Source organism: Typopeltis vanoorti, chromosome 19 (genome assembly GCF_054136105.1).
Source record: "Typopeltis vanoorti isolate ZY-2024b chromosome 19, IOZ_Tvanoo_1.0, whole genome shotgun sequence".
Taxonomy (NCBI): domain Eukaryota; kingdom Metazoa; phylum Arthropoda; class Arachnida; order Uropygi; family Thelyphonidae; genus Typopeltis; species Typopeltis vanoorti.
This window is the reverse complement of record NC_143567.1, coordinates 24,283,677-25,437,109: the sequence shown is the minus strand read 5'-3', so window position 1 is coordinate 25,437,109 and position 1,153,433 is coordinate 24,283,677. Positions and strand designations below refer to the sequence as shown.

Sequence of the window (1,153,433 nt, the reverse complement as noted above, 5' to 3'; positions counted from 1 at the left end):
GGTTTAGCTTTTATGAAGAGAGTGGGATTTAGCCTTCACTAGTTGTGTTGTTGCTACTGTTTATGTGTGGGGTGTAGGCATTGGATGCTAGTGATTTATAATGTGTATTAGTGTTAATGGTTTCTTAACTTTGTTGGTATATTTTCCAGAGTTCGTTTCTTAAAGTTCTGTAGTTATCTACATGTTTTAACTTTCTTGATAGGTTGTTGAGTTGCGTGGGTATCTGATGTGATCTCACAAAAGAACCGTATGAGTTGTTGAAGGGTGTGGGGATGTAGAGAGTTGTTGTAGGTCGTGTTATATGATATGTGTCTCTGTTGTTTCGGTAGGTGATGTTGAAATAATTCCTTGTTAATGTCATGTAGTGTTTCCGGTTTTTAATGCTCAGAATTTTGTGTATCGCCATGTGCTTGTCGGATATTGGTTGTTGCGTGTAAGGTGTCCAGATCGCTGTTGACACGATTTTCCTGTGTAGTGTTTCTAATTTTGTTAGGTGGCTGTTTGATGTATTTGCATAGACTGTTATTCCGTATCTGAGTAGGGATTCGCAGATAGCGTGATATAGGAGTTTTTTTATGTTGGATGGAATAATATCTTTAATTTGGAAGAGTTTTGCTGCGATGATCAGGAGTTTAGTGTGCAGGTATTCTATATGTTTTGTCCATTTAAGGTGGGAATCTATATAGAGACCGAGGTATTTTGCGTGTGTTACAGGTTTGATTTCGGGACATTGGCAGGAACATTCGGAACAATAATAATAATAATAATAATGATAATGAATTGTGTTATATATTCACTTATATTATATAGTCATATGCTACATAGCATTAATATTACATACTAATATTCATATATTACATAATAAAAATTATAATATTATTATTATTATTACATGACACATCCTGTAACATGAATTCTTCACAGCACTTAAGAATCAACACACAATTATAATTTTAGTAATAAAAAAAATAATTGAAATAAAAAAATACTATTATTATTATTATTCACATATACACATCACAAATCACCAGCATCCAATGCCTACATCCCATACATAAACAGTAGCAACAACACAAATAGTGAAGGCTAAATCCCACTCACTTCATAAAAGCTAACCCAAGCTTCGAAGTAGGTGGGATTAACTTGCCTCACTCACCTACAAGTAATCCTTATAAGTAAATGCAGAAATTTGTATGTTTTATCACTCTTTCTCAATTATTATTATTATTATTATTATTATTATTATTATTATTATTATTATTATTATTATTCTGTATACTCTGTATTCAAAAATTCTGTATAATCTTTATTGTAAATATTAGACGAACACGTGTTGTAAATACATAATATAGAAGCAAAAAAATATTACTAAAAATTTTAGTTGAAATCCAATGTAAAAAATGTAGCACTTTGTGTTAAATTCTGTAAAATGATAAGTTGCAATGTCACTCAAGATGTTTACTGTATGTGTAAATATTTTAGCAATCAATAAAACTAAAAAAAAAAAAATTATATGTATGTTTATTATATGTATAATTTTATAATATAATACAATATTATAATATAATATTATATATAATTTTTAGAATTTTTAAATTTTGTAATTTCTATAATTTTATAATGTAATTATAATATGTATGCAAGACATAATAAAGTGTTTAAAAAAAACACGTGTTGTAAATATAGATGCAAAAAAGTATTATTATCAAATTTTAATTGAAATGCAATGTAGAAATGCAATGTAGAATGCAATGTAGTGCACATACCATATCTTTATGTTCCTGAAGATGACAATGTGACATTGTCGAAATATAGAAGTGATTCATTAAAGTTATCTTTAATTAATTTACTTTATATGCGTTGTTAATTCCGTAAATTAATTACCAGTTATGTCTAACCAACGTATAAGTCTTACCACTAGAATCATGATCATCCACGGAGATGCAATCGCACGAAAGGCCCGTCAATACGGCAAATTGAGGTTAAAGATATCGAGGCAAATAAATCGCCTGACGTTCCTAAAACGCTGCCGGGATAACAAAGTGATTCCCAACTGTGTCAAATTGAAGCACCGTTTCACTTCCGAGAAAGCTCTACGCATTTATAACCGCACTAGCTTCGCCCTGTTAAGAGAACAAATTACCGCGACGCGCGTTCTCCTTGCCGACGAAAACAAAAACGTACGGGCGCTAGAGGAAGAGCTTTCTAACACACTCGGCCTTGATCTATGGTCGATACTCCATGACATATCATGCACATCGGCAAGAAAGGAATTCGAAAAAATACGTAGTCGGCACATAAAAAAATACGAGAACCTGACCAAGACTTCTACGTCTGTACCCCAGCCACCACTTAACACAGTAGTCAACCTCTCGTCAGCAGTTTTAAAGCCTGAAGCACTCACCGCACTTTCACGTGGTCACAATTTCGCCTTAGCTCCAAAAAGTATTCCTGCTGAAGAAATCATGATTCAAATAGAGCGTGGAATTCGCAACCTGCCTATCCATACCGCCAACAACGTGAGACTGGATGTAGTCGGTGTTCTCACTAAAGCCAAACCTCCAAAATCCAACTTATCCAAAAACGAATATACAGCCCTACAAGAATTAAAAAACAACAAAAAAATAGTAATCACCAAAGCTGATAAGGGAAGCGCCACTGTGGTACTCAATCAAAAAGACTACAAAGGTAAGCTAAATTCTTTAATACGAGACCGTACTACTTACCTCCCCATTGAATATAATCCGACCAGCTCTCAGATTAGAACTATCCACAGACTCCTTAAGAAAGTCACTTCTTGGCCTGTGGAAGTCACCAACAAGCTTAAACCTTATAACTCTAGACCCCCCCGATTATATGGACTCCCAAAAATACATAAACAAAATGTGCCATTACGTCCCATAGTGGATGGCATTGATTCCCCCACATATAAATTAGCCAAACATTTAGCCAAAACGCTCACACACTACACTGGCAACACACCATCATACATAAAAAACTCGGCCCACTTTAAAGCCAGTATAGAAAACCTCACACTCCAACACACTGACATAATGGTCAGTTTTGACGTCTCCTCCCTATTCACTAATGTCCCACTCAAAGAAACCCTTGAGCTCATCCAAGCCAAGTTTCCTCCCGATATCTCAGCCCTATTTCAGTTCACAATGAACTCAGGCTATTTCGTTTGGCAAGGAAAGTTCTACAAACAGATAGAGGGGACAGCCATGGGTTCACCACTTTCCCCACCCTTGGCCAATTTCTTTATGGAGACATTTGAAGAAAAAGCCTTAAACTCCGCCCCACAAAAACCCACTATTTGGCTTCGTTATGTGGATGATGTGTTTGCTATTTGGCCACATGGCTCAGACTCACTCCACTCCTTCCTAACACACTTAAACAACCAACATCCCAGAGTCCAGTTCACCTTAGAAAAAGAGGAAAACAACACCCTACCCTTCCTAGACACTTTAATCACCCGCCAGCTTGATGGATCTTTGGTTTTCTCTGTTTACAGAAAACCCACCCACACTGGCAGATACATTCACCAGCAATCCCACCACCCCCCTTCACAACAATATGGGGTGATAAAAACACTATATAACAGGGCAAAATTAATCTGCTCAGATGACAAGGCCCTGACTATAGAACTAAACCACATCCTCAACACTTTCTTAGCCAATGGCTATAACCCCAAAAAAATCCAAAAAATACTAAAACCTGAAAACCACAACCCCCCTCCCCCCCTCAACAATAAAGACTACACCAAGTCTATCACTATCCCCTACATCCAGGGCACCTCTGAAAAAATAACTAATATCCTCAAGAAATATGACCTTACTTCCTGTTACAGACCATATAAAAAGTTGGCATCCCTTATCCGCTCTACCAAAGACCAACCACTTCCCCTAGACCTACCTGGTGTATACCAGGTCCCTTGCAGCTGCAAATTGTCCTACTTTGGCCAAACAGGCAGAACAACAAATATCAGGATTTCAGAACACCAAGACTACATCCGGTTTCACCAGTACAGCCGCTCTGGGCTGGCAGACCATGCCTTAGATACCCACCATAAAATTCGTTGGAAGAAGACAAAAATAATCCATCGCAGCAAGTTTAAATACGAAAGATTATTCAAAGAATCTTCAGCAGCTCTAAAAAACGTTCCTAACCTCAACAAATTTGGGTGCATGAAACTGCCCCAAATTTGGGAGACTTTCATTATGAGAACTTCAGCCCAACGGCCAAGACTACCAAATTAGCCCGCAAGAGGGCACCATTAGGACTTTAGGAACAAAATTAGTGTCTTAATTTCTGCCTCATTTGCTTTGTTAGTTCCTGTAGTGCACATACCATATCTTTATGTTCCTGAAGATGACAATGTGACATTGTCGAAATATAGAAGTGATTCATTAAAGTTATCTTTAATTAATTTACTTTATATGCGTTGTTAATTCCGTAAATTAATTACCAGTTATGTCTAACCAACGTATAAGTCTTACCACTAGAATAATGTAGAAAATTAATCACATATGCAGCACTTAGTGTTCAATTTTTTAATAATTACAAGTTGTAATGTCACTAAAGGTTGTAATTATAATTATTGTAATTGTGTAAATGTTTCAGAAATCAATAAAAAAATAAAATAAATAAACACACATAATTGATACACAGTCAGAACTATTATTATTATTATTATTATTATTATTATTATTATTATTTTATTAGAGGGCGAATTAGAATTAGAGGGCGCTTTAGCAGCAAGCAGTCGCAAGCACGCTATTTCGATGCTCCCATATTTTAAGTTGCAAAGTAGTTCTTTTCTTGTGAATTAAAATTTAAAGTATATCAGTGAACTCCGTTCTTCAAGACGAACATACAGATGTAAAAACTGTAAGTATCTGTTATGTAATAAGTAAAATATAAGTATTCAAAGTTCGAAGTATACGTTGGTGAACTACGCGAGAAGAGAACAAAGGAAGACGCCATATTAGAAAATACAGCAAGATCGTCAAACGAGAAGTATGAAGTGCTACAAAGGCCAAGAAGACCTTACGGGGTAAGAAAACCACGTAACATGTAGGATCTGCCAAAGAAACATGCATTTTTTATGTTCAGGATTGTCCGAGACTAATTGGCAGCGAAAATCAAACAAGAATCGTGACGAGTGGAAGTGTCTCCATTGCAGAGACAACAAAGGAACGTCGCCTTCGACCGCAGGCGGAAAACAGCCAACGCAGAAAACAACCGCAGGCAGTAAACAGCTATCAACAACAGAGGGAATTAAAAACAAAGAAAACAACAACGGAAACCCAGGTGAGCAATCTTTAAATGCATTACTTGAAAATAGATTACAAAACCTAAAAGAATGTTTAATCGATTTTGTTGGAGAACTATTTAAAAAACATACCGCACAAATTACAGAAAAATTCAACCAATATGAGGAATTTATTAAATTTAATAATAACTCGATAGAAGGTATGTTACAGACCGTTAGAGAAATTAAAAACTGCGTCAAAGAGCTAACTGAAAGACAGCATAATTTAATTAAAGAGACAACGGACCTACGGCAAGAACTAAAGTCTCTAAAGCAACAGTACGAGCTCTCAAACCAACAGCAGCACAAAAATGACCTCCTCATAAATGGTCTCCCAGAAATAGCTACGGAACCTCTAAGAGACACTGTAATACAACTAAGCCAAAAAATCGGCTCTCCCATTGAATCAAGAGAAAGAGAAAATAATACCCGTCCTTCTACCGTCGAAGTGCGACTCACCAACAGCCTAAAAAAAACTACACTTATAAAAGCTAGCAGGATTAAAAATGCAGTAGTAAAGGATCTGAAAGGAGACCACGACAACACCCCAATATACTTGTCTGAATACCTTACCCCAGACTATCAGAAAATATTCTACCAAGCAAGGAAAGTAAAAACAGAAAACAATTATCAGTTTATATGGATAAGAGACAGCAAAATATTCCTTAGAAAGACACAAGACGCAAAACCAATCGAAATAAAATCCGTAGATGAACTCAACAGGCTATCACATTGAAAGGAATATTGACAACTCGTAAAGAAGGAACAGCACACCAACCAACATGAATGCAGATCATCAAGCAGACGTAATCACCCCAGAACATGATAATTGCCACATTCTGAAATCAATATCAGAATGGAAACAACTGACAATCCCCAAAAAAGGACTATCTATTCTCCACATCATCATCAGAAGCATTCAAAAATACTGGCTGACCCTGCAAGCTTATCTGAAGGAAGATATAGACGAAATAGACATTTTAATACTGATTGAAGTATCTACGACAAACGAAGAGGCAACCTCCTACCAAACGCCACACTTCCAACAACACAAACACTGCAGACAAACAAAACGAGGCGGTGGTATAATAATATTTACCAAACATAAGCTAGAAGTAACAGAAATAAACTATGAATTAGAATACGCAGAAAACATATGCATCGAAATTAAAAACATCAAACAAGAAAACTCCCTGATATTAAACGCAATATACAGACCATCCAACTTAAGCACCACAAAATTCCTAGAAGAACTAAACAGATGGCTTTCAGCCACGAAAGTAAGCACCTCAAAATACTTGATAATAATAGGAGACATTAATATAAACATTAGGAACATAAATAACAACACAGAACAATACCTAGACCTATTATCGGCATATAACATAACCCCATCCATACAGTCGTATACACGAGAAGAGATAGTCGGAAACACAACAACCTCAACCTGCATTGATCATATAAATATAAGGGCCCATCCAAACAGCCGTCATAACATGCAAACTAGCAGACCATTATTTCACAGCATTACAGTTACACACTGAACCAGAACCCATAAAAATCACTGAGACTACAAAACAGTATTATAGCATTCTAAACGAAACAACAGTAAACGATGAAATCAGAAAAACAGACTGGATGCAGATAGCATCTCTAGACGCTGCTGAAGCTGAATATAATAATCTTAAACTTGCATTAACAAAATATATAACAAATCATTAACAAAAACAAAAATACGTCCCCAAACGAAACAAAACCCATGGATAACAGACAACATACTAACAGACATACAAAGAAAAGAGGCCCTATGGAAACAACTTAAGAATTCGCCAAACAATATCGCTTTAAAAGCTGAATAGAAAAGAAAACGGAATCTCCTAACAACACAGATTAGAACGACAAAAAGAAACTATTACAGCAACAAATTAAAAACAGAGCAGAATGACATAATGGAAACCTGGCACCTGATTAATGAAATGCTGGACAATATACACAGAACCACTGCCTCAGAAACAATAAAACACAGCTTTGCCTACGACGCCAAATCCCTCAAACAGTTGGCAAACAACTTTAATCAGCACTTCGTGTACTCTGTCCAAAAGCTACAAGAAACAACCTTTCCTCACACAAACGAACATTCTCCACTAGCTCCACGAGCAACCCAGTCGATGTGTTTCCGCACACTAACAAAAGAAGAACTATCGCTGGCAATTCCACAAATTAATCCTAACAAAGGACCTGGGATAGACGGAATCAGACCAAAAGACATCAAGAAACACTCAACCGACCTACTTCCAGTTGTTAAATAAAATTACCAAAAACTGTTAAATAAAATCTTCGAAACGGGACACATACCTGAAACACAGAACACTGCATTAATCAAACCCATACACAAACAGGGAAAAAGAAACATAATAAGTAATTACAGACCTATCGCCACGCTGCCTGTAATCAACCAAATCATGGAGCGCATTGTACATCAGAAACTCTCCACATACGTTGAAAAATTTTTTCAAATCATACCCAAAACACAATATGGCTTTCAAAAAAAATAAAGGAACAGCAACACTCCTGGAAGATTTCACAGATCTAATAAACGCTGCATTGGATAAAAACATAATAACATCAGTGGTTTTCATTGATCTAACAAAAGCATTTGACACACTAACATATAAAACCTTGTTAACGAAGCTTACCCATTTCGGAATTGGAGGTCGTCTACTCAAGTGGTTTAAAGCATACACGAAAAACAGAAAGCACAGCATACGTATAGGATCAGCACACAGCAAAGAGGTACATGTAACGTGTGGAGTACCGCAAGGAGCTGTCCTATCTCCCATTCTATTTAACATATACACTCACTACATAAGCCAACTCCCCCTAAAAAGTAAAATCTTCCAGTATGCAGACGACACGGCCATAGTATCCATTCACAACAATGCAAATATCGCTTACAAAAATATGCAAGACGACATCAATCAAATCACTAACTGGTTAACCGAAAACGGCATATATATAAACCCTGGAAAAACAAAGCTAATGATATTCAAAAACCCCTAAACGCTGCCCATAGAAACTAAATATCTCACTATCAAACATTCATCCTCCTATACACGAAGTGCAGAACCTAAAATCACAACCATCACACAGGTGAAAACAACACGCTATCTTGGACTTCACTTCGATGCTGATCAAAGTTGGAATAGCCATACAAACTACCTACATACCAAGCTTAAGATAATAGCAAGCAAACTACACAGATTAAAAGACATTGCCCCAACCCACACAAAAATACTAATCTATAAAGCATTATGTGATAACATTTTAAGATATGCAATCACATCATATGCATTCTGCGCAGACTACAGACTTAACAGGCTACAATGGTTGCAAGATAAAATGATAAAACTGATATTCTGGGAACAACCCACTCTTATGCAGGAAGCACAGACAAAACACAAAATATTTAAGGTGAAACACTTACGCCACTACACAGTCATGCTAAAACACTACTACAGCCCAACATATAGAGTAACCAGAACAACATATCAAATAACAAGACCACAATCAACAAACTACATAACATATAAGTACAACAATCACTACAGCAAAGCCACCCGAAACTTCTACATACCGGACATGATAAACACACTGCCGTTCAACAACAGAAACCTGGGAACATACAGAGAGCTGAAACAGACACTATATAAATATTATAGCGAGAATGAAAATTAGAGCAATTCCTGTCTCTCTCTCCTCCACCACACATGCACACACACACACAAACCTATGACAACCCCCCCCTCTCAAAAACTATCACTACAAGAACACAAAGAAACAAACACACCACGTCTAAATACAACCCTATTTGCACAAAAAAATAAATAAAAAAAAAATAAAAAAAAAGTTAAACTGTAATAGCAGTCGAAGTCTTTCAAGCACGTACCAACAAACAGTAAAATCAACATCTGGCTTGTGACCAGTATAGGAACACACCCATGAAACCACCACCCTCTGTCATCTATTACCTTCCTCAGATAAGCTCTGCTAAGCTTCGAGGAAGAAAATTACTAACTTGCAAGAATCTGTTATACACACTTGTAATGCGTTATAAATATTATATATATAAAATTACTACAGCAACTATGTATGCAATATGTATATTCTAAAATCAAAAATTTTGTATAATCCTTATAGTAATTACGGTAAATATTACGCTTATATTCAAGATAACTATTGTATATATATGTGTGTAAATATTTTAGCAGTGAACAAAAATATTATTTATTTAGAAAAAAAATATATTGTAATTTAAAAATATTAATAACTCGACAGTATTTGTTATTCACAATTGTAATGTATTATAAATATTATGTATATATATATACGTGTATATAAAACTATTGTTGAATCTATGTATGTAATTTATCTGAAACAATAAAATGTTTAAAAATAAAAAATAAAAAATTATTATTATTATAAAAAAAAAAAAATAGCCTCAAAATCATTAATACCACGAACACACAGCATCCCATAATACTAAATGATATTTATTACAGGCCACGAAACCTAAACATGATAAAATTTTTACACGAACTAAATTGTTGGCTTTCAAGCCAAGAAATATGCTCAACCAAACACCTAATGATAATTGGCGACATAAACATAAATATTGCAAATGAAAACCAGAACAACACTGGGCAATACCTAAACACGCTATCAATGTATAATCCAATACCAACAATAACATCATGTACTAGAGAAAAAATATTCGGAAATACTATCACTGCCTCATGCCCACAGAAGAAAAACGACAGAAAACAATAATAGACGAAGAAATAGTCAACCACGAAATAAGAAAAACAGACTGGGAACACCTGGCATCAGATTCAGCAGATATCTTATACAACAACATTAAACTCACACTGGAGGAAATATATAAGAAAGCTACAAAAAAAGTCCGAATTCGTTCAAAAACAACACAAAATCCTTGGATAACACAAAACTTAATCCTAGAAATACACAGAAAGGACGCTTTATGGAAAGAATTAAAGCGATATCCAAAGAACACAACTTTAAAAACTGAATATAAGATAACACGGAATCGCCTTACAACACAAATCAGAAATGCAGAAAAAAGCTACTACAGAGACAAACTAACCTCCGCACAAAACAACATGAAACAAACCTGGCATCTGATTAATGAGATGCTAGATTCTTTTCCCAACACCACCGCCTCCGAAACCATAAAACACAGCTTCATGAAAGACGCAAAACCTATCCAACAACTAGCAAATGACTTTAACCAATACTTTGCAGACTCCATCCAAGAACTTCACAGAAATATTCCCCCAATCAAAAAAGGTGATCCTCCACTTGGACCGCAATCAAAACAGACATTATGGTTCCCAACCATAAAAGAAGCAGAACTTCTCTCAGCAATACATCAAATCAAATCAAACAAAGGCCCAGGAATAGATTGTATCACACCTAAAGATATAAAGCAACATGCAACTAGTTTAAATCCTATCCTACTAAAACTAATATATAAAATATTTAAAACAGGGCAGATACCAAGTATGCCAAAGACCGAGATAATCACACCTATATACAAACAAGGAAAAAGAAATTTAATCAGCAATTACAGACCCATAGCAACATTACCAATTATCAATCAAATTAATGAGCGGATCATACTGAAGAAACTCACAGCATACACTGAGATCATTCATATTATCCCCAAAACACAATATGGTTTTCAGAAAAATAAGGGAACAACATCTCTCTTGGAAGACTTTACAGACGTAATTAATACCGCCTTAGACAAAAACAAAATTGCCATGGTAGTCTTTATTGATCTAATTAAAGCATTCGATACACTTACCCATCAAACCTTGTTAGAAAAGCTGAGGCATATTGGGATAGACGGGCCTATTCACAGGTGGTTTACAAACTACCTCCAAAATAGAAAGCGTATCACACGTATCGGGTCGTACCAAAGCAGAGAGCTACCAGTAACCTGTGGAGTACCACAGGGGGCTGTACTCTCCCCAACTCTATTCAACATTTACACGCACGATATTAATCGGCTTCCACTCAAAGATAATATTCCAATACGCAGACGATACAGCAATAATATCCATCCATAATAACGCAAGCTTAGCCCAAGCAAATATGCAACATGCCATAAACCTGATCATAGACTGGCTCACGAAAAACTCCATACACCTAAACTCAGAAAAGACAAAATTAATGATATTCCGAAATCCACTGACTCGACTAGTTGATAACAAATATATAACCATCCAACATCCACTTTCCAACACAAAAAACACACAGAACAGCAAAACCACTAAAATCACTCAGGTTGAAACAATACGATACTTTGGAATTTACTTCGATGCAGATATGAACTGGAATAGCCACATAAACCATCTCCACAACAAACTCCGAACAATAAGTGGCAAATTCTACAGGTTAAAAGCCATAGTTCCCATACGCCTAAAAACACTAATATACAAAGCACTATGCCAAAATATACTAAGATACGCTATAACAACGTATGCTTTTTGTGCACCGCACAAATTAAATAGAATAATGTCGCTACAGTACAAAATGAAAAAACTGATCTTTTGGGAACCAAGAGAAAATCACGACGTTATAAACATTGCAATGGTAGAACACAAAATACTGACAGCAAAACATTTTGTCACTATGCAGCCTTGCTAAAACATTATTTCGATGACAACTACAGGACAGTTAGAAATAGATACCGTATAACAAGACCTCAGACTACTAATTGCCTCACATATAAATACAATAATCACTACGGAAAAGCCACGCGAAACTTCTACATTCCAGACATGATAAACAAATTACCTTTTGAATACAGAAACCTTACAAACTACAATACCCCCTGAAAAGAGCTCTAAGGACATACTATGAACCAGAAACACGCAGCCAAATACCATACAAACTTAATGAAACATAATATATTCGCTCAGGCTTCCAGTTAAGCGACGCATGAATACACTCCAAGGTTGTGTGTGTGTGTGTGTGTGTGTGCTTGCGTGCGTGCGCGTGCTTGCGTGTGAGTGCGCAAGCGCGAATTTCTCAATCATAGAAAAAAAAAAAAACTACGCCCCCAAACGAAACAAAATCCATTGATAACAGACAACATACTAACAGACATACAAAGAAAAGAGGCCCTATGGAAACAAATTAAGAAGTCGCCGTACAAAATCGTTTTAAAAGCTGAATACAAAAGAAAACGGAATCTCCTAACAACATAGATTAGAACGGCAAAACGAAACTATTACAGCAACAAATTAACAACAGCTCAGAATGACATAAAAGTGACCTGGCATCTCATCAATGAAATGCTGGACAATATTCACAGAAACACTGCCTCAGAAACAATAAAACACAGCTTTGCATGCGAGCCCAAATTCCTCAAACAGTTGGCAAACAACTTTAATCAGCACTTCTTGAACTCTTTCACAAAGCTACAAGAAAAAATCTTTCCTCACACAAACGAACATTCTCCACTGGGTCCACGAGCAACCCAGTCGATGTGGTTCCCCACACTAACAAAAGAAGAACTATCACTGGCAATTCAACAAACTCACCCTAACAAAGGACCGGGGATAAAGGGAATCAGACCAAAAGACATCAAGAAACACTCAACCGACCTTCTTCCAGTTATAGAAAAACTGTTAAATAAAATCTTCGAAACGGGACACATACCTGAAACACTGAAGACTGCATTAATCACACCCTCACACAAACAGGGAAAAAGAAACATTATAAGTAATTACCGACCCATCGCCACGCTGTCTGTAATCAACTAAATCATGGAGCGCATCGTGCATTAGAAACTCTCCACATACGTTGAAAAATTTCAAATCATACCCAAAACACAATATGGCTTTCAAAGAAATAAAGGAACAGCAACACTCCTAGAAGATTTCACAGATCTAATAAACGCTACATTCGATAAAAACAGAATAACATTAGTGGTTTTCATTGACCTAACAAAAGAATTTGACACACTAACACACAAAATCTTGTTAACGAAACTAACCCATATCGGAATTGGAGGTCGTCTACTCCAGTGGTTTAAAGCATACACGTAAAACAGATAGTACACCACAAATATAGGATCAGCATACAGCAAAGAGGTACATGTAACCTGTGGAGTACCGCAAGGGGCTGCCCTATCTCCCATTCTATTTAACATATATACACACGACATAAGCCAACTCCCCCTAAAAAGAAAAATCTTCCAGTACGCAGACGACACGGCCATAGTATCCATTCACAACAATGTAAATATCGCATACACAAATATGCAACACGACATCAAACAAATCACTAACTGGTTAACCGAAAACGGCATATATATATATAAACCCTGGTAAAACAAAGCTAATGGTATTCAAAAACCCCCAAACACTGCCCATAGAAACTAAATATCTCACTATCGGACATTCATCTCCTACACACAAAGTGCAGAACCTAAAATCACAACCATCACACAGGTGAAAACAACACGCTATCTCGGACTTCACTTCGATGCTGATCAAAGTTGGAATAGCCATACAAACTACCTACATACCAAGCTTAGGATAATAGCAAGCAAACTATACAGAGTAAAAGACATTGCCCGAACCCACATAAAAATACTAATCTGTAAAGCATTATGGGAAAACATTTTAACATATGCAATCACATCCTACGCATTCTGCGCCGTCTACAGACTTAACAGGCTACAATGGTTGCAAGATAAAACGATAAAACTGATATTCTGGGAACAACCCACTCTTATGCAGGAAGCACGAACAGAACACAAAATATTTAAGGTGAAACACTTATGCCACTACACAGCCATGTTAAAACACTACTACAGCCCAACATATAGAGTAACCCACAACAACATATCAAATAACAAGACCACAGTCAACAAACTTCATAACATATAAGTACAACAATCACGACGGCGAAGCCATTCGAAACCTCTTCGTACCTGACATGATAAACAAACTGCCGTTCGACAACAGAAACCTAGGAACGTACAGAGAGCTGAAACAGGCACTATATAAATATTATAGCGAGAATGAAAATTAGAGCCATTCCTGTTTCTCTCTCCCCGCAACACACGCGCACACAAACAAACCTATGAGAAACCCCACTCTCAAAAACCATCACTACAAGAACACAAAGAAACAAACACTCCATGTCTAAATCCAACCCTATTTGCACAAAAAAAGTTAAATAAATAAATAAATAAATAAAATAAATAAATAAATTATCATTATTATTATTATTATGTATATTCTATATTCAAAAATTCTGTATAATCTTTATTGTAAATATTAGAAGAACATGTGTTGTAAATACATAATGTAAAAGAAAAAAATTATTATTAAAAATTTTAGTTGAAATCCAATGTAGAAAAGTAGCACTTTGTGCTGAATTCTGTAAAATTATAAGTTGCAATGTCACTCAAGATGTTTACTGTATGTGTAAATATTTTAGCAAATCAATAAAAAAAAAAATTATTATATATCCAGGGAGTTCACCTACTCTGTAGCCCTGTCTCCACCGCTTATAATCCACCAACTACAATGAACTACTATCATCTTCTACAACAACCCCCCTCCCCTCTACCGCCCACCCCCAGCACTAGTATTTTCACTGACAATCACAAATATCCATGCCCACGGCGGGATTCGAACTCGCAGTCTTTATTAAGCACATTTCGTAATTTTAATTTTAAAATTAATTTAATTTCCTTTGATGCCATAAATACTTCATTTTTTGTTCATTTTAAATAATATGAATAAAAAACCAAGAACTTTTATAAAAAAATTAAATATTATCGAGTGTATGTGTGTGTATGTGTGCAGGGCAGTACTTTTCGCCAGAACATAAACGCACTGGCGCACGACACTCAGGTATTTAGCTTGTGTTACGAATATGATTTGGGAAAAGTGGCAACTTTCAATGTTACTGCAATGGAATTTGTGACTTATATATCATCAGCGGTGTAGAGCGAAGATTCTTAGGGTCTGTATGATTACCGTTTGCGTTTACGTGTTGTTTACTATAACTGAATTATGGTGGTTATTTTGTTTAGGTCATGTTGTTTGCTTTGGAGAGTACAGTGGAATGTCAGTAGTGCTGCCTCGACTGCATATTGATATATTTGACTTTGTAAGACCAAGTTTTGAATGACGTTTGTATATGTTGAACAGATTTGGTGTTGATATTGTTCCTTACAGGACTCCCTGCTGTATCTGAATTCCCCGACTGTGATATATACCTATTTTTGTTACTTGCGTTCTGTCCGTGAGATAATTCCCACACTAGGTATAGAGTGTCGCTCACATTCCAACTTAGTATCGTTTCGTCAACAGCATTTGGTGGTGAAGTGCGTCAAATGCTTTGGTTAAGTTCAGATGTAGGAGGATAGCAAATTTGTTTCTATCAAGAGCTTTATTGGTGTATTTGTAAAGCCCTCTAATAACATAGTTGTGTTTTTCGTTTTCTGGAAAGCACATTATTTTTGTGAGGTGTTGTTTGTTTCTTCCAGTTGTTTTGTAGTTTCTTGTGTATTATTTGTCAAGAATTTTAGAGAAGACGTGCAAATCAACTATAGGTCTTCAGAATATCATTTCTTTATTCCTGTTTGTAATTAGATGCTATCGCGAATTTTGGTTTATCTGAAATGGTGCCGGTGTCCAATATCATGTTCAAAAGTTTCAGAAGTACAAGATTTAGTTATTCAAAATTACTTAGCAAAAATACTTCTTTCTATGACTGTCGAACTCGCTCTGTCTCAGACATTTTCAAGTTTTGGATCACGATGCGGTAGCAACCGTCCTTATTCCTTTTTCACCCGACAAATCTACAAACCGTCGAGAGAATAAGAACATCTACCAATGACGACTGAGGGGGCAGATAAGATGCATAAGGATCTCCCAAAGTTAGGGATAAACACTTTACGATTGCTTTCAGCCACTTCGTGTACGAAATAAAAGCCGTCGGAGGGTGGATTTATTTATAATAAATGCTAACATTTCTAACTAATTGATTTTATTCTGGTTATCGAAATCACAATAAAGGAATGAACATAATTCCAAACCAGTTCAGAAACGAAGTCTTTTCGTGAAAACATTTTAAAATTATTAAGATTGCAGTGGTAAAATCGTTTCAAGTATCGCATTGCTGAGTTTTTTTGGAAATCAATTATCACGTCAGGTGCGAGGAAATCTTTTTTATTAAAACAAAATTAGGGTACGATATGTTTTGTCTAAGACGAGTTCGGTAGATCACAACACTTCAATAACCATAGTAAAGATGCGATTGGTGTCAGATATTAAATTAGATTGGTGTTGTACCTCTAAACATTCGCTCATTTATAATGGATTCAAAAAATAGCTTCTTATCAACATTAGAATTAAGTAACTTTGAATAACCCTAAAGCCCTTGTGCCGTATATTGGATTAGTTAACGCAAATTATTGATTTGAAAGCTCTGTGACTATCTGCTTGACACGTGGGCGGCGTATATATTTAGGAGAAATTAAAATCCTGTTATCTGAAGTATCAAAGCAAAGAATGGATGTATGACTGGTTATGTTTTCAGAATCAGTTGAGCTCAAAACTGCATCATATACAAAGATAATTGTTGAGCAATGTTCTCACAGTTTGATCAATCATAAAGCAACCAACCTCTTATGACATCATCACATGTATGGCTTTATGCACTAAAATGAAAAAATTCGATTCTTTAAGCAAAATCGTTCGTTTTTTTATTCATTAAACATGTGCACTAATTGCCAACCACTTTAACAGACACTGGGAAAAAAATTCCTATTTTGAAATATAGCTAACACAAACATTTATTTTGCTTCGGTGTAAATCCATCGCGAAGTTAGAAAACTACGGTTCTTTTTCCTTTCTGCACGTCAACATTTCTTGTTCTCCAGACAGGCTGAAGATTACAATATGCAGAAAATCAATCCACACTAACAGATTTTTAAATGTTCAATGTCATCATGATCGACGCAAAAATTAGTGATGACATGAACAAAATGAACTCTGACCTGAATTCACATTAAGGATGACGAAGAAAGAACAAAAAAAAAAAAAAAAAAGATCAGTGACGCAAGAGAATGTGATTATGCTTATAACACATAATTCATTATTCTTTATCTATAATATGAAATGAGTTGCAATATCTTCTGAAATTGTTCACAGAGATTCATTCCAGTATTCATTTTAATATTTGCGATGTTATTTCTTGTAGATGAAGATTTTAAGGACACCTTCACATGAAAAATGAACAAACGAGAATAGTAAACTGCATTAATCAGTATTTTGATATATTTTAATTATTATTGAAAGAGAGACCTCCATGGAGTCAAAGGGCGAGGCCACAATGCAACACGCACCAATTATTATACTTATTCTTGAATTCATTCACGCTACTTGCACACAAAACATCCAAACGCAACCAGTTCCATTGATGCAGCACCGCCTATGATAGACAAATCTAGCCCCTACCCCATTCTCATTCTTAGCGGCATTCATTTTCAGCTTCAACAGATATCCTCTCGTCCTTTCCCCACCCTCAATAAATTTAAAAATCGCATCAATTGAAATCCTCTATGACCCTATCAGCAGTTTGTAAGTCTCAATCATATCTCTGCTCTTTCTCCTGTTTACTAGTGTCTGCAGCATACAAATTCCGAATATGTTTTCATAAACAGTAGTTCATAATGCTGATATCATTTTTAACACACGCCTTTCCACTTTCTCCAATATATCAGAATTACAACGGAAACCAGGCGACCAGACCTGCGCACAATAGTCCAAATATGGTCTTTTCAAAATATTCTAAAGAGATAAAATGACATCCTTATCTTTACATGTGAACGTTCGTTTCAGCATTCCAATTATCTAATTATCTTTTGAGGTGTACTTGCAAACGTTGCTACATGGCCCCTGAACTTCGACTTCCTATTTACTAGTATTCCAAGATCCCTAGCCCCATCAGTTTCTTCTAGCATAATCCCACCAACATAATACGACAGTGGATATCTAATCAGGTCCAAGTGGCTTAGTTTACATCCCTTAAGATTGAAATAATAGCCATTTCCACGTACTTCCAATTCCAGTCTATTCAAATCATTCTGCACGTGCTGCATGTCAGCTGCATTCTTGATTACTTCTGTTTGTCATTAATGTACGAATTGAATACCAATGTAGCAAGGACTGATCCTTGTCATAAACCACTGGTTATTTTAAAGCTTGCACACCCACTTCCCCAGTGTTCAGTCAACCATTCTCTTGTCCGTGCTAATATTCTATAATCCAAACCCATATCCTCCAATTTATGCAACAGTCTTCCATGCTGTATTCTATCAAAAGCTTTAGCAAAATCCAAAAGTATCATGGTGTATCCATTGCTGTTGTCTAGTTCAATGGTAACGTTATTGTAGAATGTGAGCAAGCTGGTAAAACATGACCTTCTCTTAGTAAACACATGTTGCTCATTGAAAAGTAAAGATTCACTGTCAACCATTTCTAAATACAAACCCTTACCAACTTTATCAGAATCTCACCACCACTCCTGAGATACTGATTGGTCGATAGTTGGATATATCTGTCTTTGCACGATCCGTGTGCAAAGGGATTACCGTTTCTCCTTTTGGGTTATGCTAATGTTAATGTTCCCCGTTCTAAGAGAAATTATATCGCCTCGTGAAAGGAATAGCCAGTTAAGCTGAGTATCCTTTTAGCACACGTGCTGATATCTCATCGGTTGTTATTGCAGAAATCTTATTCGTTTTGTTCAAGAGCTCTTATTTCTCCTCCTCATATACATGAATTCTTCACACAGTAAAGTGATAGTAGCGAGCAAACTGTTGCATGCGCCAGGTTAAAAGCTTCTGGAATTAGTTGAACAATCGCTTCTGCATTTGTCACCAGTAAGTCATCTGCATTCACTAGAGATCACTTTCATATTCATTGTTTATTTTACTTGCAGTCCATAGTATTTTTGTGGGGTATCTTTAGCACGCAGAGCCCGTTTCTTTTCATACTCAGACTTTGCTTTCCCCACAACAGCTGTAACTATTCTAGCCTGCGGCTTGCAATGTTCACAACGGACATCACCCTTACGCATGCGATATTATTTTCACAACATCCTTTTCTTCCCAATTTCTTGCTTAATAAGATTACGCATTCATTTGCCTACTACCCTAATTATTTTTTGAACTCTCGGACCACTTTCTGATATTGCAAAATTTAAGTATTTTTTTAAATGCTTCCCATGCACTGTTGATATTCTTCCTATTAAACAACCCTAGCGGAGAACCCAGCATACCCCTTAGTTAGTCATAATTTTCTGCTGTTTAGTTCGGCATGGAACCTTTTCGGAATGGACCATTCATAAACTTAGCTCCTCCTAGAAATAATATAATACGCATTTTTATTTCCGTATGCTCACAAAGAAAGAGAATGGTAAACAAATGCCTAAAATGATGCAATAAAAGTAAATTTAAATAAGCTAACAGCGGTATGAAATTTCTTTAGTGATTAACATCTTATTGATTGTTAATGTTCTTAATAATATTTCAAATATAACCCATGTTTATCTTTGACCTGTACACGTTTACCTCGATATGAACATTTTAGAATGCTTAGCTGGGATGTCCAGATCAAGCCATGAAAATATTGACTAGCTAGTTCATTGAGTTGTGGAGAAACTAATGTAACGTTGGGCATCTGTACTGGGAACATTCTTTGTGGATGCATGAGTGTATTTTCACTGCATCATCTACGTTCTGCGACACTTCGTGACGTTTCTATAATGGACGATTTGTAGCTTTACTATATTGTAAACGTTTGCACTTTTCCAGAGACCTGATATTGTAGGAAAATCGTCATTAAGATGTACAGTAGAATAAGAGTGAAATGAGGATACAGCGTACTTAGAATATGGTCACATAACAACAGTATGGTTTATGATCCCCTCTGCCACAGTATGCACATGGATTTCTAATTAAGTATATGTGAGTAAACCGGCGAAATAGCAATGATTTATCGAAGAAGAGGCACACGTTATACCTACCGCACTCCATTTGTTTTCCAGATACTTTTGTGATATTAGTGATGAGACAAAAATACGGGGTGATACTCGTTACGCAACAACTGTGCCTCGTTCTCTTTGTTGCTATTGTTTAACTAAGAGTGCTTTAATTTGAAATTCATGTTCATATTTTTAGACTTAATTGTCAGGTTGTTTTGATAGATGGCAGAAACAGCCATCTAAAAAAAATCATCTAAAACTAAAACGCCAGTATATTGTTTGTAAAGTGTGTGTTTTTCGAATCAGGTTGTCTATTTAGTGTAATAAAAATGGAATTTCTGAGAGGAAAAATTGTGTCATCATTTCTGCGACACCAGCTAATTTTAACACAGAACAAACAATCAGTTTTTATTTAGTGAAATTGGTAAGCACCTACAAAATTTCTTTAATCAATCCGTAGTACCCAATTAATTCGAAGGCTCTGACAGAATGAATTTTATCGATTTAATATTTGTAATTCGTACAAAGATGGTCTGACTCTCCAGCATTTTGTTCCATACGACCAAATATGTGGGGCACAACATTGAAAAATGTGTCGAAAATATGAAATATGGGATTTGGGTATTAAAAGAATTCTATGCAAGTACGTTTTGTACCTCACTTCAATTAGATCACTGACTTTAGTGAAATGATTGAAAATGGACTAAATATTAAAGAGGACTGAGTATAGGTGTGTTCATGAATCTAATTTAAGGAGAGTTCTTGGTGAAAGGAATATTTTTTGTAATGTTCGGATGAACTTTCACAAGTGCTGATTACAATCATTTCCCTATTAAACATTTACTCTCAAGGAAAGTTGCATTTTATAGTTTCAGGCGAGGATCGCTTTATTTATGTAACATATCATGTCCATAATCAAATGCACAGTTTGCTGTCGACAATATCTGCAGTTCGAAGTGCTGCCATCTATTGGCTTTCAGGAATATGAATTTACTAGCCCAAAGATCGACTATCTTGGAACGGGCTTTAGAATGGACTAGAAATGTTCGGCTAATAGAATTAAAATAACAATCTTTCTCTTACAGTTTAATGCTGTGCAAGCAAACGCCATTATCACAGCGCTACACAGGAAATGCTAATAGGTTCGGTCAAATTGATTCTTCGACAGTCAAAATTGCCAGAGAACTAATTTACAAGCAAGAAGATATCTTTGGACAGAAAGCTACCTACCTTATGATAAAATTATGGGTATGAAACCAATCTGGGTAGGTTGTGGACCTGAAAGTACTACCAGAGGTTATTTTATTATTATTAAGCTAACAAATTAGAGAGAATTGTGAAACACGTGGTTCATATAGCAGTTTTATTCATATGATTATATCTACAAAAACGTTTTTAATTAATTTTTTGTCGTTTAAATTTCAGAATTTCGAAGCAATTCATAGTGGACGCAAAACCTCCGCTAATAAACAGCAAGCATTTGAAATACCAGGTTTGAATACTTGCTGGAATAGTTGTCTTTCTACTTTTTACGCTTCAGGATTTCTCTAAAAAATGAATAAAATAAAATAATTAAGCGGTATTATTCCATTTAGAAGCAATATAAGAAGTATTTAAATTTCTACATTGTGGTTTTTTTGTCCTTAAATCTCGCAATTTTTACAGTCGTCCTTACAATAATATATTTATATTATTTAAAACCTTTTTAGATTAATCGAAATATTTTTTCAATAAGAGATATCATTTTTAATAAAGTTAGTTGTAGAGGAGATAAAATGCAATTCCACCTATCATCGAAATTTCTGCTAAGCTTATTTGATGGAGACATTTATACTTTTTATTGAATGCTAATTGAAGCTTACAAAGAAAATGTATTGAATGTAATAGTTTCAAAAAAAGCAGTAGAAGGAAAAATAAGTGACAAAATATCAGACGGTTGGTAAAATAAAACATTAGGCGGGCAATATTCGAAACCTATTGAAGGAAAGTTGACAGTCGCTTAACTTAGGAATAGCTTCAGCAGGGCACCATCAAGAAAGAGACTCAAGACCTTATACTTGCTGTTGATGTGGTGATTGAAATTCAACGAATTTGGAATAAGAAAGCCAAATCAGTTCGATTTGTCATAGGAGCCTGGTAGCAATTCCAAATGTATTTATGAAATATCTGGAAACGTTAAGACAGCGATATACACTGCTTAGAAAGAAATCAACCGACACCCATGGATAAGGTGAACCGCGTCGTGTAACGAATTACATGTTTGTAGCCGGTATGAATTGGAGGAATATGATTCTCCCATGTCAGTGCAACTATGATAAGGTGAAATGGCTGTAAGAAGGGCACTGACGGAGTTTGTAAAAGGCGTTAGGAGAGGGTGGCATGTTGCAAACCTATATGTTCGGCAAATTGTTGAAAGATCTGGGTATCTCAGGTGCACAATCACTGATACCATGCTGAGATCGAAGTCCCGGAATCAACTAAACTGCAACCGCCAATGGATGAACTACCATACTCACCGAACGTGACTGTACGGTGTGCTACGAAGGATAATATGTAAAAATCGCCAATCGTCGGGCGACACATTGAATTCCGACATCCCAGCATCACCTGGAACATGAATCCGCACCAACAACATTCAGAGCGAGACGCAGAACATGGGTTTTGCGTGGCAGGACCGCAATATGCAAAATACACATTACCCGTCTTCAGTGGTGCAAAAAGCGCGTACATTGCGATGCGAAGCTTAGAAAACAGTGGTATGGAGCGACTACTCATACTACATCCTCTACTGATGTATGGATGTGGCGGATGCACGGTGAACGTCTCTTACCAGAGTGCGTAACCCAAACTATGAAATTCGGAGTGTGGTGCCATGAATATTGAACTCAAAAAGGTATCTGAAGATGGCGTACAATTCAATATTTCCTACTTTTGTCCAGAACTCACCATTGTCCTCGAATTTGTGGACATGAACGGCACCACATTTGTTCCTCCAGAGACCCCTGATCGCAATCCTATTGAACATCTTTGAGTTGAACTGGAGTTTACTTCAGGCTGTATATTACGTTATCATGATATAGAATACTAGAAAAGTTTTTCTATCTGGAAAGGCGCACACAGGATAACGGTGCATCGATATTTCAAAAGTGGTTTTAGTAGCATACAAATAACGTAATCGTACGTTTGCATCTTCACTCAGCGGGTCTCTTCCGAATTGAACAGATGGATGAAGGAATGTCTGTCAGGAGTATGACTTAAACCAATTTCTACCTTACGGTGTAAAGACATATGGAGTCAACATGATGTTAGTCATGAGTTACTGCAGTTTGACGAAATTCAGTAACAAAATCTCAATATTTAAGCATATCACAGAAATTAACGCTTTGAATTCACACTGCACCAGGATGTGGAAATTCCAGCGAATATGAAATAGACTTGTTGAAGTACAGAATAGTGCAGTCAATCATTTCTACAGTAATGGTGGATATACGTAATGCATGCGTTTCCTCCAACTAGCACAACGTCTTTACACTAATAATTCAATACTCTCATTTATTGCGCTCATAGCAGTTCGGCATTCCCGCAATGAAGAGCTGAAGAGCAAAGTATTGTAACTGTAAATAAATATTAACGCGTGCAATCAGAGATTTGCAGAAAGAACAAGTTCTTATCTACATCTGATAAGCATCATCATCATCTCATCCTCTTGGTATTTGTGGACGATATAATGGAGATGGCCAAAGAAGAAAGGCTCTCCACTTATCGCGATCTTTGGACAACTCAGTCATGACTCTACAGCTGAGCAGATGAGAATGTTCTTTCAGCAATTTTATGCAAGTACTTCACGGTCTCCCTCTAGGTCTTCTACCTCCAATACCTCCATTCAGAGTTAAATATGAAAATCTATGAATGTGTCCAAACCCTCTCGGCTGATGCTTAATGATTGTATCATTTATATCATGTGGAAAGTTTAAATCTACTCTGATTGATCATTGGCCTCGTGTTGCATCCAGCGGGTGTTACTGATTTTTCTGAGGCATTTCATTTCAAATGCTTGACGTTTCTTGATTGGTTGTTGAGGAAACCTCCAGATATGGATTTGTTTATAGAAAATAGAAAAATCCCTGAAAAAAATTCAGAAATTGTTTTATTTTTCCATATTTTATTTAGTTTATTCATGCAGGTCCAACCAAGGTTTAGTCTGTGTTTTACTGTTTCCATGTTCTTGAAGTTACTAGAAATGAGACTGCCAAGATAGACATATATATTAACTTGTTCCAACTGACGATTTTCGAGATTTATAGAAATATTTTCTCTTCTTCTCTTCCTATCTTCATTATTTTTGTTTTATGAAGATTTATTTTCATACCATACGTTTTACAGGAGCCATTTAAGATATTAATAGTTTTTTCTAGCTGTGATTTAGAGTCTGCTAGGATAATGATATCATCAGCATATTTCGTGTGATTAATGCTGGTGCCATTAATTTTTAGACCTGGTTCATCAGCTATGGTTTTACAGACTTCTTCTAGGAAGATGATAAAGAGTTGAGTTGAAAGATGGCAATCCTGCATTACACCTTTCTCGACTCTGAAATCCTCGGTTTTAATGTTGTTCGTTTTAACAAAAGCTTTAATATCTCCATAATAGTTTCTAATAAATGTTAAAATATCGGAATCCATTCTAACACTTTTTAAAAAGTTATCAATTTATTTCTATTAACTGAATCAAAGGCTTGTTTGAAATCTATAAAACAACAGTATATGGGCAGGTTGTATTCCCAATATTTTTCTGCTATATTGTTAATGGTGAAGATGTGGTCTGAATCCTGCTTGGTTTTGCTCTATGATTTTTTCTGTAAAAAACTGTGTTCTCTTTTGAATAATTCGAATGAATATTTTATAAGTATGACTTAAGAGTGTTATGGGTCTGTAATTTTCACATATTCTTTGGTCTCCTTTTTTTTGTGAATTGGTCTAATAATTTCTGTTTTTCAGTCAGTTGGAATTAGTCCGGTATAAATAATTTGGTTAAACAATTTCATTAAGACGTTAATAGCTTCCTTATCACCATATTTCCATAGTTCTATAGATATTTCATCGGAAATTTGAATAATTGTAAAGTGCACATTTTTCTCTTTACCTTTTATTCTAATAGAGATCATTCTTGGGTCGTGGGGTTATATGGCCATGACTGCATTTTGTAGTCTGCTATTCAATAAGATGGCAACTCCTTCTCTATGTATATTGTCCTCTCTGCCCGAATAGAATAGTTTTCCTGAATACAGATTTATCACTCCTTCTCCTGTCCAGTCGGTCTCCGCTAAGCCGACTTGTTCCATTTAATCCTAGGGAGTTTCTTTTTCCATGAGATTTGTTTTCCATCAGATAGTCTAATAGCGATGATTATTGTTACAAGACTTACGAGAACCTCTCCACTCGATTATGGCAAGTGCTATCCACATTGAACATTAAAATCAGTCACATGCAATGAAATAGGAAGTTGTAAATAGTAGTGCATAACGCCAAACTACTCCAGTAAGATATGTACCACTCACCTCTTAAATGATGACTTTCCTTGAAAATTGTTTCTCTTGTCTTCAGATTCTAAAGGTGAATCTTCTTCTTCTCTAAGATCTTGCACTCCAATTAATGTAGCAGCTACCACTGCTTTGAGAAGCAACTACAAAAATGAAAAATAAATGTGAAAATGAAGTAAAGAAATCTGATTTAATATTAGTCTATAGTTAGAATGAAGGATTTTACAATGACAAAGCCTCCGTAAGTCAGTCGGTTTCGATGACGTTCTTTCGTTTTATAGTAACTAGTTAAAATCCTTTCTGTAACTCGAACTTCGTCGAGTGCTAGACGTAATTTAAACCAATATACATGTGTGTGTTTGTACGCATCCTTGAATTCAGCAATAATATGTGCGCGGTTTCGCCATTTGTTGTTCCATGGCAAATGGTAGAAATCATGATCTTCTTGAATTGAAATGTAGTGGTCCATTTTGTGGAGCAAAGGAGAAATTTTATCAAATCACTTTTCAATGCTGAAAATTAGCAAGACATTTGAATTAGTGAAATATCCCTAATCAAATTTATGCTTTGTTAGATGGAGCATTGGCTCAGCACTGTAGAGTTGTAAACGGTAATAGACAGGAAAGCGTTTTGCAATCGATAACAATAATCCAAACACATCATTACCATGTTAAAATCAATACACGCACACACTGATTTCTTCGACATCAGAAGGGATTCATTTGTAATGATTATATTGGCCCAGTATTGCAGCTTCTAATTAAACAAAAAATATATCCATTGCTTATTTATGAACTCATCGCTACGAAAAGTTTTGAAGACAGTGAGAAATGGTAAAAATCTTCTATCCTATTGTGATTTTATTGTGATGATGGCATTTTTCACTCTTGGAAAAGTGTAGCAGTCATCACACAATTCACGTTTGCAAGAAGATTACAGTTATTTCGTAATAATAGTAGTAATAAATTCAACATCCATTTATACACAAATCCGTAACCGCTATTTAATTCTTCAAATTAAATAGCCATCTAACGTCTACCTAAGCAATATTTTTTTACCTGTAAATGGCGTGTATTCTCATGTCCTGAAAACTACATAGTTAAATTCTTGTAGCAAGAACGTTTATAAATAGTTATCGCATACAACAACAGTTTGAAATGGCAATGTTTAAAAAGAAACAACCAATATCTAAGCATTAACATAAAAAATATCAGTCTATTGATTGGTTGCTGTGACCAAATTTCATTATATCATTAAACACAACTGGAAATGGGCTATAGCTTTTATAAGGCAACAAAACTAGACTTTTATGACAATATAATACACACAAAAACTGGATTTCTACTTGAAATTAAATAAGGACAACACACAGGTATTTACCGTTTAACGCTAGAGTTACTATGAGAAACTGCTTGTTGTGTTTGTGCAAGTTACGTACCACACTCCTGTAGCAATTTGCGCAGAAAAGCCAGTTCAACAATGCTTGAGAAGCGATCGCAAACGGGGCTGTTTTGATATATTTTTCTGATGAAGCCAGAGGTAAAATAACTCGCAGCGGATAAAAGCAAATTCTTGTCCAGAACCTGTGCATAAACGCATGTATTCTCTTTATGAAATTGCAGTAATTAGGCAATTATATAAAATTTGTTATCAAGTACTAATGGACAGCTTTCAGTGAGATTTCCCAAATCGACCAATGGTATTTGTAGTTATATAATCAGGTAGGAGATTACGACACACAACTGGCGCCATTTCCTCTTCACTAATCCTAACAGTATATGTTACTGTCTGAGATACTGTAGGTGCTACTGTTCATTTTCTTGAGCTAAACTGATAAATAGCCCTTTTTAAGGAGATAAAAACTACTTTCTTTTTATGTCAAAAATTGGAGAACTCAAAAAGGATGAAAACATTTCCTCCATTTGGCTGCTGCAATCCCACTTAACGCGATCTTTCACTGGGTATAGATACCAACGTTATTTGCACAAAACTACACCTGCACCCTGAATTGCAGATAAATGGTAATATTTCTTATTTTTCTAAATCACTTCCACAATCGACAGGCCAAAAAGTCGATAGCAAATAATTGCCGTTCATTGAAGGGAATCAAGAGCAAAGTAAACTGTTGATATGTTTTAATAGTTGGAGATTACCATCCTTCGAAAATATTTGATGTGGAAGGTTATTTCACAGAACTGAGGTAGATGGAATAAAAGACAGTTTCGGTGAATCTATCGTTGTTCTGTAAAACGATGTTGAGTTGCTGCTGCTTCTCTCTTTCTATTGAGGTAGCAGACAATCGGGAGAGCATAGTGGATGCTAGATGTGCCAAACGGTGAGCATGGAATTATCTGTAGAAGAGAAACATTACAGAAACTATCTACTCATGTGTGCTTGGCTTTGAGAGGTGGGTCGTCAATCAATCAAAACCCCTATCTTCTGGACTGCAACAAGATTTTTAGAGACATTCTTGGTCCTCCACTCCAAATGTGAGATAAGTATTCCAAGGTTGGGTGGATTTGAGATCTGTACAGAACAAGCAGCTGGAATGGAAAGAAGTGACGTCCTGAGAAAAACTGTATGCCAAGAGTAATGGAAGCTGAAGATGCTAAAGAAAGGAGATGATTATGCCATGAAAGACTAGACATAAGAGTTTTCGAAAACCATGACTTGAATATAGAGTGGGAATTATTATTAGCATGAGTAATGAAAAGTTCCATTTCAACATGGATACGCTCTGTGGCACGATCACAACAAGAATCTGGATCTGATAGTAGTCTCAGCATGTAGAGTAGTAGTAGTCATGGAGATCTTCACGCTTTGGCGTTATTGCAATGCAAGCAACAGATTTGGGAATGGCTAGGAGACGAAGTTGTGGAAGAGATGAAAGTTGGATGAGATTCTGTTCTGAACTCAGATATGTGTATAATTTAAAATATTGCATTGTCTGAATATTTACCTATAACTAGTAAATACCTGTAAAATTCTTGAAGCCCCGATAATTAAAACTGATGGCCAACCGAAAGCTACGATTGTTTTCAGCAGCTTAACATAAGAATAATGTGATTTCTTTCACATTATTCATATGTTATGAATGCATGCTACCAATGTGTTGGGTGTGTTGCAAACGCCGCTTGTGTTGTACTTACCACACTGTTATAAGTAAAGGGAAACAGATGTAAACGATACTCTAACACACATCCACTTTGTTCTTTTATTTGCCAGATAGTGGTTTGTTTTTGCAAATTCTAGAATGACGTCACTGGTATCGTGAAGTAGAACCAACACTCCCACACGGACAAATCTGGAAAATTAAAAGCCAAAAAAATCATTTCATCCAATTCATTAGACAGATATATTGATTTTCATTAGTAGAAGGATTCAGTCAAATGCATTATTTGTTGGTCAGAATTAAACAGAAGATTATGCTTTTAAAATATTGAACCACTTGAAAATAAAACAAATGACGATAATATCGCCATGATACTGATGCTTAAGTTGGTCTCATCCTATATAACGACATTTTTCAAGGTGGTCAATTTCCAACTATTTTAGACATGTTTAACGGTAAATTAAACTTCCTTATTTATCTGAAGATGTCTTGCGTTTTGTATGAAACTAATAATTCTAAGAATATTAATTATTAATAGGAATATTATTTTAAACGTTTGTTGAGCGTGTCTAGCCAGTTGCATCGAAAGCCACTTTCTACGCTAGTACGGCAATAAGATTATATCCAAAAAGTGGAAATCAACAACAATAACTCCGGAAAACACATAATCAGATAAACGTTCTTATTCTTGTAGAGGATGAAGTTACAGGAGAAAACGTCTTGCGTCACAGCACATCACTCTAGATTCCAAACAGTGCAATCAGTGCACCATGAAGCGCCATGTTGATTATCAAATCAATTATTCTCTTCTGAATCAAAGTAACTATTTTGGGGCAACTCTTTGGGACACTAAACCGAAAGGTGAGCAGTATATAGTTATTATTATTATTATTAATAATTATTATAAAGAAAAAATATGTAAAAAAATAAAAAATATAAATATTATGAATATAAATAAATATTATTATAAACAACCTGACAACTGGCAACAACCAATGCAACACGTGAGGAATGGAAGTGTGTAATCTGCAGGAGGAACAAAGAAACGCAACCGAGGCAGACACCTACGACGCAGCCGACTATACTGGAGGCAAAATCAGATGACGAACTGAACAGACAAAAAAATACAGGTGAGTCCTATAATTTAACCTCTTTAAATATACTAATAGAAAACGGTCTGGATACCATAAAAGCCAGCTTAGTAAATCTTGTGCAAGAACTCTTCGACAAACAGAACGAACAAATAACAAACAAATCTAACGAATATGAAGATTTGGTCAAACATAATAGTTTACATAATAGTTTTATGTGATAGAAGTGTTGCAAACGGTAAAAGACATCAAAATCAGCATTAACGCGCTAAATGACAGGCAACACAATTTGATGAAAGAAACGTCCGAACTCCGTCAAGAACTTCCTTCTCTAAAACTACAATACGTTTAAATCAGCAACAACGTAAAGAAGATCTCTTCATAAACAGTCTTCCTGAAACTGCACCTACAGATTAATCGGATTCCTAGGAAGGACAGAAAACAAGGCTTGCCACGACCTGCACCAGTCATAGTTCATCTTACAAGCAAGTCCACAAGCGATAATCTCATAAAAGCCAGCAGACAGAAAAAAACCAGTTGCCAAGGACTTGAACGCATTGCAAGAAAAACACACCACTCTTCCTATCTGAATATTTAACACCATTCAACCAGAATCTGTTGTACCAAGCAAAAAAAGCAAAAACAGAAACAAATTACCAATTTTTGAGGATCACAGATTTCGAGATATTCTCGAGGAAGTCACAAACTTCAAAACCGATACAAATTAAAAGCTCAGAAGACATAGCAAGGCTGCAACAGTGAAAAAAAGTCTCATAATAATTTTATAACTTTATAACTCCTAAATTCAGAAGTTATAAAATTTATACAACAGATGGAAAATTTGAATATTACATTTGTAAATTTCATATCCAAGTTTTGTTTTCTCCACAATCATAGACAAAGGTATCAAAGAAATGTTGAAGAGCAATGGCGACAAGGAACCACCTTGAAAAATTCCACGTTTAATGCTGATACCTCCAAACCGTTCATTATTCACTATTAATATTATTTTCCATGTTTTCATAGCAGCAGCCAGAAATGAACATATGTTGTTGCTAATTCCAAATATGTTTAGTGATTTTAGGGTCCAGCAGTGTGGGATGGAATCGAATGCTCTCTAGTAGTGTATCCATGCCATGTTTAAATTAGGTTTTCGTCTTTTTGAATTTCTGAGAATCACTTTATTAATAAGGATCTGGTGTCTTTTGTTTCTCTAGATTTTTGAAAATTGCCTTTTTGTTCAAGTGGATAAATCTGATTATCTGATAAGTACTGGTATAGGGAATTTGCTATGATTGCAGTGAACAACTTAAGCATATTTCGTAGGCATGTTATTGGACGATAATTACTTGGGTCTGCACCCTTATCCTTACCTTTCATGAAGTGAAACGTTCGCCCAGATATCATCCAGTCATCCACTGAGCCTGACTGAAACACATAATTAAATTGTTTCGCCATTCGATCATGATACACTGGTTAGATGTTTTAACCAAAATCCATGTTGTTAGTCTTTGCCAGGTGCACTCCAATTTTCTAGCTTGAGCACTGACCATTGCTTTAGTGATATTGACATTTTGCATTTGTTTTTGTTTCATTTCTGATTCAATTTCCTTAGTCCGTGAAGCATCTTTATTGTGTTCAATAATACTATCCCAGATTGACTTCCAAAATTTGAGTGTTTCTCCTTTTTCTAGTGAGTGATTGTCTGCATTTGTATTTCTCCGGAGAGACTGAAAGAACTGATGTTGGTTGTGTCGAAATTGCATATTTTGTAGATATTGGTTTATTCTTGCTTCATATCTTTTAATTTTCTGTGCAGTCGCTGTAATTCTTTGTTTTAGCTCTTCGGTAACTTCAGCAATTGTTTTGTTGGCCCTATTATATGTATTAATCAGTTTGATTTCGATGTTATTATTTTTTAACTGTCCTTCTTTAAAACTCTTTAAGTTGCTTAGATCAGCTCGAAGACTGTTGACCTTTCGTTCTGGCCGGATTTTCCATGATGCAGATTCTTTCATCCGCGGCTTTTGCTCTTTCGGCTTGCAATCAAGTTCACTGAAATGATATAGGCTGTGCTGTATAGGAGCTGATTTGTTTCCTTTATGCTGTTGGTTGTGATGGTTGCAATTACTGCATTTGCGTCTAAGAGGAGCTGTTTTAGCTTAGATTGTTGGAAAGCTTTTAATGGTGGTAGTCTTATACGTTCATTTATGGATTTCATATGTTTCAATATCCCTGACTTCATTTTACACTGCCCTTCTGTCAAAACATTCTGAGGTATGTCGTCAGCTTGATGTTTACTAAGTTGAATTGCAAAGTTTGATGTAGCTACCTCCTGATGATTTCCTGTTACTAGAGTTGTTGGTTTATTACATAACTCTTGCAGCTCAAGTTCAGTAAATATTTTGTTAGGGAAAATTAAATTCTTTTGGTGCATAAGTCTTTGTTCTGTTATTGCAGATTCTGGGAATTTTTGTTTCCAAATTAAATGCATACGCTTTCTAAAACCTCAGTGTTCTGATGTTGATCTACAAAACATTTCATAATTTCTCTGTTTTCTTTTACAGTCCATTTTTTACGTTTGGTTTCTTCCAGTCGCTTTTCAGCTTCCTGCCCTGATTGCCCAGCAAGGAGAGCTGGGTTCCTGTAGCCCACTTGTCGCCCGATGCTCAGGATCCCCAATATCTGACGCAGTCCTTGATGACCAGGGCGTCGACGGATCTGGTATGGTTCTCTTCTTCCTTTTCACCATTAAGATGGGTGATGGAACACTGTTAGTCTGGCTCGTCAGCTGAGACCTGTCTGACAATGGTGGCCCTGCTGGCAGCTATGCAACCGCCGGAATAGCTTTCAACATCACTGAAGTACGAAAGCCCCACCCTCACGACAAGGACGTGTTCCTTTGGGGGGATAATAATAATAATAATAATAATAATAATAATTTTTTTTTGTTCTTTCAAATATTTACATATGTACAATGAACGTCTATTCAGTATATTATTTTCAAGGTTCAGCACTTAGTGATTTTTATATATCACAATCATAATAATAACTTACAATTATATTGTTCAGAGTTACATAAGTTGTATAATATTACATGTTGTGGTTTACTATTTTTTTTCAAGTTTGAAAAGGTGTGATTATACAACAGTATTTACAGATATACAATCTAAATATTATGTTTCCTTATTTTCACAAACATACGGTGTAAACTCATGACTTACATTTAAAAGAATTTTTTTTTACATTGCATACATTTGTTGCAGTTATTATATGCATTGCATTCATTTGTTACAATTATTATATACATTACATTCATTTGTTTACATATGATATATTACTTACATTTGTTTACATGTGATATTTACATTATATACATTGGTTTACATATAATACATACATTGGTTTTCTTGTGATACATACATTACATGCATTTGGTTACATATTGTTCTTCTTGGATGAGAACTAATTTTTTTTCCTTTCATCCTCGAAACTTAAATGTAAGCTTATCTGAGGATGACACCAGTTGGTTATTATGTATTGTTTTTTTCTTTTCTTTTTTTTTTTTTTGCTGTGTTAGGATGCTTCGGAATCTATGATTGAGAATTTCGTGCGCGCTCACGCGCACCCCCCACCCTCCCACACACAATATATTGGAATGTACTGATGTGTCGCTGAACAGGAAGCCTGAGCGAATATATTGTGTTTCATTAAGTTTGAATGGTATTTTGGGTGCGTGTTTCTTGTTCGTAGTATGTCCTTAGAGCTCTTTCCAGGCTATTGTAGTTTGTAAGGTTTCTGTATTCGAAAGGTAATTTGTTTATCATGTCTGGGATGTAGAAGTTTCGCGTGGCCTTTCCGTAGTGATTATTGTATTTATATGTGATATAATTAGTAGTCTGAGGTTTTGTTATACGGTATGTATTTCTAACTGTCCTGTAGTTGGCATCGAAATAATGTTTTAGCAAGGCTGCATAGTGACATAAATGTTTTGCTGTCAGTATTTTGTGTTCTGCCATTGCAAGGTTTATAAGGTCGTTATTTTCTCTTTGTTCCCAAAAGATCAGTTTTATCATTTTGTACTGTAGCGACATTAATCTATTTAATTTGTAGGGTGCACAGAAAGCATACGTTGTTATCGCGTATCTTAGTATATTTTGGCTTAGTGCTTTGTATATTAGTGTTTTTAGGCGTATGGGAACTATGTCTTTTAATCTGTAGAGTTTACCACTTATTGTTCGGAGTTTGTTGTGTAGATGTTTTATATGGCTATTCCAGTTCATATCTGCATCGAGGTAAATTCCAAGGTATCGTTTTGTTTCAACCGGAGTGATTGTAGTGGTTTTGCTGTTCTGTGTGTTTTTTGTATTGGAAAGTGGATGTTGGATGGTTATATATTTGTTATCAACTGGTCGAGTCAGTGGATTTCTGAAAATCATTAATTTTGTCTTTTCTGAGTTTAGGTGTATGGAGTTTTTCGTGAGCCAGTCTATGATCAGATTTATATCATGTTGCATATTTGTTTGGGTTATGCTTGCGTTTATTATGGATGGATATTATTGCTGTATCGTCTGCGTATTGGAATATCCTACCTTTGAGTGGTAACTGATTAATATCGTGCGTGTAAATGTTGAATAGAGTTGGGGAGAGTACAGCTCCCTGTGGCACACCACAGGTTACTGGTAGCTGTCTGCTTCGGTTTGATCCGATACGTGTGATATGCTTTCTATTTTGGAGGTAGTTTGTAAACCACCTGTGAAGAGGCCCGTCTATTCCAACATACCTCAGCTTTTCTAACAAGGTTTGATGTGTAAGTGTATCGAATGCTTTGATTAGATCTATAAAGACTATCATGGCTATTTTGTTTTTGTCTAAGGCGGTATTAATTACGTCTGTAAAGTCTTCCAAGAGAGATATTGTTCCCTTATTTTTCTGAAAACCATATTGTATTTTGGGGATAATATTAAAGATCTCAGTGTATGCTGTGAGTTTCTTCAGTATGATCCGCTCCATAATTTGATTGATAATTGGTAATGTTGCTATGGGTCTGTAATTGCTGATTAAATTTCTTTTTCCTTGTTTGTATATGGGTGTAATTATGGCGGTCTTTAGCATACTTGGTATCTGTCCTGTTTTAAATATTTTATTTATTAGTGTTAGTAGGATAGGACTTAAACTAGTTGCATGATGCTTTATATCTTTAGGTCTGATACCATCTATTCCTGGGTCTTTGTTTGGTTTGATTTGATATATTGCTGAGAGGAGTTCTACTTCTTTTATGGTTGGGAACGATAATGCCTGTTTTGATCGCGGTCCAAGTGGAGGGTCTCGTTTTGTGATTGGGGGAATATTTCTGTGAAGTTCTTGGATGGAGTCTGCAAAGTATTGGTTAAAGTCATTTGCTAGTTGTTGGATAGGTTTTGCGTCATTCATGAAGCTGTGTTTTATGGTTTCATAGGCGGTGGTGTTGGGAACAGAATCTAGCATCTCATTAATCAGATGCCAGGTTTGTTTCATGTTATTTTGTGCCGAGGTTAGTTTGTCTCTGTAGTAGCTTCTTTTTGCATTTCTGATTGGTGTTGTAAGGCGATTCCTTGTTATCTTATATTCAGTTTTTAAAGTTGTGTTATTTGGATATCGCTTTAATTCTTTCCATAAAGCGTCCTTTCTGTGTATTTCTAGGATAAAATTTTGTGTTATCCAAGGATTTTGTGTTGTTTTTGATCGAATTCGGACTTTCTTTGTAGCTTTCTTATATATTTCTTCCAGTGTGACTTTAATGTTGTTTTATAAGATATCTGCTGAATCTGATGCCAGGTGTTCCCAGTCTGTTTTTCTTATTTCATGGTTGACTATTTCTTCGTCTATTATTGTTTTCTGTCGTTTTTCTTCTGTGGGACATTGCATGGGTATTGGTTTGGTGTGCAGGTTTAAAGCGGTGAAGTAATGGTCTGCTACTTTGCACTTTATGACTGATGCAGTGTAACTATTTGGTGGTGCTCGGACGTTTATATGATCTAAACAGGAGGGAGGCAGTGATAGTATTTCCGAATATTTCTTCTCTAGTACATGATGTTATTGTTGGTATTAGATTGCACATGGATAGTGTGTCTAGGTATTGTACAATATTATTCTGGTTTTCGTTTGCAATATTTATGTTTATGTCGCCAATTATCATTAGGTGTTCGGTTGAGCATATTTCTTGGCTTCAAAGCCAGCAATTGAGTTCGTGTAAGAATTTTATCATGTTTAAGTTTGGTGGCCTGTAATAAATATCATTTAGTATTATGGGATGCTGTGTATTCGTAGTATTAATGATTTCGAGGCAGAGGGTGTCAGCATGCTCAAACTGATAGGCCATTTCTTTTGCTATTAATTTTTGTTTCATAAATATTAGTATTCCACCCCCTCTTCTTGTTTGGCGGCATGATCTATGTTGTTGGAAGCCTGGAATTTGGAAAGCAGTCGCTTCGTCATTAGTTATGGATACTTCTGTAAGAATTAATATATCAGTAATATCAGTGTAATTCCTCAGATAAGCCTGTAATATAATAACCAATGTTTTCGGATGCTTCTGATGTTAATATGCAAGATTGAGAGACCTCTCGCTTGTACTGTGTTTTGTTTCCATGCATCAAGAGATTCGAAAGTACAATTACTGATGTGTTCTGGTGTAATTACATCTATCTGATGGTTCACATTCATTTTTGTTGTGTTGAGATCTTCTTATTGAACTAAGTTGGAGTCTTTTGTTTCACTCTGGCAACCTGTCTATATCTTCCGAGCTTTTTATCTGTATAGACTTTGAAGTCTGTGACTTTCTCAAGAATATTTTGTCGTCTTTGATCCATAAAAATTGATACTTTTTTTCTGTTTTTTCCTTTCTTGCTTGGTATAAAAGATTCTGATTGAAAGGTGTTAAATACTCAGATAGAAAGATTGGCGTATTGTCTTGAGATGCATTTAAATGCTTGACTACTGGTTTTTTCAGTCTGCTGTCTTTTATGAGATTGTCTCTTGTAGCCTTGCTTGTCAGATGAACTATGACTGGTGCCGGTCGTGGCGAACCTTGTTTTATGTTCTTCCTGGGAAACCGATTTATGGTCTGAATATCATTATGCTGTAAGGGGATGTCAATTGCATGGCCTAACTTTAGAACTACGTCTCTGAGATTTTCTGTGGATTCGGTTTCTGGAAGACCGTTTATGACAAGGTCTTTTTTATGTTGTTGTTGGTTTAAAACTTCGTATTGTTGTTTCAGGGAATTAAATTCTGGACGGAGTTCCGATGTGTCTTTTATCAATTTGTGCTGCCTCTCGGTTATAATAATAATAATTATTATTAACCTTAACTTTATCATACGTATCTAGTGATGTTATTTTTTACCTACCCAAAGTGCATTAATAATATATATGAAATAATTGTTATTTTTAACTATCTTTAACTTATATATATATATATATATATATATATATATATATATATATATATATATATATAAGTTAAAGATAGCTAGTAATTTTATAACCTTGGTTTTAATCCTTTTCCCAAGTAAGCAAACAGGCAAGTAACTCAAGTTTGCGCCTGGATATATATATATATATATATATATATATAGAGAGAGAGAGAGAGAGAGAGAGAGATAATTATATATAAATATAATTATCTCAACGGAACTCTATTGACCACACAACGTCCATTTTTTAATAGGTAAATTTGTAATTCAAATTATGTACTTTTCAATATAAAAGATCTCTCTCTCTCTCTCTCCCCCCCTCTCTCTCTCTCTTATTCCATTCTATCTACTACATACAGAAGTTTTATTTGATTACTTTTGCAGACTCATCCGCAACTAATTCATTTATAGAACACTCACTAATTTAGATAATATATCATTTAGAGTTTGAGAACACGAGATGGCCGCAGCTGTCTCCCGTACTTTTGCTCTGTTTTATTTCAAATCATTTTTAGCTATAAGCTCATCCTCAGTGATGGCTCAGAGTGCAGCCATCGTTGAGGATGAGCCATCACATCAATTTCCAAAATTTACTTATGGCAAAAGGATATTGCCTACTCCTTTTGCAAAATAAAAAAAATCATTGTTATATTTATTATAATATTATAAATAATGTGTTGCCCATTCATATTAGAAAACCCAAAACCTGAAATAGTATGTGTATATCGTATATGAGAAGGCATCGCAATATAAATTAACGCACATGAGAAGAGCTTTTAATGTGATCGAGGCACCTATTATAATTATGAATTGCCACAAATGAGCTAACGAATTAACTCAAAGTGTAGAATAAATAAGTGTGTGTGTGTGTGTGTGTGTGTGTGTGTGTGTGTGTGTGTGTGCGTGCGTGCGTGCGTGCGTGTGCGTGTGTGCGTGGGGGGGGGGGATCTGAGAGAATAAGAAAATGTAAGGAAGCCAAGCAATGTGTAAATGGAACCGAAGAAAACTCATAGAAAACGTTTCCGAACAATATTCAAGAAAAATCTGAGAATGGTGGCAAAATATTCTGCAGGGTACTGAAAAAAGATTAGAAATGAATGAAACTACCCTAAAATGAATTAGAAATGATAACATTCACACTAATACAGAAACTAACGGAATTCTTGAATAATCGATTTATTTAATCAGCTACCGCCTTTTAATCCGGTATAGGTGAGGCCGTTTTTGTCCTAACTGACTTTTGGAGACTGAGGGGAACAATTCAATCACCAGCGGTAACCGATCTGAGATAGCCGGCCCAAGACTATCACTATTTGTACATGGTGACCCATGAAGCGAGGCGACTGACAAGTGTCGCCATCTCGTGGTCCCTAATCCTAACATTATGTTTACTGTCTAACAACAGAGTGGTTCTGTTGTCGATTTTCTTGGGTTTACAGGAGGAAAAGCCCGAATTTCCGGGAGAAATAACCAGCTTGAATGTGCCAGAGACTGACTAACTCGGGAACCAGTCGAAAAAAGGCTTAATAAGAGTTCCTTTATTCGGCGACTAGAACTAAACATACGACGCTCTTTCTTCGGGAGATTTAGTGCCGCAAACGTCACATGCCACTTCCACTAAGGCAAGTATGTGGAGTAATTACTTTGAAAGACTATTAAATAGCATTTCTCGAATTCACCGAATTCATAACAACAGTGTACAACTAAAAAGAGGTCGATTCCCTTCAATATGGAAACGGTCAAAAATTATATTCATAATCAAACCAGGAATAGAAACAGCTAAAAAATATTCATAAGAATTGTATATCAGTACAACAATCCCTCGGTTAATGCGCCACCCAATTAGTGCGTCATTTTTTTTGATACCCAAAAAATCGATTAGTGCGCCTTTACATCTTAAAAATAAATGATAAAGATTTTTAAAATTTTCGATCTATAAATTTTTTATGGCTAACTATTTTAAAAAATCACTCACCAGAATGAAATAATTTAGTTACCGATTTAAAACATTTTACAGAGTTATTTTTTAATGTCATACTACACTATTTCCATGTACGGTATGTTCCAAATTTACCGCCAAAATTTATGTCGTCTGCTTTACATAGCATTTTGCTGATCATATCTCGGGCAATTGTTTTCCTTATTTTTTTATTTTAAATTATTTTCCTGAACTTTAATCATGAGTAAAAGAATTAGTGAGCAAAAAACAGAAGTGTAAAAATGATTCGAAAAGTAATCTGATTGGAAGAAAAACTTGAAATAATAGAGAAAAATGAACAAGGTGAGTCTAGAGCAAAGCTAGGACAAGAACACAAAAATGGGTGACTAAAGTGCTGAATACAAAGAGACAGGTAAGGCTGCATGAAGTTCATCATGCATGAACTGAAAATCAAAGTATTATAATGATTGAATTCGAGAGACTTCTTTTTACATGGACCGAAGATTGTAACCAAAATCGTATCCCGGTAAAACCTGACCTTATTAAATCAAAAGCATTGTCTCTTTGTAACCTGGAAAGAAAGGGCTTTCAATGATGGAAAAGAAGAAACATTCCACGTTAGTGTTGGGTGATTTGAGCGTTTCCAATCAGAAAGAGAAATAGCCTACAATTCTAATCACAGTCGAATCTGCAGGTTCAAATAAGGATTTATCCAAAGTTTTTGAAGAACCTTGTGTAAGAAAGGACCTATTGTGACCAACAAATATTTAATGTCGATGAAACCGGCCTTTTTTTGGAAGCGAATGGATTCCAACACTTTTCTAGCCAAATCAGAGAAATCTCAGCCTGGTTATGATGTCGGAAAGTCGAATGAAATTACTGCTAGAAATATGCGAGCCGTTGGGAAGCACATCCTTTCACATTGTGCAAATGATTTTAGAGGATTTTCAAATGAATCTAAGTTAATTAAATCTCATTCTGGGAAATTGAGTGATTCCGACCTGCTATATTTAGAGGCACAGCAGGAAGATCCTGAAGAATATGAAGAAAATTTAATCACTGATCGGCCAAAGAGGTTTCACGAAAACAATTTGAAAATAGTTTTCGTACAATCGAAGTTTTTAAGCAGCAATGCTGAGAGACTGACACTGGTGAAGAGACAACCAGTAAAATTTGCAGAAGAGGCAATAGGGCCATACCGTCAGTTGTATGAAAAAAAAGCAACAGAATACCCGCCAAACTACGTTAGCTCAATTCTTTGTGAAGAAGTAGGATAATAAATTTATATTCTGAATATGTTTTATTGTCTTTCAGCTTCGTGGTTTTCCTTTAACTAGGCCTGAGACATACCCTAATTCTTTTATGAAAAAAATAAGGGTCAAAAAGAAATCTGGGGAAAAAGAAAAAAAAAAGGACAATTCTTCTTTGAGAACATTCGCCAGTCGGGTTCTGTGACCTGCTCAGTTATTACAGAGAGGTATCGCGATATGATAAACAATTTTGTTGTGTCACAGCAGCTTCTGTGCATGGATTCAGTCATTCTCATGCAGGATGGAGCCCCTCCACACATCTGTCGATCCGTACAAAAGGGTCTTCAAAAACATTTCACGGAAGCCAGAGTGATCAGCCGTGCGCTTTCTATTGCATGGCTGCGTCGTTCACCTGATCTGATTCCCTGTGACCTCTGGCTGTGGGGATGTCTCAAAGACAGAGTTTATCGGGATCATCCTGATAACTTGGCAGCATTGAAAGACTGCATAACGCAACATATGTGCAACGTCATCTCGACCAACTGAATTCTGCCATTGAACACACTGTGCAAAGGATGTTTGTGGCATAGCGAGAAAGGGCAGCACATTGAACAATTCAGCCAATGAATGCATAACGGAAGAATAAAAATATGTTATTTATGCTTGTGTTACTTTTCTCCTTAGACAGACAGAAAAACACTATACATACAGTGCTCCTGGGGATAAATTTTGGAACTTTTATCCACTCAGATATCGCTTGTGAATGACATGCGATGTATTCCTGCAAAAATATCGCAACATTTGAATCACTGGTTGGCTCTCTCCTTTCTGACTGTGGTGCAAGCACGAAATGGAATGGCACAAAAAAAAAAAAAAACTGAAGTTATTGGAAATTGAACAAGCTGAAGGTGCTGCACCTAGCGGAATCTAATCTTTGCAGAAGCATACTCTGAAGACCGTCCGTCCTTGAATTTGAACTGATGCCACCCACCTCGATCTGTTCACGCAATCAAAATCATTGATATTCGTGATATGACAGAATTTTTTTAAAAGTGAAGTTGAAAGAAATCTGAACACTGGCATTGTTTTTAAAACTCCGATAAACTCGTTATCATCATTATCATTATCGTATTCCTGACATTCCTCAGAGGGTGTACAGGATCTTTTTTATAATAGTCTATGAAAAGTAACATAATTACTAACTTCCTATCAATAATTTTCCTCCAGATTAGCCTGATATCTGTTAATATTCCAATATTATTAGATCTTATATTGTTGTCTTCTAAGGCACTTTTTACGGCATCAATCAACCCACATCCAGTAATCCTCTGGGTCCCCCCCTTCCTGCTATCCTGGTAAACAACCCTTATTTTGCTAATCTTTCTTCTCCCATTCTGTTTAAATGGCCATACCACCCCGAGATCAGCTCTGCTAACACATTCCTGAATGCCAAGATTATCAAATTCTTTCCAAATAGCTTCATTTTCAGCATGATACTACTACTGATGCCAAATCATCATCATCATATGTATCAAGGATTTAGGCCTAGCATGGCCTGTTCCGGACTTAGAAGTCATCGTTGAATCGTTTAAGAGGACGTGTGATCTTTTGTGATCAAATAGGATATACTTTGCAGTTTTTCTCATAAACTTCATTTCTTCTGTTGTTAATCTTTGTTTATCTTTTTGTTTTATTGTCCAGATTTCACTTCCATACATTAAGACTGGTAGGGTTAATGTATTGTATACTTTTCAGCCTGGTTTGTATTTGAACTAGGTTTGGTTTAAATATAGAGTTAATTACACTTATTATTTTTAAATATTTTGCAAATTTTACGTTTATATCTTTTTCATTTTCATATGTGATCATACATCCTAGGTAGTTAAATGAATTAACCTGTTCTAAGATCTTGTTATCTATTACTATTTTCTTGCTGGATCTTGTCCTTTAAAGGCCATAGTTTTTGATTTTTCCGTTGATATTATCATACCATAATCTCTGTCATACTTATATAGATTTAAAATATCTTTCTGTAAGTTTTATCTTCAGAATTTGTAATTATTATTTGGTCGTCAGCAAAGAGGAGAGTGCTTAAGTTAACTGTAGGTGAAAGTTTAATTCCTTGATGTAAAGTTTTACTCCATTTTATTATTATTTCATTTAAGTAGATATTAAAAAGGGTTGCTGAGAGGAGACATCCCTGTCGGCCCCCTTGGTTTATCTCTCTTGTATATGATAGCTCGTGATTTTATCTTATTTGTATTTGATTATTTTCATATATACTTGTGATAGCTTTTAGGATATTATTTGGTATTTGTCTTTCTTTTAATATGTTAAATAATATGTTTCTTTTAACTTTGTCAAATACTTTTTCAAAGTCAATAAATGCAATATGTGTTTCTAAATTATATTCTCTTCTTTTCTCTATTATTAATTTTAGGCAAAAGGCTGGGTCTATACATGATCGTCCTTTTCTAAATCCATTCTGTACCTCTAGAATAAAGTTTTCGGAATATTTCATTATTTTGTTATATAAGATTCTGCTATATATTTTGTAACAGGAATTTAGTATACTGATACCTCTATAGTTTTTAGGGACATCTCTATTACCTTTCTTAATGATAGGAATCACAATTGCTTTTTACCATTCTATTGGGGGGGATACCAGTTGAGTAAATTTTATTTAAAAATAATAAGTGTCTTCCTTTGAATCTTGTTCCTGCATATTTATATAGTTCTGAACCTAGCTTATCTTCTCCAGGTGATTTTCCGTTTCTTGTTTCCTTCAGGCTGATTTCTAATTCTTCTTCAGTTATTTCCTTTTCATTTTCGTTAATTGTTTGCCAGTTGTCTTTTTTAAAATATTTGTCTGTCCACAGTTCTGTGTAGTAATTTAGAAATTTTTCTAATTTCAATTCAGTGTTTAATTTTATGTTTTCTTTGGTATTTGCATTTATGTGTTTCAAAATCTGGTATACATTGGGTCTTATTTTATATAAATCATGTTCTAAATTAGAAACAAATTTATTCCATGATTCTCTATGTCTTTTTCTGACTTCTCTTTTAGCTATAGCTCTTATTCTTTTATATTCTATTTCATCTTCTAATCTTTTACTGCTTAACCATTTGTGGTAGGCTTCATTTTTCTTTTTGATTATTTCTTTGATTGTATCATCCCAGATCTTCCGTTGTTTTCTTTTATTGAATTTTTTAGTCTTTCTTAAGCGTTTATTTGCTGCTGCATTTAGTATCGTTTTTATATTAAGCCATTCTATTTCTATTTCTTCATTTTGTTTTATTTAATCTAGACATTGGTTAATTCTTTGTTCATATAGCCATTGTACATTTGTGTCATTCAATAGTCTAGTTTTATAAACAAATGTTTCAATTTTTCTTTCTGTCCTTGTTACTTGTAGCCATTTAGGTAGCCAAATAAAAGAGTAAACTCGCTATTCACTCTTTTATTTGATTATTAGTTCTGTATGTCCTATTGAAACATTTGCCAAAACATCCTGATATCCAGAAATTCTAGATCCTGTATTACCTTGTTGGAATGCTTCCAACAATACCACATTACCCAGCTTGTGTCATGCGCATGTGAGTGGAGGTTTAATCTAAAACAGAATAAAAGTTAGTGCGGGTTATAGAAAACGAGATGACGGCACTTATTATCCGCCTTCTTCACTGCATACTGATTAATTAGTGATAGCGTTGGACCAGCTATCTCTGATTCACTACCAGTGGAGAGTGAACAGCCCACTCAATCTCCAAAAGTTAGGGCTGTAACGGCCTCGCTTACTCCCTATACGAAACAAAAAAGTGTGAGCTGATTTTTATTTTATTATTATTTTTTTTTATTTTTTGATAATTACGTTTATTTTAATATTGTGAAATACAATTAATAGCAGCTGAAAACAAAGAATCAAACGTCAAGAAATTAATGGCTATAATACTAGAATTTGCTTTAATCTGTTGTGTAAATTGCTCAGGATTACAAAATACCACATGATATTAAACTAAAAAACTGCAAACATATTTTGTCACGTGATTTGTTAGACTGCTATGATAAGAGATTCATACATCTAAAATGAAACCAGCAAATGTGGTACATGTGAACCAGATTACGGTATATTGGGCGTTATTACTTTCTGTTGAGAAGAATGGAGGTTAGGAGGAATAGAGACCCTAACGCGAATGGGTTGAAATTATTGGACTTCTGCTATACTAACAGCTTGTCCATAATGAATAAATTCTTTCAATACCGAGAAGTCCATAAGTATACCTGGTACAGGCATACACTTGGACAAAGGTCTCTGATTGACTTTATAGTCTCAGCAGACATATTTTCCTCAGTGCGGGACGTTCGTGTGAGGAGAGGAGCAGAACTCTCAACTGACCACCAGCTTGTTGTCTGCATTCCACGGCTACAGAAACCAAATGCTATCATCAAAGCTGATAGACCTAAGCAGCTATACTACGTGAAATGGAAGGTATTAGAAAATGAGGCAGTGAGGATGAATTTTAAAGATAACATTTTCTCCAGGTTGAAAGAGATTCCTAAATTTAATGCAGATGTTGAGAAGGAATGGGAGCTGTTCAGAACAACTGTCACCGCCTCTGCACTCTCATGCTGTGGCAGAAAGCGGCTCGGCATGGCGACGGGCAGAGAAAAAAGGATACCTTGGCGGAACCAAGAGGTCCAAAAAGATGTCCGGACAAAAAAGGGAGCCTACCTAACATGACTTAGGGTCAGGACACCTGAGATGAGTTTTCGGTACACTGAGGCGCGAAAAGCTGTTGCTGAGGCAGTAAAGATAGCAAACCAGAAGGCTTGGGAATCCTGTGGAGAAAGTTAGACTCATCCTATGCAAACAATGTATTTTGGCAGATCATCCGTCGCCTTCGAGGGAGGAAATCGTGCACAGCAAGGGCAATTAAGGACTCTGATGGTGCACTTTTAACAACTGATAATAATATCCTCCACAGATGGAGGGAATACTTTGAGAGCCTTCTCAACCCAGGTGACACAGCAGCTGTGGACATCCAAGGTGCAGATCGGGACGATGACTATTCTCACAGAAGAGGTCCATTTAGCAATAAAATCTCTAAAATCGGGCAGGGCTGCTGGAGATGATGAAAGTCGGCCCGAAATGCTAAAAGCCTTAAATCGAGACGGTGTTCTCTGGTTGACTCGAATTTGTCAGGCTGCTTGAATATCTGGGAGAGCACTAAAGCAATAGCAGACAGGCATAATAATAGCAGCTTTCAAGAAGGGAGACCAGAGAGATAGCAGCTACAATCCTGGCATCTCTCTGCTCGGCCTGCAGGGGAGGGTATATGCTAGGTGCTTGGAAAGATGGTGCAGGAGCATAGTTGAGAAAAGTTCCAAGAAGAACAATGTGGCTTTCATCCTGCTAGAAGCACAACTGACTAAATCTTCACTTTAAAGCAAGGTTTTGAGAGATCTTGGAAGTGTCCAATGGTGTCTGCACATGTTTTGCAAACTTGAAGAGGGCATATGACCGGCTTCCTCGGGATAAGCTTTGGCAAGTGGTGCGGGAGTGTGGAGCGGATGGCCGTTGGCTGTGGAAGGCACCCAAACAGGGACCCGATGGCAGTTGGCTGCCATCGGGTCCCTGTTTGGGTGCCTCGAGTTTTGTGTGAGGGTAAACAGCACTACGTCTGAACCTTTCACAGTCTTTGTTGTTCTCCACCAAGGGTGCGTTCTGTCACTCCTCCTTTTCATAATATTTATGGACTGGATTGATAGGCACAGCCGAGGCAGTACGTGTGTTAGAATTGGAAGATGTAACATTGGACGGCTGCTTTTCTGCAGATGACCTAGTTCTGCTTAGCCCTTCCCCAGATGTGCAGAAGCCTGGATGAAGATCAGTGTGGCCGAAATGGAAACATTTGTGGTCTCAAGACAACCATCCCGGTGCACTCTACATGTGAGAGGGGTCCCACTGAAGCCGGTGGAAAAGTTTAAATACCTTGGGTCCATATTTGCGAGTGATGGAAAGTGGGACATAGAGCAAGATACTCGAATTCGCTCAGCAAGTGCAATATTGCGGGAGCTTGGCCATTCAGTAGTATTGAAGCGGGAGTTAAGCCAGAGGGCAAGGTTGACTGTCTTCAATACAGTCGATGTCCCCATCCTCACCTATGGTGATAGAGCTGGGTAATGACCGAAGGAATGCGGGCACGAATCCAACCAAGCGGCTGAAATGAGGTTCCTGCAATAGGTTGCGGGGCTGACAAGACTCGACAGAGTCAGAAGCTCTGCAATTCGAGAAACCCTCAATACTCAACCGCTGCTTCTCCGTGTTGAGAGATCACAGTTGCGATGGTATGGGCACCTGGTAAGAATGCCACAAGAGAGGCTCCCCCAGCAAGCCCTCTTTGCCAAGCCAGAGGGTGCGAGGCCACGTGGAAGGCCAAGAACTCTCTGGATAGATTATATCCAGAGCCTTGGATGGTCACATCTGGGAGTGCAACCAGAACATTTGAGCTTGATGGCGGAGGATCGTGACCATTGAAAGTTCCTCTTGCAGCTTCCCCCACAAACCAATTAGGAAAGGTGGGCCTAGAAGATGGATGGATTACTTTCTGTGTTGACTTATATGTTAATCTACTAACTTTAAGGTACGTTTCTTCATAAAACGGGTAAGCATGTTACATTCATTCGGCCAGTCTGTCATTAATCTGTCACTCTGGTCTCAAGTTATTCCCTAGTTATAACTTCGCAAAATTTCGCAAAAGGTTTTGAAATTATACCGAATAATAACTTCATTCTATATGAATGGAATTTATCGACATTTTGTCAACACGAATCACCAGTAAAATTCTTAAACTGAGAAATTATATCAATTTGGATTTCAGTCCAATATTCTCACGCCAACTGAAACATATTTCTTCCATACAGAAACTTAAATTGGTTACACTTTCATTTTTGACACTAAATCATGTCTACTGTAAAAGGATGCAATAATCTTGTCTTCTATTACAAGAATGCAATTGGGAAAGAAGCATTTTATTATTATTATTATCATCATCGTTTTCATCCTCACCGATATATAGGTTTGCAGGCTTTATAATTAATGTTTTAAATTTATATATATATTTAAAAAAATATGGGAAATAATGGCAGTTGTACACTAGTGATAATAAATTTGCAGCGTACATGAATAAACAAACAATATTCATTCATTTATAAAATAATTAAAATCAATAAATATAAAAATATAACATAATCAAAATAATTAGAAAATAAAATAAATCAAACTAATAAAAAATGAAATGAATAATATAAAAGTCTGTGTATCCTCTGGAAATGCTATTTGCATCCATAGGTTATCTAAACAAAAAACTGCCTGAAAACGAGGTTAAAACGATTCACAAAAATTCAATATTTTCTAAACTTTTTCTTCAAAACGCTTCCCAAGATAATCGATTTCTGGAACCAGAAAACGGTTTTTTTCTCCCCAAACTTTGCTGTTATTTCTGCAATTGAAAAAACCAACCACAGAACTTGCACTATTTCAGGTAATAATATGTGGCATTAGGATTAAGGAATACAAGATGGTAAACAAAGATGGTATAACATCTTCAAGGAGTATTCTAATTTGAATGACACATTATTATATTAGTGAAATTGCTTTTCACACCTTTAAGATATAAGGTTTGCAGAAGAAAATCCTAAATAACATGAAAATTTTGTTTCGGTATTGTTAGCCAAGCAACTTACCACTTGCAAATAACGTTTTTTTTTTTTTTTTTTTTTTTAATCTTTTTTATCTTTATTGGGTATTGCAAAATTTAAAGTATGAATGTAAACATAACAAAATGTAAAATGACGGCAAAATTAGGTGGAATAATTAGCTAGTAAACATTATTCAAAAAATAAAAATCCATAAATTAAATAATTTACATTTTTAATATGTTGTTGATATTTTCTGTTTCAAAATTTATTCTTCTATTTTCCACTATTAAATGCTTTTATATAATGCCACTGTTTTCAAGATCATTCGGCTATGTCCTCATAGGGTTTTACTTCGTGCATTTAGCGACTAGTGTTATGGAATGATTTGAAAAAGCAACCTGCAATAGATATCATGTAAAACCGGGAATTTGTCTGAGGTATGTAACGCAGCAAATCTGTGAAAAAGTCATTGAAAATTCACTGACTGTCTGAACAGCTTAACTACAAAATCCAATTCATAGTGATCATTGAAAGAAACAAAAACACTAAATGGAATTTGGCGTAACATTAGGCCTAATCGATTCAAGTTATTTTTATCGAAATATGCTCATGCTAGTAGTAAGGTATTTTACACCAAAAGGAAGGAAGTAAATATTCTTGAAAATAGGTTAATTACTCACCTAAATTTTACAAAACATTAGATGTGCTTATTTCAAGAACACATGACGAGGTCATCGCCAATCGATAATACACAAAAGATTTGTTACTAAACTACCAACACTAAGGAAACGAAAGCTACTTTGTGTACAGCGCCATCTCTGTTTTCAAAACACAAATTATTACCAGAATAATTTTACATATTCGGATGTATTTTCTTAAAGATTTAATTAAAGCATATTTAGGAATTAATACAGCAGGCATTTTGTAAATTCTGCGAGCAGAAAAAATAAAACATTACAAAGTTTGTAATAAACAAAGAATACATAACATATATGTTGAATCTTTTCTCCGTATGTAGAAGAATATAATCAGCGATTTCCACTTGTAATTTGCTAAATATTCATATCTTTCTTTTTGTTACTCTTTATGTTCCACAATTCTTCTAGAAAATAACAAATCAAGATATTATAAAGGTCATAAAATTTATATGATCTTTTATTTGTTTCAAAAGTATCATTTAAAAACCTTTTAAATTTCATCGTATAAAATGTGAAAGGCCTCGCCTACTCCCTATAAGGGAATAAAAGCCGTTAGCTGATTTGTTTATTTATTTATCTTTTAACATACAAGCCTTATTAAATTCCATCTTAACAATATCCATTACGAAGATCACGTTAACAAAGTCGACTTGACTACCATGGATACCTGTATGAATATTATCAGTTAGTTTAATTCAGAATTGTTTAGTTTTGAATTATTAGCCACAGTTCTGTAACATTCCATGAACCTAACTAAAGATGGCCTCCTGACAACACCAGAATTCCGAGAATTATTATCAAAGAAAGTCTTCGGATAAGTTCCATTTCAGATCTCCAAAGAGTGTTGTTAAATAACCAGTAAAGGAGTTGCAAACTTGTGAGTGGAGCATCCAATACACACATTGAAGTAAAGAGAAGAAGGGAACGATGTGAAAAGCAGTGGCGTGCTCTTTGTGCTACGCATTTCTTTAGTCAATTCTGTTCTAGAACAGAATTGACTAAAGAAAGACGTATTTAAATTATTTATTAATTATATTTAATATGTATTGCAAAGAAATACATTGATAATAATAATTTCTAGGTATTTTACATGCCATATTTGGTTGGTTAGTTTGTAAATAATTTTTTTACCTTGGGAATAATGTATATTAGGGTTACCAAGTAATTTTATAAGCTTGGTTATTTAACTCCTAATCCCAAGTATGCAAACAATTAAGTTTGCGGCTGAAACACTAAGTTTAAAATGAGTTGCCTGGTGTTGTACCATCTTTAGGCTTGAACTGTATTTCAGGCGCAAACTTAACTATTTGCTTACTTGGGATTAGGAGTAAAATAACCAAGCTTATAAAATTACTTGGTAACCCTAATATACAGTATCCGCAAGTTAAAAAATTTATTACATCTTTATCTCCTCCAGAGATTCTTATTAAAAATAAAAACACCTTGCGGCAACTTGTATAGGTAAAATTGATAAGGCTCTGTATTACTAAAACCTTGGTATGCCCAGGGTAACAAATGGCAGTTCTGTAGCCAATGAAGTTTTAACTGAGGCTCGGCTATTGCCGTTACCCAGCCATGACCACAGCTTTTCAGCTGAATAACACCCCATCCACACAGATATTCTTCATTCAGATGACGGGATAAAGAGTCAAGGACTCAGTCCATCGCCCAGTTCTTTTAAGAACTTTAAGAACCTTGGTATTTCGGGTCTAGCTACTCACTGAGGAGATCTCAAAAAAGGTTGAAACCGATCTGGGTAGTGACCCACCCATAATGTATTGCAGTATACATCTTTTAGTGAGACGTTCTTTACATTATGGGAAAATACTAAGAATAGTGATCAGAGCTATACCCACCTTTACAATGATTTGCCCTGGTGTTGCACCATCTTCAGACTTGAACTATATTTCAGGTGCAAACTTAATTGTTTCCATACTTGGGATTAGGAGATAAATAACCAAGCTTATAAAATTACTTGGTAATAAATATAATAATTATATATAAGGTACATGACCTTATTATAAAAAATCTCTGCATTACTTCAACCTTGGCATCTCTCTCGGGTATGGCTCCCAATGATGAGTCCTCAATAAAGATCGAAACCTGTCTGGGTAGAGGCCCTTCCCATTATGCATTGCATTATACACGCCAAAGTGGGGGGCTGCTTTTCATTACGGGATACAAATCACACCCCCATTGGCCTGTATAATGGGGGTGTGCTTTGCATTAAGGCAAGTGATATGGAGTCATCAGCCTCTAAATACAATTAGCTCAGACCTGAAGATATTTCACGCGCAAAACTTTGTTTTGTTTACTTGGGAAAAGAATTGAAACCAAGTATAAAATTTCTTGGTATCTTTAACGTATTATATACCCAAGGTAAAAAAATTTCTATATATATATAGAAATTTTTATATATATATATATATAGAAAAAAATAGCAATACATAATAATAGTCTATGTTTCTAAGGTGTATAATTCTTCTGAAAGAAGTATACTTTCCAAAGAGTAATTTTCGAACTTAATTGAAATTTATATCCGATATAGATTTTTTTACACTCTCTTTACTCCCGAGAAATATTGAATAATTGGCATCGGCCTCAAACCATTAAGTTTTATTCATCTTCATTCCCTCATATGCTATGACGTCTGATCATCGCAACTCTCACTCTAATATGAAAGACATTAATATGGAGTTAGTCCAACCTTTGCGGCTTAAACAGCCTTTACCCTTCTGGCAAGGCTTTCCACTAGATTTTGTTACGTGAATTAAATTGTTAATTTAATCCCCTTCCATACTTACAAAAGAGCATTAGCGAGGTCGGTCTCTAGTGGATGGAGATTCTATCTGGCTCTTGATCGGCTTTAGAATTCAACCCACGCATGTTAGATGGGCTGAGATCAGCGCTGTCTGTAAGCCAGTCAAATTCATCTACCTCACCAAACCCTGCTCTGTGAACTTGGGTTGTTTCGAGAAATGGCTGTTACCGAACTGTGGACATAAAGCTAGGAAGCACAAAATTGTCCAGAATGTTACTATAGGCCAAAGCTTTAAGATTCCCCTTCACATGAACTATGGAGATCCATTCCGAACCACGAAAAGCAGCCTCAGACCATGATGACTCTCATGAGGTCTTTCACCCTCAGACCATTTGGCACAATACATCGAAGCAGGCAGCATTCTCCTTGTGCCCGCCAAATCCAACCTCATCCTTCAGACAGATGGTGAAACGTGATTCATCACTCCATTGTCATACACGATGTCGCGATTGTGCTGTAGATGCTTCTAGGCATCTCCACTTCACAGTGTCATCATGAGTTTTGTCAGCCAGTGAAACGTTATCAAAATGGACTAATAAAAGGCGAATATATACGCTAGGGCGGCGCCGATGTCATTCAAGTTGACTGCGCTAAGACAACTCGTGAATGCCGGTGAATGTATTCCCGTAAGCTCTCTGGTCAACTTACTTTACAAAACTTTCATAGTTTCTACATTCGGCTTTGAAATAATGATGGAACTAACATTCACTTTGCTCGTATAATTTTGCATCACTGAACTGAAGCCTTTTGGCTCTTTATTTTAGTAATTATAGTATTTTTTCTCTATATATACTGCGTGTTTACTCACTTCCGATTTGCTTGTAAGAGGGATGAAAAGTCCGACTTTCTCTGATTACCATGGTTGTAAACCTATGGTACATAAGTACCGTACGTGAGTTAAAGAATAGACTAATCCAATAGCGTTTGCTGCAGAAAGACCAAGCATGGGACTTTTCGAGAAACCTCACTCGGTCTCCAATAAATGGAGTGGCAGTCTGACAGCGAGCGAGTTTTCATTTACTATTTGAAGACACTCACAAACCTCATAAAAACAAAGAAATGAAGAAACGTTTAATGTCTAATGACGTATAGGTTTCTTGCCAGTAACAATTTGCACAGAAAAGGAACATCAGCAAAAATTTGGGGAGGGGGGGAGCAACATCAAAGGGCACTCTTAAACATTGTTTAGATAACACAAGAGGAAGCATAATTCTTAATGGATATATATAGAGAGAGAGAGTGAGAGAGATCCTGGTCAAGAACCTAGAAATAAATAAATACTTTAAAAAGGACTTTTTGAAAATACATTTGTTTTCCCACAAAACAAAAAAGCACCTCGTTGATGAATATTAGTTGATTATCCATTTATTGTTACACGTAAAGTGTGTAGTATGTTTTAAAGAGTGCACGTCTGCACATATATTGCATTCAGCGCAAACTGTTTATGGAGTTAATATGTGGTCTTCTCTAAAATACTAAGAAGGCTATTTTAGTAGAACGAAAAAAGAAAAAACGGGATGTAAATTTACATGCAAACAAACCAAAATAGACTTCCGAAGCTAAATGACAGCTGTAATTATCTCTTGCATGTACTTTGAGATCCCAATAGGAAGAGTACCCATCACAACTTTGTGATAGTTATGTTAGTTAAGACAAGAAGTTTTACACAAGTAGCGTGGTCCTTCACTTTGTTATTTTATTTTGAGATATAATAAGAGGCACTTATACACTGAATTTAAGTCAGTTTTTCTCTAGTAAAAGGGTTAGAGCTAGAGAAAATTGGTAGTTCCAGCTTTCATCATTGCTGTAAAACCTAGATGCATGTTTGGCTCCCTAGGACAGTTGGGATACTCGAAGCATTTTATTAATTTAAATCCTCAAGATAACAGGAGTTTAAACCTAGATAATTAAGCAGGCTATGAAAAGGCAATGCAAAATTTGGTATTCTATGCTATTACATACACAGGAGTGTTGCCCACTATGGGAATAAATCAGACTTTTTGCTGTTTAGTTCTTTTTTTCATCACTGAAATAACTTTAGTGGATTGTTTGGAGGGATCGAAACTAATCCCCTGTTGATTTACCCAAATCCCAAAATTGTATACATATGGCGCTTTAGGTACGATATATTTTATTGCAAAGTAATAATTTCTGGAACAATCAGATTGATAGAATAAATAATTTTCTGTGGAATATGAGCATTGCTAACTGTATCGTTCTTCTTAAAAAATGCCGGAATCAATCAAATCTTGCCTTACGTAAAGAAAACGTAGCTGACAAACACTTCTTCACTATGCGCGTTTATCCCTCTTCCAATGCTGGATTCGCGTGTTACAACCCACCAGCTGACCTGCCGCTGGGGTGGGGGATGCATTTTTGACTGTGGCAGAGTTTTTTTAGGGTCGAAAGAGACCAGATAAAAGGTCCTCACGTCACTGATGAGAATCGAACTCCGATATTTCCGACCAAAGTGTCTATACCGACTTAGCCGCGGAGGCTAATCAATCCGTTTCGTTGGATGAGTGTTTATTATTACACGTCGGAAAATGAGCTTCTTTTATATGAACATTCTCGGTTTCAAGTGGTAACAATTTCACTTGTATAACAGTAGGAAAATTTTACGTATGAAGCACGTGATCGCGTGTTGGTGAACAATTCGCACATCCCTTTCTACCCATCAACATGAATTGACTCTTCTTGGCACTCTGACAACTACGGTTCTCTGAACTGTGGGCAGACTGTAATAATCCAACTTATCGTAAAACCCACGTGTTTTGTCACATTAACACATGTTCTGTTAAAGTACTAACCGGCATTGAACAAAAGGGCGTCATCACATGACAGAGTACATATAATGAAAACTAGTTTATTCTCTACGCGTAACGAGAAGAAAATACGTTGGTTTATTAATAATAAAATTGTTAGTCATTCCCTAATAGCTACATATACAAGTGTAAGTAGAACAATGTGTAATCTAATCATCTCAACAAACAGGAAGTTTCAACTGTGACGTCATTTCCTACATACTTCACACAGTCAGATTTTTGACAGGATGCTGCGTGTGGAGACAAAGCAAATCACATGGTGCTTTTGTTCTATGCGAAAAGGACGTGAAAAATCCACAGTTGAGGATTTTTTTACATGTTTAATCTTATGTAAAAAAAACTAGATATTCGTTACCGTTATTACAGAAAAAGAATGAGATTCACATAAAGTTTTGAAATATCACAAAATCCACTTGAAACAATTCAGGTGGATTTGAGTGACTAAAAGAAGAGGCATTAATTTTGCTGTCACTAATAAATACTAATGTGGCTAATAGCCTTTTAACATAACTGTTTCATTTGAAGGTAAGTTAGCCGATCTCATGGGGGGTATTTTTTTTTTTTTAAATCTCTTGTGAACTCAAGTTTTTCATGCCGCATGCAGGCCATGAAAACATACCTATTTACGAAAAAAGAGAAGAAAAAGAAAAAAGTTATTGTTGTTCCGAGATAGATGGCGTTGCTTGTAGTTGTGTGTAGTGGGAGAATCGGGTAGTAGGGGAGACGGTTAGATTTGTATAGAGGAGTGAAGTGGAGTTCCCTCCCGTGATGTGGCATTGGACTCCTTGGAGGTGTCACGTAAGAATAATAATAACAATATTAAATAAAAGGATTAAAATGGAAAGAGCAAAATATAAACTACACTGGTGATAAAAATAAGTTAAATGTGAATATTCCGTAGCATCCTATACATGTTCTTGAATAGAACAACAACAATTAAAAAAAAAACTCATTTTACGTAGCAGACAGATTAATTTTTTTTTCTTTTTTGCTTGAAGTGTCGCATGTTTATATCTGATATTGCCTTTTTAATGCATGCAACCTTGCATATGTCTAAATATTGATAGCTTTCCCTGCTATAATGCAAAATTAAAGGATTGTTTGGATTTTTATGACTGAAAAACGTATTTAACTAAAAACCTCAAGCACCATGAAATCGCAATAAAAAAAAAGATAATACCCAGATTATCCAGTCATCGAAACCAAGAAAATCGTCATTTAATTTTGATGTAATTTTTACATACATTTTTGATATAAAACATTAAAAAAAATTTTTTTTTTTTAATTATATCTGGAGGTCTTTTTTCAAATCAAAACGAAAAGTGCTCTCAGTGCACCGAGCATATGTGGTAAGAGAGAAACACATATGGAAACACATTTTTTTCTCAGGTGACTACAAGACACATGTGTTTGTTTTTAGTAGTATCTTCGATTCATTAAACGTGTATTTGGATTATGTAACACTCCGATTAACCGCAGTAGACGCTGATTAACAACGCAATGGAGTCCGATAATACTGAGTGGCAGAGTAGTGCTACTTTTCAAGAATTTTTCTCGGTAGTTATTAATATGAGTTTCTTTACAATTCAAGAATGAAACGTAAAGAAATCACTGGTGACAGATTTCATTCATATCCTTAAAACCGATTTAAAGTTTGTGTTTTATGTGTTTTTGGCTACGCTCCTGTTAGCGAGTGTCAGGATTCTGCTGATCAACACTGCGTTTAAGATAATATGATTAGCAATAAACACACAGCTGCATAAATTAAAGTGAATAACTCATTTTCGATTAATTCAACTCTAGTACTATATTAACAAAATATTATATTTGCAATTGTGTTCTGATCTTAATAAAATTGAACTTCATCTTTTTTTTCATATAAAATCGGCAGTAGCTATCAGCTCAATAATTCTGAACAGCTAAAAATTACGGAAAGTCTGTGGAAATTTGTTTTTTATTTATCAATTACTTTATTCAATTTCAAGATGTGGTTATCACGTCTGGAACCTTCGAATACATGAAGAAACCCACTCTGTGGAAGGAAGGTAAGGGAAACACTAAAATGTATTTCCTTACATATTTAGTATTTGTTTGTAACTGAGTGAGAATTTATTCATGAAGGAATGACTGTGTAATTGATTAAGGGGAATTATAGTACAGATATTTCGGAACACAAAGTGAACCCTCTTCAGGTAAAAATTCAAAACTCAAACAACAATGAAATATACATGAAAAAAAGGTTTGTGATCGAGCATAAAATTATTTAAAAACATCATATGCATAACATTAAGAAGTTTGTTCTTAATAATAATTTCCGAGTTTTGACGGATGGTTTATCATTAAGATTAAGATTTATAAGGAGGACGTCGGCATTTTCTTTAAAATCTCGTTCTAATTTACTGTAGTATCTATGTAATAACTTAGAATTATCCCAGACGATCCTGCAATTAGTATTTGCAATCCCATATTCTGCGATCCTCCGTAATTCAATCGGTTTTGACGAAGCAATTTTGGTTAAAATGACTAGGATCCGAATCTGGTGTTGGACGAGAAGTGTCTTTATCAGGACTTTTGAACAGCAGGTGAGTTAGACAGTCTTTTATGAAGATGGAGGGTTTGGCATTCTGCAAAGTCCTTACAATGCGCACGATTAACAGACATAATACGCTGGCCTCATATCCTGAGTTGCTTTGGCCGTTAATCGAAATAAACCAAACGCTGTTCTGCTAGACCAGATTGATTTGTTACTCAACTTGGAGGCATCGTAGGACTGATGTTGAGGAAACTGATCGACCTGTTTGTCTGAAATAGAATAACCTGCAGTTGCGAATATTATCTTTCGGAGATGGTAACAAAGAGTTGATGGAATTAACAGACTTGAATGTGGTATTGAACTTCTCCAAGATATACGTTCTGTGAAATATCTTTAACGTAACAGATGGAGATTTGTGTTAGTCACCTCGTCTAATGCATCCATCAGTGGTTTTAGCAGGCACTTAAGCGCCGGTAGCCTTTCAAGTATTCTTGCATTTCTTAATAATACGAGGATAAGGCGGTTATCCCCTAAGACTCTAAGTATTTTTGTCTGTAAATTGCGTGTGCTTTACTGGCCGATTTGTCTGTTTTCAGGAACGAAAACCTGAGTTTCCGGGAGAAAAAACACCTCTACCTCTGTATGAGACCGGCGAACTCACCTTTAGTCGAAAGAGACCAGATAAAGGTTCCTCACGTCATGGATGGGAATCTAACTCAAGTCTTTCCATCTCGTCTAATAGAGGTGTAAAAAAAATAAATCGATTGATAATTCTCTCTAATGTTTTGAAAAGCTGTAACCGTTGAGATCATGAGCAGTTTGTTTGATTGTAGAATTTTTATTTTGAATTAGTTCAAGCGAAGAACAATTGATAGGAAGAACTCTTGAAAGGGAGCATTTAATAATATCGTACTTTTGTGAGGGATGGTGGGCAAAAGTGTGATGGTAAGCTGAGAAGGAAGGTTGCGATAGACAGTTGTGCATAAGGAACTATCTGATTCTCTTTTTATAAGGACATGTATGAATGATATAATCCCATTTGATTCTAATTCCATAGAGAATTTGACTCCCTGATGATTTTCAATCTTTTTATTTCTAATAGTCGAAAATGTAGAAATGTATTATTGTTGTTCACGTGATAATAATACATTGCATATTTTAATTAAGAACAGCAAAATTTTCACACACACACACACACACACACACACACACACACACACACACACACACACACACACACACACACACACACACACACACACACACACACACATTATGACTCACTTTTAAGACTCCCTGTCACCACTGAAATAAGAAGTCATAGTCTTCGCCGATGATGCGATGCTAATGATTTGGGGACGCGACGGCTTGCAGTTAAAAGTAACGGCCAAGGAAGAACTCTTTAAAATTGCAGAGTGGCCACGCGAGAAGAAAGTGACCTTCAATAGCACCAAGTCTAAAGTGCTCCACATCTCACGAAAAAAATCAAAACAACCTATAACAGTCTTCCTAAACAGAGAAGTTCTCGAGGTAGACAGTGAGCTTAAATACCTAGGAGTACCAAAACGAAAAATTCACCTTCAATAAGCACATCTCATATGTTGCCGAACAAAGCTTACAAATAGTAAATCTTCTAGCTAAGTCGGCAAGGATTCAGTGAGGATTAGGCCAACGAGCTCTGAAAACGATATATACCGGTGCTAACTACCACTGATATCTTATGCTGCACCTGTCAGGAAACATACACTAAAATCAAAGATACACCGACAAAAACTAAACAGCGTTCAACGCCTTAGAGCCATACGCATAATGGGAAATCCAAGGATACAGGACAATATCTTTCGATGGAGTTTGCGTTATTGCAGCTCTAACACCGATCTCTCTGAAAATACACGAATTATCTCTTATATATGAAGTCACTTCCGGAAGATATATCGAAAGTTACAAAATCGATCCAAATTGCTACGAACGTCCTCTTCTCTACAGTAAGTGACCTCGCCCAGCAAAGAAAACAAATATTAAGGAGAAGGAAAGCTGTGAAAGTGACAATTCCAAATATACACTGACGGAAGTAAAACCGAAAGGAACGTCGGTTGTTCGTTCACTGCATACAACAGATAGTCCATAATACAAGCACTCTGCATTAGACTGCATCCTCTCTGTTCCAACAACCAAGAAGAACAACTTGCTATAGTTCAGTCACTCATATATCTCCAGGAATTAGAACTCAACACCTCTCAGCAAAAGACAGCAACCATCTACAGCGATAGTGCAAGCACTGTAGACGGCATTAATAACCAGGACAACCATATTGCATTGATAGAACAGACAAGAAATCTGGTTCGAAATCTCACTCTAGAGGGATGGGAAATCAATTTCTGCTGGGTGAAAAGCGCATACTGGAATATCAGGAAACGAGAGAGCGGATCAGTTGGCTAAAGAAGCAGATAGAAACGAGCGGCTAGAAACAAGTTACCAGAAATTCTCGAAATCTGCAATAAAAACACTTGCAAAAGAGAAAAGCCTAGACATGTGGGGAAGAAGAAGATTGGAAAACATCAAAAGATGGATCAACAACAAAAGAATTCTTTCCTAGCATCAGAATTAGACTCCGGCTGAAAAGACACGCCATTTCTCCAGGTTTAACCACGCTACTAACGGGACATGGAAAACTAAGACACTACCTTCACAGATTCCATATCCTGAAATCACCATCGTGCATTTGTAGTCCACACCTTCAACAGACTGTTGACCACATACTTTACGACTGTCAGCTATTGGACTCCGTCCGGTTGCCCCTAAGACAACATTTCATCACTTCCGGAGACAAGTGGTCAGTGTCAAGACAGAGACTTATCGAATATTATTACATAGAATTAACTAAATTTTCTAATAAAATCAATTTCCAGTCCCTGTGATCTAACATAAATACTGTTATTAGGTGAATTATACTGTATAGTGTTAATATATGTATATATAAAAATCTAAATATAAATATGCAAATTAATACAAAAATACAAAGAGAAAATGTTACTCAGTACTTGTAAGCTACATGTAATATGAACATTGTATGTAATGGAGTATGTACGAATAAATTACCTTCTGTGGTAGGGTTACCAGTGGGAGGGAAACGAAAGACACACACACACACACACACACACACACACACACACACACACACACACACACACACACACACACACACACACACACACACACACACACACACACACACACACACACACACACACACACACACACACACACACACACACACACACACACACACACACACGATCGCCAATGCTGAGGATTAAGGATTGAATTTTAATCCAAAACAGAATATAATTATACAGTACAGTTTCATTTCACCATAATTCTGCACTAATATCATAAGTCCGATGAGTCATCCCAAGTTGGTCTAATATGAAACAAATGCTGGAATACATAAAAATAATATTAAATTCAAATTAAATTTAAAAAAATAGCATGCGGGACGATTTTAATTGTCAGACTGGTGTCACTCAAAGGAATTGTCTCGCTCTCCCTCCCTCTCTCTCTCTCTCTCTTGCTTCTTTTTCTTTTCTCCAATGGAGGTCAGGTGAATGACCTCCTCGTTCTGCAATGATGCTGTTGGAAGAGCTAAGAGTCTGGGCAGAAGATTTCAATTTGAGATAAGGAAATATCGCCAATGCGCAATTCATTTTCTTCTTATTGTGCAGATAATTGACATATTAAATAATCTGTCTTAATTAAATGTATAATAGGATTTCAAGGAGAGGCAAGATAGATACTGAGAAAACCACCAACACAGTATCTATCTTGCCTTTCCTTTTAATCCTATTAACATACAAACCACTCACAACTGACTCAGGCAACTCATTCCATTCATTCACCACTCTCCATGCAAAAATGTACTTTTGACTCAGCCTTTTTATATCAAAACATTTTTCTATCATATCGCCCCCTTTTCGCCCATCAACCAACTTTTCCACTGCCAATCCCCCAATCGCTCCTCATAAGGAGCATTCCACAGACCATCCCACTCATCATTTAGTCACTCTGCTGTGGATCCTCTCCACCGCCTCCTCATTCGCAAGAAACCCAGGTAACCAATTTCCAATCCATTCCTATTTGTCGCAGTTCGCGTAACAGAGTTCAATTTTGTCAAATGCCTTTCGAAATTCCAGCAGTATCGTTGTGTAGCCATTCCCTTTATCCAACACAGCTGTCATGCTATTATAGAAAGTTAGTAGATGACTAATACATGACAGACCCTTCACAGGGCCATGCTGCCCCTCATAGAATACCATGGTGCTATTGATCTATTCCTGAATTCTCCTTTTGATCAACTTTAGACTTTTAACCACAGACTTAGATCCTCCTTTATGCAAAGAAATTATTTTGCTCACTCCTTTTGAGGACTTCACCAGAGCTGAGACTTAAACAGCCTAGTGAAAGGTATCGCCAGTTCCCATACACATTCTATTAAAACGCCAGCCGATATCTCATCCAATCCGACAGCTGTATTTGCATTCAGATTCTGCAACATCTTAAGTACCCCCTGTTCATCAACCTTTGTTCTCACATCAGTCACTTCTGACATAACAATATTTTGACTTGAATAAAATACCCTAGTCAAATGGCCACTCAATTCCGTCTGCCTCTGTTATTTCTCTATCCATTGAAGTTATCCTTGCATAGTCATTCTTCTTCCTACTTTCCACATAATAAAAAAAAACTCTTTGGAAGTTCCTTTCGCCCGCTTGGCTGACATCTCATAATCTGATTTTGCATCCTTTACCATACTGGTCACCTATCTTGCTTGAGCCTTGTACACTTCATGAGTTAGCTGGTCAAATTTATCCTTATATACCCTTCACAATATTTTCTGTTTATCGTCTTTTTTTGCAACTCTTGCTTACTAATACTACTTATCCATGTAACTCCTACCTGATTTACCCTGGTACCCCGTGACTAACCCCATGCACTGTGAACATCCTTCCCTCGCAGATGTTTATGCCATGGTAATGCTTCAAGCTGCATTCAAAGTGTATCATAATCACGTATCTTTTTATTATTTTTCCACATATACCTCCAACTTCTTAAGTGGAATTTTCACATGCTTTACTACCCCTAAGTCAGGACCTACAATATCTTATCGGCATATAACCTAACCCCATCCATACAGTCGTATTCACTAGAAGACACAGTCGGAAATACAATCTCATCCTGCATTGAACATATAAATATAAGGGCCCCACCAAATAGCCACACAGCAGCCGTCATAACATGCAAACTGGCAGACCATTATTTCACAGCATTGCAGTTACACACTGAACCAGAACCCATAAAACTCACTGAGACTACAAAACAGCATTATAGCATTCTAAACGAAACAATAGTAAACGATGAAATCAGAAAAACAGACTGGACGCAGATAGCATCTTTAGACTCTGATGAAGCTGTATATAATATTCTTAAACTTGCATATAACAAAATATATAACAAAGCATTAACAAAAATAAAAATACGCCCCAAACTAAACAAAATCCATGGATAACAGACAACATACTAACAGACATACAAAGAAAAGATGCCGTATGGAAACAATTTAAGAAGTCGCCAAACAATATTGCTTTAAAAGCTGAATACAAAAGAAAACGAAATCTCCTAACAACACAGATTAGAACGGCAAAACGAAACTATTACAGCAACAAATTAAGAACACAGAATGACATTAAGTAAACCTGCCATACTGATTAAAGAAATGCTGGAGAATATACACAGAACCACTGCCTCAGAAACAATAAAACACAGCTTTGTCTGCGACCCCAAATCCCTCAAACAGTTGGCAAACAACTTTAATCAGCAATTTGTGAACTCTGTCCAAAAACTACAAGAAACAACCCTTCCTCACACAAACTAACATTCTCCACTAGGTTGACGAGCAGCTCAGTCGATGTGGTTTCCCACAATAACAAAAGAAGAACTATCACTGGCAATTCAACAAACTAACTCTAACAAAAGACCGGGGATAGACTTATCAGACCAAAATACATCAAGAAACACTCAACCAACCTATGTCCAGTTATACTAAAACTGCTAAAATCATCGAAACGGGACACTTACCTGAAACACTAAAGACTGCATTAATTACACCCATACACAAACATGGAAAAAGAAACATTATAAGTAATTACAGACCCATTGCCACGTTATCTATAATCATCCAAATCATGGAGCGCATCGTGCACTGCAAACTTTCCACATACGTTGAAAAATTACAAATCATACCTGCAACACAATATGGTTTTCAGAAACATAAAGAAACAGCAACACTCCTAGAAGATTTCACAGACCTAATAAACGCTACATTCGATAAAAACAGAATAGTATTAGTCGTTTTCATTGACCTAATAAAAGCATTTGACAAACTAACTCACAAAACGTTTTGTTAATGAAACTAACACATATCGGAATCGGAGGTCGTCTAATCGAGCGGTTTAAAGCATACATGAAAAACAGGAAGCACATCACCATTACACGATCAGCGTACAGTAAAGAGGTACCGGTAACCTGTGGAGTACCGCAAAGAACTGTCCTGTCTCCCATTCTATTTAACATATACACACACTACATAAGCCACCTTTCCTTAAAAAATAAAATCTTCCAGTATGCAGACGATACTGCCATGGTATCTATTCACAACAAAAATATCGCTTACACACATATGCAACACGACATCAACCAAATCACTAACTGGTTTACCGAAAACGGCACATATATAAACCCTGGAAAAACAAAGCTAATGGTATTTAAAAACTCCCAAACCCTGCCCATAGAAACTAAACATCTCATTATCCGACATTCATCCTCCTATACACAAAGCGCAGAACCTAAAATCACAACCATCACACAGGTGAAAACAACACGCTATCTTGGATTTCACTTCGATACTGATCAAAGTTGGAATAGCCATACAAACTATCTACACACCAAGCTTAGGATAACAGCAAGCAAGCTATACCGATTCAAAGACATCGACCCAACACCCATAAAAATATTAATCTATAAAGCATTATGTGAAAACATTTTATGATATGTAATCACATCATATGCATTCTGTGCAGACTACTGACTTAACAAGTTACAATGGTTGCAAGATAAAATGGTAAAAAGTGATATTCTGGGAACAACCCACACTTATGCAGGAAGCACGGACACAACACAAAATATTTAAGGTGAAACACTTATGCTACTACACAGTCATGTTAAAATATTACTACACTATAGAGTAACCTGTTGATCTGGTTAGTATAGAGTACCCAGAACAACATATCACATAACAAGTCCAGAGTCAAAAAACTGCATAATATATAAGTACAACAATCACACGGCAAAGCTACCTGAACTTCTATGTACCTGACATGATAAACAAACTGCCGTTCGACGACAGAAACCTAGGGACGTACAGAGAGCTGAAACTGGCAATTTATAAATATTATAGCGAGAATGAAAATTAGAGCAATTCCTGTTTCTCTCTCTCTGTCTCCCTCACACACACACACACACACACACACACACACACACACACACACACACACACACACACACACACACACACACACACACACACACACACACACACACACACAACCTGACAAACTTCCCCTCAAAAACCATCACTACAAGAACACAAACAAACACACCATGTCTAAATCCAACCCTACTTGCAAAAAAAAAGAAATAAAAACTTAAACTGTAATAGCAGTTGAAGTCTTCCAAGTACGTACCCACAAACAGTAAAATCAACACCTGGCTTGCGACCAGTATAGGAACATAACCATGAAACCACAGCCATCTATCATCTTACACAGGTAAGCTTTGCTAAGCTTTGAGGAAGAAATCAGAAATGCCTCCCAAAGAAAGAATGCGTAATATTATTTGTTGTAAATATGCAATCAGAATGTACAATCATAATTTTAATAATAGTAATAAAATAAAAATGGCTGGAATTTAAAAAAAATTATTATTTAAAAATATTATTAACTTACAAGTATCTGTTATTCATAGTTGTAATGTGTCATAAATATTACATATATACACATACGTGTATATATAATTATTACTGTATCTATGTATGCAATTTATCAGAGACATAAAAAAAAAAAAAATATATATATATATATGTCTCAGATAAATTGAATACATTATATATATATATTATTTTAATTATTATTACTTCTTCACAAATTCGAGAATTAACTTAAATTTAATTATATATATTAATTAATTTATTTTTACTTTATTTATTTATTTATTATTATTCTTTTAAATCTTGTTAAAATTAATTTTACATGAACCATAATACAATTAGACCATGACACTCTGTCCTATACGTGCAGTTCACGGATATCATTCTGTTTAATATATATCGATTTCTCTTCTTGTTGTTAATTTTGCAGATCATATTGAAGAAGTCCTTGGCTTTCATCCCAAACTCATCACGTGACATTGTTCTCTGCGAAATATTCATTTCTTGCGTCATCATTTTCTGCAACTGAATAAACAGTTGCTTGTTGCAAAACTATTTATATCATTTCATTATCCACTCAGCTTTACTCGTATAACTACTTATTATACAGATTATGATGAATTTGATATTTAAGATCGTTTATACTGAAAAAAGCGGGTTTTATCTCCTGGAAACTCAAGAAGATCGACTGTAGAACTCACATTCTTTCAGACAGTAACATATCCTGTTAGGGTTAGGTACCAACATATGGCAGCACTTGTTTGCCGAATTCTTCATCGGGGTCTGCCTATAATTAGTGAAAAGCATGGGCCAGCTATCTCTGATTGGCTACCGGTGGAGATGAAACTGTCCTCCCAGTCTCCAAAGGCTAGATAGGGTTAAAAGCCTTCGCCTACTCCCTATAAGGGAATTTAAAGGCATTAGCTTATTATTATTCATTATTATTATTATTATCTAAATGTTACTTACGCAGTGTATATGAAAAATACTTGGTCACGTGCTTCACCACGTGTTCTAGACAACTATTTAAGAATGCTACTGGTCACTAATCATCAGTAATGATCACAATGGGAAAAACGAAGGATTTTTTTGAGTTCGATAAAGGCCTTATTATGGATTCCCATTTGTCTGTAGCCACGATTTTGAAAACAGCAGAGCTGACTGATTTCTCAAAAGAAAAGAAAAAGAAATATCTCGGGTGTTTGATCAGTGGAATAATAACCCACTTTGCTTGTCTAAGAGGCATAACTGTGGTAGTACTATGACAGTCCGTCAGGAACGAGATCCCCATCTTAGATATTATTATTTTTATTGTTATTATTACTTCATCCCCACTTTTAAAGTAACGATTGTAGATCTTGGCACAGTGGGAAGTAAAATGGAGAATTGAAAAAGATTATTTTATTACCCATGAGCCACATAATTAAAGAAAACTGAGAAACATCTGATTAATCCAACGTTCTTTATTCATATATGATTGAAACAAAAACAGTTTATGGTTTAAAGTAGTAAATTTTGAATTCGTTTCCAAAATTAACTCAGAATAAGCGAACATTTCAACACGGCTAGTTGACAGCAGTGCAGATTGAAATATCGGGCGAGAATACTTGGAATCGCACTTCTTTTCTCATTTTTCTCCATTCACAGTTTCGCTAGGAAAAAAAAACACGAAAACATTAATGGCATGTTCACAAAACTTTTATTACTTACTGACTGTATTCAACTTGTAAGTTAATATATCAAGTATCTTATAATTATTGCTGATCTGTTTGAATTGCAAGTCAGCAACAGTAAAGTGAAGATCTTGGAGATATCTTCTTGCCATGTTTCAGATCCCCTTCAAGCAAAGAGTTCAAAAGATGAATGATGAGACTTACTAGAACATTTCCTCCTCAGATGTGTTCATTCTTGAAGTCCAGATATTCTCGATGTGATGAGTATTTCAAACAAGATGAGGTAATATGCCAAACAGCAAATGTCCTTCAAGACTGGTGCAAGAAGATGATTAAGAGAGACTACTTTGGTGGAGTGGTCGATTTAGCGACACACCAGTAAATTAGATGGAACCGTGGGAAAACTTCATGTTTGTCAGGAGTACGATAGCGATGAAGAGTTTCAAGTACCTCTTGATGTAGACCGTCCACTGTACCCAAGGTGTTCGGAAGTCTCACATGTCGAATAAATCTGGTTGGTGACGGTGATCATGCGATACTCACTTGCGAAGTGATTAAGTTTATGAATGTTCCATTCAGAAAAGGTTACATGCTGAACTACAAAGCAGAATATTATGACTAATTGAAGAGAATGCTGAGTTCATCGAATGGAATCGGTTGTTTGAAGGAAAGAATATAGACAGTGCATGGGAAGCATTTAAACAATACCTAAAGGATGCGACATCATAATGTGTCCCGAAACTTCGAAGAATAAATAGAGTACGAGTGAAATGGATGTGTAATCTTATTTAGCAAGAGAATAGTAAGAAAAGGATGATGTATATTATGAAAATTATAACCAGCAGGCTAGAATAGTCACATGGGTCGTATGGAAAGCAGAGTCTGAGTATGAAAAGAAACTGACTCTGCGTGCTAAAGGCAGCCCACAAAAATTCTATCAATATTCTGCAAATAAATTCTTTCGTATCGAAAGAATAACGCTGCTAAATGCAGAACACATGAGAGTTTCAGATGCAGAGGAGATTGTTCAGATAGGAAGTGCCTCTTCTGTTAAAACCTATTAAGCTGGTGTTCGCAACATTGAGCTCACTGTTATCTTCTCACTCTATGAAGAAACACGGGTGTGTGACACCGAGGTTTTAGAGCTGTTGCACAAACTGAATAAGAATTCAGCAACAGGGACTGATGAGATATCATCAGTGTGCTAAAAGAGTGTTCAGCTGATCTAATTATTCCTTGCACCAGGCTGATTATTATGAGTCTCAGAACACGGAATATTCCGCAGGAATGGAAGTAATCTATGATAACGGTTAGAGCTCGCATTTAGAAATGGGTTGACAGAGAATCTCTACTTTGCAATGAGTAACATGAGTTTAATAAGAGAATGTCATGTTTTAGCAACTTGCTGACATTCTATAATAATGTTACCATTGAGCTAGACATGGGGAATGGATACACCATGATACTATTGGACTTTGCTAAGGCTTTTGACAGAATATTGCATGGTAGACTGTTGCATAAATTTGAGAATATGGGATTGGGTTATAGAATATTAGCGTGGACGTTCTATCGCTGACTGACAGATAGCAAAAAGTGGTATACGGAGGATATGCGTCTGAAAGGTTTAAGGTAAAAAGTGCTGTAACACAAGGATCAGTGCTTAGTCAAATCTTATTCAATCTGTACATTAATCATATTGGGAAGGATTTGACAAGCAACATACAACAATTTGCTGATGGTGCAAGGATAGGTAGGGAAATAAGGAATGCTGCTGATATGCAGTCTTTGCAGAATGGTATGGATAGGCTGTAATTGTGGGCATAGGTAAATGGGTGTCAGATCAATGTCAAGAAATGCAAAGCCAAGCACTTTAGCGTGATTAGATATCCAGTGTCATATTATATTGGTGGGAATAGGCTTAAAGCAACTGACGAGGCTAGGAATCTTGCAGTGTTAGCAGATAGGAAGTTGAAGTACATGGGCAATGTAGCAAAGACTACAAATACAACTCAAAAGATAATTGCAGTACTGACATGTAAAGATAAGGAAGTCATTTTGCCTCTTTACAAGGCCTTGATAAGACCTCACTTGGACTAATGTGCGCAGATATAGACCCCTGGCTTCAGTTTTGATTCTGATATATTGAAGAGAGAGAGAGAGAGAGTGCAAAGGCGAGTGTTAAAAATGATATCAGGATTATGGAATACTGATTATGAATACAGATTAAGAATTTGTAGACCGCAGACACTAGCAAACAGGAGAAAGAGGGCTGATATGATTGATACTTACAAACTTCTGAATGGGTCATACAGGATTTAAATTGATGGATTTGTTATTTAATGGTGGGTGGGTGGGGGAATGGAAAATAGGTTATCCTTGGAAGCTTTAAATGAATGCTGCTAATTAGGGATGGAAGCTAGATTTTTCTCTCAAAAGGTGGTGCGTGATTGGAATGGGCCATTGGATGTTGTGAGTGCAAGCAGTGTGAATGAATTCAAGAAGTATGATATCTTGTGCGTGTAGTATGTAGCGTCCTTCGATGAGTTCCTGACTCCCTGGATGTGTATCTTATAATAATAATAATAATAATAATAATAATAATAATAATAATAATAATAATAATAATAATAATAATAATAATAATAATAATAAAATTACGTACTTGATTTTTCATGTAAATTCATGTAACAGATAAGTGAGTTCAAACCCTAGGCTTACTGGGAGCTTGAACGCACTTCCACTCAATGATCACAAGTGCTATCCACTCTGACCAACCACGTCAGTCATATACAATGAAACACCAAGTTCTAAGGTAGTAGAGAACGCCCAACCACTCTAGTAAGATACGAAATATGTACCACTCACCTCTTAAACGATGACTTTTCTTGAAAAGTACTTCGTTTTTCTTCAAATTCTAAAGGAGAATCCTCATCTTCTCTAAGATCTTGCAATCCAGTTAATGGAACAGCTACCACTGCCTTCACAAGCAACTATGAATACGAAACATTAAATTGTAAATATTGTGAAGAGATCTTCTTTACAGTAAATCTCTAGAGTTGCGACAAAATGAAGGATTTTACAATAACAGAGTCTCCGTAACTCTGTCTGTTCAGACAAAGCCGATTATTTGAAAACAAAAAAATTGGTTGTAATTCCTATTAGGATTAAAAGTTCATTATATAGCAGATGGGAGAAGTCATAATTCTATTGAACTTAAATATGATGGGCCATGTTTGTGGAATAAAGGAGAAATATTATCAGAACCAAATCACTTTTCAATGTTGACATTCAGCAAGACGTCCGAATTAGTGAAATATTCCAAATCAGTTTTATACTTTGTTAGACGGAGCATTTGCATTACACTGTTTTCCGGTGCTAATAAGCTCAGCGTTGTAATTTCTAATTATAGAAAACTTACACAGTATATTCGTTGTTTATCAATTCATTGCTACCCAAGGGTTTTAAAGTAATTTGGGAGAACACGGTAAAAATCTGCTGTCCTGTTGTGAATGTAGCATTTTTCCAAGTGCAAAATATTGTGATTCTAGCATTTTGTTAAGAGGAGGAATGCTATAGTCATCGCAAGAGTATTTTTGCAAGACGATTACCATTATTTCGTAATAATAGTAATAATAATTTCCGCATACAATTATGCACAAGTCTGTCACGACTGTTTATTTCTTCAAATACACACAGAGACTAATACCATCGACACTCAACGCCATTGAACGTCTCCTCCAAAAACAACAGTACTAGTTTGTTATCTTAAATTGTGTGTATTCGCATGACCTGAAAACTGCTTAAATTCTCATAGGAAAACCGGTCATAAATATTAATCTCATTCAACAAGAGTTTCAAATGGCAATGTCTAAAAAGAAACAACAAATTTCTAAGCATTAAACATAAAAAAATATCAGTCAATTGATTGGCTGCTGTTACCAAAGTTTATTATCACATTAACCACAACTCGAAATGGGCTATAATTTTTACAAGGCAACAAAACTAGACTTTTGTGACAATAAAATACACATAATAACTGAATTTCTGCTTAAAAGTAAATAAAGACAATACACAAGCATTTAGCCTTTAACGTTAGAGTTACAATGAGAAACTGCTTGATGTATTTGTGCAAGTTACTTACCACACTCCAATAGCAGTTTGCGCAGAAAAGAAAGTTCAACAATGCTTGAGAAGTGATCGCAAACGGGGCTGTTTTCATATATTTTTCGGATGATGCCAGAGGGAAAATAACTCTCAGAGGAAACAAGTAAATTCTTGTCCAGAACCTGTGCATAAAAATATGTATTCTATTTATTAAATTGCAGGTATTAAGTAATTATGTAAAGTAAATTATCAATAATCTAGTCAACAACTTTTAGCCAATGTAAACTTTGACTTAATCCTACGACGCAAAAACTTCACTGTCTAAATTAGTTTTGATTGCATGAAAAGCAAATTCCGAAATAAAAAATATACCGGATTGCATTGCTATCTCTCTCTCTCTGATTTTCTGTTAAATAAATCTGCTGAAGCCTTATATTGCCGAAAACGAGTGGGAGATTGTATTTTAACCGTTTTGAAGAGTGGACAGCAGTCAGTGACATTACCGAAAGCAATGTAGGCGTGCATTTGAGTAGGAGATTATGGAAGACGACTGGCACCATCTCGTGAAAACTAATGCTGATGCTGTACATTATTGTCAGAAATGTTGGTTCCACTGTTCATTGTTTTGAGCTCCACTGATAAATAGCCGATTTTCAGGAGGAAAAACTAACTTTCCTGTTTATTTCAATAATTGGCTAACTCAATGAAAAAATTCTGAAAATTTACCTCCATTTGACATATGTAATTCAACTTAAAGTGATCTTTCACTAACGCTATTTGCACAGAATTGCACTAGCATCCCGATTTGAGCTCAAATGGCATTATTTATTATTTGTCTAAATCACTTGCACAAACGACCGGATATAAAGCAGATTGCAAATAAATGCCGTTTGCAGACTGGGATGAAGAACAAAGTAATCTGTTGATATTTTTTCTTAAAGTGTTGTAGATTGTCGTCTTTTTAAAATGCTTCCTTTAGAAGAATGTTTCACAGAACTGAGGTAGATGGAAAAGACATCTGGTATTAACACTTTCATGGAAACGATATTTGAACTGTAAAAGAATGTTGAGTTGCTCCTTCTGTTCATTTTCTATTAGCAGACATGTTGGATGGTATAACGGATGCCAGATCTAATGAACGGTGACCATAGAAATATATGTAGAACACAAACGAGACAGAAACTGACCATCTATGAACCTTCTAAACCTTGAGAAATGGGTCATCAATCAACTTAATCCATTTCTTCTAGACTACATCAAGAATGTTTGGAGACGTTTTAGATCCGCCACTGCAAATGAGCATTATTCCAAGGTTGGGTGGATTTCAGATCTGTACAGAACAAGCAGCTGGGAAAGAAAGAAGTGAAGTACTGAGCCAAACTGTATGACAAGATTTCTGGAATACTAAGATACAATAGAAATAATGAAGTGATTATGCCATGAAAGGCTAGGTGTAAGGGAAAATCCTAGACAAGACATCTGGTCTTTACCATTCTGCTAAGCATTATCAAAGTGAAGAAGAAATTAAGATTTTATTTTGAGAAAAGACAAGCAGAAGTGTGTTTTTTTTTTGAAGGGTTGAAGATGACTAAGCTGTCATAGCTACATTGTATGATAGTGTGAAGATTAATCTTTAGAATATTTTTGTGGAGGAACTTGAAGCTTGAGAAGTGTGAATTTATGAGAAGCAAGATTTATCGTAACAGTGTGGATTATCTATGGATGAGTGGATTATCATCAACACACTGAGAACAGGGTTTGAGATCAGTGAGAGCAAATCATTTAAGTATATAAGAAAGAGCGTTGTTGAAATAAAAGAGCCCTGAGAAATGCCTCAATTAATAAGATAATCTGCGGAAAGGGTACCTTCTATCATCACTATTGTGAACGACCTGAGAGAAAATTGGCCATCTAGTTACATAGGAAGGAAGGTAGACCAGAAGACTGAAATCTGCGGAGACAATCAATTAAATACCTTGCAAATATCGAGCGGGATAGCAAAAGTGTTTACAGACTTTTACATGCTACTTGTGTAGAGGTGGATGAAATATTTCAAATTATCAACTGGGAAAGTAGCTTGGGAAATACTCATCGTTAGTCGATGAGTATTCCCAAGTTGACAGCTCTTCAGATATTGAAGACATTGATTGTTTCCTAACCATCTATTGTACTTTTAACAAAGCCGAAGTAAGAGAAATACTGCTATAGTTGGATGATTATCACTTATCGTTTACTATTTTTTTAGTTTTTTGTTAAACCATGGCTTGAATACAGGATGGGAATTTTTAACACTGAATTATGAAAACTTCCCTTTCAAGATGAATACTTTCTGTAACAAGATTTGGATCTGTCAGTAGTCTTACCATGTAAAGAAGTAGTAAACGTCATGGACATCTGCCGGCTTAACGTTGTTGTAATGGCAAACTGTACGAGGTTGTAAATGGATGAGATTGTGACCTCAATTCAGTTAGGAGTATAATTTAAAATATTTCATTGTCTAAATGTTTACCGATAATTGTTCAACATCTGTTGATATGTTCATTCCCCGGTGGTTGAATCTAATGGCAAATCATAAGCTAGAATTGTTTTTTACGGCTTTGGCATCTTTCAGATTATTCACATGTTATGAATGTACCAATTAATGCAAACTTCTGTTGCACTTACCACACTGCTAACAGTAAAGGAAAACAGATGTAAACGATACCATTGTGAACAGACATCCATTTTGTTCTTTTACTTGCCAAATATTTGTTTGCTTTTCCAAACTCTAGAACAATGTCACTGGCATCATGGAATAGAAGAACTAACACTCCAATACGGACATATCTGAAAAAAAAATCATTTGATGTATTTCATTAGACAGATATATTTACTTTTAAAAGTGGAATGATGAAAATAAGTACACTAACTGGTTTTCAGAAATAAACTGAGGTTATTTTGTCAAAATTTTGTATAACTTGAAAATGAAAGACAATGGCGAAAATATTACCGTTTTACAAAGACGTAAGTCGATATTTGTCTTGTATTTCATTGATTGCAAAGATTGTTACTAAAATTTAACTTGGCATGAAAGGTGATGATAATTTGATAATGATAAGAACTTAATTATGTTTTTTTTGAACGACTAAACACGTGGTTATAATGAAGTATAACATTTAAAAAATAATTATATTTCCTCTTACAAGTAAACCATCATAGGATACTTCCTGTAATGTTTCTTTATTACTATGTTTTAATCAGTTATGTTCAGTCCTTCGTTGCTGCAGAGTGACCGCACTGTAGAAGTAATAATAAAAATTGCGTTAGTTTCTATATTGTTCTGAGTTTGTTTAAGACTTGATTCACTTTAAGGCGCCAAAGGCAACTTTTAAAAATATAAATATACATCGCCGAAATAATAAATTCACATTTATTGTGTTTTCTATACAAATGGATCACTTACCCATAAACGTACGCACCGAACATTAATGTGAGGGCCACCAAATGATGATAAATGAGAAGCTTAGAGTCCTTTCTCCAGATGTACAAACAGCAAAGAGAATAAAGTTCGTGGATGTAGAAACCACACTCCAATACTATCACTGAGTAAGTTTGCACTGATGGATCTTTCGGCATGCAGTCTAAAGAGAAGGGTTAAAAATTGAGCTATAACAGTAATAATTTCTTGCAATCAGATTTTGAAGTTCATATAGGATGTTCAGAATATATAGAAGAACAAACAAAATGAACGTAACACAAAACTGATCAAAGGTAGATGCTTGGATAATGGTTGGTTGTGAGCTGCTCCAGTACGTTTTTAAAATGATTTAACGGAGAAGTTCTACTTACCTTCTCGCCACAAACTGGGTTTCTTGAGGTACTCATAAATTCCTGACTTGATGATAGCGCAGTAATTAAACAGCCAAATACCGAAATAAAAATTAAATTTCCACAAACTTTCACTTAATTTGATCTGCTCCAAATCATTGCACTGATAAATTCTTCCGATTTTCTGTAAACGAAAAAGTATGCATTGATTAAGTATAAATACATTCATTTGGTAGTTATTATTATAAACAATATAGTTAGGAACATATCTATTGAGATTATCCTCTGAATTACATGAAAATCGACCTTCATAAAACAACAACAAGAATTATTAGTTACTGGTTATCAATAACGTATTTTAATTTCGGTATAGGCCGCTCATTCTTCAGACATCAGTATGAGATCGGTGAACTAACCTTCAGTTGAAAAGTCCCTGTAAATATTCCTCTTGGCACGAGAAAAATCGAACTCAGGTGTTTATTTTGAGTCATATAAAACACCCTAAGGATCGATTGAACATAAATAATATTTCAATCATGAAGTAATTGTACTCTCTCTCTCTCTCTCTCTCTCGCTCTCTCTCTCTATTCTCTTACAGCAGTGTTTCTCAAACTTCAGATATCAGCGTACCCCTTCTTAAATTTTCATTATTACCAAGTAAAACCTAATTAATTAATTTTTTAAAAAAATTAATTAATGAAAAATATATAATTTAATTATTTTAAAAATTAATTAATTAAAATCAATAAATTAATTTACAATATTAATTAAAATTAAATGTCTATTTTATTTGAATTTATATGTTCGTGTAAAAAAATATGATTTTTTTAAAACTTTTGGCTTTCTAGAGATGTCCGACGACACACCCTTATCAATTTCATTTGATCCAGATGCAATATCGAAGTTTTCTTGTTGCTTACAGCTACTGGTATTTGCTATATTGCTCTCTTTGGGAGTTTTATAAATTCAATCTTTAACCAATGATCCATACGTAAGAATTTGAAAGTTAAAAAAAATATTGTATTTATTCGAATATAACTCTAACTTTTTTTATTCCACAATTAAAGCTAAAACATCGTGTTGCGAGATACGTCCAGGAATTTTCCGAAACTAAAGTTTTCAGAAAAAAATTGAAAATGGTGTGACTTACCAAGAGGCTCCTTCTCGCTATCACTGCTTTTGGCATCGAGAACAGTTTCTTTGTGTGCATCGTCAAAGTCATCTACCCAAATAACGTCATCTTCTTTCCCATTATTTCGAGCAAAAATTACCAGTAATTTGCAAAACTTGAGATACGTAGAGCAGCGAAGAACTGGATATAATTGTTTCGGTATTAACAAACGATCCCGCGAACCAAAGACAAATTAGCATTTCAACAGTGGAGTTGAAATGCTAATTCCCTTCAACTGAATTCCATAATATCTGAAACACATTCACTATATATTGCTTAGTTTTAACACGTTAAAGATGTGTTAAGGGGATGGTGTCAAGCAAAACTATATGTTCCACCGGTAACATATAGTTTTATTTGGGCTATACAGCAGTTTCTGTTGGAGAGGGGATGTGATTCTTTAGTTAGTGCCGTTTTATCCCGGTTGTCACTAATGGCACTGTTGGTTGAAAAATATACTGACTCCTTCAATTATGCATGACCGAAAATTGCTACCTACCCCCTAACGACCTTTCGCGTACCCCCGGGGATACGCGTACCACACATTGAGAAACACTGCCTTACAGAATCATTCAAAAAATACTTTATCGACCTTACCTTGTATGCCGCTTTGTCCAAGCAGCATCTGATGATCACACAAAAGAAGGTCGCCAAAAAGACACCAAGAAGAAATGTCAGGTCGACATTCAGAATTCGAAGAAAATCTAAGAATACTATACGAATAAAATTTCTTTCACAAACCACATAATAAGTAGTGTTAACTACTGCAAGTAAAAAATCTTCATAATGTGCAGTGATTTCCCAGTCGACATCAGCGGGATTCATAATGCGTAGAATGGAAGTCTGCTGGTACCTCTCAGATGTGTCCTAGGAAATAGAAAATCCATGAAATCCACACCTGATTTTTCTTAATATTCGTATGTGCTTAACAGGTGTACTTTTTACGTATTGTAGAAGGGAAGTCTCAAACGCTACTGTGCCAATCAGATATCGTATTTCTTTACTGCTATAAATGCTGCAGTTTCAACAAACCTATACATTTCTGTTCAAGTTATAAAACAAAAATTTATCAAAGATAAAATACTATGAATGATTTTATTTTTTTAACTTTAATTAGTGTCAAATGATTTCTGGAATTTAAGGTCTTCAGAAACGCAAAGGGTTCTCTGTTTAGAAATAGTTTTAGCAATTTTTTTCTATAAAGATATCTCTACTTTCTTTCTAGCATGACTTTGAGGAAGTAAGGGGGGGGGATATTGTTTGCAGTTATAACTGCAGAAACAAGGTCAATATCAGTATATTATTACCCGATAACTGACACAGTGTGTTCTTTAGCGATTGTTCCTATTTCGAGTTTACCAGTTGACGCAGTTAAATATGAAAAGCATGTTGTAGCAGGAAGTTGGTTCAAATGATAGCAGGAAGGTGGGGTGAACAATAGCGAAGTTAAGCTTAAGCGTATATTGGTTGGTCAATAATTGCGGTTTAATAAGTTTCACAAGTTCTAGAAGAGGAAAATTTAAATAAAATAAAATAAATAAATTTTACATGCCTCATTTAACAGTTTGTTTTTCTCTTGTTGTTTACCGGATCATTTTTCGGAGAGACTAGACGAATATACATCGTTGTCTCCATATCAATATGCTTTAACGTTATCAGCAACAGCTGAAATCTTTATGGAAATACGGGATACTTCCCACTTTACTATTTTAAACAAATAACGTATATTCTAGTAAGAGTTTACAGATGACGTCATTATTATAACTCTCGTGAAATCTAAATCTCGAGGAGTAATAGTAATGGTAGTTATAAAATCTCCTGTTGTAATCATACCGAAGACTGAAAAATTCTTGACTCTCCTAATGTTAGATATCAAATTAAACAGCAAAGTTATTTTGTTTAAGGAAGCGCTTCTTCCAATAAAACTACGCTAAATAGATTTTAATTAAATGCCATTTATGTTTTTAAGAATCTTTGATAATTGGACATACTTTAGTGCATTTTTCAAGGTAAATATGGCACAATATGTGTCATGGTGTATTAACTCTTACACCATGGCACATGTTGTAAGAGTTAATCAGAGCTGAAACGAACGATATACACATAGTTTCCACTGTATTAGAAAGCTTTATGAAGATATACGTAAACGTCACTTACGAAGCATATATGCAAATTACTCGGTCATGTGCATCACCGTGTTCTAGGTTGATGACAATGGGAATAACAAAGGCTCTTTCTGAGTTCGATAAAGGGCTTATTGTGGGTGACCGTCTGGCTGAAGCCTCGGTTTTGAACAAAGCTGAGCTGACTGGCTTCTCAAAGGATACATATCCCGAGTGTTTAATCAGTGGAAAGATAACTGACACTGTTTGTCTATAAGATAGTCTGGCATCGACGTGATCCTTTCATCTGAGAATATTTGTGTGGGCAAACAACACTTTCTGTGTGCAGTAATTGACCAAAACATTTAATGAAGACAGTTCCCGACTCTTCTCTTACCGAAACTCTGATAAAACACAATGATGTTCAGAAATCTACTGACGCTGATAACAAATATATAAATCCAACATCCACTCTCCAATATGCAGAATCCACCACACATGAGATATCCATCATTACTAGGATTGAACTAATAGTAATTGAACTAATAACAAAAGCTAGAAGTTAAGATATTTAGTTCCTACATACATTGTATAAACAAAAATAATACATCAAGCGCAATGCGAAAAATTTAAGATGTGTTATAACAATCTACGCACTGCGTATAGACTACCAACTACATTGTTACTATGATTAGAGTATAACATGATAAGGCTGATCTTTTGGGAATAAAGTCAGACGACATTGGCTTTATTAAAAGTGCAATCACATAATATTCATTGATCAACTGAGAATGGACTCCTTATAAGATCGGAAAACTGTAGTAATAATTGTTAGCAATTACTACCACTGCTACTATACATGAAAATGGTGATGAGTACAGTCATACTAATAATATTATAATATTATTAATTTAATATGTTAACTTTATTTACAAATTTAACTATCGACTTTACTCTCGCCCTTTCGAGATTCATTTTTATGAGTGTTCGGAATTACAGTTTTCCTTCTGAAATGAGTATTACTGCTACTGTCAAATTTGTATGCGGAAATGTGCGTAAGTACTGTATTTTTAAAAACATATTTTGTGTGCATTTTATGTCCTACTATCATCTGAGACTTCGAACAAACACACACATTTCACAAGTTTCCGGGTAGCGCATTGCCAAAGGCGTCTTCCGGGTTCTAACTGCTGTTATATGAAGGGAATGAACATCTTTACTTCTATCTTACTCGAACAGTATTCTCTTAAACTGGGATTCCTATTTTAATTTAATATTTGTATTCATATATATATATCTTCTGTCTTGACTTGTCCCCTTTAGTAATTACTTAATATAATATCAGTGAGTCATGCCTTAACTATCAATCTAAGCCGATGAGCAATTTTACAAGATGTGCACGTGGGCTATGATGACAAAGGAAATGCCGTCAATTGGCGCCAATTCCTTTGTTTCAGGTTCCTTTTTAATTTTAGGGAAAATTTATATTTATACTGAGCCACCCTAAAATGTATTTGATGAATATTTATTCATGGAACCAAAGTCTAGAGCAGCACACTGTCTCGTAATTCTTAAACACTTAGCAGAGTATTCTCAGTTAATCTCACTGTTAAGATTTATCTCGCAGTCGTAGCCCCCTATTAACTTTCTACTCGTTACTTTCTACGCGTACTGCTGATACTAACTCTGTTAATATGAGCAGTACGCTTTGTACTCTCCCGGAAAGGTTGTAAAATCGCCGATAATCATGAACTCTGCTATATTTTTTATTATCAACAGATTAGGTTGACTATCAACAGATGTAGAAGAACTTTGATAAGCCAAATAAAAGAGCTCTTGATACTCCCTTTCAGAAACAAAAAAGTCGGTAGCAGAATAAAGTGAATAAAATATTTTGGAGAATACATATTATAGAGGCTTAATAGAGAAAAACACACAAAGAAAAGATTACAAATTATTTAATTCTTCTGATATTTTGCTCCAGTCACCGAGACATCGTGAGATGTCTTGATGACAGGAGTGAAATTCACACACACACACACACACACACACACACACACACACACACACACACACACACACACACACACACACACACACACACACACACACACACACACACACACACACACACACACACACACACACACACACACACACACACACACACACACACACACACACACATACACACACACACACACACACACACAAAGACAATATAAAACTAAGTGAAACATGCAGACGAAAGAACGAAATACTGGAGTCCTAACTAGGTGGAGCACCCTCTGTGGGCAACTGTTGGAGGTTTAGGATGTAAACTAGGATCTAGTAGAATGCGAGTTTAGGATAGCATGACTTTGGGGTAGAAAGGGGGAGTGATATTATTTGCAATAATAACCGAAGAAACAAAGTCAATATCAGTATATTATTACCGGATAACTGACATTGTGTGTTTTGTGATTTTTTCCTGTTTTGAGGGAGTAAAATCCTAGTGTTTAGTTGAGACAATTAAATATGAAAAGCACATTTTAGGAAAAAGTTGGTTCAATGATAACAGCAGGAAAGTATTGTGAACAATAGCGAAGTGAGGCTTAAGCGTATAATGGTTGGTCACTTATTGCTGTTTAATAATTTTCACAAGTTTTAAAAAGATGCCAAAAAAGAAATTTAAATGTCTCAATAATATTATAATTATTTATTTTATTATCGAATGATTATTAATTTGACATAATTGGGTTCGTTTTTCAAGGGAAACACGCGGAGTAGTTAGTATAAGACATAATCAAAGATGCTACTGAATTAGAAATTTTTATGCAGTTGCATGCAAAGTTGCATGCAGTTGCATGACGCAGGGTATATGCAAGATACTTCGTCACGTGCGTCACCAGGTGTTCCAGGCAGTTACTTAAGAATGCTTTTGCTCAGTAATCGTGAATAGCAGTGGTAAAAACGAAGGATCTTTTGGTTTCGATAAAGGGCTGTTGGTACCCGTGTGGCTCGAGCAGGATTTTGAAAACAGTACAGCTGATTGGTTTCTCAAAAGGTAGGATATCCCGGCTGTTTAATCAGTGGAAAAATAAACAGCATTGTTTTATTGTCTCCCACAATAAAAATGTACTTCATTTTTATTCTAGGTGGGCTGAAGATTTGTAATCATTATTCTTTCATTTTATTTATTATTTCAATATGGGAGAGCTGTAGTAAGAGCTGTTAGTAATTATTACTACTTCAACTAGTAATAATGATTATAACAATCTTAATAACAATAATATAATATTATTAATTTAATATGTTAAATTTATTTTACTGATTTAACTATAGACCTTAATCTCTCCCTTAAGAGAGTGTCACATCCTTGTAAGAGTGTTCAAAATCAGAAGCGTAGCCTTTGAAAATAGTATTACCACTGTCGTCTATTTTATGTGCGCAAGAAATAGACGACAGTGTTAGCTCTCTATTATGTAAAAATAAATGTGTAAGCACTCTATTTTTTAAAAATATACCTATTTCCTTTGCATTTTATTTCCTACTATCGTTTGTGGTTTCTAACTAACACACATTTCACAAGTGTCGTGAAAATTTTTTGTTGCAGGAAGTGCAGGATGTAACGTCTTGGTAATACGTGTACCTTACTGGAATATCAGACTACCAAAGCGAACTAGAACATAATATTCATGATATATATATATATATATTAATCTATTTCATTTTCATTTGTTTTAATCTTTTTTTATTTTATTTATTTTATTATATGTTCGCAGTTTATTTTATCGTAAAAATCTAGGATGATTATTTGCAATAAGGAAATAATAATAATTTTTGTATAATATTTTATTACTTCTCAAATAAATTGCACACATGGCATGTAAAATTCAGGCAATTATTCTACAAATTCGTGCGTGTGATTCATTCAGATTCCAATTAATGATCTTATATTTGGTAGAATGCACTACTATAAGAAAATAAATACAATCGCCGTAACCGTTCGCAAAATATGATTACATTTCGCTTTTTTTTATTAATGTGAAGTGTCATCATACTGACTGTATACGTTTATATAATCCATATCTTATATTTTCAATTTATTACAAACATGCCGTAAAATTTACATTTTTTAACAAATATATATACTACGTAAGTTATAATTTCTTTCTTTTCAATAAAAAAATAATAATGACACATGTGCAATTAAAATATTATATTTCCTATTTCTCACAAACATACAATGTGAACTGATTATTTACATGTTTTTTTAATAAGAAGAATAATTTACTACATTATTTTTTTCATGTTACATAGTAATACTATGTTAATGATGTTATCAGAAAATAATCAGTATCTTCTTTATGGTTATATAATTTACTGACTGTTTTCTTACATAATCTGCATTTGATTATAAGGATTACGTGTAGATGAGTGAGGCATGTTAATCCTACCTACTTCGAAGCTTGGGTTAAGTTTTATGAAGAGATTGTGATTTAGCCTTCACTGTTTATGTTGTTGTTACTGTTTATGCACGAGGATGTAGGCATTGGATGCTGGAGATTTCTGATGTGTATATTAGTGTCAATGGTGTATTATCTTTGTTGGTATATTTGCCAGGGTTCGTTTTTTAATGTTTTGTAGTTATCTACATGTTTTAACTTTCTTGGTAGGTTGTTGAGTTGCGTTGGCATCTGAGGTGATCTCACAGAAGAACCGTATGAGTTGTTGAAGGGTGTAGAGGTGCAGAGAGTTCTTGTAGGTCGTATTATATGATATGTGCCTCTGTTGTTTCGAAAGGTGATGTGAATAATGAAATAATAATAATTTTTGTATAATATTTTATTACTTCTCAAATAAATTGCACGAATGTCATATAAAATTTGTCTATAAAATTATATATGTATATATTTTTTTATTTTTTTTTATTATTTCTCACATAAATTACATACATTATATGAACACAATCATGCATAATAAATACTTTCTCGTACATAAAATTGTTTTAAATAATAATAATAACAATAACTGTTTACAACGTATATTATTATAATATTCATAATGATGAATATTACAGATGTTTCTTTGCAATTTTACGCTCTATATATACAATATCAATGGATATAATCACTCTATAGCGCATGCTTTTGTTACAGTTATTACATACATTATATGCATTTGGTTACATGCGATACATTACATACATTGGTTTACATGTGATACGTACATTACATGCATTTGATTACATATGATACATCTTGGATGAGAACTAATTTCTCTGCTTTCTTACTCGAAGCTTATATGTAAGCTTATCTGAGGATGACACCAGTTGGTTATATGGAAGCTACGAAATTTATGATTGAGAAATTCGCGCGAACGCACGCACGCACGGACGCCCCCCCCCCCCCACACACACACAATAACTTGGAATGTATTGATGCATTGCTGAACTGGAAGCCTGAACAAATGGTATTTTGGCTGCGTGTTTCTTGTTCATAGTATGTCCTTAGAGCTCTTTTCAGGCTATTGTAGTTTGTAAGGTTTCTGTGTTCAAAAGGTAATTTGTTTATCATGTCTGGGATGTAGAAGTTTCGCGTGGCCTTTCAGTAGTGATTATTGTATTTATATGTGATATAATTAGTAGTCTGAAGTCTTGTTATACGGTATGTATTTCTGACTGTCGTGTAGTTGGCATCGAAATAATGTTTCTGCAAAGCTACATAGTGACATAAATGTTTTGCTGTCAGTATTTTGTGTTCTGACATTGCAATGTTTATAAGGTCGTAATTTTCTCTTTGTTCCCAAAAGATCAGTTTTATCATTTTGTACTGTAGCGACATTAATCTATTTAATTAGTAGGGTGCACAGAAAACATACGTTGTTATAGCGTATCTTAGTATATTTTGGCATAGTGCTTTGTATATTAGTGTTTTTAGGCGTATGGGAACTATGTCTTTTAATCTGTAAAGTTTGCCACTTATTGTTCGGAGTTTGTTGTGTAGATGGTTTATGTGGCTATTCCAGTTCTTATATGCATCGAAGTAAATTCCAAGGTATCGTATTGTTTCAACCTGAGTGACTGTAGTGGTTTTGCTCTTCTGTGTGTTTTTTATGTTGGAAAGTGGATGTTGGATGGTTATATATTTGTTATCAACTGGTCGAGTCAGTGGATTTCTGAATATCATTAATTTTGTCTTTTCTGAGTTTAGGTGTATGGAGTTTTTCGTGAGCCAGTCTATGATCAGATTTATATCATGTTGCATATTTGTTTGGGCTATGCTTGCGTTATTATGGATGGATATTATTGCTGTATCGTCTGCGTATTGGAATATTATCTTTGAGCTGTAGCTGATTAATATAGTGCGTGTAAATGTTGAATGGAGTTGGGGAGAGTACAGCTGCCTGTGTTACTCCACAGGTTACTGGTAGCTCTCTGCTTCGGTTTGACCCGATACGTGTGATATGCTTTCCATTTTGAAGGTAGTTTGTAAAACCACCTGTGAAGAGGCCCGTCTATTCCAATCAGCTTTTCTAACAAGGTTTGATGTGTAAGTGTATCGAATGCTTTAGTTAGATCTATAAAGACTACCATGGCAATTTTGTTTTTGTCTAAGGCGGTATTAATTACGTCTGTAAAGTCTTCCAAGAGAGATGTTGTTCCCTTATTTTTCTGAACACCATATTGTGGTTTGGGGATAATATGAAAGATCTCAGTGTATGCTGTGAGTTTCTTCAGTATGATCCGCTCCATAATTTGATTGATAATTGGTAATGTTGCTATGGGTCTGTAATTGCTGATTAAATTTCTTTTTCCATGTTTGTATATGGGTGCGATTATAGCGGTCTTTAGCATACTTGGTATCTGTCGTGTTTTAAATATTTTATTTATTAATTTTAGTAGGATAGGACTTAAACTAGTTGCATGTTGCTTTATATCTTTAGGTCTGATACCATCAATTCCTGGACCTTTGTTTGGTTTGATTTGATGTATTGCAGAGAGAAGTTCTGCTTCTTTTATGGTTGGGAACCATAATGTCTGTTTTGATTGTGGTTCAAGTGGAGGGGCTCGTTTTGTGATTGGGAGAATATTGCTGTGCAGTCCTTCGGTGGAGTCTACAAAGTATTGGTTAAAGTCTTTGCTAGTTGTTGGATAGGTTTTGCGTGTTTCATGAAGCTGTGTTTTATGGTTTCGGAGGCGGTGGTGTTGGGAACAAAGTCCAGCATCTCATTGATCAGATGCCAGGTTTGTTTCATGTTGTTTTGTGCAGAGGTTAGTTTGTCTCTGTAGTAGCTCTTTTTGCATTTCTGATTTGTGTTGTAAGGCGATTCCTTGTTATCTTATATTCAGTTTTTAAAGCTGTGTTATTTGGATATCGCTTTAATTCTTTCCATAAAGCGTCCTTTCTGTGTATTTCTAGGATTAAGTTTTGTGTTATCCAAGAATTTTGTGTCGTTTTTGAACGAATTCTGTATTTCTTTGTAGCTTTCTTATATATTTCCTCCAGTGTGAGTTTAATGTTGTTGTATAAGATATCTGCTGAATCTGATGCCAGGTGTTCCCAGTCTGTTTTTCTTATTTCGTGGTTGACTATTTCTTCGTCTATTATTGTTTTCTGTTGGTGTATTTGTGTGGCACATTGCATGGATATTGTCTTGGTGTGCAGGTTTAGAGCGGTGAAGTAATGGTCTGCTACTTTGCACTTTATAACTGATGCAGTGTAACTGTTTGGTGGTGCTCGGACGTTTATATGATCTAGACAGGAGGCAGTGATAGTATTTCCAAATATTTCTTCTGTAGTACATGATGTTATTGTTGGTATTAGATTATACATGGATAGCGTGTCTAGGTATTGTGCAGTGTTGTTCTGGTTTTCGTTTGCAATATTTATGTTGTTTATGTCCCCAATTATCATTAGGTATTCGGTTGAGCATATTTCTTGGCTTGAAAGGCAGCAATTGAGTTCGTGCAAGAATTTTATCATGTTTAGGTTTGGTGGCCTGTAAATAGCATTTAGTATTATGGGATGCTGTGTATTGGTGGTATTAGTGATTTCGAGGCAAAGGGTTTCAGCATGCAAACTGATATGCCGTTTCGTTTGCTATTAATTTTTGTTTGATAAATATTAATATTCCACCCCTCTTTTTGTTTGGCGGATGATCTATGTTGTTGTTGGAAGCCTGAAATTTGGAAAGCAGTCACTTCATCATTAGTTATAGATACTTCTGTTAGAATCAATATATCAATAATATCAGTGTAATTCCTCAGATAAGCCTGTAACAATAACCAATGTTTTCGGATGCTTCTGATGTTAATATGCAAGATTGAGAGACCTCTCGCTTGTACTGTGTGTTGTTTCCATGCATCAGGCGATTCGAAAGAACAATTACTGATGTATTCTGTTGTAATTACATCTATTTGATGGTTCACATTCATTTTTGTTGTGTTGAGATCTTATTGAACTAAGTTGGAGTCATTTGTTTCACTCTGGCAGCCTGTCTATATCTTCCGAGCTTTTTATTTGTATAGACTTTCAAGTGTGCGACGTTCTCAAGAATATTTCGCCGTCTTTGATCCATAAAAATTGATATTTTTTTCTGTTTTTTCTTTTTTTGCTTGTTTCAACCGATTCTGATTGAAAGGTGTTAAATACTCAGATAGAAAGATTGGCGTATTGTCTTGCGATGCATTTAAATCCTTGACTACAAATAATTTATTTATTTTTTTTGTTTTTATTATTTTTATTTTTCCATTATTTCTCAGATAAATTACATACATTATATGATGACAATTATGCATAACAAATACTTTCTCGTACATATAGTTTTTTTTAAATAATAATAATAAAAATAACTGTTTACAACATATATTATTATAATATTCATAATGACGATCATTACAGATTTTTCTTTGCAATTTTGCGCTCTATATATACAATATCAATGGATATAATCACTCTATATTGCATACTTTCGTTACAGTTATTACATACATTACTTACATTTGTTTACATTTCATACTTACAATACATACATTTGTTTACATATAATACATACATTACATACTTTGGTTTACATGTGATGCATCTTGGATGAGAACTAATTTCTCTGCTTTCATCCTCGAAGCTTATATGCAAGCTTATCTGATGATGACACCAGTCGGTTATTATTTATTTATTTTTTTGCTGTGTTGGGAAGCTAAGAAATCTATGATTGAGAAATTCGCGCGCGCACTCTCTCTCTCTTTCTCACACACACACACACACGCACGCACGCACGCACGCACGCACGCACGCACGCACGCACGCACGCACGCACGCACGCACACGCACGCACGCACGCACACGCACGCACGCACACACACACACACACACACACACACACACACACACACACACACACACACACACACACACACACACACACACACACACACACACACACACACACACACACACACACACACACACACACACACACACACACACACACACACACACACACACACACACACACACACACACACACACAAAATAACTTGGAATGTATTGATGCGTCGTTGAACTAGAAGCCTGAACGAATATATTGTGTTTTATTAAGTTTGTATGGTATTTTGAGTGCGTGTTTCTTGTTCATAATATGTCCTTAGAGCTCTTTTACGGCTATTGTAGCTTGTAAGGTTCCTATATTCAAAAGGTAATTTTTTTATAATATCTGGGATGTAGAAGTTTCGCGTGGCTTTTCCGTAGTGATTATTGTATTTATATGTGATATGATATAATTAGTTGTCTGAGATCTTGTTATACGGTATGTATTTCTGACTGTCCTGTAGTTGGCATCGAAATAATGTTTTAGCAAAGCTGCATAGTGACATAAATGTTTTGCTGTCGTTATTTTGTGTTCTGACATTGCAATGTATATAAGGGCGTAATTTTCTCTTTGTTCGCAAAAGATGAGTTTTTTCATTCTGCACTGTAGCAACATTAAGCTATTTAATTTGTAATGTGTACATAAAGAATACGTTGTTATAGCGTATCTTAGTATATATTTTGTAAATATATTTTGGCATAGTGCTTTGTATATTAGTAATTTATATATATTAGTATATTTTTTATATATTGTATATTAGTATATTAACTTTTATACTTTGTATATTAGTATATTAATCAATATTAATAATAATAATGAATTGTGTTATATATTCACTTATTATTTTATATAGTCATATGCTACATAGCAATAATATTACATACCAATATTCATATATTACATAATAAAATAATAATAATATTATTATTATTACCTGACACATCCTCTAACATGAATTCTTCACAGCACTTAAGAATCAACACACAATTATAATTGTAATAATAAAAAAAATCATTGAAATAAAAAAAATACTATTATTAATATTATTATATGTATGTTTATAATATGTATAATTTTATTATATAATACAATATTATAATATAATATTATATATAATTTTTAAATTTTGTAATTTCCATAATTTTATAATGTAATTATAATATGTATGCAAGACATAATAAAGTGTTTAAAAAAAACACGTGTTGTAAATATAGATGCAAAAAAGTATTATTATCAAATTTTAATTGCAATGCAATGTAGAAAATTAATCACATATGCAGCACTTAGTGTTCAATTTTGTAAAAATTACACGTTGTAATGTCACTAAAGATTGTAATTTTAATTATTGTAATTGTGTAAATGTTTCCGAAATCATTAAAAAATATAAAATAAATAAATACACATAACTGGTACACAGTCAAAACAATTGATACACAGACAGAACTTTTATTATTATTATTATTATTATAATTAGAAGAAGAAGATGTGTTGTAAATACATAATATAGAGGCAAAAAAAAAATGTATTTTTAAAACTTTTAATTGAAATCCAAAGTAGAAAATGTAGCACTTTGTGCTGAATTCTGTAAAATTATAAGTTGCAATGTCACTCAAGATGTTTATTGTATGTGTAAATATTTTAGCAAATCAATAAAAAAAAATATTATTATATATCTATCAGGGCTACAGAGTAGGTGCCCAGGGAGGGCACCTACTCTGTAGCCCTGTCTCGACCGCTTATAATCCACCAACTACAATTAACTACTATCATCTTCTACACCAACCACCTCCCCTCTACCGCCCACCACTAGCAATAGTATTTTCACTGACAATCACAAACATCCATGCCCACGGCGGGATTCGAACTCGCAGCCTTTATTAGGAACATTCCGTAATTTTAATTTTAAAATGAATTTAATTTCATTTGATGCCATAAATACTTCATTTTTGTTCATTTTAAATAATGTAAATAAAAAACCAAGATCGTTTATAAAAAAAATAAATATTTTCGAGTGTATGTGTGGGCAAGGCTGTACTTTGCGCCAGTACATAAGTGCACTGGCGCACGAGGCTCAGGTATTTAGCGTGTGTTACGAATATGATTTCCGAAAAGTGGCAACTTTCAATGTTACTGCAATGCAATTTGTGACTTATATGTCATCAGCGGTGTAGAGCGATGATTCTTAGGTTTTGTATGATCACGATTTGCGTTTAAGTTGTTTACTATAGTATGTTTAGGTAATGTTGTTTTGCTTTGGAGAGTACAGCGTTAATATCTGTGGACTGTTAGTAGTGCTGTGTCGTCTGCATATTGATATATTTGACTTTGTAAAGCCAAGTTTTGATTGACGTTTGTATATGGTGAACAGATTTGGTGATAATATTGTTCCTTGAAGGACTCCCTGCTGTATCTGAATTCCCCGACTGTGATATATACCTATTTTTGTTACTTGCGTTCTGTCCGTGAGATAATTCCCAAAGTAGGTATACAGTGTCGCTCATATTCCAACTTAGTATCGTTTCGTCAGCCAGCAGTATTTGGTAGCGAAGTGCGTCAAATGCTTTGGTTAAGTTCAGATGTAGGAGGATAGCAAATTTGTTTCTATCAAGAGCTTTATTGGTGTATTTGTAAAGCCCTCTAATAACATAGTTGTGCCTTTCGTTTTCTGGAAATCGCATTATTTTTGTGAGGTGTTGTTTGTTTCTTCCAGTAGTTTTGTAGTTTCTTGTGTATTACTTTGTCAAGAATTTTAGAGATGACATGCAAATCAAGAATAGGTCTTCAGAATATCATTTCTTTTTTCCTGTTGGTAATTAGATGCTATCGCGGTTTTTGGTTTATCTGAAATGGTGCCGGTGTTCAGTGTCATGTTCAGAAGTTTCAGAAGTACAAGATTTAGTTATTGAAAATTACGTAGAAAAATTACTTCTTTCTATGACTGTAAAACTCGCTTTGTCTTAGGCAATTTCAAGTTTAGGATCACGAGGTGGCAGCAACTGTCCTTTTTCGTTTTTCTCCAGACAAATCTACAAATCGTCGATAGGCATAAGAACAGCTACCAGTGACGACTAAGGGTGAAGATAAGATGCCTAAAGATCTCCCAAAGTTAGGGATAAACACTTTACGACTGCTTTCCGCCTCTTCGTGTACGAAATAATAGACGTCGGAGGACGGATTTATTTATAACAAATGCGAACATTTCGACCAACTTTATTTTAATCTGTTTCTCGAAATCATAATAAAGGAATGAACTATCCTACATAATTCCAAACCAGTTCAGAAACGAAGTCTTCTTTTCGTGAAAACATTTTAAAATTATTAAGGGTGCAGTGGTAAAATCGTTTCAAGTATCGCATTGCCGAGTTTTTTTTTTAAATCAATTAACCCATCAGGTGCGATGAAATCCTTTTTCATTAAAAAAAAAATTCAAGTCGGATGTGTTTTGTCTAAGACGCGTTCGGCAAATCACAACACTTCAATAACCATAGTAATGATGCGATTGGTGTCAGATATTAGATAGTAAGATATTACATTGTTCTAGTACCTCTAAATATTCACTAATTTGTAAGGGGTTCAAAAAACAGCTTATTATCAACATTAGCATTAAGTAACTTTGAATAACCCTAAAACACCTTTGCCATATATCGGAGTAGTTAACGTAAATTATTGATTTGAAAGCTCTGTGACTATCTGCTTGACATATGGGCTGCGTATATATTTAGGCGAAATTAAAAACCTGTTATCTGAAGTATCGAAGCAAAGAATGGACGTGTGATTGGTTGTGTTTTCAGAATCAGTTGAGACCAAAACTGCATCATATACAAAGATGATTTTTGATGTTCTCACATTTTGATCAAACAATTATAAATCAACCATACTCTTATGACATCATCACATGTATTATTGGCTTAATGCACTAAAATGAAAAAATTCCATTCTTTAGGCCAAATCTTTCGTTTTTTATTCATTTAAACATGTGCACTAATTGCCAACCACTTTAACAGATACTGGGGAAAACATTCCTATTTTGAAATATAGCTAACACAAACGTTTATTTTGCTTCGGTGTAAATCCATTGCGAAATTCGGAAACTATGGTTCTTTTTTCTTTCTGCACGCCAACATTTCTTTTTCTCCAGACAGGCTGAAGATTACAATGTGCAGAAATTGAATCCACACTAACAGGTTTTTGCATGTTCAGTCTCATCATGATCGATCCAAAAATTAGGAATCTCATGAACAATATGACCTGAATTCACATTAACGATAATGAGGAAAGAACAAAAAAGAAAACAAATCATGACCCAGTAGAATGTGATTATGCTTATAACACATAATTCATTATTCTTTATGTATAATATGAAGTGAGGTAAAATATTTCTAAAATTGTGCACAGAGATTCATTCCAGTATTCATTTTAATATCTTGCGATGTTATTTCTTGTAGATAAATGTTTTAAGTACACCTTCGCATGAAAAATGGACAAACGAGAAGAGTAAACTGCATTAATCAGTACTTTGATATATTTGTATTATTATAATATGAGAGACCTCCATAGAGTCAGGGAGTCAATGAGCAAGGCCACATGTTACACGCATACTTGTACATACTTGTTCATACTTGTTCTTGAATTCATTCACACTACTTGCACACAAAACATCCAAACGCAATCCATTCCATTGATGCAGCATCGCTTATGAGAGAAAAATCTAGCCCCCACCCCTTTCTTAGCGGCATTCATTCTCAGCTTCCACAGATATCCTCAAGGGATGTAAACTAAGTGCTTAGTTTATATCCCTTAAGATTGAAATGATAGCCATTTACACGTGCTTCCAATTCTAGTCTGTTCAAATCATTCTGAAAGTATAGCATATCATCTGCATTCTTGATTACTTCTGTATGCCATTAATGTACGAATTGAATACCAATGTAGCAAGGACTGGTCCTTCTCAAAAACCCCAGGTAATTTTAAACCTTGTACATCCACTTCCCCAATGTTCAGTCAACCATTCTCTTGTCTACGCTAATATTCTATAATCCAAACCCATATCCTCCAATTTATGCAACAGACTTCCATGCTGTATTCTATCAAAAGCTTTAGCAAAATCCAAACGTATCATGGTATATCCATTCTTCTTGTCTAGTTCAATGGTATCGTTATTGTAGAATGTGAGCAAGCTGGTAAAACATGACCTTGTCTTAGTAAACCAATGTTGCTCATTGAAAAGTAAAGATTCACTGTCAACCATTTCTGAATACAAACCCTTACCAACTTTTCCGACATCTCACCACCACCACTCCTGAGATACTGATTGGTCGATAGTTGGATATCTCAGTCTTTGCACCACTCTTGTGCAAACGGATTACCGTTTCCACTTTTGTGTTATGCTAATGTTAATGTTCCTCGTTCTGAGAGAAATTATATCGCCTGGTGAAAGGAACAGCCAGTTAAGTTGAACATCCTTTTATCCCACGTGCTGATATCTCATTGGATGCTATTGCAGAATTCTTATTCGTTTTGTTCAAGAGCTCTTATTCCTCCTCCTCATATACATGAATTCTTCATACAGTAAAGAGATAGTAGCGAGCAAACTGTTGCATGCGCCAGATTAAAAGCTTTTGGCTTTAGTTGAACAATTGCTTTTGCATTTGTCACCAGTACGCCATCTGCATTCACTAGAGATTTCTTTCATATTCATTCTTTATTTTACTTGCAGCATATCGATAGAATTTTTGTGGGTTGTCTTTAGCACGCAGAGCCCGTTTCGTTTCATACTCAGACTTTGCTTTCCGCACAACAGTTGTGACTATTCAAACCTGCGGCTTATAATTTTCACAACGGACATCACCCTTAAGCATGCGACATTATTTTCACAACATCCTTTTCTTACGAGTCTCTTGCTTAATAAGATTACCCATCCATTTGCTTCTTACCCTATTTATTCTTGGAACTCTCGGGACGCTTTCCGATATTGCAAAATTTAAGTATTTTATTTAAATGCTTCCCACGCACTGCTGATATTCTTCCCATTAAACAACCCTAGCGGAGAATCCAGCATACTCTTTAGTTAGTCATAATTTCCTGCTGTTTATTTCGGCATGGAACCTTTTCGAAATGGACCATTCATAAACGTTGCTCGTCCTAGAAATAATATAACACGCATTATTATTTCCGTATGCTCACAACGAAAGAGAAATTTAAACAAATGCCTAAAATGATGCAATAAAAGTAAATTAAATTAAGCTGAGAGCGGTATGAAATTTCTTTAGTGATTAACATCTTATTGATTGTTAATGTTCTTAATAATATTTCTAATATAAACCCATATTTAACATTGACCTCCTGAACACGTTTACCTCGATAAGAATGCTTAGCTGGGATGTCCAGATCAAGACATGAAAATATTGAATTGCTAGTTTATTGAGTTGTGGGGAATTAACGTAACGTTGTTGGGTACCTGTACTGGGAACAGGCTTTGTGGATACATGAGTGCATTTTCACTGCATCATCTAAGCTCTGCGACACTCCGTGACATTTCTATAATGGACGATTTGTAAATTTACTATATTGTAAGCGTTTGCACTTTTCCAGAGACTTGATATTGTAGGAAAATGATGGTTAAGATGTACAGTAGAATAAAAGTGAGTTGAGGATACAGCGTACCTAAAATATGGTCACATAACACCAGTATGGTTTATGATCCGCTCTGCGACAGTATGCACTCGGATTACTAATTACGTATGTGTGAGTTTTCTTCTTCTGCAGCTTCTCCCACTTAAGTGGGGGTCACTGTTGATGATGAGTCTCCTCCACGTCCAAGTTCTTCATCCACAAGTCCTCTTCTACCAACTCCCTCCATCTCTTCTTTGGCCGCCCACGCTTTCTCCTTCCTTGCACATCCATCTGCATGACCCTTCTTCCCACATATTCGTCCTCCCTCCTCATCACATGACCAAACCATCTCAACCTTGCCTCCTGTATTTTCGCTCCTAAGTTCGTAACTTTCACTGTTCCCCTGACATAGTCATTTCTCAGACGATCCTTTCAGGTCACACTGCACATCCACCTAAGCATTCTCATCTCTGCTACTTCCATCCTGCTAATGTTATTTTCCTCAGGGCCACAGTTTCTGCAGCATACGTCATAGCTGGCCTCACTACTGTCCTATAGATTTTGCCTTTCCGGTTGAAGATCACCCTCTTATCGCATAACACTCCAGCCATCTCCTTCTAGTTCCTCCAACCCTCTTGTATCCTGCATCCCACTTACCTCTCAGCTCCTCCTTCTTCTTCCACTGTTGAAATTAAATATCTAAAGTCCCTCACCTTCCTGATGACATTTCCTTCCAGCTCCAAATCTGTCTCCTGGCCGTCTCCCACTGTGCAATACATATACTCTGTCTTACTTCTGCTCAGTCTCATACCTCTCTCTTCCATTACTTTTCTCCATCTTTCCAGTTTAATTCCCGCTTCTTTCTCTGCACACAGCAAGATGTGAGTAAACCAGTGAAATAGCAACGATTTATTGAAGAAAGAGGCACACATTATACCTACCGCACTCCATATGTTTTCGAGATATTTTGTGATACTAGTGATCAGACAAATATACCAGGTGATACTCGTTACGCAACAGCTGTGCCTCGTTCTCATTGTTGCTATTGTTTATCTAAGAGTTCTTTCATTTGAAATCCATGTTCATATTTTTAAACTTATTTGTTATGTTGTTTTGATTGATGGCAGAAACAGCCATCGAATAAAACGCTAGTATATTGTTTGTAAAGTGTGTGTTTTTAGACTTAGTTTGTGTGTTTAGTGTAATAAAAGATGGAGTTTCTGAGAGGAAAGATGTGTCATATTTTTTGTGACAGCAGCTAATTTTAACACAGAAGAAACAATCATTGTTTATTAAGCAAAATTGGCAAGCACCTGCTGATTGATTAAAGAAATTTTAATCAATCTGGGTGGGGGGGGGGGGGGGTGGGGGGGGGGGGGGGTGGGGGGGGGGGGGGGTGGGGGGGGGGGGGGGTGGGGGGGGGGGGGGGTGGGGGGGGGGGGGGGTGGGGGGGGGGGGGGGTGGGGGGGGGGGGGGGTGGGGGGGGGGGGGGGTGGGGGGGGGGGGGGGTGGGGGGGGGGGGGGGTGGGGGGGGGGGGGGGTGGGGGGGGGGGGGGGTGGGGGGGGGGGGGGGTGGGGGGGGGGGGGGGTGGGGGGGGGGGGGGGTGGGGGGGGGGGGGGGTGGGGGGGGGGGGGGGTGGGGGGGGGGGGGGGTGGGGGGGGGGGGGGGTGGGGGGGGGGGGGGGTGGGGGGGGGGGGGGGTGGGGGGGGGGGGGGGTGGGGGGGGGGGGGGGTGGGGGGGGGGGGGGGTGGGGGGGGGGGGGGGTGGGGGGGGGGGGGGGTGGGGGGGGGGGGGGGTGGGGGGGGGGGGGGGTGGGGGGGGGGGGGGGTGGGGGGGGGGGGGGGTTTGACAAGAAAGTTTACATTTTCACATAATATCAACAAGTTTGTGTTAAACTCAGTCAAAGCAGGCAGTTAAAACTTATAAATTGAATGTATTTCAGCACTTAATCAAGAATAGATAATTTATGATCAGGTTACCTTTGTAGATAATTTTACACGAATACAATCGACGACAAAAACTGTTCGTTTTAGTTTTCTTAGGTGACACACACGTGCAACTTCTAGATCTTTGAAAGTTAATTTAATTTCATAATCCAGCGTAAGATTTTACTCCACCGAATGGAGAACTAAAGTGCCTTTAGTTCTCACTATAGACATATATGCACGCGCCTACCACTTAGTGAATTAGAAACGTTTATGCAGATGCATCGAAACGTCACTTACATGCGAAATACTTGGTGACGTGCATCATCACGTGTTTAAGGCAATTATTAAAGAATGCTGCTGGTCGGTAATCATCAATAGAGTTGATCACAATGGGAAAAAGAAAAATGTTTTGCAGTTCGATAAAGGGCTTATTTTTTGGAGCGCCTCTGGCTGCAGTCACGATTTTGAAAACAGCAGAGTTGACTGGTTTGAGTGAGATATCCGCAGTTTAAACAGTGGAAAAATAATCCTCCTTAAGAGGCGTAACTGTTGCCTGTCAAGAACGACATCGCTTGTGAGGAAAAACAGAACTTCTTGTATGTAGCAAATGACCGAAGCCTTTTAAGAAGACTTTTCTGGGCAAATATCTCAACGAACTACGCGCAGGGAATTGAAGAGGTCATTATACTTCTGTTAAGGAATTAAAAAGGGTCATATTGGCAGTCGCATGCCTATATGGAAACTAGTGTATTAAAAAAAAATCAATGGCTGATGTACACACACCCACACACCCACACCCACCCACCCACCCACACACACACAGACACACACATCTACTGTATATCTATATATATAAATGTATTATATAATATAAACAATATTTTTTCTCCTTAAGTGAAGTCAATGATACTAAACTTCTAGCTAGACTAGAATGGTCAAAACACAAACAAATTGTGAAAATCGTTTACAGCTAATGTGATGCAATCACCAGTCTCGATGTATCAGGCCATACTTTGTTAGTTGAAGAATGCTTTTTGGAATTTCAGGGAAATAGTGAGATTTAAGGGGGGAAAAGCACAACGCAGAAATGTTTTAAAATACCTTTTATACTGCTTCCAAATGGAATATAATTAACAACAACACTTAATTATGTTTTTTATTTTATTTATTTTCTAGAGAAACCCTGAAGAGCAAAAAGTAGAAGGAAAGCGTACTCAAACCTGGTATTTCAAATACAAGCTATTGATTAGCGGAGTTTTTTCATCCACTGTGAATTGCTTCCAAATTCTGAAATTTAAACAACAAAAAAATAATTAAAATGTTTTTTTAGATATAATCATGAACCACGTGTTTCACAATTTTCTCTAAATGTTTAGTATAATAATAATAAAATAACCTGTGGTAGTACTTGAAGGTCCACGACCTACGCAGATTGGTTTTTATACCCATAATTTTATCGTAAGGTAGGTAGCTTTCTGTCCAAAGATATCTTCTTGCTTGTAAATTGGTTCTCTCACAACTTTGATTGTCGAAGAATAAATTTGACCGAACCTATTAGCATTTCCTGTGTAGCGCTGTGGTAATGACGTTTGCTTCCACAGCGCTGAACTGTACGAGAAAGACTGTTATTTTAATTCCAATAGCCGAACATTTTTAGTCCATTCTAAAGCCCGTTCCAAGACAGTCGAACTTTGGCTAGTAAATTCATTTTCCTGAAAGCCAATAGATGGCAGCACTTCGAACTGCAGATATTGTCGACAGCAAACTGTGCGTTTGATTATGGACATGATGTATTACATAAATAAAGCCGTCCTCTGCTGAAACTATAAAATGCAACTTTGCTTGAGAGCAATTGTTTAATGAGCAAATGATTGTAATCAGAACTCAGGAAAGTTCATCCGAACATTGCAAAATATAGGAATCCTCTATAATATTTAGTCAATCTTTAAGCATTTTACTGAAGTCAGTGATCTAATTGAAATGAAGTACAAAACTGAGTTACAAAGACTTTTTTTAATATCCAAATACCATATTTTTTATTTTCGACACATTTTTCAGTATTGTGCCCCACATATTTGGTCGTATGGAACAAAATGTGAGACAGTCTGACCATCGTTGTACGGATTTCAAATACTAAATCAACAAAATTCATTCTGACAGAGCCTTGGAATTACTTGACTGATTAAAGAAATTTTATAGGGACTTACCCATTTCGCTAAATAAAAACTGATTGTTCTCTAATAAAATTAGCTGCTGTCATAGAAAAGATGACACAATTTTTCCTCTAAGAAACTCCATTTTTTATTACTCAAAACAGACAACCTGAATCGAAAAAAAAACACTTTACAAACAATATACTAGCGTTTTAGACTTTGACTGTTTCTGCCATCTATCAAAACATCCTAACAATTAGGGCTAAAAATATGAACATGAATTTCAAATTTAAGCACTCTTAGATAAACAATAGCAACAATGAGAACGAGGCACAGCTGTTGTAACGAGTATCACCTCGAAGTTTTGTCTCATCACTGATGTCACAAAAGTATCTGGAAAACAATTGGATTGTGGTATAACTTGTGTCCCTTTCTAGATAAAATCGTTGCTATTCAGATGGTTTACTCACATTTACTTAATTTGTAATCCATGTGCATACTGTGGCAGATGGGATCATAAATCATACTGCTTTTATGTGACCATATTTTAGATACGCTGTATCCTCATTTCACTGTTATTCTATTGTACATCTTAACCACCATTATCCTACAATATCAGGATTCTGGAAAAGTGCAAACTTTACATTATAGTAAAGCCACAAATCTTCCATTATAGAAACATTACGGATTGTCCCACAACTTAGATGATGTAGTGAAAATACACTCATACATCCACAAATCCTGTTCCCAGTACAGATGCCCCACAACCTGGATTTCTACACAACTCAATGAACTAGTTATTCAATATTTTCATAGCTTGATCTGAACATTCCAGCTAAGCCTTCCACGATGTTCGTATCCAGGTAAACGTATACAGATCAAAGATAAACTTGGGTTATATTAAAAATATTATTAAGAACATTAACAATCCATAACATGTTAATCATTAAAGAAATTTCATACCGCCCTCGGCTTATTTTAGTTTACTTTTATTGCATAATTTTAGGCATTGGTTTAAATTTCTCTTTCTTTGTGAATGCGTGTTATATTATTTCTAGGAGGAGCTAAATTTATGAATAGTCTATTCGATAAAGTTCTATGCCGAACTAAACAGCAGAAAATTATGACCAAGTAAGGGGTATGCTGGGTTCTCTGCTAGGATTGTTGAATGGGAAGAATATCAAAAGTGCATGGGAAGCATTTAAAAAAATGTACTTAAATTATGCAATATCAGAAAGTGTCCCGAGAGTTCAAGAAATAATTAGCATAGGAGGTATATTGATGTGTAATCTTATTTAGCAAGAGATTCGTAAGAAAAGGATGCTGTGAATGGAATACCTTTTGCATAAGATGATATCCGTTATGAACGTCAAAAGCAGCAGGCTGGAATAGTTACAACTGTTGTACGGAAAGCAAAGTCTGAGTATGAAAAGAGAGTGGCTCTGCGTGCTAAAGACAGCCTACAAAAATTCTATCGATATGCTGCAAGTAAAATAAACAATGCTACTATCGCTACTTCATACAGTAAACTGTATGAAGAATTCATGTATATGAGGAGGAGGAATAAGAGCTGTTGAACAAACTAATAAGATTTCTGCAATAGCAATCGATGAGATATCAGCACGTGTGCTCAAACATGCTCAGCTTAACTGGCTATTAATTTCACCAGGGGATATAATTTCTCCCAGAACGGGGAACATTAACATTAGCATAACACAAAAGTGGAAACGGTAATCCCTTTGCACACGGGTGGTGCAAAGACTGAGATATCCAACTATCGACCAATCAGTATCTCAGGAGTGGTGGTGAGATTTTCGAAAAGTTGGTAAGGGTTTATATTTAGAAATGGTTGACAGTGAATCTTTACTTTTCAATGAGCAACATTGGTTTACTAAGAGAAGGTCATGTTTTACCAGCTTGCTCACATTCTACAATAACGTTACCATTGAACTAGACAAGAGGAATGGATATACCATGATACTTTTAGATTTTGCTAAAGCTTTTGATAGAATAACTAGTCCAGTATATGGAAAAAGGGTTTTAGTGTTATTCAAAGTTACTTAATTCTAATGTTGATAATAAGCTATTTTTTGAATCCGTTATAAATGAGCTAATGTTTACAGGTACTAGATCAATCTAATCTAATATCTGACACCAATCGCATCTTTACTATGGGTATTGTAGTGTTGCGATCTGCCGAACTCGTCTTAGACAAAACACATCTTACTTAATTTTTTTTAATAAAAAAGGATTTCATCGCACCTGACGTGATAATTGATTTCCAAAAAAAAAACTCGGCAATGCGCATACTTGAAACGATTTTACCACTGCACCCTTAATAATTTTAAAATGTTTTCACGAAAAGTAGACTTCGTTTCTGAACTGGTCTGGAATTATGTAGGATAGTTCATTCCTTTATTGTGATTTCGATAAACAGATTAAAATAAAGTTGGTCGAAATGTTAGCATTTGTTATAAATACATCCGTCCTCCGACGTCTTTTATTTCGTACACGAAGAGGATGGAAGCAGTCGTAAAGTGTTTATCCCTAACTTTGGGAGATTCTTAGGCATCTTATCTGCACCCTTAGTCGTCACTGGTAGCTGTTCTTATTCCTATCGACGATTTGTAGATTTGTCCGGTGAAAAACGAACTAGGACAGTTGCTCCCACCTCGTGATCCTAAACTTGAAAATATCTGAGACAGAGTGAGTTCCACAGTCATAGAAAGAAGTATTTTTGCTACGTAATTTTGAATAACTAAATCTTATACTTCTGAAACTTGTGAACATGATATTGACACTATTTCTGATAAACAAAAAAACACGATGGCATGTAATTACAAACAGGAAAAAAGAAATGATATTCTGAAGACCTATAGTTGATTTGCATGTCTTCTCTAAAATTCTTGACAACCTAATACACAAGAAACTAAACTACTGGAAGAAATAAACAACATCTCACAAAAATAATGTGATTTCCAATAAACGAAAGGCACAACTATGTTATTAGAGGGCTTTACAAATACACCAATAAAGCCCTTGGTAGAAAACAATTTGCTATCCTCCTACATCTGAACTTAACCAAAGCATTTGACGCACTTCGCCACCAAATGCTGCTGACGAAACGATACTAAGTTGGAATATGAGCGACACTCTATACCTAGTGTGGGAATTATCTCAAGGACAGAACGCAAGTAACAAAAATAGGTATATATATCACAATCGGGTAATACAGACACAGCAGGGAATCCTTCAAGGAACAATATCAACACCAAATCTGATCAACATATACAAACGTCATTCAAAACTTGGCTTTACAAAGTCAAATATATCAATATGCAGACGACACAGAACTACTAACAGTCCACAGATATTAACGCTGTACTCTCCAAAGCAAACAACATGACCTAAACAAAATATCCACCATAATTCAGTTATAGAAAACAACACTTAAAAGCAAATCGTGATCATACAGACCCTAAGAATCTTCGCTCTACACCGCTGACGATATATAAGTCACAAATTCCATTGCAGTAACATTGAAAGTTGCCACTTTTCCGAAATCATATTCGTAACACACCCTAAATACCTGAGCCTCGTGCGCCAGTGCACTCATGTATTGGCGCAAAGTACAGCCCTGCACACGCACACATACACTCGAAAATATTTATTTTTTTATAAACGTTCTTGGTTTTTTATTCATATTATTTAAAATGAACAAAAATGAAGTATTTATGGCATCAAAGGAAATTAAATTAATTTTAAAATTAAAATTACGGAATGTTCCTAATAAAGGCTGCGAGTTCGAATCCCGCCGTGGGCATGGATGTTTGTGATTGTCAGTGAAAATACTAGTGCTAGTGGTGGGCGGTAGAGGGGGTTGGTGTAGATGATGATAGTAGTTGGGGTTCATTGTAGTTGGTGGAGACAGGGCTGCAGAGTAGGTGCTCTCCCTGGATGTGTCATGTAATAATAATAATAATATATATATTTTTTTATTATGTCATATGCTACATAGCAATAATATTAGTATGTAATATTATTGCTATGTAGCATATGACTATATAATATAATAAGTGAATATATAACACACTTCATTATTATATTATTATTATTTATACTATATTTATACTATATTATTATACTATAATACAAAACAGTATTATAGCATTCTAAACGAAACAATAGCAAACGATGAAATCAGAAAAACAAACTGAACTGGATGGAGATAGCATCTTTAGACTCTGCTGAAGCTGTATATAATAATCTTAAACTTGCATTTAACAAAATATGTAACAAAGCATTAACAAAAATAAAAATACGCCCACTAACGAAACAAAATCCATGGATAACAGACAACATACTAACAGACATACAAAGAAAAGATACCCTATGGAAACAACTTAAGAAGTCGCCAAACAATATCGCTTTAAAAACTGAATACAAAAGAAAACGGAATCTCCTAACAACACAGATTAGAACGACAAAAAGAAACTATTACAGCATCAAATTAACAACAGCTCAGAATGATATAAAGGAAATCTGGCACATGATTAATGAAATGCTGGACGATATACACAGAACCACTGCCCCAGAAACAATAAAACACGGCTTTGTCTGCGATCCCAAATCCCTCAAACAGTTGGCAAATAACTTTAATCAGCACTTCGTGAATTCTGTCCAAAAGCTACAAGAAACAACCCTTCCTCACACAAACAAACATTCTCCACTAGGTCCACGAGCAACCCAGTCGATGTGGTTCCCCACAGTAACAAAAGAAGAACTATCACTGGCAATTCAACAAATTAATCCTAACAAAGGACCGGGAATAGACAGAATCAGACCAAAAGACATCAAGAAACACTCAACCGACCTACTTCCAGTTATACAAAAACTGTTAAATAAAATCTTCGAAACAGGACACATACCTGATACACTGAAGACTGCATTAATCACGCCCATACACAAACAGGGAAAAAGAAACATAATAAGTAATTACAGACCTATCGCCACGCTGCCTGCAATCAACCAAATCACGGAGCGCATCGTGCATCAGAAAATCTCTAGATACGATGAAAAATTTCAAACCATACCCAAAACACAATATGGCTTTCAAAAAAAAAAAAAGGGACAGCAACACTCCTGGAAGATTTGACAGACCTAATAAACGCTGCATTGGATAAAAACAGAATAACATTCGTGGTATTCATTAACCTAACCAAAGCATTTGACACACTAACACACAAAACCTTGTTAACGAAGCTACCCATATCGGGTTAGTTTCGAGACTCAAGGGCAGGACACTCAAGGACAGGAGCATTCAGAACACTACGGAGACGAGGAGAAAACTTATAGTCAGCTGAGAGTAAAGTAGCGATGGCAGTAATAGGAATTTAGTGCCATAATAGGATTAACTAAAGACTGGAAGATTAATAGGAAATTCAGAATAATTTCACTAAGTTCTAGAATTACTACGTATTCCTATATCGCTTAGAAGGATTATGCAAAGCTCAATTTGTTATGTAGTAGTAAACATGGAATAATTATTCTGCCATATAGCAAGTCCGTCAAGATTTGTGCAGCGCGATAAATAATAATTCAGTTATCTCCGTGAAGATTTCTTTTGAATAGTGTTGCTTCGGATTAATAAGTGAATATAGTTTTGAAATGTGCTCACATTGAATCTGATGTGCTAAGGATTTATCCCGGTAAGAACAGTCCTACTTTATTTTATTGCAGTGCGAAGATTTAAGTGATAGCTCCGTCTCGAATATCCTAACATTTACTGTGGCGTTTCGCTGAATTTAGCCGAAGTTTGAAACTTGAAAATAATTCCCCTTGAAGTAAGAACTGCAGACATTATTAATTTAATAAGTGCTTGTTGACTACATGTTAAATTATAGAGTGCAACTGAATGATACTAGTAAATTTATTTACCAAGAAATTCTGAAGTTTTGAACTGTACGAACAATTTTTATTATTAGGAGAACTATGAATTTAGTGTCTGAAGATATGATGTTTGATTCTATGTGAATGTTTTGACCTGAAGAACTAAATTATTTTTATTATCTTATTTTCGGAATTATAATTTTATGTACTTGTCATATAACCTTGTATTAAATGTTTTGTTTTATTGATTACAATATTGTGTGTGCCTGATTCTTTTTCATTGCACCGTTCATAAAAAGTTCGTATCTTGAGGGAGCCTTAAGTGTAAGCTATTAAGTTCGCCCTATATGATTAATGAGACTGCTAAATTAATTGAAGATTGATTCTACTATTTTATATAGGCTAATCTAAATATAGGGTGGCACAGTATAAATATAAATTTCCCTATATTTTAATTAGTAATCAACCAGCAATTAATTGATTTTATTAAGAACTACTATAAACAAGATGGCGGATTCAAAACAAGGAAGTACGTTCCAACACTATGAACAAGAAACACGCACCCAAAATACCATACAAACTTAATGAACCACAATATATTCGTTCAGGCTTCCAGTTCAGCGACGCATCAATACATTCCACGTTAGGTGTGTGTGTGTGTGCGTGCATGCGTGCGTGAGTTCGAATTTCTCAATCATAGATTTCGTAGCTTCGCAACACAGCAAAAAAAAAACAATAAATAATAACCAACTGGTGTCATCCTCAGATAAGCTTACAAATAAGCATCGAGAATGAAAGCAGAGAAATTAATTCTCACCCAAGATGTGTCATATGTAACCAAATGCATGTAATGTGCGAATCACATATAAACCAAAGTAGGTAATGTATGTATTATATGTAAACAAATGTTTGTAATCTAAGTATCATATGTAATCAAATGAATGTAATAACTGTAACAAAACATGCAATATAGAGGTGATTATAACCATTCATATTGTATATATAGAGTGTAAAATTGCAAAGAAACGTGTAATAATCATCATTATGAATATTATAATAATATGCGTTGTAAACAGTTATTGTTATTATTATTATTTAAAAAACTTTATGTACAAGAAAGTATTTGTTATGCATAATTGTATTCATATAATGTATGTAATTTATGTGAGAAATAATAAAAATTAAAAATTAAAAAAAAAATAAAAAATATTATTTTATAGACAAATTTTATATGACATCCGTGCAATTTATTTGAGAAGTAATAAAATATTATACAAAAATTATTATTATTTCATTATTCACATCACCTATCGAAACAACAGAGATACATATCGTATAACACGACCTACAACAACTCTCTACATTCTACACCCTTCAACAACTCATACGGTTCTTCTGTGAGATCACCTCAGATACCAAAGCAACTCAACAACCTAGCAAGAAATTTAAAACACATAAATAACTAAAGAACATTAAAAAACGAACTCTGGCAAATATGCCAACAAAGTTAATACACTATTAACACTAATATACACGTCACAAATCCAGAATCCAATGCCTACATCTTATGCATAAACAGTAACAACAACATAGATAGTGAAGGCTCAATCCCACTCTCTTCATAAAACCTAACCCAAGCTTCGAAGTAAGTGGGATTAACTGGCCTCACCCGTCTACATGTAATCCTTATAATCAAATGCAGAAATGCAATAAAACAATCAGTAAATTATATAACCATAAAGAAGATACTGATTATTATGTGATAATATCATTAACATAGTATTACTATGTAACATGAAAAAAATAATGTAGTAAATTATTCTTCTTATTAAAAAAATATGTAAATAATGAGTTCACATTGTATGTTTGTGAGAAATAGGAAATATAATATTTTAATTGCATATGTGTCATTATTATTTTTTTATTAAAAAAAAGAAATTATAACTTTCGTAGTATATATATTTGTCCGAAAATGTAAATTTTACGGTATGTTTGTAATAAATTGAAAATATAAGATACGAATTATATAAACGTGTACAATCAGTATGATGACACTTCACATTAATAAAAAGAACAAAATGTAATCATATTTCTACCTTGTGTAACTGTGAACTATCACTGCGAACCGCTACGGTGATTGTATTTATTCCCTTATAGGAGTACATTCTACAAATTATAAGAACATTAATTGGAATCTGAATGAATCACACACACAAATTTATAGAATAATTGCCTGAATTTTACATGACATGCGTGCAGTTTATTTGAGAAGTAATAAAATATTATACAAAAATTATTATTATTTCGTTATTGCAAATAATCATCCTAGATTTTTACGATAAAATAAACTGTGAACATATAATAAAATAAATAAAATAAAAGAATATTAAAACAAATGATAATGAAATAGATGAATGTGTGTGTGTGTGTGTGTGTGTGTGTGTGTGTGTGTGTGTGTGTGTGTGTGTGTGTGTGTGTGTGTGTGTGTGTGTGTGTGTGTGTGTGTGTGTGTGTCACGGATATTATGTTCTAGTTTGCGTTGGTAGACTGATATTCGAGTAAGGTACACGTTGAGACGTTACATCCTGCACTTCTTGCAAAAACATTTTTTACGCCACTTGCTTGTGAAATGTGTGTTAGTTAGAAATCACAAACGATAGTAGGAAATAAAATGCCAAGGGAACAGGTACGTTTTTTTAAAAAAATAGTGCTACCATCTATTATTACATAATAGAGTGCTTACAGTGTCGTCTATTTCGTGCGCACATAAAATAGACGACAGTGGTAATACTATTTTCAAAGGCTAAACTTCTGATTCTGAACACTCTTATAAGGATGTGACCCTCTCACAAGAGAGTGATTAAGGTCGATAGCTAAATCAGTAAAATAATATTTTAACATATTAATAATATTGTAATATTGTTATTAAGATTGTTATCATCATTATTAGTTGTTGAAGTAGTGATAATTGCTAACAACGTTTACTACAGCTCTCCCATCTTAAAATAATAAATAAAATGAAAGAATAATGATTAGAAATCTTCAGCCCGCCTACAATAAAAATGAAGTACATTTTTATTGTCGGAGACAATAAAGCAATGCTGGTTATTTTTCCACTGATTAAACAGCCGGGATATTTCACCTTTTGAGAAACTAGTCAGCTCTGCTGTTTTCAAAATCGCGGCTAGAGCCAGACGATAAACCATAATAAGTCGTGTATCGAACTCCGATGATCCTTTGTTTTTCCCACTGTGGTCAACGTTATTCATGATTACTGAGCAGAATCATTCTTAAGTATCTGCCTGGAACACCTGAACCACGTGACGAAGTATTTTGCATGTACCCAGCGTATATGAGGTGTGCATGCAACTGCACAAACATTTCTAATTCAGTAGCATCTTTGATTATTTCTTATACAAACTACTCCGCATGTTTCCCTTGAAAAACGAACCTAAGTATGTGAAATTAATAATCATTCGATAATAAAATAAATAATATTCGTTAAGATCCATTTAGCCCAGTTGTAACGGAGGACTGCTTCATTACCAAAATAGCTTTGCCGTTTAATTTGATATCTCATATTAGAAGAGTCAAGAATTTTTCAGCGTCTTCGGTATTATTACAACAGGAGGTTTTATAACTACCATCGCTGTTCCTCCTCCCGAATTACTTTTCTGTAAAGCGGTGAAGTAGCCCATATTTCTGTAAACAGTTCATTTGTTGCTGATAACATTAAAGCATATTGATAGCGAGACACTGATGTATATTCGTCTGGTCTCTCCTTAAAGTGATCCTCTAAACTAAAAGGCAAAACCAAACTATTAATTGAGACATTTAAATTTCTTTTTTTTTGCTTCTTTTTAAAACTTGTGAAACTTATTAAACAGCAATCAGTGACCAACCATTATACGCTTAACCCTAACTTCGCTATTGTTCACAATACTTTCCTGCTGTTATTGTTGAACCAACTTTTTCCTACAATCTGCTTTTCGTATTTAATTGTCTCAACTAAACACTAGGATTTTACTCCCTCAAAACCGTAAAAATCACAGAACACACAATGTCAGTTATCAGGTAATAATATACTAATATTGTTCTTGTTTCTTCGGTTATTATTGCTAATAATATCACCCCCCCTTTTTTTTTCTCCCCCAACGTCATGCTAGGAAGAATGTAGAGATAACATCTTTATAGAAAGAAAAAATGCTAAAACTATACACATTATTCTATTTTCCGAATAGAATAATCTATAGCCTCATTAAAGATCTTATATTAGAGAAATCATTTGACATTAAATAAAGTTAAAAAAAAATAAAATCATTCATAGTATTTTATCTTTGATAAAATTATGTTTTATAACTTGAACAGAAATGTATAGGTTTGTTGAAACTAGTGCATTTATAGCAGTAAAGAAATACGATATCTGATTGGCACAGTAGTGCTTGAGACTTCCCTTCTGCAATACATAAAAAGCACACCTGCTACTCACATACGAATATTAAGAAAAATCAGGTGTGGGTTGCTTGGTTTTTGTATTCCCAACACACATCTCAGAGATACCAGCAGACTTTCATTCTACGCATTATGAAACACGCTGATGTCGACTGGGAAATCACTGCACATTGTGAAGATTTTTTACTTGCCGTTGTTAACACCACTTATTATGTGGTTTGTGAAAGAAATTTTATTCTTATAGTATTCTTAGATTTTCTTCGAATTCTGAATGTCGACCTGACATTTCTTCTTGGTGTCTTTTTGGCGACCTTCTTTTGTGTGATCATCAGATGCTGCTTGGACACAACTGCATACAAGGTAAGGTCGATAAAGTATATTTTGAATCATTTTCTTAGAGAATAGAGTACACGTACTCCCTGATTAAAATATTATATAATTCGCCGTTTAGTCGATCCTATGGGTGTCTTCATACGACTCGAAATAAAGACCTGAGCGGAGGCGGCTCGTGCATAGGCACTGTGGAAATGCAGCATCCCCAATTTTTTTCGCTATATAAATATATTTATTCATTTATTGATATTTACTTGTGATACTTAATTTTATCTTCACAATCCTATACAATTCTCTTATTTTGTATAAAAAATAATAAATAATCCATCGTGTAGCACTTAGGAGGGCGAAGAACGCTAGCAGCAAATATTTGGACATTACAATTAAAGGATTTAATTGTAATGTCCAAAAATTATAAAAATAAATTTGATTTTATTTTTAAGTACTTTTGAATTATACCAAACGAAAGTTAGATATGGATAAAAACGGCCTCGCTTACTCCCTATATACGGGAAAAAAGACGTTAGCTGATTTTTTTAACAATGTTTTTTCATGTTTAATTTTTTTTACCCTAATTTTGATATTTTATCCAAACACGTATACGCTGTACTTACAATGTGTATATATATTTCCAACGTTGCAGCACCCCCACGATTTCAAGCCGTCAGCCGGGACTAGACCTGAGTTCGATTCTTCCTGTGACGAATGTGAGGATTCACAAAGTCAATTTTTTCATTTCGCATGCAGACAAATAAGGCAATCAAGTATGCTCAATTTTCGATCTTTAGATTATGAACCCACCAAATCTCAGATCAAAGAATTGAAACGTCTGATCGGTAATGTTTCTTCTTGGCCTCCAGAAATCACACACACACACACACACACATATACACACAAAATATCAAGCCGTTTAGTTCTCGTCTCCCCCCCCACACACACACCGACATACGGCTATTAAAAAACACAAATCACCCGCACTCCCTTCCCCCCCCCACACACACGAAGACCTATAGTAGAAGCTGCAGATTCTTCATGCTTTAAATTAGCAAACCAGTCAGAAAGCTTTCTTACCCCCCCCCCCCTCACTGGTCAAACCACTTCCTAAATAAAAACACTATTCATTATAAATCTTAATGTAACGTTAGATAAAACAGATATTTTGGTTAGCTTTATTCACCTCTCGCTTCACCAATATCCACTTAAATGACACCTAATCCTCATGAAGAAAGTTTTTCCTTCCGACATTACTGATCTCTTTTCCATTGCATCCCTTCTGGATATTTCGCCTGGTTGGAAACGATTTATAAACAGAAAAATTTTTATGGAATGTTTTGAAAAACAAACTCTTAACTCGTCCCCTCTCAAACCTTCTATCTGGTTAAGGTGTGTTGATGATATGATCTCCATTTGCCCTCATCGACAAGACACATCCGATTTTTCCTCTCACCTCAATGGACATCATCCTAAATTCCAGTTTACCAGGGAAAAAGTAGTTAAATAATCATAGTTTATCCTTTCTAGACCCCTTCGTAACACGCCTACCAATGGTAATCTGTTCGTTTCAGTAAATAGAAAGTCCACTCAGGCTAGAAACATTCACAACATTCACATACCCCCCCCCCCCCTTTCTGAACAATATGGTATCCTTAAAACGCTAACCAATAGAGCCTCGAACCTTTATACCAGTGTCTTCTCTTAGAGCAGAATTTAATTATGCTTGATCTAATGGCTGCATTTCCTACAGTATCAAAAAATATCGAGGCTTTCCCCAATCATGGAAACTTTCTCCCCAGAAAGATTTTAGTGATGATATCACCATTCCCTATGTCCGGGTTATTTCAGAAAAAATATCCAGAGTTTTAAAACAAAGCAATCAATGCACGGCTTTCAATCCCCACCGAGAGATTGCTACTCTTACACGTTCTACCAAACATCAGTTCCGTCCTCTCCCCGTGCCTGGAGTATATAAAGTGTCCTATTCCTGTAAGTTGGAAGAACATGGAAAAACACAAAAATTCATCTGCAGAGATGACTATGATCAGTCAGGCCTTGCGGACCATGTTTCCGATACGGTTCATAGAATCAATTGGAAACTGATCACCATGATCCGAAAATTCAGAAGAGAAATTAATGAAATCTGCAGCGGCTCTCAGAAATCAGCCTAATTTCAACAAATATGGCTGCATTAAACTTACCAAAATATGGGAACCACTCATTCTACTAGAATAACTAGATATACATCCTAAGCCGGCAACAGTTGCCCACAGAGGGTGCGCCACCTAGTTAGGACTCAAGTATTTATTTCTTCCTTGTGTGTGTGTGTGGGTGGGTGGGTGTGTGGATGTGTGTTACAAGTCTCACATTGTAATCCCCGACGATGTCTCGGTGACTGAGGTAAATTTTTGGAGGATTAAATAACATTTGTAATATTTTCTTTGTGTGTTTTACTCTATTAAGCCTCTAAAATAAGCCGAAAGATTATCACAGCTTCTTGTACAGATCATATAAATACACAGAGTAATCATGAAATGTTTAACTACAGATCATTATTTCACGACCATAAAGATGGGCAAAAGAATAGAATCCTTGCAATTCACAAAAAAAAAAAAAAAAAAAAAAAAGAATAATACAAGGAACTGTTAACCACAGTGTGGAATTACTGGATAACGTAGATACTTTGCAGGCTTGGTATTTCGTGGAAGTAACATGCGCATTTCGGGAGCTAGGACACCCGAAAAGTTAAGACCTAAGTTCAATTCCAGTCGCCGACTAGCAGAACTTTTTTTAAGCCTTTTTTCTATCAGTTCCTAAGTTTTTCTATCTCTTGAAAGCGCTTTTTTGTTCCTAAAAATTAAGAAAATTGACCCGAGAACCCATAGTATTTCATACAGCCGAACATAGGGTTAGAATAAAGGACCATAGGACGGTACTTGTCAACTGCCTCCTTCGCCAGATGCTGTACATAATTTGTGCTATTCTTGTGTTAGCTATATCTGATTGGCTAACTGTAAAGATTGAACTTCCCTCCTCAGTCTCAAAAAGAAACTTTCAAAATTTATACGTGTAATTTAAATGTGCACAGAAAGGATAATATACAGAAACAACTACAGTGATAATCAATGACGCGGGTTTAGAAGCTGAATACATAAGAACAAGAAACAAGCTTTGGATGCAATTTAAAAATTGAAACAAACTAACTACTGGAGAAAACACGCCAGTTTCCTGGCGGAAAACACTCACCTGAGGATTTTATATGTAATTGGTAAGCCTTCTTTTACCGACTCACTAAAGTCAAATTCTCATAAACCTTTAATTTAAACCAAATGACTCTTTTCCTACGTATTTTAGTGGACGCTGTTTAGTTGAACAGGCAGTCATTGGACACACAAAAAGTTTGCAATTTCTGTATTTGCAAATCTTCATGTGCTATTTCTTTTGTTGGGATTTCATTTACTTCCATTTACAGCTGGGTTCACTACTATTCCTGCTGTGTGATTCTTCAAGTTCAATGTCACCGTAAACTTTGTTAAGAACACAACTTTTGTTTGGTTTATCAATGGTTACTCTCACTATTGTTAACTATATTATTTATAATAATAACTAGAAAGTGACGATATTTGTATGTAACTAAAGTAAATGCTTTTTCTTTTACAGAAAATTGGAAGAATTTATCAGTGCAATGATTTGGAGCAGATCAAATTAAGTGAAAGCTTGGAAATTTAATTTTTATTTCGGTATTTGGCTGTTTAATTGCAGTGCTATCATCACTTCAGGAATTTATGAGTACCTCAACAAACCCAGTTTGTGGCAAGAAGGTAAGTAGAACTGTTCCGTTAAATAATTTCAACAAGGTACCAGAACAACAGCCACCGCCATCTATTAGCCAAACATCTGTCAATGTACATTTTCTTTTACTTTTATTTCATTGTCTTCATTCACTTTTGTGGCCATGTTTATGTTCTCTAGATATCGTTATTACTGGCTCCAGGGTACCTGTTCAATATGTTCGTCGGGTTCACGGGTATTGTGGTACTCTATTACTTACTTCATATCTTCTTCAGGTTTCAATATAAAAAATCAAAGTTCTTCGACATCTGTTGATAGCTACATTCCACCCTTAATACAAAATATAGCAGAGTTCATGATTATCGGCGACTTTACAACCTTTACCGGAGAGTAAATGATACTGACGAGGTAACGTGTAGAAAGTTCTTGTTAGATATACAAAGAACTAAACACGCTCCTACTGCTAATTCTTTAAATTTATCAGTAAGAACCGATATGTAAAAACCCGTCTAAATACTCGTGTCCAAGAACTTTCGCCAAATACAAGAAATCACAAATAAATTAATGAATGGGATTACAAGTTTCCAGGGAAGGAGTCTTAAAATTTTAAGACATAATAAAATGGTGTTAATCTGCTAATAGACAACAGAGAACAGTAAAAGTGCCCTTTGAACTGTATGTGAACTTAACTCCTTAAAACCGCAGTATACAAACTTTTCAGGGAACAACAGTATAAGGAAAATCTTATGAGAGTTTCTCTGAAACCATTCCTGCAAAATATTCAAAGGATGTTATCTTAAAGGTGTCACAGAATAACTAATATTGAACATTGACTACCAATGTATTTGAGTACATGTCTAAAACTAAGCCTAACTGAGCACTTAACAATAATCGCTGATCTAAACATCAACATTACGAATACAAATCACAGCAAATCTAGATCGTTTTCATATTACACAATATTATCAACGGCTAAGGGAAAAAATAGCCCCCGAAAGATTATCATAGCTTCTTGTGCAGATCATATAAATACACAGCAGCAATCGTGAAATGTTTAGCTACAGATCATTATTTCACGACCATAAAGATGGGCAAAAGAATAGAATCCTTGCAATTCACAAAAAAAAAAAAAAAAAAAAACCTACGAAAAAATAATAAAAAATCTCTTGAAAGGGAAAGCGCTTTTTTCTTCCTAAAATTTAAGAAAATTGACCCGAGAACCCGAAGTATTTCATGCAGCCAAACATAGTGTTAGAATAAAGGGCCATAGGATCGGAACTTGTCAACTGCCTCCTTCGCCAGTTATTCTTGTGTTAGCTATATCTGATTGGCTAACGGAAGAGATTGAACTTCCCTACTCAGTCTCAAAAAGAAACTTTCAAAATTTATACGTGTAATTTAAATGTACACAGAAAGGATAATAAACGGAAACAACTAAAGTGATTCTCAATGACGCAGATTTAGAAGCTGAATACATAAGAACAAGAAACAAGCTTTGGATGCACTCTAAAAATTGAAACAAACTAACTACTGGAGAAAACACGCTAGTTTCCTTGCGGAAAACTCTCACCAGAGGATTTTACGTGTAATTGGTAAGCCTTCGCTTACCGACTCACTAAAGTTAATTTCCCATAAATCTTTAATTTAAACCAAAATGACTCTTTTCCCACGTATTTTAGTGGACGCTGTTCAGTTGAACAGGCAGTCCTTGGACACTCAAAAAGTTTACAACATTTCTGCATTTGCAAATCTGCATATGCTATTTCTTTTGTTGGGATTTCATTTACTTCCATTTACAGCTGGGTTCACTACTGTTCCTGCTGTGTGATTCTTCAAGTTCAATGTCACCGTAAACTTTTTTAAGAACACAAAGTTTACGGTGTTACTTTTTTTTTGTGGTTTATCAATGGCTACTTAATATTGTTAACTATATTATTTATAATAATAACTAACAAATGACGATTGTATGTAACTAAGGAAACTGTTTTTCTTTTACAGAAAATTGGAAGAATTTATCAGTGCAATGATTTGGAGCAGATCAAATTAAGTGAAAGCTTGTGGAAATTTAATTTTTATTTCGGTATTTGGCTGTTTAACTGCTATGCTATCATCACTTCAGGAATTTATGAATACCTCAAGAAACCCAGTTTGTGGCAAGATGGTAAGTAGAACTGTTCCGTTAAATAATTTCAACAAGGTACCAGAACAACAGCCACCGCCATCTATTAGCCAAACATCTATCAATGTACATTTTCTTTTACTTTTATTTCATTGGTTTCATTAACTTTTGTGGCCATGCTTATGTCTCTAGATATCGTTATTACTGGCTCCAGGGTACCTGTTCAATATGTTCGTCGGGTTCACGGGTATTGAGGTACTCTATTACTTAGTTCATATCTTCTTCAGTTTTCAATATAAAAAATTAAATACCTGTGTGTAGCAACTGACTGAAGCGTTTAATGAAGGCTATTCTCAGCCCATATTTCACCGAACTAAGCTCAAGGAAGCACATTCCATAGCTTTGGAGCAAAACTTTGGAATGTGGAAACACGAGTCAGTATATAGAAGCACTGGCTTTTAACAATCAACTGGCTTATGCCAAATATTTTTTCGCATTTTCAGATTTGTCTAAATTGTTCTCAACTTTGAAAATTCTATGCTTCAAGTACTTTTATGCAATATGGGCCTTATGCTAGTAAGAATATTCTGAACATCCTCGATGAATTTTAAAATGTGATTGTAAGAAAAAGGGCCATGTAAACCAAAAACCGCCAACTTCATCTAAACGGTACCTGTCTAAAAAGTCTCTTCAGGATCGCCAGCCAAGTCGTGTCTGCTGTGACTGCAAAAGTTGCAAAGTTAAGATACACAAAAGCGACTTAATGAACTATCCTTTGTGATGCCGAGAATATTATCATCCTGCACGTATAGGTATTACGAAATGTAATTTAAGAAAATATCATGTCGAAGAACAAGAAATTAAAATGAAAATGCCATAGTTGTAAAAATACTTCTCTCAGAAATAACATTAACGATACAGATCTAAATACTAGCAGAAACAGTTTAACTACAATTTTAAATAAAGCTGAGAAAGCTTTCCTAAGAAACTTCAAGGATTAGATATTAGAAGATGCAAACGCTATTAAAGTAGAAAGTAAACGAAATCATTTTGGAATTAAATTTGTAATCCACTCGGAGTTGAAAAGGAAGACGTCGTACATGCCCACAGAACACTCACCAAAAGGAAAAGAGATATCAAGCTAGTTCTCATCGAAATGGTGAACACAAATATTAGAAGTAAATGATGGCTGAGGCGAGAACTCTGAACAAGATTATAGTTCAAATTGATGAACAGTGAAGTCCGGTGTCCGTCTATATAAACGAACACACACTCTTGACCAATCTTAATAAAGCATCTTCTTTATCAAGCACATCAAAACAGAGCAAGTGGTTCAGTCAAGTATGTTTGAATAAAAGATGGTATATTATTCATGAGAAAGGATGACAACACCAAATTCATACGGATAAAAACTGTTGACGACTTCAACGAATACATTCAAATATTAGTACAACTAGAACTAGCTTGGCTGCGAAAAGTGAACCGACAGAGTTTGAGAGAGGCGTTGTGATAGGATGCCAATATGGTATCAATAATCAATGATACCATACGGAGATGGAAGCTTTGGGGGTCAACTGCAAGTGCTACCCGCAGTAGACGACCCACCACACTCACCGAACGCGAGCGGAAGTTGCTACGGAGGATAATACGTAAACATCGTCATTAGTCGGCTGACACGTTGAAGTAGATTTCACGGCATCGACTGAAACACGAGTTTGCACAACAACAACAACATTCGGAACCCAGGCTCACAACATAGGATTCCACGGCACTACCGCAATATGCAAACCCCACATTACTTGATCTAACATAGAGTGTCGTCTTCGGTGCAAGGAGCGTTTACAGTGGACGTGGAAGCTTGGAAAGCTGTGTTATGGAACGAATGAAGATACACCCTCATAAACACAGTCATTTGATTTGTAATAAATATATCTCATAAATTTAATTTTTCTAGTAACCAATATTGTTACTGCTCTTGGGTACATACACTGCACAGTTCCTTATATTTTCGTTTCCTGTTTATTATCATACGCCCTTAATATCAAATGAATAAAATATTACTTTTTTCCCTGCCTTTTGCTTAAAATTAATCACAGAGAAAAGAAAGAAATACAATTTAGAAACACATACAGTATTACATTATTGACTTTGAAAAAGCATTTGACATAGTTAAAAGAAGCATTTCATTTAACATATTAAAATAAAGATAAATACGAAATAATATTCTAAAAGCTATCATACGTATATATGAAAATAATCATATACAAATAAGATTAAATCATGAGCTATCATATATGAGAGAGATAAACAAGTATTTTCCATTCTCAGCAACTCTTTTTAATATTTACCTAAATATTAAATGAAATAATAATAAAATGGAATAAAAATTTCCTTCAAGATATTAAACTTTTTTCCCAATGACCAAATAATAATTACAAATTCTGAAGATAAAACTTACAGAAAGCTATTTTAAATCTAAATGAGATACCCAAAGATTATGGTATGATAATATCAACAGAAAAATCAAAAACTATGGCCTTTAAAGGACAAGATCGAGTAAGAACTAAAATAGTAATAGATAACAAGATCTTAGAACAGGTGAATTCATTTAACTACCTAGGATGTACGATCACATATGAAAATGAAAAAGATATAAACGTAAAAATTGCAAAATAATTAAAAATAACAGGTGTAATTAACTCTATATTTAAACCAAACCTAGTTCAAAAACAAACCAGACTAAACGTATGCAATACATTAGCCCTACCAGTCTTAATGTATGGAAGCGAAATCTGGACAATAAAACGAAAAGACAAACAAAGATTAACAACAGCAGAAATGAAGTTTATGAGATAAACTGCAAAGTATACCATATTTGATCACAAAAGAAATGAAGAAATAATGAAACAATTAAACCAAGAACCAGTAATAGAAAAAATTAAAAAATATAAACATAAATGGATGGAACACGTTCAAAGAATGAAAACAGAAAGATTACCAAAACAAGCCTTAAAGTACAAGCCATTAGGAAAAAAGAAAACAAGATTCACGATGACTTCTAAGGCCGGAACAAACCCCTCTAGGCCTAAATCCTTGATAGGCATGATGATGATGATGATGATGACTTTTTTTCTATGTTCCATTATTATTCGATTTGCCCTAACAAACATCATATTGTATGGTGTTATTATTTGTACCACTATTTCAGTCTTAAAACTATAAATTTGACATTTGAAAAACAAAAAAATAAATTATTACTATAATAACTTAAATTTTCAAACTCTTCTCTTTAGATTGCATGCCGAAGGCTCCATCAGTAGAAACTTATGCAGTGGTAGTATTGGAGTGTGGTTTCTACATCCATGAACTTTATTCTCTCGGTTATTTGTACATCTGGAGAATGGACTCTAAGCTTCTTATTTATCATCATGTGGTGACCCTCATATTAATGTTTGGTGCGTATGCTTCTGGGTAAGTGATCCATCTGTATATAAGCACAGTAAATATGAATTCATTATTTAGTCGATGTTTCTTTCTATTTTTAAAATTTGAGTTTGGTGACTTAAAGTGAATTACAGCTTAAACTCAATTAGAAAAACATAGGGAAATTAATATTGTTTTCCTTGTAAGATTAACCATTCTTATTTTTATAAATATTGTTCTGATTCATTATAACTATACGTGTTTAGTGTTCAGAGTTTTGTAGTATTAATATTAACTGTGCCGTTTCTTATGTAGTTACCAAATGTAATTTTGCGTAATTACATCGCCCAAACTTTTAGAAGGACGTAAACCCCCAAAATGCTATCAGTTCTTGCCATTTTACATCATATTCGACCCAAATTACATCTCTCCAACATGGAGATTTGTTGAACACTCATTCTTTGTTTTTCGTGATAATGATAGTCATACAGAAAAAACTAGTGTAGAGACAATTTAACAGTTGATGGAATTGGATAAATTAATATTTTCATGTTTCCAGTTTTCAAAATGCAAAATTTGGACTGGAATCCACATCAATTTGGTCAGGTCCTGTCGGCCAGCAGCACCTAAAGCTCTGCAACACCTTCATGTTTGTGGATCCATAAAAAGCAACAGAAAATAGACCATCAGGGTGTTGCTTAGTATGGATCCATGAACATGAGAAGCAACAATCTGATGGTTTAATGATTGTTGCTTCGTATAAATCCATATGACTGCTGCTTTTATGCTCCTTGTGTGGCTTCTATGTTTATGGATACATTTTTATTGTTAAGAAAATATCTATTCCGCATTCCACTCTAAATTCATTCTCTTCCTGTATTTAAATTTAGGTCCTTCAAAAATTAAGCTAACGTTCCACATGAGAAAACTGGTCTTTACTGGAATCCCCTTTAAATCATTTTCTGTTATAAGAAAACCTTAAAGAAAAGCTACAAGAAAACTATCAACACGCACAAAATTATTTTGAAAGGACGAATAACAGAAAACTTGACTCATATCCACTTTCCACTTCTTTAGCACTTGGATAGTTCCATCACATCGTTTCCAACAGAAAAAAGACAAATTTGTGGTGTCTTACTATGTCTGTAATAGACTAATATTCAAACGATTCCCTTTGCAGAAGAATCTTCGACAAAGTGGATAACAGTAAAAGTAACATCACTGCACATTTTCTCATTTGCACATTCCTCACAACACAAATCACTAAACTTTAGAATTCAAATATGTAATCTTAAATTTTATATCCTAACCATTATTCAGTTAAGCTTGTTTATTTAATGCTAAAACTCACCTGTTTTTATTTCTTGCAAAAAGACTGTTTTTTTTTTTAACTCTGAGATAGCACCCAGATCTCTAGACAACATAAGATTTCACTTGTTTGGATTACAGTAAATTCTAACCTACCGTATCATAAACCTGTTACGAATATTTCTTCCTTTGCATAAAAAAAAAGTTTGTTTTTTTGGTGTCGACTTCACTTTACCACTGGCCATTTACCGGATACAAATCGCATACCAGTCCAACGAGGGGACCACAGAACGTCGAGAGGCGTTTAGAGGAACACTGGGAGATTAGAAACGTTTAGCACCAAAATGGAAAACAGAGCACGGAATCAGGTAACTTAATATGTAGTAACAAAACTCTGGTAAGTAAAGTTGGTTATAAAAAGAAGTGTTATTTGGTATGGAGCTATCATAAAACATGCCATTGATGAGCCAGTTGTAAAGTCATGTTTTCCGGGTGCAAAAATTAAAAATATAACACAAGCAATTCAAAAACAGAAATTAAACGAGATGATCATAATTATAGTACGTACTAACGACTTAAATGGCGATAAGTTCAGGATGAGAGAAGACATGAAAGTTGTAGGAAGAGGCGCGAGTTTAGAGTGAGAAAGTGAAAACAGTAAGTATATTATCTCGATATGAGAATAATGAATTAAGAAAAAAAGACTATCATGGCAAACGATTCGTTGGTAAATAAAGGCTGTGTAGAAGGAATGGATGCGAGTTTACGGATGTGTGGAGTGAGTTTGAGTGAATATTGGATTTGTATAAGAGGGACGGCCTACACTTGAGTGCGTTGGGCATGAAAAGACCGTGAGAAACTGTGTGCAAGAGCAAGAATGTTAGGTAACTGTTAATGATGAGAATAATTATTATTATGGAAATGATTATGAAGAGAGAACGATTCTGTGTTCGCCCGGTTGGGAATTATCATGGATATGTAGCGATGTCTGCATAAGGAAGGAACTAATGCTAAGAGTATCAGAAACAAAGGAGTAGAGTTTGTTGCCTTGGATAATATATGTGGACCTCATGTTGTACCCATCAGTGAGACTGGCTATCAGAAGCAAACGTACTAACTGGTATCGATTGCAAACAGTGCAGTATTTTTAGGAAGGATAGACAGGATAGCAGAGGAGGGGACATACTGCTAAGGTTATCAAATGTCCTGAATCCAGTTAGAGTTCAGACCTCTGACTGGAATACTAGTAACAAGTTTTCATGTGGTAATGTGTTTGAAGCCATTAAGCGTGAGGTGGAATCTAACAAGGTCAAATAGATAGTGGAGTGTTGTTACAGACCTGGGATATCGATTTCTAGTGATGAAGAAATGCATCACCAAATATGGGCATGAAAAAAGGTATTCATAGAATACTCTTTGGCAGTTTAATTACCGAACTCAGTACCTATGAAATCGCATGAAAAGAATGAAACTGAATTTATTGAGTTGTTGCGGGACAACTTCTTCAAGCAGCATGTGACAGGTGGTACTCGAGGTCAAAGAGTGTTAGATCCAATTTTTGTACTGTCAGAAGGCGTCGCAGTTAAATATGTAACCCTTCTGCTTCCGGTTGGTGAACGCGATCGTGAGATACTCTCTTGTGAAGTGATTAAATTTATGAATGTTCCATTTAGAAAAGATTACATGCTGAACTATAAAGCAGGAAATTATGACCACATGAGGGGTATGTTGGGTTTTATTCCATGGTATCAGTTATTGGATGAGAAGAATATCGACAGTGGGTGGGAAGTGTAAAACATACTTAACATGATGCGATATATAAATGTGTTTCTCGAGTTCGAAGAATAGATAGGAGGGAAATGGATCTGTTATCTAATTAAGCAAGAGATACGTAAGAAGAAGGTGATCTGGAAGGAATATCGCGTATATAAGGATGACGTCAGTTATGAAAATTTTAAGGAGCAGACCAGAAGAGTCACAACTGTTGTACGGAAAGCTGAGTATGAAAGGAAACTGGCTCTGCAAGTTAAAGACAACCCAAAAGAATTTTATCGTTATGCTCAAAGTAAAAGGAAGAATGAACATGAAAGAATAACTCTACTGAATGCAGACGGTGTGCGGATGACTGATGCAGAAGTGATTGTTCAACTAATGAACAGCGATTTTGCTAAAACCTACCAACCTGATAAAGGCAACTTTAAACTCACCTCTACATCTTCACCGTATGAGGAAATTCTTGTATATAAAGCGGCAGTACTAGATCTATTGCATACACTAAGTAAGAATTCTGTAATAGAGACTGATGGGATTTCAGCACGAGTACTAAAAGAGTGTTCAGCTGAACTGGCTATTCTTCCTTTCACCAGGCTGTACAATTTGAGTCTCAGAACAGGGAAGATTCCCCAGGAGTGGAAAGAATCCGGTAATTCCATTGCATAAGGGTGGCGCAAAGACCGATGTATCCAACTATGAACCAATCAGTATCATAGGAGTGGTTGTGAATATTTTGGAAAGGTTGGTTAGTGCTCGCATTCAGAAATAGATTGACAGAGAATTTCTGCTTTGTAATGAACAACTTGGGTTTACTAAGGGAAGGTCATGCTTTAGCAACATGCTAACATTCTATAATAATGTTACCACTAAGTTTGACAAGGGGAATGGATACACCATGAGACTTCTGTATTCTGCTAAGACTTTTGACAGAATACAGTATGGCGGGCTGTTGCATAAATTGGAGAATATCGGTTTGGATTATATGCTATTGGCATGGATACGAGAATGGTCAGTGACAAATATCATATAGTGGTATGTTGGGGATATGAATCTGCAAGATTCAAAGTAACCAGTGGAGTGCCTCAAGGATCAGCCCTTGGTCCATTGTTATGCAATCTGTACATAAATGATATTGAGAAGGATTTGACATGTGATATACAGCTATTTGCTGATGATGCAAAGACAGGTAGGGTAATCAGGAATGCTATTGGTATGCTCTACTTGAAAAATGATTTGAATATGTCGGAATTGTGGGCATGGGAAAATGGATGTCAGTTCAATCTCAGTAAATGTAAAATCATACCCTTTGGCATGATTAGATATCCAATGTCGTATTATATTGGTGGAATTATGCTAGAAATAACTGATCAGGTTAGGGATCTTGGAGTTTTTGTAGATAGGAATTTCCAGTTCAAGTGCCATATAGGAAAGATTGCAAATAAAACTCAGAGAATAATTGCAATGCTGAAACGAACTTTGACATGTAAAGATAAATAAGTCATTTTGCTTCCCTACAAGGCCTCGATAAATCCTCACTTAAACTATTATGCACAGGTCTGGTGTCGTGGTAAGTCTGATACAGTTTAGAGAGAGATAGTGCAAAGGAGAGTGTTAAAATGATATCAGGATTGTGGAATACTGATTATAAAGACAGATTGAGAATGTACAGACTGCAGATACTAGCAAACAGGAGAAAGAAGGGTAATAAATAATTTATTTTTTTGATCTCAGATGACATGTAATGTCTCTGCTTGCATCCTCGAAACTTTTTAATGAACTTTTCTAAGGATGACACCGGTTAGATACATGTATTTTTTTTATTGATTTAATTGCTGTGTTGGAAGTAGGCTGATGTTTGGGAGGTCAAATGAATGATCTGAAAGGTCTGATCAAAGTGAAATTGCCGGTATGATGTTCTGGTGTTATTGCATCTGTATTGATGGTTTTCGTTCATTTTTATTGTGGTCTTCTTTTTGAACTAATTAGGAGATTTGTTTTTTCACTGTGGCAACCTTTCTATGTCTTCTGTCTTCTGATATTTTAATTTGTATTGGTTTTGAAGTTTTTGACTTCCTCAAAAATATCTTGGCATCTCAGATCCACAAAAATTGGTACTTTGTTTCTGTTTTTGCTTTTCTTGTTTGGTACAACAGATTCTGGTTGAATGGTGTTAAATATTCGGATAAGAAGATTGGTGTGTTGTCTTGCAATGCGTTCAAGTCCTTGGCAACTGGTTTTTTTCTATCTGCTGGCTTTCATGAGATTGTCGCTTGTGGATTTGCTTGTAGGACGAACTATGACTAGTGCAGACCGTGGCAAGCCTGGTTTTTTGCTCTTCCTAGGAATCCGATTTACGGTCTGAATGTGTTAAGCTCTAGGGGGATGTCAATTGCATGGCCTAATTTTAAAACTACGTTCCTGAGGTTTTTTGTAGGTGCAGTTTCAGGAAGACCGTTTATGATAAGATCTTTATGTTGTTGTTGCTGATTTAAACGTTCGTATTGTAGTTTTAGAGTAGGAAGTTCTTGACGGAGTTCGGATGTTTCTTTCATTAAATTGTGTTGCCTCTCATTTAGCGCGTTAATGATACTTTTGATGTCTTTTACTGTTTGCAACACTTCTATCACTGCTAAACTATTATGTTTGACCAAATCTTCATATTCGTTAGATTTCTTTGTTATTTGTTCGTTCTGTTTGTTGAAGAGTTCTTGCACAAGATCTATTAAGCTGGCTTTTATAGTCTCTAGACCGTTTTCTATTAGTATATTTAAAGAGTTGAAATTATAGGACTCACCTGTACTTTTTTGTCTGTTCAGTTCATCTGATTTTGCCTCCGGTATAGTCGGCTGCGTCGTAGATGGCTGCCTCAGTTGCGTTTCTTTGTTCCTCCTGCAGATTACACACTTCCATTCCTCACATGCTGCATTGGTTTTACATTGCCAGGTTGTTTATAATAATATTTATTTATATTTATAATAATTTATAATATTTATTTTTTTTAATTTTTACATATTTTTTGATTTATAATAATAATTAATTTGTTTATTATTTTTTTAACATTTTATTATTTCTCAGATAAATTACATACATTATATGAACATAATGATGCATAACAAATACTTTCTCATACATAAAGTTTTTTTTAAATAACAATAATAACAATAACTGTTTACAACGTATATTATTATAAGTATACATAATGATGATTATTAGAGATTTTTTCTTTGCAATTTTACACTCTATATATACAATATCAATGGATATAATTACTCTATATTCGATACTTTTGTTACAGTTATTATATACCTTTGATTACATGTGATACATTACTTACATTTGTTTACATATGATACTTACATTTACATACATTGGTTTACATGTGATACGTACATTACATGCATTTTGTTACATATGATACATCTTGGATGAGAACTAATTTCTCTGCTTTCATCCTCGAAGCTTATATGTAAGCTTATCTGAGGATGACACCAGTTGGTTATTATTTATTGTTTTTTTTTGGTGTGAATAATATGTGAATAATATATATATATATATATATATATATATATATATATATATATATATATATATATATATATATATATATATATATATATATATATATATATATATATATATATATTTATAAATATAATATTTTTATTGATCTGCTAAAATATTTGCACATACAATAAACGTCTTGAGTGACATTGCAACTTATAATTTTACAGAATCCAGCACAAATTGCTACTTTTCTACATTGGATTTCAATTAAAATTTAAAAAAATACTTTTTGTCTCTATATTATGTATTTACAACACATATTCTTCTAATATTTACAACAAAGATTATACAGAATTTTTGAATATAGAATATACATAATAATAATAATAATAATAATAATTTATTTATTTTATTTTTTTATGTCTCAGATAAATTGCATACATAGATGCTGTAATAATTATATATATATATATATATATATATTTATTTATAACACATTACAATTGTGAATAACAGATACTTGCAAGTTAATAATTTTCTTCCTCGAAGCTTAGCAGAACTTATATGAGGAAGATAATAGATGATAGATGGTGGTGATTTCATTGTTATGTTCCTATACTGGTCACAAGCCAGGTGTTGATTTTACTGTATGTTGGTACATGCTTGGAGGACTTCGACTGCTATTACGGTTTAACTTTTTTTTTGTGCAAAAAGCGTTGGATTTAGTCATGATGTGTTTGTTTCTTTGGTTTCTTCTCGTAGTGATGGTTTCTGAAGGGGGGGGGGTTGTCATAGCTTTCTGTGTCGGGGGAGAGAAACAGGAATTGCTTTAAGTTTCATTCTCACTATAATATTTATATAGCGCCTGTTTCAGCTCTCTGTATGTTCCTAGGTTTCTGTTGTCGTACGGCAGTATGTTTATCATGTCAGGTATGTAGAAATTTCGGTGGCTTTGCTGTAGTGATTGTTGTACTTATATATTATGTAGTTTGTTGACGGTGGTCTTGTTATTTGATATGTTGTTCTGGTTACTCTATATGTTGGGCTGTAGTAAAGTTTTAACATGATTGTGTAGTGGCATAAGTGTTTTACCTTAAATATTTGGTGCTGTGTCCATGCTTCCTGCATAAGAGTGGGTTGTTCCCAGAATATCAGTTTTACCATTTTATCTTGCAACCATTGTAACCTGTTAAGTCTGTAGTCTGCACAGAATGCATATGATGTGATTGCATATCTTAAAATGTTTTCACATAATGCTTTATAGATTACTATTTTTAAGTGAGTTGGGGCAATGTCTTTTAATCTGTATAGTTTGCTTGCTATTATCCTTAGCTTGGTATGTAGGTAGTTTGTATGGCTATTCCAACTTTGATCAGCATCGAAGTGAAGTCCAAGATAGCGTGTTGTTTTCACCTGTGTGATGGTTGTGGTTTTATTTCTGCGCTTTGTGTATAGGAGGATGAATGTTGGATAGTGAGATATTTAGTTTCTATGGGCAGAGTTTGGGGATTTTTGAATACCATTTGCTTTGTTTTTCCAGGGTTTATAAGCCGTTTTCGGTTAACCAGTTAGTGATCTGATTGATGGTGTGTTGCATATTTGTGTAAGCGATATTTGCATTGTTGTGAATGGATACTATGGCCTTGTCGTCTGCGTACTGGAAGATTTTACTTTTTAAGGGAGTTGGCTTATGTTGTGTGTGTATATGTTAAATAGAATGGGAGATAAGACAGCTCCATGCGGTACTCCACAGGTTACATGTACCTCTTTGCTGTATGCTTTAAACCACTGGAGTAGACGACCTCCAATTCCAATATGTTAGTTTCATTAACACGGTTTTGTGTGTTAGTGTGTCAAATGCTTTTGTTAGGTCAATGAATACCACGAATGTTATTCTGTTTTTATCCAATGCAGCGTTTATTACGTCTGTGAAATCTTCGAGGAGTGTTGCTGTTCCTTTATTTTTTTGAAAGCCATATTGTGTTTTGGGTATGATTTCAAATTTTTTAACGTGTGTGGAGAGCTTCTGATGCACGATGCGCTCCATGGTTTGATTGATTACAGACAGCGTAGTGAAGGGTCTGTATTTACTTATAATGTTTCTTTTTCCCTGTTTGTGTATGGGTGTGATTAATGCAGTCAGTGTTTCAGGTATGTGTGCCGTTTCGAAGATGTTATTTAACAGTTTTTGTATAACTGGAAGTAGGTTGGTTGAGTGTTTCTTGATGTCTTTTGGTGTGATTCCGTCTATTCCCGGGCCTTTGTTAGGTTTAATTTGTTGAATTGCCAGTGATAGCTCTTCTTGTTACTGTGGGGAACCACATCGACTGGGTTGCTTGTGGACTTAGTGGAGAATGTTCGTTTGTGTGAGGAAACTTTTGTTTCTTGTAGCTTTGTGACAGGTTCTGTGTATATTGTCCAGAATTTCATTAATCAGGTGCCAGGTTTCCTTTATGTCATTCTGTGCTGTTATTAATTTGTTGCTGTAATAGTTTCTTTTTGCCGTGCTAATCTGGGTTGTTAGGAGATTCCGTTTTCTTTTGTATTCAGCTTTTAAAGCGATATTGTTTGGCGACTTCGTAAGTTGTTTCTATAGGGCATCTTTTCTTTGTATGTCTGTTAGTATGCTGTCTGTTATCCATGGATTTTGTTTCATTTGGGGACGTATTTTTATTTTTGTTAATGCTTTGTTATATATTTTGTTAAATGCAAGTTTAAGATTATTATATACAGCTTCAGCAGAGCCTGAAGATGCTATCTGCATCCAGTCTGTTTCTCTGATTTCATCGTTCACTATTGCTTCGTTTACAATGCTATGATACTGTTTTGTAGTCTCAGTGAGTTTTATAGGTGCTGGTTCAGTTTGTAACTGCAATGCTGTGAAATAATGATCTGCCAGTTTGCAAGTTATGGCGGCTGCTGTGTGGCTGTTTGGAGGGGCCCTTATATTTAGATGATCGATGCAATATGAGGTTGTTGTGTTTCCGACTATCTCTTCTCGTGTATATGACGGTATGGATGGGGTTATGTTATATGCCGATAAGAGGTCTAGGTTTGTTCTGTGTTGTTGTTTATGTTCCCAATGTTTATATTCATGTCTCCTATTATTATCAAGTTGTCTGGGGTATCTACTTCCGTGGCTGAAAGCGATCTGTTTAATTCTTCTAGGAATTTTGTGGTGCTTAAGTTGGGGGGTCTGTATATTGCGTTTAATATCAGGGAGTTTTCTTGTTTGATGTTTTGAATTTCGATGCATATGTTTTCTGCATATTCTAATTTATAGTTTGTTTATGTTTCTTCTAGTTTATGTTTGGTAAATATTATTATACCACCGCCTCGTTTTGTTTGTCTGCAGTGTTTGTGTTGTTGGAAGTGTGGGATTTGGTAGGTGGATGCCTCTTCGTTTGTCATAGATACTTCAGTCAGTATGAAAATGTCTATTTCGTCTATATCTTCCTTCAGATAAGCTTGCAGGGTCAGCCAGTATTTTTGATTGCTTCTGATGTTGATGTGGAGAATAGATAGTCCTTTTTTGGGGATTGTCGCTTGTTTCCATTCTGTTATTGATTTCAGAATGTGGCAATTATCATGTTCCGGGGTGATTACGTCTGCTTGATGGTGTGCATTCATGTTGGTTGGTGTGCTGTTCCTTCTTTACGAGTTGTTAATATTCCTTTCAATGTGGCAGCCTGTTGAAGTCGTCTACGGATTTTATTTCGATTGGTTTTGAGTCTTGTGTCTTTCTAAGGAATATTTTGCTGTCTCTTATCCATATAAACTGGTAATTGTTTTCTGTTTTTACTTTCCTTGCTTGGTAGAATATGTTCTGATAATATGGCGTTAGGTATTCGGACAAGTACTGTATATTGGGGTATTGTCGTTGTCTCCTTTCAGATCCTTGACTACTGGTTTTTTAATCCTACAAGCTTTTGTAAGTGTAGTTTTTTTGTGCTGTTGGTGAGTCGCCCTACGACGGGAGAAGGACGGAAATTATTTTCTCTTTTCATTTTTTGTGGCGACCGATGCACCGACAACTAAGCCAATTTTTTGGCTTAGTTGTATTACAGTGTCTCTTAGATGTTCCGTAGCTATTTCTGGGAGACCATTTATGAGGAGATCATTTTTGTGCTGCTGTTGGATTGAGAGTTCGTACTGGTGCTTTAAAGAGTTTAGTTCTTGCCGTAGTTCCGTTGTCCCTTTAATTAAATTATGCTATCTTATATTAAACTATGCTATCGTTCCGTTAGCTCTTTAATGCAGTTTTTAATTTCTCTAACGGTCTGTAATACACCTTCTACCGAGTTATTATTAAATTTAATAAACTCCTCATATAGGTTGAATTTTTCTGTAATTTGTGCGGTATGTTTTTGATATAGTTCTCCAACAAAATCGATTAAACAGTCTTTTAGATTTTGTAATCTATTTTCAAGTAATGCATTTAAAGTTGGCTCACCTTGGGGGGGGGGTGGGGGGGGGGGGGGGTGGGGGGGGGGGGGGGTGGGGGGGGGGGGGGGTGGGGGGGGGGGGGGGTGGGGGGGGGGGGGGGTGGGGGGGGGGGGGGGTGGGGGGGGGGGGGGGTGGGGGGGGGGGGGGGTGGGGGGGGGGGGGGGTGGGGGGGGGGGGGGGTGGGGGGGGGGGGGGGTGGGGGGGGGGGGGGGTGGGGGGGGGGGGGGGTGGGGGGGGGGGGGGGTGGGGGGGGGGGGGGGTGGGGGGGGGGGGGGGTGGGGGGGGGGGGGGGTGGGGGGGGGGGGGGGTGGGGGGGGGGGGGGGTGGGGGGGGGGGGGGGTGGGGGGGGGGGGGGGTGGGGGGGGGGGGGGGTGGGGGGGGGGGGGGGTGGGGGGGGGGGGGGGTGGGGGGGGGGGGGGGTGGGGGGGGGGGGGGGTGGGGGGGGGGGGGGGTGGGGGGGGGGGGGGGTGGGGGGGGGGGGGGGTGGGGGGGGGGGGGGGTGGGGGGGGAATTTATCATCATTTGGTGGCCCTCACATTAATGTTTGGTGCGTATGTTTATAGGTAAGTGATCCAGTTGTATAGAAAACAATAAATGTGAACTTAGTATTTCGGCGATGTATATTTATATTTTTAAAAGATGCCTTTGGTGCCTTAAAGTGAATCAAGTCTTAAACTCAGAACAATACAGAAACTAACGCAATTTTTATTATTACTTCTACAGTGCGGTCACTCTGCAGCGACGAAGGACTGAACATAATTGGTTAAAATTTAGTTATAAATAAAACATTATAGTAAGTATCCTATAATGTTTCACTTGTAAGAGAAAATATTATTATTTTTTAAATATTATACTTGATTATAACCATGTGTTCAGTGGTTCAAAAAACATAATTAAGTTCTTATCATTATCAAATTATCATCACCTTTCATGCTAAATTAAATTTTACTAACAATCTTTGCAACCAATGAAATACAAGACAAATATCGACTTAAGTCTTCGTAAAACGGTAATATTTTCGCCACTGTATTTCATTCTCAAGTTGTACAATATTTTGACAAAATAACCTCAGTTTATTTCTGAAAAACAGTTAGTGAACTTATTTTCATCATTCCACTTTTTAAAGTAAATATATCTGTCTAATGAAATGCATTAAATGATTTTTTTTGTTGCAGATGTGTCCATGTGGGAGTGTTAGTTCTTCTACTCCACGATGCCAGTGACATTGTTCTAGAGTTTGGAAAAGCAAACAAATATTTGGCAAGTAAAAGAACAAAGTGGATGTCTGTTCACAATGGTATCGTTTACATCTGTTTTCCTTTACTGCTAGCAGTGTGGTAAGTGCAACACAAGTTTGTTTTAATTGGTACATTCATAACATGTGAATAATCTGAAAGAAGCCAAAGCCGTAAAAAACAATTCTAGCTTATGATTTGCCATCAGTTTCAACCACCGGGGAATCAACATATCAACAGATGTTTAACAATTACAGGTAAACATTAGGCAATGAAATATTTTAAATTATACTCCTAACTGAATTGAGGTCACAATCTCATCTATTTACAACCTCGTAGAGTTTGCCATTACAACAACGTTAAATCGGCAGATGTCTATGACGTTTACTATTTCTTTCCATGGTAAGACTACTGTCAGATCCAGATCTTGTTACAGAAAGTATTCATGTTGAAATGGAGGTTTTCATAATTCACTGTTAAAAATTCCCATCCCATATTAAAGCCATGGTTTATCGAAAATCTAAAAAAAACAATAGGAGATAAGTGATAACCATCCAAATATAGAAGTATTTCTCTTACTTCGGCTTTGTTCAAAGTAAAGGTGACGGTTAGGAATAATCAATGTCTTCAATATCTGAAGAGCTGTCAACTTGGAAATACTCATCGACTAACGATGAGTATTTCCCAAGCAACATTCCCAGTAGATCTTTTGAAATATTTCATCCACCTCTACAAAAGTAGCATGTAAAAGTCTTAAACACTTGTGCTGTCCCGCTTGATATTTCCAAGGTATTTGATAGAAACAGGCATTGAGGGCACTCCGCAGATTGCAGTCTTCTGGTCTATCATCCTTCCTTTGTATCTAGATAGCCAATGTTAGCAGGTGCCCTTTCCGCAGATTTTCTAATTAATTTAGGCATTTCTCAGGGCTCTTTTATTTCAATAACCCTCTTTCTTATATACTTAAATGATTTGCTATCACTGATCTCAAACCCTTTTCAGTGTGTTGATGATAATCCACTCATCCACAGATAATCCACACTGTTACGATAAATCTTGCAATATTCAAACTTCTCAAGCTTCACGTTCCTCTACAAAAATATTCTAAAGATTAATCTTCACACTATCATACAATGTAGCTATAAAAGCGTAGTCATCGTCAACCCTTCAAAAAAACACAGTTCTGCTTGTCTTTTCTCAAAATAAAATCAGTAATTTTTTCTTCACTTTGATAATGCTTAGCTGGATGCTAAAGGCCAGATGTGTCGTCTGGGACTTTCCCTTACACCTAGCCTTTCATGGCATAAGCACTTCATTATTTATATTATCTTCGGATTCGAGAAATCTTGGCATACAGTTTGGTTCAGGACATCAATTCTTTCCTTCCCAGCTGCTTGTACTGTACAGATCTGAAATCCGCCCAACCTTGGAATAATGCTCATTTCCAGTGGCGGACCTAAAACGTCTATACAAATTCTTGATGTAGACCAGAATAAATGGATTAAGTTGATTGATGACCCATTTCTCAAGGTTCAGAAGGGTCATAGATGGTCAGTTTCTGCCTCGTTTATGTTCTACATATATTTCTATGGTCACTGTTCATTAGATCTAGAAACGGTTATACCCTCCAACATGTCTGCTAATAGAAACTGAACAGAAGGAGCAACTCAATATTCTTTTACAGTTCAAATATCGTTTTCCTGAAAGTGTTAGTACCAGATGTCTTTTCCATCTACCTTAGTTCTGTGGAACATCCTTCCAAAGGAAGCATTTTAAAAAGACGACAATCTACACACTTTAAGAAAAAATATCAACAGATTACTTTGTTCTTCATCCCAGTCTGCAAACGGCATTTATTTGCAATCTGTTTTATATCCGGTCGTTTGTGCAAGTGATTTAGACAAATAATAAATAATGCCATTTAAGCTCAAATCGGGATGCTTGTGCAATTCTGTGCAAAGGGCGTTACTATCCATAGCTAGTGAAAGATCGTTTTAAGTTGGATTGCAGCTATCAAATGGAGGTAAATTTTCAGGATTTTTTCATCCTTTTTGAGTTAGCAAATTATTGACATAAACAGGAAAATTAGTTTTTCCTCCTGAAAATCGGCTATTTATCAGTGGAGCTTAGAACAATGAACAGTAGAACCTGTGACATTTCTGACAATAATGTACAGCATTAGCATTAGTCATCACGAGATGGTGCCAGTTGTCTTCCATAATCTCCTACTCGAATGCACGCCTACATTGCTTTCGCTAATGTCACTGACTGCTGTTCACTCTTCAAAAGGGTTAAAATACAATCTCCCACTCGTTTTCGGCTATATAAGGCTTCAGCAGATTTATTTAACAGAAAATCAGAGAGGGAGAGAGATAGCAATGCAATCCAGTATATTTTTTATTTCCGAATTTGCTTTTCATCCAATCAAACCTATTTTAGACAATGAAGTTTTTGCGTCGTAGGATTAAGTCGAAGTTTACAAGGACTAAAAGTTGTTGACAAGATTACTGATAATTTACTTTAAATAATTACTTAATACCTGCAATTTAATAAACAGAATACATACTTTTATGCACAGGTTCTGGACAAGAATTTACTTGTTTCCTCTGAGAGTTATTTTCCCTCTGGCTTCATCAGAAAAACATATCAAAACAGCCCCGTTTGCAATTACTGCTCAAGCATTGTTGAACTTGCTGTTCTGCGCAAACTGCTATTGGAGTGTGGTAAGTAACTTACACAGATACATCAAGCAATTTCTCATTGTAACTTTAGCGTTTAAGGCTGAATAATTGTGTGTTGTCTTTATTTAATTTCAAGTAGAAATTCAGTTTTTATGTGTATTTTATTGTCATAAAAGTCTAGTCTTTTTGCCTTGTAAACATTATAGCCCATTTCGAGTTGTGTTTAATGAGCTACTAAATTTGGTCACTGCAACGAATCAATTGACTGATATTTTTTCATGTTTAATGCTTAGAAATTTGTTGTTTCTTTTTAAAAAGTGCCATTTGAAACTCTTGTTGGATTAGATTAATATTTATAACCGGTTTTCCTACGAGGATTTAACTAGTTTTCAGGTCATGAGAATACACACAATTTAACATAAAAAAACTACTGCTGTTGTTTTTGGTGGACGTTATATGGCGTTGACTGTTCGATGATATTAGTCTCTGTGTGTATTTGAAGAAATAAACTGTGGTGACAGACTTGTGTATAATAGTTTGTTAAATTTATTATTACTATTATTACGAAATAATGGTAATCGTGTTGCAAAAATATTCTTGAGATGAGTGTAACATTTTTCGTCTTGGCAAAATGTTACAATCTCAACATTTTGCACTTGGAAAAATGCTACAGTCACAACAGGACAGAAGTTTTACCGTGCTCTCCCAAATTGCTTTAAAACCCTTGGGTAGCAATGAATTGATAAACAACGAATATACTGTATAAGTTTTCTGTAATTAGAAATTACAACGCCGAACTCATGAGCACCCGAAAATAGTGTACAGCAAATGCTCCGTCTAACAAAGCATAAAACTGATTTGGAATATTTCACTAATTCGGACGTCTTGCTGAATTTCAACATTAAAAAGTGATTTGGTTCTGATAATATTTCTCCTTTATTCCACAAACATGGACCATCATATTTATGTTCAATAGAATTACGACTTCTCCCATCTGCTATATAAATAACTTTTAATCCTAAAAAGAATTCCAACCAATTTTTTTTCTTTTTTCAAATAATCAGGTTTGTCTGAACCGACAGAGTTACGGAAGGCTCTAGTATCGTAAAATCCTTCATTTTGTACTAACTCTAGAGATTTACTGTAAAGTAGATCTCTTCACAACATTTACAAATTTATGTTTCGTATTCATAGTTGCTTGTGAAGGCAATGGTAACTGTTCCATTAACTGGAATGTAAGATTCTAGAGAAGATGAGGATGCTCCTTCAGAATTCGAAGAAACAAGAAGTAATTTTCAAGGAAGGTCATCATGTAAGAGGTGAGTGGCACATATTTCGTATCTTACTGGAGTGGTTTGGCATCCTCTACTACCTTAGAACTTGGTGTTTCATGGTGTATGACTGATTTGGTTGGTCAGAGTGGATAGGACTTGCGATCATTGAGTGGAAGTGCGTTCAAGCTCCCAGTAAGAGAGTTTGAACTCACTTATCTGTTACATGAATTCACATGAAAATTCAAGTACATAATTTTATTATTATTATTATTATTATTATTATTATTATTAAGAGAGACATCCAGGAACTCATCGAAGGACGCTACATACTACACGCACAAGATATCATACCTCTTCTTGAATTCATTCACACTGCTTGCACTCACAACATCCAATGGCAATCCATTCCAATCAGGCACCACCTGTTGAGAGAAAAATCTAGCTCCCATCTCTAATTAGGGGCATTCATTTACAGCTCCCAAGGATGCCCTCTTTTTCCCCACCCACCTTACAAACTTCTGAATGATCCATTCAGAAGTTTGTAAGTCTCAATCATATCAGCCCTCTTTCTCCTGTTTGCTAGTGTCTGCAGTCTACAAATTCTTAATCTGTATTCATAATCAGTATTCCACAATCCTGATATCATTTTTAACACTCGCCTTTGCACACTCTCTCTCTCTCTCTCTCTTCAATATATCAGAATCAAAACTGAACCCAGGGGTCTACACCTGCGCACAGTAGTCAACGTGAGGTCTTATCGAGGCCTCGTAAAGAGACAAAATGACTTCCTTATCTTTATATGTCAGAACGGCAATTATCTTTTGAGTTGTATTTGCAGTCTTTGCTACATGTCCCCTGAACTTCAACTTCCTATCTACTAACACTGCAAGATTCCTAGCCTCATCAGCTTCTTCAAGCCTACTCCCACCAATATAATATGACACTGGATATCTAATCACGCTCAAGTGCTGGACTTTGCATTTCCTGACATTGAACTGACACTCATTTTCCCATGCCCACAATTACAGCCTATCTAAATCATTCTGCAAAGACAGCATATCAGCAGTATTCGTGATTACCCTATCAATCTTTGCACCATCAGCAAATTGTTGTATGTTGCGTGTCAAATCCTTCCCAATATGTACAGATTGAATAACATGTGACTCTGCACTGATCCTGGTGGTACAGCACGTTTTACCTTAAATCTTGCAGACTCATATCCCCTGTATACCATTTTTTTTTGTTATCTGTCAGTCAGCCATAGAACGTTCACGCTAATGTTCTATAATCCAATCCCATATTCTCCAATTTATGCAACAGTCTACCATGCAATATTCTGTCAAAAGCCTTAGCAAAGTCCAAAATTGTCATTGTGCATCCATTCCCCTTGTCTAGCTCAATGGTAACATTATTATAGAATGTCAGCAAATTGCTAAATCATGATCTTCCCTTATTAAACCCATGTTACTCATCGCAAAGTAGAGATTCTCTGTCAACCCAATTCTAAATGCGAGCTCTAACCATTAGCATACATTTCTTCCATACCTGCAGAATATTCCGTGTTCTGAGACTCATATTAAACAGCCTGGTGCAAGGAATAATCAGATCGGCTGATCACTCTTTTAGCACACTGATGATATATCATCAGTCCCTATTGCTGAATTCTTATTCAGTTTGTGCAACAGCTCTAAAACCTCAGCCTCACACACCCGCGTTTCTTCATATAGTGAGAAGGTAACAGTGAGCTCAATGTCGCGTACACCAGCTTAATGGGTGTTAACAGAATGGGCACTCCTTAACTGAACAACCTCTTCTGCATCTGTAACTCTCATACCTTCTGCATTTAGTAGCGTTATTCTTTCAATACAAAAGAATTTATTTGCAGCATATTGATAGAATTTTTGAGGGCTGCCTTTAGCACGCAGAGTCAGTTTCTTTTCATACTGAGACTTTGCTTTCCATATGACAGATGTGACTATTCTAGCCTGCTGCTGTTGACTTTGATAATGCACATCATCTTTTTCTTACGAATCTCTTGCTAAATAAGATTACACGTCCATTTCACTCCTACTCTATTTATTCTTCGAAGTTTCGGGAGACATTCTGATGTCGCATCATTTAGGTATTGTTTAAATGCTTCCCATGCACTGTCTATATTCTTTCCTTCAAACAACTGATTCCATTCCGTTGAACTCAGCATTCTCTTCAATTGGTCATAATATTCTGCTTTGTAGTTCGGCATGTAACCTTTTCTGAATGGAACATTCATAAACTTAATCACTTCCCAAGGATAATATCGCATGATCACAGTCAACAACCAGATTTATTCGACATGGGAGACTTCCGAACACCTTGGGTACAGTGGACGGTCTACATCAAGAGGTACTTGAAACGTTTCATCGGTATCCTACTCCTGACAAACATGTCGTTTTTCCGAGGTTCCATCTGATTTTCTGGTGTGTCACTGTATCGACCACTCCACCAAAGTATTCTCGCTTAATCATCTTGCGCCGATCTTGAAGTGCATTTGCTGTTTGGCATATTACCTCATCTTGTTTGAAATACTCATCACATCGAGAATATCTGGACCTCAAGAATGAACACATCTAAGGAGGAAATATTCCAGTAAGTCTCATTATTCATCTTTTGTTCTCCTTGCATCAAGGGGATCTGAAACATGGCAGGAAGATATCTCTAAGATCTTCACTTTACTGTCGCTGACTTGCAGTTCAAACAGATCAGCAATAATTATAACATACTTGATATGATAACTTACAAATTGAGTATAGTCGGTAAGTAATAATAGTTTTCTGAACATGCCATTAATGTTTTCGTGTTTTTTTTTCTAGCGAAACTGTGAATGGAGAAAAATGAGAAACGAAGTGCGATTCCAAGTATTCTCACCGATATTTCAATCTGAACTGCTGTCAACTAGCCATGTTGATTTGTTCGCTTATTCTGAGTTATTTTTTGAAACGAATTCAAAATTGACTACTTTAAACCATAAACTGTTTTTGTTTCAATCATATATGAATAAAGAACGTTGGATTAATCAGATGTTTCTCAGTTTTCTTTAATCACGTGGCTCATGGGTAATAAAATATTCTTTTTCAATTCTCCGTTTCATTTCCCACTGTGCCAAGATCTACAATCGTTACTTTAAATGTGCTGATGAAGTAATAACAATAAAAATAATAATATTTAAGACGGGGATCTCGTTATTGATGGACTGTCATAGTACCACAGTTATGCCTCTTAGACAAGGAAAGTGGGTTGTTTTTCCACTGATTAAACATCCGTGATATCTCATCTCTTTTGAGAAATCAGTCAGCTCTGATGTTTTCAAAATCGTGGCTCCAGACAGATGGAGATCCACAATAAGGCCTCTATCGAACTCAAAAAGATCGTTTGTTTTTCCCATTGTGATCATTACTGACGATTAGCGATGACCAGCAGCATTCTTAAATAGTTGTCTAGAACACGTGACGCACGTGACCAAGTATTTTGCATATACACCGCGTTAGTAACCTTTACTTAATAATAATAGTAATAAGCTAATGCCTTTTTATTCCCTTATAGGGAGTAGGCGACGCCTTTTAACTCTATCTAGCTTTTGGAGAGTGAGTGGACAGTTTAATCTCCACCGGCAGCCAATCAGAGATAGCTGGCCCATGCGTTTCACTAATTATAGGCATCCACCGATGAAGAGACCGGCAAACAAGTACTGCCATCTCTTGGTACCTAACCCTAACAGCATATGTTACTGTCTGAAATAATGTGAGTTCTATGGTCGATCTTCTTGAGTTTCCAGGAGAAAAAATCTGCTAATTCAGTATAAACGATCTTAAATATCAAATTCATCATAATCTGTGTAGCAAGTAGTTATACGAGTAAAGCTGAATGAAGAATCAAATGATATAAATGGTATTGCAACAAGCAACTGTTTATTCAGTTTCAGAAAATGATGACGCAAGATTTGAATATTTCGCAGAGAACAATGTCACGTGATGAGGTTGGGATGAAAGCCAAGGACTTCTTCAATATGATCTGCAAAATTAACAACAAGAACAGAAATCGATATATTCAATAGAATGACATCCGTGAACAGCACGTATATGACAGAGTGTCATTGTATAATTGTAATATGGTTCCAGTAAAATTAATTTTAATGAGATTTAAAAAAATAATAATAAATAAATAAATACGTAAAAATAATTAAATAAAGTAAAAATAAAACTAATTAATATATAAAATTAAATTTAAGTTAATTCTGGAATTTGTGAAGAAGTATTTAATAATAATTAAAATATTTATATAAATATATATATATTTTTTATATCTCAGATAAATTGCATACATAGATACAGTAATAATTATATATACACGTGTGTATATATATGTAATATTTATAACACAGTACAATTGTGAATAACAGATACTTGCAAGTTAATAATATTTTAAATAATAATTTTTTTAATTTTTAAATTCAATCTAATAAATAAAATTTAAATTTAAATTTTATTATTAATATTGAAATTATGATTGTATCTTTGATTGCATATTTAGGACACATAATATTACATTTTCCTACTTAGGGAGATGTTTCTGATTTCTCCCTCGAAGCTTAGCAGAGCTTATCTGAGGAAGATAATAGATGACAGAGGGTGGTGGTTTCGTGGTTGTGTTCCTATAGTGGTCACAAGACCAGGTGTTGATTTAACTGTTTGTTGGTACGTGCTTGGAAGACTTCGAGTGGTATTACAGTTTAACTTTTTTTTCTTTTTTTTGCAAGTATGGTTGGATTTAGACATGGTGGGTTTGTTTCTTTGTGTTCTTATAGTGATGGTTTTTGAGAGGGGCTTTGTCATGGGTTGTTTGTTTGTGTGTGTGTGTGTGTGTGTGTGTGAGGGAGAGAGAGAGAGAGAGAGAGAAACAGGAATTGTTCTACTTTTCATTCTCGCTATAATATTAATATAGCGCCTGTTTCAGCTCTCTGTATGTTCCTAGGTTTCTGTCATCGAACAGCAGTTTGTTAATCATGTCAGGTACGTAGAAGTCGGGTTGCATTGTCGTAGTGATTGCTGTACTTATATGTTATGTAGTTTCTTGACTCTGGTCTTGTTATGTGATATGTTGTTCTGGTTACTCTATATGTTAGGTTGTAGTAATGTTTTAACATGACTGTGTAGTGGCGTAAGTGTTTCACCTTAAATATTTTGTGTTGTGTCCGTGCTTCCTGCATAAGTGTGGGTTGTTGCCAGAATATCAGTTTTACCATTTTATCTTGCAACCTTTGTAAACTGTTAAGTCTGAAGTCTGCGAAGAATGCGTATGATGTGATTGCATATCTTAAAATGTTTTCAAATAATGCTTTATAGATTAGTATTTTTATGTGGGTTGGGGCAATGTCTTTTAATCGGTATAGTTTGCTTGCTATTATCCTAAGCTTGGTATGTAGGTAGTTTGTATGGCTATTCCAACTTTGATCTGCATCGAAGTGAAGTCCAAGATAGCGTGTTGTTTTCACCTGTGTGATGGTTGTGATTTTAGGTTCTGCACTTTGTGTGTAGGAGGATGAATGTTTGATAGTGAGATATTTAGTTTCTATGGGCAGCGTTTGGGAGTTTTTGAATATCATTAGCTTTGTTTTTCCTGGGTTTATATATATGCCGTTTTCGGTTAACCAGTTAGTGATTTGGTTGATGTCGTGTTGCATATTTGTGTAAGCGATATTTGCGTTGTTGTGAATGGATACTATGGCCGTGTCGTCTGCATACTGAAATATTTTACTTTTTAGGGAAAGGTGGCTTATGTCGTGTGTGTATATGTTAAACAGAATGGGAGATAGGACAGCTACTTGCGGTACTCCACAGGTTACCTGTACCTCTTTGTTGTACGTTGATCCTATACGTGTGGTGTGCGTTCTGTTTTTCATGTATGCTTTAAACCACTGAAGTAGACGACCTCCTATTCTGATATGCATTAGTTTCGTTAACAAGGTTTTGTGTGTTAGTGTGTCAAATGCTTTTGTTAGGTCAATGAATACCACTAATATTATTCTGTTTTTATCCAATGCAGCGTTTATTAGGTCTGTGAAATCTTCCGGGAGTGTTGCTGTTCCTTTATTTTTTTTGAAAGCCATATTGTGTTTTGGGTATGATTTGAAATTTTTCAACGTATGTGGAGAGTTTCTGATGTACAATGCGTTCCATGGTTTGGTTGATTACAGACAACGTGGCGATGGGTCTGTAATTACTTATAATGTTTCTTTTTCCATGTTTGGGTAGGGGTGTGATTATTGCAGTCAGTGTTTCAGGTATGTGTCCCGTTTCGAAGATTTTATTTAACAGTTTTTGAATAACTGGAAGTAAGTTGGTTGAGTGTTTCTTGATGTCTTTTGGTCTGATTCCGTCTATCTGCTGTCCTTTGTTAGGGTTAATTTGTTGAATTCCCAGTGATAGTTCTTCTTTTGTTACTGTGGGGAACAACATCGACTGGTTGCTCGTGGACCTAGTGGAGAATGTTCGTTTGTGTGAGGAAGGGTTGTTTCTTGTAGTGTTTGGATAGAGTTCACGAAGTGCTGATTAAAGTTGTTTGCCAACTGTGTGAGGGATTTGGGGTCACAGGCAAAGCTGTGTTTTATTGTTTCTGAGGCAGTGGTTCTGTATATACAGTATAGTCTAGCATTTCTTTAATCAGGTGCCAGGTTTCCTTTATATCATTCTGAGCCGTTGCTAATTTGTTGCTGTAATAGTTTAGTTTTGCCGTTCTAATCTCTGTTGTCAGGAGTTTCCATTTTCGTTTGTATTCAGCTTTTAAAGCGATATTGTTTGGCGACTTCTTGAGTTGTTTCTATAGGGCATCTTTTCTTTGTATGTCTGTTAATATGTTGTCTGTTATCCATGGATTTTGTTTCGTTTGGGGACGTATTTTTATTTTTGTTAATGCTTTGTTATATATTTTGTTAAATGCAAGTTTAAGATTATTATATACTGCTTCGGCAGAGCCTAAAGATGCTATCTGCATCCAGTCTGTTTTTCTGATTTCATCGTTCACTATTGTTTCGTTTAGAATGCTATAATACTGTTTTTGTAGTCTCAGTGAGTTTTATGGATTCTGGTTCAGCGTGCGACTGTAATGCTGTGAAATAATGGTCTGCCAGTTTGCATGTTATGACGGCTGCTGAGTGGCTGTTTGGAGTGCGGTTATATTTATATGATCAATGCAGGATGTATTGTTGTATTTCCGACTATCTCTTCTCGTGTATACGACTGTAAGGATGGGGTTATGTTGTATGCCGATAAGAGGTCTAGGTATTGTTCTGTGTTGTTATTTATGTTCCTAATGTTTATATTTATGTCTCCAATTATTATCTATTATTCTGAGGCGCCTATTTCCTTGGCTGGCTGAAAGCCATCTGTTTAGTTCATCTAGAAATTTTGTGGTGCTTAAGTTGGGTGGTCTGTATATTGCGTTTAATGTCAAGGAGTTTTCTTGTTTGATGTTTTTAATTTCGATGCATATGTTTTCTGCGTATTCTAATTTATAGTTTATTTCTGTTACTTCTAGTTTATGTGTGGTAAATATTATTATACCACCGCCTCGTTTTGTTTGTCTGCAGTGTTTGTGTTGTTGGAAGTGTGGCATTTGGTAGGTGATGTCTCTTCGTTTGTCGTAGTTACTTCAGCCAGTATTAAAATGTCTATGTCGTCTATATTTTCCTTCAGATAAGCATGCAGGGTTAGCCAGTATTTTTGAATGCTTCTGATGATGATGTGGAGAATAGATAGTCCTTTTATGGGGATTGTCTGTTGTTTCCATTCTGATATTGATTTCAGAATGTGGCAATTATCATGTTCCGGGGTGATTACGTCTGCTCGATGGTCTGCATTCATGTTGGTTGGTGTGCTGTTCCTTCTTTACGAGTTGTTAATATTCTTTTCAATGTGACAGCCTGTTGAGGTCATCTACGGATTTTATTTCGATTTTTGCGTCTTGTGTCTTTCTAAGGAATATTTTGCTGTCTCTAATCCATATAAACTGGTAATTTGTTTCTGTTTTTATTTTCCTTGCTTGGTAGAATATTTTCTGATAATATGGCGTTAGGTATTCGGACAAGTATATTGGGGTGTTGTCGTGGTCTCCTTTCAGGTCCTTAACTATTGCTTTTTTAATCATGCTAGCGTTTGTAAGTGTAGTTTTTGTTGGGCTGTTGGTGAGTCGAACCACGTCGGGAGGCGAACGAGAATTATTTTCTCTTTTCCTTTTTTGTGGTAACCGTTGTACTCACTGGATATCTTTTGATTCAACGGGAGCGCCAATTTTTTGGCTTAGTTCTATTAAGATGTCTGTTAGATGTTCCGTTGCAATTTCTGGGAGACCATCATCTATGATTAGATCATTGTTGTACTGCTGTTGGTTTAAGAGTTCGTACTGTTGCTGTAAAGAGCTTAGTTCTTGTCGTAGTTTCGTTGTCTCTTTTATTAGATTATGCTGTCTTTCTTTAACGTAGTTTTTAATTTCTCTAACTGTCTGTAATATATCTTCTACGGAGTTATTATTAAATTTAATAAATTCCTCATATTGGTTGAATTTTTCGGTAATCTGTAAGGTATATGTTTTTGAAATAGTTCTCCAACATCGATTAAACAGTCTTTTAGGTTTTGTAATCTATTTTCAAGTAATTCATTTAAAGTTGGCTCACCTGGGTTTCCGTTGTTGTTTTCTTTGTTTTTAATTCCCTCTGTTGTTGATAGCTGTTAACTGCCTGCGGTTGTTTTCTGCATGTGCTGTTTTCCGCCTGCAGTCGAAAGCGACATTCCTTTGTTGTCTCTGCAATATGGACGCTTCCACTTGTCACGATTCTAGTTTGATTTTCGCTGCCAAGTGGCCTCGGACAATTCCGAACATAGAAAATGGATGTTTCTCAGACAGTTCCTACATGTTATGTGGTTTTCTTCCCCCCCCCTCTCTCCGGTGAAGTCTTCATGGCATTTATAGCACTTCATATTTCTTGCTTGACGATCTTGCTGTAATTTCTAATATGGCGACTTCCTTTGTTCTCTTCTCGCGTAGTTGACCAACGTATACTTCGAACTTTGAATACTTATAATTTACTTATTACTTAAGAGATACTCACAGTTTTTACATCTATATGTTCGTCTTGAAGAACGGAATTCCCTGATGTACTTTAAATTTTAATTCACAAGAAACAAATCTACTTTGCAACTTAAAATATGGAAGCATCTAAATATCATACTTGTGGCCGCTTGCTGTTTAAGCGCCCTCTATCGTATAATAATAATAATAATAATAATGTTTATTTGATCTCGCTGAAATGTTTACATCATAATTATTTTTACAATGATAAGGTTTATTATAATAGAGAGTATTTACGTATATATACGTGAGACATATTTTAGGTGCAGTATAAAGATTTAGTACAAAATGCAGGGTATTTAATTATTTATAAATATAATTATACATTTTTTTAAAAACTAACTAAATATGTATCCATCATATTTACATATGGATTTTCAAGAAAGTGCATACAATTCACTGTACATTGCGGTAATACAACATAGAGTTCAATAGTAATAATAATAATGGAATGATTTCATATAAATATGCATCACTGTTCTACATTTTGTCATTTGTATTTTTCTTTCAATATTTTTATATTGATTCTGTATTTAATACAGATATTTTACGTCTCTACAAAAATTCAGCATTCAATTTATTGAATACATTCTTTTAAATATATTTGTTTGTTTGTTTGGGGTGGCATTCCTGCTTTCACTCTCGAAGCTTCTGCAGAGCTTATCTGATAAATAAAATAGATGGCGGTAGTTTTGTGGTTTTATTTCTATTGAAACAAAATTTACAAAGACAGATTTAACTGTTTATATGCTTGGAAACTTATCATCCTCTCACGTTACGAATTCCCGCTTTTCGAATTTTTTGGGTTGGAATTTTTATTTTAAATAGTGCCTTGGGAAAGCGATAGGAGCGTGTACGGGAAACTACGCAGTATATAATAATGTAATAATCAGTTTGAAAGAGCCTCACGAGCCTTGACAATGCGCGTGTGTTATTCGTAGTTTTCTTATATTACACCTACTTTTTTATTTTGTTTTCTTTTAACTATAACCCTTTCACTTTTCCAACAATGTCAAAGAGAAGCAACAGTACAAAATCAGAAAATGAGCAAAAAAAAAAGAAAAAAAGAAAAGCAGTTACTTTAGAGATCGGGTATCATTGCTGAAGCTCATTCTGAGAAATTCTCTTGTCGCTTCTACAGTTTGCACCATTTTAAAGGATAGAGAAAAATGTTTGAAAGAAGTAAAAACTGCGCAATCTATGAGGCCTACATATTTGCATAATAAAGAAACAGGCAGAGTAGAATTCCTCATAGAGAAAAACAGTTAAGTGCACAGATAAGCGACCAAAGTCAACGATTAAACATGTCTTTTACCTGCGCAACGATTTGTACTAAAACATTAACCATTTTTAAAATGCTCAAAGACCAAAAAAAAAAAAAAAGGGAGGGGGGGATGACTGCAAAGAGACTTTTGCTGCAAGTGGTGTGTGGGTTGACTGCTATAAAAAGCGAACTGCTTGGCATAACATTTAAGCACAAGGTGAAGCTGTTAGCCGATAGTGAGACTGCAAAATCTAGAAGAAATAATTAAAGACGGAAATTACTCCCCGTCGCAGGTTTTTCACGTCCATCAGATGGGCTTTTTTTGGAAATGGATGCCTGCAAGAAATTACACTCTCAAAAGATGAATCCTCAATGCCAGGGTTTAAAGCAACAAAAGATCGCATCACTCTACTATTAGAAGGAAATGCTGCTGGCGATTGCGAGTTACATCCTTTATTTGTGCATCAAGCAGAAAATCCAAGAAGCTTAAAAGGAATTAATAAAGATACTCTCCCAGTAATAAGGAAGGTAAATAAGAAGGCTTGGCTCACAGGTTCCCTATTGGAAATCACTTTTTTCCTGAAGTGAAACTTCATTGTGAGGAAAAAGAAATTCCATTTAAAGTGCTTCTGATAATTGACACTGCACCTGGCCATCCGTCATCAGTAGCTGACATTTGCCCAAATGTAAAAATAGGCTTTTTACCTCCAAACACAACTTACACAACTTCTCTTTTACAACCAATGGATCAGAGGAACAGGAGTAATTGTAAAGCACGTTATCTCAAAGACACTTTTGAAATGTTGATAGAAGCAACTGATAAAGATGGAAACTTTTCTATCAAAGAGTTTTGGAAGAGATTCAACATTTGTGACGCAATTCGGTTCACGCGGAGCGCCTGACAATAATTTCCAAAAAAACTATGAAAGAAGTATAGGCATAAATTTTGTCCTCAGTTTAATGATAATTTCGAAGGCTTTGAAGACCCAGCAACGATTGTGAATTCTGAAACTCAAGTCATCTTAGGTGTGGTTAATCAGTTGTCAATGGAAGTTTCGAAAGGTGATGTTGATGTGCTGCTTCAATCTCACACCATGGAACTCTTACCAAATGATCTCCTTGAATTAGAAACGAAGAAGAAGAAGACAGAGAAGATAACGAATGTGAAACGCCAACTTCACTTTAAAAGATTTTTCACTTTAAAAGGTTTAGAAGAATAATTTAAACCTCTCCAAAAAGCTCAAGCAATCTTTGACTCAAAAGATTCAGACTTTGAACGATTTAGTAAATTTCCGGCGAAATGAATAATGCTTCTGCTTGCTATCAAGCTATTTTAAACAAAAAGAAGTGAAAGTCAACGCAGCAGATCACACTCGAAGCCTTCTTTGAAAAAAAAAAAAAAAAAGAAATGCACCGAAGCTTCCTAATACAGTCATCCCTCGATTTACGTCGAGGTTCCGTTCCATCCGGCAGGACGTAAGTCGATACGTTAAATCAACAGAGTTATAGGGATTAGGGACTTAACAGTAATAAGTATACTGGTATTTTAATTTTTAAATCTTATTATAAAACTGTGCTGTGCCTTACTGCCACTATAAAACAAGAGAATAAACACCCAAAATCTTCCTCCACAATCACGTCTTCCCTTGTGCATTCCAATGTGCATTGCTTATTTCTCTTCTTCGTCTCGTCATAGATTTGTTTATAGCAAGCAAACGCATCATGTACTTTTCTTCTACTAATAAGTAGCGTTCAACATTGGGGTCCATGTCTTCAACCATTTTGAGAACATCGCTAACTGCAAAGAGTATTTCCGCAAGACTCTTCACTGTGAATAGTTTAACTACTTCTCCTTGTTTTTTCTCGTTCTTCCTCTTCTGCAACAGTTGTTCCTCCAGTTCGACCAATTCTTCGTTGGCCAACTCTTTAGGGACACTTCCTATGAGTTGAACTATGTCGTCATCATTAACTTAGAGATTCAAGTTGTTTGCTAGGCCCACTATTTCTTCACTCAATTTAAAAAGTCTTCATTTTTTTTCACAACTTCCAAAATCGTGCACAAATCTTTCTAATGTCTTTTTCCTACCACTCATACATTGAGAGATCATGTCGTCCCAAACTACAGCAATATTTTCAATAGCATGATAAATATTGCATGCTTTCCAGAATAGCATGAGAGTCTGGTCGTTTCCTTCATTAGTAGAAATAGTTTGTGAAACCTTTCGCCGTAGATAATAAACCTTAAATACTAGTATAACACTCTGATCGATCGATTGGATCAATGAAGTAGTGTTTGGAGGGAGAAACATGACCTTCAACTTGGTGAAGATCACCGATATAAGACGAATGATCTGGAGGATTATCAAGAATTTGGTGTTTCTCTCCAAATATTGCTAATGTTCTTGTTTTGCAATTTCGAAATTATTATATTACTTTTAATTCTTTCATAATTTCTTCATTTCTTTTGACTTGAATTGACAATTTACTAGGACTAAATTGTGAATTGTGCCTACTCGATGTACACGTATAATTAGACCATAAGATAAAACTATTTTAGACAATGATAACACACAGAAATCTGTGAAGAATATAAGCGATGTGGATAAAAAGCCTTTGTTTAACAAGGGAATAGCAAAATCACGTATGATGTGAGTTATGAGACGTATTCGATAAAAATATTTCTACTATAACACAACACAAGAAATCTGTATGGGATATAAATTCAGCTTACTTCAGAAATTACTCGCTTGGAAGCCTTTTTCGGAAAATCCAGATTTAAAATACATGCACTTCAGGAGCAAAAATTATTAATGAATTATGAAGATTTCCATCGTATCAGTTCTTTATATTAAACGGGCAAATAAGGAAAGAAACCAACATACACTAACTAAATATCTCACGTAAAGCATCTTATAAAATATAATTAATGTACCTGTTTCTACTATACAGTTGGTATAATTAATAAATTCGTTAAATACTTATTTCTTCAGCCAATCTTCTCTTGCATGATGACAGTTCTCTGTTTATACGATCTCCAGCGCATACTAACGCTTATGGATTTTGGAATTTCAGTCTTCTCCACTTTATTACAATATACAGTGGATGATCCACTCGCATATTTCCATAGGTTTTTCTCAGATTATTATCCACTGATCTTGGAATATCTAGTATAGAAAGCATCCAAAGACTTTGGGTTATATCCTATTTTCCTCCTTGTCCAAACTATGTAAGAGTTGTTTCTTGAACAATTATGTCAAGTTATTAACTTGTATTTATCCTTGGTTCCTTATAAAGGGACAAAGGATTCTTAAGATCTTTGTATTTAACACCTTTCGGCCAATGATCCATCGTCTATATTTTGCTTAAATAGGGCACTAGTTTTGTTTCGAAATGAGTAAGTGCATCATTTTTCGGGGCATATTAGAAGTAAGGTAGAAACTCCCATCGTGTGCAAAGACCTCAGTCGACTGAAATTTTTTAGATATTATTCCCTGTCTTTTCTGGGTTTTTTTTACTTTAAGTAGAATCTCGTGTTTAATTAAATTTAATGTACGAAAGTGGGTAAAGGGATAATAATCACTAAATTTTATATAATTATTAATCCAGTATTTCTCGCTGGTCACAAATACATCTTCGCACGGTAAGATGATATTTTAATTAACATTGTTAAGATGACTTTTAATATGATATTTTATGTTATATAATACTATATATAAGGAGTGGAGGCTCTACTACTCTGGTGTGAGCCTGGCTATGTCTGCTCAGGCAGGTCTGGGGATACTCACAAGCCTACAGCTGTCAGACTGTTGCTGAGCGGATCCCATTGGTGGGGACGGGCATGTGTTAAGGCTTCAGATGAAACACCATGATTTGGCTGTGGTGCAAGCCTATGCACCTTATCTGGAGTAAGAATAGTCTGCCTTCCTAGAGGAAGTGGATGCTGCTTTTGACAGGGTGGCAGACATGGAATCAGTCCTGCTAATGGGTGACTTTAATGCACATGTTGGAACAGATGACCAGACATGGAGGAGTGTGGTTGGGAGGAACAGCGCCTCTGACCTTAACGCGAATGGGTTGAAATTATTAGACTTCTGCTGTACTGATAGCTTGTCCATAATGAATACCTTCTTCTAGCACCGAGATGTCCATAAGTATACCTGGTATAGCGATACACTAGAACAAAGGTCTCTGATTGACTTCTTTATAGTCTCAGCAGACCTATTTTCCTCAGTGTTGGACGTTCGTGTGAGAAGAGGGGCAGAACTGTCAACTGACCACCACCTTGTTGTGTGTACTCTACGTCTTTAGAAACCAAATGCTTCTGTCAACACTGGTAGGCCTAAGCAGCTATACCGCGTGAAATGGGAGACATTGGAAAATGAGGCTGTGAGGAAGAATTTTGAAGAGGACATTTCCTCCAGGTTCAAAGAGATTCCCAAGCATACTGCAGATTTTGAGAAGAGGTGGAAGCTGTTCAGAACAGCTGTCACAGCACTCTCATGCTGTGGCAAAAAGCGGCTCGGTGTGGCAACGGGCAGTGAGAAAAGGACACCTTGGTGGAACGAAGTCCAAAAAACTGTCCGGGCCAAAAATGAGTCCTACCTAACATGGCTTAGGGTCATGTCACCTGACATTCGTTTGCGGTATGCCGAGGCATGAAAAGCTACTGCTGCTGTGGCAGTAAAGAGAGCAAAGCAAAAGTCTTGGGAATCCTTTGGAGAAAGATTAGACTTATCCTATGAAAATGCAAACAAATTATTCTGGCAGACCATCCGCCGCCTCCGATGGAGCATATCGTGCACAGCAATGGCAATTAAGGCCTCTGATGGCGCAAGTTTAACAACCGAGAATGATATCCTCCACTGATGGAGGGAATACTTTGAGAGCCTTCTTAACCCAGATGGCCCAATAGTTGTGGACATTCAAGAGGTGCAGATCTGGGCAATGACTAGTCTCACAGCAGAAGAGGTCCATTTAGCAATAAAATCGCTAAAATCGGGCAAGGCTGCTGGCGATGATGAAATTCGGCCCGAAATGCTAAAAGCCTTAAATCGACACGGTGTTCCCTGGCTGACTGAAGTGTGTCAGGCAGCTTGGATATCTGGGCGAGCACCAAAGCAATGGTAGACAGGCATAATAATACCAGTCTTTAAGAAGGGAGACCAGATGGATTGCAGTAACTATCGTGGCATCTCTCTGCTCAGCCTGCCTGGGAAAGTGTATGCTAGGTGCTTGGTAATACGGTGCAGGAGCATAGTTGAGTCGAAGTTCCAGGAAGAACAATGTGGCTTTCGTCCTGGTAGAAGCACGACTGACCAAATCTTCACTTTAAGCTAGTCTTTGAGGATTCTTTGGACTATGCCAAGAGTGTCTACACATGTCTTGTGGACTTGGAGAAGGCATATGACCTGATTCCTCGGGATAAGCTTCGGCAAATAATATAGGAGTATGGAGTGAATGCCAACTATTAGCTGCCATCAAGTCCATGTATGAATATCCAGAGTTTTGTATCAGGGTAAATAGCACAAAATATCTACCTTTCACAGTCTCCGTTGGCCTCCGCCAAGGGTGTGTTCTGTCACCCCTCCTTTTCATAATATTTATGGACTGGATTGATAAGCACAGCCAAGGCAGTGAGTGTCAGAATTGTAAGATGAAGCATTGGACGTCTGGTTTTTGCAGATGACCTAGTTTTGCTTTGCTTTTTAACAGATACCTCCAGCAGACCCTGGATAGGTTTGTAGCTGTATCTGTAGACGCCGGAATGAACATCAATGTGGCCAAAACTGAAACATTTGTGGTCTGAAGACAACCATCCCAGTGCAATCTAAATGTAAGTGGAGTCCCGATGAGGCAGGTGGAGAAGTTTAAATACCTTGGGTCCATATTCACGAATGATGGAAAATGAGATGTAGAGCTAGATACTCGAATTGGCTTAGCAAGCTCGATAGTGCGGGAGCTTGGCCGTTCGGTAGTATTGATATGGGAGTTAAGCCAGAAGGCAAAGCTGGCTGTCTTCAATACAGTCTATGTCCACATCCTCACCTATGGTCATGAGAATTGAGTAATGACCGAAAGAATGCGGACACGAATCCAAGCGGCTGAAATTAGGTCCCTTCGAGGGGTTGCGGGGCTAACAAGACTCGAAAGAGTCACAAGCTCTGCAATTCGGGAAACCCTCAATACTCAACCGCTGCTTCTCCGTGTTGAGAGATCACAGTTACGTTGGTACGGCACCTGGTCAGAATGCCACAAGAGAATCTCCCTCAGCAAGCCCTCTTTGCCAATCCAGAGGGTGGGAGGCTATGTGAAAGGCCAAGGATTCGCTGGATAGATTATATCCAAAACCTTGGGTGGACACGTTTGGGAATCCCACCAGAACACCTGAGCTTGGTGGCAGAGGATCGTGACCATTGGAAGTTCCTCTTGCAGCTGTTGCCCCCCACAACCCAATTAGGAATGGTGGGCCTTGAAGATGTATGTATGTATGTATGTATGTACGGTACGAATATAATACCATATATAATTTCGTAGTATTCCATACTACGAAAATTAATAATTCTTATCTATAAGACAGTTCAAAGTTTTATTTTAAAACTGCTGTATTTAGATGACCTTTTCTGTACACTTCAAAATTTTATGATCTTCTTTCTAATATCTTGATATGTTATTTTACAGAAAAATTGCGAAACATAAAGAGTTAAAAAAATATATGTGTATTGCTAAATTACAAGTGGAAATGAATTTTGACATGCACCTGATTTTTTATTATGTTTAAGATAATCTCTCCTACATACAAATAGTGGCTGACAACAGATTTATCTGCCGGCATTCAACCTAAATTGAAAGGAAATGAAATTCGCAATATCTCATAAACGTGTGCGTGTATTAAGCACATTCAGCATGCATATTATGTTACCAGTAATTATTTCAAATTTTCTATTGTTTATCTCAAACTTTATGATGTTTTTTTCAAACGTGATGATTATTTCAAACTTTGTAATATTTATTTTAAACTTTGTAATATTTATTTCAAACTTTGCAAGGTTTATTTCAATTTTTTGTTTATTTCAAATTCTGTGACTTTTATTTCAAACTTTGTTATGTTTATCTCAAACTGTGCAATGTTTATTTCAAAATTTGGAATGGTTATTTTAAAATTTAGAAGATACACTTTTCCAAGTATTTTTTCCTGGTTTCAGAGTTTAAAAAAGTATGCTGTATTAATTTATAAAGATGATTTAATTAAACTATTCAGCAAAATATATAGTGATTGTATAAAATATTTCAGATAAAACTTTCCTACTAAAATAGAGATGGCGCTGTCTACAAAGTAGTTATTCAGATCTTAGTGTCGGAAAATTAGAAACAATTTTTGTCTTATGCTGCCAATTGAAAATGACATTTAAAATGACGATGTGATTGATAAAAGCAAATTGTGTCTATGCGTCATATTTTGTAAAATTTAGGTAAGTAATCGATGTATTTTTTAGGAATATTCATTTCATTCTTTGTTAGAATTCTCTACGACTAAACGGGTATTTTTTTATTTAGAAATGCTAGGACTGATTAGTCCTAATATTATGACATATTCAATTTATTGGAACATTTTAATCATAATCATGTAATGAATATTTGTTTCTTAATAATAAGTATATTAATATACTTCTTAATAATAAGTATATTTCTATTTGTAGATAGAATATCCTTATTAATTAATAATAAGTATATTTCTGTCTACGCTTCAGGGGCTAACTTTAGTGAGTACGGGCGTGGCAAACCCGAGATACCTGATGCTGGACCATGCCTTACTTAATGTAATATACATCTGTTATGTTATCTGTAAACTGGTCCTTCCGCTTCCTCCCTTGCTTCTTTCTTTCTTCTCTTCTTGCTCCTTTCCCTGAATGCTGTTAGAGTATTCGAGGGGAATCTTTCCTGTTCTGCTGTGTTATTTCGTCTTGTGCTAACAGGACATTATCAAACACTATAACAGCAAAAAATGTTCATACCGCATCGTCAGTCACGCGGGTTACCAAGGGACGCGTTCGGGTTTTAGGCAGAAGGACCCGTTCGAAAAATATGTTACAGTCTCCCTTAGACAAAACTCCTCAGCACTCTGCTAGAGGAAACTCCATCAATGGGCTAGATACCCGTTTGTGGAGGTGTTTAAAGGCAGCACAAAGAAATTGTTCTGCAAAAGGACGGAATGGCAACGGCACCAGACTATGGCTTTAGGCAACTGGAACATCTCTCTGATAAAAGCCCGACTAAGTCTAGCCGGTAGCGCTTGGCTTCCTCAACCAAGAGGAGAGGCTCTGGAACTGTCGACCTGGATAAGGGGTGGAAGCTCTACTACTCTGGTGTGAGCCCGACAATGTCTGCTCAGGCGGGTGTGGGGATTCTCACAAGCCCCCAGCTGTCAGACTCTGTTGCTGAGTGGATCCCATTGGGGGGACGGGTATGTGTGCTAAGGCTTCAGATGAAAACCCATGATTTGGCAGTGGGGCAAGCCTATGCACCTAATCTGGAATCAGAATAGTCTGCCCTTCTAGAGGAAGTGGATGCTGCTTTTGACATGGTGGCAGACATGGAATCAGTCCTGCTAATGGGTGACTTTAATGCACATGTTGGAACAGATGACCAGACATAGAGGGGTGTGGTTGGGAGGAACGGCGCCCCAGACCTTAACGCGAATGAATTGAAATTATTGGACTTCTGCTGTACTAACAGCTTGTCCATAATGAATACCTTCTTCCAGCACCTAGAAGTCGATAGGTATACCTGGTACAGGGATACACTAGAACAAAGGTCTCTGATTGACTTCTTTATAGTCTCAGCAGACCTATTTTCCTCAGTGTTGGATGTTCGTGTGAGAAGAGGGGCAGAACTGTCAACTGACCACCACCTTGTGTGTACTCTACGGCTTCAGAAACCAGATGCTTCCATCAACACTGATAGGCCTAAGCAGCTATACCGCGTGAAATGGGAGCCATTGGAAAATGAGGCTGTGAGGAAGAATTTTGCAGATGACATTTCCTCCAGGTTCAAAGAGATTCCCAGTTATACTGCAGATTTTGAGGAGGGGGTGGAAGCTGTTCAGAATAGCTGTCACTGCACTCTAATGCTGTGGCAGAAAGCGACTCGGTGTGGCAACGGGCAGTGAGAAAAGGACACCTTTGTGGAACGAAGAAGTCCAAAAAACTGTCCGGGCAAAAAATGAGTCCTACCTAACATGGCTTAGGGTCATGTCACCTGACATTCGTTTGCGGTATGCTGAGGCACGAAAAGCTGCTGCTGTGGCAGTAACGAGAGCAAAGCAAAAGTCTTGGGAATCCTTTGGAGAAAGATTAGACTTATCCTATGCAAATGCAGACAAAGTATTCTGGCAGACCATCTGCCGCCTCCGATGGAGCAAATCGTGCACAGCAAGGGCAATTAAGTCCTCTGATGGTGCAAGTTTAACAACCGAGAAAGATATCCTCCACTGATGGAGGGAATACTTTGAGCCTTCTTAACCAGGTGGCCCTGTTGACATCCAAGAGGGTACAGATCGGGGCAATGACTAGTCTCACAGCAGAAGAGGTCCATTGAGCAATAAAATCGCTAAAATCGGGCAAGGCGATGATAAAATTCGACCCGAAATGCTAAAAGCCTTAAATCGAGACGTGTTCCCTGGCTGACTGAAGTGTGTCAGGCTGCTTGGATATCTGGGCGAGCACGAAAGCAATGGTAGACAGGGATAATAATACCAGTCTTTAAGAAGGGAGTCCAGATGGATTGCAGTAACTATCGTGGCATCTCTATGCTCAGCCTGCCTGGGAAAGTGTATGCTAGGTGCTTGGAAAGACGGTGCGGGAGCATAGTTGCGTCAAAGTTCCAGAAAGAATAATGTGGCTTTCGTCCTGGTACAAGCACAACTGACAAAATCTTCACTTCACGAAATATATTTGAGAAATCTTGGGAATATGCCAAGAATGTCTGCACATGTTTTGTGGACTTGGAGAAGGCATATGACGGGTTCCTCGGAATAAGATTTGGCAAGTATTACAGGGGTATGGAGTGGATGGCCAACTATTAGCAGCCATCAAGTCCTTGTATGAATTCCCAGAGTTTTGTGTCAGGGTAAAAAGCACAAAGTCTGAAACTTTCACAGTCTCCATTGGTCTCCGCCAAGGGTGTGTTCTGTCACCCCTCCTTTTCATAATATTTATGGACTGGATTGATAGGCACAGCCGAGGCAGTGAGTGTGTCAGAATTGGAAGATGTAGTATTGTACGTTTGGACGTCTGCTTTTTGCAGATGACGTGGTCCCTTTTCCAAGCCAGAAGGTGGAAGGCCAAGGACTCGCTGGATGGATTATATCCAAAACCTTGTGTGGACACGTTTGGGAATCCCACCAGAACACCTGAGCTTGGTGGCAGAGGATCGTGACCATTCAAAGTTCCAAGTTCCTCTTGCAGCTGTTGTCCCCACAACCCAATTAGGAAAGGTGGGCCTTGAAGATGTATGTATGTATGTATGTATTTCCGTCTACAAATAGAAACACATATACAAAGTTGCCCATAAGTGGCGAAGACATTTAAAATGTGAATAACTTTTTTGATTATTAATTTTTTTTATTTTGTTTCGGGTATTGGGAAATTAATTATGGAAAAGGGCATAACTCAACAGCGATCCAAAATCGGCAATTTTATTTTTTCTCGAATAATTTCACGATGACGTACATCACGTTCTCCAAATCTGATGACTTCCGACTTCTTCCTATGGGGTCACCTGAAGGAAAAGGTGTGTGTGTGAACAAGCCCCAGACAATCCAGTAGCTGACGGAGAATATTCGTGAAGAAATTAGGCGTTGCAGCCAGAAACATTGAGTTGTCACTACACACACACGTTCCAAAAAAAAGAGCCTGTCTTTTTGAAGCCGAAATTGGAAGGTATTTACGTGGTGTGATTTGTTGTAACTAAGAATAAAATCTCCATTTTGTGTATTTCTTTATAACAAAAAGGAATTAAAATAATAAATAAAAAGTTATGAAATGCTTAATCCCCTTCATGACGTTTGAGCTACCGTGTATAAAATAATCTCCAGCCGAGTTTTCAGAACAAATATCGAAACAAACGAGTCAGAACTCATGCAACGATTGTGTATTATCTGTTTTCGTGATGTGGTTCCTATTGAGGAAGCCATTGTGAGTAGATTAGTTTCTACGGATTCTTTGCAACATCGTGATATGAAAATTTGTTCTAGAGAGCATACCGACTATCCCATTCCTGCAGACGACAGATTTTTCCTATCTTTTATGGGACAAGTTCCTGAGATGTCTTTTCGTAATGAATTCGAAATTTCCAGTAGAGATGCTAGATTTCTTCGATCTCGTTTCTGACTGCTTGTATAAAATCATGGAAAACAACTTTAATGGTGAATAATGAACGATTCGGAGATATTAGCATTAAATGTGGAATATTCCAGGGTGAATCCTTGTCACCATTGCTCTTCAACATTTCTTTGATCTATAATTCTGAAGAAAACAAAATTTGGATATGAAATTCCTAAATGTAACATTAAAATTTCCCATCTGTTGCATATGGATGACTTCAAGTTACATGGAAAATTGGCCCAGCAAATAGACTCTTTACTGAACACAGTTCGTATTTTCAGTCAGGACATCAAAATGGAATTTGGTTTAGATAAATGCGCAATTTTATCTATTAAACGAGGAAAAATTAATGACACTAGCAGTTCTAATGTTGATCAAGAGAAATATGTCAAAGTAATTTCTGCTAACGCACACTATAAATGCCTTGGTATATTAGAAGCCAGTGATATTCTCCAATCGAAAGTTAAACAAACAGGCAGCAGCAGAATACATCAAAAAGTTATAAATACAGTATTCTGTAAACAAACCTAAATGGATTAAACACAATTAGAGTAATGAATTACTGGGCTATACCAGTGATCCGATACACTACTGGCATAATAGATTGGAAAAAGAACTGAACAAACTGGACCGCAAAACTTGAAAATTAATGGCTATGCATCATGCATTAGACCCACGAAGTGATGTTGACCGGTTGTACCTACCGTGGAGAATAGGTGGACGGGAACTGCTGCAAGTGAAACAGACTGTAGATGAAGAAAAATTAGTTTAAGAAGTTATATCGACAATAGCCTGAGCAAATGCTTCAAGCAATTTCACAAGAAGGCCTTCTAAAAGCAACAGGAAACAAATTCGATTATAGAAAGGAACAACAAAATATCCGATATGTGCACTTGAAAAATAAACCCTTACATGGCCAATTTCTTCGAGATACTGAGGACAAAATTGACGTGAACAAGACGTGTCAATGGTTACAATATGGATACATTAAAAAGAAACAAAAGGATTTATTCTAGCAACTCAAGAACTGGCATTACAAACTAATGCAATGAAAGCAGAAATTTTGAACATCAATAATAACAGCAAATGCAGATTATGCGATCAGAAAGATGAGACTTACAACATCTAATCAGTTCCTGCAGCAAAATAGCTCAAACTGACTATAAATACCGCCATGATCAAGTGGCCATGGCATGTAGGCAAAATATATGGCTTTCCTGCTTCTGATAACTGGTGGTAGGCATAAAATAGAGACTGTATTAGAAAACGAAACAGCAAAAATTCTCTGGGACTTTCGAATACAAACTGATCGGCATTTGGAATACAATAGACCTGAGACCACAATTATCTAACATCGACAGGTTTGGATTATTGATATCGCAGTATCCAGTCTAACAACATCAACAACAAAGAACTTAAAAAAAATACTAAATATCGAGATCTGACAATCGAAGTCGGCCGACTGTGGCTTAAACACACTAAAATCATTCCAATAGTTATCGGTGCACTTCCCATATATATTATATATATATGGGAGCTTAAGAGCCCACGACTTACTTTGGATCCTTGAATTTCGTAACCATAATTTCAGGATAACGTCCCGTGTTATGTTTAAATAGATATTTTTGCATTCTGCTTTCTTCTAGCCCGTTTGAGAAGTTGCGTGATGAAAAATCCGAAGTCAATTATTAAATATCAGTTATTGTCTAGAATATCTAGTAATTCTATAGAATAAGATATTTCATACGTCAACGATAACATCACACCATGTCTCCATTTTTCATTGAACAGGGCTGTTCAGTAATATTAATTGGGGTTTAGGAAAAGAGGTTAATCTATCACTGCATCTTTCTTAAATTATTTATTATGAGCTGGGTGGCTTTAAATATTTTCATTTTATTTTAGAAATTACAAATCAATTACTAAATTAATTACAAATTAATTTCTTTAAAGTGTTCCATAATGTTATAGTGTTAATGCTATTTTGTTTTTAGCCTGCAGTTTCATGATAAAGTTTAATGAACTCTCTGAAGTAAACTCGGTAAAGACTGAAGTAATATAAGTAAAGGATGAGATATTTTCTTAGTACAGTTCTGGCAGCAACAAGTCAGTATGGGTAAAAATCTCAACTTCAAGAATCAAAAGGCAAAGAATTAATACTCTGTTGTACTTCGGCTTTGCTACTTGCGTAGCTGAATTTGAGTGATCTGAATTCTTGAGTTAAAAAAGATTTCCATATCAGCCTTGAACGGAGACAGTACTACGGATGGAAGGATCAACAAAGAGTATTAAATAATATAAATAGTTAGGTTATCTACTAAACAACCCTTTCTGTACAAAGTAGATAAAATATTACTTAAACTGCTCATCTCAACTAAGAAGAAAATGAAACCCAGTAGGAAGTAAGCGACTTATCTGCAACGAGTGGATTTCCCCCCACAAACAGTGCTTTTCTAACACGAGTGCATATACAATTGCGCTAGTCTATACGCAGGGGTAGGTAACAGAAGAGACAAACTTCCCAATCACCTGTTAGAAAAAGGAAAAAATGGCTATATATCATGAACAATCAATTATAAAAAACAAGGAACCAGTTTCTAGAAAAGGGATAAAGTGTCGTGAGATTTACCATCATAAAACGATATTGGTACTTTGTGATGAAACAAGGTCTACCAATAGAACGAACCATTGGGACTCGGCGCTCCTAAAGGCAACAGTGATGTGTTAGCTCTTCTTCATAGCTGCAGCAAAGAGTACTGAGTTATGCAGAAGATGACAATTATTCTGTCTTTCCAGACTTAAGCAGACTATACATCCAGTATTTATGCTGTGCAAAGCAATCTAATGGAGAATTCTGAATTTTATTTCGTCTCCTTAGGAATAAAGTCTTGCTCGCACCAGATTTTTGACTTCATTCATTCTCAGCTGCCACATATGCCTTCTCATCATCTTTCCACTCTACATGTAACGAATATTTTCATTTACTGGTATCTTATATGACCATATCCTTCAGAAGTACGAAGATCGCTATCATGTCAGTACCTTTTCTTCTGTTTGTTAGTGTCTGCGGTTCACTCTCTCGCCACAATTATCATTCCACATTCCAGACATAATCTTTAACATGTCCTTTGCACACGCTCCACTGTGCATGCATCAGCTTGGAAGTCAGGACGCCAGATTTACCCACATTAGTCCAAATGATGTCGTATCATGTCATGATGATAAACAACATGATGTTATTTATCATCATGTGGAAACTCTCATGATGATAAACACAGATGTGGGTAAGTAATCATTCTACATGAAATTGTTTAATTATGGTAAGAATATCTTATGTTTTAATTACTTAGGCTATGTATTTTTCCAGTTTCAATTTAGTGACAAAATTAATTTAATTAGAAGAATATATATGACAAAATTGGGCTGCAAAAATAATTTCATGTCTTTGTTTTCATAAACAAGGATTTATCAAAATAATGCAAACACCTACAAATTGTTTTGGAGAATTTTTTATTAGTAAGCTGTAGGCGATCTCGGGCTTTGAACACCATGAATTCGATGCAGAATAGACTGATACAAGTCATGTACACAATGGAATTTGGGACCATTCTTCCTGCGAAATGTACCTCAATTGTGCCACTGATGTAGCAAGCGGAAAATATGATTCGACCTTGGAGAACCGATTGAAGACAACGCTTTTTCCGTTTCCATACCTTTTCGATACTGTGGCTCGTGATACAGCTACGCTCTCTGGCGTTTAGGTTACGGAAGCTGCTGCAGACCACACTCAAATGACTATATCTTTTTGAAAGTCAATAAGGTCTGAAGCGAGTTGAAAAAGTTCAATGCTTATTTGAAGATACGAATTATCTTTTGAGCAGGAATCCTAAATCGTAACATTCTGCACACGCGGTGCTAAACATACAAGAGGCTTACAACTTTTCGTGATGTGACAGACGTTAAATATAATTCATCGGTCACTGATTTATTGAACATATCCATATAGCAGCGTGTCGACCACCTATTTGCATTCGAATTCTTTTAGAATAGGGATGTTAGTGTATATCTGAACGGACTAGATGAATTTTATCGGTCTGAGATAGCCTATTATTCCATTTATTGGAGAAATCAAGTAGCGTAAAGAGCCATCTTTTATCTCTAAAGAAGAGCTGTTGATTATTCCTCAAAAAGAAATGAAAAAGACTGTGTAGGTCACCCATGAAATTAATGATTTATTAAGTCTACTTATATAAATGACTAAATTGGCAAGTTAAAATACTCTTTTATCCCTCAATAGAAGTTGTTTTAATCCTGTTATCAGGATTAAAAAATTGCCAGTAAAGCTTTTTTATGATAATATCGCTCAAAAAATGTTGCAAACGTGTACCACAGCTATTGTAAATGGGTTAACAGTTAGATCATCATCATGAAATCGTACTTCGCATCCTAACATGAGATCATTCAAGTCATTTCAGACTTTGTACTATGCATAGTAGTCGTTTCGTCTAACACCACTATCATCATCAGTGGTTTTAACAAGCATTTAAGCTTCTACGATTTTCAATTTATCCTTGGATTTCGTAACCATAACTCGAAGATAAGGTGGTATAAAATTAATTCGTATACATTTTTATTTTATTGTTGGTTTTTTATCTAAACCGATAATCATCTTCTAGATAATTGCGCACATCCATGTGCACAGCAAGATTCGAACTCTCAGCCACGAAAGCAGTACTGTAACCACTTGGCCATCCAAACAGTCAGTAATGATAATTAGTACCGCTGTGATCTCCTGGATGTGTCATTCATGTTGAAATTTCTTCGTTTTTTCCCCAAGAGTAGTAGTAGCAGTAGTAGAAGATAGGACTATGTACAACATCCACAACTCTTTCTATAGTTATAGTTCAATTATTCATTCTAAACTGCTTCCCTGAAGAGAATTGAAATTTATAAGCTTTGTTGTAAGCTATAAGCAGTGCCTTAAACCCAAATAAACCGTAAACCTTGCTGTATTTCAGTTAGGTGGGGACAATGTTTTCAACTTTACGAGGTCATCAAAACACAGTGTTGCCTTATTTCACTCAACAAAGACTTCACTTTACTAGTCTTCACCTTTGCGATATCTGATCTAATCTTCACTTAAAGGTTGGATCAGATATCTCTTATATGGCTAATTCTCATCTGTAGTGTCGCCTAGCATAAACATAAATCTACAGCTTCCTTTATATCCATAAAACTGTGTGTGTGAATTGTTTTCCTGTGCAAGGTGTTGTTGCACCAATGAATCTGCTAACACTGCACAAATCAAAAATCTGCCATGCCTCCAAATACTGACCTCATATATTCTGTGTGCACAAAACAAGAACTCTAAAAATCCTCAAGGCTGTTCAGAAGATGGACTCACTCAAAGATGACTGTTTTCGCCATGTGCCTCTTTTGTATGTTATTGCGTTGCTCCATCGAACTGCCGATACATTACTCCACTTCCACCCTAACCTATCAAGAGGAGAAGATGAAGGTCAACATCTATTCATTGTCGAGCTTGAACCCTCCCTAACCAACTTGTCATTTGCATATTTCTTATCTTGAGTTTTTCAATATACTTATCGATATGTTCGTTCTTTCTTCTTGAAGTTGCAGATATACGGAAACTACTCTCTTATAGATTTCGCCAATGGCCGTGTGTGTGTGTGTGTGTGTGCGTGCGTGCGTGCGTGTTACAAGCGTCTCTTCGGAATCCATGCCTTGGGAAAGATTTGAATTTAAAGAACACAGTCTTTTAAGTCAGTTTAAGAACTCATTCATTTTATAGAACTCAATCTCCAGCACGAGTTCGTAAGAACACGTACATTGAAACCTACACGGACATCTTTTTTTAAAAAGAATCATGCATGATTCAACAGACTGCGGTATATACAACTTTGCAATAAAGAAATCCAAGGTGAAATTTGACACGGACGTTAAATAATGAGATTATAAACACTCCTTTAGTTACACATTACGAGAGATTGTTTCATGATACACTTTTAATTATAACTATTTTTTCGAAGCTGGTGCTTTATGGAAGTTCCATTTATTCATTTTCTATCCTCTTCTCGTATTTCCTCGCATGCACGAAATGCAATTACAAAAACGTCGAAGAGCAGCTGAAAGAAATTTAAAATACGAAATTATTACAAAATATATTTTAGTATTAAAATATTTAAATGTGTTGATATTTCAATGACGATGATTGGCCTGTTCATTTTAAATGAACTGTGGATATCAAGTTTAAAAGAAAATCAACTACAACGTATAATCTAATTATGCAGAATTCTGATCTAACTGTATCGTGATTTCGAATCAGTTTTCACTTTTATGGTCCGTATTGGAGATGACAATTTAACGACATCTGTCCCAATTTCCTTGAAACTTGCAAATAAAAGCGGAAAACATCGATGAAATTATTTCCCGGTTTTCATGTAAGTGATAATTGATGTGTGAGTGAGAAGGACTGTTGGCCAAGAAGAAATCATTCTATGTAAAGTGATTCAATAATGATATCGTTAATCTGCTTACCGTACTCCAAATTATCAGCACAAAAGAGGAAAAGTAGGAAAGCTTGGGAAGTCACCGCAGATGGCGCTGTCAATGAGATTTTGTGCGATGATAGCAAAAGGAAAACCAGTCTCAATGGATATGTGTAAAGCCATTCCCAGAACCTAAAAAACAATTTGAAAGCATTGATTTGTACAACTAATATACAAGATAAAACGTGAATGATGTCTACCATAACTGAATAACATTCATATTACATTATAAGTGTCATTCATAATCTCAACATGACACAAGTCATGTTGAGATTATGACGATCTGTATATAGCAATGATTACTTGGAACCATGTTTTTGTGAAATATAAAACGTGATATATATATAAAGTTTTTGATATATATATATATATATATATATATATATATATATATATATATATATATATATATATATAAAGTTTAGTTATTATAACTGCACATCCTGTGACTTTATCAACTTTTAAATAAAACCAAGAGAAATATTATCATGAACTTACCATACAATCAACAACAGGGAAAACAATAATTCTGCTAAGTATCTATGGATAGAATACCATCGAGTGTCCTTAGTCATGAGATATTTGTTGACTGTGAAGAACTGCAGAATTATATCAGCAACATCAAGAATAAGAAACCCTAAACATGCTGTTCTAATAAACCTGAAAAACAAAAACATACTTTGAGAATGAATTCGGAAAACGTTATTGAAGATTTTGGAAATATTTACTGCAAGGCGTCTAAAAAGAGGATCTATTGCAAAAGTTGGCAAAATATTGAATTTTGAAAACACATTGCCATCTAAAGAGATAGTGAGGTTACTGTCATTTGTAAGGCTACGATTCGGGCATAACTTTACTGTTCATAGATTTCGTCACCTAGGGATCCGAAGGTGGAAAGAGAGGATTGACGATATGTTGACGATTTCCCAACATATAAGGAAAAGTATTGAAAATCAGAAAGTGTGTTGCGTAATTCTCGATGTCACTAGCGGTTCTCTACTAGTCAATTTCATCGGAATAGACCTGAAGACATCAAGAGGCTCTCACTACCATATTGAATGACCAATCGATTAATTTCATGGGAATCATTCAAACTAGGCGAATGCAAAAAACGGCGACTTATGTTCAAGTTGGGGCTGTGTAGAATCGCGTCAGCACTTCATTGAATGAGCCCTCAAATATGAAATGGAATTTATATAAAAATCGGTTCTTCAATAACAATATTCTGTGGTTAATGTTGAGTTTATGCTGCCTTAGACTGGACGTTTGGGATTTTCCTTTTTTTAAAAAAAGGTGTTGGTGTGATGTTCCGAAAGTCTCTTCTCAATTGAGCGTCCTATTTATCCAAAAATGAAAGAAGACAATCACACGGGATCAGGTCAACACTTGAAAGGAGAAAGCGAGAGAGAGAGAGAGAAGACTCCCTAACATCGGTAGAATGTAACATGGAGAAGATTTATTAACCATAAAAAGTAGTAATCGAGATATACTTTTTCAAGATCCTTTCAATTGGTTCAAAGATGCAAGAAATGTGGTATAGGAAACTCTGTGTCAAGTGTAGATTCTTCATAAAAGGCTTGTCAGACTCTATTTTGTTCTGGATCTTCTTGAGATAGTGTCCAGTCCTACCTTATGCTGAGAATGGTTGGTGAAAGCGATGTCTACACCATTCAAGAGGGTTTTAATGATGTCAGTTTTCTGAGCCAAGAAACTTGGCGCCAGGATGAGCTCACTCATATTGTATAAGCAAATGAAGACAGGTATATGGTTCACTGCATTTGTCAATTCAGGTAAGCTAATTTTCCATCATTTTCCACTGTGAATTTGACACGAGAGTGGAGGCTCTGAATTATAGTTGTAAATGAAGATAGAGCAACTGCTTGATGTTGTCGTATAACGATGACATCATGCATATAGCGTATCCAGGATGACAGGAAATATCGTATATAATGAAAAGTGTCTTCTAGATATCCCAGATAGTAATTTGATCATGATGATAGAGTGAACACTGCTTGGCGTACGTTCTGTTTGCTAAATTTTGTTTTTACATCTAAATCAATTATATCCACAGGGAAAGTGTGTGACAGCAACAACTGAAACGTTTTAGAAAAAAGAAACCACGATATCCGTAAGTTGTAAGGATAATGTTTCTGCCAAGAAATCTGGTTTTTTAAGCCAAAGACGCCTCATCGCGTAAAACAGTCCTACAAGCCTGGTCATGAGCACTTCGAAAGTGTAGAATTTTATCTGATCAACACACGAAAGGCCACCAGAGCAGATCAATGTCGTGCGTGGACACGAAGAAAGGAATAATCTGTCACGTTTTGCTTGAACAGCTGAGGGTTGAATCTTTGGGGAAGGCAGAGTGGGGAAGACTGTTCCAATGAACAGAAGTAGATGGAATGAAAGAGTAAGAGCAGTGAATTTGGTTCGATAAGTTTAAAGATAGACTATAAAAGAGTGTTTATTCCAAGTAGCTCTTGTTTTAATGATTTGGAGGAGAGTGGAGAAATAATAGTGCCCAATTCAGCAAAGCACTATCCATGAAAGTATCTGTGGAAGAGGCACAAGGTAGAGAGTGAACGTCTTTGAGAGAGGGATCATTAATTAACTGGATTTTCCTCTTCTGAATAGAATCGAGCAATTTTAGGAAGGATTTATCCCCCCTACGATCAACATTCTATGGTTGGGTAGATTTCGGATTGGTATGCCGCTAGGATGGTGTACAGTTGTTCTTTGACCGCCGCAGTAAAGTATGGTTGGAATGTGCTTGTGCCAGGAAACATCGGAGGTGTACGTCAATCCAAGAAGAGAAATCAGATCGTGTTTTAAAATCTCAGTATTATTGAAGGTAAGGAAGAGGAATATGAATCTTTCTCGCGGGCGATTAGACAGGACTGAGTTTTAGTTGAGGCCACTTGTCATGGTAGATCTTGAGGATTCTAATACTTGAGCACTACAAGGCTCAAGTATCAAATGAAAAGATGGAATGGAGTGCAATCTCAACTGCACAGCAAAGCTATGGGATTGGAAGTCTGAGCAAGTAATTTATATACAATAGGAAGAGAGTGGGTGAAAGAACACAATCCTGCGTTGCTTGGGAAATCTGAGGAGTGGAAACCATCCAAAGTGACACGTAGTGAGCGACCAGTGAGAAAGTTGGCGATTAAATTGTAGACCCTGACAGGAAAACCATCGGATGGCAGTTTTTTGCTAAGTAGGTTCCCTATGCCAAACCCAATCAAATGACTTTGACATCTCAAGTGCAAACGAGTCATTTTCTCCAAACTTTTCTATTGCTTGAGTCTAGAGGCTGGTGTGAAAGTAAGATCAGATTTAGATCCCCAGTGGCGGAATCCGAAATGCTAGTCACTGATCAGTTGATATGTCTCTACGTGGTTCTAGAGTTGGTGTTTGGTGACCTCTATAATTTTAGAAACAGATATGAGAGCAATTGGACGATAATTCGTTGGTTGAATTTTTTTCACTTTTATTTGGGATGGGCTGGTTGTGGTTCTGCTTCCATGTTGTAGGGTAGATTGCACTTGAATAGGTTAGCTTGAAGGGATGATGCCAGTTAGGTATTAGTTCTGGGACACAATTTTTTGACAGAATAGATGGGATACCGTTAGGACCAGATGCCTTTTTCTGTTCAAGTTATTGAAGATTCTTTGGATTTATTTCTGGCGGAAGACTATGGATTTCATGGAAACAGCCGCTCTTGGTAGAGTGGACCGAACTTTGCCCAGGTCATCAAATCAGGAAAATGAACAGAAGAGTGATGTAAGTAAGTTGGTCTTGTCGTTAGGTGAGGTAACTACAGTACCATCTGGATAAAAAGAGGTGAATTCCAGAGTGGGCAAATGTTGCACCCAGTGGCCTTGAGAAAGGAAAAGAACGGGAGACTGCCATCTGGACAGGAAGCGAGTTTGCTCCATTTGGTCCTTTCAACATCGGATTTGGGTTTTGTGATGAGTCTTTTGCAAATGTTGCGAGCTGCATTATAGGCAGAGCGAGTGGCTGGAGCTTTGGTCTTGAGCCATTCGTGGTATACAGAGTTTGTTTCGTTTACTGAGTTGGCACATAGAATTCCTTTTTTTATGTGTGCAGTTTGATCAGAACGGATTCTACCAAACTGAGTTTGGTTAAACCGGTTGTTACAGACTACATTGTAAACGACAACCTGCGTGTATATGTGAATGCATTGCTCGTTCGATTTATTATTATTATTATTGTTATTTTTATTATTATTTGAATGTCAGTTATACTGACAAGTCAGATAATTAGGTATATTGGAAGTTTGAAGTGGCTTGGAAAAAAAAAGTTCTATGTTTGGTTTCTAGAGAAGAGTTTTCCAACTATTTGTAAAGAATTTTTTAAACAAAATCTATAGAATGGATTAAAATAGGTCAAAATATCCTTAGACTAACCAAGGTACAAAATATGCTATGGATTTGCAAATAACTTTCGTGAATGGGTCAACATAAAACATTTTAATTGTTTATGCGAGTGGGATAATAAAACACTTACCCATACGAGTATGTGCCAAGAATCACTAAAATAACAGAAAGATGATGGACAAGAAGAGTAGCTGAATCTCTCCTCCAGGCGGGCAACGAAATAAGAAAATAGATCTCCTGAATGTAGAATGCACACTCAATCGCCAGGATTCTGTAAAGACCTTCTGTTGGCTGATCTGGCTGGAATCCTGTAAGTAATTATACATGAATATAAATATTACGATAAAGATAAGAATGAATCTATAATATTATAGGAAAGTTTCTAAAGGACAGAATTAAGCTGTGGGATTGCATTTATGGATTTGAATCTTATTATCCAAACATCCACCCACGTGATATACAAGATTGGATCCAAGTAGCTCGCGACTTTGGAAAGACAATTAGTGTTCATTATTTTTTCAATATATCAATTCTGAATTTAATTTAAATGCAATCTTAACTCTTTTGTATGTTGTTTTATACAAAAAAAAATATTCTGGAATGTGATTTTTAAAATTTATATGTAAAAGTGATTTTAAAAGTATTCGTGAATGTGTGACGCTTTTCATTATTTGTAAATATACTTTTAAATTTATTTGAAATGCGCGTTAATCTGTCAAATGTTTTTCAATATATGAATCAATTTCTCTTTTAAATTTGGCGAAACAATTTTGATTCAAATTTCTATCATATTATCAATTTCACGCTGTTATATTTCGGTAGCCTACGCAAGCATTTAAGAAAATGAACCGCACTAAAATGAACTTTTTTTTTTAATTTTGAAATAGAAAGAATATCTGTGTATTGCAAATAATCCAAGAGAAATATAACGTACCCTCATTCCACATTCCAAACAGCAGGTTCACATAAAAATTTACTAAAAATATTGTGATGTAAAATACCAACTTCCACAGGCTCTCGGACACTTGCAACTGTTCCAATTTCTGCAGCTTATAGAATTTTCCGACAGCCTGCAAAAATTAAAAGCAAATGCTGATATAATTGGTTCTTGTTAGGGAACTAATTACAAAAAATAATAATGATAAAAATGAGTTTTATGATATTCCTTTTGCTGTACTTATTTCTTCAGCACAAAATATTCTCTCATCATAGTAACCTTTCCTGGACACATCAAAATTATATTCATGTGTGTGTGTGTGTGCGTGCGTGTGTGTATGTGTGTGCGTGCGTGTGTGTATGTGTGTGCGTGCGTGTGTGTATGTGTGCGCGCGCGCGCGCGTGCGTGAAAGCATTCTTAAATATAATAATGTTATTTCCAAACTAACTGTCGATTTTTCGTAATGGTAACTGCAAAAGAGAGTAAACATGACACATTACTGTAAGAACAGTAAAATAAGTGAAAAGATCTGTAAAATGGTCAATTAAATTTCTTTATTACAACAAAAGGAAACTTGAGAATGCATTAAAAGTATGCTAAGACGTATATTATTATGTAATCTTTGATGTCATAGAAATGCTGAATAATATTTATGTCAACAATGAGAGGGCGCTCTGAGATGAAACAACTGATATTCTGCTTCGTATTAAACTAAAACTAAAATCCATCAGACAATTATTGACGCCTTTGAGCTTTGCATATAATGCTAAGTGAATGCCTTGAAAGATGATTTGTCACATTGTTCAATACTATTACAGCATGTAGTCGTAAGACAGACCTGAAAACAGTCGAAAAGTTATATGATGACAGCGAACTTCAATGTTATACGCAACTCTGGATGTAATAATTATTCGAGTGAATATTTATTTGCTAAAGATGATTCCAAAACACAATTCTCCATAAATCGTACTGCAATTGCTGAATCTGTCACCAACAAATTTCCTAGGCTTAAATATTTATGGTTGTACAGCTTTGTGTTCACTCTACCCGTTTGCCTGTTTTGATGTCGAAAAAATCCTGTCCCACCCGTATCAGACCGGGTAACTCATCCTATAATTGAAAAGGCCTGACGAAAGTTCTTCTTCACTTCATTGAGGAACCGCATTAAAGGGCTCGTCTACACTAATAGGAAAGCTCCTACCTACAGTTACAGGAATAATTTCTTTAGGATGATAAGGAAAAGTTGATTTCAATTACCAATACGAAATTCTTTACACCCATCATTAGTTTCCTTTGTAAGAGAATAAAAGAATTAATAAAACTGTAGTTAGCGATTCTGAGAATTTACCAAAAACAGAAAAACAAAAACTACCTTTTTATTCTTTTCAAATGTTCGTACATTATTTAAACAGCCACACCATCAAAATAGTCTACAAAAATCTTTTCCCTGTTTTAATAGACGTTAGAGGTAAAGGAAAAAGATTGTTTATCAACTTACAATGAGATAATCGCAATAATAATATGTCAGTCATTTTCTCTCTCTTCAGTGACACTCATTTGGAAGATGTTTCTTCCTGTCAAACGTTTTCCTCCTTTCGCTAGCAATATTCTCATTTTTCTGTTATAATTAGATGCTCCTCATATCAGGATAAAATACATTTAAATACGACGTGTCTTGAATTTATAATAATTATTATAATTATTATGCGATCCATCTCCAATGAATCTTTTTACGATGTTGTCAGCGGGAAAGTGAGTTATTCGGGTTCGCACAAATGTCGCAGGTTATTTTTTATTCAGTAAACTTGCAAATCGACCAAAGTTAGATGTATCAGACAACCACCATATCATATTAAAATTCTGTTTACAAAAAGCATAGATACAGGGTGTTCGGGATAAATTTGACATATTTATAATTAATTATATTTTTCCGTAAGTTACATGTATTAACACACACTTCTCTTCATTTAAAAGTTTGGACCCTTCTTCATTCATATACAAGATGTCAGAAAGGATGGATAGCTGGAACCCACCTGAATCATGGAAGAGAATAACTTGTATCATGATGATTCGTGCCCGCCATCAAAATAAGGATATTACGACTGCTGCCCAATGCTCCCTGAATACAGTAAAAACAATCAGGCATGAACTAGAGACTTGCAATGGTGACTACGAGGATGTAGCAAGAAGAAAGATCCCTAGCAGACGATCTGATTGCGTTCGTACAGCAGAATTCCTCGCAAATCTGCAGGAACAGGTGTTGAAGAACCCTGGCATTGGAATTCGGGCTTTGTTCGTGGAGTTGCTAACTGTAGTCAAGCCCTGGATAACAAGGGTAGCCAATGGTAGACCGTATGTATGGCAGCAGGATTCGGCCCCTTGCCACACCTCTGGGAAAAGTCAAAAATGGTTGTCTGAAAATTTCTACGACTTCACCAGTCCAAATGTTTGGCCTCCAAACTCCCCAGACCTTAACCCCATGGATTATTTTGTATGGGGCGCAGTTGAAAAAGACACCAATCGCACTTCCAGTAATACAAAAGCCCAGTTAATGGATAAAATTAAAACAGTTTTTGCGGCCCTTCCCAGGGAGACTGTAGCATCAGCTTGTTCGAGGTTCCGAAGCAGAATTGAAGCTGTGATCGATGCTAATGGTGGTTATTTTGAGTAAATCTTGTTGATAGTATTGTAATTAACTCTGCCTGTAATGTTTTTTTGACAATTCATTAAATTCAATAGATACAAAGAAGATTTTCTTTTTCCTTACGAAACTGTCAAATTTATCCCGAACACCCTGTACTTGAGAGACTGTTTGCCGTGTGTGTTACACAATAAGTGAATGAATTATTATTAGTAGTAATATTGCAAATTTAATGGTTTAGTAGGAAATAGTTCTATATTATGATTTTCAAGGTACCAATTGCTTGGAAAGAAGTCTATTGACACCTTAGTGTGAGGTGCAAACAGCCACGGCGTCAACCTTAATAAAGATATGGAACACCTCTCGCTGCTATCACTGCTACAATCCTACAGGGCATACTTTCCACAAGCGTACGATAGAGAGCAGTGGGAATTTCGGACCATTCTTCCTGTAGGCATGCAATGTGGTGCTGGAGTGTTGTGTGGCACCATCACCTGACGCTCCAGTTCATCCCACAGGTGCTCAGTAGGATTAAGATCAGGGCTCTGTGGAGGCCAGTTTCATAGAAGTACAACAACGTAGAATGCATTGCATTGTTCAGAATGTTCAAATACCTCTTGGAGTTCAATGTTTTCGTGGCACCACAAATAGAGGTCCAAGTCTAAAACAGGAAAAACAGGACCATACCATTACACCGCCATCTCCAAATTTCACAGATGGAGTTACGTATTCTGGTAACGTTTTCACCTCACCGGGACCACCACATCCACACCCGTACACCCGCTCGGAAGACGGTGTAGCGTAGCTTGATTCGTCGCCGTAACGCAGCTTTTCAAGCTACTACATCCCACTGTACACGCTCTTTGCAGCACTGAAGACGACGCTGCAAGGTACTGCAGTCCTACCATGGAAATCCATGTTGTGAGCCTCAATTCTGAATGGTTTTGTGCAGATCTGTGTTTCAGTCGATGCCTGGATCTCCGCGTTCAAGTTTTTGGCGACGAATGGCGTTTTTTATATATTATCCTTCGTATCACCGTAAGGTCACGTTCGTAGAGTGTGGTGGTTCGTCCACTGCGGGTGCCATTTGCATTTGACTCCCTAAGCTCCCATATCAGTATGGTATTACTATTTATTGACCTGGGATTGCCCATTTTGTCAACAATATGCCAAAACAGATGGGCCCGCAACATGGAATCCTATCACAACGCCTATTTTAAACTTTGTCAGTCCCCTTCTCGCAACCATTTCATCCGAGCACTGATTGGGAGCATCATATTCTTCCAATTTATACCGGCTACGAACATTTGACAGCTTTCCCATAGGGTATCCGCTAACTTCTTTCCAAGTAGTGTATATTAAATTTCCTCCGTAATGCAGGTGGAAGAAAACGTACACGATAGGGATTGTCCTATTCGAATAGATCTGAGTTGATTTTGGTTAACCGCAAAACAAGTGTGTCTCTTAGAACATTAACAGATGCTATTACTAGAAAAATACCATTTAATGGGTGGTAAGAGTATATACTTACCAGTGCCTTTGTGCTTCAAAGATACTTGGTGCCATAATTGTAAGAGAGACGTGTGACAATTATGTCTTACAATTATTTTTTTTTAATTACGTTGCTACATACACATAAATAAATAAAGGGAAAAAAAAACGTTAAGCTCCAAAGATTTCAACCTGATTTTTTTATTAAAAAAACTTATATATGAATTACTTCAACTCACATATCGTGTGTTGTAGCCTTGTTACTATTGAAAATTATCTGTATACGTTTCAGGTTGAAACATTTGTAATTATTATGATATTTCCTTGTGTGTGTGTGTGTGTGTGTGTAACGTAGTCCTGAAACAGTGAAGTTGTCGCTGCAGACAGCAGACTTCCGTGACACTGGCTGATGCTGAGTGGCCTGAAGTTATTACTAATCTTAAATGTTGAAGAAATATTACCGACATGTTCCGGAAAGTTATACCTTTATAAAAATCTATAATAAGTTATTTTAGTTTCAGTTTGGAGAAATATATTTTGGAAGATGTTTTCCAAAACATGTTCTCAAAAAATAAATAAATAAAAATGGATAAAACATTATACTAAATCGTTATGAATTCATTTTGTTTCTTTCTTGGTTTAGCCTATATTATCTTGGCAGAAAAAAGTTAACAAATTAAAAAAATTACCTTAAATACTGTGTTGTCCAACAGGTACCTAAATATTGCCAACATTATTGCGATCTTGAACACGTTTAAACTAACCTTTGAAAATACCCGTAACATATTTTCTTCATACAGATATTTTCATATCTTGACGTACACTATTTCAGTCCACTTGAACAACATGGTCAGAGTGATAATAATACTGAAGATATTTCGGTAAAAGAAGCCAACGGTTGTGCAATTATGTCATCTTAAGTTCACTCATTTGATATTTTTCCTGAATAGTTACGTACAAGTCAACTTCACCTAATCATCTAGATAGCCTTGCTTTTGAAAACTTGCTCCAATCAGTAAGCGTCAAAATTTTACATTTTCCGGTGTGTGTTATTTTCATAAATAACGACACATGCATAATAATTCTATATAAACATAACCACTTCTCGCTGAGTGTGCATAAATCCACTAATCGAACATGGGGGAAGCAGTTGGGCTTAATTTAAGGCAGCAGTCCGAGTTACTGATGATCTTATAACAAATCGTATGGTTGCATTGAAGTCTAGGGTTAACTTACGATGAGTATTTGGAACAAATTTGGATAAACTAGGATCAACCATCCAAGAATTGTAGGAGATGAAGAAGCCTAGGGGTTGGCTTTTTCAGAGCCATCTAAATGTAACAGTAGTTAGAACAGTGAGGAACAGAAGTTACGACCAACTGCTTTAACAAGAGACCAAAAGAAATGATTAAGAACGAAATGGAACCATCCTTTTAGAACCCAGTTTAGGATAAGTTGATAATTTTCTTGCAAACGTTTCGTGCTTCAGTATATGTGATATAAGAATATGAAGTTCTTGATGAAAGTAAGTTGGGGTATGCTCAATTCTTCACTTGTGCAATTTTGGAGTACATTTTTTTGAACCAAGGCTTACTTACGGGATGGTAATGTAGAGTCAGAGGTGGAATAAATGATTCAATGCTATTAGGATTGTTTCAGTACGTTCGATACATATTTTACTATCAGAATATTGGAAATGCTACTTTAATTAAGGAAATAAGACACAGAAGTTGCAAAGATATCCAACTCGGCAATTTTACAACGTACGACAATTCGACAACGTACCACTCTATTTGGAGAGGCTGTGTTAATGTTACACATGAGGGAAGAGATCAGGACTAGATTGTGGTTTGATTTACCCAGAGAATCAGTAACATTCACAGTGTACTTAGAAGGAGCACTAGTAAGAAGGAGATCCAGGATATTTGAATAGTGGTAAGGGTTATCGGCAATTCGAGAAGGCATGTGAATGTGAATTATTTGCGTGAGGTCATGAGTGACAGCAAATACGTGTAGTTGGAAGCGGAAAGCCAGTTGGTATTGTGAACATTAAAGTCCCCCTAGGAAGATGACGTCAATAATAGGAAAATTGTAGTGAAGAAAATAAACATTTAGATATAGCAAATGAAAGTTCTGAATAGCTGGTGGCATTAGGGGAACGACAGATACAAAAGATGAATTTGATATAATGTATTAGAATGATTTTCAGCCATAGGAAGTCAAAATCAAAAGATACTAAACTGGATACTGTTTGACTTGCAGGATATTAAGGATTACATCATTCTACACCCCTGTCCAAAAAGAAACCGAACTTTTCTAAAATAGAAAAAACTAGTGGCGCCACCTGTTGCTTCTTTCTGTTGTCGAAAGCGGCAACCTTCATTAGTGTTGTGTGAACTGTTTATGACATTTGTTTCAGTAGAAGCCGAGTTATAGTGCCAAGAGTGACAGTGTCTTTTGACGAACGGTCGGCTGTCACGATTTCATGCCAGGAGGAACGAATTCTTTGTGAAGAATGCCCTTGGAATCGTAGAAACAAATCAGCATTGTCTTTACTTTTGACTTCTCCTAGCGACTTTGTTTTTTTGTTTTTTTTTCGGATGCCCCTTTTCTGATGGTCTCTACTCAGCACTCCTGCGCTTTATTTCGGACTCATACTCAAAAACACCACGTTTCGTCACCAGTAATGATCGTTTCAAGGCCGTTTGAGTTCTCACGGGCGATTTTAATGAGGTCCTTGCAGTGTTCAATTCGTTACATTTTTTTAATAAATCAATCAATCTCACGGACGATTTCGGGTGCTCTTTGATGAAATCATGCACTTTTTTGGATATTAACTTCGCTCAGTCCAGTTTTTGGATGGCCTGGCTTTTCATCTTCCTCAAGCGTCTCACGACCACTTTAAAATCACTTAAACCACTCATAAACTTGAGTACGGGACAAGAATTCATCACCGTATGCGTTTTGAAGCATTTTATGCGTTTGTAAAACTTTTACCAAGTTTAACACAAAAGTCAATCGTAGCTCTCTGTTTGAAACTCATTTTCCGACCGTTCGTCAAAACACACTGTCACTCTTGGCACTATAACTCGGCTTCTAATGAAACAAATGTCACAAACTGTTGACACAACACTAAGGAAGGTTGCCGCTTTCGACAACAAAAAAGATACAACAGGTATCGCCACTTCTATTTTCGAAAAGTTCGGTTTCTTTTTTTTTTTTTTTGGACAGAGGGTGTGTATATTTTTATTATGCTTTTATGCTTCTGTTGAATCACGAACTTGTGGCGATAATGCTGCTGAACTTGATTGTCGTTTGCATCGGTAGATATGACATCACTCGGAGCTTCTCTTGTATACCTTTGGACTTTCTTTCTGTTGTAATCAATGTTGTTATTATTATTATTATTATTATTATTATTATTATTATTATTATTCACCTTAAATGGACAAAACATATAGAATACCTACACACTAAACTCCGGATCATCGCAGCAAAACTCTTCCAAGTTAAAGATATTATACCACCCAACATAAAAAAACTCCTATATCACGGTATCTGCGAATCCCTACTTAGATACGGAATAACAGTCTATGCAAATACATCAAACAGCCACCTAACAAAATTAGAAACACTACACAGGAAAATCGTGTCAACAGTGATCTGGACACCTTATACGCAACAACCAATATCCGACAAGCACATGGCGATACACAAAATTCTGAGCATTAAAAACCTGAAACACTACATGACATTAACAAGGAATTATTTCAACATCACCTACCGAAACAACAGAGACACATATCGTATAACACGACCTACAACAACTCTCTACATCCCCACACCCTTCAACAACTCATACGGTTCTTCTGTGAGATCACATCAGATACCCACGCAACTCAACAACCTACCAAGAAAGATAAAACACGTAGATAACTACAGAACATTAAAAAACGAACTCTGGAAAATATACCAACAAAGTTAAGAAACCATTAACACTAATATACACATTATAAATCACTAGCATCCAATGCCTACACCCCATACATAAACAGTAACAACAACACAAATAGTGAAGGCTAAATCCCACGCTCTTCATAAAAGCTAACCCAAGCTTCGAAGTAGGTGGGATTAACTTGCCTCACTCATCTACAAGTAATCCTTATAAGCAGATGCAGAAATTTGTATGAATAATCACTCTTTCTCAAACTTTAAAAATAAAAAATATATATAAATAAATATTAATGAGAAATAATAATTGTAATTATTACTATTATTAATTGTTATTATTACAAATGAGAAATAATAAAATGTTAAAATTTTTTTTTAAATTTTAATTAATAATTAAAAACATCTGTAATAATCATCATTATGAATATTATAATAATATACGTTATAAACAGTTATTGTTATTATTATTTAAAAAAACTTTATGTACGAGAAAGTATTTGTTATGCATAATTGTATAACATACATTATACATTATATGAATTATTACATTCATATAATGTATGTAATTTATCTGAAAAAAAAAATGTAATTTTTATATTTTTCTTAATTTCTATAATTTTATAATGTAATTATTATATGTATGCAGCACATAATAAAGTGTTAAAAAATAAATAAATAAATTATTATTATTATTATTATTACGGGCGACTCCAGGGAGTCCTTAGACTCATCGAGGGAACTCGATGAGTCTAAAACTTCTCTAAGATGTCTTAGACTTCTCTAAGATATTCTTAGAGAAGGTCTTCTCAAGTGTGATAAGACACTGCTCAGTAATCTGTTCATGAAGTTTCCTGAGGATAATTTTAGTTTTACAAATACAATAAAAATGAAAAAAAAAAAATTTACCACCATCCTAGGCGTTTAAACCTTTCTGCATTCTGTCAGTTTTTACATTCACACTTACAATTGTAAAAATAGCGAATGCAATTTTTATTTTATTAATTTTTTTCACCTTCATAAAAGCAACATATTTTTCTTATTTACTACATTATAAAACTTCAAACTATCATTTTTTTTTTATTTTGTAAAAAGGAATATATTAATGTGTATTTCAACTTATAAGTGTCACGTGTTATTCATTCTGAAAAATTCTGTTGTGTACACAAAAATACCTCCAATGTGGGCGGAAAAATAAGAATTTTTCAAATTCTTATTTTCCAAGGTGAGTGAAACATTATTATTATTATTATTATTATTATTATTATTATTATTATTATTATTATTATTATTATTATGATGATTATAATTATTATATCAGAATTGGAAGTTATTATTTACAAATGGAATTACGATGAAATACTGAGTTTATTTATTTATTTTTATTTTTTTTTTCAGTTCGCAATTTATTTAATTTTTGTATATTTTATATAAATAGATAGGTGAAATAGGTTTCACTTGTGACAGATTTTGTCTCAGGGATCGCACTTGAATCATTTAGGATGACGCCATTGTATAGGTTGACTTCGTTAGTGAAAAAGAAGTCTATAAGAAGTGAATTTATAAAAAATTATTAATAATTAAAAAAACTATACGGATATCCTCAGGTGTCTATTACTTAAATAGCTACACTGAATGATGGAATGAGAGCGCCCTCTCTGCTTATATTGTTTTTAATTATATATTATTTTTACTGCATAACAATGCCATCACTATGAATTATAATTATAATTATAGTTTAATTTAATTATTATATATAATAAGTTAATTATAATTATAATCCATAATGGCTTATTTTCTTTGTCGACTTTCGAGTTAGGTAATGCTGATATTTTATTAGAATAATAATAGGAATGGATTAAAGACATACTGGTGTTCTGTTGTTTTCCCGATGATCATAATGTAGAAGGGAAAAAATGTGGAGGAAAAGATGAAGCAGGAAACTACTCTTAAATGAACGATTCATAGGATTTAGCGTGTTTTAATATATTACTATGCATCACTAAGAATATTAGCATGTTTGATTAGTAGTATAAATATGTTGTAGTTGGTAGTATAAATATGATGAAATATGTCGGGGAAAATGGTGGTTTGATGGAAGTGAAATATAAGATGCAAAAAGAAGTGTTTGAAGATTATTTTTTTTGAAAATGAGTTATGAAAATCACTACAAAAATCCTCAAGAATTCTCTTTTGTGAAAGATGTCAGTAAATACCAAAATACTTATGTAAACTAAAGGAACAGTCGTACATGTAAACTACACGAAAGCAATGAACAGAAACGTAAGGAGCAGCATGAACCAGTGGCCGCCCGTACATAAGCACTGCGACACTGCAGCACCCCCAAAGAAAAATTGAAAAAATGAAATTCTGTTTGTGTTTATAAATAATAACAACGCTTACAATATTATATAAATGCAGTACAACATGTTAAAGGTTACAGCTTATGTTTTGACATTCATTGAATAGTTAATAATTGGAATTGTTCGATTAACGCTTTAGATTACGAAACAAATGCACTGCGATCTAACGCCGATATTCGTTTGCTCTTGTCATTGCACGTTACGTCATTCCCAACTGTAACTGCTCAAACGGCAGTGTATTTTTAGTATGATTACGCGCCTTATTTCTGTGAGATATGAAACGTTTATTATTGGTGCGTGTGCCTGGTGAACTATTTTTTGTAAATCTTATTTTATTTTGTTAAAATAACATATAATTATTTATTTATTATCGATACAAGGATGAATTATGACGAGTGCAGTTGTTGAAAATATGAAAAGAATTATATTTTTTCAATTATCGTTACACGAAACAAATGCACTGCGATCTAACGCCGATTTTTTGCCCTTGTCACTGCTATTGATACGAAACTTTTATTTTTGCTGTTTGTTCGTGGTGAGGATGAAATATTTTTAATAAAGCAATTTTTAATATGTACATTTATTTAATAATAAATTCGTTACTAATTTAGGAAAAAAAAAGTGTTTTTTTTATTTATTATTATTATTATTTTTTTTTATATATATCACCCACTTAAAATTTTCATCGGCCGCCACTGGCATCAACAAAACAAGGAAAGAACTAAAATTATAAACAGTCATAAACAGGGCAATAAGAATTGCTACGAAAATTTAGCATAGCTAATTGACAAAGGAGCGTAAATTTCTTTACAGAATATGTAAAAGCATTGGCAGAAATAAAGTTTAAAATGAAAAATTACTAAAATAAAAATTAGATTATAAACTTTACAAAAAAGTGCATATAGATTGCATGTGGAATAAATAGATTATCATAAAGCGAATACAAGCGTATGTGGAAAAAAATTATACATGAATTAGTTGAAAGTTATGATTTCCCAGAATTTTGAAACACTCACACACTGTAATGTTCTCTGTAACACCTGTAGTTTGTTTATAGTCATGTTTATTACTGTGTTTTAATACTATATTTATACTTTTTCCCTCGAGTATGATTAGTTGGATAGCCATAGGTACGCTGTAATATCTGTTCATTACATTCTATGTTACTTTTCATTCTCTTTTGTGATTTTATTCTGATCAATGTGATGAGGTGCTCCAGATAAAACATAAATATTTAATAATGCATGATCTTGTATATTTTTATTTATTTTATTTCCTGTCTTTAGGTAATTTACGTCTATGGTAGTTCCTTATGTCCATGCATTAAGCTAACATTAACAGTTCAATTGCTAATATCAGTGCTGTGAGGTTGCTAGATCTCTTTATCACAATTAAAATATGAGGTACCAAAATGTTTTCTTCTAAAACACCTTTATTGGTTTTATTTATTTCTTAATTCACGCCCAACCCCCACAATAACTTCTTTTTCTTCTTTTTACAGAGGTACTGTTTTAGTGTAGCGTCCACAGACGGAACTGCAAGTATTTCATTTTACTATCGAACGTTTATTTAGCAATATAGATATACACGTCTTGGAAAGAAGTCAACGGACACCCTCGTGGGAAAGGTGCATCGTGCCATGTAACGATGTAACATTCAGAACTGAAGCTCACAACATGGGTTTCCATGTTAGGACCGTAATATGCAACTCCACATTATCCGAACTAACAAGCAGTGTTCTCTTCAGTGGTGCAAAGAGCGTGTACAGTGAGACGTGGAAGCTTGGAAAGCTATGATATAGAGCGGCGAATCACATTGCACCTCTACCGAGCAGGTGTGTGTGTGTGTGTGTGTGTGTGTGTGTGTGTGTGTGTGTGTGTGTGTGTGTGTGTGTGTGTGTGTGTGTGTGTGTGTGTGTGTGTGTGTGTGTGTGTGTGTCCGATGTCCGGTGAACGACTCTTACCAGAATGCGTAACCACAACAACTATGAAATTCGGAGGTGGCCGTGTGATGGTACGGCCCGACCCTCTGACTTCTGTTTGTGGTGCCATGAACATTGAACCCCAAGAGGTATATAAACATTCTGGAGAATGCGATGCTCCGTACTTTGTGCCGTTTCTATGGCAATGACCATTGTCTCTTTCAGCAAGACAATGCATCGTGATATAAGGCTTGCTGCTGTAACTCAAAGGTTGTTGGACACCAACGTTACCACACTTGACTGACCTCCAATGATCCCTGATCTCAACCCTATTGAACATCTGTGGGATAAACTGGAGCGTCGAGTGAGATCCAGAGACATCAGCTCTACAACAGTCCAGGACTTATTGCATGCCTACAGGAACTATGGTTCAAAATTCCCATTGATTGCTATCGTACACATCTGGAAAGTATTCTCCATAGAATTGCTGAAGTCATCGCGGCCTTCATTATAAATCGATAAATGGGAGATTTTTGAAAAGATTTCCGAATTTTGTTCTCTGGTTCGTATGCTCTTCAAATCGCATTCAAATCAAGAACTTGGTTTTATCATTTTTCAACATGAGTGCCATTTTAATCATTTTTCCAATCCAACGATGTTGAGTCCTCATCTTTCCCACAGAAGAAATAACTTCTTAAGTCAACATAAAACTCTCCATAAGAGATTATCCAGAGGAACATGGAATAAAACTTAAGCTGATTTACATTCATTTCTTTCTCGCTTGGAATGTTGTCGTGATCGTTCACGACATGTAAATGTAAGTTCGTAATTGTAAACACTTAGGAAGAAACAACTGAAGAAATATTAAATGTGGAAGACATATGTCGTATTCAAAATACAAACCGTGTATATTTTCGAAAGTATCAGATAACAATTTGGATGTTGGTGATATCTCCTCCTCTTTGGAATTTTGCTTGAATAAAGTAATCATGCAATATTGTTATAGTTCGCCCACCATTTCTAGATCCCTTATTGGCTTGGTGCCAAGAATAGTCGATTCATGCTGAAGGGGAGAAAGAAATGAAGGATGTACGAATTGGTCGCCAACATGCGAAATCACGTGCTTTCTTGTCTGTCGCTGTACTAGTACTAGCTTGATTTTTGTTGTTCTCTTTTTGCATTATTTTTTATTATTAATTCGTATGATGGATCCAGTACAGTCAACAAGTTCTATTGTTACACGTTTCAGTAGCTCTTGCAAAAGAATATTGAATAATGTGCTGACATTCTGCGAAAAAGAATCGTCAGAAGGCCGTCTTCTTGTTCCCCTTTCTCAAGTCATAAAACGTGCAAGTGCAATTGCGGGTGTATCGGGGTCGACTGTTAAAAGAATTCGTAGGGAATCAAAAGGTGAAGGTAAGCCAAAATTTAAATCTCCTAACAAAAAGCGCCAGAGAAAGAAAACCATCGAAACCGTAGCTTTGAATGATTTTGATGTAGACGTTATAAGAGAGCTATTCACGAATTTTACGTGGTCGAGAAAAGAGTGCCAACTGTTCCGAAATTGATTCCTGTGCTTAAAGAAAAAATTAATTTTCCTTGGAAAAGAGAAACTTTAAGGAAAATACTTCATGAAATCGGATTTTGTTTTAAAAAGTCTCAGAATAAAAGGAAACTTATCATGGAGCGAAGTGACATTGTTTTATGTAGAACGCAGTATTTGCACGTATTAACACTCTACGTACATTTTTCCAACTGTCACACAAGCAGAATAGTTACACTTTAAAAACAGCAATGTTCATAAAAGAAAAGCTAAATTTTCCGACCTGTAATAATAAACAAACACAGTTTGTTTATTATTAATTATTACATCCCAGAAGACAGACTGATTACCCTATTATCGGAATGGATTCTCCTTTTTCTGCATGCGCAGAAGTGTCGAGGGACCTCAAATCGGTGGGCGAACTATATTATCCTGCTTTGCTTTGAGATGATCACTATGATAACACTGAACATTCCAAGGAAACCGTATTGAGAGCAGACGAACTTCATATGATCATCCAAAAGGAACTCAGTATTAGATTTGATTGACATTGTACGATATGCAAAGTGGTCAAATGTGCGCACTTCAGTATACATTGCTACAGCACCGGTGGATCCAGTGAATCAGAACATCTCAAATCTAATAATCTTATTTTTTGGAGTAGCACTTCATCTAGCAAATATGTCCTAAATTCTCCCTGTTTTAGCGTTTCTTTCATAGTAAAGTCTATGTAACTCACGAGATGAGCGTCGCACGGTAAATCTTTAAATAGGGAATGTGTTTTTGCAATACGTATAAGTTCAAAGATGTTCAGAGACAGGTATAAGAAAATTCCAAGAAATATGTCTTTTGGTAAGTCCATTATTTCACGATGTTGTTGATCTGTATTCTCCATTGTTAAGTGATCTTGGGGTTCTAAGGAAGAAAGCATGTCAAGTATTTTGCCGAAAAAATTCGTAATTGAAGGATGTTGTGGTTGTTGCTTGCCTGCCATCGTCTGTCAGATATCTTTATACATAAAAGACTTCTTTTTGAGCTGCGTGTAATTGTACCTGTGATGAAAACAGTGAATAAGAAATATTAACCGTCCCAGCTATTAAATTCGCTCCTATGTTCTTTCTTTGAAAACAGAGTGTAAATTGTTGGTAAAGGAAAAGAATTGATTTGTTTAATAAAAGTTACTTATGATTATATGGTACTGTAATATAAACAAAAACGTAATGACTGCGCAGTATGAATATATTGGTTTTTCTTCCATGGAAAAGAAAACCCAATAAAGAAGATTCTGGAATTATATTTTCTAGGCCTTGCATTTCCCATTTTAGCTAATTTCAGGGTTAGTCAATGTGCCTAACGAAAGTGGGATTTTAACTTCAACAAAATAGCATTTAACAATAGAGTATTTTAGACTACAATACCAGTTAGGATTAGGAACACGAGATGGCCGCAGATGTCAACCTCTTGCTCGTTAGCCGTATATTTACAAACCGAAAGCAGAAATAGGCTGCCTTCTGATTTCCAAAAATTAAAGTTAAAAGAAGAATTCCACTCCTTTAGGAGAGAAGATGCTAAACGATTTATTTATTTTAATAAATATTATACAATTCATATAATATTATATGAATTAACATCATCATGAACATATAATGAATTATTTTTATATATTTTAAATATATTCAAGCAAATATCATTCAGGTATTCTATAGAATAATTAAGCAGCTCTAAAAGTATATAAAAATAATAAATAAATAAATATTGGTAATGTAAATAATAAAATGCTGCAATGGTCGATGACATTTCTGAAATAAATAATATATTTTTGCTTTTCTGAATTTATAAGTGCATCTCACACACAGGAGGAACGTAAAGTGAAAAGAGGCATTTTTTTGTTTGCACATGATCAACAAAGAATGAAGAAAGGTCCAACAAAATAAAATTTTTGTATGTTTTAAAGAATGAATGTCTGCACATATATTGCATTCAGCGCAAACTGTTGGCAAAGTTAATATGTGGTTCTGTAAAATACTAAGAAAACTAAAATACTAAAATACTAAGAAAATTAATAGAACGAAAAAAGACAAAACGGGATTTAAATTTACATGCAAACAAAACAAAATAGACTTCCGAAGCTAATGGCAGCTGTAATCCTCTCTTGCGTGTAGTTTGAGATCCCAATAGGAAGAGTACCCATCACAACTTTGTGATAGTGCTATGTTAGTTACGACAAGAAGTTTTACACAAGTTGCGTGGTCCTTCGTTTTGTTATTTTATTTTAAGATATAATAAGAGGCACTTATACACTTAATTTAAGTCAGTTTTACTCTAGTAAAAGGGTTAAAGCTAGAGAAAATTTGGTAGTTCTAGCTTTCATCATTGGTGTAAAACCAGATGCATGTTTGGCTCCACAGGACAATTGGGATAATCGAAGCATTTTATTAATTTAAATCCTCAAGATAACAGGAGTTTAAACCTAGATAATTAAATAGGCTATGAAAAGGAAATCTGTATGCAAAATTTGCTATTCTAAGCTATTACATACACAGGACTGTTGCCCACTATGGGAATAAATCAGACTTTGTGCTGTTTAGTTCTTTTTTTCATCACTGAAATAACTTTAGTGGACTGTTTGAAGGGTTCTTATCCCCAGGGATCGAAACTAATCCCCTGTTGATTTATCCAAATCCCAAAATTGTATACATATAGTGCTGTATGTACGATATATTTTATTGCAAAGTAATAATTTCTGGAACAATCAGATTGATAGAATAAATAATTTTCTGTGGAATATGAGCATTTCTAACTATCGTTCTTAAAAAATGCCGGAATCAATCAAATCTTACCTTACGTGAAGAAAACTTAGCTGAACAAACACTTCTTCACTATGCGCGTTTATCCCTCTTCCAATGCTGGGTTCGCGTGTTACACCTCCCAGCTGACCTGCCGCTGGGTGGGGATGTAATATTGACTGTGGCAGCGTGTGTTCAGGGTCGAAAGAGACCAGATAAAAGTTCTTCACGTCACTGACGAGAATCGAACTCAGATCTTTCTGACCCAAGGGTTTATACCGACTGAGCCGCGGAGGCTAATCAATCCATTTCGTTGGATGAGTGTTTATTATTACACGTCGGAAAATGAGCTTCTTTTATATGAACATTCTCGGTTTAAAGTGGTAACAATTTTGCTTGTATAGCAGTTGGGAAAAGTTTATTTACGTACAAAGCACGTGATTTCGTGAACAATTCATACATCCCTTTCTACCCTTCAACATGAATTGACTCTTCTTGGCACTCTGCCAACTACGGTTCTGTGAACTGTAGACAGACTTTAATAGTCCAACTTATCGTAAAACCCACGTGTTTTGTCACATTAACACATGTTCTGTTAAAGTACTAACCGGCATTGAAAAGAAGGGCTTCATCACATGACAGAGTACATATAATGAAAACTAGTTTATTCTCTACGCGTAACGAGAAGAAAATACGTTGGTTTATTAATAATAAAATTGTTAGTCATTCCCTAGTAGCTACACATACAAGTGTAAGTAGAACAATGTGTAATCTAATCATCTCAACCAACCACATGTTTCAACTGTGACGTCATTTCCTACAGACTTCACACGTGTCTTGTAAGAAACGACAATAGTATTTTCGCAATTTATAAATCTTTTGAGCGAATAATTAAAAACGAAAGAATTATAATAAGAAAAAGGATTTTTGTTAACTCTAAATTGCTAATATAATTTATGCTTAGATATTTTCAATTAATTTTAATTTTGTTATGTTAATTTATTTACACGTAAAATAATAAATAAAAAATAATAAAGTAAAGTTTTTTTATTATAATTGTATTTTATTATAAATAAAACGTAATGCTTATTATATAATTACAAATCATTTTGGAAATAAAAAAAATTAGAATTAAGAAGTCAGATTTTTGAGAGGATTCTGCGTGTGGAGACAAAACAAATCACTTGGTGCTTTTGTATATGCGAAAAGGACGTGAAATATCCACAGTTAAGGATTTTTTTTACATGTTTAATCTTATGTAAAAAAAAAATTAGATATTCGTTACCGTTATTACAGAAAAAGAATAAGATTCACAAAGTTTTTAAATATCACAAAATCCGCTTTAAACAATGCAGGTTATTTTGAGTGACTAAAAGTTGAAGGCATTCGTTTTGCTGTCACTAATAGATACTAATGTGGCTAATAGCCTTTTAACATGACTGTTTCATTTGAAGGAAAATTAGTCGACCTCATACGGGCAGTTAGTTTTTTTCCTCTCCTGTAACCTCCGGTTTTTCATCCCTCGTACAGGAGAATTGGCCATCAGAACATACCCGATTTCAAAAAAAGAAAAAAAAGAAAAGAAAAAAAAAGTTGTTGTTGGGAGATAGATGGCGTGATTGTAGTTGTGTGTAGTGGGAGTATCAAGTAGTGGAGGAGACAGTTAGATGTGTATAGCGGAGTGAAGTGGAGTTCCCTCCCTTGATGTGTCATTGGACTCCTTGGAGGTGTCACATAATAATAATAATAACAATATTGAATATAAGGATTAAAAAAGGAAAGAAAAGAGTATAACCTACACTGGTGATAAAAAATAAGTTAAATGTGAATATTCCGTAGCATCCTATACATGTTCTTGAATACAAAAAAAAAAAAAAAAAACTCAATTTACGTAGCAGACAGATTCTTTTTTTTTTTTTTTTTTTTTTGCTTCAAGTGTCGGATGTTTACATCTGATATTTCCTTTTTAATGTCCAAGTATTGATAGGTTTCCCTGCATAATGCAAAATTATAGATTGTTTGGATTTTTATGACTGAAAATGGTTTTCAGTTAACCAAAAACCTCAAATACCATGAAACCGCAATAAAAAAATAAAATAAATAAAATAAAATAAAATAAAATAAATAATATCCAGTCAACGACACCAAGAAAACCGTCATCTAATAGTTAGTTAATTTTTACATACATGTATGAGTTAAAACATTTTTTAAAAATTATATCTGGAGGTCTTTTTCAAATCAAAACGAAAAATGCTCCCTGTGCACCGAGCATATGTGGTAAGAGAGAAACACATATGGAAACACATTTATTCTCGAAGGTGAATACAGGACACAACCTGTGCAAAAATCAGGTGGTATGTGTTTGCTTTTAGTAGGATCTGTCGATTCATCCAAGTCGTATTTAGGTAATGAAACACTCATATTAACAGCAGTTCACGCTGATTAACAACGCAATGGAGTCCGATAATACTGAGTGGGAAAGCAGCGCTACTTTTCGAGAATTTTTCTCGGCAATTATTAATATGAGTTCCTTTACAATTCAGGAAAGAAACGTGAAGAAAGAACTGGTGACAGATTTCATTCATATCCTAAAAATCGATTTAAAGTTTGTGTTTTATGTGTTTTTGGCTACGCTCCTGTTAGCGAGTGTCAGGAATCTGCTGATCAACACTGCGTTTAAGGTAATATGATTAACGATAAACACACAGACGCATAAATTAAAGTGAATATCTCATTTTCGATTAATTCAACTCTAGTACTATATTAACAAAATATTATATTTGCAATTGCGTTTTGATTTTAATAAAATCGAACTTCTTTTTTTTTTTTTTTCCATAGCAAATCGGCAGTATCTATCAGCTCAATAAATCTGAGCAGCTAAAAGTTACGGAAAGTCTGTGGAAATTTGTTTTTTATTTATCAATTACTTTATTCAATTTCACTGTGGTTATCACGTCTGGAACCTTCGAATACATGAAGAAACCCAGTCTGTGGAAGGAAGGTAAGTGAAACACTAAAATGTATTTCCTTACATATTTAGTATTTGTTTGTAACTGAGTGAGAATTTATTCATGAAGGAATGACCGTGTAATTGATTAAAGTGAATTATAGGACAGATATTTCGGAACACAAAGTGAACCTTCTTCTGGTAAAAATTCAAAGCTCAAACGACAATGAAATATACATGGAAAAAAGGTTTGCGAGTGAGAATAAAAATATTTAAAAACATCCTATGCATAACATTAAGAAGTTTGTTCTTAATAATAATTTCCGAGTTTTGACATGGATCGTTTATCATTAAGATTGAGATTTATGGATGAAGTAGGACTTCGTCATTTTCTTTAAAAAGTCGTTCGTATTTACGGTAATATCTATGTAATAACTTAGGATTATCCCAGACGATCCTGCAACTAGTATTTGCAATCCCATATTCTGCGATCCTCCGTAGTTCAGTCGGTTTTGGCCAAGCAATTTTGGTTAGAATGACTTGGATCCGAATCTGGTGTTGGACGAGATTCTTTATCAGGACTTTTGAACGGCAAGTGAGTTAGACAGTCTTTTATGGTTTTAAGTTTTGCATTCCGCAAAGTCCTTACAATGCGCACAATTAACAGACATAATACGCTGGCCTCATAGCCTGAGTTGCTTTGGCCGTAAATCGAAATAAACCAAACGCTGTTCTGGTAGATCAGATCGATTTGTTACCCTACTTGGAGGCATCGTAGGACTGATGTTGAGGAAACTGATCGACCTGTTTGTCCGAAATAGAAAAACCTGCAGTTGTGAATATTATCCTTCGGAGATGGTAACAAAGAGTTGATGGAATTAACAAGCTGGAATGTGGTATTGAAGTTCTTCAAGATATACGTTCTGCGAAATACCTTTAACGTAACAGATGGAGATTTGTGTTAGTGACCTCGTCTAATCCATCCAGGAGTGGATGGATTAGACGAGGATAAGATTAATACGAGGATAAGGCGGTTATCCCCTATGACTCTAAGTATTTTTGTCTATAAATTGCGTGTGCTTAACTGACCGATTTGTCTGTTTTCAGGAACGAAAAACCTGAGTTTCCGGGAGAAAAAAAACTCTCTATCTCTTCATGAGACCGGCTAACTCACCTTTAGTCGAAAGAGGGCAGATAAAGGTTCCTCACGTCATGGACGGGAATCGAACCTATTTCTTTCCATCTCATCTAATAGAGGTGTAAAAAAAAAAAAAAACATCGATTGATAATTTTCTCTAATGTTTTGAAAAGTTGTAACCGTTGAGATCATGAGCAGTTTCTTTGATTGTAGAATTTTTATTTTGAATTAGTTCAAGCGAAGAACAGATGATAGGAAGAACTCTTGAAAGGGAGCATTTAATAATATCATACTTTTGTGAGGGATGGTGGGCAAAAGTGTGATGGTAAGCTGAGAAGGAAAGTTGGGATAGACAGATGCTATGTTCATAAGGAACCATCTGATTCTCTTTTTATAAGGACATGTAGGAAGGATATAATCCCATTTGATTCTAATTCCATAGAGAATTTGGCTCCCTGATGATTTTTAATCTTTTTACTTCCAGTAGTCGAAAATGTAGAAATGTATTATTGTTGTTCACGTGATAATAATACATTCATATTTAATTAACAACAGCAAAATTTTCATCCTTCTAGATACGTATAACATATCAGTATTTAAGTTAGTTAAGAATATTATGACACACACACACGCACACACACACACACACACACACATACACATTAAATTTAAAAAATAGCATGCGGGACGATTTTAATTGTCAGACTGGTGTCAATCAAAGAAATGGTCTCTCTCTCTCTCTCCCCCATTCTCTCTCTCTTGCTCCTTTTTCTTTTCCCAAATAGAGGTCAGGTGCATAACCTCCTCGTTCGGTACTGATGCTGTTGGAAGAATTAAGATTTTGTGCAGAAGATTTCAATTTGAGATAAGGAAATATCGCCAATGCGCAATTCGTTTTCTTCTTATGGTGTGGATAATTGACATTTTAAATAATCAGTATTAATAAAATGTATAATAGGATTTCAAGGAGAGGCAAGATAGATACTGAGAAAACCACCAACACACTATCTATCTTGCCTTTTCTTGAAACTATTAAAATACGAACCACTCACAACTGACGCAAGCAACCCATTCCATTCATTCACTACTCTCCAAGCAAAAAAATCTACTTTTAACACAGCGTTATTAACCACACTCTTATCCAACTTCCAGAGATGACCCCTTCTTCTGTTCCCTCTACCTAAGCACTAAAACATTTCCCCTGAATCAATCAAAAATCATTTAATTAATTTAAATGGATCTATCTTATCGCCCCCCTTTTCGCCCATCAACCAACTTTTCCACCCCCAACCCCCCAATCTCTCCTCATAGGGAGCATTCCACAGACATCCCACTCATCATTTTAGCCACTCTCCTGTGGATCCTCTCCACTACTTCCTTATTCGTAAGAAACCCAGGCAACTAATTTTCAATCCATTCCTATTTGTCGCATTTGCGTAACAGAGTTCCATCTTGTCAAATGCCTTTCGAAATTCCAGCAGTATCATTGGGTAGCCATTCCCTTTATCCAACTCAGCTGTCACGCTATTATAGAAAGTTAGTAGATGATTAATACATGACAGACCCTCCACAGAGCCATGCTACCCCTGAGTTCTCCTTTTGATCAACTTTAGACTTTTAACCACAGACTTAGATCCTCCTTTATGCAAAGAAATTATTTTGCTTACTCCTTTTGGGACTTTACCAGAGCTGAGACTTAAACAGCCTAGTGAAAGGTATCGCCAGTTCCCATACACATTCTATTAAAACGCCAACTGATATCCCATCCAATCCCACAGCTGTATTTGCATTCAGATTCTGCAACACCTTAAGTAACCCCTGTTCATCAACTTTTGTTCTCATATCAGTCCCTGTCACTTCTGACATAACAATTTTTGACTTGAATAATATACCCTTGTAAAATGGCCACTCGGTAGCTCAACAATTTCGTCTGCCTCTGTTATTTCTCTATCATCTGTAGTCATTAAAGTTATCCTTCCATAGTGATTCTTCTTCCTACTTTCCACATAATAAAAAAATACACTCTTTGGGATCTTTGGTTTTGGGCGAAAAAATCCTTTCGCCCGCTTGGCTGTCATCTCATAATCTGATTTTGCATCCTTTACCATACTGGTCACCTATCTTGCCTGAGCCTTGTACTGTTCATGAGTTAGCTGGTCAAATTTCTGCTTATATACCCTTCACAACATTTTCTTTTTTTCATCTTTTTTTTCAGCTCTTGCTTAATGATTCTACTTATCCATTTAACTCCTACCTGATTTATCGTCCTGCGCGTGGGTATACAGTGTGATATGGATTTCTCCTGATACCCTTGACTATCTCCCATGCACTCTGAATATCCTTCCCTCGCAGATTTTTATGCCATGGTAATGCTTCAAGCTGCATTCTAAGTGTATCATAATCACGTATCTTGTAGTTCCACATATACCCCCCCCCCCTTCTTAAGTGGAATTTCAACATGCTTTGCTACCCCCAAGTCAGGACCACGTTATCGCTTTCCCTAATTGGAGACAATGTAGCCATCTTAGCGATGAACAGGAAAGATAACATGACAGGAAGGAAATGGAATTTATACACTTACCGAGAGATAACTATTGGAGCAGAATGTGATCGAGGGGATTCACAGTAACAGTGTTGGACTAACCAAGTCCAACACTGTTACAGTGTTGGACTTGGTTAGTCCAACACTGTATCCAACACTGTGAATCCCCTCGATCACATTCTGCTCCAATAGTTATCTCTCGGTAAGTGTATAAATTCCATTTCCTTCCTGTCATGTTATCTTTCCTCCATCCAATCTATGTCTCCGAAGATGAAGTGCTCCAATAATAATTACTCGATTGCATTCATTGTACTAATTTGCTGATGCATGTCTTCCAGATCATCCCTGGCACCCTGGCCTATAGCAGCAACCAATTTTATATTTTGTCCTGTTGGTCCTCAAGCTCACATCGGATTGACTCAAAATACTTGCCACCTGCCCGAATGACTCCTGGTTTTTTGTCTGCATTTCAGCTGCTAATATCAGCAGTATCCCACCCCCAGTCCTATGTACTCCATCCTCTCTTATAATACAAAATCAATCAAATTCTCTCCCTGTGACTACATCATCTGCTGTTAGCTAAGACTCACTAATGCCTATAACGTTTGACGATGTTACACTGACCAATTCCACCAACTCTTCCCTTTTATTCCTTATTCTTCTAGCATTGAAATTGAAGCATCCCCTTAGGCCTTCATCATCACTTTATATCCTAAATTGATTGCCCCCATTCGATACTGTTTTGCTGGAGAGACTAGGTTCCGTATTTTTTGTTCATTCACACAGTCATTCACTTCTACATGGGGGCCTTTCTCTCTCTCTCTCTCTCTCTCTCTCTCTCACACGCACGCACGCACACAAGCACACACACACACGCTTGTATCCACCCTAATTTCTTCACTTTTCCTGACTTTACGCATCCTACTCTCAGCGAATAACTCTCTCTATAGATCTTAAGTGCAGTCCATCACTTTATACAAATCTTTGCGTCAATCAAAGGCCATTGTCCAGAAAATCTATATCATTCCTTCTGCACGACGTTCGTATTGATTCATTAGCTATCATCATCCTACTTCTCAGTTCCCTTACATCATAGCAAGACAGCAGACGTACAAACTTCATTCTCTTGCTCTTTGCGTCTTCCAGTAACTCTTTCACATCTTTCCTCATGCACTGCTGCTATCGTCCCAGCCAAAACAATCTATCATTTCACCTTCCCTTTCTGCATTCTGACAGCATTGATAATTTTCGCCCCAGTGAAACAAGATTTTGTAGCGCTTTCGTGTACTCCCCTTATCATAGAATCGCCATACAAATTATCTGCTTCATATTATTCATATTAAAGACAGTAATATGAAATCTTAATATTAATATGATTTACATTCATATGAATATAATTTATATCATTCAAAAGTGTATAACTCTGTGGAAATCGAGTTTACCCCATGGCGCTAGGCTGTCCGAAGAAAGACGTACATGTTCGATTGTAGTCTCTGAGAAGAACTTTTTCTAAACCTTTCACTGCACGGGTATGTTTCCATAAACTTAAGAAAATCTACCCTCGAACCCACACTATTTTAAACAATATTGTACTGTGTTAGGACGCCAGAGACTTCTAGATGACGGTGCTTGTCTGCCCTCTCTTCATCGGATGACATTTAAAGGTAGTGACAGTCTTGGGCCAATTATCTCTCATTAGCCAACCTCTCAGGCTTCAAATGTTAGATAAAGCTAGAACGGCATTGCCTACTCTTTATGCGAATAAAAGGCCAAATCCGATTTTATTATTATTATTATTATTATTATTACATGTCACAGTCGGAGTATACAAAACAAACACGGTGTACCTCAAGGTGCCATATTATCACCCACTCTATTCAACATATACATTAACGATGTTCATAACATATCCATAAGAAGTCAAATATTTCAGTACGCAGATGCCACTGCACTACTAGAAATCACACAGACATCAACACGGCTCTCTGCAAAGCACAACAAGTCCTAAATGAAATCTCAAGAGGCGTATGATTCTTGGGTTGTGTATTATCACCATCTGTTGATAATACACAACCCAAGAATCATACGCCCCGCATCACTATCGATACACTGTCACACATACCGCTACATTAACAACAAAATTACCTGCCAATGTTCCGAAATAAAACCTGTAACACATGCAAAATACCTCGGGCTCTATATAGATCCCCACCTTAAACGGACAAAACATAGAATACCTACACACCAAACTCTGGATCATCGCAGCAAAACTCTTCCAAGTTAAAGACATTATTCCATCCAACATAAGAAAACTCCTATATCACGGTATCTGCGAATCCCTACTTAGATACGGAATAACAGTCTGTGCAAACACATCAAACAGCCACCTAACAAAATTAGGAACATTACGCAGGAAAATCGTGTCAACAGTTATCCGGGCACCTCACACGCAACAACCAATATCCGACAAGCACATGGCGATACACAGAATTCTGAGCATTAAAAACCTGAAACACTACATGACATTAACAAGGAATTACTTCAACATCACATATCGTATAACACGACCTACAACAACTCTCTACATCCCCACACCCTTCAACAATTCATACGGTTCTTTTGTGAGATCATATTAGATACCCATGCAACTCAACAACCTACCAAGAAATTTAAAACACATAGATAACTACAGAACATTAAAACACGAATTCTGGAAAATATATCAACAAAGTTAATATACCACTAACACTAATATACACATCACAAATCACCAGCATCCAATGCCAACATCCCATTCATAAGCGGTAGCAACAACATAAATAGTGAAGCCTAAATCCCACTCTCTTCACAAAAGCTAACCCAAGCGTCGAAGTAGGTGGGATTAACGCGTCTCACTCAATCACACGTAATCCTTATAACCAAAGAAGTAGATTATCTAATAAAACGGTCAGTAAAAGTATACAACAATAAAGAAGATACTGAACATACTGATTATTATGTGATAATATCATTAATATAATACTCTTATGTAACATGAAAAAATAATGTAATAAATTATTCTTATAATTAAAAAATTATATAAACAAAAAAAATTATTATGCAAAAAAATTCTGAATAACCTCCATTGTTAACATTAAAAGAACATGTGTTGTAAATACATAATATAGAGTCAAAAAATACTGTTAAAAATTTTAGTTGAAATCAATTTAGAAAATGCAGCACTTAGAGCTGAATTCTGTGAAATTATAAGTTGCAATGTCACTTAAGATGCTTATTGTATGTGTAAATATTTTAGCAATCAATAAAAATATTATCATTATAAAAAATTTTAAAAAAATTAAATAAATAAATAAATATATATTATTATTATTATTATTATTATTATTATTATTATTATTAGAATTCCATGGATAATATTTGGATTGTTACAATACGATTAATATGCAATTCAAGAATTATTTCTTTCTTTAGATTGTTTGCCAAAGAAACCATCAACAGACATTTATTTAGTCCCAATATTGGAATGTTCTTTTTACATTCAAGAACTTTATTCTCTACGTTATTTTTACATCTGGAGAAAGGACTCGAAGCTTATTGTCTACCATCATTTAGTGGCTCTAATACTGATGACGGGATCAGTTGCATGTGGGTAAGAATTTATTGTTTTCATAGGTAACTTCGAAATTTTAAACGTGATTCTGAGTGCTAATGAAACTCAAATTAAGGGAAGCAGTTTTGTTAATGACAGATCAAGAAATTATTCACTGGCAGGAAAATGAGAACTTTAAATTAAATCTCTCTCTCTCTCTCTCTCTGAGACAGCGTATAATATTCTTGCATTTATTACGTTTATTAATAGACCTCTCGCATGCTATTAGTTTTCCATTGTATTTCCTTTTCAGGTATGTGCATGTGGGAGTTTTAGTCTGTCTCGTTCACGACGTGAGCGATATAATCCTAGAATTTATCAAGACAAACAAATACCTCATGCATAAAGGAACCAAATGGATTTCTGTTCACAAGCACTTCATTCATCTGGGCCTCCCTGGGATCCTCTTTGTCTGGTAAGTACGACAAATTTTCACCATTCCAATCATCATGCTCTAGTTGAATTTGCGTAAAAAAAATGAATTAACATTGACCTAAACACCTCAAATAGCGAAATATTATAATCTAGAAACAACGTAAACTCACTTTGATGTCTGCGTAAGGCGTAATAAATATTTTCTCTTAAATAGAAGCAGTAAAAATGTCAAAATACTTTTGTCAGGAAATCTTTTGTTTAAAAAAAAGGATAAAATGCAAAGACTGGTCGATTGGTAGAGCCTCTGCTACTAATGGCTCACGCAATAAGTTAAGCAAGTTTGAGCGCAACTCCCTCGATGAGTCTTTGGACTCCCTGGAGGTGTCACATAATAATAATAATAATAATAATAATAATAATAATAATAATAATAATAATAATAATAATAATAACAATAATAATGATTCAGCCAAAATGTTGAAGGTTTGAACCACGATTTCTCGTGTTTTCGTTTCTCCACCACTTTATAATACTAATATTAGGATTCGCTTCTACTCAGAATAACGAAATGTGCCTTATTTGACAGAAGTTTTTTTTTAAAAAAAGGATAAAAAAACGTAAATACAGACTTGTTTTTTATTAATCCATTTTCAAATTATTTATTTTCAGGTTCTGGACGAGGATGTATATATATCCATTACGAATTATGTTTCCTCTGGCGGCATCGGAAAAATGCTTTACGGTATCCTTTGGCGTTACTGCGCAGTTCTTGCTAATATTCCTTTTTTGTGCAAATTGTTACTGGAGTATGGTAAGAAAATTGTTATGTTTTATTAGATGTTAAATGGTTTGTGCATTTGTTTATTCCTATGATGTTTGTTAATATCTTAAAATGGTAAATGAATGCCCTTGCTCGGTGTTAGATTAACACTCATTTATTGGACCGCCTTGAATTCGTTCGAAAAGTTCCATGCTTGGTGTCCAGAGATGCGTTTCCGGTTATCGATTCCTTAGTATCCTTTGGAAGAATTACTACTGTACATTAAGTACCACTCGCAGTACTTAATGTACAATAGATTTACAATCACTTACGATTTCAAGGATAACTTTATTTTATTTATCATATTTATTTATTAAGAGCCTATGTAGCTCATTGGAAGTGGTGTTTGCACACTCCTCAGCACTAAACCTCCTGAAGATAGACTTGAGTTCAAGTCTATTCGCGAATAGGGGAAGTTTCTGAGTTAGTCGATCTCTGGCACGGGTAAACAGTTTTTTTCTCCCGTAAATGCAAGAAAATCGACCGCAGATCTCACGCTATTTCAGACATTAAAAAATAAACATTGTGTTAGGGTTAGGAACCACGAAATGGCGGCATTTGTTCAGCCGTCTCTTTACTGCGGCTGCTTAAATTAGTGATAACATTGGGCCAGCTATCTCTGAATGGCTAGCAGTGGAGATTGACCTTCCCAGTCAGTTTCCAAAAGTTAGATAGGCCTGAAACGACCTCGCCTATTTATTCTATACGGAAATAAAAGACGTTAGCTGATTTTTATTTATTTATTTATTTATTATTTATTAGAGGAGTCTTCTGCCAATCGTATGGGACGGATGGGTTAGAGAAGAAAATCAGTCCACCTAACTCTTCACCAGCTTTGCTAACCTTTGTTCTCACATTCTGTTCAAGCGACATTTGAGGTTCGCTTTTGTCACACATCACTGAATTCTAACAATATCAAGTTCCTTCCTACGACTCCGCCATTGGTGCTATATACTCATTCCCCTGTTCTCGTGTTTTTTTTCCCAAGCCAGTTCTATATTACAGACCACAGAACTCCCATATCTGTGGTGTACAAGATACAGTTGGCTTGAACATGTGGAATGTATTTTTGCAATGAAATGCTCTGTTCATATATTTAACTGTTGCGTTTTGAGAAGCTTTTCGCTTGACACCTTAATTTTCAGATCTACAAAACGTAAATTAAATCCTATCCTTGTTAATAGTCTCATGATTTTGTTTTAAAGTGAAAATCTGGCCCTTTCAACAAATATTTGGCTGGAACCCAGTTGTTTCGTTCGCGTTTTTCTTTCACAGTCTTTCTTAGTCTCTTTTCGAGTATGCTTGTATAAAGCTTACTGGGAACTCAGAGTACAGAAATTCTGACTTGATTCTCATATTGTTTTATTTCCTATTTCTCCTTTATATTGATGGATACTGTGAGAGCTCTACTTCCATCATCAGGAATTACACCTTCTCGCACTTCTGAATTATGCATTCCTGTAATTGTGCATTTCAATCTCCTTCATTTTCTACCTTTTGATATTAATTTTCTGTATTCTTACCAAAATATTTCTCAAGAATTTTGTTTAGCTATTTTCACACGCTACTATTCTTGTTTTTATCCTGTGTTCGCAGAGAGCAGATGCTGTCTTTGTTGGGCAAATGTCCAACTTCCTTAATCCACAATGTTCTGATATTTGTCTGATATATGAGTGTCTGATGTCTAAGTGAATCATAGTCTTTCTTCTTTTCTTTTTTCCTTTTTTTTTTTGAGTCCTTTAAATCTTCAGCCTTTGGTTCTTGCTATCAAACCCTTTCGTTATTTCTTCAATAATATTTGTATAGTTGAGTCTATAGTACTCCTCTGTAGGGTTGCTGGACTTTGATTATTTTAAAAACTTTCTTATGTATTTTTCCTTTCAATGTGGAATTCATTCTATTTTAAAAATCCTCTAACTCCTTCAATTTCCTATAGGGAATAGGAAGGGCCGTTTTCGTCCTATATAATTTTTGGAGACTAAGTGGATAGTTCAGTCACCACCGGTAGCCAATCAGAGATAGTTGACCAAGATATCACTAATTATAAACGGCATCGGATGAGAGAGACAAGTGCTGCCCTCTCGTGATCCCTTACGAGATGGTGCAACTGATAACACAGTATATCAGTTAAATAGTGTGGGTTCTACGGTCGATTTTCTTGAGTTTACGCCACGCAACACCCGAGTTTCTGGGAGAAAAAACTTCTCTCCCGTAACCGACATCGACCTAGTGCGGAAGCGGCCGAAGAAAGGATTAGAAAAAGCTCTTCTAGTCGGCGAATTGATTACAACTGAGAACACTTTAGTGGGCTAGAGCTATGGTGCAAACGTTACTTCCATTGTGCTACATAGTTCATTTATTTTATTGTGCATTACCCTGCGACCATATCCTATTTCACATTTCGTGTATACCTTTGTGTTTCGAACAACCGTGAAGATATCTACAATAACATCCGCAGTGAGACTTTTTATGTACCTCACATCTTCTTTTGCTGTAAATCTGTGCACGTGTTTATGCTGGGACATGGTGTTAGTTGTAACTAGTTAGTGTCCTAAATAGAAATTGAGCAGGTGCAGCTTTGCTGCTTTCTCCAAATTTTTCCAACACATTTCTGTATGCATAGGAGAAATAATAATTTCTTATTGTACTGTTTAGATCACCAACAAGGACCGTGTTTTTCTTTATGTTTTATATCAGCTGCCTTCTCTGACTTGAAAAATTTCTCCAATTCTTCCTTAGTACAACTTTCTGTTGATCCTTAAGCATTAGTCGTTTTCGTAATGAAATTCCCTATTTTGATCCTTGTCTCCATCACTCTTATTATATTCTCTGCTGTTCAAGAAAATTATTATATTCGCGTTTGTATTGAAGAGTACGGCTTCTTCGTCCTTTTACTGCGCATGATATCCTGAATTGAACATCTTGCAATTGCTATTTAGAAAAATGGCACATTTTGTCTGTTCTTTATACATATATCTTCTGGTCGGAAGGAAGTAACCCAACCCTTCTAGCTCCGAATGAGATCCTAATTCACCTTCACTTAAAAACCAGTGAAGAACATTTTTCATGCTTTACACAGGATTAGAATCCAGGCCTTTTCAGAGAGCATCGTTTAAACTCAGAAACTAAAGTACATTGGTATATGTTAACGAGAATAGGAACGTACTGATGTTTTTGATATAATTAATATATTTTTTGCAGTTATATGCAGATGAATAACACGTTGTGTCTTTTTATAGCTGATGATCAAATTAATCGTGTATATACCGTTTGTTGGAGCAGAGGATCCAAGAGAAGAGACGGATAGCCCACAGACATTTGCTGAGAATATAAAGAATCCGAACGAAAGTCCCTTCTTTAAGAGGTAAGTGGCAAAACGTTCATGATTATTTTCATGTACTATATGACGTTAGTCATGAAGTATTGTGAGTTCACAGTACTTCATGATTAACATGAAGCAAGTTGTTTTTGAAGAGACGAATTTCTCATGAAGTCCAGCGAATTTTAACAGAAGATTTGCGAATGAAGACGTGTGTCCACTTAATTTGTGCGGTTATTCCTCTCCCTCATAATTTACTTGCTAGTGAAAGTCTGTTTGATGTAAAATCTGTCCGTAAGCAGGCGTCTTCTCTGTTTACTTTCAGAGAACTCAGGTAACCATCCTGTTGTGGCATTTAGTGATATGAAATGTGATGACTTAAAGTTGATGGTTTAATATACGAGGATGGTCTGAAAAGTTCTCGGCCTAACAATGAAAAAACGAATTTATAATTTCAAAATTATTTTTATTTTTCAACATAATCTCCCTTAAGACTAATACATTTAATCTAGCGCCTTTATCCCGTCCTTCTAGTGGTTCTGTAAGATCTGTAAGTAAGATAAGTAAGATCTGCAAAATACCCTTCTACAGCTGTAATCACCTCTTGATTCGAAGAAAAACGCTGACCAGCGAGGAAGAGTTTTAGTTTTGGGAAGAGATAGAAGTCAGAGGGAGCTAAATCTGGGAAATTTTTGGATGTTCCAACAATTCATAGTGTAGTTCCCTTCATTTTCCCATTGCCAAAACACCTTTTTGTGGGCAGGTGCATTTTCCTGATGAAAGATGATTTTTTCTTCTGCAAACCGGGCTTTTTTCACGACTTTTTTCGTCTAGTCTGGTTATAAGAAAAGAATAATATTTGCTGGTTATTGTTTACCCTTTTCAAGATAATAAACAAAATGCCTTTAGCGTCCCAAAACACCGAGAACCGACTTTGTCTTCTTTGGCGCTGAACAACCGGCTTCTGTCCACTGTTTTGACTGTTTGGATTATGGTGTGAAATGATGAATCCAAGTCTCATCCGTAGTAATACATCGACGTACAAAATCAGTTTTATTCTTGTTAAAACACTCCAATCACTGTTCAGAGATTTTCATCCGAGTGCGTTTTTTGATCTGCTGTGAGCAAGCGCGGCACCCATCTTGCGCAAAACCTTTTCATTTGCAATTCTTCATGCAAAATATATCCTACACTTTCTTTTGAAATGCCTATAGTCTCAGCAATTTCACGCACTTTGACTCGCAGATCATCCAATAGCATATCGTGCACTTGATCAATGATTTCTGGTGTTGTTACACTTTTTGGATGCCCTACACGTGGATCATCTTCAGGGCTGGTATGGCCGCGTGTAAACTCGGCAGCCCATTTCTTATTTGTCAAAAACGAAGGAGAAGAGTGATGATAAACTTTTATGAACTTCGAATGAATTTCTTTTGGCGTTAAACCTTCTTTTAGAAAGAATTTTATAACCGCAACATACTCAATTTTATCCATTTCAAGGGATACAGACAACACCTTTGCTTTAGACAGCTGTATAAAACAAACTACTTGATAGAATGGCTTGCGATTTCACAGGGTTGCTTATGACAGATGTATCAACTTAGAAAAAAAAAATCGTGCCGATAGTTTTGCCATCTATGTTCGAGGACGTGAACATTTCAGACCATCCACATATGTACCATGGCGAAATTAATATTTCGTGGGATATGCTTCCATCGTTGTTAAAGGCTGCGGAGTTGCTAGAAATTAAAGATTTTTTTTGGGGGGAGAGGGATTTGTTTTTAAGTGTTATGGTATTGAGGAAGGCAGGGAATTTCAGGTAATGATCATCAAGAAGCAGAGAAACTGAATACGAATAGTCATATTGTGTCAGGCCAAGGAAAGCTACAGTCAACAATGGAGATACAGCTATGTATCTCCATTGTTGACTGTAGAGTCAGAAAAAAAAAATCAGCTAACGCCTTTTTTAATTCCCGTATACGGGAGTAGGCGAGGCCATTTAGCCCTATCTAACTTTTGGAGACTGAGTGGGCAGTGCAATCTCCACTGGTACCCAATCAGAGACAGATGGCCCAAGGCTATCACTAATTAAGCAGTACGCAGTGAAGAGAGATGGCTCAAATGTGCCGCCATCTCGTGGTCCCTAACCCTAACACAATATATTTAATGTCTGAAATAATGCGGGTTCTACGGTCGATTTTCTTGAGTTTACAGGACGAAAAACCCGAGTTTCCGGGAGGAAAAACCAGCTTGCCCGTGCCAGAGATCGACTAACTCGGGAACCGGTAAAAAAAGGCTTAGAAAAATTTCCTCTAGTCGTCGACTAGACTCGAAACCAAGTCTTCCTTCGTGCGGCCAAGCGCGGCGGTGTGTAAACGCCACATCCGCTGAGCTACACAGGCTATATGTAAGAGTCAACGAGTGAAATCGTCAAAAAGACCGTGATGGACTTAGATATCAACCTTACAAAAAGCTAAATGCCATCAAGAATGGAACCATCTTATTCGTTGTCTGATATAGGTGTAAGGCAGACGTTGTCAGGGGTTATGCATCTTGAAACGTTGGTTTTCATCCCATTTAGTAAAATTAAACTAGGTGAATATTTTAAACATCATTAGACAACTCAAGTGACACTATCATATATGATTTAGTACCACTAAAGGACAAGTGGTCAGACGTGCCTGATCAGCATGGTCATCTGCATCAATTTTCAAGCGGTCTTAACCTGGTTGTTGAAGGCCAACTGTCAGATGAATCTATCCATATACTGTCTCCAGTGCCGTAACGAGGGCTTGGCGAAAGAGGCGCCCGCCACGGGCGCAATTAGGTTTTGGGCGAAAACCTAAAAAATGTAAAAAATAAAAATAAATAAAAAGATATAAAAGTGCGCTATTTTATATTGTATTTTTAAATTTGCAATACGCTGCTTTAGACCCACAAATTCTGCAACACACTGCAACTCATTTTGACGGGGTTAATGGTAAGTATTTAACATATTACATTTAGTAAAATTTAACTTGTTACATTTAAATTTTTCAAAAGTTTTGTCATTTTGGGGTTGGGGGGGAGCGCAAGTTAGACGCTTGCCACAGGCGCTTCATACCCTCGTTACTGTACTGATTGTATCTTCCAATTTCTGATGCTTCAGTCAATGCTCACTTGCTAATCAAAACCTTTGGTCCTGATGACGACAATATTTTATTTTGTAGTTTTGAAAAATCATCAGAATCTACTATTTCTTCTGTATTTACAACGGATGTCTGTTCAGATTACCTAACATCTTTATCATCCTGTATTTTTATGATGTCACCTCTTGAACCTGATGTTAAGGTAGAAACGAAAGATTATGGAAACCATTGCGCATCTTCTGTGTCTACTGTTTTACTTGACTCATATAAACACCGAAGTTTTCGTGAGATATATGATGATACATCTGGTTTTTCTACTGTTTCCAGGTTAAGTGAACATCAAGACTTCACATTTAAGTGCGATCAGTCTCGCAGGAAGAATGCCTTCTTCCTGCGATGCAGATGTAGAGAAACGTCACTTACGCATTGTATATGTAAAATACATGGTCAGATGCATCACCACATGTTCTTGGCAACTTTTTAAGAATGCTGCTGGTCAGTAATCGTCAACAGAGTTGATCACAATGAGAATAACAAAGGATCTTTCGGAGTTCGATAAAGGGCTGATTGTGGGTGCCCGTCTGGCTGGAGCCACGACTTTGAAAAACTGCAGAACTGACTGGTTTCTCAAAAGGTGAGATATCCCGGGTGTTTAATCAGTGGAAAAATATCCCACATTGCTTGTCTAAGAGGCCTAACTGTACCCTAAAACAGTCTATCAGGATTGTCTTAGGTAAACATAGTATACTACATGTTTTGATTTAAAGACGCACATAGTAATAATAATTAAATTTCATTTATTAATTGAATAATATTTTGCGTTGACCACTATGGCATTTTCACAGTCCTAACATGGTACTCTCTATGGAGACTGTAAGTAAATCTTGAATGTGAGTATGACGGGCTTATGATAAGTCTCCCAGCGTTGTGGAATTGTTAGGCATCTTTATTTAGGTAGTGGAACGTTGTAGGGCTGTGGGGTGTTTAAAAATGACTAAAACACGAGGGATAATCAGCGTCTAGGTATCCATACCAGGTGATGAAGACCTGTTAACATGACCTTTTTAATGAATATTATTAAGATGATACTTTAATTAACAATTTAATAATCTTTGAAAGTTTTTGAGATATTTTTTAAACTGTCATAGGCACATAATCTTGACTTGTCAAGTGTCAAGTTTTATGCTGATCATCTTTCTAATATCTTGATTGGTTATTCTCTAGAAAAGCAGAAGAACATGGAGATTAAAGAAATGCAACTTGCCAAAGTACAAGTGGAAATCTCATTTTGACTCATTTTTTTGTGATGTTCAATATAATGAATTCTATCTACAAAGATTAAGTGAAGTTAAGAGAAGAATTTGCCCATATGCATCCTAAACAGAAAGAAAACAAAAGTCGGAATATTTCTTGAAAATGTGTACGTATTGAATCTATTCAACTTAACTTATGCGTTTTGTATTTCTTTCGATATACAAAATTTTCGAAATAATCCTTCAAATAAATTTCGAAAAAAATTCGAAATTTATTTGAAGGATTATTTCAAATTTACAATTTGAATTAATCCTTCAAATAAATAATAAATAAATAAAAAAGACTTCCAAGTGTCTTTTCTTGCTTTCAGAGTGCAAACTCTTCTGTAGTTTAATTAATATTCATGAGTTATTTAAATCATTTAGCAAAATACATCGTGATTTTATGAAAATTTTCTGGTAATCATTTGTCTTGTGAAGACAGAGATGGCGCTATGCACAAAGTAGCATTTGTATCCTTAGTGACGGAGTTTTTATTAACAATTTTTTAGTAGATCCATATATGGCTAACTATCCGAAGAAGAATATTTTACATTCTTGAGTGTTTCTGAAAGGGATTGCAGTCTTTAAAAGATCTTAAGCAACTTTGATATCTGGATTAGTTTGTAGTCTACTCTGGTGTTATTCTCTTTTAGTAGTGCAACTATCTTAGTATGTGGAATATATCAATAAGACACCTACATTACTAAAACAGCTGCAATATATTACGAAGATTCAACATATAGAATAAATACGCAGTTGGATAGGGAAATCACGGTCGTGAGGCAGCTGTTGTTTGAATTACAGTTGAAGCTGCAAAGGCCATTGTATTATGAACATAAATTACATCTGTTCTTTTAGTTGGAAAATCTGTAATACAGGATGAAAATTCTAATATTTCCTCAAGGACAAATCCTCTGCTACCCAAGTATGAAACCGACTAATTCTAAGATGGATCGGTAACAGTTGAGGTTGCATATAAATAATATAAAACTTACTGATCAAGTGAGATAGAATATTGTCACAAAGAAAATTGTTCAATTGTATATTCTCCAGAAATTATTAAAGTGAATTCTCCTTATGCTAGTAGAAGAAATCGTGATGGGAACAATCAGGTTTGCTTAAAATAGCACAGGTTGTCCATGAAGAAAAATCGTGTGGTCAATTTGAAATCCGGGAGGATCAAGATTAAATGCGAAGGTTTTAAAACAAATCTTGTACTAATGGATATAATTTATCCAATCATTTTTGACATAAGCGAGACAGTGCACAGAGATTAAGATTGGAACACATGAAGAAAGCTGGCTATTGCAATTTTCGGTCCGATAAAAGAGGGGGAGGGAGGGTGGAATCAGGAATGCCGCCGAATTTTGTTTACGATAGTGGAAGAGTTATATCCAATGAAAGTAGAAAATCTAAAAGAAAGCAGTAATAGCATTCACGATATCGAGTGAAGTGAAGTAAATGAGACAGATAATTGTTGCAGTATTTGTATGAGTTGGAGCACACTCAAAGAGATGAGAAAGAATGTTTCATTTAAAAGCACTTAAAAATGATTATTATGGACAACACTAATTATGGATTGAGACTAAAGCATTGCAGCGCTAATCAGAATACGAGTAACCCCAGAGGACAAACTGGTCATGTTTGGTACCTCCATCCAAAAACAACCAGTAACCAAATACTTATCAATACAATTATGTAAAGTCACGAATAGCATTTAGCAAAAAGGAAACTTTTTCTTGCGATATTTAGAGATCATTATTTAACATATCATCTAATAAAACAAGAAAAAAAAATCTTATGTTGTAAAGTGATATGAAAGATATAATAAAAAAAAAGATAGAATTCCTGTATAGTCTGTATTTTATCTGCCGTGAGAGTGTACTTTAATTAGAAGCACCAGTCAGCTACCCATTCCTACCACCCTTAGATTAGCCAAATGAAACCAAGTATCTATTTTTTACCATTTGAAGACTCCTGTATCACCTTTTGCTGTTCTTTTCATCAAGATAGTCCACTGCTTGACAAAATTAACAGGAAAAGAAAAAAAAAAGATTTGCATGAATATTTTATTAATGTTAATAAAATGTATTTATATTTTATTTTAAACATTGTCTCAGAAGGCCAATATTTGTTACAATTGGTATTCTTGCATGCAAATTCCGAGTATTCAATACAAACTGAACACCTACCACTCAACAGGTCCACCCACAAATGTATATTACTCATGCTATAAGAACAAGGATTGGGACCACATAACTTCATTACTATTTTTGGCTTGGTCTGGATTAGCCTCATCTCCAGTACCTACAGGAAAGAACCATCTAAATTCATCGTTTAAATGATTTGAGATGACGGTCTGTTGGACAACTCGAAGACGGGTGGTGACAGACGAATGGCATGTTCGCTAAATTTGTCAGAAAGTGTTGTGTCGGCATTATACATTACAAGAAGAGGTGGTCAAGGGCGCCCAAGGGTTATGCCAACTAGAACAGACCAGTATCTTGAGAGAAATCCAATGACTGCCGTTACCAGCACGATCACCAAATTAAATCGCACATGTGTGGACTGCCTCGGACATCGTAGTGTACGTCGATAGCCAGTGTATCAGTCACTTGTGAGCTAAATTCGTCAATTCTTTTGCATTTTTCACAACACATAGTGAAAGAATGCCAATTGAACTGGATGGGATTTCACATGGTCAAATCCCATCCAGTTCAATTGCCTTATTCACATCAAGATGACTTAATGACTCAAAGCTGTCCAGCTCGTTTGCCTTCCCATTAAGACTGTTAAAATTCCCATTAAGACTGTTAAACTCATAAAAAAGCAGCTAACACCTTTTATTCCCATATAGGAAGTAGGCGAGGCCGTTTTAGCCCCAACTTTCGGAGACTGAGTGGGAAGTTCAGTCTCCACTGGTAGCCAATCAAAGATAGCTGGCCCAAGGCTATCACTAATTAAGCAGCACACAGCGAAGAGGTGGCTCAAAAAGCGCAGCCATCTCACGGTCCCTAACCTTAACGCAATATAATAAATTTAGTTTAATCCTTTATCCAAGTGTAAGCAAACAAAGTTTGCACCTGAAAATATCTTCAGGACTGAGGTAAGGTAGTGCAACACCAGGAAACTCTGAGAAAAGATGGACCAAGCTCTCATCTCTCCTTGTCTCAGTATCTCCCATAATGCAAAGCACATCTCCTTGCAGACATGTATACTGCTATGCATTAAGGGGAAATATATTTAATGTCTGAAAATAGTGTGGTTCTACGGTCGATTTTCTTGAGTTTATGGGATGAAAAATCTGAGTTTCTGGGAAAAAAAAACTTGCTAGCCCGTGCCAGAGATCAACTGAATCGGGAACCGGCCGAAAAAAGACAGAAAAATTTCATCTAGTCGCTGACTAGATTTGAAACCAAGTCTTCCTTCGTGTGGTCAAACTGGAGTGCAAATGGCACATCCACTGCTACACAAGCTCTGTTAAATTCATAAAATCCTAATTCAGCAATTGCAAATTCTAAATGTGGAGAATTATGATCTGAACACAATATCAGAGTAGGTGACTTACCCCTAGGGCTCCCTGTTATCATATCTACTCTTCGCCATGTACAGGCGACACTGCCAACACAAGGGCCCTATACGCAGATAAACAATAATGGTACACTCCATCCTACCTAGAACAGCAACCGAAAAACATGTAAAACACAATCTGAGAACTAGAAGAAAGGTTCAGAAATGGCACATCGATATTAATGTGGACTAAAGCATTGCAGCACTAATCAGAATACAAGTAACCCCAGAGGACAAAGTGGTCATGTTTGGTACCTCCATTCAAAAACAACCAGTAACCAAATACTTATCAATACAATTATGTAAAGTCACAACCCATATCGACCATGACTGCTCAAAACAAATAGGGCATTATGAAAAATATACCCGTTACTGAATCGACCTATCTGGCTAAACTGGGAACTCATAGTTAAGTTCCATCACACAAGATCTGATGAGGCCATCCTGATGTATGGCTCACCCACCTGAAGTCAACGGATTCAAACGTTATCAAATTAAAGATAATCCACAAAATTGCTCCCGAATAGCATTCAATGTATTGTAACCTGCAAGAAACTTATCACCTCACCAAGCAGCCTATGCGAAAGGGCTGCAAAATTTTTCGCAAATTCCGTCACTCATCTTAACCCATTAACCTACCAAAAGGTAGACTACCCCCCATAAGACACAAACCTACCAAAACCGTACTAAGCAGGTAAGTTTTGAACATGCGACTGACAATGGACGAGCCAAAGCCTGGATAATATTCCAAGTCTGTTGTGATCTATTACCTACCAGTAGATTACAACGAAGAAATATCTTCAGGACAAGTCCCTTCTTTTCGATAATAATTTATAAATTCCTTTTAATAAATGACGCCAAGAATTTATAAATTATTAAATTTATAAATTTAATAATTTATAAATTCCTTTTAATAAATGAATATCAAGTGTCACTGAGGAATGGTATTAATTATTTCAATGCAAATGTTCATCAAAAAAAAAAAAATCAAAATCAGCTAACACCTTTTTTTTTTCGCATAGGGAGTAGGCAAGGCTGTTTTAGCCCTCTCTAACTATTGGAGATTGAGTGGGCAGTTCAATCTCCACTGGTAGCCAATCAGAGATAGTTGGCTTAAGGCTATTCCTAATTAATCGGTGAGCAGTGAAGAAGATGGCTAACAAGTGCCACTATTTCATGGTCCTTAATCCTAACAATTTTTTATGTCTAAAAATAGTATGGGTTCGACGGCTGATTTTCTTGGGTTTACGGGATGAAAAACCATAGTTTCTGGAGAAAAAAACCCGCATGCACATGCCAGAGATTGACTAACTCGGGAACCTGTTGATAAAAGGCTTAGAAAAATGTTCCTCTAGTCGGTGACTAGATTCGAACCTAAGTCTTTCGTCGTGCTGTCAAGCATGGTAGAGTGCAAATGTTACTTTTACTGAGCTACACAGGCCCTTTGCAAATGTTTATGGGAAGTTTAAATTTAGGATTATTTTCTTTCCCTATTTTGTTTTCAGAATATTAATATTTCATTCCTTCGCTTTGGTTGTTGCCTGTGTATTTGGTAGCTGGAAGTCAGGAATTTGGTAATTAGTTGTTAGTGGATATTTCAGTTAGGATTAATATATCAGTAACATCAATGTGATCCTTTAGATAAGACTGTCAATACTTTCAAATGTTTCTGATGTTTGTCTGTTGGATTTTCTGTATCTGTGGTTTTGGGAAGGTCCATATGATAAAATCTATTAGATTAGGTTGGTTTTTTAATTTTGCTGCTGATTCTAAAAAAAGTCTTTTTTAGAATTGAGTCAGAGTTTGCTGATCAAGGCATGGTCAGCAAGCTCTGACTAACCACATTTATGGCAACAGATGTATTTTTTTTTATGTTCATCTAGGTAGCTGTTAGCAGATTTCCTAGTGTGACCACAATATAAGTTGCAGGAAAAAAGAACTTTGTTACAAAGCCAGCTTTAGATAAGGTTTGAATGGTGGCAAGAGATTATACTTTTTTTTTTTTTTAGAGTTCTAGTTATTTTTTCTGAGGTGCCCTGCATATAAGGAATGATTAGCATTACTATAGTGAACATGTTGAGAGGAATACGAAGAGATGGAAGGAAAAACTAATTTGCTGATCTTTTTGGTATTGCAACTAAAGGAGAGTTCCACAGTATGATCAGCCTAATTAGAACAGAGATTGGAGACTCGATTAACAAGGGTTTTGATATTTATCATTTATTATTTATCACCTGCTCTCTAATTCCACACATCTTTCTTGTTCTGAAAGCTTGTACCTGCTTAGGCATGCCACTCCCACATCAAAACCACATGATTACTCTCTCCCATTAGGTGGCATTGTGGTAATATTTTCTATTATCACTGTATGAGATATTATATTATGAAATCTAATATTCAAGTCTTGTGTGTTGCTTCAACTACATGCTGTAAGATAGTTGTCCCTGAGTAGCTCAAGGAATTCAATTTCCTTACTCACATGTTATTTCCTGCTTCCTATAAATGTTTCCATAGTCAAACATCTCTATCTTGTTTCCTTCTCACACCAGTACCAATATTGGTGTCAGATAGTTTTCTTTTCTGCTTCACTATTTCTAGCAATACTTGTGAATCATTTATTTCTACCAGCACAGTCAACTCCTCTGTAAGATAGTTGTCCCTAAGTAGCTCAAGGAATTCAATCTCCTTACTCACATGTTATTTCCCGCTTCCTATCAATGTTTCCATAGTCAAACATCTCTATCTTGTTTCCTTCTCACACCAGTACCAATATTGGTGCCAGATAGTTTTCTTTTCTGCTTCACTATTTCTAGCAATACTTGTGAATCGTTTATTTCTACCAGCACAGTCAACTCCTCTGCATTTCTTCTTCTCTGAGACATTTTTCCTATTGTTGCTCTTCTCAGATATACTTTTGACGCCTACTCCATCATTGACTATAGAGTCCCCATACAGCACTATGCTACTTGACTCATCTGCCACTGGTAGATGAGTCAAAGGTGAATGAGTTCCTCCATACTCATCCAACTACCAGTCTCTTCTCTAAATATCATATCTCACTCTGCATGTGGCTCAACTCATTCCTCAACCTTGCCAATTCTTTTCTAATATCCTCACGTGTGTTCATACCTTTCATGGTATGAACACACGTGAGGATATTCATTTATTAATGCGTAAGTCGGATATCTTACACATTCTTCTTTTGTTCTTCTACTGTTCCACCAGCATCTTCCTTTATTTTGCTACTCTCCGCTGTGTCATTCACCACATTTATACTGCATTTGCTATTCCTGTCTTTTATGCTTATGTTGCTTATACAGTTTCTCTGTGTACACAGAGAAAAATACAGAGGAAAAACTATGGAATATAATGAAAAAACAAGAATATCAATTACATTTGGTATAAGCTATACTATGGAATATATAAAGATACAAAAATAAAGTTACAGTTAAGTAATAAATTAACAGAAGAGATCAAAATAAATCAAGGTGTCAGACAGGGATGTAGCTTATCTCCAACTCTATTCAATATATATATATATATTGAATATATACACACACAGATCAGATTATTAAAATAATCTGACAGATCAATCTCGTAAAAATTTCACAAAAGAAAACAATTCTTAAAAAAAACAAATTATTAAAAAAGTCATGGCATTTAACCAGGCTACTGGCCAGAACGTATATACAGGGTGTTCGGGATAAATTTGACATATTTATAATTAATTATATTTTTCCGTAAGTTACATGTATTAACACACACTTCTCTTCATTTAAAAGTTTGGACCCTTCTTCATTTATATACAAGATGTCAGAAAGGATGGATAGCTGGAACCCACCTGAATCATGGAAGAGAATAACTTGTATCATGATGATTCGTGCCCGCCATCAAAATAAGGATATTACGACTGCTGCCCAATGCTCCCTGAATACAGTAAAAACAATCTGGCATGAACTAGAGACTTGCAATGGTGACTACGAGGATGTAGCAAGAAGAAAGATCCCTAGCAGACGATCTGATTGCGTTCGTACAGCAGAATTCCTCGCAAATCTGCAGGAACAGATGTTGAAGAACCCTGGCATTGGAATTCGGGCTTTGTTCGTGGAGTTGCTAACTGTAGTCAAGCCCTGGATAACAAGGGTAGCCAATGGTAGGCCGTATGTATGGCAGCAGGATTCGGCCCCTTGCCACACCTCTGGGAAAAGTCAAAAATGGTTGTCTGAAAATTTCTACGACCTCACCAGTCCAAATGTTTGGCCTCCAAACTCCCCAGACCTTAACCCCATGGATTATTTTGTATGGGGCGCAGTTGAAAAAGACACCAATCGCACTTCCAGTAATACAAAAGCCCAGTTAATGGATAAAATTAAAACAGTTTTTGCGGCCCTTCCCAGGGAGACTGTAGCATCAACTTGTTCGAGGTTCCGAAGCAGAATTGAAGCTGTGATCGATGCTAATGGTGGTTATTTTGAGTAAATCTTGTTGATAGTATTGTAATTAACTCTGCCTGTAATGTTTTTTTGTCAATTCATTAAATTTAATAGATACAAAGAAGATTTTCTTTTTCCTTACGAAACTGTCAAATTTATCCCGAACACCCTGTATATGTCCACATTACTATGGATGCGAAGTGCATATTAAAATTGTAATATCAATGGTATTACATTGAAATTGATGATGGATATGAAGCTTTTGAGGATGCGTATATTTGATCTTTAATGGCTGGTAAGGTAGTTAAAGGGATCATGTTAAATCAAAAATAGTTAGAGAAAATAAAATAATAGAATAAATGACACAGTTTAATTATTTAGGCTGTATAACAGCATATCTACACAATAAAGATATAGATGAAAAAATAAAGAAATTTCAGAAAATCTGTGGAACAATTAAAAGGATGCTGAATGAGAAAACAAGATGAAACTAAAATTTTGCAAAGTAATGGCCACTCCTACTCTGTTATATGGTTCAGAAATATGGATGGTTAAAAAGAAAGATGGAAGTAAAATATAAGCTGCAGAGATGAGATTTTTAAGAATAATTAAAGGATGCACAAAATTGGACCATATAAGAAATGAAGACATCAGAATAGAACTAGATATTTATAACATAAATGAAAAGATCAAGAAATATAGAGAGAAATGGAAAGAACATCAAATGGAAAGATATCGGCTACCAAAAGAGGTGGATAGACCAAAGGGAAAAAAAGAGAGAGGGAGACCAGCAACAAGATGGAAAGACCAGTGAAGCCAGAACAGGCAAATGCATAATCCTTGAAGAAGAAGAAGAACTAATCTACACAATCCAATGAATACATATAGCACACCTTACATTTCACTTTCACAAAATGACTACAATCAAAATTTAATCTATGCAAAGCTGCCCATTTTGCTTTTGATACTCATCAGTATGTCGATGAGTAACCAAATGACTGCGAGTGCATGACAATTCTTATACATAAACACATAAAAATCCATGCAATTAGAAAAAAAACAGCATTCTTGTATCATGGGAACTAGAATTCAGAATGAGGTTGTATTACATGTATTACAACAAGGTGACAAATGCACTGTTTGAGAAAGTTCACTATAATGGTGTTTACTGCAATGAGAGTCAATGTATTTAGAGAAAACTATTCTAGATATAGATAACTCATTTCAATAGAATGCTTTAGTGTTTTGGATTTGATGATGACTTCACATGACGTAGTTGTTAATGAAGTATTATCACTGATGGTGAGAGTGATCATGAGGTACTTGTTCGGGAAGTGGTGAAACAGGAAAAGGTTACTGCCAAAAAAAGGATATATGAGGAATTACGAGGTGGCTGACTATGGAAAGCTCTCTAGTCACTAGCATCAGTACGTTGGGTACACAAACCATGCAGAAAAGACATTGACAGTGCATGGAAATTCATAAGGCAATAAGTCTGACATAAGCAATGTATGACTGCATCCCAAAGGTTAAGCGAGTAAACAGAGTAGGAGTGAAATGAATGAACAATGAAATCAACACCTAACCGGGGTAAGGCAGTACAACACCATATTCAGTCCTGAAGATATTTTCAGGCGCAAACTTCGTTTGCTCACACTTGGATAAAGGATTAAACTAAATTTATTATGATGAAATCAACAGCTGTGTTGGAAAAGAAATTGTTATGGAGGAGTTACAAGACAGTTGGTGGTCATCAGATCTATGCAGAGTATAAAGTGCAAGCTAAGAAGGTAACACGCATGCTAATGAAAGAAGAGGTGAAGTATGAGAGGAGGTTGGCTGGCCAGGCCAAGGTTAATTCAAGGGAATTATTCTGCTGTATGATAAGCAATAAGAAGAATAATTATTGTAGGTGAATAATTATTACACTGGTGGATAATCACGGCAGCAGGGTAACTATTGTTGTTGTTGTGCAGGGTTACCCCCAGTTTCCCTCATCCGTCCCTTAGGATCAGTTGAGGTTGTGCCCTCCAATGAGGGACTTCTAAGTATGTATTTTTGACTGTAGATTCGTGTGTGTGTTTATGGGGCCAGTTTGCCTGTTATGAAGGACGAAAAACCTGAGTTTCCAGGAGAAAAAATCCTCTACCTTTATATGAGGTAGAGGATTTTTTTTCTTGGACAAGGATATAGTGGTATTATTGAATGAGCACTTTATCATCATACTGGTGTAAATGATGCCATGCAATATGTAGAAGGGAGACAAGTACTAGGAGAACTAGAAGTGAAAGAATCAGAGGTGTATCAGGTGTTGATTGGGTTAAATGTTAATAAGGCTGTGGAATGGATGACATATCACCATGTTGGAAGTTTTTATACTTGGTTATACTATAAATTAAAGATGCCAAGAAATTATATTCTTGGTTTAATCCTTTTTCCAAGTATAAGCAATCAAAGTTTGCACCTGAAGTAATTTCAGGACGGGCAACTCATATATAGAGGCTAATGACTTCGCATCACTTGCCTTAGTATCCCATAATGCAAAGCACATATCCTTACAGACATATATGATGCTATGCATTATGGGAAGGGTCACTACCCAGACTGGTTTCGACCTTTATTGAGGTCTCATCAGTGGGAACCAGACCCAGAAGTGATATAAGGAAACTCGACTTCTGCATTACTTCAACCTTGGTATCACTTCTGGGTCTGGCCCCCACTGATGAGACCTCAATAAAGGTTGAAACCGGTCTGGGTAGTGACCTTCCCATAATGCATAGCATCATACATGTCTGTATGGATATGTGCTTTGCATTATGGGATACTAAGGCAAGTGATGTGAAGTCATTAGCATCTATATAAAAGTTGCCAAGTTATGAAATTACTTCAGGCACAAACAAAGTTTGCGCCTGAAGTAATGTACATGGATAAAGGATAAATAAGTACATGGATAAGTAAGTACATGGATAAAGGATTAAACCAAGAATATAATTTCTTAGCATCTTTAATTTATTGACATATCACCACATAGGGCTTTGGAGTGAGTGTGCTAGAGAAAGTGTTGCTGGATGAAAGTATAGGGTGTGATGCATGCCAGAGATCAGAAGGAAGAGATGAAGAGAAAAATCAGGAGAGTGGTACCGAAGAAACAGCAGTGCTTGGCAGCAGAAACAGTAGTGGTGTGAGAGAGGAAGAGATTTTGAAAGTTTATTTTGCAGTTAGACTATAATAACTTTAGTTTAATCCTTGGTTAGGCTATAATAAATTTAGTTTAATCCTTTATCCAAGTGTGAGCAAACAAAGTTTGCACCTGAAAATATCTTCAGGACTGAGGAAAGGTAGTGCAACACCAGGCAACTCGGAGCAAAGGGACCAAGCTATCACTGACGAGACCTCAATAAAGGTCAAAACCGGTCTGGGTAGTGGCCCTTCCCTTAATGCATAACATTATACATATCCACAAGGAGATGTGTTTTGTATTATGGGAGATACTGAGACATTATTGGAGATACTGAGATAAGAGTGATAATAGCTTGGGCCACCTTTGCTCTGAGTTGCCTGATGTTGCACTACCTTTCCTCAGTCCTGAAGATATTTTCAGGTGCAAACTTTGTTTGCTCACACTTGGATAAAGGATTAAACTAAATTTATTATAGTCTAACAAATGCAAAATAAACTTTAGACATCTTTCTCTAAATCCAGAGTAATTTAATAATAAGGTGGCACACCTTTTGGCAACTCCTATAGGTAAAGATGACCTCTCTATTGCTTCTGTCTTGGTATCTCCACCTCAGGGCCTGGCTCCCACTGACGAGACCTCAATAAAGGTCAAAACCGGTCAAAAATGTTATGCATTAAGGGAAGGGTAGTGGCCCTTCCCTTAATGCATAACATTATACATATCCATAAGGAGATGTGTTTTGCATTATGGGAGATATTGAGACATTATGGGAGATACTGAGATAAGAGTGATGATATCTTGGTACACCTTTGCTCCGAGTTGCCTGATGTTGCACTACCTTTTCTCAGTCCTGAAGATATTTTCAGGTGCAAACTTTGTTTGCTCACACTTGGATAAAGGATTAAACTAAATTTATTATAGAGAGGAAGAGAGAACAGGAATACAAGAGAAACAGGGAAACGGAGGAAGCTCAGGTGGACAGGGAGACATGGCATAGAGAGAGTGAATGCTGAAAATGGCAGTGAATGTGTGTATGAAGATAGAGTATATTGCAATGTGGGTGGAGAAGTGGAGACTGAGGAGGTATATGTGGTAAGAGGTGATAAAGTTGATTTGGCTGGTGTGGTGGGGAAATCACAAACAATATGGCTTGGGTAGGACTGGCTATAGACCTAAAAATGAACTGTTGTGTTTGTTTACAAATGCCAGAAGTATCAGAAATAAAGGGGATGAAATGGTAACAGTGATTGAGTTTATTCGCCCCAAATCATTGGAATAAGTGAAACATGGTTGAATGAAGATGATATCGTAACGGGAATAGAAATGAAAGGGTACAGTATTTTTCATGAGGACAGAAAGGGCAGGAAGGGAGGGGGAGTACTGCTGATGATAGCAGGGGAATTAAGTCCACATAAGGTAGACATGAAAGGGGGAAATAGTGGCAATGGTTATGAAGCAGTGTGGTGTAATGTGGAGGTTGAGAGGAAGACATATTTAGTTGGATGTTTTGTAGGCCTGGGAATGTGGTGATGAAGAAATGTATAAGCAACTTGGATTAGTGAACATAGGAAGGGTAATTATTATGGGTGATTTTAATTATGGTGGTATAAATTGAAATGAAGAGATAGCATTTGGGAATAAGGAACGTGAATTTCTTGAGTTCTTGAGAGATAACTATCTCAGGCAGCATGTAAAGAAAGGCACGCAAGGATCAAGAGTTCTAGATCTCATCATTTCATCAGAGGATGTAATTGTTAGAGGGGGCTTCACATTTTCCTCCAGTTGGTGAAAGTGATCATGAGGTAATCGCCTGTGTTGTGGCTAGTCATATGCAGGCGTTTACGAGGAAAGGATATATGTGGAATTATAAGGCTGGTGATTATGACAAGCTTAGGAGACAACTTTGAGCTATAACATGGAACGAGGAGTTGAGCGGTAGGGAAATAAATGCTGCATGGGAACTTACAAAGAAATACATAACAGTATCGATTTTGGCCTTTGGGATACAAATGTATCCCAAAGGCCGAAATGCTGAATAAGGTTGGTGTAAAATGGATGAACGTGGAGCTTAAGCATGAAATCTGGAAAAAGAAAGTCCTTCGGTGGAAGTACGAGATGAATAATGGTAATCAATCACATGAAGAATATAAAGAACAAGCCAGGAGAATGACTCAGTTAGTAAGGAAAATAAAAGTAGAGTATGAGCAGAAATTGGCAAATCAGGCTAAGAAAAACCCTAGAGAGTTTTTTTTAGATATGTGACAAGTAGAAGGAAGAATGATCATAGAAGATGAATGAAGTTAGGAATGAAAGTGGTAAAATGGTAACTGCTGCAAAAGACATTGTTCAGGTATTCAGTGATCAATTTATAAGTGTTTTTCATCCTGATCAGGGTGAAAAACATAGGAGATAGGAGAGCACATCTTCATCATGGAAGATGAAGTTAAGGGATGAAAGTGGTAGAATAGTAACTGCTGCAGAAGACATTGTTGAGGTATTCAGTGATCAATTTATAAGTGTTTTATCCAGATCAGGGTCATGAGGAACTAGTATAGAGGACATAGGAGAGGATAGCTTAATTGTGAGTGAATGAGCAGGAGGTATTTGAGGAAATAAATAACCTTGATGTTAATAAGGCGATAGGATTTGATGAAATATCACCACGCATCTTAAGAGAATGTTCCAGGGAACTGGCAGTAGCATTGACATGCCTATGGAGTGGAAGCCACTGCATAAAGATGGTGATAAGGCTATAGCTTCAAATTACAGACCAGTCTGTATATCTGGAGTTGTGGTGAAGGTCCTGGAGAGATTGGGGAGAAGTAGGATACAGAAATGGGTTAATAACAGCAGTATTCTCTGTGGTTATCAGCATGGGTTTGTCAAGGGGAGCTCATGTTTCACTAACTTACTTATGTACTATAACAAGGTAACAAATACCTTGGACAGAGGAGATGCATATACAGTGGTGTACTTGGATTTTGCAAAGGCTTTTGATAGACTGTCACATGACAAGCTCTTAAATAAATTGAAACTGATGGGATTGGATAACAGACTTCTGTGTCGTATCAGTGACTGGCTGTCAGATAGGTATCAGAAAGTTGTATATGGGGTTCAGTATCTCGAAAGAGAAAGGTCACCAGTGGTGTGCCACAGGGGTCAGTTTTGGCCATTGTTGTTCAATTTGTATGTTAATGATATTGGGTTGGATTTATTAATGATATTGGTGTTGATAATATTGGGTTGGATTTATGTTAATGATATTGGTGTTGATAATAATAACAATAATAATATTTTTAAGCAGTGTCCACAACAGTTAGCTATGCCTTTGGCCTGGTTATTTAATGAAAGTCTTGTAGTAGGTAAGGTTCCTAAGGAGGGAAAGAAGGCAAAATTGTACCACTCCACAAACACGGTTCTAGAACAGAAGTTTCCAATTCAAAAACTAGTCTGTATAACTGCAATTGTAGTCCAGGTGATGAAGAGATTGGTTAGGAATAGAATACAAGATTGGGTTGATGGACATAGTATTCTTTATGATGATCAGCGTGGATTTGTCAAGGGCAGGCTTGTTTTAGTAATTTACTTAAATTTTATGATAAATGAGTGTGTTAAATAAGGGAGAATCATATACAGTGATATTCTTGGACTTTACAAAATCATTTGATAGATTACCAGATGATATATTGGTGTACAAGTTGTATAGGATGTATAGTATATTGGTTAGATGGATTGGGTGATTAGCTCTCTGAATGATAGTAGCAAGTTGTGTATCATGGAACAGTCTCAAAAAAGGAGGATAATCATTGGCATGCCCATGAGTTCTGTTCTTGGGTCCCTGCTGTTTAACTTGTTTGTAAATGCTATATCATCTGGAACTGACTGGGGATCTTCAGGTCTTTGCTGATGATGCAAATTTAGGGAGTGCTGATGTTAATTCCTTGAGGAAAATTTGAACAGCCTTCTGACAAAGGAGTGGGGTTGTAGTTGCTATTAATAAGTGCAAGGTGTTACATTTTGGAGTGCAGAAATATAAAGCTGTGTACTATATTGATGGTGCCATACTGCAGGAATGAATGAAATTAGAGACTTGGGAGTGATAGTTGACAGTAGACTGAAGTTCAGAAGGCATATTGCTAATTTTGCAAAGGCTGCACATCGTAGTGCTGCTATGATAAGAAGTACTCTAACATGTAGGAATAAGGAAGTGGTTATGGCACTGTATAAAGCACTGGTCATACCACACTTGGACTATTGTGCTCAAATCTGGTCACTTTTGGTGTGATGTGGAGACATTGGAGAGGGTCCAGAGGTGAGTGACTAAGACAATATCAAGACTTTGATACTGTTGGCTATGGGGGGGAGGGGGAGAGAGAGAGAGAGAGAGAGAGAGAGAGAGAGAGAGAGGTTGAAAAAATGTTAATTGCAGAGTTTAGTGGATAGGAGGAAAGAGGTGATATGATAAAGACATAATCAGAATTAGTGAGAGGATTTTATCAGATTAATCCAGATGAGATTATAAAAAGAGTTGAAGGCGAGAAGGGAAGGAAAGAGGGGAAGAACCTTCCCCATGGAATGTATTACCAGAACATGTTGTTTATCTAGGGAGTGTTAAGGATTTTAAGATTCAGTATGATAAATATGTTGTCATTAGAATGAATCTCCCACAATCAGTCTACCTACTCCACGAAGCACATAATAATGATGATAATAATGTAGACTTACCTTAGCCTACATGGATAATATAATATGCTTAATCCTAATGTATTATTTTTTATTACACATATCATTGTATCAATTAATCTGTGGTGCTTATAGCATGTTGTAATATTGCCTATTTTTTTTCATCCCCACTTCCAATTAAAAGTTATATTGTGGCATAAATTGGACTGAAATGCAAACTAAACCTAGTAGCACTGATCTTACTACTGAGTAAGTAAAAATGTGAACTTATGGTTTTTGTGAAATGTTTCATATGCTTTCATGTTTAGAAAACGCTTTTATGTGTATATATATATTATATATATATATATATATATAGGAGGGAGGGAGAGAGAGAGAGAGAGAGAGAGAGAAAATATAATGTTTATGAATATCAATTCATATCATGCTCTTTTATTTTGAATTTAATCTTTTTTTCAACAGAATATTACACTGCTTTGATGAGAAACTTATAATTGAAATGCATTTCAACAAATAAAGAAATAATCTTGAATATTTGCAATTTTAGTTTATTTATTAAGCAATATACGAATAATTTACAGAAATTCCTTGTTTATACAATTAGTCCGCATGATATATTTGTACACACACACACACACACACATATACATATATATACTGTATGTACATATATATATATACACACACACACATACATACATACATACATATATGTACATATATACACATGCACGCACGCACACACACACACACACACATATATATATAAAATCAGTAACGGCTGTTTACAAGAGCTGTCTTTGGTCTACTTCAATGAGTAACTTTTATTTCTGGAATTTATGTTTTCAAATTCACTACACAGTCATACAAAAGTAAATACAGAAGTATATGAAAAATAACTAAAATTTCGTTGTAAACATCATATTTTTATATCATTAAAATATAAACTTTTCACATGAAACCACATTCATGTTCACTCTATGTCATCGCATTACACTGTGGCAAGAAAATTGACAGTTCAGTTTGATTTTGTTGGCATTGCTCAGAGATAACATATTATGTAGTGGAGACATGGAACTGTATAACCCATGTAACCAATAAATAGTTATATCAGTTTATTATTTTCTTTAGCTGGAAATGCAGCATAATATAATTTCCAGCTGATTACATAAATCTTCGATGTCTACAGTACATGCATTAATACAACTGTTATAACTCTGTCCCCCAGCATGATGTTTTAACCATATGGATATAAATAAAATAAATAAAACTTTCTTTAAAAAAATAAAAAATAATTCAGTGAACAAGACTTATAGAAACATCAAATACAGCCAAGATTTTAAACCTTCACTAGCGAAGACAAATAAATAAAACGTAAAATTGCTGAGACAGAAAATGGAATTAAATTTTAAAGAAAGTTTATTCCATTTAGGGTTTGGTGTAGTACATAAATAGAGCGCACTTTAATTGTCAATTGTCACCATAGCCCACATATATTCCCACCTACAGTTATACAATATTAAAAAAATAAATAACATAAAGCCATACTATATTTCTGAATAGTGTATTTATTAAAAAAAACAGCAAATGATGCTGTATAGATTAGAAACCACCAACACATCAAGACCTCAAACAATTATTCTACTTCTTTCTATTTCTGTAGAAAGAATTAGAATAATGCAACTATGATGAAAATCATAAGGTTTCATAAAGTATAAAATTTAATTAAGAAATGTTAAGTTTTATAATATTATTTGCCTAACAAAACAGTTTATCTTGGAACTAACATAGCTAACTTACATAAATATATACATGAAAAAGAGAGGAATTTGTCATGTAGTAATAAATTATACTATCAGAAATGTATAATTTCTGATATAGTAATCATACCATCAAGATATATATGTGCTATGAGTACCATGCTCTTTTATGGGCTTTTTCAGAACAGAATCAGAAGATAAGATTTCATTAACTGATTTTCATTAATGTTAGATACAACCATGATAACCACAGTAATTAACTTTAATGAAATGAAAATACAGATATTTATTATTATTATTATTATTATGTGACACCTCCAGGGAGTCCAAAGGCTCATCAAGGGAGGGCACATACTCTACAACTCTCCATCTCCAACACTCAATCCACCAACTACAGCAAACCTCGTCATCTACACAAATGCTATCTACTGACCACCATGACCCCAACAGAGTATACGGCCTCCCATCGATGTATCCCAAACTTCAAGACTTCATTTTGCTGCATTAAACTGACATCTCCAATCATTTGCCCATCTGTCCAGTTTATTCAAATCCTCTTGCAGGACTGACACATCTGAAATTTAGGGGACACATAGCCAAAATTGTGAAGATAACACAAAGGCTTCTGGGAATGATGTGGACGACACTGACTTGTAGAAGTAGGGAGATTCTTGTTCCATTGTATAAGGCTTTGATTAGGCCACACATGAACTGTTGTGCCCAGATTTGGTCACCTGGTTTTCGGAAGGATGAAGAGATGATGGAGAGGGTCCAGAGGAGACTGACTAAGGTAGTCTCTAACCTCTGGAATGACGAGTATGAGGAAATATTGAAAAGATGCAACTTGCACAGTCTGGTGGACAGGGGGAGGAGGAGGGGAGATATGATAGAGACCTACAAGTTATTAAGGGGTTGTTACAGAAAATAGTGGGAGATCAGGGGAGAACCAGAGGTCATCCCTGGAAGCTGTATAAGGAGGGTGTGAGTAGGGGAGTGAGAAGCAGGTTATTTTCCTTTCAGAGTTGTGAATGACTGGAATGCCTTGTCTGAGAGTGTGGTGTCTGCAGAGAATTTGAGTGTGTTTAAAGCATGGTATGATGAGCTGTGTGTTTGATAAAAGGACCTCCTAGATGAGTCTTTGACTCCATGGGGTCTTGGGTAGTAATAATAATAATAATAATAATAATAATCTGCACTATTACTAATAGCCCTTCCTCGCTATTTCGTACTAAAAATAACAGTACATCATGAGTGCATAGAAATAAGCAAATCAAAGAAACGGGAATATAAGGTACACACAGTAGTCATGGTTTACCAGTTAAAAAATTGATTTGCTTCTATGTACTGATGATGTACTTTATTTTCAGTATGAAATATCTGTACTGTGTGACCACAGATGCAAGACCCCATGATACTTCTGCACATGTCAGAGGAAGGCGAATCCATTCCGATAATAGAGTAATCAATGCATTTTGTGGGATGAGTGTTTATTATTATATTTCAGAAAATTAGCATTTCTTTATGAAAATTCTAGTTTTTAAAGTGATAACTATTTTGCTTGTACAACAGTTGGAAACTTTTACTCATAAAGCATTTGATTTCGCATGTGTTGGTAACAAATTCGTACAATCATCATATTTCTTTCTCCCCCTTCAACATGAATTGACTCTTTTTGGCACATTGCCAGCCAAGGGCCTCGAATCTGTGGTAGGACAGTACTTTCCTTTTATTAAAGTTAATTACTGTGGTCATTGTGTAATTTATTGTTTATAGTCATCCCACAGGTACCTTTAAAGATAAGGTTATGGCTTCAAAGATAAGACTATGGAAATGCTTTATTATTATAAGGCATTTCCATAGTGCCTGAAGATTCAATGAGCTCATTCAGTGGTCACCAAGCAAAAAATCTGTTCTTGACACTGCTGCAAATCACATCATTACACTCTTTTCACAGGTAATCCTTTTTTCCCCTTCTTTGTGTTCTTCTCTTTCTTTCTCTCTTCTTGTATACACTGAAAAATTTCTTCTGCATCAATCATAAAATTCCTATTGTAACTTATTATGTGTTTATAACTGCCTATTGACTAATTTTTTTAACTGTACATCTTCAGTCTGTCCTCAAAGGGTACATTCTACACACCTGTCACCATCTTGGTTATTTGCTTCATAAACTGAGACTCAGGCAACCCAAATTTGAGCTGAGGATATTTCTCTATCAGAGAAGAAATGCTGCTACTCTCTCTCTCTCTCTCTCTCTCTCTCTTCTTGTCTGTGAGTTCTTAACATTTAAGTGATCCCAAGAATGATTTTGTTCACTTCTGTTCTATGTCCTCTAAACTTCAACTCCCTCTCTATGTCCCCATAAATTTTCCACAGTCTGGTTTCATCAAAGTAGTACAGAGCTTGTAATTTTTTCATCCTGAATGCATAGCCTTACACTTTACTACATTAAAGTGATAACGATAATCCTTTGTCCACATTATCACACTACTTAAAAATCCTGCAGGATATCTACACTACTACCTTACTTGGTTTTGTATTATTATTATTATTATTATTAGATACCTCCAGGCAGTCCAAAGACTCATCGAGGGAGGGCACCTGCCCTACAACTCTGTCTCCGCCACTCGCATTGACCACAACTACACCAACGGCATCTATTGCTGACCACTACCACTAGTATCTCCAAAGACAATCACAAACATCGATGCCCACGGTGGGAGTCGAACCTGCAGCCTTTTGGCTGGAGAGCAGATATGCTAACCACTCGGCCACCAGGCTGGCAAAGATTATGCAAAAAAATTAATTAATAAAAAATACAAAAAAAATTATTATTATTATTACATGACACCTCCAAGGAGTCCAAAGACTCATCGAGGGAGGGCACTTACCATCATAATCTACACCAATGCCATCTACTGCCCACCATCACCACCGCTACTAGTATTTTCACAGACAATCACAAATATCCATGCCCACGGTGGGATTCGAACCTGCAGCCTTTTGACTGGAGAGCAAATACACTAACCTGGCCAACCAGGCCGGCATGTAAAATAAATCCCTTGCTTACACCTATTGTACTAAGATACCAGAGGTTTCCAACCTTCTCTGGGTTAGAATCACAAAAAAACGATATTTCTCCTCAAAGCATTTCCTTTGTCACTAATGTATCAATTAAATACCACCAGCAACAGCCCAAGTGCAGATTCCTGTCACTCAAATTAGCCATCTGCTTTTTCATGGATTCATCTCCTCTATATACTATTGTATGATGTCTATCTATCAGCAACTCTCATATCCATACTGCTCCAATTATGTAACAGAGTTATTATTATTATTATCATCATTATTTGGCCTCTATCGAATCAAAAGAATGATTGTGGGAAGTCCCTCTGTCACTCATCTATGGATGTGCAGACACATACACAGCTCATTAAATCATGCCCTAAATGCATTTGCTGTCTCTGCACTGATCACACTCTTCTCAGGCAATGCATTCCAATCATGCACCACTCTTCCAGCAAAAAACCTGCTTCTCACTTTCTTGCTCACAACTTCTAGTTCTTCCCCACATCTGCCCATTCTGGTAATTACCAATATATGACAAAAATATATAAAATGATAATTGCTCAGTAACCATCTCTTTATACTCTGCTGTCACAAATGAATACTACCAAAAATAGATATCCTGAAAGATGATTTAAATAAATTGGCATTGTGGGCAAAGGTTAATGATTGTCAATTTAATGTTGCAAAATGTAAGGTTTATGCACTTTGGGTAGAAAAGGTTGCATATGGTGTATCATATTGATAGTATTGGTTTGCAGGAAATTGATGAGGCTAGGGACTTTGTTATGTGAACAAAAAGTTAAAGTTCAGAGGGCATATCACAAAAGTTGGTAAAATAACTCAACGAATTACTTGGATGTTGAAAAACACGCTAACAAGTAAAGATAAAAACCAGTTATTATCACTTTTTATAAGCTATGATTCAATCACATCTTGACTACTGCACACGTTTGGTCACCTGGGTTTCTCGAGGACCAGGAGGTGGCAAAAAGATTCAAAGATGAGTGACCAAGATGATGAGAAGTCTGTGGAATACTCCCTGCAAGGATAAGTCGAAGGTTTGTGGGTTACAAAGTTTAGTTGATAGGCAGAAAAGAGGGGACATGATAGAAACTTTTAAGATATTAAAGGAGTTTTATAAAATTGATGCAAGTTAAATTTTTCAATATATGACAAATAGTCAGAGAACTAGGGGCCATCTGTGGAAAAATTGTGTAAGATTGCAGTTAGTGGGGGGGGGGACTAGATTTTTTGTGTGGAGAGTGGTGATTGAGTGGAAATGGACTGTCAGAACTGGTGGTGAGTTCCCTGATGGTGAATGGATTCAAGGAGGGGTATGATAGGATTTATGTGTATGATGGGTGATTTGAATCTCCTGCGATGAGTCTCTTGACTCTATGGAGATGTCAAAAATAATAGTAATATAATAATAATAATGGAAATCTGGTTTTTATAAATGATACAATTCATATAAATTTCACTCTAAGTCAAACTATTCGGTCCACCCTAATCTGGATGAGGTGATATATTTTAGTGAAAAAGCAAAGCAATGATATTCTGAACTATATACTACTATTACTAATAGTAGTAATAGTAGCCATTGCTAGTTTTAGTTTGACATAAAAAATGCCTAAAAATTAAAATCCTTATATTTTTCACAGGAGTCATTATGCTAGAAATCATTTCTTGGAATAACATATTTATTCCTTATGACATGTTAATTTAAAGTTAAATTTTAATAATGTGTCAAGTTTTGAAACTTCTAACATAATCAATTATAAAAATATACTTCAAGATCATTATTTAGTATTATATTGTAATATTGCAATCTTAACTCAAAAGATTCCAATCTTATTCTTCTTACTGATAAAGTCCATAGAAGATTATCATATTTCTTATATAATAAATAAATAAATAATAATATATTGCTTAATACCAGACAGAGAATCACAGATGCATGACTTAATTAAAATTATACACAGAAACACACCCACCCACACACATATATATGCAACAATAATATTCATCTTGCAAACAAAACATGTACTGTACACTAATCAAGCTGCTGAAATTATGATATGAAATTTGAACACATTTATGTATATACATTCTGCCAACAAGACAAGACTGAAACATGACTCTATTCAAAAACATGGAAATCGATGTGTTTGAAAAACTGAGCAATCTCTACAGCTAAAAGTAGATATGACATTAAAATCCGAATGGCATTAAGAACACAAACAACAGAGGACATATATACACTTTGGTTTGGATGACAATGAATAGCAATCAATCTCATATTTATAAAAATAATGAGAAATTTCATATCTTGAGCTTTCTACAAAGAATTAATAACTTTCTGAAGATCTTTTAATTACTACCAAATACTCTTAGAATATCTGGTACAAATTCTTGTACTTAAATAAATAATTTTGGGTAATATATCCATAAGGAATTATCTCTAATAGGAGTAACAGATTTTACTTTAGCTGCACTTTACACACTGAATAAACATTTATTTTAACAATATATATAACTCAAACTATTAAAAACTGAATAGCTATAAAAATAATTGCAATAAAAAAACCCTGAAATTTAGTAGCCATTGCTGGATTCAGACTGGTAATTTATCTATTTATATAAAGTTAATGATTGAAGCACCTTGACAGAGTGAATCCTTGTAAATGTTTGGAATATTTTATGGTTTTGAAACACGTGATAAAATGTGTCTCAAAACCATAAAACATTTAAGTGAAACCAATTATATTTTTTAAAGAATTTAATTTTAATTTTAATTTTAAATAATTTTGCTGCCATTTTAGATAAATATAGGCAATCTGCATATAATACAATGTGGAAGTTTATATGAAATCTAATAAAGCATTTCTAGAGAATGACTGACTAAAATACAGGTCACTGTTACCCTTCTACTCATAATAAGTTTTTAAATTTTATTATGTTTGTCTTAAAGAAATACATGTCAGTCCCTACATAAAGCATTTTATTTAGCCAGAGATTGCATTATTTTATAAAAATTAAATTATAATAAATCACTGAAATAAATAATCAGTATAAAGTGTAAATATATTTGGAAAAAATAAAATCCATTTGTGATATGTTGACAAACTTCATATGTTATGCCATTCGTTTATTCTTTTTATTATATAGTGAGTGAGCCCAATATAAAATGTTGTTAAGCCTATTGTCACTAGTACTGCAGACAGGAGAATGGTTGGAATGAGTTAAGCACATTATCATTAAATTGAACTAATTACAGAATGTAATGTTTTTGAAAATATGACAAGTTAATCTAGTGAGTTTGGAGTTTGTGAATGAATGGTTGGTTGCTACATGTGTAATAACACATTATTACATGTGCAGCAACACATATAATAATGTTTAGGAAAAAATTGGGGGAATTATAATAATCTGATGAATAATTACCATGACAGCAGTATCTGCAGATATGCATGAAATAAACTGAATATCTCTGAGATAGGGAGTGAACTGCAAAGAGCAGTGGCTCATTAATTGCAATTCAACTGTGTCTTCTTTAAGGTCAAGTATATTAGGGAGATTTTTATGGTAGGAACCAGATTTCAGAATAATATTGTATGGTAAAAATGAGGTTCAACAGCTGTACAGTTAATACTCTGTAGTTTTTTGTTTCTGAACAATACCAAGTTCTAAAAAAAGAGGGAGAAAATAAAATGACTACATTTTTGGATTTAAAGGAAGCTGTACATTAGTTTATACCAAGATTATAGATTGAATTATGCCAAGGAAAGAAATCTCATTTAATCTATAGAGCTAGATGACTAAAATCACAGATATAAAAAGACAAAGGCTAAGGAATCACTCTTGTTTTTACGGGTGAACACTCTCCTCACTGTGGTTATAATCTTTTGTATTCCTTTCATGATATACCATGGAATCTTAATTCAGAACATTCATTTTGCATCACCACCATATTGTTAATTAATACAATAGCTTATCCTCTGATACCAACTATATATTTCTTATCCCACAAGAAGCATATATGGCACCATGTCTACTCAAAATCCAATAATAAAAGCCTAATTCTTTGTTATTCCCTAGTAAAATTATTAAGGGATGTAAAACAAGACTCTTCGTCAAATCAATTTTGTACTTCATAAATCTTTAAATTCTGAACTACAGAGTCCTGTTAATCTTCGTTTTGGCAGCATCTTCGAAACAGATCTTAGCAGTACACGAAAAACAGCCTAACATTCAGTTTGTAAGCAGGTCGGATTTCTACATCGATACAAAGACACTATTCTCCCCCCACCCCCAATCTCTTGAAACTTTTTTCATTTCCAAGTCATTAAACACTTTCTATTTAATGTTAGTTAGTTAATGTTAGTTTTCATTTAATTATATTAAATTTGACTTTTTTTTTAAAATGTGAATCTGACCCATGAAAAGTTGCAAATATATTATTATTATTATTTGTCACCTCCAGGGAGTCCAAAGATTTATCGAAGGAGGGCACCTACTCTACAACTCGGTCTCCACCACTCACAATCCACCAACTGACTGCAACTACACCAATGCCATCTACCGCTGACCATTACCACTAGTATTTCCACAGACAATCACAAACATCCATGCCCACAGCGGGATTCAAACATGCAGCCTTTTGGCTGGGGAGCGAATATGCTAACCACTTAGTGGTTAGAGTGGTTAGCGTATATGTTACCGTTAAAGCTTGAAAGCCGTTAATGTACACATTTCTTAGCTAATCTGCAGATTAACTGATTTGCTCCGTTAAGGTGCACATTACCTAGGTAAAATGCGTCAAGGGTTTTCCGCATTTTACCTAGGTAATATGCACATTAACGGCTTCCCTATCGTTAAAGTTCAAAAGTTTGTTTCTCTCATTTCCTTTCCCTACTCCTTCCCCCCCCTCTCCCTCCACTTTTAGTTTGGTTTCGCCAGTGTCATATGTTTTGCAAATTCATTTCCTTATTCTAGTAGTAAGAAGCCTAGTAGTAAGAAGCCAAGTAGATTCTAGTAGTAAAGCCAAACCTCCGAAATCCAACTTATCCAAACACGAATATACAGCCCTACAAGAATTAAAAAACAACAAAAAAAATAGTAATCACCAAAGCTGATAAGGGAAGCGCCACTGTGGTACTCAATCAAAAAGACTACAAAGGTAAGCTAAATTCTTTAATACGAGACCGTACTACTTACCTCCCCATTGAATATAATCCGCCCAACTCTCAGATTAGAACTATCCACAGACTCCTTAAGAAGGTCACTTCTTGGCCTGTGGAAGTCACCAACAAACTTAAACCTTATAACTCTAGACCCCCCCGATTATATGGACTCCCAAAAATGCATAAACAAAATGTGCCATTGCGTCCCATAGTGGATGGCATTGATTCCCCCACATATAAATTAGCCAAACATTTAGCCAAAACGCTCACACACTACACTGGCAACATAAAAAACTCAGCCCACTTTAAAACCAGTATAGAAAACCTCACACTCCAACACACTGACATAATGGTCAGCTTTGACGTCTCCTCCCTATTCACTAATGTCCCACTCAAAGAAACCTTTGAGCTCATCCAAGCCAAGTTTCCTCCCGATATCTCAGCCCTATTTCAGTTCACAGTGAACTCAGGCTATTTCGTTTGGCAAGGAAAGTTCTACAAACAGATAGAGGGGACAGCCATGGGTTCACCACTTTCCCCACCCTTGGCCAATTTCTTTATGGAGACATTTGAAGAGAAAGCCTTAAACTCCGCCCCACAAAAACCCACTATTTGGCTTCGTTATGTGGATGATGTGTTTGCTATTTGGCCACATGGCTCAGACACACTCCACTCCTTCCTAACACACTTAAACAACCAACATCCCACAATCCAGTTCACCTTAGAAAAAGAGGAAAACAACACCCTCCCCTTCCTAGACACTTCAATCACCCGCCAGCTTGATGGATCTTTGGTTTTCTCTGTTTACAGAAAACCCACCCACACTGGCAGATACATTCACCAGCAATCCCCCCCCCCCCTCACAACAATATGGGGTGATAAAAACACTATATAACAGGGCAAAATTAATCTGCTCAGATGACAAGGCCCTGACTATGGAACTAAACCACATCCTCAACACTTTCTTAGCCAATGGCTATAACCCCAAAAAAATCCAAAAAATACTAAAACCTGTAAACCACAACCCCCCTCCCCACCTCCACAATAAAGACTACACCAAGTCTATCACTATCCCCTACATCCAGGGCACCTCTGAAAAAATAACTAATATCCTCAAAAAATATGACCTTACTTCCTATTACAGACCATATAAAAAGTTGGCATCCCTTATCCGCTCTACCAAAGACCAACCACTTCCCCTAGACCTACCTGGTGTATACCAGATCCCTTGCAGCTGCAAATTGTCCTACTTTGGCCAAACAGGCAGAACAACAAATATCAGGATTTCAGAACACCAAGACTACATCCGGTTTCACCAGTACAGCCGCTCTGGGTTGGCAGACCATGCCTTAGATACCCACCATAAAATTCGTTGGAAGAAAACAAAAATAATCCATCGCAGTAAGTTTAAATACGAAAGATTATTCAAAGAATCTTCAGCAGCTCTAAAAAACGTTCCTAACCTCAACAAATTTGGGTGCATGAAACTGCCCCAAATTTGGGAGACTTTCATTATGAGAACTTCAGCCCAACTGCCAAGACTACCAAATTAGCCCGCAAGAGGGCACCATTAGGACTTTAGGAACAAAATTAGTTTCTTACATTCTTCCTCATTTGCTTTGTTAGTTCCTTAGTGCACGTACCATATCTTTATGTTCCTGAAGATGGCAATGTGACATTGCCGAAATATAGAAGTGATTCATTAAAGTTATCTTTAATTAAATACTTCATATGCGTTGTTAATTCCGTAAATTAATTACCAGTCATTTCCTTAATTGTAATAATATTTTAAACCGTTTGATTCTTTGTATTATAGTTTTTTAATTGATTGATGATTGATTCTATCAACTAATTTGTTGATTGTTTGATTGTATTAACTTGATTCTTTAGATATCGAAAAATAAATAAATAACATTATGTTAATTTAAGCGTACAGAAACGTTGCTGTTGCTCCAGCAAAGATCTTATTTTCACTTTAACGAGTGCCTAGTAGGTAATGTGCAGATTATCTAGATAATTTGCAGATTACCTAGGTAATTTGAGAAATGAAACAATTTTCGGCACTTTAACGGATCACCCTAGTTAATCTGCACAATACCTAGATAATCTGTAAAATAACTGATTTCTGCACTTTAGCGGTAACATATATAGTACATTAAATGCATGGGCTATTGAGAGTTGGTATTAATCAGAATAAGTCAAAAGACTCATTGGAATCTTCCAATTCACAGTTTCCACATTTGCCACACTTTCAGGCAATGCATTCCACATGAAGAACTTAAAGAACTACCTGCTCCTCAATCCTTTACTCACACCCTTCTTATATAATGTACAGAGATGGAAAATCTCTGTAATGAGAATCTAATGAGAGATGGAAAAATCTCCTCTACATTAATCTTGTAACAACCTCTCACCAACTCGTATGTCTCAATAATATCCCATCTTTTTTCTGTTCACAAAGCTCTTGAAATTGCATACCTTTAATCTGTCAACATATTCTATATTCCATAGACCTGACACCAACTTAGTGAATCTTCTAATGATCCTCTCTGAGGTATCCTCATCCCCGTGAAAACTAGGAGATCTGCAGTCTGCAGTCCATATATAGTCTGATCAAGACCTTATACTAGGAGACCATAACCTCTTTGCTTCTGCATGTCAAGGTCGTCCTCATCATTGTCATAATCCGCACTGTTTCTCACAATTTTAGTAATGTGATCCCAAGTCTCTGTCTACAATCACACCCAGATCTCTCATTTCTTCTACCTCCTTCAAAATTTCCCCATTAATTGTATACACTTTAAATTTGTAGTGCCAACTCACACAGTCTATTGAGATCTCCTATAAGGTCACAACATCTACTCAGCTCCTCATACTTCCCAACTTTGCAACATCTGCATGTTTCCAGTTAAGCCTGTCCTAATATTGTTAACATACAAATTAAACAATAATTGTCCCACAACAGATCCCTGTGGCACTCAGCTAGTGACCTTCCTTATTTTGGACATCACTCTGCCATACACAACCAGAATGGGTGATAGGCTAGAGCCTTGTCTTACTTCCCTGTTTTAGGTTCCAAATCAGAGATTCAGAGATTGGTTTCCACATTGCATTCTTTATGCTTTTCCAGTAAAATTTTTAAGGTAAAGTATCTATCTGCACAAGAGCAGCCTCTCCTGAATCCATTCATAGAACTGGGATAGTCTGTTTTTCAGAATTTTACTATAGATTCTGCCAGTTTTTTGGTGGTGGTTCCACCATTCCATATTTTATTTATTAGTTTAAGGAAACAAATTTTGAGGTTTGGGTCTGCATATTTGATTAATTCAGTAGGCCGTAGCACGTGGCGGTGAATTTGAGCTGTGCAGAAGAAAGTGATTTTTAATCGGTGAATAGTCCGCTTTCCCCCCAGTTTTTCTACGTTTTTGAGTGCAAAATTGTTTCTCTGAATATGAGTGTACTTCAGTGGTTGTTTTTTGGAAGTTAGTTGCTGTCGCGATATAATATATTTTGGTACCGTCGGAATCAAACGCGTAACGGTGGAAGACAAAACGAAGCCAAGTTACTGTATTTAGTTATATTTCATTTTATTTAATTATATTTAGTACTTAAATGTTCTGATGTTTGTACTTTTTTTCCTCTTATTTATTAATTGAATAATTATTAAAGATTACGCTACTCGGCAGTAAGGAATGATGGTGGATTCAGCAGCAGTCGCAAGTGGCGTAACGCCAAGTCCTCCACCATTTAAGAACTCAATTATTAGCAATATCATAAGGGACTTTATGGCATGCAGTACTTGCGGCATGTATGCGTCTCGAGAATTACATATGTGGCTTGTTAAAGAGAGTGGAGAGCGTATGTGCGCAAAATGCAGGCAGTTGAAGGAAATAAGTACATTAGATATATCGATATCCGACTTTGTTGCTCCAGGAACGGGGAATGAATGTAGGAAGACAAGTAGTGTGATAGGAGAGAATGAGAAAATAATAGTTGATAGTGTGGAAGGTGTGAGTGACTGTGAGAGTTTAGGAGATGGTTTTGTTTGGGAGAGTGAATTTAGATTAAGAGTGACTGACCTGCAGAGGGAGATAGATGAGTTGAAAGAGGAGGTGGAATGTCTTGTGAATGAGAGCAGCAGTATGAAAGATAAGATTAGGAGAATAGAAGGGATAAATGCAAGGCGAATCAGAGTAGGAGAGAGAGAGAATTTAGGGAGTATGAGTGAGAGGTATGAGGGTGCCTAGAAGAGGAGAGAATGGAAACAGTAGAAGAGAGGGAATGAGAGAGGTATGGGAATGCTAGCAGACGAGAGGATGGAAACAGTAGGAGAGATGGAATGAGAGAGAGATATGGAAGTGCTAGACGAGGAGAGAATGGAAATGGTAGGAGGGAGGGAATGAGAGAGAGATATGGGAATGCTAGAAGACGAGAGGATGGAAACAGTAGTAGGAGAGACAGAATGAGAGAGGGATATGGAAGTGCTAGAAATGGAGAAAATGGAAACAGTAGGAGACAGGGAATGAGAGAGATGTATGGGAGTGCTAGAAGAGGAGAGAATGGAAACAGTAGAAGAGAGAGGTATGGAAATGAAAGAAGAGGAGAGAATAAAAACAATAGGAGAGAGGGAATCGTAAGAGGTATAATGTATGGCGACTCAATGATCCGTGGTGTTCAAGATAGGATGCGTGAGGAGTGTTTGCCAGGAGGAACAATAGAAAGGGAAGGGTGGCTATGGCAATTAAGAGAGGTGAAAGGGTGGATGAGATGATTGTGATGGTAGGAACGAACGACTTGAATGGTAATGTAAGTCGGGCAACGAGAGATATGAGATTTTTGCTTGAGACTGTATGAAAGAAGACAGAGAGAGGAGAAATAGTGTGCGTGTTGCCTAGGTATGATAATGAGGAGCTGAGCAGAAGAGCGGTGATATCGAATGGCATAATAGCGAGATTGTGTGACAAGAGAGGACTGGTATGTGTGGATGGTTGGAGTGCGTTTGAGGAAAGAGAGGAATTATATGCGAGAGACAGTTTACATTAGAATGAGGAAGGACGTAGGCATCTGGAGAGATTGCTGTTCTGAACGAGTCAGTGTGTCCCAGGGAGGATGATAGCAGGGGTGGCCTCTTGTGGGAATGGATACTTGGGAGAACGGAGACAATGTCAGGTAACACTGAGCCCAGTGGAGTCTAGAAGGGATAATGCTGGGTATAGAAACAATGGCATTTATATGCTTTATACTAATGCCAGGAGTATCTGGAATAAAGGAGAGGAATTGGTGACGCAGATAGCATCAGCCTGGCCAAAAAGGGGATATAACAACAGGAATAGAAGTCACTGGGTATAGCATTTTTCGTCAGGATAGGAGGGGATAGCATGGTGGTGGGGTACTGCTTATGATAAGTGATGACCTATGTCCTCTAAGAGTGGAGAATTTGGAAGGAAGTGAGACAAATGATTTTGAGAGCGTATGGTGTGAGGTAGAGGCAAGACAGGATATTTAGTGGGGTGTTGCTACAGACCCAGGAGCACAGAGGATGGGGACCAGGAGATGTTTAGACAGCTAAGTTTGGCAAGTGCAAGAAGAATGATTGTTATGGGAGATTTTAACTTCAGTAGTATAAATTGGAGAGAGGAAGATGCATGTAGCAATAGGGGAATGGAATTTCTAGAATTCTTGAGGGACAAATGTCTTAGGCAACATGTCACAGAGGGAACAAGAGGTCCAAGAGTTTTGGATTTGGTTATAGCATCAGAAGAGTTGATAATAACTGAGATGATGTCTCTCCCACCAGTTGGAGAGAGAGAGTGACCATATGGTGTTGACTTGGAAAATGAATAGACATAGAGGAGTATCAAAGAGACGGGAACTTATGCGGAATTATAAGGCACGTGATTATAATAGTCTTAGACGTCAACTTCAGGAAGTTTCATGGAGGGAGGAATTGGAAGGCCAGGATATCACTAGTGCGTGGGAAATTGTGAAAGAATATTTGTTATCAGCAATGGTAAGTTGTATACCACGAGGGAAGAAGAGGACGCAATTTGGAGTAAAGTGGATGACAAACAATATTAAACAGGAATTGCATGCAAAAAAGAGGCTATGGAAGAGATATAAGGAGACAGGTGAAGAGATGCATGAGGAATATAAGACACAGGCCAGAAGAATGACTAGTGTGGTAAGGAAAGCGAAACTGGAATATGAGTGGAGATTGGCCCTAAGATCTAAAGAAAATCCTAGGGAATTTTTTAGCTATGTGGTCAGTAGGAGGAGAAATGACTGTGGAAGAATGATATTGTGGGATAAAAATGGGAATAGAGTGACTGATGCAGAGGACATAGTGGAATTGTTCAATGACCACTTTATTGGAGTATTTCATCCTAGAAGAGTCAGTTTTAATGCTAGAGGGATAGGACTGGTTCGAGGTCTGGAGGTACAGGAGGAGAGTGTGTTTCAGATACTGAGTACTCTGGATGTCAGTAAAGCTGTGGGACTGGATGGTATTTCACCATGAGTTTTGAGAGAATGTGCTAGGGAATTGACAGTGCCTTTAACGTGGCATTTCAATGAAAGTCTAGCTTTGGCAAAGATGCCCAGGGAATGGAAGGAAGGTAAGCTAGTGCCATTGCATAAGGGTGGTAACAGACTGGAAGTGTCTAATTATAGGCCAGTCTGTGTGTCATCAGTAGTTGTTAAGATCTTGGAGAAAGTAGTGAGGGACCGTATACAGCATTGGGCAGATGAGGGTAATGTTATCTGTGAGAATCAACATGGATTTGTGAAAGGACGCTCTTGTTTTAGCAATATGCTAGCCTTTTATAATAAAGTTACAAGAACATTAGATGAGGGAAAGGCATATACTGCAATTTTCTTAGACTTGGCGAAGGCATTTGACAGGGTGCCACATGATAAGCTGATATTTAAGTTGCAGCACATGGGTCTGGATGTCAGATTGGTCAACTGGATTCAGGATTGGCTGTCTGATAGGTATCAGAGAGTTGTATATGGTGGAGCAGTTTCCAGGAGGCAGAGGGTTACAAGTGGGGTCCCACAGGGCTCAGTACTAGGACCTATATTGTTTAACCTTTATATCAATGACATAGCCAGTGGATTGCAGGGGGATATTCAGTTGTTTGCGGATGATGCGAAGCTGGGAAGGATTATTAGTAATAGTGCAGATGTGGTAGCCCTGCAAGAGGATTTAAATAAGCTAGATAGATGGGCAAATGAATGGGGGTGTCAGTTTAATGCAGCAAAATGTAAGGTCTTGAGGTTTGGGAAACATCGATGGGATGCTGCATACTCTATGGGAGGAGTTATACTGGACGAAGTAGGGGAGACAAGAGATCTGGGGTTGATGATTGATAGAAACCTGAAGTTTAGGGGACATATTGCAAAGGTTTTGAAGGTAACACAGAGGATTGCTGCTATTATGAGAAGGACACTGACCTGCAGAGATAAGAGGGTTATCATTACGTTGTATAAGTCTCTGATCAGACCACACTTGGACTACTGTTCTCAGATTTGGTCCCCAGGATTTGAAGGGGATAAATTAACTGTGGAAAGGATACAAAGACGGATGACAAAGATGGTTTCAGGACTGTACAAGGATAGTTATGAGGATCGGCTGAGAGAATGTGGGCTGCAGAGTTTGGTGGATAGAAGAAGGAGAGGTGATATGATTGAGACTTTTAAACTGTTGAGAGGTGGTTACAGGGTTGACACTGGGGAGTTCTTTCGCTTGGTTAACAGCGGGAAGGAGTGATGACAAGAGGCCATACCTGGAAGTTACGAAAGGAAACTGTGAGCAAGAGGGTAGGGAGTGGTTTCTTTGTGTGGAGGGTGGTTGAGCCGTGGAATGCATTGCCTGATGGAGTGGTGGGAGCGAGAATGGTCAGTGAGTTTAAAGAGTGGTATGATAGACTTTGTGTTTCTCAGGGGGGGACCTCCCCTCAATGAGTCTTGACAGACTTTATGTCTTAGGAAGGACCTCCCTTGATGAGTCTTTTGACTCCTTGAAGGCCTGAATAATAATAATAATAAACGCATCTTCACTTGGTATTTTATGTTTTTACAACTTTTTAGAGTAGTTTCTAACTCATTTATTGATATATGATCCAATTTATTGTTTCAAAATCTTTATTATGAGGTTTTATAATAGCTAGGACAGGTATTCTGCTCGATGGGTGAAAGATTTAATATTTTAAAAGTTTTGGACTGTGGGCCTATAATATCTGTTGCAAGTTCAGAGACAAAGTTGTCCCAGGACTCTGTGTGTTTTTTTCTTACAGCTTGTTTAGCGATTGCTCTTTTTTCTCTTGTATTCTATACAGTCACCTTGAGATTTTGTTGCTAAGTATTTTTTAAAAGCATTCATTTTGTCTTCAATAATTTGGGCAATCTGATCATCCCCATCTTCTAATTCCCTTTCTTCTCTGCCATTTCCTCTTCTCTCCCAGTGATTCATTGACTGCATCTGTTATAATTGTTTTGATGTTATTCCATTCTTCCTCAACAGTTTTGCCAATGAATGTTTATATTTTCCATTTGTTCGTTAATGATTTTTTTATATCTCTAAAGGTTGCTACAGTAAACAAATATTTTTATAATAATACTAATAACCATAAGAATCTGAGGAATTTTTGAAATTGAGAAATTAGTAGAAATAATTAATAGAAATAATAGTGTGTAAGAAATGGCATGGAGAGTGCCAGTAGCATGGAATGCATTACCTGAATGACAAAGTGCAGTCTGTGAATGAGTTTAAGGAGTAATATGATACACTTTATGTTGTCTAAGGCAGACAACTCCCATGATGAATCTTACGACATCATAGAGGTTCAGAATAATAATAATTAAAATGAACTTAAGTATAAAGAGCTAATAAGCTTCATTTCGGCAATGAAAACATTACTTAAATTAAGAGGATATTAAATCCCACATAGTTTTAAAACCGAATAAGAAACTCAAAGATTGGAATCAGAGAGTTTCTTGCCGAATATAGTAAACTATAAAGTATCGGCGACACTAGCGTTAGCCAATGCAAGTGATCCTAGTACGTAGTACAATACCGGGCAACTCGTTGCAAAGGTGAAGGAAGTTCAGATCGCTAATTCTTAGGTATTTTCCATAATGTAAAAACACATTTCCTAGGAAATGTATGCTGCTATTACATTATGGAGGGAGGTCACTACCCAGACCGGTTTCAGCCTCTTTTGAGGCTTCATCGCTATACACTTTGGTATTAGGTCTAGCTACTCACTGATGAAGCCTCAAAAAAGGCTGAAACCGGTCTGGGTAGTGACCTCCCTCCATAATGTAATAACAGCATACATTTCCTAGGAAATGTGTTTTTACATTATGGAAAATACCTAAGAATTAGCGATCTGAACTTCCTCCACCTTTGCAACGAGTTGCCTGGTATTGTACTACTTACTAGGATCACTTGCATTGGCTAACGCTAGTGTCGCCGATACTTTATAGTTTACTATATTCGGCAAGAAACTCTCTGATTCCAATCTTTGAGTTTCTTATTTGGTTTTAAAACTATGTGGGATTTAATATCCCCTTAATTTAAGTAATTAAAATGAATGTTTTTAGCTGATTTGATAATTAAAATTTTTATCAGCTGATTTGATAATTAAGGTTATTAAGACACTATACAACAGGGCTAAACTAATCTGTTCAAATGACAATGCCCTAGCCACTGAACTAAATCATATCCTCAACACTTTCTCAGCAAATGGCTACCCCCCCCCCCAAAAAAGCAAAAAAATATTGAAACCAGTAAACCACAACCCTCTCCCCCTTCACAACAAGGATTACTCTAAATCCATCACCATTCCCTACATCCGAGGCACCTCAGAAAAAATTATCAAAATCTTAAAAAAACATGACTTGACCTCTTGTTACAGACCATATAGAAAATTGGCATCCCTTATCTGCTCCACTGAAGACCAACCACTTCCCCTAGACCCACACTTACAGCTGCAAGGGACCTGGTGTATACCAGGTCCCTTGCAGCTGTAAGCTGTCCTATTTTGGCCAAACAGGCAGGACAGCGAATATCAGAATTTCAGAACACAAGGACTACATCCGTTTTCACCAGTACAGTCACTCTGGTCTTGCAGACCATGCTCTGGATACACGCCACAGAATACGGTGGAAGAAAGCCACAATAATACACCATAGCAAGTTCAAATTTGAAAGACTTTTCATGGAATCAGCCTCAGCCCTAAGAAACATGCCAAACCTCAACAAATTTGGTTGCATGAGACTGCCCCAAATTTGGGAGCCTACATCAGGAGACCTTCAGCCCAACGGCCAAGAATACCTACATAGCCCGCTAAGGGGCACCATCAGGACTTTTAGGAGAAACAATAGCTTCCTTGCTTCATCCTCATTTACTGTGTGTAGTGCCTGTGTGCACGTGTCTTTATTTTAAGTTCCTTTGAAGATGGCAACGTGACATTGCCGAAATATTGGAAATATATATTAAAGTTTAATTTAATTTATATTCTAGTGTACGTTGTGAATTCCTTAAGTTAATTAATAATCAGATTTGATAATTAGTTTAAATGCTTACAATGAGGTCTTCAGAGGATGATTAACAGCATGCAACCAGTTGTTCAATTTCAACCAGCAACAATCATGCCACTAGTTATTAGATTTCCATGCCCAGATAATAAGAATAATAGCATGGAAATATCATTATTATTATTATTATTATTATCTCGATTATCTCTATGAAATCTGAGATGTACTGTACATATGTACAGTTGTGAATGTATGTACAGTATGCTGTACATGCATTCACAACCACCTCTGTTAATCCATTCCACTTATTCGCCTCTCTCCAAGTCAAATATCTAGTTTTCATGCCACTGCTTACCACACTCTTATACAACTTCCAGGGATGATTCCTTATTCATGCCCTTTGTATAATGTATTAAAAAAGTATTGCATTTATTCTATAATATCTTTTAATTTATGTTTCTATCATATTCCTTCTTCTCTACCTTTCAACTAAATTTTGTAACCAAATCTTCAGTTTATCCTCATAGGGAGCAGCATTCTACATTACTGCAGAAACCGATGATCAGTTCTGCAGAACTGGTATACAGCAGCGCAGATATTCATCTTACTTGCAAGTGCATTGTGCTGCTCATGAACTTTATGATCACATTTCTCCTTCTATTTCCTACAAAAGCTTCATTTTTTCAGCTTCTGCTGAATGATGCTACTCATCCATTTTACTGCCATTTGATCCCTCTTGATCTTTATCTTGGTATGCAGCTTGATGTTACTTCCCTCAAACACCATTCACCATTTCCAATGCAGTTACTTATGCTATGATACAGCTCCATTTGATTCCCAAGTTTGTCATAATCATGGTGGCTCCATAATTCTACACATACTCTATCTAATTAAAAATTTCACATGCTTTTAGTTGAACCTCCCAGGTCAAAATTGCAGGATTACTCTGCCCAGCCAGAGAGAAATGGAGCTATTTTGATTATATACAAATCCTATGACACTATCACCAGATTAAGCACACTCATTACCCAGATTCCTTACCTGACCTGCAGTTTTTGGTAATTATCTCTCAGCAGCTACATATATTCCATTTTCTTCCTATATAGGGAGAAAATGGAATATATACCAATTGGTATCCCTATAATAATTATTATCCTGTACTAATTTACTGATGCATGCCATTTACATCTTCCATCGAACTATATATTTTATATTTTAACAATATATTTAAGCAGGCCTCTATCTCATACCAAACAGCTTCAAATGCAATGTCCCACACAACCCTATTCCCACTATCCTGCTCAACTATTCTTGCTTGGTGAAGCTTATGTGCTATCATGCACACACCTCCTAGCATTTGATGATCTCTCTCTCTCTCTATTCTTCCAGAAAATACAATATCCCTCAGATATTAGTTCATTACCTATTTTGTTCATATCCATGATTTTGTCCATTACTATGATTTTGTTCATAACATTATCCATCAACCAAATCTCCTATTGCCTTTAATTTTTGGATGGAACTGAACAACCATTGGCAAAACTCTTCTGTCCTTATTTTTGATACTTCTAACATTAATATATATGACTTGGGGATAGCCTTGCACCAAAAATCTAACATATTACATTCAGCCCCATTTTCATATTCACTCGCCACAGAGGTGATCGCACTCATACTTCACATACTTCTCTTCCAATAGCATCTGGTTTCCCTAATTCTGCATTTAGATCTCTTACTGAACAATACTTTCTTCAGGCACCTCCAGATTCATTCAAGTGAAACCATCAGCCATATACAAGTTTTTTTTTCACTTGAATATGATTTATATATTGTTTGATACATCTATAAATTGCACACCATTCCTCTTACAACCTAGGTATTAACTTATTTGCAATCGTGCTCTTAATTTGTTCTTATCACAATAAGTTGAACAACATTTACAGTTTACAATCATACAGTCTTTATGCTGAGGCTATCATTTCCAGTAATTCTTTTTTTATTCTCTGTTTCATTTTGTATTTGATATCTTTCAAATCATTCATACTTATAAAAACTATCAACTCTTTCACTTCCCCTCTTTGCATTCTAACAGCATTACTGACATCCTTAATCTTTTCTCTAGGAAACATGATTTTGTCATGCACTTTGTTGAGCATACTACTGACAGTGCAATTTTCTCTACCATCATTTGCATTTGATTCACCATTACTAACTTCTGCAACTACATTTCTATATCTTCATGATCTTAAATAGTTGCATTTTTGCATCTTTTGTCACTATCATTCAGCAATATGCAATTTTATTTGTAACATGACCCACATTTCTGGGCACTTTCAAAATTTAGGAATGCTCTTTCGGTTATAGTTTCATGAAATATATATTTTGAAAGTTAGATTGCATAATATATTTTTTGGCTATTATATGTCATTTTCCATTTACATAAGTGAAAGTTTTACTAAATACGAGCCATTAAAAGCATTTCCTTATCTAGAAAAGTTTTCAAACTTCATCCAGTCTGGATTGTGTGTGCATGTGTCTGTGTGTGTATTCATGTCAAATGGGAGAAATATTTACTATAATCCCCCCCCACCCACCCACCATTGAATTTTCATATAAGGTTTGATGTAAATTAATGGAAATCACTTTTCATAATACTTTTTTTGCGTTAATTTTTTAGAATTCCAATCTTCATACATTGTTATAAAATAAAATACTAATGCTGAAAATATTTAATACACAAATAATTCTGAAAATCACTAAAAAACATTTTGATCAGTAATTTATCCCATGTTTCCTGATAGAACATTATCAATAATGATTTCTACATTTCATAAGAATATGTATATACTATTTTACATTACAACAGGAATTTAATTATATAGCTAATTCATTTTTTAGATTTAATAATAATTTATTAGGAATCTTTACATTGCCAAGTTAATTTTGGTTTGCCTTCATAAATTTGTTTTCAGTTAACATAAAAGCAAAAGACCTTATATACATTGATCTTGATTGGAAGTTTAATCTTTGGCAATTTACTCTCACTGAAATGTCTTTATAACAGGAAATTTTCTTTATCAAAATAAGTTTTAATTTCAAACCTTATGTACAACTCCATAGCTGATGATTATAACTAAATCTCTCTCTCTCTCTCTCTCTCTCTCACACACATAGACATACACACAATGAAATTCAACTTTCAATTTAGGAAAATAATTAACTGAATCAAGAAACTAAATAAAAAAGCCAGTGCTCATTAAAACCGACTCAGTTAAAAAATATATTTTAAAGAAATCCATACTGTAAATTTAATGCAGTATAGCCATTTACTATAATCCAACTTTTAAGAATAACCAGTAAATAGTTATATATCCCATGGAGTACACCATGACTCCATAAAGAGTCACAGAATCACAATAATGAACTACTAAAGAAATATTTAAGCAGGTGAAAAAAATGTACACTATGAACCTGTTAGCCAGCAACATACAAAAAATAAGCAAATATCCACTGCTGAAATGATCTCTGAAATACTGAGTTGAATGATATGTTTGAATAAATAAAGTCATCCAATTATCAAAAATTTGATATTTTTGTATTAGTTTTTGAAAATTCTAATGGAATTAGATGAACTAAGTATTTACTTTGCAAAATGTAAAAATTGGAAAGGTGAAATATATTGATAAAATTAAATTACTGATGAACAGAATAAAGAGAAATGATATACATCACATATTTACATTTCTATATTAAACTTTTACTCCTGTATAATTTATGGTTCTTACAAAAAACACCCTATAAACTTTTTTTATACTTAATAAGCAATTACAGGAAGTTGACAGGATTAAACAATCAATATGAGGAATTACCAGAATAATCTTACCACCTTTTGAGTTCAAAACACAGCATCCGAAAACAATTAGTTCCAATATTCTCTTCAAAATGAGTCTCTCTCTCTCTCTCTCTCTCTCTCTCTCCCCACTTTCAACAATAATAAGGCAGATCCACAGAGTGTTTCTTTACTTTAACTACATCAGAAATACAAATTAGTTTAAAAAAGTATGTATTTAAAGTTGGTACCACTTCTTATCTCTATATTTTAACATCAACAGATGAGAAGTACGGGCATAAACTTCAGCTTCTGTCATCATGCGAGCAGTTCGATCTTCCAATTTTGAGAGTGCTTCACCACGTTCTGTAAGGCCCTAGAAATTTCAATTTGTATATTTATTAAAGTTAATATGAAGAAATTACAGGATTGAATGATATTTCAATAGCAAGATAATACAAAGTAATAAAAACTTTAATTAATTATTATTATTATTATCAGACCTCTGTGGAGGCAAAAGACTCAACAAGGAGATGCCCTCCACTACAAACACACACATACAGCTCATCATATCTCGATTTAAATGCATTCACTATCTCCACACCTACTACATTTTCAGGCAATGCATTTCAACTACCCACCACTCCCCATGCAAAAAAAAAAAGAAAAAAAGAAAAAAGAAACCTCCTAATCCTCATCCTCTTTCTCGCATCCTCCTTATACAACTTCCAGGGATGGGCCTCTAGTTCTATAGCCCCCCCCCCCATCTCTACTCATTCTATGAAAAATCTCATCTACATTAATCTGGAAATAACTTCCTTCTATCCATTACAATGCAATTTGCATTCCCTCAATCCATCTTCATGCTCAGCATTCCAAAGACCAGAAACCATCTTAGTCAACTGTGTATCTTAACCCTTTCCAACATCTTTTCATCCTTTTGAAAAAGACCAAATCTGTGCATATTAATCCATACATGGTCTGATCAATGGAATCATAATATCCTTACTTCTATGTCTTCACTCCACATCATTTCCATAATCTGCTCTGCTGTCTTCACAATTTTAGCAAAAAGTCCCTGAAATATCAGGTCAAAATAAATTTTTAAATATATAAATATAAAAACTCCATTTTATATTTATTCTGATTATTCAACTCATGGTATTCCATTATTGAAACAAATTTCAGGTCCCTATCCAACAAAACCCCCAGATCCCTCATTTCCTGCACATCCTCTAAGATATACCCAGCAATCTCATACTCTGCATCCCATTTGTGCTTCCAAATATTTTTAAATCTTACGCTTTGCTACATTGAACTGGCAGTCTTACTCATTTCGTAGTCTTACTTCACTCAATCTATTCAAGTCAGCTTGCAAGGTTACAACATAAGTTCTACTCCTCATAATTAATTAATTATTCTATTGTACAACAAAAAAAAAGGGAAAAAAAAAGCATGCTTGTTTGTGTGTGTTCATTGATCAGAGACAAAATGGCAGCAAAAGGTTGGTGCATAGATTGACAAAGAAGACAATTAACATGAGAGATGTGGATTTTCACAAATGGTATGGTGTTGTGGATATAACATGTATGCATGAGGTTGGTTGGTCTGTTTATGGTTTATTGGTGCAAGAACAGCAAAGGTCATACATACTATGGCATAGCAAAGGTTACAGCAGTACACAAGGCCAAAGGTTACAGCAATATATAAATAGTCAGAGATAAATTAGTAAACAATATGGATGTACAAAATTTAAGTGAAGCAATGCAATATCTACATGTAAATAAAATTACAGTCAAATGTTTGTACAAATTAATTCTTTGCAAAAGGTTAAAAACATGCAATCTGTCTTAGTCTGATAACATCTGCCTGAGTGTATATAGCTTGGCTAGATAGTTAAAACTTTCATTCCTCTCTCTCGTGTAAAGTGCTAGCAATCCACCAGAATATGACAAATAGTAAGTAAGATGTGTGTTGCATTTTTCACACACAGGTGGATCATCAGTCCCTCAGTAAATAAGAATGTGTAAGATGATTGTAACCTATGTGGAGCCTAGCAAGAACAACTTCCTCTCTTCTCTTTCTACATTACTAAAATTATTATTGTTCTGGGCAACTCCAAGGACAGACTCATTGAGGGAGGCCCTAACATCATGTCAAGAACAACTATTCGACATTCACACAGTATCTATCATACCTTGCCTTGAACTCATTCACGGTTGTAGCACCCACAACAGACTCTAGAAGCTTATTCCACTCATTTACTACTCTCCAAGTAAAAAACCTAGATCTAACACCCTTGTCAACCACACTCTTGCCCAGCTTCCATTCATTTCCCCTAGTCCTCCCACCACCAGTCATATTTTCAAAAATATCTTCTGGATCAATCTTATAGAAACCCTTCAGTAATTTGAATGTCTCAATCATATCACCCCCTCCTTCGCCTATCGACCAATTTCTGCAACCCACAAATCTTCAACCTATTCTCATAAGGCTCATTCCACAGACCTGCTATGATCTTGGTCACTCGTCTCTGGATCCTCTCCACTTCCTCCCCATCACGAAGAAACCCTGGTGCCCATAACTGGGCACAGTAGTCCAGATGGGGTCTTATCAAGGCTCGATACAGAGGAACAACAACTTGCTTGTCTCTGCATGTTAAAGTATTTTTCAGAAGCCAAGTGATTTGGTGAGCTGTTTTAGTCACTTTTGCAATGTGCCCCCTAAACTTCAATTCCCTATCCACCAACACTCCCAAATCCCTGGCCTCATCAATCTCCTGGAGTATGGTTCCACCAATGCGATATACTGCTGCTATTCTTTTCACCCCAAAGTGCATAACCTTACACTTTGGCATATCAAATTGACATCCATTTTTCCTAGCCCAGTCCTCCAAACTATCCAAATCATCCTGTAAAATTTTGACATCCTGTGCACTAATAATTGCTCTACCCAACTTCGCATCATCAGCAAACAAGTGAACACTTCCTCTCAAATCCTTTCCTATATCATTGATGAACAAATTGAAAAGCATTGGTCCAAGAACAGAGCTCTGTGGCACTCCACTAGTCACAAGCCGTCTTCTAGACTCCACTCCTGAATAAACCACTCTCTGGTATCTCTCCTTCAACCACCCTCCTATCCATCTCACCAACCCTATATCTATCCCCATCTGCTCCAGTTAAGTGATTAGGGTTCTATGTGGTATCCTATCAAAAGCCTTGGCAAGGTCCAGTAGTATTACTGTAAACCCATTACCCCTATCCAGTTCAGCTGTCACTGTGTTAAAACATGAGCAAGTTACTGAGGCATGATCTACCCTTCACAAAACCATGTTGTCCCCCATACAATATCCCATTTTCATCGATCCAATCCTGTATTCTTTACTTGACTAATTTCTCTAAGACCTTGACAATGATTCCTGATATGCTAATCAGTCGGTAATTTACAACAGCAGTCTTGGAGCCACCTTTATGCAATGGAACTATTTTCCCCTCTTTCCACCCCCTCGGGACTAACCCAGACCCGAGACTCAAATTAAACAAAATGGTCAAGGGTACTGACAATTCTTTAGCTGTTTCTCGTACAACACGACCATCCAATCCCACAGATGTATTGACATTGAGGTTATGCAATAGACTACTCACCTCCACTTCATTCACCACAATTCCCGTATAATCTACTGGTACATTCGTTTCTGCAATGTCACCACCTGGATGATATATTCTTGCAAAGTGCTCACTCAGTAACTCAACTATATCAACTGATTCAGTTACCTCCCTACCATCGGCATTCTTTAAAATCATTCTGCCATGTACATTTTTCCTTTTACTCCACATATCAAAAAAACTGTTTGGGATTCTCTTTAGCCTGCATGGCTAATGTTCTTTCATAATCTGCATTTGCTTTTCTTACCACATTCGTTACCCTTCTGGCCTGCGCTTTATACCGTTCGTGTGCCTGCCGGTCACCTTTCTCCTTAAATTGTCTCCATAGTTGTTTCTTTTTTTGCAGCTCAAGCTTAATGGTGTTATTCATCCATTTAACCCCTAGTTGATTTATTATTCGGACTCTAGGTATCTAGGTATACAGTCAGCCATTGCTTCATGCAAACACTTCTTAACTGCCTCCCATGCACTATCGACTTCTAGTCCTTGCAGTTGTACATGCCATGGCACTGAACCAATCAAACTCCTAAACTTGTCATACTTTCCAGCCCGATAATTCCACATGTACCCTGTCTTAATTGAAAATTCTACACCTTTACCCACCTCCCAAGTCAAGACCCTATGATCACTCTCACCGATTGGTGGCAATGTGGTCATATTTGTTACAGCCAAATCCTCAGATGTAATTACTAGGTCGCCAATGCTTAATTTCAAGCTTAATATCATGTAAATTGTTTGTCAATGCTTTCTGCCATGATAACTACCTTTGGGCAATTTGCTTTGACAGTAAGCGGTAGATGGCATAGGTGTAGTTGTGGTCAGTTGTGATTGAATGGTGGAGACGGAGTTGTAGACCTGGTGCCCTCCTTCGATGAGTCCTTGGACTCCCTGGAGGTGTCAAATAATAATAATAATAATATTGCCGGCGTGGCTGGCCGAGTGGTTAGTGTACCCGCTCTCTAGCCAAAAGGCTGTGGGTTCGAATCCTGCCTTGGGCATGGATGTTTGTGAGTGTGTGGAAATACTAGTGGTGGTTGGCCATAGATGGCGTTGGTGTAGTTGTGGTCAGTTGGTGGATTGAGTAGTGGAGACAGAGTGTTCGAGCAGGTGCCCTCCCTCAGTGAGTCCTTGGCCTCCCTGGAGCTGTCAAATAATAATAATATATGATAATGTTAAACAGTATGTCAAAAAAGTATGAGCTGATTTAGCAGCTGCATCTGCAGTCTCATTTCTCTTAATTCCAAAACAAGTATAGATAGAGCTCTGGAAAGATAAGTGTTATTTTGAATAATAACTGGCAATATATCATGAATTTTAGGAGTTTACTATTTATTTTTGATATCGAAGTGTGTGTCTGTGTGATTTTTGGCATGAATTCTGCCAGATTTATTAGTTGAAATTGCCTGATCTATAACACAATGGTATAACACGATGTTTTAAGTATAACACAATGGCAGTCATCAGATCACCCATGTAGGCATTGACCGGTTTTACTAAGTAAGCACTGCAAAAATCAAGTGGCGTTAACGACATAGACTTTTTGAAAATGATTCAATGTTGTGAGTGCAATATGTATGCATCGCAGAGTGTAAGAGATGTGTTAGTGGGGGGAGAGAGAGAGAGATTGAATGAGAGATGAGAGAAAATATGGATTTGTTGGAAGTGCGATATATTGTTGGACTCCAAGACAAAGAATGCGAAACTGACTGAAAAGATAGAAGGGGTGTAGATGAAAGAAACAGAAATGAAACGAAAGCTAGAGAAACTGAGGGAGTGAAAGAATGCAAGGATGCAGAAGCAAAAGTTACGGAAACAATTATGAAAGTTACGTAAAACAGAAATGAAACGAAAGCCGGAGAAACTGAGTGAGTGAAAGAATGCAAAGATGTAGAATTAAAAGTTAGTGATAAGGGAACGAAAGAAAGTATGACTAAGGAAACGGAAGTAAGGTGCATCAGAATGAGAGGTAGCGAGACTGTGGGAGTGACAGGAGTGAAATTGTTGGAATGCAAGATTTAATGAAAGTTATTGAACGTCATTGAAGAGTGAATTAAATATGAAATAAGGAATGTGTGAAGTGATGTTAGACATCTAGTGGAAACTAATGAAAGTGTGCGAGAGAACAGAATGAAAGAAAAAAAGAGTAAAAGAGGTGATGAGTGATTCCAGGATATTATATGGAGACTCCATAATTAGAAGACTAGTTATTGAGAGAGTCCATAAGATCTGCTATCCAGGTGGAAGAATGAGTAGGATAATTCAGGCACTGGACATCAGGAAGAAACGAGCAAGGGAGTTAGTTGTTGTTGTGAGGGCAAATGATCTAAGCAGACATAAGAAGGATGTGATGATGAACATCAGGAGGCTATTGAGAAGAGTGAAAGGTAACAGCGTAGTAGGAAAGGTTGTCAGTGTGTTGTCGAAGTATGACGATGAGTTGCGATGGAGAGCCAAAATCATGAATGGTATGTTAGCAGAGCTGGTGAGGAGAAGGGAGTGCAGTTTGTGGATGTATAGTATATGTTTGAGAAAAGAATGAAATTATACAGGGGTGATGATTGAATTAAAATGCCTTTGGAGTGAGTGACTGGAGAAAGTGTTGCTGGATGGAAGTACAGTGTGTGATGCATGCAAGAGATCAGAAGAAAGAGATGAAGGGGAAAAATCAGAAAAGTGGTATTGAAGAGTCAGAAGCGCTTGGTAGTGAAAATAGTACAGTGTGAGAGATGAAGAGAGAATGGGAATGCAAGAGGAACAGGGAAACGGGAGGAGCTCAGGTGGACAGGGAAACATGCATAAAAAGAGTGAACGTGTGTATATAAAGATGGACTATATTGCGATGTCGGTGGGGAAGTTGAGACTGAACAGCTATATGTGATAAGTGGCGATAAAGGTGATTAGGCAGGTGTGGTGGGGAAATCACAACCAACACATGGCTTGGAGAGGACTGGTTATAGACCTAAAAATAAACTACTGTATTTGTTTATAAATGCCAGAAGTATGAGAAATAAGGGGAATGAAATGGTTTCAGTGATTGGGTTTATTTCCCCAAAATCATTGGAATAAGTGAAACATGGTTGAATGAAGATGATAACGGGAATAGAAATGGAAGGATACAGTATTTTTCATGAGGATAGAAAGGGTAGGAAGGGAGGGGGGGGAGTGCTGCTGATGATAGCAAGGGAACTAAGTCCACACAAGGTAGACATGAAAGGGAGAAATAGTGGCAATGGTTATAAGGCAGTGTGGTGTAACGTGGAGGTTGAGAAGAAGACATATTTAGTTGTTTAGCTGGAAAAAGAAAGATGGTAATAATACCATCTTGTATCCAGGAGAGTGACTCAGTTAGTAAGGAAAACAAAAGTAGAGTACATCTCATGCCATCCTATTCTTTTTTTGTATGCTCACATTTTCATTTACTCTTTGAGCATCGATCTTTCTCATGCTGGGTTTTCCTATCCACTCTGAGTACCTCCCTATTTCCCTGTCTCTCTCTTGCACACTTGTCCTCTCATTCTCTACACTCTCACATCTCCATTCAAAAGTACTACCTCAATCCATCCTTCCTTACTCTTCTGTTCTTCCACGTTGCTTCTTACATGCTCAGATCCATTCTCTGCAGTCATTACATTTTCTTGCAGCAGTCTCTCCAAATGATACTTCATGGTGTGAGAGGAGATATTCAGTTGTTTGCTTTTGATGCTAAATTAGGAAGAGCAATGTCAGGAAGTTCTGATGTGATGTTGTTACAAGAGGATTTTAACTAGTTGGCACTCTGAACTGAAGAACAGAGATGTTGTTTCAATGTTGCAGAGTGTAAAATTATGCAATTTGGCCAGAGAAAACAGAATGAGGGTTACCATATTGAAGGATATTTGCTTCAGCACGTAGAGGAGGCAAGGGATCTGGGAATTTTAATGGAGAACTGAAATTCAGGGACACACTGTAAAAGCTGCAAGGGTTACCCAGAAAACTGCTACTATATTGCAAAGAATATTGACATGCAAAGAAAAGAAGGCTCCAATTAGGTCTCATTTGCACTTTTATACAGATCTACTCAACTGGCTATACTGGTGATAAGGAAATGTTGGAGAGAGAGAGAGAGCACAGAAATGAATAACTAAGACCATATCAGAACTGTGGAATATTAAGTATGAGGATAGATTAATGTAATGTGGTCTTCAGAGGCTGAGGGAGAATCATATGAATGAAATGAGCCTATAAGCTGGTGAGATGAGTCTATATCACATGCTCATCTCGCCAGCTTATAAGCTCATTTCATTCATATGATCCTTCTTCAAGCTCTGAAGACCACATTCCCTCAATCGGGGTGATGAGAAAACAAGAAGTCATCTTCGGAACTGTACAAAGGTCATGTGAGTAAGGAAGTGATGCTTGGTTGGTGATGATGAGTGGAATGCATTGCCAGAGTGGATAGTGAGTGCGCCAACATTGAATGTTTTCAAGGCAAGGTATGATATTATAGTCTATTAGTGTTCAAACTTTTGACTCCATGGAGGCATGAAAGTAATATACGAAGCTGGTCTAAAAAGTTCTTGGCCTAACAATGAAAAAACGAATTTATAATTTCAAAATTATTTTTATTTTTCAACCTAATCTCCTTTAAGACTAATACATTTATTCCAGCGATGCTCCAGCGCCATTATCCCATCCCTGTAGTGGTTCTCAGTAAGATCTGCAAAATACCCCTCTACAGCTAAATGCAAAATATATCCTACACGTTCTTTTGAAATGCCTATAGTCTCTGCAATTTCATGCACTTTGACTCGCCGATCATCCAATTTGCATTTGATCAATGATTATCATGCACTTGATCAATAATTTCTGGTGTTGTTACACTTTTCGGACATCCTTCACGTGGATCATCTTCAAGGCTGGTACGGCCATGTTTCAACTCGGCAGCCCATTTCTTAATTGTCAAAAATGAAGGAGAAGAGTTCCCATAAACTTTTATGAACTTCAAATGAATTTCTTTTGGCATTAAAACCTTCTTTTACAAAGAATTTTATAACTGCACGATACTCAGTTTTATCCATTTGAAGGGATACAGACAACACTTTTGTTTCAGACAGCTGTATAAAACAAACTACTTGACAGAATGACTTGCAATTCACATGGATGCTTATAACAGATGTACGAACTTAGAAAAAAAAAATCTTGCGGACAGTGTTGCCATCTATGGTTGAGGCCGAGAACTTTTCAGACCACCCTCGTAATACTAATACTAAAAACAGTCATTCTTTACTGAAATAAAGAGCCAAAAGGTTTCACTTCGGCGATGCAAAATTACACAAATTAAGTGGATATTGAATCCAACATTATTTCAAAGCTGAATATATATATATATATATATAGAAACAACAAATTTTGTGCTGAATATAGGAACTATAAAAGTTTTGCTTAGATCTGCCAAAACTTAATTTGTACAATCATTCCTTATTTAAAAATTTTTATTTATGCATTTATTCTTATAGTTATTTTCTTTCCATTTTCACATGTCCCTCAGGAGAGATCAGTTTAAGGTAAAGGATTGACCAAAGCAGTAATGTATACAGCTGTGGATCATAATACAGCTTGAGTCTTTGCATGTGTGTTCTGCTGATGATCTTAATATAAAGATCAAAATGTTAAGTAATTATTTTATTTTAAATTAAAGTTAATACTTCATGAGTAGTTATCTCCATAATTTTGCAATAATGAATAACTAAACAATGGATTTTAAATAGGAAAATTTCCATATGATAATGTTTCTACCATCACTGAAAATTCCTCATTTGTTTTAAAAATTGACTGTAGTTATACAAACTATGGTTAACTTTACATTCTATTGTTTATTTTGATACAAATACACATAAAACACTTACCTGCCTAGCTCTACTTAATTCAGATGCCAATGAAGAACTTTGACTTTTAACATGGTCAACACTGCCTGGTGTGAATTGCCTTGCTACTCCCTTAGAACTTTTACCACTTGCTTCACCAACTGTTTAAAAAGTGAGTCAAACCAATTCAGAATTTATAATAAAATTAAGATTTAAAATATAAAAATTGATCTAAGAGAAATATTTCTAAGAAATACATATAATGTTGAGGATATCTAGTATGAGATGGAGGTCAGCAGGACAAAATATACTGTTGGTTGCTGTGATAGACTGGGGTGGAGGGGAGGGTAAGTGAGTTCAAAAGATGTGGATGCCATACATTAGCAGATTAGCACAATGAGTTCAAGCTGAGCAATTATTATGAGGCACTGGAACTCCATTTCCCAAAAGTGGTGATAAGGCCAAGGTTACAAATTAAAGGCCAATCTGTATATCTGGAGTTATTGTTGAGGTGTTGTGGAGCCAGGCTACAGAAGTGGGTTATACAAAAAACAAATGAAGAAGGTGACTCACTTAAACTAAAATAAAAATTCCAGAGAGGTCTTTTGAAAAAGTGACCAGCAGAAAAAGAATGATTATGGAAAGATAACACTGGGTGAGTAAAATTGGCAGATTGATAGCCATTCTAGAGGATATAATTGAGATATTAAACAAGTAACTCATAAAAGTATTTCATCCTCATGGGTGATGGTGCAGGTTTATCCTTCCAGAAGTTGCTGACACAAATGACCAGATCATACTAGGACTAGATTTCCTAGAGAAAAATAAATTCATGTGTGACTTTGCCTCTGAAACCATTTCCTTGTGTGGCGTGAGTTATCAACCAATGTGCAATCAAGACAATAAAAAGGAATTATGTGACAAGATGGAGATTGAAACCTTAAACCTTGAAGACGGATTGAGTGATAAGAAAAGAAAATTATTGCACGAAGCTATCAATTTAGCGGAATCGAAAACTGATAGAGCAGAAATAAAGAAATTCATTCTATCAATCTTTCAAAAATATCCTCAAACATTCACTGAAGATATTAGCTCATTGACTTGTACAAACAAAGTAGAGCATTCCATTGAAATCACTTCAGACACACCTATCTATACTAGGCAGTACAAAACCCCTTTTAAATATTTAGATAGGCTTCAGATCCTTATGGATGATTATGAAAAAGCTGGGATTATAGAAAAGTCTAATTCCAGATGGAATAGCCCCTTTTTGTTAGTAGAAAAGCCTGATGGAAGTCTCAGATTTATATTAGATCTGCGTGAGATTAATAAAGTCACTAAGCCCATTGACTTTCCTCTATGTAACATAGAAGAGCTCCTGATTAGTCTAGAGGGAGCAAAATACTTTTCAAAATTGGACCTAAACTCTGGCTACTTCCAGATACCTCTTAGAAAGGAGGACAGACAGTTTTTTGCCTTTACCACTCGATGGCAAAAATACCAACTCTGTCGGCTTCCTCGGGGAGCCAGAAATTCAGCTATGAGCTTTCAATGTCTGATGAACACTGTACTCTCAGACATGCTAGGAAAAGGAGTCATATGTTTCCAAGATGACCTATTAATTTACACCCCAGACTTAACATCACATAAAGAAATTTTAGATGATGTATTAAATAGACTAAATTTGTCACATCTATCGTTGAAGTGCTCAAAATGTAAATTCTTCATGAGAAAAGTTGAATACCTAGGACATGTTGTCAGTGAGGCTGGAATAATCCCCACTCAAGAAAACAACTCTGCCATCCTAAAAGCGAGAATACCCACCTCTGTGAGACAAGTACGAAGGTACTTAGGAATGGTAAACTTCTATAGAAAATTTATTCCAAATTATTCTCAAATAATGGAGCCCATAATTAAATTAACTAAAAAGGGAGAAAAGTTCATTTGGGGAAAGGAACAGGAATCTGCCCATAAATCTTTAAATTTAGCATTAACTAGATCTCCTGTCCTCACTCATCCCACTCTCGGAGAACCCTTCTATCTTGCAGCAGATGCCTCGAATAACACCATTGCAGCTGTAATAGAACAAAAGAAGAAAGAAGAAATTAGACCCATTGCCTTCCTAAGTAGAAAACTATCTGCATCAGAAAAAAATTAATCAGTTATTGAAAAAGAAGCACTAGCTATTGTGCATGCCTTAAGAAAATTCAGATACATGTTACTGGGACAACAAATTTTTTTAAGATCAGACCATAAACCCCTAACCTTTTTGTCCACAATGAAGGATAAAAACCAAAGGATTATTCGATGGGCATTAGAATTACAAGAATTCCAAATACAAATATGTTATATTCCTGGAAAACTTAACGTAGTTGCTGACTACTTATCCAGGGCCTTAGATGATAAGGTAGAAGAAGAAACCAGTGCGAAAGAAAAGATAGTGAACTTGATAGCCGAGGAAAATGAGGGACAAGAAAACACAAGAAAACCCCCACACCTTCAGAATTGGACCAAATTCTCCATTATAGAAGCACAAAAATTAGATCCAACATGGGGAGAAATATATCGACGAATCAAAAATGGGGAAAGAATCTTGGAGGAACACTCATTTTTGCAGTCCTTATTTTTGGATGATGATGGCCTCCTGATGGCAAAGCATGATACCACCGGAGATTGGAAGAACAAAATAGTAGTTCCTACTGTCATGATTCCTTGGGTGTTATATGCCTTTCATGATGCTGATCTAGCAGGACACCAAGGGTTCTTTCGGACATGGGGAAGAATTAAAAACAGATATGTGTGGAAGAGAATGAGATGAGATGTTGAAAGTTATGTGTTTTCTTGTCATCTGTGTCAAAGAAAATCAAATTACGGAGGAAAGGCTCCTCTTCAACCTTTCCCTATTCCTAGTCGTCGTTTTCAAGCCTTGGCCATGGACATTATAGGTCCACTTCCTACTACCTCTAAAGGAAACAAGTATATACTTGTTGTAATAGATATGTTCTCTAGATTCCCTGAGGCCACAGCTATGAAGAATCAAACTGCGCAAACAGTAGCTGACAAGTTGTTCAAGGTGATCATTTCAAGGTATGGAACCCCCCAAACACTCCTCACTGATCAAGGTTCAAACTTTACAGCTGAAGTTATGCTTCAATTATGTAAGTTACTGAAAATAAAAAAACTTTTCACTACTCCCTATCACCCTCAAGGAAATGGAATGTGTGAAAGGATGAATCGTACGCTGAAACAAACCCTATCCAAACTTGCTGATAATCACTTGTATAATTGGGATGAATTTCTTCCACACACCCTCTTTGCCTGTAGGACGGCCCTGCATGCTGCTATAAAAGAAGCCCCTGCTGTAGTTTTATATGGGTTTGAACCACTATTTCCCAGTGACTTCAAGGACATGCATGCAAACTCAGGATTCCCAGACATTGATGAGTACCTTAACAATATGATCTCTGAAAACAAAATTGCATATGATCTAGTAGCAGAAGCCAGTCAAAACAGCTCACAAAGGGCTAGAGCCTATGCAAATAAACTAAGAAACTATAAGGAATTAATACCTGGAAACTTAGTACTTTTGCGACAAGATCATAGTAATAAGAAAACAGGAAAGTTTGGAAAATGTGCAATAGGACCTTATGAAATTGTTGAAAAGACATCTCCTGTCAACTTTCGAATAAGAGAACCTACAGGATTGAAAAGAACTCTGATTGTCCACTCAGACCGATTGAAATTGTTCAAGAAGAGACCTGACAAATTAGTTTGCCTAGGAGATTCTCTAGAGGCAATATTAGGAAAGGAAAGGAATTACTATAGAAAAAGTAATTACAGAAAGAACACAAATATTACAAAACAGCCAAAACACGGTAGTATTAATGCAGAACATGAATTTAATCCAGAAGAGAGGATCCCATACTACAGACATAGAAGACACAAAAAAATTGATAATGATAGTAATGAGAATTTTAATGAGAATTTTAATGAGAATGTAAAAGAGAATAAATACATTAAACAAAATAAGGAACCAAGTTTCAGTCAAACTAAGTACTACTTGAGGAATCGGAAAGGAAATATGTAATCCAGTCCTTCCGTGAAGGAGCCTAGTATAAAAAAAAAATTTTTTTTCTTATAACAAAAATTTTTTTTTTAAAAGGAAGGGTGAGCCTATGTTAAATTGTGAATGAAACTATGTTGTGTAATTTATTTTTTTCATTCACATTTAACATTGCTTATTATATATTAATCATAATTTGTATAAAGATTATTTATTGTTCCTTAATTAAGAATTACTATTTAAGTATTTATCCTAAACTTAACCTACTATTAATTCATTAAATAATAATATGTGTAGAAATTTATGATAACTAAAATATATATGTAAAGTAACGAAAAGTGTTATTATAAATAATTGTATACGTAATGAAAGAGCTGATTAAGTAGCTCAAATATTCTGTTTATTCTTATTTGTAAAAATTTAATGTTATGTAATCACTTATGTAGTAGTAGAGCATTATATTACATTAGCGAAATGTTTGCGTTCATGCGTTGTCATGGAGACGCATGAAATAAACATGCACGAGTCGAAGAGTGCGTGACCTTGGAACGAGAAAGGAGAAAGGGAGGCAATAAGAATTTTATAGAAAGAAAAGGAAAGAGTTTTGCGGAGCCTGAAGGAAAGTAGGATATAAGCAAGAAAGTGAAAGAAAACTGTAAATTCTTTAGGGCAGAAATTCAAGAGCATAGTGTTTAGAAGTAAGCAAGAAACGTAGTGAATCTTATACTGAGCTGCAAGTGAAATCAGCTGTGGTTATAGAAGAAAATTGATGTCGTAATCGGATAAATAAAGAACTGGACATTCAATGGGAAATTCTGATTAGTTCCAGTTAATCTTGGATTACGTCTTAATTCTGTGTTGCCCTGAGAAGAATATAATGAACTTAACTTGTTGTAGAAAAGTAAACAAGGAAGGATATCAATACCTTATTGTTGTTGTTTAGAATAGTGAAGCGCGATTAACAGTAGTTCAGTTAAAGCGTTGAAGAATTTTATTTAATGTGTTCCACTAGCTCAAATAAGTTAATTCATAAGTGTGCTCGCAATAAATTGATGTATTGAAGATTGTATCTGGTAAGAGTAGTCATACATGTTTATTTATTCTAACATTACTATAGCGTATCTTCGAAGTTCAAGGTCCGAAATAAGATTGCTTGGAATATTGTCTACCTTGATTAGTGCCTGCTGTGAATTTAAACATTAAGTACAACTGATAGATATGTGCAGACTGATCAAATGAAAAGTTTTGTTTTTATTAACTTGAGTTAAGAAAACTTGTAATTTTGAAGCTGTGAATTGTATGTTAAAGTTTAGAACATTGAATTGGAATGAGTGACTTAGCAAAATGTATTAAGTTATTTGTATTGTTTCATTTAAAAGTAGAATTCATGTATTTGCTATATATCATATATTAAATGTTTTATTTTGTTAATCTAAATATTGCGTTTGTCTGAACTCCCTTTTATTGCACCGTTCATAAAACGGTGTAGAATAATAAATAATTCGGCCTAATGAGAAGACTGCTAACTTAATTAAGAATTGATCCTACTATTTTATATAGACTAATCTAAAAATAGGGTGGCGCAGTATAATTATAAATTTCCCTACTTTTGGATCGGTGATCAATTTGCGATTAAGTGTTATATTGATAAAGTGACTTGAACCAAGATGGCGGATTTAGAACATAACATGAAAATAGAACGTCACGACATGACATCATGCAGAGGATGAGTGCAGAAGGAAGGGAGAAAGTGGGATTTACGATGAGCAAGTAGAATGTATAGGACTCGATTCTTCCTATCCCTTAATAAAGCAATTGGAGGTGATGATATATCACTTAGGCATGTACTGAGAGAATGTTCCAGTGAGATAACTGCAGCGAGTCTTACAGTGGACCAAGTTCCAAAGGAGTGTGTTAGATTATGAATGAGGCCTACCTCTGCTAGACAGACCCTTGTTCAGGATCTAACAAGAATGGAGCCTAAATAAAGAAAATACCTGTACTGCTGGCAAAAATTGTACTAGAAAGAAATAAGGAAAGGGGGTGAAGTGTGCCATATAATTGTCTATTAAGTGTATATCTATTCACCTAATGGAGAGGAAAACATTGTAAAATATTAATATGTGTGAATTAAAAGGGAAATATATGTGTGTAAATTGGAAGTGGAAAATAACATGTGTAAACAGAAACAGAAGAATAATATGTGTAAGTTGCAACAAACCAAAAAAAAAAAAGGGAAATGTTGACAATCAACCCAAGGACAGATTCTATGAAACTGTGCATGTCACAGTGATGACTAAGAGCCATAAGGTCATGACCTTGATAAACCCATCGTTGAACCTTACAAGCAAGATTTCGTAAATTCTCTGGGAGGAGCTCTCTCACGGGTTCGAGATGAAAGTCTTCGATGCAACCGTGACTGTAAGCTGCAGGAGAAAAAGGGAGTTGATGGTTGGAGGTGAAAGAGGTATGACATGAGAAGGAGGTCCAACAAAAAACCTCCAAGTGCAGACCGACAAAAAAAAGGGGTCGGATCCAAAATGAAACCCGAACAGTGATGTCCCGCCTGTAGGGTACAGAAGTTCAAGACCAGCACCTCAGATGTTTCCCAACAACGGCAAAAATACAGTGTGCATCAATCCATGAGATGGGAAAACAATCTGCAGAGTGAACAAAGGTCCAACCAGGATATGCATGTGACTCACACATGGTGATTGAGTGAGACTGTATGCTGCAAGAAATGGTAAAGTAATTTTGACCTATCTAAAGTTCAAGAGGGAGCGTTGAATGAAAAATTCGGTTTAAGCACATTTGCAGAAAGGAAGACTGAGACAATTTTGTTAGTTAGTGGAACTCTTAAGGACAATGGACCGGTAGTCCAAAGAGCCATGTTATGTGATCCTTGCAAAAAAAAAAAAAAATTGTATGTGTATGTTACCTTAGCTGTCTCCCTAAGGATACATGTCTAGACAATTCTTAGTATATACCTATGTGCATACCCTCTCTTAGAAGATAATAGATATGTCATATTCTGAAATTATCATATAATGCTACTTAAAGTGTTTAATCTAATTTAAGGGAATTAACGAATTGATTGATTTACGTTTCATGTATACTGATAGTGTAAAATAAAACTTTATGTTTATAGTTGAACCCAGTCATCAAATTGTATTTGAGAACGACATTGCCACTCACAAAAATCCAGACTGTGACAAAAAGGGGAAAGAGTGATTAAGTAATATTAAGGCTAGAAAAGGGCACGACTGCATTCTCCCAAAAATCTGGGCACCATCCTGCCTGATTAGAGTCAAGCAGGATAGCTATCTAGATCAGAGAAAGGGCCCACAGTTTATTATGATAGACAACTCTAACTGGTGCAGAACAAATAAATTTGTTAGAGTCCATGACCCATGGAGAATTTTAGGATCCCTGGTCACAAGGAAGCAACTGATAAGTTATATTCAAAAGTAGGAACCAACGCTCATGAAGCACCAGTCTAACAAGTGGAAAGAGAACAAAATTGTTCCACTTCATAGAGGTGATATGACTGAGGCTTCAAATTATGGACTAATCTCTGCATCTTGGGTTGTAGTTAAATAGTTAGAGAGGACAGCGAGAGCTAAGATTCAGAATGATGATAATAACAGCAGCATTCTTTTTGATGAAGACAATGGATTTGCTGAAGAGTGATTGTAGCAATCTACTTACTTACATGGGGAGATGCATATACAGTGGTATATTTAGATTTGCAAAGTCCTCTAGTAGATCTATAGGTGGTATTAAACTGGAAAGGATGGGGGTTGGATAATACATTAGTGCATTTGATTGGAGATGGCTGTTTAATAGATATCAGCAAGTTGTGTATGGGTGAGCAATATCCTGGAAGATATAAGTTACTAGTGGTGTGCCCCAAGGATCTGTTTGGTGTCACTTCTGTTTAACTTGTATGGTAACGATATTGAAAAATGACTGAATGATGACATGCAGTTTGTAGATTATGAAAAGTTGGGAAGAACTATGAGGAATAGAGCAGAAGTTGTAGTTTTGCAAGAGAACTTGAATAGACTAGGTGAATGGGCAAGTGGTGCAGTTGCCAGTTCAGTGTTGCAATGCGTAAGGTTTTAAAATTTGCAAAGCAGATATGGATTGCAGAGTACACAAATGGTGAAGTATATTTTAGAGGAGGCAGGAAAGATAATGGACCAGGGGTGATAGTGGATAACAACAAAAAATTTTCAAGACACGTTGCTAAAGTTGTGAGGATAACACCATGGATTACGGAAATGATGAGATGGACAGTGACATGTAGAAGTAAAGAGATTACGGTTCCTTTCCGTAATGCTTTGATCAGACCACATATGGGTTACTATGAGCAGATTTGGTAACCTGTATTTCAATATGAAAGATATATTGGAAAAGTCTACAGAAAGTTAACTAAGGCTGTTTCTAGTCTCTAGAATGTTGGGTCTAATGAAAGATTGAGGACATGCAATTTGCAGAGGAACTTTAGTGGATATGAGGAGATAAGTTTGAGACATATATGATGGTAAGGGTTTTTACCAAGCCTCTGTAGCTCAGTCGGTATAGATGAAGCCCTTTGGTCAGAAAGACCTAGGTTTGATTTCCAGTCAGTGATGTGAGGAACCTTTATCTGGTCTCATATGGAGGTAGAGAGTTTTTTCACCCAGTAACTCGAGTTTTTCATCCCCAGAACAGGCAAATCGGCCCAGTGAACACATGCATCTACAGACATAGGACACTGGGAGGCACAGAGCTAACCATCTTATCCTTGAGTTGCTGTCGAGAAGTCCAAGAATAGTTGGAAGGCCATGGGTGCTTAAGTGCCTGTTAGAACCACTGATAGATAGATAGAAGGGGTTTTTACCAGATTAATGTGGAAGTGGGTAATGGGTTTATAGTGTCAATGATCTTTTTGTATGTGAGCGAGGGTCTCCTGCAAAGTCATTTGACCCCATGGATATATGAAGATGATAATAATTAGATTTTAAGCAACAATGAGAGTTATCCAAGCATGACTTATGATCAAAGATATAATCTTTGAAAGCATAAGAAAAATTATATTGTATAATCATTAAGTGCAACTTACATAGTTCTTCTCTATCTAGGATGCTTGGTCCACCACCAAAAAGACCTTTAAAAAATCCTTGTTTTGGTGGGTCTGGCATATCTTTAGTGAGATATAAAATGCCCAACATTTCTTGTAAATAATCACTAAAAGGAAAAAAATCACATATCAAAAATAACACAGATGTCATTTCTTTCATAATCTGTATTTCAAAATCATTCACCACTTCATAAAAACTAAGGTGCATTCACTATTCTGAAAAACTTAACTTTTGCAGAATAGTGATGCATGGTATCTGACAGAGAAGATACTGGTAATTTTGTTCACCATTTATAATAAAACACTGATTATACACTTTTATTACGAACATTCATTTCACATCAGTGGTATATTTCTCACAATACAAAGTTTACAAAATCATATACACACTTAGGATTAACCACTTTATAAAATCCTCAGTAAGTAAGTCCCATTTAAAACTTTCTTTTCCCTTTTATAAGAAAGTATCAAACAAAGACAAACTGATTTTGATTAATTATATTTTTTCTTTGGACAGACATATAGAAATGCTTAGATGTGGTGTTCATTCATAATAGTTATTCATATTCATAATTCATAATAGTACTACACAGTATAAATAACACCATGAGAAGAAAAAATATAATTAACTTACTAACAATTTGCTGGTTTTCTACCCAGCATCTTCAGAGCACAAATTACAACTGTGATAAGCACACACAGAACTCAACTAAATCACTGCAGAAATGGTTCAAATTGTAACTGAAAACAAATACATCATCTTCTATGGGACCAGATAGCAAAGTTAATTTGGAGAAGGCAGACTATTTGACCTCAGAGTGACTGTCTCCGATATCTTTGGCAAATTAATACAGCCTAAAAATAGTCTCTCCAGCCTACAGTGGCTTCTATGTAACACCTGTTTAATCCCATGTGAAGGAGTATTCAAAGCATGATTTGCCAGTCCAGACATGTCATACAGATGATTGCAGATGTAATTTTTGTGTTCTTCAAGGTGGATGTTAAGTGATCTACTAGTCTGTCCAAAGTAAGCTAAACCGCAGGCACAAGGAACTTTATATATTCCAGGATGTGTAAATGGATGAAAGTAGTTGATTGAATGGTTTGAAAGTAGCATGGAGATTATATTTGCAGAGAACTTTAGCATTCATTTCTGATGTAACCTGAATACAAGGGATGGGAATGGTTTTATTGTGATCATGTGTGTTGGTTGCAGAAGGGATGGGGAGGGGGGGGGATGACATGTAAAACCCTTATAAAATAGATAAAATTTATCTATTTTATAGGAGTTGTAGCCATTCATTCAGCCTGTTCAAGTCATCTTTCAAAGTTACACCATCAGCTCTACTCCTAGTAGCTCTACTTAACTTTGCATCATCTGCAAACAATTGCATATCACCATTTATTCCATTATTATTATTATTATTATTATTATTATTATTATTACAGGCAACTCCAAGGATTTAGACTCATCGAGGGAGGCCCTAACATCGATATTCACACAGTATTTATCATACCTTGCCTTGAACTCATTCACAGTCATAAAACCCACAACAGACTCTGGCAGCTTGTTCCACTCATTCACCACTCTCCAAGTAAAAAACCTAGCTCTAACACCCTTGCTAACCACACTCTTGCTCAGCTTCCATGTATGGCCCCTAGTCCTCCCACCACCAGTCCTATTCTCAAAAATATTTTCTGAATTAATCTTATAGAAACCCTTCAATAATTTGAATTTCTCAACCATATCACCCCTTTTCCACCTATCAACCAATTTCTGCAACCCACAAATCTTCAACCTGTTCTCATAAGGTTCATTCCATAGACCTGCTCTCATCTTGGTCACTCATCTCTGAATCCTCTTTACCTCCTCCCCATCAAGAAGAAACCAGATAGGAAAATATTTAAGAACACTGTTAGATATTATTTGTTAGATATTGTTAGAACATTGTTAGAACGTACATTGTGCCCTTCGATTGGAATAGGCCTAAGTTCGATTCTCGTAGCGACGGGAGGAATCTTTATCTGACGATTTTCAATCGAAGGTGAGTTAGCCGATCTCAGACGGAGGTAGCAGGGTTTTTTCTCCCGGAAACTCGAGTTTATCATCCTGCATACAGGCAAATCGGCCCTACAGAACACACGCAATTTACAGACATAGAATACCAGCTGTGGTGGAGGTGGGTGGTAGATGGCATTGATTCGTAGAGGTTTGGTGTAGTGGTTGAGACAGTTGTAGGTGTCCTCCCGCGATGAGTCTTCGGACTCCATGGAGGTGTCAGGAATAATAATAATAATAATAATAATAATAATAATAATATTGTGAAGAGGAAAAGTGTCAATGGGAGGATAGCGTGCGTGTGCTGCTTTGTTTTGACAATTAAGAGTTAAGAAGACAAGCGATGATAATGAATGATATGATTGCAAGAATGTGCAAAAAAAGAGGTCTGGAATTTGTTGATGTTTGGAGTGTGTTTGAAGGAAAAAGACAGTTGTATGCTAGAGATGGGCTGCATCTGAACATGGAAGGACATAAGCGATTGAAGAAGTTACGTTTTCACAAACAAGTTGAAGTAATCGGGCAGGGAAACTAATATTGAAAAGGTTGAGTGTAAGAGAGAGAAACTTTAGCACTGATTGTATATTTATTGACCCTTATTTGCAGAATAAATTGCAGAAGAGAGGGGATAAAAATCGGCTTGGGGGCTACTGAAATTAGTGACTTATATATCAGTTCTAAAGCCAGTACAAGATCTAGAGGGAATCTGCAATTTTTGTATACCAATGCAAGAAGCATTCGAAATAAGAGAGAAGAATTTTTGGCATTAGTCAGTACAATCTCACCAAAAGTTGTAGGTATCAATGAAACTTGGCTGTCAGTAGAAGATGTGGTCACTGGAATGCAATGTGATGGGTACAGTATTTTCAGGGAGGATAGAGAAGATAGAACAGGGGGAGGAGTACTGTTGATGATAGCTGATATGTTGCAGCCAAAGAAAGTGGTATATCAAGATGATAGACATGTGAATGAGAGTTCATTTGAGCTGGTCTGGTGCGAAATAGTGACCAATGCAACCAAATATACAGCTGGATGCTGCTATAGGCAGGGAGTACAGGGGGAGATATTGAATTCACATCAGCAAATTAGTGCCATGAGTGCAAGTTTAGTGATTATTATGGGGGATTTTAATTATGGTGATATCAGTTGGAAGGAGGAAATATCACATAGCAAAAATGAAATGGAGTTCATACATCTTCTACTAGGTAATTACATGAAACAGCACATAACTGAAGGGACACGTGGTGTGAGAGTGTTGGACCTGGTTATTGGATCAGAGTATATATGCATAAGTAAGGTGTCCTCGTTACCTCCAATTGGTGAAAACGTTCATGTTATTGACTTGGGAGGTTGCAAAATCTGTGGATTTTTCTGTTAAGAAGGGGTATATACGGAACTACAGGTTAGGCAATTATAACAAGCTTCAGAGTGAGCTTGCAGCCATCCCATGGTAGAACATATTGCAGGGGAAAGTTGTTAGCAGCGCATGGGATAAAATCAATGGGTATCTGAGGAAAGCAATATCAGATTGTGTCCCCATGATTAGGAAGTCAAACAAGGCAGGTGTTAGAATGGATGAGCAGTAGTATCAAGCTTGACTTGCAAAAAAAGAAAATGTTATGGAGAATTTACAAGGAGAAAGGCGATCAGTACACCCATGAGCAGTACAAGGCTCAAGCTAGGAAGGTTACCAGCATAGTAAGAAAAGCTAAATCAGATTACAAGAAGACCTTAGCCAAAGAGATCAAGGGTAATCCCAAAAAGTTCTTCGGCTATGTCGCAAGTAAAAGGAAGAATGACTTCGGAATGATAACTTTAGTGGTGCTGATGGTATTGAGGTGCCAAAATCAGATGTAATAGTCGAGTTACTGAGTGATCAGTTTTCAAAAGTCTATCACCCAAGTGAGGATATCTCTGTACCTGTGGCAATAACTAATGGGAGAATTGAAGCTCAGAAATCAGAGGTATTTAATATATTGCAAAATTTAAATGCAAACACTGCTGTAGGTTTAGATGGAATATCAGCTTGGGTGTTGTGTGAATGTGCAAAGGAACTGTCAACCCATCTTACTTGGATGTTTAATTTAAGTTTGAACTCTGGTATGGTCCCTAGGGAGTGGAAGTTAGGCAAAGTGGTTCCTTTGCATAAGGGTGGCTCTAAAACTGTGGTAGTTAATTACAGACCAATCACCATCTCAGGAGTAGTGGTAAAAGTATTGGAAAAGTTGGTTAAAGACAAAATTCAAGAATGGGCAGATCAGGATATAATACTCTGTAGCGGCCAATATGGTTTTGTTAAAGGTATATCCTACCTTAGCAATCTATTAACTTTTCATAATAGAATGACATCTGAGTTGGACAAAGGAACTGGCTACACAGTGGTACTTCTGGATTTTGCTAAGGCTTTTGACAGGATACCCATGGAACACTGTTACGCAAATTGGAGCAGATGGGAATGGATACTAAATTGGTGATATTGGATAGGAGAATGGCTTAGGGAGAGATACCAGAAGGTGGTGTATGGAGGAGCCGAGTCCAGGATGAGGCAGGTGACCAGTCGTGTGCCTCAGGGCTCTGTGCTTGGGCCATTGTTGTTTAATTTGTATATAAATGATATAGGAAATGGCTTACAGGGAGATATTCAGTTGTTTGCTGATGATGCAAAGTTTCAACATCAAGCTGATGTTGAAAGTTTGCAGGATGATTTAAATAAGCTAGTAGAATGGGCAAAAGGTAATGGATGTCAGCTCAATGTGGAAAAGTGTAAAGTCATGCATTTTGGGATTAAAAGATTACCAGCTGTGTACTACATTGATGGAACAGTACTCCAAGAGATTGATGAGGCTAGGGACTTCGGGGTGTTGTTAGATAGCGAGATGAAGTTCAGAGAACACATTGCTAAGGTGTCCAAGATTGCACATAGGATTACTTGGTTGTTGAGGAACACACTGACATCCAGAGATAAAGAGGTTATTATTCCCCTTTATAAAGCGTTGATACTTCCACATTTGGATTACTGTGCTCAGGTCTGGTCACTTGGATTCTTTGGAGATGAGGCGGCTGTGGAGAGGGTTCAGAGAAGAGTGACTAAGTTGGTAAGTGATGTAAAAAATGCTCCCTACATTGATAGATTGAGAACTTGTGGATTGCAGAGGTTGGCTGATAGGCGGAGAAGAGGGGATATGATAGAAACATTTAAATTACTGAAAGGTTTTTATAGGACTGATGCAAGGGAAATGTTTCAGCTGTGTGATAGTGATGGAAGAACAAGAGGTCATCCCTGGAAATTAAAGAAGAGTGTGGTTAACAAGGGTGTCAGAACAAGGTGGTGAATGAGTGGAATTCATTGCCTGACTTAGTTGTGAGCTCTTCGTCTGTAAATGAATTCAAGAAGAGATATGATAGATATTGTTTTGCTAGTTTGGGTTTCCCATGATGAGTCTACTGACTCCATGGAGATACCTGTAATAATAATAGTAAAAAACCCTGGTGCCCAAATCTGGGCACAGTAATCTAGATGGAGTTTTGTCAAGGCTCAATACAAAGGAACAATAACCTGTTTGTCTCTGCTTGTTAAAGTATTTTTCAGCAACCAAGTGATTTGGTGAGCTGATTTAGCCACTTTTGCAATGTGTCCCCTAAATTCCAACTCCCTATCCACCAACATTCCCAAAATATCATTAACATAACAAGTTAAGTAGTAATGATCAAAAAGGGACACTTGGGGAACACTCCTAATGACTTTTTTTTCCTGGAATATATTGCTCTGACATACACAGCATACCGATACCTGTCATGTAGCCAATCCAGTGCACTAATTCCAATTTCCAATCCAGTGCACTAATCTACCATCCGACTTCATCTTTGGATGGGGATATTCAGTTATTTGCAGATGATGCAAAGTTGGGACGAATGATGAACAATAGAGATGTTGTGCCCTTACAAGAAGACATGAATAGATTGTGTGCATGGGGCACAGAAGTGGGGATAAAAGTTCAATGTTGTAAAGTGTAAGGTTTTAAAATCTGGGAAACAAAGGTGAGGTGTAGAATTTATGTTTGGTGGGGGATATATTGTTGGAGGAGAAAGAAATAAGATATCTTGAGATGATAATGGATAAGAATCTGAAATTCAACAGACACATTGCCAAAACTGTGAGGACAACATAAAGAATTATTCTGGGAATGATGCAGAGGACATTGAACTTGTAGAAGTAAGGAGATTCTTCTTACTTCTACAAGTTCTATTGTATAAGGCTCTGATTAGGCCACACATTGACTACTGGGCACAGATTTGTAAGGTAGTTTCTGATCACTCAGATGTTGAATATGAGGAAAGGTTGAGAAGATGCAATTTACAGAGTTTAGTGGATAGGAGGTCCGTGTGGTTAGCCTAGTGGCTATGCGCTTCGCAACCATATGCCTGGGAAAGGAGTGTCCTAGGTTCGATTCCTGTCACCGACGTGAGGAGCTTAAGGATCTTCCTCAGCCATAGCCAAGTTAGCCGGTCTTGGATGTGGACAGCAGGGTTTTTCCCCCCAGTTTACCTGGGGTTTTTCATCCTGCAAGCAGGCAAACCGGCCCTGTGAACACACGGATCTACAGCCATAAATACTTAATCCCCCTAGGAGGGGGCTCAACTCGCCCTAATAGGGATGGGGGAGAAAAGGGAGGAAACTCCATATGAATAAATAAATAAAAGTGGATAGGAGGAAGAGGGGTGATATGATAGAGACCTACAAGTTAGTAAGTGGTTGTTATAGGATCAATGTTGGAGAGATTTTACAGAAAACAGTGGGAGATCAGGGGAGAACCAGAGGTCATCCCTAGAAGCTCTATAAGGAGGGTGTGAGCAGGGATGTGAGAAACAGGTTTTTTGCATGCAGAGATGTGAATGATTGGAATGCCTTTCCTGAGAAGGTGGTGTCTGCAGAGAATTTGAGTGTGTTTAAGGCACAGTATGATGAGCTGTGTGTGTGAAAAAAGGACCTCCTAGATGAGTCTTTGCCTATATATCCAAATATATGTATTTGGATATATACACAATATATATATCCATATATATTGTGCATATATCAAAAAAAAAAAAAAAAAAACTTTTTTTCCCTAATCAGTAACAAATTATTAATAAATAAATTTACATATCAAAATTTGCTTTATTAAAAATATTTCACCCTTGCTACGAACAAACACCAATAATAAAAGTTTTGTATCAATAGCAATGACAAGTGCAAATGAATATCGGCATTAGATCGCAGTGCATTTGTTTCGTGTAACGATAATTGAAAAAATATAATTCTTTTCATATTTTCAAATTGAAAATTTATCATAATTCAGCCTTGTATCCATAATAAATAAATAATTATATGTTATTTTAACAAAATAAAATAAGATTTACAAAAAATAGTTCACCATGCACATGCACCAATAATAAATGTTTCATATCTCACAGAAATAAGGTGTGTAAGCATACAAAAATACACTGCCATTTGAGCAGTGTGGGAATGATGTAACGTGTAATAACAAGTGCAAACGAATATCAGCGTTAGATTGCAGTGCATTTGCTTCGTAATCTAAAGCGTTAATCGAACAATTCCAATTATGAACTATTCAATCAATGTCAAAACATAAGCTGTAACCTTTAACATGTTGTACTGCATTTATATAATGTTGTAAGCATTGTTATTATAACTCAAAATTTAATTTTTTCATTTTTTCCTTGGGGTGCCGCAGTGTCACAGTGCTTATGTACGGGCCGCCACTGATGTGGTCATATACCATTAAGCTCCACAGCATTATTAACATCAACTTTATTGTTCACCCATATATTTCCTGCTCACTCATCATCAGCCCATCCTTCTCATTCAAATTCTGCTTGATGTCATATTCACAAGGATGAAATATCTTTATGAACTGCTCATTTAATGTCTCACCTTTATCATCTGCAGTGGTTTATCATTTTGCTATTTTCACCAACCAATATGATTCTTTCATAATCATTTTGTATTCTACTGCCACAGTGAGAGAACTTCCTAGGATTTTTTTTTTTTGTTCTTGTTAACTAACTGCTATTCATGCTGCACTTTTGCTATCCTTACCAAGTGAGTCACTTTCAATGCCTGCTCTTTGTATTTCTTGTGCACCTGATTATTACCACTTCTTTTGCTGCCGCAATAATGCCTTCTTTCGGATTATGGAGACAGTGCAAGATGAGTCATATTAATCCCTCCCCATAATACCTTCTTCTTGATTCAGGTGTGAGATAGACTCATGGTGCACCCTGGATAATGCAAAATGGTCTACATTAATGATGGTGTTGTACTTCTTTCAGAATGGGTCACGGTTAGCGCCACACGACAGAAGTGATGATAGTGCTCTTGAAAATTCGAACATCAAGACTGCTGGCCCATTTCTGAAGATGTGTCAACAGAACACATAAGGCATTTTCAGATCAAAATTGACTAAGAAGAATTTTAAATGACCACCGGATTGATGCTAATATGCTGTAAGAGACTCATACAGAGGATAATATTCAACTGCTTTCCAGGGGAAAAATTCCTGGATATATCTTGAGTTCTATGTTAACCATCCTAAATATAGAATAGCCATTGACCTTAATGCCCATTAGCCATTGGCATCAAGAACAATATCATTAACTATACTCTATCAACTCCAGTATAAGCATATTTAGTATACCTCTGTAGTGGTTTCTGGATTAACTATCATAAATGTATATAAACCTCCCCGTGCTAGCTGGTATAATCCTGTTTATCCTCAACATCATCATCCATCTAACGACATGACCCTAATCTGTTCTAACGACATGGCCCTAAACACTGAACTAAATCACTACCCCCCCTCAAAAAATCCAAAAAATATTAAAACCTACAAACCACAGCCCCCCTCCACAACAAAGATTACTCTAAATCCATCACCATTCCCTACATCCAAGGCACCTCGGAAAAAATTACCAAAATTTAAAAAAAACATGACCACACCTCCTGTTACAGCCCTTACAGAAAATTGGCATCCCTTATCCGCTCCATCAAAGACGAACCACTTCCCCTAGACCTACCTGGTGTATACTAGGTCCCTTGCAGTTGTAAACTGCCGTACTTTGGCCAAACAGAGAGGACAGCGAATATCAGAATTTCTGAACGCAAGGACTACACCCGGTTTCACAAGTACAGCCATTCTGGTCTTGCAGACCATGCTCTGGATACACGCCACGGTGGAAGAAAGCTACAGTAATACACCGTAGCAAATACAAATTCGAAAGACTATTTATGGAATCAGCCTCAGCCCTAGGAAACTCTCCAAACCTCAACAAATTTGGTTGTATGCGACTGCCCCAAATTTGGGAGGCATACATCAGCAGACCTTCAGCCCAATGGCCAAGAACACCTACTTAGCCCGCTAGAGGGCACAATCAGGACTTCTAGGAGAACGATAGCTTCATATCTTCATTCTCAGTTATTGTGTTGTAGTGCCTGCGTGCACGTACCTTTTTGTAAGTTCCTTTTGAAAATGGCAATGTGATGTTGCCGAAATATCGGAAATATTTTTTAAAGTATAATTTAATTTATATTTGGATCTATTGTTCAATTCCCTAAGTGATTTAGAAAATCATCATCCAAGCATCATTCTTTGGTGATTTCAAAAGATATTATGATATTTCAAAAGATAAAAGATATATTTCAAATGGCTTCCTAAATAGTCAACATTTTCCTGTCATCTACATAGTGTATTGTAATTACCAACTCCTAGTCTTTTGCCAAACCTAAGTAGGACTTTCATAAAGCTGACTGAGATCTTTTGTGAAGCAAGCTAACTCCAACATAAGGTGGATCAAATCCATTAGTAACACCTATTAAGAAATTCATTGGAGTTGTGGGAGTTGCCAAGAGTTCTATTCCAATAGGTTATCGAAAAGAACACACCCTGGATGGAATGACAAAAGTGAAAGATTATTTCAAAAATTACAGGTTGACTTCAATGACTCCAAAGCTTCTGAATTGTTGCACTCTCTTGGCAAGCTAAGAAAATCAAATAGATCAAGGCTTTGAATAACACCAGCTTTGCACATTCCAGCACTAGGGCTTCCAAAAAATATTTATACCAACAATGTTAATATCAGGGTAAAATATATCATCTACCTAATGATTTATCCACATGACAAATGATGCACTACAAGAGAGATGAAGGCATGGCTGAAATCCAAGAGAAATAGGCTCCATCACTTATCCTCTCTTTCACAAGCTTTCACACCTCTAGAAATTGTATTGATTTGTCTGAAAACTGGGAAAGCAGCTGACTAATATGTATAATGACATCTTTGAGAACACTGCCAATACTGTTTAAGAAATAAAAATAATAGCCATTTTTAAATCTGGGTGAGATCCATTTCTTGGTACAAGTTATTGACACATTGCTTCGTTTAGCACAGTGATGGCGAACCTATGACACACGTATCAGCACTGACACACTTGAGGGTTTCGGGTGACACACCTTGGATGTTGAAAAATATTGGTATTCTGATGAAAAAACTGCGATATATAGTGTAAGATCGCTCTCAGTTAAGGCAAAGGTAGGTTTGTTCACTGAAAGAACTTTCTACCAGTACTCAGCAACAGAAAAGTCATTAAATGCAATGTAAGTTTGTAATTTCAGTTTATTAAATTAATTGTATAATATGAATTCATAGATTTTATATCAATGTCCTATTAAATAAATAGCCTAATATGATATGTATAAGTCACCATCTATAATTATGTAGTTACATTTATAATGCATATATGCAAGTGACACATCAACAACATCAATATTAAAAAAAAAAAAAAAAGTTTGACACACCTGGGTAAAAAGGTTCGTCATTACTGGTTTAGCATCTGCATGAAACTTCTTGAAAGATTGTTGCAGTAAGATTTCTATAATAATTTTATGGCACTGCTTGGCATAAGCTGTTGAATTTCCTAATTCTGACAACCTGCACAGTAAATTTATTGAGAACACTGAAATTCCTAGATATTGTCTATTCTCTCAAGACTGGTATTCTTTTAAATATGTTTTTTTTTTTCAATTGAAGGTGAGTTAGCCAATCTAATATGGAGGTGACAGGGTTTTTTCTCCCAGAAACTCAAGTTTTTTATCCTGCATAGAGACAAATTGGCCTCGAGTACACATGCAATTTACAGACAAAAAATACTAGTATTGGAATTGGCAGTAGATGGCACTGTTGCAGATGACGCTGATATAGATGATGATAGTAGTGATGGTTTGATGTAGTTGGTGGATTAAGTAGTGGAAATGGAGTTGTAGAGTAGGTGTCCTCCCTTGATGAGTCTTTGGACTTCTTGGAGGTGTCACATAATAATAATAATAATAATAATAATTTGCAGAAAGATACCCATAGAACAGGCTGGACTTCTGTTAGACCTAAGCTGTTGTGAGCTGGGTATTGGATTTGGCCACCTATGTTGAAAATGGTTTTAATAAATGCCAGAAGACAATCTCTGGTTTTGTGGATCTTTCAGCAGCTTAGCACTGCTTGGCAAAAGCTGCTGAAATTCCTTGATACTGTCCATTCTCTCAAGAATGGTAATCTTTCAAATAATATGCTCTTAGATAGATGGATCCAGGTATATTCTAATGACTCCAAAAAGTAAATTCCTAAACTTAGTTCTAAACTAAACTCTATTCTATAAACTAAGGAATGGTTTTCCACAAGGATCTGTGCTAGCTCTATTGCTTTTCAGTCTCTACTCTACACCTATAACATTCCTCACTACTGTCTCAATGGAAATTTATGTATACAGATGCGATGACATTGCAAATGTAACTAGCACCTCTTTCAAGAGAATACAACAACAAAGGACCATATCAAAACTTGATAATTACTTTAAAGAGCAGCACTAACAACAATCTGCATAAAACTGAACTCACTGCTGGCCACTTAAATAACAGTAAATCAAACTATGCTCCTGAAGATTACTTTAGAAATAGCATAGCATAGTAAAATACAATACAATCCCAAAGTTTCTTGGAGTAACTCTTGACAAATCCTTGACTTTCATAGATCATCTGACAAAGATTGCTGCCAAATTAAAAATTGCAATAGTATTTTAAAGAAACTAGTGGCTTCTTCATAAGGTGTGAGTACACAGCAGCTTTGACATTAGCGTATTCCACAGCAGAATACTTTGCAGAATAATAGGACTCACACCTCACTGGATGATGTTCATCTCGACTCAGCCATGAAATGAACATCAACCAGTGAGGTGTGCCTCTTCTATTACAGTGTGAAAGGGCTTTAGGCAACCTGCACAGTAAATTTATTGAGAACAGTGGTTTGCCCAAACATGAAGACATCTCCCACACAGCTATTCAGACAGTGAAATATAGATAATCTTCCTGAAGTTCTTAAGACGTCTAGCTTTCAGTTGCATGACATTTTTGATATCACATTAGCCTGAAAACTATCCTAGAAACACATCCCCTAACTTAAAGGTTACTATTTTAGATCCAATTACTAGACTAAAAGGTTTTGACTTTCCGAAACATCTCTGGTCTACAATTAACAAAATAAGGACAGGTCATGACAGATGCAAGTAAATGCTCCATAAATGAAAACAGACTGACTCTCCATATTGTGATTGAAGATTTAGCCCATAGAATTAACCATAATGTTAGTGACTGTCATATGTTCATTTATCCTGGAATTTATATGGACTTTTTTAATGTTAAACTTGAAGCTTTATTGTGGATTCAGAATCTGTTAAACTATGATGTCTTTTCATCATAGTTTTATGTAATAGTTTCACCTGTTTATTCTCGTGTCATTTTCTATATGCTAAAATGTACATGCTAAATAAATAAATCTTTCAAACTCCATGCCTAACATCTTCATTTATCCATTCCACTCTTACCATATTCACATATTGTCTCTGCCAGATAGTGCTTGAATAGAGCCAAAGTACGCTGATTTCCTTTCTATTCAATTCCTTATCCCATGATATAGCAGCAGACTGTCTCTCGAGCTTTTCATAAATCACTAGTTTTATAGTTCCACATGTATCCCTTTCTTACAGAAATTCTCATATGGCTGTCTGTCATTCAGGTGATCACTTCATGGTCACTCTCACCAACTGGAGGAAGTGTGATTTTTCCATCAGTTACACTCTGTTCCCCACTACAATTCACACCTGCCATTTTGCCATCAGTCATACTCTCTTTCTCGCCATCAGTCTTGCATGCTGTGTAATTGTGAGTCTTACTTGTTTCCATACATACACTCATGGTCTGTCATTTTTACTTTTGCTCACCACCACTCCTATTACAGGAAACCTCATACTCCATGAGTATGTCATGCTTCTGCACATCTATACTTGCTCACTTCTATTATGCAACCTCTCAATGCAGACATCCTCAATACCTCCCTATTAATACACATTAGTATTCGCAATAAAAGTATTATTCTTGAAAAATCCACACCACTCATGTTATTCATTGTTTGCTCTGATCTACATACCAACCTCACTCTCATTGCTTTGTCTCAGGTCAGTGGACATCCACAAATAAACATATAGAAATTATTTGCTACACAATCTAAAACTCATCCGAATAGTAAGTACCAATCTCAGCTAATATCCAAAAAAAAATCATTTAAAACTTATCAATATCACCACATTATAAATATAAAAATAACCATCTTTCTATATATCGCAGAACAATTATCCCGTTACCTTTGCCACTTAGTGGTCACTTGTTTTCTACACTGGTTTCCATAAATTGAGGAACAAGGAGAAACATCACAATAACTCAAAACTGTATGATGAAATTTTAGACAATTCAGTAAAAAGCAGTATGATATGATATGTGAAACACCCATGAAAATTATAAATGAATAGTTTAATTCAGTAACAAATGGGTACATGAACACAATAGTCAAAAACAAAAGTTCAAAATGCCTCAATAAGGAATGTGATCATCCTTCATAGCAATAATACAGCACTCACAATAATATTTTATACTGTTTATAATGGTGTCCAGAAGTTCAGCTGGTAATAACAACTATTGTTTCTGCAAAACTCTCCTAAGTCAATCAGAGGTTGAGGGTAGCAACATGTCTACCTAGAGCATTCCAGACATGCTCGATAGGATTAAGGGCAGAAGACCTAGAGGTCCAGTCCACCAGTTTTCAAGATATTAGTTCACAAGCTTTGCAGGATGAGAATAAGCATTATCATCTTGTAGGATAAATGTCTTCCCTATTGCACCCACACAGGGATCCAGGACCTAGTCTCTGTAAGTTTCAGCATTCATGGTTCTGCTAGGAAGCACATACAGGTTGGCACATCTACCCGACAACATGCCTCCCCAAACCATCACACTACCTCCACCTTAAGTCCTTGATTACCTTGCTGGATGGAGATGAGAATTGGGTGACCAAAGAACATGATAGTTGAACTATCACATTTAATGATCAATTTATTAGAGTATTTAATCCTGGGTACAGCAAGCTATATTCCAAGAAGGATAATGAGTGATGAAGTGTTAGAAGTGAAGGAAGATGATGTATTCCAAATACTGAGTACATTAAATGTTAATAAGGCAGAGACCTAGATGGAATTTCCCAACATATTATTATTATTATCACCCTAAGACCCCATGGAGTCAAAGACTCATCTAGGGGATCCCTTTGTCATACATACAGCTCATCTTACTACATCTTAAACACATTGAAACTCTCTGCAGACACCACACTCTTAGGCAAGACATTCCAATCATTCACTACTCTGCATGCAAAAAAACTGCTTCTCACTCCCCTGTTCACACCCTCCTTATACAGTTTCCAGGAATAACTTCTTGTTCTCCCCTGATTTCCCATCATTTTATGAAAGACCTGTTCAATGTTGATCCTATAACAACCCCTTACCAAATTGTATGTCTCTATCATATCACCCCTCTTTCTTCTATCCACTAGACTCTGTAAATTGCATCTTCTCAAATCTTTCTTCATATTCTTCATGCTCCAAGAGGAGGTGAGAGAATGTGTAGGCAGGAAAGTAATGGGATGATCAGGGATCAAAAGGAAACAGATGGAATTGCAAAGGGTTCTAAAATGAAGAAGCAGAAAAGGAAATGGCCCCAGTCCAGCATGGAGAGATAACATCGAGTGAGTGGTATCAGTGGAACTAGCTGTAGATCCAGAAATGAGTTGTTGTGTTTGTATACCAATGCTAGAAGTATAAGAAACAAGGCAGATGAAATGGTTGCACTAATTGCGTCTGTGCACCCAGAGATTGTCGGAATAAGTGAGACATGGTTAGATGAGGATGACATCCTGACAGGAATAGAGATGGAAAGGTATGATGTGTTTCGTGAGGATAGAAGGGGTAAAAAGGGAGGGGGAGTGCTATTGATGATAGAGAAAGAGTTATGTCCATACAAGGTAGAGATGCAAGAGGGAAATGGGGCCAGTGGTTTTGAGGCAGTATGGTGTGAGATAGAGGTGAATAGAATCAAATACTTGGTGGGATGTTGTTATAAACCTGGTAATGTGGTTGGTGGTGATAGTGAAATGTATAGTCAAATAAGCCAAGCAAATAAGAAAAGGGTGATTATTATGGGTGATTTTAATTATGGCAATATAGACTGGAATGAAGAGATAGCAACTGGAAGTAAAGAAAATGAGTGAGTTTTTGAGGGATAACTACCTCAGACAGTATGTAACAGAGGGCACAAGAGGATTAAGGGTCTTGGATTTGGTCATCTCATCGGAGGATGTAATTATCAATGAGGTATCAAATCATCCATCAATTGGTGAAAGTGACCATGAGGTGATTACTTGGGTGGTTGCCAGCAGTGCAAGGACCCCTGTGAAAAAAGGGTATATGTGGAACTACAAGGGAGGTGATTATGAAGAGCTCAGGAGACAGCTTGCAGGTGTAGCATGGAATGAGGAGTTAGCTGGAAAAGAGATCAATGCAGCTTGGGGGATTTTCAAAAAATATTTAGTGGATGCAATGTCTAAATGTATACCACGGTGAGAAGGTTAAATAAGTTAGGTGTGAGATGGATGAATAAAGAGATTAAGCATGCAATACAGAGAAAAAGGGCATTGTGGAGGCAGCATAAGAGAAGTGGAAGTAACCAATTTCATGAGTTCTACAAAGACCAGGCAAGGAGAGTGACTTGGTTGGTGAGAGTAGCTAAAGAGAGGTATGAACAGCAGTTAGCTAATGAAGCTAAAAAGAATCCTAGGGAGTTCTTTCGATATGTAGCCAGCAAAAGAAGGAATGATTATGGAAGGATGACATTGATTGGAGGAAATGGTATAAAGACAGCTGTTGCAGAATGTGTGGTGGAGATACTTAATGAGCAGTTCATAAAGATCTTTCAATCTTGTGAATGTGACTTCATGGAGAGATTAAGAGCAGTTGATGATGGGGAGGAGAGACTGACTTTAAGTGAGCAGGAGGTGTTTGGGGAGTTGAGTAAACTAGATGTAAATAAGGCTGTGGGACTTGATAATATATCACCGCGTATTCTGAAGGAATGTGCCAGGGAGTTGACACCTGCCTTGACATATTTTTTTAATACGAGTCTTGCACTTGGTCAAGTCCCTAAAGAGTGGAAGGAGGGCAAGATTGTGCCACTTCATAAAGGAGGTGATCGAACTCAAGCATCAAACTATAAGCCTATCTGTGTGTCAGGTGTTGTGGTTAAGTTGTTGGAGAAGCTTGTGAGAACTAGGATCCAGAGTTGGGTTGACAACAATGGTATAATCTTTGATGGACAGCATGGATTTGTTAAAGGGAGGTCGTGTTTTAGTAATCTACTTACTTATTACAATAAAGTGACTGCTTCCTTGGACAGAGGAGAAGGATACACAGTAATATACTTGGATTTTGCAAAAGCTTTTGATAGAGTACCTCATGTTAAGTTGACAGTCAAACTAGAGCAGATGGGGTTGGATATTAGATTAGTGCATTGGATTGGAGACTGGCTATCTGATAGGTATCAACAAGTTGTGTATGGGGGTGCAATATCCAGGAAAAGGAAAGTCACTAGTGGAGTGCCTCAGGGATCTGTTTTAGGGCCATTACTATTTAACTTGTATATTAATGATATTGACGAAGATTTGGATGGAGATATTCAGTTGTTTGCAGATGATGCAAAGTTGGGACGAACCATAAAGAGTAGTGAAGATGTTGTGGCCTTGCAAGAAGACTTGAATAAATTGAGTGCTTGGGCAAGCAAATGGGGATGTGAGTTCAATGTTGCAAAATGTAAGGTTTTAAAATTTGGAAAACAAAGATGGGATGCAGAATTTATGCTTGGTGAGAATATATTGTTGGAAGTAGAGGAAATAAGAGATCTGGGAGTGATAGTGGATAAGGATCTAAAATTTAGGGGACACATCGCCAAAATTGTGAAGACAACACAAAGACTTCTGGGAATGATGAGGAGGACACTGACATGTAGAAGTAGGGAGATTCTTGTTCCATTGTATAAGGCTTTGATTAGGCCACACATGGACTATTGTGCCCAGATTTGGTCACCTGGTTTTCAGAAGGATGAAGAGATGTTGGAAAGGGTCCAAAGGCGACTGACTAAGGTAGTCTCTGACCTCTGGAATGTCGAGTATGAGGAAAGATTGAAAAGATGTAATTTGCAGAGTCTAGTGGAGAGAAGGAAGAGGGGAGATATGATAGAGACCTACAAGTTGGTAAGGGGTTGTTATAGGATCAATGGTGGAGAAGTTCTACAGAGAATAGTGGGAGATCAGGGGAGAACCAGAGGTCATACCTGGAAACTGTATAAAGAGGGTGTGAGTAGGGGAGTGAGAGGCAGGTTTTTTTCGTGCAGAGTTGTGAATGATTGGAATGCCTTGCCTGAGAGTGTGGTGTCTGCAGGGAGTTTGAATGTGTTTAAGACCCGGTATGATGAGATGTGTGTGAGATAAAAGGACCTCCTAGATGAGTCTTTGACTCCATGAGGTCTTGTTTAATAATAATAATAATAATAATAATAATAATTCAACATTTCAGTGAACAGAAACTACTTTAGTCAGTCGCTTCTGCACCCTTTCCAACACCTCTTCGTCATTTTGAAAACTAGGTGAAAATCTGTGCACAGTAGTCAATGTGGGACCAAATCAGAGCCTTATACCATTGAACAAAAATCTCGTTACTTCTACAAGTCGGTGTCCTCCACATCATTCCCAGAATTCACTGTGTTGTCCTCACAATTTTGGAAATGTGTCCTCTCAAGTTTAGATCCTTATCCACCATCACCCCAAGATCTATTATTTCTTCCACCTCTAACAATATATTCCCACCAAGCATAAATTCTACATCCCATCTTGTTTCACAAATTAAAACCTTACTTTTTGCAATATGGAACTGGTATTCTCACTGCTGTGCTGATTCACTTAATCTATTCAAGTCTTCTTATAAGGCTACAACATCAGCTCTACTCATCAGTTCACCCCAACTTTGCATCATCTGCAAACAACTGAATATCCTCATCCAAATCTTCCCCATTATCATTAACATACAGGTTAAACAGCAATAGCCCTAAAATGTATCCTTGAGGCACATTACTTGTAAATTTCCTCTTCCGAGATATTGCTCTCCTATACACAACTTGCTGATACCTATCAGAGAGCCAATCTCCGATCCAATGTACTAGTCTAATATCTAACCCCATCTGCTCTAGTTTGACTATCAACTTATCATGTGGTAATCCATCCATGTTTTATGGGAATCTGTCATGGAACTGACTGTACCATTAGCTCGGCACAGTCAGTTTCTAATACAATAGGACAGGTTCCTAGAGAGTGGTAGGAGAGTAAAATAGTACTGTTGCATATAAGAGTGGCAGTAGAATGGAGGTATCAAACTATAGGCCTGTTTGTATTTCTTCTGCAGTTTTATATATATATATATATATATATATATATATATATTTTTTTTTTTTTTTTTTTAATTTATATTTGGGCTGTTTAATGAAAGTCATGCAATGGGACAGGTTCCCAGAGAGGGGAAGGAGGATAAAATAGTTCCATTGCATAAGAGTGGCAATAGAATGGAGGTATCGAACTATAGGCCTATTTGTATTTCTTCTGCAGTTTTTTCTATTTTTTTTTTTAAATATTTTTTGGCTGTTTAATGAAAGTCATGAAATGGGACAGGTTTATAGAGAGTCGAAGGAGGGTAAAATAGTACCATTGCATAAGAGTAATAGTAGAATGGAGGTATCAAACTATAGGCCTGTTTGTATTTCTTCTGTAATTATTAAGGTTTTGGAGAAATTGGTAAGAGCTCATATATAGAATTGGGTAGATGGAGGGCAATATTATTTATGCAGGCCATGGATTTGTTAAAGGGTGCTCTTGTTTTAGTAATCTGGTAATAACCTTTTTACAATAGAGTAACAAAAGCAATGGATGAGGATAAGGGATATATACTTTCATTTTTTGGGGTGGATTTTTCAAAGGCATTTGACAAAGTGCCACATGACAAGTTGATTTTTAAATTGCACATATGGGTTTGGATATGAGGTTAGTGGATTGGATTGGTGATTACTTCTCTGGTAGCTATCAGAGAGTTGTATAAGGAGAAGCAGTATCAGGGAGAAGGAAGGTTACAAGTGGAGTTCCACAGGGTTCAGTACTGGGACGATTACTGTTCAAATTTATGTTATTGTGACTGGAACTACATGGAGATATTCAGTTGTTTGCAGGATATGAGGTTTGAGAGGATTATGAGTAATAGTGCTGATGTTCTAGCTCTTCAAGAGGATTTGAATAAGCTGGACGGGTAGGCAAATGAATGAGGATTTCAGTTTAATGTAACAAATGTAAGGTTTTAAATTTGGGGATCCACAGACGGGATACTTTGTTAAATTGTGAATGAAACTATGTTGTGTAATTTATTTTTTTTTTATTCACATTTAACATTGCTTATTATGTATTAATCATGATTTGTATAAAAATTAATTATTATTCCTTAATTTAGGATTACTATTTAAATATTTATTCTAAACTTAACCTACTATTAATTTATTAAGTAATAATATGTGCAGAATTTATAACTAAAATATATATATGATGTAATGAAAAGTATTATTATAATTAATTCTATGCGTAATGAAAAAGCTGATTAAGTAGCTTAAATATTCTGTTTATTCTTATTTGTGAAAATTTAACGTTACGTAATCACTCATGTAGTAGTAGAGCATTGTATTACATTAGCGAAATGTTTGCGTTCATTTGTTGTCATGGAGATGCATGAAATAAACAAGCACGAGTCGAATTTTAAGTTTTAAAATTAATTAAAAATTAAAACCTTTGGACTGAAAGGAGAGGAACAGATATATAACATTTTTAATTAGAGAGGAGAAAGGAAGTTTTTGTGGAGCGGGAAGGAAGGTAGGATACAAGCAAAGGAAGTGGAAGAAAATTATAAGTTCTCTAGGACAGAAATTCATGAGAATAGTGCTTAGAAGTGAGCCAAAACATAGTGAATCATATACTTAGCTGCAAGTGAAGTCAGCTGTGTTGTATAGGAAAATTAATGCCGTATCCGGATAAATAAAGAGCTGGACATTCAATGGAAACTTCTGATTAGTTCCAGTTAGTCTAGGATTACGTCTTAATTCTATGTTGCCCTGAGAAGAATTATATTGAAATTAACTAGTTTGAGAAATCAGTGCCTTATTGATGTGTTTTTTTTGAGTAGTGAAGCGCAATTAACAGTAGTTCAGTTAAATCGTTGGAGAATTTTTATTAATGTGTTCCGCTAACGTAAATAAGTTAATTCATAAGTGTGCTCACAATTAATTGATGTATTGAAGATTGTATCTGGTAAGAGTAGTCATATTTGTTTGTTTATTCTAACATTAACATATCTTCGAAGTTCAAAGTCCGAAATAAGATTGCTTGGAATATTGTCTACCTTGATTAGTGCTTCCTGTGAATTTAAACATTAAGTACAGCTGATGGATATGTGGAGACTGATTAAATAAGAAGTTTCGTTTTATTAACTTGAGTTAATAAAGCTTGTGATCTTGAAGCTGTGAATTGTATGCGAAAGTTTAGAACATTGAATTGGCATGAGTGACTTAGCAAGATGTATTAAGTTAATTGTATTGTTTCATTTTAAAGCAGAATTCTTGTATTTGTTATATATATCATATATTAAATGTTTTATTTTGTTAATCTAAATATTGTGTTTGCCTGAATTCCTTTTTATTGCACCGTTCATAAATATTCGAATCTTGCAGGAACCCCAAGTGGAATAGTAAATAATTCGGCCTAAATAAATGAGGAGACTGCTAACTTAATTAAGAATTGATCCTACTACTTTATATAGACTAATCTAAAAATAGGGTGGCACAGTATAATCATAAATTTCCCTACTTTTGGATCGGTGATCAATTTGCAGTTAGTTGTTATATTGATAAGAGTGACTTGAACCAAGATGGCGGATTTAGAACATAACATGAATATAGAAAGTCACGACAACTTCATATCAGTGGCAGCCCGTACATAAGCACTGTGACACTGCAGCATCCCCGAAGGAAAAAGTTACTGTTTATAAATAATAACAATGCTTACAACATCATATAAATGCAACATAACATGTTAATGGTTACAGCATGTTTCGACATTGTTTGAATAGTTAATAATTGGAATTGTTTGATTAATGCTTTAGATTACGAAACAAATACACTGCCATCTAATGCAGTGTCAATATTGTTACGTTTGACCAATCGCAGCCAGTCTTGTCGATATTCGTTTGTGCTTGTGATTGCACATTACAAGTCATTCCAACACTGCTCGTTGAGCAGTGTATCAGTGTATCGTATGCTTACGCGTTATTTTTGTGAGATACGAAACTTTCATTATTGGTGTTTGTTCGTGATGAGGGTGAAATATTTTTAATAAAGCAATTTTTTAATATGTAAATTTATTTATTAATAAATTGGTTACTGATTAGGAAAAAAAGAATTTTTTTTTTTTAAATTTTGTATCCAGCATCCCCACTTAAAATTTTCACTGGCCACCACTGCTGCATATACACTTGGTGGGGTTATACTGGGAGAAGTGGAGAAAGCAAGAGGTCAGGTCTCAGAGGTGATTGTAGATAAAAATTTGAAGTTCTGAGGAAATATTTCAGAGGTTGTGAAGACACCTCAGAGAATGGATGCAATGTTCAGGAGGATATTGACTGCAGTCCCATTGTATAAAGCTATGATCAGACTGATCATAGCTTTATACAATATGCATATGAACTTCTGTGCTTACATCTGGTCACTGGGATTTGAAGGGAATGAAGTATACTTGGAGAAGGTACAGAGATGGATAACAAAAATGATATCAGCACTGTATAATGTTGATTACGAGGACAGACTGAGTACATGCAGACTGCATATACTCAGTTTGGTGAACAGAAGACAAAGGGGGGATATGGGAGAGAATTTAAGCTGTTGAAAGGTTACGATCATGTTAACACAGAGATTTTTCATATGGTAGAATGAAGGAAAGATCATTGTACTTAAGGTGTCTTTGATACTAAGGCAAAATTTAACATCATTGAACTAATTTTCACATAAATTTTATTTCTGTCTCAATTTTTTGAAGTCCAGTGAGAGTAGGTCATTTATGTATATGAGGAAGAGAGAATTGGTGAAAGTATAGAGCCTTGGGATACTCTAGCACTGGTGGGAAAATGCACTTGAAATAAAAGACAAATCTAAACAAAGTGCATGTGTACTTTGTTTAGAATGTTTAGAAAAGAAAATGAACTGCAAATAAAAGACAAATCTAAACAAAGTACATTTTCCTACCAGTGCACATACACACACACATGTTAAAGATACCAAGTCATTTTAAATATGAACCTGATCTTTTTTACTCCATTTCCCAAGTAAGCAAACAGACAAGTCAGTCAAGTTTGTGCCTGCAAGTGTTGCAAGTCTAGCTGACTGTGCACATAGTGCAAGTACAAGGCAACTCATGGTAAAGGTAGAATAAGCTCTGATTACTATTCTTAATATTTACCCTTAATGAAAAAGCACATCTCCTGGAGGAGATGTATGATGCTATGTATTAAAGGCAAGGGGGCCACTACCCAGACCGGTTTCGACCTTTATTGAGGTCTCATCAGTGGCAGCCAGGCTAAGAAATACTAAGTTTTAAGTAATACAGAGCTTATAAATATTTTACCAACACAAATTACCATAAGGTGCTTTGACCTTATTAAATAAAAATCTCAGGATGAGAGATAGACGTAGAAAGTTTTTTACCTTGGGTGTAATATATGTTAAAGATACCAAGTTATTTTAAATATAAACCTGTTTTTTTTTTACTCCATTTCCCAAGTAAGCAAACAGACAAATCAGTCAAGTTTGTGCCTGCAAGTGTTGCAAGTCTAGCTGCCCAAGGTAAAAAACTTTCTACATCTATCTCTCATCCTGAGATTTTTATTTAATACGGTCAAAGCACCTTATGGTAACTTGTGTTGGTAAAATATTTATAAGCTCTGTATTACTTAAAACTTGGTATTTCTTAGCCTAGCTCTCACTGATGAGATCTCAATAAAGGTCGAAACCGGTCTGGGTAGTGGCCCCTTGCTTTTAATACATAGCATCATATATCTCCTCCAGGAAATGTGCTTTTCATTAAGGGTAAATATTAAGAATAGTGATCGGAGCTTATTCTACTTTTACCACGAGTTGCCTTGTACTTGCACTATGTGCACAGTCAGCTAGACTTGCAGGCACAAACTTGACTGATTTGTCTGTTTGCTTACTTGGGAAATGGAGTAAAAAAAACCAGGTTTATATTTAAAATAATTTGATATCTTTAACATATATTATACCCAAGGTAAAAAACTTTCTACACACACACACGCATAAAAAAATATATGTATATACAATAAAATATATTATAGTCCGACCACATAAGGGAGAGTTTCCATTGGCAGACTGCCAAGAAGAGTCAATTCATGTTGAAGGGGAGAAAGAAATAAGGCGACGAACAAACTGGTCAACAACACACGAAATCACATGCTTTATAGGTAAAATTTTCCGACTGTTATACAAGCAAAATAGTTACCACTTTAAAAACTACAATGATCATAATAAACAACTCAAAATGTGTAATAATAAACAACTCATCCCACAATACGGATTGATTACCCTATTATCAGAATGGATTCTCCTTCTGTTGACATGCACAGAAGGGTCGAAGGGTCTCGTATCTGTGGGCATACAATAATAAAACTATTTATATCCTTGATGGATACTGTATGCATTACAAAATGCAGATGAAATTAAGCAAATTTAAACAAAGTACTTTGTTCCAAAAAAAAAATATATATATGTATATATATAAATATATATATATATGCAGGTATCCCTCGATTAACGCTATTAATTAATTCCTCGATGTTACCGCGTATATCAAAATCGCGTTAATCAAATCTAATAATCAATGGTAAAAAGTACAATTTGTCCCTGATCGATTACTGCACTAATAGTTCGTTTTATATGGTACTCTTTTAGGAAAGTAAAAAATGAATGCAAAGTAAATGTTTAATAAATACTTGTACTTACATTAGTTACTGCAATTTTTTTAATCGAAAGAAGTTATAAAGAGTTGTTCGAACAGTTTTAGTTTTTTTTCTTATCGGCGCAAATTCTACAATAACAAGCAAAATGACTCTCATGACCTCGGCAAACAAGCACATTCTTCGATTAACATCTGGATCCATATCCATTACTTGCTGCTTAAGTGATTCTAAAGAGCAAATTCCATCCAGTTCTTTGATTGTTATTTCCTTTGGAACCTCATTTTCACATTCCATTTGTTCGTTGTCTTCATATGTGTGTTGTTCAATTTCAAGAAGATTGTTGTCACTGAAATCTTTTGAATTTGAATCCAATAATTCTTTCACATCTTCTGCATCAACAACCATCAAAACCAAGGTCTTCACCCATTGCAACGATTTCTTTGACCACGTTGTCCACAGGATTTTGAAAACAACCTAAATCATTAGCGCATTCTGGCAGAAAGTTTTTCCAAACAGCTTTCATGCAATTAGAAGACACTTGTTCCAACGAGTCACGAATGTTCTCAATTGCGTGATTAATGTTAAATTTTTTCCAAAATTTTTGGAGCGTAATCGCATTTTCTCCCATTGCTGTTTCTACTGCCTTTGATAATGTCTTTTTAAGAAAATAGGCTTTGAAAGTTGCAATGACGTCCATGTCCATAGGTTGTAACAATGATGTTGTATTTGGTGTGAAAAATAAAACTTTCACATTCTCCCACAGATCATTAAGAGAATTTGGATGACCACGAGGCTAGCAGCCTCGTGGCATGAGCATGATTTTGCATGGCAAATTTAAAGGCGCGTTAATCAAAACTCTTGCCATGTATATCAAGGGATTGCCGCAATTCATTTTGCTGCAATAATCAAATCTGCGATAAGCAAAACCACGTTAAGCAAGGGATGCCTGTGTGTGTGTGTGTGTGTGTGTGTGTGTGTTAAAAATTCTTTCTTACTTTAGCTTATGCAATGCAGATAACTGAAACTTTTTAATGAGACTGTTATGCATATATTTGTATTAAACCCTTACTAATTACTAGAAAGAATAAAATCTATTTCATTGCAAAAGTGGAATTGAATGATATGAAAAAAAATTTAATTATCACCATAAGTTACTGCTAGAAAAATTTTATAAAGATTCCAAACTTACCAGAATGAAGCTGATATTGTAAATCTTTGCACTTCTGATGGTGATGCAAGATAAATCCCATGTCCATTAGTACCAAAACAAAATGTTTTTAATATCCTAAATCATATCAGGAAAAGATCTATTGAAATTTCCTCCAGTTATTTGTTTTTAATGCAAAAGATTAATATTAACATATCAAATATAAATATTTGCAGATTTATGACTCTGTTTTAAATATAAATAGTCCAGCACTTCAAGATTTGATTAATTCAAACACAATTACAGTGATCTCTCAGTGATTAAAATTTCAAATAACAAAATCACAGTAAAGTCCTTAAATGGGTATTCATATTGTCTGACTGGAGAAATAGCTCCATAAAAATATCTGTAGTTAACCTGAAAAAATTGATTTCTAATGTGATTGGATAATTTAGAGATCAGTGTATGTTGAGGAGAGATCAGGAACAGATGGAGTGAGCAGACAAGTGAGTGATGTGCACGTGGACAAGCTTAGATATTAGTAGTTATTTATTGCGGGTTCAGCAGTATAATTCATATCACCAAAGAAGCAAAATAATTAGGGATTTATTTATTTAACTACCAATATTTCACTAGTTTTCAAACTAGCATCTTCACAGTACAACTATTTTGTCAGTGTACACAAGCACTGTCAATCAGTTATTATTATTATTATTATCTGAGACATCCAAGGAGTCAAGGACTCACTGAGGGAGGCTATAAATCATCCAAAAAACAAGCTGTCATTCCCTCCCACCGTTCCCTTCATTCACACTAGATGCACTCACTACCCCTGAAGGCAAACTATTTCACTCACTCACTGCTCTCTGGGAGAAAAACCTATCTCTTACCCTTTCTTGACTGTGAACAAACATAACTTCCATGAATGCTTCTGTGTTCTTTCCCCACCTTCCATATATAACGAAAAATTTCATCAGATGAAATCCTATAACATCCATTCAAAAGTTTATAGACCTCTATCATATCAGCCCTCTTTCTCCTGTAGAGGAGAAAGAGAGCTGATATGATATGAACAACCAGAGTCGCCAATCCACATACACGCAATCTGTCCTCATAATCTAAATCCCATAATCTGGATATAATCTTTGTAACTCTTCTTTGCCCTTTCTACAGCTTTTTTATCCCCTTGGAACCTGGGAGACTATATCTGTGCACAATAATCCAGGTGTGGTTTGTCAAAGCTTTATAAAGAGGCGAAATGACTTCCTTATCCTTACATGTCAAGGTTTGCTTCACCATCACAACTATCCTCTGATTTGTAAAACTTTACACTTATAATTTTTTTTGTAACTTTTCCTATGTAACCTTTGCGGCGAGAAAGGCTTATTAGTGGGACAAATTAACAACTGTAATAGAAAAAGATGAAAAGAAGCAAAATCCTAATTTTGGTGACCTCTAATATTAGTTTAGAAACATTTATAAATATTAAGTTGAAGTTGATTTTAAAACAATTGTTTCCCACATTTTTGATAAATTAATACAGTGATAGATATTGAGATTTGGGAATGTTTTACTGTTGCTGCTGTAAAAAAGATCACTCTCTCTCCAACTTGTAATGCATAGTCTGCCAGTCCATATCTGATTTGATGTAATGATAGCAGTGAAATGCATTTTCTATATTCTTTGAGGCAGATGTAATCAGATCTTTCTGTCTAGTTATCCAATTCATTGGTTTAAGGCACATATGGACAACCCCTGACCCGCAGGCCGGATCCAGCCTCTACTTCTTTGATCCGGCCCTAATCTATTTCAGCGAAGTTTGTCTGATTCATGGTGGGAGAAAACATGGTGTGTTCTAATAACTCACATTAAGCTGATGTCATATGACTTGTGCAAAACACACTATGTTTTCTGGAATCAAGGTCTCTTTCTCACTTTGACTAGCGGCGTGTGTGAACGTGTTACAACTTGTCAGTTCGGTACTAGCGTTGGTGTTGTGCTTTGTTCAGTGCCTGCGTTGATGTTGTGTTCTGTTCAATGTCTGTGATGTAGAAGACAGTTTTCTTTGACAGTTCTGAATATCGCTTATAAATTTGGGACAATGTCAGGGGTTATTGCAAAAAAAAAAAAAAGTAGTTGCAGAGAATCGTCAATTTCAAGACAACCAGATTATTATTATTATTATTATTATTATTAAACAAGACCCCATGGAGTCAAAGACTCATCTAGGAGGTCCTTTTATCTCACACACATCTCATCATACTGTGTCTTAAACACATTCAAACTCTTTGTAGACACCACACTCTCAGGCAAGGCATTCCAATCATTCACAACTCTGCACGAAAAAAACCTGCCTGTCACTCCCCTACTCACACCCTCCTTATACAGTTTCCAGGGATGACCTCTGGTTCTCCCCTGATCTCCCACTATTCTCTGTAGAACTTCTCCACCATTGATCCTATAACAACCCCTTACCAACTTGTAGGTCTCTATCATATCTCCCCTCTTCCTTCTCTCCACTAGACTCTGCAAATTACATCTCTTCAATCTTTCCTCATACTCGACATTCCAGAAGTCAGAAACTACCTTAGTCAGTCGCCTTTGGACCCTTTCCAACATCTCCTCATCCTTCTGAAAACCAGGTGACCAAATCTGGGCACAATAGACCATGTGTGGCCTAATCAAAGCCTTATACAATGGAACAAGAATCTCCCTTCTTCTACACATCAGTGTTCTCCGCATCATTCCCAGAAGTCTTTGTGTTGTCTTCACAATTTTGGTGATGTGTCCCCTAAATTTTAGATCCTTATCCACTATCACCCCCAGATCTCTTATTTCCTCTACTTCCAACAATACATTCTCACCAAGCATAAAGTCTGCATCCCATCTTTGTTTTCCAAATTTTAAAACCTTATATTTTGCAACATTGAACTCACATCCCCATTTGCTTGCCCAATCACTCAATTTATTCAAGTCTTCTTGCAAGGCCACAACATCTTCACTACTCTTTATGGTTCGTCCCAACTTTGCATCATCTGCAAACAACTGAATATCTCCATCCAAATCTTTGCCAATATCATTAATATACAAGTTATATAGTAATGGCCCTAAAACAGACCCCTGAGGCACTCCACTAGTGACGTTCCTTTTCCTAGATATTGCACTCCCATACACAACTTGTTGATACCTATCAGATAGCCAGTCTCCAATCCAATGCACTAATCTAATATCCAACCCCATCTGCTCTAGTTTGACTGTCAACTTATCATGAGTTACTTTATCAAAAGCTTTTGCGAAATCCAAGTATATTACTTTGTATCCTTCTCCTCTGTCCAAGGAAGCAGTCACTTTATTGTAATAAGTAAGTAGATTACTAAAACATGACCTCCCATTAGCAAATCCATGCTGTCCATCAAAGATTATACCATTGTTGTCAACCCAACTCTGGATCCTAGTTCTCACAAGCTTCTCCAACAACTTAACCACAACAACACCTGACACACAGATAGGCCTATAGTTTGATGCTTGAGTTCGATCACCTCCTTTATGAAGTGGCACAATCTTGCCCTCCTTCCACTCCTTAGGAACTTGACCAAGTGATTTGACACCTCATTGATAATTACATCCTCCGAGATGGAGGATTATTATTTTATTCTGAATAAAGGTTTGCCTGTATGTTTGCTGTGCAACGAATCCGTATCTGTCAACAAAGAATACAACTTGAAGAGACACTTTACTTTGAGAAATGCAGATCACCCAAAAATTAATGGACAACTACGAAAAGATGAAATACAGAAGTTGAAGAAGAACTTGGATACCTAGCAGCAAATGTTCAACAAGCAAAGAATGCAGCACCACAGCATTGTCAAAGCCAGCTTTGTGGTAAGCAAAAAAATCGCTAAATATTCTAAGTCATTTGGTGAAGGAGAATTTATCAAAGTATGTCTGCTGGATGTTGAAAGTATAATATATACTATATGTTCAAGTATAATATGTAATATTATACATAATCACATATGTACAAGTATAATATGTAATATAATCTGCTGGATGTTGCAAGTATAATGTGATGTTACAAGGATTTCAACATCACAGAAGAATTATTGCCGCTTCGGCTGTTAAAAGGAATAACTACCGGCGAAGATATATTTGAAACAGTCAACACAGTCTTCAAGAGATTTGGGCTTAAACGGCATTCACTATCTGGCATATGCACTGATGGAGCCCCTGCAATGGTTGGTGCACAGAAGGGATTTATTGGAATAGTTCATGAAAGAGCAAGAGAACTACAGATCCATCTGGAAAATTTAACAAATTTTCACTGCATTATCCACCAACAAAATCTGTGTGCAGAATCGATTAAATTCACAAATGTTATGGAAGTTGTAGTAGCCAGTATTAACTTTATTAAGTCATGTGCACTTAATCACCGCCAATTTAAGGAGTATTTGGCAGACCTATTTTCGGATTATGAAGATGTGTCTTATTATTGTGAAGTGAGGTGGTTGAGTAAAGGTAAAATGTTAAAACCATTTTATGATCTGAGACAAGATATTGCAGATTTTATGGACATAAAAGGAAACACAATTAACCAAATAAAAGATGATGCACAGAAGTGATAGCGGGTGTGTGATTTAGCATTCCTTGTAGATGTCACCGGATACCTAAACGAACTGAATCTTAAATTGCAAAAACAAGGACAATTGGTTCATGAACTGCATAGACATGTCAAAGCTTTTTGTAATAAACCAAGATTGTTGGAAAGTCAGATAAGAGCCTAATAATTGTTATCATTTTCCTACTCTAGCAACTCATAAAAATATCCCTTATAATTGTTATGGAGATGAACTGAAGGCACTAATAGAGCAATTTGATACAAGGTTTGCTGACATCAAAAACAAAGACTCTATATTCGCTATGTTTGCTCGTCTGATGGATGCTGATGTAAATAATGAAAGAAAACTTACAGATGGAACTTACTGAGCTTCAGGCAGATTTAGTGCTAAAATCACAATTTAACAACATTGCTTTGATGGATTTTTATAAATTTTATTTGGTGGAAGAAAAATATACAAATTTATGTGCCTTTTCAAGAAAAATCATTTGTCTTTTCAGCAGCACATATATGTGTGAACAGTTTTTTCCGAGGATGAAATACAATAAATCAAAAATTCAGAGACAAGAATAACGGACGAAAACCTTGAAAATTCTATGCGATTATCCTTAAGTAATATTAACGTCAATATTGATAGTCTCGTAGTTGAAGTACAAGGCCAATCTTCACATTAAATTGTTAACTCATTCATTATATTATAAAATTTATGTAGAGCTTTATACCAAAGCATTATATAATAAATAAATTAAATATGAAGTAGCAACTTGTTTTAATTCATTTAATATTAATTTATTTTATTTAATAATTTGGACCGGCCCCGGAGACAGAATGATAACTTGGCCCCTGAACTAGGAATGGTTGCCCAGGCATGGTTTAAGGCATTACAAACACTATGAGCAGTGACAGAGGACCCAAGTTCATCCTTGGGTGAATGGTGAAGGTTACTAGTTTGATATGTGTTTGAATACGATGTGGAGCTTATATTTATTAAGCATTCTCTCATGTTTATGTATGTGGCCTGGATATATGGGATGGTGATAGTTAGGGATCCCAGATGTCCCTTAAAATATGGAATCGTTCCGTTTTTGGCAAACGCGTCCCATTGTTGCGAGAAAACTCTTCGGGACAGCTTTTTGTCCTGTATTTTAGAGTTCAAGACTGAATAACAAAATCAATGAGTTACAATTTCTATTCTATTACAAAAATTGCTCTCCTTCATTGCAGGGAACTGTAGATGCGTTGTTATTTCTCAAGGCGAGTGATGGCAACACTGCAACAATGATAAGGTCATTAGAACAGTGTGCACGTGCATTGACATATTGGCATGTGCCATGATATTGGCTCAGCTTTAAATAGCATTGAACGATCCGCTTGGCCCACACCATTTTAGAAGCTTGCTCCAAGAGAAACAGGTTGCTGCTTGCAGAGTATTAATTACTGCATAGCTGCTGTTAAAATGTATGGATTTTCAATTCTCCTGTGGCCCTGTTGTACATTGAAAATGCCGAAAAGGAAGTGTAATTATACAGATGCTTTAAAAACTCAATTTCTGTTTTTAAAAAAATCTACTAAATTGGGCGAGACAGATAAAGTGGAGTGTACAGTTTGTGGTGGCTTGTTTAGTGCCAAGCATGGCGGAAAGTCTGACATTACCCAGCACATTGCTACAAAAAGACATAAATCTGCATCTCGAGCTAGTACAAGTGCAAAAGTCAGTGATTTTTTTTACCAAGAAAGAGATGGGAAGTGGAAGAGAATCTCGCTGCAGAAGAAGCAACTTTCGTGTATTACACGTGTTTTCACAACCAGAGTTTTCGATCAATGGAGTGTACATCTAAAATAATACATAAGTTATATGATAGAAAATTTATGTGTAGGCAAACAAACACACAAGCGTTAATTGTAAATGTTTTGGCTCCATTTGCAATCAAGCAATTCAAACTGGAAATGGAGAAAGCAAATTATATATCTATCCTGATTGATGCTTGAAACCATGGTGCTTCAAAATTAGCGCCATTGATAATTCGATATTTCGTTCCAGAAAAACGCGTTAAAACCATGATTCTAGAATTTACAGACCTTCCTAGTGAAAGTGCAGAATGACTTATGGATTACATATGGGGTGTGTTAAAATCTTGGAAGATTAAAGACAAAGTCAAAGCCTTGTCAGCGGACAATACTAATAGTAACTTCGGTGGATGTTCGAGAAAGGGAAGCAACAACGTGTACCATAAATTGAGAACTAGGTTTGGCTGCGAATTGATTGGAGTTGGTTGCTCAGCTCATATTTTAAACAATGCTGAGCAAACTGCAGCTGATACATTGCCAGTAGACATTTAGGCTGTTATAGCTAAAATATTTCAACACTTTCATATATACTCTGTAAGAGTCCCTAAAAGAATTTTGTGAATTTGTGGACAATAAGTATAAAACAGTTCTAGGACACTCGAAGACAAGGTGGCTGTCGTTGCATCCAGCTATCAAAAGGTTGAATGAAATGTATGAAGGACTTAAAGCCTATTTTCTTTCAATAGATAAATGTTCGACAATGTTGAAAGGCTTTTTCCAGAACTCAGTGTCGAAGCTGTTTTCTACTTTTCTGGAGTTGCAATGTGAAATGTTTCATACCACTATCAGGAACATAGAAGGCGAAACAATATCTTTCGTTGAAGCACAGTCAATTATACAATCACTGGTTGGAAAAATTGAAATGAGAAGAGATGAACATTTGACAAATACCTCCGAAGAGAAGTTACTTCTTGAGTTGCAAGAAGTAGGCATTCCAATCTCATGAAATTGATTTCTACAACACATGTGTCATATATAAAAGAATGGTCACAGTATATGCTGAAATTAGACAGTATGTCTTGGGTGAAACTGAGAACAGCATTATGTTGGGAAAATGTTCTTCAAACAGTCCAAACTATTAATCACACTGCTGCCATATCAAACATTGTTGAATCTGATTTGTCTGATGAAATAATGATAGTGAAAACAGCTCTGAAGTCCAGAGAAGATAGTGAAGTGAAGGACAAGAAAATATTGAAGGAGAACTATTAAATTTAAAGAAAGTAGTGGAGTTCGTTATGTGTATCCCTGGAACAAATGCGTGTGTTGAAAGATTATTTTCTCGCATGAACGCACTGTGGACTGATGAGAAAAACAAATTGTCTATAAAAACTGTAAAATCAATGCTTATTGTAAAATCATTCTTCAGTGAGGATTGAGTAGTTTTTAATGACATCATTCTTAAAAATAAACAGTTGTTAAGCGAAATTCATTCTTCAGAAAAATATTGCAAGAGTGAGCAAGACTGATTGATTAATAAGAATACTGTCAGGTGAGAAGAGCATTACTGTATTAACAATCTATTTTGTATCTATAATAGTAAGTAAAAAACCAGCCCAGCCACTGGGGAGGGCAAGTTAGCCCATCTCGGTGAGGGTCCCAAGCCCGAATAAATGGGGAGGGTTGGCATCAGGAAGGGCATCCGGAAGTAAAAAAACATCCCAAAACCAGGGATGAAATGTCGAATAACGGAGAAAGGACAACAGCTAGGGCATCCCCCGTAAACGACACGCAGTTCTGTCGCCTGAGGACTGTGAGAAGTGGACTTGGGCTACCGAACCAAGGATGGGTTCGGCTAAAGAAGCGAGTCCAACAGAAAGAGAGTGTGTAAAGTAAGAATCAGGTCGCTGAATGAAGGTACAATGAATGAGAAGAATAGGGAGATAGTAGACATGATGAGAAGAAGGAAGCTGAAGATCTTGTGCAAGTAGGAGACAAGGTGGAAGGGCAATAAAGCAAAGGAGCTGGTGGAAGGATATAAACTGTTTTACAGCGGAGTGAATGAGAATGGAAGAAACAGAGTTGGAATCATTATCGACAAGGAGCTGAAGGGTGGAGTCTGCGAGGTGTGCCGGAAAAACGATCGGATCATGAGTGTTAAGCTTGAGATTGGAGGAAGTGTGGCTGTGATAGTGTGTGGATATGCTCCACAAGTAGGTTGTGATGAGGAGGAGAAAGAGACATTCTGGAGAGAACTAGACCAGGTAGTAATGGGCATCCCTGATGGTGAGAGAGTAATTGTCGGAGCAGACCTGAATGGGCATGTAGGAAGGCGATGAAGTGGTGAAGAAAGGGTGCACAGGGGTTGGAGTAGTGGTGAAAGAAATGAAGAAGGTAAAAGAATCGTAGAGCATGCTGTGGCTTTGACCTAGCTATAGCTAACACGTGGTTTAAGAAGAGAGTTAGACACCTGATAACTTATGAGAGCAGGAATAGGATGAGTCAAATTAACTATATTATGTGCAGAAGGAAACATCTGAAGGAGGTGAAAAACTGTAAAGTGATTAACGGAGAAAGTGTAGCGGCACAGCACAGGTTGGTTGTAGCAGACTGTGATATAAAAGGGGAAAAGAAGAATAGACGGAAGTAGCGGAAAGATAGGAAAATAAAGTGATGGAAATTGGAAGAGGAAAGTCCAAGGAATGAGTTTAAAGAAAAGGTATTGGAAGGAATAAAGTTACCAGAGGATGTGGAAGAATGGTGGGATGTAAATAGTCGGAATATTAGAAAAATTGAAGAAGAGGTGCTCGGCATAACATCAGGAAAGGGGCTGCCTGAGGATAAGGAGGCATGGGGGTGGAATGAAGACGTACAGTTGAAGATCAGGGAAAAGAAAGAGGCAAAGGAAAAATGGGACATGACTGGAACCAGAGCCGACAAGGAGGCATATAGATTAGCGAAGAAAAGTGAAAAGAGAGCTGTGGCAAGGGCGAGGGTGAGAGCAGTTGAAGAGGTTTATGAAGTACTGGAGAGAAATGGTGGTGAAGCTAAGTTGTTGAGAATAGCAAAAGCTAGAGATAAGGCCTCAAAAGGCATAACATTAGTTAAGCAGATAAAGGACGCCACAGGAGTAGTACTACAAGAGGAGGACAAAATCAGAGGAAGATGGGAAGAATATTTTTGTAATCTACTAAATGAGGAGAATTCAAGAGAGAGGTGTGAGGATTGAGAGGCAAATGAAGGATCGGTGCATCTTGAAAATCTTGAACATCTCCTTTTCCCTTCTCGTCCCAATCTACAAGGGAAAAGGAGATGTTCAAGATTGTGTCAACTATAGAGGGATCAAGCTGATGTCACACACGTTGAAGATATGGGAAAGAGTAACTGAATTAAGGATACGACGGGAAACAAAAATTGGTGAGGAGCAGTTTGGATTTATGCCAGGAAGAGGGACAATGGATGCAATATTTACGCTAAGGCGATTGATGGAGAAATACAGGGAGATGTAGGTGGAGCGACATATGGTGTTTAGAGACCTGGAAAATGCATACGACAGAAGAACCAGACAGGAGGTATGAAGGTGTATGAGGAAGAAGTGGGTGTCGGAAAAGTACGTGAGGTTGGTGAAGGAGATGTATGAGGGAGCGAAAACTCAGGTCAGGTCTAGTGTAGGCATGCCAGAGGGGTTCCCCATTGTCGTAGGGCTCCATCAGGGATCAGCTCTGAGCCCCTATCTCTTTGATCTGGTCATGGATGTACTAGTGGAGGACGTCAAGAAGGAGGCGCCATGGAGCATGATGTTTGCCGATGATATTGTTCTCTGCAAATCATCCCGAGAGAAGCTTGAAAAGACCCTGGAAGAGTGGAGAAAGGTATCAGAGCAGAGAGGCATGAAAATTAACCGGGTAAAGACTGAATATATATCAACAGGGAGTGACGAGGATATGATCATACGACTCCAGGGTGAAAGGTTAACTTCAGGGAAGAAATTCAAGTACCTTGGGTCGGTCGTCGAGAGGAATGATGACATTGATGAGGAAATACAGCACCGAATAACATGCGGCTGGATGAACTGAAGGAAGATGAGTGGGGTCTTGTGCGACAAGAGAGTGAGTTGTAAGATGAAAGGAAAGCTGTATAAGATGGTGGTGAGGCCGGCGATGCTCCATGGCACGGAGACGTGGCCTATAAAAAAGGCACAGGAGAGGAGGATGGAGGTGGCGGAGATGCAGATGTTGAGATAGATGAGCGGTGTGACAAAGAAGGACAGGATAAGGAATGACTACACCAGAGGGACGATCAAGGTGGGACCGATCGGTAAGAAGGTAGAAGAAAGCAGGCTGAGGTGGTTCAGTCATGTAGAGAGAAGGAGTGAGGAGTATGTTGGTAAACAAGTGGAGCGTAAGGAGGAAAAGAGGCAGGCCCAAACTCAGATGGGGGGATAAGGTGGCAGAGGATCTTAGGGAGAAAGGATGGAGTCAGAAAGATGCCCTTGACTGGAGAATCTGGAAGAAGAAGATTAAAGATGGGAATGCCTACTCTGTTTAACACGGGATAAGGTGAATAAGAAGATAGCAAGTAAAAAACCATTTGAAGGCAACTTAAAATGGCTTAATGAAAATATGCAGCCTAACAATTTGATTTACTATTTGTTTACTTATACCTAGTAACGTGTGTGCATAGTAAACCTTACCACACAGACACTTGGAAAGTTAGAATCATTTTGTAAGACTGGCATATGTGATGGATGCATATACTAAACTTTCACCCTCAGTCATAAGTGTCCCATATTTTTTTTCAATGTATCTGGGATCCCTAGTGATAGTTTCACTGTGGTCTTGAGGAGGGCATTTACTATTTATTTATTTTATAAGGGTTACAGGCATTGCCAAAAATGTGGCAAGGTGGGTTAGTTTAGTGTCAAAAGTTACATCCTTTTAACTAATAAACCTGGCTCTTTGTGATAATATTTTTAGGATAATGTATTGCTGGTCTGGATGAGGTCATTAGCATTATTCTTGGAAGCAACAGCATTGCATTTATCATTCAGCTAAGCCTTTGTTTTTAGTAAATATTGCTGATCATTATTGGTGGTGTTTTCCTTTGAGAATGTTTGTTTATTTGTGAAGCTTTTCAATATCCAGTGATTTTAATATGAGGGATTTTGTGTAATGTACTATGTGCTCAATGTATTCATTGCTGAGTGTGAATGGTATTTGGTACATAAGCGAGCATGGAGAAAGTGTTAGAAATGGTTTGTGACTAAGCGTAAAAAAAATAAATCATGTCAAAGATGGAAGAGTGTAACAAATATTACAATGTAATGCAGGAGAGTGAAAGTTAGGGAATGCACAAGTAGAAGGAGTGAACAGCAATGCACAAAATACAAACGATAGTATGAAAGAAGTGGCTGAAAGTAATGTGGATGATGAGTTGACAGTGAGGAGAGAAACAGTGGGTTTATGAGGAGTTCTTCACAGCACAAAATGTAAGAATGAAAGAAAGAAAAGGTTAATGATAAAAGTATAAATGTTTGGTGGACAGAAGATGAAGGAGTGATATGATTTAGACATTTAAGCTGTTGAGGGGTGTTAATGACTGACAGTGGAGAGACATTTGGCAAAACAAGGGAAAGAAACAAGACTAGGGGACACCCTAGGATATTAAAAAAGAAGTCATGAGTAAGATGATGAGAAGCACGAAAAGTGGTTACACCATGGAATATTGCTTAAAAGAATGGTTAAGGTAAAGATAATGAACAAGTTTAAAGAACATATACCATTTTATCTAAGCTGGATCTCCTGTAATAAGTTCTTTGATTCCATGGAAGATGTGAATAATAATAATAATTTATTGTTCTCTCATCTGATATAAGATATAATGACTGCCAGACCTGTTTTCTTCTTTGTTTTTAGTTATTTCATTATAACATGAAGGACATGCTTCAGTAGGGTAATGAGAAGAATGAAACGACATTGTAACCTTTGACTGGAAAAGGTAAAGTAAAGTAAAGATCCCTCTCATCATGAATGAGAGGAATCTTTACTTGGGCTTTTTCAACTGGAAATGAGTTAACTGATATCCTGCAGAGGTAGCAGGGATTTTCTCCCAGAAACTCTGGCTTTTTATCTCATGTGCACCCCAATTCACATCTTCCATGGAACAGAGTATATGTGCAATTTACAGATGAAAAATACAAATAGTGGGCAGTAGATGGTGTTGTGCAAAGATAATGATGGATAATAACAGTGTGTAGGTAGTGGTACTGTGTGTAGACAGAGAATTAAGTAACCCAGACAGTGGGTTGTGTAGAATGGAGTGCCCTTCTGGGATGAGTCCTTGGATTTCTTAAAGGTGTCATATATTATTATTACCACACGACCTCATGGAGTCAAAGACTCATCTGGAAGGTCCCTTTATCACACACACATCTCATCATACCTTGTCTTAAACACACTCAAACTCCTTGCAGACACCACACTCTCAGGCAAGGCATTCCAATCATTCACAACTCTGCATGAAAAAAACCTGCCTCTCACTCTCCTACTCACACCCTCCTTATACAGTTTCCAGGGATGACCTCTGGTTCTCCCCTGATCTCCCACTATTCTCTGTAGAACTTCTCCACCATTGATCTTATAACAACCCCTTACCAACTTAGAGGTCTCTATTATATCTCCCCTCTTCCTCCTCTCCACCAGACTCTGCAAATTACATCTTCTCAATCTTTCCTCATACTCAATATTCCAGAGGTCAGAAACTACCTTACTCAGTCTCCTTTGGACCCTTTCCAACATCTCTTCATCCTTCTGAAAACCCGGTGACCAAATCTGGGCACATTAGTCCATGTGTGGCCTAATCAAAGGCCTTATACAACGGAACAAGAATCTCCTTACTTATACACATCAGTGTCCTCCGCATCATTCCCAGAAACCTTTATGTTGTCTTCACAATTTTGGCGATGTGTCCCCTAAATTTTAGATACTTATCCACTATCACCCCCAGATCTCTTATTTCCTCTCCCTCCAACAGTATATTCTCACCAAGCATAAATTCTGCATCCCATCTTTGTTTTCCAAATTTTAAAACCTTACATTTTGCAACATTGAACTCACATCCCCATTTATTCAAGTCTTCTTGCAAGGCCACAACATCTTCACTACTCTTTATGGTTCATCCCAACTTTGCATCATCTGCAAACAACTGAATATCTCTATCCAAAACTTCGCCAATATCATTAATATACAAGCTAAACAGTAATGGCCCTAAAACTGACCCCTGAGGCACTCCATTAGTGATTTTCCTTTTCCTGGATATCGCACCCCCATACACAACTTGTTGATACCTATCAGATAGCCAGTCAGCAATCCAATGCACTAATCTAATATCCAACCCTATCTGCTCTAGTTTGACTGTCAACTTATCATGAGGTACTCTATCAAAAGCCTTTGTGAAATCCAAGTATATTAATGTGTATCCTTCTCCTCTGTCCAAGGAAACAGTCACTTTATTGTAATAAGTACGTAGATTACTAAAACATGACCTCTCGTTAGCAAATCCATGCTGTCCATCAAAGATAATACCATTGTTGTCAATCCATCTTTGGATCCTAGTTCTCACAACACAACACAACACCTGACACACAGATAGGACTATAGTTTGATGCTTGAGTTCGATCACCTCGCTTATGAAGTGGCACAATCTTGACCTCCTTCCACTCTGTAGGAACTTGACCAAGTGCACTACTCGTATTAAAAAAATATGTCAAGTCCCTGGAACCTTCCTTCAGACGCGGTGATATATTACCAAGTCCCACAGCCTTATTTACATCTAGTTTACCCAACTCCCCAAACACCTTTTGCTCACTTACAGTCAGTCTCTCCTCTCAATCATCAAAAGCTCTCAATCTTTCCATGAAGTCACATTCACAAGATTGAAAGATCTTTATGAACTGCTCATTAAGTATCTCCACCACACACATTCTGCAATAGCTGTCTTTTTACCATTTTCTCCAATCAATGTCATTCTTCAATGATCATTCTTTCTTCTGCTGGCTACATATTGAAAGACCTTCCTAGGATTCTTTTTGGCTTCATTAGCTAACTGAGCAACGGGAAACCACCTTGCTCATAATCATCTCTCCCTAGAATGGTAGCATATAGCTACCCTCCCCCGGCCGTATGGCAGATGGGAACCAGAAGAAGAAGCTAACTGCTGTTCATACCTCTCTTTAGCTATTCTCACCAACCAAATCACCTTCATTGCCTGGTCTTTGTAGACCTTATGAAATTGGTTATTACCACTTCTCTTATGTTGCCTCCATAATGCCCTTTTTCTCTTTATCACGTGCTTAATCTCTTTATTCATCCATTTCGCACATACCTTATTTAACCTTCTGACACTTGGAATAAATTTAGACATTGCTTCTACTAGATAGTTATTGAAAATCCCCCAAGCTGCATTGATCTCTTTTCCAGCTAACTAACTCCCCATTCCATGCTACACCTACAAGTTATCTCCTGAGCTCTTCATAATCACTCTCCCCCTTTTAGTTCCACACATACCCTTTTCTCACAGAGGTCCTCACACTGTTGTCAACCACCCAAGCAATCACTTCACTGTCACTCTCACCAATTGGTGAATGATTGGACACCTCATTTATAATTACAACCTCTGATGAGATGATCAAATCCAAGACCTTCAATCTTTGTGTGCCTTCTGTTGCATACTGTCTCGGGCAGTTGTCCCTCAAAAACTCGAGAATCTCATTTTCTTTACTTCCAGTTGCTATCTCAACATCCCAGTCTATATTGCCATAATTAAAATCACCCATAATGATCACCGTTTTCTTATTTACTTGGCTAATTTGACTATACATTTCACTATCACCACCACCATCCACATTGCCTGGTCTATAACAACATCCCACCAAGTATTTGATTCCATTCACCTCTATCTCACACCATACTGCCTCAAAACCACTGGCACTATTTCCATCTTGCATCTCTACTTTGTACGGACATAACTCTTTCTCTATTATCAATAGCACACCCAATCCCTTTTTACCCCTTTAATCCTCACGAAACCCATCATACCCTTCCATTTCTATTCCTGTCATCCTCTTCCAACCATGTCTCAATTATTCCAACAATCTTTGGGTGAACAGACGCAATTTGTGCAACCATTTCATCTGCCTTGTTTCTCCTACTTCTAACAGTGGTATACAAACACAAGAGGTCATTTCTGGATCTACAGCTAGTTCCACTGATTCCATTCACTCAATGTGATCTCTCCATGTTAGACTGGACCCATTTCCCTTTCTGCTTCTTCATTTTAGAACCCTTTTCAATTCCAACTGTTTCCTCTTGATCCCTGGTCATTCCATTCCTTTCCTGCCTACACATGCTCTCACCTCCTCTGGAGCATCCACCTTTCTCACGCTGTGTACCCCTGTCCACCTTGAGGCTCCCCATTTCCCTGCTCCTCTTGCACACCTATTCTCTCATTTTCTATACTCATACCACTCACTTCCCCATTCATATCCACTTCTTCAATCTCTCCTGTCTTACTCTCCTGCTTTTTCATTTCACTTCCCTCTCGATCTGATTCATTCTCTCTATTCACTTCTCTACCTTCCAGCAGCAGTCTCTCCAAGTGATTCACACCATAACCACTCAAATGTAGTCCATCACTCCCATTACAGCTCACTTCATCCCTCAAACTCATTCCACACATTAACAAACTGTACTCCCATCTCCTGACACATTTCAGCCAGAATATCATTCATAATCCTTGCTCTCCGACTCATTTCACCACAGTCATATCTAGGCAACACACTGACTACCCTTCCTGTCATACTATTCTCTTTTATCCTTCCAAGCAGCCTTCTGCTATACATTCTGACATGGTCTTTGTTCTCTCTGAAATCATTTGTACCAATTAATACTATTAACTCTTTTGCTTGCTCCTGCCTCATATCCAATGCCTCAATCACTCTACTCATTTGACCGCCTGGAAAACATACCTTGTGCATTCTATCCTCTAGCACACCTTTAATAATAAACATAACAATAACAACAACAACACCAAGTGTAGTTTTCTTGGAATAACAGTTTTCACATGCATTTAACCATCAAGAGACAATAAACTCAAATTTAATATAAAAATTCTAAGCACTTTTGCATATCTAAGCAGCACACTTAAAAATGGCTACTACAATTATACTGTAGCATCAGAATCTGAATGCTGAATCTGAAATCTAAGTAGCCTAATACAAAATCTCATATTGCAATGAAAATCATCTGCAATTTAAAGACATTCACAAATCCCTTGTAACAGTGAAATCTGAAGTTGGAGAAACAGCAGAGATGCTCTCTGCTTCACCAACCAGGATGGCAAAATGATAGAAAGTTTCAAAATTCAGTCAAAAGGTTATGCTTTGATTGGGCTTTTAATATATGAGCTGCTTTTAAGTGGAACTGGGAGATATTGAGAAAAGGAGACATAAAATATACTTTATACTGAACTGTATTACATTGCTTACCTACCTCATACCAACAAATGGAAGAAATTCTGTTACCAAAAGGGTTCTCAGAGTTGGGAGACTTAAAATTTTTATTTTTCCTGATGCTAAACAGCAGGACAGACATGGAAAACCTAAAAAGAAAAAAAAAACGAACATCATTACATGAGCATTTATTAAATTTCCTTGACAATAATATTAGATACTTCTATAATATTAGGTGACCAAAAAAAAAAGTTTTCATGCTTTTTTTTTTTTTTTTTTGGTTCAAATATTCCTAAAACATGAACAAAGATACTTTATTTGGAAACACCTTTCCAAACCAACAAACAGTGTTTTCACCACATTAGATACATGCTGCTATAACACTCCTGCTGTTGACTATTCAGTGAGAAGACAAGATAAAAATTGGATCACAAGTTGCCTGAAGAATATAAAAGGTGGGACAGAATTTCCTAAACAAGACTATGGAGCTTATGATAGGTTAATCGTGATGTGTAAGTCTTCATGGTATCCTGAAGAAACACCTTTGCAGTTAACAAGTGCAGAATGTTTTTGAAATCATGAAAGATGCAGTTGTTCTAAGCAGATGCACCGGCCAGAGACATTCACACATAGGAGCTTGTGATGCACTATACCAGCTGAGTGTACCAAAAACACAAAATTTTTGACAAAAGTTGTGAAATGAGTGTCACAGGTTCCACAGGTTCACTGGATGACAATCAGTGATATGATGGTTTGGTGTTACTGTACATAAGCTATTTTATATTACATGCCAACAACTATTCCAAAAACTATTCACTGTTAAGTTGTAATAGGACAAGAAATAATATATTCTTATTTTAATCCTTTATCCAAGCATAAGCAAGAAGAGTTTGTGGGTGAAGTATTTATTATTATTATTATTCAGTGGTGTAGCTAGGGGAGGGTAGAGGGGTGGTCCACCCCCCTGGGCAGTACTTTGAACCTTTTTGAATTTTTGCAGTTAATTCTAAAAATCATCTCAAAATACAGTCTCGAGAACTCAGTTCCAAATATTGTAATACTACTGTGAATTTTCTTATCAATTGCTGTAAGTGTTGCTAGTTGTGAGGAGTTTTTCTAAATTAAAATTGATTAAGAATTACCTATATTACTATGAAACAGACCTCACCAATGTCATCAATGATTTTGCTAACAAAAAAGGAAGAAAAATAACATTTTAGAATGTTGGAATCAAAGTTTTACTTTAAAAATTAAACATAGTGTTTTAATTTATTTCCCTATACATCATTTTGACTTTTTGTATTATTTTTGGTGTGTATTGAGAGGGATGGTAAACTCAGGGAACCCCCCCCCCCCAGGCAGCAAAAGTTCTAGCTATGCAACTGTTATTATTATTAGTATTATTAAGAAAGCCCTCCAGGGAGTTAGGAACTCATCGAGGGAGTCCGCACTATTTGCACCACCTGTCATACCTGTTCTTAATTCATTCACACTTCTTCCACATACAGGGTGTTCGGGATAAATTTGACATATTTATAATTAATTATATTTTTCCGTAAGTTACATGTATTAACACACACTTCTCTTCATTTAAAAGTTTGGACCCTTCTTCATTCATATACAAGATGTCAGAAAGGATGGATAGCTGGAACCCACCTGAATCATGGAAGAGAATAACTTGTATCATGATGATTCGTTCCCGCCATCAAAATAAGGATATTACGACTGCTGCCCAATGCTCCCTGAATACAGTAAAAACAATCAGGCATGAACTAGAGACTTGCAATGGTGACTACGAGGATGTAGCAAGAAGAAAGATCCCTAGCAGACGATCTGATTGCGTTCGTACAGCAGAATTCCTCGCAAATCTGCAGGAACAGGTGTTGAAGAACCCTGGCATTGGAATTCAGGCTTTGTTCGTGGAGTTGCTAACTGTAGTCAAGCCCTGGATAACAAGGGTAGCCAATGGTAGGCCGTATGTATGGCAGCAGGATTCGGCCCCTTGCCACACCTCTGGGAAAAGTCAAAAATGGTTGTCTGAAAATTTCTACGACTTCACCAGTCCAAATGTTTGGCCTCCAAACTCCCCAGACCTTAACCCCATGGATTATTTTGTATGGGGCGCAGTTGAAAAAGACACCAATCGCACTTCCAGTAATACAAAAGCCCAGTTAATGGATAAAATTAAAACAGTTTTTGCGGCCCTTCCCAGGGAGACTGTAGCATCAGCTTGTTCGAGGTTCCGAAGCAGAATTGAAGCTGTGATCGATGCTAATGGTGGTTATTTTGAGTAAATCTTGTTGATAGTATTGTAATTAACTCTGCCTGTAATGTTTTTTTGTCAATTCATTAAATTTAATAGATACAAAGAAGATTTTCTTTTTCCTTACGAAACTGTCAAATTTATCCCGAACACCCTGTACAACATCCAACAGAAATGCATTCCAATCATATACCACTCAATGAGAGAAAAATCTAGCCCTCACCCCCTTCTTGACAGCATTCGTTCTCAACTTCCAAGGATGCAATGCATGCCCTCATGTCCTTTCCTCACTTTCCATAAAAGGCAAAATTCCATTTAATGAAATTCTGTATAACTCTTTCAGAAGTTTGTAAGTCTCAATCATCATCATATTATTATTAAGAGAGACGTCCAGGGAGTCAGGGACTCATCAAGGGAGGCCACAATCACCAGCTATCATTCTTATTCTTGAATTCATTATCACTGCTTGTGCACACACAACACTCAGTGGCAATCCATTCTTATCATGCACCACCAAATGAGAGAAAAATCTTGCCCTCACCCTGTTCTTAGTGGCATTCTTCCTCAGCTTTCAAGGATGCCCTCTTGTCCTTTCCCCACCCTATAAATAAATAAAAGATTACAAGCCATGTATTAAATTGATGGCACAAGCCATGTATTAAATTGATGGTCAAGAGAAGGTTGATGAAGTTAGTGTCAGGTGTATGGAATGTCAGATATGAGGAGAAATTGAGGGGATGCAACTTACAGATCCTTGTGAATAGAAGAAGAAGAGCGGATATGATTGAGACATATAAGTTGGAGAAGGGTTGTTACCAGATTAATGTGGAGAAGATATTTCATAAAGTACAGAGCAGCAGGGTAGAACTAGGGTCTTTCCATGGACGCTATAGAAGGAGGGTGTGAGCAGGAAGAGTGAGAAGCAGGTCCTTTGTGTCGAGAGTGACTGGTGAGTGGAATGCATTGCCTGAAAGTGTTGTGAGTGTAAAAACTGTGAATGGAAAGAGTATCGATTTCCCATGATGAGTCTTTTTGAGTCCATGAAAGTCAGATGATAATAATAATAAATAGAGCACATGTCATTTGCTCCAATCCTGAAGATCTCCAATAAGAAATGGACCCATTCAAAGCATGATACCACAGAATGGCTTCAGACCTCAAGGAAGTTTAAACATATCCTGAACACTTACAAGTCCATTCCTAAGAACCTTGAATCTGTAATCAAGTCTTAATTCAGCATATCACAGGCATCTCAGTGGCAACTGTAAAGATCCAGACGGGTTACAATTTACTCCCTACATTCTTTCCTATCAACAAAATTTCCTTCTGGTTACCATCCATGAAAGATAAACAAGCATCTCTCTCCCTCCTCGGTGTTTAGTAGGTTTAGTTTGATTGTCACCATTCGTACTTCGAACAAACATTCAGTTAAAAAATGACTATAAGAACACAAGTCTTATATCAGCCACAATAAATCTGAAAAATCTCGATTGGCACAACTCCAAGGCACAGATAGATAGACAGTATAGTAGTGCCTCAATTCTCTCTTCAAAATAACTGTTCAAACTTAAACCAGCACTGCCATAACAGGCAGGTTTTGGACCAGAGGATATTATGATTACTGTCCACACCAGAAAATTATGGTATGACACTGATAATATCCTCTGGTCCAAAACCTGCATGTTGTGGCAGTGCTGGTTCTAAGTTTGAACAGCTGTTTTGAAGAGAGGATTGAGGCACTACTACACTGTCCAAACTTAAATTGGAATGACCATCTATCTATTGCCAAGATTTGGGAGAATCTCATCCTTATAAGTAGTAAGCAACAGCACTCCCACCCCCTCTCTTTTATTTTTAATGTCATGCCATTCAAAATTATCAAAATTATTCATATATTATTATTTTATTGTATTGTATTTCAAAATTAATTTTAACTGTAATCTCATCTTATTTTGTAACCAGCTATACTGTGGTGCTCTTGCACATGGCTAAACTCTTTGATACATTTTATGCACTCCTGGAGATGTAATAAATTCTTTGACCCTGGCAAAAACTTAAATTGGAAAGACTGTCTATCTATTGCCAAGATTTGGGAGAATCTCATCCTTATAAGCAGTAGCACTCCCACCCCACTCTTTTATTTTTAATGTCATGCCATTCAGAATTATCAAAATGATTCATATATTATTATTTTATTGTATTTTAAAATTAGTTTTAACTGTAATCTCATCTTATTTTGTAACCAGCCATATGGTGGCGCTCTTGCACATGGCTAAACTCTTTGATACATTTTATGCACTCCTGGAGATGTAATAAATTCTTTGACCCTGGCAAAAATGGGGATAATATCAGTATTTCTGCACTTTTTCAAAATAAGAAACTTGAGCAAAAAGCTAACTCTGTTGTAGATGTAAGTTGCTGCATTTATTGGTCTTCTTAGCTGTTTCATCCCCATGTTTCTTCTTAGCTGTTTCAAATCCCATGCAGGATTGGAATTCTTCAATGTAAGTGGTAACTGTGAATCCAGAAAGAAACATAAAATACACATATGAGCATAGCTGGAAAGATATATAATTAACTGTACTAAATTAAACAAACTGCCTCTTTCAATGGTGACAAACCATAAATTACAGAAAGAATCATCAGTCTGTTTTCCTCCTTCTTCTGTAATGACACCCACAGAATCTCTATTCCTTATATTAGAAATGTTTCTGAACATGTTTCTCATATCCTTAGGAAATTTCATCTTTTAACCATATTTAAACTTAATAAATAAATGAGTTCTTTGTTGCCATTTACTAAGGAGAGAGAGAGTCCAACTTTGAGACTACCTAGAGTCTGTTCAATTCCATGAAGTTCCAAGTTACTTTATTTCAGTTAAACAGGCTAATCTGTCACATTTGTGAACACCTTTCCTATATAGGATCCAATAAAAATCATAAATCTGGCCTTGCTCAGCATGCAATTACTAATACTAGACACAGGATCCTTTTGGATGATGCAAGTGTTGAGGTTCTTCTCCTCAACACTTGCATCATCTGTGGTTGAGGTTTGGATAGTCTCCAAACCTCAACCACAATGTCAGATTATCAATTGAGATACTGTATGGGGGGGACAGCATAATTTTGTGAAGGGTAGATCATGCCAAAGTAACTTGCTCACATTTTATAATACAGTGACAGCTGAATTGGATAAGGGTAATGGGTTTGCAGTGATACTGCTGGACTTTGCAAAGCCCTTTAACAGGATACCACACAGAATTCTAATCAGTAAGCTGCAGCACATGGGGATGGATATAGGGTTGGTGAGATGGACAGGAGGGTGGTTGATGGAGGGATATCAGAGAGTAGTTTATTCAGGAGTAGAGTTCAAAAGATGTGACTAGTGGTGTGCTGCAGGGTTCTGTTCTTGGACCGCCTGAATGGTTTTCCTTTACAGTCATTTTTAATCGTAGGTGATTTTGTAGGGTTTTCCCACAAAGTATTCCTGGTGAGATTTTTATGGGGTAGTTCAATATTGCCCCCCCCCCAATTTTATGAGAGGAACTGTTCAGTTATTTGCTGATGATGCAAACTTAGGTAGAACAATAGTGAATACACATGATGTCAAAATTTTGCAAGATGATTTGGATAGATTGGGCTAAGGAGAATGGATGTCAGTTTAATGTGGCAAAGTGTGAGGTTATGCATTTAGGGATGAAAAGATTATCAGCAGTATACCACACTGGTGTGGAACCATTATTATTATTATTATTATTATTTAGGCCTCCAAGGAGTCAAAAGACTCATTGTGGGAGGTCCTTTCTAGGAAACGCAAGTCTATCAAGACTCAATGTGGGAGGTCCCTCCCAGGAAACACAAAGTCTATCATGCCACTCCTTAAACTCATTGACCATTCTCGCTCACACCACTCTATCAGGCAATGCATTCCACAGGTTCAACCATCCTCTGTGCATCCACAGTTTCCTTTCGTAACTTCCGGGGATGGCCCCTTGTCATCACTCCTCAACCATACTCCAGGAAATTGACAAAGCCAGAGACTTGGGAGTGTTAGTGGATAGGGACTTAAAGTTTAGGGGACACACAGCAAAAGAGGCTAATTCAGCTCATCAGATCACTTGGTTACTGAAGAATACTTTGACGAGCCAACACAAGCAGGTTATCAACCTCTTTATTGAGCCTTGATAAGACTCCATCTTGACTACTGTGTGCAGATCTGGGTACCAGGTTTTCTTGGTGATTGGGAGGAGGTAGAGAGGATCAAAGGCGAGTGACCAAGATGGTAACTGGTCTATGGAATAAACCTTATGAGAACAGATTGACGATTTGTGGGTTACAGAAACTAGTTCATAGATGGATATGATTGAAACATTCAAATTACTGAGGAAGGGGTTTCCTCAGTAATTTGAATTGACGATTTGTGGGTTACAGAAACTAGTTCATAGATGGATATGATTGAAACATTCAAATTACTGAGGAAGGGGTTTCAAGATTAATTCAGAGGAAATTTTTCAGAACAGGTCTGGTGATGGGAGAACTAGGGGCCATCCATGGAAACTGAGCAAGAGTAGTTAGCATAGGTGTTAGAACTAGGTTTTTTACTTGGAAAGTGGTGAATGAGTGGAATAAACTCCAGAGTCTGTTGTTGGTGCCATGACTGTGAATGAGTTCAAAGCAAAGTATGAGAGATACAGTGCAAATGCTGAATAATTCTTGATATGATGTTTAGGGCCTCCCTCGATGAGTTTAAGGACTCCTTGGAGTTGTCTGTAATAATAATAATAATAATAATAATGACCGGTCTGGTTGGCCGAGTGGTTAGCGTATCCACTCTCCAGCCAAAAGGCTGCAGGTTCAAATCCTGCCATGGGCATGGATGTTTGTGTTTGTCAGTGAAAATAGTGGTGGTCGGCAGTAGATGGCGCTGGTGTAGATGATGAAAGTAGCTGCAGTTAGTGGAGTGGTGGAGATGGAGAGTTGTAGAGCAGGTGCCCTCCCTCGATGAGTCTTTGAACTCCCTGGAGGTATTATATAATAATAATAATAATAATAATAATAATAATAATAATAATAATAATAATAATATCTATTCCAAAATATGGGAAATTGTTACCCATAACTGTATATCTTAGGTTTTTTTTTTTTAAATAGTCACACACACACACACACACATGCATGCTTATTTTGGATGCGAACAGTGTTACATTTACCTGGCTTCTTCGTGATTATCCATAAATTTCACGATTCTTTTTGTTACATTTATGATGATTCAAGATACTTAAACTGAAATATTTGTACAATTTAGTTATAGTTAATTAAAGATCTTTCCAATGTTGTTCATGTGTGTGTACATTATCATTATTATTATTATTCAGGCCTCCATAGAGTCAAAAGACTCATCGTGTGGGGGGGGGGTTCCTTGCTAGGAAACACAAAGTCTATCATACCACTCCTTGAACTCATTGACTGTTCTTGCTTTCACCACTCTATTAGGCAATGCATTCCATGGTTCAACCACACTCCATGCAAAGAAACCACTCCTCACCCTCTTGCTGACAGCTTCCTTTCCTAACTTCCAGCAGACAACTCCAAGGAGTCCTTAGACTCATCGAAGGAGGCCCTAAACATCATGTGAAGAACTAGCCAACATTACATTTGCACAGTATCTGTCATATTTTGCTTTGAACTCATTTACAGTCATGGCCCACAACAGACTCTAACAACCTATTCCACTCATTCACCACTCTCCAAGTAAAAAACCTAGTTCTAACACTTACTAACTATACTCTTGCTCAGTTTCCATGGATGGCCCCTAGTTCTCCCACCACCACACCTGTTCTGAAAAATTTTCCTCTGAATTAATCTTGTAAAAACCCCTCAGTAATCTGTATGTCTCAATCATATCACCCCTTTTCCACCTATTAACCAATTTCTGTAAACCACAAATCTTCAACATAAGGTTCTCATACGGTTAATTTCATAGACCTGCTACCATCTTGGTCACTCGCCTCTGGATACTCTCCACTTCCTCCTCATCACCAAGACATCTTGGCATCCAGATCTCCATGCAATAGTCAAGATGGGGTCTTATCAAGGCTCAATAAAGAGGAACAATGACCTGCTTGTCTCTGCCCAACAAAGTATTCTTCAGTAACCAAGTGATCGGATGATCTGATGGGCAGTTTCACCAACATGGTGTACAGCTGGTAATCTTTTCATCCCAAAATGCATAACCTTACACTTTGCTACATTAAACTGACTTTCATTCTCCTTTGCCCAGGTCTGCTAATCTATCCAAATCATCCTGGAAAATTTTCACATCATCTGTATTAACTATTACTCTATCCAACTTTCCATCATCGGCAAATAACTAACAGTTCTTTTCCTGTATCATTAATGAACAAATTAAGAAGTAGCAGTCCAAGGACAGAATCCTGTGGCAAACCACTAGTCATAGACCTTCTTTTGGACTCTACTCCTGAATAAACTATTCTCTGATATCTCTCCATCAACCACCCTCCAATCCATCATACCTATAGCTCTTCCCATGTGCTGCATCCATGTCAAAGGCCTTTGCAAAGTCTAGCAGTATCACCATGAACCCAGTCTCACAGTTATTCTACATCAAAGAAAAAAAAAATTACATATGAATATAGTTAACTTTATTTTTCATGACTGACTAATTTTATAGGTTGGCTAGAGAGGTAAATACCATGACTGTAGTAAACATTGTATCAAAACATTTTAAGTACTGAAGCTAAATTACCAAAATTTTATATAATTATGTGTTCGAGATGCCCATTTCATTCCAGAGATGTGTTCATTTACCGCAAGAAACGTATTTTTGTTGTCAGCAGTTATTAAACAATGTTTCAGTGATATAAAAATAATATTATACAAATGCAATCTATTGTATCAGTGCTGAATAAGAAAGATGTATTATTATTATTATTATTCAGGTCTATATGGAGTCAAAAGACTCATTGTGGGAGGACCTTCCTAAGAAATACAAAGTCTATCAAGATTCATCAAGGGGAGGTCCCCCCCCCCCCCCTAAGAAACACAAATTCTATCATACCACTCCTTAAACTCATTGACTGTTCTTGCTCTCACCAGTCCATCAGGCAATGCATTCCATGGTTCAACCACCCTCTGTGCAAAGAAACCACTCCTCACTCTCTTGCTCACAGTTTCCTTTCGTAACTTCCAGGGATGGCCTCTTGTCATCACTCCCTCCCGCTGTTCAACCAAGCGAAAGAACTCCCCAGTGTCAACCCTGAAACCACCTCTCAACAGTTTAAAAGTCTCAATCATATCACCTGTCCTTCTTCTATCCACCAAACTCTGCGTCCACATTCCCTCAGACGATCCTCATAACTAACATGGTACAGTCCTGAAACCATCTTTGTTATCTGCCTTTGTACCCTTTCCACAGTTAATTTATCCCCTTCAAATCCTGGGGACCAAATCTGAGAACAATGGTCTAAGTGTGGTCTGATTAGAGACTTATACAATAGAATGATAACCCTCTTATCTCTGCAGGTCAGTGTCCTTCTCATAATTGCAGCAATCCTCTGTGTTACCTTCACCACCTTTGCAATATGTCCCCTAAATTTCAGGTTTCAATCAATCATCAACCCCAAATCTCTTGTCTCCCCTACTTCCTCCAGTATAACTCCTCCCATAGAGTATTCAGCATTGCATCGATGTTTCCCAAACCTCAAGACCTTACATTTTGCTACATTAAACTGACCCCCATTCATTTGCCCATCTATCTAGCTTATTCAAATCTTCTTGCAGGGATACCACATCTGCACTATTACTAATAATCCTTCGCATCATCCACAAACAAATGAATATCCCCTTGCAATCCATTGACAATGTCATTGATATAAAGGTTGACAATATAGGTCCCAGTACTGAGCCCTGTGGGACCCCCACTTGTAACCCTCTGCCAATCCTGAATCCATGTGCTGCAACTTAAATATCAGCTTATCATGTGGCACCCTGTCAAATGCTTTTGCTAAGTCTAAGAAAATGGCAGTATATGCCTTTCCCTCATGTAATGCTCTTGTAACTTTATTATAAAAGGCTAGCATATTGCTAAAACAAGAGCACCCCTTCACAAATCCATGTTGACTCTCACAGATAACACCACCCTCATCTGCCTAATGCTGTATACAGTCTCTCACTACTTTCTCCAAGATCTTAACAACTACTGACGATACACAAACTGGCCTATAATTAGACACTTCCAGTCTGCTACCACCCTTATGCAATGGCACTATCTTACCTTCCTTCCATTTCATGGGCACCTTTCCCATAGCCAGACTTTCATTGAAAAGCCAGGTCAGTTCCCTAGCACATTCTCTCAAAACTCATGGTGAAATACCATCTAGTCCCACAGCTTTGTGGGACTAGATGTTATTTCACCCTGGTCCCACATCCAGAGTACTCAGTATTTGAAACACACTATACTCCTGTACCTCTAAACCTCGAACCTGCCCTATTCCTCTAGTATTAAAACTGACTCCTCGTGGATGAAATACTCCAATAAAGTGTCCATTGAATAATTCCACAATGTCCTCTTCATCAGTCACTCTATTCCCATTTTTATCCCACAATATCATTCTTCCATAGTCATTTCTCCTCCTACTGGCCACATAGCTAAAAAATTCTCTAGGATTTTCTTTGGATCTTAGGGTGAATCTCCTCTCATATTCCAGTTTTGCCTTCCTTACCATACTAGTCACTCTTCTGGCCTGTGTCTTATATTCTTCATGCATCTTCTCTTCACTTGTCTCCTTATATATCTCTTCCATAGCCACTTTTTTGCATGCAATTCCTGCTTAATATTGTTTGTCATCCACTTTACTCCAAATTGTGTCCTCTTCTCAACTCGTGGTATACAACTTACCATTACTGCTAACAAATATTCTTTCACAATTTCTCACGCACTAATGATATCCTGGTCTTCCAATTCCTCCCTCCATGAAACTTCCCCAAGTTGACGTCTTAGACTTTTATAATCACCTGCCTTATAATTCCACATATGTTCCCATCTCTTTGATACTTTTATGTCTATTCATTTTCCAAGTCAAATGGTCACTCTCTCCAACTGGCAGGAGAGATGTCATAAGTTGTAAATGTTGAGATTTAGTATTAGAAATCACTCAGTTAAGAAACAAATGAATAATTGATTACTATGCACACATATCAAACAAGAATGCCAGTTTATACTCACCAAAATCCTTAATGAAGGGGACATCTGCTCTTACTGCACCTGATGTACTTGAAATTGAAGTTTTAGAAATGACAGTCTGTGAAGGAAGCAGCATTACCTGTGCTTCATTTTCAGAGGTTAACACAACAAGCTGTCTTTCTTTCTTCTCAAGTTCAGAAAGTCCACTCGAGTTAGTTCCTCCTTAAAACAGTAATAATACTTATGTGTGTGTGTGTGTGTGTGTATATATATATATAAAGAAGTAAAAAAAAAAGATATTGATATATATATATATATATATATATATATATATATATCTTTTTTTTTACTTATAAACAAGTAAAAAAAAAAGATATTAATACAGAATAAAATTATAACCTATAAGTTATAATTAACAAGAAATTATATTCTTGTCTTATTCCTTTACCCAAGCATCAGCAAACAAAGTTTGTACATGAAGCATCTTCATGGCTGGCCTACTTGTATACTATTACTTAATATCAATTTGACTTGGTATTACATAATGCAAACATATTATGGGAAGGGTCATTATCCAGACGCGTTTCAGACTTTACTGAGGTCTCATCAGTGGGAGTCAGTTCCAGGACAATCATCATTTATTCATATATGAATAGGGAAATATGCAAATAAAAACAATTTATGGAGATAAAGTCATTAAATTAAAGTTAGTTACATTGCTTTTTTATGTGCCAAATGAAAAAATGTCATGTTTCACGAGTCAACTATCAGCTAACAAATTTTATTCCCTTATAGGGAGTAGGTGAGGCTGTTTTAGCCCTATCTAACTTTTGGAGACTGAGTGGGCAGTTGAATCTCCACTGGTAGCCAATCAGAAATAGCCAGCCCAAGGCTATCACTAATTATAAGAGCATTCAAAAAGAGACTGGCAAAAAGTGCTGTAATCTCATTGTCCCTAACCCTAGCAGGATATATTATTGTTGAAATAGTGTGGGTACTATGGTCAATTTTCTTGTGTTTCCAGGAGAAAAAACCTGCTTGGCCATGCCAGAGATCAATTAACTTGGGAAATTGTTGAAGAAAGGCTTAGAAAAAGTTCATCTAGTCAATGACTAGACACGAACTTAAGTCTGTCTTCAGGCAGCCTAGTACAGAGGATGCAAATGCCACTTCCAGTGAACTACACACAGGCCTATCGTGAGTCTCATCTTCTAAAAGAAGTTTGCTTGTGCATTTCCAAAACTGTTGACTTGGATTTTCCCTTCCTCTGTGTCCTTTGCCAGGAAGATACAAAGGTTAAATCAATGCAAAAAAAGCCATATTTTCTATATACGAAAAGTATTTTATATTATAGTATATTACATTTATATGCCTCAAGCATTTCGCTGTCTTCCTCTATATATGTCTCTACAGTTTTATACCCAACATCAACCTGTACTTATGTTTAATGTTGCAAAGTGCAAGATCTTGAAATTTGGTAGGCAAGATTGCAATTGAATTGCAATCTTGCCTACCAAATATGCAGAAACAAAGAGGTTATGGATCCCTTGTATAATGCCTTAATCAGACCTTATGGACTACTGTGTGCAGATTTGGTCTCCTGGTTTTCAAGGGGATGAGGTTATTTTAGAGATAATCCACAGAAGATTTACTAAGTCAGTGTCTCGTCTATGGAATATAAAGAAAGATCGAGGAAATGCAATTTGAAGACTTTTGTGAAAAGAATGACAGAGGACATGATTGAGATGTGAGAAGTTATCAGATTAATGTGGAGGAAATTTTTCATAGAGAGGGATACAGATAAGTCAAAAGCATGATTCAATGATCTTTTTGCATGAGAGGGGTTCATATAAAGGATGGATTTACCCCCCCCCCCTGTAATGAGTCTTTTGATCACATGGAGGTCTGATGTCATAATAATATTTTGGTGCTGTTATTACCTAAATCCTGTATTCATATATGCATCCTATGGTAGATAAATGATGACATCTGTTTTTTATGCTCAGGTTATAGTTTTATAACCTGGGCATAATTTATGCAGTTACTAAGGGATAATTACCTGAGATAACATGTGATGGATATACAAGGGATTCGAGAGTGCTCAATCTGGTAATTACATCTGAGCATTTGTCTATAACGAATATGTCCATGCTGCCACCAATTGGTGAGAGTGATAAAATGTCTTGACCTGGGAGGCGGCTAAATGTGTGGGAAGTGGTAAAGGAGTGTTTGAGGGAAGTAATGGCAGACTGCATACCAAGAGTCAGGAGAGTAAATCAAGTGGGAGTTAAATGGATGAATATCATCATTAATTTTCACTTAAGAGGGGTGTACATGGAACTACAGGGCTGATAAGTATGACAAGCTTAGGAGATTGCTTGGATCGGTGCTATGGCACGTAAAACTGCAAGGGTTGGTTGATAGTGCATGGGAAGGGGTAAAGGAGTGTTTGAGGGAAGTAATAGCAGACTGCATACCTAGAGTCAGGAGAGTAAATCAAGTGGGAGTTAAATGGATGAATATCATCATTAAGCTAGATGTTTAGGGCCTGCCTTGATGAGTCTAAGGACTCCATGGAATAGCCCATAACAACAACAACAACAACAATAATAATAATAATGACATTATCTGCAGGCATTATTAATGACATTACTAATGACATTATTATCATGGTTTGATACCTCCAAATTCTAATATCAGGTTTAATGCCATTTTCTTTCATAATGTGAACCATATAGATGATGAATAAGAGTGAAGATAGTATATACCAATGTCTTACACCTGAATTTAAACCTGAATAATTAAAGAAAGACATTGATAACAAAACCACAATCAGCAAACTACCTCACACGTAAATATAACAATAAGTAAGGAAAAGCCTCATGGGGGCTTTGATGAAGCTGAATCAAGAAACTGCCCATCGATAAGGAAACCTTGGGACCTGCAGAGCAAAAGGGTCTATAGAGATATTTATAATCACATAGAAAAACCAAAGAGAAGTTATTCCAAAGAAGTATAATGAAGCTCTCGCAAATACCAAAAACAGGCACAAATATGTCTTGTCCGATGTCTTCCTCCCTTCAGAAAAATTAATATGTGTGCATTTGCTTGGGGTCACTTAAGGGTCAAAGCTAGATAACTAGGGAAGATTTCCATATAGACATTAAAGTAATGAAGAGAACTGGAGCTTATGACTTCATGTCCGATCCACCCCTTTCTCGTGGTGCACCCTGTTAGTAGGTCTACTTGGACAATGAACAATGAGTATAAGCTGACAATTTGGTATTTAGCTAACCAAACTTTATTCTTTATTCTAGTGGTAAGGCTTATATGTAAGTTATTCATAATGATATTACTTAAAGAAAATACAATGTACACTATATATTAAATTAGAAAAACATTTAATTAATATTTATAATATTTTGGTTAAGTCAAATTGCCATCATCAGGGAACAATGAAGAAAAAGACATGTGCATGCAGGCACTGCATAGGGCGAATCTCAGTTCCTAAGCCCCCCCCCCCCCCTTTAGTGTGCTGGGATGGGTGTTTTTGGCTGTTGAACTGAAGTTCTAAGGATGAGTTCTTCCCAGTTTTGAGGTAGTTTCATACAACCAAATTTGTTGAGGTCTTGATAGTTCCTTAAGACTAAGACAGATTTCAGGAAAAGTATTCTATATTTAAATTTGCTCCTGTGGAGTAGGTGGCCTTTTTACATCATATCCTATGGTTGGTGTCAAAGGCATTGTCAACAAGTCTTGAGTGGCTATAGTGGTGGAACTCGATGTCATCCTTGTATTCAGTGATTCCACTGTCTGTACGGTGATTATAGGACAGCTTATAACCACAAAACATGGTAGACATGGCTGGTCTAGAGACTGTGGCTGGTTTTTTGGGGGTGTCAATTTTTTATATGGTCCTTAAGTGATTATAAGGTTGTATCTTTTTTAGAATTTTTGTCAATTTTTCAGATTCATCTTGGATCTATGGGATGGTAATAGATTTTGGTGTAGTTTCTGTTCTGGAGGAGGAGAGGCAGAAAGGAGTGTGGTTGGGAGTTTTAATATTATTTGGATTTTGTGGTGATTATAATGAATGTGCATGTGCTCAAGTTCAATGGTGAGATCATTATTATCAGTGCTAATCAATTTTGCTGTTGTACACGATTTTAACATTTCCATACTATTAGGAGGGGATGACTACTAGTGATTGTATCTGCCTCTGTGTGTGTGTGTGTGTGTGTGTGTGTGTGTGTGTGTGTGTGTGTGTGTGTGTGTGTGTGTGTGTGTGTGTGTGTGTGTGTGTGTGTGTGTGTGTGTGTGTGTGTGTGTATTCTGTAGACTGAGAATGACAGGGATCCATTAGGTTAGTGTGCAATCAAGGTGTCTAGGAAGAGGGAGACTGTTGAATTTTTTCATTTTCCAAGGTGAACTGGATCCTCGAGTGCTAGTTTTTAGGAAGGTGTTAAGAGCCTCAGAGCTGTGTGAACAAAGAGCTGCATGGAGAACACATTATCAACTTAGCATAGCCAAACTGCAGGTCTGTGTGGGCAAAGTCTAAGACTTTTCTTCAGCAACCTCCCTGAAGTAGTTTGCCAAAGGGGATAAAGGGAAGAACTCATGGTCGTTCCCTATATTTGTTTGCAGAAATTACTTGAATTTGTTTGTAGAAATCCAAAGAAATATTAAAACATTTTTTGGATTTCTATTAAAACCTAAAATCAGATTTCTTCTCCTAGAATAGAAACTATGCCAAATCTATTACCATCCCATAGATCCAAGGTGAATCTAAAAAACTGACAGAATTCTAAAAAGATACAACCTCATAATTGCTTACAAACCAAATAAAAAATAGGTATTCCTTGTCTGTTCCCCCAAATACCAGCCACTGTCCCCAGAGCAGTCAGGTGCCTACTAGGTTTCGTGTAGTTATATGCTGTCCTGCCATGGCCAGACAGACAATACAGCCAACATCAGAATAAATGAACACAAAGACTATATCTAGTTCCACCACTACGACCACTCAGGGCTTACTGACCACACCTTGGACACCAACCCCAAGATATGATGTAAAAAAGGCCACCTACCACACAGGTGCAAATTTAAATATGAAGCCGGTTTAGTGGTTTAAATAACCACTCGGCATGGTTGGCCGAGTGGTTAACATATCTGCTTTCCAGCCAAAAGGCAGCAGGTTTGAATCCCACCATGGGCATGGGTGTTTGTGGTTGTCTATGAAAGTACTAGTGGTGGTAGTCAGTGGTAGATGTCATTGGTGTTAGATGATGAAGGCTGGTGGAATAGGGAGACAAAGAGTTGTGGAGTAGATGCTCTCCCTCGATGAGTCTTTGGACTACCTGGAGGTGTGATATAATTATAATAATAATAATAATAATAAAATTTTTCTATATATTTTCCTAATATGAAGGATCTACCCGAACCTCAAAAAATTTGGTGTATGAAGCTGCGTCAAACCTGAGAAGCACTTATCCTCAGTACTTCCACCCAACATCAAAGAACACACATCCCAGCCTTGGGGGCAATATTTAGGACTTTACACTTGTCATACTCATTTACCCTGTATATTTTCTGCATATATATTAACTTACATATGTATATATAAGTATATATACATATATATATAAGTTTATATATATATATTATATATATATATATATATATATATATAACTTTTATATATATATTTTTTTATTTATTATTATTTTTTTTTTTTGAATAACATCAGTCTCTTCTATAACTACATAGCAGTTGTCATCTTTGTTATTCCTTACTGTTTTGCCTACCAGTTTGTATATTTACACTTGGAGATATCCTGTGCAATTTGGATGAAATATCATGTTGCAATTAAAATAAATGTTATCAACTTATTCCAGTGTTCTTCCTTATAAACTTTAGTCAAATATTCATGAACTGGCAAAGCATAAACTTTTATATCTATCTATGTATGTGTGATGTGTGTATATATATATATATATATATATATATCTTTTAATCTACTTCAAATATATAAATCTATATATTATTATTATTATTATTCAGGCCTCCATGGAGTCAAAAGACTCATTGCAGGAGGTCCTTCCTAGGAAACACAAAGTCTATCAAGACTCATCATGGGAGGTTCCTCCTAGGAAACATAAAGTATCATACCACTCCTTAAACCCAATGACCGTTCTCACTCTCACCACTCTATCAGGCAATACATTCCATGGTTCAACCACCTTCCATGCAAAGAAACCCCTCCTCACTCTCTGGCTCATAGTTTCCTTTCGTAACTTCCAGGGATAGCCCTTTGTAATCACTCCTTCCAACTGTTCAACCAAGCAAAAGAACTCCCCAGTGTCAACCCTGTAACCACCTCTCAACAGCTTAAAAGTCTCAATCATATCATCTCTCCTTCTATCCACCAAACTCTGCAGTCCACATTCTCTCAGCCAATCCTCATAACTAACATTGTGCAGTCCTGAAACCATCTTTGTCATCTGCCTTTGTACCCTTTCCACAATTAATTTATACCCCTCAAATCCTGGGAACCAAATCTGAGAACAATGGTCTAAGTGTGGTCTGATCAGAGACTTACACAACGGAATGATAACCCTTTTATCTCTGCAGGTCAGTGTCCTTCTCATAATTGCAGCAATCCTCTGTGTTACCTTTACCACCTTTGCAATATGTCCCCTAAATTTCCAGTTTCTATCAATCATCAACTCCAGATCTCTTTTCTCCCTTATTTCCTCCAGTATAGCTTCTCCGATAGAGTATGCAGCATCTCATCGATGTTTCCCAAACCTCAAGACCTTACATTTTGCTGCATTAAACTGACCCCCATTCATTTTCCCATCTATCTAGCTTATTCAAATCCTCTTGCAGGGCTACCACATCTGCACTATTACTAATAATCCTTCCCAGCTTTGCATCATCTGCAAACAACTGAATATCCCCTTGCATTCCACTGGCAATGTCATTGATATAAAGGTTAAACAATATAGATCCTAATACTGAGCCCTGTGGGACCCCACTTGTAACCCTCTGCTCCTTGAAACTGCCCCACCATAGACAACTCATTGATACCTATTTATCAGCCAATCTTGAATCCAGTTTACCAATCTGACATCCAGACCCATGTGCTGCAACTTAAATATCAGCTTATCATGTGACACCCTGTCAAATGCCTTTGCTAAATCCAAGAAAATGGCAGTATATTGCTAATACAAGAGCACCCCTTCACAAATCCATGTTGACTCTCACAGATAACATTACAGTCATCTGCCAAATGGCTGTATACAGTCCCTCACTACTTTCTCCAAGATCTTAACAACTACTGATGACACACAGACTGGCCTATAATTAGATACTTCCAGACTGCTACCACCCTTATGCAATGGCTCTATCTTACCTTCCTTCCATACCCTGGGCACCTTTCCCATAGCCAGACTCTCATTGAAAAGCCAGGTCAAAGGAGCTGTCAGTTCTTTAGCACACATTCTCTCAAATATATAATTATAATTATATTATAAATTATATCTCGCAAATATAATTATTAAGTATTATTTTTACGGCTATTTTTGCTTGTTTTCGTTTAGGAGTGTCCCTTATTTAAGATAGCTTTTTACTCAAGAATTCTTAGGGTATTATAAGTGTATTTTAAAGGTAAACATATGCATTAATAGGGGAAGAAATTTTGCGCATACCTTGTTTGGATGTTGGGATGTCTTCATTCTCCATACTTCTGCTGTTGGTTGTTAAAAAGGGGGGGGGGGTCCGGAAAAGTGGAGGGGATGTTTGAGGCAAGGTGGGAAGATAAATTAGAAAATCCGTTTTCTTTTTAAAATGATATATATACATATATATATGTATATATATATTATTATATTTTAGGGTGCTTTTTGGGGAAGGGGAAGGGTTATGTGAGAAACAGGGACTGGGGGGGGGGGCATTATCTTGGTGCGAGCCGTTTCGATTCTGTTATCGTCATCAGAACATTAAGAGGAGTAACATGGGAATTTCCCAGAAATGATACCTATAATTATAAAGATTAGTTACTGTATCTCGGATGAATCAGATAAAACCTAGCTGTGTGTGTATACAGGACCTAGGGAGATTTTTAAAGATGCTAAAATAATGACTGCATTCATCAATGAAGTGAGTGATGGCAATTGATTAAAATATGTATGATGATTCATGCAGAGCCACATTACTCACACACACTTGCAGGCATATATTATCATCAATTCTTGAAAGGAAGGAATGTCTCTGCATAGACCATAGTCAGATGATTATGGCCTATGCAGAGCCAAGCAAGTACCACTTCTTCTCTGCAAACCCTGAGGAGAGGAAGTGGTTCTTGCTATTTTAGAGAATGAGCTGACCTAGTTGTAGCATCTGCATTTTCCTAGATCTCAATAAGGTTTGGAATCCAACATTGGCAATGTCCAGTTGGATTCTCCTTATCTGATAGAACAAATATTAGATAGATCCAAGAGAGCACTAAATGTTGCTGTTATACTAGAGAAGTATGTGCCTGAAGAGAGCTACTTGATTTGGTATATATAAATAATGCACCTATAGTAGCATTTCAGTTTTATGTAATTTAAAACATACAGTATGTTTTAAATTACATAAAATTACATATTGCATACAGATAGAACATACAGTATGTCTATCCAGACATACTGTATGTTCTGAATAGATATTACGCTGTCTGAGAAGACAGCTGTAGCACACACAAGCGACTCTGATTTTGGACTGTTTCTGCAGACTAGTACAAAATCAGAGCATTCTGCTCTAGCTGCTGGCAGAGAGAAAGAGGGATGCAGTGTCTCACTAATCTACAAATGGAGAAGCAGGCATGACAGTATAATGTGCCATGGTGATAGCACATTTAGTGGTGTCCATGCAGTACTGATTGCCTTGATGTATAGAGCTTGTAGTAATGCTTTTATTCACAAACCAAAGAGACATCTGACAGATATTGAACAAATTTTTCCACTGTGAGGTTCTCTTAATCTTAAAATTTTATTTTGGTTGTGTATAATAATGACAGTTGTTGATGTTGAAGAGTTATTCATGGTTTATTTGTCTTGATATAGACTAGGAATGGGTGAAGTCTGAAATGCTACAGTTGCAATTCTGATAGCCTGATGATATGTATGGATCCAGCCATCAAAATGTGCCATCTCTTGCAGATCCAGGGAATTACGACCCACAATCGAGTCTTGATCTGATAAGTGCTTGATATAAGTGGAGCAATGAATAGCTGTCAGCACTCCAAGAGATTGAACTTCTCAACTCTTTACATTCTAGTAACATGAGAGCTGCAGAGATAGCAACCTATTGTTAACCTTCTTTCAAACTGGACATAAATGAATTCAAATTTTCACTATAGAATACTATTTGCATGCATTTTTACTACAAACATGGTGTTCATCCTCACCCAGAGCTAAGACTAGGACAAATCATAATTCCAATTGCAATGAAGTATTTTTCTTGGGATTGATATTCCACAAAGAATCTGACATTTACCTTATAATATGATTTTTAGTGGAACCTGTGGCATAGTAATTAAATAATAAAGTAACATGTAAAAACCAGTGGGATAAAGCAGTTCTCCTCCATAGATGGAGATTGAAATATGAACGCTTATTCAAAGAAAGTTGTGGAACTATCTTACACTGACCGAATTTAAATAGAAATGTATGTCTTTCTCAAAGATCTGGGAGACTTTTATCTTATGTAAAAAACCATTTATCTTAATAGATTAAATTTGTTATTTCTATTATTTCCTAGCACGCAGTAACAATTGTATTTTAATAGGTGATCCACCAAACGTTTGCCTATATTCCATTCCTATTACAGACACTGAAGATGTACTATTTTTTTTAGTACGAATTACGTGTCTTTTTACTAATTAAAGATTTCACTGTGGTTTTTACGTATTACTTTATTATTTAATTTACCTTATAATATGTCATTTGCAAAATAAATACAACAGAAATATGAGTTTCTTTGTGGAATATCAGTCCCAACAACCTTGCTTCTATTGAAACTGGGATTATGATTTGTCTTAGTCTTAGCAGGTCAGGATGAACACCTGTTTGTAGTAAAAATACATGCACACAGTTTTCTGTGGAATGGTGAAAATCTGAAGTTATTTACAAATGTCCAATTTGAAAGATGGTCAATGACTTGTTGCAGCTGTCTCTCTCTCTGTAATCGTCATGTTATTACTAGAATGACAAAAGATGGAAAGTCACCCACAGAGAGAGCATTACTCCCTCTTCTTGAGAAAGGATTAAGCAAGGATTGATCCTGATTGGACTTGGAAAATTTGGCTAGATATAAAGTTTTTGATGACGAGAGAATAGTTTCCTTTGAGAATAAACCTGTGTAGGTCTTTCAATATGACAAACTTTCAAGTTGTGTCACATGCTTTTCCATGCCAAAGAAAATCAATACTAAGTGCTCATGTATGAAAAAAGCATCTCTAATGGATGTTACCAGATGGATAAAATGATCTAGTGTTCAGTGATATTTTCCAAAGGCAGACCATCTTGGTAAAAAGGTTTGCTGCTCTCCAGAAAACATAAAATATGAGAGTTAACCATTTTTTCAAGATCTTGCACAAACAGTTATTCAGAACAACTGGACAATAATTTATTGGTATTTTTAGATCTTTACATGACTTTGAAAAAGCAATAATAATTGCATTTTGCCAGTATTCCTGAAATTCATTCTTAAAGAAAATTCCATGAAATTAGTAGACTGGTTGATCTGTGGAGGAATGGGGGGGGGGTTAACCTTCTCTTAATCTTATGGTAGCTGGTTGGCATTGAAATAAAGTAGCTTTTAGCTATTCTTTCTTGAACAGTTTGTTGTAATCTACCAAACCATTTGAAGTGAAAGAATTTGATGTTTTTCTGCTTTACTTTTAGGGATTATACCCCAAGGACATTGTTGATGAGTTTTGGAAAAACTATCCTGAGCATGTCTGTAATTGCTTTTGGATAAGCAATTGCATATCATTCTGTTCTAGCATTAAAAAAGGGTGAGTGGAATAAAATCAAATTCTGCCAGGAATGAGAAGATATTTCACTTAGCCTGATCTATTTTCCATAATGCTGTCATGGCATATATAGTTGCCCATATAAGAAAGTGGATATCATAGAAGATGTTAGCTCTTGTGGTTGTTAAATCTTCTACTTCCCATTTACACAGAGTGGGAAGAGGATGGCAAACAAATTGTTAGGTCAAGAGCATTAAATGAAAGAAGGTGTTACTTCCAGCATTCAGGAGGAACAGTTATTGTTATTGAACATGTGCTTCATAATTTTTTCACTGATAGTGTGTGTACTACACCACAGAGTATCATGGCTATTTACCCCCCCCCCCAACCGAGAGCAGAGTGGTGGTGGCAACCTCAACATGAAGTTGTCAAAGTTATCCTGCAATATGTCTGCACTAGGTGGCAAATAGATGCATGCAACAGAAGTTGGAGTAATAAGAGATCCTACTAAGATGCAAATAGCAACTGACTTGTAGGAAAAGAGTATGGCTTCCCCCTTAAACATGGAAGTCCTCAATGGTGAACAAATCTCCTACCATCCCCCTGTCCTTGCAGATGATAGAGATATATCACAACAAAGATCCTCATCAGGTTTTGAATACATATCTTATAGACAGAAGCATACAGATTTATGTTTCTTCATGAGGACCTTGATATCATCCATCTTTTAGTGGAATCCATAGTAATTCTAATGTAGGAATGTGTTAGTTATTTATATCTAGTGGAATGCATTGGACTTCTGGTTTTGTGAGAATTTGCTTTTATCAGTCTTGGATTTTTTCTTTTTAAGGAATTGTGGGCAGCCAGTGTCCATTTCTTTGTCCCCATGAAAGATATCCAAGAGGTCATGAAATTCTACTCCATAATTTCCTCTAGGAAGGAGAAGATATGCATATCTTTTATTCTTTGGGATATACACTCCATTATTTTTCTAAACTGCAGGTTTTGCTGGAGTAAAATCATTTTTGGTATGGTTTTGGGAGTGTGGCTATATTCATTTTTCCATCCCCTAATTTACTTTATGGAGATCACAAGTAAATCATACCGACTAGGAATGATGTAACTGTAAGAAGGTGGGACAGGCATACATTGTAATGTCCTCTTTGATACTTTCTTTAATGTTACTTTCTTGGTATAAGAGGGTTTTTCTACTAGTTGTTGTGGTATGCTTCCTCTTCACCTCCTGGTATGGTATGGTATGTTCTGTTCAGTCTTCATATTTTGAATTTCTTTTTCATTCCTCTGCCATTGGCATACTTGGGAGTAAGTTGGATGGCTCCCTTGCAATTAGTGTATTTGAATGGTTTGCAATATCATCTTTATCATCATGCTCTTTAGTATCACAATGAGTGCAAATGGCAGAGCCACATAGGCAGTCTGAGCATCATAATATTTCTGATTTTTAAAGCATTCAAGTTTGAAATATGCTGTGTACAAGGGCAATTAAGATACCCAGCTTTCACTAATGTTGGGGAGTTTAGGGGTATTCAATATAAGAATGATATTCTTTTTCGGTAATAGAATACATTCCTATGTATGAGAATTCTTATGGATTTCATTTCTTGATTTTGTAATTCAGAGCAAATGTCCTCACTGGGAACATCGAGGAGGTTCCACTCCAACATTCCACTCCACAAAATTCTGACCATTTCTCATTGAGAAATGGTCAGAATTTTGTGTGGGCTTATTACGATTGGTATTCCCCTAAGTGGTGTTGTGAAAGGGGTTGCGATAATTGTTTCTGGGAGTTTTGAGGATGTTTCCTGAATGGAGGTTTTCAATGATAGTATATTTGCAAGTTTTCTGTTTTTTTTTTTTTTTTTGTTTTTTTTTGCTGTCAGTTGATGAGCATATAGAATCTGTACTGGGTTGCCAGAGCTCCCCATCCACCACAGTACCTACACATGGATGCTCAATATCTAGCAAAGCATTAAGTGTGCTTGGAAGTGGAACACTGGGGCTAACCTGGACACCATACAAGCACTACAGCAAACCTTGAGCCCTATTCCTAGACCATAAGGAAGGATAATTACTGCAGCACTATTAACCATTGCAGGCAAGCTCACTAAATTACTGATCCTGGCTAGGCAATTCAGGATTGCCCATCTTGCTGAAGCAGGGCATGGAAAACATGGCATCAGGGTGTTGGTGATGGTGGAAAATATGACAGTAAAAAAGACTCAAGAGAAGTAGACTGAAGAATACAGAAAGAAAAGAAAAGAATAAAGATGAAGAATGAAAAAGTCTAGTGCCATCACTGAGAACCATGAATAAGTGCTCCACATGGAGGGAAGAAGAGGGTGGGGAAGGAGAGAGAGAGAGAGAGAGAGAGAGAGAGAAGTAGGAGTGAGGTTTCAGTTTTAGTTCCTTTCTAATTAAAAAAAAATATATGTGACTATTTCAACTGACTTTTTTCATAACTTGGTGAACTAACCTGTATCTGGTAAAGCAAGTGATGAGACATCTAAAAATGAGATAGTAATAATACCTCCACTTAACTGGTAAAGAGTACCTATTGGTTAAATAAAAATATAATTAACAAGCTGTTATAAATGAAAAAATATATATTTATTTGTTTTTAATTATAAGAAAAAATAAATTATGAATGAATATTATTTAAATTAAGGGGATATTAAATCTCATATAGTTTTAAAACTGAATAAGAAACTCAAAGAACGGAATCAAAGAGTTTCATGCCGAATATAGTAACTATAAACATATCGGCGACTCATAATTTTCTCCATCTTTGCTACGAGTTGCCCTAGTTTTTACTACATACTTGAACTACGTGCTTTAGCTTATGCTAATAGTCGCCGATACGTTTATAGTTACTATATTCGGTATGAAACTCTTTGATTCCGATCTATGAGTTTCTTATTCAGTTTTAAAACAATGTGGGATTTAATATCCCCTTGATTTAAATAATGTTTTACATCGCCGAAATGAAGCCTATTGGCTCTCTACTTCAAATAAATTATGAATGAATATTTTGGGAATGATTTCTTCTGAGGCTCATTAATATTTTTCTTTCTTTTGTCAGAATCATGAAGTGCATGGCGACCTTATAATCTTGATGAACTGTAAATGAACTGTAAATAAATGTTAAAAATATGCTTTATGCCATAAATTAATCTGCAGTCTTCACGATCATCATAAACAAATATTAAATTTCTAATTTTAATAATATATTTGTTATTCATCCTTATTGGTCTAGAAGAATTAAGGATTAGTCAGATTCATATTTTCACTACACATCATTCAAATTAAGGATTAGTCAGATTCATATTTTCACTACACATCATTCAAATGAATGCATTTGGTATAGTTGGATTTTACTTAGACTTTATTTATACAATTTAGGTAAAACACAAAGAACCATATACAGAATAAATATAACAAATTCTCATAAAAACAATGGGATCAAAGAATCATTTAAGACTATGAGGGACATGCTATGATGAGTTTCCTTTAGAAAGGTACTGATGATGTGAAGCAGAGACCATAACTTTCCAGCAGTTATACTATAGTGAGAGTTGACTGTAGTGCTATACAGAATATTTATTATTATTATTATTATTATTCAGGCCTCCATGGAGTCAAAAGACTCATTGTGGGAGGACCTTCCTAAGAAACACAAAGTCTATCAACTCATCAAGGGGAGGTCCCCCCCCCCTAAGAAACACAAAGTCTATCATACCACTCCTTAAACTCATTGACCATTCTCGCTCTCACCACTCCATCAGGCATTGCATTCCATGGTTCAACCACCCTCCATGCAAAGAAACCACTCCTCACCCTCTTGCAAACAGTTTCCTTTCATAACTTCCAGGGATGGCCTCTTGTCATCACTCCTTCCTGCTGTTCAACCAAGCAAAAGAACTCCCCAGCATCAACCCTGTAACTACCTCTCAACAGCTTAAAAGTCTCAATCATATCACCTGTCCTTCTTCTATCCACCAAACTCTGCGTCCACATTCCCTCAGCCAATCCTCATAACTAACATGGTACAGTCCTGAAACCATCTTTGTTATCTGCTTTTGTACCCTTTCCACAGTTAATTTATCTCCTTCAAATCCTGGGGACCAAATCTGAGAACAATGGTCTAAGTGTGGTCTGATCAGAGACTTATACAATGGAATTATAACCCTTTTATCTCTGCAGGTCAGTGTCCTTCTCATAATTACAGCAATCCTCTGTGTTACCTTCACCACCTTTGCAATATGTCCCCTAAATTTCAGGTTTCTATCAATCATCAACTCTATATCTCTTGTCTCCCCTACTTCCTCCAGTATAACTCCTCCCATAGAGTATGCAGCATCCCATTGATGTTTCCGAAACCTCAAGACCTTACATTTCGCTGCATTAAACTGACCCCCATTCATTTTCCCATCTATCTAGCTTATTCAAATCCTCTTGCAGGGCTACCACATCTGCACTATTACTAACAATCCTTCCCAGTTTTGCATCATCTGCAAACAACTGAATATCCCCTTGCAATCCACTGGTAATGTCATTGATATAAAGGTTAAACAATATAGGTCCTGGTACTGAGCCCTGTGGGACCCCACTCGTAACCCTCTGCCTCCTTGAAACTGCTCCAACATACAAGCCTTTAATGGCATTTATGTTATTAAAGGCTTGTTCCTGAATGGTGGCTCCAAATAACCTGGAAAGGCTTTGGGAAAACAATAATATAATAAATACTAAAACTTGCTTCTTGCTATGATTCTTAAGATAATAATCATGGCAATACATAGTAATGTAGATCCACTGACTTTTATTTCATTTATTTATTTTTAATGGTGGTCAGGAAAATAGGATGACAGTGATAAAGTAAATATATCTCCTAGGATATATAATCTTTATCTCCTGAGATATGGAGGATTGGTATCTCAAGAGTGGTATATCAAAAGTATTGAAAAAGTTGGTTAAATTTAGGTGGAATTCAGGAATAGGTGGACAGAAATAAGATATGCTAAATAATTTAAGTAATTACTTAAATTACTGCCTTAGTAATTTAAGCGTATTTTATAATGGATTGATAGCAGAATTAGGGAAATGGATACAGAATGCTGCTGGTCTCTACAGAGCATTTGACAGAATACTACATAAAAACTATTGCATAAATGGAGCAAAAGAAATGGATATGAAGCTGATAGCAGAAAGAAGCTGGGGGGTGGGGGGGATGACAGGCAGACACCAGTATGCAGTTTATGGCAGAGAGGAATCTTGAAGAATGAAGGTATCCAGTGGAGTGCCTAGTATATACTGGCTCTAGTATATACTAGAGCCACTATTCTTCAGTTTGCATATTAATGATATAGGGAATGATTTAAGAGAGAGGATATCAAGTTGTTTGCTGATGATGTAAGACTTGGAAGGACAATAGTTGATAATGGTGACATAGATATCCTTGCACTATGATTTAAATAAACTGGCAGTGTGGGCTAAGGTAACGTTTGTCAATTTAATGTGAAGAAGAATATGGTTGTGCATTTTGAGCTGAAAATATTGCATAATGTGCTTTGCATTGATGTTACTGGATTGCAGGTAACTGATGAGGATTGGGAAGATGATAAACAGAAAGTTCAAGTTCTGAGGACATGTTGCAAAACTGGCAAAATAGTTCAAAGAATTACTTGGATGTTGAAGAGCACATTCACAAGTAGAGATAGGAAGGTTACTATTCCTCTTTATAGATCTATGATATGGTCACATTTTGACAATTGTGCATAGATTTAGTTAATGGGTATATGGTTTCTTGGGATATGGAGGTGGTAGAGAGGATCCAGACACAAGTGAACAAGTTGTTGACATATCTGTGGAATGCTCTCTATAAGGATAGAATGAAGGTGTATAGGTTGGAAGGTGGAGATGACAGGCAAAAACCAGGGGATATAATAGAAATTTATAAGTTACTGAAAAGATTCTATAACAATAATAAAAAAGAAAATTTTCAGTGCATGATGTGTAGAGAGAGAGAGAGAGAGAGAGAGAGAGAGAGAAAGAAACAAGGAGTTGTCCCTGAATGTGCGAGGATTAGATTTTTTTGTTTGAAGAGTGGTGAAGGATTGAAATGTATTGCCAGATGTAGCTGTGAGTGACCAGACAGTGAATAATTTTAAGGAGAAGTATGACAGGCATTATATGAATAATGATTAGTAGGTCTACCACAATGAGTTTTCTGACTCCATGGAGATACCAATTGAATAATAATAATAATAATAATTATTATTATTATTATAGCTACACTACAGCTTGCTTTTTTATTCTGTCCTACACCACTGTGTATCATATAAAATCTTTCAAGTTCTTTTCCAGTTCCTTTAATTTTTTAAAGGAAATGGAAAAGGAGATCAGTTTCAGTGCTTTATTTATATTTTTCTCTTCAAAATTCAAGAACTATCTAGTAGAAGCAATGTCTAAATGTATTTCAAGGACAGAAGGTTAAATAAGGTAGGTGTAAAATGGATGAATGAAGAGATTAAGCATGTGATACAGAAAAAAAAGGAATTATGGAGGTAGCATAAGAGAAGTGGTAATAACCAATTCCATGAAAATTACAAAAAACAATGCAAGGAAGGTGACTTGGTTGGTAAGGATAGCAAAAGTGAAGTATGAGCAGCAGTTAGCTAATGAAGTCAAAAAGAATCCTAGGGAGTTCTTTCAATATGTAACAAGCAAAAAAAAAGAATGATTATGGAAAGATGATACTGACTGGAGAAAATGTACAAGGATAGCTACTGCAGAAGATATGGTGGAGATACTAAACAAGCAGTTTTCATAAAGGTCTTTCATTCTTGTGAATGTGACATCATGGAGAGATTGAGAGTAGTTGATGATGGGGAGGAGAGACTGATTGTAAGTGAGGTGTATGGGGAAATGAGCAAACTTGATGTTAATAGGACTGTGGGACTTGATAATATATTATCACATATTCTGAAGGAATATGCCAGGAAGTTGACATCTGCCTTGACATATTTTTTAATATGAGTATTGCACTGGGTCAAGTTCCAAAGGAGTGGAAGGAGGCAAGATTGTGCCGCTTCATAAGGAAGGTGAGAGCACTCAAGCATCAAATTATAGGTCTATCTGTGTGTCAGGTGTTGTGGTTAAGTTGTTGGAGAAGCTGGTGAGAACTAGGATCCAGAGTTGGGTTGACAACAATGGTATTATCTTTGATGGACAGCATGGATTTGCAAACGGGAGGTCATGTTTCAGTAATCTGCTTACTTATTACAATAAAGAGATGGCTTCCTTGGACAAAGGAGAGAGATACATAGTAGTATACTTATTTAATTACTCTGGATTTAGAGAAAGATGTTGGAAGTTTATTTTGCACTTGGTTAGACTATAATAAATTTAGTTTAATCCTTTTTCCGAGTGTAAGTAAACAAAGTTTGCACATGAAAATATCTTCAGGACTGAGGTAAGGTAGTGCACCTCCTATAGGTAAATATGACCTCTCCTATTGATTCTACCTTAGTATCTTCACGTTTGGGTCTGCCTCCCACTGACGAGACCTCAATAAAGGTCGAAACAGGTATGGGTAGTGGCCCTTCCCTTAATGCATAGCAGTATACATGTCTGCAAGGAGATATGCTTTGCATTATGGGAGATACTGAGACAAGGAGTGATGAGAGCTTGGTCTGCCTTTGCTCAAAGTTGCCTGGTGTTGCACTACCTTACCTCAGTCCCGAAGATATTTTCAGGTGCAAACTTTGTTTGCTTGCACTTGGATAAAAGATTAAACTAAATTTATTATAGTAGTATACTTAGATTTTGCAAAGGCTTTTGATAGATCATGCAGTAATCTATAAGTAAGCATGATAAGTTGATAGTCAAACTAGAGCAGATGGGGTTGGATATTAGATTAGTGCATTGGATCAGAGACTGGCTATCTGATAGGTATCAGAAAATTGTGTATGGGGGAGCAATATCGAGGAAGAGGAAAGTCACTAGTGGTGTGTCTCAGGGGTCTGTTTTAGGGCCATTGCTGTTTAACTTGTATTTTAATGATATTGGCAACAATTTGGATGGGGACATTCAGTTGTTTGCAGATGATGCAAAGTTGGGATGAACTATAAAGAGTATAGAAGATGTTTTGGCCTTACAAGAAGACTTGAATAAATTGAGTGAATGGCATGGAAATGGAGATGCAACTTCAATGTTGCAAAATGTAAGGTTTTAAAATTTGGGAAACAAAGATGGAATGCCCGTACGGTTAGCCTAGTGGCTGTGTGCTTCACAACCATATGACTGGGGAAGGAGTGTCCTAGGTTCCATTCCCGTCGGAGATGTAAGGAGCTGAAGGATTTTCCTCAGCCAAAGCCAAGTTAGCCAGTCCTGGAAACTTGAGAGAACAGTAGGGTTTTTCTCCCCAGTTTATCTGGGGTTTTTCATCCCACAAATCAGGCAAACCGGTCTTGAGAACTCAACACCACTGCAGACATAGGATACATCGGGGCATAGGGCTGACCACCTTATCCTCCTGTGAATGGTTTAGGTCTGATGATTAATAAACCCTCAACACCGCAAGGTAAAAGAGGGGGAACGGAAAATGGTATGAGATGAGATAAAGATGGGATGCAGAATTTATGCTTGGTGTGGATATATTGTTGGAGGTGGAGAAAATAAGAGATCTCGGGGTGACAGTGGATAAGGATCTGAAATTTAGGGGACACACTGTCAAAAGTGTGAGGACAACACAAAGTGGGAATGATGCAGAGAACACTGACTTGTAGAAGTAAGGAGATTCTTGTTCCATTGTATAGGCTTTGATTAGGCCATGCATGGACTTCTGTGCACAGATTTGGTCACCTGATTTTCAAAAGGATGAAGAGATGTTGGAAAGGGTCCATAGATGACTTACTAAGGTAGTTTCTGATCTCTGGAATGTCAAATATGAGGAAAGGTTGAGAAGATGCAATTTACAGAGTCTAGTGGATAGGAGGAAGAGGGATGATATGATAGAGATCTTCAAGTTAGTAAGGGGTTGTTATAGGATCAGTGTTGGAGAGGTTTTGCAGCAAACTGTCTGACCAGAGGACATCCCTGGAAGCTGTATAAAGAGTGTATGCATAGAGAAGTGAGAAGCAGGTTTTTTGCATGCAGAGTTGTGAATGATCAGAATGCCTTGCTTGAGAGTGTGGTGTCTGCAGTTTAAGGCATCATATGATGAGCTGTGTGTGTATGACAAAAGGACCTCCTAGATGAGTCTTTGACTCCATGGAGTCTTAAGATAATAATAATAATAATAAATGTTTGTTGAGTTCTGTTTCTTTTCTAGCTAAGACCTAACATTACAATAGTGACATTTAATGTTTTTTTCAATCATTTACCCTTATTCATGGCGTTGTTTACATCAAATCCATCCTATTTTTCCTTTGAATGCTTCTAGATTTATGCAAAAAAACAGAAGCAGAAGAAATAGTCGTGTTTCTAAGTAGCCACTTTGCAAGGGTGTATCATCCAGGTGGAGAATTTGCAGTTACTGATGTGAAAATTGAGGTAGACAAACTGGAGGCACTCAACATATTGAAAAATATCAATGTGAATACAACAGTTTGACTGGATGTATGTTAATGTATGTGTTATGAGGATGTACAAGAGAACTGGCAGTGCATCTGATGAAGTTATTCGAGCTTAGCTCAGCTCTGGCAAGGTTCTAAGACAGAAGTAGCAAGTTGAAGATCAATTAATATCTCAAGAGTGGTGGTTAAAGTATTAAAAAAAAATGGTTAAAGGTAAAATCCAGCAGTGGGTGGATAGAAATATGAAACTTTGTGGTAGGCATCATAGTTTTGTAAAAGGTAGGTCCTGCCTTAGTCATTTATTTACATTTTATAATAAAGTGACAGCAGAATTGGATACAGGAAATGCTGTTTCACTGATAATGCTGGACTTTACAAAGTCATGAGAAAGTATTACTGATGAAAATAGCAGCACGGATAGGGGGATAGCTGATAGATAAGAATCAGAGGGTGGTTTATGGTGGAGTGGAATTAAGGCAAATGAGGGTGAATAGTGGAGTATCCCAGGACGCTGTACTATGACTACTCTGCACTATTCTTTAATTTGTATATTAATGACAGAGTGGAAGATTTAAGGGGAAATGTTCAATTGTTTGTTGATGATGCAAAACTGGGGAGGGCAGCTGATAAAGGTGATGTAGATAAGCTGCAGGATGATTTAAATAAATTGGCACGGTGGGTAAAGGACAATGGATATTTTGTCATTTTAATGTTGCAAAATGTATGGTAAGGCACTTTGCAATGAAAAAATTACAACCTTTGTATCATATTGATGGTATTAAATTACAGGAAATTGATAAGGCGAGAGATCTGTGGGCGATGGTGGATAGAGATTTGAAATTCAGAGGGCATATTGCAAAAGTTGGCAAAATAGATCATAGGTTTACTTGGATGTTGAAGAACCCACTGACAAGTAAAGAAAGGAATGTTATTACATCTTTATAAGGCTATTATTTTCAGCCACATCTTCGTTACTGTGCACAGATTTCATCACCTGGGTTTCTTAGAGATCAGGAGATGGTGGAGATGATTTAAAGATGAGTGACAGGTTGGTCACAGTGGAATGTTCCCTATGAGGATATATTGACGGTGCGGGTTGCCGAGTTCTGTTAACAGGCAGAGGAGAGGAGACATGATAGAAACTTATAAGTTACTAACGGAATTGTTTAAGATTGACACAAAAGAAATTTTTCAATAGACGAGCATGAGGAATTGGAAGTGCTCAGTAAGGAGATACTGGAAGTTAAAACTGAGTTTAATGTGTTAAACAGAGAAATTAGGACTATAGATATTACTTTAGCTGAAGTAACTAGAACAGGATTACGTATGGGTGAATCTTTGGTGAATGATGAAGTAATAAATAGTATGGGAGTGATTGGGAGTCAACAAAATAAAACCACAAGAGGTCTAGAAGGAACGAGATGTCGTGAGAGCAGGGGGATAAGTAAAAGTGCGTTGCATAATGAAACTGGGAGAGTCATGTGAATAGCATAGAAAATTAGTCCATGAGTGATGCTGTGTGGACTTGAATGAAGTTAAGAGTGGTAAGATATATGGTGATTCTATGATTAAGGGTATGGAGAGCGGTATGCATGAGGAGTGCTTAGCGGTGGGACAATAGAAAGAGTGGCTTTAGCAATAAAGAGAGGGCATGATACAGACACGATGATAGTTATGGTGGGTACAAATGACCTGAGTGGTGGTATAAATCGGGTAGCAAATGATTTAAGAACATTGTTAGATATTGTGAAGAGGAAAAGTGTCAATGGGAGGATAGTGTGTGTGTGCTGCCTCGTTTTGACAATTACGAGTTAAGTAGACGAGTGATGATAATGAATGATATGATTGCAAGAATGTGCAAAAAAGAGGTCTGGAATTTGTTGATGTCTGGAGTGTGTTTGAAGGAAAAAGACAGTTGTATGCTAGAGATGGGCTGCATCTGAACATGGAAGGACATAAGCAATTGAAGAAGTTACTGTTTTCTGAACAAGTGTAAGTAATTGGGCAGCGAAACTAATATTGAAAAGGTTGAGTGTAAGAGAGAGAAACTTTAGCAGTGACTGTATATTTATCAATCCTTATTCGCAGAATAAATTGCAGAAGAGAGGGGATAAAAATCGGCAGGGGGACTACTGAAATTAGTGACTTGTATATCAGTTCTAAAGCCAGTACAAGAACTAGACGGAATCTGCAATTTTTGTATACCAATGCAAGAAGCATTCGAAATAAGAGAGAAGAATTTTTGGCATTAGTCAGTGCAATCTCACCAAAAGTTGTAGGCATTAGTGAAACTTAGCTGTCAGCAGAAGATGTAGTCACTGGAATTGAATGTGATGGGTACAGTATTTTCAGGGAGGACAGAGAAGATAGAATAGGGAAGGAGTACTGTTGATGATAGCTGATGTGTTGCAGCCAAAGAAAGTAGCATATCTAGATGATAGACATGTGAATGAGAGTTGATTTGAGGTGGTCTGGTGTGACATTGTAACCAATGCAACCAAATATACAGTTGGATGCTGCTATAGGCCAGGAAATACAGGGGGGAGATATTGAATTCATGCATCAGCAAATTAGTGCAATGAGTGCAGTTTTAGTGATTATTATGGGGGATTTTAATTATGGTGATATCAATTGAAAGGAGGAAATATCACATAGCAAAAACGAAATGGAGTTCTTACATCTTCTACAAGGTAATTACCTGAAACAGCACATAACTGAAGGGACACGTGGTGTGAGAGTGTTGGACCTGGTTATTGGATCAGAGTATATATGCATAAGTAAGGTGTCCTCGTTACCTCCAATTGGTGAAAGCGTTCATGTTATTGACTTGGGAGGTTGCAAAATCTGTGGATTTTTCTGTTAAGAAGGGGTATATACGGAACTACAGGTTAGACAATTATAACAAGCTTCAGAGTGAGCTTGCAGCCATCCCATGGCAGAACATATTGCACGGGAAAGATGTTAGTAGTGCATGGGATAAAATTAGCAGGTATCTGAGGAAAGCAATATCAGATTGTGTCCCCCATGGTCAGAAAGACAAACAAGGTAGGCATTAGATGGATTAGCAGTAGTATCAAGCTTGATCTGCAAAAAAAGAAAATATTATGGAGAATGTACAAGGAGAAACGCGATCAGTATACCCATGAGCAGTACAAGACTCAAGCTATGAAGGTTACCAGCATAGTAAGTAAAGCTAAATCAGATTATGAGAAGACCTTAGCCATTGAGATCAAAGTTAATCCCAAAGAGTTCTTCCGCTAAGTCGCAAGTAAAAGGAAGAATGACTTCGGAAGGATAACTTTAGTGGGTGCTGATGGTATTGAGATTACAATATCATATAAATGATGGCTTTTCAATGAAAGTCTGGCTGCGGGAAATGTATACAGGGAATGGAAGGAAGGTAAGACAGTGCCATTGCATAAGGGTGGTAACAGACTGGAAGTGTCTAATTATAGGCCAGTCTGTGTGTCATCAGTAGTTGTTAAGATCTTGGAGAAAGTAGTGAGGGACCGTATACAGCATTGGGCAGATGAAGGTAATGTTATCTGTGAGAGTCAACATGGATGTGTGAAAGGGCGCTCTTGTTTTAGCAATATGCTAGCCTTTTATAATAAAGTTACAAGAACATTAGATGAGGGAAAGTCATATACTGCAATTTTCTTAGACTTAGCAAAGGCATCTGACAGGATGCCACATGGTAAGCTGATATTTAAGTTGCAGCACATGGGCGTGGATGTCAGATTGGTAAACTGGATTCAAGATTGGCTGATAAATAGGTATCAATGAGTTATCTATGATGGGGCAGTTTCAAGGAGGCAGAGGGTTACAAGCGGGGTCCCACAGGGCTCAGTATTAGGACCTATATTGTTTAACCTTTATATCAATGACACTGCCAGTGGAATGCAAGGGGATATTCAGTTGTTTGCAGATGATGCGAAGCTGGGAATGATTATTAGTAATAGTGCAGATGTGGTAGCCCTGCAAGAGGATTTGAATAAGCTTGATAGATGGGAAAATGAATAGAGGTCAGTTTAATGCAGCAAAATGTAAGGTCTTGAGGTTTGGGAAACATTGATCGGATGCTGCATACTCTATGGGAGAAGCTATACTGGAGGAAGTAACGGAGAAAAGAGATCTGGAGTTGATGATTGATAGAAACTGGAAATTTAGGGGACATATTGCAAAGGTGATAAAGGTAACACAGAGGATTGCTGCAATTATGAGAAGGACACTGACCTGCAGAGATAAAAGGGTTATCATTCCGTTGTATAAGTGTCTGATCAGACCACACTTAGACTATTGTTCTCAGATTTGGTCCACAGGATTTAAATGGGATAAATTAACTGTGGAAAGGATTACAAAGACGTATGACAAAGATGGTTTCAGGACTGTACAAGGATAGTTATGAGGATCGGCTGAGGGAATGTGGACTGCAGAGTTTGGTGGATAGAAGGAGAGGTGATATGATTGAGACTTTTAAACTGTTGAGAGGTGGTTACAGGGTTGACACTGGTGAGTTCTTTCACTTGGTTGAACAGCGAGAAGGAGTGATGACAAGAGGCCATCCCTGGAAATTACGGGATGGCCTCTTGTCATCAAGAGGGAGTGGTTTCTTTGCATGGAGGGTGGTTGAACCATGGAATTCATTGCCTGATGGAGTGGTGAGAGTGAGAATGGTCAATGAGTTTAAGGAGTGGTATGATATGATAGACTTTGTGTTTCTTAGGGGGAACCTCCCCTGGATGAGTCTTGACAGACTTTATGTTCTTAGGAAGGACCTCTCACGATGAGTATTTTGACTCCATTCGAGGCCTGAATAATAATAATAATAATAATAATAATAATAATAATAATAAATCAGATGTTATAGTCGAATTACTGAGTGATCACTTTTCAAAAGTCTATCACCCAAGTGAGGATATCTCTGTACCTGTAGCAATAACTAATGTGAGAATTGAAGCTAAGAAATCAGAGGCATTTAATATATTGCAAAATTTAAACGCAAACACTGCTGTAGGTTTAGATGGAATATCAGCTTGGGTGTTGCGTGAATGTGCAAAGGAATTGTTAATGCCTCTTACTTGGATATTTAACTTAAGTTTGAACTCTGGTATGGTCCCTAGGGAGTGGAAGTTAGGCAAAGTGGTTCCTTTGCATAAGAGTGGCTCTAAAACTGTGGTAGTTAATTACAGACCAATCACCATCTCAGGAGTAGTGGTAAAAGTATGGGAAAAGTTGGTTAAAGAAAAAATTCAAAAATGGGTGGATCAGGATATGAGGCTCTATAGAGGCCAACATGGTTTTGTTAAAGGTAGATCCTACCTTAGCAATCTATTAACTTTTCATAATAGAATGATGACATCTGAGTTGGACAAAGGAACTGGCTACACAGTTGTACTTCTGGATTTTGTTAATGCTTTTGACAGGATACCCCATGGAACACTGTTGCGCAAATTGGAGCAGATGGGAATGGATACTAAATTAGTGATATGGATAGGAGAATGGTTCAGGGAGAGATACCAGAAGGTGCTGTATGGAGGAGCTGAGTCCAGGATGAGGGCAGGTGACAAATGGTGTGCCTCAGGGCTCTGTGTTTGGGCCATTGTTGTTTAATTTGTATATAAATGATATAGGAAATGGCTTAAAGGGAGATATTTAATTGTTTGCTGATGATGCAAAGTTGGGTAGCACAATAAAAAATCAAGCTGATGTTGAAAGTTTGCAGAATGATTTAAATAAGCTGATAGAATGGGCAAAAGGTAATGGATGTCAGTTCAATGTGGAAAAGTGTAAAGTTATGCATTTTGGGATTAAAAGATTACAAGCTGTGTACTACATTGATGGAACAGTACTCCAAGAGATTGATGAGGCTAGGGACTTAGGGGTATTGGTAGATAGGGAGATGAAGTTCAGGGGACACATTGCTAAGATGTCCAAGATTGCACCTAGGATTACTTGGTTGTTGAGGAACACACTGGCATCCAGAGATAAAGAGGTTATTATTCACCTTTATAAAGCATTGATACTTCCACATTTGGATTACTGTGCTAGGTCTGGTCACCTGGATTCCTTGGAGATGAGGAGGCTGTGGAGAGGGTTCAGAGAAGAGTGACTAAGTTGGTGAGTGATGTAAAAAATGCTCCCTACATTGCTAGATTGAGAGCTTGTAGATTTCAGAGGTTAGTTGAGAGGTGGAGAAGAGGGGATATGATAGAAACATTTAAATTACTGAAAGGTTTTTATTGGATTGATGCAGGGGAAATGTTTCAGCTGTGATAGTGATGGAAGAACAAGAGGTCATCCCTGGAAATTATAGAAGAGTGTGATTAACAAGGGTGTGAGAACAAGGTTTTTTTGCCTGGAGGGAGGGTGGTGAATGAGTGGAATTCATTGCCTGACTTAGTTGTGAGCTCTTCATCTGTAAATGAATTCAAGAAGAGATATGACAGTTATTGTTTTGCCAGTTTGGGTCTCCAGCAATGAGTCTATTGACTCCATGGAGATACCCATAATAATAATAATAATAATAATAATAGTATAGGAAGAACAAGAGGTCACCTGTGGAAGTTGCATAATAACATGGTCAGTGAGGGTGTGCAGAATAGGTTCTTTGCTTTGAGAGTGGCGAATTAGTGGAATGGAATGCCAGAGGAAGTTGTGAGTACCCCAATAGTGAATAAATATAACTAGAGGCATAATAAGCATTGTGTGAATAATGGTTAGTGGGGATGTCCAGCAACGAGTCTTTTGACTCCATGGAGATACCCATATAATAATAATAATAATAATATATTTTACAGGAATAGATTTCCAGCCACTTGTTCACTCCCTACCTAGATGACCCAATTACCTCTTAGTTTGGCAGCTCTCCTTTGACTTCTCCAGCTAGAGTGGCTTTGCTAGCAGCCATGCTACTGCCATCATAGTGCTCTGGATCAGTGATACACATTCATTTCAAATTCATTTTAAATAATTTTGCAAACAACTACCATAATTAATATACTTACCACTAGGTGATATAATTACTGGCTGAAATTGTCGATCTTCATCAGAGGGTGGGAGCATAAGTAGGAAGACAAATACTGAACCATAACTTGTACCAACCCAAAGACTTGGACTGGGTACAGCATCTTAAAAGCATAGTAATTACGTGAAAGAATGGTAAGAATTTGATATAAGTGAATTTTATGATTATAAATTTATAAAAAAAAAGCTGTAAAAAAATTTTTAAGTACTGTCTTATATTATGAATAAAATAATTTCATTTAATTAAATAACTTTTATTTTTATTTTTTGCTAATGAGAGAATAAGTATTCAAATATTAAAGAAACAACTCCCATAATTAGGATAAAAAGGATGTACTTAGTTCTTGTAGATCTAGAAAAGGGATATGACAAGTTGCCCAGGAAAAAACTTTTCAAAACACTACAGTAGTATGGGTTAAATGGAGCATTATACAGGGCAATGCATTCTCGTATTCCATTATATATTTAAGTTATAAGTCAGCAGTTAGAATTGAAGGATATACATGAAGATGGTCTGATGTGAAATGAGGCATAAGACAAGGCTGTACGTTATCTCCAGTCTCATTCATAATCTATATGGATCACATTATGATAGAAAGTAGCATTAAACTTGATATTAGAATTAGAGGTATAAAACATAGCTCTTTGCTTTATGCAAATAATGTTGTACTCCTAAACACATCCAGTGAACGTTTTCATGATTTGCTAACTAAACTGAATAACAGCTGTAACAATTTTTGCATGAAAATCAGCAATAAAAAGATCAATCCTATGAAAATAGGCAGGAACATAGAAAATTTCAAATGTATTCTCAATGGAGAACCTATAGAACAAGTGAAATATTTCAGCTATTTAGGCACAGTGTTTAGTGAAGATGGCAAATTACATATGGAAATAGACAAGAGAATAAGCAAAGCTGGTATGGTGGGGAATAAATTTTTTGAATAAGAGAGAAATTAGCCAAAACGCTAAACTAGCAGTATTCAAGACAGTATTCAAACCAGTTTTAAATTATGGATCTGAGATTTGAGTTAGAAATAAAGCACTTGATCAAGGATTAGAGACCACAGATATGAGGGTTGGTAGAAAATTTGGGGACTGAACAGATGGTATCAATGGCAGAATATGATTGCCTTTTATAATAAAGTGACAAGAGCAGTTGATGAGGGAAAGGCATATACTGCCATTTTTTTTGGATTTTCCAAAAACGTTTGACAGGGTACCACATAATAAGCTGATATTTAAGTTGCAGCACATGGGTTTAAATGTCGGGTTCGTCATATGGATTCAGGATTGGCTGACTGATAGGTATCAGAGAGTTGTGTATAGTGGGGCAATATCACGGAAGCAGAAGGTTACAAGTGAGGTTCCACAGGGATCAGTACTGGGACCTGTATTGTTCAACCTTTATATCAATGATATTGTCAATGGATTGCAAGAGGAAATTCAGTTGTTTGCAGATGATGTGAAGCTGGGAAGGGTTGTTAGTAATAGTGCAGATGTGGCAGTGCTGCAAGAGGATTTGAATAAATTAGACAGATAGGTAAATGAATGGGGGTATCGATTTAATGCAGAGAGATGTAAGGTCTTGAGGTTTTGAAAACATGGATGGGATGCTGCATACTCTATTGGAGGAGGTAGGGGAGACAAGAGATCTGGGGGGTGATGACTGATAGAAAACTGAAATTCAGAGAGCATATTGCAAAGGTGGTGAGGGTAACTCAAAGGATTGCTGCAATACTGAGAAGGACGCTAACCTGCAGAGATAAAAGAGTTATCATTCCATTGTATAAGGCCCTGATCAGACCACACTTAGACTATTGTTCTCAGATTTGGTCCCCAGGATTTGAAGGAGATAAATTGACTGTGGAAAGGGTACAGAGGCTGATAACAAAGATGGCTTCAGGACTACAATATGAATTATGAGGATCGACTGAGGGAATGTGGACTGCAGAGTTTTTTGGATAGAAGGAGAGATGATATGATTGAGACTTTTAAACTGTTGAGAGGCAGTTACAGGATAGACATTTGAGAGTTCTTTCACTTGGTGGAACGGTGGGAAGGAGCGATGACAAGGGGGCCATCCCTGGAAGTTACGAAAGGAGGCTGTGCGCAAGAGGGTGGGGAGTCGTTTCTTTGCATGGAGGGTGGTTGAACCTTGGAATTCATTGTCTGAGAGAGTGGTTGGAGTGGGAATGGTTAATGGGTTCAAGGAGAGGTATGATAAACTTTGTGTTTCCTAAAAACGATCTCCCATGATGAGTCTTTTGACTCCATGGAGGCCTGGATGATAATAATAATAATAATAAAAATGAAGACATTAGGAAGGAACTTGACACTTTTTGCATTCAAGAATGACCAAACCACCTTAGATCAGCAGGGCTGATCTAAGGTGGTTTGGTCATTTAAATAGAATAGGAGAGGAAAGGTTAGCAAAATAGGTGTGTGATGCCAAGATGGCAAGATAAAGACCCAGATGAAGATCAAGGTCTAAGTGGATTGATTCAGTCAGAAGTGCCTTAAAAGACAAGAAAGTTTGATGTGACGATATTAGAATACTGACGAGTAATAGACTAATTTGGAGGAAAATTGCTTCTAGGATATTAGTAATAATGTAAACTTAATCGTGTGTGAGGCCAAGATGGCAAGATAAAGACCCAGATGAAGATCAGGGTCTAAGTGGATTGATTCAGTCAGAAGTGCCTTAAAAGACAAGAAAGTTTGATGTGACGATATTAGAATACTGACGAGTAATAGACTAATTTGGAGGAAAATTGCTTCTAGGATATTAGTAATAATGTAAACTTAATCATAATAGTCTGAACACCCCTTGAGGGTACATATCAGGAATTTGATTATTATTGTGATGATGATATTCAAGAAATAGAAGTTAGGTTTTTAGTTCCTCTTCTTCTTCTATGTGAATTTCAACCATAAAAGGCTGTAAATCTATCACAGATTAATGATTAAGGATTATATAGCGTGGAAATCCTTCTCTCTGGTCTAAATCAGTGACATATTTAGATACTTTCCACCCCTAGGCCCGCAGACAGTGCCGCCCCCCATATTTAATGAACATGTTGATTTACATGCATAACCTATTTATATCGTAAATTTGTAATATAAATATAATTGCAAAAATGAGAGCCCAGAAATTTCCCTGCCCTTCAAAATTTGCCGCTCTAGGCCCGAGCCTATACGGCCTATACCAAAATACGCCACTGGTCTAAATACATGACTTTTTCAAACCACTTCAGATTTATAATAAGCAATGTAGTTATCTCATACACGGCAATGAAATTCATCACTCACCTAAACATATTCACAAATGTGTATTTAGGTTGACGTGCTGATTAATTCTCATGTTGACTATTTAAGGGAATAAAAAATAGCACAAAGAATGAATTAAACAACAGTTCAATGCCTCTGGTATTTCATCTATCACAGAAACATTTTCAGGAGTAAAATATGAACTGTAATATACCCACACAAGAAACGAGTGGCAGCCAGTGAAAATTTTAAGTGAGGGTGCTGCATATGAAAAACACTTTTTTTTTTCCTAATCAGTAACGAATTTATTAATAAATAAATTTACATATTAAAAATTGCTTTATTAAAAATATTTCACCCTCGCCACGAACAAACACCAGTAATAAAAGTTTCATATCAATAGCAATGACAAGTGCAAAGGAATATTGGCGTTAGATCTAGATCGCAATGCATTTGTTTTGTGTAACGATAATTGACAAAATATAATTCTTTTCATATTTTCAACAGTGACACTCGTCATAATTCAGCCTTGTATCTATAATAAATAAATAATTATATGTTATTTTAACAAAATAAAATAAGATTTACAAAAAAATAGTTCACCACGAACATGTGTCAATAATAAACGTTTCTTATCTCATAGAAATAATGAGCACAGGCAAAAGATACACTGCCCAAGCAGTGTATCTAATGATGTAACGTGCAACGACAGCAAATGAATATTGGTGTTAGATTGCACTGCATTTGTTTCGTGTAACGATAATTGAAAAAATATTATTCTTTTCATATTTTCAACAGTGACACTCGTCATTATTCAGCCTTGTATCTATAATAAATAAATCATTATATGTTATTTTAACAAAATAAAATAAGATTTACAAAAAATAGTTCACCAGGCACACACACCAATAATAAACGTTTCATATCTCACAGAAATAAGGTGCTTAAGGATACTAAAAATACACTGCCGTTTGAGCAGTTACAGTTTGGAATGATGTAACGTGCAATGACAAGAGAAACGAATATCGGCGTTAGATTGCAGTGCATTTGTTTCGTAATCTAAAGCGTTAATCGAACAATTCCAATTATTAACTATTCAATCAATGTCAAAACATAAGCTGTAACCTTTAACATGTTGTACTGCATTTATACAATGTTGTAAGCATTGTTATTATTTATAAACACAAACAAAATTTAATTTTTCATTTTTTTCTTGGGGGTGCTGCAGTGTCGCAGTGCTTATGTACGGGTAACCACTGCAAAAAACACTAAATAAAGCAGAACTGAACAATGTTAAAGTCAAGAGTCCTAGTTATGAAGATTGTTACTATCCTAGTAGGAAGCTTTGGTTGTTACACAGGATGCCTAAGAATTTTACAGTTTCCCATACCTTGGGGAGTTTCTCACAACCATTTTTATTCGTGAAAGGTTGGCTTTTAAGAGAAGCTATAAAATGGCCAGAACTTTAAGGAAATACACTGTTTCCAAATCCAACATACTAACGTTATTTGTTTCTCTAAAGACCTTCTTCCTCTCTCACATCGTAGTGTGAATAAAGTTAGCCTATCATGGACAGGATTGAAAATAGGCTGTTTGGTAGAATATAAGAAATACAGCTACCCACATAACTATGGGTCTAGCAGATGATGCTTTGTACATAACCAGAATCAAATAAAAGAATAGTAATAGGTTCAATCACAGCAAGTTTAAATATGAGAGTTTTTATTTTATTTATATATTTTTTAATCAGCTGCTGCTGCTGCTCTTAAAAACCAACCTGACTTAAATCTGATTGTTATTATTATTATTATTTAGGCCTACAAGGAGTCAAAAGACTCATCGCAGGAGGTCCTTCCTAGGAAACACAAGTCTATCAAGACTCATCGTGGGAGGTCCCTCCTAGGAAACACAAAGTGCATCACACAACTCCTTAACCTCATTGACCTTTCTCACTCTCACCACTCTGTCAGGCAATGCATTCCATGGTTCAACCACCCTCCATGCAAAGAAATCACTCCTGACCCTCTTGCTCACAGTTTCCTTTCATAACTTCCAGGGATGGTCCCTTGTCATCACTGCTTCCCGCTGTTCAACCAAGTGAAAGAACTCCCCAGTATCAACCCTGTAACCACCTCTCAACAATTTAAAAGTCTCAACCATATCACCTCTCCTTCTTCTGTCCACCAAACTCTGCAGTCCACATTCCCTCAGCCGATCCTTGTAACTAACACTGTAGATTCCTGAAATCATCTTTGTTATCCACCTTTGTACCTTTTCTACAGTTAATTTATCCCCTTCAAATCCTCGGGACCAAATCTGAGAACAATAGTCTAAGTATGGTCTGATCAGGGTCTTATACAATGGAATGATAACTCTTTTATCTCTGCAGGTCAGCATCCTTCTCATTATTGCAGCAATCCTCTGTGTTACCTTCACCACCTTTGCAATATGTTCCCTGAATTTCAGGTTTCTATCAATCATCAACTCCAGATCTCTTGTCTCGCCTACTTCCTCCAGTATAGCTCCTCCAATAGAGTATGCAGCATCCCATCGATGTGTCCCAAACCTCAAGACTTTACATTTTGCTGCATTAAACCGATACCCTCATTCATGTTCCCATCTTTCTAGCTTATTCAAATCCTCTTGCAGGACTACCACATCTGCACTATTACTAATAACCTTTCCCAGCTTCACATCATCCTCAAACAACTGAATTTCCCCTTGCAATCCATTGACAAATGAGAAGAAGATAAGCATTAACGTATGTGAAAGTGTTTGGATAGATTAGAGCGATTAGAAATGGACACAAACTTCGGGACGTAGTAGAAGAGCTTCGGAAGGAGTTAAAAAAATGAAAAGCGAAATGAAATATCTGGAAGAGGATATTAAACAACTAAAGGAGAGATTGGCTGATGATAAGAAGGAAGAAGTTAACGTAATAAAGAAAGAAAGAATCAAAGGATAGTCATATATCAGTGTATGGGGACTTGATCATTAGAGGTGTAATTACTAACAAAGTGCACAAAACATGCTTTCCTGGGGGAACAATAAAGCAAATAACGGATGCATTGCAGAAAAGGTAAAAATACTGGGCATCAAAATTACTGGTGGTTGTGGGCGCAAATGACTTAGTTGGAGAGAAGAAGAATGTTGATAAAAACTCGAAGAAGTTGTTGCAGCAGGTAAAGAAGAACAGTGTCATTGGGAAAGTCATAGGCATGTTGCCCAGATATGATAGCAGTGAATTGAGAAGGAGAGCAGAGTTGAATAGTAAGATGGCTTTGCCTAGTTGTGCGAGGTAAAGGGAGTTTAATTTGTAAATCTGTGGAGTGAATTTGAAGGAGGAGTTCAAATGGTATAAAACTGATGTATTACATTTGAATGGGTTTGGTATTTTCCATTTAAAAATGCTATTGTTTTCTGAGAAGGCAAAGAGTCAAGAAGTTAATGTAGCAAATGATCTGAGTCTACCCGTGAAACAGAATAGCACAAATCAACAGCAGGAGGAAGATGGATATGAGGTTGAAGATGTCGTTGTAACAGCACAAGGTGATGGAATGCATAAAGGTGAGGATGAGACAAGTAAGAATGGAAATCACAGTCAGGATCAGGGAAACGGAAGTGGTCAAACCGAAGAGAAAGGTGTAGTATAGCAGCCAGAATAGAGAATGTTGGTGCTGGTAGGATGACCTCAAACACACAGCAATTGTTATGTTTATACACAAATGTAAGGAGTATTCAAAACAGAAGAGCTGAGTTTGTGGCATTGGTTGAAACGGTATGGCCAAAAGTAATTGGAATAAGCGAAATCTGGTTGTCTGAGGAGGGCGTGATGTCGGGAATAGAATTAAAAGGATATATAATTTTCTGGAAGGATAGAGATGTGAAAAGAGGAGAGGGAGTGCTGTTAACGATTGCAAAGCAATTGTGTCCGCAAAGAGTAGAAGCTGATGGTGCATGCACAGATTTTGAATCTGTGTGGTGTGAAGTCAAAATAAACAGGCTATATCTGATAGGATGCTGTTATAGGCCAAGGAATGCAGTAAATACTGATTTTGAAATGTTTGGAAATTGAAATTGAATTTGGGCATTTAAAGAGAAGGTGATTCTGATGGGAGACTTTAATTACAGGAATATAGACTGGAAGGAGGAGATAGTGTATGGGAACAAGGAGAGGAAGTTTGGGAATTTCTGAGAGATAAGTATCTTAAGCAGCATGTGATTGAATCAACTAGAAGCTTTAATGTTTTGGATTTGGTGATAATTTCACAAGATGTAGTTATTAATGAGGTGTTGACACTACAGCCAGTTGGCGAGAGTGATCATGAGGTACTTGTTTGGGAAGTGATGATACAAGAAAATGTCACTGCCAAAAATGAATACATGTGGAAGTATAAAGCAGGTGATTATAGGAAGCTCTGTAGTCAGTTAACATCAGTACATTGGGTAGATGAACCGAGCAAAAAGATGTTGAAAATGCATTGAAACTCATAGGGTGGTATCTGACAAAAGCAATGTATGATTGCATACTGAGGGTTAAGCGAGTAAATAGAATGGGAGTGAAATGGATGAGCAGCAAAATCAAACAAGCTGTGCTGGAAAAGAAAATGTTATGGAGGAGGTACAAGACAGTTGGTGGTGATCAGATACACGAAGGGGATACTCTTTGCAGGCTAGAAAGGTGACAAGCATGGTAAAGAAAAAAAGGTGCAGTATGAGGGAGATTGGCTGGTCAGTCCAAGGTGAACTCGACGGAATTTTTCCATTATATGGCAAGCAAGAGGAAAAATAATTATGGCAGACTAAAATTGGTGGATAGTCATGGCAGCAGACTAACAAATGCAAAGGATATAGTGAAATTATTGAACGAGCACTTTATCGGCGTATATCATACTGGTATAAATGATCTGGTACAATATATAGAAGAGAGGCAAGCATTAGGAGAATTGGAAGTGAAAGAAACAGAGGTGCATCAGGTGTTGGTTGGGTTATATGTGAATAAGGCTGTGGGAATGGATGACATATCACCATGTATGCTTAAGGAATGTGCACTACAGTTGGTTATGCCCTTGACCTGGTTATTTAATGAGTCTTGCAGTGAATAGGATTCCTAGGAAGTGGAAAGAGGGCAAAAGAGTACCACTCCACAAACATGGTTCTAAGACAGAAGTCTCCAACTATAGGCCAGTCTGTATGACTGCAATTGTGGTCAAGGTGTTGGAGAGATTGGTAAGGAATAGAATACAGAATTGGGTTGATGAACATGGCATTCTTTATGAATGTCAGCATGGATTTGTAAAGGGTAGGTCTTGTTTTAGCAATTTACTTGCATTTTATGATTAGGTAACAAATGTGCTAGATAAGGGTGAATCATATACAGTGATATAATTGGATGAGCTGCAAAAGCGTTAGTTAGATAAGTTAGTGTACAAGCTGCAGAGGATGGGAATAGAATATATTGGTTAAGTTTTAAATGAGGTATGACGTGAGTAGACATATCGATACAAAATTAATAACGGAAAAAAACTCACGTACAAAGATTATTTAATAGTATAATTTTTGCCTGCATGTCACAAGCATCTTCAGTACATTAAGCTCAAATTAAACAATAACTGACAATTTCAAAAAGCGCCACCTAAGTAGCTGGTGTAAGATAACTAAAAAGGTCAATAACTTTCCTAAAAAAAAAAAAAATCAATTTGATTTTCAATCAATCAATCAATCAAGTTGATTTTCAAAAAATCAATCAAGATGACATTTTTGCTGTATGGAATGGCTCTTCGGATGAACTTCAACAATTTCTCACTAAGTTAAACGCATTTCATCCTAGGCTCAAGTTTACTCTAGAAGTAGAATCAAATAAGCAGTTAGCCTTTTTAGATCTTCTAATTCTTCGCCAACCAGATGGTAACCTACATTTCTCAGTTTATAGAAAGAAGACTCATACAGGCCATTATATCCATGCAGAATCTCATCACCATCCCAGTCAAAAGGTAGGAACTATTAAAACACTGGTTCATCGGGCCAACTCCTTTTGTTCTTCAGATGATCTTTTACAGAAAGAACTACAATATATAACTTCTTCCTTTCTATCTAATGGTTATAAGAATTGCTTCATTAAAAGAACTTTGAGTAGTTTTAATATGTCTTGCTCTTCAAACACAGAAGAAATAACGTGCATTACTATCCCTTATGTACAAGGCATCAGTGAACGTATAGCAAAAGTTTTAAAAACCACTGAATATTTTTGTTGCCTTGCGACTGTTTAGAAAAATCTCCACCTTTCTCACTTCTCCTAAGGACAAGCTTCCACATCTTAATCGTCCAGGTGTCTACCAGATTCCGTGCTCTTGTGGATTATCTTATTTCGGACAAACGGGAAGATCTGCCTCTATTCGGCTAGAAGAACACCAATCTTATATTGAAAACTTTAAAACTGAAAAGGCTGGACTTGCAGAACATGCCATCTTCACTAGACACAGAGTTCATTGGAGAAAGACAAGAGTTCTTCACAAAAGTCAGTTTCTCATGGAACGCCTTTATAAAGAAACATGTGAAACTCTACTTCATTATCCTAACTTAAACAGATCCGACGGCTTATGTCTATCCCCTTTATGGGAGATAGTACTTTACAAATCAGCTAATCTTTCCTAACTTTTTATTGCATTGATTTTATTTTATTTTTTTATTTTATTTTATTTTTTTTTTAGTAAAGTTATTTAGGTGGCGCTTTTTGGAATTGTCAGTTATTGTTCAATTTGAGCTTAATGTACTGAAGATGCCTGTGACACACAGGCAAAAATTATACTATTAAATAATCTTTGTACGTGAGTTTTTTCCATTATTAATTTTGTATCAGTATATATCGGTTACATGGATTAGAGACTGGCTCTCCGAACGATACCAGTAGGGTTGTGTATGATTGAGTATCTCAAAAAAGAAGGGTGAAGTGTCTCAGTGTCTCAAAAAAGAAGGGTGACCAGTGGTGTGCTCCCAGGGTTATATTCTTAGGCCCCTGATGATGCAAAGTTGGGAAGAATTATAAGTAGCACTGCTGATGCTGAATCCCTTCAGGAAGATTTGAATAGACTTTTTACTTGGACAAAAGAGTGCAATTGTAGTTTTAATATCAATAAGTGCAAGGCATTGCATTTTGGAGTGCAGAAATATAAGACTGTGTACTAAATTGATAGTGCCGTACTGCAGGAAGTGGATGAGATTAGAGATTTGAGAGTGATGGTTGATAGTGGACTGAAGTTTAGAGGGCATATTGCTAGAGTTGCAAAGGTTGCACATCATAGTGCTGCTATGATAAGAAGTATTCTAACATGCAAGGATAAGGAAGTGGTTGTGCCACTGTATAAGGCACGAGTCAGACCATACTTGAACTATTGTGCTCAGATCTGGTCACCTGGCTTTCAATGTGATGTGGAGACATTGGAGAGAGTCCAGAGCAGTGGTGACCGGTGAAAATTTTAAGTGGGGGTACTGCATATACAAAATAAAAAAAATTATTTTTTTCCTAATCAGTAACCAATTTATTAATAAATAAATTTACATATTAAAAAAATTGCTTTATTAAAAATATTTCACCCTCACCACGAACAAACAACAATAATAAAAGTTCTTATCTCACAAAAATAATGCATGCATGCATACAATTTATCTGTAAGTGACACTGCCCAAACGAGCAGTGCCGGAATCACTTGTAACGTGAAATGACAAGAGCAAATGAATAACAGTGAGTCTAGCTGCAACTCTCAGAATGCGATAATTCTGACACAGCGTTAGATCGTAGTGCATTTGTTTTGTAATTTAAAGCGTTAATCAAACAATTCCAATTATTAACTATTCAATCAATGTCAAAACATAAGCTGTAACCTTTAGCATGTTGTATTGCATTTATATAATGTTGTAAGCATTGTTATTATTTATAAACACAAACAAAATTTAATTTTTTCATTTTTTTCCTTGGGGGTGCTGCAGTGTCACAGTGCTTATGTATAAGCCACCAATGGTCCAGAGGATAGTGACTAAGACAATATCAGGACTTTGGAATGCTGGCTATGGAGAGAGAGGTTGAAGAGATGCAGATGGCAGAGTTTGGTGGATAGGAGGAAGAGAGGAGATATGATAGAGATGTTTAAGTTAGTGAGGGGATTTTATCAGATTAATCCAGAGGGGATTAATCTGATAGATATATCAGATTAATTTGGTGTATTTGGTGTATATCTATCTACCTCTTTTGGTAGCCAATATCTTTCCATCTTAAATGGATGTTCTTTCCATTTCTCTCTAAAATGGTTTCACTGATTGAGTTTATTCAACCCAAAATCATTGGAATAAATGAAACATGGTTGAATGAAGATGATATCCTAACAGGAATAGAAAGGGAAGGGCACAGCGTTTTTCACAAGGATAGAAAGAAAAAGAAGGGAGGGGATGTGCCTCTGATGACAGAAGGTGAAATATGTCTCCATAAGGTAGATATGAAAGAGAGAAGTAGTGACAATAGTTCTGAGGCAGTGTGGTGTGAGGTTGGAGGTTGACAGGAAGAGATATTTATTTTGATGTTGCTATAAGTGAGGGAATGTGGATGGTGGTGATGAAGAAATGTATAAGCAACTTGGGAAGGATGATTTTAATTATGGAGGTATAAAATGGAATGAAAGCGAGCACTTGTGAATAAGGAAAACAAATTTCTCAAGTTCATGAGAGACAACTATCTCAGGCAGTATGTAAAGGAGAGCATGTGAGGATTGAGAATTTAAGATCTGATCATTTCATCAGTGGATGTAATAATCCCTCCAGTTGGTGGGAATTCATGAGTGATCACTTTGGTTGTGCCTAGCCATATGAAGACTTCTGTGAGGAAAAGATATATGTGAAAGTACAAGGATTATGACAAGCTTAGAAGACAACAAAAGTGTAGTACCAGAAATTAGCAATTCAGGCCAAGAAAAACCCTCATGAGTTTTTAGAATATATGACAAGTAGGAAGAAGAAAGATTATGGCAAGATGATGTTAATGGATGAAAGTGAGAGATTGGTAACTGCTGCAGAGGACACAGTCAAAGTATTCAGTAAGCAGTTCATCACTGTATTTCACCCTCAATGTGAAATCAGAAGCTCAGGTGTAGAGAATGAAATGAGAGAAGACTTAATGAGCAAGCAAGCAATATATGAGGAGTTACATAAGCTAGATGTCAATAAGGCAATAGGGCTTGATGGCATATGTCTTACAGGAATTTTACAAGCATTTAGAGCTTCATAGTTGGCCCACCTTTTTAACAACAGCATAAGTTCCAAAGGAGTGGAAGGAAGGTAAAAACTGTTCCACCTCAGAAAGGTAATTCTAAGGCTAATTATACAAGTATAGGCCAATCTGTATATCTAAGGTTGTATATAGTTGAGGTATTGGAGAGGTTGGTGAGAGATAGGATACAAAAGTGGGTTGATAGCAGCGGTATTCATTGTGCTTATCAGCCGCACTGGCTTTGTTAAAGGGGAGGTTGTGTTTGATCAACTTGCTTATGTGCTATAACAAGGTGACGAATTTATTGGACAAAGGAGATGCATAAATAATGGTATACTTAGATTTCGCAAAAGGCCTCACATGCTCTCCTTTACATTGATAGACTGCCACAAGACAATCTGTTACATATACTGACATAGATGGAACTAGATAACAGAGTAGTGAGTTGGATTGGTGAATGGCTGTCAGAATAGACATCAGCAAGTTGAATATGGGATGCAGTATCCTGAAAGTGGAAGGTCACTAGCGATGTTCTACAGAGGTTTGTTTTGAGGCCATTGTTGTTCAAGTTGTATATTAATGATATTGGGAGGTTTAATTGGTGATATGCAACTGTTAGTAAATGGTGCAAAACTGGAGGGAACAATGCAGAATCAAACAGATGTGGCCTTATAGGAGGACTTGAGTAGATTGTATGAATGGGCAGATAAGTGGAACGATCAATTTGATGTTACAAAGTGTAAGGTTTAGAAATCTGGTCAGCAATTATGGAAAGTAAAGCATACACTTGGTGAGAAAACTTTGAAGGAGGTGGAGGATATGAAAGATAGATCTGGAATGGTCATAAACAAGGATCTAAAATTCAGGGGACACATTACAAAAGTTGTGGAGTCATCACATTGGATAATGACAATGATGCTATATACCTTGCCATGCAGAAATAAAGCGATTATGTTTTCATTGTATAAGGCCTTCAATGGGCTTCACATGGATTATTGTGCACAGATTTGGTCACCAGGTTTTCATGGTGATGGGGATATGTTAAAAAGGGTGCAAAGAAGATTCCCAAAGATGATAAATGGTCTTTTGAATGTTTGTATGAAGACAAACTGAGGAAATGTAATTTGCAAAGCTTCACAAATAGGAGGAGAGGAGATATGATTGAGACATGGTCAGGGGTCATTATTATTATTATTATTACTACGGGCTACTCCAGGAGTCCTTAGACTCATCGAGGGAGGCCCTAAACATCATGTTCACACAACTGTTCAACATTCTCACAGTATCTATCATACCTTGCCTTGAACTCGCTCACTGTCATAGCACCCACAACAGACTCGGCAGCTTATTCCACTCATTTACCACTCTAAAAGTAAAGAACCCAGCTCTAACACCCCTGCTAACCATGCTCTTGTCCATGGGTGTCCCCTAGTTCTCCCACCACCAGTCCTGATCTCAAAAATATCATCTGAATTAATCCTATAGAATCCTTTTAGCAATTTGAATGTCTCAATCATATCTCCCCTTTTCTGCCTATCAACTAGTTTCTGCAACCCACAAATCTTCAACCTGTTCTCATATGGTTCATTCCATAGACCTGCTATCATCTTAGTCACTCGCCTCTGGATCCTCTCCACCTCCTCCCCATCAAGAAGGAACCGAGGTGACCAAATCTGGGCACAGTAGTCGAGATGAGGTCTTATCAGGGCTCGGTACAGAGGTACAATAACTTGCTTTTCTCTGCTTGTCAAGGTATTTTTCAACAACCAAGTGAGTTGATGAGCTGATTTAGCTACTTTCGCAATGTGCTCCCTAAACTTCATCTCCCTATCCACCAACACTCCCAAGTCCCTGGCCTCATCAATCTCTTGGAGTACAGTTCCACCAATGTGGTATACTGCTGCTAATCTTTTCACTCCAAAATGCATAACCTTACATTTTGTCACATTAAATTGACATCCATTCTCCTTAGTCCAGAACTCCAATCTATCTAAGTCATCTTGCAAGACTTTGACATCTTCTGCGTTCACTATCGCCCTACCCAACTTTGCATCATCAGCGAACAAATGAACTGTCCCACTTAGACCCTTCCCTATATCGTTAATGAACAGATTAAACAGCAGTGGTCCAAGAACAGAACCCTGTGGCACACCACTAGTCACAGGCCGTCTTTTGGACTCTACTCCTGAATAAACTACTCTTTGATATCTCTCCATCAACCACCCAGCTATCCATCTCAGCAAAACCATTACATGGTTAACATGGAAGAAATTTTTCATTGAAAATGGAAGGGGAGGGGTAGATCAAAAATCAAAAGGAAGGTTATAGAAAACAGACTTGTGACATAGATATGATGCTGTTCTTCTACTTGTATATAATCAGCATGTAAAATGATATGTACTTATCTTCTGATAGTACTAAGTTGGTGAGAAAGCTAAAAGACATAGCTGACACAGGATCTCTGCAGGTGGACTCAAATATACTGATTATATGGGTGAATGACAATGAATATCAGTTACATGCTGCCAAGTGAAAGGTCATGCATTTTGAATGGAAGACATAGCAGGTGTTATATTACTCAGAGTTTGCAAAGCAGTCGATTAATCTGGAGATTTGCAATTACAGTGGAAAGAGAATTAAAGTTTAAGAATTACACTACTAAGATAGTTAAGGCATCACAATGAATAAGTGTAAAGAGAAAGTTATTCTTCCATTTTGCAATGTTTTGATAATACCACATCTGGACTACTGTGCACAGATATTGTCAGATGAGTTCCTAGATGGGAACACAGCTGAAAACATCCAATGGCAGGTCATCAAGATAACTGGTATATTGAATTGTGTATATGAGGAGAGAATAAGCAAACATGGTCTTCATAGTAATGAGAGCACAAAGGAGCGGAGATAAGATAGAAACATGCAAGTTATCAAGAGGATCTGACAGTATTGATACAAGTGAGATTTTGCAGCTTATGGCAGGTGGGACAGAACTCAGGAAGGGGATCATCCCTAGAAGCTGATTAAAGGTGTGGTTAAGAAGCATGTGAGGTCTGGGTTTATCTCTTGGCTACTGTTAGATGTGAGTGCATTTTTTGGTTAATGTATTCAAAGAGAGATGGAGAGAGAGAGATTTTTAGATATTTAGGCATGAGTGAATAAAAAGGCAATTCTCTCTCTCTCTCTCCTGATGGCTCCTTTTATTCAGAGGAGCCATGAAGATGATGATGATAATCATCATCATCATAATCCTCTTCCCTCCACACAGAACTTGCTAAGCTCCTATCAACCAACTATTCCTGTAACCAGCTACCAGCAAACTTCCAATGTCATCCTCCACCTCAATTTAAACAATTTAAAGAATAGCATGTCATGGTATTTATCAAAATTTTTAAAAGTCTTTACAAACTCTGGAAAAATTACAATATAATCATCTTTTCTATTTGATATATTTGTCACCTTATTATAAAATGCAACAAGTTGCTGAATCGAGACCTGGCCTCTTTAATAAATCCATGCTGCTATCTGGAAAGATTTCAATTCCCATCAATTTAAATTGTATTCTGTCTCTAACCAGTCTTTAACATCATCATCATCTGTTTTTAACAGACTTTCTCCTTCTGAATGATGTAGAAATCATTCTTTATATTTTACATTTTTCAATTTTTTTTGTTGTTTTGTTATTTAATCTTAAAGAGTACAGAGTCTGCAAAGCTAATATACTAAAATGAAACAATAAACAAACAAAAAAAAAAACTGTATATATACCATTTTATTTTTGAAGAAAATTTGCAAATATGAAGAAAATACTATATTAAAGGTTTATAATCTCTTATATATACAAATGTAAGAAATCTACATGTAAGAAGAAACATGAAAAGAAACAAAAACAAGAGGTAGGCAGAAGGAAAATAAGATTAAGAAGGGAAAAATTATGTTATCAACAAAGGTTTAAAACCTTAATAAAATCACAGTATTAAATATACATTCAATACTGTAATTGGGGCAAGGATTAAATAATCTGGGAACCATGATTTGAGATAATAATCAAACATTGAGGCCAAACACAATTTTTTTTTTCCATATTATTATTATTATTCAGGCCTCCATGGAGTCAAAAGACTCATCGTGGGAGGTCCTTTCTAAGAAACACAAGTCTATCAAGACTCATCGAGGGAGATCCATCCAGGAAAACACAAACTCTATAATACCACTCCTTAAACGCATTGACTATTCTCACTCTCACCACTCTATCAGACAATGCATTCTATGGTTCAACCACCCTCCACACAAAGAAACCACTCCTTACCCTCTTGCTCACAGTTTCCTTTCGTACCTTCCAGGGATGGCCTCTTGTCATCACTCCTTCCCGCTGTTCAACAAAGCGAAAGAACTCCCCAGTGTCAACCCCGTAACCACTTCTCAACAGTTTAAAAGTCTCAATCATATCTCCTCTCCTTCTTCTATCCACCAAACTCCGCAGTCCACACTCCCTCAGCCAATCCTCATAACCAACACTGTACAGTCCTGACACCATCTTTGTCATCTAGCTTTGTACCCTTTCTACAGTTAATTTAACCCCTTCAAATCCTGGGGACTAGATCTGAGAAAAATAGTCTAAGTACGGGCTGATCAGGGCTTAAACAATTGAATGACAACTGTTTTATCTCTGCAGGCCAGCGTCCTTCTCATTATTGCAGCTATCCTCTGTGTTACCTTCACCACCCTTGTAATATGTCCCCTAAATTTCAGGTTTCTATCAATCATCAACCACAAATCTCGTCACCCCAACTTCCTCCAGTTTAACTCCTCCCATAGAGTATGCAGCGTCCCATCGATGTGCCTCAAACCTCAAGACCTTACATTTTGCTGCATTAAACTGACCACCATTCATTTGCCCATCTATCTAGATTATTCAAATCCTCTTGCAAGGCTACCACATCTGCACTATTAATAATAACCCTTCCCAGCTTCGCATCATCCACAAATAACTGAATATCCCATTGCAATACATGGACAATGTCATTGATATAAAGGTTAAACAATATAGGTCCCAGTACTGAGCCCTGTGGAACCTCACTTGTAACCTTCTGCCTCTTTGATACTGCACCACCATACACAACTCTCTGATACCTATCGGACAGCGAATCCTGAATCCAGTTCACCAATCTGACATCCACACTCATGTGCTGCAACTTGAATATCAACTTATCATGTGGCACCCTGCCAAATGCCTTTGCTAAGTCTAAGAAAATGGCAGTATATGCCTTTCCTCATCTAATGGTCTTGTAACTTTATTATAAAAGGTCAGCATATTGTCAAAACAAGAGTGCCCCTTCAGAAATCCATGTTAACTCACAGATAACATTACCTCATCTGCCCAATGTATACAGTCCCTCACTACTTTCTCCAAGATCTTATTAACTACTGATGACACACAAACTGGCCTATAAATAGACACTTCCAGTCTGCTTATGCAATGGCACTATTTTACCTTGCTTCCATTCTATGGGCACCTTTTCCCGCAGCCTGACTTTCATTGAAAAAGCCAGGTCAAAGGCATCAGTTCCCTAGCACATTCTCTCAAAACTCGTGGTGAAATTATTATTATTATTATTATTACCCCAAGACCTCATGGAGTCAAAGACTCATCTGGCAGGTCCTTTTATCACACACACATCTCATCATCCATGTCTTAAACACACTCAAACTCCTTGCAGACACCACACTCTCAGGCCAGTCATTCCAATCATTCACAACTCTGCACGAAAAAAACCTGCCTCTCACTCCCCTACTCACACCCTCTTTATACAGTTTCCAGGGATGACCTCTGGTTCTATCCTGATCTCCCACTATTCTCTGTAGAACTTCTCCACCATTGATCCTATAACAACCCCTTCAACTTGTAGGTCTCTATCATATCTCCCTTCTTCCTCCTGTCCACCAGACTCTGCAATTTACATGTTCTCAATCTTTTCCTCATACTCGACATTTCAGAGATTAGAAACTATCTTAGTCAGTCTCCTTTGGATCCTTTCCAACATCTCTTCATCCTTCTGAAAACTCGGTGACCAAATCAGGACACGATAGTTCATGTGGCCTAATCAAAGCCTTATACAACGGAACAAGAATCTCCCTACTTCTACACATCAGTGTCCTCCTGAAGCCTTTTATGTTGTCTTCACAATTTTAGCAATGTGTCCCCTAAATTTTAGACCCTGATTCACTATCACCCCCAAATCTCTTGTTTCCTCTACCTCTAACAATATATTCTCACCAAGCATAAATTCTGCATCCCATCTTTGTTTTCCAAATTTTAAAACCTTACATTTTGCAACATTGAACTCACATCCCCATTTCTTTGCCCAATCACTCAATTTATTCAAGTCTTCTTGCAAGGCCACAACATCTTCACTACTCTTTATAGTTCGTCCCAACTTTGCATCATCTGCAAACAACTGAATGTCTCCATCCAAATTTTCGCCAATATCATTAATATACAAGTTAAATCAGTAATGGCCCTAAAACAGATCCCTGAGGCACTCCACTAGTGACTTTCCTTTTCATGCATATCGCACCCCCATACACAACTTGTTTATACCTATCAGATAGCCAGTCTCCAATTCAATTCTCTAATCTAATGTCCAACCCCATCTGCTCTAGTTTGACTGTCAGCTTATCATGAGGAACTCTATCAAAAGCCTTTGTGAAATCCAAGTATATTAATGTGTATCCTTCTCCTCTGTCCAAGGAAGCAGTCACTTTATTGTAATAAGTAAGTAGATTACTAAAACATGTCCTCCCTTTAGCAAATCCATGCTGTCCATCAAAGATAATACCATTGTTGTCAACCCATCTCTGGATCCTAGATCTCACAAGCTTCTCCAACAACTTAACCAGAACACCTGACTCACATATAGGCCTATAGTTTGATGCTTGAGTTCAATCACCTCCTTTATGAAGTGGCACAATCTTGCCCTCCTTCCACTCCTTAGGAACTTGACCAAGTGCAAGACTCGTATTAAAAAAATATGTCAAGACAGGTGTCAACTCCCTGTCACATTGCTTCAGAATATGCAGTGATATATTATCAAGTCCCACAGCCTTATTTACATCTAGTTTACTCAACTCCCAAACACCTCTTGCTCACAGTCAGTCTCTCCTCTCCATCATCGACTGCTCTCAATCTCTCCATCTTTATGAACTGCTCATTAAGTATCTCCACCACACATTCTACAACAGCTGTCTTTATACCATTTTCTCCAATCAATGTCACCCTTCAATAATCATTCTTTCTTTTGCTGGCTACATATCGAAAGAACTCCCTAGGATTCTTTTCGGCTTCATTCGCTAACTGCTGTTCATACCTCTCTTTAGCTACTCTCACCAACCAAGTCACCCTCCTTGCCTGGTCTTTGTAGACCTTATGGAATTGGTTATTTCCACTTCTCTTATGCTGCCTCCACAATGCCCTTCTTCTCTGTATCGCATGCTTAATCTCTTTATTCATCCATCTCACACCTACCTTATTTAACCTTCTCATCCTTGGAATACATTTAGAGATTGCATCTAGTAGATAGTTTTTGAAAATCCCCCCCCACTCTGCACAGATCTCTTTTCCAGCTAACTCCACATTTCACGCTACACCCTCAAGCTGTCTCCTCAGCTCTCCATAATCATCCCTCCCCCCTTGTAGTTCACATATACTCTTTTCTCACAGGTGTCCTTGCACTGCTGGCAACCACCCAGGTAATCACCTCATGGTCACTCTCACCAATTGTTGAATAATTTGACATCTCATTTATAATTACAAACTCTGATGAGATGAACAAATCCAAGACCCTTAATCCTTGTGTGCTCTCTGTTACATACTGTCTGAGGTAGTTATCCCTCAAAAACTCAAGAAACTCATTTTCTTTACTTCCAGTTGCTATGTCATCATTCCAGTCTATATCGCCATGATTAAAATCACTAATAATGATCACCCTTTTCTTATTTGCTTGGCTAATTTGACTATACATTTCACTATCACCACCATCCACATTACCTGGTCTATAACAACATCCCACTAAGTATTTGATTCCATTCACCTCTATCTCACACCATACTGCCTCAAAACCACTGGCACTTTTCTGTCTTGCATCTCTACTTTGTATGGACATAACTCTTTCTCCATCATCAATAGCACTCCCAATCCCTTTTTACCCCTTGAATCCTCACGAAACACATCATACCCTTCCATTTCTATTCCTGTCAGGATGTCATTCTCTTCCAACCATGTCTCACTTATTCCAACAATCTTTGGGTGAACAGATGCAATTAATGCAACCACTTCATCTGCATTGTTTCTTATACTTCTAGCATGTGTATACAAATGCTAGAAGTATAAGTATATGTATAAGTATACAAATGCTAGAAGTAGTTCTGAAATCTTCAAAACAGGATAGCAGTCTTGTACTGGTTAATGAAAATCAATTATAGTCCAAAGACATTCACGAATATCCATGCCACAGTGAAATTTGAACTCATGAGCTTTTATTTATTATTTAACAGGGCTATTCTGGTTGACCAATAAAATAATAATTGAAAGACATTTATAATAAAATCATTCTAGTGAGAAGTTGTTAATGTAAAGATAGGTAGAAAATCACACTCCAGAATAGTAAGGAGAGGTATGAGGCAGATGTTGTGTGAATAATGTATGCCTTCTACAATGAGTTTTGCACTCATTTATCAAATTTCTTGAATGTGCAAATCACGGATATGATGCATAACTATACCTTTAGATATAACATTGGATATGATTGCTAAGTATATAACTGCTGATTCTTTTACAATTGGATGTATGCTATAAAGTGCACCACAAAGCACATAAAACTGTCATGTTTTTTAAGCGCATAAATCAGTTTTTTTGATAGTTACTAGTTTCCATGTGGTTTTTATATCAAAAATCATCCAAAAAAGGTGAGTTAGTCTCTTGTGGAAGTGGCAAGGATTTTCTTCCTATAAAGTTCTTTTACATTTTGCATAACAAATGAATAGATTAGAGTCAAATCTGCAGTTTTGCAGATGAGTGGAGGTTATTAAGAAAATATACAGGATAAAAAAAATCGGAATGAAGTTTACTGAAGTTTATTCACAATGTAAAATGGATATTAGATTGCAATAAGAGCTCATTTTTGTGTTTTTCTGTAATCTGATATAATTGATGTACTGACAAAAAAAATGCAATTCCATCATATATAATTTACTATTGTTTTAGATGAATCATTTCAACATACATCATACATGTGTGAAATGACTAAAATTTAATTCAATTTAATGTAATATAGGATGTGAGGAGAAATGCACATGATCATATAATGCTACCCACAAATTTTTATATACAAGGCTATTAACACTAAGATTAAAAGTAAGAGATAATACAGTATCACCAAATTAAGAATATAAGCAGAATTCATGCTCTAAATTTAATGGCAGAATAATTAAAATAATAACAAAAAAAAAGGGAAAAAAAAAAAAAAGAAAACAGACATACCTGTTTTTCCTCCATAAGAAAGCGCAAATTTCAGACACAACACTCCTTCTCCAATATTTGTTTTCAAACTAGCAATACTAGATACACTAGAACTCCTGGAATGAGTTAGATTGTTTTCGGCTTTGTCTGATTTTTCTGAAAAGGCTGATGAAAAATTTTGTTTGTAATAACATTACTTAAGACCTACACAATAAAATTAAAACTTTAACAGAATGAGCTACAGAAGCACAACACTTAATACTGAACAATTTATTACATTTTTAAATATTTCTTTAAGATAGCAATGAATCAGATACTTTAAAGAGTTACTTATATATCTTTAATATTTATATAAACAAAGTTAATTTCTGTTTGAAGTTTTTTCACCTAATTATACTATAAATTAAAGATGCAAGAAATTATATTCTTGGTTTAATCCTTTATCCAAGTGTAAGCAAACAATGTTTGTACATGAAGTATCTTCATGACCGGACTACTTGTATATAGAGGCTAATGGTTTCACATCAATTACCTTATGTGACTTCTGCATTACTTCAACCTCGGTATCTTCTGGGTCTCACTGGTTCAGACTGGTTTCGACCTCAATAAAGGTCGAAACCAGTCTGGTAGTGGTCCTTCCTATAATGCATAGCATTATGCACATCCAAAAGTGTGAGTGCTTTGCATTATGGGATACTAAGGCAATTGATGTGATTTTACCTCTATATATAAGTAGTCCAGTAGTGAAGATACTTCACACACAAACATTGTTTGCTTACACTTGGATAAAGGATTAAACCAAGAATATAATTTCTTGGTTTAATTAATTTAAATTTAATTTCTGTTCATCTTTCTCCTCATTTAACATATTTGCTTTTAACTACTTAATTTCAAACATCCTGATTTTGCCACTTTATTATTATTATTATTGATGAGTATGTAGATTTTTCAACGAACAAAACAAATGTGACAAATGATAACTAATCCTGGATTTATTAACTGGAGACATTAATAACAACAGAGAAGAGAACTCAGGCCTAGCTTTCCATTTCTCCCACACTCACCACAATATTGAATGGGACAAGCCTTACATAGAAGACATCTTCAGTGTCTGCAACATCAAAGAGGCTACAATAGTTATCCATTCACAAGGCACACTCAACAAAAACCAAGGACTGATTTTATGTGATATTTGGAAGTCACTTATTAGATCTTTTTACAGATAAGACTAACTTTTCTGCCAACTATCATGTATACCTACTGAACCATGACTGACCCATGCCAGCTTCCATGCTCCAATTGTTTCAGTTTTTTTTTTTTTTTTTTTTTGCGTAATGGTTCCTACATGTTCAGTTTTAGTTAAGTAATTGTTCATATTACTGCTTATTATATATTTTTTTATTCTTCCAAATCCAGAAGAAGCCACTAGCATATGTGGTAAAACTATTTCGTTTAACTATCTATATTGCAACTATTAAACCTAGTATTAATTATTATTATCATTATTATCAAGAGGGAGGACACAGATTACCCACTACAATTGTCATATCTTTTCCTTCATTTGTTCATACTGCCTTCCCTCACAACCTCTAAAGGCAATCCATTCCAATCATACACCATTCTCTGAGAGAAAAGTCTAGCTGTTATTCCCTTCACTGCATTCATTCTCAATTTCCACAGATGCCCTGTCAGAATTTCCCACTCTCCATAAAATGAAAAATTCCATCTACTGGTATCCTGTATGATCCTTCAGAAGTTTTTAAGTCTCAATCATATCATCCCTCTTTTTCTGGTCTGATAGCATCTGCATCCCACAAATTCTCAATCTCTACTCATAGTCTTCATTTCATAGTCCTCATATCATCTTTAAAACTCTCCTTTGCACTCTCTCTCTCTCTCTCTCTCTCTCTCTCTCTCTCTCCAATGCATCTGCATCACCATTGAAACCTAGAGAACAGACCTGCACACAATAGCCAAGTGAAAATGTATCAAGGCCTTGTAAAGAGGAAAATGACTTTCTTTAATCACAACAATTAAATATTTCAATGATATTACAAACCAGCCTGGTTGGCCAAGTGGTTAGTTTGATTTTACTAAAATGAATAATTCACTATTTCCACATTCAGAATATATGCCTGTCATAATAATCTTTCAATTTATTTGACATCATTTTACTTTTTTCTCTAGTAATATCCTACATATCATTTGACAGATCATGCAGTGAACAGACATTGCAGGTTACAAGATCATCTACAAGTACCTTAAACACTGATTTTCTTAGTATCCTTCAAATAAGGCAAGACAAATCTGGTCACCTTAAATGCCAGCAAAACATAGTGTTTCCTCCTCTTACAAAAGAGATCTCAGTTCACATATCCTTAATCCTCAATAATACACAAATCACTAGACATGATCAAATCTCTCTACTTGGACTTACTTCCAGTCTCTCCTGACATAAACACATCACAAAAGTTGCTTCCTAAGCATCCAAAAAATTAGGCATCCTCTTCCATTCAAGATGCAATTTTATGCCCAACCAATACTTAATTTCACGCAAATCCCAAATCCATCCATCTTTAGAATGCTGCTCACATGTATGGGGGTGGTGTTCCTAAAACTTCTCTAAACATTTTTGATGCTGTCCAGAGGAGAACAATTTGGCTCATAGACAATCCCTCTTTAACAGATTAACTTCAATCTCTGTCTCACAGGTTTTGGCTGTTTCTGTTCTACGGGTACTTCAATGGTCATTGCTCAATTGAACTGGCAATAATCATTCCCCCACACCTTCTGTTGCACCTGTTAATATAAAAGTAACAATGAACTGGCACCCTTCATTGTGGCAGGTTGTTGCTGCCAGGTCTCCTCATAGACAATCCCTCTTTAACAGATTAACTTCAATCTCTATCTCACAGGTTTTGGCTGTTTCTGTTCTACGGGTACTTCAATGGTCATTGCTCAATTGAACTGGCAATAATCATTCCCCCACACCTTCTGTTGCACCTGTTAATATAAAAGTAACAATGAACTGGCACCCTTCATTGTGGCAGGTTGTTGCTGCCAGGTCTCCTCTTCTTCTTTTATTCCATCTGCCTTCATTTTCTGGAACAGCTTTCTGCAAGAAGTATTCCCAAACAACTACAACTGCAACTCTTCAAAAATTTGTCAATAAACTTCCATCTCTGTCTTGCCCTGCATTCCACACATGACACTGATGTGCTTATAGGTCCTTCAACCTTTCATGTATGGGACCAATATGTGTGATTTAAAAAATGTCCCCTCTCAACAAGAAAAATATATTCTTTACTATGTTGATTACTTCTGTTACCTTCTTAGAGATGGCCCTTATTTATCATCCTCCTGCTAGGAAAAAGCTCTTTGAACCACCTAACTGGTCATGATGTATATTTCCATCAACCAAATCATGATGCAAAATGTACAATCAGGATTGCAAATACTACTGAGATGCTATTAAATTGCAAAACCACTGAGATGCTATTAGACTGAAAATACCATTTATGTGATGGTTAATATTTTTCATATGCCATAGCCTGATTGAGTAATTAACAAGATATGGCTATCATAACTTCTCTCTTCTTCCTGATCACTAAGATATGTAAACTGACATGCCAGCAAGTCCATCTCCATAGCAAATGTTTCATAATTTTCAGAATCATCAAAGTATGTTGTTTAATTTCCTTCATCTTTTCCATTGTTTCTTTATTAAAGAAACAATGGAAAATAATTACTACTTCTTACATGCTAGTAGTCTCATTATTGCAGTCATCCCATGTATTTTAAACTTTGAAATATTTCACATACCCTTCACATTCTTGATTTCATATTGTTTGTATTTAAAATGGAATTTCGATATTTTTGCTAAGCAGCACTGGGATCGATTTTAATCTCTTATGAAATGATTCTAAACAGTGAAATGTATATTACTATATAAATGCATGTATTGGCTGATATTGAGAATGGGGATAATTGCAAATGAGGCAACGAGAACATCATGCAGAAGAATGATGTTCTCGTTGCCTCATTTGCAGTTTAGAGATGAATTTAGTGAATCTGTTGGATGAGACTACTAACACCATTTGAAAGGTTTGGTAGTCGGATGTTAGAGGAGTGTTTAGGGAGAGGGTGGAAGTGCAGAACTAGAGAAACTAGAAGTATTAGAAGGGGATGCAGTCAAGCATGTGTCTAGCCAACCCTGGGACAAATGAATGTGAGTGCGGAAATGATCAGGAAATACTCTAGTACAAAGGATGATGAAATGCGTGTATATGGATGCTATGAGAAATAAAGGGGAAGAGTTTGTAGCACTGGCAAAAAAAATATATATATATATATATATATATATTGACATCAGTGGAATCTAGCTTAGAGACAAAATAGAAGTTCAGGAAAATTTTAGGTCTGAGGGAAACATTTCATTTGAAGAGATCTGATACAATGCAGAGGCCGACAGGACAAGATATATTGTAGGCTGGTGCTACAGACCAGGTGTGTGTGTGTGTGCGTGTGTGTGTGTGTGTAGGGGAGAAGGGAGAGACACATACAAAGATACAGATTCTATGCATTGGCAGATTAGCACAATGAAGTCAAACCAAGCAATTATTATGAAACGTTTCAACTATGGAGACACAGACTGGAGAGAGAGAAGGAGGAAAAGGTGCATGGCATGATGTAAATGGTATTTATACAGTTACTAAGGGTAAATGACCTGGAACAGCATGTGATGGAGGGGGAGAACAGGAGTCTGAGAGTGCTGGATCTGGTAACAGCATCAGAACATTTATCCATAACCACATCAGCAATTCAGTCAAGAAAGGGTTTATGTGGAACTACAAAGATGGGGATAATGACAAACTTAGGAGGCTTGGAGCATTGCCCTGCCATAAAATACTATAAGGGAAGAATGTTAATAGTATATGGGGAAATGGTTAGTGATAATCTGTGGGAAGCAGCATCAGACTACATGCTGTGAGTCAGGAAGACAAATCAAGTAGGTCAAAGGGATGAAAAGCAACATAAAGCAGGAAGTGCAAAAATAGAAAAGAATGTGGAGGGGATATAAAGAAAAAGGTGATCAGCATGTTTATGTGCAACACAAAGTATAAGCAAGAAGAGTGACAATATGATAAAGGAGGACTAAACCAGATTATGGTGGAAAATTAGTGAAGCATTCCCAACGAATTTCTGAAGAATTGAATCATATGTAATGAGTGAACCCATTTGATGAGGATTGGGGGGTGAACAGAGAGTTCAAGTTCTGAGGGTATATCACAAAACTGGCAAAATAGCTCAAAGGATTAGTTGGATGTTGAAGAACACATTCACAAGTATGATGTAGTTGCATTTCAACCTATTGTACACAGATTTAGTCACTCAATGGCAGACCAGTGAAATACTCCCTATGAGGAGAGAATGAAGGTGTGTGGATTTGGAAAGTTGAGATGACAGACAAATAAGGAGGGAACATGAGAGACACTTAAAACAACAAAATTACACAATAACCACAGTATAATAAACTTTAATGAAAGTACAGATATTTTATACTGAAAATAACAGTGCATCATCAGTGTGTAGAAACAACAAGCAAAGCAAAAACAGGAACAGAAGATACATACCACAATTGGTTTACCAATTACAAACAATTGTCACATGCTAGAAGTTAATATTAATATTAATAAATAATATTAAATCTATTTTTGATGTTTACATAAAATGAGAATCTTCCAAACTTTTCAGAGCGAGAGAGAGAGAGAGAGAGAGAGAATTTTTACAATTCAGGTTAGACCAATGTAAAAGGACTTCACAACTTTTTTTGGAAAGACGTCCATATTTAAAACTGCTTCTATTGAATAGCTCGCTTCTATTGAGAAGACTCACAAGATGAGTCTTCTGATTCCATGGAGATTTTACAATATTAATATCTTTGTATTAATAATTTTCCAACAAATTATTTGTCAGGAGTCCAATATTGTCAAATCTTATATTTCAGTGTTGTAAGGTACTTTTAACTGTATCAATCCACCTAGATCTTAGTCCTCCTTGTTTTTTTTTCCTAACATTTTAGTGTCAAGCATGCACTTGACTAACCTTTCTCACCCATTCTATTTAGCAAAGATTATTATTTATTGTTATTATTATCCTAAGACTCAATGGAGTCACAGACTCATCTAGGATATAATAAATTTAATTTAATCTTTTATCCAAGTGTAAGCAAACAAAGTTTGCGCCTGAAATAACTGAAGAGTTAGGATGATTAGTCTTTTGCCACAGTATGACAGTGAAGTGTTTAAGAGGAGGGCCATAATTGCGAAGGACTTTATGCGTGGGTTATGTATGATGAGTGGTGTGGAATTTGTGGATGTGTGGAGTGAGTTCGATGGGCAAAAGGATCTATATAAGATGGATGGCTTGCATTTGAATGGATATGGTGTAAGGAGACTTGAAAAAGTGTTGCTGAATGTAGTGGATGTGCAAAATCAGGGAAACTAGATTTATTAAGGGGGGGGGGAAGCAGATATACAGACCTCAGGGAGGCAGTTGAATGTATATGAATGAGTATAATATGCCCGAGCGAATAAGGACAACAAATCAGAATGGGATAGCTAATATAAGGCATCAAGGTAGGGATGGGGTGGGGGTCTTAAATTCATGTACACTAAGGCTAAGAGTATTAGGAACAAGAAGAAAGAGTTTTTGGCCATGGTTGGCACTTCCAGACCACAGGTTATTAGTATTAGTGAATCATGGCTCACTGTAGATGATATAGCTAGTGGGATTGAATGTGATGGGTATAGTGTGTTCAGGAATGACAGGGAGAATAAAATGGGGGGAGGAGTATTGTTGATGATAGCTGATGAGCTGCAGCCAAGGAGAATAGAAGTTGAATTGTAGGATAGAGTAAAGCGCACATTTGAGGCCATTTGGTGTGAGATTGTGGCCAGCAGAACAAAATATACAATTGGGTGCTGCTATAGACCAGGTGATGGAAAAGATGGTGGAGACAGTATGCACAAGCAAATAGAAGAAATTAGTGGAAGGAGGGTAATTATTATGGGAGATTTCAACTATGGTCACATTGATTGGAGTGAGGAGAGGACACACGGGAGGAAGGAATTGGATTTTATGCAGTTATTAAGGGATAACTATCTGCGACAGCATGTAATGGAAAATACTAGGGGTCAGAGAGTGCTTGACCTAGTAATTACATCTGAGGATTTGACTTTAACAAATATGACCACATTGCTACCAATTAGTGAGAGTGATCATAGGGTCTTGACTTGGAAGGTGGCTAGAGGTGTGGAATTTACAATTAAGATGGGTACATGTGGAATTATCAGGCTGGAAAGTATGACAAGCTTAGGAGTTTGATTGGTTCAGTGCCATGGCATGTACAACTGCAAGGACTATGTGTATGGGAGGCAGTGCATGGGAGGCAGTTAAGAAGTGTTTGCATGAAGCAATGGCTGACTGTATACCTAGAGTCCGAATAATAAATCAAGTAGGGGTTAAATGGATGAATAACACAATGGGAGCTGCAAAAAAAGAAACAACTATGGAGGGAATTTAAGGAGAAAGGTAACCGGCAGGAACATGAACGGTATAAAGCGCAGGCCAGAAGGGTAACGAGTGTGGTAAGAAAAGCAAAAAAGGATTATGAAAGAACATTGGCCATGCAGGCTAAAGAGAATACTAAACAGTTTTTTCGATATGTTGCAAGTAAAAGGAAAAATGTTCATGGCAGAATGATTTTAAAGAATGCTGATGGTAGGGAGGTAACTGAATCAGTTGATATAGTTGAGTTACTGAGTGAGCACTTTGCAAAAATATAGCATCCAGGTGGTGACATTGCAGAAATGAATGAGCCAGTAGATTATACAGGAATTGTGGTGAATGAAGTGGGGTGAAATTTTGGGGTGAAAAGAATAGCAGCAGTATATCACATTGGTGGAACTGTACTCCAGGAAATTGATGAGCTAGGGATTTGGGAGTGTTGGTGGATAGGGAATTGAAGTTTAGGGGGCACATTGCAAAAGTGGCTAAATCAGCTCATCAAATCACTTGGCTTCTGAAAAATACTTTAACATGCAGAGACAAACAAGTTATTGTTCCTCTGTATCGAGCCTTGATAAGACCCCATCTGGAATACTGTGCCCAGTTATGGGCGCCAGGGTTTCTTCGTATATGCGGAAAAGGGGTGATATGATTGAGACATTCAAATTAGTGAAGGATTTCTATAAGATTAATCCAGAAGATATTTTTGAAAATAGGACTGGTGGTGGGAGGACTAGAGGCCATGCATGGAAGCTGGGTAAGAATGTGGTTAACAAGGGTGTTAGAGCTAGGTTTTTTACTTGGAGAGTGGTGAATGAGTGGAATAAGCTGCCAGAGTCTGTTGTGGGTGCTACAACCATGAATGAGTTCAAGGCAAGGTATGATAGATACTGTGTGAATGTCGAAGTTGTTCTTAACATGATGTTAGGGCCTCCCTCGATGAGTCTGTCGACTCCTTGGAGTTGCACGGGATAATAATAATAATAATAATAAAAGTATCTTCAGGACTGAAGCAACTCGTAGTAAAGGTGGACCTAGCTCTCATCACTCCTTGTCTCAGTATCTCCCATAACACAAAGATATCTCCTTGCAGACATGTTAGACTATAAATACTTTGGTGACATTGAAAAAATGAAGGAACCATTAGTTTATACAGGAATTGTGATGAATGAAGTGGAGGTGAATAGTCTATTACAGAACCTTAATATGAATACATCTGTGGAATTGGATGGTATACCAGCACGGGTCTTACATGAAGTGGCTAAAGAATTATCAGTGCCCTTGACCATGTTGTTTAATCTGGGTCTCAGGTCTGATTTAGTCCTGAAGGTGTGGAAAGAGGGGAAAATAGTTTCACTGTATAAAGGAGGATCCAAGCAGTGGACAGGATACCACATGGAATTCTAATCCATAAACTACAACATATGGGAATGGATATAGGGTTGGTGAGATGGATAAGTGGGTGGTTGATGGAGAGATATCAGAGAGTAGTTTATTCAGGAGTAGAGTCTAAGTGGTGTGACAAGTGGTGTGCAGCAGGGTTCTGTTCTTGGACACTGCTGTTTAATTTGTTCATTAATATAGGAAAGAATCTAAGAGGAACAGTTCATTTGTTCACTGATGATGCAAAGTTAGGTAGGGTAATAGTGAATGCAGAAGATGTCAAAATCTTGCAGGAAGACTTGGATAGATTGGAGTTCTGGGCTAAGGAGAATGGATGTCAATTTAATGTGACAAAATATAAGGCATTTTGGAGTGAAAAGATTAGCAGCAGTATACCACATTGGTGGAACTGTACTCCATGAGATTGATGAGGCCAGGGACTTGGGAGTGTTGGTGGATAGGGAGATGAAGTTTAGGGGGGCACATTGCAGAAGTGGCTAAATCAGCTCATTAACTCACATGGTTGTTGAAAAATACTTTGACGAGCAGAGACAAGCAAGTTATTGTACCACTGTACTGAGCCTTGATAAGACCTCATCTCGACTAATGTGCCCAGATTAGGTCACCTAGGTTTCTTCTTGATGGGGAGGAAGTGGAGAGGATCCAGAGGTGAGTGACCAAGATGATAGAAGGTCTATGGAATGAACCTTATGAGAACAGGTTGAAGATTTGTGGGTTGCAGAAATTAGTTGATAGGTGGAAACGGGGAGATATGATTGAGACATTCAAATTGCTACAGGGTTTCTATAGGATTAATTCTGAGGATATTTTTGAGATCAGGTCTGGTGGTGGGAGAACTAGGGGACATCTATGGAAGCTGGGCAAGAGTGTGGTAAGCAAAGGTATTAGAGCTGGGTTCTTCACTTTTAGAGTGGTAAATGAGTGGAATAAGCTGCCAGAGTCTGTTGTGGGTGCTATGACAGTGAATGAGTTCAAGGCAAGGTATGATAGATACTGTGAGAATGTTGAATAGTTGTGTGGACATGATATTTAGGACCTCCCTCGATGAGTCTAAGGACTCCCTGGAGTCGCCGTAATAATAATAATAATATTAATAATAATAATAAGTGTAAGCAAACAAAGTTTGCACCTGAAGCAACTCATAGTAAAGGTGGACCAAGTTCTCATCACTCCTTGTCTCAGTATCTCCCATAATGCAAAACACATCTCCTTGCAGACATGTATTGTATAATGTTATGCATTAAGGGAAGGACCACTACCCAGATCGGTTTTGACCTTTATTGAGATCTCGTCAGTGGGAACCAGACCCAGAAGTGGTGATACTAAGGCAGAAGCAATGGAGAAGTCATATTTACCTATACAAGTTGCCAAAAGGTGTACCACCTTTTGGCAACTCGTATCCTGAAAATACTTCAGGAGCAAACTTTGTTTGCTTACACTTGGATAAAGGATTAAACGAAATTTATTATAGTCTAACCAAGTGGGAAAAACTTCCAACTCATCTAGGATGTTATATAAAGCTCATCATACCATGCCTTGAACACATTCAAATTTTCTGCAGACACCACTTTCTCAGGCAATGCATTCCAATCATTCACAACTCTCCATGCAAAAAACCAGCTTCTCACTCCACTGCTCGCACTCTCCTTATACAGCTTCCAGTGATGACCTTTCATTCCCCTACAATTTCCCACCATTTTAAGAAATTATACTTCAATGTTAATCCTATACCTACCTCTTACCAACTTGAACGTCTCTATCATATCACTCCTCTTCCTCCTATCTACCAGACTCTGCAAATTGCATTTTCTCATATTTTCTTCATATTCAACATTCCAGAGATCAGAAACTATTTTGATCAATCCCCTTGTATCTCTACCTTGTATGGACATAACTCTTTTTCTATCATCAATAGCACTCCACCTTCCTTTTTACCCTTTCTATATTCACAAAATACATCATACTCTTCCATCTCTATTCCTGTCAGGATGTCATCCTTATCCAATCATGGCTCACATATTCCAACAATATTTGGGCGAACGAACTCGATCAATGCAACCATTTCATTTCCCTTATTTCTGATACCTCTAGCATTTGTGCAAACATAACAGCTCATTCCTGGAGCTATGGCAAGTTTCATTGATACCAGTTATTATATGTGACTTCTCCATACTTTCCTCAAGTCATTTCTTTTTCTCTTTACCCATCCAAGAACCTTCTTAAAATTTAACTGCTCTCCATACATCCCAGGTCATTCCCTTTCCTTTTTGTCTACACACACATTCACATCCTCTTGGAGCATCAACCTTTCTTCTGCTGTGTTCCCCTGTCCACCTTGAGTCTCCCCCATTTACCTGTTTGTCTTGTTCTCTCATTCTCTACACTTATGCTACCCACTCTCTTCATTAATAAGCATTAATTCAATATCTATTTTCACTAATACACTCTTTCACATCACTTCTTACTTGCTCAGATTCATTCTCTGCACTCATTACTCTCCCTTCCAGAAGCAGTCTCTCCAAATGACTCACACCAAAACCATTCAAATGCAGTCCATCACTCTTATACAACTCAATCCTTCCTTCAAACTCATTCCACATATTAACAAACTGCACTCTCTTTCTCTTTGCACATTTCTGCTAACATATCATTTATAATTCTTACTTTCCACTTCATCTCATTACTGTCATACCTGGGAAACACACTGACTACCTTTCCTATCACATTGTTATCTTTTATCCTTCTCAACAATCTCCTGATATCAAATATCAAATCTTACATTCTTCTTGTTCTCAGTTAAGTCATTTGTCCCTACAACCACTATCAAATCCTTTGTTTGCTTACTCCTCATATCCAACACCTCAAACTCTATTCATTTCACTTACCAGAAAACAAACCTTGTGCATCTTCTCATTTATCACATTTCTAATAATTGCATCTTTTTACCAATCAGCTTTTAAAATTTGTATCCTTTTTCGCTATCATTAATTCTCATTATTTTATTGCCAGTCATACTTCTTTGCAGCCAACTCGCTTGCCACCTTACCATTAATTGTACTCTGCATTTCAACATCATTATCACCTGCTTTATAGTCAAATGAATTTTTTCTTGCTATCACTTCTACACACTCTCTGAATATTTCCACAATCTTCATCTGCCATGTCAGTTATGACGCCACATTCACTATCCATATTTAAACTCAAATTTAAGCAAGCCTCATGGTCCATCATAATGTCATATTTCCTACATACTCACACTTATTCTTTCCTCTTGCTCAGCCTGTCTACATAAATAGAGATGGTCAATAAATTTATATGGAATAAGAGAGAAATTATTAAAATCACTAAACTAGCAGTATATAAGATAGTGTCCAAACTAATTATAATTTGCAATTACAAGTAAAACAGCTAATCAGCATACAGAGACAACAATATAACAATTCTGAGAAATATTAGGGAAATGAAGTGAATAGATGGGAAGACTGTCAATGTATCTTGCTAACATCATTATTTTTAATATGATTCTGCAAATACTGCCATCTGTTTCACTCTCCTAATTTCTCACACAATTCTTATATCTGTTGTCTCTATTTGTTGATTGAATGTTTTACTTCCGACCATAAGTTAAAATTAGAGAGCACTATCTTTATTATTATTACTATTACCACCATTGAGCAGATATATGGGGTAAGCAGTAATAAAGGTGATTGAGCAAGGGTAAGCATGGTAGAGAAATCACAACTAATAAGTGGCTTAGGACTGGTTATAGACCTGAAAGTGAACTGCTGAGTTTATTTACAAATGCCAGGAGTATCAGAATTTGTTTCTCTGACTGCGTTTGTTTGCCTAAAAATCATTAGAATAAGTGAAACATGGTTGAATGCAGATGTTATCCTGATGGGAATAGAAATGGAAGGGTACAGTGTTTTTCATGAGGAGAGAAAGAACAAGAAGTGAGGGGGAGTGCTGCTGCTGATGATAGCAGGAGAATTTGTCCACATAAAGTAGATATGAAAGAGGGAAATAGTGGCAATGGTTTTCAATCAGTGTGGTGTGAGATGGGAGTTGACAAGAAGAGATATTTAGTTGGATGTTGTTATACACCAAGGAATGTGGAGGGCGGTGAAATGTATAAACAACTTGGGTAAATGAGCAAAGGAATGATGATTAATATGGGTAATTTCAGTTTGGCAGTATAGACAGGAATGAAGACACAGCTTATGGGAATAAGGAAAATGAAATTCTCAAGTTCATGAGAGACAACTATCTCAGGCAGTATGTAAAGTAGGGGATGCAAGGATTGAGAGTTTAAGATCTGATCATTTTATTAGACGATGTAATTGTGAATGGGGTTTTGCACTTCCTCCATATGAAGACTTATGTCAGGAAAGGATATATATGGAAGTACAAGGCTGATGATTACGAAAAGCTTAGGAGACAGCTAGAAGCAAGACCATGGAATTATTATTATTATTATCATTATTATTACCATTATTATTACCCCAAGACCTCATGGAGTCAAAGATCATCTGGGAGGTCCTTTTATCACACACACACACATCTCATCATACAGTGTCTTAAACACACTCAAACTCCTTGCAGACACCACACTCTCAGGCAAGGCATTCCAATCATTCAGAACTCTGCATGAAAAAAACCTACCTCTCACTCCCCTACTCACACCCTCTTTATACAGTTTCCAGGGATGACCTCTGGTTCTCACCTGATCTCCCACTATTCTCGGTAGAACTTCTCCACCATTGATCCTATAACAACCCCTTACCAACTTGTAGGTCTCTATCATATTTCCCCTCTTCCTCCTGACTCTGCAAATTACATCTTCTCAATCTTTCCTCATACTCGACATTCCAGAGGTCAAAAACTACCTTAGTCGGTTGCCTTTGAACCCGTTCCAACATCTCTTAATCTTCATCCTTCTGAAAACCAGGTGACCAAATCTGGGCACAAGAGTCCATGTGTGGCCTAATCAAAGCCTTATACAACGGAACAAGAATCTCCCTACTTCTACACGTCAGTGTCCTCTGCATCATTCCCAGAAGCCTTTGTGTTGTCTTCACAATTCTGGCGATATGTCACCTAAATTTTAGATCCTTATCCACTATCACCCCCAGATCGCTTATTTCCTCTACCTCCAACAATATATTCTCACCAAGCATAAATTCTGCATCCCATCTTTGTTTTCCAAATTTTAAAACCTTACATTTTGCAACATTGAACTCACATCCCCATTTCCGTGCTCAATCACTCAATTTATTCAAGTCTTCTTGCAAGGCCACATCTTCACTACTCTTTATGGTTCATCCCAACTTTGCATCATCTGCAAACAACTGAATATCTCCATCCAAGTCTTCGTCAATATCATTAATATACAGGTTAAACAGTAATGGTCCTAAAACAGATCCCTGAGGCACTCCACTAGTGACTTTCCTTTTCCTGGATATCATGCTCCCATACACAGCTTGTTGATACCTATCAGATAGCCAGTCTCCAATCCAATGCACTAATCTAATGTCCATCTGCTCTAGTTTGACTGTCAGCCTATCATGAGGTACTCTATCAAAAGCCTTCGCAAAATCCAAATATATTACTGTGTATCCTTCTCCTCTATCCAAGGAAGCAGTCACTTTATTGTAATAAGTAGATTACTAAAACATGACCTCGCTTTAGCAAATCCACGCTGTCCATCAAAGATAATACCATTATCTTTGATGGTAATATTGGGTTCATGGAGTTGTCAACCCAACTCTGGATCCTAGTTCTCAGAAGCTTCTCCAACAGCTTAACCACAACACCTGACACACAGATAGGCCTATAGTTTGATGCTTGAGTTCGATCACCTCCTTTATGAAGTGGCACAATCTTGCCCTCTTTCCACTCCTTGGGAACTTGACCAAGTGCAAAACTCGTATTAAAAAAATATGTCAAGGCAGGTGTCAACTTCCTGGCACATTCCTTCAGAATACGCAGTGATATATTATCAAGTTCCACAGCCTTATTTACATCTAGTTTACTCAACTCCCCAAACACCTCTTGCTCACTTACAGTCAGTCTCTTCTCCCCATCATCAACTGCTCTCAATCTCTCCATGAAGTCACATTCACAAGATTGAAAGATCTTTATGAACTGTTCATTAAGTATCTCCACCACACATTCTGAAACAGCAGTCTTTATACCATTTTCTCCAATCAATGTCATCCTTCCATAATCATTCTTTCTTTTGCTGGCTACATATTGAAAGAACTCCCTAGGATTCTTTTTCGCTTCATTAGCTAACTGCTGTTCATACCTCTCTTTAGATACGCTCACCAACCAAATCACCTTCCTTGCCTGGTGTTTGTAGACCATATGAAATTGGTTATTTCCACTTCTTTTATGCTGACTCCACAATGCCCTTTTTCTCTGTATCAAATGCTTAATCTCTTTATTCATCCATCTCATATCTACCTTATTTAACCTTCTCACCCTTGGAATACTTGGAATGAGGAATTGAGCAGTAAGGAAATAAATGCTGCATAAGAACTGATAAAGAAATACTAATAATAGCATCAATGTGTGAATGTATTTCAAAAGTCAAAAGGCTGAATAAGTTAGGTGTGAAATGGATGAATGAGGGGAATTACATATAAAATCTGGAAGAAGACGAAGGCACTTTGGAAGTAACCCAAGATGAATAATGGTAATAATCAGTTGCATGAAGAGTATAAGGAGCAGGCCGAGAGAGAGAGAGAGAGAGAGAGAGTGACTCAGTTTGTAAGGACAGCAAAATTGCAGTATGAGCAGAAATTAGCAAATCAGCCCAACAAAATGTGACAAGTATAAAGAAGAATGATTATGGTAAGATTATGTTAATGGATGGAAGTGGAAGATTGGTTTCTGCTGCAGAGAACATAGTTGAAGTATTCCATAAACAGTTTATCAAAGTGTTTCATTCTCAGTGCAAAATCAGAAACTCAAGTGCAGAGAATGAAATGAGAGAAGACTTACTGGTGAGCAAGCAAGCAAAAAGAATATGATATCAATAAGGCAATTGGACTTGATGACATATCACCACGTCTTAAAGGGATGTTCTAAGGCGTTAGAGCATTAGCCTTGGTCTACCTGTTTAAACAAAAGTCTTGAAACAGCAAAAGTTCCAAAGGAGTGGAAGAAAGGTAAAATTGTTCCACTTCACAAAGGTGGTGATAAGGCTACAAGTACAGCCTGATCTGTATATCTAGGGTTGTAATTAAGGTATTGAAGAGGTTGGTGAGAGATAGGATGCAAAAACTGATTGATAACAGTGGTATTCTTTGTGCTTATCAGCAAAGGTTTGTTAAAGAGTGCTTGTGTTTTACGAACTTGCTTATGTACTATAACAAGGTGAGGAATTTATTGGATAAGGGAGATGCATAAATAGTGGTATACTTATTATTATTATTACCTAAGACCCCATGGAGTCAAAGACTGATCTAGGAGGTTCCTTTGTCATACATACATACAGTTCATCATACATCATTAAAGACATTCAAATTCTCTGCAGGACACCACACCAAGGCATTACAATCGTTCACAAATCTGCACGTAAAAAATCTGCTTCTCACTCCCTTGTTAACACCCTCCTTATACAGCTTCCAGAGATGACCTCTGGTTCTCCCCTGATCTCCCACCATTTTATGAAAAACAGCTTCAACATTGATCCTATAACAACCCCCCTTACCAACTTGTACGACCCTATCATCTCTTCCTATTACCTATTAAACTCTATAAATTGTATATTTTCAACCATTCCTCATAATCAACATTCCAGAGATCAGAAACTACTTTAGTCATTCATCTCTGGACCCTTTCCAACATCTCTTCATCCTTATGAAAACCAGGTGACCAAACCTGTGTACAGAAGTCTATGTGTAGCCTAATCAAAGCCTTATACAATGGAACAAGAATCTTCTTACTTCTACAAGTCAGTGTCCTCTGAATTATTCCCAGAATTCGTTGTGTTGTCCTCACAATTTTGGCAATGTGTCCCCTAAATTTCAGATCCTTATCCACTGTCACCCCAAGATCTCTTATTTCCTCCACCTCCAACAATATATCCCCACCAAGCATAAAGTCTACATCCCATCTTTGCTTCCCAAATTTTAAAACCTTGCATTTTGTAACACTGAACTTTCATCCCCTCTCCTGTGCCCAATACACTCAATGTATTCAAGTCTTCTTGTAAGGCTACAACATCTGCTCTACGTCCCAACTTTGCATCATACTTATATTATGCAAAGGCCTTTGATAGATTATCACACCACAAGTTGGTAACTAAACTGAAGCAGATAGAATCGGATGACAGAGTAGAAAATTGCATAGGTGACTAGCTCTTAGATAATTATCTTAGAGCCAGAAATTGGTGTATGGGAGTGTAGTACCCCAAAAGAGGAAAGTCACTAGTGGTGTGCCTCTGGGTGTCTGCTTTGGGACCATTATTATTCAATTTATATATTAATGATATTTGGATGGTTTAATTGGTAATAAACAACTAAGTGCAGATAATGCAAAACTGGAGCGAGTGATGAGGATCGTGCAGCTGTTGTGGCCTTACAGAAGGACTTGAATAAATTGTATGAGTAGGCAACAATATGGAACCATCAGTTCAACATTGCAAAGTGTAAGGTTCTGAAATTTGGTAGGAAACAATGGGATGCCAAGTATACACTTACCAGGGAAATTTTGGAGGAAGTTGAAGGGAAGAGATCTTGGGGTGGTGGTCGGAAGAGAAAGAATCTGAACTTCAGAAGTCACACTGTATAAGTTGTGAAGTTGTCACATCGGATAATGGCAATGATGCAGAGGATCTTAACATGCAGAAATAAAAAGGTTCTGGTTCTCTTGTATAAGGCTTATATGGATTCTTATATAGACTTCTCTGGAAGATGCATAAGAAGCGTGTGAGCAGGGGCATACAGAACAGGTTTGTTGCATGGAGAGTGGTTAGTGTGTGGGATGCATTGCCTGACATTGTGGTGAATGCACACACATTGAATAAATTTAAAGCACAATTTGATGGGCTTTGTGTACACCTACTGCAATGAGTTTTTAGACTACATGGAGGTCTGGTGTTAATAATAATAATAATTATTATTATTAAGAGATACCTCCAGGGAGTCAGATATTGATCGAGGGAGGCCACATACTACACACACCAGCTATTATACTTATTCTTAAATTCATTCGCACTGCTTGCACTCACAACATCAATGGCAATTCATTCCAATCATGCACCACCCTCTGAGAGAAAAGTCTAGCCCTCACTCCATTCTTAGCGTTCTTCATTCTCAGCTTCCGATGATGCCCTCTTGTCCTTTCCCCATCCTCCATAAATTGAAAAATTCCATCAACTGAAATCCTGCATGACCCTTTCAGAAGTTTCTAAGTCTCAATCATATCACCCCTCTTTCTCCTGTTTGCTAGTGTCTGCCGTCTACAAATTCTCAATGTCATCATAATCAGTATTTCACAAACCTGATATCATTTTTATCACTCTCTTTTTCACTCTCTCCAATATACCAGAATCACAATGGAAACTAGGAGACCAGATCTGTGCACAATAGTCCCAATGAGGTCTTATTAAGGCCTTGCATTATGAGGCACTATGACATCTTTATATTTACATGTGAAGGTTCATTTCAGCATTGCAATTATCTTTTGAGTTGTATTTGCAACCTTTACCACATGGCTCCCGAACTTCAACTTAATATTGTACTAACACTCCAAGATCCATGGCCTCATCAGTTTCTTGCAGCATAATCCCACCGATATAATACAACATTGGATACCTAAACATGCTAAACTGAATGATTGACATTGAACTGGCATCCATTTTCCCATGCCCATAATTCCAGCCTATTCAAATCATTCTGCAAGTACTACAAATCAGCAGCATTCCTTATTACCCTACCTATATTTGCATCATCAGCAAATAGCTGTATGTCGCTTGTCGAATCCTTCCTAATATCATTAATGTACAGACTAAATAACAGTGGATCAAACACTGATCCTTGTGGTACACCACTTGTTACCTTAAATCTTGCAGGCTCACATCCACAGTATACCACATTTTGGTATCTGTCAGTCAGCCATCCTCTTATCCATGCTAATATTCTATAAGCCAAACCCATTTACTCCAATTTATGCAACAGTCTACCATGCTATATTCTGTCAAAAGCCTTGACAAAATCCCAAAGTATCATGGTGTATCCATTCCCCTTGTCTAGTTCAATGGTAACATTGTTATAGAATGTGAGCAAGTTGCTAAAGCATGATCTTCTCTTAGTAAACCCATGTTGTTCATTGCAAAGTAGAGATTCACTCTCAAGCTATTTCTGAATGTGAGCCCTAACCAAAATCTTCACCCCAACTCCTGATTTACTAATTGGTCAATAGTTGGATACATCAGTCTTTGCACCACCCTTGTGCAATGGAATTACCATGCATTCCTTCCATTCCTGTAGAATCTTTCCTCTTCTGAGACTCATATTAAACAGCCTGGTCAAAGGAGTAGCCAGCTCAGCTGAACACTCTTTTAGCAACGTGCTGGCATCTCATCAGTCCCTATTGCTGAATTCTTATTCAATTATACAACAGCTCTAATACCTCTAATATCTCTGCTTTTCTTCATCCAGTAAAGAGGTAGCAGTGAGCTCAATGTTGCGTACACTCGGTTGATAGCTTTTAACAAAATAGGCACTCATTAGTGAAACAACCTCTTCTGCATCTGTAACCCTCATGCAATCAGGATTTAGAAGAGTTATTCTTTCATATTCATTCTTTCTTTTACTTGCAGCATATCAATAGAATTCTTGTGAGTTGTCTTTAGCATTCAGAGCTAGTTTCTTTCATAATCAGACTTTGCTTTCCATACAACAGTTGTGACAATTCTAGCCTGTTTTAATAAGGAAATACCGTGAGCAGACATATGAATTCAAAATTATAATATCGGAAAAACCCACATAAAATATTATTTAATAGTAAAATTTTTGCCTGTGTATTGCAGGCATCTTCAGTACATTTATAAAACTAATTGAACAATAACTGACAATTCCAAAGGGTGCCACCTAAGTAGCTAATGTAAGATAACTAAAAAGGTCAATAAATTTCCTTACTAAAAAGATATAACATGTATTCCTATCCCTTATGTACAAGGCATTAGTAAATGTATAGTAAAAGTTTTAAAACCACTGAATATTTTTGTTGCCTTTCGACCTTTCAGAAAAATCTCCACCTTTCTCACTTCTCCAAAGGACAAGCTTCCACATCTTAGTTATCCAGGTGTCTACTAGATTCCTTGCTCTTGTGGATTATCTTATCTCAGACAAACAGGAAGATCTGCCTCTATTTGGCTAGAAGAACACCAGTCTTATATTCAATAGCTTGAACCTGAACAGTGATGACTTGTGGAACATGCCATCATCACTAGACATAGAGTTCATTGGAACAAGACAAGAGTCCTTCACAAAAGTTGGTTCCTCGTGGAACGGCTTTATAAAGAAACATGTGAAACTTTACTTCACTCTCCTAACTTAAACAGATCCGATGGTTTATGTCTATCCTCTTTATGGGAGATAGTACTTTATAAATCAGCTAATCTTTCCTAACATTTTATTGTGTGTATATATATATATATATATATATATATATATATATATATATATATATATATACAGGGTGTTCGGGATAAATTTGACATATTTATAATTAATTATATTTTTCCGTAAGTTACATGTATTAACACACACTTCTCTTCATTTAAAAGTTTGGACCCTTCTTCATTCATATACAAGATGTTAGAAAGGATGGATAGCTGGAACCCACGTGAATCATGGAAGAGAATAACTTGTATCATGATGATTCGTGCCCGCCATCAAAATAAGGATATTATGACTGCTGCCCAATGCTCCCTGAATACAGTAAAAACAATCAGGCATGAACTAGAGACTTGCAATGGTGACTACGAGGATGTAGCAAGAAGAAAGATCCCTAGCAGACGATCTGATTGCGTTCGTACAGCAGAATTCCTCGCAAATCTGCAGGAACAGGTGTTGAAGAACCCTGGCATTGGAATTCGGGCTTTGTTCGTGGAGTTGCTAACTGTAGTCAAGCCCTGGATAACAAGGGTAGCCAATGGTAGGCCGTATGTATGGCAGCAGGATTCGGCCCCTTGCCACACCTCTGGGAAAAGTCAAAAATGGTTGTCTGAAAATTTCTACGACTTCACCAGTCCAAATGTTTGGCCTCCAAACTCCCCAGACCTTAACCCCATGGATTATTTTGTATGGGGCGCAGTTGAAAAAGACACCAATCGCACTTCCAGTAATACAAAAGCCCAGTTAATGGATAAAATTAAAACAGTTTTTGCGGCCCTTCCCAGGGAGACTGTAGCATCAGCTTGTTCGAGGTTCCGAAGCAGAATTGAAGCTGTGATCGATGCTAATGGTGGTTATTTTGAGTAAATCTTGTTGATAGTATTGTAATTAACTCTGCCTGTAATGTTTTTTTGTCAATTCATTAAATTTAATAGATACAAAGAAGATTTTCTTTTTCCTTACGAAACTGTCAAATTTATCCCGAACACCCTGTATATATATATATATATATATATATATATATATATATATATATATTTTTTTTTAGTTAGGAAATTTATTGACCTTTTTAGTAATCTTACATTAGCTACTTAGGTGGCACCCTTCAAAATTGTCAGTTATTGTTCAATTAGCTTTATAAAAGTACTGAAGATGCCTGCAATACACAGGCAAAAATTTTACTATTAACATGTTCGCTGCCACGCTACTTCGGCATAGTCTGTTCCCGTACACCGAGCAATTTCACTTCTTCAAGGTCAGTACGGTAATCTCGTTGCTGGCGGTAAGCGTCATATGAGTATACTCGTGGTTGGCTTGTGCAGAGCATATACCATCTATGAGAATACACATAGATGGTATAGCTCCACAAGCCAAGCATTTTCACTTCTTCAAGGTCAGTATAGTAATCTCGTTGCCGGCGGTAAACATCATACGAGTATACTCGTAGCTGGTTTACCAACTACGAGTATACTCGTAGTTGGCAGCGAACGTGTTAAATAATATTTTACATGAGTTTTTCTGTTATTATAATTTTGAATTCTTATTCTAGTCTGCTGCTTATAACGTTCATAACAGACACCATCCCTAAGAACACGGTATTCCTTCCACATGTGAATCTCTTGTTTAATAAGATTACACATCCATTTGACTCCTACCCTATTTATTCTTTGAACTCTCTTGACACATTCTGATATTGCATCATTTAAGTATTGTTTAAATGCTTCCCATGCACTGTCGATATTCTTTCCATCCAGCAACTGATCCCATTCCACTGAACTCACTATACTCCTCACTAGCAGTTAGTTATAATTTCCTGCTTTGTAGTTCAGAATGTAACCTTTTCTGAATGGAACATTCATAAACTTAGTAACTTTCCAACTGAGTACCGCATGATCACTGTCACCAACCGTAGGCAGAATAGTTACATCTTTAACTGAAATGCCCTCTGACACTATAATCAAATCTAACACTCTGTGCCCTCAAGTTCCTTCTGTCACATGCTGCTTGAGGAAATTGTCCCTCAACAGCTCAATAAATGCATTTTCATTCTTCTCATGAGATTCTACTGCTACCCAATCAATATTTGGATAATTAAAGTCTCCCATTATGATTACTCTTTTTGCGCTCATCTTTTCTATTTGGTGATGTATTTCTTCATCACTAGCAACCAATCCACAAGGTCTGTAACAACACCCCACTATGTAATTGATCTTGTTAGATTCCACTTCACACCAGATGGCATCAAACTCACTGCCACATGAAATACTGTTGGTAGTAGTAGTACTACTACAATCATAGGTCTCAACTCTAACTGGATTCAAGTCATCCGATATCATTAGCAGCATGCCCCTCCTCTCCTATCCTCTCTATCCTTCCTAAAAATATTGTACCCTTGACACTCGGTACCAGTTAGTAGGTCTGATTCTGATAGCCAGGTCTCACTAATTACCTACAATCTGAGGTTGCAACATATTGTCTAAGGCAACAAACCCTATCCCTTTGTTTCTGATACTCCTAGCATTCATGTACAGACATAATAATCTACCTGTTTGTTCTTTTGTATAGTCTTGTCTGCAGTCCGTAACACAGTTGGACCACTTGCAGATCTCTATTCTTCTCTAATGCGTTATATGTGTAGACATCTTTGCTCACGTTTCATGAGTCCAAAACTGTATGAACACAAAGGAAATCGTTGTCTGCTCATCAACATTCCATGACAAAGCCCATTCCCGTCATTAACACAATTATATAAAATTGTTGCTCTTACACTCACAATCACACCATTCCTCCCTTTATAATTTAATTTCCCTGACTGTGTTAGGTCTCATACCAGTTATTAGTTTTTCTATACTCCTGATACCAAACACATTCAGGTGTAGGCCATCCCTCTTATACAAATCCAATCTTCCCTCAAACTCACTCCACACATTCAAAAACTTGCATCTATTCCTTCTACACAGCCTACCCATCAAATCATCTGCCATCGTAGCCCTTCTTCTTAATTCATTTTTATCATAGCGAGGTAAAATACTGGTGATTTTCATTTCTCACTCTTCACTCTTCCAATAACCTTTTCATGTCCTCTCTCAATAATAATAATAATAATAATGATAAATAATAATAATATATCATCTGCACCAGCTGTCATACCTTTTCTTGAACTCATTCATGCTAAATACACTCACCAACTCTAAGGTTCACCAACTCACCAACTGCAATATTGCAGTTGCACATCGCTCTATGAGAGAAAAAGCTAGCCCTCACTCCTTTCTTGACTTTACTGCACAGGACCATTTTCTTAAAAATAGCCTTGTCTGTATTTTTTAAACAAAAACAGAGATATAAAATTAAAAAAAAAAAAAAAACAGAGGAAGGGTAACTATTTTTGCTAAAAAAAACCAGTGTTAAAGAATGCAAAAATATCAAATATCTAGTATAAATGCTTTTTCTTCAAATGAACATTTTCTGACATTAAAATACCTGATATATCTCCACCTTTAGCTTCATGGTATGATCGCCTGTGAACTGATGATGACGATGATGCATGTCTTGGAGTTGGACTTGGGCATGGACCATTGACCTAATCAGCACATATACAAAAGAGATCATATGTACTGAACAGTAAGTATATAAAGCCACATGCACAGATGCTCACTATTTTCCAAAGTACTCAGATATCATTTGTCTTTGTAAGAAGGAATTAAACATAATAAAAATAAAATGAAAATAATTATTATTTCCTATATTTTTCAATGTCAAATTTGCAACATCAGAGAATAAAACACAGGTAAAATATATGCAGCAGACACTACAAGTTCAAATACAAGTGAGATGGAGAAAGTGTTTAACTTATAAGTGCAGCATGCATTATGCATATGTTTATGTATATGCTGCATTTGATGATACCAATAGGTATAGCTTGAAAATTGTTGCACTGGCTCACCAGTCAAGCAAACATCTCACTTGTCACATGTTAGCTCACGTATATTCTATCATGGTTGCCAAATATAGCACAGTCACGTGTTTATTCCTGCATCTGGTAAATTTATAAGCTTTTGTTAAAGAGGAGAGGGTGTTGGTGAGCCAAGCACTGTGCACATGTCTAAGAAGAGCTCCTGATTGAGATATGTTATTCTAGGAATAATTAAATATATATGCATAATTGTTTGAGTAAGAGCGGCTGTAAACATTGTGCGCAACGGTATTATTAGTGTTGGGGATTTTTCTTGCCTAAACTTAATTACGAAATCATTATTATTAAACCTAGTAACCTGCAAAGAAAAAAAAATGGCGGTGGCATTGTCATTCCATGATTTTAATTTAGATTTCAGTCGTTTCGTTAAGTGTGAGGTCTGTTATATGTATTCCTTCGATTACATAAACGATTTGTGGATGTTTAGCGTGGATGGAAGAAGGGTATGTGTGAAGTGTGACCTGAATGAGGAACTGATGAATGCAAATATGAAATTGCTGACAGAAAGTGTTAGTAACGAGAATGTTGCGGGAAACATGAGTGCACGTTTGAAAGAGAAGGATGGTGAGAAAGAGAGCAAAAAAATGTTAAAAAATCAGTAAGAAAGAAAAAGAATGATTTGAATACTGTAACAGATGTTAAAAGGGACCAAAGTGAGGCGAGAGTGGCAGAAGGAAACGAAATTGAGAGAACTAATGAAACTAGAAATGTCGTCACGCAGAAATCGAAAGTGAAAAAAATTGAAACAATGAATGATAGTGAAAAAAGAATGAATGATGGCGAAAGTTGGATGCATGATAGACCGAAAGTACGGAAACAAAGAAAGATAAATGAGAGAGTGAAAGTGAGAAGAATGATAGCGAAAGTTGAACGTATGTTGGACCGAAAGTACGGAAACAAAGAAGGATGAGTGAGAGTGAAAGTGAGAAGTGGGGGTCAAGAGTGAGAAAGTTAGAAAGATTTAATGATAGAGAAAATGTGTCACGAGATTCGGAAGTTGAATTGGATTGGATGAGGCAAAAAAATGAAATGGATTTGGAATGAAATTAAGATTTATTACTAAGATAAATTAATAAGATAAATTAATTTAAAACTATTAAAATAAATGATGATGGCATGAAAGAGTTAACGAAAGATAAGCAGACAGTATGTAACAGAGGGCGCACGAGGATTAAGGGTCTTGGATTTGGTCATCTCATCAGTGGATGTAATTATAAATGAGATGTTAAATCGTCCACCAATTAGTGAGAGTAGCCATGAGGTGATTACCTGGGTGGTTGCCAGCAGTGCGGGGACCCCTGTGAGAAAAGGGTATATGTGGAACTACAAGGAGGGGGGGGGATGATTATGGAGAGCTCAGGAGACAGCTTGGGGGTGTAGAGTGAAATGAGTAGTTAGGTGGAAAAGAGATGTGTGCAACTTGGGGGATTTTCAAAAACTATCTAGCAGATGCAATGTCTGAATGTACTCCAAGGGTGAGAAGATTAAATAAGGTAGGTGTGAGATGGATGAATAAAGAGATTAAGCATGAGATACAGAGAAAAAGGGCATTGTGGAGGCAGCATAAGAGAAGTGGAAATAACTAATTTCATGAGGTCTACAAAGACCAGGCAAGGAGGGTGACTTGGTTGGTGAGAGTAGCTAAAGAGAGGTATGAACAGCTAGCTAATGAAGCCAAAAAGAATCCTAGAGAGTTCTTTCGATATGTAGCCAGCAAAAGAAAGAATGATTATGGAAGGATGAACATTGATTGGAGAAAATGGTATAAAGAGAACTGTTGCAGAATATGTGGTGGAGATACTTAATGAGCAGTTCATAAAGATCTTTCAACCTTGTGAATGTTACTTCATGGAGAGATTGAGAGCAGTTGTTAATGGGGAAGAGAGACAGACTGTAAGTGAGCAAGAGGTGTTTGGGGAGTTGAGTAAACTAGATGTAAATAAGGCTGTGGGACTTGATAATATATCACCGCATATTCTGAAGGAAAGTGCCAGAGAGTTGACACCTGCCTTGACATATTTTTTTAATACTAGTCTTGCACTTGGTCAAGTTCCTAAGGAGCGGAAAGAGGGCAAGATTGTGCCACTTCATAAAGGAGATGATCGAACTCAAGCCAAACTATAGGCCTCTCTGTGTGTCAGGTGTTGTGGTTAAGTTGTTGGCAAAGTTGAGAACTAGGATCCAGAGTTTGGTAGAGAACAATGGTATTATCTTTGATGGACAGCATGGATTTGCTAAAGGGAGGACATGTTTTAGTAATCTACTTACTTATTACAATAAAGTGACTGCTTCCTTGGACAGAGGAGAAGGATACACAGTAATATACTTGGATTTCACAAAGGCTTTTGATAGAGTACCTCATGATAAGTTGACAGTCAAACTAGAGCAGATGGGGTTGGATATTAGATTAGTGCATTGGATTGGAGATTGGCTATCTGATAGGTATAAACAAGTTGTGTATTAGGGTGCGATATCCAGTAAAAGGAAAATCACTAGTGGAGTGCCTCAGGGGTCTGTTTTAGGGCCATTACTATTTAACTTGTATATTAATGATATTGGAAAAGATTGGGATGGAGATATTCAGTTGTTTGCAGACGATACAAAGTTGGGACGAACCATAAAGAGTAGTGAAGATGCTGTGGCCTTGTAAGAAGACTTGAATAAATCGAGTGATTGGGCACGGAAATGGGGATGTGAGTTCAATGTTGCAAAATGTAAGGTTTTAAAATTTGGAAAACAAAGATGCGATGCAGAATTTATGCTTGGTGAGAATATATTGTTGGAGGTAGAGGAAATAAGAGATCTGGGGGTGATAGTGGATAAGGATCTAAAATTTTGGGGAAACATTGCCAAAATTGTGAACACAACACAAAGGCTTCTGGGAATGATGCTGAGAACACTGACGTGTAGAAGTAGGGAGATTCGTGTTCCGTTGTATAAGGCTTTGATTAGGCCACACATGAACCATTGTGTCCAGATTTGGTCACTGGGTTTTCAGAAGGATGAAGAGATGTTGGAAAGGGTTCAAAGGCAACTGACTAAGGTAGTTTCTCACCTCTGGAATATCGAGTATGAGGAAAGATTGAGAAGATGTAATTTGCAGAGTCTGGTGGACAGGAGGAAGAGGGGAAATATGATAGAGACCTACAAGTTGGTAAGGGGTTCTTATAGGATCAATGGTGGAGAAGTTCTACAGAGAATAGTGGGAGATCAGGGGAGAACCAGAGGTCATCCCTGGAAACTGTGTAAAGACGGTGTGAGTAGGGGAGTGAAAGGCATGTTTTTTTCGTGTAGAGTTGTGAATGATTGGAATGCCTTGCCTGAGAGTGTGGTGTCTGCAAGGAGTTTGAGTGTGTTTAAGGCTCGGTATGATGAGATGTGTGTATGTGTGATAAAATGGACCTCCCAGATGAGTCTTTGACTCCATGAGGTCTTGGGGTAATAATAATGGTAATAATAATAATAATAATAATATGGCTAATGTTAACTGCATATTACTACTAGTGTTGAAGCAAATATACTAAATACTTAGGTATTAGTGTGTTAACTACATTAGCATGTTTATCAGTCCATGAATAAAAAATTTCATGCATTTTTTTTCTTTTTTTTTATATGGTTCATAAACTCATGAAAGGTTTAATTGTAAATCTATAGTTTCATCATTTGTACTGTGGGTGTGTGCTAAATATTTTTGTTTACTTTAATTTTTATTGATTCTATATATATATACAGGGTGTTAGGGATAAATTTGACATATTTATAATTAATTATATTTTTCCGTAAGTTACATGTATTAACACACACTTCTCTTCATTTAAAAGTTTGGACCCTTCTTCATTCACATACAAGATGTCAGAAAGGATGAATAGCTGGAACCCACCTGAATCATGGAAGAGAATAACTTGTATCATGATGATTCGTGCCCGCCATCAAAATAAGGATATTACGACTGCTGCCCAATGCTCCCTGAATACAGTAAAAACAATCTGGCATGAACTAGAGACTTGCAATGGTGACTACGAGGATGTAGCAAGAAGAAAGATCCCTAGCAGACGATCTGATTGCGTTCGTACAGCAGAATTCCTCGCAAATCTGCAGGAACAGGTGTTGAAGAACCCTGGCATTGGAATTCGGGCTTTGTTCGTGGAGTTGCTAACTGTAGTCAAGCCCTGGATAACAAGGGTAGGCAATGGTAGGCCGTATGTATGGCAGCAGGATTCGGCCCCTTGCCACACCTCTGGGAAAAGTCAAAAATGGTTGTCTGAAAATTTCTACGACTTCATCAGTCCAAATGTTTGGCCTCCAAACTCCCCAGACCTTAACCCCATGGATTATTTTGTATGGGGCGCAGTTGAAAAAGACACCAATCGCACTTCCAGTAATACAAAAGCCCAGTTAATGGATAAAATTAAAACAGTTTTTGCGGCCCTTCCCAGGGAGACTGTAGCATCAGCTTGTTCGAGGTTCCGAAGCAGAATTGAAGCTGTGATCGATGCTAATGGTGGTTATTTTGAGTAAATCTTGTTGATAGTATTGTAATTAACTCTGCCTGTAATGTTTTTTTGTCAATTCATTAAATTTAATAGATACAAAGAAGATTTTCTTTTTCCTTACGAAACTGTCAAATTTATCCCGAACACCCTGTATATATATATATTTTTTTTTTTTGGTATTTTTTATTTATTATTATTTTTTTACCAGATCCAGAAACCCTGCTCTAGAGACCAAACATGGGACTTTTTCAAGCCATTGCAGGACTCCAATATGCCGGGCAGTGGTCTCACATCAGAGTGAAAACATATGTGTTTTTGCTCCTGAAAATTACAATATGTCTTAAATTGCTTTTATGGAAAAGAGCAAACAATTTCTTCTTTACTATTATAAGCAAATATTGAAAAACTCTCAATAAAATAAAATGCTGAAGTCTACACATATAACTACATTAGTGAATTTCTTAATTCTAACTGCCTCCAAAACACTGTTAGATGGACAAGGCTGGTGTTGTCATACGACATGGCGACAACTTAGAAAACAATCAAAAACATTTTAGTTTAGAATCAGTATAATGAAATATATTGGGAAAATAAATACTTTTTTCTTAACTTTCCACATTTTAACATCCACTATTAACAATCAAATTCTGCATATTCCACCACTTGGTAAGAAATAAGTTAAATTACTATTTTCCACTGTGTATCTATTTTAGGTTGACATGTTGCAATTAACTGATTATTTCCCTGTGATTGAGTGCTCTATAAGATACAATGATGCATGCATATCCAAACCTCTCATTGGTCATATTCCATTATGACAAAATCAGTGATAATTGCTAAAACAGGTGTTTGGCAGTATTCTCCAATATATGCAATAAGTAAGGTAAACATACAAAAATTATTTACGACATAAAACAAAACTGGCATTACATAAATAAAACTGATGATCAAACTGAAACTGTTTATTTTTATTCATCATTTAATTCATCACTCATCACAGACAAGCAGATGAGTGAATTTTTCAAGCCCTGATAATATAACTTTGACAAAATATATAAAATAATAAATAATCATTTTAGTTATGAAAAAAAAAATTAATAAGATGCAGACCATCCCTTGAATAAATGACAATTCCAACCAGTTCATAATACAGACAAGTGGAATTCAGTGATGTAATACATAATTTATAAATTGCAGCTTTAGGATGAAAATTATGAATGCAAGTATAACTCCATAAAGAAAGTAAGTACTTATAGTCTTTACTTTTCAAAGAGATTCTAAAGACTTGAGAATATGGTATCTACTTCCAGAAAGAATAAGCAAAGCATCATGATGAACTGAGTTATTCACACTGCCATGTAATTTAAACTTTATGTTAACTATTAAATTCATAAAGGCAGATTAGCATTTTACGTCACTGCTGTTTGCAGATAATGTTTCTTCACTATTCATGTGCTAAAATTAAAATCTGCATGCCTTTCCCAAACATAACTGCTTCAAGGAAATAGAGCAATTTAATTTTTTATCCAATAAAAAAAAAACTGTAACCCAAGTTGCAGTATCATCATTTCATAATGTAATGTATTATAAAGGGTTATTTTATAATAAATTTGTTAAAATTCCAAACCTCTTCATATGCAGAAGACTGTGATACCTCCTGTTCACAATGAATGCTACCAGGAGTTCCACCACTTGGCCTTCTTGGAGAAGCAGGCATTCGCTGATAAGGATCTGCATCACCTAAAATAAAAATATAGTATAGCAGTTTTATTGGCATGTTGTTATTGTAAAATTACTTCTTTTTATGGTAAACTCAAACATCAAGAAATATTCAGCTGTTCGAGAATGAGTGACATTATTTTGCATGCTTATACAGTAGAAAAGCAAATAATCAACTTTAGGCTACTACTCGGCATTCTATTTAAACTGGCTAAAGGAATTATAAACAAGTCTAGTAATCCATACAAAAAGAGTATTTTATATAATTTTAAATAATTCCTTCATCCTAACTTTTAACCTAAAACTTTTTCATTCATGATGATTCTGCATTCCGTCTTAAATAAATCACTGATAAATTTTGTTTATAACAATTTTTCCAAATCAGCACTAAGATTTTAGCAAATAATTATTTAGAATCACTAGCTTATGTTGAGTGGGAGGGGGGTTATAGAAAGTTCTGATAAATACCTAGAACAAAATGATATTAAAGCTGCTGATATAACCACAAGAAAGACCATATTAGTAGCAGACTTATGAAGGTAACTTATGTACTTATTATTATTTGACACCTCCAGGGAGTCCAAAGACTCATTGAGGGAGGGCACCTCTGTCTACACCACTCAATCCACCAACTGACCGCAACTACACCAACACTATCTACTGCAAACCACTAATATTTCCACAGACAATCACGAACATCCATGCCGAAGACAGGATTCGAACCCGCAGCCTTCTAACAACTGGCCACTTATATTCTTATATCCTCGTATGTTCTTTCTTGTGGTTATATCAGTTGCTTTAATATCATTTTTGTTCTAGGTGTTTATCAGAACTTTCCAGACCCCCCCCCCCCTTGTATATTGCAACCTGTAAAAACTATGTACCCATACATATGTTTTATACAATTTGACATTCATTAATTTTAAGAAGTGCATAACTAAAGAAGTCTGTATGGAATTTGAATGTTGTAGTGAGGGACCATATACACCATTGGGCAGATGAGGGTAATGTTATCAGTGAGATTTACCATGGATTTGCTGCCCTATATATGCAAGCCTTTTATGCTAAAGTTACAAGAGCATTAGATGAGGGAAAGGCATATACTGCCATTTTCCTAGACTTAGCAGAGGCATTTGATTGGGAGCCACATGATAAGCTGATATTCAAGTAGCAGCACATGGATCTGAATATCAGATTGGTCAACTGGATTCAGGATTGGCTGTCTGATAGGTATCAGAGAGTTGTGTATGGTGGAGCAATATCAAAGAGGCAAAAGGTTACAAGTGGGGTTCCACAGGGCTCAGTACTGGGACCTATATTGTTTAACCTTTATATCAATGATTTAATGCAGATTAATGCAGCAAAATGTAAGGTCTTGAGGTTTGGGAAACATCGATGGGACACTGCATACTCTATGGGAGGAGTTATATTGCAGGAAGTAGGGGAGACAAGAGATCTGGGGTTGATGATTGATAGAAACCTGAAATTTAGGGGACATATTGCAAAGGTGGTGAAGGTAACACAGAGGATTGCTGCAATAATGAGAAGGACACTGACCTGCAGAAATAAAATGGTTATCATTCCATTGTATAAGACTCTGATCAGACCACACTTAGGCTATTGTTCTCATATCTGGTCCCCAGGATTTGAAGGGGGTAAAATAACTGTGGAAAGGGTACAAAGGCAGATAACAAGATGGTGTCGGGACTGTACAATGTTAGATGAGGATCGGCTGAGGGAGTGTGGACTGCAGAGTTTGGTGGATAGAAGAAGGAGGGGTGATATGATTGAGACTTTTAAACTATTGAGAGGTGGTTACATGGTTTACACTGGGGAGTTCTTTTGCTTGGTTGAACAGCAGGAAGGAGTGATGACAAGAGGCCATCCCTGGAAGTTACGAAAGCAAACTGTGAGCAAGAGGGTGAGGAGTGGCTTCTTTGCATCGAGGGTGGTTGAACCATGGAATGCATTGCCTGATGGAGTGGTGAGAGCGAGAACATTCAATGAGTTTAAAGGAGTGGTATGATAGACTTTGTGTTTCTTAAACACAAAGTCTATCAAGATGAGTCTTGATAGACTTTGTTTCTTAGGAAGGACCTCCCATGATGAGTCTTTTAACTCCATGGAGGCCTGAATAATAATAATAATAATAATAATAATATTTCTGCATTCCAAAATGCAACACCTTGCACTTATTAATATGAAAACAACAACACCACAACAGTCTAGTCAAATCATCCCGAAGGGAACTAACATCAGCAGTGCTACTTATTATCCTCCCCAAGTGGTATACTCCAAAAACAGAACTTTGGAGTATACCACTGGCTATTTACCTTTTTCAAGACACTTCTCAATCATAATGCTGGCCTGGTTAGCATATCCATTCTCCTGGCAAAAGGCTGCAGGTTCAAATCCCACCATTGGCATGGATATTTTTGATTGTTTGTGAAAATACTAGTGGTGGTGGTGGTGGTGGTGGTGGACGATAGATGGCATTGTAGTTGGTGGAGACAGAGAGTTGAAGAGTAGGTGTCCTCCCTCAATGAGTCTTTGTACTCCCTGGAGGTGTCATGTAATAATAATAATAATAATAATAAACAACTTGTGGTATCCTTCATGGAGAGCTCATACACGAGGGGTTGGTTGATCAACCTATAGTATGCTAGTACTGTGTATGGGTGGTGGGTTGGAAAAGAAGGTACTTGTTCACATTTGATTTGAATGACTGTATATTGTATTCCCTGGGGAACACAACAAGGGGAAGACTGTTAGCACAGCAGCTGCAGGAATGAAGGAGGAGGAGGAAAAGAAACTTGTTATAATAACAAGTTAGCATAATTATTCTTCCTTTTGCTTACCATATAGCAGAAGGATTCCCTTGCATTAACCTTGGCCTGACCAGTCAATATCTTCTCATACTGCACCTTTTCTTTTTAACCATGCTCCTCACTTTCCTAGCCTACACTTTATAGTCCTCATGGATCTGATCCCCACCAGCTGTCTTGTACCTCTTCCATAATATTTTCTTTAAAACATAGCTTGCTTGATTTCACTGGTCATCCAGTTCACTCCTACTCTATTTACTCGCTTAACTCTTAGTATGCATTTATTATTATTATTATTATTATTATTGTACAGGCATCTCCATGGAGTCCGAAGACTCATTGCGGAAGATCCTACCTATCCACACAATCTATCATACCTCTCCTTGAACCCATTAACAGACAAAAAACTCACACCTGACTCTGGTAACCCATTCCACTTATTCATAACTCTCCAAGCAAAAAATCTAGTCCTCATCTCCCTATTAACGACACCTTTATTCAACTTCCAGGGATGACCTGTTGTTCTGGCCCCTCTAGCCAAAAACAAAACTCCTCTCAATTGCTTTTTGTCAAACTTGGAGCGCTTTTGTCTGTTTAGTGGTTAGTGGCCAAGTCTAGGAACCATAAGTCAAAGTTGGCAGGACAATAATACCTGATAATTTTATTTCTAGACAAATTGGGAGGTACTCTTTTATCTAATGCATCATTCCTCAGTAGCTCTTGAAATCCAGTGTCAAATCTACACTGGATTTGAAGGTCAAAGCAATTTGACACGGAGATCATTTGTACTAAGTATTTTTCTTTCTCTACATATTCTATTATATCATTTTCAACATCAATGGGGATATGTTCATGGTTAGTCATTATTTTTGTTTTATGATAGTTTATTGCCAGACCTATTTCCTTGCTTTTTATGCTTAATTCATTGATCATCAGATTAAGTTGAGAGCCATTTTCAGAAAACAGAATGATGTCATCTGCAAAACTTAGATTGTTTAACATCTTCCCCTGAATATTCATAATCATCCCAATCCAGGTCCTTGAAAATGGCTTCAAGGCCTATGGTAAAAAGATTGGAAGCAATTGGATCACCTTGTTTGCCTGCCTCTCTCCATCCCAAAGAAGTCACTACTTCTCTCCAACCTGATAGATGCCTCACTATTTTCATAAATGGTTTGAAGTAGCCAGATATATTTTTCCTTTATTTCCAAGTCTTTCAAAGCAAATTGATCATTTCACATAATATGACAATTTAAATAATTTGTTTTAAAATATATTTAAGTAAAATATTCAATATCAGTAAATAAACTATTAAAATGCCAACATTTCTACTATACAAATCCGTACATTCAGCTCTTGTAGATATCACTTTAGAAAATGAATACACTGAGCAATGAAGTTCACTTATATGAGTATTCTTTTTAGATATAGAGAAATGCAACTGAAATGCTCTTCAATTTGTAATCCTTCAAACAGTATATTATTATTAATATTATTATCCAAGACCCCATGGGGTCAAAGACTCATCTAGGAGGTCCTTTTATCAAGCACACTGCTCATCATACCGTGCTTTAAACACACTCAAATTCTCTGCAGACACCACACTCTCAGACAAAGCATTCCAATCATTCACAAATCTGCATGAAAAAAACCTGCTTCTCACTCCCCTACTCACACCCTCCTTATACTGCTTCCAGGGATGACCTCTGGTTCTCCCCTAATCTCCAACTATTTTCTGTAGAACCTCTCCAGCATTGAACCTATAACAACCCCTTAATAACTTGTAGGTCTCTATAATATTCCCCTCCTCCTCTTGTCCACCAGACTCTGCAAGATCTTCTCAATCTTTCCTCATACTCAACATTCCAGAGGTTAGAAACTGCCTTAGTCAGTCACCTCTGGACCCTTTCCAACATCTCTTCATCCTTCTGAAAACCAGGTGATCAAATCTGCACAAAATAGTCCATGTATGGCCTAATCAAAGTTCTATTCAATGGACCAAGAATATCCCTACTTCTACACATCAGTGTCCTCCACATCATTCCCAGAAGCCTTTGTGTTGTGTTCACAATTTTGGCTATGTGTCTCCTAAATTTCAGATCCTTATCCACTGTCACCCTCAGATCTCTTATTTCCTCCACCTCTGACAATATATCCTCACCAAGCATAAATTCTGCATCCCGTGTTTGTTTCCCAAATTTTAAAACCGTATATTTTGCAATATTGGACTCACATCCCCGTTCCCGTGCCCAATCACTAAATTTATTCAAGTCTTCTTGTAAGGTCACAACATCTTCTCTCACAACCGTCTTCATGGTTCTTCCCAACTTTGCATCATCTGCAAACAAATGAATATCTCCATCCAAATATTCACCAATATCATTAATATACAAGTTAAACAGCAATGGCCCTAAAATAGACCCCTATGGCATACCACTAGTAACTTTCCTTTTCCTGGATATCACTCCCCCATACACAACTTGTTCACACCTATCAGATAGCCAGTCTCCAATCCACTGCACCAATCTAATATCCAACCCCATCCACTCCAGTTTGACTATCAACTTATCATGCGGTAATCTATCAAAAGCCTTTGCAAAATCTAAGTATATTACTGTATATCCTTCTCCTCTGTCCATGGAAGCAGTCACCGTATTGTAATAACTAAAACATGACCTCATTTAGCAAATCCATGCTGTCCATCAAAGATAATACCATTGTTGTCAACCCAATTCTGGATCCTAGTTCTCACCACACAAATAGGCCTATAGTTTGATGCTTGACTGCTATCACTTCCTTTATGAAGTGGCGCAATCTTGCCCTCCTTCCACTCCTTAGGAACTGGACCAAGTGCAAGACTCGTATTAAAAAATATATCAAGGTAGGCGTCAACTCTCTGGCATATTCCTTCAGAGTACGTGGAGATATATTATCAAATCCCATAGCCTTATTATCATCTAGTTCAGTGCTTCCCAAACTGTGGGCCGTGGCCCCCTTGGGGGCCATAGGTTTTGTTGAAGGGGGCTGTGAAATAATGAAAACAAATTTAAAATGTTTTAAGACTCAGTAGATTTTTTTATTTTAAAAAAAACGTATTTAACTTTTATTATTTATTATTTTTTTTGTTATTTTTTATATTTTAATGGAAAAATTCACACATTGGTGTTGGTTCACAAACTTTGCTTCCTCGTATTTCGGCACTTAATGAATATTAGTAAATATTGCTTATTCATATGTTTCATTTCAAAGCAGTGGTTAATTGTATTTACTTTGAATGCTCTCCAGGGAAGCCCCAAATCTTCCTGTCCCTTTCATCACGTGTTCGTAATCAGGGACTGTTGATATTGACTTTATATACATATCAAAACTCATTTTATATTATCACTCTCATCCAGGCTAGTTTTCTGTTACCAATAAAAGTTTCGCATATACTTCACACATGAAAAAAAGCTTAAACAAGTTCATGTGAGGAGATAGTAACTCCCTTGCAGTGGGCCCTCCCTAACAGCCACTATATTGCAGAGGCAATAAAAACAAGTACTTTTATTATGCCAGTGAATAAGGTATCAGGAGTCTGTGCAATATATTTCTCAACAAATAGTGCAATTAGAGACAACTGGGATAAAAACACACTAATTAATGAATCACATGTCCCCTCATACAGAAACTATGCTGTATAGACTGAAACAAAACCATATGTTGCATGGGCAAACACAGTATCTAACTAAAAACTATTGTTATTAATTAGATGTGTGTGAGTTCGATTTCCCAAGGCAGCAATAAAATTCAACCGAACGTGTTAAAATTCGTAAAAGTGTTAAAACTAAGTAATATATATATATATATATATACAGGGTGTTCGGGATAAATTTGACAGTTTCGTAAGGAAAAAGAAAATCTTCTTTGTATCTATTAAATTTAATGAATTGACAAAAAAACATTACAGGCAGAGTTAATTACAATACTATCAACAAGATTTACTCAAAATAACCACCATTAGCATCGATCACAGCTTCAATTCTGCTTCGGAACCTCGAACAAGCTGATGCTACAGTCTCCCTGGGAAGGGCCGCAAAAACTGTTTTAATTTTATCCATTAACTGGGCTTTTGTATTACTGGAAGTGCGATTGGTGTCTTTTTCAACTGCGCCCCATACAAAATAATCCATGGGGTTAAGGTCTGGGGAGTTTGGAGGCCAAACATTTGGACTGGTGAAGTCGTAGAAATTTTCAGACAACCATTTTTGACTTTTCCCAGAGGTGTGGCAAGGGGCCGAATCCTGCTGCCATACATACGGCCTACCATTGGCTACCCTTGTTATCCAGGGCTTGACTACAGTTAGCAACTCCACGAACAAAGCCCGAATTCCAATGCCAGGGTTCTTCAACACCTGTTCCTGCAGATTTGCGAGGAATTCTGCTGTACGAACGCAATCAGATCGTCTGCTAGGGATCTTTCTTCTTGCTACATCCTCGTAGTCACCATTGCAAGTCTCTAGTTCATGCGTGATTGTTTTTACTGTATTCAGGGAGCATTGGGCAGCAGTCGTAATATCCTTATTTTGATGGCGGGCACGAATCATCATGATACAAGTTATTCTCTTCCATGATTCAGGTGGGTTCCAGCTATCCATCCTTTCTGACATCTTGTATATGAATGAAGAAGGGTCCAAACTTTTAAATGAAGAGAAGTGTGTGTTAATACATGTAACTTACGGAAAAATATAATTAATTATAAATATGTCAAATTTATCCCTAACACCCTGTATATATATATATATATTGATCTTGTGTTGTATACAAGTTATGGCAGTTTCACATATGGAATTCGGTTGAAGAGAGTTAGCATTTCAACTCAATTATCAGCTATGCTTTTATCTTTAGGTTACGCAATCTTTTGTTAATACCGCACCAATCATATGCACGTTTTACTAACCTGCCTTTGCTGTCTGTTTCGCATTAGGCTTAATTACTGTAAGGGGAGAAAAGTCACAAAAGAGTAAAATGTTCCGGGTCTGGGGGATTCCCTTATTCAGGTAATATTCACTAATTTGATGTTATCAGTCTGAGGTGTGCCATTATCGGTAAGGGGTGATATTATTTGATCTATCATACGTTAAAAAATTTAACCCTGAGATGGATAAGTGACTGATAAAAAATAAAAAAAATTCCTACGAACAATCAGAAGAAGCAGAAACAGACTCAAAAAAAAAAGGACAGTATTCATATTTTACCAGAACAGCTCGCATCGTCTTCAGAACCAAACGGTAAGAGGCAAAAAATGTAATATTTGCATTTGATTTTTGCAATATTCGCTGTGTATGTTTTGTACTGAATAAAAATACAATAAATATTATAATAATATATCTCTCTATTACGATTTTTTTTCGAGGGGGGCCGTGAAATATTTTCATTTTTGCAAAGGGGGGCCCTGACATCCAGAAGTTTGGGAAGCACTGATCTAGTTTGTTCAACTCCCCATACACCTCTTGCTCACCTAAAGTCAGTCTCTCCTTCCCATCATCAACTGCTCTCAATCTCTCCATGAAGTCACACTGACAAGATTGAAAGATCTTTATGAACTGCTCATTAAGTATCTCCACTACACATTCTGCATTTTATACCATTTTCTCCAATCAATGTCATCCTTCCAAAATCATTCTTTCTTTTGCTGGCTACATATCGAAAGAACTCCCTAGGATTGTTTTTGGCTTCATTAGCTAACTGCTGTTCATACCTCTCTTTAGCTACCCTCACCAACCAAGTCACCTGCCTTGCCTGGTCTTTGTAGTCCTCATGGAATTGGTTATTTAAACTTTTCTTTTGCTGCCTCCATAATGCCCTGTTTCTCTGTATCGCATGCATAATCTCTTTATTCATCCATTTCACACCTACATCACTTCCCACTTGATCTGATTCTTTCGCTATACTCACTTCTCTGCCTTCCAGCAACAGTCTCTCCAAATGACACACACCATAACCACTCAAATGCAGTCCATTGCTCCCATACAGTTCACTTCGTCCTTCAAACTCATTCCACACATTAACAAATTGTACTTCCCCTCTTCCTCACACATTTCAGCCAACATTCACTTCTGCAATGAACTGGCTTTTTTCATTTTTTTATAGCTTAAAAGCAAAAAAAACAGAAGCAGCTGATCAGCGTATATATGCAAATATGTGCATATATACTCTGATATTCATATATCAGAGAATATATGCAAATCAACTACTCCTCTTTCATTTACATTTGTTATTTTGGAAACAAGACATACATATGGATATGTTTTTGAAAAATCTGTAAAAAAGCTAATAATAATGGTAACTACCTGCTGGATGTCTGTTCAAGACATGGACAAGTTCATTACAAGTGCCATGTTGCAACATAGAGATTTGCATAAATTTGCATGGAGAGAACACATGCGAAATGAGGACAGTGTTTCTGACTACGTTCTTGTTTATTTGGGGGCTACATTGCTCAAGTTGTGAAGTCTTCACATCAGATAATGGCAATGATGTGGAAGACCCTGATGCAAAAATAAGGAGGTTTTGATGCCATTGTATAAGGCTTTGATCAGTCCTCATATAGGTTACTGCAAAGATTTGGTCACCTGGTTTTCATGGTGATGAGGATGTGTTAGAAAGGGTCCAGAGTATATTCAGTCAGCATTCTTTAGAATATGGGGTATGAGGATGGATTGAGAAAATGTAAATTGTAAAGGCTTGTGAACAGGAGGAGAAGGAAGAGGGGGATTTGATTGAGACACATAAGTTAGTCAGGGGATTGTTATAAGGTTGACATGGAAGAGGTTTTTCACAGAATTGGAAAGGGTGGAAGAAGAAGAAGAGGCCTGAGTGTGTTGTGAAAGGACACTTGAATAAGTTTAAGGCACGGTTTGATGACCTTTGTGCATGATAATGCATACCTGTCACAACGAGTCTCTGACTCCATGGAGGTAAGATGTTAATAATAATAATAATAATAAATAATTCTGCATTTGTTACATGTAGATATAGTTGAAAAAATATTTAATTAAGACAGATTAACTACAAATATTTCAATTCATATATCATGCATCATCATCAGTTTAATACAGTTAGAAATTAAGAAATTAAACAACAGTGATGGTACATGGAGAACAGAAATTCTACTTATATACAGTTGGGAGACATCAGTAAAAACAGATACTATTAGGATCAAATTAAGTGTGTGTGTGTGTGTGTGTGTGTGCGTGTGCGTGTGTGTGTGTGCGTGCGTGCGTGTGTGTGTGCGTGCGTGTGTGTGCGAGTTAGTGAGTGAGTGATTAAAATAAAAATTTTAAAAAAAATGAAGCATGTGCATGCATGTAATATAAACTTAATAATAATTTCTTAGATTTTTGGCATGAAGATCATTAAGTTTGAGATTTGAGTGATGCAGAAGTACTTCTGAACTTTCTTTAAAGATAAGCTCATATTTAGGGGAACATCTATGTATTAATTTGGCATCATTCGAAAGGATACTGTGGTTAGTATCAGTAATCATATGTTCTGTTAGATCCACATTGTTCTATTTTACTAATTACTATAACTAATTAATATTTCATATTAAATTTTTTCCCTTCAAGCATCTTTTAGAATAGAGACTTTTATCTTAACCAAAATTTTATAACCTAATTTCCAATAGAAATAATTAATTATTAATAGCAGAATTTCCTTTTAGTGCGTTCTTTGCATGTAGTATTTTACAATGATATATATTATACTTACCATAGAGATCCGATGTTGCCATACTAAGAAGACAAGTTTTCTGAATGATGTCTATAATCACAATACCATATTCAGTTCCATATGCCATACTAAAATAAAATGTAAATAAATATAAAATGCACAAAAGAAATTATTGTGTAACAAAACAGTTGACAAATTTATGGAAAATGTGAAACAATAATTAAAAATTTAGCACTTCCACCATAACTCTCCAAGATCCCTAGCCTCATCAGTTTCTTGTAATATAATCCCACCAATATAATATGCTGTTGAAAATCTCATTGCACCAAAGTGCTTACTCCCACACTTAACACTAACAGTGAATTGATAACCTTAATCATTTGCCCACTGTGCAAGGTTATTTAAATCATTCTGTAAGTATTGTATAGAATACTTGATTGTCTTGCCTATCTTTGCATCACCAAACAACTGAATATCTCCTATTAGGTCCTTCTCAATATCATTAATATATAGATTGAACAACAATGATCGAAAAACTGATCCTTGGGGAATACCACTGGTCACCTTAAATCTGATAAATTCACACCTACCACATAACACTTTCTCATACGTATCTATCAGCCATCTACTTATCCAAGTCAATAGTATTTTATGTGATATCCTATGAAATGCTTTAGCAAAAACAAATAGGATCATAGCACATCTATTCCTTTTATCCATTATTACAAAATCTGAGAAAATTGCTAAAAGGACATCTCTTTAGTAAACTCATGCTGTTCTTTGCAAAGTATACCTTGTCTGTCAAATGACACCACTTCTGTATGCAAGTTCTTACCATCTTCTCTAAACTCTTCACCACCACTCCAGAGATACCAACAGGTCGGTAGTTAGACATATCCATTTTTGCACTACCCTTATACAATGGAACTATCATACATTCTTTCCATTCCTGTTAGATCGTTCCTGAGCTGAGACTAAAGTTATATAAACATGAGAAGAGCCATGCCATTTTGGCTAAAGTAACTTTAACATGTGCTTATCCCATCTACCCCTGTTGCTAAATTAATATCTAGGTTATGCAACAGCTCTTGGACGTTCGTACGACCTCTATCTCTTCATTCAGTGTAGTGGGCATTGTGTATCATGTTATTTAAACCTGATTGACACTTTAGTGAAATGGGCACTCATTATTTGAACAATCTCATCTGCTTTTGACATGAATAAAAAGTATATATTCATCTAGAAGAACACAAGTCTTATATCAGTATCTTCAGCCTGAACAGTCTGGACTTGCTGAGTATGCTATCTGCACTAAGCATACAGTCCTTCATAAAAATAATTTCCTCATAGAACATCTTTATAAAGAAACATTTGAAACTTTACTTCACTGTCCTAACTTAAACAGATCCGATGGTCTATGTGCATTCCCTTTGTCGGAGATAGGAAAGATTAGCAGATTTAAAAAGTACTAACTTTATTTATGTAAATGTATATATATATATATATATATATATATATATATATATATCTTTTTTTTTTTAAGTTAGGAAATTATTGACCATGTTTAGTTATCTTATATTAGCTGTCCTCCCAATCGCCCCATATCCCCCCCCCCAATCGCTAACTTCTACATGGAAACCTTTGAGCAAAGGGCTCTTGATTCTGCCACGCTAAGACCGACAGTCCGGCTTAGATACGTTGACGATGTGTTCTCGATCTGGCCATACGGGCGACAAACACTAAACACATTCCTTAGCCACTTGAACAAACAACACGAATGCATAAAATTTACCATCGAAATCAAAAATCAAAACCTGCTCCCCCCCCCACACACACACACAGGCCAATACATACATGCTAATTCATACCACCACCCATCACAAAAATATGGAGTCATTAACACCCTTAAAAACAGAGCTACAACAATTTACTCTAACCAGCAAGCCCTGAAACAAGAACTAAAAATCATCAGTGATGCATTCATAAATAATGGCTATAACAAAAATACTATTAATAAAATACTCCATAAAAGAACAACAAAAATTAATCTAGATTACAGTAAAACCATAGCCATCCTATACATTAAAGGGTTATCAGAAAAAATCAACAGAATCCTACAACATTATAACCTCAATGCCACCTTTAAGCCACCCACTAAACTTAAAACCATATTCAGCTCCTTTAAGGATCCTCTCCTCCCATTGGCACATCCTGGAGTCTATTGCATCCACTGCATCTGTAACTTACCGTACATTGGTGAAACAGGACGGACAATCCCTATACATAAGAAAGAACACATTAGACACATTAAATATAACCATTATGGTGAAGCAGGCCTCTCAGACCACGCACTCAACACCTTACACCAAATCAACTGGAAAAGCACCTGCTCTTTAGACCATACAAAAACCTGGTACGAAAGGAAATTTCAGGAAGCCTGTGAAATCCTGATAAACCACCCACATAGTAACAACAAAGATGGCATGAAAATTCCAAGGATCTGGATGGCACACATTCAGCCTACCTAATATATAAGATCCAGCATAAGTCAGGACTTTAGCCAATCTTCAGCTAGTATTAGAAACCATTCCATACCAACTGGCTGGAATGTACATTTATAATCATGATGTTAATATGTGTATATAGATAGATACATAGACTTGTCGTTGTGCCCAGTGTATTTCTACAACCAACAGATAACACTAATAATAGGACTCTAGCATTGATGTATAATTTTTTTTTCACCAGGGGTCAGGCCAACAATTGTTGTAGCGGTTGATCAGTAACTTTAACAAACCAGTTTGATTGTAGTGTAGCTTGTTTTCTGTGTATAGTTGTATGCTCCAGAAGATGACCTTGACATAAAGGTCGAAATGTCAAATGTAGATTTTAGTTATATTAAACTAAAGTTTTTATTCAAACATGGTAGTTGTCTCCATAATTTCAAAAATGTATTACATTAGCTACTTAGGTCATGCTTTTTAGAATTGTCTGTTATTGTTTATTTGCCATTCTATGATCCTGTACTGAAGATGCCTATGACGCTTAGGCAAAAAATTTACATTAAATATATTTTTTACAGTCATAGAAATATTTGTAGAAGATGCAAGTAGCAGAAACTGAGTGCCAGTATGAAAGTCAGTGAAGTGTATTACAGGGATCATTAATCAGCCTGACTGTCCTTTTCTATACAGAGTCCAGTATCTTTAGGGAGCTGTTAGATGGACTACTTCAGATGTGAGAGAATATTCAATGGTCAGAGAAATTTGCAGTTTGCATAAAGTTGGAAGCTGTTTGGAGTTAAAGTAATGCCTCAAGAGAAAAAGAAAACCTAATTTTTTGGAAGTAGAGGAAGACATTTGTATTATGTTTATGCCAAGAGAGATCTGAGGTTAAAACTAAACATATTTGATCGTAATTAAAATACAATTTTATTTAATGCTGACCATAAAAACAAACTTACAATATAGCCTATCAGGTTCACCAGCAGACTGTCTGACTTTTTCAAGGCGTTTATGAAAAGACATAAAAAGTAGTAAATACAAATTGAAAGGAACATAAAAAACGTTGTAAACCAACTAGTAGCTAAGGTTATACGTTCGCGTGACAGAGAGGACTTATTGTTCTTATTCATTATCATGCATGCGTGTTTGTTGTAAATGTGTAATGTGGTTACTGGCTAGCTGTAGTTCAGCTTGATTAAGAGAGAGGATAAGGTTTTTCCATGAACTGTTTAGAATTACACCCTGATTTCTGTTGAGGTTTCCGCTGGTTATTGACATTATTGCGGCTTCCTTGAATAAACGATGTCTGTAGTCGTCATCGAGATATCGTGTGGTTAGACGTACAGAAATGATGTGCTAAGCCGGAAGATATACTTCTGTTGTGGTTCATCAACATGTTCTTTTTGTCTGATTTCTAAATTCCGTGAAGTTTGTCCTATGTAGGCAAGACCACAGGAGCATGGAATGTAATATACTCCTGGATATTTGTAGAAAGGTACCTGATCTTTTGGGGATCCTAAGCCTTGTCTGATGCTGGTGGTTGGTTTTTCTAACATCAGAGTGGTCTTCAAACCACTCTGGTTCTATTTCAGTGGTTCTATTGGAGTTAGATTTCTGGAGGAACTGTTGTTCAGTGAGAGATTGGAACTGCAAACGCAGGAAAACTAGAAGTATTGGGGGATGTGATGCAGTCAAGAAGGTGTCTAGCCACTCCTGGGACAACTGAAATAATTATTGATTATGCAGAAATGATTATGAACAGAATTCAAAACTTTTCTCAGGTTTTGAATCTGAATATTTTGGTAATGACATCATACAAGGCTAACTGTGGGCCCGAAGGGATGTTGAAATGCATATACATGAATGATGGAAGTATTAGAAATAAGGGTGAGAAGTTATGGTATTGGTTAGCTTGACTTGGCTAAACGTTATGAACATAAGTAAGATGTGGATGACAGAAAATGTTATAGTTGCAGGTATAGAATATAAATGGGAATTGTATTTTCAGGGAGGACAGAGGAAGTAGGACAGGGACTTCAATCAACAAAAAGAGAAGCTAAGGAGGATTTTAGATATAAGGAAGATGGTACATTTGAGGCTGTCTAGTGTGAGACAGAGATCGATAGGATAAAATAGGACAAATCAATAGAACAGACAAACCGGCCCAGTGAACACACATGGATAATAGTCAGGAATACCTAAGACCCAGCCATAGGTCTGATTTGTCAGCTATATGCTAGTCCCGAGCCCGGATAAAAATGGGGAGGATTGAGATGGTGCCGTACTTCCCCAAAAAAGGGACCTCATGGCTGTTGTATCATCATACACTAAATAAATAGGACAAAATATATTGTTAGTTACAGTTATAGACCAGGGATATGGAAGATGTGGCTGCCATATATTTATAGATTACCACACATAGTGAAGGAGGAAAGGGAAGCTGGAAAGATGGAACTGCAATTTATAAAGTTATAAATTGTTACTGAGGAATACTTACAGGAAAAGGCATGTGATGGAGGAGAACAGGGGTTTGAGAGTGTTGGATCTGGTAATAGCATCAAAAGACACATCCATAACCAAGGTAAATACTTTGTTTCCAACTGGGGAGAGCAACCACAAAGTCTTATTCTGGGAGGTTGTTAACCATGGAATTTTCAGTCAAGAAAGGGATTATGTGACACTACAAAGCTAGTGATTATGACAAACTTAGAAAGCAGTTTGGACAGTGCTATGTCATAAGAATCTACAAGGAAAGAATGTCATTAGTACATAGGAAGTGGCCATGGATTATTTGAAAGATGCAGTATCTCTCAAATAATCCCATGGATTATTTGAGAGATGCAGTATAAGGACTGCAATTATTATTATTATTATTCAGGCCTCCATGGAGTCGAAAGACTCATCATGGGAGGTCCTTCCTAAAAACATAAAGTCTGTCAAGACTCATCGAGGGGAGATGCCCCCCCCCTAAGAAACACAAAGTCTATCATACCACTCCTTAAACTCACTGACCGTTCTTGCTCTCACCACTCCATCAGGCAATGCATTCCACTGTTCAGCCACCCTCCACGCAAAGAAACCACTCCTCACACTCTTGCTCACAGTTTCCTTTCATAACTTCCAGGGATGGCCTCTTGTCATCACTCCCTCCTGCTGTTCAACCAAGCGAAAGAACTCCCCAGTGTCAACCCTGTAACCACCTCTCAACAGTTTAAAAGTGTCAATCATATCACCTCTCCTTCTTCTATCCACCAAACTCTGCAGTCCACATTCCCTCAGCCGATCCTCGTAACTATCCTTGTACAGTCCTGAAACCATCTTTGTCATCCGTCTTTGTATCCTTTCCACAGTTAATTTATCCCCTTCAAATCCTGGAGACCAAATCTGAGAACAATAGTCCAAGTGTGGTCTGATCAGAGACTTATACAATGGGAATGATAACCCTCTTATCTCTGCAGGTCAGTGTCCTTCTCATAATTGCAGCAATCCTCTGTGTTACCTTCACCACCTTTGCAATATGACCCCTAAACTTCAGGTTTCTATCAACCATCAACCCCAGATCTCTTGTCTCCTCTACTTCCTCCAGCTTAACTCCTCCTATAGAGTATGCTGCATCCCATCGATGTTTCCCAAACCTCAAGACCTTACATTTTGCTGCATTAAACTGACCCCCATTCATTTGTCCATCTATCTAGCTTATTCAAATCCTCTTGCAGGGCTACCACATCTGCACTATTACTAATAATCCTTCCTAGCTTCGCATCATCCGCACACAACTGAATATCTCCTTGCAATCCATTGGCAATGTCATTGATATAAAGGTTAAACAATATAGGTTCTAGTACTGAGCCCTGTGGGACCCCACTTGTAACCCTCTGCCGCCTTGAAACTTCTCCACCATACACAACTCTCTGATACCTATCAGACAGCCAATCCTGAATCCAGTTGACCAATCTGACATCCAGACCCATGTGCTGCAACTTAAATATCAGCTTATCATGTGGTACCCTGTCAAATGCTTGTGCTAAGTCTAAGAAAATTGCAGTATATGCCTTTCCCTCATCTAATGTTCTTGTAACTTTATTATAAAAGGCTAGCATATTGCTAAAACAAGAGCGCCCTTTCACAAATCCATGTTGTCTCGCACAAATAACATTACCCTCATCTTCCCAATGTTGTATACGGTCCCTCACTACTTTCTCCCAGATCTTAACAACTACTGATGACACACAGACTGGCCTATAATTAGACACTTCCAGTCTGTTACCACTCTTATGCAATGGCACTATCTTACCTTCCTTCCATTTTCTGGGCACCTTTGCTGAAGCCAGACTTTCAATGAAAAGCCAGGTCAAAGGCACTGTCAGGTCCCTGGCACATTCTCCCAAAAGTCGTGGTGAAATACCATCCAGTCCCAAAGCTTTACTGACATCCAGAGTACTCAGTATCTGAAACACACTCTCCTCCTGTACCTCTAAACCTCGAACCATCCCTATCCCTCTAGCATTAAAATCTTTCCTGTAGGATGAAATACTCCAATAAAGTGTTCATTGAATAATTCCACTATGTCCTCTGCATCAGTCACTCTATTCCTATTTTTATCCCACAATATCATTCTTCCACAGTCATTTCTCCTGCTACTGGCCACATAGCTAAAAAATTCTCTAGGATACTCAGGATAAAGAGGATAAACCAAGTAGAGATTAAATGGAAGTGTGGAGGGAATACAATCAAAAAGGTGAATGGTATGCTCATGAGCAATACAGAGAGCAAGCAGGAAGTATGACTAGTAGGAAAAGAAGGCTAAAACAGAATCCTGGACTTGTAATGGCAAGAAAATCAGATGAGACAAAACAATCTACTATGGCAAATAGTGAGCAGCCAAAAAGGAAGTTGGCAATCCAACTGCAAAGGGCAGAAGGGAGACCATAGGATGGTAGTTTGCTATGCAGGCCTCTAATGCCAGACCTGATCAAATGCAATAGAAACATCACAAGCAATCATGAGTTTCTCTAAATTTCTCCATGAAAGCCAGATCAGCTGTGGATTGACAGTGGAAAAATCCATAGTGCTTGTCATTAATTAGCTGGTGGACCTCCAAATGGCGAAGAAAATGGCTGCAGATGATCTCTATGGGTTTTGGGAGAACTGACATAAGAACAACTGAACAGTAACATGTTGACTGACTTTTATCATTTTTTTTCCTGGAATGAGCAAATAAAGGCTTGTTTTTATGCTATAAGCTAGACATCAGTTGAATAGGAAAGATAGAAGAAGCAATATAAGATGTGTTTTGGTTCTAGAGCAAACATTTTTGGTATAATAGACTTGCAGGTGTTCCAAGTTATTTAAGGCATGGGATGAGCAGTTTGTGGTAGTGTGTGTGTGTGTGTGTGTGTGTGTGTGTGTGTGTGTGTGTGTGTGTGTGTGTGTGTGTGTGTGTGTGTGTGTGTGTGTGTGTGTGTGTGTGCAACAATTGGAGAAAAGTAATGCCTATAAGTCAGCTTTGTTATATTTTGGGCAATGATTGCTATTTGGACGTGTAGCCAATTTGCATTTGGTCCCTTCAAAATCAGATTTAGATTAATTTATGTATTATTATTATTATTATTATTATTATTACCTGACACCTCCAGGGAGTCCAAAGACTTATCGAGGGAGGGAACCTACTCTAGAGCTCTCTGTCTCCACCACTCAATCCACCAACTACAGCGAACCACATCTACACCAACACCATCTACTGCCCACCCCTAGTATTTTCACAGACAATCACAAACATCCATGCCAACGGCGGGATTCAAACCCACAGCCTTTTGCTGGAGAGCAGATACGCTAACCACTCGGCCAACCAGGCCAGCAATTTTATTTTTATTTTATATTTTATATATATATATATCCTTATTTTTTATTTATATATATTTTATTTTTTACAAATTTTGTGTGATGCAGTATAGGTTGAGTGCAATCCTGGAGTTTGTGCCTCAAGCCATTGGTAATATGTTTACGTTTTTTCTTGGATTTTCTTGGCACACTTGGAGCATGGCTTTGATAGTGGTCATGTATTTTTGGTGGAATGGAGGATGAAGACCTTCATTCCAGTAAGAATTATTTCTGTTATTCTCTCTAGGCAAGTGTCTGGATCTGGAGAATGAAAATAGTAGTTGGAGAATGGCTGGGTGAAGGTTGTCCACAGGGAAGGAACTTGGATGAGGTTGTGGCTTGGGTTTCCATGACATCCACAGTGTATTTAGAAGGAAAGTTTGTTAAGAGAGCTTGGGTGTTGACAGGTAAAATGATGGTTGTTTGTTATCTTTGTAGACAGATGGCCTATCTGTGTTTCATTGCAAATACCTTGTCATCCCTGTCTGATCAGCAGACTTGGAGAAGTGAAGCCAATTTGAGTTGTAGATATTGAAGTCTGCAAGGAAGACTATCTTACTGTTTTTGGGTATTCCGACTACAAACCCTGCTTTAGATACAGGTAGTCAAAATATTGAGGTAGTCATCAGCAAGTGACAGAGACAACAAAGTTCTTTATGGAGATTTTGAGCCAGAGCAGATCACATAGTAGGGATTTGAGGTCTTGCATTTTCTGACGTGGGATATCAGTTCTGATGAATGCACAAAACCATCCTTGTAGTGGAAGGAATTTTTTGAATTCTTTTGTTAAATGAATACATACAAAGTTTACATTATAATCAAATGTTTTATTACTTAAAAGTTTACATTATATAAAAATTTAAATATATATATATGTAAGTTAGTGTGATCTTTGGCATTGCATTTCATTGGCCAGTGCTTCATAATTAAGAGAATATGATGATATTCCAGTTCTTAAACAATCATCAAGATGCTCGTCAGTGAGTCATGATCTATATTTTGATTTTATGATATTCATGGTTGAAAACAATAATTCGCAAAGGTATGTGGAACCGAAAAACGATTTTATCTTGTAAGCTGCTCTTTTTAAGAATGGAAACTTTTTTCTATCCACTAGATTCCGGAAGTTTTCATCTGTTATATGGAATTTTAGCATAATGTCATTCTGAAGATCCAAAATTTCTAGCTCCAGTTCTTCGGCATTTACTTGAACAAGCTTTGCAATGCATGTAGCTATTTCCATTATATTTACTTGGCAAGTAAAAGGATTGATAAAAAAGGAGATCATTGGCTCGATGATAGTAAATTCCTGCAATCTCTTTTCAAACTGTTCTTTAAGCACTTGAAGATGTTTAACAAATGGTGACAAGTTAAATTCACTATCGCCTACCATTTTTTTTCATATTTGGGAAATGAACGTAAGTTCCCATCTGCAGATGTGATATCCACAAATCCAGTTTTGCTTTAAATGAGTTTACAGAGCCTATCATTTTAGTGACATGTCTATCTTTTCCTTGCAACTCCAAATTTAAAGAATTCAAATTTTCCATGATGTCTGTGAGAAAACATAAATCAAACAGCCAGCAAAAGTCATTTAGTTCATCAAAATTTTCATTTTTGACGTGAAGATATTTTTTTTTGCAATGCTACTGTTGCACAACAAACAAACACAATTATCTTTAAAATTAACGAAACAATATGTTTCCTCCCAGTCCGTGTTAAAATTATAGGTTCATTGTCTTTTACTTGATTCACTCATTTTAGGATTAAAAATCAAAATATTTCAAAAATGTAAGTACAAGGCACCGTTAAAATTATGCGCATATAACTAGCAACAGATAATGAACAACTTCGAATGCGCATCTACTTGACATTGTATGCGTTTAATACTCATCATGTGTCATTAAAGCATGAGTCATATAGCATGGCATGAATTGTTGCATGATGTGCACGTGATTATTTCAAACTATACGGCACATGGTTGAACAGCGGTGGGCACACACAAATTGGTCGACAGGCGCCATGGTGCCCGTGGGCATAGGGTTGGGAACGCCTGCTCTAGACAGTTGAAATGGATGGTAGTTGTTGATATTGCCAAGTGAGGTTCCATTAGGAATCATGGGTCTGTTTTTGATGACTGTAAATGGAGGTGCACATTGTTAATGTTGCTGTTAAGGCTGCAAATGTTGGTAAGTTTTTTCTGATTATCATCATCACAGCTTTCTTCAGTCACCTGCTGGATGAATGGCTCACCACACTTCTTCCATTTTGGCTAATATTTGCATTTCTCCACAATAAATATTCATGATATCTTGTTGTCCCATCATCCCATCTTATCCCTGGTCTACCTGGTTTCCAATAACTATTTCTTGGTGTCCATTCTGTTGTCAGACATTCTCATCAAATGTCCTGCCCAGCACCATTTGTTGCCTTTTATTACAAATGAAATGTCTGTTTCCTTGTGCAAGTATTATTCTTTTTATCTAACTAGGTTATTTCCAAAATGGCTCTTTCCATTTTTTCTTTGTCTTGTTTTTAGTTTCTCTAGGTGTTTTTTAGTCAGACTACAGGTTTCACTACAATAGTTCACTGATGAGAGTAAACACTGGTTGTAGATCTTTCTTTTTAGGAAGTTTGGTAAATTGCTTTTAAATATAATTATTATTAATTATTATTTATTATTACCCAAGACCCCGTGGAGTCAAAGACTCATCTAAGAGGTCCTTTTATCATACACAGCTCATTATACCATGCTTTAAAAACACTCAAATTCTCTGCAGCCACCACATTCTCAGGCAAGGCATTCCATCTCTCTATAATGGTTAAAAATTTTCCATCCTACTGTTATTCTAGTTGAAATTTCATTATCAAGTTTACGGTTGTTTGTAATAATGATGCAAAGTTGGGAAAAATTATAAGTAGCAATGCTGATGCTGAATCCATAGGAAGATTTGAATAGACTTTTTACTTGGACAAAAGAGTAAGGGTGTAGTTTTAATATCAATAAGTGCAAGGTGTTGCATTTTGGAGTGCAGAAATATAATGCTGTGTACTATATCGATGGTGTCATACTGCAGGAAGTGGATGAGATTAGAGATTTGGGAGTGATGGTTGATAGTAGACTGAAGTTTACAGAGCATATTGCTAGGGTTGCACATCGTAGTGCTGCTATGATAAGAATTACTCTAACATGCAAGGATAAGGAAGTGGTAGTGCCACTGTATAAGGCACTGGTCAGACCATACTTGAACTATTGTGCTCAGATCTGGTCACCTGGTTTTCAATCTGATGTGGAGACATTGGAGAGGGTCCAGAGGCAAGTGACTAAGACAATATCAGTCAGCTTTGTGATATGATAGAGATATTTAAGTTAGTCAGAGGATTTTATCAGATAAATCTAGAGGGGATTATGAAAAGAGTAGAAGCTGAAAGGGGAAGAACCAGAGGTCATTCCTGGAAATTATGTAAAAGTGTGGTGAAGAAGGGTCAAGAAGTAGGTTTTTTACATGGAGAATTGTCAGTGAATGGAATGCATTACCAGAATGTGTTTGTTAATGGAAGGAGTGTTAAGGACTTTAGGATTCTACATGATAAATATGTTGTCAGTTGAATAAACCTCCCACGATGAGTCTGTAGACTCCATGGAGGGTGTAATAATAATAATAATAATAATAATTTGTCATAGATATTTGTTTGAATTCATTATTTCAATCTATTTTTAATTTATTTCATTTTGTTATGTTCTGGAGTAGCTTCACTATACATTATTTTTGATTTATCCATATTATTATTGTGATGATGATTCAGGCCTCCATGGAGTCAAAAGACTCATCGTGAGAGGTCCTTCCTAGAAAACACAAAGTCTATCATACCATTCCTTGAACTCATTGACTGTTCGTGCTCTTTCCATTCTATCAGGCAATGCATTCCACGGTTCAACCACCCTTCATACAAAGAAACCACTCCTCACCCTCTTGCTCACAGCTTCCTTTCGTAACTTCCAGAAATGGCTCCTTGTCCTTGCTCTTTCCCCTGTTCCACCAAGTGAAAGAACTCAACAGTGTCAACCCTGTAACTACCTCTCAACAGTTAAAAGTCTCAATCACATCACCTCTCTTTCTTCTATCTATCAAACTGTGCAGTCCACATTCCCTCAGCCAATGCTCATAACTAGCAGTATATAGTCCTGAAACCATCTTTGTTATCTGCCTCTGTACCCTTTCCACAGTTAATTTATCCCCTTTAAATCCTTTCTCACATATACTTGTATGTCTATCTCCAGACTTATTTCATTTCAGTTCAATAATCATGTATTCTAGTTCTTTTGGTGATGATGCTATAATATCATCAGTGAATCATAGATTGCTTAAGTAGTCTTCATTAATATTCAGTCTTTTTTCCTTCCAGTTCAGTTTTCTCATAGTATATTCAAGGGCTGTAGCAAATAATTTTGATGTGAGTCTTCCTGCCTGACTCCTCTTTTTATTTCTATTTCTCTTTCATTTCCATTTAAATTAATTACTGATGAACAACTCTCATACACATATGAGTTAATATAAATATCATCTATTCTAATATGTTTTAAAGCTTCAAAAATTTTACATAGGTTTATTGAGTCAAAGGCTTTTTCATCTATGAAAGCCAAAGAAACTGATATCTTATATTGTTTCATTTTTTCTATTATTGATTTAATTATTTGATTTATGGCTTGTAAATGAACTAAAGTTGAGAAGGATGTTCTGAAGTATATAAATAAAATTCCATTGTTTATAGAAAATTACATATTAAAAACTTATATATATATATATCAGTGTCCAAAACATGTCAGTTCACAGTTTACATGCAAAACAGATGAATCAGAGCCTGTGTAGCTCAGTAGAAGGTGTTTGCACTCTACAACACTTGATTGCACAATGAAAGGCGCTTGAATCTAGTTGCCGACTAGAGGAACTTTATCTAAGCCTTTTCTCAACCTGTTGCAGAGTTAGACAATCTCTGGCACGGCCTAGCGGGTTTTTCCTCCCGGAAACTCGGGTTTTTCACCCCGTAAACTCAAGAAAATCGGCCGTCAAACCCACACTATTTTCAAACATTAAAAATATTGTGTTAGGGTTAGGGAACACCAGATGATGGCACTTACTAGCCACCTTCTTCCCTGCATGCCGATTAATTAGTGATAGCCTTGGGCCAGCTATCGACGATTGGCTACCAGTGGGGATTGAATTGCCCACTCAGTCTCCAAAAGTTAGATAGGGCTTTAAAAAAAAAGCCTCACCTACTCCCTATACAGGAACAAAAAGGCATTAGCTGAACAGATGAAACTCAGAAAACAAAAACAGTAACTCAAGGCAAATGACAACATTCAACTGGATTGATTGACACAATAATCAATCACAACCACTGATTGGGTGCTATTGTCTCAGTGTACACCTTGCTTTGCCTACTAGGTAGTTTAAAACCACTGGAACACTAAGAATATGACCTGTTGCACTATCTGAATGTCTGTTCAAAGGGCTCAATGATGTCTGTATTTGTGACCACACACCCTGGCTATTAATGCAAATGTGATGTATTTGTTTACATGTAGAAAAGTGTCCTTTTTATGAAGCATTAGTATATTTTTTTTAATTTTAGGAATCACATGAAGCAGGGAAACAATTAAGGGAGTCTTTAACAGGAATAAATGTAAAAATATAATATCAGTGATATTGCTATATCATGGGTGTGCACTGCACACTTAGCACATCCTGAATATAGGCCCTTGAAAAAAAATTTATATATAAACAAGGGTGGTTCGCAAATTTCTCGGCCTTAAACATAGATGGTAACACTATCGTCAAGATTTTTATTTTTCTAAGTTGGTAAACCATCATAAGTATCCATGTGAAATTGCAAGTCATTCTATCAAGTAGTTTGTTTTATACAGCTGTCTGAAGCATAATTGTTGTTTGCATCTCTTGAAATAGATAAAATTGAGTATCATGCAGTTAAAAAATTCTTTGTAAAAGAAGGTTCAATGCCAAAAGAAATTCATTCGAAGTTCATAAAAGTTCATGGGCACTCTTCTCCTTCGTTTTTCACAATTAAGAAATGGGCTGCCAAGTTTAAACATGGCCGTACCAGCCTTGAAGATGATCCATGTGAAGGATGTCCAAAAAGTGTAACAATACCAGAAATCATTGATCAAGTGCATGATATGGTATTGGATGACTGGCGAGTCAAAGTGCATGAAATTGCTGAGACTATAGGCATTTCAAAAGAACGTGTAGGATATATTTTGCATGAAGAATTGCAAATGAAAAAGCTTTGCACAAGATGGGTGCCATGCTTGCTCACCGCAGATCAAAAATGCACTTGCATGAAAATCTTTAAACAGTGCTTGGAGCATTTTAACAAGAATAAAACTGATTTTGTGCATTGATTTATAAATATGGATGAGACTTGAATTCACCATTACACACCAGAATCCAAAGAGCAGTTAAAACAATGGACAGAAGCCAGTTGTTCAGCGTCAAAGAAAACAAAGTCAGTCCCATCAGAAGGAAAGGTCATGACATTCGTGTTTTGGGATGCTAAAGGCATTTTGTTTATTAATTATCTTGAAAAGGGTAAACAATAACCAGGGAATATTATTACGATCTTTTAACCAGACTAGACGAAAAAATTCGTGAGAAAAGATCCGGTTTGCAGAAGAAAAAAAACGAACTTTCATCAGGACAATGCACCTGCCAACAAATGTGTTTTGGCAATGGGAAAATAAAGGGATCTGCACTATAAATTGTTGGAACATCCACTCTATTCCCCAGATTTGGCTCCCTCTGACTTCTATCTCTTCCCAAAACTGAAACTCTTTCTTTCTGGTCAGCGTTTTTCTTTGAATGAAGAGGTGATTACAGCCATAGAAGAGTATTTTGTAGATCTTACTGAGAACCACTAGGGATAGGATAATGGCACTGGAGCATCACTGGAATAAATGTATTAGTCTTAAGGGAGATTATGTTGAAAAATAAAAATAATTTTTAAATTATAAATTCGTTTTTTCATTGTAAGGCTGAGAACTTTTCAGACCACCCTCGTATATATATATATACGTACACTTTCTTTTTTTTTTTTTTTTTGGTAAAACAATACATGGTGATACCTATTCTCTGTTGAGAGGAAAACTTGAATTTTGAAAAAACTGAAAAATGAAAGAGTGTGAAAATAAAACTAAAATTTATTTACTAATATTTTTAGTTCATAGGATAAGGTTTTTGGAATAAGAATAGTAAAATAAGTGTATAGCACACAGTTTATTAAGTAAAAATTTATTGTACAAGTATATAAAACTATGAAATGTATATAATAATTTTTAATAAAATTTTATATACACTGTGCTATATGTCTGCATGGTTAGCTGGCTTTGCACTTCGCAACCATATGCCTGGGGAAGGAGTGTCCCGGGTTCGAAATCCCATCAAAGACATGAGGAACTTGAGGATCTTCCTCAGGCATAGCCAGGTTAGCTAGTCTTGGGCGCAGGAAGTAGGGTTTTTTCCACCAGTTTATCTGGCATTTTTCATCCCGCAAGCCGGATTTGAACCCCAGCGGCAGACTAGTCGACAGGTTGGTTGAGAGTGATACTAACAAGTAGTCTCATCTAAGTAACACGTGGACCCTGCATAGGAAGTGGGAATAACGCGTAGTGAAAGAAGAATACACTGTGCTATATAAACAGGACACATAAAAAAGTTTTATATAACAAGTATCTTAACAATACAATAGCTATTTATATATATATATAATGGTGTTTGTATCCATTGCTATAGTTTACACAAAGAAAGACTGTTCAAAATTCGATTCTAGTTTCCAGCTATAGGAACTTTTTTTTTTCTATGCCTCTCTTTGACCAGTTCCTGAGTTAATCTCTAGCACAGGCAAGGATATTTTTTTCTCTCAAGGAAACTTGGTTTTTCATCCCATAAACTCAAGTAAATCAAGTGTAGAACCCACACTATTTCAGACAATAATATGTTGGATTAGAGTTATAAACCATGAGACTGTGGCAAGCACCTGCTGTACTCTCTTCACCATATGCTGTTTAATATCAACAAGAGTCTAAACCAATATCTGATTGGCTAAGGATGAAGATTGACTACCTGTAAGCTCCAAATATTCAATAGGACTAAAACGATCTCACCTACTCCCTTCGGGGAATAAAACGTGTTAGTGGATTTATTTTTATTTAGATGTAGTGAAGGCTATTTCTAAATGTACTGCATCACTATTCCATAAATCATGTTATTTAATAAGGTGCCAGTACACTGTACCATTGTGCACCATACCAAAAAAAAAAGCAATGTACATAACACACACACACACACATAATTTACACTGTTGTGTAATTTATGAGAAAAATCACAATAACTTGGTGTTAAAAAAAAAATAAAAAACACGAAAATCAGGTACATTATGAAAAAAAGTGGTGTTGAGTCTGATTATCATATACAAATGAGTGGCACTGTCCATGGAATGTCTATACAAATGAAACATAGCATAAGGTGGGAATTTTTGAGATTTTTCCATTTTGTGTCTGGAGCGAGAACAAGATATGATGGCAAAATTCCTGGATGTGGCTGCAAGACTTCATTTAACCAATGAATTTAGATGGTGGGCCACTGGAAAAATAGAGGCTAGCCAAAGTCAGGTGGAGGTAGCCAGATGGTTGTAGGTGAGTCTTTCTGTAGTTCCAATTCTAACTGTCACAAACAACATCCCAGAGATACAGTGAAAGAATGTCATGGGCTACAACTACAGTGGGTCATTGATATCTCTGATCTGCTCACTGAAACAGGAGTGCTACCATGGATCATATATTATAGGTGCCAATTCTCAGTATTTCATCTTTTAGTTTGTTTTCCTTATTCCGTGGCAGGTAAGTTCTGATATAGCTCTTTCAACTTTGGTTCCCGTTTACTATTTTCTGGAAAGTTGCTAAACCAACCAGAAAACACCCCCTGTGTTAGCCAGATATATTGATGTAGCCTTCATATCTAGGGTGGCCTTTCTGAAAGTATACACTTCCAGTATACTTTGCCTACATTACCCACTCACCTCCATAACACAATGTGGTATAGATAAGATTTGTGAAGGTTTTTATCTGGACGTTTTTATTATATAAAAATTTATTGAATGCACAGTTCAGCTACCATCTCTGGCTGTATTTGAATCTCTTCATCTGTGTTCTTGCTTTTGTAATATTTATTTATTTTACAGCAATGAGGGCTGTGGCCTTTGTCCATTATTCCTTAGTTTAAAGGATAACTGGAAGAACTCTTTCCTTATAGTGGTTCGTTGCTGATTCCATGGAGATTGCACTTTCAATAGATTGTCAATTATTCCTGCTGACTTTGCAGAAATGGCTGTGTTCCTCAGTTGTTTCTTGGGTGAGCTGTTTATGAGTACGAACTCTGGTCTGTTGTCAATGTCTAGAGTCACTGTTGGCCTATCTCAAGTTCAACCTGCAGCCAGCTGGGTCATTTCAACCACAAGAATTCATAGAACTTCTGGACTGTGTGAATGCCTGTTCAAACTCTAGGTTCCTCACTGGGGATCATCCATTTAGAGTTGGTAATGAAATCATAAATTTTATGCTCAGAGAAGGATATAAAATTACTCAGTGTAAGAAAGAAGGAAGAAAAAATAAACATAGTAAACCTAATAATAGATACTTATCTCAAAGAGAGATATATCAAAGCCAAAGTTACCAGATGAGTCATAATGGATCACCAGATTAAGAATCAAGATTCATATCCATCAGATACTGAGGTTAAATCAATGCAGAAGTCGTATATTTTCCATATACAAGCAATAAAATGGTGTACCACCATATTTTTCAAATACCCTGGATCAGAAATATTTGCAGTAAGTCTTTTTCACCGGGTTATTAACTTATAATGGATGAGAAATTACATTCTTGTTTAAGTCCTATACCCAAGTGGAAGTAAACAAAGTATTTGGGTGAAATATCTTCACAGCTAGGCTATGTGTATATAGAAGCTGTTGACCTGACATCAACTGCCTTCCTTTCAGATGTGTATATTGCAATGTATTATGGAAAGAGTCACTACACATATCAGTTTCTATTTTACTGCTTGTATATGGAAAATATATTATTTCTGTATTAATTTAACCTTAGTATCTTCCTGGATCTAAAAAAAAGGTTGAAAGTGGTCTGGGTAGTGACCCTTAATGCGCAGTAATATCTTTATCTGGATGATTTTAATCGAAGGTGAGTTAGTCGATCTCATAAGGAGGTAGCAGGGTTTTTTCTCCTGGAAACTCGGGTTTTTCATCCCGCATTCAGACAAATCGGCTCTTCAGAACACACGCAATTTACAGACAAAAAATACTAGTTGTGGTGGTGGTGAAGGTGGGTGGTAGATGGTGTTGATGGAGATGATTTGCAGTAGAGGTTTGGTGTAGTGGTTGAGACAGCTGTAGGTGTCCTCCCATGATGAGTCTTCGGACTCCTTGGAGGTATCAGGAATAATAATAATAATATATCTGAAAGGAAGTGGACTTTGCGTGGTGGAATACTAAGGCAACTGATGTGAAGTAAACAGCTTCTATACAGATGTAGCCCAATCGGGAAGATACTACACAGACAAGTGTGGTTTCCTAATACTTGGGTATAGGATTAAAACAAAAAATAATTTTGTGTCTATTATAATGTGCCTAATAACCAAGAGAAAAAAAATCTATAAGTGATAATCAACATCCAAGCATCTATACCATATTTGTCATACTCTTTAACCAATTTCAGTCATATATGGTGATTGGTGGTAGATGGCATTGGTGTGGATGATGAAAGTAGTTGCAGTTCATTGTAGTTGGTGGACTGAGTGGTGCAAACAGGGAGTTGTGGAGTAGGTACCCTCTCTTGATGAGTCTTTAGACTCCCTGGAGGTGTCATGTAATAGCAATAATAATAAATATACGAAATATAGCTGTTGCTAATATTGCTAAAGATCCCTGAGAATTTCAATGAGACAAAGCCAAATGGAAAACAAAAATGAAGGAGAGTTATATGAAGAATTATAATCAGGATTGAAGATTATATATGTGATATATCATTTTAAATATACAAATAAACCAAACAATATTTCTACTGAAGTTTCTAATTAGAACAGAACTACTGAAATTATATAATTGAGCTGTCTTTTCCATGAGTTATTTGTCCTTGTGTGAAACTTCAGTCATGCAATGAAACAAGCTTGCTCCTATGAAACTTTAATTTTTCTTTGGAAGACAAGTTAGAAAGAATCAGCAAACAACGATTATTTTCACTCTAGGAATGTATCAGATACTAGCACAATTAAGATTTAATGACTAGTTTCTGAATAACAACTTTATTAAAAGTCAGTTTTTATTTGATAATTCTGATTTGACTAGCTCTTATATTTTTATCTGCATCATCCAACCTATATCTTCCTCTTACGGATCTTCTCTTGCCATTTTTGCTTCAAAACTATTAAAACGTATCTTCAAAGATAAGTTTTGATAATCTTGACCATACCATCTTAGATTAGCTCTGATTTTTTTAATACATCACTTTTTATACACTAATGCTATCTGTTCATTCCTCTAACATCCCTCAAAACATTCCTATCTGGTCTTGCATCAACAGCTGCATTACAATCCTAACTCTCCAATCCATATATAAAATTGGTTAAAACAACTACTAGGTCTTTTTTAAATGATCTCACTTTCTCTTCTTACTGCCTATAAATGAATTAAACACTGGTTTCCAATATAACATGCTACTTATTTTGTAATCTATTTCCATATTTAATTTGTCATATTTGCTAAAATATGTGTAACCTATTCACCACTAAGAATATACATATTCTTAGTAGTTGGATGAGCATTGTGTGCCATAGTGCATACCTCCCATGATGAGTCTCTGATTCTAATGGTGGTCAGATGTTAATAATAATAACTTGCAAGCTGACGTGCTATGGTGCATCGATTATGTTTTTGCTGATATAACCAAAAATCTGTTTTCATGCTCCATGGTAGAGCAAGGGTGACCTCTTAGCAAATGTTTGGAACACATTCCAATGGTTTGAAACATTGCCCAGAGCCTGGATACAATGCTATGTAAGATTCCAAACTCTCTGGCAATATCAGGAATTCTGCAGTCTTCTTCAAGCTTTCCAATAATTCTGCCCTGAAATCATCTACATCAGGGATCGGCAATGCAGTGCCCATGGGTGCCATGGCACCCACAGTGAGTTTTTAGTGCGCCCTCAGAGAAATTACTGTAAACTGCTTTGGAGTTCGCAGCGGTAATTTTGCAGCATAGATCGCAGTATATCTGAGAGATACATTCATTACTAGTATGTGCTAAAATTCAAGAATACAAAGAAAAATCACTGCAAATATAATACATGATGGTACAAATTAAGTGAATATTAAATCCAACATTATTTCATAGCCGAATATAGAAACTACAAGAGTTTCATGCCGAATATATAGAAACTACAAGAGTTTCGTGCCAAATATATAGAAACTAAAAGTTTCAGCGGATGCAAGCATAAGTAGTGCCTTACGGACAACTTGTAGAAAAGGTGGAGCAAGCTTCAGACTTCTTTCCTTAGTATTTTCCATAAATGTAAAGCACATCTTGCAGGGGTCAAGTCAGCAACCTTTTTTTCATATGAAGAGCACAATATAAAATTGCGCTCTTCATATGAAAGTGGGAAGACTCTTCTAATAATATTCTAATGTATTTGTTTATTATGCAATAATAGTGTGTATTTCTAAAAAAAGTAATATAGAAAGACATTTCAAAACCATTCATGTCAATTGTAATTTTAAGTTTAATTATTTAAATCAGGAGGAGTCGGCAACACAGTGCCCGCGAGCGTAATGGCGCCAGCAGTATATATATTATTATATTATTATTATTATTTGACACCTCCAGGGAGTCCAAGGACTCATCGAGGGAGAGTGTGCCAACAGCATCGAATGATGGGTCCCCTTCCAACTACTAACTGCGTTCAAACTTACTTAAGTGAGCCATTAGTAACAGAGGCTCTACCAATCGACCAGCCTTTGCTTGTGAACGTGTTGTAATAGGTTTCACGGTATAATAAGAACACAGATGGTTAAGAAAATAACTGTTTATTAACTTAAAGCTAATATTTCGCTAGTATTATATCCAGCATCTTCAGAGCACACAACACAAAGTTTGTTACAAATGTAAGATAACCACAATCTGGTGTAACAGTGGGGGCTAGTATAAGTGATTGCAGCATGCAACACAAGACTAAAGTCCTAATATGGCACCATCTAGGTAAAAAAAAAAAATCAAAGTTTTGAAATAGTAGTCAAAAAAATTGACTGAAAAAAGATTGTGGTTGTCTTACATTTGTAACAAACTTTGTGTTGTGTGCTCTGAAGATGCTGGATATAATACCAGTGAAATATTAGCTTTAAGTTAATAAATAGTTATTTTCTTAACCATCTGTGTTCTTATTATACTGTGAAACCTATTACAACATGTCTGTTGAACACATAAGCCTATCCATGCATATATTTGCTTGTGAACGTCATATTAAAAAGGTTGCCAACCACTGATCTAGATGATATCTTTGAAACATTACAAGACATCCAAGCTTGCAACTTTATTCATTTACGAAAAGAGCTTCCTTCAAACACAGTTCACTTAGTGTAGCCTTTTGCCTTTTATCCTGTGAGTGCTACCACGTCACCCCTTTGTGAGCGATTTGAAAATTTGAATATGTACCCACTTTCAACTTGAAATTGTCAGTTATGAAAATTGCCACAAGCTGATTTGTCTGAATTTTGCAGTTATAATCTTCAGAAATAGTGTCCGTTCTTAGGTTTTGGACACCAGTGTAGTTAGTCATTACCTTACTAAGACAGCCATCTATTATATTAAAATGGAGATATAAGCCCAAATATTGCAAAGGTTGTGAAGACATTTCAGAGAATTGCAGCAGCGTTGAGGAGAACATTGATCATGAGAGAGAAGCATGCTGGTCCCATTGTATAAAGCTTTTATCATACCACATATGGATTTCTCTGCTCAGATCTGATCACCAGGAGATTTCTGCATCCTGTAACCTTGGAGAGGGTGCAGAGATAGATAACAAAAATGATATTAGGACTGTACATCACTGATTAAGAGGATACACTGAGGGCATGCGAACTGCAGAGTTTGGTAGATAGAAAGAAAAGGAGGGGGGGGATGAAATCAACAATTAAGCTATTGAAGGGTTATTATCGTATTAACACTGAGGAGATTTTTCATATGGTAGAATGAGGGAAAGGAACAAGGGCCATCTCTGGAAGTTTGTAAAAGGAGGTGGTAAACTGAAAACTTTTGGTTCTACATTTTAGCCATTTAGTAAGTTCACAAAGTGGCACTTGATTGATGGTGTTAGTAGTCATAAGTGGAAGTATTGCAACTGCTCATCTATGAGTCTGTGTAACTCAAATCCATGTGAGTCAAAGACTTACTATATTTTGCAATAATGCATAAGCTCTCCCACAACACTAGCATGGATGATTTTAATGAATTGGATATTTGGAATGCTCATTAAAATGAGTCTAGCCATTTATAATTATTTTAAATTGTGTAGCTTTGAGAAACTGTTTTACGTGAAATAATGCTTATTAAAATGTATCTAGCACATCCATAGCATAATGAAGGATGACAGGACATGTGTCCTGATTGGAAAGGCTTAAGTGCAAACTCATCATGAAGAACATTTGCGCTTTAACAACTGAAGATGAAGTTAGTCAGTCTTTATATGGCCATTATGACTACTTTGCAAGTAACAATGGTGTGAGAAAACACACACATATGCATGCGCGCGTGCGCACGCGCATGCACACACACACACACACACACACACACACACACACACACACACACACACACACACACACACACACACACACACACACACACACACACACACACACTCTCTCTAGATTTAATGAGTAAAGTTGATTAGATTGTCAAATGGAGTCTATGGAGTGTGGAATACAATAAGTCCCTGCCTTTATGGAGGTGCTAAGTAATAATAAGAAATCTAAGTATATAACTGTCATGAAGTGGCCAACTATTTCTAGTTCCAGAAAGCATGCTGTATATGCTTTCTGGACTATTTCATCGTTATCCAAAAGATTTCAAAAAAGGAGAATCATAAAAAAATGAGATGAAGAATGAAATAAGACTTCTCTGGAATCATTTCCCTTACTTATTACATATTGGTTTCATACTCTTTTCACTTAAGAAGCTATTTTTTCAAAAATAATAAAAAAATGAAATAGTAAATTAAATGCCTATAATGCACCTTGTAGTTTGCTTAGGTGTTGGATGTTATTCATCCCTTTACACTACAGTATTATAACACCAAAAATCATAAATCATACAAAGATATTTATAATTGGCTTGCATTTTGTTGAATTTTAAACCAGGGCCCCTTCAGAGCACAACTATTTGTTACAACAGATATTTGGCAGTAAGCATGAGAAATCATTCAAATTGTAATGGACAAAAGACTTTGAGTCCTAATTTAGCACCCTCAAATGTTGTATAAAAGAAGTTTTAACAGTTATTGGGCTGAAGTTGGACTTAAAATGACTGCCTCCCAAATGTTTGGAAGATTAATGCAGACGGTTATGTATTCATTAATCGAGGTTAGAAAAATGTGATTATAGCTATTGCTGACTCTAAAAAGTCTTTCTGCCTTGTGCTGATTTCTATATAGCACACTGGTTTTCTTTTACCTAATTGTGTGTAAAGGATGTTCAACACATTATTTGCTATTGTTTTTTGTGTAAAAGATGTTCAAAACAGGTCATCCTAACTTGCCATAATGATTAAAGCAAATGTATGTCTTGTATCCTCCAAAGCAGGTATTAAGATCTTTCTGAATCATATGAACTGTCCTATAATTGTAACAATTATTAACAAGACCAGAATTTTAGAGCCCTCCATAAATACAGGGTGGTTTAACATGAACAGGATTTAATTTCTTGATCATTTCTATGGACTAAGAAGCAAATATTATTATTTAAAAAATTATTATTATAGATTATTGAAAAAAAAAACATGCTATATAAGTCATAAGTTGGAGAGATTATTTTTAGCGTCAGCAACAGATATATAACTCTCCTAACCTCAACAGATTTGCTGCATTAATCTGCAAAAGTTTCAGATGCAGTCATCTTAAGATCTTGTGGGAGTAAATGATAACATCAGAGAGAACCAAATTAGGTTCTCTCTGATGAAGCTTAAGTCTTTTGCTTGTTAAACTGAATTTTTTTTCCATATTTTATGCATGTACTGTAATAAGTATTTTTACTATGAAGATACTAGTTTAAAATCCAGAGAAATATAAGCCAGTTAATAAATATTTTTTGTATGATTTACTGTTTTGGGCATTGTAGTTCTGTAATAAGGATGTTTAGATCATGCATTTTCACAATATTTCAACAATTCAAAACATGTATGAAAAATTTACTTCTACTTACAGACCATAAGCAGATTTTACTGTTAGTGCCAGGACACGATTATTTTCAACATTAGAAGATGGTGTCAGACAAACCAAGCCTGGTTGGAATCCTGGTGGCATTTTTATTTCATCCTTTTTTACCTTTACTGGACACTGAAAATGAATAAAACATAAGAGTAGAGACAAAAGTTATAAATTATAAAGTTATATTTCATTTAACTCTCATCAAAGTAAATTACCTTGTGCAGATCATCTGAATAATCTGTTATAGAAACTGACTGGAAATCAAAAATTTGCTGATCATCACTTTTCTGCATTGAATATATTCCTGATTCATCAGATTCCTGTTTTGGCGGAATTTCTATAACCTACAGTGTGGAAAAAATCAGAATAAATAAGTAAAAATATTTATGAAACAGAGATTTCTTCTTCTTCATTAAAAAAACAACTTATACTATACTGTAATTAAAGAATATTAAATAAATATTCCAATTATTCAAAGGAGAATAAAAAAAAATATTGCTAATTCATAATTAAAGAGGTGTGATAGTTGAGAGTTTGACGAAATCGTACCAGCCAGGTGCGAACATAAAGGACGTCAGCGAATCTATTCGAGTGCAAAAACAGAGGGTGAAAGAGATGATAATTGTGGCAAGAACAAATGATTTGAAAGGAGACAAAATGGAAATGATAGAGGATATGAGGGAATTACTTGAGATAGCAAAAGGGAAGAGTGAGAGAGTTAGGATGGTGAGTATTTTACCGCGGTATGACAGTGAAGTGTTTAGAAGGAGGGCCATAATTGCCAATGACTTTATGCGTGGGTTATGCATGGAGAATGGTGTGGAATTTGTGGATGTGTGGAGTGAGTTGGATGGGCGAAAGGATTTATATAAGATGGATGGGTTACATTTGAATGGAGTTGGTGTACGGAGGCTTGAAAAAGTGTTGATGAATGATGTGGAAGTGGATGTACAGACTCAGAGAAACTAGATTTATTAAGGGGGGGGGAGTAGATATGCAGACTTTAGGGAGGCAGTTGAGTGTATGAATGAGTATAATATGCCCGAGTGAGTATGAAGGACAACAAATCAGAATGGGATAGTTAGTATAAGGCATCAAAGTTGGGATGGGACTAATGGGCTTCTGCAATTCATGTACACTAATGCCAGGAGTATTAGGAACAAGAAGGAAGAGTTTTTGGCCTTGGTTGGCACTTCCAGGCCACAGGTTGTTGGTATTAGTGAAACATGGCTGACAGAAGAGGATAAAGCTAGTGGGATTGAATGCGCGGGTAGAGCGTGTTCAGGAGTGACAGGGAGAATAAAAAGGGGGGGGGGTGTTATTGATGATAGCTGATGAGTTGCAGTCAAGGAGTATAGAAGTTGAACTGCAGGATAGAGAAAAGAGCACATTTGAGGCTGTTTGGTGTGAGATAGAATCTAGCAGAACAAAATATACAATTGGGTGCTGCTATAGACCAGGTGATGGAATAGATGGTGGGGATAGTATGCATAGGCAAATAGAAGAAATGAGTGGAAGGAGGGTAATTATTATGGGTGATTTCAATTATGGTAACATTGACTGGAAAGAGGAGAGGGTACGTGGGGGGAAGGAATTGGATTTTATGCGGTTATTAAGGGACAACTATCTGCGACAGCATGTAGTGGAAAATACCAGGGGGCAGAGAGTGTTTGACCTATTAATTGCAACTGAGAATGTGGCTGTAATGAACATGACCATGTTGCCACCAATTGGTGAGAGTGACCATAAGGTCATGACTTGGGAGGTGGCTAAAGGAGTGGAATTTACAATTAAGACAGGGTACATGTGGAATTATTGGGCTGGTAAGTATGACAAGCTTAGGAGTATGCTTGGCTCAGTGCCATGGCATGTAAAACTGCAAGGGATGGATGTTGATAGTGCATGGGAGGTGGTTAAGAAGTGTTTGCAGGAGGTAATGGTTGACTGTATACCAAGAGTCCGAATAATAAATCAAGTAGGGGTTAAATGGATGAATAACACTATTAAGCTTGAGCTGAAAAAAAAAGAAACAATTGTGGAGGTAATTTAAGGAGAAAGGTGACCAGAAGGCGCAGGAACAGTATAAAGCTCAGGCTAGGATGGTAACAAGGGTGGTAAGAAAAGCAAAAGCGGATTACAAAAGAAAATTGGCCATGCAGGCTAAAGAGAATCCCAAACAGTTTTTTCAATATGTTGCAAGTAAAAGGAAAAATGTTCATGGCAGAACAATTTTAAAAAATGCTGAGGGTAGGGAGGTAACCGAATCAGTTGATATAGTGGAATTACTGAGCGAGCACTTTGCAAGAGTATATCATCCAGGTGGTAACATTGCAGGAATGGAAGAACCAACAGCTTATACTGGAATTGTGATGAATGAAGTAAGGTAACTAGTCTATTACAGAACCTCAATTTCAATACATCTGTGGGATTGGATGGTATACCAGCTCATGTCTTACGTGAAGCAGCTAAAGAATTGTCAGTGCCCTTGACCATTTTGTTTAATTTGAGCCTTGGGTCTGGGTCAGTCCCGAGCGGGTGGAAAGAGGGGAAAATAGTTCCGCTGCATAAAGGTGGTTCAAAGGCTGCTGTTGAAAATTACCGGCCAATCAGCATAACAGGAATCATTATCAAGGTCTTGGAGAAAATAGTCAAGAGGAAAATACAAGATTGGATAGATGAAAATGGGATACTGTATTGGGGACAGCATGGTTTTGTGAAAGGTAGGTCATGCCTCAGTAACTTGCTCACGTATTATAACACAGTGATGGCTGAATGGATAAGGTAATGGGTTTACAGTGATTCTACTGGACCTTGCTAAGGCCTTTGACAGGATACCACATGGAATTCTAATCAGTAAATTGCAGCATATGGGGATGGATATAGGGTTGGTGAGATGGATAGGAGGGTGGTTGACGGAGAGATATCAGAGAGTGGTTTATTCAGGAGTAGAGTCCACAAGACGGCCTGTGACTAGTGGTGTGCCACAAGGATCTGTTCTTGGACCACTGCTGTTTAATTTGTTCATTAATGATATAGGAAAGGATCTGAGTGGAACAGTTCATTTGTTTGCAGATGATGCAAAGTTGGGTAGGGCAATAGTGAATGCAGATGATGTCAAAATTTTGCAAGATGATTTGGATAGATTGGAGGTCTGGACTAAGGAGAATGGATGTCAATTTAATGTGGCAAAATGTAAGGTTATGCATTTTGGGGTGAAAAGATTAGTAGCAGTTTACTACATTGGTGGAACTGTACTCCAGGAAATTGATGAGGCAGGAGATTTAGGAGTGTTGGTGGTTGAAGTTTAGGGGGCACATTGCAAAAGTGGCCAAATCAGCTCATCAAATCACTTGGTTACTGAAGAATACATTGACAAGCAGAGACAAGCAGGTTATTGTTCCTCTGTATCGAGCCTTGATAAGACCCCCATCTCGACTACTGTGCCCAGATTTGGTCACCTAGGTTTCTTCTTGATGGGGAGGAGGTTGAGAGGATCCAAAGGCGAGTGACCAAGATGATAGCAGGTCTGTGGAATGAACCTTATGAGAACAGGTTGAGGATTTGTGGGTTGCAAAAATTGTTGATAGGCAGAGGAGGGGGAGATATGATTGAGACATTCAAATTACTGAAGGGTTTCTATAAAATTAATTCAGAAGATATTTTTGAGAACAGGGCTGGTTGTGGGAGGACTAGGGAACATCCATGGAAACTGGGCAAAAGTGTGGTTAGTAAGGGTGTTAGAGTGGGTTCTTTACTTTTAGAGTGGTGAATGAGTGGAATGAGCTGCCAGAGTCTGTGGTGGATGCTGTGATAGTGAATGAATTTAAGGCGAGGTATGTATGAATGTCGAATGGTTGTGATGAATATGATTTGGTTCCTCCCTCAATGAGTCTAAGGACTCCCTGGAGTTGCCCGTAATAATAATAATAATAATAATAATGTATACAAAAACATCACCAATGGTTACTTTTAAAACTTTTAAAAGCACACAAAAATCAATTGGAAATCTCTCTCTCTCTCTCTCTCTCTCTATATATATATATATTTATACATGGATAGTAATTATCACTATTTAATTATTATTATGAGCCTCCATGGCATCAGAAGATCTATAATCAGAGAATGCACTGCAAACTGTGAATGAGCTGAACATTTTTTATTATTTGTAAGTGGAGGTTTCTGTGGTTTAGAAGTTCATAAGGCATATTCCCGGTAACTGGACCACATTTTTTTTATTAAGCTAAAAGCACAATAAAGAAATAAAACCCGACAAGTTTCATAAGTCGTTTGACTTACATCTTCAGGGGTAAAAGGTAACTGAAAGTTAAAACAACAAAAAAGAGAAATTAATAGTTCAAACTATACAGTTGTAGCCGTCTGACTGTTTATAAAATTAAAAAATCAGAATGCAGATGCAGATTCAAAGCAGTGCTAAGTTTAAACAATGCTGGATGACGCCATGTTTTGTTGTTCACGATCATAATGTCCGAGGTCTGACTGAAGTATATATATATATATATTTTTTTTTTTTTTTTTATCAAAGCTGACCAAACTTGGTGTAGAATTAAGTCTTGGTTTTTATTGCATTGTGTTGGAATTCTAAGCATGTTTGCAACTTCTTTAATTTCCTTATGTAACAGTTTTTTCTATATAAGACATGTTTGTTTTCTGCCAGAGTACATTGTGGCCAGTGGAAGTGGTATGGAAAGCTAGACCTGATTTGTGTTCTCTTCTGTTTTGTACATCCTTTTGGTGTTCGTTCATACGTATTTCCCCAGACCTTCCTGTCTCTCCTACGTAGCAGATGCCACAAGAACAATAAATTTTATAAACACCTGGTTTTTTTTTAAAGGATGATGTGGAGGTTTTGAGGGATATAGAAATCTTGAAATTTTTTCCAGCGGCAGAAAGGCTATTATGATGTTATGTTTCTTTAGTAATTTAGCCATCTTGTCTGTGACATTCTTGATATATGGAAGCGTGATGGCGTTTTTGAAATCTTGTTTCTGTGGGATGCTTGTAAGAGGTGTGTGGAGATTTTTTTGATAATCTTGGGTTCATAACCATTTTTTTGAGGATCTGTGTTAAATATTCCAATTCTTCATTTCTCTGTTTTTCTGTGCTGGAAATATTATAAGCTCTGTCCGTCAGGATTTTTATTATTTATTTTTTTATTATTTATTATTATTATTACTATTTATTATTTTTCATTATTAATTTTTATTATTACCTACAATAATTGTTTTAATTTCTTTGATCCCATTCACACAGTTTTGGAAAAACTGTGTGAATGGGATCAAAGATTTTGATTTTTTCAAAGATCCAATTCGCACAAAAATTTACACAGAAGTTCTTGTATCCAGTTCATTTATTTATATTTTTAAAATGGTATGCAAAATTGTAACATTTATAATTTTTTTTAAATGATGAATATTTAAAATATATATCATCAATGTAAGAAAAATATATCAAATAGGTCATAAATACATCAAATAAATATATAAATATAAGATACATCAAATAAATAGATAAATGTAAGATAAATAAGAGAGGTTGCTAGAGTGTCACTTAGTGAAAGGCATTGAAAGTTGCTACTCAAAATATAAGTTATTTTTACAATAGAGCAGCAATTTGGATTTGGATTTTGGCATAGTTTTGTTTATTTTTCATACAAGCTTAGCATAACTGAGTGGTTGTGGAGATCTGTGTTTGCAACAGACTTATTTTAACTATTTTTGAAGCGTCCACTGAACAACAATAAAATGGCAGTATGAATGAGATCGGTGCATTGCAAGACATGAAAAATAAACATAATTAGTGGCATAGACTTTTTAAGAGTGCTGTAAAAGGAGTTAGAGATAATAAAGGTGACATGAAAACCGGAGAAAAAGATATCCTTGAAGTATGGAGTAATTACTTTGAAAAACTGCTAAATGAAACAAGCAGTGATGACAGCGTAGTGGTAAAAAACACTGACCAGGCATGCAGTCAGGAATACATATCCATACTTGAAGTAGAAAAAGCCATCAAATGCTTGAAATGTGGAAAGGCAGCAGGAGTAGATGATATTCAACCAGAAATGCTGAAGTATGGTGGTATAAGAGTCTTACAGTGGCTGATCTGCATAGTTCAGAAAGCCTGGACAGAGGGACGAATTCCCGATGATTGGAGTAGAGCTCTCATAGTACCCATATATAAAAAGGGAAATAAAACTGAATGTGAGAATTATAGAGGTATTTCCCTACTGAGTGTTCCTGGCAAGATCTATGCAAGTATACTTGAGAAACGGTTGAGAAGAATTGTGGAAGAAAAGCTTGGTGAAGAACAAGCTGGATTCAGGACAAATAGAGGATGTCAGGATCAGATTTTCACTTTACAACAAAGAGTCAAGAAAGCATGGGAATATAACAGAGATCTGTATTTAAGTTTTGTCGATTTCGAAAAGGCATATGACAAGGTGCCAAGAGAGAAGCTACTATTCAATACGCTACAGTTATATGGTGTCAATGGGGCATTATATCAAGCAATACGTAGTCTTTATTTGAGTTGTAAGTCAGCAGTTAGAATTGAAGGAAGTACAGGAAAATGGTTTAATGTTAAATCTGGTGTGAGACAAGGATATACATTATCCCCTCTGTTATTCATTATCTATATGGATCACATTATGAAGGAAAGTGGTATTAAACATGATATCAAAATTGGAGATGTTAATGTGAGCTCTTTGCTTTATGCGGATGATGTTATACTTCTAAATAAATCCGCTACAAGTCTGCAAGATTCTCTGACTAAATTGAATAGCTGTTGTAATAGATATGGCAAGAAGGTCAGCAATAAAAAGACAAAGACAATGAAAATAGGCAGAATCATTGAAAATGTCAACTGTGTTGTGAATGGAGAACCTGTGGAACAAGTGAAACATTTCAGCTACTTAGGCACGATTTTTACTGAAGATGGTAAATTAAATATAGAAATAGACAACAGAATCAGCAAAGCTGGTATGGTAGGAAGTCAATTGAATAAATTCATATGGAATAAGAGAGAAATTAGTCGGAACACTAAATTAGCTATATACAAGACACTGTTCAAACCGGTTTTAACTTATGGATCTGAGAGCTGGGTCAGAAGTAAAACACTTGACCAAAGACTAGAGACCGCAGATATGAGAGTCCTGAGAAAGATTATAGGCGTGAACAGATGGCATCAATGGCAATATCATATTAAAAACGAGGATATTAGGAAAGAACTTGACATTGTCAACATCCAAGAATGCATTAGCAGAGCTAACCTCAGGTGGTATGGTCACTTAAACAGAATGGACGAAGAAAGATTAGCAAAACACGTTTTCTCTGCAAGGTTGTCAGGAAAACGACCCAGAGGAAGACAAGATATAGGTGGATTGATACGGTACAAAGTGCCTTAGACGATAGAAATATAAGATCTGATAATGTTGAAGCCTTGACAAGTAACAGACTGATTTGGAGGAAAATGGTAGATAGGAAGTTAGTAATGATGTAATTTTTTTCATGTAGTACTATCATATCCTGTACACCCCTTGAGGGTACATGGCAGGAATTGATGATAACGATGATGATGATGATGACTTTTTAAGAATGCTATGTTGTCGTAAATGCAATATGTATACATGGCAGAATGTGTAGAGATTGAACAGGAGATGAGAGACAGCATAGATATGGCAAGAGTGTAATATTCTGTAATTAAAATAAAAAGCCAAAAGGCTAGTTTTCTGACAATTGAATAGATATTAAATGGATAAGAATCCTATATTGTTATATAGCCAGTAAGTGAAACTCAAGATCGATAACTACGATCTATGAGTTTCAATGCCGAAAAACTATCGGCGAAGGCAATTCAATATAGTGAAGGTATGTAAGTTCTTTTCACTAAGCTTTGATATTTTCCAGGTCTACCTACTCACTGATGAGACCTCAAAAAAGGTTGAAACCGGTCTGGGTAGTGACCTCCCCTCATAATGTAATAACAGTATTACATCTCCTAGGAGCTGTGTTTTACATTATGAGAGAATATCAAGAATAGTGAGAGATCTTGCTCCACCTTTGCTTCAAATTGCCTTCGCCGATAGTTTTTCGGCATTGAAACTCATAGATCATAGTTATCGATCTTGAGTTTCACTTACTGGCTATATAACAATATAGGATTCTTATCCATTTAATAAGTGTAATATTCTGTTGGACTAAAAGCTGTCAGTAAATGCAAACCTAGTGGATGGAATGAAAAAGTACGTAATTGTGGGAGTAAATGACTGTATGCATCATGGGCATGGAAGTGACTGCAGGAGCAAATGATGCATACAATATTTTCAATGGGACTACAGAGAGGAAAGAAAGTATAGCTAAAGAAACAAAAAAGAAACAAAACATAAGTGACATTGTAGAAGCTAAGGAAAGTTGCAATGAGGAAATAAAAGAATTCTAGATTGACAGATAGTGTAATTGTCAGGATGCAAGACTTGAAAAATGAGTTCATCAGAATAAGAAGTGAATGAAAAATATGCATAATGAGATGAGAAGTTTGGTAGATAAGAAAGCAGGACTAAAAAAGGTTGGGGTGAAGGAAACCAGAGGGAAAAAAAGAAGTCACGAATAACTTGAGAATAGCAATGTATGGAGAGTCCATTATTAGAGGTGTGGTAAATGAGAGATTCCATAAGGGTTGTTTTCCAGGAGGGAGAATTAGCAGTATAATTGACAAATTAGATTAATTGACAAAGAAGAAAAGCAAGTCAGCTGGTGGTGGTGGTTGTTGGAACAAATCACTGGTTTGGACATAAAAAGCATAGGAGGAGAAATGACTGCGGAAGAATGATATCGTGGGATAAAAATGGGAATAGAGTGACTGATGCAGAGGACATAATAGAATTGTTCAATGAACACTTTATTGGAGTATTTCATCCTGGAGGAATGAGTTTTAATGCTAGACAGATAGGGCAGTTTCAAGATTTAGAGGTACAGGAGGAGAGTGTGTGTTTCAAATGCTGAGTACTCTGGATGTCAGTAAAGCTGTGGAACTGGATTGTATTTCATCACGAGTTTTGAGAGAATGTGCTAGGGAACTGACAGTGCCTTTGACCTTCAGTTTGACCTGGCTTTTTCAATGAAAGTCTGGCTGCTGGAAAGGTGCCCACGGAATGGAAGGAAGATAAGATAGTGCCATTGCATAAGGGCGGTAGCAGACTGGAAGTGTCTAATTATAGATCAGTTTGTGTGTCATCAGTAGTTAGTAAGATCTTGGAGAAAGTAATGAAGGACAGTATACAGCATTGGGCAGATGAGGGTAATATTATCTGTGAGAGTCAACATGGATTTCTGAAGGGGCGCTCTTGTTTTAGCAATATGCTAGCCTTTCATGATAAAGTTACAAGAGCATTAGATGAGGGAAAGGCATACACTGCCATTTTCTTAGACTTAGCAAAGGCATTTGACAGGGTGCCACATGATAAGCTGATATTTAAGTTGCAGCACATGGGTCTGGATGACAGATTGGTCAACTGTATTCAGGATTGGCTGTCTGATAGGTATCAGAGAGTTGTGTATGGTGGGGCAGTTTGAAGGAAGCAGAGAGTTACAAGTGGGGTTCCACAGAGCTCAGTACTGAGACCTATATTGTTTAACCTTTATATCAATGACATTGTCAGTGGATTGCAAGGGGATATTCAGTTGTTTGCAGATGATGCAAAGCTGGGAACGATTATTAGTAATAGTGCAGATGCGGCAGCCCTGCAAGAGGATTTGAATAAGCTAGATAGATGGGCAAATGAATGGTGGTGTCGATTTAATGCAGCGAAATGTAAGTCTTGAGGTTTGGGAAACATCGATGGGACACTGCATACTCTATGGGAGGAGTTAGACCGCAGGAAGTAGGGGTGACAAGACATCTGGGGTTGATGATTGATAGAAACCTGAAATTTAGTGGACATATTGCAATGGTGGGGAAGGTAACACAGAGGATTGCTGTAATAATGAGGACACTGGCCTGCAGAGATAAAAGGGTTATCATTCCCATTGTATAAGTCTCTGATCAGACCACACTTGGACTATTGTTCTCAGATCTGGTCCCCAGGATTTGAAGGGGATAAATTAACTGTGGAAAGGGTACAAAGGTGGATAACAGAGATGGTTTCAGGACTGTACAATGTTAGTTATGAGGATCAGCTGAGAGAATGTGGACTGCATAGTTTGGTGGATAGAAGAAGGAGAGGTGATATGATTGAGTCTTTTAAACTGTTGAGAGGTGGTTACAGGGTTGACACTGGGGAGTTCAAGTCTTCTTGTAAGGCCACAACATCTTCACTACTCTTCATGGTTCTTCCCAACGTTGCATCATCTGCAAACAACTGAATATCTCCATCCAAATCTTTGCCAATATCATTAATATACAAGTTAAACAGTAATGGCCCTAAAACAGACGAGGCACTCCACTAGTGACTTTCCTTTTCCTGGATATCACTCCCCCATACACAATTGTTAATACCTATCAGATATCCAGTCTCCAATCCAATGCACCAGTCTAATATCCAATCCCATCTGCTCTAGTTTGACTGTCAGCTTATCATCAGGTACTCTATCAAAAGCATTTGTGAAATCAAGTATATTACTGTATATCCTTCTCCTCTGTCCAAGGAAGCAGTCACTTTATTGTAATAAGTAAGTAGATTACTAAAACATGACATCCCTTTAGCAAATCCATGTTGTCCATCAAAGATAATACCATTGTTGTCAACCCAACTCTGGATCCTAGTTCTCACAAGCTTCTCCAACAACTTAACCACAACACCTGACACACAGATAGGCCTACAGTTTGATGCTTGAGTTCGATCACCTCCTTTATGAAGTGGCACAATCTTGCCCTCCTTCCACTCCTTAGGAACTTGACAAAGTGCAAGACTCGTATTAAAAAAATATGTGAAGGCTCTCTGGCACATTCCTTCAGAATTCGCGGTGATATATTATCAAGTCCCACAGCCTTATATACATCTAGTTTACTCAACTCCCCACACACCTCTTGCTCACTTACAGTCAGTCTCTCCTCCCCATCATCAATTGCTCTCAATCTCTCCTTGAACTCGCATTCACAAGATTGAAAGACCTTTATGAACTGCTCATTAAGTATCTCCACCACACATTCTGCAACAGCTGTCATTATACCATTTTCTCCAATCAATGTCATCCTTTCATAATCATTCTTTCTTTCGCTGGCTACATATCGAAAGAACTCCTTAGAATTCTTTTGACATCATTAGCTAACTGCTGTTCATACCTCTCTTTAGCTACTCTCACCAACCAAGTCATCCTCCTTGTCTGGTCTTTGTAGACCTGACGGAATTGGTTATATGCTGCCTCCACAATGCCCTTTTTCTCCGTGTCGCATGCTTAATCTCTTTATTCATCCATCTCACACCGACCTTATTTAACCTTCTCACCCTTGGAATACATTTAGACATTGCATCTACCAGATAGTTTTTGAAAATCCCCCAAGCTGCATTGATCTCTTATTCAGCTAACTCCTCATTCCATGCTACACCTGCAAGCTGTCTCCTGAGCTCTTCATAATCACCCCCCCCCCTCACCCATTGTAGTTCCACATATAAACTTTTTCTCACAGAGGTCCTCACACTGCTGGCAACCACCCATGTAATAATCACCTCATGGTCACTCTTACCAATTGGTGAATGATTTGACACCTCATTTATAATTACAATCTCTGATGAGATGACCAAATCCAAGCCTGTTAATTCTCATGTGCTCTCTGTTACATAATGTCTAAGGTAGCTTTCCTCAAAAACTCAAGAAATTCATTTTCTTTACTTCCAGTTGCTATCTCATTATTCCAGTCTATATTGCCATAATTAAAATCGCCCATTATGATCACCCTTTTCTTATTTGCTTGGCTAATTTGATTATATATTTTGCTATCACCATCATCCACATTACCTGGTCTATAACAACATCCAACCAATTATTTGATTCCATTCACCTCCAATCTCACACCATACTGCCTCAAAACCACTGGCACTATTTCCCACTTGCATCTCTACTTTGTATGGACACAACTCTTTCTCTATCATCAGTAGCACCCCCCCCCCTCTTTTTACCCCTTCTATCCTCACGAAACACATCTCATCTGCCTTGTTTCTTATACTTCTAGCATTTGTATACAAACACAACAGCTCATTTCCTGATCTACAGCCAGTTCCACTGATACCACACACTCGATGTGATCTCTCTCTCATGCTCAAATGGGGCCATTTCCCTTTCTGCTTCTTCATTTTAGAACCCTTTTCAATTCCAACTTTTTCCTCTTGATCCCTGGTCATCCCATTCCTTTCCTGCCTACACATTCTCTCACCTCCTCTTGGAGCACCCACCTTTCTCACGCTGTGTACCCTTGTCCACCCTGATCCTCCCCATTTCCCTGCTCCTCTTGCACACTCATTCTCTCATTCTTTATACTCATACCACTCACTTCCTCATTCATATCCATCTCTTCAATCTCTCCTGTCTTACTCTCCTGCTCTTCCACATCACTCCCCTCTCGATCTGATTCATTCTCTCTATTCATTTCTCTACCTTCCAGCAGCAGTCTCTCTCCAAGCGATTCACACCATAACCACTCAAATGCAGTCCATCACTCCCATACAGCTCACTTCGTCCCTCAAACTTTCCACACATTAACAAACTGTACTCCCATCTCCTGACACATTTCAGCCAGCATATCATTCATAATCCTTGCTCTCCCCCTCATTTCACCACAGTCATACCTAGGCAAAACACTGACTACCCTTCTTGTCACACTATTCTCTTTTATCCTTTCAAGCAGCCTCCTGATATCCATTCTGACACGCTCTTTGTCCTCTATCAAATCATTTGTACCAATTAATACTATTAACTCTTTTGCTTGTTCACGCCTCATATCCAATGCCTCAATCACTCTACTCATCTTAACACCTGGAAAACATACCTTGTGCATTCTATCCTCTAGCACATCTTGAATAATGGAGTCACCACAATGCCACTCGCTCATCTTTCGTTAACTTTTTCATGCCATCATGATTTATTTTAATAGTTTTGACCCGAATTCTCTTAATTTCATTCTGCATCCATTTAATTTCTTGCTTCATCCAATCCAATTCAACTTCCAAATCTCGTGACACATTCTCTCTATCATTCAATCTTTCTAAGTTTCTAACTCTCGATCCCCTCTTCTTACTTTCACTCTCATTCATCCTTCTTTGTTTCCGTACTTTCGGTCCCACATACGTCCACTCTCTTCTCATATTCCAGTTTTGCCTTCCTCACCATACTAGTCACTCTCCTGGCCTGCATCTTGTATTCTTCATGCATCTGCTCTCCACCCTTCTCCTTATATCTCTTCTATAATCTCTTTTTCACCTGTAGTTCCTGTCTGATGTTGTTTGTCATCCATTTTGTGTCTGCTTCTCCACTCGTGGAATACAGCTTACTATTGCTGCTAACAATTATTCCTTCACAATTTCCCAAGAACTAATGATATCTTGGCCTTCCAATTCCACCTTCCATGGAACTTCCCGCAAGTCGATATCTAAGACTATTATAATCACCTGCCTATAATTCCACATATGTTCCCTTTTCTTTGATATTCCTGCATGTCTATTCATCTTCCAATTCAAAACCACATGTTCACTCTCTCTAACTGGTGGGAGAAATGTCATCTCAGTTATTATTATTATTATTATTATTATTATTATTATGTGACACCTCCAAGCACTTCTGATGCTATGACGAAATCCAAAACTCTTGTTCCCTCTATTACATGTTGCCTAAGACATTTGTCCCTCAAGAATTCTAGAAATTCCTCTCCCTTATTACTACATGCATTTTCCTCTTCCCAGCTTATACTGCTGTTCTAAATAAAAGTTCCCAACTTTTATTTAGAACATCTAGAAAAAGTCCTCTTCTCATCTATATTCCCTCAATCATCCTTTTGAATAAGATATATAGATGACATCTTTACTCTATGGCCTCATAACAAAGACTCCTTACCTTATTTTTTAAACAGTATCAATTCCTTACATCATTGTATAAAGTTTACTATGGAAATGGAAAAAAACAACCAGTTATCATTTTTAGACGTTCTCCTCATCCGGTCACCTTCAAATACTCTTACAACTACAGTTTACAGGAAACCAACATTCACAGGTCGTTATATTCTTGAATCTGTCCATCATACTTGTCAAAAAACAGGAATCATAAAATGTCTAATCAGAAGAGCCAAAACTAATTGTTCTACTTCTAATTTTCTACAGAAAGAACTTTCTGCTATCCAACAGCACATGAAACTCAACGGCTTTTCCGAAAAGAGTACACAACATCTTCTCGATTCTTATAATCCACCACTAAACAACAAAGATTCAATACGTCGAGTTACAATTCCATACATCTCCGGCATTTCAAAACCTATTTCAAGAATTCTGAAGAAATATGAGTTAACAGCTACTTATTCACCTATTAACAAATTATTTTCCCATTTTCCTTCTTCCAAATGGAGACTTAAAAAAAACCAACAATGGCATCAGAATGTTCAAAGGCAGAAGCAATAAAACTATATTGTTTCACTTCACCCCTCTTTTATTATTTGTCATTCTGCCACTAAATTTGTAGCGGCAGAATGATGAATAATAAAAGGGGGTGAAGTGAACAACAATATAGTTTTATTGCTTCCGCCTTCTTGCTGTTTTGTCAGATTTGAAGTGAACATGTGTTATCCACATTTCAACCAATTGCTTGTTGTTTACTCATTTTTATTATTGAAGGTTTCCTTCCTTCATCCAAGACTCAATATATCTTCAGAAGTGCTAAGTGATACTTGGACAAAGTGTGTCCTGAGTTAACCCCAGTATTTATATATTTTTCAGAAACGTTTTTTAATAATGGAAAAGTGGCTTAGAACTTGGACTTTGAAAAAAAAGAGTAAATGAAACAGGTGATGCTAACCCTAATGTGATACATGTGTTGTAACAGCGAGTAAATCTGATAATATTAAAGTTGAAGAAACAAGCAGTTCAAAGAAAAAATACAGTAGGAAATATAACAGTTCATACCCGGGTTTACTTGGTGTGGAGATGAAAGTGAACAGAAATCTCAATGTGTTTTATGTTATGAAGTGTTGTCGAATGAGTGCATGAAACCTGCGAATCTCCGATGACATTTAGAAACTATGATGTGAAAAATAAGCCAATTGAATTTTTTCGGCGACACTTAGGGAATCATGGGAAAGATATAGTTTCTGCCATGGGTTCCATCATAGCAGGGCACTAGAAGCATCCTATCTCTTAAGTTTGTGCATAGTGAAAACAGGGAAAGCTCATTCTACCGGGGAAAATTTGCTACTTCCAGCTATAAAAGATGTGGTAAAAACTATGTTTAGCAACAAGTTACTAAAAGATGTTGATTTGATTCCTCTTTCAAATGGCACTGTCAGTCACAGAATTAATGATATGGCAGGTGACCTAGAATCTCGGTTAATCAAAAGAGTTAAAGAAGAGCCCTTATTGTGCATTAAAAATAAACAATATGTTACAAATGATGCGCATTTAATATGCTATGTAAGATATGCGCATGATAACAACATTCATGGTATATTCTGTTTTGTAGAACTTTGCCATCCCGAACAACTGGAAAAGAAATATTTCACACTCTCAATAATTACATAATACATAAAGGGATCCAGTGGGAAAAATGTATAGGCTTCTGTTCAGATGGAACTCGCTCCCTTACAGGCAGGCATGGTTGTTTCTATGGTCCGGATATGAATTGGGTACCATACATAGGGAAGTGTTAGCCTCCAAAGGAATGCTACCAGAATTTAAAACTGTGCAATACAACGCTGTAAAACTAGTTAATTTTATTAAAGTTCAACTGTTAAATAACAGGTTATTTTCATTCAGTACTCTGTGATGAAATGGGCAGTGAATATATACTACTTTTGCTTCATTCTGAAATTTGCTGGCTTTCCAGGGGCAAAGTACTAACAAGGCTATTTCAATTAAGGCACAAAGTTTTATTGTTTGTAAATGAAAGTAATTCTGATTTTGCATCACACCTTGTTGAGGAAGCATGGATATCAACACTTTCCTATCTTTCAGACATTTTTTTGAAATTAAATGAACTAAATCTCTCCCTTCAGGGAAATTCTTTAACTGTTCTTGATGCATACGACAAAATAAAGGCATTTGAGAAAAAAACTGGTATTATGGATTAATTATGTAAAAGACAGACAATTTGCACCTTTTCCAACATTGGAATCCTTTTTAGTGGAAAATGATAATTTTTTTGATTCTGGGTTTCTGGAAAGGGTTTGTGACCACCTCAAAAATCTGAAACGGAATTTTGAAACATAATTTACAAATAACGGAAATATAATTTCAAATAACATAAAATAACATAATTTACAAATGCCAGCCTGGTTGGCCGAGTGGATAGTGTATCCATTCTCCAGCCAAAAGGCTGTGAGTTCGAATCCCGCTGTGGGCATGGATGTTTGTGATTGTCTGTGAAAATAGTGGTGGTGGTGGTCGGTGTTAGATGGCGTTGGTGTAGGTGATGAAGGTAGTTGCAGCTAGTGGAGACGAGAGTTGTAGAGTAGGTGCCCTCCCTTGATGAGTCTTTCGACTCCCTGGAGGTGTTATGTAATAATAATAATAATAATAACTTTTATAATAAATTTCTGTGGGTTCGCGATCCATTTCAGGCTTTATCGAAAAAAGAACAGTTAACTGAGCTTTCAAGTAACAGTGGACTTAAAATGCAATTCCGTGATCTCGATTTTGGATCTCGCCTTCAGTGAGAAGTGAATTTTCAGAATTATCTGAAGAAGCATTGAAAATCGTCGTGCAGTTTTCTACAACCTATCTTTGTGAGAAAGGATTTTCATCACTCTTTCAAATAAAAACAAAATAGAGACTTTGTCTTAGTGTGTGTGTGCCTATCTTCGACTGAAGTTGACCAATATTGAGCCAGATATCCAGCAACTCTGCAAGGGCCGAGAAGCTCAACCATCTCATTAAAAGTAAGTAGTAACATAATTATATTATATTATTTATTTGATACACTTTTAATCGTTTACTTCCAATTTAATTAATTATGTTTCCATATATATTCAAAACATGCATTAGATTTATTATGTTATAAATGGCACAGGCTTTCCGAAATGTTGGTAATGAGTGTCTGCTATAGAAAAGGTGCTCATTGAAAGTCAGGTCAATTCACTTCTTTTGCACAAACTTTTAAAGCAAGTGGTGAAATTGCATCCAGTTCAACATCCAGTTCAACAGCCTTATCAACATCCAGAGAACTTAATATTTGTAACACACTCTACTCTTGCACTTACAAATCTTTAACCCTTTCCCTCCTTCTAATAAAACCCTCTTTTTTATTATTATTGTTGTTATTTATATGGATACTCCATCGGGTCAAAAGACTCATCTTGGGAGACCCACATTATCCATTAACACTATCACACATCTCCTTAAACTTATTCACTGTTTGGGCACTCACAGCTACCTCTGGCAATCTATTTCACTCATTCACCACAATCCAAGTGAAGAACCAAATTCTGCACATCCTTAGTAACCACACTCTTAGACAACTTCCAAGTGTGACCCCTAGTTTTTACTATGAGTTTGGGAAACTCATTGAGGACTATATCACTATCCTCCCAACCACTGAATAAGTGTGGTGATAGAATGGAAGTGTCAAATTATAGACCAGTTTGTATTTCTTCTATAGTTCTTAAGATTTTGGAGAAATTAGTGAGAGATTGCATATGCCATTGGGAAGCTGCAAACAATGTTAGTCAATGAGGGTCAGCATGGAGTTGTTAAGGGGGGGTACTCTTGTTTTAGTAATCTGATTGCCCTTTGTAATAAAGTAATAAAAACAGTTGATCAGGGAAAGGCATATTCTGACTTTTTTTTTTTTTTTTTTGATTTTACAAAGGCATTTGACAGGGTGCCACGTGTTAAGTTGATAATCAAATTACAATTATGTGGCTTTGCATATCAGGTTAGTGAACTGGATTGGAAATTGGCTCTCAGAGAGTTCTGTCCAAAAGAGCAGTGTGAAGGAAGCAGAAGGTTACAAGTAGGATCCCTCAGGGATCAGTATTGGGACCGGTATTGTTTATTGCTTATATCAGTGACACTGTCAATGGATTGCAGGGAGATAATCAGTTGTTTGTGGATAATGTGAAGCAGGGAAGGGTTATTAGTATTAGTGCTGATGTGGTAGTCCTTCAGTGATTTAAGTAAACTAGACAGCTAGAGAAATGAATGGGGGTATCAGTTTAGTGCTACTAAATGGAAGGTCTTGAAATTTGGGATCATTGATGGGAAGCTGTATACTCTGTTGGATGAAGCGTACTAGAGGAAGTGGAGGAGGAAAGGGACCTTTCATAGAACCCTGAAGTTCAGGGTATATATTGAAAAGGTGGTGAAGGCAACATAGAGGATTGCAGCAATATTGAGAAGGATGCTGACCAGCAGAGATAGAAGAGTTGTGGTCCCATTGTATAAAATCCTGAGCAGGGTTTTATACAATGCAAACCCTGAACCCAAATCTGAGCACAATTGAATTATTGTGCTCAGATTTGGTTATCAGGATATTCAGTTGTTTGCAGATGATGTGTAGCTGAGAAGGGTAAAAGCTATCAAAGGCATATAAAAAAATGATATCAGGACTGTACACTGCTAGTTATGAAGATAGATCGAAGACATGTGGACTGCAGAGTTTTGTCAACAGTCAAAGGAGAGAAGTTAAATGACTGAGACATTTAAACTGTTCAGGGGTAGTTACAGGAGTGACCTCGGGGAATTCTTTCAAATGGTAGATCAAGAGCAAGGACAAGGGACCATCCCTGGAAGTAGAGTAAAAAGGATGAAGAGTGGCTTCTTTGCATGGAGGGTGGCTGGACCATGGAATACAGGTAGGGTAGTGAGAGCAATAACAGTGAATGAGTTTAAGGAATGATATGACAGACTCTTTTAGTTGTTTAAGATGGGCCTGCATGATGAGTTCTCTGACTGCATGGAGGTCCTGAGTAATAATAATAATAATCATTAATGTACAAATTAAAGAGTACCAATTATATATTTGGTTTAATCCTTTATCCAAGTGTAAGCAAACAAAGTTTCTGCCTGAAGTGCTTTCAGGACTGGGGCAACTCATGGCAAAGGTGTATAAGTTCTCATCACTTGCCTTAGTATTCCATAATGCTATGCATTTTAATAATAAGATGTCACACCTTATTATTAAAATTCTCTGGATTAGAGATACATTATACATGTCTGCAAGGAGATGTGCTTTGTGTTATGCAATACTAAGGCAAGTGATGAGAACTTATACCACGAGTTGCCCCAGTCCTGAGAATACTTCAGGCACAAACTTTGTTTGCTTACACTTGGATAAAGGATTAAACCAAATATATAATTGGTAGCATAGCCAAGTAAAAAAACTTACATCAAATTAAAGAGCAGTGGCCCCAGTACAGAGCTCTGAGACAATATGCTAGTCACCCTTATTTTGCCTAGATTCCACTCCACCACATACTGCTCTCTAGTGTCTGTAAGTCATTGACTCCCTATTCATACTACCATCTTCACATCCATTTCCATTTGCTCCAATTTAGGAAATAGTTTTCTGTGCAGTATCCACTCAAATGACTTTTGCAAAGTCCAGCATCATGGTGTAGCTTATTTAATTCACTGTCTCACTCTATTACAAAATTTAAATAAATTACTAAGGTAGGATATAATTTTTACAAAGTCATACTAATCCCCATAGAATACTCTATTGCTATCCACCCACTGGTACTGGAATTTATCTTTAATCAACCTAGAGACAATGACTGGTCTGTAATTTGCTCCTTTTGTCGTGGAGCTTCCTTTACGTAATGGAAGCTCCACGACCTTCCTTCTTTCCACTCTAGTGCAACCTTCTGGAACTGAGACTTTGATTAAATAACTTTGTCAGAGGCAGTACCAATTCTTTTACATATTTTACATAATACACAGGGCAACATACTGTCCAGTCCCACTGTTCACATTGATATTTTTCAATATGCTAAACACCTGTTCATCTACCTCAATTTTCACATCAGCAAATGTATAACCTTGACCTATATGATACACCTTTACAAAATGAGTAACTCAACTATTTCTTCTGTTTTTATCTTCCAACCATTGACTAAAGCCATCTTTCTAGAATCATTCTTGCCCTTACTTGGTACAAAGCAAAAAATCTCTTTTGAATTTACTTTGGCTTGCTTAGCTAATTTTGTCTAATAATCTGATCAAGTCCCCTATGAATGCCCAGAGTTTTGTGTCAGGGTAAACAGCACAAAGTCTGAACCTTTCACAGTTTCTGTTGGCCTCCGCCAAGGGTGTGTTCTGTCACCCCTCCTTTTCGTAATATTTATGGACTGGATTGATAGGCACAGCCGAGGCAGTGAGCGTGTCAGAATTGGAAAATGTAGCATTGGACGTCTGCTTTTTGCAGATGACCTAGTTCTGCTTAGCTCTTCCACAGATGACCTCCAGCAGACCCTGGATAGGTTTGTAGCTGTTTGTGCAGACGCAGGAATGAAGATCAGTGTGGCCAAAACTGAAACATTTGTGGTCTCAAGACAACCATCCCAGTGCACTCTAAATGTAAGTGGAGTCCCAATGAGACAGGTGGAGAAGTTTAAATACCTTGGGTCCATATTCACAGATGATGGAAAATGGGACGTAGAGCTAGATACTCGAATTGGCTTAGCAAGCTCAATATTGCAGGAGCTTGGCCCTTCGGTAGTATTGAAGTGGGAGTTAAGCCAGAAGGCAAAGTTGGCCGTCTTCAATACAGTCTATGTCCCCATCCTCACCTATGGTCATGAGAGTTGGGTAATGACCGAAAGAATGCGGACACGAATCCAAGCGGCTGAAATGAGGTTCCTTCGAGGGGTTGCGGGGCTAACAAAACTCAACAGAGTCAGAAGCTCTGCAATTCGGGAAACCCTCAATACTCAACCGCTGCTTCTCCATGTTGAGAGATCACAGTTACACTGGTACGGGCACCTGGTCAGAATGCCATAAGAGAGGCTCCCTCAGCAGGCCCTCTTTGCCAAGCCAGAGGGCGGGAGGCCACGTGGAAGGCCAAGGACTCGCTGGATAGATTATATCCAAAACCTTGGGTGGACACGTTTGGGAATCCCACCAGAACACCTGAGCTTGGTGGCAGAGGATCGTGACCATTGGAAGTTCCTCTTGCAGCTGTTTCCCCACAACCCAATTAGGAAGAGTGGGCCTTGAAGATGTATGTATGTATGCAATATGATTTAGCCTCCTGGGTGATTTTAATTATGGATTTATATACACCAATAGACTGGGATGATGAGACAGCAAATGGAAGTAGAGAAAATGAATTTCTTGAGTTTTTGAGGAACAACTATCTCAAGCAGTATATAACAAAGCATGCAAAGATTCAGGGTCTTAAAATTAATCATCCCATCAGAGGATGGCATCATAAATGAGGAATCAAGTCTTCCTCCAGTCAGAGAGAGTGACTATGAAGTGGTTGCCTGGTTGCCAATCACGTGAAGACTTCCGTAAGGTAAGTGTATATATAGACCTACAAGGCTGGTGATTATGAGAAGCTCAGAAGACAACTTGCAGCAGTAGTATGGAATGAGGACTTGGAGGGAAAGGAGATCAATGCTGCTTGGGCGCTATTCAAGAACTATCTAGTAGAAGAAATGTCTAAATATATTCAAAGGGCCAAAAGGTTAAATAAGGTAGGTGTGAAATGGATGAATGAAAAGATTAAGTATACAATATAGAGAAAGATAGCATTATAGAGGCAACATAAGATGAGTAGTAAAAATAAATCCATGAGGAGTATAAAAAACAGGCGAGGAGGATAACTCGGTTGGTAAGGGTAGCAAAAGTGCAATATGAGCAAGTTAGCTAATGAAGCCAAAATAAACCCTAGGAAGTTCTTTTGATATGTGGCCAGCAAAAAAAAAGGATTGATTATAATAGGATAACACTGATTGAAGAAAATGGTATAAGGATAATTGCTGTGGAGGACATAGCTGAGATGTTTAATGATCAGCTCATAAAGGTCTTTCATCCTTGTGGATATGACATAATGGAGAATTTGAGAGCAGTGGATGAGGAGGAAGTGAGATTGACTGCAAATAGGCAAGAGGTATATGGGGCAGTGAGCAAACTCGATGTGAATAAGACTGTTGGACTTGATGATATATCGCCCCTATTTCGAAGGAATGTCAAGGATTTGATATCTGCCTTGGGATTTAATATATGACTTGTTTAATATGAGTCTTACATTGGGGTCAATTTACAAACATGGAAGGAAGGGAAGATAGTGCTGCTTCATAAGGGAGGTGAGAGAACACGAACAGCAAGTTATAGGCCAATCTGTGAGGATTTCTGGCTGAAGTGTTGAAGGGGCTAGTGAGAACTAGGATTCAGAATTGGGTTGATAATAGTGGTATTATCTTTGATGGATAGCATGGATTTTCTAAAAGGAGGTCTTGTTTTAGTAATCTGATTACTTATTATAATAAGGTGACGGTTGCTTTGGATGAGGGAAATGGAAACACACTGGTATACTTAGATTTTGCAAAGGCTTTTGATAGATTATCGCATGATAAGTTGATAATCAATCCAGAGAGGATGGGGTTGGAAGTTAGACTAATGCACAGGATTGGAGATTGGCTATCTGATGGGTGAAAGCAAGTTGTGTATGGGGAGAGCAATATCTCAGAAGAGGAAAGTCACTAATGGTGTGCCTCAGGGATCTGTTTTAGGGTTTATTGCTGTTTAACTTATATGTTAATGATATTGGGGAAGATTTGAATGGGGATATTCAGTTTTCTTCAGTTGATACAAAGGGAAGGACTATGAAGAGTTGAGCAGATGTTATGAGTTTACAACAATTGAATAGATTGAGTGAATGAATATGGGAGTGGGGATGCCAGTTCAATGTTGTGAAATATAAAGTTTTAAAATTTGGAAAACAAAGATGGGATGTAGAATTTATGCTTGGTGGGGATATATTGTTGGTGGTGATAAAAATAAGAGATTGCATGGTGATAGTAAATAAGTATCTAAATTTAGAGGACGCAGACTTAAAAAAAGTAAGGTGATTCTTGTTCATTTTATAAGCCCCATAATTAGTCCACATATGGACTACTGTGCACAGATGTGTTCACCTGGTTTTCAAAAGGATGATGAGATATTGGAAAGGGTCCAGAAATGAATGACCGAAGTCTACCATTCTGGTCTCTGGAATGTCGAATATGAAGAAAGATTGAGAAGATGCAATTTACAGAGTCTGGCAGATAGGAGGAAGAGAAGTGAGATGATAGAGATGCACAAGTTAGCAAGGGGGTTGTTATAGAATTAATGTTGAAGAGATGTTCATAAAATAATGCCAGATGGGTAGGGGAGAACAAGAAGTTATCCCTGTAAACTGTATCAGGAGGGTGTGAGAATTCACATGATTGAAAAATAGGTTTATTGCATGGAGAGTTGTGAATGATTGGAACGCATTGCCTGAGAGTGTGGTGTCTGCAGGGAATTTGAATGTATTTAAGGTGCAGTATAATGAGATGTATGTATGACGAAAGGACTTCACATTATGAGTCTTTGACTCCATGGGGTGTCTTGGGATGATAATAATAATAATAACAATGAGCATATTCTTCATCTTTTTTCATTATATTCTCTCCATAGTGTGTTCTTTTTTTTTTTTTTTCATTTCCTGCTTTATATTACTTCCCTTCAATTTAACCTCTACTTGGTATATTCTCTTGATCTAGGGTGTAGTCTGATACTGCTTCTCTCAAACAATTCACTTCCCATGTACTATTGGCATTCTTTCCCTGAAGATTCTTATGCCAGGGCACTGTTCCAAGCTGCTTTCTAAGTTTGTCATAATCACCAGCTTTGTAGTGTCACACAGTCCCTTTCTTGAGTGAGAATTCCACATGTTTAGCAACCTCCCAGAATAAGACTGCATGATCACTTTCCCCAATCACTATTACCAGATCCAGCACTCTCAAACTGCTGGTGCCCTTCATGACATGCTGTTTCAGGTAATTATCTCTTTGCAACTTATAAATTACACTACAATCTTGCCATGCCACCTTTCTTTCCTCCAATCTATATCCCACATAATAATTGCTCGGCCTGAACTCACTATGAAGGAGTATCTTTGAAAGAGTTTAATAAATTCTTCAATTTTGTAGCGGATTTAAATTAAAAAAACCTCCTATAAAATTCAAGTGTTTATTACATCTGAAGAACTTTTAACTCCTCCAAGAACTGCTCACCCCAGACTCACCCTGTCTACTAAATTTTATGTAACTGTAACTCATATATAGGTGAAATAGGACGCACATTTCTATCCAGAAAAAAATAACACAAATGACATATCAAATTTAATAATTATGAAAATTCAAGCATTTCTGATCATACCCTGGACACTCTACGGCAAACTGATTGGCAAGGCCTCAGTTCTTTACATTGTACCAAAAGTATGAATGCAAATTTAACAAAGCTTGTGAAATTCTAATCAACTATCTAATCTCAACAGTAATGATAGCCCATAAAAATCTTAAGAATATGGATGGTACACATTCAATCAACATAACCTTTGTTTGAAGGTTATGTTGATCCTCTACTCGGCACGCCAAGCATAATTTCAGTTCTTATTTCAGATGATTTTGATGATGATTTTGCCACCACCACCATTAATGATATTTTTGCTTTAATTAAATTTTAGTGATCTCTATCTATATAGATAACAGTACTCTAGCTTTGTTGAAGTATGAATTTTTTCTTTTTTCTTCACCAGAGGTCTGACCAGTATGGGTAGGGTTGACAAATTAGTGATACTGTGGCATATTATGTGGATTATAATGTAGCTTGTCTCTTTGTAAACGTGTGTGTATTCCAGATGATGACCTTAATATGAAAGTCAAAATGTTCTGTAATTATCTTTATTTATATTAAAGTTATTACTCTAACACAGAAGTTGTCACCATAATTTATCATAATGAATGCTGATCACTATGCAAGAAAGAAAGAAAGAAGCTCTAAAATATATTTTTTTTTCTTCAATTTTGGGTGAGAATGGCATAAATAATTACAGTAACATACTGTTTGGCACAGAAGATGGGTTGCTGTTTAGGACCTCATCAGGGCATCCAAACAAGGAACTGTAATTTCCCACAGAATAAATCTTGAAACTAGCACTTATCATGATACAAGATCTACAGACTTTCCAAAAAATTGTACTAATCATATATCATTTCATTGATTTTGTAATATAATGAAAATTAAGAAATGTATGGTTTAAAACAAAATATCCTAAAATTTGAAACCTATTATATTAGATAAAAATACACCTGAAATACTAACATTAATTCCACTTGTGATTTCTGATTTCCTAAATGAATATACTATTATATAGGAACTCATTCCTGCAACACACAAGATACGATTCTCAGGACAAAATGCCACCTGATCAACAGCAAAAGGATCTTCCTCTTTTTCATCAAAACTTCTTGCCTGTGGAGTTTCAAAAACTGTTCCTGTTTTAAGCCGATAAAGCACCTGAAAAAATACTGTGAAAAGGATGAAATTAAATAACAAATTACCAATTCCTTCAAATATGAACAAGAATGCACAATACATCTTCCTATACTAACATAAATGTCCAATGAAATCAAAGGGTTGTTTTGGGGATCACTTTAATTCCTATCAAACATGCACTTCTGCAGACATACTGTAATATGCAATAAAATTACACTGCTATTCATCCATGGGTTTTTCATGAAGTTATGAAATAAAGTCACTGTAAAAATACTAGCAAAATTATTACTATTATTATTATTCAGGCCTCCATGGAGTCAAAAGACACATTGTAGGAAGTCCTTCCTAAGAACATAAAGTCTGTCAAGACTCATCAAGGGGAGGTCCCCCTACCTAAGAAACACAAAGTCTATCATACCACTCCTTGAACTCAATGACCATTTCTCGCTCTCACCACTCCATCGGGCAATGCATTCCTCAGTTCAACCACCCTCCACGCAAAGAAACCACTCCTCACCCTCTTGCTCACAGTTTCCTTTTGTAACTTCCAGGGATGGCCTCTTGTCATCACTCCTTCCTGCTGATCAACCAAGCGAAAGAACTCCCTAGTGCCAACCCTGTAACCACCTCTCAACAGTTTAAAAGTCTCAATCATATCATCTCTCCTTCTTCTATCCACCAAACTCTGCAGTCCACATTCCCTCAGCCGATCCTCATAACTATGCTTGTACAGTCCCGAGACCATCTTTGTCATCCGTCTTTGTATCCTTTCCACATGTTAATTTATCCCCTTCAAATCCTGGGAACCAAATCTGAGAACAATAGTCCAAGTGTGGTCTGATCAGAGACTTATACAATGGATTGATAACACTCTTATCTCTGCAGGTCAGTGTCCTTCTCATAATTGCAGCAATCCTCTTTGTTACCTTCACCACCTTTGCAATATGTCCCCTAAATTTCAGGTTTCTATCAATCATCAACCCCAGATTTCTTGTCTCCTCTACTTCCTCCAGTATAACTAACTTCTCCTATAGAGAATGAAGCATCCCATCGATGTTTCCCAAAACTCAAGACCTTACATTTTGCAGAATTAAACTGACACCACCATTCATTTGCCCATCTATCTAGCTTATTCAAATCTTCTTGCAGGGCTACCACATCTGCACTATTACTAATAATCCTTCCCGGCTTTGCATCATCCGCAAACAACTGAATATCCCCTTGCAGTCCACTGGCAATGTCATTGATATAAAGGTTAAACAATATAGGTTCTAGTACTGAGCCCTATGGAACCCCACTTGTAACCCTCTGCCTCCTCAAAACTGCTCCACCATATACAACTCTCTGATACCTATCAGACAGCCAATTCTGAATCCAGTCGACCAATCTGACATCCAGACCCATGTGCTGCAACTTAATTATCAGCTTATCATGTGGCACCCTGTCAAATGCCTTCACTAAGTCTAAGAAAATTGCAGTATATGCCTTTCCCTCATCTAATGTTCTTGTAACTTTATTATAAAAGGCTAGCATATTGATAAAACAAGAGCACCCTTTCCCAAATCCATGTTGACTCTCACAGATAACATTACCCTCATCTGCCCAATGCTGTATACGGTCCCTCACTACTTTCTCCAAGATCTTAACAACTACTGATGACACACAGACTGGCCTATAATTAGACACTTCCAGTCTGTTACCACCCTTATGCAATGTCACTATCTTACCTTCCTTCCATTCCCTGCGCACCTTTCCCGCAGCCAGACTTTCATTGAAAAGTCAGGTTAAAGGCACTGTCAGTTCGATAGCGCATTCTCTCAAAACTTGTGGTGAAATATCATCCAGTCCCAAAGCATTACTGACATTCAGAGTACTCAGTATCTGAAACACACTCTCCTACTGTACCTCTAAACCTCGAACCAGCCCTGTCCCTCTAGCATTAAAACCTTTCCTCTAGGATGAAATACTCCAATAAAGTGTTCATTGAACAATTCCACTATGTCCTCTGCATCAGTCACTCTATTCCCATTTTTATCCCACAATATCATTCTTCCACAGTCATTTCTCCTCCTACTGACCACATAGCTAAAAAATTCCCTAGGATTTTCTTTAGATCTTAGGGCCAATCTCCACTCATATTCCAGTTTCGCTTTCCTTACCACACTAGTCATTCTTCTGGCCTGTGTCTTATATTCCTCATGCATCTCTTCACCTGTCTCCTTATATCTCTTCCATAGCCTCTTTTTTGCATGCAATTCCTGTTTAATATTGTTTGTCATCCACTTTACTGCAAATTGTGTTTTCTTCTTGACTCGTGGTATACAACTTACCATTGCTGCTAACAAATATTCTTTCACAATTTCCCACGCACTAATGATATCCTGGCCTTCCAATTCCTCCCTTCATGAACCTTTCTGAAGTTGACGTCTAAGACTATTATAATCACCTGCTTTATAATTCCACACAAGTTCCCATCTCTTTGATACTCCTGCATGTCTATTCATTTTCCAAGTCAAAACCATATGGTCACTCTCTCCAACTGGTGGGAGAGATGTCATCACAGATATTATCAACTCTTCTGATGCTATAACCAAATCCAAAACTCTTGAACCTCTTGTTCCCTCTGTTACATGTTGCCTAAGAAGTTTGTCCCTCAAGAATTCTAGAAATTCCATTCCCCTATTGCTACGTGCATATTCCTCTTTCCAATTTATACTACTATAGTTAAAAGCTCCCATAACAATCATTTTTCTTGCACTTGCCAAACTTAACTGTCTAAACATCTCCTGGTCCCCATCCTCTGTGCTCCTGGGTCTGTAGCAACACTCCACTAAATATCCTGTCTTGCCTACCTCCACCTCACACCATATGCTCTCAAAATCATTTGTCTCACTTCATTCCAAAGCCTCCACTCTTAGAGGACATAAGCCATCACTTATCATAAGCAGTACCCCACCACCATGCTTTCCCCTCCTATCCTGATGAAAGATGCTGTACCCAGCGACTTCTATTCCTGTTATTATATCCCTTTCTGTGAACCACGTCTCAGTGATCCCAATAACTTTTAGCCAGGCTGATGCTATCTGCGCCACCAATTCCTCTCCCTTATTCCGGATACTCCTGGCATTAGTATAAAGCATATAAATGCCATTGTTTCTATACCCAGCATTATTCCTTCTAGACTCCACTGGGCTCAGTGTTACCTGATGCCGTTTCCCTTCTCCCAAGTATACATTCCCACAAGAGGCCACCCCTGCTATCATCCTCCCTGCGACACACTGACTCGTTCAGAACAGCAATCGCTCCAGATGCCTACGTCCTTCCTCATTCAAATGTAAACGGTCTCTCGCATACAATTCTTCTCTTTCCTCAAACGCACTCCAAGCATCCACATATACCAGTCCTCTCTTGTCACACATTCTCGCTATTATGCCATTCAATATCACCGCTCTTCTGCTCAGCTCCTCATTATCATACCTAGGCAACACACACACTATTTTTCCTCTTTCTGTGTTCTTCCGTACAGCCTCAAGCAAAAATCTCATATCTCTCGCTGCCCGACTTACATTACGACTCAAGTCATTTGTTCCTACCATCACAATCATCTCATCCACCCTTTCACCTCTCTTAATTGCCATTGCCACCCTTTCTATTGTTCCTCCTGGCAAACGCTCCTCACGCATCCTATCTTGAACACCACAAATCATTGAGTCGCCGTACATTACACCTCTTACCATTCTCTCTCTCGCTCCTATTGTTTCCATTCTCTCTTCTTCTTTCATTCCCTCTCCTCTACTGCTATTCTTTCTCTTCTAGCATTCCCATACCTCTCTCTCTCCTACTGTTTCCATTCTCTCCTCTTCTAGCACTCCCATACATCTCTCTCATTCCCTCTCTCCTACTGTTTCCATCCTTTCGTCTTCTAGCATTCCCATATCTCTCTCTCATTTCATCTCTCTTACTGTTTCCATCCTCTCGTCTGCTAGCATTCCCATACCTCTCTCTCTCTCATTCCCTCTCTTCTACCGTTTCCATTCCCTCTCTTCTACCGTTTCCATTCTCTCCTCTTCTAATACCCCCATACCTCTCACTCATTCCACTTTTCTACTGTTTCCTTTCTCTCCTCTTCTAATGCTCCCAATATTCTCTCTCTCCCCTACTCTGATTCGGCTTGCATTTATCTCTTCCATTCTCCTAATCTTATTTTTCATATTTTTGCTCTCATTCACAAGACATTCCACCTCCTCTTTCAACTCATCTATCTCCCTCTGCAGGTCAGTCACTCTTAATCTCTTCCAAACAAAACCATCTCCTAAACTTTCACAGTCACTCACACCTTCCACACTATCAACTATTATTTTCTCATTCATATATATATTTTTTTCATTCTCTCCTATCACACTACTTGTCTTCCTACATTCATTCCCCATTCTTGGAGCAACAAGGTCGGATACTGATATGTCGAATGCACTTATTTCCTCCCACTGCCTGCATTTTGCGCACATATGCTCTCCACTCTCTTTCACAAGCCACATATCCAATTCCTGAAATGCATACATGCCGCAAGTACTGCATGCCACAAAGTCCCTTATGATATTGCTTATAATAGAGTTCTTAAATGGCAGATTACTTGGCGATACGTCACATGCGATACGTCACATACTCCTTACTGCTGAGTAGCGTAATCGTTAATTATTCGATTAATAAATTGCGTTAAATAAATAAGAAAAAAAGTACAAACAATTACAATCAAAACAAAACCTTTAAGTACACTAAATAAAATGAAATATAACTAAATAGAGTAATGAATGAAAACTTAACTTCATTTTGTCTTCCACCATTATGCATTCAATTCCGACGGATACCAAAATATATTATATCGTGACAGCAACTAACTTCCAAAAAACAACCACTGAAGTACACTCGTATTCAGAAAAACAATTTAGCACTCAAAAACGTAGAAAAATGGGAAAAAAAACAGACTATTCACCGATTAAAAATCACTTTCTTCTGCACAGCTCAAATTCACCGCCACATGCCAATATGAATATGTATTGAGTAATTGGAGAAACATATGAGGAGTGGCACAGCAGATAAAACTCATGAAGATAATCCATCAATATTCCAAAATTTATTAGGTAGCATAAACCATATCAGCACAAAAAGTTATTAAAAGAAGTAATAATATGTAGTATTATTTTTTGTAGTCGATTGGAAAACAATATATTCCTCTGAAACTTAAAATTTACAATGGAAAAGAAAAATTCTTGAGTGATCAAGAACTTATCTTGATATCCAAAAATATTAGTTGTGGTGGTGGTGGGCAGATGGTATTGTGAGCAGACGATGATGGTAGTAGTGGTTCTGTGTGGTTGGTGGATTAAAGAATGGAAACGGAGAGTTGTAGAGTGCCCTCCCTCAATGAGCCCTTGGACTCCTTGGAGGTGTAATGTAATAACAATACTAATAGTATTATGGTTTACAAAAATTATATCGTTTACAAATTTAACTGTTAACCTTGAAATACCTCTTTTATATATTGGCTCCATCATTCATTCTTTAAAGTCATACTTAATTGAACATTATCACAATTGTAATATCCTTATACTTGACTATTTACATTTCCACAAAGAAAATCTACCAAAAAACATACTAAAAACACAATATTCAGAAAAAATCTCACCACTGTCACTACATGTAATACAATTAAAATACACCCCAAAAACCGATAAAACATCATTATAGGTTTCCAAGAAAATGAAATCACACTGCTTGCTAAGTCATTGCTCATAATGCCTTTCCATAAGAACTAATTAAAGATAAACATGCCAAGATCCTACTAATCTCATCTTCATGGCAAATAAATGAGATAAATTACTTTGCCTTACTCTCAAACCAGCTAATTTACACCTAACAAACATATTTATCTTGTGAACTATGAAACTAATTCATAACAAGTTTTCTATTTCTATTATCTGACAACAATTTCTTTGAACTGGCCAGCACATCATCATCATCATCATCATCATATCACTGGCTTTTCTTGTGTGTATATATATATATATTGTTTTTAATATTTTTATTTCTTACTTTTTTCTTAATTCATAAGTTTTGTTTCTTTATCTTTTAATTCATTTCATTTATTTATGTTTCATTCCTGCCATTTCACAATTACTTGCACCAGTGGTGCACTCAGGATTTAATCTTGGAGGGGGCCCGAGCACTCAAGATTTAATCTTGGGGGGGGGGGTTAAGTATACAATTTGAGAATACACACTAAGCGTTGCATACGAGCTATGACTGAGCATCTGCAGTGATCACCAATACATGATACCCATGATCTCCTTTGGCCAGGCTCGGGCAAACGAAGTAGTGCTCGGTCCGACGGAGCAATACTTCGTTCGCCTTGCGTTCGACAGTGGCCGTGATTCCCGAGAGCTATAGGGTATTCCCACCTTATGTGATGGCTAATTCATAAGTAGTATAGAAATAGAAGACACGACACAATATAAATTTTAAAAAAATCATTTTAATTAGGAAAAGATTTTTGGAAAATTTTCTAGTGTTTTTTCCTTTTTCTTTTTTTTTTGGGGGGGGGGGGGAGGCAGGGCCCCTTGGTCCCCTCCCTGGGTGTGGCACTGACATGCACACTAATCCTTTATTTTTCAATTTCATCTAAAGTATACCATATATTGAAATCATCGCTACCTAAAATTTATCAAAATAGGTTCAAATTTCTATCCTTTATAAATACATTTAAAGTTCAATTAATTTCATTAACAAGTAAAACATGAATAGATAACCTAATGGTATTTTAAGGGGAGCTTCATTCTATTTTATAATAGCATAGTGAGTTATTCTTCTCTGCATTACCACCTATTAGATTTGTTTCATCCATATGTCTGAATACAAGTTCTTCTAAGACTCTAGTTGAATGGATTTTATTCAAATTTTGGCATTTAGAAACTTTACACAAATTTATCAGGCCATTCCAATTGCAATTTTAAGCAGAAGCATTTATAGGTGCATAAAGGGACAAAACATGTCAAATTATATTGCAATAACTCCTTTATGACTGGATGGAATTTATTGAAATTTTGGATTTAGGACACAAACACAAGATATCCATGTTTTATCAATTTTTATTGGCAAAATAGTTGGATCTCATTAATAATTCCACACTAAGTGGATGAAATTTAATGAAATATGGTTGTTAAGATATCCATAAAAATTTATATTATTGCCTGAGTACCTCTCCATGATGTTCCAAGACTCATCGTGGAAGGTCAGTACTAACCATTATTCACATGATGATTAACATACATCCCCTTAAACTTATTCACTGACAATGTGCTCCCAACCACATCTGGCAACAATTCCACTCATTCTGCTGTTATCCCTTGTTTTTTTCCCTTTCAATTGTATACTACAAGATGTTTTCAGTATCTTTTTCACTTTAAGCAAATTAATGATATATTTAGTTGTTTGCAGATGTTGTGGCCTTACAAGAAGACTTGGATAGATTGAGTGAATGGGCACAGGAGCGGAGATACCATTCAATGTTGCAAAATGTAAGGTTTTAAAATTTGAGAAACAAAAATGGGATGTAGAATTTATGCTTGGTGGGGATATATTGTTGGAGGTGGAGGAAATAGGAGATCATGGAGAGATGGATGGTAGCTAAGTATCTAAAATTTAGAGGAAACATTGCCAAAATTGTGAGGACAACACAACGAATTCTGGGAATGATGCGGATGACAATGACTTGAAGAAGTAAGGAGATCCTTGTTCCATTGAATAAGATTCTGATTAGGCCACACATGGACTACTGTGCACAGATTTGGTTACTTGGTTTCGAAAAGGATGATGTTAGAAAGGGTCCAGAGGCAACTGACTAAGATAGTTTCTGACTTCTGGAATGTCAAATATGAGGAAAGATTAAGAAGATGCAATTTACAGAATCTGGTGAATAGGAGGAAGAGCGGTTATATGATAGAGACCTACAAGATGGAAAGGGGTTTTTATAGGATCAATATTGAAGAAGTTTTTCATAAAATGATGGGAAATCAGGTCATCCCTGGAAGCTATATAATGAGGGTGTGAGCAGGGGAGTGAGAAGCAGTTTGTTTGCATGCAGATTAGTGAATGATTGGAATGCCTTGCCTGAGAGTGTGGTGTCTGCATTGAATTTGAAAGAGCAGTATGATGAGCTGCATGTATGACAAAGGACCTCCTATATGAGTCTTTAATTCCATGGGATCTTAGGGTAATAATAATAATAATAATAATAATGACTATCTCTCTCTTCACCACTTCCTCATTCTCAAGAATCTCAAAAGAACTATATCTGACCAGTGTAGGTTATTTATTATACACTCAAAGTGTATAATAACCTTATACTTTATACAGTATTCTTTTCCTAAAAGGTTGGTCAATTCAAATCATCCTGCAAGATCTTTACATCACTTCTATTTACTATTGCCCTGCTCAGTTTAGTATAATTAGCAAACAGCTGGATATTATCTATCAAATCATTCCCAATATCATTGATATACAAATTAAACAACAGGGACAAGTGGTGTGTCCATGAACACAACACTTGTCATCTGCCTTCTCCTTTATTCTGCTCTCAAATACCACTCTTTGATGTCTGTCTCTGACCAACTATCAGCCACCTTCTTCTTCATGACACTAGCTTCATATCTATTCTCATTTGCTGCAATTTAGTTAAAAATATTTTCATGCAGTATCTAATCAAATGCCTTTACAAAGACCAGCAGTACATTTTATAGCAATTTCCTTTATTTCAACTGTTATTTTTATTAGCCCATTCTTCAATTTGCCTTTGACTAACTTCTCAAATACTTTAAGATCATCACTCTTGAGATACTGATTGGTTCTCTAAATTGCTATACCTGTTTTGGAGCTTCCTTTATTTAAAGCAGTGTTTCTCAAAGTGAGGTGTAAGCCCCATAGGGGGACAATTTGAATATTCTGTGGGGCAATTAGAAAATGATGTTGCATTCATCATTGATATACTCAAAACACTCACCATTGTCAGCAGGGAGGGAGAACATCAAAATCTTTGAGGCGTTGGGGTGGAGCATGATCCAAAAAACGTTGGGAAATACTGATTTAAAGGAACTATTTTGTTATCTTTCAACTTTCTCGGGACTCTTCTAGTGCAGAGTTAATTGCCTCCACAGTTTATTCATTTCTATTTTTGCAGTGGTTCTAATGATAATATCAGTGCAATATCTTCACCAGGAAGATACACTCTTGCAAAGTAATTACTAAGTAATCACTTAGCAATTCAATAGTTGAATTACTCCTTCTGCTTCTGCCACCTCTTTATTATTGACATTAATTAACATTATCCTAGATAGTCATTCTTTGTTTTACTTGCTACATACTGAAAGAACTAATTGAAATTTTCTTTGGTTTCCTTACCATACTGGTCATTCTTGACTGTGCTTTATAGTGATTATGAGATTGTTGAGCACATTTATTTCCTTTACAACATTTGCTTTTTTTTTTTTTAAGTTCCTGCTTGATGATAGAAATTATCCATCTAATTTTCACCTGATTTATCCTCCTGACCTTGGTATACAGTCTGATAAACTGTTTTACTCAAATGCCACCTATTTTCTATTCACTGCTATTGGCATCAGAAACTGCACATCCTTCCCTTCCAAAATTTATTAATTCAACAAGTGTCTCTTTTTAAACAAAAACTGTGCATCAGCCTATAGCATTTAGCCTACCTTCACTTCCCAGGTAAACTTTACATTCTAACTCTTCCCAGGAGGGGGAGGGGGTTATGGGACAAAAGCTTCGGCTATGTGTAAGCAAACAATCCAGCTTCAAATAATACATTGTATCTGGATGAAATGCTGAAAAGACGCACTAGATGGTAGATGATCTTCATCAACTGGTAAAACACTAACATCTTGCTTATTGGAAGCCCCAAGTGACCGATGCTGTGTTTGGCCACCAGAGCAGAGGGCCAAAAATAGAAATATACCAAATAAGCGATATGCCTCTAGAACTTCTGGGATGACATTGTCAGTGAATCGCAGGGGGATATTTAGTTATTTGCAGATGATGTGAAGCTGGGAAGAGTTATTAGTAATAGTGCAGATGTGGTAGTTTTGCAAGAAGATTTGCATAAGCTAGACAGATGGACAGATGAATGGGGATTTCGGTTTAATACAGTAAAATGTAAGGTCTTGAGGTTTGGGACATATCGATGGGATGCTGCATACTCTATTGGATGAGATTTATGCTGGAGGAAGTAGGGGAGACAAGAGAGCTGAGATTGATGACTGATATAAACCTGAAATTCAGGGAACATATTGCAAAGGTGGTGAAGGTAACACAGAGGATTTCTGCAATAATGAGAAGGATGCTGACCTGCAGAGATAAAAGAGTTCTCATTCTGTTGTATAAGAATCAAATCAGACCACACTTAGACTATTGTTCTCAGATTTGGTCCCCAGGATTTGAAGGGGATAAATTAACTGTGGAAAGGGTACAAAGGTAGATAACAAAGATGGTTTCAGGACTGTACAATGATAGTTATGAGGATCGGCTGAGGGAATGTGGACTGCAGAGTTTGAGAAGACTGCAGAGAAGGAGAGGTGATGTGATTGAGACCTTTACACTGTTGAGAGGTAGTTACAGGGTGGGCTGACACTGGGGAGTTCTTTCACTTGGTTGAACAGAGGGAAGGAGTGATGACAAGGGGCCATCAATTGAAGTTACGAAAGGAAACTGTGAGAAAGATGGTGAGGAATGCTTTCTTTGCATGGAGGGTGGGTTGAACCCTGGAATGCATTTGCCTGATAGAGTGGTGAGAGCGAGAATGGTCAATGAGTTTAAGGAGTGGTATGATGGACTTTGTGTTTCCTAGGAGGGATCTCCCATGATGAGTCTTGACAGACTTGTGTTTCTTAGGAAGAACCTCCAGCGAGAGTCTTTTGACTCCTCGGAGGTCTAAATAATAATAATAATAATAATAATAATAATAATAATAATAATATGCCAAACATTATTATTATTATGACACCTCCAAGGAGATCAAGGACTCATCGAGGGAGGGCACCTACTCTACAACTCTCCGTCTCTTCCACTAAATCTACCAACTACGGTGAACCGTGGCTTTCATCATCATCATCATCATCTACACCAATGCCATCTACTGTCCACCACCACCACTAGTATTTTCACAGACAATCACAAACGCCCATGTCCATGGCAGGATTCAAACCCACAGTCTTGGCTTGAAAGCAGATACGCTAACCATTCGATCAACCATCCAGAGCCTCACCCTCCTCAAACGCATTGCAGTGAAATAGTTCCATAGGCTGGCTTCCAAACATGAAACCTAACATGGTGGTAATGCATTTAGAGGTTTCACGGTCAGCAGGTGTATGAGGATGGTCTGAAAAGTTCTTAGCTTAACAATGAAAACATGAATTTATAATTTCAAAATTATTTTTATTTTTCAGCATAATCTCCCTTAAGACTAATACATTTATCTCCTCAAACGCATTGCAGTGAAATAGTTCCATAGGCTGGCTTCCAAACATGAAACCTAACATGGTGGTAATGTATTTAGAGGTTTCACGGTCAGCAGGTGTATGAGGATGGTCTGAAAAGTTCTTAGCTTAACAATGAAAACATGAATTTATAATTTCAAAATTATTTTTATTTTTCAGCATAATCTCCCTTAAGACTAATACATTTATTCCAGCAATGCTTCAGCACCATTATCCCATCCCTGTAGTGGTTCTCAGTAAGATATGCAAAATACCCCTCTACAGCTGCGTCACCTCTTGATTCGAAGAAAAACGCTGACCAGCAAGGAAGAATTTTAGCTTTGGGAAGAGACAGAAGTCGGAGAGAGCCAAATCTGGGAAATAGGGTGGATGTTCCAACAATTCATAGTGCAGATCCCTCAATTTTTCCATTGCCAAAACGCCTTTGTGGGTAGGTGCATTGTCCAGATGAAAGATGATTTTTTTCTTCTGCAAACTGGGTCTTTTATCAGGAAATTTTTCATCTAGTCAGATTAAAAGATTGGAATAATATTCTGCGGTTATTGTTTTACCCTTTTCAAGATAATTAATAAACAAAATGCCTTTAGAATCCCAAAACACCGATGCTGTGACCTTTTCTGCTGATGTAACCGACTTTGTCTTCTTTGGAGGTGAACAACCTGCTTCTGTCCACTGTTTTGACTGCTGTTTGGATTCTAGTGTGTAATGGTGAATCCTAGTCTCATCCATAGTAGTAAATCGATGCACAAAATCAGTTTTATTCTTGTGAAAACACTCCAACAACTGTTCAGGGATTTTCATGCAAGTGCGTTTTTGATCTGCTATGAGCAAGCAGCACCCATCTTGTGTAAAGCTTTTTCATTTACAATTCTTCATGCAAAATATATCCTACACATTCTTTTGAAATGCCTATAGTCTCAGCAATTTCATGCACTTTAACTCACCAATCATCCAATACCATATCGTGCACTTGATGAATGATTTCTGGTGTTGTTACACTTTTTGGACGTTCTTCAAATGGATCATCTTGAAGGCTGGTACGCCGACATTTAAACTTGGCAGCCCATTTCTTAATTGTTGAAAACGAAGGAGAGGAGTGCCCATACACTTTTATGAACTTCGAATGAATTTCTTTTGGCGTTAAACCTTCTTTTAGAAAGAATTTTATAACTGCACGATACTCAATTTTATCCATTTCAAGGGATACAGACAACACTTTTGCTTCAGACAGCTGTATAAAACAAACTACTTAATAGAATGACTTGCAATTTCACATGGATGCTTATGACAGATGTACCAACTTAGAAAAAAAAATTCTTGCCGATAGTGTTGCCATCCGAACTTTTCAGACCACCCTTGTAAAATACTTGTGCAAGAATTTTACACACTACCAGTTTGTGAATGAAGAAGACTAGTGATATGTGAGGAGCACTACTGAGGTCATATTATGACATTGAGACTGAATGCTCTTCATATGATATAGCTAATTATCTCTTCCCAATGCATGTTCTCCTGCTCTTTTTCTCTTTACCTCTTAAACACCATCCTGATAATAAACTCAAATAGATATGGTGTCTCTGTGGTTAAAATAAAAAACAACCTGCCTTCAAAAAATAAAAAAAAATTAAAAATCAACATATGAAAAACTCTTCCACATTTACTTCATAAACATTTGTAGTGTAAACACCAACTTAAATTATGTGCACCACTATCCACAGATATCCAAACATGATCTCCTGCTTTTGACTGAATCCCATATCATCTTAATTGTCCAAATTGTATTTTCTTTTGATTCTTTGTGCCACAAGGTTAGTACTTGTGATTTTGTACAACCTGATATTCCTTGCAAGTGGATGCCTAATCTTGCATCTCCTCTTTTTGAACTTCCATGACTTAATTTGCCTCATTATGCATCATTCATCTGCTGTCTTTATCACTCCTGCAAATCCCATTCTGACCACTTTGAATTCTTATCAATTTCTTATTCTTATTGGTGATTTTATTGTCCATAAATTTTCATAAGCTCGTGGTTTTCAACTGGATGAAGAGATATTGGAAAGGGTCCAGAGGCAATTGACTAAGGCAATTTCTGTTCTCTGCAATGCTGAGTCTCAAGAGTGGTTGAGAAAATGCAATTTTCAGAGTCTAGTGGATAGGAGGAACAGGGAAGCTGAATATGATAGAGTCATATAAGTGGGTAAGAAATTTTTATTAGATCAATGTGGGTTTTCAGAGAATAGTGGGAGATGAGGGAGAACAAAAGGTCATCATTGAAGATGTATTAGCAGAGTGTGATCAAGGAAGCAAGGAGCATGTATTTGCATGCAGAGTGGTGAATGACTGGGTGCTGTAGAGAATATGGGTGCATTTAAGGCATTATTATTATTACCACCCCAAGACCTCATGGAGTCAAATACTCATCTGGGATGTCCTTTTATCACACACACACACACACACACACACACAGCTCATCATGCCGTGTTTTAAACACATTCAAACTCTTTGCAGACACCACATTCTCAGGCAAGGCATTCCAATCATTCACAACTCTGCACAAAAAAAAAACCCTGCCTTTCACTCCCCTACTCACACCCTCTTTATACAGTTTCCAGGGATGACCTCTGGTTCTCCCCTGATCTCCCACTATTCTCCGAAAAACTTCTCCAGCACTGATCCTATAACAACCCCTTACCAACTTGTAGGTCTCTATCATATCTCCCCTCTTTCTCCTGTCCACCAGACTCTGCAAATTACATCTTCTCAATCTTTCCTCATACTCGATATTCCAGAGGTCAGAAACTACCTTAGTCAGTCTCCTTTCCAACATCTCTTCATGGTATGATTAGCTGTGTATGTTGACCAGAAGGACCTCCCACAATGAGTCTTTGATTCCATGGAGAATGATGATAAGAATAACTCCAACTAGCTCCCTTTTTTCCAATTCTGCTGACCAGCTGGAAGAGATTAAGCTATATGCTGTAAGTAGTGACCTAAAACAAATTGTTCACCTACAAACCAGAATATCCAAATATTTAATTCATTTCTGACAAATTACGGAGAATAATACAACCATATTAGAAATAATTACTTTAATTTCCTGCTGTTATGACCTTCCTATTAAGTTGATCATCTGAAGTATATATATGTGTTATTACGGTTAAAGTAATAAATCCGGTCATTATTAATAATTACTGGTTAAAGTGAATAATTCCTAGAGGAGTCTGGTAAATGTAATAAAAACATGTTTATAGGTTTTATATATAGGTTTTCATTCTCAATAGAAATTATAACAGCTTAGGTTAAGTTAGTTTATAATGAAAAAAGTAAGGAAAGTACTTCTTTTGCACTCATTGAAATCAGAAATCAATATAAACTAACCTAAACTAACCGAACCTAACCTTTATCGGTTGGAAATCATTATAAACTAACCAAACCTAACCTTTATCGGTTGGAAATCATTATAAACTTACCTAATCTAACCTTTATTGGTTAGGTTAGGTTAGTCTATAATGATTTCTGATTTCTGATTTCATTGAGTGCAAAAGAAGTACTTTCCTTAGTTTTTTCATTATAAACTAACCTAACCTAAACTAACCTTTAGGGTAGGTTAGTTTATAATGATTTCTGATTTCATTTGAGTGCAAAAGAAGTACTTTCCTTACTTTTTTCATTATAACCTAACCTAAACTAAGCTGTTATAATTTCTGTTGAGAATGAAAACCTATATATAAAACCTATAAACATGTTTTTATTACATTTACCAGACTCCTCTAGGAATTATTCACTTTAACCAGTTAAAGTGATTAATTCTCGTAAATTACTTTAACCGGTTAAAGTGATTAATTCTTGTAAATTATTCACTTTAACCGGTAATTATTAATAATAACCAGATTTATTACTTTTTATCACACACACACACACACACATATATATATATATATATATACATACAGAGACAAGCTATATTACATTTCAAACACTATACAAAAGAGAATGATTTAATCAAATGTTATCCTACCAGCCCTCTAGCGAAAAAAAAAAATTAATTAATTTAAAAAAAAAATGTTTTTTTTTGAGAATATTTGAGAATGAGTGTGTTTGGCCACTAAGCTGGTTTACCTGTAGATGAGAGTTCCTCAGATGAGAGGCAGCTTGATGCAACCATTTTATTGATTCTGGAGTAGTTTGTGAGGGTTGAAGCAGATTCACAAACTGGTCTGCCTTAAACAACACAATCTATCATTATTTAAATTAAGGGGATATTAAATCCCACATTGTTTTAAAACCGAATAAGAAACTCAAAGATTGTAATCAGAGAGTTTCATACCGAACATAGTAAAATATAAAAATATCTTGCATTAGCTCACGCTAAGATTACTAGCGTGAGCTAATGCAAGTAGTCCTAGAACATAGTACAGTACCGAGCAACTCGCAGCAAAGGTGGTAAAGTTCTGATCGATATTCTTGGTATTTTCTATAATGTAAAAACACATTTCCTAGGATAGGAAATGTATGCTGTTATTACATTATGGCAGGAGGTCACTACCCAGACCGGTTTCAGTCTTTTTTGAGGCTTCATCAGTGAGTAGCTAGACCAAATTAATACCAAAGGATATAGTGAAAAGAACTTATATACTTTGCTATACGAGTTGTCAAACAGGTGCACCCATTAAGTTACTTAAATATAAAGAGCCAATAGGCTTCATTTCGGCGATATAAACATTATTTAAATTAAAGGGATATTAAATTCCACATTTTTTAAAACCGAATAAGAAACTCAAAGATTGGAATCAGAGCGTTTCATGCCGAACATAGTAAAATATAAAAATATCTTGCATTAGCTCACGCTAAGATTACTAGCGTGAGCTAATGCAAGTAGTCCTAGAACGTAGTACAATACCGAGCAACTCGCAGCAAAGGTGGTAAAGTTCAGATCGCTATTCTTGGTATTTTCTATAATGTAAAAACAGATTTCCTAGGAAATGTATGCTGTTATTACATTATGGCAGGAGGTCACTAAACAGACTGGTTTCAGCCTTTTTTCATATCTTCTCATATCGCCGAAATTAAGCCTATTGGCTCTTTATATTTAAGTAACTTAATGGGTGCACCAGTTTGACAACTCGTATAGCAGAGTATATAAGTTCTTTTCGCTATACCCTTTGGTATTAATTTGGTCTAGCTACTCACTGATGAAGCCTCAAAAAAGGTTAAAACTGGGCTGGTTAGTGACCTCCTGCCATAATGTAATAACAACATACATTTCCTAGGAAATGTGTTTTTACATTATGGAAAATACCAAGAATAGCGATCAGAACTTTACCACCTTTGCTGCGAGTTGCCTGGTACTGTACTACGTACTAGGACTACTTGCATTAGCTCACGCTAGTAATCGCCAATATTTTTATAGTTTACTATGTTCGGCATGAAACTCTCTGATTCCAATTTTTGAGTTTCTTATTTGGTTTTAAAACAATGTGGGATAAATATCCCCTTAATTTAAATAATGTTTATATTGCCGAAATGAAGCCTATTGGCTCTTTATATTTAAGTAATAATCTATCATTGTTAAAACCAGTCAATGTATACACTCAGCACCATCTTAAGTAATGCATTCAATTTTTACCCTCTTACTACTTTCTTCTGTGACATTTAGGGAACCTCTTTTTTCTTGTTCCTTCCCCTTTCTCTGCCATATGAAAAATCTCCCCAGTGTCAATCTAGTAAATATCTCTCAACAGCTTAGGTGTCTCAATCATATTACCATTTCCACTAGCACTGGGAGAAGATTAAAAACAATTTAATTCTTCCAGTATTTCAAAATGTCTCAGTCACAGAAACATCTTCAGGGAGTACAATCAAAAACTTGTAACACACACACACACACACTCGAGGAGCCTCCATAGCTCAGTCAGTATAGACAAAGCCCTTTGGTTGGAAAGTAAATAAACCTAGGTTCAATTCCTGTCAGTAATGTGCGGTACCTTTATCTGGTCTCTTTCAACTAAAGATGAGTTAACCAGTCTCATACAGAAATGGAGGGTCCCCCCCCCCCCGGTAACTCGGGATTTTTCAACCCTCAAAACAGGCAAACTGGTTCCGCGAACACACAAAGGCAATGCAAAACTATGTTTAACACAAGTATGAGAATGAGAAGACTAGAGTCCAAACTAGGTGGGATGCCCTGTATGAGTGCCTGCTGGTGGTTTCAGTTGTAAACTAAGTTTCCAGTTTAAAAACGAGGCTGCTAGCAACCATAGAGGGCACACCACCTAGTTAGGACTAGTCTTTCATATTTCACTTTGTTTTGTGTTGCTTTGGTGTGTGTGTGTGTGTGTGTGTGTGTGTGTGTGTGTGTGTGTGTGTGTGTGTGTGTGTGTGTGTGTGTGTTATTAGATTGTACTACCTGAAAATATCTCTTCTTTTACTAGCCACATAAACTCTTTAGGATTTGTACTGTGATTCAAGTTCTTCATGAATCACAGTGCTAGTTTACTTTCATATTCTAATTTTTCTCTCCTTATTACACTAGTCACCTTCCTAGCTTGAGCATTATATTTTACATGCAAATCTTAACTGTCTCTGTCTCTCTCTCTCTCTCTCTCTCTCTCGCTTGCTCTCTTTATATGCCTGTTATTTCTATTTGATTTCCCTAATTCCATTTTATTCCAAATCACTTTATCTTTACATTTGTGGTATGCAATTTGTCACTGCTGCTAATAAATGGTTCTTAACTAGTTCCCATGCACAACTGACCCATCTTCCTTCAAATTCTCCTGCCCATATTGTCCCCAGATGGTCTGTAATTCTATTAAAATCACCTAATTGCACAAATCCTTTCCTCCTTTATACTTCTGAATATCTATTTATCCTGCAAGTCAGGACTGCTTGATCGCTTTGCAGATGACATTGCACAATTAGAAATCTTTTAATCCTCATGCTCCCTCCACACACATACACACATACTGCCTAAGACATTTGCCTCTTAAGACTTCCAGAAATTCACTTGCCATATCACTAAATGATCTTTGTTCTACCCAATTCAATACTGCTATACTTAAAGTAACTCTTATTAGTCAATTTTAAAGAAAATTGCTAATAAAAAAACTATTCCTCTGGACTCTGAAAGATACCTAGGATGACAATTGCATGTATATAATATTATTGAAATATATTTGAAGTTATGTTTTAAAAACTCACCAGATGAAGCATCCCAGAACTTTAATGATCCATCAGAATGCCTGATATCAAAAATAGTTTCAGAGTTAGATTCATAACATAATGAAACAAAAATTTTAAGACTTTTTCTTTTTGTTATATTATATTCTATGAAATTTGTGAACTAATTATATTTATGATATATTACTGAAACCTGCTTGTGTATTCATATTACACTGTTTAAATGTTATTAAAGCTAAACACCAAATTAGGACAAAAATAAAACAGGAAATTATAAGATTCCACTGATTTAAACAAATCCTGTAATAACACAAGCAGTAGCTGCTCAACATCCTTTTACTGTCCAACTACAAACCATAAACTTTATTCTTCATTCCATCTATCTATATTCTTTGAAACAGAGAAACCTTATGAAGTGTCCTGAAACAAACTACCTTTAACTTAAAGAAAAAATAACACCAGGTACCACTTCTTAATCCTTGCCTAAACCAATATACTATGCATTATGCAACTTTTCTACATAAGAGTGATGTCAGAAATTAAATTAAAAATTATAGTTCCTAAATTTTAGTTAAAAGTCTGCACGGTTAGCCTAGTGGCTATGCACTTCGCAACCATATGCCTGGGGAAGGAGTGTCCTAGGTTCGATTCCCGTCGGTGACGTGAGGAGCTGAAGGATCTTCCTCAGCCATAGCCAAGTTAGCCAGTCTTGGGCGTGGACAGCAGGGTTTTTTCCTCAGTTTATTCTGGGGTTTTTCATCCCACAAAGCAGGCAAAACTGGCCTTGAGAACTTAACACTACAGGCCATAGGATATACTGGGGCATAGGGCTGACCACCTTATCCTGTAAACGGATTGAGGTCCGATGATCAATGGACCCTCAACACCGCAAGGTATAAGAGGATATAAAGAAGATGATGATGATGATGATGAAGTCAGCGCTGAAGCACTACCCAAAGCACTTATCGAGCTTTGGGTAGTGCTTCAGCGCTGGTGCAGACTTCAAAATACAGCTTCTCATATTTATAAGTCTTCTGCATACTGCTGTTAATTTTTTCCACTCTTAACCCCACCCCATAAGGAAGTGTTTCCCAAACTTTCAGCACCTGCATACTCCTTTTAAAAATTTAGCAACATCAGTACCCCCCACACACACTCAGGAAAAGGCAATTTTGGGAGAAGTTATAATAATATTTCATTCAAACATGCATAATTCTAAAGATACTTATTATTTTAACATTGGCATTATGATAAATTAATGGCTCACACCGACTGTTTCATAACAACTACTGATCCACACGTATAAATGTGTTCTTTTTCAAATTAGCACAATCATTTAATTTCCATCACTATTTTTATTGTGCATTTCAAACATCTCATTTTTAATCACTTATCCATATTAAATTAATATTAATGAATTAAATTTAATAATAGATTAATATTAGTTAAATATTTTAATATTAATTATTATTATACCTGCACTTCAGGATTTGTTAACAGCCAATAACACAACTGCTAAAAAAAAGAAAATATAACCGATTATACAGCTTCTAAGAACTCTTGTTACTCCTCTTGGTCTCCACCCATTTTATGAAAAATCTGATCCGCTTTAATCCAGTAATATTATTATTATTATTATTATTATTATTATTCCTGATACCTCCAAGGAGTCCGAAGACTCATCGCGGGAGGACATCTTCAACTGTCTCTACATCTTACCTCTACTACGAATCAACGCCATCTACCGCCCACCTCCAACACTACTACAACTAGTAATTTTTGTCTGTAAATTGCGTGTGTTCTGAAGGGCCGATTTGTCTGTATGCGGGATATTATGTAATAATATTAGTAACATAATGTATGTATGCAAGTACCCCTTATCAACTTATATGTCTTGATCAATCCTGTCCCGCCTCATCCTTCTATCCACCAGATTGCAATTTGCATTCCCTCAATCTGCCTTCATACTTTACATTCCAGAGACCAGAAACCACCTTAGTCAATCATCTCTGAACCTGTTCCAACATCTCTTCATCCTTTTGAAAACCCAGTGACCAAATAGTAGCCCCATTCATTTACCTTCAGAAAGTCCATTCAAGATCCCTTGCAAGGTTACAAAAATCCATTGTGCTGTGGATTAGAGATAGTTGTTGGAAGTTTTTTCACTTGGTTATACTATAAATAAGAGATACCAAGAAATTATATGCTTGGTTTAATCCTTTATCCAAATGTAAGCAAACAAAGTTTGCAACTGAAATATAATCAGTACAAGGCAACTCATATATAGAAGCTAATGACTTCACATCACTTGCCTTAGTATCCTATAATGCAAAGCACATATCCTTAAGGATATGTATAATGCTATGCATTATGGGAAGGGTCACTGCTCATACCAGTTTCGACCTTTATTGTGGTCTCGTCAGTGGGAACCAGATCCAGAGGTGATACTAAGGTTGAAGTAATGCAGAATTCATATTTTCATATAAGAGGTGTGACACCTTTTGGCAACTCATATATGAAAATATGACTTCTGCGTTAATTCAACCTTAGTATCACCTCTGGGTCTGGCTCCCACTGACGAGACCTCATTAGCTACTATATACGAGTTATCCTATCCTGATTATATTTCAGGCACAAACTTTGTTTGCTTATACTTGGATAAAGGATTAAACCAAATATATAATTTCTTGGTATCTTTAATTCATTGAGCTCCTTGTAGTTCTTTCCACCTTTGAATCATCTGCAAACAATCCACTATCCAACCCCATCTGTTCCCGTTTAATTACCAGTTTTTCATGTAGCAATCTATCAAAAGCTTTAGTAAAATCTAAATATACCACATGAATGCTTCCCCTTTGTTCAATGCACATGAACCTGTAACTTTGGATAGTAAGTAAGTAGATTAATAAAACACAATCTTTCTGTGTAGCTCAGTGGAAGTGACACTTGCGCCCTCTGTGGTTGGTTGCTCAAAGTCAGACTTAAGTTCAAGTCTAGTCGCCAACTGGAGGAACTTTTTCTAAGCCTTTCTTCGACCAATTCCTGAGTTAGTCGATCTCTGGCACTGGCAAGCGGGTTTTTCCTCCAGGAAACTCGGGTTTTTTATCCCATAAACTCAAGAAAATTAACTGTAGAACCCACATTATTTCAGACAGTAACATATCTTGTTAGGGTTAGGTACGAAGAGATGGCAGCACTTGTTTGCCAGTCTCTTCATTGGTGGCTGCTATAATTAGTGATAGACATAGGCCAGCTATCTCTGATTGGCTACTGGTAGAGACTGAACTGCCCACTCAGTCTCCAAAAGCTAGATAGGGTATAAAGGCCTCGCCTGTTCCCTATAAGGGAATAAAAGGTGTTAGCTGATTTATTTATTTATACAATCTTTCTTTGGCAAATCCATGCTATCCATCAAAGAGAATGTTGTTGTTGTTGTCATAAACTCAATTCAGAATCATAGTCCTCACTTTTCTCTCTAACACCTTTACCACTCCAAACTTAACAGATTTGTCTGCAATTTGAAGCCTTACTCTTATTATCCCCTTTATGAAGTGGTACAATTCTGTCCTCTTTCCACTCATTTGAAATTTGGACAAATATAAGAGATAATTTAAAGAGATAAAGAGTTAAAGAGATAATTTAAATCTGTTGTTAACTCCCTGGAATATTCTCTCAAGACACCCAGTGATATACCATCAAGCCTTATAGCTTTACAGCCACCAAGTTTACTCAATTCCTTATATTCCTGCTGCTCATTCATCATCAGTGGTTCCTCCTCCTTTCCTATCAGTCTAAAGTTCTGTATGAAGTTACCTTCACAAAGATGAAATACCTTTATCAATTTCTCATTTAACATCTCCACTATATCTCCCTCAGTGTTTTCAATTTACCATTCTCTCCAACCAGCATCATTCTTCCATAATCATTCTTTCTTCTACTGGTCACATATTGAAAAAAACCTTCCTAGGATTCCTTTTGGCATCATTAGTTAACTGCTGCTGCTGCTGCTGCTCATACTGCACTTTTTGTTATCCTTACTAAGAGCGAGTTACCTCTCTTGCTTGTTCTTTGTACTCCTTGTGCATCCAACTATTACCACCACTCATCTTATGCTGTCTTCATAGATTTGACCTCTTGATCTTTGAAATGCATTCCGCCTATCAACCAATTCAGAAATTGGTTGATAGGTGGAAAAGGGGAGATATGATTGAGACATTCAAATTGCTGAAGGGTTTCTATAGGATTAATTCAGAGGATATTTTTGAGATCAGGACTGGTGGTGGAAGAACTATGGGACATCTATGGAAGCTGGACAAGAGTGTGGTTAGCAAGGGTGTTAGAGCTGGGTTCTTTACTTTTAGAGTGGTAAATGAGTGGAATAAGCTGCCAAAGTCTGTTGTGGGTGCTATGACAGTGAGTGAGTTCAAGGCAAGGTATGATAGATACTGTGAGAATGTCGAATAGTTGTGTGGACATGATGTTTAGGGCCTCCCTCGATGAGTCTAAGGACTCCCTGGGATCAGCCGTAATAATAGTAATAATAATAGTAATAGCTTTACTGACACCAATATAATAAAATTAGTTTAATCCTTTATCCAAGTGTGAGCAAACAAACTTTGTGCCTGAAAGTATCTTTGGGACTGGGGTAAGGTGGTACAACACCAGTAAAACTCATTGCAAAGGTGGAGCAAGCTACCAACACTCCTAACTCAGTATCCTCTATAATGCAAAACACATCTACTTGCGGATATGTCTGATGTTATGCATTAAGGGAAGGGCCACTACCCAGACTAGTTTCGACCTTTATTGAGGTCTCTTCAGTGGGAGCCAGGCCCAAGTGGAGATACCAGGCAGAAGCATTAGCAGGTCATCTCTACCTATAGGATTGCCAAATGGTGTGCCACCCTTTTTTAATAAATTACTCTGGATTTAGAGAAAGATCTTGAAAGTTTATTTTTCACTTGGTTAGAGTATAAGAAAATTAGTTTAATCCTTTATCCAAGTGTGAGCAAACAAAGTTTGCGCCTGAAAGTATCTTCAGGACTGGGGTAAGGTGGTACAACACCAGGGCAACTCATTGCAAAGGTGGAGCAAGATACCAACACTCCTAACTCTAGTCTGGGTAGTGGCCCTTCCCTTAATGCATAACATCAGACATATCCGCAAGGAGATGTGTTTTGCATTATAGGAGATACTGAGTTAGGAGTGTTGGTAGCTTGCTCCACCTTTGCAACGAGTTGCCCTGGCATTGTACCACCTTACCCCAGTCCTGACGATACTTTCAGGCACAAACTTTGTTTGCTCACACTTGGATAAAGGATTAAACTAATTTTATTATACTCTAACCAAGTGAAAAATAAACTTTCAACATTTACTGACACCAAGTTTACTCAATTCCTCATATGCCTCTGCAAGACAGTTTCTGGACATGTGCAAACAGCACTGATCTTCTTTCCTTCATATGCTTCATTCCATGATATAGTTGTAAGATATTCCCTAAGATTGTCATAATCACCACCTATATAGTTCCATATAAACCCCTTTCTCATAGAAGTCCTCATATGACTGACAACCCAGGTGAAAGTGACCATGAGGTAAATGACATTACCTCATTGTCACTTTCACCAACTGGAGGGAATGTCAATACCTCATTAACAATAACATCCTCTAATGAGATGATCAAATCCAATATCCTTGATCTGCATGTACCTTTGGTTACATATAGCATAAGGTAGTTGTTCCTCTAAAACTCAAGAAATTCATTCTCCTTGCTTCCAGATACTGTCTATTCATTCCAGTCTATATTACTATAATTAAAATCACCCATAATGATCACTATTTTCTTAGTATCAAGATTGATTTCCCTATGCTTTTCCTTCTCTAGATCTATAGCAACAGCAAACTAAATATTTCATTCTGTTCAAATCTACCTAATGCCATACTGCATCGAAACCACTACCACCATTTGCTCCTTTCATCATCCACCAAGAAGGAGATAACTCCTCAGCTCCAGCAATGGTATCCCCCCCCCTTCTATCTTGCCTATTCTCATAAAAATTATCATATTCATCCATCTCTATTCCTGTCAGAATGTCATCCTCATCTAACCATGTCTCTTATTCCAACAATTTTTAGGAAAATATACTCTATCACTGCTCCATTATTTTTATTTCAAATACTTTTGGTATATTTGTAATCATACATATTAATTTATTTCTGGTTCAATAACATGTGTTCCCAACCCCACTCCTCAGATGTGAATCCTCCCCCCTCCCCTTAGCCACTTGTCTCTATTATCACTCTTCTTACATGTCTCCTCAGACTTATTTGTTTCCCCCCAAATCTCTGGTCTACCCAATCCTTTCTTATACACTCATATATCTGTTCCTGTATCCATCATCCACTCTTCTCACATAGTGTCCCCCTGTCTACACCAACCTACCCCATTACCCTGTTTGTTTAGTGTTCCTTCTCTCTCATTCTCTTCACTCATCTCTGCATTCACAATCTCTCCTATCCTATTTAGCTGCTGTTCCATGTTACCTTTACCATCTCCTGCTTCCTCAGGTCTTCCATTCATTGCAGTCATCATTATCTCTCTCTCTCTCTCTCTCTCCTACAGCAATAATTTCTCCAGCTGACTCACACCAAATCCATTTAAATGTAGCCCACCTCTTTTATACAGACCCACCCATCCCTCAAATTCATCCCACACATTCACAAAATGAATTCTTTTCTCTTCACACATCTCAGTTAGCATCCTATTCATAATCCTCACTTGTTATCTCATCTCATCACTATCATACCTGGGCAACATGCTAACTGCATTTCCTACCTCACTGTTATCTTTTACTCTCCTCAGCAACCTCCTAATATCCATCCTTACATTCTTCTTGTTGCCATCCAGATCATTTGTGCCTACTTAACCAACCAAATCTTTTGCTTGCTTCCTCTTCATATCTAATGCTTCAATCACTGTGTTCAAACTACCCCCCTGAAAGCAAATTTTATGCACCTTCTTTTTTAAGATTTTTTTATATATTTTATTATTTTCTTCTTATTTAATTCTTAATTTCTTCTTATTCAATTCTTATTTAAGATACGAATTATTCTGAAATTTAATGGAGAGTTGCAACTGCATGGTCCAAACTATTATTATTATTATTTTCCTGACATCTATGGAGTCACAAGACTCATCATGGGAGGTCAACACAAAATTATCATACTGGCCCTTCAGCAGTGCCGGATTTACGTATAAGCTAAATAAGCTATAGCTTAGGGCCTCGCAATCTGCTGGGGCCTCAAATAAAAAAACAAAAAGACCAGCTGATGTAATTTAAAACAGTAGGGGGTCTCTGGGTTTTGTATAGCTTAGGGCCTCAGCAAGTCTAAATCTGGCCCTGCCCTTCAGTATGATAATTCACCCCCTTTCAGGAAATGCATTCCATGCTACTACCATTCTCCATGCAAAAAATTTACTTCTTACCATTTTACTCACTACTCTCTTTTGCAACTTCTATGAATGGCCTATCATCCTTTGTGAAGACAGGTGTCTTCACAACTTTTGCAATATGTCCTCAGAACTTCAAATCTCTATCCACAATCACCTTGAAAGCCCTTATTTCCTTCGCTTCTTTCAGTATAACCTCACTTTGTATGAGCAGTGGCATATTTAGGTATAGGCCGAATGATATAATCACGTAATCACAAGAAAGATATTTATTTAACCAAATATTTCGGTCTGGAAATAGCAGACCATCGTCGGTGGTATTACAAGAACAGTTTAAAAAAATATACAAGCTAGAATACTAACAATAGATCGTTGAAATTAGAACATGCCGCGTGATGTTATATCACTAAGTATGAAACGAAATATTTTGAAGTAGAAACATGATTGAATTTGCTATAAAAAAAAAAAAAAAAAAAAAAAAAAAAAAAAAAAAAATTAATGAGTAATCTTGATTAGGCTTTCCCAGATTTTTGATATAGATATGCAGTCATTACGATTCAGGTTGGGATGATGGAGCAAGGCCTCCACGCTTTCCTTGAACAAACGTTCGAACCTATAACGGGATCTATGTAAGAGGCGCGTTTTGGACCAAAGGATGCTGTGGTCAGTTTCAGTCCCGTGTTGAGCCAAACCAGACTTTTCAGGTTTATTGTGAAGAATGGATGATTGATGTTCTTGGATTCTTTTTTCAAGAGAACGTCCAGTCTGTCCAAAGTAAGAGAGATCACAGTTGCAAGGAATTTGATAAACTCCAGGAAGAGATAAAGTTGAGCGTTTGTCTTTAGGAGAAGGAAAATGAGAGGACAATTTGTTAATAGGAGAATACGTAGCTGTTAAATCATATTTCTTCAAAATTCTTGCGATAGGTTCTGAAATACTGGAGATATAAGGAATAGGTACTCGACGTATTGAATCTTTGTTGTTTTGTGGAGGATTATAAGATGTAAGAAGACGTTGAATACTTTTTTCAGAAAAGCCATTGAGTTTCATGTGTTGCTGGATAGTAGAAAGTTCTTTCTGTAGATAATCAAAAGTAGAACAATTAGTTTTGGCTCTTTTGATGAGACATTTTATAATTCCTGTTTTTTGACATGGATGATGGGCTGATTCTTTCAGAATATAACGACCTGTGAATGTTGGTTTCCTGTATACTGTAGTTGTAAGAATATTTGAAGATGATCGGATGAGGAGAACGTCTAAAAAAGATAACTGGTTGTTTTCTTCTAATTCCATAGTAAACTTTATGCGATGATGTAAGGTTGACTATCCATAAGATTGACTATCCTCTTCGTCCAATGGTAGATTGCATTGATTCTCCTACTTACCGTATATCCAAATATCTAGCTAAATTACTGAAATCTTACATTGGCAACTCGAGTTCTTTTTTAAAAAACTCCTCAGATTTCTTCTCAGATTTCCTCAGATTTCCTCAGAAGTAGAAGGAACAGCCATGGGAAGTCCTCTTTCTCCAGCTTTAGCCAACTTTTATTTAGAACATTTAGAAAAAGTCCTCTTCACATCTAGTTTCCCTCTACCATCTTTTTGGGTAAGATATATAGATGACATATTTGCTATTTGGCCTCACAGTAAAAACACTTTATCTTCCTTTTTAAACAGTATTAATTCCTTACATCATCGCATAAAGTTTACTATGGAATTAGAAGAAAACAACCAGTTATATTTTTTAGACGTTCTCCTCATCCGATCATCTTCAAATATTCTTACAACTACAGTATACAGGAAACCAACATTCACAGGTCGTTATATTCTGAAAGAATCAGCCCATCATCCATGTCAAAAAACAGGAATTATAAAATGTCTCATCAAAAGAGCCAAAACTAATTGTTCTACTTTTGATTATCTACAGAAAGAACTTTCTACTATCCAGCAACACATGAAACTCAATGGCTTTTCTGAAAAAAGTATTCAACGTCTTCTTACATCTTATAATCCTCCACAAAACAACAAAGATTCAATACGTCGAGTACCTATTCCTTATATCTCCAGTATTTCAGAACCTATCGCAAGAATTTTGAAGAAATATGATTTAACAGCTACGTATTCTCCTATTAACAAATTGTCCTCTCATTTTCCTTCTCCTAAAGACAAACGCTCAACTTTATCTCTTCCTGGAGTTTATCAAATTCCTTGCAACTGTGATCTCTCTTACTTTGGACAGACTGGACGTTCTCTTGAAAAAAGAATCCAAGAACATCAATCATCCATTCTTCACAATAAACCTGAAAAGTCTGGTTTGGCTCAACACGGGACTGAAACTGACCACAGCATCCTTTGGTCCAAAACGCGCCTCTTACATAGATCCCGTTATAGGTTCGAACGTTTGTTCAAGGAAAGCGTGGAGGCCTTGCTCCATCATCCCAACCTGAATCGTAATGACTGCATATCTATATCAAAAATCTGGGAAAGCCTAATCAAGATTACTCATTAATTTTTTTTTTTTTTTTTTTTTTTTTTTTTATAGCAAATTCAATCATGTTTCTACTTCAAAATATTTCGTTTCATACTTAGTGATATAACATCACGCGGCATGTTCTAATTTCAACGATCTATTGTTAGTATTCTAGCTTGTATATTTTTTTAAACTGTTCTTGTAATACCACCGACGATGGTCTGCTATTTCCAGACCGAAATATTTGGTTAAATAAATATCTTTCTTGTGATTACGTGATTATATCATTCAGTCTTATGTCGCAAGTATCCTTAAAACAACAAATTAGGTATAGGCCGTATAGGCCTGGGCCTAGAGCAGCAAATTTTGAGGGGTGGCAGAAATTTCCAGGCTCTTATTTTTGTAATTATAACATGTTCCTTATATGCCACATCTACTCACAAGTAGAGAAATATTTCTCTTTTCCTCATCGTAAATTTAGTCTGCAAGCATATCGGCATGTAATCAGATTCTGCATAACTATACAGACCAAGACACATGCACGGAAAGCTATTATATTGTTGTCGGTAACTTGACACAAAGGCAATAGGGATCGTGGTCAGGAGAGATTGATGCTAATTAATTTTGTGTCGGTATTATTCTTACTAACTGTAACAACTTTTCCTTCTTTATTATTTCGAATTCAAATTAAGATTGTTAATTGTTGTCCTTCCTTCAACTCTTTAGTTCATTATCCTGATATCTTTGTGGCAGTTAAGACCTGCTAAATCTGAAATTATTTTTTAGAGTTTTCAGTGCCGTTGTCATATGTTGTCATCCGAGTGGAGGTAATACTTTTTATTGATTTGCTTTTAAAAAGTTATAAATTGTGTAAATCATTCCGATACCTCCTGCATGTTTTAAATTACTATTCAAATTTTAAAACATGAGTGACGGTAGAAAGCGACTTAGTGGTAGTGCATATAACATGAGGAGAAAAGAAAAGGAAGTGAAAATTAATGAAGTAGTATCAAAGATAAGAAAACTGGACAGTTTTTTTGCATTGGTATCTGCTAATAATAATTGTGATTTGGAAAAAGAACAAGTGGTTGAGGAGATGGAAATTGAATCTGTTTCAAATGATATGCCTACAACAAATCCCAACAATTTGGCAGCACAGGTGATAGTGAGTAATGACCCAGCTGAGTAGATTCTAAATGACTTAATACGCAACTATATCACAGTTAATGGGCTTCCACAAAATTTAGACAGTGATCTTTCAAAATCACAAAGAGCTTATCCTGACAAAGTTAGACATGTTTCTAAGAAACTCATTGAGAGGAATCTGATTAATGGCAAAAAAAATAATACGAGCTTTTCCTGTTTACTCTCCTAGTACCAGAAAGATCTTCTTTTTGCCCTTGTTGCCTTTTTGGTGGAGGGGGAGCTGACGATAGTCACTTTGTCAGTGGATTTAATGACTGGAAAAATGCAGAAGCACGAGTGAGTCATCATGAGAAAGCAATTAGTCATATGAACTGTCTGATAGCTCTGAAATAAAGAGCAAATCTTGCAGGGAGAATTGACTTACAAATAACTCAGCAACTGGAAGAAGAAATTAAGTACTGGAAGGTGGTGTTAAAACGAATAGTTTCAGTTGTAAAAACATTGGCCAGTAGAGGACTTGATTTGAGGGGAAAGGATGACATTTTCGGTTCTGTGCATAATGGAAATGTAATGATGTGTCTAGAGTTAATTAGTGAATTTGATCCTTTTCTTGCTGAGCACGTTGTCAAAAGCAGGAAAAAAGGAAATGGTTTTGTTTCCTATATTTCCTTTGCCATGTATGAGGAATTTATGGGCGAGAAAGTAATCAAATTTATTGTGAAAGAACTTAAAATAGCTAAGTACTATTCCATAAGTGTGGACTCAATACCAGACTTGTCTCACGTTGATTCAGCTGTCCTTCTTTGTACGATATGTGAAAGATCACGGAACTCGTCACAAATATGAAGAGTTAGAAGAGGCAGTTTTAACTTCACTAAACGAGCTTGGAATTGATGTAGCAAATTGCAGAGGAGAGGCATATGATAATGCTAGTAACATATCAGGCAAGTACACAGGACAGCAAGCAAGAAGTCTTGAAATAAATCCATTAGCAGAATTCACACTGTGTGCTGGACATTCTCTGTCTCTAATTGGTACTTGCACTGCTGAATCCTGTTGATACTCTTCTGCATTTTTTGATGTCTTTCAGAAACTGTACGTATTTTTCACATCTTCAACACATCGGTGGAGTGTTCTAAGAAAGCAACGAAAACTTCTGCAAAAGTAATCAAACATCCTTTGCCTACTCGTTGGTCAGCTTGTGATGATGCCTGTCGGAGTCTTCATGAGGGATGGAAGGAAATAATTTCCACTTTGTCCAAAATGAAAATGACACCACCCAGAAGAAAGTTACGCGATGTGAAGCAAGTGGGATTATATGGCAACTTCAGTCACTGGAGGTTGGGATCATGACCTGCCTATGGGATGATATTCTCGCAAGAATGAATGCCACAAGCAAGAAATTACAAAATGTAAACACTGATATAGGAACTGTGTGTGAACTGTATGGGTCTCTCGAAGAATATTTCAAAAAACTAGAGTTACTGTATGAATTCTATGAAGAACAGGGCAAGAAACTTAGTGGAGTTGACTTGTATGAGGAACAAAAAAAGAGGAAGAAAAAGCCCACCAGGTTTTTTGACAACAGCGCAGATGAAAGTAATGAAAATGAAAACGAGTACAATCCATCAGTCAGTTTCAAAACTGATACTTATGACACAATTTTGCACAATCTCTCATTCGAAATGAATTGAAAAAAAGCATCGTATGAAAACCTCTCAAAGGAGTTCCGGTTTCTCACAACAATGCATGTGATATGTGAAAAGGACATCATAAAAGGGGGCAAAAAAACTTCAAGAACACTTTTCGACTGATATTGAACCTGAATTTGTAAACTATGGATTTACAGTGATACTGCTGGACATGGCAAAGGCGTTTGACAGGATACCACATGGAATTCTAATCCGCAAACTACAACATATGGGAATGGATATAGGGTTGGTGAGATGGATAGGTGGGTGGTTGATGGAGAGATATCAAAGAGTAGTTTATTCAGGAATAGAGTCCAAAAGACGGCCTGTGACTAGTGCTGTGCCACAGGGTTCTGTTCTTGGACCACTGCTGTTTAATCTGTTCATTAACGATATAGGGAAGGATCTAAGTGGAACAGTTCATTTGTTCACTGATGATGCAAAGTTGGGTAGGGCGATAGTGAATGCAGAAGATGTCAAAGTCTTGCAGGATGACTTAGATAGATTGGAGTTCTGGGCTAAGGAGAATGGATGACAATTTAATGTGACAAAATGTAAGGTTATGCATTTTGGAGTGAAAAGATTAGCAGCAGTATACCACATTCGTGGAACTGTACTCCAAGAGATTGATGAGGCCAGGGACTTGGGAGTGCTGGTGGATAGGGAGATAAAGTTTAGGGGCACATTGCAAAAGTAGCTAAATCAGCTCATCAACTCACTTGGTTGTTGAAAAATACCTTACGAGCAGAGACAAGCAAGTTATTGTACCTCTGTACCGAGCCCTGATAAGACTTCATCTCGACTACTGTGCCCAGATTTGGTCACCTCGGTTCCTTCTTGATGGGGAGGAGGTGGAGAGGATCCACAGGCGAGTGACTAAGATGATAGCAGGTCTATGGAATGAACCATATGAGAACAGGTTGAAGATTTGTGGGTTGCAGAAACTAGTTGATAGGTGGAAAAGGGGAGATATGATTGAGACATTCAAATTGCTAAAAGGATTCTATAGGATTAATTCAGAGGATATTTTTGAGATCAGGACTGGTGGTGGGAGAACTAGGGGACACCTATGGAAGCTGGGCAAGAGTGTGGTTAGCAGGGGTGTTAGAGCTGGGTTCTTTACTTTTAGAGTGGTAAATGAGTGGAATAAGCTGCCAAAGTCTGTTGTGGGTGCTATGACAGTGAGTGAGTTCAAGGCAAGGTATGATAGATACTGTGAGAATGTCGAATAGTTGTGTGGACATGATGTTTAGGGCCTCCCTCGATGAGTCTAAGGACTCCCTGGAGTAGCCCGAAATAATAATAATAATAATAACTAAGAAAGCACAGTCTGCACTTCAGGGTGCACCTGAAATCAAGTGGCCTAGAAATAAATACATTACTTCAACTTTCACAGAAAACTCGACAGGAAGCCCTACAATGTATATATGTCTCTGTAAGAGGGCAACAAATTGCTCAGCTGAACAATCATTTTCCACCCTCAAAAGGTTAAAGGACTACAATAGAACAACAATGACAGAAGAAAATCTCAGCAACTTGGCAGTTCTACAAATTAAGAGTGATATTACAAGGGCACTGGACTATCAGGACGTGATAAATACCTTCGCTGAGCGAGCGGCAAGACATAGAATATTCTAGGACATTTTGGGTGAGTCATAATATATATATATACATATTTATATTACGAATTTACAATATAAATAGGTTATGCATGTAAATCAACATGTTCATTAAATATGAGGGGTTGCACTTTCTGCAGGCCTAGGAGTGGAAAATATCTAAATACGCCACTGTGTATGAGGCATCCCATTCTGTGGATCCCAAATTTTAAAACCTTATATTTAGTTTCATTAAACTGAAATCCATATCTGTATGTCCACCTTTACAGATTATTCAAACTGCTAAAACATCAGTACTATTATTAATAACCCTCCCATGCTTCACATCATCTGCAAACAAATGAACATCTCCCTGTAATCTTGTGACAATATCATTGACATAAGGATTGAACATTAATGGCCACAGTACAGTACCACATGTAACCTTCCTACCCTCTAATACTACTTCTCCATATACAACTATCAGATATCTACCAGAAAGCCAATCACCATTCCAATCCATTAACCTGATATCCAAACCCATATGATGCAACTTAAAAATCAACTTGTCATGTCTTGTTAAATGCACTTGAAAAATCCGAACTAAATGACAGCATATACCTAACCTTAATCAACTGCTCTTGTTATTCTATTGTAAAGGATTACCAGATTTCAAAACAAGAGCACCATTTAACAAAGCCATCCTGGCCTGCCTAAATAATATTGTGCTAATCTGCCCATTTCTGTATACAAACTCTTACCAATTTCTCCAAAATTTTAACAACTAGAAAATAAATACATTCAGACCTATAGTTTTATACATCCATTTTACTGCCACTCTTATGTAATGGTACTATTTTACCCTCCTTCTACTATCCAAGAACCTATCCCCTTTCGAGACTTTCAATAAACAGCCAAGCAAATGGCACAGTCGGTTCCATGGCCATTCCTATAAAATGCATGTTGAAATTCCATCTAGACCACCTGACTTATTAACCCTTTAGTATATTCAGTATTTGGAATACATCCTCTTCCTTCACTTCTAACACTTCAGAACTCATTATCCTTCTATGAATATAGCCTGCTATACCAGGATGAAACACTCTACTAAAGTAATCATTAAATAGCTCAGCTATGTCATCTGCTTTGGTGACCCGATTCCCATCTCCATCCCTCCATCCAGCAACACAATCAGTCCACTATCATTTTTGCTCTTACTCACCACATAGCATAAAAACTCATTTGAATTCTTCTTGGACTGCAGTGCCAGTCTTCTCTCATATTCTAATTTTTCTCTCCTTACAATATTAGCTTTCCTAGCCCGAGCCTTATATTGCTCATGCAACTGTTTACCTCTGTCTTTATATTATTATTATTATTATTAAGACCTCCAAGGAGTCAAAAGACTCATCACGGGATAATATAAAGGAGTCTTTTGACTCCTTTATATTTTACCCTATCCTGCTAAAATATGCTGTACCCTTCAATTTCTATCCCTGTTGGAATATTCTCCTTAGTTAATCAAGTGACACTGATGCCACCAAATTTTCTTCCATATTTTCTGTTTCTTCAGCAATTCTCCTTTTATTTCTCTTGTCATCCATTTCACTTCAAATTCATGTCATTGCTTTACCTTCTTCATACGATCTATACAATCTAAAATTGCTGTCAACAACTTTTTAAATATCTCCCATGCACCAATGACCCCCTTCTCCTTCAAATTCTTTCATCTATTGTACTTCTGCAAGCTGGTTTCAAAGTCCACGATAGTAGTCTGCCCTATAATTCCACATAAATTCTTTTTGTTTTGATACTTCCTCATGCCTATTCATTCTACAAATCAGGACTACATGGTCACTCTCAATAATGGGGGGAACAAGTATGACATCTCAATCACAATCAGTTCCTCTAATGTCTCTCCATCACATGCTGCCTAAAACTGTTGTCCCTTATGATATCCAAAACTACAGTGCCCTTACTGCTGTATGCTGTCTTCTTTGCCCAGCTTATATAGCTATAGTTGAATTCCTCCCATAATAATCACTCCCTTTGCACTTGCACTCTAAATATCTTTTCTCATATACATCTATCTCACATTATAATACTCTCAAAGCCATTAGTGTTATCCCTGCTGTCATTCTCCACCCTGAAAGGGAACAATTCATCTCTTATCATTATTACACCACCACCACCACATTAACTCTCCCTATCCTGCTAAAATATGCTGTACCCTTCAATTTCTATCCCTGTTGGAATATTCTCCTTAGTAAATCAAGTGACACTGATACCACCAACCTTTGGAGAGAGGCTGAGTCAATCACTGCCACAAACTCATTCCGTTTATTTCTAATGCTCCTAGCATTTGTATACAGAAAAGCTAGTGCATTGCCAGTATTCTTATAGCCATTATTACTCCCCTCATTCTTCACCTGGCTCTGTAATATGCTCTCTCACTTCTCAAGCTACTATCCAGGCTACTAAGCTGAGCAAGGTCATCCCTGCTGCATTCAACCTGTGCAATTTTAGTTTCCCTTCCCCGATCACTTACTTTCCTTGAAAACAACAGTCTCTCCAAATGTCTGTGCTCCTCTGTATTCAAATGTAATCCATCTCTTTCAATAAACAGCCAAGTCTGGACTACTACTCCATGCATCCACATATTCCAGACCTCTTTTTCTGCACATTTTCACTATCATCTCATTTGTTATTACTACTCTTCTCATCCACTCTGCAATATCATACTAGGGTGACATGATCACTATCTTTCCTCTGACACATTTCTGCTGTACTATCTCTAACATCAACCTCAAATCTCATGGCACATGATTTTCACTACCTCTCAGGTCATTTGTCCTGACAATTACTATCATCTCTTCCATATTTTCCACCCCCTCTTCACTGCCAATGTCACACTCTATTATTCCATCTATCTATCTATCCCAATGGCTTTAACAGGCCTTTAAGGCCCACAACCTTCCAAGCATGCTTGGATTTCGTAACCGAAATACGAGGATAGAATGGTCACTCCTATGCCTCAAGGTATTCTTGGCTGTATCCCTGTGTGTTCAAGGGACCGGTTTGCCTGCTTGCGGGATGAAAAACACCAGATAAACTGGCGGAAAAAACCCTACTGCCCGCGCCCAAGACCGGCTAACTTGGCTATGGCTGAGGAAGATCCTTCAGCTCCTCACGTCTCCGACGGGAATCGAACCTAGGACACTCCTTCCCCAGGCATATGGTTGCGAAGCACAAAGCCACTAGGCTAACCACGTGGGCTATTGTTCCATCAGCCAAGCATTTCTCTGGCACTCTACTCTGCACATCCAGAATCAACAAATTTTCATACTTGATGCTCTGAACAGATTCATTCATCCTTCTCTCACTGGAATTCCTAAGTCTTGTAATTTCCAATCTCTCTCTCTCTCAACTTTCTGCAATTTCCCTTCTTCCAGTGTCTCTCCCATCCTTGCACCTTGCTCTGTGATGCCTTGATTCTACACACTCTCTCTCTGTTCACTTTTTTTGCAATTTCTACTCTTCTCCTGTCTGTCTAATTCTCTCTCCTTCTTGTCTCCCTTGCTCTCTGATGTAGTTCTGACACCTACTCTCATTCTTTGTACACACTGGCTAACCTTTCCATCCTCCTAATATCTTCATTCACCCTCCTCAACTCAGTTTTCATTCCTTCTGTCTCCATTCTCTGCAGTTCTATTTCTCTCTCTCCACACTTATCCTGCTTTCAATTTACATTCACACACAGACACAATCATGGCCATCTGACAAACCATCTCTGTCTACTCCATTCCCTAAGGTTAAATCCATGTGTGCATCTTTAATATTCTCCTCACCCTCCAACACACGATTGGCATCTGCAAACTGAATTTCACCCATTTTTGAAGCACCATCACCAAGCAAAATCCTGAGATACTTGTCTCCCAGTGCCTCCCATTATCTACATATCATGCACACATACACATTTCCATTCCAAGCCTCCCACATTTTTCAACAATGGAATGCGTACATATCGCATGTGTAGCAGGAAACAAAATCATCAACTATGATTACAAATAATAGTCTTTAAATGGTGGTGTACTGGGTGAAATGCTAAAACTGACAGCTGCAATGTCAAATACAATCGATACAGTTGCATACAATGCTGACAATACTGAGACTATCCTAACAAAATACCACACAAGCATGCAAAAAAAATATCATCAATTTGAATAATGCAAACATGAAAATTAATATTGATAAAGAAATAAATACATCTTTCCTTACTACTAATACTTATCTTTTTTTTAACAGCTTGCTATATGCATTACCTCCATGTGCTACCAGTGTCCTTTGAATATGAATTTAAATCTTTAATGAAAACCTGTTTTAAATAGGGTTTTAAAACCTTACATTTCACAACAAGGAACTGGCATCCCCACTGCCGTGTCGATTTGCTCAATCTATTCAAGTCTTCCTGTAAGACAACAGCATCTGTTCTACTCCTCATTGTTCTTCCCACCTTTGTATTATCCAAAGAAAACTGAATATCCCCATTCAAATTTTTCATAATATCATTAACATACAGATTAAGCAGCAATAGTCCTATAACAGATAGGGCCATTCACTAGTGGTGTCCCTGAGGCACACCACAAGTGAATTTCCTCTTCTGGGATATTGCTCCCCTACACAATTTGCTCATACTTATCAGACAGCCTCCACATCACTTCAAATATTCAACATCAAACCATTCAAACAGAATCCATCAGCTTTAAACCATTCTAGCTTCCCTTCAAATTCATTCCATACATTCACAAATTGAACACTTTGCTCTTTTCTCTTCTTCTCAGCTCACTCTTATCATATCTGGGCAACAAACCAACTACTTTACCAAAGACACTATTATCCTTAACCTCCTGTGACAACTTCTTTAAATCCCTTTCCACATTCTTTGTCATACTTTTCAAGTCATTTGTACTTACTACTACCACTAATTCTGATGCCCATTCATTTCTTCCATGGAATACATCAGATATTAGTTTCATTGTACCACCTGGAAAACATTTCTATTATTTACCATACCTTGAAAGACTGTATCTCAATATAAAGTGACTCTATCATCTTTAGATACTTGCTTCTTCCTATTAACCTCCTCCTCATTAATCTTTACAGGTACCTGTGGCATAACTATAAACAAGCTTTCATCCATGCATTCAATTCACCATGGAAAAAGAAAATGCTTGTAGTTTACCATTCTTGGACATCCTTCTTTTACTCACAGCTTCCAGTACTATGTCAACCAGTGTTTATTGAAAACCTATCTTTACTGGCAGATACATTCATCAAAAGTCTACTCATCACACCTCTCAAAAAATTGGTGTTATCAAGTCTTTAATTAATAGAGCACATAATGTATGCTCCTCTCTCCCTCAGGCTTACAACAATAATTTCTCACTATCAAAACTTTAATGGAATTAAATGGTTATGACACTCATCAAATCCAGCAAATAATTGACTCCTATGTTCCAATCCTTTATATTTCTGGTATCTTTGAACCTATTGGTAGAATTCTGAAGAAGTATCACCTTATTCCCACATATTTTCCTCTCAATAAAATTTCTCATCTGTTACCATCTACAAAAGACAAACTGCCACCTCTATCATTAGCTGGTGTTTACCAGATTCATTGTGAATGTAATTTGATATACTTTGGGCAGACAGGCTATTTTGGGGAAAAAAGAATTAATGAACATCAATATTACATTGAATATGTGAAACACAGTATCTTGAGAAGCTCGTCTTCTCAAGATACTGTGATAATAGAAAACAGTTTTAAATATGAACACCTTTTCAAAGAATGCTGAGAAGTCCTTTTACATTGGCTTACCTGATTTATAATGATTGCCTATGTCTCTCTCAAAAGTTTGGGAGATTCTTATTTTATGTAAACATCAAAAATAGTTTTAATATTATTTATTAATATATTAAAATTTCTAGCTTGTGGCAACACTTTTAATTGGTAAACCAATTGTTGTATGTACCTTGTATTCCGGTTCTTTGATTAGCTTGTTTCTACAGTATTGTTATTTTCAGCATGAAATATCTGTATCTGTATTTCATTCAAGTTAATTACTGTGGCTATTGTGTAATTTGTTGCCCCTTCTCATTTACATTTTTCTGTACTCTTGCTTTTTCATATTAATCTCCTTCTCATTTAGAATCAGTTAATCCCTTCTTTAAACATTCAATTGCTCCTCCATATTTTAACCTCGCTCTTCATCATCAACACTTCCATCCATTTTCTGTCACTCCTGATGACACATTTATCATTTCAATGAAAGGATAGGTTGATGCATTCATTCTCATTTAACCTAAAAAAGCACCATAAATCTTTAACATTTTTGGTAACATACATGTAATAATGGTTTGATTCTTATCTTTGATTCCTTTTACAGTACCTTTTCCCCTTCATTTCTGATCTTTATCTTTAGCCTTCAAATTATTTTACCACATTCCTGATTTGTTGGTTGGTGAGCAGATATACTAGCCACTTGGCCAACCCAAAACCTGCAACAAATCTTCTGTAATGAGTCTTGTAACTCCATGGAGATCCTGAATAATAATAATATTTTCTTTATGTTCTTACCAAAGTCTTCCTATGACTTCTAGTTAGCTAGTATTACACAATGATTACCTTTGTTACATTTCTCTCTCTCCCTGTATTCTCTCAGAGTACAAGCTGACTTACTTGCCAGAAACTTTCAATATACACTTTTTCATGACTGCCTCTAACTTCTTGATTCTACCAAATGAAGTTCTGATTTTTCTATCATTACTGACAATCTTGCCACTTTGACAATCTTCAGGGAATGTCAAAGAATATCAAAGGTTTGGTTCTTGTTTTCAAACTGCAGTATTGTTTTTCTTTAATAATATTTGTGTATTTGAGCCTGCAGTTCACCTCGGAAAGCTGCTTAACTCTGATTTGTTTTAAAACTTTCTTATACATTCTTATACATACATTCTATAGAATATAAGACACAGGCCAGAAGAGTGACTAGTGTGGTAAGGAAAGCGAAACTGGAATATGAGAAGAGATTGGCCCTAAGATCCAAAGAAAATCCTAGGAATAGAGTGACTGATGCAGAGGACATAGTGGAATTGTTCAATGAACACTTTATTGGAGTATTTCATCCTAGAGGATTCAGTTTTAGTGCTAGAGGGATAGGGCTGGTTCGAGGTTTAGAGGTAGAGGTACAGTAGGAGAGTGTGTTTCAGATACTGAGTACTCTGGATGTCAGTAAAGCTTTGGGACTGGATGGTATTTCACCACGAGTTTTGAGAGAATGTGCTAGGGAACTGACAGTGCCTTCAACCTGGCTTTTCAATGAAAGTCTGGCTTCGGCAAAGGTGCCCAGGGAATGGAAGGAAGGTAAGATAGTGCCATTGCATAAGGGTGGTAACAGACTGGAAGTGTCTAATTATAGGCCAGTCTGTGTGTCATCAGTAGTTGTTAAGATCTTGGAGAAAGTAGTGAGGGACCGTATACAGCATTGGGCAGATGAGGGTAATGTTATCTGTGAGAGTCAACATGGATTTGTGAAAGGCCGCTCTTGTTTTAGCAATATGCTAGCCTTTTATAATAAAGTTACAAGAACATTAGATGAGAGAAAGGCATATACTGCAATTTTCTTAGACTCAGCAAAGGCATTTGACAGGGTGCCATATGATAAGCTGATATTTAAGTTGCAGCACATGGGTCTGAATGTCAGACTGGTCAACTGGATTCAGGATTGGCTGTCTGATAGGTATCAGAGAGTTGTGTATGGTGAAGCAGTTTCAAGGAGGCAGAGGGTTACAAGTGGGGTCCCACAGGGCTCAGTACTAGGACCTATATTGTTTAACCTTTATATCAATGACATTGCCAGTGGATTGCAAGGGTATATTCAGTTGTTTGCAGATGATGCGAAGTTGGAAAGGATTATTAGTAATAGTGCAGATATGGTAGCCCTGCAAGAGGATTTGAATAAGCTAGCTATATGGGCAAATGAATGGGGGTCAGTTTAATGCAGCAAAATGTAAGGTCTTGAGGTTTGGGAAACATCGATGGAATGCTGCATTCTCTATGGGAGGAGCTATACTGGAGGAAGTAAGGGAGGTAAGAGATCTGGAGTTGATGATTGATAGAAACTGGAAATTTAGGGGACATATTGCAAAGGTGGTGAAGTTAACACAGAGGATTGCTGCAATTATGAGAAGGACACTGACCTGCAGAGATAAAAGGGTTCCGTTGTATAAGTCTCTGATCAGCCCACACTTGGACTATTGTTCTCAGATTTGGTCCCTAGGATTTGAAGGGAATAAATTAACATGTGGAAAGGATACAAAGACGGATGACAAAGATGGTTTCAGGACTGTATAAGGATAGTTATGGGGATCGGCAGAGGGAATGTTAACTGCAGAGTTTGGTGGATAGAAGAGGGAGAGGTGATATGATTGAGACTTTTAAACTGTTGAGAGGTGGTTACAGCGTTGACACTGGGGAGTTCTTTCGCTTGGTTGAACAGCGGGAAGGAGTGATGACAAGAGGCCATCCCCAGAAGTTACGAAAGGAAACTGTGAGCAAGAGGGTGAGGAGTGGTTTCTTTGCGTGGAGGGTGGTTGAACCGTGGAATGCATTGCCAGATGGAGTGGTGAGAGCGATAATGGTCAATGAATTTTAGGAGTGGTATGATGGACTTTGTTTCTTAGGGGGGACCTCCCCTCGATGAATCGACAGACTTTATGTTCTTAGGAAGGACCTCCCACGATGAGTCTTTTGATTCCATGGAGGCCTGAATAATAATAATAATAATAATTCTTCTTTTCAATATGATACTCAGTTTTATCCTGCTCAAAAATAAATTGTGATCACTTCTAATTTCAAATCCTCTGTATACTCTGTGTCCTGAACCAAAATGAATATATCACTGTCTACAATAACATAGTCAATTAGATTTTTTCTTATGTCTTACATATTCTCTCCATGTGAAATTGTTCACATATTTATTGTTCACATGGTGTTAGACCTCTAACAAGGACTAATTTTCTTTTCCTTTTTTTTTTTTTTGCTGCATCAGCTGCCTTCTCAAATGTTTTGAAAAATTCCTCTATTGCTTCCTGAGTATAATCTTCTGTGGGACCATAGGCACAAATACGTCTCATTGTTCAACTCCCCCATTCTAATATTTGCCCATGTTACTCTACATGATACTGCCTGCCATTAAAGATTATCCTGGTATTTAGTGTTGATTACTATAGTATTCAACTTCTTCTTCCATTCCTTCTTTTTCCTTATCATTAATACTTGAATATAACATCTTGTATTTGTTGCTCAAAAAATCTCACCTGTTTTTGTCTTTTTTTTGTTTTGGAAGTGCCTATCATGTCAATCTGGTACTTATCCAATTCTTCTGCTAATTACATTTCTTTCCCATTGATGCTTCTTAAAGTAATGGTGCCATCAAGTTGCTGATGTTGAGTTGGGATTTGTTCTAGTAGCTGACTTTTATTTAACTGTTTGCCCTTGTTCAGAAAAACAATGGGAGATGTTGTTTAACTGGGTGATGCCTTAGTCAACATAAAATTCTGCCATGTTGTACCGTAATTTTTGCATTATGGTTTTAGCCAATAGAGATCTTCCCATTTAGATCTGCCTCTATTCGGCTAGAAGAACACCAATCTTATATTGAATACTTTAAACCTGAAAAGTCTGGACTTTCTGAACATGCCATCTTCACTAGACACAGAGTTCATTGGAGAAAGACAAGAGTTCTTCACAAAAGTCAGTTTCTCATGGAACGGCTTTATAAAGAAACATGTGAAACTCTACTTCATTCTCCTAACTTAAACAGATCATCTGACGGCTTACATCTGTCCCCTTTATGGGAGATAGTACTTTACAAATCAGCTAATCTTTCCTAACTTTTTATTGTATTAATTTTTTTTTTTTTTAGGAAAGTTATTGACCTTTTTAGTTATCTTACACCAGCTACTTAGGTGGCGCTTTTTGGAATTGTCAGTTAGTGTTTAATTTTGAGCTTAATGTACTGAGGATGCCTGTGATACACAGGCAAAAATTATACTAATAAATAATCTTTCTACGTGAGTTTTTTCTGTTATTTATTGTGTACCGAAATGTCTACTCACGGTTTACCTCTTTTAAAACTTATAACTGGTATTATGTCTGAAAGCATAATAATAATAATAATGAAACAGCACTAACCCCAAGCTCCCAGCTATTAAGGAGATACCAATCAACCATTTTACTGAGGATTAAAAAAAGAGTTTTTCGTGTTTGAAACTCGGCTTAGTTTCAAATGAATCATTTGAAACTAAGCCGAAAATTAAACAGAATTCCAAATATTTTCCTGGCATTTACTAGGAAGAATCAGAAAACATAAGTACATTGCTTATTGATTAATATTGCCTTGTGCATGCCTTCACACTTTGAACAATTAATATTATACAATATGCTCTAATAGGCTTACTTATTATTTCTAGTGTAATTAACATGAATTTCAGAGATTTGAAAATCATTTGAATTATCTGGATTGTTGAGCTGCTAGATTTCAAAGAATCACAAGTAAATTTATCTGACATTATTTGAATAATTAAAAAAAAAAAAACTTTATAAAAAAAAACTCAATCTGCCATTATACTTACCCTGTAATCACTATATCTGGAGAAGTAGTAGTGCTGGCACCCCATTCTCCTCCAGAGACTGGCCATTCCTTTAAATTAATTATAATTTTTTTAATGTTCCTTTTACCATAAAATATTTTATTATACAGACAAATGATAGTATGAATACCACGACAAATTAAAAATGATAAAAATGAATCATCCATCAATTCATATAATAAATAATAAATAAACCTGCTTGTAATGGCAGCATTTCTTGAATAGCCCCCCCCACACACACACACAGCAATACGTCAAAAGTGTGGTTTCAAACAGCATGTGTTTCACTATAATGTAGTTTGTAATTAATGTAAAACACATTAAGATACATTTATTGTAATTTCATCAGAAAGAATTATATTGATAATGTTTTACATTAATAGTTATTCATTGCACTGGAGCAACAATGTGTTACAAAATTAAGACAGAACAGGTTTCCAAGCATTACCAAAATATTCTTTAACATTCTGCATTTCCAAGCATTCTTGTTTATATTACTTATCATTCCTTTATACTCAATTATGAGAAAGAAATCCAAATGTAAAAGAGGTGAGGGCCCTAAGAAATCTAAATGTAAAAAAAAAATGTTAATGTTTTTGTTGTGTTAAAAAACAACAAAAACTTACAATTATATCACTAAGATAGTGATGTATCCTTTGTTAAAACTAAGTATGACAAAGGAATAGATGAATCATTGGTACTATTGTTAAGAAGAATCAATATAAAGACTTTTTTTAAGTTTTGTATTCATCATAGTTACTGTAAGTGGTCCAGGAGGCTTGGTACCTTTGGACGCCTTGTTTGAGACATTAGTTTCATGTTACCTGTAATTCATCTCTGGGGCTTCTTTTGTCTGAAGCACCAGCAATGTACCACAGGGTAACACTACTGGCAGGGCGTCACGGGAAGGCTGTCTCACTGGCAAAATAACCAAAGACAAAGCAATTGATGTCTTGGCTCTCCAGAAACCCATGTGCCTGACACAGCCCTCAACAGACTAAAGATCCCAGGCCTAATTCTCGTATCTTATAACTGCCATCCCAAACATGGACTGGCAACCTACATCCGACCTGGCCTCAAGGACATAACCCAATGTGTACCTGATGCAGAATACTCCATAGGTAATAAAGTTCAAAATACTACCATCTACAATGTCTACAAACGACCATCGCAATCCTGGCATGATCAGATGGACTGGCCACCACCTCACCCTGCTATCTGTTAGTTACTTCAACTCTCATCACACCATGTGGTGCTATTCCTCTAACAACCGGGACGGTAATAATCTAGTTAACTGGATGGATACATATAAACTGTATTTGATTTATGATGCCAAGCAGGAAGGCACTCTCCATTCAGCCAGATGGAACAGAACCTATACTCCAGATCTGTGCCATAGTCTCTAAAGACTCTGAAGACCACCTTCTGCTAACAACCAGAACCATCCTCAAGAGATTCCCTAATAGTCAGCATTGTCCTACACTAATAGAGACAGGCACATCAATCCCAGTCATCAGTGGAACACCAATTGCTAGATAGAACCTTCGCAGTGCTCCAACTGGAATGCATTTCAGAAACAAATCGAGCAAACCATTAGAGAAATTCCATCCACCACTAATTGCTATCCAAGATTTGTTAAACTAATCAAAACTGCAGCCAAAGTCTCTATTCCTAGAGGCTACAGAAAACAATACATCCCATGCTGAAGTAGAGAAACTGAGGATCTTTTAGCCAAATATGAAGAGACTGAAGACCCACTGTTGCTAAGGAGCTCATAGTAAAGCTGAATAAAAACAGAAAGGAAAGATGGATCTCAACCATCCATGAACTCGATTTCACCACATCTAGCCAAGAAAGCTGGTCACTTCTGAGAAAATTAGGTGGGGCAAAACCAACAACACACAAAACAACAGAGATAACTCCTGATCAAATGGCTAATCATTTATTGAAAACCTCCAAGATATGTCCCGGCTCTATCAGGAAAATTGCTGTGCAATCTTCCATCAGACAAATCCTGAAGAAGACGGGCCTCGAGCTTCATGAACTTGTACACCCATTATCTCGGGTGTACAAGTTCAGGAAGAGGTACAGGTAGCCTTAAAACTCACCAAGAATGGCAAGGCTGCAGGAGTCGATGGTATCCTCCCCAAGTTTCTAAAACATCTCAGTCAACAAGGCCAAACATGGCTGGCTGCCCTTTTCCCAAAAATGATAATGACTGGAAAACTACCAAATCTGTGGCAGGAAGCCAAAATAATTGCTGTACTCAAACCAGGGAAAGATCCAAATGATGTCAAAATCTACAACCTATTTCCTTGCTTTGCTCCACCGTTAAGCTCTTTGAATGAATTCTCCTTAAAAGAATTTCATTACTCATCGAAAGAGCACTCCCGATTGAACAAGCTGGATTCAGGCCGGGAAGAAGTTGCTGTGACCAGGTCCTGGCCCTGACAACACAGATTGAAGCAGGCTTCCAAAAGAAACTTAGATCTAGAACCACTTTCATTGACCTAACATCAGCTTATGACACAGACTGGATCAGGGGCCTCCTCCTAAAGCCAGGAAATATTATAAGGTGCTAATAAACTTTCCAGCATTTTGAATCCATTCTCTCCAACAGAAAGATCCAGGTCCATATTGATGGAAAAAAGAGCAGGCCTAGATTCCTTCACAACGGTCTCCACAGGGCTCTGTGTTATTCCCTTTACTCTTTAACATCTACGTGTACGACTCACCACATACCAGCTCAAGCAAGTATATGTATGCTGATGACCTAGTGATCCTACATCAATCTACTTCCTTTCCCAACCTGGAATCAACCTTGAACACAGACCTGAACATCCTGGAAGAGTACTTCAAGCAGGGGTACTTGAAGCCAAATCCAACAAAAACTGTGTCCACAGTATTTCACCTGAACAATGCAGAGTCAAATTGACACCTCAACCTTTCTTTCTGTGAAAAATGGTAGAACACGAGCCTCACCTGAAATACAGGCATCCCTTGCTTAACGTGGGATTTGATTAACGCACCGAAATTAATTGCGGCAATCTCTTGATATACGCAGCAAGAGTTTTGATTAACGCGCTTTTAATCCTGCAGAGCTCGCAGCTGATCTGACAGATACATGCAAAATGTTACACATGATAATGTGTTACAAATGATACATGCAAATTCTTACACAATTCAGTGTATAGCTTGGAGGTCATGAGTAGCTTTGCGTTCATATGTTATAAGTGATATTCCGCACTATTTTTTGTCAGTTTGGTTTAACGCATGTTATGTAAAAGTTTGTGATATTTGACAGTAAATTGTATCTGAGAGATATACCGCGACCTCCGATGTCAGTATAGTATGGTTTAGTTTGTTTTTTTTATTTATTCTTTGTTCAATAATTTCTAGATTGTAACTGAAAATAAATAAACCATAAACCATCATGCATTACTGAAATAGAGAGCCAAAGGCTTATTTATCATGCATGTCCTCTAGGAGATGTGCTTTACATTATGAAAAATACTAAGGAAAGAGATCTGGAGCTTAATCCACCTTTACTATGAGTTGCCCATAAGGTTGCTTATGCTTGCATCCGCCAAAACTTTTAGTTTCTATATATTCGGCACGGAATTTTTAGTTTTTATATATTCGGCACGAAACTCTTGTAGTTTCTATATTCGGCTATGAAATAATGTTGGATTCAATATCCAATTAATTTGTACCATCATGTATTATATTTGCAGTGTTTTTTCTTTATGTTTAATTGCTTGTTTGCCAAGGTCTGAGAGTCATTTTGCTTGTTATCATAGAATTTATGCCGATAAGAAAAAAACGAAAACTGTTAAAACGACTCTTGATAACTTCTTTTGATAAAAAAATTGTAGTAAATAATGTAGTAGGTAGAAGTGTTTATTAAACATTTACTTTGCATTCATTTTTTATCTTTCCTAAAAGAGTACCGTATAAAAGGAATTATCAATACAGTAATCGATCATGGACAAATTGTAATTTTTATCATTCATTATTATTATAGGGATTAATTAACCACGTTAATTGGGGTATACCTGTACTTTGGAGTGAGCCTTGACAGAAGCCTAACCTATAAAAGGCACATCACCAACCTGTCCAACATTGTGGTACATAAGTCCTAAGTTCATCTGCACTAGCCCTCGCATTCTCTGCAGCAGAATATTGTGTCCCTGTCTGGGAAAGAAGTGTCCACACTAACATTATAGACACCCAGCTAAACTCTACCATGCGCACAATTAGTGGGACAGTGAGAAGCACCCCTCTCTCCTGGCTGCCTGTCCTATCTAACATTGCTCCACCAAACATAAGGAGAAGACAAGCCTCGATTAAAGAATTTAATAAAGCAATGAGCAACCCACTCCTGCCCCTTGCACCATACTCTCATAAATCCACCTAGTCTTTGCCTAAAATCTAGAAAGCCTTTCTGGTCCATGGACGAACTCTTTTCAGCTGCCCTGCCATCAACACTTGACATGTGGAGAGAATACTGGTCCAACAATCTCCAACAAATGGCTCCCTGGTAGAAGATCCTGCTCTGCAGCCTGGTTTTGCTCTTCCTAAGAAGATTTGGTCATCAATCAACAGGATCAGAACTAACTAAAGCAGATGTAGCTACCTACTACATAAATGGAGGCTGTTAGACCACCCTTATTGTGATTGTTCTCCCATGGCTCAGACAATTACTCATATTGTGAACGACTGCCCAAGATGCCAATTTCACGGTGGTGGCCTACAGGACATCCACAAGGTGATGGATGAGGCCTTGGATTGACTTTCCAGACTGGACATTGACTTGTTCTGTAGCTGTTCTGTATTCCTTTTGCTAAGAATAAATAAATAAGTATAAAGACTACCTAATCATGTTGAATTTTTTTTTCATTACATCAAATCATGTCTGTTAAGAGTATATCTAATTATGTTTCTTTTTTTTTGACCAATACAGCAATGGTGCATTTCTACTTTGACCGAGCATTCTGACTGCTAAGGTTCATGATTTTTCTAGAAATACTCTTTTCCCTCTTCTTTTTGATTCCTTTCCATTTTCTATAATTTGTTTGAGTTCATGAGAGACAACTATCTTAGACAGTGTGTAAAGGGGGAGTGGGTACATGAAGATTGAGAGTCTTAGGTCATATCATTTAGTCAGAGAATGTAATTTTGAGTAGGGAGTCATGTTTCCCTACAATTAGTGCAGTGATCATGAAGTGATTACCTGGGTAGTGGATAGCCATGTGAAGACTTCTGTGAGGAAATGACATATATGGAATTACGAGGCAAGTGATTATGAAAAACTTAGGAGAAAGCTTGAAACTCCAGCATGGAAATGAGAAGTTAACTGGGAAGGAGATAAATGCTGCTTGGAAACTGACCAAGAGATATTTAACAACATTCAAGAAATTACCAAGAGATATTTAACAACATTCAAGAAATAACCAAGAGATATTTACTTTCAATGTATTCTGAAAGCTGAATAAGATAAGTGTCAAATAGGTGAATGAAGGGATTAAAAATGAAATCTGGAGGAAGGTACAGTGGGGGGAAGCACAAGATGAATAATGGTAATAATCAGTTGCACAAAGAGTATAATGAGCAGGCTAGGAGATTGACTCAGTTGGTAAGGACAGCAAACGTGCAGAAATAAGTAGAAATTAGCAAATGAGTTCAAGAAAACCTTAGGGTGTTTTTTCAACATGTGGCAAGCAGAAAGATGAATGACTGTGGCAAGATGATGTTAATCAATAAAAAATGGTAAATAAGTAAGTGCTGCAGTGGACAGAGTCAAGGTATTCAGTGATTAATTCAACAGAGTGTTTCATCTGCACTGCTGGGAAATCATGAGAAGCTCATGTGTAGAGGAAATGGGAGAAAATGGTTTACTGGTGAGTGAGCAAGAGGTACGTGAGGAGTTAAGTAAACTTGATGTCAATAAGGTTATATAATTTGATGACATATCACCACGTCTTAAGGAAATGTTCCATGGAGTTAGCATCAGCCTTGAATACCTGTTTAACAAGAGCCTTGCAACAGCACAATTTCCAAAGGAGTGGAAGGAAGGTAAAATTGTTCCACTTCACAAAGGTAGTGATAAGGCTTCTTCTTGTTCTTTAGCTTGCTTGAATCTCTAAGGTTTTCTTGCTGCAGGTATGAACTTATCCATTCCTTTCTGTCTTGAGCTCTTTCAGCCCAGTACAGGATTCCATCTTTGCTAAGTATTTTGGGATGTTATTCGCCTAGCACTGATACAATCTTCCCCTAGGTTGTGATCTTTCAGTTCTCATCTTGAATGTTTATTTAGCCATTTTCTCCCTCATCCATTCTTTCGATATGTCAAGCCATCTCAATCTGTAAGCTCTGATTTCTTAAGATAGAAGTGGAGATCTATAGAGTTCATATAGTTTTTGATTATGTCTTCTTCTCCATTCAAGTGTTGTGTTATCTCTTATAAGTCCACAGATTTTCTGAGGATTTTATTTTCAAGCATCTGCAGAGCATTTGCATATTGCATGCTCCTGGTTGCTGCATATAAAACAGCAGGTCTAATGGATGCCTTGTATATTTCTGTTTTAACTCTGGGACAGAATTTTTGAAAATAGTAAATGATGTAGTGAATGATAAGATCTATTGGAGGTATGTAATCTAGCTTGTATTTCTGTACTAATTTTATTACCTCGAGTAATCAATGTTGCAAGATATTTAAAAGAAGCAGCACTTTTAAATTTCAGGTTACTGATGATAAACTAATCATTTCTTCCTTGATTGTAATTTCTACATACTTTTAAATATTTAATTTTATCCTGGTTGATTTGTAACCCATTTCAATTCCAGCCTAGTTTTTCCAGCAGAAGTTTTGAGTTTTCTGAATGTTATTCTAATGTCTTCTGCATTTTCTTCTTGTGTTATCTTGTACAGTTTTTCGAATATATTTTTCTAATGCTAAATTCAAAGCATGAGTAAAAGGGCATTCTCTTGCTTCAATCCTGTCTTAATATCAAAAGATTTAGATCTAATTCCATTAGCCAATACCATGAATGGTATTGACCTTGATTAGGTCTCATCTAACAGATTTGGTCACCATGTTTTCATGGTGATGAGGATATATTAGGAGTCCAGAGAAGACTGCGTAAGGTGGTATCTTTGGAATATGAAGACAGATTGAGGAAAAATGCCACGCATTGTGAACAGGAGGAGAAGGGAGAGATATGATTGATATAATTAAACTAAATACATTTAGTTTAATCCTTTAACCAAGTGTAAGCAAACAAAGTTTGCTCCTGAAGTATCTTGAGGACTGAGGCAACTCGTCGTAAAGGTGGACCAAGCTCTCATCACTCCTTGTCTTAGTATCTCCCATAATGCAAAGCACATCTCCTTGCAGACATGTATAATACTATGCATTAGGAAAGGCTACAGACCCGGTTTCAATCTTTACTGTCCCTATAACAAAAATAATATCTCTTAAAAGCGCACAGACATGCAAGTAACTCTTACAAGCAAGCACTCATAAATATAATAATCCAGAACAAATAAATCAATTATGGCTAATTATTTTCTAAAACAACTCATCTTTAAGCTCCTACAAACTCAAGATGTAACAATGTATGTTTGCAACTGGGCACTCCAATTAGAGAGTATAATGTTAGCAGAAATGGGGTTATGAAGACTGAAAACCAATGCACGTTAGATACTTCTAAATTAGATCACTTACTTATGGATCACTTACAGATGGTCTTGGAGTCATCTTGGAAAGGCCTTCATCTACTAGTGGTTCAATAAGAAATAGCTATATCATCACCAGCCATTATCAATAAACTGCTGGACGGAGGCTTTTCCAAGATGACTCCAAGACCATCATCTATCAGTGGCTTTTCTTTACCAATGTCACGCCTGTTAAATCTGATGATCTCATCCATTTCTAATGATTCTGGTTGGCATTGTAGTCATTTTTCTTCCTGTGGGATCCAATTTAGTACTTCTTTTTATCTATCACTGGTCTTGCCTTCAAGCAATACGCCTAGCTGATTACTACTTCAGATGTTTCACTCACTCTATGATGTTAAGACTTTGGTTTGAATTCTTATCCAAGTATTCCTCTTGTGATACCAAAGCATACATCTTTAGCTACTAAATTATTTTTTAAAAAAAACTTTTCTGTTTAGGCTTACCACTATGTCTAAAAAAGGAAAGTTGACTTTTGAATATTGACTGTAATTTTCTAAATGCTGTATTTATTTGTATTTTTCATCCGAATACAATAGTGAGTAATTTTTTTTTACTACAGAATATCAATATCAAGTGCCGCCATAGTGCAATTGTAAGAATGACAGTACATTGCACCCTTTGATTGGAAAAGGCCTAACTTTGATTCTCATTGTGACGAGGAATCTTTATACGGGTTTTTTTCAATTGAAGGTGAGTTAGCCGATCTCATTGTTGAGGTAGCAGGATTTTTTCCTCCCAGAAACTTGGGTTTTTCATCCTACAACAGACAAATTTGCCTTGAGAATGCATGCAATTTGCACACAAAAAAATACTAGTCATGGTGGTGGGCAGTAGATGGTGTTGTGAGTTGATAATGATGGTGGTAGTGGCATTCTATATAGTTGGTGGATTAAGTGGTGGAGATGGAGAGTAGAGCACCCTCCCTACGAGTCCTTGGACTCCTTGGAGATGTCACATAATAAGGGTAATCAATTGTGTTATTCTTAGTTTTTGAAATTTTTTCACACTTAACGTAAATGTTTTGCAGCCATATGTCAATATAAGGAGAATGCACTGGTTAAAAACTTTTCTCTTTAGGCTTACCACTATGTCTAAAAAAGGAAAGTTGGTTTTGAATATTGACTATAATTTTCTGAATGCTTTATTTATTTGTATACTTCATTTATTTTTCATCCTAATATAATATGGAGTAAATTCTTCATTTCTTTTTGCTACAGCATATTAGTATATGGCTAGACTCCCATCTTGCAGTTTGACTGCAACCATTTGTTTATGGCTGTTCATCAATTACTGTTTGGCTTTTTTGAGGCTCTGGGTATCTTCGACAATTTGTTGTATGAGTTTACAATTGAATTTTTTGATTGTTTTCCACATTTAGTTTTATTCAGTACGCATCCAGTTTGTTTCATTTCTCTTTGTTTCTTCAGAACTTTTGTTCTGTGGTACCAGCTATTTCAAGTGAATATTGCAAAAGGTTCTGGCTTATAATGCCATTACTTTCTGATAGATCAGAATTGTCATCTATATTAAGATTTTTAAATCCATTGTTAATTCATGTTGGAATATTTCTTTTTTAACACAGTTTGTGCGCATTTATGTTTTGTTTTGATTTTACCAAACATTTTCCTTCTTTCTTTATGGCAATAAATTTCCAAAAAAATAAACTGTCCATATACTATACCATGAACGCTTCCATTGGTGAGTGTGCTGATTAAGAGAACAGTTCTGAAATATGTTTCTTCTGTCACCGAGGATAAAGTTAATTTCACAGTTTTTTCCATTTGGACTTTGGGTTCTTTCTATGTTTTTTATTTCCTTTTTCCTTCTTTCTTTCTTTCTTTTTTTGAAAAAAATTCAAGCATTCATTATGTACAGATTTTGTTTTCTTTCCACAAATTCTCTGAGTCATGCTCCTCTATCACATCTTATGCCATGCCCAAAACTTCCCATTGAATTTTCATCTGATTTGTGTGCCAATTTTGGTATTTTAAAGTCTCACATGACAATTTTAAAATGATGTTTTCCTTTTGTAATGTTATGATACATCACAACAGAAGTCTTCAATTGCTTTATCAGTATTACTTATCATTGTTGTCAAGTATACTACTTGAATGACCTTGGGAGTACACTTTTTGAGACTGGACAACAGTATAACAGTAACGCCTTTGGTTCCCGTATAGGAAATAGGCAAGGCCATTTTAGTTCTATCTAATTTTGGAGTGGAGTGGACAGTTCGGTCTCCACTGGTAGCCAATCAGAGATAGCCAGATCGAATATTTAAGCAACTATGGGGTTCTTAAATTATCACTAATTTAAGCAACCCGTACTAGAGAGACCACTCAAAAAGTGCTGTCATCTCGTGGTCCCTAACTCTAACACAATATTTTTAATGTCTGAAATAGTGTGGATTCTACAGTCAATTTTCTTGATTTTACGGGACGAAAAACCCATTTCTCTGTGCCAGAGATCAACTAACTTGGGAAGCGGTTGAAAAAAAGCTTAGAAAAAGTTCCTCTAGTCAGTAATTAGACTTGAACTTAAGTCTATCTTGGGACGGTTTCGCACTAAGGAGTGCAAACACCACTTCCACTGAGCTACACTGGATCTATAGAGTCAGTAGAATCAGTAGAACCCTCTACTGATTCTTTCCTTATCTTGGGGAAGAATTTCTTCACCATCACATCGAACTTTGCACAATCCAAGAATGTTCCATTTCAGTTGCTTTGCCTCTTGGAGACCTGAATAAAGTGATACCTTGACCTTTACTAACATAGATGGGCTAGTGGAGTCCTGAGGCAGCATAAGAGAAGTGGAAATAACCAATTTCATGAAGTCTATAAAGACCAGGCAAGGAGGGTGACTTGGTTGGTGAGAGTAGCTAAAGAGAGGTATGAACAGCAGTTAGCTAATGAAGCCAAAAAGAATCCTAGGGAGTTCTTTCAATATGTAGCCAGCAAAAGAAATAATGATTACGGAAGGATGACATTGATTGGAGAAAATGATATAAAGACAGCGGTTGCAGAATGTGTGGTGGAGATACTTAATGAGCAGTTCATAAAGATCTTTCAATCTTGTGAATGTGACTTCATGGAGAGATTAAGAGCAGTTGATGATGGGGAGGAGAGACTGGCTGTAAGTGAGCAAGAGGTGTTTGGGGAGTTGAGTAAACTAGATGTAAATAAGGCTGTGGGACTTGATAATATATCACCGCATATTCTGAAGGAATGTGCCAAGGAGTTGACACCTGCCTTGACATATTTTTTTAATACGAGTCTTGCACTTGGTCAAGTTCCTAAGGAGTGAAAGGAGGGCGAGATTGTGCCACTTCATAAAGGAGGTGATCAAACTCAAGCATCAAACTATAGGCCTATCTGTGTGTGAGGTGTTGTGGTTAAGTTGTTGGAGAAGCTTGTGAGAACTGGGATCCAGAGTTGGGTTGACAACAATGGTATTATCTTTGATGGACAACATGGATTTGCAAAAAGGAGATCATGTTTTAGTAATCTACTTACCTATTACAATAAAGTGACTGCTTCCTTGGACATAGGAGAAGGATACATAGTAATATACTTGGATTTTGCAAAGGCTTTTGATAGAGTATCTCATGATAAGTTGACAGTAAAACTAGAGCAGATGGGGTTGGATATTAGATTAGTGCATTGGATTGGAGACTGGCTATCTGATAGGTATCAACAAGTTGTGTATGGGGGGTGCGATATCCAGGAAAAGGAAAGTCACTAGTAGAGTGCCTCAGGGGTCTTCTGTTTTAGGGGCATTACTGTTTAACTTGTATATTAATGATATTGGCAAAGATTGGGATGGAGATATTCAGTTGTTTGCAGATGATGCAAAGTTGGGATGAACCATAAAGAATAGTGAAGATGTTGTGGCCTTGCAAGAAGACTTGAATAAATTGAGTGATTGGGCACGGAAATGGGGATGTGAGTTCAATGTTGCAAAATGTAAGGTTTTAAAATTTGGAAAATAAAGATGGGATGCAGAATTTATGCTTGGTAAGAATATATTGTTGGAGGTAGAGGAAATAAGAGATTTGGGGGTGATAGTTGATAAGAATCTAAAATTTAGGTGACATATCCCCAAAATTGTGAAGACAACACAAAGGCTTCTGGGAATGATGCAGAGGACACTGACGTGTAGAAGTAGAAGTAGAAATGTAGAAGTAAGGGGTTGTTATAGGATCAATGGTGGAGAAGTTCTACAGAGAATAGTGGGAGATCAGGGGAGAACCAGAGATCATCCCTGGAAACTGTATAAAGAGGGTGTGAATAGGGGAGTGAGAGGCAGGTTTTTTTCGTGCAGAGTTGTGAATGATTAGAATGCCCCTTGCCTGAGAGTGTGGTGTCTGCAAGGAGTTTGAGCGAGTTTAAGACATGGTATGATGAGATGTGTGTGTGTGATAAAAGGACCTCCCAGAAGAGTCTTTGACTCCATGTGGTCTTGGGGTAATAATAATAATAATAATAATAATAATAATAATAATAATAATAATAATAATAATAATAATTGTTGGTAGTTCTACTATTTAAAGTTTCAAGAACAAGTCTGATCAGTGTAAACTAGTTTACTCGGAGATTCTTAACAATCTCTGCCTTGATGTTTATTTGCCTCATGTTGTAGGTAGTATGATAGCTATTTTATTTCTATTTGATTCATCTGGAAGTTTGGGCCATAATTCACCACAATAGCTCACTGTGGAGTGATGAATGGCAATAGTTTCAGATGGATTCACCAGTCACGAAACCACTGGTCTACAGATTGTTATTTATTACATTCAGAGCTGCCCTAACAGAAGTAGTAAATTACAGTCCAGTTACTATCTTAGGAGTTGTATTTAAGGGACTAGAAAAGTTGGTTAAATACAGAATTCAGAAACAGGTAGAAAGAAATAGTATAACTTTGAAGAGTAGGTCCTTCCTTAGTAATGTTCTCACTTTTCATAAGGAAGTGACAGTTGAGTTAAAAAAAGGAAAATTTATGCCATGATGCTGCTGTACTTTGCAAAGGCAGCTGATAGGATACTTTTTGGAAATCTATTATGTCTATTATGTAAACCAGATCAAAGGGGAGTGGTATGAAGATGATGGCACAGATAAGAGGGTGGCTGGCAGAAAGATTAATGGACAGATAAACATCAGAGAGTAGTATATTGTCGACTAGAATACATGAGAAAACAGGATACCAGTGGAATGATGCAGGACTGCTGCCACTTGTTTCATACATTAATGATACAGGAAATAATTTCAGGAGGAATATCCAACTGTTTGCTGATGATACGGGAGCCTCTGTAGATCAGTCAGTATAGACAAAGCCCTTTGGTCAAAAAGACCTGGGTTCGAGACCCATCAGTGATGTGAGGAATCTTTATCTGGTCTCTTTCAACTAAAGGTGAGTTAGCCGGTCTCATATGGAGGTAGGGGATTTTTTTCACCGAGAAACTCAGGTTTTTCATCTCCCATAACAGGCAAACCTCCCCTGAATAAAGGAGTGCGCCAGTAGTGTCTGACACCTGTGTGCAAAACTTTAATTGGCACCCCTATACCGCTCGTCCCCAATTAAAAATCACTATCACTTTATATAAATGTATCAGTGAGTAAAAATGAAATACAAAATATATTAATTATAAGTTTATTGAACAAAAAGCAGAAATTACAAAAAAAATTATAAAAAAATAAACATACAAGAAGGGTACAAAAACAAAAACAACAAAAATAATTTGGAAAAAAATAAAGTCTACTTTGTTAAAAAAAATAAAGTTTCATCAGACCTATAATCGTTTAAAAATTGATTCAGATCATTCAATGTATCTAAAGCAAGTTGGAGATTCATAGATGAAGACTGCAGTATTTTGCCGACAAAATACACTTTATTTAAAATATCATACCAAATCTTTGGCGCCTTTACTATCCTGGAATCTGTGTGCATCACACACATTGCACATATTGCAGGCACGTCCCTGCCTGAATACACATGGATTACAGTCATGAATACATCCCAGCCATATGCCAGTCCTGAGCCCAGATAAAACTGGAGGGTTGGGGAAAGCAATGATGAACAACCCTGTTAAAAAAAAAAAAAAAAAAAAAAAAAATCTCACAAGGAATACTTTTTGGGCAATGCCTACAAAGTCACCTATGGTCGGAAATGACTAAAAGGGAAAACCAACAGCTGATGATACAAAACTGAGGCAGTATGATTTAAACAGAGTGATAGTAGGGGTAGAAGATAGCGACTTTCCGTATAATGTGGCAAAGTGCAAGATTATGTACTTTGGGATGAAAATTTCCATAATTGTAGTTCATGCTGAAAATTTCTGGAAGACTGCAGGAACCTGATGATGGGATTTGGGAGTGATGGTAGACAGGGAGGTTGAAGTTCAGAAGGCATGTTGCTAAAAAAAAAAGTGGGCAGAATAGCTCAAAGGACTACATGGATGTTGAAGAACACACATGGAAATAGAAGTTACTTTTTGGCTTATGGCATGCTTTCCAATCCATTCCTAGTCCAAAAAATCATAAATATTTTATGTTTATCTGATCCGAAGGAAACTATCTTCCTTCCAAACAGCTTAAACTATGAAATTATGCATCTGCAAATGACTGTGTAAAGTGACACAAGTCAGAACTATTTTCTTTTATAAGATGACAAAGAAACAAATAGTGTTATGGATGGTGAAAGATATGTTCAAGTTTTATCTATTCAATATGCTTTAACTTATCTGCCATACCACGTACACCTCTGAATCAAAAAAATTACAATAATCAAAGAAATTGTGTTGAATTATTATTTGTTGAATTATCAATTCTAATTTATTGCATAGAAAATAATTATTACCAAATATGAATTAGCATCATCTAAATCTATGTACTTAGATTATATAACCATGAAACACATAAAAATGCAACATAAATTATAAGAAAAACTTATTTGAAAATATTCATACAATTAGAATAATTTTTAACGTGGTTCAAAATAATAGAATAATGCAAAAATAAATGCACAAAAATTACATTCAAAGGGAAACAACATGATAATTAGTATTTTGTTGCATCTGTTGCATCCCCCTTAGCTTTTATGACCGTTCGTAAATGGTTGGGCATATTATTTACTAGTGGTTCACAGTCTTTTTTTTATCAAAACATGCTCATATGGTCTGCAGACTAGAAACAAGTTCATTTTTGTCTCTTGGGGAACTTCTTGCAGATGTTTCTTCATAATTCCCCACAAATTCTCAATGGGGTTTAAATCTGGTGAATATACCAGCCAAGAAATTATATTGATTTGCCTTTCTTTGAGCCATTTAGAAGTAGTCTTGGAAGTGTGACAAGAAACTGAATCTTGCCTTAAAAGGAAATCACCATCACATAAATCTTCTGATGTGGTAACATAAAGTGCTCAAGAATTTCTTGGTACACCTTGGAATTGAATCTTTTGTACACAATACACAGCCTACCTAGACCCTCTCCAGCCATATAGGCCCATACCATGACAGTACAAATTTCATTGAACGTTTCATGCATTCTTTATTACACGCTTCTTGCTTAGATGAACACGTATCCCTTGATGACCATGGGACACACAAAACATAGTTTCATCACTAAAAAGTACTTTTTTTCCAGTCCTCAATGGTCTTTGCTTACACCATCGCACGTTAGCTGTCTTTTGCTTGGAAGTCATAAGTAGCTTTGTCTTAGGCAGATGTGATTTAAAACCCAATTTGTGAAGTCATCTCAATGTCGTAGATTTAGACACATTCACATCTAGTTCTTTCCATCTCTTGTGTAAATACCTTACACTTCAGAAGCAGTTTTTCTTCACAATATTCTTCAATCTCTTCTCATCTCTTGATATAGTTACTACTTTTCAACTGCTACTGTAGTAATTATATTGAAAACTCAGTTATTAGAATACAGTCTCAATACTCTAACTCACACTTGCTTGTGAACATTTCAATTCCTTAGCTATAGACTGTTGAGTTTGGCCTTATTTGTGTAGAGACACTATACAAAACTTCTTAGCTTCTGATATGTTACTTGTTTAACCCATGTTTAACAAATGATTAACTGAAATCCACGTGCAAATGATTCCTCACACACGAGTCAGTTGACAGCTACTGAAATATACTTTATTTCTATGCTCTCCTCAAAACCAATCGGAAAAATTTGGAATATTCTAATATTTTGAACCACTTTAAAAATTATTCAATTTTGTGAATGTTTTTGAATAACAGTTTTCTTATCATTTATATTACCTTTTTATGTGTTTACATGATTATATAATCTACAAAGCATGAGATTTAGATTATTATGCTAGTTTTATATCTGGTAATAATTATTTTCTATGCAATAAATTAGAATTGCAAATCATTCAACATATTTTATTTGATTCTAATTTTTTGATTTGGAGGTGTACATATAGAATGGTGATATTACCTTTGAGTCTCTTTTATCGTCAGTTTTGGTTTGTTTAAAGACTTAAACAGAATCACAAGAAAATTGTATGATATTTTATTCTTTCTTCACATCTATTAAACCATAAAACAGATCAAGGAGGCTTTGCTGATAGGATCCATTAATTTTGTAATTTATATGAGAGATGATGATGATGGTATCATCTGTTTGTGGAGATATCCTTTGGTATAAGTGGGCCTTGCACCTTTCCTTTTGATTACCAATAAAAAATCCATATGAGGAATACTCAAAAAAAAAAAAAAAAAAAAAACTTTATACCACAAAGTGCAATGTTTTTTTTTTTTTTTTTTTTCCCAACCTGGACCAATGATTGTGATATAAATTTTAAACACATCTAAATAATATACAGCCCTGCATAAAGTTCACATAGAAATGGAAAACCAAAAAAGTTTACTATACCTTGATGTCTTGGGTCTAGGGAATCCATCTGGAAATTTATCATTCCTTATTTGCAGAAAGCCCATTCATACCAGAAAGTACCTTCTGAACAGTCACATCATCCTACACAAAAATATGAAATAATATGGACCCTAACCAACAGAACCTTCTTGATCTGTTTTACTGATACAGCTCTAAAGAAAGCAATAAATATCCTACAAAATTCATTTATTATGATTACAAAAAATGATTCCAATAAATGATTCAGAAATCTTTAGAAAACAGAACTGGATTTCAAAGGTATGGTCCCATTCCATGCAATGTGTATTTTAAAAACCAGATTGAGAGAACGTGACTTCTTACCACATTCACTCAATCTGGCTTAAACACGAGTTGATCATGATAGGCAGGCCCAGTTCTGGGGGGGGGGAAACAAGGCACCTGCCTCAGGTGATAATTCAATGGTATAAAAACAAAAGAAGAAACAAAATTAATATGTCAGACATGAACAGAACTAGAAATAAAAGTCATTATAATTACATCGTATTAAGATGAAACTTATAACTGTTCTTTCAGTTTAGATGCATGCTCTCACAAATGGGATTTTAAAATTGGTTTCTGCCACACTTTGCAGTCTAAGCTTTTTTGAAGTTTGTTGTATCAAAATAAGGAGAGAATAGGAAGTTCAAAGAATTTTTGTTATAGAGCTTGAAAATTAAAATTTCAAAGATTTTTATATTCCTTGCTGAATTTTTACTTTTTAAATTCCTTGCTTTTTTGAATTTTTGCTTTTTTGAATTTTTGCTTTTTTGAATTTTTACTTTTTATATTACTTGCTGAATTTTTGCTCAAAGTACAAAACATTTGTGCTCTTAAAAAATAAAGTTCTGAAACTTTATGATGAGGTGGAAGAAATCAGCCACTGCCCCCCCCCACCAATATTTTGTAGACTAACACAGTTATCCTGGGGCAAAGCTTATTGTTTTTCTATTAGTCAATTTCCATGATTAGCTGATTATAATGCTTTAAGTTCTGTGACAAGTGCTTTTGGGTTCCAACGTTGATGACTAATGATTTGAAATTCAGCAAAAAATTAGGAGCTTAATAAATTACATATCTTATTTCATTATAATATATTGTTGAGTTAAAGCCTTGCTGTATGATTACTAAGATTCAGAAACATTTATGAAATGTTAAGGAATTTGACTCTCACTATAATAAACTTGTAGGACCACAGGAATCAAGACATTTTCATTGCTACAGTGAGAGTTCATTGTATTTGCACACCTAAGAAACACAAATGAATTCACTCTATGAAAATTCAAAATTCAGTTATCGTGTTAGTATTATTTTCTTGGGTAGCTGCAAGAAGTCAAAAACTTATGTGAAATCTGTACAAACGATCATTTACAAAATCCCTATGATATATTTCTCTTTGAACTCATTCACCAAAAGAGTACTCACAAATGCCTCTGGCAATCCACACCATCCATTCATCCTATCTAAGCAAAAATTCCAAATACATACATCCATGATAACCATACTGTTACACCATTACCAGGGAGATGACCCTTGCTCTCCCATTACCTACCATGTTCTAAAAAAAAAAAAAAAGTATTTTCTGTCATAAAATTCGTTTATAGCTTATAGGTTTCTACCAATATCCCCCTCTCTACTGCCTATCAACTAGCCTTTCTAACCCACAGATCTTCACTCTGTCCTCACAGGAAGCGTTCAACAGACCTGTCACAATTTCGGTCACTTGTCTTTCATAATTAGCTTTAATGGAAAGAAAACAGCACAAAGAAATAATTAAACAGATTTATTAGCTGCAGTGTTTTGCATCAGTCACAGAGACATCTTCTAGGATGCAATATGAAAATTGTAACATACACAAAAACACATACACACACAATAAATGGAAGACGTTGGACTTGAAGCCCCAAGAGCAGCATCCTCCGTAGGTTATGGTAGCTAACCTCGAATTAATTAACCAAGAATTAATAAATCTTGAGAAGTTTAACACAACAATATTTATTTCAATTGGGTTAGTTTATTAAATTTGCTACTGATTCCAAAAAGTCTTTCAAGTTTGTATTTGCTGTGGTGATGCATAGTAGTTGTTTTGTTTTTCTCATTTGCTTATGTGTAAGGCAGGGGTCTTGAATGCATGGCCTACGGGCCACCTGTGGCCTGCAGAGCTCTTTGTGGTGGTCCGCTGACCATTTTGAAAAAATAACTACTTAACATTAAAACTCGATTAAATAAAAAATAATTTCAATGAAGCCCGCAGGCCACTAAGCTATACTGCGGTATTTAGAATTGTAAGATGCTTTCCAGATTCACAAGGAATGCTATGCATTTGATACTTTACATAAAATCCTATAAAAATAAATATTAAATAGACATGCTTCTTCAGCCATTTACCAGTGCCAAACAATACTTAAGTAATAGTACTAACGTTGCAGGTAGATAGCTGAAGCAGTAGTTCATTCAAGTGTGCTGTCTAGTGCCTTCCAGTTACATCTGGAAGGTTCTCGATACTTAGTTATTTTCAAATAAATACAACAGGATCTCATCCACAGTCAGTCAGTCGTGAACAGTGAGATATTCGTGTAGAAGCGCATGCAGGTTCATCACGTTAGCCTATTGTGGTTTTATATTGCCAAACTTTTTTTCATTAGTGTAGGACATTCGGTGGATAATAACCGTTATTACATGGCCATTTTGGATCATGTTTAGGGTTCACCTTCCATTACCATGGCATCTATGAGTAAAAAGCATAAATCAAGTGATTCTTGTCGGTTTTTAATGAAAAGTGGACCAATTTGTACATTTTTTTGTACTGATCAACGATAAGCCAGTGTGTTCAATTTGTCCTGAGTCAGTGTCAGTATCAAAAGAATACAGTATAAATTGACACTAAGACAAAGCATGCATCCAATTTCGATCACCTTCAAAGGCAGCTTCATGTCGACAAAGTGAACTTCTCCAAATTGATTTAAAATCCCGGAAGGGTATATTTAAAAGGCAGAGGGAAGAGAGCAAAGCATGCATCAAAGTAAGTTATGTAATCGCTGAAAAAATTGCTAAAAAATCAAAAGCCTTCTTGGATGGCAAGTTTATGAAAGAATGTCTCATCACTGCTGGGGAAATTTTGTGCCCAAATAATAAGGAAGTGTTTAAAAAAATGAGTTTGCCTGGGGTAACTGTAGCACGACATGTCGAAGAACTTGCCAATGACATTGAAGAAACTTTAAAAAAACAGTCGTTCGAATTTATGTCATATTGATTTGCTTTAGATGAGAGCACAGATGTGAAGGTCACAGCACAACTGACTATCTTTGTTTGTGGCATTGATCAACAATGCACTGTGACAGAAGAACTGCTAGATCTTGTACCTACAAAGGGAATGACAAAAGGCACTGATATTCTTGAAGCCACCAAGAAAATGATCCAGCATTTCAACCTCAGCTTAACCTACCTCGAGGGTGTGGTAAATGATGGTGTCCCTGCTATGGTTGAAAAGATAGAAATATTTTTGTGCTGCTATGGAAAGAACCGGAACTGACTTGAGTGGTGGTGGTGTAAATAGGGCAGCGAGAGATATGAGATTCTTGCTTGAGGTGGTACGAAAGAAGACACAGAGAGGAAAGATGGTGTGTGTGCATTGCCTAGAAATAATAATGATAAGCTGAGCAGAAGAACAGTAATATTGAATGACATAATAGCTAAAATGTGTGACAAGAGAGGACTGGAATATATGGATGCTTGGGGTGCATTTCAGCACAGAGAGGAATTGTATGCGAGTGACCGCTTACATTTGAATGAGGAAGGACATAGGTATCTGGAGAGATTGCTGTTCTGAACAAGTCAGTGTGTCCCAGGGAGGATGGTAGCAGGAGTGGCCTCTTGTGGGAATGGGAACTTGGGAGAAGGGGGGGGGACGACATCAGCTAACACTGAGCCCAGTGGAGTTTAGAGGGAATAATGCTGGGTATAGAAACAACAGCATTTATATCCTTTATACTAATGCCAGGAGTATTCGGAATAAGGGAGAGGAATTGGTGGTGGAGATAGCATCAGCCTGACCAAAAAGTTATTAGGATCACTGAGACGTGGTTGACAGAAGGGGATATAATAACAGGAACAGAAGTCGCTGGGTACAGCAATTTTCATCAGGATAGGAGGGGAAAGCGTGGTGGTGGGGTACTGCTTATGATAAGTGACGACCTATGTTCTCTAAGAGTGGAGGCTTTGGAAAGAAGTGAGACAAATGATTTTGAGAGCATATGGAGTGAGGAAGAGGTAGGTAAGACAGGATATTTAGTGGAGTGTTGCTACAGACCCAGGAGCACAGAGGATGGGGACCAGGAGATGTTTAGACAGTTAAGTTTGGCAAGTGCAAGAAGAATGATTGTTATAGGAGATTTTAACTACAGTAGTATTGGAGAGAGGAAGATGCATGTAGCAATAGGGGAATGGAATTTCTAGAATTCTTAAGGGACAAATGTCTTAGGCAACATGTAACAGAAGGAACAAGAGGACCAAGAGTTTTGGATTTGGTTATAGCATCAGAAGAGTTGATAATAACTGAGATGACATCTCTCCCACCAGTTGGAGAGAGTGACCATATGGTTTTGACTTGGAAAATGAATAGACATGCAGGAGTATCAAAGAGATAGGAACTTATGTGGAATTATAAAGCAGGCGATTATAATAGTCTTAGATGTCAACTTCGGGAAGTTTCATGGAGGCAGGAATTGGAAGGCCGGGATATCACTAGTGCGTGGGAAATTGTGAAAGAATATTTGTTATCAGCAATGGTAAGTTGTATACCACGAGTGAAGAAGAGGACGCAATTTGGAGTAAAGTGGATGACAAACAATATTAAACAGGAATTGCATGCAAAAAAGAGGCTATTGAAGAGATATAAGGAGACAGGTGAAGAGATGCATGAGGAATATAAGACACAGGCCAGAAGAGTGACTAGTGTGGTAAGCAAAGCGAAACTGGAATATGAGAGGAGATTGGCCCTAAGATCCAAAGAAAATCCTAGGGAATTTTTTAGCTATGTGGCCAGTAGGAGGAGAAATGACTGTGGAAGAATGATATTGTGGGATAAAAATGGGAATAGAGTGACTGATGCAGAGGACATAGTGGAATTGTTCAATGAACACTTTATTGGAGTATTTCATCCTAGAGGAGTCAGTTTTAATGCTAGAGGGATAGGACTGGTTCGAGGTCTGGAGGTACAGGAGGAGAGTGTGTTTCAGATACAGAGTACTCTGGATGTCAGTAAAGCTGTGGGACTGGATGGTATTTCACCATGAGTTTTGAGAGAATGTGCTAGGGAACTGACTGTGCCTTTAACCTGGCTTTTCAATGAAAGTCTGGCTTCGGCAAAGGTGCCCAGGGAATGGAAGGAAGGTAAGATAGTGCCATTGCATAAGGGTGGTAACAGACTGGAAGTGCCTAATTATAGGCCAGTCTGTGTGTCATCAGTAGTTGTTAAGATCTTGGAGAAAGTAGTGAGGGACCGTATACAGCATTGGGCAGATGAGGGTAATGTTATCTGTGAGAGTCAACATGGATTTGTGAAAGGGTGCTCTTGTTTCAGCAATATGCTAGCCTTTTATAATAAAGTTACAAGAACATTAGATGAGAGAAGGGCATATACTGCAATTTTCTTAGACTTAGCAAAGGCATTTGACAGGGTGCCACATGATAAGCTGATATTTAAGTTGCAGCATATGGGTCTGGATGTCAGATTGGTCAACTGGATTCAGGATTGGCTGTCTGATAGGTATCAGAGAGTTGTGTATGGTGGAGCAGTTTCAAGGAGGCAGAGGGTTACAAGCTGGGTCCCACAGGGCTCAGTAATAGGACCTATATTGTTTAATCTTTATGTCAATGACATTGCCAGTGGATTGCAAGGGGATATTCAGTTGTTTGCGGATGATGCGAAGGATTATTAGTAATAGTGCCGATGTGGTATCCCTGCAAGAGGATTTGAATAAGCTAGATAGATGGGCAAATGAATGGGGGTCTCAGTTTAATGCAGCAAAATGTAAGGTCTTGAGGTTTGGGAAACATCGATGGGATGCTGCATACTCTATGGGAGGAGCTATACTGGAGGAAGTAAGGGAGACAAGAGATCTGGAGTTGATGATTAATAGAAACTGGAAATTTAGGGGACATATTGCAAAGGTGGTGAAGTTAACACAGAATATTGCTGCAATAATGAGAAGGACACTAACCTGCAGAGATAAAAGGGTTATCATTCTGTTGTATAAGTCTCTGATCAGACCACACTTAGACTATTGTTCTCAGATTTGGTCCCCAGGATTTGAAGGGGATAAATTAACTGTGGAAAGGATACATAGACGGATGACAAAGATGGTTTCAGGACTGTACAATTTTGGTTATGAAGATTGACTGAGGGAATGTGGACTGCAGAGTTTGGTGGATAGAAGAAGGAGAGGTGATATGATTGAGACTTTTAAACTGTTGAGGGGTGGTTACAAGGTTGACACTGGGGAGTTCTTTCACTTGGTTGAACTGCAGGAAGGAGTGATGACAAGAGGCCATCCCTGGAAGTTACGAAAGGAAACTGTGAGCAAGAGGGTGAGGAGTGGTTTCTTTGCATGGAGGGTGGTTGAACCGTGGAATGCATTGCCTGATGGAGTGGTGAGAGCGAGAACGGTCAATGAATTTAAGGAGTGGTATGATAGACTTTATGTTTCTTTTGACTCCATGGAGGTCTGAACAATAATAATAATAATAACATGGTACCATTAAGGGGGAGGGGGAAAGTGCCCAATGACACTGACTGATGAAGAATATAAAAATAGTTGAGTCACTGTGTGATCATTCTATAATCATACCATCAAAGGGGGGGTACCCAATGACACATTGACTGATAAAGAATAGAGGCATGTGAACTGCAGGTACAATATTATTATTAATACTAGGCCTTGATGGAGTCAAAGACTCATCACTAGTGGTGCACACTATCATAGAAAAGCTGATTAAGGACTACTGCCCTCCTCTTAAATTCCACTGCTATGCAGCTGTAGATATTGCAAAACTTTAATATGAATATGGGCAGGGGATTAAATGGCATATCAGCCTATGTATTATGAGAATGTGCAAGGGAATTGACACCTTCTATAACCAAGCTATTTATATAAAGCCTCTATACTAGGAAGATGCCAAGAGAGTTAAAAGAGTACAAAATAGTTTAACTGCATAAAGGAGAATCCAAGACATCATCATCATCAAATTCCTGATATGTACCCTCAAGGGGTGTACAGGATATGATAGTACTTGATGAAAATTAACATCATTACTAACTTTCTATCTACATTCCTTCAAATCAATCTGTTATCTGTAAAGACTCCAACATTATTAGGTCTTATATTTCTGTCTTCTAAGGCAGTTTTTACTGTATCAATCCACCTATATCTTTTGTCCTTCATGGAGCCAAAGCCTCCTCTTGATCTTTTTTTCCTGCCAACCGGGCAGAGAATACTTGTTTTGCTAATCTTTCCTCTCCCATCTGTTTAAGTGACCATACCACTTGAGATAAGCTCTGTTTACACATTCCTTGATGCTAACAATGTGTCAAATTCTTTCCTAATATCCTCGTTTTTAATATGATATTGCCAATGATGCCATCTGTTCATGTCCCTAATCTTTCTCAGGACTCTCATATCTGCAGTCTCTAGTCTTTGGTTAAGTGTTTTACTCTAACCCAGCTCTCAGACCCATAAGTTAAAATTGGCTTAAAACTGTCTTGTATACAGCTAATTTAGTGTTTTGATTAATTTCTCTCTTATTCCATATAAATTTATTCAGTTGACTTCCTACCATACCAGCTTCATTGAGTCTGTTGTCTAAATTGTGACCAAGTAGCTGAAATCATTTACTTGTTTTATGGGTTATCCATTCACAACGCAGTTGATATTTTTAATGCTTCTGTCTATTTTCGATGTCTTTGTCTTGTTATTGCTGATCTTCATATCATATCTATTACAACAGTTAATCAATTTAGTCAGGGAATCTTGCAGACTTCTAGCAGATTTATTTAGAAGTATAACATCATCTGTATAAAGCAAAGAGCCGAGATTAACATCTCCAATTTTGATATCAGGTTTAATACCACTTTCCTTCATAATGTGATCCATATAGATAATGAATAACAGAGGGGATAATGTGCATCCTTGTCTGACACCAGATTTAACATTAAACCATATTCCTGTACTTCCTTCAATTCAAACTGCTGACTTACAACTCAAATAAAGACTAAAGTATTGCTTGATATAATGCCCCATTAACACCATATAACTGTAGCGTTTTGAATAGCATCTCCCTTGGCACCTTGTCATATGCCTTTTCCAGATCTACAAAATTTAAATAGAAATCTTTGTTATATTCCCATGATTTCTCAACTATTTATCGTAAAGTAAAAATCTGATCCTGACATCCTCTACTTGGCCTGAATCCAGCTTGTTCTTCACCAAGCTTTTCTTCCACAATCCTACTCAATCGTTTCTCAAGTCTGAGGTTATATCGTAGTGTGTAGTGTTCGTGCAAGCTCCTGATAAGATAAGTATTATTTTCAGTTATCGTTGATAAAATTACTTAATATTGCGTAGTTTTGTTTGCCTTGCGTATTTTAGTGCGTATATTTGTGTGTTTTTGGTGTGTTATAACTTATTATTTGATAAAACACATTGCAATAATTATGGCCCCTGTACGAAGGAAAATGGCGGCCAGTAATGATGGTTCGCCATCTTTATCAAAGAACGGTAGTATAAAAGAAATGAGTCAGTGTACTAGCTGTGAAATGTACGCTTTGCGGAGTGTGGTCGGAGTGTGGATAGATGATAATAAAGGATTGAATGTGTGTAGAAAATGCAGGGAGAATGAGGAATTGAAGTGTATTTCGGATCGTGAGTGTGATATTTTTGTCAAACTTCAGAATGAAGAAAACAGCGATATGACAAGAAACGGCAAAGTTGTACATGAGAATTATGAGAGTGTGAATGTAGAAAGTGTGAATGATAGTATTAATGGTTTCTCAGAGAATAAAAAAGATGAGATAGATGCATTAAGTGAGATTGCGTTGTTGAATGGTGCGATAGAAAGGGCAAAACAGCAGCTAGAGTGCATGAACAAAAGTCGACTGAATGAACCAACCAATAATAAAAGGTATGACAGGAAAAATAGGCGTATGAATGTGAACTTGAACAAAATGAAGGATAGAGTGCTGTATGGAGACTCGTTAGTATGAGGTGTGTTAGTAGAGGATTTGACAAAATCGTACCAACCTGGTGCGACCATAAAGGATGTAACTAAGTCTATTAGAGAGCAAAAGGAAAGGGTGAAAGAAATGATTGTTGTGGCAGGTACGAATGATTTGAAAGGAGATAAAATGGAAATGATAGAAGACCTGAATGAATTGTTTGAGGTAGCAAAAGAAAAGAGTGAGAGAGTTAGAATGATTAGTCTTTTGCCACGGTATGACAGTGAAATGTTTAAAAGGAGGGCCATAATTGCGAATGACTTTATGCATGGGTTATGTATGACGAGTGGTGTGGAATTTGTGGACGTATGGAGTGAGTTTGATGGGCAAAAGGATCTATATAAGATGGATGCCTTGCATTTGAATGGTTATGGTGTAAGAAGACTTGAGAAAGTGTTGCTGAATGTAGTGGATGTGCAAATTCAGGGAAACTAGATTTGTTTAGGGGGGGGAGTAGATATACAGTCCTTAGGGAGGCAGTTGAATGTAAGAATGAATATAATATGCTAGAGCAAATAAGGACAATAAACCAGAGTGGGATAGTTAATATAAGGCATCAAGGTAGGGATGGGGGCTAATGGGGGTCTTAAATTCATGTACACTAATACTAGGAGTATTAGTAGTAAGACTTATATGTTGGTTAGACATAACTGGTAATTAATTTACGGAATTAACAACGCATATGAAGTATATTATTATTAGCCCGCAAGAGGGCACCATTAGGACTTTAGGAACAAAATTAGTTTCTTACTTTCTTCCTCATTTGCTTTGTTAGTTCCTTAGTGCACATACCATATCTTTATGTTCCTGAAGATGGCAATGTGACATTGTCGAAATATAGAAGTGATTCATTAAAGTTATCTTTAATTAATATACTTCATATGCGTTGTTAATTCCGTAAATTAATTACCAGTTAGGAGTATTAGGAACAAGAAGGAAGAGTTTTTGGCCATGGTTGGTACTTCCAGACCACAGGTTATTGGTATTAGTGAAACATGGCTGACTGTAGATGATATAGCTAGTGGGATTGAATGTGATGGGTATAGTGTGTTCAGGAATGACAGAGAGAATAAAATGGGGGGAGGAGTATTGTTGATGATAGCTGATGAGCTACAGCCAAGGAGAATAGAAGTTGAATTGCAGGATAGAAAAAAGAGCACATTTGAGGCTATTTGGTGTGAGATTGTGGCTAGCAGAACTAAATATACAATTGGGTGCTGCTATAGACCAGGTGATGGAAAAGATGGTGGTGACAGTATGCACAAGCAAATAGAAGAAATGAGTGGAAGGAGGGTGATTATTATGGGAGATTTCAACTATGGTCACATTGATTGGAGTGAGGAGAGGACACACGGGAGGAAGGAATTGGATTTTATGCGGTTATTAAGGGATAACTATCTGCGACAGCATGTAATGGAAAATACTAGGGGTCAAAGAGTGCTTGACCTAGTAATTACATCTGAGGATTTGGCTGTAACAAATATGACCACATTGCCACCAATCGGTGAGAGTGATCATAGGGTCTTGACTTGGGAGGTGGCTAAAGGTGTAGAATTTTCAATTAAGACAGGGTACATGTGGAATTATCGGGCTGGAAAGTATGACAAGCTTAGGAGTTTGATTGGCAAAGTGCCATGGCATGTACAACTGCAAGGACTAGAAGTTGATAGTGCATGGGAGGTAGTTAAGAAGTGCTTGCATGAAGCAATGGCTGACTGTATACCTAGAGTCCGAATAATAAATCAAGTAGGGGTTAAATGGATGAGTAACACCATTAAGCTTGAGCTGCAAAAAAAGAAACAACTATGGAGGGAATTTAAGGAGAAAGGTGACCGGCAGGCACATGAACGGTATAAAGCGCAGGCCAGAAGGGTGACGAGTGTGGTAAGAAAAGCAAAAAAGGATTACGAAAGAACATTGGCCATGCAGGCTAAAGAGAATCCTAAACAGTTTTTTAGATATGTAGCAAGTAAAAGGAAAAATGTACATGGCAAAATGATTTTAAAGAATGCCGATGGTAGGGAGGTAACTGAATCAGTTGAGATAGCTGAGTTACTGAGTGACCACTTTGCAAGAATATATCATCCAGGTGGTGACATTGCAGAAACGAATAAACCAGTAGATTATACGGGAATTGTGGTGAATGAAGTGGAGGTGAGTAGTCTATTGCATAACCTCAATGTCAATACATCTGTGGGATTATTATTATTATCATTATTATTATTATTTTGACACCTCCAGGGAGTCCAAAGACTCATCGAGGGAGAGTGTGCCGACAGCATCGAACGATTGGTCCCCTTCCAACTACTAACCATTGGGATTGGATGGTATACCAGCTCGTGTAGTACGAGAAGCAGCTAAAGAATTGTCAGTACCCTTGACCATTTTGTTTAATTTGAGTCTCGGGTCTGGGTTAGTCCCGAGCGGGTGGAAGGAGGGGAAAATAGTTCCACTGCATAAAGGTGGTTCTAAGACTGCTGTTGTAAATTACCGACCGATTAGCATATCAGGAAGCATTGTCAAGGTCTTAGAGAAATTAGTCAAGAAAAGAATACAGGATTGGATAGATGAAAATGGGATATTGTATGGGGGACAACATGGTTTTGTGAAGGGTAGATCATGCCTCAGTAACTTGCTCACGTTTTATAACACAGTGACGGCTGAACTGGATAGGGGTAATGGGTTTACAGTGATACTACTGGACCTTGCCAAGGCCTTTGACAGAATACCACATGGAACCCTAATCAGTAAACTGGAGCAGATGGGGATAGATATAGGTTTGGTAAGATGGATAGGAGGGTGGTTGAAGGAGAGATACCAGAGAGTGGTTTATTCAGGAGTGGAGTCAAAAAGACGTCTTGTGACTAGTGGAGTGCCGCAGGGCTCTGTTCTTGGACCACTGCTTTTCAATTTGTTCATCAATGATATTGGAAAGGATTTGAGAGGAAGTGTTCACTTGTTTGCTGATGATGCAAAGTTGGGTAGAGAAATTGTGAGTGTACAGGATGTCAAAATTTTACAGGATGATTTGGATAGTTTGGAGGACTGGGCTAGGAAAAATGGATGTCAGTTTAATGTGGCAAAGTGTAAGGTTATGCACTTTGGGGTGAAAAGAATAGCAGCAGTATATCGCATAAGTGGAACCATACTCCAGGAGATTGATGACCAGGGATTTGGGAGTGCTGGTGGATAGGGAGTTGAAGTTTAGGGGGCACATTGCAAAAGTAACTAAAACAGCTCACCAAATCACTTGGCTTATGAAAAATTCTTTAACATGCAGAGAGAAGCAAGTTGTTGCTCCTCTGTATCGAGCCTTGATAAGACCCCATCTGGACTTCTGTGCCCAGTTATGGGCACCAGGGTTTCTTCATAATGGGGAGGAAGTGGAGAGGGTCCAGAGACGAGTGACTAAGATGATAGCAGGTCTGTGGAATGAACCTTATGAGAATACGTTGAGGATTTGTGGGTTGCAGAAATTGGACGATCGGCGAAGGAGGGGTGATATGATTGAGACATTCAAATTACTGAAGGGTTTTTATAAGATTGATCCAGAAGATATTTTTGAAAATATGACTGGTGGTGGGAGGACTAGGGGCCATGCATGGAAGCTGGGCAAGAGCGTGGTTGACAAGAGTGTTAGAGCTAGGTTTTTTACTTGGAGAGTGGTGAATGAGTGGAATAAGCTTCCAGAGTCTGTTGTGGGTGCTACGACCATGAATGAGTTCAAGGCAAGATATGATAGATACTGTGTGAATGTTGAATAGTTGTTCCAGACATGATGTTAGGGCCTCCCGCGATGAGTCTGTCGACTCCTTGGAGTTTCCCGGAACAATAATAATAATAATAATAATAATAATAATAATAATAATAATACTTGCATAAATCTTACCAGGAACACTCAGTAATCAAATGCCTCTGTAATTCTCACATTCAGTTTTATTTCCCATTTTATATATGGGTACTATGAAAGCTTTACTCCAATCATCTGGAATTCATCCCTCTGTCCAGACTTTCTGAACAATACAGTTTAGTCAATGGAAGATTTTTATACCTCCATACTTGAGCATTTCTGGTCAAATATCATCTACTCCAGCTGTCGTTCCACATTTCAGGCTTTTGATGTCTTTTTCTACTTCAAGTATGGATATGTATTCCTGATTGCATGTCTGGTCAGTGTTTTTTTTATCACTGTGCTGTTACTCATTGTTTCATTTAGCAATTTTTTGAAGTAATTACTCCATACTTCAAGGATATCTTGAGAAAAAGATATCCTTGAAATTTTCATGTCACCTGTATCATCTCATATCTCTTTTTCAGCACTCTTTCCTCCATTTCTGAGCTTCTTCAATAACCTCCAGAATATCTTCTTGATATTTAGGTCCCACCATCTTGATATTTATTTTCTATGTTCTTACCCAAGTCTTCCTATGACTTTTGTTCACTAGTTTTGCACAGTGTTTAGCTTTCTTAAATTTGTCTCTGTATTCTCTAAGAACACAAGCTGACTTATTTGCCAGGAACTTTTGATATGCTTTCTTCTTTTCCTTCACTGCCTCTTTAACTTCCTGTGTTCACCATGGAGTTCTGATTTTTCTATCCTTGCAGACAACCTTGCCACATGCTTCTCTGGCTGAATCAATCAATGTTTTCTTCAGGGCTTGCCTATGAATCTCCAAGCCATTTTTTTCATGGCTCCAAGACAGTAGTTACAAATTATAGGCAAATCAGTATCTCAGGAGTGGTGGTTGATATATTGGTATTTACACAAAATATATATTTGGAGTAAAATGAAGCCAAATATATATTTGGTCCCATAAACCTTTGTTTAACACCAAAAGGACAATCTCTCTACCCTTGACTGATTCACTAGATTGGAGAAGCTAGTAAAAGAATTCAGGACTGGGTGGACAGGAATATGATACTTTAAGGGACAACATGATTTCATGAAGAATAGCTCCTCCCTTAGTAATCTGCTTACATTTTATAATAAAGTGACAACTGTGTTTGATAAAGGAAATGGCTATTCAGTAATACTGTTGGTTTTTACAAACATATATGACAGGATTCTAAATGGAATTCTGTTGCATAAATTGGAAAAACGGGGGATAGATATGAAGTAGGTGATTTGGATAAGATGGAGTCTTATTGACAGATATATCAAAAAGTGGTGCATGGGAGAGTTGAGTCCAGAAATAGGCAGGTGACTAGCAGCATACTTCAGGACTCAGTGCTTGGTCCTCTTCTGCTTAATTTATATATATTGATATATGCAATGATTTAACGGGAAATATTCAGTTGTTTGCTGATGATGCAAAGCTAGGAAGAGCAGAAGTCAATGAACATGATATAGAGATCCTACAAGATGATGTACACAGACTGGCAGTATGGACAAAGATAAATTTTGCTGCCAGTTTAATGTGGCCAAGTATAAGGATATGCACCATGGGGAAAGATCACAAGTGATGCACTATTATTATTATTATTATTATTATTATTATTATTATTATTATTGAGAGAGACCTTTAGGGAGTCAGGGACTAATCGAGTGAGGCCACACACTACCCATATCAGCTGTCATACTGTTCCTGAATTCAATCACTATGTGCAGACTCAACATCCAATGGCAATCCATTCCAATCATGCACCACTCTATGAGAGAAAAATCCAGTCTTATCCCTCTTAATGATGGCATTCATTCTCAACTTCCAAGGATGACCACTCATTCATCCTTTACCATCTTCCATGAAATAAAAATTTCCATTTACTTATATCCTGTATATCTTTTCAGAAATTTGAACATCTCAATCATATCACTTCTCTTTCTCCTGTTTAGTAGTGTGTACAATGTACAAATCCTTAGCCTGTCTTCATAATCACTATTCCATTTTCCTGATGTAATTTTTAACATCTTTGTATTTTCTCCAATGTATCAGAATCACCATGGAAACCAGGAGACCAAAACTGCACTCAGTATTTCAAGTGAGGTTTTATCAAGGAGTTGTAAAGAGGCAACATGATTTCCTTATCTTTATATATCTAGGTTCGTTTCAGCATTTCAATATCCTTATACTCTGAGTTCTATTTGCAATCTTTGCTATATGGTCCCTGAACTTCAACTTCCTATCTTTTTTTTTTATTATTGTATGTCGTTCCTACCCATACAATGTTATTCACAAACCTATAGTACAATTTGTACTATAGGTTTGTGAATGGGTGGGTTAAGGATTTTTTTCTATTTTTATCAATTTCATATATGAGGTTGGTCTGAAAAATTCTCAGCCTTGACCATAGATGGCAACACTATCAGCAAGATTTTTTTTTTCTAAGTTGATACATCTGTCATAAGCATCCATGTTAAATTGCAAGTCATTCTATCAAGTAGTTTGTTTTATACAGCTGTCTGAAGCAAAAGTGTTGTCTGTATCCCTTGAAATGGATAAAATTGAGTACCGTGCAGTTATAACATTCTTTGTAAAAGAAGATTTAATGCCAAAAGAAATTCATTCTAAGTTCATAAAAGTTTATGGGCACTCTTCTCCTTTGTTTTCAACAATTAAGAAATGGGCTGCTGAGTTTAAATGTGGCCATACCAGGCTTGAAGATGATCCACGTGAAGAACATCCAAAAAGTGTAATAACACCAGAAATTATTGATCAAGTGCACCATATGGTACTGGATGACCGGCGAGTCAAAGTACATGAAATTGCTGAGACTATAGGCATTTCAAAAGAACATGTAGGATATATTTTGCATGAAGAATTGCAAATGAAAAAGCTTTGCACAAGATGGGTGCAGCCTTTGCTCACAGCAAATCAAAAATGCACTCGCATGAAAATCTTGTTAAAATGCTTGGAGCATTTTAACAAGAATAAAATTGATTTTGTGCATCGATTTATTACTATGAATGAGATTGGATTCACCATTACACACCAGAATCCGAATAGCAGTCAAAACAGTGGATAGAAGCTGATTGTTCAGCACCAAAGAAGACAAGGTCATGGCATCAGTGTTTTGGGATGTTAAAGGCAGTTTGTTTTTAATTATCTTGAAAAGGGTAAAACAATAACCGGGGAATATTATTCCGATATTTTAACCAGACTAGACGAAAAAATTCGTGAGAAAAGACCCAGTTTGCAGAAGAAAAAAATCATCTTTCATGAGGACAATGCACTTGCCTACAAAGGTGTTTTGGCAATGGGAAAATTAAGAATCTGCACTATGAATTGTTGGAACATCCACCCTATTCCCTAGATTTGGCTCCCTCTGACTTCTATCTCTTCACAAAACTAAAACTCTTCCTTGCTAGTCAGCATTTTTCTTTCAAGAATCAAGAAGTGATTGAAGCTGTAAAGGGGTATTTTGCAGATCTTACTGAGAACCACTCCAGGGACAGGGTAAGGGTGCTGGAGCATTGCTGGAATAAATGTATTAGTCTTAAGGGAGATTATGTTGAAAAATAAAAATAATTTTGAAATTATAAATTCATTTTTTCATTGTTAGGCTGAGAACTTTTCAGACTACCCTCGTATATACTTTTTTGTATTTTTAATTATTTTTTTAAATAATCTGGAAACCCTGCTCTAGAGACCAAACATGGAACTTTTTCAAGTCGTTTCATGCCTGCAGTAAGCAGGGAAGTGGTCTCGCACTGGGCGATGGGATTCATTTCCAACTTATAAACAATCACAAATCCATGCCAACAGCAGAATTCAAACCTGCAGCCTGTTGGTTGGAAAACAGTATGCTAACCACTTGACCAACAAGGTTGGCATGTCCTATCTCCTAATTCCAACAAGATTCCTAGCCAGATCAGTTTCTTCTAGCATTATTCCACCAATACTATAGCCATGCCCACAATTCCAGCCTATTAAAATCATTCTGCAACCACTGTATCAGCTGCATTGACAATTACCCTGCCTATCTTTGCATCATCAACAAATACCTATATGTCTCCTGTCAAATTCTTCCCAGTGTCATTAATGAATGGATTGAATAATAAAGGTCTAATGACTGATTCTTGGAGTACACCTTAAATCTTGAAGATGCACATCCCCCCCCCCATATACCACTTTTGATATTTGTCAGTCAGCTACCCTCTTATCCACACCAATATTTCATAATTTAATCCCATATTCACAAATTTATGCAACAGTTTTCCATGCCATAGTCAATCAAAAGAGCCTTTTCAAAGACCAAACATATCAAAAGTATCTACTCAATGGTAACATTATTAGAGAATGTGAACAAGTTTATCAAACATGGCCTTCCCTTAATAAATCCATGCTGTTCATTGCAAAGTATAGATTCTCTGTCAACCCATTTCTGTGTGTGAGTCCTAACCAACTTTTCCAAAATCTTGACCACTGCTCCAGAGATACTGATAGGTTGATGGTTGGATACATCAGTCTTTGTGCCACCTTTATTCAATGGATTACCATACATTATTTCCACTCCTGTGGAATCTTACCTGTTCTGAGACTCAAATTATTTTTCTTGGTCAAAGGAATAGCCAGTTCAGTTGAACACTCTGTTACCATTCATGCTGATATTCCATCAGACTCTATTGCTGAATTCTTATTCAGTTTGTGCAACAGCTCTAATACCTCCTCACACACCTGTGTTTCTTCATCCAGTGAAGTAGTAGTAAGCACAATGTTGCATACACCAGACTGATAGCTTTTAGCTAAGCTGGCACACATTAGTTAAAACAATCTGTTCTAGATCTGTCACCTGCATACCATCTACTTTTAGTAGAGCTATTTTTTCATATTCATTATTTCTTTTGCCTACAGCATAAGGATAGAATTCTTCTGGTTGTCTTATAGCTTACAGATCCATATTTTTTCTTCATACACAGATTTCATACTTATCTTTCCTACAATAGCTGTGATTCTTCTGGCTTGCTCCTTATAGTTTTCATAACTAACATCATCCTTATGCACATAGTATTCTTTTCACATCATCTTTTTCTTAAGAATCCCTTGCTTCATAAGATTACATATCCATTTCACTTCTATCCTATTTATTCTTCAAACTCTACGGACATATTCCAATATTGCATGATTTAAATATTTTTTAAATGCTTCCCATGCACTGTCAATATCCTTCCCATACAGCAACCTAGCATGTTCTTAGTTAGTTATAATTTCCTGCTTTGTAGTTCTGCATGTAACTTTCTGCTGTCATTGTCACAAACCGGAGACACTATAATTAGATCTAACACTCTTTCACCTTAAGTTACTTCTGTCATTTGCTGATTGAGGAAGTTGTCTCTCACACCAGTTCAATAAATTCAGTTTCATCCTTCTCATGAGATTTCACTGCTACCCAATCAATAATTTTCAAACCCATCATCTTTATTTGGTAATGCATTTTTCATCACTAGCAACTAATCCACTAGGTCTGTTACAACACCTCCACTATGTATTTGATATTGTTACTCTCCACCTCACACCAGATTGCTTCAAATTCACTGCCACATGAAAAATTGTTACTAGTATCGCAGACATAGGCCTCAACTCTAACTGGATTCATGTCATCCAATATCATTAGCAGCACACCCTCTCCTTTCCTATCCTGTTTATCCTTCGTAAAAATACTCTACGCTTTACACTAGATACTATATACACTAGTTAGTATGTTTGCATCTGATAGCCAGATCTCATCTACAATCTGAATTCCCAGCGTATATAATAAGTTACCTGCATGCTTTTTTGTATACTCTTCTCTGTAGTCTGCATAACACAATTGGACAACTTGCAGACCTATGTTCTTATCTAGTGCCTTACTTATGCAGACTTTCTTGCACATGCTTGATAAGGCCATACCTGACAAACACAAAACCCCTTATTCTGACCCTTAGCAAGTGTATAAATTGCACTTCTATCTTGTCATGGCCCCTTTCTTCCCTCTGATCGATGTTTTCATAGTTGAAGTCCCCATAATAATTGCTTGACTCGCACTCATTGCACTATTTGGTCGATGCATGACATCTACATCTTTCCACAGATCTCATGGACTATAGTTGCAATCAACAATATATTTTGTCCTATTGACTTCTATCTCTCACCAGATAACCTGAAATGAACTCTCTCCCAGATGTGTGTGTGTGTGGGGAGGATGAAAATGTAGCGGAGTAATAATAATGACAAATGGAAAATTATTATTATCTTCATTGGAGGCATGTTATAATGAAATATTAAGAATGCTAAAGTTAGTTTTACTGTTCAAAGTATATAAAAAAAAACAAAGAATTCTAATAAAAACTTAGAATATCTGGTAGGTTTTATTTTTTTGCTTGTAATTTACATGTTAATAATTACACTCTTGTTGTAGTAAGTATGTAATAACTACCCTAAACCTTTGGTTTACTTTTTCTTTTTACGTAATGACTTCCATTCTTCCAAAATCTCACTTGAACCTTAAATCTCAATTGCAGTATGATTCTATGTCAGTTTGCTGTTAGTCATCTGACTAGTGGCTAGCATTATGAGCTATTTACTAGATAATAAAATAGCAGTATTTCCAAAGCAGCAAGGCTATGGAAATATTTTCAGGGATAAAAATAGGGTGATTTTACCGTCAACAGTATGTATGTGTTTGTACATGTGTGCACAGTGGCGAATTCTCGATGCTTGCTGCGCAAGCTCATTAATTGAGAAAGAAGTAATGTTTATTTGGTAATAAATGCATGCATTTATAAGCATTCCATTTAGGCTTTTATTTTTGTAGACAGAAGATGTTAAAAGGTTGCGTGGAAATAATTGAGTTTTGCGTTGTATATCAAAGGCCAACGCTAGTCAAGCTACCTTGGCTTGCTCGGTTGTGGGAGCATCCAAGTCCTCACTTCAGCACTGTGATTTCATGCGCACACATAGCCATTTCTGCTCCCTCCATATCATCTCACCCTGTTGCTTAAAAATGGGCCATATGCAGTCAAAGTAGCTCTAGCCAGTGAGCTTCAGCCAGCCTTTACAAGTGTGCATGTTGCTTGGGAAAATTAAGTTACAACCAACTTTTTATGAAGATGTTATTGACCAGATCATAAAGAAGAACTGTAGAGTAGAATTTGTATTCAAGTAGCTAAATTGAAAAAGATAGAATATCATTTGTAAAATAAATGTTGTATTTGTATGATTAAATGTACATAAATTTCTAAATACAGGTAACCCTCGTATAACAGTACTTATACAACGCAGTTTCGATATAACACTGTCTAAAATCGTAGTAATCCTCGTTGAATGTGGTACTTATACAACACAGTTCCGATAGAAACACGGCCTACGAATTGTAGTAACCCTTTATCTTTTCATATGTTTTTCACCGCACGACTTAAAAATCAAATTTTATCTTCTTTAAATTTGTATCTCTGTCTGTATCCCGCATGTAATTATAAGTAGCGAATTTATATTAGGGGAAATACCCTTTAGCATGGTACCTCAATTGTTTACCGTATAAAATGTTTATTGTTGAAAATTGTCCTTGTTTCTGCCAGGAAAGTGCATTAAAAATCATAAGTGTGTTCATCTCAAGCTGAGCACTTTATTTCCTGGTGAGTTACATACAATATGTAATGCTTGCTTTTTTTATGTAAAAAATTATTTTTATAGTAATGGCAACACACTACAGTGAAAGGGAAAAACCAACATTGAAAACAAAATTAATTTCTCTCAAAGAAAAATATACAAAATCTTGGATTGGTTGAAAAATGGAGAAAAACCAGAAGTTTTTGCAGGGACTTTGAATTTAAATGAATCAACAATTTGAACAATCAAACAAAATGAACATAAAATCCGAGAAAGTGTTTATTGCTGGGTCAATGATAAGTGCAAAGCGCATTGCTCGTGTATGCGATATTCTAACTTCAGCACTATGTGGATGAATCCGGATTATATTGGAAAAAAGTGCAAAAACGCACCTATATTTCAAAAAATGAAAGATCAGCTTCTGGATTCAAAGTTTCCAAAGATAGAATTACTCTGTTGTTTTTTTGTAGTGCATCAGGTGATTACATGACAAAACCAGTGTTTATTAACCAATCCTCAAATCCTTGTGCTATGAAAGGTTAAAATATGCACTACTTTATTTTGGCTAAAACATTTATGTATTATGTGTAATGAAGTTTAAGTACAATTTGTAATTTTTATACTTTTATACTATGTATTTGTTTCATAGTTTATATGTTTTGTTAACTTACATGAATTACCTGAATTAAATAAAAATATATTTTTTGTTGGATATGTAATTGTTGTTTATATAATTTAAAAAAAAAAAAAGAAAAGAAAAAAGATTTCGGAACATAACCCTGGTTGGCTGAGTGGTTAGCGTGTCCACTCTCCAGCCAGAAGGCTGCAGGTTCGAATCCCGCCGTGGGCACGGATGTTTGTGATTGTCTGTGAAAATGCTAGTGGTGGTTGTCGACAGTAGATGGCGGTAGTATTTGAAGGTAGTTGCAGTTGGTGGAGATGGAGAGGCGCAGAATAGGTGCCCTCCCTCGATGAGTCTTTGGACTCCCTGGAGGTATTTTGTAATAATAATAATAATAACTACTTTTTCTATGTGATCTGAGACTCGCATAACGCGATTTCTATAATGCGGCATTTCTGCAGACCCTAACATCCGCGTTATACGAGGGTTACCTGTACACAGTTTTAAATGGTCAGTAATTCATTATTCCGCTAATGAGACTTCAATCACACCTCTCATTCCCTGAATGATAACAAGAGCAAGTCTGAATTTCAAGACCAGCATTCGCCCCTGGTGTATATTCAAATAGTGACAAACAAGCACTAATTTTGTGCAACACCAGCAATGACTGTGGTCTAGCACTATGTTATGTAATAAGTAGTTCAGCAATTATTCATTAGAATGTTAATGTTAACTATAAAATACCTTTTCAGAACATCCTTGTGACTTTGCACCTACAGATCCCAATGAATACAAAGCTGGAAGCAAATCATCTGGGCAATCAGCAATATATGAACAAAATGTTACTGGAGATTTGTGAATATCCATTGGATAAGGGTTCTGAAATTTTGGATAACTGAAATGTGAAAATATTTTAGAAAAATTAAAATCAAAGCTACATAATAATGGGAAAAATAAATAAAATATTAATATATCATATATTATTATTATTATCACTCAGAACTTCCATATATTCGTGACTTGTCATTTTGCACTCATTGTGGTGCAAAAGTTGTGCACTTTGGCATAGGGTTACCATACATCAGCACTTATGCAGACATGTCTACATACATTTTCGAAAAAATCTCGTTTGGTCCGCATTTCTGTGGGAGCATTTTAGATTTTTTCCCCAGGCATTTCTCCTGTGTTGCAACATTGCTGAAACAAGAATGCAGGAGGATGGTTATATTATAGAACAATTAAATCAATAATCAAATCGAATTGCGCTTTTAGATATCTGCACTTGTTTTTTTTTTCAACTTTTCGCTCTCTCGCTGGCGCTGGCCTCACGTTAATGGTGTTACTATGTGCTTAGTGCTATGATAGTGGTAGTGTTTGGAGTGGAAATCGAGATGCATCCTTAGTTTTGTTCATTCTTAATTAGTATTAATGACCTTACCAAGTAAGTAAGATATTAAATTATCAAATTATATTAGAATTAAAATATATACCACGTTTTAGGGTATGACATAACCGTTATGTAGGCCTACCTAAACATTACGATATAATTTTATATCATCTTACTTATATTTATTTCAGATTACCTGGAGGATGTCTAAAGCTAAAAGAAAGTGCTCCTTCAATGATAATCATAGGGAAAAATTTCCATGTTTTTGCCCTGGATGTGAGCCATGGGAGGCTGAATGTATTGTATGCAGTCCTGGTACGTTTCGGTCGCACAGCATGGGATAAGAGACTTGAAACTACATGCAAAAACAGAAAGGTATTTAAAGTGTGTTAGGGGATAGAGTTCAACAGGAAAATTAAGTGATTATTTTATGAAGCCACTGTTTTAAGTGGCTAGGTCTCAAAGAACTCTCCTGGGAAAGTGTAGAAGAATGTATACACTTCTTGATGGAGCAAGGTGTGCAAGTTGATGACACCAAATGTTTTGACCAATTTTCCAACTTGAAGAAATTTGTTGCTTCATATGATGGAAAAGAAGTGTAAAGTCATAAATGGTGTGACTACATTGAATTTTGCAAGAGTGAAGAACAGTACAATGAAATTGAAAAGATGGCTCATTTTCTGTTTGCAATTCCAGGTCACAATGCCAGTGTCGAAAAGCTCTTTTCATTAATGCAAGCTCAGTGGACCAAGGAAAGAAATAGACTTACCATAGAATCTGTGAAAGGACTTGCTATAGTTAAATTTAATTACAGGCATTTTACATGAAAAAATATGTTCGACTATTTGTATCAAAGCAAAGAACTGCTAAAGAAAATTAAGTCTAGTGAAAAATATGCATGGGATGCAAAGTAACGTATGTAGTGCGATAAGTCTAATTCTTTTTCATGTAGGCCTACTCTTGTTTCATAAGACTTATTATTATTATTATTATTTTATCCAGGCCTCCATGGAGCCAAAAGACTCATCGTGGGAGGTCGTTTTTAGGAAACACAAAGTTTATCATACCACTCCTTGAACCCATTGACTGTTTCCACTCAAACCACTCTCTCAGGCAATGCATTCCAAGGTTTAACCACCCTCCATGCAAAGAAGCCACTCCTCACCCCTCTTGTGCACAGCCTCCTTTTGTAACTTCCAGCGATGTCCCCCTTGTAATTGCTCCTTCCTGCCGTTCCACCAAGTGAAAGAACTCTCCAATGTCTAACCTGTAACTGCGTCTCCTCTCAACAGTTTAAAAGTCTCGAGCATATCACCTCTCCTTCTTCTATCCACCAAACTCTGCAGTCCACATTCCCTCAGCCGATCCTCATAATAACTCATATTGTACAGTTCTAAAACCATCTTTGTTATCTGCCTCTGTACCCTTTCCACAGTCAATTTATCCTCTTCAAATCCTGGAGACCAAATCTGAGAAACAATAGTCTAAGTGTGGTCTGATCAGAGTCTTATACAATGGAATGATAACTCTTTTATCTCTGCAGGTCAACGTCCTTCTCAGTATTGCAGCAATCCTCTGAGTTACCCTCATCACCTTTGCAATATACTCCCTGAATTTCAATTTTCTATCAATCACCTCCAGATCTCTTGTCTCCCTACCTCCTCCAGTACAACTCCTCCAATCGAGTGATCCAATGATGACACTTTAAATCTCATATTTTTGTATGTTCTAATAAGCATACTCATCACATCTAATTAATGAAAAGCTTACAAAGGTAAAGATTTCAAACATATGTATTTTTTTTTTATGTTAGATGTTTGTGTCTGGACCGAGTTGGTCAGGCAATGGGGTGTCAGCATTTTGGCATTTTAGAATATGGTAACCCTACTTTGGCATGATGATATTTCCAATTGCAATAGAGGAAAAACCAGAGGATATCCCTGGAAGTTGTGTACGAGTGTGATGAAGAGGGAGTGTGAAGAGTAGATTTTTTACATGGAGAACTGTCAGTGAATGGAATACATTACTGGAATGTTGTTAATGCAGGGTGTGTTAAGGATTTCAAGATTCAATATGATAGATCTGTTATCAGTTGAATGAACCTCACATAAATGCTACATCCCATCTTTGTTTTCCAAATTTTAATACCTTACATTTTGTAACATTGAACTGAATTTCCCACTCCTGTAGTCCTTCACTCAGTCTATTCAAGTCTCTTCTTGTAAAATCACATCTTCTCTATCCTCATAGTTCTTCTCAATATTGCATTATCTGCAAACAGCTGAAAATCCTGATACCCATCAGATAGCCAATCTTCAATCCAGTGCACTAATCTAATATCCAATCCCATCTGTTCTAGTTGGACTGTCAACTTATTATATGGTAATCCATCAGAAGTCTTTGCAAAATCAAAGTATACTACTAGGTATCGCTCTTCCTTGTCAAATATAGCACTCCTTATTTTTTATAGCTCTCCTTATACCTCATTTTCAATAAGTGAGTAGATTACTAAAACATTTTGACACAGAAGAAATTTTTCAATGTGTGACAACTATAGAGAGAATTAGAGATCACCTTATGGCATCAGTTAATTATCTATTCCCATTTGCACCAACTCTTGTAATAGATTCCCATGCATTATTCTGTCAAATGCCTCTGTAAAGTCCAGAGTTATCATGATGTAACCATTTCCTTTATCCGATTCTGCTACCATTATATTATAAAATGTGAGTAAATAGTAAGCACCTTGCCTTAAAATGTAGACCCTCTATCTTTATAAATCCATGCTGCTAACCATACAGTATATTATTCACCCATTGCTGGATTTTACATTTAATCAACTTTTCCAACACCTTAACCACCATTCCTGAGATGTTAATTAGTCTATAATTTGCTGTTTCTGTTATGGAGTATCACAGCCTTTATGCAATGGAAATATCTTACTCTCTTTTTCCTCCCTTGGACCCTTGCCAGAAATAAGACTTAGAATAAACAACTTTGTTATCTCTCTTACATATTCACATAGCACGTGGGCCAAGATGCCATACAGTCTTATCTGACTGCTGTATTCACACTGATATCTTTCCATGTGCCCAGCACCTCTTGTTTATCTACCTCAACTCTCACATATGTATCTGTCACACAAGCAACTGCATAATCTCCAACTAGATGATATATCATTGCAAATTGATCCCTCAGTATCTCAACTGCTTCTCGTAATTTTCTACTAACAACACTGATTAAAGTTATCCTCCATATTATTCTTCCTCTTATTCACTACATAGCAATAAAACGTTTTTTGAATTTACTTTGGTATGCTTAAGTAATTTTCTCTCATAATCTGATTTTACCTTTCTTACCATACAAATCACTCTTCTTGCATGATGATTAATTTTGACGGTATATATTAGAACTGATAAGAAAATAATTATTTATTGACTTATTATTATTACCCAAGATCCCATGGAATCAAAGACTCATCTAGGAGGTCCTTTTACGTACACACAGCTCATCATACTACACCTTAAACAAAATCAAATTCTCTGTAGACACCACACTCTCAGGCAAGGCATTCCAATCATTCACAACTCTTCATGAAAAAAAACCCTTCTTCTCACTCCCCTGCTCACACTCTCTTTACACAGTTTCCAGGAATGACCTATGGTTCTCCCCTGATCTCCCACTGTCTTCTGTAGAACATCTCCAACATTGATCCTCTAACAACCCCTTACTAACTTAGGTAGTAACGTAGGTCTCTATCATATCTCCCTCCTATCCACCAGACTCTGTAAATTGCATCTTCTCAATCTTTCCTCATATTCGACATTCCAGAGGTCAGAAACTACCTTACTCAGTAACTTCTGGACCCTTTCCAAAATCTCTTCATCCTTCTGAAAACCAGGTGACCAAAGCTGGGAACATTAGTCCATGTGTGGCCTAATGAAAGCCTTATACAATGGAGCAAGAATCTCCTTACTTCTAAAAGTCAGTGTCCAATTTTTGTAATGTGTCCCCGAAATTTCAGATCCGTATCCACTATCACCCCAAGATCTTTTATTATCTCCACCTCTGACAGTATATCCTGACCAAGCATAAATTCTGCATCCCATTTTTGTTTTCCAAATTTTAAAACCTTACATTTTGCAACATTGAACTCATATCCCCCATTCCTATGCCCAATCACTCAATTTATTCAAGTCTTCTTGTAAGGCCACAACATCTTCTTTACTCTTCATGGTTCGTGCCAACTTTGCATCATCTGCAAACAACTGAATATCTCCATCCAAATCTTCACCAATATCATTAATATACAAGTTAAACAGCAATGGCCCTAAAACAGATCCCTGAGGCACAACGCTAGTGACTTTCCTTTTTCCTGGATATGGCTCCCCCATACACAACTTGCTGATATCTCTCAGATAGCCAGTCTCCAATCCAATGCACTAATCTAATATCCAACCCCATCCACTCTAGTTTGACTATCAACTTATCATGTGGTAATCTATAAAAAGCCTTTGCAAAATCTAAGTATGCTACTGTGTATTCCTCTCCTCTGTCCAAGGAAGTAGTCACCTTACTGTAATAAGTAAGTAGATTACTAAAACATGACCTCCCTTTAGCAAATCCATGCTGTCCATCAAAGATTATACCATTACCAACCCAATTCTGGATCCTAGTTCTCACAAGCTTCTCCAACTTAACCACAACCCTTGACACACACAGATAAGCCAATAATTTAATGCTTGAGTTCTATCATCTCCCTTATGAAGTGGCACAATCTTGCCCTCCTTCTACTACTCAGGAACTTCACCCAATGCAAGACTCATATTAAACAAATATGTCAAGGCCGGCATCAACTCCCTGGCACATTCCTTCAGAACACGTGGTGATATATTATCAAGTCCCACAGTCTTATTAACATCTAATTTGCTGAACTCCCTATATACCTCTTGCTCACTTACAGTCAGTCTCTCATCCCCATCATCAACTGCTCTCAATCTCTCCATGAAGTCACATTCGCAAGGTCTTTCAATCTTGCGAATGTGACTTCTCTCCATGAAGTCACATTCGCAAGATTGAAAGACCTTTATGAACCACTCATTAAGTATCTGCACTATATCTTCCACAACAGCTGTCTTTATACCATTTTCTTTAATCAATGTCATCCTTCCATATCATTATTTTTTTTACTGGCCACATATCGAAAGAACTCCTTAGGATTCTTTTTGGTTTCACTATCTAACTGCTTTTCATACCTCACTTTTAATACCCTTACCAACCAAGTCGGGTGCCTCCTGGTCTTTGTAATCCTCGTGGAATTGGTTATTACCTTCTCTTATGCTGCCTCCATAATACCCTTTTTCTCTGTATTGCATGCTTTATCTCTCTATTCATCCATTTCACACCTACACTTATTTAACCTTCTGACTTCTTGCTTCTACTAGATAGTTCTTGAATAGCTGATATTTCACTATTATTATAACCAGCATCTTCAGAGCACAAAAAACAAAACAGTTAGTCACAGTGCACGAGACTACAACAATATAAACTGAGAATGATAAGGATATATTTTTTATGTTCACTGATGCGGATGTCCACAGTTCTTCCTGTTTGACCATAGTAAGTGTGATCACTATGCCCAGACACATTGGATACATTCTTAGCGCACTTAAATAGCCAACACCAAAAAATCCACTTTACAATGGAACTGGAAACTAATAACTGTCTGCCTTTCCTGGATACACTAATCACACATCTTCCAGATGGATCCTTATCATTCTCGGTTTATAAAAAACCCACACATACAGGGAGATATTTAAACAATCGCACGAACAGGGTACCTCATTGACTCTTGGATGTGACAAAGGAGAGATGCTGTCCTTGGGTGAACAGATGAGCATTGCCAATTTGACACATGGTCTAAATACAGTGCATAGTTGATGTTTATTGAGCACTCTAGATATCTTTTCCAATGTGCCTTTAATGTATGGGATGGTGACTGTTTTGTTGTAGTTTTCTATGGTGGATACTGGGGGGGGGGGTCTTGGGAGCATTTAGTATTTTGTCTATCTTATGGGTATTATAGACATTGGCTAAGAAGGAGTTGTGTAAGTGAGCCAGTTCAACAGTAAGAGCATTGTCATTGGAACAAATTGCTCTCGCCCTGTGGGTTAGCATTTTTAGAATACCATACTGTTGAGATGGGTGATGGTGCGATTGTTTGTTTAAATATCTCCCTGTGTGTGTTGGTTTTCTGTAAACTGAGAATGATAAGGATCCATCTGGAAGACGTGTGATAGTGTATCCAGGAAAGGCAGACAGTTATTAGTTTCCAGTTCCATCGTAAAGTGGATTTTTGGGTGTTGGCTATTTAAGTGTGCTAAGAATGTATCCAATGTGTCTGGGCTATATGGCCAAATAGCAAGTACATCATCCACATAGTGTAGCCAAAGCAATGGTTTGAGAGTGGTTGTATTGATAGACAGGTGTTCTATGTAGAAGTTGGCTGGAGGGGGGAGAAAGGGGGAGCCCATAGCTGTCCCATCTAAATGTTTGTATATTTTTCCTTTCCATGTGAAATATCCTGCATGCATTGAGAATTTAAATAGTTCAAATATATCAGGGGGGAAGTGTGACTTTAGAAAATCAAGGGTTTCAATTAATGGTACATTTATGAATAGTGAGGTGATATCAAAACTCACCATTATGTCTGAACTTTTTAAGATATGGTTTTCTAAAATACTTTTTAGGTGGGCAGAATTTTTGAAAACAGAAGGAGAATTGTTTGTGAGAGTGGCTGGTAGCTTAACTAAATGTCTAGCCAGTTTGTATGTGGGACTGTTTATACTATCCACAATAGGGCATAAGGGTGTACCTTGTTTGTGAATTTTTGGTGCACCATATATCCTGGGTGTTTTAACGTGGAAGAGCTTGAGTTTGTTTACTGTTTCTTTAGGCCAGGAAGTGACTTTTTTCAGTAATTTACACACTTTTTTCTTTTTTTTTTTGAGTATTGGTGGGATTGTGATCGATAATTTTATATGCTGACTGATCTTGTAGAAGTGTGTGCACCTGGGATCAAGAGGAAACAGTTGGATTTGAAGAGGCTTCTGAAATGAATAATCGTCATCAACAACCATGGGTCCAGTGCCCGTAGGTGTTCAATGCCATCTTGACATGATTCCTCCACTGCATTCTATTCCATGCAATATGACTTAGTCCATGCACAGCGCCTCCACACCGTTCTCTGTTTGGGCTTCCTTTTTTGTTCTTTCCTTCAATCATCTCAAACAGCAGCAATTTTATTTGCCTCTCATCGTTCATTCTACATATAAGGCCAAAGAGACGTAGTTTCCTTTTGATTACTTTCTGGATCAGATTTTCTTTTGGTTGTATTCGTCTGTAGATTTCCTCATTGTTCACTTTTTGGATCCAGCTTATTCTCAAGATCTTTCTATAGCACTTCCTCTCAAATCTAACATCCTCCTTTCAGATTCTCTCAGGAGTACCCAGGCCTCACATCCATAGAGCATGCTGCTGAACATACAGGTTTCTACAATGCACAGTTTAGTTTGCATCTTTATATCTTGGCTCTTCCATATTTTGTCCATGGCTTTTAAAATAGTTGTTGTGCTGGCTATTCTAATTTTTATCTCTTTTTTTGGAGTCCAGGTCATGTTTCATGTGGCATCCAAGATATGTGAAGTGTTCCACATTTTCCAGTTGAAATCTGTCTATCGTAACTCTGTTCAGTAACTCCTGTTGTCCAAATATTGTTGTTTCGGTTTTTTCAAAGTTGACAAAGTCCATATCTTTTTCCTTCTGTGTATAGTGTTTGCAATGTCTATTCCAGCCTTGCTGCATCTTTTTCAATCAGGACGATGTCATCTGCAAAGCAGAGGTAGTTTATTCTCATGCCGTTTATTGAAATTCCTCCACCTTCTTTTTTAATCTTATCTAGTGTTCTTCCCAGACGTCTGATAAAGATGAGTGGTGATATTGGGTCCCCTTGTCTTGTGCCTTGACTAGTGGCAAACCAGTCTTCAGTCTCACCTGCTATCCTGATTTTTGCTTGTGTGCTTGGCTGTTTATATCTTTCAGCAGGCAGATCAATTTATTGTCCATACCATAGGATTCCAAGACAGCCCATGTGATATTTTGGTCAATATTATCAAATTCTTTTTGGAAGTCCACGAAACAGCAGTATATCTTTTTTCTTTCTTTGAGCTTTCTCTGCTATTAGTCTTAGTGCGAGTATCTGTTGCACTGTACTTCGATCTTTTCGAAATCCAGCTTGCTCATCAGGAAGTTGTATCTCCATATGACTCTTTAGGCGTTCTGTTAGTATTTTCATCAGCACTTTGCCAAGATGACTCATTTCTGCAATAGTTCTGTAATTGGTGCAATGAATGAATGAATTGAATTAGGGTGAAATGAATAAGCAGAAAGGAAAATAGCTTCAATTTGGAATGTAGAAATCACATCGAATGAGTGGTAACAGTGGAACTAGCGTAGATCCAGGAATGAGCTGCTGCGTTTGTATACAAATACTAGAAGTGTAAGAAATGAGGCAGATGAAATGGTTGCATTAATTAAGTCCATTCACCCAAAAATTGTTGGAATAAGTGAGACATGGTTGAATGAGGATAACATTCTGACAGTAATAGAGAGAAAGGATATGATATGTTTCATGAGGATAGAAGGGGTAAAAAGGGAGGAGAAGTGCTGTTGATGATAAAGAGAGAGTTATGTCCATACAAAGTAGCGATGCAAGAAGTTAATAGTGCCAGTAGTTTTGAGACAGTATGGTGTGAGATAGAGGTGAATAGAATGAAATACTTGGTTGGATGTTGTTATAGACCTGGTAATATGGATGGTAGTGACTATGAAATGTATAATCAAATTAGTCAAGCAAATAAGAAAAGGGTGATCATTATGGGCAATTTTAATTATGGCAACATAGACTGGGATGATGAGATAGCAACTGGAAGTAAAGAAAATGAGATTCTCGAGTTTTTGAGGGACAACTACCTGAGACAGTATGTAACAGAAGGCACACAAAGATTGAGGGTCTTGGATTTGATCATCTCATCAGAGGTTGTAATTATAAATGAGGTGTCCAATTATTATTATTATTATTATTATTACGGGTATCTCCATGGAGTCAGTAGACTCATCGCGGGAGACCCAAACTAGCAAAACAATATCTGTCATATCTCTTCTTGAATTCATTTACAGATGAAGAGCTCACAACAAAGTAAGGCAATGAATTCCACTCATTCACCACCCTCCAGGCAAAAAACCTTGTTCTGACACCTTTGTTAACCACACTCTTCTTTAATTTCCAGAGATGACCTCTTGTTCTTCCATCACTATCACACAGCTGAAACATTTCCCCTGCATCAATCCTATAAAAACCTTTTAGTAATTTGAATGTTTCTATCATATCACCCACCAATTGGTGAGAGTGACCGTGAAGTGATTGCTTGGGTGGTTGACAACAGTGTGAGGACCTCTGTGAGAAAAGGGTATATGTAGAACTAAAAGGGGGAAGGTGATTATGAAGAGTTCAGGAGATAACTTGTAGGTGTAGCATGGAATGGGGAGTTAGTTGACTGGAAAAGAGATCAATGCAGCTTGGGGGATTTTCAATAACTATCTAGTAGAAGCAATGTCTAAATTTATTCCAAGTGTCAGAAGGTTAAATAAGGTATGTGTGAAATGGATGAATAAAGAGATTAAGCAAGTGATAAAGAGAAAAAGGGCATTATGGAGGCAATATAAGAGAAGTGGTAATAACCAATTCCATGAGGAAAATGTTGAAAGTTTATTTTTCACTTGGTTAGACTATAATAAATTTAGTTTAATCCTTTATCCAAGTGTGAACAAACAAAGTTTGCACCTGAAAGTATCTTCAGGACTGGGGTAAGGTCGTACAACACTGAGCAACTCGTTGCAAAGGTGGAGCAAGCTAACAGCACTCCTATCTCAGTATCTCCCATAATGCAAAACACATCTCCTTGCGGATATGTTTAATGTTATGCATTAAGGGAAGAGCCACTACCGAGACTAGTTTCGACCTTTATTGAGGTCTCTTCAGTGGGAGCCAGGCCTAAGTGGAGATACCAGGCAGAAGCATTAGCAAAGTCATCTCTACCTATAGGAGTTGCCAAAGAGACCTCAATAAAAGTCGAAACTAGTCTGGGTAGTGGCCCTTCCCTTAATGCATAACATTAGACATATCCGCAAGGAGATGTGTTTTGCATTATGGGAGATACTGAGATAGGAGTGATGTTAGCTTTCTCCACCTATGCAACGAGTTGCCCAGTGTTATACCACCTTACCCCAGTCCTGAAGATACTTTAAGCGCAAACTTTGTTTGCTCACACTTGGATAAAGGATTAAACTAAATTTATTACAATACCATGAGGATTACAAAGATCAGGCAAGGTGGGTGACTTGGTTGATAAGGGTAGCAAAAATGAGGTATGAGCAGCAGTTAGCTAATGAAGTCAAAAAGAATACTAGGGAGTTCTTTCGAATTGAAGCCTGCACAGAAAAAAAAAAAAAAAGATTATGGAAGGATTACACTGATTAGAGAAAATGGTATAAAGACAGCTGTTGTGGAAGATATAGTGCAGATACTTAATGAGCAGTTCATAAAGGTCTTTCAATCTTGCGAATGTGACTTCATGGAGAGATTGAGAGCAGTTGATGATGGGGAGGAGAGACTGACTGTAAGTGAGCAAGAGGTGTTTTGGGAGTTGAGCAAATTAGATGTTAACAAGGCTGTGGGACTTGATAATATATCACCATGTGTTCTGAAGGAATGTGCCAGGAAGTTGATGCTGGCCTTGACATATTTTTTAATACGAGTCTTGCACTAGGTCAAGTTCCTAAGAAGTGTAGGGAGGACAAGATTGTGCCACTTCATAAGGGCGGTGATAGAACTCAAGAAGCAAATTATATGCCTATCTGTGTGTCAGGTGATGTGGTTAGGTTGTCGAAGAAGCTTGTGAGAACTAGGATCCAGAATTGTGTTGAAAACAATGGTATTATCTTTGATGGACAGCATGGATTTGCTAAAGGGAGGTCATGTTTTAGTAATCTACTTACTTATTACAGTAAGGTGACTACTTCCTTGGACAGAGGAGAGGAATACACAGTAGCATACTTAGATTTTGCAAAGGCTTTTGATAGATTACCACATGATAAGTTGATAGTCAAACTAGAGTGGATGGGGTTGGATATTAGATTAGTGCATTGGATTGGAGACTGGCTATCTGAGAGATATCAGCAAGTTGTGTTTGGGCGAGCCATATCCAGGAAAAAGGAAAGTCACTAGCGTTGTGCCTCAGGGGTCTGTTTTAGGGCCATTACTGTTTAACTTGTATATTAATTATATTGGTGAAGATTTGGATGGAGATATTCAGTTGTTTGCAGATGATGCAAAGTTGTGTTGAACTATGAAGAGTAGAGAATATGTTGTGGCCTTACAAGAAGACTTGAATAAATTGAGTGATTGGACACAGGAATGGGGATGTGAGTTCAATGTTGCAAAATGTAAGGTTTAGAATTTGAGAAACAAAGATGAGATGCAGAATTTATGCTTGGTAGGGATATATTGTTGGAGGTGAAGAAATAAGCGATATTCTGGTGATAGTGGATAAGGATCTGAAATTTAGGGGCACATTGCAAAAATTGTGAATAAAACATAAATACTTCTGGGAATGATGCGGAGGACACTGACTTGTAGAAGTAGGGAGATTTTAGTTAAATTGTATAAGGCTTTGATTAGGCCACACATGGACTACTGTGTCCAGATTTGGTCACCTGGTTTTTAGAAGGATGAAGAGATGTAGAAAGGGTCCAGAAGCAACTGACTAAGGTAGTTTCTGACCACTGGAATGGCAAATGTGAGGAAAGATTGAGAAGATGTAACTTGCAGAGTCTTTTGATAGAGACCTACAAATTATTAAGCGGTTGTTATAGGATCAATGTTGGAGAGGTTCTACAAAAACAGTGGGAGATCAGGGGAGAACCAGAGGTCATCCATGGAAACTGTATAAAGAGGGTGTGAGCAGGGGAGTGAAAAGAAGGTTTTTTCATGCAGAGTTGTGAATGATTGGAATGCCTTCTCTGAGAGTGTGGTGTCTGTAGAGAATTTGAGTGTGTTTAAAGCACAGTATGATGATCTGTGTGTATGATAAAATCACCTGCTAGATGAGTCTTTGACTCCATGGTGGTCTTGGGTAATAACAATAATAATAATAATTTTGTTTTCATATGCTGTTGCATCCATCACTACAGCTGCGTTCCCTTTGTCTGCTTTGGTTATGATAATGTGGTTATTATTATGTAGCTCCTTTAGAGCAATGATTTCCTTATGTGGGATATTATTTTTGGGAGGCTTCGACTGGATTAGGATGTTGGCCACATCTAAATGTATGTTTCTGGCTATTGCTGGAGGCGGGTCGTGTATCCCCTGTTCAATGGATGCCATTATTTTGGCTTTTGGAACTTGCTTGGGAGTAACAGCAAAATTGTGCGCCGATTTAAAGCACTAATGGCTTCTTTGGTTAAGGTGAGTGATGATAAATTCACAACGACACAATCTTGTTGTAATTGTCTTTATTGTGTAGCACTGCGTTGTTGTTGGAGAATTTCAAATTTTCAGGGAGATATTTACACAAACAATTGCACCATCCCACATCTCAGGAGTATGGTATCCTAAAAATGCTAACCCACAGAGCAAGAGCAATCTGTTCCAATGACAACGTTCTTACTGCTGAACTGGCACACTTATACCACACCTTCTTAGCCAATGGCTATAATAGCCATAAGATAGACAAAATACTAAATGCTCCCCAAAAAACTACCTCCCCCTATCTACCACGGAGAACTACAACAAAACAGTCATCATCCCATACATTAAAGCACATCGGAAAAGATATCTGGAGTGCTCAATAAACATCAACTATGCCCTGTATTTAGACAGTGTGTCAAATTGGCAACTCTCATCCATTCACCCAAGGACAGCATCTCTCCTTTATCACATCCAGAAGTCAACGAGGTATCCTGTTTGTGTGATCATGCTTACTGTGGTCAAACAGGAAGAACTCTGGACATCTGCATCAGTGAACATAAAAAATACATTCGGCACTATCGCTATGGCAAGTCAGGTCTAGCAGACCATGCTTTGGATACCCCTGCACACAGGATCAACTGGCAGGAAACAAAAGTACTGCACAGAAGCTTTTACAAGTCAGCGAGATTGTTCTAAGAAGGAAGAGGAGATTTGGGAGGCAGTCATGTTAAGACATAACTAGTACTTGCTTTCTCTCTCTGTTTTTTTTTTTTTTTTAACATAGAGGGCACCTAATTAGGACTTTAGTCTTTATGTTGTTGCTACAATTGTTCAAACTAGTCCCATTGTTACACCATATTGTTGTTGTCTCGTGCACTGTGACAAACTATTTTTTATGCTCTAAAAATGCTTGTTATAATACCAGAAAAATATCAGCAATAAGTAATTAAATAATTATTTACTTATCAGTCTGTGTTCTAATATATACTGTCAAAATTAATCAACATGTACAACAAACACATAAGCTTTTCTACACTCTTCTTGCAGCATTTTGTACTGCTCATGAATATTGCTTAAGTAATTTTCTCTCATAATCTGATTTTACCTTTCTTACCACACAAATCACACTTCTTGCTGCACTTTGCACTGCTCATGAGTATTTTGACCACCATTTTCTTTATATTTCCATTCACAATGTTTTTTTCTTTGTATCTACTACTACTCATCTACTAAACATCCATTTGGGTTATTCTCCTTACACTGGATAAACAAAATGAAAGTAATTGAATACCAAGCCTCTGTGGCACTATTCACCAATTAAGTGGTAAATGAGTGTCAACAGCCAGTATATTACCAATACTTCGCTTGAAATGATAAAAATTACTTTGATTAAAGAGCATTAAACTTATTGCCAATTTCTATTAGCATGTAATAAAAATAATGTTTTCAATCCTCGTCGTCTATGTTTTTTTTGGTGGCGCGAGCGTCGCCATAGCACGTGGCGGTGAATTTGAGCTGTGCAGAAGAAAGTGATATTTAATCGGAATAGTCCGCTTTTTTCCCCGTTTTTCTACGTTTTTGAGTGCTAAATTGTTTCTCTGAATACGAGTGTACTTCAGTGGTTGTTTTTTCGAAGTTATTTGCTGTCGCGATATAATATTTTTTGGTACCGTCGGAATCAAACGCGTAACGGTGGAAGACAAAACGAAGCTAAGTTACTGTATTTAGTTATATTTCATTTTATTTAATTATATTTAGTACTTAAATGTTCTGATGTTTGTACTTTTTTTCCCTCATATTTATTAATTGAATAATTATTAAAGATTACGCTACTCGGCAGTAAGGAATGTTGGTGGATTCAGCAGCAGTCGCAAGTGAGGTAACGCCAACTCCCTCGCAATTTAAGAACTCGATTATTAGCAATATCATAAGGGACTTTGTGGCATGCAGTACTTGCGGCATGTATGCGTCTCGGGAATTACATATGTGACTTGTTAAAGAGAGTGGAGAGCGTATGTGCGCAAAATGCAGGCAGTTGGAGGAAATAAGTACATTAGATATATCGATATCCGACTTTCCAGGAACGGGGAATGAATGTAGGAAGACAAGTAGTGTGATAGGAGAGAATGAGAAAATATTAGTTGATAGTGTGGAAGGTGTGAGTGACTGTGAAAGTTTAGGAGATGGTTTTGTTTGGGAGAGTGAATTTAGATTAAGAGTGACTGACCTGCAGAGGGAGATAGATGAGTTGAAAGAGGAGGTGGAATGTCTTGTGAATGAGAGCAGAAGTATGAAAGATAAGATTAGGAGAATGGAAGAGATAAATGCAAGGTGAATCAGAGTAGGAGAGATAGAGAATTTAGGGAGTATGAGTGAGAGGTATGGGGGTGCTAGAAGAGGAGAGAATGGAAACAGTAGAAGAGAGGGAATGAGAGAGAGGTATGGGAATGCTAGCAGACGAGAGGATGGAAACAGTAGGAGAGATGGAATGAGAGAGGGATATGGAAGTGCTAGAAGAGGAGAGAATGGAAACGGTAGGAGAGATGGAATGAGAGAGGTATGGAAATGCTAGAAGACGAGAGGATGGAAACAGTAGTAGGAGAGACAGAATGAGAGAGGGATATGGAAGTGCTAGAAGTGGAGAAAATGGAAACAGTAGGAGAGAGGGAATGAGAGAGATGTATGGGAGTGCTAGAAGAGGAGAGAATGGAAACAGTAGAAGAGAGAGGTATGGGAATGAAAGAAGAGGAAAGAATGGAAACAATAGGAGCGAGGGAATGGTAAGAGGTATAATGTATGGCGACTCAATGATCTGTGGTGTTCAAGATAGGATGCGTGAGGAGTGTTTGCCAGGAGGAACAATAGAAAGGGTGGCTATGGCAATTAAGAGAGGTGAAAGGATGGACGAGATGATTGTGATGGTAGGAATGAATGACTTGAGTGGTAATGCAAGTCAGGCAGCAAGAGATATGAGATTTTTGCTTGAGACTGTTATGGAAGAAGACAGAGAGAGGAAAAATAGTGTGCGTGTTGCCTAAGTATGATAATGATGAGCTGAGCAGAAGAGCGGTGATATTGAATGGCATAATAGCGAGAATGTGTGACAAGAGAGGACTGGTATATGTGGATGCTTGGAGTGCGTTTGAAGAAAGAGAGGAATTGTAAGCGAGAGACCGTTTACATTTGAATGAGGAAGGACATAGGCATCTGGAGAGATTGCTGTTCTGAACGAGTCAGTGACTCCCAGAGAGGATGATAGCAGGGGTGGCCTCTTGTGGGAATGATACTTGGGAGAAGGAGACAATGTCAGGTAACACTGAGCCCAGTGGAATCTAGAAGGGATAATGCTAGGTATAGAAACAATGGCATTTATATGCTTTATACTAATGCCAGGAGTATCCGGAATAAGGGAGAGAAATTGGTGGCGCAGATAGCATCAGCCTGGCCAAACATTATTGCGATCACTGAGACATGGTTGACAGAAGGGGATATAATAACAGGAATAGAAGTTGCTGGGTATAGCATTTTTCGTCAGGATAGGAGAGGAAAGCATGGTGGTGGGGTATTGCTTATGATAAGTGATGACCTATGTCCTCTAAGAGTGGAGAATTTGGAAGGAAGTGAGACAAATGATTTTGAGAGAGTATGTTGTGAGGTAGAGGTAGGCAAGACAGGATATTTAGTGGGGTGTTGCAACAGACCCAGGAGCACAGAGGATGGGGACCAAGAGATGTTTAGACAGTTAAGTTTGTCAAGTGCAAGAAGAATGATTGTTATGGGAGATTTTAACTTCAGTAGTATAAATTGGAGAGAGGAAGATGCATGTAGCAATAGGGGAATGGAATTTCTAGAATTCTTGAGGGACAAATGTCTTAGGCAACATGTAACAGAGGGAACAAGAGGTCCAAGAGTTTTGGATTTGGTTAGAGCATCAGAAGAGTTGATAATAACTGAGATGACATCTCTCCCACCAGTTGGAGAGAGTGACCATATGGTGTTGACTTGGAAAATGAATAGACATGCAGGAGTATCAAAGAGACGGGAACTTATGTGGAATTATAAGGCAGGCGATTATAATAGTCTTAGATGTCAGTCAACTTCGGGAAGTTTCATGGAGGCAGGAATTAGAAGGCCGGGATATCACTAGTGCGTAGGAAATTGTGAAAGAATATTTGTTATCAGCAATGGTAAGTTGTATACCACGAGTGAAGAAGAGGACGCAATTTGGAGTAAAGTGGATGACAAACAATATTAAACAGGAATTGCATGCGAAAAAGAGGCTATGGAAGAGATATGAGGAGACAGGTGAAGAGATGCATGAGGAATATAAGACACAGGCCAGAAGAGTGACTAGTGTGGTAAGGAAAGCGAAACTGGAATATGAGAGGAGATTGGCCCTAAGATCCAAAGAAAATCCTAGGAAATTTTTTAGCTATGTGGCCAGTAGGAGGAGAAATGACTGTGGAAGAATGATATTGTGGGATAAAAATGGGAATAAAGTGACTGATGCAGAGGACATAGTGGAATTGTTCAATGAACACTTTATTGGAGTATTTCATCCTAGAGGAGTCAGTTTTAATGCTAGAGGGATAGGACTGGTTCGAGGTCTGGAGGTACAGGAGGAGAGTGTGTTTCAGATACTGAGTACTCTGGATGTCAGTAAAGCCGTGAGACTGGATGGTATTTCACCACGAGTTTTGAGAGAATGTGCTAGGGAATTGACAGTGCCTTTAACCTGGCTTTTCAATGAAAGTCTGGCTTTGGCAAAGGTGCCCAGGGAATGGAAGGAAGGTAAGATAGTGCCATTGCATAAGGGTGGTAACAGACTGGAAGTGCCTAATTATAGGCCAGTCTGTGTGTCATCAGTAGTTGTTAAGATCTTGGAGAAAGTAGTGAGGGACCGTATACAGCATTGGGCAGATGAGGGTAATGTTATCCTGTGAGAATCAACATGGATTTGTTAGAGGACGTTCTTGTTTTAGCAATATGCTAGCCTTTTATAATAAAGTTTCAAGAACATTAGATGAGGGAAAGGCATATACTGCAATTTTCTTAGACTTGGCGAAGACATTTGACAGGGTGCCACATGATAAGCTGATATTTAAGTTGCAGCACATGAGTCTGGATGTCAGATTGGTCAACTGGATTCAGGATTGGCTGTCTGATAGGTATCAGAGAGTTGTGTATGGTGGAGCAGTTTCAAGGAGGCATAGGGTTACAAGTGGGGTCCCACAGGGCTCAGTATTAGGACCTATATTGTTTAACCTTTATATCAATGACATAGCCAGTGGATTGCAGGGGGATATTCAGTTGTTTGCGGATGATGCGAAGCTGGGAAGGATTATTAGTAATAGTGCAGATGTGGTAGCCCTGCAAGAGGATTTAAATAAGCTAGATAGATAGGCAAATGAATGGGGGGTTGTCAGTTTAATGCAGCAAAATGTAAGGTCTTGAGGTTTGGGAAACATCGATGGGATGCTGCATACTCTATGGGATGAGTTATACTGGAGGAAGTAGGGGAGACAAGAGATCTGGGGTTGATGATTGATCGAAACCTGAAATTTACTGGACATATTGCAAAGGTGGTGAAGGTAACACAGAGGATTACTGCTATTATGAGAAGGACATTGACCTGCAGAGATAAGAGGATTATCATTCCGTTGTATAAGTCTCTGATCAGACCACACTTGGACTATTGTTCTCAGATTTGGTCCCCAGGATTTCAAGGGCATTAATTAACTGTGGAAAGGATACAAAGACGGATGACAAAGATGGTTTCAGGACTGTACAAGGATAGTTATGAGGATCGGCTGAGAGAATGTGGACTGCAGAGTTTGGTAGACAGAAGAAGGAGAGGTGATATGATTGAGACTTTTAAACTGTTGAGAGGTGGTTACAGAGTTGACACTAGGGAGTTCTTTCGCTTGGTTGAACAGCGGGAAGGAGTGATGACAAGAGGCCATCCCTGGAAGTTACGAAAGGAAACTGTGAGCAAGAGGGTAAGGAGTGGTTTCTTTGTGTGGAGGGTGGTTGAGCCGTGGAATGTATTGCCTGATGGAGTGGTGGGAGCGAGAACGGTCAGTGAGTTTAAAGAGTGGTATGATAGACTTTGTGTTTCTCAGGGGGGGGGGGACCTCTCCTCGATGAGTCTCGACAGACTTTATGTATTAGGAAGAACCTCCCTTGAAGAGTCTTTTGACTCCTTGGAGGCCTGAATAATAATAATAATAATAATAATAATAATAAAATCATGTCAGAATCTACAAAAAAAAAAAAACTCAACTTCTCTTATAAAGTTACTGTTTTTGTTAAGAGTGGAAGAAGGGCAAGATTGTGCCACTTCATAAAGGAGGTGATCAAACTCAAGCATCAAACTATAGGCCTATCTGTGTGTCAGGTGTTGTGGTTAAGTTGTTGGAGAAGCTTGTGAGAACTAGGATCCAGAGTTTGGTTGACATCAATGGTATTATCTTTGATGGACAGTGTGGATTTGCTAAAGGGAGGTCATGTTTTAGTAATCTACTTACTTATTACAATAAAGTCACTGCTTCCTTGGACAGAAGAGAAGGATACACATTAATATACTTAGATTTCACAAAGGCTTTTGATAGAGCACCTCATGATAAATTGATAATCAAACTAGAGCAGATGGGGTCAGATATTAGATTAGTGCATTGGATTGGAGACTGGCTATCTGATAGGTATCAACGAGTTGTGTATGGGGGAGCGATATCCAGGAAAAGGAAAGTCACTTGTGGAGTGCTTCAGGGGTCTGTTTTGGGGCCATTACTGTTTAACTTGTACATTAACGATATAGGTGAAGATTAGGATGGAGATATTCAGTTGTTTGCAGATGATGCAAAGTTGGGACAAACCATGAAGAGTAGTGAAGATGTTGTGGCCTTACAAGAAGACTTGAATAAATTGAGTGATTGGGCATGGAAATGGAGATGTGAGTTTAATGTTGAAAAATATAAGGTTTTAAAATTTGGAAAACAAAGATGGGATGCAGAATTTATACTTGGTGAGGATATATTGTTGGAGGTGGAAGAAATAAGAGATCTGGGGTGATAGTGGATAAGGATATGAAATTTAGAGGACACATAGCCAAAATTGCAAAGACAACACAAAGGCTTCTGGGAATGATTTGTAGAAGTAGGGATATTCTTGTTCCATTGTATAAGGCTTTGATTAGGCCGCACATGGTTTTCAGAAAGATGAAGAGATGTTGGAAATGGTCCAAAGGTGATTGACTAAGGTGGTTTCTGACCTCTGGAATGTCGAGTATGAGGAAAGATTGAGAAGATGTAATTTGCAGTCTGGTGGACAGGAGAAAGAGGGGAGATATGATAGAGACCTACAAGGTTGGTAAGGGGTTGTTATAGGATCAATGGTGGAGAAGTTCTACAGAGAATAGTGGAAGATCAGGGGAGAACCAGAGGTCATCCCTGGAAACTGTATAAAGAGGGTGTGAGTAGGGGAGTGAGAGGTAGGTTTTTTTTCATGCAGAGTTGTGAAAGATTGGAATGCCTTGCCTGAGAGTGTGGTGTCTATAATGAGTTTGAATGTGTTCAAGCACGGTATGATGAGCTGTGTATGATAAAAGGACCTCTCAGATGAGTCTTTGATTCCATGAGGTCTTGGGTAATAATAATTACTCTGTAGAACCCAATGTAACACTAGAGACCTTCAGACTGGCTACAAAATTATGGTCCTGGAACTATTGTGTGCCTGAAGAAAGGCACTGTTAAGTGCAAATGATCTATAGAGAAAAATAAAAAATCCACTAACATCTTTTGTTTCCGAAAGAAATGAGAAGCTCCTTTAGCCCAACTTTTTGGAGCCAGTCTCTACCCTCCAGCCTTCACTGATAGTTCAAGCCATCAGTAAATCAATGGTATATGGTAGATAGAATAGATAGAACTTATGTCATCTTGTGGCCTTAAACCCTAACACACACATTATTCTGTTAGTAATGTGAGTCCACTGTTTACATCTGTGTCTTCAGATGTAAACAGTGGATATGACTACTGGTGATTAAAATGCAGAATTTATGGGAATACTAGTCACCCAAGAGCAACTGGTATGCTAAGGAAGGAGACCTGGAATATGAGAAGAGATTGGCCCTGAGTTTTACAGAAAGTCCTAAGGAAATTCTTTTGTAATATGGTCAGTAGGAGGAGGAATAATTGTGGATGAATGATATAGTTGGATAAAAATGGGAGTAGAGTGACTGATGCAAAGGATATAGTGGAGTTTTTCAATAAACACTATGTCATCCTAGAAAAGTAGGTTTTAATACTAGAGGGATGGGGGCAGGTTCGAGGTTTAGAAGTACAAGAAGAGAGTATGTCAATAATGCAATGGGACTGAATGGGATTTTGTCCTGGGTTGGTGCCCAAGGAGTGGAAGGAGGGTAAGATAATGCCATTGTATAAGGGTGGTAGTAGAATGGAAGTATCAAACTGTCGACCAGTTTGTATTTCATCAGTAGTTATTAAGATTTTTAAGAAATTAATGAGGGATCATATTATGCCTTTTTTTTTTTTTTTTTTTTTTTTTTTTTTGAATTTTACAAAGTCATTTGACACGGTGCCACATAATAAGCTGATATTTAAGTTGCAGCACATGAGCTTGGATTGGGGATTGGCTGATAGGTATCAGATAGTTGTGTATAAGGGAGTGGTATCAAGGAAGCAGAAGATTCCAACCGGGCTCAGTACCAGGACTTGTTTTGTTTAACCATTATATCAATGATATTGTCAATGGATTGCAGGGGGGGGGGTATTCAATTGTTTGCAAATTATGTGAAGCTGGGAAGGGTTATTAGTAATAGTGCAGATATGGTACCCCTCAAGAGGAATCGAATAAAATGTACAAATGGTCAACTAAATGGGGGATATCAGTTTAATTCAGCTAAATGTAAAGTCTTGAAATTTGGGATATATCGATGGGAGGCTGCGTACTCTGTTGCAGAAACTGTACTGGAAGAAGTGGAAGTGATCTGAGGATGATGACTGATAGAAACCTGAAATTCAGGGAACATATTGCAAAGGTGGTGAAAGTAAGCCAGAGGATTGCTGCTATACTAAAAAGGATGCTGACAGGCAGCAACAAAAGAGTTGTTGTTCCATTGTATAACACCCTGATCTGACCACATCTAGACTATTGTGCTTGAATTTGGTCCGAAAGATTTTAATTTATACCCTTGAAATCTTTTGGACCAAATTTGAGCACAATAGTCTAGATGTGGTCAGATCATGGTGCAGAAGCAGATGACAAAGATGATATCATACAATGAGGAAAGGACAACACTGGGAGTTCTTTTGTTTAGTGAACAAGGAGAAGGAGTGAGGACAAGGGACATCCCTGGAGGTTTGTGAAAGGAAGTTGTGAGCAAGAGCGTGAGGAGTGGTTTTTTGCATGGAGGGTAGTTGAACCATAGAATGCATTGCCTGATAGAGTGGTCAGAGCATGAATGAGTTCAAGGAAGGACATGATAGACTGTGTTTTCTAGGATGGGCCTCCCACGATGAGTCTCGTGACTTCATGGGGGTCCTGAATCTTGATAATAAAAATAAGAAGAATTCACTTATTGGAAATAAATTATTTAATACGAGCAGAATCCTTGTACTTTTAAAGGCCATATTCAGTGCATATATTTAAATAAAGAAAACAGGATAACTATTGAAAATTATAGCATATGTTATAATACAAGATTTTAAATGCAGAGGAATGCTCAATCTGTAACTAATAAAATTTAAGGAAAAAACACTGAAATTATTATTATTATTATTATTACACCCTCCATGTCCATGGAGTTGACAGACTCATTGTAGGAAGTTCAATCAACTGACAACATATTTATCATATAGAAACTTAAAGTCCTTAACACTTCTTGCATTAATAACACATTCCAGTAATGTATTCCATTCACTGCCAATTCTCCATGTAAAAAATCTACTTCCCACACCCTCCTTCACCACACTTTTACATAACTTCCAGGAATGACCTCTGGTTCTTCCCTTCTCACCTTCCTCTTTTTATAATCCCCGCTGGATTAATCTGATAAAATCCTCTCACTAACTTAAACGGCTCTATCATATCACCTCTCTTCCTCCTATCTACTAAACTCTACAATCAACTTCTCTTCAACTTATTTCTATAGCCAGCATTCCAAACTCCTGATATTCTCCTAACTGCTCGTCTCTGGACACTCTCCAACGTCTCCACATAACATTGAAAACAGGTGACCAGATCTGAGCAAATAGTCCAAGTATGGTCTGACCAGTGCCTTATACGGTGTCACAGCCACTTCCTTATCCTTCCATGTTAGAGTACTTCTTATCATGGCAGCACTATGATGTGCAACCTTTGCAACCCTAGCAATATGCCATCTAAACTTCAGTCTACTATCAACCATCACTCCCAAATCTCTAATCTCATCCACTTCCTGCAGTACGGCACCATCGATATAGTACACAGCCTTATATTTCTGCACTCCAAAATGCAACACCTTGCACTTATTGATATTAAAACTACATTCCCACTCTTTTGTCCAAGTAAAAAGTCTATTCAAATCTTCCTGAAGGGATTCAGCATCAGCAGTGCTACTTATAATTCTTCCCAACTTTGCATCACCAGAAAATAACTGAAGATCCCCAGTCAGTCTACATAATATTATTATTATTATTATTATTATTCAGGCCTCCATGGAGTCAAAAGACTCATCGTGGGAGGTCCTTCCTAAGAACATAAAGTCTGTCAAGACTCATCGAGGGGAGGTTCTCCCTAAGAAACACAAAGTCTATCATACCACTCCTTAAACTCATTGACCTCCTTGAAACTGACACCCAAGAAACACAAAGTCTATCATACCACTCCTTAAACTCATTGACCGTTCTCGCTCTCACCACTCCATCGGGCAATGCATTCCACGGTTCCATTTTGCTGCATTAAACTGACACCCCCCATTCATTTGGCCATCGATCTAGCTTATTTAAATCCTCTTGCAGGGCTACCACATTTGCACTATTACTAATAATCCTTCCCAGCTTCGCATCATCCGCAAACAACTGAATATCCCCTTGCAATCCACTGCCAATGTCATTGATATAAAGGTTAAACAATATACGTCCTAGTACTGAACCCTGTGGGACCCCACTTGTAACCCTCTGCCTCCTTGAAACTACTCAAAATGCACTAGATAATGTATACACATTATCTAGTGCATTTGTAATCTTGCTGTAGTATGTAAAGAGACTCCTAAAGCATGACTTACCCTAACAAGCACATACGGACCATCATAAACAATATTGCTATTATCAACCAGTGCCTGCATAGTTCAGTTGATATACAATTGCTCTTTGGGTGAAAAGACCAGGGTTCGAATCCCATCTATGATGTAAAGAATCAGGTTTCTTTTCAATCAAATTTTGGGTTAGCTAATTTCATACTGAGGTAGAGAGTTTTTTTCTCTTGGACACGCAAGTTTTCATCCCTCAGAACATGCAAACTGGCCCTGTGACTATACAGTGCTACAGACATAAAATACTTATCCCTGGAGGGATGCAGCAGAGGAATGGCAGAGGGCTGCATTAAATTGCCTAAAGCCTCTAATCAGGGGACTCAACCCTTCTTAGATGGAGGAGAGATGGATGGATGGATGGATGGATGGATTATCAACCCATTTCTGAATCCTAGTTCTCACCAAGTTGTTGTTAAGGTGCTAAGCTCACCAAAACAACAACTCCAGACACACACAGATTAGCCTATAATTTGTAGCCTCAGTCTTATCCTGCCCCCCCCCCCTTTGTGAAGTGGAACAATTTTTCACACCTCCAATTCCTTTGGAACTTGCCCTGTTGCAAGAATCATGTTAAACATGTGTGCCAAAGGTTAACTCTCTAGAGAATTCCTTCAAGACAATATATTGTCAAGTCCTACTGCCTTTATCAACATCAAGTTTGCTTTATTCCTCATACACTTTCTTCTCCTTCGTCATCACTCCCTCCTCCACAATACCCTCAACACTTCAGCTTCTTATGATGTGGCCCTCATGAGGATAAAATACACTGATAAAACTGCTCACCGAATACTTCAACTATATCCTCTGTATCGGTTAATCAGTGTTATCAGCTACCATCATTATTCCATATTCATTTTTTCATCTACTTGCCACATATTATTATTATTATTATTATTACATAACACCTCCAGGGAGTCCAAAGACTCATCGAGGGGGGGGGGGCACCTACTCTAAACTCTCCATCTCCACCACTCCACCAACCAACTACCTTCATCATCTACACCAATGGCATTTATCGTCGACCATTGCAAATAGTATTTTCACAGACAATCACAAACATCCATGCCCATGGCAAGATTCGAACCCACAGCCTTTTATATCAAAAGAACTCACTAGGATTTTTCTTAGCTTGACTGGCTAATTTCTTTTCATATCCACTTTAGCTGGCCTTCCCTTTGTACTCTTTGTGCAGGTGATTATTACCAAAATTCATCTTGTGTTGCCTCCACAGTGCCTTCTTCTTCCAAATTTTATGATCAATCTCTTAATATATTTTAACTTATCTTATATAGCCTTTTTGCTTTTGGACTGGAGTAAGACGTTGCTGGTATTAAATAGTTCTTTATGAATGCTCAAACAGCATCTGTCTCCTTTACACTCAACTTCTCTTTCTGTGATATAGCTGCCAGTGTCTTAAGCTTTTCATAATCCCCAATCTTGTAGTTCAACATATATCCCTTCTATAGAGAAGTTTTCATAGGATTGCTAAATCCAGGGGATCATGTTATGGTCACTGGGTGACACCAGGAGAAGATCAGACACTCCATTCACAATCAGATCCTCTGATGATGTAACTAGATCTAAAACTCTTAACCTTTGTGTGCCCTCTGTCATGTATTGCCTGAGACTGTTGTCCCTTAAGAACTGAAGAAATTCATTCTCCTTATTCCCTGAAACTATCTATTCATTCCAACATTGGTTGGAATGAATAGATAGTTTCTATTCATTTCACCCATAAAGATCACTCTTCGCTTGCTCACTAAGCCAAGTTGCCTATATACATGCTTTTGTCTATACGTTCCAAATTCTCAGCCTGTAGCAACACCTAACTACCATATTTTTCCGTGTATAAGATGCCCCCATGTATAAGATGAACCCTACTTTTTCGAACCCAAAATTAAGAAATCAATATTTTAAACGTAAAACAGAACACATTTGATATTTTTTAAAATATTCAAACTATATTTAGTAATTAGGTAATATTCTTAAGATACATATTAAGAAATTATGCATCACTCTCAGTTCTGGGCATATCATTTTCTTCATTGTTTTTTCTTTTCGGACATTTTTATTGGCTAGTGCTCAAAATATTGTTGATGCATTAACTTATCCCACCAACGAGTTGCAGACATATGAATGCTTTCAGAGTTCTGATTGGTTTATTCAGAATCAGCCATTTATGATGTCAATCAACAGAGTTAACAAAGGCAGTGATTGGCAGAAGCTTGTTCACGGAAGACAAGCTACCGGCAGTTTTGCCACAGCAACCATTGGTCTCTCAACTGGTTATCCCCCCCGTGTATAAGATAACCCCCAATTTTTGGTCTAAAAATTTTAGAAAATGGTATCATCTTATATATGGAAAAATAAGGTAATCATTTCATTCTATCAACCTCCATCTCACACTGCACCACTTCAAAATTATTGCCACTTTTTCCCCTTGTATCTCAACCTTGTGTTGACATAATTCCCTTGCTATCATCAGCAGTACTCCCCTTTCCTTCTTGCTCTTCTTATCCTTACAAAAAATATCATATCCTTCCATTTCTATTCCCATCAAGATATCATTCTCATCCAACCAGATTTACTTATTCCAACTATTTTCAGGCAAATAAACTCAATCAATACAACAATTTCATCTCCCTTATTTCTGAGACTCTTGGCATATAAGCATAACAATTAATTTCTTAGTTTATAACAGGTGACTTATCCACACTTGTTCCTGTCTGCTCACCCTTTGTTCCCCCCCCCCCCCATACTCAACTAACCTCATGCATTCCATGCCATGCAATTATTATGCTGATGATTATCATATATGCATTAATTACTGCTTTTCGAATCCATTCTCCTTATTCTGCCTCAATGATTACCCTATCTCATCCCATTTCCCTGTTTGACTTGCATTTCTGTTCTCATATCCTCTTCTCCATTCACATTGGTCTAATCTGGTCTACTCTTCTACTCATTTATATCATCTCTGACTTCCAGTAATACTTTGTTCACATCGCTGATTACAGTTCCTTCCAGCAGCAGCAGCAGCAGTCTTTCCATGTGACTCACTCCAAAACCATTCAGATGTAGCCTTTTGTCAGATGCAGTAACCCTTATACAGTTCCATTTTTCTCTCAAACTCATCTCACACATTCACAAACTGCACTCCTTTCTCTTCACACATAAAACTGAGTTTTTATTAATTGTGGTTTTGCACTAGAGATGGAAATGATTATTGTTGAGCATGTTGAGTTTAAATTTGTTAAGTGAATCTAGATGGATTTGTGAAGTCTGCCCTTGACTTTTCATAATGATTGTTTGAGCTGAAATTTAAATGGACATGAAATATACACTAATTCTGTATATGTACAGAATTTTTGCCAAGTTCTCTACAAATCATGACCTCAGAAATGAGGTCATGATTTGGTATGGCTAGACAGGACTCCTGGCCACAACACCTCGCAGATAGTGGCAGTAATATTAATTTCATGCAACTCTCACGACAAAAAGTTGTAAACATATAATACATTAGTACTATAGGTAGACAAGGATTTTTTTTTTTTTTAATTTTATACATATTTTTTTGTATTTTTTTATTTATTTTTACATAGTCTGTAATATGTTATATATGCTTAGATGATTATTACTTAAGTTGATGTTTAGTAGAGGAAACATGTCTAAAGATAATAATTACCAACTAAATTTATTTAACTAAAACTTTATTAAGCCAATATTTTGCATGAGCCACCATGGCTTGTTCATGACCACAGAATAATACAAGTATGCATTGTACATACATACACACTAGCAGGAAGGCTAATTATGATTAGCCTTCCTGTAATATGCACTGAAAATGAAAGGCAGGCTCACACAGTCTTAACTGATGCTCTCTATAGGTGTGATGATGGTGGAATCTTGCTTAAGGTCTAAAGATAAAAGTCTCTCATATTTTTCGTAAAATGAGGCAGCCAAATTTCTTCAGATATAATGCTGTAGTGGATTATAAAAATAGTCTTTCTGATTTATATCTGCTCTTGTATACAAGAGAAGTTGTGTTACATTATGAATTGTATCCATGGCATAGCCTGCTACTCCAGAAAGGCTATAGTATAGGATATTATATGAAACTTTGCAAGTGCAAGGAGTGCTGTAGACCATATGATGATCAAGATGATGGAAGGATCTTTTGATGTGTGGATAAGGGTAGCTAATTTTTGGTATGGCTCAAAGGAGGTCTATATGTCACACCTTTTTAGAACACATGAAAATTTTCCTCTGAGACACCCTTGATGTAGGAATGGCAATGGCTATTTTGTGTTCTATATTTTTTAAGGGGAAAGCCACTGGCTAAAAAGGTGTCCCAGATATGAGAGACCAGTATGGTCAGAGCAAAGGGTTCTAGCTTGATTTGCTAAAGTTCTAATAATACCATATTGCTAGGAGGGGTGGTGATATGATAGATGATGAAGTACCTTCCACTGTGGGTAGGTTTTCTGCAGAAAGAAAAGGAAAATGCTCCATTGAACAGTTGGATGATAAGAGTGTCAAGAAGGCAGGCAGTTATTGTTTTCCTTTTCAGTGGTGAAACAAATCTATTGGTGCTGGGTGTTGAAGTTTATTAAGAATGCTTCCAATGTATCCCAGCTAGTGGCCAAGTGAAGAACATGTCAACCACATAGCATAGCCATGTTATGGGTTGGAGAGGGAGCAGAATTTATAGCTGTATTTTCAAAATGTTCCATAAAAAGATTGGCAATGGAGAGGAGTCCATAGCTGTGCCTTCAATCTCCTTGTAGGTTTTTTCTGCCATGTAAAATAGCCAGAGATTGAATAAGATTGTTATATGTCAGGGACAAAAGAGTCTGAATGAGTTCCAAGTTTCTTTTAGAGGTTTTATAAAAAAAATAAAAGAAAAAAATACTATAATGTCAGCATCTTTGAGGAGTAGATTTGACCAATTTGAAGTGTGCAGAGTTTTAAATATGGGAGGAAGTGTGGCCTATAGGCATGGGAGCTCTTCATCTAAGTATTTGGCCACTTTGTAAGTAGGAAAACCAGTAACTTCCACTATGGATCTTGAGGATTTGTTCTGTGTGTGTACTTTTAGTAATTCACAAATCCAGTAGGATTATAAGTTTAAGTTTTTGATTAGTTTCAGGAGGTCAGCATATAATTTTCTCTACTAATTTTTGGAGTACCTTTTATATGTGTTTGGTAGGACTGGTGCCAATTAAGCAGTAAAATAGGTAAGATCACATTTTGAGATCATAATCATATTCAGAGCAATCAAGTACTATCACAGCTTTACCCTTATCTATTTTAGTCAAGAAAAAAAAAAAAAATCCACTGCCAGTCCCTACATCTAGGGTACCTTACCTCAAAGAAAATTTCATGAAAAAATATATGACATACAGACTTCCTTCAATGTATACCAAAAATTTCTTCTCTCATCAACTCACCAAAAGATTCTTTTTTTATTATTATTATTTTATTATTATTCAGGCCTCCATGGAGTCAAAAGACTCTTCGTGGGAGGTCCTTCCTAAGAACATAAAATCTGTCAAGACTCATCGAGGGGAGGCCCACCCCCTGCCCAAGAAACACAAAGTCTATCATACCACTAAACTCATTGACCGTTCTCGCCCTCACCACTCTATCAGGCAATGCATTCCACGGTTCAACCACCCTCCACACAAAGAAACCACTCCTCACCCTCTTGCTCACAGTTTCCTTTCGTAACTTCCAGGGATGGCCTCTTGTCATCACTCCTTCCCGCTGTTCAACCAAGCAAAAGAACTCCCCAGTGTCAACCCTGTAACCACCTCTCAACAGTTTAAAAGTCTCAATCATATCACCTCTCCTTCTTCTATCCACCAAACTCTGCAGTCCACACTCCCTCAGCCGATCCTCATAACCATGCTTGTACAGTCCCGAGACCATCTTTGTCATCCGTCGTTGTATCTTTTCCACAGTTAATTTATCCCCTTCAAATCCTGGGGACCAAATCTGAGAACAATAATCCAAGTGTGGTCTGATCAGAGACTTATACAACAGAATGATAACCCTTTTATCTGTGCAGGTTAGTGTCCTTCTCATAATTGCAGCAATCCTCTGAGTTACCTTCACCACCTTTGCAATATGTCCCCTAAACTTCAGGTTTCTATCAATCATCAACTCCAGATTTCTTGTCTCTCCTACTTCCTCCAGTATAGTTCCTCCCATAGAGTATGCAGCATCCCATCGATGTTTCCAAAACTTCAAGACCTTACATTTTGCTGCATTAAACTGACACCCCCATTCATTTGCCCATCGATCTAGCTTATTTAAATCCTCTTGCAGGGCTACCACATTTGGACTATTACTAATAATCCTTCCCAGCTTCGCATTATCTGCAAACAACTGAATATCCCCTTGCAATCCACTGGCAATGTCATTGATATAAAGGTTAAACAATATAGGTCCTAGTACTGAACCCTGTGGGGTTCAGTACTAGGACCTATATTGTAACCCTCTGCCTCCTTGAAACTACTTGTAACTTGTAACCCTCTGCCTCCTTGAAACTACTCCACCATACACAACTCTCTGATACCTATCAAATAGCCAATCCTGAATTCAGTTGACCAATCTGACATCCAGACCCATGTGCTGCAACTTAAATATCTTCTTATCATGTGGCACCCTGTCAAATGCCTTCACTATGTCTAAGAAAATTGCAGTATATGCCTTTCCCTCATCTAATGTTCTTGTAACTTTATTATAAAAGGCTAGCATATTGCTAAAACAAGAACGTCCTTTAACAAATCCATGTTGATTCTCACAGGATAACATTACCCTCTTCTGCCCAATGCTGTACACGGTCCCTCACTACTTTCTCCAACATCTAAACAACTACTGATGACACACAGACTGGCCTATAATTAGACACTTCCAGTCTGTTACCACCCTTATGCAATGGCACTATCTTACCTTCCTTCCATTCCCTGGGCACCTTTGCCGAAGCCAGACTTTCATTGAAAAGCCAGGTTAAAGGCACTGTCAATTCCCTAGCACATTCTCTCAAAACTCGTGGTGAAATACCATCCAGTCTCATGGCTTTACTGACATCCAGAGTACTCAGTATCTGAAACACACTCTCCTCCTGTACCTCCAGACCTCGAACCAGTCCTATCCCTCTAGCATTAAAACTGACTCCTCTAGGATGAAATACTCCAATAAAGTGTTCATTAAACAATTCCACTATGTCCTCTGCATCAGTCACTCTATTCCCATTTTTATCCCACAATATCATTCTTCCACAGTCATTTCTCCTCCTGCTGGCCACATAGCTAAAAAATTCCCTAGGATTTTCTTTGGATCTTAGGGCCAATCTCCCAGTTTCGCTTTCCTTACCACACTAGTCATCACTCTTCTGGCCTGTCTCTTATATTCTTCATGCATCTTTTCTTCACCTGTCTCCTTATATCTCTTCCATAGCCTCTTTTTTGCATGCAATTCCTGTTTAATATTGTTTGTCATCCACTTTACTCCAAATTTTGTCTTCTTCACTCGTGGTATACAACTTACCATTGCTGCTAACAAATATTCTTTCACAATTTCCCATGCACTAATGATATCCTGGCTTTCCAATTCCTCCCTCCATGAAACTTCCCAAAGTTGACGTCTAAGACTATTATAATCACCTTCATTATAATTCCACATAAGTTCCCGTCTCTTTGATACTCCTGCATGTCTATTCATTTTCCAAGTCAAAACCATATGGCCACTCTCTCCAACTGGTGGGAGAGATGTCAACTCAGTAATTATCAACTCTTCTGATGCTATAATCAAATCCAAAACTCTTGAACCTCTTGTTTCCTCTGTTACATGTTGCCTAAGACAACATGTAACAGAGGAAAGAATTCTAGAAATTCCATTCCCCTATTGCTACATGCATCTTCCTCTCACCAATTTATACTACTGTAGTTAAAATCTCCCATAACAATCATTCTTCTTGCACTTGCCAAACTTAACTGTCTAAACATCTCCTGGTCCCATCCTCTGTTCTCCTGGGTCTGTAGCAACACCCCACTAATTATCCTGTCTTGCCTACCTCTACCCCACACCATGCGCTCTCAAAATCATTTGTCTCACTTCCTTCCAAAGCTTCCACTCTTAGAGGACATAGGTCATCACTTATCATAAGCAGTACTTACCATCATCTTCACCATTGTGGAATCTACAGCATTCTTTGCTCCTGTAATCTTACTTTTGACAACAGGAAGAACAACTAATAGACATTTGGAGAAACACAGAAACTACATTGATTACCTGCCATTCTGTAGTAGCAGACCATGCTATGGTTAAAATTAGAGTGATTATTTCTAGAATCAACAACATTTCCTAAATCTAAAAAAATTCAGCTGCCTCACTTTACCAAAATATCTTGGATACTGTTAACTTGAGCCCTTCAGCAAGATTCCATCACCACACCCATAAAGGGCACAGCAGAACTGCAGGATCCACTCTTCATTCTCAGTATGCCTATGCACACATGCTTAGTGTATTACTTTGTGCACATGAAGATGACCAAGGCAAAATATTGGTTCAGCAATATCATATTCAAAAGAATAAAGAATAATTTTATGAATTAAAATATTTTGGCACTGAATTAACAAGTCATCATCGGTGCATCAGCATGATCACAAAGTGAAGCTAAAACAAAGGAATGTTATTTGTTTGTACAGAATTTAGTCAAGTACAACAGTGCCCCCATACAGATGGTTACAAAATATGTGATTACAGTTAAAACTAACTTAAAATAAATTAACTTTAAAATACAACAAAATGATATTAGACAAATAAAGTTGATTGGGATATATTGGAGGGCGGTGAATGAATGGAATGCTTTGCAGGAGGTGGTTGTGAATGCTTCGTCTTTGAATGACTTTAAGGAGAAGTATGATAGGTATTGTGTGAATGATAGTTAGTGTGTCAATGTAGGATCTCACATGATGAGTCTTCTGACTCCATAATAATAATGGACACACGATAATAATAAAATAATAAAATAATTTTGAATGACACAACAAAAAGGGTGGAGGAAAAGTATGCAATGCTTGCAATGTATGAGTATGAGACTCTTCCAAATCTTAGCATTGAATAGACAGTCGTTCCAATTTAAGTTTGGACAGTGTAAGTGCTTCAGTGCTCTCTTAAAACAACACCACTCAAACTTAAATTGGTACTGATATAACAGGTGATTGGGCCAGAAGATAGTGGAGGCAATCACACTGAAGCTGTAAACACCAGGAAGGGAGGGTGAGTATGTGAGTGAGAGACAGAAAGAGAGAGGCCAGTTTGTCTTTTGTGGATGGTAACTAGGAGAAAATTTTGATGATAGGGAAGAGTGCAGGGACTACATTGCATCTCTTCAGGATCTTTACAATTGCCTCTGAGATGCCTGTATTATATAGAATCAGTGCTTTTTTTCTGGAATAAAAGGTGCCGGTACTCACCATGAAGATGTTATTACAGCAATTTCCACACGTTTAACATATTATCCTCCGATATACCCTTGTCATCTCTAGATTGCTTCTTGCTTTTGGAATCAACTGCAGAATGACGACCTAAGAGTAGCCATGAGTCCACATATTTGCTAGGGTTGAAGTGAGTGAGAGGAGGTTGTCCGTACAAGCAGAGGTGATCTAGATGAAGTTACTATAAGATTCATTTGAGAGAAACCCCTTTCACATTCACTGTAAGATATTGCAATTATGTCCAAAGTGTTCTTTAGAGGAAGTAGTATGTCCAGGACTTTATTTTCTTGAAGATATTCATGGAAACCACGAACTGCTCCTCTTTCATGTAAGCAAAATTTGCGTACTAACATTCTCATTTCAGCTTCACCAAATATCAAATGCTTCCCAGGATTTTCTTGCTAATACTTGGAATCTAAAATCTTAGCACATTCAGGCAAATCAATATCATCTCCTTTAAGCAGACGTTTCCAACAGCTTCTTGCAGACTTTTATAGAACACAGATGAACTTATTGCAGGACTGTGTCTTTCATTTTGGTGGAGCTCAATCCCTTTGAACTTCACGCTCTTCTGACTTCGAAGAGAAATACTGTAGTATGGACCACGATTTTCAATACTTTCTTCAAAAATGTTGAACTGTATTCTTTATCTTCCTGTCTGCTTGGTACAAGTCAATATTGAGTTCAATTCGTGAACACAGTACCATCTACCGGAATATTTACAATTTCTCTCTTGTAAATCTAGACTTAGTTCATTAAGTTCTTGGAGAGCATTACACATAAAACCCAAATCAAGAACAAACTTGCATGATGTTATTTTTCTTAAAGGCCCTCATAAAGAAAGTGATCTGTTTTACTTCTTCTGCTGTCTTCAATCTAACAGATAAGCTTAGGTGTTGATGGTTATTCATTACTTATTTTTTCACGGTATTAACAACACCACAAACACTTTTATCAACAAAGATGTTTTATTAACGCTTATATTTCGCTGATTTTCAACTCAGCATCATCAGAGTACAACATACATGTAAACGCGACAGTGAGAACAACAATATTGCAAAAGACAAAAGATCTAAAGTCCTATTTTTGGCACCCTATAATGAAAAAAAAAAACAAAAAAAAACAGCAGTTATCCAGGAGTTTTTCTTAGGATAACCGTCTCTCAAATTTTTGGCAGATTAATGCAACCATATTTGTTAAGGTTGGGAGAATTCTTCAAAGCCGTTGCTGACTCAAAAAATAATCTTTCAGATCTATAACAACTCCTAAATAGCACATTCGTTTTCCTCCATCTAATCCTGTGTGAAGGAGTGTCCAAAGCATGGTCTGCCAGTCCCGACTTGCCATAGTAATAGTAGCGAATGTATCTTTCATGTTCTTCCAGGAGGATGTTCACTGATCTTCTTGTTTGCCCGTAATAGGCCAAGTCACAGTCACATGGAACTTCATACACTCCTGGGTGTGCTAAAGGGTGAAGTTTATCCTTAGGCGAGCGGATCAGAGTTGCCAGCTTGACATGAGGTTTGAAGATGGTGCGAAGGCCATGTTTCAACAATACTTTGGCTATCTTTTCCAATGTACCTCTGATCTAGGGAATAGAAATGGTCATGTTGTATTCTTGTGTATTAGGGGAGGGCAGAGTAATGGGCCTATGTAGTATTTTATCTATTTTGTAGGGATTTTAGCCGTTGGCTAAGAACGTATGGCGCAGGTACTGGAGTTCAGTGGCCAGAGCTGCATCGTTAGAACAAATGGCTCTGGCTCTGTGTGTAAGTGTTTTTAAAATGCTGTACTGTTGGACTGGATGATGATGATGTGATTGTTTATGTAGGTATCTTCCTGTGTGTGTAGGCTTTCTGTAAATAAAAAACGATAGTGATCCATCTGAAAGGCGGGTGACTAATGTGTCAAGAAATGGTAAACAGTTATTTGATTCTTTTTCTACTGTGAAGTGAATTTTGGGGTGTTGGCTGTTTAGGTAGGTGACAAAAGTCCATGGGGCCAGATGGCAAACACATCATCTACATAGCGCAACCACACTTGTGGCTTGAATGTAGCTGTGGTAAGTACTTTGTTTTCAAAGTGTTCCATATAAAAATTTGCTAATGGGGGAGAGAGGGGGGAACCCATAGCAGTACCATTAATCTGTTTGTAGAATCTCCCCCCTCCATGAAAGTAACTTGCATTCATGGTAAATTGAAATAATTCAAAAATATCTGGGGGAAATTTAGACTTGATTAAATCAAGAGTGTCTATAAGTGGTACATTGGTAAATAAGGAGGTGACATCGAAACTAACCATTATGTCTGAATCTTTTAGGATTAGATTTTTAACCAGTGTTTTGAAATGGATTGAATTTTTTACAAAAGTAGAGGAGTTGCCAGTAAGAGGGGCAAGCAACTTAGCTAAGTGCCGGGCCAGTTTATATGTGGGACTATCTATGCTATCAACTATGGGGCGTAGGGGAATATTAGTTTTGTGGATTTTTGGTAATCCATAAATACGGGGTGTTTTAACATGAATTGGTTTTATTTTCCTGATGATTTCTTTGGGCCATGATGTCACTTTTTTCAATAATTTTCGGACTTTTTTCTTTGCGACATTGTAGGGTCTCGATGTATAATTTGATATGTGGAACTGTCACATATGAGATCTTGCATTTTTCTGTTATATTCTTTATTTATGATGACTGTTGCATTTCCTTTATCGGCTTTTGTAATAATAATATTTTTATTATTATATAACTTTTTTAGGGCAGTTATTTGCTTACGTGGCATATTGCTTTTTTGGAGGCTTAGCCTTGTTTATAATACTTGCTATATCTAGTCGCACGTTATTGGCCATTGCTGGCGGAAGATCGTGGATACCCCGTTCTACTTTCATCATAATTTCTAATTTAGGAATTTGTTTGGGTGTGATGGCAAAGTATAGGGCGCCAAAAATAGGATTTTAGATATTTTGTCTTTTGCGATATTGTTGTGCTCTGATGATGCTGAGTTGAAAATCAGCGAAATATAAGCGTTAATAAAACATCTTTGTTGATAAAAGTGTTTGTGGTGTTGTTAATACCGTGAAAAAAAAAAAGTCATGAATAACCATCAACACCTAAGCTTATCTGTTAGACTGATGATTCTGCACGGAGAAGATATTGTTTACAAAGCGCGACGGTTCGGTAAGTCGAAACTGAAATTGTCCAGAAAATTGAACCGGTTAGCCTTCCTTAAACGATGCCGCAACAACGATATTATTCCATCTTTTCTGAAATTCAAAGAAAAGTTGCAATCGGCAAAGGCACATCGTATTTATCGACGGGCGAGTTTAGCGCTTCTCCGAGAACAAATCGCCGCTACTCGCATAGAGCTTAGTAAGCTAAACAGCTCTACAATAAGAACTAATAAATGTGTTAAATCCTGAAATATGGATGGTCCTACAGCACATCTCCGAAGTTGCAGCAAAAAAAGAATTCACAAAAGTAAAAAGCAAACACCTAAAGAAATTTGAACTCCTACAACAGCGCCAACATACGAAGTCCCTACCGCAACTTCGACGAGATCACGTGGTCGTAAACCTATTGTCGGAAACACTCACTGAAGAAGCCAAGAACGCTCTCAGTTTAGGACGTAACTTTGCCGTCACACCCAAACAAATTCCTAAACTAGAAATTATGATGAAAGTAGAATGGGGTATCCATGATCTTCCGCCAGCAATGGCCAATAATGTGCGACTAGATATAGCAAGTATTATAAACAAAGCTAAGCCTCCAAAAAGCAATATGCCACGTAAGCAAATAACTGCCATAAAAAGTTATATAATAATAAAAATATTATTATTACAAAAGCCGATAAAGGAAATGCAACAGTCATCATGAATAAAGAAGAGTATAACAGAAAAATTAAAGATCTCATATGTGACAGTTACACATATCAAATTATACATCGAGACCCTACGATGTCGCAAAAGAAAAAAGTCCGAAAATTATTGAAAAAAGTGACATCATGGCCCAAAGAAATCATCAGGAAAATAAAACCAATTCATGTTAAAACACCCCGTATTTATGGATTACCAAAAATTCACAAAACTAATATTCCCCTACGCCCCATAGTTGATAGCATAGATAGTCCCACATATAAACTGGCCCGGCACTTAGCTAAGTTGCTTGCCCCTCTTACTGGCAACTCCTCTACTTTTGTAAAAAATTCAATCCATTTCAAAACACTGGTTAAAAATCTAATCCTAAAAGATTCAGACATAATGGTTAGTTTCGATGTCACCTCCTTATTTACCAATGTACCACTTATAGGCACTCTTGATTTAATCAAGTCTAAATTTCCCCCAGATATTTTTGAATTATTTCAATTTACCATGAATGCAGGTTACTTTACATGGGGGGGGGATTCTACAAACAGATTAATGGTACTGCTATGGGTTCCCCCCTCTCTACCCCATTAGCAAATTTTTACATGGAACACTTTGAAAACAAAGTACTTACCACAGCTACATACAAGCCACAAGTGTGTTTGCCATCTGGCCCCATGGACAAGACACTTTGGATGCTTTTGTCACCTACCTAAACAGCCAACACCCCAAAATTCACTTCACAGTAGAAAAAGAATCAAATAACTGTTTACCATTTCTTGACACATTAGTCACCCGCCTTTCAGATGGATCACTATCGTTTTCTATTTAAAGAAAGCCTACACACACAGGAAGATACCTACATAAACAATCACATCATCATCCAGTCCAACAGTACGGCATTTTAAAAACACTTACACACAGAGCCAGAGCCATTTGTTCTAACGATGCAGCTCTGGCCACTGAACTCCAGTACCTGTGCCATACGTTCTTAATCCCTACAAAATAGATAAAATACTACATAGGCCCATTACTCTGCCCTCCCCTAATACACAAGAATACAACACGACCATTTCTATTCCCTATATCAGAGGTGCATCGGAAAAGATAGCCAAAGTATTGTTGAAACATGGCCTTCGCACCATCTTCAAACCTCATGTCAAGCTGGCAACTCTGATCCGCTCGCCTAAGGATAAACTTCACCCTTTAGCACACCCAGGAGTGTATGAAGTTCCATGTGACTGTGACTTGGCCTATTACGGGCAAACAAGAAGATCAGTGAACATCCGCCTGGAAGAACATGAAAGATACATTCGCTACTATTACTATGGCAAGTCGGGACTGGCAGACCATGCTTTGGACACTCCTTCACACAGGATTAGATGGAGGAAAACGAATGTGCTATTTAGGAGTTGTTATAGAACTGAAAGATTATTTTTTGAGTCAGCAATGGCTTTGAAGAATTTCCCAACCTTAACAAATATGGTTGCATTAATCTGCCAAAAATTTGAGAGACGGTTATCCTAAGAAAAACTCCTGGATAACTGCTGTGTTTTTTTTTTTTTTTTTTTTTTTTTTCCATTATAGGGTGCCAACAAAAATAGGACTTTAGATCTTTTGTCTTTTGCAATATTGTTGTTCTCACTGTCGCGTTTACATGTATGTTGTACTCTGATGATGCTGAGTTGAAAATCAGCGAAATATAAGCGTTAATAAAACATCTTTGTTGATAAAAGTGATTCTGCTGCTTCGTTTGCCTCCAGAAAGTGATGGACGAGGCCTTCGAATTCTTGCCAAACTGCAGAAACAGTGCGAAAGCTAAATACAACCCAGCGAGCGTTTAAAATTCTGCCAATTTTAAGAAGTTAAAGTTCTAGAGTCACTGCACATTCCTGTAGTTCCCTAACATTCTTAGGTGAAGCATGATAAGTCACATAAAGTTTGTCCAAAACTCTTAAAGCAATTTCTGCTTCTTCAGCCTTCCTATTTTTACTCATTAGCTTAAAGTAACTACTTAATTTACTAATTTTGAACAATTATTGCACTGATTTAACTTAGATTACTTCAAAACTTACGTGAACACCTGCCTGTTGCAGACAGAGTGAATATAGAACTGATAAACTGATATTGGAATCAATCGGAAGTGAACAGAATTTCCTGTTTCCGGTTGCATACGAACCTATGAAACAGGAAAGCAGGGTACCAACTTACAAGTAATCAAAACTGAAAATTCAATTCATGAACACAGTATCATGTACTGGAATATTTATAATACATTTTACTGTCACTAAATAGCAAATTTTTAAAAACTTAAGAAAAAAGGTGCCGGTACTGCGTACCGCCAGAAAAAAAGAACTGTATAGAATAAAAACTTGCCATACAGGTTCAGGATTCTTAGGAATGTGTCTCTAAATGTCCAGGATGCATTTAAACTTCCATTCTGTGAAGCCATTTTGTGGTATGATACTTTGGATGGTGTCCAGTGTTTATTGAAGATCCTTGGAGCATATGATGTGCTCTATTGAACAACAATTTGTTGTCCATTATTTTAAGGTGGATGATGGGCTGATTCTTGTGTAGTGGCTTGTGAAAGTTGATTTACAGAGAACAGATGTTGTAAGCATTCCAGATGGGGGTGCAAAAAAGGAAGATGACCAGGAAGACTAATTTTCCATCCTTTTCTTTTTTTCATCAGGAAGGTGATTCGTGGGTGAAGGTTGTTAAATTTGATTAGGAAGTTGGAAGAAATATGCTTCAGAATCTGGATTGAAGAGAATAGGAGAATCAATACAATCCAAACCTTCTGGGCACATTGCCCCCCCCCTTTATTTTTAATATTATTATTATTATTATTATTATTAACATCAGACCTCCTACTGGAGTCAGAGACTCATTACATACAAAGCTCATCAAACCATGCCTTATACTCATTCAATGTGTCTGCATTCAGAAAACACTCAAGCAATGCATTCCACTCATCAACAACAACTCTCCCTGCAAAGAACCTACTCCTCCCTCCTTTACTCACACCCTCTTTATTCATTTTCCAAGGATGGCCTCCTGTTCTACCCTCCACATTCTAAGAAAAATTTCTTCCATGTTAACCTGTGATAACCCCTGACCAACTTATATGTCTCAATCATATCTCCTCTCCTCCTCTTCCTATTCATGAGGTTTTGCAAATTAAATTCTTTCAATCTGCCTTCATATCCCACATTCCAAAGACCAGTAATCACTTTTGTGAATCTTCTCTGGATCCTTTTTAACATATCCTCATCACCATGAAAGCCTGGTGACACTGTGCACAATAATGAATGTGAGGCTTGCTCAAGCCCTGACACAATGAAATCATAACCTCTTCAGTTCTGCATGCCAAGATCCTCTGCATCATTGCCATTATCCAATGTGATTACCTCATAGCTTGTGCAATGTGGTTCCTGAACTTCTAGTCCTAGTCCCCCCCACCAGTCCCAGATCTGTAATCTCCTCTACCTCCTTCAAAGTTTCCCCACCAAGTGTATACTTGGCATCCTGTCTTTGCTTACTGAATTTCAGAACCATACACTTTGCAATAGTGAACATCCCAACTATGTCCTCTGCAGCAGTTAGTATTCCAACATCTTTATCCATTAACATCACCTTACCATAATTATTCTTTCTACTGGCAACATCGGTGTTTTTTCTAGGCCTGATTTCCTAATACCCTTATACTGCACTTTTGCTATCCTTACAAACTGAGTCACTTTCCTGGACTGGTCTTTATACTCCCCATGCAATTGACTGTTGCCATTATTCATCTTGTGCTGCCTCCTTATTATCTTCTTCTTTGAGATTTCATGTTTAATCCCTTCATTCATTCATCCATTTGACACCTACATTATAGAGCCTTTTGACCTTCAGAATATATCTGCGCATTGACACCATTAAATATCTCATGCATCATTTATCTCACTCCAGCTTAACTCCTCATTCCATGCTATAGCTCCTACCATCTCCTAAGCTTCTCATAATCACCAACCTTGTAGTTCCATATATATCTATATATGGAACTACATGTTCACATATGAACATATATGTTCACAGAGGAAAAGATGTACGTGGACTACAAAGTTGGCCATAAGTGGAACTACATGGCTGGCCACTACCTAGGTGATCACCATGGTCACTCTCACTAACCTGTTAACAACAACAGCACTCCCTCTCTCTCTCTCTCTCTCTCTCCCTTCTTATCCCTTCTATACTAACAAAAAACATTATAACCTGTCATTTCTATTCTTGTCAGGATATCATCCTTATCCAATCTTGTTTCACTTATTCCGAAAATTTTTGGTAGAATAAACTCAATCAGTGAAACCATTTCATCTCCCTTATTTCTGATGCTCCTCACATATGTAAATAAACACAGCAATTCACTTTTAGGTCTATAACCAATCCTATCCATGCCATGCATTCTGATGACATGGATAAGATTTCCCCACACCTAATCATTCCCGATTGCCTTTATCACCACTTGCCCTCTCTCCTCAGACTCAACTACACCCCTTACATCATAGGCTGTCCCATTCCTATTCTGACCATCCTCATGCACATTTACTACTACTTCCAAAATCCACTCTCCACATACTGTGTCTCCCTGTCCACCCTGACTCCCACCTGTTTCCTGTGGTAGTGAAGATTTTACAGAAGTTGGTAAGAACTCACATACAGAAATGGGTAGACAAACAAGCTATACTCTGCAAGGAGCAGCATAGGTTTACTAAAGGAAGGTCATGTTTTAGCAATTTGCTCATATTTTATAACAATGTTATGGCCGAGTTGAATAAAGAGAATGGATACACCAAATGTTGGATTTTGCTAAGGCATTTGCAAACTGGAGAATATGGGATTGGAATATAAACTCTTGACTTGGATCAGTGGATGTTGACAGATATATATCAAAAAGTGTTATATGGTGGGTGTGAATCTGCCAGTTTAAGGTGACCAGTGGTGTACCTTTGGGTTCAGTCCTTGGGCTATTATTGTTCAATCTATACATTAATGACATTAGGAAGGATCTAACAGGAGATGTGCAATTGTTTGCAGATGATGTGAAGAGAGGTAGGGAAATCAGGAATGCTACTGATATCCAGCACTTACAAAATGATTTGAATAGGCTGGAAATTTGGGCAAATGAAAATGATTATCAGTTTAATGTTGGTAAGTGGAGAGTTATGCACTTTAGCATGATGAGGTTTCCAGTGGAATATGATATTAGCAGGATTATGCTACAAGAAACTGATGAGGCTAGGGATCTTGAGATGGTGGATAGGAATTTGAAGTTCAAATGTCACATAGCAAAAGTTGCAAATACAACTCAGAAGATAGCTGCAATGTTGAAGCGAACCTTGACATGAAAGGATAAGTAAGTCATTTTGCCTCTTTACAAGGGGTCTTGATAAGAATGCACCTGGCCTACTGTGTGCAGATTTAGTCTCCTAGGTTCCAAGGGGATAAAGAAGCTGTGGAAAGGGCACAAAAAAGAGTTACAAAGATTATATCTGGATTATGGGATTTAGATTATGAGGACAGATTGTGAGTATGTGGATTACAGATTCTGGTTAATAGGAGAAAGAGGGGGTGATATGATAGAGGTCTATAAACTTCTGAATGGATGTTACAGTATATCGCCTGATAAAAATTTTTGTTATATGGAAGGAGGGGAGAGAACACAGGGGCATCTATGGAAGTTATGTTTGTTCACAGCCAAAAAAAGGGTAAGAGCTAGGTTTTTCTCTCACAGAGCAGTGAGTGAGTGGAAGAGTTTTTCTTTAGTGAGTACATTTAGTGTGAATGAATTTAAGGGAAGGTTTGACAGTTGGTTTGGATGATATATAGCCTCCCTCAATGAGTCCTTGACTCACTGAAGGTCTCAGATAATAATAATAATAATACATTCTTCTCTCATAATTATCTCAAGCACTCCACTATTACTATGTGGCTGAACTCTGTAAAAAGGATTTTTTTTTTGTTTTTTATGTAGCTCCCACCCACAAAAGATTATTTGCAAATCTATAGTACATTTTGAACTGTGGGTTAACTAAAGATTTTTTTTTCCCTATTTTTATCAATTTTATATATATGTATATATATATATTTTTCCTGCATTTTTAATTTATTTTTACATAGTCTGGAAACCCTGTTCTATCAAACATAGAACTTTTTCAAGCCATTTCAGGCCTCCAATAAGTGGGGATGTGGTCACATACTGGGGGATGAAATTCATTTCTCACCTAAAGATTATTACAAACATCCATACCTACAACAGGATTCAAACCCACAGTCTGTTGGTTAGAGAGTGAATACTTAGCCAACCAGACCAGCAGAATAACATTCCTTTGTTCTAACTTCACCTTGTGATTGTACTGATGCATTCGGATTAGTTTTTTAATTTTATGCTGAAATATTTGTACTAATAAAACTATTATTTATTCTTATGAAAATGTGTTTCTAATAATCATTATTATATCACAAATGACATTAAAATTTGCTTAGTAATTTATTATTGAAATAAATTTAGTTAGTAATTATAATATTAACCTTGCCAAGAAATTATATTCCTGTTTAATTCTTTATCGAAGCGTAAACAAACAAAGTTTGTAAGTGAAGTATCTTCAAAACTACACTGTCTAGGTGGCTGATGAGTTCACATCAACTGGCTTGGTACCTCATTATCCAAACCACAAATCCTTTAAGCTGTGTATAATTACATATCTTATATAAAGGGTCACTAGGCAGACTGGTTTCAACCTTTATTCTGGTACTGTTAAAGTGCAAGGGTACCTCTCCAAAAACTGAATAATCTAGAGGATCACTCTAATCTTATCGAGTGAGTTTAAAGGATCACCATTAAGCTCATCACTCCTGACCTAAATCACTCCAGGACAGGAAACTCAGTAGTAGCTCCACTCAGTAACATGAAAGGCAAAAAACCCACCACTGAGTAGAAACTGCTCTACTCACCAGGAAGCAAGCCAGTCCAAAGACAAACATTATTAAATGCCATTAGTGGAAACCAGACAGAGAAGAGATATAGAAAGTTTTTTTACTTCATTATAAATAAAATTACATGTAAACTGACTTGCACATAAAAAAAAAATGAAATTACAGAATTTTTTTTTTTTAATTTCATTACAAACGAAATTGCACTTGCTGAGAAATTATATTCCTGTTCAATCCATTACACGTGGAGGCAAACCAAGTTTGTATATGAAGCAGTAGTAGTATTGATATCTGACCTCCATGGAGTCAAAGAACTCATCATGGAATGCCTATACTCTTGTGCAAAAAGATTATCGAATTGTGTCTTAAACCCATTCACACTTTCTGCATTTACCACATCTTCACACAATGCATTCCATTCACCAATCACTCTCCATGCATAGAACCTGCTTCTCACTTCACTGCTCACAGCCTCCTTGTACAGTTTTCATGGAAGGCCTCTAGATCTATCCTTACCTTCTTTTACTCTATGAAATATCTTCTCCATGTTAACCTGGTAACAACCCCTCATTAACTTATATGTCTCAGTCATATCTCCACTATCTCTATCCACGAGGCTCTGTAAGTTGCATACCTAACACTAACTTAGCAGACCTTCTCTGGGCCCTCTCCAATGCATTCTTATCCCCCTAAAAATCAGGGAACCAAATCTATGCAAAGTAATCCATAGACAATCAATTAGACATTTAATTTTAATTTTAAGCTTATTTGTATTTTTTATATGTATATATGACTACGGTGTCACTTCACACTATTGTATTCTTTTTATATATCTTTTATGCATTTTATTGTCTTGTACATACTTTTTGTGTGTGTGTGTGTGGTGGCATATGCATGTATTCTTCTTAGCCAAATGCGAAATAAATAAATAAATAAGGGAACCATAACTTCTTTCCTTTTGCATGTCAATGTCCTCCTGATTATCTCCATAATCCATTGCGATGTTCTTACAATTTTAGCAATGTGACCCTTCAAGTCTCTGTCCACTATCCCTCCCAGATCTCCTATCTCTTCCATTTAGTTCAAAATTTTTCTCCATTAATTATATACTCTACATCTCACTTCCAAACCTTGCCTACCAAATTTCAAGACCTTGCATTTTGCAATATTAAACTGACTGCTCCACTCATTTGCCCACTCACATAGTCTATTTAGATCCACCTGCAGGGTCACAACATCTGCTTTACTTCTCACAGTTCTTTCCAACTTTGCATCATCAGCAAACAGCTGCACATCTCCAGTTAAGCTGTTCCCAATGTCATTTACCATACTAATGGCATAACGTCTATAGACGTTAAGGTTATCATGGATGTGAAGTGCATATTAAAATTGTAATACCATTGATATTACATTGAAATATATGATGGATATGAAACGTATGAGGATGTGTGCGTGCGTATTTCATCCATAATGGCCAGTAAGGTGGTTAATGTGCAAGTTAAACAATAATGGTCTCAAAACAGATCACTGTGGCACTCCACTAGTGACCTTCCTTCTTTAGGATATCACTCCCCCCCCCCCATGCACAACCTGCTGACAGCGAATCAGCTATCCAGCATACTAGTCTGTTATCTAATTAATCCCATCTGTTTCAATTTAGCTACTAACTTGTCCTTTGGCAGTCTATCAACAGCCTTTGAAAAATTGAAGGACCCATCATATATGCCTCACCTTTATCAAGTGAATTTGTCACATTGTTGTAATAAGTAAGTAGATAGCTGAAACATGACCTCTCCCATACCAATAATGGTGATCATGAAAAATACTGCTATTATCAATGGATTTCTGAATTCCAGTCCTTATCAGCTTCTCTAACACCTTAACAACAATACCAGACACTCAGATTGGCCTATAATTTGTAGCCTCAGTCTTATTCCCCCCACCTTCGTGAAGTGGAATAATTTTTCTCACCTTCCTTTCTTTTGGGACTCCCCCTGTCGAAAGACTCATGTTCCACAGGTGTGTGAAAGGTTCCATAGGTGTCATTCCCATTCCATAGAGAATTCCCTCAAGACACGTGGAAATATGCTGTGATATTGTGTTGCCTTTTACAATTTTCTCTATATCAGATTATTTTAATAATAAGATGGTACACATTTTTTACTACTTCTATATGGAAGATATATGAGTTATCCATCAATTCAGCCTTATTATCTCTTCTGGGTGTGGCTCACACCAATGAGCCTCAATAAAGGATGTAATTGGTCTGGATAGTGATCCTTCCTATAATGCAAATCATTAAACATGTCCAAAACAATGTGTGCTTTGCATTATGGAATACTAAGGCAACTGATGGGAAGTCATCAGCCTGTATATATAAGTATCCTAATCGTATAAGTACTTCACATGCAAACTTTGTTTGCTTACACTTGATAAAGGATTAAACATAAATGTAATTTCTTGGCAATTTTGTTTATTTTGTAACCAACTGGAAAAAAAGATTTCTACAACTATAGTAATTTATTATCTCTAGATGTGTGTTTTCTCCACTAAACATTAACATGTGTTTGCACAATCCAGAAACCCTGCTCTTGAGACCAAACATGGATTTTTTTTTCCAATCCATGTAAGACTGGAAGTCTTACATGGAAGTGGTATCACACTGGTCAATGAAATTCATCTACCACCTAAGGACAATCGCAATCATCCATGCCCATAGTGGGATTTGAACTTGCAGCCTGTTGCTTGGAGAGCAGACATGCCAACCACTTAGCTAACACACCCAGAATGTTGCTAATTGAATTCAGACCCCTAAAGCATCATCATTGGGTTTAGCCTAATTGTATTATTAGCTGGTCTGCAGAATAACCATTTTGAAGCTGTACTTTCAAAAAGTAAAAACACTGAGTCTTTCCATGAGATCTAATACAACTCCAAATATATCTCATGTTGCTTGATTAAAGAAGTGTAGAATAATCAGACCATTGATCTAGACTCTAAGCATGATTTTTGGCCAATGTGCAAAACTTGTACATCCAGAATATTGATACCTTTCTTATTGTACACCCAGAAAATTGATACCTTTCTTATATCACCTTTCTGTTCAAAAAAATTGAGATAAAAGCCATTAAAACATTGGCACAATCAACAGTCAATTTGAAAAGTTAACTGAAAGGAAGATATCAATGTCAAATTAATGCAGGAGTCATATATTTTCCATATATAAGCAGTATAAAAGGTTTATCACCTTATTATTAAAATACTCTAGATTCAGAGATAGTTGTAGAAAATGTTTTCACTTGTTTCCAACAAAAGTGTATTATATTATTTTTTTTTTTTTAATTTTATCCATGCACAAATTATTATTATTATTATTCAGGCCTCCATGGAGTCAAAAGATTCATTGCGGGAGGTCCTTTCTAAGAAACAGAAGTCTATCAAGACTCATCGAGGGAGGTCCCTCCTAGGAAACACAAAGTCTATCATACCACTCCTTAAATGCATCGACCGTTCGCGCTCTCACCACTCTATCAGGCAATGCATTCCATGGTTCAACCACCCTCCATGCAAAGAAACCACTCCTCACCCTCTTTCTCACAGTTTCCTTTCATAACTTCCAGGGATGGCCCCTTGTCATGACTCCATCCTGCTGTTCAACCAAGTGAAAGAACTCCCCAGTGTCAACCCTGTAATCACCTCTCAACAGTTTAAAAGTCTCAATCATATCACCTCTCCTTCTATCTACCAAACTCTGCTGTCCACACTCCCTCAGCCGATCCTCATAACTAACACTGTACAGTCCTGAAACCATCTTTGTTATTCGTCTCTGTACCCTTTCCACAGTTAATTTATCACCTTCAAATCCTGGGGACCAGATCTGAGAACAATAGTCATAGTGTGGTCTGATCAGAGTCTTATACAACGGAATGATAACCATTTTATCTCTGCAGGTCAGTTTCCTTCTCATTATTGCAGCAATCCTCTGTGTTACCTTCACTACCTTTGCAATATGTCCCCTAAATTTCAGGTTTCTATCAATCATCAACCCTAGATCTCTTGTCTCCCCTACTTCCTCCCAGTATGCAGCGTCTCATCGATGTGTCCCAAACCTGAAGACCTTACATTTTGCTGCATTAAACTGAGACCCCCATTCATTTGCCCATCTATCTAGCTTTTTCAAATCCTCTCGCAGCGCTACCACATCTGCACTATTACTAATAACCTTTCCCAGCTTTGTATCATCCGCAAGGTTTGTATGTGAAGTAAACAAGGTTTGTATGTGAAGAATCTTCGACATGCAAACTTTGCTTACACTTTGGGTAAAAGATAAAACAAGAATATAACTTCTTTTTAAATATATAATCATGTGAAAAAAACTTTCTGCACACACACACACACACACACACACGTGTGTATGTGTGTTCTTGTTCTGATTTATGCTCGTGTGTAGACCCACACTTCCCTGTGTAGGCATTTGAAACCAAAATTCTATGGAATAGGTTAGTTAATTCTTATTCTAGGAGTGTCTTATGTCTGTGTTCACAGGGCCAGTTTGCTTGAAGTATATATATATATATATATATATATACACACACACACACACACACGCACATACATATATAGCCTAGCTGTAGCTGAGATGACTGGAAACCAATCAACACCTTAAGCAATACCAGTATTTTACAGTGTACTTGTCCCCATCTTGTATTTCTAATAGCTGGAAACAAAGACAATATGTTTTAGATGGAATATAAAGCCAACTTACAGAAACTGAAATGCAGTGGGTAAACAAACTCAGTACTTTTTTTGACAAAATAAAAAAAAAACTAATTGTTAACTACCTCTAGCAGGAATCCGAATTTCAGTAATCTCAATAGTAGATAAGTACTACAACTGAAATTGCCACAGTATATAAATAGAACCTAAAAAGAAAAAAAAGAAAATAAAAGGAAATCCCTAGTACATGCAAAAACTGAAAAACAGAATTAGCAGACCACTACATTCATCCAAACAGACATATCAAAACATCTCCAGAAGTGAGATTCAAAATAACATTGTTTTGTTATGATACTGCAAAATTATTCAACATGTCTTAAACTTGAACAGAAATTATTTTCTATAGAAAAATTAAATTTTTTCAAATGTTCCATCAACTTCTATATTTAGTAATATTCACTTTAAGTATAAATAAAAAAACAAAACATATATATATATATATGTTTTGTTTATTAATGATATATATATATCATTAATAAACATTTATTATGATGAGTCCTCATGGAGTTAGATGACCATCTTAGACAATGCAGCCTATCCATACCACTCCTTATGAAGTTTGTTCTTATTTTATAACACAATCATTAACATGGGGTATTTTTTTTATTTTTAAAAAAGGAATAATGGAAATATATAAACAATTACAAATACAGAGGAGCATTAGTACTGCTTTGTTATAAAAAATAACAAGTATTTAACTTAATCTATAGAAGCTCCTTAAAATGCCAAAGGACAATGGTATATTGCATCCTATCACTGGAAAAGATCAGAGTTCAATTCTAGTCATGATGGGAAGAATCTTTATATTGGTTGTTTTTAACTGAAGATCAGTTAGCTAATAGCTAATCTCATATGAAAATAGCAAGGTATTTTTTCTCCTGGAAACTCAAGTTATTCATCATGCATACAGGCAAATTGCCAATAGAAAACACACAATTTACAGAATAAAAACACTACTGTGTGTAGATGTCACCGTTTGCAGATACCTGTGTTACTTGTGATGGATAATCCAATTTTCAGATTTTGAGCTTAATTCTCCATCTACACACAATGGCCAATTTGTGTAGATAAAGGATTAAGTAGTGTTGTGTGGAATGGGGTACCGGTACCCTCCCACAGTGAACTCTTTGGAAGTGACACATACTAATTGTAAATTGAGATGTATTTTGTAACTTCTTACATTATGACGTCAACTTTTATAGTGGCAAATTCATAGTGAATAAAGAATTGTTTGGAAAAACAGAGTTTACTTAAAGCATTTTATTGTTAATAGCACTAGTGTTAGAGAAGGTTGGTTTGTAGCAAATTAGAATGAAAGAGATTTTTCATATAATTCAAGAAGTAATGGAAGTTTTGCAGTCAGCTCTCACTACACGAACCAAAGTAATAGTTTAATATAATAGATGGTTTGCTATAGGGAATTTCATTTAGCTTGCAGTGATGTGATGGAATCTTTTAGTTCTCTGTTATAGTGAGTGAATTCACTCTACCTGTGTTTGTAAGAGTCCACTATATAACATGTGTATGTGTGTATGCATGCATATCAGACAGAGAGGAAAAAAACAGATTTTCAGCTAGAGTTGTAGGTGAATGGAATGCAAAAGTATGAGGTGTGGAACAGAAAATGAGTTTCAAACATAGTTTCCATTGTGCAGAATTAGGTAGAGAAACTTTCATGTTAGAGCACTTTAATTATTTTAAACTAAGATAAAGTAACACTCGATGTTTCAACTTTTATATCAAGGTCATCATCAGGAATATATATATATATGACACAAACTACATAATGATACGCTACAGTAGTCTACAGCATTACTACTCTGGTCCACTGTTGACCCTAACCTGGCATTGGCAAGGGAAAATAAAAAGGAAAGAGAAAAAGAAAGAAAGAAAAAATTAAATAATAAAAAAAGCAATAATTAAATCTAAATACTGGAGCAATAATTAACTATTAAATGAAACTACATCAACTGCTACTGGTTAGGGTTTAATTCTCTACTGTCCTATTAAATTATGTCGTTGTCTGTCAACCACTAGTTACATATTGATTTTTATTTCTATTCTTTCTCAATTTTTGTGCTTGGATATTTTTGTAGTCCTGCTCAGTTGTTGTCCTATTCCTAAATGCTATATTAGTTGCAGAAGGACCTTTCAACCCTTGAAAGTACCAAAGATACAAACAATCCCATAAAAAGTATTTCAGTCTTCAGTTTTGCTCTAAATATTTGTTTTTTTCTGATATATTTATCTTCTTCTGATACTAAACAGTAAACACTGTCTAAATCACTTCTCATAGACAACTATCCCCTATCATTACATACTGAGATCTTCAGACTCTGCAGACTACACACATGATTCATGCAACCTTTTTTTTTTGAGTAAAGAGAAATTTGAAAAGCTTAAATCCTGCATAGTTGGCATGCTATTTAGTTATTTATAACTAGCATGTCATTCAATAAATATGGTGTGTATATATATATGTGTGTGCGTGCGTGTGTGTGTGTGTTTTGTTTGTTTGTTTGTTTAAGTGACAAAAGATATAAATAGAATTTTGAAAAATTCTATTTATATAATTTTTCAAAATTCTTTATATGAGTATTTATATGAAAATATATATCACTATTTATATGAAAATTCTTTATATGAGTATCAAAATTCTTTATATATTTAATATGAGTCCCTTTGATATTCTAAATGAATTTAAACATATGCATTTAAAAATTGCTTATTAATATTATAAATATTAACAACATTTATTAATATTAATATATCTAACTTTTGTATTGTTAAAATTAGATCACACATTGCCTGCAAGCAATTCATTGATTAACAATGAATTCCAGTTGAAATGCTTTTTATGTATAATCAATTTCTTTCAGATTAAAAAAAAAAAAAACACTTTTGATTGAAACGCTAAATTTATTTCACCAAATAAAACTGAATATTTTATTTGGTAAAACATCACTTTTACAAAATAAAATGCATCATTCTTGAAAATTGGAATCATTATAGATACCTCCCTACACTCTAGATTACAGAATACTTTTTTTTTTTAAATGCACTTCTGAAGTTCCCTCACCTAATGCTGAATATCAATAAGTCACTGAATAGTGGTTATTTGTGTTAAAACATGCTCCAATGGAAAAATAATAATAATAAAAACTTAGCTAAGCAATTACAAAAACCAGTATAATTTGTAATTTTGATGGGATTTGGAAAATTTTCAGCCTGGCTGGCTGGCTGGCCAAGTGAACAGCATCTTCACTATCCAAAAAATGCTAATGCACAACATTCATGATTAATGGCTCAAAGAAATTAAACTCTAGTTAATGAGAATAAAATAATTTTAATTAGAATAATAATGTTAATGTTTTGATCTTATATTAACAATATCATTAGAAAAATATATTTATTATTTAACCAAACACATTAATCAATCTAGAATGAATGCACAAACATTGATTATGACTTATGTTGTTATTTAGAAGTCTAGGAATATGTCTGGGATTAATAATTAACAAACTTTAATCTTTAAAGTTGTTAAATAGTTGTTAAATTATTAAATCAGTATTTTGCCTTGATCACCGATGCATCTTCATGGACAAAAAAATATATACTATGCATGTGCATATAGGCACTTCACCAAGAAGGCACAAACATAGATTGGGTGCAAACAAGGTGCCACTGACATGCAGGCATTTGGGATTAGAGAGGATTACAGAATGGATAATACGAGAGAGGAATAGCTGGAGGAGGGAATGAAGAAGTAACATCTAATATGTAATATCTGTGGAACTTGTTACAGACTCAGAAGTCAATTGTTATGTTTGTATATGAATGCTAGAAGTATCAGAAATAAGACAAATGAAATTGTTGCACTAAATGAGTTTGTACACTGAAAAATTGTTGGAATAAGTAAGATGTGGTTGAATGAGGATGTGACATCCTGACAGTAATAGAAATGGAAGAGTATGTTTAGAGATAATTAAGGGTAAAAGCTGTATAACTGGGAAGAGACTTCCACATAGTCTTTTATGGAATGCAGAGAACTGACCGGGGCTTCTGACCAGATGGGCTGGCAATTTGAGATTTCTTCTTCTTCTTTTCAGCCATTTTCTGTCCACAAAGGCCTCCTCCAGTTCTTTCCTCCTTTCTCTGTTCTTAGCAATGGTTGGCCAATTTTTCCCAACAAAATTTGACAGTTCATCACTCCACCTTCTTTTAGGATGTCCTCGGCCTCGTTTCCCTTCTTTTGGAATCAAGTTTGTTAGTATGGTGATCCATCATTCATCTTCTCTTCTGGATAGATGTCTGGTCCATTTCCATTTTAGTCATTTATGGTGAAGAATGATGTCAGTGATGTGAGCCTGGCTTCTTATCCAAGTGTTTCGCTTCTTATCTTTTAATGTGATGCCTAGCATCAACCTCTCCATTTTTCTTTGAGTTGCTGTTAGTTTATTGGCCAGTGCTTTTATTAGTGACCAAGTTTCACAACCATATGTGATGACTAGAAGTATACACTGGTTAAATGTCTTCCTTTTTAACAGAGTGGGACATCATTGTTTTGAAAAATATGCACCCCAGGCATGATGAACTCTCCTATTTATTTCCCTTTGGAGACCACAGCTTAGATCATAGGTTCCCAAAGTGGGCAGTACCATCCCCCCAGTGGGCGCTGAAGCCTTCTAGGGGGCTATAGTGGAATCAGAAGCATTTGGGGGTGTTCAAGCGGTCTAGGGGTCGGTGGCTCTTTATAGAAGAAATTAATAATATATATTTAAAAATTAATTATTTTCATGATTTTGCGATTAGATAATCATTTAAAATTTAAATATTCCATTTTAATTCATCTTATGCCCATCTTACACGATCAATTTTTTTATCAATTTTCTATTTCAATTATTTAATCATTTGAAAATTTACCATGTCAGATAGAAATAGATGTCAATTTTCTATGTCAATGAGAAAGCAGAGCATGTATATATGTGTGTGTATAATAGGTTATGTTTACAGTAGCAGATATATTCATTATATTTCATTTAAAAATATATATACAATATATAAAACCACTTTTTTAATTGATTTGTACAAAAATAAACCCAATTTTATACAATTTAATATTACAATAAAAATAATAATGGCAAGAAAGAAATAAAATCGTAAATTTTAGTTAACTTAGTTAGTACTAACCTATATTGCTAACTAGAGGGAAAAAACAAAGCAAATATTACTCGAAACCTATTATACTGTTTTCTGTGGTTATGTTTTGTAGGTTTGTTGTTTATATCTTGTGTAATTATTTTATTTATTAATTATTATTTATAATTATTCGGACAATGTCGTGGTCGGATGAACAAAATGCACTTGCATGCAAAATAAAAAATTCAACGTGTCGTACAGGATATTTTAACTTCTATTTTTTATATACTTAAAAAATTTATTGATTTATTCGTTTTTTGCTATTGTAAAAATGGGGGGCATTACAAAATTTATGTCTTGCAAAGTGGGTGGTGGCCCGAAAAAGTTTGGCAACCTATGGTTTAGATCAATGAGATGCCTAAGTATGTATATGAAGAGACTCTTTCCAAAAAATTGTTTTCTATTATTATGTTTTTTGGTGTTACAAAATGATTAAACATGATTTTAGTTTTTTCTCTGTTTTTGCTTTTCTGGTTTCATGATATAGGTCTTCTATCATTATATTAAGGTCTTCTGGAGTGTTTGCAAAAATTATGATATCATCTGCATATCTTAGGTGTGTTAAGTTTCTGTTATTAATTTTTATACCAATTTGAGATTTAGCTGCCCAAATTGTATTTTTATTGGCTTGAACCACAATGTAAAATGATGGTACATTTTACATTGTTATTAAATACGGTATATTTCATCTACCGCAACTACCATCATCATCTACACCAACACCATCTACCACCCACCACCACTAGTATTTTCACAAACATCCATGTTTCACAAACAGACAATCACAAACATCCATGCCCATGGTGAGATTCAAACCGCAGCCTTTTGGCTGGAGAGCAGATATGCTAATCACTCGGCCAACTAAGCTGGCATGGGAAGACTTTGATGAAAATAAGTCATGGAAAGAGTTTGATGGACATTGAAAATAAACATCAGCAAGGTGGCAAAATATTCTGGAGGCTATTGACAAAGCTTGGAAGTGGAGGAGTACTGTAAAAGGTTTCCAAGATGATAATAGTGACATGAAAACTGAAGATAAAGAAATTCTAGATCTCAGAAGTAGTTACTTTGAAAGATTAGTAAATGAAACAAGCAGTGTCAGCATGGTGGTAAAAAACTTTCAGGAATACGTATTTATACTTGAAGCAGAAAAAGCCATCAAAAAGCTGAAATTTGTAAGGCAGCTGGAGTGGATTAAATTATTATTTTTTTTTATTATTCCAAGACCCCATGCAGTCAAAGACTCATCTAGGAGGTCTTTTGTCATACTGTGCATTAAACACACTCAAATTCTCTGCAGACACCACAAGGCACGTCATTCAAATCATTCACAAAAAACCTGCTTCTCACTCCCCTGCTCACACCCACCCTCCTTATACAACTTCCAGGGATGTCCTCTGGTTCTCTCCTGATCTCCCACTGTTTGCCATAAAACCTCTCCAACACTGATCCTGTAACAACCCCTTATTAACTTGCAGGTCTTTATCATATTACCCCTCCTCCTCCTATCCACTAGACTCTGCAAATTGCATCTTCTCAACCTTTCCTCATATTCAACATTCCAGAGATCAGAAACGACCTTAGTAAGTCATCTCTGGACCATTTCCAACATCTCTTCATCCTTTTGAAAACCCAGGGAACTAAATCTGTTCATGTGGCCTATTATAAAAAGCATTTTACAAAGTCATATACAATGGAACAAAAATCTCCTTACTTCTACAAGTCAGTGTCCTCCACATCATTCCCAGAATTCTTTGTTGTCCTCACAATTTTGGCAACGTGTCCCCTAAATTTCAGATCCTTATCTACTATCACCCCAAGATCTCTTATTTCCTCCACCTTTGACCAGAAATGCTTAAATATACAGGTATAAAAGTTTTACAGTGATTGTAATCTGTAATTCAGAAGGCCTGGTTAGAGGATCAAATTCCAGATGATTGGAGTAGAGCTCTCATAGTACCCACCTATAAAAAGGAAAATAAAACTGAATGTGAGAATTACAAAGGTATTTTCCTACTGAGTGCTCTGGTAAGATTTATGCAAGTACACTTGAGAAACAGCTAAGAAAACCTGTGGAAGGAAAGCTTGGTGAAGAACAAGCTGGATTCAGGTCAAATAGAGGTCGTCAAGATCAGTTTCACTTTGAGACAAAGAGTTGAGAAATCTCAGGAATATAATATAACAAGGATTTCTATTTAAATTTTGTAGATCTATAAAAGGCATATGACAAGGTGTCAAGAGGAAAACTTTCCAAGCATTACAGGTATATGTAGTGCTGTAACTAGGCAGGTGCACAGTCACAGGATGAAAGGGACTTGAAATGGGGTCCAGGAAAATGAAAATATAATTAGTATATTTTCAAATTTTAAATTTTGCCATAATGGCGAGTGATTCCATAATGTTTTTGGTTAAAGTTAAACATTAACTAAGCTATTTCTATCGTATTTGTTTTTTTTTAATTTTTTTTCCAAAAAAAAGGGTGGCCAAAAATAAAATCTTGCACAGTGCCCATGAAAAGCTAGTTACAGCACTGGGTATATGGTGTAAATGAGACATTATATCAAGCAATATATAGTATCTATTTATGCTGTAAGTCAGCAGTTAGAACTGAAATACATACAGCAAGATGGTTTGATGTTAAATCAGGTGTGCAACAAGGGTGCACATTATCTATATGGATCATATTAGGAAGGGAAATGGTATTAAATCTGATATGAAAATTGTTAATCTTAGCTCTTTATTTTATGCAGATGATGTATTACACTTCTGAATAAATCCAGTACAAGTCTGCAAGATTCCCTGACTGAATTGAATAACTGTTGTCATAAATTTGGTATGAAAATTAGCAATAAAAAAAGCACACTATAAAAATAGGCAGAAGCACTTAAACCAACAACTGTATACTGAATGGAGAACCTATAGAACAAGTATAAAATATTTCAACTATTTAAGCACAGTTTTTAGTGAAGATGGCAAATTAAATATGGAAATAGTCAACAGAATTAGTAAAGTTGGTATGGTAGGAAGTAAATTGAATAAATATATATGGAATAAAAGAGAAATTAGTCAAAATAGTAAACTACCTGTATACAAGACAGTGTTCAAACTAATTTTAACTTATGGGCCTGAGAGCTGGGTTAGAAATAAAACACTCGATTGTAGACTGGAGAATATGAAAGTTCTGAAAAAGATTAGTGGGGTGAACAGATTGCATCAATGGCAGTATTATATTAAAATGAGGATATTAGAAAAGAAATTGCCATTGGTAGCATTCAGGAATGTGTTAGTAGAGCTAATCTCAGATGGCATGGTCATTTAAACAGAAAGGAAGACAAAAATAAAAAGTTCGAAAGTGGGAAAAATGGAAAAAAATGAATGAAAGTGAAAGTTGGATGCATGGACCGAAAGTACAGAAACTCAAAAGGATGAATGAGAGTTGAATAATAGAGAGAATGTGGCATGAGATTTGAAAGTTGAATTGGGTTGGATGAGGCAAGAGATGAAATGGATGTGGAGTGAAATTTAAAAAATTTGGGTGAAAATGATTAAAACAAATCAAGTAGGTACGAAAGACGAGCGAGTGGCATTGTATGGCAACTCCATTATTAAAGGTGTGCTGGATGAGAGGATGCACAAGGTATGTTTTCCAGGCAGTAAAATGAGTAGAGTGATTAAGGCATGGAATATGAGGAGAGAGCGAGCAAAGGAGTTGATGGTTTTAATAGGTACGAATGACAGAAGACAAAGAGCATGTCAGAATGGATATCAGGATAGGCTGCTTAGACGGATAAAAGAGAATAGTGTGACAGGAAGGGTAGTAAGCGTGTTGCCTAGGTATGATTGTCGTGAGATGAGGTGGAGAGCAAGGATTATGAATGATATGTTGGCTGAAATGTGTGAGGAGAGGGGAGTACTATTTGTTAATGTGTGGAATGAGTTTCAAGGACGAACTGAACTGTATGGGAGCGATGGACTGCATTTGAGTGGTTATGGTGTGAGTCGCTTGGAGATACTGTTGCTGGAAGGTAGAGAAGTGAGTACAGAGAATGAATCAGATCGAGTGGGAAGTGATGTGGAAGAGCAGGACAGTATGACAGGAGAGATTGAATGAGGAAGTGACATGAATATGGAACATGAGAGAATGGGTGTACAAGATGAACAGGGAAATGGGAAAACAGGGAGTTGATGCCAGCTTGACATAATTTTTTAATCCGAGTCTTGCACTGGGTCAAGTTCCTAAAGAGTGCAAGGAAGGCAAGATTGTGCTACTTCATAAAGGAGGTGATCGAACTCAAGCATCAAACTATAGGCCTATCTGTGTGTGAGGTGTTGTGGTTAAGTTGTTGGAGAAGCTTGTGAGAACTAGGATTCGGAGTTGGGTTGACAACAATGGCATTATCTTTGATGGACAACATGGATTTGCAAAAGGGAGATCATGTTTTAGTAATCTACTTACTTATTACAATAAAGTGACTGCTTCCTTGGACAGAGGAGAAGGATACACAGTAATATACTTGGATTTCGCAAAGGCTTTTGATAAGTATCTCATGATAAGTTGACAGTAAAACTAGAGCAGATGGGGTTGGATATTAGATTAGTGCATTGGATTGGAGACTGGCTATCTGATAGGTATCAACAAGTTGTGTATGGGGAGCAATATCTAGGAAAAGGAAAGGTACTATTGGTGTGCCTCAGGGGTCTGTTTTAGGGCTATTGCTGTTTAACTTGTATATTAATGTATAATAAATTTAGTTTAATCCTTTATCCAAGTGTGAGCAAACAAAGTTTGCGCCTGAAAGTATCTTCAGGACTAAGGGTAAGGTGATACAACACCAGCGCAACTCGTTGCAAAGGTGTAGCAAGCTACCAACACTCCTGTCCCAGTATCTCCATTAATGCAAAACCCATCTCCTTGCGGATATGTCTAATGTTATGCATTAAGGAAAGGGCCACTACCCAGACTAGTTTCGACCTTTATTGAGGTCTCTTCAGTGGGAGCCAGGCCCAAGCTGAGATACCAGGCAGAAGCATTCGCAGGTCATCTCTACCTATAGGAGTTGCCAAATGGTGTGCCACCCTTTTTTAATAAATTACTCTGGATTTAGAGACAGATGTCGAAAGTTTATTTTTCACTTGGTTAGAGCATAATAAATTTAGTTTAATCCTTTATCCAAGTGTGAGCAAACAAAGTTTGCGCCTGAAAGTATCTTCAGGACTAAGGGTAAGGTGATACAACACCAGGGCAACTCGTAATGCATAGCATTAGACATATCTGCAAGGAGATGGGTTTTGCATTAATGGAGATACTGGGACAGGAGTGTTGGTAGCTTGCTACACCTTTGCAACGAGTTGCCCTGGTGTTGTATCACCTTACCCTTAGTCCTGAAGATACTTTCAGGCGCAAACTTTGTTTGCTCACACTTGGATAAAGGATTAAACTAAATTTATTATACTCTAACCAAGTGAAAAATAAACTTTCAACATTTGTATATTAATGATATTGGAGAAGATTTGGATGGAGATATTCAGTTGTTTGCAGATGATGCAAAGTTAGGATGAACCATGAAGAGTAGAGAAGATGTTGTGGCCATACAAGAAGACTTGAATATATTGAGTGATTGGGCACTGAAATGGGGATATGAGTTCAGTGTTGCAAAAGGATCTGAAATTTAGGGGACACATAGCCAAAATTGTGAAGACAACACAAAGACTTCTGGGAATGATGCAGAGGACACTGACTTGTAGGAGTAGGGAGGTTCTTGTTCCATACAATGGAACAAGAACCTCCCTACATCATTCAAATTCCTGATATGTAATATCAGGAATTTGATGATGATGATAATAATGAGTATGTTTTTCATGTTGGAAAGGGTCCAGAGGCAATTGACTAAGGTAGTTTCTAACCTCTGGAATGTCGAGTATGAGGAAAGATTGAGAAGATGCAATTTGCAAAGTCAGGTAGATAGGAGGAAGAGGGGTGATATGATAGAGACCTACAAGTTATTAAGGGGTTGTTATAGGATCAATGCTGAGAGGTTCTACAGAAAATAGTGAGAGATCAGGGGAAAACCAGAGGTCATCCCTGGAAACTGTATAAAGAGGGTGTGAGTAGGAGAGTGAGAAGAGGTTTTTTCATGCAGAGTTAAGAATGTTGGAATGCCTTGCCTGGAGAGTGTGGTGTCTGCAGAAAATTTGAGTGTGTTTAAAGCATGGTATGATGATCTGTGTGTATGATAAAAGGATAGATGAGTTTTTGACTCCATGGGGTCTTGGGGTAGTGATAATAATAATAATAAACGATTAGCAAAACAAGTGTTCTTTGCCAGATTGGCAGGAAAGAAATCCAGAGGAAGACCGAGATGTAGGTATCGATGCAGTTAAAAGTGCCTTAGCAGAAAGAAATATAAGATCTGACAATATTGGTGTCTTGATAAGTAACAGATAAGTTTGGGGGAAAATTGTTGTTCAGAAGTTAGTAATGGTATTTAATATAAAACCTTTCAATTTGATATGTACAGGGGGTACATATCAAATTCCTGATATGTACCCCCTGTACATATCAGGAATTTGATGATGATGATGATGATGATGATGAGTATGTTTTTCATGTAGATAAAGACAAAAATGGTGGTAAAGTGCTGCTGTTCATAGTATAAAAGAATTAGTGCATGTATATGGTAGAAATCCAAGGGAGAAATAGTCACAGCAGATAAAGATCAACAGAAAAAAATACACAGTTGGATGCTGTCATAGATCTGGTAGGGCAGTGACAATGAAGTGATTAAGCAACCAAGAGGGTAATCATAATGGGTGATTTTAATTATGGTAATATAGATTGGAATAACAAGTTAGCAGCCAGAAATAAAGAATATAAATTTCTTGAATCTCCCTATGGTTGGTGATAGTGACCAAAAAGTGATTACCTGAGTGGTTGAGAGATAGCTGGCAACTATCGAGATAATCATGAGGACATGTGTGAGGAAAAGATATATGTGGAACTTGAAGGCTGGTGATTATGAAAAGCTCAGGAAGTGGCTTGCAGTCATATACTGGAATGAGGAGTTGGGTAGAAAGGAAATCCATGCTGCTTGGGTGCTATTAAAGAACTATCTAGCACAAGTAATGTCTAAATGTATTCCATAGATCAGAAAGTTAAATAAGTTAGGTGTGAAATGGATGAATGAAGAGATTAAACATGCAATACAGAGGGAAAAAGAGGCGGCATAAGAGGAGTGGTAATATCAATTCCATAAGGATTACAAAGAACAGGCAAGGAGGGTGACTTGGGTGGTAAGGGTAGCAAAACTGAAGTATTAGCAGCAGTTAGCTAATGAAGCCAAAAAAAAAAAAAATTCCTAGGGAGTTCTTTCGTATGTAGCCAGCAAAAAAAAAGAATTTTTATGGAAGGATAATATTGACTGAAAAAAACAGTAAAAGGATAACTGCTGCAGCAGATATAGTTGAGATATTAAATGGGCAATTCATAAAGGTATCTGTCATGCAGAGTTTGAGTAAACTTGATGTTATAAAGGTGTGGAATTTGATGATATATCACCACATGTTTTGATGGAATGTGAGATAGATTGCCACATAATAAGTTGATAGTTAAACTGGAAAGGAGGTTATCAGATAATAGATTAGTGCAATGGATTGGATGCTGTCTATTGTAGGTATCAGCAAATTGTATATGGGGGAGCAATTTCCTGGAAGAGAAATGTCATTAGTGGTGTGCCTGAAGGATCTGTTTTAGGACCGTTGCTTGTATGTGAATGATACTGAGAAAAGGTTTTAATGGAGATATTCAGTTGTTTGCAGATGATGCAAAGCTGTTAAAGGAGTAGAGTAGATGTTGTGACTTACAAGAGGACATGAAAAGACTGAGTGAATAGGCACAGGCATGGGAATGCCACTGTTGCAAAGCATAAGGTTTTAAAATTTGGAAAACAAAGATGGGGATGTAGAGTTTACACCTGGTGGGGATATAATGTTGGAGGTGGAGAAAATAAGAGATCTTGGGACTGTGTCCTATAAAATTTAGAGGACACGAGTGCCAAAATTATGAGGACAACACAACAAATTCTGGCAATGATGCAGAAGACACTAACTTATAGAAGTAAGGTGATTCCATTGTATAAAGCTTTGATTAGGCTCTTATATGGATTACTGTGCACAGATTTGGTCAACTGGTATTCAAAAGGATGAAGAGATATTGGAAAAGGTCCAGAGTCATTTGACTAAGGTGGTCTCTGGAATTATTGAGTATGAAGAAAAATTGGGAGTGTAGTTGATAGGAAGAGATGGTGGGATGTGACAGAGACATATAGGTTGGCATGGGATTTTTTAGCAGATTAACACTGATGAGAGTTTTCATGGAGTGGTGGTAAATATAGGGAACAAGAATTACAGGTTATCACAGAAAGCTGTACAAGTCAAGTGTGAGCAAAGGAATGAGAAGAAGGTTTCTGTAGCTAGAGTTGTGAATGACTGAAATATACTGTCTGAGAGTGTAGTGACTGCAGTGAATATGAACGTATTTAAGGCAGTGGTTCCCAAACTTTTTCGATTCTTGGCACCCTTGCTTAATCCAGGTTTTCCCAAGGCGCCCTACGTCAAATTCTAACAAGTACACTTTGCAAAATAGCAAATATTTTTTTTTAATTAAAGGGTTAGGTAAAAATAAATAAAACACATATTTAAGATTAAAAAAAAAGTAATTGAACAAATTCAACTAATTATCATTAGTGGGATGGATGAGCCTGTTGATCACCACACATTTTCTCAAATCTTGGAATCAAACTGGACACAGTCACCCACATTTCCTTCTCCACAATGATTTTCGACGATACTTAGTTTTTATTGTAGTGACTGCCTCACACAAATAAGAAGTCGCAAATGGAATTAAAATTCTCTGAGCTTTTTCACTCAGAAGGGGATATTCATCTTTTACTGATATCCAAAATTCAGTTAATTCCATGGTGCTAAATTTTATTTTCAACATATTGTCGCAAGACAACTCAATAAGATTCTCTTCTTCTGTAGCAGTAAATTCAGATGGAGCACTGGCATTAAATGAATCTTGAATCCATGAAAATTTATCGATATTATCATTTTGAAAATATTTCTCAAACCAGTAATAAGCTGTGATAAGTGTTCTTCACAAATGGATTTCATACCTGGAGAGAAATCAACTCCATTTGAGGTCAAAAACTGTTGCAGCAAGGGGAAACATTCTTTGCCTCCATCTTCATTCATTTTTCTTTTCCATAGTTTTAGTTTTTTTTTTATAAAAGTTGAAATTTTCTCAATCGACTTTAAAAGGTGCATGTTGCATCCCTGCAGGGAGAGATTCAGAGCATTCATCTTTTCAAAAATATCACATAAGTATGCTAGTTTTACCAAAAAATCTTCATTTACAAAATTTTCAGTATACTTGTGGTCTTCCTCTTTAAGAAAAATATAAATTTCCTGTCGCAGCTCAAACGTTCAAGACAAAACATTACCACGAGAGAGCCATTGCGAAGTGCTGTAGTACAACAAAGACGTATGCTCGGATCCCATATCCTCACATAGTTTTTTGAAAAACCTTACCTTCAATGGCCGAGTTTTTATGAAGTATACTACATTCACTACATATTCTAAGACCTGGTTCAATGTAAGACTCACATAGTTTGATGCGAGTGCTTCCCTGTGAATAACGCAATGGGGTCCACAGTGCATCAGGGGCTTTGCTTCGAATAAGTGCCTGTAATCCTCCATAACGGCCGGACATAGAACGAGCACCATCGGTACAGACACCAACGCACTTAGTTCACTTCAAATTATTTTCAGATATAAAAGTATCAAGGATCTCCAACAAGTCTTGAGCCTTAGCTCCAGCAGTGATACTTTTACAAAAGAGAAGGTCTTCTACAATGTTATTACCATCTATAAACCGTACATAGCAAATCAAGTGAGCATCATTATTATTATCTGTGGCCTCATCCAGCTGCAACCCAAATTCCTTCCCTTTTATTTTTCCAATTAATTGATCATCGAGGTCCTCCGCTATGTGCTGTATTCTGTGACTGATGGTGTTATTGGACAAAGGCACTTTTGAAAGCAGCTTCCCAGCAGACTCACCGATCATAATGTTCACCATATCTGCAGCAGCCAATAGAGTTCTTCTACGATGGTATGAGGCTTCTTATATTTTGCGATTCTATGTGTCACCTAGCAAAGCATTGCTTAGTATTGATGCCTGCTTATAAAATCTACCTTTTTGTTGATTAACTCTTTTAACTTTCTGGTAACGTAGTCACAAGATATACTAACCATGCTGGGATGATTGGTTTCTAAATGGCATTTCAACTTACTTGGTAGCATGCACTCTGGTGTCTTGGGTGGTTGCCAGCAGTGCAAGGACCCCTGTGAAAAAAGGGTATATGTGGAACTACAAAGGGGGTGATTATGAAGAGCTCAGGAGACAGCTTGCAGGTGTAGCATGGAATGAGGAGTTAGCTGGAAAAGAGATCAATGCAGCTTGGGGGATTTTCAAAAAATATTTAGTGGATGCAATGTCTAAATGTATACCACGGGTGAGAAGGTTAAATAAGTTAGGTGTGAGATGGATAAATAAAGAGATTAAGCATGCAATACAGAGAAAAAGGGCATTGTGGAGGCAGCATAAGAGAAGTGGAAGTAACCAATTTCATGAGTTCTACAAAGACCAGGCAAGGAGAGTGACTTGGTTGGTGAGAGTAGCTAAAGAGAGGTATGAACAGCAGTTAGCTAATGAAGCTAAAAAGAATCCTACGGAGTTCTTTCGATATGTAGCCAGCAAAAGAAAGAATGATTATGGAAGGATGACATTGATTGGAGGAAATGGTATAAAGACAGCTGTTGCAGAATGTGTGGTGGAGATACTTAATGAGCAGTTCATAAAGATCTTTCAATCTTGTGAATGTGACTTCATGGAGAGATTAAGAGCAGTTGATGATGGGGAGGAGAGACTGACTGTAAGTGAGCAAGAGGTGTTTGGGGAGTTGAGTAAACTAGATGTAAATAAGGCTGTGGGACTTGATAATATATCACCGCGTATTCTGAAGGAATGTGCCAGAGAGTTGACACCTTCCTTGACATATTTTTTTAATACGAGTCTTGCACTTGGTCAAGTCCCTAAAGAGTGGAAGGAGGGCAAGATTGTGCCACTTCATAAAGGAGGTGATCGAACTCAAGCATCAAACTATAGGCCTATCTGTGTGTCGGGTGTTGTGGTTAAGTTGTTGGAGAAGCTTGTGAGAACTAGAATCCAGAGTTGGGTTGACAACAATGGTATAATCTTTGATGGACAGCATGGATTTGCTAAAGGGAGGTCGTGTTTTAGTAATCTACTTATGTTTACAATAAAGTGACTGCTTCCTTGGACAGAGGAGAAGGATACACAGTAATATACTTGGATTTCGCAAAAGCTTTTGATAGAGTGCCTCATGATAAGTTGACAGTCAAACTAGAGCAGATGGGGTTGGATATTAGATTAGTGCATTGGATTGGAGACTGGCTATCTGATAGGTATCAACAAGTTGTGTATGGGGGTGCAATATCCAGGAAAAGGAAAGTCACTAGTGGAGTGCCTCAGGGATCTGTTTTAGGGCCATTACTATTTAACTTGTATATTAATGATATTGGCGAAGATTTGGATGGAGATATTCAGTTGTTTGCAGATGATGCAAAGTTGGGACGAACCATAAAGAGTAGTGAAGAAGTTGTGGCCTTGCAAGAAGACTTGAATAAATTGAGTGATTGGGCAAGCAAATGGGGGTGTGAGTTCAATGTTGCAAAATGTAAGGTTTTAAAATTTGGAAAACAAAGATGGGATGCAGAATTTATGCTTGGTAAGAATATATTGTTGGAAGTAGAGGAAATAAGAGATCTGGGAGTGATAGTGGATAAGGATCTAAAATTTAGGGGTCACATCGCCAAAATTGTGAAGACAACACAAAGACTTCTGGGAATGATGAGGAGGACACTGACGTGTAGAAGTAGGGAGATTCTTGTTCCATTGTATAAGGCTTTGATTAGGCCACACATGGACTATTGTGCCCAGATTTGGTCACCTGGTTTTCAGAAGGATGAAGAGATGTTGGAAAGGGTCCAAAGGCGACTGACTAAGGTAGTTTCTGACCTCTGGAATGTCGAGTATGAGGAAAGATTGAAAAGATGTAATTTGCAGAGACTAGTGGAGAGAAGGAAGAGGGGAGATATGATAGAGACCTACAAGTTGGTAAGGGGTTGCTATAGGATCAGTGGTGGAGAAGTTCTACAGCGAATAGTGGGAGATCAGGGGAGAACCAGAGGTCATCCCTGGAAACTGTATAAAGAGGATGTGAGTAGGGGAGTGAGAGGCAGGTTTTTTTCGTGCAGAGTTGTGAATGATTGGAATGCCTTGCCTGAGAGTGTGGTGTCTGCAAGGAGTTTGAATGTGTTTAAGACCCGGTATGATGAGATGTGTGTGAGATAAAAGGACCTCCTAGATGAGTCTTTGACTCCATGAGGTCTTGTTTAATAATAATAATAATAATAATAATAATAAAACTGTCATACACAGCACACACTGCAGTCTCCATTCACCGTTGACTTCTGTCAACGTAAAACCAAAGTCCAAATAACCATCATCATATTTCTGATATTTACGCTTCTTCACAATCTTGCCACTATTTGATGGTGTGCTCTCTTTATTTTCTTTCTCATAATGCTTATTACTGTTTAGTAAAATTCGATCCATTTTTAAAAATTCATACGAGAAGAAATACTTCAAAAACTTCACTTGACTAAATCACAACAATATTCAGTTGATACAATCTCCGAAAACTAATTCAACACTAAGGCCCCGCGAAACCGACAGCTATTTATATACGAACACAAAGTACCAAGAAAGTTCGAGAAACTTAATTATTGTAGAGCGCCATATAGTAACCATTTGTAGAGGCTTCTGCAAATGGTTATTACTAAGTGAGTTACTGGTTTGCACCAGGTCTGCTAGATGTCACATCCTATCACACTGAATTGAAAATGGAAATAAAATTATGAAAATTTTGTAATCATGGCGCCCCTGTGAGGAAGCCGCTGCTCCCCAGGGCACCACGGCATACACTTTGGGAACCACTGATTTAAGGCATGGTATGGTGAGCTGTGTATGTGACAGAGGAATGCCTCATGGTGCATCTTTGACTCCAAGAAGATCAGAAGATAATAATAATCAATTAATTAACATAAGATGAATTTAACTTACCTATATATTTTTATTGTTATAAAATTTTTGCCCTAGTATCAAAGTCATCTTCAGTATGACTCAAATTTAACAACAAGGATAAAAATCAGTAGATGGAACAATTAAATGTGCAAACAGTGTATGTATGATATAGTGTCAATAATAATAATAATAATAATAATAATATCCTAATCTAACACCCTCTGTGAGTGTGGCGATGTAATTATTACTGTTCAGCTCAAAGTCTCAAGATCACAGTCTCCCAGATTTTTGCTAATACAAGGCAGGCATATTTCTTTAGATTCAGAGAATGCTGTAGTGCTGTATAGAATTCTAGAAATAGTCTCTCAGATTTGTATCTGCTACAGCTGCTTGTGTATAATAAGGATTTTTTTTTTTTTTTCGCAATGGATCTGGTGATCTGTATGGGTAGCATGGTCTGCTAACTAAGAATGGTTGTAGCACTTTGTGAGTTCATGCAAACTGATATTAGCTCTTCATCCAGTCTGTCCAAAGTATTAGTTTGCAGGAGCAAATAAATACTATATATTATATCTGTTATTGAATATATCTTTGAAGAGCAGGTGATGAGTTTTTTTTCACATATTCTTAAAATATAGAACATATATACTCCCCTTTAAGCCATATAAAAATTATCTATCTGTGCTAATTTTTCTGTGCAACAAAAGAACTTCTCCATTATTCTAGTAGTATCTACAGTATTCCTTGTTCCTGTAAATTAACATACTTCGAAGAAACTGGAAAAACATCCAATATCAGGATGAACACACAGAAAATATCTATTGTCTACATATACTACAGCCATTCTGGGGTGGCTGACCACACTAGTGATACAGATTACCACATTCAATAGAAAAAACTTCCCTATTATAGGGAAGCAGACACAAATACAAGAGACTATTTCTAAAATCCATCACAGCATGACAACATTCTCTGAATTTTAATAAATACAGATGCCTCACATAACCAAAAATCTGGAAGACTATCATCTTGAAACCTTCAGCTGAACAAGCAAGATCTCATCTCTGGACCCATAAAGGGTACCAATTAGGACTTGAGTATCCTGCTTTTTTTTTTTTTTTTTTTTTTTTTTTTTTTTTTTTTTTTTTTTTTGTTCTCAATTTTTATTTGCTTTCCTGCTGGTGTGCCTGCATGCACAAGCATTGTGTATCTTGTAACCATGAAAATGCCTTAGTCATCAAGACAAAATACTAGTCCTAGTTTAATAATTTAACATCTAAATAACATGAGGAATAACTGTTGTAATAAGAACAACATGAATAACTGTTGTAATAGATATGGTATGAAGGTCAGCATTAAAAAGACAAAGACAATGAAAATAGGTAGAATTGTTGAAAATGTCAACTGTGTTGTGAACGGGGAACCTGTGGAATAAGTAAAACATTTCAGCGACTTAGGCACGATTTTTAGTGAAGATGGTAAATTAAATATGAAAATAGACAACAGAATCAACAAAGCTGGTATGGTAGGAAGTCGATTGAATAAATTCATATGGAATAAGAGAGAAATTAGTCGGAACACTAAATTAGCTGTATACAAGACAGTGTTCAAACCAGTTTTAACTTATGGATCTGAGAGCTGGGTCAGAAGTAAAACACTTGACCAAAGACTAGAGACCGCAGATATGAGAGTCCTGAGAAAGATTAGAGGCGTGAATAGATGCCATCAATGGCAATATCATATTAAAAAACGAGGATATTAGGAAAGAACTTTACATTGTCAGCATCCAGGAATGGATGAGCCGAGCTAATCTCAGGTGGTATGGTCACTTAAACAGAATGGGTGAGGAAAGATTAGCCAAACAAGTGTTCTCTGCCACAGGTTGGCAGGAAAACGACCCAGAGGAAGACCAAGATATAGGTGGATTGATACGGTACAAAGTGCCTTAGACTATAGAAATATAAGATCTGATAATGTTGGAGTCTTGACAAGTAACAGACTGATTTGGAGGAAAATTGTAGATAGGAAGTTAGTAATGATGTAAATTTTTCATGTAGTACTATCATATCCTGTCCCCTTGAGGGTACATGTCAGGAATTTGATGATGATGATGATAACATGAGGAAAATAATTATCTGTAGAGATGTGTTTCCTTCTAAATAACAACATGAGCAAACTATCAATGGAAAGCAACAATTTTTTCCATTAACAACAGAAGAGCAATGAGATTGATAAATATATGAATTGTAAATAGTAGTTATCTCATCAGCATATAAGTAGGCAATTATCTTTAGTGAGAGATGAAAAGGAATATAAGCAAAAAATAATTGAAAATGTTGTTCATCTATGTGTACTACACATTTGCAGTCCAGTTGGAATATGTTAATATGATTAGCAGCATACTCCTAATAATTATTGACAATTAAACTAAACTATAAAGTATAGCAATGGAGGATAAATCTTCACCCCCCAAAAAAACTCACCCTGGACTTGTGAGATCCACTAATACTAAATCTTTTTCCAAAAGAACAACAATAGCATAGGGTTCTTGATAATCTAATTTGAAATGGGAAAAAAAAAAAAAAGAATTAAGCTATCTTACAGGAAAAGAGTTTTTTCTTGTAACAGCTTTAAACTATATAAGAATATAAATTAGCATACTACAAATACAATCTAATCTTTGAAGGCACCTGTGGCATGACTATAAACAATAAAATTACATGATAACCACAGTAATTAACTTTAATAAAATGAAAGGACAGATAGTTTGTACTGAAAATGACAGTACATCATCAGTGTGGTACGTCATATTATTATTATTATTTTATTTTTTTTTTTTTTTTTGATGGTTACATAAAATAAGAATCTTCCAAACTTTTGGGAGAGAGAGACAATTGTTCCAATTCAGATTTGGCCAATGTAAAAGAGATTTGTAACTTTCTTTGAAAAGGTGTTCATATCTAAACCGACTTCTATGGAGAAGATGAGTTATATCCCACTGGATACTGTGTTCAGTGTCAAATATGAATGCAAAACATGTTAAATATGCCGGTACATAGAGTCAACTCTATTTAACTGGGGAGAGCTGTTGAAACAGCTTGTGAGGATTATAGATAACCAACCAGGGTTTCAGACTCAATGTCTAATCCTAACCTTCCCTTGGCAGATTTTGTTTGTAGGCATCTACAGATGTGATAAGGATGAGCTAGAAATCTGAAATTTGGCTAACCAAAGTCTAAATTTTTTGCTTCATTCTGTGCTAGTACTGACTTAATGTGATTTGATTAATCTGATGTAGTCTAGATATTCTGTGATTCTGTTTTCTCTGATTATCTCAATCTTCTTAAGTAAATTTTTTTTTTAATGTGTAAGCATTATTTTTTTTAATGTGTATGCATAATAAATTAATGTCTTCAAGGAATTCTAGAGATTCTTAGAATCTTAAGCAAATTGAAAAAACAAATTCTCACCTGTTTGCCAAGGAGTTTCACATAAGGTAACAAAAGTCACAATACTATAATCCATCTCCAAAACTGTAGTTGCTCTTCCTTGCTGAATAGTCAAGCTTGGGCTCCTGCCAGAATCTTCATATGGCAGTCCTCCAGAAAATATTATCAATGACTCACTTAAAAAAAAAATTGCATTTAAAATCATAACCACTGGAATAAACTGAATATAATCCTTAGCAATATATTATGGTGCTTAGCAATAATAGCAATAAAAATTACTATTATTGTTATTAGTAACAATAATAGTAATGAATCTTATATCTCCATGGAGATATAAGATTCATTGCGGGAAGGTCCATCTTCGGTAACAAAATAGTTTATCATACCACTCCTTAAACTCACATACACCAGGAGTGTTCAACCCGTCGATCGAGGAGTGATTTTTGGTCAATCTCTTGTGTATTCCTCCTTACTTACAAATTTAATTAAAACACTGAAAACATAATATTTTATTTATCATTATTTTGTATTATTTTTAATTCGCTTTAAGTGTATTGCTATTGTTTATTTATTTTTCGTTAAAATTGTCAAATCAGTGATTTTCTTATAAATCCGGGTAAATTAATTAATTTGGATCAGTGGAAATCAAACAGTGAGCCAAGTGAATGCGATTATAAGCAAAGTGTAAAAACTCAATTGTAGCTTAAATATTCCAAAGCACATTACATCGATTTTTTACTTTAGGTTAAGTTCCATGTGAATATTGTAAAAAACTAAACCGTGTTTGTCTCGGTATAGTTTGTATTAGATGTTTTTGTAAATAACTCTTTTGAAGCTAACTGTATATACTGCTTTAATAAGAATATGTTAGAGCGTGTTAAAAACAAAGCAATGTTTTTGTCGCCGAAGCTGTACATGGCAGCATTAGAAAGATTGTTATTGAAACTTTGAGAAAGACTTGCAGGCTCGTGTAAACATCTCAGAAATCAGTCAGAAAGAGTTCAAACAACTTTCCGATGGCCGGCAACTTACAATCGAAAGAAAGCGGAGGAGAACAAAAGGCATGCCAAACTTGAAACTTAAGATGAAAGACTCAGTCCGATTCTTTGAGGGTTGCCAAACTTCATGCGAGGAATCGGAGCAGGCTTAATAAAAAGGGACTGAAGCAAGCAGAAGGGGCCCCCGGTTCCAGAATTGCTGTCAGAGAAGAGGCCATCCAGTCCAGAGTCACCGTCAGAAAGACTGCCCGGATCCACGTTGCTTGAGAGAGAGGTTTCCTGCTTCCAGAAAGGAGCTTCTCGGTTCAAGACGTCACTAGAGAGAGAGAGACTACTTCTAAGCTGCAGACAAGGTTTCAAATTGCCGAAAGGAAGAGTTCCAATTGCCGGAGAAAAGTTATCAGGCCAGGTTAATGTCAGACATTCACCAGTGTGTTGCGTTTTCATTACAATTTGATGAATCAAACGACTTCACTGATATTGCTCAGTTAATGGTATTTATTCGCATGGTATTTCAAGATTATTCAAGCAAAGAAGAACTTTTGAAAATTATACTGTTATTGGGAAGGACTAGGGGAGAAGACATTTCTTCGGCATTTGATGAATTTGTGAAACAACACAAACTTCCACGTTTTAAACTTTGTCTATTACTACTGATGGTGCTGTTGCAATGATAGGTAATAAATCAGGCTTTTTCATTATGTAAAAACGATGACAAATATCCAGATTTTTTAATGTACCACTGTATTATTCACCAACAAGTACTGTGTAGTCAAAGATTAAACACAAAATATGTGTTTGAGGAAAAGCCCTGCAATGGCAGTTATTTAAATTACAGGCAGATGATGATAGGAAACTTCTGTTGTACAATAATGTTCGCTGGCTCAGCAGAAGTCAATTTTTAGAAAGATTTCTTGTGTTAATTTACGATGTACAGAATTTTCTTGATGAAAAAGGAGATATTTATCCACAATTGAGTGATAAAAGATGATTGTTACATTTATCATTTTTAGTAGATTTCTGTATGAAATTAAGCAATTTAAACTTAGAATTATAAGGTAGAGATAAAAATTTAATTGACATGTTACAATAAAAACTTTCCAATACTTACTTTTATTAAAGAAAAATATAAATGACTGCAAATTTATACGTCTCCCATATTTATTTAAATTTTTTGGAGAAAATCAAGAAATGCTTCGCTATGATTTAAAAGAATTTATTCGTGAAATAGAATTAGTTGAGGAAGAAATAAATTGAAGATTTAAAGATTTTAATAAAACTGAAATGAGTGTATCTTTTATCAATAATCCATTTCAAGAAAACTTGAACATCACAGAAATTTCAAATAAAATTAGTGGGTTGTTTGATATAAACCAAGCTGAAGTAGAACTTGAGATAATAAACATTCAGAATAGTTTACATTTAAAATCAATAAACAATGAAGTCATTTGGAAGTATGCACATGAAAAATTCCCAATATTAACTGATATTGTGCAAAAAATTCTGTCTTGTTTCAGATCAACATACTTGTCAGAATCCGCTTTTTCAAATATGACTGTCATAAAAAATCAATTAAGAAACCAAATTACAAATGAACATTTGGATGATTGTCTGCGATTGGCCACTTCTTCATATCAACTTGACTATGAAAATATTGCGAGGTCCAAACAATGCCAAATTTCACATTAACTTTTTTTCTTTTCTTTTTTTTAATCAACCAGCATTTCCTGTAACTTGTGAGTTTGTAATCAATCTGTTGTTTTTTCTAACTTTGGTTTTCCAAAATAGAGAAATAAATATTTTATTTCAATATTTTTTGTTGTTGTTGTTGTATTAAAATAATTAAAAGTGAGAAATAAATTTTTAAATACACAAATAAAGTTTTTAGTTGTGTATTTTTTTTTAGTTGTTTATTTGTGCATAATCAGATATCAGGTTGGGGGAACATGATCTATATAAGAGAGCAGATCGCTGAATAACTTATGTATAGGAGAGTAGATCGCCGAATAACTTTTTATAGAAAAGTAGCTCGCATAGCAAAAAAATGTTGAACACCACTGTCATACACCATCTGTGCATTCAACCACACTATTACACAATGCATTCAAACCATATTCCAGTCATTTCTCACCCTCTTACTTATCACCTCATTTCAACTTCCTGAGATAAGGTGATAAGTAAGAGGGTGAGAAATGACTGAAATATGGTTCCTTTCCTCCCTATATGAAAAATCTCCCAAATATCAATACTATTATTATTATTATTATTATCAAGTCACTCATTTGTCTTCTATCCACCATGTCTGATATTTGTGTTATCTTCCTCTGTAGCTTTTCCGAGGTTAACTTGCAGTCTTAAATCCTAAGTGACCAGTCTGAGCACAGTAACCCAGACGTAGCCTGATCAGGACTTTATACAATAGCATCACCACTCTTTTATCTCTGCTGGTCAAAGTCCTTCTTAGTATTGCAGTGATCCTCTGGGTTACCTTCTCCACCTTTGCAATATAGCTTCTAAACTTAAAATTTTTATTGACTAGCAGCTCTCCTCCACTTAGAGTTCTAACTAGTAGAGTTCCACTTTGGATCAGTAGATTCAAATTTCAAAATCTTACATTTAGTTGCAATAAACTGATACCCCATTAATATGCCCATCTGTCTAGCTAGTTCAAATCCTCCTGAAGGGTTATCAAATTAGCACTATTATTAACAAGTCTTCCAAGATGTAATCTGCAAACAAATCACTCTCTCTGCAATTCAATAACGATATCATTGACATAAAGAAGAAGTCCGACCACACCTCCTCGCCCCCCCCCCCCAGACCCTTGAATCTCTTGACCAAATTTGTTATGGTCCGATTTCAAGGTGACTAACGTGGCAATGGCACCCATTTTCTAATGAAGAGTCATAAAAAGTTTTCAACCAATGCTACTGCGTCCGGGTAAGCCGACGCGTCTGGGGCTGCAGTCTGGGCTCCTGATGATAAATATGCTACGAGGAATCATATTAACATTTTGCAACTCAATATCAACGGTACTCAGAGAAAAATGGATGAACTCAAATACATGCTTTATAAAAATAATATCCATATAGCTTGTCTACAAGAAACAAAACTAAATAAAAATTTGAACTTCAACATCAAAGGATACACAGTTCTTAGGAAGGATAGAGAAGAAAGAACAGGTGGCGGGCTTGCTATCCTTTTGAAGACCCCAGAAATCAAATTCAAAGAAATCACCCTAAATCAATATTTAAAAAATGACAGTTCAACGGAAGCTCAAGCTGTTGAAATACATCTACCAAACCATTCTATTTCAATCACAAATGTCTACCATCCTGATAATACAAATATTGATACAGACATCATTGAAAAGCTAAGCGAATCTCTAACTGATACAATCATTATACTTGGTGACCTAAATGCAAAAAGCCCAACGTGGGGCTCCCCCAATTTAGACCATAAAGGTCAACAACTGGAAGACCTCTTTACAGATTCGGAACTCACAACAATTAACAATGGACAGAGCACCTATCTTTCTAAAACTACGGGAACTGAATCTGCTATTGACATCACAGCCATTAATTATAGTATTGCATCAAGTGCACAATGGAAAATTCTGGGAAATGCCATCAGTGACCACAGACCCATAATAACAACACTAAACTTCAAGATTGAACAAGAATAGCAAAACAAAAGGACGTGGAAAAGCCGACTGGACAAGGTTTACTCAAACCTTGGAGAGCCTCTGTCAAGATGAACCTGTCTCTGGAAACCTTGACAGAAAATTACAAATCCTTACTTCACACATCAGTAAAGCTGCCAAAGCAACAATACCAAGAGGCCAGCGTTAAAATACCTGGATACCATACTGGAAAGATCACAATATTGATTCAATGATTACAGAAAGAGACAATATCAATGAACAATTCAGAATTAATAAAACTGATGATTACAGAAAGAAATTAATGGACATAACACACAAAATAGAGCAGGAAATTTGGAAGTGCAAACAAGAGAAATGGGCGGAACTTTGCAGTAACCTGGATCCAAGAAAAGACAGCCAACACTGGAACATTATTAGACTCCTAGACAATATCAAAAAAGAGAACCGACAGAAAACAAACTTCATCATAAATGCTAGGAAACAAGCTATTACAGATCAAGAAATTGCAAACACACTGGCAAAAACCTATTCAAACAACTCCAAACTTCAGTATAACAGAGAGGACAAGCCCCTCAATAAACTCACAAGTAAAATGCTAAAACAAGCAAGAACATACCAAACTAATGACATCTCCGAAGAATTTACACTAAGTGAACTAAATTCATCAATCGAGAAAACTGCACCTAATAAATCCCCTGGTAATGATCTTATCTTTGGTCATATGGTCAAACACCTTGGCAAAAATGCCAAAGAACAACTCCTGGACATTCTCAATACCTCTTGGCGAACAGGCAAACTTCCAAAAGAATGGAAAAAATCAGTTATTGTACCATCCTGAAACCTGACAAAAATGCTGCAGAATGTCAAAGTTATAGACCTATCGCATTAACTAGCATACTTTGTAAAATTACTGAAAGAATCATACACTCCAGGCTTATGCACTGGCTGACAAAAAATAAGAAAATCAACTACTACCAAACTGCCTATAGAACTTGTCATTCGACAACAGATCAATTATTCCATTTCTGCCAAACAATAATAGACTCATTTCAGGAAAAACCAACAAAAAAGACAACTGCCATATTCCTTGATATGACTGCTGCTTTCGATCGTGTTTGGATAAAAAAATTAATACAAATAATACATGATATTGGAATTAGAGGAAACGCTTTAATCTGGATTGCTGATTTCATCAGAGGAAGAAAGATCAAAGTCAGAATCAATGCAGCAATATCAAAAGAGCAGAGAGCCTGGGCTGGTGTTCCCCAGGGCTCAGTACTCAGTCCCTTACTATTCCTTCTATATGTCAATAATATTCATCCCTACCTTACAGAAGACACAAAAGTAACTTGCTATGCAGATGATATAGCCATCTGGCACACTAGTGCTAAAATCACAGAATCAGAGGAAATTCTAAACAAATCCATGAGAGGATTAGAAAAATGGTCAGACGAACTTAAACTCAAAATCAACCCAGACAAAACAAAACTAAGTACATTTAGTACAGACAGGAAAAACAGACATTCCTACAATCCCAAAGTCATGATCAATAACAAGCTAATTGAAAAAGTCACAAATCCAAAATACCTTGGTATTACGCTTGATCAGGAATTACGTTTTGCACAACACATCTCTAACACTTCCAACAGAGCTCTAAAAAAAGTAAATATACTGAAAAGGCTTTGTAGAACAAATTGGGGCGCAAAGCCTACTTACACTACACTAATAAGGCCAATAATGGAATATGCAGCACCTATCTGGTCACCTTCGGCCTCATCGGTAAAGAAAAAACTAGACAAAAGCATCCAAGATTATCATTGGTGCAGTCTCATCCACTAACAACATCAGAGCCCAACAGGAATGTGGGCTTGACCTGCTGGAGGACAGACGAAAATTTGCCACCATAAAATTCATAAATAATATCAGAAGCTACCAAAGTGATCATATCCCCCTAAAAACTTATGAACATTGGAACCAAAATTGCAGACTTCACAGATCATCAACTTTACAATATGATGACACTATCAGGAACGAAATAGGTCTTGATCAGCTAAATGTTCACATAAACAAAGAACCTCTATTTTCCAGTCCTTTACCTTCATATACCTCCATAAATCTAATCCTTACCAAACTCTGTACAAAAAAAGAACCAAAAGAAATGCTTAAAGAAAAAGGCCTAAATACCATCAACCTTCTTTCATCCTCCAAACAGGTTATTTGTTATACTGATGGATCATCAGACACCAATATGATTAATGGAGGCGCTGGTGTTCTCCTTCTACTCCCGAAAGGTGAAAAACTTTCAATAAAAGTTGGATCTGGGAGAATCGCTTCCAATTTTACCAGCGAACTCTACGCAATAAATAAAGCACTAGAAGCCTACTTAAATCTATCATCATCTCAACAATCTGAAGGAATTATAATTTAGAGTGACTCAAGATCAGCTATGGAGGCAATCAAAAATGGCAATACCAAGCTCACACAAGACATCCATAAACTCTTAAATCAACTAAAGTGTTTAGGTAAAAGTTGCATTTTACAATGGATTCCTGCTCATGTAGGCATTGATCACAACGAAGCAGCTGATAAATTAGCAAAAGAGGCCAGAGAACTCAACCAAGAAACTCATATGATAACTCTTGCTGATGCCAATGCACTAGCAAAAGCTAAACTAATTCCATTGAAATCAGTGATACAACATCAAATTCCCGAGATCAGTGCTGACAGAAGGACCTCCACCACGATAGCAAGACTACGAACAGGACATTATAGAGGAATGAAGATCAATACAGATGATACGAGAACATATAGAAACTGCAACAACTGCCCCAATACTGAACTGACACCCACTCACATCTTTACCTGTCCAGCAATTACAGCAGCCTTGCAAGAAATAGATCCTAATCCTGAACAACAGCTCTATACAAACAAAATCACAGACATAGCCAAAGCAGTACAAGGAGCACACGGAAACATCTAAGACTCTTCAAAGGACAAGACAACAACAACAAAGGTTAAACAGCTCTTAATACTGCTTACCATACACAACTGTCTGATATCTATCAGAGAGTCAATTTCTAATCCAATTCATTAATCTGTATATAACCCATGTATTACAACTAAAATATCAACTATCATATGGTACCTATCAAAAGCGTAAGAAGGAAGGTGTCAGTGAAAGAGGAGCTGAAGATGAATGATGGTAGTGAAAGGTCAGAAACTGCTATCATGTCATATGCGGATACTATGGTATCTTTCATTTCATTGATGCTTTATATATTTTTTATATCAATGACATTGTCAATGGATTGCAAGGGGATATTCAGTTGTTTGCAGATGATGTGAAGCTGGGAAGGGTTATTAATAATAGTGCAGATGTGGTACCCCTGCAAGAGGATTTGAATAAACTGGACAGATGGGCAAATGAATGAGGGTTCGGTTTAATGCAGCAAAATGTAGGTTCTTGAAGTTTGGGATACATCGATGGGAGGCTGCATACTCAATTGGAGCAGCTGTACTAGAGGGGGTGGGAGATGGGACAAGAGATCTGTGGGTGATGATTGATAGAAAACTGAAATTCAGGGAGCATATTGCAAAGGTGGTGAAGGTAACCCAGATGATTGCTGCAATAATGAGAAGGACACTGACCTGCAGAGATAAAATGGTTATCGTTCCATTGTATAAGACTCTGATCGAACCACACTTAGACTATTGTTCTCAGATCTGGTCCCCAGGATTTGAAGGGGATAAATTAACTGTGGAAAGGGTACAAAGGAGGATAACAAAGATGGTGTCGGGACTATACAATGTTAGTTATAAGGATCGGCTGAGGGAGTGTGGACAGCAGAGTTTGGTGGATAGAAGAAGGAGAGGTGATATGATTGAGACTTTTAAACTGTTGAGAGGCAGTTACAGGGTTGACACTGGGAAGTTCTTTCACTTGGTGGAACAGCAGGAAGGAGCGTTGACAAGGGGCCATCCTGGAAGTTACAAAAGGAAGATGTGAGCAAGAGGGTCAGGAGTGGTTTTTTTGCATAGAGGGTGGTTGAACCATAGAATGCACTGCCTGGTAGAGTGGTGAGAGCAAGAACGGTCAAGGAGTGGTATGAGATAGACTTTGTGTTTCCTAGGAAGGTCCTCCTAAGATGAGTCTTTTGACTCCAGGGAGGCCTGAATAATAATAATTTCTTCATCAAGAATTTTTGGTGGTTCTATGGAGCTTGCATTAGGTTTCTGGTAGATGGTTTGTGTTATTGTTTCCAAAGATTACAGTGAAATAGTTGTACCATATTTTCTTTATTTTGTCTTCATTTCCTGTAATTTTTCCATTTTGATTTATTAGTGTGCTTATTTTAGGAACATACATTTTTAGATATTTCCTCTATTGTTCTGAAAATGGTCTTAAATCATGTTTTTTATTGGCTTCTTCATATTGCTTGGCTTTTTCTTCAAGGTACTCTTTTCATTTTTTACATTTTAAATCTATTTCCTTTTTAATTAAACTGTAGGCATTCCTGTAAAACAGGTATACCTACAGTTTTCTTTTGTAATTTTTAGTTTCATTTCTCTTCTTTTAGCAATCATATTCAAAATATCACCAGTCATCCACTCATTATGGATAATAAAAAGGATGACCAACGGCCTCAGTTGCTGATTTTAAAATACTTTCTTTTCCTTCTTCCCATAACTTTTCTATATTTTCTGTTTGATTGTCTTTGGGATTTTCTTCTAAAAGTTTGATATATTCCTTTTTATGATTTTATGATTTTAGTTTTAAAATATCTATTCTTTTAGGTTGTGAAGCTGATTTTGTGATTTTAAATTTCGATTTTAATTTTGCTGTTAAAAGTTCATGGTATGTGTCCATATCTATGCTTCTTAGGGTTTTTACATTATTGATTGAGGATTTCCATTTTTTATTTATTATTATATAATCTATACAATTTATAACTTCTCCATTTGGGGAGGTCCAGGTATATTTATGATTTTTTCTGTGATAAATATTGTATTAGCAATAAATAGATTATTAACTTGCAAAAATTTAGTAAGATTTCACCTCGTTCCTTGGTTTCATCAATCTCAAACTTTCCCATTACATCTCTTTTATCTTCTGTGAATGTTCCAATCTTAGCATTGAAATCACCTGTTATTAAGGTGATATCTATTTTCTTAGTAGTGTTTATTTCATCTTGAAGATGTTCAAGAAATTCTAAATATTCTTCTTCTTCATGTGATTGATCAGGTGTATATACTTGCATTTTTTTTAGGTATATGTTCTTCTCTTTTGTTTTGAATCTAGCTGCTATTATTCTAGAAGATATTGGTCTCTCATTTCCAGGAGAGAAGTGATTAGATGCTTTTTAATAATTAATGCAACTCCTTCTCTTGATCTTTTCTACCTGTGTAATATATTCTGCTGCATTTTAGCTCTAACATTCCTTCACCTGGCCAATGGATTTCAGCAATTCCAATTACATTCCATTTAAATCTTCCCAATTCTTTCTCACTCACTTTTAATTTTCCAGGTTTGAATAGTGTCCGAATATTAATTGTTGAAATATGGCTAATATTTTTGGCAGACCACATTGTAAACTTCTCACTTGTCTTACATGGTGTTAGGGCAGGCACGTCAATTGTCTTGTACGTGGTAGCATTTTTCAAGTCTCTTACTCATGAAGTTTAAAGGCAGATAAGATACTGCAGCCAGCTTGCCACTCCTCTGTTGTAGTGTCCATAATTAAGGTGGGACAGGTACCTGGGAGAGAAGGCAGACTCCCACTGCATGAGGTGAGAAAATAGGAAAATAGGAAAGACTCACCCCTAGTCCTCGAATCCTCTAATAGTGTCAGGGGGAATCAGCGAGAAAAGAAGAGTAGGGACCAGTCTACAGATAATATATAACAGATGTATATTACATGAAGTAAGGTATGGTCCGCTTCAGGTGCCTTGGGTTTGCCATGTCCATACTCACTAAAGTGAGCCCTTGAGGAATATATATATATATATATATATATATACATCCCTTTTTTAAGCAAGTATCTGATGATCACTCTCACCAACAGGTGGCAGTGTTAATACCTCATTAACAACTACATCTTGGGAAGTAATCACCAAATCCAAAACACTAAAGCTTCTGGTTGCTTTCATCAAATGCTGCTTAAGATATTTATCTATCAGAAATTCAACAAACTCACTCATGTTCCCATACACTATCTCCTCCTTCCATTCTATATTCCTGTAATTAAAATCTCCCAAGCTGGTGGAAGGTCATGGGAGCAAAGTGACAGTTGTAAAGAATACAGTGAAATTATTGAATGAGCACTTTATTAACATATATCGTACTGGTGTAAATAATGTTATGCAATATATAAAAGGGAGGCAAGTATTAGAAGTGAAAGAATCAGGGTTGTCACAGATGTTTGATTGGGTTAGATGTTAATAAGGTTGTAAGAATGGATGACATATCACCATGTATTTTTAAGCACTTGTTATTTAATCAAAATCTTGCAGTGGGTAAAGTTCCTAAGGAGTGGAAAGAAGGCAAAAGAGTACCATTTCACAAGTATAGTTCAAGGACAGAAGTTTCTGGTTATAGAGCAGTCTGTATAACTGCAGTTGTAACCAAGATGTTGGAGAGATTGATTAGGAATAGAATACAAGATTGTGTTGAAGGACATAGTAGTATTCTTTATGATGATTAGCATGGATGATTTATGATAAGACAACAAATGTATTAGGTATGGGTGAATCATATACAGTGATATACTTAGACTCTGCAAAAACATTTCTCTATTCCCATGTTCTGCATCTTATGTATCGGTTAGATGGATTAGTGATTGGCTTTCTGAATGATACCACCAAGTTGTGTATGATGGAGCTGTGTCTCAAAAAAGGGGGGTAACCAGTGGCTTAACCCAGGGTTTTGTTCTTGAGCCCCTGATGTTTTACTTGTTTCTAAATGATAATACATGTGGACTGACTGGAGATTTTCAGTTGTTTACTGATGATGCAAAGTTGTAGAGAATAATTAGTAGCACAGCTGATGTTAAATTCCCTTCAGTAAGAACTTAACAAAGAAGTGGAATTGTAGTTTTAATATTAATAAATGCAAAGTTGCATTTTGGAGTGCATGGGCTGTACTATGTTGATGGTACTGTACTGCAAAAAAGTGGATGAGATTTGGGAGTGATAGCTGAGAGTAGACTGAAATTTAGAAGGCATATTGCAAGTGATGCAAAGACTGCACATCGCAGTGCCACTATGACAAGAAGTGCTCTAACATGTAGGGATAAGGAGATGGTTGTGCCACTGTATAGAGCATTGGTCAGATCACACTAGGACTATTGTGCTCAGATGGTCACCTGGTTTTCAATGTGATGCAGAAACATTGGAGAGTGTCCAGAAAGAAAGAGTGACTAAGACAATATCAGGACTCTGGAATGATGACTATGGAGAGAGAGAGAGAGGTTGAAAAAATGTGGATTGCAGAGTTTGGTGGATAGAAGGAAAAGAGGTGTTATGATCGAGACATTTAAGTCAGTGAGGGAATTTTATTGGATTAATCCAATGAGGATTATAAAAAGAGTAGAATGAGAGAATGGAAAACCAGATGGCATCCCTGGAAGTTAGATAACAGTGTAGTGAAGAGAGGTGTGAGGAGTAGATTTTTTACATGGAGAATTGTGAGTGAATGGAACGCATTACCACAATATGTTGTTAATGCAGGCAGTGTTAAGAATTTTAAGATTCAGTATGATAAATATGCTGTCAGTTGAATGAACCTCCTGTAATACTTTCTTTTAGTGTTGCATGGTGATCAGCATTCATTTTAGAAATTATGGACTTTGTAACCATGTTACAAATAACTATTTTACTTTCCCGACGTTTTGACCTGCATATTAAGACCATCATCTGGAGTATATACAAATATACAAGGAAAAGCTGAGTTACATTTCACACGGTATGCTAGAGAGACAATGATTTGATCAACGGTTATTCTAGCATGACCTCTAGTGAAAATATCACATAAAAAAATTATAATATTAAAAAAACAGATAAAATTAATTATTTAGAAACTACATCAGAGCAATATCATTCTGAATTGCATCAAACTAAAGAGAAAATTGACCTCAACAAAGGTGTATACCACCGTATGGAGAGAGCGTTACTCAGAGAAGAGATCCAGGCAACTAGGAAAAAACTTTGCCAAATCAATGACACAATCCTTCTTTTACAAAACATATTCCCTCCAGATATCACGGTGCTCTTTGCGCGTATATTACGTTCTGGTTATTTTGTATGGCAAAATGCTTTCTACCTACAAAAAAAAGCAGGCACAGCCATGAGCTCACCATTATCCCCCTCCCCCATTGCTAACTTTTATATGGAACATTTTGAGCAATATGCTCTAGATTCCTCTCCTTTAAAACCCAAAGTCTGGCTCAGGTATGTTGAAGATGTTTTCGCAATCTAGCCCCATGGCCGCCAGACACTAGACACTTTCCTTGGCCACCTAAACAAACAACACAAACGCATACAGTTCACAATTGAGATTGAAAAGCAGAACACACTTCCATTTCTAGATACACTTGTCACACGTTTTCCTTCTGGCAGTCTTTACTTCACTGTTTACCAGAAATCGACACATCTTCTTCTTTGGCACTACGACCCCTTGTAGGGCCTTGGCCTCCCATTTTTGGATTTCATAACTCACTACAAGGTGGGGTCGTTATCCCCATGCTCAACCATGTGTAACTGTCTGTGAAGCATTGTGTTCTTGAGGCCGGTTTGCCTGATTTGCAGGAGGAAAAACCCCAGATAAACTGGGGAGAAAAGCCCTGCAGTCCACACCCAAGACCGGCTAACTTGGCTATATCTGAGAAAGATCCTTAGCTCCTCACATCAGCGACAAGAATTGAATGCAGGACACTCCTTTCCCAGGCATATAGTTGGAGAGCGCATAACACTCAGCTAACTGCGCGGATGGAAACTGACATACACTGTCCAATATATACACATAAATTCATACCACCACCCAACACAAAAACTAGGTATCATTAATACTCTAAAAAACAGGACCTTGAAGATTTTCTCAAATGAACAAGCGCTTAAAGACGAATTTAAAGTTTATCAGCAATACTTTCCTAAAAAATGGTTACAGCCAAAATACTATTAACAAAATTCTTTACAAGACTTCAATAAAAAACAAAGATAAACCAGACTACAATAAAACTTGTAAGGGGAGGTTTCTGTGGTTTAGAAGTTCACATGGTATGTTCCGGTAATTGGACCACATTTTTTTAATAAGCTATATAAAACACAATGAATTAATAAAAGACCTGACAAGTTTCGTAAGTCGTTTGACTTACATGAAAGTTAAAACAACAAAAAAGAGATTAACAGTTCATACTATACAGTTGCAGCCATCTGACTATTCATAAAATTAAAAATCAGAATGCAGATTTAAAGCAGTGCTGGGTTTAAACAATGCTGGATGATGCCACGTTCTGTTGTTCGCGTTCATAATATCCGAGGTCTGACTGAGGTATATTTTTTATTAAAGCTGACCAAACTTGGTGGAGAATTAATCTTTGATTTTTATTGCATTGTGTTGGTATTTTAAGCATGTTTGCAGCTTCTTTCAATTTCCTTATGTAACAGTTTTTTTCTATGTATGACATGTTTGTATTCTGACATAGTAGATTGTGGCCGGTGGAAGTCGTATGGAAAGCTAGACCTGATTTTTGTTCTCTTCTGTTTTGTACATCCTTTTGGTGTTCGTTCGTGCAAATTTCCCCAGATCTTCCTGTCTGTCCTATGTAGCAGATGCTGCAAGAACAATACATTTTGTAAACACCCGGTTTTTTTAAAGGATGATGAGGAGGTTTCGGGGAATGTAGAAATCTCGAAATTTTTTCCAGAGGCAGAAAGGCTACTTTGATGTTATATTTGTTAAGTAATTTAGCCATCTTATCTGTAACATTTTTGATATATGGAAGCGTGATAGCATTTTTGAAATCTTGTTTCTGAGAGATGCTTGTAGGAGGTGTGTGGAGGATTTTTTTGATAGTCTTGGTTTCATAACCATTCTTTTGAAATATCTATGTTAGATATTCTAATTCTTGAATTTCTGAGCTGCAAATGTTATATGCTCTGTCCCTTAGGGTTTTTATTATACCTATTTTTTGCGAAGGGTGATGGTGTGAGGCCGCATTAAGAAATCTTCCTGTGTTGGTGGGTTTTCTATATATTGAGAAAGAAAGTTTATTATCCTTTTCATTATTATCCTGTTCTTGCAGCATCTGCTACGTAGGACAGACAGGAAGATCTGGTGAAATTCGCATGAACGTACACCAAAAGGATGTACAAAACAGAAGAGAACAAAAATCAGGTCTAGTTTTCCATACCACTTCCACTGGCCACAATGTACTATGGCAGAATACAAACATGTCGTACATAGAAAAAAACTGTTACATATACCTCAATATAAATATACCTCAGTCAGACCTCTGACATTATGAATGTGAACAACAGAACATGGCATCATCCAGCATTGTTTAAACCCAGCACTGCTTTGAATCTGCATTCTGATTTTTAATTTTATGAATAGTCAGACGGCTACAACTGTATAGTATGAACTGTTAATCTCTTTTTTGTTGTTTAAACTTTCAGTTACCTTTTACCCCTGAAGATGTAAGTCAAACGACTTACGAAACTTGTCGGGTCTTTTATTAATTTATTGTGTTTTATATAGCTTATTAAAAAAATGTGGTCCAATTACTGGAATAAACCGTGTGTACAATAAAACTATAACCATTCCTTACATTAAAGGGATATCAGATAAAATAAACACAATACTACAGAAATATTAAAAAGCTTACTGCGAAATTAAAAAGCTTACTCAACTTATCCAAAGACCCACTCCCTCCGCTGGCCCACCCTGTAGTATACTGTATTTATTGCACCTGTAATCCACCATATATGGGGCAGGGCTGCACCAACCTGAGGGTGCAAGGGGGTGCACTGCGCCTGGGTGGAATTTTATGTAGCTAATATCTAATTTGGATTATACAATGCAGTATTAGGGGCGGCCGATAAAAGTTTGAACCCGGGCGGCAAATACCCTTTGCATGCCACTATATAGGGAAAACAGGATGCACAATTCCTATCAGACAAAAAGAACATGAAACACAGGGCTTTAAATTAAATATAATAACTATGGTGAAGCTGGCCTTTCTGATCATTCCCTGAAAACTTTACATAGAATTGATTGGAAAAGCACCAGTTGTTTACATCACACCAAAACATGGTATGAATGTAAATTTAAGAAGCCTGTGAGATTATTATCAACCACCCTAATCTGAACAATAATGATGGTCTAAAAATCTCAAGCATATGGAAGAGACATATTCTACCCATGGAACCTCTCTCTTAAGAGTTAACTATAAACAGGACTGTAGATAATCCAGAATTTTAAATCCAATATAACAATTGTCATTTTAAATTAGGACATCATTGTTACTCTATGAAAACTATCTATATGAAAGAATGTGTTCTCTTATGTTATCTTAAATAGAATTTAGCTTTGATTTTCATATAGCTTCTAAATAATTAGTTAATTTTATCTGTTTATATATATACAGGGTGTTCGGGATAAATTTGACAGTTTCGTAAGGAAAAAGAAAATCTTCTTTGTATCTATTAAATTTAATGAATTGACAAAAAAACATTACAGGCAGAGTTAATTACAATACTATCAACAAGATTTACTCAAAATAACCACCATTAGCATTGTCACAGCTTCAATTCTGCTTCGGAACCTCGAACAAGCTGATGCTACAGTCTCCCTGGGAAGGGCCGCAAAAACTGTTTTAATTTTATCCATTAACTGGGCTTTTGTATTACTGGAAGTGCGATTGGTGTCTTTTTCAACTGCGCCCCATACAAAATAATCCATGGGGTTAAGGTCTGGGGAGTTTGGAGGCCAAACATTTGGACTGGTGAAGTCGTAGAAATTTTCAGACAACCATTTTTGACTTTTCCCAGAGGTGTGGCAAGGGGCCGAATCCTGCTGCCATACATACGGCCTACCATTGGCTACCCTTGTTATCCAGGGCTTGACTACAGTTAGCAACTCCACGAACAAAGCCCGAATTCCAATACCAGGGTTCTTCAACACCTGTTCCTGCAGATTTGCGAGGAATTCTGCTGTACGAACGCAATCAGATCGTCTGCTAGGGATCTTTCTTCTTGCTACATCCTCGTAGTCACCATTGCAAGTCTCTAGTTCATGCCTGATTGTTTTTACTGTATTCAGGGAGCATTGGGCAGCAGTCGTAATATCCTTATTTTGATGGCGGGCACGAATCATCATGATACAAGTTATTCTCTTCCATGATTCAGGTGGGTTCCAGCTATCCATCCTTTCTGACATCTTGTATATGAATGAAGAAGGGTCCAAACTTTTAAATGAAGAGAAGTGTGTGTTAATACATGTAACTTACGGAAAAATATAATTAATTATAAATATGTCAAATTTATCCCAAACACCCTGTATATATATATACATATATACACACACATATAATTTTTTTTTATATTATATTTTCACTAGAGGTCATGCCAGTAGAATAATAATTGATCAAATCATTGTCTCTTTAGCATATTGTGTGAAATGTAACTCAGCTTGTCCTTGTATATTTGTATATACTCCAGATGATGACCTTGATATGAAGGTCGAAATGTCGGGAAATTAAAATAGTTATTTATAACATGGTTATAATTCCATAATTTCTAAAATGAATAAAATAAACCTCCTGTAATAAGTCTGCTGATGCCTTGGCGAGTGTAATAATAGTGAAAGTAATATTTATTGCATCTGGTTTTCCCAGAAACTTGAATTTTTCACCCTAATTAACAGGCAAAAACCAGCCAGAAGAACAAATCCAATTTACAGACATAATATCTTTTTTTATATATTATATTTTCACTAGAGATCATGCCAGTAGAATAATAATTGATCAAATCATTGTCTCTTTATCATATTGTGTGAAATGTATTGTAGACATAATATATTGGCCTCACAGTGAGGCCAATATATTGTCTATAAATTGCAATCAAAAATCTAAAATCCATAAAAAAGCTTGTGATTTTATACAATAACAAATATTGATTTAAGGTAAAATAAATTTAAATTTAGGTAAAAAAGACAAAATATCTTTTTTTATATATTATATTTTCACTAGAGATCATGCCAGTAGAATAATAATTGATCAAATCATTGTCTCTTTATCATATTGTGTGAAATGTATTGTAGACATAATATATTGGCCTCACAGTGAGGCCAATATATTGTCTATAAATTGCAATCAAAAATCTAAAATCCATAAAAAAGCTTGTGATTTTATACAATAACAAATATGGATTTAAGGTAAAATAAATTTAGTTTAATCCTTTATCCAAGTGTGAGCAAACAAAGTTTGTGCCTGAAAGCATCTTCAGGACTGGGATAAGGTGGTACAACACAAGGGCACTCCTTGCAAAGGTGGAGCAAGCTACCAACACTCCTATCTCAGTATCTCCCATAATGCAAAACCTATCTCCTTGCAGATATGTCTAATGTTATGCATTAAGGGAAGTGCCACAACCAGACTAGTTTCGACCTTTATTGAGGTCTCTTCAGTGGGAGCCAGGCCCAAGTGGAGATACCAGGCAGAAGCATTAGCAGGTCATCTCTACCTATAGGAGTTGCCAAATGGTATGCCACCCTTTTTTAATAAATTACTCAGGATTTAGAGAAAGATGTTGAAAGTTTATTTTTCACTTGGTTAGAGTATAATAAATTTAGTTTAATCCTTTATCCAAGTGTGAGCAAACAAAGTTTGCGCCTGAAAGTATCTTCAGGACTGGGGTAAGGTGGTGAAAACCAAGTGAAAAATAAACTTTCAACATCTTTCTCTAAATCCAGAGTAATTTATTAAAAAAGGGTGGCACACCATTTGGCAACTCCTATAAGTAGAGATGACCTGCTAATGCTTCTGCCTGGTATCTCCACTTGGGCCTGGCTCCCACTGAAGAGACCTCAATAAAGATCGAAACTAGTCTGGTTGTGGCCCTTCCCTTAATGCATATGGGTGGGTTTTCTGTAAACAGAGAAAACCAAAGATCCATCAAGCTGGTGAGTGATTAAAGTGTCTAGGAAGGGGAAGGTGTTGTTTTCCTCTTTTTCTAAGGTGAACTGGACTCTGGGGTGTTGGTTGTTTAAGTGTGTTAGGAAGGAGTGGAGTGTATCTGAGCCATGTGACCAAATAGCAAACACATCATCCAGGTATCAAAGCCAAATAGTGGGTTTTTGTGGGGCAGAGTTTAAGGCTTTCTCTTCAAAGACTTCAAACTTGCAGCTGCAAATTGTCCTACTTTGGCCAAACAGGTAGGACAGCAAATATCAGGATTTCAGAACATAAAGACTGCATCCGGTTTCACCAGTACAGCCACTCTGGGCTGGCAGACCAGGCCTTAGATACCCACCATAGAATTAGTTCAAAGAAAACTAAAATAATACACCGCAAGAAGTTTAAGTACGAAAGATTATTCAAGGAATAATCAGCAGCTCTAAAAAACGTTCCAAACCTCAACAAATTTGGGTGCATGAAACTACCCCAAATTTGGGAGACTTACATTATGAGAACTTCACCCCAACGGCCAAGACAACAAAATTAGCCCGCCAGAGGGCACCATTAGGACTTTAGGAACAATATTAGTTTCTTGCCTTCTTCCTCATTTGCTTTTGTTAGTGCCTGCATGCACATACCATATTTTTATGTTCCTGAAGATGGCAACGAAACATTGCTGAAATATAGGTTCTTCATTAAATTTGCCTTTAATTAATATCCTTCATATGCATTGTTAATTCCGTAAGCTAATTACCAGTTATGTATGACCAACGTATAAGCCTTGCTACTAGAATTATTATTATTTATTATTATTATTATTACCCCAAGACCTCATGGAGTCAAAGACTCATTTGGGAGGTCCTTTTATCACACACACACACACACACACATCTCATCATACCATGTCTTAAACACTCAAACTCCTTGCAGACACCACACTCTCAGGCAAGGCATTCCAATCATTCAGAACTCTGCATGAAAAAAACCTACCTCTCACTCCCCTACTCACACCCTCTTTATATTTCTAGGGATGACCACTGATTCTCCCCTGATCTCCCACTATTCTCTGTAGAACTTCTCCACAATTGATCTTATAACAGCCCCTTACCAACTTGTAGGTCTCTATCATATCTCCCCCCTCTTCCTCCTGTCCACCAGACTCTACAAATTACATCTTCTCAATCTTTCCTCATACTCGGCATTCCAGAGGTCAGTTCATCCCTCTCAAAACCCGGTGACCAATTCTGGGCACAATAATACATATGTGGCCTAATCAAAGCCTTATACAACGGAACAAGAATCTCCCTACTTCTACATGTCAGTGTTCTCCGCATCAGTCCCAGAAGCCTTTGTATTGTCTTCACAATTTTGGCTATGTGTGCCCTAAATTTCAGATCCTTATCCACTATCATCCCCAGATCTCTTATTTCCTCCACCTCCAACAATATATCCTCACCAAGTAGAAATTCTGCATCGCATCATTGTTTTGCAACATTGAACCTGCATCCCGTTTCCGTGCCCAATGACTCAATTTATTCAAGTCTTCTTGCAAGGCCACAACATCTTCACTACTCTTTATGGTTCGTCCCAACTTTGAATCATCTGCCAACAACTGAATATCTCCATCCAAATCTTCACCAATATCATTAATATACAAGTTAAACAGTAATGGCCCTAAAACAGAACCCCTGAGGCTCCACTAGTGACTTTCCTTTTCCTGGATATCGCACCCCCATACACAAATTGTTGATACCCATCATATAGCCAGTCTGCAATCCAATGCACTAATCTAATATCCAACCCCATCTGCTCTAGTTTGACTGTTAACTTATCATGAGGTACTCTATCAAAAGCCTTTGCGAAATCCAAGTATATTACTATGTATCCTTCTCCTCTGTCCAAGGAAGCAATCACTTTATTGTAATAAGTAAGTAGATTACTAAAACATGACCTCCCTTTAGCAAATCCATGCTGTCCATCAAAGATAATACCATTGTTGTCAATCGAACTCTGGATCCTAGTTCTCACAAACTTCTCCAACAACTTAACCACAACACGTAACACACAGATAGGTCTATAGTTTGATGCTTGAGTTCGATCACCTCCTTTATGAAATGGCACAATCTTGCCCTCCTTCCACTCCTTAGGCACTTGACCAAGTGCAAGACTCATATTAAAAAAATATGTCAAGGCAGGTGTCAACTCCCTGGCACATTCCTTCAGAATACGCAGTGATATATTATCAAGTCCCACAGCCTTATTTACATCTAGTTTACTCAACTCCTAAAACACCTCTTGCTCACTTACAGTCAGTCTCTCATCCCCATCATCAACTGCTCTCAATCTCTCCATGAAGTCACATTCACAAGGGTGAAAGATCTTTATGAATTGCTCATTAAGTATCTCCACCACACATAATGCAACAGCTGTCTTTATACCATTTTCTCCAATCAATATCATCCTTCCATAATCATTCTTTCTTTTTCTGGCTACACATCGAAAGAACTCCCTAGGATTCTTTTTGGCTTCATTAGCTAACTGCTGTTCATACCTGTCTTTAGCTACTCTCACCAACCAAGTCACCCTCCTTGCCTGGTCTTTGTAGACCTCTTGAAATTGGTTATTTTAACTTCTCTTATGCTACCTCCACAATGCCCTTTTTCTTTGTATTGCATGCTTAATTCTCTTTCTTCATCCATCTCACACCTACCTTATTTAACTTTCTCACCCTTGGAATACATTTAGACATTGCATCTACTAGATAGTTTTTGAAAATCCCCCAAGCTGCATTGATCTCTTTTCCAGCTAACTCCTCATTCCATGCTACACCTGCCAGCTGTCTCCTGAGCTCTTCATAATCGTGTCCCCCCCTTTTAGTTCCACATATACCCTTTTCTCACAGGGATCCTCGCACTGCTGGCACCATCCAGGTAATCACCTCATGGTTACTCTCTCCAATTGGTGGATGATTTGACACCTCATTTATAATTACATCCTCTGATGAGATGACCAAAATCCAAGACCCTTAATCTCCATCTGCTCTCTGTTACATACTGTCTGAGGTTGTTATCCCTCAAAAACTCAAGAAACTAATTTTCTTTACTTACAGTTGCTATCTCATCATTCCAGTCTATATTGCCATAATTAAAATCACCCATAATGATCACCCTTTTCTTATTTGCTTGGCTAATATGACTATACATTTTACTATCACCACCATCAACATTACCTGGTCTATAACAACATCCCACCAAGTATTTGATTCCATTCACCTCTACCTCACACCATACTGCCTCGAAACTACTGGCACTATTTCCGTCTTGCATCTCTACTTTGTATGGACATATCTCTTTCTCTATCATCAATAGCACTCCCCCTTCCTTTTTTTTTATCCCTTCTACCCTCAGAAACACATCATACCCTTCCATCTCTATTCCTGTCAGGATGTCATCCTCTTCCAACCGTGTCTCACTTATTCTGACAATCTTTGGGTGAACAGACGCAATTAGTGCAACCATTTCATCTGCCTTGTTTCTTATACTTATACTTGTTTCGTATACAAACACAACAGCTCATTTCTGGATCTACAGCTAGTTCCACTGATACCACTCACTCGATGTGATCTCTCTCCATGCTAGACTAGGGCCATTTCCCTTTCTGCTTCTTCATTTTAGAACCCTTTTCAATTCTAACTGTTTCCTCTTGATCCCTGGTCATCCCATTCCTTTCCTGCCTACACATGATCTCACCTCCTCTTGGAGCATCCACCTTTCTCACGCTGTGTACCCCTGTCCACCCTGAGCCTCCCCGTTTTCCTGTTCCTCTTGCACACCCCTTCTCTCATTTTCTATACTCATACCACTCACTTCCCCATTGGTATCCATTTCTTCAATCTCTCCTGTCTTACTCTCCTGCTCTTCCACATCACTCCCTCTAGATCTGATTCATTCTCTCTATTCACTTCTCTACCTTCTAGCAACAGTCTCTCCAAGTGACTCACACCATAAAACCACTCAAATGCAGTACATCGCTCCCATACAGCTCACTTCGTCCCTCAAACTCATTCCACACATTAACAAACTGTACTTCCATCTCCTCACACATTTCAGCCAGCAGCTGAAATGTCACATGTCACAGAATGAACTGGAAAGTCACCAAACTGCACCAAAAATTGGTTTGAAAGAAAGTTCATGGAAGCTTGTAAGATGCTGAAACATCTTCCAAATCTCAACAAGAATGACAGATTAGTAATTCCAAGAATGTGGAGGATCCATCTACAACCTATATAGCATCCAGAAGATGATGGCAAAACTCTAACACAAAAAAACCTTAATATAAGAGGACTGTAGAGATGTGTTTAATGTAGTTCCACTATAAAACTATTTATTTATTTTTTTGTATTATCTGTATATTATTATACTCATTATATATAAAAAATTATTTTATTTTGTTAATTAATTTATATTTGTGTATACTTTTTATTTTGTTATCATTATATTTTATTTATATATTTTTTTCCCCAGAAGTCAGGCTAGGGTAAACAATTAACAAAACATTTAGATTTATCTTACTTTTGTTTAGTGTCATTTAGATTATGTCCTATGCATATTGTATGTTTTCCTGATGATGATCTCGATACAGAGGTTGAAATGTCGAGTGTTATTTTCATAATTTTAAGTAAAGTAATTCCTCCAACATATGTGCTTTTGTCTCGATAAATTCTTCACAACGAACCCTTAAAATTGGAAATCAAATTTAAGAGTATAAATAAACAGCATAACAATAAGATAAGTTAAGCTGTTTTCTGTTAACTAAAAGGCATCAACTTATGTAGAACAAGCCGAAAGATTAGTAAACATTTATCAGTTGCTAACTGTATACAAAGTAAAATTTCACATTATATGATACTGTTTTTTGAATTTTATTTTTGTTTCTTTCTTTCTCTTAATTCACTATATTATGATATGCTTACCCAGACCTGGTGACTTTCCAATCTACCTGGTGAATTGCTGTGCAAGGTTCCAATTTTCCATCAGCTGAAGCCTTCGCTAACAAAATAATATTTGTGTAGTGTATAGGTAACATTCATTAATTAAAATAAATTGCAATTGACACACATTTAGAATAAAAATAACTATATACAACTCATTATAAGACGAAACTCAAATTTTGATTAATTTAATTAATTAATTTCTAATCAATTTCAAATAAACTAGTTTAATAATCAAAATCACTTTGGATAATATTTCTTCTTCCATATTGCTAAGTGATATCAGCAGATAAATATAAATGCTTCCTAGAAAAATTAAGGCTGTTTCAGAGGAATTCTAATTTACAGATCACTTTCTTTAAGCAGATCTAGGTAACAAACCATTTTAAAGATATGTAACTAATGTTTCTAAGAAGAGCAGACAGTTATTTGATGTTGATGATGAAGATAGCTGCGGTTAGCGAAGTGGTGGAGACAGAGAGTTGTAGAGCAGGTGCGCTCCTTCGATGAGTCCTTGGAGGTGTTATGTAATAATAATAATGATAATTATTATTTTTATAAGTGAAATATATTTTAGGATACTGGCTGTTAAATGCACTAAAAATGTATCTAATCCATCAGGGACATATGGCCAAACAGAAAAAAAACCACACAGAACAGAGCCAGAATAAAAGTTTTAGTGTTATCTTCATAGGCTTTGTTCAATGAGTGCCGCAGAGATAGAAATTGCCCAAAAGGGGGCGTAGAATGGCAGTAGAACCTACTGCAGTCCCAGATAGATTATATAGCTTTTATTTCCATGTGAAATAATCAGAATGTGCTAAGTGAATTTGAATAACTCAAAATGCCAGAGGAGAAGTGCTCCCCCATCCCCCAGCAGCAGAACTCATAAAATAATCCAACTACAAAAAACACAGTAATCTGTAACTTTCTAATACAGAGTGCATGCTACACTCTATATCTTAATTGTTTCTTCATATTTTGTATTCAAATCTGATAGGTATGCTTTTTTTTTCACTTTGCTTCTTTAAATGATCATAAATGTAGAAACTATATGTCTCAAAGAAACATGTAATAGACATATTATGTAGGTAATAGCAATTAATACATGTAAAGAATAATGGAATTTATTAGCTCCTATATCTATTGTTTTCCTTGTTGCAAGGATATCATTGAGGAAAGAAGAAAATACCAGTTAAAACATCCAATGCACACATGAATAACACAGCATGTGTTTCTTTGCTACAAGAGCATCATCAGGGAGAAAAGATTGATTGACAACACTCAAAACATATATCAGTTCACAGAGCATGTGTTTATTTACTAAATTCTCAGTCACAGATGAGGAAACAAGAGAATACGTTATTATAGCTGAAGGGGGAAAAATGGTCAGGTTTTACAGTACAAATACAGGGTTACAAGAAAGAAGCAGATTTTCCATAAGCAAGAAAAAATCTATAAACAAATTAATGTTACTGTAATGGTTCTGCCCAGTCCTCTCCTCTGGCTAATTTTTATATGTAGCATTTAGAGAACAATGCAATTAGCACAGGTACTCTCCAAGCTTTAATCTTGCTGCACTATATGGATGATGAGTTACTTATTTGGCCCCATGGACAAGATACTTTAGATTTTTTCGTAACTCACTTAAAACAGTCAACACACAAAACTACACTTCACATTGGAAAAATAATCAAATAACTGCCTACCTTTTCTTGACACATTAGTAACACATCTTTCAGATGGTTCTTTTTCTACTTATAAAAAGGCAACATACACACTGGAATATACCTGCACAAATAATGACACTATCATCCAGAACAACAGTATTGGATCCTCAAAACACGGAATTTAATGGAATAAACACGGAATGAATTTAAGGAAAGATACCATCATATCTCTCCTTAAATTCATTCGACATCAGAGCACTCACAACTACTTCTGCTAATTCTACTCATTTACCATTCTCCAAGCAAAAAATCTAGTCAGAATACCCTTACTAACCATTCTTACACAACCGTCAGGAATGATCACTGGTTCTCTCTCTCTCTGTTTGACATGTATTGAAAATTTTCTTTTGTGTCAATTTTACAGCATCCCTTTAACAACTTCCTGTGCAAAAATAGATGAATTGGCACACAAGCAATTTATTGACCTCAGCCAGCCCTTTTTCTGTTCGCTGTGCTTCCTTCTGTAAAACATCTCCTTAACTTAGGCAAACAACTCTAAAATCTCGAACAGCACATTGCTGCTATAAACGAAACCTTTTCCTCCAAAATACGAGCATTGGAATCTATGCTCAAATTAGTTGACAATCAGCACCACAATGCAAGTTCACCTTTGTCTGTGAATGAACTCTGTGACCTAATTGCGTCAATGGTACATGACTCGATAGAAGCCAAAAACAAAAACTTCAACGCTGTTATTTTTAACTTTCCAACGAAATTTGGAAAATCACTAAAAGAAGACATCATCATAGCATAAGAATGCAACAAAAATATCATCAGGTGCCATCGTTTCGGACCTAGACATAAAGAAAGGACGGAACAAATTTTCCAAGTCTTGTAAAAGTGACTAGTGACATACTGACAAGCACATCTAAATTAACAAGTGATAAACAACAACCTTAAGAACGCTTGCCTTCAATCATGCATGTGTACTTGACTAAACCTAAGATTTGCCCAGAGAGAACAAAGTCAACTTTGAAAATAACTAGAAGAAAAATGCCAAAATGGAGAAAACAATTGGATCATAGACTACAAACAAGCTAAATCAATGCAAAAATCAAGCTCTTTAATTTCGCCTCCTTAAAAATTGATTTTCTCCAGTCCCACTTTCGCAACAGAAAAATCATTCTCCTAGGAGATTTTAATGTCCACAACACCAACTGGCTTTCCTCCTCCAGTTGTACAGATCTTGCAGGCAGAGACTGAAACATTTGCCATCCCTAACAACCTTACACAACTTGTTCAGATGCGAACCAGAATACCAAATAACCTGAACCACTCCTCTCCAAACACCCTAGATCTCTCCCTCACCAATGACCTTTCCAAATACACAGTGAATGTAGTGGCACCCCTAGGTAATTCTGACCATTCAACAATGCTTACACAGCCACTCCCATACAAGAGTAGGTTGGCATTATAACACTGCCAAGTGGAACAGCCTCTGTGACTTCTATGCCTCATTCCCATGTTGGACTATTGTTTCCAGCCTTCCAACCCAAACATATGCACCGAACTTATAACCAAAGTAATCCTCATGGCATGGAACTAAATCCTGGTTCTCCAAAAGATGTGCCAAGGCTGTACAAATGAAAAATAAAACATATCACACTAGCTCAACTCAAGAACTCCATCTTCCTTTAGAGCAGTGGTTCTTAACACGTTCGCTGCCACGCTACTCGGGCATAGTTTATTCCCATAAGCCAAGCAATTTCACTTCTTCAAGGTCAGTATGGGTAATCTCGTTGTCGGCAGTAATTGACATACGAGTATATTCATAGTTGGCTTGTGTGGCTTATATACCATCTACGAGTATACACACTTTTGCTGCTAGCTCCACAAACCAAGCATTTTCACTTCTTCAAGGTCAGTACGGGTAATCTCGTTGGCGACGGTAAGTGTCATACAAGTATATTTGTAGCTGGCTTGTGAGGCTCATATACCAACTACGAGTATACTCGTAGTTGGCAGCAAACGTGTAAACCTGGGGTGCAAGGAGCATTTCCTGGGGGTGCGAGAGAAGTTTCTAAATTTTGACCCAGATTCGATAGACAGCAATTTAATAAAAGATGAATTTTATTGTTAGAAACAATTCTAGTGTACACAGCTGGCAAAAGCAGCATTGCAGACACTTTTACCATTTGCCACCACCTACCTGTGTGAAATGGGATTTTCATCACTTTTGCACATAAAAACAAAAGCCAGAAATCACTTAAATGCAAGTGATGACTTATGCGTGGCTCTTTCAAAAAAGGAGCCTCGCTTCAAAAGTATTATTATGAATAAACAACAACAACAACAACATAGACATTAAAAATTGAGATATTGTTTTGTATGTATATGTAAATGTATGTGTTTATTTTTCAATAAATAAATTATCTTGCAATAGATGTAATTTCCTAAATAAAGAAATAGAAACACATTTTTCAAGGGGATGCAAGAACTTATTTTTAGATTCAAGAGAGTGCCGATCACTAAAAGGGTTAAGCCCCACTGCTTTAGAGTTTATACTCAAGCCTGAAATAGATGCAAAAAAAGCAATCAATGTTTCCAAAACAGAGTTCTAAAGAGCAAAGAGCAGGAAACTAGCAGACTGTCCAAATAGCAGTAGAGCCTTTTGGTCTCTCACCAAAGCAATTGGTTGTAACTTCTGTCCAACACCATTCCCAGCCCTATCATACCCAGATGGCACCACTGCATCATCACCCACAGAAAATGCCAATCTCCTGGCTTCACACTTTGTTTCCGATGCATGCATAACTGACAATGTTCAATGTCCCCCAACCATTCCAGATGCCCAACATACAATGCCCCTATAATCCTTTTATTATTATTATTATTATTACATCACACCTCCAGGGAGTCCAAAGACTCCCTGGAGGGAGGGCATCTACTCTACAACTATACGTCTCACTACTCCACCAACCTTCATCACCTAACACCAATGCCATCTACCACCACTAGTACTTTCACAGACAATCACAAATATCCATGCCCACGGCAGGATTCGAACCCACAGCCTTTTGGCTGGAGAGTGGATACACTAACCACTCGGCCAACCAGGCCAGCAAGAAAGATATCAGAGGCAAAGAGATCAGAAAAATACTGTCCAAATTAGACACAAAAGTCTCCTGGTCCTGATAGCATTCCTCCAGTTGTCCTGAAAATTTCTGCACCAGAACTGACTCCTATCTTATGCTGCCTGTATGTACTCTCTTACTCCACTGGTATCTATCCCAGAGTCTGGAAATTGGCCTATATTCACCTGTTCCCAAGAAGGATGACAAGTCACTCCCATCTAATTACTGCCCTATCCTGCTCACCTCAGTCCTGTCAAAAGTAATGGAAAAAATCATAAATTCCCAACTCCTACACTATCTTGAAGGCTCCCATCTAATAAATGCCAGTATGAATTCCGTCACTGCCGATCAACAGGAAATCTGCTCACATGTCACCCATCTCTGGACAAATGCCATGGAGAAGTTTGCCGAATCTCAAGTAGTTGCACTTGATATTCCCAAAGCTTTTGACTGAGACTGGCATAAAGGCTAACTAAGCAAACAACCATCGTTTTGTCTGCCCTAGGACTTCTGTAGTTTGATTGCCAGCTTTCTGTCTGGACACACACACACAATGTGTCGTGATGGATTTTTCTTATCTTCTCACCATTCAACTAATGCCGGGGTTCCACAAGGTTCTGTCCTCTCACCAGCCCTGTTCCTGCTATATATCAATGACTTACTTCCATTGATCTCCAACCCTATACACAGTTTTGCAGATGACAGCACATTGCACTCACCTCAAACTACAGAACATCAACCACCACCTCCCTCAATTCTGAACTTCAAGCTATCCTCCAATGGAATTCAGATAATCTCGTCAATTTCAATGCTAATAACACCCAGTTCTGTCTTATCTCTCATAAAAAAGAACCATTTTCGCATAGTATTATTTTTGACAATACCCAAATTTCCAGACAATCTGAGATTTCTCTTCTTTGAATTAACCTGACATCAAGCCTCTCCTGGCATAAACACATCACAACCATTGCATTCTCAGCTTCCAAAAAACTAGGATTTCTCTTTCGCTCAAGATGTTACTTCACCCCTGAACAGCTGTTAACTTTATACAACTCTAAAATCTGCCCAGCTGTTGAATATTGCTCTCATATATGGAGTGAGGCCCCCTAAAAGCTCCCTCAAAATGCTTGACTCAATACGGAGGCCCCCACTTTCGCACAGACATTTAGTTTCCACACTATGTGTATTCTACAAATATTTCCATGGGAAACATTCATCTCAAATAGCATCAATAATTCCTCCACTCAGTACTAAGTACTAAGGTTTCCTTTCCTCCTCCTTCATTGCTGCAACTGCTGTATTTTGGAACAGTCACCTCCTTGTTATGTTTTTCAAGGAATACAACATACAATCTTTTAAATCAGATGTAAACAAGTTCTTTTCCCAATCCATCACCCATATATGGTACTAATGTACTATAGGTTGATCAACCAACCTCTCGTGCATGGGCTCAACATAAAACAACAACAACAACTTATGTTTCTATCATATTTCATCTCCCCTCCTCTCTCTCTTCTGCCTGTCAAATTTGCAACCGTATACCTTAATCTGTCTTCACAGGAAACATTCTACAGCCATTCATCAGCTTGATCACACATTTCTGGATCCTCTCCTGATCCAAGATTCCCGTGTGACCAAAGCTGTGTTCAGTACTCAAGATGTAGCCGAATCATAACCTTATAAAGAGGGATAATAAACTCTATCTTTACTTGTTTGTGTGTTTTTCAACATTCAAATAATCCTCGAAGATATTCTGCTAACTTTTCAATACGCATTCTGATCTTCAATTCTCTGTCCACAATTAAACCCAAAACCCTAAGTCTCATCAATTACCTGAAATCCAGTATCATTAATCCAATATCATAGGATGTAATCATTTCAACTCAAGGTGCAAAACCTTACATTTTGCAACTTTAAATTGATAACCATTATCCTTCTCCCACAATGCCAATTTATTTAAATCATCCTTCAAGATATCGACATCACCTTTATCAATTATTGCACTCTCCAGTTTTGCATCATCAGCAAACAACTGAATATCTCTCCCTTTTAAATCACTCCCTATTAATATACATATGGAACAAACATTATAACAAATTACAGAGTAGTTACCCTAGTGCAGAACCTTGAGGCACTCCACTAATCACCCTCATTTTGCATTGATTCCACTCACCATTGTATAAGGCACGGGTGGCCAAACTTTTAGATGTTGGGGGTTACTCACCTAGTGAAAATATCTCTGCGGGCAACTATAGATGCGATCTAAAATTGTGAATATTTCTGAGATTTTTAAAAGTTTATAAGGCAATAAATATAACAAAAACAAAAGAAAATTTATTGTTCATAACTTTATTAAAAAAATAATAACAAGAAAAAATACAAAAAACTAAATAAAATTATACAAACAAAATTTAATATTTTAATTTAATTGGGCAATACCTGACATTGCATAGATGCAGCTAAGCAATCATAATCTGGATCGTACGAACTTAAAGAAATTCGTAAACACAATTCCAGATGTTGATCACTTAGCTGCAATCTATGCTTTGTCTTAATAGCATTCATACATGAGAATGCCAATTCGCACAAATAAGTTGATCCAAAAAATGCCTTAAAATAAGCGGCAATTCTCCAAATATTTGATATTTACTTTTGTGGATCAACTTCCAAAAACTATTATTTGAAGCAATTGATTTGGGTGGATATCGCATTTCGTGTTTACAATTTCTTCTTCCAAATCTACTCTATTTGTGTCAAGAAATTCATTCAATTTTGAAGTTGTATTCTCAACATTAATATTTTCATTGAAGGGATATGATAAAAAAGTAGCGATATCATTGAGCTTACTGATTCCTACTCTTAACTCAAATTTGTTCATTAAAAGTTTTATGCTTTCAGTGTGTTTATTAAAGGTGACTTTTGTATATCCCTTGACTGGTCGGCCAAATTTTTAAAATGTTTCAATTCGCACCGCTTTAATTGTATTTCAAGCACGTTTAATTTTTCCTTGAATGATTTTAAGGAGCTTATCATATCAATGATTGTTTTATTTTTTCCTTGTAATTCTAAGTTTAGGTTGTTTAGTTTTTCTGTAATGTCACAGAAAAAGGCAAGGTCAAGTAGCCATTCTTTATCATTTAATTCTGGATGTGAATCATCTCTGTTTTTCAAAAACGAATTTATTTCTGGAAGAAGTTCTCTGAATCTTGCTAAAAATGTGGTGCGGCTTAACCATCTTACGTCAGTATGTAACAATAATTCACTATGCTCACTCTTGTATTCTTTTAGCACAGCCCGAAATTGAGGATGCAGCAAGCTATTTGATCTTATTGAATTAACAATTTTGAAAGCAACATTCATAACATGATTGAATTTCAGTACTTTTGAACACAAGGCCTGCTGATGGATGATGCAATGATAGTCCACAAAACTTGGTATATCTTTATCGTTTTTACAAAGAGTGACGAAACCGATTTTATTATCTACCATTGCAGACGCTCCGTCCGTAGTTATTAACACTAACTTATGAATTGGAAAACTTGTACGTACAATGTATTTCTTAAATAAATCATAGATATCTTGACCTCTTTTTTGTCCTTGAATTGGAATAATGGTTAATAATTCTTCTGTGGCCGACATATCCTCAAAAACTATTCGAATAAAAATGCATAATTGTGCAGTACCAGCGTAATCAGTAGATTCGTCAAACTGTAGTGACAAAAAATTGCACTTGTTTATGTTTTCATGCAGAATCTCTTCAAGGTTCCGGCTGATTTCTTCTGCTCTACGCATGATTGTGTTTCATGATAATGACATATTATTAATAACAGTTATTATTTCAGATTTATTCTTAAAATTTTCAAATAATATTTCACCAGCTTTGATGAAGGCTTCCTTTCATAATTCTCCATCTTGAAATGGCTTATTATGTTTAATTAAAGTTTCAGCAACTTTGAATGATGCAATTATAGCAGCCTTTGTGCCTGTATTGTACTTGATGAAAATATTTTGTTGTGCTGTCAGTAGTGTCTTCATTTGATGTACTTTTGCTTTTCTTAACGCAGTGCCCTGTGGATAATCTTCTTCGTAGTTTTTATGAACAGTTTGATAGTGTCTTTTAACGCTTGCTTTTTTTGGTAAAGCCCAATTTCCATTGCAAATTATACATAAGCATTTGTCTTTCGTCATAATAAAAAAAAAAATCTTCTTCCCATTCTTTATGATAGTGATAAGTTTATTTTTTTCACACTTGTTCTTGGCTCACTCACTGTTATCCTTAATTTTTTTTTTTTTTTTTATAACAATACTAATTGCATTCACTTGTTTAATTTAAAATAATACGCACTAAAGATCGATAAATGGAAAACGATTTAATGGGATTACTTGGTACTAAAATACTGGATAATTGGGATACTTTGGCTGCAAGAGTCTTGATCAAGAACAATACACAGATGGACTGTCAACTGCCAGTGTATACATCATCAAACGTGTTACCATTGGGCACGTTCAGAACCATCAAGCGAACGTTTCTGAATGAAGAGAATCACGTGACTGCTGTAAAGCGATGGCTTCATTGTTAACCGTTAAATTATAAACTTTACATCAGATTAGAAATAAATTAGTTTGACATGTTTGACAATTTTTTTATCATTTAATAATTTTGATTATCATTTATCTATTCATTTTCAATCTATTTATTCGTTTAATTTGCTACATTCATTAAGAAACGAATAATTTGCTACAAAGTAATTTGTCCAAAGGTGATGACTACGGTGGTTTCTAACCTCTGGAATGTCGACTATGAGGAAAGATTGAGAAGATCTAATTTGCAGAGTCTGGTGGACAGGAGGAAGAGGGGAGATATGATAAAGACCTACAAGTTAGTAAGGGGTTGTTATAGGATCAACGCTGAAGAAGTTCTACAGAAAATAGTGGGAGATTGGGGGAGAACCAGAGGTCATCCCTGGAAACTGTACAAAGAGGGTGTGAGTATGGGAGTGAGAAGCAGTTTTTTTTTCGTGCAGAGTTGTAAATGATTGGAATGCCTTGCCTGAGAGTGTGGTGTGTGCAAGGAGTTTGAGTGTGTTTAAGACACGGTATGATGAGTTGTGTGTGTGTGTGTGTGTGATAAAAGGACCTCCTAGATGAGTCTTTGACTCCATGAGATCTTGCGGTAATAATAATAATATACTACTCTCTGGTGTCTGTCTGTAGTCACCCCCGTCACTGCTCTCCATATTCATTCCTATGTGCACCAACTTATTTAATAGTTTTCTATGCAGTATTCTGTCAAAAGCTTTGAAAAGTCCAGCAACATGCTGGACTTTGCACAGCTTTTGAACTGGATAATTGGATAAATTCATCCAATTCCACCTGTCACTTTATTATAAAATAAGTCGGGACCTACCTTAATAGTTCCTGCCAAAGAATATCATATTCCTATCTACCCATTCTTGAATTTCACCTTTACAATACTTCAATCACCACTCCTGAGATACTAAATGATCTGTAATTTACTACTTTGGAGCAACATTTATACCTTATAATGATTAAAATAATTAAATAAATTATCTTATGATAAGGATCTCCAGATCATCCACCTCAATTCTCACATCAGTAACTGTAAATCCCCAATTGAATAATATGCCCTTGCAAAGTAATCATTTAGTAACTCAAATATTTCTTCTGCTTCTTGCACTTTTCTACCATCAGTACTGATTACAGTTGTCCTTTCATAATCATTCTTTGTCTTATTTGCAATTTAACAACAAGAAACAAAAAAAAACTCTTTTGGATTTGCTTTGGCCTGCTTAGCTAATTTTCATTCATAATCTGATTGGATTTAGCCTTCCTTACAGTGCCATGTAAATATTTCCCAAAGCATATATTTCCACCACTTCACTAGACATAACCGTGTTCAATGCCATTCATAATTATGACATTTGCATATCATAGCTGAACTTACACAGAATCTCATCATTCCTCCCATGATCTTGTTTTCTTGGCTTTCTGCAGTAGGCTTCACCCCAGTAAGTAATTTTTCCAGGCTCCTGATGCTAAATCCATTCAAGTGCATGTCGTTCCCTCTTCCAAATCTTTTCCACTATCAAACATGCTCCACACATCCAAAACCTTAATCCATTCCTTCTACACAACCTGTGCATTGAGACTAGATATCTTTCCTTCAGGTGAAAAGATCTAGATAAACTTACTTTTGCACTTTGATGTCCTTCAAATCTAGCTCTTTTCAACTGGCGAAAGAAATAAATGAATATATCAAATACGAATATGAAATTTTTTAAAAAAGTGAGTTTTATTAAAAATTTTAGTTTATTATAATAATCAATTACATCATTTATAAATTCGCTATCTCATCAAATACCAGTTAAATTTCAAAAACGTAATGACTTACAATGTGGATAGATAAAGGACTGTGATTTTAAGGGTGATCGGATATTCCACGTACTAAGACTACCATCAGAGTGACTGCACATAAATTGTCTTCCATCTATGTTCCAAGCAATGGATGTTACTGGCTATGTGAACAAATATGAAACAGTTAATGTCATTACCAAAATTTATTATAATAACATATTATATATATATACACACACAAACAGTAGGTGACTGCTTTCTGTGATATTTGCATTATTATAGTTTTTTTCTTTTGGAATGCATTAAAAATATCATGATCAATTCTGATTGACTGTGATTATCTGAACTGCACAGTTCCTTTCCCTCCACCCAGTTGAAATGTGTGAAATATGATGCCACCTATTAGCAAAAAATATGAAAATAAAACACTGAAAACACAATATGGCATGCTATAAAATAAACATTACAGATAACTTGCACTCAGCATATATATATATATATTTTTTTTATCAAAGTCTGATCGACTCTTTTTGTGTATTTATGTATTCGATTTTTGTTTCCAGTTAGTCAGAGAGTAAGAACAAATAAATTGTTTATCTCATCTTATGTGAGATAGAAAGATACACTTTCGCTAATAGGTGGCGCCAAATTGAAAAACATGTGCAAAAAACATTGTGGTCATGCATTAATTAAGTATGATACTTTCATTCAAGAGGTTGTACTCATAGTACATAGAGATGTGCATGCTCTGCCTGTTTTGACATGCTGGAACATTTGAACAATTTTTGTGATTAAAAGCAAATTTTATTGATTCAATGTAATATTTTGAACTGGTGAATAGTTTTTCTAGTTATTGCAAACTCCCAAAAAAACGGAAAAGGAACACATGAATTTATTTGAAACAAAAGCAAAACTAATGAATCGAAAAACTTTACAGATTTCAATATGAAACTTTATATTGCTGAATAAGGTGAAGTATTTTGAGTGCCAATTTTTGTTATAATTTTCAAGTTTATTTGTTTATTTTTCTTATAAACAATCAATAGCATTGATTGTTTATAAGTATTTAGAAAATAGTTAAATAATTAAATAAGTATTTAATTATTTTTTATTTTTGCACTGGCAAAATATATGTTTTATTTAAATTTCTGTCAAATTTATCAATTATTTAAAAAAAAATGATTAAAGTGTAACTTATGAGGGTAGTCTGAAAAGGTCTCAGCCTTGACCATAGATGGCAACACTATCGACACAATTTTTTTTTCCTAAGTTGGTACATCTGTCATAAGCATCCAGGTGAAATTACAAGTCATTCTATCAAGTAGTTTGTTTTATACAGCTATCTGAAGCAAAAGTGTTGTCTGTATCCCCTTAAAATGGATAAAATTAAGTACCGTGCGGTTATAATGTCCTTTGTAAAAGAGGTTTAAGGGCAAACGAAATTCATTTGAAGTTCATAAAAGTTTGTGGGCACTCTTCTCCTTCGTTTTCAACAATTATGAAATGGCCTGCTGAGTTTAAACGTGGCCGTATCAGCCTTAAAGATGATCCACGTGAAGGACATCTAAAAAGTGTAACAACACCAGAAATCATTGATCAAGTGCATGATATGGTATTGGATGACTGGCAAGTCAAAGTGCTTGAAATGGCTGAGACTATAGGCATTTCAAAAGAACATGTAGGATATATTTTACACGAAGAATTGCAAATGAAAAAGCTTTGCACAAGATGGGTGCCACTTGCTCACAACTGATCAAAAACACACTCACATGAAAACTCTGAATAGTACTTGGAGCATTTTAACAAGAATAAAACTGATTTTGTGCATCGATTTATTACTATGGAAGAGACTTGGATTCACCATTACACACCAGAATCCACACAGCAATCAAAAAGTGGTTTTTCAATGCCAAAGACAAAGTTGGTTCCATCAGCAGGAAAGGTCATAGCATTGGTGTTTTGAGATGCTAAATGCATTTTGTTTATTAATTATCTTGAAAAGAGTAAAACAACAACCTGCAAATACTATTACGATCTTTTAACCAGACGAGATGAAACAATTCGTGAGAAAAGACTCAGTTTGCAGAAATAAAAAATCATCTTTCATCAGGACAATGCACCTACCTACAAAGTTGTTTTGACAGTAGGAAAATTAAGGGATCTACACTATGAATTGTTGGAACATCCATCCTATTCCCCAGATTTGGCTCCCTCTGACTTCTATCTCTTCCCAAAATTAAAACTCTTCCTCGCTGGTCAGCATTTTTCTTTGAATCAAGAAGCGATTGCAGCTATAAAGGAATATTTTGCAGATCTTACTGAGAACCATCACAGGGATGGGATAATGGTGCTGGAGAATAAATGTATTAGTCTTAAAGGAGATTATGTTGAAAAATAAAAATAATTTTGAAATCATAAATTCATTTTTTCATTGTTAGGCCGAGAACATTTCAAATCACCCTCATCCAGCTGTGTTTGTTGGAAGTTTTTTCAGTTATACTATAAATTAAAGGGATTTAGTCCCTTATCCAAGTGTAAGCAAACAAAGTTTGCGCCTGAAGTATTTTCAGGACTGGGGCAACTTGTGGTAAAGGTGGTGTGACTTCACATCACTTGCCATAGTATCCCATAATGCAAAACACATCTCCTTGCAGACATGTATAATGCTATGCATTATGGGAAGTCACTACCCAGACCGGTTTTGACCTTTATTGAGGTCTCTTCAGTGGGAGCCAGACCAAGAGGTGGTAAAGGTAGCATTATACATGTCTGCAAGGAGATATGCTTTGCATTATGGGATAATAAGGCAAGTGATGAGAAGTCATACCACCTTTACCACAAGTTACCCCAGTCCTGAAAATTATTATTATTATTATTGTTGTTGTTCCAGGAAACTCCAAGGAGTCGACAGACTCATCGAGGGAGGCCCTAACATCATGTCTGGAACAACTATTCAACATTCACACAGTATCTATCATATCTTGCCTTGAACTCATTCACGGTCGTAGCATCCACAACAGACTCTAGAAGCTTATTCCACTCATTCACCACTCTCCAAGTAAAAAACCTAGCTCTAACACCCTTGTCAACCACGCTCTTGCCCAGCTTCCATGCATGGCCCCTAGTCCTCCCACCACCAGTCATATTTTCAAAAATATCTTCTGGATCAATCTTATAAAAACCCTTCAGTAATTTGAAAAATACTTCAGATGCAAACTTTGTTTGCTTATACTTGGATAAAGGATTAAACCAAGTATATAATTTCTTGGTATCTTTAATTTACAACTGTGTTTATGTTTACATGCATATACATTTTCTCAAAAACCAAAGACAATGAACAAATCTCTTTTTATTATATGTTTATGATACATAAAAATCAACTTAGACTGAGTGGTATTCTGAATCTTAGTTCATGTTGCTTCTTTAGTTTATACTTAGTGATATATAAGCAAGCTTTTTATGTTATGTAGCTTTAATGTAGTGTAACTTTAATCAATTGTTTTTGGCTATGGCTGATTTATGATTACATCATGAAATGTAATTGAAACTAGTAAAAGGAAGGCATTTATTTCAATTATTTGTGAAAATAATGAAATAAAAACTACTGTGGTAGTTGTAAACTTGTTCTAGATGTATGCAAACAGCATGGAGACTAGATTAACTGTGTAATAATTACCTTTAAATAAGGATAAATCGCTTGAGAAATACTTAAATTTTGGAAATAGTAATGAATAAACCTGGGATATAAAGTAAGATGGAAAAGTAATGTATAAAAACAGAGATATACTTTATAAGTACTGAATAAAAATCAATGGTATAAAAAAAAAATTATTATTATTAAGGGCTACTCCAAGGAGTCCTTAGACTCATCGAGAGAGAGGCCCTTAACATCATATCAAGAACTATCTAAACATTTGTCTCCAGTATCTATCGTACTTTGCTTTGAACTCATTCACATTCATGGCACCCACAACAGACTCTGGCAACCTATTCTCACTCTCCAAGCAAAAAAAATATTTCTAACACCCTTGCTAATTACACTCTTACTCAGATTCCAGGGATGGCCCCTCTAGTTCTCTCACCAGCAAACCTGTTATGAATTAATGAATAAAAACTCAAGATATAGGAGTAATAAATTAAATCAAGTTATAAAGATAATGGATAAAATTCTAGATATAAAAAGATAAAGAATTTGCTTGGTTGAACAGCGGGAAGGATTGATGACAAGAGGCCATCTCTGGAAGTTACAAAAGGAAACTGTGAGCAAGAGAGTGAGGAGTGGTTTCTTTGCATGGAGGGTGGCTGAACCATGGAATGCATTGCCTGATGGAGTGGTGAGAGCGAGAATGGTCAATGAATTCAAGGAGTGGTATGATAGACTTTGTGTTTCTTAGGGGGGGGGGGGGGGCCTCCCCTGGATGAGTCTTGATAGACTTTGTATTTCTTAGGAAGGACCTCCCACGATGAGTCTTTTGACTAAATGGAGGCCTGAATAATAATAATAATAATATAAAGGAAGAGGGGGGGGGGATATGATTGAGACATATAAACTGGTCAGGGGTTGTTATCATGTAGACATGAAAGAGATTTTTGATAGAATTGGAGAGGGGAGTAGAACAAGAGGCTATTGACGAAACTGTATAAGGTGGGTGTGAGCAATGGAGGGAGATGCAGGTTCTTTGCATGGAGGGTGGTTGGTGAGTGGAATGCATTGCCTGAGTGTGTTGTGGATGTGGACACATTGAATTCTCAATAGTGAATACCTCCCACGATGAGTCTCTGACTCCATGGAGGTTGGGTGTTAATAATAATAACATTATTAAAGATGTAAAAATGTTGAATAAGAGTAAAGAGTAAAATTCAAAATATAAAAAGTTATGAATAAATTCCAATATGGAAAATAATGTATAAAATCTAAGATATAAAAATATGTACAAGAAAAAGAAAGTTAAAAAAATACCTTGTAAGAAAATAATAAAATAAAAGGAAGTATGTACAATTTTGAACAAGAAATGGACAACCAGTATGAAAGTGATCATGATATCACAGTTCACTTTACAGGGTGAAAGCCATTTCAGATTAAAATGTCCTCAGTGATATTAACTTAGATTATTTTATTGGGGTAAAAGAAGGCAAAAAAATCTTGACCCTCATTACTCATGATTAATTAACTTTGCTTACCATGACATTTCTTTCTTTCTTTTTTTTTGTCTCAATTAATCATGACTAATTAATCATAACTATAACTAACCTCACTGAGACTATAACTGGCCTCGTTGAGTCAGAGAGGGCAGAGAATCAGAGGGCAGATTCTCCACGTAGAGAGACAGGTATGATAGAAGGCGAGAGAAGTATGAATAAAATAATAAGAGTGGGGACTATGGAAAGGTTGAATGATTCTGAAGTTTTAGGAGATAGTCTCAATTGGGAGGATGAATGGCAAACAAGAATGGCTGACTTACAGAGAGAGAGAGATGAACAGGTGGAATGTCTGGGGAATGAAATGAGGTGTGAAAGATGAAATTAAGCGAATGGAAGACGAATGCAAGGTGAATCAGAGGAAGAGTGAGAGAGTTATGGGAATGAGAGAAGAGGAGAGAATAGGAACAATAGTAGAGGAGAGGGATTGAGAGAGTTATGGGAATGGCAGAAGAAGAGAGAATGGGAACAGTATAAGAGAGAGAATGAGAGAGAGTTATGGGAGTGATAGAAGAGCAGAGAATGGGAACAGTAGAAGAGAGGGAATGAGAGGGAGTTGAATGAATGGTAGAAGAGGTGAGAATAGGATAAGTGGAAGAGAGGGAATGAGTGTCAGATATAGGAATGATAGAAGAGGAAAGAATGGAAACAGCAGGAGAGAAGGAATGAGAGGAATGCAAGGGAGCACAGGGACTACAGATAGAGTGATGTCAGGAAGGCAGTTTAGTAGGGGAGCACAGAAAGAAACTGTTACAAGAGAGAGAGTGAGGGATGCATGTGAGCAATATGGTGGTAAGAGGTGCAATGTATGGGGACTCAATGATCTGTGGTGTTCAAGATAGGATGCGTGAGGAGTATTTGCCAGGAGAAACAATAGAAAGTGTGACTATGGCAATTAAGAGAGGTGAAAGAGTGGATGAGATGATTGTGATGGTGGGAACAAATGACTTCAGTGTTGGTGTAAATATGGCATTGAGAGATATGAGATTCTTGCTTGAGGCTGTACGAAAGAAGACACAGACAGGAAAGATAGTGTGTGTTGCCTAGGTATGATAATGTGGTGCTGAGCAGAAGAGCGGTGATATTGAATGGCATAATAGCGAGAATGTGTCAGAAGAGAGGATTCGAATATGTGGATGCTTGGAATGCATTTGAGAGCAGAGAGGAATTGTATGCGAGAGACTGCCTGCATTTGAATGAGGAAGGATGTAGGCATCTGGAGAGATTGCTGTTCTGAACAAGTCAGTGTGTCCCAGTGTGGATGGTAGCAGGGGTGGCCTCTTGTGTGAATGGGTACTTGGGAGAAGGGGACGACATCAGGTAATGCTGAGCCCAGTGAAGTCTAGAGGGGATAATGCTGGGTATAGAAACAGTGGCATTTTAATGCTTTATACCAATGCCAGGAGTATTCGGAATAAGGGAGAGGAATTGGCAGCACTGATAGCATCAGCCTGCCAAAGATTATTGGGATCACAGAGACGTGGATGACAGAAGAGGATATAATAACAGGAATAGAAATTGCTGGGTACAGCATTTTTCAGCAGGATAGGAAGGGAAAGTGTGATGGTGGAGTACTGCTTATGATAAGTGACAACCTATGTCCTCTAAGAGTGGAGGCTTTGGAAGGCTGTGACACTAATGATTTTGAAAGCATATGGTGTGAGGTGGAGGTGGGCAAGACAGGATATTTAGTGGGGGTGTTGCTACAGACCAAGGAGCACAGAGGGGTGGGGACCAGGAGATGTTGAGACAGCTGAGCGTGGCAAGTGCAAGAAGAACGATTGTTATGGGAGATTTTAACTACAGCAGTATAGATTGGGTAAAGGAAGATGCATGTAACAATAAGGGAATAAAATTTCTAGAATTCTTGAGGGACAAATGTCTTAGGCAACATGTAATTAGAGGGAATAAGAAGTCCAAGAGTTTTGGATTTGGCCATAGCATCAGAAGTGCTGATAATAACTGAGATGACATCCCCCCCCCCCCAAGTTGGAGAGAGTGACCATGTGGTTTTGACTTGGAAGATGAATAAACATGCAGGAGTATCAAAGAGACAGGAACGTATGTGGAATTATAAAGCAGGTGATTATAATAGTCTTAGATGTCAACTTGGGGAAGTTTAGTGGAGGGAGGAATTGGAAGGCTGGAATGTCATTAGTGCTTGGGAAATTGTGAAGGAATATTCATTAGCAGCAATGGTAAGCTGTATTCCATGAGTGAAGAAGAGGAGACAATTTGGAGTAAAGTTCATGACAAACAATATTAAACAGGAGCTACATGCAAAAAATAGGCTATGGAAGAGATATAAGGAGACATGTGAAGAGAAGATGCATGAGGAATATGAGACAGAGGCTAGAAGAGTGACTAGAATGGTAAGGAAGGCGAAACCGGAATATGAGAAAAGATTGGCCCTTAGATCCAAGGAAAATCCTAGGGAATTTTTTAGCTATGTGGACAGCAGGAGGAGAAATGACTGTGGAAGAATGACATTGTGGGATGAAAATGGGAATAGCGTGACTGATGCAGAGGACATAGTGGAATTGTTCAATGAACACTTTATTGGAGTATTTTATCCTAGAGGAGTCAATTTGAATACTAGAGGGATAGAGCAGGTTCGAGGTTTAGAGGCGCAGGAGGAGAGTGTGTTCCACATACTGAGTACTCTGGATGTTAGTAAAGCTGTGGGAGTGGTTGGTATTTCACCACGAGTTTTGAGAGAATGTGCTAAGGAACTGACAGTGCCCTTTTCAATAAAAGTCTGGCTGCAGGAGAGGTGCCCATGGAATGGAAGGAAAATAAGATAGTGCCATTGCATAAGGGCGATAGCAGACTGGAAGTGTCTAATTATAGGCCAGTTTGTGTGTCATCAGTAGTTAGTAAGATCTTGGAGAAAGTAGTGAGGGACCATATGCAGCATTAGCCAGATGAGGGTAATGTTATCAGTGAGAGTCAGCATGGATTTGTGAAGGGGCGCTCTTGTGTTTAGCAATATGTTAGCCTTTTATGATAAAGTTACAAGAGCATTAGATGAGGGAAAGGCATATACTGCCATTTTCCTAGACTTAGCAAAGGCATTTGACAGGGTGCCACATGATAAGCTGATACTCAAGTTGCAGCACATGGGTATGGATGTCAGATTGGTCAACTGGATTCAGGATTGGCTGTTTGATAGGTATCAGAGAGTTGTGTATGGTGGAGCAATATCAAAGAGGCAGAAGGTTACAAGTGGGGTTCCTCAGGGCTCAGTACCGGGACCTATATTGTTTAACCTGTATATCAATGACATTGTCCGTGGATTGCAAGGGGATATTCGGTTGTTTGTGGATGATGTGAAGCTGGGAAAGGTTATTAGTAATAGTGCATGTGGTAGCCCTGCAGGAGGATTTGAATAAGTTAGATAGATGGCAAATGAATGGTGGTATCAGTTTAATGCAGCAAAATGTAAGGTCTTGAGGTTTGGGATACATCGATGGGAGGAATTAAACTGGAGGAAGTAGGGGAGACAAGAGATCTGGGTTTGATGATTGATAGAAACCTGAAATTTATGGGACACATTGCAAAGGTAATGAAGTTAACGCAGAGGATTGCTGCAATAATGAGAAGGACACTGACCTGCAGAGATAAAAGGGTTATCATTCCATTGTATAAGACTCTGATCAGACCACACTTAGACTATTGTTCTCAGATCTGGTCCCCAGGATTTGAAGAGGATATATTAACTGTGGAAAGGGTACAAAGGCGGATAACAAAGATGGTGTCGGGACTGTGCAATGTTAGTTATGAGGATTGGCTGAGGGAGTGTGGACTGCAGAGTTGATGGATAGAGGAAGGAGAGGAGATATGATTGAGACTTTTAAACTGTTGAGAGGTGTTACAGGGTTGACACTGGGGAGTTCTTTCTCTTGGTTGAACAGCGGGATGGAGTCATTACAAGGGGCCATCCCTGGAAGTTACGAAAGGAAACTTTGAGAAAGAAGGTGAGGAGTGGTTTCTTTGCATGGAGGGTGGTTGAACCATGGAATGCATTGCCTGATGGAGTGGTGAGAGCGAGAACGGTCAATGCATTTAAGGAGTGGTATGATAGACTTTGTGTTTCCTAGAAGGGATCTCCTTCGATGAGTCTTAATAGACGTGTTTCTGAGAAAGGACCTCCCACGATGAGTCTTTTGACTCCACGGAGGCCTGAATAATAATAATAATAATAAATATTTATATCATATCCCCCCCTTTTTCTCCTATCAACCAACTTCTGCAATCTGACACCCTGAATCTATCCTCATAGGGAACATTACACAGGCCACCATCGTGGTCACTAGCCTCTGAATCCTGTCCACCGCTTCCTCATCCTCAAGAAACCCAGGGGACCAGACTTGAGTACAGTAATTCAGATGTGGACATATCAAGGCCTTAAAAAGAGGAATTACAAATTTCTTATCCCTACTTGTTAATATAGTAACCATAGGAGTACCAAAAAGAAGACATAATATGTGAACAATCAAGGATCTGAGAAAATGATCAAGTAAATAATACACAAATATGAAACTCAAGAGAACATTCAACTTTTGAATATATAAAGAGTAGGGTTACCTGTAGCTTTTATTTAGAAAACTCAAAGAAATATGCATATAAAAACAATGATATTTTGTACCAAGTTATGTAAAAGACATTACTGTATACAGGATTTGTTTTAATGACAACTTTGCAAAATAGAAATGGTTTATACCTACTGTAGCTATCTTTTCCATACATAATTCTTTCCCAAAACAGCCTGATTGTGCTCTTCTGTATTAAGTCAAGAATTTAGAAACACCACATTCCAAATGTGATACAGTTTAATGGCTGAACAGATTTCTGATTAGTATAGGGTTGTTCAGAGGTAGAGCCATAACAACAAAATTACGAACAAAAAGAAAACATAACTTTGGGGATGCTGAGGAATAAGTTTATTCCAAGAACAACTTTTGATTAGTTATCCCAAAAGGAGAAATCTCATTTTTCTTTTTGGTATTACAAAAGGGAAAAAAAAACAGATTGTTTTTGCAAGAAATAAGACAAAAAATTATGCTAATGTTGAAATTGATAGTGTTACTGGAGTCCTACTGGGGAAAATATGGATATCTGTATTCATTCATGACTCTCTCTCTCTCTCTCTCTCTCTCTCTCTCTCTCTCTCTATATATATATATATATATATATATATATATATATATATATATATATATATATATATATATATATATATATATATATATATATATATATATATATATATATATATATATATATATATATATATGAGCCTCCATAGCTCAGTCAGTATAGACAAAGAAAGCCCTTTAGTCGGAAAGACCTGGATTCAATTGCCGTCAGTGATGTGAGGAATCTTTATCTGGTCTGATTCAATTAAAGGTGAGTTAGCCAGTCTCATATGGAGGTTAGTGGGTTTTTTCACCTGGAAACTCAGGTTTTTCATCTCCCAGTACAGGCAAACCAGCCCTGTACACACAGATGGATTATAGTCATGAATATTGCCCTTAGGGGATGCAGGAGAGGAGTGACAAACAGGCTGCATTAAATTCATTGTGAACCCCTCATTAGGGGACTCCACCCATCCTAAAGGGATGGATGAGATGAATGAATGAATGAATAAATCAATCAATCAATATATATATATATATATATATACTAGAAGTTTTTTGTTATATATGCCAGCCTGGCTGGCCGAGTGGTAACGTATCCGCTCTCCAGTCAAAAGGCTGCGGGCTCGAATCCCTCCGTGGGCATGGATGTTTGTGATTGTTTTTGGAAATACTAGTGGTAGTGGTCGGCGATATATGGTGTTGGTGTAGTTGTGGTCAGTTGGTGGATTGAGTGGCAGTGACAGAGTTGTAGAGCAGGCAGGTGCCCTCCCTCAATGAGTCCTTGGACTTCCTGGAGGCGTCTAATAATAATAATAATAATAATAATAATATATTTCAAAGTTTGTCAAATAAGAAATAAGTATAAAGAATGTCATCTACAAAACTGTGAACTGGATGTAGTACTTGGAAAAGATCACTGATATACCTTCAGGACTGAGGTAAGGTAGTACAACACCGGACAACTCGGAGTAAAGGTGGACCAAGCTAACATCACTCCTATCTCAGTATCTCCCATAATGCAAAACACATCTCCTTGCAGATATGTATAATGTTATGCATTAAGGGAGGGGCCACTACCCAGACTGGCCTCCACCTTTATTGAGGTCTCGTCAGTGCGAGCCAGGCCCAGAGTGGAGATACCAAGGCAGAAGCAATGGAGAGGTCATCTTTACCTATAGGAGTTGCCAAAAGGTGTGCCACCTTCTTATTAAATTACTCTGGATTTTGAGAAAGACGTTGAAAGTTTATTTTTCACTTGGTTAGACTATAATAAATTTAGTTTAATCCTTTATCCAAGTGTGAGCAAACAAAGTGTACGCCCGAAAATATCTTCAGGACTGAGGTAAGGCAGTACAACACTGGGCAACTTCTATGCATGTCACAGAAAGGAGAATCCATTCTGATAATAGGGTAATCAATCCGTATTGTGGGATGAGTTGTTTATTATTACACGTCGGAAAATTAACTTCTGTTTTATGATCACTGTAGTTAATTATGTTGCTTGTATAACACTTGGAAAATTTTTCCTATAAAGCACGGGATTTCGCATTTTGGCGACGAATTCGTACGTCCTTCATTTCTTTCTTCCCTTCAGCATGAATCGACTATTCTTGGCAAGTTTCCAAGTGATGATCTCTAAAGCATGGGCATACTATAACAAGAAAAATATCTATAACCTTTGAGGCCTACTTTGTGCTTAGACTGGACAGCATATACAATACAAAGTCATGTAGTTTAGATGTGCTCCCACTGCACATCATTAAAATCTTTTTATTAATTCCATGTTTTCCCTAATGTGTGCAAATATAAATGTAAATGCAAATGACATTCTGAAAGAAAAAGAACATATTTCAAGATGAAACAAGAATTTTTCTCAACACAACTTAGAGAAAGATATAAACAGAAAATCAAATTACTTCTGGCACAACATTTTCGAAAATATGCAAAAAAAAATGTATGGCAAAAATATTGAATATAACATGAAGTCCAGTGAAGTGATACGAGGGTGGTCTGAAAAGTTCTCAGCCTAACAATGAAAAAACAAATTTATAATTTCAAAATTATTTTTTATTTTTCAACATAATCTCTCTTAAGACTTGACTAATACATTTATTCAAGCAATGCTCCAGCGCCATTATCCCATCCTTGTAGTGGTTCTCAGTAAGATCTGCAAAATATCCCTCTTCAGCTGCAATCACCTCTTCATTCAAAGAAAAATGCTGACCAGCAAGGAAAAGTTTTAGTTTTGGGAAGAGACAGAAGTCAGAGGGAACCAAATCTGGGGAGTAGGGTGGATGTTCCAACAATTCATAATGCAGATCCCTTATTTTTCCCATTTCAAAAACACATTTGTGGGCAGGTGCAATGTCCTGATGAAAGATGATTTTTTATTTCTGCAAACCGGGTCTTTTCTCATGAATTTTTTCATCTAGTCTGGTTAAAAGATCATAATAATATTCCACAGTTATTGTTTTACTCTTTTCAAGATAATTAATAAACAAAATAGCTTTAACATCCCAAAACACCAATGCCATGACTTTTCCTGCTGATGGAACCAACTTCGTCTTCTTTGGCACTGAACAACTGGCTTCTGTCCACTGTTTTCACTGCTGTTTGGATTCTGGTGTGTAATGGTGAATCCAAGTTTTATCCATACTAATAAATCGATGCACAAAATCAATTTTATTCTTGTTAAAATGCTCTAAGTACTATTCAGAGATTTTCATGTGAGTGTGTCTTTGATCTGCTGTGAGCAAGCATGGCACACATCTTGCACAAAGCTTTTTCATTTGCAATTCTTCATGCTAAATATATCCTCCACATTCTTTTGAAATGCCTATAGTCAGCAATTTCATGCACTTTGATTTGCTGGTCATCCAATACCATATCGTGCACTTGATCGATAATTTCTGGTGTTGCTACACTTTTTGGACGTTCTTCACGTGGATCATCTTTAAGGCTGGTACTTTAAAACTTTTTTAAAGCTTTAAAACTCAGAAGCCCATTTCTTTTCGAAAATTGTCGAAAATGAAGGAGAAAAGTGGCCATAAACTTTTATGAATTTCTTTTTGGTGTTAAACTTTCTTTTACAAAGAATTTTATAATCGCACAATACTCAATTTTATCCATTTCAAGGGATACAGACAATACTTTTGCTTCAGACAGCTGTATAAAACAAACTACTTGATGGAATGACTTGCAATTTCACCTGGGTGCTTATGACAGATGTACCAACTTAGAAAAAATAAACTTGTCGATAGTGTTGCCATCTATGGCCGAGGTTGACAACTTTTCAGGCCACACTCGTATTTACCAGAAATGAAACTAATGAATAATAAAAAGGAAGATAAACAAGCATTATTGTATTACATATTATAGGAAAAAATATTACAAAACTCACCTCAGATGGATTAAAACGAACATCTGCTGCCCGATTTCTAATATCCCAGAGTACTATAAGACCACTGGCATACCCCATTAGTAACTGCAAGAAAATTTAAAACATTTTATATATGTGTAACAGCAAAATTACTTGCCATTTTTCAGAGAATTGATCTAATTGTGTTGTTTTTTTTAAAGAATTAGGTCTTCAAAACTGATGATTTTGAAATATATTTTTTAAACTCTATTTATATAATGACATGGTAAACAAGTGGCTGAGGAAATAAGCAATACTGTGAAAGAACAGGAAAGCAGGATAAGAGAGAGAGAGACTAAAAAGTGCTTACCAATGGAAATATGTCGAGTGTGTGTGTGTGTGTGTGTGTGTGTGTGTGTGTGTGTGTGTGTGTGTGTGTGTGTGTGTGTGTGTGTGTGTGTGTGGGTGTGTGTGTGTGTGAGAGAGAGAGAGAGAGAGAGAGATGGATAGAAAAATGTGGGAACCTGAGTTGACAGGAAGAGTAGATGCCAAAAGCAGCAGTGAATGTGTATATGTGGGAGAAAACAAAGGAATGGGAATGACCTGAGATGCAAGTAGAGCATGAGAAAAAATTATGAAATAGGCATTGACAAAGAGAAATGGTCAAGGGGGATACGTGGAGTAGTGTCACATTTCAGAGACAATAACAGCCACAGAAATGAATTACTGTGGCTTTACAGGGAGAAGTGCCAGAAATAACGAAGCAGTACCTAAATTTCTTAACCCACTTTATCAATACATTTGGTGTGGATTGTATATCTTACCTAATTTCATTCTTTATCCCACATAGGTAATTCCTTCAAATTATAATACTTCAATTACCAGTACTGCATTATACTAATAATGGAACTTTATATATATAAAAAAAGCATAACAGTTTCTTGTAGCTAATACAAGAAAGAGACATCACTTAACAAATAATACATAAATTCTTTTTCTAATAATGCATAATAATTTTTTGCCCTGAAAAATACATGTATTATTCACAGAGAAAAAAAAAAAATCTAGAATAATGAACAGATATATGTATCTACCTTGTTTGCATCTAATGGGTTTTCACTCAGATGAATAATTGAGCCTGGGTGAGTCCTACAAGATCTGGAAAAACAAAACACAAAAGATATTGTAGATAAGAACTTAAACTAATGTATTTACATGGTGTAAGATGTTAAAATATTAATTTATATACATACAACTCTATTGCTTTATTCCAATGGATAACATATCCAGAGAGAATAAAAGAATCCACATTGACGATATGCATGTTGCCTTTTTCAGTACCCACATATAGCCATTTACTCTGAAATGGCAAATGACAGCAACGAATTCTGAAAAGGATAAAAAGTTCCTATTATTTTAGGTAGCAAAGTTTTTCATTTATTTTAAATTTATTTTCTGCATAAAACATTCATACACAGGATTAATTCCAATCAATGTAGAATCAGTATAGCAACAAAATCAATTAAAATTGAACCTTCCTGCTCTCACCCACACTCCTCTTTCAAACAAGTGGAGAAACCCATTTAAACAAAATCTTCTTTAGCCAGCAAGGAATATTATCATTATTATTATTCAGGACCTCCATGGAGTCACACGACTCATCATGGGAGGCCTACTCTAGAAAGCACAGTCTATCATACCACTCCTTAAACTCACTCATCGTTTGTGCTCTCATCAATCTATCAGGCAAGGCATTCCACAGATCAATCAACCATCATGCAAAGAAACCACTCCTCACCCTCTTCCTTGCAACCTGCTTTTGTAACTTCCAGGGATGGATCCATGTCTTCGCTCCTTCCCATACTTTCAACACTTGAAAGAATTCTCTAGTGTCAACTCTATAATTACCTCTCAACAGTTTCAATGTCTCAACCATATCACCTTTCCTTCATCTAGCTACAAAACTTTGCAGTCCATTCCCTATATTCATTACCAACATTGTACAGTCCTGATATCACTTTTGTTATCAGCCTCTGCACTTTTTCCAAGATGCCTTTATCCCCTTCACATGCTGGGAACCAAATTTGAGCATAACAGTCCAGGTGTGGTCTGATCAGGACTTTATACAATGACACAAATGACACACGATGACAAATAGCTTCACCACCTTTGCAATGTGTTCCCTGAATTTCAGGTTTCTATCAATTATCGCCTCAAAACCTCTTGCCTCCCCTACTTCTTTCTGCATCAGAGTATGCAGTCTCCCATCAATGTATCCCAAACTTCAACACTTTATATTTAGCTGAATTAAATTGACATCACCATTCATTTGTTCATCTGTCCCGCTTATTCATGTCCTCCATAAGGGCTACTACATCTGCACTATTACTACTAATCCTTCCGAGCTTCACATTGTATAAAAACAACTGCAATCCATTGATATAATGGTTAACCAATACAGGTCCCAGTACTCAGCTCTGTAGGAACTCCACTTGTAACCTTCTGCTTCCTCATACACAGCTCTCTGATGACAGCCAATACCCAATCCAATTCACTAACTAAACTAAACAACAACTAAACTCATGTGCTTAAACATTAATATAAGCTCATGATGTTGGCACCCTGTCAAATGCCTTTGTAAAATCAAAAGAAGAATATGCCTTTCCCTCATCTACTGCTCTTGTCACTTTATTATAAAAGGCAATCAAATTACTAAACAAGAGCATTCCTTAACAAATCAATGCTAACTCTCAGAGATAACATTACTCTCAATTGCCCAATGCTGTAAATGATCACTCACTAATTTCTCCGAAATCTTAACTACTCATGAAATATAAACTGGTCTATGGTTTGACACTTCCATTCTACTACAATCCTTATGCAATGGCACTATTTTACCCTCCTTCCACTCCTTTGGTACCTTTCCTTAGCCAGACTCTCATTGAAAAGCCATGTCAACGGAGCTGTCAGTTCTTTAGCATTCTCTCAAAACCCATGGTGAAATCCCATCCTATCCCATTGCTCATCTGTTTTCTAAACCTATCCTATCCCTCTAGTATTAAAACCTATTTGTCCAGGATGAAATACCCAAACAACTCCACTATCAGTCACTCTCCTCCCATTTTTATCCAACAGCATCATTCTTCCACAATTACTCCTCCTCCTACTGTCCATATAACAAAAGAATTCCTTAGGACTTTCTTTGGATCTCATGGCCAATCTCTTCTCATATTCCAGTTTTGCCTTCCTTACCATATTAGTCGATTTCCTGACCTAAGTGTTATATTCTTCATGCATCTACTCTCCATCCTCCTTATATTTTTTCCATAACTTCTTATTCACCTGCATTCCTATTTCATATTGCAAGCGTAAGGTAAGGTAAGGTAAGGTAAGTGTACCAGAAACTAGATCCTTTGCCTTAGACAGATCAACAGAAAAGTATAAAGAATTTAGACTCCCTATGGTAATGTGTTTCATAAACTACTCAAAAGCTTTTGACTGTGTTCACTATGTGAATTGCGTAGAAGTAATGAAAATAATGGGTTTTACTCAAGACATTATCAGGTTGATAGCTAATTAATACAGTGAGCTAGAAGCCACAGTAAGAACAGGTGTTGGATTAACTGATTGGCTTCAGGTTGGAAAGGGAGTTAAGCGAGGTTTGCCTACTTTCTCCTCACCTATTTAAGCACTGCATGAATTTAAAACAGGAATTACGATATGTGGTAGATTAATCAGTAATCTGAGGTATGCTGCTGATGATACAATACTCTTTTTTAATGACAGAGAAGAACTAGGACAAATTCTTGACAAAGTTAATGAGATCAGGAATAAGAAATACAAAGAAATAAGAACAGAGGACTGCAGCTCAATCCTAGCAAGACAAAGATTATGGTTCTCAAAGGAAATAGAGACAAGGAAGTACCAGAGAAAAATGTGTACCTTAATGGAGAAAGAATTGAGAAAGTCAGGAAGAACAAGTACCTGGGATCCATTATTACTGAAGAATTGCTGTTCAGAAGACATGAGAAGAAGATTAGGAATGGCTAAAACAACAGAGAGTTGTCTAAAATCTGGAAAGATGGGCCTATCTCCAAAGGAACAATGTTGAGGATTTTAGATGCAGCTGTTTTCCCAATAGCAATAGAAGATAATAAAGCAGTAATTGAAGTAAGAGTTCGTGGAAAAAGAGAAAGGGGTAGGACATCAATGAGATGGACAGATGGTGTGTCTGAAGTGACTGATCTTTGGAAAGTTGAAGCCTCTAGAAAAGCATAACAACAGGACTGCCGGACGAGGACTGATGTGCACATCACAAAGCAACTGAGTGACCATACAGAATCTGATGATGTCTAATGAATAGATGGATGGATGGATGTCATCCACTTTACACTAAATTTTGTTCTCTCTTTCACTGGTATACAACTTGCAACTGCTGCTAATAAATATTTCTACACCAGTTCCAAGGCACTGATGATATTTTTCACTTCCAATTCCTCCATCCATAGAACTTACCCAAGATGATTTCTAAGCTTATTATATTATTATTAACCTCCATGGAGTCAGAGATTCGTTGTGGGAGGTACACCCTATTGCACACAATGCTCATCCAACTTTGCCTTAAAATGATTCAATGTATCTACATTCATAGCACACTCACCAACCATTCTCCATGCCAAGAACCTCTTCTCACTCCTCTGCTCATATTCTTTATACAGTTTCTAGCAATGGCCTCTTTGTTTACCCCCCCCCCTCAATCTTTTCCATGTCAACTTGATAACAATCCCTGACTAGCTTATATATATCTCAATTATATCCACCCTCTTCCTCCTATTTACGAGGCTTTGTAATTTACATTCTCCCAATATCTCCTCGTACTCCACATTTCAAAGACCACTGACAACCTTTGTGAATCTTCTCTAGACCCTTTCCAACATATCCCCATCACCAAGAAAACCTCACAATAATCAATATGAGGCTTGATCAAGGCCTTATATGGGATCATAATCTCTTTATTTCTGCACATCAGGTTCCTTGCATCATTGCCATTATCTGATGTGATATCCTCACAACTTGTGTGCAATGTGAACCCTGAACTTCAGATCCTTGTCCACCACTCCCAGATCTCTCATTTCCTCTACCTCCATTAAAGTTTCCCCACCAAGTGTATACTTTGCATCCCATCATTGTTTACCAAATTTCAAACCTTACACTCTGCAACATTGAACTGACAGTTCCACTTACCTGCCATTCATTCAATCTATTCAAGTTCTCCTGCAAGGCCATAACATCTGCTTGACTCTGCATTGCTCTCCCCAATTTTGCATTGTCTGCAAATAGCTGTATATCACTAGTTAAACCCATCCTCATATCATTAACATACAAATTGAACAACAATGGTTCGAAAACTGACCCCTGCAGCACACCACTAGCGATCTTCCTCTTACTAGATGCCGCATCCTTGTATACAACTTTCTGATACCTGTCTGACAGCCAGCCAGTCACTGATCCAACTCAAGTCTGTTATCCAATCCCATCTGTTTCAATTATTTAATAGTTTGTCATGTGGAAGCCTATCAAAGCTTTATTCAAAATCCAAGTACACCACTGTATATGCATCTTCCCTGTCCAAGGTATTTATCATCTTGATGTAGTACATAAGTCCAGAAGGGATAATGCTGGGTATAGAAACAGTGGCATTTATATGTTTTATGCTAATGTCAGGAGTATCCGGAATAACGGAGAGGAATTGGTGGCGCAGATAGCATCAGCCTGGCCAAATATTATTGCGATCACTGAGACGTGGTTGACAGAAGGGGATATAACAACAGGAATAGAAGTCACTGGGTATAGCATTTTTTGTCAGGATAGGAGGGGGAAAGTGTAGTGGTGGGGTACTGCTTATGATAAGTGATGACCTATGTCCTCTAAGAGTGGAGGCTTTGGAAAAAAGTGAGACAAATGATTTTGAGAGCATATGGTGTGAGGTAGAGGTAGAGGTAGGCAAGACAGGATATTTAGTGGGGTGTTGCTACAGACCCAGGAGCACAGAGAATGGGGACCAGGAGATGTTTAGACAGCTAGGTTTGGCAAGTGCAAGAAGAATGATTGTTATGGGGGATTTTAACCACAGTAGTATAAATTGGAGAGAGGAAGATGCATGTAGCAATAGGGGAATGGAATTTCTAGAATTCATGAGGGACAAAAATCTTAGGCAACATGTAACAGAGGGAAAAAGAGGTTCAAGAGTTTTGGATTTGGTTATAGCATCAGAAGAGTTGATAATAACTGAGATGACATCTCTGCCAAAACATGGAGAGAGTGACCATATGGTTTTGACTTGGAAAATGAATAGACATGCAGGAGTATCAAAGAGAAGGGGACTTATGTGGAATTATAAAGCAGATGATTATAATAGTCTTAGATGTCAACTTCGGGAAGTTTCATGGAGGGAGGAATTGGAAGGTCGGGATATCATTAATGCATGGGAAATTGTGAAAGAATATTTATTAGCAGCAATGGTAAGTTGTATACCACGAGTGAAGAAGAGGACGCAATTTGGAGTAAAGTGGATGACAAACAATATTAAACAGGAATTGCATGCGAAAAAGAGGCTATGGAAGAGATATAATGAGACAGGTGAAGAGAAGATGCATGAAGAATATAAGACACAGGCAAGAAGAGTGACTAGTGTGGCAAGGAAAGCGAAACTGGAATATGAGAGGAAATTGGCCCTAAGATCCAAAGAAAATCCTACAGAATTTTTTAGCTATGTGGCCAGTAGGAAGAGAAATGACTGTGGAAGAATGATATTGTGGGATAAAAATGGGAATAGAGTGACTGATGCAGAGGACATAGTGGAATTGTTTAATGAACACTTTATTGGAGTATTTCATCCTAGAGGAGTCAGTTTTAATGCTAGAGGGATAGGACTGGTTCGAGGTCTGGAGGTACAGGAGGAGAGTGTGTTTCAGATACTGAGTACTCTGGATGTCAGTAAAGCTTTGGGACTGGATGGTATTTCACCACGAGTTTTGAGAGAATGTGCCAGGGAACTGACAGTGCCTTTAACCTGGGTTTTCAATGAAAGTCTGGCTTCGGCAAAGGTGCCCAGGGAATGGAAGGAAGGTAAGATAGTGCCATTGCATAAGGGTGGTAACAGACTGGAAGTGTCTAATTATAGGCCAGTCTGTGTGTCATCAGTAGTTGGTAAGATCTTGGAGAAAGTAGTGAGGGATCGTATACAACATTGGGCAGATGAGTGTAATGTTATCTGTGAGCGACAACATGGATTTATGAAAGGGCACTCTTGTTTTAGCAATATGCTAGCCTTTTATAATAAAGTTACAAAAACATTAGATGAGGGAAAGACATATACTGCAATTTTCTTAGACTTAGCAAAGGCATTTGACAGGGTGCCACATGATAAGCTGATATTTAAGTTGCAGCAAATGCGGGTCTTGATGTCAGATTGGTCAACTGGATTCAGGATTGGCTGTCTGATAGGTATCAGAGAGTTGTGTATGGTGGAACAGTTTCAAGGAGGCAGAGGATTACAAGTGGGATCCCACAGGGCTCAGTACTAGGACCTATATTGTTTAACCTTTATATCAATGACATTGCCAGTGGATTGCAAGGAGATATTCAGTTGTCTGCAGATGATGCGAAGCCTAGGAAGGATTATTAGTAATAGAAGTAGAGGAGACAAGAGATCTGGAGTTGATGGTTGATAGAAACCTGAAGTTTAGGGGACATATTGCAAAGGTGGTGAAGATAACACAGAGGATTGCTGCAATTATGAGAAGGACACTGACCTGCAGAGATAAAAGGGTTATCATTCCATTGTATGTCTCTGATCAGACTACACTTGGACTATTGTTCTCAGATTTGGTCTCCAGGATTTGAAGAGGATAAATTAACTGTGGAAAGGATACAAAGAAGGATGACAAAGGTGGTTTCAGGACTGTACAAGGATAGTTACGAGGATCGGCTGAGGGAATGTGGACTGCAGAGTTTGGTGAATAGAAGAAGGAGAGGTGATATGATTGAGACTTTTAAACTGTTGAGAGGTGGTTACAGGGTTGACACTGGGGAGTTCTTTCGCTTGGTTGAACAGCGGGAAGGAGTGATGACAAGAGGCCATCCCTGGAAGTTACGAAAGGAAACTGTGAGCAAGAGGGTGAGGAGTGGTTTCTTTGCGTGGAGGGTGGTTGAACCGTGGAATGCATTGCCTGATGGAGTGGTGAGAGCAAGAACGGTCAATGAGTTTAAGAAGTGGTATGATAGACTTTGTGTTTCTTAGGGGGGATCTCCCCTCGATGAGTCTTGACAGACTTTATGTTCTTAGGAAGGACCTCTCACGATGAGTCTTTCGACTCCATGGAGGCCTGAATAATAATAATAATAATAAATAAGTTAGTAAAGCACGATCTTCCCTTAACAAACCTATGCTGATAACCATAAAGAATACTGCTGTTTTCAACCCAATTCTGTATCCTACTTCTCACAAATCTCTCTAGTACCTTCACCACAACTCCAGATATACAAATTGGCCTATAATTTGAAGACCCACAGCCTTATCACCACCTTTATGCAATGGAACAATTTTACCTTCTTTACACTCTCTTGGAACCTGTGCTGTTGAAAGACTCTTATTAAACAAGCATGCCAATGCTATTGCCAATTCCCTGGAACATCTCCTTAAAACATGTGGTGATATGTCATTAAACCATATCACCTTATTGACAAAGTTATTTTGGTACGGGCACTAGCATCACCGTATCACGTGGCAGTGAATTTGAGCTGTGCAGAAGAAAGTGATTTTTAATCGGTGAATAGTCCGTTTGTTTTCCCATTCTTCTATGTTTTTGCGTGCTGAATTGTTTCTCTGAATACGAGTGTACTTCAGTGGTTGTTTTTTGGAAGTTAGTTGCTGTCGCGATATAATATATTTTGGTTACCATCGGAATCGTTTGCATAACAGTGGAAGACAAAATAAAGCTAAGTTTTCATTACTGCATTTAGTTATATTTCATTTTATTTAGTGTACTTAAATGTTTTGTTTTGCTTGTAATTGTTTGTACTTTTTTCTTATTTATTTAACGGAATTTATTAATTGAATAATTAATAATTACGCTACTTGGCAGTAAGGAATGATGGCAGATTCAGCTGCAGTCACAAGTGGTGTATCGCCAAGTCCTCCGCATTTATGAACTCTATTATAAGCAATATCATAAGGGACTTTGTGGCATGCAGAAGAAGAACTTTGTGGCATGCAGACAAGTATGCATCTCAGGAATTGGATATGTGGCTTGTGAAAGAGAGCAGAGAGTGTATATGTGTGCAAAATGCAGGCAGTGGGAGGAAATAAGTGCATTTGAAATATCAATATCCAACGTTGTTGCTCCAGGAACGGGGAATTAATGTAGGAAGACAAGTAGTGTGATAGGAGAGAATAAAAAAATATATATGTGAAAGAGAAAATAATAGTTGATAGTGTGCAAGGCATGAGTGACTGTGAAAGTTTAGGAGATAGTTTTGTTTGGGAGGGTGAATTTAGATTAAGAGTGACTGACCTGCAGAGGGAGATAGATGAGCTGAAAGAGGAAGTGGAATGCCTTGTGAATGAGAGCAGAAGTATGAAAGATAAGATTAGGAGAATGGAAGAGATAAATGCAAGCCGAATCAGAGAAGGGGAGAGAGAGAATTTTGGGAGTGTTAGAAGAGGAGAGAAAGGAAACAGTAGAAGAGAGGGAATGAGAGAGAAGTATGGGAATGTTAGCAGACGAGAGGATGGAAACAATAGGAGAGATGGAATGAGATAGAGATATGGAATGAGATAGAGATATGGAAGTGCTGGAAGAGGAAAGAATAGAAACAGTAGGAGAGACAGAATGAGAGAGAGGTATGGGAATGCTAGAAGACGAGAGGATGGAAACAGTAGGAGAAACAGAATGAGGGATTGATATGGAAGTGCTAGAAGTGGAGAAAATGGAAACAGTAGGAGAGAGGGAATGAGAGAGATATATGGGAGTGCTAGAAGAGGAGAGAATGAAAACATTAGGAAAGAGAGTTATGAGAATGCTAGAAGAGAGAATAGCAGTAGAGGAGAGGGAATGAGAGAGACCTATGGGAATGAAAGAAGAGGAGAGAATGGAAACAGTAGGAGAAAGGGAATGGTAAGAGGTATAACGTATAGCTACTCAATGATCCGTGGTGTTCAAGATAGGATGCGTGAGGAGTGTTTGCCAGGAGGAACAATAGAAAGGGTGGCGATGGCAATTAAGAGAGGTGAAAGGGTGAATGAGATGATTGTTATGGTAGGAACAAATGACTTGAATGGCATAATAGCGAGAATGTGTGACTCCACTGTATTCCACTCTTTCCTCAAATGCTTAGAGTGCATTTGAGGAAAGAGTGGAATTCTATGCGAGAGACCACTTACATTTGAATGAGGAAGGACGTAGGTATCTGGAGAGATTGCTGTTCTGAACGAGTCAGTGTGTCCCAGGGAGGATGATAGCAGGGGTGGCCTCTTGTGAGAATGGATGCTTGGGAGAAGGGAGACAACATCAGGTAATGCTGAGCCCAGTGGAGTCTAGAGGGGATAATGCTGGAAATAGAAACAATGGCATTTATATGCTTTATACTAATGCCAGGAGTATCCGGAATAAGGGAGAGGAATTGGGACGCAGATAGCATTAGCCTGGCCAAAAGTTATTGGGATCACTGAGACGTGGTTAACAGAAGGGGATATAATAACAGGAATAGAAGTCACTGGGTACAGTATTTTTCGTAAGGATAGGAGGGGAAAGCGTGGTGGTGGGGTACTGCTTATGATAAGTGACGACCTATGTTCTCTAAGAGCGGAGAATTTGGAAGGAAGTGAGACAAATGATTTTGAGAGCGTATGGTGTGAGGTAGAGGCAAGACAGGATATTTAGTGGGGTGTTGCTATAGACCCAGGAGCACAGAGGATGGTGACCGAGAGATGTTTAGACAGTTAAGTTTGGCAAGTGCAAGAAGAATGATTGTTATGGAAGATTTTAACTGCAGTAGTATAAATTGGAGAGAGGAAGATGCATGTAGCAATAGGGGAATGGAATTTCTAGAATTCATGAGGGACAAATGTCTTAGGCAACATGTAACAGAGGGAACAAGAGGTTCAAGAGTTTTGGATTTGGTTGTAGCAACAGAAGAGTTGATAATAACTGAGATGACATCTCTCCCACCAGTTGGAGAGAGTGACCATATGGTTTTGACTTGGAAAATGAATAGACATGCAAGAGTATCAAAGAGATGGGAACTTATGTGGAATTATAAAGCAGGTGATTATAATAGTCTTAGACATCAACTTTGGGAAGTTTCATGAAGGGAGGAATTGGAAGGCCGGGATATCATTAGTGTGTGGGAAATTGTTAAAATTATATTTGTTAGCAGCAATGGTAAGTTGTATACCACGAGCGAAGAAGAGGACACAATTTGGAGTAAAGTGGATGAAAAACAATATTAAACAGGAAATGCATGCGAAAAAGAGGCTATGGAAGAGATATAAGGAGACAGGTGAAGAGAAGATGCATAAAGAATATAAGACACAGGCAAGAAGAGTGACTAGTGTGGCAAGGAAAGCGAAACTGGAATATGAGAGGAAATTGGCCCTAAGATCCAAAGAAAATCCTACAGAATTTTTTAGCTATGTGGCCAGAAGAAGGAGAAATGACTGTGGAAGAATGATATTGGGGGATAAAAATGGGAATAGTGTGACTGATGCAGAGGACATAATGGAATTGTTCAATGAACACTTTATTGGAATAGTTCATCCTAGAGGAGTCAGTTTTTAGGGCTGGTTCGAGGTTTAGAGGTATACAGGAGGAGAGTGTGTTTCAGATACTAAGTACTCTGGATGTTAGTAAAGCTTTGGAACCGGATGGTATTTCACCACAAGTTTCGAGAGAATGTGCTAGGGAACTGAGAGTGCCTTTAACCTGGCTTTTCAATGAAAGTCTGGCTGCAGGAAAGGTGTCCAGGGAATAGAAGGAAGGGAAGATAGTGCCATTGCATAAGGGTGGTAACAGACTAGAAATGTTTAATTATAGGCCAGTCTGTGTGTCATCAGTAGTTGTTAAGATCTTGGAGAGAGTAGTGAGGGACTGTATACAGCATTGGACAGATGAGGGTAATGTTATCTGTGAGAATCAACATGGATTTGTGAAAGGACGCTCTTGTTTTAGCAATATGCTAGCCTTTTATAATAAAGTTTCAAGAACATTAGATGAGGGAAAGGCATATACTGCAATTTTCTTAGACTTGGCAAAGGCATTTGACAGGGTGCCACATGATAAGCTGATATTTAAGTTGCAGCACATGGGTCTGGATGTCAGATTGGTCAACTGGATTCAGGATTGGCTGTCTGATAGGTATCAGAGAGTTGTGTATGGTGGAACAGTTTCAAGGAGGCAGAGGATTACAAGTGGGATCCCACAGGGCTCAGTACTAGGACCTATATTGTTTAACCTTTATATCAATGACATTGCAAGTGGATATTCAGTTGTTTGCAGATGATGTGAAGCTGGTAAGGATTATGAGTATTAGTGCAGATGTGGTAGCCCTGCAAGAGGATTTGAATAAACTAGATAGATGGGCAAAAGAATGGGTGTATCAGTTTAATGCAGCAAAATGTAAGGTCTTGAGGTTTGGGAAATATCGATGGGATGTTGCATACTATGGGAGGAGTTATACTGGAGGAAGTAGGGAAGACAAGAGATCTGGGATTGATGATTGATCGAAATCTGAAATTTACTGGACTTATTGCAAAGGTAGTGAAGTAACACAGAGGATTGCTGTAATTATGAGAAGGACACTGATCTGCAGAGATAAAAGGGTTATTATTCCATTGTATAAGCCTCTGTTCAGACCACACTTAGACTATTGTTCTCAGATTTTGTCCACAGGATTTGAAGGGGATAAATTAACTGTGGAAAGGATACAAAGACAGATGACAAAGATGGTTTCAGGTCTGTACAATTATGGTTATGAGGAATACCAACAATTCCTTATTCCATCATTACTGGAATGATGGAATAAGGAATTGTTGGTAGGAAAGGGGAACCAAGTGAAAGCAGCTGTGCTTTCACCAATAGAAGGAGTGTTAGGATTAAGAATACAGACATGGTTAACAGAGGATGATGTGCTTATGACAATAGAATGTGATGGTTATAGCATTTTTTGAAAAGACAGAAAAGATAAGAGGAGGTGGGATGTTAATGATGATTTTAGAAAAATTATGTCTTCTCTTGAAGAAAGCAATAATGATAGTGACTTTGAGGCCATTTGGTGTGAGGCTAAGGTTAGCACAAATTTTAGATATTTAGTGGAATGTTTCTCAGGCCAAGGAATGCAGAGGGAGGTTCTGAAATGTTCAGACAGATGAGACTGTAGAATGACAGGCAGGTTATAATAATGGGCAACTTTAATTGTGGGAGAATTGACTTCAAGCAAGGAATATCATGTGTGAGTAAGAAGATTAAATTTCTCGAGCTACTGAGGGACAGTTAGCTTATGCAGCAAGCAGTTGAAGCAACAGCTAGGACTCGGGTTTCAGATTGAATAATTTCATCTCATACAATGATAATAGAAGATGTCATCATGACGCCACCAGTTGGGCAGAGTGCCATATGCTTTTGATATGGGGAGCAGGTAATCAGGTATGAGCTTCATATGGAACAAGAGATGTGTGGTATAATAAATTTAGTTTAATCCTTTATCCAAGTGTGAGCAAACAAAGTTTGTGCCTGAAGTATCTTCAGGACTGAGGCAACTCGAAGTAAAGGTGGCCCAAGCTCTCATCACTCCTTGTCTCAGTATCTCCCATAATGCAAAGCACATCTCCTTGCAGACATGTATAATGCTATGCATTAAGGGAAGGGCCATACTCAGACCGGTTTTGACCTTTATTGAGGTCTCGTCCGTGGGAGCCAGACCCAGAAGTGGTGATACTAAGGCAGAAGCAATGGAGAGGTCATATTTACCTATACAAGTTGCCAAAAGGTGTACCACCTTATTATTAAATTACTCTGGATTTAGAGAAAGATGTTGGAAGTTTTTTTTCAATAAAGGTCGAAACCAGAAGGTCTGGGTAGTGGCCTTTCCCTTAATGCATAGCATTACACATGTCTGCAATGAGATGTGCTTTGCATTATGGGAGATACTGAGATAAGGAGTGATGAGAGCTTGGTCCACCTTTACTACGAGTTGCCTCAGTCCTGAAGATACTTCAGGTGAAAACTTTGTTTGCTCACACTTGGATAAAGGATTAAACATTATTTATTATAGTCTAACCAAGTGAAAAATAAACTTCCAACATCTTTCTCTAAATCCAGAGTAATTTACCCAGAATAATTAATCCAGAATAATAATACGAGTTGCAAAAGGTACATCTTTATGCAACTCATATAGGTAAATATGACCTCTCCATTGCTTCTGCCTTAGTATCACCACTTCTGGATCTGGCACCCACTGACAAGACCTCAATAAAGGTTGAAACTGGTCTGGGTAGTGGCCCTTCCCTTAATGCATAGCATTATACATGTGAGCAAGGAGATGTGTTTTGCATTATGGGAGATACTGAGACAAGGAGTGGTGAGAGCTTGGTCCACCTTTACTATGCGTTGCCTCAGTCCTGAAGATACTTCAGGTGCAAACTTTGTTTGCTCGCACTTGGCTAAAGGATTAAACTAAATTTATTATAGTCTAACCAAGTGGAAAATAAACTTTCAACTTCCAAGAGATGTGTGGAATCACAATAAGTTAATGGGAATACAATACAATAAGTTAAGAAAACAGACCAGTGATGTGCAGTGGCTTGATCAGTTGAAAGGGAGAAAAATCAGTAGTGCTTGGGATTTGGTCTGGAATAAATTACTTATGGCAATGTTAGATTGTAGATTTCTAAGGTTCAGAGGATAAATAAAGTATGTGTGAAATGGATGAATCATGGAATTATCAGAAGCTTCTGAGAAAGCGATGGAGCAGGTATAAATAACAGTGTATTCATCAGCTGCATGAAGAGTATAAGGTGCAAGCTAGGAAGGTGATAAGTGTAGTAAGGAAAGAGAAACTGGCATATCAAAAGAGACTGGCTGAAGCAGCAAAGCAAAACCCCTAGAGAAAACCCAAGAGAAGAAAGAGTGAATGTGGAAGACTGACTTTAGTTGCTGAAGATGGAACAGAAGTTGCATCTGCATAAGTACTTTGTTAGTGTATTTCATGTAGTATTGTTGAATACCACTAGGAAGAAGGAGAGAAAACTGATAGCGCAAGAATGGGAGGTGTATAGAATTTTAAGTAACCTTAATGCTAATAAGGCTGTGGGATTGGATGGGATATCATTATATGTGTTAAGAGAATGTGCAAAAGAGCTGGCTGTACCCTTGACCAGATTCAATAGAAGTCTGGTAACAGGAACAGTCCCAGAAGAGTGAAAAAGCTCTCTCTTGAAAGAAAGCTTTCAAGAGAGAGCTACATGAGTTTGTTAGGGGAGGTCATGCTTTAGTAACTTGGTTACATTTTATAATAGAACAATTAGTGTATTGGAAGAGGAAGATGCTTATACAGTGATTTATTTGGATGTTGCTAAAGCATTTGATCAAGTACCACATGATAAACTACTGATGAAAGTGGGCAGGATGAGTTGGGATACTCATTAGGTAGCTTGGTTGCAAAATTGATGATTGTCTAATAGGAGCCAGCAAGTTGTGTATGGAGGTCAGTTGTGTATGTCCCAAAATAGGAAGGTGATGAGTGGATTGCCACAGGGTTTTGTTCTGGGACCACTGCTGTTTAACTTATATATCAATTATATAGTTCATGGCATGAAAGGAGATATTCAGTTGTTTGCTGAAGATTCTAAATTAGGAAGAGTAGTGTCAAGAAATTCTGATATGTTGTTGTTACAAGAGGATTTGAATAGGTTGGTGCTTAGGCCTGAAGAATGGAGATGCCATTTCAATGTTACTAAGTGTAACATTATGCACTTCGGCAGAGAAGACAGAATGAGGTATTCCACATTGGAGGAGCAAGGAATCTGGGTATTTTCATGGATAGGAAACTGAAGTTCAGGTAACACATAGCAAAAATTGTTAAGGTTATCCCCAAAAATCACTGCTTCCATTCTATAAGAAGCTAATTAGGCTCATTTTGATTTCTGTGAACAGATTTGGTCTGGTTTGGAGAGAGTGAAGAAGCAAATAACTAAGACTGTCTCAGGACTCTAGAATGCTGAGGATGAGAAAAGAGTGACGAAATGCAGCCTTCAGAGCTTGGCAGATAGGAGGAGGGGGAGTGATAAGATTGAGACATAAGCTGGTGAGAGGCGTCTACTAAATAGATACAGTCGCATTATTGGGTGATGTAACAGCTAGAGGTCATCCCTGGAAGCTGTACAAGGATCATGTGAGGTGATAAAGAGATTTTTTGCTTGGCAGTGGTGAAGAGTGGAATGTGTTGCCAGAATGGGTGGTGGAGTACTCACCACCCATTCTTCAAAGTTCAAAGCAAGGTGTAATAGTTATTGTGGTCGGTGAGTATTAGACCTCCCATGATGAGTCTTTGGACTCCATGGATGCTTGGAAGTAATACTAATACTGATTCTGAGATGGATAGGAATCTAGCAGAACCAAACGTAAAAATTAAGGGTCTTTATTTTAAACAACAGTTGCCTTGCAAGGCACTGGATGTAGATTGCACACAGGGGACAAGATGGCCTGTGTAGAACTCAATGAGTCTCTATGGGCATCTGTGTAGTGGGATGACATGGTTCTTGTAAAGATGTAGTGCAAATAGCAGGAAAATGATTGCTTCCATAGTAGAAGTTCTCTTTACCATCCCACATGAGCAGTGGAGAAATGCAGGAGAGTAAACTGTAAGAACTACAGAATATGAGCAGGTAGGCATATGATAGAAGTTAATGATTAAGAAGAGAGAGGACATAACTGTTGAGCATTTACTCCATGATATAATTTCATCCATTTGGGTTAGCGCTATCCAACCAAGTGCTGCATCCATTAAATTCACCCATGAGAAGCATGGCAGGTGGCAGTTGCAACATGAGATTATGAAGATCAATCTCATTTAACTCATAACCAGTTGGAAAATATACAACATACAGGGTGTTCGGGATAAATTTGACATATTTATAATTAATTATATTTTTCCGTAAGTTACATGTATTAACACACACTTCTCTTCATTTAAAAGTTTGGACCCTTCTTCATTCATATACAAGATGTCAGAAAGGATGGATAGCTGGAACCCACCTGAATCATGGAAGAGAATAACTTGTATCATGATGATTCGTGCCCGCCATCAAAATAAGGATATTACGACTGCTGCCCAATGCTCCCTGAATACAGTAAAAACAATCAGGCATGAACTAGAGACTTGCAATGGTGACTACGAGGATGTAGCAAGAAGAAAGATCCCTAGCAGACGATCTGATTGCGTTCGTACAGCAGAATTCCTCGCAAATCTGCAGGAACAGGTGTTGAAGAACCCTGGCATTGGAATTCGGGCTTTGTTCGTGGAGTTGCTAACTGTAGTCAAGCCCTGGATAACAAGGGTAGCCAATGGTAGGCCGTATGTATGGCAGCAGGATTCGGCCCCTTGCCACACCTCTGGGAAAAGTCAAAAATGGTTGTCTGAAAATTTCTACGACTTCACCAGTCCAAATGTTTGGCCTCCAAACTCCCCAGACCTTAACCCCATGGATTATTTTGTATGGGGCGCAGTTGAAAAAGACACCAATCGCACTTCCAGTAATACAAAAGCCCAGTTAATGGATAAAATTAAAACAGTTTTTGCGGCCCTTCCCAGGGAGACTGTAGCATCAGCTTGTTCGAGGTTCCGAAGCAGAATTGAAGCTGTGATCGATGCTAATGGTGGTTATTTTGAGTAAATCTTGTTGATAGTATTGTAATTAACTCTGCCTGTAATGTTTTTTTGTCAATTCATTAAATTTAATAGATACAAAGAAGATTTTCTTTTTCCTTACGAAACTGTCAAATTTATCCCGAACACCCTGTATATTGTAATAAGAAACTGCATGGATAAGTGAATTGCTACTGCTTTCAGAGCAGTATTAAGCTGGACATGATGATGGTGGAGTACCTATCCTAGTGAGCAGTCATACTGCTCACTAGGATAGGTACAAGACCATCTCCAGTTCTGTGCTTATGAACAGCAGTAAAATCTTTAAGCTGATGCCTTTACCAGGTTTTAAATATGTTTCCTGTAGAGAATAACAGAATGATGTGTTTCTGCAGAAGAATCGTGATATCATTAATATTCAGGTGAAACCCATAACAGTTCCAGTGTAAAAATCTTCGTTCTTCCTAAGTAAGATTGGTGTTACTTAGGAAGAACGAAGTAACACCAATCGTACTTAGGAAGAATGAAGATTTTCCTAAGTAAGATTGGTGTTCATAGTGAAATCCATCTTATCTTATAGAGACTTGACAAGGGACTATGAATCAATAAAATTAATGTCAAAGTTATCATTTAGGATCATTGATATTTGTTAATAATTTTTTTTCAACAGCACAGCACCATCACTGCTATAAGGCATAAAAACAAGTGAATGAAATCTATAATATCATGGAAAATTTGGAAATATCATCCAATGTCATTCAATGCTGGATATGCACTGATATAAAGTTGCTTTTGCACAGAAATGTCTGTATTCATAATGAAGAGATATATATGGTTGGCCAACAATTAAGGAAAGTTCATAGGGTAGACTACCAGTGTCTAAAAAATTTCTGTCTTGCTCTGCAATCCATATTTCTTCCACCTCTCTCTATTGCCAACATTCCAAAGTCCTGATATTGTCTTAAGCACTCACTTCTGGACCTTCTCCAAAGTCTCCACGTCACACTGAAAACCAGGTGACCAGATCTGAGTACAATAGTCCAAGTGTGGTCTGACCAGTGCTTTATACAGTGGCACAACCACTTCCTTATTCCTACATCTTAGAGTACTTCTCATCATAGCAACACTATGATGTGCAGTCTTTGCAACCATACCAATATGTCCTCTAAACTTCAGTCTACTGCCAACCATCACTCCCAAATCTTGAATCTTATTCACTTCCTGCAGTATGGCACTGTCAATACAGTACACAGCCTTATATTTCTGCACTCCAAAATACAACACCTTGCACTTATTAGCCGGCCTGGTTGGCCGAGTGGTTAGCACATATCCGCTCTCCAGTCAAAAGGCTGCGGGTTTGAATCCCGCATGGGTATGGATGTTTGTGATTGTGTGTGAAAAATACTAGTGGTGGTGGTTGACAGTAGATGGCATTGGTGTAGATGACGAATGTAGTCAAGTGGTGGAGACAGGCAGTTGTGGAGTAGGTGCAGTGCCCCTCTCAGTGAGTCCTTAAACTCCCTGGAGGTGCTATGTAATAAAAGAAAAAATAATAATAATATTAAAGCTACAATCAACTCCTTTGTCCAAATCAAAAGTCTATTCAAATCTTCCTGAAGGGAATTAACATCAGCAGTTCTACTTATAATTCTTCCCAACTTTGCATCATCAGCAATCAACTGAAGATTCCTAGTCAGTCCACATGATATATCATTTACAAAAAAGTTAAACAGCAGGGGGCCCAAGAACAGAACCCTACGGCATGCTACTGGTGACCCTCTTTTTTGAAACACTGCTCCATCAAACACAACCTGCTGGTATCATTCAGAGAGCCAACCTTTGATCCATCAAACCAATATACTATCTATTCCCATCCTCTGCAGCTTGTACACCAACTTATTATGCAGAAATCTATCAAACGCTTTTGCAAAAGTCTAAGAATATCACTGCATATGATTCTCCCTTATCTAACACACTTGTTATCATATCATAAAATGCAAGTAAATTGCTAAAACAAGACCAACCTTTTAGGAAGCCATGCTGACCTTAAAAAATGCTATGTCCATCAACCCAATCCTGTATTCTATTCCTAACCAACCTCTCCAACACCTTGACCACAACCACAGTTAAGCAAACTTTATACAGACTGATCTATAATTAGAAACCTCTGTCTTAGAACTATGCTTGTGAAGTGGTACTATTTTGCCTTCTTTTCACTCTTTAGGAACATTATCCACTGCAAGACTTTCATTAAATAACCAGGACAAGAGCACAGCCAACTGTGGCGCACATTGCTTAAGAATATGTGATGATATGTCATCCATTTCCACAGCCTTATTAACATCTAACCCAACCAACACCTGATACACCTCTGATTCTTTCACTTCCAATTCTCCTAATACTTACATCTCGGAAAATTATATATCCTTCCCTTTCTATTCCCAACATCACATCCTCCTCAGACAACCAAGTTTCACTTATTCCAATTATCTTTGGGCATACTGACTCAATCAATGCAAAAAACTCAGCTCTCTTGTTTTGAATACTCCTTAGATTTACAAACATAACAATCCCTGTGATTTTGAGCACCAACATTCTCTATCCTTGCTGCCACACTGTGCCTCTTTCTGGTCTGACCACTCCCATTTCCCTGATCTTGACTCTGATTTCCATTCCTACCTGTATCATCCTCACCTTTATGTATCCCATCACCTTGTGCTGCTGCAACCACATCTTCAACCTCATATCCATCTTCCTCGTGTCGTACAATCCATGCCTTGTAATGCTATTCATCCATCTAACTCCTATCTGATTTATCCTTCTGAATGTGGATATGCAATTTGATACTGCTTTTTGCAAACATTCCACACAAATTCTTATCAATGGCACTGCTGAAAGCTGACTCCTTAGTTTGTCATAATCACCTGTTTTGTAATTTCACATGTAATTCCCTTCTTAATAGAATATTCTGCATATTTGGAAATCTATCTGGTCAAGACCACATGATCATTTTCCTCCAGCAGAGGCAGCATATCTAGATTGGTTACTATTAAGTTCTCTGATGCTATCCTCTTCATTACATGCTTTCTCAAGTAATTATCTCTCAGCAGCTGCATAAATTCTATTTCCTTCCTCCTTACAACCATTCCTCTTCTCAATCTATGTCTGCATAGTTGAAATCCCTCATAATAATTACCCAACGTGTACTCATCATGCTAATTTGCCAGTGCATGGCATCTATATTCTCTCTCATACCCCACTGATTATAGCAGCAAAATTATATATTTTATCCTGTTAGCCTTTATCTCACACTAATAAAATAAATAATAAAATAATAATAAAAAAAACCCTAACCTCATCAAGTTCCATCTGTCCTCTCTGAAGATGCCATAATCCTTTGCAGTCTAACACTATATTATCCATTTAACCAGGTCTCACTAATACCTATAAACTTTTGGCCAAGTTCAGCTAACCAATGCCAAAAATTCCTCACACTTTTTCTGAACATTTCTGACATTAGTATACATAAACTGCAATATCTTCTTCATCCCACAACCTTTCTTAGAACCTTGTGCTGCTTAGCTCATGAAAGTTAAGAACCTGAGGAGTTACATTTGCATCAGGTGATCACTCACCCACTTACTAACCTCTAATATGCCTAGACCAATACTCATCTGCATCCTCTCCCAAACATTCTAGTTGTCCTGACTCTGCACTTCCCAAGTTGCACTTAACGATAATTAATCAAGACACCTGACCCATTCAAATGCAAGCCAACCATCTTATATGAATTCTTCATTCTATTAAACTCACTCCACACATCCACAAAGTATACCCCATTCCTCCTGCACAATCTGCACATTGACTCATTCAGAATCATAGCTCTCCATCTCAGCTCACCTCTATCATACTGTGGTAACACAGCTTTTACTTGTAAGTAACTTTTTCATATCTTCTTGCCTATAACACTTGTCACCTGCTAGATCATTTGTTCCAGCCAAAATTAGCAGCTCCTTCACCTTCACTTTCTGCATCTTTACAGCATGAATAACATCTTTAATCCTGGCTTGTAAACACAGTTTTGTCACACTTTAATAAAGCACTCCTCTTATCAATGAATTGCCATACAAAATCTGATCCTTATTCTCATGTTTTTGCTCTTTGATACTCTACTTTCTCTCCACTTAGTTCCTTCTCTTTCACTTCTGTGTCATACCATCCACCAGTGATTTTTCCAGCCAATCTCATGTTTTGTTCTATGGAAACTTCACATATGCATCCTACTCAGCACAAAACAACTCGCCTCACCGTCTCCTCTACTTAATCCTCCAAATACACACTACCTTCAACACACAGCACCAGCTACCACCCACCACCACACTAATAGCATTTTTTGTCTGTAAATTATGTGTATCCTGTTGGCCGATTTGCCTGTATGTGTTGTGAAAATCATGAGTTTCCGGTAGAAAAATCCTGCTGCCTCCGTGTGAGATCGGCTAACTCCCCTTCAATGGAAAAAGCTCATATAAAGATTCCTCTCGTCACAAGAATCAAACTCAGTTCTTTTCCAATCAAAAGGCACAATGTCCTGTTGTTTTTCTAATTGCGCTAAGGAAGCACATTTCCATTATGATCTGGTCATTCTCTTCAGATCCCATCGTTTCATTCTTGCTGTCACTCTCTTACCGCATGTAACATCAACCTCGCCATTCACAATTGCATTTTGATGCACTTTGACTTTCTAGGAAGAGCATATATTTTGCACATACTGCAGTGAACAACAAAATCACACATGCTGAAATTGCCTGCTAATATTTTACGCATCATTATCATAACCTACCACACAATCAAACAAACTGTTTCATTATTTACTATAGTATTACTGTACACAGCAATTTTATATTATAATTTGCGCACTATATATTATAATTTGTACACTATATTATTTCACTATAAAAAAGAGTAAATTTAATTAAGAATATAACAAAAACAGACCTACACATTTTAGCATGAAGGCGTTTTAATTGTCAACTTATCCTTATGTTTCTTACAAAGTGATTTCCGACTTACGACGGGATCGTCGGAAGATGAAATTATATTTTAAAATCAATTTGGTACATACTTTATTATTGTGAAGAAAGTAAAAAAAAAATTACTCAGCTATAATTCCTTCATTTTGGAACTTAAAAAAACTTGACAGGAAAAGAAAATATTAAAATTTGCGACTAAGTTTTTAAGCAATTGTAGAACTATAAGTTATACGCAACCAACCAAGTTTACTTTGTTTCATTTTTGCTGCTTTACTGCTTCAGGACGGTAGACAGTCACGGTTGTGCAATGATTGTGTGTTTTGTGTGTATTGTGTGATACCTCTGTAGAACAAACATTTAATTAATATTATTATGTAATTGTTTTGCACTAATGTTTTGTTTCTCTTGTAATAAAAATAAAATAGCAATTAGAGAGTTTCTTATATTTTTGTCTTATAATCCATCAAGCGCGATATTTAATTGTTTGCCTCAGGGCACAATCTAATCTGGCAACGGCCCTGGATATAAGGTATTTATTAGAATTAATCGCAACTGTGATGGAAGAATCCAGTATTCATTTACCATAATGTGAGATGTATTCAACGAGAATAATAAAGAATATGTGGAAGGAAATTGAAACTGGAGAGAAAGAGTGTGTGTGTGTGTGTGTGTGTGTGTGTGTGTGTGTGTGTGTGTGTGTGTGTGTGTGTGTGTGTGTGTGTGTGTGTGTGTGTGTGTGTGTGTGTGTGTGTGCGCGCGCATGCATGCGTGCAGGGCTGGCTCTACTGATGGTGCAAGATATGCATTTGCACTGGATGGCAAGTTTTTGGGGATCAGAAAAATTGACATAAACTATATGAAAAATAAAGGGTTAGGGGTGGCAAAGCAAAATTCCTAGGGGTGGCCCTGTGTGTGTGTGTGTGTGTGTGTGTGTGTGTGTGTGTGTGTGTGTGTGTGTGTGTGTGTGTGTGTGTGTGTGTGTGTGTGTGTGTGTGTGTGTGTGTGCATTAAATGTTTCAAAAGTAAGTGCCTATTGGGCGACGAGAATGGAATAAATGTTAGTACAGTGGACAATATCGATGGTAGGATGGAAAATATCGGGATTAATGTTGAACGTGCAGCTGTGGAAATAGAGGAGAACAAAATAGACATAAATAAAGAAACAACACACATGAATGTTATCCTTCACAGAACAAAGAGTGAAATTGAAAAATTGCAGGAGCAGAAAGAGATTAATAGGGCTGAAAAGAGAAAGAGGCAGGTGGTCCGAAGTAATGATAAAGACCAACCGAGCAAAAGAAAAAAACAAGGAGAAAATTATATATGGAAACTCAGTGATGGGGGGGGGGGTAACTAATGAAAGTGTAACAAAATCATGTTTCCCTGATGCCAAAATTTTTGAGAAGTCTCTTGCTATGCTATGATAGAGAGAGGCGAACTGAGGAGGAAGGCCCTGATAGCAAATGAATCAATATGTAGCTTGTGCAGAAGGAATGATGTGGGATTTGTGGATCTGTGTCTGTGTTTGATGGAAAGAAGGATTTGTATAATGCTGATGGACAGTATCTACATGGTTTTGGTGGTAGGTGTCTAGAGAAAGCTTGTTCACTGAGCATGCCAAAGTGCAAATTCAGTTAAACTTAGCAATTAGGGTGGAAGCAGGTGAGTTTGTGTGAAGCTACCCTACCCATGAGGCAAGCTAGTGTGAGAATGATCAAGTGTGGAATCTAGTTTCTCAAGTTATAATATTGAATAGAGTAGTCAAATCAGGAAGTAAAGATGGGTGGGAGCCTAAAGGGATGCTGCATTTTCTATATACTAATGCCAGAAGTATCAGGAACAAGACAGAGCAATTTTTAGCATTGCAACCTTGCGAAAAGTTATAGAATTAGTGAGACTTGGCTAAAAGCAGATGATGTAGTTACAGGGATAGAATGTGAAAGGTTTAGTATAGGGTGGGGGTGGGGACTGCTCGTGAATTGCAGCCAAAAATAATAGGAGATAGATGGAAGGATGACTGTTCATTTGAAGCAGTCTGTTGTGAGATCAAGCACAGTTAAGACAAAATATACACTTTGTTGTTACCATAGGCCAGTGGGTTTCACAGATGATCTGGAACGATCATCTGTGATTTTTTTGCATTTCTTCCAGAGCACAATGAATACGGTCAAGTAATTATTATGGGAGCTTCAATTATGGAGATATAGACTGGAAGGAAGAAAGAATGCATGGCAGGAAGGAAATGGAATTTATACATTTATACAGTTGTGAGTAATTATCTCACAGCAGATTGAGGCAGCATTTGATGGAGGGGAGTGTGGGTGTGAGAGTATTGGACCTGGTCACAGGATCAGAAGAGCTATCCATAACCAAGGTGACCACATTGCCTTCAATTGGAGAAAGTAACCATGTGTTTTTCACTTGGGAGACTGTAAAACATGAGGAATATTTATCAATAAGGGTTATATGTCGAACTACAAAACATGATTATGACAAACTTAAGCAGAAGCTTCAGTCTGTGCCATAGTATAAAACACTGCAAAAGAAGGATGTTAGTAGTCCATGGGAGTTAATTACAGGTAATCTGAAGGAAACAATATTAATCAGATAGGAGTTATATGGATGAATAATATTAAGGAAAAATTGGTCAAAACAGAGAAGTCAAGAATGGGTGGATAAAAATATCATACTGTATTGGGGGAACATGGCTTTGTGAAGGGTCGGTCATGCCATAGTAATTTACTAACTTTTTATAATAGAGTAAACAGCTGAGTTTGATAAAGGAAATAGCTAAATAATGATTCTGGTGGATTTTGCAAAGGCATTTGACAGAATGCAACATGAAACTTTATGTAAATTAGAACAAATGGGGATTGATATGACACACTAGTTATGTGGATAAGAGGGTGGCTGCTGGACAGATATCAAAAAGTGATATATGAAGAGGGGGCGGCAGTATCAAAGCAAAAACAGATGACAAGTGGTATTCCACAAGGTTCAGTGCTGGGACCACTACTGTTTAATTCGTACATAAATGGTATAGGAAATAACCTGAAAGGAAATATTCATTTGTTCTTTGATTGATTTAATAGTTAATTAAGGCAATATGGAGAGCTTATAGACAGAGGTAGCTAGGGAGAGGGTGGTCTGCCCCGGGCGGCACTTTGAACCTTTTTGAACTTTCGCAGTTAATTCTAAAATACAGTCGCGAAAACTCATTCCAAAATATTGTAATATTACTGCGAATTTTCCTCACAAGTGTTGCTAGTTGTGAGAGGAGTTTTTCTAAATAAAATTTATTATGAATTACCTACATTACTATGAAATAGACTTCGCCAATGTAATCGATGATTTTGCTAACAGAAAAGCAAGAAAAATAACATTTTAGAATGTTGAAATTAAAGTTTTTCTTCAAAAATAAACATAGTGTTTTAATTTATTTCCCTATATGTTGTTTTGACTTTTTGTAGTATTTTTGGTGTGTACTGAGAGGGGCGGCAAACTCAGGGACCGCCCCAGGCGGCAAAAACTGTAGCTACACCACTGCTTGTAGGATGATTTAAATAGGCTGTATGGGGGAAAAGATAATGGGTCAGTTTAATGTGGAGAAATGTAAAGTTATGCATTTTAGGATAAATAGATTAAACTGTGTACCACATTGATGGAACTGTACTGCAGGAAATAGATGAAACTAGAGATTTAGGAGTGGCGGTAGAGAGAGTTAAAGTCCAGAGGACATGTTGCTAAGATAGCATATAAGATTACTTGGCTATTGAAGAACATATTACCAAGTAGAGATAAAGAAGTTGTCATTCCTCTTTATAAGACCTTGATATGTGGATTACTGTGCTCAGGTCTGATCTCCTCGGTTTCTTGGGAATGAGGAAGCGATGGAGAAGATTCAGAGGCAAGCGATGAAGATGGTGGATGGTCTGTGGAATGTTCCCTATGAGGATAGATTGAAGGTGTGTGGATTGCAGAAGTCAGTTGATAAAAGAGGGGATATGATGGAAACATTTACGGAATTTTTAACTACTCTTCCAAATGGAAAGGAATATGAAGTTATGTGAGGTGTAGGAAGTGAGTATAGAAAAGGAGTTCTCACATTCAGTTATTACTGTTAATAGGAAATCTTAAAGAATGGTATAAATTTTGTCTGCACGGTTAGCCTAGTGGCTATGCACTTTACAACCATATGCTTGGGGAAGGAGTGTCCTAGGTTCGATTCCTGTCGACAACGTGAGGAGCTTAAGGATTTTCTCCAGCCATAGCCAAGTTAGCCGGTCTTGGGTGTGGACAGCAGGGTTTTTTCCACCAGTTTATCTGGGGTTTTTTCATCCCGCAAGCAGGCAAACCAGCCCCTTAAACACACAGGCTACAGTCATAGGATATAATACAGCAAAGAAGGCAATGGGAAATGACCTTGCTCATAATCATTTCCCTAGTATGGTAGCATATAGCTACTATCACCACCAGCCATATGACTAAGGTAATAGAACAGAATAGTATCTATTTTAATAGAGACTAAACCAAAACCGCTGATTACAAAATCCTATGTATTGTCCTCGTGGAATTGTGGATTTCAGAGACATGGACATATGCAAAATTCATAATCAAGAAATTGCAGGCCTTTGAGATGTGGTGCTGTAGAAGAGCACTGAAGATTTCTTGAAATGAGAAAAAACTAATGAAGATGTAATGAAGTTAATGGGAATCAAAACAGCACTCATGGAAGATCTTGTAAAGAGAAAGTGCAAGATGGCAGGATACATATAAAGAGGATCAGCAGGGAAAATGTCTCTGGAAATATTGGAGGCAAAATTAGTGGGAAGAAGATCTCTTGGTAGACCAAGAACTTCTTGGGTTGATGATGTAAAGCAGTGTTTCTCAAAGTGTGGTACGCATACCCCCCCGGGGGTAAGCAGAGGGCTTCAGGGGGGGGGGTACATGGCAATTTTCTGCTATGCATCATTAACGCACGGAATCACATTTCTCAACGTTATTAGAGACAACTGGGATAAAAACTGCACTAACTAATGAATCACATCTCCCCTCCAACAGAGACTGATGTCAATTGCTTGATACCACCCTGTCGTGAACTTGTTAAAACTAAGAAATATAGAGTGAATGTGTTTCATTCGCTCTATATGGCGTTGTTGTGTAGTTGCAGTCAGTTGGTGGATGAGTGGTGGAAACAGAGTTGTAGAGCAGGTGCCCTCCCTCGATGAGTCTTTGGACTCTCTGGAGGTGTCGTGTAATAATTAGTTTTTGTAGGTACTGTGTGAATAATGGTTAGCTTCTGCCTTCCATGGTGAAATTCTAGATGCATTGTGGAAGGTTATAAGTATATATACAAATAAAATAATTTACTTGTATATTGCGAAGTATGTTTGTGAGTGCCATCAATGAGTCTTTGGACTCCATGGAGATACCTGTTTAACAATAACAATAATAAGAAGACTAAGAGATAGGAATATTTTCTCTCTCTCTCTCTCTCTCTCACACATACACACACACACACCATCATGAAGAAAAATAATAATAATAACTTATTTTAATGCAAAATGTATGTTAGTAGTAAAGTAAGGCATAATTAAAAATGAATTAATCAGAAATGAAACCTTTTAATGTTATTATTACTTTCTTATTTAGGGAAAAAATTCATCATAATAAAGTACTGACAATATGTTATAGTTTTTGAAATACTCAAACTCATTTGGCAACTTAGTTTCCATTTTAATAGTAATTAGGGCATAAATAATTTCATCATAAAATGACATTTCAGGCCTGAAAAAACTAAATTAAACAGGACATACTGTTTCCTATTTCTCTGTTCCTTCTGCCTGCTTGCAGGACATGAAATGCTTAGGTACTAACCTTTCTCTCTGGAATTTCACGCTGTTAACAATTTCTGGCATTTGTGGCTTCAGATCCCATAAATGAAGGCAGTCATCTCCACAAACAGTGATCATCAAGCCCTAAAAGATAATAATTTACATACACATGTCTCTGAAAACATTTGAAACATGAAATCTATGCAATATAGACTAATCAGAATATCAGGGGAGAAGATTTTAAGATGCATAGACTTAATGTAAATAGCGGTACATTTAAAAAAAATATTTGGATGATCAGTTAAAATGGAACACAAAAATCAAGTTGGAGAAAAATCTCTATTTTCTAACAAACAAAGAAAAGTGATGCATGACTAACATTAATATATATATATATATACAGGGTGTCCACAAAAGTTTACCCATATTATAATACATTACAATTCTTCAGTGGATACTTGAAATGGAACACAAAGTTAGACTTCAATGCATAACATATAGAAAAAAAAGTCACGAGACTGGTGGGGGGGGGGGGAATCTGTCCTGTTGAAAGCTAACATTTGGTTGCATCGTCTGTAGCTGGGAAATGACATAATTATTGAGCATGCATAAGTACACATTTCCATTAATTTATTTTTCAAGAAAGAAGAAAGGGCCAATCACTTGATCATGCATTAGTCCACACCACACATAATTAGTTACATGAGTACAAAGAGCAAACAAGGAAGGTGACTCACTCGGAGTAGTAGAAGTGCAGTATGAGCAGCAGTTAACAAATGAGATCAAAAGAAATCCTAGGGAGTTTTTTCAATATGTGGCCAGTAGAAGGAAGAATGATTATGGGAGGATGATGATGGCGGTCACTGATAATGGGAGAATGATAAACACTGAGGTAGTGTTCATCATTAGGAGAACATTATGGTAATGTTAAATGAGCAGTTCATTAAAGTATTCCATACTTGTGGTTGCAACATGATGAAGAACTTGGGAGCAGTGTGAATGTGAGAGGAACCACTGATGGTGAGTGAGCAAGTGGTATGTGAGGAATTAATCAAACTTGATGTCAGCAAGTCCATGGGTCATGGTGGTATATCATCACATGTCTTGAGGGAATGTTCCAGGGAACTATTTAACATGAGTCTTAGATTGGCCCAAGTTTCAAAGGAGTGGCAAAAGGGCAAAATTGTTCTGCTTTTTAAAGGAGGTGATAAGACTAGGGCTTTGAATTATAGACCAGTCTGTTTGTCTAAAGTTGTGGTCAAGATGTTGGGGGGGAAGCTAGTGAGGACAAGGATTTGGATTGACAGCAGCAGCAGAATTCTCTTTAATGAACAGCATTGATTTACTAAAGGAAGATCGTTTTTTAGCAATCAGCTTATTATAACAAGGTGATGAATTCATTAGAAAATGAGGAGATTCATATACAGTAGTATATTTAGATTTTGCCCAAGGGGGTCTGTTTTGGGGCTATTATTGTTTTTAATATAATAATATTATCATTATTGTATGTAAATGGCATTGGAACTGACTTAAATTGTGATGTACAGTTTTTTGCAGATGATGCAAAGTTGGGGAGAGTTATGAGAAGCAGAGCAGATGTGGCCTTGCAAGAGGACTTGAATAGACTCTCTGAATGATGAGTGTGTAGGGATGGCAGTTTAATGTAGAAAAGTGTAAGGTTTTAAAATTTTGGAATCAAAGATGGGATGTATAGTCTAGGATTAGTGGGATATCTTGGAGGAGATGGAAGGATAAAAGATGGGAGTGATGGTGGTTAGGGACTTGAAATTTCGTAGGTATTTTGCTAAAAATGTGAGGACAACACAGTGGATTATGGGAATGATGTGAAGAACACTAACATGTAGAAGTAAGGATGTTATGATTCCATTGTACAAAACTTTGATCAAGCCACATATGGTTTACTGTGCACAGATTTGGTTGCCAGGTTTTCAAAAGGATGATGAGTTGTTGGGGAGGGTTCAGAGATCACTAAGTGGGTTTCTGGTCTCTTGAATGTGGATTATGAGGACAGATTGAGGGAATGCAAATTACAGAACCTAGTGTACAGAAGGAAGAGGGGGAGACATCATCAAGACATGTAAGATGGTAAGGGGTAATTACCAGATTAATGTGGATGAGATTTTTCATAGAATGTCTGGAGACAGGGGAGAACAAGAGGCCATCCCTGGAAGCTATATAAAGAGGGTGTGATCAGGGAGGTGAGGAGTAGATATTTTTGCATGGACAGTGGTGGGTGATTGAAATGTATTTCCTGAAAGTCTAATGAGTTCAGAGACAGTGAATGCATTTAAGTCAAGGTATGATGAGCTGTGCATGTGAGAGTGGAATCTCCCACAGTAGGTATCTTGACTTCATGGCGGTCTGATTATAATAATAATAATAATTATTATTATTATTATTATTATTCATGACACCTCCAAGGAGTCCAAAGACTCATCGTGAGAGGACACCTATTGTACAACTCTCTGTCTCCACCACTACACCGAACCTCTATTACCAATCATCTACATTAGCGCCATCTACTGCCCACCACAGCTAGTATTTTTTGTCTGTAAATTGCATGTGTTCTGAAGGGCCGCTTTGTCTGTATGCGGGATGAAAAACCTAAGTTTGTGGGAGAAAAAACCCTGCTACCTCCGTATGAGATCGGCTAACTCACCTTCAATTGAAAAAGTCCATATAAAGATTCCTCCCATCATGATGAGACTCGAGCTTAGGCCTTTTCCAATTGAAGGGCGCAACGTACCATCGTTCTTCCAATTGCTCTACGGAGGCGCTAAATAATGACAGGTATTGTGCAAATGTTGGTTAATGCTTGGTGAAATGTTTAGGACTTCCTTTAATGAGCCTACAGACACTATGGAAGTCAGTGTAGCAATGATAATAATGGTATTTAAGTATTATTTGAGTATATAGTAAGCATCTGAAAGCCTCAACCTTGTTTGTTTTTAAAACTCCACGTTTTTTTGTTTGAGTGCAAAATTTTTGCTTATCTACTAAATGCTGATAACTTTGTTTTTCAAGTCTCTTGTATGTACTTATATCCTGAATTATTCTGAAGACATCACTATCAATAATAATATAATCAATAAGAATTTTCTTGTCTTGCTTTGTGTTCTTTCTATATGAATTGAAGCATTTTTATGTTGTATTATTATTAGCTCTGTCCTTTTATCTAATGATTCTTCCTATGCTGTTTAGATCTCAAAAAAGAATCAGCATTTCCTTTTTATTTATGTCAGCCTTTCTCTCTCTCTCTAATGACTTCAAATTTTTGAAGTCATTAGAAATTTATCCACATTACTTCTTTAAGATAAATTTCTTGAATGACAAGGAATTTCATATTTAGTGTTGAATTCTGCAGTTATTCCTGCCAATCCCTGTTCACTATTGTTTGAAATTATCATCTTATAAGTTTTATTTAGATGTATCTCTCCTATTTTAATTTTCTTCATTTCAGTAACACCAAGCTAAAAGAATTACAGAAATACCAGGTCTAAGACATGGTATTTCTGTAATTCATTTAGGTTTTATTATCTATTCATTCTAGACTTCTTTTCTGCTGATGCTTCTCATTGATGGCAGCTGCATTCAATCCTGTGTCTGAGGTTCTTCCAGCATTGATACTTCACTATTTGTTCTTGCTCTTTCATGACAAAACAGAGGGGGGGGGGGACTCAACTAGGCAACATCAAAGCTGGCATGGCATTTAGTTATGCTGTGCCATCATTTTCTGTTGTTTTTTATTTGAGCATATAGAGCATATAGAACAATGCTATATGCTGTTTAGAAATTTAAAAAATGACATGAAACACTATAAAAAATTTCTCTAGTTCTGAGTTTCTACAAGGGTGGTCTGAAATGTTTCCCGGCCTAACAATGAAAAAACGAATTTATAATTTAAAAATTATTTTTATTTTTCAACATATTTTCTCCTTAAGACTAATACATTTATTCCAGCGATGCTCCGGCGTCATTATCCCATGCCTGTAGTAGTTCTCAGTAAGATCTGCAAAATACCCCTCTACAGCTGCAATCACACCTCTTGACTCGAAGAAAAATGCTGACCAGCGAGGAAGAGTTTTAGTTTTGGGAAGAGATAGAAGTCACAGGGAGCCAAATCTGGGGAACAGGGTGGATGTTCCAACAATTCATAGTGTAGATCCCGTATTTTTCCCATTGCCAAAACACCTTTGTGGGCAGGTGCATTGTCCTGATGAAAGATGATTTTTTTCCTTCTGCAAACCAGATCATTTCTCAAAAATTTTGTTAAAAGATCGTAATAATATTCTCCGGTTATTGTTTTACCCTTTTCAAGATAATTAATAAACAAAATGCCTTTAGCATCCCAAAACACTGATGCCATGACCTTTCCTGTTGATGGAACTGACTTTGTCTTCTTTTGCACTGAACAACCGGCTTCTGTCCATTGTTTTGACTACTGTTTGGATTCTGTTATGTAATGATGAATCCAAGCCTCATCCATAGTAATAAATCGATGCAAAAATCAGTTTTATTCTTGTTAAAATTCGTCAAGCACTGTTCAGAGATTTTCATGCGAGTGCGTTTTTGATCTGCTGTGAGCAAGCGCAGCACCCATCTTGCACAAAGCTTTTTCATTTCAATTCTTCATGCAAAATATATCCTACATGTTCTTTTGAAATGCTTATAGTCTTGGCGATTTCATGCACTTTGACTCAGAGGTCATCTAATATCATACTGTGCACTTGATCAATAATTTTTGGTGTTCTTTTTGGACGTTCTTCACGTGAATCATCTTCAAGGCTGGTATGGTCACTTTAAACTCCGCAGCGCATTTCTTAATTGTCGAAAATGAAGGAGAAGAGTGCCTATTTTATGAACTTTGAATGAATTTCTTTTGCCTTTAAACCTTTTTTTACAAAGAATTTTATAACGTACGATACCCAATTTTATCCATTTCAAGGGATACAGACAACGCTTTTGCTTCAGACAGCTGTATGAAACAAACTACTTGATAGAATGATTTGCAATTTCACATGGATGCTTATGACAGATGTACCAACTTAGAAAAAAAAATCTTGCCGATAGTGTTAGATTTTCGAGAACTGAAAAGTTCTCTAGGCCAAGAACTTTTCAGACCATGCTCGTAATTAACTGGGTGTAACTACTTAATTTTGTCTTCCTGCAATTACATACAGAAAATTCAATTTAACTTACTGAATTATAATGCACGCACACACAGTTATATGTAATCATGGCAAATTAAAAAAGTTATGATTATTAATTAGCCTTAGTGTTATTTTTAGACATCTACCACAGGGTCACAAGACTCATCATGGAAGGCCAAGGTTGCTACACAATCATACCCCCTGAATGCATTCAGTGCTAAACATTCACCATTTTTGCTGAAGTAGATGGTGAAAGGATAGTGAGTGCTTTAAAGTTGAATTGATACATGAGTTGAACTGATAATTGTTACTCAGTGATACATGAGTAGCATCACACTCGTGCATTATTTACTCGCTTAGCAAAAATTCTGGTTTTCACTTCCTTACTCACGTGTACCTTATAGTTTCTCTCATTCCCTTAAACTCTATTATCCTATGCATTATTTTCCCTTCTTGAAATTATAAATGGAGAAATAAAACATGTTACCTTAACGTATTTGTGTGGTAAAAGAACAGCTGTGTGTGTGATAAAAGGACCTCCCAGATGAGTATTTGACTCCATGAGGTCTTGGGTAATGGTAATAATAATAATAAAAATGATAATAATATTTTACATTACTGCCTTTTGACTGCCATTGAAAGTATACCTGTCCATTTTCATATGGAATTTAATACATTACACATGGCAGTATTATAAACAATTTGTACTTTCATATAGAGTATATGAATTACAATGAAAAATGTTGCTATATATTGTACATGCAGGCACTTAGAAACATCAGTGTATTTACCTCGTTGATTATAAAGGTAATCTCTGAAACAGGTTCTTCCTTTTGATGATCTACATTATGACCTACACCAGGACGTCCAAAGCTTAACTGCTATTAAGGTAAATACTGCACCATTTTTCAGTTGTTTGAAATTACTCAATGAAAAACAAAACTTGATGGTACTTCAAATAATATGAACTCTTGATTTCTTTCTTTAAAAAAGTCAAAAATGTAACATTAACACATGCAAATGAATAGTATTAAATTTAAAAATAACTTCTGAAGTTATTCAGATAAAGGAAAATAAAATATTAATGTATTTTAAAGCAAAGCACTGTAACATTTGCATGTGCAAATTGAAATTTTGATAACAATAGTATATAAATATATAATAGTAGAAGCTCTATATGCTAATATGACTAATGGCAAAGTCTTGATAGATTTGAAGGATGGGAACTAATATAATTATTCTATAAATTCCTATAATAATTAGCCTGGAATTGAGGATCATAAAAGGTCCTTCATGCTGTGAAGATACACAACTAACAAAAAAACACTAATGCACTTCTAAAAAAAATGTAGAAAATATAGAAAATTGAATAAATTGAATGAGGTAAACATTAAGGGCATTGGGTTACACTAAATGTATGGGAATACTGCTCTAGAAATCCAACATGGGACTTTTTCTCAATGATTTCAAGCTTCCTGTAAGAAGTTTGTGTTATCATACTGGACCTTTTATTTCTGGACAATGAAAATCAGCTTCTAAAGAATTTACAACGCTTCATATCACAGTGCAATTTGAATCCAGAAAAGTTAACTGCAAACTGCAATGTAGTGATATCCACTTAACTATGAAGTGTGCTTGCCTGTATTATTATTTTTATTATTATTATTCAGGCCTCCATTGAGTCAAAAGACTCATCGTGGGAGGTCCTTCCTAAGAACATAAAGTCTGTCAAGACTCATCGAGGAGAGGTCCCCCCCTAAGAAACACAAAGTCTATCATACCACTCCTTAAATTCATTGACCGTTCTCGCTCTCACCACTCCATCAGGCAATGCATTCCACGGTTCAACCACCCTCCACGCAAAGAAACCACTCCTCACCCTCTTGCTCACAGTTTCCTTTCATAACTTCCAGGGATGGCCTCTTGTCATCACTCCTTCCTGCTGTTCAACCAAGCCAAAGAACTCCCCAGTGTCAACCCTGTAACCACCTCTCAACAGTTTAAAAGTTTCAATCATATCACCTCTCCTTCTTCTATCCACCAAACTCTGCAGTCCACATTCTCTCAGCCGATCCTCATAACCAAAATTGTACAGTCCTGAAACCATCTTTGTATCCTTTCCACAGTTAATTTATCCCCTTCAAATCCTGGGGACCAAATCTGAGAACAATAGTCTAAGTGTGTCTGATCAGAGACTTATACAATGGAATGATAACCCTTTTATTTCTGCAGGTCAGTGTCCTTCTCATAATTGCAGCAATCCTCTGTGTTACCTTCGCCACCTTTGCAATATGTCCCATAAATTTCAGGTTTCTATCAATCATCAACCCCAGGTCTCTTGTCTCCCCTACTTTCTCCAGTATAACTCCTCCCATAGAGTATGCAGCATCCCATCGATGTTTCCCAAACCTCAAGACCTTACATTTTGCTGCATTAAACCGACACCCCCCATTCATTTTCCCAACTATCTAGCTTATTCAAATCCTCTTGCAGGGCTACCACATCTGCACTATTACTAATAATAGTTCCCAGCTTTGCATCATCCGCAAACAACTGAATATCCCATTGCAATCCACTGGCAATGTCATTGATATAAAGGTTAAACAATATAGGTCCTACTACTGAGCCCTGTGGGACCCCACTTGTTGTTATTATTATTATTATGCGATACCTCCAATGGTTGCAAGAAGTTACTTCATTCTGTGCAAGTCACTATCCACACCACTTAGCTACTGTACTGGCCTGGACATGTGTATATGTCCACAATTACATGGATGCAAAGTGTCCATTGAAATCAATAAAACCTTTGGATATTTAAAAAAAAATGATATGGATACAAAGTGTATTTTTGATATATTAGATCTGTGTGGCTGGATGGGTAGTTAAACTTCCATCGACACAAATGTCATGATCTACACACTAATCCACTCTCCATCAACTACATACCATCTACCATCACTAACTGTAATGTTTGTGAATTGCATGTGTATAAGTTCGCCCACCATTTCTAGATCCCTTCTTGGCTTTGTGCCAAGAATAGTCGATTCGTGCTGAAGGGGAGAAAGAAATGAAGGATGTACGAATTGGTCGCCAACATGCGAAATCACGTGCTTTCTTGTCTGTCGCTGTACTAGTACTAGCTTGATTTTTGTTGTTCTCTTTTTGCATTATTTTTTTATTATTAATTTGTATGATGGATTCAGTACAGTCAACAAGTTCTATCGTTACACGTTTCAGTAACTCTTGCAAAAGAATATTGAATAATGTGCTGACATTCTGCAAAAAAGAATCGTCAGAAGGCCGTCTTCTTGTTCCCCTTTCTCAAGTCATAAAACGTGCAAGTGCAATTGCGGGCGTATCGGGGTCGATTGTTAAAAGAATTCGTAGGGAATCAAAAGGTGAAGGTAAGCCAAAATTTAAATCTCCTAAAAAAAAAAAAAAAAAAAAAAAAAAAAGCGCCAGAGAAAGAAAACCATCGAAACCGTAGCTTTGAATGATTTTGATGTAGACGTTATAAGAAGAACTATTCACGAATTTTACGTATTCGAGAAAAGAGTGCCAACTGTTCCGAAATTGATTCCTGTTCTTAAAGAAAAAATTAATTTTCCTTGGAAAAGAGAAACTTTAAGGAAAATACTTCATGAAATCGGATTTTGTTTTAAAAAGTCCCAGAATAAAAGGAAACTTATTATGGAGCGAAGTGACATTGTTTTATGTAGAACGCAGTATTTGCACGTATTAACACTCTACGTACATTTTTCCAACTGTTATTTATACAAGCAAAATAGTTACACTTTAAAACAGCAATGTTCGTAAAAGAAAAGCTAAATTTTCCGACCTCTAATAATAAACAAACTCAGTTTGTTTATTATTACATCCCAGAAGACAGACTGATTACCCTATTATCGGAATGGATTCTCCTTTTTCTGACATGCGCAGTAGTTTCGAGGGACCTCAAATCGGTGGGCGAACTATATAGGGCTAATGCTGCACAGTGTAAGGTTCTGAAATTTGGCAGGCAACAATGGAATACAAAGTATATACTTGGTGGAGAAATTTTGGAGGTAGTTGAGTAAACAAGAGATCTTGGAGTGGTGGTGAAGATCTGAAGTTCAGAGATCACACTTCACAAGTTGTGATGTTATTACATCAGATAATGGCAATGATGTGGAGGACCTTAACATGCAGAAATAAATAGGTTATGGTTCCATTGTATAACAAAACCCCATATAGCTTATTGTGCACAGATTTGGTCTGCTGGTTTTCGTGGTGATGAGGACATTGGTAACTGATCTTTGGGATGTGTGATATGAAAACAGATTGACGGAATGCAATTTGAAAAGCTGTCTAAATAGGAGGAAGAAAGGGAACGTGATTGAGACATTAAAGTTGATAAAGGGTTGTTATTAAGGAAGTAACAGCCCATTACCAGCTTAGTACTAAGTACCCACATTCCCCAGTACCCCACCATCTATTCCATCACCTGGTCTATAGCAGCACCCAATTGTATATTTTGTTCTGCACAAAATTGTATATTTTGTTCTCAATCTCACACCAAACAGCCTCAAATGTGCTCTTTTCTCTATCCTGCAGTTCAACTTCTATACTCCTTGGCTACAACTCATCAGCTATCATCAATAACACTCCTCCCCCTTTTTATTCTCCCTGTCACTCCTGAACAGGCTATACCCGTTGCATTCAATCCCACTAGCTTTATCATCTTCTGTCAGCCATGTTTCACTAATACCAACCACCTGTGGCATGGAAGTGCCAACAAAGGCGAAAAACTCTTCCTTCTTGTTCCTAATACTCCTGGCATTAGTGCACATGAATTGCAGAAGCTCATTAGTCCCATCCCTATTTTGATGCCTTATACTAACTATCCCATTCTGATTTGTTGTCCTTCGTACTCGTTCGGGCATATTATACTCATTCATACACTCAACTGCCTTCCAAAAGTCTGCATATCTACCCCCCCCTTAATAAATCTAGTTTCCCTGAGTATGTACATCCACTTCCACTTCATTCATCAACACTTTTTCAAGCCTCCGTACACCAAATCCATTCAAATGTAACCCATCCATCTTATATAAATCTTTTCGCCCATCGAACTCACTCCACACATCCACAAATTCCACACCACTCTCCATGCATAACCCACGCATAAAGTCATTGGCAATTATGGCCCTTCTTCTAAACACTTCACTGTCATACCGTGGAATAATACTCACCATCCTAACTCTCTCGCTCTTCTCTTTTGCTACCTCAAGTAATTCCCTCACATCCTCTATCATTTCCATTTTGTCTTCTTTCAAATCATTTGCTCCTGCCACGATTATCATCTCTTTCACCCTCTGTTTTTGCACTCGAATAGATTTGCTGACATCCTTTATGTTCGCACCCGGCTGGTACGATTTTGTCAAACTATCAACTATCGCACCTCTTAATAGCGAATCCCCATACAGCACTCACTCCTTCATTTTATTGACGTTCACGAACATTCTATTATTTTTCGTAACAGACTTTCGCCGTTTATTAGTCGATACGTTCATCACACATTTTTCCATACGCTCCAGTTGCCTTTTTGCTCTGTATGTCGCTCTGCTCAAACGTGCGATTTCGCTACTTGCATTTACCTCCCCATTTTCATTATCAATCAAATCATCATTTTGTTCTATATTTCTACCTTCATTTACACTTTCAACGACGCTCTCACACCTATCTGGCACTACCTCGCAATTCTCTATCACTGCCATTTTCTACATTCTGACTATCGTTAACGATATCACTCTCGCCACCCAAAACACGCTTGAGATCCTCATTCTCTTTACACTTTCTGCACATATTAACTCCACTATCACCATCTAACCAGACTCCCACCGCTCTTCGTAAAGCATACATCTCACAGACAGCACATTGCAGTTTACATCAAAACTCTTAAACACGGCGACCTGGCCGCCATTTTTTTTATCGGTGCCATATGTACGCTATCTTATCTTAAAAGTAATAATTAAAATAACACAGAAAACACACAAAAATCGCACAGACACACCAAGAAACAAAAAGCAAACAATACTACGTAAAATTCTAGTAAAATTGCCAATGACAACACAAAATACTACTAATCTTTTCAGGAGCTCTCCACAAGCTGATGATCACATCAGTGCGATGCTACAACTATGTAGATTCTAGTTATGACAGAACAGAATCCACAGAACTGAATATCAATATGTGTCTAAAATCTGAGGAGGGAGAAGGATAACACATTAAAAACAAGCTTAATGTCATCAATACGTTACCGCAAGTGATTATAAAATGAATACAAGACTGTTAGGCTCTTCATTCTCAGTATAAGGCAACACGACTATTTTAGCTTCATTGTAGTGAAATTACCGCTGAAGCTTCCGAAAAAAGAACACCAACAAAACAAATAAACAACAACAAAAACAAAAACATCCCACCTATGGTACTAATATACTACATGCTTACAATCTTTCTTGAGTAGGAGTTAAAAACAAAAATTTGCATTATGCTGCTGATCCCAATAATACATCATTTAAACTAATTAAATTATTAAATATATGAAGAGCCAAAGGCTTCAATTTGGTGACATATAACTTGTTTAAGTTAAGGGATATTACATCCCATATTATTTCTTAGCCGAATAAGAAACTCAAAAGAGTTTCATGCCGAATATAGAAATTATATAAAGTTCGGGGATTCCAAGCGTAAGCAAATACCTGGATAGCAGCAACTGACCCTTAAGGTCAGTTGCTGCTATCCAGGTAGTGCAAGCTGAGGCAATTCGTAGCAAAGGTGGAGCAAGTTCCGATCACTACCTTTGCTATGAGTTGCCTCAGCTTGCACTACCTTAAGGGTCAGTTGCTGCTATCCAGGTATTTGCTTACGCTTGGAATTGCCAAACTTTATATAATTTCTATATTCGGCATGAAACTCTTTTGAGTTTCTTATTCGGCTAAGAAACAATATGGGATGTAATATCCCTTAAATTAAACTAGTTAAATTCTGTTAAAAAGAGGTAGAAAATTTAGTATAAATTCCATATATTCTAGTAAAAATTAAGAACTCTATTGATCGTCATAACAATATAAATCCGAGCTTAATTTAAAAATCAGCAAAACAAAAGTGATAGATTCTGGCAATTTAGATGAATTTATGATTGAGGGAAATAAAACAGAGGTTGTTGAAAGTTAGGATTTACTGGAGTCCAGAATAAGAAATGATTGTCATTGTGCAGATGAAAGTGAGAGTAGGACAGACATGGGAAGAAAAGCTATGTCAAAATGACAAAAGTCATGAAGGCAAGTCTGCAAAAGTTAAAATTGTCAAAACAATGATATTTCTAGTAGCGATCTATGGACGTGGAAGTTGGACCATTAAGAAGAAAGACAGGAAGCAAATTGATGCCTTTGAATTATGAGAGTGTAGGAGACTATTAAGAATCCCATGAACTGAAAAAATGAATGACTAATAAGAAGATTTTAGAGAGTATAAAGACAGAATGCTTGCTCCTTGGAGGCGATGATTGCTACACATAAGTTAATGTACTTTGGGCATATTATGCGCAGATGAATCACTGGAAAAGGCAGTTATGTTGGGGAAGATTGAGGACATGAGAAGAGGAAGCCTGCAAAAGAGTTGGGTGGACTACATAGAGGAACTTACCAACTTTAATTTACAACTGCTGAAAGAAAAGACAAGAGACTGAGTGAGATGGAGAGCTTTTGTTCACAAGATCACCAAGATTCTGAAATGATTTGGCACATAACAACAACACAATTGTGATAGTCAATCCTAAATACTAAATACATGGAATATACAAAACATAAAAGATCAGGATAGCTTCTTCTTCTTCTTCAACCTTTTGGCTCTGTCCACTGCTGGATGAAGGTCTCCCCATGATTTTTCAGACCACTCGGTTTTCTACCTCTCCCATCCATCTCACTCCTGCAATTTGTTCCACTTCATCTGTCCGCCTTCTCAGTCTTTCTCTTTGTCTTGCTCCATCCATTGGTCTCCACTGTGTTGATTTTCTAGTTCATCTCCCGTCACTGCATCTGGCAATATGGCCAGCCCATCTCCACTTAGCCTGTTTAATGTATTTTACAATATCCATGACACCTGTTTGAAATCTTATCCAGATATTTGTTTTCATATCGCTTAATGTTATTTTTTGCATACTTCTCTCTAGGCAATGTTGTGTGTTGTTCTCAGCTTTTTGTTTAGGGCTTCTGTTAAAGTCCATGTTCCTCCTCCATATGTTAGGACATGAAGTATGTACTGGTCGAAAGCTTTCCTTTTTAGACTCATAGGGATGTCACTTCTGAATATGTCTCTCATTTTCCCATAAGCCACCCATCCAAGGTGAATTTTTTGTTCAATCTCTTTTCTTTGGCAATCCTCAAAGGATAACAGTTGGCCTAAATATACACATGAAGTAACTTGTTCTATTTCATGGTTTCACAGAATAAAACATAAACCATAGAACTTGGACAGTTCTATGGTTTATGTATTTATTCATCATTATTTTTGTTTTTTCTCTATTTATTTTTAATCCAATTACTGTGGAGGCTTCATTTATATGATTTAGCCATTCTTCCAGATCTTCAAGATTATCTGCTATTAGGACAATATCATCTGCAAATTTCAGATGATGCAGCCTTTCTCCATTTATGTTTATTCCTTTTGTTTCCAAATCAAGGCCTCTAAAGACTTCTTCTAGTGTGCAGCTGTAAATAATTTGGGAGATATGGTGATGCCGTTTTGTATTGGTAACTTTTCACTGTTTTTATATAATTTAATTACAGAAGTTGCATTATTGTAAATGTGTTTTAATGTTTCAATATATGGTTTCTCAGTTCCCTGGGTTTCAAGTGCTTTTAGTGTTGCAGATGTTTTAACTGAATCAAATGCTTTTTCATAGTCTATATAGGCCAGACATAAGGGTTTATTTATTCAGTTGATTTTTCAATGAGCTATCTTAATGTGTGAATATGGTCCAAAGTATTGTAATTCTTTCTAAATCCAGCTTATTCACAGGATTGCATTCCCTCTAGTTTAGATTTTATTATATTATTTATAATTTTTGTTAAGACTTTATATATGGTGGGGAGTAGACTTATAGGTCTGTAGTTTTTAATTTCTTCTTTATTGCCCTTTTTAAAAATTAATATTAGAAGTGAATTGTTCCAATTTCTTGGAATTTTTCTCTGTTTAGGCATTTATTAAAGAGTTTAGTCAGCTGTTGATGACAGGGCTTCCTCCCGGTTTTGAGAAGTCTACCATAATTCCATCTTCTCCTGGGGCCTTTCCATTCTTCATTTCCCACATCACCTTGTAAGATCTCAGGGGCATCGTGTTCTTCCTCACTTGAGTTATCCATAGATGATTCTTGGATGTCTCGACTAGGATGACTCATGACTAGAATACGCATTGATTTTTTTTCTTTTATTAAAAAAAAAAAAAAAAAACTGCATTTAAATTGTTCTGTGCGAAATGATTCCACAAAAAAGTTCGTTTTTGGCTAAAACAGCAGAGAAAAATGGAACTGTTTTGTTTATACTCTAAGTGGATAGAATAAATAAAATTTATGATCCGAAACGTAATTGAATAAAAAGTATTCCTTTTAAGAACAGACTACCATTTTCTCAAAATGTTTAATGCATCATTAAATTTTTGGCCAACTATCAGAAGCTAGCTAAAATATACTAGAAACAAACTAAAGTTCTATAATTTAAAAAAAAAAAATGCCTCCATGTTTCTTTTTACATTCTAAAGCTTTCTTCAGAGATTTTTTTCCTTGAAGCCTAAAATATCATGGTTTGTGATTCGATAGGTTCAGAAATTAGAAGCTGAAGAAAATTTAATGACGTCACCCATTCAAGTATCACTTTCATTCCAACTAATTTTTATCTAATAATGAAGATACTTATTGAACTATAAAGACCTAATTTATAAATTAAAATTTACAAAATGACTATCAGTGCCGGCTTAACACGGTAAGAAGGCGATGCATCACATCGGAATGTGTTCTTCAGGGGTGTGCAGAAGTGAGTAGAAAAAATAAAAACATATTTTAATATTAGTGTTACTTTAGGCGCTCGACTTAAAATTGCATCGGGGCGCCAGGACCCCAGAGTCGGCAATAATGATTATATACGTCTGTCCTATTGATTCCAATAAATGTGTACGATTTTGCAGTTCCTAGAAAATTGTGGTTTGGTAAATCGCTTCAAAATATTCCACGAAAGATGGGCCCATTTCGCTTATCACTGAAAACTTGACCTTAACAGTTCCATCCATCTCACTAAAATGGTCATGCGTTGAATGTACGATTTTTGGTGTTGAAATAAGATTGTATTCATAACGTACCTGGTTCTCCCGTTTTTCAGACTTCTGTGCTGTTTCTTCAGTCCTATTAGTCAAAAATGTCAGTATGATCTTACTTTTTAGTTCTTAAAGCAAGAAAGCTTTTATGAAACCTCTCTTGTTAATCAACGGCAGTTTATCATTAATGAATTGAAAGAACAAAAATGCGTCTTGCAATTTGTCTAAACCTATATTCTTACCTCAGATACCACAAAATTCCAAATTTATTCTGTGTTTCAATTTTGAAAGAAAGGATACATTCTCATATAACCACCCCTTGTTCCAATAGCTAACAGACGCTGAACAGGATCAAATCCCACTGCAGTTGGTTGGTATGGAAATCCATGTCGAACGGTCTGTAGAGAAAAAATGAATAAAATTATAACAATTGTTAAAATAAGACTGCATTTTAAATGACATCTCTAATCTGTGCAGTTTTGATTAAAGAAAATATACATATTAATAACCTAAGTGTTGCTCTGATAGTGTATTTTACCCTATCCATATAGTCTACTATGCCTGTCAGTTGCCTTTAATTTTCTGATCAGTTTGTCCGTCTTACGAAACAAAAAATGACTCTTTCTGGGAGAAATAAAAATCCGGTGACCTCCGTATGGGACTGGTTAAATCACCTTCAGATGAAATGACCTTATAAAGATTCTTGACATCCTACACAGGATCGAAGTTTGCATCTTTTCAACTAAATGGCATTGTTGTTATCGAATGAGCTATGGGAACTCTCTTAAAAAATCAATCATGTAGACAAATCTTAAATAAAGAGCAAAGAATATGTTTATAAAACAAAACATTGGCAGATCTGCTTAAACTGCCTATAATCTGTAATAGGATATTTTTATACTGTAATCAAAGATTTTTTAATGTATTTTTATACTGTGTGTGTGTGTGTGTGTGACACACACACACACACACACACACACACACACACACACACACACACACACACACACACACAGAAATATGTACAGTATCCACATTAGCTTAATACTTGACTTATTGGTTTGACCAATTTAAATCTCGTATGTTTCTTGTCATTTTATCGACAATACTTGACTTGTATAAATTTAAATGCATGTTTAACGCTATATTAGATTAATATTTAATTTAGTGAATGTCTCATCAGACAAATGCTTGGTTCCAAATAATCTTGTTTATCAGCAGACTTTTTTTTGTCCTATACATTATCTTAAAAATGCAATATGTGGAATGTGTCTTTTTTACTTCGTTGCTTTCCTCATTTAAAAATAATAAAAAACTTTTTATGTAACTTTCATGTTTCTATTTTGCTTGATGCAACTTCTTTCGTGAAATAAAGACATTACAAACGTACTGTATCTTGTAATAAAGCAGCAGACTCCTCAGATATTTTTAAACAGTATTACTAGGAGTTGGGGAGGACATACGCAATAATAATAGCATCAAAACATACTGTAAAAATACACCTTTTCCGAGAATTTTTAATTGCAGTGTACTCTGGGTGAATTTTAAAAAATCTGTATTAAAATGTATTTTTGACCTTTCATGATGATCAATATGACAAAGGGTACAATAATCTATATTCAAACATTTCGCAGAATTCTCTGAGCAGACAACTATCAAAAAGTTGCAAAAAAGGACCAACAACTAGTTGCTGTAATTTAGGAAGTCTGGAACAGCGGAGAACAGTAAAGTTATTACTGGCTTAGAAATATTTGCCTTTAAGATATGTTCAGAGCAAGATATGTTCTTAGTAAAGTTAAAACCAAGAAAATCTGGATGAGACAAGATAGATCAAATGCAAATATAGATCATGATCGAGGAGAAACACATCAGAGAGGAATGTGAGGAGCAAAATTTTGATAGGATAAATGTAAGTTGGTTCCTGGAATGTCTAACTAGTTTGTATAACATGGATGCTGCTGTAGCAGTTGTCATCTTGAGTCCGTGTTCCGGAAGCAGGGCCAGATTTACGCATAGGTTAGATAAGCTACAGCTTAGGCCTCACATTACCGGGCCTCCTCCTCCTTGGTATAGTTAACTTAAAATTTACTCAGAGGAGTCTCCACAACAACCTTAAATCAGGCCCTAGCTGGAAGGTTACTTTACACATAATAAAGGAGGTGAGGTTTAGGCAACTACATAACTCAGGGATACGACAACCATGTTAGAATTGAAGATCTTCATAAGTTTTAGTGTGCAGGATCCAAATTAAGAGTGATGCTGGTTAGGCGAATTCAGGAATTTGCTCAGGAAGGTGACCTACGATATATCCAGAAGGTTAATCTCGTAATGTGTTTTGTGGGGAATGTTTATATTTGGATCAGTGGTGCGTAGGTTTTTATCAGGAAATTTGTGTACAAAGGAACCTATATCATACTTATTTAGGAAGAGCGAAACCTCTTCCACAAATGTGACTGTTTTCGTTTTTACAACTGAATGTGGATCTGTTGAGCATTCTTCCACAGACGACGAAGGATACATTGACTTACTGCACAAAATTGTTTCAGAATAATCGCCGGAGCTTCAGTGACCTACCGACTCATCAGATACTATGAAATACTGACCTTTGGCCATCACAGAGGAAGTCAACTAAAGAAACTAAGATGCTTACGTACGAGGGTGGTCTTGAAAATTCTCCGTTTCGACCATAGATAGCAACACTATAGGCACGATTTTTTTTTTTTTTTGTAAGTTGGTACATCTGTCATAATCGTCCATGTAAAATTGCAAGTCATTCTAAAACAAACTACATTATTATTATTATTATTATTATTATTATTATTATTATTATTATTATTATTATATTGTTCCGGGCAACTCCAAGGAGTCGACAGACTCATCCAAGGGAGGCCCTAACATCATGTCAAGAACAACTATTCGACATTCACACAGTATCTATCATACCTTGCCTTGAACTCATTCACGGTCGTAGCACCCACAACAGACTCTGGAAGCTTATTCCACTCATTCACTACTCTCCAAGTAAAAAACCTAGCTTTAACACCCTCGTCAACCACTCCCTTGCCCAGCTTCCATTCATGGCCCCTAGTCCTCCCACCACCAGTCATATTTTCAAAAATATCTTCTGGATCAATCTTATAGAAACCCTTCAGTAATTTGAATGTCTCAATCATATCACCCCTCCTTCGCCTATCGACCAATTTCTGCAACAAACAAATCTTCAACCTATTCTCATAAGGTTCATTCCACAGACCTGCTGTCATCTTGGTCACTCGTCTCTGGATCCTCTCCACTTCCTCCCCATCACGAAGAAACCCTGGTGCCCATAACTGGGCACAGTAGTCCAGATGGGGTCTTATCAAGGCTCAATACAGAGGAACAACAACTTGTTTGTCTCTGCATATTAAAGTATTTTTCAGAAGCCAAGTGATTTGGTGAGCTGTTTTAGTCACTTTTGCAATGTGCCCACTAAACTTCAATTCCCTATCCACCAACTTTTCCTAGCCCAGTCCTCCAAACTATCCAAATCATCCTGTAAAATTTTGACATCCTGTGCACTCATAATTGCTCTACCCAACTTTGCATCATCAGCAAACAAGTGACCACTTCCTCTCAAATCCTTTCCTATATCATTGATGAACAAATTGAAAAGCAGTGGTCCAAGAACAGAGCCCTGTGGCACTCCACTAGTCACAAGCCGTCTTTTAGACTCCACTCCTGAATAAACCACTCTCTGGTATCTTTCCTTCAACCACGCTCCTATCCATCTCACCAACCCTATATCTATCCCCATCTGCTCCAGTTTACTGATTAGGGTTCTATGTGGTATCCTATCAAAAGCCTTGGCAAGGTCCAGTAGTATTACTGTAAACCCATTACCCCTATCCAGTTCAGCCGTCACTTTGTTATAAAACGTGAGCAAGTTACTGATGCATGATCTACCCTTCACAAAACCATGTTGTCCCCCATACAATATCCCATTTTCATCTATCCAATCCTGTATTCTTTTCTTGACTAATTTCTCTAAGACCTTGACAATGATTCCTGATATGCTAATCGGTCGGTAATTTACAACAGATTTTCAAGTCTGTATCCCTTGAAATCGATAAAATTGAGTCGTGCGGTTATAAAATTATTTTTAAAAGAAGAGTTTAACGCCAAAAGAAATTCATTCGAAGTTCATAAAAGCTTATGGGCACTCGTCTCCTTTGTTTCCGGCAATTAAGAAATGGACTGCTGAGTTTAAAGTGGCCGCACCAGCCTTGAAGATGATCACGTGAAGAACGTCCAAAATGTGTAACAACACCGAAATCATTGATCAAGTGCACGATATGTTATTGGATGAACGGCGAATCGAAGTGCGTGAAATTGCTGAGACTACCATTTTAAAAGAACGTGTAAGATATATTTTGCATGAAGAATTGTAAATGAAAAAGCTTTGCGAAAGATGGGTGCCGCGCTCACAGCAGATCAAAAATGCACTCGAATGAAAATCTCTGAACAGTACTTGGAGCGTTTTAACAAGAATAAAACAGATTTTGTGCGTCGATTTATTACTATGAATGAGACTTGGATACACTATTACACACCAGAATCCAAACAGTAGTCAAAACAGTGGACAGAAGCCGGTTGTTCAGCGCCAAAGAAGACAAAGTCGGTTCCATTAGCAGAAAAGGTCATGGCATTGGTGTTTTGGGATGTTAAAGGCATTGTGTTTATTAATTATCTTGAAAAGGGTAAAACAATAACCGGGGAATGTTATTCCGATCTTTTCAACAGACTAGACGAAAAAATTCGTGAGTAATGACCTGGTTTGCAGAAGAAAAAATCATCTTTCATCAGGACAATGCACCTGGCCACAAAGGTGTTTTGGCAATGGGAAATTTAAGGGATCTGCACTATGAATTGTTGGAACATCCACCCTATTCTCCAGATTTGGCTCCCTCTGACTTCTGTCTCTTCCCAAAACTAAAACTCTTCCTTGCTGGTCAGCGTTTTTCTTCGAATCAAGAGGGGATTGCAGCTATAGAGGGGTATTTTGCAGATCTTACTGTGAACCACTACAGGGGCATGATAATGGCGCTGGAGCATCGCTGGAATAAATGTATTAGTCTTAAGGGAGATAATGTTGAAATATAAAAATAATTTTTAAATTATAAATTCGTTTTTTCATTGTTAGGCCGAGAACTTTTCAGACCACACTCGTAATACCATGAATAATATTTCATTAATTGAATTTTTGTGGTTGTGTTATTTTGTTTTGTTTTGAAATATCGGGAAACCTGTTATCAGCACCTCATTTTCTAAACTGTAAGATATGTAATTAGGAGCAGAGTTCTTGATAGAGTATACATAAAATTTAGTTTGTGAGGTAAGCTTCAGAGAGAGAGAGAGGTTTGGGCATATGATTTTCCTTACCAATAGCTTCTGTACATAGTGTATGATTTTGTTGTGTCGAAGGAGAAATGATTGTAGTAATCTTACTGCATGGAGAAGTTGGTGGGGTGGCCAATACAGATGACGTGGTGGATTATTAGTTTCATTCCTTAGAGACTTTTTTTATTAAGTCCTAGAATAAAGCAATGCAAACAGAGAGCAAGGTATGGCGAAATGAGATTTCTGCAAGTGGTTTTAGAGAATTGCTAAGGAGCTGATTTTGCCACTCTGAATATTGTTCACTGAAAGAGTCCTTGAGAATGGGAAAGAGAATAAATTGGTGGTAGCAAAATGTAAACATCACATTATAGAGCACTTTGCATTTCTTCACTGGTGGTTAAAATTTTAAAGGTTGGCAACTGCGCATGCACAGAATTGAGTAGAAGGCAGGAAAATCATTTATGGAGGTAAACATGGATTTGTTAAAGGACAGTCTTATTGTAATAACATGCTCAGATTTTATTATAAGTAACAAAAGTGGTTGACGAAATATGCATATAGAGTGGTTTTGTTTTTAGATTTGATAAAAGTATTTGACATATTGTCGCATGGCAAGTTTTACAGATATTTCAGAGATTACAGAGAGATTAAAGAGTTTTACAGTACTCCGTACTGAGAGCCATACTAATTTAATTTCAGATACTCATAATGCAAAACTGAGGGGTTTTATTAGGAATTATACTGATATATTATGACTTTTCTTGAGGATTTGAATAGGCTGAAAAGATGAGTGAATGAGTGAGAACGGTTTAATGTAGCTAAGCTTGAGGTACTAATTTTATTACCTACTGATTATTATTATTATTATTATTATTATTATTATTATTATTATTATTATTATTATTATTTTATGATAATCTCATTCGTGACTGGGTGGTCTGTTTATAGAACATGAGTATCGTGGATGGGCAACTGCAGTATACTGAAGGAAGTAGAGACTGCTAAGAATCTTGGGACGTTAGAGGATAACATAGTTTAAGGACGAAACACTTTAAAGCCACTGAAGACAACCCAGATGATAGCTGAAATAAACAAAGAAAAAAATCTGGTAGTTCTGCTGTATAAGTCTCTGATCTGATCACACCTACACTATTGTGCTAATATCTGGTCACGTGGATTTCGAAGAGGATGAGAAACCTTGCAGGCAGTCAAAATGATATCGGAACTGCGAAGTGTCGGCTATGAGAATAGATTGAGAGCGTATAATTGGCAGAGTTTGACGGATTGAACAAATGATGAGTGAAACGTTATAAGTTGCTGAAAGATAATTGCCAGATAGATGCTGGAGGGATTTTCAAATTGGTAAAACATGGAGGGGAGACAACAGCTAATCCTGTAGGGAGTACAAGGAGATGATTAGAAAATTCAAAGTACTTTTTTTTCCTTTTCTTTTTCTTTTTGCATGGAGAGTGGCAGATACGTACAACGTATTGTTTGAGACATTAGTGAGAGTGCAGTGAATAAGCTTAATGAGAAGTAAACTAAAATGCGGCCTTGAACGGACCTCTCATGATGGATATTCTGGCTCATAGAGATTCTGCTTAAATAGTGATAATTTTTAGTGTGTTAAGTTTTTTTTTTTTTTTTTAATTAAAGATTGTATTGTCTTCCTTTTCCTCTCTTGACTTACTGTATCATGAGAAATAAACAAAAAAAAATTAATTTGGACTTCGCTGTATGGTGTCTCTGTGCCAAACTTTTGTTTACAAAACAAAATTTAAATGGGTACATTGGTTCTTCTTCCAAATAAATAAGTTTGTTATAGGAAAAAATTTAGTTTTGTTTTGTTTTTCAGCGGTTTGCCAACACATCGTTTTGCGTGCCAAAGGTTAGCTATCACTGTCCTAGAAAAAAATATCAACTGATAAATATATGAAACGTTTCATATATCACGGGAACAAAAGAGGCGAAGAGAATGGAGTGGTTTCGAATATCGAGGAATAAATTATTAGTAGTAGTATTTTGGATATTGCTTTTTCAGAAAAGAACAAACCACGTTTTGTTAGAAAAAAAAATTTATTTTCCTACACTTTCGAAGGAGTTTTGAATTTCATCACTTTATTTTGATTTTACAAAATAGCAATAGCAGTTTTATTATCAAAAATGATGTGATCTTTGATTATCTGATAAAACTAGCCGTTCTACAGAGTTATTTTGTTTGTTTTTTTCAAAATTTGCACAGATCCAGCATTCTGAATATTCGTTTACCTTGTGCAAATGTTTCTTCCCCAAAATATACAATAGTGTCAGTTATTATTATTATCCTGTATTCCGAATCAAAAGAATTCGTCTTTTGGTTCAGGAACGGAATAAGTAATCGGGTAAGTTTCAATGGAAATCTCACACTAGTTTTCCACAAGTTTCCAACCTTTAGTGGATGGCATGGATGACATAGGAATACATACACGGAGCCGAGGAGGAACATGTGAAATTTGAGAGTGAGTCTATGAATCATTTTAAGCAAAAGTGTATCAATAAGGATTCGATTCCATACAGTATCTACCCCGTTGATAGAAGAATAAGGGATGCACCAGCAGCCGAATTGTGAAATAACCGTAAATGGACCATGTATCGTGGTCAAGTTACGTAATGTAGTTCTAAGAGCTCGTAAACAGTATAAGTGTCCAAATAAGAAGTTAAGCTGATATCCACCTCATTTATCGTTCTTATAATATTAAACATGAAAGTTGCTAGGAGATTGCAATACCAACGATTTCCAGAGCGTAATGTTCATAATATGCAAACTAGTTTTTATTGATGTACGCCGTCTGCAACTGGATTATCTGGTGTTTTTATCTGAGCATGAAGTTAATCACTGTTAAATATACGCTGGCTCGTAATGTGCATCGAACTATGTTCTCTCTCTCTCTCTTCTCCTTTTCCTTATTGCGTTCTTGCAATAAGGACGGGATCATCCGCATATTTGATATTATTTACGTTTAAGCCATTGACATTGATTCCAGGCTCATCGTCTATTGTGTTCTTCATAACTTCATCTAGATCAGTGTTTCTCAGTGTGGAGCGTACGCCCCACGGGGGGGGGATTTAAATATTTTGGGGGCAATTCGAAAATGATGTTGCATTCATAACCTCATCACTGATATACTCAAAACACTCACCATTGTTGGCGAGGGGGGCATCAAAATCTTTGAGGCGTTGAGATGGAGCATGATCCAAAAAACGTTGGGAAATACTGGTCTAGATATATGTTGAATAGGCATGGGAATAATGGGCATCTTTGCATTACTCCTTTTTGGATCTTTATGGGTTCTGTTGTGAGTGTGTCCTTTTTAATGATCGCATTTGTCTTAGAGTAATATTTTATCAGAAACGGTATTATATATTTATCTATTGCTTTTTATAGTAGAACTTTAAGAAGGATTTCACTATTGATGGCATCGAAAGATTGTTTAGAGTCCACAAAACAACAATATGGTTCTTTATGGTCTTCCCAGCTGAACTCTGCTAGTTGGTGCAATGTGAAAATCTGGTCTATTGTTGAACAGTTTCCTCGGAAACCAGCTTGTTCTATGACTGTCAGTTCTTCATAGGTGTGTTTTAATCTATTTTGTATGATTCTTACGAATATGTTAGAGATGTGGGAGATTGATTGATTGATTGAGTAAATTGATTGGTCTTTAATTTATGCAGTCTCTTTTGTCTCCTTTCTTTTATATTGGAATGATCTTTCCAGTCATCTGGGATCTCTCCTTGTTTGCAGTATTTTATTGAATAGGCCTGTTAAATATTCTATTGATGTGCTGTCTCCATATGACTACCATTCAGTAGGGATAGTATCAATGCCTAATGCTTTATTGTTTTTCATCTGTTTTATTGCATATCTTTCTTCTTGTAAAATTTTTGGGTGGTCGTTATTTTCTTCTATTGTTGGCATTGGAGTTTTGTTTCCTTGGTGAAAGATAGTCTTAAAATGGTTTGACCAGATGTTTCTTATATCTTCAATATTTCCGGTTTCAGTCATCTTGTTGTTTATTATTGTTACTGCTTTTGCTGAGATTTCCTTTTTTGTAATTTCTCTTATAGTGTCATGGATGACTTTTAAGTTGTTTTGTTGGTATGCTTCTTGGCATTTCTTAGCTTTTTCTTGTAACCATTTTTCTTTGGCTTTTTTTTGTGGAGGTTATCAATTTTATTTTTTATTGCCCTGTATTTTTCTCTATTCTCTTCGTTGTTTTGTTGGTTAACAAGTAGCTTGACTTCTCTTTTTTTCTTCTATTGTAGCTAAGATTTCTTGGATTATCCACTGTTTGTTTATTTTGGGTTTGGTACCTAGAGTGTCTTTTACAATCGATAACATCGTTTCTTTTCCTTCTTCCCAGTATTTTCCGCTGTTCTGGAAGATGGAGGGTTTTAAGTTCAAGCACAACTGTTCTAAAAATCGACTTCTGCTTGAGCTATCTTTTAGTTTTGATAGGTTGATGTTTTCTTCTTTTTTGATATTGTTTTTCCTGCTGAATTTTATCTTCACTTTGGCGGTTAATATTTCGTGGTCAGTGTCGAAATCAAAGCTTCTTAATGTTCGCACATTATTTACTGATCTTTTCCATTGTTTGTTTATGATGATATAGTCTATGCAGTTCTTTATATTACTATCTGGAGATGTCCATGTATATTTATTATTAGGGCGTTGATAGAACAATGTATTTAAAGTATTAGATCGTTTGCTTTACAGAAGTGGAGTAATTGTTCTCCTCTGTCGTTAAGCTCTCCGTATCCAAATTTCCCCATCACATATTTTTTGTCAGTGGTGAACTGTCCTACTTTAGCGTTAAAATCTCCCATCACTATCATGAGTTCTCTATTTTTGGAAATATCTATTTCCTGTTGTAGTTCTTCATAGAAATTTTATATTTCTTCCTCTGAATGGTTACTGTGTGGTGCATATATTTGGATTATTTTAATTGTTTGACCTTTTTCTTTTGCTTGAAGTTTGGCTGTGATTATTCTAGGAGACATTGGTTTTATTTCAATTACTGAGTGTGTAAGTTTCTTCTCGATTAGTAATGCAACTCCTTCTCTGTGTATGTTATCTTTTCTTCCTGAGAAGTATAGTCTTCTTTCTGGTAAATCCATGAATCCATCTCCGCACCAATGTTTCTCTTATAAATCTGCAATACTCCATTTCAGTCTTTAAATTTTCCTGGACTAATTGCAATTTTCCAGGTCGGTATAATGATCTTATGTTGAGGACGGCTATGTGTTTCATGTCCTTTGCTGACCACATTGCTGGTTTCTCCCCTACTCTATGTGGTCTTCGAGTAGGGGCGTAGGCTGTCCCGTACTCAGTAGCACTATCTCGGTTTGTAGACTTTCTCCTGCTCATAGAGGTTACTGGCATAATAATGTAGCCAGCTTGCCATGGCTCTGCTACATGGTCCTTTTGGTCTCCTTTGGTCCACGGCTCTTTATTCTTTATTCAGAGCAACCCATTTGGGTTTCCCTCATCAGCCACCCGGGAGATACGCCTGGTAGGAGTGTGGTATCCCCCAAGTCGAACTACAGTATACAGTGAAGAATATTACGATATCTGCGTCTTGGTGAGTCCCGTAAATAACTTAACACCTGTATCATTTACAGGAAGCCAACCAGGAAGGAGATTATGAGCTCGCGTTAAACGTTTTACTGACGAAATGGCATTTACTCTTTGGAGTGAATAATACTTGTATTAATGGATCAGTGAAGATCCTCATGAAACAGATGAGATGCTAACTGTTAGAATGATATGGATTTGTTGGGATCCAAATAATCGGACCATATGCGCTCAACGATCATCTTATTGGCCAAGCAAACTCCTGCTTGGCCAATAAGACATGGATTCAGATTAGACGTTTGATTGATTGAGGAGATCTCTATCCTTAAAATAGACCTCTGACTTCATTCTTTAGCCTGTTCAGCCTGCACTCACATGAAAGCATTTGCGTATGCGTTCATTTTGGACAATGAACGCTAGAATGGAAATAACTCCATAACAACACAGTCAAAAACGTAAGCATTATTACGGCCAGATAGAAAGAGGACATTTTAAGGAACTATTAAAAGATTTCTAGATTCAGAAGACCTGCTTTCAAACCTTCAGAAGAAATGTTAAATGCGGCATTTTAGTTTTCTTTCTTAGAACTCTTACATCTCCGTATAGGGTTAAAAATTAGGATCGGAACCCATATCGATGGGGTGTGTTTTTTTTTTGTTTTGTTTATTTTTAATTAAAATCACACAAAGAATCGTCCCTCTGATGTTTGACGGGTCTTAATCTAGAAATAAGTTTCAAAACTATAATAAAACCTGTATTAGAGTGCATACCAATATATATCTGAATAAATAAAAAAAGGGTTTCATAAAAACATTTGTGTGAATCAAGAAGAACATTTGTTTTGTGCCTTCGGTTCTTGATTAAATCTTATTCAATCTTTAGAATCTGTCACACATGATTAAATTTTCTAAACTAGAAAAGTTGACTAAATTACTGGTCCTCCAGAAACTGATAAGTGAACAAGTATTTCATTCTTTGGAATAACAGTAAAGTCAAATAAGTCCTAAGACTAATATATGCCATGTTTATTGAGCATGCACTCTGGGTTTACTAGATTTACAGGAGAAAAAAAAAACGAATGAAGGAACCATGTCACCTATGCATAAAACAACCGCCAGCCCAGATGGTTAGCTTTGATTTTCGTTCTAGTGCTGTATACTAAGTAGGAAAATATCACAGAGTGACAATTGGTTTTTAATTTTCATTAAAAGAAAAAAAGAGATCAACTTTCATTTGCCTACATGTCATCCACACTTATCTTGCCAATAAAAAGAATACAAAAACAGTTAAATAAGAAAATAAAACGAGTAATAATAAATATTATAACGGAATAAGAAAAGCGAAAATTAGCAATAATACTAGATGTTTACTAAGCAAGAGAGGGACATGTAAGAAATTAAAAATTTCATAAGCTTATCCAATATAATAAGAATTGACAGGTCGGGGATCATCCGTTATAAGCACTTTTTGATTCTCCGTTAAGGGAAACAAAAATTACGCAAAATAATTTCCCACTGCTGAAAGTGATAACAGAACATTAATTCTAGAATCAGGATGAACAAATAAGAGAGTAAAACTGAATGAATAGCCGAGAATAAACATGCTCCTTCGGTTTTATTCTTCTTGATTGAATTTTCTACCAATAATGTTCAATAAATTGTAATTTATTTTGAATTGTAATGACTTTACTGTGAATTGTCTACAGTCTTCAGGCCATAGGTTCAAATTTAGATGTTACATGAATATATTTAGGTGATAAATGATTTTGTCAGCGTCTGGTAAACTAATATCTGTCTTATTGAGAAGCCTTAAGAAGATGAAAGAGCACCCTGTTTGGTATCTTTAGAACAAAGTTTCTGATTTTTTTTTTTAAATTTCAATCCCAATCACAGTGCTATAGATAGAACTTTTCATCGATGTAATTGACAAAGAAAACAAAATACATTCTATCCCTCTCCCCAAAAAATAAACATCTAAATATCTATATTAATAACTTCTGGCAAGTAAACGATCAAAGTAAAATTCACAAGTTCACCTATTTTTTTATACAGTTCAATTATAAATATACCTTTAGAAGAGGACTGTCCAACATTCTTGAAACATAATAATTCTCCCCTTTGAATCATAATGTATATAAATTAAAACGCACATAAACGTGATTAACAGATTCAAAGTATATTATACAGTCGTAAACGAGAAAAAAGACAAAGGAAAAAGGAAATGTTTCAGGCGCCGTACACAGTTATTGTTGTAAATTAGGAACTATCTGTAAAAATATGAATAAGTCAAATTCACAAATTTAAATAAAAATTAAAAATATTACTATGGTGATTGTGATGATTACTCTGTCAATAATGGCGGCCTGGTTGGCCGATGTTTGCTGGCATGGATGTTTGTCAAAGCCTCCTTTGGATGAGGTTGTATAGTATAGCTCATTGAGTTTATAAAGCTTCTCTCTCTCTCTCTCTCTCTCTCTCTTGTTTTTAATTATTTGAGACTAGGAGACTGATTCTATGCAGATTTCAAGTTTTTGAGAGGAAAACAGAGCACCCGATAAAAATATAAATACTATATACTGGCTGACGCCACGCGTAAATCTTCCTCCGAAATTCTAGCTGAAAGACCTGAGTCCTGTCTATAACGCAAGGAACCTTCACCAGGGCTTTTCAATTAAATGTAAGTCAGCCGTCTCTGACAGGAGTGCAAGATCTTTATTCCCGGAAAACCGGATTTTTTATCTCGCAAAACAAGAAAACCAGCATTGTGAACGCTCATAGTTACGGACATAAAATATTTACAATTTTGCTTCCCAATCCCCTAGTTTGGAGCCTCAAGCCGTTTAAGCACGGACGAGAATTAGATGGAAACTCGGAATCTTGAAACGATGTCAAGATCTTGAAGAAGCAACGAACTACCATAAAACAAAACAGATATTTCACTTTAACACGGTTAGCTGTATGAGATCTGCCAAGTGTCTTTTGCGGTTGCAACAAGAAGCTATCTTTTAAAAGGTCTAAGGTTACTACTACCACACAGCACTCTATCGAATTCCTTTTACGTTCTAAGCAGCCAAGAAAAAAAAATTTAAGACAAAACAGTCACACTAAAATGCCATAAAAAATATTTTATAGAGGTACTCGGTGTAAATAGATCAGTGATGTGGTTATAGCGACTAAGCACTGTGTGTTTACTAATGCAAAACAACACACGGTTAACTTATTAAGTTCACACACGTTTTTAGTATGCAGTCGTTCTAAATATTCCTCGAGAGAAGGTTGTTATTCTTCTTATTTGAATTATAGTACACAAAAGTATCATCATGTGTATAAGACTACTTTGAAAGAGCTTGTACCCACAAAGGGTTTCGTGCTTGATGAGGTAATGCATTTAAGCAGAATAGGATATGAAGCTTCATATTTTTAATCATGTTAAAGCAAACTAGAAGTATACGATGAATGAAATTTTCATTCCACGTCATATAAAGAGGACAACTTTCAGGGGCGAATTCTCCATGCTTGCTATGCTTGCTGCGCAAGCTCATTAATTGCTACGGACATAAAATATTTATAATAAGATAATAAGAAACAAGTAATATTTATTTGTTAATAAATGCGTGCATTTATTTAGGCTTTTATTTTTGTAGACAGAAGACGTCTTAAGCTTGCGCGGCAATAATTGAGCTTTGCGTTGTGTATCGAAGGCCGATGCTTGCTCGTCTAGTCAAAGCTACCTTGGCTTGCTCGGTTGTAGGAGCGTCCAGGTCCTCGCAGCAGCATTGTGTTTTCATGCGCGCGCATAGCCATTGCACGTCGTTTCACTCTATTGCTTAAACACAGGCCATACGCAGTCAACGTAGCTCTAGCCAGTGAGCTTCAGCCAGCCTTTACAAGTGTGCGTGTTCCTTGGGAAAAGTAAGTTACAACCAACTTTTTATGACGATGTTATTGACCAGTTCAAAGAAGAACCGTAGGGTAGAATTTGTATTCAAGTAGCTAAATAGAAAAAGATAGAATATCATTTGTAAAATAAATGTTGTATTTGTATGATTAAATGTACATAAATTTCTAAATATATAGTTTTAAATGGTCAGTAATTCATTATTCCGCTAATCAGACATTAATCACACCTCTCGCTCCCTGAATGATAATAAGAGCAAGCGTGAATTTCAAGACTAGCATTCGCCCCTGTTAACTTTCCTAAAAGATGCCTGGGTTATCGTAAAGCTATCCGATTATCGGACAAGAGTATTTTGGTTTTAGTTATAATTTTATTAAACTCAAAGGATTACCACAAATTAGATGATAAGAAGTACAAGAAACTAAAAACTAAATAACTCCTTATAAAGAGTATGCTGTGGAGTTGGTTCGGTCCGGTTTGATTCTTGCAAAACGTGCGTTAAACTCGGTATACCATTGTTATAAGTAAGAACTGACATAATCAGAAGGCACGTCGGTTGGTTAGGAAAAATGGTGGATTTCAGGTCTTATCTATGGAGGCAAGGAAGTGGGGGGGGGGTGTTCTTGGTCTTTATCAAGTAACGTTAAGCTAGCCTATCTTAGATGCAGATGCCAGATATTTTCTTACATAATCTTATTCCTGTTCCCCTGCAAAGTCGGAAATGCCTTGCAAAGAAGGATAAAAATCTTTTGAAAAAAATATTGGAAAACGGATGCACACTTTAAGTGTGCATCCTTCTTCCAATCAGAAAACACTCAAAATATTAATAAAAACTGTGAAGTATCGCGAAAATGCACTATGGAAGAAAAAAGTTGAATCTGCATTGCCAAACTAATTTCGCGATGGTATGGGACTTGAACCATGAGAATCGACTGATATCCGTTAGTAATAATAAAAGACAATTGCTGAGTAGACTCCATACAAGCATCCAATATTTGATTGAACTGATACGTCTAGCACTGTTAAATCTTACATTAAATTTAGCTTTATCTTTAAATATTTCAAGTTTTAAATGCATTCCAATATATGCTTAATAATTCCGAATAATATTTAAGGACTCGCTGATTTGGTATAAGCTAAGAATGCATGACAATTAACTCAATAATGTAGAGGTCTCTGATAGTAAAAGAATAAATCACTACCCACAAAGGGAAACCTTTGGTACAGCTACGTTTTTTTCTTTCTTTAATACGGAATTGGAGAAATTTCAGTTTACTCCAATGACCTCCTCTATATATGTGAATTGCTGGGACTGCTCTACCATCCGTGTCACCTCTAATTGAAGCCAGAGGCGAATACATGCCTCTATGCCGTGACCTACATGCTAAGATTAAAAGCTCTAGAGATCGATTGGAAGTCACTGAGAAAGAATTTACTTGCCCAATCAGCAATTAAATGCACGGCATACTAACAGAAAGAGAAAGAAAAATTCTTGGCAATCTCAAAGCTTTACGATCTGTGCCAACTCTTACAAGGAAGAAAAATAATTTAGCAGTACCAAGATTGCCTTCGGGGAATATAAATGGGCGAACTTCAAGTTTTTCTTTCCCATATAGTGAATAAATCGCTTATTGGAAACTACTGATAGAACCGTTAAATATGCAAAGGACACAGGTGCTAAAAAAAGATTCCACTAAGAATGAATTCCTCAGTAAAATTTTACTTATTTCTTTTAATTTGATTTATTATTTTATTTTATTATTTATTTCTCAGTTCTCTCGAAGTTTTAAAACTCAAGTGACAATACCATTTTACAGTTTAGATAACCATGTCGAGTTACATGAATGCTATGAAACAGAGAAAACCGTGAAACAGAGTCAACAACTGACAGTTAATAATAACAATACTAAAAAAAAAAAAAAACACCTTAGGTATTAATGTACAATAAGGCGCATTACATTAAAATGTGTATATCCCCACTGTGGTCAAAGTATATGCGTAAGACAAAATTTTACCATTCCAAATCTAGTCTCACTCATAGCTGCTCATCTACTTCGTTTTCTGATATCAATGTTTTAATGTGTTTAGTATGCAAATCATATCACTGTAACATTACTGCTTAGGTTTTTTAATGTGTATAAATACTCTAGAAGATAGAAAATTAATATTTATTTCAAAAAATACTAAAATTGTTATTATAAACTCAAGGATCCAACTCCAGTACCAAACCTGACACACTTCTTATTACAATGATTTAAGTAGCAAGAATATTCATACAACACACGCAGGCAATAGCTAGAAATAGGTAGTAGATTGCCTCCCTGAGAAAAAAGCTATGTTCGAGTGCTTGCAATCATTAATGGGGATCGTTCCCTGTGATATGCAATGGGAGATGGTGGTGATAGACTATCTTGAAAACATCTGAACTACTAGGAAGGTCACGTTCAACAGTGCTTCGACCCATGAAAAACAGTGATTATGCAGAGATGATTGATCAATGTGAGAAGTAAACGAAAGATCAACAAGATTGTCATAGTGTGGACAGTGAAGACCAGAAAAAGCAGATGGTGGAGTGATGAATCGCAGTTATTGTTATTTCATAAGGATGTATGTTGTTACCATCTTATCATGTTATTTTATGGTGATTACTGCAAGCCATGGATCCACAACAATACAAACTGGTGATGACTAAGTGATGTAATGGGACGTGTTTTCATAGCACTCTGCAGGCTCATTAATACCAGCAGAATAATGACTGTATAGTACACCCATTCGTGTTAGCCATTTCCAATACACATCATAGTCCCTGTCAGTAGAATTACATACCATAGCAACAGGAATACTATATTCAGTTCATCTCGACGATCCCCCCCCCCACCCCGAATCGCTGGACTTGAATTATCCGGCATATTTAGTGGAAAAATATGGTGGCGATGACTCACTTAAAGCAAATGTATTGGAAAAAGACGAATTCAACATATCGGAGTCATTCTGGAGAATCACAGGGATTCAAGGGTATATCTATAATAAACTGGCCAATCGTGTGTGTGTGTGTGTGTGTGTGTGTGTGTGTGTGTGTGTGTGTGTGTGTGTGTGTGTGTGTGTGTGTGTGTGTGTGTGTGTGTGTGTGTGTGTGTGTGTGTGTGTGTGTGTGTGTGTGTGTGTGTGTGAAAGAGATGGGCATTGCACCTAGATTCTAATTTCTACTTCTCTTATAATGAGTTCATTTGTTGAAAGCCATTCATGGTGTAAATTTGAATCCAGCAGAAAATATTCGAAAGTATTAACTAGCATCTTGCCACTAAACTATTTCTCTTTTCGTTTTGCACGATGTTATAACCTTACTACTGACAGCAGAAAGACTCCATTCTGTCATCTACCAAGTGATATACACGTGCTGATCATATGTTATTATGGAAACCTGAACGCAATGCTTCGCATTCGTCTCGGTTAAACACACAGATCTGGTATACAATCAGATATACAAGAACAAAAAATAAAACCAAATAAAGAATAAATATGAACGAAACAAAAAAAAAAGTTGTGTCAACAATATCATGGTTTTGATTTCAAATTCGACAGCTGTCATTTCGCAGTGACACTTCAAGTCTCTGCAGTGGTTAACATGGAATCCTTTTGTTACAAAATAACATACATTTAGATACTGTAATATTTGTGTGTTATGTTCCATCGAGTCGTTTCCGACTCCTGGCGACTCCACGAACATACACTCTCCATTCAGATCTGTCCCTGAACTATGTCTTTCAGAACCTCCAAGCGCACTCCAGTTGCTTCTTTAACTCCATCCACTTCTCCTGCTTCCATCAACTTTAGCAAGCATCATCTTCTCCAGACTGTCATTTTCTCGCATAATATGTCCGAAGTATGACAATTTTTGCTTCATGATTATAGCTTCGAGAGAGCAATCTGGCTTTATTCTCTCTATCACTGATTTATTGATTTGCTTTGCAGTCCATGGTATTCTTAGCAAACCCATACTTCAGATGCATCTATCTTCCTTCTTTCACTCTTTCTCAGGGTCCAACTTTCACATCCATACAGTACCAAAGGGAATACCATTGCTTTCACGATTCAGATTTTTGTTACGAGGCTAATATCTTTATCTTTAAAGATCTTGCTTAAATTTGTCAATGCTTTCTTTCCGAGTAATAATCTTCTTCTAACTTCTTCGGTACAATAAACATCTTTATCAATTCGGGATCCTAGGAGCACAAAATTGTTAACTGCTTCCATTTTCTCCCCATCTACTTCAAAATCATTAAGTTCACATGTTGCCATAACTTTTGTTTTTTTGAGGTTAAGTTTCAGACCATATTTAGCACTTTCTTCTTTACCTTTCATAATAAGTTCCTCCAAATCTTCTTTGCATTATGCTAGCAATGTGGTATCATATGCATACCTAAAATTATTAATATTTTTCCACCTATTTTAATTTCAACTGAAGACTCCTCCAGCCCTGCCATTCTTAAATGTATTCGCTGTACAAGTTAAACAGGCACGGAGATAAAATACATCCTTGTCGCATCCCTTTACCTGTTGTGAAATACTCAGTTTCTCCAAGATCTGTTCGGACAGTAGCTTCTTGTTCATAATAAAGATTCCTCAGAAAGAAAATGAAATGCTCTGGGACGCCCATTGTTCTTAACACATTCCACAGTTTCACATGATCTACAGAGTCAAAAGCCTTGCTATAGTCAAGGAAACAAAGGCAGACATTCTTGTGATATTCCTGTACTCTTTCTATTATCCATCTCACATTGGCGATTTGATCTCTTGTTCCTCTGCCTTTTCGAAATCCTACCTGTTCATCTGGCATTTCCCTCTTCATTAATGGTTCCAGTCTTTTCTGAATGATCTTACGTAAGACTTTACTTGCATGAGAAATCTGCTATAGTTCTGTAATTTTCGCACTCTATTGCATCGCCTTTCTTCAATAAAGGTATATAAACTGATTTTTTCCATTCCATAGGCCATGTAGTTGTGATCCAATTCGCTGACATAGAGCTGATAAAATTTTAACTGCCTTTTCTCCCAGGGCTTTGAGCAGCTCAATGGGTATTTCATTTCCTCCTGGTGCTTTCTTACTGGATAGTTGCTGGGGTCCTGGGGTAATTTTGGAGTCCTTTCTGTAAAGGGCTTCTCTTTCCATCTTTCTTTGATGTCTGCAGCTTCTGTAAGGTATCCTTTATGTTTACTTTTTAATATTGTCACCTTGCCACTAAACTTCCCTGTTAGTTCTCTGATCTTTTTGAAAAGATATTTACTGCAATATTTACTTACCAACAAAACAATTTTAGCGTAAAAGAAATTTCATTAACTCTTTTATATTTTCATCGACAAACAGAAAACATTTCAAACATTGTGATGTTGGGTTTGTTAAGATATTCACAATCAATCTAAACTACCTACATAAATTTTACGCAGGTTAACAATCACATACTCTTTCAACTTTATTCCGTTATATTTTAAGCTTGGGTAATAATAGATTCGCTACAAGTGTCCATAATAATGAAGGCTTAAGCTATTTTGTACCGGCATATTTTATGTTCGAGTTGAGGATACTTAAAGTTCGTAAAGCGATATCATGTTTTTCATCTGTTCCTTACGGAGAAGGTTACAAGACACATTTATTAAAGTAATTTATTCCTATCGTATCAACCTACCATCCGAAGTCTCCTACTGCATATTTTCATTAAATAACGCTTGGTATTCTGTTACCTCTCAGGTAGCTGGTTGTGAATTCAAAAACAGGTAATCTGGTTTGTTCTAATTCGCTGGAATTACTAATAATTTGAATTAATAAATTGAATATGTAAATCCATTAGTGTAATTAACGTGATGAAATGTACGTAGCATACAGATTACCCACAAAAACAAGTAAAAAATGGAAAGGGCTTCGCTTATAAATTAATTGAAAAGATAAAATTAATTCACGGTTTTCACTTTCACTAACTCAAGGAGCAAATTGAAATAAAAGAAATTACAGTGCTAATTCGATTAACCTTTTATTACCATTATTATAATTATTTGCACTTCCATGACGTCCCAGAACTCATCGCGTGAGCTTACCACTCTGCACTTCACTAACATGCAAGTAAAAATCCATGTTTTATACGGTGACATCGCTTCGAAGAATGCAAATATTGGATTACATATGTAGTAGAATGAAAAACTTGACTATCTAAAATCAATTCATTTTTATTTCTAAAATAGTTTTGATATTGATCATTTTGTCAAGGAAAATATATAGATTACTGAAAGTTTATACTAGTAAACCAGCTATCAATGATGAAACATAATTTTTGCAGATCTGGACTCTTGCTTAAATAGTGTAAGCATTATTTCAACATTTTAGTAACAAAACTGCAATCTTAAAAACTCCCTCCTTAATTAAACACATTAAATACTTCTTAATTAAAGATTATATAAAATGCTGGCATAAAAATTATATGCATTGATTGCGGATAAAAATTAAGGCAGATAAAATGCATTGATTAAAAGTATATACAGTAATGGTAGAAAACTCAAGACAATATTACTAATATGTAGCAGAGAATCGTGTGTAAAAGTACTCACTGTAGGTTTAGTGAGTACTCATTGTACTCACTTTTGTACACAAAGTACTCATACTTGAGTACTTTTGGAACGTTTTCGACTTTTGGCAATCCTGAGAACATAGACTCTTCATCTCACTTTGCCTCTGTTCTCTTATTTCAGCAGTTGAAATTTTATATCTGTATACTGCTTCATGTTGTACATCCAACTCTTTCTCTGTCTTTTTCCCCTTCTCATGCCCTCAAGTTTCCCCGGTATAGTTGATTTTTCCTATGATTCATCTGCTAGCATAATATGTCCTAAGTATTCTGTTTAGCAATGAATACTTCCAAAACAATTTTGTCTTTATATTGTCTCTGAAACTTTATTTTCATTCTTGGAGTTCACAGTTTCCACGTTAATAATTCAAATGAATCAGTTCGCTTTCTGTCTCTGTTCTTAATGATCTAACTAACTTCCACATTCATACATCACCATTGGAGAGACCATTGCTTTAACTTAACTTTGAAGTAGCATTAAAATATCAAAGTAGATGCCCTGATATTATATATTTCATCTGTGATGGTGGAAGTATGAGATCTTGATATTTATGTTACTGCGATTTGTTGAGATTCTTGTTCTACAACACCATATAGCGGCATTTGGTAAATATATATCTGCTTAATATATTTGAAATTCGAAAATGTAATACGAATTATGATTATTTAAATTAAATATATAATGGCATTTTAAACTGAAAAGGTATTTTAATAGAACTTTCTGACTAATAATAAATAGGTTGAAGAAGCAAGGTTGCCTAAACATTCTAGAATCCTTTAAACTTTCACAATTTGTCATTTCTTGTTCCATACAAAAATAAATAATATAATCTACAGTGCAAATAACAGAGATAAAAATTAAGACTAGACGATTAGAATGATAGAACATTAGAAGTTGTATTCTGAGTAGAAGCCATATGGTAATAAGCGTTTGAATAGTCTAAATGATTTTATCCTATCGCATTTTTGTTTTGCGATTTTTTAAAAAATTTCTCTACTTGAAACAATCACATCGGGCCAAACTTTGAAAACTGAGTATCTGGACAAGTTTTTTCAATCGAAATTAAAACTGTAAAAAGACAAAATTAAAAAACGGAAGTCCTTGATTATGCTTGGAAACGAAAAGACGAAGACGCCAAGTTCGAGATAAGTAAATACAGTATAATCAGTTCATTACCTTAACTAAGTTTATCGAACCAAGAACATAATTTAATAAAGTTTGAGAAAACATCACAGTCAATAGTGTATGTTTTAGTGTGTTGTCGCTTTGTCGGAATATATAATGATTAATTAAAAATCTAAAAATATAGTGATTAAGGATAAAGGTAGTGAGGACATGGTCTCGCTACTTTCTTTTTCTTGTACTTTATTTATTTTCATACTGAGTTTCTTCAATGTAATCACAGCCATCTCGATAATAGGCTATTACCAGTGATAATCAGGCAGTCCCATCTGCAGAGCAATTTCTAAATAATCACAAGGAAGCTTATCCAGGCTAGGGGAAAGTTCATTTAATTTTAATAGCTTGAAATCACTAAAATCTCTTTACAGGTAGATTTTCCTCATTGTCATCCAGTACAGCGTGAGGAACGTTCAACCAATGCTTCTATTTCTAATATAGGAAATTATACTTAGGGAACTTACTGAACTTCTGTTATGGACACGCACTTAACACCATGTTTCAGCATAATGATGAATAAATTTACATCAAAAGAAGATACAAAAAATAAGAAGTCTCATCGACTATGTTATTGTTTATAGTAATATCTTCACGCTATTTCAGGACAAAAACGTATAGAGGGAATTTGAATATGAAGTGATTACCATTTAGTTTTGAACAGGATAAAATGAATATCGTATTCAAAATAAAAATATTTATGATCGTATTAAAATTGTGTTAGAATCGATGTCGAGCAGCTCTCATGGGTGAACAGTACATGAAATCTATAAATATTATTTTTAAAAAAATTAGAGTTTGAAGAACGAAACTTTGGAGTGATAAAGTCTGAAGAAAAATAGTGATTGACTCAGCATCCAGGTATGTGGTAAAGTTGTTTACAAGGATCGAAAAATCCTAACTTAACGGTGACTCAAGAATTTAAAGAGGAAATCTTGGGAAGAAAAAAATAAAGAAAAAAGCATATCGAAACTTCCTAACAAGTAAGTCAGTGGAGGCCAGAGAATACCGAGGTAAATGTAAGAAAGCGAAGCAGTGTGAAAAAGTATCCAATCATGGGAAGACATTAGAAAGAATATAGAAGAAAAAATATCACAAAAGTAGCAAAACGTTCTGTCGGAAAAAAACTTAGAAATGGAGGAAAATGTAGTGTAAAAAGGAATCAGATGTGATGAAGGTGATATAAAAATTGAAGACAAAGATACTCTGTATGTCTGGAATAATTACTCTGAATGATGTAATGAAACGAAAGAAGTGATAGAAGAGTGGTAGAATACATTCAAGAGGAATGCAATCAGAAGTTCATATCCATACTTCAGGCAGAAGAAGCCATTATACACTGAAAACATTTTTAGAAGATAATATTTGACCAGAAATACTCAAGCATGGAGGTATAAAAGTTATACAGTGGCTGCACTGCATAATTAAGAAGAAATACTCAAGCATGGAGGTATAAAAGTTATACAGTGGCTGCACTGCATAATTAAGAAGAAATAATCAGTAGGTCGAATTCTGGATCATTGGATACTGTCCTAGTATCCATCTATAAAAAAGAAAATAAAACCGAATGTGATAATTACAGATGAATTTCCCTAGTGAGTGCTCCTGATAATATTTTTTGTAAGAATACTTGAGAAGTGGATAAGAAAAACTGTGGGGGAAGAAAATTTGAACAAGAACAGGTTGTGTTCAAGGAAATAGGGATTGTTAGAATCCAAATCTCACTTTAAGGGAGATTTTTCAGAAATCATAAGAATATCACAAAGACTGTACTTTGCTTTAGTAGATCAGGAAAAAGCATATCACGCGATATCAAGGAAAAGCTTTTCGACGAAACGCCTCAGTTATATGGGATAAATTGCACATTAGACGATCACAGTACATTTTCAATTTGTAATTCAGCACTAGGAATTGAAAGAGGTGTGGGAAGATGGTTTAATGTAAAATTACGTGTAAGACAAGGATGCACACTATCTCTACTCTTATTCTTCATCCCATATGGATCACGCTATGAAGGAAAAGGTCATAAATCCTGATATCAAAATTGGAGATATTCAACTTAGATCAAAGATTAGAGACAGAAAATATGACAAAAGAAAATTTTTCGTTTCGTTTCTTTGTGTGTGTGTGTGTGTGTGTGTGTGTGTGTGTGTGTGTGTGTGTGTGTGTGTGTGTGTGTGTGTGTGTGTGTGTGTGTGTGTGTGTGTGTGTGTGTGTGTGTGTGTGTGTGTGTGTGTGTGTGTGTGTGTGTGTGTGTGTGTGGAGATGGTGTGCATCCTCGTCTTGCACTGGATTTCACGTCAGACTATCTTCCCAAATTACAAAGAAAAAATACACTATGACAAATTAAATTAATCAAATTATTAAAATTAAAATTAATTAAACAAATTAAAACTATACTATTTTCTTTAGTTTTTCTTTATTTCTTAATAAATATTATTAAGAACATTTTTTTATCATAAAGTAAACTTAATCATATAGTACTATCACAGGATTCTGTACACCTCTTGTGGGTACATTATCAGGAACTGACGATGGTGACAATGGCAATGACCGTTGATCTTGCACTCTTTGAAGCAGAATACTTGCTTTATAGGCCGATGCATCACATTGAAGTTCAATTCTTCTTAAAGCTTCTGCAATAATTCTCTTCACCAAATTTCTACTCCCCCCCACCACCACCACACCTGCTTATGGTGAACCACTCATCCATTTAACAGTTAAAAAATTGGGCGACTCTACAATCCAAGAGCGTTTTGGAAGTTATATAAATATGCTTAGATCACTAAATAACGCCTTTTTTTTTTTTTGACTGCATCTGTTGTCACACATATTGTCGTGTAATTGAGGCAGTACTGTCATCTGCGTTTCAGGCTCCTAGTATTGTTATGGATAGTGAGATACAGCAGTATTGCCTTTACCTTTTTCTTTAAACCCATGAAAAACAGTTCTTTTCTTTATAATATTTACCAGTGCAATATCCTTAGTGGCCAATAGACAAACGGCCACTGTATTTAACCCTTTAGTACGCCCAAAGCATTCTATGCGATAGGTTCACAACCTTCTGTTAGTGGCATTTACCTTGAAAATAATAATTTTATGAGATGCATCGGGAATACTAAATGCATAAGAACAAAACTAGAGATTTTATTTTAGACTAATAAAGTTACGACTACCTTAAAATGAAAAAACATAAACTTAGATGAAGCAGTTTCGATTACACTAAATTTTAAATAGATTAGCTATACTGCATTTAAATTAAATTACTATGAGTAGCTGCGCAATTCTATTATAGACAAATGCCAGATAATTTTGGATAAATGTATACATGAAGAGGAGGGAAGTGCACCTGCAATTCTTTATTGATTTTCTAACCGCAATCATCCAAAATGCCACCGCAAACCTTAATTACACTAAAGCGGCAAGATGTAGACAAATAACTCCTGAAAAGGAGGCAGGAGCAAGGTTTGCGCTAAATAAATGTAATCAATTCAGGTAATAGCCTTAATTAAGTTTACCAAATTACCTTGAAAGAGCTGAAATCGATACCCAGTTGCCTATTTAAGCTATAAATGTAATAAGAAATCCAGTATAAGCACTAGCGAAAACATAAATTAAGAACATTGAGAAATTAGCTAAGAATTGCCATTTATATGCACAATATTAAAAACGCAGGCATCATATTGATTACTTCTTATGAGAACCCATTTACTTGAGCCACTAAGAAAATTTCAAGTCAAAAACACAAAGCACAGGTGATTAAAGAAATGAGTATTACAGAAGTAATGTTCGTTTAGTGATTATCATACATTATGCAGACTATCCCTGGAGAATTTCATTTTTATGTGGGTCGTTAATTCTGTTGAAATTCATCGTCTTCAAGAACGACGGTAACTCTGTTAAGTGCAACCCTGAGGCTTAGTCGATAACATGCATGACTGCCGGGAAAAAGGACTAGACAGAATCTTCTCAAAAATACGAAAGTTTTTTTCTAGTATAATTCCAATGCTAAGTTAATCGATCTCAGGTGAAAATTGAGGGGCTTTGATTTAAAAAAAAAAAAAAGAAAAGAAAAGAAGAAAAACGGTTTCTTTAACTTCCTACCCCCCCAAAAAAAAAACAATAAAAAAAAGCAGATGCATAGAAATTCAAAGCTAACGGTGCACAACTGAGAATCAGTTGCAGCACTGATTGCAACAAGCTAGTTTAAAGTGGTGTGACGGTATACGGTATGAGAAGATTTACAATGCGGACGCTGAATTTATCATCTCTGATGCCGCAATCGAAATCATATCTCAAAACGGGATGTACGTGATAATGACAAGGAATTATCTTTAGTGCGTCTGCGTACACTTCTTTAACGTGCAAATATCGGTAAACAGTCGATTACTGGAAAATCTAATAATAATAATGATAATAATAATAATAATATTTATACTTAGGGGTTGAAAAATATATATATATATATATATATATATATATACGAGGGGGGTCTGGAAAGTTCTGATAAACACCAGAACAAAAATTAATTAATTTTATGTCGTCTTATATATCCTAAAAGAAAAAGAACAAATTATTACAATTTGATGAAACGTTGGGGTTAAAGGCTTTTAAAGATATGGCCTTTCTTGTGGTTATATCAGTTGCTTTAATATCCTTTTTGTTCTACGTGTTTATCAGAACTTTCCAGACCCCCCCCCCCTTCGTATATACTCAGAACAGATGAAAAACCTGAGTTTTTCATCCAGTGTATGTGGTACGCCCATGTCAACAAACAAGTCAACGAGAATATGAAAAAATGAAACCTTTAATATCACTAAAATAAAGAGCCAAAAGACTTCAGTTCGGCGATGCCAAATTATATAAATCAAGTGGATATTAAATCCGGCATTATTTCAAGGGTGAAACAGCTGTCAGGCCAGTGAAACCTTATCAAAATGACCAATAAAAGGCGAATATATGGACACTTGAGAAAGCGTTCATGTCTTCTATGTGGTCCGCGCTAGAGCAATTCATGAATGCAGGCAAGTGTATTCCCGTAAGCACTCTAGTCATCTTTCATAGTTTCCACATTCGGCTTTGAAATAATATTGGATTTAATATCAGATTGATTTATATAACTTTTATATCACAATTGTTATTAGAAAACTATCGAGTATTGTAATGTTGACTAAGAATCCCTATTATGAATCAACGGTATACAGATTTCTGTATTATTATTATTATTATTATTATTATTATTTGAACCAGCCACTGAAAGGCATCGGCATCGGATGTCCAATGGCAAATAAAATTTCCTATAATGCGGAACATCTACGTAATGTTAATGTTCATTTGCAAGTTAGTTTGACACTAAGAAAGAATAATTTTCTGTCAGAGAACACACCCAAACTAAATTTCATACGACCACACCCGTTTGGCACTGATTCCAAAAAATATATAGCGAATATACTGATGACCTCGCTGAAGAATGACCGATTATGTGAAAATAACGAATAACAGTTTATTCGTTATTTTCACATAAAACAAAATTCACAACTTACTATATTTCATGAACAGATAGATTAATAGTATACAGTAATAATATATGGAACACTTAGTAATAGATTCCCAATAATTCTGACCTGTATTAATTTATCAAAATGACAAACCTCACTCCATAAGTGGAATACAAAATATTAAAAGGCATTCTTCACATTAACGTGGAAGTTTTATTATCCCTTATAATTCCTAAATCAACATATTGCACGACAATCTTGTTAAAATCACTCACCCATTCACTCACTCTTCAACGTATTGTACACTAAATAGTCGTTCAGTATATGTAATTGCTGACTACAGAGCACTTTGACAATAGCTGCTAATTAAAATACATCCTCGATAAGAAGGTTTATGAAGGAATATGAGAAGGTTTTATAATATTCGTTTTCAGCTTGACTTATTGGAAATCGGCATTTAGTTGATATCCACCTCCGATTATCCCGAAGTTAAGTGCATTCTCACGACGTTGTAAATAAGAAGCGATGTTTTTAATCCCAACTAGTAACTGTATATGTATTTGTTGTGTACTAAGATCGACTTAATGAGTTAAGAAAAACTTTACCTGTCCTTTAGTACAGGCAAAAATAATTTTTAAGTCAATTATATAATTGACTCTAGAACAGGTACTACATCAATTAATCAAATGACCAGTCCAAACATTGCATAGGATAAAATCCAGAAAATGAAAGGCAGATATAGTACACATTATTTGTCCACCTTAGACTATAATGGAGGTGTTCTTGCTGATCCCAAAGCTATTGCAGATACTTTGGGAGAAACGTTTGCTAAAATCTCAGCAACAGCTTCATATTCTCGGAATTTTTAATACTGAGCAAAAGAAACAAAGCCTTAATTTTTCTACCAACATTCTTCAGCCATATAATCAGCCATTTGTCAAGGAGGAACTGAAACGAGCTCTCCTACAATCTCACCCTAGTGCAATAGGACCTGATGACATCCATTATGAAATGATAAAACATCTACCATCATCTTCTATGGATCTTCTTCTCTTATTATACAATAGAATACTTGCAGAGGAAGAGTTTCTGAATTCTTGGCATAAGTCAATTGTCATTGCTATCCCAAAACCAGGAAAAGATCCAACACAAGCAAAAAATTATCGACCCATTGCTCTGACCAGCTGTTTTTGTAAGATACTTGAGAAAATGGTTAATGCCAGACTTCTCTGGCATTTAGAAAGCAACAGTCTTCTCTCCAATACACAATGTGGTTTTCGTAGACATCGATCAACTATAGACCATTTAGTTCGGTTAGAAACTTGTATAAGAGATGCATTTCTGAAGCGAGAACATCTTATCTCAGTGTTTTTGACATCGAAAAAGCTTATGACACAGCCCCTGGAGATATGGCATATTAAAAGACCTCTGTAACCTAGGTCTCAAAGGACACCTCTCTATATTTATTAAAAACTTTCTGTCCACGCGAACTTTCCAAGTCGTAATGGGAAGTACGCTATCTCGACCATATTATCAAGAACAAGGTGTCCCCCAAGGGTATGTCTTAAGTGTAACCCTTTTTGCTATTAAAATTAACTCAATTATTGAACAGCTTCCTCCCACTGTAGAAAATGCTCTATATGTTGATGACTTTACAATTTACTGTCACTCACGTAACATGAGGGTAATTGAAAGGCAACTTCAGCAAGCAATTGATCATGTCTCTCTGTGGGCTAATAATGGATTTAGGTTTTCAACAGAAAAAAGTGTCTGTGTACACTTCTATCGAAAACGCACTCATCACCCAGATCCTGAACAAAGAATGGGACTTGGGACTTGGACCTCATCTTTGACAGAAAACTCACATTTCTAGCACACCTACGTCAACTAAGAGAAAAGCGCAAAAGAACTTAGAACCTCCTTCACACTCTATCCTCTATTGAGTGGGGGTGCTGATCGAGCTTCATTGCTCCATCTTTATTGTGCACTTATACGTTCAAAGCTGGATTATGGGTCCCAAGTCTATGGTTCGGCAAGACAGAGTAACCTACGATGGTTGGATTCCATCCATCATAAGGGTATACGGATAGCTACTGGTGCCTTTAGCACTTCACCCACTCAAAGTCTCTATGTTGAAGCAAATGAATCAGCTCTATCACTTCGACGGAAACAGTTGTCTCTTAATTATGCCCTAAAAATAAAATCTCTCTCAGATCACCCTACATGAAATAGTATCTTCTCTCTGCATTGGGAAGCTCAATATCACACACATCAAACTGCTATACATCCTTTTTGGTATGCGTATTAAAGAAACTGTGTAAGCTGTTAATATAAATGTTGACAACATTAGCTACACTAAACATAACAGCATTCCTCCATGGCAAGTTTGCACACCATCCTGCAATCTGTCCATTTATCAGCTACAGAAATCTGATACCCCATCATTAATTTACCTGCAATTGTTTAATGCACACAGAGCAGCACATGCCGATTTCTTACCCATCTATACTGATGGTTCAAGAACTAACACCTCTGTTGGCTGTGCTGCTGTGTTTCCTAACATTATTATCTCAAATCAGATCCCACCAGACTGCAGTAATTATACAGTACAGGCCATTCAGCTTGCACTTGTGCATATAAAAGAAAACTGCTACCAAAAGTGTATAATTTATACAGACTCATTGAGCTCTTTACAGGCCATCTCCTCTCCTATGTATAATCCACATCCAGTACTTTATGAAGTGCTACACCTGCTTTACAAAATGAAAATCCTTAATTTCGATATTCAGTTCTGCTGGATTCCCAGCCACATCGGAATCAAAGGAAATGAGGCTGCAGCTGCAGCTGCTAAATCAGCTCATACCTTCTCCACATACTGTTTGATAGTTCCATATACAGACTACACACAACTTATAAGATCAAAGCTGATTGCTCAGTGGGAGTTAACATGGCAAGAAACACTAACAAACAAATTATATAACATTAAACCTGAAATTAAACACTGGCATTCTAGTCAACGTACAAAGAGATGGGAGGAGGTTGTCCTTGCTAGGCTCCGCATAGGTCACAGTCACCTTACGCATTCTCATTTACTGAGAGCTGATGACCCTCCCATATGTGAAAAATGCAACATACATCTCACTATCCATCATATTCTGGTAGATTGTCAAAAATTTACACGAGAGAGGGAATGAAAATTTCACCTATCTAACCAAACCATATACACTCAGGGAAATGCTAGCAGACCCAGGCAAATTGCATGATGTTTTTAATTTTTTTAGAAAGAATTAATTTGCACAAACACATTTGACCATAAATTTGTTTATATGTAAATACTTTTTTTGCTTAACTTAACTTTTATATATACATATTATTCATTAGGTTAAATCTGACCAATTATGTATTACCTTGATCTTGTATACTTGTATCACCCTGCTGTAATTTTGTTAATATGTAAATACCGTAATGCTAAACTTAAATTTTATGCATCAATGCTGTATAATAATTCCTTTCTGACTCTTTAAGTATTAGTATAATAATGTTTGTTGTAATCTTACTAGATGTAGACACTGCTTTCCTTGACTTGTTTTGTATATACATATGTTAACCTATAGTTACCTATTTATGTATTGCTGAAATCTCTGCAGTAAGTTTGTTTATATGTAGATACTGCATCACTTAACATATATTTTGTGTATGCATCTCATTTACTAATTTATTTTTCGAATAATCATGTAGTGCTGTAGGACATCTTGCCTACTTGTGTACTTTCTATTAATTCTGTTTATATGTATTGCTAAATTTAATTTTCATCCATCCATATTGTATCATAATCCCTTTTTGCCTATTTTTGTACTGCTATAAAGGCATCTATTATAATTTTACATATATGTAGATACTGCATTCCCTGGCTTAGTGTTTCATATATTATGTATTAACTTATATTGTTAACTATTTTTGCACTACTGTAATAACCTCTGACCATGTGTGTTGCTGTGCCCTCTACAGCAGTTCTGTTTACCTACAGATGCTGCTTTGTGAAACTAGATTCTTGTACAGACATATTGTTTACAATTTTCTGTAAATGCTAATGTTGTAACCTTTAGTATGGCACAGTATGACTTTTGTAGTTTTTGTGCCATATAAACTAAACCAAACCAAACCTAGAATAGGAGGTAAGAAGGCCTAGAACAAAGTTCCTGTAGTCATTCATAAGAATCGTACCTGTAATTACGTTTTTCTAATCATATGCAGCCAACAGTGTAAGATTTCATTAATAATCGTTCCCAATTAAATAAAAAAGCACCGTTCAGACGACTAGTTTATTTACTATGCTAATCACTGGATTATTATTATTATTATTATTATTATTATTAAAACCTCCATGGAGTCATGGAAGTTTTAATAATAGATGTAGACATTTACTTGTGTTTTCTGTGAATTGAAGAAACCTCATGGCACAAATAAATTGATTTTGCTTTATTTCTGCCAAAGACTCATCGTGAGAGATCCACTCACTGTTATACATACAGTTTATCATACCACGCTTTAAATATGTTCACTGTCTCTGCGCTCACTATACTCTCGGGTAATGCATTCCAATTAATCACCATTCTCCATACAAAAAACCAGCTCCTCACCCCTCCCCCATCCCTTCCTCACACTCTCCTTATACAGCTTCTAGGGATGACCTCTTGCTCTCTTCCTATCTTTACCCATTCTGTGCAAAACTTCCTCTACATTAATCTGGTAATAGCCTCTTAACAGTTTATATGTATCGATTATATCCCCCCTCTCCTCCCCCTTCTATCCACCAATTTCTGCAAATTGCATTTTGTCAATCTGCCTTCATACTCAACATTCCAGAGACCAGAAATCATCTTAATCAATCGTCTCTGAACCTTTTCCAATACATCTTCATCTTTTGCAAAACAAGGTGACCAAACTTGCGCACAGTAATCCATATGTGGCCTCATCAAAGCTTTATACAAGAGAACCATATCACCCTTCTACAAGTCAGTGCCCTCCGCATCATTCCCATTATCTGCTGTGTTGTCCTCACAATTTTAATAACATTTCTCCAAAATTTTAGGTCCTTGTCTACGATCACTCCCAGATCTCTCATCTCCTCTACCTCTTACAGATATTTCCACCGATTGTGTACTCTACATCCCATCTCTGCTTCCCAAATTTCAAAACCTTACACAACATTGAATTGATATCCCCACTCATTTACTCATTCAGCCAGTATATTCAAGTCCACTTTCAAAGCCACATCATCCGCTCTCCCCCTGATTGCTCTCCTCAACTTTTCATCATATCTGTAAACAACTGCAGATCACCATTCAGACCGCTCCAAATATCATTTACATAAAAATTAAACAGCAATGGACCGAAAACAGATCCACAAGGGTCTGTTTGGGGTCCATTAGTACCTTTCCTCTTCTGGGAAAGTACGTCGCTAGCACCTTTCCTCTTCTAGGATATCGCTCCTCCACAGACAACTTGCTGATACCTATCAGACAACCAATCTCCAATCCAGCGAACTAATATACTGTTCAGCCCCATCCGTTTCAATTTAATTACTAGCTTGTCATGTGGCAATTAATCAAACGCCTTGCAAAATCTAAATATACCACTGTATATGCAACACCCTTAACCGATTCATTTGTCACTTTATTAAAACAAAGCAGATTGCTAAAGCACAATCTTCCTTTAGTAATTCCATACTGGCCGCCAAAGAGTATTTTTCTGTTGCCAACCCAATTCTGAATCTTGGTAGTCCTAACTACTCTAACACCTTAACCACAACTCCAGACACGGTTTGTAATTAAATATTCAAAGCCCTACTCTTATCACTTCCCTTATGAATTGGAACAATTTTACCCTCTTTCCACTGCTTTGGAACTTGACCCAGTGAAAGACTCATGCTGAAAAGATATGTAAAAGCTGTTGTTAACTCTCCGGAACATTCCCTCAAAACACGTGGTGAAAAAGCATCAAGTCCCACACTCTTATTTACATCAAGTCTATTCAATTCCTAATAGACCTCCTGTTCACTTGCTAACAGTTCCTCCACCTCTTCCTTCTTTCCCAAGCTTTCAAGTTCTGCATGTGTCACATTCATAAGAATTAAATATCTTTATAAATTGCTCATTAAATATCTCCTCCGCAGCGGTTATCATTCCTCCGTTTTCACCAATCAATTCCATCCTATCATAATCATTATTTCTTCTACTGGCCTAGGATTTTTTTGGCTGCTTTAGCTAATTGCTACCTTTATCAAGCGAATCACCATCTCGCCTGCTCTTTGTACTTCTCATACAACTGGTTGTTATAACTGCTCATCTTGTGCTTCTTCCATAATACCTTCTTCTTCTTCTTCTTCTTCCAGATTGCATACCTTATCTCTTGATTCATCCATTTCAAACATGCTCTATTTATCCTCTTAACCTTTGCAATACATTCTGATATGGCGTTCACCAAATTAAACTATGATATATATCCTAAAACCAATTACATACATTAGCTTAAATCTATGTATAATAGGAAATAATACCGATAAGTGTGAATCACACTGTACCAAAATTCATCGAAATCAATACAGTTTTAGATATAAAAATATTAGATTTTTATACGCGATGCATATATGTGTAGGCATCTAATTTAATATTTAATAATCTAATATTTGATAATTACTTTAGGCCAATTATCAAATAAGGCTCACCTAAGAAGAACTCTCTGGTAGCATGGTTAACAAGAATATAAGTTATTTTTAGGAATCGTAACAAAAAAACAAAAAACAAATTAAAGAAGACTAGGAATACTCCCATCTGTATCTTCACTTCACTAATTATAATATCACTTAGACGGTTCATACAACGACAAAGTTGCATGACATTATTAATAATAAGTACAAAGAAAACCTATTGTTCTTTTCTTTTTAGGTTATTTTAATATTTTTCTTCATATGCTTGTAATTATTACGTATACTCTTAAGGAAATTAAGAAATTTTATTAAATGAAATTCTTACATGAAATATTATGATACAAACCATGTTTAGATCCTTTGCACAATAAAAAAAAAGTTAATTTTTAAACTTTTTAACAGTAAAAATTAAACTTTCGACATATTCTGTTTAGAGGAGACCTCGAAACGTAACAGAGTGAAATTCGCCATTTCACTCCTCGACTAATATCGACATCTTGACGCCAAACTTTTGTCACAGATAACGCTGATTGCATTCTCACTCCAGAACTTAATGCAGGCAGGATGAGATCATTAGCGATAAACTTGAGTTCATGTTAGTTCATTCAGACTTATTATCGAAGAAACGCAAGCCTCAGTAGCTCAGTCTGTATCGACAATGACTTTTGGTTAAAAAAAAAAAAAAAAAAACAAGGTTCGAATCCCGTCAAGGTGCGAAGAACATTTACCGGGATGTTTTAGACGAATGTCAGTTAGCCAGTCATGGAGCTGGTTTTTCATTATAAAAGAAACGTTTTAAAATAGATTGAAATATATTGAAACGGGCTGGACTATGCATGAAAACATAATGTAGTGGCCTCATATGCTTAGCAGCCACGGCTGCAATTCTAACAAATAGAAGAAACTAAGACCTAGAAAGCATATTATATCTGTACTTGCTTGTCTAATTTAGTGGTAGAAAACACTCGAGTTTCCAAGAGAAAAGCCACTGCCACTAGCAGGCTATCTATTCACATGAATGGAGACCAGAAGAAACACAATCAGAATCATACGCTATTTCATACGGTCTTCTCTTATCATTTTGATATGTTCCTCTTTCTTCCACCCCTCCTCGATTGAAATATTTTAAAATTCTACTTCAGTGAAATAGTCATAGGATGTACTCACTTTGAAAGTACGAACTATACTGTGATTCGTACTTTCTGCATAACATGTAATGTTATGCAGAAAGTACGTATTTCTGTGGTATTATGCAGAAATGTTTAATCTCTAGAGTCATGCTGCAAAATTAAACAGTTCTTTTTTTTTTCGTATTTCCAATAAAAATTTGGAAATACGAAATACTTTAGATTTTCCCAAATATCTGTGACAAAATGGGATTCAAACTCAAATTCAAAGTTGGTGACTGTTCATTTACCTACCCACACATATTTATATATGTTGGTTTAAATCCATTGAATCGAACTCATTTATACTTCTTTTAAAAGTGAATTAACAAAAAAACATTATTATAACAAACAGTTCATCTGCATTTCTTTCTATATATCTTTATTATTCATCCAAGCATTCCATCTCGTCTACATTTTCTTTTCTGCGGTTTTAAGTATCTCCTCGAAATTAAACGGCCATTCTCTCTCTCTCTCTCTCACTCACCATATGATCTCAACTAGTTTTTTCCATCTGGTATCTATTCGTTCTTTTTATGTTTTCTCTTAATCCATTTACTGAAGGGTATTTTTACTACAGCTTTTTACTACTTTTTTACGACTCGAATACCCGTTCTATCTTACTGATAATGTCGTCTTAGTTCGGGTGCTAAAATGAGTGGCGCCACCATTTTGAGAAACAAGTACTTGTGAAGAATCGAATGTATATACTGTGATAGTGCACAAGTAATTTTGTTCTCTTCTGGTATCAGCATAATGATCGTCCTTTTAGATTTTATTCCTCTTAGAATTTCAATTAAATTTACCAAAACGTTTCAGGAATGTGAAAGGCAAGAAAAATATTGTGAATTATAATTTTTTTTTTCTCCAGGAATCAGTGAGGTAATTCAGTTGGCACTATTTCAAAGATCTCGGCGTTTTCACCAAATTAATTCATAAAATACTATAACGTGTTACATTTTTATGGCGGTCCCGCCCATAAAATGTTGGAAATCCAAGATCCATAGCAATGTCGGATAAAGCAAAGAGCTGGAAAACCTGCTATAGATTAAAAACATGCCTTCAGTCAAGAAAAATATGTCATGTAATCCAGTATGATACTTTTTTTCAAGCTACCTCATGGTCCCAATAACTAAGGTGAAGGCTTAACAATGGGTTGCGAGTTTTTAAATGGCACTTTAAGTAGAATACAGATGGTGGCAAAATTATCTCTTAGTTACAAAATATAGAGAACAGAAAACTCAAAGGATAATAACTCCAATGCCAGACTTAAACTTTTTGAAATCATGAAAAGGGCTAACATGGACTGAAGGGACAGAAAGTTATATATGACTTCTGTTTAGAACAAACCGATTTGGGAGAAATGAGAATCCTGAAAAGAGAATTCCCTGTCTCCGCTTTTGTTTAACTTATACATTGGAGATGTTAAATGGAATAAAAATGGAAATAGTATCTAATATATTCTTAAATATGTATAATATAAAATGCATAAAATCATAGTTGAGATTATTGCTCTTTATACAAGTGAAAAGTGGAGACTCTTTCAAAGCAATATTTAGGAGAATTGAAGCATTTCATCTAGGCCTAACAAAGATTGGAAATTAAGTGATAATTCTAGTACTCTTTGTCAAAAATAAGATGATAAGGAAATATCCTTAGGGCAGTGCAAAACAAAAGAGGAAAATGGTTGGACATCTCCTTTTTGAAAGAAAAGTAATGAATAAGCAGGGGCGGCTCGTGCACCGGCACTACGGAATTGAAGCACCCCAATGTTTTTCGATATATAAATATATTTATTAATTTATTTATATTTGCTTGTAATATTTAATTTTATCATCAACAATCCTATACAATTCTCTTATTTTGTATAAAAAATAATAAAAATCCATCGTGTAGCACTTAGGAGGGCAAAGGACGCTAGCAGCACTGTGTTTACCACAGTATCATATTGCTACGCGCAAGCATATGCACGTCATAGTGAGATGCGAGCTATTAGCGTAATGTGGCACTGTCCGTCGCGCAGTTCCACTGTTGTTTATATGCAGTTTGCGCCAGTAGTAGAGTGTTCGTAGTGCTTATCGTGTTTACTCCGTCTCTTTAAATATTTGGATATTACAATTAAAAGATTTAATTGTAATGTCCAAAAATTGTAAATCCATTCTTTTAATTACAATTAAATGAATGGATTTTATTTTTAAGTAATTTTGAATTATACTAAACTGTATAATTTTATCGATAATAAACAATATTTTTCATGTTTATTTTTTTTTTAATTTTTACCATAATTTTGATATTTTATCCAAACACGTATACACTGTACTTACAGTGTGTATGTATATTTCAAAAAGTTGCAGCACCACCACGATTTCAAGCCAGGAGCTACCACTGTGAGTAAGCTACAGCAAGAATGGCCAAGGCAGAAATTATATGGAACAAACGATCAGAATGTCGCAGATTTGCCTAAATGCAAAAGTGAAACAAACATTATGATTTTAATTCCTTTTAATTCCTATAACTATTACTACTAGCACAATTTCATGGTTGGAGTATAGTTATATAAGTTTTTTTTTTTTTTTGGTTTAAATTAATAGAAAATGTGAACATTAGTAGACGATCATAATTTGGTTTAGTTTACGGTGCACTGCTTTTGATCAAATGAAATCTGCACACAGTATAAATTCATGATCTAGTTCACAAACATAACGATAATTTTTTTGTCACAACAATTAATATTCTCAAAATTAAAAACTTATAAATACTCGGTAGGATTACACAGAGAATTTAAAACAATTCTAGTTTAGTGCACCTTCTATGCGTATTTTATACTTTTAAATTATATCAAGTAACTCATTTCGTCTATGGTGACTATTCAATTCACACGAAAACATAAGGAAATAAGTAAATAAACATTTATTTAAAGCCATATATTTCAGCCTGAATATTACAGCCCATCATCGGTGGCAACGTTAGTTAATTGCAATTAAATAATGTTGTTAATATTCAGGCTGGAATACACGACTTAAATAAATATTATTTACTTATTTACTTGTGTTTTCTGTGAATTGAAGAAACCTCATGGCACAAATAAATTGATTTTGCTTTATTTCTGCCAAAGAACATTTAGTGCAGGAAGAAAGGATACTGCATGTTTTATAAAACCAACATAATTACAAATTTGTTATTGATAATGGTAAATATAAAATACAGTACACATTATTTAAGTAGCCGTTTTTTCATCGAGTAAGTTTGAGAGCTATTAATAATATCTAATTGCAATTGCAAAGCGATCGTAACAATCTCTTTGCGATTGGAACAGTCTCAAACAAAGATAACTTTCTGTCTTACATATGAATGCCAGCTACTAGTTTTGTAAAACTAAAAAATGCTAGAGGATTTATTTTATTTTTTGATTCTTATCATTTTTCATTGTGATGCTTTATTCGTTGACATTAATTGTTCGCTATTTACGCTGCATTCTAAGTAGGAAACTTCATTTCATTTATAGTATTATTAAATAAGTATTTTTTTTTTACTTATGTTATACTGTATATTACAAATTATTCCTGTAATATATGCGAAGATTGTGCAATTGTGAAAACGGACTTAATAATGCTATGATAACAATGCAGCCAACAAGAAATGATAAAAATTATAAGCTTCTTTGATTTCCTTTTACGCATGCATTCTGGAAACAAGCTCTGATTTTTTTCTTTTTTTTTTTTGGCAAATTTTTCCAACTATAATTACAAAGCCTTAGCCTGTTGGGTATAATCCAACTCTGTGCTGGACCAAGAATTATTTATCGTGCCTATTCAAAAACCCTGACCTGAAAAAAATTTCAAAAAAATTTATTATATTTGAAACTCTAATATGTCTCCTTTTCTGCAGTATATGTGGCATCATCATCTTAAAAAGATTGCTTTCTACATTGGCTCAGTTATGGTCTTGAAGTCCCCTCTGCAACATTTCATCACCTCCAATTATTTTGATCCTGACAAAATGCAGACAGAAACAACAGATGAAGCCACTAGTGAACTTTGTGAGTGAGACACAGTGGACTGGACATATTCTAATAGCCATATGCTCAGCGCAAGTACAATTATCCCCCCCCCCCATCGAAAGAGAGAGAGGATAATTGTGTTCTATATATGTGACTTCTGTTTTTTAGCGTATTAATGTCAGACTGTTCATTGCAGTAAAAGCATCGTCTTCGATCAACATATAGAGAACTAACAGCTGCAGAGTTCCTCTCGTACTGGCTCTTCCCGTGTACTTAAAGATATTTTTCTGAAGAATGCTACTTTTAGAGAAACATTTCAGATTCAAAATATTCTCTCATGTCTCTTAATCCAAAATATTCAAAATCTAAATCTCGCCATGTTCCATAAAGCGTGCCACTGATAGTTTTCTTAGTCTAGAAGTAAATTATAAGAATGAGGTAAGAAAGCTTTGGGACGCTAAACATTTTGCTTAGCCTACGTAGCGTAGTTGTAAGATCGAAGACATATGCTTTTTGACTGAAAAGATTTGCATTCGATTCTCGTCACGACGTGAGAAATCTTTATATAAGAGACCACATGAAGATTCCTCACGACGCTAGGAATCTTTATGTTTTAACAGACTGTCTCCAAAATTGTTTGATGGCGAAAAAATTCCTAAAGTTAATTAAAATCTGAAATATGTAATAGAGAATACTTCTAAAAGTTATGTACTTTGTTAATCGCCAGAATATACGTACAGTGCCATCTTGTTTTAATTGTCCATGAGAAGAATTTGAAAGTTATTTGAATATTTAGAGACAGTAAAAATTAACTAGCCGGTAAAAATAACATCTAAGGAAAACAAAACTGCATTAAAGATAATTAAATAATAATAATAATAATAATAATAATAATAATAATAATAATAATAATAATACAAGGAGAGAAACATGCTGACAAAAAGAGAGAAGGGAGAAAGGAATGATCTTTAAAAGTATCTTTTCTTCACTTATTCAGTGGAAATTGCACACACGTCTTCCTTTAAGCTTAGTAGATTATGTCTACGAAGTAATACTGGTTGAACGAGACAAAAGACTCCGCATTTCCTCCTAGGTGGAGTTGAAAAATAAATTTATTTTCAGCATTTATCCCATCCATTACTGAAATACTTCTTGTCGCAAGATTTTTCTCTACATATATTTGTGAAAACTGCGTATACGACAGTAATGAATAATTTATTCAATTTAAAGATTTCTCCGATTCAAATAAATGCACGAGAAAACCGCTGTAACCTTCTTAGACTAATATAATTTCTGAAGTGCTAGGAAATTTTCTCTTTAAGTGCTCATATAAATAAATGTGACGATCCTCTTAAAGTTTTTCTTCTTCTACGTGCCCAGGATTATAAAGGGCAAAACGACGTCGGAAAATGCTTCACCAAATTACTTGTTTCAATCCATTCAAAAGGAAAGTCTGAGACGACAGATAACATATAAAAACTAAAAATGTTACGCACATCATATACAAATAAATTGGGTTATAAGCGCTTTTACGCAGCTATGAACATTAACATGGGATAACAGACAAATAAACAATCAAATCGGATATGAGATTTTTTTTTTTTTTCTGTAAATGAAAATTCTAAAAATGACAGTGATAGCAAAATTCGCATTGCTTAGTTCTTGCAAAATCGAAATACTGCTTATTATGGATTGTGATAAAGATCTATTCATTTTGAACGAAACAGCATAAGAAGGTCTATTATGTGTTCGTGCTATTTATGATCACGAAACATTTTTGAAAGGCTCATTTTTTTCAAGGTTTTTTGGGTTAGAGCCTCTGGAATCGAATCAGTTGCAGCTACATTGGCGTCTTTCTTTGGTGAAAATTGTTTACTTCTGAGACTTTTGTTTTGATACTTATTCTACGGCCTCAATAATCTTTCATATCCAAATTTAGACATATAGGAGTGTTATGCTTTGCCGATTAAGAAAACTACACTGACTCTACTGAGTATTTGGGCTTAAGAGTTATTTATTATGATCGTAAATGGCGCGTTCACCATCTTACAAACTAAATAAATTCTCTATTACGAATATAGTTTGATTGGCTACATAATGTACGAAGCTTTATTGTACAATTTTCGGAGAACTTCAACAAGAAAGCCTGTATTTCATTCTAGTTCACCATCACGGGAACTACTGAAGAATTTATTCACGACATAAGATACAACAATCTTTCGCAATTCCTGCTAAAAAATTGGGTCATATAATTAGGTGTGTTTCGTAGAACTACACGTCACCTAACCAACTATGCAGTTTATGCTTCCTCTCTCCAACTCCAAAGAAATAGCATTATTTTTTTTTAAATCAACTTAATATTTAAGTGACTTTCTTTTCTTGTTGTATAGCGAATAAAATATTGATAAAAATGAAAATTACCTTTAGTACTTATTATTTTTATTTTCATTTCACAACAGTTCTGCTCTGGATATAAAGATCTTCAGATTTGACCTATTTGATATTTTGGATCTTTACTGACGTTTGTCGCTTTACCTGAGTTTTATTTCAATTGCACCATTTTATGTACCGAAGTATTGCAATTTGAAAAGATGCAATATTTGTTTTATTACAACTGTAATAGATCTCTAAGATATTATTTCCAAATGAAACAAGCTCGTAAATGCTCAAATGACCTCACTCTTAAAGAATTACACTATCTATTCATTAATCAATCAATCATATTGATTAATTAATGAATTGGCCGAGTGGTTAGCATATACGCTCTACAGCCAAAAGGCTGCAGGTCCGAATCCCGCTGGGCATGGATGTTTTTGATGGTCTGTGCAAATACTAGTAGTGGATTGAGTGTTGTCGAGTAGGTGCCCTCCTTCGATGAGTCTTTGGACTCCTTGGAGGTGTCACGTAATAATAATAAAAAAAATAATAATATGCATTAAATTTTAATTATTAAATCAGTTTTCTAAACTCTGGGGTACGTTTCCTCTGGGATGGTGGATATATTTTCTAAATAATAGTTTCAATAACTCCATAACTTCAATGACATTTATTTATAATTGCTGTTCAAATGAAACACATATTTAAGATAAAATGTTTCTGAGTATATATATTACGAGTAGACAACTGAAGCCTAAAATTAAAACATGGAATGTCAAGGCCAAGCGACTTATCTTTTATAGTAACCGAATTAATTATATGAAAGGGCAATTAATTAATCCTATCTGGATAGTCTGCAAAACCACGTATCATCTGTCGATTTGTGTCATAAATTGTGAATAATCAAGTATCATAAACTGTGAATGTTTTCGGATGAGTAATATTTAAAGTTTTAAATAGCAGATATGCTGCATTTGTTCTTTGAATCACGTGCATTAATCCCAACACTGAGTGAATTTGTAAGTTTAACATTGCGCTATGAGAAATTTTGCACACCGAAAAACACGAGCAAATAGAGTATTGATATATTGTTAAATAAGGTAAATGATCAATGCACACTTTACAGTTATACTATTTGAAATACGCCAATTAATTTTTATCGATTATTATTCTTTGTATGAATTAATATTTTAATCTAGTTATATATATATTAATTAATACAGTATGATATATAAAATTAATACGATAATTATTGGTAAATTAAATCATCATCATCATCATCAGTGGCTTTAACAGGCACTTAAGCGCCTATAGCCTTCCAAGTATCCTTGGATTTCCTAACCGTAATAATACGAGGATAAGACGGTTGGTTATTCCTATGACTAAGTATTCTTGTCTATAAATTGCGTGTAAATTGTTCTACTGGCCGGTTTGTCTGTTTTGAGGGACGAAAATCCCTCTACCTCCGTATGAGACCTTTAGTCGAAAGAGACCAGTAAAGATTCCTCACATCATGGACGGGAATCGAACCTAGGTCTCAGACGGTACTGACGAAGCCTATACTTTAGTATAGACGAAGCCTATACTTTAGTATAGACGAAGCCTATACTAAAGTATAGGCTTCGTCAGTACCGTCTGAGCTACGGAGGCTCACGGTAAAAGAAATATCTAATGAAAAGAAAGTTGGACGCATTGCAGATGTTCCTAAGATAGTAAGAGACTCAATTTCTCAACATAATATATATATATAAGCGCCCATAGCCTTCCATAGCTATATATATATATATATATATATAGCTTGGAAACCACCACATTATGTACTAAAAGAACTTCTTGAGAATACTTAAACGATTTATAACAGTTTGGGACACTTGAACTGATGCAGTTATACAAAGTTCCTGATTGTGATGTTTTGAATTACATATATTACAGGAAACCCTCGTATAACGCGGATGTTAGGTTCCACAAAAATGCCGCGTTATATAAATCCTGTTATGCGAGGCTCAGATCACATAGAAAAAGTAGGGTTAGGTTCCGAAGTCGTATATTTCGGAACCTAACCCTACAAAAATATATTTTTATTTAATTCAGGTAATTCAAGTAAGTTAAGAAATCATATAAATAAATACATAGTATAAAATTATAAAAAATTATAAATTGTACGTAAACTTCATTGCACATAATACATAAACCTTTTAGGCAAAATAAAATGAAATGCGTATTTTAATCGTCATCACTCTTTTCAAAACGAACATTTCATAGATGTTCTTTATTTACGAGTGGCCGGACGTCGTCATCACTTGAAATCTCTTGGACATCATTTGTATAATTCTCATGCATACTTCGGCTGGTTTGGTTATCAAGAAGTCAGTAATAAGACCTTGCTTACCACTAAGCTGCAATTTTTTATTAAGTTCATAATACGGAGCTAAACAAATATCCAATTGTCTCGTGAATTTTGCGGAGCGCTCCATTGAGAGATAATTATCCATAAAATAACTTTCTTGCCAAGTCCATTCCTTCTGCTAATTTCTTTAAACTGAATTTTTTAACGGACTCATCACAATCAGAATCTTCGGCAGAACTTTCCCCGCCATTTGGTTCGACGTCATCTATTAATTGTACTAGTTCCTCCTCATTTAAATCTATTTCCCCATCAATTAATTCACTGTTGAAGAGATTGGAGCACTTATGAAGAAGTTCGCGAAGGTTGAGTCACATGTGCTGATCGAAACCGAATTGTATCTTCAGTTTTGTTCAATTGTTACCTTGGCAGTTTACAGTGGGTGGGTTTATCCCTATTAACAAACGCGTATATCGCAACAGCGCTCTAAGTGGTCATTACTATAAAAATGTTTTTTTTTAAATAAATAAAAAAGCATTACATATTATTGTATGTAACTCACCAAAAAATAAAGTGCTCAGCTTGAGATTAACACACCTATGATTTTTAATGCGCTTTCCTGGCAGAAAACGAAGACAATTTTAACAAAAAATACTTTATACGGTAAACAATAAGGGTATTTTCCCTAATATAAATTCGCTACTATAACTACATGCGCTATACGGGCAGACGCAAATTTAACGAAAATAAAATTTCATTTTTAAGTCGTGCGTTGAAAAATATATGATTACTACAGTTTGTAGACCATCTTATATCGAAACCGCGTTGTATAGGGGTTACTACAATTTGTAGACCGCGTTATACGAGGGTTACCTGTATTTAAGTATACCTGTATTTAAGTATACTGAAATGGAATTTAAATATATAAATTATTTTATTATACGGAAAACATATTGGTATCACGATATTGTAAAGAAACGAGTAGCCAGAACAGCCTGCTATTACAAATTTTTCCTTAAACCATTATTATTATTTTTTATTTTGTTGCCACATAATTATCCACGTATTTCAGTGAAAACAAGAATTATATGCTTTTATCTGTTTTATGTTATAAACATTTGTTCTGGGATTATTGTTTTAACGCGCATCTAATTAGAGGACAGCTGTTGCCTACACACAGCAAAGGTCGAGTATTCTTGAAGAACCAACTAAAAGTCAAAAGCATAAGACGGTTTGTTTCGTAAATTAATTTTCATAAATAAAAACTAAGGAAACTTGGCTTGTTAAGAGCGACTTAACGCTACCATAAGCTTTAATTTAAAAAATAAAATAAAAAATTGTAAACTACAAGTTTCAGAATAACCATTCAACAAAAGCTGCTTTTGATATAGCATACTCTCGACAACAGATCGTTATCACTAGAATTATGCGCTCATTTTATGACAGCATTATACAACTGGATACGTCACACACACACACACACACACACACACACACACACACACACACACACACACACACACACACACACACACACACACACACACACACACACACACACACACACACACACACACACACACACACACACACACACACACACACACACACACACACACACACACACACACACACACACTAAAAAGAAACTTCGCAAGCCTTGTTCAGAGGCTTTATTCGCACATTACTCAAAGCTCAAATTGCAGCAACATAATACAATCGGATGTATTCTATTTAACCAGAAGAACAGATATGAAATGTGAAAGAGAAAGAAATGATAAATTCAATGAATGTTGAGTTAAAAAAAAATTAAAAATTACTACCATGACAAAAATAGCTAAAAACAAAGTTTAATAAAATTTAGTTTAACAATAAAGAACTGGCAAAGAAACAATTTAAAACAATTTTGCTTGTATAAGTGTCAAAAAAATAAATAAAATAAAATAATAAAAAAAATAACAGGAGAAAAACTGAGTCAAGAAACTAAATGCGTTTGTTCGTATAAGTTTTGACAAAACTTGCAAATTTATTGCGACTGGAACAGTCGCCATAAAACAACGCTATAACTCCATTAATAACTGCGACGCGTCAGTTCAGAGTGCGTACTTTCTTTAGCAGCGATATTATGTCGCTACTGAGAAGCTGTTCGTCTCCACCCACAAACGAAAGGAAGCGTCATGTACGATTATTTTTTGTATACATTTCTCTTTATTTTCATGTAAGGTAAGAAGAGAAAAGAAACGACAACACTGCTATAAATAATCAAAGTTAAAAACAATGTCTCGGATATACATACGCCGTGTGAGTAGAAATGAGAACCGTACCTCTATTCCTAGAGAGGTACGGTTTGTACTCACATAGAAGGTGTTGCATGCATGGTTTGCATTAATTAGATTATATCCAAGATATTGGCGAATGCGGAAGCAAAAAACTTATCACCGATGAAATTAAAAAAACGCAGATGGAAATGGATTTAATACACGGTGAGAATGGACAGCAGAGATTCCGAGAGTGTCTTTGACTTCTGTTTTCCAGAAGGAAAACAGAAAAGGGGGGGGAGCTAAATTAATTTAGCAGAGAATGACAGAAAAGGAAAGAAGAATGGCTGGCTGGAAGAGCTGGAGAGAAGCCGAACTGGTGGATGAGGACAAAGGTATCTGTGAGGAACGGATCTCAGCATTATGCGTCATGAGGAACAAAGAGGATAAGTAAGTAAGTAACTATTAAAGTTATTATCTGAATGTTATTACTCTTAACTTATACTACATATAATAGTATGTCCAATTCTCCAAGCCTAAGTGGCAATTTTTAAATATTCAACTTCTGCGCGATCTTGAAATCTCTCAACTAATAAGTCCTTTGGCTGGAAAGCCCTAGTTCGAATCCTATCTAGGATTAAAACCAAGTTCATATCCTATGTATCACGAGAACGTTTATAAGAATATGTTTTAATTTGAATGTGAGTTAGCCGTTCTCTGAAAGGATGGTCAGGCAAGAAAACGGTCTAGATAAAATACCCACAACCAATAAATAATCTCAAGTGTATGGATTTTGTCACTATTGATCAACAAGACCAGCTTACTTATGTAACTCAACCTTGGATATATGTCATGAAAAAATAAGTTAGAGAATCGCAATAATCTAAAATACTATATTTCTAAGCAAATGATCTGGTTTGACCCAAAGGCCTATTATGTAAAATCCTCACTTCTGCCTTCTGACATTTGCAGTGTGATAACCAGTTTTACCTCCCGGTCGCACATTGCGTGTGATGTTAAACGGATCTTTAACCTCAAACTTTTCAATTAATGTGGTAGTATTACAGGGTCTCACTCTTTCAACGAGCATATTGTGATATTCTTTCTTATTTGTCAAATTTTGCAGTATAAAAATTCACACAAATAGAATACCTACTTCTACAAACCTAAATTCTGATTTCCAAGCCATTCGTCAGGCTGATAAACCTTGTTAATATCAATGATAGATGTTAACAAGTTTTGCTGTCTCTTGTCTCAAAAATGCAATCCTTATCTCATTTCTGATAACACCGAAATTTCTAGATAAGATGAAGTTTCTCTTTTTGGGGTAGCACTTAAGCTCCAATCTTGGCATAAATATAACACGTATGAATTGCCCCATGTTGCACTACCATATGGACTATCCAGGTATTTGCTTACGCTTGGACTCGCCGAACTTTATATAGTTTCTATATTCGACATGAAACTCTTTGAGTTTCTTAATTCGGCTATGAAACAATATGGGATGTAATATCCCTTAACAAATAATTTCACGTCGCCGAATTGAAGCCTTTGGCTCTTCATATAATTAGTAATAACACGTATTACTTCCTAAGCACAGAAGAAATTAGATCCCTCCTCCTTTCAACTAGGTGTTACTTTATCTCTGAATAACTATATCTGACATTAAATCACAGATTCGTTCAACCATTGAACATTCTTTTCACAATTTAGGGTAGTGCCACTAAGACTCTATGACCGTTATAGACAAAGAATAATTAGGTTGTGATCTGTATTTCATCAATACGCACTACCCTTTCACACAGATACAGAGATTCTCTCTCTCTTTTTTTTTTTTTTTTTTTTTTTTTTTTTTTTGCTCCGTGCAAGTTCTATAGAGTTGTTCAATGCCGTTGTTCAAACTTATATCGACAGTTCACCTGATCTCCTCTCTATTGCTGATACACGTGTAGCAGCTATCCAATAGCTCTTTATAGTTCAATTCGAAACAAGACAATGTTTTACCTCTTTCTTAATTTCCTCTGCTTCCACTGATCTCCTTTGGAACAACCCTCATCATATGTATTTCCCAAACAGTATAAACTACAAGCCTTAAAATTGACTGTTAAGTTTCTTCCCATCTTGGATACTAACGTATTGTTTGTGTATGTAGAAATAAAATAAAATATTATAAAAACAGAAATATCTAAGGTAAATATGTAAGCAATATTTAATAGATGTCATTCATAAAAACAAACGAAAAAAAACCCACTCGAACTCGAGATGATGTTCAAATTGGTTTCTCTTATTTTTAGAATCTGTTTTTGGTCGCCAACCACCTCCTTTATAAATCAGAACTTGAACAATTGTTGTTAAAGTGAAAGTGTAACGAAGGAAGAATGACAATAATCTTCTTTAAGTTAGAATACTAGACTCTGCAATGATTTTTTATGAGGGATTACAGCATTTATTTGATGGCAAAGGTTGCCAATATCAGTCGTGTGAAACGTTATGTCACTCGTGAATAAAACTTGAAGTGACGCAGAATCGCAATGTTGAGAAGTGCGGTACGATGCACGAGAAACATAAGGGGCAATCGCCATAAGCGCTGTTGCAAGATAGGAAGGAGCCTTTAATATTTGTTGGTCGCTCTCCAACAATACACGAAGCCTTATGGGAGAAAGCTGTTAAACAACTTCGAAACAGATGAGAAAATAGCTTACGAAGTCCCATATACTGACAAGTGACTTACTGATTAATGATGATCTTCATTAGTGACAAGCTGTAAATAAACGAAACACAAAGTTGTTGCTATTTTTCCTCAATCCTTTCCTGTTGTAATTAGTATTAAGAGAAAACAAAAACGGTTAAGAAAGAAAAAACAGAAGGTCACCAATATAATTATTAAAAATGTTAGGATATCCCCAATTTACACCTTGAAAACGTGCACTAATTTATAGAAGCATCTGTCAATTATGGCAATTGTGGAATCTTTACGATATCATTTTAAATCTGCAAGACGTCTCAGAATGCTACACAGATCTTAAATATTCGAGTGTAAAATTATTTTATTTCATTTAGATTGTAGGAAACTGGCTTTTTGGTACACTTAAGCATTTCTTCTTCTGAACTCCTATCACAATAGCCTTGCACTGAAAGTTTTGTAGAAATATGTTCAGCTTTAATTTTAGCTCCAAAAGTACAATAAAATAACCTTCACACTCGTAATATCGATTTGGACTAATAATAACAAAAATACAAATTCTGGAATTATCTTTTAAAGATAGTTACGAAGACAAGTCATGAATCATATTAAAATACATGGCAAACACCATGTCATATTCATGCTTCATGAATTTTCATGCTTCATCATTATTCATGCTTTACAATAAAAGTAAAAATCTGAATCTTTTCACAGAATATCGTTGCTTCTGAAAAATTACCTTCTTACAACAAAAATACGACCATTCATAATTTTTAGGGCTATTGTATTGTTTTGAGGAAGTAAAACTTGTAATTTATTTTAAAAAAAAACGAACAGTATTATATAGAATACGTGAGTACAGAGAATTATTATTAGTGCAGAAGTTACCGATGGTGGCATTAGCTTGTACATGTGTACGACAAACACGAAAATAAAGGGGGGGGGGAACGTAAAAAAATGAGTTTTTATTGAATCTAGAAAAGTAAAAAACATAAAACTGAATTATTATTTTAAAAATAAGTCCCTCATTTTTGTTCAGGCGTTTGAAAAATCGATCAACATTCTTCTTAACGTCATCCTAGAAGGTTGTTTTCAATTCTGATTGCAACTATCGGATTTTTGATTTCGTCATGATATCAAAGTCGACATCGGCACAATGCGTTTTTAGAAGATCAAATTCTCGTCACTTTTATCTAACACTTCATCGGCAACAACACCAGTTATCTATATGTTTTTCATGCAAGATCATTAATTCGATCGATCTGTTTTGTTATCGCTGGATGGCCTTGAAAAGCCTCTCATTCGAAGTTGTTTTTCCATTTTTGAAGCTTTTCACCACAATCTCTAATACTCTTCTGTACATTTAGTAGAGTTTCATTCCTTCTGATTACAAAAAAAAAAAAAAAAAAAGTCAACAGATTGTTCACCAACGGTGCAATCGGAAAGTTGACATGTTTACTTCTCGGCTATATGAGACATGACAAGCAATGGTAACTAGGAAGACCTGTTTAGACTTGTCTAATCACATAATAAGCATGATGACCTTGAAAGTGTGTCCTTCTCACATGTTACTCTTACATACACATTTCCTTTACTTTTTGATTCATTAAAATTGGGCTTATATTTTGCCATGTGTAAAATATGCAGTGCAAATGTAGTTGGATCTCATGAAGAGCCGTACATGGATCTAGTTGCATTCCTACAATTAGCTGCAAGCTAAAAGAAGAAAAGAAGACACGCAACCAATCAGTACCTTCAAGAAGTGGTTTGTTTTTAAGAACCTAAAAAATAGATTCCTGCTGTTGTTCTCTAGAGATTAGTATCCCTCTCCTCTAGGATTCAAGGAATCTTTATAAGGTTTTCTTCTTTTCTTTTTCCCCAGCTAGCTAATTTCATAGGAAGATAGTAGAGAGGTGAGATAAAATCTTTTCCTTCCCAAAACTTGGATTTTTCATCCTCTGAAACAGGAAATCCCGCCAGAACAACACATGCAGTTAACAGATATAATATGGCCTCATACCTTCAGTTGAGTAGACATAATTCCAAGAAAATCACACCTAACCAAACTAAAACTTGTTGTTTTGTATTCTTTCAACTTCCAAGATGCGTATATTATTAGGGGAAAAGAATTTGGAAGTTGAATGATTACAAAGAATCGGAGAGAAGCTAGAAAACAAGCAAGATTCTCTTGACATAGAAGAACATACTATTTTATGAAGTTTTGATAATATTGACAGTTAATTTTCTATTATTTTCAAATTGACTACACAGCAGTAAGTGACTATCTTGGATCTCTTGAAGAATGACATGATTCTTTTTCCATGTATGCTAAAGGTCCTAATTAAATGCAGTACTCTGTTGCATGATATAACAGAAAAACAGTTCGAAAATATTATAAAAAATCCGTCTTATCATAGCAGCTTTGTTATGCGTTCATATAAATAAATGCAGCCTAAATGTATTTTAAACATTGTTCTAAAACACCTGTTGATTCGTCATGTGAAATTGGGCTAAAATAATTACATATTAAACACTTCTACTAGTAAGAAACAATGGTTTTAAGACTGGGGTCTTTTATTTAAAGTATTATCTTATTTTAGAAACACTAAGACTTTGAAATGTCAACAATCAATTAATCAATAAAATAAAATACGATATTAAACAGAGAGAATTTAGGGAAGCAAATCATTGAAATGGCAAACAATGATAAATTAGGTTATTATTAATTTGTATAGTGTATCATTGTAGTCATATAAAAAGTAGTAATAATGTCTGTTAATTGTAAAATATGCTGTATGATAATAAACTTTGATACTGATTGTAAAAAAAAAATTATTATTATTATTAAGTGACCTTTCGGGGGATCCTGTAACCTCCAGAGAGCGCGTCTCCTCGGTGGCCGATAGATACCACCCCATCATATCTGGCCTACCAGATATGGTGGGGTGGTCCGAATATATTGAATAAGGACTCTCGGACCAACAAGGTCATATAGGCAATCAAGACGATTTCCCCATATGGCCCAGAAATATTACCAAAACAAGCCTTAAATTACAAACTATTAGGAAAGAGAAAACCAGGACATCCTCTTAAGAGATTCAACGATGTCATTTCTATTACTACAATGATACATTATACAAATTACTGGGTTCATTTATGATAAATAATAATAATATATTTTTAATCAGTCAAACTTTATTATTCATTCATAATATTTTCAATGTATACTTTTAATGGAAAAGAAATCCTTAGCCACCCGCAGTACAAATGTACTATAGGTTCACTAATAACCTTTCATAGGTGGGAATCACATTAAAAAAAAAATGTGCATACAGGTCACGTACGAAATAATTTTTAAATATTTTTTTTCAATATCAATATGATAGTTTATTATTATAGTATATTTACATATATACGAGGGGGAAGGGAGTTTGGAAAGTTCTGATAAACACCGAGAACAAAAATAAATTTTATGTCTTCTTATATATTCAAAAAGAAAAGAACAAATTATTGCAATTTGATGCAACATGAGGGGAGTGGTTAAAGGGTCTTTAAGATATGTTCTTTTTTGTTGTTATATCAGTTGCTTTAATATCATTTTTGTTGCAAGTGTTTATAAGAACTTTCTCTTACAATTAAACTATTATTATTACATTTCTATCACTACAAAAATTCTGTATACAAAGTACTGAGTGCATTAATTGTGATTCATATATACATATATATTATTTATAATTTTTGTTTCTTTATAATAATAATAATAATAATAATAATAATAATAATAATAATAATAATAATAATAATAATAATATTTTGGCATATAATGGCATATAATGTCATTCTAAATTTTGGCATGATTTTCCAAGAGGAAATTGACTGTTTTTAGAGATAATACAAGAGAATTACGAATCAAGTTAGATAAAAAAAATATTTATAACACTGAAATGCGATGCGAATATATTAGGAAGATTCTTGTTAGTTCTGAAGGATTAAATATTCCAGGAACAACAACAAAATAATAATAAATAAAGTAAATAAATTAAAATAATTAAAAAGTTATTTTTGTTTTAGTGAATATATTAAATCGTTTACAAATTTCAAATCTTGTAAAAGTATTGCGTTTCATACGATATGGCGCGCATAATTAGTAAGAAGGGCGTGTTCTTTATAGCCTTTTTTTTTCGTAGATCATGATATGAAGGAGCTACCACTACTCTTTCTTCTGTACATTACCGTTTCTAGGCAACTTCACCGCACATTAAATACTTCTTCAGTAAAATCCACAAAGAGTATGCCAACACAATTAGTGTACTGGAAGCAATTAGCTTTTTTAGTAAATCCGACATCATTCATTCTCATCTAGTAGAATATCCCGGAGAGATATGACATAATTGTCAAGAATAGAAGTGGTTTGTTTTCGGTGAGCACGAGAACAGAATAAGCAACTACTGTACTTCCATATTTAGTATACACGTATATATATATATATATATATATATATATATATATATATATATATATATATATATATATATATATATATTACGAATAATGTTGCTTCGTATAAAGCGAACTGCTGGTGTACACTTTACGGGCGGAATTTTTAGGAATAAATGTTAAGAATAAATTTACAAATTTAGTTTTTTGTTGAACGTATAAATGTTCTCCAAAATCCAATTAAATATTTACTACATGCAATGCCTCATTTAATTCTTTAATTTATTAGTTAAAGAATGAGTAATAATGCTCATGAGGATGGTTAAAGTAATTTTGATCACGTAGCCGTCTCTTGGATATCGTAGAGCAGCTCCAGTATTTTCTAGGAAGTGGAGAGTGAAGTCTCTGCTACAAGAAGGAGTGGTAGAGTCGTAACGCCCTTTTCACCTAAAATTAGTAAGATAATTACAAACATCAATGCACATAAATGTGAGAATCGAACCTACAACCTATTGGTTACAGAGCGGATACGCTACCACTTGGCCAACGAGGCCGTTGGCTTAAAGCAATTAAATACATCAGTACCGCACTGCTATTTGGCATTTATAACTTTTACCTAAAATTAAATTCACTGTCTGTATCATTTCTGTAAATTGTGTTCACGTTTCGTAGTGTAAACTTGAATTCTCCTCTTAAGTCGATTCTCCCGCTAGCAGCAATGGATGAAAAACTAGAATTACTTTCATCATTAATGAGTTTCTATTGGATCCAGACCTCTCCATATAACTAGAAGGCTTCAAATAACTCAAACGAGTCTCTCATGGAACAGATTTTAAGATCAAGATAAATAAGTATGATAAAGCAACTAAAACTAACAAAAAAAAGATACTTGATGATTTAGTTCAAAAATCAGGACAGTTGATAGAATATAAGCGGGTTAATTTGTGGGAATTTCCAGCTTAGAACATTAAAAAGAGCCAGGGATAAACTGTCAGAAGAAATATCCACATTTATTTATTAACTGGGGTCAGGAGTTCGCAAAATCCGTTCGAGAGAATTCTGAAAATCAGATTTGAGTAGTTTCCATATAATAGGCGAGATATTTTTCAGTAAGCTCAATATGAAACTCGGTCCAATAATTGTGAAAGTGCTTGGAGTCTTTTAAAATTCGAATTCAAATAACTAAAAATTTGAATTCATAGTGGAGAAAAATACTAATAAAATGAACTGACATTTTATTGTCCAAAAGTTTAGCGGATAATTTTAACCAGCCTGATTACTAGAGGCCTAAACTGGCACGCTTGGTCTCTAAGATGGAATTACTAGTTTATCTAACTTGGATCATTCCACCCATGAATAATTGAAATCTTATAGCACATTCTTTCCTATATAGATAATGAAATCATTAATATGACATTACTTCAGCAAAATAATATCAGCAACAAACAACTTTCATCTTTAATTTAAATTTGATAGTAAAACGTTTAAGTGAATGTAATATAAATTCATCTTTTTATTTTTAAAATTACTCTTTACTACTTAAGTAAAGAGTAAATTCAAAGTAGAAATATGAATTATTTCTACAAACATGATTTTTTTCTGATATAATCACAAATATATATATATATATGATTTAAGTATTTTAGAATGTAACACCGAAACCATAACAGTACATTTTATTATCTAGATACACTTCAGTGAAGACGTTTATTATAAACTTCTCAAACTACTTCTGTTTTTGGCCTAGTTCTTCAATGTTTTTAGTGATCCGGCTATGATTTCTTCTATCAAGTGAATATAATGCATGGATATACGTTAGGAAAGCGAAGATGATGAGGGCACTTAAGAGAAATAAAACCATAGCTGAATGTAACGATCGGCCAGAATGATGTCTAGGTGGAACTCATAAAAGGAAATACCTTTAAGGAGAGAGCTTATCTCGTAAATGAAATGAGAAAACAGAGACGATGCTAAAGTAATACTTTAAAAACTTCACGTAAGCTAATGAAAACAGCTTAATGATTTTCTCAGCTCGCTATCTCTAGAAGTAAACAATATTAGATTTCCTAAACCTACGGTTCAAAATTAGGACAGTATATCTCGATTATGCAGGTTCATGAAGAGAAGAATAAAAAGGACTGAACAGATATAATCATCCAAGCACATTAAAAGCACAAATATCTCAGATATGATCGAAAAATACTGAGTTTGTATTTCAACGGTTAACGATTTCTGTTTTCCATTTACTTTCTTACTTTTCTTCCTTACTCTTATTCTTCATTCTCAGTTTATCTGTGCTAACAATCTGTTTTCTCTCCTTTCCATAAAAGAACTACATAATTAATGTCCTACCATTATCCCTTACCAATGTTCCCTGTTTCTACTCTTCTGAGGGCAATCATCATATCGTACCCTGATCCTGCTGTCTCCCTATAATCAGTTTCGATCTGCTGATAAATTCAATTTCAACATTAATCGTCTGTAAGCCGATGCCTATTACGAAGGACTTACCTTCGACGAATGCTGTTCGGCATCATTTTCTAATATTAATCCCAGTCACAAATGTATATTTTTGGCCGAACATACCTGAACTGGCCATCTAATTAATGATAAGTCTTAAACGATAAAATGTGATTACCATCCAAGATCGCATATTAAGAGATGATACCGTTTTCTTTCGGAAACTCGAGTTTTTTTATTGCCCAAAATAGACAAACTGGCCAGAAAATAAAATGAACAGAATCTACTGGTCCTCATATCCTCTGAAATCGCATCTTCCCCAATACACTGATTTCGGGACCTCTTTCTGTTGAAGATAAACAAGACTTATAAACCTTTACAACTACTGAATTCTAAAATCTTCATTTTCCATACTGGCTGGTCCAGTGAACAGCTTTGAACCTCTCTAACACATAGGTTGTGGGTTCGAAATTGCGATTTGGATGTTTCTGAATGTGACGACTTGTAAAGATTGACGACCACTAACCTGCTTATTGGAATCTTGAAGAGGTTTGAAAAAGCTCCATGTCTGATCTCCAGAGAAGTGTTTCCGGATTGTCTTAGTCCAGTTTGATCCTTGCTACATTAGTAATGTAGTAGTGATGCATTACGGCCTTATATATTTTTGCAGGAGGAATGGAGATGCACATAAAAATATAGAATCTTATTTCATTCTGTTAATTATATATACCAAGGAATTTGGAAATAGATTGGAGAAAGAATTAGAGGAAACACGTTTTGTCACAACTGAAGATCGAAAAAAGACATGGGAACAAGGTTAAAGAGAAAATAAATAAGATTTCAGAAGAAGAAATTCGATATGTAAAAGCGAAAAGAATAAAACAAACCTTGGATAACTAATGAGATGATTTTTCTAATGGAAGAAAGAAGAAAATGGAAACATAAAGACACCCCAGAAGGGAAAATACAATTTAGAAGCAGAAAGAAGTAGAGAAGATTGGCTTAAAAAACAATGTGAAGAAATGGAAAATTATGAGGGAGTGGGAAGATATGATCTTTTGTACGAAAACGCAAGAAGCATGAATCACAAGACAAATAGAATTCGAACTAGAGGCATAGAAAGGGAAAATTATAACTGAAGATGATAAAATCCTAATGAGATGGAAAGAATGCATTGAAGATCAATATGACAAGGAAAATAGATCAAATGAGTTGTCATTAGAAGATATAAAGAAGGAAAATGAAGGTGATCTAGGCCCAGAGATTTTGAAGACAGAAATAGAAATGGTCATTAAAGAACTAAAATGTGAAAAGGCAGAAGGAATAGATGAAATACCTGCAGAATTTCTGAAACAACTTCAAAAGAAAGAAACTGACCAAAACATTAAATTTAATTTATAACAAAGTAGAATTACCAAACGATTTTATGACCTTAATATTTATACCTGTACCACAGAAAAGTAACGCAGTGAACTGCAAGGATTTTAGAACAATAAGCCTCATTTCCCATACATCAAAAATACTTATGAGAATCTTAACAGGAAGAATTGCATCTAAAGTGGAAGAATTTCTTGGAAATGATCAGTTTGGTTTCAGGAAGGGTAGGGGAACAGGAAATGCGATTGGACTGTTAAGAATAATAAGTGAAAGAAGTCTGGAAGTGACTAAACAAGATAGTATCTGTTATATAAATTTTGAAAAAGCTTTTGACTTTGTAAAATGGGATAAGATGGTGGAAGTAATGGAAAAGATTGGTATAGATTGGAAAGACAGAAGGCTAATTATCTCACTATATATGGGACAAACTGCCATGGTGAGAGATGGTGAGAGACATATATGGTACAACAGAACCAGGTATCATTGGACGAGGAGTAAGACAAGGCTGTTCTCTGTCACCAATTTTGTTCATAACCGTAATATTCCCAAGCAATGTTAAAAGTAGCACTGGAGAATTCGGAAGAAGGAATAAAGATTAGAGGTAGACAGATATTTGCAATAAGATACGCAGATGACAAGGCATTACTATCAAACACTGAAAAAAGACTACAACATTTGTTGAACAGATTACTGGAATCCTGTATCAATTATGGAAGAACATTAACATCGGAAAAATAAAGGTAATGAAAATAGCAAGGAAAGAGGCAAATATGGATATTAGAATAAATGGGGAAAAATTGAATCAAGTAAAGATATTTAAATATCTAGGAAGTGTGATTAGCAGTGATGGAAGATGTAAAAGTGACATAAAAGCAAGAATAGCGATGGAAAGAGATGCCTTTAATAGAAAATGGAATTTATTCAGAAGTAAAATGGACAGAAACCTAAAGAAAAGACTAATAAAATGTTGTGTGGAGTGTTGCCCTCTATGCAGCTGAAACGTGGACATTGAAGAAAGAAGACATTAAGATTTTGGAAAGCTTTGAGATGTGGACTTGGAGGATGGAAAAAAATCAAATGGACAGATAAAATAACTAAAGGATAGGTCTCAAAAAGAGTAGAAAAAAAAAGAAGTCTCTTAAAGAAGATAAAAAGAAGAAAGGGAAACCGGATCGGACATATTCTGAGAGGAAATGGAATAATCAGAGATGCCATCGAAGGAAAAATAGACGGGAAAAGACCCAGAGGAAGAGTAAGGAAAACAATGCTAGATGACATGCTCAATGGAAACAGGTACAGAACCGTGAAAGAGAAGGCTCAGAACAGAAGAGAATGGAAGGAAAGATTTTGCTACTAAGAGAAGAACCTGCTCAATTGCAGAATACTTAAGAAGAAGAAGAATTATATATACAAGTGCAAATCAAAAAGGGGAGGAAATTTGAGCGCAATACATCTAACCAGCCCAAATACATCTTCCTAAATGCCGGCATTTGTCGTGCTTCGTGTGCAGTCCAACCAAATATATCCGATGACACTGACGATAAACATATTATCACAAAACATCAGACAATAAACATATTTTCGTCTGATGTTTTGTGCTCAAAATAAGTTTAAATTCCTTGAGATTTACAGGAGAATGTAAGGACGGTGTAGTTAAAAGTGTAGGAAGGGTAGGATGGTTCAAAAGGGACGTTGGCACCTGCTATCAGCAAAAAACACAAAAAGTAAAAATACAAATAATAAAAATAAAATAAAAAATACAGTCGAAAAGATCTGTTACATCATGGAAATTCAGTTGGTGAACTATCAAAGCAACTGAAGGACTAAAAATGTGAAATTATTCCAAACCTTACACTACACGTCCAGGATTTGTCATAAGTCAATATCACATTTCTGATCCTCTTAAAAATATTTTTCACGTAATGACGACGAAGAAGCAGTATATAGTTGGCTGTAGAAATAACCAAAAATGTTCTGAAAGCATTAAAAAAGTTCGGAGACAACTTTCACAGGTATTGAGAAAAGCAAGAGATTACGTTAAAATGATATTAGAAGCGTATTTTACCTTGCTAGACTCAATAAGTTTTCTTTGTTTATTTATCCTTGTGCGTGTACTACATAAATTAAAATTCAGATTGTATTATCTTTTTTTATACAAAAGGGTATTTCATATACCTTTTTTATACATTTTATCATAATAACTGTAACCGAGAACCGTAAAACACAAAAGTCTATGAATAAGTAGTTAGGAAGAAAGCTGGAACTCGACTGTGAAGTATTTATAAAGATAGCACAGCGGAAAGTAAGGAGCATCATTTCACTAAAGAATGGAGTGCATCAGTCAGATCAATTTGATTGCTCTGCTGAACAGTCTAGGATTAGGATTTAATGGCAATTTGAAGGGTACACGTTTCAAAACAATGCCACTCCACTGCATGACGATTGTGATTTGCAGAGTAGCAGTGACACAAAGAGCTTAATTCTCTTGAATAGTGATGCCGCTTTCAAAGCTGTTTTTTGACCTATGTACTGTACATTATAATAATGTCTTGTCTATTTTTTGGTACTAAAACTGTTAGATAAGAATCAAATTGACCTGAGTCGATAAATTTTGGTAAAAATTCTGAGAATTTTCCGATTTTTATCCTGCTAGAATGAAAATATTATTCTTATTCGAATCGGTTTATCAAATTTTGCCAAAAAAAAAAAAAAAAGAAGATTAAATTGATGTAAAATCGAAGTAACCGAACTTTAGTGGATATTCGAAATATCAAATTGCATAAGATTCCATCGAAGCAGACAAGTTATTACTTGTTATGTTTTATTTTGTAATATTTTGCAACATTTTAACCACGCAATTGGCCCGTATGAAAGAAAAGAAATGGTTTGAAAATATTTCGTAAGGTCACAAATACTGGAAACCTAAAATATGACGCTGTGTGATTGTGATAAAAAAATGACGCTATTAAAATGCGCTGTATATGAATAATCTCAAAACTTTTCTAACACTTTTCTCACTTTTTTTTTCAGTCTGTTATTATTACTCCGTTTTCTTAAGGAATTAATCTATGTTTTCTTCAATTATATTTTAGTCAAGTCATAAAATGCATCTTTCTAATGCCGCATCTTTCGTCCCATAACATAATGTCACAAAATTGGATAAGCATTTCTGTTTTTAATGGCTAATACTAAATTTCTTTCTTTTTGTTCCCTTTTATTTCATGTCACGTTCTTTATGGTTAAACAGCGGCGAGACGGTTGGCAAAATAAAGCAGTGGTGTGGAGATTTAATGCTGTTTGGAAAGATTTGAATTTACATGATATTGCTGAATCACAGCAAAGTTATCTTTGTGATTCTAGGAGATAAAGCCAAGACGCATGGAATGCTACAAAACCGTCTCCAGAGAAAAATCTTATAACGAAAAGAAATATAAATTTACGCATTACAAAAACAAGCTGCCGAAGGGCAAATTCAACCAACGGAAACACAAAAGAAACATTTTTGGATCCAATTCACAAATTGCAAGATACAGCGTTATGCGTTTGGAATGTTAAAATACTAGTAGGCATTAAAGATATCGAACAGAACAAATTAGGCTTAGCTTAACAATTCGCACATAGTTTGGCAAAGAAAAGAGAAATAATTCTTATATAACTAAGAAAAGAAAAAAGAGTAAATGCAAATAGATAAATTAAACTTCGAATAACTTAATCGATTAAAGAAGCTTATAATTAAATTTACATTATAATTTGCTTAAAATTCAATATTGGAAAATTTTACAAAAATGATCGAAATGTTTCGAAATGATAAAAAGCAATAACTTCATTCTAATTAGATAAAATTTTATGAATTTTGATATGCTGGATTTCGACTACAATTTGTCCAGTTATCTCGGTTCTGATTTCACTTCAGCAATTGTTATTGGTAAAAGACCTCGAAATAACAATTTATCTCTGTCTAAATAAAATTTAATGGAATTTTGATTTCAAGAGGAAAAACATTAGGCAAAACAATAATGCCTTCAATGTATGTTATATTCAAAGGGTATAATAATATGCGACATCATGACTGATACAGGAAATGCGCGTTTTTGTTGTTTCGTTTTCGACAATTTTTATTCTCGTTTATTATTGAGATAGATGAAGCAAAAAGTAACAGAAACATCATCATAAATCATTAATACCGAGAATCAGAGTTTGAATTTAGAAATTCGAGGGGAATATGGATGATGATGGAAGTTGTTTATAGTTTGTCAAGTATATTGCACTAACAAGTGGCGAAATTAGGCGAAGCCAGATGGGAACTACAGCAGTCTGATATAGTGCTTCGTAAATGACGTGTGCTTTGCTGTGTCAAATACCTAAGGGATACGTAGGGAAGTTGTACGACGTAAAATATCTGTATAAAATTTAGGCTTTACAAGAATATGCGCCTAGTGTATAGGTAAACACGTAGCATCCATTCGTTATCTGTCAGCTGGTAGTTACGTAACCGATATCACAATAATCTGGCCACAATACTGAAGAATTAGGTATTGTTATATTCTGAAAACAAACAAAAAGATTAAGTTAGCTACAGAGGTAGAAAAATATCGGATAACTACCTTTCTTAGATGCAATGATTTAAACACACTACTTACAATGGCCTGAATCGGAAGTCTAACACAGTACAATATCTTTACCTAAAATCCAACATAAAAGATAAAAATTAAAAGAACAGTGAGCCATTATGTACCACTGATGCTACAAAATAAAATAAAACAAGCAGTACTAAATCTCTTCTTGCACAATTAAAACTTAATAGTTATAGTAAGAAACACAAAGGAAAACGATGTTTACACAGTTCGCATATTACTGTCATCTCCAGCCACCTTAATAAAATGACTCGAGCACAGAGAATCAAAAAAAAAAAAAATTAAATTAAATAATTTTATTAAGATACTGTAAAAAAAACTCCTTCCATCTTGGAAAAATACTCTAGAGCAGAAAATCAGTCCAGACGTGATAAAGTTAGGATGTTCCGAGGAACTTTCTACTGGAGAGCATTATTGTGTTGTGCTGATGATTTAGGTAGGTCCGAATCCCGTTTAGAACGGAAGTACTGCTAGAAGGGATTTTAGAACAATTGAAAGTGAATCATAGTCAGGTACGTGGGCGGCAGGGATTTTTTTTTCTCTCCTGTAAATAAAACACACACACACACACACACACACACACACACACACACACACACACACACACACACACACACACACACACACACACACACACACACAATATATATATATATATATATATATATATAGCAAAGTTTAAAAATAATTTATTTGAAACAAATATAAACCAAACTGAAATAACTTCATTATAAAATAGAAAAATAAATAAAATTATTTAATACATAATTGTAAGAAGCTATCAAGGCCGACTTGAGGCAATTAGCTAGGTAAGCCAGGGCGTCAGGAGCCTAGGAGTATGGATGCCATTCAGTGTCATTTTTATTTTATTTTTTCTTATAAACAGTGTCTAATTTTAAGGGTGCCATTCCGAAGATGTGCATCGGGCACGCCAAGATTACCGGCGTTCTGATCATAGCCGGATTCAGCCTTGAATCCGGCTATGATCCCGGCAAAGTTTTAAACCATACACGTTGTTTGAATATTCTTTAAAAGAGTATGAAATATAAAATCTTTACGGCGCGCGCGCGTGTGTGTGTGTGCATGTTTGTGTTTGCGTGCGCGCTATTTACTGAACTTCAATCAAGCTACATGATACATGATTGTGATATATGTGGAAACAGCTGTTTATAAAACGTAAAGAACTATATGTGTCCAAATCAATTCTTTGTTTTTTTTAACCAATATGTACGTCTTTAAGTGTCCTGCTAAAAAGCTTTGTCGGCGAAACGTGTAAACATGTTATTTGAATTTAGTATCTGTTAAAGTGCAACGTGAGCAACAACCCATGTCTTATTAATGTTCAGCTGTGTTTCATGGTCAATTTTTCAAAATTAAGTTGGGTGGGAGCATTGCATGATAAGACTAGGAAACACTAGTCTGGAACTTCTTTAGAAAATTAAAAGCGCTTGGATTCAGATAAGAGTTGTGTAGGATAGTAATACTTCCGAAGTTGAGCGTTATGATTTGCATAAAGTCGGAGGAGTGGAAGTATTATCCTATGATAAAGCTATGTCGGTGAAGGCGTTTGAAAGCTACCGTCAAAGTGTCATAACTGCTTTTGCAGAGTCTTCCTCTACACAATGAAAAGTGACTTCGCCATTACATGAAGGAAAGCTGCAGTGAACTGTTATTTCAATTAGCATAACAGAATAAATAGAGACACAACCGTAGCATTGTCTGAACTATGCGGCTGAAATGACAATTTTCGCACACATTTTGTAACTAGTAATTCCATATCAGACTAATATAATGACATACTTTAGACATCCATTACTAGTGAAGTTATTAAAACAACTTATTGATAAGTTCAGTTGCATTGTACCTCCCGCCCTTTAACAGCATCTTCGCACTTCAATTAGCATCGATGCTTTTCAACTTTTCAACCGAAGACGAGTTAGCCGGTTTTATACGAAGCAAGGTTTTCCCCTCCGGAAAAACAGGCAATACAATGGCTTCATAGCCTTAGTTGGTTCTGCCATAAATTCAGAACCGCAATAAAGAAAACTCGTCCTTTGATCCATTCAGTTCATACCCGCGTATATATATGATAAGATAGAATATGGTTTTGACTATGGAGAGAATTACATGTTTTAACATCTGAGCAGCGCCGATTTTATCATTTTGTGAAAGGAAGAAATTCGCCTGTCGAAAACAGTGCTTAGAAACCGTGACGCAAAGGAATAATTTAGGACTGGTAAAACAGTTGTGAGTAAAAGTTGCATTTGAAAATAGGAAGCGAAGATAAGAACTGTTTAAACGGAATTATATTTCCTCTCTCCAGTTCCGATGAGAATGGAATGGATCAAACATTTAATAATAAAGCAGAAACAGGCACGTGGTCTAGAACATATTGAGGAGGAGAACATTAATAAACCGCATTACACTTTGCAAAAAAAAAAAAAACATCAAAGAGCAAATTACTGCCCCAGCTGGTCATTGCAAAAGAAATAAAGTCAAGAAATAATACTTCATATTATAGTACAATTATACAAGCAAATGAAATCTGTTGAGTCAAGTTAACCTAACCCCAGTTGATTCTTGCGCTATTGTTATCCGCGCAAGATTATAAATGCCATGTGTAGACAATCACGTCAGAATTGAAGACACTAAATAAAGGCGAAGAATTCTAACTATTCGCAATATACCACACTCCTAGTACTTCATCATTCCACCTTGAGTTGAACAAAAGCGGTAAAACTTCATTAAGTCTATTCATTCGGCCAAACGGCTTGACTGATTTTACGTGTACTGGACGAGTTTTAATACTTTACCGGTAGAATACCAAGTGTCTCAGCGGGCAATCGCGTCTGTCTTTTAATCACTTAACATTAGTTTTACCCAAATGGTTTTCTGCTACACTGCACATTGCTCTTCAGAAAAAAATAACATTTTATTCTACTTTGCCTCAAGCACATGACAAATTTATTATTTATAGTACTTCTAAATAAAACAATGGCAGTAAAAAAATCTGTATTTTAAACTTAAATAACCATAAGGTTATTTTAATGAGCCAGGCCAAAACTTTCAATCATTATAACCAAAGCGAACTTATTTTTATTTTTTATTTTTATTTTTAAGAGAAAATTATAGCATTATGTCAAGTTTTACTATTAAGCGATATTCATTTCCTAATAGCAGTTACTTTGTTCCCACCATTGCGAAAAACAGAACAGAACTAAGGAACTAACTTAATAAATAAATAGTTTATTTATTTAGTTACTTCCTGAGTATTTATAAATCTTTGGGAATAAAAGGTATTTATTCCAAAAGGAAGTATGCGAAGTTCCTTTAGCCGTAATAATATTATGAAGATTGCCTAGCAGCCAATTTCCATCCTTTAGTCGTCACTGATTGACTTCGAACTATCAATGAATTGAAGCTTTCGTGGGAGGGATTAAGGCATACAAGTGCCTCCATATAGTGGCTCTAAACCTTAACAAGTATATATTACGTGACTTCTACGGTCATTTTTTTAATTTTAGGAGGGAAACCCTATATCATAGATCGACAAACTCGGGAAGTTTTCGAAGGAAGGCTTAGAAGAAAAAAAAAAAGTTCCTTTAGCCGACATTAAAATCGTACGTATAAAGTCTCCGTGCGATCTAGTGCTATGGAAGTAAATGCCATTTCCACAAAGCCACATTTCAAAAGCCTTTCGTCAACAAAATGCCGTATTGCTTTACAGCATTTACTAAAAGGTTAATTATCTGGTAAATTTAAACTATTTAGAGAATTGTTGTAAGAAAATAAGTAGACTGAATTAACGTCGTATTTTTTTTCTTTAGGTAAAAATGATAGAGCCTATGTGAATTTTATATAAATTTCAAATATTATATGAATATTATATGAATTTTATATTTAAAAAAAGGCATACTTTTTTTTTCACAAATTCAAAGAGACCTTCGTAACTGATCAAAATCTAATACATATTTGCATGGTGGGTGGGTATATATATTGTGCTTCTGAACATGATAAGCACATTTCAAACGTTTATCTTTGATTAAGTAATATGGAATACTCTGAACACTACATCCATGTTGTGTAATATACATAATACCTGTATACTTCGCGTCATGTAATTAGTCATCGTTATCTTGTGAAAATGATGACTAATACAACATATTCAATACTAATAAAGACAAAGCGTTATTTCAATCGACAAGATGTAAAAGATGCTAGATATTTAATTCAAGTATTCCTGATAGACGCGTTAAATTCTGAAGGCATTATCAGGAAAATCATTTCACATTATTAAATTTAAATATAGCATAACTTTTGGGGACGAATTATATTTATTATAATTCATACATAAAAGAAAATAATGGTCATAAATGAAATTAGTACATTACGATATGCTTCGCTACACATATTTTTAATTAAACCAGATGTTTTTAATTATATCACAGCACAAAGAAACCGGAGGTTTTCCCAATCGGGATTTACAAATCTTTAGTATAATAGTTTAGTAGTGATGCAATTAACAATGAACATTCAGAACTTGGTTTTGGAACAGCTGAAAAAGACCAGTACGATCTCTCTCTCTCTCTCTCTCTCTCTCTCTCTCTCTCTCTCTCTCTCTCTCTCTCTCTCTCTCTCTCTCTCTCTCTCTCTCTCTCTCTATTACTAAAACACATGAAAGTTCTGAAATGCTTGTGAGTGTCACGCTCAGCTTCCACATATCCCCAATTAACAGTACGTCCAAACTACAAAACATTCATTCAACTCCATCCATTAGCCTTACCCGTACACTAAGACATAACAATATAAGAAAGTGGTGACATACAAGAATCCCGATTCCTTCATACCATTTATATCTCGGGATCGCAACGTACAATTTGTACATCTTATCTTATCCTAGTACCACATTTAATTCCGACGTATTCAAAGCTTGTGACCTGTCATTGTCGCGAGAGGAGCATTTTTAAGTGCTCATCTAGTATTTTAAAAAACGAAGAACATTCAATAATTAAATTAATAACTCCCTAGTGAAAAAAAAATCTCTTCATTGAGATCAAAGAGAAGGTTCTTAAAGAACAAGACTTCCTAAACTCCATTCCATCCGCAAAACACTATTCGATATTCCAATGCACAGTATTAGAATGTTTAGCCGTCATAAAACTGCAGTGAAGGTCAGTATTGTCACTTCACCAAGGAATTCGTTTTTTTTTTTTATCAATTGATTTTTTCCTGTTTCGTCTTACTAGCGTCAGCAAAGTATACCTGCAACCGTTTGAGCATAAACGATCGATAGCTCCTTTCCGCTGTTAGAAATAATAGTGTCCTTGCTCTTTTACGCAGATAAAATTAATAACTTTGTAGTCAATAATGAACCGTTCCGATATAAACCAATTACACTAATTATTTCCACTTTATTCACTTTCTAATAATATCTGGATAAAAAATGTGTGATCCATGAAACATATTTCCTCTCTATTCTTATTTCATCCGATTGGAAATAAAAATAGTCTTGCAAACTTGAGCTTCAAAGCAAAATTTATACAATGCATTTTATTTATAATATATAGCATGTTGTGTTTATGATATATGAGGAGGATTACGTTCTTAGTCCCAAGAGACATCTCTTTTCTATACATAAATGTATAACTTATATCTTAAGATTGCATGCACAATCTGTAAGAAAGATCTTGCAGGCTACAGCTGAATACATGAAAAGATAAATTCATCTTTTCGATTTATATGGTAAATATTAGAGAATGCTTGAACGAATAAATATATCATGGAAAAATACCGGACAATCCATGTTACATTTCTCCTGACTTGAAACCCATCCAATAAAATAATTCTTTTGCATGTTATATTTATTGCTTGATGTTCTTGAGCCAATAGTGGTTATTTCCTAAAATGGCATACATGTTAGGATATTCGAAAGAAAATCTTCAGCAGCGAAAATAAAAAAAAAAAAAAAAATGTAGCGAAGACAAAAATGTGGCCATTTATAGTATGAAAATACTGCAGAATGTTGTTCGCTTAAAATATAACTTAGTTTCATTAAAATATAGAATATTAAAATATAACTTAGTTTAAAATATAGTTCCTTTCATAAATCAATGTTTGGAAAGAAACTATATAAACGAACAAGTAATCTTCATTTGCATTATATACAAGAATGATCGTTTAAATCTGGGATTCTCAACCTATGGTACGCGTACTACTGGTGGTACGTGAGCCACTGCCTTACTGGTAAATCTAATATCTTGAATTAAATATAGTGATACGCCACTGGAAAAGGTTGAGAACCCCTGGTTTAGATGGTAAATTGGACTGGATCATATTCTCTTCGTTTAAATACAGACCGGAAATCTGATCAATACCAATGTTATTCAGGTTCACGCGAAAGAATTATGAAACACGTATATTCCATTCTGATAACTGCGTGTGTTCTCGAGGTAATGTTTGTTTTATAGGATTAAAAATCGAAGTTTCTAAAAGGATACCCTTCCACTGTCTTATGAAACCGGGTAACTCACCTTCAGCTGAAAAGTCCATAAATCTTTCTTCCGTCCCAGAAAGAACTCAAAATCAGACGTGTCCAAACAAGGGCCACATGCTGTTCATCCAACTGTATCACGGAGGCACGATAAGTACAAGTAATAATCTATAGGATTAAAAATAAGTCTGTCTGTGCTGTGTAAATACCCTAATAGCAAGTTACATTTAGGAGAGCGTTCAAATAAAGCAGACGCCTGTTAAGATCCCTTTGCCATTCGATACCACGACAAGCTTTCTCTCTCTCTCTCTCTCTCTCTCTCTCTCTCTCTCTCTCTCTCTCTCTCTCTCTCTCTCTCTCTCTCTCTACCCTTTCTGACTCATCTAATTTTTGATGAAACTTGGGAGATTATTGATGCAATTTGTGAGACGCATTAGATTTGGTTTGAACTGGATTGGATCACCGAGTCTTATGGTAAGAATAGAAAAGGAAGCCATTCATTTAATATGAATTATTACATGATTTAGATATTTAGATGATTATAGATAATTTTTGTAGACAATGTGGCATAAAAATCATGTTTGGTCCGTAGTTCGACTAGTTATTACTACCACTAATGAAGTCGTGATTCGGTACAGTATATTTTCCCGTTTTTACGTTAATATATTTTCTGGGTTATGGAGTACATTCTTCCGTCAGGTTCACTGCAAAATATTTCTTACAAATTACAGACATATCTTATGGGTGGCTGACTACCAGTGCGCTATCATTGTCGTTAGTTCTTTCTAAAGTGATCCATGTATGAGTCGCTTTCAATGGTAGACTAGTTACACGAGACCATCTGTTTATCATCATGACAGTGAAAGCGAACAGGAGGTATATTCAGCGATAAACGTGACGTATGACGCATTTTGCACGTGATGATGAACAAGTATTGCGTGTATAACTCCTAAATTACTAGTTCCTTTTCAGGATAAGTGAAAAACGAACTAGAATACTCCCTACGATAAGATTATAATAGCACTTGCAAAGACCGTTATCATGCTACTAACATCGTCGATTGATTTTTCTACAGGTCGTTTAACGGCATAACTATAGGTAGTTTAGGTTCTGCCAAAGTAGAGTGTGCATTTTCGGTGTTATTTCAATTTTTTTATCATTCGGTTTATATCAGTATTCATATAATGATTCTATCTTTTTTAAGCATTCTAGCTTTGACTTCATATAATTGTATCTGAATTCAAAAGAGTTGGCATATTAAGTTCACAGGATAATTTCTGCCTATTCGTACACAGAATTCTTCTTGTAACCTACTATTTAGGATATGATTAGTTATTTATATTATGCTAAATTAATAAGACTAAAAGATGATTTTAATCTGTCCATACATTTCGTGTGTTCTTTGGCTGGTTTTCAGGTTTTACTATATCCGTAACATAAAGTGAGTTAAAGATATAGTATTCGTTTTATACTATCATAGGATTCGAAATTAGGTCTTTCCACAAGAGAAAGGACCTAGCTTTGAATGATACTACAGAAGTTCCTGTGATAGTACAGATTCTTATCTAATAAGTATTTGGAAACATCCAACTAACGTGTCTCGTCACTTGTCCACAGTATGTTCTTAATTTCTATTGCCCATCCCCGCCCGCATCAAGCAGGCTCTTATCATTAAACTGAAGATGAACAAAACTTCCATGAGTTTCCTCATCATATATTCATAATACGAACAAGTGAAGGTTTATATAGCTTTATCTCCAGTTTATCATTAAATTGGAGATGACAAAACTATCATAAATTTCCTCATCATGTATTCATAGTGCGAAAAGGTGAAGTGCTATGAAAAGAACATCCGGATCAAAGGATTTTAGTTTTAATGCACAGGAAACAAACGTAAGAGAAAAATGTGGGAATTTCATTCTTTTAGAATATTTTTCGAAACAACACAAACTTCTTTGCTTCAGAGTAGCTCATAACTGATGTTAGGTTTATAAGTCAATAAATATTTATATTGTAAAATGTTGGGTGCATTGTGAAGCCTTATAGGTAGATTCCACAAATTGTAGTTTCGATTTAAGATTAAATAAGCATATTGTAGTATAAAATTTACGTTTATTTATCATTTGGGAAATGCCATTAAACTGGAGATGACAAACATCATAAAATCATTTGTCAAAATCTCTCCAGTAAGATCGTTTTTATCTTTCTGTTCTATATTCTTTCCCATATTCTATGCATTAAGAATTAAAACATCCCCTAATCGGTGTTACTCTTGCCGGAAAATTTTATTTCTGAAAGCAGGTGCCATGTAGTTTAAACGTAATCGTTGGATGAACGGCAGAAGGGTTATTTCCCACTTACCATTTCAAGAAAGATGAAATAGGAAGCCAATCTTGATAGGAAAAATTTAGATGTGAATCATAAATTGCTAGCAGATTTTTTTTCTTTCAAATAAGGATGAATTAGCTCAGAGAATTTTTCTTATCCTCAACCGCTCAAAACCGGTTAGCTTATAACCGGTTAGTTAAAGTATACTTTGTTGTCTAGTGCTGCCAGTCAAATTAAGGTTTAATGTAAATCTATTCTTTGAAAGTCTGTAAACATTGGGTATTAGTACAGTGGAAAGGCTTATTGTTAGCCCACTTGCGATACAGATTCAAGCCACTTTAAGTATCAAGTAATCAGGATACGGGTCTCACATCAGGTGATGAAATTCATCTAACAACTAAAGATACAGTATTTGCAATATGGGACATAGTCTGTTGGTGAAAAATCATTGATATTACCCACTCAGACCAAACACACTAGCAAGTGAAATGTATACGTTATACACATGTACATCATTACAAAGATGCCTAGATAGTTCTCTTTTTGAACTGAAAATCAACAACTCCTCGTTATTACTATTCAGCGTACATTATCATCATCATTGTCTATTATATATCAATATCACTACTAAAAAATTCAATATCAAGTAGATTAACGGATTAATTTGAATGCGGTTTGTCTCGATGGCCGAGTGGTTAGCGTACCTGCTTTCCCTTGGTGTGCATGGATGTCATGTGAATGTCTTCATTTGGTACATGAATTTTATTACTTGGTGTGATACCATTACACCGGCTATTGGAAGCATGAAGTGGCTTTAAAAAATTCCATGTTTGGTCTATAGAATATGGTTTCCTGATCATTTAACACTTAGTCTTTTTTTTTTATGTTGGGTCCGTATACGAGAGGTTGGCTTGTCAACCTATAGTACGTTAGTACCGTATATGGGTGGTGGGATGGGAAAGGAGAAACTTGCTTACATTTGATTTAAAAGCCTGTATGTTGTATCCCTTGGGAAATACGTCAGGAGGAATACTGTTCCACAGTACCGCAGTAGCAGGGATGAAGGAGGAGGAGGAAAAGAATTTTGTTCTGTGGGTTTCAATGTGTACTATGAAAGGATGTTGGGCGGCAGATGTACGTATTCCAATGGGCTTAGCACAGAGTGGGGGAATTATTGATGTTGTTTCAGATGAGCATTTCCCATGGAAATATTTATAGAATATACAAATTGCAGAGGTCAAGCCTCTGTGTGAAAGTGAGGGGAGCGAGTTGGTGAGAGATGGGTCATTTATTAGTCTAATTGCTGTCCTCTGTATTGAGTCAAGCATTTTGAGGGAGCGTTTAGGAGCCCCACTCCAAATGTGAGAGCAGTATTCGGTAGCTGGCGGATTTGTTATTTGTATAAGGTTAACAGCTGTTTAGAGGTGAAATAGCGTCTTGAGCGAAAGAGAAAACCTAGTTTTTTGGAAGCTGAGGATGCAATGGTTATGATGTGTTTATGCCAGGAGAGGCTTGATGTCAGGGTAATTCCGAGAAGAGAAATCTCATCTTGTCTGGGAATTTGGGTGTTATCAAAAACAATGCTGGGGAAAATGGTTCTTTTTTGTGAGAGATAAGACAGAAATGGGTTTTACTAGCGTTGAAGTTGACGAGGTTATCTGAGACCCATTGGAGGATGGCTTGGAGGTCAGAATTAAGGGCAGTGGTGGTTGATGTTCTGTGGGCTGAGGTGAGTTGTGTAGAGGAGGGTTTGTCATGAAAGGGAGGAGTGTAATGTGCTGTCATCTTCAAAACTGTGTATTGAGTTAGAGGGCAACTGAAATAGGTCATTGATATATAGAAGGAAGAAGGTTGGTGAGAGAACTGAACCTTGTGGGATCCCAGCATTAGTTGGATGGTGAGAGGATAGGGAGCTGTCTACCATCACACATAGTGTGAGTCCAGACAGGAAGCTGGCAATCCATCTGCAGAAGTCCTGAGACAGTTCAAATGATGGGAGTTTGCTTAGTAAGCCTTTGTGCCAGACTCGGTCAAAGGCTTTAGAGATATCAAGTGCAACTACTTGGGATTCGCCGAATTTCTCCATGGAATTTGTCCAGCGATGGGTAATGTATAAGAGTAGATCTCTTGTTGATCGGCTTCGACGGAATCCGTACTGGTGGTCGCTTAATAGCCGGGTACCTTCAAGGTAGATTAGCAGTTGAAAGTTGGTGGTTTTCTCCATCACTTTAGATAGGACTGAAATGAGTGAGTGAGATAGGGCGTTAGTTAGATGGCAGTGATTTATCACCCTTTTTAGAAATGGGTGGAATGTAGGCCAGTTTCCAGGCTTTGGGATATATACCAATGGAGTAAGAGAGTGTGTACACATGGCATAGGATAGGAGTCAGTTCTGGTGAACAGACCTTCAGGACAATTGGAGGAATGCCTTCAGGGCCAGGAGACTTTTTTGTGTCTAATTTAGACAACAGGTTTATGATATCTTTTTGGAAAAATGATACAGGGGGCATTGTATGTTGGGCAGTTGGGATGACTGGAAGGCATTTGCCGTTGTCAGTTATGTGTGCAATGGAGGCAAAGTGTGAAGCCAGGAGGTTAGCTTTTTCTATGGGTGATGTTGCAATTGAGATCTGGGTATGATAGAGGTGGGAATAGTGTAGGGCAAATGTTACAGCCTTGTCAAGAGATCAAAACGCATGGCTGCCATTTGGACAGGCTGCAAGCTTCCTGCTTTTTGCTCGTTCAAATTCTGTTTTAGAAGCATTGATAATTTTCCTGCATCTGTTTCGGGCTTCAGTACAGACATTGAAGGAGGATGGGGTTCTTGATTTGAGCCAGTTGTGGTATGCCTGATTTTTCATTTGTACAGCCTTGGCACATCTTTTGGAGAACAAGGGTTTAGTTTAGTTAGGGGGATGGCAGTTCTGAGTAGTGTGGGGAATGTATGTTTTTCTCCAGTCTATCTCCAGTACTAATATTTATGTATTATAGATTAACTAACATCCTTTAGTGAATGGCAATTTCGACTTGTTTCACGAATATGGAGATTCCTAGGTGAGCATTTTACAATTATCAAAGTAAACGATCCATCACGCATAAACTATATGTGTATCCATTCTACCTTCTTGAAATAGTGCAACATATGTTTGACATTTGTGCAAGTTACTATTTGTTAATTGTTGCATATCATGTTCAAGTGTATTTTTGTGTAGCCGTCATAGAAAGCACAACAGCTGATAGGATATAGTTTTCCACAAAAATAAGATTGAACTATCTGTACCCTATCTGCATAAAAATAGTAAATCTACATCGAATAGCGTGAATTAGACATAAGATCATCGCTGTCCCCATCTCTGGTTACAAGATTTTATTATATAAAAAAATCACAGATATGAAAAACTAATAAATTCTTCCTAGAAATATAATAGATATAAAATGGATTCGTCCTCGATATAAAATAAACCGCTTTTCTCGGTATAAGGGTGAGTAAAAGTATAAGCAGAAATTTTTCGTTTTCCAGAATGGTTCCATTCCATTCCAGTCATATGGAAAAGTGGAATAAGAATAGAACAGAAGCGAAAAATGGAAGATAACTAGTTTCAGTAGTCTCCATGAGAAACAGTGGTGTAAAATTGCAAATTAAATTGACAGGAAAAACACCCGTTTTGTCTACCCATTACAGGTTTAAAAAGCTGAAGATATACATTGCTGAATGATCTAAGAACCATTCAATCTTACCATTATTTCATAAATGTCTTAATATTAAAGATAAAATTAAATTGGATTTCTCAGTAAAAGAAATGAACATCTGTGCAACTCACAGAAATTCAGCACTAAAAGATTTTAAAAAATATTTTAGTGCTTGCAACTAATCTGTGATCATAGAGTTTGCAATGAAGTCCGTCGAAATCACTATATGGAAAATCATATATTTCTTAGTTGTCTGGAATATAAAATTTCTTGGACGTAACGTCGCTTAGGACATCAGTGTGGAAAAAGAACAGGCAAGTTCACAAAGAGACTGAAGAAACACTTCGTTTTTACATTTTATGTTTGTTTCTCAACATCCCACTAGCATGGATGTTTATGAATATCATTAGATAGCAGATAACGTTCATCACTCCATGTAAGATAACTCTCAATGGCCTGAAATAGGAAAACTTATTCTATGTTTGGGCATTAAACATTAGTTCCTGGTTAATGAGCTCTAGCTTTTGCTCTCTTTCAAGAATGGGATCGTCATAAAAATTGTTGAGAATTGTAAATTTATATCGAAGGTTTTAAATAAACGGCTTCACACACGTAAAAGAAAACTAAATAGAGAAAGCTCCAATATATTTCGCTCAGTATATCATGAGCTCATTTAGGGAGAAGGTAGAATAACTGGTAATAACATTTAAATTCTGAATACAAGAACGAGTCATACATAATATAAAATGAGTATAAATAGTGTTTCCTCCTACTGTACTGTGACAGACACGCTATATTATATGCATACTGTAGGACTCATTCTTGTATTCAGAATTTAATGTTTTGACCACTTCTACCTTCTTCCTGAATAAAGCTCATGACATACTGAGTGAATTATATAGGAGAAATGAATAATTCTATTTCGTTGTCTCTTACATGTTGAAGTCGTTATTACTTAAAACATTATACTATGTTTAACGGGCATGTCTTCATTAAACGTCTAGTAACTAAATTTATAATAACAATTTACTAAGAATAAGAATTATAATCCTAATAAAAATGTAGTTATTTAGTTAGTTATGCTACTTAGCCATGATGGTGAAAGCTATTTCGAAGATTTTGGAAAATGAATTGTGTGGTATTCGGAAAGATCACTTTACTTTATAAGCTAATTAAACGAATGGGAATAAAATCTTCCCTCTACATTCTCTTCAGTTAAATATCAACATAAAAAGTATAAAAAAATGAATTGGCTATGGGAATATGAATTCGAGAATTAATGTTAATTTGAAGCTTTTCAAAATCACAAACTCTTTGATCCTCGACTATCGCTGGAACAGTATTGAACGAACGCGCCATTTTCTGACCTGCTTCTCAAATATGAGCTTCACGTACTAGACGACTTAGCTCTTGTATCTGCCCTCCAACAAAAAGGCTGGGGGTTCGGCTCTCAGCTGAGCATGGATGTTTAGTGATTTTTTTTTTCTAGGTAGCAGATTATTTTCATCACTGTAATAGGATAACAACCATGCATGAGTGGAATTTATATAATTTTTTAAATCATATTTTAGCTATTTTACAATATATTTTAAATATTTTTTTTAAAAAATTGTAACATTAATTTATATAGGAAACTGACCGACGATTAATTGACGGCAGATTTTTTTAAAAATAAGTAATCATACTTGATTATTTCTTTTGATGATCAGTGAGTATATATATGCTGCATCTCTGGACAAGCGAGAGTGTGATAGAAAAAAAGAGTAAATCAGAATCGTGAAGAAATTTGACTGGCGATATAATGATTCGACGTGTGAAAGATAAAAGTAGATTAGATTTGTCAAGAGAATTCTGAAGAACAGAAGAGTGAAAGAGAGACGGTAAGTGTAAAAGTGAACATGTTGTGATAATTAGCACTAACGACTTTCGGATTAGCACGGAATGTCCGGAAAGGGATTTTTGAAAGGTTGGAAGAGACGCAGGAAGTTAAACTTCATAAAAAGAACTATGTGAACAGTTCCTGGATAGTAAGTCAGCATATGTTCTTGGAGAATATAGAAAATTGTGAATAAAATCTAAAACGTAGAGTAAAAAAATCATCGGAAAATTTTAGAAAAAAAAATACAGAAAATAAATATAAGTGAAAAATGTTTTGTAGGATAAGATAACTTAGAATTACAAGAAAGTGTGCTATAAGGAAGCAAAGATCATAAGGGTGATATTAAAACTGGCGAGACCTGATTAATTACGTTAAAAAATTATTAAATGATGTAAATATCGATAGAACAGTGGCAGAAAATATCTGGGAGGAAGACAATCAATTCACGGCGATGATTTAGGTGGAAAAGGCTACCATAAACTTGAAGGAGTAGATAGGCTCAGCCTAAAATACTGAAATATGGTGGTAGAAAAGTTTTACAGTGGTTACCCTCATAAGCAACAAAATGGAATGGAATCTAATCAAACCAATGTTAAGTTGGATGTCAGGAAGAACTGACTTTTATAATAGCATCTCCACTGCTATTATACAACGTATATGGACATCACCAGGCAAAGTGGTATTTAAAAAGGATATTTAAAACAGATATTTTTCTTAGTTTTAATCTATACGAAATCGTCTGCAGGTCTTCAAGTATCTTAATGTAAATAATGGTTGTGATTTTACTATTTTAATAATATTCTTTGATTTGTCCTTCTCTTTTCTGTTGTCGCTCTTCAAGTTCATTTGTAATAGCATCCACAATATATAGAAGGAATTGTCGTTTTTGTGGATGTCTGGGAAGGTGGAAGAAGGAAAGTATGTTAGAAATGAGCTGCACTGTAATAAGCATAAGAAAAAGCACACAGAACGATTGTCGTTTGATCGGAACGTGAGTCTATTAAATCAGGAACAAGTGTTTCTTTAGGCAGTTCAGAGAAAGAGCAAATGAACGAGGAAGAGCGACAACACAAAAAAAGAAGGCCAAATCAAATATTATTCGGCACGATCCAGAGATAAGGAGAATAGTAATATATGTAAATTATTTTCTAAACTCCAGAAACATTCTCCTCTCCTTATATATAAATAAACGCAGAAGATTTTATTGCTTACTTTAGTTTCAGATCAGTTTTCGTATAATCAAAAATGTGATTCCTCCAAACAACAATCACTTTGCAATAGATTCTGACATTCTCATTACATCCATTCTTTACTTCCAAATTTCAATCTCAATCACTGAACGCTATAATCAGTTTAGTGACTAGTTGTCCCCGAACTTAAAAGCTTTGGATTAAATATCGTAAACAATAAGCATAATATTAAAATGTCAAAAACACTTATTATAATTAAAGAATCTTGCTTTATATTTAATTTTTAAAACAAAATTCACATTTGACTTCCGTAGACACCATATGGTCACTCCCGCACCTAACCGGGTTTTGAGAGTAACGCCTTGTGCTAGAAGAAGTGATAGGGTCGCAGATGCTCTTTCCACATTTTTAAGAAAGCTTTATTTAACAGAACGTCTATCGTGCGTTTTATTAATAACATCATGCACATGGTTATATCATGCTCATGGTTATATATTCTGTTATAGTGAAAAAACTCAAATATTTAGAAATTAGCAGGACTTCCTTACGTAAAGAAAAAAGTTTAATTTTACATATATAGGCATACACTGTTCTAATAAGTCAAAGGACCAGGACTGTACGTACACTTTTCCCGACATTGGCGGAGCCCGAGACGCTAGGGTGCTACAGGACCGCTCCTTCATTATTTGGAGCCCTTAATTTGGCCCCGATTTTTCAGACCCCCAGCTAAAGCCTCGTACGCTTGTGTATAAGTACGGCCCTGCATGGGATACCTGCACATAAACAAACCAGTCATCATTTTTTGGCTGTGCCTCCTCAAGTCCTCCTTTAAAGCAGTAAGTTGATGACTAAAAAAGCGGTTTGGTCTTGTCTTAATTCTATCTACCAGAATTAAGGAACTCAGAATATGTACGAGCTATTATAAGGTTTCTGTCTTCTTCTTAAAACCAATGTTTACGGTTACTGCTTTGGATTTGGGTATTGCCGTTGGAAAGGATAAAGGTTTACACCGACAATAAAGTATCCCAATGTAGGATGCGTATAATCACCCAGAACAACAGGTATGTCTTAGAAGTCATCATTTCATGCATCAATCCATGCTTCGAGGAGCAATTCTATATATATCGAAAACCTGTTATCTCTAAACTTCATCGTTGTACAGAATCTGTTACCACTGTTCCATGGTCCAGATTGATGCCAATCGACAATGAATTAAAGGTTTGTATGCTGCAGCTTTTGGTGAAATTCATGGCCTGCAAATTTCTACTGGAAATGACTTGTAGTGTTTCACATCTCCAAACATATTTTCTCGAATCTGATGAGGAAATAAGGTAACCAGGCTATTTGAAGGAGCGTTGACTCCTGCCATTTAATATTTTAAGTCTCTCTGATGCTGCCTTCTTTACAGTGGTTGTACAATATACATTATAAGTGTTTGCGAAACCTTTCAATAGTAAATGCACTACCGATAATTTGCTATAATTTAGTTCACAGAAGGCTAATTCTGTCGGAAATTCCATTTCTAAAACGACTGAGTCTCTACTGACACTTTCTGTTGCACAAATACTTCATAAACAATACAAAATTGCACATATAATTCTAATATTTCGTCGTTAACTGCAGATCTTTAAAACAGCGAACTCCCCTCCACTTTTTTTATTCTTTCAAAGCAAGGAAAAGTGGCCAAAGTAACTCCATACAAGATAGAATAAGAAAGTTCTTCCCAGTTACTGCTATCTTAATTTTTCGCTCTCATATCGCTACATTTAATCACTACTTCTAATCCTTTGTTCTTTTTGAACTGGCAACTCCTTATTTTCCTTCTTGTAATAAAATAAAGGATGAATAGCCGTGTCATGACATTAATTTAACTGATAGAAGCCAAATTCCTTTGTTGTAATACACAACTGTTTATAGCAAGGAGTATTTAAGTAAGAGAAGATGTGTCCTTAATAAAAGTTTAAACTTCAGATAATTTTGGCTTTCGGACACTTTCAGTGTTTAGTGGGAAAGTATCAAATTAAAGAAATCCAAAATACAATTTTTATTTTTATTATTTAAAGCGTACTTTCAGTTTCCTTTTCAAAATTTCTGATTACTCTTTCAGAATCATATTATGTATTTATTTCTGACACAGTAATTCCTCCAAAGTTTGATGTTTTCTTTTCTTCATGTGGTATCTCTAAACCGATATAAACGTTTCATAAAATCGTGATTACTGATTATTTGAGGTTTTTTCAGCAAATGATATAATTAGTATTATTCTAGGCCTTCACGGAGTCGCGATGATCATCCCGACGGCCCTTACATTTAGTAACTACAATTCACCACATTACAAATCTCTGCCTATAGTGGCAACGCATCCCACTCGTCACTCCCACGCAAAAAATCTACTCTTCATTCCCACTATCACCTTATACATCTCTTGTTCTATGATAATTTATCTTCCTGTACAATATGTTCCTTACATCTGTCTTGTATAACAGCACTGTCACCTGCTTCATCAATGTACTCATAATGGCAGCAATCATCGAAGTGGTCCTCACAACTTTTTTTGTAATGTATTTTATGAAATTCGACTCTCTCTGTTCCCTATTATTCCCAAATTCCTTGGCTCTCCCACCTCCGAGAGCGTCATTTTATCAAGATAAACACTGTATTGAACGTTTTCCAACCAAATGTCAAGCCAAACCTTATACTTAGCAGCGTTTAATTGATATCCACACAACACTATCCTCATCAAATCCTTTGTAGCAAAACATCTAAAATTCTCTCTATCTCTATTTTACCGTCATCGTCAAATAACTGAATATCTACTGAAAAATCCTGAAGCATATCATATTTATAAATTAACAGTGGTCACATACCATTTACCATTTATCATACCATTTACTTCTTCTCCTTCTAGGAAGATAAGAAATAAATGGTATGACGTATACACAGCTATTCTGCACAAATACCAATCTTTTTTCCATCCTCAATTTCCCTCAACTTGACATGTTATATTCCATCAAACGTATTTGCAAAATCTAGGCGGTGACATGCACGTCTTCTGTCCAATACAGTTTGTACCCTATTATAAAATGTAACTAGATTCCCTTTGAAACCGGATTGTCCTCTATAAAGATTCCTTTTCTCCTGAATTCAGTTTTGCAATTTAACTCTAATCTTTGGTTCTTCAAGAACTTCACTGGCACGCTCGAAATGCATACACGCCTATCTACCATTATAAAGGGATTCACTGATTATGTCTAACTTTATAGAATACACAGAAATGAAGGAGATAGGTGATCATTTTAAATGCCCCCCCCCGCCAGTCTAAAATAAACTTACTCAAACAATCAAGGCTCCTTGGTATTTCTGATACGAATCCAAGAGACTATAATAAATGAAGAATTAAAAAAAAAAAAAAAAACTGGAGATATTTCCATAGATAGGGTGTAAGAACAGTTTCTCTGCATCAAATGGTGAAAGAAAAACTATAATATTAAATAACCAGTACAAATGAAATATCACTTGATTGCTTTATACAGACGTGTCAAGTATCCACATTAATTAACGTACATTAATTAATTGACAAGTGAAACAGATGGCGCTCCATACTGTTATAAATGCCTAATTCTGCTAACAAGAAGGAAGAACGACATTAGCCTATGTTTTGTTAGCTTATTTCTAATGTAACAGCAAAACATCCCATAAAGGTATGCAGTTTTACAAAATTTTGATAATCAACTTCTAGTATACGCATGTCCAAATTAAAACATCATCTACAAGAATGTCTGAATAATATTTATTGATGCTATATATAATTTTGCGTGACCGAATTTATCAATAAGGTCTATAAAACGGTGTTTTTTCCTCCTCAGAATCTCACTAAAGATAAACACTACCCAAAGAAACTGCTCGATGTCAGGTTGACTAGTCCGAGATTCCTTAGCGTAACAATATCAGCATTGGACAACAGCAATTTATCCAATCGCTGTTTTGGATTATTTCTGCAAAAGAATGTTCCTCGGCTTATTTTGAGCGTTAACTAATAATGTGATATGTAATATTGCAGTTCAAACCAATGTTAATTTATGAATTACTCCTATTTATTTAATTAGGGATAGGCTGGTAAATCAAAAACCAATCGTGATGAATTAATTTAAGATGATTCAACCTATTTAAAACCATTTTTAAGCAAATTTGGGGTTGAGAACAAGTATATTCTTTAGTTAAATGAAACAAAAAGATACGCCATTACAGAAGCTAGAAGCGTTATGAACATGCACAGCAACAAAATAGAATTATTGCTACTACACGCAGCTCTGAATTGAAGAGTTGCATCATAAAGATAAACCAATTATTTAGTGTCTGGCGCTTCCACAGTATGTAGTGGACTAGTTGGAATTGCGACTGAAGCCTCTACGGCTATGATGTCAATATATTATATTTGTTAAACGTGGGTATTTCCTTGCCGGTTTGCTTGTTTTGTGGAATGTAATCTCCAGAGATCCAGATCAAAAACCATTCCACTACCATATGAAACACCAGCTAACCATCTTCAGTTGAAAAAAGTGATCGTAAAGGTTCTTTGCGTCCATTTTGAATTGTATCATGACGTAGCAACTCAATGCTATTCGAAAAGAACATAATATGTCGCATAGGCTTAGGCCAGCGATTTTCAACCTGTGCCGCGGCACATTGGTGTGCGCGAGATTTGTGAAAACAAATTAATTGAAAGAAATAATGTCGTAATTTGTGCATTTATTTATCATGTGTGTGTAAATCAATCAAAATTATGCCTATTTTTTTGCCAGATCGTCACAAAATTAAAAGAATATATATTTTAGTGTGCCGCAGAATTTTAATAATTAGTCTAGGTGTGCCATATTATGAAAAAGATGGAAAATCACTGGCTTAGACCATGATTTCAACACATTTATGAACTAACAAAAAAATGAATATTTTATGATTGAAATGCAATGGGAATATTTAATGCTAATTCGCGTGAAAATATTTAAAAAAAAAGCTTCACTGAAATAAAAAAAAAAATCGGGATTTACGTTATTTTGCTTGGTTGGCTTGACGTGTTGGTATGTATGTATGTAGCAATTGGAGAATTTTCGAGAAATTATCCAGATTGGAGAAAGTACTGATTAGCGAATTATCATCGCATTTATGAGTTAGTGTTATCGATTAGAGAAATTCTTCTACAAGAGAGACGAGATACACTCTAGCTCTGAAGGAAAAGTTTGGAATAGTTGAATCCTAGATGGATCATACTTACAATACTCAACGAAGTCAGTCTTTTTATTTATTATGAAATAAATCACAAAGATCATTCTGGTTGACAAAGATCAAAAATCAAATGTTTTGAAAAAATTGATTTTCAGTATTGCTTTTGCACTTCTTTGTTTTGTTAAAAGTTGTTTATCAGCAAGTTAAAAATAGCGATCTGGTAGGCAGTTAGTGTGCATACCACTACGGGGAGGAAAAATGCAGATTCCTCAAGTTTTTAATATTATATTGCTGACAGTTATTGAGCAATATTCATCCCGAGGACGAAAATAGTGCCGTTCTGACGAAAGCGTAATGCATAATTCAAATATGCTAACGTAAATGATAATGGGTGATAATAGTTTATTTCAAAATGCCTGTTGTGCGAAATAATTTTTACCCCATTAACTTTGAACACAGAAATTAAGTACTATATATATATGTGGGTATTAATGAATACAATGACAACTTTAGGGGCCTTCAGCTTACATGAATGCCACCGGTGAAATGATTTCCATACACATGGTTCCTGAAGATACAGATTGTGAAGTAATTAATTGTGAAAACTTGGCTAGTGCGCCCTCATACCAATAGTTGAGGCTAACTAGACATAACAAATGGATACAAGTCTGTTTATCGGCAAGCCACAACTACAAAATACTGCGTGAAACACTACCAATTCGATATTCTGTAGTCACGATTAGAAAATCCAACATTGTTTTTAAAGTGTATCGCATTTCATGGCTGATATTATTTGTTGTTATCGGAATGGTTCGAGTAGGAGCTGTGACTGCAGAGCAATACAACGTCATTGACGAGACATGTGCCCTTCGAATGAAAAAGACCTGAGTTCGATTCTCATGGAATTTTTCAGTTGAAGGTGAGTAGCCAGTCTCTCCCGCAAAACAGGCAGACCGGCCAGATAATACACGCAGTTAACAGAGAAAAATATTGTGCACAGTACTTGGTAATAGATAGTGTAATGCAGAGATTAAATTGTGTTTATTTAGAGTTGCCTCTCGCAATGAGTTCTGGGACGTCGTAGAAATATTATATAATAAAAAGAAATTGCTTGATCATTGCTATGACGTTGAGTGGTCGATGACATGTTTTAGTTACTGAAACGTAGCGCTCAGGATTCGTCGTCGACAAGTAGTTGATGAAAAAACTTTTGGTCGGTATGAACGGAAGTGTTGTTCTACAAAAAAACAAAAAAAAAACATCTTTCTGGCCATCATTGTCATAATCCCAGATACTATACACACTGGTATTGAATGATCATAACAGCGACACTGGTTGTGATATTTTTCTATTGTATATGTTTATGCACTAATGTAAACAACTCAAACTTTAAAAAAAGTTTTACGGAGCGTTGTTAATTGGCAGAGGTGAAAAAACAGCAGAAAGCTTGCAATATTTAAGTTTATATAAAATAGTAGCTCTCTTCCCTGTTGTACGCGTATACGTTTCTTTTATAAAAACTTATACTGGAAGATCCTTGAGAGAAAAAGTTTAAATTAGCAACTATGGTAAGTTATTTTCTTCTTCTTGTTCTTCTTCTGCAGCTTTTCCCACTTAAGTAGGGTCGCTGTTTGTAGTGAGTCTCCTTCACAACCTCCTCACTTGGGCTGTAGCCACATCCAAGTTCTTCCTCCTCGAGTCCTCCTCCACTATCTCCCTCCATCTCTTCTTTGGCCGACCGCGCTTCCTCCTCCCATGCACATCCATCTTCATGACCTTTCTTCCCACATACTCTTCCTCCCTCCTCATCACATGACCAAACCATCTCAACCTTGCCTCCTGTATCTTTGCTCCTAAGTTCGTAACTTTCACCGTTCCCCTTACATAGTCATTTCTCAGACGATCCTTTCTGGTCACACCGCACATCCACCTAAGTATTCTCGTCTCCGCTACCTCAATCCTGCTGATGTTAGTTTTCCTGAGGGCCACAGTTTCCATAGCATACGTCATAGCTGGTCTCATACTGTCCTGTAGATTTTGCCTTTTAGATTGATCGGCACCCTCTTATCGCATAGCACTCCAGCCATCTCTCTCTCTCCAGTTCCTCTATCCTGCATCCCACTTCCTTCTCAGCCTCACCACCCGCTTTCATTTCTGAACCTAAGTATCTAAAGTCACTGTACTGGAGGAGGAAAGTACCGTTCCAGTACTTTCCTTTACCTTTCCAGTTTAGCTGCCACTTCTCTTGATTCTGCACACAGCACGATGTCTTCTTTTAATTATGTTAATCAGGTATTATTGACTTTGAAATGTAAGTAGTCGCCTTCAAATATTACGTGAGAGAAGACTGCTGTTTGGCAGTTTGGCGATCAACTAGTGAAGTGAAGAGTTAGTTTAGTCGACATCACAAAGCGACATCGATTAAAGATAATTTATGATTTTAGGTTTGCATGACTCCCTTTAAATGATAAACTCGTTCACGACTTTTCTCGCAAAGTATAGAATCCTTTGAAAGCAGAGATTTTTAATTTTTCACTTAAAAATAAACCTTCGATTCCGTAAAATTTTTATTACAGTCATTCTAAATTTTTTAAAAAAAGGGGGGAAAAACCCATCATTTCTTCAGTGCAGTCTAACTTGCCTAATTAGTGTGAGTCTAACCTCTGTTATATCTGCGAGATCAAACATGGTAGATCAATAACGGATGCGTTACATAAACTGTTTTCCAAAATGTAATCAATGAAGTGTATGATTATCTCTCCTAGCGATACAAGCTTCACAGAACTTCCTTCCTTCCTATTGCATACATAAAACCGTCGAGTGCTTTAAGGCATATTCTCCCGCAAAACGCTAAAAGCCGTAAATAAGCAAGCAATCCAGGGAATCGGTGCAATCTTCTCAGTGTCCGAATTTCCAGGTTACTAACAAGAATTCCTTAGCCCAAAATAAGGATATGGAAGATATAATCAGCTAGGATTTCATCAAATCGGATAAGCAGGTAGCAAAGGTTTTGGAATTTATGTCTCCGTAACTCAGTCGACGATGTAATCTGGCTGAGGGACCACAAAACCGGCAAATAGGACAGAGAATACACGCAGTTGACAGATATAGCATACTATGAAGATATGATTAAATTACCTTATCAGCGTATTAATTAAGTTTCTTTCAGATCAATTTACTTGAGTTTGACAGGCTTAAGCCTAACATGTGGGCAGATGAGATGGAAATTGGATGATTTTTTTTAATCCCTGTGCATTTATTTATTGCAGAATGTTCTTAGTTTCATAATAATTGAATTCCTATCTTTCACACAATGGGACACAGAATCACCATATGATTATTAAATAACCACAATTGCGTTGAAAATTCTTAATTTTCATCTTCATAGAAGCTGTACGAAGCAATTTCCAGCATTTGCAAATGTTTGTAGGAGAAACGGAAAACTATTCAGAGGAAATGTTATTCGATTCTGGTAACAGCTGTTCATAATAGCCTCCGTGCTGCTATCGATGCCAAAGGTTAGTCTACAACCAATTAATCTGTGGAGTCGATAGCAAAATCCTTTCAACCCTTGTTACGAAAGATTCTGTCTGTCGCTAGTACACATCCAAAATTGTTCAAAGGAGCAATCAGGCGATTTTTATTTAACGTAGATGCTTACACTAGTCGGCAGAAGTTTCATCTAAGAATAAATTGGGCACGAAAACTGAATATAATTTGACATCATTTCTGCATAAATAGATACTCGGAAAATCATTTCGCGCGTCCATACTAGCATATAAAGACATCACTACTTCACCTTATATTGCTTAAAAGTTTGATAGCTCTACTTATACACATTCTTATGAATGATGCGAAGCTGCATTTCTGATTACCTACGTAAATAACACGAAGAATTGCTTTTGTACTGATATTTGAAATATTTTAAAATTATATATTTTATTATTCTAATAGATAATTTTCTAATAAATGTATATAGGTTGTTAATTATGATTAATATCAGTTACAAATCCTATTCACATAGTAATAATTTACAAAAGTGAATTTTGGCAATAAAAAATTTCTTAACTTTAAATGTTGAAAATAGTTAGAAAAATATTTGTTAGCTTGACTAAAAAATAAAATAAAATAAAAACTAGCTAACTAAACTGTGACCGTGCCGTTATTTCTGCTATTCAAGAAGTGCTTTATTTACCAAGCCGATGTTAGCTATGTGCTTACATTCTGCACGCTGTGCAATCCACATGAAAAAATAAAAAAATAAAAATGGCAAAAATTGTGTATATGTGTCTTCTAAACCGTTATATTTGAAATTAGAGTATATAAACAAAATCCAAGAATAATTTTATTTCAGAACCAGCATTAATTAAGCCAAATAACATTAAAAACTTTAAAAAAAAAAAAAAAAAAAATAGGAAATGCTCAAATTTTCTTGTATTTTCTTTGAATTAGTATTTATTATTGTAATTGTTGATGATAAAAACCCTAAACATTAAAGTGGCCGCTAGCATATGTGTTAGAAATAAATTCCAAAAAAATTCAAACGAAAATATCAGCATAACGCCAAACGATGTTATCGCGTAACCTCGTTTGGTATTAATGCAGCCATGTTTACAATAAAAATGTTGTAATAAATTAGAATTTCATACCTTCGCTACCTTGAAATGCTCAGGGCGAAGAGTTTCTTGCTGTTCCCAGCAGCGTGTATGTATTGCATGTTCTGAGCTTCCAGTTCCTGATTGCTCCGCTGCGTCTGTTTTTTCCTTAGCTGTTTGGTTTGAAGATCGTAACCCATCGAACACTCCTTTGAAAAATCCTCCAGTTTTTTTCATTGTGACAGTAGACTATTTCAGCAAACTGTGCAAAAATTACTTACATGTCTTGTCACCATCTGTGTACTTTAACCACAAAGTGAAATTTCTGTGTATTTGCTGTACCAGCGCACACTAGCACATATGTACATCTGCGGGTTTGCCGTATGCATGCCGGGATAACGGTGGCAACTTCAGTAAGTGCCCGTATTAATCGATAAACTCTAGGTGATGGCGACGTCTGCATACAAGCTCACACAGCGCTGCTATCGGCCTAAAACACGCTATCCGGTGCAAAAGAAAGAAAGTTTTTTTAAGTGGTAATAATTTCTATTTTTCAAATTAATCTGAACGGCAACAAACGTTCGTAATGTAGCACATATTATAATTTTGCACGCATTCTCGAGTTGATTCTTATTATTAATATATATATAAAAAAATATTTGAGTTCCGTGACACTGGATATTTGAAATAAAAAATAATTAAATAAAAGTTAATTAGATTATATTAATTCGTAAATTTAAAATAATTTATTATATTCTCGAACTGTATGCTAACTATACTATATACACTGTGCAATGCAGCATATTGTAGCGTAAGGTGTTTCATTAATTTTAAAAAAAAGTAAGATAAGCAATTAGTTGATGATATTAGCCGTGTATTATTTTCTAATAAAAGCGAGAATTTGCGTGAACTAAATTATTAATGAGGATTGTAAAGCAATCTTAGTACAGCTAGCCGAAATATCCCCGCTATCTTATTTTACTTAAGTCATTCAAAAATATTCCTGGCTAAATCATAACTAGATCTCAGGAATATTTTTGAGTGACTTAAGTAAGATAAGATAGCGAATGGATTTAAAAAGTATTTTGCGAGTATATTTGTGAACAAGGGCCAATTGCAAGATGAATGTTACTTGAGAGGCAACTCTGCCTAATGACGTATACGGAAGAAACTGTTGATATCTTAGATCAAATGGGAATTGTTTTTGTTTATTTTCATTAAAAGGCTGAGATTCATTTTATGGAGTCCACTGCCATATCGTGATACTGTAAAATTATTTTGCGCAATGTAAAAAGAAAGAGAGAGAGAAATATCGCAATTTCTGAATAATGCATTTGTACAGAAGTGAAAAACAACAACAAATAAATAAATAAAATATTGCCTTCCTTCATCAGAATTATCAGTTTAAACAAATTACAAAGAAGCAAATATAATATAATCCTTTGCAGCCCACCCACTTTTTTTTTTTTTTTACCAGACGCCATTTCCGAAGCTTGCATTCCCATTGCAGTTAAAGATTCAAATATGTTAAAAAGGGAATGTTAACATTCTTATTTAAGAATCGGAAAGCTTTGCAGAAAACACAAGGAGATAAACACAGTGATAATGGGACTCTGGAGCATTTACTAACAGGATAGATTGAGAACATAAAATTGCAAAGTTTAGTGGATAGAAGAAAAAATAATATGATTAAGACATATAAGTTGAAGATATTCACCAAACGGATATTTGCACAGATTTTCCGTAGGGCGGGGAGGAACATGTAAAAGGAGGGGACAAAGACAAGCGACTTGGAAGTTGTGTAAGTGAATGAGAAGTGATTTCTTGTGTATCCAGAGAGGGCCTTTTACGATTTGTCTTCTGACTCCATCCTGAATTTATTATTTGTCAGGATAAATTTAACTTACAAGAAACTATTACTATGACCAATGATGAACTATTTTTAGCGAAGTAATATAAACAAAAAAGACAAAATTCGAAATAAATTGAAATAAACTATTTTAAAAAATATCTCTAAGCTTATATTTATCATAAATAATTAAAAATACTATTTTGTTTTTGTTTTTTTTTTTAAAAAAAGGCGAAAAGATAGGTAAGGGATTCTTCTAAATCAAGTGGTTAGGAGTGGAGTGACCCAGTGTTCAATTTTTAGAGTCCTTGTTGTTTATTATATTAAGCATTTACGTTCAAATATAGTACAATTTTTCTATTTGATGATGACATGGAGATGGTTAGAATAGTAAATAAAGATAGGTTGGAAAATAGTTCTTTACTGGATATTCTTAAAATAGGAAAACTGGGCGTTGTGGCAATTAAATTTTAATATGAAGAAATATAAAGTATGCGACGTGGTAAAAAGGCAGTATAAAAGGTACACAATTCTAAGGGCAAAGGTTAGTCAATATTATCCGTAGACTCATCTCGGTAGGTTTACTTAACATCATCACTAACCGATCATTTTTATAATACTCTTCATATCTTGCTTTGATCTCATTCACCTACGAAGCACTTCCACAATCCATTCCACTCATTCACTACTCTTTCCACACACAAAAATTTATTCCTCACACCTAACTACTCTTAGTTAATTAATATAAGAATTTATTTCTGGTTGATAGGGAACTTTACGTAGAGAACTCTCATTGTTTTATGTGAATCTCACTGCAAAATGTCATAAGCCAATAGCACATTAGTAATCGTGAATGAGCGAGGGGTCGGATAATCGGAAATTAGGATTTTTCTCTCCTTGAAAACAATTCACAACAGGGCTTGTTCATTTTGCCACTGAAACTGCAAGGTGTAGTTCTTATTCTACAAGTTTTATTTTCCTTGAATCATTTTGTATATATGACTCACATTCGTCTTGGAAAGCTATTCGACTTTGTCGCTTTAAAAAATAATAAAATAAAATAAAAAAACACTGAGTAAAATTTGCAAAGGGAAGTTAGGTTTTTGACTTATATGAATGTTTCGCAAAAGTAGTGTCTTGAGCGAAAAAGAAAACCTAATTTCTTGGCTATTCAGGACGACAACATATGGCTCTTATTAAAAGCAAAACTGGAAGGGAAGTTCACTTAGCAAGAAATAAGACGGAATTGAGTTTTACTAGCAATGAAATTAAGAAGGAGTATTAAAACCCGATCAGAATTTAAAGTTGTAGTAGAGGATATTCTGAAAGTTTAGATGACTTACGTAGTGCAAGATTTGTCAAATAAGCAAAGAGGAGTGCAGTCTAGTACGATACATAACTGGGCTGTATTTGTAGTAAACTGAAAAAGGTCGTTGATATAAAAGAAATGAAGAGCATTAATTGAAACGTTTGAGATAATGATTCATCTATCATCACTCGTAATGTATGACCAGAGAGAAAACTGACAACCCTGACCTGTTATGGGAGGTTCTTAACCAGCTTTTGTGCCAAATACGATCACATGCCTTACAGAGATAAAAGCGTGACTACTTAAGATTCTCCACCCTTTTCCATGGCATTTGTCCAGATATTCTCTTGTCTATTTTGTAAGATTTCTTTTTACAGCTGATAAAAAAACAACTTTTCCAATCTCAGAATTTTTCCCTTGGAACTCTTACTATTTATCATACAATAGCCTGCATCTAAACGCTAATTCGCGACGCTCTGAAATCATTCTGTAACCAAGTGACGCGCCTATGAAAGATGCCCCCTGGGTATGGATGAAAATGCAAATCTTATTCTCTGGTTGACAGGCGAACAATTACGATGTCAGCCGTCTTAGCTGGGTATACAGGATGATAAGAACCTCTATATAAAGAAAGAAAAAGAAAAAGAAACAGAGTGAGCCATTCCATACATTTCTTAAAATGTTCGTATTACATCATTTCACCTAACCATCGTAAGATATTTCTGTAAAATAGCTGCTATGAAACTCTATATTAGTGTTGTTGCAATGTTTACTCTTGTCTCGGAAGCAAAAAGAGCTAGTTAGTTCTATGGATATATATTCATGTTTTGTCTCTTTTTTTTTTTTTTTGCCTCTCCAATAGGACAAGTGATATAGCTTCATAGAATCATAACTGAACTGCAGTATGGCAGTTAGTTACATCTGCATAGTCTGCTGTGAATGTAAATACTTATATTCGCTTGCTGGTTTCTACTTTACGAGGAGAAAAACTAAGTTTCTATATATGAGAAGAGTAATACGCTTACAAAGATTCTTTGAGTCATAGACTGGAGTCGAATGAAGGTCATTCTAACCAAAGGACATTATCTTTACCGATGAGTGTCTTTGCAGGATTCACTAACTAAATTGAATTACTGCCATAATAAATTTGGTATGAAAATGAGCAATAAAAGGCAAAAGGCTATGAATAGGCAGGAACATTGAAAATCATCAACTGCATCCTGAATGGAAAACATATATAACAAGTAAAACATTTCATCTATTTAGGCACAATTTTTAAAGAATATGGCAAATTAAATATGGAAATAGACAACAGAATTGCAAGCCAATATGGTTAGAGAAACAACGGAATAAATTCATATGGAATAACAGAGAAATTAGTCAAAACACTCAAATAGATCTATACAAGACATTGTCCAAACCAATTTTAATCACTGTAACTGAGGGTTGGGTCATAAATAAAATACTATTAAAAAATTAGAATATTTGGAAGTAACTTGACATTTGCTAGCATTCTGAAATGCGTGAGCAGCGCTAACTCAAGTGATATGGTCACTTAAACAAAATGGGAGAGGAAAAGTTAGCAAACGAAGTGTTTCTAAAGGTCTTTTATAAGGCAAGAACAGATTCATTTGTAAGAAAATTGCCCATAGGAAGTTAATGATGACGTAAATTTTTCATGTAATGATATCATAATATCTTGTACATATTAGTAATTTTAGTAATATTAGTAATTAGTAATAGGAGCCAGGCTAGAAATACCAAGATTTAGTAATACAGAGCTTATAAGTATTTTACCAGAACAAGTTACCATAAGGTGTTTTAACCTCCCACTGATGAGACCTCAATAAAAGTCGAAACCGGTCTGGGTAGTGCCCCCCCCCCTTGCCTTTAATACAAAACATCATACATCCCCTTCTTGGAGATGTGATTTTGGCATTAAGGGTAAATATTAAGATTAGTGATCAGAGCTTATTCCACCTTTACCACGAGTTGCCTTGGTCTTGCACTACCTGTAGGATCAGCTAGACTTGCATCACTTGCAGGCGCAAACTTGACTTGTTTGTCTGTTTGCTTACTTGGAAAATGGAAGAAAACCAGGTTTAAAATTGCTTGGTATTTTTAAACATTTATTATACCCAAGGTAAAATACTTTCTATATATATATATATATATACTCAGGGGCTACCCTGAGTGTCGAGTCTTCAAAATTCGAGTCATCAGAATTCAAGGAGAACCGGCCTACCAGTCCGAAAATCGGGGGGGGGGAGCAGTAGGCGCCAGGGGAGAGGGGGAGGAATCCCTCCCTCTCGGGTCTTCAAAATTCGAGTCATCAGAACTCAAGGAGAACCGGCCTACCAGTCCGGAACACGGGGGGTTGGGCGCCGTAGCCCCCCTAGTTCATATACATATATTTAGCAAATGCAAAAGCCACTTGAAAATTCCACTTAGTATTTTTCACGTTTTGTGTCTCAGTTTATTTGGAATCAGTTTTCACAGTTCGAAAATAATTTGATCATATTTTTTGAGTAGCACACTGGAAGAAAGATTATTTCTCCTTATTTTTTAGCCTTCAATTTATTTCATATGATACTAATACGATTTATTGTATTTGTAGATTCGGTAACATTTCTCCGTTTTAATTTTAATTTTTATTTTCTATTTATTTATTTTTTTTTTTGCGAATAAAGGCCACAGTTCGAATCCTTCTTAGTTTAGAACTGCTTTTATCTAATGCTCTATGTCGGACCTAACAGTATAAAACGATGGCTATTAAGAACATAAAAGTGGTGCTATTTTAATGACATAATAATTTATATATTATTTATTACAATAGTTATCATAAAATACAGTATATTATTTTAGTTTACTGACTCTTACCGCTAGGGATAAGAGAAAAATTAATTGAGGTAATTTTTGTTTTGTTGCGTTTCGTATATTGGCGGTTGAAAAGAATGAAAAACAAGGAACAAGCTCATTTTTCTTAGAAGAGCTGTCACTACAAAGGTTATATCATTAAGCGATATTCTAATAAGTGCAAATATAACTGCGTTTCGATTTTGAATTTTTATTTCATTGTATGTTATTAATTTGTACTTGAATTGTTACTAATTTTTACCTTCTGCTGTTATACTTCCGTTTTTTTTTTCTTTTAAGCGTTGTGTATAACTAGTCTCCCTGCATTGATTCTGTATAACTAATTGCTGCTACTTAGCCCACCATTATATTATCATTGACAAGAAAATATACTGTTCTTATCTTACTTAAGTATGCTATTTAATTATAATGAAGTTGAGTTTATGATGTACATTAAAAAGCGTATACATAATTATTCCTTTCTTTGAATTCATTATGTGCCAAAACAATTACGGTGATTTTTTATAGAATTATTTCAGGCGACAGAATTTGTGAAACACAACTCGTCCCATAAACTTGTCCTTGAATATGATATCATTTTAACCGAATGAGGTCTGAGGTAGATGTTTGCATGTCAGTACATATAGCGCTTGTTTTCTTTTTTACAATACGGTGATTTCCATATGTATAGCATTGTGTCAACGATATTCACGGAAATGCGCAGAATGCACTGGCGCTGGCTTAGGCCATTCAACCCAAGTAGCTGCTCGTGATACACATGAGATTCGGCTTATTTGCAGTGTTGTATCACTGTATTAATATTTCGATGGTATTGAAGTTAAAAAAATATTCTTGACTAGTTTTAAAAATATATGAATGCATTTAAATCTGATTGGGAATTATTAGACTTTTTTTTCAAGTGACGAAATCTGAATATTCCCAATTTCAAAAAATGAATTTAATTAAATGCTAAAAATTCTGAAGAGATTTTTGTCTTTGCAAAGCAAACTGTCAAGAAAATGCATGCAGTTGCCATATTCTGATCTAGCACTATATAGGTTGCATTAGTCTACTAATACCGGAGAGGCCACCCACTGTAACATTGAGGAAAGGAGATAGAAAGATGAGTGAGGAATGCTTGTCTTTAAAATATAACTTATTATTTTTTTTTGTAATTAAATAGAATAAAATATTTTCTAATAAGAGTTGAAAAATGAATGACAGCAATGACTTTTTTGTTTTAGTGTAGTGACAGCCGCATAGATAATCTTGTTTGTCTGGTTGGCCGAGTGTTTAGCTAGTTGATTTCTAACCTGCAAGCTGCTGGTTCGAATCTGACTCTGGCATAGATGTTTGGGAAAGTCTTTCGGTGATAGATATTTACATCACGCTGTGTGAAACCATTACCTTGCTTCGCTGAGATCTCATATGAATTGACAAAGTTCCTTTGGTGTCTATAATAAGATTTCTCGATTGTCTTTTAGCTCACCTATTGCACTAATCTGTTAGAGGTTTACCAACTTGTGGGATTGGAACTATTATAAAAGATATGGTGAGTGTTTCTTATGATCACACCTCTTATCCAAGTAAAGTGCTTTCAGAAAATGAGTATGCCTTAAAAACCGATAACAAAGGGCAGCGCTGGCAAAATCCTATTGTATGCCACAATTTCTAACTTTTAGCTTAGAAGCGCACTTCATAATTCCACCTAATCATCTATTTGAGTTAATCTATCACTCCTCTTGCTCTCTGTAAACTCGAGCTTTTAATACCTAATTCTGAAAAATCAATCGTAGAACTCATATTATTTCATACTATAATGCTAGTTATTAAGATCACAAGATTATGGCAGTTATCTGCTTGTAGTTTCTTCCCGAAATCTATAAAATCATTTGTGTAATAAATCAACCTGTAGCATCCACCCCACCCCCCGAAGTACTGTTTGTGTATTAGGATTTTAAAATTTAACCAATTAAAACATTTCATTTTAGCTTTTTATGTCATTACTTTTGAAAATTCCATCTCATCCAGATACCGAGAATAAAAAAATAAAATAAAATAATAATAATAATAATAAAACATTTTTTGTACTTAACAATGTTTGGATATAGAAAAATAACAGTGTTTTGAATCTTTACTCGATACTGAATTTTGTATGACAAGATCACAGTCAAAGTTCTGTTCGAGAGAGAGAGTACGTCTCAGTTTAGAAGGATGACTAATGGTGAATTATTTCCTCATTGTCCTGACGATGTCATCCATGAATTATTAGAATATCTCTTTATAGATTAAGTCTCTTCAAAATGACATCTCTTTCATCACTTAGAAATGACTCAAAGAACATGATGTCATTCTACAGCGGAAACAGAGAGTGAGCTCATCGTCGGTTACTCTTCTCTTATTGGTTGGCTGAATGCAACTCGGATATTTTCTCAATTTTAACTCAGATATCCTTAACGGATTCATTGTTGCATGAGGAGTAATAATCCTTTTCTTAATCTCCCTTCCATGGAGCACACATCTACTTTATCCTAAAATAGATGTGTGCCGAAGGAGATAATTTGTTTAATTATGTTTGAGAAACTGACTTATATGCTTTTGCAAAAGGGGTGAACTTAAGATTTCATTTTTACGTATTAATCTACTGTTATTAGAATTAGAAAGTATGTGCCTATGCTCAAAAGCATAAGAATTTGTGCTCATCAAACCCTTCGTTCTTTTTTGCAAAGTTTATGCATTGAGAAAATACGCTCGTAAAGAAAGCAACTTAGATTATGTAGTTTATCCTTGAAAAAAAAATGTGTGAGGTCAAAACTAGAGCATTGCCTTTGAGTTAAGACTAAGATCGAGTGCTATAAACCACACGTGCGCGTTTTTTATGCAAAACATCGAATGCAAGCATTTTCCATATTGAACTGTTGCTGTATGAGCGAAGGTCGCTTGAAGCATCCATGATTAGATATATATGGAAATTTACGAGCCATCAACCGGAAGTTATTAAGAAACTTCAGAACTAGTAAAACCAGAAAAGGACTGGCTCATCCGTCCCATCCATCTCTCATGAGGGAGAAATATAAGATATACGCGTTTTTTTAACCTCCATTAAAATAAAAAAAAACCTGTGTTCATTACAAGCAGGATATCATACATTAAGAAACATCTGTTGTAAAAAGAATTGAAAGAATGAAAGAATCACATTCTGTTAAGTTTATATATAAACTTAACATAGACCGAGATAAACCGCATGCACCTGTTTTGAATTTGACTCCACTAGACCACACAAGGTGTCCTGATGTATTCTGACGAGCTAGACAGAATAACGTCCTGGAAAGCAACGGTCAAGCGAGGCACTGGTGTGGACATGGTAATGCTCAGTTTCATATGATTCCATAAGTATTAGATGGCGTTTAAATCAGGAGAGCATACCCAATCATTCCGTGGGGCACACGGAATATTTAACTTATAGACATATTTAACATACATATTTAACTTATAAGATGATATTGAAGGGCGCGTTTTCTTCTGACATTCTAGTATAGTTTTGCCATCTATATAATACTATCCAAATTAGGCTTACTGACTTCATTCTAAAAATATATTAATGATTGGCTAATATTAGATTTTTATTTTAAAATATGAAAGAATTCTTAGCTATGCAATTAATTAAAATAGGAGATATACAAGCTATTTCAATGTAATATATGTAGCGCTGAAAAACTTCAAAATTAACAAAGACTGCACTTCAAGTTAAATATTTGATTTTTTTAATATTGGAAATTTTATGGCTCAAAGTGTTCTTGTGAGAAAATTATGACGTAATTTTTAAACCTTTAAGAATTAAAAAGTAAGTTATATCACCATGAATTTCACATCTCTCCCTCCCTTTGCCTCGCCATGAACTTCTGATAATGGGTTCTTTTAAGCGAATGTTTGAGACCAAACGTTTCAAATTATCCTTCTGTTACTGTTTCTCTGTTATGCTGCGTCGAAATCAGCCGACTACCTCAATGCCCAACCACTTTAGCACTTTACCGAAGATGTTTTTGAAGATGTTTTTTTTCTTCTTCTTCGAGTCAATAGCACTTTACTTTCTGTCCCTCAAGAAACACGAGAAAATGTTTTCTAATTTTCTGAGCGTGGTACTTCAAATGTATCTTCAACTTTCTTTTTTAAAGGTTGCGAAATCTTTCCTTGTACCATTTTTGTTTTCTAGATTATACGTAAACGCTCGCCACATAATACTGATAACAAATTCCATGGATAAAGGTGAATTCTAAGTGGAATAATTGATCGGCAAGCAAGGGTGACGGTTTTGGCTGGAGAAGACAAATGGGGGGATTTAGGCTTCTTGCAGAGATTAACTGGAAAAGGTAAGATATTTCTATTATTCAATTATACATTTAATTTTTTTTCTAATTTAAATTCCATTTTATAAATTATACACAAATATATATTTGATTCTCGTCATGACAAAAATATTCTTTATATGGGCTTTTATAGCGGAAGATGTGATAACCTGTCTCAAATGGTAGCAAACTCCATAGTGGAGATGACTCAGTAAGACATAAGGAGGAAGTTCCGTCAAGCAGCTGCCCAACCTGTTCTCATTCATCTGATACAGAAAGGCGTAGTGCAGTTTCGCTTGATATCATTTCCTTGCAACTCTCTACAGACCAATTACGATTGTTTACACACATAGTATTCGTGTTGAAAATCAAATGATGTGTTTGGCTTACGAACAGCAGTCCTTCCATAGAAATCTTCTCAATTCTTTTGATAGTATCCTATTTCTTTCTGTGACTTTACAGCCCATGTTGAGCACTTTTCTCCTGGATACTGGATATGTTTCCTCCATCCATGCCTATCCATACTTCTTTTGGTATTTTACCAAAAGCTATATCATTTACTATTTTTTTTTAATCATTCAGAGTTAGTTTCCATTCGGAAAATATGACTGTCCATTCCATATTTTGAACGTGATTACACTAGATGTTGCAGGTCTTTTATTAAGATATATAATTCGTGACTTTATCTAATCTTTCAGAGATTATTATTACTCACTGGGCCAGATGAATATTTGGTATTATTCAAATAATTTTCTGGCCAGTTTTCCCACCAGCACCTAACAGTAGCATCATGCCGATGTGACAGGACTTTTTCTCCCCGAAACTTAGGTTTTTCATCCCGCAAAACAGGCCAACTGGCCAGAAGAACACGCGCAATTTATAGGCCTAATACACTAGCTTGTAACCTTAGTTACCAACAGTAATTAACAACTGAACTCATTAATGACTTAAAAATATTCGGCTTAGTTTCCAGTGAATATCATTTGATTTGAACAAAGAAGACAGAAAGTAAAAGGCTTATTTCCCTTCTCTGCTATCACCTCATTTGGTTGGCGTATAGTCACAGATATTTCGAGATATGTAAATTCTTACGCTTTTTCCACTTCATCATTCCCAACTTTAAAAGTTCCATCAGTTAAGTGATTCTGATTTGCTCTTTATTAATTTTTATCCCTATCTTAAGATGCTAATTTAACTAATTGTAAATACGTTTCTTCTGCTTTCTATTCTCCAACTAATATTAAGCTGGTCCGGTTCGCTGAGTGGCTAGAGTAGTAGACACTCAGCGAACCAACCAATAAATAGGCTGAGGAGTCAAACCCCACTGTAGGCATAGATGTTTGTGATTCTCTTTAGAATGGGAGATGAATTTCATTGCCCAGTGAGAGACCACTGCCCTGCTTAGTGGAGGCATGAAGTGGCTTGAAAAAGTTCCATGTTTGTCTCCAGAGCAGGATTGCCAGACGATGTAAAAATGACTGAAAAATATAAAAAATTAATACAAATAGAAAAAAAAATCCCTAGCCCGTCCATAGTACAAAATGTACTATAGGTTTATAAATAAACTTTCGTGAGTGGGAACAGAAAAAAAAATAAAAATAAAAACGTCATCTATAAACTGCTTCAATTTATTCGAATATTATCTACTGGAAACACTCGCACAATACATTCCTGACGAAGTTAAAAAGTAGATTTAAATTTCCTACTACTCGGCCACTGAATTAGAAACTTTTATTTAATATTATACCATGTTGGACCTCTTTTCGCCTGAAGTACAGTACTTATGTGGTTTGGCATAGATTCCACAAGGTGCTAGATTGCATGTATGTCTCATACCAGGCGTTCACCAGACAGTTCATTAACTGGCTCAGATTTGACCGAAGAGGACTTTGATCCGGGATCTGTTTTTCTAACATATCCCATTCATTCTCAATGGGGTTCAAATTTGGACTTGGTGATAGCCAGGGAAGATAGTGGACCACTGCTGAGCAATTCTTGCGCGGTGGAAAGTAGCATCGTCGTTCATGAAACAACAATCGGATAAAATGTCAACATTTCAGGATGGACTTAATCGACAACAATGGTCAGATATTCTTTGGATGACATCTAACTTTCCAACAATATCAGGGGATCCAGTTCCGTACTAACAGGACAATCCCCCCCCCCACACACACACCATGACACTACCTCCAGTACTCTGAGTTGTGTTTATAAGGCAAGCTAGGTTCACTGCTTCATGGGACTCCTGCTAAATTATCTGCGTACTGTCTGTACAGAACAAGGCGCATCGTGTTTCGTTAAACCAAATGACTTTTCCTGTCTTCTAGTGTCCAGTCACAGTGTTCCTGACAGGTTCTCCGCAGATATCAGTGGTTTCCGATCCGCTTCAATTCCCTGTGCATAATTTGGTGAGATGTCGAACAGCCTTCATTAAATTCTTCGGTCAGTTGTTGCTCACGTGTAGTTCTATTTGTCCATACAAGCGGAAATTTCGTTCCTGGCAGACTGTCTTAGGACCACAGTTACTTCTCGTAGACAATCAGTGAAAAAATTACCAATGTGGGTAATTTTTTCACTGATTAAACACCTTGGATATCTCACCTTTTGAGAAACTAGTCAGGTGTGCTGTTTTCAAAATCGTGGCTCCAACTAGATTGGCACCCGCAATAAACCCTTTACCGAACTCCGAAAAATCCTCTGTTTTTCCTTTGGCGATGAACATTATTGACGATCACTGCCAGCAGCATTCTTAAATAGTCGCCTAGAACACGCAGTGAGGCAAATGACCAAGTATTTTGCATATACGTTTCATAAGTGATGCTTAAATACATCTGCATAAAGATTTGTACTTCAGGGGCCGGTGTGTGTAGTTTCTTATGCTGGTACCAATTACCATTGTTGTTAGCAACAATTATTAATATTTGGATTCCTTGGACGTGCTCCAAGGAGTCCAAAGACTCATCTCGAATCGTTGCAGATACTTTGAACTCCTGATTAAGCTCCTTCTGAGATTTCATCCTCCCGAGTACCCTTGGTTAACTACATGGACCTTCCTGTACGTTTCTCGGCTGATGTGGCACTCTTACATTTAGACATCACATCATTCGTCTCTTGACATAGACTCATACCTTACAGTTTGGGTTTGGTTTGAATTATGGCCGAAGTAACATAATTAAGACGATAAGGCAGTATTTTATATATGTCAGCTGCATGTTATTTTTGCCAGGTTTGCTGTTCTGCGGATGAAAAAGTCTGTCGTCTCCCTATGAGTTGGTTAACTTACCTCAGCTGAAAAACCATTGTAAATATGCTTTCGCATCCTGGACGAGATCGAAGTGAAGCGTTTCTAATCGAGAAGCAATGTCGTGATCCCACGAAGGCACTGGCGATTTGAGAAATGCTTTTCTGTGTAAAAATTAACACACTGTCACCGTCAGATAATTATTGTTCTACGTAAAACATCATATCGTCGAATTTATTCGCTGAATCAAAACAGGGAAAAATGATTCAAGGCTTGTGTTAGCATGCCTGAAGCAATATGGCGCCGTGATCGAGCATAGAAATGTTTAAAACTAAAATCGCATTCAACTGAAGCATCATTAATTTTAGATATTTCATCCAGAATATGAAAACATTATAAGTTATACTGAATGTGTTAATTTTATTTATGGGGATTTATTTTTATAATATGGAGTATATTATCTATACACAAACTGCAGTACCTCAAGTACGATTTTGGCGTCCCCCTCCCCTCTCCACATCAAGCTTCGATAGCTCCCTAACTTGTAGGGTTTACTTATTTGATAATTTCTCTTCTGTCTAGTTTAATGCGGTGACGCAGACTAGGCCATGGACTAGACAATTGTGTTAAGATATTAACGCATCAGTTCGTTGTTTACAGACTTTGTAACTAGAATTTCAGCCAATCAGTGATAACACACACACACACAAAGAGAGAGAGAGAGAGAGAGAGTTTGGAATTTCTTCGGTCTGCGATTCTTCATCTGTTATGGCACCAAGTCTTAAGTTGACTTTTAACATTAACATTAAATTCAGTTATGATTTTGCGGAAATATCAGAATTTCAAGCCATCTTAATGGTTAATGGGAGAACTAAATTTTTAAAATGGACAACTCGAAATAATTTCGGATGTATATCAACGTTTCGGTAATCTTAAAATTAAACAATTCATTCTGAAGGACCGTCTTCGTATTCCACTACTTATAAAGAATCGTTACCGCCTTAAAACATAAGCATCGAGCCCTGCTGTAATCAGTTTATAATACAAAAGTGATTCTTTGTGTTTGTTAAAGAGCATTCAATTTCTCTTCACATTTAAAAATAAAAGTCGCATAATGTTGACTGTCATTTATTAATGCTGATGTCATGCCGTCGGTCTTGCTTTCTTGTTCAGTATAAAGAGTAAGAAGTTGTCTATCGATCACTGGCGACTGATGACGTCAGTGTCAGCAATAAAAACTAGTTGAACTTGAAGATTAAACGTTATTTTCTTGTGAAAAGCAATCAGACCAACAGTGTAAAAATTTACGAAAACGTAAATAATAGAAAATGATTGGCGAACAGAAAGAGAAGTCAGCTAGACTATTTTTATCCATTTTGTCATTTAAGGCAATAAAAGGGGAAAAGATGAAAGTCTAAATTCAGTGGATACCGACATTTTGTTTCTTTAACTTCAAATGCACTTATGTTTGAAATATTTCAAATACTTGAAAACATGCGTTTGTTCTACACTTTATAAATTTGTCCTTGGATATGATATTTACAAGGCAGCTTTTTTATCTTTTTTATTCATTTATTTTAATTAATGAAGATCGATTGAATAAATTGTTGCAATTATCAATAAATAGCAATGACACAATCAAGAACTCTACTAAGATAGAAATGAAGCACAAAACCATTACCACACAGTCTAATGCTCTTTTGTTAAATCACAATCGATTTTTTCATTTATTGTTCCGTGTTTCCTAAACTTCTCTCTCTACAATCGGAACGAAGCTTCTATCATTTTTTTTTTTTTTGTACTTAATCGAATTCTCTCTGAAAAGTGAAGATAATACGATGTAATACAATACTTCCGATAATTAAGAACGTTCAGTATTCTCAAAGCTTTTGGTAACTATAAATTAAAATGCTACTTTCAAATTTTATTTTATTATTTTTTTTGTATAAAATGACGCTTCGCTTAAGGCTGTTTTGCTTATTAAAAATGAGAAAAAAGTAGATTCGATTCTTCTTTTCATTTCCTAAACCACTTGGTGCTATTATAACAACAGACTTAATCTTCAAAGGCTTGTTATAGAAATTATTATCTCAAGGTTTCAGATCTTTAATGGTTTACAAAAGTGATTAAACTTGTCAGCGATGGCATGGTCATAAAATTTTCTGACGCAGCATCATTAAATCAATTATTTTAACTCTTTTATAAAATAATTGTGTTTAGTAATATGCGAAGAATTTGTGTGTGTGTGTGTGTGTGTGTGTGTGTGTGTGTGTGTGTGTGTGTGTGTGTGTGTGTGTGTGTGTGTGTGTGTGTGTGTGTGTGTGTGTGTGTGTGTGTGTGACTAATTCAGCGATTAAAGAAACAAACAATAATTTATCGAAATTTTTTTTCTATTCTCGAGGACTTCATTAGGCGAAAGAAAAGATTCAGCGAAACACAAAAAACTTACAAATACAAAAAAAAAATCATTATTATAATATAAAAATAATAAGATTTCATACAGATTGAAACTGTTCTGGACTTGTTAGTATTGTTAAACTTACTTGGTCTCATTTTCTCCATAGCTAAATTATAGGTGAATAGGTGAATATTACAGTCTGGTGAGTTGTAGCTGAGATATATATTTACATTCAGATTGACAAAGTTGAGTATTATTCCCGTGAATTCTAGTGTCCTCACGATGACATCGGGGTAAGATCTCCATTGCGTCTCCACACACACACACACACACACACACACACACACACACACACACACACATATATATATATATATGGCTTATACAGCAAGGTTTGCGAAATATATAACTTTTTTCAAGGACCTAATGACCTTCAGAAATCACCATACTTGCAGCGGGAATGGAACCAACGACCCATTGGGTAAAGAGTTGGTATTCTAACCATTCGATCAATCAGAGATAACTGGTTTAAAACTATCACTAATTATAAGGAGCATCCGATGAAGAGACGACTGTCAAGTGTAGCCATCTCGTGGTCCGTAACCCTAGCGTGATATATTATTGTCTGTAATAGTATGGGTATTACGGTTTTCGATTTTCTTGAGGCTACGGAACGAAAAACCCTAGTTTCTGGAAGAAAAAAAACGAGTTTTTTTTTCTCCCAGAGAAAAAGGCGACTAAAATTGAACCTAGGCTTTTCTTTGGGCGGCGTAGCGCTGAGAAAGCAAACGTCACTACCATCGAGCTACACAAACGCTAATTTTAAAATTGTATAATCCAGTTCTAATATATAGTTATGACCAAATCAAATTATGCTGTAGCAAAAGGAATTCGTTAAAAAAATTGGGCTTAAGTTACCCATATACAGCAGGCCACAAGACTCTACTTATGACAAATTCTTTAGGCAAGTTTTGTAAATAGACTGGATAGTATAAGATAACCAAGATAAAGAAAATTGAGATGTGCAATCCAATTATAAGTCTGGAACATAAGTCTGAAATAATAGGCTACTAGGAAGTACCTCTTCATTTTGGAAGAGGTACTTCAAACGATTAATCATTTGAAGTAAACGAGGTAGCCAAGCAGTTAAAGTGATGGACTGCTAATCTATTACAGTTCCCCTCGTGAGTTCGTATCCCATCTTCGTCGACTTTTTTATTCTTTAAGCGCCTCCGCAGTTCGGTTGTTAAAACAACCGGGTAGCGTAGTTTATATGGATGATAGTTAGTATCAGGGCCGACGGAAGCAGGCATGCAAGTGCCGCTACGAAGGGAGTGCCGCCACCGGGGCACGGTTCATAAGTTCATTTTTAAGAAACACAGTTTTTATCATAAAAACCAAAAATTCTTAGAATGATCAATATTAAAATAAATAGGCGGGATACACCGAATAAAAATTTAAAAAATTCTATATTGGCGCCTCTTTGATCAGCCGGCTGTTTACAATTTTGCAGCGAGAGCAGGCTAAATCCTTGCCTGCAGTATGTCGTGTCTAGTGTAGTCTATCTAAAGTGAAACGGTTAACGGTTTTTATGCGCAGAAACGAATTTTTGTACAAAACATTTGTTGCTAGTTAACCAGTCATATGGTACACATCTCAGTAGGCTATTGACAGTAGCGCAGTGGGGACCATTATTTCGTCTCTGTGTCGTGTTGTGTAATAATTTCGTGTGGGTATAAAATAGAAATGGAATCAAAAATTAAAAAAAAAAAGTTATCCGGTGTACAAAATCGTAAGCGTCATGCTGCGAAAGAAGCAGATATTAAGAAACAAACTGGGGCTCTTAATAAGTTTGTTAAAATATTAAAATATTCTGATGCAGATTGCAACCAACTCGATACATCAGAAATCAGAGTTGACGAACCGTGCACATCATCCAGTTTGCACGAAAGTACTATTGCAACTATTGAACAAGATAACAAGACGCATAATTTAAGTAAAAAACAGTTAGGAGAAGATTTAGTTGTAGTTGACCGCGAAACTAACACATTGTTAGTCTCTGTAAATTTAGAAGATCCAGGTGAATGCGGAAATATTGATGAAAACTTACGAGTTGTTTTAATTGAAATGGGGCCTGTTCAAAAGAAAATATAATATATCCCAGAGATACATATGGTCGTAAATTTGGCGACACGTATTATAATAGAAAAATGGAAAACGGGAAGCTCGTGCCAAGAACATGGCTCATTTATTCCGAAACTTTAAATTCTGATTTTTTGCTTTTGTTGCAAACTTTTCGCACCTACTGAATCAAGTAGTCTTGTAGAAGGTTATAACGATTGGAGAAATGTAAGTACAACTTTGCATAGACATGAGACTAGTTTAACTCACATGAAAAATTTCTTAAAATGGAAGGAACTTGATAGAAATTTAAAAAGCAAAACTACTATTGATTTCCAGATTCAAAGCATGTATGAGATGGAAAAGAATCATTTGACGAGTGTTTTAGAACGCTTGATTGAAATTATAAAATTCCTTGGTAGCCAAAATTTAGCTTTTCGCGGATCATCTGATAAATTATATGAAAGGAATAACTGCAATTTTTTAAAATTAGTCGAACTGTTTGCGAAGTTTGATCCCGTTATGGAAAATCATGTTCAAAGTGCCCTACAACGAAACAATAGAGTACGCTATTTGAGTAAGGACAGTCAAAATGAAATATTGGAAACTTTAAATAACGTAATCAGGGATACAATTTTATTATCAATTCGAAAATCTAAATATTATTCCATAATTTTAGACTGCACACCTGATGCAAGTAAAACAGAACAAATGACCATTATTATTCGCTTTGTTTCCTGTGACAGTGGAATTGTCAAGATCAGGGAAAACGTTTTAGGTTTTGCGGATATATCAGATTCCACGGGACGTGGTTTATGTGCAACAATAATGGAAGAACTGGAAAAATGGAACATTCCCATTGAAGACATGCGAGGTCAAGGGTATGACAATGGGGCAAATATGAAAGGGAAAAAATATGGGCTCCAAAATTTGCTTTTGAACAAAAATCCTGGAGCTTTTTACGTGCCATGTGCTGCTCATACTCTAAATTTAATCATTAACGATGCAGCCAAAGTGAATGCAGATACAATGAGTTTCTTTGCAATTATTCAAGAAATATACAATTTCTTTTCTTTTTCTTACAAACGTTGGGCAATCCTTTTAAAGTTCGCAAAAATTTTAACATTGAAACAGCCATTAGAAACTCGATGGGAAAGTAAAATTAATGCAATCCGCCCTCTACGATATCAGATAGGAGAAATTTACGATGCACTTTTTGAAATTTTAAATAATGAAAATTTTAATAAAGAAACTCAGCATGAAGCACAAACATTATGTGCTAAAATAAAGGACTACAAATTTATTTGCTCTGTTATAACTTGGCATGATTTACTTAACAGAATAAACTCTGTGAGTAAAATGCTTCAAGACAAAAATATGAACATTACACTTGCTTTAGAATCTATCGAAAACTTAAAAATATTCTTAAAAGAGTATCGATCAGATGCAAATTTTAAAGAAGTTCTAAAAACGGCAAAACAATATCCATTTTTAAAATAACAGGCGACCCAAAGCTAAAGAAAGGATGAAAGAAATAATAGAAGTTCTTAGCGTTTCAAGATTCAAACCAAGAATTTTGAATCTTAAAGAGCAGGAAAAATCAACATTGTGACTAGCCGGGTCTATAGTCTGATTTCAATCATTCAGTTTGCCACATTAAGTCTTACTTAGGCTTTAGGACATTTCGCATAGCTTTCATTTTGATTCAAAGTAACGAATGTTAAAGTTAATAACGCTAAAGACAAAGGTAGTGTAATTAGGTAGCTAATTGAAACTGCAGCAATGTTTTATCAGTTAACTCTGTTTGATACACTTCTATATCCACTTATGAGATGCGTTAGTGTACTTAGAGCAAATAGAATTAGAGAGAGAGAGAAGCAAAGAAGAACAACAAAATTATTTTAATAGACGTTACTGCGATACTATATTCAAAATATATTGCCAGCAGTATGAGATATTACGTATACACCTTCCTTCTGACCCACTGCTCCAATAGATCGCTTGTACTTTTCATTAATTAATATTTTTAATGAATTCCCCGTAACACACACACTCAGTTGCCATTCTTGTGTTCTTTACTAATTAAGGATATTAGATCTGGGATCTATGAAAACCACCAAGCTGACATCATGGAAAACATATCTTGAACAAGTATAGGAACTTTCCTTCTTAATTTATTTAGTAGTACTATTTTAATGATGAGATACTAATGAAGCTGTAAGGAAAAGACAGTCTTTCTTTGTAAGTTTTGAGAAACTTTAAATTTATGGTATTCTATCTATTGTCACCAAAAATCAGTTCAACTGCGTATATTTCATTATGATAGTTTTGATTAAACGACTTCGAGCAAATATCTGGAGTGGACATGTGTTTATACATGGGTCCTCTGCGGTGCCATCACATGTACCAGCATATACTGGTAGCGGAAAGCATTATAGGCATGAATCTGTCTTATTTCCATATTGATTTATTATTAATTATCACACAGGAGATAATCCCTTAATATGCTCTTTAGTTCTCAGTTTATCTTTAATACATACCAGTCGTCAATTGTATAGTTGCTCGAAAATGAATTAAAATAGAAAGAACTTTATAATCAAAATTAGAATACTGTTTGCTTCCAACCTGACTGTTATGTCAAATGCGCGTTGCTGATTCAAGGACTATTGTTAATTGTACGAGCCATATTTATCTCATCCCACCATATCTCAGCCATATAGTTATTTATATTCTCATATATACTCGTATTAGCTATTTTTAAATGATATTAAAACAAGAAATGCTAAAAAAATGTTTGCATTATTTTACCAATTTACGTTGATTTTGTTAGGATAATTTCATGTTCTTTTTCATGTAACAATGCGATCTTATTGCATGATTCCCTCCCCCCTCTGTACAGTATCAGTCCAATTTATTGAGCATGTTTAAACCACTGAGTGACTATTCTGTATATTCACAGGTTACCACACTTATAAAAGTTACTGCTCAATATACCATTCCCAAACTCTCACGTTCAGAAGTATTATTCGAAATTTTTGTTGTTAAATCTATCGGGTTTCGTGAGGTTTCTTCGTATGCGGTTTGTATACCTATGATGATAATTGTAGGACTATGATTAAATTGCAGTTATTCACATATACACACAAAATCATAAGTCTGATTATGATTCTGTGTGTATATGTGAAAATCATCTGTATACACAGTTATTTTTATCTTTGAAAAAGTGTAGCTCAGTGAAAGTGGCTTGTGCGTCCATAGCACTAGGCCGCCCGAAGAAAGCTCTGAGTTCAGTTCTAGTCGCCGATAGAAGAACTTTTTCTAAGCCTTTCTTCGACCCGGTTCTCGAATAAGTCGATCTCTGACACGGACATGCGGGTTTTTCTCCCGCAATCTCGGAAATAGTGTGGATTCTAGGGTCAGTTTTCTTCTGCAAACTTAAGAAAATTGACCCTAGAACCTGCACTATTTTAGACAATACATATAGGGTAAAGATTAAGGACCATGAGATGGCAGCACTTGTCACCTGCCTCTCTTCACCAAATGCTTTATATAATTAGTGATAGTCTTGGGCCAACTACCTCTGGAGATCGAATTTCCCCTTCAGTCTCCAAAAGTTAGATAGGGCTAAAAACGGCCTTGTCTACTCCTGTAAGGAGCTAAAAGGTGTTAGGAGATTTATTTTTATATTTCTTATTTATATAGATTATTTGGCAGTATTTGTTGATATTGTTTATTTCCTGGCCTGAATAGCGTGCTCAGTCACCTTTTATCCCCATACAGGGAATTGATGGAGACGTTTTAGACCTATCGAAGACATCTTTTCAACTCAAAACTTTTCGACTGTCTTCAGGCTGTAATGAATTTCATTGCCTAGTGTGAGAACACCATACCACTTACGGGAGGCCTGAAAAGTAGAAAAAATGTGTACTTTTTTTTTTTTTACATTTCGCCTGCAGAGCAGTGTTCCCAATTATTTAACCCTAGTCCCATTCATGGTATTAATGTACGAGACTATACTATAGACATGTACTATAGATTTACAAAGCTTTGGACTGGAGTCACTTAAAAAAAATCACACCAACTATTAAGTTAACCAAAAAACCTTGTATCACGAATAGTGGATTACTTTTCATGTTCATATTCAAGTAAATTTAATTAGAAAGTTAATTTGTGGTAAATTATCTTGAAATTTGCAAATGAAGCACGCTTTCTGTTAAGGAATGCTTACAGGATACAAATTATGTGCATCATTCCCTTGACAGAATCCAAACGTAATGTAACTGTCAAAGCATAGTTGACAAACGAAAAACATTGGGTTTTCATCACAACTCTTAAGATACCATTACCTTATCAGCCTTACTTATTTTGCACATGGTCGTCCAATTTGAAATTCGAAAATCAGTACAAATACTTTTTGTCTTGTGGAATAATGTATCACTTTTTTTTTGCCAGATAGTCAAAATTGTTTTTCTCACCTCACTAGAGTCTAATTTTAACCCATGCAATTCAAAAAAAAAAAAAATCTACAGTATAACTTGCACTTTTTTCAGACAATAATATGAATTATGGTTTAGGAACACCATTTGCCGAATTCTTAGCCATACCCAATGTCCTGAACACTTAATTGGGTTCAGGACAATGGGATAGAGGACGGTAGACTGTTGGTTAAAGCGAAAAGAGTTTCACATACATCGTTTAGGGAATAAAAGATATTGATGGGTTAATTATTTTTATTTATTTTATTCTCTTAGAAGACATCACACTAGTTGTAGCAAGCAGAAGTATCCTATACACAAGTTACACACAAACCAAATGCCACTACGGCTGCATATTTTATTGTTGTTTCTGTTTGCTGCAGCTGCTATATATAATTAAAATTTCTTTCTTACTTGTACTTAACGTACGCTATACTCCTTTGTAGCTTAGCTTTTTTTTTCTTTGCTTTGATTTTTTTTTCTGGAAAACGCCTCATATTTCAAAGTATCTCATATAGCAATCTGCACTCCTATAATATAATAACAATCTACAGTACTTACATGCCTTATTTCAATCATTTAATGACACAACAAACATATGCATAACAAAGTGCAGAAATTTTGCGTGAATGTTATCTATCAAGGTGAAGACACCTTAAGAAGTGATTATTATCAATGGTGAAGAATTTTGGTACAATATTTGAACGAAATATCACTTCACAGATATCAAGTATAACTTAATCCAGAAATACATAATAAATTTTCTTCCAGAAATTCGAGATTTTCATTCCGTATACTTACAAATCAACCAGGGAATACACGCATTTAACAGACAAAAATACTATAGTCAGCGGTTGGTGTTGCAGTGTGTAGATAATAGATAGTGTATAGGGTGTGGATAGTGAAAAAGTGTGCAATGGAAGATTTAATTGTGTAGATGTGGATTTCACAGTGTGTAATGCCCTTCCGTAATGAGTGCTGACACTTCTTGGAGGTATCACACTGAAGAGAAAAAAAAAAAAAAAAAAAAATATATATATATATATAGTCAAATAGTCAATCATTAATTTATTTATTTATTTATAATTATTAAAAATAAATTAACTATAAAATAATATAATTACCACATTAAATATTATATGTAAATATTGAACATCACGTCTATAATAAATGTTATAAAATAATAAATTAATAATTTCAAGAAAATTAATAATGAATTTAATAATTAATATATATGAGCATAAAAAACTTATTGTTTAATACTGACAATATACAAATATTTTAACATTCTTTGCCTACCAGTTTCGCTAGCAAACTGTCTAGCTTTTTCAAGGCGTTGACGGAAAAGTATAAAAAATACTAGTAAATGCAAATTGAAAGGAACATTGAAACGTTGTAAACACTCTAGTAGCTAAGGTTGCACGTTCGCGTGACAGAGACTGAGTGGACTTATTGTTCTTAATCATTATCACGCATGCGTGTTTGTTGTAAACGCATAATGTGATTACTAGCTAGCTGTAGTTCAGATGGATTTAGAGAGAGGATGAGGTTTTTCCATGAACTGTTAAGAATAGTACCCTGGTTTCTGTTGAAGTTTCCGCCAGTTTTTAACACTACTGCGGCTTCCTTGAATAAACGATGTCTATAATCGTCGTCTAAATATGGCATGGTGATATTTTGCCACTCTATCGTGTGGTTAGACGTACAGAAATGATGTGCTAAGCCGGAAGAAATACTTCTGTTGTTGCTCTATTTTTATCACCAACGTGCTCTCTCTGTCTGATCTCCAAACTCCGTGAAGTTTGTCCGATGTAGGCGAGACTACAGGAGCAAGGAATGTAATATACTCCTGGATATTTGTAGAATGGCACCTTGTCTTTTGGTGATCCTAAAAAATGTTTGATGCTGGTGGTTGGATTGAAGATCACTCTGATGTTGTGGGCTTTTAGTATTCTGGCTATTTGATAAGAAATTGACTTAATGAAGGGAATCACTATAGTAAAAATGTACTGGGAGTTTGGTTCTTCTTGTCTGGGGGTAGTCACCGTATAGATATTTTTTGATGATGTTCGGAGGGTATCCATTTTGTGATAATTTTTTGGCTATTAGTGAGATTTCAGTCTGTGTATCCTTCTCTTCTGATATAAACTTACGTGCTCTATTTTTCAACATATGGATAATGCTTAGTTTGTGTGTGTCTTGTGATGGTTAGAAGTATAATGAAGGTATCTTCCACTGTCTGTCGGCTTTCTGTAAATAGATAAATTGATACTATTTGATTGTGTTTTTATCAAGATGTCTAGAAAATGCAGATGGTTGTTGTTTTCAACTTCCAGAGTGAATTTTATCTTGTTATGTATGGAGTTGATTTTATTCACAAACGAGTTTAGGTTTTCTAAGCTAACTTGCCATATAATGAAAATATCGCCAACACATCTCCACCATATAGATGGTCTAATCACCATCTTGTGCAGATCTTTTCATGGAAAATCTTGAAAAAGAAATTCTCTCAACAATCTCCCCTAGACCATCTATATGGTGGAGATATGTTGGCGATATTTTCATTTCAATATGTTTAATTTGAATTAATATATAATAAAATTAATGATAGACGAATGACTGACACTTTTTTTAATTGATAAACGTCTTATAAATGATCAAATAAAACCATGCTTAATGAGTGTCGAGGACGTTTGGATTACTAAATCTATGTTAGACTAAAATAATGCTGGTTTCCAAGAGGGAAGTAATGTACATTATTTAACCATTGATATGTTCGTGTTGTGGATAAAGAAACGGAAACTAATTCGAAATCAAATTTACAGCGTTCTCGATAGGAAGCATTTATCATTCAATGCACAATGAAGTTACCTTGAGATGTGATCGATTTTAGCGGCTGTCATTCTTTGGAAGGATCACAAGTGAGCGGTAATCATTATGCTGCAACTTAATGAGATTTCAGTGGAGCCTTTTGATGGCACCTTCACATCACGTTTTATTGATTAAAATACTGCATTTAGGCACACGTGAATAAACGAGGTAGCTAGCAGCGGGTTGACGGGTAGCTGGTAAGAAGTGGCAATTATGAGAAAGAGATCGTCAGAGAAAGAATGTCTCGCGATAATGCATTGTCATTTTGTGGGGTGTTTTCTTATTAATAAGAGAGAGAATTTTGAATACATATTCGAATGTCATTTTTAAAATAATTTCGATGGACCCACCCAATTTGCAAGTTTATCGCATGTCCGGTAGTAGAGCAAAAATTATAATTGTTTAAATAGGAAAAGCTGTAACATGCATTCCTAGAGCAGTTGTTCTCAAACTTTTTGAAGTCGGGGCGCATTTAAAATCCTACAAATAATTTTAGGCGCACTATATACAAATTTCTGATACATATGTTATAATAATTAAGTCAAATATTACAGAAAAAAAAATAATGCGATAAAAAAAATAAAATGAAACATACCTTAAGTTTATTCATTCTTGTGTTTATGAGAAGCATGAGCCTGATGTGTCATAGCGATTGCTTCAATGTTTGGGCATATATTTGAAAGTCAAACTCTCATTTCCTCGTCAATACATTGAAGAGTTCCTCTCTTTTTACACTTAATTGTGGTGAGGGTAGAAAATCTTAATTCACACAAATATGATGTTGAAAATTGTAGTAAAATGTTCAAAACTTTTTTAGATATTGACACATATTCTTCTTTTATAGAAATCCAAAAGGCTTCAAGAGACGATTCCTTATGTTTAATCATCAATCCACGATCAGTGGATATAGCTGCCAGTTCTTCTTCTGTTAATGTTAAACCAAAATCACTTGAAGTTTCCATAAATGGGTTTCTAATCCAATCATATTGTTCAGTGTTAAGTGATGGAAAATAAGAATTCATTTTTTCTTCTAAACTTGTTAAATGTTCAACTATTATTGGAAGTGTTTCGTTTATGCAAGTTACTTACCAATGGAAACATTTCCAAATTACCTTCAACAGCTTTTCTTTTCCAAATCTGTAGTTTTCTCTGAAACGCTTTCATTTTGTCAGTGGATGTGAGAATATTTTCTTCTTTCCCTTGCATGCTAGTATTCAAAATATTGAGCTGCTGAAATATATCGGTCAAATACTGTAACCTGGCAATCCAAAATTCGCACCGAAGGAGGTTACAAAAATGTAATTGTTTCATCTCTTCAAAAAGCGCAAGAAGTTCTTGTCGTAGCTCGTGTACACGGGTAAGTACTTTCCCCCTTGACAGCCACCTCACCTCAGTGTGTGTAAAAGCAGTCGTCTGTGTTGTGAATCCATATCGATACAAAGCTTTTCGAATAAACGCGATTTGACAGGTCTTGTTTTAATAAAGTTTACCATCTGAACAACTTGATCTAAAACTTCTCTTAATTTTTCTCCCAATGTTTTTGCCATCAAGGCCTCCCTATAAAGAAAGCAGTGAGTTACGATAACATTCTCATTTTGTTTTTTTTACAAAAGATGTAAGGCCCTTAACACAGCCTACCATGGAAGGGTCTCCATCTGTACAAATGCCTACACACGACTTCCATGTTAACTGCCATTCAGTGGCGCACCCAGAGGGGGGGCAAGGGGCCCGGGCATCCCCCAAAAAAGGAAAAAACACTAGAAAAATTTCCAAAAATCTTTTCCTAATTCAAATTCATTTTTTTTATTTATGTTGTGTGCTACTTATGAATTAGCGATCACTGCAGATGCTCAGTTATAGGTCATGCGATATGTAGTGTGTATTCACAAAACGTCTACTCAACTTGGGCCCCCCCCCCCCCCCAAAGGCTAAATCCTGAGCGCTCGGTCCCCTCCAAGATTAAATCCTGAGTGCGCCACTGCTGCCATTTATCAAGATAGCTATTCAAAATGTTAAAAACGTCCTTACCTTTTGTAGACACACTTAATTCTTTGCAAAAAAGAAACGGATTTACTATTTGATCTTCATTAATAAAACGGACGAATGCTAAGAGTTGCGCCTTGTTGGTAATGTCTGTTGACTCATTAACTTGCAATGCAAAATTTGAATACTGAAGTTTATTACTGCATACGTTTTTCTCGATATCAGAAGACATTTCTATAATTCGCCTGTGAACTGTATCGTTGGACAAAGGAATCTTGCTTATTTTCATTGCTGCTTCATTTCCTAGCATTGTCATGACCATTTGTTGTAAGCAGGCAAAATAAGTGACTCACCTCAAGTATGATCTTTCATACTTTTTGCTATCAGTTCTGAGACTTGATAAGAAGCGATCTGAGCTTTATCAGAAACAGTCATTATACTTTTAAAAGAACTTGCCGCTTTTGTTTGCTATTCAGACAATCTCTTGAAAAAACTTACAGATTTATCTTGTAAATTAGAGTGTATAGTTTTAAAATGTTTACTCAATTTACTAGGAAGCAATGATTCATTTGCCATTTTACATCCACATACTAAACATAGCGGCAAAGGATGATCTTCACTTCCGGTCCAAGTGAAACCAAAGCTTAAATAGCTTTCTTTATATTTGCGAGTAGGCCGCGATTTTGCTTTCTTACTTGCACTTAACTTTTGCTCACTTCCAGAATCTGATTCTTCAATATCACGCTTCTTTTTGAGAAATCTATCCATTTTATTTGGGTGTATTTATCTGAAAATAAGTAATATGCACATAACATCCACTTCCAACACTTTTAAAATAAGTAATATACACAACAAGAATAAACCATATTCTTGTTCTCTTTGCAAGAAAAACCGCTGTTAATTAACATAATAATGATGTGTTGACAAAAAGAGCCGTATATCCGTAATGAAAAGGTATAATAGAGTAACTATATTTATTTTTATATCTGGACACATCTATATTTATTTATTTTTTTCACTTTATTTATTTTTTTTTTTTCACTTTATTTATCACTATATTTATTTTTATATCCACCACCACCACCAAATATTCATTGAGAAACACTGCACTAGGGCCTTCGTTGTTCAGTGTTCGCAAGGCCGTTTGGTTTGAAAGATCTGGGTTCGAATCCCGTCTAAAATGCAAAGAATCTTCATGAGCACCTTTTCAGTTAAGGGGAGAGTTACTCACTCTTCATACAATGGTGATTGGATTTCCCTCCAGGAAACTTGTTTTGTTGTTGTTTTGTTTTGTTTTGTTCACACAGGAAAACCAACTAGGAGAACACATGCAGTTTACAAACAATATATATACACACCGTATGTTTAAGCGTAGGACCAATAACCTTATCCTAATATTATTGGTTATGAAAGCCGGAATTGGCAAGTCGTTGACTTTAATGGTTTGTAAGTGCTGCTGATTATTATACTGTATAATAGGTTATAAGAGAGGCGTTTTTGTTGCGTTCATTTATGGAAATTATTAAAGCTTTAATTTCTTTTCCCTCTACTGACAATGTATTTGGATTCCAAACACCTCCGTTCGAATCCTTGAGACGTGAAATCTCTCTCTCTCTCTCTCTCATTCACTCACTAACGCAAAACAGGAAACGCGGTCAGAAAAGAATGAATACACTTAAAACATTACAATATAGATTAAAAGTGGAGTATCCGTAGGAAGTAGATTAGAGGAGTGTTGAGCGATCTCCCACAGTGATTTTGAAATTCAAGGAGGTATCTTATACTACTAATAACAAATATCATTAACAAGGATATTGATCCATCGATCTGCAATCTGTCTTTATCATCTATATTCCGTAATCCCGACATAATCTTTTAACTCTTCTTTGCACCTTTTCTAACATTTTCTAAAGGTTTATTCCCTCCTAACCCATGAAATCAAATCTGCGCACAGCAGTCGTAATCCAAGTGTGTCTTATCGAGACCTTGTACACATGTAAAATTACTTCCTTATTCTTACATGCCAGTGTTCATTGCAACATTGCAATTATCCTCTGAGTTGTATTTGCAATTTTTGTTGTCTGATCTTTGAACTTCAAATTCCTGTCCACCATAACTCCAAGATTCCTAGCCCCATCAGTTTCTCATGGCATAATCTGCCAATATAATATGAAGTTGACCACATTTCCAGCTTGTTCCAATCATTCTGTAAGTTCGGAATATCAAGTGCATTCCTGATTGGCTTGTTGTCTTTGTATCATCAACAAACAACAAACAATTCAACATCTCTTATCAGACCATTCTGAATATCATCAATGTATACACCGAACAGGAATGACCGAAGGACTGATTCTGGGTTACAACACTGGTCATCTTAAATCTGGCAGATTCACACCCACTATTACCACTTTGTGATACCTGTCCGTCAATCATCCACTTATTAACTGGAAATTAGTGGAACACCAGATATTATACAGCAAACCCTCGATTAATGCGCCCCCGATTAGTGCGTTTTCGATTAGTGCGTTATTTTTATTCGATACCCAAATTCGATTAGTGCGCCTCTAAAATTCGATTAGTGCGCCTTTACATCTTAAAAATAAATGTTAAAGATTTTAAAAAATTTCGATCTATATGTTTTTTATGGCTAACCATTTTAAAAATTCGCTCACATGATGAAATAATTTAGTTTCCGATTTGAAACATTTTACAAAGTTATTTTTTAATGGCATACTACACTATTTCCACGTACACTGTGTTCCAAATTTACGACCAAAATTTATGTCGTCTGCTTTACATAGCATTTTGCTGATCATATCTCGTGCAATTGTTTTCCTTACTTTTTTATTTTAAATTATTTTCCTAACCTTTAATCATGAGTAAAAGAATTAGTGACCAAAAAATAGAAGTGTGAAATGATTCGAAAAGTAATCTGATTGGAAGAAAAACTTGAAATAATAGAGAAAAATGAACAAGGCGAGTCCAGAGCAAAGCTAGGACAAGAACACAAAAATGGGTGAATAAAGTGCTGAATACAAAGAGAAAGGTAAGGCTGCTTCAAGTTCATGCTGCATTCACTCGAAATCAAAGTATTATAATGATTGAATTTGAGAGACTTCTTTTTACATGGATTGAAGATTGTAACCAAAAACGGATCCCGCTAAACACTGGCCTTATTAAATCAAAAGCATTGTCTCTTTGTAACCTGAAAAGAAAGGGCTATCAGTGATGGAAAAGAAGAATTCCACGTTAGTGCAGGGTGATTTGAGCGTTTCAAAAAGAGAAATAGCCTACGTAATGTTCTAATCACAGGCGAATCTGCAATTGCAGATAAGGAGATATCCAGAGATTTTGAAAAAAAAAAAAAAATTGTGTAAGAAGGTGACTATTGTGATCAACAAATATTTAATGTCGACGAAACCGGCCTTTTTTTGGAAGCGAATGCCTTCCAAGATTTTCTAACCAAATCAGAGAAATCTCAGCCTGGTTATAAAGTCGCAAAGTCGAATAATATTACTGCTAGCAATATGCGAGCCGTTGGGAAGCACATTCTTTCACATTGTGCAAATGATTTTAGAGGCTTTTCAAATGAATCTAAATTAATTAAATCGGATTCTGAGAAGTTGAGTGATTCCGACCTGCTAAATTTAGATGCACATCGGGAAGATCCTGAAGAATATGAAGAAAATTTAATCACTGCCCAAAGCGTTTCACAGAAACAATTTGAAAATAGTTTTCGTACAATCGAAGTTTTTAAGCAGCAATGCTTAGAGCAGTGTTTCTCAAACTTTTTTCGACTACGGAACACTTCACAAATCTTGAAATTTTCACGGAACACCTTGGTTATTTTGTAATGTATAAATTAATAATTAATTGGTAATTTAGCTGATTTTTTATTATTAATCAATAATTGATAATTAATTATTAATTAATGATTAATTAAACGTCAATTCAACCATCATTAAATTAATTTGTGCTGACAAATTAATTTCAAAATGACAAATTCCAGATCTTCTCGCAGAACACCTATTCACCTTCCGCGGAACACTAGTGTTCCGGGGAACACCAGTTAAGAACCCCTTGTTTAGAGACTGACCTCGGTGAAGAGAGAACCAGTAAAATTTGCAGAAGAGGCCATAGGGCCATACCGTCAGTTGTATGAAAAAAAGAGCAACAGAATGCCCGCCAAACTACGTTAGCTCAATTCTCTGTTAAGAAGCAGAATAATAAATTTATATTCGGAATATGTTTTATTGTCTTTCAGCTTCATGGTTTTCCTTTAACTAGGCCCTGAGACATACCCTAATTCTTTTATAAAAAAAACTTAAGGATCAAAAAGAAATCTGAGGAACGAATTATACATTTTCCCATAGGTTATTATATTCGATTAGTGCGTTTTCAATTAATGCGCTTGTTTTAAAGAACGCATTAGGCGCATTAATCGAGGGATTGCTGTATTTTGCATCCATTATTGTTAATTATTTTTGAATACTGTATTATGCTTTTATTAATAAGAAATAGCGCTTAATTTTTGGGAAGAATTTTAAAAATATGAAGTAATTCGTATTTGATATTTGAAACACATAAAATCATTTTTTTTTTGTTTTGTGCACTCGAGATGTACATACTTTTGTCTAATTTTGCGATTATAATATGGTCCTATCGAAACCAAAACTGTATTCGAGAAATTAAAAAATTTTAATTTTGCAAATTGTTTCGTTAATTTGTTATTGTAAGTGCAACTTCATCGTTTATAGATGCATTGTAACAAAAGATTAAAATAATAGTAGGTGTCAGTAGTTCATCATTTTTATTCTTTAAATTTTTTAAAGTTTTTTGAAAGTGAAAATAGAAATGTGGGCAAAATGATAAAATACAGAATTATCATTATTACTGTTTTTGAAAAAGGGAGACAGAAGATATTAAAAATTACGACCATATCAGTCACCTTTCAACAATATACAAAATTTTTCAAAAATCATTAGCAAGAGAATACAAAATTAACTAGATTTTGCCATCCTCCAGAACAATTAGGATTCAGAAAATATTACAGCAGTATTGATTATATACGTAATAAGACAAAATGAAAAGACAAATTGAAACATTGAAAACTCAAATGAATACCAAAAATCTTTGGTCTGATATTTATTGATTTTGAAAAGGCGTTTGATTCAATCACAACATTTGGTAAACCCTGTGAAGCACTCAAAGGAAACATCCTAATCTGACTTAAAAGAAAAATATTCGACAGTTGTATACTTCCAGTTATGACATGTGGAAGTGAAACATGGACTTTGATGCAAAAACTGACCAAGAAGTTGAGGCTTGCCCAGCGGAAAATGAAAAGATCATTACTCGGTATTTCCATTCTAGATAGAAAACGCAATACTTGAATCGGAGCTCAGACTGAGGTAAAAGACATTCTAATAGCCATTAAAAGATCCAAATTGCAAGAATCAACAATCAAAAATGGACAACGTGGATATCTAAATGGTATCCAAGAAACGGAAAGAGTGCTATAGGAAGCTCCTAACAGACGTTAGGAGAATAGGATAAAAGAGATGGCTGGAATTCAATGGCATTGAAAAACTGAAAATACGAATGAATGGAGAAATTTGAGAGAGGACTTCGTCTATCAATGCACAGGAAATCGCTGATGATGATGATGATGATGATAATGGTGACAATTATTAACATAAAATAATAATGGAAGAAAACAGGAGAAAGAAAACGACAGACGAAAAGCAACAAAAATAATGATAACTGAAAGAAAGTAAATATTGGTGATTATAATAAAATAAATGAAAGCGGATTTCAAAAGTACCTGAAAGTAAAGTAGAGTATTTTGTTTTATTTTAGTATTGTAACAATGAGCCTCCGTAGCTCAGTCGGTATAGACAAAGCCCTTTGGTCGAAAAGACCTGGGTTCGATTCCAGTCTATGACCTGAGGAACCTTTATCTGGTCTCTTTCGACTAAAGATGAGTTAGCCAGTTTCATACGGAGGTAGAAGGCAATTTCACCCTTAAACTTGGGTTTATCCTCTCTCAGAACGGGCAAACCGGCCCCGTGAACACACACACACACACACACGATGAACTCAATCAAGTGGGCTCAACCGTCACCCTCCCCCCCCTCCAAAAAAAAGAAAAGGACAAGGGAGAAAGGGCAGGAAACCCCATATGAATTTTATTATTAGTATTGTAACAATCACTATCATTCATGACTGTTACATATATATATATATATATATGTAAAGAATTCAGAGGACACCATAGTGTGATGAACAAACAGCTATGGTGGCGCTTTAATAAGATGTAGGATCTCCTTTCGCTGTGATGACTGCAGCAATCGCACAGGGTATATGTTCCATAAGTGTACGATAGCAATCAATGGGAATTTTGAACCATTCTTCCTGTAGGCATTACATGCCTACAGGAAGAATGGTCCAAAAGAATGCCCTGAACTCCATTCAACGTGTCAGCTGACGAATGATGGGTTTTACATATTGGCCTTTGTAGCACTCTATGCTCACTTTCGGTGAGTGTGGTGGATCTCCTACTTTGGGTAGCAGTTGCAGTTGATTCTCTGCACTTTCTTCTCAGTATGATATCATAGAATGTTGGCCTGAAATAGCCCAGTTTGTCAATAATTTACAGAACTGCAACTTGACATCTTGTCATAATGCTCTTTCAAACTCCATCAATTCCCTACTCGTAGCCATTTCACCCGGACACAGTTGCACTGATTGGGAGCATCATATTCCTCCAATTTATACTGGCTAGAAACATGTGATTAGTTACGTAGTAGGATGCACCTTGTCCATGGTGGGGGGAGGGGGAAGGGGAAGGTCCTTTGACTTCTTTCCAGTGTATATGTATATATCCTATCTAACTTTTGGAGCTGACTGATTAATTCGGCCCACTGGCAGGCAATCAGAGATAATTAGCCCAAGAATATCACTAATTTTAAGCAGCATTCAATGAAGAGGTGGCTAATAAGTGTTTCCATCTCGTGGTCTCAACCCTAACACAATATTTTAATATATGAAATAGTATGGGTTCTATGGTTGATTTTCTTAAGTTTAAGGGACTTAAAACCAGATTTTCTGGGAGAAAAAAACCTGCCTGGTCTTTAAAAAAGATCGACTAACTCAGGAACCGGTCGAAGAAAGGCTGAGAAAAAGTTCCACTAGTCCGCGAATAGAATCGAACGTAGATCATTCTTTAGGCGGCCTAGCGCTGAGGAGCGCAAAGGCCATTTCCACTAAGCTACACAGGATTCGAATTTGTTGAAATATTATTTTGTAGCTGCCGCAGAATTGAAGCTAAATGCTGAAGCGACAGCCAGTTTGAAATATTGAAATCGACAAACGTTTTCATCTGTAAATTCAAGCCCAGAACTCGGGTAAGAACGCGCATACTCCTCATCTCTTTTGAAAGAAAGTCAGTATATATCCATACAGTTTTTCCTTGCTCGGCGACTTGATTAGCTATCTTATCGGATAGGAAAATCGTTCGCAATCGATTTCAGAAGTATAAAATCAATTGTCGATTATTTTTATTTTCCATAACTGACATACGGAAGAATAGCAGTTAAATTATGCTTATGTACAAGTAGTCATAGAAGAAACTATATTTGCATAATTGACTTGTAGAATTATTATCATCATCATCATCATGCATATCAAGGATTTAGGTCTAGCGTGGCCTGTTCCGGTCTTAGAAGTCATCGTTGAATTTTTTAACAGGACATCCTGGTTTTCTTTTTCCTAACGGCTTGTACTTTAGGGCTTGTTTTGGTAATCTTTCTATTTTCATTCTTTGAACGTGTACCATCCATTTATGTTTATATATTTAAAATTTTTTCTATTACTGATTCTCGGTTTAATTCTTTCATAATTTCTTCATTTCATTTGTGATCAAATAGAGTATACTTTGCAGTTTTTCTCATAAACTTCATTTCTGCTGTTATTAATCTTCGTTTGTCTTTTTGTTATATTGTCCAGATTTCACTTCCATACTTCCATTTCACTTTCATTCTTTAAAAAAGGTAATAGAGATGACCCTAAAAACTATAGATGTATCAGTATACTAAATTCCTGTTACAAAATATATAGCAGAATCTTAAATAGAAAACTAATGAAATATTCCGAAAACTTTATTTTAGAAGTACAGAATGGATTTAGAAAAGGACGGTCATGTATAGACCCGGCCTTTTGCCTAAAATTAATAATAGAGAAAAGAAGAGAATACAATTTAGAAACACATATTGCATTTATTGACTTTGAAAAAGCATTTGACAAAGTTAAAAGAAACATATTATTTAACATATTAAAAGAAAGACAAATACCAAATAATATCCTAAAAGCTATCACAAGTATATATGAAAATAATCAAATACAAATAAGATTAAATCACGAGCTATCATATACGAGAGAGATAAACCAAGGGGTCCGACAGGGATGTCCCCCTCTCAGCAACTCTTTTTAATATCTACTTAAATGAAATAATAATAAAATGGAATAAAAATTTACATCAAGGTATTAAACTTTCTCCTACAGTAAACTTAAACACTCTCCTCTTTGCCAACGACCAAATAATAATTACAAATTCTGAAGATAAACTACAGAAAGCTATTTTAGATCTAAATGAGATATCCAAAGATTATGGTATGATAATATCAACAGAAAAATCAAAAACTATGGCCTTTAAAGGACAAGATCCAGCAAGAACAAAAATAGTAATAGATAACAAGAACTTAGAACAGGTGAATTCATTTAATTACCTAGGATGTATGATCACATATGAAAATGAAAAAGATATAAACGTAAAAATTGCAAAATATTTAAAAATAGCAGGTGTAATTAACTCTATATTTAAACCAAACCTAGTTCAAAAACAAACCAGACTAAAAGTATACAATGCATTAGCCCTACCAGTCTTAATGTATGGAAGCGAAATCTGGACAATAAAACAAAAAGACAAACAACGATTAACAACAGCAGAAATGAAGTTTATGAGAAAAACTGCAAAGTACACCCTATTTGATCACAAAAGGAAGAAATTATGAAAGAATTAAACCAAGAACCAGTAACAGAAAAAATTAAAAAATATAAACATAAATGGATGGAACACGTTCGAAGAATGAAAGCAGAAAGATTACCAAAACAAGCCTTAAAGTAGAAGCCATTAGGAAAAAGAAAACCAGGACGTCCTCTTAAACGATTCAACGATGACTTCTAAGGCCGGAATAGGCCATGCTAGGCCTAAATCCTTGATATGCATGATGATGATGACCATAAGACTGGTAGGGCTAATGTATTGTATGCTTTTAGCCTGGTTTGTTTCTGAACTAGGTTTGGTTTAAATATAGAGTTAATTACACCTGTTATTTTTAAATACTGTATTTTGCAATTTTTACGTTTATATCTTTTTCTTTTCATATGTGATCATACATCCTATGTAGTTAAATGAATTCACCTGTTCTAAGATCTTGCTATCTATTACTATCTTAATTCTTGCTGGATCTTGTCCTTTAAAAGCCATAGTTTTTGATTTTTCTGTTGATATTATCATACCATAATCTTTCGCTATCATATTTAGATCTAAAATAGCTTTCTGTAAGTTATCTTTAGAATTTGTAATCATTATTTGGTCGTCGGCAAAAAGAAGAGTGTTTAAGTTCACAATAGGAGAAAGTTTAATACCTCGATGTAAATTTTTATTCCATTTTATTATTATTTCATTTAGGTAAATATTAAAAAGAGTTGCTGAGAGGAGACATCCCTGTCAGACTCCTTGGTTTATCTCTCTCTCGTATATGAGAGCTCATGATTTAATCTTATTTGTATTTGATTATTTGCATATATACTTATGAAAGCTTTTAGAATATTATTTCGTATTTGTCTTTCTTTTAATATGTTAAATAAAATGCTTCTTTTAACTTTGTCAAATGCATTTTCAAAGTCAATAAAAGCAATATGTGTTTCTAAATTGTATTCTCTTCTTTTATCTATTAATTTTAGGCAAAAGGCTGGGTCTATACATGATCGTCCTTTCCTAAATCCATTCTGTACTTCTAAAATAAAGTTTTCGGAATATTTCATTAGTTTGCTATTTAAAATTCTGCTATGTAACAGGAATTTAGTATACTTTTACCTCTATAGTTTTTAGGGTCATCTTTACTACCTTTTTTAAAGATAGGAATCACAATTGCTTTTTTCCATTCTATTGGGGGGGGGGGGATACCAGTTGAATAAATTTTATTTAAAAACAATAGGAGTCTCTCTTTGAATCTTGTTCCTGCGTATTTATATAGTTCTGAACCTAGCTTATCTTCTCCAGGTGATTTTCCGTTTCTTGTTTCTTTCAGGCTGATTTCAAATTTTTCTTTAGTTATTTCCTTTTCATTTTCATTAAATGTTTACCAGTTGTCTTTTTTAAAACATTTGTCTGTCCACAATTCTGTGTAGAAAGTTAGAAATTCTTCTAATTTCAATTCGGTGTGTAATTTTATGTTTTCTTTAATATCTGCATTTAAGTGTTTTCAAAATCTAATATGCATTGGGTCCATTGGGTCTTTATTTTATTTAAATCATGTTCTAAATTAGAAACAAATTTGTTCCGTGATTCTCTATGTCTTTTTCTGACTTCTTTTTAGCTATGGCTCTCATTCTTTTATATTCTATTTCATCTTCTAATCTTTTACTGCTTAACTATTTATGATAGGCTTCTTTTTTTGGTTTTGATTATTTCTTTGATTGTATCATCCCAATTATTATTATTATTGTTGTTATTATTATCACGTGACACCTCCAGGGAGTCCAAGGGTTCATCGCGCGGGGGAGGGCACTCTACTCTTCCTCGCTAAATACATCTCACCCTTTCCACTACTACTACTATTTAATTTTCCTACTATGACACTACTACTAATCATCGCTATCTACCTGCCCATCATCACCACAACAGTATTTTTCGCCTGTAAATTGCGTATGTTCTGTAGACCGATTTGTCTGTACGTGGTATGAAAAACCCAAGTTTACGGGATAAAAAATCCTGCTACTTCCGTATGAGATAAGTTAACTCACCTTCAATTGAAAACGTCCATATACTTAAAAAAAAAATTCCATGTAACCGTGAGTTTGGATTTTAACTCAAGATTGTTAGACGGACTCCAACGAGATCAAATCCATAGAGACAGTAACAGAGTTTTTGCACAAACTGAATAAGAATTTCTCGGGAAGGACTGATTGAATATCAGCATGGACGCTAAAAGCGTATTGGGTCAGCTGTTCCTTTGATCATCACGCTATATAATTTGTGTCTCATAACAGGAGAGAGTGCACAGGATTAGAAAGAATGTGTGAAAATCCCATTGCACAAGATGGTGCAATGGGATTATATTCAAGACAGGAATTATATTCAATTATAGGCCTAAAACAGAAAAGTTGGTAAGACCTCACATACAGAAATGGCTTCACAGGGAATCTATACTTTGCAATGAACGACATTGGTTTAATAAGAGAAGGTCATGCTTGAGCAACTTTAATTTAATAATAATGTGCCTGCTCAGTATGAAAAGGAGTAGTGCACTATGATACTTTTAGACGTTGGTAAATCGTGGGACAGGATTCAGCATGAAAGACTGTTGAATAAGTTGGATGATATAGGATTGAATTAAAAACTAGTGAGGATAAAGAATGGCTGTCTGATAGATCTTAAAAAGTTGGATAAAAGGGGAAGGCGAGACTACATTGTTTAAAGTAACCAGTGGTGTACCACAGTGATCAGTCCTTAGTCTACTGTTATTTAACCATTGTCATCCTTCCTCATGTCATTTGCATTAATGACATGGGGAAGGATATAACAGTTGATATAACAGCAAATAGCTATTTGCTGATGATGGGAGGATAGACAGGGTAATCAGGAATGCAACTAATATTCAGTATACTTGCAGAATGATTTCAATAAGCTGAACTGTGAACATGAGCAAACATCCGTGAGTTCTGTGTTAGTAAATATAAAGTTATGCACTTTGGTGTTATAAGATAGCCACTGTTGTATTATATTGGCGAGATTATGCTAGAAGAAAGAAACTAACCCGATCATCGATCGGGGACTTTTAGCAGAGAGGAAGTTGAAGCTCATGGGTTGTATCGCAACGATTGCAAATTCAACTTAAAAGATACTTGCAATAGTGAAACAAATATTCATATGTAAGAACTATGAAGCGATACAATATTTAATATGCCTCGTCATGCACAAATCTAGTACAGTAGTTTCGGAGGTAATGCAGATACAATGGAGAAGGTTCCAAGGAAAGCGTTGACGATTATGACGGTATTGCGCAATGCACATCATGAATACAGATTGAGAATATGAGCATTGCAGTCACTAGTAAACAGGCGATAGTGTGTGTGTGTGGGGGGGGGTGATTTGATTGAGACCTACAATCTTCTGAAAGGATCTTATAAAATACTAGTAGTCGGAATTTTTCATTTTATGGAGGGCAGGAAGAGCACTAGAAGATATCCATGGAAATCGTGAATGAATGTGTTGAAGGAGAGTATGAGATCTAATTGGAATGGACTGCTTCCGGTGGTAGTGAATGCATTCTATGTGTATGAATTCAAAAAAGTATGAAAGCTGATACAGGTGATATGTGGCCTCACTCAATGAGTCCCTGACTTCCTGGAGGTCTCTATAATATTTTTTTTTTATTATTCTTTCAAATATTTACATATGTACAATGATCATCTATTCAGTATTTTATTTTACAAGGTTCAGCACTTTGTGCTACATATAATGAGATTTAAATAGTAATGATGATAACAGTTTTTTTATATAACAATCATAATAATAATTTACAATTATATTGTTCAGAGTTACATAAGTTGTATAATATTACATGTTGTAGTTTACTATTTTTTTTTTCAAGTTTGAAAAGGTGTGATTATACAACAGTATTTACACATATGCAATCTAAATATTATGTTTCCTTATTCTCACAAACATACAGTGTAAACTCATGATTTACATTTAAAATAATTTTTTTTTTACATTGCATACATTTGTTACGGTTATTATATATATTACTTACATTTGTTTACATGTGATATTTACATTACATATATTGGTTTCATGTGATACGTACATTACATGCATTTGGTTACATATGATACATCTTGGATGAGAACTAATTTCTTTGCTTTCATCCTCGAAGCTTATATGTAAGCTTATCTGAGTATGACACACGCACGCACGCACGCACGCACGCACGCACGCACGCACGCACGCACGCACGCACGCACGCACGCACGCACGCACACACACACACACACACACACACACACACACACACACACACACACACACACACACACACACACACACACACACACACACACACACACACACACACACACACACACACACACACACACACACACACACACACACACACAATAACTTGGAATGTATTGATGCGTCGCTGAACTGGAAGCCTGAACGAATATATTGTGTTTCATTAAGTTTGTATGGTATTTTGGGTGCGTGTTTCTTGTTCGTAGTATGTCCTTGGATCTCTTTTCAGGCTATTGTAGTTTGTAAGGTTTCTGTATTCAAAATATAATTTGTTTATCATGTCTGGGATGTAGAAGTTTCGCGTGGCCTTTCCGTAGTGATTATTGTATTTATATGTGATATAATTAGTAGTCTGAGATCTTATTATACGGTATGTATTTCTAACTGTCCTGTAGTTGGCATCGAAATAATGTTTTAGTAAGGCTGCATAGTGACAACATTTGTTTTGCTGTCAGTATTTTGTGTTCTGACATTGCAATGTTTATAAAGTCGTTATTGTCTCTTTGTTCCCAAAAGATCAATTTTGTCATTTTGTACTGTAGCGACATTAATCTATTTAATTTGTAGGGTGCACAGAAAGCATACGTTGTTATAGCGTATCTTAGTATATTTTGGCATAGTGCTTTGTATATTAGTGTTTTTAGGCGTATGGGAACTATGTCTTTTAACCTGTAGAGTTAAAATGAGTTAAAAATCCATAGAGTTAAAAAAAAAAAATAAATAAATAAAATTATTATTATTATTATTATAGAGACCTCCAGGAAGTAATAATAATATTACTTCATGGAGGTAATAGTAATAATAATAACTGTATAATTATATGTATAACTGTAAAATAATAATAATAATAATAATAATAATAATAATAATAATAATAATAATAATAATAATAATAATAATAATAATAATCCCCAGAAGGAACATGGCTTTGTCATGGCGGTGGGGCTTGCCGGCTTCAGTGATGTTGAGAGCTATTCTCTATTCTGGCTGTATTCCAGCAGGGCACACTTGTCAGAGTAGTCTCAACTGAGGAGCCAGACTAACAGTCTTCCATCCCCAATCTTAATGGTGAAAAATAAGAAGAGATCGATACTGGATCAGTCGACGCTCGGGTCATCAAGGACTGCGTCAGGTGATGGGGATCCTGGGCATCAGGCAACCAGTAGGTTACAGGACCCAGCTCTCCTGGCTGGGCAATCAGGGCAGGAAGCTGAAAAGCGACTGGAAGAAACCAAACGTAAAAAATGGACTGTAGATGGAAAGAGAGAATTTATGAAATGTTTTTACAGATCAACACTAGAAAAACGAGGTTTCGGAAAGCGTATGCATTTAATTTGGAAACAAAAATTCCCAGAATCTGCAATAACAGAACAAATACTTATGGACCAAAATAATTCCATTTTCCGTAACAAAATATGAAGCTGCAAGAATTACGTAATAAACCAACAACTCCAGTAACAGCAAATCATCAGGAGGTAGCTATATCAAACTTTGGAATTCAACTCAGTAAACATCAAGCTAACAGCATACCTCAGAATCTTTTGACAGAAGTGCAATGTAAAATGAAGTCAGGGATATTGGAATATATGAACTTCATAAATGACCGTGTAAGACTACCACCATTAAAAGCGTTACATAAATCTAAACTAAGCTCCTCTTAGACGCAAATGCTGTGATTAAAACCTTCACAGCCAACAGTATAAAGGAAACATGTCGGCTCTTATACGGCACAGCCTATATCATTACGGTGAAGCTTGGTTGCAAACCCGAGCAAAGCAAAAGCAAAATCCGAGGATGAAACAATATGCACCATGGAAACTCCATTTGGAACGAAAACTCAACAAACTTCAAGCTGATCTGAGCAACTTAAAGAGTTTTAAAGAAGGACGGCTGAAAAATAATAACATCAAAAACAAACTGATTAGCACATATCATTTGGCCAACAAAACAATTGCTGAAGTTTCTGAAGAGCTAAACAAAGAATTATAGCGACTGCACAGAAAATTAAATGATATGAAGCAACAATAAATCAATATGTACAAAATAGGCAATTTAGGCAGAACCAACGTCAGTTCTTTCAGTCTCTCCAGAGAAATACAAATACAAGCAATCGTTCATCAGTAAAAGAAGAAACACTCAAATTTTGGAAGACAATCTGGGATAATCCTATTGAACACAATAAAGATGCCTCATTGATTAAGGAAATAGAATTAGAAATGAAACAAAATCAAATGCACAATGTCATTATCACTAAAGAAATGGTTAGTGCACAAGCTAGAAAATTAAAAAACTGAAGTGCACCTGGCAAATGCTAACTACATGGATTTTGGTTAAAGCATTTAAACAGTGCACATGATCAAATGGCAGAACAGTTTAATTATTTGTTGCAGTCAGGCTCAGTGGAAGACTGGATGATATCTGGGCGCACTTTTCTCTTCATGAAAGATAAGGATAAGGGTGCAGACCAAAATGACTACCGTCCAATAACATGTCTATCAACTATGCTTAACTGTTCACTGCAATCTCAGCAAATTCCATATACGACTACTTATCAGATAATCAGATTTACGATTGAACAAAAAGACAATTTTCAAAAATCTAGAGGAAGAAAAGACCAGATCCTTATTAATAAAATGATTCTCAGAAATTCAAAAAGACTAAAAGTTAACTTAAACATGGCATGGATAGACTACAAGAAAGCATTCGATTCTCCCACACTCCTGCATCCTAAAATCACTACAAATATTTGGAATTAGCAAAAACATATGTTTGTTTCTGGCTGCTGCTATGAAATCATGGAAAACAACTTTAATGGTGAATAATGTACGATTCGGAGATATTAGCATTAAACGTGGAATTTTCCAAGGTGATTCTTTGTCACCATTGCTCTTCAACATTTCTTTGATACCTTTGTCTATGATTGTGAAGAAAACAGAACTTGGATATGAAATACTTAAATGTAATATTAAAATTTCCCATCTGTATATGGATGTCTTGAAGATATATGGAAAATCGACCCAGCAAATAGACTCTTTAATGAACATAGTTCGTATTTTCAGTCAGGACATCAAAAGGGAATTTGGTTTAGATATATGCGCAATTTATCTATTAAACGAAAAAATATTAATGACATTAGCTGTTTTAATTTTGATCAAGTGAAATATATAAAGCAATTTCAGCTGACGAACACTATAAATACCCAGGAATATTAGAAGTCAATGATATTCTCCACTCGAAAGTTAAACAACAGGCAGCATCAGAATACATCAAAAGAGTTAGAAATATTCTGAATACAAAACTAAATGGATTAAACACAATTAGAGCAATGATGCAATACATAACTGGCATAATAGATTGGACAAAAGAAGACCTGGACAAACTGGACCGCAAAACTAGAAATTAATGACAATGCATCGTGCATTACATTCACGAAGTGATGTTGACCGGATGTACCTACCGAGGAGAATAGGTGGATGGGGTCTGCTGCAAGTGAGATAGACTGTGGAAGAATAAATTAGTTTAAGAAGTTACATCGACAATAGCTCGGAACCAATGCTTCAATCAGTTACAAGAGGAGCTTCTAAAAGCAACAGGAAACAAATCCGATTACAAAAAGGAACAACAAACTAGCCGATATGTGCCCCGGAAAAATAAACCCTTGGATGGCCAATTTCTTCGAGATACTGAGGACAAAATTGAAGTGAACAAGACGTGGCAATGGCTATAATAGTGATAATTTTATATATTATATGATAATAATACATTAAAAAAAGAAACAGAAGGATTTATTCTAGCAACTCAAGAACAGTCATTACAAACTAATGAAATGAAAAATTTTGAATATCAATAATAACCGCAAATGCAGATTATGCAATCAGAAAGATGAAACTGTGGAACATCTAATCAGTGCCTGCGGCTAAATAGCTCAAACTGACTATAAATAGAGCCATGATCAAGATGCCAAAATAATGCATTGGCATGTATGCAAAAAATATGGCTTTCCTGCTTCTGATAATTGGTGACAGCATAAAAGAGACTATTGGAAAACGAAACAGCAAAAATTCTCTGGGACCTTAGAACACAAACTATCGGCATTTGGAACACAATAGATCTGTCATCAAAATTATCGAGCATCGATAGGTTTAGATTATTGATATCGCAGTACTCAGTGATAACAATATTAACAACAAAAAACTGGAAAAAAATACTAAATATCGAGATCTGGCAATCGAAGTTGGCCTTTACAGCAATTAAATATCAACGAAGTGACCCCATGTGACCTACAAAAAGCAGCATTACTTGGAACAGTACATATTTTACGAATCTACCTGACGGACTATTCTTAGATTCTTGGGTAGAATCTGAATTGTTCTGTATCACCAGTCAAATTGTTGTTTATATGATATCTTGTTTTGACTGTGTATCGATTATGATAATAATAACTTAGGTTAGTATAGTGTGTCATTTGATATACAGTACTAAGCATGAAACGTTCATTGCCTCACAAGGCCTTTAGATGGTGCTTGACAGAATGGAGATCTGATGGTTTATATAAGCTTATAATAGACTTCCAAATGTCATGAAGAATATGACCCTGATTCCTGTTTAATTCGTGATGTATTCGCATCACCCACGAAGATTTCTTAAATTCATTGAGAAAAGATTATCTTCCTGCAAGTACGAAGTCAGAGGACCAGCCAATTTCATGATGTTCTGAGAAAACGTATGTAGTGAGTCATGATACTTTTTCTTTTATATTCGCCATCGTCCTGGTGTTTATTTTCATGCATGTCAAATCCTATTCCAGTCTGTGCAATGTAAACTAGCATTAGGTACTTGGAATCTTGTATACCTTAGGATGCTCATGAAAAGAAACGCCATGTTTTTAACAAACGTATAAAATGCTGTAGGACATGAAGACGATCTAATATCAACTTTTTTTTTTAATGTAGATCATATCTACAGTAATGTAGATATGATCTACATTACTGTCTACCAAGTCACTACAAACTGGAAGAATAAGTTGTCATCTTGGCGACATAGACCTGTTATGCTAACATTCAGGTGTCCTTCAGCTTTTTAACATTTTTAACCTTTGTTTATCTTTGATCATATTTTATAAGTACTAATAATTTCCTTTCAAATACTTAAATTTTGAAATTATTCTGCCGTTGATACCATACTGCCTAAATTTCCTTGTGAACCTCCAGTCTCCGATAAAATGTAATTTTGTGTCTATACCAACTCATTTGAACGCTATCATATATACTGCTAGTGATTTTCATACTTTCTTTCGTATTTCACATAATTTATTCAGCTTTTTCTAACGGTTATTTATTCTGTTGTGTTTCCATATTTAATTTTCGATCTTTCCTAAAACTTGTGTTCCAATAGCTGAAGCATTTTATTTGTTATATATGCTCATATGGCTCTCTATATTCCTGTGTGGCGCTATAGAATGACACAGATGACACAGTGATAATAACAACAAGCGAACAGGAATTAAAATCCATCCTAAATCAATTAGAATGGAAAGCCTAAGCCACCGTTTACGAATAAATCAAGATGAAACCAAAATAATGATTTTAAACAATGCAGAAGAGATAGATATAGAAGGAATTGAAATTGTCGACCATTTCAAATACCTTGGAGAGATAATAACAAAAAAAAAAAGATGGATGTAAAAAAAAGAGATAAGAAGAAGAATAGCACTAGCTAAGAAAGCGATAACTGATTTAACCAACATCTGGAAAGACAAGCACATCTCCAAAAAGACGAAAATTGAGCTTGCAGAAACCTTAGTTTTTTTCGATCTTTCTCTATGCTTCTGAGTCTTGGACTATGACAAAAGATGACAGAAGAAGAATTGAGGCGTTCGAACTCTGGTGTTGGAGAAGATTGTTAAGAGTGTCTTGGACAGAAAAATGAACAAACAAAAGTATCCTAGAAAAACTGAATATCCACACAAGACTGATAAACATAATTGAAAAGAGAATACTGCAATATTTTGGGCACACATATAGAAGGGAAGGCAACTGCCTGGAAAAGGTAATCATCCAGGCTAAACCGTGTGGGAAAAGAAAAAGAGGAACCTCCCCCCAACAGGTGGATTGATCAAATATCAAGATTCACTGGACTTAAACTAGAACAAGCAATAAGTGAAGTACAGGAGAGAAAGAAATTGAGAATCATCATCAGGAAGGTCACGAGTCCTCAGACATGGGGAGATCCGAAAAAGAGATCTTAATGAGATTGACTGCCTCCCTCCCCCAGTCTCTAAACGATAAATAGGGATAAAACCGCCTCCCCTACTCCCTATGGGATATAAAAGCGTTAGTGGATTTTTTTAATGCTTTCGATCAAGAAATCTGTTATTTTTTTTATGTTACTGTCCTTAGTGTTTGTGTTCATCACCTCTGCAAAACAATTGGATGAATAACGGTACTTTGTGCCCTTCGATAGAAAAGGCCTTAGTTCGATTCTCTTCATGAAGAGAGGAATCTTTATACAATATGGACAAATGTGAGTTTGCCTGTCTCATAAGAAGGTTTTTTGACTCCCACAAATTCGGGTGTTTCATCCCGCAAGCAAATCGGCCATAGTACACACGAAATTTACAAACACAAAATTCAGTTTGTTGGTGGTAGATGGCGTGTGGCTAATATTAGCAGAGTGCGTATATATTTGTGTTGTGTGTAGATATAGGATTAAGTAGTGTAGACGCACGATGAATCGTTGGCTCGTTAGGGATGTCACTAATAATAATAATAAAAAAATCAGCTAACGCCTTTTTATTCCCGTATACGGGAGTAGGCGAGGCCATTTAGCCCTATCTAACTTTTGGAGACTGAGTGGGCAGTTCAATCTCCACTGGTACCAATCAGAGATAGATGGCCCAAGGCTATCACTAATTAAGCGGTACACAGTGAAGAGAGACGGCTCAAATGTGCCGCCATCTCGTGGTCCCTAACCCTAACACAATATATTTAATGTGTGAAATAATGTGGGTTCTACGGTCGATTTTCTTGAGTTTACGGGACGAAAAACCCGAGTTTCCCGGAGGAAAAACCTGCTTTCCCGTGCCAGAGATCGACTAACTCGGGAACCGGTCGAAAAAAGGCTTAGAAAAATTTCCTCTAGTCGCCGACTAGACTCGAAACCAAGTCTTCCTTCGTGCGGCCAAGCGCCGTGGTATGCAAACGCCACATCCACTGAGCTACACAGGCTATAATAATAATAATAATAATAATAATAATAATAATAATAATAATAATAATAATAATAATAATAATAATAATAATAATAATAATAATAATAATAATGCCACTTTTCTTCATAATGTGACTAATACAGATTTATTTATTTATTTATCGTATGGCTTGTACACATGGTTAAAAGACAATAAGATATAATACACATGAGTATAGATAAGATACACATATAGGATTAAAAAAAAGTCTACATTTAGGCAAATACAAATATGAAATTTATGACAAGCATCAGACAGAAGATTAGTCATATTTTAACATTTAGGTTTTTGATCCAGTTGATCGCCTCTGGGGATAGGTCAAAGATGTCCTTAATTACCTGGATATGCTGTCAGCTCGCATTCCTGTACTATATGGTAAATGGTTTGGGTCTGAGCTCCACAGGGAAAGTGGGGATTTGGTATCTTACCCGACTTTGAAAGTAAGTCTCCACATACACCATGGCCTGTACGAATCCTGTTAGCCGTCGTTCATATATTCCTGGGCAGGTCAAATCCAGATTGTTTTTGGAAGATGTTTATGTGATTGCGAACTTCAGGGGATACTACTTAGGACCACAGTACATCCCACCTACTCACCATACTGTCATTCTGGCTAAGAAGATTACAGACGGTTTTTATGGCAGGTCTTCTGGATTTTAGTCTATTGGATAAAGCATCTGGAATAAATTCCTGTATTAGGAGATGTTGGTTATTTAAAATTCTTTTATATTCATGAAGCAAGGCTTCCTGTCGTCGCAGTTCTGGAGGAGCAATATGGCTCAAAGTGGGGAGCCATTGTAAGGGTATACTCCTAATGCAACCTGTTATTAAACTCAGAGTAGAGTTAAGTTGAGTATCTAGTTTATTGACATGGTAACTATTGAGCCAGACAGGAGCACCATACTCTGCTGCACTGTAAACTAGACCCATTGCAGTGCACCGCAGAGTTGTGGCACTTGAGCCCCATATAGTACCACAAAGCTTCTGAACTATGTTATTTCTGGTGCGAACTTTAGCAGCGATATTAATCATATGCTGTTTATATGTCAGAGTTCTATCCAGAGTTATTCCCAGATATTTAGGTGTCGGTTAAACCAAATTAATGTTCCATCAGCATATATCTCTGGTTTTTGATTTACAAGACTATTGTTCAGGTGAAAGCAAGAACATTCGGTTTTACCAGAATTTGGTGTTAATCTCCAAAACTCCGAGTTTCTGGATGAAATAGCTCTATTTATCTATGCCAGAGATCAACAGACTTGGGAACGGTAGAAGAAAGGCTTCAAAAGAAATTCCTCTAGTACGACTACAATTGAATTTATAACAGTATTTCTTTGCGTATGGTATGCCTAGAGCTATGTATTCAAATATAATTTCCATATTTGAATACACTAGCTTCCTATATGTGGTATATTAATTCTTACTCTGTTGTTAGGTTTCAACAAGAATATGTCGCATGTCATTTCTAATAACTCAAAATTTTCTTCTGTTTATTTCATTGGCAGAAACTTTACAAGACATGAGTGCCATTATCTCATAGATAACTCGTTGCTTAATTTCTTAATTTGAAATTTGGCTACGCCATTCCAGTAGGAGAAAGGAAACTGACTTACTGTTCCTTTAAATGATCATCATTGCTTGAATATAGTCTAGTTCTTGTCAGTCTTCATAACAACAAGAATCAATATGATTACCAAAACCAACAAAGTCTGGGTAACATTTCATTTTTTTTTCTGCTAGTTCCGCTTCTTTTTCATCAATAGTTCTTATGTTGATAATGTCTATCTTAATTTCTCTGGATATTTACTTTGTTCCTGTTGCTGTCTTTTCACTGCTTTCCCTCCTACTCAGACCATATCAGGTGGGTATTTATTTAACTGGTGTTTATCATTCGCTGGCATGGCATTTCATCCTGTTTCTCTATCAGATTTGCTTTTGGTTTAAGCCAATACAGAATACAATTTCAGTCAATAACTCCTAAACTGACAATGTATCCTCGTTTTTTCAGTATTCGTATAATCAGTGGCACACCCAGAGGTGGGGGAAAGGGGAACGCTTTCCCCGAAGAAAAAGAAAAAAAAAAAAAACTAGAAAATTTTCCAGAAATCTTTTCCTAGTTAAAATTCATTTTTTTTTTTTAATTTATGTTGTGTCGTGTCTCCTATTTTTACATTATTATGAATTAGCGATCATTGCAGATGCTCAGTCATAGGTCATATGCGATGCGTAGTGTGTATTCTCAAATCGTCTACTCAACTCTGCCAATGCTCCTTAAGATTAAATCCTGCGTTTAATACTATAACTATGCATATAACTATGTGCATTCTCAGATTGCAAAATGGGCTCAAAAGCCCTGGTCATATATCGATGTTCCTTACACGCTTTCTGAGAGTCTAATTCCAGTTTTCTAGTTTTGATGCTATGTAATAGTTTTGGCAAAACAACATGACTCCAATTTAGCTTCCTTAGTTCACCTGAGATCCGTTATTTGTGTTTTGTTTTGAAATGGAAATTTTAAGACATTTCAGTGATCCATAAGTCACAGGCGGACTAAACGTAATCTTCGATGGAAACTATCGGTGTTGTTAGCAGTGGACGGTCTATAAATTCGCAAGGGGACTAATTTTTAAGCAAACTAGTCTTCACCGCTCAGTCGGTATTGGCAATGCCCTTTGGTTTTAAAGACCTGGGTTCCACCAGGGTTTCCCAAACTTCTTGTTAAGGTGAAGCCCTAAAGAAGCAAAATTCTTTTGCGGAGCCCTCACAACTCATCTTTAAAATAAACATGAAAAAGAATTTTTTCAAGTCTGGTATGATGGACGCAACTTGTAGCATCATCCAGGGGCGCGCCAGTAGTGTCCGGCGCCTGTGTGCAAAACTTTAGTTGGCGCCCCTATACTCAGTAGCACGCCAGTAGTGTCCGGCGCCTGTGTGCAGAACTTTAGTTATGGCCCTACCCCCTCCAATAAAAAATCACTTTAAAAAAAACGTTTTTTTTTAAGTATTTCCTCCTCTTTGGCGCCTTTACTATCCTGGCGTGGATATCCAGGGTTTCTCAAATAGGACTCCGTGGAGCCCTATTTGGGAAACCCTGCTTTAGATTGTCTTATACAGCTGTTGAGAGTTTTTCTTCCCAAAACTCTAGGTTTCTTTTCCTCTGGAGAAAGTCAGAATGTCAGAAGAACAAATGTAGTTAACAGACATAACGTCATAATCTTAGCTGCTTCGACCGTAAGTCCAAACGACAATAATAACCTCTGTAGTAAGTTAAACCCTCACTAATTTTTCAGCCATTCCAGGAATCGTCATCGAGGTATTTGATCAAAGAATGGTCATAATGAAAGAACGAGTAAAGAAGTAAATTATAGTGCTGCTGAGTAAGAAGATAACCGGATACGAAGACTGAAATTTCACGAGATGGGCACAATAATAACCTCATATTGTAAATGATATATCAATATGAGTTTGTTCCAGCGGAATGTGACTAGAAGAGACAAGACCTGAACGCAACACTTCAGTAATTATTTAAAAAATATTAAAATTTTACAATTCACCTATAATAATTTGTTCGAGAGAAATGTTATTCAAATCCGCATTAATTTAGCTAGTTAGAATAAAGAACTTTGCAAGTATTTGTAATATACAGTTATACGAAATATTTGCTTAATGCATTTACCGCTTGTGTCATCGTGGTAGTACGATATCTGCAGTGGGCGTAAAGATTTGCGCAAAGCATTTTCTGCTACTGCATTGGTGTAAACTTGTGGTGGTATTTCCAATTTGGATAGTTCGTGTATGCGCGTAAGTTTAATCAGCGGCTTCTTGAGAATTAGGAGACTAATGAACTCAGAACTCCATTAATGAGAACACAAAACAATGTTTTTATATTCATACATTGAATACGAATTATTGTCGCATAAAATAACCAGGTTAAATTTTGTTTATATAGCATCACACGATAAAAGCTTTATTGTATGGTACCCGTACACAATTGGCACAATATAAGTGCAGTTAGGTTTTAAAATTTGAAGTTTTACATAATCAGAATAAAGGTGTTTTAAAAGCAATTGACACAATCATAGCTTTTAAGATTAACATGAAATAGCAAGTGTGTTTGTGTGTGTGTGTGGGGGGGGGGGGTTCCATCCGTGTTGCACAGCGATATAACCCAAGCTACTGAATGAAATGTTATTAAACATCCATTATTTCGAATTCTCTGGGGAAAAAAATGCGGTAAATGATATATTATATTATAATATAATACGAGGGGGTATGGAAAGTTCTGATAAATACCTAGAACAAAAATGATATTAAGCAACTGATATAACCACAAGAAATAACATACTAGTAGAAGTTATGAAGGTAACCTCATGTTCTTATATCCTCATATGTTATTTCTTGTGGTTATATCAGTTGCTTTAATATAATTCTTGTTCTAGGTGTTTATTAGAACTTTCTAGATCCACCTGGTAAAAGAAAAATACGTGATATTTTTAAGCATTACATTTTATCATTTGTGTGAATTTTGTATTTATCGCATTTTTCTCTCTTCGATTGGTTCATCTTGTTGGTTGCCACGTTTATACGGAATGATTTTCTGTTACTATAGTGTATCCTGTAATGATTTCGAGATTTCTGCACGAAGCTGGATAATCGACTTTCAATCGGAAAATGTCATATAAAGTTTTAGCAAAGCGAACAGCCGCAGTAAGGCGACATATCTTAGAAATACGGTATAATTATTCCTAAGATTGAAAGAATGGTACATTGCGAAATTAAATAAATAAATAAAAATAAAATCAAAGCCCTTTTGCGTCATGTGAGAATTAACTGCAGATTTCTTGGAAATATTAGAGGTATCTTTAAACTTGAGGACAAGTGAAGAAAAATGAACTTGTCATTAAACAGATTTTAATTTTGAAGGGGAAGAAAAGTTGAATTATGTTAATAGGCACAATTACGATTATTTTTCTTTTATGCAAACTGAAGTAAAGAGAAAAAAATTCTTAATTGTTCATTTGTTGTATTTTTACAAATTGAACATCATATTGCTAAATTCGATGAGGGGAAGCAGTCATTTATATGTCTATGGAGCCAGAAGACCGATTAATAACCAGCAGGTGAAAGATCGCATATGGTTCTATGGAGCCAGAGGCCCCTATTGTGCGTTAAACTATATATTTTGTTTTCAAGTAAGATGGAGAATAGAACAGTAACTTGGATAGAAATGGTAGTGAAGCAACTGCTGATGAATGTATACTATTTCATAAGCACTGTCAAAGTTATAGAAATTATTTTATTTTGCTTTGATTATAAATATTTATTATTATACAGGAGGTTACAGAAATGTTACATTACATTACTAGGTAAAAGTTTTTGGGAAGATTTGTGGCCTTACAGGAAGACTTGAATAGATTGAGTGATTGGGCACGGAAATGGGGATGTGAGTTCAATGTTGCAAAATGTAAGGTTTTAAAATTTGGAAAACAAAGATGGGATGCAGAATTTATGCTTGGTGAAAATATATTGTTGGAGGTAGAGGAAATAAGAGATCTGGGGGGTGATAGTGGATAAGGATCTAAAATTTAGGGGACACATCGCCAAAATTGTGAAGACAACACAAAGGCTTCTGGGAATGATGCAGTGGACACTGACGTGTAGAAGTAGGGAGATTCTTGTTCCGTTGTATAAGGCTTTGATTAGGCCACACATGGACTATTGTGCCCAGATTTGGTCACCGGGTTTTCAGAAGAATGAAGAGATGTTGGAAAGGGTCCAAAGGAGACTGACTAAGGTAGTTTCTGACCTCTGGAATGTCGAGTATGAGGAAAGATTGAGAAGATGTAATTTGCAGAGTCTGGTGGACAGGAGGAAGAGGGGAGATATGATAGAGACCTACAGGTTGGTAAGGGGTTGTTATAGGATCAATGCCGGAGAAGTTTTACAGAGAATAGTTGGAGATCAGGGGAGAACCAGAGGTCATCCCTGGAAACTGTATAGTGGAGTGAGAGGCAGGTTTTTTTCGTGCAGAGTTGTGAATGATTGGAATGCCTTGCCTGAGAATGTGGTGTCTGCAAAGAGTTTGAATGTGTTTAAAATACGGTATGATGAGCTGTGTGTGTGATAAAAGGACCTCCCAGATGAGTCTTTGACTCCATGAGGTCTTGGGGTGGTAATAATAATAATAATTTTGGAAAGAATATAGAGCATTTTGTATTTCTGGAATGGTAATTTTACTAAAATTGATTAGGAAGATGATAGGTGTGTATATTGATAAAGATTAGTGTAGGTTTTCTAAGGGAAGGGCAGATTTTAGCAATTCACATGTTATAAGGTGATGTAGCATTAAACAAGGGAAAGCTTAAGGCCTTAGCTTGTCAAGTGCAAAATAGTGATAATTATGGATAACTTTAACTATAGTAATTAGAACAGCCTTTTTCAAAGAACATAACCTTCAGCTGTTCAAACAAAATGTGAACAGATTCCTTCTCCTTATCCACTTGCTCACAGTCGGCAATAATCTGCTTATAGGTTTAGTGACCTGTTATGTGTGTGTGGATTACATAAAAAAAAAAAAAGATAAGAGCATTCAATAAAAGGCAAATGAATTTCTGGATACTGCTAACTTGTATATCTAGATCATAGTCTTCCTCTTGGTCTTTTTCTGCCATCCTGCCACCCTTTCTTCTCCCATTCTGTTTAAGTGATCATACTACCTTAGATTAGCTCTGTTCATGCATGCTTGAATACTAATAGTGTAAATATGCCTTGCTAATATCTTCATTTTTCTTATGATTCTGTAATTTATGCCATCTGTTCACTCCCTAATTTTTCACAGAAACTCTCATACCAGTGAAATAAGTTCTGTGAAAAATTATATAATTTTTGTCAGTTTTTAGATCACTAAGTTAAAATTGATTTGACTGCTAGTGTTTGTCTAATTTATCTTTTATTCCATAGAAATTTATTCAGTTAGCTCCCTTTTGAGCTTTGCTTGTTCTGTTATCCATTTCTGTGTTTAATTTCCAGGCATTAAAAAAAAAAAGTGCCTAAATAATTTAAATGTTTACTTATTCTATATATTCACTATTGAGGATGTATATTTTTGTTTGTGTGTACTGTCCCATCTTTTTCAAAGATTTCATCTTTTTATTACTAATTTTCATACTAAATTTGGAACATCAGTTATTCAGTTTAGTTAAAGAGTCCTTGAAGGTTTGTTTGGATCATAATATCATCTGCATAAAATGAAGATCTAATATATCTGATTTTTGATATTAGGTTTAATGTCACTTTCTTCAGTTCATATTAGAATAAGATGTTTGATTTGATTGGAAAACATTTCTAACTGATCATTCTCTGGGTGTTGTCTTCTTCTGGGCAGTTTTTCCTGTCATTTTTGCTTAAAATATTCATTTGCTTCATTTATTTTTCATTTTGTTTAAGTGATCAAATCATCTCACGTCAGCTCTGTTTTCACATTCTTGAATGTTAATAATATCAAGCTCTGTTTTGATATCTTATTTTTCATATGATTTTTCCATTAATACCATGTGTTCACTCCTCTAATTTTCTTCAGAACCTTCATATTTGTAATCACCTAATCTTGAATCATCTGTTGTATTGGTAATCCACTTCTTAGATCAATATGATAAAATTTATGGTAATTGAGTACTTTCTCATGTATTACTAGATTGTTATTTTGAATGATTTCTGTTGTCTTCTGGTGAGGTGGGGGGGGGGGATGTGGAGGAATGGTTGTTTTATGGTAAAATTTTTGAACATTGTTTTCCATAAAATAAATATTCTGTGTGGTTTATTTTTATTTTTTAATAATGGTTGAGATTCTCCATAGCTCAGTTACATCCGGTGTTAGTTTCAATGGAACCCTTTGGCTGGAAAGACCTGGGTTTGAATCCTGTCTATGATGCAAGGAATCTTTATCAGGGCTTTTCAGTCAAAAGTGAGTTAGGCAGCCTCATATCGAGGTGGAGAAAGGATAGGATTTTTTCTCCTGGAAACTTGGATTTTTCACCCCCTGAAAACAGGCAAACTGACCCCGTGAACACACACATTTGCTGTCATAGGATACTAACTGTAAGATTGAAGAAATTAGAGCCTCACCATCTTATCTTTCTACTGCACATTATGGATCTCAGGTAGAGATCCAGAATAGTCAACCTCATGGATGGAGATGATGCTTGACAGGACAGGGCAGTCCATTTGTGGTTTGCCTGTGGCACTGGGTCATTCACCAGATAGGCAGATCGTTGGACATCACTGCACATAAAAATTAAACAAAGGTGGATGAATGGATTCATTAAAATTATCCATGTTGATGAAAGAAAGGCTACTATGTTGGAAAATTTGTTTCAAATCCTCTAAAAGATCTGAAATGCAAGAATTGTTCAAATCTTCTAGAGGCTGCCCATAAACATTTCATCTCATTTGTCAAAGGTGGTATTGCTGTGATGAGATTTAACTAATTTCAAAATTCTGGCCTTTAGTCGGTCACTAAGGAACAGAATCTGGAAGTTAATCAAAAGGCATTTTAAGTGTAAAAAGTCTTAATATTGGATAATGAAGGCATTATTTTGACAAAATCAAGGTGGACTATCACCAAAGATAAGTAGTGCATGACTGAAAAAAAATATAAAATTTTCTAAAGAAAATTATCTAACTGAAAATCATGAGGTCTATTATATAAGAACAATGCTCTACACTATTCTGCCCACTAGACTATTCAGGAAATTTGATTATACAGTCATGCTATATATCCTACTTGCCTGCCTGGACTTGCTTCAGGTGACTTATTAGTCCTCTTAAGAGTCACCTGTTTGGATGTCACTTTAACTGATAAGGAATTAAAAAAAAAGAGTTGGAAGACTGGTTTCAAATTATGACCATGCATTTTTTTTTTTCAAAATGCTTTGGGCCTGAGATATTAGAACATTATCTTAATGTTCTAATATCTCTATATAAAGTTATCTTAATTAAATATCTATCATGCCACTCCCTGAAGACATTCATTGAAGATGCACAACTGGCAGCTGATTGTGCTCATTCACTATAAGCCATGAGAAGAATCCATCTACCATACCCTTACTCAGCTTCCAGGGATGACCCTGAGTTCTTCTTCCACCTATTATGAGCTGCAAAATTTCACTTATGTCTGTAAGATCCCCATGCCAACTTATGTGGTTCATTTACATCTTATGTCCTCAATCTATTTCTCAAATTTTGAAGACCAGTTTTTCTCATATTGTTCTTGTGTACAGAATCCCATTGTCAAGATATAATTTTTGCTGCTTACTGCTGAATCTTTTCGATTTTACTGTATCTTCACAGAACTCAGCTGACCATATCTGCTTATTTGTCTAGATCTGTTCTTATCAAAATCTTGTAAAGTTGGATAATAATATCTTTATTCTTACATTTAAATTAGCATTTCCTTACCATTGAAGTTATCCAATGCAGAAGTGATAATTTGATTAACTTAGAACATTGCTCCTAAACTTTTAACTCTTTGTTGTCACTCTTTGGTCAGTAGCTTCGTTGACTATTGTTACAAATTTCCATTAATGTAACACAACCTGTAGAGACATCAAACTAAAATGCATAACCTACACTTAACAATATTGAACGGACACTCATTATTGTATGCTCAGAATTGGTCTTTCAAATCAGATATGTCCCTTATCACCTTCCTCTTATTAGCATATGCTTGGATATTACCTTACAGACTATTCCCAATATCATGAATGCCATATTTCAGCTCTATATCTCTTCTACAGGTATTTCCATGGTCACTGCTCCAGTAAACTGGCACACATCCTTCCTCAATAAAGGTAAATGGCTTCCAGTTTAATGTGGCCAAATATTAGGGCACACACCTTGGGAAGAAGAGATCACAAGCTGCATAATACATTGATGGAATTAGACTACAGGAAATTGGGTGAGGCCAGGGATTTGGGTGTGATTGTGGACAGAGTGTTACAGTTTAGAGGGCATACTGGTAGCCAAAACTGCTCATCATATTACTTGGATGTTGAATAAGATCCAAGTAATATGATGAGGTTATTATTCCTCTTTATAGGGCTTTAGTAAAGCCACATTTGGATTACTGTGCACAGATCTGGTTACCTGTTGCTTTGGAAGATTGGAAAGGAACCCAGAGATGACAGGTCTGTGAATGCTCCATTGAGGACAGATTGAAGGTCTGTGGGTAATGAAGGTTAAGTGATATTTGGAAAAGAGGGAGATATGATAGAAATACACAAGTTATTAAAGGAGTGTTATTGGATTGACAGTAGAGAAGTTTTTCAGTGCAGTAATTGTGGAAACAAAAAATTTTGAGTATTTTAAAATTATAACATACAGATGAACTAGCATTGTGTTCTGCTACTTTATATAGCTAGATTTAAGGTAGTCTACAACTGTTGTTCTGATGATAGTCTTAAAATAGCCATCTCCAGTATTTTATTTTGGATAAATTAATGTAGCTATATTAATTGAGTTTCTGATAGTACTTTATTGTTGATGCTGACTCCAAAAATGGTCTCTCAGACTTGTAATTGCTTCTTTGTAGCATCACATTTTCTTTTATTTAATCCTGCATGATGGAGTATCTATTGCATGGTCTGCTAGTCCTGACTTTGCCATAATGATAAGGTAGCATTTGTATTTCTTCAAGGCAAGTTTTTATATCTGTAGTGAAATAAGTCACAGGCAATTAATAGACTCATAATTAGGTTTAGTGGAATGAATACAGCACAGAAAAAAATTAAACACAAATTTAAAAGTTCCTGTATTTCGTCTCTGTCACAGAGACATCTTCAGAGATACAATATTAAAATTGCAATAGCACACAAAAACACACAAGACAATAGGTGGAAGAAATTAGACTAGAAACCTAAAGTTCTCTAAAGTTCTGGGTGCTGTTGACTAGTTTTAGCTATTGGGTGGGAGGCCTTAGAATTAATGTTTCCCAATCTGGGGGAGTTTAACACAACCATATTCATTTGGATTCTGGTTACTTCACTTGGAAGGACATCATATATAAACAGATAAAGGGTACAACCATGGACTCCAATTGCTATATGGAGCATTTTGAAAAACATACTCCAGTACTACCATTCTCAGACTTCTATTTGGCTATAATGCATTGGTGATGGATTTTCTATTTGGTTAATGGCTTGGGCATGTTAGACTCATTCCTCTTCAACAGCCAAAATCCAGTTCTTTTCTAGATACTCTCAAAATGTCTTTCTAGCAGCACCCTTTGTTTCTCAGTTTGCAAAAAATCTCCCACACAAATAAATACCTATACAAACTTTCTCATCATCCCTCTGCTCAACAATATGGTGTTATTAAAACCAATGTTCTCTTTAATCTGTGTGTGTGCCCAGCCAAAAAAGGGAAAGCATGTCTAGCAACTGCACACCCACAAATTTTTTTTCTTAAGGAATTTCTAATTTACAGTCAATTTCTGTACTATAAAGATGAATTATATGATAAATCGCTTATCACTTATTTTGTTTTTATTTAGTAATTTTTCCATTGTCTCGACTCCAGTATTTCTCTAACTACTCCATGAAGGATAATGATAAGGTAGAATTTGTATTTCTTTAAGGCATTTAAGTTCTTTTTTTATATTCATAGTGAAACAAGTTACTTTTTTATTAGCCTGTGTTGTGTAGGTGAAATGACTTAGATTTCAACACATTGCAGAGGCATGTTTGTTTAGAGCAGTGTTTTCCAAAGTGTGGTATGTGTACTTCCAAGAGTACACAAGAGGCCTTTATAGGATTTAAGGTGCTTTTTTTTTTTATTTTGATTACATTATTTTACTTATATTTTTGTTGCTTTATTGTCTCAGATAAATGGAGGTCTATTCTATAATTAATTTTTTAATAACTAAAAAATTAAAGAAAGCTTTAAACAAAATGTGTTTCTTGGCATGTATCAACTGACCTTCGTTAATGCTTTCTATGGTTGACGGCACAGTAGTTGAACCACATGGTTTGAAATTTTTGCATTAAAAGTTTAAATTCAAATACTTTGAACCATGCAGTCAGAACTATCTACTAAATTTCAGAATCTTTCATATATTAAATTGTGATGGTGCTCAGCAATTGTTTCACTATCTGTGCCTGCATATACTGGGTTTTCTATGTGGTTTTTGAAAACCTCCTTCTTGACATGGAGCCCTATCTGTATCTAAAAATAAAAAAATATGGAACCAGATTTCACTAAACTAACTTAATTTCTTTCTTTCTTTCTGACAGAAACAATTTCATTCCTCTCATTTAACTTTTTTTTTATTATTGAAAATTGAAATTTCATAATTTTTGTTTCTGCTGTTATATATATTAGATTCTTATATCTAAAAATATATTTAATAATTAAAACAATTTTCATGTTTATAATTTATAACATTAATGTTTAAAAATAAATACCTTTATAATTATTTGTCTTTGAATTAAAATATTATTATGATTTCTTCCAAATTTTCTTGTCATGAAATTGTCTTTTCATGCCACTTTTCATGTTACTAAAATTTTACAAGTGGTACATGGATACTCAAAGTTTGAGAAACTTTGGTTTAGAGCATCTATTGTCTAGACAGTGATGATTATTGATTTAATGTTGCAAAACGTAAGGTATCTACTTCGGGTTGAAATAGGTGCATACTGTGTATCACATTGATAACACTGGATTGCAGGAAATTGATGGGACTAGGGGGATATTGGTGGACAGAGAGGAGGTGTCGTTCAGAGGGCATATTGTAAATGTTGGCAAAATAGCTCAAAGGCTTACTTGTATGTTGAAAAACACAAGTAAAGATAGGGGATGTTATTCCTCTTTATAAGACTACAATTTAGCCGCATCTTGACTATTGTGCACAGATTTGGTCACCTGGATTTCTTAGTGAATCTCCTCAACCACCTCCACAGCAAGGAGGTGGTTGAGAAGTGGAGATGAGTGACCAAGCTGCTGACAGCCTTGTGGAATTCTCCCTATGAGGTGAGGATAGGTGGAAAGTGTGTGGGTTACAAAGTTTAATTGATAGATGGAAAAGAGGGGACATGATAGAAACAAGGTATTGATACAAAGTATAAAATTGATACAAAGGATATTTTTCAGTATATGACATGTAGAGAGCTAGAGGTCATCCATGGAAGTGGTGTAAGAGTGTGGTTAGTAGGATATGCAAACTAGATTTTTTGCATGGAGAGTGGTGAATGATGGAATGGGTTGAGTTCCCTGACAGTGAATGAGTTTAAGGAGAGATATGATAAATTTTGTGTATATAAACATTAGTGTGGGTCTCCCATTACAAGGCTCTGGACTTCATGGCGATACTGTACAATTGCAATAATAATAATTCGAACATTGTGCAAACAGGGATTGATTTTTGTAGCTATGTGTGGACTTAGTGAATTAATTTCATGCTCTCGATTTTATCGGTTATAGCTATATGAAAAAAGGCAACATTAATATGAGAAATGTTATATTAGCAAACACTTGCACGCAAAATGGTTTCATGTGCATGGGCCAGCAGATATTGGAAGGAAAACATTAATTAAAATCCTTGTCAATACAGCTTGCAACCTCTGTTCCATCTTGACTTCCCTCACAGCTGAACTCTCCTTTATTCACTGGACTTTCCTGTCCAGTGACTACAATGCCAAAAAGATTATAAACTAGTTATTCCTTCCATGTCCTCATAACATACAGATTACAGTAATGCTATTGCTATTCCCTGCATTTGGAGCAGATCAGAGAAAATAGCCAAAACTTTAAAGAAATGTGATTTCTGCACTGCTTTAAAACCTAATTTGAAGCAAGCTGCCCAATCTGATCTCCTAATGATCCACTCCCTCCTCCTGTTTTGTTCTAAGTGTTTATAAGGTTGCTTATTCTTGCAACTCAACATATTATGGTCACACTGGACAATCTCTCTAGAAGAACAGGAGGAATCTTTATCTGGACAATTTCAATCGAAGGTGAGTTAGCCGATCTCATACGGAGGTTGCAGGGTTTTTTCTCCTGGAAACTAAGGTTTTTCATCCTGCATACAGACAAATCGGCCCTTCAGAACACACGCAATTTACAGACAAAAATACTAGTTGTTGTGATGGTGGAGGTGGGCGGTAGATGGCGTTGATGGAGATGATTTGTAGTCGAGGTTCAGTGTAGTGGTTGAGACAGTTGTAGGTGTCCTCCCACGATGAGTCTTCGGACTCCTTGGAGGTATCAGGAATAATAATAATAAATAATAATAACCATAACTATGGTCAGTCAAGTTTAGCTGACCATTGTCTTGGTACTTTGTATACAGAACCACTCTCAAAAAAAAAAAAAATAATAATAATAAATAAATATTGTACTATGATTCACCACAGCAAATACAAACTTGAAACACTTGTATTAGAATCTACAGATTTAAAAACCATCTTAACTTAAATAAATATGGTCATGTTAAACTTCTCAAGATTTGGGAAGCATGAATTCTTAAACCTCCTGCATAATAGCTAAGGCTAGCTGACATCAACCAGAGAGGACACACCTCATAAGGCTTTAAGCTTCTAGTCTAACTTCTTTTACTTATTGTTGTGTGTTATTACAATTTTTCTATTATATTGCTGAAGATGTCTATGTGGCAGAGACGAAATATAGGGACTATTAAACTTGTGCTTAACTTTTTAACTGTGCTGTTTTTATTTCATTAAACCTGATATAAGTTTTCTCTATGCTGTATTTATTTCATTAAACCTAATATAAATGCTAACCAATGCCTAAGATTAAATACTCATTACTTAATGCACTCCTATATGTATTAAATGATGTGTCAAGAAATTAAGCCACCAAGAAAATAAAATTGATATTTGCAGATGTTCATGGATTGTGTCTGAGAGAGAGCAGACTGCATGAGCAGAAATAATGAGCACAGATTATTTTAAGGAATTGGAATATTTAGGAAGTTTTTAATGGATTGCTGAGTATAATACAATTTTATGGATTGATTGATAAGATTGATTAATTGTTTATTAACTTGATGTGTAAATAATATTACACAAACTGTAGTTGACATTTTTAAAGTTCTTTAACAGCTTTATTTCTAAGTATGCATTTTATTGATTGTGATTTATTTGTAATGTCTGACTCTTTTTTTTTTTTTTTAAGAATCATGTGGTTAAGAAACATTCTAAGGGCTTCAGGTGGCATTCTTGGACCTAGGCTCTATTCTTCATACATTGGAAAAAGAAACAGATTTCTAAAGTAAGATGTTAAAGATGAGGATTTTTCTGTTTTTAATTATATACACTTTATTGTCATTCTCTCAATCTCTCATCATATCAAACACTCCATAAACCTGACGATGGCTTAGTAAACTTTCTCAGAACCGTGTCCAGTACGTTCTGATTCCCTTGAAAACCAGGTGACCAAATCTGTGCACAGTAGTCCACATGTGGCCTGATCAAAGCCTTATACAAGGGAAGAACCATAACCTCTTTACTTCTACATGTCAAGCTCCTCCTCATCATTACCATAATCCATTGTGACGTTCTTACAATTTTAGCAACAGTACCCCTAAAAATCACTTTAGCTGAAATGGAAGAGTTATAATCCTTATGGATTATAACTCTTTCATTTCAGAATTAGCAGAATCCATAAGAGTTATGGATTCTGCTAATTTTAAAAGAAAAGTTGCTTTTTTATTATGGGATAGATCAACGTACCGAGAATTGAATTACAATCTCACTAACATACAACTCTTTACTTGCTGAAGTTGTACATCTTGATGGAGACACTATAGAAAGACTCAGAAGTTAATTTGCTAGAACATCTATGTTCAATGGTTACCCAAGATTCACAAGAAAGATATTACTCTTTGTCTAATTGTTGACTGCATAGATTCGCCTACTTACTGAATAACCAAACTTTTAGTACACCTATTGAAAGCGTAGATTGGCAACTCTTGCTCGTTTATAAAAAAATTCTGCCAATTTTCTAGATAAAGTAAAAAATGTTTCCCTACAACCCACTGATATAATGATTAATTTTGATATAGAATCTCACTTCACAAATATTCCTCTTGAGGATACACTGCATCTACTTTCAGAAGCAGTGTCAGAGGATATAGTGAAAATATTCAACTTTATGCATTCTGGATATTTTATTTGTTAGAATAAGGTTTACAGTCAAGTTGAAGGAATTGCAATGGAAAGTCCACTCTCTTCCACACTTGCTAATTTTTATTTAGAACATTATTATTAACATATTAATAACATATTAACATCATTATTATTAGCAGTTTTTCAAAGTAATTACTCCATACTTCAAGGATATCTTTTTCTCCCGTTTTCATGTCACCTTTATCATCTCTAACTCCTTTTATAGCACTCTTTCCTCCATTCCTAAGCTTCTTCAACAACCTCCAGAATATTTTGCCACCTTCTTGATATTTATTTTCTATATTCTTGCCAAAGTCCTCCCATGACTTTTGTTTAGCTAGTTTTACACAGTGTTTAGCATTCTCGCATTTGTCTCTATATTCTCTAAGAACACAAGCTGACTTATTTGACAGGAACTTTTGATATGCTTTTTTCTTTTCCTTCACTGCTTCTTTAACTTCCTGTGTCCACCAGGGAGTTCTGATTTTTTTATCCTTGCACACAACCTCACCACATGCCTCTCTGGCAGAATCAATCAATGTTTTCTTCAGAGTTTGCCACTGAATCTCCAAGATTTGATTCCTGTTCTCAAACTCTTTCAATTTTTCTTCAATAATCTTTGTGTATTTTAGTCTACAGTTCACATCTGAGAGCTGCTCAACTTTGATTCGCTTTAAAACTTTCTTACATGTTATTCTTTTCAATATGAAATTCAATTTTATCCTGCTCAAGACTAAATAGTGATTGCTTCCAATTTCAAATCCTCTGTATACTCTGGTGTCCTGCACCAGAGAGAAAACATCACTATCAACAATAACATATTCAACGAGACTTTTCTTATTCCTAGCCTCTTCTCTCCATGTGAATTTGTGCACATTTTTATGTTGGAACATGGTGTTAGTAATAACCAGTCCATGTCCTGAGCAGAAATCCAACAGATATTTGCCATTATTATTAGCTTTGCTCTTTTCTCCAAATTTTTCCAAAATATTTTTGCATGTCTCACAATCATTTCCTACTCTGCTATTTAGATCCCCAACAAGGACCAACTTTTCCTTTTTTCATTGTGTCAGTTGCTTTTTCTAAAGCCTCAAAAAATTCCTCCACTTCTACCTTAGTAGAACCTTCTGTGGGACCATAGGCACAAATAAGTCTCATTGTCCAGTTCCCCATTCTCATATTTGCCCACATTACTCTACTTGAGACTGACTGCCATTCAAGAAGATTAGCCTCGTATTTTGTGTTGAATACTATGGCTACTCCTTCTTTTCCTTGATTGTCATTGCCTGAAAATAACATTTTGTATTTATTGCTCAGAAAGATCTCACCAGTTTTGGTATTTTTTGTTTCAGTCACCCCTATTATGGTGATCTGGTACTTATCTAATTCCTCAGCTAGCTCCATTTCTTTGCCATTCAAGGCTTCTTACATTGATAGTACCGATCTTTAACTCTGGTGATGTTGAGTTGGGGTTTGTTTTCAGATTTTTTTCCAGTAGCTGAATTTTCGCTGTTCACCCTGGTTACCTGCCGAAAACAACGGGAGCCTTGTTTAACCGGGGCGATGCACCAGCGAGCATGAAATTTTGTCATGTTGTACCATCATTTTTTATTTTGGTTTAACCAATAAGAATACAGTTTGGTCGGCTAAATCCCAAATTGCCAGCCCATCCTCGTTCGTTCAGTATCCAAGTAGATACCCAACATGGTGCACCACGAGAAGGTGAGGATTAGACATTAGGTCAGAAGCCCTGGTTGGTTCTCTGCATTCCTTTAAAGGTTATGTGGAGGTCTCCTCTCAGTTATACAGCTTTGACCCTTAAGCACCTCGTATTGGGAACAAGAAGGAAGAATTTTTGGCCTTGGTTGTCACTTCCAGGCCGCAAGCTTTGGCATTAGTGAAACATGGCTGACAGGAGATGATATACTAGTGGGATAGAATGGGAGGGGTATGGTGTGTTCAGGAGTGACAGGGAGAATAAAATGGGGAGAGGAGTGTTATTGATGATAGCTGATGAGCTGCAGCCAAGGAGAATAGAAGTGGAACTGCAGGATAGAGAAAAGAGCACATTTGAGGCTATTTGGTGTGAGATTGAGACTAGCAGAACAAAATATACAGTTGGGTGCTGCTATAGACCAGGTGATGGAATAGATGGTGGAGATAGTATGCATAAGCAAATAGAAGAAATGAGTGGAAGGAGGGTAATTATTATGGGAGATTTCAACTATGGTAACATTTATTGGAAGGAGGAGAGGACACATGGGAGGAAGGAATTGTATTTTATGTGGTTATTAAAGGAAAACTATCTGTGACAGCATGTAATGGAAAATACTAGGGGTCAGAGAGTGCTTGACCTAGTAATTGCATCTGAGAATTTGGCTGTAACGAATATGACCACGTTGCCACCAATTGGTGAGAGTGATCATAGGGTCTTGACTTGGGAGGTGGCTAAAGGTGTGGAATTTGCAATTAAGACAGGATACATGTGGAATTATCGAGTTGGTAAGTATGACAAGCTTAGGAGTTTGATTAGTTCAGTGCCACGGCATGTAAAACTGCAAGGGCTGGATGTTGATAGTGCATGGGAGGCAGTTAAGAAGTGTTTACATGAGGCAATGGCTGACTGTATATCTGACAAAAAAAGAAACAACTATGGAGGGAATTTAAGGAGAAAGGTGACCGGCAGGCACATGAATGGTATGAAGCGCAGGCCAGAAGGATAACGAGTGTGGTAAGAAAAGCAAAAGCGGATTATGAAAGAACATTAGCCATGCAGGCTAAAGAGAATCCCAAACAGTTTTTTCGATATGTGGCAAGTAAAAGAAAAAATGTATATGGCAGAATGATTTTAAAGAATGCCAATGGTAGGAAGGTAACCAAATCAATTAATATAGTTGAATTACTGAGCGAGCACTTTGCAAGAGTATATCATCCAGGTGGTGACATTAAGAACCAATAGCTTATACAGGAATTGTAGTGAATGAAGTGGAGGTGTATAGTCTATTACAAAACCTCAATGTCAATACATCTGTGGGATTGAATGGTATACCAGTTCGTGTCATACATGAAGCAGCTAAAGAATTGGCAGTGCCATTGACCATTTTGTTTAATTTGAGTCTCAGGTCTGGATCAGTCCCGAGGGGGTGAAAATAATTCCACTGCATGAAGGTGGTTCCAAGACTGCTGTTGTAAATTACCGACCGATTAGCATATCAGGAATCATTGTCAAGGTCTTAGAGAAATTAGTCAAGAAAAGAATACAGGATTGGATAGATGAAAATGGGATATTGTATGGGGGACAACATGGTTTTGTGAAGGGTAGATCATGCCTCAGTAACTTGCTCACGTTTTATAACACAGTGACGGCTGAACTGGATAATGGTAATGGGTTTACAGTGATTCTACTGGACCTTGGAAGGCTTTTGACAGGATACCACATGGAATTCTAATCAGTAAACTGCAGCATATGGGGATGGATATAGGGTTGGTGAGATGGATAGGAGGGGGGGGGGGGTTGATGGAGAGATATCAGAGAGTAGTTTATTCAGGAGTAGAGTCCAAAAGGCGACCTGTGACTAGTGGTGTGCCGCAGGGTTCTGTTCTTGGACCACTACTTTCCAATTTGTTCATTAATGATATAGGAAAGGATCTGAGAGGAAGTGTTCATTTGTTTGCTGATGATGCAAAGTTGGATAGAGCAATAGTTGAGTGCATAGGATGTCAAAATTTTTCAAGATGATTTGGATAGTTGGGAGGACTGGGCTAAGGAGAATGGATGTCAATTTAATGTGGCAAAGTGTAAGGTTATGCATTTTGGGGTGAAAAGATTAGCAGCAATATATCACATTGGTGGAACCTTATTCCAGGAGATTGATGAGGCCAGGGATTTGGAAGTGTTGGTGGATAGGGAGTTGAAGTTTAGGGGGCACATCACAAAAGTGGCTAAATCAGCTCATCAAACCAGTTGGTTGCTAAAAAATACTTTAACAAGCAGAGACAAACAGATTATTGTTCCTCTGTATCGAGCCTTGATAAGACCCCATCTAGACTACTGTGCCCAGATATGGGCACCAGGGTTTCTTCTTGATGGGGAGGAGGTAGAGATGATCCAGAGACGAGTGACCAAGATGATAGCAGGTCTATGGAATGAACCTTATGTGAACAGGTTGAAGATTTGTGGGGTGCAGAAATTGGTTGATAGGCAGAAAAGGGGTGATATGATTGAGACATTCAAATTACTGAAAGGTTTCTATAAGATTAATTCAGAAGACATTTTTGAGAATAGGACTGGTTGTGGGAGGACTAGAGGCCATACATGGAAGCTGGGAAAGAGTGTGGTTAGCAAGGGTATTAGAGCTAAGTTTTTACTTGGAGAATGGTGAATGAGTGGAATAAGCTGCCAGAGTCTGTTGTGGGTGCCATGACAGTGAATGAGCTCAAGGCGAGTTCTTGACATGATGGTAGGGCCTTCCTCGATGAGTCTGTCGACTCCTTGGAGTTGCCCATGATAATAATAATATTAAACAAATATGTCAAGGCAGATAGAACCTCCATAAATCAGTCAATATGGACGAAGCCCTTCGGTCAGAAAGACCTGGATTTGATTCTGATCTATGATGTAAGAAACCTTTATTTGGTCTCTTTCGACTAAAGGTGAGTCAGCCGGTCTCACACGGAGATAGAGCTGAAACTAAGATGGGTTTTCAGGAGTTGTGTCAGACCATGCTGCCCAGTATATTACTCCATAGCTCTTACTATTAATGAAGATGAGTTATTTACCATCAGATCATGATTGGAAAATGAATTAATATTTCCAACCACCCTCTTAAAACTGTTGATATTTGTATGAGTGATGGTATTTTGCAATGATGTTTTCGGCTGCTGGATATTGACCTTGGCCTAGTCAACTTTCAGTATTTCTGGATAAACTTTTTAAAGATTCATTGAATCCTCAGCAGTGCATTGCATTGCATTATTGAATCGATATTTTTTACCTAAATGATTCTATTCTTTAGTATTAGGAAAATAAACTTTGACTATCTTGAATAGACTAAATTAAAATGTACTAGCTTAATTGTTGCATTTAGGAATTTCTGTATTGAGATTGGTGGTTCTTCACCTAAAATATCTAAGGTCACACTCCAACATTCACCTTCTTCTTTAACCTAGCTACCTTTAGAACTCCTTCGATTCAGTGAGAATTAATTAAAACATTACAATGGACTTTTAATAATGGAGAACATGTTTGTAGCTCTCTTGAAAAGAAGGGATGGTAAAGGCGTCTATATCTCATGGTCACTGGGAAGCCCTTCAGCACCTCAAAGAGGGTTCCTTCTCAATATCTTGGGATAAGTGAAAGAACAAGAATGTTAACTGGATAGGAGTATATATATTTGTTCTCTCTCTCTCTCGTATCTCCTCATGTCTGAGAACTCGTGACCTTCCTAATGATGCTTCGCCATTTCTTTCTCCCCTGTGCTTCTCTTAATGCTTGTTCTAGTTTAAGTCCAGTGATTCTTGATATTTGGTCAATCCACCTTTGGGGATTGTCAGAATTATAGAGTTACGGAGACATCATCAGGGACTTGTAACACACACACACACACATACATACAGACACAAAGCTAACTAGACACATGGATGAAAGATTAGAGTCTTATGTGGAGTGCCCTCTATGGACACCTGTAGTTGGCCTAGGATGTAAACCGGGATCTCGAGGTATTAGTGTTTTCCATATTTTTGGAAGTTTTACGCAACCATATTTATTTAAATTAGACTGATTTTTAAGAGCAGCAGTATATTCTAAAAATAGTCTTTCTCTTCTGAATTTACTGTGATGGAGCATGATAGTCTTTTTTCAGTTGATTCTGTGAGCTATATCCAAACTATAGTTAGCAATGCCAATTTTTTTATGTCCTTCCATCGGATAGTAGCTGATCTTATTGTCTGTCCATAGTAAGCCAACTTGCAGGAACAAGAAACTATATTCACCTGGAACTGAGAGGGGGGGGGTTTGTCTTTAGTGGAGCAGATAAGAGTAGCTAGTTTTAAGTGGGGTTTGAAAGTGGTGCAAAGATTGTATTTCTTGAAGATTCTGGATATTTTTTCTGATGTGCCTCAGACATGGGGATGGTGATAGCATTACTAAAATCTTTCCAAAGAGGTCATGGATTGGGGGAATGATTGATTATTATTATTTTATTTTTATTTTTTGATAATGTGGGAATTGTAACCATTAGATAGAAAAGTGTGGTGTATATAATTGAGTTCTGTTGTTGCAAGAGAGGTCACATTGGAACAAAGGTTATAAGCTCTGTGGGATAGTGTTTTCATTTCACAATATTGTTGAGGAGGGGGGGGGGGTTGATGTCACTTTCTAGACACTTTGGTCACCTGCTTGCCTAAAGGTAACCTGTCCTTTTCAATATATAGGAACCCCACTCACACAGGCAGATCCACTCACAAACTTTCCCATCACCCCCCCCCCTCAATAATATGATGTAATAAAAACACTAACCCATAGAACTTACTTATGATACTTCAAAGTCAAGTAATCTGTTAATGTGTTTATAAACTGCTGCTACTTAATTCTAAATGCATAGCTAATTATAATATATACTGTTAACCAGATACTCTACTTGTTTATAATATATTTTTATTTTCAAATGTAATTTTATTTTTAGACTATTCTCTGGAGGAGTTGCAGGTGGTCTGCTAACATGGCAGTATGTTAAAAATCATAAGGTATGTGAAATTTTAATTATAACAGTAGTATTAGAAAAATTGTTAATTGTGTCTGAAGTATGTATAGAAAGGCTTAGGTGTTGTTGATTATTCATAATAATAATGCTTCATGGTGTAAACAACATATAAAATATATAATAAGTTTACAATTAATACAATTTATGCACCGCACATTTTGTGCATTTTGATTTTTCTGTAAGGAAACCATATTCACACATCATTCTTATTAACAAAATTCCATAGAGTTTGTATATATGAGTGAGGCTTAGCTTTAAATTAACACCATCAAGTGCACCCATGTATTTCAACAGAATATTCTAACCTTTCATCACTTGTGATACCAAAACTAATTTTGATCTCTACACCACTTCCTCATGAGGTTCTTCCCCCCCACACACACACACCCATCTTCTGTTCTTGTTATCATTTGCTCATCATCCTATGGAAAGATATGTTCTACTTGTCATATATCATAATATCCTTAACAAAAGAAAGAATGAAAAATATCTATATAATATTCCTCCCATAAGAATTATATATACCTCTATTAGAATACTCCTTTTCATGCTTATGGATCAAACTTGGAAGGCTGCACTCCTATAGCCAGGGCTCAACAAATTGTGTAAAACCTTATTTGCCATGAAAAAAATGAACTCCTCCCCCCAGTTCTTTTAATTGATATTCCTAGTAAGTTAGTAGGAGTATGCCATAAAGTGATCAGGAATGCTATACTGATGGTACTGTGGCTGGAGAACTTAGAATATTTTTTATTTAATAATAATTAAAAAAAAAATAATTGTGCAGTCTTGCAGCTACTATCACCAGATAGCAAAATCCACTCACCTTTGATAAGTAGGCAAGTGAATTTGTTGAATTCTGCCCATAGCCATTGGTTAAAGGACTAATGTCCTCTCTTTCAAGAAGCCAAATGTCTGCTGAAAGTATCACTGTAGCACAGAGAAATCCTTATCCATTCAGACAAGTTGTGGTGTATAGTCATAATTTTCCGAGACCATATAATAACCTCCATTACATGACTAACAAACTTCAAACTCGCAATCCATCCATAAGGTCCACATTCTGTTTATTAATTTCGTTCTTATTTCTGAACATCCTGAACACCTCTTGAGTACATATTAGGAAATTGATGATGATGATGATGATTTATGAACATGTAGCTATATTATATTCAGAGTACTCTAAAGAAATGCAGTCCAAAGAATGTTATTTTCCAGCTATTTGATTGGAAATACTTGAATTCTGTATCTATAAGATGTCAGTGCTAGATGGAGATATAATAAGATGCTTCCTTCTGACATTGTTAGCAAATCAGTTTGCTACTGACCTGACTAGCTTCCATCTCTCTCTCTCTCTCTCTCTTTTTCGTTATAAGCACAAGTAAGATTTTAGCCAAAACTTCATGTCTAAAGTTTTTGTAATTTCATAAAATGCAAGTTTGTACGTGTGTGAGTTTGTGTGAAGAGACGTTGGGAGGAATTTTGGTGCCTATGGCCAGGAAAGAAAATTGCGCCGTTCTAAAAAAAAAAAAAACTTTAAAAATCTCAATTTTTGCGCCTATGTAAAATTAGCACCTATGGTCGAAGCCATATTGGCCATAGCCTCACTATGCCTCTGTGTGTGTGTGTGTGTGTGTGTGTGTGTGTCGCATTTTCAATTTTCCTCCCAGTAGTAACCCTACGAGTAGGTAATTTATTTCCTACATGCTCCATTGCATTATATTACACGTAGCTTCCAAGTACTAATTAATATTTATATTTTTGTATCAATATTCATATTTACATTTATATTTTTACATCTGTATGTATCTATTCCAACCTTTACATCCATTTTTATATTTACAACAACTGGAAATTGATCTTGTTGGCAAAATTAATTAATTCTGAGTAATACTTTTGGATAAGTCTCTATTTTGACACTGGCCACTTGTCTCCAGAAGTGATGATGTGTTGTATTAGGGCCATCCAGATGGAGTCCAATAGCTGACAATCATAAAGTATGTAATCAACAGTCTGTTGAAGATGTGGACAACAAATACATGATGGGGATTCCAGAATATGGAATCTGTGTAGGTAGTGTCTTAATTTTCAATGTCTCATCAGTAGTGTGGTTAAACCTGGAGAGATGGCATGTTTTTTCAGCTGGAGTCTGCCTCTGATACTTGGCAAGAATTCTTTTGATGTTTTCCATTCTTTTTCCCACAAGTTTAACCTTATTTCTTCATCAAGTTTTTTTATAGCAGATTTTGAGTACTTTTGGTAACTTGTTTCTGGCTGTTCATTTATAGCTGCTGCTTTAGCCAGCTGATGTGCTCTATCATATCCTGCTACCCCAGTATTCACCTTCACCCAGCAGAACTTGATTTCTCATCCCTCTAGAGTGAGATTGTTAAACCAGATTTCATGTCTTTCTATTAACGCTATATGGTTGTTCTGGTTTTGTATGCCATCTGTAGAGCTTTTACTGTCACTGTAAATTGTTGCTGTCTTTTGATGAGAGGTGTTAAGTTATAATTCACAGAGATATGTAAGTGAATAAACTATATCAAGTTGTTCTGCTTGGTTGATGGAACAAGGGAGGATGCAGTCTGGACCAGCATTCTTGTGCCATGGACTGTCTGTAATAGACAATAAAAAAGCAATTAACATTTCCTTCTGTTTAGCTCCCATCAGTGTGTGTGTATATATATATATATGGAATTTGTCACTGTCAGACCTTTCCTTTGCCTTAATATATGTTTTCTCTGCTGGGTTTGGCCACCAACTATACTGAAGCAGATGTTCGTAGCAATTTGGATCAATGTTGGAATTTCGTTGTATCTTCCAGAAGTGACTTCATATAATGGAGAATTCTTGCATTTTCAGGCAGATCGGTGTTAAACCAGCAATAACACAAGCCGCATCGAAAGATATTGTCCTGTATCCTTTAATTATTCATATGACTATAAGGCGTTGAACTCTGTTTAGCTTTTGTCAGTTTTTCTTGATTTTAGTGCATGTTTCCAAGGAAGTGCAGCATAAGATATAAATGGTAGTATGGCTTTGGTATGTATTGTTTTCAGTGCTTGTTGGCCTGATCCCCACTTTATCCTTGACGACTTAGTTAAAAGGTTAACTATTTGTAAGCTTTTTTTCAGCAACATATGAGATGTGCTTGTTGAAGGTAAATTTTTCATTTATTGTTACTCCTAGGTATTTTAGTTCACTAGCTAACCAGAGAACTTCCCCATTTAGGAAGACAGTTACAGGTTGTTTTGATTTTTTACGTGAGATGTGGAGCACTTTAGACTTGGTGCTATTGTAGGTCATTTTTTTATCATGTGCCCACTCTGCAATTTTAAAGAGTTCTTCATTGGCCATTTCTTCTAACTGTATGCCATCGTGTCCCTGAATCATTATCATTGCATCATTGGCAAAAGCTCTGACTTTCGTTTCAGTAGTGAAAGGAAGTCTTAACGTTGACTTCCTTAATAGTCTTAAGGAAGTCTTAATGTTCCAGAAACCTGGTCCACAGCAGGAACTTTGCTAGCTTCTTGTCTAAACTGAGCTGTTGTTCACTTATTTCCATTAAAGTGATTCTCTGAGATTAGTCATGCCAAATTCTTTTTTGAATGCTTTTACAAATATGTCTAGATTGGTTTTGTCAGTGAAGTACTTGATGTTAATGTGATGGTTTGTCTTGTGCATTCTGTTTAAATTTGTGTTACCTGATGATGAAACTTAATATGCGATGATCAGAACAACTTTCTTCTTCCTCGCATCTCCATTCAGAAATCTGGATAAAATAGCATTGTTTGCTATTGTCGGATCAATGAAACTGCTTCCTCTAGCTCTAGTATTTTCAAATGATGGGGTATTACAGTTGTTATTTAGTATGTGTAAAGAATTCGATGCTAAAAACTCTCCAGATTTTTATCTCTATTGTTTGTGATCTTATTAAACCATAAAACCAAATGGGCATTACTATTTATTCCAAGAATTAGGCCATGATTAATGGTAAAATCCATTAATCAACTTCAGGGTTGACTATGAGTATTACAGCTTTCTTTCTTTCTTTCTGATCCTTTGGAAAATATTTTATAATTAGTTGGGAAGCCACATATTTTGTTGTTGATGTTGCAAGATTCTTGTATTAATGGTAGTCCTATATTTTTTCTATTTATGAGTTCTGTTAAGTTATTTACAGCCTTGATAGAGCGATGAAGATTTATTTGAAGGCATGCAAGGGAAGTGGTGCTGTTTCTGCTAACTTTATTATTGCTTTCCATAATCTGTGATTCAAATTTTAAAACTGTCTATAGTAGTTGTATGTCGGGTAGTCTTTGCTTAATGTGTTTGCAGTCATTTTTGGTTTTAGCATGCTTGTTATGATTTTGGCAATTTATACAGTTCATCTCGGACTCATTTCATGGGCACTCACTGAACTTGTGTTCCTCAGCAGAATGGATAGGTGGTTTTTCCCCTACAGTCTCGTGTATGATGGTGATGGATCTTATTGCAGTTAACAGCATCTCAGAACACTTATGTAGTCTGCACAATGGAAAATTCTCCACACCATTTTAACACTGATTTTCAGCAGTTTGGTCCTCACCGTTGGATTGACTTCAATAATTAAGTTTCTCTTGTTCGTTTTTTAATTTGTCATGGATTTTAGTGTCATCTTTGTATCGCAACTGAAAGAGTTCTTCTGCATGCCTGTTGAGTCAACTGCATTGCTCATATTGATTTTGCTGGGAATATCCCATATAATTAGCCTTGGAAAATGTTTCTTATTGGAATTTGCTACTAACGTGTCTTTGCATTACTTAGTGATTATGTGGCAAGTTTATGTTGGTCTTTTCTTTGGATTCAATTAAAACTTCTCCATTATTAATACTTTTCATTTTTGTGATTCTGATTTTGATTTTTCTTGGGTCTATTTTTTTCTTTTACGATATTTTTGGTTTCTTCACTGTTCAGTTGCACTATCAGTTTCACTATTAATTTATAGCAAGGATTATTTTCAGATTCATCTTTGTCTTTAGCATTTTTTTTAACGACTTATGAGTATGACTTAGTAGGCTAAACTAAGTTATCTTGTTCCTGTTTGTTTTGTAGTAGACTAGTTCTTTTGATACTTTTGTTTCATATTCATTTTATTGAATACCTCTGTTAGTTCACTCACTGCAGTTAGTATATCCTATTTAAACCGTTTCTTAAATTACTGCTTACTTTGACAACATTTGCAGCAAATTGAGGACGTTATCGAACTCTAATTTATTCCATGCTGCCATCTTAGTGTTAATCAAAATTGTAGTATAATAACTTTCCTATTGAACTGCTAAGTTTTCTAAGGTACAAAGTTTAAGAGAATGTACTTACAGTTTTGCTGCTTGCTTCTAGAAGTGACATTTCTATTGAATTAGACTTCCAGAGGGTTGTTCCTTGTGACCTTTGTGCCTCCCAGTTGCAGCAGTGGGGGGAGGGGGAGTAACCCTTGCTATAACAGTTAATCCTATTATGAGACAGATGTTGTTTTTAAGGGAGCTAAACAATGGATACAGTCTTATCAGCAGATTCAGTTCATAAAGAGAGAATAAAAAAAAATCACTCATTCAAGCTTAGAACTATAATATTATGGAGTGAATTACTCACTGTTAGAAAGAGCACTATACAAGCTATCAGTCAGTACTAGTTACATCCAGTTTTCCTGTTCAATACTGCACAAAATCAAGGTAAAAAGAGGAGAGATCTGAATGTCCGTTCGTGTCTGAGCCTACTCGTTTTGTCCAGTGTGTGTGTGTGTGTGTGTGTACTCATTACAAGGACTCCGCACACCTTTTACCACATTACCACAATGAAATGATGGCATGGCATCATTGAAATGATGCCATACCATCATTTCAATTTCAGCAATACCTTTAATATCTTTAATTAAAGATATTATTAATTTTAATAATAAATTATTATTAAATTAATGCTATTGTTCATTGTTAATTTTTAATAATTATTAAAGATAATAAGAACATCTTTGATAATGCTATAATATAAAGAGCTAAATTCAAATTATGTTCAATAATTTATAAGATCTGACATGTCTCTCTTTAATTTTGCTACTAGTCCATTGATTTTTGCCCAGCATATTACAGGTTGCTTCTTTTACACTGTCTTCTAACCAATTACTAGTCTTCCATGACAAGAAGAAAAACTATTTCATTTCACTATCTCATCTAACAAAATATACTTTATATAATTTATAAGATCTGACATGTCTCTCTTTAATTTTGCTACTAGTCCATTGATTTTTGCCCAGCATATTACAGGTTGCTTCTTTTACACTGTCTTCTAACCAATTACTAGTCTTCCATGACAAGAAGAAAAACTATTTCATTTCACTATCTCATCTAACAAAATATACTTTATATAATTTATAATATAATTGATATAATTCAACAAAATATAATTTATAAGATCTGACATGTCTCTCTTTAATTTTGCTACTAGTCCATTGATTTTTGCCCAGCATATTACAGGTTGCTGTCTTCTAACCAATTACTAGTCTTCCATGACAAGAAGAAAAACTATTTCATTTCACTATCTCATCTAACAAAATATATTGTAGCTCAGTTTTGGGAGAGAAATTATATAAAAAATGCTTCTTTCATTTTTATGTATGAATCTCATAATAGATGGGGTTTACCTCATTTGAAATATCCAAAGAAGCATCTTCAAGAAGACTCACTGATGGAGTCTTTGACTTCCTTGACTTATTTTTGTTTAACGACATCAGCAATTACCAACACAAATTCTTTACATTTTATGTCATTTTGATACTATTCTGCTACTGGGCATATAAACTTTTTAAGTCAGTAAATGGTTTATAGAATTTAGATTTATAATAAACTGTATTAAAAAGGCACTTTAGGTATTCAAGCATTTCAGAATTCATCTTTCTTTGGAATGAGCTAGAGGTATATTTCACAAGGCCAAATCTAAATTTGGCCAGAAACTTGAAAACCTTGTACTAATCTAGAGTTCCTGTCTGCAGTCACAGGATATTTTTTATGCTTTACGGAATGCAATTCCATCTTCATAGCACAACTATTCGGATTCCTTGAGCCATTTTTCTTAAAGGCATATGTTGATTATGTTTTCTCCTATGTTTTTAGTATATTTTGATCCCTTACCTTCAACTTCAGTTTTGCACTTCACAAAAGTAAAAGGCATAGTTTGCATTCCCTTTCTTTTATTGTGCATAATGATGGGTGAATTTATATAAATTATCCATAAATTAATTGAATAGGAAAGACATAAGTTTACAACACATCAGAAAATGGTGAACACTCAATGGAGCCAGACTAACTTATAATGTGACCCAGTCTTTGACTTGTCTTTGCAGAATAATTCTGTTTTTTAAATAACACTATTAAAAATCCTTTAGATCACATATGTTTCGGTATATAATTACGCGTGAAAATAAGCTTACGCCAGTACTAAATTATAACTGCATGCTTACTTTAAGAGTCAAAGAGGATGTTGGGAGAATTACAGGTGGCATTGAAACAAATGAAAATCAGTATTGTTAAATGAATTTTTTTTTTTTTTTTTTTTTGTTGTTTGTTTAATAGTATCTCTGATTTTTATAAGAGTGGTTAATGACTTGCAAGTTATGCAAAAGAAAATGTTTGAGAATACTTGTCTGTTTATTTCAAAATTAATCTGTGGATGCAGGATAGGTTTTAGTTTATAACAGGGTGAGAGATAAATAATGTTACCTGTTGTCATAGATAGGAATTACTTCACATTTCCAAAACAGCAGCAAGTTTAAACTTCTAAATTAATTACATAGATACTATCTCCTGGTTGAAAATAAAACTTCTTTATTACATTCATTGGAAGCTGCCCATGATCAAATAACTTGACTGTGATGAAGAATGATGTTTTAATCAATAAAAAAAAAGTGTAAATTAATCAAAGAAAAATGGCAATATATTTTGAATACATTTAGGATAAAGCTGGTAATTCAATTGCCACCTTTCTCTGATGACTTGCCCATGCTAAGAGGATTTATGGAGCCCTGCTCATACAACCACCCATATTAGGTTCACTTTTGAACTGGTCTCATAGTTCACTTCTCTTGGATTTAAAACAAACTAATGGATGAAGCATCTAATGACTTTCATTCAGATGCATCACATTTTATTTATTTAATTATTTATTTTTAATAAATTAGGTTACATATGTATTAAGCAATCTTATAATAAAGAAATTGGGATAATTAAACATTTCCTTTTCCCCATTTATTTACAGTAATATAATGCAGTTTTCTTTTAATACTCTGTTCATGAAATTTATCATTATAATTAAAGTCACTTGTCTATGTTTTCATAAATAGTATAAAAATTAAAAATAGTATAACAAATCATTTTATAAAATGTTGTTATTAAAACAGTTTGTAACTCTAGTTTGTTATAAAATATCACTAAACTTCGGTAATGTTTCATAATGGTGACAGAAACAATGCGGAGTTGACATTCTCGTGGGAAGGCATAGACATTGGTTATGCATTTTTACTAAATAGCTTAAGGAAATTAAATTACAGCATATACTAGGATATACATTAAAATAAATGTTAATACACTTCCAACATTTCGGCAACATCACATTGCCATTTTCACAGGAACTTAAAAACAAGACACGTGCATGCAAGCACAACAAACAGTAAATGAGGATGAAGCAGGAAGCTATTCTTTCTCCTAAAAGTCCTGATGGTGCCCCCTAGCTGGCAATGTTGGTATTCTTGGGCAATTGGGCTGAAGGTTCTACTTTGCCAAACAGGTAGGACAGCTAATATCAGAATTTCAGAACACAAGGACTACATCGGTTTCACCAATACAGTCACTCTGGTCTTGCAGACCATGCGCTGGATACCCGCCATAGAATACGGTGGAAGAAAGCCACGATTTTACACCGTAGTAAATTCAAATACGAAAGGCTTTTCATGGAATCAGCCTCAGCCCTAAGAAACAATCCTAACCTCAACAAATTTGGTTGCATGAGACTGCGCCAAATTTGGGAAACCTACATCAGAAAACCTTCAGCCCAATCGCCCAAGAATACCAACATTGCCAGCTAGGGGGCATCATCAGGAATTTTGGAGAAAGAATAGCTTCCTGCTTCGTCCTCATTTACTGTTTGTTGTGCTTGTGTGCACGTGTCTTGTTTTTAAGTTCCTGTGAAAATGGCAACCTTACGTTGCCGAAATATTGGAAGTGCATTAAAATTTATTTTAATGTATATCCTAGTATACGTTGTAATTTCCTTAAGCTATTTAGTAAAAATGGAGTTGACAGTTTTTTCAAGTTCACTACCTGCATTAAATTTAAGCCAGCATATATCAAAAAAATATCATTCTTTTACTTAATTAACTTCCTGTTAATTTATTTTACATGTTGTTTTGTCCTACCCATACAACTCTTTTCTACAACTTTCCACCATACAAGGAGAGCACTGTTAAGATTAACCAGTGGTGTGAAGAAGGTTTGCTCATACATAGACAGTGAGGAAGTAGCACATGGATAGCCACAGCGTTGTTTTGGTTTCATTGTTGTGGAGATAGTGATAAGCCTGTTGGTTCCTTTTTTTAGAGAGGACAGTAAAACGTTAATAGAACAGATTCAGAGACCTTCAGATTTATCTGGAAGTGTTTTTCTTTCTGTTGATAAACAACCACCAGAAGATAAAAATCTAGATGAGGTCTCTAACTTTTTTTTTTAAGGATTGACAGTAACACAGTTTGGAAAGAGTGAATTGCTATATTGGTTTTGGTCTACCGATTATTTAACCCCCCATTTGTTCCTGTCAGTCGAAGAAATAGAAGCCAGAACATTTTATTTTGTTGTAAGACAAAGTTGTGTTTTCTTCTAACATTAGAAATAAGAAGGAAACTGTATTTTGACAGAAGCAAAGAACTGATAATTTTACAACAATTTGATGATAATACATCATCATCAAATTCCTGATATATACCCTCAAGGGGTGTACAGGATCTGATAGTACTACATGAAAAATTTACATCATTACTAACTTCCTATCTACAATTTTCCTCCAAATCAGTCTGTTACCTGTCAAGACTCCAATATTATCAGATCTTATATTTCTGTCTTCTAAGGCACTTTTTACTGTATCAATCCACCTCTATCTTGGTCTTCCTCTGAATCTTTTTTCCCTGCCAACCTGGCAGAGAACACTTGTTTTGCTAATCTTTCCTCACCCATTCTGTTTAAGAGACCATACCACCTGAGATATTAGCTCTGCTAATGCATTCCCGGATGCTGACAACGTCAAGTTCTTTCCTAATATCCTCATTTTTAATATGATATTGCCATTGATGCCATCTGTTCATGCCCCTAATCTTTCTCAGGACTCCCATATCTGCAGTCTCTAGTCTTTGGTCAAGTGTTTTACTTCTGACCCAGCTCTCAGATTCACAAGTTAAAATTGGTTTGAACACTGCCTTGTATACAGCTAATTTAGTATTTTGGCTAATTTCTCTCTTATTCCATATAATTTATTCAGTTGACTTCCTACCATGCCAGCTTTGTTGATTCTGTTGTCTGTTTCCATATTTAATTTACTATCTTCACTAAAAATCGTGTCTAAGTAGCTGAAATGTTGAAATGTTTTTTTATGATACACTGATGTTTAATGAGGTAAGACAAGAATATTTCTTTCTTTCGCTTTAAGGAAGGAGAATAATTTGGTAAGAATGTTAAATTTGAGTTAAAATCAGAGTCAAATGGTTCTCTTTTTGGGACTGATTGTACCAAATATATTAGAAAGGAGGAGTTAGTAATTTCTAGAGAGGATTAGCAAAGGAATTTTTCTTTGTTTTGTTGTTAGAAAACTTTTTTTTTTGTTTCCTGAAATCAAATTTGTATGAATGTGAGAAAGAAAGTGTATCTCTTATGAAATCTTGTTAAATAAATTTTAAGTAAATAATAATAATAATAATTATTATTATTACCTGAGACCTCCAGGGAGTCAAGGTAGAAATGACTTTCTATCAAGACTTCCTCCGGGGAGTCTTGATAGAAAGTCAGCTGAATAAATTTATATAGAATAAGAGAGAAATTAGTGAGACCACTAAATTACAAGACAGTGTTCAAACCAATTTTAACTGATGGATTTGAGAGCTGGGATAGAAATAAAACACTTGATCAAAGACTGAAGTCCACAGATATGAGCATTCTGAGAGAGATTAAAGGAGTGAACAGATGTCATCATTGGCAGTATCATATTAAAAATGAGAGTATTAGAAAAGAACTTGGCATTATTAGCATGGTATGTGTAAACAGAGCTAATAATAACAATAATTATTATTAATCTAATAATTATTGTTATTATAAAAAATAACAGTTTTTAACAGTTATTATAAAAAACATAGAGAAAGATGGAACAGTTTCATAACAGAACTAGAAAAGGATTTATTTAAGCCACAACCCAAAACATATAAAGTAATAAAATACATGAATAAAGAAATAAAAGAAACGATAAAAATACAAACAATAGATTTAGAGAATGTCTTTATAGAATGTCTATAAAACAGCAACTGAGTGATGAAATAGACTTCGACAATGTCATCGACAATTTCACGAACAGAAAAGCAAGAAAAATAACATTTTAGAATGTTGGAATTAAAGTTTTACTTCAAAAATAAATATAGTGTTTTTAATTTATTCCCTATATGTCGTTTTGACTTTTTGAAATTTTTCTTAAAAACCTATGTGGGAATTACCAACATTTCTGAAAAACTGTGCCACTTATAACATAATAAATCTAAAAGAATGTTTTGAATACATATGGAAACATAATTAAATTGGAAGTAAACGATTAAAAGTGTATCATCATTGAACATAGTTTTAATTTTTATCAAACAAATAAATAATATGATATAATTATGTTATTATTTACTTTTAATGAGATGGTTGAGCTTCTCAGCTCTTGCAGAGTTTCTGGATATCTGGCTCAATATTGGTCAACTTCAATCGAAGATCGGCACACACACTAAGACGATTTCAGTATTTTGTTTTTATTTGAAGGAGCAATGAAAATCCTTTCTCACAAAGATAGGTTGTAGAAAACTGCACGACGATTTTCAGTGCTTCTTCAGATAATTCGGGAAATTCACTTCTCATCAAAGACGTGATCCAAAATCGAGCCAATCCAAGATCATGGAATTGCATTTTAAGTCCACTGTCACTTGAAAGCTCAATTAAATTAGCTGTTCTTTTTTTTGATAATGAAAAGTCATTCTCGTGACTGCAAGACTGAAATGGATCACGACCCCCCCCCCCTCCCCCCAGAAATTTCGTATAAAAGTTATTCGGAAAATATGTTTCGAAATTCCATTTCGGATGTTTGAGGTGGTCACAAACCCATTCCAGAAACTTAAAATCAACAAAAATATCATTTTCCGCTAAAAAGGATTCCAGTATTGGAAAAGGTGCAAATTATCTGCCTTTTACATAATTAATCCATAAAACCAGTTTTTTCTCGAATACCATTATTTTGTCGCTAGGCATCAAGAACAGTTAAAGAATTTCCCTGAAGGAAGAGATTTAGTTCATTTAATTTCGAAAAAATGCTGAAAGATAGGATAGTGTTGATAACCATGCTTTGTCAAGTGATGTGATGGAGTGATGCAAAATCAGAATTACGTTCATTTACAAATAATAAAACTTCGTGCCTTAATTGAAATAACCTTGTTAGTACTTTACCCCTGGAAAGCCAGCGAATTTCAGAATAAAGCAAAATTTGTATATATTTACTCCCATTTCATCACAGAGTACTGAAAATAAACTGTTATTTAATGGTTGAGCCTTAATAAAATTAACTATCTTTACAGCATTGTATAGCACAGTTTTAAATTCTGGTGGCATTCCTTTGGAGGTTAATGCTTCCCTATGTATGAAACAATGTACCCAATTCATATCCTGAGCTACTTTCTTGACTATAGAAACAACCCGACTTTGTGTGCCTGTAAGGATGCGAGCTCTATCTGAACAGAAGCCTATGCATTTTTCCCAATGGATCTCTTTGTGTATTATGTAATTATTGAGAGTGTGAAATATTTATTCTCCAGTTGTTCGGGATGGCAAAGTTCTACAAAAGAGAATATCGTCATGAATGTTATCATGCGCATAACTTACATAGCATATTAACTGCACATCATCTGCATCTCAGTAGTCTTGTCTATTTGTAATGCATAATAAGGGCTCTTCTTAACTCTTTTGATTAAATGAGATTCTACGTTACCTACAATATTATTAATTCTGCGAGTGACAGTGTCATTCGAAAGAGGAATCAAATCAACATCTTTTAGTAACTTGTTGCCAAACATAGTTTTAACCACATCTTTTATAGCGGGAAGTAGCAAATTTTTTTCCCAATAGAATGAGGATGCGCAAACTTAAGAGATAGGATGCTTCCAGTGCCTTCCTATTAATGGAACCTATTAATGGCTGAAACTATATCTTTCCCATGAATTAATTTTCCATGAATCAGTTGGCTTATTTTTCACATCACAATGTTTAGTTTCTAAATGTCGTCGGAGTTTCGAAGGTTTCATGCACTCATTCGACAACACTTCATAACACAAAACACATCGAGGTTTCTGTTCAATTTCATCTCCACACCAAGTAAACCCAAATTCCAAATATGAACTGTTATATTTCTTATTGTAGTTTTTCTTTGAACTGCTTGTTTCTTCTACTTTAATAGTATCAGATTTACTTGCTTCTACAACACGTATTACAATTAGGGTTGGCATCACCTGTTTCATCACCTCTTCTTTTCAAGTCCTAGTTTGAAGCCACTTTTCCATTATTAAAAAACGTTTCCGAAAAATATATAAATACTGGAGTTTAACCCAGTCCAAGTATCACTTAGCACTTCTGAATATATACTGAGCCTTGGTTGAAGGAGGGAGACCTTCAATAATAAAAAATCAATGTACATGCAATTGGTTGAAATGTGGATAACACATGTTCACTTCAAATCTGACAAAACAGCAAGGAAAGACGGAAGCAATAAAACGATGTTGTTGTTCACTTCATCCGTCTTTTATTATTCTTCATTCTGCTGCTAAATTTGTAGCAATAGAATAGGGGCAAAATGATGAATAATAAACGAGGGGTAAAGTGAACAACAATATATACTGTTGATTTTATTGATTCTGCTTTTGAACATTCCGATGCTATTTTTTTTTTTTTTTAAGTCTCCATTTGATTTCAATAATTTTTACTTATTCAATTTTAATTTTTTTGTTTGGATAATTAAAAAATATATATTTATTTATTTAATTTAAGTCTGTCTGCGGACCACCTGTCCCATCATCGTGGATCACAGGTTGAGAAACACTGCATTAAGGTAATGGTCACTACCCATACCGGTTTTGACCTTTATTGAGGTCTCGTCAGTGTGAACCAGACCTAAAAAATGGCAAGGGTGAAGTAATACAGAGCTTATAAATATTTTACCTAAACAAGTTGTCATAAGGTGCTTTGACCTCATTAAATAAAAATCTCAGGATGAGAGTAATATGTAGAAAGTTTTTTTACCTTGGGTATATATTATGTTAAAGATACCAAGCAATTTTATAAGCTAGGTTTTTTAATCCTTTTTCCCAAGTAAGCAAACAGACAAGTAAGTCAAGTTTGCGACTACACATAGTGCAACTCGTGGTAAAGGTGGAGCAAGATCTGATCACTTTCCTTAGAATTTTCCCCTAATGCAAAGCACATTTCCTTGCGGAAATGTATGATGCTATGCATTAAGGTAATGAACACTACCCATACTGGTTTCGACCTTTATTGAGGTCTCGTCAGTGGGAGCCAGACCTAAAAAATGCCAAGGGTGAAGTAATACAGAGCTTATAAATATTTTACCTAAACAAGTTGCCATTGTGTTGCACTACGTGCAGCCGCAAACTTGACTTACTTGTCTGTTTGCTTACTTGGGAAAAAGGATTAAAAAACCTAGCTTATAAAATTGCTTGGTATCTTTAACATTATGCATATATGCTATTGATAGATAGGGTTGTTGCATGAAATACAGAAATTCATATATTTCTCTTCTTCCTCTGATTTCAGCATGTTCACAAGACAGGAAGAATAAAGAAACCACTTTCTCATGAAGAGAAAGGCAGGTGATAAAAGCCTTTAAACCATCTAGTGAATTATGTTAATTTTGATTTTAGACTGTGGATGACCATTGAATGAATTACTCTGCTCCATCAGCAGATTTTCATCACTTGTAGGTTGTGGAACTTCATCACAAATATGTTGACTTGTACTTCTGAACTTTTTGACTTTGTTCATGATATAATAGTTCTTACAAGTCTACTCTCTCTCTTGCTCTCCCCTTCTTTAAAACATAGACACATACTGGAGGATTTTATAACAGTTAATATTCAAGCATTGGATAGTTAATTATATTTTAATTGCATTGCTTAACAGTATCATATGTTAAACTGTAATTTTTCTTTCTTTTAAGGCATACTTAGAAGAAAGGCAAAAGCTTTTAGATAAAGCAGAATTTATGGCTCTTCCAATTACAGATATGACCATCTTGAGTGAAGTAAGTTTGAATACATCTGTATTATTTTATGATTGATTTCTTTTGTTTATTATGAACTTAAATACTCAGGTTTTATAATTAATCACTCTTATTTTCTTTATCTAGTATGAAGTATGCACTTATTGATTTATTATACTAAATTCGTATGGACCAAATGATTAGTCTGGTCCTGCCATTTAGAAAGAAATCCCAGAAAGTTCTTTTACTGTGTGACAAGTAAAATGAGAATAACTGTTGAAAGAAAACTAATGAGTGCTGATGGTAAGAAGACAATAGAAATAGACAAACTTGTTACTGAGTGACCACTATATCAGTCATCACAGGTGAAGAGAAAAACAGCACACCTGTGCTGTTTTTCTCTTCACCTATTAAATACTAACAAGACAATAAACTCAAATATATATATAATACTGCTACAGTTAAATTTTAAAAAAAGCAAACTTTTCTCAAAAAAAAAAATTTTTTTTTTTAAAAAAGAAAAAATCTTTCACATTTCCTTCACTAACACAAGCTTAAATGATGTTCACCATCACCTGCAGATATCTGACTCTATCTGTTTTTGGACCAAATTACTACCATAATAACTGCCAAACTATACTCTGTATGATTCCTTTTGTCACACGGTTGATACTTATGCTTTTGTACATTCCAGTATTCTTTGCCAGAGGGTGCCTAATCTTGAATTTCTGCTTTTTTTTTTGCCCTCTGTTGCTTAAGATTTCTTAGCTTCATTATGAATCATTTACCTTTCTTAAAATTATTCTGATTCCTTTCAATCCTTGAAGGTTTATTTCCTGCAATTCGGTCACCTGAATAGGAAGTCATCTTGTTTAGTGATTTTAATGTTCACAGCTTCAACTGCCCTTTTACCAATTCCACTGACTGAAAGAGACACTGATGTATTTGCTGTCATCATTGACTGGAATCAAATTGTTCATCTACTAACAAGAATACTTGACATTCCTCTCACCCAGCATTGGGTGAGAGGAATGTCAAGTGTGTGTTCCCCCCCCTTTTTTTTATAATGCTGCGTCATTCAATTGTTTAAATTTTGTTAATATTTGTATTTCAAATCATTTAATTTTAGTTTTAACTTTAATTATAATCTCATTTAATTTTAGTTTTAACTTTAATTGTAATCTCATTTAATTTTAGTTTTAACTTTAATTGTAATCTCATTTAATTTTAGTTTTAACTTTAATTGTAATCTCATTTAATTTTAGTTTTAACTTTAATTGTAATCTCATTTAATTTTGTGACCACCCATATGGTTACTCCAGCACATGGCTCAGCTCTGTAAATGTGATTTTGGTGCTGCACTGATGATGACACCCATTAATTTCTAGCTGAATATTTTCAATAATAAAAATTATTATTTCTTATTCTTGCAAATATGTGGGTCTAATAATCTTTATTATGTCAAGCGCCATTAAAAACTCATTTAATTCAAATCAAAATCTCATATAAGTTCCTAGTGGAACACCCTCCACTCAGACATTTACGACCTCATATGCTTTGGTACTACAACAATGCTGAGTGGAAAGATCTTTGAGACTTTTACTCATTCTTTACCTATCACACTATTGTTTTGATACTTCAGATCCAGATACATGTAACTGTGTTACAGAAATTATCCACAATGGAATGGGGCTTTCATTTCCATTCTATTCAGATTTCCCATCCAATATTTAAGCCATACTTTCCAAAAAAAAAAAAAAAGCCCAAAAACTTGCAAAAGCAGAACTATCATTTCTGACCATCTGTGCTCCCACCTATCTCTTGCCCCAATAATATTAGCTGATGTTGTAGCTATACTGCAACATCACCTAATGATAAAGTTGACTTCCTTACATTATTCTTCTCTCATCCAACTTCTGTATAGATGGCCAGGTCACATTATATCCAAATTTACCTGGAACATTTACTTAGTGGCCAGAAAGATATCAGAAGAATAATCTTGATGCCAATAAAGCTTTTTGTCATGATGGTATCTTCCAGCAATTGTGCTCAGAAGATGTTCTGGAACTAACACCTGTCCTTTGTCATCTCAATGGTATGTTATACTCTGTTGGCATCCATGTTACAGCATGGAAACAAGGCCATGTTCCAAAGACCAAATCCAAAAAAAAAAAAAGAAAAAAAAAAGTGTTTAGTATCAAACTATTAACATATTGCTCTCATCAATAGGTCATCAGTAGTCAACTTATTCAACACCTGGAAAACTGTTAGCTAATTGGTCACCAGAAATCCATAGCAAATCTCCTTGCCAACCTCACCATCCTCTATTCTCCTTGGAAAGATTTGGAGAAACCTATTATGTCACACTTGACATTTACCAAGGTATTTGTTAGAGTTCAGCATAGAAGATTTCTAAATTGCCATCTTATGGTCTACCTTCCATCCTTTGTAAATGGATTACCAATTCTATCTTTGGTTGTTCATTGTAATTTTCATGGTGATAGGCATTTTTTCACATTTTTCTGTTAATGCAGATATTCCTCAGGATTCTGTTATTCCTCCCCTTCCTCATGTACAAAAACAATCTGCTCTCACTGACCTCAAACCATATTTATAGTTTTACTGATGATAGTATGCTCCATTCCTTCTACTCACTTGACAAATTTTGCAGTACTGTAATATCTCAAGTTTCAAGATCATCTACAATCACTGTCCTAAATACTGATCTCTATTAAAAGTCATTAGGTTATCATCCCATCCTTTGATGGGTGTTAACTTCCTAATGACCTTTAATGCTTCTAAAACTCAGTTTTGTCTTTTTCTTGTAAAGAGGACCTTATTACATTGTTAATATGGTTAACACATGTAAAAGAATTATAGGATTTATTATATTTCTTCTCTGTTGCAAGAAAAAAAATATAACATTCTATAATTCTCTACATGTGTTAACCATTATTACCAATGTAATATGTTAATGTTTTGGACTACCATCCCTGTCACAAATGCATCACTTTTAATAGTCCTTCGCTTTCAAAAAATACTTGCTTGGCATTTTTTTTTTTTTGCACAAATTACTTTTTATCTGTCTGGCTAGTGATTACAAATTCCAAATCTGCCCAACTTTGGAAAACTGCTCTCGTGTTCTCAGTGAGGCACCTAATTCCTTTTTAAAAATTCTTGATACTTTTCAGAAGAGGGCACTTTTGGCTAATTTTTAAATTGCTGAACTGGCTACTCCCATTCATCTTTCAATCTATGTGAGTTCTATGGAAAAATTTTCCCCTTGAATTACCTACAGAACATAACCTCTAATGCTCTAAAAGGAATATCAATAGATTACTCTTAACCTCTATCTGCACATGGCATTGATTTGATAGAGAGTTTGTTGTCTCTCATGTGAGTGATATTAAAAAAAAAAAAAACAGTATTTAAAATAAAAAGCCAAAAGGCTAGTTTTCTGGCAATTGAATAGATATTAAATGGATAAGAATCCTATATTGTTATATAGCCAGTAAGTGAAACTCAAGATTGATAACTACGATCTATGAGTTTCAATGCTGAAAAACTATCAGCGAAGGCAATTCGAAGCAAAGGTGGAGCTAGCTCCCTCACTATTCTTGATATTCTCTCATAATGTAAAACACAGCTCCTAGGAGATGTAATACTGTCATTACATTATGAGGGGAGGTCACTACCCAGACCGGTTTCAACCTTTTTTGAGGTCTCATCAGTGAGTAGGTAGACCTGGAAAATATCAAAGCTTAGTGAAAAGAACTTACATACCTTCACTAGCCTTTTGGCTTTTTATTTTAATTACAAAATACAAGCACACCTTTATGGCATTCGTATAGTGAAGGTATGTAAGTTCTTTTCACTAAGCTTTGATATTTTCCAGGTCTACCTACTCACTGATGAGACCTCAGAAAAGGTTGAAACCGGTCTGGGTAGTGACCTCCCCTCATAATGTAATGACAGTATTACATCTCCTAGGAGCTGTGTTTTACATTATGGGAGAATATCAAGAGTAGTGAGGGAGCTTGCTCCACCTTTGCTTCGAATTGCCTTCGCCGATAGTTTTTCGGCATTGAAACTCATAGATCGTAGTTATCGATCTTGAGTTTCACTTACTGGCTATATAACAATATAGGAATCTTATCCATTTAATAAAAAAACAGTATTTCAGAAGTGGGGATAATAATATTGGAGAAAGTCAGTCAAAGACAGAATTCAGTGTTGGGTGGATTAAGAATGAGACTCTGTGCTGTGGAAGAAAGTAGGACTTTGTGAAGGATAGATTATGCTTGACTCACTTTTTATAATAGCATGACAGTGGCACTTGAGTTAAAGGGAATGTCTACATGAGGATAATATACTGCTGGATTTTGGAATATGGAACTGTTATACAAGTCCAAGAAAATGGGATGAATACAAGGATGGCTGGATACATACTAAAAGAGTAGTACAGTAATGGAGAAGCAGAATCCAAGAGAAAGTAGTTGACTAGTGGTGTGCTTTTGGGGCTCTATGCTTTGACCACTGCTATTTGTATGTCAGTGATATAGGATATGATTTGAAGGGAAATGTTCAGTTATTTTGCTGATGATGCAAAATTGGGTAGCATGATAGTTAATCAAGGCAACGTTAGAGAGCTTATATGATGACTTAAATAGACCCACAAACAGTATGTGCAAAAGATAATGGATGCTAGTTTAATTTGGAAATCTAATGTAAAGTTATGTATACAAGTTATATACAACATTGATGGAACTGTACCCCAAGGTACCCTAGGAAATTGATGAAACTAGGTATTTGAGGATGTTGGTAAAGAAGGAGTTGAAGTTCAAAGTACATTGCAAAAGTGGCCAGTGCAGCTAATGGGTTTCTTAGATATAAAATAAAATTTAGATTAGAAATTAGAACCTAATTATATTTTTGCATGAACTGTCAGTTTTTGAAGTGTGTTGGTGGCACCACTTGTGAGTAATGCCAGTACTTAGGAGCAGTGCTAAAAGTGACTGCTATATTTATGCTTTGGAAGTAATTAAATGAACTTATCTCAATACATAAACCTTAAAATGAAAAATGTTATAAATTCTGCTTGTTTCATTAATAAATTATAACTATGAACTGTATTGCATTTTCAAGCAAGCATTTGAACCTGTAATGGTAGCACATGATAATAGGCTATAGTAGAAGTTACTCTGCTGTATTTCTGAGCTTGTGCAAGTGAACTAGTTTCCATTACTCCACAATCTATGTTCTATATGCTTTGACTTATGTCACTTGGAAAAAAAGTTCAAGGCATACACCAGTGTATACTTGGCAGTTAAAAAAGACCTTTGGGCTGCAGCTTTTTTAAGAAACTTTAGCTGGTGATATTTTAGTGTCACTCTCACCTGTTAACTGGCACTTCTTTAACTCATTGCTAGCTGTGTCCTTGAGAATACTTAATTACTGTATGTTATCTCTCTTCTCTCTCTCTCTCTTGCATGGTGGCTCTACAAAACTGTTAATGCAGTATAGTCTTGCATAAAGATGCTTTTTGTTCTAACATCTTTGCATAATTTGTCTATACAGACGTTTTATGGTTAGTTTCATTATTAAAATTAGAATAAAAGGTAAATATGATATCATTATATTAATAAGATTCTAACATTTTTGTCAGTTGATGTTCCCAGTGTAAACAGAATGCAGCAATAGTGCTTATAGTTTAGCTACATCTGTAGAAGACTAGCAAACTATATATCATGCCCCATGTTAAAGTTACTGAGGAGCATTTCATTTAACAGCAATAAAAAATATAAAAAAATACAGGAAAATCAATGAAATGTACATACCTTCTTACTCCAAATAGAAAGGAAGTTTTGCTTTGATTGTGCCACTCACAGACATATTGTATTCATCATGATTGAACTTCTCTTAATTATTTGTGATACCTGGTTGTCATGACATCTCACTCATTAGTTGCAGTGATTGAAGATACAGAGTATGTTGTGTATACTGTGATATGATTTGAACAGCTGATGGACATGAGAGTAAAAAAGCATCGAGGAGAATTAGAAAGAATGGATATATATATATATATATATATATAAAAGGAGAATTATTATTGATTCTCTAAAGAAATTAAGACACTGATACTGTTGTTGTTGTTGTCTTGTCCTTTGAAGAGTCTTAGATGTTTCCGTGTGCTCTTTGTACTGCTTTGGCTATGTCTGTGATTTTGTTTGTATAGAGCTGTTGTTCAGGATTAGGATCTATTTCTTGCAAGGCTGCTGTAATTGCTGGACAGGTAAAGATGTGAGTGGGTGTCAGTTCAGTATTGGGGCAGTTGTTGCAGTTTCTATATGTTCTCGTATCATCTGTATTGATCTTCATTCCTCTATAATGTCCTGTTCGTAGTCTTGCTATCGTGGTAGAGGTCCTTCTGTCAGCATTGATCTCGGGAATTTGATGTTGTATCACTGATTTCAATGGAATTAGTTTAGCTTTTGCTAGTGCATTGGCATCAGCAAGAGTTATCATGTGAGTTTCTTGGTTGAGTTCTCTGGCCTCTTTTGCTAATTTATCAGCTGCTTCGTTGTGATCAATGCCTACATGAGCAGGAATCCATTGTAAAATGCAACTTTTACCTAAACACTTTAGATGATTTAAGAGTTTATGGATGTCTTGTGTGAGCTTGGTATTGCCATTTTTGATTGCCTCCATAGCTGATCTTGAGTCACTGTAAATTATAATTCCTTCAGATTGTTGAGATGATGATAGATTTAAGTAGGCTTCTAGTGCTTTATTTATTGCGTAGAGTTCGCTGGTAAAATTGGAAGCGATTCTCCCAGATCCAACTTTTATTGAAAGTTTTTCACCTTTCGGGAGTAGAAGGAGAGCACCAGCGCCTCCATTAATCATATTGGTGTCTGATGATCCATCAGTATAACAAATAACCTGTTTGGAGGATGAAAGAAGGTTGATGGTATTTAGGCCTTTTTCTTTAAGCATTTCTTTTGGTTCTTTTTTTGTACAGAGTTTGGTAAGGTTTAGATTTATGGAGGTATTTGAAGGTAAAGGGCTGGTAAATGGAGGTTCTTTGTTTATGTGGACATTTTGCTGATCAAGACCTATTTCTTTCCTGATAGTGTCATCATATTGTAAAGTCGATGATCTGTGAAGTCTGCAAATTTGGTTCCAATGTTCATAAGTTTTTAGGGAGATATGATCACTTTGGTAGCTTCTGATATTATTTATGAATTTTATGGTGGCAAATTTTCGTCTGTCCTCCAGCAGGTCAAGCCCACATTCCTGTTGGGCTCTGATGTTGTTAGTGGATGAGACTGCACCAATGATAATCTTGGATGCTTTTGCTTGTATTTTGTCTAATTTTTTCTTTACCGATGAGGCCGAAGGTGACCAGATAGGTGCTGCATATTCCATTATTGGCCTTATTAGTGTAGTGTAAGTAGTTTTGAGGATTTTTGGCTTTGCACCCCAATTTGTTCCACAAAGCCTTTTCAGTATATTTAATTTTTTTAGAGCTCTGTTGGAAGTGTTAGAGATGTGTTGTGCAAAACGTAATTCCTGATCAAGCGTAATACCAAGGTATTTTGGATTTGTGACTTTTTCAATTAGCTTGTTATTGATCATGACTTTGGGATTGTAGGAATGTCTATTTTTCCTGTCTGTACTAAATGTACTTAGTTTTGTTTTGTCTGGGTTGATTTTGAGTTTGAGTTCGTCTGACCATTTTTCTAATCCTCTCATGGATTTGTTTAGAATTTCCTCTGATTCTTTGATTTTAGCACTAGTGTGCCAGATGGCTATTATCATCTGCATAGCAAGTTACTTTTGTGTCTTCTGTAAGGTAGGGATGAATATTATTGACATATAGAAGGAATAGTAAGGGACTGAGTACTGAGCCCTGGGGAACACCAGCCCAGGTTCTCCGCTCTTTTGATATTGCTGCATTGATTCTGACTTTGATCTTTCTTCCTCTGATGAAATCAGCAATCCAGATTAAAGCGTTTCCTCTAATTCCAATATCATGTATTGTTTGTATTAATTTTTTGATCCAAACACGATTGAAAGCAGCAGTCATATCAAGGAATATGGCAGTTGTCTTTTTTGTTGGTTTTTCCTGAAATGAGTCTATTATTGTTTGGCAGAAATGGAATAATTGATCTGTTGTCGAATGACGAGTTCTATAAGCAGTTTGGTAGTAGTTGATTTTCTTATTTTTTGTCAGCCAGTGCATAAGCCTGGAGTGTATGATTCTTTCAGTAATTTTACAAAGTATGCTAGTTAATGCGATAGGTCTGTAACTTTGACATTCTGCAGCATTTTTGTCAGGTTTCAGGATGGGTACAATAACTGATTTTTTCCATTCTTTTGGAAGTTTGCCTGTTCGCCAAGAGGTATTGAGAATGTCCAGAAGTTGTTCTTTGGCATTTTTGCCAAGGCGTTTGACCATATGACCAAAGATAAGATCATTACCAGGGGATTTATTAGGTGCAGTTTTCTCGATTGATGAATTTAGTTCACTTAGTGTAAATTCTTCGGAGAAGATGTCATTAGTTTGGTATGTTCTTGCTTGTTTTAGCATTTTACTTGTGAGTTTATTGAGGGGCTTGTCCTCTCTGTTATACTGAAGTTTGGAGTTGTTTGAATAGGTTTTTGCCAGTGTGTTTGCAATTTCTTGATCTGTAATAGCTTGTTTCCCAGCATTTATGATGAAGTTTGTTTTCTGTCGGTTCTCTTTTTTGATATTGTCTAGGATTCTAATAATGTTCCAGTGTTGGCTGTCTTTTCTTGGATCCAGGTTACTGCAAAGTTCCGCCCATTTCTCTTGTTTGCACTTCCAAATTTCCTGCTCTATTTTGTGTGTTATGTCCATTAATTTCTTTCTGTAATCATCAGTTTTATTAATTCTGAATTGTTCATTGATATTGTCTCTTTCTGTAATCATTGAATCAATATTGTGATCTTTCCAGTATGGTATCCAGGTGTTTTTCCGCTGGCCTCTTGGTATTGTTGCTTTGGCAGCTTTACTGATGTGTGAAGTAAGGATTTGTAATTTTCTGTCGAGGTTTCCAGAGACAGGTTCATCTTGACAGAGGCTCTCCAAGGTTTGAGTAAATCTTGTCCAGTCGGCTTTTCTGAAGTTCCACGTCCTTTTGGTTTGCTGTTCTTGTTCAATCTTGAAGTTTAGTGTTGTTATTATGGGTCTGTGGTCACTGATGGCATTTCCCAGAATTTTCCATTGTGCACTTGATGCAATACTATAATTAATGGCTGTGATGTCAATAGCAGATTCAGTTCCCGTAGTTTTAGAAAGATAGGTGCTCTGTCCATTGTTAATTGTTGTGAGTTCCAAATCTGTAAAGAGGTCTTCCAATTGTTGACCTTTATGGTCTAAATTGGGGGAGCCCCACGTTGGGCTTTTTGCATTTAGGTCACCAAGTATAATGGTTGCATCAGTTAGAGAATCGCTTAGCTTTTCAATGATGTCTGTATCAATATTTGTATTATCAGGATGGTAGACGTTTGTGATTGAAATAGAATGATTTGGTAGATGTATTTCAACAGCTTGAGCTTCCGTTGAACTGTCATTATTTAAATATTGATTTAGGGTGATTTCTTTGAATTTGATTTCTGGGGTCTTCAAAAGGATAGCAAGCCCGCCACCTGTTCTTTCTTCTCTATCCTTCCTAAGAACTGTGTATCCTTTGATGTTGAAGTTCAAATTTTTATTTAGTTTTGTTTCTTGTAGACAAGCTATATGGATATTATTTTTATAAAGCATGTATTTGAGTTCATCCATTTTTCTCTGAGTACCGTTGATATTGAGTTGCAAAATGTTAATATGAGTCCTCGTAGCATATTTATCATCAGGAGCCCGGACTGCAGCCCCAGACGTGTCGGCTTCCCCGGACGCAGTAGCATTGGTTGAAAACGTTTTATGACTCTTCATTAGAAAATGGGTGCCGTTGCCACGTTAGTCACCTTGAAATCGGACCATAAGAAATTTGGTCAAGAGCTTCAAGGGTCCAGGGGGGGCCGCGAGGAGGTGTGGTCGGACTCCCCCCCCGACACTGATACTAGGAATGAATAATGGTTATCTGTGTCTTTATTATTCAAATTCCTACTGAAAGATTAACCTTCAGAGATAAATGTGTTGTGAGCTTTCATGATTAGAGATCAAAAGAAAGACCATATAATGTGTTTATGGATAACTGCGAAGCAGAATAGGAATGTTTCATGGTTGTTGTGGAATTTATGTTCCTCACTAAACAGTAAAGCTTGTGAATTAAATCATTAATACAAAAATTCCAACCTAAATACACTGAATGTATGTACAATAAAATAATGGTATGGATAATCTTTTGTTCCAGTAATGGAATATTATGAATTGGCATAATCAAAATAAATATAAAAACTGAGGAAAGCTCATGTAAAAAAAAATTGTTTAATGTAAAATTTTCACCTTAGCGTCACAGACATCTTCAGTACAAGATGATAGAACAGCAAATAAACAATAACAATGTTTTGGTATGGATTATGTGGCTGTCTGAAAGAGAATTGTTGCTGTTATTTTCTTTTGAGAAATCTTCATAAGATTGGATTATTCAAGTTTTAACAAAATTTAAATACCAGATTGGGGCACAGCTTTGCAAACACTACTGCTCTCTGTTAACTCACAAATCAACAAAACCACATGACCTGTGTGTGTGTGTGTGTGTGTGTGTGTGTGTGTGTGTGTGTGTGTGTGTGTGTGTGTGTGTGTCATGTAATTTGATATCACTGGATGGAATGTCATTTCATATGGCACACTATGAAGATAGTTTGCTTTGTCCAGGTGCCATCCATTTTTCTGTGTACTTTGACCAAGTGGTTAGCGTATCCGCTCTCCAGCCAAAAGACTGCGGGTTCGAATTCCACCGTGGACATGGATGTTTATGATTGTCTGTGAAAATGGTGGTGGGCAGTAGATGGCTTTGGTGTAGTTGATGTGGTTCGCTGTAACTGGTGGATTGAGTGGTGGAGACAGAGAGTTGTGGTGTAGGTGCCCTCCCTCGATGAGTCCTTGGACTCCTTTGAGGTGTCACATAATAATAATTATTCAGTGTACAAGATTGAAACTACTTCAGATTGAACTGTTGATCTTCTCTGTAGTCCACAAAATTTGCATTATTGCTCAGCTCATTCTTATTTATTTTCCTGCAGCTAGAGGGATCTCACTCTGACTTTGGTAGGTGTGTGTGTGTGTGTGTGTGTGTGTGTGTGTGTGTGTGTGTGTGTGTGTGTGTGTGTGTGTGTGTGTGTGTGTGTACACATGTATTTATTGTTTGATAACCTTGGATGTATTTTCAAACTTTTATTTAGACATCAGGACAAATGAAGACCAAAATGGAACTGATGATTCTGCGTGCTCAGGTAATTTACTTTTCTTGCTAACCTATTGCATGTTGTAACAGGAATGAGGGCAGTTCATAAGGTTTTGTATAATTATTTATCCATCGATTCTTTGTCACTAGTCATTTTAATAAATTTAATTAAATAAATTAAAACATTGTAAGTTCAGAATTTCAACATTTTGCAAGTGGGATTCACGCTTAAAAATTATTCTTATTAGTGTATGACATTCTCTGAAGAATGTATGCAGTGGCAGCTTGTGGCTTGAAATGCTGCAACTTTCAAAATATACATACACACACTGTAAGTACAGTGTATACGTGTTTGGATAAAATATCAAAATTATGGTAAAAATTTTAAAAAAAATTAAACATGAAAAAATATTGTTTATTATTGATAAAATTATAGTTTGGTATTATTCAAAATTACTTAAAAATGAAATATATTCTTGTTTTGTTTCATGAAAAAAATATTGTTTATTATCGATAAAATTATAGTTTAGTATAATTCAAATTACTTAAAAATAAAATCCATTCCTTTAATTATAATTAAAGGAAGATTTACAATTTTTGTACATTACATTAATCTAACAGATAAGCTTAGGTGTCGATGGTTATTCATGACTTATTTTTCACGGTATTAACAACACCACAAACACTTTTATCAACAAAGATGTTTTATTAACGCTTATATTTCGCTGATTTTCAATTCAGCATCATCAGAGCACAACACACTTGTAAATGCGACAGTGAGTGAGTTAAACAATATAATTGCAAAAGACAAAAGATCTAAAGTCCTATTTTTTTTGGCGCCCTCTAACGGGGAAAAAAAAAAAAAAAGCAGTTATCCAGGAGTTTTTCTTAGGATAACCGTCTCCCAAATTTTTGGCAATTTAATGCAACCATATTTGTTAAGGTTGGGAGAATTCTTCAAAGCCATTGCTGACTCAAAAAATAATCTTTCAGTTCTATAACAACTCCTAAATAGCACATTCGTTTTCCTCCATCTAATCCTGTGTGAAGGAGTGTCCAAAGCATGGTCTGCCAGTCCCGACTTGCCATAGTAATAGTAGCGAATGTATCTTTCGTGTTCTTCCAGGCAGATGTTCACTGATCTTCCTGTTTGCCCATAACAGGCCAAGTCACAGTCACACAGAACTTCATACACTGCTGGGTGTGCTAAAGGGTGAAGTTTATCCTTAGGCGAGCGGATCAAAGTTGCCAACTTGACATGAGGTATTGAAAGTGGTGCGAAGGCCATGTTTCAACAATACTTTGGCTATCTTTTCCGATGTATCTCTGATCTAGGGAATAGAAATGGTCATGTTGTATTCTTGTGTATTAGGGGAGGCAGAGTAATGGGCCTATGTAGTATTTTATCTATTTAGTAGGGATTGTAGCCGTTGGCTAAGAATGTATGGCGCAGGTATTGGAGTTCAGTGGTCAGAGCTGTATCATTAGAACAAATGACTCTGGCTCTGTGTGTAAGTGTTTTTAAAATGCCGTACTGTTGGACGTGATTGTGATTGTTTATGTAGGTATCTTCCTGTGTGTGTAGGCTTTCTGTAAATAGAAAAAGATAGTGATCCATCTGAAAGGCGGGTGACTAATGTGTCAAGAAATAGTAAACAGTTATTTGATTCTTTTTCTACTGTGAAGTGAATTTTGGGGTGTTGGCTGTTTAGGTAGGTGACAAAAGCATCCAAAGTGTCTTGTCTGGGCCCAGATGGCAAACACATCATCTACATAGCATAATCACACTTGTGGCTTGTATGTAGCTGTGGTAAGTACTTTGTTTTCAAAGTGTTCCATGTAAAAATTTGCTAATGGGGGAGAGATGGGGGACCCCATAGCAGTACCGTTAATCTGTTTGCAGAATCCCCCCCCCCATGTAAAGTAACCTGCATTCATGGTAAATTAAAATAATTCAAAAATATCTGGTGGAAATTTAGACTTGATTAAATCAAGAGTGTCTATAAGTGGTACATTGGTAAATAAGGAGGTAACATCGAAACTAACCATTATGTCTGAATCTTTTAGGATTAGATTTTTAACCAGTGTTTTGAAATGGATTGAATTTTTTTACAAAAGTAGAGGAGTTGCCAGTAAGGGGGGAAAGCGACTTGGCTAAATCCCGGACAGCTTATATGTGGGACTATCTATGCTATCAACTATAGGGCGTAGGAGAATATTAGTTTTGTGGATTTTTGATAATCCATAAAACACTTACACACAGAGCCAGAGCCATTTGTTCTAATGATACAGCTCTGACCACTGAACTCCAATACCTGCGCCATACATTCTTAGCCAATGGCTACAATCCCTACAAAATAGATAAAATACTACATAGGCCCATTACTCTGCCCTCCCCTAATACACAAGAATACAACATGACCATTTCTATTCCCTAGATCAGAGGTACATTGGAAAAGATAGCCAAAGTATTGTTGAAACATGGCCTTCGCACCACTTTCAAACCTCATGTCAAGCTGGCAACTCTGATCCGCTCGCCTAAGGATAAACTTCACTCTTTAGCACACCCAGTAGTGTATGAAGTTCCGTGTGACTGTGACGTGGCCTATTATGGGCAAACAGGAAGATCAGTGAACATCCGCCTGGAAGAACATGAAAGATACATTCGCTACTATTACTATGGCAAGTCGGGACTGGCAGACCACACTTTGGACACTCCTTCACACAGGATTAGATGGAGGAAAACGAATGTGCTATTTAGGAGTCGTTATAGATCTTTCAGATCTATAACGACTTATTTTTTGAGTCAGCAATGGCTTTGAAGAATTCTCCCAACCTTAACAAATATGGTTGCATTAATTTGCCAAAAATTTGGGAGACAGTTATCCTAAGAAAAACTCCTGGATAACTGCTGTTTTTTTTCCCCGTTAGAGGGCGCCAAAAAATAGGACTTTAGATCTTTTGTCTTTTGCAATTATATTGTTTCACTCACTCACTGTCGCATTTACAAATGTGTTGTGCTCTGATGATGCTGAGTTGAAAATCAGCGAAATATAAGCGTTAATAAAACATCTTTGTTGATAAAAGTGTTTGTGGTGTTGTTAATACCGTTAAAAATAAGTCATGAATTTGGACATTACAATTAAATCCTTTAATTGTAATGTCCAAATATTTAAAGAGATGGAGTAACCATGATAAGCACTATGAACACTACTACTGGCACAAACTGCATATAAACAACATTGGAACTGTGCGACAGACAGTGCCGCATTACGCTAATAGCTCACATCTCACTATGACGTGCATGTGCTTGCATGCGTAGCCATATGACGCTGTGGTAAACACAGTGCTTCTAGCTTCGCCCTTCTAAGTGCTACAAGATGGATTTTTATACAAAATAAGAGAACTGTATAGGATTGTTGATGATAAAATTAAATATTACAAGCAAATATCAATAAATGAATAAATATATTTATATATCGAGAAAAATTGGGGGTGTTGCAGTTCCACAGTACCTGTGCATGAGCCACCCCTGAATGTATGTCTGTTGAATGGCTGTTGACCTCTTCATAGGTAAGTATCATAGAAATAGTATAGTATACAATGAATGGCTACACATCAGAAGAGAAACAAGCTTATAAACCATTTAATATTTCATAAAATTTGGAGGTCGTTAATTTTAATTTAATTAATGACTTAAACACCATAGCTGATTTATGATGGACAAGGAGTTAAAGGAGCAGTGGGGAAAAAAAAGAAAAGTGTATTAAACATTTATAGCAAGAAAATCACCATTTGCTCTGTGACAATACAGAGAAAAATTTAATAAAACAAACCAGTGGTAGCAATAGAAGTAGCTAAGCAAAAGTCTTGGGAATGCTGGTAAGAATTAAATATCAGGAGGGTGGTAGATTTTGGTAAGAATAGAAAAGATAAATATTAGGAAGGTGACAAAATGTTCCAGAAACAATTGAAAAGCTTGGACATAAAGAAATGAGTTCCATATCCCCCCCACCTTATCTGTGGGTTCGCTATTTGCAGTTTTAGGCAATCAACCCCGGTTCGAAAATATTAAATAGAAAATTTCAGAAATAAACAATTTATAATTACATAGGCAAAGCGGATATTAGATTCAACATTATTTCAAAGTCTAATTTTTGTAGAGACTATCAAAGTTTTCTAAGTTGATCCACGAGCTTACGAGAATACTATTCTTGGCATCCCTAAGTTGTAGTGGCTATTTAAGTAGTGCAAGGTAAGGCAACTTGGGAATGCTGAGGATTGTATTCTCATAAGCTCTCAGGTCAACTTAGAAAACTTTCATAGTTTCTGCAAACATTCAACTTTGAAATAATGTTGAATCTAATATCCACTTTGCGTATGTAATTTTACATCACCAAAATGAAGCCGTATGGCTCTTTCTTTTAGTAATAGACAATTCATAAGTTTTAAACTGCATGCTGTTCTGAGGTCTCAATTATTAGATTGACTGTGACTGTCACAGTATCGTAGTGCTTGTGTTCAAGTAACCCTTATTCTACTTAATAATGGCCCCAAAGTGTAAGAGCAGTGATTCTGGCTATTCGAATATGCCAAAGAGAAGCCGTAAAGTGCTTCCTTTTAAATGAAAAAGGTGAAAGTTCTTGACTTTAAAATCAATAAATAATAATAAAAAACGTATGCCGAAGTTGCTAAGATTCCATTCATATTCAAATAATATATTACAGTATGTTGTTATAATTGTTCTATTTTATTATTAGTTATTGTTGTTAATCTCTTACTATGCCTAATTTATAAATTAAACTTTATCGTAGGTATGTATGTATAGGAAAAAACATAGTATATATAGGGTTCAGTACTATCCACAGTTTCAGGTATCCACAGGGTGTCTTGGAACGTGTCCCCTGCGGATAAGGGGGGGACTACTGTATTGTAAAAGGAATCAGAGATGACAATGATGACATGAAAACTGAAAATAAAGATATAGATATCTGAAATGTTTAGACTAATTATTTTTGAAAGATTGTTAAATGAAACAAGAAGGGACAGAACAATGGTAAAAAATATTCAAAAAGAATGCAGTCGGGAGTACATATAAATATATAGGCAGAAAATGCCATCAATAATCCAAAGATGGCTGGAGTAGATAACATTCAGTCAGAAATGCTCAAGCATAGAGGTATATAAAAGTTTAGCCATAGCTGTAGTGCATAATTCAGAAGTCATGGTCAGAAGGTCAAATACCAGATAATTGGAATAATCCATTTATAAAGAGGTTATATTGTAGTTATAATGGCATATATAATGCGCAGTTAGCCTAGTGGCTTTGCACTTTGCAACCATATGCCTGGGGAAGGAGTGTCCCAGGTTTGATTCCTGTCGAAGATGTGAGGAACTTGAGGATCTTACAGTCAAAATATATCCCTGCTCCCCAGCAGCAGCAGGCTAGGCAACAGGTCGGTTGGGAGTGATACTAACAAGAAGTCACATCTAAGTAACATGCGGACCCTGCATAGGAAGCAGGAATAATGCATAATGAAAAAGATAAAGAGGTTATATTATAGTAAACAACATGGAACTACTAGAAGTTATATCTGTTATCAACCACTTTAATTCTGATTGTGATCAAAATAAACTTCAAGAAGGAGAGAAAGAAGATATTGTTATGGTTAATAGAAAAACTCTCTCTCTCTAGAAGGTGAACATATAATAAACCATAAAGAAAAACTCGAAGAAATAATGGAAGGAAAGTTGAAGGGAAAAAAGTACGAATGAATCAGGCTTGTCATAATGGAGAAAAGCTTCAATGATAATAGAAGGTACTTCTATAATTTAAGAACAATTCAGAATATAATAGAAATCAAGCAATCTCTGAAAATTATCAAACAAAGGTTACATGGATGGAAAAAATAGATTCCAAAATTGAAAAATAAGTAAGGAATAATACAATACAATCGAGAAGAAACAATGAAAATATGTAGTGAATTTTTTAGGAAACCCAAACACAGGCAAGGAAACAGTTGCAAATCCTCCACCATATTTATATGAGGCTGACATAGAACCACCCATCGTGATGGAAGAAAGTCCTCAAAGCAGAAAAGAATGATAAAAGTCATAAAACAGACAGCAGACATTATATCAATAACTATAGGCCAACCAGTTTATTACTACTGTACAAAATGTTTATATCCATTATATTAAATAAGATGACAAGGTTTTGGATGATTCACAGCTATATAGGTCATGTACACACTAATAACCAAAAAGCAAATGAATATAATCTTCCTGCATATTTAGAAATTTGTAGATTTTGAAAAAAAACTTCAAATCTCTATATCATTTAGAAATAATAATGAGCTTAAACCAACAAGCAATCCTAACAAATATCCAGTTATTAAAAACTGTATATCATAACTCAACAACCACTATAAAGCCAGAACATCAGGGTAAGGAATTTGGTATTGATAAAGGAGTAAGGAGATCTTAATATCACCCAAATTATTTTCTACTACATTAGAAGTCTTTAAGACCATCTCATGGGAAAACATCTCAATCACTTACATTTTGCAGATGACATTGTTCTTTTAACAAAAAATAAAGAAGCAACTCAGTCAACACTAAATGACCATGATAGAGAAAGCAAGAAAAAAAAGATTTAAAGATTAATCTAAAACCAAACTAATGACAAATTCAGATCATACCAAACTAAAATTAACAGATAATCATATTGAAATTGTGGACTATATTTACCTTGATCAATTAGTTAGTTTTAAGGAAAAACAAGATAAGAAATAAGTAGAAAAATCACACAAGGAAATAAAGCATTTTGGTTGTATGAAGATTACTTGTTACGAGTTTTACCTATGTCTTTAAAAAGAAAGCTCTTTAATGTATGCATTATTCCAGTGTTTACCTATGGAAGTGAGATATGGGCACAAGAAAATAGGTTACATGTGCCCCAGAGAGCCTTGGAGAGAAGAATGTTCTACATAACAAAAAAGGGATAGAATAAGAAATACTAGAATTAGAGAGAATGACTGGAGTAGAAGATATTGAAGCGTTTGTAATGCATGTAAGTAGAGATGGGCCGGCAAGAATAAGTAGACTTCTTGCCATATTAGTAGACTGCCAAACAAAAGGTAAACACTGAGTGGATACCAAGAGAAGGACAGTGAAGTAATAAAATTATGGGAAGTGATCTGGCTTGGTTTAGGCCAAACATGTTTTCAGCATCCCATTTCTTTATTTTTTTTGATATTCTAAAGTTTCATTGCATCACATATGTTGCAATGTATATTATCATATGTTTTTTTTCTATAGTCCACAAATACCAGATGTAATTGTTTATCAAATTAATAATGTTTTTCTAATAATTGTTGGAGCATGAAAATATGATCATTTGTTGACTTTCCCTTGCAGAAGTTACATTGATATTCTCCAATGATATTTGAAGCACATACATTCTTTTCTAGATCAGTGTAGATAGAATTTTGTAGTCTAAGAGAGAGATACCTCTATAATTATTGGTAATCATGCAATCTCCTTTCTTACAGTATGATTCCTTCCCAGTTGATTGAAATACAGTCATACTGTATTTCAATCAACTGAGATTTTTTTCTTTTTTGACATATTAGCTTAATAAGTTCATAAATCTCAGTTTTTCAATTTTTAGCCGTTCTGCTGCAATTTTATTTGCATTAGCTGTCTTATTTTTTTTTAGTGCTTTAATAATATTCCCAATTCTAGTCAGAGATGGTTCCTCAGTTGTTGAGTCATCATAATTTTTTTCTGAGCATCGTACCTCTAGTGTTAGGTTTTCGTCTGCTGGGGATGGTGGTGATGATCTGTTTAGCAATTTCTCAACATATTGTGTGAAATCCTCAACAATTTCTTTTTCTTGGGAAAATCTTGTTAGTCAGTATTTGAGTTTGTTGTTTACATCCTCTTAAGTATTCCAGTGCATCTAAAAAACCTCTGAGATATTTGTGTTCTTTTCAATTTCTTCAGTTAATTTTTTTCTCTTTCAGCCTTTTCTCTCAACACAGTTTTCATTTGGTGATGTTTAGGTGCTTCTCAAAATACTGAATTCCAGAACTTTTTTTCCTTCTTGTGTAATTAAACCTTGTTAGTCAGTACTTGAGTTTGTGATTTATATCCTCTTAAGTATCTGACTGCATCTGGAGAAACCTTTTTAAATTATTTGTATTCTTTTCAATTTCTTGAATTATTTTTTTTTTTCTCTGCTAGCATTTTCTCTTGACAGTATTTTACTAGTTAAAAACCCAGTTCTTAATCTTTCTGGTAATGGGTCCTGTAGCATTCTTTTTATTTAATCTCAATATGTTTCTTTATAGCTTCATTACATACATTATTTGCTTTTCTTTCTGTTGTTTGTGAATTGAAGGATTTCTTTTGCACAATGAATAATATTCTTGTGAGTCCATTTGTTTTCTGTTTCTCTCAGGTATAGGAGGGAATTGACTGTTGTAGTTTTTTCTGCATACTGTTTTTGTAGGTTTATATCCTCCCCTTTTTCAATATCATACCAGTTAATATTTTTGTTTCTATTAACATTTCTCCATTTTACAAAGTTAAAATATGCTATTATCTTATTACTTGTCTTGTGCCTGTTTGTTTATTATTGCATTTGATCAATCTGGGGAGAACCAAGCTGTTTATCAGTATTTCTTCTGAGAAAATATGTAAGTCCTCTAGAGGATGCAAAGTCAATAGCTCTAATCCCATTGTCATTACTAACATCATGCAGGTTATCTGGGATAGCTATTTGTTTATTCTTGTTTCTTTTCCTGTTTTAGCATTGAAGTCACCCATAACTAATTTTATACAATTCCCAGGTAAAGAACCATATAACCTTTCTAGTTCATAAAATTTATCTTTGACATCATCATTCTTATCATCTTTTGGTGCATAACCATTGATTAATGGCAACATCACAGATACCAAAAATATAAATAGTCGTATAACAGAGTTCATCTACTGATGAAAAGTTTTTATGTATGGCTAGATGTTATCATGCACCATAAAACCCAAATTATTTTCATGTTTGTCATTATGTGTTCCACTGCCGAATATTATTCTATTATTTTTCTGTAGATTTCTGTGGTCTAGTATTATTGTTTCTTGTATAGCTAAGATCTGAATATTGTAACTTTCTATTTCATCAATAACACATTGAAGAAATCTAAGTTTAAACAAAGCTTTTATATTCCATGTTCCAACTCGAAATCCATTAGTCATGTCCAGTTGGTTGCCATTGTGAATAGTCTATATACAAGGGTGGTCTGAAAAGTTCTCGGCCTCGACCAAAGATGGCAACACTATTGGCACGATTTTGTTTTCTAAGTTGGTATATCTGTCATAAGCATCCATGTGAAATTGTAAGTCATTCTATCAAGTAGTTTGTTTTATGCAGCTGTCTGGAGCAAAAGTGTTGTCTGTATCTCTTGGAATGGATAAAATTGAGTATCGTGCAGTTCTAAAATTCTTTGTAAAAGAAGGTTTAACGTCTAAAGAAATTCATTCGAAGTTCATAAAAGTTTATGGGCACTCTTCTCCTTCATTTTTGACAATTAAGAAATGGGCTGTTGAGTTTAAGTGTGGCTGTGCCAGCATTGAAGATGATCTACATGAAGGCCAAAAAATGTAACAACACCAGAAATCATTGATGAAGTGCACGATATGGTATTGGATGACCAGCGACTCCAAGTGCATGAAATTGCTGAGACTATAGGCTTTTCAAAAGAATGTGTAGGATATACTTTGCATGAAGAATTGCATATGAAAAAGCTTTGTGCAAGATGGGTGCCGTGCTTGTTCACAGCAGATCAAAAATGTACCCACATGAAAATCTCTGAACAGTGCTTGGAGCGTTTTAACAAGAATAAAACTGATTTTGTGCAATTATTTATTACTATGTATTGGACCTGGATTCACCATTACACACCAGAATCCAAACAGCAGTCACAACAGTGGATGGACAGAAGCTGGTTGTTCAGCACCAAAGAAGACAAAGTTGGTTCCATCAGCAGAAAAGGTCATGGCATTTTGTTAATTAATTATCTTGAAAAGGGTAAAACAATAACCGGGAAATATTATTCCAATCTTTTAACCAGACTAGAGAAAAAAAAATTGTGAGGAAAGACCCGGTTTGCAGAAGAAAAAAATCATCAGAACAGTGCACCTGCTCACAAAAGTGTTTTGACAATGGGAAAATTAAGGGATCTCACTATGAATTGTTGGAACATCCACCCTATTCCCCAGATTTGGCTCTCTCTGACTTCTATCTCTTCCCAAAACTAAAACTCTTTCCTCACTGGTCAGTGTTTTTCTTCAAATCAAGAGGTGATTGCAGCTGTAGAGGAGTATTTTGCAGATCTTACTGAGAACCTCCACAGGGACGTTAGAATGGTGCTGGAGCATCGCTGGTATAAATGTATTAGTCTTAAGGGAGATTATGTTTAAAAATAAAAATAATTTTGAAATTATAAATTCGTTTTTTCATTTTTAGGCTGAGAACTATTCAGACCACTCTCATATTGTAAGCCCGGTTTCATAATTCATGGGTTTTTTATATTAGATGGGTAGTCATCCCTTCACAACTCCCCAACCTGGAAGACCAGGATGGCTCTTAGTCTTGGCCTGCCTAGCATGGGTAAAACCTACCAGAAACTCGTTTAATAATATTCATCTGCTGCATTTACCATTCTCTAGCCTCTGATAACTCACATTCCTCTCCATAAAATTCAACCAACTGTATAGTGAGGCCACTTTTTTAGATGACCTCAATGTCCATAATTTCAGCTGGCTTCCCTCTTCCAGCACCACTGGCCAAGCTGGACGAGATTCAGAAACCTTTGCCACAAGCATTTATCTAACACAAAACATTCATCTACGTCAGCTCTTCCCAAACTGTGGGTCGCGGCCCCCTTGGGGGTCATGAAATAATGGAAACAAATTTAAAATGTTTTAAGGCTTAGTGTGCCATATCAAATGTGTATGTAAGATGCTAAAAATGTAATATTTGGATTTTATTTTTGCCATGTTTGTTGTGTATGTTTTATATTGAATATAAATACAAGAAATATTATAATAATATATGTCTGTAATATGAATTTTTTTTTCTTTTTGATGGGGGCCGTGAAATATTTTAATTTTTTCAAGGGGGCCTTTACATCCAAAAGTTTGGGAAGCACTGATCTACGTAATGAATTCCTGATAATCTTTTTCACTCTCCCAATACTCTGGATCTTTTTTTAACCAGTTCTCCTTCCAGACAAACCACCTTCTCTCATACCAACTTGGACCACAATCTTGTACAAGTCTTCTTTCTCACAGAATGCACCCTTCCTCAAACCATTGTCAACCTCACATCCTCTTTCACTGCAAAGATGCCAAAACAGGATGACCTCTGGAATTTCTTCTCCTTCTTTCTTGGTCTGACTGCTGCTTCAGCTTCACCTCTGAATGAGTCACAGCAATTATCACTGGCATGAAGTCCTTTATCCCCCATTTTACCCAAAATCCTAGTCTGCTTTCACCCAGGTTCAACAGAAAGTGTATCACAATAGTCAAAGGGGAAAATATTCAGCATACCTCAGGTAGCTTGCATCGAGAACTTCAGCTTAATGCTCTGCCTATACCAAAGCATGCAACAAATGCAAAACAGTTATCAACAGATCTAAATATGATTTCATAAAGACCATCAGCAGAATACTTGCCTCCTGACCAAATGAAAGCTGTGCTTTCTGGTCCCTTGCTTAAGGCCATTGAAAGTAATTTCTGCTCTTACATTTCCACCTTTCTATCATCCTGATGGCACCACTGTTCCTTCACTCAAAGATAATGCTAACCTTTTGGCATTTCTCTTTTCCTTGAACTCCTGCATTGATTACCAAGGGAAATCGCCTCCTACCATACCAGAAAATGAGCACCATATGCCTCTAGTTTTTCAGCAAAAAAGACATCAGAAAATTACTAAATAACTTGGACACTAAAAAGTTTCCTGATTCTAATGACATCTCTCCAGTTGTTCTTGAGAGTCATGCTTCAGAGCTAACACCTGTCGTGTATATATAGCCAACTTCTCTGCTACCTAGAGGCTTACCAGTTAATCAGCAATCACAAGTATGGATTCTGCCATTCAAGATACACAGCTGAGTCCTTAGATTACATCACCCACCACTGGACACATGCTGTAGAAAGGTTCAGAGAAACTTGTGCTGTCACTCTTGACATTTCCATAGTTTTTGATCATGTCTGGCATCAAGGTGCTAAACAAACTGCCATTCCTTTGGTCTACTTGTCATCCTCTATGATTGGATTTCCACCCCCATCTCTAGTTCACTGCATTTCACAGTTAATGGCTTATCTTTGAGCTTCACCACCAATTCATGAGTACCTTAGGACTGTTCTATCACCTGTCCTCTTTCTCCTGTGCATAAATGACCTACCGTCAATCACCACTAATCCTATCCACTACTTTACAGATGATAATACTCTCCATTCATCCTACTCATTTGACAAACCATGCAGTGCACACTATATGTTTAACACACTTTTTTTTTTGTTAGGTTGAAAAGTTATTAAGAAATAATATTCTTATTTCTGTCTAAATTTTATCTAACATAAACAAACGACTTTGCACATGAACTAACATCTTCCTGACTAAGCTACTATGAAATGTGAACATAATTTAGTATTTTTGTTTTTGAGAATAAATTAAATTCTATTTTAAGAACATGATAACATGTTTACCATTATACACCAGAAATTTTCATAGAAAAATTTCATTGGCATTAAATGTTGAAAATTTTCATAATTTAAATGTCCTTACCTTTAACTATAATATCTTCACTTTTTCCCAAAAATTACACTTTTTTAAGAAAAAAAAACTTTTTGTTCCCACTGTTTTTGCCATTCCCATGTTTATATCTTTATCATCTTTTAAATGTTTTGAAACAAGAATATGTCATTTCCAGAAGATGTTTGAATGATTCAGCCAGTCCTGTATTATAGGATGATATTCTGTTATCATGTTTATTCTATTATCATATCATAATAAACAATACTAATGTTTTATTATTGTTTATTATGATATTTATTTTTTCTTTCAGAAAGAAAAGTGTAATTAATGTTTGTTTTTTCCTCAGGTGGCCATCTGCAAAGCTCTTGAAGAACAAGAGATGACAGCCAAATTTCAAGTTGATCGGTGGGAAAGGCCTGAGGTTGGTGCTTAAATGTTATACATCAAATATTATTTTTGCAGTACAGATCATCACTAAATTGTGTAAAATATGCATTAATGTTTTTTTTTTTCATTTTCAGAATTGTTATTTTAAAGATTATTGAATCACTTTAATTAATTCTGCTTCATTTTAACTTTATTCATATGAATAAGGAATACGCATTCCATAAAATGAAAATAATCCCATATCCTGTATGACTCTTTCAGAAGTTTGTAAGTCTCTATCATATCCCTTCATTCTCCTGTTTGCTAGTGTCTGTAGTCTACAAATTCTCAGTCTGTCTTCAACATCATCAGTTTCCTGATATGCTTCCCAAGGAGTGTTCAAGTTACTATGATAGCACTACGTGATTAAATTTACATCATTATTAATCTCTTACTTGTGAGTACTCCAATATTGTCATATCTAATATTTCATGCTTCTAAGGCACTTCTGACTGAATCATTCCACCTAGACCTTGGTCTTCCTTTGAGTCTCTTTCCTGCCATCTTGTCATCAAACACACCTGTTTTGCTAACCTTTCCTCATCCATTCTATTTAAGTGGCCATACTACCTTAGATTAGCTCTGCTCTGCTGACACATTCTTGAATACTAATAATGTCAAGTTCCTTTCTAATATCTTCATTTTTAATATGATTCTGCAACTGATGCCATTGGTTCACTCTCCTAATTTTTCTCAGAACCCTCATATCTGTGATCACAAATCTTTAATCAAGTGTTTTATTTCTGACCCAACTCTTTTTTATTTCAGATCCATAACTTTAAACTGGTTTGGACACTGCCTTGTATGCTGTTAGTTTGGTCATAATAATCAGCATTCTACAATCTTGATATCATTTTTAACACTCTCCTTTTCACTCTGTATTAGGATCACTACAGAAACCAGAAGACCAGACCTGCACGCAATAGTTCAAATGAGGTTTTATTCAAGATTTTTAAAGATGCAAAATGATTTCTTTATCGTTACATGTCAAGGTTCATTTCAGCATTGCAATTCTTATCTGAGTTGTATTTGAAATCTTTGCTATATGGCCCTTGAACTTCAAATTCCTGTCTACTAAAACTCCAAGATCCTTAGCCTGATCAGTTTTTTCTGGCATAATCCCACCATTTTATATAATATGAAATTGAGCATTTCATCACACCAAAGTACATGACTTTACATTTACTAACATTAACATTGAACTATTAACTGTTTTTTTTTTCACATGCCCACAATTCCAGATTCAAATCATTCTGCAAGTATTCTGTGGATATTACCTGCACTCCTGATTACTCTACCTGTCTTTGCATCATAAGCAAATAGCTGTATGTCACATGTCAAATCTGTCTGAATGTCATTAATGCACAGATCGAATAGCAATGGACCAAGGACTGGTCCCTGTGGCACATCACTGGTTACCTTAAATCTTGCAGACTTGCATTCAACATAAACCACTTTTTGATATCTGCCAGTCTGCCATACCATTATTTTATAATCCAATCCATATTTTCTGATTTATGCATCAACCTTCAATGCTATATTCTATCAAAAGCCTTAGCAAAATCCAAAAGCATAATGGCATAACCAAAACCATTCATGAAATTAAGTTGTTGTTTTTTGTATCTATTCCCCTCATCTAACTCAATGGTAACATTATTATGGAATGTGAGGAAGTTGCTGAAAGATGGCCTTTCCAACTACATACCAACTACTGGAATAAGAGAGAAATTATTCAAAACATTGAACTATCAGTATACAAAACAGTTCAAACCAATTTTAATTTCTGGATATGAGAGTTGAGTTAGAAATTAAGCAATTAATCAAAGCTAGACACCACAGATATGAGAGTGCTGAGATACACTGGAGGAGTGAACAGATGGCATCAGTTGGAATCCTATGAAAAATGAAGCAATTAGAAAGTCAGCATTTAAGAGTGTGTGAGAAAATGGAATCTAATCTAGTATGGTCACTTAAACAGAATGGAAGAAGAAAGATTAATTGAATAGTTCTTTACTTATCTTTATTATCAAACTGGTGTTTGATAAATACATCTTTAGTCAAAATGAGATTTTGCTTCTCAAGGTAATACTTGCTACCAGTCTTTCTTGACATAAACATATGATAAAGTATTGCCTCCTCACCATTCATGAAATTAAGTTTTTGTTTTCATTATAGATACATGTAATTGGTTGATCATTTAAAAGTTATTAACTGTATATAAATCATTAATTCATCAGCTGTTGAATTCCCTAGTAGCATTCTAAAAATCCTTGACTGATCATGAAAGAGATCAGTTTGGTTGATGATTCCATTCTCTCATGTTGCCAAGTAATTCCATTTTCTTTCATATAGGCAGTTTTTACTATGTATATTTCTATAGTTGCCCTTCATTGGTTATTAGATGACTCCCCCTCCCAAGTAATTAGTTCTCTTTTCTTTCATGCAGACTCTGTTTCCACTCCTTGTTTCCATGGGTGCTTTTTGTGTTATTAGATGATCCCCAATTCACTAATTTACTTCACCAGGATGCTCAGTTTCCACTCTGTACTTCTATGATTGTTGTTCACTGGAATTGGTAATTTCCCCATTTTCTCTCTTAATCTGGTAAAAATGTACAGTGTCTAGTTATTGCTCCTTCAAAGAGTAACTCATAGAAATTTTCCTTTCTCTTAGTTCATTCTCTGTACCATTGCTTTTTTATAGAGTTATTACTCTCTAGTAGAAATTTTCTTTCTAATAGAGATCAGTAGAAAGAAGGCACTCTGTCATGTCTGTTATCATTCTATTCTCACTTCATGTAACCATCTTCTTTTTGTATTCACTCAGATGGTGTGATGAGATAACAAAATATATCTCATTACAAAAATATAAGTGTTGCATATTTTTCTTTATGTAATTTACATATTAGCATTGCATGGGAAATGCAATGCTAATTGAGGAATCTTTGAAGAAAGCAATTTCAGATTGTTTACCTAAGGTCAGAAGGATAAATCAGGTAGGAGTTAAATGGGTGAGTAGCATATTTAAGCAAGAACTGCAAACAGAATGTGAAGAATATGTAAGGAGAAAGGTGATCAATAAGCAATAAGCGTGATCAGTATATTAAAGAAGGCCAAATTAGATTATGTAAGGAAATTAGCTGAACAGGCTCTTTGGAATTTCATAAAGGAAATCTCATGGAGCTCTTTTATGATTTGACAAGTAAAAGGAAAAATAATTGAAAGAATAACATTAATGAATACTGATGATATGGAAGTAAGTGAAGCAGACAAAATAATTGAGTTACTCAGTCACGTTGCAGTGGTATAATGGATTGACCATCCAGGTAAAGATGTTGCACTGTGACTGATGTGAGAACAGAAGTAGAACTGGAGATGCGGTATGTTTATAGAATTAGATATGATAACTGCCCATGTATTATGAGAAGGTTCAAGAGAATTGTAGTTCCTCTGACCCAACTGTTTAAGTCTCAGCTCAGGGAAAGAGGGCAAAGGAGTTCCATTGCATGAAAGAGACTTGTGATAGAAGTAACAAATTATGGACCAGTCATTATCATAGGAATAGTAGGTAACACGTTCCACATGTGTTGCGACTATCTCAAAACTCGCTTTCTGTATATATGTCCAGCTGTTTCAGGTGGCCACATTTTCACAAAGATCATAAAGCATGTTAGTTGTGGCTTTTTTTTTTTTTTTGGTTATTTATTATTTATTTCATGTGCGAAAATGTAACAGCATACATATAAATGATTAAACGCATACATTTAAAGAAATAGACATTAAAAGAATTGGGATTAAAAGCATACATTAAAAGACAAAAATGTCACTTGCATGAAATATTAAGTAAAAACATAAAATGTGAAATTTTACTCATCCAGTGACTAAATATACTTTAAAGCTGTTTTATTACACTGCATTAAATCTTCTCGGGTACATATATTATTAATGTCTATTAAGCAGCATTGCAGAAGATGATCCATGATTTGTGTTTCACCACATGAACAGCTATCATTGTCTGTGTAGCCCCATCTGACCATATTCTGCTTTGATCTGCCCATTCCGGAACAAAGTCTATTCAATGTCTTTCATCTTTGCCAGTCAAGATGTAAGCCAGAAGGAAGAGATTCGTTTAAGTTCAGAGCCTCTGGAGATTGTTCTTACCACATTGTTAACCTTGTAGCTTTTATGGAATCAACCAACAGTTCCACTGAGTGAATAAAACTTTTCCTTGATCTTAGCCTCTTAATGTACTGCAACATGCCCATACAAAGGATGCTGTTCATCATTTAGTTGTTGTTTCCACTCATATCTGCTCTGTGTAGTCCTTCTGATGTGAGGAGGTGCAATACCAGACAGTAAGTATAGATGGTCAATTTTTGTAGGCTTAAGGCAGCCGGTAATGTGCCAACATGTTTCATTAAGAACCTTATTAATAATTTTGACATGTGATAATCTTTCCCAAACAGGACTAGCTTACTCAGCTATCGAAAAGCAGAGTGCCAGTGCAGAGGTGTGCAATACTTGTGGATTTGCATCCCCACTGAGATGATGATAATCGGTGCAGAATATTATTCCGTGTTTGAGTTTTAGCTGCTGGCTTCTCTATGTGTCCCTTAAAATTTAAGGTCCTATCTAGTGTAGCACCTAGGTAAGTTGGATTAAGATAATGGACAAGTTTCACACCATTCCATTCTATATTCAACTCTCTCCTTGCCTCCCTATTATATCGAGATGGAAAAGACACATTTGGGTTTTACTGGGATATGGTTTCAGTTGGTTTTCCTTGTTGTAAACTGTAAGGGTTTCTAGCTCTTGTGTGAGCTGCTTCTCAATACCATCAAAGGATTTTGCTTGATTAGCTATTGCCCAGTCATCTGCATATAAGAAGGTTCTTGACCATGGGTTTGTAGGTTGGTCGTTAGTATATATATTAAAGAGGAGGGGAGATAGCACACTTCCCTGAGATAGACCATTTTTCTGGATACCCTATCTGCTCATTTTTCCTTGAAAATCAACAAAGACTCTTTGTTGATTTTCAAGGAAATCAGTGACCTAAATATCTCCACTAACCGATAGCTGTTTGTCATGCTGTAAATTTTGACTATAAGCTTTCTAAGATTTAGTGTGTCATATGCTGCTGTCAAATCTATAAATACAGCTCCTGTTGCTAACCCCTTTCAATGCCATCCTCAATAAACTGTGTTAAGTTTAATACTTGTCCAGTGCATGATCTTCCTGGTCTAAATCCTGCCTGTTTTTTTATCAGCACTTTCTCTGTTTCTGGACTTAGCCTGTTCAAGATTAACCTCTCATACACCTTCAGTGTTGTGCATAGAAGAGCTATATGCCTGTAACTCTTTGGATCCTCAGCAGGTTTACCCAGTTTCAGGATAGGTATTACTTTTGTTTGCCTCCATATACTGAGTATTTTAGCAAATTTCCAACAAAAGTTGAAAAATTCTAAACCACTCTGTTGCCTTTTCTCCCAGATTCCTTAGTATCTCATTTCTGATATCATCTATACTGGCAGCTTTTCCTGGTTTTAAGGCTTTTAGGGCATTTTCTAGTTCCTCTTTAGTAAATGGTGCTTCAAAGAGAATTATTTTCTGAATCCCTAATTTTTTTAATATAATCTTTAGGTTTTTTCCTTCGGTACTTGGTTTACCATTCAGAGATAGCTGAGTTGCAATTTGGTTTGCATTTATATTAACTTCGGTTGCTGCTGTTGTGGGGTCACCAGATAATTTTTTGAGCAAGAGCCAGGCTTTCCTGCTACCATGTTTCATACCTAAGCTTTTAATTTTCTCTGCCCATTGTTGACTTCTTTTTTCAGACAGTGCTGCTATAAGTTCCTCTCCTGCATCAATTGTTTCTGATGAAAATGGATCTTTATCATATAGGTCACACACACAATATCTTTCATATATTTCCTGTTGTGCTCTGTAAAACCTGGAATGTAACATGTTCTACAACCTCTTGGGATGTGCCTGGTAGCAGACTGCCTAATAGCTTTGATGAACTTTCCATAATTTTCTGGTCTAGGTGAAATGTTGGTCAGATTTATGTCTAATTCTCTTGAGAATTGTTCCCAGTTACCTTTTTTAAAATTAAAGCATCTTCTAAGTGGGATCTCCTTAAGTCGGACTGGTGGGAAAACGTGCAGCATTATTGGTCTATGTTGTGAACTTGGGATTGGTGCAAGTACTGTTTAGTGCACAGATTAGCTATTTTATTACTAACAAATCCAAGGTCTGGGTTATAATCTCTTTTCCATCTTCCACTGTTAAATGATGATGGCTGTTTAGGATCGTGTATAAGATTCATTTTATTACTTTCTATATTCTAACTCTCCACCCTCATTTGTTTCACTATAACCCCACTGTATGTTATGACTGTTAAAGTCGGCTATAATAATAGCAGATTTCCTTTGTGTCAAGTACTGGGACATTTCAAAAGCAAAGGTTATACTAGGTGGTTTTTATATTGAAAAAACACTGATGTTATCCAGATCTATTCCAAGGATTTCTAAGTTATTTTGGTTTGTGATTAGGCATCCTGTAACCTGGAGCCCCTGCTGAGTGAAGATAGCACTTCCATACTTTTCATGTGGTATTTCTTTTATGAGCTTCATTCCAGCAATTTTAGGTCTGACTTGATGAGGTCCTTTGTGTGTCTCCTGTAGACATAAAATATCACATTTTTGTTCTGTACACATTTTTGCAATAAGATCTTTTACAGAGGAGAGGCCCTCTGTATTGTGTGAGATGATTGTCAGGGTTGGTTCCTGTAAGGGCTTTTGAGTTTTAGTCATTGTGTCTCTGATAAAGAAGATGCTAGTCTCACTATAAAACTGTAGGAAACTATAGAAGACTGTATTGCACTATGCTATACTGTAGATCGCTGGTAGCAGAATTCGTGATTTGTAAACAAGCCGACAGGGATCACGACGTGAACGCTTCTGCTATGACCCCTGTTTTTTTTTAGTAGGATTTTATATAGCATTTGTGAGCTGTCTTAATGATATCAAAAATCTCAAATGCAATTCAAACTGATTTCATAATATACATACATTCATACACGCATGAGGGGGTCTGTAAAGTTCTGATAAACACTTAGAACAAAAATTATATTAAAGCAACTGATATAACCACAAGATAGAACATATGAGGATATAAGACTATAAGAACATAAGTTATCTTCATAATTCTGCTACTTGTGTATATATGCATTTTTATTTGCTTCAGAAAATTTGCTTTACATAAATAATTTACTTTCTGCACCCACTGACTCCATTATAAACAGCTGTCACCACATATTTTTGGCAACTGACTAAAACTCTGAAAGAGGATGTTCCTCCATAAAACAAACCATGTGATTGAGTGGCTGAAGAAATGCCTGGTGGATGGTATGACACAGAAATGAAAGAAAGGGATGTGCAAGGGAACAGAAAGCAGATTATGAAAAAGTAAAGGCATAGGAATAGGGATTGAAATTTGTATGATGGTTCATTGATAAGAAGAGTGTGATGGAATCTGATTTCCAGTGAAGCCAAGATTAAGATTGTTAGTGATGCCTTAAGGATGCAGGGAGTGAAAATGAAAGTGGACGTTTATTTTGGCTGGTATGAATGAGTTAGCAGGTGACAAGTGTGGTGTGTGAAAAGAAAGAGTTGCTAGTATAAGCGAAAAAAGAAGAGTGAGAAAGTAAAATTTGTGAGTCTGTTAGCCCAGTATAATAGAGAAAAGCTGAGACTGGGAACTATGATTGCAAATGAGGTGGTGCACAGATTGCAGAGGAGGAAAGGTGTGGAGTTTGTGGATATGTAGAGCAAGATTGATGGAAAGATTTATATAAGATGTATGGCTTTCATTTGAATGGATTTGGGATCATTTCTTAAGACTCCTAAGTGCAAAGTCATGGAAACTAGAATGTTTTTTTTTTTTTGGTGGGGGGATGCAGGTGAGTGTGTGTCCAGGCAATCTAGAAGTTAACATGTTTGCTGCCACTCTACTTTGGCATAGTCTGTTCCCGTATGCCAAGCAATTTCACTTCTTCAAGGTCAGTACGGTAATCTCATTGCCGGCGATAAGTGTCATACGAGTATACTCATAGTTGGCTTGTGCAGAGCATATACCATCTATGAGTATACACAGTTTTGCTGCTAGCTCCACAAGCCAAGCATTTTCACTTCTTCAAGGTCAGTACAGGTAATCTCGTTGCCGGCAGTAAGCGTCATATGAGTATACTCATAGCTGGCTTGTGTAGCTCATATACCAACTACAAGTATACTCGTAGTTGGCAGTGAATGTGTTAATGAGTGGGAGAGTGATTGCATGATGCTGAATGTAGCTCTCTAGGTTCTTAACTTTAGTGGGCTAAGCAGCACAAGATGTTTATGTTGAGCCCATACACAAGAGGTTGGTTGATCAACTTTAGTACGTTAGTACTGTGTATGGGTAGTATGTGTTGGGAAAGGAGGAACTTGTTTACATTTGATTTAAAAGACTGTATGTTGTATTCCTTGGGAAACACAACAGGGGGAAGGCTGTTCCACATACAGCAGTTGCAGGGATGAAGGAGGAGGAAAAGAAACCTCTTCTGTGGGTTTCAAAGTGCACTGTGAAGGGATGTTAAGCAACAGCTGCACATATTCCAGTGAGCTTAGTACTAAGTGGGGGAATTATTATTGCTATTTAAGATGAACATTTCCCATGGAAATATTTGTAGAATACACATATTGCAGAAACCAAACGTCTGTGCAAAAGTAGGGGGTGGGGAAGTGAGTTGGTAAGAGATGGATCATTAATAAGTCCAATTGCTCTCCTCTGTATTGAGTCAAGCATTTTGAGAGAGCTTTTAGGGGGCCCCACCCCATATGTGAGAGTAGTATTCAATGACTGGGCGGATTTGTGATTTGTATAAGGTTAACATCTGTTCAGGGGTGAAGTAACATCTTGAGCAAAAGAGAAATCCTAGTTTTTTTAGAAGCTCAAGATGCAGTGGTTGTTGTGTTTATGCCAGGAGAAGCTTGATGTCAGGGTAATTCCAAGAAGAGAAATCTCAAATTGTCTGGAAATTTGAGCTTTGTCAAAAATAATACTGGGAGAAAATAGTTCTTTTTTATGAGAAATAAGACAGGACTGGGTTTTATTATCATTGAAATTGATGAAGTTATCTGAACCCCGTTGGAGATGGCTTGGAGATCAGAATTGAGGGTGGTTGATGTTCTGTAGATTGAGGTGAGTTGTGTCGAGTAAGGTTTATCAAATGAAAGAGATTACTGCAATGTGCTGTCATCTGCAAAACTGTATTGGGTTGAAGATCAACTGAAGTAGGTCATTGATATATAGCAGGAAGAGGGTTAGTGAGAAGACAGAACCTTGTGGAACCCTGGCATTAGTAGAATGGTAAGAGAATAAGGAATCATCCACCACCACACATAGTGTGCGTCCAGACAAAAAGCTGGCAATCCAACTACAGAAGTCCTGACACAGACCAAACAATGGTAGTTTGCTTTGTAAGCCTTTGTGCCAGACCCAGTCAAATGCTTTGGAGATATCAAGTGCAAACTTCTCCATGGCATTTGTTAAGAGATGGGCGACACATGTGAGCAGATCCCCAGTTGTTTGGCAGCAATGGAATCCATACTGGCAGTCATTTATTAGGTGGATGCCTTCAAGGTGTAAGATAGGTTGTGTGAAGGGGCTATTGCAGTTTATGTACCAGAAGTATTCAGAATATGGGTGAGGAGTTTTGGGTATTGGTTAGCTGAACTTGGCCGAAAGTTATAGGCATCTATTTGGTTGACTGAGTCATGAGTGAAACATGTAGTTTGAGACTATTTTATGTGAAATAGACGCCAATATCATATTGGCGTCTATCTCACACAAAATAACCTTAAGATGAAGACTTGGCCGCTAGTTTTCTCATGTGTATCAGTTGCATGTAGAATGGATTTTAAATAGTATCACACAAAAAGATTCACAACTAAACAAACATGCTCAACATGTTTGTTTAGTTCTGACACACACACACACACACACACACACACATGTATGTCTTCTGCAACGCCCAACAAACAGTACTTTAAATCATTCAATGTGTCCTCATTCACCACCCTCTCAGGCAGTGCATTCCATTCACCAGCCACTCTCTGTGCATAAAACCTGCTCCTCACTCTCCCTTATCCAGTTTCCAGGGATGCTCTCCCGTCTCTCATTTTCCGAAAATTTCTTTCACATCAGCCTGGTAACAATCCTTTACCAGCTTATGTGTCTCACGTATAAATCATATCTCCATTCATGAGGGCTTGCAAATTTCATTCCCTCAGTCTGTTTCATATCCAACATTTCAAAGATCAGAAACTTTGTTTTCATCCCCATGAAAACCAGGTGATCCAATTTATGCACAGTAATCTATATGAGGCCTGATCAAGGCTTTATGCATTGGAACAATAATCTCTTTATTTCTGCATGTGGATCCTCTGCATCATTGCCATAACATGAAATTTTGATTTCAGGTAAAAGCTCCAAGTATCTGGAAGGCCTGTCTGCAGTCTGCATAGCCTCTAAGGAAAAAGAGAACAGGACTGCAGAATAAACTCCAAAAAAAAATCTTCAAACACAAAAGAACTAGAAAGAATAGAAATATAGATCAACATTTAACCAGTTGACAATAAACAGAACTTAAAAATAACAGGACTGTAGAGAACTAAACCTTGACCAGTAGTGAATGATGTAGTTCCACTTATTTATTTATTTTTTTTTTTATTATTTAATTTGTTTATCTTTACTCTTTTCCTTTTCTCTTGCCAGAGGTCAGGCTAAGGTCAACAGTTGACTACAGCAGTAATGCTTTCGCTTACTATGGTGTAGCTTATGTGTTTCAGTGATTATATATGTATTCCTGATGGTGATAACCTCAATATAAAGGTTGAAATATCAAGTATTGTTTTATCTTAATTTAAAGTAAAGTAATACTCTAACATAGGAGTTTGACTTCATAATTCTACATGGGGAATGCTGTTCACAGTAACAGTGAAAGAAAAAAAAATTCTGGTTATTTCATTTGTTAGAATAAACTTCAACAAGAAATCAAAAGCACAGAAGTGGGAATTTCTCTATCTCAACATTGGTCAACTATTTCTTCAATGTTGGAAGCTTTTTCACTTGGTTATACTATAAATTAAAGATGCCAAAAAATTATATTCTTGGCATCTTTAATTTATCCAAGTGAAAGCAAACAAAGTTTCGCCTGAAGTAACTTCAGGACACTGGGCAACTTCTATATAGAGGCTAATGACTTCACATTATGAGTTCACAACTTCTATATAGTATCTCATAATGCAAAGTACATATCTTTACAGACATGTATAATGCTATGCATTATAGGAAAGGTCATACCCAGACTGGTTTCTACCTTTATTGAGGTCTAAAGCAAGCGATGTGAAGTCATTAGCTTCTGTACATGAACTACTCAGTCCTGAAGTTACTTCAGGTGCAACTTTGTTTCTTACATTTGGATAAAAGATTAAACCAAGAATATAATTTCTTGGCATCTTTAATTTATTTCTTGAATGTCTTCTTCACAGCATTCATTCTAAGGCTACAATGTAATACAGATATGTTGACATTGTTACAATAGGGCAAGGCTTAATTCAAGAAACTTGGCTGTATTGTGAGAAGAAATTAAAAGAAGTCGATTATTTCTTGTTCATGGGAAATTTTTCAAAATTAAGCATGCCAAAACACTGATAAGCCTGAAATTAAAGGACAGGTGGTATAACACTTGACGGTGATGCTAATCTACTGACTTTTGTTTTTTGAGGCTGTCAGAAGATATTACTGTAAAAACTTTTGGGTAAGTGGTAACTTTGCAACTTTTGATTATTATTATTTTTTTGTTTTTTTGTAAAACTGAATAATTTTTCCCCTAGGGAGGAGGTGGTATCACATGCATTTTGCAAGATGGTGAAGTATTTGAAAAAGCTGGAGTTAATATTTCTGTTGTTCATGGTCAGTTGCCATCAGCTGCTGTGCAGCAAATGAGAGCCAGGTGGGTGCATTTATTGTTAAGACTGCCATGGAGTCAAAAGACTCATCATGTGATACTCACCTTAATTCTCAGTATGTTTTGGGTCATAGTGCACCTTAAACTCATTCACTGTCTCACAAATCACTTTTCCCAATTCAAGCATTTCACTCACTAACTTAGCTTCTTCTTATTCACCACATCTTTTACAGATTGCGAGTATAACATCTTATTTCCTTTTGCTTTGTGAATAATTTTTTGTATATTAACTGGATAAAATCTCTTCACCAATTTAAAGGTCTCTGTCACATCATCTCTTCCACCCCTCCTCTCAGCTCATCTTTTCTCAAATTATTTATTTTATTGATATTCCAGATCCCTGATATTGCCTTTCACTCATCTCTTGGCCATTTTCTCATCACCCCAGAAACTAGGTGATCAGGTGTGGAAAGTGTTTTCACTTGGTCACAAATTAAATTAAATTTGTTAAAAAATGAATTCTTGTTTAATCTTTAAGCATGAAGCATTTTCACAACTAGGCTGCTTGTATATAGAGGCTGATGACTTCACATCACATCATTTGCCTTAATATCCCATAATGAAGTATTCAGCCATTTATGTACAAGTAGCCTAGTCATGAAAATATTTGACCTGCAAACTTTGTTTACTTACACTTGAATAATGGATTAAACAAGAATATAATTTCTTGACAAGTTTAATTTGTGACCAAGTGAAAAAAACTTTCTGCATCTATCGCTAATCAAGAGAATTTTAATAATAAGGTGATACATCTCTTTACTACTTATATGGTAAATATATGACTTTTGCATTAATTCGTTAATGCAGAATCACTTGGTATCTCTTTTAGGTCTAGCTCCCACTATTGACATTTTAATAATGTTCATCTTTGGGCTTGATTCATGGGAATAGAGCAGTTCTGTTTGGTGATGGTTTTTGTCTGTCACTTGAGTAGGGTCACCAATGAGAGTCTGATGAGTTTTGTAGTGATCCTTTTGCGCCGTTCAGTGAGATTTAGAGTGATCCTTTTGGGTCACTTAGTGAGATTTAGAGTGATCTTATAGAGCATTCTGAGATTTTAGAGAGGTAACCCCCTGCACTTTACCTCAAAATTTATTAAAGTTTGTCTTTGAACTTGCTGCTTAGGGAGTAGAGCAGTTCTGCTCAGTGGTGGGTATTTGCCTGTCACTGAGTGGAACTACTGCTGCATTTATCTTCATCACTCATCTCATGATTTCTGACCTGAATCACTCCTGTCCTGAAGTGATGATTCAGGTCAAGAGTGATATTTAACAGTAATCCTTTAGGGTCACTCAGTGAGATTTAGAGCGATCTTATAGATCAATCAGAGTTTTTGGAGAGGTATTCTCTGCACTTTAACAATACCTCAGTAAAGGTTGAAACTGATCTGGGTAGTGACCCTTCTCTTAATGCATAGCATTATACATGTTTGAAAGGATGTGCTTTAACATTATGGGATACTAAAGCAATTGATGTGAAGTCATCAGCCTATATACAAGAGCCTAGTTGTGAAGATTCTTCATGCACAAAAACTTTGCTTATGCTTGGATAAAGGATTAAATCAGAATATAATTTCTTGGCTTATTAGATCTGTAGAAATTTAGGAAGATTTTCTTGTCTTTGTTTGACACCCTCTTAATCATTGTAGCTTCTGTGAGGTGATTTTGACTCTTGTGATGGTTCCTGAATTTCACTTTTTTCTCTACCACACTTCTAAATTCCATCCAATTTTTGGGGGATCTCATACATGGTAAAAAAGCTTAAAAAAAAGCACCAAAACTTTTTTTTCCCAACTGTTTCCTTCAATTAACAAAGTGATAGTCTCATCAGACAATGAAAATCACTGATCACTTAAAGACTTGGAGAAACTATCCCAGTCAGATTCAAACCTTCATGGGTTTGATGTGCAGTGATGCTATCTACCCAACAAATCAGGTCACCAACTCTTATAGCACCTTCATCAGTATACGTTTCTCAGCATTTCCATCTCTGCACTTGCAAATACAGAAACTTTGCACTTGTCAGCATTGAACTCTCAATAATGTTCATTTCTCTATATTCCACTCTGATTGAATATTGCAGCAGATGCACCAGTAGTAGTAGTAGTACCACTTCTTATAACTTCCTCTGGCTTAGCATCATCGAAAAAGGATATTTCCCTTCATATCATTATATGAAGGGAAATATATATCATGGGTATCATTAATGAATAAGTTAAACACTAATGTCTCAAGAAGAAACTTGGTGACATGCTGCTTGTTATCTTTCTTTTCTGAGATGCATTTCCTTCTATACAAAAGTCAACTCTCACTAGTATAGTAAAATTGATTATTATAACACCTCTGAAAAGTCCTGGCCAAGGCATCATAGCGTTAGTGGAATACTGAAAGAAATTCACTATAACAAATGCTTCACTCTAATAAAATATTTCTTCAATACATATGAGTTTGCTATAGTTAGCATTGACTTCATATTTATTAATGTTTATCAACTAATAGCCTATCTGTCATCTGTCACCATCTCCCATAGTCTGAATAACAATTTGCTGTATAACAGTCTGTCAGATGCCTTCTCATAATCTAATGTTATTACTATATACATCTTCACTTTTTATTATAAACTGTACATAAATTGATGATATAAGTTTACACATTAAAACAAGTCCATTAACCTCCTGATTTGTTTGGCATTGGATTCATGGTGCACATGAATCCAGTGTCCATGAATCCTTGGTTTGTGCATAAATTATGAATATCCACTAGTTTCCATAAATTAAGGAGTATGATATTTTGATATGAGATGTGAAAGAAGCATCCTCAAAAAGTGTAAATAAATAGTTTAATTCAGTAACAAATGGGTACATGAAGATAATAATCAAAAACAAAAGATCAAAACGAGATTGTCAGTGTGCCTCAGTAAAGAATGTGGTCACCTCTCACAGCAGTGCATTGCTCATAACAATGTTTCATGTGGTGTATCATGGTGTCCAGGAGCTCAGTTGGTAATAACAACCTTTGTTCCTAATTTCTCCTAATTCCCTCAAGGTTTTGGGGAGTAGGGTTGAGAGCAGCAATACATCTAATCATCACTGAAGAGCATCACAGACATGCTCAGTGGGATTAATGTCAGGAGACCTAACTGGATGGTCTATTTATACAATATACAATAGTCTCTTCTTAAAGATATTGGTCCATTGCTTCACTTGACCAGGACCTCGTTTCTGTAAGTTGTGGCATTCATGGTTTCACTAGGAAACACCCAAAGAGATGCTTCCCCAAACCTCCACCGTAAGTGTCCCTTTCACAGATATTAGATTGATGATAACATGTCCCTGTGTCTCTCCAGATCAGAGCACACATGGTATCACTTTGTAGAGCAAATTGGGACTTGTCTATAAGCAACACCGACCCCATTGGTCCTGGGTCCAGCTGACATGGAGCCTGGCCTATTTCAGATGTTTTCTTCTATAGCATGAGAATAGGGGCACTCAGACTACTGGTTGTCTAGCATGCAGACCACCTTCATAAAGCCTTCTGCACACAGTAGAAGCAGATATCAATGTTCCTGTAGATGATGCTAAGTCAGAACATAAATTAAAGATACCAAGAAATTATATTCTTGATTTCATCTTTTATCCAAAGTTTGCACATGAAGTAATTAACTTCATAACAGGGCAACTCTTATATAGAAGCTAATGACTTCACATCAATTGCCTTAGTATCCTCTAATGCAGTGCATATATCCTTATAGACATGTATAATGCTATGCAGTATGGGAAGGGCTACTGCTACTCAGACAGGTTCAATCTTTGTTGAGGTCTCATCAGTGGGAGCCAGACCCAGAAGTGATACCAAGGTAGAAGTAATGCAGAAGTCATATTTTCATATACAAGTAGCCAAAAGGTGTCATATCTTATTAAAAAACTCTGGATTAGAGATAGATGTTGAAAGGTTTTACACTTGGTTATAATATAAATTAAAGATGCCAAGAAATTATATTCTTGGTTTCATCCTTTATCCAAGCACTTGGATTCTTGGCATCTTTAATTTCTAATATAACCAAGTGGGAAAACTTTCAACAAGTCAGATCATAGCTGATTCGAGATAGTTCTCCTGTTTCAGCAAATTGAAGATATCAGTGTACTCAGACTCCTGGTTGCCTAACATGCAGACCACCTTCATAAAGCCTTCTGCACATAGTAGAAGCAGATACCTGTAGCTGGTGCTAAGTCAGATCATAGCTGATTCGGGGTAGCACACCCCTGTTTCAGTAAATTGGAGATGTCAGTCACCTACTGCAGTTGTAGTTCATTGTCTTTGTTCATATTTTTGGGATGTTGTTTGTGGCTGTTGGAATAGGGTCCATGGTCTTGTGAACCACTGAATGATTCACATGCAGCCATCTGGCTACCTGCACCTGACTTGGTTTGACCTCTGGTCTTATGAATGCTTGCCATCTGAATTTATCATTTAAATTATGTCTTGTAACCATATCCATGAATTTTGTTCCCACTTCAGACACAAAATAGAAAACCACTTCAAAACACCCACTTTTATGACACAGCATATTTGCATATACTGCTAACAGCTCCACTCATTTGTATATGATAATCAGACTCAGTGGCACCTTTTACATAATGTACCTGACTTTCATGTGTGTCCTCCCCCACCAAGCCATCATTATTTTTCTCTTTATTCCTTAATTTATGGAAACCAGCTCATTGCAATGGGAAAATCTAAAGTGCTTCATCTTGGCAGAAGTGATTAAACAATTGAAAGTGGCTTGAAAAAGTTCCATATTTGGTCTTTGGAGCAAGATTTCTAGATTATGTAAAAAATAAATAAAAATACAAAAAATTATAAACTAATAAAAATAGAAAAATATCCTCAGCCCACCCACGGCACTATTATGTGCTATAGATTTTGCAACCTTGCATAGGTAGAAGCAACATAAAACTATTTACCTTTGATACTTCAAATAGAAAAGAACAAAGACCTACATTTGAATTCTCTCTAGGCACTGAGTGACCTTTATGAGAGCTTTTCAAATGAAGGTGAGGTTGCTGGTTTTTCTCCCAAATATATTCAACTTCTTACAAACCATCCAAAGATATAATGCTAGCCTCATTGTTTTACTCATCTTAGCTGTAATTCAAATGAACCAATCCTCAACACAAAAGTTTCAGAAGTGATTGTTAGTTGATAATGATCACTTCGGAGCGTATATATCGTGCTTCTGTATTTGTTTTTTTTTGTTTTATGAATGTTTTTGATTAATTACCTGACAGTTGTTATATACTGTTGGATCTCATCAGATTATTTAGAAATCCTGAATACCATAGTATCTCATGTTGAAAATTTATTTATCACTAGGTTAGACTATAATAGATTTAGTTTAATCCTTTATCCCAGTGAGAGCAAACAAAGTTTGCGCCTGAAAATATCTTCAGGACTAAATATAGTGTTGTACTATCTTATCCAGTAAGTAGTGCAACACCACCTTGCTCCACCTTTGCCACGAGTTGCCTTGGTGTTGCACTACTTACTGGATAAGATAGTACAACACTATATTTAGTCCTGAAGATATTTTCAGGCGCAAACTTTGTTTGCTCTCACTGGGATAAAGGATTAAACTAAATCTATCATAGTATCTCATGTTTTAAAGGTATGAATTTTTTTTAAGCAAGTTCTTGATTTGTGACTAAATTCCATCTCTCATTTTCCCTTTTATGTTAAGCTCAGTGGTCTGTCATGGCCAAGAAACTTGGATTTTTAGAAACCTACTTATTGCTAATGATAGGTAGGTTAATCCTATCTGCATTGTTTGCTATGTTTATGAGCTACATATGTTTCTCCAACTAGTTTGCCTCTTTTGCAGGATGAAAAACTTGTTTCCAGGAGAAAAAAATCCTACTAACTACCTTCAGTTAAATTCATGATAAGCGGTCTTCACTTTCTGAATAGTATTCAAACCCAGATCTTCCCAGCCAAAGGAAATTGTGAATACTAACTGAGTTAAGAGGCTCATCTGTGACCCAAATTATGAATATGAATAGCCATGACTATTAATATTCATAACTCTGTGGTAAAAACATGTCCTGTTATAATAAGCTAAAAATAAATAAACAAACTACATAAAATATGTAAATTGAGGAATAGGATTGTTATATTAACTACCTCAGGGGTATCAAACTTTTGAGTCCAAATATAGTCTATGGCAGCAAGAGAGTTAGTGGTAATTATGGGGACAAATGATCTAAGTGGACATAAGGAAAATATGAGGGCAAATATCAGGAGGTTATTGAGATGAGTGAAAGATAACAGTGTAATGGGAAAGATTGTTAGTGGGTTGCCAAAGTGTGACGATGAGTTGCAACAGAGAGCCAAAATCATGAATGGTATTATAGCAGAGCTGTGTGAGCAGAAGGGAATACAGTTTGTGGAGGTATGGCATGTGTTTCAGGAAAAAATGAAATTATACTGGCATGATGGGTTGCATTCGAATAGCTTCACAGTGAATGCACTGGAGAAAGTGTTGCTGGATGAAAGTACAGTGTGTGTGATGTGTGCAAGAGATGAGGTGAAAAATCAGGAGAGTGGTATTGAAGAGACAGAAATGCTTGGCAGTGGAAACAGTAGAGTGTGTGAGAGATGAAGAGAGAACGAGAATGCAAGAGGAACAGGGAAATAGGAGGAGCTCGGGTGGACAGGGAGACATGGCATAGGGAGAGTGGATGTTGGTAGCAGTGAATGTGTGTGTATGAAGATGGAGTATATTGCGATGTGGGTGGGGAAGTTGAAACTGAGCAGATATACGAGGTAAGTGGTGATAAATGTGATTGGCAAGTGTGGTGGGAAAATCACAACCAACAAGTGGTTTCGATAGACTGGTTATAGACCTAAAAATGAATTACTGTGTTTCTTTATAAATGCCAAAGTATCAGAAATAAGGGAGATGAAATGGCTTCACTGATTGAGTTTATTCACCCCAAAATCATTGGAATAAGTGAAACATGGTTGAATGGAGATGATATTCCAATGGGAATAGAAATGGAAGGATATAGTAATTTAAGCGAGGATAGAAAGGACAAAAAGTGAGGGGAAGGGTGCTGCTGATGATGATGCAAGGGAATTATGTGCACATGAAAGAGGGAAATATTGGCAATAGTTATGAGGCAGTGTGGTGTAACATGGAAGTTGACAGGAACACACATTTAGTTGGTGGATGTTGCTATAGGCCCAGGAATGTGGAGGGTGGTGATGAAGAAATGTACAAACTTGGATTAGTGAACAAAGGAAGGGTAATTATTATGGGCGATTTTAATTAATGCAGTATAGATTGGAATGAAGAGATAGCATTTGAGAATAAGGAAAATGAATATCTTGAGTTATTGAGAGATCACAATCTCAGGTAGCACATAAAGGAGGACACTCAAGAATCAAGAATTTTAGATTTGATCATTTCATCAGAGGATGTAATTGTGAGTGAGGTTTCGCACTTTCCTACTGTTGGCAAGAGTGATCATGAAGTGAATACCTGGGTTGTGGCTAGCAAAGGATATACAAAAAAATCTAAAAACTAGAAAGTTTTTTAGATATGTGGCAAGTAGAAGGGAAAAAATGATGTTAACGGATGAAAATGATAGAATGGTAACTGCTGTAGAAGACATTGTTGAGGTATTCAGTGATCAATTTATAATGGTGTTTCATCCTGATCAGGGTTGAATTATGAGGAATTTAAGTGTAGAGAATGGCTTAATTGTGAGTGAGCAGGAGGTATTTGAAGAAATAATCTTGATATCGATAAGGTGATACGATTTGATATATCACCAGACATCTTAAGTGAATGTTCCAGAGAATTGGCAGTAATATTGGCATGCCTGTTTAATAAGTCTTACAACAGCACAGGTTCCATGGGAGTGGAATGAGGATAAAATTTTTCCACTGCATAAAGGTGATAAGGTTGTTATTTCAAATTATAGGCCAATCTGTATATCTGGAGTTGTGATGAAGGTACTAGAGAGAGATTGGTGAGAAGTAGGATACAGAAACAGGTTGATAACAGCAGCATTCTCAGTGGTTACCAGCATGGGTTTGTTAAAGGGAGATCATGTGTTCCTAACTTACTTATGTACTATAACAAGGTGACAAATACCTTGGCCAGAGGAGGAGATGCAAATACAGTGGTGTACTTACATTTTTCAAAAGCTTTTGATAGACTGCCACACAACAAGCTGTTAAATAAATTGAAACAGATAGGATTGGATAATAGACTTCTGAGTTGGATCAGTAACTGGCTGTCAGATAGATATCAAAAAGTTGTATATGTGGGTGCAGTATCTTGAAAGAGCAAAGTCACTGGTGGTGTACCATAGAGGTCAGTTGTGGGACCATTGTTGTTCGATTTATATGTTAGTGATATTGCAATGGGTTTAACTAGTGATATGCAGCTGTTTGCAGACAATGCAAACAGCTATATATCACTAGGGGAGAGCAATGCACAGTCAAGCAGATGTTATGGCCATACAGGAGGACTTGAATAGATTGCGTGAATGGGAGGTAAGTGGAATTATCATTTCAGTGTTACAAAGTGTAAGGTTTTGAGATTTGGTAAGCAATGATGAGAATGCAAAGTATACACTTGGTTGGAAAACTTTAAAGGAAATAGAGGAGATGAGAGATCTGGGAGTGATAGTGGACAAGGACCTGAAATTCAGGAGTCACATTGCACAAGTTGTGAAGACACCACATCAGATAATGGCAATGATTTGAAGGACCCCTACATACAAACAGAAATAGGGAAGTTATGATAAGATCTTGATATTGAATTTTATAAGGTCTTGATCAGGCCTTGTATGGATTATTGTTCGCAGATTTGGCGCCAGGTTTTCATAGTCCAGAGAAGATTCACGAAGGTGGTCAGTGGTCTCTGGAATGTGGAGTACGAGGACCGATTGAGAAATGTAAGTTGTGATGCCTCGTTAATAGAAGGAAGAGGGAGGGGGATATGATTGAGACAGCTAAGCTAGTCAGGGGTAATTAGGTTGACATGGAAGAGATTTTTTATAGAATGGGAGAGAGGGGTAGAACAAGAGGCCATTGCTGGAAACTGTGTAAGGAGAGTGTGAGCAGAGGAGTGAGGAGTAGGTTCAAAACATGGAGAGTGGTTGGTTACTGGAATGCATTGCCTGAGTATGTTGTGAATAGACCATTGAATCAATTTAAGGCACGGTTAGATGAGCATTGTGTGCAATAATGTGTATCTCTCACGATGAGTCTCTGACTCCATGGAGGTCAGATGTTAATAATAATAATTTAGAAGTTATTTAATTTCTTTAACAGTCGCAGACCATTGAAGTTTGTAACAATTTAGTAAATCATTTTTCACAGCAGATTAATAAAGTGTGTATATAAAAAAGCAGGATCTGTAATTGAAAATTTTAAAATACCTCTTTCATGCCAGATCAAGTGTAGTCTAGAATTGGAGGAAAAACTAAAGTGACTCTCATCTTTAAAGAGTGCATTAGCCCATTGCTGTCTTGTGCAATTTTTATGGACAACACGACTGAAAATGTGCTCTACGATGAGCCTACGTTTATGCCTACTGGTCACAAACATCTTGCCACAGTTTGTCAAGATATCTGCATACCTGTGCTTGAATGGAGCCTACTTGCAAGCTGACTTGCCATGCTGCATTGATTATGTTTTGCTGTTATAGCCAAAAATCTGTCTTCACACTAGTCATAGATTTAGTGCGACCTCTTAGCAAACATCTGGAACACATTCCGTTGGTTTGAAATGCTGTTCAGAGTCTGGAGGAGTCACAATACTATGTAAGATTCTAAACTCTGGCAATATCAGTAATTCTCCAGCCTTCTTCAAGCTTTCCAATAATTCTTCCCCACATATAGGGTTTCTATAAGATTAATCGAGAAGATATTTTTGAGAATAGGACTGGTGGCGGGAGGACTAGGGCCCATACATGGAAGCTGGGCAAGAATGTGGTAGCAGGGGTGTTAGAGCTAGGTTTTTTACTTGGAGAGTGGTGAATGAGTGGAATAAAACTTCCAGAGTCTGTTGTGGGTGCTACGACCGTGAATGAGTTCAAGGCTAGGTATGATAGATACTGTGCGAATGTCGAATAGTTGTTCTTGACATGATGTTAGGGCCTCCCTCGATGAGTCTGTAGACTCCTTGGAGTTGCCCGGAATAATAATAATAATAATAAAATCATCTAGATGGGTGTCTTTTAGATGTCCAAGTTTGCAACTTTATTCCTTTACCAAAAGAGCTTCCTTTAAACACACTTCACTTAGTGCAGTCTTTTTCTTTTTATTCTGTTGAGTGCTACTATGTAACCCCTTTCCACATGATTCAAAAATTTGAATATGTATGCACTTTCTACTTGAAATCGGAAGTTATTCAAATTGCCACAGCTGATTAATCTGAATTTGCAGTTGTAATCAACAGAACTTACATTGTTTTGTTTACATTGCATTACATTGTAAATTCATTGTTAGGTTTTAGACACTAGTGTATTATTAACTTTTATCCTTTTAAACACTCCTTTCTCCAGATTTTTTCATAACATCTATATCCTCTCTCTCTCTCTCTGCTTTGTCCCTACTAGAACCATCTGTTCCAACCATAGGCAGAAATAAGTCTCATTATTCACTTTTCCATTTTAAATTTCCCTGCATTTCTCTACTTGAAATTGCCTGTCATTGAAGAAGTTTATTTTCATATATAAACTTCTTGGTTTATATATGAAATGAAGGAATAGCTAGAGTATTGAACACTCTAGCTATTCCTTCTTTTCCTTGATCATTATTGCCTGAATATAACTTATTATGGTTCATATTTAGAAGGTTATCTTTTTTCAGTCATCTTGATCTGGATAATTCCTGTTATCACCATTACATGTTTCCTCTATAATTCTTCAGTACAGTTGTTCCGCAATAATCGGTTGGCCTGGTTGGCCAAGTGGTTAGCATATCTGCTCTCCACCTAAAAGGCTATGAGTTTGAATCCCACCATGGGCACGGATATTTGTGATTGTCTGTGGAAATACTAGTGGTGGTGATGGGCAGTAGATGGTGTTGGTATAGTTGCAGTTGTAGTTGGTGGATTGGGTGGTGGAGGCAGAGAGTTGTGGAGTGGGTGCCCTCCCTTGATGAGTCTTTGGACTCCCTGGAAGTGTCGTGTAATAATAATATTCTATAGTTCCTCAGTGACCTGAAAACACAAACACACACACACAGAATCCATAACACAGTTGGTATTGACAACGGCCCTCAGTTGGAAAGACCTGTGTTGAATCCCACCTAGACATGAAGAACCTATAAAGGCTTTTCAGTTGAAGTAAGTTATCTGAAGTGGCAGGATTTTCCCCTCCTTGAAACTCATGTTTTTCATCCTACAAAACAGGCATATCAGCTGAAAGAATACATGCAATTTACAGACATAATACACTTATCTCATAGCTTTAGTTGCCTTAGCTGTAAATCCAACCATACTTGCACCATTTTGCCAGAAAAACAAAGATAAATTATTTTCAGTCTGATTATTTTTATTTTTGGGAATATGTATCAGTGAATATGTATTGTGTGGCATAATTTAACATAAATTTAAGAATAAGCCTTAGGTATTGTTATCTGTTAAATAAACATGTTTTATCAAATATTAGAACAGTATTATCACTACATTTTCAATTTTTACTTATATTGAATTAACTAACTAGATAAAATTAATATAATTTAATATAAAACATTCATAGCTAACACAACCTTCTAAATTCGAGACTAATGAAAATAGTAAACATACTTGCTTGAAATGCCCAAGAAAGGAAGAGATTGAGGCAGATGTAACAACATAACAGTTATTCTTGTATTTATCTCTCTGTATATTTGTGTGTGTTTGTATGTATATATAGTCCAAAGTACTTTTACCATGATACAAGTACCACCTAGCCGTTCTACTTTGCTAGGTGGTACTTGTATCGTGGTGAAAGCGAGTATTCATAAGACAGTACATCACACATGTCCAGTATTATGAATACTCGCTTTCACCACGATACAAGTACCACCTAGCAAAGTAGAACGGCTTCTACTTGTTCAGATTTGTTGATCACTATGAGCAGGAGACATGATCTGATGGACTTTATAAAAAGCAGGAACTGAAAAGCCTTTATCTGCTGCCTACGAAGCATAGATGGAAATGAGATTCATTCAAAAAAGCAACTTTTCCCTCCTTTTCAGTTAGTCATCAAGTTAGTCTTCTTTTACTGAAGACTAACTTTCAAGTTAGTCTTCAGTGGTCCAATAATGTCTCTTAGATGCAAACTTTAGGTATAGTTGTTAACTATTAGGCAGAAGTCTGTGGAGAAAATCACCTGAATGTCATGGTTGAATTAACATATAGCTTGCAGAAGAAATAGGCAGAAAGCATCAGTGTTTTGGTAAGGGATGTTTTCCTGGGAATTTCTCGTACATGTCGACCATACAAATCTACTATGTAGCATTCATAGACTATCTTATGAATGCTAATGCAAATGCTACAAAGTACAGTTCTGTCCATTGTAACTGATCAATTATGCTCCTTCGTGGTGACTGTCTTTCCACCTGGCAGTGCTGTGTTCCATCAGGATAATGTATCATGCCACATTGCTGGTATTATTATTTGAGAGTGATTTGCCAAACACACCATTAACTTCTAGGCATTTCTATGCTGCTGAATTGCCCAGATTTGAATTTTATAGAATATCTATGTAATTGTATGGATCGAGAGATCTATCATTTGAATCTACCTGACCCCCCCCCCCCAACCAAAAAAAAAAAAACTTGCTGATCTGTGGGAAGCACTCATAATATGTTACAGCTTACTTTCTGCAATATTCAAAGACCTTATAGGGTCCATGCCATGCTAGGTAGTGGCATTCTAGCAGCAAGAGGGTTGGCCTATGAACTCCATAAGTGGTCATAATATTTTGACTGGACTGTGTATATATTCTGCTGAAACATACAGGGTGTTCGGGATAAATTTGACAGTTTCGTAAGGAAAAAGAAAATCTTCTTTGTATCTATTAAATTTAATGAATTGACAAAAAAACATTACAGGCAGAGTTAATTACAATACTATCAACAAGATTTACTCAAAATAACCACCATTAGCATCGATCACAGCTTCAATTCTGCTTCGGAACCTCGAACAAGCTGATGCTACAGTCTCCCTGGGAAGGGCCGCAAAAACTGTTTTAATTTTATCCATTAACTGGGCTTTTGTATTACTGGAAGTGCGATTGGTGTCTTTTTCAACTGCGCCCCATACAAAATAATCCATGGGGTTAAGGTCTGGGGAGTTTGGAGGCCAAACATTTGGACTGGTGAAGTCGTAGAAATTTTCAGACAACCATTTTTGACTTTTCCCAGAGGTGTAGCAAGGGGCCGAAACCTGCTGCCATACATACGGCCTACCATTGGCTACCCTTGTTATCCAGGGCTTGACTACAGTTAGCAACTCCACGAACAAAGCCCGAATTCCAATGCCAGGGTTCGTCAACACCTGTTCCTGCAGATTTGTGAGGAATTCTGCTGTACGAACGCAATCAGATCGTCTGATAGGGATCTTTCTTCTTGCTACATCCTCGTAGTCACCATTGCAAGTCTCTAGTTCATGCCTGATTGTTTTTACTGTATTCAGGGAGCATTTGGCAGCAGTCGTAATATCCTTATTTTGATGGCGGGCACGAATCATCATGATACAAGTTATTCTCTTCCATGATTCAGGTGGGTTCCAGCTATCCATCCTTTCTGACATCTTGTATATGAATGAAGAAGGGTCCAAACTTTTAAATGAAGAGAAGTGTGTGTTAATACATGTAACTTACGGAAAAATATAATTAATTATAAATATGTCAAATTTATCCCGAACACCCTGTATATTGCAAATGCAAATGTATTTATTGCAAATGTTCTGTATTATTATTTTTTTTTTAAATAGAGGCAAACAACTGGATGATGGAAACCTTCCATTTTTTGCAGCAGGTGTGAGTTCTGTCGTACATCCAGTAAGTGAAATTATTTAATGTTGAATTAACATATTGCATGGTATGATTACTATCCTTGTTTTGTGATTTTCTATAAATAACAAATACTGCAACTTTTTGGAGAGAAATTTTGAAAACATTTTTGAAAAAATTTCCATTATTATTAATAACTTAATATTTTAAGAAATAATGCTTTCTGCTTGGTTTAAATGCGTGCTTATGTGTTCATCATATATGTTGATTAATTTTAACGGTATAGATGAGAACAAAGACTGCTGATATTTCGCTGGTATTCTATCCAGCATCTTCAGAGCACAAAAACAGTTTGTCACAGTATGCAAAACAACAACAGTAATACAGTATAACAATGGGACTAGTTTGAACAATTGTAACCTACAACACAGACTAAAGTCCTAATTAGGTCTTCCATGTGGATGTCCATCTACGTGGGGGAAAAAAAAAAAAAAAAAAAAAAAAACAGAGAGAGAAAGTAGGTATTAATTAGGTCTTAATATGACTGTCTCCCAAATCTTTGGCAAATTTATACAGCCATACTTGTTGAGGTTTTGAGTATGTTTCAAGGCTTCTGTTGATTCCAAGAACGATCTCTCTCTCTGACTTATAACAACTGTGCAGCAGTTTTTTTTTTTTTTTCCCAATTGATCCTGTGTGCAGGGGGTATCCAAGGCATGGTCTGCTTGACACACGGTTCACAGTTCTACCTGTGTGTCTAGCAGACCACATGTGGATGTCCACAGTTCTTCCTGTCTGACAGGATGAACTGTGGACATCCACCTCAGTGAACATAAAATATACATCCGGCACTATCACTATGGCAAGTCGGGTCTAGCAGACCATGCTTCTGCACACAGGATCAATTGGGATAAAAACAAAACTGCTACACAAAAATTGTTATAAGTCAGAGAGATTGTTCTTGGAATCAACAGAAGCCTTGAAACGTACTCCAGGCGTCAACAAGTATAGCTGTATAAATTTGCCAAAGATTTGGGAGACAGTCATCTCACCTGCTTTCGCTCTCTCTGTTTTTTTTTTTTTTTCCAGTGTAGATGGAGCCTAATTAGGACTTTAGTCTTTGTGTTGTAAGTTACGATTGTTCAAACTAGTCCCATTGTTATACCGGATTGTTGTTGTTTTGCGTATTGTGACAAACTGTTTTTGTATTCTGAAGATGCTGGATAGAATACCAGCAATAAGTTAATAAATAGTTATTTTCTTATCAGCCTGTGTTCTCATCTATACCATTAAAATTAATCAACATTTTGCTTGGTTTATTGATTTCTATCTGATGATTATAATTTAAATATTTCATTCAAGCTTCATCATGATCCTATCAGTTTTATAGTAGAATGACGGTTGATCAAAGTGTCATTATGGATGGTAATTCAAATTTCAGTTTCAATTCAGACTTACTATTTGAATTGAAATGTAGCTTGTCTCCATATATATACTTCAATTGATCTTAATATGAAGATTGGAACATTGGGAATTAAAGTAATTATTACAAAATTTTTTATCAAAATAAATACTGATCCTTAGCTTTAGAAAGAAAGCAGATGTGTTAGCAATATGCTAAGTAGGACCACAATACGGTTCACGATAGAACATATAGGGGTACCAGTCTTCTGAATTTTTGGGAGCCTATAAGTTGTCAGAGCCCTTACATAATAGATTCAAAACTTTTTGACAGTGGGATTTATACTGTGAAGTAATGTGATATAAAGGATTGTTTACTTTATTAATTTGACTGTTGAGCCTTTGGCACTTCTTTTGATTATTACAATTATGCACTGTCTGAGAGTTCATAAATGAATGCTGGATCTTATGTAAAATACAGCTACCTGACATCAGATTGCTTTGGTATTGAATTAGGTTTCTTATCCTGTTATGGTTTCTGTGTAATTTCTGATGAGAACCAATAGTTTGAAACAGCTCTCAGGCTGAAACCTTTATCAAAAGCACTTTAAAAAATATTATATGAATGCCTGGGCAGTTTTTTAAGTTGTGCAAGCTGAAGCAACTCTAATGCCAAGAATTGTATTCTCATAAGCATTCTAGTCAATTTTTGAAACTTTCCAAGTTTCTATTTTTTTTCTTTTACGTAATAAGGATGGATCTTTAATATCTCCTATATCTATTTATGATATATATTAATCGTAAATAGAAATAAATATAAATGAAACAAACTGGATCATAATTTCAATACACAATTTACATTTCAGTTATAAATATTGTGCATATGTAGCAGGTTATTTTACTGTTGTCATAAAAATGGGATAGCGAAAGCTCAAGTTCAGTAAATGTGTTTTACTACAAATATATAAATTTTGTTTGGTATTAGACAATATATAACATACCATTTTAGCAGTTTTAGTTTCAAAAACTGAAAATATTGTTTTTCTAAATCAGAGATATTGCAGAAAGTTTTTCTGCTTGGTTACAAAGCAGAAAAAGCAAACAAAGTTTGTGTATGAAGTATCTTCATGACTAGGCTACTTGTATAGAGACGCTGTTGACTTCATATCAATTGTGTGTCTCATAATGAACATGAACTTCCCTTTCGGATGGAAATATTGTTATGCAGTATGGAAGGATCACTACTAAGACTGGTTTCAATCTTCATTTGAGATTTAATCAGTTGGAGCTAGACTAGGAAGATAGTGATGTAAAATCAATGTAAGAGTGAGATATTTAAGCTCCCACTGATGGGATCTCAATAAAATTCAAAACCAGTCTGAGTAGTGGCACTCCATAATAATTTTTGGCAGTATACACTTCTAAAAAGAAGTATGCTGTGCATTATGAGATACTAACACGATCAATATGAACTTGATAGCCTCTGCACACAAGTGGATTAGTTGTAGAAATACATCATCATCATCAAATTCATGATATATACCCTCAAGGGGGTTTACAGGATATGATAGTAATACATGAAAAATTTACATCATTACTAACTTCCTATTTACAATTTTTCTCCAAATCAGTCTGTTACCTGTCAAGACTCCAATATTATCAGGTCTTATATTTCTGTCTTTTAAGGCACTTTTTACTGTATCAATCCACCTATATCTTGGTCTTCCTCTGGGACTTTTTCCTACTAACCTGGCAGAGAACACTTGTTTTGCTAATCTTTCCTCTCCCATTCTGTTTAAGTGACCATACCACCTGAGATTAGCTCTGCTAACGTATTCCTGGATGCTGACAATGTCAAGTTTTTCCTAATATCCTCGTTTTTAATATGATATTGCCATTGCTGCCATCTATTCATGCCTCTAATCTTTCTCAGGACTCTCGTATCTATAGTCTCCAATCTTTGGTCATCATCATCAAATTCCTGACATGTACCCTCAAGGGGTGTACAGGATATGATAGTACTACATGAAAAATTTACATTATTACTAACTTCCCATCTGCAATTTTCCTCCAAATCAGTCTGTTACTTGTCAAGACTCCAACATTATCAGATCTTATATTTCTATCATCTAAGGCACTTTGTACCGTATCAATCCACCTATATCTTGGTCTTCCTCTGGGTCGTTTTCCTGCCAACCTGCCAAAGAACACTTGTTTTGTTAATCTTTCCTCGCCCATTCTGTTTTAGTGACCATACCACCTGAGATTAGCTCTGCTAACGCATTCCTGGATGCTGACAATGTCAAGTTTTTCCTAATATCCTTGTTTTTAATATGATATTGCCATTGATGCCATCTGTTCACGCCTCTAATCTTTCTCAGGACTCTCATATCTGCGGTCTCTAGTCTTTGGTCAAGTATTTTATTTCTAACCCAGCTCTCAGATCCATTAGTTAAAATTGATTTGAACACTGTCTTGTATACAGCTAATTTAGTGTTTTGGCTAATTTCTCTCTTATTCCATACAAATTTCTTCGGTTGACTTCCCACCATTCCAGCTTTGTTGATTCTGTTGTCTATTTCCATATTTAATTTACCATCGTCACTAAAAATTGTGCCTAAGTAGCTAAAATGTTTTCTTGTTCTATAGGTTCTCCATCCACAATGCAGTTGATATTTTCAATCTTTCTGCCTATTTTCATTGTCTTTGTCTTTTTAATGCTGACCTTCATACCATATCTATTACAACAGTTATTCAATTTAGTCATGGAATCTTGTAGACTTGTAGCAGATTTATTTAGAAGTATAACATCATCCGCATAAAGCAAAGAGCTGAGATTAACATCTCCAAATTTGATATCAGGTTTAGTACCACTTATGTGAATCATAATATGATCCATATAGATAATGAATAACATAGGGGATAATGTACATCCTTGTCTGACACCAGATTTAACATTAAACCACCTTCCTGTACTTCCTTCAATTCTAACTGACTTACAACTCAAATAAAGACTAAGTATTGCTTGATATAATCAACATTGACACCATATAACTGTAGCATATTGAATAGCTTCTCTCTTGGCACCTTGTCATATGCCTTTTCCAAATCAACAAAACTTAAATACAGATCTTTATTATATTCCCATGATTTCTCAACTAACTGTCGTAAGATGAAAATCTGATCCTGACAGCCTCTATTTGGCCTGAATCCAGCTTGTTCTTCACAATGCATCTCTTCCACAATGCTTCTCAACTGTTTCTCGAGTATACTTGCATATATCTTACCAGCAACACTCAGTAGTGAAATACCTCTGTAATTCTCACATTCAGTTTTATTTCCCTGTTTTTATATGGGTACTATGAGAGCTTTACTCCAATCATCGGAAATTCATCCCTCTGTCCAGGCTTTCTGAACTATGCAGTGCAGCCACTGTAAGACTCTTATACCACCATATTTCGGCATTTCTGGTCGAATATCATCTACTCCTGCTGCCTTTCCACATTTCAGGCTTTTGATGGATTTTTCTACTTCAAGTATGGATATGTATTAATGCCTGCATGCCTGGTTAGTGTTTTTTACCACTGTGCTGTCATCACTACTTGTTTCATTTAGCAATTTTTTCGAAGAATTACTCCATACTTCAAAGATATCTTTTTCTTCTGTTTTCATGGCACCTTTATCATCTCTAATTCCTTTTACAGCATTCTTTCCTCCATTTCTGAGTTTCTTCAACAACCTCCAGAATATCTTTCCACTTCTTGATATTTATTTTCTATGTTCTTACCAAAGACCTCCCATTACTTTTGCTTAGCCAAGTTTACACAGTGTTTAGCTTTCTTACATTTGTCTCTGTATTCTCTAAGAGCACAAGCTGACTTATTTGCCAGGAACTTTTAATATACTTTCTTCTTTTCCTTCACTGCCTCTTTAACTTCCAATGTCCACCATGGAGTTCTTATTTTTCTATCCTTGCAGAGAACCACACCACATGCATCTCTGGCTGAATCAAACAGTGTTTTCTTCGGGGCTTGCCACTGAATCTTCAAGGTCTGATTCCTGTTCTCAAACTCTTTCATTTTTTTTTCAATCGTGTTTGTGTCTTTTAGTCTACATTTCACATCTGAGAGCTGCTCAACTTGTATTTGCTTTAAAACCTTCTTACATGTTATTCTTTTCAATATGAAATTCAGTCCTGCTCAAGACTAAATGGTGATCACTTCCAATTTCAAATCCTCTGTACACTCTGTCCTTCACCAGGGAGAAAACATCACTATCAACAATAACATAGTCTATGAGACTTTTCTTATTCCTTGCCACTTCTCTCCATGTGAATTTGTGCACATTTTTATGTTGGAACATTGTGTTAGTAATAACCAGTCCATGTCCTGAGCAGAAATCCAACAGGTATTTGCCATTATTATTAGCTTTGTTCTTTTCTCCAAATTTTTCCAAAATATTTTTGTATGTCTCACAATCATTTCCTACACTGCTATTTAGATACCCAATGAGGACCAACTTTCCCTTTTTCATTGTGTCAGTTGCTTTCTCTAAAGCCTCAAAAAATTCCTCCACTTCTACCTTAGTAGAACCTTCTGTGGGACCATAGGCACAAATAAGTCTTATTGTCTAGTTCCCCATTCTCATATTTGCCCACATCACTTTACTTGAGACTGCCTGCTATTCAAGAAAATTAGCCTCGTATTTAGTGTTGAATAGTATGGCTACTTCTTCTTTTCCTTGTTTGTCATTGCCTGAATATAACATTTTATATTTATTGCTCAGAAAGATCTCACCAGTTTTTGTCTTTTTTGTTTCAGTCACCCCTATTATGTCGATCTGGTACTTATCCAATTCCTCATTTAGCTTCATTTCTTTGCCATTATGACTTCTTATGTTGATAGTACTGATCTTGAACTCTGGTGATGTTGAATTGTGCTGGGTTTTAGGATTTGTTCCAGTAGCTGACTTTTCGCTGTTTGCCCTAGTTCCATGTTGTACCATGATTTGAAATTTTGGTTTAAGCCAATAAGAATACAATTTTGTCAGCTAAATCCCAAATTGCCAGCCCATCTTCATCCGTTCAGTATCCAGGTAGACACCTAACAGGGTGCACCACGAGAAGGTGAGGATTGGACATTAGGTCAGAAGCCCTGGTCAGTTCTCCGCATTCCTTTAAACGCTATGTGGAGGTCTCCTCTCAGTTATATAGCTTTGACCCTTTGTGGAAATACTTCATGTGGAAACTTTGTTTGCTTATGTTTGGGTAAAAGATTCAAAGTGGAATATAATTTCATGTCTAGTATAATTCAAACTGTTTTTATAATGCCCTTCCATTAAGTGGTTTCCTTTGAAACATAATTCAACAGCACTGAGCATTGATCTATATGCTGACGTCTGCTTTTAGAATGATAAACCTATGGTTTTACACTTGAACAATCAAGTATGTTGCTATGCAAAACTTTTAGATTCCTTAAATCTCAGTTAATATCATTGTATATTTATCTTTTAATTTATTTTTATATATAAAGAGTAAATTAACTTAAGATTTTTTTTCTTGATATTAATTTTTTTTTAAATTTCTGTAGTCAGTATTAGTGTTTTATGATTTATTCTGATATTGCATTTTTTTCTCAGAGAAACCCTAATGTTCCCACAATGCATTTCAATTATCGGTACTTTGAAGTAGAAAACAAGGATGGTTCTGTGAGCTGGTGGTTTGGAGGAGGAACAGATTTGACACCCTATATATTAGATGAAAGTGATGGTTCTCATTTTCACCAAAGCTTAAAAGATGCTTGTGATCAACACGACCTTTCTTACTACAAGAAATTCAAATCTTGGTGTGATGATTATTTTTTCATAAAGCACAGAGGTAAAAATTTGTTATTTATTTTGGCCCAATAACAGCAATAATTTTTTTATGGAACATTGCCTTTTATTATGTAAATCCTGCTATAAAAAATTGTAAAACTATCATACATGTATTATTCTGGGTTAGCTGAGCAGTAATCTGGAAACTCTGCTTTAATGTCCAAACATGATACCTTTTCAAGCCACTTCCAGCCAATAATCACAGCAGTTGTCTCAGAATGGATATTTCAAATTGTTAACCACCTAGACTTTTATGATCATTCATGTCACAGTGAGAATTGAATCCACAGATTATTGACTGGAGAGGGTAAAAAAAGATTTGTGTTTTATCAGTTCATGTTTCTTTTATTTTAACAGTTTTAATTCATAAGAAGAAAATAATATTACAGTAAGAAAATAATATTTATCATCATCATCATCATCAATTTCCTAATATGCATCTAAAGGGGTTCAGGTTACTGTGACAGCACTACATGATTAAGTTTACATTATCATTAATCTCCTATCAACAAATCAGTCTATTACTGGTTAGCACTCCAATACTGTCTATGTAACATTTTGTGCTTCTAAGGTACTTCTGACTGAATCGATCCACCTAGACCTTGTACTTCCTCAATATCTCTTTCCTGCCATCTTGCCATCAAACACCTGTTTTGCTAACATTTCCTCACTCATTCTATTTAAATGGCCATACCACCTTAGATTAGCTCTGCCAACATATTCATGAATTCTAATAATGTCAAATTATTTTCTAATATCTTCAATTTTAATGTGATTCTGCCATTGATACCATTGGTTCACTTCCCTAATTTTACTCAGAACCCTCATATCTGTGGAAGTGCTTTATTTCTAATGCAACTCTCAGATCCATAACTTTAAACTGGTTTGATCGTCTTGTATACTGCATTTGGTGTTTTGGCTAATTTCTTTCTTATTCCATATAAATTTATTAACTGGCTACTCACCATACCAGCTTTGCTTATTCTGTGGTCATTTCCAGATTTAACCTGCCATCTTCACTAAAAAAAACTGTGCCTAAATAGATAAAATGTTTTACTTGCTCTATAGAATCTCCATTCAAAATGTAGCTGAAGTCGCATAGTTTGGTCTTTTTATTGCCGATTTTCATGCCAAATTTGTTACACCTCTTGTTCAATTTAGTTAGAAAATCCTGGAAACTTATGCCAGATGTGTTTAGGAGAGGCCTGGACAGAGGGACGAATTTCAGATGAATGGAGTAGAGCTCTCATAGTACCATCATCCACATAAAGCAAAGTGCTAAGTTTGACATCTCCAGTTTTGATATCAGGTTGAATACCACTTTATGATGTGATTCATATAGATGATGAATAGGAGTGGAGATAATGTGCATCCTTGTCTTATCCCTGATTTTACATCAAATGCAACCATCTTCCTGTTTTGTAAACCTTTTCTTTGGCACCTTTGTCGTATGCCTTTTCTAGACCTACAAAGCTTAAGTACAGATCGTAATAATAGTATGTATTAAAATAATATAAGAATAATATAATAAGAAATATAATATTAATCTAATATAAGAGAAAGCTAAACACTGTGTAAAACTAGCTAAACAAACATCATGGGAAGACTTTGGTAAGAACATAGAAATAAATATCAAGAAGGTGGCAAGATATTCTAAAGGTTGTTGAAAAAGCTCAGAAATGGAGGAATGTGTGCTGTAAAAGGAATTAGAGATGATAAAGATGACATGAAAACTGGAGAAAAATATATCCTTAATGTATGGATTAATTACTTCGAAAAATTGCTAAATGAAACAATCAGTCACAACACACTCAACAGGCATGTCATCAGGAATACATATCCATACTTGAAGTAGAAAAATCCATCAGAAGCCTGAAATGTGGAATGGCAGCTGAGTAGATGATATTGGACCAGAAATGGTCAAGTATGGAGGTATAAAAGTTTTACAGTAGCTGCATTACATATTTCAGAAAGCCTGGACAGAGGGACGAATTTCAGATGATTGGAGTAGAGCTCTCATAGTACCCACATATAAAAAGGGAAATAAAACTGAATGTGAGAATTACAGAGGTATTTCCCTGCTGAGTGTTGCTGGTAAAATTTATGCAAGTATACTTGAGAAATGGTTGAGAATGATTGTAGAAAGGATGCTTGGTGAAGAACAAGCAGAATTCAGGACAAATAGAGGTTGTCAGGATCAGATTTTCACTTTATGACAAATAGTTGAGAAATCATGACAATATAACAAAGATCTGTATTTAAGTTTTGTAGATCTGGAAAAGGCATATGACAAGGTGCCAAGAGAAAAGCTATTCAAAGCACTACATTTGTATGATATCAATTGGACATTATATCAAGCCATACTTAGTCTTTATTTGAGTAGTAAGTCAGCAGTTAGAATTGAATGAAGTACAGGAAGATGGTAAATAATAATATTTGGTTAAACGATCAAGTGTTGATCAATTTTATTAATTAACTGAACCAACTAGTTTCGCCACACTTATCTGTTGGCTTCTTCAGGGCACTTACATATAGGTTTAAACACTCTCACAATTATGCATAACTGCAAAACTGACGAGAATAAAAACTGACTAGAATAATTACAAATAAAATAGTATCGAACGTGAGTGAAACACGTATCGCGTGCACAAGATCAGCTAGCTGTTGCTGAGGAACTTTCTGTAGTTTGTATTAAAGTTCATTTCTTCCATTTTTAAGGTTCTGATTAGGGTTTTCCATATCTCTGGGAGTATTAGGCCTTGATTTCTGTTAAGGTTCACAGTAGAACAGGCGACTGTGGCTGCTTCTTTGAAAATTCTTGAATGGTAATCTTCCTCTAAGTAAGGGGAACAGCTTTTGTCCCACTCGATGACATGGTTAGTTGTGGAGAAATGAGACGATAGGCCAGAAATGTCCTGTCTGTTGTTTTTGACATAGCCAATGTGCTCCTTTTGCCTGATTTCGAGGCTTCTCGAAGTCTGTCCGATGTAATTAGAGCCACATGAGCATGGAATGTTATAGACTCCAGCATGTTTGTAGAAAGGATGGTTGTCTTTTGGAGATCTTAGTAGTTTACGAATAGAATCTATAGGTTTAAATGCTACTCTTATTTTGTGTTGTTTGAGGAGATTGGCGAGCTTGTTGGAGATGCCACTTACATACGGAATTGCAATCGTTTTTATATATTGAATCTCTTCTTGTTCTCTTTGTGGTGTCAAAGAAAAGGATTTTATTGACTAGTCTTCTTGGATAGCCATTCAAGTACAGATTGTTGGAAATAAATTTTAACTCATCTTGAAGGGTCTTGTTGTCCGTTGTGATGCAAATAGCTCTTTTCTTTAACATGTGTATAATGCTGAGTTTATGTGATATGTGGTGAGAGGAGTTAAAATGTAGGTAGCGACCTGTATTGGTCGGTTTTCTGTACACCGATAGATTTATACCGCCATCAGTTTGTTTTTTGATTAAGATGTCTAAAAACGGAAGTTGTTTTTCTCTTTCAAGTTCCAGAGTGAATTTAATAGAATGATGGAAAGCGTTGATATTTTTGAGAAAATCATATATGTCATCTTTGTTATTGTTCCATATGATGAAGATATCGTCTACGTATCTAAACCAAATTTTAGGTCTAGGTAAAATTTGTGATAAGATTTTGTTTTCTAAATCTTCCATAAAGAGGTCAGCACATGAAGGTGAGAGTGGGCTTCCCATTGCCAAGCCTGTTAACTGTTGATAGATTTTATTTTTCCAAGAAAAATAATTGGAGTTTAGGCAGTGAGCAAACAATGCGGTTATATCTTGTGGGAACAAGGTACTTAAGATGTCAATGACCTCTACTACGGGAACGTTTGTAAAGAGAGAGGTGACGTCTAAGCTGGCTAGAAGATCATTATCCGATATCTTGATGTTTTTTAGCTTTTCCACGAAATGTTCAGAGTTTTTGATGTAACTCTCTGAGTTGTGGATGTGTTGCTGTAGGAGTTTTGAGAGATGTTTTGACAACAAGTAGGTGGGCGAGTTGATTGCATCAACGATTGGGCGTAAAGGAATACCCTCTTTGTGCACTTTTGGAACGCCATAGAGTCTCGGAGTTAAAGGGTGCATCGATTTTAGTTTTTTAATCAAGTCTGTTGGCCAGTTAGATAAATTGCATAGTAATTCGTTGGAATCATTGTGATTTTTTAATGTTGGATCTTTTGTTAAAAGACGGTGAACAGACGGTAATCAAAAAATTTATCTAACTCGCCAACAGACTTGATTAAAAAACTAAAATCGATGCATCCTTTAACTCCGAGACTCTATGGCGTTCCAAAAGTGCACAAAGAGGGTATTCCTTTACGCCCAATCGTTGATGCAATCAACTCGCCCACCTACTTGTTGTCAAAACATCTCTCAAAACTCCTACAGCAACACATCCACAACTCAGAGAGTTACATCAAAAACTCTGGACATTTCGTGGAAAAGCTAAAAAACATCAAGATATCGGATAATGATCTTCTAGCCAGCTTAGACGTCACCTCTCTCTCTTTACAAACGTTCCCGTAGTAGAGGTCATTGACATCTTAAGTACCTTGTTCCCACAAGATATAACCGCATTGTTTGCTCACTGCCTAAACTCCAATTATTTTTCTTGGAAAAATAAAATCTATCAACAGTTAACAGGCTTGGCAATGGGAAGCCCACTCTCACCTTCATGTGCTGACCTCTTTATGGAAGATTTAGAAAACAAAATCTTATCACAAATTTTACCTAGACCTAAAATTTGGTTTAGATACGTAGACGATATCTTCATCATATGGAACAATAACAAAGATGACATATATGATTTTCTCAAAAAGATCAACGCTTTCCATCATTCTATTAAATTCACTCTGGAACTTGAAAGAGAAAAACAACTTCCGTTTTTAGACATCTTAATCAAAAAACAAACTGATGGCGGTATAAATCTATCGGTGTACAGAAAACCGACCAATACAGGTCGCTACCTACATTTTAACTCCTCTCACCACATATCACATAAACTCAGCATTGTACACATGTTAAAGAAAAGAGCAATTCGCATCACAACGGACAACGAGACCCTTCAAGATGAGTTAAAATTTATTTCCAACAATCTGTATTTGAACGGCTATCCAAGAAGACTAGTCAATAAAGTCCTTTTCTCTGAACCACCACAAAGAGAACAAGAAGAGATTCAATATATAAAAACGATTGCAATTCCGTATGTAAGTGGCATCTCCAACAAGCTCACCAGCCTCCTCAAACAACACAAAATAAGAGTAACATTTAAACCAATAGAATCTATTCGTAAACTACTAAGATCTCCAAAAGACAACCATCCTTTCTATAAATATGCTGGAGTTTATAATATTCCATGCGCTTGTGGCTCTAGTTACATCGGACAGACTTCGAAATCAGGCAAAAAGAACACATTGGCTATGTCAAAAACAACAGACAGGATATTTCTGGCCTATCGTCTCATTTCTCTACAACTAACCATGTCATCGAGTGGGACAAAAGCTGTTCTCCTTACATAGAGGAAGATTACCATTCAAGAATTTTCAAAGAAGCAGCCACAGTCGCCTGTTCTACTGTCAACCTTAACAGAAATCGAGGCCTAATACTCCCAGAGATATGGAAAACCCTAATCAGAACTTTAAAAATGGAAGAAATGAACTTTAATACAAACTACAGAAGTTCCTTAGCAACAGCTAGCTAACCTTATACATGCAATACATGTTTCACTGACGTTCGATACTATCCTATTTGTAATTATTCTAGTCAGTTTTTTACAGTTACGCATAATTGTGAGATTGTTTAAACTTATAAGTACCCTGAAGATGCCAACAGTTAAAGTGTGGCGAAACTAGTTGGTTCAGTTTAATAATAAAATTGATCAACACTTGATCCGCAACCAAATATTATTATTATACTAATTTATGATCAAGAAAATACCTTCATGATAAATTGAATAACTGTTGTAATAGATATGGTATTAAGGTAAGCAATAGCAAGACAGTACTACAGGATATGTAGTACTATCATATCCTGTACACCCCTTGGGGATACATGTCAGGAATTTGATGATGATGATATTAGAATAATATAATAAGAAATATAATATCGGGTGCTTAAGGGTCAAAGCTGTATAACTGAGAGGAGACCTCCACATAGCCTTTAAAGGAATGCGGAGAACCGACCAGGGCTTCTGACCTAATGTCCAATCCTCACCTTCTCGTGGTGCACCCTGTTGGGTATCTACTTTGATACTGAACGAATGAGGATGGGCTGGCAATTTGGGATTTAGCCGTCCAAATTGTATTCTTATTGGTTAAACCAAAATAAAAAATGATGGTACAACATGACAAAATTTCATGCTGGCTGGGGCGTCGCCCGGTTAAACAAGGCCCCCGTTGTTTTCGCCAGGGAACCAGGGCAAACAGCGAAAAGTCAGCTACTGGAACAAATCTGAAAACAAACCCCAACTCAACATCACCAGAGTTAAAGATCGGTACTATCAACGTAAGAAGCCTGAATGGCAAAGAAATGGAGCTAGCTGAGGAATTAGATAAGTACCAGATCGACATAATAGGGGTGACTGAAACAAAAAAGACCAAAACTGGTGAGATCTTTCTGAGCAATAAATACAAAATGTTATATTCAGGCAATAACAATCAAGGAAAAGAAGGAGTAGCCATAGTATTCAACACAAAATACGAGGCTAATCTTCTTGAATGGCAGTCAGTCTCAAGTAGAGTAATGGGGGCAAATATGAGAATGGGGAACTGGACAATGAGACTTATTTGTGCCTATGGTCCCACAGAAGGTTCTACTAAGGTAGAAGTGTAGGAATTTTTTGAGGCTTTAGAAAAAGCAACTGACACAATGAAAAAGGAAAAGTTGGTCCTTGTTGGGGATCTAAATAGTAGAGTAGGAAATGATTGTGAGACATACAAAAATATTTTGGGAAAATTTGGAGAAAAGAGCAAAGCTAATAATAATGGCAAATATCTGTTGGATTTCTGCTCAGGACATGGACTGGTTATTACTAACACCATGTTCCAACATAAAAATGTGCACAAATTCACATGGAGAGAAGAGGCTAGGAATAAGAAAAGTCTCATTGACTATGTTATTGTTGATAGTGATGTTTTCTCCCTGGTGCAGGACACCAGAGTGTACAGAGGATTTGAAATTGGAAGTGATCACTATTTAGTCTTGAGCAGGATAAAATTGAATTTCATATTGAAAAGAATAACATGTAAGAAAGTTTTAAAGCGAATAAAAGTTGAGCAGCTCTCAGATGTAAACTGTAGACTAAAATACAGGAATATTATTGAAAAGAAAATGAAAGAGTTTGAGAACAGGAATCAAACCTTGGAGATTCAGTGGCAAACTCTGAAGGAAACATTGATTGATTCTGCCAGAGAGGCATGTGGTGAGGTTGTGTGCAAAGATAAAAAAATCAGAACTCCCTGGTGGACACAGGAAGTTAAAGAGGCAGTGAAGGAAAAGAAGAAAGCATATCAAAAGTTCCTGGCAAATAAGTCAGCTTTTACTCTTACAGAATACAGAGACAAATGTAAGAAAGCTAAACAGTGTGTAAAACTAGCTAAACAAAAGTCATGGGAGGACTTGGGCAAGAATATAGAAAATAAATATCAAGAAGGTGGCAAAATATTCTGGAGGTTGTTGAAGAAGCTTAGGAATGGAGGAAAGAGTGCTGTAAAAGGAATTAGAGATGATAAAGGTGAAATGAAAACAGGAGAAAAAGATATCCTTGAAGTATGGAGTAATTACTTTGAAAAACTGCTAAATGAAACAAGCAGTGATGACAGCATAGTGATAAAAAACACTGACCAGGCATGCAGTCAGGAATACATATCCTTACTTGAAGTAGAAAAAGCGATCAAAGGCTTGAAATGTGGAAAGGCAGCAGGAGTAGATGATATTCGACCAGAAATGCTGAAGTATGGTGGTATAAGAGTCTTACAGTGGCTGCACTGCATAGTTCAGAAAGCCTGGACAGAGGGACGAATTCCCGATTATTGGAGTAGAGCTCTCATAGTACCCATGTATAAAAAGGGAAATAAAACTGAATGTGAGAATTACAGAGGTATTTCCCTACTGAGTGTTCCTGGCAAGATCTATGCAAGTATACTTGAGAAACGGTTGAGAAGAATTGTGGAAGAAAAGCTTGGTGAAGAACAAGCTGGATTCAGGCCAAATAGAGGCTGTCAGGATCAGATCTTCACTTTACGACAAATAGTCGAGAAAGCATGGGAATATAACAAAGATCTGTATTTAAGTTTTGTCGATTTGGAAAAGGCATATGACAAGGTGCCAAGAGAGAAGCTATTCAATATGCTGCAGTTATATGGTGTCAATGGGGCATTATATCAAGCAATACTTAGTCTTTATTTGAGTTGTGAGTCAGCAGTTAGAATTGAAGGAAGTACAGGAAGATGGTTTAATGTTAAATCTGGTGTGAGACAAGGATGTACATTATCCCCTCTGTTATTCATTATCTATATGGATCACATTATGAAGGAATGTGGTATTAAACCTGATATCAAAATTGGAGATGTTAATGTCAGCTCTTTGCTTTATGCGGATGATGTTATACTTCTAAATAAATCCGCTACAAGTCTGCAAGATTCTCTGACTAAATTGAATAACTGTTGTAATAGATATGGTATGAAGGTCAGCAATAAAAAGACAAAGACAATGAAAATAGGCAGAATCATTGAAAATGTCAACTGTGTTGTGAATGGTGAACCTGTGGAACAAGTAAAACATTTCAACTACTTAGGCACAATTTTTACTGAAGATGGTAAACTAAATATAGAAATAGACAACAGAATCAGCAAAGCTGGTATCGTGGGAAGTCAATTGAATAAATTCATATGGAATAAGAAAGAAATTAGTCGGAACACTAAATTAGCTGTATACAAGACTGTGTTCAAACCAATTTTAACTTATGGATCTGAGAGCTGGGTCAGAAGTAAAACACTTGACCAAAGACTAGAGACCGCAGATATGAGAGTCCTGAGAAAGATTAGAGGCGTGAACAGATGGCATCAATGGCAATATCATATTAAAAATGAGGATATTAGGAAAGAACTTGACATTGTCAGCATCCAGGAATGCGTTAGCAGAGCTAATCTCAGATGGTATGGTCACTTAAATAGAATGGGAGAGGAAATATTAGCAAAACAAGTGTTCTCTGCCAGGTTGGCAGGAAAACGACCCAGAGGAAGACCAAGGTATAGGTGGATTGATACGGTACAAAGTGCCTTAGACGATAGAAATATAAGATCTGATAATGTTGGAGTCTTGACAAGTAACAGACTGATTTGGAGGAAAATTGTAGATAGGAAGTTAGTAATGATGTAATTTTTTCATGTAGTACTGTCATATCCTGTACACCCCTTGAGGGTACATGGCAGGAATTTGATGATGATGATGATGAAATATAATATTTATATAATATAAGAAAATAATATTTATTTATTGATATTTTGCTGTGTCAAACCCAGCCTCTTCAGAGCACAAATAATAGTTTGTACAGAACAGTAACAATTGGTTAACTGTGGGACCAGTTTAAAAATTTTAACAGATAACACAAGGAACTAAAGTTCTAATTGGTTCCATCTGTGGTTGGATAAGTAGAGAGTTAAGAAGTATTAATTTGATCTTAAAATGACTGTCTCCCAAATTTTTGATTAATTGATACAGCCATTCTTGTTGAGGTTTGGAGTATGTTTTAAAGCGACTGTTGATTCTAAAGACAGTCTCTGACTTATGACTTCTGTGTAGCACTTTTGTAGCACAACGTGGTGCTAAAAAAAGTAATGTTAAACATAAAGTAATCAATGCCTTAAAAGAGGTGTACAATAATATTAATATTATGATCACCAAAGTAGACAAAGGTAATGCTGCAGTGCTAATGAATCAAACTGAATATGAAAACAAAATGCACATTCTTTTACAAGTTCAGTCTACATATAAAGTCATAGATTGTGATCCTACTTCATAAATCCTGAAAGAAAGTCACTTCCTGGCCAATAGAAACTGTGAAGAAAGTCAAGTCTTCTCATGTAAAACCACACAGAATATATGGAGCATAAAAAGTCACAAACGATATGCACCCCTATGCCTAATTGTGAATAACATAGAGAGTTCCACATTTAATCTTGCTAAACATTTGATTAAATTACTATCCCTTCTCATAGGTAATATTTCTTCATTTGTAAAAAAATTTGTATGTTCACCTAAAAAGTAAAGATCATATTTTTAAAAGTTCAGACATAATGATTAGTTTCAATATTACTTCACTATTCATCAATGTATCATTAACTGATACCCTTAAGTTGTTAGTCTTATTTCCCTCTAATTTTCAATTATTCAAATGTACAGTACATGCATAATATTTCATATGGAAAAGGAAGATATACAATCAACTAGATGGGACAGCACTGAGCTAATAAAATTAAAAAAATACTAAATGTTCTCAAGTTCCCTTTCATCTCTTAATACACAATACCACAGCAAAACTGTTATCATCTAATACATTCAGAGCACATCCAAAAAGATATCCAGAGTGCTTATTAAATATCAGCTCCTTATCACATTTAAACCACACAGCTGTCAACCCTCATCTGTTCACCTAAGAACAAACTCTCTCCTTTATCACATCCAGGGTGCATGAATTGCCCTGTACTTGAGACCTGCCTTACTATGTACAGACAAGAAGACCCATTGGCATTAAGCACCATCATTATCACAAGTCAGGACTAGGCAGACCATGTGTCCTGTATGAAGAGATACAGGATCACAAAGAAATGCTACACAGAAGTCAGAGAGAGAATGTTTTTGGAATCAGCAGTGGCTTTAAAACATTCCCCAAACCTCAACAAGAATGGCTGTATCAATTAACCAAAAATCTGGGAGACACTCATTTTAAGATCAAATTAATACTTGTTATATCTCTCCTTATCCATCAATAGGTGGCACCAATTATGTTGTCTCTTATCATTTTTAAACTGGTACCACTGTTAAGCAATTATTACTGTTTTCCTGACAAATTGTTCTTTGTGCTCTGAAGATGCTGGGTTTAACCCCAGCAAAATATCAGAAAATAATTTAATATTTATAATTAATACTGTTTTCTTATTTTTCTTGTGTTGTAAATTAAACCATTCTTATTTTTCTTGTGTTGTAAATTAAACCATTAAAAATAGATGAAACAATATTGAGTGGAGAGCAGAGATGCTAGTCATGGCATGCCATCCTACATCTATAAAAACAGTTTCATTAAAATTTATAATAGAAATTATTATTTTTAGGGTCAAAGCTGTATAACTGAGAGGAGACCTCCACATAGCCTTTAAAGGAATATGGAGAACCGACCAGGGCTTCTGACCTAATGTCCAATCCTCACCTTCTCATGGTGCACCCTGTCGGGTATCTACTTGGGTACTGAACGAACGAGGATGGGCTGGCAATTTGGGATTTAGCCGACCAAATTGTATTCTTATTGGTTAAACCAAAATAAAAAAAATGATGGCACAACATGACAAAATTTCATGTTGTTTCATGTAAATAGAGGCCTGTCAGGATCAGATCTTCACTTTACGACAAATAGTCAAGAAAGCATGGGAATATAACAAAGATCTGTATTTAAATGTTGTCAATTTGGAAAAGGCATATGACAGGGTGCCAAGAGAGAGAGAAGCCATTCAATATGCTACAGTTATATGGTGTCAATATTGATTATATCAAGCAATACGTAGTCTTTATTTGAGTTGTTAGTCAGCAGTTAGAATTGAAGGAAGTACAGGAAGATTTAATGTTAAATCTGTTGTGAGACAAGGATGTACATTATCCCCTCTGTTATTCATTATCTATATGGATCACGTTATGAAGGAAAGTGGTATCAAACATGATCTCAAAATTGGAGATGTTAATGTCAGCTCTTTGCTTTATGCGGATGTTTCTAAATAAATCCGCTACAAGTCTGCAAGATTCTCTGACTAAATTCAATAGCTGTTGTAATAGATATGGTATGAAGGTCAGCAATAAAAAGACAAAGACAAAAAATAGGCAGAATCATTGAAAATGTCAACTGTGTTGTGAATGGAGAACCTGTGGAACAAGTAAAACATTTCAGCTACTTTGGCATGATTTTTACTGAAGATGGTAAATTAAATATAGAAATAGACAACAGAATCAGCAAAGCTGATATGGTGGGAAGTTAATTGAATAAATTCATATGGAATAAGAGAGAAATTAGTCGGAACACTAAATTAGCTGTATACAAGACAGTGTTCAAACCAGTTTTAACTTATGGATCTGAGAGCTGGGTCAGAAGTAAAACACTTGACCAAAGACTAGAGACCGCAGATATGAGAGTCCTGAGAAAGATTATAGGTGTGAACGGATGGCATCAATGGCAATATCCATATTAAAAAAAAAACGAGGATATTAGGAAAGAACTTGACATTGTCAGCATCCAGGAATACGTTAGCAGAACTAATCTCAGGTGGTATGGTCACTTAAACAGAATGGGCAAAGAAAGATTAGCAAAACAAGTGTTCTCTGCCAGGTTGGCAGCAAAATGACCCAGAGGAAGACCAAGATGTAGGTGGATTGATACTGTACAAAGTGTCTTAGACGATAGAAATATAAGATCTGATAATGCTGGAGTCTTGACAAGTAACAGACTGATTTGGAGGAAAATTGTAGATAGGAAGTTAGTAACAATGTAATTTTTTTCATATAGTACTTTCATATCCTGTACACCCCTTGAGGGTACATGGCAGGAATTTAATGATGATTATTATTATTTTTAGTATTATAGCAATTTTCGTGGCATTGCTGTGGGACATCAACCACTGCAAATATCACTTCTTTTTTTTTTTTAAAGACAGAAGATGACGAGTCTCAATAGATTGCAGTATGGTGGCTGCTCTTCTATGCATGATACCCAGACCAGTACTTAAATCGTCTGTTTATGATTTGGTGCCTGCACATCACACCTGAATGGTGTGGCAAGGAAGTAGCTGCTGCACAATCTGAACAGCTGCTTTGATGCTTCTGTTCTAGTGGCCTCATTATCAGAACAATTGCACTGTAACAGTATGAAAGCAACTCCAGCTAGCAGTGCCTTTCAATGTAGCTCTTCATACACCATTAATCTTTAAAAAATTCTCTGTGTGTATGTGTGTGCGTGTGTGTGTGCATTATTAACATTAGACCTCCGATGGAGTTAGAAGACCCATAGACTCATTGCACAACATCTCCACACATCAGATCATCAAACCATTCTTTAAACTCATTCACCTCTTCTGCACTCACAATACTAACACTTTCAGATAGTACATTCCATTCCCTCACTCAGTACCAAGAACTTGTTCTTCCTTTCTTACATCCTCCTTATATAGCTTCCATTAATTCACTGTTGTTCTTCTCCTGTCTCCTTCCATTCTATGAAAAACATCTTCCATATTAATCTCATTTCAGGGATTATTTCAATTACTTGTTTGGAGAAGGTGTTAGGATTGGGAGAGGGGAAGTATTAATCAAATCATTGAAAAGATGCATAAAAATCTTGTTAGTTATCCCAGTTAGCACTGCTATGGTACCATAGAACATGAGACTGAGATTGACTAGGAGAAGATCATTCTGTGGGGAAAGTGTGAATGAATTACTAAGAGTTAAAGTGTGAATGAATTATGGTTGGAATTGCTAACATCTTCAATGTATTGGTGGAAGAGCTAGTTAAGAAAAGTGCTGGCTGTTGGGAGAATTATCAGGATTAATCAATATTCTGGGAGAAAAATGAAAAAATTGTGTTGGATCGTTACAGACAACTAATAATCTGGCTTCCTTTCCAGCTGGGTCTCTGAAATTAGAGAGGCGAATCCAGTTTGAATTATGTTCACCGAAGTGTTTATGACAGATTATCTCACAAATGAAATCGTCTTGTGAAATTAGACTGATCAAAGTCTAATTGGAAGGCAAAATCATTTATTTTGTAGCATAATAAAATTTAAGAAAAGTTACTCAAGATTCAATAAAATTATGAATTTGTCAAGTTGCTGACAAAAATTCAGTAGAATTTTTCTATACTTTAAAAAAAAATAAATAAAAATTATATAAGATTTATATAAAAATGTGTATATATATTTACATGCCAGCTGGTTGGCCGAGTGGTTAGTGTATCCGCTCTCCAGTTAAGAGGCTGCGGGTTTGAATCCCGCATAGGCATGAATATTTATAATTGTCTTCCACCTTCATGCATTCATTCATACAAGTGAATAAACACTCTCCTATGATGGAGTGGGTCACCATGGGAGAAGTAGACCCAACCCTCCTGCAATGGGAGAAGCCTTGACCCCTGCAGTGGGGAAAACAATGAAAAAACGAATTTATAATTTCAAAATTATTTTTATTTTTCAACATAATCTCCCTTAAGACTAATACATCTATTCCAGGGATGCTCCAGTGCCATTATCCCATCCCTGTGGTTCTCAGTAAGATCTACAAAAATACCCCTCTACAGCTGCAATCACCTCTTGATTCGAAGAAAAACACTGACCAGCAAAGAAGAGTTTTAGTTTTGGGAAGAGATAGAAATCAGATGGAGCCAAATCTGGGGAATAGGGTGGATGTTCCAACAATTCATAGTGCAGATCCCTTAATTTTCCCACTGCCAAAACACCTTTGTGGGCAGGTGCATTGTCCTGATGAAAGATGATTTTTTTCTTCTGCAAACCGGATTTTTTCTCATGAATTTTTTCTTCTAGTCTGGTTATTATCAGGATTTATCCGGTTATTGTTTTATCCTTTTCAAGATAATTAATAAACAAAATGCCTTTAGCATCCCAAAACACTGATGCCATGACCTCTCCTGCTGATGGAACCGACTTTGTCTTCTTTGGCCCTGAACAACCAGCTTCTGTCCATGTTTTAACTGCTGTTTGGATTCTGTTGTGTAATGGTGAATCTAAGTCTCATCCATAGTAATAAATCGACCCACAAAATCAGTTTTATTCTTGTTAAAATGCTCCAAGCACTGTTCTGAGATTTTCATGCGAGTGCGTTTTTGATCCGCTGTGAGCAAGCATGGCACCCATCTTGCACAAAGCTTTTTAATTTGCAATTCTTCATACAAAATATATCCTACATGTTATTTTTGAAATGCCTATAGTCTCAGCAATTTTACGCACTTTGACTCACCGGTCATCCAATACCATATCATGCACTTGATCAGTGATTTCTGGTGTTGTTACACTTTTTGGACATCCGCCTCTACAAGGCTGGTAGAGCCACATTTATACTCAGCAGCCCATTTCTTAATTGTTGAAAATAAAGGAGAAGAGTGCCCATGAACTTTTATGAACTTCAAATGAATTTCTTTTGGCCTTAAACCTTCTTTTACAAAGAATTTTATAACCACACCATACTCAGTTTTATCCATTTCAAGGGATACAGACAACACTTTTGCTTTAGACAGCTCTGTAAAACAAACTACTTGATAGAATGACTTGCAATTTCACATGGATGCTTATGACAGATGTACCAACTTAGAAAAAAAGAAATCGTGCCGATAGTGTTGACATCTATGGTAAAGGCCGAGAACTTTTCAGACCGTCCTTGTATATACCATAATTTTTATGTGGCAGCATTTAGTACAAATTTTACTTTGTATTTGTTTATTGTTTTTCTTTTCAGGAGAATGTCGAGGTATTGGTGGAATTTTCTTTGATGATCTTGACCAACCTGACCAAGAAAATGTTTTTAAATTTGTTAGTGTAAGTATTATCAGCAATTAAAAACTTAAGAGTAGGTACTCAGTATAACACACAAGACTAAAGCAATGGTCATTATAGTGTAATTTTTGCTATAGTAAAATTTGAAAAGAAAAGAATTTCCTCTCTCTCATTTTTGGGGGTTAAAAATACCCAACAAAGTATTGCGTTCAGTGGGATAATTTTGGCTTTATCTCACACCAAACTTTAACATGGGATCATCATTTCTTCCCTATCCCTAGTACTTTAATAGATCCTTAATTTACCCCCTTCTTCTTCTTCCCCCCCCCCTCATGCATGGTAGACTTTCAGTAATTGATAGTTAGCAGGTATGAAGTATTTTAAATTTTGAATCGCTAAAGGCTTGAAGTTCATACGGTTAGTCTAGTGACTATGCACTTCGAAACTATGCCTGGGGAAGGAGTGTCCTGATTTCGATTCCCATCGACAATGTGAGGAGCTTAAGGATCTTCCTCAGCCATAGCCAAGTTAGCTTGTCTTGGGCATGAGGAGCTTAAGGATCTTAATGACGTGAGGAGCTTAAGGATCTTCCTTAGCCATAGCCATGGTAGCTGGTCTTGGGTGTGGACAACAGGGTTTTTTATCCTTCAAACCGTCCTCATGAACACACTTGGATACAGTTGTGAATATTGTCCTTAGGGAATGCAGCAGAGAAGGGGCTATCCGGCTGCATTAATACGCCAGTAACCCTTCATTAGGAGGGGACTCAACCCTTCCTAGGTGGATGAGAAAAATAGGATAGGAAAGGCTTGAACTATATTGTTTAATGTGGGAGAAATGCTATGGAAGTTGTGTGCAGTGTTTGTAGTGTGTGGGATTTGAATTTGCTTATAAAATCTTTAAACTTAAAGTGAAGTATACTGAAAAGCATTGAAAGCAAGATGGCAGTAGCTTTGTCTATGCAAGAGTTAAATTTCAATTTTAGTTGTTTCGTTAAATATAAGATGTGCTGCATGTATTTGTTGGATTATATGGATAAGTTATGGATTGTTAAGGCAGCTGGAAGGAGAGTGTGTGTGCCAAATTCTACTTGAATGCAGAGTTTCGATGGTGATAATGTATTGGTGATTGAGGGTATCAATAGTGAGAATGTAACAAGAAGAATGAGTGCTTGTCATATAAAACGAAGAGAGATTTTGTGAAAGAGCAGCAACTGAGTGGTAGGAAAGTTATGAAAAGTAGGTGAGTGATCTGGAGGAAGAAGCAATCACTTTGGTGGTATGAATGGCAAGCGATGCAAGCATGTCAAAAGTCAGAAATAGCAAATGTATAAATCTGGTGAATGACACAGCAGAGAATAGTTAAAAGAAGATGATTCAAATGATAGCAGGACAGTACAAGAATGAAAGAAGTATGTAAAGAAATTAGCATGAAAGATATGGATGTGAGTGAGGATATTAGGAAAGAATTGATAAAGTTGGGGAATGAATTGAGGTAAGTACAGAGTGAGATAGGACACTATAGAGAAGAGATTGATAGTTGGAGCCATAAGAAGGAAGGTGCTGTTTCAGGAGAGTCAAGAATGAATGATTGCAGTGAAATGGGGAAAGTAGTGTAGTGTTGTATGAAGACTGTTGTGAAAGATGTGAAAATAGAGTGGGTTGTCAAAAGTATGTCTGAGAGGACCAATGATAGGAAGAGTGACTGGGTCTGTGGAGATGAGAGGAAATGTAGAGGAGTTGGCTGTGCTCATTGGAACAAATGATTTATAAGGTAGTGTGGGATTGGTAGTGTTGCTAGACACAGTGAAGTGGAAGACTGTGAGAAGGAGAATTGTGAGTGTGTTGCAAAGGCATGATAGTAGAGCAGTGATCATGAATGGTATGATATCTAGAATGTGCAGCAAGAGAGGACTTGAGTATGTGGATGTATGGATAAATTTGAAGGTTGTAGAGAGCTATTTGTTGTAGGTGGTCTACATTTGAGTGAAAGTGGTCAGGAAAATGAAAACTAGACAGTGGAACTGTTAGAGTAAGATTAAGAAAAAGGAAGACCAGATAGGGAGGAAGGAATGCTTCAATGGGAGCAAAAGACCAAAAAAAAACTTGAATGATGGGTAAGGAATTGTGGGATGGAAAGGGGGTGACCAGGGAAAAACTACTATACTTATGCACCAATGTGCAAGGAATATTAGAATATAAGGGTGCAGAGTTTATGGTTTTGACAGTTAGTCAATTCATAAATCATTGGTGTCAGTGAGATGTGGTTAACTGAGGATGGCATATTTACTGGAATATAATGTGATGGTTATTGCATTTTTTGAGAAGACAGGAAAGATAAAAGAGGAAGTGGGATATTACTGATGATTTCAGGAGAGTTCTGTTTTCTCAATGTGAAACTTGAAGAAAGAAGTAATGATAATGCTTTAATGCCATTTGGTATTAGATTAATTTAATCACAAATTTTAGATATTTAGTGGGATGTTGCTACAGGCCAAGGAATGCAGATAGAAATGATTTTGAAATGTTCATGCAGGCGAAACTAGTGAGCAACAAGCGAATGATAATAATGGGTGACTTTCATTATGGACGCATTGACAGGAAGCAGGAAATAATGTGTAAGGAGATTGAATTCCTTGAGCTATGGACAGTTATTTTATGCAACATGTAGTTGAAGCAACACTCTCTCTCTCTGAGGATAGAAATGCTCTCTATGAGGAGATTGAGGGTTTGTGGATTCCAAAAGTTGGTTTGATAGCCATAAAAAGGGAGGGGGGGGGTGGATATGATAGAAATGTTACTTAAAGGCTTTTATAGGATTGCTGCAGGGGAAATGTTTCACCTCTAGCACTTGGCTGGGGGGGGGGGGGGGGAGAACGAGAGGTCATTCTTTAAAGTTGAGTAAGAGTGTGTTTAGCAAGGGTGTGAAGACTAGATTTTTTAGGTGGTGAATGAATGGAATTTGTTGCCTCAGTCATTTGTGAGTACTTTGTCTGTTAATGATTTCAAGGAGAGGCATGACAGCTATTGCGTTGATAATTGGGATCTCCCACAATGATGATAATAATAATTCATATCATTACTAGACTTTGTTTTCAAGTATTGTGTTAGCAATAATAAATCTAAGTGATATTGTGAATCAACTTTAGGACATGGATAAAAGCATTCACATATTGTTGGCTATAGCAAAAAACAAGTAAAAAAATAACATGTCGAGCAGATCTGTTATTCTTTACTGACCCTCAGTAAAGCGAATCAAGATTGAGCAAGGGTCATAGGTGAAATGTAGACTCAAACACACGCATTATTATTGAAAATAAAAACCAAACCTTAGAGATTCAATGGCAAACCCTGAAAAAAAACATTGACTCAGCCAGGGAAGAATATGATGAGGTTGTCTGCAAAAATAGGAAAATCAAAATTACATGGTATTCTCAGGAAGTTAAAGAGGCAGTCAACAAAAAGAAGAAAGCATATTAAAACTTATTGGCAAGTAAGTCAGCTTGTGCTCTTAGAGAATAGAGAGGAAAATGTAAGAAAGTGAAGCACTGTATAAAACTAGATAAACAAAAGGCATGGGAAAACTTTGGTAAGAACATAGAAAATAAATATGAGGAAGGTGGCAAAATATTCTGGAGGCAATTGAAAAAGCTTAGAAATGGAGGAAAGAGTACTGTAGAAGGAATCAGAGGTGACATGAGGACTGAAGATAAAGATATCCTACATGTTGGGAGTTTGAAGGACTGCTAAATGAAAGAAGCAGAGACAATATGGTGGTAGAAAACACTCTACAGGAATACATATTAATACTTAAGTAGAAAAAGCCATCAGATATGGAGATATGTGACTAGAAATGCTCAAATATGGAGGTATAAAACTTTTACAATGGCTACATTTCATAATTCAGAAAGCCTGGTTAGAGAGTCATATTCTAGATGAGTGGAACAGAGCTCTGATATTACCCCATGAGTTTTATAGAAGAAATTGCGTACTGAGTGTTACTGGTAAAATTACTAACACCATTTTCCAACATATAAAGGTGCACAAATTCATGTGGAGAGAAGATGCAAGAAATAAGCCAAGTCTTGTTAAGTATTCTGGAGAAAGGGTTAAGAAAAACTGTGGAATGGAACCTTAGAGAAGAACTGACTGGATTTAGTCCAAACAGAGGTTGTCAGAATCATATTTTCATTTTAAGAAAAATAGTTGAGAAATCATGGAAATATAACAAGGATCTGTATTTAAGTTTTGTAAATCTGGAAAAAGCATTTGGCAAAAGTGCCAAGAGAAAAGCTGTTCAAAATGCTACAGTTATATGGAAATATAGACCAAGTAACTGCTTTATATAATGTCACAGCATTTAGAACAGCTTTTCTCTTTTCACATTGTCACGTGTCTTTTTGTGATCTATAAAACTTAAATTTACATTATCTTTGTTATATTCTTATGACTGTTATATTTCAATTCTATCTGCATGTCAGCAGTTAGAATTGAAGGAGATACAGAAAGATGGTTTGATGTTAAATCAGGCTAAGATAAGAATGTACATTATCTCCGCTATTTTTCATTATCCATATGGATCACGTTATGAAGTTAAGTGGCATTAAATTAATGTCAAAATTGGAGATGTTAATCTCAGCTCTTTACTTTATTCGAAATATATTATACTTCTAAATAAATCCAGTACAAGTCTACAAGATTCCTTGACTAAATTGAATAACTGTCATAAGAAATTTGGTATGAAAATCAGCAATAAAAAGACAAAGACAATTAAAATAGACAGAAACACTGAAAACATCAACTGCATCCTGAATGAAAAACCCATAGAACAATAAAACATTCCAGCTATTTAGGCACAATTTTTATTGAAGATGGCAAACTAAATTTGGAAAGATGCAACAGAATTAGCAAAACTGGTATGGTAGGAAGTCATCTGAAGAAATTAATATTGTGAATAAGAGAGAAATTAGTCAAAACATTAAGCTAGCTGTATACAAGCCAGTGTTCATCTCAATTTTACTTATGGATGAGAGATGGGTTAGAAATAAGACTTGATCACAAAGATGAGAGTTCTGAGAAATATGAGGGGAACGAATAGATGGCATCAGTGGCATTAGGAAAGAATTTGACATGGTTAGCTTTAGGAATGGGTTAGAAGAGCTATTCTCGGATAGTGTAGCCTCTTAAACAGTGGGAGAAGAAAGGTTAGCAAAACAAATGTTCTTCTGCAGGATGACAGGAAAAAAGATCCAGAAGACCTGAAACAGCAATTTCATGATTATGTCATGAAATTCATTCATAAACCAGCCTTAGTTCATTGGCCATACAGTTATATGCAGTGGGCCATAGTTTGTTGATCCTTGATCTAGATCGTGATGGGAGTTGAGTTTGGGCAGAAGACTCTGTGGATTTCATGAGTGGATAATCCATTGGTAAAAAAATTATCCCTGCTATGAGTGAGGAGAAGCTGGTGTAATCCAAACAGATGATTCTAGCTCTGTAAAGGCTTTGATAATACAATACTGCTTTAAGGTGGCAAAATGTTCTGGAGACTATTGAAAAAGCTCAGACATGTAAGAAAGAGTATTGTAAAATTAGTTTCAAAGTTAACTCAAGAATTTATGCATTTTATATTCTTAACTGTTTCCATTTTAAGAGTCGATAAGATAATAATCATCATCTTCCCAAGATCCCCATGGAGTCAAACTCATCACGGGATGTCTCTTTGTCATACACACGGCTTATCATACTATCCTTTAAATACCTTCAAATTCTCTGCAGACATCACTCTCTCAGGCAATGCATTCCAATCATTCACAACTTTCCCATGCAAAAAAACCTGTTTCTCGCCACGCCCTTGTTCACACCTTCCTTATACAGCTTCCAGGGATGACGTCTTGTTCTCCTTCCCCCCCATCACCTACCATTTTATGAAAACCCTCTTCAATGTTAATCCTATACAACCTCTTACCAACTTTTCCTTCTATATCATCCCTCTTCCTTCTTATCCACTTTTGTAAATTGCATCTCTCAACCTTTCTTCATACTCAACATTCCAGAGACCAGAACTACCTTTGTCAATTGCCTCTGAATCTTTTTCATTATTTCTCCATCCTTTTGAAAACCAGGTGACCAAATCTATGCACAGTAATTCGTATGTGGCCTAATCAAGGCCATGTATGATGGAATCAGAATAGCCTTACTTCTAGAAGTCAGTGTTCTCTAAATTTTAGATCCTTATTCACCATCATTCCAAGATCTCTTATTTTCTCCACCTCCAACACATACCCAGTATGAGTAAATTCTACATCCCATCTTTGTTTTTTAAATTTTAAAACCTTCATTTTGCAACATTGAACTGGTATTCCCACTACTATGCCCATTCACTCAGTCTATTCAAGACTTGTAAGGTCACATCTACTCTGCTCCTCATAGTTCTTCCCAACATTGCATCATCTGTAAACAACTGAATATCTCCAGTCAAATCTCCAATATCATTAACATATAGGTTAAATAGCAATGGTCCTAAAACAGAATCCTAAGGCACACCACTAGTGACTAATTTTCTGGGATATTGCACCCCACCCCCCATGCACAACTTTCTGATATCAGATAGCTAGTTTCCAATCCAATGAACTAGTCTAATATCCAACCCCATCTGCTCTACGTTGATTATCAACTTATCATGTGATAATCTATCAAAAGCTTTGCAAAATCTAAGCATGCTACAGTGTATCTCTCTCCTCTTGTCCAATGCAGCTGTCACCTTATTGTAATAAGTAGATTACTAAATATGACCTCCCTTTAGCAAACCCGTGCTGTTCATTAAAGATAATACCACTATTGTCAATGCAATTCTGGATTCTGGTTGTCACTAGTATTTCCAACACTTTAACCATCTGACTAATAATTGAGCCTCTAATTTGATGCTTGACATCAAGTTTTCTCAATTCCCATATATATCTCTTGATCCATGGCTCTGAAACTCTCCATTATGTCACATTAATTCATGACATAATGGCCGTTATGAACTGCTCATTAAATATCTCAACTGTATCCTCTGCAGCAGTTGTCCTTATACTTTTGCTACCTTACCAACCGAATCACCATTCTTGGTGACTCAGTTGGTACTCGTCATAAAATTTATCATTACCACTCATAATGCCTTCTTTCTCTGTATTGCATTCTTAATCTCCTCATTCATCCATTTCACACTATCTTATTAACCTTCTCACCTTGGAATATATTTAGACATTTCTTTCACTAGATAGTTCTTAAATAGCACTTAAGCAGAATTGATGTCCTTTCCACCCAGCTCCTCATTCATGCTACAGCTACAAGCTATCCTCTGAGCTTCTCCTAATTGCCAGCCTTGTAGTCCCACATATATATCCTTTCCTCACATGGCTGATAATCACCTGGGTAATCACTTTCACCATCTGGAGGGAGATTTCACATCTCATTTATAATGACATCCTCTAATACAATCATCAAATCCCAGACCCTCAATCCTTTCATGCCCTCTGTTATATACTGTCTGAGGTAGTTATCCCTCAAAAACTCCAGAAATTCACTTTCAAGTTGCTGTCTCATCATCCCAGTTTTTATTGCCATAGTTAAAATCACCTGTAATGTTCACCCTTTTCCTATTTGCTTATACATTTCATGGTCACTACCCTCCACATTACCAGGTCTATAGCAACATCTGACTAAGTATTTCATTCTGTTCGTCTATCTCGCATACTACCTCAAAAACACAGCCACTCTTTCCTACCTTGTATGGACATAACTCTTTTTCTATCATTAATAGCACTCCACCTCCCTTTTTATCCTTGCTATCTTCATGAAACACATCATACCCTTCTATCTCTATTCCTGTCAGAATGGCATCCGTATAACAAGTTTCACTGAATACCACCAATTAAATACGACTTCTCCATACTGTCCTCGAGCTATTTCTATTTCTCTTTACTCATCCCAGGATCTTCTTCAAATCCAACTGTTCTTCCTACATAGCAGGCCATCCCATTTCCTTCTTGTCTATACACACATTCACTTCCTCTTTGAACATCAGCTTTTTTCAAGCTGGATTCCCTTGTCCACACTGTCTCCCTATTTCCCTGTTTATCTTGCACACTCGTTTTCTCATTTTTTACACTCATGCTACCACTTCTCCATTCATAAGCACCACTTCAATCTCTCATTCCTTATTCTTCTGATCTTTCACATTGCTTCTTACTTGTTCATATTTATTCTCTGCACTCATTAATATCCCTTCCAGCAGCACTCTCTCTCTCTTTCTCCAAATGACTCACACCAAAACCATTTAAATGCAGTCCATCACTCTTATAAAGTTCAATTTAACCTTCAAATTGTGCACTGCTTTCTCTTCACACATTTCCACTAACATGCATAATCCTTGCTCTCCACCTCATCTCATCACTGTCATACTTGGGCAACACACTGACTACCTTTCCTGTCACATTATTTTCTTTTATTCTTCTCTACAACCTTCTGTTATCTGGTCTTACATTCTCCTTGTTTCCAGTCAAGTCATCTGTTCCTACTGCCACTACTAATTATTTTGCTTGCTTGCTTGCTTGCTTCTCATATCCAACAGCTCAATCACTATTCATTTTACCTTCCAGAAAACAAATATTGTACATCTTCTTGTTTACCACATCTCTGATAATCGAATCCCCATGCAATGCTACTTCATGAGCTTTTCCTTATCTCTTTCATATCAACATCATTAGTTTCCCCGTCTTCTTCTTCACTCTTTCATACACATCTACGATTCTCTTCATTTCATTCCATATCCACTTCATTCTTGCCTCATCTTCATCAAGTCAGCTTGAAAATCTTTGCATCATGTTAAATAAAAAACAGTTCAATTAATTATCATTAATTGAACTGTTTTCCTCGCTATCACTTCCACACACTTTCTGAATAGTCCAACAATCTTTCTCAACTATGGTTTCAATTACGACACCATGTTCCCTACTCATATTTAAAAAAACTCTTAGTCCATCAGAATATCGCACTTCCTATATATCCACGCTCACTCCTTTCTCTTATTCAGCTTCTCCACATAAACATCTACAACAACTTCCTACGCATACATACTACATTCATAACACCATTTTTGAAAAATCCACGCCATTCACATTACTTGTCTCTCACACTGGCCTATACAATGCCTTTTGCCACCATATTAGAGCACTAACAAGAAACAATGAATTTAAAGTAATAATGTCTTAGAAATTTAACCAAATACTGCATTCCACACTCAGATATCTTAGAGTAATACTCATTCTATAAATATCTCACTCATTCTACAAATTAGACAGTATCACCACACATCAGATATAAAATTTACTTATCTCCTCACAGCCTACATAATGGCCACTGTAATATTCGTCACGTATCAAAGGCGGTTATCAAAGGCTGTACATGAACCTCAACCCTTGTGTGCATTATAAGAATGCAATTATAGTATCTGCTCTTAATAAACCATGTCTTTCAAATGTAACATATTTAGAGCAACTCACAGCAATATGAGTTGTTCTAGCTTTTTGAACAGTGTTAAAAAGATGAAATGTTGCTTATTTTATAACCAAGAAATTAAACTCAAATAGTTACTCATTGTAAATACTATGCATTTAAAGACATTAATTAGATTACATTAATTCATCAACACATATGTATTTTCATGCCTCTTAGATCCTACACACACACATAATGACAGAACTTCTAAAACAGTAGTACATGCAGCTACATTTCACAAAGTGTTCACAAAATTGCTAAAAGCATTTATAATGCTTATTTGACCAGTTGCATAACAGGTAGTAAGGAGATTCTCATTGATTACATGTTGTGAAATATTTAAATTTTGACCCAAAAAACCAGTTTCAATGTTTTACCTGATAAAAAGTAACAATTCCGTTCTACCTTCCAGACAATGCCATTACTACCCATAGTAATTTCACATACAAATTATCCTGAAACAGTATAATCCTAGAGTCTGTTATTGTAGCTTATTTCTACATCATATAGCCATATCCTACACCCCACTTATATAAATCTCCACTTTCCACACTCCCGTGCTCCACTTTCATATCCTTTTAAGCTCTTGTTTGAAGGTAAATTACATGATACTTTCATCACTGCTTGCAACAGTCCTATTTTTGTTAGCCTCTATTAATAATATTGTTACATGTCATAATCTAAAATACATGAACTATTTTAGAACGTTCGTACATAAAATATGAAAATATAAATCTTACATAAAAATATAGAGTATATTTCTATGAGGGAAACACTATTACAGATTTGTGCACAAACTTAGATTAATTTCTTGAAACTTTATTATGTTTGGATGAAGGTAATACTTCAGCTGTAATTATTTAGAATTAACCTTTTGTTTTCTAATATTTTATGCATTTTATAATTTTATTTAGACATGTGCCAATTCTGTAATACCAGCATATCTACCCATTGTCAGTAAAAATAAAGATAAAGGCTATTCTTATGCAGATCGTCAATGGCAGCTGGTTCGCCGAGGCAGGTAGGGCATAATTTTCTAGCAAAAAAAAAGTGTTTAAAATGTACTGTTATTTGTTTTGCATATATGAGATATTGGAAATTGCTTGACTGACACAATAACTTCTCTATACCTAGGTTATCATTGCCTCTTAAATATTACATTCTTTCTTTGTATGTGGACTTACATATCTTATCAGCAGGATGTTGATTATTGAAGACTTTCTTTATTTTGAATAATAAATGAAATTTGTGTAGGAAGAGGTCTGCAAATATATTAGATGGGAAGGAGTACATTTTGCTGTATTTGGCCATATCTTGAAATATGAATCAAGAATGGAATATTAGTACATTTTCATGCATTATCCAGTTCTCACTTCCTTATTTCCAAGTGTTTTTAAAAATGCATCATACCTGAAGTAGCACTTGCATATAGTTTTCCTTGTTTGCATTTTATTCTTATTATTACTAATGCTTAAAATTCATCACCTTTATTCCTGATGCTTTTGGCATTAATGAACATGATGATAATCATGATGTGCATTGGCCCATTGATAATGAACCACCAAGCCAATGCATATTCAAGTAACTTTAAAAACCCAACTGGTTCAAATATGCAGCTTGATTTCAGTCATCGACCTAATTTGTTATCCCATTGTCATAATCATTGCTTTTCATATATTTTATTAGGATGTATTTAGGAAATAAATATTTTAAAATATACACTTCTAAAAAAATTAAATGCCTGAACAAAAGTCACTCATAATCTACTTATGCTTTCCCCCACTAGGTATGTAGAATTCAATTTAATCTATGACCGAGGAACAAAATTTGGCTTGCTAACACCAGGTGCTCGATATGAAAGCATTCTAATGTCATTACCTCTGCTTGCTGTAAGTGTGTATATTTTTGAAAAAACTTTCATAAAGAATAGTATAAAAAAAATAATTAAAATCAGTGGTTCAAATAACAGCTGCAGCATTTAATAAATTGCATATTATGTGATAAATAATTCATCAAGTTAGATTATTAATAGTGCAAAATTAATATTCAAAAACTGTGGAAAAAATAGATATCAGTTTTCTGCTTCAGAGAACAAATTGGTCACTCTTTCAAGTTATTTCAGGCCTCCAGTAAGCATGAGTGGTGAGGGTCTCACATTGGCAAAAAATCATTGACCAGTTAAAGATTTTCACAAGCATACCTGCCATACTGGGATTTGAACCCACATCCTATTGATTGGAGAGTGGGTATGCTATGCCACTTAGTAAACCAGGCTAGCATTGATTTGGTATGAGGTTGAAATAAATGGTGTATCCAATAGGATGTTATTATATGAATGAGAATGTAGCAAGTGATTATAAAATATTTAAACAAATGGTTGGACAAGTAAAATGGGGTAATCCTGGGTGTGTGTGTGGGGGGAGTAATTATGGTATTATGGATTGGAAAGACATTCAGAAGTAAAGAGTTCTTGAGTTACTCAATGCATGATGTACATAATGCAAGGTTTTAGTGTTGGGTTTGGTGAGAGCTTCACAGGAAGTAGTTGTGGATGAAGTATCAATACATAAAAGATGTCAAGAAATTATATTCTTGGTTTCATCCTTTATCAAAGTGTAAGCAAAGTGTGCACATTAAGTATCTTCACAACTAGACTACTTGTACATAGAGGCTAATGACTTCATGTCAGTTGCCTAAGTAACTCATAATTTTTTTTTGATGTGTAATGTGTGTATAGAACTAATACGGCAAGTTATTAAGGATAGCTCCATAGTCAATTTGCATTAATACTGCTGGGTGATGAGCTGTGGAGAAAAGTGATTGAAAGCATGGGAATTGATATGACATATATAAACAGTGCAGAGTTGTTTACCAAAAGTCAAAAATATAAATAAGATAAGAGTAAAATTCATGAACACTGACATTAAGCAAAATGTCAAAAAGAAGTTCTTGTATATAAGTGAACAAGCAGTGATCACATGCAGGATGAATACACATTGCAGTTAGAAATGTTAGGAAAGAAGAGTTCAATATGTGAGAAGATGGACTAGTTAGACCAAGGAAATTCTTCTCTATAGTGAGGAAGAATTATAGAAAGGTGACACTGTGGATGGTAGCAAAGTGATCATGCAAAGGATGTAGTGAATACTCATTTAAGGAACATTTGTCAGTGTATATTATTTTGGATAATGCTGTGCAGTCTTCTTTAAAAGAAAGCAAATACTGCATGACTGAGGCATCACCAAACTAGTCACTTGAAAAACCTAAGCATTACTTATATCACCTCATTTATTCAGAAACTTTAGACATTCGGTTATGTTTGTATATGAATGCCAAAACTACCAGAAATAAGAAGAATGAAATTATTACATTAATTGAGTTCATTCATCCAAAAATTGTTGCAATAAGTGAGATGTGGTTGGATGAGGATAACATCCTGACAGCAATAGAGATGGAAGAAAAGAAATTGTGTCCATATAAGATAGAGCTGCAAGGGGGAAAAGCAGCAGTGGCTTGTTTTGAGGCAGAGTAATGCATGATAAATGTGAATTGAATGAAATATTTAGTTGGATGTTGCTATAGACCTCGTAATGTGGAGGCCAGTGATAATGAAATATAGAGCAAATTAGCCAAGCAAATAGGAAAAGGGTGATCATTATGGGTGATTTTAATTATGATAATATAGATTTGATTGATAAGATAGTACAGAAGTAAAAATAATTAATTTCTCCCTATATTGTTCATCTTTTTCTTACAGATGTTCATGCCAAGTTTGTGACTATTCAATTTAGTTAAGGAATCCTGCAGACTTGTAATGGATTTATTTAAGAGTATTACATCGCCTGCATAAAGTAAAAAAAAAAAAAGAAAAAACTAAATCTCCAGTTTGATAGCAGATTTAACATTACTTTCCTTCATAATGTGATCCATATAGATGATTAGTAACAGTGGAGACACTGTGCATCCTTGCCTTATCTGATTTAAATCAGACTATGTAGTATGTCTTCTTTAATTCGAACTGCTGATTTGCAACTTAAATATGGACTGTTGTGTATGGACTTAAATATTGCTCAGTTTAATGTCCTATATTGTACTGTGTCATTGTAGCTTTATGAACAGCTTTTCTCTTAATAGCTTTTCTAAAAGTGAAAATCTGATCTTGGCAAATCCCTATTTTGCCTGAACCCTGCTTTTCTTCTTTAAATTTTTCTTCCACAAGTTTTTTAGCTTTCTCTAGCATGCTTGCATAAATCTTATGCAAGCATGCTAGAGAAAGAAAGAGAAAAAAACCATTCACTCACTTAAAGTGACTGGTAAGATAAGAATTACTCTGTATTTCTTACATTTAATTTAATTTCTCCTTTTATAGATAAATACTATCAGGAGCATGCCAGTAGTGTCCGTCGCCTGTGTGCAAAACTTTAGTTGATGCATCTATACCCTCCCCACAATAAAAAATCACTTTATAAAAATGTATCAGTGAGTAAAAATAAAATACGAAATATATTAATTATAAGTTTATTGAGCAAAAAGCAGAAATTACAAAAAAAAAAAAAAAAAAAAGCGAAAAAACAATAAACATACAAGAAGGATACAAAAACAACAAAAATAATTTGAAAAAAGAAATAAAGTAAATAAATAATAAGATAAATAAATAATAGTAACTTACAAGTATATAAAATAGGAATATATTAAAACATTATTGGGTAAAGAAATAGTTAAATGAATGTTTAAACAGAAAGAAAAATCACTTAGTGAATTGAACTTTTCTAGTTTTCATTAATGAAAATTCTCGAATAATATCATGTATATCAAATTGATCCAAAATATCTGACTCTATTGATATAATGGAGAGATCTGAAAGTCTGTCTTGTACCATTGTGGAGCGCAGTATTTTAAGTTTTAAGAAAAGGACCGTTCTGCAGATGCTACAGATACTGGTAATGACAAAAGAATCCGAAGAGCAATTGTAAAGTTTGGATAAACTGTGATTAAGTCGTTTGAATGAATATACTGAATTATCTGATATATATCGTTTTTAAAATGAGAAATAAATGGTTGATAGTGTAAAATTTCTTCGCATAAATTGTCTGCGTCAATGTCTGAATGGTTCTCATGTGTTAATTTTTGTCGTAACGTTTTACAATAAGATAATAAATATTCTTTATTTCGTGAAGTACTTAACAAATACAAAAACAAAAACTTTACGTTACCTTAGTGGTCTACTACTACAAAATACAGATTCTGTGTCAAATTCTGCTGCAATTAATTTTAGCTTTCTACAATTTCTTTGAAAGTTTCATCAGACCTATAATCATTTAAAAATTGATTTGGATCATTCACTGCATCTAAAGTAAGTTGGAGATTCATAGATGAAGACTGCAGTATTTTGCTAACAAAATTCATTTTATTTAAAATATCATACCAAATCTTTGGCCTCTTCACTATCCTGGTGCCTGTGTGCATTTGTGATTAACCACACATTGCACATATGGCCGGCACGCCCCGAGATACTATGAAAGTTCTGCTATAATCATCCAGAATTTTACTTCCAGACCATGCCTTCTGAATTAAGCAGTGCAGTGCAGCCACTGTAACACTTCATTTATACTTCACATTTCAATATTTCTGCTTGAATATCATCTATTCCAGTTGCTTTTCACATTTGAGATTTTTGATGGTTTTCTATCTCAGCTGTTGTATTCCTGATTTCATTCCATTCGACTATTTTCTTCCACCATTCTGTCAAGTTTTGTTTTATTTTACAATATTCCAAATAAATTACTCCAGATAACCAAAATATCTTCACTTTTCATGTCACCTTTATCATCTCATTGTGCAGTACTCTCTTCTCCATTTCTAATTTTCATCAATATCCTTCAGAACATTTTGTCACCTGCCTGATATTTTGTATTCTTACCAAAGTTTATTCTCGTAAATTTTGTTTAGTTACTTTTACATATTGCTTGACTTTCACTTTCTTACATTTTTCTTTGTATTCTCTCACAGCACATGCTTTGCTGGAAAATTTTTTTTACAGTATTTATTTATTTATTTTTATTTTTTTTCAAAATCTGCTACTGAGTCATTAGGGTTTCATTCTTGTTTTTAAACACTTGCATATACAGTTCACCTCTAAAAGCCACTCGACTTCCAGAATTTGGATTACAGTAAATAAAGCAAATATAGGTATCATTGTGATATTAAGCCACAAGGCCTAATACTGTGAAAGAAAGAAGATATCATAATTTTGCTAATGAAATTTAACAAAATATGAAAATTGAGCAATAATTTTTCAAAAATTTCAGTTGTTACCAAAAAGTAAATAAGAATACTATAAGTAATTAAATTGTATATTTGAAAAGGGACAACATTTATTGATTTAATACTGACTCATAAATTTCTGAGTTAGTTTTCACTCAGTAGAATTTTAAAACCAATTCTGAATTAGAATTTTAATGAATATATGTGTGTAATTTATTATGTTTTATTTTTTAAACAGAAATGGGAATATCAGCACACACCAGAAAAGGGATCAAAAGAAGAAAAATTACTTGATATATTAAAACAACCTAGAGAATGGGTTTGAATTTTGAAAAATACATCCTGTAAAAAATCTGTCTTTTTTTTGTACTAAGGTGTAAAAAAATATTCTATGAAGATTTGTTGAATTTGTAAAGAATATAAAGAAAAATGAAGTTTGAAGTTCTTTTTTCTTATACCATCTGCATAGTTTCTCACAAATTTTGTCTGTGTGTTTAATTAAACAAAGCTTTTGATAAATAGAACTACATATTTGATGATTGTGTTTAACTAAGTAAAGGGTATGTTAAATATTAAACAGATATTCAAATTTTGATAAAAAGAAACAATAGATTTGATTATTGCTAAAACCTGTCATGACTTATGACTGTACGTTCATATATTAAGTGTAGAATGAGGGGAGGATGAAGAATTATTATAGGGGACTTCAGCTATGGGAACATAGACTGGAAGGAGGAAATCTTCTATCCAGATGCCTGTAGGAATTCCATATTTAAACAAACACATATGTCACAGTAAAATAAATATTATTTATTAACCACCTTACCGGCCATTAAAGATCAAATATGCACCCTCAAATGCTTCGTATCCATCATAAATTTCAATGTCATATGAATGGTATTACAATTTTAATATGCACTTCACATCCATGCTACCTGGCGCTGGTAGCGTGGTTAATCACAAATATTTTATTTTATATATCATAAAACATTATCAGTGCGAGTTGAAGAACAACAACAGAAATCTGAATACAAGAAAACACACATTATAATAGAATCCATCTAAACATGCAGTTATAGTAGCTGGGATAAAATACTATTAGGGTGTGTGTATGTGTGGTACACATACATTTTGAGGAAAGCAATTTCCCATACTTTTGGATTAGAAAGCAGTCCTTATGATTTAAGTTAGGCTGATTGATTAAGGCTTCAGCACCGTCTTTGAATAAAAGCTCATATTTCAAAGTACAGTTATGCAAAAATTATTATTATTATTGTGACACCTCCATGGAGTCCAAGGCCTCATCGCTGGTGGGCACTCTACTCTATATCGATAAATACATTTCATTCTCTCCACTACTACTACTACTTAATTCTCTTACTACGACACTATTACCATCTATCACCCATCATCGCCAACAACAGTATTTTTTGTCTGTAAATTGCATGTGTTCTGAAGGCCGATTTGTCTGTATGCAGGATGAAAAACTCAAGTTTCCAGGAGAAAAAATCCTGCTACCTCCATGTGAGGTCAGCTAACTCACCTTCAATTAAAAGAGCCCATATAAAGAGCCCATTGCAAAATGCAGGCAGTTGGAGGAAATAAGTACATTAGATATATCGATATCTGACTTTGTTGCTCCAGGAACGGGGAATGAATGTAGGAAGACAAGTAGTGTGATAGGAGAGAATGAGAAAATAATAGTTGATAGTGTGGAAGGTGTGAGTGACTGTGAAAGTTTAGGAGATGGTTTTGTTTGGGAGAGTGAATTTAGATTAAGAGTGACTGACCTGCAGAGGGAGATAGATGAGTTGAAAGAGGAGGTGGAATGTCTTCTGAATGAGAGCAGAAGTATGAAAGATAAGATTAGGAGAATGGAAGAGATAAATGCAAGGCGAATCAGAGTAGGAGAGAGAGAGAATTTAGGGAGTATGAGTGAGAGGTATGGGGGTGCTAGAAGAGGAGAGAATGGAAACAGTAGAAGAGAGGGAATGAGAGAGAGGTATGGGAATGCTAGCAGACGAGAGGATGGAAACAGTAGTAGGAGAGACAGAATGAGAGAGGGATATGGAAGTGCTAGAAGTGGAGAAAATGGAAACAGTAGGAGAGAGGGAATGAGAGAGATGTATGGGAATGAAAGAAGAGGAGAGAATGGAAACAATAGGAGCGAGGGAATGGTAAGAGGTATAATGTATGGTGACTCAATGATCCGTGGTGTTCAAGATAGGATGCATGAGGAGTGTTTGCCAGGAGGAACAATAGAAAGGGTGGCTATGGCAATTAAGAGAGGTGAAAGGGTGGATGAGATGATTGTGATGGTAGGAACGAATGACTTGAGTGGTAATGTAAGTCAGGCAGCGAGAGATATGAGATTTTTGCTTGAGACTGTACGGAAGAAGACAGAGAGAGGAAAAATAGTGTGCGTGTTGCCTAGGTATGATAATGATGAGCTGAGCAGAAGAGCGGTGATATTGAATGGCATAATAGTGAGAATGTGTGACAAGAGAGGACGGGTATATGTGGATGCTTGGAGTGTGTTTGAGGAAAGAGAGGAATTGTATGCGAGAGACCGTTTACATTTGAATGAGGAAGGACGTAGGCATCTGGAGAGATTGCTGTTCTGAACGAGTCAGTGTGTCCCAAGGAGGATGATAGCAGGGGTGGCCTCTTGTGGGAATGGATACTTGGGAGAAGGGAGACAATGTCAGGTAACACTGAGCCCAGTGGAGTCTAGAAGGGATAATGCTGGGTATAGAAACAATGGCATTTATATGCTTTATACTAATGCCAGGAGTATCCGGAATAAGGGAGAGGAATTGGTGGCGCAGATAGCATCAGCCTGGCCAAAAATTATTGCGATCACTGAGATGTGGTTGACCGAAGGGGATATAACAACAGGAATAGAAGTCGCTGGGTATAGCATTTTTCGTCAGAATAGGAGGGGAAAGCATGGTGGTGGGGTACTGCTTATGATAAGTGATGACCTATGTCCTCTAAGAGTGGAGAATTTGGAAGGAAGTGAGACAAATGATTTTGAGAGCGTATGGTGTGAGGTAGAGGTAGGCAAGACAGGATATTTAGTGGGGTGTTGCTACAGACCCAGGAGCACAGAGGATGGGGACCAGGAGATGTTTAGACAGCTAAGTTTGGCAAGTGCAAGAAGAATGATTGTTATGGGAGATTTTAACTTCAGTAGTATAAATTGGAGAGAGGAAGATGCATGTAGCAATAGGGGAATGGAATTTCTAGAATTCTTGAGGGACAAATATCTTAGGCAATATGTAACAGAGGGAACAAGAGGTTCAAAAGTTTTGGATTTGGTTATAGCATCAGAAGAGTTGATAATAACTGAGCTGATGTCTCTCCCACCAGTTGGAGAGAGTGACCATATGGTGTTGAATTGGAAAATGAATAGACATGCAGGAGTATCAAAGAGACGGGAACTTATGTGGAATTATAAGGCAGGTGATTATAATAGTCTTAGACGTCAACTTCGGGAAGTTTCATGGAGGCAGGAATTGGAAGGCCGGGATATCACTAGGGCGTGGGAAATTGTGAAAGAATATTTGTTATCAGCAATGGTAAGTTGTATACCATGAGTGAAGAAGAGGACGTAATTTGGAGTGAAGTGGATGACATACAATATTAAACAGGAATTGCATGCGAAAAAGAGGCTGTGGAAGAGATATAAGGAGACAGGTGAAGAGATGCATGAGAAATATAAGACACAGGCCAGAAGAGTGACTAGTGTGGTAAGGAAAGCAAAACTGGAATATGAGAGGAGATTGGCCCTAAGATCCAAAGAAAATCCTAGGGAATTTTTTAGCTATGTGGCCAGTAGGAGGAGAAATGACTGTGGAAGAATGATATTGTGGGATAAAAATGGGAATAGAGTGACTGATGCAGAGGACATAGTGGAATTGTTCAATGAACACTTTATTGGAGTATTTCATCCTAGAGGAGTCAGTTTTAATGCTAGAGGGATAGGGCTGGTTTGAGGTCTGGAGGTACAGGAGGAGAGTGTGTTTCAGATACTGAGTACTCTGGATGTCAGTAAAGCTGTGGGACTGGATGGTATTTCACCACGAGTTTTGAGAGAATGTGCTAGGGAATTGACAGTGCCTTTGACCTGGCTTTTCAATGAAAGTCTGGCTTTGGCAAAGGTGCCCAGGGAATGGAAGGAAGGTAAGATAGTGCCATTGCATAAGGGTGGTAACAGACTGGAAGTGTCTAATTATAGGCCAGTCTGTGTGTCATCAGTAGTTGTTAAGATCTTGGAGAAAGTAGTGAGGGACCGTATACAGCATTGGGCAGATGAGAGTAATGTTATCTGTGAGAATCAACATGGATTTGTGAAAGGACGCTCTTGTTTTAGCAATATGCTAGCCTTTTATAATAAAGTTTCAAGAACATTAGATGAGGGAAAGGCATATACTGCAATTTTCTTAAACTTGGCAAAGGCATTTGACAGGGTGCCACATGATAAGCTGATATTTAAGGTGCAGCACATGGGTCTGGATGTCAGATTGGTCAACTGGATTCAGGATTGGCTGTCTGATAGGTATCAGAGAGTTGTGTATGGTGGAGCAGTTTCCAGGAGGCAGAGGGTTACAAGTGGGGTACCACAGGGCTAAGTACTAGGACCTATATTGTTTAACCTTTATATCACTGACATAGCCAGTGGATTGCAGGGGAATATTCAGTTGTTTGCAGATGATGCGAAGCTGGGAAGGATTATTAGTAATAGTGCAGATGTGGTAGCCCTGCAAGAGGATTTAAATAAGCTAGATAGATGGGCAAATGAATGGGGGTGTCAGTTTAATGCAGCAAAATGTAAGGTCTTGAGGTTTGGGAAACATCGATGGGATGCTGCATACTCTATGGGAGGAGTTATACTGGAGGAAGTAGGGGAGACAAGAGATCTGGGGTTGATGATTGATAGAAACCTGAAGTTTAGGGGACATATTGCAAAGGTGGTGAAGGTAACACAGAGGATTGCTGCTATTATGAGAAGGACACTGACCTGCAGAGATAAGAGGGTTATCATTCCGTTGTATAAGTCTCTGATCAGACCATACTTGGACTATTGTTCTCAGATTTGGTCCCCAGGATTTGAAGGGGATAAATTAACTGTGGAAAGGATACAAAGACGGATGACAAAGATGGTTTCAGGACTGTACAAGGATAGTTATGAGGATCGGCTGAGAGAATGTGGACTGCAGAGTTTGGTGGATAGAAGAATCAAACATCTGTTATGCTAACTTTCCTTTTTCAGTCTGTTTAATTGACCATGCCACCTTAGATTAGCTCTCTGCTCACATATTCTTGAATGCTAAGATTATTGAAGTTCCTTGTCTTCATTTTTAGTATGCTTCTGCCATTGCTGCTATCTGTCCCCCTTAATATTCTCAGAACTGAATATTTGTGGTCATTAGTTCTTGATAAACTGTTATTTCTAATCCAGCTCTCAGATCCATACGTTACAATTGATTTGAACACTGACTTTTACTTAGCTAGTCTGTTTTGACTGATTTCTCGTTTCTTTCATATAAATTTATTCAGCTGGAGAATTTTTGAGAATTTCTAATCATTTTCTCTAGCTGTCTTTCCATGCTTCAGGTTTCTGATGTCATTTCCTACTTTAGTAGGTGTTCTTGATTGCACTCCCCCTTGTATGTTATTATTCTGGACTTCCACGGAGTCCCAAAAGTAATGAGAGGCCCATCTTAGACAATGCAGTCTATCATACTATTCCTTAAACCTGTTCTCCATCTGCACTATCACCACACTATCAGGTAATGCATTCCATGGTCCAACCACCCTCCATGCAAATTCAGCCACTTCTCACCCTCTTACTCATCACTTCCTTTTGCAAGTTCCAGGAAATGGCCCATTGTCCTTGTTCCTTCCCCTTCTTCTTCTACAGTATGGAAAATTGTGTGCCAGCCTTTTTAAATACCTATCAAACAGTTTAATATCTCATTCATGCCACTCCTTCACCTTATATCCACTAAACTGCAGTTTGCATGTCCTCACTTTATCCTCATAAAGAAAATTGTACAACCCTGATATCATTTTTGTTAACTACTTCTGTACTCTTTCCAAGATTACTTCATCCCTTTCAAATTCCAGAGGCCATCTTTAAGCACAGCCAGACAAACAGCCAGTCTTACATTATATCCTTGCTATCTACACACTCACTACCATCTCAGAGATGGTGCATTCTGATCACCTACTACTCTTCATGTAAAAAATCTACTGACACCCACCTTATTCAGCTTCCAAAAATATCCTTTCCCTGCCCCTCTTCCTCCTGTGAAAAACCTCATTGATAACTCCTTATCAGTTTGTCTCAGTCATAATCCTCATCGTTCCCCCTCTCCTCCTGTTCACCAGAATCTGTAAGTTGCACTGCTTCAACATTCAAAAAACTAAAACCACCATACTCAATCATATCTGGACCATTTCCAATATCTCTTCATCCTTTTGAAAACCAGGTGAACAAATCTGCACAATAATCCATATGTAGCCAAATCAAAGGCTTATACAATCAAATCATAACATCCTTATCAATCTCACAATGTGTCCCTGAAATTCCCGCCAGTTGTATATTATGAATCCCATCTTTGCTTCATAAATTTTAAAACTTTACAACATTGAACTGGCAACTCCACTTGTTCAATCATTTAATTTATTCAAGTCTTTTTGCTAAGTCAACTGCATATCACATTCAAACATATGACATGTAAGTTAAACAGCAACTGCTCCAAAACGCACCCTTGAAGCACACCCCATATGCAATTTGTTGATACCTATCAGGTAACCAGTCTCCAATCCATTGCACTATGCTATCCAACTCCATTGGTACCAGTTTAATTACTAGCTTGTCTTGTGGCAATCTATCAGAGGCTTTTGCAAAATCTAAATATACCACTATGTATGCACCACCCTTGTCCAATTCATTTGTCACCTTGTACTAAGTAAGAAAATTGCTAAAACATAATTCATGCTGTTCATCATAATGGACTGCATAATCCATTTGTTTGATGTGAGAACCAAAGTACTTTGTGTACCTCTTAGTGAGGACCAAAGTATTTGGCTTTGTAAGCTCTATAGTACTTGAATCACAAATCCAGACACAGATTGAAAACCTTATTTTATTACATCCCTTATGAAACTAAACAATTTTGCCCTCTTTCCTTTTGAACTTGATCAAATTCAAGACTCATGTTAAAAGGGTATATCAATCATCATCATCATGCATATCAAAGATTTAGGCCTAAAATGGCCTGTTCTGCCTTAGAAGTCATCGTTTAAGAGGAGGCCTGGTTTTCTTTTTTTTAATAGCTTGTACTTTAAGGCTTGTTTTGGTAATCTTTCTGTTTTCATTCTTTGAACATGTTCCATCCATTTATGTTTATATTTTTTAATTTTTTCTATTACTAGTTCTTGGTTTAATTCTTTCATAATTTTTTTTGTGATCAAATAGGGTATACTTTGCAGTTTTTCTCATGCACTTCATTTCTGCTGTTATTGATCTTTGTTTGTCTCTTTGTTTTATTGTCCAGATTTCGCTTCCATTCATTAAGACTGGTAGGACTAATGTATTGTATACTTTTAGTCTGGTTTGTTTTTGAACTAGGTTTGGTTTAAATATAGAGTTAATTACACCTGTTATTTTTAAATATTTTGCAAATTTTACGTTTATATCTTTTTCATTTTCATATGTGATCATACAATCTAGGTAGTTAAATGAATTCACCTGTTCTAAGATCTTGTTATCTATTATTATTTTAGTTCTTACTGTATCTTGTCCTTTAAAGGCCATAGTTTTTGATTTTTCTGTTGATATTATCATACCATAATCTTTGGTTATCTCATTTAGATCTAAAATAGCTTTCTGTAAATTATCTTCAGAATTTGTAATTATTATTTGGTCGTCGGCAAAAAGGAGAGTGTTTAAGTTCACTGTAGGAGAAAGTTTAATTCCTTGATGTAAATTTTTATTCCATTTTATTATTATTTCATTTAAGTAAATATTAAAAAGAGTTGCTGAGAGGGGACATCCTTGTTGGACCCCTTGGTTTATCTCTTTCGTATATGACAGCTCGTGATTTAATCTTATTTGTATTTGATTATTTTCATATATACTTGTGATAGCTTTTAGGATATTATTTAGTGTTTTTCTTTCTTTTAATATGTTAAATAATATGTTTCTTTTAACTTTGTCAAATGCTTTTTCAAAGTCAATAAATGCAATATGTGTTTCTAAATTGTATTCTCTTCTTTTCTCTATTATTAATTTTAGGCAAAAGGCCCGGGTTATATCAATGCTGTTGTTAATTCCCTGGAACAGTGAACATTCTCTAATGTATCTTCAAGTTCTACAGCCTTTTAAACATGAAGTTTACTCAGTTCCTCTTATACCTCTGCTGATCACATTAGTGCATCCTCCTTCCTTCCCACTGTACTCAAGTTCTGCATGATGTTACATTCAGAAGGATGAAATATCTATACTGCTCAAAACAATTAGGGAATATTTTTGTTTTCTTGTAAAGTATAAAGTCATAAAAATATTTTATAAATGTAACACGTTTATTTAAAAATATTATTAATATACAACAGTATAGAACATGCAACTGCGTACAGAATCATGTTAAGACTTGTCAAAACATGCCTTACCGTATTAGCATGTGGGGGGTATAAAAGTGTGGCTTGTTGCACTCACTTCCACAGTGAATAATTATCACTTCAATTGTAAACTTGTGTCACCTACCACCCATTATTTTGTTAAAAATGACAGAGTGACGTGATATCCCAGAATCCATGGCTTGGAGAGCCATTGGTCGATTAGAAGCTGGACAAACACAGCAAGTTGTCGCTCAATCATGCCGTGTATCTCAAAATGTAATTTCGTGACTTTGGAATTGCTTTATGGAGATGGGAAATGTTCAAAATCATCTTCATGCCATAGGTTTATATGCTCAAAGACCAATGGTTTGCATTCCACTTACTGCAAATCACAAAAAAAGCCAAAGAATTTGGGAACAGGAACACCACAATTGGACAAATGAGGATTGGGCTTGTGTACTTTTTAGTGACGAGTCCAGGTTCAGCCTGCAACCAGATAATCAACGTATCTTGATATGGTGTGAAAGTGGAACAAGAAATAATCCACGGTTTGTTTGGGAAAGACCTCAACATCAAGGTTGAGTTTGATGGTATGGGCTGGAATAAGTATAGGTGGCCATACTGATCTCTATTTTATCAGAAAAGGTTCCTTAACAGCTCAAAGATATCGCAATTAGATTTTGGAATCTATAGTTCATCCATATGCTGCTGCAATTGGCCAAGAATTTATTTTTATGGATGACAATGCTTCTCCACACTGTGCAAATTTGGTACAAGTGGTTTGAGGAAGAAGGTATTGAGTGAATGGACTGGCCTGCCTGTTCACTGGATTGTAATCCAATCGAACATGGCTGGGATGCTTTAGGTAGGCACATTTCTGCTCAACTGGTACCACCATGATCACTTCAAGAGCTCGAAATTGCTCTCACAGAGGAGTGGAGAAATATCCCACAAGAATTGTAAGATCATCTTATTCAATCCATGCAGTCAAAATGTTCTGCTGTTTTGGCTGTTAATGGAGACCATACACCCCATTAAAAATTAACAAAAGAATTTTGGGCTATTCTTGTTAAAATCATTTCATGCTAAAATGTATAATTTGTTAAATTTCTAATATGTATCGATTATTTAAACAATATCTCATCCATTACTCTTTATCCATAAATAAGAAATAATTATTCATGTATAAATAATTATTTGCAGAAATTTATAATTATCTGACAGAAACTAAAATATTACTTAATTGTTTTGAGTAGTGTATATAAATTCATTTAAATATTATTATTATTATTATCAACATATTATCAACATGGGGATAGAGGGCGCTGTGTAGGCATACGAACGGTTGCATGGTCGTATCAGTCGTCCCATTTTTATAGTTTTAATGTGGTTCTAAATCCTGTTTTTAATTTAAAAGTGCCATAAAGAAACTCTACTTGTCACGCTGAAGATAGTGACATATAATTCATCGAAATCGGCCAAGTGGAATCCAAAATCTGAGTGTGCTAAAAAAAAATTGAAGTGTACACCGCGGTTGCTAACGAGTACAGAACAAAGGACATCGCCATCTTTGCAGCTGTCCAGAGGAAGAAAGGAGAGTCATGAAGTGCAACAAGTGTCAGAAGGAATTACCGTCCGACAGATGTTGCATAACCTGCAGGAAATGCCATAGGAATCTTCACTTTACATGTTCCGGACTTTCTGAAACAACCTGGCAACGCAAATCCAATGCCAAACGAGAAGAATGGAAGTGCCTAAACTGTAGAGAGAACAAAGAAACACCACCCACAGCGCAACTGATTATACCGGAGGCAGAAATGGACGATGAACTGAACAGACAATAAAACACCGGTGAGTCTTATAATTTGAGTTCCGTTAATTTATTACTAGAAAAAGGTTTAGAAAATATAAAAGCCAGCTTGGTAGATCTTGTCCAAGAACTATTTGATAAACAGAATAAAGAAACAACAAAAAAAATTAGCGAATATGAAGAGTTTGTTAAATTTAATAATTCAAAAGTCGAAGAAGTCTTGCAAACGGTAAAAGACATTAAAACCAGCATTAACGCATTAACTGAGATGCAGCACAAATTGATAAAAGACACATCGGAACTCCGTCAAGAATTTAATTCCCTGAAACAACAATACGAAGTTTTAAACCAACAACAACATAAAGAAGACCTTGTCATAAACGGTCTTCCAGAAACCGAATCCACAGAAAATCTCAGAGACGTAGTTCTAAAGTTAGGCCATGCAATTGACATCCCCTTACAGCATAATGATATTCAGACCATAAATCGGTTTCCCAGGATGAACAGAAAACAAGGTTCGCCACTACCGGCACCAGTCATAGTTCGTCTGACAAGCAAGGCTACAAGAGACAATCTCATAAAAGCCAGCAGACTGAAAAAACCAGTAGTCAAGGATTTAAATGCATTGCAAGACAATACGCCAATCTTTCTATCTGAATATTTAACACCTTTCAATCAGAATCTTTTGTACCAAGCAAGAAAGGAAAAAACAGAAAAAAAGTATCAATTTTTATGGATCAAAGACGGCAAAATATTCTTGAGAAAGTCACAGATTTCAAGGTCTATACAAATAAAAAGCTCAGAAGATATAGACAGGTTGCCAGAGTGAAACAAAAGACTCTAACTTAGTTCAATAAGAAGATCTCAACACAACAAAAATGAATGTGAACCATCAGATAGATGTAATTACACCAGAATACATCAGTAATTGTACTTTCGAATCTCTTGATGCATGGAAACAAAACACAGTACAAGCGAGAGGTCTCTCAATCTTGCATATTAACATCAGAAGCATCCGAAAACATTGGTTATTATTACAGGCTTATCTGAGGAATTACACTGATATTATTGATATATTGATTCTTACAGAAGTATCCATAACTAATGACGAAGCGACTGCTTTCCAAATTCCAGGCTTCCAACAACATAGATCATGCCGCCAAACAAGAAGAGGGGGTGGAATACTAATATTTATGAAACAAAAATTAATAGCAAAAGAAATGGCCTATCAGTTTGAGCATGCTGAAACCCTCTGCCTCAAAATCATTAATACCACGAATACACAGCATCCCATAATACTAAATGCTATTTACAGGCCACCAAACCTAAACATGATAAAATTCTTACATGAACTCAATTGCTGGCTTTCGTGCCAAGAAATATGCTCAACCGAACACCTAATGATAATTGGCGACATAAACATAAATATTGCAAATGAAAACCAGAACAACACTGTACAATACCTAGACACACTATCCATGTACAGTCTAATACCAACAATAACATCATGTACTAGAGAAGAAATATTCGGAAATATTATCACTGCCTCCTGTCTAGACCATATAAACGTCCGAGCATCACCAAATAGTTACACTGCATCAGTCATAAAGTGCAAAGTAGCAGACCATTACTTCACCGCTCTAAACCTGCACACCAAGACAATACCCATGCAATGTCCCACACAGAAGAAAAATGACAGAAAACAATAATAGACGAAGAAATAGTCAACCACGAAATAAGAAAAACAGACTGGGAACACCTGGCATCAGATTCAGTAGATATCTTGTACAACAACGTTAAACTCAAACTGGAGGAAATATATAAGAAAGCTACAAAGAAAGTCCGAATTCAATCAAAAACAACACAAAATCCTTGGATAACACAAAACTTAATCCTAGAAATACACAGAAAGGACGCTTTATGGAAAGAATTAAAGCGATATCCAAATAACACAACTTTAAAAACTGAATTTAAGATAACAAGGAATCGCCTTACAACACAAATCAGAAATGCAAAAAGAAGCTACTACAGAGACAAACTAACCTCCGCACAAAACAACATGAAACAAACCTGGCATCTGATTAATGAGATGCTAGATTCTGTTCCCAACACCACTGCCTCCGAAACCATAAAACACAGCTTCATGAAAGACGCAAAACCTATCCACCAACTAGCAAATGACTTTAACCAATACTTTGCAGACTCCATCCAAGAACTTCACAGAAATATTCTCCCAATCACAAAACGAGACCCTCCACTTGGACCGCGATCAAAACAGACATTATGGTTCCCAACCATAAAAGAAGCAGAACTTCTCTCAGCAATACATCAAATCAAACCAAACAAATGCCCAGGAATAGATGGTATCAGACCTAAAGATATAAAGCAACATGCAACTAGTTTAAGTCCTATCCTACTAAAACTAATAAATAAAATATTTAAAACAGGACAGATACCAAGTATGCTAAAGACCGCCATAATTACACCCATATACAAACAAGGAAAAAGAAATTTAATCAGCAATTACAGACCCATAGCAACATTACCAATTATCAATCAAATTATGGAGCGGCTCATACTGAAGAAACTCACGCATCAGTACATTCCAATTTATTGTGGGGGTGGCGCGTGTGCATGCACGAATTTCTCAGTCATAGATTCCGTAGCATCCTAACACAGCAAAAAAAAAACAATACGTAATAACCAACTGGTGTCATCCTCAGATAAACTTACATTTAAGCTTCGAGGATGAAGGGAAAAAAAAATTAGTTCTCATCCAAGATATATCTTATGTAACCAAATGCATGTAATGTACATATCACAAGAAAACCATTGTATGTATTATATGTAAACCAATGTACGTAATGTAAATATCACATGTAAACAAATGTAAGTAATGTATCATATTTAAACAAATGAATGTAATGTATATAATAATTGTAACAAATGTATGTAATGTATATAATAACTGTAACAAATGTATGCAATGTAAAAAAAAAAAAAAATTTTAAAAGTAAATCATGAGTTTACATCGTATGTTTGTGAAAATAAGGACACATAATATTCAGATTGCATATGTGTAAATACTGTTGTATAATCACACCTTTTCAAACTTGAAAAAAAAAAATAGTAAACCATAATATGTAATATTATACAACTTATGTAACTCTGAACAATATAATTGTAAATTATTATTATGATTGTTATATAAAAAAATAACTGTTATCATCATTACTATTTAAATCTCATTATATGTAGCACAAAGTGCTGAACCTTGTAAAATAATATACTGAATAGATGATCATTGTACATATGTAAATATTTGAAAGAACAATAAAAAAAAAAAAAAAAAAAAAAAACAGACCTCCATGAAATCAAGAGACTCATTGTGGGAGGTCACACTCTCATGCTCAGCTCAATTTAAATAAATTCACAGTGCCTGCACTCACCACTCTCTCAGTCAATGCATTCCAATCACCCACCACTCTCCATGCAAAAAATGTCCTCCTCACCCCTTGCTTAAAGCGACCTTGTACAGCTTCCAGGGATGGCCTCTTGTTCTCTACCCTATCTCCAGATTTTCAATGAAAAATCTCATCCACATTAATCTAGCAACTCCTTCCCATCTTTTATACCTCTTGATCATGTCTCCCCACTTCCTTCTACCCACTAGACTGTGATTTGCATTCTCTCAATTTGTCCTCATATTCTGCATTCCAGAAGCCAACTTGATTAATCTCTGAACCCTCTCCAACATTTCATCATCTATTTGAAAACCTGGTGACCAAATTTGTGTGCAGTAATCCATATGCAGCCAGATCAAAGCCTTGTACAATGGAATCAAACATCCATTTTTCTTAGATTGCAGGACTAGTCTCTTGTTGTTTTTTCATCTTTGTTTTCCTTACTGTTATATTAGTCAGGAAAGTGACTGTTATACTAATACACTTTCCTCGATGACTTAGGTATCATATTCCTCATGCAACTGCTCTTCATCTTCATACTTTTTCCATAATCTCTTATTCATCTGCATTCCCTGTTTGATTTCATTAGTCATTCACATCATACTAAGTAATGTTATCTTTTTTCACTTGGTGTATACCATTTCCTGTTTCTGCTGATAAATATTTCTAAACAAATTTCCATGCATTACTGATCTCTTTTAAGTGTTCCACGTGGGGAACATACCAGGTACCAGAAGCTCTACATGTAAGTAGGATGTTCAAAAAGTGTAAAAACTCCCAGAAATTTTCTTTTCCATGCAAAACTGAATACTGTATGAGGAATATGAGCTGTTTATTTGGTATAGAATGACAGTAAGTTCATTTTCAGAATAAAACCAAATGGTAAATACATCGTGTGTTTGTGTGTACATATAACACATTATTTGGATTAGTTATGTTATTATTATAATTCATATTTCTCCATGATAAATCCTCTCACTCATCATCCCCATTATTCACACAATTCCTATCATACCACTCCTTAAACTCATTCACTGATGAAGCAATCGCACCTCTGACAGCCCATTCACCACCCTCCAAACAAAAAATACAGTCCTAACGCCCTTGCTAACCACTTACACAATTTCCATTTGTTACCCCTCATTCTCTCACTTGCTGTCATGTACTGAAAAAAACCCTTTGGCGTCAATACTACATTGGTGTCAAAACCTAAGGATGAATGCTATTCCTAAAAATTACAACTGCAAGTCAGACAAATCAGCCCGAGGCAATTTGTATAACTGATGATGATTATTATTATTACGTGACACCACCAAGAAGTCTAAAGACTCATTGAGGGAGGGCACCTACAACTCTACAATTCTTCATCTCTACCACTCAATCCAACAACTACAGCCAACTTGTATCATCTACAGCAATGCAATCTACTGCCCACCACCACCACTAGTATTTTCACAGACAATCGTAAACATCCACGCCCATGGTGGGATTCAAACACGCAGCCTTTTGGCTGGAGATCAGATACACTAACCACTCGGCCAACCATTTCAAGTTTTGAGTAGAAAGTGGGTTCACATTCAAATTTTTGAACTGTATGCAAAGGGTTCACATTCGTAGTAACACTCAACAGGATAAAAAGCAAACAATGTGTTAAGTGAATTGTGTTTGACGGAAGCTCTTTTTGTGAAGGAATGAAGTTGCAAATTTGGATGCCTTATATGGTCTCAAAGACATCGTCTAGAATCTAGATGATTTCATGCAGAGAAGAATTACTGACGTTGCCAGAGAGTTTAGAATATCACATAATATTATATCCAGACTGGGCAGCATTTTGAACCAATGAAATGTGTTCCAAATGTTTGCTAGGAACTCGCCCTCACTCTTCTATGGAACATGGAAACAGATTTTTGGTTATAACAACAAAACATAATTGAGGCACCACAGCAAGTCATTGCCATTCAACCACAGTTATGCAGATATCTCAACAAACAATTAGTAAGACATCTGCAAAAAGTAGGCCTATATACTGCAAACTGTTACTGCTTACCATCATGAGAATGTTCTTGAAAGGGATAGATACAGCGAAGTTGGGGGTCGCTGTGTGGAGAGGCATTATGCTTAATGGATGCAAGTTCTGGAAAATGATGGACTAGTGAACGATATTGCAAAATGTGTTTGATTGTTCTGTGGTGCTGTAAGCGAAGAATTCATTTTTATGAATGACAATACCACACAACATCGTACATAAGCAGTGGAGTTTCTTCTGGAGACAAAGGATATTTAATCAAATCGAGTGGCCACCACATTCCCCATATCTTAATCCCATAGAACACATTTGGTATGCAATAGGGAGAGGCAGTGCTGCTCGAGATACCCCTCCAGAAAACAATGCCTTATCCTTGCTCTGAAGGAGGAGTGAGCCAGTTTTCCCCAAGATCTCCTCAATCACTTAGTTCAAAGCATGGTATGATGTGAGAGCTGCATTGCATTTCAGGGTGAACATATTCCATGCTGATGAGCTCTGTATTTTAATTCTTTAACTACGTTCTTAGAAAATTTGTAATTTTTGCCAAAAACGTATTGCAATTTAACTTGTACAAAATTTTTAACACATTTTTATGTAATATAATTTATTAGCATGCAGGCAATAAATTTATGTTCACATTTGGCTACAGTCTAGAAAAAGTTTTCATAGCTTTTGGACACCAGTGATACACCATGATATAAGCATATATGTTATTAAAAACCTCTTTAATAACATATATGCTTATATCACATCTCCTCCTTTTTTATGAGTTTGAAGCCATTTGACCTTTCAATCTATTCTCATAGGGATCATTCTCTACACCTACCACAGTCGTTTCCTAATTATGAATTCTCCACCACTTCTTTATCCCCATGGAATTTGCATGACCAGATCTGCACCCTGTAATCTAGATGTAGTCTTATTAAAGCCTTATGGATGACCCAGGAATGCTAAGGATAAATGGTGGAAAACAATGTATCATTCAGATGATAAATAAATCAGCTAATGCCTTTAATTTCTTTATAGTAGAGAGTAGGTGAGCTTTTGGACACTGAGTATACAGTTCAGTCCCACCAGTAGCCAATCAGAGATAGCTGGTCCAAGACTATCATTAATTATAAGTGGCAACCAATGAAGAGACTGGAAAACAAGTGGGGGTCCTCTCTCTTGGTACCTAATCCTAACAGGATATGTACTTGTCTGACAACGTGGGTTCTATGGTCGATTTTCTTGCATTTAACAGATTCAAAACCTGAGTTTCTGGGACAAAAAACTGCTTGCCCATGCCAGAGATTGACTAGCTCCGGAAACTGTTGAAGAAAGGCTTAGAAAAAGTTCCTCCAGTCGACAACTAGACTTAAACTTTTGTCTGTCTTCGGGTGGCACCACTTCCACTGAGCTACACTCCCTCCATCTGTTGTGAAAATACTTGAATATGTAATACAATTGATCTATAAACAGATTGAGGATACAACCATCCCCCATCCTCTGGAGGATTCAATCTCTTCATAGACCTTGTATCATTATTACTATGATAATCAGACCTCCAGGGAATCAATAACTCAGCGATGGAGGCCATACATCCCCCATGTTACAACCCTCTGTTATACCTCCTCTTAAACTCATTCACACGAAATGAATTCACCACTTCAACATGCAAACTGTTTCACTTGTTCACTGCTCTGAGGGAGAAAAAACCAGCTCTTAACTGCACATAAATTCAACTTCAATAGACAACGTTTGTTAGAGAATATGCTACTCCTAGGCAAGTAATATTTTACTGCTCCTAAATTCAAGAAAATATGTAAAATTAAAAATAAAACTTTTTATAGTTAAGGCACAATTTTGCAGTTTTTTTTTACCCTCACTTTAAACTGTTTCTCCTAGGCATCACCTTATTTTCTTAGTTGGTTATGATGGCCCAGTTCCTGGATTTCTCCCTTGTTCTCACCCCAACTTTAATATAGCAAACATTTTCACCAGTCAATATCCTATAACATGCTTACAGAAGTTTACCAACCTCTTATCACATCACCATCTTTCTCTTGTCTGCTGTCCATCTACTTTCAATCTCTCATTATAATCCAGATTCTGCAATCCCGATATCATCTGAATCTCTTCTTATAGCCTTTCCACAGCTTCTTTATCTCCCTCGGAACCCAGAAGACCAAATCTGTGCAGAGTAGTCCACTTGTGATCGCATCATTGCCTTGTAAAGAGGCGAAATAACTTCCTTAGCCTAACATGTTAATGTTCATTTCAACATCCCAGGTATCCTTGAGTTGTATTTGCAAGTTTTCCTGTGTGGCCTTTGAACTTCAAATTTTTATCCACCACAACTGGTAGACCCAAACATAATAACTTTATATAGAACGCCAAATTAGTTAAGAAAGATGTTTGTGAACAGAGAGGATGTCAAGCTTACCAAAATATGAAAAGCTCGTAAGGAAATATGTTTGATCTTTTATAGAAAATGTGTACAATTCTTGATAAACGATATCAAGTGCCCAATCTGTGCAATAGATGGAATATAAACTTTGGGACTGCATATGTATGAGAGACAGTATAGTTCACAATGTGCAGCTTCTTCATATTTCTAATCTAAAAATGATTATTTCTGCTAGTCCAAATGTGGAATTATTGGATGTTGTTCTACATCTCTCCTACACAATTACTAGATCGTTTAATAAGCATTCAGGCATTTTCTCAAGCAGAAATATTGTTTATATCAAAGAAAAAGGTTTAGCAAGTGTAAGCAAACAAATTTTGCACCTGAAAATATCTTCAGGACTGAGGTAAGGTAGTGCAACACCAGGCAACTCCGAGCAAAGGTGGACCGATACTGCTATGCATTAAGAGGAGGGCCACTACCCAGACCGGCTTCAACCTTTATTGAGGTCTCGTCAGTAGGAGACAGACCCAAACGTGGAGATACTAAGGCAGAAGCATTTGGAGAGGTCATATTTACCTATAGGAGTTACCAACGGGTGAGTACCCCCTTATTATTATAGTCTGACCAAGTGAAAAATAAACTTCAAAAAAAGTTTACCATTTTGAAAACTTCCTACTGATAAATAGGTATCGAACATTTTTCGACGCCCGTTGATTATTGCGGAAAATCGTATGCTAGCTAAAGGATACAATTTTCCGTCGTACTTCTGCATTTAATTTTATTCATAATATCGAGCAAAATCGTTTGAGTTTTTCAGGGGATGGGTCTAACATACTTCACTCTGAAGTCACTGTTTTGTTATTTAAAGCCAAATTATCTATGGCTGAATGGCATGCTCAATTTTCATTGAAACAAAAGAACCATATATTTGTTTCGAAAACGGAAAAAGGAAAGGCTTTCTACCATAATGAGCTTTAGCCAATACCACTGTAGTGGTATTGGCTAAAGCTCATTATGGTAGAAAGATAGATCTTGTTTTACAGGAGAGATCAGCACAGCAGAGTAGGAAAACTATGGCATTGGGGAAGTTACCAATAGCGCAAGTGATATTCTAACAGTTATGGAAATTAAGTTAAGGGGGATAGTAAATCCCGTATTATTTTACAGCCGGATACGAAACTCGGAGATCGAAATCTAAGAGTTTCATGCTGAAGAACTATCGGCGAGTCCAAGCGTAAGTCATCACTTGGGTAGTACAACACTCGGAGCAAAGGTGGAGCAAGCTCCGTCACTATCCTTAATATTTTCTCATAATGTAAAACGCAGCTCCTAGGAGGTGTATTACTGTTTTACATTATGGGGAGAGGTCACCCAGAGCAGTTTCGACCTTTATGACTAAGTGAAACGGGCTCTAAAAAAAGATGATCTCGAGAGATCGCCCAACTCAGCGTTGTTCCACTCGATGACAGGCTCACCCCATCACCGAGAAGAACTTCTCAGCATTGGCTCTACCCAGTGGCAGGCTCACCCCACCACCAAACAGAGCCATAATCTCAGCAGTGGCCCCAATCAGAGACAGGCAAAAACCTACCTCCAAGTGGAGCCTCTCAAAGCCAGATCCTCCCCGCACCGGTTTCCACCCTCATTGGGGTTTCATCAGTGAGTAGGTAAACCTGGAATATCAAGGTTTAAGTGAACCGAACTTACATATACCCATACTAACGAATTGCCAGACCGGTCTACTCATATATTGTTATTACTACGATAAAGAGCCAAGAGGCTATTTTTCCGGCGACATAAATTAAGTTTAAGGGGGATAGTAAATCCCGTATTATTTTATAGCCAGGTACGAAACTCGGAGATCGAAATCTAAGAGTTTCATGCCGATGAACTTTCGACGAGTCCAAGCGTCTCCCAATAATGTAAAACAGTAATACATCTCCTAGGAGCTGCGTTTTACATTATGAGAAAATATTAATGATAGTGACGGATCTTGCTCCACCTTTGCTCCGAGTGTTACCCAGTGATGACTTACGCTTGGACTCGACGATAGTTCTTCGGCATGAAACTCTTAGATTTCGATCTCCGAATTTCGTACCCGGCTGTAAAATAATACGGGATTTGCTATTCCCCTTAACTTAATTTATCTCGCCGGAAAAATAGCCTCTTGGCTCTTTATCGTAGTAGTAGTTATGGAAATTGTTGCTGCATTGAAAACAAGTGGCATAGCTATGAATTTCCCATAGACGCCAGTTAAGTTATCTGTGCTACTGGATCAGTATATCAGAAAATGAATTTTAACCTACCAAAACACAAATTAGCAATTCGATAAACTCCTAGTTAAATTATTCAATCGATTTGGGAGAAAAACTTTGTTTATATGGCCTCCCAAAGTATATATGAACAAAGAGGCTGCTCTGTGAGGTCTGTTTTTGAACTACAGTTACTGTTTTGCATATAAAGTAGAAAATTTCTATCCTATCTAACGAGAGAAAATATTGCAAACTCTAGATCATTCATTTCAAACCAATTTCCTTGTAAGATTTGGATGTTTTGTTCAGCTTTGAATGTTCACTAACATTCCTTTTTCTGACACTTTGCATCTGGAAGAAAATCTTGAGATCGAAGATTTCCCGTATGTTTAGAATGTATTTTACGCGGAAAAAACGTCTATACACTATTAAGAATATGCTACAGGAGGCCTACTTTCTCACTCTTGGCTAATTATTATTTCACCATCTGAATGATACGTTGTTTTCCACTATTCATTCTGAATCCTAGGACAGATATATAAGTGATGATTTTGTTATTTGACTTCCTTCTGAAAATACTTACTAACGTCCTACATCAGCAGTATATACTTCCTCATATTCGTTTTCTATGTAAAGAGTTCTGGATTTCACCCTTTTTTTTTTTTTTTTTTTTTTGTACATTCTGCTCACAAGCAAGTCCGCAGTTATGCACAGGTAGCACGAAGCTCTAGCTGCGGCCCCGAAAAATTAGGCCAATTTTTTTTAGATAAAAAATAATAAAGGGTGTCGTCGCTTCAAGTCAATATCATCATATACCCTTTAAAAAAAAAGAACGCAAATTCTATTCATTTTCATATATTTTTTGTGTCCATGACCTGTTTGCGTTCACGCTGCAAACAGGTAACGTTCATTTTCTCTTTTTAAAAAGGCAAAAAATAATTTACGAAACTCTGCATTGAGATAAAATGTCAAATTTATCACTATTACTTATTGAAAATTATGTTTTCAATCATTTGAATTATGGTGATGTTGATGATACACTTACTAAGTTATCTTAGTAAGTGTAATAAAAGCTTTTGTGAGTGTGTGTATATATCTACTCTATAATATAAAACGATAAGCCTCTTTTGTAACGTTTTCGTGTCACGTTTTTGTGTCAAGTTATTTGAAACGTTTTGAAACTCAGGGGCTAGCCTGAGTGTCGAGCCTTCAAAATTCGAGTCATCGGAATTCAAGGAGAACTGGCCTACCAGTCCGGAACTCGGGGGGGGGGGGGGCACAGGCGCCAGGGGGAAAGGAACCACTTTCGAGTCATCAAAATTCAAAGAGAAAACCGGCCTACTAGTCCGGAACTCGAGGGGTGAAGGTGAAGTGGGGGGTGAAGCGCCGTAGGCGTCAGGGGGGATCCCCCCTAGTGTGTGTGTGTGTGTGTATATATATATATATATATATATATTTTTTTTTTAAATTTTAAAGATACCAAGTGATTTATTAACCTTTGTTTTAATCCTTTTTTCCCAAGTAAGTCAACTAAGTCAAGTTTGCGCCTGAAGGTAGTTCAAGTCGAGGCAACTCGGTGTTAAGGTTAATAAAGCTCTGATCACTTTCCTTAATATTTCTCTCTAATGCAAAACATATTCCCTCGCAGCATTGTATGATGCTATGCATTAAAGGCAAGGGCCACTATGCAGACCGGTTTGGACCTTTATGATGAGTTCTCGTCAGTGGGAACCAGGCCCAAACAATACCAAGGTTTAAGTAATGCAGAGCTTATAGACTTTACCTAAACAAGTTGCCAAAAGGTGCTTAGACCTTATTAAATAAAAATCTTCGGATGAGAGTAAGATGTAGAAAGTTTTTTAACTTGGGTATAATATATTAAAGATACCAAGTAATTTATTAACCTTGGGTTTAATCCTTTTTTCCCAAGTAAGCAAACAGACATGTACTTTTGCATTAGAGAGAAATACTAAGGAAAGTGATCCACCTTTACACCGAGTTGCCTCTGCTTGAACTGCGTTCAGACGCAAACTTGACTCACTTGTCTTTTGGCTTATTTATTTATTTATTATTAGTATGTAATTTAAGGAACTAGATAGTGCTACTGTATAGTGAAGAGTGGTATTAGAAATATTTAATTTAGCTACTGAATTATTTATGAGATTCAAGTGCAGTCTTGTCGGAACCTTTCTTCTTATTATTATTATTATTCATGAAACCTCCAAGAAGTCCGTAGACTCATCGCGGGAGGACTCTTACAGCTCTCCGTCTTCACTGCCGCGCCGAACCTCTATTACCAATCATCTACATCAACGCAATCTACTGTCCATCATTACCACCACCACCACAACTAGTATTTCTTGTCTGCAAATTGTGTGTGTTCTGAAGGGCCGATTTGGCTGTATGCGTGATGATAAGCCCAAGTTTCCGAGAGAAAAAACCACTACCTTCGTATGAGATCGGCTAACACCTTCGATTGAAAAAGTCCATATAAAGATTCCTCCCATTACGACGAGAATAGAACTTAGGCCTTTTTCTAATGGAAGGGTGCAACATTCCGTCGTTCTTCCAATTGCGCTATGGAGGCGTTTAAAATCGAAGGCGCTTATATCATTTTCTTATATCAGCCTTTCTTATATACGAGGTAAGTTGAAGGTTTGTGGGTTACAAAGTTTAGTTGATAGGGAGGAAAGAGTGGGACATGGTAGAAACTTTTATGATATTAAGGGGGCTTTATAAAATTGATGCAAGTGAATCTTTCAATATATAACAAATAATAAGAGAACAAGGAATTATCCGTGGGAGTTGTGTAAGAGTGGAGTTGGTAGGGGTGTGCGGACTAAATGTTTTGCTTGAAGAGTGGTGAGTGAGTGGAATGGATTGCCAGAATTGGTTGTGAGTTCCCTAATGGTGAATGTATTCAAAGAGAGGTATGATAATATTTGTGGGTATAATGGCTGATTTGGGTCTCCCACGATGTATCTCCGGACTCCGTGGAGATGCCGTAAAATAATAATAATAATAATGCTAGACTATTTTAAGAAAATTACTTACATGTTCGAATCCATCTCCGAATAGAGTAACTCTTTTTACATCTTTTAACTGGATCCAGAGTTAGTCGTTCTCTGACACCGGCAAGTAGCGGTTTTCTTCCAGAATATTTGTTTTTTTAACCCAGCATCTCCGAAAACGTTATAGACAATAATACGAGTGTTAAGGTATTCACTCGTATTATTGTCTGCACTCATCCCGTGCTTATGAAATCACCGATTAAGCTATGCTTAGCTTTTGGCTAACAGTGGATAGATCTTTATGATAAGGAGTACTGCAAATTAATGAATCCATGAATTTGCAGGCTTAATTAGCAGCCTAGGAACTGAATTACTAACTTGGAAAGTACAGCGGTTAGTTATGGGATGTGAGATCTAGTCTGTTGCTCCAAGGAGAATTTTTGGATTGATAAAGAGGATTTCTCATATTCATTAGATTTCTGATGTAGAAATCTTGCAATAGAGAATTAATAGACACGTCAAATGGATGTTTAAGTGAGAATGTAACATATACTGGATCGCCAAGGGATATGGCATGATAAAACTCACAGGATACATATGATAAACGTCTGTGAAATTAAACTATAACTAGAAGTTTTGGGACAGTTTGCCATCTTCATTCTGCCTCACTGTTATCTGTATTCTTCTTCTTCTTCTTCTTCTTCTTCTTCTTATTATTATTATTATTATTATTTTCGCTCTAGGAAATAAAAATCGGGAAATTTTATATTTCGTATATCAACTTTATACAGTATTTATTAAGAATGTTAAGATCCACAGATTAAATATTGCAGCTTCAGCTACTGCTTCTAAGGCAAGTTTATGAGTTTTTTTTTTTTTTTTAATATATTGTTGAAGTAATAGATGGCACTAGTAGTTAATCTGTGATTTTTTTCTTATTTATTTATTATTACTTCTTTATATTTATATATATATATATATAATTGAAAAGTAGTATGTTGTAGAAACCATGATTCTTAAAGCTGCTGTATATGCTGAAAGCTCATTTATTGGACAATATTTCATACATTGTTAGTATTCGGGTTGAATAAAAAAATAAAATTTGCTTACGACGCTGTGCGGTTATAGCTTTCACTAAACACAATTCATTTTAATCAGTCTTTTCAGTTTTAAATACCTGTATGATTAATTGTTTCGAATTTCGTCCCATTTAGAGTTGAATCGAACTTGCTCTAATAATGAGTCGGTTTAGTTTTGTTCGCAAGTGGCCTTGTTATGGATCGTGTAGTTTAATTTTTTACCTGTTATATATAATTATTCAGATAAACTGAAGGCGTGACGTTACCTCATGAGCAGAACAGGTAATTTTTGGATAGCTCGTTTTAGATATTTGAATAGTGGTTGGCTCGTTATGGAGATAAAACTGTCATATTAAACTTTTAAATTACTTATGGTTTATGCTGTGCAGTTTTTGGCAAGCTCTACCTGGTACACAAAATATCAGAAACCACTTCCAGTGTGGTAGGAAAGGATTGAAATATAAGTGTATACACACACTCACAGATTTTAATCTTTTACATGTATTTTATTTTGTTTTGTTTCAGTCTCACTCATGAATGATTGTGTAAATAAACCTACAATATGTTGTACCTCAGATGGACCCAAAATTAGATAATCTGGAGGTCATGATTCTTTTGTTTCAGACCTCCAATCAGCAGGATAATTTTATTACTAGACATTGAAAATTATGCACTCTTTAAGGACATTCATATGCATCTCTGTCACAGTAAGATTGCAATCCACAATAGGTTTGAGAGCAGTGATATCATCCAGTTGTAAGCATTATAGCACCTTCCTACTACAAACATAACAAAATGCATGTCTTATACCTTTTAATAGTTTGCTGAGGAAGTACCAACATTTAAGTACAGAAATTGTTATATTTAATATTTCTTTTGAAACTTTTTTATTCATTTGGCCAATTTGTTTTAAATGAAAACTGTAGCATACAAACTTATAGAAAATCCCCCCAAAAAATTTATCCAGAAGGCATATAAAGCTTGGTTCAATACAGGGTATTTTTTTACCATGTGAGGCACTTTTGGATATATCGAACCTGTTAGTCTGTTTTAGGAGTATGAGCCCTCCTAACAGGGAGAAGCTAGGAAGTGTTAATTCCAATTTTGGGTAATGAGACAATTGTTTTTACAGAATTGCATTATTATGTGTAGAAAGAGCGTCTTCTCATGAATTCACACTTAAAGTTAGCAATTTTGTTGCTGAGATGGCCATGTTTAAATGTTGTTTTGGTTAGATGAGTGGATAAATATTTAGTCTTTGTACCATATAACTCTTACGTTTATAAATGTTTTTGAGTAGTAGGTGATATTTATTGCTGATGTAAGATTACCACCAACCTACAACAAACTGTATGCCTGAAATGACTTGAGCAATAAAAAAAGTTTCATGTTTGATCTTCAGGATTAGTAATGTACTATAAAACTTTATATTTCAGAAAGCTCTAGTACTGATGTATTATGTGTATCTTTAAAAAAAATAATAAAAAAATAAATAAAATTAGACTTATAAATGGAACCAAAAAAAAAAAATATGAAAATTGTTTACCTTTAGAAATAATGAATGAAAGGGCTCAGTGATATAGAGTTATAATCTCTTTAGGATCATCCTGACTCACTGAGAATCTGCCAGGAAAAATTCTGTCTCCAATTTTTAATTTAAACAATGATTTTTGTTATGAGCATTCATTATTATAATAAAGAGATTGCAAGGGTAGACAGTAGGAATTTATTTATGGAAATCAATTTTTACACATAGACAATTCTGTACTATCCTGGATACAATTTTTGGAAACTGCAAAAATGAAATTACTGGGTGGAAGTAGAAATATCTGATAAAATACCAGTACTAAGGAGAATGCGAGCAGAGGAGTAGGTTCTTTGCATGGAGAGTAGTTGGTGAGTGGAATGCATTGCCTGATTGTGTTCACATTGAATTAATTTAAAGCACGATTGGATGAGCATTGTGTACCTCCAACAATGATTATCTGACTCCATGGAGGTTAATCGTAATAATAATAAAACTTAAAACATTGTGCTTTATCTTATATAACACAAGTGATACATTAGGATATGCATCACTTCCAAAAATTAAAAAAAAAATTTCTTTCATTTAATATTATTATAACGGCATCTTTATGGAGTCCGAAGACTCATCATGGGAGACTCAAACTATCTACACATTATCTATCTACCTCCCCTTGAACTCATTGACAGATGAAGCACTCACAACTGAGCCAGACAATATATTCCACTCATTCACCCATCTCTAACTAAAACATATAGTCATTGCATCCTTGTTAACCACATTTCTACTTAATTTCCAGGGATGGCCTCTTGTTTTTCCACCACTAGCCAACTGCCGAAATGTTTTCCCTGCATCAATCCTGTAAAAGCCTTTTAGTAACTTAAATGCTTCTATCATATCCCCTTTTTTCCACCTATCAATCAACTTCTGCAACCCATGTAGTGAGCATTCCTCAGACCTCTTACCAACTCAGTAACTCGCCTCTGAATTTTTTTCTATTACTACCTCATCTCCAAGAAATCCAGGAGACCAGACCTGAGCACAGCAATCCAAATGAGGACATATCAACCAGTGGTGTAGCTAGAGCGTTTGCTGCCTGGGGCAATCCCCGAGTTTGCCGCTTTTCTCAATACACACCAAAATACTACAAAAAGTCAAAATGATGTATAGGGAAATAAATTGAAACACTATGTTTATTTTTGAAGTAAAACTTTAATTTCAACATTCTAAAATGTTATTTTTCTTGCTTTTCTGTTAGCAAAATCGGTGATGACATTGGCAAAGTCTATTTCATAATAATGTAGGTAATTCTTAATCTAATCTATTTTATTTAAAAAACTCCTCTCACAACTAGCAACACTTATAGCAATTGTGAGGAAAATTTGCAGTCGTATTACAATATTTGGAAATGAGTTCTCGGGACTGTATTTTAGAATTAACTGCAAAAGTTCAAAAAGGTTCAAAGTGCCACCCAGGGCGGACTGCCCCCTCTGCCCCTCCCCAGCTATGCCTCTGATATCAACACCTTATAAAGAGGAATAATAATTTCTTTATCTCTGCATGTTAGTTTGTTCTTCAATAACCAAGTAATCTTATGAGCTACCTTGGACACCTTAGCAGTATGTTCTTCTAACTTCCACTCCCTAGCCTCATCAATTTCCTGGAGTACAGTTCCATCATTGTGGTACTCAGCTTGTAATCTTTTAATTCTGAAATGCAAAACTTGACACTTTTCCATGTTAAACAGACATGCATTACCTTTTGCCCATACCGCCAGCTTATATAAATCATCAAGTAAAAATCTGCAAGATCTTTACATGATCTTGATGTATTACAGTATTGATTTTAATAAAAAAAAAAAATTTCAAGTACAATAAAAATCAAGGCCTTTTCTTAAACCAGCTATTGTTGGCTTATATAATAGACTTAAAATTCATGGAAGTAGGTTATGACTGATTATATAGTGGAGATCAACAATGAAGCAGGTATGGCATCTCAACTGTATGCATTAATTATTAGTTTAGTAGTAATTCCATTCATGCCAGTTAAGGATAAGTATCGCTTCCAAAAGTTTGTGAAGATTTTTTTCTTTCATTTAATATTATTATATGGTAAGGGCACCAGAGATCAGATCCTTTGCCTTAGACAGATCAAATATAAAGAAAAATATAAAGAATTCAGACTCCCTCTGGTAATGTGCTTCTTAGACTACTCTAAAGCTTTTGACTGTGTTGAGCATGTGAAACTTGGGAAGTAATGAAAAGAATGGGTTTTCCTCAATACACTATCAGGTTGATAGCCAACTGTACAGGGAGCAAGAAGCCATGGTAAGAACAGGTGTTGGATTGACCGACTGGCTTCAAATTGGAAAAGGAGTTAGGCAAGGATGTTTACTTTCTCCTCACTTGTTTAGTATATACTAGTGGCCAAAATTGTGGAAATCTTTTGGAAAAAGTGTATTTCTGAGGTTTGATGGCTCATAACACCACTTTTTTTTTTGAGTAATACCATAAAATTATATATCAATGGAAAGATAATTTAATCAAGAATGTAATACAATAACTTTTATTAAGGATTTTTTTTTTATTAGAACAGCAGTTATAAAGAAGAAAAGTGAAACACACAAAAAAAATGAGATATACAAAAATTCTCACAATGTGGGTTAATACTTAGTTGGGTAACCTTTAGCGTTCATTACGGCCTTGCAATGCCTTCCCATGGAGTGAACCAAGTTTTTTAGTTCTACAGTTGTTATAATGTGAAACCAAGATTGAATTATTGCTTCTATTAATTGGGTTTTATTGCTGGGTTGCTTCTGACTAACTTTCTTTAGTTGGCTCTATAGATTTTTGATTGGTTAAGGTCTGGGCTATTCCCAGACCATTCCAACAATGGAATATGATTATCTTGAAACCACTTTTTGCACACAGCAGCAACATGACATGGAGCTGAATCCTGTTGAAATATAAATGCTTCATTATCTTGGAAAAGATCACGTGCGGAAGGCTTCAGTTTGGGTTCAAGTATTTCATTTATGTATTTTTGGGCATTTATATTCCCATTAATCACACAAATTCTGCCCACATCTTTTGATGTCATACAACCCCCAGATCATAACACTAAGTGGGTGTTTCATGGTAGATGTAATGCAATCAGGATGCAAATCTTCTCCGATTCTTCTCCTTACGTATTTTATGCCATCACTACCAAACAGGGAGATTTTGGTCTCATCACTCCAAATAACACTGTCCCATTGTTCCGCTGTCCAGGTACCATGGGTTTTAGTCCAGTTTAATCTTTTCAACCTTTGTTTGAGAGATAAAAATGGGCTTTTTTCGTGGAATTCTGACATTTAGACCAAATTCCTGCAGTCTGCTCCGAACAGTCCTTGCACCCAACTTCACATTGTATTGCACCATTTCATCTTGTATACACCCAGATGATTTTCTTCTGTCACGTAGGCACAGTCTCTCAATTCTTCTATCATCACTTGCTGTTGTGCACCTTTTCCTGCCTTTACCAGTCTGGTTTTGTAGTGACTGAGTCTCCTTATATCCCTTCACAAATTTAGAAATGCCACCTTTGGTTAAGTTTCCACCAATTTTTCTTCTAATTTCTTCATAACTGTAGCCTTGTTCACTTAATAGTACTATTTTACATCACTTTCTGGGTGACCAGTCTACTCTTTGCACCATTTCTTTAATTTTATTACGTTTTACAAGCTCACTAAATGAAAGAACACAAAAAAAAAAAACAACTAACTTGATAGCAATCACATAACACACTGACAAATGTCCTCCTCTCAGCTCCAATACATGACATCAATAGCTGAATCCTACTGTGACCTTATTGGCTCATTGCTAAAACAAGATGACACCTGATTGGCTCTCTGAACACTCATGCTCATTGGCTACATTCAAATGAAGAAAAGCTACCTTCGTATCAACCTAAGCAAGTTGTGCTTCTTTTTTCTGGTTATTTGGCTATAACTGTTCATAGAATACAGATAATTGAACAAACTTTGTCGCATTACATTCTTGATTAAATTATCTTTCCACTGATATATAATTTTATGGTATTATACCAAAAAAAAATGATGTCATGGACCATCAAACCTCAAAAATACACTTTTTCCAGAAGGTTTCCACAATTTTGGCCACTAGTGTATATGCAGAGGACATCGTGCGTGAAGCATTGGATGAGCTCAAGATGTAGATTGATCAGTAATCTAAGGTATGCTGATGATACAGTACTCCTTTGTAATGACATGGAAGAACTAGGACTAATTCTTGACAAAGTTAACGAGATCAGTAATCACAGAGGACTTAATCCTAGCAAGACAAAGATTATGGTTCTCAGAGCAAATACAAACAGGGAAGCTCTTGAGAAACAAGTGTATCTTAATGGAGAAAGAATTGAGGAAGTCAGCAAGTTTGAGTGCCTGGGATTCATTATTAATGTAAAGAATTGCTGTTCAGAAGAAGGTTAGGAATGACTAAACAACAATCAGAGACTTGTCTAAAATCTAGAAGCATGGCTCTATCTCCATGGGAACAAAGCTGAGGATTTTGGATGCAGTTGTTTTTTCAACAGCGACTTGGAATCTAAAGAAGTCAGATAAGAAACGGATATCTGCTTTTGAGATGTGATGTTACAGAAGGCTGTTGAGGATATCATATACTGAAAGGTGTACAAATGAATGGGTGTTAGAAAAGATCAGTAGAACTTTAAGGCTCCTTAAAGATATTGACAGAAGAAAGTTAAAATATTTTGGACACATTGAAAGGATGGAAGGGGAAATTCTCAGAACAGTAATAGAAGGTAAAGTTCCTGGAAAAAAGAGGAAGGGATAGACCATTAATGAGATGGATGGATGGTGTGTGTGGAGTGACTGATCTTCAGAGAGTTGAGGCCTCCAGTAAAGCAAACAACAGGACTACATGGCAACGTCTGGTGTGGCACATCATCAAGCATCGGAGTGACCATACGGCATCTTGTGGATGTCCAGTGAAAATATATAATAGAAATCTTTATGGAGTGTCCGAAGACTCATTGCGGAAGACCCAAACTATCCACACAATATCTATCTACCTTGCCTTGAACTCATTGACAGATGAAGCACTCACTACTGAGCCAGACAATGTATTCCACTCATTCACCCCCTCTCCAACTAAAACATATAGTCCTTACACCCTTGTTAATTAAGAAGTCTGGGTAATCAAATGTGTCTACAGTACTCAAGATGGCTGTATCATAGCTTTATATAGAGAGATAATAATCTCCCTATTTCTCTCTCTACTTGTCACTCTGTTCTTCAATATTCAAGTAATCCTTTGAGCTTTTTACCAACTTCTTCAATATGCTGTCTAAACTTCAACTTTCTATTCACCACCACAATCACCTCATATCCCTAGCCTCATCAGTTTCCTGCAATCCAGTACCATCAGTGTAAAGTATAGTATAATGTTTTCACATTGAAGTGCATAGCCTTACATTTTGCCACATTAAGCTGACAGCGATTATCATTTTTTTCCCCACTGCCAGTTTATTTAAATCATCCTCCAGGATCTCTGTACCATCTTTATTTAATTTATTGCCCTCTCCAGTTTTGCATCATCAGAATACTACCTTGTTAAATTGTTCTATATATCACTCATATACAAATTAAACAGAAGTAGCACTTAACTAGTGACTCTCATATTCCTCAATTCAACCCCAACCTATATTATCCTCTGGTGTTGTCTCTCAGTCAGCCACCACTTATCCATGGCTCTTCATGTCCATATCCATTTGCTCCAACTTATATAATAGTATTCTGGATAGCATTCTGTCAGATGCTTTTGCACAATTCAGCAGTATCAGGGTATAGCCATTTCTCTTATTCAACTCAACTGTCACTATTATAAAATGGGAATAAATTACCAAGATAGGATCTACCTTTCACAAAACCATGCTATTCACCACAGGGTATCATATTCCAATGTTCTCATTTCTATTCTATCTTTATCCAATACTAAGATATTAATATGTAATTTGCTACTTCTAAAATGATATCTACATGAAACATTGAAAATGCTTTTCAGTTGAAGGTAATGTGAAGGTTGCAGCATTTTAATTTCTTGAATCTGATTTTCTTCTTAAAAAACAGACAAACTGGCCAGAGAGCATTGCACCTTTATATTAAAGAAACCATTTTTCCACTCCCTTGGCAACACTTGCCAGAGCTGAGACTTAGATTAAACAGCTTGGTCAGAGGCATTGTCAGTTCTCATGCACATTCTTATAACACATAGGACAACATGCCATCCAGTCCACTGCTATATTCACGTTGATATTTCTAAATGTGCTGAGCACCTTCAGTTTGTCTGCGTCAATTTTCATATCAGCTTATATCGCATTTGCAACTGCAGTATCTCCACCTGAATGATACAATTTTGCAAAATGATCACTTAGTATCTTGATTATTTCTCCTGCTTCTGTCCTTTCCTGCCATCGACATTGATTAAAGTTATCCTTCCATAATCATTCTTCCTCTTATTCGCTACAAAATGAAAAAACTCAATTTCTTTGTCCTGCTTAACTAATTTCCTCCCATAATCTGATTTAGTCCTACTTATCATGTTAGTCATCCTACTTACCTGCACTTTGTATTGTTCATGGCCATACTGATCACCTTTTTTGTTTTATTCTCTGCACAGTGTTTTTTTTTTTTTTTTGTAGCTCCTGCTTTGCAATCCTGGTCATCCATTTGACTTTACAGTTTTCTGCATAAAATCTATATGATGTATGATGTTTAGATTTTAAATATTGTATATAATTAAGTGGAAGACCAACTTTTAAATATTTATTCTATTTTAACTTTGAAACATGAAATTCATTAATTATTAAAAATAGGCAGATTGTTTCTTTTTATTGATTATATTATCATATCTTGATGGATTTATCATAGGTGATGAAATGCCTTTCTTCTGACCTTTCATGTAAACTGCATCTTGATTTATTTTGAATAGTGCATTGATGAGTTTTACATTTTTAAGATACATGCAAAAATAAGTCAGAAGAAAGCTCAAATCCTATTTTCCAGCACTATAAAGGAACTCTAGGAGAATATTTTTGATACTTCAGTGTTTGGAGACCACTCTACCAGCTTAATAGCCTGCATATAATAGAGTTAATGAATCACTGGTTGATTGTTTCATTTTTGAGTTTAACTCTTATATATGATTTTTTTTTTATTTTGGCACTCTGTCTTTTATTATTATGATTTATTTACATCAAATGAAATTGAATCAACACTAAGATTTTTCTTAGTGTTGATTCAATTTCTTGTATCCACATCAGTGGATACAAGAAAACCCCTTGGAGAGGATGGGATAACTAGTGAAGTACTCCTAAGAACATTTCTCGAATTCCCAGAATTTATAACAAAATTTACAATGAATGCCCCAAGAAAGGACAATTTCCTTTATAATGGAGATGCTCTAAAATTATACCAATAATCAAACCAGGATAAGAAGCATTCGATGACATTAGTAAACACAGACCGATTAGTCTTATAAATGTCACTGATAAGGTACTAGAAAAACTTCTGATAAACAGAATAATGTGCTTTGTCCATTCAAGAGACTAATTTAGCAGCAATCAGTATGCATTTAGACTTCAATCAAGCACTGTAGACTATTGGCTAAAACAAGACAGTCTACAGCAAAAAAAGACACTATTGATCTCACTACATGCCTTTGATGCTGCATGTAGCCAGCCTTAATTACTCAATTAAGAGATTTCAAATGTCCAAAAAAACATACTCTACCTTACAGAATATTATTTCACGGACAGAAGAGCAACCATGACATTGAAAACTACAACTGTAAGATGTTGGAAGTTTTTTCCCGCTTGGTTAGACTATAATAAATTTAGTTTAATCCTTTATCTAAGTGTAAGCAAACAAAGTTTGCACCTGAAGTATCTGCAGGACTGAGGCAACTCATGGTAAAGGTGGACTCTCATCACGACTTGTCTTAGTATCTTCCATAATGCAAAGCACATCTCCTTGTAGACATGTATAATGCTATGCATTAAGGGAAGGGCCACTACCCAGACCGGTTTTGACCTTTATCGAGGTCTCGTCAGTGGGAGCCAGACCCAGAGGTGGTGATACTAAGGTGGAAGCAATGGAGAAGTCATATTTACCTATACAAGTTGTCAAAAGGTGTCTTACCTTATTATTAAATTACTCTGGATTTCGAGAAAGATGTTGGAAATTTTTTTTTTTCTTTCTAACCAAGATTATAGTGTAACCAAGTGGAAATAAACTTCTAACATCTTTCTCTAAATCCAGAGTAATTTAATAATAAGGTGAGACACCTTTTTGCAACTCATTTAGGTAAATATGACTTCTCCATTGCTTCCACCTTAGTATCACCACCTCTGGGTCTGGCTCTCACTGACGAGACCTCAATAAAGGTCGAAACCGGTCTGGGTAGTGGCCCTTCCTTAATGCATAGCATAATACATGTCTGCAAGGAGATGTGCTTTGCATTATGGGAGATACTAAGACAAGTAGTGATGAGAGCTTGGTCCACCTTTACGAGTTGCCTCAGTCCTGAAGATACTTCAGGCGCAAACTTTGTTTGCTTACACTTGGATAAAGGATTAAACTGAATTTATTAGAACTGTAAGAAAGAAATCAAATGAGGCTCTCTGCAAGGTTCTTGCTGTGAAGGTTTCTGGACCATTCAGGATGACTCGTTATTAAGAGTTCCTTTCACTATTGACACAAAAGTCATAGCTTTCACTAATGATGTGATGATAATGATTCGGGGGGGGGGGGGATGATGGCTTACAGTTAGTAGTAATGGCCAATGAAGAACTCTTTAAAATTGCAAAGTGGGCACATGAGAAGAAAGTGACCTTCAATAGCTCCACATCTTGTAAAAAATCAAAACAACCTGCAGTGGTCTTCCTAAATGGGGAAGTTCTAGAGGTAGCCAGTGAGCTAAAATACCTAGCTCAATAGACTACAAATTTAACTTCAACAAGTGCATCTCATGTGTTGCAGACAAAAAGCTTACAAAGAGTAAACCTCCTAGCGAAGTTGGCAAGGATAAACTGGGGGTTAGGCCAACAAGAGCTGAAAACAATATATACCAGAGCTATACTACCATTGATATCTTATGCTGCACCTGCTTGTGAAGATGCACTAAAATCTAAGAAAACCTACATAAAAACAGAATTCAATGTCTTATAGCCAAAAAATAAAAAAATAAATTAAAGGTTATAGGACAATATCTTTCAAGGAAGCTTGTGTTATTGCTTGTCTAACACCAATCTGCCTGAATATGCAAGAATTGTGTTGAAAGACATAACAGAAATGCCAACATTGATCCAAATTGCTATGAACTTCCATAGCAAATGAAGGAAAGCTCTGACAATGACTAATTCCATATATACACTGATGGGAGCTAAACAGAAGCAAACGTCAGTTTACTTTCATTGTATATTGCAGAAAGTCCATTACACAAGAATGCTGGTCCAGACTGCATTCCCTTTGTTCCATCAACCAAGCAGAACAACTTGCTATAGTTTATTCACTTATATCTCTGGGAATTAGAATTCAATACCTCTCATCAAAAGACAGCAACAAGTTACAGTGACAGAAACACTATATATGACATAAAAAAACTAGAACAACCATGTAGTGTTAATAGAGGAGATAAGAAATCTGCTATGAAATTTCACTGTAAAGGGATGGAAAATCAAGTCTGCTTGCTGCATACTGGAGTAGCAGGAAATGAGAGAGCAGATCAGCTGGCTAAAGAAGCAGCTATAAACAAACAGAAACAAGTTACCAAAAGTACTCAAAATTTGCCATAAAAACAGTTGCAGAAGAAATAAGTCTAAACTTATGGGAAGAAGAATTGAAAGCATCTAAAAACAGATCAAGAACACAAGAATTCTTGTGAAGTATCAGAAGCAGATGCCAGCTGAAAAAACATGCCATCTTTCCAGGTTTAATCACACTACTAATGGGACATGGAAAATTACTACTACACAGATTCCATATCCTAGAATTTCCTTCATGCATTTGTTGTCCACACCTTCAACAGACTGTCAAACACTTACTTTATGACTCTCAGCTACTGGACTGAATCTGGATGTCCCTAATGTAACACATCATTACTTCAGGAGACAAATAGCCTGTGTCCAAACAGAGACTTTGACAGAGTGTTGTACCACTCTACCCTAGTCCTGAAGATACTTTCAGGTGCAAACTTTGTTTGCACACACTTGGATAAAGGATTAAACTAAATTTATTAAAACAGAGACTTATCCAAGAGTATTACTTAGAATTATTTAATTTTGCAAATAAGATCAACTTCCAGTCATTGTAATATAACATAAATTACTGATAATGTTTGAATTATATAGTGTAAATATATGTAGATATAAAAATATAAATGTAAATATGGATGTTAATGTAGGAATATGCACATATAGATGTAAAAATATAAATATAAATGTTGATCCAAAAATATAATTTTAAATGGTAATTTAAAATTATATTTTTAATTTTTTACTTGTAACTATTTAGATGCTACACATAACATGTATGTGTTATGCTATATGTGGATGCTATATGTTATGTGTGCATTGTATGCAATGGAGTATGTAGGAAATAAATTACCTCTTGATAGGGTTACTATTGGGAGGACCCCTCCACCAAAAAAAACAAACAAACTTACTTTTTTTACTAAAATAAAGAGCCAAAAGACTTCAGTTTGGTGATGCAAAATTATATAAGTAAAGTGGATATTAGATCCAGCATTATTTCAAAGCCGAATGTAGAAACTATGAAAGTTTTGTAAAAATAAGTTGACCAGAGAGCTTATGGGAATACACTAACTGGCATTCATGAGTTGCCTTAGTGTGGACTACTTAGAAAGCATAAATGCTGCCCAAGCATCTATATATTTGCTTTCTGTTAGTTCATTTTGATAAGGTTTCACTGACCTAATAGCTGTTTCAAACTGGTTGGTTCTCCTCAGAGACCAGGCAGAAACCTTAAGAGAGCAAAAACTCTCATTCATTGCTAAGGAACTTGAATTATTGGAGAGGTATATTTTTCATAAGCAGACTTATGAAAAAATTGACTCTCAGTTGATGTGTAAAGTATTTACTAAAATAAAGAGCCAAAAGGCTTCAATTTGGCGATGCAAAATTATGTAAGTAAAGTGGATATTAGATCCAGCATTATTTCTTGGACAGTGTTTATGATTTCTAAGAAGTCTGTGCTAAGGCAACTCATGAATGCCTGTGATTGTATTCCTGCAAACTTTCTGGTCGACTTATTTTTACGAAACTTTGATAGTTTCTACATTCGGCTTTGAAATAATGCTGGATCTAATATCCACTTTACTTCTATAACTTACTATTTTTTTTTTTTAATGTCTGTGTAAAAAATTTAATTTAATGTGTTTACATTAAAATAAACATACCAAGAAATTATTGTTGCTTTCTGTGAAACCAACAACTTGTTTTTTGGAGGCCTGTTATTTGAAGAATTTCCATATTATTATGCAAGACTCCCCCCCTCTGGAAGAGTTACATTGGTTTTTAGTGAAGAAAGGAGTGAGGAGTAGATTTTTTATATTGAAAGTGGTAAATGAGCGAAATGTTTTGTCATTGTGTGTTTTGAATGCTATGAGTGTGAATGAGTTAAGTTTTTTTGTAATAAATATGTTTCTGGTTGAGTGAGATTTCCTGAGATTTTTTAGTAATTCCTTATATTACTTCATGATGGCTATATGTACTATTGCATATTCATCAAGGTTGAGTATAATAAGTTTAGTTTAATTCTTTATCCAAGTGTGAGCAAACAAAATTTGCGCCTGAAAGTATCTTCAGGACTGGGGTAAGGTAGTGCAACACCAGGCAACTCTTTGCAAAGGTGGAGAAAGCTCTCATCACTCCTATCTCGGTATCTCCCATAATGCAAAGCACATCTCCTTGCGGATATGTATAATGCTATGCATTAAGGCAAGGGCCACTACCCATACCGGTTTCGACCTTTATTGAGGTCTCATCAGTGGGAGCCAGGCCCAGTAGTGGAGATACAAAGGCAGAAGCAATGAGAGGGATGTGTATTCCTGACTGCATGCCTGGTCAGTGTTTTTTACCACTGTGCTGTCATCACTGTTTGTTTCATTTAGCAGTTTTTTAAAGTAATTACTCCATACTTCAAGGATATCTTTTTCTTTCGTTTTCATGTCACCTTTATCATCTCTAACTCATTTTACAACACTCTTTCCTTCATTCCTAAGTTTCTTCAGCAACCTCCAGAATATTTTGCCACCTTCTTCATATTTATTTTCTATATTCTTGCCAAAGTCCTCCCATGACTTTTGTTTAGCTAGTTTTACACACTGTTTAGCTTTTTTACATTTGTCTCTGTATTCTCCAAGAACACAAGCTGAGTTATTTGGCAGGAACTTTTGATATGCTTTCTTCTTTTCCTTCATTGCCTCTTTAACTTCCTGTATCCACCATGGAGTTCTGATTTTTCTATCCTTGCAGACAACTTCACCACATGCCTCTCTAGCTGAATCAACCAGGGGCCTGGCTCCCACTGACAAGACCTCAATAAAGGTCAAACCAGTATGGGTAGTGGCCCTTGCCTTAATGCATAGCATTACTGGAGATACTGAGATAGGAGTGATGAGAGCTTTCTCCACCTTTGCAAAGAGTTGCCTGGTGTTGCACTACCTTACCCCAGTCCTGAAGATACTTTCAGGCGCAAACTTTGTTTGCTCACACTTCGATAAATGATTAAACTAAACTTATTATAGTCTAACCAAGTGAAAAATAAACTCTCAACATCAGTGTTGAGGGCAATAGCATTCTATAAAGTCAGTGTCATTTCTTAATGCTTCCTTTATTTATCCATTATTGTTGGCTGAGTAGTTAACATTGTCTCTGCAAGCTCTGAATTCAAATTCCACAGTGGCATAGATGTTTGTATAACTCTGTCAACACAATTTGGATACTTCAAATTAGCATGGTATTGTAAAAGTACAGAATGGCTAACAATTTGTCACTGAATATCATTCAGTTCTTTTACTCCTTTTCTTTTTATTATTATTATTATTGTTCCGGGCAACTCCAAGGAGTCAACAGACTCATCGAGGAAGGCCCTAACATCATGTCAAGAACAACTATTCGACATTGACACAGTATCTATCATACCTTGCCTTGAACTCATTCACGGTCGTAGCACCCACAACAGACTCTGGAAGCTTATTCCACTCATTCACCACTCTCCAAGTAAAAAACCTAGCTCTAACACCCTTGTCAACCACGCTCTTGCCCAGCTTCCATGCATGGCCCCTAGTCCTCCCACCACCAGTCATATTTTCAAAAATATCTTCTGGATCAATCTTGTAGAAACCCTTCAGTAATTTGAATGTCTCAATCATATCACCCCTGCTTCGTCTATCGTCCAATCTCTGCAACCCACAAATCTTCAACCTATTCTCATAAGGTTCATTCCATAGACCTTCTATCATCTTGGTTACTCGTCTCTGGACTCTCTCCACTTCCTCCCCATCACGAAGAAATACTGGTGCCCATAACTGGGCACAGTAGTCCAGATGGGGTCTTATCAAGGCTCGATACAGAGGAACAACAACTTGTTTGTCTCTGCATGTTAAAGTAAATTTCTTTACATGGTGACTATTATTAAATCATCACTGACAAATATGTATCAGCAGGAATTATTATTATGTGACACCTTCAGGGAGTCCAAAGACTCATCGAGGAAGTGTGTGCCAACAGCATCGAACGATTGTTCCTCTTCCAACTACTAACCACGCTCAAACTTGCTTAACTTTTTGCGTGAACCATTAGTAGCAGAGGCTCTACCAATCAACCAAAATGATTTAAAATTTTACTCTTTTTATGAACTTTATGTTTGCCAATTAAATTAGATTCTTGTGGTTTATTTTATTTTATGTGCAGTTAATGATTCAGTTGTAATTTACAACTGAATCATTAACTGCCCATAAAATTCATTTCCTGAAAACAGACCAATAAAAATTTTCCTTGTTAAAGAGATTTTTATGTTTGTTTACATGGCCAAGTGGATATTATTTCTGCTTTGTAACCAGTAAGCTTTAGGTTCAAATCTTGAGGTGGCAAATGATTATCACTGCATATGCAAGACTATAGCTTTCATAGCTCAGTTGGTATAGATGGTATAGATGAGCCCTTTGGTTGGAAAGACCCAGGTTCAAATCCAAGCTGTGATTTGAGGAACCTTTATCAGTTGTTTTCAATCAAATGGTGAGTTATCCAGTCTCATATGGGGGTGGAGAGTTTTTTCTCCTGGAAACTCGGGTTTTTCATCCCTCAAAAAATACAAACCAGCTCCATGCACACACACAGATCTTCAGCCATAAATACTCTTGGGGGGAGGGGGAATGCAGCAGAGAAATGGCAATCCAGCTGCATTAATTGCTTGATCTTAAATGGACATATTAGAATGAATATGGATGGATCCATCCATCCACATGAATGAATGAATGGATGGATGTGGGACAACCCTGTTACACAGTGTTTTCGATTACTTTAGAACATAAAGGGGTAGAAAAGACCTGTTTGATTTCCAGAAGAATTCTAGGATTATTTAGCCTTCTTTCCAAAATGTGCTAATTTGTGTTTTGAGGATTTTGAATCTCTTTCTCTGATTGGTTAGATTGTCCTAAAGCATGCATTTTAAGATTTAATTCATGGAATCATTATATAATGATCCCGGATTAAATTCAGGAATTAAAATTTAATAGTCTCTTATATGCCTAGAGATTTACCTTATCTTACCTATCCTCTTCGCTCTCTGTGGAGCATAGGGCCTCAACCATTGACTTCCATCTGACTCTATTCAATGCTTCTTTTTTGATCTTTTTCCAGGAACATCCCAGCCATCTTGCTTCTGTTTCTAGTTCTCTTCTCCATGTTATCCTGGGTCTGCCTCTTTTCCTCTTACCTTGGGGATTCCATTCTAGTGAGTTTTTGCTATTTCTTTATCTGGGTTCCTGATTGTGTGACCTATCCAGTTCCATTTTCTTTTAGTGATCTCATTTCTGATGCTGGTTTGACCTGTTCTCTCCCAAAGTTCTATGTTTGTTATTTTATTTGGCCAGTATATTGCTAGTATCTTCCTCAAGCATTTGTTTATGTAAACCTGTATTTTATTTATGTTTTCCTTTGTTAATGACCATGTCTCAGCTCCATATAGTAAAACTGGTTTAACATTAGTGTTGAAGAGCCTAATTTTGGTTTTTAATTTTATTTCGTTGGACCCCCAAATGGTTTAACATTAGTGTTGAAGAGCCTAATTTTGGTTTTTAATTTTATTTCGTTGGACCCCCAAATTTTCTTCATCATACTGAATGCAGTCTGTATGGATTCTATTTTGTATGTCCTGTTTGGTTCCTCCTTGTGTGCTAATCATTGATCCCAGGCAGATAAAGTTATCTACCTGTTCCAGTGTTTTCCCTAGTATTTCAAAGACTAATTCTTGTTTGGGGTTTATCTTCACTACTTTAGTCTTGTTATGATTTATTTTCAATCCACATTTATTTGCTTCCTGGTATAAATTATCTATTTTCTTTTGTAGGTGTTGATGTTTTTGTGCCAAAAGGCATATATCATCTGCAGAATCCAGGTCACTAATTTTATTTGACTGTCCCCATTGAATGCCAATTCTTTCTTCAGATGTTTTCCTCATCACCCCATCAATAACAATCAGAAAGATGGTTGGGGAGAGTCTTACTCGTGTGTTTGTTGCAAATGGTTTTCTAAGGAATCCTATAGTGCTTCATTAACTTCCATATAGTCTTTCTGTCTATGCTATCAAATGCACATTCGAAGTCGATGAATCCCAAATATAGGCTACTGTGCCACTCTATTGATTGTTCAACAATTATTCCTAATGTTATTATCTGGTCAATACAAGATCTGTTTGGTCTGAACCCAGCCTGTTCTTCCCTCATTTTAGTTTCAATTTCTTGCTTCATTCTTTCTAGCCATATTCTAGTAAATACTTTACTTACAACATTTAGAAGTGAAATCCCTCCCCAATTTTTACAAAGTGTTATATCTCCCTTTTTTGACAGTTTCACCATGAGTCCTGTATTCCAGTCATCTGGCCATTCCTCCTTTTCCCATATTTGATTAAATAGCGGGTGTAGCATTTCAACAGTAGTGTTTATATCTGCTTTAAGTAGTTCAGCCTGTATATTGTCACTCCCAGCTGCTTTATTGTTTTTTTTTTTTTGTTTTCTTTACAGCCTGAGTTATTTCTAGTTTAGTTATAGTTCCTGTGTTTATTTTAAGTATTTCTTCTTCTGGTGTTTCTGGTATTTCTTGTTCTAGGTTTTCTATTTCTCCATTTAAAATTTCTTGGAAATGTTCTACCCATCTTTTTTCTGTCTGCTTCATTTTTGAGTAACTTTCCTTGTTTATTTTTTACAGGCCCTTCTCTTTTAAAACTCTTCCCAGCTAACTTTCTTGTTATCTCAAACAACCTCTTTGGGTCAAATTACTTGCTGCTTCTTCAGCCTCTTTACACATTTCCTCCAGGAAAACTCTTCTATCTTTCCTTGCACTTTTTTTTTACTTGTTCGTTTTTAAGCCTATATTTTCATTTATCTTTGGAATGCACTTCTGTACTTTGCAGAAGTGTATTCCATAAAGTTTTCCTTTCTTCACATAATTTAATGGTTTTTTCAGAGATCCATTGTTTGTGATTCCCATTCTGCCTTTCCAGAACTTCTTCGGTGGTACTATTAAATATATTCTTTATTTTTTTCCAGTTCTCTTCAACGTCTATTTCCTTATGTTGTTCTATAAGACTTCCATATTTATTCCTTAATGTTACTTTATATTTGTCTTTTGTATCCTTGTTTTTCAGTTTGGATATATTGTATTTAATTCTTTGGTTCTTGCCTTTAAATATTTTTATTAGTTTCATTTTTATTTTTGGAATCAATAATAAGTGGTCTGTAAAGGCATCTGCACCTCTCCAAACTCCCACATCTATCAAAGAGGTTTTCCAAGGTCTGTTTATTAAAATATGGTCTATTTGGTTTTTGGATTTCTTATCAGGTGATATCCAAGTCTGTTTATGGATGTCTTTATGTTTAAATAAAGTTCCTCCTATTATCATATCATTGAAAGTGCAAAAGTCTTTTAGGATTTCCCCATTTTCATTACAGTTTCCTAAACCTTCTTTTCCCATTATTCGTTCATATCCTACGTTACTATCTCCTACTTTTGCATTCATGTCACCTATAATTAAAGGCATATCTTTACATTTCACTTCATCTACTTCTTTTTGCAGCGTGTCATAGAAGTCTTCTTTCTCTTCTATTTTTGCATTGTTTGTTGGTCCATATATGTTTATTACAGTCACATTTCTGTATTTAATTTTGAATCTAGCTTTGATGATTCTTTCAGAAACTGGTTTCCATTCAATTAGTGCTCTTCTAGCATCAACAGATGCTAGAAGAGCATGAAAGCTACATGAAAGTTAGCATGAAAGCTACATCTTTGCTATGCATGTCATCTTCTTTCTGGTTTCCAAAATATAAAATATATTTGTTTGTTGTTAGTTGGATTTCTCCACTACCATTCCATCTTGTCTCGTTTAGACCTGGTATTTCTATTTTGTATCTGTCCATTTTTCTGGTTAGTAAGTTAGCTTTTCCACTTTCATACAAAGTCCTAATATTCCTGCATCCAATTTTGGTTAAAAGTTTTGGGCTAAATAGGTTTTTTTCTTGGAGTTTTCTGCCTATCAGCTTCCCCAATGGGGCTTTCACTGGCTTGCTTCATTTCCCCCAGTACTTCTCCCTCTTGGTTTTGTGTTGGTTTTCCAACAATGGTTGAGGTTTCTGTAGCAATATATTTTTTCCATATTATGGTTGCTAGCCACAAATACAATCCTCCTCCTTTCTCATCCAGGCTTGGGACTGGCAGTGGCAGAGTTGTCTAGAGATTTAAACAACATTAATAACTTACTTATCATGGGCAAAATTTAAATTTGACAAAGTGTGAATGTGTAAACAAAATAAAGCAATTTTGAATAATTATGGATGTAGACTACAGGCATCTACAGGATAAGGAATGTGCTTTGTTCAATTCTTTGATTAGACCTCGGAAATCAGTAATTAATGGTCAAGTTACTTAACTAGTGTATAATGTGCTATTTATTTATTTTACATAGATATATTTGAACAGCAGAAAATGGAATTCTTGCAACAAATAAGTCGTTCCTTGAGATTTGCTCGAACTATAGAACTACCAGAAGGTGAGATGCTCATTTTGCAATTTTCTTTTATGTGATTAAACTTAGGCTATTTCATTGTGTCAGGCATGTTTAAGAGGTGCATATATATGAAATAGCAGTTTTTTTTTTAAGTGCTCTTTTATAATGTTTGAGCATAAATTATATATATATATATATATATAATCTTAATATTTAAAGTACTTCAAATTAATTCTACACTTTTACTCCATCCCCTCTTCTTTTTTGTATTATGCTCAATGGCTTTCATGGCCTAGTAACTTGGCATCTTAGACACCAGATTACTGCTTATGATGGGTCAGTTAATCCTATATGCATTGTCTGCTATGTCAGTAAATTACATGTGTTCTTCTGGCTGGTTTACCTGCTTTGCAGCATGTAAAACCCAAGTTTGAAAGAGAAAACCTGGCTGCCTGTGCACGAGACCAGCTAACTCACCTGCATTCAAAAAGTTCTGATTAGGGGTCTTTGCATCCTGGATGCAAATGAAACCCAGGTCTTTTTGGGTTTCAATCCAACCAGAAGGCTTTAAACCCCCCACCCCATTATTGAATTTGAAAAACCCTAAATTATACTCTTCAGGAAATACATTGAGAGGAAGAGATTCTCAAAAGACAACAGCAGTAGAAGAAATAAAGAGAAAGAAAATGTTGTTCTGTGTGTTTTTGAATTATGAAGGAGTTGAATTATGAATTAACTGCTATACATGTTTGTTTTAAGAGACTAAAATTACTTCTATACTGAATCCAGTATTATTAGATCTTATATTTCGGAATGCAAAAGCAGTATGCTTTTTTTCTGTCCTTGCAGACAACATCACCATGCGCTTCTCTGGCTCAATTAATCAATGTTTTCTTCAGGATTTGCCACTGGATCTTCAAGGTTTGGTTCTTGTTTTCAAACCGTTTAATTTTTTCTTGAATGATGTTTGTGTATTTAAGTCTACAGTTCACTTCTAGTTTGTTAAATCAGTCTGTTACTTGTCAAGACTCCAACATTATCAGATCTTATATTTCTATTGTCTAAGATACTTTGTACCGTATCAATCCACCTATACCTTGGTCTTCCTCTGGGTTGTTTTGCTGCCAACCTGGCAGAGAACACTTGTTTTGCTAATCTTTCTTCGCCCATTCTGTTTAAGTGACCATACCACCTGAGATTAGCTCTGCTAACGTATTCCTGGATGCTGACAATGTCAAGTTCTTTCCTAATATCCTCGTTTTTAATATGATATTGCCATTGATGCCATCCGTTCACGCCTATAATCTTTCTCAGGACTCTCATATCTGCGCTCTCTAGTCTTTGGTCAAGTGTTTTACTTCTGACCCAGCTCTCAGATCCATAAGTTAAAACTGGTTTGAACAGTGTATACAGCTAATTTAGTGTTCCGACTAATTTCTCTCTTATTCCATATGAATTTATTCAGTTGACTTCCCACCATACCAGTAAAAATCGTGCCTAAGTAGCTGAAATGTTTTACTTGTTCCACAGGTTCTCCATTCACAACACAGTTGACATTTTCAATGATTCTGCCTATTTTCATTGTCTTTGTCTTTTTATTGCTGACCTTCATACCATATCTATTACAACAGCTATTCAATTTAGTCAGGGAATCTTGCAAACTTGTTGCGGATTTATTCAGAAGTATAACATCATCCGCATAAAGCAAAGAGCTGACACTAACATCTCCAATTCTGATATCATGTTTAATACCACTTTCCTTCATAATGTGATCCATATAGATAATGAATAACAGAGGGGATAATGTACATCCTTGTCTCACACCAGATTTAACATTTAACCATCTTCCTGTACTTCCTCCAATTCTAACTGCTGACTTACAACTCAAATAAAAACAAAGTATTGCTTGATATAATGCCCCATTCACACCACATAACTGCAGCGTATTCAATAGCTTCTCTCTTGGCACCTTGTCATATGCCTTTTCCAAATCGACAAAACTTAAATACAGATCTTTGTTATATTCCCATGTTTTCTCGACTATTTGTCGTAAAGTGAAGATCTGATCCTGACAGCCTCTATTTGGCCTGAATCCGGCTTGTTCTTCACCAAGCTTTTCTTCCACAATTCTTCTCAACCGTTTCTCAAGTATACTTGCATAGATCTTGCCAGGAACACTCAGTAGTGAAATACCTCTGTAATTCTCACATTCAGTTTTATTTCCCTTTTTATATATGGGTACTATGAGAGCTCTACTCCAATCATCAGGAATTCACGCATTGTCCAGGCTTTCTGAACTATACAGTGCAGCCCCTGTAAAACTTTTATACCACCATACTTCAGCATTTCTGGTCGAATATCATCTACTCCTGCTGCCTTTCCACATTTTAAGCCTTGGATGGCTTTTTCTACTTCAAGTATGGATATGTATTCCTGACTACATGCATGGTCAGTGTTTTTTACCACTGTGCTGTCATCACTGCTTGTTTCATTTTGCAGTTTTTCAAAGTAATTACCCCATACTTCAAGGATATCTTTTTCTTCCATTTTCATGTCACCTTTATAATCTCTATTTCCTTTTACAGCACTCTTTCCTCCATTCCTAAGCTTCAACCTCCAGAATATTTTGCCACCTTCTTGATATTTATTTTCTATATTCTTGCCAAAGTCCTCCCATGACTTTTGTTTAGCTAGTTTTACACACTGTTTAGCTTTCTTACATTTGTCTCTGTATTCTGTAAGAGTAAAAGCTGACTTATTTGCCAGGAACGTTTGATATGCTTTCTTCTTTTCCTTCACTGCCTCTTTAACTTCCTGTGTCCACCAGGGAGTTCTAATTTTTCTATCCTTGCAGACAACTTCACCACATGCCTCTCTAGCTGAATCAATTAGGGTTTTCTTCAAGGTTTGATTCCTGTTCTCAAACTCTTTAATTTTTTCTTCAATAATCTTTGCGTATTTTAGTCTACAGTTCACATCTGATTGCTGCTCAACTTTGATTCGCTTTAAAACTTTCTTACATGTTATTCTTTTCAATATGAAATTCAATTTTATCCTGCTCAAGACTAAATAGTGATCACTTCCAATTTCAATTCCTCTGTACACTCTGGTGTCCTGCACCATGGAGAAAACGTCACTATCAACAATAACATAGTCAATGGGAGTTTTCTTATTCCTAGCCTCTTCTCTCCATGTGAATTTGTGCACATTTTTATGTTGAAACATGGTGTTAGTAATAACCAGTCCATGTCCTGAGCAGAAATCCATCAGATATTTGCCACTATTATTAGCTTTGCTCTTTTCTCCAAATTTTCCCAAAATATTTTTGTATGTCTCACAATCATTTCCTACTCTGCTATTTAGATCCCCAACAAGGACCAAGTTTTCCTTTTTCATTGTGTCAGTTGCTTTTTCTAAAGCCTCAAAAAATTCCTCCACTTCTACCTTAGTAGAACCTTCTGTGGGACCATAGGCACAAATAAGTCTCATTGTCCAGTTCCCCATTCTCATATTTGCTCACATTACTCTACTTGAGACTGACTGCCATTCAAGAAGATTAACCTCGTATTTTGTGTTGAATACTATGCGTACCCCTTCTCTTCCTTGATTGTCATTGCCTGAATATAACATTTTGTATTTATTGCTCAGAAACATCTCACCAATTTTTGTGTTTTGTTTCAGTCGCCCCTATTATGTTGATCTGGTACTTATCTAATTCCTTAGGTAGCTCCATTTCTTTGCTATTCAGGCTTCTTATGTTGATAGTACCGATCTTTAACTCTGGTGGTGTTGAGTTGGGGTGTGTTTTCAGATTTGTTCCAGTAGGTGACTTTTCGCTGTTTGCCTTGGTTCCCTGGCGAAAACAACGGGGGCCTTGTTTAATCCGGCATGAAATTTTGCTCTATATATATGATTTAAAGTTATATAGAAAATTTGCACAGCAAATAGACTTTACTGAACACAGTTCGTATTTTCATTCGGAATATAAAATGGAATTTGTGACACTGTTAATTACATCAACAGTGTCACTGAGCAAATATTTCAAGCAATTTCACAAGAAGGCCTTCTAAAAGCAATAGGAAACAAATTCGATTACAAAAAGGAACAGCAAAATAACCAATATGTGTGCTGTAAAAATAGATCCTTGTGTGGCCAATTTCTTTGAGATAATGACGAAAAAATCGATGTGACCCAAGACGTTAATTTTTTTATTCTAGCCACTAGAACAGGCATTACAAACTAATGCAATCAAAGCAAAACTTTTGAACATTAATAATAACAGCAGATGCAGATTATGCAGTTAGAATGATGAGACTGTAGAAATCTGATCTAATAAAAGTGCCTGCAGCAAGATATCCCAAACTGATTATAAATACCAGCATATTCAAATAACAAAATAAGTCATTGGCACGTATGCAAAAAATATGGTTTTCCTACTATCTGGTAATGGGTGGCATCACCAAATAGAGACACTATTGGAAAACGAAATAGCAAAAATTCTCTGGGACTTTAGAATATAAACTGATTTGCATTTGGAAGACAATAGACCTGATATTGCAATTATTGAACATGAATAAGTTTGGATTATTGGCATTGCAGTACCCACTGATAACAACATCAACTGTTTTAGTTGTTTGAGGGTGTTATAATAGTGCTATTATATTATAGGGTGTTATAATAGTGCTATTATAACACCCTATTACTCTACATAGTACTATAACTACATATTACTTATGAGAAATTAAAGAAAATAATAGAATCTCCCTGTGAAGAAGTTTTGCATGAGTTTCATGGGTATTTATAGAATTTATCAAATCATTTGCAGACATCATATTCTATGAAGTTTATTATTATTTTTATTTTGTTTATTTTTTTCGCTGGGAGGAACTTGTATATAGAACTGGGCAAATAAGGATAATGCACATCTGTACAGATTAGCACACATTTGTTAAGCTTGCTCCTATTTCAGTAATTCTGGCTACATTTAATAGAGTAAAAAAGGTAATTGATGAGGAAAATGCACACACTGCTTTCTGAAAAATGATAGTTATTCAGTATTCTCTTTTTCTCTAAAGAGGTTGTTTATAAAAAATGTCTCATATGTTAATGTAATATTTATATCAGCAATTTATTATTTCATTTTTAGAAAGTAATTTATATATAACTTTTAAATGTAATTATGATTTCCTCTCAAACTGACTTGGTCATTTTAAGAAAATAGTCATGGCATCATTATATCAGTATATGTATTCAGTGTTAATTATATTTAAAAATATTAGCTTGATATTTTTTTAGTTTTAATTAATTTGATAGGCATTTTACTCAATTTCATAGTATTTAATTCTTTTTTTTTTCCAATTTTAGATCCTAATGCTGCAGCTCATGTTTTAATACCTATGGTGATAGCCAATCAGTATAGGTTTGTATACACCATATTTTCTGATATGTCATTTCAAAAAAGTATCTTAATTGGTGTGGAATTCTAGTCTTAACAGAATTCAGAATTTAGTCTTTTAGTCCTTTCTGTAATTGACTAAATAACAAATCGAAAGATTTGTTATTTAGTCAATTCAAATTCCTGCCATGTACCCTCAAGGGGTATACAGGATATGATAGTACTACATGAAAAAAATTACATCATTACTAACTTCCTATCTACAATTTTCCTGTTCTTTCTACACCTCCTAATCAAAAAATTAGAATAATCAAAGAAAATGTGTTGAATGATTTACAATTCTAATTTATTGCATTGAAAATATTTAATTATTACCAAATATGAATTAGAATCATCTACACACCTTCTATCCAAAAAGAAACCAAACTTTTGATAGAAACTAAAACACAGGCCAATTATAATTATTCAAATCATTTATTTCAATCAATATACTCTCCCTCAGCTTTGAACAGCGTTTGGCACGGTCAGTTAATTCTTTAAATGAGTTTTTATATCGGTTTTTGGGATACTGTTAAGGGTCGTGGTTACTGCTGTGAACGTTTTCAATGGTGTCGTTTTCAATTATAATTATTCAAATCATTTATTTCAATCAATATACTCTCCCTCAGCTTTGATACAGCGTTTGGCATGGTCAGTTAATTCGTTAAATCAGTTTTTTATATTGGTTTTTGGGATACTGTCGAGGGTCGTGGTTACTGCCGCTTGAATGTTTTCAGTGGTGTTGTATCACTTTCCTTTCATCGGCAAATGAAGTTGGGGGAAGAGAAAGAAGTCACGTGCTAAATCATATGAATATGGCGAATGATCCAACACACAAACTTGGTTTTTGCTCAAAAACTATCTTGCAATGTTCGAACGATGAGATGGTGCATTATTGTACAAGAGTTACCAGCTGCCTGCATCATGATATTCATGCCGTACGCAACGAATTCTCACTATCAATCGCTTCTAAACCTTGAGATAAAACTCGCCATTGACTGTTTGGCCAGGAGGAATGAATTCTTTGTGGATAATGCCCTTTGAATCGTAGAAACAAATCAGCATTGTCTTTACTTTTGACTTCTCCAACCGACTTTTTTTCAGATGCCCTTCTTCTGGTGGTCTCCACTCAGCATTCTGGCACTTTGTTTTGGGCTCATACTCAAAAGACCATGTTTTGTCACCAGCAACGATCGTTTCAAGGAAGTTTGAGTCCTTACGAGTGGTTTTACTGAGGTCCTTGCAGTGTTCAATTCGATACATTTTTTGGTCGTCATTCAACTTGTGGGGAAATCACGAATTCAATTTACGAAGGCCCAAACTCTTGGTGAAAATGTTGTGCATAGTTGCTTTTGGAATCCCCAATTCATCTTCAATCAATCTCAGGGACGTTTTCGGGTTTTCTTTGATGAAATCATGCACCTTTTGGATGTTAACTTCACTCAGTCCAGTTTTTGGATCGCCCGGCTTTTCGTCGTCCTCAGGTATCTCATGACCACTTTGAAATTGCTTAAACCACTCGTAAACTTGAGTACAGGATAAGCATTCATCACCATATGCTTTTTGAAGCATTTCAGCAAAACTGTTACCAAGTTTAACTCAAAAGTCAATTGCAGCTCTCTGTTTGAAACTCATTTTCTGACTGTTCATCAAAACACACTGTCACTCTTGGCACTATAACTCGGCTTGTAATAAAACAAATGTCATAAACAGTTGACACAACAGTAATGAAGGTTGCTGCTTTCGACAACAAAAAGATACAACAGGTGGCACCACTAGTTTCTTCTGTTTTTGAAAAGTGTGGTTTCTTTTTGGTTTTCAAATAACAGTTTTCTTATCATTTATATTACATTTTTATGCGTTTACATACTTTGTAGATTATATAACCATGTAAACGCATAAAAATGTAATATAAATGATAAGAAAACTGTTATTTGAAAACATCCACAAAATTAGAATAATTTTTAACATACTTTTTAACATGTAGCTTGTAATGGAAAGTCTTAGCTGTCATTGATTATTCAAAATTGTGCTTCATGGTTTAAACATTACCAAGTGAAGAAAAATTACATTTATTGAATTTGTTGATATTGTTCTGGTTTTCTATCCAGCATCTTCAGAGCCTGAATTATAACTGTGACATCTGCATTCTACTGAACTAATTAATTATGCAAAACAGTTCAAATTGTAACTGAAAATGAACTAATGTCTTTATATATGCCCTGGGATGGATAACTATAAAGTTAATTTGAAAAAAGCCAGGCTATCAGGTCTCAAAATGACTGTCTTCCAGATCTTTCATGAATTAATGCAACCATGCTTGTTGAGGTCAGGAGAGTGTTTCATAGCTGATTCTGATTCTAAAAATAGTCTCTCAGACCTATAATGACTTCTGTATAATATCGGTCTTTTTCTTCCATCTAATTCTATGTGAAGGAGTATCCAGAGCATGGTCTGACAATCCTGACTTGCCATGTAAATGATTGCAGGTGTAATTTTTGCTTTCTTCAAGGCAGATGTTAACTGATCTGTCAGTCTGTCCAAAGTTGGCTAAACTGTAGGCACAAGAAACTTTTTACACTCCACGATATGCAAGAGAATCAGTTGTTCTTTAGAAGTACGAATGAAGGTAGTAGCTAGCTGAATGAGAGGTTTGAAACTGAGATGATCTTATTTGGCTGTTATGTTCTAATGTATCTTTAATACATGGAATGGGAATAATTTTGCTGTGATCTTGTGTGTTGGATGCATGCATTATTTTATCTATTTTATAGGGGTTATAACCATTGGTAAAAAAAAGGATTCTAAAGGTACTTGAGTACCTTTAGAATCGTTTTTTTACAATTGTTACTCTCTTTTCTGTGGTGAAGTTGTTGGGATGTTGGCTGTTAAGATGCACTAAAAATGTATTTTATCTATCTGGACCAAGAGGTCATATTGCAAAGACATCACATCATAGCGTACTTAAACTATTAGTTTAATTGTGGCTGTGTGTAGTGCTTGGTTTTCAAAATGTTCGACATAGAGTTATCTGGAGGGAGATAATCCATTGCAGTATCATCTAGCTGTGTGTATCTTTTTTACTTTCCATAAGAAATAATCTGAATTCGTGGTGAATCTGAATAACTCGATTATCTTGGGGGGGGGGTTGTCTTAATGAGGTCAAGGGTCTCTCTGAAAGATGAAATGGTAAATACTGAAGTAATATCAAAACTGACCACAAAATCATTTTTTTAATTAAATAACTTGTTTCTTTAAAGCGAATTATAATATATTCGTTTTTTTTTTTTTTTTACAAATACTTCAGAGTTACTGTCTAACTCTGTAACTCCAGTGATATGTTTGCATAAATGTAACTGCAAATTTACATATTATATTCTAGGTCTGTGACTGATTTACTTGCTTCATCAAGCTTTGATGTTAACTATTCATTTGGAAGAGCTCAAAGAAATCTACTGCAAATCGCAGCTAAGTAAGTTGGATGCTTCGAGTCTTATTTTCACTTCTAATTTAAATAAAGCATTTTTGTTAGTCTTGATTTTTATACCATTCATATTCCTAGAACATAATTTTAATCTTAATATCTACATTAATAAAGAACTCTTTCCTTGTTATTTTATCAAGTAAATTAATGAAAACAAGATTAAGTGTTCTTTATTGAACACTTAATCTGATTAAGTTAAATTAGAAGTACATTTATTCATGTTGTTATTCACATATGTCATTTATCCTTAATGTTTTGAAATTCAAATGATCTTTAATAGGTAAGACCAAGATTACTGTTTCTTTCATAAGTTTTATTTTGTTAAACATACACTGCTTGGAAAGAAGCTGCAGGAAAGGTACATTGTGCCATGTAACAAGTCGTGTTTGTAGTCAGAAGATGATGCTCCCAAGTCAGTGCAACTGTGTCCAGTTGAAATAGCTGAGCGAAGGGAACTGATGGAGTTTGAAAGAGGCTTTGTGATAGGATGCCATATTGTAGGCCTATCTGTTCAGCAAATATTGTTGGAAGCACAGGGAATCTATTATAAGTGCTACCTGCAGTGGATGACCCACCAAGCTCACCAAATGTGACTGTAGTGCTATGAAGGATAATATGTAAAAACAGCTATTTGTTGGCCAACTCACTGAACGCAGAGTTCTGGACATCTTGTGAAGCTGTGTTATGAAGCAACAGATCATGCTACACCCTCTACCGAGCAGATGGACAGGTGTGGTGGATGCCTGGTAAACCTCTCTTACCGGAGTTTGTAATCCCAATTATGAAATTCAGAGCTGGTGATGTGATGGTATGGTCCTGTTTTTCCTGGTTTAACCTCAGACCTCTGTTTGTGGTGCTGAACATTGAACTCCGAGAGGTTTCTGAACATTCTGTACAATGCAATGCTTCCTGCTTTGTGGCATTTTTACGGAACTGAGCATTGTCTTACTGAAAGAGATAATGGTCAGTTCCGTAAAAATGTTGTGTGACCATGGGGTCACACAACAGTCCAGGACCTCATTACATGCTTACTGGAAGAATGGTCCAAAATTCCCTTTGATTGCTATCATATGCTTGTGGAAAGTATGTTCCATGGCATTGCTGCAGTCATCACAGTGATAGGAGGTCCTATATCTTATTAAGGTGGGCACCATGGCTGTTTTATTCCTCATACTATGGTGTACATTGAAGTCTTTCCAAGCAGTGTATGCATTTTGTGCTATATATGTTTAGTATTTATTAGATAGTGTTACAAATTTTGCAAATATTTACAAATAAAGTCTGTAAATGAATTCTTGTTCTTTTATAAGCTTTATTATGGCAACCTTGCACAATTCGACTCAGCTCTCCAACCAGTATGTTATTGTATTCAAATTCTACTGGACCTGGATGTTTGTAAATGTCTTTGGTGGTTTGCTGTTTTAAGGATACTTGTGACATAAGACTGAAAGTTATATGCACGTAAACACAAGAAAGATATTTAATTAACCAAATATTTCGGTCTGGAAATAGCAGACCATCCTCAGTGGTATTACAAGAACAGTTTTAAAAAAATAAATACAAGCTAGAATACTAACAATAGATCGTTAAAAATAGAACACGCCGCATGATGTTATGTCACTAAGTATGAAATGGAATATTTTGAAGTAGAGACCTGATTGAAAAAAAAAAAATTAATGAGTAATCTTGATTAGACTTTCCCAGATTTTTGATATAGAAATGCAGTCATTACGATTCAGGTTGGAATGATGGAGCAAGGCCTCCACGCTTTCCTTGAACAAATGTTCAAACCTATAATGGGATCTATGCAAGAGGCAAGTCCTGGACCAAAAGTTGTTGTGGTCAGTTTCAATCCCGTGTTGAGCCAATCCAGACTTTTAAGGTTTGTTGTGAAGAATGGAAGATTGATGTTCTTGGATTCTTTTTTCAAGAGAACGTCCAATCTGTCCAAAATAGGAGAGATCACATTTGCAAGGAATTTGATAAACTCCAGAAAGGGATAAAGTTGAGCGTTTGTCTTTAGGAGAAGGAAAATGAGAAGACAATTTGTTAATAGGTGAATACGTAGCTGTTAAATCATATTTCTTTAAAATTCTTGCGATAGGTTCTGAAATACCGGAGATATAAGGAATAGGCACTCGACGTATTGCAACTTTGCTGTTTTGTGGAGGATTATAAGAATTGAGAAGATGTTAAGTACTTTTTTCAGAAAAGCCATTGAGTTTCATGTGTTGTTTGATAGTAGAAAGTTCTTTCTGTAGATAATCAAAAGTAGAACAATTAGTTTTGGCTCTTCTGATGAGGCATTTTATAATTCCTATTTTTTGACATGGATGATGGGCTGATTCTTTAAGAATATAACGACCTGTGAACATTGTTTTCCTGTAAACTGTAGTTTGAAGAGTATTTGAAGGTGACCGGATGAGGAGAACGTCTACAAAAAGATAACTGGTTGTTTTCTTCCATTTCCATAGTAAACTTTACACGATGATGCAAGGAATTGATACTGTTTAAAAAAGAAGGTAAAGAATTTTTGCTGTGTGGCCAAATAGTAAAGATGTCATGTATATATCTTACCCAAAAGGATGGTTGAGGGAAAATAGATGAGAAGAGGACTTTTTCTAGATGTTCTAAATAAAAGTTGGCTAAAGCAGGAGAGAGAGGACTTCCCATGGCCATTCCTTCTACTTGGCTGTAAAATTTGTTTTGACATAAGAAATATCCAGAGTGTATTACGAAATCGAATAGTTTTATAATGTCTTCTGGAAAGATGTAAGCAAGTAATTTTAAAGTCTCCTTGAGAGGTACATTTGTATATAAAGATTCTGTATCAAAGCTCACCATAAGATCTGTAGGTTGCAATGAGACATTTTTTAATTTTTCTAAGAAATCTGAGGAGTTTTTTAAAAAAGAATAAGAGTTGTCAATGTAAGATTTCAAAAATTTAGCTAGATATTTGGCTATACGGTAAGTAGGAGAATCAATACAATCTATTATTGGACGAAGAGGATAGTCAATCTTATATATTTTAGGAAGACCTTAAAATCTAGGAGGTCTTGCAAAATGAGTTTTAATTCTTTCAATTGTGTCTTTATCTAAACTGATGACTTCATCTAAGAGAGAATTTAATTTCTTTAGTTGTCTGTTTGCTGGATTATAATCAATATCTTGATATGTGGAGCGATCTTGAAGCAAAAGAGAAAGTTTTCTTCTGTAATTTGCTGAGTCCATAATTACTGTTGCTTTTCCCTTGTCAGCTTTGGTGATAATGAAGTGATTATTTTTTCTCAAGGACTGTAAAGATTTCATTTCAGAAGGAGATATGTTGGAAGTTTGGCTTTAAGTAGAGAAGCAACTTCTAGGCGAAGAGCATTAGCTTTATCACTGGTTAGATGATTGAGATTCCGTTCAATGTTAACTAGGAAATCTAGATATGGTATCTTATTAGGAACAATAGAAAAATCATATCCTTTTGACAGGATGAGGGTTTCGTTTTCAGTTAAAGGACATCCGGATATATTGACAATCCAATTATCTGGAGTTATGAAGTGCTTAGATTGTCTAGACGAAAGAGCTTCATATTTACGGTTTAGATGTTGATTAGTTTATTATAAGCAACCAGTGATAAAGCTAACACTCTTCACCTAAAAGTCGCTTCTTCTCTACTTAAGGCCCAACTTCCTCCTTCCAACATATCTCCTTCTGAAATGAAATCTTTACAGTCCTTGTGAAAAAATAATCACTTCATTATCACCAAAGCTGACAAGGGAAAAGCAACAGTAGGATGGACTCAGCAAATTACAGAAGAAAACTTTCACTTTTGCTTCGTGATCGCTCCACATTTCAAGAAATTGATTATAATCCAACCAACAGACAACTAAAGAAATTAAATCCTCTCTTAGATGAAGTCATCAGTTTAGATAAAGACACAATTGAAAGACTTAAAACTCATTTTGCAAAACCTCCTAGATTTTATGGTCTTCCTAAAATACATAAGATTGACTATCCTCTTCGTCCAATAGTAGATTGTATTGATTCTCCTACTTACTGTATAGCCAAATATCTAGTTAATTATTGAAATCTTACATTGGCAACTGTAATTAGTTTTTAAAAAACTCCTCAGATTTCTTAGAAAAATTAAAAAATGTCTCATTACAACCTACAGATTTTATGGTTAGCTTTGATATAGAATCTTTGTTGAAAGTTTATTTTTCACTTGGTTAGAATATAATAAATTTAGGGTATTGGCCCTTCACTTAATACATAACATTAGACATATCCGCAAGGAGATGTGTTTTGCATTATGGGAGATTCTGAGATAGTAGTGATGTTAGCTTGTTCCACCTTTGCAAGGAGTTGCCCTGGTGTTGTACCACCTTACCCCAGTCCTGAAGATACTTTCAAGCACAAACTTTGTTTGCTCACACTTGGATAAAGGATTAAACTAAATTTATTATATTCTAACCAAGTGAAAAATAAACTTTCAACATCTTTCTCTAAATCCAGAGTAATTTATTAAAAAGGTGGCACACCATTTGGCAACTCCTATAAGTAGAGATGACCTTGCTAATGCTTCTGGCTGGTATCTCCACTTGGGCCTGGCTCCCACTGAATAGACTCAATAAAGGTTGAAACTAGTCTGGGTAGTGGCCCTTCCCTTAATGCATAACATTAGACATATCCACAACGAGATGTGTTTTGCATTATGGGAGATACTGAGATAGGAGTGATGTTAGCTTGCTCCACCTCTGCAAGGAGTTGCCCTGGTGTTGTACCACCTTACCCCAGTCCTGAAGATACTTTCAGGCGCAAACTTTGTTTGCTCACACTTGGATAAAGGATTAAACTAAATTTATTATATAGAATCTTTATATACCAATGTACCTCTCAAGGAAACTTTAAAATTACTTGCTGACATCTTTCCTGAAGACATTATAAAACTATTCGATTTCGTAATACATTCTGGATATTTCGTATGTCAAAATAAATTTTACAGCCAAGTAGAAGGAACGGCCATGGGAAGTCCTCTTTTTTCTGTTTTAGCCACCTTTATTTAGAACATTTAGAAAAAGTCCTCTTCTCATCTATTTTCCCTCAACCATCCTTTTGGGTAAGATATATACATGACATCTTTACTATTTGGCCACACAGCAAAAATTCTTTACCTTCTTTTTTAAACAGTATCAATTCCTTGCATCATCGTGTAAAGTTTACTATGGAAATAGAAGAAAACAACCAGTTATCTTTTTTAGACGTTCTCCTCATCCGGTCACCTTCAAATACTCTTATAACTACAGTATACAGGAAACCAACATTCACAGGTCATTATATTCTTAAAGAATCAGCTCATCATCCATGTCAAAAAACAGGAATTATAAAATGCCTCATCAGAAGAGCCAAAACTAATTGTTCTACTTTTGATTATCTACAGAAAGAACTTTCTACTATCAAACAACACATGAAACTCAATGGCTTTTCTGAAAAAAGTACTTAACATCTTCTCAATTCTTATAATCCTCCACAAAACAGCAAAGTTGCAATACGTCGAGTGCCTATTCCTTATATCTCTGGTATTTCAGAACCTATCGTAAGAATTTTAAAGAAATATGATTTAACAGCTACGTATTCACCTATTAACAAATTGTCTTCTCATTTCCCTTCTCCTAAAGACAAACGCTCAACTTTATCCCTTCCTGGAGTTTATCAAATTCCTTGCAACTGTGATCTCTCCTATTTTGGACAGATTTGACGTTCTCTTGAAAAAAAGAATCCAAGAACATCAATCTTCCATTCTTCACAACAAACCTTAAAAGTCTGGATTGGCTCAACATGGGATTGAAACTGACCACAGCATCTTTTGGTCCAGGACTTGCCTCTTGCATAGATCCCGTTATAGGTTTGAACATTTGTTCAAGGAAAGCGTGGAGGCCTTGCTCCATCATTCCAACCTGAATCATAATGACTGTATTTCTATATCAAAAATCTGGGAAAGTCTAATCAAGATTACTCATTAATTTTTTATTATTTTTTTTCAATCATGTCTCTACTTCAAAATATTCCATTTCATACTTAGTGATATAACATCCCGTGGCGTGTTCTATTTTTAACGATCTACTGTTAGTATTCTAGCTTGTATTTATTTTTTTAAAACTGTTCTTGTAATACCATTGAGGATGGTCTGCTATTTCCAGACGGAAATATTTGGTTAATTAAATATCTTTCTTGTGTTTACGTGCATATATCATTCTGTCTTTGGTAGTTGATTAATTTCATTGCCCCATGTGAGATTACCACCTTTTTATTGGAGTCCTGGAGTGGCTTCAAAAAAGTTTCATGTTTGGTTTTTGGTGCAGTGAAGAGTTTTTGGATTATTAAAAAAAAAAATATATATATATATATATATATATTGTAAAATATAAAAAGAGTTAAACAAAACTTAGCCATTTTGTGATACTAATGCACTCTTTATGTGAGTCACATAAAGCAAGAAGTAGAATGGATAAAATATCTTAATTACATTTATTTCCAGCTGTGGTGCATATGAATGTTTGGCTCATCTTCTTAAAAAGGGAGCCAATGCTAATTATCAAGATATGGCTGGGTGCACAGCTCTTCATCTGGCTGCCAGAAATGGGTGGGTAACATTATTTTTCCTATCTAGTTATATATATATGTGTGTGTGTGTGTGTGTGTGTGTGTTATTCTGGTAATTGTTTACAAATACTTTTTACTTTCTCTTTTTTTATGGTTCAATGCATAGATAACTAGGACAAGATCTCCAGATAGATCCAAGTAATATTGAGACCTGACTAATGTGGCTTCTGATCTAATATCTAATCCTCACCTTCCTGTTGTGCATCCAATTATCAGTTATCCATTTGGATTCCAAAAACAAGTGAGCATTAGATTGTAATTTGGGACTTAGGTGACCAGTATTGTATATATGCTATTGCATATATCATACTACTTGGAATATAACTCTGTTATGTAAGTTACCCAATGCTATCATCAGGGAACAAGTATAAACTGTGAAAAAGTCAGCCATCAGAGCAAGCTTAACAGAACAGATGTACATCAACATCATAATGAAAGCATCAGTCTGAAAGAAGTTTAGCCAGAATGGAAATTAAAGAATTATGATTGTCATCATCATTTTCCTGATATATATCCTCGAGGATTGTACAATCCTCGAGAATATATAACCTCGAGGATTTCATGTAATACTATAATAGTATTACATGAAAAGTTTACAATATTAGTAACTTCCTATCAACAACTTTTCTCCAAATTAGTCTGTTATCTGTCATGTTTACAATATTATCAGATCTTATACACTGTTTGAAAAGAGGTCAGTGAACACCATAATGTGAGGAACAAACAGCCAGGTTTGTTCTTCATACCATGGTGTCCATAAGATGTAGGACCTACTTTCACTGCAGTGACTGCAGCACTCCTATGGGGCATACTTTCCACAAGCATACAATGGTGATCGATGGGAATTTTCAACCATTCTTCCTATAGGCATGTAATGTGGTCCTGGACTCTTATGAGTTGGACATCGCTTGACCTCACCTGATGCTCCAGTCTATCCCACAGATGTTCAGTAGGGTTGAGATAAGGTCTCTGTGGAAGCCAGTCAAGTGTGGTTGACGTTCATGTCCACAAACCATGCAGTTACAGCAGCCTTATGGCACGGTGCACTGCCTTGCTGAAAGAGACAATGGTCATTTCTGCAGAAACACCACTAAGTAGGAAGCAATGCATTGTCGAGAAAGTTCAGATGCTTCTCAGAGTTCAATAATTGGCAGGAGACCTACACATAGCCTTTAAAGAATGCAGAGAACTTACTGGGGATTCTGGCCTAATGTCCAGTCTTCACATTCATGAGGTGCACTTTGTTATAGATATCCACTTAATACCTGAATGAATGAGGATCAGCTGGAAGTTTGTAACAGCCAATTAAACTGTATTTTGTACTGGCTTAAATCGAAAATAAATATGATAGTACAATATGCTAAAATTTCGTTCTGGCTGAGGCATCACCCTGCTGTTTTTATAAGAGAATCAGAATGTATAGCAAAAAATCAGCTACTGGAATAAACTCACTGTCAGCAGAATTGAAGACAAGCACTGTGATCATCGTCATAAGTTCTTTCTTTTAAGGTTACACAGTGGTCAACATTCATCGTGAAGAATTTATGTTGACAAAAACACACATGTTGGAGTAATTACTTTATTTTTGATTATGAAAATAACACTCAACATTTTTACCTCTGTATTGAGGTCATCACCAGGCAAACATACATATGCACAGGACACAAGTTACATGACACTACACAAAAATAAGATTAATCTAAATGCTTTGTTAATCATTTCCCCTAGTCTGACCTCTGGTGAAAAAATAAAGTAATGAAAAAATATATATATACATAAATATAAATTAATTAATAAAATAAAATTTTAAATATATAAGTATAGTAATATATAGATGATAAAAAAAAAATGTTTTATACTTGAATTACATTAAACACATCTCTGCAGTCCTCTCATGTTAAGGTTTTCTTGAGTTGGGCTCTGCCATCATGTTCTGGATGCTATATAGGTTGTAGATGGGTCTTCCAGATTCTTGGAATTACTAATCCATTATTCTTGTTTAGATTAGGATGAAGTTTTGGCATCTCACAAGCTTTCTTTCAAAGTTTTGTTTGAAAAAAGCAAACTTTCTTCATTTCTTTGGATTGCAAGAGTAATATTAGACATGTGTGCTGATAAGGCTGTTAATTCCCTAGCACATTCCTTCAAGACACAAGAAATACATTGTCAATTCCTACTGCCTTATTAACATCAAGTTTACTGAATTCCTCATTATACCTCATGCTCATTCATCATTAATCCTTTCTCCACCTACACTACATTCCCTACACTCCAGCTCATGATGTTGCCTTCATGATGATGAAATACAAAATACACTAATAAACTGCTTGCTGAATACGTCAACTATATTCTCTGCCATTGTCATCATTCTCACCTAGTTATTTTTTTCTCTTCTACTTGCCTTATTGAAAGAACTCCCTAGGAGATTTCTTAGCTTGATTGGCTAATTTCTTCTCATACTGCAGTTTTACTGTCTTTACCAAATGATCACCTTCCTGGCCTGCTCTTTGTACTCTTCATGCAACTGATTATTACCAACATTCATCATGTGTTGCCTCCACAGTGCCTTATTCTTCTTGATTTCATGCTTAACCTCCATTTTACTCTTATCTTATTTAGCCATTTCACTTTTGGAATACACTCAGACATTGTTGCTGTTAAATAACACTTGAACACTTAACCAGCATTTGTCTCCTTTCCACTCAACTCCACTTTCATACTATAGCTCCTAGTTTTCTCCTAAGCTTTTCATGGTCACTTTCACAAACTGGGAGAATATTATTGATCCCAAGCAATTATATACTTGGTTTAATCCTTTATCCAAGTGTATGTAAGCAAGTTTGCACCTGAACTATTTTCAGGACTGGGGCAACTCATATAAAGAAGCTGATGACTTCACAACACTTGCCTTAGTATCCCATAATGCAAAGCACATCTCCTTGTGGACATGTATAATGCTATACATTATGGGAAGGATCACTACCCAGACGATAGTTTCAACCTTTATAAAGGTCTCATCAGTGGAAGCCAGACCTAGAGGTGATACTAAGGTTGAAGTAATGCAGAAGTGATATTTTCATATAAGAGTAGCCAAAAGGTGTCACACCTTATTATTAAAATACTCTGGATTAGAGAAAGTTGTTGGAAGTTTTTCCACTTGGTTATACTATAAATTAAAGATATCAAGAAATTATATACTTGGTTTAATCCTTTATGAAACTGTAAGCAAACAAGTTTGCACCTGAACTATTTTCAGGACTGGGGACTGAATATATGACTACTGCATTTCTTCAACTTAGTATTACCTCTTGGTCTGGCTCCCACTAATGAGACCTTTATAAAGGTCTAAATTGGTCTGGGTAGTGATCCTTCCCATAATGTATAGCATTATACATGTCCACAAGGAGATGTGCTTTGCATTATGGGATACTAAGGCACGTGTTGTGAAGTCATTAGCTTCTTTAATCGAATTTCCCCAGTCCTGAAAATAGTTCAGGTGCAAACTTGTTTGCTTACATTTGGATAAAGGATTAAACCAAGTATATAATTTCTTATTATCTTTAATTTATGGGAGAATATTAGACACTCCATTCACAATCACAGCCTCTGATGATAAAACAGATCTAAGACTTTAACCCTTGTGTGCCCTCTGTTAACATGGTGCCTTAGGCTCCATGATGGTTGAGATACTTATATATTTCTTAAGAAATGTATAGGTATCTCAACTTTCCACATCTCATCTCATTCTATCAGTCTCCACCTCACACCGTACAGCTTCGGAACCATTGCCCCCCCCCCCTTTATCTCAAACTTGTGTGTTGACATAGTTCTCCTTACAAAAGCAGCACTTCCTCTCCCTTATTGCTCTTACTGTCCTCACAAAAACAAGTTCCAAGGAAATCATAAAGAGTTCTTTCGCTATGTGGCAAGTAAGAAGAAGAATGTCTTTGGAAGAATAACCTTATTGAATGCTGATGGTCATGTCATGAGGTGACAGAAGCAGATAAAATAGTTGAGTCACTGAGTGATCACTTTGCAAGGTGATATCATTCAAGTGAAGTTACTGCTGTAACCTATATGAACAGACTTATGTGGGAACCGAGGTGGATGAATTGGAGGTCCTTAGGATATTTCAGAATCAACGTAAATACAGATATGAGATTAGGTGGGATATCAGTGTGTGTTTTGTGAGAATGCACAAGGGAACTGGCAGTGCCTCTCACTAAGCTCTTTAATTTAAGTCTCAGCTCTGGGAGAATTCCAAGGGAGTGAAAAGCAGTCAAAATAATTCCCTTGCATAAGGATGTTTGTAAAACTGGTGGAGTAGCAGATGATAGACCAATCAATATTTCAGGAGTGGTGATAAAAGTACTGGAAAAATTGGTCATAAAGAGAATTCAAGAATGAGTGGATAAGAATATGATACTGTATGAGGGGCAACATGGCTTTGTGAAAGTTCGGTCATGCCTTAGTAATTTACTAATTTTTTATAATAGAGTAACAGTTGAGTTGGATAAAGGAAACAACCACAACATGATTCTGCTGGATTTTGCAAAGGCATTTGACTGAATACCACATGGAACTCTGTTACGCAAATTAGAATAAGTGGGGATGGATATGACACTGGTTATGTGGATAAGAGGATGGCTCTTGACTAACATTAGAAAGCGGGGTATGGAATAGCAGAATCCATGCAATAGCTGGTGTCTAGTAGTTGTGGTGCAAGGTTCAATGCTGGAACCATTCCCATTCATGTGTCATCTCCTATCTAGGAGATTGACTACCATGATGTGCCTCATGGTTAACTACAGGCATAACGACATGTGGTGGGTACCCTATCTCTTGCACATATTGTCATAAGTATTCATGGCTACAAATTTGTGTGTGTTCATGGGGCTGGTTTGCCTCTTCTGAGGGATGAAAAACCTGAGTTTCTAGGGGAAAAAAAACACCACCTCTGTATGAGATTGGCTAACTCTTTATCTGGTGTCTTTCGACACCAGATAAAGGTTCCTCACATTATGCACGGGAATCAAGCCCAGGTCTTTCCGGCCAAAGGGCTTCTTCTATATTGACTCAGCTATGGAGGCTCCAGTGCTGTGCTGGGACCACTACTGTTTAATTTGTACATAAATGATATAGGAAATAACCTGAAAGGAAATATTCAGTTGTTTGCTGATGATGCAAAATTAGGTAGAGCAATAGTGAATCAAGGCAATCTGGTGAGCTTACAGGATGATTTAAATAGATTGTCAGTATGGGAAAAAGAGAATGGGTATCAGTTTAATGTGGAGAAATGTAAAGTTATGCATTTTGGGATAATAGATCACAAAGATTACAAGCAGTGTATCACATTGATAGAACTAAACTCTTTGAAATAGATGAAGCTAGTGATTTAGGGGTAGTGGTAGACAAAGAGGTAAAGTTTAGAGAACATATTGCTAAGGGTGATAAAATTGTGCATAAGATTACTTAGCTATTGAAAAACACTAACAAGTAGAGATAAGGAAGTTATTATTCCTCTTTCATGTCTTGATACATCCACATCTGGATTACTGTGTTTAGGTGTGGTTTCTTGGGGGATCAGGAAGTGGTGAAGATTCAGAGGCGAGTGACCGAGATGGTGAGTGGTCTGTGGAATATTCCGTATGAGGATAGATTGAGTGTGTGTGTGAACTGCAGAAGTTGGTTGATAGGAGAAAAAGAGGGAGTATGATAGAAACACTTAAGTTACTTAAAGGGTTATATAGGATTGATGCAAGGGAAATGTTGGCTAAAGGGGACAGAACAGGAGGTCATCCCTGGAAGGTGAGAATGTAAAAATGTGGTGTGTGTGTGTGTGTGTGTGTGTGTGTGTGTGTGTGTGTGTGTGTGTGGACTAAATTTTTTGCTTGGAGATTGAATGGAATGGATTGCCAGAGTCAGTTGTTAGTGCTTGTTAATGGGTTCAAGGAGATGTGTGATAGATTATGTAGATTGTTTGGGTCTCCCTCGATGAGTCTTTGGACTACATCAATGTGCCTGTACAGTAAGAATAATAACTATGCTGCCCGTCATCTTTGACCTCTCCACACTTGCCACTGTTTACTCACCCTTACCCTTTGTCCTATACTCCCTATGTATTTCAGGCCATTCCATTCCTGTGCTGATCATTTCTATACATGCATTCATTACTTCTTTCAAAATCTTCTCTTCTTCATTCACATCGGTCTCACCTAGTCCATGCTTCTGCTGATTTATATCATCTCTGACTTCCATTAATACCTTGTTCTCATCATTGATTACATTTTTTTCGAGCAGCAGCAGCCTTTCCAGGACTCACTCCAATACCATTCAGATGTAGTCCATCACTCTTATACAATTCCATTCATCCCTCAAACTCATCCCACATATTCACAAGCTGCACTCCTTTCTCTTCACATAAATTATGCTAATATTCCATTCAAGATCTTTGCTCTCCACTGCAACTCATCATTGTCATACTGAGTAAAAGATGATGGCATATGATAAATATAAATAAATGACTCAAGAGTAGCACTATACAGAGATTCTATTATAAAAGGTGTGGCAGATGACAGGGTGCACATGATCTGCTTTCCAGGAGGGAGGATGGAATTGAGGTGATGGATTTGAGAAGTAAGCACGTAGGAAGTTAGTAGTTGTTGTTAGAACAAATGATTTGATTGGGCATAAGGAGAATGTAAGGATTTCATCATTGTCATACTTGGGCAACACACACAAACTACTCTTCCTACCATGCTGTCGTCTTTTACTCAGTATGACAATGATGAGCTGCAGTGGAGAGCAAAAATCTTGAATGGAATGTTAGCATAATTAATGGGAAGAGAAAGAAGTGCAGTTTGTGAATATGTGGGATGAGTTTGAGGGATGAATGGAACTGTATAAGAGTGATGAACTGCATCTTTAACAGTATGAATAACCCTGAAAGAACAAAATAAATCAGTAATTTCTTAAGGTTGTAATCTTTTTCTGGATTTTAACTTTCTAACTAGTTTCTTATCAAGACATTTTCTAGGGCTGGATAAAAGTAAGAAATTCATAGTTATTTAGTTTAGAGGTTTTCAGAATCAGCATCAGCTGTGAAACACTTTCCTAATCTCAGCGAGTATGGCTTTATTAATTCACCAAAAATTTGGGACACCATCTCTGATATAATGATTGCAAATTTATTCCTTTTATCCTATCCTAGACGATACCTTGATGGGGCAGCAGATCTCTTTGTTATAGTCTTGTTTCAGCCATTACCTTATTGAGTACTTTGTGTACAGTGACAAGTATCCTTGTGTGCTGAAGATGCTGGGTTTGAAATCTGGCACCTAACAAATTATGGATTTATTTTATTTTGATGGTGTTCATATCATTAAGTATATAACGAATACTCATCAACACCTAAGCTTTTCAGCATGTTAAAATATCACAAGTATTTCAAACTTGTATTCCATTTGCTAGAGGTCTATCATTACTGACACTGGCTAATGTGTATAGAAGATTAAATTTTTCATTGGCAGTATACCATTTTGAATTATTATTTATCCTTAAGCATGCATATCAGTAATTATTAATCCCTATAAATTTAAGTCTAATAAGTTCCTCTTTTAACATAGGCAGAAGAAATGCTTGGCTAAGCTTTTGGAGTATAAAGCTGATGTTAATATACGTAATAATGAAGGTTTGACAACTATTCATTGGTTAGCTGTTAATGGAAGGACTGAACTACTGCATGATTTGCTACAACATGTAGATGATGTCGATGTGGAGGATAGTCAGGGGCAAACAGCTCTTCATGTTGCATGTCAGAATGGGCATAAAACTGTAAGTATAACTTATTATTATTATTATTGTACAAGCACCTTCATGGAGTCCAAAGACTCATTGCAGGAGACACCCAAATTCCAGACAGTATCTATCATACTTCCTCTTGAACCCATTAAGAGCATTCATAACTGACTCTGGCAACCCATTCCATTCATTCACCACTCTCCAAGTGAAAAATCTAGTCCTCACAACTGTTACAAAAGTGGAAATTTTGTTTTAATATTTATTCATTGAAATCAAATGTTCATTGTGACAGAGCTCTTTAATTTGTTTTATTTTAATAGTGAGGACAACTTATGTACAGATTCTACATTCTTATGAAATGTTTGATGGTGATAAAACTTATTGCTTTTATTTATCTTTACTGTATAGTTCATAGTAAGCATTCAGGGGTTTTATTATTATTGCTGTTATTATTAACAACAGATCTTCTTGCAGGCAAAAAACTTATCATGGGAAGTACACACAAAGTCAATAAAACCGTGCTTTAAACTCATTCAATGTGTCTGCATTCACCACAATGTCAGCCAATGCATTCCACTCACTAATCACTCTCCATGCAAAGAACCTATTCACACTCTTATTGTATATGAGGGAGGGGGTACCCAAAAATAACCGGAATCTGCACATCGAGCATTTTCTAGTTATGGATGATGATGTTGCTAGGCATCGTTGAGTGTGCAGTTTTCTTCTCCAGTCTGTCAGGTAGCATCATTCCATGTAACTGGTTCGTTATTCTGGCTGCTATTTTGTTAGTGCTTACAAGCAAATTTGGCGATTTTGTGATGGCTGACCACAAGGAACAGAGAGTTTGCATGAAAATTTGTTTTCTCTTTAGATAAAACTGCACTGAAACTGGTGTTTCAGCTGCAGTTAACGGCCAGAAATGTGGAGTAGCAGAGATTGGTTGCTGCACCATGATATCCCAGCCCACACAGCCTTGTCTGGCCAACAGTTCTTGACAAAAAACAACGTGGCAGTTGTTCCCCACCCTCCCTACTCACCTAATCTCTCTCCATGTGACTTTTTTTTATTCCCACAGATAAAGAAAACTATGAAAGACAGTGATTCGTTAATGTGGACGAAGTGAAAGAAAAATTGCTGAAAGCCATAAGCAGTATTCCAGTTAAACATTTCCAGAACTGTTTACAGATCTGTTGGGACAAGTGCATTGACTCACATGGAGAGTACTTGAAGGAGATTAGAATATGGTATTATAAAGTATAATAAATTAAAAAAAAAAAAATTCTGGTTATTTTTGGGTACCCCCTCATACATGTTCCAGGGATGTATATCCCCTTGTTCTACCACCCCTCTCCTATCCTGTGAATCATTTCTGCTACATTAACCCAGTAACAATCCTTTACCAACTTAAATGTCTCAATCATATCCTCTCTCTTCCTCCTATTCACAAGGCTTTGCAATCTTCATTCCCCCAATCTATTTTCATATTCCACAGCCTCAAAAACCAGTAACTACCTTAATCAGTTTTCTCTGGACCCTTTTCAGTATATCCTCATCACCATGAAAACTAGGTGACCAAATCTGTGCACATTATTCCGTATGAGGCCTTATACTGTGGATTCAGCACCTCATTATTTCTGCATGTCAAAAGTTCTCTGCATCATTGCCTTAATCTGATGTGATGACTTAATCAATGTGCCCATTGATGACTTCACAACTTGTGCAGCGTGACATCTGAACTTCAGATCCTCTTCCACCACTCTTCCAAGATTTCTTGTCCCTCAACTTCCTCCAGAATCTCCCTCTTCCAGTTGAATACTTTGCATCCCATTGCTGCTTACCAAATTTCATAACCTTACACCTTGTAACATTGAACTAACAGCTCCATGCTGTTGCCCACTCATACTATCTGTTCAAACCCTCCTGTAAGGTCACAATATCTGCTTGATTCCTCACCACTCTCCACAGTTATGTATCATTTGCAAACAGTTGCATATCACCAATTAAACCCATCTGAATATCATTAATATACAAATTAAATAACAGTGTCCCAATGCACACTGTGGCACACCATAGTGACTTTCCTCTTGCAGGATGCTGCATCTCCATATATAACTTGCTGATACCTACTGGAACCAGTTTCCCATCCCATTTGCTCCAGTTTTGTTACCAACCTGTAGTATGGAAATCTATCAAAAGCCTTTGCAAAATCTAAGCATATCACTGTATATGCTTCTCCCTTGAGCAATATGTTTGTCTTCTTGATATAGTACATAATCAGGTTGATAAAACACGACCTTCCTTTTACAAATCCATCAGTGGATACTGCAATTATCAACCCACTTTTGTATCCGAGCTGTCACCAACCTCTTCAATATCTTAACTACAACTCGAGATATGCAGATCAGTCTATAATTTGTAGCCTATCTTCACCTTTTGAAGTGGAACAATTTTATCTTCCTTCCTCTCTTTTGATACTTGTGCCATTGCAAAATTCTTATTAAACAGGTAGGCCATGATGATGCTAATGCTAACTTCCTGGAATATTATCTTAAAACATGTGGCGATATGTCATCAAGTCATATTGCTTTATTGATATTCAGCCTACTTAACTCATTATATATCTTGCTTTCTCACTAGTATGTTATCTTCATTTCTATAGTTGAGATTCTCCTAATTTCACACTGAGGATGAAATATCCTGCCCACTGAATATCTCAACGATATCCTCTGCACTAGTTACCAATCTACCAGTTTTATCCATTAACATCACATTACTATAATCACTCTTCTTTCTACTTTCCAAACATTGAAAAAATTCTGTAGGGTTTTTCTTGGCTTGATTTGCTAATTTTGCCTGTTCTGCACTTTTTACTTACTTAGCAACTCAGTCACTCTCCTGGCCTGCTCTTTATACTCCTCGTGCATGTGGTTATTACCATTATTCATCTTCTTCCAAAGTATGTTCTTCTACTTCTTCCAGATTTCATGCTTAAATCACACATTCATCCATTTGACATCCACATTATTCAGCCTTTTGACCTTTGTAACTCATTCACACATTAATGTTGTTGTGTCTCTTTGTCAGCTCCCAAGCAGTATTTATTTCTTTTCTGCTCAACTCCTCATTCATTAGTATATAGCTCCAATATGTCTCCTGTGCTTCTCATAATCGCCAACCTTATAATTCCACATATATCCTTTCCACAACCTAGCTACAGCCCAGATGATTCCTTCATGATCACCCTTACCAACTGAGGGGAAGTGTGAATTTCCAGTCACAATCACATCCTCTGATGAAATAATCAGATCCAAAACTCTTCATCTGTGTGTCTTCCTTTTCTTAGGCAGTATCTAAAGAATTCTCTCAAGAATTCAAGATATTCATTTTCTTTATTCCTAAATGTTATCTCTTCATTCCAATCTGTACTGCCATAATTAAAATCACCCTTTCCTTATTTACTAACCCAAGTTATTACACATTTCCTGGCCTACAGCAACATCCAACTAAATATTTCTTCCTGTCAACCTCCATCTCACACTACACTGCCTCTTTCATGCCTGCCATATGTTCCCTGCTATCATCAGTAACACTGATGATAATTACTCTATCATCAGTAGCATTCCCTCCCCCTTCTTGCCCTTTCTATCATTGCAAAAAACATTGTACACTTATATAGTAAATAAGGGAAGGGTGATTTTAATTATGACAGTACAGATTGGAATGAAGAGATAACATTTTAGGAATAAGGAAAATGAATATCTTGAATTCTTGAAGCCTGTTGGCTCTTATTTCAGTAATTGTACACTTCCATTTCTATTTCCATCAGGATATCATTCTCATTTAGTTATGTTTCACTTATTCTAATGATTTTTGGACAGATAAATTCCGTAAGTAAAACAATTTCATCTCCATTATTTCTGATGCAAAGTTGGAATTTGTTAATTAACATAGCAGTTCACTTTAGGTCTATAACCAGTCCTACCAAAGCCATTTGATTGTGATTTCACCACCGCACCTACTCTTGGACAATCATTTTTATTACTGCTTACTCCATATATCTCTTCAGTCTCAACTAACTCCCCCCCCCCATATTCTGATGCTGATTATCCCATACACATCACTATTACTACTTTCAACATCCACTCTCCTTATGCTGTGTCTCCCTGTCAATGCAACTCCACTCATTTCCCTGTTTCTCTTGCATTGCAATTCTCTCTTTGTCTCTCACACTACTATTTCCATTACTAAGCACTTCAGTTGTGTCCATTCCACTTTCCTGATCTTTCACTTCACCTCACCTCTTACTTCCTCTCATGTCTTGCTTGCATCACAGTCTGCATTTCCTTCTAGCAAGAGTTTCTTCAGAAGGAAGAATCTCTTGCTAGAAACTCCAAAGTCATTTAGATGCAATCCTTCACTTTTGATATTAATTTTTGAAAATAATCATATAAACTCAAGAACAAACTTTACAACATATGCCTTATATAGGATTTTTTGGTAGACAAACAATAGTTCAGTAATTTATATTTATTTTTACAGTTAAAAGAGAAGGGAGAGACAGAGAACATGACAATAGAGAAATGGTGATATTAGTGAATTATCTTTGTTCATGTATAATGAGTTGTTTAGATATCAGGAAAAGATCACCATGCATTATATCCAGGGTAACTGCACTTAATGTTTGCAGTGATTGGCTACTGAAAATTAGCTTGTAAGAGGTCAGTTCCAGTTTTGAAATATGCTTCAATTGTTGCTAATTTCGAAAAATAACTGGAACAGGGTTAAATATCTTGCACAGGTTTTAACTAGTGTAAGTCAGATTTTAGTTGCATTCCCTGAGAGAAGGTGAATCTAAAAACATTTAGGATATTTTAAGTTATAATAAGAGAAAGCAATGTACAAAATATGAAAGTTCTAAGTCTAGGACTTATGTAGTTATAATTACCAAGGTTTATCTTCTCTGCTGAAAGGCAAAGAATGGAGAATTAATCCTTACATACTTCAAATTTTGATATGAAGAAGCTAAATTCTTCACATAAAAAACTGGATAATTCAGAGAAGACCTGCATATCCTATTAAAGAATGCAGAGAACTAACCAGGGCTTCTGACTTAATGTCCAGTCCTTGCTTTCTTGTGGTGCACCCTATTAGTAGGTATCTACCCTGGATACTGTATGAACGAGGATGTGCTGACAATCTGGAAATTAGCTGATCAAATTGTATTCTTATTGGCTTAAACCAAAATAAATTGATGGTACAGAATGATAGAATTTCACAATGGCTGGAGTATTGTCTGGTTAAACAATGTGCCCATTGATTTTCATCAGGGAATCAGGGCAAACAATGAAAAGTCAAGTACTGGAACATACCACCGCTCAACATCAGCAGAGATCAAGTTGGCATCACACAAGTGAAAATAAGCAGCTTGTGCTCTTAGAGAATACAGAAACAAATGCAAGAATGCTAAACACTGTTTAAAACTAGCTAAACAAAAGTCATGGAAGGACTTTGGCAAGAATATAGAAAATAAATATCAAGAAGGTGGCAAAATATTCTAGAGGTTGTTGAAGAAGCTTAGGAATGGAGGAAAGAGTGCTGTAAAAGGAGTTAGAGATGATAAAGGTGACATGAAAACAGGAGAAAAAGATATCCTTGAAGTATGGAGTAATTACTTTGAAAAACTGCTAAATGAAACAAGCAGTGATGACAGCACAGTGATAAAAAACACTGACCAGGCATGCAGTCAGGAATACATATCCATACTTGAAGTAGAAAAAGCCATCAAAGGCTTGGAATATGGAAAGGCAGCAGGAGTAGATGATATTCAACCAGAAATGCTGAAGTATGGTGGTATGAAAGTCTTACAGTGGCTGCACTGCATAGTTCAGAAAGCCTGGACAGAGGGACGAATTCCCGATTATTGGAGTAGAGCTCTCATAGTACCCATATATAAAAAGGGAAATAAAACTGAATGTGAGAATTACAGAGGTATTTCCCTACTGAGTGTTCCTGGCAAGATCTATGCAAGTATACTTGAGAAACGGTTGAGAAGAATTGTGGAAGAAAAGCTTGGTGAAGAACAAGCTGGATTCAGGCCAAATAGAGGCTGTCAGGATCAGATCTTCACTTTACGACAAATAGTCGAGAAAGCATGGGAATATAACAAAGATCTGTATTTAAGTTTTGTCGATTTGGAAAAGGCATATAACAAGGTGCCAAGAGAGAAGCTATTCAATATGCTACAGTTATATGGTGTCAATGGGGCATTATATCAAGCAATACTTAGTCTTTATTTGAGTTGTAAGTCAGCAGTTAGAATTGGAGGAAGTACAGGAAGATGGTTTAATGTTAAATCTGGTGTGAAGCAAGGATGTACATTATCCCCTCTGTTATTCATTATCTATATGGATCACATTAATGAAGGAAAGTGGTATTAAACATAATATCAAAATTGGAGATGTTAATGTCAGCTCTTTGCTTTATGCAGATGATGTTATACTTCTAAATAAATCCGCTACAATTCTGCAAGATTCTCGGACTAAATTGAATAACTGTTGTAATTCTGCAAGATTCTCTGACTAAATTGAATAACTGTTGTAATAGATATGGTATGAAGGTCAGCAATAAAAAGACAAAGACAATGAAAATAGGCAGAATCATTGAAAATGTCAACTGTGTTGTGAATGGAGAACCTGTGGAACAAGTAAAACATTTCAGCTACTTAGGCACGATTTTTAGGGAAGATGGTAAATTGAATATAGAAATAGACAACAGAATCAGCAAAGCTGGTATGGTGGGAAGTCAATTGAATAAATTCATATGGAATAAGAGAGAAATTAGTCAGAACACTAAATTAGCTGTATACAAGACAGTGTTCAAACCAGTTTTAACTTATGGATCTGAGAGCTGGGTCAGAAGTAAAACATTTGACCAAAGACTAGAGACCGCAGATATGAGAGTCCTGAGAAAGATTATAGGCGTGAACAGATGGCATCAATGGAAATATCCATATTAAAAAAAACAAGGATATTAAGAAAGAACTTGACATTGTCAGCATCCAGGAATGCGTTAACAGAGCTAATCGCAGGTGGTATGGTCACTTAAACAGAATGGGTGAAGAAAGATTAGCAAAACAAGTGTTCTCTGCCAGGTTGGCAGCAAAATGACCCAGAGGAAGAACAAGATATAGGTGGATTGATACGGTACAAAGTGCTTTAGATGATAGAAATATAAGATCTGATAATGTTGGAGTCTTGACAAGTAACAGACTGATTTGGAGGAAAATTGTAGTTAGGAAATTAATAATGGTGTAATTTTTTTCATGTAGTTCTATCATATCCTGTACACCCCTTGAGGGTACATGGCAGGAATATGATGATGATGATGACCACAAGCGAAAGAAGTTAGACTAGAAGCCTAAATTCCTATAAGGGGCATCCACTATGGTTGCTTTTGTCTGATGGGCAGGATTATCCAAATCTTTGGTAGTTTAATATATCCATATTTATTTAGATTAGGTGGTATATCTAAATCTGCTGTTGATTTTTTTTTTTTTTTAAAAAAAGTCTTTCTCAACTTGCTATGATGAAGCATAGTGGATGGTTTCACTCAATTCTGTATACAAGGTATCCAAGGCTTGCTCAGGTAAATCTAATTCACAGTAATTGTAGCATTAGATGTATTTATTTCCTGTGTTCTCCAAGATGGACGTTGATAGACCTTTCACATCATTATTAGATTTCTAACATATACTCTGAGCAGGTGTACAGGATATTACGATAGTACTACATGAAAAAGCTAAATCATTACTAACTTCCTATTGACAAATTTCCTTCAAATTCAAATTAATCTGTTATATCTGTCAAGACTTCAATATTATCAGGTGTTATATTTCTGTCTTCTAAGGTACATTTTGCTGTATCAGTCCATCTAGATCTTGGCCTCTCTCAGAGACTTTTTCATGCCAGTATGGCATGAAAAACTGGCAAATGACACTTGTTTTACTAACTCTTCCTCCCCTATTCTGAGATTAACTCTGCTAACACATTCCTGAATGCTAACAATGTCAAGTTCTTTCCTAATATCCTCATTTTTAATGTGATACTGCTATTGGTGCCATCTGTTCACTCTGTTAATCTTTTTCAGAAGTCTTATATCAGTGTTCGCCAGTCTTAGCCAAGCACTTAGATCTCTAAGTTAAATTTGGTTTGTACCACTATCTTGTATATCACTAGTTTGGTGTTTTGACTAATTTCCCTCTTATTCCATATAAATATATTCAATTGACTTCCTACCACACCAGTTTTTGCTAATTCTCATGTCTATTTCCATGTTTAAATTGCCATCTTCACTAAAAATTGTGCTTAGATAGCTGAAAGATTTTACTTGTTCTATAGGTTCTTCATCAGGAATGAACTTGATGTTTTCAATGTTTCTGCTTCTTTTCATCATCTTCGTCTTTTATCGTTTAAGGGTCTCTCAAGGGTCAAAGCCAAATTACTGGGAGAAGACCTCCACATCGCCTTTCAGGAATGCACAGAACCGACTGGGACTTCTGACCTAATGTCCAATCCTCACCTTCACATGGTGCACCCCATGAGTAGGTATCTACTGGGTATTGAACGAACAAGGATGGAAATTTGGAACTTAGCCGACCAAATAGTACTTTTTATTGACATAAACCACAAATGCATATGATGGTACAATATGATGAGATTTCATGCCAGCTGGGGTGTTGCCCGACTAAACAAGGTCCCCGCTGTTTTCATCAGGGAGAACCAGTGTGAAGAGTGAAAAGTCAGCAACTGGAACAAGCTCCAAGTCAATATCTAGAAGAAGAAGAATGAATCCAACATTAGAATAACTGAAGATAGGACCATCAATATAAGGATTATTAATGGAAAGGAAATTGAATTTGCAGAAGAATTGGAAAAGGTACCACGTTGACATAATTGGCAGAGAAAAAAAGACAAAACAGGTGAGATATTACTAAATAATAAGTATATGATCAAGGAAAGGCAGAAGTAGCAATAGCATTACCAACACCGAACATGAAGATAAACTTCTTGATTGGAAAGCAGTTTCAAGTAGAGTTATGTGGGCGAACTTCAAAATGGGGAAATGAACAATGAAACTTATTTGTGTCTGTGGTCCGACAGATGGTTCTTCTAAGGAAGAAGTGGAGGAATTTTTTTGAGTCATTAGAACAGGCAGCTGACATAAAGAAAATGAAAAGGTGGTCCTTCTCAGAGACCTGAATGGCAGAGAAGGAAATGAATCTCACCAGGCATATAGGAACATTTTGGGAAAATTTGGAGAAAAGGGCAAAGTTAATAATGATGGTAGGTATTTGATGGACTTCTGCTCAGGACATGGACTGGTCATTACTAACACTATCTTTCAACATAAAGATGTGCACAAGTTCACATGGAGAGAAGACTCCAGAAATAAGAAACGCCTTGTTGACTATGTCATCGTTGATAGTGATATCATAAATATGGTTCAGGATACAAGAGTGTACAGAGCATTCGAAATTGGATGTGACCATTACTTAGTACTAAGCAGGATAAAAATAGATATCAGATTGAAAAGAACAGTATGTAAGAAAATTTTAAAAAGAATTAAAGTTGAGCAGATTTTACAGATAAATTGTAGGCTCATTTTTGAAGAAATTTTACAGCAGTTTGAAAACAATAACCAAGCCTTGGAGTCTCAGTGGCAAACTCTGAAGCAAACATTGATTGATTCAGCTAGGTAGGTACTTTCTCTACTAAGATGATGGAATTTCTCTACTAAGTGAATATGGTGAAGTTGTATGCAAGGATAGAAAAATAATAACACCATGGTGGACACAAGAAGTTAAAGAAGCAACCCAGGAAAAGAAGAAAGCATGCCAAAAGTTTCTAGCAAATATGTTAGTACCCTAAAATAAGACAGAAAAAAATGTGTGAGCTAAGCTATGTGTAAAAGTAGCTAAACAAAAATCATGAGAAGACTGGTAAGCGTATGGAAAATAAATATCAGGAAGGTGGAAAATGTTCTATTGAAGAAGCTTAGAAATGGAGGAAAGAGTACTGTGAAAGGAATCAAAGATGATAATTACATGAAAACTGAAGATACGGATATTCTATATATCTGGAGTAATTACTTCGAAAGACTATTAAATGAACCAATCAGTGACAGAACTCGACTAGAAATTTTTCAAGAGGTATACAAAGAGGAGCATATCAATAATTGAAGTAGAAAAACTGTCGAAAACTTGAAATGTGGAAAGGCAGCAGGAGTAGATGATATTTGACCAGAAATGCTTAAGTATGGAGGTCTAAAAGTTTTTTAGTGGCTACACTGCATAATTCAGAGGGCCTGGACAGAAGGCCAAATTCCCAATGATTAGAGTAGAGCTCTCTTAGTACCCATCTATGAAAAAGGAATAAAGCTGAATGTGAGAATTACAGAGGAATTTCTCTACTAAGTGTTCCAGGTATGATTTATGCTTGAAAGAGGTTGAGAAAGATTGTGAAGAGAAACTTTGAGAAGAACAAACAGGGGCCAGGTCAAACAGAGGTTGTCAAGATCAGATTTTCACTTTAAGACAAATAGTTGAGAAATCGTGGGAGTATGACAAGGATCTGTACTTAAGTTTTATAGATCTGGAAAAGGCATACAACAAAGTGCCCAGAGAAAACCTATTCAAAACATTACAATTATATGGGGTCAGTGGAACATTATACAGAGCAATCCATAGTCGATATTTAAATTGTCAGTCAGCAGTTAGAATCGAAGGAAATACAAGAAGATGGTTGATGTAAAATCAGGGATAAGTTAAGGATGCACATTATCTCCACTCTTATTTATCATCTATGTGGATCACATTATGAAAGTGGCATTAAACCTGATATTAGAATTGGAGATGTCAAACTTAGCTCTTTGTTTTATGCAGATGATGTTGTGCTCCTAAACACATCTAGTGCAAGTCTCCAGAATTCTCTATCTAAATGGAATGGCAGCTGTAATAAATATGGCATGAAAATCAACAATAAAAAGACTAAAACTATGAAAATAAGCAGGAACATAGAAAACTTCAGCTGCATTATAAATAGTGATCCTATAGATCAAGTAAAGTATTTTAGCTATTTAGGCATTGTCTAGTTTTTAGTGAAAATGGCAGGTTAAATCTGGGAATTGGCAACAGAATATGCAAAACTGGTATAGTGAGTAGCCAGCTGAATAAACTTATGTGGAATAAGCAAGAAATTATTCCAAACACCAAACTAGCAATCAATGCATTAGATAATTATCTAATGAATGTGCCAATGTTTAAAAAAAAGGCATTTTTTAAGTAGCTTGAAGAAAAAATCTTCAGTTTTGCATTTAGCATACTTCATACTGCAGCCCACAACAGCTGTAAAAAACATCAACAAATTTCAATCTTACTTTAATAATTGGCATGTGGTACAACAGGAGTGGGAAATGAATGAAAAGTGAATGGGAAAAGTATGAAAATGCAAGAAGCCGAGAGTAAAGAGAAGGTTTTGTATGGTATGGTATAACAGCCTTACTAACATTCTTGATCTTCGCAAGTTTCCCAGATGCGAAGATCAAGAATGTTAGTTAGGCTGTTATTTAGCTGAGGGGAGAAGTGAAAGAATTAATTGTTTTTACAAATTAAGTGGATATTGAATCCAACATTATTTCAAAGCCGAATAGAAAAACTACAAGAGTTTCGTGCTGAATTAAAAACCATAAAAGTTTCGGCGGATCCAAGCGTAAGCAAACCTTTCATGACAGGGGCAACTCGTAGTAAAGGTGGAGTAAGCTCTAATCACTATCCTTAGTATTTCCCATAATGTAAAACATATCTCCTAGCAGACATGTATGATGTTATACATTATGTGGGGGGGGGGGGTCACTACCCAGACCGGTTTCGACCTTTGTTGAGGTCTTGTCAGTGGGAGGCAGACCCAGATATAAATACTCAGGTTGAAGTGATGCAGAACTTATACTTTACCATACGATTTATACTTTACTACACCTTTTTTGGCAACTCATATGGTAAAGTATAAGTTCTGCATCACTTCAACCTGAGTATTTATATCTGGGTCTGCCTCCCACTGACAAGACCTCAACAAAGGTCGAAACCGGTCTGGGTAGTGACCCCCCCCCCCCACATAATGTATAACATCATACATGTCTGCTAGGAGATATGTTTTACATTATGGGAAATACTAAGGATAGTGATTAGAGCTTACTCCACCTTTACTACGAGTTGCCCCTGTCATGAAAGATTTGCTTATGCTTGGATCTACCGAAACTTTTATAATTTCTATATTCGGCACGAAACTCTTGTAGTTTCTCTATTCAGCTTTGAAATAATGTTCGATTCAATATCCACTTAATTTGAATAATTTTGCATCACCGAAGTGAAGCCTTTTGGCTCTCTTTTTTCAGTGATTGTTTTTACTTTTGATTGGCACAAATGATTTGAAAGGTGAGAAATATGCAATGAAAATATCGATAAACAAGAAAAACTAGAAATATGTATATGTTTTTTCAGTATGGAATATTAATGAATATTAATTTCTTATGCCAATGAATGTTAAACAAACCACTGGTTTTCATGTTCAATTAATCAGATCATTGAGTAATCAGGGAAATATCATAATTCTTACATTGATGCTTTTGTTTTACAAAAGTTTGTTAATTGTTTGCACTGGAAATGGTGAATAAAAGTTATATGGTTATTAATTCACTCAACTTGTGTCTTATTTTAGTTTAAAAAAATGGACATAATATTAAAAAAATAAATAAAATATTTTATTTTAGCAATTTAAGGTTGAGAATTATTCACTTAAGTTATTATGAACTGATCTTAATGAAGAATGTTGTCCCACAGTGCAGCTAATTTTTCTTGTCTAGACTGTAATTTGCTTGTTGGATAACAAAGCTGACATTAACAGAGTGAATGTTGCAGGAGCAACACCATTGGCTTTTGCATGCAAGTAAGTAGTAAATAATAAAAATGTTTTATTCCTTTGTGGATATTAGTTTTTCCTGCTTGAAAAAATAATTTTATACTCTTAACATTCACATATGATGAGTGAAAAGATATGTACATCTGAGTTTTATTTATGATGTTTTGCAAATGAAATTAAGTAGTGCCATTTTAAGCATGCTGGCATTTGAATGTCAATTGTTACTGTCAACTGCAAGCCTACACATACCGGCCAATGCATATATGCCAACTCTTATCATCACCCTTCACAAAAACTTGGAGTCATTAATACCCTCAAAAACAGAGCTATAACAATTTGCTCTAATGAAGAAGCTCTTAAGCAAGAATTACAAATTATTAGCAATTTTGCTAGAGCCATTATAAATAATGGCTATAGCAAAATTCCATCAATAAAGTTCTTCATAAAGCTTCATCAAAAAATGCATATGCAGTAGAATAATAAATCATAAAATAGATTACAGTAAACCATAGCTATCCCATACATTAAAGGGTTATCAAATAAAATAAATAGAATTCTATACCATTATAATCTTAAAATTAAAAATATATTCAATTCAATAAAATTAAAAAACATATTCAACTCCTCTAAAGATCCCCCCCCCACTGGCCCACCCTGGAATATACTGCATCCATTGCACCTGTAACTTACCTGTATTGGACATACAATTCCTATTTATAAAAAAGAACACAAATAGCATATTAAATTTAACTATTTTGGTGAAGCAGGCCTCTCTGATCACACCCTTTAACACCTTACACCAAATTGATTGGTAAAGTACCTGTTCTTTACATTATTATGTGAATGCAAATTTAACGAAGTCTGAAACTTTGATCAACCATCCTAATCTTAACAATAATAGTGGCATAAAAATCCCAAGAATTTGGATGGCACACATTCAGCCCACATAAGTTCAAGTTTTTCAGCAAACCCTTACTTTAGGACTCTAAACAATAATTTCAACTTTTATTAGTCACCCACCATCTGTACTGTTTTGTTCTAATTTATGAGTACAATTATGTGAGAGCATGTTACTCTCCAGCATAATTTATCTCTTAATTTGTGACGAAATGGATAATAATAACAGGATTCTAGCTTTGTGGTGGTAAAGTTGCTTTTTTTTTTGCACAAGAGGTCAGGCCAGTAGTTGTAACAGTTGACAAATTACTGTAACCTTAGCATACCATGTAGATTGTAATGTGGATTGCTTCTTTGTATATATACATGTGTGTGTATTCCTGATGATGATCTTGGTATGAAGATCAAAATGTCAGGTGATTATTTTCGTTTGTATTAAACTGAAGTTTTAGTACAACATGGTAGTTGTTTAAATAATTTTTAATGATATATCTTTATAGCTTGATTTCTGCAATCCATATACCAAAGCAATGAGGTCATGATCCATACAGGACTTCACTGGCCATAACTCAAAACTCACTTCCCTTCTCAAATTCTAACTCCGACTTCTTTTTTTTTTCCTGTTTCTTTCTCCAGGGACAACCTACAACTATTGTTTTGGAGTAGTTGGAGGTTGTCCCTGGGGAACCTCTTAGCAATTGGAGTCTAGGAAGTGTAGGAAAGGCAGAATCATCAGGGGAACAGAAGTTGAGGTGTAAAAATAGATATGGCCTTACAGCTGTTATTGTAGGTTTGGTGGAAAGAGTGGAATGGTCTGTAGAAAAGGCATAAAGTAGAAATAGACCATCCATGATACAGGCAATTTGTGTGCAAGTTTGAAAAGGTGCGAGAGAGAGAGAGAGAGAACGATATCATCAATCAAATGGCCCTTTCTTCCTGAATGTCAAATTTAAACAATAACCTCACTCAAGTTTTCATTTCTACACTATGCCCTTTACCCAACCACTCACAGTTTCATGTCCTTGGGCACTACAATGGTTCCACGTGGGATGAATTCTATAATTTCCATTCTTCCTATGCACTGATTACTGTTTTTGCTCTTCTGATCCAAACATAGCTCTGACCTAATAACTGAAATAATTTTTTTCTTGAATGAGGGCTTTCATCCTCCATTCCATTCAGAATCCCTGCCTATTCCTAGCCTTGGATCTCTTACAATTATGCCTAGGCAGTCCAAGAAAAAAAAATTTATATATCAAATCAGAGCTGGATTTTTGGCTTGAGATCAGAACTCCAGCATCATGACTGCCTTATATTGCAGTTCAGAGTAGTTGTAAACAGACCATCCTCAAATCCAAATCTCTGTACTTTCATTATCAGTTAATGTATGGAAATCAAATTTCTGCAGTTCTCCCATTATTTGTTTCTGAAGTACAAAGATGATGCACTCACAAATTTGAATGCATAGTTCTTGTTGCACCAACTCTCTGGTATATTTACATATTTGCCACGTCCATGATTTTCTTTCACAGAATGCACTGAAGCATTAATTTTAATTGCTAAGATAGTGTTATCAATTATTCATCACCTTGACCATATCAGAGTCAGGCTTCTTTTGCACATCTTGTTCCATTCTTGCTTTATACTCTTTTGGAGTTTCACTTAACATATGCAACATCCCACCTTTCTCCTGGTTGCATAATTTTGTAGCTGCGTTTACATGAATTCTCTGATTGAGATGCCGTTTTAAATAATCTAGTATCCATTCTTCCTATATCTTTACACTACTGAATTTTCCTCAACTTTCACTGCCACACAAATGGTGCATACAACATCTCCATAATGTTGATATTTCAAAATATCATCAATTGTTACTTGTTTTTGTTTTTGATGCAAAGATAGTAGTTCGGTTCTGTGAGCTGCAAAAGTCATTCCTTCTTAAATCTTGCACAAGCTTTGTTTCTTGTAAACATTTGACTCTCCTTCTGCCTTTCTTTTTGACAATATAAGGATACTAAAAATAATAATAACAATTATTATTATTATTTGGCATTACCAAAAAAAATTAATTATTTAGTCAAGAAACTTATAATTTTAGCAAAACAACTACTATCATACAAATAATTTTATAGAAACTAATTTTTACCTTGTTTTAACGATTTTTAATAAAAATATGAATTATTGTTGCAAGTTGCACCTTTCACAGCTTGTCACTGTTCAGCAAAACCTTCTCACCAGTACCTGCAAACCAGGTAACAGCAAGGAACAATAGTCAAATGCTCTGCCAGAATGGTTTTAAAAACAAGATTGTTAGTCCTGAGATAAATAACTTTTTAATTCATCATTTATTCTAGCATATATACGTTTAAAAATTTTAACCAACAGTATGACAATAATGAAAACTATGAAGTTCCACTCATTACAGATTATTATTATTACACTTTCCATGGAGTTGACAGACTCATCATGGGAGGTTCATTCAACTGACAACATATTTATCATATAGAATCTTAAAGTCCTCACCCCTCCTTTCATTAACAACACATTCTGGCAGTGCATTCCATTCACTGACAATTCTCCATGTAAAAAATCTACTCCTCACACCCTTCTTCACCACACAACTTATTACAACTTTTCTGCTTATTTTTTAATGTGGACATAATTTCATGAACTGCAGTGTTTACTTTTTATCTCACATAACTTCAAGTTTCTGCTGCCAGATAACTTTAGTAAAGCAATTACTTCATTCAATCATTGCTTTCCCATCATCATCATCATCAAATTCCTGATATGTACCCTTAAGGGGTGTATAGGATATGATAGTACTGTATGAAAAACTTACACCATTACTAACTTTGCTAAAAAGGGGTGTACAGGATATGATAGTACCGCATGAAAAACTTACACCATTACTAACTTTGCTAACTAACATTACTAACTAACATTGCTTTCTCATCCATTTGAAAATAAAAAGGCCACTTATTTAATTTCTAATGAAGACTGCTGGTCAGCCAAGATCATATTACCTAATTGAGCCAATCCAATGATAGTTGATAAATCAGTTAGAATATGTAGAGCATCAGGAAAAGAAAGCAAAATCAATCGTGTAAATAGTAACATGGAACAAACAGTGTTTTTAAAAGAAAATTTCAGCTGCATGGCAACAATTCATTGTGCATGGAGCATCTCGGTCATTATGCCTACCATGCACCTGCACAGCTTAGAGGGAACATTGCCTGTGATTAAGACTTATGGTTCTTTATCTAGACCATTGGATACAATATCTACTCTTTCATGATCATGTCTCCCATGGGCAAATGGTACTCTCTTAACCTCGCCCAAACTGTCAGCCCTTCTTGCCTGAGATGTTGTACCATTTCTCCAACTGACAAGATGTGGGTTTGAATCTGTAGACATGAATGTTTGTGAAAGTTTTAAGGTGGTAGTAAAGGAAAATGGTATTCATTCTGATATCAAAATTGGTGAAGTTAATCTTAGCTCTTTACTTTATGCAGATGTTATACTTCTGAATAAATGCAGTACAGGTCTGTAAGATTCCTTGACTAACTTGAGTAACTGTTGTAATAAATTTAGTGTGAAAATCAGTGATAAAGGAAAAAATAATGAAAAGAAGCAGAAACATTGAAAAAAAAAAGCATCAACTCTATTGACATGTCAGCTATTGAGGCACAATTTTTAGTAAAGATTGCAAATTAATTAGGAAAATTGACAACAGAATGAGTTAACCTGGTATGGTAGGAAGTCAACTGAATAAATCTATATGGAATAAGAAAGAAATGAGTCAAAACACTTAATTTGCTTTATGCAGGAGAGTTTGCAGGACAATTTGCGTTATTCAAATTAATTTTAACTTATAGATCTGATAGCTGGGTTAGAAATAAACACCTGATCCAAGTCTGGAGACCACAAACTTGTCATTGTTAGCATTAAGGAATGTGTTAGCAGAGCTTATTAGGTGTTATGTTCACTTAAACAGAATGGAAGAGGAAAGATTAGCAAAACAAAGGAAGACCAAGATGTAGGTGGATTGATAAACAGTAAAACATGTCTTATAAGACAGAAATATAAGATTTGATAATATTGGAGTCTTGACAGATAACTGATCAATTTGGAGAAAAGTTGTGGATTGAAAGTTAGTAATGGTGTAACTTTTTCATGTAGTACTATCATAATATTCTGTATACCCATTGAGGATACATATCAGGAATTTGATGATGATGATTTTTCATTATACTTTTTTTTTTTTTTGAGAATTTAGGCATTTCTGATCATTTCCAAAAACAGAAGAATATTTAGATGTTTTCCCCCTTTAGACCCACTTGTGAAGATTGATAAATTAAAAAATGTTATTTTATCGCAGCATTTTGAATTTATTTTTCAGGCATGGACAAAGAGACACTGCTCAGATACTGTTGTCTAGAGGAGCATTATTTATAGCTGACCATGTTGGACAGACACCGTTAGACCTTTGTGTTCAGGTAAGGTATAATTCAGTGCTTCCCAAACTTATGGATGTAAAGGCCCCCTTGGAAAAATTAAAATATTTCACAGCCCCCATCGGGAAAAAAAAACGTACTACAGACATATATTATTATAATATTTATCGTATTTATATTCAATACAAAACATACACAGCGAATATCGCAAAAATCAAATGCAAATATTACATTTTTAACATCTTACATACACATTTGACATGGCACACTTAGTCTTAAAACATTTTAAATTTGTTTTCATTATTTCATGGTCCCCTCAACAAAACTAACGGCCCCCAAGCGCTGGTATAATTAGTGTGATTATAGCTTTAACTTATTAGACTTATGGTGACATATATTCAATTTTTATGATGATCTCTTGAAGTTCAGAGGGCATATTGCAAAAGTTGGCAAAATATCTTAAAGAATTATTATTATTTTATGGGTATCTCCATGGAGTCAAAAGACTTATCACACTAGCCATTATTCACACAGTACCTATCCTACTTCTCTTTCAACTCATTCACTAACAACTATCTCTGTCAGTATATTCCACTCGTTCACCAAGCAAAGAACGTAGTCTGCACACCCTTACTAACTACATTCTTACACAAATTCCAGGGTTGATCCCCCTCCTTCCCCTTGTTCTTCTGCTACTCCTCATGTATTGAAAAATTCCCTTTATGTCAATCTTATAATATCCCTTTAGTATTGCAAGTTTTTATAATGTCTCCTCTTGTCCACCTGTAATATAAACTCTGCAACTCACACACTTCCAATTTATTCTCACAGAGAGCATTCTACATACAGCTGTCACCAGCTTGGTCACTCATCTTTGGATTGTCTCCACCACCTTCTGATCTCCAAGAAACACAAGTGATGAAATCTGTGCAGTAGTCAAGATACAGCCAAATCATAGCCTTACAAAGAAGGATAATACCCCCCACCCTCTATCTTTACTTGTCAGTGTGTTTTTCAACATCTGATTAATATGTTGAGCTATTTTGACAACTTTTGCGATATACCCTCAGAACTTTGACTATGAGGGTATATCGCAAAAGTTTGATATATCCACAAAACTTCTACTTTGTCCAACATTACCTCTGAGTCCCTAGCCTCATCAATTTCTTGCAATCCATTATCATCATTTGTGATACAAAACATGTAATCTTTTCATTCCAAAGTGCCTTGCATTTTTCAACATGAAATTGACAAGAATTATTCTTCAACCATAATGTCACTTTATTTAAATCACCATGCAGAATATCTATGTCACCTTTATTAACTATTCCCCTCCCCAATATACAAATGAATATACAAATTAAAGAGTAGTGGTCTTAGTACAGATCTCAGGAGCACTCTGCTAGTCACACTCATTTATTATGCATATTTACTTTGATTCCACTCCATTGTACACCATCTTTCAATGTTAGTCGGTTAGCTACCCCCTTCCTCTATCTAGTAAGAGATAGTAAGCACCTGTGTGACTTACTATCTCTTATTCTGTGATTTAACTACAGAATAATTTAACATTAATTACATCCAAAACATGAATCATATTCTGTGATTCATGTTTTGGTTGTAGTTAATGGATTTTCTCTTCTCTCCCTGATGATGTCCAGGTAACACTGAACATGAAATTGGCAAGAATTATTCTTCAACCATAATGTCAATTTATTTAAATCACCATGCAGAATATCTACATCACCTTTATATTTCTTATTCCATATAAATTTATCCAGTTGACTTCTAACCATACCGGCTTTGTTTATTCTGTTGTCTATTTCCATATTTAATTTACAACCTTCACTAAAAATTGAGCCTAAGTAGCTGTAATGTTTTATAGTTCTATAAAAACATTACTTGTTCTATAGGTTATTCATTCATGATGCAGTTGATATTTTCAATGTTTGTGCCTATTTTCATTATAATTGTCTTGTTATTGCTGATTTTCATTCCAAATTTATTACAACAGTTATTTGGTTTAGTCAGGGAATCTTACAGACTTGTACTGGATTTATTTAAAAGTATGACATCATCTACATAAAGTAAAGAGCCGAAATTAAGATCTCCAATTTTGATATCAGGTTTAATACCACTTTCTTTCATAATGTGATCCATATAGATAATGAATAACAGAAGGGATAATCTACATCCTTGTCTGACACCAGATTTAACATCAAACCATCTTCCTGTATCCTTCAATGCTGACTTACAACTCAAATAAAGACTAAGTATGATATAATAGTCCATTGACACCATATACCTGTAGCATTTTGAACAGCTTTTCTCTTGGCATCTTGTCATATGTTTTTTGCAGGTCTGTAAAACTTAAATACAGATCTTTGTTATATTCCCACAATTTCTGAACTATTTCTCATAAAATGAAGATCTGATCCTGACAGCCTCTATTTGACCTGAATCCAGCTTGTTCTTCACCAAGCTTCCCTTCCCCAATCCTTCTCAACCGTTTCTCAAGTATACTTGCATAAATCTCACCAGGAACACTCAGTAGGGAAATACCTCTGTAATTCTCACATTCAGTTTTATTTCCCTTTTTATATATGGGTACTATGAGAGCTCTGCTCCAATCATCTGAAATTCGTCCCTCTGTCCAGCCCTTCTGAACTATACAGTGCAGCCACTTGCAAGACATTTATACTTTGATGCTTGAGTGTTTCTGGTCGAATATCATCTACTCCTGCTGCCTTTCCACATTTCAAGCTTTTGATGGCTTTTTTTCTAATTCAAGTATGGAATGTATTCCTGATTGCATGCCTGTTGAGTGTTTTTTTACCACTGTGCTGTCACTGCTTGTTTCATTTAGCAATTTTTTGAAGTAATTACTCCACACATCAAGGATATCTTTTTCTCCAGTTTTCATGTCACCTTTATTATTTCTAATTCCTTTTACAGCACTCTTTCCTCCATTTCTGAGCTTTTTCAACAATCTCCAGAATATCTTGCCACCTTCTTAATATTTATTTTTTATGTTCTTACCAAAGTCTTCCATTACTTTTGTTTAGCTAGTTTTACATAGTGTTTAGCTTTCTTACATTTGTCTCTGTATTCTCAAAGAGCACAAGCTGACTTATTTGCGAGGAGCATTTGATTTTCTTTCTTCTTTTCCTTCACTGCTTCTTTAGCTTCATATGTTCTGCATGGAATTTTGATTTTTCTATCCTTGCAGACAACATTGATTGATTCAGCATCTCTGGCTGAATCAATCAATGTTTTCTTCAGAGCTTTCCATTGAATCTCCAAGGTTTAGTTCCTGTTCTCAAGCTCTTTCATTTTTTTTTTAATAATGTTTGTGCATTTTAGTTTACAGTTCACATTTGAGAGCTGCTTAACTTTTATTTGCTTTAAAACTTTCTTACATGTTCTTATTTTCAATATAAAATTCAATTTTATCCTGCTCAAGACTAAATGGTGATGATCACTTCTAATTCAAATTTGTATTTGATTTATCTCTCACAGTGAGCATTGAATGTTTTCTCAGTGGAATTTGTTCTTGATAGAAGTATGAAGAAAAAGAAGAAATCGTCCCACAGAAGCTTTGTAGAAGCTTTTGGGACGATTGGCATAAATAAGTTTAATATCCAGTTCCTCATTCTGATATTTGCCCAACTTCACTCTACTTGATATTATGCCATATAATAATATAAAAACTGTTAAATTGGTTACTATTTCACTTTATGGATTGTATATTTCTCCAGTATGTTTATTTAATTAATTTGTGTTTCTTCCTAATTGAAGATAGCCAGATTTGACTCTGAAATGTAGTCAAATTATAAAAAAACTTTATGCAGATACACAAAATCCTTTTCCTTTTATGACAAAACTGCAATTATTTTAACAGAAATAAAATAAATTAGTGTTGTTTCTACTCAGTTATTGATAGTGTTCGCATTTGAATTGTGATACCACTAATTTTTTTTTTTTTCAGGGAGGTTATGGTGAGACAGCAGAGATTTTACTTCAGTATATGCCCAGATTGTATGACAATTTAGTTCATATGGCACAAAAGCCAGCAATTCCAGCAGAGATGATGCTTCAGGTATTGCGTTACTTATGCCAATTAGGAGAACGGCAACGAACCCAAATATTGAAGGGATTATTTGAATTATCATCACATGCAGGTCATAAATTGCTCAGTGTTTCAAGTAATTTTTATTTTGAGGTAATGTTTCATTCATAATTCTTCACATGTTATAAGCAATAATATCTAGGTAAAATGATATGGCATACCATCACAGATTTATGTTACTTGATTCTTGCTATGGTGGTGCTGAAAAGTTGTGATAATCATAGTGAAGGTGGTGTAGAACCATGTAACTTACACATGGCAAATTAAATATTGAGATAGAATAAATAATGTGTAGTGTTGACTGGTCAGAATCCAGTACAGCCACCTTTCACTGTAGCAGACTCACAGGGACTACAGAAATAGTTTATTATAGTGGATTTCTTTTAACATAGCTCTTTGATTGAGACCTTTCAGTAATGTGTGGTGTTTTCTCTAGTGAGAATCGACCATATATGGAACAAGTGAGAAATCATTCAGAAGATCATTTAGCAGCATGTAAGACAATGTATAAATTGATTTTAATGGCAGGGACCTGAGAATTTGTTTAGAAATAAAATAGTTCATTCTAGTCTATATCATATCATAGAACACTCATATCTATGATATAATTGTTCTAGATTTCTTCTGAAGAACATTATGAAAGTGAACATATGACAAAATTGTCAGAACCCTATTAAAAATGAAGGTAGTAGTAAAGAACTTGTACTATTAATATTCAAGATTGTATTAACAGAGTTAATTTAAGATGGCATAGTAACTTAAACAGAATGGAAAATCAATGTTAGCAAAAGTAGTGTTCAAAGCAAAAATGTCAGTAGAAGCACTCAGAGGAAGATAAAGATATAGCTGGACTGATTCCATTATGAGATTTAGAAGATTCAAAATTTAAGACCTGATCCGTTTGTATATTTGATATATAATACATAAATTTGAATAAAATTGTTGATTGTAAACTAGTTATGAAATTTCAGTTTTAGACATAATATTTGCTACATTCCTTGAAAATATGTACTAGAAAATGAAGATGAGATGATAGTTCTTAGAACTGAGCTTGAAGTTATTATTATTAATACCAGACCTCCATGGAGTCAAAGCTACATCATGGGAGGTACACACTGTTACACACAAAGCCCATCAAACTGTGCTTTAAACTCATTTGGTGTATCCACATTCATCACAATGTTAGACAATGCATTCCATTAACCAACCACTCTATGCAAAGAACTTGCTCCCTATGCCTCTGCTCACACCCTATGCAACTTCCAGGAATGTCCCTTGTTCTACTCCTCTTATTCCATGAAAAATTTCTTCTACATTAACCCAGTGACAATCCTTTACCAACTTAAATGTCTCAATCATATCCCCTTTCTTTCTCCTATTCACAAACTGAATTCCCACAATGTGCCTTCATATCCCCATCTCTGAACCCTTTCCAATATATATATATCCTCATCATCATGAAAATCAGGATACTAAATCTGTGAGCAAGGCCTTATACATTGGAACAAAAACCTCTTTATTTCTGCATGTTAAGGTCCTCTGTATTATATTGCCATAATCTGATGTGATGACAACTTGTACAGTATGACCTTTGAACTTCGGATCCTTATCCAAGGTCTCTTGTCTCCTCAACTTCTTCCAAAATTTCCAAACCAAGTGTATACTTTGCATCCCATTGTTGCCTACCAAATTTCAGAACTTTACACTTTGCAACATTGAACTGACAGTTCCATACTGTTGCCCACTCATATAATTTATTCAAGTTCTCTTGTAAGGCCACAACATCTGCTAGATTTATTATCAATGTTCCCAGTTTAACATTATCTGCAAACCATTGTATATCATGAGTTAAACATCTCAGTATCAGTAGTATATAAATTAAATAACAGTGATCTCAGAACAGACCCCTTCCACACAACTAGTTCACTTTCCTGTTCTGGGATACTGTACCACCCCCCCCATACAGAACTTGCTGCTACCTATCTGAGAGCTATTTGCCTATCCAACTCACTAATCTGTTATCTAATCCCTTCTGCTCCAGTTTAGTTATCAACTTATGATGTAGAAATTTATCAAAGGCCTTTGCACAATCTAACTATACAACTGTATTGCCACCTTGTTATAGTACATAAGCAAGTTGGTAAGACATGACCTCCCTTTAACAAGATTTTAACCTCTCCAATACCTTGACTACAATTCCAGATATACAGATTAGCTTATAATTTGTAGGCTTAGCCTTATCACCACCTTTGTGAAGTGGAACAGTTTTACCTTTCTTCCACTTCTTTGGGACTTGTGGTGTTGCAAGACTTGTTAAATAGGTAGTACAAGGCCAATGCTAACTCCCTGGAGCGTTCCTCTAAAACATGTGGTAATATGTCATCAAGTCCCTATTGTCTTCTTTGACATGAAATGAAAACTTAACTCATATATCATATACATCTTGCTTGCTCACCAGTAAGTCTTCTCTCATTTCAACTTGAGCTTTTCCTGATGTCACACTGAGGATGAAACAATCTGAACTGTTCACTGAATACCTCAACTATGTTCTCTGCGGCAGATACTCATCTATCACTTTCATCTATTAACACCATCTTGCCATAATCTTCTTTCTACTTCCCACATATTGAAAAATTTCCATAGTTTTTTTGTTTTGTTTTTCCTCCCTGATTTGCTAATTTCTGTTCATACTGCACTTTTGCTGGCCTTACCCACTAAGTCACTCCCCTGGCCTGCTCTTTATACTCCTTATGCAACTATCCATTTAACCCTTCAGAGGTCGCTTGAAAATTTTTGGCATCAAGGGTCACATGCAGATTGTCATTCCACACTCATTTTTAACAAAATTGAAGGTGTTTTGAATAATAATAAATAAGCATATTGTAGAAAAAGATTATTTATTCAAATTACAACATATTTGTAAGAGAAAACAAAATAAAAAATAATAATTAAATGTCAGAAATAGAACTGCATATGCTACATGTGCAATAAATGTGTAGAACTGGATTAACATTCTTTTACTTAAGTTCTACACATTCATTGCACATGATTGTAGCATGTTCAAGACACATAAATTTGTAACATCTCTTACAATAATATTTAGATGCAGGGTTTTTTTTCTATCACAATAATAGCATCTTCCTTTTTCTGGATGTGCAACTGCAGTTTTGTTCTCAATTCTGTTCTCGAGTGATCCACAAATTTCTGTTTGTCTTAGTTTTATATTTCTTGGCAAACTTTGAATTGATACCCTTTCTTGCAAATGTGCTTGTAGTAGAGAGAATCCAAGATCTTGCAGAAATTTACATCGCAATATTTTTTTGCCAATGTTATTCGCATGGTAAATAACTTGAGAATTAATTCCAGCAATGTTGATGCAAGAGTAAAAAACTACCATAGGCCATCTTCTTGTTGATCTAGCTCAATTGTATGTTGAACACAATTGATCAACAACATCTACTCCTCCTTTTGTATGGTTATAGGTAGTCAGAATTTCAAGTTTGTATAAAGCTCCACTCTGTATCAATGCTATCATTGTCATGCAAACTTGATGCTAACCCTTTCTTGCAAATGTGCTTGTAGTAGAGAGAATCCAAGATCTTGCAGAAATTTTTTTATTATTAATCAGTAAAATAATCTTTTCAACATGTGTGTTTTGTGTCCCTAAATTCATAAATATGAATGCTGATCACCGTGTAACTTTAAAAGAAAGTCCTCATAATCCATGGAGATGTGACCCACAAGCAGTGCAGCCTCTACGGTAAGGATACGTAGTTCCATGTTAATTAATCGACTAGCTTTTTTTGAAACGATGTAGAGACAGCAACTTAATACCCAACTAAAGAAGAAATTTACATCAGCTAAAGTGCTGCGTATCTATGCCAGGCTAGAAAAAGCGTTGTTAAGAGAACAGATCCACGAGGCATAAAAAAACTTAGCATCTACCCAAGCGAAAGTGTTACAACTAAAATTTGAGCTATCCAGCTACGTTAATCCAGAAATTTGGGGTATTCTGGACAAGATCACAGACAACTCGGCCAAGCACCAGTTATTCAAAAACAAAGAACAATTAATAATGAAGTTTCAAGCATTAAAACTACAGGAAAGCACAAGACAATTACCACGCCATAATGAAAGGAGCAGCCAATCACCCACAAATGCAGTTAGGAGCAAACAGTGGTCCAACCACATTGGAAGACTTTGAGCAACGAGCTCTAGAGTCAGCATGCCTAAAGCCCAAAATTTGGTTTAGGTACGTCGACGATATTTTTGCCATTTGACCCAACGGCTGCGAATCACTAAATACATTCCTTAGCCACCTGAACAAACAACACAAACACATCCAATTCACTATTGAAATAGAAAAAAACAACTCTCTTCCATTCCTAGACACACTTGTCACACATCTTCCTTTAAGCTGTCTCTCTTTCTCGGTTTACTGCAAACCTACACACACACACACATGCCAGTACATACACAAAACTTCTTATCATCACCCAACACAAAAACTAGGGGTCATAAGCACCTTTAAACACAGAGCTCAAACTATTTGTTCAAATGAACAAGCTCTTAACCATGAATATGAGACCATCAAACATACCTTTATAAAAAATGGATACAGTATAAAATCCATTCACAAGATCCTCCACAAAGATACCACTAATAGCAAAAAAGATTTCAAGAATGCTATTGCTATACCATGTGTTAGAGGCATTTCCGAAAAAATAGACAGAACACTACACAAATACAACATCAAAACCACCTTCAACCCCCCCGACAAAATTAAGACACCTACTCAGTTCTTCCAAGGATCCTCTGCCACACCTAGCCCACCGAGGGGTTTACAAAGTACAATGCACATGTAACATACCATACATAGGGGAAACAGGACGAACCATCCAATCAGGAAGGATGAACACAAACGACACATAAAATAGCTCCATTTTGGAAAAACCGGCCTTTCTGACCACTCCAAACATACCACAGAATTGATTGGAAAGGTACCAAATCCCTACACCGCACCAAAACCTGGTTCGAGTGGAAATTCAAGGAATCTTGTGAAATGCTCAAACATGATCCAAAAATCTGAATAAAAATGATGGTCTCTAACCATTCCAAGAATGTGGAGGACCCATATGCAACCTTCATAGCAACCACAAGGAAAAATCTCACAAGAAGTCTTGGTGAAGTGTTTTTTTACTTTTTTTATTTTCCCTCCTGAACATTCAATAGCAACCTGTACTGTACAAATCCAGAAGATAATCGTAATATAATAAGATGAACTGTGTAATTCCAAAAGAATCCTAGTATGTGAGGACTTTAGCAGAGTTTATTGTAGTTTTTATTGGTATTTTTATTTTTATTTTTTTATCACTAGAGGGCAGGCTAAGAAAAAAGGTTAGTTAATCACGTAGATGTAATTTACCTGTATAGAGTGCAACAGCATGTAGCTTGGTTCTTATATTATTATTATTATTATTATTATTATTATTATTGTTGTTCCGGGAAACTCCAAGGAGTCGACAGACTCATCGAGGGAGGCCCTAACATCATGTCTGGAACAACTATTCAACATTCACACAGTATCTATCATATCTTGCCTTGAACTCATTCACGGTCGTAGCACCCACAACAGACTCTGGAAGCTTATTCCACTCATTCACCACTCTCCAAGTAAAAAACCTAGCTCTAACACCCTTGTCAACCACGCTCTTGCCCAGCTTCCATGCATGGCCCCTAGTCCTCCCACCACCAGTCATATTTTCAAAAATATCTTCTGGATCAATCTTGTAGAAACCCTTCAGTAATTTGAATGTCTCAATCATATCACCCCTCCTTCGCCTATCGTCCAATTTCTGCAACCCACAAATCCTCAACCTATTCTCATAAGGTTCATTCCACAGACCTTCTATCATCTTGGTCACTCGTCTCTGGACCCTCTCCACTTCCTCCCCATCACGAAGAAACCCTGGTGCCCATAACTGGGCACAGAAGTCCAGATGGGGTCTTATCAAGGCTCGATACAGAGGAACAACAACTTGCTTCTCTCTGCACGTTAAAGTATTTTTCATAAGCCAAGTGATTTGGTGAGCTGTTTTAGTTACTTTTGCAATGTGCCCCCTAAACTTCAACTCCCTATCCACCAGCACTCCCAAATCCCTGGCCTCATCAATCTCCTGGAGTACGGTTCCACTTATGCAATATACTGCTGCTATTCTTTTCACCCCAAAGTGCATAGCCTTACACTTTGCCACATTAAACTGACATCCATTTTTCCTAGCCCAGTCCTCCAAACTATCCAAATCATCCTGTAAAATTTTGACATCCTGTGCACTCACAATTTCTCTACCCAACTTTGCATCATCAGCAAACAAGTGAACACTTCCTCTCAAATCCTTTCGAATATCATTGATGAACAAATTGAAAAGCAGTGGTCCAAGAACAGAGCCCTGCAGCACTCCACTAGTCACAAGATGTCTTTTTGACTCCACGCCTGAATAAACCACTCTCTAGTATCTCTCCTTCAACCACCCTCCTATCCATCTTACCAACCCTATATCTATCCCCATCTGCTCCAGTTTACTGATTAGGGTTCGATGTGGTATCCTGTCAAAGGCCTTGGCAAAGTCCAGTAGTATCACTGTAAACCCATTACCCCTATCCAGTTAAGCTGTCACTGTGTTATAAAACGTGAGCAAGTTACTGAGGCATGATCTACCCTTCACAAAACCATGTTGTCCCCCATACAATATCCCATTTTCATCTATCCAATCCTGTATTCTTTTCTTGACTAATTTCTCTAAGACCTTGACAATGATTCCTGATATGCTAATCGGTCGGTAATTTACAACAGCGGTCTTGGAACCTCCTTTATGCAGTGGAACTATTTTCCCCTCCTTCCACCCGCTCGGGACTAACCCAGACCCGAGACTCAAATTAAACAAAATGGTCAAGGGTACTGACAATTCATTAGCTGCTTCTCGTACTACACGAGCTGGTATACCATCCAACCCCACAGATGTATTGACATTGAGGTTATGCAATAGACTACTCACCTCCACTTCATTCACCACAATTCCCGTATAATCTACTGGTTTATTCGTTTCTGCAATGTCACCACCTGGATGATATATTCTTGCAAAGTGCTCACTCAGTAACTCAGCTATCTCAACTGATTCAGTTACCTCCCTACCATCGGCATTTAAAATCATTCTGCCATGTTTATTTTTCCTTTTACTTGCTACATATCTAAAAAACTGTTTAGGATTCTCTTTAGCCTGCATGGCCAATGTTCTTTTGTAATCCTTTTTTGCTTTTCTTACCGCACTCATCACCCTTCTGGCCTGCGCTTTATACCATTCATGTGCCTGCCGGTCACCTTTCTTCTTAAATTCCCTCCATAGTTGTTTCTTTTTTTGCAGCTCAAGCTTAATGGTGTTATTCATCCATTTAACCCCTACTTGATTTATTATTCAGACTCTAGGTATACAGTCAGCCATTGCTTCATGCAAGCACTTCTTAACCACCTCCCATGCACTATCAACTTCTAGTCCTTGCAGTTGTACATGCCATGGCACTGAGCCAATCAAACTCCTAAGCTTGTCATACTTTCCAGCCCGATAATTCCACATGTACCCTGTCTTAATTGAAAATTCTACACCTTTAGCCACCTCCCAAGTCAAGACCCTATGATCACTCTCAGCGATTGGTGGCAATGTGGTCATATTTGTTACAGCCAAATCCTCAGATGTAATTACTAGGTCAAGCACTCTCTGACCCCTAGTATTTTCCATTACATGCTGTCGCAGATAGTTATCCCTTAATAACCGCATAAAATCCAATTCCTTCCTCCCGTGTGTCCTCTCCAATCAATGCGACCATAGTTGAAATCTCCCATAATAATCACCCTCCTTCCACTCATTTCTTCTATTTGCTTGTGCATACTCTCACCACCATCTTTTCCATCACCTGGTCTATAGCAGCACCCAATTGTATATTTAGTTCTGCTAGCCACAATCTCACACCAAATGGCCTCAAATGTGCTCTTTTCTCTATCCTGCAATTCAACTTCTATTCTCCTTGGCTGTAGCTCATCAGCTATCATGAACAATGCTCCTCCCCCCATTTTATTCTCTCTGTCATTCCTGAACACACTATACCCATCACATTGAATCCCACTAGCTAAATCATCTACAGTCAGCCATGTTTCACTAATACCAATAACCTGTGGTCTGGAAGTGCCAACCATGGCCAAAAACTCTTCCTTCTTGTTCCTAATACTCCTAGTATTAGTGTACATGAATTTAAGACCCCCATTAGCCCCAACCCTACCTTGATGCCTTATATTAACTATCCCACTCTGGTTTGTTGTCCTCATTTGCTCTAGCATATTATATTCATTCTTACATTCAACTGCCTCCCTAAGGACTGTATATCTACTCCCCCCCCTTAACGAATCTAGTTTCCCTGAATTTGCACATCCGCTACATTCAGCAACACTTTCTCAAGTCTTCTTACACCATAACCATTCAAATGCAAGCCATCCATCTTATATAGATCCTTTCGACCATCAAACTCACTCCACACGTCCACAAATTCCACACCACTCGTCATACATAACCCACGCATAAAGTCATTCGCAATTATGGCCCTCCTTTTAAACATTTCACTGTCATACCGTGGCTAAAGACTAATCATTCTAACTCTCTCACTCTTTTCTTTTGCTACCTCAAACAATTCATTCAGGTCTTCTATCATTTCCATTTTATCTCATTTCATATCATTCGTACCTGCCACAACAATCATTTCTTTCACCCTTTCCTTTTGCTCTCTAATAGACTCAGTTACATCCTTTATGGTCGCACCAGGTTGGTACGATTTTGTCAAATCCTCTACTAACACACCTCGTACTAACGAGTCTCCATACAGCACTCTATCCTTCATTTTGTTCATGTTCACATTCATATGCCTATTTTTCCTGTCATACCTTTTATTATTGGTTGGTTCATTCAGTCGACTTTTGTTCATGCACTCTAGCTGCTGTTTTGCCCTTTCTATCGCACCATTCAACAACGCGATCTCATTCAATGCATCTATCTCATCTTTTTTATTCTCTGAGAAACCATTAATACTATCATTCACACTTTCTACATTCACACTCTCATAATTCTCATGTACAACCTTGCCGTTTCTTGCCATATCGCTATTTTCTTCATTCTGAAGGTTGACAAAAATATCACACTCACGATCCGAAATACACTTCAATTCCTCATTCTCCCTACATTTTCTACACACATTCAATCCTTTATTATCATCTATCCACACTCCGACTGCACTCCGTGAAGCGTACATTTCACAGCTAGTACACTGACTCATTTCTTTTATACTACTGTTCTTTGATAACGATGGCGAACCATCATTACTTGCCGCCATTTTCCTTCGTACAGGTGCCATAATTATTGCAACGTGTTTTATCAAATAATAAGTTATACACACCAAAAACACACAAACAGACGCACTAAAATACGCAAGGCAAATAAAACTACTCAATATTAACTAATTTTATCAACGATAACTGAAAATAATACTTATCTTATCAGGAGCTTGCACGAGTTTTTATTGAGAAATTTTGCAGTCATATCTGTAACACAAACAAAACGCTGACTAACCAAATACAATCTCCAATATACATGTATCCTTCTGATGATGACCTCAATACTGGGGTTGAAATGTCAAGTTATTATTTTATTATTAATCAGTAAAATAATCTTGTGTCCCTAAATTCATAAATATGAAAGATTTATGCTAACAAAACAAATTTATTATTTTTGGGACAGTATGATACAAGTGTGCATTTATCTTTGAAAGCAAACATACTTGATTTTATAGGATGATTTGCTTGCAATAATTCCAGAGGTAGTTCTCTTTTATTTTTTTGAACTGTTCCTATTACAGTAAGTCTATATTTCTTTAGCAAGTTTTCAATCAAAGGAAAAGAAGTGAACCAATTATCCAAAGTAATATTTCTCCCAGAATTTTTGATTGGTTCTATTAGTCTCTCAACAACGTCACCTGGTGAATTGCTCATGAAGTACGGCCCTTCTGGTTGTCGTCCAACATATACCTCAAGATTAGCCGTATAGTACATTCTAGCATCACATAATGAAAATTTTAATACCGTATTTATTCGGTTTACTTGGTATGTATTGGCGAAATGACTCGAAAATCTTCCAACTTTTCATTGATTGTAACGAATGCCTAGATTATATCCATTCTTGCACTTTGTAACAAATAGATCAAAAACTTCACAAATAGCTGTCAATTTGTCTAGCTTTTTTCTTTCTTCGCGTGTACTCTTATCATCAAATCTCAAACACCTCAAAAGGAATTTGAATCACCTCACCGACATTGTTAGTCGAAATATTTCAATGCCTTTACCATTACTTCCAAAAAGATCTAAATTCAAACGGTTTGCTTTATATGTACCAGCAATATATAGAAGTCCAACTAAAACCCGTATTTCATTCAGAGGTGTAAACTTGGCATCTTTTTCTCGAGTGTAATTACTAACTAAACTTTCAATATACTTGTTCGTGTTTTCCAAAATAATCAATAAAATAGAATCACCTATAAAATAATTCCAAATATCAAACAAATTTTGAGTGTCATTTTTAGGGCCAGATGATTCTTTGATTATATTGTATCTCTCAGTCTCCTAATCTGTTTGTTAGTTCGTGGTACTGCTCTCCATAAAGTTCCATCTTTTCCCTGATAAAATCTATCCTCCAAACTCTCCGGGTTATCTTCAGCTACTTCCAATGACACCTCATCGGCTTCTTGCTCGGTTGCGCTGTCTCTTCCTCCTCTGAACTAACATCATTGTCTGAAACATCTTCATCCTCGTCATTAGTGAAGCATTCGTTCATCAGCTTCTGTAATTGTTCTTGCTTCTTCTCATAGTCACCCATTTTATTTTACCTAAAGAGAATATAATTTACCATATTGCAATTATATATAAACATATATAAAATAGATATATATATATATGTATATAAAAAATATATTTCCTGTGTAAATATATAAGATTTTGATCTATTTTTACATAAGCCTGTATGTAAAAATATAAATAATTTACAAGTACTTACCAATTTAAAAAATTTTGATGACTGCTTATTCTCATAACACTAAGAGGTCGCGTGGGATCTGTGAGTGCGCAATGTCTCAGTGGGAACAGTTGTTATCGCAGCAACGTAATATTCTACACTAACATATGTCCTGCCTATATACAAAGCTATATAAACGCACAACCGGATTTAACCAGCCGCTTTAGAAATTTACACAAAAAAGCAAACGTGCGGACTCCCAGTCTGCTCGCAACCTCTGGAGGGTTAATGCTGCCTCCAAAGTGCATTCTTCTTTTTTTTTCCAGATTTCATGCTTAATCCCCCTCATTTATCCATTTGATACCTGCCTTATTCAGCCTTTTAACCTTTGAAATACATTCAAACATTGATGCTGTTAAATATCTCTTTGTCATTTCCCAAGCAGCATTTATTTCTTTTCTGCTCAACTCCAAGTTATCACCTTCTCATAATCACCAGCCTTGTAATTCCACATATACCTGTTCCTCATAGAACTCTTCATATGCCTATCCATAACTCAGGTGATCACTCTCACCAATGAGGAAAGATTGAAACCTTGCTCACAGTCACATCTTCTAATGAAATGATTAGATCTAAAACTCTTGATTTACATGTGCCCTTCTTTACATTCTGCCTAAGATAGTTGTCTCTCAAGAATTCAAGAAATTCATTTTCCTCGTTCCAAAATGTTATTTCTTCACTCCAGTCTATACTGCCATAATTTAAATGGTTCTAGGAAAATTCGCTGCAACATTTTCGCTTTAAGACATTTTGCATTGATTTTTGTAAAATCAATGGATGATAAAGGTATTATAAATTCATTAAAAAGGCCAATTTTTATTAAGGTGAATGTCAGTGATACATAACTAATGAAATCATTTAAAAATTGTGCAAATTAAGAGATGCTGCATAAATAATTAACTTTTTGCTGCAGATCATCAGTTCAACAAATCCATCAGTAACATCGCTCACTGGAAAAAATGCTAATGCTGTGAAGCACTTAATTTTCATGTTGAATTCAGCATCTGTTTGAAAGCATAACTTCAAACCAATGGCAACAATTTTGCAATATAGATTTTGTACCATATGAAATAAACAACCTGTTATAGTTGTTGATGTAAATATATTAGAAAAAGCATTGATAGTTGCTTTCTCGAAGTCAACCATTAATGTTTTCGGATCTAATGATGAATGTAAGCTCTTTAAGGCACTGAATAATCTGCTGTAAGTTAATTCTTATTTGCCAGGAAGCAAAGCAAAAAGCCGCCATGGAATCCTTAGGGGGGGGGGGGGGGTCTCATGCCAGTTTCAAGCCTGGATAAAGAGGAGAATCGGTCAGATGAGTGTCGATGCTCTGACCATAAAGAAAAAACATGATTGTTATCTGATGCATATTTGATCAGCAGCTACAACATGCCAGCTCAGACGTTGCCTGGATCTACAAGGTCCACAATACTAATCGAGTGATTCCATATCATACTCATTACCTAGTGGTGATATCTGCTTCAGTTCTTCAGTCAGTTTCCCAACTCTATCTAAATCTAGCTTTTTTCATATAACTCACTACAGTATCTTGTCCTTGGCTGTACATTTTTATCTTTATTCATCAATACTTTGCCTTTTTCGTCTTTAACTGTATTGTTTTGGTTGTCACCTTCTATTAATGGTTCTAATCATTTTGCACACCTCCCTAGTTTTATGCTCTCCATAGTACTGTTCTATATTATTGCATTGGACTTCTAACCATTTCATCTTATCCAGCTGACTGCTTTTTTCACCTCATTACGCTTCTATATTGCTCCTCTATTTGTTCTGATGTATCCCTTCTTATCTTCAACATTCTTTTCTCCTCTACTAACTTCAGCGTTTCTTGTCTAATCCATTTCTTTTTGATCTTCTCTTCTTCTGGTACTGTTTCTTCAACTGCATCTTCTATCGCCTTCATTACTCCTTTCACTCTTAGATTAAAATTTTTTTCTTTGTCCACACTTTTAAGCTTCTCCTCTAACACTGTTCTGCACCTTCTTCCTATTTCTGCTTCACTTGTTCTTTCTCTCTTCATTTCTGATGATGGGGTTTATATTTTCTTTTTTAATTTCAACTTGATGTTTGCAATCACTAAACTATGATCCGAGTCTATATCTGCTCCTTTAAAAGTTCGACACTGCTGTACTGATGTTATCCATCTTCTTTTAATCATAATCATATCAATCATGTTCTTGGTTTTCCTATCATTTCATCGCCACATCCATTTTCCACACCCCTTTTGCTGGAATCTTGTGTTACAGATCATCATATCGTCACATATCATCATATCTACAGCATGTTATAGCTGTTGATAGTATATGCGTCAGATAACAATCATGTTTTTTCTTTAAGGTCAGAGCATCTACACTCATCTGACTGATCCTCCTCCTTTATCCAGGCTTGGGACTGGCATGAGACCCCTAAGGATTCCATGGTGGCTTTTTGCTTTGCTTCCTGGCAAATCAGAATTTACTTACAGCATATTATTTAGTGCCTCAAAGGGCTTACGTTCATCATTAGATCCGAAAACATTAATGGTTGACTTCGAGAAAGCAACTATCAATGCTTTTTCTAATATATTTACATCAACAACTATAACAGGTTGTTTATTTCATATGGTACAAAATCTATATTGCAAAATTGTTGCCATTGGTTTGAAGTTATGCTTTCAAACAGATGCTGAATTCAACATGAAAATTAAATGCTTCACAGCATTAGCATTTTTTCCAGTGAGCGATGTTACTGATGGATTTGTTGAACTGATGATCTGCAGCAAAAAGTTAATTATTTACTCAGCATCTCTTTTAATTTGTACAATTTTTAAATGATTTCATTATGTTATGTATCACTGACATTCACCTTAATAAAAATTGGCCTTTTTTAATGAATTTATAATAACTTTATCATCCATTGATTATTTACAAAAATTAATGCAAAATATCTTATGGCGAAAATGTCTTACGGCATAAATGTTTACGCTGAAAATGTTGTGCTGAATTTTCCTACGGCGAAAATGTTTACACCGAATTTTCCAATCACAAATTAAAATCACCTACTCATCCATAATAATCACCCTTCCCTTGTTCACTAACCCAAGTTATTTATGCATTTCTTCACCACCAATCACATTCTCTTGCCTATAACAATATCGAATTAAACATCCCGTCCTCTCACCCTCTACTTCACACCACACTGCCTCAGAACCATTGCCACTATTTTCCTTTGTCCTGTCGAACTTATGTGGACATAATTCCCCTGCTATCATCAGTAGCACTCTCTCTTTCCCTTGTCCTTTCTATCCTTGCAAAACTAGACTATTGATATATTAAATGGTTTTGCTTGAAATCTTGCTGCTATGATTCATTCATTGACTGGTTTGTAGCCTGAGAGTGCTATCTAGCTTTTTTTGTTACGAAGGAAACCAACTCCTGCTTCATGCTTGGTGTCATGGCATATGGAAGGACGGTAAGCTATTTAGGCTTCAGAGTTTTAGAAATAGATGGAGGAGAAACATACAATTATTTAGGAGATTGTACATCATAGATACAAGTGAGATTTTGCAGCTTATGGCAGGTCAGGGTGGAATTTATGGTCCATGACTTCATGGTTTAGAAAGCATGTGAGGTCCAGTGTTTTCTTATGAAATTTGGTGAGTGTGTTTAACTTATGTGAAGATGCTGAAGATGTGTTAGAGGATGATATTAGTTATTTACTGATGATGCTAAGTTGGTAAAAGTGATAAAATATATAGCTAATACAGAATCTTCTCTGAGCTACGTTTGTGTTTATGAGTGACTAAAGGGAACTTTCATAATCAGTCTTGCATTCCCAGAGGAGCATGCATAATAATAATAATTATTGTTATTGTCATTATTATTTGTATTTGATGTAAAGAAATTAGTTATTTAGTTAAACCATAACTACGTTGAACCAACCAACCAACGTATGTTTATGTTGGTTGGCAGTATGAGCATTAACTGGTATGTAATTTACATTTATACACTTAACACTAGACTATAAATCATGAATTATTGTTATATATTTTTTATTAATAAATTAAATGTTTTCTCTCTTATTGCAGGCTACAAATTTTTTGCGGTGCATAAAAATTATGTGTAGACTATATCGAGAACTTTTTCCTGCTCCTGAAACATCAGTCCTGAGTCCTGTAGCTAGTCCTGAAAATTTAGCACTCATAAAACCTGTAGAAATACTTTGGAACTCATTGGAGGAATGGATGATTATTTTGGGTGGAGAAGTTAAAGCCCTCTCTGGGCAGTCAAATGGGTTTACTACTCCTCACTTGTCACCTGGCTTAGTTTCAGCAGAAAAACTTTCAAATCACTTTACTTTCCCACTAGCTGAGCATCCTCAGATTTCTTGTTCTGGGTCATCTTCATTATGTGGTGAGAACAATCATGTTAATAGTTACTCACATAACAGTTGTCATGTATTACCATCCTCAAATACCCTTGCACATACTAATGAAATACAAGAAAATAAATTAAGTTTGTCCGAAAGAAACAATTCTGATGTAATATTATGCAGTGATTTGCCAAAATTTGCATCTCAGTCATGTACTGATAGCTATGGTTCTGATCACAATGAAGATAATTTTTCCCATAGTTCAGAAAATTATACACTTAGTTTTTCAAAATTAGAAGACTTAGCTAGTCATCATAGTGCAGAAACTGTGCTACCAGAAAATTTTTCTCATCACCATAATTATGTTGGTGGGAGCATTAGCATATCTGGTAGCAGCCATGAACACATTCAGACACTTCCTACCATAGTGGAAAATGATGAAGATTTATTAAATAATGAAATATCAGAAAAGGCTAATGTAAACAAGCAGCAAGATGATTTAATAAGTGCAACTGCTTGCCGCCTCTGTGCAGTCATTCAAGCATTCTATTGGTATTGTGGAAGCCAGACACCAGAAAAGTAAGTAGTTTGCTTTTTTTTTTGAGATGATGTTCATCATAATCATTTATTCATGTATGATTAGGGAAATATATACAGAAATATGTATGTAATAAAAACTCTTGAAGATAAAGTCTATTAGATGAAAGTGAGCCAAGTTCTTCTGTCAAATGGTAAACAGATGGTTCATGAGTCTCATCTTCAAAAAGAAGTTTGCTTATGTATATAAAGCTAAAACATTTTACTTAGTCTTCCTCTTTCTCTGTATCCACTGGTTGGCCTGTAAAGAAGGAGAGCATGGAATGTAGGTGAAGTTAGATGTCTAAGTTAGTGTCCAAGCAATCCCAGTTGACTTTTTGTATTGTTTTGATTAGGGATCTTTCGTTGCTTTCTTCAAGAATGATGGTATCAAAAATGTGATCTTGTCATATATATATCTTGGTATTGTTTGAAGGCATGCTATCCCAGATCATGGTATTAACTGCTCGTTGAGTAGTGATGTTCCTTGTCTGGACATCGTATGTAAATATGGCTTGACTGATAGTTTTTACAGATGAATTTTTGGTATTTGTGATGTTGAGTTAGGATTTCCAGATATTAGTTAGATTCTTATGGAATTGAAGAGCTTTTCTTGTCACTATGTCTGTTCTGATGTAGGAACCCAGGGTACTGAAAATCATTTATTCCTTCAAGAATGTGGTTGTTTAGCCTAATATTTTCTTCTATGTTCTTTAGGATTTAAATTGTATTGCTGTACAACCAGGGCCGGCGTTACCATTTAGGCAAACTAGGCAACTGCCTAGGGTGCAAACTCATGAAGGGGCACAAAACTTCAAGCTATGCTTTATTCATACTTTACTAAAATATCAAAATTAAATAGTGATATATATGATTTTGGTATCGATTCTTTTTCCTTATCCCTCACACATCACACTATTTTACTATTTAACTCTTGGTTCATTTTTGTTCCTTGCCTAAATGATTTGAACTTATTGCTATTTAAATTTCACTTAAGATAAATATTTAAAAACTAACATTTTAAAATGTTAAATTTCGGTATTTTATAACTTTTATTTTGTGAATGAATTATAACAGAGAATTTTCAAATTAATTAAAAAAGAAAATAAAAAAAAGCCCTATTAATTTAACCTGAAAGACAATTTTATGAAATAAGGGGCACACTTGTAAACTTTGCGTAGGGCGCAAAATAACCTGGCACTGACAGTGTGTACAACTTAATGAATCTGATTCACATATACCATGTAATAGGTATGGTATCTTTCATTGTTTTTGTAGCTCTGTAAGGTATGTTAAAGAATGTGGAAAATTGAAAAGCAGATGGAATATTTCAAGTTTACAAAATTATGTGGACTTTAAGGAATTATTTTTATATTATACTTGACAAAAAATTATATTAAGCGCTTGTTTTAATCCTTTACCCAAGCATAAGTAAACAAAGTTTGTGCACAAAGTATCACAACTGGTCTGCTTGTATATAGAAGTTGTTGACTTCACATCAATCGTCTCAGAATCCCATAATGTTTTTGCATTATGGTTAAGGTCAGCCCGGATTGATTTTTAGCCTTTATTGAGGTTTCATTAGTGGAAGTTAGACCCTGGAAAATACTATGCTTAAATCAATGCAGATTCATCATCATCATCATCATCAAATTCCTGCCATGTACCCTCAAGGGGTGTACAGGATATGACAGTACTACATGAAAAAATTACATCATTACTAACTTCCTATCTACAATTTTCCTCCAAATCAGTCTGTTACTTGACAAGACTCCAACATTATCAGATCTTATATTTCTATCGTCTAAGGCACTTTGTACCGTATCAATCCACCTATATCTTGGTCTTCCTCTGGGTCGTTTTCCTGCCAACCTGGCAGAGAACACTTGTTTTGCTAATCTTTCCTCTCCCATTCTATTTAAGTGACCATACCATCTGAGATTAGCTCTGCTAACGCATTCCTGGATGCTGACAATGTCAAGTTCTTTCCTAATATCCTCATTTTTAATATGATATTGCCATTGATGCCATCTGTTCACGCCTCTAATCTTTCTCAGGACTCTCATATCTGCGGTCTCTAGTCTTTGGTCAAGTGTTTTACTTCTGACCCAGCTCTCAGATCCATAAGTTAAAATTGGTTTGAACACAGTCTTGTATACAGCTAATTTAGGGTTCAGACTAATTTCTTTCTTATTCCATATGAATTTATTCAATTGACTTCCCACGATACCAGCTTTGCTGATTCTGTTGTCTATTTCTATATTTAGTTTACCATCTTCAGTAAAAATTGTGCCTAAGTTGCTGAAATGTTTTACTTGTTCCACAGGTTCTCCATTCACAACACAGTTGACATTTTCAATGATTCTGCCTATTTTCATTGTTTTTGTCTTTTTATTGCTGACCTTCATTCCATATCTATTACAACAGCTATTCAATTTAGTCAGAGAATCTTGCAGACTTGTAGCGGATTTATTTAGAAGTATAACATCATCCGCATAAAGCAAAGAGCTGACATTAACATCTCCAATTTTGATATCGGGTTTAATACCACATTCCTTCATAATGTGATCCATATTGATAATGAATAACAGAGGGGATAATATACATCCTTGTCTCACACCAGATTTAACATTAAACCATCTTCCTGTACTTCCTTCAATTCTAACTGCTGACTCACAACTCAAATAAAGACTTAAGTATTGCTTGATATAATGCCCCATTGACACCATATAACTGCAGCGTATTGAATAGCTTCTCTCTTGGCACCTTGTCATATGCCTTTTCCAAATCGACAAAACTTAAATACAGATCTTTGTTATATTCCCATGCTTTCTCGACTATTTGTCGTAAAGTGAAGATCTGATCCTGACAGCCTCTATTTGGCCTGAATCCAGCTTGTTCTTCACCAAGCTTTTCTTCCACAATTCTTCTCAACCGTTTCTCAAGTATACTTGCATAGATCTTGCCAGGAACACTCAGTAGGGAAATACCTCTGTAATTCTCACATTCAGTTTTATTTCCCTTTTTATATATGGGTACTATGAGAGCTCTACTCCAATCATCGGGAATTCGTCCCTCTGTCCAGGCTTTCTGAACTATGCAGTGCAGCCACTGTAAGACTCTTATACCACCATACTTCAGCATTTCTGGTCGAATATCATCTACTCCTGCTGCCTTTCCACATTTCAAGCCTTTGATGGCTTTTTCTACTTCAAGTAAGGATATGTATTCCTGACTGCATGCCTGGTCAGTGTTTTTTAGCACTATGCTGTCATCACTGCTTGTTTCATTTAGCAGTTTTTCAAAGTAATTACTCCATACTTCAAGGATATCTTTTTCTCCTGTTTTCATTTCACCTTTATCATCTCTAATTCCTTTTACAGCACTCTTTTCTCCATTCCTAAGCTTCTTCAACAACCTCCAGAATATTTTGCCACCTTCTTGATATTTATTTTCTATATTCTTGCCAAAGTCCTCCCATGACTTTTGTTTAGCTAGTTTTACACACTGTTTAGCTTTCTTACATTTGTCTCTGTATTCTGTAAGAATAAAAGCTGACTTATTTGCCAGGAACTTTTGATATGCTTTCTTCTTTTCCTTCACTGCCTCTTTAACTTCCTGTGTCCACCAGGGAGTTCTGATTTTTTTATCTTTGCACACAACCTCACCACATGCCTCTCTGGCAGAATCAATCAATGTTTCCTTCAGAGTTTGCCACTGAATCTCCAAGGTTTGATTCCTGTTCTCAAACTCTTTCATTTTCTTTTCAATAATATTTCTGTATTTTAGTCTACAGTTTACATCTGAGAGCTGCTCAACTTTTATTCGCTTTAAAACTTTCTTACATGTTATTCTTTTCAATATGAAATTCAATTTTATCCTGCTCAAGACTAAATAGTGATCACTTCCAATTTCAAATCCTCTGTACACTCTGGTGTCCTGCACCAGGGAGAAAACATCATTATCAACAATAACATAGTCAATGAGACTTTTCTTATTCCTAGCCTCTTCTCTCCATGTGAATTTGTGCACATTTTTATGTTGGAACATGGTGTTAGTAATAACCAGTCCATGTCCTGAGCAGAAATCCAACAGATATTTGCCATTATTATTAGCTTTGCTCTTTTCTCCAAATTTTCCCAAAATATTTTTGTATGTCTCACAATCATTTCCTACTCTACTATTTAGATCCCCAACAAGAACCAACTTTTCCTTTTTCATTGTGTCAGTTGATTTTCTTAATATCCTCATTTTTAATATGATATTGCCATTGATGCCATCTGTGCCTCTAATCTTCTCAGGACTCTCATATCTACAGTCTCTAGTCTTTGGTCAAGTGTTTTGCTTCTGACCCAGCTCTCAGATCCATAAGTTAAAACTGGTTTGAACACTGTCTTGTCTAATTTAGTGTTCCGACTGATTTCTTTCTTATTCCATATGAATTTATTCAATTGACTTCCCACCATATCAGCTTTGCTGATTCTGTTGTCTATTTCTATATTTAATTTACCATCTTCATTAAAAATCGTGCCTAAGTAGTTGAAATGTTTTACTTGTTCCACAGGTTCTCCATTCACAACACAGTTGACATTTTCAATGATTCTGCCTATTTTCATTGTCTTTGTCTTTTTATTGCTGACCTTCATTCCATATCTATTACAACAGCTATTCAATTTAGTCAGAGAATCTTGCAGACTTGTAGCGGATTTATTTAGAAGTATAACATCATCCGCATAAAGCAAAGAGCTGACATTAACATCCCCAATTTTGATATCAGGTTTAATACCACATTCCTTCAAAATGTGATCCATATAGATAATGAATAACAGAGGGGATAATGTACATCCTTGTCTCACACCAGATTTAACATTAAACCATCTTCCTGTACTTCCTTCAATTCTAACTGCTGACTTACAACTCAAATAAAGACTAAGTATTGCTTGATATAATGCCCCATTGACACCATATAACTGCAGCGTATTGAATAGCTTCTCTCTTGGCACCTTGTCATATGCCTTTTCCAAATCGACAAAACTTAAATACAGATCTTTGTTATATTCCCATGCTTTCTCGACTATTTGTTGTAAAGTGAAGATCTGATCCTGACAGCCTCTATTTGGCCTGAATCCAGCTTGTTCTTCACCAAGCTTTTCTTCCACAATTCTTCTCAACCGTTTCTCAAGTATACTTGCATAGATCTTGCCAGGAACACTCAGTAGGGGAAATACCTCTGTAATTCTCACATTCGGTTTTATTTCCCTTTTTATATATGGGTACTATGAGAGCTCTACTCCAATCATCGGGAATTCGTCCCTCTGTCCACGCTTTCTGAACTATGCAGTGCAACCACTGTAAGACTTTTATACCACCATACTTCAGCATTTCTGGTCGAATATCATCTACTCCTGCTGCCTTTCCACATTCCAAGCCTTTGATGGCTTTTTCTACTTCAAGTATGGATATGTATTCCTGACTGCATGCCTGGTCAGTGTTTTTTATCACTGTGCTGTCATCACTGCTTGTTTCATTTAGCAGTTTTTCAAAGTAATTACTCCATACTTCAAGGATATCTTTTTGTCCTGTTTTCATGTCACCTTTATCATCTCTAATTCCTTTTATAGCACTCTTTCCTCCATTCCTAAGCTTCAACAACCTCCAGAATATTTTGCCACCTTCTTGATATTTATTTTCTATATTCTTGCCAAAGTCCTCCCATGACTTTTGTTTAGCTAGTTTTACACACTGTTTAGCTTTCTTACATTTGTCTCTGTATTCTGTAAGAGTAAAAGCTGACTTATTTGCCAGGAACGTTTGATATGCTTTCTTCTTTTCCTTCACTGCCTCTTTAACTTCCTGTGTCCACCAGGGACTTCTGATTTTTTTATCCTTGCACACAACCTCACCACATGCCTCTCTGGCAGAATCAATCAATGTTTTCTTCAGAGTTTGCCACTGAATCTCCAAGGTTTGATTCCTGTTCTGAAACTCTTTCATTTTCTTTTCAATAATCTTTGTGTATTTTAGTCTACAGTTCACAACTGAGAGCTGCTGAACTTTTATTCGCTTTAAAACTTTCTTACATGTTATTCTTTTCAATATGAAATTCAATTTTATCCTGCTCAAGACTAAATAGTGATCACTTCCAATTTCAAATCCTCTGTACACTCTGGTGTCCTGCACCAGGGAGAAAACATCACTATCAACAATAACATAGTTAATGAGACTTTTCTTATTCCTAGCCTCTTCTCTCCATGTGAATTTGTGCACATTTTTATGTTGGAACATGGTGTTAGTAATAACCAGTCCATGTCCTGAGCAGAAATCCAACAGATATTTGCCATTATTATTAGCTTTGCTCTTTTCTCCAAATTTTCCCAAAATATTTTTGTATGTCTCACAATCATTTCATACTCTGCTATTTAGATCCCCAACAAGGACCAACTTTTCCTTTTTCATTGTGTCAGTTGCTTTTTGTAAAGCCTCAAAAAATTCCTCCACTTCTACCTTAGTAGAACCTTCTGTGGGACCATAGGCACAAATAAGTCTCATTGTCCAGTTCCCCATTCTCATATTTGCCCACATTACTCTACTTGAGACTGACTGCCATTCAAGAAGATTAGCCTCGTATTTTGTGTTGAATACTATGGCTACTCCTTCTATTCCTTGATTGTCATTGCCTGAATATAACATTTTGTATTTATTGCTCAGAAAGATCTCACCAGTTTTGGTCTTTTTTGTTTCAATCACCCCTATTATGTCGATCTGGTACTTATCTAATTCCTCAGCTAGCTCCATTTCTTTGCCATTCAGGCTTCTTACGTTCATAGTACCGATCTTTAACTCTGGTGATGTTGAGTTGGGGTTCATATATTTTCTATATAAAATGTAGGAAAATGGTGTATTAACATATTATTAAAATACTTTGGATCAAGATAGTTGTAGAAAGTTTTTTTTTTCTAATGGTTACAAAGTATAATATATTTGATAAGAAATTATATTATTGTTTTAAGCATTTACCAAACATAAGCAAGTAGTCTAGTCATGAAGATACTTCACGTCCACACACTTGGGTATAGAGCTCCAGAAATCCACTTGCCACAGCAAGTTATCAGTGACAAGTGGCAAATGAATTTTCAGAATTGTTCTAAATACATTCAAAATATGTTATTTTCTTTGCATAATTTTCACTCTTTCTTTCTTTCTTTTCTTTTCTTTTAAATTTTAAAACATCTCAAAGTCAAAATAAAACTTCAATATTAAAAAAAGTAGTTTTGTTTCCAACTCTCTGATAAAACTTCTGGATCTGAAATCCTTAATTTGACCACTGTAGTGTTCACTTTTAAAGGTCACAAACATATTTGCAATTTTAGTTGCTGGTTCTTTCAAAAAGTCATAACATAAATCAATCATCTTCACTTTCTTCCATCCTGATATATACACTGATAATAAGACTTATTTATGCCTATGGTCCCACAGAAGGTTCTGCTAAGGTAGAAGTGCAGGAGTTTTTTGAGGCTTTAGAAAAAGCAACTGACATAATGAAAAAGGAAAAGTTGGTCCTTGTTGGGGATCTAAATAGCAAAGTAGGAAATGATTGTGAGACATACAAAAATATTTTTAGGAAAATTTGGAGAAAAGAGCAAAGCTAATAATAATGGCAAATATTGTTGGATTTCTGCTCAGGACATGGACTGGTTATTACTAACACCATGTTCCAACATAAAAATATGCACAAATTCACATGGAGAGAAGAGGCAAGGAATAAGACAAGTCTCATTGACTATGTTATTGTTGATAGTGATGTTTTCTCCCTGGTGCTGGACACCAGAGTGTACAGAGGATTTGAAATTGGAAGTGATCACTATTTAGTCTTGAGCAGGATAAAATTGAATTTCATATTGAAAAGAATAACATGTAAGAAAGTTTTAAAGTGAATAAAAGTTGAGCAGCTCTCAGATGTGAATTGTAGACTAAAATACACAAAGATTATTGAAGAAAAAATGAAAGAGTTTGAGAACAGGAATCAAACCTTGGAGATTCAGTGGCAAGCCTTGAAGAAAGCCATGATTGATTCAGCTAGAGAGGCATGTGGTGAAGTTGTCTGCAAGGATAGAAAAATTAGAACTCAATGGTGGACATAGGAAGTTAAAGAGGCAGTAAAGGAAAAGAAGAAATAATATCAGAAGTTCCTGGCAAATAAGTCAGCTTGTGCTCTTAGAGAATACAGAGACAAATGCAAGAATGCTAAACACTGTGTAAAACTAGCTAAACAAAAGTCATGGGAGGACTTTGGCAAGAATATAGAAAATAAATATCAAGAAGGTGGCAAAATATTCTGGAGGTTGTTGAAGAAGTTTAGGAATGGAGGAAAGAGTGCTGTAAAAGGAGTTAGAGATGATAAAGGTGACATGAAAACAGGAGAAAAAGATATCCTTGAAGTATGGAGTAATTACTTTGAAAAAACAAGCAGTGATGACAGCACAATGGTAAAAAACACTGACCAAGCATGCAGTCAGGAATACATATCCATACTTGAAGTAGAAAAAGCCATCCAAGGCTTAAAATGTGGAAAGGCAGCAGGAGTAGATGATATTCGACCAGAAATGCTGAAGTATGGTGGTATAAAAGTCTTACAGTGGCTGCACTGCATAGTTCAGAAAGACATGGAGTAGAGCTCTCATAGTACCCATATATAAAAAGGGAAATAAAACTGAATGTGAGAATTACAGAGGTATTTCCCTACTGAGTGTTCCTGGCAAGATCTATGCAAGTATACATGAGAAACAATTGAGAAGAATTGTGGAAGAAAAGCTGGGTGAAGAACAAGCTGGATTCAGGCCAAATAGAGGTTGTCAGGATCAGATCTTCACTTGATGTAATTTTTTTCATGTAGTACTATCATATCCTGTACACCCCTTGAGGGTACATGGCAGGAATTTGATGATGATGATGATATTATTAAAAAAAAAAGTTGTGATTTTCTCACAATATAATTTCGTTAACAAAAAAAACTGGTAATTATAAACACAAAAATTAAAATTGGCACAATTTAATTAAATACTATAGTACATCTGTACATCTTATTCTTCCAACGCCTTTAACTCTGAAGTAGGTGTGTCATTGTAATATAATATTGTACTCAGCTTATTTTCATAGTTCATGCCATGAATTTTCATAGTACATTTTACATAATGAAAAGTCTTTTTAAATACTGTTATTTAGAAAAATACAATTGTTTTGTAAAGACCAGATTATGTGACTGAGTACATTGTGAAAAGTGAGTCCTGCTCCACAACGAGTGCTGCCTATTTTCTTGTTGTTTTCCTGACTCTTATCATTTGTCTTTTCTATAAATTACTGTTTGTGGATCATTTATATAAATTCACCCTTGATTATAAACTATAAATGAAAGAAAACACAAACTGAATTGTGATGAGCTGTACTGTGGCGCATACATTTTAAATCTACATTGAGGGATATTTCTGTATAATTATGTGTAATGCGTAGTGAGAATTAAAGAATGCAGGTGTGTGAGAAGTAGATTTTTTATATGGAGAATTGTCAGTGAATGGAATGCATTACCAGAATATGTTGTTAATACAGGGAGTGTTAAGAATTTTAAGATTCAATATTTTAGATTTGTTGTCATTTGAATGAGCCTCTCATAATCAGTCTGCTGACTCCATGGAGGGTATAATAATAATATATTACTTTGTTTTGTCATCGTAACATTTGTTTTTTTAAAACATCACCTATAACTTCTTCTTCTTCTTCTGCAGCTTCTCCCACTTAAGTGGGGTCGCTGTTTGTAATGAGTCTCCTTCACACCTTCCTGTCTTGGGCTGTCACCACATCCAAGTTCTTCATCTTTGAGTCCTCTTCTACCAGCTCCCTCCATCTCTTCTTTGGTCACCCACGCTTCCGCCTTCCTTGCACATCCATCTGCATGACCCTTCTTCCCACATATTCGTCCTCCCTCCTCACATGACCAAACCATCTCAACCTTGCTCCTGTATTTTCGCTCCTAAGTTCGTAACTTTCACTGTTCCCCTGACATAGTCATTTCTCAGACAATCCTTTCTGGTCACACTGCACATCCACCTAAGCATTCTCATCTCTGCTACTTCCATCCTGCTGATGTTATTTTTCCTCAGGGCCACAGTTTCTATAGCATATGTCATAGCTGGCCTCACTACTGTCCTATAAATTTTGCCTTTCAGATTGATCGGCGCCCTCTTATCGCATAACACTCCAGCCATCTCCATCCAGTTCCTCCAACCCGCTTGTATCCTGCATCCCACTTCCTTCTCAGCTCCTCCAACTTCTTCCACTGTTGAACCTAAGTATCTAAAGTCTCTCACCTTCCTGATGACATTTCCTTCCAGCTCCAGATCTGTCTCCTGGCTGCTGCCGCCCACTGCACAACACATATACTCTGTCTTACTTCTGCTCAGTCTCATACCTCTCTCTTCCAGTACTTTTCTCCATCTCTCCAGTTTAGTTCCCGCTTCTTCTCTTGAATCTACACACAGCATGATGTCATCTGCATACAACATTGTCCAAGGCACATCTTCTCTCACCTCCTCTGTTACCACCTCCATCACAATATTAAACAGAAACGGACTTAATGCTGACCCTTGATGCAAGCCAACTGTTACTTGAAAACTTTCTGTCTGTCCCAAACAGGTTCGAACACTTGTCTTCACATTTCTGTACATGTCCCGCACCAGCCTGACATATTTCTCCGGCACCTTCTTCTCCCTCAGACACCTCCAGACTTCTTGCCTTGGCACTCTATCGTATGCTTTCTCCAGATCAATAAATACCAGATGTGGCTCCCTTTGTTTCTCTCGATATTTTTCCATCATCTGTCGTAACCCAAAGATAGCATCTGTTGTTGATCTACCAGGCATGAAGCCAAATTGTTCCTTTGCAATCTCCACCTCCTTCCTTAATCTACCATCAAGAACCCTTTCTAGGATCTTCATTGTGTGGGACATCAACTTTATTCCTCTGTAATTTTTACAGTCTTGTGCATCCCCTTTACCCTTGTAGATGGGAACAAGAGTACTCTCCCTCCATTCGTCGGGTATATTTTCCTGATGGCAAACTTTCATGAACAGGTCGCACAGCAGGTCAATTCCCTCTTCCCCCATTGCCTTCCATGCCTCCACTGGAATTCTGTCAGGGCCCACCGATTTTCCATTCCTCATCCTCTTCATGGCCTCCGTCACTTCCATTCTACTGATGTTCTGCACCATCCCCTCAGAAGGCTGCCCATCTCCTCTGTGAGTCTTGCATTTTCCTCATTCAAAAGTCCCTCAACGTATATTTTCCATCTGTTTCTTATGTCCACATCCCTCCATAATACTCTTCCTTCAGCATCTTTGATCTGCCTCACATGTAAGATGTCCTTTGCTGCTTTATTTCTACATTTCGCTAGTTGGTAAATTTTTCTCTGTCCTTCCTTTGTTTCTAATTGATCATACAGATCTTGATATGCCATGGCCTTCACCTGTGCCACAACTCTCTTGGCTTCTTGCTTTCTCTCTTTGTACACCTCTCTGTCCTCTTCCACTCTTGACTCATCCCACTTCTGCTTTGCCTTCCTCATAGCTGTCACTGCCACTTGTACATCATTATTCCACCACCAATCCTCCTTCTGCTCTCTAATCTTTCCAGATGTCTCACCAAGCACCTCGATTGCACAGCTGATGATTACTTTTGAATTATGTTTCCACCAATCTTGTACACTTTCCAGTCCATCCGAAATCCTCTCTAACACCCTCTCCCTAAAACGATTCCTCACACTCTCCTCTTTTAAGCAAAACCACTTAATTGTCTTCATCCCATGGCATCCAGAAGTTCTTATCTTCGATCTTATTTTAATGTCTGCGCACAGCAGTCGGTGTTGTTGTGCTACTTGATCTGTTGGAATTACTTTACAATTTGTCACAACCTTAAGATGTTTTCTTCTAGTCAAAATGTAGTCAATTTGTGAGCTGTTGTTACCACTCCTAAATGTTATCAAATGTTCTTCCCTCTTGTAGAAAACGAGTTCACAATTGCCAGATCAAATGCTACTGCAAAGTCCACAACCCTCTCTCCTTCCTGGTTCATCATTCCCACTCCGTGGCCACCATGCACCCTTTCACAGTCTCTATTCTGTCTTCCTATGTGCCCGTTCAAGTCTCTTCCGACAATCACCATCTCATTTTCTGCCCTCATTTCTTCATCTAACATGTTCCAGAACTCATCTTTTTCCTATGCTGTACAACCAACTTGCGGGGCATATACACATAATACGACCACCCGCTATTCTCCAAGACCCAATTTCATTTGCATTATCCTGTCGTTCCTTCTACCCACGTCCAGTACTTCACCCTTCATTCTGCCACACACCACAATTCCTACACCATTTCTTCCCTCGTTATTCGTGCCAGAGTAGAACAGTTTATATCCATCTCCCAGTTCCTTTCCCTTTCCCCCTTTCCACCTTGTCTCCTGCACATAAAATGTCCAACTTCCTCTTCCTCATCATGTCTGCCACCTCTCTTCCCCTTCCAGTCATGCTTCCAACATTCCGTGTTCCCACTCGCAACATCTTCTCCACTTGCTGGGCTCGCTTCTTTAACCGCACCCGCCCTTGATACGGTAGCCCTCGTCCACTTCTCGCAGCTGTAGGGCGATGTGGCTGCGGGTCGCTTAAGGGGTATGCCCTAGCCCTTATATCATTTTCGCTTTGACTCATAATCATAGTTTGAGTTGGCACTGAAGTTTTCCGACCAGATGCCCTTCCTGACATCAACCCTCACATTTATCCGGGCTTGGGACCGGCACCTGTTGAGGCTAGTTTGCCTCCTTCGGTGGCTGCATAAGACGAAATGACTTAGCAAGATAGGAAAGACTCGCACCTAGCCCTCGAATACTCTAATAGCATCCCAGTCTACAGAATAATATAACAGATATATATTACATGAAGTAAGGCATGGTCCAGCATCAGGTACCTCGGGTTTGCCATGCCCGTACTCACTAAAGTGAGCCCTTGAGGTTCACTTTAGTGAGTACGGGCATGAAAACATCACCTATAACAACAGTATTTATATAAAGTAGACCAATACCTTGGATGAGTAAAATTTTTCTGTGGCTGGTGGATTTAAATTGTATTTCTGAAGCTCTGCTTGTGTGAAGAATTAAAACGAGAATATAAAGAATATAAATCTTGTCAAGTATGATATACTCAGGGGGAACTATCTACAGGAAATTTTTTTTTTTTTTTAGAAAATGATATTTATTTCATTTCTATGCAACAAGCAAGCAAACAGACAAATATATATATAGATGTAGTTGGAGTTAATGCGTCAAATAATAACATTTAATGTGCCTCCTGCTTGTGAACCTATGCAATTAATCACACTTCCCATGTCAGTAAACTAGGCAAACATTTGAATTCTGTTCATTTCAAATGATTGATATATATACCCAACTCCATTTCCTTGCATTTTTCCTGATTTGCTCTTTTTTAACTGCTGCTGCTTATCTTCTAATTTTTTTTATTTTTATTTTTACTTCAGGATTTTTTTTTTGTGTGTGTGTGTGTGTGTGTGTGTCCTTTTCTTCATGCTTACATGGGAATCAGAATACATCTTAAAAGTTATGGAAACAAAACAACTACTATGTTAGAGTAAAACTTCAGTTTAATATAAACAAAAATAATCACTCGACATTTCGACATTCACATTAAGGTCATCATTAGGAGTATACATATATATGTATATACACACAAAGAAACAAGCTGCGCTACAATCTACATGGTATGCTAAAGTTGCTCGTTAACTGTTAAAACTATTTGCCTGACCTCTAGTGGAGAAAAAAAACCTTACTACATCAAAGTTAGAGTCCTGTTATTATTATCTATTAGGTTACAAAATTAAATTAAGCTAGAGAGCAACATGTTCACTCAGAAAAGTTACTCATGATGGCCAATAAAAGCTGAAAAATTGCTTAGAGTCCTAAAGTCAGGGTTTGCTGGAAAACTTGAAGAACTAAGTGGACTGAATGTGTGTGCCATTCAAATTCTTGGGATTTTTATGCCACCATTATTTTTAAGATTAGGGTGGTTAATCAAAATTCCACAGGCTTCTTTAAATTTCTGTTCATACCAGGCATTGGAATGGTGTAAAGAACAAGTACATTTTCAATCAATTTGGGGTAGGGTGTTAAGAGCATGATCTGAGAGGCCTGCTTCACCAAAATTATTAAATTTAATGTGTTGTTTGTGTTATTTTTTTATGGATAAGAATTGTATGTCCATTTACCCCAATATAAGGTAAGTTACAGGTGCAATAGATACAATAAACTCCAGGGTGTGAGCCAAGAGGATCCTTAGAGGGATTGAATATGTTTTTTTTAGTAAGGTTTTTTTCCTTTGCTAGAGGTCAGGCCAATAGTTTTAATGGTTGACCAGTAACTTTAGCATACCATGTAGATTGTAGTGCAGCTAGTTTCTTTGTATTTATGTGTATACTCCAGATGATGACCTTAATGTGAAGTGATTAACGTCGAATGATTATTTTGGTTTATGTTAAACTGAAGTTTTACTCTAACATAGTAGTTGTTTCCATAATTTTTAAGATTGTGTGTGTGTGTGTTTTAACAGTAATACTATCATTATTATACAGGTATTTCCATGGAATCAGAAGACTCATCATGGGAGAACCACACTAACGCTAACCATTATTTGCATAATACCGTTCCTTAAACTCAGTTACTGTTAGTAGTTTATATACCTTTACTAACCATGCTGTTATACAACTTCCAGGCGTGACTCCTTGTTCTCTCTCTACTCATCATCTATTGAAAACGTTTTTTGTGTCAATCTTATAGACACCCCCCCCCTACTAACTTACAAGTTTCTATTGTATCCTCTCTTGGTTACTTATCTCTGGATCTTCTCTATCACCTCCTGATCTCCCAAGAAACCCAGATGACCAATCTGTAGATTGTTGTAATTTTAGAATAGTCTACAAACCTCTTGACAAACTCTAGACAAATTAGAATAATCTACAAATCTCTGGGCAAAATCTTCACTTTCCTGAGACATATCAAGGACCACCAGGTCCTCTCTCCTTCCCATATGTCTACAGTATTCCCTGTCAGAATGGGATCCTGTATTTTGGACAGACATGACAAGATCACCTTGGTACAACTAATAGCAGACTAGCATACATGTGAGATGAAGACCATTTCATCAGACGAAAAAAGCCAGCCTACTACTGTTCACAGAGACTGTTACTGGAAATAGCTCATGTTCTACAGTCAATACTGTAATCCTACACAAATTTTGGTGTGCCACCCTATCTTCCTGTCAGCAATAATCACAAAAGATCACTGTCATCCTCCATAAATGACTGTCCTTGTTCTTGAGATCATTTAATTCTTAGTCTTCATTGAATTTGTCTTTTAAGTGTGCCTAACATAATGCTAGCTTGAGCTGGTATGTTGGCATGTAAATAATTAATTTAGTTACTAAATAATTTATTTTCATTCCAGCTCCACATAGTTTTTATTCTAGAAACCTCAACATGAATCACTACAAAGCTATAGAAATACAGCTCTTTCAATTAAATAACTGCTGTTAATGCCATCAGCATGAAAATCAACAATAAGTTGAAAACTATGAAAATAGCAGAAAAGTGTATAGAAAACCTTAATTGCATTCTTAGTATTGAATCTATAGATGAAGCAAAACATTAAACTATTTAGGTTTATTTTTTAGTGAAAATGGCAAAAGAAATATGGAGATAGGTAATAGAGTAAGCAGGATTGTTGTGGTAAAATACCAGTTGAATAAATTTATTCAGCTTTATTAATGTTTTGTAATAGATTTAAAGAAGTTGTTTGCAGCAGTCAAAGGATAATAATATAATTGGGAAAGTTGTTAGTGCATGTGTGTTTGCCCAGACAAAAGGAAAGAGAGCAGAAATAATGAATGGTATGATGGCTGAGCTATGGGTGGAAGGTGTGCAATTTGTTAATATGTGAAGCAAATTTGATGGGAAATTGAAATGATTTTATGTATGAGAGATTGGCCAGTAAGCAGATCGACACACTTCTTCAGTGTGGCGAACAAGAGAAATAATTGCAGAAAGGTGCCTCTGCTGGATTGATGGTAACAGAGTGACCACTGATAAGGATGTAGTGGAATTATTTAATGGGCACTCTGTGTATATCATGCTAGTTCAAATGATTCTGTGTAGCACTAACAAGAGGGTGAGGCAAATACTATACAGACTAGAAGCTCATTCACTTCTAGTTTTTATATCTAATCTACTCGGCAAAATGTTCAGTGGATAGATGTTAATGATGCTATAGGGAGATGGATGACACATCACTATATATATTTTAGGGAATGTGCAAAAGAGTTAAATGTAACCTTACATTGATTGTTTAATAAATCTTGCAATATGGAGGGAATAAAAGAAGTGAAAGGAAGGCAAAATAGCCAAAGTATTGCTAAGACAGATGATTCTAGTTTTAGACTAGAATCATCTGTTTAGACTAGTTTGTATCTAACAGATAAGCTTAGGTGTTGATGGTTATTCATGACTTATTTTTCACGGTATTAACAACACCTCACACACTTTTATCACAAAAATGTTTTATTAACGCTTATATTTCGCTGATTTTCAACTCAGCATCATCAGAGCACAACACACTTGTATATGCGACAGTGAGTGAATGAAACAATATAATTGCAATAGACAAAAGATCTAAAGTCCTATTTTTTTTTTTTTTCGTTAGAGGGCGCCAAAAATAGGACTTTAGATCTTTTGTCTTTTGCAATTATATTTCGACAGTGAGTGAGTGTTTCACTCACTCACTCACTGTCGCGTATACAAGTGTGTTGTGCTCTGATGATGCTGAGTTGAAAATCAGCGAAATATAAGCGTTAATAAAACATCTTTGTGATAAAAGTGTGTGAGGTGTTGTTAATACCGTGAAAAATAAGTCATGACTAGTTTGTATATTTGCAGTTCAGGTTAAATATTGGAGAGATTGATCAGTATAAGACTGGATTGCATTAATACACATAAGATTCTCAAGAACAGTCAGCTGGGTTTGTAAACAGTAATTCTTGTTTTTTATTAATCTACTTGCATTTTATGAAAAGTGACAAATCCGTTGGATAAGGAGGACTCATACAAAGTGATATTTTTAGCTGACACAATAGTATATGACAAATTGACAACACATGTAAGTTGATGTTAGATGCTGAGAAAGATAGAAATGGAGATAACAGAATAAATGGACAGATTGGTTGGCTGAAACATTAGTAGCAAGTTTTGTATGAGAAGAGAAAAGGAAAGACCCTGAAACCAAAGGTAAGCATTGGCATACCACCTAGTTCTCTTCCAAGACTATTTGACTTATTGTTAATGATATTTCATATGAATTGATAGGGAGATATTCAACTGAATACCATTAGCGACAAACAACTGCTTGCTAATAACGGAAAGAGTGATGGTGATGTCAAGTTCTATTAGGAAGATTTGAATAAAATTTTGATTGAACAGATTCTTTTCTAAACCAAATGAGCTTTGGTAATTAATATTAATAAATTGTGAGAGAGAGAGAGCGATAAAAGGGTCCAGGGCTGTTTTTTTATATTGTAATATAATAGAACACAATATAATATAATAAAGATTTCTGTTTAACACAGTCTTTTAAAGGATGGTGCCAGGTTTTATATTCTGTATAAAATTTGTTCAGATGATTTTTTTAAAAGAAGAATACATTTGAAATTTCAGGATGACATCACCTCGATTCATTGAATTTGTGTGTCGCCACGATGCTGTCCTTAAATTTCTAGTAGCCCGAAATCCAACTGTTATATTTGATTACTTCAGCTTTCTACTGGAGTGCCCTGAACTTATGTCTCGTTTCCTTCATATGGTGAAAGGACAACCTTTTGAAGCCAGAAAACAGTGGTTTTATGAACATCTTCGACCTGATGAGCCAGAAAGGACTTTAGTGTATTCTGCACAAAATGATTCTTTGTTACGGGTTTATCGAGGTACACACATATATATATATATATTACTTATTTCGTTTAAATATTTTCATGTGTTTTTGTTGAAAATATTCTGCTAAACATAGGATTTTAAAAAAAAGAAACAAAAAAAAGACATTTATTTTACCAATTAAAGTAAAAAAAAAATCGCCATGCAAATACTTAGTTATCAGTTATTGCTTATTTCTTGGTTTATTTTCAAAAATCAACTTCAGATTCAAAATCCTTCTTTGTTATAGTTCTTATCAAGAGTCTTCTTTCTTATACTTTTTTTTTTTTATTGGTGATTTGTAATTTCTCTTAAAAACATTGCTTTTTGATTTTGCAATAGCTTTAAAAATGATATAATTTCATTTACTAGTGAAACTTTTTTTTTTTTGCTAACCTCATTTCACATTTAGAATTTTTATCTTCATCATATTAAAATTCTTGGTTTATATGCACAAGGGATGTATGTACAGGATGCTATGCATGAAAATTTTACATTATTTCTGAATTCCTATTGATAATTTTACTCCGAATTTATCTGTCAGCACTCCAATGTTGTTAGCTTTTATATTTTGGTTTTCTAAGGCACTTTTAATTGCATTAGTCCATCCATCCAGTGAGATCTTGGTCTTCCTCTGGATCTTTTTTCTACCATACTTGCAACAAACTGCTTTGCTAATCTTTCTTGTCCCATTCTGAGGTGACAATACTAGCTTAGATTAGCTCAAATTAAACATTCCTGAATGCTAACAATGTCAATTTCTTTCATAACATCAGTATAACTGCGCCATCTGTTTGCCTCTGTAATTTTTCAGTTTTTCTCATAACTCTTATATCTGTAGTCCCCAGTCTTTGATTAATTGTTTTATTTCTAACTCAGCTCCCAGATCAGTTCCATCTTTACAATGTCAAAGTGATAGTTGCTACTAGTTATTACCATTATTGTTACCTCTGCTCTTTTCTCCAAAGTTTGGCAAAACATTTTCATATGTCTGGTACTTATTTTGTTGTCTGTGATTTAGATTTAGAAAAAAGTTGGTCTTTGCTGAGACCAACTTTTTCTTTGTCACCTGTCTTCTCTAATGATTTAAAAAATTATTACTATAGGTTGGGGGAGAGGGAGAATGGGACTTAAGGATTATTTGTAAACCATATATCCCTGGGTTAGGGACAAGAACTGAAGGGTTTGAGTTTTTTCTGACATCACAAACATCCAACATCATTTTTCTGCCTCCTGATATTGCAAAAAAAAAAACTGAAACCTTTCAGTTCTCATCTCCTCCACCCCTTGCCTCCAAATATGTGGTTTACATTTATTATACCCAAGGTAAAATACTTTCTATGTATATATATATATATATATATATATATATATGAGGGTGGACTGAAAAATTCATGCCATAAATTACCAAAACAGCTAGCAAACTCTCTTGGCTATTTGCCTCCAGTCCTTTGAGGTAATTTGCTCACATGGTACATTCTATAGAAACCAAGGATTTATACTTTGTGACATCTGGAAGTCTTTAATTCATGTAGGTTGCATTCAAGACCTCTTTTATGTTAGTAATTACCTACAAGTTTTAAATTGTAACATACAGACTGCAAATGATGTGCCTAATTTCATCCATGATTAACTAATTGACTGTGTACTATTTTTCACTTTGTAAAATAATGACTGTTTGAAGCTTTTAGATATTTAGTTTGTTCCTTGTAAATCTTCCGGAAGATGACGTTGGCCAGAAGACAGTGAAACATGGAGAAAAATTACAGGCATACCTTGGTCATAGGATACATTAGGTTCCAGTCCACTGTCATATAGCAAATCATTTATTGTCTTTTGTTTCTCAAACAAAAGACAATATATATATGTTAAAGATACCAAGCTATTTTAACCTGGTTATACTCCATTTCCCAAGTAAGCAAACAGACAAACAAGTCAAGTTTGCACCTGCAAGTGTTGCAAGTCTAGCTGACCCTATATATATATATATATATATATATATATAAGGTCAGGTCACCATGAGGGTGGACTGAAAAGTTCTCGACCTAACAATGAAAAAAATAAATTTATAATTTCAAAATTATTTTTATTTTTCAACATAATATACCTTAAGACTAATACATTTATTCCAGCGATGCTCCAAAGCCATTATCCCACCCCTGTAGTGGTTCTCGGTAAGATCTGCAAAATACCCTTCTATAGCTGCAATCACCTCTTGATTTGAAGAAAAACTCTGACCAAGGAGGAAGAGTTTTAGTTTTGGGAAGAGATAGAAGTCAGAGGGAGCCAAATCTGGGGAATAGGGTGGATGTTCCAAATAAATGGTGGATGTGCCCATAAACTTTTATGAACTTCGAATGAATTTCTTTTGGTATTAAACCTTCTTTTACAAAGAATTTTATAACTGCACTATACTCAATTTTATCCATTTCAAGGGATACCAACAATTCATAGTGCAAATCCCTTAATTTTCCCATTGCCAAAACACTTTTATGGGCAGGTACATTGTCCTGATGAAAGATGATTTTTTTCTTCTGCAAACCTGGTCTTTTCTCACGAATTTTTTTGACACTAATGCCATGACCTTTCCTGCTGATGGAACCGACTTTGTCTTCTTTGGCTGAACAACCGGCTTCTGTGCACTATTTAGACTGCTGTTTGGATTTTGGTTTGTAATGGTTGAATCCAGGTCTCATCCATAGTAATAAATCAATATACAAAATCAGTTTTATATATTGTTGAAACACTCCAAGCATTGTTCAGAGATTTTCGTGTGAGTGCGTTTTTTGATCTGCTGTGAGCAAACACGGCATCCATCTTGTGCAAAGCTTTTTTATATGCAATTCTTCATTCAAAATATATCCTACGTGTTCTTTTGAAATGCCTATAGTCTCAGCAATTTCACGCACTTTTACTCACCTTCATCCAATACCATATAATTCACTTGATCAATGATTTCTAGTGTTGTTACACTTTTTGGACATCCTTCACATGGATCATTTTCAAGGCTGGTTTGGCCACGTTTAAACTTAGCATCTCGTTTCTTAATTGTCGAAAACGAAGGAGAAAAGTGCCCATAAACTTTTATGAACTTCGAATGAATTTTTTTTGGCATTAAACCTTCTTTTACAAAGAATTTTATAACTGCACTGTACTCAATTTTATCCATTTCAAGGGATACAGACAATACTTTTGCTTCAGACAGCTGTATAAAACAAACTACTTGATAGAATGACTTGCAATTTCACATGGATGCTTATGACAGATCTACCAACTTAGAAAAAAATCCTGCTGATAGTGTCACCATCTATGGTTGAGGCAGAGAACTTTTCAGACCAACCTGGTATTGTCTTTTGTAAATAAAATAATAATTATAAACAGTTTATAATTCACAGTGAAACATCGATATACAGAAAGATGAGCAACATCGTGAATAAACTAATTCCACCTAAACTGTGCATCAGTTGATTCATGGTAGCATGAATATTGCTAAAACTGTTGTATGAGCAAACACAAGTCATAATTGAAAATCTTATATGAGTGGATTTTTGTAAAGTGAAATGTCATAAGGTGTGGTCATAATTATTGTTACCTGACACACTGTCAAAGAGTCAAGAACTCATCAAGGCAGACTGTACATCACCAAACCAGCTGTCATACCATCTCCTAAATTCATTCATATTAGATATACTCACCACTTCAAGAGGCAGACTGTTTCACTCACTCCCTGCTGTGTGAGAGAAAATCGAGCTCTCATCCCTTGCTTAACCATGAAAAAACTTAACTTTCGTGAATACCCCCTATGTTCTCTCCCCACATTCCATGTAACGAAAAATTCCATCAGACAATATCCCATAACACCTATTCAGAAGTTTATAAACCTCTATCATATCACCCCCTCTTTCTCCTGTTAACCAGAGTCTGTAGTCCTCATACTCTCAATCTGTCCTCACAATCTATATTTCATTATCCTGATTATAATCTTTGTAACTCTTCCTTGCATCCTTTCCACAGCTTCTTAATCCACTTCAAATCCAGGAGACCAAATCGACATACAGTAGTGCAAGTGTGGTATTATGAAGATCTTGTAAAGAGGCAGAATGACCTACTTATCCTTACATGCCAAAGTTTGTTTCAACATTGCTAGCTTCAATTCTTCACACTACCAATTGCTATCCACCATAATTCCAAGATCCCTAGCCTAATTAGTTTCATGTAGCATAACTTTGTCAGTATAATATGCTGTTAGAAATCTCATCATTCCAAAGTGCATAATTTTACACTTTCACATTTCCAGCCTCTTGAAATCATTTTGTTAGTGCTGGATATCAGTAGCATCCCTAAATGCCCTGCTTATGTTTGCAACACCAGCAAATAATTGAACATCTCCTTTTTGATCCTTCTTGATATCATTGATATATAGATTGAACAACAACAGTCCAAGGACTGATCTCTCTGGTACACCACTGGTCACTTTAAATCTGGCAAATACCCAGTTTTTGATACCTGTTTGTCAGCCATCCACTTATCCAAGTCAAGAGTTTATATTCCAAATCTATATTCTCCAGTTTATGCAACAGTCTTTCATGTAGTATCCTATCAGATGTCTTAGCATAATCCAACAGTATCATAGTGAATCCAAATTAGCTATAACCCTTTATCCAAATTAGCTATAACATTGCAATTTGCTCATATTTTATATGAGAAAATTGCAAACACATGATCTCCCTTTAGTAAATCCATGCTGTTCCTTGGAGACTATAGCTTGTCTATTAACCCATTTCTCTGAGGAGGGCAGCAGTTGATAACAGTGATGTAGATATCCTGCAGGATGATTTAAATAAATTGCCATGTGAACAAAGTATAATGATTGTCAATTTAACATTGCAAAATGTAAGGTTATGTACTTCGGGTTGAAAGGTTACATACTGTGTATCACATTGATGGTACTGGATTGGAGGAAATTGATGAGTCTAGGGACTTGGAGATAATGGTGGATAGAGAATGGAAGTTCAACAGGCATATTGCAAAAGTTGGTAAAATGGCCCAAAGGATTACTTGGATGTTGAAAAACATGCTAACAAGTAAAGATAGGGAAGTTATTATCCCTCTTTATAAGGCTATGATTCAGCCATATCTTGACTACTGTTCACAGATTTGGTCACCTGGATTTCTTGTGAATCAGGAGGTGGTAGAGAAGATTTGGAGATGAGTGATTAAGCTGATGACAGGTCTGTGGAGTGCTCCCTATGAGGACTTGTTGAAGGTTTGTGGGTTACAAAGTTTAGTTGATAGGCAGAAAAAGAGGGGGAACATGAACAAAACTTATAAAATATTAAAGGGGTTTTACAAAAGTGATGCAAAGCAAATTTTTCAATATATGACAAATAGTCATATAATCAGGGATCATCTTTGGAAGTTGTGTAAGAGTGTAGTGTGTGTGTGTGGAGAAGATTTTTTGCATGGAGAGTAGTAAACTAGTGAAATGAATTGACAGAATTTTTGTGAGTGCCCTGACAGTGATTGAGTTTAAGGAGAAGTATGATAGGTTTTGTGTGTATAAACTTTAGTGTGGATCTCCCATGATGAGTCTCCAGACTCCATGGAGATACTGTCAGTAATAATAACAATAATTTGTGTATGAGTGCCAACTTCTCTAATCTATCTAGTTTTTAAAAATCAATGAGGTTGACCTTTTCTAATGGTTTATATGGTAGATAAAACATGTTTGTAGTTATTAAGGATGCCTACACTATTAATGAAGCTCTGGGTGTGATGGGTTGTGTTTGTGCCAGAAAAAGCTTGATGTAAATCAGCCAAAGGAGATCTGATGCTGTTTGATGATCTGTCTGTTATTGAAGGTAAGTTCAGTTTTTTGCTAGGAAGAAGGCAAGACTGTATTTTGAAAGCGTTTAAAGATGAGCATTCTTTAATGGAAAGGTTATCATTTCTATTAAAGAATGGTATGGAGATCAGAGTTTAAGGTACTTGTAGCTTTTAAAGCTTGGGATGTTTGAGCATAGCATGTGTCAAGTGAGTAGACAGAGTGGAGTGTCCTATCCTCAGCAAAACTTTGTTGTTAGTATTTGGGATTATTTCTGAAGCAATTAAAGCCATGCAGTCAGTGTATTATGTCTGTAAAAACTGCATTTTTTCTGGCCAGTTTGTCTGTTTCTTTAGAATGACAAATCCAAATTTCTGAGAAGTAAAACCCTGCCGTCTCCATATGAAAGCAAAACTGTGGATAGCATTATTGGTCAGTGAGAGAAAGTTAGTAATATAGGAGAAAGGGTATAGGCAATTGAACTGAACCCTGAGACACTTGGCATTGTTGTAGAAGTTTAAAGAGAGTCAAGCCATTCACCCTGACATACACACACACACACAGTGAATGATCAGACAGAAAGCTCCCTACCCATTTGCAGAAGATGGATGGCAATTTACTGAGCAGGCCTTAAAGCCAGATATGATTGAATGCTCTGAAAATCTCAAGAGCAATAGCTCTTGAAATTTCCAGAGCATTTCTCTAACCTTTTTTCATTACATATGTTCTGTGATGGGTGATATAGGCTGAAATATCTGCCTTGGATCCAAAGTGGCATATTTATAGTTGCTGATTAACTAATAGGTTGCTAGCTAAAGGAGAAGATGACTGTTGATGATTTTCTCCATTGTTTTAGCAAGCAGTGAAGTGATGTAATTCAGGTAGTGTTTGATTGCAAACTTTTATTTCCTTTTTTTTTTTTTTTTTTTGGAATAGGCTGGATATATGCATCTTTCCATGTTATTAGTATAAATGCCATCTGAGTACAGAAGGTTGTAGAGAGATGGTATAGGATGGGTGTTAGTCCTGGAGTGCAATGTTTGAGTCTTGTTGATGAGATGCCAATACCAGAAAACTTATTTAAGATCCTTTTTGATGTCTTTTTTTGCCAGAAGTTCATAGGAGGAGGCATATGATGCTTTGTTTCTGGCATGGTAGATGGCGATTTGCCTTAATTATCTATACAGAAGTTGGAGGAGAAGAACAGTGCTAGGAGATAAGCTTTAGGTGCTGTAACAGTGGGGCCCATTTTGATTAGAGAAAGAAAGAGAGAAGCACTGGTCAGCAGAAATTCCATCTGGTGATTCTTTTGCATTTATTGTATGCTTCAGTGTAGGTTGTAGTTCTTGTTGCATGCCATGTGTGGTATGCTTAATTCTTTTCGAACTGGCTTGGTACATCTATTGTTAACTCATGGCTTGTAAAGTAAGCATGCATTTTGGAATGGATTGGGAAGTTAGTCTTCATATTGGTGAGGATAATTCCTTTAACACTCTCTCTCTCTCACATCAGATGAGAAAGTTTCAGAATGAAAGCAGTAATCTGACCACAGAAAGCAAAATAGAAATTTAAGAGTCATCATTGTACCAGGCACCCGTATAGTTCAAAAGGATGCAAGGAAGTAGTTAGACAGTTTTGTGGGAGAGAAAAGCCACACAAGATCATAGTTGTAGTTACTTAGTAGTGCTAGATGTACATATTGCATCAGATTATTGCTTATGACAAATGCTTCACCATTTCTTGAAGCTTGGTCAGTGGAATTGGGAAAAGGATTCCATTTGGAGTTGTAGAGGTCACCTAGAAAGTGTCTTCACTGTTGTAAAAAGTCAAGATTCAGGGATAAGAAGTTGAAGAGGTCAGAGTGATTTCACAATTTGGAGAGCAGATGAACGTTAACAATTGGAGCATGTATACCTTAAGCAAGGAAAGCTCAGAAGCAGAGGATTCTAAATTTGGTATTCTCTGACAAGCATTGTCAGATCTCACAAAGGCAATAGATGCCACCTTTGTGGTGGAAGGAAGCATGCCAAGTGTAATTTATTATTATTATACAGGTATCACCATTTAGCTAGAAGACATCATGGGAGACTCACATGGTGGTACAGTTTTGACAATTAAAATGGACTACGGTTGATGTTGGTACAATTTGAGTTTCTGCCTAATATTGAAGTCTTGTCCAGATATCCTTAATGTTGGAAGCCCTGTTAAGGCCACATTGTGGCCTTAACAGGGCTTCCAACATACCACTATTCAGACTCCTCCTTCAGGTAGAGGGGCTAGAGTTTGAGTAATAACAGAGTCTGAGTATTACCTGACAGCATATGCAACAGCAGAATTGTGTGTTAGCTGATTTGGGAAGTCTCCTGATTTACTTTTGGGTTTGGGTGTGTACCTATCACTCTCTAGCAAACAGCCTGCAAAACTGTTCTACAACTCTACCCTTGAAATGGAGAAAGTTTTGGATATTTAAGTATGTTTAGCATGCCCTTCATTAGTATCACTCATACTTTATGGAAAAGAGAGTTGGAGTAGAATCCAGAATCCCTGTTCTGGAAACCAGACCTGGGATCATCTTTTTGCAGTAGGAATGCTGAATGGATTTTCCACACATTCCCTACCATGCATGGCATGGTGGGGCAGGAGAGGCCATATATAGCATATCACCTGCCTATTAGTTGCCAAATTACCCTGTGCAATCATACAATACAAAATTTTTGTATGCTCTCTCTCTCTAATGTTTTCTTATCACTCAGTTATGAAGGTGACCAGATATGTACACAGAAATCCAGATGTGTGTCTTGGCAGTACCATTGTACAATGCATGGTGCAATAACACTGTCACATCCATATCTATTTATCAGTGTCCTTTACATTGTGGTGGAAATTTTTGGGTAACTTTTCCACTTTTTTTGCAGCACAGATCTTAACTTCAGTGCTCCATCCACCACCATCCTCACCTCATTCCATTTATCCTGGCCAAAGTACTTGACTTTACTCTTAGAACATTGAGTTGATATCACCATTCGTCTGCACAAAGCACTAACCTATTCAGAGTCTCCTGCAACAACATCACATCAAAACTCTCTGCCATTATTCTCCACACTAATCATCATCATCAGCAAAGAATTGAATATCTCCTCTCATGCCTAGCAGTATAGAACAGAATCCTGTGGAACACCATTTGCTACCTTTCTCTTAAAAAAAAAAAAAAAAAAATCACACCTCGCCTCTATGCACAACTTGCTTGTTTCTATTAGCCAATTATCTCTGTTGCTAGGTTACTAGTTGATATCCATCTCCATCCTTTTCAGTTTAAACTGATTTTTCATGTGACATTTCATGAAATATCTTTGAAAAATCTAAAAAATTACTATATAAGCATCTCTCTGTTCAGGTCAGTTGCCAACTGGTTATAAAGAGTGACTGGTTACTGAAGCAAGACCTCCTGTTAATAAACCCATGTTACTCTCATGGAAGGTTCCTGTTTTCATCAATCCAATATTTGTATCCTGTCTGTAACCAGCATCTCTCTCTCTCTCTCTCACACACACACACACACACCTGTACAACACACCTAATATACAAACTAGCCTCTAGCTTGCCACCCTCTGCTGCTCTGGTTGGCCAAATAGCTTAGCATATCTACTCTCTACATTCATCAAGCTATGGGTTTGAATTCCATAATTGGCGTGGATGTTTCTGAATATCTAAAGTGGTGGATGAATTTCATCACCTGGTGTGAGGCCACCATCCTAATTATTGGAGGCCTGAAGTGACGTGAAAGAGTTTTTTTATTTGCCACAATGTCAAAAAGTCTGTAATGCAACAGACCATATGTAGGCAAGTGATCAGAGAGAAAGAGATACTCTGCTGTGTTTTTCCTAAAGTTCATGTTTGTATTGTTAAGAAAACAGTATGGGTAAGGCTGTTCCAAAGAACAGTCTTACTTATCCAAGTAGATAGATGGAATGAACAAAGGGAAAGAGAAGTTGTTTCATTAAATTTTGAGCTGAACTTTGTATGGCTGTGAGAAGGTTGTAGAGAGACAGTATAGGACAGGTGTTAGTTCTGGAGTGCAATGTTTGTGTCTTGTTGATGGGATGCCAATACCAGAATACTTATTTAAGATCTTTTTTTTTTTTTTTTTTTGCCAAACGTTCACAGGAGAAGGCATATGATGCTTTGTTTCTTCATATTACAGGATTAAAGGGAATGGAGAAATGGTTGCAGCCAGATCAGCAGGGAAATGCCCATGAAAATACCTACAAAACAAAAACAAAAAAAAGACATAATGCAAAAAGATCATCTATGAAAAAGCGATTGGGGGAAGGCTGTGAGAGTGGAGTAATTTATTAAATGGATTGTCCTCTTCTGTATACAGTTGAGCGCATAATCCAAATGTGAGAACAGTATTCTAATATCAAGTGAATTTGAGATTTATAGAGTATTAGGCTGTGCAAGAAAGAATAGTGTTTTAAACAAAAAAGTATACTTTTTGGAGATAGAGGAGACTATGGATGTAAAGAGTTTGTACCAGGATAGGCTAGATGTGAAAGACAATCCAAGAAGAGAGAAAAATTGATCTAGCCATCTTTCATGTGCAAGCTATGACTGTCCTTCAACTAGATGCATCATGGTAAATTCTAACATTCATACCATGTTGTGATGCAACATTGGTGAATATCAGATTGTTGGTGTAAGTTAATAAACTATAACACTTTTTTATGAATGTTAGTCAAGTGAGTTTTAATTTTTTGTCTTACTAGTTTCACCGATTTTTTGCTATCGGCATCTTCAGGGATACATTTGGTAAGTGATATGTAGGTAATAGACTAGGTTTTAACCGACAGTTCTAATTCATACAAAATTAGTGTTGTGCGAGACAATGCACGTGTCTCGGGAACATGATTTATTTGTTACGAGACATAATGTGATTGGCGTGAAAAGTTCATTTCTTTGATGTTTAGTGATCTAATTAAAGTTTTCCAAATTGATGGCAGGATTAGACCTTTATTCTTATTTAAGTTTCCTGTTGAACGGGCGACCATAACAGCCTCCTTGAAGATTCTGGAATGGTAGTTCTCTTCTATATAGGGCATATAACTCTTATCCCACTCAATAAGATGGTTGGTAGAGGCAAAGTGGGAAGAAAGGCCTGAAATATCTTGTCTATTGTTTCTAATAGCCTATGTGCTTCTTTCTCATTTCTGTCTCGTTTCGAAGCTTCTAGTGGTCTGACCAACGTAACTAACACCACAGATGCAAGGTATATTGTACACTCCAGAGAACTTGTAGAAAGGATGAAGGTCTTTCGATGATCTTAAAAATTTCCAAATACTATTGACCGGCTTGAATGCTACTCTATAATATTGTGTGGTTTTAGAAGGATAGCCAATTTTTTGGAAATGCTGCTGACAAATGGAATAGTTATAGTACTGATGTATTGGGTGTCATCACGTTGTCTTTGTGGTATCCGAAAAGAGAATCTTGTTGCAGAGTCTTTTAGGATAGCCATTTAAGGATAGCTCTCTGGATATTGCAGTTAATTCTTTTTGTAAGTCATCCTGGTCTGTGGTGTACTGTATAGCTCTTTTCTTAAGCATATGGATAATGCTAAGTTTCTGGGATATATGATGTGACGAGTTGAAATGGAGGTAACGTCCAGTATTCGTAAGTTTTCTATACACAGACAGGTTGATACTGTTATTGGTTTGTTTCTTTATTAGGATGTCTAGGAATGGAAGTTTTTCATCTTTTTCAATTTCTAATGTGAATTTGATGGTATGGTGGAAACTATTGATTTGGTTAAAATAATCCAGTAGTTCTTCTTTCGTATGATTTCAAATGATAAAGATGTCATCTACATATCTGTACCAACTTTTTTTGGTTTTGGCGGTAATTTGAGATAAGATTTTATCCTCTAGGTTTTCCATGAATAAGTCAGCACAAGAAGGAGAGAGGGGGCTACCCATGGCTAATCCAGTAAGTTGTTTGTAGACTGTTTTTTGCCAAACAAAATAGTTTGAAGTTAAACAATGATTGAACAAGCAGGTCAAGCCGGTCAATACTATTCGGAAATTTTTAAGATCACCGAAAGACCCTCATCCTTTCTACAAGTACTCTGGAGTGTATAATATACCTTGCTCCTGTGGTGTTAGTTACGTTGGTCAGACCTCTAAAAGCTTCGAAACGAGACGGAAGGAGCACATAGGGTATGTTGGAAACAACAGACAAGATATTTCAGGCCTTTCTTCTCACTTTGCCTCTACCAACCATCTTATTGAGTGGGATAAGAGTCATATGCCCTATATAGAAGAGAACTACCATTCCAGAACTTTCAAGAACGGGCGATCATAGATCGCCCGTTCAACAGGAAACTTAAATAAGAATGAAGGTCTAATCCTACCGGAAATTTGGAAAACTTTAATTAGATCACTAAACAAAAAGAAATGAACTTTCACGCCAATTACATTATGTCTCATAACAAATAAATCATTCTCCCGAGACGCGCACATTGTCTCGCACAATACTAATTTTGTATGAATTAGAACTGTCAGTTAAAACCTAATCTGTTACCTTCATATCACTTACCAATTGTATCCCTGAAGATGCCGATAGCAAAAATTGGTGAAACTAGTAGGATGAAAAATTAACTCACTTGACTAACATTCATAAAAAAGTTTTATAGTTTATTATACAAGTAGTCAAGAAAAGAAAATCACACTATGAACAGGATCGACGAGATCACTAAATGAAAGGTACACAATCTTGAAGGTTTAAAATGCAAAAAGGCTAGGTGTTTAAATCATCTGACATTTTTAAAAAGGTGTCGAGACAATAACATTATCCCAAAATTTCTTCGTCTCGAATAACATTTTAAAACAAAAAAAGCTAATATTGTTTACCACCAAACTTTATTTGCCCTTCTCCGAGAAAGAATTAGCCTTACGAGACCCTTGCTCAGCCAAATAGACTCTCAATGCTATGATTTGTCCACGGACATCTCTAATAACCTTGACGTAGATACCTGGCATCTTTTAGATAATATGATTAGCAACAGTTATGCCAAAACCTTCAGTTACAACAAAAAGACGCAAATTGATAAATTCAACTTGCTATATATTCAAATTTATGAATTTAGGGACACAAAACACAACGATAAGAACTTAGGAAAGAAACAACGAAAACAAAATGAAAGAACTTAGCATCGACCCAAGCCAAAGTGTTACAACTGAAATTTGAGCTATCCAGTTACGTTAATCAGGAAATTTGGAATATTCTAGACAGGATCACAGACGACTCAGCCAAGCACCTATTATTCAAAAACAAAGAACAATTAATAACAAAGTTTCAAGCATTAAAACTACAGGAAAGCACAAGACAATTATGATGCCATAATTGAAGGAGCAGCCAAACACCCAACAATGCAGTTAGGAGCAATCAACCAATCGGATTACAAACTCACACAAGGTGAACTCTCGCTACTGGAGAAAGGTTTAAATTACACCATTGCTCCGAGGTCAGTAAATAAACTAGATATAATATATCATATCGAGATAGGTTTAAGATCCCTCTCCGCCAATTTAGCTGACAAAATACAGATGGAAACTGCCTGTTTACTAAATTCAACCAAAAGATTAAGCAGCAACCTAAACAAAGCGTATAAACTGGCCTTTGAATCCCTAAAAAATAACCGTGACATTATTATCACAAAAGCCGATAAAGGGAATGCCACTGTTGTTTTAAATCGGACAACCTACATTGAAAAAATAAACCATTTGGTATTGGACCACAACACTTACCAAATGGTAAATTATAACCCCACGCAACGTAACAAAAAGAAAACTACTGAACTACTTAAATCAGTTAATACGTGGCCAGAAGAAACAATTCAAAAATTAATACTGCAGTATGCCCGCGTGCCCAGAATTTATGGCCTGCCAAAAGTACGCAAAACAGACACGCCATTACGTCCAATTGTGGAAGGAATTGACAGTCCGAATTACTACTTAGCCAAAAATTAGCGGCCACACTCAAGGAATTGGTTGGTCATTCCCCTTCCTACATAAAAAATACACAACAATTCATAAACAAAATTAAAAATATTACACTCAACGGCCAAGATCTATTAGTCAGCTTTGACATAACTTTCCTTTTCACCAATGTCCCAATCAATGATACTATCCTACTCTTACAGAACATATTTCCACACGACATCACGGCCCTCTTTGCCCACGTACTCCGCTCCGGATATTTCGTGTGGCAGAACGATTTTTACCTTCAAAAAGAGGGTATTGCCATGGGCTCACCACTCTCCCCCCCAATAGCGAACTTTTATATGGAAGATTTTGAGCAACGAGGTCTAGAATCGGCGTGCCTAAAGCCCAAAATTTGGCTCAAATACGTCGACGATATTTTTGTCATTTGGCCCCATGGCCGCCAAGCACTAGATACATTCCTTAGCCACCTGAACAAACAACACAAACGCATCCAATTCATCATTGAAATTGAAAAAAACAACTCTCTTCCGTTCCTAGACACACTTGTCACACATCTTCCTTCAGGCTGTCTCTCCTTCTCAGTTTACCGCAAACCTACACACACAGGCCAGTACATTCACGAAACTTCTTATCACCGCCCAACACAAAAACTAGGGGGTCATAAGCACCCTTAAACACAGAGCTCAAACCATTTGTTCAAATGAACAAGCTCTTAACCATGAATATGAGACCATCAAACATACCTTTATAAAAAATGGATACAGTATAAAAACCATTCACAAAATCCTCCACAAAGATACCACTAATAACAAAAAAGATTTCAAGAATGCTATTGCTATACCATATGTTAGAGGTATTTCAGAAAAATAGACAGAACACTACACAAATAAAACATCAAAACCACCTTTAAACTCCCGACAAAATTAAGACATCTACTCAGTTCTTCCAAGGATCCCCTGCCACACTTAGCCCACCCAGGGGTTTACAAAATAGATTGCACATGTAACATACCATAAATAGGGGAAACAGGGTGAACCATCCCAATCAGAAAGAATGAACACAAATGTCACAAAATGCCTCCATTTTAGAAAAACCAGCCTTTCTGACCACGCACTCTAAACATACCACAGAATTGACTGGAAAGGTACTAAGTCCCTACACTGCACCAAAACCTGGTTCGAGCGGAAATTCAAGGAAGCATGTGAAATGCTCAAACATGATTCGGATCTGAATAAAAATGATGTTCTACAATTCCAAGAATGTGGAGGACCCATCTACAACCTTCATAGTAATCACGAAGAAAAATCTCAATACAAGAAGACTTGAAGTATTTTTTTTTTTCCTCCTGAACATTCAATAGCAACCTGTACTGTACAAATCCAGAAGATAATCGTAATATAACAATATAAACTGTATAATTCCAGAAGAATTCTAGTATGTGAGGACTTTAGCAGAGTTTGTTGTAGTTTTTATTTTATTTATTTAATTTTTTTTTTTCCACTAGAGGGCAGGCAAAGAAAAAAGATTAGTTAACAACGTAAATGTAATTGTATAGAGTATATCAGTAAAATAATCTTTTCAACACGTGTGTTTTTTTGGTCCCTAAATTCATAAATACGAATGCTGATCACCATGTAACCTTAAAAGAAAGAGTCAACTTGCTATATGATAATTACATTAACTCTAAACCATCTAAACCATCTAAACCTCTACCAGATAACCAAGTGATAATAAACGTATGTAAACACATTTTAACAAAACCTGAGATCTCAATTATTTCAATCTTGCCTTAAAACCTACTGCTATTCCTAAAATAGAGTTCATCTGCAACTTAGAAAAAGCCATCTCATTGCTACCACATTCAGTAGCTAATGACTTACGATTAAAAAGCAGCATAATCCTCTCCGCTCCGTCAAGATCTTCTAACACCAACTCTAACCAATTGGAAAGAAGAACACTACTCAAATTAAAGAATAATAAAGACATCATCATACTTAAAGCTGACAAAGGCAATAATACTGTTATCTTAAATACAAAAGACTATGAAGAGAAAATTAAAAATCTATTATCAGACATGTCTGTCTATGATGTTCTCAGTACAGATCCTATGCAAAAAAACCATAACGACACCAATGAACTATTACGTGGAATGACTAACTAGCCTATAGACTTGATAAAAAAGCTAAAATCCATGCACCTGTTGACTCCAAGATTGTATGGCGTTCCTAAAATACATAAAGAGGGTATACCATTACATCCAATAGTTGTTGGAATCTATTCTCCAACTTACCAACTCTCTAAATATCTAGCCAAGATTTTACAACAACACATTCACAACTCGGATACTTATATCAAAAACTCGCGACATTTTATTGAAAATTAAAAAACACCGCTATCTCTGAAGATGATATACTAGCAAGAATCATATGAAAGAAGAACTACTGGATTATTTTAACCAAATCAATAGTTTCCACCATACCATCAAATTCACATTAGAAATTGAAAAAGATGAAAAACTTCCATTCCTAGACATCCTAATAAAGAAACAAACCAATAACAGTATCAACCTGTCTGTGTATAGAAAACTTACGAATACTGGACGTTACCTCCATTTCAACTCGTCACATCATATATCCCAGAAACTTAGCATTATCCATATGCTTAAGAAAAGAGCTATACAGTACACCACAGACCAGGATGACTTACAAAAAGAATTAACTGCAATATCCGGAGAGCTATCCTTAAATGGCTATCCTAAAAGACTCTGCAACAAGATTCTCTTTTCGGATATACCACAAAGACAACGTGATGACACCCAATACATCAGTACTATAACTATTCCATTTGTCAGCAGCATTTCCAAAAAATTGGCTATCCTTCTAAAACCACACAATATTATAGAGTAGCATTCAAGCCGGTCAATAGTATTTGGAAATTTTTAAGATCATCGAAAGACCTTCATCCTTTCTACAAGTACTCTGGAGTGTACAATATACCTTGTATATTGTACACTACCATTCCAGAACCTTCAAGGAGGCTGTTATGGTCGCCCATTCAACAGGAAACTTAAATAAGAATCAAGGTCTAATCCTACCGGAAATTTTGAAAACTTTAATTAGATCTCTGAACATCAAAGAAATGAACTTTCACGCCAATTACATTGTCTCGTAACAAATCATGTTCCCGAGACACTTGCATTGTCTTGCACAATACTAATTTTGTATGAATTAGAACTGTCAGTTAAAACCTAGTCTGTTACCTTCATATTGCTTACCAATTGTATCCCTGAAGATGCCGATAGCAAAAATCAGTGAAACTAGTAGGACGAAAAATTAAAACGCACTTGACTAACATTCATAAAAAAGTGTTATAGTGTATTATACAAGTAGTCAAGGAAAGAAAATCACGTTGTGTATGGTTATATAAAGTAGTTATCAGGAACAACCCCCAGGAACTCATTCCTCTTAGTCACACACATTGATTCCTGCTTTCAGTTAATGTTCCATAGTTAAAGTCATCTATTATTATCTCCTTCACTCACTAATCTCATCTGTATGAACATTTCAGAATTACCTCCATCTACATTTCCCAGTCTAATAGCTGTCCTGTAATAAAATTCATGTTCATACCAAACTGTCTCAGAACCACTATCACTATTGCTTCCATGACCACCACTTGGACAGGGACACAGAACTCTTCTGTAACTATCAGTAATACCTCACTCCCTCTTTTATCCATTTGGTCTTCTCTAAAATATGCTATATCCATCATGTTGCATTTGTCGATATATTTTCTGTTACCCTCAACTCACACCAGTGATCCTGCGACTTAATGATTTTATCATAGCTACAAACTCTATACCTTTGTTCCTTAATACTTCCTGTATTAGCATATAAGCATAATAGCTTTCACCTGATCTCCCTTTTCTTTTCCACAGTTCCTCGCCCTATTTTTCTTCAAGACACCAACTGAACCTTATCTTTCATACCATCATCATTCATCGCATTCCCATTCTGATAGCTTTCACTTAATGCCTCCATCATCTAATTTTCGTTTCCCTTCCTGAACACACATTCTTCTCCTGTCAGTAGCAATCTACCTGCTTCTTTCTTCACTCTCGATCCTCTTGCTCAGATATAGACCATCTCTGGAAAATTTTTTCTCTGGAAAATATTTCACATAGCTTTTTCGTACCTTCAAATTTATCTCGTTTCCACATATTTAAGACCTCCTTCTTGCATATCAAGAAACAGTCAGTCTTGAATTGAGGATTAGTTTAATAATGAAATCACCACCTCTTCTTTACATTATTGCTGGCATGGTTGGCTGAGTGGTTAGTGTATCCGCTCTTCAACCAAAAGGCTGCTGGTTCGAATCCCTCCGTGGGCATGGATGTTTGTGATTGTGTGTGAAAGCACTAGTGGTGGTAGTCGGTGGTAGATGGCATTGGTGTTAGATGATGAAGGTTGGTGGAGTTGTAGAGTTGATGCCCTCCCTCGATGAGTCTTTGGACTCCCTGGAGGTGTGATATAATAATAATAATTATTGTACTAAATCAGCATAACATTATTGCAAACTTCCTGAGCTAATAGATACCATACATAGTATTATATGTTATGTATTTTGATAAATAAATAGTTAAATTAGAGCTTCTTTTAGAAACACCTTTCATTTAAACAGATGTTTTGTCTTATTTTTAGATGATCTTTTCAGCAGTAGTTGTGAAGCTTTATTAAAGGTCATTCCTGAAAAACTGAAAAAGGGACTATCTGTAATTTTTGAAGGAGAAGATGGCATGGGCCAAGGTGTAGTACGAGAATGGTTTGATGTCCTGTCAAAAGAACTGCTAAATCCAGACTACGCATTATTTTCACAAAGTACTGATGGATCTACTTTTCAGCCAAACAGCAATTCTTCAATTAATCCTGATCACTTGACATACTTCTGTTTTACTGGCCAAATATTAGGACTTGCACTTTATCATAAACAAGTAAGATATATTTATTATAGTCTGTATTGGAACTGTAAAAGTAGAATATGTTCATTTTCAAAATGGTTGCTTATGATAAAATAATGTCTGAATGGTTTTGTATTATTTGAACAGCTTCTTCAAGAATTTTTCACATATGAAAAGCTGTAAACCTATAGTGTACGTTAGTATTATAAAGGGGATAAGGGTTAGATAATCCAGAAATCCTGCCCTCTAGAATATCATGGCATTGAAAAGCACATATAGTTCCACTTGGCCCACAAAGCTAACAGGTTAGAAAGGCTTTAAGCAACAGTTGTGGGTATAAGAAAATACAGGCAGTCCTCGGTTTACAGCGGTTCAATTTATGTCGATTCACAATAACGCCGGTTGCCTGCACGTGCTTTCTCACTGTAGTGGGGTTGATTGAGAAACAATGCTAGCAGGCACTCTAGTGTTTGAGTGTTTACCGAGCTACTACAACGCATGTGTATCAAACCTAGTTTTAATGTTGAATCTATTTAATTGTTCTATTAATTTTTTTTACGTACATACGTATTTAAATTGCTAAAGTACATAATTACATACCATGTCTGATAATAGAAGTGCAGAAAAATTAGCAGAACTTGGTGTTAAGAAGGTGCGGAAATCAATCGCACTTGAAAAGAAGATGAAGGTGATTCGAAGAATGGAAGATGGGCAGATACGTGCTAATGTCTGTAGAAGTATGAACTTACCTCCATCGACTGTTACTACAATTATGAAAAATGCAGATAGAATAAAACAGTCTGTGCAACAATCTACGGCAGCACTAAATGCAAAACTACGTTATAGCAGGGGTAAACTTCATGAAAAAATGGAAAAATTATTATCATTATGAGTGGATGACTCATAAAAACAATCAGAAAAACATTCCTCTGATGCAGGATGTTATAACTGAGAAAGCAAAAACAATTTTTGAGGATCTTAAAAAGACAGATGGAGGCGAAGAAACATTTTTAGGAAGCAAAGGTTGGTTCGTGAGATTTAAGTCTTGAAGTAAGTGCTACAGTGTCAAATTATGTGGTGAGGCGGCAAGTGCAGATGTTGCTTCAGCAGCTGCTTTTCCTAAAGAATTTCAAGACTGTGTAGAACAAGGAAGTTATCCTCCTGATCTCATTTTTAATGTTGATGAGACTGGGCTCTACTGGAAAAAATTGCCATCACGCACCTTCATTTCCTGTGAAGAACGTTCCGCTCCAGGTTTTAAAGCTGCAAAAGATAGACTTACGCTTTTATTGGGTGCAAACGTCTCCGGAACTTTAAAGCTTAAACCAATGTTGATGTACCATTCACAAACACCACGCGCCTTCAAAGGTCTAAAAGCCATACTGCCAGTCTATTGGAAATGGAACAAGAAAGCTTGGGTTACACAAGACGTTTTTATAGATTGGTACACAAATTATTTTTGTCCTACCATGCTTCGCTTCTGTAAAGAAAATGATTTGCCAGCCAAGGCATTGCTTCTCTTCAATAATGCCCCTGGACATCCTCAAAACCTTGCTGAAGTAAGAACACCATTGGATGTCAAGGTTGTTTACATGCCCCCAAACACAACATCGCTTTTGCAACCGATGGATCAGGGGATTATATCAATCTTCAAAGCCTATTACCTCTGTATAACATTTATGGAAATGGTAAGAGTCTTGGATACATCAGGAAAAACTATTCAAGACTATTGGCGGTCATTCGATATTTTGAAGGGCATTAACAACATTAGAAGTTGTCGCAAGCACATCATGTGCACACAGCACATGATGAATAAGCAAAAAAGGAAGAAAACCACCACCAAAAGACACCACGTTGAGCGCTGTCTATACGTCGGGGGGGGGGGGTTACAGAAGGTGCCGATAGAGTGAGGTGATAAAAGGGTTAGGAACCCCCCCCCCACACACACACACAAGGCCTTTTTTGAGTTCTTTTCTTCAGTGTGTGGACTTTGCGAAGGGAGGTATGGTTCCAGAATGGGAGGGGAATCTCTGCCCCGATTCCTGGCAGAAGAGAACAGAAAGCACCAAGTATCTATAGGAAAGGTTATGTATCACAAACCCGAGGAGAATAACCTTATTCCGGAAGAGACAAGGTAGTCTGCGGAAAAGCTCATAGTCTATGCAGAATGCTTCACATCGAAGGAGTTACTTTACCCCAAGTATCTCCCTGAAAAAAGGGCATGACCTACTGGAAATGAGTAGGCCTATACATGATCGAAAAATCCCACAGATACTTTCCCCAGCAAGAAGAAATCAAGTCAAGGATCCAGAGACAAGTAAAGAAAGGAACAAATGCAGGAATCCAGTGTAAAACGGTATCGTGAAACTTTCTTGTTAATTAATGTGAATGAATGATATGTAATTCAAGATCTGAGGACTTTAACAGAGATAGAATAGGACTGTAGCATATTATAAATTGTGAAAGGAAATTAGTGTAAATTTAAGAGTGTTAAACTAAGCATATGTGTCTATAAGGAGCTAATACATGTTAACTAGATTTTATTAGAGAGGAATTTGAAGAATTTATGTGTGATATAGTTTGGAGCAGTGCAATTGTCAATCCTATATGAGTTACGTGACTAAACGCTCACATTTGCTGATAATATTTGCACAATATTTTGTAGTATTGAATTGAATTTTACCAAATTCCCATGCACTGTATAAATGTTAGTATGTTGAACAAACCTTTTGCTTCTTCTAATTCAGTTGTCTGTATGTACTATCCGATGCACTGCTTGTTAAATATACGAACCTAGGCGGGAGATTCAAGTAGTGAATTTATTGTCACGATTGCAAAGTTGTTAGTCATTGAGGTATATCTGAGTATCCTCTTCTTGTTTATGATTTTCTCTTTTAAACTAATGGTCCTAAGTGGTGCAGCGTTAACAAATAAATGTCTTAGGACCTTAAGAGAAGAAGGACCTCAGAAGCTGTGTTACAGATGGATTTGGCTCAACTCCGAGGCAATTTCTTTGTACTTAGACAGTACCACGTGACACCATAGGGCGAACATATTGTAGAGAGCATAATTAACAAAGTAATTAATGAAAAAGGGACACAATACCTCCCTTGAAGAGTCCTTGGACCTGCCCCATAATAATAATAGTAATAATAATAATAATAATATAGCAGCTGAGAAGAGACATAAGGTGGCAAGTTGAACTAGTAATGGAGGGCATGTTTAAGTCCTGAATATTTTATCTGTAAATTTGCAAACAATCATTATTACCAGATTTCTGAATTGTCAGGAACAGAGCTGCTTCTGAATATTTTGTTTGCAGTTGAAGTGTAGAGCTAATGGTCCTAAGTGGCAAAAGACGACACTGTCCTCCTGGTACACATTAATAAATTGGTGTTTCTGAAGTTGTTTTCATGATGGCTGGAGTCATGTGAATATTGGATTATGAGCTCAGATAGTGACAGACCAAATTCTTGATATTGCGAACCCATTCTTCTTATTCAGTGAGGATCATTGATGATGGCTTCAAGATCTTCCTTAAACTTTTATCATAAAAAATCTTTATGCAGCATAAAAGTTTGGTTTCTTTCTAGTCAGTCTTATTAGTATGATGGCATGGTCTGACACTCCTGATTTTTGAGGGATATGTCATATGTTTCTTGTGTTCTTTTTGCCCTCATTATGGGAGTTTATTCTGTTGTACTGATGTAGAGAATTTAAAAAGTACAATTATACAGACATCTGGGCAGAGAATAATGGAGAAAAGGATCTTTAGTATTGAAGTTCCTATTTGAGATGGAGCTGTGAAGACCTTTCTCAGATTTTACTTTTCGAGTATGCTGCCAGGTTTTTTTGAAATTACTTTATTATGTGGAGTGGATTATTGCACAGATATGGTCAGCATTTCTTTTGGGTGAGTTGTTATGTAGAAGTTTTGTATTACTAGCCCTTAAAAATGAAGTACATTTTTAAGTGCTTGTCCTTACATTTTTAAAAATGAAATGCAAGCTTTTTTAAATTTTGTTTTTTTAATAATGGTTTTAATAATGGTGTCACTTGTTTAGTATATATGTGGAGGACATCATGTGTGAAGCATTGGATGAGCTCAGGACAGGAATTAGGATAGGAGGTAGATTGATCAGTAATCTGAGGTATGCTGATGATACAATACTCCTTTGCAATGACATGGAAGAACTAGGACTAATTCTTGACTGTTAACAAGATCAGTAATAACAGAGGACTTCAACTCAATCCTAGCAAGACAAAGATTATGGTTCTCAAAGGAAATACAAACAGAAAAGCTCTTGAGAAACAAGTGTACCTTAATGGAGAAAGAATCAAGGAAGTCAGGAAGTTTGAGTTCCTAGGATCCATTATTAATGTGAAGTTCTGATGTCTTCTGAACAGCAATTCTTCACATTAATAATGGATCCCAGGAACTCAAACTTGCTGACTTAGGAGTCAGCAAGTTTGAAGGTTAGGAGTGGCTGAAACAACAGTCAGAGACCTGTCTAAAATCTGGAAGGATGGATCTATCTCCATGGGAACAAAGTTGAGGATTTTGGATGCAGTTATTTTTCCAACAGCAACTTATGTATGTGAGACTTGGAATATAAAGAAGTCAGATTAGAAACAGATATCTGCTTTTGAGATATGGTGTTACAGAAGACTGTTGAGGATATCATATACTGAAAGGCATACAAATGAATGGGTGTTAGAAAAGATCAGTAGAACTTTAAGGTTCCTTAAGGATACCTTGATAGAAGAAAGTTAAAATATTTTGGACACATAGAAAGGATGGAAGGGGGACTTCTCAGAACAGTAATAGAAAGCAAAATTCCTGGAAAAGAGGAAGGAATAGGGAACCTTCAATGAGATGGATGCTGTGTGTGGAGTGACTGATCTTCAGAGAGTGGAGGCTGCCGGAAAAGCATACAACAGTGGCACATCACCACTCATCAGAGTGACCATACGGCATCTATTGATGCCCAGTGAACTATAGATAGATAAGATAGATAATGGTGGAATGTATTTCATGTTGAGTACTATATTACCAATCACATCATCATCAAATTTCTGATACAACACTCTCAAGTAGGTGTACAGGATATGATGGTGATACTACATTAAAGTTTACATGATTACTAATTTCCTGTCATCAATTTTCCTCCATATTAGTCTGTTAAATGAACAGTACTTCAGCATTGTTAGATCTTATATTCCAGTCTTCTGAGGTACTTTTAATTGCATCAGTCCACCTATTCCTTGGTCTTCCTCTCAGTCTTTTTTGCCGCCATTCTGTTTAAGTGACCATATCACCTGAGATTAGCTAGGATGCAAAGAACCTTTATCAGGGCTATTTAACTGAAGATGAATTAGTCTGTCTCATATGGAGGTGGCAGGGTTTTTCATCCCGATAAGCAAGAAAACTGGCCATTAGAACACACACAATTAACATGCATAATACACTGGCCTCATAGCCTGAGTTGCTTCAGCCATAAATCTAAATAAACCAAATCAAACCTGAGATTAGCACTATTCAGTAAATGCTAACAGTGCCAAGGCCCTTCCTGATATCTTCATTGTAATATGATTCTGCCTGTTATTTGTTCACTTCCCTAATTTTTCTCAGATGGCTTGAATAGTTTTGTATATAGCTAGTTCAGTGCTTTAACTAATTGCTTTTGTATTCCATATAAATTTATTCACTTAACTCTCTACAATACCAGTTTTACTTTTCTGCTGTCTAGTTTTGTTTAAATTGTCATCTTTACTAAAACTTTTGCCTAAATTTTCTATAGCAGTTATTCAGTTTAGTTCCTCATACTTTTACTGGATTTATTAAAGAATATAACCTCATTTGCATAGACAGCTGAGAGTAACATCTTCAACTTTTATATCAGGTTTATTGTCACTTTCTATCATCATATGCATAGGGATGATGAATAACAGTGGAGATAGCATGCACACTATTATTTTACACCTGATTTTACATGAGACCAATCTTCTATACCTCCTTCAATTCTAAATGCTGATTACAACTTAAATATAGATCCTGACTTGCTCTATATCACATTTATCTCATATGATTGTTGCATTTTGAAAAGCTTTTCTCTTGACACTTTGTTGTATTCTTTCTCAATATCTACAACACTTAAGTACAGTTGTTACATTCTCATGATGGCTGAACTGTTTTTCTTAAAATGAAAATCTGATCCTGACAAACCCTATTTAGCCTAAACCACTATTTCTGATATTTATCTTCTATATTCTTATCAAAATCTTTCCATGAGTTTTGTTCAGCTACGTTTACTCAGTGCTTCACTTTATTAAACTTTTTTTCTGTATTCTTAGCTCATGTTCACATACTTACTAAGAACTTTCAATATGTTTTTCCAGGACTTTCTGTTTAACTTCCTCAGTCTGCCATGGAGTTCTTATTTTTTTATTTTTTTATTTTATTTTTTTTTTTTTAATTCTTGCAGACTTCACTACATGCCTTTCTGGCTGAAACAGTCATTGTTTTCTTTATAGTTTGTCACAGTGTCTGCATGGGTTGTTTCTTATTTTCAAATTCTTTCATTTTTTTCTTGAATACTATTTGTATATTTGAATCTATAGCTCACTTCTGGAAGCTGCTCAGCTTTGTTTCTTTTTAAAAACTTTCTTATATATATATATTTCTTTTCAGTACATATTTAATTTTGTTCTGCTCAAATCTAAATGATGATCAGTTCCCCTAAATTTCAAATCCCCTTGAATATTCCTGTGTCCAGACCCAGTATAAAAATATCACTATAAACAGTAATAGAGGCTACCAGACTTTTCTTATTTCTAGTGTTTTCTCTCCATGCAGATTTCTGCATGTCTTTATGTCAGAACATAGCAGTGACTAATCCATAACCTGAATTAACATACAGCAGGTAATTACAATTATTAGTAGCTTAGCTTAGCTCTTTTCTCCAGATGTCCAGTATTTATTTGATACTCTGCTCTTTAGCTCATCATTAAGGACAAACTTTAGCTTTTTTGTTATTTCAGCTGCCTTCTATAGTGACTTCTATAGAAACAGGGTGAATCCTCCCCATCTTCTACAGTAGAATCTTCTGTGGGACCATAGGCATGATATTAGGTATCATTTTCCAATTTTCTGGTTTGATAGTTGTTGACATTGCCCAAATATAACATCTTGTACCTTATTTAGAAGAATCTTGCATGTTTTTGTCTTTTTGGTTTCGATGACACTGATTATGTCGACATCATGCATTTGTAATTCTTTAGCCAGTTCCAATTTGTTTCCAAGCTTCTTACACTGATAATGCCTGTCTTGAATTATGTGCTGATTGCTGAATTAGAATTTGTTCCAATAGCTGACATTGTACTATTTTTCCTGCTTCCTTGATGAAAACTGCATAGGTCTTGTTTAATCAGATGACACCCCAAACTATATTATTCTGTATTGGCTTAAACTAAAAGACAATAATGGGACAAAAAAAAAGATGAAATATCATTCCACCTAGATACTGAACAAATGAGTATGGGCCGATTAAATCCCAAATTGTCAGCCCCATACTAATTTGTTCAGTATCCAGGTAGATACCCTCTAATGGGTACATACACTAAAAGAAAGCGAGGATTCATGGGCGAATTCTCCATGCTTGCTGCGCAAACTCATTACTCGAGAAAGAAGTAATATATATTTGTTAATAAATGCATGCATTTATAAGTATTCCATTTAGGCTTTTATTTTTGTAGACAGAAGATGTCTTAAGCTTGTGTGACAATAATTGAGCTTCGCATGGTGTATCGAAGGCCGATGCTTGCTCGTCTAGTCAAAGCCACCTTGGCTTGCTCGGTTGTCGGAGCTTCCAGGTCCTCGCTGTGGCGCTGTGATTTCCTGCGCACGCATAGCCGTTTCCGCTTCCTTCACGTCATCTTAAACACGGGCCATACGTACTAGCCAGTGAGCTTCAGCCAACCTTTGTTCTTTTGTTGTGTGCTTGGGAAATTAAGTTACAACCAACTTTTTATGATGATGTTATTGACCAGTTCATAAAGTAGAACCATAGGGTAGAATTTATATTGAAGTAGCTAAATTGAAAAAGATAGAATATCATTTGTAAAATAAATGTTGTATTTGTATGATTAAATGTACATAAATTTTAAATATATAGTTTTAAATGGTCAGTAATTCATTATTCCACTAATCAGACTTCAATCGCACCTCTCACTCCCTGAATGATAACAAGAGCAAGCATGAATTTCAAGACCAGCATTCGCCCCTGGCGAGGATTGAATGTTAGGTCTGAAGCCCCAGGTCGGTTGTCTTCATTCTTAGAGGGGAATATGTCTTCTCTCTAATTTAGCTACATTTGATCCTTAAATATCCTCCTATATAACATATTGTGTCTGAAATATTAGTGGAAAGTTTACTACTCTAATGCATAATTAAGTTCTTTGCTTAATAACCATTTTTTGCTTTTATTTAATGTAAGTTGGAAAAATTATTTACCTGGGCTCTTCTCTTCTCCCCCAGTAGCCAGTTTGTGTGAAATCTTTTGAACTACTTTAGGCTCACAGAAATATTGATTAGCTTATGTAGATAATTTATTCATCATCTGACCATATGGCATTCAGACCGTTATTGTTTCCTCAGCCATTTGAACAAACAGTATAAAAAAAAATATGTTTTACTGTTAAACTTAAAAAAAGTTTTTTTTTCTCCCTACTTAATTACACACCTTCCATCAGTTGTCTTTATTTCTGTTTGTTACCATAAACCGACACACACAAGACTATATATACATTTACACCTCCATCTGCCATTGCAGTCATAAACTTCATGTAATTAAAAGCCTTAGAGAAAGGACTTTTGTTTATTATATGTCTACTCCAATGAAGAGGTCCTTAAAAATGAACTCTAAGTCATGAAGTAGACTTCTATTAATAGTGATTATATTGAAAAAGCCTGTCAACAAAATCCTTCGTAACAACACAACCAAAAGAAATGCTGACTATAATTTTACAGTAGCAGTCACATATAACAAAGGGATTTCATTTTAAAAAAATTGACAGAGTACTACAATAATACAATTTCAAAATGGTCTGCAGTCCCTACCTTGAAATTTATGAACTTCTTCAGGTTTTCTAAAGACCTCTTTTACCCATTAGTCTGTCTTGGGTCTACAAAGTCTCATGCTCCTGTTATATTTCTTGCATCAATGATATTTCTGCATCTGTTGTATTTCCTGCAGGAAGAAATATACTAATTATGCAAGAGGAACACAAAACACATATCTCATTTACACTGAAAAATAATGTCTGTCTCATTATGCCATTTATGTTACTCACAGAATTTGATTGGTATAGAATCCAGCTGTCATGTTATAACAAATTTTGTTACAGTAGAAAGTTTAAAGATGCTTTTGAGACAATCATCAGTTATCCCAATTTTTTCTATGCCAGTTTGTCCAATAATCTCAAGAAATGGGTCTAGCACTATCTGGCTTCACCTTCCACTAGTTTTTTTTATAAATCACCAGATTCCAGCCATCATAATGACAAGTTCAGAAATTTCTAGGATATTTATCAAAATATACCAGTAAGGCTGTAAATGCTTTTTAAGACTCTATACTTTATCAGCAACAAGAGCATTCAGAAATAACTGTTCTTGACAATTCAGGAATCTGATAATAATGTTTGTAAATCCACAAGTAGAAAATTATTATATTATTACATACCACCTTCAAGTTCAAGGACTTATTGCAGGAGAGTACTCCTCACAACCCACCATCTACACTACTCAATCCTCCATTCACACACATCACCATATACAGTTTGCTAATAGCATTTTTTTGTCTGTAAATTGCACATGTACTCTTGCCAGTTTGTCTGTATGCAGAATGAAAAACCTGATTTCTGGGAGAATATATCTGTTACCTGTGTTTGAGATCAGCTAACTTTCTTCCATTGCAAAAAGCCCAGAAAAAGATCCTCTGAAGTTATATATAGTATTCATATCTGTTATATGAATCTGTGTGCAAGTTTGATTTATAATTTAATTTCGAGTATTTTCTTTTTATTTTGAAGTTAAGATTTAAACCACTTGGGAATTGAGGGAGTAATTTACTAATGATTCAGATGACAAGATTGCATCTTTATATTATTGCATCTTTATATAATATAAAATCTTTCCTGATTTTATATTATTCATCTTCTTTGCTTAAGCTTAAACCTTTCTTTTCCCACTAAATGTCCTCCCAACAACCAGCAGTAAAGCACCAGAACCTGGAATCCTCCTTGCAGTGGCAAACCATCTTTCATATTACATCTTCTGTTTTAAAAGTTAAAAGTATGGTCCATTCTAATAATATTACTTTGCGGAGCCGAAATTAACTTGCTGAGAGCAATTTAACCCATTGCTGTAAAATTGTTAAATATAGTTATTTTTTAACTTATTATCTTACTATATTTATTTTTCATCTTCTTCAAAATGATTTTTTTTAATATAGGTGTTAAATGTCAGTTTTACAAAATCATTCTACAAACACATACTTGGAATTCCTGTCAGCTATCGAGATGTATCATCCATTGATCCAGAATATGCAAAGAACTTACAGTGGCTTCTGGATCACAATATCAATAGCTTAGGTCTTGATTTAACTTTTTCTGTAGAAACTGATGTTTTTGGACAGATGCAAGAAGTGGAACTGAAACCTGGAGGCAGTCATACTGTTGTGACAGAAGAAAATAAGGTAAATAAGAGTTTAAATGTTCCCCCCCCTTGTTCTTTCTCCTTGAGCAGTTTTATGTTGTATTTTATTTTAAAACTGAAGGATGAAGATTTGTGTTGCATTCTTTGATAGTTTTTATAAATTGCTGTTGTGTGCTGATCATTACAGTTCTGGATTCAAGCCTAATGTTTTTCAATTTCTTGCTTAAATGCTGAAGACGTGATACATTCAGAGAAAATATCCTATTTCTTGTGACTTAGTTATAAAAGAATAATAAATTGCTTATGACAGCTATGTTAGATAGCTATCATAAACTGTTTATCGCAACTGTTTTAATCAAATTATAATTTGATTAAAAATTATTTTACATTCCAAATAAAAGAGACTAATTAAGAGAAAGTTAGAGAATCATGCTCCAGTTAAATAAATAAGAGAAAGCTGAGGATTATTAAACCCTCAGCCCAACAATATTAATGTAATATAAATTTTAACTAACATAGATGATAATTTAGTTTCATCCAGTATAGAAGATTTTCTTTAGCTGAGTCCTAGATTGTCAGCTTCATTCATTATCTCAATGGATCATGAATGTACTGAGATGACCCTTGAAAAGATTAAGCTTGGACATTAGGTTAGAGGTCCTTATTATATTTCTTGGTGGCTATGTCGAGGTCTTCTACTAATTATGCAATAAAGGCCTCCTTATCTCATAGAATAAATAGTTGTCATAGCAGAGAATTGAATGAATAAATTCAAATGACATTCAAATAGCATGAGGAGCTGACAGTTGGGTTATAAATTAGAAAGAGAGAGTGATTGATTAAATAATGATGACTACAGAAATGAGACTTCTAGAGATAATTATAGGGTTGAATAGACAGTGTCAATGGTAGAACCATATTAAAGATGAAGATATTATAAGAGAGCTTAATACTATTATCAATTTGTATAAACAGAGCTAATCTAAGGTAGAATGAAAGATAAAAGATCAATACAAATCTCACAGAAAAGATCCAGAGGAGGAAGACCGAGAGCTTGATGGATTGATATAGTTTGTACTGAGAACATTACAAAAAACAGACTAGTTTTCAAGAAAATTGTGGCTAGGTTAACTAGTCATGAAATCTTGACTATGCTGAACTCTCATTGTATACTCTGTTGTTATCATGAGCCATCCAGTCGTTTTTGACTCTTGGTGATTGTGAACAGCAGCTCAATCAGCCTGAATTACCCCTTAGCCAAAAAATTAGCAGCCACAATCAGGAATTGGTAGATCATTCCCCTTTCTACATAAAAAATACACAACATTTCATAAAAAATGTTGTTTATTATTTTAACGGTATAATAGAACACAGAAACTAAGTAAATAATTAATTTATTAACTTGATGCTGATATTTCGCTGGTATTATAACCAGCATCTTCAGAGCACAAAAACACTGTTTGTCACAATACGCGAGACTAAAACAACATGGTGTACTTAAACAAAATTGTAGCAGCAACACAAAAACTAGAGTCCTGATTTTGGCGCCCTCTATCTGAAAAAAAAAAAAAAAAAAAAAAAAACTCACCTTAAGCAAAGAAGCCACGACTGCTTTAAGTCGAGGGCACAACTTTGCCATAACTCCCAAGCAAGTTCCAAAAGCCGAAATAATGGCGTCCATCGAACGAGGAATATATGACCTGCCTCCAACAATAGCTAACAACATACGTCTAGATGTGGCCAACATCCTAATCAAGTCCAAGCCTCCCAAAAATAATATCCCACATAAGGAATTCATTGCTATAAAAGAGCTACACAACAACAGCCAGATTACCATAACAAAAGCAGACAAAGGAAATGCAACCGTGGTGATGGACACAACTGAATATGAAAACAAAATGCACACACTATTACAAGATCAGTCAACATACAAAATTATAGATCGCAATCCCACCAACACACAAAAGAATAAGGCACGAAAATTATTTAAAAAAGTCACTTCCTGACCCAAAGACACAGTTAACAAACTCAAACCTTTCCATGTTAAAACACTGAGGATCTATGGATCACCAAAAATTCACAAACCAGGCACACCCCTACGCCCAATTGTGGACAGTATAAATAGTCCCACATACAAACTGGCTAGACATTTAGCGAAGCTACTAGCCACTCTCACTAACAATTCTCCCTCCTTTGTCAAAAATTCAGCACACCTAAAAAGCATCTTACAACACCTTACCCTAAAAAGCTCAGACTTAATAGTAAGCTTTGACATCACTTCACTATTCACAAATGTACCACTAATAGAAACCCTCAATCTACTGAAGTCACACTTCCCCCCTGATATATTTGAGCTATTCAAATTCACAATACATGCAGGATATTTCACATGGAAAGGGAAAATATACAAACAAATTGATGGGACAGCCATGGGCTCCCCCCCTTTCCCCCCCTAGCCAACTTTTACATAGAACACCTGGAAAAACAAGCAATCAATACAGCCACTCTCAAACCAACACTTTGGCTACGCTATGTTGATGATGTGCTTGCTATTTGGCCACATGGCCCTGAGACATTGAAAACATTCTTAGCACATTTAAATAGCCAACATCCAAAAATCCACTTTACTATGGAACTAGACGCCAACAACTGTCTGCCCTTCCTGGATACACTCATCACACGTCTCCCAGATGGTTCCTTATCATTTTCAGTTTTTAGAAAACCCACACATACAGGCAGATACTTACACAAACAATCACACCATCATCCTTCTCAACAATATGGCATATTAAAAACGCTAACCCATAGAGCGAGAGCAATCTGTTCCAATGACAAGGCTCTTACTGCTGAACTGACTCACTTACGCCACACCTTCTTGGCCAACGGCTACAATCCACATAAAATAAACAATATACTAAACACTCCTAAGAAACCCCTCCCACCATCCACCACAGAGAACTACAACAAAACAGTCACCATCCCTTACATTAAAGGCACATCCGAAATGATCTCAAGAATTCTCAATAAACATAAACTACGCACTACATTCAGACCATGTAGCAAATTAGCCACCCTCATCCGCTCACCCAAGGACAGCATTCCTCCTTTATCACATCCAGGAGTCTACCAAGTACCCTGCTCATGCAATCAAGCCTACTACGGTCAAACAGGAAAAACTGTGAATATCCGCATCAGCGAACATAAACGATACGTCCGGAATTATCATTATGGGAAGTCGGGCCTAGCAGACCATGCTCTGGATACCCCTGCACACAGGATCAACTGGAAAAACACAAAAGTACTACACAGAAACCCGTATAAATCAGAGAGATTGTTCTTAGAGGCGACAGAAGCCCTAAAACACACTCCAAATCTCAACAAATATGGCTGTATTAACTTGCCGAAGATCTGGGAGACAGTCATATTAAGAAAAAACTAGCACTTTTCTAGGACTCTAGTAATATATGATAGCTTTTTTTTTTTTTTTTTTTCAGATAGAGGACGCCAAAATCAGGACTCTAGTCTTTGTGTTGCTGCTACAATTTTGTTTAAGTACACCATGTTGTTTTAGTCTCGCGTATTGTGACAAACAGTGTTTTTGTGCTCTGAAGATGCTGGTTATAATACCAGCGAAATATCAGCATCAAGTTAATAAATTAATTATTTACTTAGTTTCTGTGTTCTGTTATACCGTTAAAATAATAAACAACATGTTCGACGAACACATAAGTCTGTCCACACATTTCATAAAAAAATTAAAAACATTACACTCAACGACCAAGATTTATTAGTCAGCTTTGATATAACTGCCCTTTTCACCAATGTCTTGATCAATGATACTGTTATACTCCTGCAGAACATATTTCCACACAACATCATTTCCCTCTTTGCCAACGTACTCCACTCCGGATATTTTGTGTGGCAAAATAATTTTTACATTCAAAAAGAGGGTACAGCCATGGGCTCACCACTTTCCCCCCAATAGCTAACTTTATATGGAAGACTTTGAGCAACGAGCTCTAGAGTCAGCATGCCTGAAGTCCGAAATTTGGCTCAGATATGTCGACAATATTTTTGCCATTTGGCTCCACAGCCACGAAGCACTAAATACATTCCTTAGCCACCTGAACAAACAACACAAAAGTACCAAATCACCATTGAAATTGAAAAAACCACTCTCTTCCTTTCCTAGACACACTCGTCACACTTCTTCCCTCAGGCTGTTTCCCCTTCTCAGTCTACCACAACCTACACACACATGCCAGTACATACACAAAAATTCTTAACACTACCCAACACAAAAACTAGGGATCATAAACACCCTTAAACACAGAGCTCAAGCTATTTGTTCAAATGGGCTAGCTTTAAACCATTAATACGAGATCATCAACCATACATTTATAAAAAATGGATACAGTAAAAAAACTATTCATAAGATCCTCCACAGAGACACCACTAAAAATAAAAAAGATTTCAAAAATGCTTTTGCCATACTTTGTTAGAGGCATTTCGGAAAAAATAGACAGAACACTACACAAATGCAACATCAATTCAAACCCCCGACAAAATTAAGACACCTACTCAGTTCTTCCAAAGATCCTCTTCCACATCTAGCCCACCCAAGGGTTTACAAAATACAATGCACATGTAACCTTCCATACATAGGGGAAACAGGGTGAATCATCCCAATTAGGAAGGACAAACACAAACAACACATTAAATACCTCCATTTTGGAAAAATCGGCCTTTCAGACTGCATACTCCAAACATACAACAGAATTGATTGGAAAGGCACCAAGTCCCTACACCGCACCAAAACATGGTTCGAGAGGAAATTTAAAGAAGCACGCGAAATTCTCAAACACAATCCTAACCTGAACAAAAATGGTCTAACCATTCCAAGAATGTGGAGGACCCATTTACAACCATTATAACAACCAGAACAAGACAAAGAAAAATCTCAGTGTAAAGAAGACTTGGTGAAATGTTTTTTTTTTTAATATATATATATTAATAATATTATTAATATATATATTAATAATATATTAATAATATATATATATATATATATATTATTAATATATTATTAATTAATATATTATTAATATATAATATATATAATATATATATATTAATAATAATATATATATAATATTAATATATATATATATATATATATATTTTTTTTTTTTTTATTTTTATGTTTGTTTGTTTTTTAAATCAATAGCAACTTGAACTGTACAAATCCAGAAGAAAATCTTAGTATGGTAGGACTTTAGCAGGGTTTATTGTAGGTTTTTTTTTTTTTTTACTACTAGAGGTCAATCTAAATAAAAGATTAATTAACAGTATAGATTCAATTTACCTTTTTAGAGTGCAAGAGATCATGTAGCTTGTTTTCACATACACATGTATCTTTCTGATGATGACCTCAATACAGGAGTCGAAACATCAATTGTTATTTTATTAATAATAAGTAAAATAATAATTTCAACACGTGTGTTTTTTGTTCCTAAATTCATAAATATGAATGCTGACCATCGTGTAACCTTAAAAGAAAGAGTTAGGTGTGCTTAATGGGTCCAGTATGTTGATGATATATAAGATCATTGTGCATATCTGAGTCTATTGTATCATTGAAAACAGTATGCATGCTTGTCTATCATTCATTTTGGAAACTCTAAGGATAATGGCACATTTCATATTTTGAAATGTGCCATTATCCTTAACCAGTTCATATTTTGTAAACCAGTTCATATTTTGATATCTATTGAAAACTCACAAACATTGAAAAACATTTCCATACAAGGTCAGAAGCTTGACATCCTAAAATACAGAATCTGGCAAACTCTAAAATTTGACCAGTCATAGTCAGAATGCTCTCTAGCTGACATGATATGGGGTTTGAATCTTTCTGTGGCAGGATGGTTTTGAAAGTCTTTAAATGATTTTTTTTTTTTTTTTTTTAAGTGAGACCACTAATTTGCTTATTAACGGTATGAAATGACTCAAAAAGTACTGTGTTTGGTCCCTAAAGAAGTTCCAGATGATCTAACTTTTAGCCCACACCATACAACTTTTTGTGGGTGAATTCACAACAAAAAAAATTTCTGCAATTTTTTTTCCATATAATCCTGTCTGACTGGATATTCACTGTATGTCCTAATCAGGACTTGTACCTGATTACCATGAATATCTTCCTTTCATGGTATTAGGCTTTGTGACTGTTCCAGTTTCTCATCATCTCTTTAGGGTTTTCTTCTATTACTTTATCCTTATGGTTTATATTTTTGTGTATGTATGTGTGTGTATGTATATATATATGTGTGTGTGTTTGTGTGTTAAATCCATGTGGTAAATTATTAATTTTGTGTTTTTGATTTTCTTCGATATAGCTTATGTTACTGCCAAGATAATTAAACTTCTTAATTTGTTTTGCTGTTCATTAGTTAGTCCTATTTGCTTCTTTTTTGGCTCCCTCATATTACTTTTTTTTTTTATATTGATCCTGCATATAAGAGGTCAGAAGACCTATAACAACAGTGCTGTGTGTGGGAAAATGGAAGAGACAGAAGGAATCCATTAGCAATTTTCTTCAAGGGTAGTTGTTTTCAATGTGAAAAACAATATGGGGAAGATGGTTAGAAAGAAAGAAATAGTTGGAATGAGACATTGGTTCAATATGTTGGACTGTGTATAATGTTGACCAGGGCTACTCTAGTCCTTATGTAATTAGAGGAAAGTGGAGGTATGGTAGTTCAGTGGAGCAACACCCATAAATGTACTTATAAAAAAAAGGCATAATACAGAAGGCAGTTGCCCTCTTTTGTACACAGTCAAGAATTCTGGAAGTTTTAGGTGCAACATCTTAAAATGTGAGAATGGTATTTGAAAGTTGGTCAGATATTAGATTTCTAAAGTGTTAGCAGTTGAGAAGTAATGTTTTGAACAAAAGAATTCTAAGTTTTTTGAGACTGAGGAGACTATGGATGTTATATGCTTATGCCAGTATGACATGAATTTAAAAGTTAGCCTAAGAAGGAGAACTGATCTTGAATGAATATTGGAACATTATCAGAAGTAAAATGGAGTGAAGTAGGATCTTTCTTGTGGATAATAAAACAGGAATATGTTTTAATAGCATTGAAATCAGCTAAGTTATCATCATCCTCTTGAGAATGATGAGGAGATCAGAGTTTTTCTAGTCCTTATGTAATTAGAGGAAAGATCTTCAAGATCTTCCGACACTAGTTCTGGAAGATCTTGAAGTTTCAGTCATTTGAGTACTACAGGATTTCTTGAATGAAAAACAGAAATGAAGGGTTTTGTCATCAGCAAAGCTATGAATAGGATTTGAAATTAGAGAAGATCATTGATGTTTAACAGGAAAAGTATGGGTAACATTATAAAACCCTGGGGTACTCCAGCATTGATAACGAAATCACTGCTGAATTATTATTATTATTATTATTATTATTACCCCAAGACCTCATGGAGTCAAAGACTCATCTGAGAGGTCAGTGATGAGAGAAAGCCATCAATCATGACATGTAATGAATAATCAGAAAAGAAGCTAGAAATCCAATCACAAAGAGCAGAAGGGAAACCATAAAATGATAGCTTGTTAAGAAAACTTCATTGCTAGGCACAATCAAAATGCCTTGGAAATATCAATTTGTGTTCAAAACTTGAGTTTGAGAATTAACACCCATCCTATATCACCTATATAAGCTGTGATGTTCATCTTACATCTATCCAATTACATGGAAATCTTTATTCAGCCTCTCCCTGAAAAAGAGAGATAAAAGCTAGCCATCAAACTTTTATCCCAGAGCTTTCACCTTAATGTTCTCCAGAGGCAAGTAACAGATTGTAGCACATCTATGGAATAATCCCTATGAGAATAGATTGAAGGTCTGTGGACTTCAAAAACTAACTGATAGGCAAAAAAGAGGAGACATAGTATATGCATATAAGTTATTGAAGTGTTTTTATAGGATTGATACAGCAGGTAGAGAGAGAGAGAGAGAAAAAAACAAGGGGTCAACCATGGAAATTGTGTTAAGTGTGGTTAGCGAGGGTGTTAGGACTAGATTTTTTACTTGGAGGGTGGTGAATGGGTGGAATGGGCTGCCAGAGGTGGTTGTAAGTGCTTCATCAATGAATGAGTTTAAGGAGAGGTATCATAAATATTATATGAATAATAGATCTCTGCAGTGAGTCTTCTAATTCCATGGCAATACCCGTATTATAATAATAATATATGCAGTGTCTCTATTGCATTTTTTGAAGAAATCTTCCATATGTGTACTAAATTATAATACAGGAACCATAGCCCAAATATTTAGCTTAAAATAAAGGAAAAGCATATTTGCTTGACAAATATGAACTATTTGTAAAACTCTTTCTCGTGAACCATTCCTTTCAAGTGAGCATTTTTTATGTTACTATGTTAAGCTGAATGAGAAAAGTAAATTTTTCATATTTGTGTACCTCTTTCAAGAGCTGTTCTGTTATTTTTTCAATGTGCATAGTAAAAAATATATCACTCTTTCATGTTATAGGTTACATGAAATGTGTCAACACTTTTTTTTTTCTCTTTTTCTGAAAGCATGAGTATGTACAGTTGGTAACCGAACTTCGTATGACACGTGCTATACAACCTCAAATTGAATATTTTCTTCAAGGATTTCATCAGTTCATACCTCCAGCTTTAGTCCAGTTATTTGATGAACATGAATTGGTGAGGTTTTTCTTTTTTAACAGGAATTCTTTAATAATTTTATGTAATCCTTGTATAAATTTCTTATATATTTGTGTTTTTGGAAATAGATATTAATGGAGATGTAATAAGAATAGTTAAATGTATGTCATTTGATATTATTAGTCACTGTCATAAATTTTACAAAGTATACAATGCAGCCATTATGAGTATATAGAACTAGCTAATTACTTTGAAAATCTATCATTGATACCTAATTTGTAAATGTCAACTTAAAAGTGCTTTTCATATATTGTGCATTAAACTTTTATTTTCACTCATATAAATGTTTATACTCTTGTTGCTCATGCCGAGAGCATATAGTCTCCTTGCTATAATATGACTTTAATTATGTCATTTCTATTTGGACTCTGTCAGACTGGTGGCTGGCCTAAGAACTGCTTTCTTGTTACACCCCTCAGATGAGGAAGTTTTCATTCTCCACAGTATATTTGTATTTTCTTAAAGGTATCACTCTTGAATAAGAATGGGGGGGGGGGTTGTAATGCTCATGCTCTGGAGATCAGACATAGCATCATTCACTTCGTCTCCATTAAGCAAGGTAGTGTTGTTCACTGTGTAATGAAAAATTCAAGAAAAATGTTAATGGGATTTACTCATGACAAAATACAGAATTTCCGCAAAATGAAAAGATTGTGTTTTAATTTAGACAAGAGACTATTATTGAAGTTTTTTCATGAAGCTCCTCTACTTTCAAATCAATATGACATCACATGCTTATTTTGTTTTCGAGCACCCTAAGTTTTGAATGTGCTGACTTAATCAGCAATTAAGTGATTAACACTATTATGAAATAGATAATACATTTTGCAAAACATAACTTGAAATTATATTTAGTGTGGGACTGCAATACTTCATGTTTCTGTCTTCATAAACCATGGTAATTTAACTGAGAAGATTGTAGATCTGATGGAAATGATTCATTTGAGGCTGTCTGGTGTGAGATAGAGGCCAATAGGACAAAATATTGTTGGTTGCTGTTATAGACCTGTGGGTCCAGAAGAAAATGTTAGCAGATTAGCAAAATGAGTGAATGCTGAGCATTTATCATGGGAGACCTTCAACTATGGTGATATAGATTGTAAGGAAGAAAGGGCACATGGCAAAATGGAAATGGAATTTATACAGTTGCTAAGGGATAATTTCCTGAAACAGCATGTGATGGAAAGGACCAGGGTTTTGAAAGTGTTGGATCTGGTAATAGCATCAGATCTATCTATAACTGCAGTAGCAACTCAGCCTCCAATCGGGGAATGTGACCATGCAGTCTTGTCATGGTAGGTTGCACAACATGTGGATATTTCAGTCAAGAAAGAGTTTATGCAGAACTACAAAGCTGGTGATTATGACAAACTTAGGAGGCAACTTGAAGCACTGCCATAGCATAAGAACACTACATGGAATGAATGCCATTAGTGGTAGGTAGGTCCTGTTGAATTGAAGCGAATGAGGGGGACTAGTGAAGTGTCCCAGGACTCTGTAGTAGGACCGCTACTCTTTAAGTTGTATATTAAGGATATAGCAAAAGATTTCAAGGGGGACATTCAGTTGTTTGCAAATGATGTAAAACTAGGGAGGGCAATTTATTTAAATCATCTTACAAGATGATTTAAATAAATTGGTGGTGTGGGCAAAGAACAATGGTTTTCAATCGGATGTTGTAAAATGGAAGGTAATACACTTTGGAATGAAAAGATTACACACTCTGTATCATATTGATGGTACTATTTTACAGGAAATTGATGAGGCTAGGGATCTGGAGGTTATGGTGGATAGAGATTTGAAATTCAGAGGATATATTGCAAGGGTTGGCAAAATAGCTTGGAGTATTACTTGGATGCTGAAGACCACATTCACAAGTAAAGATAAAGAGGTTATTATTATTCTTTATAAGACTATGATTCAGTCACATGTTGACTACTGTGTATAGATTTAGTCACCTGTGTTTCTTGGGGATCGGGAGGTGGTGGAGAAGATTCAGAGATGAATGATCAAGCTGGTGACAGGTGTATGGAATGTTCCCTATGAGGATAGATTGAGGGTTTGTGGTTTGCAGAGTTTAGCTGATAGGTGAAGGAGAGGGTTTATGATAGAAACTTATAAGTTACTAAAGGGACACTATAAAATTGACACAGAAGAAATTTTTCATTACATGGGGAATAGGTAGAAAAGAAGGGGTTACATGGAAGATGTCTAAAAGTGTGGTTAGTATGGGTGTCCAGACTAGATTCTTTCCTTGGAGAGTGGTGAATGAGTGCCCATATAAATAATAATAATGGTACTATTATATATAATTATTTTAATGATTTAAGAAGGAATTGAAAGTGTTTTCACTTGGTAATAAATTAAATTAAAGATTTTAATAATAAGGCATTGTATCTTTTCATTACTTGTATATGGGAAATATTATGACTTTTGCATTACTTTAACCTTGGTATCTCCTCTTGGTCTGGCTCTCACTGTTGATATTTGATGTTCATCTTTGGGTTTGCTTGCTTCTTGGGGAATAGAGGGGCTATGTTCAGTGGTGGGTTGTTGCCTGTTACTGAGTGGCAGAGTAATGAGTTTAGTAGTGATCCCTTAGAGTCACTCACTGAGATTTCAAGTGATCTTGCAAAAGGTTGAAACCAGGTCTGACTCCCACTGATGTGGTTTTTTGCAGATATGGGGCATGCTGAAATCAATCATTGGTAGATGATCTGGATGACTGAGGCTCTTTTGGTAGATGCTTTTCCCTGCCAGATGAGTGGTTCTGCTCAGTGGTAGAGCACGCCTATCATTGAGCAGAACTAATATTGGGTATCATTGAGTGATCCAGAGTTAGTAAGTTAAAATGATCCTTTGGGTCCCTCATTGAAGTAAAAATGATCTAACAAATCACCTAGTTTTTGGAGAAGACCCTTTAATTATACTAATGCAGAGCATTATACACACACACAAAAGGATGAATGCTTTGCATTGTGGAATACTGAGACAATTAATGTGAAGTCATTAACCTCTATATACAAGTAGCTTAGCCATTATGATACTTTTCAAACTTCATTTGCTTACACTTGAGTAAAGGAAAAAGATGCCAAAAATATAATTTCTTGGCATCTCTAACCAAAAGATTAAAGTATAAAGGTTAAAATAGATTAAAAAATACCAGAAAAGGATAAATAATATGGAGAAATAAATTAAAATCCCAAGGATTGAAAATGATTAAAAAAAAATTATAATTAAATAAAATAAAAATGATATTTCATAATTATGGTATATGGGCCATTTCAATGTGTTGTCATCTTCAGAAATACAGAGAGTACTTTACTGAAGAAAGGAAATGAGAGATGAAAAGTGAAAAATATGGCAGAGTTCACTTAAGTGGCTACATTGAATTACTAATTATTATTCTTTGTTGGCTGGAACTTTGGGATAATTTTAATATTGTGTTTTAGTGTCCTAGATACATGGTAGCAAATATTTTTATTACCAGAGATTGACACTAAAAAATGCAACAACAACAAAAAGAAAAACAGAATATGAAGTACAGGGAACACAAAAATAGTAGCTCATGCCCTTAAACAGAAACATACCCCACAATTCGACAAGGCCATAATAATAGACAAGACAAGAAACAATGCTAAGAATATCAGAAACGATAGCCATAAAATGTGACGAAAACTCAATCAACATCCACTGACCCTACATAATCTCTGAGTGTTGGAAGCTCCATAAAATAAAAATTAGGTCATGACCCCAACCAACATGCAATAACACAAGTACTCCAAAGGCAGAAACACCAAGCCGACATGACATAGCATCCACTTCCTGTATGTGTTCTGAAGATGACGAATGGTTGAAACAGCTCGCACCCCCTTAACCCCCTAAATCCGATAAACCCCTCCCCTTCCTCAAAAAAAGTTTCTATTTTAAGCCCCTTTTTCTATCTCTTACCCCTCCAAAAAAGCGCTCTGCCCACCCTTAATAATAATATTATACATATATTATATAAAAAAGTAGGGTTTTTTTTTCAAATTAATTCTCCCACATTGCCTCAAACCCCTCCCCACTTTTTCCAACCCCCCCCCCTTCCTTTAACAGCAGAAGTATAAACATCATGGAAAGAAGACAGCCAACAACATCCAAGCAAGGTATGTCTGAAATTTCTTCCTCTATTATTCTGCATATATTTGTCTCTATAATACATCAGTAATGCTCTAAGAATTTTTGAGTAGAAAGCCAACGAAAGCAGGTGAAAATAGTCATAAAAATAATAAAAAAAAGCCATTTGCTATAAAATAAATAGCATTGATAGTAAAATAAAAATAGTTTAACTTCTTCCCTAATCTAGAGAAAGCCCTAACATCCTTAAAAAGAAATCAGGATATTTTGATCACTAAAGCTGTTACAGGTGATGTAGTAGTTACATAAATAAAGTTGATTATTATGATAAAATCTGAGAAATCTCTCTCCCTCTCATTGGGACATTAAGTGGTTGGAAAGACATTTACCAATATCATGTATGCTTTGAGGAAAAGTATGATGTCAGGAGATGGGGAAAAAGATTAAGTATTTTGTTTATTCTGTAGTAACTGTGTGCCCGTTAGATAAGATGGTATGGTTGATATAGGTGACTGAGTTTGACTCTAAGAGAGACCTCATTGAAATAAAGATTGTTGTTAAAAATACCTTACTATTGAGAAAATGGTGGGAGGAGGGAGAAGTTTGTGAGTATTCCTGCTCATGTGAGTGGATTTTCTATATACAGGTATCCCTCGATGTTACCGTGTATATCAAAACACATTAATCAATTCAGATATGGTACATGTAGAGCTCTCATCATATTTGTTCATTACAAATAAAATTCTTTCACACTGTTACTGTGTTCTCTTTGTTTTTTCCATATTTGAAATATTGACCTTGTTTTATGGAAATCCTGTATTATAAAGACAGAAATTTAAATTCATTTATGGAAACTGGATTGGAAGAATGGCAAATACATGATATTATAATATTTAACATTATGATTATAGAATTTAAAAAATTTAGTGGTCTTTCACCACATTCATTGCTTTCTCCATACCCGAACTTTCCGATTACTCTTGGCCAGGTATCCCAGTCTATGCCTACTTTTGCGTTTAGGTCCCCCATGACAATTAGGAGATCTTAACTTGATGTCTGCTGTACTGCTTTTCGCAAATCTATATAGAACTCCTCAATGTCTTCTTCTGATGATGTCGAAGTTGGTGAGTATACTTGAATAATAGTCAGTGATCCAATTGATGTTTTAAATCTTGCTTTAATTATCCTAGGTGAGATAGGATCCAAAGATTACAATAGAGAGTTTTGAGCCTTTGGTTTTAATATAAGTGCTGCTCCCTCTTGGTGTTTGTTGTCCTCCCTGCCTGAAGTTAAGATTTTGTACTGTCCATGGTGGAATTCTCCTTTTCCAGTCCATCTGGTTTCTCAGAGTCCAATCACTTACCATTGGTAGTTGCCTAATTCATGCAGTAGTATTTCCAATGCTCCTTCCTGGTGAAGAGTTCTTACATTCCATGTTCCTATGCTTGTTATGTTTTTCCTGTCTACTAGATAACCTTTTCTTCCAATAGCATATTTTTTGGCTTCACTATCTTGGTTCCCAATAGTAAGTGCAACCCTTGTTTGACTGGGTGGTTAGAGTTCATTCGGTTTCAATGGTTAAGTTTCGTCAAGTGTCAATCACTACTCCTTGATCTGAATTCAGCCGCTCCTAAAATGAAGTACAGGCGCTGTTTGCAGCTGATTCACCGAATACAGTCGCTGCTTGAGATCGGCATATCTGGCTACCCTCACTTAGTTTAGCCTGTGGGTCAACACAGTTTACCGGGGTGTGACTGCTACCAGTTTACAGTAGCTTCTTGGATCCATAAGTGAAAGTTGGGTATCCAGTGAGAACCAATCCATTTGAACCCCAATTACATGCGACCGTCCAAGTGGAGAGGTACTATCTCTCCTCGACACCCCAAGCTTTTAATTGGTTGAAACTAAATGGTCACTTCCACTGATGTAAATAAAACAAAAAAAAAGTATTAAAATAACTGACCTTGAGATGGAAATTGTATCTTAGGGTAATCTTTAATAATTAGATTTACAAAAATATCAATAAAGTATGAGTAGTTGTCTGTTTATTTTCTGATGGATTTAACATGAAGATTTACAAATGTGATACATTACATATTTTAATCCTGTCTAATGTCACATAGAATAAGAAATGAGAAGGTGGTTATATAGCAAGATAGATTTTTCTTCCACTCTCAGAAACAGAACTTATGAAGCATTTTTTCTAGTTTAGTCTTTTACCATAGCAAGCGCATCTAAAAACTGCTGAAAATTCTCAACCAGAGTCCCATAAGTATAATGTTATGGTTAAGGATATTCACTATAATAAACTGCATATCAAACTATTCCTGTGCTTCCTATAAGTTTGCTATAATCAGTTGACTATATTTTGTTTCAAGTGTATGTTATTTATTTTGTAGGAACTTCTTTTATCTGGATTGCCTGAGGTTGATTTAACTGATTGGAAACAAAATTCAGAATACCAAGGTTATACATCTGATTCAGCAGAAGTAGAGGTAATATAATTACCTTTTTTCTTAAAAAATTTCTTTTAAGGAGTCTACCTGAAATGTTTTAGTCCTGTTAATAAAAGTAACAGTATTCAAGACAGATAAAATATAACTATTATGACAGATCCATTCAAATATTATTATTTGAATAGTCTGGATTCATCATGGAAGGGCATTCCACTCAATGCCACCTACACATCGTCGATAATAAGTAAACAGTTTATTTTTTATTATTTTTCTCCATGTGTATATATAAACTGTTACTTATTAAAGATACTAATTGGAGAATATATGTTTAAGAGACATATTTCTAATGATCTCATACTTTCCTTGGTCAACTTATTAACTTCTGAGGAATTGTTTGACCATCTCCTAAACACCACTTTTTTATAATTATTATTATCATTATCAGATCTGTATGCAGTCAAAAGACTCATCACAGGAGGTCCTCTCTCACACACACACACACACACACACACTACTCATCATACTATAACTTAAATGCATTCACTGTCTCTGCACTCAACACGCTTTCAGACAATGTATTTCAATCACCCACTACTCTCCATGCAAAAAAAAAAAACTACTCCTCATCCCTTTGCTCATGCCCTCTGACAAATGAGATAGAACAGTGGATAGTGATGCATGCTATCTTTATTCTCCAGGGCTTCTCTGTAAAACTTTCCCAAACTCCTTTCACAGCAGCATCAGTAGCAAGTGACCTTCCCATTGACCTTGGATGATGCACAGAACAGTCTGTTTCCACAAAATTCTTGTGCATCATGTAGATAATGTGCCCACTAGGAGGTTCTTTGCTGTATTGCATGCAGAAATTCCTTTGACCTTGTGTTGCAGACTTTGTTTTCTCAGACCAAAACACACAACATGCTCGCTCTGCAACATTGAAAGTCGTCATTTTCAAATGGTGTGATATATCATGCCATCTAGTGTTGTCATTTGGTAATAACGTTGCATGACCAAAAATTGATGTGTTTCACAGAGAATAACTCGGAAGTTGTATACACCCTTTTGAAACACCCTGTGTGTGTGTGTGTGTGTGTGTGTGTGTGTGTGTGTGTGTGTGTGTGTGTGTGTGTGTGTGTGTGTGTGTGTGTGTGTGTGTGTGTGTGTGTTTCATTTCTCCAATGGAGAGAATCGTGACCCTTGAGGTTGTGCAACATTGGGACAATGATGGAGAAAGCTACATGCACTTCACTTCCTTCTAAAAATCCATTTAATATCTTTGGGGACCATGGGAACAGATACTACACTTTTTGTTTCTCAGCCTTTTGGCTATGATAAGAGTGTAGTATTTGTCACTGACTTAATATCAGATATGGGCCACAAGGTATTAAATTGAGTGAACTGAGGGGAAAGCAGCAAAGTGATTGAGACCTGCTCCATCTTTGCCAAGAGTTGCTTGGTATTGTACCACCTCAGTGCCTTCAGAGTGTCACTTCTCAACCTATTGTGTGTATTTTATTGTGGATCACCAGTCAGAAAAGATTGAAAAATGCAGAACTCTTGCAAATGGTGGGGGATTTTTATAGCTACACAGATTTAAGTGAATTAATTTAGTGCTTGCAATTTTACAGGTTATAGCTAGGTGAAAAAAAGACAACATTAATATGAGAAATATTACGTTAGTGCATACATTGAGTCTGAGACTGGAAAATTGCACATAAAATGTTTTTCATGTGCACATGCACCAGCAAAAATTAGAGAGAACATTGCTTTAAGACCAGTAGCAACTTCTGTGCAGCACACCTTTCTTCCACTTAATTGCTGTCTGATGGAACCCATAGTGTGGTTCATTGGTTCTGACTTACTATAATGATTATAGTTTTTATGCTTTTTGATCAGATTAAGAGACCTACTAGTCAACTAATCCTGTTCACAGCTTTGATGATGATTGTACTCTATTCTCTATTATCCTACGCATTTAATAAACAATGCTATACTCTGACATCCCAATCTTCAAGGTCATCTTCAACCAGTACCATGATTGATCGAAGATGTGTAAATGGATAAAGCTTTACCTTAAAAACAGATGGTGTTGCTAGTTGGATGTGTGGCTTAAAAGTGGCATGAAGATTATGTTTATGAACAACTTTAGCTATCTTTTCTTCCTCATTGTTAATTACTTAAAAAACATACATTCAGCTTATTAAAAAAAAAAGTAAAAATTTGCTATCAAATTACTGACCAATCATCATCACCTCAGTCCTCTCCAAAATCATAGAGAATATCACTGGTAGTCATCTTCTCCACTACCTAGTGGTCCAGCACTTAGTGATCACCAGTGTGGATTTCACCATTCAGGATCCATGATTGACCTCAGCATGCCATGGAAAGGTTTGAAGAAATGTGCTATCACTGTTGATGTTTCCAAAACCTTTGATTATTTCTGGCATTGGGGCCTATTAAACAAATTGCCATCATTTTGTCTACCTGTCACCCTCTGTAATTTGGGTAGCCAGCTGTCTCTCTGGTCATTTAATGCTTCTTATAGTGGATGGTTCCATGTCTTTGAGTTTTGTCACAAATGCAAGAGTACCTTAGGACTCTGTTCTATCACTTACTCTCTTTCTCCTATACATAAACAACCTACTCCCAATCACAACTAATCCTGTTCACAGCTTTGCTGATGATCATACTCTATTATCCTATGCATTTAATAAATTATGCAGTGTACTCCGACATCCCAATCTTCAACCAGTTCCTTGAACATTGATTTCCATACTATCCTGCAATCGGGTGAGGACAGTCTGGTCACCTTCAATGTCAAATGAAACATACCTCTTGCTTTTTTTCCTCACAAAAGGGGATCTCAGCTCACTTACCCTTATCCACAGTAATACATATATCACCAGACAGGATCAGATCCCTCTGCTAGAATTAACATTTGCCTCCAGCTTCTCTTGACATAAACACATCACATTATTCATTTCCTCAGCATCCATAAAACTAAGCATTCTCTTCCTCTCAAGATGTTTTTCACCCGCAAAGCTGCTAACTATACAAATCTTAAGTCTGCCCATCCTTAGAATACTGCTCATGTGTTTGGTGTTGTGCATCTAAAACCTCTCTAAAAATTTTTGATGTTATCCAGAGGAGAGCAATTCAGCTCATAGATGATCCTTCCCTTTCAGACTCACTTCAACCGCTATCTCACAGATGCAATATTTCAGCACTGGCTGTTCTACAGAAACTTTCATGGTCACTGCTCCATTGAACTGGCAGCCATCATTCCTACACTTCTGTTTTTCATCAAAAATTTAACTGCCACGGACCTAGGATATAACACACATGATACCACAGAACATGATAGCAACAACTAGCAATGTTCCAACATGCATAGAGTAATGAATTTACTCTATGCATGTTGTATTCTGGTTTGTATTTGTATTTGTTGTAACTGTTTGTATTCTGGTTCATCAGTTATATGCATCAGTTGTGACGTTATCAAAAACATCTAATATGTGTAATTAATTGTCAATAGGCTTTTGTTGTGAAAAACGTTTTATGTACCAATACCCCTGATGATGTAAGACTTACGAAACTTGTTGGATTTTAATTGCTTATTTTTATTAAACTCTTTATTTTACATCATAATGTGGTCTCGATACCGAAAACTTCTCTTCTTCTTCTTCAAGTGTCATCCCCTAGAAGGAGATTGGCCGCCATGCCATGGAACTTTTTTCTTTCTTTTGCTGCTCTGGAACATTTATGGTAATTCAAGCCAGTCCCACAAAACTTCCCACAGAACTGCTAAATTTGCTAAATTTGCACAGAAACTTAAATTTGCATAATATGTACCTTTTACATATGGCTTAGCTTGATTACAGTATAATGAAGCCTGTGGGATATTTATCAGTTAAAAGAAAGACTTCGATAAATTTTCACTCAACTGAAATTAATCACAAATATTTTGTTTTTCAGTTTGTAAAACATCTTTAGTGTGATAAAAACAGCAAAAATATAAATGCAAAATTTTTAAAAAAATGTGCAGAACAATGGCAATCTTTTTTATAACAATGATGTGTATGCTAGATTTAAAACTATAACACTGTAGGAAACCCATTTAAAACTACATTGTTATTTAATATAGTGTTATTGTATTATGGTTGTATTTATTTAATATGATATCACCATTGTGATTGAGGTTCAGGTTCTGAAAGAGGGTCTCAGTAATTTCTTTGAAAAAAATATTCTTATTTACAAATGCTCTTTTGTTATTCTAATAGATCACATGGTTATGGCAACCTCATGTTTTACTAATCCATATTTCGGAATATGGATTTAGGCCATCTGAATATAACTCATTTCAATGTAGCCTGAGATGAGATTGACACTGTCCACGGGATCCACGAACAAGACAAAATTATTACTAGAAGCATTTATTCAAAGAAAGGTCCTATTAGAGATTCTATTCCTGAGATCCTATTACACTGTCTGAATCTAAATCACAGTAATAGTTTAACTATTCCCAAAATACTACTATGTTCTGTAACTATATGAAACAGTATTTTTTTTTTATTAGTTTTGTTTTCATTAATTTTTTTAAGTTCTAGATAGTTTTATAGTTTTTAACATAGTATATTTCTTATTCATTCATTCATATTTCTGTTGTTGTACTTCTCACTGTAGATGTTTTACAAGACATAAAATACGAGCAGTCCCTACCTCATGTAAGAGTTACATTCTGTGAACTTTACATAACTGGGATTTTACATAAGTTGGATTGAACCCTCTCACCCATTAATCACATATTATTGCTTACATGTTTACAGTAGTATTGCATTAACATGCTTTAAATGTTAGTTTCATTCACAGGATGAGAAAATAGAAAAGAAAATGTTTCATATTCTTTTCTGTTCTATAAAGTGCAATAACAGGTGTTAAAAGCATCGTCTATTTCTCTTTAAACTCTTAAGTCCATAAGGCATTACGATCCATCCTCCTACCTGCTCCATCTTCATATTGACATGAAAAATATCTTTACTGACATTATCTAGAAATTTTCATAATGAAAAAGCATTACATTACAGAAGCATCAAGTTCAAGAGTGTTTGAGTGTGTACATATGAAGAGGAACTTATGGTAAACACATTTGAAATGCCTGCTATCTCAGAAATCAACTTTGAAAACTTCTAAATATGCTGTAGGACACGTTTATATACCTGGTACAAAATTTTTTTCAAAGATTATTATCAGATAAGTGGAAATAATTTTTTTTTTATATGTGGATATAATTTTTATTTTTATCTCTAGATTGGTTTTAGTGCATTTGTGAGCAGATTCATATTTCCTTTCTACTTCTGTTCCACTCTCTAGTCACGATTGTACTAAATTTATCCCAGTGGTTAAAATACACAGCATACATGCATCACATAGGCTATCTATCTGGCTTGCAGATAACAATGGCATGTAAGTAATGTACATGATAAGTAAAATTTTACAATTGGATTTTTTCATAGCCCTTTCAGGATATTCAAATTAAGTGGATATTGAATCCAACATTATTTCAAAGCCGAATTGAAAAACTACAAGAGTTTCGTGCCGAATATAGAAACTATAAACGTTTCGGCAGATCCAAGCGTAAGCAAACCTTTCATGACAGGGGCAATTCGTAGTAAAGGTGGAGTAAGCTCTGATCACTATCCTTAGTATTTCCCATAATGTAAAACACATCTCCTAGCAGACATCTATGATGTTATACATTATCGGGGGGGGGAATCACTACCCAGGCCTGTTTCAATCTTTGTTGAGGTCTTGTCAGTGGGAGCCAGACCCAGATGTAAATATTCAGGTTGAAGTCATGCAGAACTTATACTTTACCATACGAGTTGCCAAAAAAGGTGTCACATCACAAAAGGCACCAAGAATTACTGAAAAAGAAAGTCTAAAAGAGGTCTCTTTTTTTCAGCCTTTCAGGATAATTTGCATAAGTTTGAATTTACATAAGTTGGGACCTGCCTGTATTTATAATTCATTTTAATTTATTAAAGTTTTACTGTGGTTCACATGATTCCTTATACTGTTAGTTCTGTCTTATATTTTTTTTCTCTGTATTCAAATCTAAAACAGTTCATCATGTCCAAACTAGATGGTGATCACTTCCTCTTGCAAATTTACTGTACAGTCTAGTAGCCTGGACTATTTTGCTAATATCACTATCAGTTATGTAATCAATACCTTTTTTTTGTTATGTAATCAATAAGACTTTTCTCTGTAATTCATATTTATTTATTTCTGTCTCCTTTATTTCCTGAATATTTCAGGAAATAAAGAGCAGAAAATTGTTGTCATATGATAATCATCATCTCATAATTATCTTGTTTTGGAATATTATTTCACATTTCATCTATAGTCAACTCTCACTGTAATAAACTCCATTTTTCAAATTCTCTTACTACAGCAAATAACTGAAAAGGCCCAACATGCCACATGGTAATGCTGTTATACACTTTAGCAAATTATTCCTTAAAACAAACTATTTCTATGACTCCTGAGAGCATTCTATAGTGAGTGTCAACTGTACATGTATTACATGATTCATAATACAATATAGTTAATAGTTGTTATGGTTAAAACAACACTTTTTCAAATGAATATTATCTGATTAGTTTTATTTTATTTTTGTTTTCAGTGGTTTTGGTCTGCTGTAGCAGAAATGAAAGCTGATGATAGAGCAAAGTTGCTACAGTTTGTAACTGGCAGCTCACGTGTTCCTCATGGTGGATTCTCCCAGCTTGTTGGTGTAGACGGACCTCAGAAATTTACAATTAGTGAAATACTGTATAGGCCCAAATTATTACCTTCAGCTAGTACATGGTAAGGATAAATTGAGCTTACACTGAATTGCCCAAATCTTAAAACACAAAGAGTTGGATAATGTTCTAAAAAAACTACTTATTACAAACATAATTTTACTATAAAAATTTGCATAAAATGCTAAGAAGAAAAATGAAGATAGCTGACTCTCACTATGAAAATATTCTGATGGAAGTCTAAATCATCAGTGCTACATTAAAGGAAATCAACTCTAGCAGAACTTTTATTCCATAACAAACATTTCCTTCAGTCTATTATATATTCAGCTTTAGTAAGAATTTTTATCTATTTTTATTTTTTTTTTATGTGACTCATAAATGGTTGTAAATTTATAGTACATCAGTAAAGTGGGTAGGCTATGGATTTTTTTATTTTTTTTTATTTTTATTAATTTACCATTTTTTGTATTTTTAATTTTATTTATTGATCTGGAAGCCCTGTGCTAGAGACAAATATGGAACTTTTCCAAGGTACTTCAAGTCTCCATTAAGTATTAATTCTCTATAACGTCTCCATTGCCCTCACACCAGGCATTGAAATTCATCTCTTACTTGAAATTAATTATATATAATACACTCATGGGCCAAAACATTATGATTACCTAGTAGCGTGCTGGGTTTCCTTGGGCTGAGATTATTGCTTGCATCTGTCTTGGCATTGACGACTAGACCATGAAAGGCATCCTAGGGTATTCTGTACCAACTAGAGAAGAACATCCTGGGAGTCAGTGACTAAGCAAGGCCCTGCATCAACCAAGGGGACTGTGTTCCACATGATCTCACAGTTGTTCAATGGAATTCAAATCAGGAGAAGTAAGTGGCCAAGGGAGCACACAGAATGTTTAGATATGTTTTTTGAAGCATGCTTGCACAATGCAAACCTTGTGACATGGAGTATTTTCTTGCAGGAAGAGTCTAGATCCATTGGCCAGATTGTCACTATCCAAGGCAGTATCTGGTCTGAACAGTCCCCAGGTAATAATTAGCAGTCAGGGGATGAGAGGATTGGTGATGCCATTAAATCAATTCCCATACCAAGATACCACCACCAGTAGCCTGTTTCCAGTCAACTGTGCAGTCTGGAAACAGGCTAGTAGGTCATAATGTTTTGGCTTCTGACTGTGTGTGTGTATGTATGTATATATACGTGTTGACCTTTGACCATTGGTTAGAAAGACCTGGGTTCAATTCCCATCTAAGATGTGAAGAACTTTCATGAGGAATTTTAAACTGAAGCTGAGTTATCTGTCTCATATGGAGGTAGCAGAGTTTTTCCTCCCAGAAATTTGGGTTTTTCATCCCACAAAACAGGCAAACCTGCAAGAAGAACGCACACAATTTAAAGTCATAGCAGAAGTGCAGATTACATTAACTGCCATATTATATCAGGTTTCAAAGAAGCTAAGTTACTTGGTCATAATGCCATTGAGCTTATTAGAAAGGGAAGATGGGATATTATATACACGCACACACACAGTGTGTATGTGTATATACACTTTGTGTGTGCTTGATATAATGGATTTACTAAGCTCAGAGACATATTTGAAGTAGATTAAATGACTGGAAGCCAACTGTAGCTGAATATAATAAAAATGTTACAATTATTGCAAAAAGATACTTCCTCTCTTCTTGACAGAGATCCAACTCTTCAACTCCATAACCATACCAACAACCTTCTGAGAACCACTACAGAATTTTCAAGAAATTTACTATTGTCTCTTCCCAATGTTTTTTCCACTGCTGGAAACAGTTCTGGAACTGTTCAACTGGAATACTGTTTATAGCTCCAGTGACTTTTCTTTCACTTAGTCCACATAAATGAATCACTGACCTTTCATGGTTTTCTTTATCCCTGGGAATAAAAAAAAGTCACATAGAGAGAGAGAGATCGGGTGAGTAGGGAACAACTGCCATTTTGTTTTTCGTCAAGAACTATTGGATAGATAAGGCCATGTGGGCTGGGGCATTGTCATGGTTCAACAGCCAATCTCAGCTACTCCACATTTCTGGCTGTTTTCGTCTCACACTGTCATTCAGTTTTCTCAAAATGTTGACATAAAAATGTTGGTTCACTGTCTGTCCAGGATAATAATTCTTTGTGTATAATTCCATTCACATCAGAAAAAACAAATCAACATTGTCTTGATGTTTGATCAAACTTGACTTGCCTTCCTGGGTCTTGGTGAATTTGCATGTTTCCATTAGCTTGATGCATGTTTTTGTTTCTGGATCATAACTGTAACACCAAGCCTCATCCCCAGTTACAACTTTTGAAAGAAAGTTCTGGTCATTAACAACTTGCTCCCTCAAATCGTAGCAAGCATTCATGCATTTTTTTTTTTTTTAATCCTATGTGAGCAAATGAGGCACAAATTTAGCAGATGTTGCATTTGCAAATCTTCTGTTAAAATTCTCTGGCACGAACTCCATGACAAAATTCATCTCTTCAGAAACTTGCTCAGTGTCTTTCGATGATCTTTATTGAATATCCTGAGCCAGTACCATCAATATGCTACAAAGTGCATAAATTTCATTTTGACAAAATAACATCAATAACGGGCACATTGCAAGTGCCAACAATGCAGGTTATGAAACCAAAACTAATAATGTACTAACATAAACAATTTGTAAAAATATTCAGAATTTTAAATTATGACTATTTTTTCAGAATGACTTGCAATTTCACATTGATGCTTATGACAGATGTACCAACTAAATAAAAAAAAATCTTGCCGATAGTGTCACCATCTATGGTCGAGACATAGAACCTTTCAGACCACCCTCATATATCATAATGCTTACCATGATATAAAGGAAGTCGCACTCCTGTTTCTGATGTAATATTTAATGTGATTTACAGTTTAATTAGACATCTAGAATACAATACCATTATAAATGTAGAAAAAAGTGCCATCTGTATATATTATTATTATTATGATGATTCTAGGCCCACCCTAGAAAACACAGTCTGTGTATTCTATTACTACTCCTCGAATTCATTCACCATTTGTGTGCTGACCACTCTATCAGGCAATGCATTCCACAGTTCAACCACCCTCCCCACAAAGAACCCGCTCCTCACCCTCTTTCTGATGACTCACTTTCACAACTTACAGGGATGGCCCTTATCCTCGCTCCTTCCCTTTGTTCCATCAAATATAAGAACTCTCCACTGTCAACCATGTAAGGGCCTCTCAGAAGTTTAAATGACTCCATCATACCACCTCTCCTTCTATTTACCAAACTTTGCAATCCATATTCCCTCAACCAACCTCATAACTAACATTGTCCTGTCCTGATTTCATCTTCATTATTCGCATCTGCACTCTTTCCAAGGTTAATTTATCCTGTTCAAATCCTGGGGACCAAATTCGAGCATGATGTGGTCTGATCAAGGCTTTATACACTGGAATGACAACTCTTATATCTATGCTTGTCAGTGTCCTCAGTATTGCAGATCCTCTAGGTTACATTCTTTGCAACATGTTCCCTGAATTTCTGGTTTCTATCAATCCTCATCCTAGAATCCCTTGCCTCCCCCACTTCCTCCAATACAATTCCTGCAACAGAGTATGCCGCCACCCATCGATGTATCCCAAAATTCAAGATTTACATTCAGCTGCATTAAACTGACAAACCCCATTCATTTGCCCATCTGTCTAGTTTATTCAAATCCTCTTGCAGGGCTACCACATCTGCACTATTACTAATTACCCTTCCCAGCTTCACATCATCTGCAAATACATACATTCTCAAAACCATTAGTGCCATTGTTATTCAAATTCTCCACTCTGAGAGGACATAACTCATCACCTATCATAAGCAGTACTACATCACTGTGTTTGTCCTGCCTATCATGCTGAAAAATGATATAACCTAGTACTTCTATTCCTGTCAGTATATCATCTTCTGTCAACCATCTCTCAGTGATCTCAATAATCTTTGAACAGGCTGAGGCTATCAGAGATACCAAATCATCTCCTTTATTCTGAATATGCTTGGCTTTGTATAAAGAATCATCAAGGCACTGTCACTGTTTCTATATCTATCATTATTCCCCTCCAGACCCCACTGGTTTCAGCATTATATGATGTATTCCTCTTCTAGAAAGCAACTATTCCAACAAGAGGCCACCCCTTCTACCATCAACCCTGATAATTCTAGTTTCCCTGCATCGACACACTAACTTGTTCAGAGAAGAACATTCTCTCCAGATGCCTACGTCCTTCCTCATTCAAATGCAATCTATCTCTCTTGCACAATTCCTTTCTGTCCTCCATGCATCCATATAATCCAAGCCTCTCTTTCAACACATTCTGGCCCTCATACTATTATTACTGATGCTCTTCTCCATAGCTCTGCATTATCATATCATACCATATTTATCTATCTATATATATACACACACAGAAGGGTGGTCTGAAATGTTCTCAGCCTCGACCATAGATGGTGACACTATTGGCACGATTTTTTTTTTTTTTTCTAAGTTGGTACATTTGTCATAAGCTTCCATGTGAAATTGCAAGTCATTCTATCAAGTAGTGTGTTTTATACAGCTGTCTGAAACAAAAGTGTTGTCTGTATCCCTTGAAATGGATAAAACTGAGTATCGTGCGGTTATAAAATTTTTTGTAAAAGAAGGTTTAAGGCCAAAAGAAATTCATTCAAAGTTCATAAAAATTTATGGGCACTCTTCTCCTTCATTTCGACAATTAAGAAATGGGCTGCCGAATTTAAACGTGGCCGTACCAGCTTTGAAGATGATCAATGTGAAGGATGTCCAAAAAGTGTAACAACTCCAGAAATCATTGATTGAGTGCACGATATGGCATTGGATGACAGGCAAATCAAAGTGCATGAAATTGCTGAGACTATAGGCATTTCAAAAGAACATGTAGGATATATTTTGCACGAAGAATTGCAAATGAAAAAGCTTTGCACAAGATGGGTGCCTCGCTTGTTCACAGCAGATCAAAAACGAACTTGCATGAAAATCTCTGAACAGTGCTTGGAATGTTTTAACAAGAATAAAACTGATTTTGTGCATCGATTTATTACTATGCATGAGACTTGGATTCACCATTGCACGCCAGAATCCAAACAGCAGTCAAAACAGTGGACAGAAGCCAGTTGTTCGGCACCAAAGAAGATAAAGTCTGTTCCATCAGCAGGAAAGGTCATGACATAGGTGTTTGGGGATGCTAAAGACATTTTGTTTATTAATTATCTAAAAGGGTGAAACAATAACCGGGGAATTTTATTCCGATCTTTCAACCAGAGTAGACAAAAAAATTCATGAGAAAAGACCAGGTTTGCAGAAGAAATAAATTATCTTTCATCAGGACAGTGCACCTGCCCACAAAGGTGTTTTGGCAATGGGAAAATTAAGGGATCTGCACTATGAATTGTTGGAACATCCCCTATTCCCCAGGTTTGGCTCCCTCTGACTTCTATCTCTTCCCAAAACTAAAACTCTTCCTTGCTGGTCAGCATTTTTCTTCAAATCAAGAGGTGATTGCAGCTGTAGAAGGGTATATTTTTCAGATCTTACTGAGAACCACTACAGGGATAAAATAATGGCACTGGAGCATCGCTGGAATAAATGTATTAGTCTTAAGGGAGATTATGTTGAAAAATAAAAATCATTTTCAAATTGTAAATTCATTTTTTCATTGTTATTCTGAGAACTTTTCAGACCACCCTCGTAGCTGTCTTCATATATCTGTGCTATAAGGCTTTGCTGGACCCTACTAAATGAGTGTGATTGTTATTTAGCCCTCAAGTACCTTTAGTAATTTAAACATTTGTAGCTTTAGGAATTAAGCACTTTGGGTATTTAGGAAATGCCTCTGCCTAGTAAATTTATTTTATAACCCAAACATATAAAACTATGATTATTAGACATAAATCTTAATTTGTTTATAATTGATTTGTATTTAATTATTTGTTATTTTTTTCTGGTGTAGTATTAATCTGCTGAAACTGCCATCTTATCCTACATATGAAGAACTTAGAGAAAGACTTTTAGTAGCCCTTCATCATGGCAGCCAGGGATATGGAACCGCCTAAGTATAGGTTTCAATGCAGGATTATTGTTTTGTTTCATTTTTTTCCTTGAAAGCTCTTCACTGCCTAATGCTCATTTATTGATAAATATACTGGAATGTTATAAATCATGTAAGTGAATATAAACTTTTGCAAGTTGTATATGATGAGTATTCCAAGAGGAGCTGATACTTTTAGATGTAAATATATGTAAATTACTGAACACTCGTGTATGCAAACTTCCATACAAAATTGCACTTGTATAGAATTCCACAATTCCCTTTGTTATTATGCAGTTTTTCTGCATCCTTTTATACTATTTGATTATTTCCTGATCATCACTAAATTATTTTCAGTAAAGCTTTTGCCTCATCATTCTCAACTGATATTAAATAGTTTCATTCATTTCATGGTGCCCAGTCTGTGTTACCATTTGCATCTCATGCATTTGTACTGTGCCAATTTAGCTGATGTCTGTGTTCTTTATAACAGACATTGCTGATTGTTTGGGCATTCAGTAATTGAAACCAAATAATTTATATATTAATTTTATGTTGTTTTGTTTACGTTTTAATGAAGACTTCACTAAGTTAAGCAGAAATTGTAGAAATTCATATTTCATCCATTTTATATCTTTCTGTGTCACTACTTGTCACCGAATTTTGTATTAGCCATGTCTACAAATGTGAAGTACTTTTTGGTCTTGAATTGGTATATATTGAATACATAACTAGATTCATTTTAGTGTAATATCAAATGTGATCACAATGAAAATGAATATTGAAATGATCTTTTACAGATGAATTACTTTGATATTGAATGCTGTTACATTCTTTGAAATTTTCACATAATTTTAAAAATCACTGTCTTTATGGCTCAGTTTTTTATTTAATTTAATTTTTTATTTTATTTTAACCACACACACATCACTCACTTCCTTGGGAAAGAGATATGAGACCTTATTATTTTATTATATATATATATTTTTT

At 36.1% G+C, this 1,153,433-nt stretch overlaps 4 protein-coding genes across 4 annotated transcripts; 3 read left to right on the top strand and 1 right to left on the bottom strand.

Moving 5' to 3' along the window:
* Positions 1-129,868: 129,868 nt before the first annotated feature.
* On the top strand, positions 129,869-134,539 carry LOC150095921 (ceramide synthase 1-like). Its single transcript, XM_090409482.1, has 4 exons — positions 129,869-129,915; positions 130,528-130,689; positions 133,166-133,310; positions 134,463-134,539. Exons 1-4 carry the CDS (start codon positions 129,893-129,895, stop codon positions 134,505-134,507), a joined length of 375 nt encoding a protein of 124 aa, XP_090265608.1. The 5' UTR covers positions 129,869-129,892; the 3' UTR covers positions 134,508-134,539.
* A 110,104-nt stretch (positions 134,540-244,643) lies between these two features.
* On the bottom strand, positions 244,644-794,407 carry LOC150095920 (syntaxin-binding protein 5-like). The gene is made up of 29 exons (XM_090409567.1): positions 794,092-794,407; positions 706,326-706,423; positions 696,470-696,551; positions 690,551-690,651; positions 662,975-663,109; positions 662,816-662,879; positions 661,760-661,847; positions 648,061-648,180; positions 636,827-636,902; positions 613,043-613,197; positions 612,056-612,128; positions 541,494-541,644; positions 502,668-502,735; positions 477,639-477,679; positions 458,704-458,909; positions 433,424-433,552; positions 433,204-433,337; positions 408,305-408,393; positions 397,639-397,751; positions 391,026-391,125; positions 366,964-367,107; positions 344,884-345,006; positions 330,778-330,855; positions 317,309-317,488; positions 305,843-305,951; positions 288,935-289,030; positions 263,087-263,211; positions 253,959-254,077; positions 244,644-244,781 (listed from the first exon to the last, which is right to left on the bottom strand). Exons 1-29 carry the CDS (start codon positions 794,272-794,274, stop codon positions 244,644-244,646), a joined length of 3,318 nt encoding a protein of 1,105 aa, XP_090265693.1. The 5' UTR covers positions 794,275-794,407.
* Positions 794,408-845,815: 51,408 nt separating this feature from the next.
* Positions 845,816-970,639, top strand: Coprox (oxygen-dependent coproporphyrinogen-III oxidase). Its single transcript, XM_090409253.1, has 13 exons — positions 845,816-845,899; positions 857,288-857,383; positions 864,963-865,023; positions 880,575-880,658; positions 891,990-892,040; positions 905,161-905,235; positions 917,175-917,293; positions 931,306-931,372; positions 938,363-938,600; positions 954,338-954,417; positions 964,835-964,941; positions 965,707-965,809; positions 970,423-970,639. Exons 2-13 carry the CDS (start codon positions 857,292-857,294, stop codon positions 970,507-970,509), a joined length of 1,164 nt encoding a protein of 387 aa, XP_090265379.1. The 5' UTR covers positions 845,816-845,899; positions 857,288-857,291; the 3' UTR covers positions 970,510-970,639.
* A 34,589-nt stretch (positions 970,640-1,005,228) lies between these two features.
* Positions 1,005,229-1,153,183, top strand: LOC150095918 (E3 ubiquitin-protein ligase HACE1-like). The gene is made up of 17 exons (XM_090409566.1): positions 1,005,229-1,005,364; positions 1,014,655-1,014,738; positions 1,020,061-1,020,115; positions 1,023,513-1,023,602; positions 1,030,144-1,030,248; positions 1,037,894-1,038,101; positions 1,050,987-1,051,069; positions 1,056,342-1,056,438; positions 1,060,385-1,060,618; positions 1,075,775-1,076,637; positions 1,094,445-1,094,710; positions 1,113,221-1,113,510; positions 1,123,989-1,124,231; positions 1,132,803-1,132,934; positions 1,139,474-1,139,569; positions 1,146,216-1,146,400; positions 1,152,366-1,153,183. The coding sequence occupies exons 1-17, from the start codon at positions 1,005,229-1,005,231 to the stop codon at positions 1,152,466-1,152,468; spliced, it is 3,270 nt and encodes a 1,089-aa protein (XP_090265692.1). The 3' UTR covers positions 1,152,469-1,153,183.
* The last annotated feature ends 250 nt before the right edge of the window (positions 1,153,184-1,153,433 follow it).

Bases quoted from the DNA above. Each gene is read 5' to 3' on its own strand.
- LOC150095921 (XM_090409482.1), top strand. From the start codon at position 129,893: ATGTTTGGTGCGTATGTTTATAG. The intron at 130,690-133,165 runs GTAAGTGCAACA...TTTTATGCACAG, and splicing joins CCTTTACTGCTAGCAGTGTG to GTTCTGGACAAGAATTTACT. The intron at 133,311-134,462 runs GTAAGTAACTTA...TCGTATTCATAG, and splicing joins CAAACTGCTATTGGAGTGTG to TTGCTTGTGAAGGCAATGGT.
- LOC150095920 (XM_090409567.1), bottom strand. From the start codon at position 794,274: ATGAAAAAAACTGGAGGATTTTTCAAAGGAGTGTTCGATGGGTTACGA. The intron at 305,952-317,308 runs GTGAGTATAAAC...TTTTCTTTTTAG, and splicing joins CCCCTTCATTAAGGATTTTG to GTTTTCCATGTCTGTCCTGC. The intron at 254,078-263,086 runs GTAAGTTGCACT...CTTTTTAAACAG, and splicing joins CCTAGATAGAGAAGAACTAT to TTGGTGAAGCAAGTGGTAAA.
- Coprox (XM_090409253.1), top strand. From the start codon at position 857,292: ATGTGGTTAAGAAACATTCTAAGGGCTTCAGGTGGCATTCTTGGACCT. The intron at 938,601-954,337 runs GTAAAAATTTGT...TTTTCTTTTCAG, and splicing joins TTTTTTCATAAAGCACAGAG to GAGAATGTCGAGGTATTGGT. The intron at 964,942-965,706 runs GTAGGGCATAAT...TTCCCCCACTAG, and splicing joins CAGCTGGTTCGCCGAGGCAG to GTATGTAGAATTCAATTTAA.
- LOC150095918 (XM_090409566.1), top strand. From the start codon at position 1,005,229: ATGGCCAATGAAGAACTCTTTAAAATTGCAAAGTGGGCACATGAGAAG. The intron at 1,124,232-1,132,802 runs GTAAATAAGAGT...TTTTTCTGAAAG, and splicing joins TTGTGACAGAAGAAAATAAG to CATGAGTATGTACAGTTGGT. The intron at 1,139,570-1,146,215 runs GTAATATAATTA...TTTTGTTTTCAG, and splicing joins CTGATTCAGCAGAAGTAGAG to TGGTTTTGGTCTGCTGTAGC.